Source organism: Scyliorhinus torazame, chromosome 5 (assembly GCF_047496885.1).
Source record: "Scyliorhinus torazame isolate Kashiwa2021f chromosome 5, sScyTor2.1, whole genome shotgun sequence".
Lineage (NCBI taxonomy): Eukaryota > Metazoa > Chordata > Chondrichthyes > Carcharhiniformes > Scyliorhinidae > Scyliorhinus > Scyliorhinus torazame.
Genome location: NC_092711.1, coordinates 66,736,676 through 67,705,962, shown reverse-complemented (window position 1 = coordinate 67,705,962; position 969,287 = coordinate 66,736,676). Strand labels below are relative to the sequence as shown.

At 47.2% G+C, this 969,287-nt stretch overlaps 15 protein-coding genes, 17 long non-coding RNA genes, 5 other non-coding genes, 1 pseudogene and 1 gene segment (V, D, J or C); 21 read left to right on the top strand and 18 right to left on the bottom strand.

Moving 5' to 3' along the window:
* Positions 1-16,485: 16,485 nt before the first annotated feature.
* LOC140418226 (uncharacterized) lies at positions 16,486-18,270 on the top strand. The gene is made up of 2 exons (XR_011944858.1): positions 16,486-16,537; positions 17,102-18,270. It is a non-coding gene; the product is annotated as an uncharacterized lncRNA (long non-coding RNA).
* Positions 18,271-25,492: 7,222 nt separating this feature from the next.
* LOC140418225 (uncharacterized) lies at positions 25,493-28,819 on the bottom strand. The gene is made up of 2 exons (XR_011944857.1): positions 28,546-28,819; positions 25,493-26,309 (listed from the first exon to the last, which is right to left on the bottom strand). It is a non-coding gene; the product is annotated as an uncharacterized lncRNA (long non-coding RNA).
* A 7-nt stretch (positions 28,820-28,826) lies between these two features.
* On the top strand, positions 28,827-32,092 carry LOC140418224 (uncharacterized). Its single transcript, XR_011944856.1, has 2 exons — positions 28,827-28,996; positions 30,353-32,092. It is a non-coding gene; the product is annotated as an uncharacterized lncRNA (long non-coding RNA).
* Positions 32,093-44,276: 12,184 nt separating this feature from the next.
* Positions 44,277-66,406, bottom strand: LOC140418223 (uncharacterized). 7 transcript variants are annotated; one of them, XR_011944853.1, is made up of 4 exons: positions 66,305-66,406; positions 65,721-65,778; positions 49,855-50,003; positions 44,277-47,356 (listed from the first exon to the last, which is right to left on the bottom strand). It is a non-coding gene; the product is annotated as an uncharacterized lncRNA (long non-coding RNA). The 7 variants fall into 7 exon arrangements; XR_011944851.1 differs by lacking the exon at positions 66,305-66,406 and having other exon boundaries at positions 65,721-66,250; XR_011944852.1 differs by lacking the exons at positions 65,721-65,778; positions 66,305-66,406 and adding an exon at positions 53,224-53,503.
* Positions 66,407-73,786: 7,380 nt separating this feature from the next.
* LOC140418222 (uncharacterized) lies at positions 73,787-77,914 on the bottom strand. The gene is made up of 3 exons (XR_011944848.1): positions 77,730-77,914; positions 77,504-77,618; positions 73,787-75,033 (listed from the first exon to the last, which is right to left on the bottom strand). It is a non-coding gene; the product is annotated as an uncharacterized lncRNA (long non-coding RNA).
* A 3,542-nt stretch (positions 77,915-81,456) lies between these two features.
* trnav-cac (transfer RNA valine (anticodon CAC)) lies at positions 81,457-81,529 on the top strand. Its single transcript has one exon. It is a non-coding gene; the product is annotated as a tRNA-Val (tRNA).
* A 5,506-nt stretch (positions 81,530-87,035) lies between these two features.
* LOC140418211 (uncharacterized) lies at positions 87,036-367,954 on the top strand. Of its 8 annotated transcripts, none has more exons than XR_011944834.1 (4): positions 87,036-87,136; positions 119,590-119,712; positions 128,654-128,735; positions 133,709-133,773. XR_011944834.1 is itself a non-coding variant. In XM_072501644.1 (3 exons), exon 3 carries the CDS (start codon positions 365,491-365,493, stop codon positions 366,526-366,528), a length of 1,038 nt encoding a protein of 345 aa, XP_072357745.1. In that variant the 5' UTR covers positions 87,041-87,136; positions 119,590-119,705; positions 365,375-365,490; the 3' UTR covers positions 366,529-367,954. The 8 variants fall into 8 exon arrangements, 3 of the variants coding, with proteins under 3 accessions (XP_072357745.1, XP_072357746.1, XP_072357744.1); XR_011944832.1 differs by having other exon boundaries at positions 87,037-87,136; positions 119,590-119,705; XM_072501644.1 differs by lacking the exons at positions 128,654-128,735; positions 133,709-133,773 and adding an exon at positions 365,375-367,954 and having other exon boundaries at positions 87,041-87,136; positions 119,590-119,705.
* On the top strand, positions 233,830-257,412 carry LOC140418204 (Ig heavy chain C region, membrane-bound form-like). The segment is given in 7 exon segments: positions 233,830-233,901; positions 249,779-250,078; positions 250,277-250,588; positions 251,413-251,721; positions 253,194-253,523; positions 257,121-257,248; positions 257,389-257,412. Coding segments are annotated over 7 exon segments (1,431 nt in total).
* On the bottom strand, positions 257,363-293,711 carry LOC140418221 (uncharacterized). 2 transcript variants are annotated; one of them, XR_011944846.1, is made up of 3 exons: positions 293,683-293,711; positions 264,692-264,840; positions 257,363-257,446 (listed from the first exon to the last, which is right to left on the bottom strand). It is a non-coding gene; the product is annotated as an uncharacterized lncRNA (long non-coding RNA). The 2 variants fall into 2 exon arrangements; XR_011944847.1 differs by having other exon boundaries at positions 264,702-264,840.
* On the bottom strand, positions 300,015-687,909 carry LOC140418206 (uncharacterized). Of its 14 annotated transcripts, none has more exons than XR_011944823.1 (4): positions 311,156-311,193; positions 309,669-309,752; positions 308,942-309,195; positions 300,015-301,819 (listed from the first exon to the last, which is right to left on the bottom strand). XR_011944823.1 is itself a non-coding variant. In XM_072501634.1 (4 exons), exon 4 carries the CDS (start codon positions 670,507-670,509, stop codon positions 669,307-669,309), a length of 1,203 nt encoding a protein of 400 aa, XP_072357735.1. In that variant the 5' UTR covers positions 670,510-670,884; positions 682,643-682,845; positions 686,598-686,681; positions 687,850-687,909; the 3' UTR covers positions 664,290-669,306. The 14 variants fall into 14 exon arrangements, 5 of the variants coding, with proteins under 5 accessions (XP_072357735.1, XP_072357733.1, XP_072357734.1 ...); XR_011944822.1 differs by lacking the exon at positions 300,015-301,819 and adding an exon at positions 304,721-305,765; XM_072501634.1 differs by lacking the exons at positions 300,015-301,819; positions 308,942-309,195; positions 309,669-309,752; positions 311,156-311,193 and adding exons at positions 664,290-670,884; positions 682,643-682,845; positions 686,598-686,681; positions 687,850-687,909.
* LOC140418203 (uncharacterized) lies at positions 320,290-326,067 on the bottom strand. The gene is made up of 2 exons (XR_011944821.1): positions 325,837-326,067; positions 320,290-321,315 (listed from the first exon to the last, which is right to left on the bottom strand). It is a non-coding gene; the product is annotated as an uncharacterized lncRNA (long non-coding RNA).
* LOC140418201 (uncharacterized) lies at positions 341,445-348,059 on the bottom strand. 5 transcript variants are annotated; one of them, XM_072501625.1, is made up of 3 exons: positions 347,951-348,059; positions 344,600-344,720; positions 341,445-342,743 (listed from the first exon to the last, which is right to left on the bottom strand). In XM_072501625.1, exon 3 carries the CDS (start codon positions 342,621-342,623, stop codon positions 341,682-341,684), a length of 942 nt encoding a protein of 313 aa, XP_072357726.1. In that variant the 5' UTR covers positions 342,624-342,743; positions 344,600-344,720; positions 347,951-348,059; the 3' UTR covers positions 341,445-341,681. The 5 variants fall into 5 exon arrangements, with proteins under 5 accessions (XP_072357726.1, XP_072357722.1, XP_072357725.1 ...); XM_072501621.1 differs by having other exon boundaries at positions 344,607-344,720; XM_072501624.1 differs by having other exon boundaries at positions 344,607-344,720; positions 347,957-348,019.
* LOC140418202 (uncharacterized) lies at positions 347,777-352,248 on the top strand. The gene is made up of 2 exons (XR_011944820.1): positions 347,777-347,851; positions 351,392-352,248. It is a non-coding gene; the product is annotated as an uncharacterized lncRNA (long non-coding RNA).
* LOC140418199 (uncharacterized) lies at positions 375,139-387,275 on the top strand. Its single transcript, XM_072501620.1, has 2 exons — positions 375,139-375,334; positions 384,048-387,275. Exon 2 carries the CDS (start codon positions 384,732-384,734, stop codon positions 385,716-385,718), a length of 987 nt encoding a protein of 328 aa, XP_072357721.1. The 5' UTR covers positions 375,139-375,334; positions 384,048-384,731; the 3' UTR covers positions 385,719-387,275.
* Positions 403,401-420,689, top strand: LOC140418205 (uncharacterized). Of its 5 annotated transcripts, none has more exons than XM_072501628.1 (4): positions 404,030-404,079; positions 404,814-405,081; positions 408,955-409,070; positions 415,476-420,689. In XM_072501628.1, the coding sequence occupies exon 4, from the start codon at positions 415,591-415,593 to the stop codon at positions 416,626-416,628; it is 1,038 nt and encodes a 345-aa protein (XP_072357729.1). In that variant the 5' UTR covers positions 404,030-404,079; positions 404,814-405,081; positions 408,955-409,070; positions 415,476-415,590; the 3' UTR covers positions 416,629-420,689. The 5 variants fall into 5 exon arrangements, with proteins under 5 accessions (XP_072357728.1, XP_072357730.1, XP_072357729.1 ...); XM_072501631.1 differs by having other exon boundaries at positions 408,955-409,077; XM_072501629.1 differs by lacking the exon at positions 404,814-405,081 and having other exon boundaries at positions 404,009-404,079.
* Positions 436,045-437,974, top strand: LOC140418216 (sodium/potassium-transporting ATPase subunit beta-1-like; annotated as a pseudogene).
* Positions 441,421-443,724, top strand: LOC140418213 (uncharacterized). The gene is made up of 2 exons (XM_072501648.1): positions 441,421-441,593; positions 442,466-443,724. Exon 2 carries the CDS (start codon positions 442,575-442,577, stop codon positions 443,592-443,594), a length of 1,020 nt encoding a protein of 339 aa, XP_072357749.1. The 5' UTR covers positions 441,421-441,593; positions 442,466-442,574; the 3' UTR covers positions 443,595-443,724.
* On the top strand, positions 469,473-478,331 carry LOC140418212 (uncharacterized). The gene is made up of 2 exons (XM_072501647.1): positions 469,473-469,667; positions 476,509-478,331. Exon 2 carries the CDS (start codon positions 476,940-476,942, stop codon positions 477,960-477,962), a length of 1,023 nt encoding a protein of 340 aa, XP_072357748.1. The 5' UTR covers positions 469,473-469,667; positions 476,509-476,939; the 3' UTR covers positions 477,963-478,331.
* On the bottom strand, positions 486,161-494,449 carry LOC140418209 (uncharacterized). 5 transcript variants are annotated; one of them, XM_072501639.1, is made up of 3 exons: positions 494,403-494,447; positions 492,922-493,944; positions 486,161-488,980 (listed from the first exon to the last, which is right to left on the bottom strand). In XM_072501639.1, the coding sequence occupies exons 2-3, from the start codon at positions 492,941-492,943 to the stop codon at positions 487,902-487,904; spliced, it is 1,101 nt and encodes a 366-aa protein (XP_072357740.1). In that variant the 5' UTR covers positions 492,944-493,944; positions 494,403-494,447; the 3' UTR covers positions 486,161-487,901. The 5 variants fall into 5 exon arrangements, with proteins under 5 accessions (XP_072357740.1, XP_072357742.1, XP_072357741.1 ...); XM_072501641.1 differs by having other exon boundaries at positions 493,857-493,944; XM_072501640.1 differs by lacking the exon at positions 494,403-494,447 and adding an exon at positions 494,246-494,385.
* On the top strand, positions 507,548-511,661 carry LOC140418198 (uncharacterized). 3 transcript variants are annotated; one of them, XM_072501619.1, is made up of 2 exons: positions 507,548-507,587; positions 509,653-511,661. In XM_072501619.1, exon 2 carries the CDS (start codon positions 510,018-510,020, stop codon positions 511,047-511,049), a length of 1,032 nt encoding a protein of 343 aa, XP_072357720.1. In that variant the 5' UTR covers positions 507,548-507,587; positions 509,653-510,017; the 3' UTR covers positions 511,050-511,661. The 3 variants fall into 3 exon arrangements, with proteins under 3 accessions (XP_072357720.1, XP_072357718.1, XP_072357719.1); XM_072501617.1 differs by having other exon boundaries at positions 507,551-507,614; XM_072501618.1 differs by having other exon boundaries at positions 507,561-508,232.
* On the bottom strand, positions 520,341-524,198 carry LOC140418197 (uncharacterized). The gene is made up of 3 exons (XR_011944819.1): positions 523,985-524,198; positions 523,667-523,758; positions 520,341-521,434 (listed from the first exon to the last, which is right to left on the bottom strand). It is a non-coding gene; the product is annotated as an uncharacterized lncRNA (long non-coding RNA).
* Positions 531,641-533,865, bottom strand: LOC140418214 (uncharacterized). Its single transcript, XM_072501649.1, has 2 exons — positions 533,219-533,865; positions 531,641-533,088 (listed from the first exon to the last, which is right to left on the bottom strand). The coding sequence occupies exon 2, from the start codon at positions 532,755-532,757 to the stop codon at positions 531,753-531,755; it is 1,005 nt and encodes a 334-aa protein (XP_072357750.1). The 5' UTR covers positions 532,758-533,088; positions 533,219-533,865; the 3' UTR covers positions 531,641-531,752.
* LOC140418218 (uncharacterized) lies at positions 576,886-599,841 on the top strand. Of its 4 annotated transcripts, none has more exons than XR_011944839.1 (3): positions 576,886-577,033; positions 588,969-589,084; positions 599,448-599,841. It is a non-coding gene; the product is annotated as an uncharacterized lncRNA (long non-coding RNA). The 4 variants fall into 4 exon arrangements; XR_011944840.1 differs by lacking the exon at positions 576,886-577,033 and adding an exon at positions 584,987-585,028; XR_011944841.1 differs by lacking the exons at positions 576,886-577,033; positions 599,448-599,841 and adding exons at positions 586,458-587,212; positions 591,996-592,612.
* On the top strand, positions 641,434-641,506 carry trnav-cac (transfer RNA valine (anticodon CAC)). The gene has a single exon. It is a non-coding gene; the product is annotated as a tRNA-Val (tRNA).
* On the top strand, positions 645,174-645,263 carry trnap-cgg (transfer RNA proline (anticodon CGG)). The gene is given in 2 exon segments: positions 645,174-645,209; positions 645,228-645,263. It is a non-coding gene; the product is annotated as a tRNA-Pro (tRNA).
* trnar-acg (transfer RNA arginine (anticodon ACG)) lies at positions 662,325-662,397 on the bottom strand. The gene has a single exon. It is a non-coding gene; the product is annotated as a tRNA-Arg (tRNA).
* A 5,281-nt stretch (positions 687,910-693,190) lies between the features above and the next one.
* LOC140418217 (uncharacterized) lies at positions 693,191-704,126 on the bottom strand. 2 transcript variants are annotated; one of them, XR_011944836.1, is made up of 2 exons: positions 703,932-704,126; positions 693,191-696,872 (listed from the first exon to the last, which is right to left on the bottom strand). It is a non-coding gene; the product is annotated as an uncharacterized lncRNA (long non-coding RNA). The 2 variants fall into 2 exon arrangements; XR_011944837.1 differs by having other exon boundaries at positions 703,991-704,126.
* Positions 704,127-714,059: 9,933 nt separating this feature from the next.
* LOC140422597 (uncharacterized) lies at positions 714,060-802,061 on the top strand. Its single transcript, XM_072507606.1, has 4 exons — positions 714,060-714,245; positions 718,942-720,254; positions 775,936-777,378; positions 798,362-802,061. Exons 2-4 carry the CDS (start codon positions 719,271-719,273, stop codon positions 799,763-799,765), a joined length of 3,831 nt encoding a protein of 1,276 aa, XP_072363707.1. The 5' UTR covers positions 714,060-714,245; positions 718,942-719,270; the 3' UTR covers positions 799,766-802,061.
* Positions 739,441-747,029, bottom strand: LOC140418215 (uncharacterized). 5 transcript variants are annotated; one of them, XM_072501650.1, is made up of 3 exons: positions 746,965-747,029; positions 741,896-742,020; positions 739,441-741,507 (listed from the first exon to the last, which is right to left on the bottom strand). In XM_072501650.1, exon 3 carries the CDS (start codon positions 740,330-740,332, stop codon positions 739,475-739,477), a length of 858 nt encoding a protein of 285 aa, XP_072357751.1. In that variant the 5' UTR covers positions 740,333-741,507; positions 741,896-742,020; positions 746,965-747,029; the 3' UTR covers positions 739,441-739,474. The 5 variants fall into 5 exon arrangements, with proteins under 5 accessions (XP_072357751.1, XP_072357752.1, XP_072357754.1 ...); XM_072501651.1 differs by lacking the exon at positions 746,965-747,029 and adding an exon at positions 743,543-743,600; XM_072501653.1 differs by lacking the exon at positions 746,965-747,029 and adding an exon at positions 743,469-743,591.
* On the top strand, positions 753,111-762,991 carry LOC140418219 (uncharacterized). 2 transcript variants are annotated; one of them, XR_011944842.1, is made up of 4 exons: positions 753,111-753,279; positions 755,380-755,486; positions 760,183-760,276; positions 761,604-762,991. It is a non-coding gene; the product is annotated as an uncharacterized lncRNA (long non-coding RNA). The 2 variants fall into 2 exon arrangements; XR_011944843.1 differs by lacking the exon at positions 761,604-762,991 and adding an exon at positions 761,004-761,597.
* Positions 754,386-754,456, bottom strand: trnak-cuu (transfer RNA lysine (anticodon CUU)). Its single transcript has one exon. It is a non-coding gene; the product is annotated as a tRNA-Lys (tRNA).
* Positions 756,184-773,990, bottom strand: LOC140418220 (uncharacterized). Of its 2 annotated transcripts, XR_011944845.1 has the most exons (3): positions 773,482-773,982; positions 770,525-772,482; positions 756,184-756,261 (listed from the first exon to the last, which is right to left on the bottom strand). It is a non-coding gene; the product is annotated as an uncharacterized lncRNA (long non-coding RNA). The 2 variants fall into 2 exon arrangements; XR_011944844.1 differs by lacking the exon at positions 756,184-756,261 and having other exon boundaries at positions 770,316-772,482; positions 773,482-773,990.
* A 463-nt stretch (positions 802,062-802,524) lies between the features above and the next one.
* On the top strand, positions 802,525-806,348 carry LOC140418196 (uncharacterized). The gene is made up of 2 exons (XR_011944818.1): positions 802,525-802,913; positions 803,673-806,348. It is a non-coding gene; the product is annotated as an uncharacterized lncRNA (long non-coding RNA).
* Positions 806,349-812,530: 6,182 nt separating this feature from the next.
* LOC140418195 (uncharacterized) lies at positions 812,531-854,317 on the bottom strand. Its single transcript, XR_011944817.1, has 2 exons — positions 854,132-854,317; positions 812,531-818,421 (listed from the first exon to the last, which is right to left on the bottom strand). It is a non-coding gene; the product is annotated as an uncharacterized lncRNA (long non-coding RNA).
* On the top strand, positions 826,569-838,722 carry LOC140418194 (uncharacterized). Its single transcript, XM_072501616.1, has 2 exons — positions 826,569-827,157; positions 836,934-838,722. Exon 2 carries the CDS (start codon positions 837,541-837,543, stop codon positions 838,594-838,596), a length of 1,056 nt encoding a protein of 351 aa, XP_072357717.1. The 5' UTR covers positions 826,569-827,157; positions 836,934-837,540; the 3' UTR covers positions 838,597-838,722.
* Positions 854,318-857,992: 3,675 nt separating the features above from the next.
* On the top strand, positions 857,993-864,220 carry LOC140418193 (uncharacterized). Its single transcript, XR_011944816.1, has 3 exons — positions 857,993-858,079; positions 861,201-861,316; positions 863,016-864,220. It is a non-coding gene; the product is annotated as an uncharacterized lncRNA (long non-coding RNA).
* Positions 864,221-904,924: 40,704 nt separating this feature from the next.
* LOC140422596 (uncharacterized) lies at positions 904,925-949,355 on the bottom strand. Its single transcript, XM_072507605.1, has 5 exons — positions 949,201-949,355; positions 947,392-948,391; positions 926,872-927,097; positions 913,638-914,447; positions 904,925-906,117 (listed from the first exon to the last, which is right to left on the bottom strand). The coding sequence occupies exons 2-5, from the start codon at positions 948,145-948,147 to the stop codon at positions 905,123-905,125; spliced, it is 2,787 nt and encodes a 928-aa protein (XP_072363706.1). The 5' UTR covers positions 948,148-948,391; positions 949,201-949,355; the 3' UTR covers positions 904,925-905,122.
* LOC140418190 (uncharacterized) lies at positions 949,350-967,670 on the top strand. 7 transcript variants are annotated; one of them, XM_072501610.1, is made up of 3 exons: positions 956,161-956,919; positions 961,369-961,484; positions 966,383-967,670. In XM_072501610.1, exon 3 carries the CDS (start codon positions 966,490-966,492, stop codon positions 967,525-967,527), a length of 1,038 nt encoding a protein of 345 aa, XP_072357711.1. In that variant the 5' UTR covers positions 956,161-956,919; positions 961,369-961,484; positions 966,383-966,489; the 3' UTR covers positions 967,528-967,670. The 7 variants fall into 7 exon arrangements, with proteins under 7 accessions (XP_072357713.1, XP_072357710.1, XP_072357715.1 ...); XM_072501612.1 differs by lacking the exons at positions 956,161-956,919; positions 961,369-961,484 and adding an exon at positions 949,350-949,472; XM_072501609.1 differs by lacking the exons at positions 956,161-956,919; positions 961,369-961,484 and adding an exon at positions 949,404-949,542.
* LOC140418192 (uncharacterized) lies at positions 956,996-967,586 on the bottom strand. Its single transcript, XR_011944815.1, has 2 exons — positions 967,458-967,586; positions 956,996-957,274 (listed from the first exon to the last, which is right to left on the bottom strand). It is a non-coding gene; the product is annotated as an uncharacterized lncRNA (long non-coding RNA).
* Positions 967,671-969,287: the final 1,617 nt, after the last annotated feature.

Genomic DNA, 969,287 nt, shown 5'->3' with positions numbered 1-969,287 from the left:
CGCTTTAGGTGCGCGAACACTCGGGCCCTCTTAACCGGCCCATTTAGGCCTCTCACATTCCACATGATCAGTCGGATTGGGGGGTTACCCCCCCCCCCCCCCCCCCCCCACACCCCCCCCCCCCCCACCCCCTAGCCATCTCCTATCTTAGGCCAGTCCCGTGCTCGCGCCTCCCGCACCCTCCAGTCCCCCAGGCGGGGAACCCCCGCCCCGACCACCTCTTCCATTTTCAGTTCCCCGTCGGCCAATGCAGCAGCAACCCTAGAATCGCCCCCCCCCATCTTCCCACCACCCCCCCCCCCTCCCCCCGCTAGATATACATCTAGCTCTTTTGCTCCCCCCATATTACTTCCGTGAGTCAGCTGACTTTTGCTGACCCGGGCTTCCCCCGCCTTCCCGTTGATCTCCCAGTGTGGGAGTCTCTCCTCCTCCTTACCTTCCTCCATCCCCCCCCCTTTTGGCACGGGAAAAAAAGCCCGCGCTTTCCTGAGCCAGGCCCACCCCCTGTGGCGCAGCTCCTGTTGCGGCCATTATCCCAGTTCCCTCATCCACGAGTCTCACCTCCCTCCAGTACTGACGCCCACATTCCCCATCATCATCATCTCGTCTACAGAAAAGAAAAAAGGAAATTTTAGGAATTTTAACCAGAACTCTACCCACATCCCCATCTATCATCCCACCCACAAAATGTTCTTTACCCATATTTACAACCCCATATACAACCACATACCCTCAGTTCGTGTCCAGATTTTCCGTCTGTGTAAAGGTCCAAGCCTCTTCTGGGGTTTCGAAATAGTGGTGTCGGTCCTGATAAGTGACCCACAGTTGCGCAGGCTGCAGCATGCCGAACCTGACTCTTTTTCTATGCAGCACCGCCTTGGCCCGGTTGAAGCCAGCTCTCCTCTTTGCCACCTCCACGCTCCAATCCTGGTATACTCGGATCACCGCGTTCTCCCATCTGCTGCTCCGCACCTTCTTGGCCCATCTCAGCACACTTTCTTTGTCCGCGAAGTGATGGAACCGTGCCACTATCGACCTTGGTGGTGCATCTGCCTTGGGTCTCCTCGCCAGGACCCGGTGAGCCCCTTCCAGCTCCAGGGGGGTCGGAGAGGCCTCTGCACCCATCAGCGAATGGAGCATCGTACTCAAGTACGCCCCGGCATCAGCTCCCTTCACTCCTTCGGGAAGACCCAGAATCCGGAGGTTCTTCCTCCTCGGCCTGTTCTCCAGGACCTCAATTCTCTCAGCCCACCTCCTGTGCACCGCCTTGTGCGCCTCCAATTTTACCGCCAGGCCCAGGATCTCGTCCTCGTTGGTATTCACTTTATCATTCACCTCACGAAGCTCCAACGCCTGGGTCTTCTGGGTTTCCCTCAGCCCCTCGATCGCCAACAGCATCGGCGCAGCACCTCCTTTTTCAGCTCCTCCACACATCTCATGAGGAACTCTTGCTGGTCTGGCCCCCACGCTGCTCTGACTCCGCCCTCCGCCATCTTCCCCTCGTTTTGGTCTCTGCTCCAGGGCCTCTTTCCACGTCATTCCACCGCCGCTCCCTGCCATATATAGTAGGGGGGGACCTCACTGCACCTTCCCACATGGGATTAATCCGAAGAAAGCTCCGTTGGGGCTCCTCTAGAGAGCCCGAAAGTCCGTTGTTGCGAGAGCTGCCGAAACGCGCGGCTTAGCTCCGCATCGCCGCAACCGGAAGTCTTCAGCAGCTCCTTAAAGTTGAGCAACTAACCCTAGCGACTGCCATCGAAACCTGTGTCCTGCATGAGAATGCCACCAGCCGGTACTCCTACATACAGGCAGCTGAAACGGCGCCGCAAGGGCCCCATGAGGCAGAACAGGTCCAAACGATCGAACACCTCCCGGGCCGCAGTCTGGAGGAGGGCAGTCATTTTGTGTGCTTTCCGAGGCCTCCCGCGCTTGTACGCGCCAAACGAGGGAACGGTGACGTAGAGGAACGCGATGCGCAGGCCCGCACCACGCAAGACCATACCGTGCATGTGCAGTGGCGCAACGAACGCACTGATGTCATGACATGCGGCTGTGGCTCCACCCACTTAAAGCGGCAATGCCCTGCAAAATCGCGACAGTGCCTACGCTGTGGCAGGCTTGGCCACTATGCTGCCTGCTGTCGAGCAGCCCAGCCTGCCAACTCGCAATGATTTAACCAGCCTCGCAGGAATGTTCGGGCAATCATACCCACCTTCACCGAGTTCGATCCTGACTTCATGCAGACCAGTGACACCGAGGACAGGGAGCCTTTTCGAGTCGCTGTCATAACCAAGAACAGGCTGTCCCCGAATCTAAAGCACCAGCCGCTGTTGGTGCACAGCATTGATGGGACGACGAGTGGTGTGCCACCCTGACGGTCAACCGAGCCCAGATGAGATTCCGTCTGGACACTGGTGCTTCCACCAATCTCCTCGCATGATCAGCGTTTCAAACCCTGGGGGTCAAACTGACAATATTGAATTCTTTACCCGTCAGTCTGGCCTCAATAAAACTTGAGATGGATTTGTAGGTATAGTATTATTTATTTTAACCAACTTGCAAGGCTGACTCACTTCTTAGAGATTCAGAACACAGAAGCTGTCTCCTGGAACCCTCAAACCGAGTGAGGTCGGAGACAAAGAGATCTCTGCAAATACATTAAAATAGCATCAAGTTTCACATACAGATTCCCATAGGTCATCCTATACCCCTCCTGACCTGGCCATACATCCTGATTGGCACACTTCGTATTCCTTAACCCTGGGCCTCTTGTTACCCAGCATCCTTTTTCCCATCCTTGCCATGCTTTCTGAATTCCTTTGTCCTTTGTGAACTCACTACGATTAGACTGGCCCACATCTACATTACTGTAACTAATATTTGAACTAACGACTTCCGGGTGCGGCTATGCAGAGCTAGGTCGCATATTCGGCAGCTCCTGCTTGGAACGGACTTTTGGGCTCTTTTACAGGGCCCCCACGGCATTTGTTTGACATTTCCCGGTGTGGGAAGAAGGCGGCAATATTCCCCCGACAGTGTCCCCCAGGAAGGGTATGTCTCTTGGTTGCCAGACACACGCAGAAACAGTGAAAGATTTGGCTGCAACTACAGGATAAACAGGGCCTCTTCCAGCATGCAGGCGGGGGAAGGGCAAGCTTAAAGCTGCAAGCTGACCTGAGGGCCTGTATCAAAGGTGAATTCTAGCAGCAGAGGGAACAACTGTGAAAAGACCTCATCAAGGCCACTGAAGGGACTTCCGGTTGCGGTGATGCCTAGCTAGCCGCACGCTTCGGCGGCTCCAGCTCCGACGGACCTTCGGGCTCTTTTAAGAGCCTCAACGGGGAATTTTTCGACGACGCAACCCGGTGTGGGGCGTGTGAGAAGGGAGTCCCCCCCAAACGAAGGAGGAAAAAACCGGCGGCGGCGGCTGCAGCGCGAGGAATCGTCGACCAAAGGGTCAGAAAGAGAGAAGTACAAGATGGCGGCGGAGAAAGCGCAGGCGACATGGGGGCCTGAGCATGAAATTGTGAGACGGTGCGTGGAGCTGCTGAAGAGGGAGGTGCTGACCCCGTTGCTGCAGGCAATTGAGGGGCTCAAGGAGACATTAAAGACCCAGGAGACAGAGCTCCGTGTGGTGGAGCAGAAGGTGACAGATATTGAGGACGAGATCCTGGGCCTGGCGGTTAAGACACAGACGCACGAGGCACTTCATAAAAAGTGTACTGAAAGGATCGAAGCCCTAGAAAATGGAGCGCGAAGGAAGAACCTTCGGATACTGGGTCTCCCTGAGGGTGTGGAAGGAGTGGACTGTGGAGCGTACGCAAGTACGATGCTGAGCTCACTGATGGGTGCTGAGGCCCCTACGGGCCCCTTGGAGGTGGAGTGGGCAAATCGGATTCCGGCGAGAAGACCAAAAGCGGGAGAACCACCCAGGGCGATAATCGTGCGATTTTACCGCCTTAAGGATAGAGAAGAGGTCCTGAGATGGGCTAAAAAGGTGCGGAGTAGCAGATGGGAGAATGCAGTGGTACGGGTATACCAGGATTGGAGTGCGGAGGTGGCGAGAAGGAGGGCGAGCTTCAACCGAGCCAAAGAGGTGTTGCATAAAAGGAAGGTGAAGTTCGGGATGCTGCAGCCGGCAAGACTATGGGTCACGTATCAGGAGAGACACCATTATTTCGAGACGGCGGAGGAAGCATGGACCTTCATCAAACAAGAGAAATTGGATCGGAACTGAGGGACTGATGCTGCAGGAAATGTTATTGTTAATGTTACGGTGGAAGTTAATTGAGAAGTAAACAGGGAAGGGGGAGACATTGGGGAAATGTGGGCGCCGGTGAGGGGGGAAAGACGGGACATAGTTGGAGAATGGGGAAGGGGAGGGGGAGGGGAAAGGGAGCTGCGCCATAAGAGGCGGGTCAGGTAAAGGGATGTTCCCGCACCAGAAAGAATAAGGCGGGAAGACAGGCGCAAGGCGGATGGGAGTTCCCCACATGGGGAGGTCGAGGAGTGAGCAGGAGTAGCCGGGGTCAGTTGAAGTCAGCTGACTTACGGAAGTAATATGGGGGGAGCAATCAAGCTAGAAAGAGATCTAGCGGGGAGGGGAGGAGGGAGGGAGAAGGGGGGGGGGGGACAACTGGGTTGCTGCTGCGGAAATCCAAAAGGAAATGGCTAAAGAGTGGGTGGGCGGGGATGGTGTGCGACGCTGGGGGAGCGAGCGGGAGCGCGGAGGCGGGATATGGGACTGGCCTAGAGAAGGTAATGGCTAGTCGAAACTGGAGCAGATAAAGTTTGCCCTGAGAGGATCGGCTCAAGGGTTCACCAGGCGGTGGCAGCCATTTCTCGACTACCTAGGGGAACGTTAGAGGGAAGACAGATGACCAGCAGCAGCAACCCAGGGGGAGGGGGGGGGGGGGGGGGAGGGGGGGTTTAGTTTAGGTCAAAGATAAAGGGGTTTTGTTACTTGTGTATTGTTTAAAATTTCTGTATTGTTATTGTTGCGTTTGCTTTGTAAGAGGGGAAAAATTGTTGTTTGGGAAAAAATTTTCAATAAAACATTTATAAAAAAAAAAAATATTTGAACTAACTATTTTATCTCACATTTGTTTGTTCAATTCCTCATTCCCTCCTTTTATCATTTCATGATAACCTATCGGTCCAACCCGTAGCTACGGCCCCTCATCTAAGAAAATTCATCGCTGCATTTCCAATTCCTGTTGCAGCCCCCTGTCATCCGTTGCACCCTCGTGGATCCTAACAGCCAAGATTCTAAGGGCGTCTATCTGTTCCAGTGCACCCTGCATTTTACCCAAGTTTCCCTCAGTCCTAAATGAATTAAGTATATCTCCTGATAACCTACATTCTAGTTGTCCTCCCCTTCTCACACGCTCTGTCCTCTCTCTAGTCCCCCTCTCTCTAACACAACCTCTTCCTACCCTCTCCTCACGGTCTGACTTTACCTTTATGGCACCAATCTTAACACATCCAAAATCAAATTTACATGTACTCCAAAAACAAGGCAATGTCCATGTAATGTTCCCTTCCCATCGCCGGGACCGGTGCAATTGCTTCATGAGTCCCGCATTGTCCGTTAACCTGATGACCTTCCATGAGTCGTTACCATGTCCTCGTATATGGGGGCAGCGAAGAACGTCACCTCTGCATAAGTGAAATGTCCTTGTAGTTTGGTTGGGGTTACAGATGTAGATGATATTTCCCTTTTCCATTTCCGTCGCCGATGTCACTCCGAGCGAGGCGAGGCCGAAGATTACGCAGGCGGTGTGTTGCCACCCCATCATGCTCCACACCTGTAAAACAGCGATGGGGAAGGGAGGCAGGTTAGTGACCGACCTTTTTACAGTGGTGGAGGTGGACCCAAGCACTCCGCCCCTCCACTTTGACTGCAGTGGGGGTGATAAGGAGAACGTGGAAGGGCCCCTCCCATCGTGGCTCCGACCCTTTCCGAGTCCAATTTTTGACCATGACATAGCTACCAGGCTGCACTGAAAGCGAGCTAGGTAATGGGGGCGGTGGCGGGTGAGCCGCGCGGACCTGGCCATGGAGCTCCTTGAGGACCTTAGTGAGGGCGCGAACATAGGTAGTCATTTCTTCAGTCATATGGTGAAACTGAACCAGTCTGGGAACATGCGGGCTCCAGGGAGTTCTAAGAGGCCTGCCATAAAGGATCTCGGCAGGAGAGAGCCGGGCCGGTCCCGCAGGTGTAACCCGCAGCTGGAAGAGGGCAACGGGGAGCAACTTAAGCCATGTCAGTCCCGTGTCTGCTCTTAATTTAGCTTTGTCTGATTGTGTCTCTCAACCAACCTGGCCGCCTGCGGTCTGTACGCACTGCAACTGCTGGCATATGCCCAACTGGGAGCTGAACTCTTTGTTAATCTGTCCAATAAAATGAGGCCCGTTATCAGAACTTAACTGAGCTGGTATGACGTACCGGGGAATGATTTGCCACATCAGAACTTTACCACAGTAGCAGCTTTATTATCATCCACAATGACCAAAACATATTTCTGACATTGACACCTTTCCAACTCAACGTAATCCATTCAGAGCGCCTCAAAGGGACCACTGGCAACAGGGTTTGCCCCATACCAGAAGGGATACCTTTGCCGGTTTTATATTGCTGACAAATCAACCACCAATTACTGATACTCTGGGCCAGCCCCTACATTTGAGCGCGACACCAAGTGTCCAGCAAGAAATCACTAGTCCCCCCGAGCCCCACAATGAGTTGCAAAGTGTACACATTCGATGACGCATAAAGCCAGTACATCAGACATACAAGTCTGATGTGCTGGCTTGGTCCATAAAGAAGAAACAGAATCATATGTACAACCTAACCGTTTCCACATTTGTTTATCACTCTCAGGAGCGTCCTCCTGTAACCTTATGACGTCTTGGATGGTTGGCATTGGCTTGTCAGAAGCAGATCTATTTATTGCAGAACATTTAGTCTGACTTAACATCTTAGGCACCATCACTTGCTGAATTTGCGCGGCTGTCCGCGCTGCACAATCTGCTCGTTCATTACCAACGTCAACTGGGGTCTTACCGTTTGTGTGGGCAGCGCATTTAATGACAGAAATCTGCGCGGGCATAAGGAGGGCCTGCAGTAGGTCATTAACTAAACCCTGGTGGGATATTTCCGTGCCGGCCGAGGTAAGGAATCCCCTATTGTTTCGGAGCTGTGGGTTGGCTGAAGTCAAGTGTTAATCGTTTCAGGGACCTCAAAATATTTTATGGAAGTGCCGTCTGGCGTGACTTGAAGTGCGTACTCTGTTGGGTCTGAATGATCCACTGCCCTCCTTACCATAGGCCCCAGATCCTTGGCATGGTACTGGTCGTGGACCTGACGTGTAACATGAGGGCCTACAGAAGCTGACTGTGGCCATAAATGTGGTGGTTATTGTAACAAAACCGGCTGTACCTACTTTTCCCGTGACTATGGCTATAATCCTGACTGGCCATTCGGTCCCAATTAAAGGCCGGTATTTGTCCTCCAGCTCCCTGTTTTGTCCGGTTCGGTCATAGGCCAGGGTAACGTGGCGCAGTGAATGTTCAATGTCTAACGTCCACCACTGTGTAGAGGGTTCCATCTCTGCTACTCTACTACTGGGCCGATATCTGGGGTTTGAGTATCTGTGTGTGTCTCTCTCCAGCTGGCACTGAAACTTCAGAGGCCAGGGGATGCCGCACTGGGACACCTCCGCGGGAGAGAGCACTGAATCAAGCCTGCCGTTTATCCCTAACCGGAAGCCTGAGGCTTATATCACACAGATATCCAGACCCCCACCAATGCCCAGGTGATTCTCTCTCTTGCCGGTGGTACAACACCCACCCGGTTCCTACTTCGCTGGAGTAGCTTTCCCAAGAGAGAGAATAGGACACTGCTGTTTATTACCTAACCAGCAGCCTGTCCTGAGTGAATCGTTCAAGATGACCCTAGATTCTCGACCCCGGAATTAAGGTGAGGAATATCTTAACAATGACTTGGTCAGAGATCGCTGGTGAGAGATTGAAGAATTTAAACAACTCCAATTATCAGCAAATCGAGGTTTATTGCAAAACCCAGGTCAAAATCATCAAACAGAAGAAATTATAATAAAATCTTAAACTCTAACACAAACTAAGTCTATTCAGAAAGTACTATAACGGACACAACGTTAAATCTTATTGTTACACAGTTTTAGCAATGACACAGAACACAAATCAAGTCCCCTTCCCCAAAGCCTCAACCACTATCAAGGTCAAGGGAGTTTCGCAAGCTGCTGCAGGGTACTTACAGTCACAGGCTGCAGGAGGTCAAGTCAAAGGTGGAGAGGTCAAGCCAAGAGCCCCTCAATCGAAACACAGCCCCTTTTATATTGTTTTACCTGGCTTTTTCCTGTGTTCGGCCAGCCCCTTTTGCATTGAATCCATAAGGTTTAAAGTTCCCGCTGGTCCTGCCCCCTTTGAGCCGGTCAGACCTGTCAAGATAGGAGTACCTCCCCTAGGTCCGCCTCCAGTCTGCTTTTTGAGATAACGAGGTTGAGCTCCCTTGTGAAGATTTTCAAAGTCTTCCATCTGCTCTGGAGATCGCTGCTATGTTGATGGGGTGTTGATTGGATTCTGCTCTGGTGGAGGCCAAGTCATTTACATCTGCATGGGGCTATGACCATCCCATTGTCCTGCTTGCAGGCAGGCCCCTTGTGTATTCCCGTGCCCCTTTGTCTGTGTTTTAATCTTATCTAGTTGTCTGGCTCCTTCTTCCTTGTAGCTCCTGGGGGTGGGTTTGTAAATACCTATGCCCCTACTCGGCTCAGCGGACCAAGCCTGCTGGGAAATTTGGTTATGTTCCCTTGGCTGAAAAGTGTCCAGTTTACAGTCTCTGGGTTTTATCCTTGGGCAGTCCAAAAAGGGCCGAATTGCCCGAAAACCTTACAACTGGGGTGTGATAGAAATATAGCACTGTTGTCTCATCCTCCATGATTGAACCGTTACCCCTTCGTCTCTGCACTCTAGCTGTAGCTGGTAGATACACAGTAAATCTCGGGCCAACAAGTTACAGTCCAATCCAGTAGTCACCACAAACTGATGATCTGTAGACTTATTCTCATAAGTGTGTGTCACAGGTTCAGAAATAGGATACTCACACACCTGTCCTTGGAACCCTGACAAATGCTGGGTGTGGTCGGATAATGGTAGTCGAAGTTCTGATTGCACCGAAGACATGGCTGCTCCAGTGTCGATTACAAATGGGTAGTGTTGATCTCCTAGCTGCAGAGAAATAATAGGTTCCCTGTCCGATTGGAGAGTCCTTATGACTAAATTAGCTAGTCAATCTTGTGTTAGGAAAGGGTTTGCCTGGGAGAAGTCGTTGTACCTCGTCTGTCCTCCCCTTGTTGGTACCCCCTCCTTTGGGTCGGGTAGTCTCCTTCTGCTGCCCCTCTTTTAAAGGAGCATTCCTGATACAAGTGATCTGTACGGCCACAATTAAAACATGTATTGTTCCCTCTATATCTGCCCCGTCCTCTTTTCCCAGTAGACCAATGGCCCCTCAGAGGGGGCGGCAGTTGTAAAGCTGTTGGTGCATACAGTGGGCCATAAAGAGAGGCTGAAGGCCCATTTGGGTGGGTTTGATATCCTCCCCAGTGTTGATCCTCCCACCCAAGGTCACAATTGGGGTTCCAGCTGGTAAGCCACTGTATCTGCCACTGGTTGGGGTCTCAGATCATCCTTTTTCATTACATACTCAGTCTTAATCTTTGCAACGGAGTCTCCTTCCTGGCCTACACCCTCCTTCCAATAAAATCTGACTGCCCGGGCCATCTGGGAAGGGTCGTTCTCTGTCCAATTCATGTTATTACATTTCACGGCAGTAGCCACGGAAGGAGGTAGGCAATGCATTAACATAGCACAATATTGAGGGGAATTCTGACCATTTTGGGACAGCAAGTCGCCTGACTGCCCACGATTGATTTCATTAAAACGTTCCAGAAATTCCTCTGGCTCCTCAGTCTTTTTAGGTTTGAGGTCTAAGATAGCAGAGATGTTTATGGGCTTTTGAAATGTGGCATTCAACGCATTCAGGATTTGTGCCCGTCTATCATCGTCCAAGGCATGGGCTTGCTGAAGTGCGGCGTGGCTAGCATAATTCAAGTGGTTGAGGTGTCTGCGGTACTCTGCTGGGGTTAAAAGCTGCTGGACTAGGGCCCAGAGGTCCCTAGAATCAGCTTGATAAACTGAGATGGTAGTTCTCAGATAGTCCACGAAAGCAGCAGGAGATTTCTTCCTGTCTGGGATTGCAGCCAGAATAGCCATCATCTCACTGGGTCTCCATGGGAAATAAACATCTATCGTGGGCTCCGCTGCTGCCCTTGCAGCATCAGGGTTGGGTATTTTCCTAATCGGCAACTGTCTCAGAGTCTCACTAGCAGATTTAGCGGATTCCTCTGGCTCTTCAAAGACTTTGACGTCCTTCCCTTCCAATAGGGGGAGCTCCGGCTCCTCAGAACCATTCCCGTCCTCTTTCTTTGTTCTCATACGTTTCTGTCCTACCATATCGGTCTTAAGGGATCTAGGTGGTATGCGTAATTGTTTCTGGATAGGATCAGGCCTCTCTCTCATTGTCCGAGATCGGGTCATAGAGCTAACTGGGCTTTTGGAACAGAGCTCCCCTTCTCTAACAGACGGTGAAGGTGCAGAAATAGGACCCAAACTATCAACCGAAGGGACTGGAGAGGCTGGCATGATTTGAATCTGGGGAGCAGTGACTGGATATCAATTATGATACCCTGGTGGTTCTGGAATTAGTGGAATTAGTGCAGACAATGCTACTGGTGCAGTCGGGACTCTACCCAACATGGTCCAATTCTCTAGGTCATCATCTGCGTCTGTCAATGCAAGGCCAGCCATTGAACTACGTAGCCCATTTTCTTTTACTCGAGTCCACCCTCTCTTTTGAATCCTCACTCCTTTTTCAAGATCTCCAGAGTTTTCTGGTTCCCCCCTTCACTAAGTGGAATCCCCAATTTAAGGGCATTTTCTTGCCAACTTGATAACATGATCTTATCCCTCTCCTCTTGACAATATTTTCTCCATAATCCAATTAACTCTTTTGCTTTCATACTTTGGCTTTTTGCAGATTTCACCCTGAATTTTCTTAATGATGTCCAGATCTTTAGTGCCCCCTAGTGGCCATTCGTCACCCAATTTCTTCCTTAAAGTTGCTGACATTTTTCTAAAATCCCTCGCTTTATCTGGATAAATATGACATAATATTTGCAATGAACTGTTTGGATCACTCGTGTTATCCAAGCAATTCCCCACAATCCCGAACTAGTCCTCAAGACTGCGTTTTTCGCCACTACAGTCCAAGGATACAATTTCAGCTTAATCAACTATAGTTTCCAAAACACTCACACGTGGAATTAAACCATCCTTTTGATGTCCCATCAATTCCAAAACACACAAACGTGGAATTAAACCATCCTTTCGATGTCCCATCAATTCCAAAACACACACACACACGTGGAATTAAACCATCCTTTCGATGTCCCATCAATTCCAAAACACACACACACCCATCAATTCCAAAACACACACACATGTCGAATTAAACCATCCTTTCGATGTCCCATCAATTCCAAAACACACACACGTGGAATTAACCCATCCTTTCGATGTCCCATCAATTCCAAAACACACACATGTGGAATTGAACCATCCTCTCGATGTCCCATTAGTTCCACAATTAACCCAAAACTGAACTATCAATATTATGATATCCCATCAGTTTAATTTTCTAATCCCCAGACTGACCTTTGATTTTGTCGAGACGATCTTTCCGTACCAACCGCGAGTGACCAGACCAATCAGACCATGAGAAGAGGGGAAAATCAATGTGGTCATTTTCCAGCTACACACATTGTGGGCCCATTTCCACTTTCCTTGTCCAACATCAGTCTAATTCTGATTTCGCAGGTGGCCGGTGACCGTCTGGAGAAATCCGGGGTTTCGGCACCAAATGACAATATTGAATTCTTTACCCTTCAGTCTGGCCTCAATAAAACTCAAGATGGATTTGTAGGTATAGTATTATTTATTTTAACCAACTTGCAAGGCTGACTCGCTTCTTAGAGATTCAGAACACAGAAGCTGTCTCCTGGAACCCTCGAACAGAGTGAGGTTGGAGACAAAGAGATCTCTGCAAATACATTAAAATAGCATCAAGTTTCACATACAGATTCCCATAGGTCATCCTATACCCCTCCTGACCTGGCCATACATCCTGATTGGCTCACTTCGTATTCCTTAACCCTGGGCCTCTTGTTACCCAGCATCCTTTTCCCCATCCTTGCCATGCTTTCTGAATTCCTTTGTCCTTTGTGAACTCACTACGGTTAGACTGGCCCACATCTACATTACTGTAACTACTATTTGAACTAACTATTTTATCTCACATTTGTTTGTTCAATTCCTCAAAACCAACAATTCTTCCATCCAATTGCCAACTGGTCGACTATAATGGTAGCGTCATCCCCGCCACCGGGTCATGCCAACTCGAGGTGATGCACAACTCGCGAAAAGTCACCCTACCCTTCGAGATCGTGGGCTCCTCAAAGGACTCCCTGCTAGGCGCACAGGCGTGCAAGCTCCTCAACCTCGTGCAGCGCATACATTCCCTCTCTCCAGAGAACACGTCTGACTTCCAAGATGCGGACTTCAGGGCGCAACTAAGTGCCATCATCACTCAACACCGAGATGTCTTCGAAGGCATGGGCATACTGCACTACACATACAAAATCCTGCTCAAACAGGACGCCACGCCTGTGGTTCATGCATCTCGCAGAGTGCCAGCACCCCTCAAGGACCGCCTCAAGCATCAGCTGCAGGCCCTCCAGGACCAAGGAGTGCTTTCCAGAGTGACGGAACCAACCGACTGGGTCAGTTCCATGGTGTGCGTCAAGAAGCCTTCCGGCGAGCTCCGGATCTGTATCGACCTGAAGGATTTAAATCATAACATCATGCGGGAGCATTACCCTATCCTCAAGCGTGAGGAGATCGCGTGTGAGATGGCTCGAGCCAACATATTCACCAAGCTGGATGCATCAAAGGGCTTCTGGCAGATTCAATTGGACAAGTCCAGCAGAAGGCTGTATACTTTCAACACCCCATTTGGCAGGTACTGCTACAATAGAATGCCATTTGGAATCATATCAGCATCTGAAGTGTTCCACCGCATCATGGAGCAGATGATGGAGGGGATCGAGGGTGTGCGCGTCTATGTGGATGACATCATCATCTGGTCCACCACCCCGCAGGAGCATATCAGTCGCCTCCAATGCATTTTTAAGCGAATACGGGACCAAGGCCTGCGCCTCAACAGAGCCAAATGTTCTTTCGGCCAGTCCGAACTCAAGGTTTTAGGAGACCAAATCTCCCAGTTGGGTGTGTGGCCGGATGTGGACAAGGTGGCAGCCATCACAGCCATGCAGAAGCCGGCGGATAAGAAGGCGGTGCTCCGGTTCTTAGGAATGGTCAACCTCCTAGGAAAGTTAATCCCTAACCTCGCTTCCTACACCACGGCTCTCCGCAACCTAGTTCGGAAGACGACAGACTTCCAGTGGCTTCCCGCCCACCAGCGTGAATGGGAGGAGCTCAAAGTCAAGGTGACCACCGCCCCGGTATTGGCATTTTTCGATCCTGCAAGGGAGACAAAAATATCAATGGACGCTAGTCAATCTTGCATAGGGGCTGTGCTCCTGCAACAAGATGACGCCTCGTCATGGGCCCCTGTTGCCTATGCGTCACGGGCCATATCATTGAGGTCGCACAGAGCAGCGCTATGCGCAAATCGAGAAGGAGTGCCTAGGCCTGTTGACCGGTGTCAACAAATTCCTTGACTAAGTGTATGGCCTTCCCCAGTTCACTGTGGAGATCGCTGGTCGGCATCATCCAAAAAGACCTCAATGATATGACCCCTCGCCTACAACGCATTCTGCTCAAACTCTGGAGATCCGATTTCCAGCTCGTGTACACACCGGGTAAGGACCTGATCAGGACCTGATCATAGCCGACGCCCTGTCCAGGGCAGTCACCACTCCGTCCGACCCAGAGGGGTTCGTTTGCCAAGTCGACGCCCATGTGGCCTTCACGGCCGTCAATCTGCCGGCCACGGATGAACGCCTAACCCACATTCGCCGTGAGACTGCGGCTGGCCCCCTGCTACAACGTGTGATGCGCCACATGACTGACGGATGGCTCAAGGGACAATGCCCGCAGTTCTATAATATTCGAGACGATCTGGCAGTCGTTGATGGCATCCTCCAGAAGCTGGACCGCATTGTGATCCCACACAGCATGCATCACCTGGTTTTAGAGCAGCTGCACGAGAGCCATCTCGGCGTAGAAAAGTGCCGACGGAGGGCCCGAGAGGCTGTCTACTGGCCTGGCATAAATGAGGACATTGCCAACACTGTGCTCAATTGCCCCACCTGTCAGCGGTTCCAGCCGGCCCAACCATGGGAGACCCTTGAACCCCATGAGTTGGTCATGTCCCCTTGGTCTAAGGTAGGCGTGGACCTGTTCCATGCGCTCGGCAGGGACTATGTTCTCATAGTTGATTATTTTTCCAGCTATCCCGAGGTTGTACGCCTGCACGACATCACGTCATCGGCTGTTATCCGTGCCTGCAAAGAGACCTTTACTCGTCACGGCATCCCACTCACTGTGATGTCGGACAATGGCCCCTGCTTCGCGAGCCAGGAATGATCTAACTTCGCCAGCAGGTACAACTTTGTACACATGATGTCCAGTCCCCTGCATCCCCAGTCAAATGGCAAAGCAGAAAAGGGCGTCCATATCGTAAAGAGGCTCCTCTGCAAGGCTGCTGATGCAGGATCCGACTTCTGCCTCGCCTTGCTGGCCTATCGCTCAGCTCCACTGTCCACGGGCCTGTCACCAGCCCAGCTGCTGATGGGTCGCACCCTCAGGACCACTGTGCCGTCCATTCACGTCCCAGACCTGAACCATGCTCCGGTCCTTCAGCGGATGCAACAGTCTCGCGCACAGCACAAGGCGGCGCATGACGCTCGAGCGACTGCTCTGGTGCCAGGTGACAACGTCCAAATCCATCTTCCAGAGGGTGGCTGGTCTGCGACTGCTGTGGTTCTTCAGCTGGTGGATCCCCACTCATTCCTGGTTTGTCTGCCTGATGGCTCCATTCGCCGCCACAATCGGTGTACCCTTCGTCTGGTGCCCTACGCAATCCTCCACCGGTGCCACGCCCTCCTGTTGTCCCCGACCTGGACTTTGTAGAGCTTCTGGATACTCTGCATCCTCCTCACTTGGCCGTGGCCCGGCCCGATCCTCAGCCGGTGGCTCCTGACCCACCCTTGAGGCGGTCAACCCAAATTCGTCGCCCACCTCAGAGACTTGATTTATGAGCCTTACAATGTTGGACTCAATGCTTTGTTCTTTCATCCTGTTTCAGCATTTCACTAGTTTGTTTATAGCATTCGTTATTAGTTTTGTTGTTCGTGTAACACCTTGTTTTTCTTTTCTCTGCACCAGGCACCTTCCCGTGTATATAGACTAGCCTCGTGTACATAGTTATGAAAATACTGCACACACATGGTCAGATACACTCATTACATGTTATTTATTCTCACATAGGCACATGTTCTTTGTAAAAAAAAAAGGGGGGGATGTCATAATATACATCAGTACATTATGGTGCAATCACATACACACACTGATGGACATGCAGTAGGACCAACCAGCATACACAACACCGCAGCCAATCACCGGTGAGAGCACAAGCACTATAAAGACAGGGGACAGGAGAGGTCCCTCTCATTCTAGCAGCAGCCAGCTCAGAGCACAGAGCTCACAGCCTGCATCACAGACATTCACCATGTGCTGAATGCCTCACCATAGCTAGTGATAGGAAAGGGTCCACAGTTAAGCTGGTATTGTTTATACCCACGTTTACAGTATGTTAGCATAGTTGAACAGTTAATAAAATAGAGTTACACCACTTCCAGCATTGTTGGCTTGTTTGTGAACCAGAGCACCCAACACGACAATGTGTACAGTTCTTTGCTTCCTGAAGCCAATGACCAGACCAGCTCTTTAGTTTTGCTGACTCGGGAGGGAGAGATTGTTGTAATTCCGCCATTATGGTCTCTATCTCCCTCCTGTACTCTGACTCATCATTGTTTGAGATCCAATCCGCTCCGGCCCAGTCATCAACACACATTTGCCCCACCGTCTCACCTGGAGTTTGACACAAATCAGCTTTCAAAATGATGCAGTTTCAGCCAATGTGGGAGATCCGGGCTCAGCCCCGCCCCTCATTCACTCCGATTGGTTGGAGGACCAGCCGCTCCCGCTCGGAACTCCAGCCCCATCCCCTCTTCCTATTGGCTCGGAGCAGCGTCAATCATTATCCAGGTAATATGATCTGGAGCATGCGCAGTGCGGGTACCAAGCTGGGCTCGGGCGGTTGCGTGGAAATCCGGAGCCGATGAGCAACTGAGCGGTGAGTCGGGAGCGATGGAGCCGGCGGGTGGGTTGGATATGAGGGCTTCACAAACACCCGCAGCACGCTCCAAACCCCCAATATGAAGCTCAAATTCCTGCCTTTGCGTCTGAATGAGAAATTGCTGAGTTCCTTGCCGCCATTTTCATGGGGGGGCGAACCTCAGCCGGGCTCATGCGGAGGCGCCATGTTTATGGGGGGCACTCTCTGGCCAAACAGCCAATGAGGGACCTTCCTTTTGGTCCCTGCCACGCAGCTGCGGGACCCACTTCCAACACACATTGTGATTGGTCGGAAGACCTGATGACCGGTTAGTCCTCCAATCCCGCCCCTTCGCAATTGAAACAGAAACAATTGATTGAATTGTCGATGAATCATCTTTGCTTCACTCCCTGACTTTCCCACCATCTCCCCTGCCTGTTTCTTTCTGCTTTCATGGTCACTCTTTCCCAGTGTCAATCCCACAAATTATCAGATTCATTCAACTCGATTTGTGTTTTATTTATTTCTGTTTTTGTGGGTTCTCTCTCACTCCCTTGTTTCTGTTTTAAATCAATCTCACAGGGTATCTTGGAGAGGATTTGCAATCGGGAAAGAGAAACTAATCCAAACATCACATCAGGATTTGACAGGCTCAATTCATCAGGAGTGACGATCACCAGCCTTCGAACATGGCAGCAAAAATCACCGTTCACCCAGGGACAAAACCGTGTAAATGTGGGGATTGTGGAAAGAGATTCAATTACCCGTCTGAGCTGGAAATTCATTGGCGCAATCACACCGGGGAGAGGCCATTCTCCTGCTCCGGGTGCGGGAAGGGATTCACTAGTTTCTCTTCCCTGCAGAAACACCAGCCCGTTCACGCTGACAAGAGGGAGTTTAAATGCTCTGACTGTGAAAAGAGCTTTAAAAGCCTAAATGTACTGCGGATGCACCAGCGCATCCACACTGTGGACAGGCCATTCAGATGCTCACAATGCGGGAAGAGGTTCAGGGCATCATCTGAGCTGCTGATGCACCAGCGGGTTCACAGTGACGAGAGACCTTTCAAATGTCCAGAATGCGAAAAGTGCTATAAAAGGTCAGAGGAACTGCGGCGCCATCAACTTGTTCACACTGATGAGAGACCGTTCAGGTGTTCTCAATGTGGGCATGGGTTCAGGCGATCAGCTGACCTTGTTCGACACCAGCGCACTCACTCTGGGGAGAAACCTTTCACCTGTTCTGAATGTGGGAAGGGATTCACTCAGTTATCACATTGGCGAACACACCAGCAAGTTCATACTGAAGAGAGACCTTTTAAATGTCCAGACTGTAGGAAGTGCTTTAAAAGTTCAGAGAAACTGCGGATCCATCAACGTGTTCACTCTGATGAGAGACCGTTCAGGTGCCCTCACTGCGGGACTGGGTTCAAGCAATCAGGCAACCTCACTATACACCAACGCACTCACACTGGGGAGAGGCCTTTCATCTGCTCAGAGTGTGAGAAGGGATTCATTTGTTTATCCAACCTTATGAGACATCGGCGAGTTCATCAATGATGCAGGGTTTAAATTCTGACAACTGGGGTTTATTTCTTATGTCATTTACACCCATTAGACTTATCCTGTACTCCACACCATGCTTCATTCATATGGCAATAGACCATTATAGCTGTAAACATCCTTTTAAAATTTAAATCACTTAGTAAATGTCTTGAACTAAATATGAACAATAAACAGATCCCAGTCCAATCCTGCAGCTCTATATTGACAGGAGAAAGTTTGTTCTGTAACTTGAGGATGAGGTGGTGTAAACTCTGAATGTTGGTAATCTCATCTGTCGACTTCTTAGACAGGCTGTTAACTTCTCAGATGTTGAAGGGATTACTCATAAAGTATACACACCAATTTATAACCTGAGACTGGACCCTGCTGTAACTAATAGCATCCATTTGTGCTGATTTACAGTGAAAATCCTGTGGAATCTTTGTTCCTTGTTTTATGAAGTAGCTCCCTCAGTTAGTGCTGAACTGCTGGATAACTCTGATTACATTCAGATATGTCTACAGTCTGTGGAAGGTCTTGTGGCTCTAGCGTCCCTGCCTCAGAGCCAGAAGCTCCGGATTGGAGTCCCATGCCAGGACATGATGGCCAAGGAAGGAGCATTTGTAACACAATCAAACAGGTTTAGTGCCAACCTGCAAAATTCTCCCAAACCCGCCAATGGCTGGGGTAAGAGTGGGAGAGAGTCCTGGTCAGCCACGCTTGATGTGGAGTGGCACCCCTCAAGCTATAAGCCTCTGACGATAGACTAGCGAGTTGCTTCTGGAATTAGTAGCTATGGAAATAGATTAAAGACTGCCTTAGTGCATCACTAGGAGCGGGAAGAGAATTGGAATAAATGGTCTGTGTGCTCAGATTTAATTGTAATGTGTAACCAATGGACAAGTCAGTCTGTCCTGACTTGTACTCTGGTGTCTTGCCGATTTGTGAAGATTTAATTCACTCACTCAACAGCTTGAGGGGAATCACACTGAGGTTTCAAGAACATTAAAATAGGACCAGAAATAGGCCATTCGGACCTTCGAGTCTGCTCTGCTATTTAATACAATTATGACTGATCTTCACCCTCCCCATGATTCTTAATTCCCTTTGTATCCAAGATTCTATTGTCCCCTGTCTTGAACATAACTGAGGATTTACAGCTCCCTGGAATAGAAAATTCCAAAGATTCAGAATCCTTTGAGATAAGGAATTCCTTCTCATCTCCATCCTAAATGGTCGATCCCCGACTCTGAGACTAATCGCCGTATTCTAGGTTCCCCAAACACAAGAAACATTTTCTCCACATCTACCCTGTCAGGCCCATTAAGAATTTTCAATTTCAATCAGATAAGAACTAGGAACAGGAGTAGGCCATCTGGCCCCTCGAGCCTGCTCCACCATTTAATGAGATCATGGCTGATCTTTGTGGACTCAGCTCCACTCTCCGGCCCGTACACCATATCCCGAATCCCTTTATTCTTTAGAAAGGCATCTATCTTTTTCTTAAAAACGTTTAAAGAAGGAGCCTCAACTGCTTAACTGGGCAAGGAATTCCAGAGATTCACAACCCTTTGGGTGAAGCAGTTCCTTCTACACTCCGTCCTAAATCTACCTCCCCTTATTTTGAGGCTATGCCCCCTAGTTCTGCTTTCCCCGACCAGTGGAAACATCCTGCCCGCATCTATCCTATCTATTCCCTTCATAATTTTATATGTCTCAATAAGATCCCCCCGCATCCTTCTAAACTCCAATGAGTACAATGAGTTTCCTCCAAGTGCTCGAGTTTCTTCCCACAGTCCAAAGATGTGCAGGTTAGGTGGGGTAACAGAGCTAGGGCAGGGGAGTAGCCCTAGGGCTGGTGCGCTTTCATTGGGCTGAATGTCCTCCTTCTGCCCTCCACGGATTCAATGGGCTAACCCCATATACGGTCCACAAGATGTTCCCCTGGTGCAGTGGGATCAAAATCCATGTTTCAAATACGACCAAAAAGACTGGATTAATCAGTCTGATTTTATTTTAATGTATTTAATTCCAAACTTATATAAAAGATTATGAAACATTAACAATGCAGGAAGTGAACTCTCCATCACACAACTAAACACTATGTACAAATTTTTCCCCTTTTTCATCCTCGCTCCCCCGCGATGAACAACTCCTCAAACACGGCCACGAACATCCCCCATCTTGCAACAAAACCCTCCACTGAACCCCGTAATTCATATTTGATCTTTTCCAACCGGTGCCCAGAGGTAACTCGTATAAGTCACCCAGCCAGGCTGCTACACCCACTGGCATTGCTGACCACCACTCCAATTAAATTCTTCACCGGGCAATCAGAGAGGCGAAGGCCACAACATTGGTCTTCCATCCCTCTATCAGCTCCGGCTTCTCTAATATCCCAAATATCGCGATCGAAGGGTCTGGCTCAACCTCCTCACCCACTATCCTTGTTAGCACCACAAACACTCCCGCCCAGAATCTCTCCGGCCTTCGCAGCCTCAGAACATTTGTGCGTGGTTCGCTGGTCCTGACCCACATTTCTCACACCTGTGTTCCAACTCCTGGAAGAATCCACTCATTCTTGTCCGAGTCATATATACCCTAGGTACCACCTTGAACTGTATCAGGCTCACCCTTTCACACGAGGAGGTCGTATTAACCCTTCATAGTGCCTCACTCCATACTCCACAGTTTATCTCTCCTCCGAATTTCCCCTCCCACGTCTTCTTAATCTTCACCACCTACTCACCTCCCTGCTCTCCCATCCACCTGTATATGTTCCCGATCCTGTCCTCCCTTATATGTCCAGAAGCAGCAGTCGCTCCAACAAGGTGGACCTCAGTAACCTGGGTAACTTTTTCCAAACTGTTTGCGCAGAATCTCTTACCTGCAGGTATCTAAACTCTCATCCTCTTGGGAGCTCTACCCTCTCCTTCAGTTCCTCTATACTGGCAAACCAGGTACAAATCCCTCATCTTAACCAGCTTCTCTCCACTTCATATACATGCCGTCTATTCCCCCCTGGCTTGAAACCGTAGTTTTTACACAGCGGCGCCAACACCGACATCCCTTCTATCCTGAAATGCCTCCTCAGCTGCTTCCAGACCTTTACTGTGGACTGCTCCACCAGGCTCTCCATGTATTTCCTTGGTGCCATTGGCAATGCCGCCATATCCCTCAAGCTGGACTCCCTACAGGATTCTTCCTCCACCCTAACCCATTCTGCCTTCCCTCCTTCCCACCACCTCACCTTCTCCACATTCGCCGCCCAGTAACAATACAGCGGGTTTGGCAACACCAAGCCTCCCTTCTGCCTCTATCTCTGTAAAACGGTCCTCTTACCCGTGGCACCTTCCCTGCCCATACAAAATCTGAAATAATCATATCCAGTTTTTGAAAGAAGGCCTTCGATACAAATATCGGAAGTTTCTGGAATATGTATAGGAACCTCAGCAAAATGTTCATCTTCACCACTTCGACCCTCCCTGCCAGAGTCAAATGCAGCGTGTCCCACCTCTTCAGATGCTCCCTGACCTCCTCCACCAGTTCTGTTAAATTCCATTTATGTAGCTTCGCCCATTGCCTCGCTACTTGAATCCCTACTTGTCTCTGGCCACCTAGGTTGGCTCGCCGACCCAGCTTGTTCACCAGGGACACTTTGCTTTTCCCTACATTTAACTTTTATCCTGAGAACACCCCGAACCTCCCCAACAGGCCCATAATCCTCTCCATGCTCTCCAGCGGGTCCGTTGCATGCAATAGCAGGTTGTCCATGTATAGCGACACCGGATAATGATTAAGATAATGAATGGCTTAGATAGGGTGGATGTAGGGAAGTTGTTTCCATTAGCAGGGGAGACTAGGACCCGGGGGCCTTAGAATAAAAGGGAGTCGCTTTAGAACAGAGATAAGGAGACATTTCTTCAGCCAGAGAGTGGTGGGTCTGTGGAATTCATTGCCACAGAGGGCGGTGGAGGCCGGGACGTTGAGTGTCTTTAAGACAGAAGTTAATAAATTCTTCATTTCTCGAGGAATTAAGGGCTATGGAGAGAGAGCGGGTAAATGGAGTTGAAATCAGCCATGATTGAATGGTGGAGTGGACTCGATGGGCCGAATGGCCTTACTTACGCTCCTATTTCTTATGGTCTTATGGATGCTGCCTACGTCCCCTCATAACCCCTTGGCATTCTGTCGACCCCCAAAGAGCCATTGACAGAGGCTCTATAGCTAGTGCAAATAGAAGCGGTGTCAATGGGCACCCCTGCCTTGTCCCCTGTGAAGTTCAAAGTTTCGCAAACCCATATCGTTGGTCCGCCACCGGTACCATGTATAACAGGCCTGATCCCGAACCTTCCCAGGGCCTCAAACAGGTACCATCGCTCCACCCGGTCAAAAGCCTTTTCCGCATTCATGGGCACCATTACCTCTGGTACCCAAGCTCTCGACGGGGTCATGATCACGTTTACCAGCCTCCTTATATTACTAGAAAGATGCCTGCCCTTTACAAAGCCTGTTTGATCCTCCACAACCACCCCCGGGGCCCAACCTTCCCTCCACCAGCTTAGCCAGCATTTCCACGGCTGTATTTAACAGCGATATGGGCCCACATTCCAACGGGTCTTTCCTCTTCAGTGGTATCAATGTGATTGTTTCCTGCGTCATCGTCTCCCGAAGCTCCCCCTTCTCCAACGGTTCATTAAACGCCCCAAGAGATGTGGCACCAAGTCCATTGTCAACTCCTTATAAAAGTCCGCTGGGTAAACGTCGGGCTCTGGGGCCTTCCCCAACTTCATACCCCTTATACTGTCCAATACCTTCCTCAGCCCCAAGGGCTCCTCCAGCACCGCCTCTTCTCTTCCTCAAACTGAAAATTCCAGTCTGTCTAAAAAACATCCCCCCCCTTCACCCACCCATGTCCACCCTGTAGAGCTCCTTATAATAATCAATAAACCCCTAATTTATCTTCCCCAGTTCCGACACCACATCCCCTGCCTCAGCCCCTATCCCCAACATTTTCCTGGATGCGGCCTGCCTCCATAGCTGATGCGCCAACATTCGACTCGCCTTCTCCCCATATTCGTACTGAACCCCCCTTGCCGGAAGCAGCTGTCCGACCGCCCTCCCCATCATCAATCTATCAAATTGCCCCTGCAACCTTTTCCTCCTCGCCAATCCCTCCATGGTGGGCACCCTCGCGTACTCTCGATCTACCACAACTATCTCCTTCATTAGCCGCTCATCCTCCTCCCTCCTTTCCCTGTCCGCATGTGCCTTGAACAAGATAATCTCCCCTCGGACCACCGCTTTCAGTGCATCCCAAAATGTGGCCACCCACCAAATCTCCCTGTTTTGCTTCAATTCTACATCATCTTCAATCACAGTCTGCACTTTATCACAAAATCCTCTATCTGCCAACAAACCCGAATCAAGCCTCCACCCAGGCCTCTGCTCCCATCCCGATCTCAGCTGTATCTCCAACCAATGGGGCATGTGGTCCGGGTTTACCATCCCCCGCGTACTCTGCCCCTCCACCCTGACCAAGACCGTCCAGCTCAGCACAAAAAAGTTGGTTCTTGAATACACCCTATAAACATGAGAAAAAGGAATACTCTCTTCCCTCTGGGTTCTCGAAGCGCCACAGTAATCAGTCTGATTGCTGTTTGTGGAATCTTATTTTGAGCAAAATGGCCGTTGTGAAACAGTAACCACTTGTATCTATATAACTCAATTAATGTAAAAAAATGTTTCAAGGTGTGTCAGAGGAGGTTCGTAAAGAATACATTGACATTGAGTCACATCGGGCGATATTTGGGTAGATAGCCAAAACCTCGATTGGAGAGGAGATAATAACAGGAATTTTTCATCAGGAGAGGGAGCTGGAGAAGTTTTGGTTTTATTCCTCAGCCCCACCACCAATGGTGGAGTGATTAAAATCAGGGATGACAAAGAAGCCAGATTGAGAAGAGTGACGATATCTCAAGAGGATTGTGCGACTGGAGATTCTAGAGACAGGGAGGGACAGGACTGTGCAGGAACTTGAAAACAATAATTCATATTTTAAAATCAAGGCATGACTTGACCGGGAGCCAATGGAGGACAGTGAATGGGACTTGGGTGTGAGAAAGTACAAGGGCAGCAGAGATTAGAATAATCTCACGTTTCCGTGTGGGAGTGGGGTGAATGGGAGAGGCTGGTCAGGAATGTATTGGAATCAGGTCTAAAGGTGACACAGGCATGGATGAGGGTTTCAGCAGCATATGAGTCGGGATGGGGGTGGAGACAGGCTAGAGTTTGGAGATTGAAATATCTGGTATCAGTGATGGTCTGGATATGTGGTCAGAAACTCATCTTGGGGTCAGATCTGACACGGAGATTGTGCAGAGTGCGGTTCAGCCCCAGACAGTTCCCAGGGAGAGGGATGGACGAGAGTTAGGGAACGGAATTTCTAATGATGACTGAAGACAATGGCTTTGATCTTCCCGATTTTTAATTGGAGGAAATTTCTGCTCATCCAGTATTGGATGTGGGATAAGCAGTTTGATAATTTAGTGACAGTGAGGAATGGAGAGGGATGGTGGTGAGGTAGAGCTGGGTGTTGTTAGTGTATGAAATGAAAATGAAATGAAAATCGCTTATTGTCACAAGTAGGCTTCAAATGAAGTTACTGTGAAAAGTCCCTAGTCGCCACATTCCGGCGCCTGTTCGGGGAGGTTGGTACGGGAATTGAACCGTGCTGCTGGCCTGCCTTGGTCTGTTTTCAAAGCCAGCGATTTAGCCCTGTACTAAATACATGTGAAAACTAACACTGTGCTTTTGAATGATGTCACCTAGTGGCAGCGTGTAGATGGGGAAATAGGAGGGGCTGAGGATAGATCCTTGGGGAACATCAAGTACAAGGACTTTGGAGAAGAAAGGGAGGTTGGAGTTGGGCAGTAGTTTGCAATCACGGTGGGGCTTTTTAGGATGGGTGGTGACAGTGGATTTAATGGTGAGACGAACTGAATGAAACAAGAGAGAGAACTGTGAACAAAGCAGCTGTGTGGAGAAGTTGGATGATCAGAGTTTAGCGAGAATAGTGTCAAGGGAGCAGAAGGCAGGTCTCGTGGATAAGGTAAGCTCTGAGATGGATAGAGGTTAGGAGAGAAACTAGAGAAATATGAGAGTTCAAGGCTCAGGCAAGGGGAATTAGAGAGACAGTTTGGCCCTGTGAGCTGGTGGGAGGAAAACAGCAGAGATAACTGATCAGATTGTCTCACTCTTAGTGATAAATAAGCTCCATCAGCTCATCACACTTGTTGTTGGTGGTGAGATTAGAGACAGGGGAGAGGGAGAGCATTTCAGAAGGAACTAAGTTGTATAAAAGATATTAAAAAGATTTGTCAGCATGTGTTTAACTTAATTTGACTTTTACCCAGAATATTGCCACCAATAACTGCGATGAAATTTATTACCAGAAACAGACGCCAATTAACATGTTTACAGTCTGTATGTAACTAACAGCAAAATTCAATCCCAGCAGTCACTTGTGAAGTCGCTGATGTGTCAGCAGGTTGGATTTCTGAGTGAATCTCTTCCCACACTCGGAGCAGGTGAACGGCCTCTCTCCAGTGTGAACTCTCTGATGTACGGTGAGGTGAGATGATCGCCTGAACCCAGTTCTACAATGAGAGCAACTGAATGGTCTCTCATCTGTGTTAACACATTGATTTTGCATCTGGAATGTTTATAGCACTTCTGGACATTTAAAAGGTCTCTCCTCAGTGTGAAGTCGCTGGTGTAAAATGAGTTGAGATGATCACCTGACCCCAGTCCCGCTGATGTATCATGAGGTGGAATGATTGACTGAAACCTTTCCCCAGAGCAGGTGAACAGCTTTTCCTCAGTGTGAAGTCGCTGGTGTATCTGTAGGATGTATGACTGAGGGAATCCTTTCCCACACACACAACAGGTGAACGGCCTCTCCCCAGTGTGATTGCGTTCATGAATTTCCAGCTCATAGGGGTAATTGTATCCTTTCCCACAGTCCCCGCATTTCCATGGTTTTTCCCCAGTGTGACTCCGCTTATGTCTCGACAGGACAGCTGATTGTCTAAATCCTCGTCCACACACACAACACACGCACGGTTTGTCCCCACTGAGAATGGTGCTTTTTCCTTCCATGTTCAAAATGTATTCTGGTTCCAATAAATTGGGCGATTCCATCAGCTCCTGAAGTTTCCGGAGGCAAATCCTCCCCTTCTTATACCCTGTGAAACGGATTTAAAACAGAAAATACGGAGTGAGAGAGAATGCACAAAAACACAAGGCAGCTTGTGAAATTGAGCTGAATGAATCTGGTCATTTGTGGGCCTTGGATTGGGAAAAAGTGACCAAGAAAACTGCTGAATTGTCATAAAACCCCAATGTCTTTCAGGGAAGGGAGCCTGCCACCTCGTCTGGGCCTACACAAACCTCGAAACATTTTGGGAGTAGAAGGGGAGAAATAGAGGTGGAGAGGCAGGAGGTGAAAGAGACAGATTTTATATAACTACAACCTGAACAATAACTTTTGACAAAATTTCAAACCCTCAACTTTCCCAAGGTAACAGGTGTATTTGAAAACCATCACCTCCAATTCACACATCAACCTGACTTGTCTGACATTTAGAACTGGGTGAACAGAGATTTCCTCCAATTAAACATTGGAAACAGCAAAGCCATTGTCTTCAGTCCCCGATACAAACTCCATTCTCTGGGCACCATCTCCACCCCTCGCCCTGGTAACTGTGTTTATTTTATCCTTTCACAGCGTGTGGGTATTGCTGGCTGGGCCAGCATTCATTGCCCATCCCTAATTTCCCTGACCAAAGCCTTATGTAGTCGCAAAAAGTTGGTTTATAGGTGCAACAGGTGATTAAGAAGGTAAATGGAATTTTGTCCTTCATTACTAGAGGGATGGAGTTTAAGACTCAGGAGGTTATGCTGCAATTGTATAAGGTGTTAGTGAGGCCACACCTGGAGTATTGTGTTCAGTCTTGGTCTCCTTACCTGAGAAAGGACGTACTGGTGCTGGAGGGTGTGCAGAGGAGATTCACTAGGTTAATCCCAGAGCTGAAGGGGTTCGATTACGAGGAGAGGTTGAGTAGACTGGGACTGTACTCGTTGGAATTTAGAAGGATGAGGGGGGATCTTATAGAAACATATAAAATTATGAAGGGGATAGGATAGATGCGGGCAGGTTGTTTCCACTGGCGGGTGAAAGCAGAACTAGGGGGCATAGCCTCAAAATAAGGGGAAGTACATTTAGGACTGAGTTTAGGAGGAACTTCTTCACCCAAAGGGTTGTGAATCTATGGAATTCCTTGCCCAGTGAAGCAGTGGAGGCTCCTTCATTAAATGTTTTTAAGATAAAGATAGATAGTTTTTTGAAGAATAAAGGGATTAAGGGTTATGGTGTTCGGGCCGGAAAGTGGAGCGGAGTCCACAAAACATCAGCCATGATCTCATTGAATGGCGGAGCAGGCTCGAGGGGCCAGATGGCCTACCCCTGCTCCTAGTTCATATGTTCTAAGTACATAAACTTTGCAATTCTCCAGTCGGCCAGCAGCTCCAGGAAAGAACGGGAGATTATTGCCAGCGCCCCTGTAATTTACATTCTCAGTTCATCATTTCCTTCTAACTAATTTTGAACCAATCTTGGGATAGGGTTTCCTAGTCCTGCTCCATCGGGCAACAGGCAGCACAGTGGTTAGCACAGTTGCTTCACAGCGCACTGTCGGTGTGGAGTCTGCACATTCTCCCCGTGTCTGCATGGGTTTCCTCTGGGTGCTCCGGTTTCCTCCCACAGTCCAAAGATGTGCTGGTTAGGTGGATTCACTGAGCTAAATTGTCCTTAGTGTCCAAAAAAGGTTCAGATTTGGTGGGGTTACAGGGATAGGGTGGAGGTGTGGGTTTCAGTAGGGTGCTCTTTCGAAGGCCCGGTACAGACTCGTTGGGCCAAATGGCCTCCTTGTGCGCTGTAAATTCTATGATTCTATGATTCCATGGCTTGGGCAGCAGCGACCTTTTTGTTGAAGACAAACAATGAGTGTCGTTTCATATTGAACAGAGCGAAAGTTTTTGTGTCTCATTCTTTAAATGCCCCTTCTTCACCTTTAAACAAATAACGGTATATGAGAGAAAACAAAAAATGGGATTAGAATGGATGGTTGTTTTTCACCGATGAATATGCAATGGGCAGAAGGGCCTTTTCTGTGCTGTGTGATTCCATTTTCTTCTTTTCTTTAAATAAATTTGGTTAGCCAATTCTTTTTTCCAATTATGGGGCAATTTAGATGGTCTGTTCACCTACCCAGCACATCCTTGGGTTGTGGGGGTGAGACCCACGCCCACGGGGAGTATCCACGCAGACAGGACTTTGTCTATATAAATGTTTCCGGAACCTCCCTCTTCATTCTCCTGAGGAAGGAGATGCGCTCCGAAAGCTAGTGATTCGAAACAAACCTGTTGGACTTTAACCTGGTGTTGTAAGACTTCTTACTGTTCGAATGGTGACATTCCCTGGCTGTCCAGTTATTCTTTAAATGAGCCCTTGAATTGTTTCGGCCTTGCTGCATTATGCTGCCAGATTTCGGGAGCAAATGTTGAAATGTTTGCTCCCCACCCAGGGGGTTGCCGCTGTTCTCCAGTCCCGCCCCCTCTTCCTATTGGCTGGGAGCTGCCGTCAATCACCCGGGCATTGCGAGCTGGGGCATGCGCAGTGCGGCGGCTGTAACTGAGTCCAGTGCGCACGCGCAGTGCCAATGATGGTCCTGGGCAGAGAGACGGGTTTCTGTCCCGGAGAAGCGGAGTCAGCGTCAGGTGGCCGGACCGGAGAGGATCCGCAAACCCTCCACAATCAATGTCAGCTCCCTGGTTTGTCAGCTGGAGCATGTGCAGTTCCTAGCGACAGACGGTAAGGATCTCGAGCGAGCGGGTTTAAAATGGAGATTTTTTACAAAGACCGAAGTAATAACATAAATGTTATTGGATGGCGGATGGGTTGCGAGTTTTTATAAACACCCGGTATTGGCCAGAAAACCCTCAATTTCTGAGGCAAAATCCTCGGGCCTTCCTAAGATTGTCAGGCCCGAGTTAACATCCGCCATCTTGAGAGAGGACAGTGAGCTCCAGGGCGCATGTGTGGCCGCCATCTCTATAGGGGCAAAGAGGAATACGACGCATGAGCGGCCACCATGTTTGTAGGGGGCAAACCCGGATGAATGACCCAGGGGACAAAATACATCAGAGAATGAGTTTTGTGAAATCAATGGGTTTTGTAAACCAGGAGGTCAGGGTTACAGTCAACAACAACTTATAAACCATCCCAATATACTTCACAGGAAAATTATAAAACAAAGTTTGACAAATCTGTCCTGATCATGCACAATGAAAATCTTCCACAGCATGTCTCTTTTTACAGCAATACACAAGTGTCTTCACAGTGGAAAGTGAGGTAGACAGAAGGAGAAGTTAGGGAGAGAATGTCAGAGCACCATCATTAGGGGCGACCTGATAGAGGTCTACAAAATTATGAGGGGCATAGACAGAGTGGATAGTCAGAGGCTTTTCCCCAGGGTAGAGGGGTCAATTACTAGGGGGCATAGGTTTAAGGTGAGAGGGGTAAGGTTTAGAGTAAATGTACGAGGCAAGTTTTTTACGCAGAGGGTAGTGGGTGCCTGGAACTCGCTACCGGAGGAGGTAGTGGAAGCAGGGACGATAGGGACATTTAAGGGGCATCTTGACAAATATATGAATAGGATGGGAATAGAAGGATACGGACCCAGGAAGTGTAGAAGATTGTAGTTTGGTCGGGCAGCATGGTCGGCACGGGCTTGGAGGGCCGAAGGGCCTGTTCCTGTGCTGTACATTTCTTTGTTCTTTGAGACGTTAGGGAGAGAATGTCAGAGCTTGGAACCGAGGGAACCAAAGGCCTGCTGACAAATGATGGAGAGATTAAAAGGGGAATGCACAAGAAGCCAGAATTAGAGCAGTGCAGATACCTTAGAGGGTTGTGGGGCTAGAGGAGATTCCAAAGAAAGAGAGGAATGAGGTTCTGGAGAGATTTGTTCAAATTGGTTGTCAGGATACAGAAAGCAATGTAACACAATATTTAGATTTCAGCTGAGGGAGGAGGGAGAGTGTGTCGGACGGGGATTTACAGCTTTGTGGGAACAAGAGAGGAAAAAAATGTTCCAGAGAAACTAGAATTGTCTGTTCTGAATTTCTTTCCTGGACTGACAGTGATGACCTTTGTAAATTCTATCTGCAGGTGACAAGAAGGGGAGGATTTTCAGACGGGAAACTCAAACCAAACATCACGTCAAAATCTGACAGTCACTCGATTCATTAGGATCTGAATATCATCGGCCTTTGAATGTGGAAGGAGAAATGTGTGTCTGTGGGAAAATATTTCAAACATCAGTGTGACTGGAAAAGCACTGAGACACCCCCAAGTGAGAGTATTCCAGTGAACTGACTGTGGAAAGAGCTTCAACCAGTTACACAGCCTGAAAACACATCACACCATTCACAGTGGAGAAACTGTACACGTGTTCTGTGTGAGGACGAGGCTTAAACTGATCATCCAACATGGAGAGACATGATGACATGGAGAAACCATGGATATGTGGGGATTGTGGGAAGCCATTCACTTGCCCATCTAAGTTGGAAACTCACCGACGTGTCCACACAGGGGAGAGACCCTTCACCTGCCCCGTATGTTGGAAGGAATTTACTCAATCATCCTGCCTAACATTGCACCAGCGGGTTCACACTGGGGAGAGACCCTACACCTGCTCCGTGTGTGGGAAGGCATTCATTCAGATGTATAACCTAGCATTACACAGGCGAGTTCACACCGGGGAGAGGCCGTTCACTTGCTCCGTGTGTGGGAAGCAATTCATCAATTCATCCAATCTAGTGACACACCAGCGGGTTCACACTGAGGAGAGGCCGTTCAGCTGTACTGACTGTGGAAAGAGCTTCAGGCATTCATCCAGCCTTAAAGCTCACCAGCGACTTCACACTGGGGAGAGGCCATTCACCTGCTCAGAGTGTGGGAAGGGATTCACTACCTCATCCCACCTGGTGACACACCAGCGACTTCACGAGTAACTGCAGGGAGTAGATTCTGCTGTTATTGCTGTTAACCACATCCAGGACTGAGCCACATTCATTCTGAGTTGGGGTTTGTTTCCGCTGATGTTGATCATCCCTGTAACTGGACTCGGGTTTAATATTCTGGACCTACAGCTGTATTCTTGGGCCTGCAGTGTCCTGGTATGAACTGCTCTCTGTGATCTTTCCCCATAATTCAGGAACTCATTCTACCATCTTTACAGTAAAGAAGGAGGCCATTCGGCCCATTGAGTCTGTGCTGGCTCACTGAAAGAACATTCTGCAGAGTGCCACTCTACTGCCTTATCCCATAACCTGGCACATTCATTCTTTTCAGCGAACAATCCAATTCCCTTTGGAATACCTCGATCAAACCCACTTCCTCCACCGTCTCAGGAAGTTTGTTCCAGGCACCAACCACCCCCTGGGTGAAAAATCTTTTCCTCGCATCACTTCTACTCCTTTCAGGATTTGATTTATTGTCATGTGTATTGGGTACAGTGGAAATTATTGTTCTGTGTACAGTCCAGACAGATTGTTCCATACATGAAAAAACCTAGGACATACGATAAATGGACAATATAAATACATAGACACAGTCACCAGGTGAAGCATACGGAGTGTAGTATTACTCAGTCGAGAAGATGTGTGGAGAGATCAGTTGAATCTAGTCCACCCAATTAATGTAAATCTGAGTCCTCTCGTTATTGATCTTCTCTTCAGAGGGAACAGTTTCTCACTGCTTACCCTGTTTATACCCCTCAGGATCTTGAATACCTCAGTCAAGATTCTCTTAGCCATCTTCATTCTGATGTTAATAATCTCTGTAATTTAGCTGGAGTTTAATGTCTTGATGCCTGTTAAATAAATCAGTGTTGTTTCAAACACACAAGAGTGTCAAGTCCTTGATTTTGCCAGGATAAGAGGTGATTAATTGATGTCCTCTCACCGATTGTTCCATTTCTGGATCTCATTTCCTTTCCAACTATCGATTCTTTCAAAGAACAGCACAGGAACAGGCCCTTTGGCCCTCCGAGCCTGCGCCGATCAGGCTGCCTGTCTAAACTAAAACCGTTTGCGCTCCCAGGGTCCGTATCCCTCTATTCCCATCTTAGTCATGTATTTGCGAAGATGCCTCTGAAACGTTGCTATCGCCCCTGCTTCCACCACCTCCCCCGGCAGCGAGTTCCAGGCACTCACCAGTCTCTTGTGTACAAAACGTGCCTCATGCATCTCCTCTACACTTTTCACCTTGAACCTAGTTATTGACCTTTCCACCCTGGGAAAAGCTTCTGACTCTCCACTCTGTCCAAGCCCCTCATAATTTTGTAAACTTGATCAGGCTGTCTCTCAACCTCAGTCATTCCAGTGAAAACAATAATGAGTTTATCCAAGCTCTCCTCATAGCTTAATATCCTCCAGACCAGGCCACGTCCTGGTAAACCTAATCTGTACCCCATCCAAAACATCCACACCCTTCAGGTAGTGTGGCGACCAGAGTTGCACACACTATTCCAAATGTGGCCGAACTAGGATTCTGTACAGCTGCAGCATGACTTGCCAATTTTTATACTCAATGGTCCGACCAATGAAGGCAAGCATGCTGTATGCCTTCTTGACTAACTTATCCACCTGCGTTGCCACTTTCAGTGATCTGTGGACCTGGATACACAGATCTCTCTGCCTGTCAATACTCCTAAGCATTTTACTGTATAATTGCCACCTGTATTCAACCTTCCAAAGTGCCTTACTTGGCATTTTTTCACTCCATCTGCCATTTCTCCATCCAAGTCTCCAACCGATCTATATTGTACTGTATCCTCTGACAATCCTCTTCACTATCCGCAACTCCATTAATCTTTGTGTTGTCTGCAAATTTTCAAACCAGACCTATATTTTCCTTCGATTCGTTTATATATACCATGAGCAGCAAAGGTCTCATCACTGATCCCTGCTAAACATCACTGGTCACATCCTTCCATTCGGAAAAGCACCCATGACTGAGCCAGTTCTGTATCTATCTTGCCAGCTCATGCCTGATCCCATGTGACTTCACCTTTTGTACCAGTCTGTCAAGAGGGAACTTGTCAAAGGCCTTGCTGAAGTCTCTATAGATAACATCCACTGCCCTTCCTTCAATCATCTCCGTCACTTCCTCAAAAAACTCGGATCAAGTTAATGAGACAGAGCCTCCCCCTTGATAAAACCATGCAGCCTACCGTTAATAAGTCCATTTGTTTCCAAATGTAAGTAAATCCTGTCCCTAATAATCTTCTCCAATAATTTCCCTCCACTGACATAAGGCTCACCAGCCTATAATTTCTTGGATTATCCTTGCTAGCCTTCTTAAACAATGGGACAACATTGACAATTTTCCAGTCGTCTGGGACCTCACCTGTACCCAATGAGGATACAAATATTTCTGTCCAGGCCCCAGCAATTTTCTCCCTTGCCTTCCTCAGTATTCTGGGGTAGATCTCATCAGAACTTGGGAACTTATCTACCTTAATGCTTTTTAAGATGCCAACACCTCCTTTTTGATATCGACATGACCCAGACTATCTAGACAGTCTCCCCAAGGCTCATCATCCACCAAGGCCTTCCCTTTGGTGAATCCTGATGCAAAGTACTCATCAGCACCTTGGTTATTTCCTCTGGCTCCAAGTATAGATTCTCTCCTCTGTCCTTGAGTGGGACAACCCTTTCCCTCTTGCTCTTAATATACGTATAAAATGCTTTGGGATTCTCTTTAATCCTGTTTTCGAAGAAAGTTTCATGACCCCTTTCAGCCTCCTTGCTCAAGTTCCTTCCTACTTTCTTTATATTCTTCAAGGGCTTCATCTGTTCTCACCTTTCCAGGCCTTATGAATGCTTCCTTTTTCTTTTTGACTAGGCTCGCAATATCCTTCGTAATCCAATGTTGCCGAAACATGCCATACTTATCCTTCATCCTCACAGGAACATGCCGGTCCTGAATTCTAATCAACTGATGTTTGGAAGAGTCCCACATGTCAGATATTTATTATTATTATGTATATGTTCCTATTTCTTATGGTCTTATATTCCCGCACTCCATCTGAATCTACAAAAATAATGGATACAAGAAACAGAAGGATTTTCATCTACGTATGTGTTGATTTACCCTCAAACAGCCACTCCCAATCTAAATTCTTCAGTTCCTGTCTCATATTGTAGTAATTAGCCTTTTCCCAATTTAGCACCTTCACCCGAGGACTACTCTTACCCTTATACATGAGTACCTTCAGTTCTCATACATTTGGTGACTCTCATTGACAAATCGCAGCTTCCCAATCCTTTCAGAATATCTCTCCTAACGTTTAGATCCAGGGAGACTTTCAGAATGATAAACAGAAAATGCTGGAGGTAAGAATCCATACTTTTCCAAGTGTCAGTTGATTTTGTCATGAACATTTTTCTTCATCTTTTCCCCACCACTGATGTTAAGCAAATTAGCTGTAATTGTGTTTTTGAACAGGGATGTAACATTTATAATCTGTCAGTCCTCCAGCAGCACTACTACATCAGGAGGTTTGGAAGATTGTGGCCAGAATCTTCACAAGCTCCATCTGAAGAACACAGTTTCTCACTGTGCAGCAGTCCCTCAATGTCACACTGGAATGTCAGCCGAGATACTGTGCTCAGGTTGATGAACATTTCCTGTTGTTACTGATGTGGATTATTCACAAACAATGGACTCTGATGATGTCACAAAGACTATTACATAATACATAGAAGATAGGAGCAGGAAGAGGCCTTTTGGCCCTTCGAGCCTGCTCCGCCATTCATCACAATCATGGCTGATTCAGCTCAAGAGCCTAATCCTGCTTTCTCCCCATAGCCTTTGATCCCATTCTCCCCAAGTGCTATACCCAGCCGCCTCTTGAATATATTCAAAGTTTTAGCATCAACTACTTCCTGTGGTAACATTTCCACAGACTCACCACTCTTTGTGTGAAGTAGTGTCTCCTTATCTCTGTCCGAAATGGTTTACCCTGAATCCTCAGGCTGTGACCCCTGGTTCTAGACATACCTATTATTGGTGACATCTTCCCTGATTCTGCCCGGTCTAGTCCTGTTAGAATTTTATAAGTCTCTATGAGATTCCCCCTCATTCTTCTGAACTCCAGCGAGAACAATCCCAACCTCGTCAATCTCTCCTCATATGACAGTCCGGCCATTCCTGGAATCAGTCTGGTAAACCTTCATTGCACTCCCTTGAGAGCAAGAACATCCTTCTACTGCACACAATACTCCCAAGTGTGGCCTCACCAAGGCACTGTACAGCAGAGCCAGGGTGGTGAAAACAGTTTTGTTCAAGATGGCAGCAAGTCCATTATAGATCTAAAAATAGAATTCATGGGAATAAAAGTGCGGCAGCACATGAACATCAGGAATTGCTTGACAAATAGTTTAGGGGAGATGTTGGTGCAGTGGTAATGTCACTGGACGAGTGATCCAGAAGCTCAGACTGAGGAAATGGCTTCAAATCCCACTCCAGCAGACAATAGAATTTAAATTAAAGTGATAAAATCAGGAATTGAAAGGTAGTCATGACATTTTTTTCCAAAAATGCATCTGGTACACTCAGTACTTTATGGAAGGAAATCTGCCATCCTTGCCTGGTCTGGCCTCCATGTGACTCCAGATGCGAAGTGTCTCCAGATGCGAAGCAATGTGGCTGACTCTAAACTGCCCTTGGATGTCGCTGAACAAGACACTCAGTTCAAGTACAATTAGGGATGGGCAACAAATGCTGGTCTTGTCAGCGATGCCTACATCCCATGAAATAATTTAAATATATATTAACAATGTCTATGGTATCTGCTGGGTATGGTGTAACACATATCCTCGGCCATTCGGACAATGGTCTCAGATGACAGAATCAAAACAACATTATAGTCTTTCTCCTTGAAACCTATCTTAGAATTCTCTTCATCAACTGGACCATCAATGTGAGGGGAATTTGCATCTTCAATTATTCCAAGAACGAAGAAGAGACTGTGATTACCCAGGGATGTTGTTCTGTAATTTACACTATCTCCCACCAGGGCTCTTCACCCAGGCTGGCAAGAGACTGCTCAATGGTAATGTTTTGTCATTGCTGCTGTTCCAGATGTTGTTCAATATATAGTCAAGATTCAGAGAAAGGAGTGGAAATGGGTCATCAAAACTGCTCACAGTTCCTGGAGGATAATGTTTACTTGAATTTCTCAAACATATTTGTTTGCATTGGCCACATGATAGGACAGGAATTGTCTCTGTGTGTGCCTGTGTGGTCATGTCTATTTGTGTGCCTGTGTGTGTGTAAGAAAGGGAGAGAGGAAGTGTGTTTGGATCTCTGTGTTTGGGTATCTGTGTGTTGCTTCTCAGCAGCTGTAACACCAACATTCCTCTCCAAGCAGACAATGTTGGTTCTCCGAGTCCCATTGAGTGATTTCAATGGAACCTTTCAGAGATTCTCTATCCAGGGTGAAACCTCAGGCTGCCTGTGTGCTGTGTAAAACCTGAAATCAAATTTAGCTACACAAGATGATAAAAGGTATGGATAAAGTAGATGTGGAGTGAATGTTTCCTCTTGTGGGGCATTCGAGAACAAGAGGTCATAGCCTTAGGATAAGAGGTAGCAAACTTAAAACTGAGTTAAGGAGAAACTATTTCTCCCAAAGGGCTGAATCTGTGGAATTCACTGTCCCAGACTGCGGTGCATGCTGGGACAGTGAGTAAATTTAAAGAGGAGTTAGACAGATTTTTAATAGGTAATGAGTTGAAGGGTTATGGTGAATGGGAAGCACGGTGGAGTTACGGCCAGGATAAGATCAGCCATTATCGAATGGCAGAGCAGACTCGACCGGCCAAATGGCCTAATTCTGCTCCTATATCTTATGAACTTATCTACACAACCAGACCCCACTTCCATTGGAACATCATGAAGTGTCTGCTGCTTTCCAGATCACTGTCGAAGCCAGGTATTTCTAATGCACCTAATATAGGTAAAAGATAGCTGTTTAAGCGTAAATATTAAGCCCCAGTCAACATTTACAAAACATAACAGTTTTCAACTTTGAATCAGTGTAATATACACAAATATGCAGATACGCAACAAATAGAAGTAATGTTACATATTGAAGATGGACGGCTTGCCGTCAAATCAAATGTGTTTGAGTCTAACCCAAACCAATTAGGATTATATTGGGGTGTGATTAGATGACTTAAGACAGATATGAAAGAGTATAACTGCAGAAGTTTTGGCCAGCCTCATTGAGTTTTAGTTGGGATTGGGTTTAGTTGTAGATTAGGGTAGGAATTTGTGGGTAGTTTGTTAGTTTCAATGGTTTGAAGCTGAAGATTATCTCTCTCTCTTTTTCATATTTTACTTTCAGACTTTGACTTTTAAAAGTCATTGTCGAGCTGTTTCCCAAAGCAAGAAGATAATGTCTGTGATTCTTTGAAAGCTTCAAATTGTCTACAAATTGCCTTTTAAATGACTTTTAAATTGTAATCAATAGAAGACAAACAAAACAATTCCTATTGGCACCTGAGAAGTTTTAACTTACATTTCTACTGAGTTCCAGTAATCGCAAAGTGCTGCTGGTAACCAAATGGTAGAAATCCTTCCCTCAATTTATATTAGATTTCCTTTGCAATAAACAACAATATTCCATTGAGCTTCCTAATCACTTGCTGTACCTGCAGACTAACTTGGGATCGGGCATCCCGATCCCTCTGTACCTCAAGAGTTCTGCAATCTCTCTCCATTTAAATAAGATTGTTTTATTTAATACTTCCTGACAAAGTGGACAATTCACATTTCCCAAAGTTAGGCTCCATCTGTCAGTTTTTGCCCACTCACTTAACCTATTTGTAGTCCTTTGCAGACTTCTTAAATCCACTTCACAAATTACTTTCCTACCCGTCTTTGAGGCATCAGAAAATTTAGTTGCCATACATTCAATCCCGTCATCACATTCATACAGATTGTAAATGGTTGAGAGCCCAGCACTGATCCTGGTGACATTCCACTTGTCCCATCTTACCCACCCAGAAATGACCCATTTATACCTACTGGCTGCTTCCTGTTCGCTAACCAATCCTCTATCCATGCTGATATGTTGCCCCCAAACCATGAGCTCTTATTTTGTGCAATAACCTTTGATGTGGCACAATGGGAAATACCTTCTGGAAATCCAGATAAAGCACATCTACAGGTTCCCCTTTATTGACATCCCTTGTTACTTCCTCAGAGAACCTTGATAAATTAGTAAGTCACAATTGACTTCCTGGGACTTCCGGGTGCGGCGATGACCAGCTAAGTCGCACGTTTCGGCAGCTCCCGGTGGAACGGACTTTTGGGCTCTTGATAGGAGCCCCAACGGCAATTTTAACGGCTAAAAACACCGTGCGGTAAACCAGAAGGGAATTCCCCCTGGACACGGATGGAAAAAGGAGAGGAAAGTGGCCGGATTGCAGCGGATCCTTTGGAACAGCGGCAAGGAAGGCAAGCAAAAACCAAGATGGCGTCGGAAGGTGGCAGTTTCATATGGGGCCCTGAACAACAAGAGTTCTTGAAATGCTGCGTGGAAGAGATAAAAAAGGAAATGAAGAAAGAGCTGTTGGCCCCGATATTACAGGCGATCGAAGGGCTAAAGGAGGAACAAAAGACCCAGGAGCAGGAGCTTCGGGTTGTGAAGGCGAAGGCAGCCGAGAATGAGGACGATATACAGGGCCTGGTGGTGAAGACGGAAATACAGGAGGCACATCAGAAACGATGTGTGGAGAGGTTGGAGGCACTGGAAAACAACGCAAGGAGGAACAACCTGAGGATTCTTGGTCTTCCTGAAGGTGTGGAGGGGGCGGACGTCAGGGCATATGTGAGCACGATGCTGCACTCGTTAATGGGAGCGGAGGCCCCGACGGGTCCGTTGGAGGTGGAGGGAGCGTACCGAGTTATGGCGCGAGGACCGAGAGCAGGAGAAACTCCCAGAGCCATAGTGGTGAGATTCCTCCGTTTTAAGGATAGAGAAATGGTCCTTAGATGGGCGAAGAAAACTCGGTGCAGTAAATGGGAGAACGCGGTGATCCGCGTTTATCAAGACTGGAGTGCGGAGGTGGCGAGAAGGAGGGCGAGCTTTAATCGGGCCAAGGCGGTGCTTCATAAAAGGAAGATAAAATTTGGAATGCTGCAACCGGCAAGACTGTGGGTCACATATCAAGGGAGGCACCACTACTTTGAGACGGCGGATGAAGCGTGGACTTTTATTGTAGAAGAAAAACTGGAATGAGTGGACTATTAAAAAGAACGTTTGGACAAAGTGGTGGGGCGAATGTGGGGGGCGAAGAGGGGTTTTATGTTCTAATCCTGCGGTATGGTAACTTTTCTCTCTCCCACAGGTGGTGATGGGGGGAGGTGGGGAGGGAGAAGAGATGGGGCGTTGGCCATGGGGGGCGGGGCCGAGGGAGAAGCACGGGCTTGGCTCCCGCCCTATGATAATTATGGCGGGAATGGAGAAGCAGGAAGGAGGGGGCGTCGCACGGTGCGAGCCGTGGTCACGGGGGGAAGCCGAGGTCAGCCAGAGTTTGCTGACTTCTGGGAGCAACATGGGGGGAGTAATTACGCTAGCGGGGGGTCTAGCGGGGGGGGGGGGGGTGGGAGGGGGGAATTACTGGGTTCCTGCTGCTGGGGAAAGGGGGGAGCGGGTATGGGAGAGGATGGGCGGGGGGGCACCGCCTGGGGGAGATACAGCTGCGTGGGAACTGGGTGAGAAGCTGGAAAAAGATGATGGCTAATCGGCAAGGGGGGGGGGGGGGGGGGGGGTGGGAAGCCCCCCAACTCGGCTGATCACGTGGAACGTGAGAGGGCTCAACGGGCCGATAAAGAGGGCACGGGTACTCGCACACCTTAAGAAACTTAAAGCAGATGTGGTTATGTTACAGGAAACGCACCTGAAACTGATAGACCAGGTTAGGCTGCGCAAAGGATGGGTGGGGCAGGTGTTCCATTCGGGGCTGGATGCGAAAAACAGGGGGGTGGCTATATTAGTGGGGAAGCGGGTAATGTTCGAGGCAAAGACTATAGTGGCGGCTAACGGGGGCAGGTACGTGATGGTGAGTGGCAAACTACAGGGAGAGATGGTGGTTTTGGTAAACGTGTATGCCCCGAACTGGGATGATGCCAATTTTATGAGGCGAATGCTGGGACGCATTCCGGACCTAGAGACGGGAAAGCTGATAATGGGGGGAGACTTTAACACGGTGTTGGAACCAGGGCTGGATAGGTCGAAGTCCAGGACTGGTAGGAGGCCAGCAGCAGCCAAGGTGCTTAAAGATTTTATGGAGCAGATGGGAGGTGTGGACCCGTGGAGATTCAGTAGACCTAGGAGTAAGGAGTTCTCGTTTTTCTCCTATGTCCATAAAGTCTATTCGCGCATAGACTTTTTTGTGCTGGGTAGGGCATTGATCCCGAAGGTGAGGGGAACGGAATATACGGCTATAGCCATTTCGGATCATGCCCCACACTGGGTGGACTTGGAGATAGGGGAGGAAACAGGAGGGCGCCCACCCTGGAGAATGGACATGGGACTAATGGCGGATGAGGGGGTGTGTCTAAGGGTGAGGGGATGTATTGAAAAGTACTTGGAACTCAATGACAATGGGGAGGTCCAGGTGGGAGTGGTCTGGGAGGCGTTGAAGGCGGTGGTTAGGGGGGAGCTGATATCAATAAGGGCACATAAAGGGAAGCAGGAGAGTAAGGAACGGGAGCGGTTGCTGCAAGAACTTTTGAGGGTGGACAGACAATATGCGGAAGCACCGGAGGAGGGATTGTACAGGGAAAGGCAAAGGCTGCATGTGGAATTTGACTTGCTGACTACAGGCACTGCAGAGGCACAATGGAGGAAGGCGCAGGGTGTACAGTATGAATATGGGGAGAAGGCGAGCAGATTGCTGGCACACCAATTGAGGAAAAGGGGAGCAGCGAGGGAAATAGGGGGAGTGAGGGACGAGGAAGGAGAGATGGAGCGGGGAGCGGAGAGAGTGAATGAAGTGTTCAAGACATTTTATAAAAAATTATATGAAGCCCAACCCCCGGATGGGAGGGAGAGAATGATGGACTTTTTGGATCGGCTGGAAATTCCCAAGGTGAAAGAGCAGGAAAGGGTGGGACTGGGAGCACAGATCGAGGTAGAAGAAGTGGTGAAAGGAATTAGGAGTATGCAGACGGGAAAGGCCCCGGGACCGGACGGATTCCCAGTTGAATTCTATAGAAAATATTTGGACTTGCTCGCCCCGGTACTGACGAGGACCTTTAACGAGGCAAAGGAAAGGGGACAACTGCCCCCGACTATGTCTGAAGCAACGATATCGCTTCTCTTCAAGAAGGAAAAGGACCCGCTACAATGCGGGTCCTACAGACCAATTTCCCTCCTAAATGTGGATGCCAAGGTCCTGGCCAAGGTAATGGCAATGAGAATAGAGGAATGTGTCCCGGGGGTGGTTCACGAGGACCAAACTGGGTTTGTGAAGGGGAGACAGCTGAACACAAATATACGGAGGCTGTTAGGGGTAATGATGATGGCCCCACCAGAGGGTGAAACGGAGATAGTAGTGGCGATGGATGCCGAGAAAGCATTTGATAGAGTGGAATGGGATTATTTGTGGGAGGTGTTGAGGAGATTTGGTTTTGGAGAGGGGTATGTTAGATGGGTGCAGCTATTGTATAGGGCCCCAGTGGCGAGTGTGGTCACGAATGGACGGGGATCGGCATATTTTCGGCTCCATAGAGGGACAAGGCAGGGATGTCCTCTGTCCCCATTACTGTTTGCACTGGCGATTGAGCCCCTGGCGATAGCGCTGAGGGGTTCCAAGAGATGGAGGGGAGTACTTAGGGGAGGAGAAGAACACCGGGTATCTTTGTATGCGGATGATTTGCTACTATATGTGGCGGATCCGGCGGAGGGGATGCCAGAAATAATGCGGATACTTGGGGAGTTTGGGGATTTTTCAGGGTATAAACTGAACATGGGGAAGAGTGAGCTGTTTGTGGTGCATCCAGGGGAGCAGAGTAGAGAAATAGAGGACCTACCGTTGAGGAAGGTAACAAGAGACTTTCGTTACCTGGGGATCCAGATAGCTAAGAATTGGGGCACATTGCACAGGTTAAATTTAACGCGGTTGGTGGAGCAGATGGAGGAAGATTTCAAGAGATGGGATATGGTAGCCCTGTCAATGGCAGGGAGGGTGCAGGCGGTTAAGATGGTGGTCCTCCCGAGATTCCTCTTTGTGTTTCAGTGCCTCCCGGTGGTGATCACGAAGGCTTTTTTTTAAAAGGATAGAAAAGAGCATCATGGGTTTTGTTTGGGCCGGGAAGACTCCGAGAGTGAGGAAGGGATTCTTACAGCGTAGTAGGGATAGGGGGGGGCTGGCACTACCGAGCCTAAGTGAGTACTATTGGGTCGCTAATATTTCAATGGTGAGTAAGTGGATGGGAGAGGAGGAGGGAGCGGCGTGGAAGAGATTAGAGAGGGCGTCCTGTAGGGGGACTAGCCTGCAGGCTATGGTGACAGCCCCATTGCCGTTCTCACCGAGGAACTACACCACAAGCCCGGTGGTGGTAGCTACACTGAAGATTTGGGGACAGTGGAGACGACATAGGCGAAAGACTGGAGCATTGGGGGGGTCCCCGATAAGAAACAACCATAGGTTTGCCCCGGGGGGAATGGATGGGGGATATGGAATGTGGCAAAGAGCAGGAATAACGCAACTGAAAGATCTATTTGTGGATGGGAAGTTCGCGAGTCTGGGAGCGCTGACCGAGAAATATGGGTTGCCCCAAGGGAATGCATTCAGGTATATGCAATTGAGGGCTTTTGCGAGGCAACAGGTGAGGGAATTTCCGCAGCTCCCGACACAAGAGGTGCAGGACAGAGTGATCTCAAAGACATGGGTGGGGGATGGTAAGGTGTCAGATATATATAGGGAAATGAGGGACGAGGGGGAGACTATGGTGGATGAACTAAAAGGGAAATGGGAAGAAGAGCTAGGGGAGGAGATCGAGGAGGGGCTGTGGGCAGATGCCCTAAGCAGGGTAAACTCGTCGTCCTCGTGTGCCAGGCTAAGCCTGATTCAGTTTAAGGTATTACACAGGGCACATATGACTGGAACACGGCTCAGTAAATTTTTTGGGGTGGAGGATAGGTGTGCGAGGTGCTCGAGAAGCCCAGCGAATCATACCCATATGTTTTGGTCATGCCCGGCACTACAGGGGTTTTGGATGGGGGTGACAAAGGTGCTTTCAAAAGTAGTAGGAGTCCGGGTCGAACCAAGCTGGGGGTTGGCTATATTTGGGGTTGCACAAGAGCCGGGAGTGCAGGAGGCGAGAGAGGCCGATGTTTTGGCCTTTGCGTCCCTAGTAGCCCGGCGCAGGATCTTGTTAACGTGGAAAGAAGCCAAGCCCCCGGGGGTGGAGACCTGGATAAATTACATGGCGGGGTTTAGAAAGCTAGAGCGGATTAAGTTCGTCCTAAGGGGGTCGGCTCAAGGGTTCACCAGGCGGTGGCAACCGTTCGTTGAATATCTTGCGGATAGATAGATGGGGGGAAAAAAGAAGGCAGCAGCAGCAGCCCAGGATTTGGGGGGGGCGGGGGGGGGGGGGGGGGGGGGGGGGAGGGGTGGGGGGGGCGGGGGGGGTGTAGCTTGTGACAAGGCAGTTGCCAATTAGGGCCAGTTTTCATTTTTGTTATTTAATATTTATTCATTTTTGTTTATATAAAATAGGTCATTGTTATCTGTGTTGTTATAATATTGTGTAAAGGATGCACAATGTACTGTGTTGGTTGACCAAAAATTTTCAATAAAATATTTATAAAGAAAAAAAAACAATTGACTTCCTGAACTCCATTTTCAAACACTGTGTCAAAAGAAAAATCAAATCTCCTCAACCCCTCTGGCTCCTTTACCAATTACCTTAGAGGGACTCACTTTCTGTTAAAGAGCCTGTCAACCTCTCACCCACTTTCCTGAAAGTGAACAAATGTAATCAAGAAAAGTCCAACAAATTCAAATATTTTCCTGTCAAAAGTTTATTGATGAAACAACATGGTTAAAAAAAAGTACAGAAACTACTTGAGGGTCATAGACAACCAGAGTAACACGATGTTCACAATGTTCTGGTCCCAAATGGTTTCACCTCGGCTCCTCTGTACCCTGTCCCCGTGACTCCCCGCCTTGGACACAAGGGCACTGAACCTTGGGGGTTGCATCACCGTCAGCCCCGGTCACCCCCCCCCGCGGAAACCTGATTGGTTGGAAGTGCAGTTCCCAGTCAGTCCTCCAGCACCTTCCTGTCTCTATTTGCGACGCCCATGGCAGTTTCCCAACTGGGGCACAGCCCTGTTATTCTCAGCTAAATTGCACCCTCAGCTCCATCGCCTGGCTGTCAGTGACACGAGCAATAGAGACAGAAAGGTGCCCGAGGCTCAAATAGGAAGACAAAACTTGTGGATAAAGATCTCCATAAAGGTCAGCAACTTCTTATAAAAAATCAAATTCCCAGTCAACAAATTAAAAGGATCACACGGCGGGACTTCAAGTTTTACGACTTTTAATACAACAAACAAACAAACTAGAAGCTACTTTAACTCTGAAACCTACACAGTAAACTACAAAATAGAATTATTCCCTTTTACATAACTTAAAATCACATTCCAAGATTATAGTTACTCTGTCCTGGAAGTTGAAACTTAATTGTTTCAGAACCAGTCCAGAATGATTCATTCCCGAGGATTTACTTCAGTTCTTCGACCAAGACACAGAAACAAAGGGAGAATAGAATAGAAGCGAACTAGCAAAATACATAAAAATGGACTGTAAAAGCTTCTGTGGCTACGTAATAAGGAAACGTTTGGCTCAGACAAAGGTTTGTCCGTTCCAGATAGAGTCAGGAGAATTTAGAATGAGGAATAGAGATCTCTACAGCCACCTCGTTCAACACTCTGGGATGTAGATCATCAGCTTTTGGGGTTTTATTAACTTTCAAGCCCATTAATTTCTCCAGTACGACTTCTTCACCAATACTAATCTCTGCCAGTCCCTTGGTTCTCTGGTGTTTTGGGGACAATTTCTGTATCTTCCTCTGTGAAGACAGACACACATTGTTTAGTTTCTCTGCCATTTCCTTACTCCCCATTATAAACTCTCCTGTCTCTGCCTGGAATGGACCACATTGGTCTTTGCTGATCTTTTCCTTTTCACATTCCTGTCAAAGCTTTTCCAGTCGTTTTTTTATGTTTCTTGCCAGTTTGCTTTCATCAGTTTCTTGGTCCCCCTTGGCTGAATTTTAATGGATCTAATGGAATCTTTAACTTTTCTTGTTAGCCACGGTTCCATCACTTTTCCTGTTGGATTTCTGTTCCTTAAAGGAATCTATATTTGTTGTATATGTGTGAAATAAAAGTCACAAAATCCCAGAGGACCATAGGCAGCTCTCCCTTTGACAGAGAGAGAGCTGACTGGTGGTGATTTAACCCGAGGGTCAGCACACCTCAGGCGAGGGGCCTGGTTGAGAAGGTGGGGCCTTCATGAATAAACTCAGCCAGTACGGGAGTTGAATCCTCACTGTTGGCCTTGCTCTGCATCACAAACCAGTCATCCTGCCAACTGAGCAAACCGACCACCTGATAAATATGTAATAATTCCTTCAATATTAGGTATTCCCTGTACCAATCAGTTTCCCAGTCCACCTCAGACAACTTGCCCCTCATACCGTGTTGTTTTCCTCTGTGAGGAACACCCAGATAAATTAAACAAAAGAACCATGTAACCACCCGGGCCCATCCCCATGGTAACGTGGCATGCTTTGCAGGGTTCCAAACAGAAATGGCAACTAAATATCTTCAAACTTCCAAACACCCTTTCACTCAATGATCCTTATGTAATTTGAAGCCAGGGATTAGCAACAAGGCTCAAAGAGCATCAGCCCACTGGCGGCAAAGTGGTGAGACCGGCCAGTCCAGCAGAAAGAAACCCTCCGACTATCCCCACTGACCACCTGTCAGAATGAACAAAATGCAGTCCTGGGTGTAGAGCAGAAACAACAACAGCAGAATCCAACTCCTGTAATCAACTGTGAAATTGTTGGTGTCACAGCAGGTCCGATGAAACAGACAATCCTGTCTCACGTTGAGAGGTGGACCTTCTCTCCCCAGTGTGAACTCGCTGGTGTGTCCGCAGGGTGGATAATTGAGTAAATCCTTTCCCACACTGAGAACAGGTGAACGGCCTCTCCCCAGTGTGAACTCGCTGGTGTCTCCGCAGGGTGGATACTTCAGCAAATCCTTCCCCACACACAGAGCAGGTGAACGGCCTCTCCCCAGTGTGAACTCGCTGGTGTCTCCGCAGGGTCGATACTTCAGCAAATCCCTTCCCACACTGAGAACAGGCGAATGGTCTCTCCCCAGTGTGAACTCGCTGGTGTCTCCGCAGGGTGGATACTTCAGCAAATCCTTTCCCACACACAGAGCAGGTGAACGGCCTCTCTCCAGTGTGAACTCGCTGGTGTCTCTGCAGGTGAGGTAATTGAGTAAATCCTTTCCCACACTGAGAGCATGTGGATGGCCTCTCCCCGGTGTGAACTCGCTGGTGTCTCCGCAAGTGAGATAACCGAGTAAATCCCTTCTCACACTGAGAGCAGGTGAATGGCCTCTCCCCAGCGTGACTGCGTCGATGAATCTCCAGCTGAGATGGGACTGAGTATCCCTTCCCACAGTCCCCACATTTCCACGGTTTCTCCATGCTTTGGGTCTCCTCAAGTCTCTCCAGGCTGGACAATCAGTTGAAGCCTTGTCCACAACACAGGTATGGTCCCTCCCCACTCTGAATATGGTGATGTTTTTCAGGCTGTGTTACTGGTTAAAGCTCTTTCCACAGTCAGTTCACTGGAACACTCTCACTCGGGTGCGTTGTGTGGGTCTCGGTGCTTTTCCAGTCACACTGATGGTTGAAATGTTTAGCTGACGGTTTGGGTAAACATTTCTCCTTCTAGATTGAAAGCCCAATGATATTCAGGTTCCAGGGAAAGAAATGACCGTCAGATCGAGACGTGACGTTTGAGATTTCTGTCTGTAATTCCTCCTCATCTAATATCCTGTAAAAACAATTTACAAAATTCATCACTGTCAGTACAGGACAGAAACTCAGAACAGACAATTCTAGTTCCTATGGAACATTATTTCCTCTCTTATTCCCCGAAAGCTGTAAATCTCCATCCCACACAATCTCCCTCCATTCTCACTCTGCTGTATCTAATATTCACACTCCTAATTCTCCTGAAGGTGCTGATTCAGGCTGATTGACAGATCCAAGCTCACAGCTTCCTGTCCAGGAGATCACAACAAATATGAGCGGCAGTCGGCCCATCGAACCATCCAATGGGATCATTGGCCGATCAACCTCAGCATCGTTTTCCCACACTATCCCTCATATCCCTCGACATCTTCAACATCTGGAAACCTATCAGTCTGTGTCTTGAAAATACTTGACGACTGAAGCACCAGAATCCTCTGGGATAGAGAATTCCAAATCTTCACCACATCGTCGAGTAAAGAAATCCCTCCTCATCTCGTCTTTCTCTTCATTTCCTGCCAGTTCCCCATAACCCTGGGGGGGGGGGGGGGGGGGGGGGGGGATGTGACACTGGCATGGGAGTAGCTGGTTTTCCACAGGGTATGGTGCCACTCACCTATAATCTGTTGATTATCCTGATAGCCCACCACTCGCCTCCCTATTCCTTGAATTAATATTTGTTATCATGTCTCTGGAAGACTTCAGGGTTCGGTTCGGTCTATGCAGGAAAAAGGCAAGAAATCATAGATAAAACAGCGCAGGTGGATTCAGCGGGAATGGAGCCGCTTTTTCAACATGGCGGCCTGACACTCGGGAGGTCTCTCGACCCCGCGCTCTCCGGGGCTCTGGGAGGCGGCGAAAATGATGACTGCCGACATTATCCGTGTTATTGACCAGAGGCGGAGTGTGCTGACTCAATATCTGTGAGCTTGTGAGGCTCAGCTGCAAAACGTCATGAAGAGGCTCAATGATCCGGAGGAGAGAATCCTGAACGTTCAGCAAGATGCCTCCTCAACAGAGGCAAGAATTCAACCCGTTGAAAACCAGCCGAGTGGCTGGCGGAGGTCCTGGTGGACTTGGAGGACCGAGGGTCGGAGAAAGAACATCCGAGTCGTCGGCCTGTCAGAAGGTGTGGAGGGTAAGGCTCCCGTTAGGTTCTTCGGGGACCGGCTGCCACGTTTTCTCAGCTGGATATGAAGCCTGAGTGTTTCAAATTAGAAAGGGTGCATCGTATCCTGTCTCTGAGGCCGAGGCATAGTTTTCATCCCAGGCCTGTAATCATTCACTTCCACAACTTGAAAGATCGCCAGAAGGTCCTGGAGACGGTTACGGTGAGGTGGCGTCTGGCTCCAGGAGGGAGTGAGGATTCAGGACTTTTCGGCAGCAACACAAACGAAGCGTCAAGGCTTTGATGATGTTCAAAGGCAGCTCAAGGCTGTGGGGAGTGAATTATGTCAGGCTTTATCCTGCAACCCGAAAAATGGAATCCAACAACTCCGTCAAGTCTTTCAATAATCCAACTATTGCCTTGGCCTTCATTAAATCCATGAAGGGCCAGGATCTGGAGGGATGGTTTGCAGCTCGGACTAACTCAGGTTCTAATCCGGACTCTTTCCCCGTGATGCTGTTGTCTGAATTTCAGAATCACAGAAATACACATAGGGACAGGAGTAGGCCATTCAGCCCCTCGAGTCTGTCCTGCCATTTAGTGAGATCATGGCTGATCTGTGACCTAACTCCATATCCCTGAATATCTTTGCTCAACAAAACTCTACTTCAGATTTAAACTTATGTTGGATGATCAGCCATGATTGTGATGAATGGCGGAGCAGGCTCGAAGGGCCAAAAGGCCTCCTCCTGCTCCTATCTTCTATGTATCTATGTTAACAACTGATCCAGCTTCACCTGCTGTTTGTGGGAGAGAGTTCCAAACCTCTCCCATCCTGTGCGTGAAGAAGTTCTTCCCAACATTTCTCCTGAACGGTCTAGTCCTGATTTTTAGACAATGATCCCTAGCTTTAGAATCACCAACCAGTGGAAATAGTTTATCTTCATCGACCCGGTCTTTCCCTGTTAATATCTTAAGAGATATTTAACCTTCTAAATTCTTGCGAAAACAGGCCTAATTTGTGTCATCTCTCCTGGTAATTTAACCCCTGTAATCCAGGTATTGTGGGGTATTGTTTTATTGAACCTGTGTTGCATTCCCTCCAAGCGTAAAATATCCTTCCAAAGGTGTGGTGCCCAGAACTGTTTACAGCCCCCAAGTGGGGTCTTCCCAGGGTTTTGTATAACTGCAGCATAACTTGTCCAATCTCCAATCCTCTAGATATAAATGCCAGCATTTCATTAGCCTTTTTGATTAATTTCTTGTTTGTGGCATTTTAAGGATCTGAAGAGGTAGAATTCCATACAGACTTCAGAAGATACAAAATGGATGCCGCCTGATATAAAATGGACTCTGTTTAAAGACATTAAATGTGCTGACTTACGCACAAGACATTTGCACAACAAACTGACCTTTGAGTTATAAGCTATTATCACACTTCTCCGTTGTTCAACTGCTCACACACAAAGAGTTCCAACCACAAACCACGATGAAGGCAGATGTTCAGCAAAAAGGCAACTGCCCGTACTTGATGTTGCAACCGCAGTGTCTGTCATAGTATCTGCTAAGTAAATTAGCAGAAGTTGGCCTCGATTTCTTGCTGTTTCTTATTGCAAAATGACTAACGCTTCTGCCTAACGAACTGACTCATGATCATATGATCAAGTGTCAACTTTGTTTACTCATGTGTATAAAGGCTAAGTCCCCAAAACAATCGAGAAGTCGGTGACTCCCTGTCTGAGGGTATAGGGCTTCTCCCAGAGCTCTGTCATTTAATAAAGCATTTCTCTCACTGAATAGTCTACAGTCTAGTTTCTGGGGGTTATTTTTCCCACAACTGATCTATGCATCTGAACCCCCCCCCACAGTCTCTTCGACATCCACTGTATCGAACCTCTTTCCATTTAGAAAGTACTCTGTTCCATTTGTTTTTGGTCCAAAATGTATAACCTCACACTTGCTTACATTGAATTCCATTTGCCACAAATTTGCCTATTCACCGAGTCTGTCAATATCTTCTTGCAATTTTATGCCATCATCTAGTCTGTCTGCGATGCCACCGAACTTTGTATCATCAGCAACAGTCTTTGGCCCATTGAGTCTGCACCAACACATGAAAAGCACCTGATCTACCGACCTAATCCCATTTGCCGGCATTTGCCCATAGTCTTGAATGTTTTGATGTGCCAGGTGTTCATCCAGGTACTTTTTTAAAAATGTGAGGCAACCCGCTTCTACCACCCTCCCAGGCAGTGCGTTCCAAACCATCACCACCCTCTGGGTAAAAAGGCTTTTAACTCCGAACCCCCCCAAAACCTTCTGCCCTTCACCATGAGCTCATCTCCCCTTCTGACTGACCTTCAACTGAGGGGAACAGCTGGTCCCTATCCACGCCCCTAATAATCTTGTACACCTCCATCAGATTTCCCTCCCCCCACCCCCAATCTTCTCAGCTCCAATGGAAACAACCCAAGCCAAAAGGATAATCCAGAAAATTACAAACCGGTGAGCCTTACGCCAGTGGTAGGAAAATTATTGGAGAGAATTCTTCGAGACAGGATTTTCTCCCATTTGGAAGCAAGTGCATGTATTAGCGAGAGGCAGCATGGTTTGTGAAGGGGAGGACACGTGTCACTAACTTGATTGGGTTTTTCGAGGAAGTGACGAAGATGATTGATGAAGATCGGGCAGTGAATGTTGTCTACATGGACTTCAGTGAGGCCTTTGACAAGGTCCATCATGGCAGACTGGGAGAGAAGGTGAAGTTGTACAGGATCAGAGGTGAGCTGGGAAGATGGATATAGGACTGGCTCAGTCATAGAAGACAGAGGGTAGCAGTGGAAGGGTGCTTTTCTGAATGGATGGTTGTAATTTATGGTGTTCTGCAGGGATCAGTGCTGGGACCTTTGCTGTTTGCAGCATATATAAATTATTTGGAGCAAAATGGAACCGGTCTGATTAGTAAGTTTATGGATCACACAATTGTTGATGGAATTGCAGATAGTGATGAGGACTGTCAGAGGATACTGCAGGATATAGATCGGTTGGAGACTTGAATGGAGAGATGGCAGATTAAGTTTAAACCAGACAATGGGAGGTAATGCATTTTGGAAGGTCTAATACAGGTGGAAATATACAACAAATGGCAGAACCCTTTTGAGTATTGACAGGCAGAGAGATCTGGGTGTACAGATGTTCCATCCCAGGCAACATCCTGGTGAATCTCCTCTGCACCACCAGTTCAATCATATCCTTCCTCTAATGTGGTGACCAGAACTGCTCACAGTAATGTCCCATATGTCATTTTCACCACCCTATTAACCTGCCCTTCCGCGTTCACAGATCTTTGGACAAACACATCAAGGTCCCTTTGTTCCTCAGAACATCCCAGTGTCACGCTGTTCATTGAATACTTCCTTGTCACATTATCCCTTCCAAAATGTGTCACCTAACACATTTTAGGGTTAAATTTCATTTGCCACTTATCCGCCCATTTGACCAACCCATCAACATCTTCCAGTAACCCAAGACACTCAACCTCACTGTTAACCACCCGGCTAATCTTTGTGTCATCCACAAAGCACTGAGCCTACCCCCCACATAGTCGTCCATGTTGTTTATATAAATGCTGAATAATAGGGGACCCAGCACAGATTCCTGTGGTATGCCACTAATCACTGGCTTCCAGTCACTAAAGCAGTCATCACCCTCTGTCTCCTACACCTAAGTCAATTTTGAATCCACCTGATCAATTTCATGTCTCTCATGTGGGATCTTGTTCAAAGGCTTTGCTGAAATCCATGTAAACTACATCAACTGCACTACCCCCATCTGCACACCCGGTCACATGGTCAAAAAATTAATTCAAATTGGTTAGGCATGGCCTCCCTCTGACAAAGTCATGCTGACTATCCTGATCAAACCTCTCCAAGTGGAGATAGAGTCCATCAGAATTTTCTCCAATAGTTTCCCTACCAGTGACGTGAGACTCACTGGTCTGCAGTTCCCTGGCTTATCTCTACAACCTTCTTAAACAGTGGGACCACATTAGCTGTTCTCGAGTCCCCTGGCAATTCCCCTCGTGGCCAGAGAGGAATTAAAACTTTGGGTCAGAGCCCCTGCAATCTCCTCCCTCACCTCCCACAGCATCCTGGGAAACAATTCATCCAGACCTAGTAATCTAATAATCTTATGGGTGGCACGGTAGCACAGTGGTTAGCACTTCTGCTTCACAGCAGCAAGGACCTGGGTTCGATTCCCAGCTTAGGTCACTGTCTGTGCGGAGTCTGCATGTTCTCCCCGTTTGTGCGTGGGTTTCCTCCGGGTGCGACCGTTTCCTCCCACAAGTCCCGAAAGACGAGCTTGTTCATGAATTGGACATTCTGAATTCTCCCTCTGTGTACCCGAACAGGTGCCGGAGTGTGGCGACTAGGGGATTTTCACAATAACTGGCAGTGTTTATGTAAGCGTACTTATGACAATAATAAAGATTATTATGAATGGGCTGAAGGGTCTCTTTCCGTGCTGTAAAACTCTATGACTCTAAAGATAGAGGTGGGAGAGGGAGGGAAGAAATGAATTTATAGAGAAACTGCCAAAGCCACAACATTCACCAGCTCTAAGGACACACCTTAGCTCCCTTTCCAATCTGAAAGCAGCCTGAGCTGGATTTACATTCCCCTTAATTGATCATTGCTGGGTGATAATCCTGTACTTCCTCACCTCACACCACTGTGACAGCACCTTCACTACACAGACTGCAGCAACTGACCAAACATCACCTTCCCAGTTATTCCTGAAGGCACCGCCTTCCCAACCTGGCCCCTTGCCTGAGGTGCGGTGATCCTCAGGTCACATCACCGCCGGTCAGCTCTCTCTCCCGGGACCAGGCCCTGGTTCACAGCCGCCATCTTGGGGAAGCAGGGCGCATGCGCTGGCGTCTTGGTGATGCCACAGCTAGTAGGCGGGGCTTGAAGGTTTCTGTCCCCAGCCGGGTCCTAGTGCCGGTGCAAAGTAACGGGTTTTTAAAAAGTTTCACCCACGTTCAGGCTGAAGCTGATGTTTGTGGCCTGGAGGTGTCTCTGGATCACGTAGACATTCAGTGTGAGAGGCTGCAGTCTCTGTATAGCTACCTGAAGAGGGTGAGACAGCGTTTGATTACAATTCGTGGTCCTTTCCAGTCCATTATCAGGATGTTTGTGTGATATTTTCTTACCCTCTGGGCGATCTTTCTTTATTTAAAATACATTTCAGCAGCAGGCTTACTGGTGATTTTTAACGGATAGAAGGTTATTTATTATCACACTATTTCCCTGGATGTTTGAACATCTCAGTCTCTCGTCTCTTTCACACTCACTGACACATACACAGAAATTAGGTACAGATCAAGTTGAAGCTGTAATGAAAATGGAATGTAGACTGTAATCTTTATATCGCTGCAGGTCTGTTGTCTTCTTGCTGAGCTGGTCCTTTAGTTGGAGTGAAGGGTTTTTAGAAACAAATAATTCTCATGAGGCTCTGAAGCTTCTTGTTGATGAATAGCCAGGATGTTGGTTCTCAGGTGGACTTGGAAGCTGGAATAAGTACAGTACTGTGGCTGCACTGGGAGACATTCAGCACTGCTGGTTCAGCTGGTGCTTCAGATGCTTCTCACACACATTTGATTTGTTCAGGGTTTATTATACTGCATCCCTGACAATTAACTGCAGAGTTAAAACTCTAAGACCCAGAACACCGCGATACAATAGCAGTTTACGATGATCACTCACTCACTCTGTCTCAATTCGAGCTCATTCTCCAGTGTTCAATACGGCAGTTGGAGACCAACAGTCCAGAGATTTCATATTCCTCAAATGCTGGTTCATCCTGACACAAAGAGACATTTAAACTTCACTGGTGGCTGTAAAGTTTCCTTATTCAGATCCGTATTTAACTAAATATTGGTCACAGAATCGAATGTTGCCCACAGTTTAATGTCCAATTCTTTTCAACAGTTTCATCATATTTCTCATACCTGAGAGAGGATCAGAAAAGTACAACAACTAATCATCTGCATAAAGGGGCACTCTATGTTCCTCCCCCTCTCCCCTCTCAATCCTTTCCATTTCACTGACGATCTAAGCGCAATGGCCAACCGTTCAATCGCTCGCGCAAACAGTAGTGGAGACAGCAGGCATCCCTGTCTCGTACCTGTGTAGTCAGAAATATCCTGAGCTCGCAGCATTGGTCTGGACACTAGCCATAGGAATTATATCGCAGTTTCACCCAGGAAATAAAAGTGCGACCAAACCCAAATCACCCAGACCTCGAAGAAGTAGCTGCCCTCCACACGGTCAACGGCCTTCTCCACATCCATGGAGATGGTTACCTCCGGCACCTGCTCCATAGGGGGCGACATGACCACATTCAAAAGCCTCCTGATGTTGGACGATAACTGTGGCCCCTGACAAACCCTGTCTGGTCCTCAGAGATCACTTCTGGTGTGCACTCCTCCAAACATTTTGCCAGAATCTTAGATGGTGTTTTCACATCAGTATTTTATTGTGAAATAAGTCGATAAGACCCACACTCAAGGGGATCTTTGTCCTTTTCCAGGGATTAGAGAAATCAGGCCCAACGTCTGTGTGGCCGACAGCAGCCCCCGCCCCCGCCCTCCTCAGCAGAGAGTCATTGAACATTCCCAGTAAGTACGGCACCAACAAGGCCGCAAACTGTTTGTAAAATTCCACCGGAAAACCATCCGGCCCCAGGGCGTTTCCCGATTGCTAGGAACGAATACAGTCAATAACTTCCTCCAACCCCATTGCTCATCACTCTCTCTACCACTGGGAAGTCCAATCCATCTAAACATTGCCCCGTCGCCGAGCCATCCTCCAGTGGTTCAAACTTGTATAGCCCTCGATGAATAACCTCAAAAGCTCCATTAATCTTATCCGGGGCAGTAACCAGCTCTCCCCCCCTCATCTTTAACCTGAGCTGTTCCCTGTGTGGCTGCCTGCCGTCTCAATTGGTGAGACAATAATCAACTGGCTTTATCCCCATACTCATAAAATGCTCCTCGCAAACTGTAAAGCTGGCTCACCGCATTCCCCGTCGATTCAAACTCAAACATCATTTGTACATCTTTCTCATGCCAACAACTCTGCCGTAGGGGCCGTGGATTACTGCCGATCCACCTCCAACATTAAATCTACCAACCTCTGCCTTTCAGCCCTGCCAGCCTTATCCATGAGGGAGATTTTATTTTAATATTTTGAAGCGAGTTGTTCTGATCTGCCTGAAAGCAGATTCAATGGTATCTTTCCAAACATAAATACTTGAAAGGGAATAATTTGCAGGGCTGTGTGGAAGAGCAGAACAGTTAGATGAATTAGTCTTTTCAAAGAACTAGCAGGAGGAATGATGGGCCAAACGGACTCCTCCTTCAGCGTGTGCATCTGAGCATCCTGCCTTTATGCAGGTTAAAAGGGACAGATTTCATTGCAGCCTCTTCCCTGTATATGTATTGAAAGAGACGGGTTTCTCGTTCGCTCTGAGTGACTGATGTAACCGGTTGGTGGTCCATTTCCCACTCAGTCCTCCAGCACCTTCCTGTCTCTCTATTAGTGTGATGCCCATGGCAGTTTCCCAACTGGGGTGCAGGCCGTTATTCTCCTCCAAATGCAGCCCTCAGCTCCGTCGCCTGGCTGTCATTCACACGAGCAATAGAGACAAAAAGGTGCCCGAGTCTCAAAGTCGAAAATTGTGGCTCTAAACCAACGCTCTAACATTTGTTGAAGTTACATCCATGTTATCTAGACTGGGGTCTTTATTATTAGATTTAGGCAAAAGTTGGGGTTTTTTAAAGGGTAACTTTCCCTTTCTAACTTTGTATTGTCTATCGTGTCAACCATGGCTCAGGGGGTAGCCCTCTCACCCTGAATCAGAAGGTTGTGGGATTAAATCCCAGTCCAGGGACCCGAGGACAAAAATGACATCCAATATTCCACTCCCAGCACTGAGGCAGTGCTGCACTGTCAGAATTTCCTTCTTTCAAATAAGATGTCCAACTGAAGCCGTCTGCCCCTCTCAGGTCCTGTAAAAGTTCCCGTGGCCACTATTGTGAAGAGGAGTTGGGGGGTTATCCCCGGTGTCCTGGCAAATATTTATCCCTCAATCAACATCACCAAAATCAGATCATCTGCTCATTATCACATTGCTATTTGTGGGATCTTGCTGTGTATAAATTTGCTGCTGTTTTTCCTACATCACACCAGTTACTACCCTTCAAAAGTACTCGATTGGCTGTAAAGCACTTCGGGATGTCCTGTGATTGTGAAAGGCACTACAGAAATGCAAGTTTTAAAATCGAAGATTGATGTTATCTGATCTTTTTATCTGTAACTTAATTGAGCTCAGCCACCCCAACATACCATTGAATAAATTCACTTTGTTTCACTGTTCCAGTCACGTTTTTAATCAATTAAAGAAAAGGCAGAATTCTCTGTGTAGTAAATTTAAAATGTTTATTAAAAGAAAAAGGTTTACTGAACGACTTGAAGACATTGACGTTTACAACTTCATGCAGGTGATCAGTCTGTGGAAGCGTAACCCTCCATGGCTCCTTTGACAGTAATTTCCTTGGAACTCGGCCTCGAGAGTCTTCAATACTTGGCCAGCAAGGAAGTCCTTTGGAACGTCGACCTTTATCCCCAAAGTGACCAAACAGGGGCTGGTTTAGCACACTGGGCTAAATCGCTGGCTTTTAAAGCAGACCAAGCAGGCCAGCAGCACGGTTCAATTCTCATACCAGCCTCCCCGAACAGATGCCGGAATGTGGCGACGAGGGGATTTTCACAGTAACTTCATTGAAGCCTACTTGTGACAATAAGCAATTTTCATTACCTCATGTCAGAGTTGGGCCTGTGGTAACATGACCATTGGTCAATTGGGCACCAGTATAATTTAATTGGATCTCCAATTACTGACACCATTACTTCTCTCATTAACTTAGACAGGAATACAATCGAACTGTTTCATACGATCCCTTTACCTGATTCTGGACAATTCCTGATTCATACAGTTTCAAATGCTGAGGCTAATCAGGGCTGGAAGGTCTCTCTTGCCGGTACATTTATCCTCATTGCCCACACACAGCAATTAAGCTTTTACAATTTTACAGCAAATAAAACTCAATCCTTGACCATAACTACTGATTCATTCATTGCTACTATTTTGACCACTTTATGAGTTCCATCCTTAATAATAATAATAATAATTAATTGTCACAAGTAGTCTTCAAATGAAGTTACTGTGAAAAGCCCCTAGTCGCCACATTCAGGCACCTGTTCGGGGGGGCTAGAACGGGAATTGAACATGCGCTGCTGGTCTTGTTCTGCATTACAAGCCAGCCGTCTTAGCCCACTGTGCTAAACCAGCCCGTGTGCTAAACCAGCCCCTTTGATCGAATGGAATATTTCCATTTCCAAGGGATTGATCATCGATTTCAGGAAGCGTAGCACGACACACACTCCCGTCTGCATCAATGGCTCAGAAGTGGAGATGGTCGATAGCTTTAAGTTCCTGGGGGTCACCGTGATCAACAGTCTGTCCTGATCCACTCACGGTGATGCAACAGTCAAGAAAGCCCAACAACGTCTCTACTTCCTACGGGAGCTAAAGAAAATTGGCATGGCTGCATCGACTCTCACAAACTTCTGCAGATGTGCGATAGAGAGCATCTTATCCAGCTGCATCACAGCTTGGTGTGGCAACTGCTCGGACCAAGATTGCAAGAAACTGCAGAGTGTGGTGAACTCAGCCCAACGAATCACACAAGCTTACCACCCCCACATTGATTCTGTATACACCTCCCGCTGCCTCAGGAAGGCAGACAGCATGATCAGAGACCCCTCCCACCCAGGCATTGCCTTCTTCCAGACCCTTCCATCAGGCAGAAGGTACAGAAGTCTGAAGACCCGCACATCCAGACATAGGAACAGCGTCTTCCCCACAGCTATTAGACTCAACGACTCCCCCTCGGACCGATCAGTTCCCTTCAAAAACGCTGTTCACGACGTCCTATGCTGCTCTTGCTCATGTATTTGCTTTGTTTGGCCCCTTGTTCCACACTGTAACCAATCACTGTTTACCGATGTACCAATTGTCAATGTTCTCTGTCGATTATTCTTTGTGCCTACTATGTACGTACTGTGTACGTTCCCTCGGCCGCAGAAAAATACTTCTCACTGTACTTCGGTACATGCGACAATAAATCAAATCAATCAAACATTTAACTTTTCTTGTTCGCCACGTTTGAATCATTTTTCCTGTTGGAATTTTGTTCCTTAATAGAATCTAGATTTGGTGTATTTTTGTGAAATAAAAATCACAAAATACCCAGAGGACCACAGGCTGCTTTCCCCTCTGAGAGAGAAAGTGAGAGAGAGCGAGCGAGCTGACTGGTGGTGATTTAATCTGAGGGTCACCACACCTCAGGCGAGGGGTAATGTTGATAAGGCCGGGCCTTCATGGCTAACCTCAACCGGTGTGGGAGTCGAACCGCACTGTTAGCCTCGCTCTGTGTCACGAACCAGCCGTCCAGCCAACTGAGCTAACCGACCCCCTGGTAAATATGTAATAATTCCTAAAATATTAGCTGTTCCCTGTCTCCCACCAGTTTCCCAGTCCACCTCAGATAACTTGTCCCTCAAACCCTGATATCAGTGAGTAACACCCGGATATTTTGTTTTTTAAATTTAGAATACCCAATTCTTTTTTTCCAATTAAGAAGCAATTTACCGTGACCAATTCACCGACCCTGGGTTTTGGGAGCGAGACCCACTCAGACACGGTGAGAATGAACAAACTCCACACGGACAGTGACCCGGATCGCTGGTGATATCCAGATCAATTAAACAAAAAAAATGTAACTACCAGGACCCATTTCCATGGCAACGTGGCACGTTTTGGGTGGGGGTGGGGCTGTTCCAAGGAGAAATGGGAAATAAATATCTTCAAACTTCCAAAACACCCTTTCACTCTATGATCCTTATGCAATTTGAAGCCAGGGATTAGCAACAAGGCTCAAAGAGCATCAGCCCACTGGAGGCAAAGTGGTGAGACCGGCCAGTCCAGCAGAAAGAAACCCTCCGACTATCTCCACTGACCACCTGTCAGAATGAACAAAATGCAGTCCTGGGTGTAGAGCAGAAACAATAACAGCAGAATCCAACCCCTGTAATCGATTGTGAAATTGTTGGTGTCACAGCAGGTACGATGAAACATGCAATCCCATCGCACATTGAGAGGTGGACGGCGTCTCCCCTGTGTGAACTCGCTGGTGTCTTTGCAGGTTGGGTAACTGAGTAAATCCCTTCCCACACTGAGGGCAGGTGAACGGTCTCTCCCCAGTGTGAACGCGCTGGTGTCTCTGCAGGTTGGATAACTGAGGAAATCCTTTCTCACACTGAGAACAGGTGAATGGCCTCTCCCCAGTGTGAACTCGCTGATGTCTCCGCAGGGTGGATAACTGAGTGAATCCTTTCCCACACTGAGAGCAGGTGAATGGCTTCTCGCTAGTGTGAATTCGCTGATGTGACTGCAGGGTGGATGAATCAATGAAATCTTTCCCACACTGACAGCAGGTGAATGGCCTCTCCCCAGTGTGAACTCGCTGGTGTCTCTGCATGGAGTATGATTGAGTGAATCCCTTCCCACACTGAGAACAGGTGAATGGCCTCTCCCCAGTGTGAACTCGCTGGTGTGACCGCAGGTTGGATAAATTACTGAATCCCACCCCACACTGAGAGCAGGTGAATGGCCTCTCCCCAGTGTGAATTAGCTGGTGTCTCTGCAGGGTGGATAACCGAGTAAATCCATTCTCACATTGAGAGCAGGTGAATGGCCTCTCCCCAGTGTGACTGCGTCGATGAATCTCCAGCTTCGATGGGACTCTGAATCCCTTCCCACAGTCCCCACATTTCCACGGTTTCTCCATGTTTTGGGTCTCCTCCTGTCTCTCCAGGTTCGACAATCAGTTCAGAATACGGGTAGGGTCTCTCCGCACTGTGAATGGTGTGATGTTTTTTCAGGCTGTGTAACTAGTTGAAGCTCGTTCCCCAGTCAGTTCACTGGAACACTCTCACTCGGGTGTGTGTTGTGTGGGTCTCGGTATTTTTCCTGTCACGCTGATGTTTCTACAGTCAGTTCACTGGAAAACTCTCACTCGGGTGTGCGTTGTGTGGGTCTCGGTGTTTTTCCTGTCACACTGATGTTTGAAATCTTTAGCGGACAGTTCAGGAAAATATTTCTCCTTCTAGATTCAAAGGCGGGAGATATTGAGGTTGCAAGGAAGGGAGTGACTGTCAGGTCGAGCCGTAACATTTGAGATTTCAGTCTGCAATTCCTCCTCATCTAATATCCTGTAAAAACAATTTCCAAAATTTGTCACTGTCAGTACAGGATAGAAACTCAGAACAGACAATTCTAGTTTCTATGTCACACTTTTTCCTCTCTCTTATTCCCCGAAAGCTGTAAATCTCCATCCCACACACTTTCCCTCCATTCTCACTCTGCTGTATCTAATATTCACCCTCTCTATTCTCCTGAAGGTGCTGATTCAGGCTGATTGACAAATCCAAGCTCACAGCTTCCTGTCCAGGAGATCACAACAAATATGAGTTGCAGTTGGCCATTCGGCCCATCGAGCCTGCTGAACTATTCAATGGGATCATTGGCTGATCTCGGGTGATCAGCACCGTTTTCACACACTATCCCTCATATCCCTCGACATCTTCAATATCTACAGGAGGGACATAGAGAACCAAGTGGAGTGGCGTAGCAACAACAATCTCTCCCTAAATGTCAGCAAAACTAAAGAGCTGGTCATTGACTTCAGGAAGCAAAGTATCGTAAACATCCCTGTCTGCATCAATGGTGCGACGTGGAGATGGTTAACAGCTTCAAATTCCTAGGTGTGTACATCACCAAATATCTGTCCTGGACCACCCACGCCGACTCTACGACCAGGAAAGCACAACAGTGTCTATACTTTCTCAGGAAACTAAGGAAATTCAGCATGTCCACATTTACTCTTACCAACTTTTACAAATGCACCATAGAAAGCATCCTTCCTGGCTGCATCACAGCCTGGTATGGCAACTGCTTGGTCCAAGATCGTAAGAACCTACAGAGAATCGCGAACACAGCCCAAACCATCACACAAACCTGCTTCCCATCCATTGACTCTGTCTACACCTCCCTCTGCCTTGGGAAAGTGGGCAGCATAATCAAAGACCCCTCCCATTCAGGTTATTCTCTCTTCCAACTTCTCCCATCAGAGAAAAGTCTGAGAACACGCTCTAACAGGGTCAACAACAGTTTCTTCCCCGTTGTTACCAGACTCCTGAATGATCCTCTTATGGACTGAACTGATCGCTTCACACATCTTCTCTACTGAGTAGTAATGCACTCTGTCTGCTCACCCCTTGCCTGTGCATTTATGTAGGTCCTATGGGTTTTTTTCACGTATGGAACGATCTTTATGGACTGTACGCAGAACAATTTTCTTCACTGTACCCCGGTACATGTGACAATAAATAAAATTAATCAATCAATAATCTCTCATCGTAACCTAACCCCCGTAGTCCAGGTATCGTGGCGTATTGTTTTAGTAAATCTATATTGCACTCCCTCCAAGGCCACAATATCCTCCCGAAGGTGTGGTGCCCAAAATGGCTCACAGTTCTCCAAGTGGGGTCTTACCAGGGTTTTGTATAGCTGCAGCATAAACTCTGTGACTTTATACTCCAATCCTCTGGATATAAATGCTAGCATTCCTTTTTGATTATTTTCTGCACTTATCCATGGCATTTTAAGGATCTGTGCACCTTCGCCATCCACTGTACTCAATCTCTTTCCATTTAGAAAGTCCTCTGTTTTATTATTTTTTGGTTCAAAACGGATAACCTCACACTTGATTACATTGAATTCCATCTGCCGCAAATTTGCCCATTCACCTGGTCAATATCTCCTTGCAATTTTATGCCATCGTCTGGGCTGCCTACAACGCCACCTAACATTGTATCAATAGCAGCAGTGAAGAGGCCCATCAAATCAGCACCGACACACGAAAAGCACCTGACCTGCCGACCTAACCCCATTTGCCAGCAGTTGATCCATAGCCTTGAATGCTACGATGCGCCAAATGTTCATCCAGGTACTTTTTAATGGATGTGAGGCAACCCTCCTCTACCACCCTCCCAGGCAGTGCATTCCAGACGGCCACCATCCTCTGGCTAAAAAGGTTTTTCCTCAAACCCCCCCCCCCGAATATCTTGCCCCTCACCATGAACTTGTGTCTCCTTGTGACTGACCCTTCAACTGAGGGTCCCTGTCCACCCTGACCATACCCCTCATAATCTTGTGCACCTCGATCAGGTCGGCTCTCAGTCTTCTCTGCTCCAATGAAAACAACCCACACCTATCCAACCTCGCTTCGGAACTGAAACGTTCTATTCCAGGCAACATCCTGGTGAATCGCCTCTTCACCAACTCCAGTGCAATCGCATCCTTCCTGTAATGTGGCAATCAGAACTGCACACAGTACTCCAGCTAATAATAATGATAATCTTTATTAGTGTAACAAATAGGATTACATTAACACTGCAATGAAGTTACTCTGAAAATCTCCTAGTTGCCACAGTCCGGCGCCTGTTCGGGTACACAGAGGGAGAATTCAGAATGTCCAATTCACCTAACAAGAAGTCGTTCCCCATTTAGAAAATAGTCTGCCTCGATTATTCCTACCAAAGTGCATAACCTCACACGTTCCATATTCTATTACATCTGCCACATCTTTGCCCACTCTCCTAACTTGTCCAAGTCCTTCTGCAGCCTCCCCGCTTCAACACTACCTGTTCCTCTACACATCTTTCTATCATCTGCAAGCTTAGCAACAGTGCCCTCTGTACCTTCTTCCAGATCGTTAATGTATTGAATAGTTGTGGCCCCTGTGGAACACCAATAATCACCGGCTGCCATCCTGAAATAGACCCCTTTATCCCCACTCTCCGCCTTCTGCCAGTCAGCTAATCCTCTAACCATTCCAGTACCTTGCCCCAAACACCATGGGTTCTTATCTTTATTTGGCAGCCTATTGTACGGCACCTTGTCGAAAGTCTTCTGGAAACCAAATGGATCACATCCACTGGCTCTCCTTTGTCTAACTTTCTTTTTACCTCCTCAAAGAATTCTAACAGATTTGTCAGGCATGCCCTCCCCTTGATGAAGCCGTGCTGACTCAGTCCTATTTTACCATGCACGTCCAAGAACTCCGTAATCTCCTCTTTAATAATGGACTCTAAAATCTTATCAACAACCAAAGTCAGACTAACCGGCCTATAATTTCCCATCTTCTACCTTTTGCCTTTCTTAAACTGGGGTGTTACATTAGTCATTTCCCTGTCCTCTGTGAGCCCCTTGACTTCAGTGATCCCTGAAAGATCACCACCAATGGCTCCACAACCTCTGCTGTTATCTCCTTCGGTACCCTGGGGTGTAGTCCATCGGTCTGAGTGATTTATCCACCTTCAGACCTTTCAGCTTCCCCAGCACCTTCTCCTTAGTGATGCCACTACACTCACCTCTGCCCCCGACTTTCTTTGCCCCACTCCCAGTTTTCCCTTTCCCTCTCCTCTGTGGGACCGCCCTCCTTGCCCCTGGATTTGGAGCATCTTGTGAAGGCACTGCTGGGAGTACCGCTCCAGTGCTTTTGAGGTGCCTGCTCCAAGTTTTCCAAGTTTCTGAAGCCTTTAGAGGGTAGAAAGAGTGAGGGATAGCCCACAGCTCATGGAAAGCAATGGCATGCACGGTTTCACCAGCGCTGCCAATACAATTGATGACCTAAGCAGTCAATGGCCCACCCCACTGAGAGCAAAGTGTGGAGGGGAACTCATCAAGGACAGAGTGTCAGTCGGTGCTCACTGGAGGGACTGAAGAACCCCTCGACCGAGACTCTGTCTTTGGCTTTAACGTCCTTAAATCCATTCCCCAGTATCATGTCCGGCTCAGTCCCCATGGTACCTCGATCTAGAGCGGAGTGAAAAAGCCATTCCACAGCTGAAAAACAGCAGGGCCTCTGGAGCAGAATTAATCCCTGCTGAAATTCTGAAGCATGGCGGGGTTACACTCCTGGCATAGCTACACAATCTCATATTCCTCACCTGGGAAGATGGATGCATGCCAGGGGATTTCAAAGACACTGTGACTATATTTAAGAAGAGAGACAAGTCTGATTGTGGTACCTGCACAGGCGACTCCCTGCTGTCTGCCACAGAGAAGATCATTGCCAGGATCCTCCTCAATGATCTCCTCTTCGTGGCCAAAGAGCTCCTTCCAGAGTCACAGTTAGGTTATCTCCCTTCATGAGGCACCAAAGACATGATCTACACTACTTGACAAACCCAAGGAAAATACAAGGGACAGCAGCAATCGCAGTTCTTGGTCTTTTCTGACCTCACAAAACTGTTTTACGCCGTCAAAGTGATGTTTTAATCAGTAAGTTTTTCAAATTTGGCTGTCCTCAGAAATTGGCCACCATCCTCCGCCTGCACAATGATGACACACAAGTCATGATCCTCATCAATGGAAACACCCCAGACACTATCTCAGTGAAGACTGGGATCAGACAAGGCTGTGCCACTGCACCAACCCTCTTCCCCTTCACGGTAGGACAGTTGTTAGCACTGTTGCTTCACAGCACCAGGGTCCTGGGTTTGATTCCCACTTGGGTCACTGTGCGGAGTCCACACGTTCTCCCTGTGTCTGCATGGGTCTCCCACAAGTCCCAAAAGACGTGAGCTGAATTGTAAGTTGAACTGGACATTCTGAATTTTCCCTCAATTTACCCAGACAGGCGCCAGTGTGGCGACTAGGGGATTTTCACAGTAACTTCATTGCAGTGTTAATATAAGCCAAATGTGACAATAATAAAGACTGTTATTATTATTATGGTGTTCATAAACTCCAACCTTGTTATAAGAAATTAAATTCTGAATAAAAATCAAGTGATATCAATTTGTGTTAATCATAGTTAATCACGATGTGGAGATGCCGGCGTTGGACTGGGGTGAGCACAGTACTAAGTCTTACAACCCCAGGTTAAAGTCCAACAGGTTTGTTTCGATGTCACTAGCTTTCGGAGCGCTGCTCCTTCCTCAGGTGAATGGTTAATGGTACATAGTTAATCACTGCAGTGTTAATGTAAGCCTACTCATGACACAAATAAAAATTATCTCACCTCCGGCAAATTACCAGCGGGTGTGGAGATAATCGACAGGACAGGAAACCGACACCACCTTCAAAACAAAACCAGAATCAGTTCAACCTCAGACATTAAGCTCCAGTTTGCAAATGTCTGATCGGTTTGTTAAATCCATCCAACTCCCTTGATTCTATAACCATTAATACTCTCGAATCTATCAATCTCAGTTTTTATAGTTTCTATTGACAGAAACTCAATAGAATTCCAGATTTCACTATATTTTGTGAAGTGATTTCTGACATTGCTCCTGAACAGCCCAGTCTCAGTTAAACCAATAAATATCACTGATTTGGACATTTAAATGGTGACAATTGCTTTACTCTGAACAGGTTATGTAACAGTATTTCAAAAACATAATAATCAGTAAAACTGCGGAAGCTGGAAATGTGAAGTGAAAACAGAAAGTTGTGGAAATCCTCAGCAGGTTTAGCAGCTTCTGTGGAGAGAGAGAAAGAGAGTTAATATTTCCAATGCAATCTGATTCTTCTTCACAACTGAGTGTTTGCAGCATTGTGATTTCATTTGCCAAACATACTGAATGTGAACTTTGTGGTTCTTACAGACATCTGGCTGTAAATCTGATTTCAGACTTTCCTCTGAACACTTTCCAACCTCAGCTGCAGCTCATTGTCCTTCACTAAAGAACCGGATAGAGAATCACCGCCACAAGATGGCGGCGGCCGCCGGGTGACCCGGGTGTTGTCACCGGAGCGGAAACCCGCCCACAACTTCTTCCCGTACTAAGATGGGCGCCCAAGCGCTCTGCTCCAAGAGCAAAAGATTCGACTTCCATTCCCAAGATGGAGGCGGTTGCCCCGGGCTGTTACCAGGGTGAAGCCCCGCCCACTCCCTCTTCCCTAACCAAGGTGGGTGTCCCAGCGCTCCACGCCAGGAACAAAAAACTCGACTTCCATTCCCAAAGTGGTGGTGGTCGCCGGTTGCCCCGGGCCTGGCACAGGGGAGGAAGTCCCGCCCACTCCTTCTTCCCATCCTAAGATGGCCGCCCCAGCGATCCGTTCCAACAACAAAATACCCAACTTCCTTTCCCAAGATGGTGGCCGTTTGCAGGGTCAATCCAGACCCGGATTACCTTTTTCTTATTGGTCGGGACCCGCCGTCAATCACTCCCCAGCCATTGTGAGCTGGAGCATGCGCAGTGCAGGTTGAAGCTGGACTCAGGCGGGTGAGTGGAGGCCCCAATCCCCCAATAAGACCCATTGGTTTTATTGTCACTCTGCAGACAAGAGCTGGAGAACTGAACCCAGGCAGAGGCGAGGGAGGGAGAAAACTGGCAGTGGAGGAAATAAATGGTGCAGATGGCGAGATGGGTTTGGATTTCAGCCCAGGGAGGAAGGAGAGTGTGTGGGTCGGGGATTTACAGCTTTGGGGGAACAAGAGAGGAAAAAATGTTCCAGAGAAACTAGAATTGCCCGTTCAGAATTTCTATCCTGGACTGACAGTGATGACTTTTGTAAACTCCTTTTACAGGATATTAGAAGCGGAAGATTGGCCGACAGAAAACTCAAACCAAACGTCAAGATCTGACAGAGTCACTCAATTCTTTAGAACCTGACTATCACAGTCTTTGAATGTGGAAGGAGTAATGTTTGTCTGTTCAGTTTGTGGGAAAAGATTTCAAACATCCATGTGATTGGAAAAGCACCGAGACCCACACAGACAGTGAGTGTTCCAGTGAACTGACTGGAAAGAGCTTTAACCAATTACGTAGACAGAAAAAGCATCACACCATTCACAGTGGGGAGAAACCGTACATGTGTTCTGTGTGTGGACGAGAGTTCAACTTGTCATTCAACCTGGAGAGACACAAGGACACCGACACCATGGAGAAACCGTGGAAATGTGGGGACTGTTGGAAGGGATTCAGTTACCCTTCTGAACTGGAAATGCATCGACGCAGTCACACTGGGGAGAGGCCATTCACCTGCTCCACCTGTGGGAAGGGATTCACTCAGTCATCCAGCCTGCTGACACACCAGTATGTTCACACTGATCAGACACCTTTCAAATGTTCTGACTGTGAGAAGAAATTTAAAAGTAAAAAGTATCTGTTGAGACACCAACTCATTCACAGTGAGGAGAAGCCATTCACCTGCTCCTTGTGTGGAAAGGGATTCACTGCTACATCTAACCTGCAGAAACATCAGCGAGTTCACACCGACAAAAGACCTTTTAAATGTCCAGACTGTGGGAAGTGCTTTAAAACTTCCGGGGAAGTGACCTGTCATCAACGTGTTCACACTGACGAGAGACCATTCAGATGCTCTCACTGCGGGACTGGCTTCAGGCGATCATCTGAACTTACTGTACATCAGAGAATTCACACTGGGGAGAGACCGTTTACCTGCTCTGTGTGTGGGAAGGGATTCATTCAGTCTTATCACCTACTGAAACACCAACAAATTCACTCTGATATAAAACCTTTTAAATGTTTTGACTGTGAGCAGAGCTTTCGAAGCAGCAATGGTCTAGTGATGCATCAGCAAGTTCACACTGGGGAGAGACCGTTCACCTGCTGTGTGTGTGGGAAGGGATTCACTCAGTCATCCAACCTGCTGAAACACCAACAAATTCACTCTGATATAAAACCTTTTATATGTTTTGCCTGTGAGCAGAGCTTTAGAAGCAGCAGCGGGCTGATGATTCACCAGTGAGTTCACACTGGAGAGAAATTGTTCACCTGCCCCGAGTGCGGGAATGGATTCAATGACTTACAACTTATGCTGAAAGACCAGCGACTTCATGAGTGTCTCCAGGGATTGGATTCAGCTGTTTTCGCTGCTGTCAATCTGATCTAGGAGTGAATGTGTGGGTTAACCCTGAGGTGTGTAAGAAACATGCCCCAGTCACTCTCTTCCATGGTTCAGAGCTCCGAGATACAGAAGGCTCCTTTACAACTGTGTTTAGAGTCAACAAGATTAATTCCCGTACCAGCCTCCCCGAAGAGGCGCCGGAATGTGGCGACTAGGGGCTTTTCACAATAACTTCATTGAAGCCTACTTGTGACAATATGCGATTTTCATTTCATTTCGTGATGAATGCTGAAAACTACAAGATTTTACTCCAGGAGTCAAGAGTTTACCCAAAAAGGGGATCCGAGTCATTGGTGATTTTAAAGCAATTTGTGAAAAAGCGACAGTGTAGATTTGGTACACCAGCTAAATCGGCAGGAAATACATGTGCCCCACAACATGTGAGAATGGTTTACTGGTCCCGGATCAGGGGGATGCTGATCTCCAAGGCTGGAGGTGACAGTCTCCTCGGAATGGTTTACTGATCCCGGATCAGACACTCGGACAGATGGAGCTGATCCCCGGGGCTGGAGGTGACAGTCTCCTCGGAATGGTTTATTGGTCCCGGATCAGGGAGATGCTGATCTCCGGGCGGAGGTGACAGTCTCCTCGGAATAGTTTACCGATCCCGGATCAATCACTCGGACAGATGGAGCTGATCTCTGGGGCTGGAGCTGACAGTCTCCTCGGAATGGTTTACTGATCCCGGATCAGACACTCGGACAGATGGAGCTGATCTCCGGGGCTGGAGTCTTTTGTGTTCTCCTTCCTCTGGATCCAGTCAGAGTGTTTGGTGTTAGTCTGAATCCAGCACCGATCACTTTGAAAATCTTTCCTGTCCAAAGTGATTTCCCTGTCGAGCCGTTTTAACCTTTACTCAGACAGTTGGTTTATATTCGGGTCGTCAGATCCAACCTTCTCCAGTTTAGAAATCTGGTTTCAGGGTTTGTGACAGAGAGAACAGGCCTGTGCTGTGTGTGTCACCCAGCAAGCTGCTGTGGAAGCTTTGTTACTGAGAGCCAGAGAGAGCTCATTCTATTCACATGCAATGAATTTCTGACATTTTATAAACATTATTAGATGGTGAATCTTTTTACAAACTGTGCTGTCCAATCAGAGATTGGTGTAAAGCTGTGATCTGTTCCTGACTGAAAGTGAAGTTTCCAGCTGAGAATCTTCGGTCTGAAGTTTCCGAGACATTCCTGAGTTTTCCAATGTTAGACAGTGACAACAACAACTGGCATTTACCCATCAACAGGTTAAAATGTCAGAGACCCTTCACAGAGGGTCAGAAGCTGGGTGGAAAAGGTAAGCAGACAGGTTTAGTGAGGGGTTTCCAGCCCTTAGGACCTCGGTAGGTGAAAGTGCCTCTGCCAATGGTGGAGTGAAGCAAGTCGAGGAGCTGAAGGGGGTGAGGATTTTTTTTTGGATTGTTTTATGGGATGTGGACGTCACTGGAAAGGCCGGGATTTGTTACCCATCCCTAATTGCCCTTCAACTGAGTGGCCAGCTCGGCACTAGAGTCAATCACAGTGCTTTGGTCTGGAGTCACATGTAGGCCAGACCAGGTAAGGAGGGCAGATTTACTTCACTGAAGGACATTAGTGAACCAGATGGGTTTTTCCAACAATCGATGATAGTTGTCACGGCCGCTGAGACTAACTTTAGAATTCCACGTTTGTTAATTGGATTTGGGATTTGAATCCGTGTCTCCAGAGCATTAGCCTGGGCCTCTGGATCACTAATCCAGTGACATTACCACAATGCCACCTTCTCCCCTAATTGGAGGAGTGAGGGAGCTTGGAGGGTTGTAGGGCTGGAGGAGGTTCCAGAGACTGTCTGTCATGGAGAGAGTGGCTGCCTCCATGGAGCTTCAAGCACGGCTCTGAAATGGGTCGGTGTAGGTCATGACCTCGGCCATGCATGAGATGTCTGCTGCCTTGAACAGGATGACAGATACTGTCAACATGTCACTGATCTCTAGTAAAGAGCTCCCACCTTAGACCCGTTCCCCCCAAACCCACAGGCAGTATCCAACACGCCGCCCCGTCTCCAGCTGAATCTGCCCGGCACAGGTACAGATGGGTCAGTCTGTCCCAGGACCCTCTGGAGCTCTGAAACCCAGAGGGTGGAGACCCTCCAATGATGTGCAGGTCAGGTGGATTGGTCATTCTAAATTGCCCTTAGTGTCCAAAAAGGTTAGGTTGGGTTATGGGGATAAAGGGGATAGGGTGCAGGTGTGGGGCTTGAGCAGGGTGCTGTTTCCAAGGGCCGGTGCAGACTCAATGGGCAGAATGGCCTCCTTCTGCACTGTAAATTCTATGATTCTGTGACAAGCCTCTGAGCAGTGAGAGCAGGGATGTGGGCAGCCTGTCTCTACCTCTGCTGAAACCACACAGGGGCTGGTTTAGCTCACTGGGCTAAATCGCTGGCTTTTAACGCAGGCCAGCAGCACGGTTCAATTCCTGTACCAGCCTCCCCGAACAGGCGCCGGAATGTGGCGACTAGGGTCTTTTCACAGTATCTTCATTGAAGCCTACTTGTGCCAATAAGCGATTTTCATAGGGCACAGTAGTACAGTGATTAGCACAATTGCTTCACAGCTCCAGGGTCCCAGGTTCGATTCCGGCTTGGATCACTGTCTGTGCGGAGTCTGCACATTCTCCCCGTGTGCACGTGGGTTTTCTCCGGGTGCTCCGGTTTCCTCCCACAGTCCAAAGATGTGCAGGTTAGGTGGATTGGCCATGCTAAATTGTCGTTAGTGTCCAAAATTGCCCTTAGTGTTGGGTGGGGTTACTGGGTAATGGGGATAGGGTGGAGGTGTGGACCTTGGGTAGGGTGCGCTTTCCAAGAGCCGGTGCAGACTGGATGGTCCAAATGGCCTCCTTCTGCACTGCAAATTCTATGATCCACCAAGTAGAAGCAACATGAAGGGTCTGGGCTCCAAATTGTAATTCACCAAGTGTCTGAAATGGGGGTTTGACAAGAATAGAAGTTTCTTTATTTAACAATGATGCACAAACTGTATTGACTGGAACCACTTCCAGCTCTTGTTCGTTCTTACATCCCGGGGCCAGCTCAGCCTTTCACTGACTCCATGCTGAATGTGAATCCAGGCTGGGAGCCATTGGGTGGATGTGCAATGGGAGGATGAGTGGGTGAAGGAATGTTCAGTGAACAGGGAGGGGGAGGGGAGTTGGTGCTGATGGTGGGAAGTGTTCATTCTGAAGGAGTCCCACCTGAAACAGAGACCATTCATTTCTCACTTTGAATGGTCTTTCCCCATTTCTGTTCAGTTTTTCAATATTTATATATTTAAATCTCGACTGAAACATATTCTTGTTGTAACCCTGAGATCCAGAGGATTTTAAATCCGTTAAAGTCAATCCCCATTGAGTACACAGTCAACTGGTCTGAATTTTTTATGTTATAAATAAACCAGGATCTTACAAGATGTTTATCGGGGGGTTTTCTCTGAGACCAGGGATGGTCAAACTCTATCCCAAAGTTCAGATATGGGACTTGAGCCTGGGCTATGAGGCCCACATACATGGAGCATCATTCCCGGAGGCTGGTACGGTTCAATTCCCGTACCAGCCTCCCCGAACAGGCGCCGGAATGTGGCGACTAGGGGCTTTTCACAGTAACTTCATTTGAAGCCTACTTGTGACAATAAGCGGTTTACATTCATTTCAAGTATCAGGAGGAGACTGGAGACTGAATCGGGAACAATGAGCAGAGAGGGAGGGGTGTGTGTGGGACTGAGATTCATAGATTTGGGGGAATGTACCATAGAAACTAGAGTGGTCTGTCCTGAATTTCTATCCTGCATTTACACCGAAAACCTCTGTAAACTCCTTTTACTGGGAGTTAGAGGGAGAGGATTTGCAGAGGCAGAAAATTCAACGTCACAATCTTAACAAGATCTTTCAGAATGACTTATTCCACGTATCTGATTATGAAAGGAGAATGATTGATCTCTCTGTGGGGTAAGTTTTGAAATAATTTTGACTGAGAAAGCCTGGGACACACAGATACAAGGGCCAGCAGTGCATCTCGGATTCAAACATGAGGTGTGCAAACAGGTCTGGTTTAGTGTCAGACGTTACCAGGGAGAGGAAAGGAGCTGTAGCTCGGGAATGAAAACAATGACTTTGGCTTTCCCAATATTTAATTGGAGGAAATGTCTGCACATCCACCACTGGATATCAGACAAACAGGCTGCGAATTTAACAGAAGTGGAGACGTGCAGAGAGATGGTGGTGAGGTGGAGCTGGGAGCTGTCAGTGTAAATTTGACAACTGACACTTTGTCCAGATGGTGTTATTGTGGGAACATGTGGACGAGAAAGAAGAGGAGACAAGTCTGGATCCTTTGGGAACACCAGAGGTAACTGTGCGAGTGGGAAGGGAAGACATTACAAGTGATTCTCTGACTCTGATGGAGAATGGAACCAGGAGAGAGCAGCCGCATCCAGTTGGGTGACAGTGGAGAGGTGACGGAGCAGGATGGTGTGGTCGACCTTGTCAAAGGCTGCAGACAGGCTGAGGACAGAGGGGAGGTTTATCTTTGTCACAGTCACAGATGATGTCACTTGTAACTTTGATAAGAGTTGTTTCAGCACGGTGACAGAGCAGAAACCTGATTGGAGGGATTGAAACATGGCATTCTGGGAAAAATAGACAGGGATTTGGGAGAGGTCAGGGGTGCTGGCGATGGGGCTGTAATTTGTAAGGATGGTGGAGTCAAGGGCTTGCTTTTTAACAAGGGTAGAATGATGGCAGAAGGAGAGAGACAGTACCTGATAGAGAAAAGATTCAACAAAGTCAGTGAACATGGGGAAGCTGGGTGATCAGTTTTGTGGGAATATGTTCGATGGAGCAGGAGCTCAATCTCATGGACAAGATGAGCTCTGAGAGGGCATGAGGGGATGGGAGAGAAACTAGAGAAAGATGTGGGTTCAGGGCTCGGGAAAGGATGAAATTTAGAGACAGTTTGGTCCGGTGGGCTCGTGGAAGGGAGGGAAGCAGCAGAGGCAGCTGATCGGATTTACTCAATCTCAGTCACAAAGAAGCTCCACAAGCTCCTCACACTTCTTGTTGGAGGTGAGGATGGAAGAGACAGGGGAGAGCGAGAGAACTTCAAAAGGAACTAACTTGTGCCAGAGATATTAAAAAGTTCCACAACACTGCATATTTAACACAAATCTAATTTATTTGACTTTTAGCGTGAATATGAGTCCCTGTAACTAGGCTGCAGTTTATTTCCATCAGCAGAACCAGACCCCAATGAACACGGTTCAGTCCTGGGTGTGATTAACGGAAAATTCCAATCACTGTAGTTATTTATGAACTCGCTGATGTCTCAGCAGGCTGGATGAGGTTGTGAAAGCGTTCCCACACTGGGAGCAGGTGAACGGCCTCTCCCCAGTGTGAACTCGCTGGTGGGTCAGCAGGTTGGATGACTGAGTGAATCCCTTCCCACACTTGGAGCAGGTGAAAGGTCTTGTGCCAGTGTGAATTCGGCGGTGGTCAGTGAGTTGTGATGATCGTCTGAACCCAGTCCCACAGCGAGAGCATCTGAATGGCTTCTCGTCAGTGTGAACACGTTGATGGTACATCAGTTCCCAGGAACTTTTAAAGCCCTTCCCACAGTCTGAACATTTAAAAGGTCTCTTGTCTGTGTGAACTCGGTGGTGTCTCAGCACGGTGGATGAAGTAGTGAATCCCTTCCCACACTCGGAGCAGGTGAAAGGCTTCTCCCCAGTGTGAACTCGCTGGTGTGTCAACAGCTGTGACAACTGAGTGAATCCCTTCCCACACTCGGAGCAGGTGAAGGGTTTCTCCCCAGTGTGAATTCTCTTGTGCGTCAGCAGGTCAGATGACTGAGTGAATCCCCTTCCACACTTGGAGCAGATAAATGGCCTCTCCCCACTGTGAATCCTCTGGTGTACAGTGAGTTGGGACGATCGCCTGAACCCAGTCCCACAGTGAGAGCACCTGAACGGTCTCTCGTCAGTCAGAACACGTTGATGGAGCATCAGTTCCTGGGAACTTTTATAGCATTTCCCACGTCTGAGCATTGAAACGGTCTCTCATCAGTGTGAACCCACTGGTGTCTCAGCAGGTTGGCTGAAATAGTAAAACTCTTCCCACACTTGGAGCAGGAGAACGGTTTTTCTCCAGTGTGACTGCGTCGATGTGTTTCCAGGTCTGATGGGGAAATGAATCCCCTCCCACAGTCCCCACATTTCCACGGTTTCTCCCCAGTGTGAGTCCGCTTGTGTCTCGACAGGCCTGATGTTTGGCTGAAGCCTCGTCCACACACAGAACACGTGTACAGTTTCTCCCCACTGTGAATGGTGCTGTTTCCTTCCATGTTCAAAGTATGATGATATTCACGTTCCGGTAAATGGAGCAACTGGTGCTGATCCTGGTGTGATGAAGTTTCCCGACTGCAAATCCTCCTCTTCCAATGACCTGTGAACCGGATTTAAAACGGAAAATAGGGAGTGAGACAGAACCCACAAAAACAGGTTGTGAAATTGAGTTGAATGAATTGGGTCATTTGTGGGGCTGGCACCAGAAAAATGTGACCATGAAAACTGCTGGATTGTTGTGAATACACAACTGGATCATTAATGTCCTTCAGGGAAGGGAACCTGCCAATTGGTCTGGATTTACACTAGACTCTGACACTCTGCGAGAAGGAAGGAGAAAGGGAGTAGTAGAGGCTGAATGATTGAAACAAGTATTTAATATATCTTCAACATGAGCAGAACTTTGACAATTCCAATTAACAGCCTGAAAATTTTGATCAATTCCTTTTTAATCTTCTAAATTCCAAGGATTACAACCCTCATAATCAGGTGGCAAAGGGGTTAGGGAGGGGAAAGATATAATTAATGGCATAGTGCTAAAGATTGTACAGGGACACAGGGGACTGGGGTTTCTAAGTGCTTTTATCTCTGAAGTGACAGGATATATTCAGAGAGTAGTTAGCAAAGCAGTTCTGTGGAAAGATCATTGAGATCCGAAAATTAACTCTGATTCTCTCTCCTCGAAATTACTGGAGGAAGTGCTGATGAAAGGGGGACTGGAGAAGGGGGTAGTGTCAGCGGTCTACGGAGCTCTTTTGGAAGAGGAGAAGGCACCACTAGAAGGGATCAAAGGAAAGTGAGAGGAAGAGTTGGGAGAGGATATGGAGGAGGGGTTCTGGTGTGAGGTGCTCCGGAGAGTGAATACCTCCACCTTGTGCACGATGTTGCAGCTGATACGGCTGAAATGAAAATGAAATTAAAATCCCTTATTGTCACAAGTAGGCTTCAAATGAAGTTACTGTGAATAGCCCCTAGTCGCCACATTCCGGCGCCTCTCCACCCTGCCGTGGCGGGGGGGATCTGTTGGAATTTTTGACTCTTGAGAAGGTTAAGTTTGAACTGAGGGGAAGGACAGAGAGGTTTGACAATTTATGGACATTATTCATTATGCACTTCCAAGAACTGGATAACATTGAACATTAGTTGGGGGGGTGGGAGGGCTGGTGGGGAGGGGGCGATGGGTGTTAATGGGGGATTCCTGATTCCTTTTTGTCAGTTTTTTATGTGAACATGTGGGCGAATGTTTTGGGTTTGGTGGGAGGATGGGATTGTTGTTATTGATATGGGGATTGACATATTTGTTACTGATTATTGTTTATTTTTGATGGGTGTAAATTTGGGAGAAAATGCGAAAAAGGAGAATAAAGAAATATGTTTAAAAAACTCTAATTCTCTCTTCACAGATGCTGCCAGAGCTGCTGAGTTTATCCAGAATTTTCTGTTTTACCTCAGATTTCAAGAACCTGCAGTATTTTGCTTTTATTAAATTGCCTCTTGAGCTGATTAATGGTGTTAATGAGCACAAAATAGAAGTTTTACTGCTTTATAAAGCTCTGATAAAGCCACAATTTGAGTATTGCGTGCATTTTTGGTCACCACTCTTCAGGAAGAATGTGAAGGTCCTTGAGAAGGTGCAGAAGAGATTTTACAGAATGGTTCCGGCAGAGAGGGTTGAGGGGCGATTTAATTCAGATGTAGAAGATTCTGATGGGTTTAGGTAAAATAGACAAAGAAAATCCGTTCCCATTCACTGGTTGCACAAGAACTCGGGGACATATTCAGGCTTTGTAAAAGATATGGGAGATGTGAAGGGGACCGATTTTGCAGTCAACGGTAATGACCCTTAAGTTGGGCTGAGGGGAGGGCAGAAATGGACACGATGAATATTTTCAAAAGGCAATTGGATAAATATTTAATGGAAATAGACCTGCGAAGATTGAGGGATGGAACAGGGGAATGGGACTGACTGGACTGCTCTTGCGAACTAGCATCGACTCAATGGGCCGAATAGCCTCAGCTGTGCCAAAATGACTGTTTTCTGTAATCTCATTGTATAATTTAACTTTGGGATTCAGCAGCGGCACAGTGGTTAGCACTGCTGCCTCAAAGCGTCAGGGACCCGGGTTCAATTCCAGCCTTTGTTGGAGTTTGTACATTCTCCCCTTGTCTGCATAGTGCTCCGGTTTCCTCACCATCCAAAGATGTGCAGGTTACTGGATTGGCTGTGCTAAATTGTCTCTTTATGTCCAAGGATGTGCAGTTCAAGGTCTGGGTTATGCGTATAGGGTGGGGTGGATGGAGGAAGCATAAATGGGTAGAGTGCTTATTTTGAAGGGTTGGTGCTAGATGCCCCCCCCCCCCCTGCACTGTAGGGATTCTATGATCCTTCGATCACTCAAGGAAATCTGTACTCTGCACTCCCTCTGAGGCCAGACTATTCTCCCAAGGTTTGTTGCCCAGAGTTGAGTTTTCAAGGTGTGGTCGAACCAGGGTTTCTGAATCTCGGGGTTTTTCCAGTCACACTGGGACCTGAAATCTTCCCTCACAGACTGAACAGACAAACATTTTACCTTGCACACTCAGATGCTGCTAATATTCAGGTTCTGATGTATCGCTGACTCTGTCAGATCACAATGTGCTGCTTGGTTTGAGTTTTCCATCGATCAATGCTCCACTTTTAACTTCCTGAAAAAGAAAGTTACAAAAGCCTTCAACTGTTAGTCGAAGATATAAATTGAGGAGACATAAAAATTGTCTTGGTTTGAGTTTGCTGTGTGTAAATCCTCCCCTTCTAACCCCCTGTAAAAGGAGTTTCCAGAATCCATCACTGTCAGTCACAACATTCTCTCCTCCTGCTGACAGGCCAGGGAGCACTGCGCATGCGCCCTGCTGCAATATGGCTGCCGTTATTCTGGGTCTGTGATGCAGAGCAGCCCAACAACGTCCTTTGCAAACACAGGATCAGGAGCTTCTTATTCGGGGTCTGAGGCATTCATGCTGTGTTTATGAAGCCCCCCCCGGCACTCCGCTGTCTCTTCCCCCACACCTCGCGGCCCCGTTGCTCAATTCACCCGATCATTTTTCCCCTCGCTGCCCAAGGCCAGGCACGTACCGCACTGCGCATGCTCTAGTCAGAGACCGCACTGCGCATGCACCAATCAGAGACCGCACTGCGCATGCTCTAGTCAGAGACCGCACTGCACATTATCCACTTACAGCTTGGTGGTGCGCCTGCGCAAGAAGCTCCTGCAGGTTGAATAGGACACAGTCTTCCACGCGGAGAATGCTGGGTCTTTATCCAACCATTGAAACGCAATATTGATCAATCGAATTTGTTGCTTTGTGATCCGATTTCGATTGGAGCCACATGCCAAGATGTCACATTATTAAATTAATTGATACAGCAACCAAAGTGCATGTGAAGTATCTGAATGATACTAAATGGGCGGAACGGTGGCATAGTGGCTAGCACTGCTGCTTCTGAGACCCGGGTTCAATTCCGGCCTCGGATAACTGTGGGAAGATTGCAGTTTCTCCCTGTGTCTGTTTCCTCCGGGTGCTCCGGTTTCCTCCCACAGTCCAAAGATGTGCAGCTTAGGTGGATTGGCCGTGATAAATTGGTGTCCAAAAGATTAGGTGGGTCACCGGGATAGGGTGAAGGTGTGGGATTAACTGGGGTGCTCTTTCCAAGGGCTGGTGCAGACTAGAATAGCCTCCTGCTGCACTGTAGGTTCTATGATTCTTCCTCCAGTGTGACTGAGCTGTTATGTCAGCAAATAGGATGACCGAGTGAATTCATTTCCACATTTGCCTGGAGGCACATTCACCTTGGACCCAAGATGTCGCCGGAGTGTGGCGACTCTCTGTGAGCTCTACCAAACACATCCTCTTTTTACATCTCTTATAATCGTACTAATCTTTTAAAACTAATTGAACACTAACATTATCACTAACCTTTACTCCTGTATGCTTCACCCGATGCCAGTGTCTATATATTTACATTGTGGGCCTTGTGTTGCCCTTTTATGTATTTTCTTTTTATTTTATTTTATTTAATGTACTAAATGATCTGTTTCAGCTGCTCATAGAAAAATACTTCTCACTGTACCTCAGTACACGTGACAATAAACAAATCCAAATGCAAAGAATTTTGTGGTGGGATTTTACACCTGAGATTGAAGCTCAGTCAGTGATTTTAAACCCTTCTACTAATGAGTTCCACATTCTTAGCACTGTTCAGTTAAAGAAAAGCAAAAAAACTACAGATGATGGAAATCTGAATTAACAACAAAAATAATAATCTCATAATAATATTTATTAGTGTCACAAGTAGGCTTACATTAACACTGCAATGAAGTTACTGTGAAAATCCCCTAGTCGCCACACTACGGAGCCTGTTTGGATACACTGGGGGAGAATTTAGAATGTCCAATTCACCTAACAAGCACGTCTTTCAGGATTTGTGGGAGGAAACCGGAGCACTCGGAGGACAGCCATGCAGACACGGGGAGAACGTGCATACTCCGCACAGACAGTGACCCAAGCCAGAATCGAAATACTCAGCCGATCTGTAGTGCCTGTGGAGAGGGAGACATGGTTTACATTTCATGTCCAAGATCTTTCATCAGAACTACACTGCATCAGCACAGATCTGAAAGATCGACTGTTTCTCAATCGCCAGATGTTGCCAGATATGCTGGGTATTTCCAGGATTTTCTATTTTAACGTCTAGTTAAAGAGAATTGTTCATTAGATGTATTACTAAGTTATATTTATTTTCGTCCAGTGGCAGTTTAGCATAGTGGGCTAAACAGCTAGATTGTAATGCAGAACAAAGCCAGCAGTGGGTTCAATTCCCGTACCGGCCTCCCCGAACAGGCACCGGAATGTGGCAACTAGGGGTTTTTCACAGTAACTTAATTGAAGCCTACTTGTGACAATAAGATTATAGGGGCTGTTTAGCACAGGGCTAAATCGCTGGCTTTGCAAGCAGACCAAGGCAGGCCAACAGCACGGTTCAATTCCCGTAACAGCCTCCCCGAACAGGAGCTTTTCGCAGTAACTTCATTCGAAGCCTACTTGTGACAATAAGTGGTTTTCATTTGTCACAAGTGACAACATCTTCCAATTGTCTACCCTGTAAAACACAATTCTGTTCCTCAATCATTCATTTTTCCAAAGGAAACGTCTAGCCTGCTCAATCTATCATGATGGTATAACCTGTATAGAATTGCTCCAATAAAACTCCGCATTTTGACAAAGTTCACATATTAGCGGTTCGTTCAATCCACAACAGAATTTAATGGGTTGACAGATGCAGGTTTAATCACCGTCTGAAACATGCACATAAAGACAGACACAAGCGATTCTGTGACTGAATTGGAGTAAATGGCAGAGATTTTAATAGAATCACATTTTAAAAAATCTGTCTTCATGATAGCAAAATAGGAAAAGCCACTCGGGGAGATGAGAAAAACGAGGCTCAGTACAGATCCCGTGACGTCCCTCTTTCTTCAACACGAACGGGATGAAGGTGTCAGAACGTTTCACACACAGAACAAAAAGGAATCAAATATAATGAAAATATCATTCTCAAATCTCCACCTGTAAAACTATTCCATTTCATTTCAATGCTGACTGTGCTCAATCTCACATGAGCACAATGTGGTTTGTATTTCCCAGTGACTCGAAATATTTTCTTTGTCCAGTCATGTTTGCAAATCAATGTTGTATATTTCAGAGTCTCACTTTCAAATGAGGACATCAATGTCAGATAAGATTAAGTTTTGAGTAACGGAACAGATGCTGAGTAAATTGATTGACATTTCTGGAAGCAACATGAGAATGATGTTATTACTGAATGAGCAGAAATCATTCCACCCTGAGAACGTTTCTCCACTTGAAAATGTATTTGAAACCAAATAAAGTGGACTACTTAAGCAAAGTGATCTCAACAGGGCTTTGTGAAGTTCTATAAACCATTCCCTCTCTAATAGACAGACTGTGTGAACAGGCTGTAGATCAAATAAAATTAAATTCTGTATATCAACTCAGAAATAATGAAGAGATGCTTGATCAGGAAAAAACACCGTCATAATTCGGTATAAAATCAATTGCATGATTATATATTGTTTATATCGTAAACTACATAATTTCCGTGTTCACATCTTCTGGACCAGTGAAACGTTGATCATTAAGTTAAACTGGGCATGGATTCGACAGAAATTCCTTTTTCAAAAGCGAATTGGACGCTCAGCTGAAATGAAGAAAACTCAAGATCATTGAAACAGAGAAAAACATTGAGACTAATCAAAAGATTGTTCATTTGAAAAGCTGGTCGAGGTGCTAGAAGTGCCACTTATTGCGGTTTGCCAGTTTATGGTTACATTGATTTATTAGTCTCTCTGTACCATTCCTAATGAGAACAGCCGAATTCTAAAAAACACTGGCTCCAAAGTGTAACTGAGTGACAGAACAGTGTCCGTTTTCTAGACAGGCCCATTGGAGTGAATGTCAGCTAACGGTTTCTGTAGTGTAGTGGTTATCACGTTCGCCTCACACGCGAAAGGTCCCCGGTTCGAAACCGGGCAGAAACATTCTGGACGTTCCTCATTTGGCGATGAGTTGTATTCTTGCTGTTTTCTGTTTACTCATTAAGGGAATCCGTTGCCTTGCACCCGTTTCAAATTATGTCCTGCAAAATCCATCATTATGGGGACTGGGAGGAATCGGTCAGAGAGTTCACACGTGTTACGTGTGAATGGTTTTCTAATGTGCTGTGACATTTTCTGATTCTAATAATAATCTTAAATCAATTTCTCTGCCGCTTGTCTAAGTTTTGAGCCGAATTGGACTCCCTCAAAAGAAGGTTCTTCAGTGTAACAAGAATGCAGGTTTCCTGTTCTCGGTCAGAGGGTCAAACTCGGTGCCTGTTTCTGTGGTGTGGTGATTGTCTTGTTTACTTTACACTCAAAAAACCCTGGATTGGAAACCGCGTAAAAACATTGTCGAGGCCCATTCGTTTAAGTGTGCAGGAAAAGTTGCATAATTGACATTTTCATTGTTACTCATCCCGAATAACCCTTGAACTGAGTAAATCTGCCGCGTGGAACCCCGGTCCCCAGAGCTTCAGCCTGATTCTCTGCATTGCCAGTTTAGTGCCAATAACACAACTCAACACCAACCACTCCCCCAGTGAATCCGCAATAACACAGCTCAACACCAACCACTCCCCCAGTGAATCCGCAATAACACAACTCAACACCAACCACTCCCCCAGTGAATCCGCAATAACACAACTCAACACCAACCACTCCCCCAGTGAATCCGCAATAACACAACTCAACACCAACCACTCCCCCAGTGAATCCGTAATAACACAACTCAACACCAACCACTCCCCCAGTGAATCCGCAATAACACAACTCAACACCAACCACTCCCCCAGTGAATCCGCAATAACACAACTCAACACCAACCACTCCCCCAGTGAATCCGCTATCGATTATTACCTGAATATAATATCTTACAAAGCAAATGTCATTTGCTCTCATATATGCCGGAAATGTATTCAGGAGAAGCAGAAGTGCTGAAAATTGCCGGCACACTGAGCAGGAACAGAGATGCTCCTGTTTTGACTCGGCACAAATATTAATAGTTCATTCAATGGCGATGAATGCAGGTCAGAGGCTCGGAATGTCTCTGTTAATATATTACATTGATTAACACTAAAAGGCCGGCTGGGAATCCTGCGGAGAGTAATTCACCTCCTGCCCCCCTTTAGAATACACTGGGATTTGTCAAAAAGGCTACTAAAAGTAAATCTAATAAAATAAACGATCAACTGAATTGGGTTAAAGTTATTGAGTAAGCATTTTTTCATGGACTTTGCAAACTGATGTCAAAAAGTTTACCAGAACCCAGCCAGGAGTCGAACCTGTAATTTTCTGATCCGTAGTCCGACGCGTTATCCATTGCGCTATAGGATCCTGCCGCCAGGTTGGATCGGAGTCAGGGTTGAATTTGGCGGCAATGTAAAACACACCAATGCTGTTACCAGCGTGCGAGGTCATTCCCGAAAAAACGAAAGTATGAGCTGCCAGTTCTGGAATCGCGTCTAGCATCTGTTTGTGGGGAAATACAGTTGGTGAATGGCCAGGCTTGGACAATAAACAGGTCAGCCAGCTTATTGAATAGTAAGAAATCTTACAACACCAGGTTAAAGTCCAACAGGTTTGTTTCAAATCACTAGCTTTCGGAGCACTGCTCCTTCCTCAGGTGAATGGAGGAAGGAGCCTGAGGAAGGAGATGCGCTCCGAAAGCTAGTATTTGACACAAACATGTTGGACTTTAACCTGGTGTTGTAAGCCTTCTTTCCTTAAAAATGGTTGTGGAACCCACCTCTTTACACACCCGATGAAGGAGCTGTGCTCTTACAACACCAGGTTAAAGACCAACAGGACATAAAACAATAAGATTTAAGTTTGGAAATTCCCAGCTCCTTTCTGTCTGCAGGTATTTCCCGCTCTGAGCTGCACAATGCGCAACAAACCACACGGATTAAACTAACTTTTATTTCCTGTCCGTTCAACTGGTGTCGGTGGCGGCGATGTTTATGGACAAACTGCAGGCTCTGAGTATGTTTGCCCTGCTGCATTTATTCCCCCAGAACTGACACTCTCATTTTCTGTTTTCATCAAATGTCCGTACGGTGTAAAGTTGTGATGATGTCCACCAGAGGGCGACATGGTCACACGTTTCCTCCTTATCAAATACCCGCCACAATATTCACCTTCAGGTTCTGACTCAGTCAATGCTCCCTCTCTGTTTTCAAATATAGGAACAGATAAAATAGAAGCAGAAGTTGGCGATTCGGCCCCTTCAGGCTGCTCTGCCATTCAATAAGATGTGGAGATGCCGGCGTTGGATTGGGGTGGGCACAGTAAGAAGTCTTACAACACCAGGTTAAAGACCAACAGGTTTGTTTCGAATCACTAGCTTTCGGAGCACTGCTCCTTCATCGGGTGTGTAAAGAGGTGGGTTCCACAACCATTTTTATGGAAAGAAGTCTTACAACACCAGGTTAAAGTCCAACATGTTTGTTTCAAATACTAGCTTTCGGAGCACAGCTCCTTCCTCAGGCTCCTTCCTCCATTCACCTGAGGAAGGAGCAGTGCTCCGAAAGCTAGTGTTTGAAACAAACATGTTGGATTTTAACCTGGTGTTGTAAGTTTCTTACTATTCAACAAGCTGGCTGACCTGTTTGTGTTTCGAATTCCACATTCCCATCATGCAAACATACGAAATAAGATTCTGTGATACTGAATATTCTGTTTTCTAGAATGATACAGCACATGTTCAGAGTTCGAAAGAAGCTCAACAAACACTCGAGGAACAGCAGCGCCTCTTTCCACTGGGCTCAATACAGCGTTCACACTCAGAGTGTGGTCAACAGTCTCACACTGTAAATGCTGCCCCCATTCTGTGTGCCCTTACATCGCAGATTTGGGTTTGAATCTTGTTTCCACTTGTTCTTTGTGTCCGGGCGGCAGTTGTTGATCAATCTGCCATTGACAGCTCCTCCAGACACATCTTTTGTTTCGTTGTTTCTTCCATTGCTCTGACAGAGAGCTGGCACAGACACGGCAGCCCGAATGGCCTCATTCTGTGGTGTAATTATACTCTGATTCGATGCTAACCTCACCCTGTGGCCAGGGAACCCTTGGCCTTTTCTCATTTAATATCTCCTGACTTGCCCCCCAACAGAGCCCTTTCCTGTTGTTCTGGTTGCTCCCTCCGGGATTTCACTTGCTTCTAATTTTCCACATTTCTAACCTGTCCCGGTTTTAATGGTAGGTCATGGAGGTGAAAAATGAATTTTGTTTCCCTGTCCACAAATGCTGCCTGACTTCCTGAGTTTTCCCAGCATTTTCCGCAGATATCTGATTGGCTGTGGATGGCAATGAGAGTATCTTTTGGTTCAATCAACTCCTTATTACCGGCTCGTTGGTCTACGGGTAAGATTCTCGCTTCGGGGTTTGTGCTGCACGAAAATGTGAGAGGTCCCGGGTTCAAATCGCAAACGAGCCCTTTGACGTTGTTTCTTATTGTCCAAGCAACACGTTTTCTCCATTTCTTTCCGGCGCAGACGGCGGGATTCATTCACATTGGGTTTGCTTTGAGAAGCTGAGCTCACGCTGCAGGGAACCAATACGTTCCCGAGAAAACCAACACATTTTCGAAAAGCTTGACTATGTGAGTGGACATTCCCTTATCTCCATTCACTAATCCAGGTGACTCCATGGTGGTGGATTCAGGCGTCTGTCTGTTTCATTTGATTCATTCGGGGATGTGAACCTCGCTGGCTGCTCCAGGATTTATTACCCAGAATTATTCGCTATTGAGAAGGTGGTGGTGAGCTGCTTCTTGAACCTCTGCAGTCCATTGGTGTAGGTACACCCACAGTGCTGTTAGGGAGGGAGTTCCAGGATTATTTCCCAGTGACAGTGAAGGCACAGCCGATATATTTCCAAGTAACAATAATCTTAATTATTGTCACAAGTAATCTTACATTAACAATGCAATGAAGTTACTGTGAAAATGGGCAGGATGGGGAGCGGCTGGGAAGGGAACTTTCAGGGTGTCGGGGTCTTGGGTTTGAAAGGCGCTGTCTAAAATGCCTTTGGTGAGTTCCTGCACCCATCCAGGCAAGTGGAGAGTATTCCACCACGCTCCTGACTTGTGCCTTGTAGATGGTGGACAGGTTTTGTGGGGTTAGGAGGTGAGTTACTCGCTGCACGAGCCCAGCCTCTGACCTGCATTTGTCGCCATTGAACGAATTTGTGGCGAGTCAAAATAGGAGCATCTGTGCCCCTGCTCAGTGTGCCGGGAATTTTCAGCACTTCTGCTTCTCCTGAATGCATTTTGAGGTACATGTCAGAGCAAGTGACACATGCTTGAAAGTTATTATATTCAGGTAATATTGGACAGTGGATTCACTGGGGGAGTGGCTGGTGGTTGAATAGTGTAATTGGCTCCAGACCAGTGAAGCAGAGAACCAGGCTGGAGCTCTGGGGACACGCGGCAGATTAACTCAGCGACTCAATTCAAGGGCAATTCGGGATGGGTGTAAATGAATAATGAAAATGTCAATCATGTAACTTTTCCACACACGGAAATGAATGGGGTTTGATAATGTTTCTGTGCGGGTTTAAACCGAGGGCCTTTATGTGTGAAGCTAACATGATAATCACTACACTGCAGAAACAGGGAACAGCGCTCAGCGCACTGACCGAGAATAGTAAACTGTGCGTCGTTATTGCACTGAAGAACCTTCTATTGTCAGAGTACTATTCGACTGAAAACTTAGACAAGTGGCGGAGAAGTTGATCTGATATTAGAATCGTAAAATGTCCGCAAATTAGAAAACCATTCAGAATTAACACGTGTGAACTCGGACTCATTTCTGCCAGTCTCCATCGCAGAGTACTTTGCATGGTATCATTTGAAACTTTGCGGGTGTAAGGTAATGTATTCGCTTAACTATTGAACAACGTAAGAAGTCTTACAACACCAGGTTAAAGTCAAACAGGTTTGTTTCAATGTCACTAGCTTTCGGAGCGCTGCTCCTTCCTCAGGTGAATGAAGAGGTATGTTCCAGAAACATATATATAGACAGATTCAAAGATGCCAGCCAAATTGATTGAACAACAAATAGCAAGGATACAACTCATCTGCAAATTTAGACGAGTCACGTCAATAATGTGTCGAACAAGGGACATTCCCGTCACCATTGTCCCCTTCCCCCCACCTGAGCAATCTGCTCCCTGTTTCTACTGTCCTTTGGCTCCCTGCTTACCTATGTTCTGCCATTAACACACTCTAATCTCTTAATGCGCCACTATCAGCACCTTTCTTAGCCTTGATCACCGCCTTTTGCATTCCCTTTGTCTTTCCTTCCAAGACATCACAGTCATCCTCCACCTATCGCTGGCCCTCTATCCAGCTCCAATGTCCCCCCCCCCCCCCCCCCCCCGCCCCCCTCCACACGCCACAGTCTAAATCTGACCCATTTCCAGTTCTCCAGCTTTGACAAAGATTCATCCAGACTGGAAACGACAGCTGCCATCTCGCTCCACAGAGGCTGTCAGACCTGCTGAGATTGTCCAGTATTTGCGTTTCTGATTCAGATTCCAGCATCCGCAGTAAGTTGCTTTTATTGTACATTTAGACATGTTTGAAATGGTGATTAAAAATGTTCACCTGCATCTGTAAACCCATTAAATTCAGTTGTGCATGAACAAAATGCTAATATGTGAACTGTGTCAAAATGGGAACATCTTTTTTCTTCTCATTGCGTCCTGAACATTCAGGTAATATTCAGTTTCGAAATTAGTTTGTGCAAACTTTCCTCACAATAAATGAGACAGATGTCACAACTTTAAAAAAAAAAATTTAGGAATACCGAATTAATTTTTTTCCAATTAAGGGGCAATTTAGCGTGGCCAATCCACCTAACCCGCACATTTTTGGGTCGTGGGAGCGAAACCCACGCAGACACGGGGAGAATGTGCAAACTCCACACGGACAGTGACCCGGGGCCAGGATCGAACCCCAGTAAATGTCTCAACTGACAAATTGCCGATTAATTGGGAAAATGAATTGGGTACACAACATTAAAAAAAAAATGTTTTATTACTCCAAACTTAATACTATTTGAAAGTAATGCCCTGATTTGAAATCCAGACTCTGAAATATAGAACATTGAATTGCAAACAGGAATGACAGAGAAAATAAATCGAATCACTGGGTACTACAAGTTGCCTTGTGTTCATTTGAGATTAAACTCAGACAGCTTTTAAACACAATGAAATACCATCACACGTCAGAGATTTGAGAATGATATGTTTATTATATTTGACCCTCCTTAGGCAGCACAGTGGTTAGCATTGCTGCCTCACAGCGTCGAGGTCCCAGGTTCGATCCTGCCCTGGGTCACTGTCCGTGTGGAGTTGACACATTCTACCTGTGTTTGCGTGGGTCTCACCCCCACGATATGCAGAGTAGGTGGATTGGCCACACTAAATTGCCCCTAAAATTGGAAAAAAAATAATTGGGTACTCTAAAAAAATATTTTTAAAACTTTATTTGACCCTCTTTGTTCTGGGTGTGAAACATTCTGCAGCCTCAATCCCGTTCATGTATAAGAAAGGAGGGGTGACAGCAAATCCACGCTGAGCCTGGATTTCCTCATCTCCCTGAGTGGCTTTTCCGGTTTCTCCATCATTAAGGCCGAATTGTTCAAAAAGATGGTTCAGTTAAGTCTCTGGCTTTTCCCCTAATTCAGTTACAGTATCGTTTTTGTCTGTCCTTTTGAGTACACAATATTATAAGACATCCTTCAATCAGGCCTGTTGCATTTGCTGCTCCCAATGCGATTTACTCTACATTGGAGAGATTAAATGCCGACTGGGTCACCGCTTTGCAGAACACCGTCGCTCCATCCACAAACTGAAGGCAGACCCTCCTGTCACTTGTTATTTCAACTCACTGTCCTGCTCTCATGTCCGATCTTGGCCTGCTGCAATGTCCCCCTGAAGTCCAGCCCAAAGCCGAGGAACAGCCCCTCATCCTCCGATTAGACATGTTACAGCCTTGCGGGCTTACCGTCTGTTCAACAACTTCAGACTGTGAACCCTCTCCTCCCCCTTCACCACCTTCCACTGATCTGTTTTCCCCATAACATTGCCCCCAGCTCCTGAGCAATCAGCTCCCTGTTCCTACTGTCCTTTGACACACTGCTTACCTTTGTTCTGCCATTAACACATTCTAATATCGGAATGCGACACTATTCGCAGCCTTTTTAGCCTTGATCACCGAAATTTACATTCCCTTTGTCTTTCCATCTAAACATCTTTGTCCGGCCATCTATCCAGCCCCAATGATCCACTCCCCTGCCCCCCCGCCCCCCCCCCCCCCTCTCTACCCCCAACAGTATAAATCTGAATCAAAGCAAATTACTGCGGATGCTGGAATCTGAAACGAAAGAGAAAATGCAGGAAAATCTCAGGAGCTCTGGCGACATCTGTAGGCAGACGTGGGCAGCACAGTAGCACAAGTGATTAACACTGTGGCTTCACAGAGCCAGGGCCCCAGTTTGGATTCCCCGCTGGGTCACTGTCTGCGTGGAGCCTGCACGTTCTCCCCATGTCTGCGTGGGTTTCCTCCGGGTGCTCCGGTTTCCTCCCACAGTCCAAAGATGTGCAGGTTAGGTGAATTGGCCATGATTGATTTGATGATTCTATGATAAAATGACCTTCGTGACCAAAAAGGATAGGAGGGGTTATCGGGTTACGGGGATAGGGTGGAAGTGAGGCCTTAAGTGAGTCGGTGCAGACTCGATGGGACGAATGGCCTCCTTCTGCACTGTATGTTCCATGTTCTGTCTATAGGGAGAGAAAAGAGCTAACGTTTCGAGCCCAATGGCTCTTTGCCTTTGACAAAGACATTGGACTTCCTACAGATGCTGCCAGACCTGCTGAGATTGTCCAGCATTTTCTCTTTCTCTTCAGTATAAATCTGACCCAATCTCCAGTTCTGCAGCTTTGACAAAGAGTCACCCAGACCCGGAACGACAGCTGCCATCTCGTTCCACAGAGACTGGCAGACCTGCTGAGATTGTCCAGTATTTTCTGTTTTCGTTTCAGATTGAAGCATCCGCGGTAAGTTGCTTTTATCTTACTGTTAGCCATGTATTTAAGACCGACATAGATAGGTTGTTGATTAATAAGGGGATCAGGGACTTCCGGGTGCGGCGATGACCAGCTGAGTCGCACGTTTCGGCAGCTCCCTGTGAAACGGACTTTTGGGCTCTTGATAGGAGCCCCAACGGCAATTTTGACGGCTAAAAACACTGTGCGGTAAACCAGAAGGGAATCCCCCCCGATACGGATGGAAAAAGGAGGAGAGAGTGGCCAGATTGCATTGGATCCTTTAGAACAGCGGCAAGGAAGGCAAGCAAAAACCAAGATGGCGTCGGAAGGTGGCAGTTTAACATGGGGCCCTGAACAACAAGAGTTCTTGAAATTTCATAGATTTCATAGAATTTACAGTGCAGAAGGAGGCCATTCGGCCCATCGAGTCTGCACCGGCTCTTGGAAAGAGCACCCTACCGGGGCCCACACCTCCACCCTATCCCCATAACCCCGTAACCACACCCAACACTAAGCGCAATTTTGGACACTAAGGACAATTTAACATGGCCAATCCACCTAACCTGCACATCTTTGGACTGTGGGAGGAAACCGGAGCACCCAGAGGAAACCCACGCACACATGGGGAGGACGTGCAGACTCCGCACAGACAGTGACCCAAGCCAGGAATCGAACCTGGGACCCTGGAGCTGTGAAGCAATTGTGCTATCCACTATGCTACCGTGCTGCCCGTGAAATGCTGTGTGGAAGAGATAAAAAAGGAAATGAAGAAAGAGCTGTTGGACCCGATACTACAGGCGATCGAAGGGCTAAAGGAGGAACAAAAGACCCAGGAGCGGGAGCTTCGGGTCGTGAAGGCAAAGGCAGCCGAGAATGAGGACGATATACAGGGCCTGGTGGTGAAGACGGAGACGCAGGAGGCACATCAGAAACGATGTGTGGAAAGGTTGGAGGCACTGGAAAACAACGCAAGGAGGAACAACCTGAGGATTCTTGGTCTTCCTGAAGGTGTGGAGGGAGCGGACGTCGGGGCATATGTGAGCACGATGCTGCACTCGTTAATGGGAGCGGAGGCCCCGGCGGGTCCGTTGGAGGTGGAGGGAGCATACCGAGTGATGGCGCGAGGACCGAGAGCAGGAGAAATTCCCAGAGCCATAGTGGTGAGATTCCTCCGTTTTAAGGATAGAGAAATGGTCCTTAGATGGGCGAAGAAAACTCGGAGCAGTAAATGGGAGAACGCGGTGATCGGCGTTTATCAAGACTGGAGTGCGGAGGTGGCGAGAAGGAGGGCGAGCTTTAATCAGGCCAAGGCGGTGCTTCATAAAAAGAAGATAAAATTTGGAATGCTGCAACCGGCAAGACTGTGGGTCACATATCGAGGGAGGCACCACTACTTTGAGACGGCGGATGAAGCGTGGACTTTTATTGTGGAAGAAAAACTGGAATGAGCGGGTTATTAAAAAGAACGTTCGAACAAAGTGGTGGGGCGAATGTGGGGGGCAAAGAGGGGTTTTATGTACTAATCCTGCGATGTGGTAACTTTTCTCTCTCCCACAGGTGGTGATGGGGGGAGGAGGGGAGGTGGAGGAGATGGGGCGTTGGTCATTGGGGGCGGGGCCAAGGGAGAAGCGCGGGCTTGGTTCCCGCGCTATGATAATCATGGCGGGAATAGAGAAGCAGGAAGGAGGGGGCGTCGCACGGTGCGAGCCGAGGTCACGGGGGGAAGCCGAGGTCAGCCAGAGTTTGCTGACTTCTGGGAGCAACATGGGGGGAGTAATTACGCTAGCGGGGGATCTAGCGGGGGGGGGGGTGGGAGGGGGGAATTACTGGGTTGCTGCTGCTGGGGAGAGGGGGGAGCTGGTATGGGAGAGGATGGGCGGGGGGCACCGCCTGGGGGAGATACAGCTGCGTGGGAACTGGGTGAGGAGCTGGAAAAAGGTGATGGCTAATCGACAAGGGGGGGGGGTAGGAAGCCCCCCAACTCGGCTGATCACGTGGAACGTGAGAGGGCTGAACGGGCCGATAAAGAGGGCACGGGTACTCGCACACCTTAAGAAACTTAAGGCGGATGTGGTTATGTTACAGGAAACGCACCTGAAACTGATAGACCAGGTTAGGCTACGCAAAGGATGGGTGGGGCAGGTGTTCCATTCGGGGCTAGATCCGAAAAACAGGGGGGTGGCTATATTAGTGGGGAAGCGGGTAATGATCGAGGCAAAGACTATAGTGGCGGATAACGGGGGCAGATACGTGATGGTGAGTGGCAAACTACAGGGGGAGACGGTGGTTTTGGTAAACGTATATGCCCCGAACTGGGATGATGCCAGTTTTATGAGGCGGATGCTAGGACGCATTCCGGACCTAGAGATGGGAAAGCTGATAATGGGGAGAGATTTTAATACGGTGTTGGAACCAGGGCTGGATAGTTCGAAGTCCAGGACTGGAAGGAGGCCGGCAGCAGCCAAGGCGCTTAAAGATTTTATGGAGCAGATGGGAGGTGTAGACCCGTGGAGATTTAGCAGACCTAGGAGTAAGGAGTTCTCGTTTTTCTCCTATGTCCATAAAGTCTACTCGCGAATAGACTTTTTTGTGCTGGGTAGGGCATTGATCCCGAAGGTGAGGGGAACGGAGTATACGGCTATAGCCATTTCGGATCACGCTCCACACTGGGTGGACTTGGAGATAGGGGAGGAAACAGGAGGGCGCCCACCCTGGAGAATGGACATGGGACTAATGGCAGATGAGGGGGTGTGTCTAAGGGTGAGGGGGTGCATTGAAAGGTACTTGGAACTCAATGATAGTGGGGAGGTCCAGGTGGGAGTGGTCTGGGAGGCGTTGAAGGCGGTGGTTAGAGGGGAGCTGATATCAATAAGGGCACATAAAGGGAAGCAGGAGAGTAAGGAATGGGAGCGGTTGCTGCAAGAACTTTTGAGGGTGGACAGACAATATGCGGAAGCACCGGAGGAGGGACTGTACAGGGAAAGGCAAAGGCTACATGTAGAATTTGACTTGCTGACTACAGGCACTGCAGAGGCACAATGGAGGAAGGCACAGGGTGTACAGTACGAATATGGGGAGAAGGCGAGCAGGTTGCTGGCACACCAATTGAGGAAAAGGGGAGCAGCGAGGGAAATAGGGGGAGTGAGGGATGAGGAAGGGGAGATGGAGCGGGGAGCGGAGAGAGTGAATGGAGTGTTCAAGACATTTTATAAAAAATTATATGAAGTTCAACCCCCGGATGGGAGGGAGAGAATGATGGGCTTCTTGGATCGGCTGGAATTCCCCAAGGTGGAAGAGCAGGAAAGGGTGGGAATGGGAGCACAGATCGAGGTAGAAGAAGTGGTGAAAGGAATTAGGAGCATGCAGGCGGGAAAGGCCCCGGGACCGGATGGATTCCCAGTCGAATTCTATAGAAAATATGTGGATTTGCTCGCCCCGGTACTGACGAGGACCTTTAATGAGGCAAAGGAAAGGGGACAACTGCCCCCGACTATGTCTGAAGCAACGATATCGCTTCTCTTAAAGAAGGAAAAGGACCCGCTACAATGCGGGTCCTATAGACCTATTTCCCTCCTAAATGTAGATGCCAAGGTCCTGGCCAAGGTAATGGCAATGAGAATAGAGGAATGTGTCCCGGGGGTGGTCCACGAGGACCAAACTGGGTTTGTGAAGGGGAGACAGCTGAACACGAATATACGGAGGTTGTTAGGGGTAATGATGATGGCCCCACCAGAGGGAGAAACGGAGATAGTAGTGGCGATGGATGCCGAGAAAGCATTTGATAGAGTGGAGTGGGATTATTTGTGGGAGGTGTTGAGGAGATTTGGTTTTGGAGAGGGGTATGTTAGATGGGTGCAGCTGTTGTATAGGGCCCCAGTGGCGAGCGTGGTCACGAATGGACGGGGATCTGCATATTTTCGGCTCCATAGAGGGACAAGGCAGGGATGCCCTCTGTCCCCATTATTGTTTGCACTGGCGATTGAGCCCCTGGCGATAGCGTTGAGGGGTTCCAAGAAGTGGAGGGGAATACTTAGGGGAGGAGAAGAGCACCGGGTATCTTTGTATGCGGACGATTTGCTACTATACGTGGCGGACCCGGCGGAGGGGATGCCAGAAATAATGCGGATACTTGGGGAGTTTGGGGATTTTTCAGGGTATAAATTGAACATGGGGAAAAGTGAGTTGTTTGTGGTGCATCCAGGGGAGCAGAGTAGAGAAATAGAGGACCTACCGCTGAGGAAGGTAACAAGGGACTTTCGTTACCTGGGGATCCAGATAGCTAAGAATTGGGGCACATTGCATAGGTTAAATTTAACGCGGTTGGTGGAACAGATGGAGGAGGATTTCAAGAGATGGGATATGGTATCCCTGTCAATGGCAGGGAGGGTGCAGGCGGTTAAGATGGTGGTCCTCCCGAGATTCCTCTTTGTGTTTCAGTGCCTCCCGGTGGTGATCACGAAGGCTTTTTTAAAAAGGATTGAAAAGAGCATCATGGGTTTTGTGTGGGCCGGGAAGACCCCGAGAGTGAGGAAGGGATTCTTACAGCGTAGCAGGGATAGGGGGGGGCTGGCACTACCGAGCCTAAGTGAGTATTATTGGGCCGCTAATATTTCAATGGTGAGTAAGTGGATGGGAGAGGAGGAGGGAGCGGCGTGGAAGAGATTAGAGAGGGCGTCCTGTAGGGGGACTAGCCTACAGGCTATGGTGACAGCCCCATTGCCGTTCTCACCGAGGAGCTACACCACAAGCCCGGTGGTGGTGGCTACACTGAAGATTTGGGGACAGTGGAGACGGCATAGGGGAAAGACTGGAGCCTTGGGGGGGTCCCCGATAAGAAACAACCATAGGTTTGCCCCGGGGGGAATGGATGGGGGATATGGAATGTGGCAAAGAGCAGGAATAACGCAACTGAAAGATCTGTTTGTGGATGGGAAGTTCGCGAGTCTGGGAGCGCTGACCGAGAAATATGGGTTGCCCCAAGGGAATGCATTCAGGTATATGCAACTGAGGGCTTTTGCGAGGCAACAGGTGAGGGAATTCCCGCAGCTCCCGACACAAGAGGTGCAGGACAGAGTGATCTCAAAGACATGGGTGGGGGATGGTAAGGTGTCAGATATATATAGGGAAATGAGGGACGAAGGGGAGACTATGGTAGATGAACTAAAAGGGAAATGGGAAGAAGAGCTGGGGGAGGAGATCGAGGAGGGGCTGTGGGCAGACGCCCTAAGCAGGGTAAACTCGTCGTCCTCGTGTGCCAGGCTAAGCCTGATTCAGTTTAAGGTATTACACAGGGCACATATGACTGGAGCACGGCTCAGTAAATTTTTTGGGGTGGAGGATAGGTGTGCGAGGTGCTCGAGAAGCCCAGCGAATCATACCCATATGTTTTGGTCATGCCCGGCACTACAGAGGTTTTGGATGGGGGTGACAAAGGTGCTTTCAAAAGTAGTAGGAGTCCGGGTCGAACCAAGCTGGGGGTTGGCTATATTTGGGGTTGCACAAGAGCCGGGAGTGCAGGAGGCGAGAGAGGCTGATGTTTTGGCCTTTGCGTCCCTAGTAGCCCGGCGCAGGATATTGCTAATGTGGAAAGAAGCCAAGCCCCCGGGGGTGGAGACCTGGATAAATGACATGGCAGGGTTTATAAAGCTAGAGCGGATTAAGTTCGTCCTAAGGGGGTCGGCTCAAGGGTTCACCAGGCGGTGGCAACCGTTCGTCGAATACCTCGCAGAAAGATAGACGGAATGGGAAAAAGAAGGCAGCAGCAGCAGCCCAGGATCGGGTGTGGGGGGGGGGAGGGGGGTGGTGGGGGGGGGGGGAGAGGAGGAACCAGAAGGACTCTCAGGGTTGTTCATATATACTGTATAGTATGTATAGGTCGTTGCTACAGATAATTATATATTGGACTGTTAAATTATATTTTTGGAGAGTGTTACTTGTGACAAGGCAGTTGCCAATTAGGGCTAGTTTTCATTTTTGTTATTTATTATTTATTCATTTTTTGTTTATAAAATAGGTCATTGTTATTTGTGTTGTTATAATATTGTGTAAAGGATGCACAATGTACTGTGTTGGTTGACCAAAAATTTTCAATAAAATATTTAATAAAAAAAAAAATAAAAAAATAAGGGGATCAGGGATTACAGGGAGAAGGCGGAGAATGGGGATTAGAAAAATATCAGCCCTGTTTGCGCATTTTTCCTGTCTCTGCATGGGTTTCACCCCCACAACCCAAAGATGTGCAGCACAGGTGGATTGGCCATGTTAAATTGCCCCTTAATTGGAAAAAATGAATTGGCACTCTAAATTTTAAAAACAAAGACCCCCCCTCATCCTTCTAAACTCTAACGAGTACAGATCCAGAGTCCTCACCCATTCCTCATACGACAAGCTCCTCATTCCAGGGATCATTCTTGTAAACCTCCTTTGGACCCTTTCCAAGGCCAGCACATCCTTCCTTAGATACAGGGCCCAAAACTGGTCACAATACTCCAAATGGGATCTGACAAGAGCATTATATTGCTTCCGAAGTACATCCCTGCTCTTGTATTCCAGCTCTCTTGACATGAATGCTAACATTGCATTTGTCTTCCTAACTGCCCACTGAACCTGCGCGTTAACCTTAAGAGAATCATGAACAAGGACTCACAAGTGCATTTGTGCTTCTGATTTCCTAAGCATTTCCCCATTTAGAAAATAGTCTATGCCTCCATTCCTCCTTCCAAAGTGCATAACCTCACACTTTTCAAATACTACTTCCTCAATACTACTTGTCCCTCTACAGATCTTTGTATCATCTGCAAACTTACAGTGCCTCCAGATCATTAATGTATATTGTGAAAAGTTGTGGTCCCAGCACAGACCCCTGAGGCACACCACTAGTCACCGGCTGCCATCCTGAAAAAGACCTCTTTATGCCCATTTTCTGCCAGTCAGCCACTCTATCCATGTCAGGATCTTACCCTTAACACCATGGGCTCTTAACATAGTTAACAGTCTCCTATGCGGCACCTTGTCAAAGGCCTTCTAGAAATCTAACTTCCTTGTTACCTCCTCAAAGAACTCTTAACAGATTTGTCAGACATGACCTCCCTTTGACAAAGCCGTGTTGACTCAGTCCTATTTTATCATGCACTTCCAGGTACGTGCAATCTCATCTTTAATAATGGACTCTATATTACCAAAGACCAAAGTCAGGCTAACCGGCCTAGAATTTCCCATCTTCTGCCTCCCTCATTTCTTAAACAGCGGTGTTACATTAGCCACTTTCCAGTCCTCTGGGACACTTCCTGCCTTCAGTGATTCATGAAAGATCACCACCAATGCCCCCACAATCTCCTCAGCTATCCCTTTTAGGACCCTGGGATGTAATCCAACTGGTCCAGGTGATTTATCCACCTTCAGACCTTTCAGTTTATCGTGAACCTTCTCCTCAGTGATGGCCACTGCACTCACCTCTGCCTCCTGATTCTCCTGGAGCTCTGGCATTTCACAGGTGTATCCCACCATGAAGACTGATGGAAAGTAACGATTCAGTTACTCTGTCATTTTTTTTGTTTCCTATTATTACTTCTCCTGCCACATTGTCCAGTGGTCGAATGTCTATTTTTGCCTCCCTCTTAACTTTTACATATTGAAAGGCATATATATACCTTTTATATATTGAAAAATACTCTTCCTATCTTCTTTTATATTACTTGCTAGCTTGCACTCATATTTCATCTTCTCTCCACTTATTGCTTTTTTAGTTGTCCTCTGCTCGCTTTTAAAGGATTCCCAATCCTCTGGCTTCCCACTAATCCTCACCACTTTGTATGCTTTTTCGTTTGCTTTTATGCTGTCCTTGACTTCCCTCGTCAACCATGGATGCCTTGTTCTCCCTTCAGCATGTTTTCTCCTCCTTGGGATGAATTTCTGTAGTGCCTAAATCAAGTCTGCCTAATTACACATCACCAAATCTAGAATTGTCTGGTCCCTTGTATGCTCTGTTAAAAGCTGCTCCAAAATTGAAGGAGCTGGGAGTGAAGTATGGGCTGGAGCAGGGGGAAATATTTAGATACATGCAGGTTTGAGACTTTGCCAGAAAGGAGATACAGAGCTTCCGAGTAGAGCCAGCTTCCACATTGCTGGAGGAGGTGCTGATGACAGGGGGGCTGGAGAAAGGGGGTAGTATCAATGTTTTACGGGGCTATTTTGGAGGAGGATAAGGCTGCACTAGAAGGGATCAAGGCAAAGTGGGAGGAAGAGTTGGGAGTGGGTATGGAGATGGGGTTCTGGTATGAGATGCTGTAGAGGGTGAACGCCTCCACCTCGTGTGCGAGGTTGGGGCTGACACAGCTGAAGGTGGTGTATAGAGCATACCTTACAAGGGTGAGGATGAGCCGGCTCTTTGAGGGGGTAGAAGATGTGTGTGAACATTGAGGGGGAGGCCCCGCAAACCACGTTCATATGTTTTGGTCCTGTCCAAAGCTAGGGGAGTACTGGAAGGAGGTTTTTAGGGTAATCTCTAAACTGGTGCACGTGAATCTGGACCCGGGTCCTCGGGAGGCCATATTCGGGGTGTCAGACCAGCCAGCATTGGAAACGGGCGCGGAGGCAGATGTTGTAGCCTTTGCCTTATTGATCACCCAAAGACGGATCCTGTTAGGGTGGAGACCAACCTCTCCACCTTGTGCCCTGGCACTGCCGGGGGTGGGGGTGGTACCTGCAGGAATTCGTGACTCTTGAAAAGGTCAAATTTGAACTGAGGGGAAAGGGTTCTACAATTCATGGCCGTTATTCATTGTGCACTTTTGAGAATTGGATTACATCGAACATTAGTGGGTTTGGGGCAGAGGGACTATGTGCGTTAATGGTGACTATAGGTGATTCCTGATTCTTTTTTGTCATTTGTTAGAGGGATGGCAGGGAAGGGAGTGCAATGTTCCTCCTGCAGGATGTTTGAGGTGAGGGATGCCGTTAGTGTCCCTGCTGATTTTACCTGCAGGAAGTGCTGCCATCTCCAGCTCCTCCAAGACCGAGTTAGGGAACTGGAGCTGGAGTTGGAAGAACTTCGGATCATTCGGGAGGCAGAGGGGGTCATAGATAGCAACTTCAGGGAATTAGTTACACCAAAGATTGGAGATAGATGGGTAACTGTAAGAGGGACTGGGAAAAAGCAGTCAGTGCAGGGATCCCCTGCGGTCGTTGCCCTGAGAAACAAGTATACCGTTTTGGATACTTGTGGGGGGGGGACTTACCAGGGGTAAGCCATGGGGTACGGGCCTCTGGCACGGAGTCTGTCCCTATTGCTCAGAAGGGACGGGGGGAGAGGAGCAGAGCATTACTAATTGGGGACTCGATAGTCAGGGGCACAGATAGGAGATTTTGTGGGAGCGTGAAGACTCACGTTTGGTATGTTGCCTCCCAGGTGCAAGGGTACGTGATGTCTCGGATCGTATTTTCCGGGTCCTTAAGGGGGAGGGGGAGCAGCCCCAAGTCGTGGTCCACATTGGCACTAACGACATAGGTAGGAAAGGGGATAAGGATGTCAGACAGGCTTTCAGGGAGCTAGGATGGAAGCTCAGAACTAGAACAAACAGTTGTTATCTCTGGGTTGTTGCCCGTGCCACGTGATAGTGAGATGAGGAATAGGGAGAGAGAGCAATTAAACACGTGGCTACAGGGATGGTGCAGGCGGGAGGGATTCAGATTTCTGGATAACTGGGGCTCTTTCTGGGGAAGGTGGGACCTCTACAGACAGGATGGTCTACATCTGAACCTGAGGGGCACAAATATCCTGGGGGGGAGTTAGTGCTCTTTGGGGGGGTTTAAACTAATGCAGCAGGGGCATGGGAACCTGGATTGTAGTTTTAGGGTAAGGGAGAATGAGAGTATAGAGGTCAGGAGCTCAGATTTGACGTCGCAGGAGGGGGCCAGTGTTCAGGTAGGTGGTTTGAAGTGTGTCTACTTTAATGCCAGGAGTATACGAAATAAGGTAGGGGAACTGGCAGCATGGGTTGGTACCTGGGACTTCGATGTTGTGGCCATTTCGGAGACATGGATAGAGCAGGGACAGGAATGGATGTTGCAGGTTCCGTGGTTTAGGTGTTTTAGTAAGCTCAGAGAAGGAGGCAAAAGAGGGGGAGGTGTGGCGCTGCTAGTCAAGAGCAGTATTACGGTGGCGGAGAGGATGCTAGATGGGGGCTCATCTTCCGAGGTAGTATGGGCTGAGGTTAGAAACATGAAAGGAGAGGTCACACTGTTGGGAGTCTTCTATAGGCCTCCAAATAGTTCTAGGGATGTAGAGGAAAGGATGGCGAGGATGATCCTGGATAAGAGCGAAAGTAACAGGGTAGTTATTATGGGAGACTTTAACTTTCCAAATATTGACTGGAAAAGGTGTAGTTCGAGTACATTAGATGGGTCGTTTTTTGTACAGTGTGTGCAGGAGGGTTTCCTGACACAGTTTGTTGACAGGCCAACAAGAGGCGAGGCCACATTGGATTTGGTTTTGGGTAATGAACCAGGCCAGGTGTTGGATTTGGAGGTAGGTGAGCACTTTGGGGACAGTTACCACAATTCGGTGACGTTTACGTTAAGGATGGAAAGGGATAAGTATACACCGCAGGGCAAGAGTTATAGCTGGGGGAAGGGAAATTATGATGCCATTAGACGTGACTTGGGGGGGATAAGGTGGAGAAGTAGGCTGCAAGTGTTGGACACACTGGATAAGTGGAGCTTGTTCAAGGATCAGCTACTGCGTGTTCTTGATAAGTATGTACCGGTCAGGCAGGGAGGAAGGTGCCGAGCGAGGGAACCGTGGTTTACCAAAGAAGTGGAATCTCTTGTTAAGAGGAAGAAGGAGGCCTATGTGAAGATGAGGTGTGAAGTTTCGGTTGGGGCGATGGATAGTTACAAGGTAGCGAGGAAGGACCTAAAGAGAGAGCTAAGACGAGCAAGGAGGGGACATGAGAAGTATTTGGCAGGAAGGATCAGGGAAAACCCAAAAGCTTTCTATAGGTATGTCAGGAATAAGCGAATGACTAGGGACAGAGTAGGACCAGTCAAGGACAGGGATGGGAAGTTGTGTGTAGAGTCTGAAGAGATAGGCGAGATACTAAATGAATATTTTTTGTCAGTATTCACTCAGGAAAAAGATAATGTTGTGGAGGAGAATGCTGAGCTCCAGGTAAATAGATTAGATGGCATTGAGGTACGTAGGGAAGAGGTGTTGGCAATTCTGGACAGGCTGAAAATAGATAAGTCCCCGGGACCTGATGGGATTTATCCTAGGATTCTCTGGGAGGCCAGGGAAGAGATTGCTGGACCATTGGCTTTGATTTTTATAGTACGAATAGCATGGATAGAGGATTGGTTAATTAATAGAAAGCAAAGAGTGGGGATTAATGGGTGTTTCTCTGGTTGACAATCAGTAGCTAGTGGTGTCCCTCAGGGATCAGTGTTGGGCCCACAACTGGTCACAATTTACATAGATGATTTGGAGTTGGGGACCAAGGGCAATGTGTCCAAGTTTGCAGACGACACTAAGATAAGTGGTAAAGCAAAAAGTGCAGAGGATACTGGAAGTCTGCAGAGGGATTTGGATAGGCTAAGTGAATGGGCTAGGGTCTGGCAGATGGAATACAATGTTGACAAATGTGAGGTTATCCATTTTGGTAGGAATAACAGCAAAAGGGATTATCATTTAAATGATAAAATATTAAAACATGCTGCTGTGCAGAGAGACCTGGGTGTGCTAGTGCATGAGTCGCAAAAAGTTGGTTTACAGGTGCAACAGGTGATTAAGAAGGCAAATGGAATTTTGTCCTTCATTGCGAGAGGGTTGGAGTTTAAGACTAGGGAGGTTCTGTTGCAATTGTGTACGGTGTTAGTGAGGCCACACCTGGGGTATTGTGTTCAGTTTTGGTCTGCTTACTTCAGAAAGGACAGTACGAAGTCTTACAACACCAGGTTAAAGTCCAACAGATGTGTTTCGATGTCACTAGCTTTCGGAGCGCTGCTCCTTCCTCAGGTGAATGAAGAGGTATGTTCCAGAACTACATATATAGACAAATTCAAAGATGCCAAACAATGCTTGCAATGCGACCATTAGCAGGTGATTAAATCTTTACAGATCCAGAGATGGGGTAACCCCAGGTTAAAGAGGTGTGAATTGTATCAAGCCAGGACAGTTGGTAGGATTTTGCAGGCCAGATGGTGGGGGATGAATGTAATGCGACATGAATCCCAGGTCCCGGTTGAGGCCGCGCTCATGTGTGCGGAACTTGGCTATAAGTTTCTGCTCGGCGATTCTGCGTTGTCGCGGGTCCTGAAGGCCGCCTTGGAGATCACCCGGAGATCAGAGGCTGAATGCCCTTGACTGCTGAAGTGTTCCCCGACTGGAAGGGAACATTCCTGCCTGGTGATTGTTGCGCGATGTCCGTTCATTCGTTGTCGCAGCGTCTGCATGGTCTTGCCAATGTACCACGCTTCGGGACATCCTTTCCTGCAGCGTATGAGGTAGACAACGTTGGCCGAGTCGCACGAGTATGTACCGCATACCTGGTGGGTGGTGTTCTCACGTGTAGTAGTGGTATCCATGTCAATGATCTGGCACGTCTTGCAGAGATTGCCATGACAGGGTTGTGTGGTGTCGTGGTCACTGTTCTGAAGACTGGGTAGCAAACAACCCAGCGGGATATGGCACTCGACTCATCGATCGACAGTTCCATGCGCCACAGCGAAAAACCGGACCGACCTCCTCAGAAGACAAACATGGGACACAACCGACAGAATACCCTTCGTCGTCCAGTACTTCCCCGGAGCGGAGAAACTACGTCATCTTCTTCACAGCCTTCAACACGTCATTGATGACGATGAACATCTTGCCAAGGTCATCCCCACACCCCCACTACTTGCCTTCAAACAACCGCGCAACCTCAAACGAACCATCGTGCGACATGGCCAACGTTGTCTACCTCATACGTTGCAGGAAAGGATGTCCCGAAGCGTGGTACATTGGCAAGACCATGCCGACGCTGCGACAATGAATGAACGGACATCGCGCAACAATCACCAGGCAGGAATGTTCCCTTCCAGTCGGGGAACACTTCAGCAGTCAAGGGCATTCAGCCTCTGATCTCCGGGTAAGCGTTCTCCAAGGCGGCCTTCAGGACCCGCGACAACGCAGAATCGCCGAGCAGAAACTTATAGCCAAGTTCCACACACATGAGTGCGGCCTCAACCGGGACCTGGGATTCATGTTGCATTACATTCATCCCCCACCATCTGGCCTGCAAAATCCCACCAACTGTCCTGGCTTGATACAATTTACACCTCTTTAACCTGGGGTTACCGCATCTCTGGATCTGTAAAGATTTAATCACCTGCTAATGCTCGCATTCCTAGCATTGTTTGGCATCTTTGAATTGTCTATATATGTGTTTCTGGAACAGACCTCTGCATTCACCTGAGGAAGGAGCAGCGCTCCGAAAGCTAGTGACATCGAAACAAACCTGTTGGACTTTAACCTGGTGTTGTAAGACTTCGTACTGTGCTCACCCCAGTCCAACGCCGGCATCTCCACATCTTTGATTTTTATGTCATCATTGGCTACAGGAATAGTGCCAGAGGACTGGAAGATAGCAAATGTGGTCCCTTTGTTCAAAAAGGGGAGCAGAGACAACCCCGGCAACTATAGACCAGTGAGCCTCACGTCTGTAGTGGGTAAAGTCTTGGAGGGGATTATAAGAGAGAAGATTTATAATCATCTAGATAGGAATAATATGATCAGGGATAGTCAGCATGGCTTTGTGAAGGATAGGTCATGCCTCACAAACGTTATCGAGTTCTTTGAGAAGGTGACTGAACAGGTAGACGAGGGTAGAGCAGTTGATGTGGTGTATATGGATTTCAGCAAAGCGTTTGATAAGGTTCCCCACGGTAGGCTATTGCAGAAAATACGGAGGCTGGGGATTGAGGGTGATTTAGAGATGTGGATCAGAAATTGGCTAGCTGAAAGAAGACAGAGGGTGGTGGTTGGTGGGAAATGTTCAGAATGGAGTTCAGTCACAAGTGGAGTACCACAAGGATCTGTTCTGGGGCCGTTGCTGTTTGTCATTTTTATCAATGACCTAGAGGAAGGCGCAGAAGGGTGGGTGAGTAAATTTGCAGACGATACTAAAGTCGGTGGTGTTGTCGATAGTGTGGAAGGATGTAGCAGGTTACAGAGGGATATAGATAAGCTGCAGAGCTGGGCTGAGAGGTGGCAAATGGAGTTTAATGTAGAGAAGTGTGAGGTGATTCACTTTGGAAGGAATAACAGGAATGTGGAATATTTGGCTAATGGTAAAGTTCTTGAAAGTGTGGATGAGCAGAGGGGTCTAGGTGTCCATGTACATAGATCCCTGAAAGTTGCCACCCAGGTTGATAGGGTTGTGACGAAGGCCTATGGAGTGTTGGCCTTTATTGGTAGAGGGATTGAGTTCCGGAGTCAGGAGGTCATGTTGCAGCTGTACAGAACTCTGGTACGGCCGCATTTGGAGTATTGCGTACAGTTCTGGTCACCGCATTATAGGAAGGACGTGGAGGCTTTGGAGCGGGTGCAGAGGAGATTTACCAGGATGTTGCCTGGTATGGAGGGAAAATCTTATGAGGAAAGGCTGATGGACTTGAGGTTGTTTTCGTTGGAGAGAAGAAGGTTAAGAGGAGACTTAATAGAGGCATACAAAATGATCAGGGGGTTGGATAGGGTGGACAGTGAGAGCCTTCTCCCGCGGATGGAAATGGCTGGCACGAGGGGACATAACTTTAAACTGAGGGGTAATAGATATAGGACAGAGGTCAGAGGTAGGTTCTTTACGCAAAGAGTAGTGAGGCCGTGGAATGCCCTACCTGCTACAGTAGTGAACTCGCCAACATTGAGGGCATTTAAAAGTTTATTGGATAAACATATGGATGATAATGGTATAGTGTAGGTTAGATGACTTTTGTTTCGGTGCAACATCGTGGGCCGAAGGGCCTGTACTGCGCTGTATTGTTCTATGGTCTATGTTCTATTTGTTTATGTTACCATGTGGGCTAATGTTTGGGGTTTGGTGGGAGGATGGGATTGTTGTTATTGTTATGGGGATTGACATTACATTCATTACTGATTATTATTTATTGTTGGAATTAAATCTGGGAGAAAACGTGAAAAAGGAGGAATATAAAAAATATTTTTTACAAAAAAGCTGCTCCCCCAAAAACATCTCCCTTTGATATTTCACAAATTACTTTTCTGGGGATCCACTACCAACCTGATTTTCCCAGTCCACCTGCATATTGAAGTCCCCCATCATTATTGTAATATTGCCTTTTTTACGTGCTTTCTCTATCTGAGTGCTGAATTTGGGTGCGTTTGAGTGCTAAAGTGAGAGTTTTGGTGACTGAGGTAGTTGGGTGAGGAGGGAGTAAAGTGCTCCTTTCATTTAATTTCCTACATTTTCTCAAAGAGCGTGAAGGGGGCCGGGAGTTTAAAGAGAGTGCAGCTGACTGGGAGCAGAGTCAGAGGGTGGAGTTCCAGTTGCTCCACAGTGTTATATTCTGTATGGTAAGATGGGATGGAGGCTAGGGCAGTTGCATGCTCCTCCTGCAGGATGTGGGTGGTGAGGGATACCACCGGTGTCCCCGCTGACTATACCTGCGGGAAGTGCACCCAACTCCAGCTCCTCAGAGACCGTGTTAGGGAACTGGAGTTGGATGAACTTTGGATTAACCGGGAGGCAGAGAGGGTAATAGAGAAGAGTTACAGGGAGGTAGCCACACCCAAGGTACAGGACAAGAGTAGCTGGGTTACAGTTAGTGGAAAGAAACGAACGGGCAGACAGTGCAGGGCTCCCTCGTGGCCGTTTCCCTTCAAAACAAGTATACCATTTTGGATGCTGTTGGGGGGTATGACCTACCGGGGAAAGGCCCTAGTGGTCAGGTCTCTGGCACCGAGTCTGGCTCTGGGACTCAGAAGGGAAGCGGGGGGAGAATAGAAAAGCAATAGTGATAGGAGACTCAATGGTTAGGGGAATAGATAGGGGATTTTGTGGGCACGAGCGAGACTCCCAGAAGGTATGTTGCCTCCCGGGTGCCAGGGCCAGGGATGTCTTGGATCGTGTCTTCAGGATCCTTAAGGGTGAGGTTGAGCAGCCAGAAGTCATGGTACACATTGGTACCAACGACGTAGGTAGGAAAAGAGGGGTGGATGTAATAAACCCGTTTCGGGAGTTAGGCTGGAAGTTAGAAGCCAGGACAGACAGAGTTGTCATCTCTGGTTTGTTGCCAGTGCCACGTGATAGCGAGGCTAGGAATAGGGAGAGATTGCAGTTGAACACATGGCTGCAGGAATGGTCTAAGAGGGAGGGCTTCAAGTATTTGGATAATTGGAGTGCATTGTGGGGAAGGTGGGACTTGTACAAGCAGGACGTGTTGGATCCGAACCAGAGGGGCACCAATATCCTAGGAGGGAAGTTTTCTCGTACTCTTCGACATGGTTTAAACTAATTTGGCAGGGGAATGGGAACTGGACCTGTACTCCAGCAACTAAGGTAGCCAATGTTCAGGACGTCAAAGCGCGTAGTGGGGAAGGGAACACTGACAAAGGAGAGTACTTGCAGGCACGGAGATGGGAACAGCTGCAGAAAGGCAGTTTGAGGAGGATCTGCCCACTGAGGTAGTCTGGGTTGAAGTCAGAAATAGGAAAGGAGCCGTCACCTTGTTGGGAGTTTTCCATAAGCCCCCCAATAGTAGCAGAGATGTGGAGAAACAGATTGGGAAACAGATTTTGGAAAGGTGCAGAAGTCACAGGGTAGTAGTCATGGGTGACTTCAACTTCCCAAATATTGAGGGGAAACTCTTTAGATCAATAGTTTGGATCGGGTGGTGTTTGGGCAGTGAGTTCTCCCAGTGAGCCAGAGAAGACAGAGCCAGGAGTGAGACACAGCTAAGAGTGAGTTTGAGAATTTGAATCTAGGTGGGAATTCGAAGCTGGGTGGGGAGGAAGTGCTTTTTATCCCTGGTAAGTGACTGGTAAGTACTGTTTCTGTTTCTTTTCATTGGTATATTTATTTATTTTTTCTTTGTTGTTTTTTTTGTTGAAATTGTAGTTGTTGAAGTTAACCGAAGGTTTAAGGCATGGCTGGAGATCTCAGACCCGTGTCATGCTCCTCATGTGCGATGTGGGAGCTCAGGGACACGTCCACTGTCCCTGGCTCCTTCACGTGCAAGAAGTGTGTCCAGTTGCAGCTCCTGTTAGATCGTTTGACGGCTCAGGAGCTGCGGATGGACTCACTTTGGAGTGTCCGCGATGCTGAGGACGTCATGGATAGTTGGGGACCAAGGGCAATGTGTCCAAGTTTGCAGACGACACTAAGATAAGTGGGAAAGCAAAAAGTGCAGAGGATACTGGAAGTCTGCAGAGGGATTTGGATAGGCTAAGTGAATGGGCTAAAGACACATTCCCAGACCGGCAGATGGAATACATAGATTACATAGATTACATAGAACATACAGTGCAGAAGGAGGCCATTCGGCCCATCGAGTCTGCACCGACCCACATTAATCCCTCACTTCCACCTTATCCCCGCAACCCAATAACCCCTCCCAACCCTTATGGACACTACGGGTAATTTAGCATGGCCAATCCACCTAACCTGCACGTCTTTGGACTGTGGGAGGAAACCGGAGCACCCGGAGGAAACCCAATGTTGACAAATGTGAGGTTATCCATTTTGGTAGGAATAACAGCAAAAGGGATTATTATTTAAATGATAAAATATTAAAACATGCTGCTGTGCAGAGAGACCTGGGTGTGCTAGTGCATGAGTCGCACAAAGTTGGTTTACAGGTGCAACAGGTGATTAAGAAGGCAAATGGAATTTTGACCTTCATTGCTAGAGGGATGGAGTTTAAGACTAGGGAGGTTATGCTGCAATAGTATAAGGTGTTAGTGAGGCCACACCTGGAGTACTGTGTTCAGTTTTGGTCTCCTTACTTGAGAAAGGACGTACTGGTGCTGGAGGGTGTGCAGAGGAGATTCACTATGTTAATCCCAGAGCTGAAGGGGTTGGATTACGAGGAGAGGTTGAGTAGACTGGGACTGTACACGTTGGAATTTAGAAGGATGAGGGGGGATCTTATACAAACATATAAGATTATGAAGGGAATAGATAGGATAGTTGCGGGCAGGTTATTTCCACTAGCGGGTGAAAGCAGAACTAGGGGGCATAGCCTCAGAATAAGGGGAAGTAGATTTAGGACTGAGTTTAGGAGGAACTTCTTCACCAAAAGGGTTGTGAATCTATGGAATTCCTTGCCCAGTGAAGCAGTATAGGCTCCTTCATTAAATGTTTTTAGGATAAAGATAGATAGTTTTTTGAAGAATAAAGGGATTAAGGGTTATGGTGTTCGGGCCGGAGAGTGGAGCTGAGTCCACAAAAGATCAGCCATGATCTCATTGAATGGTGGAGCAGGCTTGAGGGGCCAGATGGCCTACTCCTGCTCTTAGTTCTTAGGTTCTTATGTGTCCAGGAAGCTTTTCTAACACAGTATGTAGATCGTCCGACCAGAGGGGAGGCCATATTGCATTTGGGACTTGGTAATGAACCAGGGCAAGTGACAGATTTGTTAGTGGGGGAGCATTTTGGAGACAGTGACCACAATTCTGTGACTTTCACTTCAGTAATGGAGAGGGATAGGTGCGTGCAACAGGGCAAGTTCACAATTGGGGGAAGGGTAAATACGATGCTGTCAGACAAGAACTGAAGTGCATAAGTTGGGAACATAAGCTGTCAGGAAGGACATAATTGAAATGTGGAGCTTGTTCAAGGAACAGATACTACGTATCGTTGATATGTATGTCCCTGTCAGGCAGGGAAGAGATGGTCGAGTGAGGGAACCATGGTTGACAAGAGAGGTTGAATGTCTTGTTAAGAGAAAGAAGTATACTTATGTAAGGCTGAGGAAACAAGGTTCAGACAGGGAGCTGGAGGGATACAAGATAGCCAGGAGGAAACTGAAGAAAGGGATTAGGAGAGCTAAGAGAGGGCATGAACAATCTTTGACAGGTAGGATCAAGGAAAACCCCAAGGCCTTTTACACATCTGTGATAAATATGAGAATGACTAGAGTGAGGGTGGATCCGATCAAGGACTGTAGCGGGAGATTGTGTATTGAGTCTGAAGAGATAGGAGAGGTCTTGAACGAGTACTTTTCTTCAGTATTTACGAATGAGAGGGGCCATATTGTTGGAGAGGACAGTGTGAAACAGACTGGTAAGCTCGAGGAAATATTTGTTAGGAAGGAAGATGTGTTGGGCATTTTGAAAAAATTGAGGATAGACAAGTCCCCCGGGCCTGACGGGATATATCCAAGTATTCTATGGGAAGCAAGAGATGAAATTGCAGAGCCGTTGGCAATGATCTTTTCGTCCTTACTGTCAACAGGGGTGGTACCAGAGGATTGGAGAGTGGCGAATGTCGTGCCCCTGTTCAAAAAAGGGAATAGGGTAACCCTGGGAATTACAGGCCAGTTAGTCTTACTTCGGTGGTAGGCAAAGTAATGGAAAGGGTACTGAAGGATAGGATTTCTGAGCATCTGGAAAGATACTGCTTGATTAGGGATAGTCAGCACGGATTTGTGAGGGGTAAGTCTTGCATCACAAGTCTTATTGAATTCTTTGAGGAGGTGACCAAGCACGTGGATGAAGGTAAAACAGTGGATGTGGTGTACTTGGATTTTAGTAAGGCATTTGATAAGGTTCCCCATGGTAGGCTTATGCAGAACGTAAGGAGGCATGGGATAGTGGGAAATTTGGCCAGTTGGATAACAGACTGGCTAACTGATAGAAGTCAGAGAGTGGTGGTGGATGGCAAATATTCAGCCTGGATCCCAGTTACCAGTGGTGTACCGCAGGGATCAGTTCTGGGTCCTCTGCTGTTTGTGATTTTCATGAATGACTTGGATGAGGCAACATGGTAGCATAGTGGTTAGCACAATTGCTTCACAGCTCCAGGATCCCAGGTTCGATTTCCAGCTGGGTCACTGTCTGTGTGGGGTCTGCACGTTCTCCCTGTGTCTGCGTGGGTTTCCTCCGGGTGCTCCGGTTTCCTCCCACAGTCCAAAGATGTGCGGGTTAGGTGGATTGGCCATGCTAAATTTCCCTGAGTGTCCAAAATGGTTAAGTGGGGGTTACTGTGTTATGGGGATAGGGTAGATATGTGGGCTTGAGTAGGGTGCTCTTTGTAAGGGCTGGTGCAGACTCGATGGGTGGAATGGCCTCCTTCTACACTGTAAATTCTATGATTCTATGAGGGAGTTGAAGGGTGGGTCAGTAAATTTGCAGACAATACGGAGATTGGCGGAGTTGTGGATAGTAAGGAGGGCTGTTGCCGGCTGCAAAGAGACATAGATAGGATGTAGAGCTGGGCTGAGAAGTGGCAGATGGAGTTTAACCCTGAAACCATTTTAGAAGGACAAATATGAATGCGGAATACAGAGTTAACGGTAGGTTCTTGGCATTGTGGAGGAGCAGAGAGATCTTGGGGTCGATGTTCATAGATCTTTGAAAGTTGCCACTCAAGTGGGTAGAGCTGTGAAGAAGGCCAATGGTGTACTAGCGTTCATTAGCAGAGGGATTGAATTTAAGAGCCGTGAGGTGATGATGCATCTATACAAAACCTTGGTAAGGCCACATTTGAAGTACTGTGTGCAGTTCTGGTCACCTCATTTTAGGAAGGATGCGGAAGCTTTGGAAAAGGTGTAAAGGAGATTTACCAGGATGTTGCCTGGAATGGTGAGTAGATCTTACGAGGAAAGATTGAGGGTGCTAGTCCTTTTCTCATTAGAACGGAGAAGGATGAGTGGCGACTTGATAGAGGTTCATAAGATGATCAGGGGAATATATAGAGTAGGCAGTCAGAGACTTTGTCCCCGGGTGGAACAAACCATTACAAGGGGACATAAATTTAAGGTGAATGATGGAAGATATAGGGGGGATGTCAGAGGTAAGTTCTTTACCCAGAGAGTAGTGGGGGCATGGAATGCACCGCCTGTGGAAGTAGTTGAGTCGGAAACATTAGGGACCTTCAAGCGGCTATTGGACCGGTACATGGATTACGGTAGAATGATGAGGTGTAGATTAATTTGTCCTTAATCTGGGACAAAAGTTTGGCACAACATTGTGGGCCGAAGGGCCTGTTCTGTGCCGTAATTGTCTATGTTCTATCTCCTGATTTGTTTTCTGCCCCATGTCCTGACTGCTGCTAGGAGATCTGTATTTAAATCCCAGCAGGGTCTATTTACCATTGCGATTCCTCAACCATACCCACAGAGATTCTATGCCTTCTGATCCTATATCTCTTCTTGTGATCGATTTATTTAATTCCTTACTAACAATGCAACCCCGCACCATTTGCCCATCTGCCTGTCCTTTTGATAGGACACATAGCCTTGTATATTTAGATCCGAGCCCTGAGTCCCTTGTAGCCACGTCTCTGTGATGCCCACAACATCGTACTAGGTTAATCCCAGAGCTGAAGGGGTTGGATTACGAGGAGAGGTTGAGTAGACTGGGACTGTACTCGTTGGAATTTAGAAGGATGAGGGGGGATCTTATAGAAACATATAAGATTATGAAGGGAATAGATAGGATAGATGCGGGCAGGTTGTTTCCACTGGCGGGTGAAAGCAGAACTAGGGGGCATCGCCTCAAAATAAGGGGAAGTAGATTTAGGACTGAGTTTAGGAGGAACTTCTTCACCCAAAGGGTTGTGAATCTATGGAATTCCTTGCCCAGTGAAGCAGTAGAGGCTCATTCATTAAATGTTTTTAAGATAAAGATAGATAGTTTTTTGAAGAATAAAGGGATTAAGAGTTATGGTGTTCGGGCCGGAAAGTGGAGCTGAGTCCACAAAAGATCAGCCATGATCTTATTGAATGGTGGAGCAGGCTCGAGGGGCCAGATGGCCTACTCCTGCTCCTAGTTCTTATGTTCTTATGCTCTTCTTATGTACCAGCCAATTTCAACGTGCGCTACAAGCTCATTTATCCTTTTCCGTATACTGCACGCATTAAGGTACAACACCCTCATTCCTGCATTGATCACCTCCCTTCTCACACTTGTCATCTTTTTTGCTCTGCCTGGGGGTGATGTAGTTCTCTTATTTTTGTTCTTTATTTCCCCTCGAGTTATTACACCTTCTAAGCTAATGCTCTGGTTCCCAACCCCCTGCCATACTATTTTAAATCCCCCCGAGTGACTAGCAAACCTCCCAGCCAGGATATTGGTGTCCCTCAAGTTGAGATGCAACCCGTCCTTCTTGTACAGGTCCCTCCTGCCCCAGAAGCGATCCCAATGGTCCAGAAATCTGAAACCCTCCCTCCTACTCCACTGGTTTCACCACGTGTTTAGCTGCACTGCCCTCCTATTTCTAGCCTCACTGGCACACTGCACAGGGAGTAATCCTGAGATTACAACCCTGGAGGTCCTGCTTTTTAGCTTGCTGCCTAGCTTACTGAATTCCTTCTGCAGGACCTCATCACTCTTTCTGCCGCTGTTGTTAGTTCCTATGCGTACTACGACCTCTGGCTGTTCACCCTCCCCCTTCAGGGTGTCCTGTGTTTGTTCAGGATCATTCTTGTGAACCTCCTCTGGACCCTTTCGAAGGCCATCACATCCTTCCTTAGTTATGGGGCCCGAACTGCTCACAATATTTCAAATGTGGTCTGAACAGAGCCTTAAAAATCCTCACCATTACATCCCTGCTCTTGTATTCGAGCCCTCTCAACATGAGTGCTAATATTGCATTTGCCTTCCTAACTGCTGAGTGAATCTGCATGTTAACCTAGAGAATCCTGAACTAAGCCTTCTGTTATGGGCCAGGGTTTAGAGAACCCCAAAGTGTATCATGGAGTTCACCTGACCCAAGACTGTTACTAGATTGTGATATGGGGAGCACACGGCCCACTCTACAAGTGTGGTACAGCAGAAATGGAAAAGTATTTTTTAAAGCAAAACAATGTTTATGCTACAGACTCAAGTTAACCTTTTTAAAACATACAGTGAACATCTTAGCATCCATTAATTCAAATACAACCCCCAAAGAATACAACACTAAGTAATCTTTAAGCTGTCCTTTTAACATCCATAAGACTTAAAAGGAACCTTTAAACAGAAGTACATCAGGTTAAAGTCATTACTGAGAGCAGTTATTAGTTTTAAATCACCAAAGGATCGATTTACAGTCTTTAGATTACAGAGAGAGAGACTAATGCCCCCTTCTGGCTGTGACTGCAGCTATCCAGCTCTGAAAACGAAACTAAAACACACCCTGCAGCAAATAGCGTAAACCAAAAGTAAAAAGCTGACTGACAGCCCAGCTCCACCCACACTCTGACATCACTGATAAGCACCCATTTCTTAAAGATACATTTCTTAAACACCCATTTCTTAAAGGTACTCCCACATGACACCTCCCCCCAAGAAAATAAAATACACCATCAACTTCAAGATGGTTTCATTTTTCAACTTTCCACCACTGTTTAAGAAATGCACACAGGCGGCCCTCAACATTTGGGGGCAGTGGAGGTGGCATAGGGGGGAAGCTGGGGCCTCGGCATGGACCCCATTATGGGGGAACCACCGGTTCACCCCAGGAAGAACATGTGGGGGGTTTTCGGGGTGGCACAGGGCAGGGATACGAACGTTGGGGGACCTGTTTGTGGATGGGAAGTTTGCGAGCTTGGGTGAGCTGGAGGAGAAGTACAGGCTCCCCCCCGGGGAACAACTTGAGGTACTTACAGGTAAGGGCATTTGCCAGATGGCAGGTGGTGGAATTCCCGCGGCTACTGCCACACACAGTACAGGACACGGTGCTCTCAGGGGGTTGGGAGGGAGTGGGAAAGATCTCGAAAACTTGCCAGGTGATGCAGGAGGAGGAGGAGGTCTCGGTGGTGGAGTTGAAAGGTAAATGGGAGGAGGAGTTGGGAGAGGAGATCGAAGAGGGGACGTGGGCAGATGCCCTAGGGAGGGTGAATTCGTCCGCGTCATGCGTGAGGCTCAGCCTCATACAGTTTAAGGTGCTGCACAGGGCACACATGACAGGGACAAGGATGAGCCGGTTCTTTGGGGGTGAGGACAGGTGTGTTAGGTGCTCAGGGAGCCCAGCATATCACACCCATATGTTCTGCGCATGCCCAGCGCTGGAGGAATTTTGGAAGGGCGTAGCGAGGACGGTGTCGAGGGTGGTAGGATCCAGGGTCAAACCGGGCTGGGGGCTCGCAGTATTTGGGGTGGCAGAGGAGCTGGGAGTGCAGTAGGCGAAAGAGGCCGGAATTCTGGCCTTTGCGTTCCTGGTAGCCCGGCGAAGGATTCTCCTTCAATGGAAAGATGTGAGACCCCAAGGGTGGAATCCTGGATCAGCGATATGGCAGGGTTCATTCATTTGGAGAGGGTGAAATCGCCTTGAGAGGGTCGGTTCAAGGGTTCTTCAGGCGGTGGCAACCATTCTTAGACTTTCTGGCATTGGTCATTGGCAGCAGCAGCTCGGGGGGTGGGGGGGGTTTACTTTATTTTTGTTTATGTTATTTACACTGGAGGGTCTGAGGGGGTGTATACACCTGTTGTCTTAAGTAGGGGTGTTAATGTTAATTTATTATTTATGTACAGGGGGGAGGGGTTTGGGGGGTTGCTTTTTTAGATTGTGTTTTGTACTTAACCCTGTTGAGTTCTTTTTTCTTTCTCATTTTGTTATTGATATTTTATGAAAACCTTTAATAAAAATTATTTAAAAAAGAAATGCACACAGTGAATATACTTTTTCGTTTCAAAAAACAACACGCAAACAGGTGCAATAATATAGTCCATTTCTTTTTGTTCTTCTTCCTCCAACTGAAACTCCTTCTCGATTGACCCTTGTAATTCTCCAATAGAGGAGCATTGATTATCACAACTTTCAGGCAGTCAAATGCCTGTTGAAACTCTGCTGTCCATAGAAATTTTTGACGTTTCTTCAGCAAGTCCATCAGTGGAGTAATCACGCTGCAAAAACTTTTCACAAATGTTCGATCAAATCCACTCATGTCAAGAAATCGCATTATTTCCCTTTGTCTTGACGGTATTGGAAACTCCTCAATAACTGTTGGGTTCACATCCCATGTGACCATTCGCCCCTGTCTGATTTTATGGCCAAGGAAAGTGACTTGGGCTTTTCCAAATTCACTTTTGGTTAGGTTTATCACCAAACCTGTCTCCCGAAGTCGATCGAATAACTTCATCAGGTGTTTCAACTGTTCTTTCCATGTCTGGCTGAAAATGACCAGATCTTCAATGTATACCGCACAATTAGGTAATCCTGAAACAACTTTGTTAGTTAACCGTTGAAATGTGACTGGGGCATTTTTCATGCCAAATGGCATAACTTTGAACTGGTATATACCATCTGGAGTCACAAAAGCTGAAATCACCTTCGCCTTTTCGGATAAAGATACCTTTAAGTAAATCCAGTTTGGAAATAAAAGCTGATCGTCCCACTTTCACAATGCAATCCTCCAGACGTGAGACAGAATAAGAGTATGTTCTTATAACTGCATTAACCTTTCTATAGTTCACACACAACTGTTGGATATGTCTTGTTTAGGTACCACAACTATGGATGAGCTCCATTGGCTGCAACCCACTTCAATTATGCCATTTTTAAGCATACTCTCAATCTTTTTGTTAACCTGTGCCAATTTTAAAGGGTTAAGTCTCTATGGATGTTGTTTGATTGGAACCACATTTCCCACATCTACATCAAGTACAGCCATTTTAGTACTTCCCAATTTATCTCTACAAACTTGTCCATGCGATATCAATAACTCTTTCAGGTCAGTTCATTGTTCCTCTGGAAGGTAACTCAACAATTTATCCAATTTTTAAGAACATCCTCGTTTTCCAATTTAATTTGAAGTATGTCAAATTCATAGTCATCTGGATTTGGTTCATCACTTTGAGTTAGAATCATTAAAACCTCCTCCTGTTTCTCTCCTTCCCTTTCAACGTACCTTTTAAGCATGTTCACATGAAGTTTTCCTTCTATCAGGCGTTCTTACCACATAATTCACCTCACTTAATATCCTTTCAATCTGATAAGGTCCACAAAACCTTGCTTCTAAAGGTTCACCTACCACTGGTAACAATACAAAAACTTTATCTCCACAGGCAAAACTAGGAACTTTGGATTTCTTGTCCGCTATCCATGTCATTCCATGTTGTGCACCTTTTAAATGCTGTCTAACCAATTCACATGCTCTATTTAATCGTTCTCTAAAATTTGACATGTAATCCAATCATGTAATTTTCGATTTCTCACTCACCAATTTTTCCTTAATCAATTTAAGTGGTCCCCTTACCTCATGACCAAAAGTTAGTTCAAAAGTCTAAATTTGGTTGACTCATTAGGTGCATCCCTAATTGCAAACAGTACGAATGGAATTCCTTTCTCCAAATCCTCTGGATAATCTTGAACATAAGTCCTCAACATTGTCTTTAATGTCGGACGTCACCTTTCTAATGCTCCCTGTGATTCTGGATGGTACGCAGTTGATTTAAATTGTTTTATTCCTAAGCTATCCATAACTTCTTTAAATAACCTTGAGGCAAAATTCGATCCTTGATCCGATTGTATTTCTGTGGGTAGTCCATATTTAGTAAAGAATTTAAGTAACTCCTCCACAATCTTTTTAGCTGTAATATTACGTACTGGAATGGACTCTGGAAATCTAGTAGACACATCCATTATAGTCAAAAGATATTGATTCCCACTTTTAGTTTTCGGAAGTGGTCCTACGCAATCAATTAAGACCCTTGTAAAAGAGTCCTCAAATGCTAGAATGGGTATTAAGTGCGGTTTTATCACTGCTTGAGGTTTCCCTATCGCTTCACATATGTGACATGATTGACAAAATTTAACTACATCTTTATGTCGTCCAGGCTAATAAAAATGTTTTTGTATTTTAGCTTGAGTTTTCCTTATTCCCAAATTAAACTTTCACCCATTCCTTTGTTCCCTGTAGACTTACTTGTTCTAATGCACTCCCGGCTGATCTCCCACATTAAATCTCACTACAAACCAGAGATCATAAACTTTATTGCTTAATCACACCAAGTTTCATTCATGCTCACAGACATACAAAAGTCCCAGTGAAGAAGTATATACATTTAAAAATTCTCATCTGCGCACGGTGGCGCAGTGGTAGCACTGCAGTCTCAGGGTGCTGAAGTCCCAGGTTAAATCCCGGCTCTGGGTCACTGTCCGTGTGGAGTTTGCACATTCTCCCAGTGTTTGTGTGGGTTTCGCCCCCACAACTCAAAGATGTGCAAGGAAGGTGGATTGGCCACGCTAAATTGTCCCTTAATTGGAAAAAATGAATTGGGTACTCTAAATTTAAAAAAAAAAATTCTCATCCTTGTTTTCAAATTTCTCCATGCTCTTTTTCCACTCTCTGCAATCTCCATGCCCTTCTCTATGTCTCTGCAATCTCCTCCATGGTATTTTTTCTCACTGTAATCTCCTCCATGCTCTGATCTCTCCCAGTCTCTGCAATCTCCTCCAGCCTCCCAACTGCCAAGGTCTCTGCACTCCTCTCAGTCTGGCTTCCTGACCATTCCTGATTTTAATCACTCCATGTTTGGTATCCATGCCTCGAGCAAAGGCCACAAACTCTAGAATTTCCTCCGCAAACCTCGTGACTTCTCTATCTTCCTATCCTCCTTTAAGATACTCGCTTTATCCTATCTCTGACCATCTGCCCTGCCCTCTTATCTCCTTACATGACTGTGTGTCAAATATTGCTTTTTAACACACCTACGGAGCACCTCAGAATGGTCCATTACTTGAAAGGTGCTATATAAATAGAGTTTTATTGATTTGGACATGTATCACTGTTCATTCATCATCACTGGGTGAATAACCTGTAACTCCAGCATTGTGGGAGCACCTTCACCACACAGACTGCAGCGGTTCAAGAAGGTCAAACATCATCTTCTGCACAGGTAATTGGGGATGGGGAATATTTGCTGCTGGTCTCGTTAGTGAAAGGACAGGGAGGTGGGAGGAGCTGATTTGCTTTGGCAGAGAAAGCCAGCACACGACAGGATGGGCTGAATGGCCTCAGTCTGTATTGTAACCATTCAATGATTCCACTGATAAAAAAAGCAACGCTGGAGACCAGGGATCAACCTCTGGAACCAATGGCCAACCTGATACAAAGCGGCTCTTCATTGATCTGGGAGCTGCGGCCCTGGTCGGTGTAAACGGGGGGAGGGGGGATCCACTCAGTTTGTTCCCGGGGTTTCCGGAGCTTGTCCATCCACCCACCAGACCTCCGCCCCACCATCCCTCCTTTACACATTGTGGACCCGTCTGCCCATCACCCACACTGCGCATGCTTCACTCACAGTCCAGCCCCGCCCCCATTCACTCTGATTGGTTGGAGGACCTGTTGCTCACGTCCAGTCCTCCAGACCCTCCCCCTGTATTCCTATTGGTCCGGAGCCGCCGCCAATTACCTCCCGGGCATTGTGACCATTGGGGCTGTGCCCAGCACATGCGTAGTGCAGGTTGTCGCTGGCGGAGCGAGAGGGAAAGAGACAATCGAGTGACTTTCAGGAATGGAGCCGGTGGGTGGCCGGGGAGCGATAGAAGCTGCGGAGTGAGCCGGGAGGCTTCATAAATACCCCGTGGAGGCTTCAAATCCCGAGCAAAATGTTTCTTTAAAATAAATTTAGAATACCCAATTAATTTTTTCCAATTAAGGGGCAATTTCATGTGGCCAATCCACCTACGCTGCATATCTTTGGGTTGTGGGGGGTGAAACCCACGCAAACACTGGGAGAATGTGCAAACTCCACACGGACAGTGACCCCGAGCCGGGATCGAACCTGGGACCGCGGCGCCATGAGGCAGCAGGGCTAACCCACTGCGCAACCGTGCTGCCCTCCGAGTAAAATATTAATGGGCCCGACTTAAACAGCACCGAATAGAGTGAGAGCAAAGCGGTGACAGGCCCGGGTTACCGGCCGCCATCTTTACAGAGGACAAGGTGCCGCAGGGCGCATGTGCTGCGAGCCTGGACCGGATGCCAACTCTCCCGGATTGACTGACTGGAGTCTCCAGGATTTTGTTTTAATCATTTGTGGGAGTCACTGGCTGGGCCAACATTTATTACCCATCCCTAATTTCCCTTAAACTGAGTGGCTTGCTCGGCCATCTCGGAGGGCATTTAAAGAGTCAACCACATTACTGTGGTTTGGAATCGTGTCGGCCAGACCAGGTAAGGATGGCAGATTTTCTTTTCTGTTCATTCACGGGATGTGTGTGTCGCTGGCTGGGCCAGCATTCACTGCCCAGAACTAATTGCCCTTCAACTGAGTGTATCTCAGAGAGCATTTTAAGGGTCAACAAGCTGACTGTGGATCTGGAGTCACTTGTGGGCCAGGCTATGTCAGGATAGAAGATTTCCTTGAACCAGATGGGTCTTTGCAACAACCAACAATGGTTTCATGGCCACCACTAGACTTTCAATAAATTCAAATTTTACTTTCTGCCTTGGTGAGATTCATGTCTGGGTGTCTGGAAAATCATTGGGACAGTAAAGAAGATTTTTTTGTAATTTTCTTTGAACATTTCTCTTCAGCAGATATAAAAATATTGAAAATGGGATAAAGGTTGTTTGGCTGACGGTCAAACACTGTCCTGTAAGGTAATGAGTCCTTTTGCTTCCCAATTGGCCGAGGAAGGCAGTGTGTCACAGGGATGGATGTGTTGACCGATTAATGGCTGGTGGATGGGGGCCAGGTCATGTGATCAAACCTCCAGGAATACATTTAATCAAAGTTGGTGAGGAGAGAATGTTGTGAATTTCTATCCTAAACTGACAGTGAGGTTTCTGTAAATTTACAGGATACTGGAAGTGGAGGTTTAACAGACGGGAAAAGCAAACCAAACGTCACATCGCGATCTGACAGAGTCACTCGATTCATCAGAACCTGAATATCAGCAGCATCTGGGTGTGGAAGGTAAAAGGTTTGTCTGTTCTGTCTGTGAGTGAAGATTTCAGGTCTCAGTGTGACTGGAAAAGCCCCGAGATTCACAAACCCTGGTTAGACCAAACCTGGAGAACTGTGTTCAGTTCTGGGCAACAAACCTGAGGAAGGATAGAATGGCCTCGGAGAGAGTGTAGCACAGATTTACCTGAGTGATATTTGAACCCTCCGGGGTTAAATTACAAAACTAGATGACACAAAAGAGTCAGAGACATGGTGGCACAAAGAAGAAAATTCGGCCCATTGAGTCCATGCCAGGTCTCTGGAGCAATCCAGTTAGTCCCATTCTCCTGCTCCCTGTATCCTCGCAGGTTTATTTCCCTCAGATGTCTATCCAATTTCCTTTTGAAATCAAATCATTCATTGTGTCTATTTTCAAACTCCCTCATAGGCAGCAAGTTTCAGGTCATTGCCGCTCGCTGTGTAAAACGTATCTCATATCACCTCATATCTCCTGTACCTTTTACATACAAACTATGGACAGGCCACTTGGCCCCTCGAGCCTGCTCAGCATTCAATAAAATTGCAGCTGATCTCATTCTAACCTCAACTCCACATTCCTGCCTAGCCCTGATAACCTTTCACCTCCTTGCTCATCAAGAATCTATCCCGCTCTGCCTTAAAAATATTCAAGGACTCTGCTTCCACTGCCTTTTAAGGAAGTGAGTTCCAAAGTTTTACAACCCACAAGAGAAAAAAAAATCCTCATCTCCATCTTAAATGGGCGACTCCTTATTTTGCAACAGTGATGCCCTCGTTCTCGATTCTCCCACAAGAGGAAACATTCTCTCCACATCTACCCTGTCAAGACCCCTCAGGATCTTATATTGTTCAATCCAGGTTTTACCCCAAACTTTAAATCTGTGTCCCGACTGCATGCACGATCAGTGAATGGAAACCGTTTCTTTGTCCACCTGATGGAAATCTGGCATAATCTTGTGGACCTGAATCACATCTCCCCTCAATGTCCTTTGCTGGAACCATTCTGGTAAATCTCCTCTGCACCTTCTCCAAGAACCTTCATATCCTTCCTTTTTAAAAAATTTCAGAGTATCCAATTCATTTTTTCCAATTAAATGAATGTGAATGCAAATTAGCGTGGCCAATCCACCTACCCTGCACACCTTTGGGTTGTGGGTGCGAAACCCGCGCAAACACGGGGAGAATGTGCAAACTCCAAACGGACAGTGACCCAGAGCTGGGATTGAACCTGGGACCTCGGCGCCGTGAGGCAGCAGGGCTAACGTTCTGCGCCACCGTGCTGCCCTCTTCACATCTTTCCTGAAGCGTGGTGACCCGAGGTTCATAGAATTCCTACAGTGCAGAATCATAGAATGTACAGTGCAGAAGGAGGCATTTCAGCCCATCAGGTCTGCACTGGCCTTTGGAAAGAGCACCCTACTTGAGCTTACACCCACGCCTCCACCCTGTCGCGGAACCCAGTGACTCCAACTAACCTTCGGACACGAAGGGGCAATTTATTGTGGCCAATCCACCTAACCTGCACATCTTTGGACTGTGGGAGGAAACCCACGCAGACACGGGGAGAAACTGCAAACTTCAGACCTCGTCATCCAAGACTCGAATTGAACCCGGGACCCTGGAGCTGTGAGGCAGCAGTGCTAACCACTTTTCCACCAGGAGCATCATTTTACTATCAATATTTCAATTTATGAAGCTCAAGGTCGAATATGCTTTGCCAAATACTGCCTTAATATGCCTTGCAGATATACAAAATCCCTCTTCACCTCTTTCCCCCTCCTCCCAAGGAGGCCAGTTGGGTTTTATAACAATCCAGCCGTTTTCATGGTCACTTTTTCGCAGTGCCGGCCCCACAAATGACCAGATTCATTCAGCAATTTCACCACCTGCCTTTGTGATTTTGTGGGTTCTCTCTCACTATCTCTTTTCTGTTTTAAATCAGTTTCACAGGGTGTTCGAAAGGGAGGCTTCAAGTCCAGAAACTCTAACCTAACATCACTTCAGGATCTGACAGAGTCCTCAATTTATCTTATCCTGAATACCATCGTACTTTGAACATGGAAGGAAAACGCATTGTTCATAGTGGGGAGAAACCGTACACGTGTTGTGTGTGTGGACGAGGATTCAGTCAATCATCAGGCCTCAGAAGCCACAAACACAGTCACACTGAGGAGAAACCGTGGAAATGTGCAGACTGTGGGAAAGGATTCACTTTCCCATCAAAGCTGGAAACTCATCGACACAGTCACACTGGGGAGAGACCATTCACCTGCTCCAAGTGTGGGAAGGGATTCACTCGGTCATCCCACCTGGTGAGTCACCAGCGAGTTCACACTGATGAGAGACCGTTTCAATGTCCAGACTGCGAGAAGTGCTATAAAAATTCTGGGAATCTGATGTTCCATCAACGTGTTCACACTGACGAGAGACCGTTCAGGTGCTCTCACTGCGGGACTGGGTTCAGGCAATCATCTGACCTCACTGCACATCAGCGAACCCACACTGGGGAGAGACCATTCACCTGCTCAGAGTGTGGGAAGGGATTCACTCGGTCATCCCACCTGGTGAGTCACCAGCGAGTTCACACTGATGAGAGACCGTTCCAATGTCCAGACTGCGGGAAGTGCTTTAAAAGTTCTACGAATCTGATGTTCCATCAACGTGTTCACACTGACGAGAGACCGTTCAGGTGCTCTCACTGCGGGACTGGGTTCAGACGATCATCTGACCTCACTGTACATCAGCGAGTTCACACCGGAGAGAGGCCATTCACCTGCTCCGAGTGTGGGAAGGGATTCACTCGATCATCCAACCTGCAGGCACATCAACGAGGCCACAAGTAACCACAGTGAATGGATTTTGCTGTTCCTCACATTCAGGACTGAACCATGTTCATTTGGGTCTCTTTCTGCTGATAACAAACTCCAGCCCATTTACAGGGGCTAATATTCTAAATAGAAGTCAAATAAATTAAATTTGTGTGAAATACGCTGTGTGCTGAAACTTTTTAATATCTCTGACACAAGTTAGTTCCTTTTGAAGTACTCTCACTCTCCCCCGTCTCTTCCATCCTCACCTCCAACAAGATGTGTGAGGAGCTTGTGGAGCTGCTTTGTGACTGAGATTGAGTAAATCCGATCAGCTGCCTCTGCTGCTTCCCTCCCTTCCATGAGCCCACCGGACCAAACTGTCTCTAAATTACATCCTTTCCCGAACCCAGAACCCACATTTTTCTCTAGTTTCTCCCCCTTCTTCCCTCATGCCCTCTCAGAGCTCATCTTGTCCATGAGACCCAGCTGCTGCTCCATCGACCCTATTCCCACTGAGCTGCCGATCAGCCAACTACCCTGTGTCTATGGATATTGTCAACATTTCTCTCTCTTCAGGTACTGTCACTCTGTCCTTCAAATTGCCATCCTCACTCCCTCCTCAATAAAACAAACCCTTGACCCTGCCCTCCTTACAAATTACTGCCCCATCTTCAACCTCCCTCTCCTCTCCAAACTCTTTGAACATGTTACCACCTTCCAAATCCTTGTCCATCATTCCCAGAACTTCCATGTTTGAATCCCTTCAATCAGGTCTCTGCCCTATCACAGTGAAGTACAAGAGACAAACAGAATCTTACCCGGAGAGAAAGACAGACAATCCGGGAGCTTGGATCCAACACCGATATGTTCATAAGACCAGAAGCAAGGGCAGCATCATAGTCATTATTGAGAGACAACAATACCTGCAGGAGACAGACAGACAACTAAACAACACGAATCACAGTCCCAAGATCCCTTGACTCATATACCCGAGACAGGAAGGAGAATTGGAGACAGACTGGAAGAACTCAAAGACTCCAGACACATTAACCAAAAACAGATGGAATATCTGAGGGGACAACAGGTCGAACCAAGGAAGTTCTACCTGCTCCCTAAAATACCAAACACCCTGACACATAAAGATTATTATTATTGTCACAAATAGGCTTACATTAACTTTGCAATGAAGTGACTGTGAAAAGCCTCTGGTCGCCACTCTCTGGTGCGTGTTATGGTACACAGGGAGAATTCAGACTGTCCAATTCACCTAACAAATACGTCTTTGAGGACTTGGAGGAAACCAGAGCACCCGGAGGAAACTCATGCAGACGTGGGGAGAATCCGCACAGACAGTGACCAAGCAGGATTTGAACTCGGGACCCCGGCGTTATGAAGCAACAGTGCTAACCACTGTAATACAATCAGGGAAATATTACCAGACAGACCCATTGGATCAGATGAAAGAGAAAATCATACTGAATCATAGAATTTACAGTGCAGAAGGAGGCCATTCGGCCCATCGAGCCTGCACTGGTCCTTGGAAAGAGCACCCTACTTAAACCCATGCCTCCACCCTATCCCCGTAACCCAGTAACTCCACCTAACTTTTTTTTGGACACTAAGGGGCAATTTAGCACAGCCAATCCACCTAACCTGCACATCTTTGGACAGAGTGAAAACTGGGACACCCGGAGGGAACCCACACAGACACGGGGAGAATGTGCAAACTCCACACAGTCACCCAAGGCCAGAATAGCTGAAACATCAACACACTTCCTGGTAGTCGATGGTACAGTGTTCAATAAATATAATAAGTGGATTAAAAGGGTGTGTAATATAGAATAAAAGCAGAAAATGCTAAATTAACTCAACAGGTCTGGCAGCATCGAAGAATCCCTACAGTGCAGAAGGAGGCTATTTGGCCATCGAGTTTGCACCAACCCTACAAAAGAGCACCCCACCCAGGTGCACTTCCCCCACCCTTTCCCTGTAACCCCACTTCACCTTTGGACACTAAGGGGCAATTTAGCACAGCCAATCCACCAAGATCCCACAAACAGAAATGTGACGGTAACCAGAGAATCTGTTCAGTGATGTTTGTTGAGGGATGAATATTAAGCAGTAAACCAGGGCGAACTCCCCTACTCTTTGGAATAACATCGTGGGAACTTTTACACCCAACTGAGAGCAGATGGGACCAGAGTTGAAGATTTGATCTGGAACACTGGACCTTTGACAGGGCAGTGCTCCCTCAGGACTGCATCAGATCATCAACCTGGATTTGATGCTCATGTTTCTGGAGGTGGATTTGAACCCACAACCTGCTGACTTTAGAGATAGGAATGTAACCACTGAGCCACACTAACACCTGTAAATTAAAATAGGAAGAATGTCATTTGAAATATGAAGGTCTGATGATCAACCCGAAGGAATATGAGAAAATGCAATGCTTAAAAATAATATAGAGAAGTTAAAGCAGAAGTCTCTCAAAGGGTTAACAGCAGCAAAACGTTTCAGACTGCAGACAGTTATTATCACACAGGCTTTGAGATAACACCTCGCAACAACTCGTGCTGTAACCCAATATCTTTCTTAAAGTTAGAGACATTCTAGCAAAGTTAAGTTTTAAGTTACATAAAGGGAACAAGTCCCTTTGATAGAAGGTAATTATTTTAGCAAGCAATTGATTGGAATTGCCAGAGTCTTAAGTTTGAATTACTTGAAATAATGTTTATTTGTGAAAGTTAGAAACTTAATGACACCAGTTAAAAGTGGAAATCTGGATATGACAGTTGCCTTTGCTATGGTACAATTTCTTCCCAAAAAGCAACCAACACTTTTGTAAAATTGTAAAATAGAAAGAATGTCATTTGAAACATTTGAAAGGAATATGACAAAGTGCAAGGCTTAAAAATGATGGGTTAAAAGACTGAAATACAACAAAATCATTAGCAGGAAGCTTCCCTGCCAGTGTTCTGACAAGCTAAGGTCAGATGTATCACTCTTTAAGTAAATGTCTGACAAGCTAAGGTCATGTTAACACCACATTAAAAAGAGGTGTACTTACGCTTCAGCAGAATTAAACATATGTTAAGAAATGGACAAAATATATATATCAATAAGCAGAAGATATTACTTCAGGAGAAGATCATGTAAACGGTAAGGCTGCTAGAAGGGTAATAAATACCCTGAATCGCTAATTACCAGCATGAGCTTTTACAGCTACTTCGGTGCATGGGGACTGCAGTACTGAGGAGCCGAACAGAGAATCAAAACTACTGAGAACACCCACAGATAAGAAGAGAGATTGTGAAGGGGGTCACAAAGGTCTGATCAACTCGAACGGCACTCCAGAAGCAAGATCTTTTACTTCTTTGTAGATATAGGTTATACCAGGAATAACTTGAAATATTAGTTTGACCCTGAATAGCACCTACTTAAGTCTGCCTTAAGGAGTGAAACTCCTTGTACACCATTTAAAGAACCTTTTTGACTCTTTTTGGTTTAGGGGGAGATTTCAAAGAAAAGTGGTGATAGAAATACACACCTCATCATTACTCTGCATTATTTCAGTTCTCAGACCATCCGCTACTTCAACGGACAAGTGTCCGGGAGTCACAGATTATCCTAAAAAGGGGGTTGAAATCAAAGGTGAATATAAAGCAGTTGATTAAGATGCAGCAGTTTAGATATAATGCATCAGCTAAATAGACAGAAAAGGCATATGACCCTGGATCAGGTGGGAACAGTTTACTGGACCCACATCAGGGGGATGGTGATCTCTGTGGCTGGAGGTGACAGTCTCCTTGAATTCCCCCCCCCCCCCCCCCCCTATCTGCGTGAGTTTCCTCCAACAGAGTGCTCTGGTTTCTGTCCATAGTTCAATGATGTGCAGGTTAGGTGGATTGGCTATGCTAAATTGCCCCTTAGGGTGGGGTTGCAGGAATAGGGCAGGGGATTGGGCCTAGTTAAGTTGATCTTTCAAAGGGTTGTTGGTGAAGTGATGGGCCGAATGGCCTCCTACAATTTTATGAATCTCTGAGTGGTACTTTTCAAATCTCTGGCTGGGATTCTCAGTGAACCAACATCATTTGCTCAGAGAGAGGAAGTTTGTGTTGCAGCTGATTAGAAGCAGCACAGATATTCTGCAGACACACACAACCACATTCTCATACACAGAACCACAGACACACACACTAATACAGGAATACTTCCTGTCACATAGGTAGACAGTACCTTTAACCTGACTAATACTCAGGTTGACTTCTGGTTGCGGCTATGCTGAGCTAAGTCGCACGTTCGGCAGCTCCCGCCAGAAACGGACTTTTGGGCTCTTTTGAGGGGCCCCAGCGGCATTTGTTCGATGGTTCCCAGTGTGGGAAGATGACAGTACGATTTCCCCGGCACTGTATGGATTGTACCAGGAGTGGAGCGGTGAAAAAAGTAATTTTGGTGCAGCGAAAAGTGCGAGGGAGGAAAGCCAAGATGGCGGTGGGTGGAGACCAGGCAGTGTGGGCGCAAGAGCAGCAGGAGTTTCTCAAGCGCTGCTTAATGGAATTGAAAGCAGAGCTGCTGTAGTCGATGAAGGCTACGATCGGCAAGCTGGTCGAGACCCAGAAGGCCCAAGGGATGGCGATCCGGGTGGTGTGGCAGAAGGCCTCGGAGAATGAGGACGAGATAGTGGGCCTGGCGGTGAAGGTGGAGGCGCACGAGGCGCTGCATAAGAAATGGCAGGAGAAGTTCGAGGACATGGAGAATCGGTCAAGGGCAGGAACACAACATTAGTGGAATTTAAAAAACTCTGAGGTTTTTGTACGTGGTTTAGCTGCTATGTGACACTGTGCTCAATGTCCAGCAATAGACCGCCCTGTCCTCCACACTGAGCGCATTTATATTGAGATGATCATTCCTTTTACAGTTGTTGGCAGCCGCCAGATATCGCCCTGAGATCTCCGCTTTTTTAATCGCCAATATGTTAATGATGATCAATTTCGGCGGCTGTGCTGCCATAGCATGTGGTACATAGTCGGGTCTGTGGGCGCGATTCTCCACTCCCACACCGGTTGGGAGAATCCCCTGGGCCGCCAAAATTTCCGGGCACACCGGTCCGACGCCCTCCCGCGATTCTCCCAAGTGGCGGGAACGGCCCGGTCGAGTTTTGCGGGCCGCAGGCCGGAGAATCGCCGGAGACACGCAAAATGGCGATTCTCCGGCACCCCCGCTATTCTGAGGCCCGGATGGGCCGAGCGGCCAGGCCAAAACGGCGGGTTCCCCCCGGCGCCGTCCACACCTGGTCGCTGCAGTCGTGGGCGGTGCGTGAACGCTGGGGGGCGGCCTGTGGGGGGGGGGCGAGGGGGTTCCTGCACCGGGCTTCACCTGGAATGTGGGGTGGCCCGCGATCGGTGCCCACCAATCGTCGGGCTGTCCTCTCTGAAGGAGGACCTTCTTCCTTCCGCGGCCCCGCAAGATCCGTCCCCCATCTGCTTGCAGGGCGGATTTGGACAGGACGGCAACCACGCATGCGCGGGTTGGCGCCGGCCAACCCGCACATGCACGGACGACGTCCGTTATGCGGCGCCGGCCACGTCATCTATGCGGCGCCGCTTTTACGCAGGCGACAAGGCCTGGAGCGGGTAGATGATGCGGCCCCGATACTGGCTCATTGTCAGGGTCTGAATCGGTCGGGACCGGGGCCGTTCCGCGCCGTCGTGAACCTCGACGGCGTTCATGACGGCGCGGCCACTTTGGTGTGGGGGTGGAGAATCGTTCCCTGTATATTCGCAATTGAAGCGCACTGAACCCCCTTCTGATGCGGGTATTGTCACCGGTGACTGAGTTACTGGATCTGCGCACAGTCCGCCAATCATGCCATTGGACACCGCCCCTCAGTTTCCCAATAAATGAAGCCTGCCCATGATCTGCATTTACTTCTCTCATGTTAGACTATAAGTGTTCATATACTTTAAAACTGCTGTGACTTCTGTGAAATTCCAAGCAGGAACCATGTTCTCCCGATGTTCTTCACTTATCCTCTTGGTCTTGTTACCCAGTGAGTCTGTATTTTAATAGTCAGTGTCTGTCGCCAGGGTTTTCTTACAGACATTTAACAGATTCTGTAATGTGTTGCAGGAACCAATGGCAGACATGCAGTGTCCCAGAATCCCCCTGAATTAACCGTTCTGGAAGAACAGACCGTCACATTGGACTGCAGGTACTCGGCAGCTGGTTCTCGAAATCTGCTCTGGCACAGCCAGTCTCCCGCAGAAGCACTCAGTTATTTATTCGTTATATATAGCACGGGAGATACATCTGAAGATTTACCAGAAAGACTTTCTGCTGTTTGGCACAGCGGAAACAAAACTGTCACTTTAACTACCGCCAGTGCTCGTCTATCGGACAGCGCGGTGTATTTCTGTGCCATGGAGCCCACACTGCTGCAGGTCGAGGGGCTCTCGTACAAAAAACCCATACTGAGAGTTCCAGTTACTGATCAGCAGAGGGCGCGCTCGCACTGATAGACAGAAACGAGTCGACAGCCTGTGGGGGTCTCAGAGCCATTAATAAAATAACAAAACACAACACTAAACAAAAACAATTGAGCAGGAACTGAATAATTATATTAATTACTTCTAACTAGGATCCATGCTGAAAATTAATTTCATAAATCAAAGTATGTTGTGTTCACTCACATTCAGCCTTTTTTGTGAGCTTCCCTGTCTGTCTGAATTAATGTGCAGTCCTTTCTCAATCTTCTCTCTCCGTTTCTGCGTCACTTTGACCACAGCCGGTGCACATTGTCTATTTGTTCAGAGCATATTGTTAGTTTAGACACCGTTGGTAGAAAACGAATACATTTCACAGGCTATAATGAGGAGCGCGGGATCACTGCAAGCTGGGGGGGGGGGGAGGCGGTGATCGGAAAGAATTTTGCAGAACAACGAGAAAACAGTTCATTTACTGCAGCGATATCCAAGGACCAGTTATTAGAAAATGTTTTCAGAGGATTAAACTGTCTAATTATCAAGGAAATGTGAGATGTGTTAACGAAGAGAAAATTTAAATTGATTTGGGATGATTTACAATTATGACTTGATCTCATCTTTAAACGCATGATGCTTGTTCCTTTTCACTTTATCTCATTTCTTTTTCCACAGTGCTTTGATTTTATATTCTCTGCGATTCCTGTACATTGTAGTTTTACCTTTGTTGCGCACTCAATCTCGCTCGCCTGATTGTTCCTCGTTTCTCTTTGTCTATGTTTCTAACATTCTTCATCTGAGGCTGTTTAGCACAGGGCTAAATCGCTGGCTTTGAAAGCAGACCAAGGCAGGCCAGCAGCACGGTTCAATTCCCGTACCAGCCTCCCCGAACAGGCGCCGGAATGTGGCGACTAGCGGCTTTTCACAGTAACTTCATTTGAAGCCTACTTGTGACAATAAGCGATTTTCATTTCATTCATCTCTAATCCTTCCTCTGTTATATTTTCTGGCTCTTGCTCTCATTTCCCAGGCAGTTGTATTATTACTGCGCCAATCACAATGCCGATTCTCCGAGCACAGTCGAGCAGTGCTCCCACTCAGTGCAGGTTTCTGTACGAGCTCTCCATCTACTTCTAACACTGTGCCTCACGGCGCAGAGATAGGTGGCAGTGTCTGTAACTCGGGCTTCTCTCACAGTCAGGACACTGTGTTTGTTTTCTCCCCCGATTGAGGCAGTGATCCTCGCGGGTTGATCGGTTTCTCTTGTGGCCAGCACAAGATGCTGGGGTGGCTGATTTGGCTGCTGCCTGTACCAACGCAGCATGTTCATCACGACGGTGCTGGTGCAGTTCATGGACACGATTCCCGCTTCATGAACACCCATCCGCCGAGGGAGCTGCAGCAGCTCATCTTCTCCGGTCACAGCGGTGTTGATCAGAGTGAAGAACAGCAAAGAGACTCTGTAAACTCGGACCATTATCAAATCACCTGAAATGTCGGCGGAAGCAATTCTCCTGGGTGTTCAGATTGGCACCAGGAAACGTAGATTAAGTTAATATGAACGAAAAATGAGCCAAAGACCCAGTTCAGATGCAACTTAGAGGCTTCCTCCAGTCGAAATGAAGAAAAAGAAACCGTATCTTGGGCTTTACCGCTTGAGGTTTCAAACGAGCAGCGGCTCACACTGCCACTGCGTTCACACAGGGCCGCCCACATTCAGAATTTCGAACCGATTCGCACTGCCCTCTGGCGGTGAGTGCTCCTGCAACTATTCACTCTTCTGTGCAACCCCTCCTTAAATTTACTCACTGTCCCAGCTTCCACCACTCTCTGGGGTAGCGAATTCTACAGATTCACAATCCTTTGGGAGAAGTAGTTTCTCCTCAACTCTATTTTACTCCTAGTCGAGACAGTTGATTATAATCCTTAAAATTAATCATCGTAGATTTCCTCACCAGATAGACCGCACTCATTGATTGAGTGACTGTTTGTTCAATCGGATAATGTATGCTCTGACTGTTAGCATATTCGTGCAGGCAAACGAGCAGAATGAAATTGCAAAGGCCCGGGAGCCTTTTTCCCCCATTTCCTGCTCTCGTACTGCAAATGCATACCGTTTGCTGTTTGGTCGATTGATGTAGCAATTGTAAAGAGGAGGAGGTTTTTGTACAGTGACTGGCGCCTTTTCTTCCACTGTGGGCTTTAGCACACAGTAATAAACAGCGGTGTCTGCGCTCCCTGTGTGTCCAATAACCAATTTGCCCTGTTTATCTGCAGTGGAAAGGTGCAATACGAATCGGCCCTCTCTTTTCCAGCCGATATTCGCCTTATTATCCACTCCAGACCCTGACCAGACTTTTGTCTGTAACAATACATTTCGTATATGCTGGACATGTCATAGCTGCAGTTTATCTGCACCGAATCTCCGCTCTGGACTGTTCTCGCAGTGGGAGTTTGGAAAACTTGTTCCGAGCGACATCGACCTGTAAAAACGTTCAGGCAATGAGACACTGGACCATCACCGATATAAATAAACATTCTGTGCAGATGATGGAGTAAATTTCCTACACCTACAAGTTAGTACCAGAATGAAAGGCAGCAGCTTTGTTTGCACCGTGTAGCACATCGTTCAATAAAAATGGCAATAAGAAAACGGAGCACAGCTCAGATCAGAGGAGCACGAAGTCAATCAGCGTCTTCAATATCCGGCTAATGGAAGAGGCACCGGATAAATGTTCAGACACGTTTTTCTCTACGATTTGATTGGCTAGAATCAGACTGCCGATATATGGAGGTGTTTTTTTGCAGAGCTGCTCACTTCTCCTTTGGCTTACACGTGAACAAGTTAATTATCTATGCAGCAGAACATTGTGTGATTGCTCTGAATTTAATCGATAGAGTTGGTACGATAAACGCATGATCAATAACATGTTGGAAATATTTATATGGTTTATTTTCGCAAATATCATTAATTGCTCTTGTTGTTCCCGCAGTCCCAGTCTTCTCCAAACTCTGATGTCACTTCCCATTTCAGTTCTATTTCTGTAATTTGGAGGGCAGCGGTTCCAGGAGGCAGCTCGTCGCCAGTTTCTAAAGCGATGGGATATCAATGATGCGGCCAGCGAAGCCTATATCCTTGAATGAACAAACAAGCAGATTCTGTTCAAGTCCTCCGGATACCACTGCCTGTCTATTACTCCTCTTTTCTATCCTCAAGACAGTTAAAGTGATCCGAACTAAACTCTGCTCCTCAGAATTTCTGACATTTCTACGACAATAACATTGGCTAGTCGGCGTCACAGCCTCCTCGTCATAGACTGTCACCCTTGAGAGATATTGTCCCCTTGTATTAGGACACACTGACCATAGGGTTTTCCTAAGGAACGTGAGATCTAAGTTTATATTTTAGTGACATTTGGGCCGTGTGCGTATTAGCAAAATGGAAGGTAAACACAAGAACAGATCAGAAACACGAGCAAAAGAAACCATTGTATTTAATTAATAATCTTTATTGTCACAAGTAGGCTGACATTAACACTGCAATGAAGTTACTGTGAAAAGGCCCCAGCCGCCACATTCCGGCGCCTGTTCGGGTACACGGAGGGAAAATTCAGAATGTCCAATTTACCTAACAGCACGTCTTTCGGGAATTGTGGGAGGAAACCGGAGCGGCCGGAGGAAACCCGCAGACACGGGAACAATGTGCAGACTCCGCACAGACAGTGACCCAAGAGGGAATCGTATCTGTGACCCTGGTGCTGTGAACGTACAGTGCTAACCACTGTGCTACTTTGACCCCCCCCCCCCCCCCCCCGCGATCCTACACCCTCGACCAATAGGATGACCGCTATTCGGATTGTGACCTTAACTCCACTTTCCTGACGACCCCCATGAACATTCACTCGCCTGAAGTTCAAACAAAGCATTGGAAATCAGAGTCAAAAGTAGGTAGAGGCTGGCGGAATGTTGAAAGTGAGGATAGTGCCTCGTATCCTCTTTGAGCAGGGAGAAAGGACAACCCGCGAATCAACGTCTCACGTAATCCTTCGGAATGTTCCGACAGGTTGGAAAATATTTTCACAAATGCAAAGAACCCGAGTGGATCAGATTGCAGAACAATTTCTCTACAGGTTTTATTCGTTAACGCCTGTGTACGGTGCAGTTAAATGTACCTCGACAGACACCACCGGATATCAACAACGGCGTATCCACCTGTGTTTGTGTTGGTGTATGTGTGCTGTATGTCTGCTTGCGTGTGTGTGCGTTGTGTGTGTATTTGTCTTGTGTATATGTGTGCTTGCGTGTGTGCGCATCCGGGTGCAATATGTATTCATCAGTTTGTATCGGCACTTATGTCTGGGCAGTTACGTGCCTGTGTGTGCGTTTGTGTGTCTCTGTTAGCGAGTATGTGGTCGAGTATGCAAATCATTGAGTGCAGATGCAAGTGGCTGTATTGTGTGTCTCTGCATGTACCTGTGTGGGGTTCTCTCGATCAGCTTTCCCCACTACCAAAAGAGCGGCTTGTACTGGGCACAAGATGGCGCTACTTCATCACTTGTTAAATATTTTTCACGCCAAACACAGTCGAGTGTCCGTGCATAACTTTCAAATCTATAATCAGTTCGTGTATCTTTTACCCATTCGTTTTATATTTCCCGCATTATTTCAGTTAAACTATTTGACGGATCACTTCAATTCCATGCAGCGTCAATTTTCAATTGAATGAAAGGGCAAATGAAGCAATATGTGAGAGAGACATGGAGAAGTGATACAGAGGAAAGAGGATGAATCAGCAAGAGGCCTGGAGCGAAAGTAAGTAAGTAACATATCGTTGGACCGAAAGAGGAAACCGGAGACTCCGGAGGAAACCCACGCTGACAGTGTGCGAACTCCACAGCGGCAGTCACCCCAGACTGGAATTGTAGCCGGATCCCTGGCGCTGTGAGGCAGCAGTGCAAACCACTGCGTGTCGGTGTGTGATTTGTTTGTGTTTGTGTGCGTCCAAGGTGGTTGTATAGAACATAGAACATAGAACAATACAGCGCAGTACAGGCCCTTCGGCCCACGATGTTGCACCAAAACAAAAGCCATCTAACCTACACTATGCCATTATCATCCATATGTTTATCCAATAAACTTTTAAATGCCCTCTATGTTGGCGAGTTCACTACTGTTGCAGGTAGTGCATTCCACGGCCTCACTACTCTTTGCGTAAAGAACCTACCTCTGACCTCTGTCCTATATCTATTACCCCTGTATCTGTGTGTTTCCGTGTTTGTCTGTGTACTTGTGATTTGTTCATATGGATATGTGTCGGTCTGTGTTTGTCTTAGTTTGCGCTTGTCTGTGCGTGTATTTTGTGTGTATCTATGTTTTCGCATGTTTGTCTGACTGTATCTTTGTGTGCGTGCGTGCCTGTGTGGATCAGTGTGTGCGTTTGTCAGTATTTAATTGTGTGTGTCTTTGTTTTGTGTCTGTGCGTGCGCGTTTTTGTGTGTGTGCCTGTGTGTCAGTGTTATGACTATGTGAGTGTGCCTGTGAGTGTTGGTCTGTCTTTGTGTTTCTGCGTGTCTGCATTTTGTCTGTGTGTGTTAATGTGTGTGTGCCAGTACGTGTGGGTGTATATATGTGTATCTACCTGTGTGTGTACTTGCCTTGGTGTGGTTTTGTTTGTATTTGTGTATGTTGGCATGTCTCTTTATCTCTGTGTCTTAGTGTGCGTGTGTGTGTTTTTGTCTGTCTGCATCCTATAATGTCTGTAGGTGCGTGTGTATGTCTTTGTGCATGTGTGTTTGTGTGTGTGAGTGAGTGTACCGGTGTTTGTGTGTCTATGTGTGTTTGTGTATGTGTGTATATGTGTATGTCCGTGTGTCCATCTGGGTGTCTATGTTTATGTACATGTCTCTGTGTCTGTGTGCGTCTGTCTGTGCCTTCTAGATGCGACTGTGCCTGTTTTTCTGTGTTTGTGTGTGGTTTTATGTGTCTGTGTAGTCTTTGTGCCCGTGTGTCTGTTTTTGCGTGTGCATATGTGTGAATGGCTATTTGTCTGTGTGCGTGAGTGTATGTGCCCCTGTGTATGTTTGTGTTTTGTGTGTGTTGCTTTATTTGTGTGCTTGTTTGTGTGTATCTGTATGCGCGTGTTTGTTTGCCTGTGCTTCTGTTTGTTGCGTGTTTATTTCTGCATGTTTATGTGTCTGTAGGTGACCGTGTATCTGCGCTTGTTTGTCTGTCTTTCTGTGTCTGTGTGTGCGTCTGTTTTTGTGTCAAGTACGGGTGTCTCAGTGTGTGAGAAAGTGTGTGCGTGCCTGTCCAGAATAATAACCTTTTTTTATTGTCACAAGTATGAAGTTACCGTGAAAAGCCCCTAGTCGCCAAATGCCGGCAGCTGTTCTATGTGTGTATCCATGTGTTTGTGTGTGAAAGTGTGTGTGAGTGTGCCTGTATTTTTCCATGTATGTGTGTGTCTGAGTGCGCATTTCAGCGTCTGCAGCTGACTGTGCAGCAAGAGAAGCGGCGAGAAGCGCGATATCCTCAGGCGGACTTCGGGGGGAACAGGTGAGAGTGGCTGGGTTAATTACAAATTAGTGATACTGATTGGTTGACAGTGCGTGTCTGTTTTTTTAAAAATCAGCCAATCCCCGCCGTGAGCAGCGCCCTCAGTGTCTGAATAAGGGCAGTAATCCGTTGTCTGTTTGTACTTTTAAACATGAGAATGAAAGGTTCCGCAGTTTGAACCATTCTGTTCTGCTAATCGGACTGCACAGCACACACCATGTGCTGCGTATATCCTTTGCTGATAATCATGGTTCTGTTACCCGGTGAGTCGACTGTTCAATATGCCTGTGTGCATTGATCAGGTTTAATCTCAAATGTTTAACACGGTCTGTTCTTTATTTCAGGAACAGAGGGAAAGGATACAGTTTCCCAGGATCCGCCTGATGTGACGGTTCATGAGGGACACGCGATAATATTGAACTGTAATTACTCCACAACCGATACCTATCCCTACCGCTGCTAGTACATCCAGTACCCCGGGGAATCTCCGAGATATTTGCTGAACAAGTACGGCAAGACAGGGGGAGATAAGTCCCCACATTTCCTCGATCGGTTTTCTGTTCATTTGGACCAGGAAGAGAAAACAGTTCCTTTAAGTATCACCGGGGTCCGTGTCTCTGACTCTGCTGTGTATCACTGTGCTCTGAGACACACACTGTTACAGAGCCACAGTCAGTCCACAGAAAAACAGGCAAGGCACTCTCACATCCTCTCATTGACTGTGAACTGATATCATGTGAGGAATCACAATGTGTGGATCAGCTTTGCTGAATACCTGTTTGTGTTAATTCAATCCAGCATCTTTCTGCTTGCTGCCGCCGCTGAGCAGATTATTTTGAGGGAATCTCGGGCGCTGACAAAATAAATACATTAAATGTCACTCCGCTATCCCACCTCAAAGACTGATCCTGTTCAGTGACCAACATTGTCTTCACTGAAGTCATCGTTCCTGTTGTAAGGAGAACAATTTCACCCTCACCTCCCTCTACATTATTATCATTAATCAGAAAACAAAGAGCTTTGCTGTGAATTGCTGGATTGTGACACAAGGGAAGGATGTCATCTGCTGTTTGTGTCCCAGAATCCCCACAATGCAGAAAGAGGCCATTCGGCCTATCGAGTCTGCAGGGATACCCAGAAAGACCACCTTACCTAGGCCCAATCGCCCGCCCTGTAACCTCACCTAACCTGCACATCAATGGGAGGAAACCGGAGCACCGGAAGGAAGCCCACACAGAATGAGGCCGGGTCCCTGGCGCTGTGAGGCTGCAGTGTTACCCACTGTGCCACAGTATTATTTTTGTTAGAGTATGATAATTATCTGAAATATATGAAAAATATAATTGTTCTGTATTTTCTATGATCGGGGAGCCGTTAAATCACCTTGTGGGTGTTTAGCTCCCCTTCTATAACTTGAATAAATACTTCGTTCACCTGAGGAAGGAGCAGCGCTCCGAAAGCTAGTGACATCGAAACAAACCTGTTGGACTTTAACCTGGTGTTGTAAGACCTCGTATTGAATATATACGTTCTGAACTGAAACTATTTGCGTGTAGTCTGGTCAGAGGAACACTGTCGGTGTGAAGATTGATATTCACAACATACAATCTGTGACAAATATACAACATCAGAGGGATACAGCAGAGATATTAGTGTCAATTTCCGGCACTGATGCCACATTAAATATCTCACAGACTGGACATCTGCATGGGCGAACCGTGGGCTTTCTGCACAAACTGTTCCTCGATGTGAGAGAACACCTTTAGAATGATTTACCAAACACGCCCTCCTGTGGAAGTTCATCGCCTTCTTCTCAATAGGACGGATCCCAGAATACCCAATTTCGAAGGCAACAATTTACACTCGGTGAGAATTTCAGGTTCAATTTCACTCTGTTTGCCCCGCCCAGCTCTGACGTCATGAATCTGAGAGCAAAGAAACTGCGAGTTGATTGGATGAATTGAAGACTAACGGTTGATGGGCTATTCCCTGCTGTCTCTTTCAAGAACCGACCAATCCGCAAAGAGGCTGGATATGAGTCAATCTCTACCCAGTTCTTGAGTGAAAACTATTTCAGGTGGAAGAAGTCTCTTCAAACCCGCCATCATCTCCTTGTGACCATGTTCACTGTTACTTTATCCTTTATCTTCACAGCTGCTGCTGTCTTAACTGGTAAGTTCGAATGTTATGTAACTCTGCGTTTCACATCTATCTCATACTTTATACTTAAGAGGTCAGTATAGACAACACAGAAATATCTACACCTTGATCCTAAGTGCAGAAACACCCATTCAGACCGATCTGAACTTAACGCCGAAAACTCTTCTGGAAATTCGCATTCTCTCCCCACTGCCCCTATTCTTACCCCGCTGGAAAGTGCTGAAAGTTGTTCAAAGGGCTTTTTGTTCTGAACAAAATCCCGCCTCCTTGAGTCACATTTTGTGGGGAATGTCTTTCTGCTTAACACTTATGATTTAATTCCCAGTGTTGGGGGTGATCGGCTGATAATGGGGATAGATAGTGGAGCGACGTTGTTTAATTTAATACCGCTCTGGGCTCTTACAGAGTATTGCCGAGGAGATTCGGTTTCACAGACACCAGCTGAAACCTCAGTCCATGAAGGAGGTGACATTGAACTGTTCTGTAATTTCACATCTACAAGCAGCGACGTTCCTTACCTGTTCTGGTACCGTCAGTATCCCAGCGGCTCCTTGGAGTACTTGTTGCAGAGGAACAGATACAGCGAAAAAACGGAGGGCATTACTGGGGACCGCTTTTCAGTGAAGCTCGATGAATCTGGTCGGACCGTCCCGCTGAAAGTCTCTAAGGCACAACTGAGTGACTCCGCGGTGTATTACTGCGCAGTGGGACCCACAGACACACAGAACCCGATGAACCTGGACAAAAACTGTCAAAGCGTTAATGCACAAAACAGCACTTCAACGATGTTGTAATCAGAGGGGGTCAAAGATCTCCCACCAGCGTCCCACCTTGCTTGTCGTTTTATCTCGTACATTTAAGAATAATAACAACCGCTTATTGTCACAAGCAGACTTAAATGAAGTTACTGTGAAAAGCCCATAGTCGCCACATTCCGGCGCATGTTCGGGGAGGTCGGTACGGGGATTGAACCCGCGCTGCTAGCATTGTTCTGCATTACAAGCCAGCTATCTAGCCCATTGTGCTAAGTCTCTTATGTGATCATCATATAATTTACAGTCCAGAAGGAGGCCATTCGGCCCATCGAGTCTGCACCGGCTCTTTGAAAGAATACCCTACCCAAGCCCCCCCCCCCACCCTATCCCCATAACCCAGTAACCCCACCCAAAACTGAGGGCAATTTTGGACACTAAGGGCAATTTAGCATAGCCAATCCACCTAACCTGCACATCTTTGGATTGTGGGAGGAAGCCGGAGCACCCGGAGGAAACCCACGCACATACGGGGAGAATGTGCAGACTCCGCACAGACAGTGACCCAAGCCGGGAATCGAACCTGAGACCCTGGAGCTGTGAAGCAATTGTGCTAACCACTATCCTACTAGGCTGCCCACCTGAATATAAATTATACTCATTCTTAATAGCAAAATATACCAGTACAGTAAGCAGTGTGCGTTTGTGCAGCGTCTATTTATAAAGTAAATTGGTGAATGTCCAGGCTTGTGCAACACTCACCAGGACATAAAACAATAATCAAATTAATTTAAGAATGAAAATTCCCAGTTGCTGCCTGTCGGTATTTCCCGTTCTGAGCTGCACAATGAACAACCACACCAAGCATGCTCAAATATTAATTTATATTCCCTTCTGTTCAAGTGGTGTGGATGATCTTTGTAGATAAGCTGCAGGTTTTGTGTATATTTCCCCCTTCTTCGTTCATTCCCCTAGAATTGATATTCTTATTTTCTGTTTTCAAGTGTCCGACCAGTGTCAAGTTATGATCATATCCACCAGAGGGCGACATGGTCACAGGTTTCCCGCTGCTCCCTCAAGGCTCACAGTTGACCACATGGAGAGGGACACTGCGATTTGCTCAACTATAGAAGACGTGTCTAAATAAAGGAAGAAGATTCAGCAATAACTTTAAGAAGGAAATGTAAAGGGAATTACCGGGGCATATAGAAAATGCTATTTTTGAAAGAAGAATAAGACAACGATTTCAAAGTGTCTCGGGCAATATAGATAGTGTGGCCTCATCCCTGACTCGAAGATTCTAGATTCTGGTCCGTTCATGTCCTTCCCGATATATTTCTTCTCAGTGACTTGCACAGCGAGCAGGTGCAGGATGGTGTAGTGAAGATTCAACCGTCACTATTTCCGCTCCAGAGTTCCGAGTGCAGCTGAGAGTCACCGCACACTTCACTCAATATTGAGACTGCGGTATCCCCGCCCACAGCTTCCGGTTGCTGCTCTCACTCTGACCCAATTGTGTTACTGAATAGATTGCTGCTGGTGGTTCATTCCTCTCATTGGCCGGATCAGCAGTGCAGTGGGACGGGGATCTGTATTTCTGTCTCTGACAGAGAATTTCTCTCATTGTAGAATTACAACCTCAAGGAGGATCATGAGGAACCATCTCGCTTCACTCATCATTGTTATCTCACTTCTCAGTAAGTATTTCCTTCCCAGGAACAGTCCAGTCGCTTCCTGACTGCTGTAAGCCAGATGTTATTGTTGGTAAAATGACAGTGATTATTTTGCAGATTATTTTATTGCTAAATATGAGGCTGACTCTGATTGTCATTATCGCTGTCACTTCTATTAGAATGGAGCCATCAAGACACCGTGGAGCAAAAGGAACCTGAAATAACGGTTAAAGAGAAAAGTGAAGTTACATTAACCTGCACCTTGAAAACAAGCGATTCTAGCCCGTATGTGTACTGGTACAGTCAGCAGCCCGAGAAAGCTCCAATGTACATGTTTCGTCTCATTGGACAGAATGTGCAAAGGAACACCGACCTCAATGATCGGTTTTCTTCTACATTTGATAAAAAAGACAAGACTACCGAGTTAACAATCAGTAACACAATGATCTCCGACCGCGCCGTGTATTTCTGTGCCCTGCAGCCCACACTGCTGCAGAGATATGGTGGGCCTTGTACAAAAACCCCACACTGGCAGTTCCAGCCGCTGCTCAGCAGGGGGCGCGTCCTCATCGGCAGTTCAGTTTCCATACTCAGAGTGACAAAATTTGAAAGAAAACAACACTCAAAAACAGCAAGAGGTGAGGTCCACCTGCACAGTTATTCCAGTTGACGATTGCAATTTGCATTCATAACAAATATAACAGTGACGAATCCATCTGTGATTCCTTAACTCCTGCTTCATGTTCATATCCTGGTGTACAGACTCGCTCACTCAGTAAACTAGCAGGTCTCACTGAACTACAACAAATGCAGCAATTTATGTACATGTCGAGCTTTTCAAATCATTATATGTCCAAAGGAGTTTCAGAGGAACATTTAGGTCATATGGTCAAATATGTGTTCAAAGAGTTTGGTTATTTGGGGTGGCACAGTGGCTAGCACTGCTGCTTCACAGCGCCAGGGACCCAGATTCAATCCCGGCCTTGGGCGCGTTTGTGGCGTTTGCACGATCTCCCCGTGTCTGATTTGGTTTCCTCCCTCAATCCAAAAATATGCTGTGGATTAAAAACATGCAGAATAGGTGGATTAGGTGGATTTAATAAACTTCAATCAGGTCCCCCATCAGCCTTCCCTGCTCCAAGGAAAACAACCCCAACCTAACCAGCCTCTCTTCATAGCTGAAACACTCCACCCCCGGCATCATGCTGGTGACTCTCCACTGCACCCTCTCTACTGCAATCAAATCCTTGCTACAGTGTAGTGACCAGAACTGCACATAATACTCCAGCTGTGTCCTAACAGCTCCACCATAGCCTCCCTGCTCTTATATGATTCTATCCCTCATATCATTTGAACTTCATGCATAACCTCGCCACTTCATAAAATTGGTGCTCAGTTCAAACCAGTGTTGAGATTTAGAGCTCACATACCACCAAGATCACCTATTTTGAACTTCACAATATCCACTACTTCTAACGTACCTGCTGAAGGTCTCATTTCTGCATTTGTCACTCCGCACTCTGAGCCTTTACCTCTCAAGCTGCAAAAACTGCAAACCACTCAAACCTACATTGTTCATCAGCTGCTCCTTACGGACTCCTGACAATCCATTCTATTATCCTCCATTACCTACCAATTCCTCAATGTAGTTCTGCCAAAATGTATCACCTCGCACTTTTCAGAGTCCAGTTGCCACTATTCTAAGGTTTTCCTCCTCACTATTAACCACATCAACAATTTTCTCGGAATCTGCGGACTTACTGATTATACCTCTTGCCAGCGTCCTTGGGTTACACGGGATGTGGAGCTGAGGCCATGGTCACCTTAGCCATGATCTAATTGAATTGTGGAGTAAACTCGAGCGGCCGATTGACCGACTCCCTGCTACTATGTCGGATGTTCATATGGCAATGAAAAGGCCCTGCATTTCCCTGAGTGAGTGTTCGTTATCCTTCAATGGTGTGGTGAATCCTATGCCGCAGCCGGTTCGCGGTACTTGTTATCAGAAAATTATCACGTCTTGCTTCATTGCAGCAGAGAAATGCATTCCTCCGATTGCCAGCGACACTCCAGTGAAAGGCAAGGCCAGTAGTATTGGGCAGCCAATATCTGGATATAAATGTGTACGTGGCAAACCCGGAAGTGTGTAACTCGTGGAATGAACCTAATGACAGGAATGTTACAGCACTCGGAATCGCAGACACACAGAACCACACAGTTCAGACGAGGCCCTTCGGCCCATCGTGTCTGCACCAACACGCGGAAAACACCGGACCGACCGACCTAACCCTATCTGCCAGCACTTGGCCCATCGCCTTGAATGTTATGACGTGCCATGTGCTCATCCTGGTACTAATTAAAGGATGTGAAGCAGACTGCCTCTACCACCCTCCCAGGTAGTTTATTCCAGACCGTCACCACCCTCTACGTAAATGAGATGTTCCTCAAATCCCCCATTACCTCCTGCTCCTCACCTTGAACTTGTGTCCCCTCGTAACTGACCCTTCAATTCAGGGGAACAGCTGCTCCCTATCCACACTGCCCCTCATGATCTTGTACACCTCGATCGGGTCGCCCCTCAGTCTTCTCTGCTCCAGCGAAAAGAACCCAAGCTTATCCAACCTCTCTTCATAATTTAAATGTTCCATCCCAGGCACCATCCTGGTGAATCTCCTCTTCACCCCCTCCAGTGCTATCACATCCTTCCTATAATGTGGCGACCAGAACTGCACACAGCACTTCACCTGTGGTCTCACGACAGTTCTGTACAATTCCAACATGATCTCCCTGCTTTTATCATCTATGCCTCTATTGTCCCTCCAAGCAGGGGTTGCGCGGTGACACAGGGGCGGCACAGTAGTTAGCACTGCTGCCTCGTAGCGCCAGGGACCCGGGTTCACTTCCGGCCGTGAGTGACTGTGTGCAGTTTGCACTTTCTCCCCGTGTCTGCGAAGGTTTCCTCTGGCTGTTTAAGTTTCTTTTTCATTGTCATTACTTTACAAGAGTTACAAAGCCAGAGCTCAGAGTGTGGACAGGGGCAAACCCCTAATGCAGCTCCTTGCCTGCTCCAAAAACCAATTCAAATGTAATCCAATTCACGGTCCCCACAAAAGAAACATACCAGATGCAGGCATTACACCTGACCTCACGCTCACCTTAGCCAAAAGGCCGAGAAGCGATTTCCTTCCACAGTTCAAAGATGTCTAGGAAATCTGGATTGGCCATGTTAATTGGCCCTTAGCGCCCCTTTGTCTCAATCGGGCGAAGTATGTCTCTGATCAGCGTGGGAATCCAACATCAGACATGTCGTGTCAATGGAAACTTCAAGTATTTTCGATCGACAAATTGATTTATATTAAAGTCAAACCCGGCATCTTGTGCTTCCCATGTCCCAACTGATAGTAATTCTCGTGTTGCTCGGCGGTTATTGTATATTAAGCGTACATTGTAATAACAATCTTTATCAGTGTCACAAGTAGGCTTACATTAACACTGCAATGAAATTACTGTGAAAAGCCCCACGTCGCTACTTTCCAGCGCCTGTTCGGGTACACAGAGAGAGAATTCAGAATGTCCAAATTACCTAACCGCACGTCTTTTCGGGAATTGTGGGAGGAAACCGGAGCAGCTGGAGGAAACCCACGCAGACACGGGGAGAACGTGCAGACTCCGCACAGAAGGTGACTCAAACCGGGAATCGACCACAGGTTCAGGAGCTGTGAGGCAGCAGTGCTAACCACTGTGTACATAAAGTACCGCAGCAGATATTGATCCATTCTGCATTTCGTTACAGGAACAGGTAATGAGGAGTCTTTGCCCTTGGACTAAGCTTGAAGAGCAGGCCATGATTTTCGCCTATCATTTGACTGCTTCCCTCTGCTGCTAGGTAGATATTCCGGTTTTTAAAGTTACAATAAAATTCGCGGCATGATAGCTCTCAACATTGCCCAAACTCTTCCTCGGTTGATCTACATGACAGAAAAATGTTCGGTAAATAGACTCTACTGCTTCCGTGAGCACAGGAACACCTCATCGCGAAAAGGAGCCTCAGTGAAGCTGTAAATACTCACCGACGCTTCTCTATGGCACTTTAGATTTTCTCTAACTCTGTGCCACACTGCACAGTAATTGGCCTCCCTGTCCTCCACGCCGAGAGCGCTTATACTGAGCTAACCGTTCTGTTTAGATTTGTCAACAACCGCCAGATATCGTCCTGAAACTTCATCTTTCTTCGTTACGAAGGTGTTGGTGATGATCCATCTCGATGGCTGTACCGGATTCTCCTGAAACCATTGCATTTGGTACATGTTGGGATCTTTATATTGTCAATCTAACTTCACCAAATCCCATTCTGACACTGTTATTGTCACCGGCAACTGAGTTACTGGATATGCGCATAGCCCACCTGAGAAAGTGTATTGTCTCAGTATTCCTGCATCTGTTCCTTTCACTGTTTCTTCACCTTATCTTCATCTCTTTCCCTTTCTGCCTTCACCTCTCCCTCATTTTTTTGATTCTGTCCCACTAATTATCACTCGTTATCTCCCTCATTTCTACCATTCCCTTTCATCGTGTTCTCATCCCAACATCTCGAACGTTTTCGTTCTATTTAGCTCACTTTTTCTATCACAGTCTCTCCCTGTAAATCTGTCATTTGTTTTTCTTCATTTATTAGTTCCCATTTCTCAGTATTGCTGCATTTTTCCCTCTCACAGTATATTCATCTAAATTCTCCGTTCTCTCTCTGTCTCGCTCTGTTTGCCTTCATGTCTCTCTTTCATTATCTGCCATTGTCTTTCCTACTGTTTATCTCCCTGTTTGGAAGAACAGCCCGCACTGCACAGTTATACTCAGTCCATATCTGTTGGTTGATTTCGACCTCCATTGGAACATAGATATTCGGGGTAAGCGCCGTGATATTTACTGAAATGTGTAACTGCGGACATAGAGCTAGGTCCCAGGAATTCGGCGACCGGATTTCTCTTGAATTGGACAAGGGCAACGAGGCATCGCAATTAATTGTCCGAGAGGTAAGTACTCGCTGAGGTTTTTGTACCAGCTCTTGTCTTTTATTTGACGCGCTGCCTCGCTGCGCAGTAATAGACCGCTCCGTCCTCCACACTGAGGCTGCTTATATTGAGGTAACCAGACTTTGTCGACTCGTGGCCAGATATCGTCCAGAGATTTCATCTTTTTTCAGTGTTACCGCATTGCTAATTATCCATTTTGGAGTTTGTGTCTGTTTTTGTAGATACCATTGCATGGTGAATATCAGCTGGTCTGCATATTCACAGTCTAACTGCGCCGATCCTTCTTCTAACACAGTTAAGGACACCGGAGGTTGAGTTACGGGAACTACACGCAATCCGCCTGTGAATGTGAATGAGCATAAGAGCATCGTGTTAAAGAGGATCGATCGAGAGTTGTGTCTATCTGTATGGGTGTGTAAATTCCCATTTACCAGGCAGCACGGTAACACAGTGGTTAGCACAATTGCTTCACAGCTCCAGGTTCGATTCCGGCTTGGGTCACTGTCTGTGCGGAGTCTGCACATCCTCCCCGTGTGTGCGTGGGTTTCCTCCAGGTGTTCCGGTTTCCTCCCACAGTCCAAAGGTGTGCCGGTTAGGTGGATTGGCCATGATAAATTGCCCTTATTGTCCAAAATTGCCCTTAGTGTTGGGTGGGGTTACTGGGTTATGGGGATCGGGTGGAGGTGTTGACCTTGGGTAGGGTTCTCTTTCCAAGAGCCGGTGCAGACTCGATGGGCCGAATGGCCTCCTTCTGCACTGTAAATTCTATGATAATATATTTAGATAAAGTTGCCATAGTCCCAGATTGTCCTAGGTTACTTTCCCCTTTGAGGGGGAGAGCTGAATGGTGGCGATTTAACCTGAGCATCCCCACCCGTCCGTCAAGGGACAGTTGAGAAGGCAGGTTCTTCATTAATAACCTCAGCCGCTATGGAAATTGAACCCGCGCTTGCATCACTAATAAGCTTTCTAGCCAACTGAACTAAACCGGCCGCCAATATCGATCTTCTGGTCAACTATAAAATACAAGCAAAAACTCTTCCGTCAATCTGCTAAATTATCCTGGTGATCTTACGATGCAACAGCGCTGTCAGTATTATCAGAAACATGTCTGACTCAATCTCTCTCAGTGAACGGGAATGTAATAAGTCAGGGATTGAGAAGGAGGATGGGAACCCGGTCTCTTTATAGCTCAGTGTTCCACCCACACACTGCAGGAGGCCAGACCCACTGTGACCAAACTCAGGGCAGCACGGCAGCACAGTGCTTAGCACAGTTGCTTCACAGCTCCAGGGTCCCAGGTTCGATACCGACTTGGGTCACTGTCTGTGCGGAGTCTGCACATCCTCCCCGTGTCTGCGTGGGTTTCCCCCGGGTGCTGCGGTTTCCTCCCACAGTCCAAAGATGTGCGGGTTAGGTGGATTGAACATTCTAAATTGCCCTTCGTGTTCAAAAAGGTTAGGTGAGGTTACGGGGAGAGAGGGTGGAGATGTGGGGCTTAAGTGGGGTGCTCTTTCTAAGGGCCGGTGCAGACTCGATGGGCCGAATGGCCTCCTTCTGCACTGTAAATTCTCTGAAGTTACCATCCCTATTGGCGTTGACGTGGCCACACGGGACTTTAGGATTAGCATGCTTCAATTTGCCTGCCCCTGCTGGCGGATTCGGTTCCATCGGGACTTGAATGAGGTCATTGGGTGGATTTAGTGTTAATTGATTTAGATTTTTTTAGAAGTGTCAAATATTGCCTCCTGGAAATGTAAATCGGAGCTGATGAGACAGACTCTTTACTTCTCGTGATGTTTATGCTTCAAAAGATGTTATTCAATAAGTGTTCACATGGGTAAAACTAGTTTTTCGGAAAAGAAAATCTGAAGACGTGGGCGAAGGTGTGGAGGATATAGGCTAGAATTGTACCAGGAATTTGAGACTTCACAAAGGAGAACGGCGCAGAGAAACTGAGATTGTTCTTGTTAGACAAACCAGTAAAAGGAAAGACTTACTTAGGAATCGCTGTGGACGCAACTGTTTCCACTAAAATGATAGCCCAAGCATCCCTAATTAAGAGGAAAAAGACAGAGAGATGGTAGATTCCTTGATTAAAATGAGATGTCTTCAAATCTAGAATTTACTGCCTAAAAAGGCTGGCAGGAAAAAATTTAAATGTAACTTTTAAAAGGGAATGATCTAGGAAAGGGGAATTGGCGGGCTATGTGAAAAAATGCGGGAGGGGTTAGGCTGAAAGACGAATTGGTTAATTATCTCATAAGATACAGGTTGGATAGGCCGAAAGGGCTCATGCCATTTTCGGACTTCCTGATATTTACCTTCCTTCATTCTTCTACCGTCTATTTATTTGCAGCAATTTGAACAGTGAGCAGTTGCAAGATGGTCTCAGACGTTTGGAGACTCAAGCGTTGCTAATTCCGCTCCGTCAGTTCTGAGTGCAGCTGCGCACACTGCACTCAACATTGAGTCTGCGTCATCCCGCCCACCGCTTCCGTTTGCTGCTCTGCCCTGATTGGGTTATTGGCTGCTCCGTTCATTGGTTGAACCAGCCGTGCAGGGGGCGGGAACTGTATTTATGTCTCTGACAGAGGTTTTCTCTCTCTGCACAGTTACAGAAGGACCATGAGGAACCGTGTCACTCCGATCTTCATCGTTATATCATTTTTCAGTAAGTCCCAGTAACACTCAGTCTCCTCCTCATTGTTCTAACCCAGATGTTATTATTGATAAAATAATAGTGATGCTGATTATGATGCATCAATAGATGAATATGGGACTGATACTGTTGTTGTTTTCCCTCTATTTTGATATCAGAATGGAGCCACCAAGACACAGTGGAGCAATCGGCTGCAAAAATGACGATTGAAGAAGGAAGTAATATCACATTAACCTGCACTTTGAAAACAAGCGATTCTGATCCGTATGTGTAATGGTACAGTCAAAGCGCCGGGCAACCTCCATATTATCTGCTTCATATTCTGGGAGGGAAACTATTCAGACACAGCGACATCAGTGACCGCTTTTCAGCTACTTTAGATAAAACTGCGAAGATTACCAAGCTAATGATTGCCAACACCCTGATCTCTGACAGTGCGGTATATTCATGCGCCCTGCAGCCCACAGTGATACCGATCTCATGGACCCCTTACAAAAACCCCACAGTGAGAATTCCAGTTAGTGCTCAGCAGAGGGTGCTCACACACCGATTATCAGACGTTATAATCCAGCCTGACAGTGAGTGTCATAGTCAGGGACCATCGTAAAACAGCAACAAACGCAACCCCCTATAAGAACAGAGAATAACCACTTCCAGTCATATCATTCACAGCCTTCCGGATTTACCATTGAGTTCAGCAATTTCGGACTGTGAACTCTCTCCTCCACCTTCACTCCATTTTTTTTCGATCAATTTATTTTCATATCTTTCATCGATCCGTTTTTTCTTGACCATTGTCTCCCCTCCCCCACTCCCCGACACTGGGGTCATCTGTACCTTGGTAGTCCTTTGACACATTGCTTACCGCTGTACTGCCATTGACACATTCTGAGCTCTTAATGTGCCAATAACAGTATCCTTCTTAGCCATTATCACCAGCATATACATTCCATTTGTGCACCTGTCCATATATTTGTTAATCTCCACCTATCACTGATCCACTATCTAATTCCCCCATCCGCTCCACGCCCCTCCCCCACAACAGTATAAATCTGACGTAATTTCCAGTTCGCTCCAGCGTTGACAGAGTCATCCAGAAACGTTAGCTCCATTCTCTCTCCACAGATGCTGTCAGACCTGCCGAGTTTTTCCAGCATTTTATTCCTATGTAAATGCAGTAATATTACTGTGCCATTTACACTAGCAAAAGTGAACATTACCAATCACTCTATGGTGCTTTCATTCACCCCCCCCCCTTTAACGCCTTCCTCTGTGATTTTTCGAGCCAACTGTCTCCATCCGTTGCCCAGAAGTCAAAACATTTTCTTCTTCCATCTTTAAATTGAACTTTTCAGATCATTAATAGTTCTTTGGACATTAATTCAGAACTATTCCATCCCAGATGCCCATAGATTCGTCCTCAGTTTTCTCGGAGGTCGGTAATACGGATTTTATTCAATATTGAACAATTCACTAATCCTGACACGCATCTGTTGACTTTGCTTTCCTCCAAATGGAACGGGTGTGTAAGTATTGCCACTGTTACAGAGAGTGTGTGTGTGTGGGGGGGGGGGGGGGTATATAATGTTCGGTGGGAAGGTTATTATTGATTTAAGATCGTTACCCGCTGATTCTCTGTGTGAGATTTTATCTGCTGTTGCCCTTGCTACAGCAGATGTTGCTGTCTTGCCTGCACTTACAGGACAGGGTGCTCCGGCTGTTCTATGCTTGGCATTGTTGTATCAGCAGTTCACTGGAATGGGGCTCGATAGTTTTGCTCTGTCAGAGGCTATCGTGATTGATTGGACCGCAGAGCTACCCATGTAACCGTCACGTGGGACGATCTCACTGGTCATTATTTCACTTTTAAATCAATATTTTCTTCCCGGATAAAATCCATTCAGCCCATTTCTCCTGCCATCTAGTTGTTATCATGGATATACTGATGATGATGATGATGAAATAATGATCATTACTACCATTTATGTTAGTATAGGAGGATTCAGAAAATAATTGTATTCGCTGGAGTTCAGAAAAATAAGGGGAGACCTCAGATAAACTTATTAACTTACAACAGGACTGAACGGGGTATTTGCAGGAGGGATGTTCCCGATGGTGGGCGTGTCCAGAACCAGGGGTCACAGTCTGAGGATACGTGGCCGACCATTTTGGACAGACATGAGGAGAGATTTCTTCACCCAGTGAGTGATCAGCCTGTGGAATTCGTTACCACAGGGAGTAGTTGAGGCCAAAATATTATCTGTTTTCAAGAACAGTTAGATCCAGCACTTCGGGCGAAGGGGGTGACAGTATATGGGGGAATGTGGGATTAGGCTCTTGAGTTCGATGACTCATAATGATTGGCTGAGCAGTCTCGATGTTCCGAATGGCCTCCTTCTGTTCCTATTTTCTCTGTTTCTCCATCAGAACCGAGCCAATAAGACACATTGGGACGGTGGGTTGCTGAAATGAGGCTTGGAAAGGAAAATAATATCACCCCAAACTACACCTTAAATCAAGTTTTTCTGAATGTTCAGTGTTCTGTTCGTATTAACAGCGCTATCATCCTCCAGGGTACATGCATAATCTCTGCAGAGGGAGAAAAACCTGGAACCCCGATATTACTGATCGATTCTATTTCACGTTTAGCAAAACTATCAAAATCACCGAGCTGACGGTCATCAAAGCCCTGATCTCCGACACCGCCGTGTATTTCCGTGCCATGAGTCCCCACGCTGCTATCAATAGAAAGCAGGTCAAACACAGTGACAATTCCAGTTACTACGCAGCACAGGGCGCTCGCAAACAGAAGCAATAATGCAACCTGTGGGGTGAGAGCCAGAGGAATCTATCTCAAAATGCAATAAACACAAAACGCAACAATCACTGGTGAGGTCCACTCGCAAAATTATAATACTTGATGATTTCAATTCGCAATATATTAAAAATATATTTTTTGCAGCCTTAATTGTCCTTGAGACTTAACATTTATTTTCCCACACTGCCCCATCTAGTCGCCAGTTCCCACGTTTCACCCATAATCGTTTTACTTTCTTTCTTCTGACATTTAGGTTAATGATTTAAAACTCAATTTTCTGCTCGGCATATTATTTCAGTCCGGCAAAAGTCCAGCTTTCCAAATATCAAAATAGTCAGCCCAGGCCAATGAATAACCACAGAATCTCTCCTCTTCATGCCGCCGGCATCGGAACATCTATCCGATATCCACGAGAGGGCGAGAGGCCGGCAGCTCACAATATCGCTGGTGGGGTTCGCAGCACCTGCAGCGAGTTGGGTAAGACCTCATCCATTTTGAAATAAACACAGGTTTAATGGTTGAACTCAACTTACCTCAATGGTTATTGGTCAGAGCACAGAGAGAGGGAGGGAAGGCGTGTCTGACGTGGGAAAGGATGTGAGAATGAGACTGAAAGACTCCCTTTGACCTGTTTTCTGAATTACTTCACTCTAACCATTTGGGTACATTGTGTATTTCTACTACGAGTGGACGTGGCATGCAAGGTTTTACTGGGCGGCTGATATAAACTCTAATGAATGAGAACTCTCTTTACACGTCCCCCAGACGCTGTGAACCTGCTCTTTGACCTTTGCTCCTGGGTTTTGAACAGAATAATGCAGAATTTCTGAAAAGCGCTGACGATATTCTCTCATAAAGATATCCAAAATCCGAGATCCGTGGCTCAGTGAATAAACGTCAACGAACCAGATTGAAGTTAATCGTTTGATGGGTGTGTCCAGAACCAGGGGTCACAGTCTGAGGATTCAGGGTAAACCATTTCGGACAGAGATAAGAAGACATTTCTTTACACAAAGAGTAGCGAACCTGCAGAATTCATTACCACAGAAGCAGTTGATGCTAAAACTTTGAATATATTCAAGAGGCGGCTGGACATAGCACTTGGGAGAATGGGAGTAAAGGCTATGGGGAGAAAGCAGGATTGGGCTACTGAGTAGGATGATCAGCCATGATCGTGATCAATGGCGGAGCAGGCTCGAAGGGCCAAAAGGCCTCCTTCTGCTCCTATCTTCTATGTATCTATGTATCTATGTAACCAGTAAGAAGCCTTACAACACTAGGCTAAAATCCAACAGGTTTATTTGGAATCACGAGTTTTCGGGGCGCAGCTCCTTCATCAGGAATGTAGCTCCCTCGCCTGATGAAGGAGCTGCGCCCCGGAAGCTCATGGTTGCAAACAAACCTGTTGGACTTTAACCTGGTGTAAGACTTCTTACTGAGCTCACCCCAGTCCAACGCTGGCACCTCCACACCATTTTAAACAGAAGGAGCCACTGAACGAAATCCTGCTTACGTTAGTTGGAAACGTTCATTCTTTAAGAATGTTCAGTTGCTTGTGCAGTGATAGTTCGTGCCGTTGCTCTAAAGTGAAGATCTATTCTTTTTAGCCATATGCTCACACACAATTTTTTCTTTCGGGAATATTAGCAAAGGATTCCAGAGCAAATATGAAGCCGTTGAACCGCATCGTAAGCTTTCCTTCCGGAGCAAACAGGTCCTCGCGGTGGACATGAATAAGTAGTTTCTGGGAACGCTGCCGTTGTGTCACAAGGCCGACTGGCGGGTCGTCAGCAAAGCCGACAAAATATGTAATCATGGTGAGACAATTGGCTCAGTGATTCATGAGAGAAAGCTCACGGGGGTCACGGCTGCCAATCCCCTGATGGCAACACTAATCTAACTGTCAGAAACTGAGTTTCCGATTTAACCAAATTCAGGAACAATCCCGTGTTTGACTGTGCAGTAAACAGAAAAGGGATGGAAATGGTGCAGTGGTATTGTCATAGAGTCATGGAATTTACAGTGCAGAAAGAGGCCATTTGGCCCTTCGAGTCTGCACCGGCCCTCGGAAAGAACAAACAACAAAGAACAAAGAAAGGTACAGCACAGGAACAGGCCCTTCGGCCCTCCGAGCCCGTGCCGACCATGCTGCCCGGCTAAACTACAATCTTCTACACTTCCTGGGTCCGTATCCCTCTATTTCCATCCTATTCATGTATTTGTCAAGATGCCCTTAAATGGCACTATCGTCCCTGCTTCCACCACCTCCTCCGGTAGCGAGTTCCAGGCACCCACTACCCTCTGTGTAAAACACTTGCCTCGTACATCTCCTCTAAACCTTGCCCCTCGCACCTTAAACCTATGCCCCCTAGTAATTGACCCCTCTACCCTGGGGAAAAGCCTCTGACTATCCACTCTGTCTATGCCCCTCATAATTTTGTAGATCTCTATCAGGTCGCCCCTCAACCTCTGTCGTTCCCGTGAGAACAAACCGGGCTTATTCAACCTCTCCTCATAGCTAATGCCCTCCATACCAGGCAACATTCTGTTAAGTCTCTTCTGCACCCTCTCTAAAGCCTCCACATCCTTCTGGTAGTGTGGCGACCAGAATTGAACACTATGCTCCAAGTGTGGCCTAACTAAGGTTCTATACAGCTGCAACATGACTTGCCAATTCTTATACTCAATGCCCCGGCCAATGAAGGCAAGCATGCCGTATGCCTTCTTGACTACCTTCTCCACCTGTGTTGCCCCTTTCAGTGACCTGTGGACCTGTACACCTAGATCTCTCTGACTTTCAATACCCTTGAGGGTTCTACCATTCACTGTATAGATCATGCTATTGAAGCCCACATCTCCCACCCTCCTGTAACCCAATAACTCCACCTAACCTTTTGGACACTTAAGGGGCAATTTAGCATAACGAATCCACCTAACCTTCACATCTTTGCACTTTGGGAGGAAACCGGAGCACCTGGAGGAAACCCACACAGACACGGGGAGAATGTGCAAACTGCAGACAGACAGTGTCCTGAGCCGGGAATCGAATCTGGAACCCTGACGCTGTGAGGCAGCAGTGCTAACCGCTATGCCACCATGCCAGCCCGTGTCACCTGGCTAGTAATCCAGGGATCCAGAGTCGTGCTTTGATGACTCGAGTTCGAATCCCGGCATGGCAGATTAGGGTGACCATGAAACCATTGTCCATTGTCAAACCCACCTGAGTTTCAAATGTCCTTTAGGGAAGAAATCTGCCGTCCTTACCTGGTCTGGCCTCAATGTGACTCCAGACCCACTGCAATGTGGTTAACTCTTAAATGCCCTCAGCGATGGGGAATAAATGCTGGTGCAGCCCGCGACGCCCACATCCCACGAACGAATCAAAATAAACACTGGTGTAATTTTCACCATCCATTCTGTAAAGCGGACTTATACCCACTGAAATGCACTGGATTTCTGTCATCCCTGGCAGGCAGAGCACCACCCCGCCGTTTCACTCTGCCATTGGGGACATCAGGGAGTGAGGTGAGGGCAGCCCGAGATAGGACAGCAAATAGTTGGGGGCGGGGTTTTGGATATAAGGCTTTAAACATCCAAATTCCTTTTTTACAGAGCCGACAGCGACAATGCGGCCACTCAGCATCTGGGTTGTGTGCGGAGCGCTTCTAACAGGTAATTGTGGACCAAACACATTTCACATTTTATCTCATTTTTCACATGTGGCTTAAAATGGATTTTTAACAGTCCTTGGACCGATCTTTTCTTCTATTTGAACCAGTTTTATTTTTCAGATCTGAGTTATGGAGATTCTGTCACGCAGCCGCTGTCCTCAGATGTTAAGACAGAAGGACAAGAGTTGACTCTTACCTGCAGATATGATACCACAGAGAGCTATTACGACTTATACTGGTACCGGCAGCATGCAGACTCCGAACCTGAGTTTATATTGTGGAAAGATTCGGGGGGTACTGAAGAAAAAGCAGATTTTGCTAAAAGCCGTTTCTCTGCCGAGCTCCAGATCTCGACTAAATCCACCAGTTTAACCATCTCGGCTCTGCAGCTGGCTGACGCTGCCGTTTATTACTGTGCTCTCAGACTCACAGTGATAGGAAACAGGCTCTGCCCTGTACAAAAACTATCTTTAACTGCAGATAGCAGCCCCTTTCGGACGCGGTTGTTAGGCTGATGCAACCACAAGGTTAAGCGAGAGGAAATCAAACTAACCGCCAATGAAACTGTTCCCAGCAGCGGTTGAAAACTGAAACTGCAGAATTCAAGATGACAGACAGATCAGCAATCACATTAGAATTCACCCTGTCCTTAATCATGTGCTGCCGCGCATCCGGATTCTCCCGCCTCTCCTCTCCGTGTCTCCCTGGCTCAGTGAGGCCAGTTGGTAGCGATCTGGGCCATGATTGAAAGAAAACTGCCGGAGCGCCGCTCCAGTCAGTCTCCTGATAATCCTGGTCTGTCAATGATCACCAGGAAACTGGATTGTTAATGACAGCAGAAATCACCCCCGCGCTAAGGAAGCATTCTGAAGCACAATGGTCACTGGGTACACACTACTTTGAGTTTGTTTCAAAGATCACAGTCACTATCTTGTTACTTCTGCTTATTTTGTGTACCTTGTCTCTGACCCAGCATAACTCTCCGTTTCAATCAAAGCTGTGAACAGGCCGCGGCCAAAGGCTACAGGAGTGTTCGTGGCCTTTTCTTGTTGAGTGATGCATTTTGTTGAAAACATCGCTGTGACTTTTATTGACAGGCAGAGTTTTTCCTTCGTTTTGAGCGCGGGATAGGCTGACTGGGACTTTCAGTGTGCAGATTCCACTCTCCGGGACCTTTGACTGGATCTCTTTGTATCGGTGCAGATTTCTGCACCTTCGGTAAGTTGATCTGTCTTTCTAGTAAACATCCTTGCCCTTGAAAAATGCATGGAAATAAAAACAAATTATGGAGCGAGTGACTGCAGAGTTGGACAAGTTCAAACAACAGATTCCCTAAACGAGGCTGTTCTCGCTCTGACCCGCCTCACCTGTCCTGTTTTATTGGAGAGATTGTTGCCGTTTTCGCTGCATGGCATTGGTGGGATCAGCAGTTCAATGGGGAGACGATCTATATTTCTCACCTGAGAGAGCATTTCCCTGGATGGCAGAGTTCAGAGAATCGCAGAAAAATAGAGTGCAGAAAAGACGCTTCGGCCCATCCAGTCTGCACCGCCGCATGAAAGGCATCCGATCTGCCAATCCTAATCCCATTTGCCAGCACTTGGCCAATAGCTTTGAATGCTAAAACGTGCCAAGTGCTCATCCAGATAGCTTTTAAAGAATGTGAGTCAACCCGCCTCTACCTCACCTTGAACATGTGTCCCGTCGAACCGACCCTTCAACTAAGGGGAACAGCTTTTCCCTCTCCACCTACCCCGTGCACACCATAATCTAGTACACCTCGATAAGACCACCCATCAGCCTTCTCTGCTCCAGCGAAAACAACCCAAGCCTATTCAACCTCACTTCATAACTTAAATGTTCCATCCCAGGAAACATCCTGGTGAAACGCCTCTGCACCCGCCCCAGTGCAATCACAAAAATCAGGGGCTGTTTAGCACAGAGCTAAATCGCTGGCTTTGAAAGCAGACCAAGGCAGGCCAGCAGACCGGTTCAATTCCCGTACCAGCCTCTCCGAACAGGCGCCGGAATGTGGGGACTAGGGGCTTTTCACAGTAATTTCATTTGAAGCCTACTTGTGACAATAAGCGGTTTACATTCATTTCAAGTATCAGGAGGAGACTGGAGACTGAATCTGGAACAATGAGCAGAGAGTGTGTGTGGGGCTGAGATTCATAGATTTGGGGGAATGTACCATAGAAACTAGAATGGTCTGTCCTGAATTTCTAGGGGCAGCACGGTAGCCTTGTGGATAGCACAATTGCTGCACAGCTCCTGGGTTATGGGGATAGGGTGCCGGTGTTAACCTTGGGTAGGGTGCTCTTTCCAAGAGCCGGTGCAGACTCGATGGGCCGAATGGCCTACTTCTGCACTGTAAATTCTATGAATAGATTCTATGAATCTCTCACAAAGAACAGAAAAATATAGCGCAGGCACCTCGGCCCTCCAAGCCTGTGCCGCTCATGATACCAACATTGCCCAAAACCCTCAGGACTTCCTTGTGCCGTATCCCTCTATACCCATCCTATCCATATATTGATCCAGATGACTTTTGAATGCCGTTAATCTACCTGATTCCACAACCTCCCCTGGCAACGCGTTCCAGGCACTCACCACCCACTGCATCAAACTCCTGCCTCGCACACCTCCTCTAAACTTTGCCCCACGGACCTTAAACTTATGACCCCTGGTGACTGACCCCACCACCGTGGGAAAGAGTGCCTTCCCATCCAATCTATCCCTGCCCCTCATAATCTTGTAGACCTCTATCAGGCACCACTCGACCTCCGCCTTTCTAATGTAAACAGTCCGAGTCTATTCAGCCTCTCCGCATGGCTAACACACTCCAGACCAGGCACCATCTTGGTAAACATCCTTTGCACCCTCTCAAGAGCGTACCTCCGTCATCAGGTTCTGAAAGCTGGTGATTCCAGATATAACCTGTTGGACTTTAACCTGGTGTTGTAAGACTCCTTAGTATAACATACATTATTGATAGCAAAATGCTTGTCATGTTGATGTATCTGTAAATATTAGGGGCGTGCATGTCAGATGGAGCCATTAAGATTCAGTGAAGCAGTCTGTAGCGCAATTGATGGTTCAGGAGTAAAGTAATGTGACCATCAGCTGCACCAAGAAAACAACAGATTCCAGTCCTTACGTGTTCATCTACAGTCAGGGTATGGACATTGTCCACAGCATGTGTTTTATCTCTATTGAGGTAGAGCAAAGTCGGGAACCCCGACTTTACATTGCGATTATTTCCCATGTTCGGTAATGCGAGTAAACTACCTGTACTGCGCTGTGATATTCTATGTTCTATGTTCTAAACTATCGAGTAAATGATGAACAAAATATCGATTTCAGAGGCCAGTGCCTATCTCTGTGTGATGGAGCCCATCGATGCGGCAGAGATATAGCAGGGCCTTGGCAAAAGACGACAGAAGGAGTTCCAGTAAGTGGCACAAATAGATACTCCCACACTAATAAAAGAAAATCAGTAATTCTCCCACCGCTGTGAGATTCACAGTGATTATTGTTTAACTGATGAAACACAATATTCAACAAGATCAGAAGAGATCCACTCCAGAAATTAACTTTAGTTAATATCTCTCACTTAGAAAAACATAAACTTTACAAACGCACCTCTAGGACCATAGCTGAAATTTTGCCTTTCCATATTCTTTCCATGTCTGTTCCATCTCATCGCTTTTCCCCAATTTGTAAACTCATAATCTTTTAACATTCCGTGTTAATCTGTAAATTAGTGATGTAAGACGTTTCTCTCTTACTCGAATATCAAGTCAGGGAGGTTCAATCTGAACAGCCTATAACGAGCAACTGGCACACCTGATTATTGATGCACATATGACTCCAGAACCGCAGAAATCTCGTTGCCTCCCTGCTTTCCTCTGCAATAATCTAGCAAGGCATTCAGGTAAAGGGCTAATTAGAGATGGACAGGATGCTGGGCTGCGGGGCGGACTACCTGCATTTGGACGTGATGGACGGACATTTTGTGCCAAATATCACCTTTGGTCATCCTGTGATAGAATGGCTTCGTAAGCAACTTGGAAAAGAACTGTCCTTGCCATCAATTCCCAAATGAAGAATAAAAATTTAGCCATTTTAGTTCACAAAAAATAATATCTGATTTACAGGAGTTAAAAAGACAATAGACATTTATAACTGGATGGGAATTCCTGACAAAGAATTATAAAGACATGGAAACATCGAAAATAGGGGCAGGAGGAGGTCATTCTGACCTTCCACACTGCTCCTCCAATCATTATGATCATGGCTCATCGCCCAAATCAGTAACCTGTTCCCGCCTCCCCCAATATCGTTTGATCCCCTTCGCCCCAGTGCCATGTCTAACTGCTTCTTGAAAATATGTTTTGGCCTCAGCTCCTTTATATGGTAAATAATTCCACAGGCTGACCACGCCCTGTCTGAAAAACAATCTCATCATTTATGTCCTAAATTTTCTATCCCGTATCTGCAGACTGTGGCCCCTGGTTCTGGACACCATCGGGAACATCCTTCTGCATCTACCCTGTCCAGTCTTGTTAGGGTTTTCTAGGTTTCTGTGATTCCCCCTCATTCTTCTGACTTCCTGAGAATACAGTCCCAGCAAACTCAATCCTTCCTCCTACATCATCCGATGAATCAGTCTAGTACACTTTCTCTGCACTCCCTCTTGAGCAAGAACATCCTTTTTCAGAAAAATAAACCACATTTACACACAACATTCCAGGTGTGGCCTCACCAAGACCCTGTATAATTGCAGCAAGACATCCCTGCTCCAGCACTCCAATCTTCTCGCTATGAAGGTCGACGTACTATTTGTCTTCTTTACCGCTTGCTACACCTGCATGCTTACCTTCAGCGACTGGTGCACGAGACCACCCAGGTCTCGTTCCACATCCGCCTTTCCTAATTTAAGTCTATTCAGGTAATAATCTACCGTACCGTATTTGCTACCAAAGTGGTTAACCTCGCATTTATCCAAATTATCCTGCATCTGTCATTTATTTGCCAACTCACTCAACTTGTTCAAATCGCACTAAAGTGTCTCTACATCCTCCTGACAGCTCACCCTTCTACCCAGCATGTGCCATTCACAAATATGGAAATAACACATTTCGTTCCCTAATCCAAATGATTAATATATATTGTGAATAGCTGAGATTCCTGCATCGACCCCATGCGGTACATATCTGCCAACCAGTTATCTATCCATATCAAAACACTACTCCTAATCCCTTTCGCTTGATAATGATATAATAATTTAAAGAGGTGAACTATGATTTGGCTTCCTTCTCCGTCAGTCGGTTGCTTTGCAGTTTCACGAATCTTCTACACGAGGAGGAATATAGATACCTGGTGAATGCCATTGCATTATATCTACAGTAACTCACCAAGGTTCCTTCGTTGGCACTTTCCAAACCCACGGCCACTGCCACCTAGAAGTACAAGAACAGCAGATACCTGCGAATACCACTATCTGGATGTTCACCCCCACCCCCACCAAGTCACCCACCACACTGATTTGTAAATATATCGGATGTTCCTTCACTGTCGTTGGCTCAAAATACTGGACATGCCACGCCCCCTATCAGCATTTGGGGTGTACACACACCCCAGGGACTGCAGCCGTTCAAGAAGACAGTTCAGCATGACCTTCTAAAAAGGAACTATTTGTAAGGCCACATCTGGAGTATTGTGAACAGTTTTGGTCTCCTTATCTGAGGAAGGATGCTCTTGCTTTGTATGGAGTGGCGCGACGGTTTACCAGACTGATTCCTGAGATGGCGGGTCTGTCATATGTGGAGAGACAAAATCGGTCAAGATTATATTCATTGAGTTTAGAAGAGTGAGTAAATCTCATAGAAAGTTACACATTTCTAACAGGATTAGACAGGGTAGGTTCAGAAAGAACGTTCCCGATAGGGGTGGAATCCAGAACTAGTCGTCATAGTTTTGGAATATGAGGTATACCTTTTAGGACGAATCTTGGTGAATCTGTGGAATTCGGTACCACAGAAAGTAGTTGAGGACAAAATATTGTGTAATTTCAAGAAGGAATTAGATATAGCTCTTGTGGCTAATGGGATCAAGGCTATTGGGGGAAGGCGGGATCAATGTATTGAACCTGATGATCAGCCATGATCATTATGAATGGCGGAACAGGCTCGTAGGGCCGAATGGTCTCTTGCTGCTTCTCTTATCTATGTATGCTTCTGTGGAATATTATGTGCATCATCACACATTGGCATAAAATCAACTCTCAGTAAAGGGACCGTCTCGGTTACTTGGATAATTATCACAGTTAAGCTTTTTGCAAGCAGTCACTGCACTCCCTCGTTCCGCACTCTGATACTGTATTTTATGATCGTCAGTATCTCTGATCAAAGCGCCTAACTAATGGCAGTTACAAAGAGAACCACTGCAGTAACATTCTCCGCGGTAACCCTGCCCGCAGGTTCCGTTAGCTGTTCTCTATTGAACCTCCCGGCCTGTCCTGTGTTATTTCAGAGATTGCTGCAGCTGTTCCGGAACTGCGACTCGCAGCGAGGTTTTTGCGCAGTGAATGCCGGGATCTGCCTCATTGTGCGGCTCAGTCGCACAATAACAAACAGCGGCATCAGCATTCTCCGTGTTTTTAATGATCAATTCGCCGCGTTTGTCATCACTGTAAAGATTCAGTTTAAAACGACCGCTTCGGCCGTCGCTGGTCGATGTTTTCCTTATAATCCATTCCAGTCCCTGGCCCGGTTTCTGTTTGTACCAATGCATGGCGTAAAAGCTCTGTAGCACATAGCTTCAGTCTAGCCGCACGGAATTCCCTCTCTGGACACTTTTCCAACCTCTCTGCCCGATGCTGTGTCCGGAAAGCGCAGAATGGGGGCGGCGCAGTAGTTAGCACTGCTACCTCACGGTGCCGAGGAGCCTGGTTTGTTCCGGGCCCTGGGTTACTGTCGATGTGGAGATTGCACGTCTCCCCGTGTCTGCGTGGACCTCACCCCCACATCCCGAAGGTAGTTGGATTGGCCACGGTAAATTGCCCCTGAATTGAAATCAAAATGAATTGAGGACTGTAAATTTATTTAAACAAAGGAAAGTGCAGAATGTGGAACATGCATTTTCTCCCAGTATGCCATGTCGACAACTTCTCCAAACAATGTGCTCCATAAAGGAGGGAGCAGTAGCATCAGACAAAATATACAAAACGGAACTCTGAGAAAGGTTTAAATTGACGCAGGTGCATTGAAATCTCACAGGATATCAGTTAAGTGTAAGCCAGGAGTCATGCTTATATCCTTTCTTTGTGTGGATATTTAAGAATCCGAATCTGAACAGTATTTCTGTGGTTTTGAATTGGGTAAAATGAGCTTAATTTAACAGTTAAGTCAGGGACATCAGCATAATCCTGCAACAAGATCCTTCATTAACTTGGGAATTCAGTGATCTCCCAGGCAAATAGCAATTAGCTCACACCGCCATTAGAGGGAGCATCTTTAGCGTGTTGTGTGTGAACAAGGAACAAACAACAAAGAGAATTACAGCACAGGAACAGGCCCTTCGGCCCTCCCAGCCTGCGCCGATCCAGGTCCTTTATCTAAACCTGTCACCTATTTTCCAAGGATCTACTTCCCTCTGTTCCCTGCCCGTTCATATATCTGTCGAGATGCATCTTGAATGATGCTATCATGACCGCCTCTACCACCTCCGCTGGCAAAGTGTTCCAGGCACCCACCACCCTCTGCGTAAAATAAATTCCACGCACATCTCCCTTAAACTTTCCCCCTCTCACCTTGAAATCGTGGCCCCTTGTAATTGACACCCTCGTTCTTGGAAAAAGTTTGTTGCTATCCACCCTGTCCATACCTCTCACAATTTTGTAGACCTCAATCAAGTCCCCCCTCAACCTCCGTCTTTGCAACGAAAACAATTCTAATCTACTCAACCTTTCTTCATAGCTAGCACCCTCCATACCAGGCAACATCCTGGTGAACCTCCTCTGCACCCTCTCTAAAGCATCCACATCCGTTTGACAATGTGGCGACCAGAACTGCACGCAGTATTCCAAATGTGGCTTAACCAAAGTCCTATACAACTGGAACATGACCTGCCGACTCCTGTACTCAATACCCCGTCCGATGAAGGCAAGCATGCTGTATGCCCTCTTGACCACTCTATCGACCTGCGTTGCCACCTTCAGGGTACAATGGACCTGAACTCTGGTGATCCCATCCGGACCTGGGGACTTGTCCACCTTAATGCCTTTTAGAATACCCAAAACCTCCCCCTTCCTTATGCCGACTTGACCTAGAGTATTTAAACATCCATCCTTAGCCTCAACATCCGTCATGTCCCTCTCCTTGGTGAATACCGATGCAAAGTACTCATTAAGAATCTCACCCATTTCCTCTGACTCCACGCATAAATTCCCTCTTTCGTCTTAGAGTGGGCCAATCCTTTCTCGAGTTACCCTCTTGCTCCTTATATACGAATAAAAGGCTTTGGGATTTTCCTTAACCCTGTTAGCCAAACATATTTCACTGCAGGAAGTGTGGGATTCGATAACAAAGTGATATGTTGCAGATCAGTGAACCAGGTGAACGGGATTAATAATCCGCCTGCATGATTTGGGTTCTCGTCACGCCGTGACAGGAATTTTAATTCAGTTGAGTTAATAGACAACTTAAATTGGATTCTGGTCACGGCGAGACAGGAATTTTAATTCAGTTAAGGAAATAGACATCTTAACTTAAAGTCGGAGTAAGCAACTGGTGACACTGACACTGAAGATGTGCATAAATTCCAAACTTGTTCAATAATGTCCTGGAGTGAAGAATATCTGGCGTCCTTACCCGTCCTCTCTCTAGAACTACCGCAGTGTGATTCTCCTTTAACTTCCTCCGGAATTAATCGTTGCAAGTAAACAGTTACTAAGAACAATGAGCCACACAGACGGCAGGAGATAATCTTAATTGATTATTTCAGAAAACTGACTCTTCTGTTTATTCGAGTTATTTGTAATCATATTGTGTGATTTTGTCCTGCGTCTCTTCGATTGGTTTTTATTACAAATCTGCCGCCCGTGGATAGTTTCCTGACCTGAATCCAAATCCATCGAGTCTGCACCGACCCTCCGAAACGCCACTGTAGCTAGGCCCAATCCCCCACCCTATCCACGTAACCCCACCTAACATTTGGACATTAAGCGGTAATTGAGCACGGCCAATTCACCTAACATGCAGACACGGGGAGAATGCGCAAACTCCAGACAATCACCCGAGGTCGTCGGAATCTAAGCCGGCTCCCTGGCGTTGTGACACAGCAGTGCTAACCACTGTGCCACGTGTCGCCCACTATACCCCGCTGTTTCTCTCAATGTCTTTTCATTTATTTATTTTAGTTTCCCCGTCTCTCTGTCTCCATAGTCCTGTACGTTTCTCTCACTGTATTTTAATACAGTAAGAAGCCTTACAACACCAGGTTAAAGTCCAACAGGTTTGTTTCGATATCAGTAGCTTTCGGTGCGCTGCTCCTTCCTCAGGTGAATGTATTTTAATAGTAATCCCTCTACCACTGTGATGTACTTCACCGCCTGTCCCACTGTTTATCTCCTACATCTCCCAGGTTTTCCATCGCTGCCTTTCGTCACTTTATCTCCCTCCAGCTCCAACTATGTTTTCCCGATTGTTGCCGAGTCGATTTTCCTCCCGAATTCTCGGCTTCTCTTCTGACTCTCACACATTAAAAAACAAGCTTTTCGCCGAATTGGCCACCAGGTGGTGCAGTTACACATCTCAATTTTTCGATGCATTCCCAGTGTTGCTTCTGCACTCCATTCCATGAGATTATTTAGGATTAGATAGAACCATAGAGTTCCTACAGTAAAGAAGGTAGCCAGTCCGCCCTTCGACTCTGCACCGCCCTCTGAAAGAACACACTGCCTATGCCCACTCCCTAACCCTATCCCTGTAATTCCTCCTAACCTGCTCATCTTTGCGCACTCAGGGGCAATTTAGCATGGCAAATCCACCTAACCTGCACATATTTTACTGTGGGAGCACCTGGCAAAAATCCACGCAGACACTGGGAGAATGACACTTAAGGTGGGAGTTGAACGCGGATCCTTGGTGCTGTGAGGCCGCAGTGCTATCCACTGTGCCACCGTGCCGCCCTCGTCGGTAATTGTTGGAGTAGAGGAGAATGGTCAATAATGTACATCCAATTTAAACAATGCCATACCTGCAATAGCAGACCTCAAAGCCACCCCCTCCCCCCACCAACATCCCGACCACCCATTAATACCGAAGCATCCTTTTCAAGAAGAAAATGCGGTTTTTATCTATTTTCTGTTTTTTTTTAGTAAAGCCCAGGAGAAATATAAGCACTAAGTTAATGATGTGATCAGGCCCCAACAACACAATAGATTTCCATCTTTTCTCCCCACACTGAGTTCCAATTGAACTCTGACAACGTGCAACCACAGTATTCGGCCCGCTGCCCTTTGCCTCCCTGCCGTATCAGACACGGCGGTGAGACTCTGAGATGCAAAACCTGACGGTCCCATTCAGATATTTCTCACATTGCGAGGGAACAATCTCCACACCGGCCTCTGCTCCCCTCAATATGTACCCTCCTTTCCGAGCTGCAGGTCCACAGAGACCATCCTTTCTACAGGGAACAAATGAATATGATGGACTGAAGACTGTTATTCTCCTAGTGGTTTCTCTTCATGTTGCAGTAATGTTGACCTTTAGCCATTTACATTAGGCAGGAACATTGAAATCAAATTCAAAAGTGACACAGTGACAGCAACCAGAGGGAGCCTCGGACAAAAACACTGCCGCACTGTGACATGCTGCATAGAATAGCGAAATGTGTGGGAAGATATGTAGAGTGCCAGCTGATGCCAAAATAAAGGTCTGGCAATGTGTGAACAACACAGCTCCCATCAAATCTGAACAGATGAATAATATTCCTGAGTTGATTCGCTATTTAATGAGTAAATGAGGGGGGATATCTCGTGCGGCTTTGTTATTCAATCTGCACTTTTATTGCATATTGAAGAGGGAGTTTCTTGTATTTGTCGCCCATCTACCTTCACTCTTTGTTACACCACTAACAGAGTGACAAGGAACAATCTACCCACTGTGTTAATGCGGCAGAATTCTGTTTAATACCGATCTCAGCCTATCAATTTATTCTGATTTATATCAGGTAGTGAACTAAACGGATCATCATTATCTACATGAAACAACTTTCTTTCTTTATTTGAGAAGACGTGCCTCAGGTCAATTAGAGATAAAATTGTCCTTCATATCGGTCAGCACGGTAGCATAGTGGTTACCGCTGTTGCTTCACAGCGCCACGGTCCCAGGTTCGATTCCCGCTTGGGTCATTGTCTGTGCGGAGTCTGCACGTTCTCCCCCTGTCTGCGTGGGTTTCCGCCGGGTGCTTCAGGTTCCTCCCACAAGTCCCGAAAGATGTGCAGGTTAGGTGAACTGGACATTCTGAATTCTCCCTCTGTGTACCTGAACAGACGCCGGAATGTGGCGACAAGGGGCTTTTCACAGTAACTTCATTGTAGTGTTAATGTAAGCTAAAGTGTGACAATAATAACGATTATTATACAGGTCAAATTGTCTCAGTATTAGCGACGAAACTGTCCATCATATCATTCGTTCATGCTCAAACTGTCTCTCAGATCAATTGTGGATTAAACAGCCTCTTTGATAGAGATCAAACTGTCTCTCTTATTAATTAGAGATCAAACTGTCCTTCAGGTTAATTAGAGATCAAACTGTCCTTCAGGTTGAATATTCAGAATCTGAAAATGTCCTTCACAATTAGTAACAAAGACGAAATGATGTATTTAATTAGAGATCAAACTGTATCTCATATCAATTAGAAATCAAACGGAATAGGACATCGAAACCAGCAAACCCAGCACTCTCATCTCTTCCTATCACATATTGCGCAGGAAATGTGATCAGGTTCGTCCCAGCCAATGTGATCAGATTTTTTTGTTCGATATTCTACGGGTATATGAGATACAAAACCTAATTGCAACCCCAAAATAGCAACAATACGAGTCCCTTTTCTCGCTGTGATCTGGGTGACAGTCATTGTCGGGTAAGAAGTTGAACATTTAAAACATGATTATTATCGTGAGGAACAAATCCGAAACAAAAAATAGAGAATTCGTGTTAAAAATGTTTCTGACTTTGGCTAGAGCACCCATGAGCCGTTGTGTTCAGTTCTGTGATTTTCACTACAAGAGTAATATGCAGGCGCAAGACACAATGCAGAGAGATATTGCAATGATGATTCCAGGTTTGGCGGTTAACAACATACAAAGAGGGAGCCTGTCCTCCAGTCAAGATCAGTCAGAGGGTTAACGCGATAGTGAGGAAGGAGTTTGATGGGCTAGACATGGAGAAGATGTTTCCACTTGGCGAACATTCCAAAACTGTGGAATTTAATTATAGGAGTCACAAAAAGAACGGGGAATGTAAGAGAAATGTCTTCACCCAGTAGAGGTTAGAATATGGAAATGTCCTTCACAATTAGTGACAAAGACGAAATGATGTATTTAAGGGGACAAGGAGGCAGGAGGGTTTGGAAGGATATGCTCGAGTGTGTTGAAGCTGGTTACAGGATACTCGGAGGACGTGTGAGCATCTAGGTAGTGAGTCAGATGCTCTTTTCAAGGGTATAAATTCTATTTAATTTTAGAGAACACAGTCTGCGAGTTTTTACTGTCAGTTCAGTTGAAGATTTAATCGGTGATTTATACTTTCTTTAACCATATGTTCCAGGTCTGAGCGATGGGGATTCTGTGACTCAGCAGGGATCCTCACTCACACATTCAGAGAAGGAAAATGTCACTTGAACCTACACCTATACCGACGATGCATTTTACTTATTCCGGTACCGTCAGTACTCTGACAGACAACCTGGAGTTGCTGCCAGGAGGCACAAGAACGGCGGTAATCCAATGAAGGCAGAAACGATTTTTTGATACAGTCCAACAATCAGACAGGTCGTACGGATTGACCATCTCGGAGCTATCTGACTCCGCGGTCTCTTACTGTGCATTCAGAATCACAGTGATGGGAGCGAGTGAAAGTCTCGAACAAAAACTGCCGCAGGTTTCTGGGTCACAGCTGCTGTATGCTGAAGGTTTTTTAAACAACAGGTCAGATACTGGCAAGTGACTAGATTCTCATGCGCACAAACAACACCACAATCTATAGTAGCACCGCCTAAAATCGTTCGCTTTGAATACTGATTCAGTCTGATTATTGCAGTAACTGTGAGAGGGAGGAACTTGCTCCTGTTTATTTGCAGTCTCCGAGAACTCGCCACTACAACTTCGAGTACAGGCACCCGTGGGTGGTCTGGAACTAGTTACACCCGTGTACCTCTGATGAGGAAAAACTCATGGAGTAGGAGCAAAGACTATTTGCTTTGTGATATCAGTCTATAGTATGAACCGAATCCAACATGGTGAGGAAACGCCTACTAAATATAATAGGCCGATAAAATTCTTCTCAATGCTAAAGACACTTAGGAATATTAAAACTAAGAATGAACAGTCATATGAACAGTTATAAAGGGGGTATTTTCAGGACATGATTAGAAGCCGATGAACAATAATTAGGCGTGTAGTAAACGGTGATGTAAGGCGTTGTATGTTTTCGGGAGCGGAATGGTCACCGGATGGTCGGAAAAACGAATAAATTGAAAAATAACCAGAACATTCTCTTCACTACATGTTCTGAGCTTTGGATTTGGATTTGGTGTCACATGTGCCGAGGTAGAATGGAATGCATTGTTCTGAGTACAGTCCAGTCAGATCGTTTCATTCATGAAAAACAGGATATACGATAGATACACAATGTAAGTATATAGGCACAGACATCGGGTGAGCATACGGAGTGTAGTATAATAATAATCTTCATTAGTGTCACAAGTAAGCTTACATTAACAGTGCAATAGAGTTACTGTCAAAATCCCAATGCCGCCACACAAGGTCAGTTCAGTCCATAAGAGGGTCATTCAGAAATTTGGTAACAGCGGTGAAGAAACTGTTTTTGATCAGCTTTATATACCTGCTGCTGCGGCTGCAGTTACTGGTTGTGTTACTTCCTGTAACCGCTACATCACATCGTTAAGCATTATTTTCAACATTTGTTTTGCACCATCGTTCATTTACAAAATGGTATAAATGCTCCAAACACTTCTTTTCATTCTGTTTAGAATGTATTCAATGTGAATGGAATGGAACAGACCTTTCCCAATGCTGCACTATGGCTTTCGGCTTCATACTTATTTCAATATTTTTCAAATTAGAACAATCTGCGGGTTTATCTCCCAATTGTACCCAGTTCCATTCACCGTGTCACACTCGGCAGTGTTTTTGTACGAGGCTCCCTCTGGTTGCTGTCACTGTGTCTCTCAGTCCGCAGTAAATCACCCCGCTGCCAGACAGCCGCAGATCCCGGATGGTGAAATTCCCCTCACTCCTCGAACTGTCCAAATGTGCAGAAAATCGACTCCCCACACCCACTGCTCTGGAAACATCTCCGTATTTAGGAATGTAGATCAAGAATATGGGAGCTTTGTCCCGATCCTGACGGTACAATTGCAAAGAATATGCATCAGCTGTGGTTGAATAGCTGAAATCAATAGTAATCGATTCTCCTTCAAACTTTGTCGCTGTAACCAGTTCCTGTGAAACCGAATCTGCACCGATAACACCTGCAAAAAATAGAAATCCAACCTTAAACTTTGTATTACTTTGTTAGAAATCATGCAATCGTGGAATTGCACAATTTACATTTAAGGGTGGATCACAATGTAAGTATCGCGAGCTGTCTGGAAATTGTGCGCCTTGGGAACTTACCAGTTAAGTGAGTTGCACCTGTGATGAAAATGTAAAAGGTAATACACAACATGTTCACAGAGATGGTAGTGGATTTGAACTCAGTGAGTTACAGCTGAATTGTTGCAGTCCAGAGTTCAGAAGTTGTCGAGTAATATCCGGCCTCACTACCGATTGGTTCATTCCTGACAGAGCCAGCAGGCGACACCCAATCAGCTCGAAGCTCCTTTGTCCTACATTTCATCCAATTAGATCGCTTCCTTTGTTACGTCAGAGCTAGGAGCACGGAACCACTTGCACCTGTTTTCAGAACAATGAACTGGACACAAGAACATCAGAGGATAAGGAGCTGGAGCTGCAGTGGACAATTTGCCCCTTCACTTGGGGGTGCTCTGCAATTGTACAAGAACATAGTTGTTCGACCTGAAATCTACTTTCCTGCACCACCCTCATATCCCTTATTTCCCCGAATATGCCCAAATCCAACATATGTCTCGAAACAGCTAAACGACGAACAACCGTCGCTCTCTGTAACACAGAGAGGGCATGAAAGCGAATGTTGGTCCTGTTACTGAGCGTATCTTTGAGGCAGGGCACAGATGGATGCTATTTAGTGTTGTGATGACGGTGGCATTTGGAGTGCTGCTCGCAAAACACAGAAACTACTATAAAAATGGATTTAGCAGACAATGCTAAACGTTCAGCACTGCAAAATAAATAATTAGGGCTAGCTGCTCTTTATAATATTGCTTTGTTTACATTAATAGTTCACAATTAATAGTTCTGATTCAGTGAGCCGAGGTGAGAGTGCTTTACCGGTTTTTGCACGGGTTGAGAGTCCCTCTGTAGCAGTGTGGGGCTCAGCGCACAGAGATACACGGCAGAGTCAGAGACACGGACCCCGGTGATATTTAAAGGAACTGTTTTATTATCCTGGTCCAAATCAGCAGAAAATCGGTCAGGGAAATCTGACGACCTTTCTCCCTTCCCCGTACTATATTTCTTCAGTAGATATCTCGGAGCATCCCCTGGATACTGGATGTACCAGAAGAGATTCTGGTCAGTATATTTTGTTTTGTAACTGCAGTTCAATATTGCTGTCTGTCCTTCCTGAACCGTTAATTGAAGTGGCTCCTGGGAAATTGAATCTTGGCCACTGGTTCCTGTAACAAGATATAGAATTTGTCAGAAATCTGGGAGTAAATATAACCCATGAAACACAGACTTAGGATTTGAGCTCAGACTCACCGGGCAGCAAGACCATTATTATCAGTAAAGCACACAGGGAGCACATGGTTCCTGATTGGACAGTAAACAGCGACATGTTTCAAATATGTTGCTGCTTCTAGTCTCATATCACAGAGTAAACTCTGATCAGAGGCAAAGGTGAAACGCAGATCAATTCTTGGGAAACTGAGGGGCGTTTCGCAGTGTTGCGAATGATTGGTCTCTCAGCTCTGATGTCAGCTGAGGACCAATCACTGTTCGCGGAGGGTTTATTACGGCGGGTCCTCTCCAGTCACATTCCATCCCTGGCTGTGTGTTTGTCTTTCTCACTCTCTTTCTCACATTGCCGTCATTCTGTCTCTTTCTCGGTTGAAATCGCTTTCCTTCGATCTCATTGAGGCTGGTTTAGCACAGTGGGCTAAATAACTGGCTTGCAATGCAGAACAATGCCAGCAGCGCGGGTTCAATTCCCGTACCAGCCTCCTCGAACAACTGCCAGAATGTGGCGACTCGGGTCTTTTCACAGTAACTTCATTTGAAGCCAACTTGTGACAATAAGCAATTTCATTTCAACGTCCACATCTTTCCTGAGGTAGATATTTCTCCCTCATAAATGTGAAAGATGAAATAAACATTTTAAAATCAGTCTCACACACAGATGTTAACGAGGGCATTCAGTGCACGAACATAATTAATAATTACTGTTTTAAGGGTACCCGGGATAAATAGTCATCCAATTCTACACCAAGAAGCGCTTCCACTGGGGCAACTCTTGTACCAGTAAAGTACTCATTTCAGTCAGTCATCATTGTACCCCAGGAAATTTAAACTGTGATAACTCTGATATTAGATCACTTTTAGAAAGTGCTGCATGGTAGATTACCACCTGATCAAGAAGTTTCACAAATACAGATTTGATTAAATGGTTCACCCGGGATATCGGCAGGTTTCTGTAAATGGGATCGGGAAATGTTGGGATTTGTTCCTGGGGTAATATGACCGCCAAAAGTCAAATAGCCCAACAGTGACAACCATTGACCTCATTGAGGGAAACCCATTCAGATGGAGCTGGGTTGTCCCGTTTATTATCAGTACATTTGCAACGCAATATAACTCCTTGTGCTTTCTTGATACGGAAATTACGCCAGTTTGTGTATGAGCCCCGCCGGGCCCTCACTCACTCTGGGCCTCAGCGCGCAGCGATACACGGCGCTGTCTGTCATCTTCAAATCTTTCATGGACAAGTGAAAAGTGCTTTGTGTCGGGTTGAGTTTCCCGCTGAAGTGTTCAAAGCCGGGAACCGTCTGGTTAAACCCATAACTATCGGCCCTGAGCAGATACTGAGGAGATCGGTGTGGATACTGACGATACCAGAACAGATAATATATTGTAGCTGAACTCGATACCGAATAACTGCAGGGTATGGCTGAATCTTCACCCTCTTCTGCGTCGACTCGTTGTTCTTCCTGAGACACTGAGTCTCCCTTATTCATCCCTGAAAAGAAAAAGCCGGTCAGAAGGCGAAACGTGAGGAGGATGGGTTCCGGAGATGGAAATAAGAACACATTTGGTAATGGGAGGATTCAGTGCAGAGGTTCAATGTAACCAACCTGTCATCAGGACAATAACCAGAGACAGACAGAGAGTCAACCCCATGGTTCGAATCTGAACTCCAGAAACAGAGACAGTTATCACTGACTGGACCAGCCATGCAATTGGCGGAGATGAAATAGTTAGCGAGATGCTATGAGGTCGAATCCGATTTCTTCGCTCCGCCCACCTTCACGTCTTAAAGCAGTTGCTTCCTCTGGAACGGATGGGTAATGTTTGATAAGTGATCAGAGAGCGCCCTCCTGTGGACAGCACAACCGCCTATTGGAAACAGACTGCCACGTGCAACGACATGTACGTAAACATCCATCCAGACATGCACAGGCACTGAAATAAATTCTAACATTCGTTGACAAGATTTTTGATTACATATTAGTCTGAGTTGCTAATGATAAAAGTAAGTGAATATGTCCACCTCCCAGCAGCCTCGTTTACAGCACAGAATCAGCACAAACATAGACACAGAGACAGGTAAACACAGTGATCGACCCACAAACTGATCGTTCAACCAAACATACAGACAACCATTAAAGTAAATAAGCAACCAGATTAACACAGCCATAGAAACACAAAGGAGAAATTCAGTCAGAGACACTTTCAAATACCTTGGACTTTCAGGGTGAGCTTTCTGAGATGGAAATCCCGGAGGTTGTGTCAATGTGGTAATGTCATGTTGGATACTCATTGCGATTAAACTGTACATTTTAGCAGCATGAACATCCGAGAATGTATTTCCCATTAACCGTGAGGGTCGATTTATAAAAGCGACTACCCTTTGTATTACTTTATAAGTTGTATTACATTCGGGTTGGTCCACCCAGTCTCTCCATCAGTCCACCCGTCTGTCGGGTTCTTAAAAAAGAGAAAATATTATCAGCTTTAGTATTCATTCCATCTGTCTATCTACGTATCTATCTATCGAGCTATCGATTGATATAACCATTTAATCTATCGACGCAACCATCAACCTTATGAGCTAACTTTCTATTAATTTTTCAGTCTGCTGTGTGGGTTAACCACAAATAGGAGTGATTTGTGGAGATCGAGTGGGGCAGCGACCAACAGAAGCTCAATCTCGCTGAGCATATATTGTATCTGTTCAGTCTCCAAATGTGAACTTTTCTGTTCAACTTTTATTGTCAGACCCAGAACATGGCTCCCACTTTCGTACTTCATACACGTTTCGATGGAACGAATGAGGTTAACATTCGTTTTCCTTCTGAATACGCCAAAGAATATCACAATTTTCACATTGAATGGGCTGCAGCTCACTGACAGCGCTGTGTGCTCAGGTCAACACAGAGAGAAAGGCCCAGGACAACTGGGACCATTACCCTGTCTGTGACGTAATTTGAAGGGAGATTCAATCAAACCGACCACCAGGTGGCGCATCCCACCGCCAGTCACGTTGCAGGAACCAATCCTGACTGACGGGGTCTCAATGTACAACTGGTAAAATTCAGACTTAACAATGAACGTTCCCTTACAGTTTCTTAGTTCAGAAGGTTCGTTCATTATTTATGAACAGTTTGGCAAACAAAATTTGCAGACCGTTTTTAATTATCCTGGACTTTGGGAGGTCTATAGTTCCCCACTGGTTTCTCTGAGGCACATCTTCAGCCGATCAATGTCGACTTGCCAAACAATTAGCAGCTTTTCCTCCTGTTGTGTGTATTGCTGAGATGGCTTGAATATTGTCCTTCTGAAGTTTGTCCTGATGAGTGCAAGACGACTAGTTTCGGCAACATGTCTCTCTTTTAGCAATAAATACAATTTCTCAATTGTATTTCAGTTACTTTATCCTCCATTTTGCCTTTCGGTGATTTTCTGTGCCTCTTGCCCCTTCTCACACTTGATAGTTGATTAAATACTGTCCAGTTGACCCACTGAGTGGCCGAATATTATATAAATAGCAATAGATTGGGAATGTTGATCCACAAAGGGACTTGGAAGTCCTTACACTCCTATTACTGAAAACAAGCATGCAGGGGCATCAAACTGTTTGGATGGCAAGTGGTGTGTTGTCCTTCATTGCATGATGACTTGAGTACAGGAGCAAGTCTGTCTTACAGCAGCGATACAGACATTGGTGGGGAAACAGCAGGAATATTGTGAGCAGTTTTCGTCTCCTTACCCCAGAATGGAAATGCTTTTCCTCGAGGGAGTTCAGCGATTGTCCATCAGACTGATGCCTGGGATGGCAGGATTGTTGTATGAGAGAGATTCGGTCGACCAGGCCTACATTCACTGGAGTTTAGCAGAAAGAGAGGGGGTCTCATTGAAGCGTATACAATTCTGACTGGGCCGGAGAGGCAGGATGCAGGAATGACAAAGCCTGTGTGGAATATAAGGAAAGTAAGAAGGAACGTAAGCAAGGAATCAGGAGGGCTAGAAGGGGTCACGAAAAGTCATTTGCAAATATGGTTAAGGAAAATCCCAAGGCTTTTTACACGTGCATAAAAAGCAAAAGGGTAGCCAGGGAAAGGGTTGGCCCACTGAAAGACAGGGGAGGGAATCTATGTGTGGAGCCAGAGAAAATGGGCGAGGTACTAAATGAATACTTCGCATCAGTATTCAGCAAAGAAAAGGAATTGGTGGATGTTGAGTCTGGAGAAGGGTTTGTAGATAGCCTGGGTCATATTGAGATCCAAAAAGACGAGGTGTTGGGCGTATTGAAAAATATAACGGTAGATAAGTCCACAGGGCCTGATGGGATCTACCCCAGAATACTGAAGGAGGCAAGAGAGGAAATTGCTGAGGCCTTGACAGAAATCTTTGGATCCTCACTGTCTTCAGGTGATGCCCCGGAGGACTGGAGAGGAGCCAATGTTGTTCCTTTCTTTAAGAAGGGTAGCAAGGATAATCCAGGGAACTACAGGCCAGTGAGCCTCACGTCAGTGGTAGGGAAATTACTGGAGAGAATTCTTCGAGACAGTATCTACTCCCATTTGGAAGCAAGTGGACGCATTAGGAGAGACAGCACGGTATTGTGAAGCGGAGGTCGTGTCTCACTAACTTGATAGAGTTTTTCGAGGCGGTCACAAAAATGATAGCTGCATGTAGGGCAGTGGATGTTGTCTATATGGACTTCAGTAAGGCGTTGGACAAGGTCCCTCATGGTAGACTGGTACAAAAGGTGAAGTCACACGAGATCTGAGGTGAGCTGGCAAGATGGATACAGAACTGGCTAGGTCATAGAAGGCAGAGAGTAGCAATGGAACGGTGCTTTTCTGATTGGAGGGCTGTGACTAGTGGTGTTCTGCAGGGATCAGTGCTGGGACCTTTGCTGTTCGTAGGATATATAAATGATTTGGAGGAAAATGTAGCTGGTCTGATTAGTAAGTTTGCAGATGACACAACGATTGGTGGAATTGCGGGAGCGAAGAGGACTGTCAGGGAATACAGCAGGATTTAGATCGTCTGTCTACTTGAGCGGAGTGATGGCAGAGTTTAATCTGGCCAAATGTGAGGTCATGCATTTTGGAAGGCCTAATACAGGTAGGGAATATACAGTGAATGGTAGAACCCTCAAGAGTATTGACAGTCAGAGAGATCTTGGTGTAGAGGTCCACAGGTCACGGAAAGATGGAGAAGGTAGTCAAGAAGGCATACGGCATGCTTGCCTTCATTGGACGGGGCATTGAGTATGAAAATTGGCAAGTCATGTTGCATCTATATAGAACCTTAGTTAGACCACACTTGGAGTATAGTATTCAATTCAAGTCGCCACACTACGAGGAGGATGTGGAGGCTTTAGAGAGGGTGCAGAAGAGATTTATCAGGATGTTGCCTGGTATGGAGGGCATTAGCTATGAGGAGAGGTTGAATAAACTCGGTTTGATCTCACTGGAACGACGGAGGTTGAGGGGCGACCTGATAGAGGTCTACAAAATTATGAGGGGCATAGACAGACTGGATAGTCAGAGACTTATTCCCAGGGTAGAGGGGTCAATTACTAGGGGGCAGAGGTTTAAGGTGCGAGGGGCAAGGTTTAGAGTAGATGTACGAGGCAAGTTTTTTACACAGCGGGTAGTGGGTGCCTGGAACTCGCTGCCGGAGGAGGTGGTGGAAGCAAGGACGATAGTGCCGTTTGAGGGACACATTGACAAATACATGAATAGGATGGGAATAGAGAGATACGGACCCCGGAAGTGGAGAAGATTTTAGTTTAGACTGGTAGCATGGTCGGCGCAGGCTTGGAGGGCCGAAGGGCCTGTTCCTGTGCTGTACTTTCCTTTGTTCTTTGTTCTGTGATGTTTCCTATGATTGGGGAGTGTTCAGCAAGACGTCACGGTCTCAGGAGTAATCAATTTAGGATTGAAATGAGGAGAAAGGTCTTCACTCAGCGGTTGTTGAAGCTACAGAATTATCTACCACAGGCTGCTCCAAAAGCCCAAATCACTGAATGTATTTAAGAAGGAAATGGATAAATTCTTCGACTCAATAGACGACAAGAGGTATATGACTGAGCGGGAGAATGATGTCGATATGGAGGATTATCTGACACACTATTGAATATGGAAACAGGCTCGAAAGACCGAATTCTCTATTCCTGTTCATATTTTATATGCTCCTGAGCTTCTGAACTTTGCATATTACGCTCGATGACGACACGTTTTATATTATGTAAAACCATTTCTCTTATTCCTGCACCAGATATTACCAAGGACATTATTTACTGCTCTTTCAGAGGGTCGTTGCAGCCTCGAAGGGCCGAATGGCTTCCTTCTGCACTGTAGAGATTCTATGATTCCATGACATTGGAAGACGTCGGGGAGAAAATGGTGAAGCCACCGTGCTAAGAAGTGTTAATGTGGAGTCGAATTGAGTGTGAAACACGCTGGAGAGCAGCAATTGTTTCGTTCCTTTTCCATCAAGGGAAATAATCAATTGGGATTCTAAGGTTGGTGAACTTCACATCATATTTATGGTGTTAAGCCCATTCACTTACACAAATTATCACATTTCAGCATGTGGTTCTCATGGTTCCACATTCCTCCCTTCAATTAAGGTAATCAGAAAAATACATTAACATCAACTGAGGCACTTTATTCTTTAGCTCAATTTAACCCACATTCATCTGCAATTTGTTACAACCAAAATTTTGGGACCTCCAGCGATGGTGATGAACTGGTACATCAGTGGAAAAAGTTTCTTGATAGTTGAAACCAGCAAGGATTTACTGAGGGCAATTCGTGGTTAATTAAGCTGTTTGAGTTTTATGATGAGCAGCACAGATGGTTGATCTGAGTATTGCTGTTGTTGAAGTTTCAAAAGCTATTTGACAATAGCGCAACCTTGTGAGCAGAAATGGAGATCATGGGGTAAAATAGGCAGTACCAAGTTCGATAGGAAATTAGCAGAAAACAACCAGCAGTGTGGATCAGCTGTTTTCTGGGGTGAAAGGAGATTTGTAGTGAAGTTTCCAGCGATCAGCAGTACGGCCTTATCTATGACACATGAATGATCTGGACCATGGTTGAGAAGGACGATGTTCAAATTCTGCGGATGGTATGAAACTTGGAGGTGTTGTGAACCATCAGTGGGTGTCATGTGAGAGTACCTTTAAGAACTGGGTGTGTTTATCAAATAGCTGCAGTGATGTCAGAGTGTGATTGCAGCTGGGCTGTCTGTCTGCTTTACTTTCGTTTTCGAGCAGGCAGCTACAGTGCGTTTTAGTTTCGTTTTCAGAGCTGGATAGCTGCAGGCAAAGCAAGTAGCTGAATAATGATCTCTCTCTACAAGCAACAGACTGTCTTCAGCTCATTTGAGGATTTCAAAGCAATAACTGTTTCTATAGAGAATTTAAACCTGCTGTCTTTCTTTGAAAATGGCTTAACATATGGGTGTTGTTAGGGAAGTTATGAAGGGTTACTTATAGAATATTGTATCTGTGGGGATTATTGATGTTAATAGTTGTTAAGATGTTTACTGTGGATTTATAAAGTGCTAACTGGATTCATTAACCAACATGGTTTTGTTTTAAAAGTACTTTAGATCTCTGTTGCATCACACCTGTAAAGTAGGCCCTTGTGCTCCCCATAACCACAATCTATTAAAAGTGTGGATCAGTTGAACTCCATGATACACTTTGGTGTTCTCTAAACCCTGGCCCATAACAGTGGGATAATGTACAACATCAAAACCAGGAAGGGAGGTTGGTGGAATGGGCTGGAAATTGCTAGATTAAATTTATTGCAAAGAATTGTGAAGTAATTCATATGTTAGGTAGAATGCAAAAAGGCAAAAGAAAATAAAGGGAATCATTCAAAAGGCTGTAGAGGAGCAGAGGGAGCAGTGTGTGTATATGTGCATAAATTATTGATGGTGGTGGGACAGCTTGAGAAAACGGTCAATAAAGCAATTAATAAGGAGCATTATCGATGGGAATATAGAATACAGAGGAAAGGACGTAATGTTAAACGTGTAGTAAATTCTGGTTCGGAATGAACTGAAGCATTGTGGGCACCACACTTAGACGAGGGGTTGGATTGGATTTGTTTATTGTCACGTGTACGGAGGTACAGTGAAAAGTATTTTTCTGCCAGCAGCTCAACAAATCATTTAGTACATGAAAATAAAAGGAAATAAAAGAAAGTACATAATAGGGCAACACAAGATACACAATGTAACTGCATAAGCACCGGCATCACCGGTGTGAAATGATGAGAGTGAATGAAGAAAATATTCACAAGAATGGTTCCGGAGATGAGCAATTTCAGTGACGAAGATAGATTAGAGAAGTTACGACTATTTTCCTTGACTCACATGTTGAGAAGTGATCTGGCAGAGGTATTGAAAATCATGAGGGTTCTAGACAGGGCAGATTTGGGAGTCTAATCCCATTGATAAGTGGATAAGAGGGCACAGATGGAAGTTAATTCGAAAAATATTAATGGCGACATAGGTGAATGGTTAGGATGTGGACTGGACTGTTTGAGAGTATGGTGGTGGCAGGGTCAATTGATGGATTACTATCTGAAAAGGAAAAAAACACAATGCTATGCATCGGAGAAAAGAGTGATAGTGTGCATCCTCCTTCAATCGGACAGCACATACATGTCGGTCCAAATGGTCTTCTTCTGCACTGATAACGTGCTCTGACTATGTTTAAAGAGAGGTCAGTGGGTTAGCTGTCACGCCACTGGCTTGAAATTGAGATGCGCAGGCTAATTCTCTAAGGTCATGTGTTTAAATCCTAATACAGCAGACAAAATGGCGCAGTAACTTATCAGTTCATGGGGTCAAACGTGGTCAACAAATGCTGACCTTGCCAGTGGGCCCCACATGCCACAAAATATATATTTTAAATCAGCAACTGCAATAGCAATGTTTGGCCAGTGGATGGCAGTGACACCGTGATTACTGATATTCCAGGAAGCATAGATCCATGATGACATGCAGGCCGTGCTCCTCATCAAAGGAACCAACTCAGATCCAATACGTGTGCAAACTGGAGCCAAACACAGCTGCGTCATCGCACCAACACATTTCTCCATCTTCTTTGCAGCAACATTCACCCTGGAACACTGAAGCTCCCCGTGTAATGGAGCAAACCGACAGACAAGCGGAAAATTGTTCATCCTCCGACGGCACCAGGCCAGAAGCAAGACCATCCCATCCTCAGTCATCGAGCTGCAGTACGCAGCCGACGCCTGTGTGTTCACACATTCAGAGGCTGAGCTGCAAATCATCGTTGACCGAGGCAAATGAAAGAATGGATCTCAGACTAAACATCCGGAAAACCATGGTTCTCTACCATCAATAATAGAGGCTGGCGCGCCCGGGGTCAGACTAGGGTCTGGTATAATAATAATCACAGAGACCGGCTCCAGTGTATCAATAACAGAGACTGCCGGGCCCGGGGTCAGACTGGGGTCTGGTATAATAATAATCAGAGACCGGCTCCAGTGTATCAATAACAGAGACTGCCGGGCCCGGGGAAATCTGGGGCCTGGTATAATAATAATCACAGAGACCGGCTCCAGTGTATCAATAACAGAGACTGTCGGGCCCGGGGTCAGACTGGGGTCAGGTATAATAATAATCACAGAGACCGGCTCCAGTGTATCAATAACAGAGACTGCCGGGCCCGGGGTCAGACTGGGGTCAGGTATAATAATAATCACAGAGACCGGCTCCAGTGTATCAATAACAGAGACTGCAGGGCCCGGGGTCAGACTGGGGTCTGGTATAATAATAAACACAGAGACCGGCTCCAGTGTATCAATAACAGAGACTGCCGGGCCCGGGGTCAGACTGGGGTCTGGTATAATAATAAACACAGAGACCGGCTCCAGTGTATCAATAACAGAGACTGCCGGGCCCGTGGTCAGACTGGGGTCTGGGATAATAATAATCACAGAGACCGGCTCCAGTGTATCAATAACAGAGACTGCCGGGCCCGGGGTCAGACTGGGGTCTGGGATAATAATAATCACAGAGACCGGCTCCAGTGTATCAATAACAGAGACTGCCGGGCCCGGGGTCAGACTGGGGTCTGGTATAATAATAATCACAGAGACCGGCTCCAGTGTATCAATAACAGAGACTGCCGGGCCCGGGGTCAGACTGGGGTCTGGTATAATAATAATCACAGAGACCGGCTCCAGTGTATCAATAACAGAGGCTGGGGGCCCGGGGTCAGACTGGGGTCTGGTATAATAATAATCACAGAGACCGGCTCCAGTGTATCAATAACAGAGGCTGGGGGCCCGGGGTCAGACTGGGGTCTGGTATAATAATAATCACAGAGACCGGCTCTAGTGTATCAATAACAGAGACTGCCGGGCTCGGGGTCTGACTGGGGTCTGGTATAATAATAATCACAGTGACCGGCTCCAGTGTATCAATAACAGAGACTGCCGGGCCCGGGGTCAGACTGGGGTCTGGTATAATAATAATCACAGAGACCGGCTCCAGTGAGTCAATAACAGAGACTGCCGGGCCCGGGGTCAGACTGGGGTCAGGTATAATAATAATCACAGAGACCGGCTCCAGTGTATCAATAACAGAGACTGCCGGGCCCGGGGTCACACTGGGGTCTGGTATAATAATAATCACAGAGCCTGGCTCCAGTGTATCAATAACAGAGACTGCCGGGCCCGGGGTCAGACTGGGGTCAGGTATAATAATAATCACAGAGACCGGCTCCAGTGTATCAATAACAGAGACTGCCGGGCCCGGGGTCACACTGGGGTCTGGTATAATAATAATCACAGTGACCGGCTCCAGTGTATCAATAACAGAGACTGCCGGGCCCGGGGTCAGACTGGGGTCTGGTATAATAATAATAATCACAGAGACCGGCTCCAGTGTATCAATAACAGAGACTGCCGCGCCCGGGGTCAGACTGGGGTCAGGTATAATAATAATCACAGAGACCGGCTCCAGTGTATCAATAACAGAGACTGCCGGGCCCGGGGTCAGACTGGGGTCAGGTATAATAATAATCACAGAGACCGGCTCCAGTGTATCAATAACAGAGGCTGGGGGCCCGGGGTCTGACTGGGGTCTGGTATAATAATAATCACAGAGACCGGCTCCAGTGTATCAATAACAGAGACTGCCGGGCCCGGGGTCAGACTGGGGTCTGGTATAATAATAATCACAGAGACCGGCTCCAGTGTATCAATAACAGAGACTGCCGGGCCCGGGGTCAGACTGGGGTCAGGTATAATAATAATCACACAGACCGGCTCCAGTGTATCAATAACAGAGACTGCCGGGCCCGGGGTCAGACTGGGGTCAGGTACAAGAATAATCATAGAGACCGGCTCCAGTGTATCAATAACAGAGACTGCCGGGCCCGGGCTCAGACTGCGGTCTGGTATAATAATAATCACAGAGACCGGCTCCAGTGTATCAGTAACAGAGACTGCCGGGCCCGGGGTCAGACTGGGGTCAGGTATAATAATAATCACAGAGACCGGCTCCAGTGTATCAATAACAGAGACTGCCGGGCCCGGGGTCAGACTGGAGTCTGGTATAATAATAATCACAGTGACCGGCTCCAGTGTACCAATAACAGAGACTGCCGGGCCTGGGGTCAGACTGGGGTCTGGTATAATAATAATCACAGAGACCGGCTCCAGTGTATCAATAACAGAGACTGCCGGGCCCGGGGTCAGACTGGGGTCAGGTATAATAATAATCACAGAGACCGGCTCCAGTGTATCAATAACAGAGACTGCCGGGCCCGGGCTCAGACTGGGGTCTGGTATAATAATAATCACAGAGACCGGCTCCAGTGTATCAATAACAGAGACTGCCGGGCCCGGGGTCAGACTGGGGTCTGGTATAATAATAATCACAGTGACCGGCTCCAGTGTATCAATAACAGAGACTGCCGGGCCCGGGGTCAGACTGGGGTCAGGTATAATAATAATCACAGAGACCGGCTCCAGTGTATCAATAACAGAGGCAGCCGGGCCCGGGGTCAGACTGGGGTCTGGTATAATAATAATCACAGAGACCGGCTCCAGTGTATCAATAACAGAGACTGCCGGGCCCGGGGTCAGACTGGGGTCTGGTATAATAATAATCACAGAGACCGGCTCCAGTGTATCAATAACAGAGACTGCCGGGCCCGGGGTCAGACTGGGGTCAGGTATAATAATAATCACAGAGACCGGCTCCAGTGTATCAATAACAGAGACTGCCGGGCCCGGGGTCAGACTGGGGTCAGGTATAATAATAATCACAGAGACCGGCTCCAGTGTATCAATAACAGAGACTGCCGGACCCGGGGTCAGACTGGGGTCAGGTATAATAATAATCACAGAGACCGCCTCTAGTGTATCAATAACAGAGACTGCCGGGCCCGGGGTCAGACTGGGGTCAGGTATAATAATAATCACAGAGACCGGCTCCAGTGTATCAATAACAGAGACTGCCGGGCCCGGGGTCAGACTGGGGTCTGGTATAATAATAATCACAGAGACCGCCTCTAGTGTATCAATAACAGAGGCAGCCGGGCCTGGGCTCAGACTGGGGTCTGGTACAATAATAATCACAGAGACCGGCTCCAGTGTATCAATAACAGAGACTGGGGGCCCGGGGTCAGACTGGGGTCTGGTATAATAATAATCACAGTGACCGGCTCCAGTGTATCAATAACAGAGACTGCCGGGCCCGGGGTCAGACTGGGGTCAGGTATAATAATAATCACAGAGACCGGCTCCAGTGTATCAATAACAGAAACTGCCGGGCCCGGGGTCAGACTGGGGTCTGGTATAATAATAATCTCAGAGACCGGCTCCAGTGGATCAACAGCAGTCTGCTGATAATATGTATGCAGGGAGGCAGGGAGCTTAGTTTTATTCGCCAGTGAAACTGTGAGACAGCTATGATGCCTCGGGCCTTGGCCCAGTCTTTCTTGCATTAAAAAGGGATTGCAACCATTTCTGAGTGAGGAGCGTGTGACTGACTCCACCTGGAATCTTTTATACCCAATGGGAGGACAATCATGGCGGACTCGAGAGACTTCTGATATCTGAGGTGATAATGATGTATCTTTCAGGGGAACCGAAAACATCTGTTTCTTCTCATTCTTACCAACACTTCTCCATTTACACAGACACAGCGAAGCCGCATCCGCCAGGTTATGGAAACTAAATCATCAAAACCCTATCGCATGAAGAATTCGTGCCACAAATGTTAAAGATAATTGTACTTTTTCTGAGCAAGTTCTATCCAGTGTTTCTTTGTTCAAAGTAACGAATTTATCATAGAATCGCTATAGTGCAGAAGATGGCCATCGAGTCTGCGCAGACACTTCGAAAGAGCAGCCTACCTGGGTCCAATCACCGATCTTGTCCTGTATCCCTGCCCAACCTTTGGACACGAAGGGCAACTTAGCATGGCCAATCCACCTAACCTGCACATCTTTGGACTGTGGGTGGAAACCGGAGCACCCGGAGGAAACCCACGCAGACACGGGGAGAAAGTGCAACCTGGACACACACAGTCACGCGAGGTCAGAATCGTCTGTTCCCTGGCTCTGTGAGGCAGCAGTGCCAACCACCGTGCCGCTGAAAGTTTCCTGACAATTATCTACCCACGCCCAGGTTCTGCCAAATGACCGGATTAGCACAAGAGCAAAGCTATATAATGATTGCATTTAATTCGATGTCAATGAAGGACAGAGGTCGAAACAGAAGAGGTACTGGGACAATGATTCGAAATGAGCCATCCGACTGGCCCCATTGCCTATAATACAGAGCCTCCTGCCAGTTGTAATAGTCTCTCTTTAATTACTCTGTTCAAATCTTCATGGTTTTAGCAGTTTGGTTAAATAGACAACACAGAGAGATGGCGGGAGATACAGGGAGAGAGAGGCAGAGTAAAAGTGAGCAAACAAACATGAAGAGGAGAAAGAGAGACGGTGGGTTGAAAGAAAAAAGCTGAGAAACAGTAAAAATGAATTACACAGAGAGAGGGAGGAGGATAAAATAATGAAAGGGAGCAAGATATCATTTCCTGGATTCAGAGAACCGAGTGACTGATCCACTGACCATCCAATTATGCCCTGGAGTGGAAGGTCTAAACAGATCACACCAGGCTCATTTGTAAATGTCACCACAATGTGATCTGTGTGGCTCTGCACTGACTCTGTGGGCAGATAGAGGCCGCACTGACAGATGTTCTCACCAGATTGTGGTCCCTGGATTTATATTCTGCTGAGAAGTGAGATTTGCGGTTTGGTACCGGCAGCAGAGTAACAGGAAGTTGTGTTACCTGAGAATGAAACAGCAGGCGTCAGTTTCATGTTATCACAGTGCACAGTCTTCCTGCCTGTGATGGTGACCTCACTCTGACAGCATCAAGAACAACCACACAGATTGCTGCCGGTCTCAGCATTACATTCACCTCCATTCCCATTCCCTTTAAAAGGTTAGAGTACTTGTGTAAAAACACATTAACCGAAGGGGAGATGGATAGAAGGTTGTCACTGGGGGAGAAGAAGGGGAATTAAAACAACAATTTCGCTACCAGAGGTAAAGTAGAAAGTTTGAAGTGCGTTGATGTCTCTGTGAGTGAGAGGCAGAGAGAGAGAGAGAGACAGACAAAGAGAAAGATAGAGAGCAATAGAGAGGGAGAGAGAGATTAATCTTTAAAGACATAAAGTGCCTTCAACAAAAAAAGATTTAAACGTTAGGTGCCAGACCCGACTGCTGTGTACCTGTGTATAGGAGTTAAGTCTGAGAGAGAAGCGGGATCAACAGAGAAAGCGAGGTGTGCTGATATGTAAGTAACTTGAAACATATATTTGCCTTTGCAAGGGAATGAACAGCTTGATATTACTGTCACAATAACTCAAGAACAGTAAATATTGACTGTAGCATAGGATCTGGAAGGTAATCTCAACACAATGTCGTCAAGTGCTGAAAAATAATTGCAATTATTTGTACCACCATTTTGTAAAAAATGAAAAATGATGTGTTCCAGACCAACGGACCACCATAGACATACAGACACACACACACTTACACACACACTTTCAGACTCTGTCTCTCTCAATCATTGGCCACAGCAAAAGCAAACGGAATCCCTTCAGCAAAAAGGGTGAAAGACAATTGGCACCATTAAAAAAAACAGTGAGTAATTGTCACAGATAAACACAAGTATGAATTAGTGATATCTACCACAATGGAGTTTGTGACTGTGCTGTGTGATGTGAAATTCAATATGGCTCCTTTATTCCTCTTCTTCTCTCTGTTGATGAAGTGAATGTCACATGACTCACTCCAAACTTTCAGCAAAATATTACACATACATATCACCGGAGCAATCACACCAACACCATAGGGCAGCACGGTAGCACACGTGGCTAGAACTGTGACTTCACACTGCCAGGGCCCAAGCTTCGATTCCCCGCTGGGTCACTGTCTATGCCGTGTCTGCGTGGGTTCCCTCCGGATTCCTCCCACAGTCCAAAAACGTGCGGGTTAGGTGGATTGGCCATGCTAAATTGCCCTTCGTGTCCGAAAGAAAGGTTAGGAGACGTTATTGGGTTATGGGGATAGAGTGAAAGTGAGGGCTTAAATGGGTCAGTGCAGATTCGATGGGCCGAATAGTCTCCTTCTGCACTGTATGTTTTATGTAAATAGTTATTCATTATGCTTTTGTAAGTGAATTAAATCTGAGAGAGAAAAGGGAGCTTAATTAATCTACGTGCAGTCTGAAACAAAGAGACGAGAACAGATCGGCAGTAATTTGAAAGTTGTATTTGCTTTTGCAAGGAACGTCCACAACCCCTAACAGTTATTGACACGACAAAATGTATTCTTAAAAACAGAAGTGACTGCCCCTTTTCACGCCCCCAAGGCAGTGGCGCAGTGGTAGTGTCGCCGGACTAATAACCCAGAGACACAGAGCCAAACTCTGGGAACCTGGGCTCCCACCACGACAGGTAGTGACATTCAAATCAACAAACATCTGGAATTAAAAGATGACCACGAAACCATTAGCGATGGGAGTAAAAACCCATCTAGTTTATTGATGTCCTTTAAGGAAGGACATCTGTCACGTTTAACGATTCTGGCTATAGCTATATAGCTTTAACTATGTTGTCGCTGGACTAGTAATTCAGAGACCCAGAGTCAAATTGACAGGTGGTGAAACTTGAATCCAGAAAATTCAGGAATTTAAAATCTGATGCTGACAATCAAACCATTGTCGATTGTAGTGAAAATCCATCTGGTTCACTGATGTCCTTTAGGGAAGGAAACCTGTTGCCCTTAACTAGATTGTCCTTCCTATGACTCCACATCCACAGCAATGTGGTTGACTCTTAAATGCCCCCAGGGATGGGCAGTTGCTGCTGGCCCAACCACTGACTCATATATCGCATGAACGAATAAAACATATTTAGAGTTTTGAAAATGAAAATCCACCCATCTTTTTCTTTCTTTCTTTCTTTCTTTCTTTCTTGCTTTCGTTTCATCCTTCCTTCTTTCTGTCCATCTACCTTTCTTTCTTGCTTGCTTTCTTTTTATCCATCTATCTATCTAGAGGACTTCCGGTTGCGGCTATGCCGAGCTTTTGGGCTCTTTTCAGGGCCCCCAACGGTACTTGTTTGACTTTTCCCGGTGTGGGAAGGAGTTAATAATAGCTCTCCGTCACTATATGGCTCCTACTAGGAGCGGGGCGACAAAAAAGGTGGTGGTGGACCCGAAGAAGGTGCGAGGGAAGAAGAAGAAAATGGCGGCGGGCGGAGACCAGTCAGCGTGGATGCAGTGGGCGGCGGAGCAGCAGGAGGGTATCCAGCGCTGCTCAGGGAGATTAAAGCGGACCTGCTAGAGCCGATGAAGGCTTCTATTGATAAGCTGCTGGAGACACAGACGGCCCAGGGGGTGGCGATCCGCGAGGCTCAACAAAAGATCTCTGACAATGAGGACGAGATCTTGGGCTTGGCGGTAAAGGTGCACGAGGTGCGCCACAAGAAATGGGAGGAGTGGTTCGAGGAGATGGAGAATCGGTCGAGGAGGAAGAATCTGCGGATTCTGGGCCTCCCGGAGGGGCTGGAGAGGCCGGACGTGGGGGCCTATGTGGTCACCAAGTTGAACTCGCTGATGGGAACGGGGTTCTTTCAGGGGCCCCTGGAGCTGGAAGGGGCCCATAGAATGCTGGCGAGGAGGCCCAAGGCTAACGAGCCTCCGCGGGCGGTGCTGGTGTGGTTCCATTGGTTCGTCGATCGGGAGTGTGTGCTCAGGTGGGCCAAGAAGGAGAGGAGCAGCAGGTGGGAGAATGTGGAGGTTTGAATATACCAGGAGTGGAGTGCGGAGGTGGTGAAGAAGAGGGCCGGGTACAATCGAGCGAAGGCGGTGCACAGGAAGGGGGTGAAGTTTGGCATGTTGCAGCCAGCGCGGGTGTGGGTTACCTACAAGGACCGGCACCATTATTTTGAGTCTCCGGAGGAGGCGTGGGCCTTTGTTCAGGCCGAGAAGTTGGACACAGATTGAGGGTCGGGATGGGCGATTGGGGACTGCGGTTGATATGTTATGTTTATTCTTTTTTCGAGGGGTGGGGGGGCGCCTTTGCATTGCTCCGGGTTTCTTCTTTTGCTCAGTTTTTCTCTTTCGGGTCGGTGAGGGTGGTTGGGGCGGGTTGGGTACTGTTTTGCTCAGGTTGGTCGGGGGGGGTGGTCTCTTGGAGGGGGGTAGGTAAACGGAACAGGGGTGGTGGATGGTGGTGAGATGGGGCCCCGCGGGGGAGGGGGAGGCCCGAGTCGGGGGTGAGGGGACCGGGCCTGTAAAAGGAGCTGCGTCAGAGGTGGCGGGGCCTGGTAGGTGGAAAGCGCGGGCTTTTACCCCCGCTGAAGACTGGAGGGGGCGGGGCCGGGGCGGTGAAGCGAAGGTTGTTACCCGCGCTTAGAATGGAAGGGGCAGGGTGGGAGCCTATGGATGGGGAACGGGAGAAGAGGGTGTGTCACACAATGGGAGGAGTCGAAGGAGAGGCGGGAGTGGCCGGGGTCAGCAGGAGTCAGCTGACTTGCGGAAGTGCAATGGGGGGAGTAAATCAGCTGGGATTGGTCCTAGCCGGGGTGGGGGGGGGGCGTTGGGCGGGGGGGAATAGAGTTGCTGCTGCTATGGTCAAGGAGAAGCTGGAGCATGTGGGGGGGGGGTTGAGACAGGTTGAGCTGTGGGGAACGGGCCAGGTGTGGGGTGCGGGCGCGTGGTTGGCCGAGGAGGGGGTCGTGGCTAGTCGACGGGGGAAGGGGGTGGGTAGCCCCTGATCCGGCTGATAACCTGGAATGTAAGGGGTCTGAATGGGCCGATTAAGCGGGCCCGCGAGTTCGTGCACCTCAAGGGGCTCAAGGCGGATGTGGTTATGCACCAGGAGACTCACCTGAAGGTGGCAGACCAGGTAAGATTGAGGAAAGGCTGGGTAGGTCAGGTGTTTCACTCGGTGCTGGGTGTCAAAAATCGAGGGGTGGCGATCTTGGTGGGAAAGAAGCTGTCAGTCGAGGCGTCGAGCATTGTGGCAGATAATGGCGGTAGGTACGTAATGGTAAGTGGTAAGTTGCAGGGAGAGAGGGTGGTACTGGTCAATGTGTACGCCCCGAACTGGGACGATGCGGGTTTTATGCGGCGTATGTTGGGTCGGATCCCAGACTTGGAAGTGGCGGGCCTGATAATGGGGGGAGACTTTAACATGGTGCTGGATCGGCACTGGATCGCTCCAGGTCTAGGACGGGTAGGAAGCCGGCGGCGGCCAGAATTCTGCGGGGGTTTATGGACCAGATGGAGGGGTGGACCCTTGGAGATTTGCAAGGCCGGGGGCTAGGGAATTTTCATTCTTCTCACATGTCCATAAGGCTTATTCCCGAATCAACTTTTTCATTTTGAGTAGCGCGCTGATAGCGAGAGTAGAGGATACCGAGTATTCGGCAATAGCCATTTCGGACCACGCCCCGCATTGAGTGGACTTGGTGATGGGGAGGAGAGGGACCAGCGCCCGCTGTGGCGCTTGGAGGTGGGGCTGTTGGCGGACGAGGAGGTGAGCGAGCAGGTCCGAGAAAGTATAGAGAGGTACTTGGAGACCAACGACAATGGGGATGTCTGAGTGGGGATGATATGGAAGGGGCTGAAGGCGGTGGTGAGGGGAGAGCTGATCTCCATTAGGGCCCACAAGGAGCGGAGGGAGGGGGGAGAGGGACAGGCTGGTGGGGGAGATGGTGAGGGTAGACAGGACGTCTGCGGAGGAGCCCGAGGAAGGATTGTTGAGGAAGAGGCATAGTCTCCAGGCCGAATTAGACCTGGTGACCACCAGGAAGGCGGAGGTGCAGTGGAGGAAGGCACAGGGGACGATTTACGAGTATGGAGAAAATGCAAGCCGGATGCTGGCGCATCAGCTTCGGAAGTGGGACGCAGCTAGGGAGATCGGGGGAGTTAAGGACAAGGGAGGGAGTGTGGTGCAGTGGGGTTTGGCATCAATGGGGTCTTCAGGGACTTTTACAAGGAATTGTGCCGATCCGAGCCCCCACGGGAGGAGGGAGGGATGGGCCGCTTCCTGGACCAATTGAGTTTCCGAAGGTGGAAGAGGGACTGGTGGTGGGATTGGGGGCTCCGATTGGGCTGGAGGAGCTGATCAAAGGGATAAGAAGCATGCAGGCGGGGAAGGCACCGGGGCCGGACGGTTTCCCGGTCGAATTCTATAAAAAATATATGGATCTGTTGGACCCGCTGTTAGTCAGGAACTTCAATAAGGCAAGAGAGGGGGGGAGCTTTGCCCCGACAATGTGCCGGGCACTGATCTCCTTGATCCTTAAGCGGGACAAGGATCCCCTGCAATGTGGGTATTACAGATCGATTTCCTTGCTAAATGTAGATGCCAAGGTGCTGGCGAAGGTGTTAGCCACGAGGATTGAGGGTTCTGTGACATAGGTCATCCATGAAGACCAGACGGGGTTTGTGAAGGGGAGGCAGTTGAACGCGAATGTGCGGAGGCTTTTGAGCGTTATCATGATGCCGGCGAGGGAGGGGGAGGTGGAGATAGTGGTAGCGATGGACGCTGAGAAAGCCTTCGATAGGGTGGGAGTACATGTGGGAGGTGCTGAAGAGATTCGGGTTTGGGGAGGGGTTTGTCAGGTGGGTTAGGCTGTTGTATGAGGTCCCGATGGCGAGTGTGGCCACAAACAGGAGGAGGTCCGAGTACTTTCAGTTGCACCGAGGGACAAGACAGGGGTGTCCCCTATCCCCCCTGCTCTTTGCACTGGCGATTGAACCCCTGGGTATGACACTGAGGGAGTCAAGGAACTGGAGGGGGTTGGTGCGGGGTGGGGAGGAGCATAGGGTGTCACTTTATGCGGACGACCTGCTGCTGTATGTGGCGGACCCGGTGGGAGGAATGCCGGAGGTAATGAGGATTCTTAGGGAGTTCGGGGACTTTTCGGGGCACAAGTTCAACAAGGGGAAGAGCGAGCTGTTCGTAGTTCATCCAGGGGACAGGAGAGGGGAATTGGTGAGCTCCCACTAAAAAGGGCGGAGAGGAGCTTCAGGTATTTGGGGGTCCAGGTGGCCAGGAGCTGGGGGGCCCTGCATAGGCTTAATTTTACAAGACCGGTGGAGCAAATGGAGGAGGAGTTCAAGAGGTGGGACGCGTTGCCGCTGTCCTTGGCGGGTAGGATTCAGTCAATCAAAATGACGGTGCTCCCAAGGTTTTTGTTCCTGTTCCAGTGCCTCCCCGTGTTTATCCCGAAGGCTTTTTTCAGGCGGGTCAATAGGAGTATAATGGGGTTTGTGTGAGCGCGAGCTACTCTGAGGGTGAGAAGGGTGTTCCTGGAGCGGAGTCGAGATAGGGGGGACTGGCGCTGCCCAATCTCTGTGGGTACTACTGGGCCGCCAATGCGATGATGGTGCGCAAGTGGGTGATGGAAGGGGATGGGGCTGCATGGAAGGGGCTGGAGACGGCGTCTTGTGTGGGTACGAGTCTGGGGGCGCTGGCAACGGCGCTGCTGCCGCTCCCTCCAAGGAGGTACACCACGAGCCCGGTGGTGGCGGCTGCCCTCAAAATTTGGGTCAGTGGAGACGGCACAGGGGGGGATGTTGGGGCCTCGGCATGGACCCCAATAGGGGGCAACCACGGGTTCGCCCCAGGAAGAACAGATGGAGAGTTTTTGGGGTGACACAGGACAGGGACACGTACGTTGGGGGACCTGTTTGTGGACGGGAAGTTCGCGAGTCTGGGTGAGCTGGAGGAGAAGTGCGGGCTCGCCCCTGGGAACAGCTTCAGGTACTTACAGGTAAGGGCGTTTGCCAAGCAGCAGATGGTGGAATTCCCATGGCTACTGCCACACACAGTACAGGACAGGGTGCTCTCGGGGGGGGGGGGGTGCGGGGGGGGACTGGGGAAGATCTCGGAAACTTATCAGGTGATGCAGGAGGAGGAGGAGGCCTCGGTGGTGGAGGCAAAAGGTAAGTGGGAGGAGGAGTTGGGAGAGGAGATTGAGGAAGGGAGTGGGCAGATGCCCTGGGGAGGGTGAACTCTTCCTCATCATGCGTGAGGCTCAGCCTCATACAGTTTAAGGTGCTGCACAGGGCACACATGACCGGGACAAGGATGAGCCGGTTTTTTGGGGGTGAGAATAGGTATGTCAGGTGCTCAGGGAGCCCAGCAAATCACACCCATATGTTCTGGGCATGCCCAGCGCTGGAGGAATTTTGGAAGGGCGTAGCGAGGACGGTGTCGAGGGGAGTAGGATCCAGGGTCAAACCGGGCTGGGGGCTCGCAATATTTGGGGTGGCAGAGGTGCCGGGAGTGCAGGAGGCGAACGAGGCCGGTATTCAGGCCTTTGTATCCCTGGTAGCCCGGCAAAGGATTCTTCTTCAGTGGAAGGATGTGAGGCCCCCAAGCGTGGAATCCTGGATCAGCGATATGGCGGCGTTCATTAAATTGGAGCGTGTGAAATTCGCCTTCAGAGGGTCGCTACAAGGGTTCTTCAGGCGGTGGCAACCGTTCGTAGACTTTCTGGCAGAACGATAGACATTGGTCAATGGCAGCAGCAGCTCGGAGAGTGGGGGGGGGGGGTTACTTGATTACTGTTTTGTTATTTACACCGAAGGGTCTGAGGGGTTGTATATACCAGTTGTGTAAGTTGGGGTGTTAATGTTAATTTATTATTTATGTACAGGGGGGAGGGGGGTATGGAAGGTTGCTTCTCTGGACTGTGTTTTGTACTTAACCCTGTTGGGTTCTTCTTTTTCTCATTTTGTTATTGATATTTTATGAAAACGTTTAATAATTTTTTAAAAATCTATTTATCTTTCTATCTATCTATCTACCTACCTACTAACTATCCATCCATCTATCAATCCATCAATCTATCCACCTATCTATCTATCTAGATACCTATCTATCTAACTATCTACCTACCTACCAACTATCTATCTATCTATCCATCCATCTATCCATCTTTCTATCTGTCCATCTATCTATCTATCTATCTATTAGACAACCGTTATTTCTTTCATCCATTTGCGCGATATGGCATCGCTGGTTGGGTCAGGAATTATGGCCCATTCCTAGTTGCCATTCAGAAGGTGGTGGTGAGCTGCCTTCTTGACTCGCTGCAGTCCCTGACATGCAGTTACTCCCGTACTGCTATCAGCGAGAGAATTTCAGTATTTTTACCCAGCCACAGTGACGGAATGATGATATACTTCCGAGTCAAGATGGTGAATGACTTGGAGAGGAACCTCCAGGTGTTCCAAGGTATCTGCTGCTCTTGTCCTTGTTGATGCTTGTTACCGTGGGGTATGGTAGGTGCTGACTATGGAACTTTGATTTGTTCCTACAGTACATTCTGTGGATGGCACCAGTCAAGCGGACTGCTTTGTCCTGGATGGTGTAAAGCTTCTTGAGGTTTGTTGAAGCTGCACTCTAGACACGTGGAGAATATTCCATTACACTCCTGAATTTTGCTTTGCAGACGATGGACAGGCTTTGGGCAATCAGGAAGTCAGTTACTCGCTCCAGGATTCCTAAACGTTGGACTGCTCTGGCAACCACGTCATTTGTCTGACTCATCCAGTTTCCGGTCAATGATAACTCCCAGAGGGCAGCACAGCTGCCTCATGGCGCCAAGCTCTCAGGTTCGATCCCGGCTCTGGGTCACTGTCGGTGTGGAGTTTGCACATTCTCCCCGTGTATGCGTGGGTTTCGCCCCCACAACCCAAAGATGTCCAGGCTAGGTGGATTGGCCTCAATAAATTGCCCCTTAATTGGAAAAAATGAATTGGGTACTCTAAATTTAAAAAAACAAATGATAACTCCCAGGATTTTGATTGTGCGGTAACCAATGAAAAAACATCAGGTACATTATGCTGTGAGGTAGGACCGTTTGTAATATAAAATGAGACACAGAAGACTTCAGCCGTGAATGAAACAGAATCTGACACAATAATATCATGATGTGGAGATGCCGGCGTTGGACTGGGGTGAGCACAGTCTTACAACACCAGGTTAAAGTCCAACAGGTTTGTTTCGATGTCACTAGCTTTCGGAGCGTTGCTCCTTCCTCAGGTGAATGAAGAGGTATGTTCCAGAAACATATACAAAGACAGATTCAAAGGTGCCAGACAATGCTTGGAATACGAGGTGATTAAATCTTTACAGATCCAGACATTGGGTAACCCCAGGTTAAAGAGGTGTGAATTGTGTCAAGCCAGGACAGTTGGTAGGATTTCGCAGGCCAGATGGTGGGGGATGATTATCCATCTATAACCGGGACCTGGGATTCATGTCGCATTACATTCATCCCCCACCATCTGGCCACCCCAAAAGAAATCTCCCCTCCCCCCGTCCATCCCCCCCCCTCGCCCGGGTTGCTGCTGCTGACCTCCTCCTAACGCTCAGCGAGATAGTCTAGGAACGGTTGCCACCGCCTGAAAAACCCTTGCACAGACCCTTGCAAGGCAAGCTTCGCATCTTTCCACAGTAACAAAATCCTCCACCGGGCTATCAGGGATGCAAAGGCCAGAATGCCGGCCTCTTTCGCCTCCTGCAGTCTCGGCTTGTTCAATACCCCAAATACTGCTAACCCCCAGCTCGGCTTGACCCGGGTATTCACCAGCTTCGACATAGTCCTCGCAAAACACCTCCAAAACCCATCCAGCGCCGGGCATGCCCAGAACATATGGGCGTGATTTGCTGGGCTACCGGAGCACCTCACACATCTGTCCTCCACCCCAAAGAACCTACTCAACATTAGAGGAAGAATTAACCCTACTCAGGGCATCAGCCCACAGACCCTCATCTATCTCCTCCCCAAGCTCCTCCTCCCACTTGCCCTTTAACTCCTCCTGCAGCTCTTGGTAAATTACCAAAACCTTGCCTTCTCCAACCCATACACCCGAAATCACCCTGTCCTGAATCCTACGTGTTGGAAGCAGCGGGAATTCCCTCACCTGCCACCTCACAAACTTGCATTTACCTGAAAGCGTTCCCCGGGGGTAGCCCAAATTTCTCCTCCAGCGGCCCACAGGCTCGCAAACGTCCCATCGATGAACAGGTACCCCATTCTTTTAATCCCTGACCGATGCCAGTTCCGAAACCCCCCATCCATCCTTCCCGGGATGAACCAACGATTCTCCCGAATCGGGGACCAACCCGAGGCTCCCACCTCGCCCCGGTGCCGCCTCCACTGCCCCCAGATCATCAGCGTCGCCGCCACCACTGGACTCGTGGTGTACCTTGTTGGCGGGAGTGACAGCGGTGCCATCACCAGCGTCCTCAGGCTCGTGCCCACACAGGACGCCATCTCTAGACTTTTCCACGCTGCACCCTCTCCCTCCATTACCCACTTACAGATCATCACCACATTGGCTGCCCAATAATAGCCACATAGATTCGGCAGCGCCAGACCCCTCTGTCCCTGCTACGCTCCAGAAACACTCTCTTCACCCTCGGGGTCTTATTCGCCCACACGAATCCCATGAAGCTCCTGCTTACCCATTTGAAAAAGGCCTTGGGGATCAAAATGGGAAGTCAGTGGAGCACAAAGTGAAACCTCGGAAGGAACGTCATTTTGATTGACTGCACCCAACCCGCTAGTGACAGTGGCAGCATATCCCATCTTTTAAAATCCTCCTCCATCTGCTCCACGAACCGCGTCAAATTGAGCTTGTGCAGGGCCCCCCAACTCCTAGCTACCTGGATCCCCAGGTACCGAAAGCTCCTTTCCGCCCTCTTCAGTGGTAGCTCGTCTATCCCCCTTCCTGGTCCCCTGGATGCACCACAAAGAGCTCACTCTTCCTTACGTTGAGTATATACCCCGAAAAGTCACCAAACTCCCTAAGGATCCGCGTGACCTCCGCCATCCCCTCCACTGGGTCCGCAACGTACAACAACAGGTCATCAGCATACAACAACACCCGGTGTTCCTCTCCCCCGGAACCAATCCCCTCCATTTCCTGGATTCCGTCAGTGCCATGACCAGTGGCTCAATTGCCAGTTCAAACAACAAGGGGGATATGGGACACCCCTGCCGCGTCCCCGCTACAGTCGCAATTCATCCGACCTCCGCCGGTTCATAGCCACACTCGCCACAGGGGCTCTATATAGTAGCCTGACCCAACTTATGGACCCCTCCCGAAACCAAACCTTTGCAACACTTCCCAAAGATGCTCCCACTCCACCCGATCAAAGGCCTTCTCCGCGTCCATAGCAGCCACTACCTCTGCTTCCCCCTCCACCGAGGGCATCATAATCACATTGAGGAGCCTCCGCATATTAGTATTCAGCTACCTACCCTTCACAAATCCCGTCTGGTCCTCATGAATCACCCCCGGGACACAGTCCTCAATTCTCGTAGCCAGAACCTTCGACAGCAACTTAGCATCAACATTGAGGAGCGAGGTCGGTCGACCCACATTGCAATGGATCCTTGTCCCACTTCAAAATCAAAGAAATCAACACCCTGGACATTATCGGGGGCAGGGTCCCCTCCTCCCTCGCCTCATTAAAAGTTTTCACTAGCAACGGGTCCAGCAGGTCCACGTATTTCCTGTCGAATGCAACCGGGAACCCATCCGGCCCTGGGGCCTTCCCCGCCTGTATGCTCCCCAATTATTTAACCAGCTACTCCAGCCCAATCGGTGCCCCCAGCCTGACCACCTGCTCCTCCTCTACCCTCGGGAACCTCAGCTGATCTAGGAACCATCGAATCCCCTCCTCCCCCGCCGGGGGCTCAGATCTGTACAGATCCCCATAGAAGTCACTAAATACCTTGTTTATTCTCACCGCACTCCGCACCGTATTCCCCCCTCTATCCCGAAGTCCACTAATCTCCCTCGCTGCCACACTCTTACGAAGCTGATATGCCAGCATCCGACTCGCCTTCTCCCCATACTCATACGCCGCCCCTTGCGCTTTCCTCCACTGTGCCTCTGCTTTCCCCGTAGTCATCAGGTCGAATTCCGTCTGGAGGTTCTGTCACTCCCTAAGTAGCCCCTCCTCGGGGGCCTCTGCAAAGCTCCTGTCCCCCCCGAAAGTCTCCCCCACCAACCTCTCCCTCTCCCTCCTCTCTCTCTTCTCCCTGTGGGCCCTAATGGAGATTAGCTCTCCCCTGACCACCACCTTCAACGCCTTCCAGACTACCCCCACCTGCACCTCCCCATTGTCGTTGGCCTCCAAGTGTCTTTCAATACACCCCCGAACCCGCCCGCACCCCCCCCCCCCTCATCCGCCAACATTCCCACATCGAGGCGCCACAATGGGCGCTGGTCCCTCTCCTCTCCCAACTCCAGTTCCACCCAATGCGGGGCGTGATCCAAGATGGCTATGGCTGAATATTCCGTTCCCACCACTTTCGGGATTAGCGCCCTACTGAAGATGAAGAAATGTATCCGGGAGTAGGCTTTATGGATGTGGGAAAAAAAGGAAAATTCCCTGGCAAACCTCCATGGATCCACTCCCCCCATCTGGTCCATAAACCCCCTGAGCACCTTGGCCGCAGCCAGCCTCTTACAAGTCCTGGACCTAGAACGGTCCAGTGCTGGGTCCAGCACTGTGTTGAAGTCCCCCCCCCCCCCACCCCCATTAACAAGCTTCCTACTTCCAGATCCGGAATCCGACCCAGCATGCGTTTCATAAATCCGGCATCATCCTAATTCGGGGTATATACATTCACCAGTACCACCTGCATCACCTGCAACGTACAACTCACCATCACATATCGACCTTCATTATCCACTACAAAATTCAGTGCCTCGAACGACACCCGCTTCCCCACCAGTATTGCAACCCCTCTGTTCTTCGCATCCAGCCCTGAATCAAAGACCTGCCGTACCCATCCCTTTCTCAGCCTAACCTGATCTGCCACCTTCAGATGTGTCTCCTGGACCAGAACCACGTCTGCCTTCAGTCCCTTTAAGTGCGTGAACACCCGGGCCCTCTTGACCGGCCCATTCAGGCCCCTCACATTCCAAGTTATCAGCCGGATCAGGGGGCTACTCGCTACCCCCCCCTGCCGACTAGCCATCTCCTTTTTTAGGCCAGCCAGGTGCCCCCGCCTCCCGCACCCTCCAGTCTCCCAGGCGGCGGACCCCCGCCCCGACTACCTCTCCTCCCTCCAGCTTGCCCTTTGGCCAATGTAGCAACAACCAGTTCACCCCCCCCCCGCTAGATCCTCATATAGCCATTTTGCTCCCCCCATGACTCTCCCGTAAGTCAGCTGACTCCTGCTGACCCCGGCCTCTCCAGCCAATCCATCGGGTCCCCAGGGTGAGAATCCCCCCCACCTCCCCTTGGCAATCAGTGTGTGCTCCTCTCCAGCACCGCCCTTCCCCCCGGCCCCGCCCCCTTCCTTCCCTAGCGCGGAAAAAGCCCGCGCTTCCCGTCTGAGCTGGCCCCGCCCCCTTTGGCGCAGCTCATTTTTGCGGCCTTACCCCATCTCCCCAACCCCGGGCCTCCACCTCCCCTCTTCCTCTGCGGGGCCCTGCCCCTCCAACACCAACGCCCACACTCTCACACAGCCCCCACATCAAATCCATTCATCCATCCCCATCCAGCACCAAAACAAAAAGAACATTTCCAAAACGCAGTAAACACCGTAAACCACCCCCCCCCCCCACCCCCCACCCCCGTGACAAACCCTCAGTTTGAGTCCAACTTTTCAGACTGGATAAAATTCCACGCCTCATCAGGCATCTCACAATAGTGGTGCCGCTCTTGGAACGTGAGCCACAATCGCGCTGGCTGCAGCATCCTGAACTTCACCCCCTTCCAATGGAGAACTGCCTTAGCCCGGTTGATACCAGCCCTCTTCTTAACCACCTCCGCACTCCAGTCCTGGTAGATTCGGATCTCCGTGTTCTCCCACCTGCTGCTCCGTTCATTTTTGGCCCATCTCAGGACGCACTCTCTGTCCATAAAGCGGTGGAACCTCACCACTACAGCCCTTGGCGGCTCGTTGGCTTTGGGTCTCCTTGCCAGGACCCGATGAGCCCCATCCATCTCCAGGGGCCTCGGGAAAACTCCCACACCCATAAGTAAATTGATCATCATGACCAGATATGCCCCGGCATCCGACCCCTCCACTCCTTCAGTGAGACCCAGAATCCGAAGATTCTTCCTCCTCGACCTATTCTCCAGGTCCTCAAATCTTTCCGCCCATCTCTTGTGCAGTGCCTCGTGCGCCTCCACCTTCACCGCCAGGCCCAAGATCTCGTCCTCGTTCTCCAAGGCTTTTTGCCGCACCTCCCGTATCGCCGCCCCTTGGGCCTTCTGGGTCTCCACCAGCTTCTCAATCAACGCCTTCATTGGCGCCAGCATTTCTGCCTTCAGCTCCACAAAGCAGCATTTGAGGAACTCCTGCTGCTCCTGCGGCCACTGCGCCCATGCTGCTTGGTCTCCATCCGCTGCCATCTTGCTTCTCCTCCCTCGCAGTTTCTGCTGCACCAAAATCACTTTCTTAACCGCTCCACTCCTGGTCCAATCCATACAGTGCCGGGGGAACCTTACTGTCACATTCCCACACTGGGAGCCGTCGAACAATTGCCGTTGGGGCCCCTCGAAAGAGCCCGAAAGTCCGTTCCTGGCGGGAGCTGCCAAACGTGCGACCTACCTCGGCATAGCCGCAAGCGGAAGTCGCTCAGTGCATTTCGGAACGTGACTGCACCTATTGATTAAAGTAGAAAACACAGGCGGCATGTGGCACAGTGGTTAGCACTGCTGCCTATGGCACTGAGGACTCGGGTTCGAATCCTGGCCCTGGGTCACTGTCCATGTGGAATTTGCACATTCTCCCCATGTCTGAGTGGGTTTCATCCCCACAATCCAAAGATGTGCAGGGTATGTGGATTGGCCACACTAACTTGCCCCTTAATTGAAAAAATAATGACAATTGGTACTCTAAATTTATTTTAAAAAGTAGTAAACACAATCTCTTGCTGTCATAACTGAGAAAGGATCATAGATTATCATAGAATGTACAGTGTAGAAGGAGGCCATTCGGCCCATCGAGTCTGCACCGGCTCTTGGAAAGAGCACCCTACCCAAGGTCAACACCTCCACCCTATCCCCATAACCCAGTAACCCCACCCAACACTAAGGGCAATTTTGGACACTAAGGGCAATTTATCATGGCCAATCCACCTAACCTGCACATCTTTGGACTGTGGGAGGAAACCGGAGCACCTGGAGGAAACCCACGCACACACGGGGAGGATGTGCAGACTCCGCACAGACAGTGACCAAAGCCGGAATCGAACCTGGGACCCTGGAGCTGTGAAGCAATTGTGCTATCCACAATGCTACCGTGCTGCCCTTGTAGTTTGTATAGAAACATGGTCCTTCTTATTCAAAGGTTTAACTGCAGATAGCATTACATACACAGATACAAAGGTAAAACGAAATATGGCCAGTACAATCATTACAAAGACAAGACCTAGGGTAACAAATTATGTTACACGGTTAAGTACAATGATAATTGAAGCAGGGCTCACTGTAATACTGCGGAACACAATGTGTCATAAAATATAACTAAAGACGTAGTTTAACTACAGTAAAAACTCAAGTAGAGTAAATTACAGGGGGCACATGATCTAGTGCCTTAATAACTGTTATAATATCAAAAGACATAAACTCTGAGAGGGTATAATTTAGAGAGAAGTGAGAAAGGACCTATTTTATTTCAAACCGAGCTATGGGGGAGCGCGGTAATAAATGAAATGCAACCCATTGCACTCTTAATAATGGCATTGTCTCGCACAGTAGTAACTAAAACAATCTGTGGCGCAACATTTACAGGCACAGAACTGGCATTAAATAAACAGAGCCGGAGGTGTACAGGAATTACTAAAACTGGGTGTTGATTAATACAAGTGGAGACAGTGTAGTGCAGTGTATACCGACAGACCGGGATTCATTATAACTGGGAAAGTGTTCTAATGCAGTGGTTACGATTGCAGGGTGTATATTCATAATAACTGAGATAGGGTGTGCAGCAATGATTAATGGAGGGAAGTCCAGAATAAGGGGCACAGTCTAAGGATATCGGGCATACCATTTAGGACTGAGATGGGGAGAAAATCTCGATCACAGGAAGCAGTTGAGGCCAAAGCAGTGTATCGTTACAAGAAGGAATTATATATAGCTCTTGTAGCTATATGGATCATAGGATATGGAGGGAAAGCGAGAACAGTATGTTTAGTTGGATGATCAGCCATGTGATCATAATGAATAGAAGAGGAGGCCGAATGGCCTACTCCCGCACCTATTGATTATGTCTCTATGTTTCTATGTAATGCCACAAATCCTAAAATCTATCTAAACTGAAACAGGGACTAGTGCAGTAATTAATCATACAGGGTCGACATTAATTTGAACTGAGACAGGGCCGAGGTCAGTGATTACTGGTGGGGGAAGGGGTCTACATTAAGGTAGATTTAGACAGGGGTATAATGCACTAATTGCTGATACAGGGTCTAGATTAATATAAACTGAGTCAGAACCGGGTTCAGTGATTACTGATGGCGGGGAGGGGGGGGGGGGGGGGGGTGCGCGGGGGGTCTAGATTAATGTAAATTTAGACAGGAGTCTAATGCACTATTTGCTAATGCAGGGTCGAGATTGATACAAAGTGAGTCATATTCTATGTGGTAATTAATGCTACAGGGTCTAGATTACCGAAATCCGAGATACGGTCTAATGCAGTGATTACTGATTCCCGGTATAGATTCGCACAATACGAGATATGGTCGATTGAATGGTCGGCCCAAGATTAATGTTGATCAATATAGGGCTGAGTGTTATGCTCACCCTTACAGGGTTGAGATTATATATATGAAGACATATGTTGTCTTTTTCTGTGTGTTTGTGTGTGTGTGGACATTTTCACACCAAAATCCTGTACAAACACACAAATAATTCCTGTGTTTTATACACCAATTAATGGGACGGAGTATGGGGAACTGAACTCTCTACATAACCCCGCGATTTTCCTGCCCTGCAAGTATCTGATGGTGCGGCAAAGAGGAAGCTTTACTATGTTCCTTACATGTGCTTTACCTGTCCTTCACATGTTAGATAGCGGATGTTGCGAAGAGTGCTTTCCTCTGTACTGTACCTGTCCGCGTGTTCGAGGGGAGATTGTCAATGGCAGTTTGCTCGGTAACTAAATCTTTACTGTTGGTGCCCTGGGAGTGTATAATGGGACAGGTTTCAGGAAGCGTTATTTTTGATCGAATCCTGTAATGTATTTGGCCTGAGAGTGTTTGCTGGGTCAGTGTGCAGGAAGCTTTTCTCTGTACACAACCGCGTGCTGTACCTGACTTGCGAGAATTTGACGCGATATTTTAGACAAGAAGAGCGTTACTAAATCTGCCCTTGGAATTCTGATGGGCGCAGGAAATGGAGAGGTCTGGGACCATTGTCTTAATGTCCGTGTCATATTTGAAAAGTGAGCAAAATTGATGTTCATGCGATTAAATGGGCTGTGGAAGAATATGTACAAAAGTGGCAGGTATCCAACTTCGGGCACAGCAGAAAAGAGGACAAGGTGAGAAGGGGGTGGTCAACGCAGGACAGAGGGCGTTGTACCTAAATGTGTGCATCGTATGGAATAAGGTAAATGAACTCACTGCGCACATTGAAATTAGCTGCTCCGGTGTTGTGGACATCACAGAGACGTGGCTACAAGGGGATCAGAGTTGGGATCTAAATATACAAGGATAGGTGTCCAAACGAAAGGATAGGGAGACGGGCAGAAGGATCAGGTTACATTGTTATTATGGAATGAAATTAACTCAGTAGCAAGAAGCAATATAGGGTCAGAAGGTATAGAATCTCTGTGGGTGGCGTTGAGGAATCGCAAAGGAAAAAATACCCTGTTGGGTGTTTTCTTCAGGTCCCCGAGCAGGAATCAGAATGTGGGGCAGAAAATAAATCAGGAGACAGAAAATGCATGTAAGAAAGGCAATATTAGAATAATCATGGGGGACTTCAATATGCAGTTGGATTGGGGAAAATCAGGTTGGTAGCGGATCCCAAGGAAAGGAATTTTGCAATGTGAAATAGATGGTTTTTTGGAGTAGCTTGAGACAGAACCTACTAGGGAACAAGGAATTCTGGATTTGGCATTATGTAATGAGGCGGATTTTATTAGGGAACTTAAGGTGAAGGAACCTTTCGGGACAGTGCCCACAATATGATAGAATCTACCCTCCGGTTTGAGAGGGAGAAGTTGGAATCAGATGATTAAAGGTAACTACGAAGTTATGAGGGAGGAGCTGACCAGAGTTGATTGGAAAATGAGCCAAGCAGGGAAGACAGTTGAACAGCAATGAGAGGAGTTTGGGGGGATTATTAGCAAGGACAACATAAATTAATCCTAAAGCGGAGGAAACATGGCTGACGAAGGAATTCAATGACAGCATGAAAGCAAACGAAAAAGCATGCAATGTGGCAAAGATTATTGGGAAGCCAGAGGATTGGGAAGCTTTTCAAAGCAAGCAGAGGACAACTAAAAATCAATAAGGGGGGTGCGGAGATTAAATATGAGTGTAAGCTGGCTAATAACATATAATAATATTGCTGAGAGATTTTTTCCGATACATAAAAGGTAGAAGCGAGGCAAGAATGGACCACTGAGGCTGCAGATGTAGTAATAGGGAACAAAGAAATGTCCGGGGAACTGAATAGGTACTTTGCATTTTTCTTTACAGTGGAAGACACCAGTGGGATACCAGATCTTCAGCAGTCAGGGGACAGGGGAAAATGAAGGGGCCATCACTAAAGAGAAGGTGCTGGGGGAACTGAAAGGTCTGAAAGTGGATAATTCACACCCACCGAATGGACTACTGCCCAGGGTTCTAAAATAGATCGCTGAGGACATTGTGGAGGCATTGGTGGCAAACTTTCAGGATTAACTGGCGATAGGGACGGTCCCAGAGGATTGGAAAATGGTTAATGTAACACCCCTGTTTAAGAAGGGAGGGAGGCAGGAGACAGGATATTGTAGGCTGGTTAGCTTGAGTTCGGTTGTTGGTAAGATTTTAGAGTATATTATTAAGGATGAGAGTGAGGGAACCACCGTGGCGCAGTGGTTAGCACTGCTGTCTCACGGCACCAAGGACCCGTGTTCGATCCTGGCCCCGGGTTACAGTCCGTGTGGAGTTTGCTCATTCTCCCCATTTCTGTATGGGTCTCACCCCTATAAACCAAAGAGATGTGCAGGGTCGGTGAATTGGCCAAGCTAAATTGCCGCTCAATTGGAAAGAAAGAATTGATACTCTACATTTATTATTATTAAAAATTAGGGATGAGATTTCGGAGTATTGAGAAATGCATAATAAAATAGGATTGAGTCAGCATGGATTCTCCAATGGGAGATCATGCCTCACAAATCAATTAGAATTATTTGAGGAGGTAACAAGGAAGTTCGACAAAGGAGAACCAGTGGACGTGATCAATTGGGATTTCCAAAGGGCCTTTGACAATATGATACCGGAGGCTGTTAAATAAGATAAGAACCCATGGTGTTATGGGAAAGATACTGGCATAGAGAGAGAATTGGATGACGACAGAAGGTAGAGAGTGTGGATACAGGGGTATTTTTCAAGGAGGGTCAGTGTTAGAACCACAGCTATTCATAGTATGCATTAATGATCTAGATAAATGAACAGGGCGACATGGCAGCACAGTGGTTAGCACTGTTGCTTCACAGCGCCAGGGAACCGGTTTCAATTCCCGGCTTGGGTCACTGTCTGTGCGGAGTCTGCACATTCCCCGCATGTCTGCGTGGGTTTCCTCCGGGTGCTCCGGTTTCCACTCGCAAGTTCCGAAAGATGTCCTGTTAGGTGAATTGGATATTCTGAATTATCCCTCAGTGTACCTGAACAGGTGCTGTACTATGGCGACTAGAAGATTTTCACCATAACTTCATGTGTTAATGTGAGCCTACTTGTGACACTAATAAAGATTTTTATTTTTATTGAACTGAGGGCACTGTTGCTAAGTTTTCTGATGATACAAAGGTATGTAGAGGGGCAGGTTGTGTTGAGGAAGCAGGGAGGCTGCAGAAGGACCTGGACGGGCTAAGAAAGTGTGCAAAGAATTGGCAGATGGAATGCTACGGAGAAAAGTGTGAGATTGAGGTTGTGCACTTTGGTTGGAAAAATAGGGACATAGACTATTTTTCTATTGGGAAAAGGCTCAGCAAATCAGAAGCACAAAGGGACTTAGGAGTTCTAGGTCAGGATTCTCTATGGTTTGCCAAAGAGTCATTGGACTCGAAACGTTAGCTCTTTTCTCTCCCTACAGGTGCTGCCAGACCTGCTGAGATTTTCCAGCATTTTCTCTTTCGTTTCAGATTCCAGTCTCCGCAGTAATTTGCTTTTAAATTCTTACGGTTAACATGGAGCTTCAATTGGCAGTTTTAAAGGAAAATGCATGTTAGCATTCATGTTGAGTGGGCTAGAAAACAAGGGCAGGGATGCACTTCTGATGTGTAAGGCTCGGGACACATCCCATTTGGAATGTTGTGAGCAGTTTTGGTCCCCGTATCTAAGGAAGGATAGTAAGAAGTTTTACAACACCAGGTTAAAGTCCAACAGGCTTGTTTCGATGTCACTAGCTTTCGGAGCGCCGCTCCTTCCTCACCTGAACACAAGAGTAAATTCGTAATTCTGACCAAAACAGAGATTTCCATTAATATCATAGAATTTACAGTGCAGAAGGAGGCCATCCGGCCCATCGAGTCTGCACCGGCTCTTGGAAAGAGCACCCGACCCAAGGTCAACACCTCCACCCTATCTCCATAACCCAGTAACCCCACCCAACACTAAGGGCAATTTTGGACACTAAGGGCAATTTATCATGGCAAATCCACCTAACCTGCACATCTTTGGACTGTGGGAGGAAACCGGAGCACCCAGAGGAAACCCACACAGACACAGGGAGGATGTGCAGACTCCGCGCGGACAGTGACCCAGGCCGGAATCGAAACTGGGACCCTGGAGCAGTGAAGTAATTGTACTATCCACAATGCTACCGTGCTGCCCACGGTTAACGTTTGGAAATTGCAGTGCACCGGTGTTCCCATGTAGACATGTCCCTCAAGCCCAGTTCATTACTGGGACGTTGATAAAATATTCAACTCAATAATGCCCACATGATAGCAGAGCAAATACAAATGTCATACAACTAATTAACAAGAATTAACATAACCTCCAAATCAGCAATGATTGTATTGTACAAACAAGCAAATATATACAATAATTTTAATATCGAGACAAACAACAGGAATATGGTCTGGTGTAATAGGAACAGAGACAGGTCCTGGTGTGATGTAAAGAGACAAATTCCTGTGGAATATAAAAGAGGCCGAACTTAATGTAATATAATCCAATATATGGTTTTAGCGTTGTGTTAATTGAGTGTAGCTCAAACAGAACAGTGTAGCATAGACAAGGGCAGGGTTTACTTAAATATAAATAAAGACAGGGTCTCATTCAACATGAGAAGAAACATATTTGATGTAATACAGTGCATAGAAAATAGAGCAGGAGTGGACCATTCTGCCCTTCGAGCCTGCTCTGCTATTCATTCTGATCAGGGCTGATCATCCACCTCAGTAACCTGTTCCCACTTTCCCCCATATCATTTGGTCCCTTCAGAATTTTGATCGCCCAGAGCTTTATCGAACTTCCTCTTGAAAACATACGATACTTTGGACATAACTTTGTTCTCTGGTAAAGGATACCACAGATTCACGACTCCCAGGGTGAAGATATTGCTCCTCATCTCAGTTCTAAATAGTTTACCCCGTATCCTGAGACTATGACCCCTGGTTCTAGCTTCCCCCACCCCCCACCCCAATCGGGAACATCCTTTCTGCATCCGCCCTGTCTAATCCTGTTACAATTTGATAACTTTATAATCAGAGGGGGAAATTAATATTTCAGAAAATAGTATCTGCTGATTTCTGACCCTCCTGCCAGTGAACGACGTTTCTTCCTAATTGATCAAACAAAATCCTTCAGAATTTTGTACGTCTTTACCACGCCTGCCCATAAACTGCTAGGTCCTTAAGAAAACAATCCCAGCTTCCAACCGCTCTGACCGTGCAGCTGATGCAGTGGGAAGATCAAGTTGTATATATTTTTCTGACTTGCTTGTGTTCAGATGCTATTTTTGGAATTATTGACATTTTATATGGAGCCAGTGGAATTCCCATTCACCATTACCATCGTGTCAGGATAATACACAAGACGAATAAAAGACCAGCCTCTGAAAATTAAATTAAAGAGTTTGAACTTTAGATACACTAAGCAATATTTCAGAATGTAATGTCAAAAGTAAACCATGATAGGTTAACAGTGTAGTTTTAGTAGAATCAATATCACCTCTCACAACAGGTACTTGAGCCCATGATCCAGACCTGTGATCCGATGCAGGAGCGTTTTATGTTCAGTTGCTCCATCTTTTGGATGTGATGATATCACAATCTTAGTGGTGTTTCGCAACATTATTACTAGACTGGTAACCCGGAGACCTGAACTATTACTCCAGAGGCAGCAGTACAAACTCCACCAGGGCATATTGCAATGATTTGAGCAGTTTTGGACTCCTTACCTGAGGATAGATATTTTGGAGGCAGTGCAGAGAAGGTTCATTAGGTTAATCTCGAATCCGGATGGATTTTCATAGGCAGCTGGAATTTCACAGCACAGAAAGAGGTCGTTCGGCCCATCGTTACTGCGCCTGTCATCAAATAGAGGAGAATCCGGCCCTGGATGGTCTTGAAGCACAAACCTTTCGATTTACAGCCAAACACGTTGACCAATTGCACCAAAGAGACTCACATGAGGAGAGCGTAAGTAGGTCCTTTGAAAGATGAGAAGGGAGATTTAATAATAGGAGACGGGGAAATGGCTGAGGAGCTGAACAGGTTTTTTGGGTCAGTTTTCACAGTGGAGGACACAAATAACATGCCAGTGACTGATGGAAATAAGGATATGATAGGTGAGGACCTTGAGATGATTGTAATCACTAAGGAGGCAGTATTGGGCAAGCTAATGGGGCTAAAGGTAGACAAGTCTCCTGTCCCTGATGGGATGCATCGCAGAGTGTTAAAAGAGGTGGCTAGGGAAATTGTAAACGCACTAGTGATAATTTATCAAAATTCACTAGACTCTGGGGTGGTCCCAGAGGATTGGAAAGTAGCAAACGTGACACCGCTGTTTAAAAAGGGAGGTCGGCAGAAAGCGGGTAATTATAGGCCAGTGAGCTTAACTTCGGTTGTAGGGAAAATGCTGGAATCTATCATTCAGGAGGAAATAGCGGGGCACCTGGAGGGAAATTGTCCCATTGGGCAGACGCAGCATGGGTTCACAAAGGGTAGGTCGTGTCTGACTAATTTGGTAGAATTTTTTGAGGCCGTTACCAGTGCAGTAGATAACAGGGAGCCAATGGATGTGGTATATCTGGATTTCCAGAAAGCTTTTGACAAGGTGCCACACAAAAGGTTGCTGCATAAACTAAAGATGCATGGCATTGAGGGTAAAGTGGCAGCATGGGTAGAGGATTGGTTAACTAACAGAAAGCAGAGAATGGGGATAAATGGATGTTTCTCTGGTTAGCAACCTGTAACTAGTGGGGTCCCTCAAGGATCAGTGTTGGGCCCGCAGTTGTTCACTATTTACATAGACGATTTGGAGTTGGGAACCAAGTGCAATGTGTCAAGGTTTGCAGACGACACTAAGATGAGTGGTAAAGCAAAAAGTGCAGAAGATACCAGAAGTCTGCAGAAGGATTTGGATAGGTTAGGTGAATGGGCTAGGGTCTGGCAGATGTAATTCAATGTTGCCAAGTGTGAGGCTATCCATTTTGGGAGGAATAACAGCAGAATGGATTATTATTTAAACGGTAAGATGTTAAAACATGCTGCTGTGCAGAGGGACCTGGGTGTGCTGGTGCACGAGTGGCAAAATGTTGGTGTGCAGGTGCAACAGGTGATTAAGAAGGCTAATCGAGTTTTGTCTTTCATTGCTAGAGGGATGGAGTTCAAGACTAGGGAGGTTATGCTGCAATTGTATAGGGTATTGGTGAGGCCGCATCTGGAGTATTGTGTTCAGTTTTGGTCTCCTTAGCTGAGAAAGGACATTTTGGCACTGGAGGGAGTGCAGAGGAGATTCACTAGGTTGATCCCAGAGTTGAGGGGATTAGATTATGACGAGAGGTTGAGTAGACTGGGACTGTACTCATTGGAGTTTAGAAGGAGGCGGGGGGGGGGATCTTATTGAGACATATAAAATTATGAAGGGAATAGATAGGATAGATGCGGGCAGGTTGTTTCCACTGGTCGGGGAAAGCAGAACTAGGGGGCATGGCCTCAAAATAAGGGGCGGTAGATTTAGGACGGAGTGTAGGAGGAACTACTTCACCCAAAGGGTTGTGAATCTCTGGAATTCCTTGCCCAGTGAAGCAGTTGAGGCTCCTTCTTTAAACGTTTTTAAGAAAAAGATAGATGCCTTTCCAAAGAATAAAGGGATTCGGGGATATGGTGTACGGGCCGGAGAGTGGAGCTGAGTCCACAAAGATCAGCCATGATCTCATTAAATGGCGGAGCAGGCTCGAGGGGCCAGATGGCCTACACCTGTTCCTAATTCTTATGTTCTTATGTTCTTATGTAAGGCCTACACGCATTGGAGTTTAGAAGAATGAGAGGCGAACTTACTGAGATATTTGGTATTCTCAGGGCGCTTGACAGTGTGGATGCTAGAGGTTGTTTCTGCTTGTGGGAGAGTCTAGGGCCAGAGGGCACAATCTCAGAGTAAGGTGCCACTCATTTCAGGCGAGGATGAAGAGGAATTTATTCTCTCAGAGGGGAGTGATTCTATGGAATTCTTTCCACAGTGAATTGGAGAGGCCGGGTCAATAAATATGTTCAAGACTGAGACAGTCAGGTTTTTCATCAATAAGGTAATCAAGGGTTATGCGGATAAGGCGGAAACGTGGAGTTGAGGATTTTATCAGATCAGCCACGATCTCATTGAATGCCTGATCAGATTCCATGGGCCGAAAGGCCAACTGAACATATAACATACAGTGCAGAAGGAGACCATTCGGCCCATCGAGTCTGCACCGACCCAGATTAAGACCTCACTTCCACCCTATCCCCGTAACCCAATAACCCCTCCTAACCGTTTTTGGACACTACGGACAATTTAGCATGGCCAATCCACCTAACCTGCACGTCTTTGGACTGTAGGAGGAAACCGGAGCACCCAGAGTAAATCCACGCAGACACGGGGAGAACGTGCAAACTCCGCACAGACAGTGACCCAGAGGGGAATCAAACCTGGGACCCTGGCGCTGTGAAGCCACAATGCTATCCACGTGTGCTACCGTGATGTCCCAACTGCTGCTCCTCCCTCTTATGGTTTTATGGCACCTGGGGGAACTTTCAATTAAATGAATTAATAAATCAGAAATAAAAATCGTCGTGTCATTCATAATGCGCATGAAGTTATCGAAATTTCCCAAAGCTCAGCAGGTTCACCAACATCCTTCAGGAGAAGAAATCTTCCCTCCTTACCCTGTCTGGCCTATATGTGACTAGTTCAGCAGTGATGTGGTTGACGCTTATCTACCTCTGGTATTGCCGAACAAGCAAGTCAGCCGAAGAGAAGCTGCTACATAAAGTCAAATGTGAATTCAACCGTCCAATGTGCCCCTTATCTAAAAGGTGGTTCACATCCGGCTTCTCAGGATGGACAGTTAATGCTGACTTTGCCAGTGACAGTCATAGGCCGAGAATGAATGTTAAAAACTGGGCAAAGTGCTGCAGATTCCGGAAATCTAAAACAAAAACAACAAAAAAGGCTGCTCAGCAGGTCAGTGAGCATCAGCAGAGAGAGAAACAAATTCACATTTCAGGTGGGCCACCTCATTGACATAATTCTAAAGAGTAGAGCTGATTTTCCCGGTATCCTCGACCAATGTCCGTTCTTGAACATAAATCACAGATTAGCTGGTCACTTATCACATCTCAGTATGTGGGAGCTTGCTGTGCACACATTCCCTGTTCCGTTTACAACATTACAGCAGTGACCAAATTCAGCAAAATATATCAGTGAGTTTTAAGGGCGTTGGGATGTCCTGAGGTCGGGTAAAGGGTTTTACAAAAGCAAGCTCTTTCCAAATGTTAACATTTTAAAATGCAAGTTGTAATATGTTGAAAGATCTGAGATTTCTGTGACTATCGGTCACTCCTCTGCCTGATGTTTTAATTTATCTAGTTTAAATCGGTTAATATTTCAATCAAATTAACATTCAGTGGAATAACAGCCTGGTTAAAGATGCTTCATTAATTGAGGCATCAGAACTTTCAGAATGAATACTTAATTTCAATGTATTTTTTATTTCAATTAAGTAACATTTGTTCTCATGGATGTTTCTATACATTTTAACCAACTGTCAATATTCTTAAAATAAACCGCTATTTTGAGTTGAAACTAATCAATGTGACTGTGTTTATCTCGTTTTACTGACATGAACATTTCATTGTGACCAGTGAGGTGTTTATGTAAATAAACACAGAAATAGAAGTCCCAGATTAGATGATAGACGGACAAAAACATAACAACTATTTCCCCCACCGACACAGCACAGAAATAGAGGCAAAGATGTAAATGGATCAACGGATTCCAGTAGTGATTGTTTTTGGACATTTGTTTCTTTATCAGTTATGTGAGAAAAAATTCATGATGACATCCATGTTCACAATTAGGAAAGTGTCCTTCTAATCTCGAAATATAATGACATGCGAAATGTGTTCGTAGAGTTTTCCTGTATCTGATATCTGTGTCTTTCTCCTAACTGGTTCTGTCTCATGTCTCTCCACGATGGGCCATTGCCTTTAATCGACAACTTGAAGTCAACATGCGCCCAATATATTCTCTCAGCCCAATCTCACCCCATTGGCTTCCAACTAAATGGATCGAATCCAATTAATTGGAATATATAGAGGGAGTTTTACTCTAAAATGTGGTTGGAGTATTCAATTACCTTGTAGGGTTTAATGAGAACTGTAGAGAAAAAATTACCCTGTATCTAACCTGAGCTGCACAGAGTGGTGAGCATTTGATGTGGCAGTGCCGAAGGATCTTTCCCTTTATCCTACCAGTCTGACAGAGATAGATAGTTTTTTGATTAATAAGGGGATCAGGGGTTATGGCGAGAAGGCAGTAGATAGGCTATGGGAAACATAACTGTCGTGATTAAATGCAGAGCACACACGAGTGGTCTAATCGTCGAATTCTGCTCCTGTGTCTTATGGTTTTATGGTAGGAAGACCATCTCTGGACGATCTTAGAATAGAAAGGTGCTTGATTAGCATCGCAGATATGGTGGGTGAAGGGCATCCTTCTGTATTGTAACCCGCTAATTCTCCATGACTCTATGACAAGGTCTAAAAGGATTATCACTCATATAGGGTGGAGATTAACCTAAATTAATCCAATAATATTTTTGTCACAAGTAAGGTGACATTAGCACTGCAATGAAGTTACTGTGAAGAAATCCTAGTCGCCACATTCCGGCACCTGTTTGGGTACACAGACGGAGAATTCATAATGTCCAAATCACCGAACAGCACATCTTTCGGGACTTGTGGGGGGAAACAGGGGCACCCGATGGAATCCCACGCAGACACGGGGAGAACGTGCACAGTTGAGACTCTGGCGCTGTGAAGCAACAGTGCGACTGAGATTGGATCTAGTGCAGTGATTACTGATGCAAGGTCTAGACAAGCATAAACCGAGAAAGGTTCTGGTGCAGAAATCACTGATACAAAGGTTAATTACCCTTAAATGATATAGGATATAGAGCAGTGATTATTGATTCAGTGTCTGGAATATTATAAACTGAGGTAGGGTCTATTGCAGTCATTCCTGCTGTAGGGTCTGGATTAATATATGTGTCAAGACTTATTAGGTCAGATGATTAAAAACTTGGTCGACGAGGCAGGTTATATGCGATGATTTTATTAAGGGAATTGAGGTAAAGATGAGTACGGAATTCATACCAGAGATTAGGGCCGAGATGCATGAAGACATCGCAAAGTGAAACAATTAATTCTGAAGATAACATTACGCCGTGATCGATTACAGTTGCAAAACTTAAGAACAATATTTTATATAAACACCTACACGAACGGTCAATACCTTTTTGCAGAGATTTCACTTGCTCTTCTTAGCCAGATGAGAGTTCTATGATTGGGTGGACATTTATCCTGTGGGTGCCAATCTGGGGATTCTGTGAGAACACTGATCTGTCTAACACTGCCAGTGTATCAGATGATTGGTGAATATAAAACGAGGCAGGAAAATAATCCTCGCCATAAAACAACTTTCCAATGGATAGAGTGTAACACAAGAGTAAATTCATCATTCTGAACAAAACAGAGATTTCCATTAACTTTTGGAAATGCTGTGCACCGGGTGTGTTCATATGTAGACCTGTCCCTCAAGCCCAGTTAAATACTGGGACGTTGGTAAAATATTAAACTCAATATTACCCACATGATAGCAGAGCAATTTCAAATTTCATAGAACTACTTATAGGTATTAACAAAAATGAATATAATCTTCAAATCAACAATGATTGTACTCGTACAAACATGCAAATATATACAATCATTCGTTATATCGAGACATGCAACAGGAACATGGTCCGGTAAAATGTCAATAGAGTTAGGCCCTAGTGTGATGTAAAGAGACAAATTCCTGTGGAACATAAAAGAGGCGGAACTTAATGTAATATAATCCTATGCATGGTCTAATGTAGTATTAAATGCGTGTAACAGAAACAGAACAGTGTAGTATAGACAGGGACAGGGTTTACTTCAATTTAAATAAAGACAGGGTCTCATTCGGCTTGAGAACGGATTTGATGTAATACAGTGACATAAAAAATAGAGCACGAGTAAACCATTCTGCCCTTCGAGCCTGCTCCACTTTTCCCCATTTCATTTGGTCCCTTTAGAGCTTTGATCCCCAAGAGCTATGTCTAACTGTTTCTTTAAAACATGCAATACTTTCGACTGAACTTCGTTCTGTGGTAGAGAATTCCACAGATTCACGGCTCCCAGGGTGAAGATATTGTTCCTCATCACAATCCTAAATGGTTTACCTCGTATTATTAGACGGTGACCCCTCGTTCTAGCTTCCGCCACCATCAGGACCATCCTTTCTGTATCCGCCCTGTCTGGTCCTGTTGCAATTTGATCGGTTTATAATTAGAGGGGGGGGGGAATTAATTAATATCTAATTAATCAGTGTCCTCTTTTTCTGACCCTCCTGCCAGTGAATCAAGTTTCTTCCTAATTAATCAAACAGAACAATTCTTAATTTTGAACATTTTTACCAGGCCTTGCCATAACCTGCTCGGTTAAAGGAAAACAATCCCAGCTTCCAACCGCTCTGATCGTGCAGCTCATGCAGTGGGAAGATCAAATTGTACTTATGTTTCTGCCTTGCTCTATTTTTGGAATAACTGATATTTTGTATGGAGCCAATGGAATCCGATTCACCGTTAGCATCGTGTCAGCATAAGACCCAAGACTAATAAAAGACCAGCCTCTGAAAATTAAATTGATCCATGTAAGACTGGACCCTGAGTTTGAACTTTAGATTCCCCGAGCAATATTTCAGAATGTCAAAAAGCAAACCATGATAGGTTAACAGTCTTGTCTCAGTAGAATCAATATCACCTCCCACAACAGCTACCTGAGCACATGATCCAGACCTGTGATCCAATGCAGGAGTGTTTAATGTTCAATTGTTCCACCTTTTAGATGTGATGATATTACAGTCTTTGGGATAGTCTCGCAATATTATTACAAAACTGGTAATCTGGAGGTCTGAACTAATACTCCAGACACAGGAGTACAAATTCCACCAGGGCATATTGTAATGTTGTGAACAGTTTTGGTCTCCTTATATAAGGATAGATATTTTGGCGGCAGTCCAGAGAAGGTTCTTTAGGTTAATCCCGAGTATGGAGGGATTTTCAAAGCTAGGTAGCATTTCACAGCACAGAAAGAGACCTTTTGGCCCATCGTTACTCTACCTGTCAGCAGAAAAAGAAGAATCTGGCCTTCAATCACAGGCCTTTCGGTGAACAGCCAAACACGCTGACCAATTGCACCTCAGAGACTGACATGGGCAGAGTTTAAGTCGGTTAGGCCGACACGCATTGGAGTTTAGAAGAATGAGTGGTGAACGTTCTGAGATATATAGTGTTCTGAAGGGGTTTGACAGTGGAGACTATAGGGGTTGTTTCGGCTTGTGGGTGAGTCTAGGGCCATAGGCCACAATCTCAGAGTAAGGTGCTGCTCATTTCAGACGAGGATGAGGAGGAATTTCTTCTCTCAGAGGGTAGTGATTCTATGGAATGCTTTGCCGTAGAGAGTTGGCCTGATCAATAAATACGTTCAAGGCTGAGACAGGCAGATTTTTCATCAGTAAGGCAATCAAGGGTTATGGGGATGAGGCGGCAAAGTGGAGTTGTGGATTTTTTTAAAAAAATATATTTATTAAAGTTTTTTAACACAATTTTTCTCCCTTACAAACAATAAACCCTCCCCCCGGTAACAAACAAGCAAGAAATCGCGCGGAGCAAGATATATACATAACAAGATGATATATTTACATAACTTTGTACACTGGCCTTCTCCCATACGTGCCAGTATCCCCAACCCTTCATGTTATCTCTTGCTCGTCCACCCTCCCAGGCAGTCTCCCCTTCCCGCCCCCCCCCTCCAGGGCGTTTCCCCCCCCCCCCCCCCCCAGGTTGCTGCTGCTGACCAACCTTCCTCTAACGCTCCGCGAGATAGTCTAGGAACGGTTGCCACCGCCTGTAGAAACCTTGCGCAGACCCTCTCAAGGTGAACTTAATTCTCTCCAACTTTATGAACCCAGCCATATCATTTATCCAGGCCTCCACGCTGGGGGGCTTCGCCTCCTTCCACATTAGGAAGATCCTTCGCCGGTCTACTAGGAATGCAAAGGCCTCTTTCGCCTCCTGCACGCCCGGCTCGTCCACTACTCCAAATAGTGCTAGCCCCCACCTTGGCTTGACCCGGACTTTCGCCACCTGAGATATTGCACCCACCACTCCTCTCCAGAACCCCTCCAGTGCCGGACATGAGCAAAACATATGGACATGGTTCGCCAGGCTCCCCGAGCATCTTCCACATCTGTCCTCTACCCCAAAGAACCTACTCAACCTCGCCCCCGTCATGTGAGCTCTGTGAACCACCTTAAATTGTATCAGGCTGAGCCTGGCACACAAGGAAGAGGAATTAACCCTACCTAGGGCATCAGCCCACCAACCTTCCTCGATCTCTTCCCCCAGCTCCTCCTCCCATTTACCCTTCAACTCTTCTACCAGTGCTTCCCCCTCTTCTTTCATCTCCTGGTGTATTGCCGACACCTTGCCCTCCCCGACCCATACACCCGAGATCACCCTGTGTGAATTTCTTGTGCCGGGAGCAACGGGAATTCCCTCACCTGTCGCCTCACAAAAGCCCTCACCTGCATATATCTAAAGGCGTTTCCCGGGGATAACTCGAACTTCTCCTCCAGTGCCCCTAGACTCGCAAACTTCCCGTCAATGAACAGGTCCCCCATTCTTCTAATCCCCACCCGATGCCAGCTCTGGAACATCTTCCCCGGGACAAACCGGTGGTTACCCCTGATCGGGGACCACACCGATGTTCCCATTGCACCCCTGTGCCGTCTCCACTTGCCCCAGATCCTTAGCGTTGCTGCCACCACCGGGCTCGTGGTATACTTTGACGGCGAGAGCGGCGGCGGTGCCGTCACCAATGCCCCCAGGCTCATTCCTTTACAGGACGCCATCTCCATCCTCTTCCATGCCGCCCCCTCTCCCTCCATAACCCACTTGCGGATCATCGCCACATTTGTTGCCCAGTAGTAGCTCCCCAGGTTTGGCAGCGCCAACCCTCCTCGGTCCCTACTGCATTCCAGGAACCCTCTCCTTCCCCTCGGGGTCTTGTTCGCCACACAAACCCCATAATACTCCTACCTACTCTCTTTAAAAAGGCCTTAGTGATCACGGTGGGAAGGCACCGTAACACAAACAGAAACCTCGGAAGGACCACCATTTTGACCGACTGCACCCTACCCGCCAGGGAAAGTGGTAACATGTCCCATCTTTTGAAATCCTCCTCTATTTGCTCCACCAGCCTCGTCAGATTCAGTTTATGTAGGGCCCCCCAACTCCTGGCTATCTGGATCCCCAGATACCGAAAACTCCCCTCTGCCCTCCTCAGCGGTAGGTCCCGTATCCCTCTTTCTTGGTCCCCCGCCTGTAATACAAAGAACACTCTTCCCTACATTGAGCTGAGAGCTCAAAAAGTACCCAAACTCCCTTAGAGTCTGCATGACCTCCACCGTCCCCTCCATTGGATCCACCACATACAGCAACAGGTCATCCGCACATAGCGACACCCGATGCTCTTCTCCCCCTCGGACCACCCCCCTCCATTTATTAGACTCCCTCAATGACATGGCCAATGGTTCGATCGCCAATGCAAACAACAAGGGGGACAGGGGGCACCCCTGCCTCGTCCCTCGGTACAGTCAAAAGTACTCCGACCTCCGCTGGTTCGTCACCGGGGCTCTGTAAAGGAGCTTAACCCAACTGATAAACCCTCCCCCAAACCCAAACCTACGCACCACCTCCCAGGTACTCCCACTCTACTCGGTCAAAGGCCTTCTCCGCGTCCATAGCTACCACTATCTCCGCCTCTCCGTCCGCCGATGGCATCATCATCACGTTTAAGAGCCGCCGCACGTTACTGTTTAATTGCCTGCCCTTTACGAATCCTGTCTGGTCTTCATGGATCACCCCAGGGACACAGTCCTCGATCCTCGTGGCCAGCACTTTTGCCAGCAACTTTGCATCCACATTGAGGAGCGAGATCGGCCTGTACGATCCACATTGCAGTGGGTCCTTGTCCCGTTTAGGATCAAAGAAATTGTCGCTTCCGACATTGTCGGAGGCAGTGTCCCCTCCTCTCTTGCCTCATTAAAGGTCCTCACTAATAGCGGGGCCAACAGGCCTACGTACTTCCTGTAGAACTCCACCGGGAATCCGTCCGGTCCTGGGGCCTTCCCCACCTGCATGCTCCCCAAACCCTTGCTCAGCTCCTCCAACCCAATTGGTGCCCCCAAACCAGCCACCTCTTGCTCCTCCACCCTCGGGAATCTCAGCCGGTCTAGGAATCGTCTCGTCCCCTCTTCCCCCGCTGGGGGCTGGGATCTGTACAGCTCTTCATCGAAGGCCTTAAATACCTCGTTTATTTTTGTCGCACTCCGAACTGTGGCGCCCCTTCCATCTCTGACTCCCCCTATTTCCCTCACTGCCATCCTCTTACGGAGCTGGTGTGCCAGCATCCGACTCGCCTTTTCCCCATATTCGTAGGTCGCCCCCTGCACTTTCCTCCACTGTGCCTACGCCTTCCCTGTGGTCAACTCCAGCAGCAACCCTTTCCCCCCCCTCCCCCCCCCCCGCTAGACCCCTATCTAGCTTTTCTGCTCCCCCCATGTCACTCCCGTAAGTCAGCTGACACCTGCTGACCCCGGCTTCCCCCGCCGTCCAATTGACCTCCCCGTGAGGGAGACCCCAATCTATCTGCGTTCCTTCGTTCCCCTTCCCGCCTTTCTTCCCATGCACGGGAAAAAAACCCCGCGCTTTCCACAGCCCACCGCCCCCTCTGGCGCAGCTCCTGTCTCTCTCCCGCCTTGTCTCTCTCCGCCAGACCATGTAACATTCCTGCGCGTGGTTGACCCCCTATATACACCAACCATCACACATCAAACCTCAAACATCCCCCCCACCCTCACAAACCCTCAGTTGGAGACCAACTTTTCGGTTTGAATAAAGGTCCACGCCTCTTCAGGCGTTTCGAAGTAATAGTGTTGGCCCTTGTATGTGACCCACAGTCGCGCTGGCTGCAGCATTCCGAACTTCACTCCTTTTCGGTGCAGCACCGCTTTGGCCCGGTTGAAACCCGCTCTCCGCTTTGCAACCTCCGTGCTCCAGTCCGGGTATATTCGGATCTCTGCATTGTCCCACTTACTGCTTCGCTCCTTCTTGGCCCATTTCAGGACCCACTCTCTGTCCGTGAACCGGTGAAACCTCACCACCTCGCCCTTGGCGGCTCATTTGCCTGGGGCTTCCTCGCCAGCACCCGGTGTGGCCCGTCCAAGTCCAGCAGCCTCAAAGGGGCCTCCTTGCCCATCATCGCCCCGAGCATCATGCTCACATATGCCCCGGCATCGGCCCCCTCCAATCCTTCAGGGAGACCCAGGATCTGCAGATTCTTTCTCCACGACCTGTTCTCCAGGTCTTCGAGTCTTCCCGCCCACCTCTTGGGTGGCGCCTCGTGCTGCTCCACTCTCACCGCCAGGCCCAAGAGCTCCCTCGTTCTTACTGACTCTTTTCTCTACCTCCTGGATCTGAACCTCGTGGGCCTTCTGGGTGATCCCGAGTCCTTCAATTGCCGAAAGCATAGGCGCCAGCATCTCCTTGCGCATCTCCTCGCTCTGCTCCTCGAAGCAGCGCTTGATGAACTCCTGCAGCTCCCCTTTGTCTCTGGCCGCCGCCATTTTGTTTTCTTTCCCTCACTTCTCCCGCTGCTCCAGTGCCGATTTTTTGGCCGTTACACATCTGATCCCTTTCATAGAAGTTGGAGGGGGACCTCTCTCTTCCCTTCCCCACGGGTTGACGTCAAAAAAAGTTCCGTTGGGGCTCCTCTAGCGAGCCCGAAAGTCCGTGGTAGCGGGAGCTGCCGAATCGTGCGGCTTCGCTCCGCATAGCCGCAACCGGAAGCAGTTGTGGATTTTATCAGATCAGCCACGATCTCATTGAATGGCAGATCATATTCCATCAGCTGAATGGCCAACATCTGCTCCTCCCTCTTATAGTTTTATGGTAGCTGGGGGAAATAGCAATTGAATGAATTAATAAATCAGAAATAAAAATCATCGTGTCATTCATAATACTCATGAAGCTATCGAAATTTCGCCAAGTCCAGCAGATTTACCAATGTCCTTCAGGAGAAGAAAGCTCCCCTCCTTAATCTGTCTGCCGTATATGTAATTCTAGTTCAACAATGATGGGTTGACTATTAACTATCTCCGATATTGCCGAGCAAGCAAGTCAGTTGATGGGAAGATGCTACAGAAAGTCAAATGTGAATTAAACCGCCCGAAGTGCACCTTATCGAAAAGGTGGTTCACATCCGGCTCCTCAGGATGGACAGTTAATGCTGACTTTGTCATTGATGGCCTTATGGCGAAAATGAATCCAAAACTGTTCAAAGTGCTGCAGATTCCGGAAATCTAAAACAAAAACAACAAAAAAGGCTGCTCAGCAGGTCAGTGGGCATCAGCAGAGAGAGGAACAGATTCACATTTCAGGTGGACCACCTCATTGATATAATTCTTAAGAGCAGAGCTGCTTTTCCCAGTATGCTAGACCAATGTCCGTTCTTCAACTAAAATGACAGATTAGCTGGTCACTTATCACATCTCAGTTTGTGGGAGCTTGCTGTGCACAAATTCCCTGCTCTGTTTCCAACATTACAGCAGTGACTAAATTCAGCAAAAATATATCAGTGAGTTTTAAGGGCGTTGGGATGACCTGAGGTCGAGTAAAGCGTTTTACAAAAGCAAGCGCTTTCCAAATGTTTACATTTTAAAATGCAAGTTGTAACATGTCGAATGATCTGAGATTAATGTGACAATAGATCACTCCTCTGCCTTACGTTTTAATTTAAATACTTTAAACTGGTTACTATTTCAATCAAAGTAACATTCAGTGGAAAAGTAGCTGGTTAGATATGCTTTATTAATTGAGGCTTCATAACTTTCAGAATGAATACTTAATTTAAATCTATTTTTCTTTCAATTAAGTAACATCTGTTCTAATGGAATTTTCTATTCATTTTAACCAACTGTCAATATTCTTAAAATAAACCACTATTTGGAGTTGAAACTAATCAATACGTGAATGTGTTTATCTCGTTTTGCTGAAATGCACACTTAATTGTGGCCAGTGAGGTGTTTATGTAAATAAACACAGAAATAGAAGTCCCAGTTTAGATTGTGGACTGAGAAAAACAAAACAAATATTTCCCCACCAACACAGCACAGAAATAGAGGCAAGGATGCAAATAGATCAACGGATTCCAGTAATGCTTGTTTTACGACATTTTTTATTCACCAGTTATATGAGAAAAATTTCATGATGATATCCATGCTCAGAATTAGGAAAGATTCCCTCTAATCTCTAAATATAAGGACCTGCAAAATGTGTTCGTAGAGTTTTCCTGTATCCTATCTCTCTCTGTGCCTTTCTCATAACTCTCCACAATGGGTCATTGTGCTTAATCGACAACATGAAGTCAACATTTGGCCAATATATTCTCTCAGCCCAATCGCACCCCATTGGTTTCCAACTAAATGGATTGAATCCAATGAATTGGAATACGTAGAGGGAGTTTAACTCTAAAATGTGGTTGGAGCATTCAATGATCTTGGAGTGTTTAATGAGAACTGTAGGACAATTTTACTCTATATCTGATCTGGGCTGCACCTGGTGGCGAGGATTTAATGTGGCAGGGCCGGAGAATCGTTCCTTGTACTTCACCAAGCTGCCGTGACCTTGGAGCATTTGTTTGCCCAGGGTGGAGCAAGCTGTACTTGCATGTGACCAGCACTGAAACTGCCCTGTGAGTGTTTGTTATGAATGTGCACAGGGAGATTTACTCCGTATCTGAACTCTGCTGGACCTGACCTGGGTGAGTTTGATGGAAAAATGCAGAGGTTTCTTTACCCCGTAACTAACCCCACTGTCAACCTGTCTTGGGGATCTCGGAAGGAAGAGTGCAGAAGAGCTTTTACCTGGCATTGATTTCCAGGCCTTTAAAGTGTCTAAGCGAGTTATTCCATATAATAATTTCATTCCATATAATAATAATCGCTTATTGTCACAAGTAGGCTTCAATTAAGTTACTATGAAAAGCCTCAAGTCGCAACATTCCACCGCCTGTTCAGAGAGGCCGGTATGGTAATCGAACCCGCGCTGCTGGCATTGGTCTGCATTGCAACCCAGCTATTTAGCCCGCTGTGCTAAACCAGCCCCTCATGCAATCTGCAGCTGCTCTGGGAATGTTTGATGGGGACAGTTGATTGAAGAAGTCCGGGCGACACCTTGCCTCCAACCAATGATGCAACTGTCCTGCGAGTGTTTGAAGGGACAGTAGGCCCTGCCTCTGTATTGTACCAGGCCGTGAACCCACCTCTGTTTATGTTATACTACCTCGTACCCGTGTCAGTTTATATTCAATAAGGATCTGTTTCTGATTTTTCATATTAAACTAGGCCACCAATTAGAGGACATGCCTTGATCAATAAGGAGTTCAGGGGTTATTGGAAGAAGGCAGGAGAATGGGGATTCGGAACATATCGGCCAGGATTTAATAGCAGAGCAGTCTCGATGGGTCGAATGGCCTAATTCTGCTCCTATATCTTATGGACACATGGAACCTGTTTGTCTCTGTTTACAGTAACCTAGAACCTGACTCTGTTTCTATTAATTTAAACCTGTCTCTGTATTAAATTAGACACAGCCTCAGTTCTGCATTGGGCCATATCTCTGTTCATATGACATTGGGCCCGGCCTCAGTATTTGCTGCGGTAAACCATGCACAATAATGTCGAAAGTGGCTGGGGTGGAAATTGTGAAGATAAAGAAAAACTGAGGTAACAGTAATAATGTAAAATTCTTCAGCGAGCAATGCTGATCTATGCCCAGATAAACGTCGCCATCTGTCTTGTCAGCACCCGAGCTGTGTGTACAGACAACCGCAGATCTCCCTGATCTTCTTGCACCCATTTCAAATTGTGCAACTTAACTTCTATTGCCTGGGCCTAGTGCAATAAACTAAGGGAATGGACCAGTTGTAATTGTGCAACATAAGCAAAGGACCATTAGATAAATAACTGAGTACTTAATGTTACAGCAACATTCATTCTCTTCACAACGGCCACACAGTAGCTGCAGTGTGTAACATCGACGGGATGCACTGCAACAACTCGCCAAGAATTCTTCAACAGCACCTTCCATACCCGAGACCTCCGAGAATCACAAGGGCAGCAAGCACATGGGAACACAATACTCTGCATCCTCCTACACATACAGCTCTCTGGGGCAGAAATTGGTCATGGGCACTGGAAAAGAAGAAATGCCAACTGCAATCTAATTCCGCTAACTGCACTGAAAATGAATATCAAATGTTGCATCGCACACACTGTAGACACTATACATCCCGTTTCAGGCTGTTGCCATATACTGATTTCTTGTCCAAAATATGTATTTAATATATTATATTTCCATCTCAAAGACATGTGGAATAATGCGCCCACAGTTAAAAACAGAGGTATCATCTGGTGCATTAATAAAAGTGAGCACGTCTCGGAAAAAGTAGGCAGATTCAGGATCAAATATAGAATCCCTATAGGGCAGAAGGTCACTCGGCTCATAGCATCTGCACCTCCCGATGAAAGATCACCCTCCCCCATCCCCCGCCCTTGCACCATGACCTGCGCAATTTAGAATGGCCAATAAACTTAACCGCCGCATCTTTGGACTATGGGAGGAAACCGGAGCACCCCGGAGGAAAGCCACTCAGACACAGGGAGAAAGTGCAATCTCGGCACGATAGTCAAGAATTGAACCCTGGAGCTATGAGGCAGCAGTGCTAACCTCTGCGCCACCGTGCCGCCGGCACCATAAGCAGAGACTGGGTCTAGTGCAATCTAAACTGAGTTCTGGTCTAGCAAGGTGCCGACTGATACAAATTCAGACACAAACAATGCAGCAATAAGAAGGATGTTGTACAATACAAGAATAACAGGCAGGGCCTAGTGTTATATAAACAGGGACATGGGCAGGTGCAGCATTAACTAAGGCAGGATTGACTTTATTAGAATCTAACTATCTAGTAGAGTAATAACTGAGACAGAACCACATGTGATGCAAACAGAATGTTGTTCCAGTTTACGATGCACAGATAAACGTTCTGATGCAGTAACGATTGTGACGCATTTCTTACCAGATTAACCCAGACATGGGTCAGTGCGTCATAATTAATGATTTGTAATATAAACAGGGTGTGGGCTGGTATATTAACAACTGATATTCAGCCGAGTGCAGGAAAACTGAGAGAGAGCCTGTTGCAATGTGATAGAGATACGGCCGAGTGTACTTTAAACCGAGGCGGGGGCTAGGTGAATGTAAGCTGAGCGATATGTTTAAAATGATTTAATAGGATCTTGGCGTCACCAGTAAGTCAACATTTGATGCCAATTCCTAATTGCCCTTGAGAATGTGGTGTTGAACCCTCTTATTGAACCATTGCATCCCATCCTGAGCAAGTGCTGATCGGAAGGGATTCCAGGATTTTGACCAGTGACAGTGAAGGAACAGAAACATAGTTCCCATCAAGATGGTGTGTGGCTTGGCGGGGAACTTGCAAGGCCTACTGTTGCAATGCATCGGTCGGGCCTGGTCCTTTTAGATAGCTGAGTTTGTGGGTTTGGAAGGTGCTATAGAAGGAGGCAGTTGCTGCAGTAGATTCTTGAATATCGTTCACGCTGCTAGAATTGTACACCCGTGATTCAAGGAGTGAATTTTTAAGCTGGTCGATGGGGTGTTGTCGAGACGGCTGCTTTGTCCTGGATGGCGTCGCGATTCTCTCGTGTTGCTTGAGGGGCACATGTGAGACAAATGGAGAACATTCAGTTAAACTCCCGACTTCTGCCTTACGATGATGGATCTGGGTTAGGAAGTCAGGAGGTGAGATACTCACCGCAGAATTTCCAGCCACTGAGCTGCTCTTGTAGCCATATTATTTAAAAGAGTCTTCCAATTCAGTTATTAATCAATGAAAATCCAGAGGATGTTGATAGTGGGGGATTCAATCACGGTAGTGTCATTTAAAATCCAGGGGAGATGGTTAGAATCTCCCTTTTTGGGATGGCCATTGCCTGACACTTGTCAGCCCAAGCCTGAATGTTGTCCAAGTCTTGCTGTATATGAAGACAGACTGCTTCAGTATTAGAGGAGTCGAATATGGTGCAGAACATTTAGTAATCATCAGCGAACATCCCACTTCTGACCTTATGATGAATTGAGAAGCTAGGGCCGGGGACATTATGCTATGGAGACTATATGTGACAGGGTGATCCTTGACACTTCTCATGAAGTTGCTGATGATCGAATGCGGACTGACAGGGAAATAATTAGCCGGGTTGGATTTTTCATGCCTTTTGTGGACGGGTCATGTTTGGCAATGTTACACATTGTTGGGTACATGCCAGTGCTGTACCTGTACTGGAGGAACTTGTCTGGGGCGCAGCCAGTTCTGGAGCACAAACCTTCAATATTGCTGCTGGAATGTTGCCAAGGATAATGCATTTGCAGCGCCGTCTGCCATTTCTTGATATCGTGTGGAGTGAATCAAATTTCCTGAAGACTGACACCCATGATGATGCAGACCACGGGAGGAGGCCGAGATGGATCATCCTCTCGGCACCTCTGGCAGAAACTTTCAGTCTTGTTTTTTGCTCTGACGTGCTGGGGTCCCCCATCATTGAAGAGGGGGATTTTATTGAGGCTCCTATGCCGGCTTTTTGTTTATTTATTCATTCATATTCAGGACTGGATGTGGCAAAACTGCAGAGATAGATCCTGTATATTGAAAATAGGATCACATTGATTGTGTGATATAAACATTGACAAGTACTGGTGCAGTATTAATTTAAACAGACTGTTGTGTATTATAAACAAAGACCGAGTCTAGTCTGACAAAAATACAGATGAAGTCCAATTTAAAATTAGCAGAGACAGCAGTAATTATTGAGGCAATGTCTGCTTCATGTAATGCAAGGCATCTCGATTTAAATTCCATCTGCTGGCCAAACGTTGCAATTGCAGTTACTGTGAAAATGTCGCTGTCAGATATAATCCATGATGTTGATGTATCCAAAATCCATTCCCACAAATGTAATATCACATCGCCTTCTGCGGGAGGTGCCAACATATAAAGTGTATTTGTTTACCTGGGCGCTGGATGGAGTCTATGGGAAATGTAACATTCATCTGACAAACATAGTGTTGGGGAGAGTTTATTGATTCATTATACCACCTGGAAAATGGTTGGGGCCATTGTCTCCGAAGCTTCCCAGGAAGTTAACATGGGATTTTAATTTTAAAGGTGAAATGTGGGTGTGCGTGTAAGACAGAGAGAATGCGTGTGTGAGAGACTGTGTGTGTGTGTGTGTGTTTGTGTGAAACACATGTTGCGTACAACTAAATTTCACAAAGGCCACGGCATCCTTCTATTTCCAATAGATACACAGCAAATATTTCCACAAATGTTGCACCTGAAGCTCCCAATTGTCTTCTGGGTTGTCATTTTCTCGGTTTGTGTCTATTTCAAAGCTGCTAAATCCACTGGTCCTGGTGGTTCACACCAGCCCGCCGGAGGTGTCGCCATTATTTTCAGTTTGCAGCTGGTGACACCCAAGTGTGATGATCAATGTTTAGGTTTAGGGACATTATGTCACACTTGGAAGAATCATTGAAGCGGAATATCGGGCTTCCCACTGGGTGCGTGGCTCCGGCTACTTCGCAAAGTGGAAATTCCTTGGTCGTGTGACTATGTCACATTTAGGGACCATACTGGAAATGTGCAAACCACCTATTTTTAATTGTCTTGGAGAGACTTGGAAGCTCTGTCTTTGAGAGAACTGCCGCATTTCTGATTTTGTCCCGCCAGTAAATATCCATAATGCATTGCGGACAACAAAGATTAAATTGGCTGCGCTATTTTTCTTGACAGCTGTAAGTCTTTGTTTCACAGCCATACAACAAGGTTCTGAGAGCTTGGGCCTTGTAAACCATCAGCTTGTTCCAAAGGGTCAGCTTGATGTTATTCCATGGACATTCAATGAGTAAAACAAAGGTCGGATCTGCTTTCCCCATGTCAGCATTACATTCTACTTCAAGGCAGCCTCTCAGCGCGGAAACTCGGCAGCAGAAATTGCTCGCCTGCTCTTATTTTGCGTGACCATTGGCGAAAGTGCAACACCTTGTCCCACGACCACGGTTTTCCTCATACTACTCATTGGTAAGGAAGAACAAGTTATAGACACCGGAGACATAGTTTCTGTAGATGATGTTTTGTTTGGATGATTCCGCGTAGAGGAATTCTCTGTTGAGGATGTATTGTGATTATGTCTCCGTTTTGATGACTGGAAGGTTGTAGAGGTTGCAGCCTGGCCTAGTGTGCAAGTGGACTTCATCCATATCTTCAGGGAAGGCGAAGATCAGCAGGATGCTGTCCAATAAAGTTGGGTGTGGGACACGGTCCTCTTTCATTCAATTATTCACTTAGAATCTGTCGGAAGTGGAATCATCAATCTGTACAGTGTTTTGCCAGGGAAAGAGTGAATGAAACAGTGGAGCTTTAGCAGACAGCCAAATGTCTCCAAATCGTATAGTCCCTGCTCCGCTGACGGTGCCGAACGTTTATTGAGATTGATGAAAGTAAGGTGAAGGGGTGTGGCAGAGGGAGCAGATCATGTCCAGAGTAAATCTTGCGACATGAATACCGCACCTTGCTTCCAGATGAAGTGTTTAAAGTGTGAAGCTAGCAAAGGCCGTCCCAGTGCTGCCATGAGTGAGATATGCCAATAGTTGCTGCAGTTTCCTCTGTCCACTTTGCTTTCAGATATTGGTTATGATTTTGCATCATGAATCTCCTGTGGGATGGGTTATATCTTCCAGCAGAGAAGGAGCAGGCCATAAATGTTCAGAAACACAGAAATTATATTCACAGTTTTTCATTTATTTATGAACATAAATAATTAGATTCACCATCTACCATCGTTTCACAAAGATTACAACAGTTTTAAATTAAGTTATACGGTGTGGCCGTCGCAGGCTCGCCATGATTTATTGTCCATCGCTAATTACCCTTCACAAAGGGCGGTGAACTGCGTGTTTGAACCTCTGCCATCACTCCAGTGCAGGCACACCGACGATGCTGTTAGGGAGGGAGTTCTACATAGAACATAGAACAATACAGCGCAGTACAGGCCCTTCGGCCCACGATGTTGCACCGAAACAAAAGCCATCTAACCTACACTATGCCATTATCATCCATATGTTTATCCAATAAACTTTTAAATGCCCTCAATGTTGGCGAGTTCACTACTGTAGCAGGTAGGGCATTCCACGGCCTCACGACTCTTTGCGTAAAGAACCTACCTCTGACCTCTGTCCTATATCTATTACCCCTCAGTTTAAAGTTATGTCCCCTCGTGCCAGCCATATCCATCCGCGGGAGAAGGCTCTCACTGTCCACCCTATCCAACCCCCTGATCATTTTGTATGCCTCTATTAAGTCTCCTCTTAACCTTCTTCTCTCCAACGAAAACAACCTCAAGTCCATCAGCCTTTCCTCATAAGATTTTCCCTCCATACCAGGCAACATCCTGGTAAATCTCCTCTGCACCCGCTCCAAAGCCTCCACGTCCTTCCTATAATGCGGTGACCAGAACTGTACGCAATACTCCAAATGCGGCCGTACCAGAGTTCTGTACAGCTGCAACATGACCTCCCGACTCCGGAACTCAATCCCTCTACCAATAAAGGCCAACACTCCATCGGCCTTCTTCACAACCCTATCAACCTGGGTGGCAACTTTCAGGGATCTATGTACATGGACACCTAGATCCCTCTGCTCATCCACACTTTCAAGAACTTTACCATTAGCCAAATATTCCGCATTCCTGTTATTCCTTCCAAAGTGAATCACCTCACACTTCTCTACATTAAACTCCATTTGCCACCTCTCAGCCCAGCTCTGCAGCTTATCTATATCCCTCTGTAACCTGCTACATCCTTCCACACTATCGACAACACCACCGACTTTAGTATCGTCTGCAAATTTACTCACCCACCCTTCTGCGCCTTCCTCTAGGTCATTGATAAAAATGACAAACAGCAACGGCCCCAGAACAGATCCTTGTGGTACTCCACTTGTGACTGTACTCCATTCTGAACATTTCCCATCAACCACCACCCTCTGTCTTCTTTCAGCTAGCCAATTTCTGATCCAGTTCTAGTCATTTGAACCAGCGACAGCGAAGATTCGGCGAGATATTTCCAAGTCCGGATAGTCAGTGATTTGGAGCGGAATTTCCTGGTGGTGATGGTAGAAATGAAAATGTCTGTACCTAATGTGACGTTAATGCACCTTTAAATCCCGATTTGTTATTACACTGTTTTGGTAAGTAATTCAAAGTCTGCAGCTGTCCACTGAGTTTCGCAGTATTTCTGTTTTCACATTAATATGTTTTTAGTCTGGTGTCTTCATTAATTTGGGTGAGGACATCTTGAGTGACTTATTGTACATGAAATGACGACATGTTCCAAATATTACCGTCCCTCCTCAACCTAATCATGTTCCAGCTTTCTGTCATTGAGATGAAGATTCACCATCAGCAGAGAAGAACACCAGCACCACAGGAGTATCTCCAGTTTCCTCCTAGTAACGCCCAGCTGGAATGTTCCCAATAGTCTGGGGATGGAATTCACACAGAGAATCTTGAGCCACCGATTGTATCATTCTGACGCAATTTATAAAGGACCAGCTTTAATTTGTGAAGTCATCAAGCGCAAAACTGAGAATGTAGAACAGCATCTTTCAGGACCATCTATCCATCCATCCATCAACCCCATTCACTGATTCCTCAATCAACATATTCAGGCATCCAACCAACATCCATCCCTACATCAAAGCAGTAATCCTTTTATCTTTTGGTTGGGTGGTGGGGGAGTATTAATGCCATTGAACCAATAATGCAAAGGCTCAGGCTAATTCTGTGGGAACTTGCGAACAAATCCTACCATGGCCGGTGGGGGAATTTGAGTTCAATTAATAAATCTGGAATATAGACTAACTGTGTCCATGGAATCCCCTCTGCTTCACCAATGAAGGAAATGTGACATCCCTCCCTGGTCTCACCTACATGTGGCTCCAGTCAGACAGCAACATGTCTGACTCTTCAGTTCCTTCTGAGCTGCCCCAGCAAACCACTCAGTTCAACAGCAATTAGGGACAGGGACACATGGTGGTCTTGCCGGTGAGTCCCACATTCCATGGAAGCATGTAGGAAAAAATACAGAATATACATGTTGATCTGTTGCAAATGGGCCCCTGTCTGATAGTCTAATTGTATTTCTATCCATCATCACAATGTCATGAGATGTGGGAGAGATCTCCAGCCGGCTGTTGTTGCTAAGAGAGGCTAGAAAAGCTGGATAACTCTCCTTTCCTGAGATGGGAACAGTTCAGATAGGTTCGCAATTTAAAACGTAAAATGATGTCCAGTACTGTTGCTGGGTAGATTTGTTTATAAATAGTCCTCATTGACAATGTTAAGAGTTTGAAGTTGGCTTGCAGCCAAACGGTCAGTACTGAGGAAACAGATCTCTGAAAAAAAATCCAGATGTTTCCTGTAAACAACTTTGAACATTCGAGCCTGCCTGCTGCAAGCGGTTGGATTGCTGCCAAATACTGTGTGGGGCAGATTAGCCTGAATATGAATGGACAAAATGGGATTTATCCATTCAAACAATAAATGTTTCATTCGCACATGAAGTAAACGTTTTAAATGGTGTTCCATCTAAATAAATATATTCAGTGAATGCTGTGACCACGCTGAGATTAAACGCGATCGGAACATTGTAAACTGACCAGATGCTATTTAATTTATATTAGTTCTGAGTAAAGGTCACTGTAGTTATTGAAGTCCGTTTGTTAAGAACCTAATGAAGTGAGAGTAAGTGGTGTTGATGGACCCAATCCACAAGCCCAATAAGATGAGGTACTGAAATAAAATCATAAAACTGCCTTGAACCCGCCTGAATTCCTGGAATATTCTCGGAGTAGTTCACTTCATATAAACGGAGGCGTCTCTTATACCTGATCAGCACCGTGTTCGGTACAGTTTAATTTGTGCTGATTTCCATTATTTAACAGTCCCTCTCATTTCTGCCAATGAGTGGAGAAATGACCAGTTCCTGACCTGCTTCAGTGGAAGATAAACCATTTATTCTTGTGATATTGTGTAATATTCCACAAAATCCTGATATCCTGTGTTCCCAACATAGCGAATGTTAGACAGCCGGTGGCCAGTGAAATTAGCGGCATTGATTTGGATGCTGAAGGATAACTTTGCTGATCGCCCTGTCCGTTTTGATTCATTCTGTCAAATGTTAATGTCAATTTTATGTTTGCAAGCGGGTTTCTTTTACCGCTAATGTTCACAGGACTGTCTGAGGCTCAGGGGCAGTTCCAGAAATGTAAGGAGAGTCATTGGGTAATGTTAGGAGCCTTGTCTGCAGACCCGCAATGCTCAGTGATAGCCATCCGCACTGCAAATGGAATCACCTTGTTCATTCCCGCATTCCGACATAAATCGTCAACAATTCCTCTGATAAATTATAATTTTTTGCAAATGGAATAGGGACTCGGAGTGTTGCAAATCAGACTGACATACAACCTATTCCCTGACAAAATAATTAGTCTTTTTAAGATCATCTCAATATATTGGAGTAGAAATAAAGGGACTGAATTTGCAATGGAATAGTTCTTTTCTTAACAGATGAGCAAACGTAATTTCGCAATGGGGACATTATAAAGAATCGATTCAGAGAAACAAATATCCCGCTACAGATAAATGTCTATTTAATAATAACCCATAGTAAATCTCTGGGTCCATTCTGTAGGGGGGGGGGGGTGGGGAGGGGGGGAGGTGGGACGTGGATCCAGTCGCCGCCTCCACCAGGGAATCAACAGGCGGCGCCTGGAAACCCGCCCCTTCTGCCGGGTATTTAAATGCCGCTCACAGGGACCCGAATCCAACAGTCCGGGAGCTGGTTTGTTCACTGAGTTCCTGACACAACCATTTCCCCCAAATGACCAGAAGGATGAGGTGGGCCATTTCTCTCAGTTTGTTGCTGACTTTCTTATCCCGTGAGTAGTTTTTATTGTCCAAGTGTCTCACTGTTACTGTCTCAGTGTTAGTCTCTCTCTGGAATGTTCCAGACTCACCAATCATTTCACCAGCATTAATCCTCGGGCTTTTTGATATATTTTTACAGGTGTCCAGTCGGATGTTGTGTTGACTCAGCCCGAGGCAGAGACCGGGCGTCCCGGAGGCTCCCTGAGACTGACCTGTAAAACCAGCGGCTTCGATCTCAACAGCGATTACATGCACTGGGTCCGCCAGGTTCCCGGACAGGGGCTGGAGTGGCTGGCTGCCTACTATCGTTCATCTAGTCAGTACTACGCCTCAGCGATTCAAGGCCGATTCACTGCGTCCAAAGACCTTTCAAACAGCATCTTCTCTTTGGCCATGACGAACCTGAAGACCGAAGACACCGCCATCTATTACTGTGCAGGAACCCACAGCGAGAGGAACCAGGGCTGGACCCGCACAAGAACAGCTCGAGAGAGAATTCAGCAACTTTCATCTTAACCTGAAGGTCAGTACTTGTTTTAAATGTGATGTTAATATCAGTGAGCCAGACCCCAAGCCGTCCGCTACAAAACCAATCTGGAGAAAATGTAATCGTAAAATCTAACAAACCAACCTACTTAATGTGGTGAGACTTTAGTTGTGTTTATCTTCTCTGTCAACAGTTTTAGCAATTACAGGTTTGGATATAATGTTATCTTGAATATGTCTGTTACACAGAGGAGACCTTTGTGCATTGTGTTTTGTGAAATGTTGCATGAATTCTAAACGACGCATCTATTTGAAGAGAATATTGAGCGGCAGGACTGAACAGAGAGTGGGTGCAGTTTTTGTGCGGGTGTCTGTCACTGTGGGTCACAGTGCTGTGCACAGCGACATCCTCATACAAAAACCTCAGTGAAAGTGTTTGTCCAAATTGGTGATCAGGGCCACAGCAGGATTGTCAACGTAAATGAGGCTTAAATAAAACACAATATTAGTTTGTAAAAAGGTATAAAAATCTTCCACTTTATCATTGTTGACCTACACGCTAAATGTGCCCCGAGGGTTTAAAAGTGTTCCGATCCTCTTTATAAATGTAATGACCAGGACAAGCTGAAATAACTCACAGATTCGCTCTTGGAAGATACAGAGTTAGTTTTTTGAACGCGCAGTGAAATTAAATCTCTGTATTTTACAGTTAACAGTCTGCCGCAGTATTTGACACGCTGTGTCTCACTGTGATAACTGGAGCACAGCAGTTACTGTCAATACAAAAAGCCCCTCAGCACCAATTAACTGAGGCTGGGTCAGTGCTCGCTTTTACAATCCAACTTTATTCACAGTGAAGCATTATTTATGTCCAGCTCTGACAAAATGACAATAATTAATATGGGAAATCTGTGATAATTCTTCACTCATTAGTTCGTGATTTCAATAACATGTTCATGTGTTACTCTGAAATATAAAACATTAGGGTCATTTCTGAACAGCAAGCGATATCCACAAATGCAATTCTAATTTAATGAAAATTCATTACAAGTTTACTTTGCCGCTGGGTTGTGAATATTTAAAATAATGGTGGATTTCTGTCTATTTTGTGCAGGTCCGGTTATTGTACGGAGCTGCCCAGGGAATGTGACACTGTGACGCTATGAAGTCCTGGGGACAAGGCACCATGGTGACGGTGACTGCAGGTAAGAACCATTCCATTATTTATGAACTGTTTTACTTGAGTCTTTTTTTTTCTATTTTAACTATGCATTCGTTCACTGAATTGCGGGTTTGCTGGATTCTGTATTGAGATTTTGTTGCAATGTTTCGTGTGATTCAGCTGAAAAATGAATTATTCTGCCTCTTGACAAAAGGTTCTGCTGAGGGATTCAGTCCCTGGTTGTTATGATTTGATGTTTATTTGCTGAAGATACTGTGGCTGGGTTACTTTAAATACCTAACGCCTGTTAAACAGTTTGGTATTTCTGCAATGTTTAATCTCGGTGACATCTGGTGGCTGCAGATTTTACCGCTCCTGCACAAGTGTTAGAAATCCACCCAATATTCACAAAGTATGCTGCAGTATCTGTGTCAATTTATTGAACACTTCCCGCTTATTGACAATGCTGATGATATTCTTCCATATTTCTGTTTGTTTTAATTGTTCATTCACTTGCTGAAAGGCGGATTTGGTGGGTTCTAGATATAAATTTTCTTGAAATGCTGTTTGATTCTGTTGAAAGTGTTTGTAGAATTGAGCTGGTTCTCCATGAGACGAGTTTCAGCCCCTCGGTGATGTGATTTGGTGTTTTTCTGCTGAGGAGATTGTGTCTGGGTGATTTTGAATGAGTAAAGTTTGTGAAACGGATCTGGCGTTCTACATTATTTAAACTCGGTGATATTGAGCGTTTCCATGTTTCGTAATTGAATGAAAACAGTACACGTATTTGAAACTGCTTGGCACACGATTGGAGGTGGAAAACAGTCAGGGTTTTAGAGTATTTTTTAAAAGTGATGATTGCAGATTAAAGTGAACCTCGGTTTAAAATGCTCTTTCCGAACATAATTTGTTCCTGCAATCACAGCCTGGCTTTTCTTCAATGTTCCATCTTGGCGGTATTGATGGATGCAGCTTTTATCTCTCCTGTCAACTGTTTAAATGCGTTTGAAATATGGTCCAACATGAATAAAATGTGGTAAAGTTTCAAAAATATTTTGGACATACCCCACCTGCTCTCAGTGATATTACTGTTATTCTGTATTTCTATTTAGTTTGAAAATTCATACATTTGGTGTCGAACTGGTTTGCTGGATTCGATATTCAGATGTTTTTGAAATGTTACGTTTGATTCTGTTGAATGTAGAATTGAGCTGCTTCTCAATGAAACGGGTTCAGTCCTCACGATGAGTTTTGGTGTTTTGCTGCTGAGGAGATGGTGTGTCTGGGTGACTTTGAATAAGTACAATTTGTGAAGCGGTTTTCTGTTTGTACGTTGTTTCTGCATTGTTCAAACTGGGTGACATTGAGCAGTTACACGTTTTCTGGTTAAATGTAAAAAGGTTTGCGCGTTTGAATCTCCTTGAAACACAATTGTGGGGAGTAAACGCGGCAGGTTTCGAAAATAAAGAAAGGAATTAAAGATTTGATGGACATTTTTAAATTTTACCTAATGATTACTGATTAAACTAAACCATGGCGTCATTAAGAACGCAATTCGTTACTGCAGTCTGAAACTATTTAATTAAAACGTTTTCAAATTCGTGAGTAAAATTAATGTAACAAACAATTATAATGCGGTATTATCATCATATTATCCAAATATATTTTCATATTAATATCATTAATCATCAATCTCCGTCCACAATTCTGCTGTGCTCGGCACACCATCAGCATGACCAGAAAAGTTTCTAGGCTGGGAATATTTAATGATTATTTCTGAAACTGTTTTAATAATAACATCCTGATTTTACAGCACTGTTCAGTTACACAAGATATATTTGAATTAATTTTTATTTCTCTGATTACGTTTGCAGTTACTTAAATAGGAGTTTTATATTGCAGTTTGGCAATTTATGTATCCGGTTATTGTATTATTTATGTGCAGCAGCAAGAATATTATCTCTTCAACATTTGTAGTTGTCTCTAACCTAATCATAGAGTTTTCTCAGAGGCGGAAGTCGCTGACAGTGCGGGAATTGTTCTTATGATTTTATTTAAATTGTAGAAATGTTCAGACTGCACAGTGCTGGAGCTTGACAAGTAAAAGCTTGAAATTCAAAGAGATTAATTTAATTACAAAAGGAGAATATTAGCTTTGCAAAAAATAATAACATCCTGTCTCGCAGAGCTGTGCGGTACACCATATAACATTATAGAAATAAAACAAATTATACAATCTAAGAATAGATTATATCTGAGCCTCAAGCTCGTAAATTGAACAAGAACATTTCTCCATCATTTTCTCACAATGTTTCAGGGCTGTGGAGGATCTGACTGAATTGTTTTCATTAAGTTTTGCACTGATTAATTTGGATCTCCTTTTCTTAAGCAATATTTTCAATAATAAAGTTAATCGAATTGCCTGAATGATTAAATCTCGGAAACACTTTTATTGATCACAAACTACCAAGGACTTTATTGTTTTATATATATATAGTTTCGAGTTACAACAGTTTATCAATTCGGGAATACCGCTTTAACAAACAGATGAGATATTACACATGTCTGAATTATTCCATCCGATAATTTGAAGTTTAATATTTAATTAAATCCAAATTTCAAGCAGGAGCAGGTTTTGAATTACAGAGAACCATGTTTTATTATTTATATTATAGAGTACAAATCAGCTGACAGGTCAACTAATTGACAATTGGCAATAACTTGCAATGCGACATTAGTACTAACTAATTCAACATAAATTAACTCCTACAATTGAGGAGCATACTGGCGTGTGATATCAAAGCTATTGGAGAATGGTTAATTGTACTGAAAATAATTAGAAAACAATACATTTATTTGCTCCGGTTGATGAGATGGCCCGCCTCCATTGTTTTGTTGGTTGTATTTAATTAAGACATTGGATCAAATCAGGTAATCAGTTTCCAATGTGAATGTTTCCTGGTTTGTTTATTTCTTATCAAACGCTGGATCTCTGTCACGGACATTAAACTCCCCTCAATCTGTTATATTTAATGTGTTCATTCTCAGTGAAAATACATTCTGCCCAGTTCAGACAGACAGGAGAAATAGCTGAAAGGGGAAGGGAGTTTGAAATTAATATCAGTTTAATTTCAAAGAGGTTATTACATTTCATTTGTCGTAAGTTGACTATTTATCAATTAGAATCAAGCAGTTTGAATGATTCGTTCCCCTGTGTTTCAGTGTGAAATTTGACATGCTAGGCACACTCTCATCCGCACACTGTTTCTCCCCCACACACTCCCTCTCTCCCAGAAACCCGGACTATTCCTCAAACACACAGACACTCTCTCTCACAGAGACTCTCACATACACAATAGCTCTTCAAAAACTCACAGTCTCTCTCACACATACACTCTCTCACACATAAATTCTCACACATACGCTCTCTCTCACACACTCACTCTGACATGCATGGTCTCTCGCACGCACGCTCTCTCATACACATGCTCTCTCACACACACGCTCTCTCACACACACGGACTCTCGCACACACATGCTCTCTTGTACATCTACTCTCTCACACATATATCCTCTCCTGCATACATGCTCTCTCATACACATGCGCTCTGAAACTCACACTCTCTCGCACACTCTCTCACTCACTTGCTCACTCACACTCATGGTCGCTTACACACATGCTCTCTCTCGCACGTGCTTTCTCACACACATGCTCCATTGCATACATGCTCTCTCACACACATGTACTCTCCCACACATTCTTTCTCACACACACGCTCTCTCACACACATATCTCTCACACTCATGCTCTCTTGCAGACACGCTCCCTGACACACAATCCCTCTCACTCACATGCTCTCTCATACACTTGCTGTCTCACATACATGCTTTCTCATACACTCACTCTCTCACGCTCTTTCTCTCACCCACACATGCTCTCTCACTCACAAGCTCTCTCACAGACACGCTCTCTCATTCTCTCTTGCACTTGCGCTCTCTCACACACATGCTCTCTCACACATGCTCTCTCACACATGCTCTCTCACACATGCTATCTCGTACTCATGCACTCTCGCACACATGATCTCTCACACACATGTTATTTTGCATGCTGTCTCATGCACACATTCTCTCACACACATGCTCTCTCGCACACATACTCTCTCACACATGTTCTGTTACACCCTCTCTCACACAAACTCACACACACGCTCTCACACACGTGATCTCTTGCACACATGCTCCCTCACATACATGCTGTCTCGCTCACATGCTTTGGTGCATACATGCTCTCTCACACATGCTCTCTTGTGAAAGCACTCTTTCAAACACATGCTCTCTCACACACACAATTTTGCGCTTACAGTCTCTCTCCTGTGCACACTATTTTCCTCCCTCACACACACACGTCCTCTCGCTCGCACAAATACACAATCGCGCTCTCACACACAGATGCTCTCTCACGCACAGATATTCCCTTACGCACAGATACTCTCTCACACCCACACTCACACGTGTACTCTCTCTCTCCCACTCTCTTGATCCATCGCTTGCAGAAACACACACGCATTCACACGCATGCATGCAGACACATGCATACACAATCACAGGCTCCCAGACACATACCCACACTCTCCCTCGCACAAACACACTCAGACACGCACACACTTTCAGATACACAGGTGAGAGCGACTGAACTAACATCAATAATAAAAATAATAATCATTATTACTGTCACAAGTAGGCTTACATTAACACTGCAATGCAGTTACTGTGAAAGGCCCCTAGTCGCCACACTCTGGCGCCTTTGCGGATACACAGAGGGAGAATTCAGAATGTCCAAACCACCTAACAGGTCGTTTTTCAGGACTTGTGGGAGGAAAGCGGAGCCCCCGGAGAAAATCCACCCAGACACGGGGAGAACGTGCAGACTCCACAAAGGCAATGACCCAAGTGGGAATCGTACCCGGGTCCCTGGCGCTGTGAAGCAACAGGGTTAACCACTGTGCTGCCGTGCCGCCAAATCAAGGCAGCATTGAAACGTGTGACCTCAAGCAACCCAACCAAAGAATGAATGGATGGGAATCAGGGGAAGAATCCCCGCTGGTTGGAGTCACAACCAGCACCAAGGTGGATGGATTCCATTGCTGGAGGCCAATCAGCTCAGTTCCAGGACATCACTGCGAGACTTCTTCAGGGCAGTGTCCCAGGTCCAACCATCTGCAGCTTATTCATCAATGGCCTTCTTTCCATCATCAGGTCTGAACAGGGGTTGATGGCAGATGATTGCACCATGCTCAGCACAATTTGCAACTGTGCAGTCACTAAATAAACCTGTAAATAAAGCAACATGGAGGCTCTATCCGGTTCTGGCTGACAAGTGGTAAGTAACAGTCAAGTCACCCAATTGAAGGCAATGCCCACCTCCAGTAAGAACGGATCTAACCACCGCCCCTTGACATTCACTGGCATTACCATCATTGAATCCCCACTAACAACCTCCTGGGGATTAACATAGACCAGAAAGTGATCTGGGTGAGTCATATAAATGTTGAGGCCAGAAGAACAGATCAAAGGTGAGGAATCCTGCGGTGAAAAACTCATCTCCTGACTCCCCAAAGCCTGTCCGCCATTTAAAGATCCGCTACAGAAGCTCATCATGTCTCCCCAGACAGCACCTTCCAAACCCATGACAGCGGCCACCTGGACAAGGACAGCAGAGACTTGGGAACACCACCAACTGGAAGTTCAATCCCAAGCCATTCAGCATCATGACTATAAAATATATCACCGTCCCTGCACTGCCGCTGGTTCAAAATCATGTAACTGACTTGGGGAAACACCACCTGGACTGCAATGGTTAAAGACGGAAGCTCGCCACCTTCTCAAAGTCAATAAGGGATGGAAAATAAATGCTGTCCGAGCCAGAGACGCCTGCATCACAAGAATGAATAAACACAACACACTCTCTCTGACACAATATGACAAGAATTTTGCAGGCAGAAAAATCCCATTTGCAAAATGAAAATCCATTAAGTCGCAGGAATCTTCATTGTCCCAGTTCTAAATTGTTTTGTGAAAAATGAAATTATATCGGCATTAAAGCAGCTGCCCAGTGAGCTACACTGCTGTCTGACTTTACACAGCCGGTGTTACTGAAAGTATTAAAGCAGCTGCCCAGTGATCTACACTGCTGTCTGACTGTACACAGCCGGTGTTACTGAAAGTATTAAAGCAGCTGCCCAGTGATCTACACTGCTGTCTGACTGTACACAGCCGGTGTTACTGAAAGTATTAAAGCAGCTGTCCAGTGATCTACACTGCTGTCTGACTGTACACAGCCGGTGTTACTGAAAGTATTAAAGCAGCTGCCCAGTGATCTACACTGCTGTCTGACTGTACACAGCCCGTGTTACTGAAAGTATTAAAGCAGCTGTCCAGTGATCTACACTGCTGCCTGACTTTACACAGCCGGTGTTACTGAAAGTATTAAAGTAGCTGCCCAGTGATCTACACTGCTGTCTGACTGTACACAGCCGGTGTTACTGAAAGTATTAAAGCAGCTGTCCAGTGATCTACACTGCTGTCTGACTGTACACAGCCGGTGTTACTGAAAGTATTAAAGCACTGTCCAGTGATCTACACTGCTGTCTGACTGTACACAGCCGGTGTTACTGAAAGTATTAAAGCACTGTCCAGTGATCTACACTGCTGTCTGACTGTACACAGCCGGTGTTACTGAAAGTATTAAAGCAGCTGCTCAGTGATCTACACTGCTGTCTGACTTTACACAGCCAGTGTTACTGAAAGTATTAAAGCAGCTGCCCCGTGATCTACACTGCTGCCTGACTTTACACAGCTGGTGTTACTGAAAGTATTAAAGCAGCTGCCCAGTGATCTACACTGCTGTCTGACTGTACACAGCCGGTGTTACTGAAAGTATTAAAGCAGCTGTCCAGTGATCTACACTGCTGTCTGACTGTACACAGCCGGTGTTACTGAAAGTATTAAAGCAGCTGCCCAGTGATCTACACTGCTGTCTGACTGTACACAGCCGGTGTTACTGAAAGTATTAAAGCAGCTGTCCAGTGATCTACACTGCTGTCTGACTGTACACAGCCGGTGTTACTGAAAGTATTAAAGCAGCTGCCCCGTGATCTGCACTGCTGTCCGACTGTACACAGCCGGTGTTACTGAAAGTATTAAAGCAGCTGTCCAGTGATCTACACTGCTGTCTGACTGTACACAGCCGGTGTTACTGAAAGTATTAAAGCAGCTGTCCAGTGACCTACACTGCTGTCTGACTGTACACTGCCGGTGTTACTGAAAGTATTAAAGCAGCTGCTCAGTGATCTACACTGCTGCCTGACTTTACACAGCCAGTGTTACTGAATGTATTAAAGCAGCTGTCCAGCGATCCTCACTGCTGTCTGACTTTACACAGCCGGTGTTACTGAAAGTATTAAAGCAGCTGCCCAGTGATCTACACTGCTGTCTGACTGTACACAGCCCGTGTTACTGAAAGTATTAAAGCAGCTGCTCAGTGATCTACACTGCTGTCTGACTGTACACAGCCGGTGTTACTGAAAGTATTAAAGCAGCTGCTCAGTGATCTACACTGCTGTCTGACTGTACACAGCCGGTGTTACTGAAAGTATTAAAGCAGCTGCCCAGTGATCCACACTGCTGTCTGACTGTACACAGCCCGTGTTACTGAAAGTATTAAAGCAGCTGCTCAGTGATCCACACTGCTGTCTGACTGTACACAGCCGGTGTTACTGAAAGTATTAAAGCAGCTGCCCAGTGATCCACACTGCTGTCTGACTGTACACAGCCGGTGTTACTGAAAGTATTAAAGCAGCTGCCCAGTGATCTACACTGCTGTCTGACTTCACTCAGCCGGTGTTACTGAAAGTATTAAAGCAGCTGCCCAGTGATCTACACTGCTGTCTGACTTCACTCAGCCGGTGTTACTGAAAGTATTAAAGCAGCTGCCCAGTGATCTACACTGCTGTCTGACTTCACTCAGCCGGTGTTACTGAAAGTATTAAAGCAGCTGCCCAGTGATCTACACTGCTGTCTGACTGTACACAGCCCGTGTTACTGAAAGTATTAAAGCAGCTGCCCAGTGATCTACACTGCTGTCTGACTGTACACAGCCCGTGTTACTGAAAGTATTAAAGCAGCTGCTCAGTGATCTACACTGCTGTCTGACTGTACACAGCCGGTGTTACTGAAAGTACTAAAGCAGCTGCCCAGTGATCTACACTGCTGTCTGACTGTACACAGCCGGTGTTACTGAAAGTATTAAAGCAGCTGCCCAGTGATCTGCACTGCTGTCTGACTGTACACAGCCGGTGTTACTGAAAGCTGATCAATGTGGAGAATCAGGACAGGATCGATGGAGAGGAAGAGGAGGAGCTGGGGGTGGTGGACCCGAATGGAGGAGCCCCAAGCTCGGCTGTGGACAACAGGCAACAGAAAGCTGAGCCTGAGCGGAAAATCATCCCAAGAAACATCGTCCCAATGGGCTGGGAGCACCTGGGAATGGTCACTCACCCACACTCACTCACATACCCTCACTCACCATTCTCACCGTCACTCATTGACCCTCACTCAACCATCCTCAATGATACACCTTTCCTTAACCACCCTCACACGCAGACTCACACTCCCACCCTCCTTCACCTACCGTCATTCACCCCCCTGACACACTCTCACTGACCCACCCTCACTCTCACACCCTCACACACACACTCACACATCCTCATTCAGCAACACTCACTGTCATTGACTCACCCATAGACGCCCAACCTAACTCTCACCCTCACTCACACACTCTCACCCACTCATCCTCAAACACCCCCCCATCCTCACCCCCCCCCCCCCTCATTCAGGCTCTCACCCTCACTCAGTCACACACCCATCCTCACTCCCCCCCTCATTCAGGTTCTCACCCTCACTCAGTCACCCACCCACACTCACTCCCCCACCTCACACACTCTCACTCACCCATCCTCACTCTCACACCCTCACACCCACCCATCCTCACCCCACCCCCCTCATTCAGGCTCTCACCCTCACTCAGTCACCCACCCACACTCACTCCCCCACCTCACACACTCTCACTGACCCGCCCTCACTCTCACACCCTCACACACACACATCCTCATTCAGCAACACTCACTGTCATTGACTCACCCTTAGACGCCCAAACTAACTCTCACCCTCACTCACACACTCTCACCCACTCATCCTCAAACACCCATCCATCCTCACTCATCCTCACCCATTCTCAATCAGGCTCTCGCCCTCACTCAGCCACCCACCCACACTCATTCGCCCACCCTCACCCACCCATCCAAACCCACCCTCACTCCCCATCATTCAGGCTCTCATCCTCACTCAGTCATTCACACCCCCCCCCCACTCACCCGCCCTCACAAGCCCTCATTCTGTAAACCAACCTCACACACCCTCACTCACCCACCCTCCCTGACACACTCTCACTCACCCACCCTCACAAACCCTCAATCACCCACCCTCACACACCCTCACTCCCCCACCCTCACACAGCCTCAATCACCCACCCTCACACACCCTCACACCCCCACCCTCACTCACCCACCCTCCCTGACACACTCTCATTCACACACCCTCACACACCCTCCCCCACCTTCACACACCCTCAGTCACCCATACTCCCACACCATCACTCACCCACCCTCCCTGACACACTCACTCACCCACCCTCACACACCCTCACTTCCCCACCCTCATGCTCCCTCACTCCCCCACCCCCCCAACCTCACACACTCTCACTCATCCACCATCACTCACACACCCTCCCTGACACACGCTCACACACCCACCCTCCCTCACACGCCTCACACACTCTTGCTCACACGCCTCGCACACTCTCACTCGCCCACCCTAGGTCACCAACCCTCCCTGACACATTCTCACTCACCCACCCTCACTCTCACCCTCACGCACACTCACCCATCCTTATTCAGCACCACTCACCGTTATTGACTCACCCTTACACGCCCAACCTAACTCGTTCACCCTCACTCACACACTCTCACCCACTCATCCTCAAACACCCACCCATCCTCACCCACCCTCATTCAGGCTCTCAACCTCACTCAGTCACCCACCCACGCCCACTTGCTCACCCTCACAGACCCTCACTCACCCACCCTCACACATTCTCACTCACCCACCCTCACACACCCTCACTCACCCACCCTCACACACCCTCATTCAGTAAGCTACCGTCACTCACTCATCCTCAAACACCTACGTATCCTCACTCACCCTCATTCAGGCGCTCACACTCACTCACTCTCCCACCCACACTCACGTTCACTCACTCACCTACCCTCACTCAGCCGCCCTCCCTGACACACCCTCACTCACCCACCCTCTCTTACCCACCCACCCTGACACACTCTCACTCACCCACCCTCACTCAATCGTCCCTCAACCACCCTCACTCGTTCACCCTCACTCACCCACGCTCACTGACTTCCCCTCATTCATTCACCCACTACATTCACTCACCAGCAGTCGACCCCCTGACTCACTCACCCTCATTCACCCACCCTCGCTCACCCACCCTCACTCACTCACCCTCACTCACTGACCCTCGCTCACTCACCTTCACTGACTCTCACTACACAACCTCACTCACCCAGAGTCTCACATTCTCTGCGTCTCACTCACTCTCCCTCACACACCCTTCATTTGTCCTCGGTGACATACCTACCCTCACTCAGTCAGTCACCCCTGATCCGCCACTTATCAACATTCATACATCCTCAATCACCCAACTCACTCACCCTCACTCAGTTACTCACTAACCCACACTCACTCTCCTACCCTCACTCAGTTACTCACTCACCCGCACTCACTCTCCTACACTCACTCAGTTACTCACACCCGCACTCACTCCCCTGCCCTCACTCAGTTACTCACTCACCCACACTCACTCTCCTACCCTCACTCAGTTACTCACTCACCCGCACTCACTCTCCTACCCTCACTCAGTTACTCACTCACCCACACTCACTCTCCTACCCTCACTCAGTTACTCACTCACCCGCACTCACTCTCCTACACTCACTCAGTTACTCACACCCGCACTCACTCCCCTGCCCTCACTCAGTTACTCACTCACCCACACTCACTCTCCTACCCTCACTCAGTTACTCACTCACCCGCACTCACTCTCCTACCCTCACTCAGTTACTCACTCACCCACACTCACTCTCCTACCCTCACTCAGTTACTCACTCACCCGCAATCACTCTCTTACCCTCACTCAGTTACTCACCCACACTCGCTCTCCTACTCTCACTCAGTTACTCACTCACCCACACTCACTCTCCTACCCTCACTCAGTTACTCACTCACCCGCACTCACTCTCCTACCCTCACTCAGTTACTCACTCACCCACACTCACTCTCCTACCCTCACTCAGTTACTCACTCACCCGCAATCACTCTCTTACCCTCACTCAGTTACTCACCCACACTCGCTCTCCTACTCTCACTCAGTTACTCACTCACCCACACTCACTCTCCTACCCTCACTCAGTTACTCACTCATCCTCTCTCACTCATGCCCAGGAAATGGGCAAGGGAGCGGCTGCAACGAGAGAGGAATGGAGAACTGGAGCGAAACTGATGACGAGTGGCGCCCGAATGTGGCTGCATGACACGGGACTGCCGGGAGCCGGGGAAAGTGCAGAGAGCCGTGGAAAGACCCCGGAGCCGAGAGAAAGCGCCGAGGCGGTGGAAAAGAGCAAAGAGGCGGCGAAAAGGCAGAGTTGGAAGGAAGGCATCGAGATGCAGGGGAAAGGACAGAAATGCAGGGGAATAGACCGAGATGCAGCGGAACACACAGAGAGTCGTAGAAAAGGACAGAGAGTTGGAAAGAAGTGGGGAGAGCAAGGGAAAGGTGCAGAGTGCCGATGGGGATGGGGAGCGGGGGGGGGGGGTGGTGGTGGTGGTGGTGAGAGTGCGTGGACCGGGGAAAGTGAAGAGAGCCGGGGGATGTGTAGAGAGCCGGGAGAGGGGGAGGGGGACGGGGGGTGGGGGGGGGAGTGCAGGGAGCCGGGGATGTGCAGAGAGCCGGGTGAAGGAGCACAGAGCCGGGGGAAGTGCTGAGAACCGGAAGAAAGTCCATGGAGTGGGCGATAAGCGGTAAGAATCGGAGTAAAGCGCACAGTGCTTGCGAAAACCTCAAAAAGCCCGCACAAAGTGCCAGGAACCGGGAAAAGCACAAAGAACTGGGAAAAGTGCAGCACACCTGGGCAAAGCACTAAAGAGCAGGAAGAAAATGCAGAGTCGAGAGAAAGTGCAGAGATGCGGAGGAAAGCGCAGAGAGCCGTGGAAAAGAGCAGAGAGCTAAACGAAAGTGAAGGGACCAGGAGAAAGGTACAGAAATCCAGCGGGAACCGCAGAGAGATGGGGGGACGCACAGGGAGCGCGGGGCGGGGTGCGGGGGGGTTGCAGACAGCCCGGTCTCAGTGACAGGCGGAATGTGGAGTTAACACCACAATCAGCACAGCCAGGAGCTTACTGAATGGGGGAGGAGGCTCGACCGACTGAATGGCCGCCTCCCTCATGATCTTAAAATTAGAGAATGTTGCAATTACTCAAATGTAGTACCTTATGGTAATTATATAAATGAGCATTCCGAAGGTATTTTTGAAGCAATGCCACTATTCTCTAGTTTGGAGAATGGGGGTAGTGAAATGGAGAGAGGAGGTGGTATCAGTCAGTTTGAACAAAGGGAATTTCCCAAAACTGCACAGATACAAATGAAGAGACAACATCTTTAACACAAATTGATTGTGGCGTACACAGCTCAGTTAGCTGGATTGTGACGTACACAGCTCAGCTAGCTGGATTGTGACGTAGACAGCTCAGTTAGCTGGATTGTGACGTACACAGCTCAGTTAGCTGGATTGTGACGTACACAGCTCAGCTAGCTGGATTGTGACGTACACAGCTCAGTTAGCTGGAGTGTGACGTACACAGCTCAGCTAGCTGGATTGTGACGTACGCAGCTCAGTTAGCTGGACTGTGGCGTACACAGCTCAGTTAGCTGGATTGTGGCGTACACAGCTCAGCTAGCTGGACTGTGGCGTACACAGCTCAGTTAGCTGGAGTGTGACGTACACAGCTCAGCTCGCTGGATTGTGATGTACACAGCTCAGTTAGCTGGATTGTGACGTATACAGCTCAATTAGCTGGATTGTGACATACACAGCTCAGCTAGCTGGATTGTGACGTTCACAGCTCAGTTAGCTGGAGTGTGACGTACACAGCTCAGCTAGCTGGATTGTGACGTACACAGCTCAGTTAGCTGGAGTGTGACGTACACAGCTCAGCTAGCTGGATTGTGACGTACGCAGCTCAGTTAGCTAGACTGTGGCGTACACAGCTCAGTTAGCTGGAGTGTGACGTACACGGCTCAGCTAGCTGGATTGCGACGTACGCAGCTCAGTTAGCTGGACTGTGGCGTACACAGCTCAGCTAGCTGGATTGTGACGTACACAGCTCAGTTAGCTGGATTGTGACATATACAGCTCAGTTAGTTGGATTGTGACGTACACAGCTCAGTTAGCTGGATTGTGATGTCCACAGCTCAGTTAGCTGGATTGTCATGTACACAGCTCAGTTAGCTGGATTGTGATGTACACAGCTCAGTTAGCTGGATTGTGACGTACACAGCTCAGTGAGTTGGATTGTGACGTACACAGCTCAGTTAGCTGGATTGTGACATACACAGCTCAGTTAGCTGGATTGTGACGTACACAGCTCAGTTAGCTGGATTGTGACGTACACAGCTCAATTAGCTGGATTGTGACATACACAGCTCAGTTAGCTGGATTGTGACGTACACAGCTCAGTTAGCTGGATTGTGACGTACCCTGCTCAGTTGGCTGGATTGTGACGTACACAGCTCAGATAGCTGGATTGTGAAGTACACAGCTCTGTTAGCTGGATTGTGATGTACACAGCTCAGTTAGCTGGATTGTCATGTACACAGCTCAGTGAGCTGGATTGTGACGTACACAGCTCAGTTAGCTGGATTGTGACGTACCCAGCTCAGTTAGCTGGATTGTGACGTACACAGCTCAGATAGCTGGATTGTGAAGTACACAGCTCAGATAGCTGGATTGTGAAGTACACAGCTCTGTTAGCTGGATTGTGACGTACACAGCTCAGATAGCTGGATTGTGAAGTACACAGCTCTGTTAGCTGGATTGTGACGTACACAGCTCAGTTAGCTGGATTGTGATGTACACAACTCAGTTAGCTGGATTGTGACGTACAAAGCTCAGTGAGCTGGATTGTGACGTACACAGCTGAGTTAGCTGGATTGTGACGTACCCAGCTCAGTTAGCTGGATTGTGAAGTACACAGCTCTGCTAGCTGGATTGTGACGTACACAGCTCAGTTAGCTGGATTGTGACGTACCCAGCTCAGTTAGCTGGATTGTTAAGTACACAGCTCTGCTAGCTGGATTGTGACGTACACAGCTCAGATAGCTGGATTGTGAAGTACACAGCTCAGTTAGCTGGATTGTGACGTACACAGCTCAGTTAGCTGGATTGTGACGTACACAGCTCAGTTTGCTGGATTGTGACATACACATCTCAGTTAGCTGGATTGTGACGTCCACAGATCAGTTAGCTGGATTGTGACGTACGCAGCTCAGTTAGCTGGATTGTGACGTACACAGCTCAGTGAGCTGGATTGTGACGTACACAGCTCAGTTAGCTGGATTGTGACCTACACAGCTCAGTTAGCTGGATTGTGACGTACACAGCTCAGTTAGCTGGATTGTGACGTACACAGCTCAGATAGCTGGATTGTGAAGTACACAGCTCAGTTAGCTGGATTGTGACGTACACAGCTCAGTTAGCTGGATTGTGATGTACACAGCTCAGTTAGCTGGATTGTGATGTACACAGCTCAGTTAGCTGGATTGTGACGTACACAGCTCAGTTAGCTGGATTGTGACGTACACAGCTCAGTTCGCTGGATTGTGACATACACATCTCAGTTAGCTGGATTGTGACGTCCACAGCTCAGTTAGCTGGATTGTGACGTACACAGCTCAGTTAGCTGGATTGTGACGTACACAGCTCAGTGAGCTGGATTGTGACGTACACGGCTCAGTTAACTGAATTGTGACGTACACAGCTCAGCTAGCTGGATTGTGACGTACACAGCTCAGTTAGCTGGATTGTGACATACACAGCTCAGTTAGCTGGACTGTGACGTACACAGCTCAGTTAGCTGGATTGTGACGTACACAGCTCAGTTAACTGGATTGTGACGTACACACCTCAGTTAGCTGGATTGTGACGTACGCAGCTCAGTTAGCTGGATTGTGACGTATACAATTCAGTTAGCTGGACGGCTGGTTTGTGATGAAGAGCGCTCCCAAAAGCGCGGATTCAATTGTTGTACCGGCTGAGGATATTCATAAAGAGGGTGTGGTGACCCTCAGGTGAAATCACCACCAGTCAGCTCTCAGAAGGAAAGGGCAGTCCCCGGGACTATGGCAACATTTCTATTTTATTTTACATGGTGGCTGAAATAATGGGGGAAACTCTCTGCTCCTCTCCTTCAATCCAATGACAGTTACATCATTCAGGCGGCATCAAATGTTATTTTTTGTATGTGTTAGAAACGGAGAAAGGGATGCGAGTTTCTAATGAGGCGGCAAAGAGATGGTGATTCTCAAATCATAGAACTAATAGACGCTGAAATATGGATGTAACAGTTAATGAGAACATGTTAGGTTAAATGCATCGTCACATTTTGATGTGCTTGGTAATTTATAGATCACAAATAACAGAGTCTAACTTGTTGAATGGGCCATTCTTTCCCAGCAACACCGTCTCCACCCACTCTCTACAGCCTGGTCTCCTCCTGTCAGCAACACAACAATGACGGCTCCGTGACCTACGGCTGTTTGGCGATGGACTACTCCCCAGAAATCACCAGCCTTACCTGGAAGCAAGATGGGCAGCTGATCACCACTGGAGTTAAGAAGTACCCGTCAGTGAGAAACAAGAAGGGAACCTACACCTTGAGCAGCCAGTTAACCATCACCGAGTCAGAGGGGGGATGCAGCAAAATCAGCTGTGAGGTTCGACACAGCGGCTCAGACAAGAGCATTGGAATTCCATGTAAGTTTTGTGGAATCTGTGAGAAACAGATGCTTTGATTACTTTATTTACATCTTTGGTGATTACACATTTATGGTTCTCTGCATAGTTCTGATTCCTGCGCGAAATAGTGACCACAGAGAAACTGTTAAAATATAATTCGTCATTTTATTCGTTACAACATCTTCCTCAAGAAATGTCTAACTGTGTTTCTTGAAGGCCCTCCACCTGTCAACACTCCAAATGTTCTCCTCACCGTGAGTTCCAATGAAGAAATCTCAAGACAGAAATTTGCAACCATGGTCTGTTCAATCAACGATTTCCAGCCAAAGTCAATGACGGTAAAGTGGCTGAAGAATGGACAACCCATGGGTTCAGGATTTGTCACCTCGCCCCCCTGTGAAGTGAACGGGAACTTCTCGGCGAGCAGTCGGCTGACAGTCTCCGCTCGGGAATGGTTCAGCAAAGCCGTCTATACCTGCCTGGTCACTCATCAAGAGGTCACCCAAAGTCGCAACATCACCGCGTCTGGTAAGAGACTCAAACAGAGGAAACAATAAATCATCCTGCACTCTGATGTTAATCCAAATCAGGAATTTACTGAAGTTAGTGCAAAGCACAGAATAACTTCTAATTTACTGCCATGTCGTTTGTGTTTCATTCTGATGTAAGAGCTGCATGAGGGTTGCTTATCATTCACGATTTTATGAATATAGAAATAAATGTATCCGTATAATTTGAAGTCATTTAGTGAGTGAGGTGAATGAATGAAATGAAAATCGCTTCTTGTCACAAGTAGGCTTCAAATGAAGTTACTGTGAAAAGCCCCGAGTCGCCACATTCCGGCGCCTGTTCGGGGAGGCTGGTATGGGAATTGGACCCGCGCTGGTGGCCTGCCTTGGTCTGCTTTAAAAGCCAGCGATTTTGCCCTGTGCTAAACCAGCCCCTGGGGTACTTGATGCCAGCTTTATCCTGAGACAGCTGATTATATTTGAGTCAGTGGGTGTCTCAAACACTTAACTGATAACAGCTCCGGGGGAAAGTGTTGGAAAGTTCATCCAACCTATTTATGGATCAGCCGCCAGTACTTCGTTCCTGAGATCAGGAATGGAATATTTGTATTGGGAATGCTGAAATGCTGATTCGTTAGAATGATATCGAGGCTGATTGTATTTCACAATGAGAATAGTTTTCACAAACCAAACTGGTTTTCCATTGCTTACAGAAGATTAAAGGCGATCTTTAGAGGTTGATGTTTCTAAGTTGATTTATTCCCATGTAGAGTGAAGGCTGAGTACTGCTGCCCTGATTCTGAAGATCAAACTTGGGTTAATTTCCACTTTTTTCATTCGCAGATCCTTCCGGTTGCACTGATGCCTCAGTAACAATACTGCCACCACCAATAGAACAGGTCTTATTGGAGGCGACTGTAACCTTAACCTGCGTCATTTCGAATGCTCCTTATGGAGTCAACGTGTCCTGGAGTGAAGCGAAGAAGCCACTGAAATCAGAGATTGCCGACCAGCCTGGGGCAGATACTGAAAGCGTGGTCAGCAAATTAAACATCTCGACACAAGCCTGGCTGAGTGGGGCTGTGTTTGACTGTGTGGCGAGCCATCAGGACCTGCCAACTCCTTTAAGAATTTCAATCCACAAAAAAATAGGTGGGTAGAGAGATTGAAGCAATAAGTGAGTCATTGTGTCTATTTCTAGTGTCAGTGCAGCGGTCAGTATTTAGCATTCAGTGTATTTATGGTCCATTCTGATTGGATATCCACTAACTAAATACTCTGGGCGATTAGAGTTTAAGGGGGAAATTGATATGCAGATGAACGAACAATGAATTGAAAGCAGTGATATTGGGTTTAGATGGAGCGAGACCATAGACCACAAGACTTAGGAACAGACATAGGCCATTGGGCCCATCAACACCGGTCCAGCCGACAGTGAGGTCATGACTGATCTGATGTGATAATCTTCAACTCCTCGTTCCCGACTTATCCCCATATCTCTTGACGCCTTTACTGATTTAATATATTTCTCTCTCAACCTTGAACATATTGAACAACCCAGAATCTACTGCCCCCGGGTTAAATAATTCCACAGCTTCCCTACTCTCTGAGAGAGGAAGTTCCACCTCATCTCTTTGTTAAATGGGAGAACCCTCACTTTGTGATCCTGCGCTCTGGTCCTAGGCGCTCCCACAAGGGAAAAGAACCACTCAGCGTCTATCCTAAGAAGCTCCCTGAAAATCTTTCATGTCTCGATTAGGTCGCCTTCATTCTTCTAAACTCCAATCAGTACAGCCCAGCCTACTTACCCTCTCCCCATAAGAAAATCCCTCCATACTCGCGATCAACCTCGTGATCCTTCTCTGGACTGCCTTCAAAACCAATCTGTCTTCCGTAGATAAGGGCACCGAGACTATTCAAAGTATACCAGGTGTCGACTAACTAGTGCCTTGTATAGTTTTAGCCAGACTTCCCCATGTTTATATTCTATTTCCTTTGAAATAAATGTCAACATTCAATTTGTCTCCATATTACCTGCAGAACTTGCTTTGTGTGGTTTCTGCACGGGGGCCCCCAATTCCCCCGTTACTTCAGCTTTATCCAGTATTTCTCCATCTAAATTTGTTCGGCACTGATTTCGCCTTCACGAGGCCGCGCTGACTCTGTTGATTATATTGTGTATTTCTAAATGCTCAGCGATTGGATCCGTTTCATGGACTCTAACCGTTTCCCACTGACAGATGTTAAGGTCACTGGCCGATAGTTACCTGTTTTTGTCTCCCTCCCTTTTGAATAAGGGTGTTACATTGGCAGTTTCCCAATCCTTTGGGAGTAAGGTGGGATGAGCTTGGTGTGGAGCTTATACACCAGCACAGAACAGGCGGGCCGAATGGCCTGTTTCCCTGCTGTACACTTTCTGAAACTTTCGAATCCAATATCCGTAAATTCTCAGGGAAAAGGCCTGTGTCCACCTCAGCTCCGAGCTATGAAACCGGACAGATCCCAAAGTGGGAAATGGAAACCTTTAAAATCCAACACAAAACACATTTCTCTCACATCGAACCCGCGGTTCCAATGTCTCCGGAATTCCCCATTTTACTGACATTTTTGTACATTTTCTGCAGATCCCAATCCGCGGGAACCGTCCGTCTCTGTCCTCCTGCCCTCGGCTGAAGACGTCTCCGCTCAGAGATTCGTCTCCCTCAGCTGCTTAGTGAGAGGTTTCTCCCCCCGAGAGATCTTCGTCAAGTGGACCGTCAACGACAAGCCGGTGAATCCCGGGAACTACAAGAACACCGAGGTGATGGCGGAGAACGGCAATAGCTCCTTCTTCATGTACAGCCTGTTATCCATTGCAGCGGAGGAGTGGGCCAGCGGCGCTTCTTACTCCTGTGTGGTGGGACATGAAGCCATCCCCTTGAAGATCATCAACAGAACGGTTGATAAATCCAGCGGTAAACCCAGTTTTGTGAACATTTCCCTCGCTCTGATGGACACCGTTAATTCATGTCAATGAGAATCTATCAATTGCATTTCGAACTAAATTAAAAATAATAAAGTTTTTTTTCCTCTAATTGTGATTTAAATGCACAGCCGCTTAATTAATGGAGCTTCGACTTTGCTGATATTAGATCTGTTCAAGGAGACCAAGATTTCTACAGGTCTCAGCCCCAAGTCTGATACAATCAGAGCTCCGAGCTCAGATACACCCTGGGTCAGAGACAGAGTAAAATTCATTCATTGCAGTATTCACAAAATATATTCATTGACTTTCTTCCCGCTGAGGAGAAATCGGACAATTTCCCATTTCAGACAGACAAACACATCACATTTAGATCTCGGTGTTCCTGCTTCTCCCATTGCCCATCCCTTTAAAATTGATGTCATCTTAAAATTGCTGCATCACACCCACTGGGAACTGAATTGAGAATCAAACCGAAACAAGGACCAACAATCGCCCATCACGGAGAGGGGAAAGAGAAATTGTTAATCCATTATATCTCCACCTCTCCTACAAAATCAGGAGGAGGGGCGTTAGTTAATCCACTGTCCCCCCACCTCCCCAACAGAGACAGGAGGAGGGGCATTAGTTAATGCACTCTACTGCCACTTCCTCAAAAGAGAGAGGAAGGGGCATAAATTAATCCACTACAACCACACTTCCCAAACAGAGAGGGGGAGGGGTTATAGTTAATCGACTGCACCCCCACTTCTCCAACAGAGAGTGGGGAATGGACGTTCGCTAATGCCCTGCACCCCAACTCCCTAACAAAGAGGAAGGGACTTAGTGAACCCACTATACCCCTCACTTCCACACCAAAGCATGGGGGCAGTAGTTAATCCAGTGTATCACCACGCCCCAACAAATAGTGGGGGAGGAGCATTAATTAACCCTGTACCCCCACTTTCCCACCAAAGAGCTGGGACATTAGTTAATTCACTGTACAGCCGCTTCCAACAAAGAGAGGGGGAGGGCCTAAATAAATGCACTGTCCGCCCACTTCCCCAACAGAGAGAGGGGGATGGGCATTATAAACCCATTTTACCTCCACTTTCCCGACCAAAAGAGAAGGAATGTGATGAGTGAACTCTCTGTATCTCCACCTCCTCAGCAGGGGGAACCCAAAGAGAATTTGTTCAGCTGGCCAGAGAGGGAGAGACTATTAAATCACTATCCACCTACTCCCCAAGCAGGGAATTTGGGAGTGGATGTGTCTCTACACTAAGGATTCAGTTACTGACATTACAAGATGGTTTGTAGCTTACTGGCTGAAGATTTTAAAAGCCCATCATGCTAAATATGTTCTTAAACTATCTATTCACGCAACATATTTTTCTTTAGCACCCTTGTTCCTCTTATCCATATGCGACAACTGATTTCCCAAAATCCAAATCCAGATGGTGATTGAATTCTCCCTGGGTTTTCACTGTTCTCTCCTGAGGCACTTCCTTGTATTTTTGCATTCTGTCAATGATGTCAGCTTGCACCTCACAGAAAACACATTTATAAGCAGAAAGTTCAACATATTCCACATCGGTACCAATAATACCCACAACTGGCAAAGCTACAGGCAGCTGATACAAATACACAGACAGATAAAGACACAAACACTAAACATACATGCACACGTACACACACCCACAACCATATACATGAGCACACATAGACACAAACACACACATAGATGTACACATAGAAACACATGCATACATATACACACAAACAAACAAAAATTTACAAACATGCACATAAACACAAACAAGCACACGTTTATGTACACAAAGACACTCGTGTACACACACACACAAATCCACACACACAAGCCGGCATGCACAAACATGCACATACATCCACATGTCCACACAGACACACAAATATGCAAACACAAACATATAAAACCATACACGCAGACTGACCCAAGAATATGAAACACAACTGTAAGCAATAACATATACATAATAGTAAAAATAAAGTTTATTGTCACAAGAAGGCTTACATTAACACTGCAAGAAGTTACTGTGAAAAAACCCTAGTCGCCACACTCTTGGCGCCTGTTCGGGTACACAGAGGGAAAATTTTGAATGTCCAAATTACCTCACAAGCACATCTTTCGGGACTTGTGGGAAGAAACCGGAGCACCAGACGAAACCCACACGGACACAGGGAGAACGTGCAGACTCCGCACAGACAGTAACCCAAGCCAGGAATCGAACCTGGGACTCTGGCGCTGTGAAGCAACAGTGCTTACCACTGTGCTACCGTGCCGCCCACAATCGCACAATTTCACAATTACAGAAATATTTCCATTAAAACAGAGACAATAATCCACATTAACACACTAATGGGCACATGTAGTTACATATTAACAGATTCGTACACACGCTCATACAAACACACATGAATACACATGGAGGCGTCAATACACAGCAATAGATAGTTATAAACAAACATCAACGCACAAATAGCACTGCTGCCTCACAGCGCCAGAAACCCGGGTTCAATTCCAGCCTCGGGTGATTGTCCGTGTTGAGTTTCCACATTCTCCCGTGTCCGTGTTTCCTCCGCGTGCTCCGGTTTCCTCCCACAGTCCAAAGATGTGCAGGTTAGGGGGATAAGCCATGCTATATCACCCCTTCGCGCCCAAAACGTTAGGTGGTGTTACGAGGTTCTGGGGATAGGGCAGGGCATGCACCGTGCACCTCGGTAGGGTGTTCTTTCGGAGGGTCGGTGCAGACTCAATAGGCCGAATGGCCTCGTTCTCCACTGTAGGGATTATATGATGATGATTCTGTGATGAAATACACGCATTGACACACACACAAACGCATTTATCCAGACACAAACATTAAGACACTGGCATGCATGTTGAACGCAAAGAGACACATTAACACATATATTACTAGACAGGAAAGTATAAACACATATTAACACAGGCAATAATATATAAACATAGATTTCAACACATACACATACAATACATCACTCATATATACACATTGACAGAAGACAAACAAAGTTCACACACAGGCGCTGACACACAAATACACAGACCAATACTCATTGACACGATGAACACACAGTGAACCTATACAGACATCTGGACACACAACAGAGGAGTAAATCAAAACACGGAATTTCGCATCGACACAGACACAAAAGCTAAGGAACAAACAGAAACGGCAGGCAATGGCGGCACGGTGGCAGAGTGGTTAGCGCTGCTGCCTCACGCCACCATGGACCTGGGGTTGATCCCGCTCCTGGGTCCCTGTCCCAGTGGAGTTTTCACATTCTCCCCATGACCCGTGGGTCTCACCCCGACAACCCAAAGATGTGCAGGGTAGGTGGATTGGCCATGCTAAATTGCCCCTTAATTAGAAAAAAAAAAGTTAAAGACATCAATTTCTGAGTGTCATGAACGCAACAGTAGATATGCAATGACAAATATATTAAAGAATGAATTAGCAGCGGGAGAAAATGAAACGAGAATATTAAAAATAAATCGTGGATTAATGAACAATCTGATTATACTTATTCGGCTCTATCTTCGTAGATACCACAGAACACACCTGGACTGAAGACGATGAGGATGATAACGGCAACATCTGGACAACCGCTTCCACATTCATCACCCTGTTCTTCCTGAGCATTTCCTACAGCGCTGCAGTCACTCTGGTGAAGGTGAGAAGATTCAATCCACTCACACTTCAAACTGACAGAAGCCGTTTCAAAAATCGCTAAATGTTTGATTGATTAAAAACTCTAACATCAATGTCCCAGATTATAAACATCTGCTTCATCGTTTTCTCTCTCTTTTACAGATCAAGTGATCGGTTGACGTTCGGACGCTGTAGATTTTCCTCAGCTGTTTATTATGATCTGTGTGTGACACAAATACAATATTTCCTCTTGGTGACTCGAACAGTAAAATTCTCTCAGTTTATTATTCTGCATCTGTAACTGAGACAATCTTGGACAGTATTTCTGTTTCCCAGTTTGAAATGTACGAGATAATTTTGGCTGTAATGTAATTGTAGCTAATAATTTCCCTCAATATCATGTCTAAATAAAGTAACTTATCTCGTTCCTTACTCATAACTTTGGCCTTCCCTTTACATTGAGCTCCTGTTCTCTCTTTCTGGTGTCTGTTACAGTTGTACATACATTTGGCAGCTCAGAGGGCATGTGTTCTGTTCTCACTGTGACCCTCAATCGTTATGTTTCCTTTCGTCAACTTCAAAATAAACTTTTGTGTAATATTTTCTCTGAAATTTTAATAAATATTGAATGAAAAATGAAGAAAATAAGACTTGTCTGAATCCTTTCTCTCAGGCCAATCGGCACCTCTCCATTTCCCCGATTATCCAGTTTTCTCCCCTTTCCCAGACAGATATTTCTCACCAGTCCTGTCTGGGATGTGTCTGAACTCAAGGCCCCTCCGTGAAAGAGCCACTGCGCCACCAAGCGGTCCATCCGGGTAAACACACCTTCACCTTTGCCTTTTTCTGGTTAAACTCCAGCGACAGGATGATTACACAGCTAAAGGATTCCACAGATTCACTGCGCTCTGAGAGAAGAAATGTCGCCTCATGTCTGTCTTAAATTTGAGACCCGTTACTTTGAGATTATGCCCTCTGGTCCTGGACTCTCCCACAAGAGGAAACATCCTCTCAGCATCTACCCTGTCAACCCCCCTGAGAATGCTTATGTCTCAAAAAGGTCACCTCTCATTCGTCTCAACTCCAATGAGTACAGGCCCAAACAACTCAACCTCTTCTAATCAGAAAATCTCTCCATATCCGGGACTAACCTTTAGTTAATTGGATTAGGCCAGTTTTCAGAGGCTAGATTCACAGTATAAAAGTGATCCACCGACAGTGTAGACTTTGTTTGCACTGAGTGCTGAATTTGGTGCATTTGAGTGCTATAGTGAGAGTTTGGTGACTGAGGGAGTTGGGTGAGGAGGGAGTAAGGTGCTCCTTTCATTTTGTTTCCTACATTTCCTCAAAGAGCGAGAAAAGAGCCAGGAGTTTACAGAGAGTGCAACTGACTGGGAGCAGAGTCGGAGGGCGGAGGTCCAGTTGGTCCACAGGGCAGCTATATTCTGTAAGGTAAGAGGGGATGGAGGCTAGGCCAGTTGCATGCTCCTCCTGTAGGATGTGGGTGGTGAGGGATACCACCAGTGTCCCCGCTGACTATACCTGCGGGAAATGCACCCAACTCCAGCTCCTTAGAGACCGTGTTAGGGAACTGGAGCTGGATGAACTTCGGATCATCCGGGAGGCAGAGGGGGTTATAGAGATGAGTTACAGAGAGGTAACCACGCCCAAGGTATAGGACAAGAGTAGCTGGGTTACAGTCAGGGGAAAGAAAACAAACAGTCAGACAGTGCAGGGATCCCTCGTGGCCGTTCCCCTTCAAAACAAGTATACCGTTTTGGATGCTGTTGGGGGGGGATGACCTACCGGGGGAAGGCCCTAGCGGCCAGGTCTCTGGCACTGAGTCTGACTCTAGGGCTCAGAAGGGAAGGGGGGAGAATGGAAAAGCAATAGTAATAGGAGATTCAATGGTGAGGGGAATAGATAGGAGATTCTGTGGTCGCGAGCAAGACTCCCGGAAGGTATGTTGCCTCCTGGTTGCCAGGGCCAGGGATGTCTCGGATCATGTCTTCAGGATCCTTATGGGGGAGGGGGAGCAGCCAGAAGTCGTGGTGCACATTGGTACCAACGACGGAGGTAGGAAAAGGGGTGTGGAGGTGATAAACAAGTTTAGGGTGTTAGGCTGGAAGTTAAAAGCCAGGACAGACAGAGTTGTCATCTCTGGTTTGTTGCCGGTGCCACGTGATAGCGAGGCTAGGAATAGGGAGAGAGTGCAGTTGAAGACGTGGCTGCAGGAATGGTCTAAGAGGGAGGGCTTCAGGTATTTGGATAATTGGAGCGCATTCTGGGGAAGGTGGGACCTGTACAAGCGGGACGGGTTGCATCTGAACCAGAGGGGCACCAATATCCTGGGAGGGAGGTTTTCTAGTACTCATCGGGAGGGTTTAAACTAATTTGGCAGGGGAATGGGAACCGGATTTGTAGTCCAGCAACTAAGTTAGCCGATATTCAGGACGCCAAAGCGTGTAGTGAGGCAGAGGGGAAGGGAACACTGACAAAGGAGAGTACTTGCAGGCACGGAGATGGGTTGAAGTGTGTATACTTCAACGCAAGAAGCATCAGGAATAAGGTGGGTGAACTTCAGGCATGGATCGGTACTTGGGACTACGATGTGGTGGCCATCATGGAAACCTGGATAGAAGAGGGGCAGAAATGGTTGTTGGAGGTCCCTGGTTCTCGATGTTTCAATAAGATTCGGGAGGGTGGTAAAAGAGGTGGGGGGGGTGTCATTGTTAATTAGAGATAGTATAACAGCTGCAGAAAGGCAGTTCGAGGAGTATCTACCTACTGAGGAAGTATGGGTTGAAGTCAGAAATAGGAAAGGAGCAGTCACCTTGTTGGGAGTTTTCTATAGGCCCCCCAATAGTAGCAGAGATGTGGAGGAACAGATTGGGAAACGGATTTTGGAAAGGTGCAGAAGTCACAGGGTAATAGTCATGGGTGACTTCAACTTCCCAAACATTGAGTGGAAACTCTTTAGATCAAATAGTTTGGATGGGGTGGTGTTTGTGCAGTGTGTCCAGGAAGCTTTTCTAACACAGTACGTAGATTGTCCGACCAGAGGGGAGGCCATATTGGATTTGGTACTTGGTAATGAACCAGGGCAAGTGGCAGATTTAATAGTGGGGGAGCATTCTGGAGATAGTGACCACAATTCTGTGACTTTCACTGTAGTAATGGAGAGGGATAGGTGCGTGCAACAGGGCAAGGTTTACAATTGGGGGAAGGGTAAATACGATGTTGTCAGACAAGAACTGAAGTGCATAAGTTGGGAACATAGGCTGTCAGGGAAGGACAGAAGTGAAATGTGGAACTTGTTCAAGGAAAAGGTACTCCGTGTCCTTGATATGTATGTCCCTGTCAGGCAGGGAAGAGATGGTCGAGTGAGGAAACCATGGTTGACAAGAGAGGTTGACTGTCTTGTCAAGAGGAAGAAGGAGACTTATGTAAGGCTGAGGAAACAAGGTTCAGACAGGGCGCTGGAGGGATACAAGATAGCCAGGAGGGAACTGAAGAAAGGGATTAGGAGAACTAAGAGAGGGCACGAACAATCTTTGGCGGGTAGGATCAAGGAAAACCCCAAGATATTTTACACATATGTGAGAAATATGAGAATGACTAGAGCGAGGGTAGGTCCGATCAAGGATAGTAGCGGGAGATTGTGTATTGAGTCTGAAGAGATCTTGAACGAGTACTTTTTTCAGTATTTACAAATGAGAGGGGCCATATTGTTGGAGAGGACAGTGTGAAACAGACTGGTAAGCTCGAGGAAATACTTGTTGGGAAGGAAGATGTGTTGGGCATTTTGAAAAACTTGAGGATAAACAAGTCCCCCGGGCCTGACGGGATATATCCAAGGATTCTATGGGAAGCAAGAGATTAAATTGCAGAGCCATTGACAATGATCTTTTCGTCCTTACTGTCAACAGGGGTGGTACCAGGGGATTGGAGAGTGCCGAATGCCGTGCCCCTGTTCAAAAACGGGAATAGGGATAACACTGGCAATTACAGGCCAGTTAGTCTTACTTCGGTGGTAGGCAAAGTAATGGAAGGTGTATTGAGGGATAGGATTTCTGAGCATCTGGAAAGACACTGCTTGATTAGGGATAGTCAGCACGGATTTGTGAGGGGTAGGTCTTGCCTTACAAGCCTTATTGAATTATTTGAGGAGATGACCAAGCATGTGGATGAAGTTAAAGCAGTGCATGTAGTGTACATGGATTTTAGTATGGCATTTGATAAGTTTCCTCATGGTAGGCTTATGCAGAAAGTAAGGAGGCATGGGATAGCAGGAAATTTGGTCAGTTGCATAATGAACTGGCTAACCGCTGGAAGTCAGAGAGTGGTGGTGGATGGCAAATATTCAGCCTGGATCCCAGTTGCCAGTGGCATACCGCAGGGATCAGTTCTGGGTCCTCTGCTGTTTGTGATTTTCATTAATGACTTGGATGAGGGAGTTGAAGGGTGGGTCAGTAAATTTGCAGACGATATGAAGATTGGTGGAGTTGTGTATCATGAGGAGGGCTGTTGTCGGCTGCAAATTGACATAGATAGGATGCAGAGCTGGGCTGAGAAGTGGCAGATGTAGTTTAACCCTGAAAAGTGTGAGGTTGCCCATTTTGGAAGGACAAATATGAATGCGGAATACAGGGTTAACGGTAGGGTTCTTGGCAATGTAGGGGAGCAAAGATCTTGGGGTCTATGTTCATACATCTTTGAAAGTTGCCACTCAAGTGGATAGAGCTGTGAAGAAGGCCTATGGTGTGCTCGCGTTCATTAACAGAGGGATTGAATTTAAGAGCCGTGCGGTGATGATGCAGCTGTACAAAACTTTGGTAAGGCCAAATTTGGAGTACTGTGTACAGTTCTGGTCACCTCATTTTAGGAAGGATGTGGAAGCTTTGGAAAAGGTGCAAAGGAGATTTACCAGGATGTTGCCTGGAATGGAGAGTATGTCATACGAGGAAAGGTTGAGGGTGCTAGGCCTTTACTCATTAGAACGGAGAAGGATGAGGGGTGACTTGATAGAGGTTTATAAGATGGTCAGGGGAATAGATAGAGTAGTCAGTCAGAGACCATTTCCCCGGGTGGAACAAACCATTACAAGGGGACATAAATTTAAGGTGAATGGTGGAAGACATAGGGGGGATGTCAGAGGTAGGTTCTTTACCCAGAGAGTAGTGGGGGCATGGAATGCACTGCCTGTGGAAGTAGTTGAGTCGGAAACATTAGGAACCTTCAAGCGGCTATTGGACAGGTACATGGATCATGGTAGAATGATACAGTGTAGATTAATTTGTTCTTAAGGGCAGCACGGAAGCATTGTGGATAGCACAATAGCTTCTCAGCTCCAGGGTCCCAGGTTCGATTACGGCTTGGGTCACTGTCTGTGCGGAGTCTGCACCGCCTCCCCGTGTGTGCGTGGGTTTCCTCCGGGTGCTCCGGTTTCCTCCCACAGTCCAAAGATGTGCAGGTTAGGTGGATTGGCCATGATAAATTGCCCTTAGTGTCCAAAATTGCCCTTAGTGTTGGGTGGGTTACTGGGTTATGGCGATAGGGTGGAGGTGTTGACCTTGGGTAGGGTGCTCTTTCCAAGAGCCGGTGCAGACACGATGGGCCGAGTGGCCTCCGTCTGCACTGTAAATTCTATGATAATCTATGATTAATCTAGGACAAAGGTTCGGCACAATATCATGGGCCGAAGGGCCTGTTCTGTGCTGTATTTTTCTATGTTCTATGTTCTAACCTAGTGAACCTTCTCTTGACTGTCTCCAATGCCCGCATATCTTTCCTCAGGAAAGGGGACTAATGTTGTTCACAGTATTCCAAGTGTGGTCTAACTATTGCCTTGTATAATTTCAGCTGGACTTCTCTATTTTTATGCTGCATTCCCTTTGAAATAAAGGCCAACCTTCCATTTACCTTCCCAATGACCTGCTGAACCTGCACGCTAGCTTTTGTGATTTATGCCCGAGGACCCCCAGGCCCCTCTGTGCTGCAGTTTTCTGTAGTCTTTCTCACTTTGAATAATATTCAACTCCTTTATTCTTCCCATCAAAGTGCATACATTTTCGGTTTCCTACATTATATTCCATTTCTCAAGTTTTTGCCCACTCAACTAACCTGTTTATAGCCGTGTGTAGACTTCCCACCTATTTTTGTGTCATCCACAAAGTTTGCAAAAGTGCATTCGCTTCCCTCGTCCAAGTCATTAATATATATGGTAAATAACTGTGGCCCCAGTATGGATCCCAGCGGCACTCCGCTAGTTACGTTGCCATTCTGAAAATGCCCCCTTATCCCAATTTCCTGTCTTTTATAATAGTAATAATTATTGTCACAAGTAGGCTTCCATTAACATTGCAATGAAGTTACTGTGAAAACCCCCTGGTCGCCACACACCAACGCCTGTTCGGGTACACTGAGGGAGAATTCAGAATGTCCAATTCACCTAACAACCACGTCTTCGGGACTTGTGGGAGGAAACCAGAGCACCTGGAGGAAACCCACGGAGACACGGGGAGAATGTGCATTATCATGGTCAGTTTCCCAACACTATGAGCTCTTATCTTATTATGTAGCCGGTTGTGTGGTACCTTATCAAACACTTTTTGGAAATCCAAGTGTATTAGATCTACTGGCTCCTCGTCATCTATCCTGCTTGTTACCACCTCAAAAATTTCTAAAAATGTTTCAAACATGATTTCCCCTTCATGAAGCCATGCTGACTCTGTTTGATGATATTATGCTTTTCAAAATATTCTGCTATTACATCCTTTATAATGGGCTCTTAACATTTTCCCGATGACAGATGTTAAGTTTATTGGCCTATCGTTATTGTTTTTTGTCTCCCTCCTTTATTAAATAACGATGTTGCATTAGCAGTTTTCCAATCCTTCGGGACTTGTCAAGAATTTGACCAGGGCATCCACTATCTCTGCAGCTACTTCCTTTACTATCCTGGGATGCAACCCGTCAGGCCAGGAACATAGCAGACTTTTGCTCCATTCGTTTCCAGAATACTTTTTCTCCGGTCTAGTTATTGTGTTTATTGCCTTCCCCTTTTGCCTTTGATTATTTAGTATTTGTGGAATGCTATTACTGTCTCCTACCGTGAAGACTGACTCACAGTATTTATTTAACTCCTCTGCCATTTCCTGACACCCCATTATTCTTTCCGCAGTCTCATTCTCTCAGGAACCGACGTCCACTTCAGTGCCTCTCTTCATTTTTAAGAATTTAAGGAAACTCTTGCAGTCCATTTCTATATTACTTCCTAGTTTATCCTCATGGTATATGTCCTCCCTGTTTTTGCTCATCTATTGTTTTTTTTCTGAAAACGTTCCCACACCTCTGGGAATATATTTGCCAAGATACGTTTTAACTTTGAGTTTAAGACTATATTTAACTTGGCAGAGCTGCCTCACAGACTAGTTAAGCAACAACCTGACATAGTCATACTCACAGAATCATACCTTACAGACAATGTCCCAGACAGCACTGTTACCATTCCTGGGTATGTCCTGTTTCACCGGTAGGACAGATCCAGCAGAGACAGCGGCACAGTGGTATACATTCAGGAAGGAGATGCCCTGGGGGTCTTCAACATGGACTCTGTTGAGAACATGAAGACAACATGAAGTCCCACGGCTTCAGGTTAAATATGGGCAATGTACCGGCCACCATCCGCTGATTACAATGTACCGGCCACCATCCGCTGATGAATGATGTACGCCTCCATGTTGAACACCACTTTGAGGAAGCACTGAGGGTGGCAAGGGAGCAGATTATGCTCTGGGAGGGGTACTTCAATGTCCATCACTAAGAGTGTCCTGGTAGTACCACCACAGACCGAGCTGGCCGGGCCCTAAAGGACATAGCCGCTAGACTGGGACTGCAGCAGGCGGTGAGGGGACCAACAAGAGGGAAGAGCATACTTGACCTCATCCTCACCAATCTGCCTGCTGAAGATGCATCTGTCCACGACAGTATCAGTAGAAGTGACCACCGCACAGTCCTTGTGGAGACAAAGTCCCGTCTTCAGATTGAGGATATTATCTCCATCGTGTTGTGTGGCATTACCACTGTGCTAAATGGGATAGACTTCGAACAGATCTTGAAACTCAAAACTGGGCGTCTATGAGGCTATGTGGGCCATCAGCAGCAGCAGAATTGTATTCAACCACAACCTGCCACCCTCATGGCCACCACTCTACCATTACCACCAAGCCAGGGGATCAACACTGGTTCTATGAAGAGTGCAGGAGAACATGCCAGGAACAACATTAGACATACCAAAAAATGAGGTGTCAATCTGGTGAAGCTACAACACAGGACTTCTTGTGTGCCAAACAGCATAAGCAGCAAGTAATAGACAGAGCTAAACGGTTCCATAACGAACACATCAGATCCAAACTCTGCAGTTCTGCCACATCGAGTCACGTATGGTTGTGGACAATTAAACAATTCACTGGAGGAGGAGGCTCCACAAATACCCCCATCCTCAATGATGGAGGAGCGAAGCACATACGTGCAAAAGGCAAGGCTGAGGCATTTGCAACAATCATCAGCCAGAAGTACCGAGTGGATGATCCATCTCGGTCTCCTTCGGAGGGCCCCAGCATCACAGATGTCAGTCTTCAGCCAATAAATTCACTCCACGTGATATGAAGAAACGGCTGAAGGCACTGGATACTGAAAAGGCTATGGGCTCTGACAATATAGGGACAATAGTACTGATGACTTGTGCTCCTGAACTTGCCGCACCCCTAGCCAAGCTGTCCCAGCACAGCTAGAACACTAGCATCTACACTGTCGAAAATTGCCCAGGTGTGTCCTGTATACAACATGACAAATGCAATCCAGCCAATTATCACACTGTCAATCTACTCTCCATGATCAGCAAAGCGATGGAAGGAGTCATCAGTAGTGCGATCAAGTGGCACTTACTCAGCAATACCCTTCTCTTGGATGCTCAGTTTGGGTTCCGCCAGGGTCAATCTGCTCCTAACCTCATTACAACCTTGGTTCAAACATGGACACAAGAGCTGAATGTGAGAGGTGAGAATGACTGCCCTTGACATCAAGGCAGCATTTGATAGAGTATGGCATCAAGGAGCCCTCGGTAAACTGGAGTCAATGGGAATCAGGGGGGAAACTCTCCACTTACTGGAGTCATATCTGGCACAAAGGAAAATGGTTGTGGTGTTTGGAGGTCAATCATCTCAGCTACAGGACATCACTGCAGGAGTTCCTCAGGGTAGTGTCCTAGGCCCAATCATCTTCGAACCCAGGTCCACAGGTCATTATCCTGGGTATCTGGATCATTAGTCCAGCGACAAGACCACTACGCCACCATCTCCCCTATACACCGCCTCCGAAACTGGGATAGCTGAGTGTATCGCTTCTCACACATGAAGCAAATGAATGGTCTCTCCCCAGTGTGAACCCACTGGTGATTCAGCAGGATGGATGACTGAGTGAATCTCTTCCCACACACAGAGCAGTGAATGGTCTCTTCCCGGTGTAATCTGGTGTTTCAGCAGGCTGAATGATTGAGTGAATCCCTTCCCAGACACGGAGCAGGTGAATGGTCTCTCCCCGGTGTGAATTTGGTGGTGTTTCAGTAGGCTGAATGAGTGAATCACTTCCCGCACACGGAGCAGGTGAATAGCCTCTCCCCACTGTGAATTCGCCGGTGAGTCAGCAAAAGCTTGTTACTTTTAAAGCTCTTTTCCCAGCTGGAGCATTTAAACGGCCTCAAGTCAGAGTGAAGAAGTCAGTTTGAAGTGAGGTCAGTTAGTTGACAATCCCTTCTCACAAATAGAGCAGATGAACAGTTTCTCGCCGGTGTGAGTTCTCTGGTGTTTATGTAAGTTGGATAGCTGAGTGAATCCTTGACCACATGCTGAGCAGATGAATGGCCTCCCCCGGTGTGACTCCATTGATGAGTTTCCAGCACAGACAGGGATCTGAATCTCTTCCCACAATACCCACATTTCCATGGTTTCTCCATGGTGCCAGTGTCCTTGTGTCTGTCCAGATTGGCTTCAAGAAGACCACCATCATACACCGGTGCCAAAGAAGAACCAGGCAGCGTGCCTCAATGACTACCAACCGGTGGCCCTGACTTCAGTCATAATGAAGTACTTCGATAGGTTGGTCATGAAGCGCATCACCTCCATACTCACAGAACGCCTTGATCCACTGCATACCGTCACAACCGGTCCACAGCAGATGCCATTTCTCTGGCCCTACACTCATCCCTCGAGCATCTCGACAGCAAGGACTCCGACATTAGTCTCCTATTTATTGACTACATATCCGCCTTCAACACCATAATCCCAGCCAAGCTCATATCAAAGCTCCAAAACCAACAGTCTATCCCTCAATGCCAGCAAAACTAAAGAGCTGGTCATTGGCTGCAGGAAGCAAAGTACTGTACACACACCCCTGTCAGCATCAACGGGGCCGAGGTGGAGATGGTTAGCAGTTTCAAATTCCTATGGGTGCACATCTCAAAAAATCTGTTCTGGTCCACCCATGTTGACGCTACCACCAAGAAAGCACAACAGCGCCTAAACTTCCTCAGGAAACTAAGGAAATTCAGCATGTCCACATTTAGTCTTGCAAACCTTTGCAGATGCACCATAGAAAGCATCCTATCTGGCTGCATCACAGCCTGGTATGGCAACTGCTCGGCCCAAGATCGCAAGAAACTTCAGAGAGTCGTGAACATAGCTCAGTCCATCACACAAACCTGCCTCCCATCCATTGATTCCATCTACACCTCTCATGGCCTTGGGAAAGTGGGCAGTATAATCAAAGACCCCTCCCACCCGGCTTACTCACTCTTCCAACTTCTTCCATCGGGCAGGAGATACAGAAGGCTGAGAACACGCACGGAGAGACTCAAAAACAGCTCCTTCCCGCTGTTTTTAAAAATTAAACATTTTATTGAGGTATTTTTTGGTGTTGTAACAACAAAATAAACAATGTACATGAAACTATATACATAGTGCAAAAGCCGTCACCCGCCCTTACAGGTCCCACCTTTAATAACCCCCTACTTTAAGCTAAACTAACTGTCACCCTTCTGCTGATGATCAATTTTCCACGAAGAAGCCGACGAACGGTTGCCACTTCCGGGCGAACTTGATTTTCTCCAAACAGAGGAAGCTAGCCATGTCCGCTAGCCAGGTCTCTGACTTCGGGGGCTTTGAGTCCCTCCAAGCTAATAATATCCGTCTCCGGGCAACCAGGGTAGCAAAGGCCAGAACGTCTGCCTCTTTCTCCTCCTGGATTCCTGGGTCTTCTGACATTCCGAAAATCGCCACCTCTGGACTCAATGCCACCCTCGTTTTAAACACCGTGGATATGACATCTGCAAACCCCTGCCAAAATACCCTAAGCTTCAGACATGTCCAGAACATGTGGACATGGTTCGCTGGTCCTCCCGCACATTTTGCACACCTGTCTCCCACCCCAAAAAATCTGCTCATCCGGGCCACTGTCATGTGAGCCCGACTGAACGAACTTGAATTGTATCAGGCTGAGCCTGGCACATGATGTGGACGCATTGATTCTACTCAACGTGTCTGCCCATAGACCATCCTCTATCTTTCCTCCCAGCTCCTTCTCCCACTTGCACTTCAGCTCCTTGGTCTGCATCTCCTCTGACCCCATAAGTTCCTTGTAAATGTCAGAGACGCTCCCTTCACCTACCCATCCTCTGGAAACTATCCTGTCCTGAATTCCCCTTAGCGGTAGGAGCAGGAAGGTTGACACCTCTTTACGTAGGAAGTCCCGCACCTGCAGATACCTGAATTCGTATCCCCTCGCCAACCCAAACTTCTCCTCCAGTGCCCTCGTACTCGGAAAGCTCCCCTCTATAAACATATCCCCCATCCTCTCAATCCCTGCTCTCCACCATATCCGAAACCCCCCATCCATACATCCCGGGGCAAACAGGTGATTATTACAGATTGGGGACCAGACCGATGCTCCCTCTGCTCCCACATGTCTCCTCTATTGCCACCAGACTCTCAGGGCCGCCACCACCACGGGGCTAGTGGAGTATCGTGCCGGCGGGAATGACAGAGGCGGAGTTACCAATGCCCCCAGACTGGTGCCCTTGCATGAAGCCATCTCCATTCGCTCCCATGCTGATCCCTCCCCACCACCCACTTCCTGAGCATGGCTATATTCGCCACCCAGTAATAGTTACTAAAATTTGACAGCGCCAGCCCGCCCTCTCCCCGGCTCTGCTCAAGCATTACCTTCCTTACTCGTGGGCTCTTGCCCGCCCAAACAAAGCCAGTGATCACTTTGTTGAGCCATTTAAAAAAGGACCGCGGAATAAAGATGGGGAGGCATTGAAACACGAACACGAATCTTGGGAGGACTGTCATCTTCACCATCTGCACCCTCCCAGCCAGTGACAACGGAAGTGCATCCCACCTTCGGAAATCATCCTTCATTTGGTCTACTCGCCGGGCCAAATTTAATTTATGCAGCCGGTCCCATTCCCGCGCCACTTCAATGGTTAGGGACCTAAAGCTTCCCCCTATCAATCTAAACTGCGGCTCCCCCAATCGCCTCTCCTGACCTCTCGTCTGGGCCACAAACATCCCACTTTTCCCCATATCTAGCTTATACCCCGAAAACTGGCCAAATTCCCCATGAATCCTCATAATTTCTTCCATCCCCTCTATTGGGTCCGATACATACAGAAGCAGAGCATCTGCATAGAGCGCGACTCTGTGCTCCAACCCCCCCCCCCCCCGGACCAGCCCTTTGAGGCTCTCAGAGCAATCGCCAGCGCAAACAACAGTGGGGAAAGGGGACATCTCTGTCTCGTCCCTCTGTGCAGTCTAAAATAGTCCGATGTTGTCCTATTCATCGGTCCACTTGCCACAGGAGCCTTATACAGCAACCTGACCCAGTCAATAAAACCCTGCCCAAATCCGAACCATCCCAGTACCTCCCACAGATAATCCCATTCTACATGATCAAAGGCCTTTTCTGCATCCATTGCGATCACTACCTCCAACTCCCTACCTTCCGGGGGAATCATGATCACGTTTAACAACCTTCTTACATTGGCCACCAACTGCCTACCCTTAACAAACCTCGTCTGGTCCTCCCCAATAACATCAGGAACTCAATCCTCAATCCTGGAGGACAAAACTTTGGCCAGCAATTTGGCATCCACATTCAACAGGGAGATCGGCCTGTAGGATCCACACAGCTCCGGGTTCTTGTCCCGCTTAAGGATCAGCGAAATCGTGGCCTGTGACAACGTCGGGGGCAGCACCCCTCTTTCCTTTGTCTCATTGAACATCCTCAACAACACCGGCCCCAATATCCCAGAGAATCTTTTATAAACCTCCACTGGGTACCCGTCTGGCCCCAGGGCTTTACCCGACTGCATGGCCTTCAGACCCTCCGCTATCTTTTCCAACCCAATCGGGGCCCCCAGCCTTTCTACCAGCTCCCCGTGCACCTTTGGGAAATGCAGTCCCTCCAAGAAGTGCCTCATCCCCTCCGTCCCAGCTGGGGGTTCCGATCTATACAGCCTACTGTAGAAATCCCTGAACGCCTTATTCACCCCTGCTGAATCTCCAAACAGGTTCCCATCTCCGTCATTTACTTTCCCTATCTCCCTGGCTGCCTCCCTCTTTCTAAGCTGCTGTGCAAGCATTCTGCTGGCCTTCTCTCCATACTCATAGATCGCCCCCCTCGCCTTTCTCAGCTGCTCCACCTTGTGGTTAACAAGCTGAACTCCGATGTAGCCTCCGCCATTCCCTTAAAAGCCCTGCCTCTGGGGTCTCCGCATACCTCCTATTGATCTGTAGTATCTCCTTTACCAGTCGGCCCGTCTCTGCTCTGTCCACCTTCTCCCTCTGGGCCCGTAACGAGATCAGCTCCCCTCTGACCATTCATTGCATCCTAGACCATTGCTGCTTAAATTTTCCCCGTGTCATTGACCTGCAGGTAATTCTGAATACATTTCCTCAGCCGCTCACACACCCCTTCGTCGGCCAAAATTCCCACATATAACCTCCAGTGTGGGCACTGGTTACTGTCTTTACTAACCTGCAGGTCAACCCAGTGTGGAGCATGGTCTGAGATTGTGATCACCGAGTACCCTGTGTCCACCGCCCCTGTCAATAAAGACCTACTCACCTACTCAAAAACAAAGAAGTCAATCCGGGAGTACACTCTGTGCACGCGTGAGTAGAAGGAGAACTCCTTCACCCTCGGCTGCCCAAAATTTCCATGGATCCCCCCCCCCCCTCCATCTGCTCCATGAACCCTTTAGTTCCTTTGCCATTGCTGGCACCCTGCCCGTTTTCGAGCTTGACTGGTCCAAGCCAGGGTCAATAACTATGTCGAAATCCCCTCCCATGACCAACTTTGCGAGTCCAGGTCCGGTATCTTCCCCAGCGGCCTCTTTATAAACTTCACATCATCCCAATTTGGCACGTACATATTTACTAATACCACCGGCACCCCCTCCAGTTTCCCACAGACCATAATGTACCGACCTCCCACATCTGAGACTATTCTACCCGCCTCAAACACCAACCGCTTATTGATCAGGATCGCAACCCCTCCAGTCTCTGAGTCTAGTCCCGAGTGGAAGGCCTGGTTGACCCAGCCTTTCCTCAATCAAATCTGATCAGTTACTCTAAGGTGCATCTCCCGCAACATTACCACATCCACCTTCAGTCCCCTAAGATGTGCGACACACATGCCCTCTTGACCGGCCCACATAACCCTCGAACAGTCCAGGTGATCAGCCTAGTTGGGGGGCTCATTGCCTCCCCCTTTCACCGATCAGCCATCCCCTTTTTTGGGCCCACCTGCAGCCCATGCTCCACGCCTCCACCAGCCCACCCCCAGACAGCCTCCATCCCCAACCTCCTCTCTGTCCCTTAGCCCAAATCCCTCCTTCGTCAGCAGAACATTCACCCCCTCCCTCCCCCAAGTAACCACACTCTGTAACCCAAATTCTTTAATAAACCGAACATATGCACACCCACCACTGCGCTTTCGTGAGCAAACCCGCCCAGCTCGCTTGGTGGCCCCATCCCTGGCGCTGGATAGTCTCCCACCTATTGTTCCCTCCCCACGCTCCCCTTGCTCATACAAACAAACTCCAATGTCATACAATCCCCACACAATTGCCTGACAGAAAACACCAAAATCTAAACAAGCATACCTCCATCCCCAACAGTGCAAATGAAAACCTTAACTCACTCAGCTCTACCGCTGGTCCCAAATCAATGCAAAATGCATTACAAACAGCTTCCATAAAACGAGAAACAAGAAACTTTTTTTTAAAAGAAGAACAGAAAAGCCAAAAAAAAACATGAACATTGTAGCAAAGTTCAAAAGTTCTCAGTCCGCCACCAGTCCTTTCCTTTTCGCGAAGTCCAGCGCGTCCTCGGGCCACTCAAAATAAAAGTGCTGCTCCTCATGCGTGACCCGAAGTCGGACCGGATACAACAGTTTGAATTTCACCTTTTTCTTAAAAAGGATCGACCTGATCTGGTTGAAGCCTGCTCTTCTCCTGGCCACCTCCACACTCAGGTCCTGATAGATCCGCAGGATACTGTTGTCCCACTTACAGCTCCGTGTCTGCTTGGCCCACTGTAGAATGCGCTCCTTATCCAAGCACCTGTGGTATCTCACCACCATTGCCCTCTGGGGGTCTCCCATTCATGACTTCCTCGCGAGCGCTCTGTGAGCCCTGTCCATCTGAAAATGAAAATTGCTTATTGCCACAAGTAGGCTTCAAATGAAGTTACTGTGAAAAGCCACTCGTCGCCACATTCCAGTGCCTGTTCGGGGAGGCTGGTATGGGAATTGAACCGTGCTGCTGGCCTGCCTTGGTCTGCTGTAAAAGCCAGCGATTTAGCCCAGTGTGCTAAACCTCCAAGGGTCGGGGGAATGTCCCATCCCCCAGCAGCTTCTCAAACATGTCCGCGATGTATGCCCCAGCGTCTGCGATGTATGCCCCAGCAACCACTCCTTCAGACCCCTCCGGGAGCCCAACGATTCTCAATTTCTGCCGGCGAGACCTATTCTCTTGGTCCTCCACCTTCTCCAGGGGCTGCTTCTGCTGGTCTCTCAGCATCCCCACCTCCAACTCCACCGCAGTTTGATGTTCCTCCTGTTCAGCCAGTGCCTTCTCTACCTTCTGGATCGCCCAATTTTGGGCGTCCAATCTAAGCTCCAGCCGCTCAATTGACTCTTTTATCGGGTCCAAGCAGTCCATTTTCCGCTTAGCAAAGCCTTCCTGAATAACTTGCATCAGCTGCTCCAGAGACTGCTGTGTCGACAAACCAGAGGTCCGGTCCTCCGCCATGCTGTCTCCTGCTGCAGCTTCAGCCCAAGCCTTCTCTGTCTTTCTGTTTCTGCCTTGATGAGCACGTCTAGTCCTTCTCTCCATTCACCACTGTGGGAATTCAGTACACAATTGCCTCTGTCATCAGTTTTACAATTCAAGTCCGGTAGAAAATTGGGGGTAAAGGTCCAAAATGCTGACTCGAGTGGGAGCCAGCAAATGTGTGACTTACTTCTTCATAGCCGCCCCCAGAAGTCCTCTTCTTCCCGCTGTTACCAGACTCCTAAACAACCCTCTTATGGACTGACCTCATTGACACTACACCTCTGTATGCTTCATCCGATGCCGGTGCTTACGCAGTTGCATTGTGTACCTTGTGTTGCCCTATTATGTATTTTCTTTTATTCCCTTTTCTTTTCAAGTACTCAATGATCTGTTGAGCTGCTCGCAGAAAAATACTTTTCATTGTATCTCGGTACACGTGACAATAAACAAACCCAATCCAATCCAACCCAATGATCAGTTGAATCCTCGTCCACACACAGAACACGTGTACAGTCTTTCCTTGCTGTCAATGGTGTGATGTTCTTTCAGGCTGTGAAACTGGTTAAATCTCCTTCCACAGTTAGTTCACTGGAACTTTCTCGCTCGGGCATGTGCTGTGTGTGTGTCGGTGCTTTTCCAGTCACACTGATATTTGAAATCTTTGCCCACAGACAGAACAAACACATTGAAAGTTTGTGCTTTTTAGGTCGTAATGAATTGAGTGACACCGTCAGATCTCAATATGATGATTGGTTCGAGTTGCCCAGCTTCAATGGGCACTAGGACCCGGCTGGGAACAGAAACCTTCAGGGCCCGCCCAGGGCCTTCAGGGTCCTGTTGCATCAACAAGACGCCAGCGCATGCGCTCTGTTTCCCCAAGATGGCGGCTGTGAACCAGGGCCTGGTCCCGGGAGAGAGCAGACCGGCGGTGATGTGACCTGAGGATCACCACACCTCAGGCAAGCGGCCAGGTTGGGAAGGCGGTGCCTTCAGGAATAACTGGGAAGGTGATGTTTGGTCAGTTGCTGCAGTCTGTGTGGTGAAGGTGCTGTCACAGTGGTGTGAGGTGAGGAAGTACAGGATTATCACCCAGCAATGATCAATTAAGGGGAATGTAAATCCAGCTCAGGCTGCTTTCAGATTGGAAAGGGAGATAAGGTGTGTCCTTGGAGCTGGTGAATGTTGGGGCTTTGGCACTTTCTCTATAGACTGAGGGCTGAGCGGTAACAGGCCTGGGTTACCGGCCGCCATCTTTACAGTGGACAAGGTGCCACAGGGCGCATGTGCTGCGAGCCGGATGCCAACTCTCCCGGATTCACTGACTGGAGTCTCCAGGATTTTATTTTTTTGATTTTTTTTCATAAATTTAGAGTATCCAATTCATTTTTTCCAATTAAGGGGCAATTTTGTCTGGCCAATCCACCTACCCGGCACATCTTTGGGTTGTGGGGGCAAAACCCACATAAACACGGGGAGAATGTGCAAACTCCACAAGGACAGTGACCTAGAGCAGGGATCGAACCGAGGGTCCTCAGCGCCGTGAGCCATCAGGGATAGCCCACTGTGCTGCCCCCAAATTATATTTTGATAATTTGTGGAAGTCACTGGCTGGGTCAACGTTTATTGCCCATCCCCAATGTCCCTTGAACTGAGTGGCTTGCTCGGCCATCTCGGAGGGCATTTAAAGAGTCAACCACATTGCTGTGGTTTGGAATCGTGTTGGCCAGACCAGGTAAGGATAGATTATTTCCTTCACTGAAGGACATGAGTGAACAGATGGGTCTTTACAACAATTGACAATGGTTTCATGGTCATCAGTAGACTTGCAATGAATTCAAATTTTACCTTCTGTCTCGGTGAGATTCATACTTAGGAAATCATTAGGACAGGGAAAATATTTTTGGATCTTTGGAAAATGATTAGGATAGTAAAAAATATTTTTTTGAACATTTCTCTTAAGCTGATATAAATTATTGAAAATGGGATAAAGGTTGATTGGCTGACAGTCAAACGCTGTCCTGTAAGGTAATGAGTCATTTTGCTTCCCAATTGGCCGAGGAAGGCAGTGTGTCACAAGGATGGATGTGTTGACCGATTAATGGCTGGAGGATGGGGGCAGGTCATGTGATCAAACCTCCAGGAATACATTTAATCAAAGTTGATGAGGAGAGAATGTTGTGAATTTCTATCCTAAACTGACAGTGAGGTTTCTGTAAATTTACAGGATACTGGAAGTGGAGGTTTAACAGACAGGAAATGCAAACCAAACGTCACATTGCAATCTGACAGAGTCACTCAGTTCATCAGAACCTGCATATCAGCAGCACCTGGGTGTGGAAGGTAAAAGGTTTGTCTGTTCTGTCTGTGAGGGAAGATTTCAGGTCTCACTGTGATTAGAAAAGCCCCGAGATTCACAAACCTGGAGAACTGTGTTCAGTTCTGGACAACAAACCTGAGGAAGGATAGAATGGCCTCAGAGGGAGTGCTGCACAGATTTATCTGAACCCCCCTGGGTTAAATTACAAAACTAGATTGCACAAAAAAATCTGTAATTGTGGGACAGAGAAAAGCATTCGGTCCATGCCAGCTCTCTAATCGACATGGTAGCACCATTGCTTCACAGCGCCAGGGAACCCTGTTTCTTTCCCGGCTTGGGTCACTGAATGGGTGGAGTCTGCACGTTCTCCCCGTGTCTGCGTGGGTTTCCTCCGGGTGCTCCGGTTTCCTCCCACAAGTCCCGGAAGATGTGCTTGCTAGGTGAATTGGACATTCTGAATTCTCCCTCTGTCTACCCAAAAGGTGCCGGAATGTGGCGACAAGGGGCTTTTCACAGGAACTTCATTGCAGTGTTAATGTAACAATAGAACATAGAACAGTACAGCACAGAACGGGCCCTTCAGCCCTCGATGTTGTGCCGAGCATTGTCCAAAACCAAGATCAAGCTATCCCACTCCCTGTCATTCTGGTGTGCTCCATGTGCCTATCCAATAACCGCTTGAAAGTTCCTAAAGTGTCCGACTCCACTATCACAGCAGGCAGTCCATTCCACCACCGAACCACTCTGAGTAAAGAACCTACCTCGGAAATCCCTCCTATATCTCCAACCCTGAATCTTATAGTTATACCCGTTGTAACAGCTACCTCCACCCGAGGAAATAGTCTCTGAACGTCCACTCTATCTGTCCCCCTGATCATCTTATAAACCTCCATTAAGTCACCTCTCAGCCTCCTCCACTCCAAAGAGAAAAGCCCTAGCTCCCTCAACCTTTCCTCATAAGACCTATTCTGCAAACCAGGCAGCATCCTGGTAAATCTCCTTTGCACCCCTTCCAATGCTTCCACATCCTTCCTATAATGAGGTGACCAGAACTGCACACAATACTCCAAATGTGGTCTCACACAATCATGTATAGTTGCAGCATAACCCCGCGGCTCTTAAACTCAAGCCCCCTTTAATAAACATTAACACACTATAAGCCTTCTTCACTGCTCTATCCATTTGAGTGACAACCTTCAGAGATCTGTGGACATGAACCCCAAGATCTCTCTGTTCCTCCACATTCCTCAGAACCCTGCCATTGACCCTGTAATCCGCATTCAAATTTTTTCTACCAAAATGAATCACCTCGCACTTATCAGGGTTAAACTCCATCTGCCATTTTTCGGCCCAGCTCTGCATCCTATTAATGTCTCTTTGCAGCCGACAACAGCCCTCCACCTCATCCACTACTCCACCAATCTTAGTGTCATCAGCAAATTTACTGACCCACCCTTCAGCCCCCTCCTCCAAGTCATTGATAAAAATCACAAATAGCAGAGGACCCAGCACTGATCCCTGTGGTACACCGCTGGTAACTGGTCTCCAGTCTGAAAATTTTCCATCCACCACCACCCTGTGTCTTCTACGTGATAGCCAGTTACTTATCCAATTGGCCAAATTTCCCTCTATCCGACACCTCCTTACTTTCTTCATGAGCCGACCATGGGGAACCTTATCAACGCCTTACTAAAATCCATGTATAGAACATTAACTGCTCTACCTTCATCTACACACTTCGTTACCTCCTCAAAGAATTCAATCAAATTTGTGAGGCAAGACCTACCCTTCATGAATCCGTGTTGACTATCCCGGATTAAGCTGCATCTTTCCAAATGGTTAAAAATCCTATCCTTCAGGACCTTTTCCATTATCTTACCTACCACCGAAGTAAGACTAACTGGCCTATAATTACCAGGGTCATTCCTATTCCCTTTCTTGAACAGAGGAACAACATTCATCAGTCTCTGGCACTATCCCCGTGGACAGTGAGGACCCAAAGATCAAAGCCAAAGGCTCTGCAATCTCATCCCTTGCCTCCCAAAGAATCCTTGGATATATCCCATCTGGACCAGGGGACTTGTCAACCGTCAGGTTTTTCAAAATTGCAAATACATTCTTCCTCAGAACATCTACCTCCTCCAGCCTACCCGCCTGTATCACACACTCATCCCCAAAAACATGGTCCCTCTCCGTTGTGAACACTGAAGAAAAGTATTAATTCAACACCCCTCCTATCTCTTCTGGCTCCATGCACAAGTTCCCACTACTGTCCTTGAGAGGCCCTACCGTCACCCTGGTCATTCTTTTATTTCTCACAAAAGAGTAAAATGCCTTGGGGTTTTCCTTGATCCAACCCGCCAAGGACTTCTCATGCCCCCTCCTAGCTCTCTTAAGCCCTTTATTCAGCTCATTCCTTGCTACCTAATAACTCTCAAGCGACCCTACTAAACCTTGTTTTCTCATCCTTACATACTCTTCCTTTTTCCTCTTGACAAGACATTCAACCTCTTTTGTGAACCATGGTTCCCTCACATGGCCATTTTCACCCTGCCTGACAGGGACATGCCTATCAAGGACACGCAGTATTTGTTCCTTGAACAAGCTCCACTTTTCATTTGTGCCTTTCCCTGACAGTTTCTGTTCCCATCTTATGCTCCCTAATTCTTGCCTAATCGCATCATAATTACCTCTCCCCCAATTATAAACCTTGCCCTATCGTCCCTCTCCATTGCAATAATGAAAGACACCGAATTGTGGTCACTATCTCCAAAGTGCTCTCCCACAAACAAATCTAACACTTGGCCCTGTTCATTACCCAGTATCAAATCCAATGTGGCCCCCCCCCCCTCTTGTCGGCCTATCCACACTGTACAAAAACTGCCCATTCCGAACTGTTCGACTTGTAGAGGCTCCAATCAATATTTTGAAAGTTAAAGTCACCCATGACAACTACCCTGAGACCTCCACACCTATCCATAATCTGTTTTGCAATTTCTTCCTCCACATCTCTATTACTATTTGGGGGCCTATAGAAAACTCCCAACAATGTGACCGCTCCTTTCCTATTTCTAACTTCAACCCATATTACCTCAGTAGGCAGATCCCCTTCAAACTGCCTTTCTGCAGCCGTTAAACTATCCTTGATTAACAATGCTACTCCTCCACCTCTTTTACCACCTTCCCTACTCTTACTGAAACATCTATACCCCGGAACTTCCAACAACCATTCCTGTCCGTGTTCTCACCATGTCTCCGAAATGGCCACAACATCGTAGTCCCAAGTACCAATCTACACTCCAATTTCACCTACCTTATTCCGGATGCTCCTTGCATTGAAGTAGACACACCTCAACCCACCTTTCTGTCTGCCGGTACACTCCTGCGACCTTGATACCCTCCTCAGTACCTCACTACTCTCAACACTGGCTTCTGGACTACAGCTCGTTTTCCCAGCCCCCTGACAAATTAGTTTAAACCGCCCCCCCCCCCCCCCCCCACCCCCGAAGAGCCGTAGCAAATTTCCCTCCCAGGATATTGGTGCCCCTCTGGTTTAGGTGCAAACCGTCCTGTCTGTACAGGTCCCACCTTCCCCAGAATGTTTTCCAATTATCCACGTACCTGAAACCCTTCCTCCTAGATTGTCCGACCAGAGGAGGGGCAATATTGGATTTAGTACTGGGTAATGAGCCAGGGCAAGTGATAGATTTGTTAGTGGGGGAGCATTTTGGAGATAGTGACCACAATTCTGTGACTTTCACTTTAGTAATGGAGAGGGATAGGTACGTGCAACAGGGCAAGGTTTACAATTGGGGGAAGGGTAAATACGATGTTGTCAGACAAGAATTGAAGTGCATAAGTTGGGAACATAGGCTGGCAGGGAAGGACACAAATGAAATGTGGAACTTGTTCAAGGAACAGGTGCTACGTGTCCTTGATATGTATGTCCCTGTCAGGCAGGGAAGAGATGGTCGAGTGAGGGAACCATGGTTGACAAGAGAGGTTGAATGTCTTGTTAAGAGGAAAAAGGTGACTTATGTAAGGCTGAGGAAACAAGGTTCAGACAGGGCATTGGAGGGATACAAGATAGCCAGGAGGGAACTGAAGAAAGGGATTAGGAGAGCTAAGAGAGGGCATGAACAATCTTTGGCGGGTAGGATCAAGGAAAACCCCAAGGCCTTTTACACATATGTGAGAAATATGAGAATGACTAGAGCGAGGGTAGGTCCGATCAAGGACAGTAGCGGGAGATTGTGTATTGAGTCTGAAGAGATAGGAGAGGTCTTGAACGAGTACTTTTCTTCTGTATTTACAAATGAGAGGGGCGATATTGTTGGAGAGGACAGTGTGAAACAGATTGGTAAGCTCGAGGAAATACTTGTTAGGAAGGAAGATGTGTTGGGCATTTTGAAAAACTTGAGGATAGACAAGTCCCCCGGGCCTGACGGGATATATCCAAGGATTCTATGGGAAGCAAGAGATGAAATTGCAGAGCCGTTGGCAATGATCTTTTCGTCCTCACTGTCAACAGGGGTGGTACCAGGGGATTGGAGAGTGGCGAATGTCGTGCCCCTGTTCAAAAAAGGGACTAGGGATAACCCTGGGAATTACAGGCCAGTTAGTCTTACTTCGGTGGTAGGCAAAGTAATGGAAAGGGTACTGAAGGATAGGATTTCTGAGCATCTGGAAAGACACTGCTTGATTAGGGATAGTCAGCACGGATTTGTGAGGGGTAGGTCTTGCCTTACAAATCTTATTGAATTCTTTGAGGAGGTGACCAAGCATGTGGATGAAGGTAAAGCAGTGGATGTAGTGTACATGGATTTTAGTAAGGCATTTGATAAAGTTCCCCATGGTAGGCTTATGCAGAAAGTAAGGAGGCATGGGATAGTGGGAAATTTGGCCAGTTGGATAACGAACTGGCTAACCGATAGAAGTCAGAGAGTGGTGGTGGATGGCAAATATTCAGCCTGGATCCCAGTTACCAGTGGCGTACCGCAGGGATCAGTTCTGGGTCCTCTGCTGTTTGTGATTTTCATTAATGACTTGGATGAGGGAGTTGAAGGGTGGGTCAGTAAATTTGCAGACGATACGAAGATTGATGGAGTTGTGGATAGTAAGGAGGGCTGTTGTCGGCTGCAAAGAGACATAGATAGGATGCAGAGCTGGGCTGAGAAGTGGCAGATGGAGTTTAACCCTGAAAAGTGTGAGGTTGTCCATTTTGGAAGGACAAATATGAATGCGGAATACAGGGTTAACGGTAGAGTTCTTGGCAATGTGGAGGAGCAGAGAGATCTTGGGGTCTATGTTCATACATCTTTGAAAGTTGCCACTCAAGTGGATAGAGCTGTGAAGAAGGCCTATGGTGTGCTCGCGTTCATTAACAGAGGGATTGAATTTAAGAGCCGTGAGGTGATGATGCAGCTGTACAAAACTTTGGTAAGGCCACATTTGGAGTACTGTGTACAGTTCTGGTCGCCTCATTTTAGGAAGGATGTGGAAGCTTTGGAAAAGGTGCAAAGAAGATTTACCAGGATGTTGCCTGGAATGGAGAGTAGGTCTTACGAGGAAAGGTTGAGGGTGCTAGGCCTTTTCTCATTAGAACGGAGAAGGATGAGGGGCGACTTGATAGAGGTTTATAAGATGATCAGGGGAATAGATAGAGTAGACAGTCAGAGACTTTTTCCCCGGGTGGAACAAACCATTACAAGGGGACATAAATTTAAGGTGAAAGGTGGAAGATATAGGAGGGATATCAGAGGTAGGTTCTTTACCCAGAGAGTAGTGGGGGCATGGAATGCACTGCCTGTGGAAGTAGTTGAGTCGGAAACATTAGGGACCTTCAAGCAGCTATTGGATAGGCACATGGATTACGGTTAAATGATATAGTGTAGATTTATTTGTTCTCAAGGGCAGCACGGTAGCATTGTGGATAGCACAATTGCTTCACAGCTCCAGGGTCCCAGGTTCGATTCCGGCTTGGGTCACTGACTGTGCTGAGTCTGCACGTCCTCCCCGTGTCTGCGTGGGTTTCCTCCGGGTGCTCCGGTTTCCTCCCACAATCCAAAGATGTGCAGGTTAGGTGAATTGGCCAATGATAAATTGCCCTTAATGTCCAAATTGACCTTGGTGTTGGGTGAAGGTGTTGAGTTTGGGTAGGGTGCTCTTTCCAAGAGCCGGTGCAGACTCAAAGGGCCGAATGGCCTCCTTCTGCACTGTAAATTCAATGATAATCTATGATTAATCTAGGACAAAGGTGCGGCACAACATCGTGGGCCGAAGGGCCTGTTCTGTGCTGTATTTTCTATGTTCTCTGTTCTACACCATCCCTGCAGCCACGTGTTTATCTGCACTCTCTCCCTGTTCCTCACCTCACGAGCACGTGGCACCGGCAACAAACCAGAGATGACAATGTGGTTTGTCCTGGCTCTCAGCTTCCTCCCTAGCTCCCTTAGTTCCTGGTTTAAATTCCCGTCCCTTCTCTTACCTATGTCGTTGGTACTGATGTGTACCACGACTTGTGACTGCTCCCCCTCCCCTTTAAGGATTTTGAAAACACGGCCCGAGGCGTCATGGACCCTGGCACCCGGGAGGCAACATACCATCCGTGAGTCTCTTTCGCTGCCACAGAACCGTCTATCTGCCCCTCTAACTATCGAGTCCCCAATAACTATTGCTCTCCTGCTCTCCCTCCTTCCCTTCTGAGCTACAGGGACGGACTCAGTGCTGGAGATCCGTCCACCATGGCTTACCCCTGGTAGGTCGTCCCCCTCAACAGTATCCAAAACGGTATACTTGTTACTGAGGGGAACGACCACAGAGGATCCCTGCACTGACTGCTTCCTCCCAGCCCCTCTCACCGTCACCGTCTTCGGAATAACTACATTCCTGAAGCTACTTTCTATGACCACCTCTGCCTCCCGAATGATCCGAAGTTCATCCAGCTCCATCTCCAACTCCTTAACGCGATTTCTGAGGAGCTGGAGATGGGTGCGCTTCCCACAGGTGAAATCAGCAGGGACACTGACGGCGTCCCTCACCTCAAACATTCATACCTGTGAGACTAATAAAGATTACTGTTATTATCTGGAACAATCCAGTCAGTCTCATTCTCCTGCTGTATCCCTGTATCCTAACAGCTTTATTTCTCTCAGGTTTCTATCCAATTTTTAAAAAATCATTCATTGGTGTCTATTTCTAAACTCCGTCATAGGCAGCAAGGTTCAGGTCATTGCCACTGGCTGTGTAAAAACATTATTCTTCATACCTCCTGGACCATTTACATGCATAGATACGGAGCAACATAGAAAATAGCAGCAGGAGGCCATTTGGCCCTTCGAGCCTGCTCCACCATTCATTACGATCAGAGCAGATTGGGCTCAATAGCCTAATCCCGCTTTCCCCCATATCCTTTGATCCCCTTCACCCTGAGTGCTGTATCTAACTGCTTCTTGAAAACATGAAATGTTTTGGTCTCAATTCTTCCTGTGGTGATGAATTCCACAGGTTCACCACTCTCTGGGTGAAGACATTTCTCCTCACCTCGGTCCTAAATGGTCTGTCATAGAACATACAGTGCTGAAGGAGGCCATTCGGCCCATCGAGTCTGCACCGATCCACTTAAGTCCTCACTTCCACCCTATCCCCATAACCCAATAACCCCTCCTAACCTTTTTGGTCACTAAGGCAATTTATCATGGCCAATGCACCTAACCTGCACATCTTTGGACTGTGGGAGGAAGGCGGAGCATCCGGAGGAAACCCACGCAGACACGAGGAGAACGCGCAGACTCCGCACAGACAGTAACTCAGCAGGGAATCGAACCTGGGACCCTGGTGCTGTGAAGCCACAGTGCCAGCCACTTGTGCTGCCCGTGCTATCCCGTATCCTCAGACTGTGACCCCGGGTTCTGGACACACCCACCATCGGGAACATCCTTCCCGAATCTAATCTGTCTCGCCCTGTTAGAATGTTATAGGTTTTTTTAAAATATAAATTTAGAGTGCACAATTCTTTTTTTTCCCAATTAAGGGGTAATTTTAGCATGGCCAGTCTACCTACCCTGCACATCTTTGGGTTGTGGGGGTGGGACCCACACAGACACAGGGAGAATGCGCAAACTCTACACGGACAGCGACCCGGGGCCGGGATCGAACCTAGGTCCTTGGTGACGTGATGCAACAGTGCTAACCACTGCACCATCGTGCAGCCCACAGTCAAGAGGTTTCTATGAGATTCCTCCTCATTCTTCTGAACTCCAGCGAATACAATCCTGATTGATTCAATCTCTCATACGTCAGTCCCACCATCCCAGGAATCAGCCTGGCAAAGCTTTGCTGCTCTTTCTCTTTAGCGAGATCATCTTTCCTCAGATAAGGAGACTAATACTGCACACAGTATTCCAGGTGTGGCCTCACCAAGGCCCTGTATAATTGCAGCAAGACATCCCTGCTCCTCTACTCGAATCCTCTTGCTATGAAGGCCAAAAAACCACTTGCCTCCTTTACCGCATGCTGTATTTGCATGCTTCCATACAAACTAGGAGCAGGCCACTCGGCCCCTCGAGCCTGCTCCTTACATACAAACCAGGAGCCAGCCTCTTGAGCCTGCTCCTTACACACAAACTAGGAGTCGGCCCCTCGAGCCTGCTCCATCATACAATAATTTTTTTTTTTTTTTTTTAATAATATTTTATTGAAAATTTTTGGACAACCAACACAGTACATTGTGCATCCTTTACACAACATTGTAACAATACAGATAATAATGACCTTTTTTAAATTTAAACAAAAACAACAACAAATAAATAAATATTAAATAACAAAAAATAAAAACTAGCCCTAATTGGCAACTGCCTTGTCTCAGGCCACCCCCCCCCCCCCCATCCCCCCCCCCCCCCAAGTCCTGGGCCGCTGCTGCTGCCTTCTTTGTTCTCCCCTATCTATCTTTCCGCAAGATATTCGACGAACGGTTGCCACCGCCTAGTAAACCCTTGAGCCGACCCCCTTAGGACGAACTTAATCCGCTCTAACTTTATGAACCCCGCCATATCATTTATCCAGGTCTCCACCCCCGGGGGCTTGGCTTCTTTCCACATTAGCAATATTCTGCGCCAGTCTACTAGGGACGCAAAGGCCAAAACATCGGCCTCTTTCGCCTCCTGCACTCCCGGCTCTTGTGCAACCCCAAATATAGCCAACCCCCAGCTTGGTTCGACCCGGACTCCTACTACTTTCGAAAGCACCTTTGTCACCCCCATCCAAAACCCCTGTAGTGCCGGGCATGACCAAAACATATGGGTATGATTCGCTGGGCTTCTCGAGCACCTCGCACACCTATCCTCCACCCCAAAAAATTTACTGAGCCGTGTTCCAGTCATATGTGCCCTGTGTAATACCTTAAACTGAATCAGGCTTAGCCTGGCGCACGAGGACGACGGGTTTACCCTGTTTAGGGCATCTGCCCACATCCCCTCCTCAATCTCCTCCCCTAGCTCTTCTTCCCATTTCCCTTTTAGTTCGTCCATCATAGTCTCCCCTTCGTCTCTCATTTCCCTATATATATCCGACACCTTACCGTCCCCCACCCATTTCTTTGAGATGACTCTGTCCTGCACCTCTTGTGTCGGGAGCTGCGGGAATTCCCTCACCTGCTGCCTCGCAAAAGCCCTCAATTGCATGTACCTGAATGCATTCCCTTGGGGCAACCCATATTTCTCGGTCAGCGCTCCCAGACTCGCAAACTTCCCATCCACAAATAGATCTTTCAATTGCGTTATACCTGCTCTTTGCCACATTCCGTATCCCCCATCCATTCCCCCCGGGGCAAACCTATGGTTGTTTCTTATCGGGGACCCCCCCAGTGCTCCGGTCTTTCCCCTATGTCGTCTCCACTGTCCCCAAATCTTCAGTGTAGCTACCACCACCGGACTCGTGGTATAGTTCCTTGGTGAGAACGGCAATGGGGCTGTCACCATAGCCTGCAGGCTGGTCCCCCTACAGGACGCCCTCTCTAATCTCTTCCACGCCGCTCCTTCCTCCTCTCCCATCCACTTACTCACCATTGAAATATTAGCGGCCCAATAATACTCACTTAGGCTCGGTAGTGCCAGCCCCCCCCCCTATCCCTACTACGCTGTAAGAATCCCTTCCTCACTCTCGGAGTCTTCCCGGCCCAAACAAAACCCATGATACTCTTTTCTATCCTTTTGAAAAAAGCCTTCGTGATCACCACCGGGAGACACTGAAACACAAAAAGGAATCTCAGGAGGACCACCATCTTAACTGCCTGCACCCTCCCTGCCATTGACAATGCTACCATATCCCATCTCTTGAAATCTTCCTCCATCTGTTCCACCAACCGCGTCAAATTTAGCCTGTGCAATGTGCCCCAATTCTTAGTTATCTGGATCCCCAGGTAACGAAAGTCTCTTGTTACCTTCCCCAACGGTAGGTCTTCTATTTCTCTACTCTGCTCCCCTGGATGCACCACAAACAGCTCACTCTTTCCCATGTTCAATTTATACCCTGAAAAATCCCCAAACTCCCCAAGTATCCGCATTATTTCTGGCATCCCCTCCGCTGGATCCGCCACATATAGTAGCAGATCATCCGCATATAAAGATACCCGGTGTTCTTCTCCTCCCCTAAGTATTCCCCTCCATTCCTTGGAACCTCTCAGCGCTATCGCCAGGGGCTCAATCGCCAGTGCAAACAGTAATGGGGACAGAGGACATCCCTGCCTTGTCCCTCTATGGAGCCGAAAATATGCCGATCCCCGTCCATTCGTGACCACACTCGCCACTGGGGCCCTATACAACAGCTGCACCCATCTAATATACCCCTCTCCGAACCCAAATCTCCTCAACACCTCCCACAGATAATCCCACTCCACTCTATCAAATGCTTTCTCGGCATCCATCGCCACTACTATCTCCGTTTCACCCTCTGGTGGGGCCATCATCATTACCCCTAACAACCTCCGTATGTTCGTGTTCAGCTGTCTCCCCTTCACAAACCCAGTTTGGTCCTCATGAACCACCCCCGGGACACATTTCTCTATTCTTATTGCCATTACCTTGGCCAAGACCTTGGCATCTACATTGAGGAGGGAGATTGGTCTGTAGGACCCGCATTGTAGCGGATCCTTTTCCTTCTTTAAAAGAAGAGATATCATTGCTTCTGACATAGTCGGGGGCAGTTGTCCCCTTTCCTTTGCCTCGTTGAAGGTTCTCGTCAGTAGCGGGGCGAGCAAGTCCAAATATTTTCTGTAAAATTCAACTGGGAATCCGTCCGGTCCCGGGGCCTTTCCCGTCTGCATGTTCCTGATTCCTTTCACCACTTCTTCTACCGTGATCTGTGATCCCAATCCCATCCTTTCCTGCTCTTCCACCTTGGGAATTTCCAGCCGATCCAAAAACTCCATCATTCTCTCCCTCCCATCCGGGGGTTGAGCTTCATACAATTTTTTATAAAATGTCTTAAACACTTCATTCACTCTCTCCGCTCCCCGCTCCGTCTCTCCATCTTCGTCTCTCACCCCCCCTATTTCCCTCGCTGCTCCCCTTTTCCTCAATTGGTGTGCCAGCAATCTGCTCGCCTTCTCTCCATATTCATACTGTACACCCTGCGCCTTCCTCCATTGTGCCTCTGCAGTGCCTGTGGTCAGCAAGTCAAATTCCACATGCAGCCTTTGCCTTTCCCTGTACAATCCCTCCTCCGGTGCTTCCGCATACTGTCTGTCCACCCTCAAAAGTTCTTGCAACAACCGCTCCCGTTCCTTACTCTCCTGCTTCCCTTTATGTGTCCTTATTGATATCAGCTCCCCCCTAACCACCGCCTTCAACGCCTCCCAGACCACTCCCACCTGAACCTCCCCATTGTCATTGAGTTCCAAGTACTTTTCAATGCATCCCCTCACCCTTAAGCACACCCCCTCATCCGCCATTAGTCCCATATCCATTCTCCAGGGTGGACGCCCTCTTGTTTCCTCCCCTATCTCCAAGTCTACCCAGTGTGGGGCATGATCCGAAATGGCTATAGCCGTATATTCCGTTCCCCTCACCCTCGGGATCAATGCCCTACCCAACACAAAAAAGTCTATGCGTGAATAGACTTTATGGACATAGGAGAAAAACGAGAACTCCTTACTCCTAGGTCTACTGAATCTCCACGGGTCCACCCCTCCCATCTGCTCCATAAAATCCTTAAGCACCTTGGCTGCTGCCGGCCTCCTACCAGTCCTGGACTTCGACCTATCCAGCCTTGGTTCCAACACCGTGTTAAAGTCTCCCCCCATTATCAGCTTTCCGGTCTCTAGGTCTGGGATGCGTCCTAGCATTCGCCTCATAAAATTGGCATCGTCCCAATTCGGGGCATACACGTTTACCAACACCACCATCTCTCCCTGTAATTTGCCACTCACCATCACGTATCTGCCCCCGTTATCCGCCACTATAGTCTTTGCCTCGAACATTACCCGCTTCCCCACTAATATAGCCACCCCCCTGTTTTTCGCATCCAGCCCCGAATGGAACACCTGCCCTACCCATCCTTTGCGCAACCTAACCTGATCTATCAGTTTCAGGTGCGTTTCCTGTAACATGACCACATCTGCTTTAAGTTTCTTAAGGTGTGCGAGTACTCGTGCCCTCTTTATCGGCCCGTTAAGCCCCCTCACGTTCCACGTGATCAGCCGAGTTGGGGGGCTTCCCACCCACCCCCCCTTGCCGGTTAGCCATCATCTTTTTCCAGCTTCTCGCCCAGTTCCCACGCGGCTGTATTTCTCCCAGACGGTGCCCCCCCGCCCATCCTTTCCCGCACCCACTCCCCCCTTTCCCCAGCAGCAGCAACCCAGTAATTCCCCCCTCCCCCCCCACCCGCTAGACCCCCCGCTAGCGTAATTACTCCCCCCATGTTGCTCCCAGAAGTCAGCAAACTCTGGCTGACCTCGGCTTCCCCCCGTGATCACGGCTCGCCCCGTGCGGCGCCCCCTCCTTCCTGCTTCTCTATTCCCGCCATAATTATCATAGCGCGGGAACCAAGCCCACGCCTCTCCCTCGGCCCCGCCTCCCATGGCCAACGCCCCATCTCCTCTCCCTCCCCACCTCCCCCCATCACCACCTGTGGGAGAAAGAAAAGTTACCATACCGCAGGATTAATCATACAATCCCTCTTCGCCCCCCCCCCCCACTCGTCCCACCACTTTGTCCAAACGTTCATTTTCGTAGTCCAATCATTCCAATTTTTCTTCTACAATAAAAGTCCACGCTTCATCCGCCGTCTCAAAGTAGTGGTGCCTCCCTTGATATGTGACCCACAGTCTTGCCGGTTGCAGCGTTCCGAATTTTATCTTCTTTTTATGAAGCACCGCCTTGGCCCGATTAAAGCTCGCCCTCCTTCTCGCCACCTCCGCACTCCAATCTTGATAGACGCGGATCACCGCGTTCTCCCATTTACTACACCGAGTTTTCTTCGCCCATCTAAGGACCATTTCTCTATCCTTAAAACGGAGAAATCTCACCACTATGGCTCTGGGAGCTTCTCCTGCTCTCGGTCCTCGCACCATAACTCGGTATGCTCCCTCCACCTCCAACGGACCCGTCGGGGCCTCCACTCCCATTAACGAGTGCAGCATCGTGCTCACATATGCCCCGACGTCCGCCCCCTCCACACCTTCAGGAAGGCCAAGAATCCTCAAGTTGTTCCTCCTTGCGTTATTTTCCAGTGCCTCCAACCTCTCCACAGATCGTTTCTGGTGTGCCTCCTGTATCTCCGACTTCACCACCAGGCCCTGTATGTCGTTTTCATTCTCTGCTGCTTTCGCCTTCACGACCCGAAGCTCCTGCTCCTGGGTCTTTTGTTCCTCTTTCAGCCCTTCAATCGCCTGTAAAATCGGGGCCAACAACTCTTTCTTCATTTCCTTTTTTATCTCCTCCACGCAGCGTTTCAAAAACTCTTGTTGTTCAGGGCCCCATATGAAACTGCCACCTTCCGACGCCATCTTGGTTTCTGCTTGCCTTCCTTGCCGTTGTTCCAAAGGATCCGCTGCAATCCAGCCACTTTCCTCTCCTTTTTCCATCCGTGTCCAGGGGGAACACCCTTCTGGTTTACCGCACGGTGTTTTCAGCCGTTAAAATTGCCGTTGGGGCTCCTATCAAGAGCCCAAAAGTCCGTTTCACAGGGAGCTGCCGAAACGTGCGACTCAGCTGGTCATCGCCGCACCCGGATGTCTCTCATACAATAATTTTAACCTCAACTCCATATTCCTGCCGACCCCGATAACCTTTCACCCCCTTGCTTATCGAGAATCTATCCATCTCTGACTTAAAAATATTCAAGGACTCGACTTCCACTGCGTTTTAAGGACGCAAGATCTAAGTCATAGAATCCCCACAGTGCAGAAGGAGCCCAAGTCAGCACCAACCCCCCGAAACCCCCCCCCATCCCACCCTGCCCCATCCTCACATCCCACCCAACGTGCACATTCTTGGAGATGAAGAGGCAATTTAGCACCTAACCTGTAAATCTTTGGACTGTGGGAGGAAACCGGAGCACCCGGAAGAAACCCACACAGACACAGGGAGAACGTGCAAACTGCACAGTCATCCAGGGTCAGGCATGAACCTGGGTCCCTGGTGCTGTGATGCAGCAGCGCTAACCACTGTGCCACCCCCTCTTTTACAACCCTCGAGCGAAAAAAAAATCCTTATCCCCATCTGAAATGGGTGACCCCTCACTTTCCAACAGTGACCCCCTTGTTCCAGATTCTCCCACAAGAGGAAACATCCTCTCCACATCCACCCTGTCAAGACCCCTCAGCATCTTATATCGTTCAATCCAGGTTTTACTCAAAACTTTGAATCTGTGTCCCTAGTGCTTGTACGACCAGTGAATGGAAACAAAGTGTCTTTGTCCACCCGATGGAAACCTGGCGTAATCTTGTGTCCCTGAATCAAATCTCCCCTCAACCTCCTTTGCTGGAACCATTCTGGTAAACCTCCTCTGCGCCTTCTCCAAGAACCTTCAGATCCTTCCTGAAGAGTGGTGACCAGAGCTTTATAAAGATTCATAGAATAGAATTAGAACCATAGAATTCCTACAGTGCAGAAGGGGGCCATTCGGCCCATCAAGTGTGCACCGATTCACTGAAAGGGCACCCTGCCTAGGCCCACACCCCTACCCTGTCCCTGTAACCCCATAGCCCCACCGAACCTGCACATCCCTGGACACTAAGGGGCAATTTATCAAGGCCAATCCATCTAACTTGCCCAAACAGCCTCCCCAAACAGGCGCCGGAATGTGGCGACTAGGGGCTTTGGGGCTGGTATAGTGGGCTAAGACAGCTGGCTTGCAATGCAGAACAAGACCAGCAGCGCAGGTTCAAGTCCCGTATCGGCCTCCCCGAACAGGCGCCGGAATGTGGCGACTAGGGGCTTTTCACAGTAACTTAATTGAAGCCTACTTGTGACAATAAGTGATTATTATTATCATTAATTTTTGGTCTGTTGGAGGAATCCTGAGCACCGGGTGGAGACCCACGCAGACACTGGGAGAAAGTGCAAACTCCACACAGACAATCATCAAGGCCAGAATTGAACCCGAGTCCTTGGCGCTGTGAGGCAGCAGTGCTAATTACTGTGCCACCGGAAGCATAGTTTCTGTGTCAGTTATGAAGCTCAAGGTCGAATTTGCTTTGCCAACTACTCTCTTAATATGTCTTGTAGATATACAAAATCCCTCTTCACCTCTTCCCCTCTCCTCCCAAAGAGGCCAGTTGGGTTTTTACAACAATCCAGCAGTTTTCATGGTCCCTTTTCCCAGTGCCGGCCCCACAAATGACCAGATTCATTCAGCTCAATTTTACAACCTGCCTTTGTGTTTCTGTGGGTTCTCTCTCACTTTCAATCAGTTTCACAGGGTGTTCGAAGGTGAGACTTCAAGATCCGTAAACACAAACCAAGCTTCACATCAGGGTCTGACAGAGTCCTCAATTTATCATTGCTGAATATCATGAGATTTTGAACATGGAAGGAAAAAGCACCGTTCACAGTGGGGAGAAACCATACTCGTGTTGTGTGTGTGGACGAGGATTCAGTCGATCATCAGGCCTCACAAGACACAAATGCAGTCACACTGAGGAGAAACCGTGGAAATGTGGGAAAGGATTCACTTCCCCATCCAAGCTGGAAACTCATCGACGCAGTCACACTGGGGAGAGACCATTCACCTGCTCCAAGTGTGGGAAGGGATTCACTCAGCCATCCGCTCTGTCCACACACCAGCGACTTCACTCCAGGGAGAGACCATTCACCTGTTCCACATGTGGGAAAGGTTTTACTATTTCAGCCCACTTGCTGAGTCACCAGCTAGTTCACACTGATGAGAAACCGTTTCAATGTCCAGACTGCGGGAGGTGCTATAAAAGTTCTGGGGATCTGATGTGCCATCAACGTGTTCACACTGATGAGAGACCATTCAGGTGCTCTCAGTGTGGGACTGGGTTCAGACGATCATCTAACCTCACTGTACATCAGCGAACACACACAGTGGAGAGGCCATTCGTCTGCACCAAGTGTGGGAAGAGATTCACTCAGTCATCCGACCTGCAGAAGCATCAGCGAATTCACTGGGGAGAGACCGTTTCAATGTCCAGACTGCGAGAAGTGCTTTAAACGTTTTGGGGAACTGTTACAACATCAACGTGTTCACACTGACGAGAGACAGTTTAGGTGCTCTCATTGTGGGACTGGGTTCAGACAATCATCTCACCTCACTGCACATCAGCGAATTCACACTGGGGAGAGACCATTCACCTGCTCCTGGTGTGGGAAGGGATTCACTCAGTCATCCGCCTTGCAGAAGCACCAGCGAGTTCACACTGGGGAGAGACCGTTCACCTGTTCCAAGTGTAGGAAGGGATTCGCCACTTCATCCCTCCTGCTGAAACACCAACGAGGCCACAAATAACGATAGTGATTGGATTTTGATGTTCCTCACATTCAGGACTGAACCATGTTCATTTGGGTCTCTTTCTGCTGATAACAAAATCCAGCCCATTTACAGGGGCTAATATTCTGGCTAAAAGTCAAATAAATTAGATTTGTGTGACACACGCAGAGTGCTGAAACTTTTTAATTACTCTGACACAAGTTAGTTCCTTTTGAAGTAATCTCGCTCTCCCGTCTCTTCCATCTTCACCTCCAACAAGAAGTGTGAGGAGCTTCTTTGTGACTGAGATTGAGTAAATCTGATCAGCCGCCTCTGCTGATTCCCTCCCTTCCACGAGCCCACCAGACCAAACTGTCTCTAAATTTCATCCTTTCCCGAGCCCTGAACCCACATCTTTCTCTAGTTTCTCTCTCATCTCCTCTCATGCCCTCTCAGAGCTCATCTTGTCCATGAGAACCAGCTCCTGCTCCATCAACCCTATTCCCACTGAGCTACTGATCAGCCAACTACCCTGTGTCCCAGGATATTGTCAACATTTCTCTCTCTTCAGGTACTGTCCCTCTGTCCTTCAAATCTGCCATCATCACCCCCTCCTCAATAAAACAAACCCTTGACCCTGCCATCCTTACAAATTACTGCCCCATCTTCAGCCTCCCTCTCCTCCCAAACTCTTTGAACATGTTGTCCCTCCCAAATCCTTGCCCATCTTTTCCAGAACTCCATGTTTGAATCCCTTCAATCAGGTCTCTGCCCTGTCACAGTGAAATACAAGAGACAAACAGAATCTTACCCGGAGAGAAAGACAGACAATCCGGGAGCTCCGATCCAACACGGATATGTTCATAAGACCAGAAGCAAGGGTAGCAGCACAGTCATTATCGAGAGACAACAATACCTGCTGTAGACAGACAGACAACTAAACAACACTAATCACAACACCAAGCTACCTAGACAAATATACCCGAGACAGGAAGGAGAATTGGAGACGGACTGGAAGAACTCAAAGACTCCAGACATATTAACCAAAGAAAACAGGTAGAACCAAGGAAGTTCTACCTGCTTCCTAAAATACCCAAACACATGGGACAGTACCAGGGAAATACCACCAGACAGACCCACCGGGCCAAGACTGTGGGAGAGAAAATCCAACAGAATCATAGAATTTACAGTGCAGAAAGAGGCCATTTGGCCCATTTAGCCTGTACCGGCCCTCAGAAAGAGTACCCTACTTAAGCCCATCCCAGTAACTCACCTAACCTTTATTTGGACACCAAGGGGCCAATCGACCTTAACTCTTTGGACGGTGGGAGAAAACTGGAGCACCCAGAGGGAACGCACACAGACACGGGGAAAATGTGCAAACTTTACCCAGTCACTCAAGGCTGAAATTGCTGAAACATCAACACACTGCTCCTGGTGGTTGATGGTATAGTGGTTCAATAAATATAATCAGTGGATTAAAAAGGTGTGTAATATATAGTAAAACAGAAAATGCGACATTAACTCAACAGGTCTGGTAGTATCATCGAATCCTTAAAGTGCAGAAGGAGGCCATTCGGTCCATTGCGTTTGCACCAACCCTACAAAAGAGCGTCCCACCCAGGTGCACTTCCCCCACCCTCTCCCCATAACCCCACTTCACCTTTGGACACTAAGGAGCAATTTAGCATAGCCAATCCACCAAGCCTACACATTCTCGTGGGAGAAAACTGGAGCACCCAGAGAGAACCACACAGACACGGGAAGAATGTGCAAACAGTCATCCAAGGCCGGAATTGAACCCTGGTCACTGGAGCTGTGAGGCAGCAGTGCTAATCGTTGTGCCACATCTGTGATGAGAGAAACAGAGTTAATGTTTGTTGTTGCTTGTAACAGTTCTGTAGAAGGATCAATGGATTCTAAAAAAGTCCATTGAAGTCGAAATAAGACATTTTTGTCCATTGAAGCGTTTTGACACAGGAACAAGTTTCACTCTGTGTGAAGCTCCAGTTTCATTCACACAGCCCGCAGTCTGATTGGCTGAAGGACCAGAATCCATCCCGTCCTCCCAATCTTCCTGTTGGTCATCCCCTCTCAGACAGGAAATGAGGTCGTGGAACCCGTGCGCACGTGGCTAATGGGAAGAACTCAAAATGATGCAGTCTCAGCCAATGAGGGAGACTTGAGAGCAGCCACGCCCCTCATTCACTCCAATTAGGTGGAGGTCCTGCAGTCCCACCTCCTCTTCCTATTGGTGCAAAGCTACCGTCAATCACTCGCCGGGTATTGTGATGTGGAGCATGCGCAGTGCGGCTCATGCCCAGGGACAGGCGCTTGTTTGTCTCATCTTCAGGCCATGATGTTGGGTGGGGTTACTGGATTATGGGGATAGGGTGGAGATGTGGACCTTGGGTAGGGTGCTCGTTCCAAGAGCCGGTGCAGACTCGATGGGCCGAATGGCCTCCTTCTGCACTGTACATTCTATGAAATGTGGAGATGTAGGCGTTGCACTGGGGTGGGCACAGTAAGCAGTTTTGCAACACCAGATTAAAGTCCAACAGGTTTATTTAGAATCACTAGCTTTTGGAGCTCAGCTGAGGAAGGAGCTATGCTCTGAATGCTCGTGATTCGAAACAAATCTGTTGGACTTTAACCTGGTGTTGTAAGACTTCTCACTGTGCCCACCCCAGTGCAACACCTGCATCTCCACGTCCTGGTGTTTAGTAAATTACAGCATAATTTAATCAAAGACAGAGAGGAGTGATTTCTGCTGACTGGGGAGTAAGGACTTGGGACATTGCCTAAAAATTGTAGCCAGGTCACAGAACTCAGTGTGAAATGAGGAAACACTTGTTGACACAAAATCTGGGACACATTTGGAATTCTCTCTCATAAATGACAATTCCTGTGGCAATCCCTGGTGAATCCCCTATCTTTCATAGAATTTACCGTGCAGATGGAGGCCATTCGGCCCATGGAGTCTGCACCAGCTCTTGGAAAGAGCACCCTACCCAAGGTCCACATCTCCACCCTATCCCCATAACCCAGTAAACCCACCCAACACTAAGGACAATTTTTGACACTAAGGACAATTTTAGCATGGCCAATCCATCTAACCTGCACATCTTTGGACTGTGGGAGGAAACCCACGCAGACACCGGGAGGATGTGCAGACTCCACACAGACAGTGACCCAAGCCGGAATCAAAACTGGGACCCTGGAGCTGTGCAGTAATTGTGCTATCCACAATGCTGCCATGCTGCCCCCTTATTTGTTGCCGATCCCGAATTGCTCTTGAACTGAATGGCTTGCTGGTCTATTTCAGAGGGCAGATTTACTGCTGTGGCTCTGGAGTCACATGTAGGTCAGACCAGGTAGGGTTGGCAGATTTCTTAAAGGCCATTAGTGAACCAGATCAGTTTAAACACAACCTGTGATAGCTGCATGGTCACCATTACTGATTTGAGTTTTCACTGTTTTATGAATTGAATGTAGTTGTTTGGTAACCGGGAATATTCCACTAGCTCCTCAGACCATTACCCTAGGGGACTCAGTAATACCCACCCAGGGACATTCCCACTCCACCACCATCTCATCCCTGGCTCCCAACCTCCTGCTTTGTTCACAATCCCCGCCGCCCCCCCCCCGCCGCTGCCCCCCCCGCCGCCGCCGCCCCCCCCCGCCGCCGCCCCCCCCGCCGCCGCCCCCCCCCCCGCCACCGCCCCCCCCCGCCACCGCCCCCCCCGCCGCCGCCCCCCCCCCGCCGCCGCCCCCCCCCGCCGCCGCCGCCCCCCCCCCGCCGCCGCCACCCCCCCCCGCCGCCGCCCTCCCCCCCCCCCCCCCCCCCGCCGCCGCCGCCGTGGTGTGTGTATGGACAAGGCTTCAACTGATCATCGAACCTGGAGAGGCAAAAGGACACCGGCACCATGGAGAAATGTGGGGATTGTGGGAAGGGATTCAATTACCCATCCCATCTCGAAACTCATCGACCCAGTCACACGGGAGAGGCCGTTCACCTGCTCCGTGTCTGGAAAAGATTTCATTCAGTCACAACACCTGCAGTCACACCAGCGTGCTCACTCCAATAAGAGACCTTTAGAATGTTCTGACTGTGGGAAGAGCTTCAAAAGCAGAAAGAACCTGATGCAACCCTCACACTCACACTGGAGAGAGGCCGTTCACCTGCTCCATGTGTGGGAAAGGATTCACTCAGTCATCCACCCTGATCAGGCACCAGCAGACTCACACTGGAAAAAGGCCATTCACCTGCTCTGTGTGTGGGAGGAGATTCATTCAGTCATCCACCCTGCTGAGGCACCAGCGGGTTCACACTGGGGAGAGGCCATTCACCTGCTCGGTGTGTGGGAAGGGATTGACTCGGTTAAGCACCCTCGCTGCACATCAACGTGTTCACATTGATAAATGACCTCTTGTTATGAATGTGAGAAGTACAAGTGAGGTGCAGACACACCAACGCACTTGCGTTGGGGAGAGGCTGGTCACCTCTGTGTGTGAAAAGGGTTCACTCAGCCACAGCACCTATTGTGAGAGCGGTGAGTTTACATGTGATTGCAGGGGTGGGATTCTGCTGTTCATCACTTTTATTGTTTGTTTCTGCTGAGAGTAAACTCCAGCCCCATCTTGGAGGTTATTGAAATTTTAGATGAAGACATTCGCTCTGTGTCTGCGTGGGGCTCACCCCCACAACCAAAGATGTGCAGGGTAGGTGGACTGGCCACGCTAAATTACCCTTAATTGGAAAAAAATGAGTTGGGTACTTTAAATCTATTTCTTTTTAATTCTAGATGAATGTCAGCTTGGTCAGCTGTTGAGCAAATACACAGTGTTATGTTCCATTTTTCTCCAATGTAAGAGGAGATTAATTGATGTCCTGTTGCGGACTGCTTCATTTTTGGGCACTTTTCTCTTTTCTAATCCTACATTATTTCAGATCTCACAGCTTCAGTCACTCTTGTGGACAATTCCCAGCTCTCCATATCTTGCAGACTGATGATAATCATAATCTTTATTATTGTCACAAGTAGGCTTACATTAACACTGCAATGAAGTTACTGTGAAAAGCCCTGAGTCGCCACATTCCGGCACCTGCTCAGGTACACTGAGCGAGAATTCAGAATGTCCAATTCACCGAACAGCATGTCTTTCGGGACTTGTGGGAGGAAGCAAGTGCACCCGGAGGAAGCCCACACAGACACGGGGAGAACGTGCAGATTCCGCACAGTGACCCAAGCCGGGAATCAAACCTGGGACACTGACGTTGTGAAGCAGCAGTGCTAACCACTGTCCTACCATGCCGCTCATGAGACTGTGTTACACTGTCAGTGTGCTCCTGTACTGCTCTGTATTTAACAGGAGCCTGCAGGCTGATGAGACTGTGTTACACTGTCAGTGTGCTCCTGTACTGCTCTGTATTTAACAGGAGTCTGCAGACTGATGAGACTGTGTTACACTGTCAGTGTGCTCCTGTACTGCTCTGTATTTAACAGGAGCCTGCAGACTGATGAGACTGTGTTACACTGTCAGTGTGCTCCTGTACTGCTCTGTATTTAACAGGAGCCTGCAAACTGATGAGACTCTGTTGCACTGTCAGTGTGCTCCTGTACTGCTCTGTATTTAACAGGAGTCTGCAGACTGATGAGACTGTGTTACACTGTCAGTGTGCTCCTGTACTGCTCTGTATTTTGCCTGTAATAGAAAATGACTGAATTTCTGTTCCAGTGGAACCTTTGCTGTTCTGAAATGTGGGTGAATATTTTTGTGCCTCACATCCTTGCTCATATTGCTGCAGTTGGGTGGAAGGGGATGTGTAAAGAGCTGGTCTCTGTGTGGAAATGTGAACCAAGGAAATGATATCTGTGTGTGTGACAGAAACACAGCCTTGTACTCACACTCAGAACAAAGATATCCTTATGGTGAGGGTTTGAAAGGGTCAGATCACAAATGTAGTGAAAAAGTTAAATATAAGTATCATCAGTGTAGCTGCAGCTTGTTAGATCAGAGCTGAGAAATGGGAGCTCTGAATCTCTATTATCTCTGTTTCCCAGAACAAGTAACTCTACTCTCTCTGTATTATTGCAGAACTGTTAATAAAGTCAGTAACAGACAATCTGTTGTTGGGAGTTTGATTCTCTGGTCTCTGAACCACAAGATTCAATGGTTAAAGTCAACAAGATGAACAAGGAAAGAGATCAGGGCCCAAAACTCCAGCTGGATATTCACAGGAGAAAGTCTGTTATCAAACACCTCGAATGGACAGAAAAGAGAAAAATCCCAACTGTCAGAAATTCTCAAATCATTTGTAAATTTCTTTCAAATGTTGACAGGTTCCTGCAGTCAGTTTCCATTCAATTGAAATTAATGAAAGATGAGAGACTGGGTTGGAAGCAGAGCTGGGCCCACTTGTACTGGGACCCCAAAGCCAGACATCACTTACTCTGACACAGCAAATCCAGGGACCACTCACACTGAGACAGCAAATCCAGGGTCCATTTACACTGAGACACCAAATCCAAGGGCCACTTACACCGAGACACCAAATCCAGGGACCACGTACGCCGAGACACCAAATCCAGGGACCACTTACGCCGAGACACCAAATGCAGGGACCACTTACACCGAGACACCAAATCCAGGGCCCACTTACGCCGAGACACCAAATCCAGGTGCGGCTTACGCCGAGACACCAAATCCAGGTAACATTTACATTTTGAAGTTGACTTATGGGTACAGATTGTTTGCAATAAATCCCCAACTTTCAATTAAATCAGGTTATACAAGATTTAACTATCTGACAGAATGATCACTTTAAATGGTAAATTCAAAATATTTTTAAACCATTAAAAGGTAACACGTTGGGGGCAGCATGATGGCACAGTGGTTAGCACTGCTGCCTCATGACGCCGAGGACCTGGGTTCGATCCCGGCCCCGGGTCACTGTCCGTCTGGAGTTTGCACATTCTCCCCGTGTCTGCGTGGGTCTCACCCCCACAATCCAAAAATCTGTGCAGGGTAGGTGAATTGGCCACAGTAAATTGCCCCTTAATTGGAAAAAAATAATTCCGTACGCTAAATTTTTTTTTTTAAAAGGGTTACAAGTTGAAAGATAAAAAACAAAGTTGAATGAACAGTAATTGACAGAGAAGTTTATCTTTAACAATTAAACAGACTTCTTACAACTTTCCTCAGTTGAGCAGACGAAAGACATGAAGTAATAATCCCAAAATGTTGTAACATGTTAACAAAATGGTTCATCAAAACATTAGTTTTATCCCCTCAGCTCAATTTTTCTAATCTCTAATTAGCCAATGTGTCAAACAATAATTGGTTAACTTAATGGTCTGCTGATTTATATTTGGCCTGACATCTACTCGTGTACAAAATGGCATTTTAACCTTTCATGACAATGACTCTGAAGTGAATTAACCTGAAAATAGTTGGGTTACGTTAAAACCATTGATTTGAAAACTACCAACACAGCGGAGTGAAGTGATTCGAGCTCTGTGACCAGGCTGCCGGTACAGATGGCAATGGGCGGCCATGTAGAGTTGACAAGAGACTCTGTGAAATATCAATTTAGTATTGAACTGAAAGTTCATAATTTTGTGAATGAGTTCTTGGTGATTCTTAAGAAAAAATCCTTCATGGGATGTGGGTGTCGCTGGCTAGGTCAGCATTTATTGTCCATCCCTAATTGCCCTTGAAAAGATGGTGGTGAGCTGCCTTCCTGAGCCGCTGCAGTCCAACCATGTTAGGAAGGGAATTCCAAGGTTTTGATCCAGCTGCAGTGAAGGAATGTCGATATAATTCCAAGTGGAGATGGTGAGTGACTTGGAGGTGAACTTCCAGGTGGAGGCGTTCTTGAACGAAAGGAAAAGATCACAGACGATGCTTTCAAAAAGGGACATCACAGCCCCAAAGATCAGTGACATGTCTGAAGGTATTTAAATGCCAGCCATTTATACGATTTGTTAACATCAGCAGGAGCAAACCAAATATTATCAGACTAACAATCCTGGCTGTGATTAACACCAGCGAAACTAATGAATCCAACCCCTGCAGTTACTTATGAACTCGCTGGTGTGTCAGCAGGTTAGATGGCTGAGTGAATCCCTTCCCACACACTGAGCAGGTGAACGGCCTTTCCCCAGTGTGAGTGCGTTGGCGTATCACTAGGTTAAAGGACTTGGTGAATCCCTTCCCACAGTCGGAACAGGTGAATGGCCTCTCCCCTGTGTGAGTTCGCTGGTGTATCAGCAGGTTCGATGGGTGAGTGTATTCCTTACCACACACAGAGCAGGTGAATGGTTTCTTCCCAGAGTGAACCCGTTGATGTGCAATGAGATTGGATGAAGACCTGAACCTCTTTCCACAGGAGGTGCAGCTGAACGGCCTCTCTTCGGTGTGGGTTTGTTGGTGTGACTGGAAGCAGGATAACTGAGTAAATCCCTTTCCACACACAGAGCAAGTAAATGGTTTCTCTCCAGTGTGAATGCGTCGGTGGTTTTCCAGCAAGGATGGATAATTGAATACTTTACCACAATCTTCACATTTCCATGGTTTCTCCATGGTACTCATGTCCGTGTGTCTCTCCAGGTTGGAGATCAGTTGAAGCTTCGAAGACACACAGAACACGTGTACAGTTTCTCCCCACTGTGAATGGTGATGTTTTTTCAGACTGCGTACCTGGTTAAAGCTCTTTCCACAGTCACTTCACAGGAACACTCACACCCGGGTGTTATGTGCGTCTCGCCGCTTTTCCAGTCACTGATGCTTGAAATCTTTTCCCAGAGACAGAACAGACAAACATTTCACCTTCCACGTTCAAATTTTGATGATGTTGAGGTTGTAATGGATTGAGTGATTCTGTGAGAGCTCGATGTGAAGTTTGTTTTGAGTTTTCTGTCGGCCAATCCTCCACTTCCAATATCCTGTAAAAAGAGTTTACAAAGGTCATCACTGTCAGTCCAGGATATAAATTCTGAACAGACAATTCTAGTTTATCTGGAACATCTTTTCTCTCTTGTTCCCCCAAAGCTGTAAATCCCCGTCCCCCACACACTCCCTGGGCTGAAATCCAAACCCATCTCACCATCTGCACCATTTCTTTCCTCCACTCCGTTTTCTCCCTCCCTCTCCTCTGCCTGGGTTCAGTTCGCCAGGTCCTGTCTGCAGACTGATAATAAAATCAATGGGTCTTATTGGGGGTTTGGGGCCTCCAGCGGGTGTTTGTGCATCGTCCCCGCCCACCTGCCAGGGTTTCCTTCCTTGCCGGAGATCAGAGTCCTCATTGATTTGAGTGCAAAGTGTGAGCACATATTTCTTGTCCCCCTCCCCTGTCCTGTGATGTGAACCATCCTCCAGTGTCTGAAGCAGGATGGTGCCCATTAACCTGGGCCTGTTCCCGGGAGGGAGGGAGAAACCCCGTAGCTGCAAACCAGGGAGCTGACAATGATTGTGAAGGGTTTGTGGATCCACAAAGTGTTTCCAAATCCTCCCACCCACCGCCTGTCGCTGACTTCGCTTCTCCAGGACAAACAAGCGCCGAAATCCATGTCCAGCAGCCACACTGCGCATGCTCCGCATCACAATGCCCTGGGTGTGATTGACGGCAGCTGCAGACCAATAGGAAGAGGGGGCAGCATTGGAGGACCTAGCGGGAGTGGCTGATCCTCCAACCAATTTGAGTGAATGAGGGGCGGGGCTGATCCCGATCTACCTCATTGACTGAGACTCTCGACAACGCGACAACGCAGAATCGCCGAGCAGAAACTTATAGCCAAGTTCCGCACACATGAGTGCGGCCTCAACCGGGACCTGGGATTCATGTCGCATTACATTCATCCCCCACCATCTGGCCTGCGAAATCCTACCAACTGTCCTGGCTTGGTACAATTCACACCTCTTTAACCTGGGGTTACCCCATCTCTGGATCTGTAAAGATTTAATCACCTGCTAATGCTCGCATTCCAAGCATTGTGTGGCATCTTTGAATTTGTCTATATATGTGTTTCTGGAACAGACCTCTTCATTCACCTGAGGAAGGAGCAGCGCTCCGAAAGCTAGTGACATCGAAACAAACCTGTTGGACTTTAACCTGGTGTTGTAAGACTTCGTGCTGAGTCTCTGCATCATTTTGAGTTCTTTCCATTGGCCACGTAGGAGCGGGTTCCAAAACCTCATTTCCTGTCTGAGTGGTGTTAACCAATGGGAAGATTTGGTGGACCGGATGGACACTGGTCCTCCAGCCAATCAGACTGCAAACTTTGTGAATGTAGATTGAGCTTCCCACAGATTAAAACTTCTTCCTGTGTCAAACCTCTAACACTTTCTTTCTACTTCTTTTCACTTCAATGGACTTTTTAAGATTCCATTGACTGTTCTACAGAACTGTTACAACAAGCAACAACAAACATTAACTCTGTTTCTCTCGCCACAGATGTGGCACAGTGGTTAGCACTGCTGCATCATAGCGCCAGCGACCTATAAGACCATAAGACATAGGAGGAGAATTAGGCCACTTGGCCCATCGAATCTGCTCCGCCATTCAATCATGGCTCATATTTCCTCATCCCCATTCTCCTGTCTTCTCCCCATAACCCCTGATCCCCTGACCTGGGTTCAATTCCAGCCTTAGGTGACTGTGTGGAGTTTGCACAGTCTGTGTGTTCCCACAGTCTGTGTGTTCCCTCTGGGTGCTCCAGTTTTCTCCACCGTCCAAAGATGTGCAGGTTAAGTGGATTGGCTATGCTAAATTGCCCCTCAGTATCCAAAAAAAGGTTAGTTGGGTTACGGGGACAGGGTGGAGGCATAGACTGAAGTAGGGTGCTCTTTCCAAGGGTCGGTGCAGGCTCGATGGCCCAAATGGCCTCCTTCTGCACTGTAAATTCTATGATTCTGTCGGATTTTCTCTCTCAGTTTGATCTGATGGGTTTGTCTGGTGCTATTTCCCTCGTACTGTCCATGTGTTTGGGTATTTTAGGGAGCAGGTAGAACTTCCTTAGTTCTACCTGTTGTTTTTGGTTAATGTGTCTGGAGTCTTTGAGTTCTTCCAGTCCGTCTCCAATTCTTCTTCCTGTCTCGGGTGTATGGGTCTAGGTAGCTGTGTGTTGTGATTTGTGTTGTTTAGTTGTCTGTCTGTCTCCAGAAGGTATTGTTGTCTCTCGATAATGACAGTGCTGCCACCCTTGTCTTCTGGTCGTATGAACATATTTCATTACTGTGACAGGGCAGAGACCTGTTTGAAAGATTCAAACATGGGAGTTCTGGGAAAGATGGGCAAGGATTTGGGAGGTGACAACATGTTCAAAGAGTTTGGAGAGGCGAGGGAGGCTGAAGATGGGGCAGTAATTTGTAAGGATGGCAGGGTCAAGGGTTTGTTTTATTGAGGAGGGGGTGATGATGGCAGATTTGAAGGACAGAGGGACAGTACCTGAAGAGAGAGAAATGTTGACAATATCCATGGACACAGGGAAGTTGGCTGATCAGTAGCTCAGTGGGAATAGGGTCGATGGAGCAGGAGCTGGGTCTCATGGACAAGATGAGCTCTGAGAGGGCATGAGGAGAGATGGGAGAGAAACTAGAGAAAGATGTGGGTTCAGTGCTCGGGAAAGGATGAAATTTAGAGACAGTTTGGTCCGGTGGGCTCGTGGAAGGGAGGGAAGCAGCAGAGGCAGCTGATCGGATTTACTCAATCTCAGTCACAAAGAAGCTCCACAAGCTCCTCACACATCTTGTTGGAGCTGAGGATGGAAGAGACAGGGGAGAGCGAGAGTACTTCAAAAGGAACTAACTTGAGTCAGAGTAATTAAAAAGTTTCAGCACACTGCATATCTAACACAAATCTAATTTATTTGACTTTTACGCAGAATATTAGCTCCTGTAAATGGGCTGGAGTTTGTCATAAAGAGAAAGACACCCAAATGAACATGGTTCAGTCCTGAATGTGAGTAACAGCAAAATCCAATCACTGTGGTTACTTGTGGCCTCGTTGGTGTGTCAGCAGGTGGTATGAAGTGGTGAATCCCTTTCCACACTGAGAGCAGGTAAACGGTCTTTCCCCAGTGTGAATTCGCTGATGGTTCTGAAGGGCAGATAACTGAGTGAATCCCTTCCTACACTTTAAACAGGCGAATGGCCTCTCCCCAGTGTGAATTCGCTGATGTACAGTGAGCTGGGATGAGTGTCTGAACCCCGTCCCACAGTTAGAGCACCTAAACGGTCTCTCGTCAGTGTGAACACGTTGATGGCACATCAGTTCCCCAGAACTTTTATAACACTTCTCGCAGTCTGGACACTGAAATGGTCTCTCATCAGTGTGAACTTGTTGGTGTCTCAGCAGGTTGGCTGAAATTGTAAATCCCTTCCCACACACTGAGCAGGTAAATGGTCTCTCCCTGGAGTGAACTCGTTGATGTGTGGACAGAGCAGATGACTGAGTGAATCCCTTCCCACACTCTGAGCAGGTGAATGGTTTCTCCCCAGTGTGAAGTCGCTGGTGTCTCAGCAGGTTCGATGAATGAGCAAATCCCTTCCCACACTTGGAGCAGGTGAATGGTCTATCCCCAGTGTGACTGCGCCGATGAGTTTCCAGCTTGGATGGGGAAGTGAATCCTTTCCCACAGTCCCCACATTTCCACGGTTTCTCCTCAGTGTGACTACATTTGTGGCTTGTGAGGCCTGATGATCGACTGAATCCTCGTCCACACACACAACACGTGTATGGTTTCACCCCACTGTGAATGATGCTTTTTCCTTCCATGTTCAAAATCTGCTTATATTCAGGATATGATAAATAGAGGACTCGGTCAGATCCTGATGTGATGCTTGGTTTGAGTTTCCGGACTTGGAAGCCTCACCTTCGAACACCCGGTGAAACTGATTGGAAACAGAAAATAGGGAGTGAGAGAGAACCCACAAAAACACAAAAGCAGGTTGTGAAAATGAGCTGAATGAATCTGGTCACTTGTGGGGCCAGCACTGGAAACAAATGACCAGGAAAACTGCTGGGTTGTCATCAAAACCCAACTGGCCTCTTTGGGAGGAGAGAGAAAGAGCTGAAGAGGGATTTTGTATATCGACAAGACATATTAAGAGAGTAGTTGGCAAAACAAATTCGATCTTGAGCTTCATAAACAGTAATATTGATAAAGAAACTATGCTTCTGGTGGCACAGTGATTAGCACTGCTGCCTCACAGCGCCAGGGGCCCGGGTTCAATTCCGGCCATGGTGACTGTCTGTGTAGAGTATGCACTGTCTCCCCGTGTCTGCGTGGGTTTCCACCCGGTGCTCGGTTTCCTCCAACAATCCAAAGAAGAACAAGTTACTTGGATTGGCCTTGATAAATTGCCCCTTAATGTCCAGGGATGTGTAGGTTAGGTGGGGCTATGGGGTCACAGGGACAGGGTAGGGGTGTGGGCCTAGGCAGGGTGTCCTTTCAGAGAATCAGTGCAGACTCGATGGGCCGAATGGCCTCCTTCTGCTCTGTAGGATCAGCCACACATTGGGTGGATCTACGGGTTAGTATGGAGAGAGGGCAGCGTCCGTTATGGAGGTTGGATGTGGGACTATTCGCAGATGAGGAGGTCTGTGGGCGGGTGAGCAAGTCCATCCAGAACAATCTGGAAATAAATGATACAGGGGAAGTCTCGGCAGCAGCGGTGTGGGAAGCTCTGAAGACAGCGGTTAGAGGGGAATTAATTTTGATACGGGCCCGTAGAGAAAAGGTGGAAGGATCAGGGAGGGATAGGTTGGTTAGGGAGATACTCCAGGTGGATAGGAGATATGCGGAAGCCCCGGACGGGGGGTTATTGAAGGAGCGGCAGAGGTTACAGATGAGGTTTGGGCTGTTATCTACAGGGAAAGCAGTGGAGCAACTGAGGAAGGCAAGGGGAGCGGTGTATGAGTTTGGGGAAAAGGCCAACAGAATGTTAGCGCACCAGCTGAGGAAAAGGGAGGCAGCCAGGCAGATAGGGAGAGTAAAGAACAGAGGTGGGAATGCGGCCCTGGACCCAGTGGGGGTGAATGAGGTGTTTAAGGACATTTATAGCAAGTTATACGATTCGGAACCCCCGGCTGGGGTGGAGGGGATGAGGCAGTTCTTGGGCCAGTTGAGGTTCCCGAGGGTGGAGGAAGAACTGGTGGAAGGGCTGGGAGCCCCAATTGAAATTGAGGAAATAATGGAGGGGCTGGAGGTCATGCAGTTGGGCAAGGCCCCGGAGCCGGACGGCTACCCGGTGGAATTCTACAAGAAGTTCTCGGAGATATTGGGCCCACTGCTGGTGAGGGCATTTAATGAGGCAAGGGTCCTTCCTCCAACAATGTCGCAGGCCTCGATCTCATTGATTCTGAAACGGGAGAAGGACCCTGAGCAATGCGGGTCATACAGACCAATCACCCTATTGAATTGGATGCCAAACTGCTGGCTAAGATATTGGCCACAAGGATAGAGGACTGTGTCCCGGGGGTGGTAGGGGAAGACCAGACGGGATTTGGAAAGGGCTAGGAACTCACGGCTAATGTTAGAAGGCTCTTAAACGTTATCATGATGCCCTCAGAGGGAGAAGGCCTTTTGTCGGGTGGAGTGGAATTATTTGTGGGAGGAGTTCGGAAGGCTCGGGTTTGGTCAGGGCTTCACTGATTGGGTACGGTTGCTGTATCAGGCACCAGTAGCAAGTGGGCTTACGAATCGGCTGATGTCGGGCTATTGTGACGGTTACAGAAAGCGGTGAAATGATGAAAGCGGCCACAGGCTCAGGCTGACTCGATGATTGTCCAATAATAAGTGAGAGTCTCAGTGGGACAATCAGACAATAATAGTGGAGATGGGGCCCAGAGGATAAACAGCAAAGGATTCACTCACTTTGAGAGGAACAAACATAGTGTCTGTTCCAATAAGTCAGGCTGCAGTGTGTGAGTGAACACATCATTGGATCCAGTGTAGAATCACAGATTCCCTACAGTGCTGAAGGAGGCCATTTGGCGCATCGAGTCTGCACTGACCCTCTGAAAGAGCATCCTACTGTGACCAATCCCCCACCCTAACCCTGTAACCCCACCCAGTGACAATTTAGCACAGCCAATCCACCTAACCTGCACATCTTTGGACTGTGGGAGGAAATCTACGCAGCCACGGGAAGAATGTGCAAACTCCACACAGACAGTGACCCAAGGTCAGAATCAAACCCAGGTACCTGGTGCTTGAGGCAACAGTGCTAACTACCGAGCCACCCCCGTAACTCTGTCATGATTAGACAATACCCTGCCTGTTATTCCAAATCTGATGTGTGTTACTCTGTTACTATTATTATTAGACAACAACCTATCTGATATTCCAATTTTGGTGTGTGTTACTCTGTTACTATTATTTATTAGACAACAACCTATCTGATATTCCAATTTTGGTGTGTGTTACTCTGTTACTATTATTTATTAGACAACAACCTATCTGATATTCCAATTTTGGTGTGTGTTACTCTGTTACTGTTATCATCAGACAATAATAGGAGGGCAAGATGCAAGGTAGCAATGATATTTTGAAGTTTATGTGTTACAATGAGTGTCACTGGGAGGTGTGTGATAAAATAGGAATGGAAACATCATGACAAAGGGTGGCACGGTGGCAGTGCTTAGTACTGCTGCCTCACGGTGCTGAGGACCCAAGTTCAATCCTGGCCCTGGGTCACTGCCGTGTGGAGTTTGCACATTCTCCCCCTGTCTCCGTGGGTCTCACCCCCACAACCCAAAGATGTGCAGGCCAGGTGGATTGGCCACTCTTTTGAGATCCACCAACAAAATAGAACAAAGGAAACAAACTTAGGGACAAAGCAAAAAGGGCCGCTCCCGTTAGGGGCACTGCCCGAACGTAACAAAGACCAGCAGAAACTTAAAAACGTCAAATGAGAGTGCATTGAAAGGGGTCAATAAAGCACCCCAAACCCTGCGGTGCCCACCGGGCATGGCAGGCTTTGATGGTGCCCATGGACACCGCATGCTCCCTTTCTAGGGCACCCAGCTGCGAATGTAGCCGCGGAAAAGGAGTAAATAGTCTGACCGGATGACCCCCTCGGTCGCCAGCTGCCTGGAACTACAAATGACGCGCTTCGCCAGGCCCAGAGCAGGTTCACAAGGAGGTAAGTGGCGCTGGTTCACGAGGTCTTCGGCCCAAGTAGGACTCAGCAAAAACACAGTCCGTGCTGCAACCCTGGAACGACCACCCAATAGAATCCACCTCCTCCCTGCTGGTGTGTGGGGTCTTCAGTCCAGGAGGGGGCTCAGCAAACACACTGCCCACTCGATCCCTCTGCCCTGGAACAAGCACACTGGTTAGAATAAGGAGGATTTTGTCCTTGCTGAAGGCAGATGTTATCAGTTGGGAAGACTGGGCCGGGCACTCAACCCGGGAGAGGCCCAGCAAACAAGCAGTCCAAAGGGCTTTACTCCCATCTTGTTTTTGAAGTTACCTCCTTGTTGTTGTCCTTCTCTCCTCGCTCCGTCCTTCTCTCCCCTCTCCTTCCTCCAGGCAGCAACCAGCACTGGACACAGGCAGAAAACTGAGCAACAGCAGCAGCAATAGAGAGAGAGAGGGAGAGAGAGGGAGAGGGAGTGGGAGAGGGAGACAGCAGCAACAGCCACTCTCCACCACGGCAACAACCTCATAACACCAAAGTCTGCACTGGGAGTGCCAGCTTCAGATTGGCCATGCTAAATTGCCCCTTAATTGGAAACAAATAATTGGGTACCCTAAATTTATCATAAAAAATAATAATAATAATACTCACCTCTGTCACAATTTTGGTGTTTTCAAGTTCACAATCTCCTGCTGCAACCTTTGGCTGGAAAGATATCAGAAGCTTTGGAAGCAGCTGTAAAAGGAAATTACAATGGTCAGAAATGTTAGTCGAGGTTAGAAATTAAGATCAGACAAACATTTATCTTGGTTTGAATTTGCTGGGTGTAAATCCTCTCCTAACCCCCGGTAAAAGGACTTTCCAAAATCCATCACTCTTCGAGTCCAGGATAGAAGTTCCAAACATTCTCTCCCCTAGTTGCCAGTCCCAGGATTATTTTTTTTTTTTAAATTCAGAGTACCCAATTCATTTTTTCCAATTAAGGGACAGTTTAGCATGGTCAATCCACCTACCCTGCACATCTTTGGGTTGTGGGGGTGAAACCCATGCAAACACGGGGAGAATGTGCAAACTCCACACGGGCAGTGACTCAGAGCCAGGATCGAACCTGGGACCTCGGTGCCGTGAGACAGCTGTGCTCATGTCCCAGGATTATTTAATGAGGGTTTTACTTGATTTGGAGGCAGTTCAGTGAAGTTTCACTAGTCTGATTCCTGGGATGGGAGAGTTTGTTTTATGGAGCAAGATTGAGCCTGTTTGGTCTGTACCCGATGGAGTTTAGAAGAATGAGAGGTGATCTTATTGAAACATCTAAGATTCTGAGGGGTTTTGATGAAAGAATATTTTCCCAAATGGGGATTCAAGAACTAAGGGGGACAGTTTAAAGATAAGAATTCTCCAATTTGATACTGAGATAAGGAAAAATGTCTTCCCTCAGAGGGTCATCAGTCTGTGGATAAAAGCAAATTACTGCGGATGCTGGAATCTGAAACAAAAACAGAAAATACTGGACAATCTCAGCAGGTCTGACAGCATCTGTGGAGAGAAAAGGGAGCTAACGTTTTGAGTCTGGATGACTCTTTGTCAAAGCTGAGTTTGTGGAATTCTCTTTCACAGAGAGCAGTGGCGCTGGGTCACTGAATATACTCAAACCTGAGTTTGTCTTTTTTTTATCTACTGGGGAGTCAAGTTTTGGGGGCAGACAGGAAAATGTAATTAATGGCACATTCGGATCAGCGTTTATTGAATGGCAGAGCAGTGTCAATAGGCCGAATGGCCTACTCCTGCTGCTAATTCTGATGTTCTTCTGTTCTTCCGATTGCCACACATGCCAGTAGCACCTCCCCGCGCTCGGGGGGGGTGGCGGGGGGGGGGGGGGCTGTCAATCATCGAGACAATGATTTTCTCTTCTGGTCACCGGGATCCTGAAGCACCATCTCTGTTACGTCATCAAGATGGCCCCTCAGCCGCGCCGCTAAACAAAGATGGCGGCCGTGGAACTGGGCCTGATACCGGATAAAAACTCTGCAGCTGCAAACGCGGGATTTGCAGGGTCTTTTTCCGGGCTTGTGACAAGCAGAGGGTGTTTATGAAGCCTTCACTCCCTCCCCACCCCGACTCCCGGCTCCATGCCTCACCGCCCGAAACAGCCGCTCCCGCACTCGCAGACCTCCTAGCAAAGTGACACTGCGCATGCTCCAGACATAACCCAACATTGCATCTGCGCACTGGGCTCCGTGGAATGAATAGGGCACATTCACAGACGCGGGGAATGTTGGGTAATAGCCGCACCATTGAAACAGTTAATACAAAATAACTTGGTCACCAATTGCGAAAATAATCAAACAATTTATTGTCAATGGGTATTCTGCTATTCTCCATTTCTCAAATTGATCAAATGCTGCTCTCCTGTGGAATAATGCAGAACTTCAAGGTGTTTTTTTCCCCAATGGGTCCTTCCTCTCTCCTCCCCAGAAGATGCAAACTCTTGCTGGGTTCACTTCCAGAATCAGTAATTCCTGCATCTTCCCTCTTGCTCGTCATACTGAATGTTCAGTGTTTTCTAGAATGATCCAGCACAGATGGAAGTCACTCGGAACAAAGTGTGAGGTTGTCCATTTTGGAAGGACAAATATAAATGCGGAATACAGGGTTGATGGTAGGATTCTTGGCAATGTGGAGGAGCAGAGAGATCTTGGGGTCTATGTTCATACATCTTTGAAAGTTGCCACTCAAGTGGATATAGCTGTGAAGAAGGCCTATGGTGTGCTAGCGCTCATTAACAGGGGGATTGAATTTAAGAGCCGTGAAGTGATGATGCAGCTGCACAAAACCTTGGTACAGCAACATTTGGAGCAGTGTACAGTTCTGGTCGCCTCATTTTAGGAAGGATGTGGAAGCTTTGGAAAAGGTGCAAAGGAGACTTACCAGGATGTTGCCTGGAATGGAGAGTAGGTCTTACGAGGAAAGGTTGAGGGTGCTAGGTCTTTTCTCATTGGAACGGAGAAGGATGAGGGGTGACTTGATAAGGGTTTATAAGATGATCAGGCGAATAGATAGAGTAGACAGTCAGAGAATTTTCCCCCGGGTGGAACAAACCATTACAAGGGGACATAAATTTAAGGTGAATGGTGGAAGATATAGGGGGGATGTCAGAGGTAGGTTCTTTACCCAGAGAGTAGTGGGGGCATGGAATGCACTGTCTGTGGAAGTAGTTGAGTCGGCAAAATTAGGGACCTTCAAGCAGTTATTGGATAGGTACATGGATTACGGTAGAATGAAATTGTGTAGATTAATTTATTCTTAAGGGCTGCGCGGTAGCATTGTGGATAGGACAATTGCTTCACAGCTCCAGGATCCCAGGTTCGATTCCGGCTTGGGTCACTTTCTGTGCGGAGTCTGCACATTCTCCCCGTGTGTGCGTGGGTTTCCTCCGGGTGCTCCGGTTTCCGCCCAGTCCAAAGATGTGCATGTTGGATGGATTGGCCATGATAAATTGCCCTTAGTGTCCAAAATTGACCTTAGTGTTGGGTGGAGTTACTGGGTTATGGGGATAGGGTGTAAGTGTTGTCCTTGGGTAGGGTGCTCTTTCCAAGAGCCGGTGCAGACTCGATGGGCCGAATGGCCTCCTTCTGCACTGTAAATTCTATGATAATCTATGATTAATCTAGGACAAAGGTTTGGCACAACATCGTGGGCCGAAGGGCCTGTTCTGTGCTGTATTTTTCTATGTTCTATCATATCTGTACTGTCTTTGTGCAAGGGCTACCACACTTCCTGGTTAAATTCCATTTGCAACAGTTCTGACCCCATATGACCAGCCCATCTGTATCATCCCGTGATTTAAGGCTTTTATCCTCGCTAGTTGCTGCACCAACAATTTTCCATCTGCAAACTTATTGATCATACCTCCTACCTTCACGTATTTCAAATCCTTGATTTTATATATAATTACTATTGGTGGCTGAGGATGCACCAGGATATCCATCAGCACCTAAACCCGCGATTCCTTCCTGCGAGACATTCGAGAGCTTCGATAACTCTGGAGAAACAATGCTGAAAAAGTTGATGTTCTGGTCAAGGCTAATAACTGGGTGCTGCCTTGCCTGTCTCTGAATTTACTCCACTCCTGTTCATTATCCACTTATGTAATAAGCACTGATTGTAATGACTGGAAAGAGGTTGCTGCCAATCGGTCACTATCGTGACAATGTGCGCATCAAACAGCATCATTAGGGCAGAATGGCAGCACAGTGGTTAGCACTGTTGCTTCACAGCACCACGGTCCCGGGTTCGATTCCCGCTTGGGTCACTGCCTGTGCAGTCTGTACGTTCTCCCCGAAAGACGTGCTTGTTAGGTGAATTGAACATTCACCTGAACAGGCGCCGGAGTGTGGCGATTAGGGGATTTTCACAGTAACTTCATTGCAGTGTTAATGTATGCCTAATTATGACAATAAAGATTCTTATTATTATTTTATTGATTTTCTTGTAAAATATTGACCTGTTATATTTTCTTTGATAATTTACTTTCGTAATGGAGGTGTCACTGTGAAGAATGTGTCAGTTAGTAAGGATTGATCAGCATTTTCTAATTGGAGATGTTAATCAGAGGAATTGCAGAGTTTTTTACAAAAACAATTTAGGACTGAAGTAAAATTCATAATTTTATTGTTCACCAGTTTCTTTGGGAGTTCTTAAATCGAAGGATAATATCACAGATGATGGCTTTTAAAAAGGGACCCTACCAACACAAAAACCAACATATATCTTGAAGATTAAACTCCAGCCAGTTAATGTTAGGAGGAAAGTAAATAATAATAATCTTTATTGTCACATAGAGGCTTACATTAACACTGCAATGAAGTTACTGTGAAATGCCCCTCATCACCACATTTTGGCGCCTGTTCGGGTACACTGAGGGAGAATTCATAATGTCCAAATTGCCTAACAGCACGTCTTTCGGGACTTGTGGGAGGAAACCGGAGCACCCGGAGGAAACCCACAGAGACACAGGGAGAACGTGCAGACTCCGCACAGACAGTGACCTAAGCCGTGAATCGAACCTGGGACCCTGCCGCTGTGAAGCATTAGGGAGCATTAAGGTTCAGGCAGGATAATACCTCTAGGAACGATATAGAAATATCAGAAATATTAAATCATTACTTTGCATCATTGTTTCCCAGGAAGATAGAACAGGTCAACAGGACATTGAATGATGAGGTGATTATTGATTACACTAATCAAACTCAAAGGGGATAAAACCCCTGATCCAAATGGATTACATCCACGTATTTTAAAAGATTCGCAGGGAGAGACATTACTGCGCATATTTAATAATTCATTAAAAAGGATCAGTTCTAAAAGACTGGCAGCTCAGTAATGTAATTCCTATATTTAAAATGGTGGACAGAACATGCCCAGGAAATTATGAAACAATTAGCTTCACATTGGTAAATAATCAAATCCTGAGTAAAGGAGGGAATTTTTTAAATCTGGAAAAGATAAACATAACAATGAATAGTCAAATGGATTTCAAATGGGAAAATCTTGTCTGACCAAAGTTATATGACTTGCTGCTTGTGCGAGTGCTGCTTATCATTAGGTGTAAGCAACCTTCCTCTCCAATGTGGTTCCTGAGAATTCTATTGAGTGATTTGAATGGTACGATTAGAGTCAGAGAGTGAAAGAGGCGCTTTAACCCATCGTGTCTCCACCAGCTATCAAGCACCTATTTACTCTAATCCCATTTTCCAGCGCTCAGTCCGTAGCCTTCCATGCAATGGCATTTCAAATGCTCACCTAAATACTTCTTAAATGTTGTGAAGGTTCCCGTCTCTACCACACTTTCAGGCAGTGAGTTCCAGATTCCCACCACCCTTTGGGTGAAAACGTTTTTCTTCGCATCTCTTATAAACCTCCTGCCATTACCTGAAATCTATGCCCGTGAGACTGCAGTGCTGCCCTCCATATTACTTTTTAATCACCCTATCTATCTAGCCTCCTGTCTTCAGGGACCGATGGATATGCCCACCAAGGTCCCTCTGATCCTCTAGGGTCCTACCATTAATTGTTTATTCTCTTGCCTTGTTTGCAAATTCTTTACCCAGCGTGAAACCGCAGGCTGACGGTGCGCTGTGTCCAACCTGATATTCCACAGGCCCACTTTCCTGGAACAACATGAATAATCTGTTTAAAGCCACAAACAGAAAGGTCCAGTTTTCTCCTGGAGTTGAGACAAATCAGCTTTCAAAATGATGCAGAGTTTCAGCCAATGAGGGAGATCCGCACTCAGCCCTGCCCCTCATTCACTCCGATTAGTTGGAGGACCAGCTGCTCCCGCTCGGTCCTCCAGTACTGCCCCTTATTCCAATTGGCCCGGATCTGCCGTCAATCACTCCCCGGGCATGGCGAGCTGGAGCATGCGCAGTGCCTGGAGTAGCTCCGGTTGAGGCGGTTGTTTGGAAATTCTCAGTCGATCTGATACCGCCGGGTAAGTCGTGAGGGAGGGATAGAGCCGGCGGATGTGTCAGGCGGCTTCATAAAAACCCCGTGCAGGTCCCCAAACCCTGAAATCGAAGCTCTGATACAGCAGCTGAACCGGCGGAAGCTGCTCGGGCTTTTCCCCACAGGCTCGGGTGGACGAAGCGTGACGCAGGCGCATGCGTACGGAGCGAGAGCCCCACCTCCCATTCACTCTGGTTCGGTGGAGGGCCAGCCGCTCTCCTTCGTTCCTTCAGCCCCACCCCATTTCCCTATTGGTCCAAATCTGCCGTCAATCAGTCCCCGGGCATTGGGAACTGGAGCAAACCCTTCACAATCATTGTCAACTCCCTGGTTTGCAGCTGCGGAGCTTCTCCCTCCCGGGAACAGGCCCAGGTTAACGGGCACCATCCTGCTTCAGACACTGGAGGATGGTTCATATCAGAGGATGGGGATAATAAATAAGAGCTTCCACTTTGCACTCAAATCAATGAGGACTCTGATCTCTGGCAAGGAAGGAAACCCTGGCAGGTGGGTGGGGACGATGCACAAACACCCCTTGGAGGCCCCAAACCCCAATAAGGCCCATTGATTTTATTGTCAGACTGCAGGCAGGAGCTGGAGAACTGAACTCAGGCACAGGAGACGGTGGGACAAAACTGGGAGTGCAGGAAAGAAATGGTGTAGATGCTGAGATGGGTTTGGATTTCAGCCCAGGGAGGAGGGAGACTGTGTGGGACAGGGATTTACAGCTTTGGGGGAACATGTGAGGAAAAATTGTTCCTGAGAAACTAGAATTGTCTCTTTCAGAATTTCTATCCTGGATTGACATTGAGGACTTTTGTAAACTACTTTTACTAGGGGATAGAAGTGGAGAATTTGCCCACAACAAACTGAATCCAAGCTGAAGAGACAAAAGGACATTTGCACAATAGAAATCATGAAGCAGCAATTGGACATTCATCCCTGTGAGACTGTTGCACCATTTGATAACATCATGGCTGATCTGATAGTGACCTCAAATCTGCATCTCACCTACACCTGATAACCATGGTGAAACCGTGGAAATGTGGGGACTGTGGGATGGGATTCAATAACCCGTCTAAATTGGAAACTCATCAATGCATTCACACCGGGGAAACGCCATTCACTTGCTCCATGTGTGGGAAGGGATTCACTCAGTTATCACACCTCATCACACACCAGCATGTTCACAGTGGTGAGATGCCTTTCACCTGTCTGGAATGTGGGAAGGGATTTGAAAAATGAAAATCGCTTGTCACAAGTAGGCTTCAAATGAAGTTACTGTGAAAAGCCCCGGGTCGCCACATTCCGGCGCCTGTTCAGGGAGGCTGGTACGGGATTTAATACTTTATCAAAGCTCCGAACTCACCATCAGGTCCACTTTGACCAGAGACCATTTAAATGTGCTGACTGTGAAAAGAACTTTAAAAGCAGAAATAATTTACTGTTACATCAACACACTCACACTGGAGAGAGGCCATTCACCTGCTCCGTGTGTGGGAAAGGATTCACTCAGTCATCGAGCCTCTGGACACAATATGTTCACACTGATCAGAGACTGTTTCCTTGTTCTGAATGTGAGAAGACCTTTAAAAGTAAAAATTATTTATTGATACATCAACACACTCACACTGAGGAGAGGCCGTTCACCTGCTCCGTGTGTGGGAAGAGATACACTTGTGCATCGAACCTCAAGTCAGAGTAATTTGTTCACACTGATAAGAGACCTTTTAATTGTTCTGAATGTGAGAAAACATTTAAATGTGAAAGGGATCTTCTGAAACACCAACACACTCACACTGGGGAGAGGCTGTTCACTGCTCCGTGTGGGAAGGGATTCACTCGGTTAGCCCACCTTCTGAGACACCATCGAGTTCACACTGGGGAGAGACCGTTCTCCTGCCGTGTGTGGGGGCAGGAATTCATTGATTTATCCGACCTTCTGATACACCAGTGGGTTCACACTGGACAGAGACCATACACTTGCCCCGTGTGTGACAAGAAGTTCACTCAGTCATCCCACCTGACTACACACCAACTTACTCACACTGATCAGAGACCTTTCAAATGCTCTGATTGCGAGAAGGGATTTAAAAGTAAATGGAATCTGCTGACACATGGTTCACAGTGGGGAGAGGCCGTACACCTGCTGTGTGTGTGGGAGGGGATTCGCTCAGTCAAACAACCTGCTGAGACATCAGCAAGTTCACAGGCGACAGCAGGGGATGGATTCTGCTGTTATTGCTGCTGTGAATCACATCCAGGACTGAATGATGTCAGGACGCCTGTTTCCAGTGGGGTTCCACAGTTCTCTGGTACATATTAATGATTATGAAATTTGCAGATGAGGCAACAATTCTACGTATGGTTGACATTGCGGGAGAAAGCCATGGACTGCAGGAAGATATCAGTGGACTGGTCAGATGGGCAAAACAATTGCAAATGGAATTCAATCTTTTTTAAACTGCAGCGCTTTTTCAGGTACACAGAGGGAGAATTCAGAATGTCCGATTCACCTAACAAGCACTTCTTTCAGGTCTTGAGGGAGGAAACCGGAGTACCTGGAGGAAATCCAGGCAGACACGGAGAGAACGTGTAGACTCCGCACAGGCATAATAATAATCTTTTATTGTCACAAGTATGAAGTTACTGTGAAAAGCCCCAAGTCGCCACATTCCGTTGCCTGTTGGGGTAAGCTGGTACGGAAATTGAACCTGCGCTGCTGGCCTTGTTTTGCATTACATCCAAGCTGGGAATCGATCCTGGGACCCTGGCGCTTTGAAGTATCAGTGTTAACCACTGTGCCACAAACGGTGAGAGATAATGAATTTCAGAGTGAAAACAAGACAAGGGAATGAACTATAAATACGATGAGACTAAGAACTGGAGAGCAACAGGGAGGCATTGGAGTGCCTATCCACAGGTAGCTGGATAGATCGATCAGGCAGCCAAGAATCCTTTCTTGGACGAGACCTGGAATATAACTGTTTTATTTATTTTAACCTGAAGTTTATTGTTGCTTCAGTCAATTAATAACTGAATAAATAAAGGCATGACAGGGCATCCCAGTCCTGTGGAGAGCACATCCTGGTCACTGCATTCATCAATTATAAAGTGAGACGATTCATTGGTTATCACAAAACTGAAATCAATCTGATCATCGTTCATAGAATTACAGTTCGTGGTCCATTAATCAAATCTAGAGGTTAAAGATGAAGTTTGCAGGAGGTGAGTTACTCGCCTTAGGATTCCTAGCCTTTGACCTGCCCTGGTAGCCTGGTAGTATTAATGTGGTTTGTCCAGTTCAGTTTCTGATCAATAGCACCCCCAGGATGTTGATTGCGGGGTATTCAGCAATTGTAATGCCAGTGAATGTCAAGGGGCGATGATTAGATGTGCAGGTTAGGTGGATTGGCCATGCTAAATTGCCCGTGTCCAAAAAGGTTAGGTGGGGTTACTGGGTTGTGGGAACAGGTGGAGGTGTGGGCTTAAGTGGGGTTAAGGGCTGGTGCAGACTCGATGGGCCGAATGGTCTCCTTCTGCATTGTAAATTCAATAATGTATGATTCTAATTCTATGACTAGAGAGATCAATGACCAAGGAGTTTAGATTGAAATAATAACCTCTGTAAGGGACTGGAGTTAACATTCTCGATATTGGTGAAATAAATCAGCTGTTTTAAACACATTGTAGATTTTTGCCTTTCCCGCCCGAGTGTTTAACATCACCTGGCTGGAGCTCAGAAAGGATAATCTCACCTCATAGAATCAGAGAATTTACAGTGCAGAAGGAGGCCATTCGGCCCATCAGGTCTGTACCAGCCCTTCGAAAGAGCATCCTACTTCAGCCCACATCTCCACCTTATCCCCGTAACCCAGTAACCCCACCGAACATTTCTGGACACAAAGGGCAATACAGCATAGTCAATCCACCTAACCTGCACATCTTTGGACTGTGGGAGGAAACCGGAGCACCCGGAAGAAACCCACGCAGACACGGGGAAAACGTGCAGACTCCACACAGACAGTGACCCAAGCTGGGAATCAACCCCAGGACCCTGGCGTTGTGAAGCAACAGTGCTACCCACTGTGCTACCGTGCCACCCTTGCATCCAAGCTCCCGGATTGTCTGTCTTCTCTCTGAGAAAGATTTGGTTTGTCTCCTGTATTTCACTACTGTGACAGGCAGAAACCTGATTGAAGGGATTCAAACATGGGAGTTCTGGGGAAGATGGGCAAGGATTTGGGAGGTGACAACATGATCAAATAGTTTGGAGAGGAGAGGGATGGGACAGTAATTTGTCAGGATGGCAGGGTCAAGGATTTGTTTTATTGAGGAGGGGGTGATGACGGCAGATTTGAAGGACAGAGGCTCAGTACCTGAAGAGAGAGAAATGTTGACAATATCCATGGACAGTTGGCTGATCAGTAGCTCAGTGGGAATAGGGTCGATGGAGCAGGAGCTGGTCTCATGGACAAGATGAGCTCTGAGAGGGCATGAGGGGAGATGGGAGAGAAACTGGAGAAAGATGTGGGTTCAGGGCTCGGGAAAGGATGAAATTTAGAGACAGTTTGGTCCGGTGGGCTCGTGGAAGGGAGGGAAGCAGCAGAGGTGGCTGATCGGATTTACTCAATCTCATTCACAAAGAAGCTCCAAAAGCTCCTCACACTTCTTGTTGGCGGTGAGGATGGAAGAGACAGGGAAGAGCGAGAGTACTTCAGAAGGAACTAACTTGTGTCAGAGATATTAAAATGTTGCAACACTGCACGTTTAACACAAATTAATTTATTTGACTTCTTACCAGAATATTAGCCCCTGTAAATGAGCAAAGACCCAAATGAACATGGTTCAGTCCTGAATGTGAGGAACAGCAAAATCCAATCACTGCAGTTACTTGTGGCCTTGTTGGTGTCTCAGGAGATGGGATGAAGTGGTGAATACATTCCCACACTTGGAGCAGGTGAATGGCCTCTCTCCTGTGTGAATTCGCTGGTGCCTCTGCAGGTCAGATGATTGCGTGAATCGCTTCCCACACTTGGAGCAGGTGAATGGCCTCTCTCCAGTGTGAATTCGCTGGTGCCTCTGCAGGTTAGATGATCGCGTGAATCCCTTCCCACACTGGGAGCAGGCAAATGGTGCCTCCCCAGTGTGACTTCGCTGATGTACAGTGAGGTCAGATGATTGCCTGAACCCAGTCCCGCAGTGAGAGCACCTGAACGGTCTCTCGTCAGTGTGAACACGTTGATGGCGAATCAGTTCCCCAGAACGTTTATAGCACTTTCCGCAGTCTGGACAATGAAACGGTCTCTCATCAGTGTGAATTCGCTGGTGACTCAGCAGGTGGACTGAAAAAGTAAATCTCTTCCCACTCTGAGCAGGTGAATGGCCTCTCCCCAGTGTAAACTCGCTGGTCTGTGGAAAAAGTGGATGACTGAGTGAATCCCTCCCCATACTCTGAGCAGGTGAATGGTCTCTCTCCAGTGTGACTGCATTGATGTGTTTCCAGCTTGGATGGGACAGTGAATCCTTTCCCACAGTCCGGACATTTCCACGGTTTCGCCTCGGTGTGACTGCATTTGTGGCTTGTGAGGCCTGATGACAGAGCGAATCCTCGTCCACACACACAAATCAAGAACGGTTTCTCCCCACTGTGAATGATGCTTTTTCCTTCCATGTTCGAAATCCGCTGATATTCAGGATATGATAAATAGAGGACTCTTGTCAGATCCTGATGTGATGTTTGGTTTGAGTTTCCGGACTTTGAAGCGTCCCCTTCGAACACCCTGTGAAACTGATTTAAAAACAGAAAATAGGGAGTGAGAGAACCCACAAAAACACAAAGGCAGATTTGAAATTGAGCTGAATGAATCTGGTCACTTGTGGGGCCGGCTCTGGGAAAAAGTGACCATGAAAATGGCAGGATTGTTATAAAACCCAATTGACCTCTTTGGGAGGCGAGAGAAAGAGGTGAAGAGGGATTTTATATATCTACAAGACATATTAAGAGAGTAGTTGGCAAAGTATATTCGACCTTGAGTTTCATAAATAGAAATACTGATCCTGAAACTATGCTTCTGGTGACACAGTGATTAGCACTGCTGTCTCACAGTGCCGGGGACCCGGGTTCAATTCCGGCCTTGGTGACGGTCTGTGTGGAGTTTGCACTTTCTCCCCATGTCTGTGTGGGTTCCCACCCGATGCCCAGGTTTCCTCCAACAGTCCAAAGACTGTTGCAAGACTGTTGCAAGATGCAAGAAAGCAGACAAGATCCCGAAAGGGCTACAGATCACAAACCCACTCAAGTCGACCTACAACACAGACTTCGCTGAGAGACTCTGCCGTCGCACCTCTCTCACACTCCTCAACCGCCTCGTCCGCCAGCTCTACAGCAGACGACGCAACCTGGAAACCAAGATAGAGGCCATATTCTCAACTTGCGCTCAGGATGCAGCAGACCAGCTGCGGAACACCGCCAAACAGATGAGACAATACTATGCCACCTATATGCATACCAAGAACAGAAAGCTTGAGAAACTTGGCATTACCACCGGCAGCAACCAAGCCACCCCCGGTGTCACAGTAGAAAACAATACAGGGAAATCTATTGTCAACTTGTCAGACTACACCCTTCAACCAGATGAAATCGAAGTCCTCAGCAGTGGGCTTAATTTCTGCACCACCACCAAAATGGACCCCATCAGTCTCGCGGCAGACACGGAGGAATTCATCAGGCGAATGAGGCTCCGGGAATTCTTCCACAGACCCCAAGAGGCCAACAGCGAACCCAAGCAGACTACCAATGAACCGGAACAGCAGACCGAGAGATCTGCGGTGTGGCAACCGAAGAAGAAAGAGTCGAATTGGACCCCTCCGGAAGGCCGCTGCCTTAGACTCGACATGTCTGCTCAAGCCGTCAGGAGTCGCGTCAATGCCAGATTCATCAGTCGCATTCACAAGACAGCCCCGAACGTCACCCAAGCATAACGCAATGCCATCCGCGCTCTCAAGACCAACCGCAGCATCGTCATCAAACCAGCAGACAAAAGGGGGGGCCACTGTCGTACTGAACAGAACGGACTACTGCAAAGAAGTATACCGACAACGGAACAACCAAGAACACTACAGACTGTTACCCGCAGATCCGACCAAGGAACACATCCGCCAACTTAACAGACTGATCAAGACCTTGGATCCAGATCTTCAGAGTACCCTACGTGCTCTCATCCCACGTACTCCCCGCATTGGAGATCTCTACTGCCTCCCGAAAATACATAAGGCCAACACACCAGGCCGCCCTATCGTTTCAGGCAATGGGACCCTGTGTGAGAACCTCTCTGGCTACATCGAGGGCATCTTGAAACCCATCGTACAAGGTACACCCAGCTTCTGTCGCGACACGACGGACTTCCTACAGAAACTCAGCACCCATGGACCAGTTGAACCAGGTACATTCCTCGTCACAATGGACGTCTCGGCACTCTACACCAGCATCCCCCATGACGACGGCATTGCTGCAACAGCCTCAGTACTCAACACCGACAACTGCCAATCTCCAGACGCAATTCTGCAACTCATCCGCTTCATTCTGGATCACAACGTCTTCACCTTCGACAACAAGTTCTTCATCCAGACGCACGGAACAGCCATGGGGACCAAATTCGCACCCCAATACGTCAACATCTTCATGCACAAGTTTGAACAGGACCTACTCACCGCACAGGACCTTCAACCGATGTTATACACCAGATACATCGATGACATTTTTTTCCTTTGGACCCACGGCGAAGAATCACTGAAACGACTACACGATGACATTAATAAGTTCCATCCAACCATCAGACTCACCATGGACTACTCTCCAAAATCAGTTGCATTCTTGGACACACTTGTCTCCATCAAGGATGGTCACCTCAGCACTTCGCTTTACCGCAAACCCACGGATAACCTCATGATGCTCCACTTCTCCAGCTTCCACCCTAAACACATTAAAGAAGCCATCCCCTATGGACAAGCACTCCGTATACACAGGATCTGCTCAGACGAGGAGGAGCGTAACAGACATCTACAGACGTTGAAAGATGCCCTCGTACGAACGGGATATGGCACTCGACTCATCGATCGACAGTTCCAACGCGCCACAGCGAAAAACCGGACCGACCTCCTCAGAAGACAAACATGGGACACATCCGACAGAATACCCTTCGTCGTCCAGTACTTCCCCGGAGCGGAGGAACTACGTCATCTTCTTCACAGCCTTCAACACGTCATTGATGACGATGAACATCTTGCCAAGGTCATCCCCACACCCCCACTACTTGCCTTCAAACAGCCGCGCAACCTCAAACGAACCATTGTTTGCAGCAAACTACCCAGTCTTCAGAACAGTGACCTCGACATCACACAACCCTGTCATGGCAATCTCTGCAAGACGTGCCAGATCATCGACATGGATACCTCTATTACACGTGAGAACACCACCCACCAGGTACGCGGTACATACTCGTGCAACTCGGCCAACGTTGTCTACCTCATACGCTGCAGGAAAGGATGTCCCGAAGCGTGGTACATTGGCGAGACCATGCAGACGCAGCGACAACGAATGAACGGACATCGCGCAACAATCACCAGGCAGGAATGTTCCCTTCCAGTCGGGGAACACTTCAGCAGTCAAGGGCATTCAGCCTCTGATCTCCGGGTAAGCGTTCTCCAAGGCGGCCTTCAGGACCCGCGACAACGCAGAATCGCCGAGCAGAAACTTATAGCCAAGTTCCGCACACATGAGTGCGGCCTCAACCGGGACCTGGGATTCATGTCGCATTACATTCATCCCCCACCATCTGGCCTGCGAAATCCTACCAACTGTCCTGGCTTGGTACAATTCACACCTCTTTAACCTGGGGTTACCCCATCTCTGGATCTGTAAAGATTTAATCACCTGCTAATGCTCGCATTCCAAGCATCGTTTGGCATCTTTGAATTTTTCTATATATGTGTTTCTGGAACAGACCTCTTCATTCACCTGAGGAAGGAGCAGCGCTCCGAAAGCTAGTGACATCGAAACAAACCTGTTGGACTTTAACCTGGTGTTGTAAGACTTCGTACTGTGCTCACCCCAGTCCAACGCCGGCATCTCCACATCATCAGTCCAAAGGGCAAGTTAGGTGGATTGGTCTAGATAAATTGCTCGTTAGTGTCCAGGGATGTGCAGATTAGGTGGACCTATGGGGTTACAGGAACAGGGTGGGGGTGTGGGCCTAGGCAGGGTGACCTTTCAGAGAATGAGAGCAGACCCGATGGGCCGAATGGCCCACTTTTGCACTGAAGGAATTCTATGGTACTAATTCTATTCTATTAATCTTTATAAAGCTCTGGTCACCACTCTTCAGGAAGAATGTGAAGGTTCTTGGAGAAGGTGCAGAGGAAATTTACCAGAATGGTTCCAGCAAAGGAGGTTGAGGGCAGATTTGATTCAGGTACACAAGATTATGCCAGATTTCCATCAGGTGGACAAAGAAACTCTGTTTCCATTTACTGATCGAAGAAGCACTTGGGACACAGATTTAAAGTTTTGGGTAAAACCTGGATTGTATTGTATCAGATCCTGAGGGTTGACAAGTTGGATGTGGAGAGGATGTTTCCTCTTGTGGGAGAATCGAGAATGAGGGCTTCACTGTTTCAAAATAAGGAGTCACCCATTTCAGATGGAGATGAGGACTTTTTATTCTCGAGGGTTGTAAGACTTTGGAAATCACGTCCTTAAAAGGCAGCGGAAGCAGAGTCCTTGAATATTTTTAAGGCAGAGCTGGATAGATTCTTGATGAGCAAAGGGGTGAAAGGTTATCGGGGTAGGCAGGAATGTGGAGTTGAGGTTCAAATGAGATCAGCCGCAATCTTATTGAATGCTGAGCAGGCTCGAGGGGCCGAGTGGCCTGTTCCGAGTTTGTATGTAAAAGGTACAGGAGATATGAGGTGATATGAGATATGTTTTTACACAGCAAGCGGCAATGACCTGATACTTGCTGAGGGAGTTTGAAAATAGACACATAAATCATTTGATTTCAAAAGGAAATTGGATAGACATTTGAGGGAAATAAATCTGTGAGCATACAGGGATCGAGCAGGAGAATGGCACTGACTGGATTGCCCCAGAGAGCTAGCATGGACTCAATGGGCCGAATGCTATTCTCTGTGTCATCATGTCTCTGACTCTTTTGTGTAATCTAGTTTTGTAATTTAACCCCGGCGGGTACAGATATCACTCCGGTAAATCTGAGCTCACTCCCTCCGAGCAAAACCCGGGGCTCCCACTCACTACGCATGCGCTCCGCCGCACACTTCGTCCACCCGGGCCTGTCTCGGGGAAAAGCCCGAGCAGCTTTCGCCGGTTCAACTGCTGCACCCGAGCTTCGTATTCGGGGTTTGGGGCCGACACGGAGTGTTTATGAAGCCTCCCGACCCATCCGCCGGCCCCATTCCTCCCTCATGAGTCACCGAGCGGGATCTGACCGGCGAAAGATTTCCACCCGACCACCTGAATCCTGAGCTATCATCGGCACTGCGCATGCTCGTAGTCACGTGGGAGACCGGGCTCAGCCCCGCCCTTCATTCACTCCGATTGGTTGGAGGAACCGCCGCCCCGCCCGGGCACCCAGGCATGACCCTCTTTTCCTATTGGACGAAAGCTGTCGTCAATCATTCCCAGGGCATTGTGCGCTGGAGCATGCGCAGTGCCGATGCAAGACTCGGCCCGGAGGATTCACTGAGACCCAGAGGAGGCTCCAAACCCCAATGAGAAGTTTCCGGGCCCGTGTTTGCATCGAGCTGCGGCCTGCTCCCGGTGACAGGCCGGAGTTAACGGCCGCCGTCTTTATCGAGGCTGCAAACCCGCAGGGGGCAAAACATCAGAGATAGAGTTTGTTGTGAAACCAATGGGATATTGTAAAACAGGAGGTCAGGGTTACAGTCAACAACAACAACTTCTATTTATATAACACCTTTAACATCATAAATCATCCCAGTCAACTTCACAGGAACATTATAAAACAAAGTGAGACACCCAGACACAAAAGGAGATATCAGGACAGGTGACCAAAAACTTAGTCAAAGAGGCGAGTTTTAAAGAGTCTGAAAGGAGGTGAGTGAGGTGGAGACGGGGAGATTTAGGGAGGGAATTCAGTGCTTGGGGCCGAGGGAACTTAAAACCATGGCGGAGTTATTGGAATCGGGGGTGTGCAAGAGCCCAGGATCAGAGCTGTGCAGATATCTCAGGGGGTTGTGGAGCTGGAGGAGATGACAGACACAGGGAGAGACGAGGCCATGGAGGGATTTGAAAACAAGGGTGAGAATTGAATGGGAGCGAATGCAAGTCTCGGAGCACAGGGATCATAGGGGAAAGGAACTGGCTGTGAATTAAGACATGGGTAGCAGACTTTTGGATTGCTTTAAGTTTCCAGAGGTAGAATGTGGGAGAGCAGCCAGGTGTGTAATGGGATTGTCAAATCGTGAGGTGACGATGGTAAATTGCCTTAGTATGTAAAAAGGTTAGGGGGGGTTACGGGGATAGGTCGAGGTGTGGGCTGAGCTAGGGAGCTCTTTCCAAGGGCCGGTGAAGACTCGATGGGCCGAATGGCCACCTTCTGCACTAAATTCTATGAGGTCAGAAGCTCATATTGGATCAAGTATGAAATCAAGTTTACAAAGAGACTGGCTAAGTCTCAGACTGTTGCCAGGGAGAGGAATAGAGTTGGTATGTCAGGAATGGAGATTGGAACAGGGACCAAACAGTGGATTCAGTCTTCTCCATATTTGATTGAAGTTATTTAGTCAGCAGGAAGAGAACCAGAATGGGCCCTAAGTCTGATATCCGGTATAACTTAGTTCGAGAGGGAGAGGAAGAACAAAGGAAACCCTGGAAGATTTCGAGGAACGACCTTCGCGATTGCTCATCAAAACTCCACACAGTCAGTTCTAGACACAAGGTTCACCTCTGTTATTCTAATTGCTCAGTCAGGGTGATTCAGATTAATGTCTGTCACAAGTCATGAATGAAGTGACTTATAAAGCATATTCTTACCTCTAATTATATAACTTTGGTAAAAGGATACAGAAATAATGATCGAATACTTTATTTGGATTTCAGCCCAGGGAGGAGAGTGTGTGGGATGGGAATTTACAGCTTTGGGGACAGAAGAGAGAAACAAAATGTTCCCCAGAAACTGGAATTGTCTGTTCTGAATTTCTATCCTGTACTGATAGTGTGGCTTTGCAAACTCCTTTTCCAGGGCATTAGGAGAAGATTTTCAGACAGGAAACACAAACAAAATATCACATTAAGATCCGACAGTGTCACTCGATTGATCAGGACCTGAATATCCTGACTATAAATGTGGAAAGAAAAATGTTTGTTCTGTTTGTGGGAAAATATTTAAAACATCAGTGTGACTGGAAAAGCACCGTGACACACACACACCCGAGTGAGTGTGTTCCAGTGAACTGACTGTGGAAAGAGCTTTAACCAGTTACAGCCTGAAAAAAACACTATTCACTAAGGGGAGAAACCAGACACATGTTCTGTGTGAGGACCAAGCTTCACTTGATTGTCAAAGAGGAAACGGACAAAGACACTAACTCCATGGAGATACCGTTGAAACCGTGGGGTATGATTTTCGCTGAGGGGGTTTCCAAAATTGGAGAGGTCCCGGCTTCATATGCCGGACGAGCTCTGCAAAGTGCTTGACTGGGGAGGTGATGATGTAATGGTATTGTCACTAGATGAGTAATCCTGAGACCCAGCACAATTCTCTGAGAATGCAGGTTCAAACCCCACCAAGGCAGATGCTTCATCGTGGCTTGTATTTGAACTTGAATCCAATAAATCAGGAGCTGCACAGTAGCACAGTGGTTAGCACAGTTGTTTCACAGCTCCACTGTCCCAGGTTCGATTCCCGCTTGGGTCACTGTCTGTGCGGAGTCTGCACATCCTCCTCGTGTCTGCGTGGGTTTACTTCGGGTGCTCGGTTTTCCCCCAGTCCAAAGATGTGCAGGTTTGGTGGAGTGGCCATGCTAAATTGCTCTTTGTGTCCAAAAGGGTTAAATGGGGTTATTGGGTTATGGGCATAGGGTGGAGGTGTCAGCTTGAGAAGGGTGCTCTTTCCAAGGGCCAGTGCAGCCTTGATGTGCCGAATGACCTGTTCTGCACTGTAAATTATATGATTGTGGAAGTTCGATGTTAAACAGTTTCGTGAGAATTGGGTCAAAGGAGCAAAGGGTAAGTTTCACAGACAAGATGAGCGCTGAGAAAGCATGATGGGAGACAGCAGGAAACGAGGAGAAAGATGTGAGTTCAGAATTTGGAAGAAAGGTCTTCGAGGCAGTTTTACTGAGTGGTTTAGTGGAAGAGGAGCTGTAGAATCAGCTGATCGGATTGTTTTAATGGGTGAGGTTTTCCAGTCCTTCCTGCTGGCTGGATCTTCCAGTCCCACAGATCTCTCGGTCTGCTGTTCCGATTCATTGGTTGTCTCATTGGGTTCGCTGTAGGCCTCTTGGGGTCTGTGGAAAAACTCCCGGTGCCTCATTCACCTGATGAATTCCCCGGAGCGGAGAAACTACGACATCTTCTTCGCAGCCTTCAACACGTCATCGATGAAAACGAACATCTTGCCAAGGTCATCAACACTGCTTGCCTCTAAATAACCGCGCAACCTCAAACAGACCATTGATTGCAGCAAACTACCCAGCATTCAGAATAGCTATCATGACACCACACAACCCTGCCATGGTAACCTCTGCAAGACGTGCCAGATCATCAACATGGGTATCACCAACACGTGTAATGGTGCGACTTGGCCAACATTATGTACTTCATACGCTGCAGCAAAGGATGTCCTGAGGCGTGGTACATTGGCGAGGCCATGCAGATGCTGCAACACGAATGAATGGACATTGTGCAACAATCGCCAGGCAGGAATGTTCCCTTCCAGTCGGGGAACACTTCAGCAGTCAAGGGCATTCAGCCTCTGATCTTCGGGTAAGCGTTCGGCCTTCAGGACGCGCAACAACACAGAATGGCCGAACAGAAACTGATAGCCAAGCACAACATACATGAGTCCGGCCTCAACTGGGACCCTGGATTCATGTTACATTACATGTGCTTGCGAAATCCTACCAACTGTCCTGGCTTGAGACAATTCACACCTCTTTAACCTGTGATTATCCCTCTCTCTTATTGCACCGTCTGGACCTGTAAAGACTTAATTACCTGCAAAGACTCGTATTCAAAGTACCATTTGGCATCATTGAATTTTTCTACATGTGTTTGTGGAACCTACATCTTCATTCACCTGAGGAAGGAGCTGCACTCCGAAAGCTAGTGATTCTAAACAAACCTGTTGGACTTTAACCTGGTGTTGTAAGACTTTTTACTGTGCCCACCCCAGTCCAACGCTGGCATCTCCACATCCTAAATGAGAAGCATTAAATGCTTCTGCCAGTTTCGGACCAGGCACCTTTTGCGCGTTAGGTGAATGTGATAACCTCCATGCTACAGAAACAGCTGGAAGCACAGTACCCAATGGTCTCAACTTGTAAGACCATAAGATATTGAACTTACATTGAACTTTAGCATTTGTTCAGCAAATATCTAATGGGACAATGCTCTCTGTTGAATCATTAATGCATCATTCTTATCATCCTGTAGAAAATTTCCATAAATTTTACTCAATATTTGTTTAATTATTCTATGTTGAACATCAGTATATTTATTTGTTATATATGACTTCATTTTGAATTGAATAGATCTCGAATCTTCACCCTGAATAAACTCTGAAATATACACCATTGAATTAAATTGCAAACATGACTGACCAAGAAAAGAAAGCGTTTCACTGGGTAACAGAAGTCGCATGAATCTTTGTTCAGTTGACCAGTCAGCTTTTAAACAAAGTCAAATATAGTTAAATGGAAGTGAATTGAGAATTATGTGTTGCTTAGATTTGACCCCTCTGTGTTTTGGTGTGAAACATTCTGCAGCCTAAATCCCGTTCATGTATAAGAAAGGAGGAGTGACAGCAAATCCGCACTGAGCCTGGATTTCCTCATCTCCCCGAGTGGCTTTTCCTGTTTCTCTGTCATTAAGGCCGAATTTTTCAAAAATGTGGTTCAGTTAAATCTCTGCCATTTCCTCTAATTCAGTTACAGTATCGTTTGTGTCTGTCTATATGAGCTGTCTGGATATGTTTCGGAGGCTGATTAAAATCTTAATCTACGTCTACAAAGCCATTAAATTCTTTTGTGAACTGAGCAAACTGCCAAGATCCGCACTTTGTTTTTTCATGTATAGAACGATCTGTCTGGACTGTACACAGAACAATACTTTTCACTGCACCTCGGTACATGTGACAATAAATCAATTCCAATCAAAGAGACAGTTTCTTACTCGTCTTAAGATTGAACAATGAGCCTTCTTAAAAATTATTCATTTCTGGGAGGTGGGCGTCACTGGCTGGGCCAGCATTTTCTGTTCATTCCAATTGCCCTTGAACTGCGTGTCTTGTGAGGCTATTTCAGAGGGCATTTACAAATCAACCACAACATTGCTGTGGATCTGGAGTCACGTGTAGGCCAGGCCACATAAGGAGAGCGGATTTCTTGAAGGATTTTAGTGAACCAGATGAGTTTTCACAACAATCAAGAGTGTTATCATTAGACTTTTAATTCGAGACTTTTATTCAATTTCAGCATCTGTCATAGGCAGATTCGATCCCTGATCCCCAGAGCATTAACCTGGGTCTCCAGTTTACTCGCCCAGTAACAATACCATTACTCCAATGCCTAGCGCACATATTCTTGGCAGAATATGGTGTCTCGTGTTGTGTTCTGTGATCTTGTCTTGCAATGATTCTACTGAACTGCTGGTGAATTAGCCAGAACGATGATTTATTAATGTACATGTGGTAAGGTAACGATCAGAATGCTATCCAGACTAAGTTATCACAGAGTTACATTAGACTCTCTTGGAACTACCCTTAAGTGCGACTGGCCTTGTGTACGCCTGACAACATTCTGCTGGTAGCCAGTGTCACCTGACTGATGCCTGATGCCAACTACTGGTGGGAGGTCACACTGCTGAGTACATGTAATATTATATACAGGCTTATCAGGGGCTGGCTTAGCACAGTGGGCTAAACAGCTGGCTTGTAATGCAGAACAAAGCCAGCAGCGCGAGTTCAATTCCCGTACCAGCCACCCTGAACAGGTGCCGGAATGTGGCATCTAGGGGCTTTTCACAGTAACTTCATTGAAGCCTACTTGTGATAATAAGTGATTACTATTATTATCACCACATCTCGTAACTTCTCGAAATTATCAAGTAATTTATTTTTTCAAACAAATTCTGATAGCTCTGCAGTTTCTCGAAACATTTTGGTTGATCGTGTTATTTTTAAAAATAAAGATCTAATCTTTGCAATATAATTACCCAATACAACAATTCACTAATCATAATCAATATTCACTATTGAATAAACTTGAATTTCATTATTGTTTTTTTGCGATGAAATCAATACATAGTTAATATAGAAAAGGTACAGAAGGCGAAATGGCTGCAGAAAGGCACATGTTAGAAGTATAAAATGGCTTCCTTGACCTTATTACTAAGGCCTGTGAATACACTTTGAAAATAATAATTTACGGGCAACAAGGTGGCACAATGGTTAGCACTGCTGCCTCACGGCACCGAGGTCCTAGCTTCGATCCCCACCCTGCGTCACTGCCATGTGGAGTTTGCACATTCTTCCCGTGGTTTTGTTGGTCTCACCCCCACATCACAATGATGTGCAGGGTAGGTGGATTGGCCACGCTAAATTGGAAAAACTGAATTGGGTACTCTAAATTTATTTTTTATAATGAAAATAACAATTTTAAAACTAAATGTGAGTACACATGCGCACTTCCAGCTTCCTACATTACAACAGTGAATATGTTTCAAAAGTACTCTGTGAAAGTGTACAAACTCAGCAATAGCATGGTGGGAAAAATAGCCAACTTATGTAACCATGTATAAGAAAGCTGTGTCAGCTATTGCCAAGACCAGACCCTGACAAACTAGACAAAGCTAAGAATCCACATAATCGTATCATACAAGGCCAGAAGAGGGAAAATAGTGCCTAGTAAAACCTGATAACAAAGTCACGATCTAGGAATGTCCTAATAACACAACCTCCTCATGACCTAGGTCCATCTGCGTCAAGGCATCAGGAGGGCAGAGGTAAAAGCAAAATAGGACCACGTCTTAAACCCTCTAAAGACAAAATACTGCAAATAAGCCGAGTCAGGGTCTTTCCATGACAACATGTTTGGTCAGAAGTTATGACTGTATTGATTCCTTACTACTGATCTCTCACTACTGATTACATTTTTGAACAAGGTCTGTTTTTGTAAAATGATACAGCTTTTGTATAAATATTGAACGATTTCTCCATGTCTTTGCGAGCTTGAGAAGGAATGAGCAGTTTTGCTTTAACTGCTCTCTCTCTTTAAACTGTAGCCACACTGCCTGCAGGCTTTGGTCAATAAAGACAAAGTTATTTTTATCGAAACAGAGTTGTAAAGTTGTTTTCTTCACAGTCTCAAAGTAGGAAAGATTTTAAAGACGACATTGGCGCAGCGAGCAGGGTTCGAACCTGCGCAGGGACCGAACAAGTGATCGAGCACGAACCCGGAGAGCGGAGACGGACGGCACAACAAGGTAAGCTTTAACCTTGGTCTCTCTCTCTCAGATCGGTGCTGTGACCCCTCGTCCCTGACTGATAACACTGACAGGTGACGGTGTTCGAATCTACATTTAACTGTGAGTAAAGTTCTTAGGGTCTGGGACCCGGTTGTCGTTCGTAGCCTAAGGTCAGGGACCCCCTGCTCTTGTTTCTTTTCCCCAGGACAGGGATACAGAGGCTTGGATAGGGTCAGGGACCAGATTTTGATTTTTGACTTTTAAATTTACAAGGCAGTTTTTCCCCATTTTGTTTCTCTTTTACTTTTTTTCCCACTCCTTAAAAGTCATGGGCCAGAGCCTGGACAATACGGAGGACAATTCTCCCTTGCTTTTTATGTGCACCATGTTCCCTGATAAGGAACGCAATTTACGCCTCTTGTCTTCAGCTTTAAATAAGAAATTCGGATCTGAAATTTGGCCACTAGGTGGTACCTGGAATTGAGAAAACTGCACCGCGGCAGAGACAGCCATTTGGTCTCGGAATGCCGGAGCCAAATGGAAGAAATTAATTACCAAATGGCAAAAAGAATCAGACAGACGACTCAAACTGTCCTTGTTAATGAGTTGGAAGGACAATGCCCGTAGGAGAGGGATTGCTGATTATAAAGACGGAGAAACCAAAGATTGGGAAACATTGAAATTCGAATGTGAGCTATGGGACAGGAAAGATCCTAAGAATCAAGGGGGGGATAATACTGCATTGGGCGGTAAGCAGGTCGGAATAGCCCATCAGATTAAAAATCAGGAGGATCCTCCCACTACCTCTGGCATGCCGTTGTTTCCCTATTCGGTTGATACAGAGGAGGAGGAGGAGGAATTAAATCCCACGATGCCCCCATATCCGCCTCCACGGTGCGGCAGCCCCATTCTCACCCTCCCCCTTGTAACAACCTTGCTGCCGATAATCTCCCTGCTGCTATTTCTCCCGTTGCGACACGCACTCGCTCAAAAGCACCAACCCCCTTCCTCGATCAGCCCGTTACCTCTGTTAGTCAGGCTTTCCAAGAATTAACTATCCGCACAGCACCGGTAGAGGAGCCTTTTCCACCACCGCCTCCCCCTGCAAATTTTCCAATCCGACGTCTCGTTAACCCTCGAGCGACTGATGACGACGACCAATTTATTGAGACATGGCAGGCTTTTAAACCTCAGGAGCTCTGTTTGATCATGGCTCACTGTCCGTCACATAAAACGGACCCAGAGGGCTTTACTGAATATCTGAGAACTGCAACCGTGTATGGTGCTACCCCTAGGGATCAGTATTCCCTTATTCTTTCATCCCTTACCCCAGATTTAGGTGAGAAATGGAAACGGGAATTAGGGGATCATGGGACCACATGGGATACTTTTAAAACCAACAATCCACCAGATGAGGCTCAACTCACTTTAAAGTTCCCAGCACTTAAGCGTGCTCTCCGTAAACCTGTAGATATCTCCAAAATTCTTGATTGTACACCCACTCCCAAGGAGGAGGGTCCTGAATCTTTTGACCGCTTTTGTGCAATTTACACTCTTTATTCCGGTGATGAGACTTTTAATGTGGGCTTGAAATCTCCCCAGTTCAATGCGCTGCTTATGCAGGTCGTGCCTGACCGCATAGTAACCAGTATTAAAACTAATAATATGGATTGGTCTGATAGCTCCAAATCCCACATGCGACGTGCTATCTCTTATTACTGGAGCAATGGCCGTGACCGCGAAGCTTTCGGAAGGGACCCTCCTACACCCAAAATAAAGTCAGAGTTTGTCCAGCGACCCCCTCGCAGGAACCCCCCAGCCTATGAACATCACCATGGCCCTCCCCGGCCTTGTCCTCCAACCCGAGACAGTGTCACTTGCTTTAATTGCAGACGGACGGGTCACTACGCTAGGGATTGCCCTGCTCCACGCAGAGACAGGGCACCCCCTCCACGGCGGTATGCTCCCTTCACTGACTCCCACCCCTATTGACTGGCCCGCTCCAATTTCCCGGTTCTCTCTGGCGACCACTCTGAGGAACCCACAGCTACAATTCACATTGAGGGTATTTCCGTCCCCTTCCTCATTGACACAGGGGCAACTGCTTCTACGTTGAATTTGACGTTAGTTAAACAATATTGTTTTCCTCTCTCAGACGATTATGTGGAACTTTCTGGTTTTATGGGTGAGGGGGCTACATACCACCTCACGAAACCCCTTCTGGTTCAATTTAATGACCATCAATGTTGTATTCCCTTCACTGTCACGCGTACCCTCGGTGTTAATCTTGCTGGCCGTGATCTGTTATGTCCCTTACAAGTTGACGACGGCGTCACGATCTCCACGGCTCCACAAGTCCAGCCTCGAAATTTACCCCTTTTATTCACTCCCCAATGGTGGTCCGTTGATTTTGATCCCTCCAATTTTTCACCTCCCTTGCATATTCCTCACCCACACATGACCCTTTGCTATGACCACACGGGGTGCTCGCCCGATTTGGAGACCATCTACCAGGACTCCCTCGGGTCCACGGTGGCGGTTACTTTCATCGCTCATGCTGAGGGAAAAGAGGGCTCTGCATTTCTTGTTGAAGTGCCCCTCGTATTCTGGAAACAGTCTGGACTAGTGGCACCTCACGTTACCCTCACGGTCAATGCAGGCTACAGTGCCAGGTCACTGGGCTTTCTGGTTGCTACCCTCCAAGGAAAATGTGATCCTTTTTATACTGGACGACAGACCTTCCCTGAAGGCATGTTACAGTATTTTTCACAGCCCTTTTGTGTTGATGGTACATTGAACCACCATCGGACCAACCGTTCCCCGTCCCCAGAGATTCCTGCAGACTTATGGGCTGCGTCCAAACACAAAGTTGGTCTTACTAATGTGCCTCCAGTTCTTATTAAGGTTAAGTCCGGTGTGCCCCTGCCCTCCATTTCTCAGTACCCTATGCGCCCTGACGCTGAGGAAGGAATCTCCAGCATGATACAGTCCTTCCTTCAACAGGGAATTTTGGTTCTGTGCCAATCGCCCTGTAACACTCCTATTCTTCCCGTTCCTAAGGTTGGGCGGCTGTCTGAATGGCGTTTGGTCCAGGACCTCCGCCGTATCAATCAGATCGTTGAACCCTTGCATCCCCTGGTCCCTAACCCGGCTACAATCCTCAGTAATATCCCGCCTGAGGCAGCTGTCTTTACCCTTGTGGACTTACAACACGCCTTTTTTGCGATACCCCTTGCCGCTGAATCCCAGTATTTGTTTGCCTTCACATTCAAAGGGCACCAGTACACTTGGACTAGGCTACCGCAAGGTTTCATTCATTCACCGACACTCTTCTCACAGGCACTGCACTCCCAATTAGCTACTTTGACACCCCCGGGGGGATCTACTATTATACAGTATGTCGATGACTTACTCCTTGCTAGCCCTGACTTTGCTTCTAACGAACGCGACTCCATTTATCTGCTCACCCGTCTCCATTCCTGGGGATATGTAATACCACCTAATAAAGTACACAAAGGACAGAGGCAGGTTAAATTTCTGGGCGTTCTGATAAGCGCTACTGAACGTTCCCTTACGCAGGATCATATTACTCCCATTTTGCAACCCGCACTTCCTACCTCGCCGAAGCAGATGAGAGCCTTTTTAGGTTTAGTGAACTTTTGCAGACAATGGATTCCGAATGTTACTGCTCATACCAAGGAGCTTACTCCTTATTCCTCCCAGAATTCACCCCTTAAGTTTGAACTACCCGATTTAGCACAGCAATCTTTTGTTACTCTCAAGAACGCGCTGGCTTCCGCCCCGGCTCTAGGACGACCTCTTTATGACAGGCCCTTCCAGTTGTATGTTAATGTCCTTGACCTATGTGCCACGGGTGTCTTGACACAGGAACATGGTGACCAACGCCGTCCGGTTGCCTATTATTCTACTAAATTGGATCCAGTAGCTTGTGGTTTGCCCCCCTGCACTCAAATTCTCACTGCTGTACATGTGTTAGCTCAGGCAGCCTCTAATCTAACCCTTCATCAGCCCGTGCATGTGTATACCTCACACTCTGTTGTGGCTCTCCTTACATCTCAGCAGACCCAGCATCTGACACAGGCCCGCTTGAGCCGATATGAGGTCTCACTATTACAGAACCCATATCTGTCTTTCCATTACTGTTCCACTTTAAATCCCGCAGCATTCCTCGAACAGCCCCCTGATGTACATGTTGATCCACCACATGATTGTTTGCTTAGGAATCACTTCCTTACCGCACCTCGTCCCGATTTAACTAACCCTCTTGATAATCCTGATCTCACTTTTTATGTTGATGGCAGTTCTTCTATTTCCCAAATGGGTGTCCCGCAATCGGGGTATGCCATTGTTACAGACACTGACATTCTGGAAGCAGCTGCTTTCCAGATTCCAGTCTCGGCGCAGAAAGCTGAGCTATTCGCCCTTACTAGAGCTTGTGTTCTGGCTAAAGACCAAAGTGCGAATGTGTACACAAACTCTAGGTACGCTTTTGGTGTCACCCACGATTTTGGCCGCCTCTGGCAGCAACGTGGATTCCTTACCTCTGCAGGCTCTCCCATTCTAAATGCTCTTTGGGTTAAAAATCTCCTCGTTGCTATTCAACTTCCTCGTCAATTGGCTATCATTAAATGTGCTGCGCACACTTCCGGGGACACTCCTGTGCAATTGGGAAACGCCCGTGCTGATTCAGCCGCTAAGGCAGCGTCTGCATCAGCCCCTATGATTGTTCCCGCAGGGGGTACACAGGCTTTAAATCAGCTACCTATTCTAGCAGAAAAGGGCATGCCAGAGTTAGCGGAAATTCAAAGGTTACAGAGGGACGCCTCTGATTCTGAGCGCACACTATGGAAGTCAATGGGGTGTTCGCACTCGTTGACACAAAACCTCTGGCTTACCCCAGTAGGTCAAGTTTGTGTTCCAGATTCGTTATTGCCGATACTTATTGATTATTTGCATTCTTGTACCCATCTTGGCAAGGAGGGAATGGTACAGCTACTTTTGAAAACTTGGTGGCACCCAGATCTGAATACAGCAGCACAAATGCGGCTGGATCAATGTCTTATTTGCATGAAAAATAATAAGGGTAAAGGCATTAAATGCCCTCCCGGAACAACCCCCTTGCCAGATGGTCCTTTTGCCTGCATACAGCTTGATTTTATTGAATTACCTAAAGTACAATGCTATAAATATTATTTAGTGATCATTGATGTATTTAGTAAATGGATTGAAGCCTTCCCCACCACCAACTGTACTGCACATATTGTGGTAAAATTACTATTGACAGAAATTATTCCCCGATTTGGGATTCCCAGAATGATGAGCTCAGACAAGGGAACACATTTTGTGGCTCGAATCAATTCTGAATTATGTGAAGCACTCAAAATTAAACAACAACTGCACTGCGCGTATCATCCACAGGCAGCAGGAATTGTAGAAAGAGCAAATGGGACCTTAAAAGAAAAATTATCTAAATTGACCGAAGAAACTGGATTAAATTGGCTAAAGGTATTGCCTTTGGCACTGTTTCACATGAGGGTTACTCCACATTCGCGGTCCGGACTGTCAGCTGCAGAGATAGTCTTTCGGCCAATGAGGACTCCCTGGGATGCCCATGAAGAACCCCTAGAGGGAGTAGACCTCCACGTTATGGGAGATAAAATGCTGAGTTATTTGAAGCAATTAACATTTTCTTTAAAGTTTCTCCACTCGCAGGTAAAACAGGCCCATCTCCCAGCAGCAGCCGGAACAAAGATCCCTCGATATCCAGTAGTCAAACCAGGAGACTACGTGCTGATAAAGAATTGGGACAGAGAGAAGTTAGGGCAATGCTGGAGCGGCCCTTTTCAAGTATTGCTGACTACACCGACTGCCGTTAAACGCGAAGGAGTTGGGTACACCTATCGGATTGTAAGAAGATTGGTTTCAGCCCCAACGAGGACGCAGAATGAGGATCTTCATTATCACAGTTGGACTATTTGGACTAATTGGTCTTAATGGCCATTCGACAGTAAGCGAACAAACTGACAAAGAGCTGCGTGCTAATAGCTTTCTATATATGTCATATATTTATGCTGACAGATTGAATGTAAGTAACTGTTGGGTTTGTACCCGTATCCCCATCCATTCCAAGGAGGGGCTACCTCTCCAATCACTCCCATTTCACTTAGCAGAAACAGTTAGAACATAGAACGATACAGCGCAGTACAGGCCCTTCGGCCCACGATGTTGCACCAAAACAAAAGCCATCTAACCTACACTATGCCATTATCATCCATATGTTTATCCAATAAACTTTTAAATGCCCTCAATGTTGGCGAGTTCACTACTGTAGCAGGTAGGGCATTCCACGGCCTCACTTGGATTGACGCAGTATCCACTCAGTTGAGTGGATACTGCATCAAAACCGAACACAGGAGTTCGGTGGAGATATGAAAATTTGGAAATCGGCTGGCTATGGGATGACTAGATTTTTAGCCTGGTATCAACCTGGATATCCCCATGTTTCGAATCCCCCTGCCCTTACCATCCCATCGAGCACTGCGCAAGGATCCCTATGTTTTAGTAAATCAGGAGAAGGACCATCAATGGGGCAGAGTAGGTGTAATCTTACAACCGAATGGCAGGGACCGATACCAAACATCTCCAAAAAGGGTATGTTTGTTCTTGATTGGTCCAGGGTGTGGAATAAAACATCAAATAGCTCATGGACGCAAAATTCCCAGGTACCCTGGATGACAATGGCTGAGAATTTTACGGCCTATAACGGGACCTATTTCATATGTGGCACTAAAGCATACTCCTGGCTTCCCAGAAATTGGACAGGGTCCTGTTATCTAGGATATGTCGTACCCTGCATGCACCACCTACTCTCCCTTAAACAACACTCCTCACGAATCAGGAGGACCATTAGTAAAACCGAGGAGTTCTTTATGATCGCCTTTCCACAATACGGAACAGGCAAGGCAGCAAACGAACTGATCCTTATGGCCTCGGCATTGGAACAACTGTCGAACATAACAGCAGCAGAATCCAGGGCAACTGGACGGGCACTAGCCGAGGTCTCGGCTGAGCTGGTGGCTGTCCGGACTGTGGCATTACAAAATCGAATGGCTCTGGATTATCTGTTAGCCTCGCAGGGAGGAACGTGTGCCATTATAGGTCAGGAATGCTGTACTTATATCCCAGATGCCTCTGAAAATATTACCAACCTAGCTGGCCATATAAGAAGACAGGCGGATCAACTTCAAGAAATTGGCCAAGAATTTCACGATTATAACCCACCAGGTTGGTTAGGTTGGCTGGGACACGGATTGTTCGATTGGATCTTTAAGGCCTTCATATTATTACTATTAGCAATAGGATTGCTTGGATGCTTGTGTCAATGTATTTACACCCGTCTCCTGAATATCCGTATTTGAACAAATTGAGTGGTTGTCCTGATGGGACAACAGGAGGGAATGTGAAAGTGTACAAACTCAGCAATAGCATGATGGGAAAAATAGCCAACTTATGTAACCAAGTGTAGGACAGCTGTGTCAGCTAGTGCCAAGATCAGACCCTGACAAACTAGACAAAGCTAAGAATCCACATAATTGTATCACACAAGGCCAGAAGAGGGATTATAGTGCCTGACCTTGTTAAAACCTGATAACAAAGCCACGATCTAGGAATGTCCTAATAACACAACTTCCTCATGACCTAGGTCCATCTGCGTCAAGGCATCATGAGGGCAGAGGTGAAAAACAAAATAGGACCACGTCTTATTTCCTCTAAAAACAAACTACTGCAAATAAGCCGAGTCAGGGTCTTTCCATGACAACATGTTTGATCAGAAGTTATGACTGTATTGACATTTTTGAACAAGGTCTGTTTTTGTAAAATGATACAGCTTGTGTATAAATATTGAACGTTTTCTCCATGTCTTTGCGAGCTTGAGAAAGAATGAGCAGGTTTACCTTAACAGCTCTCTCTCTCTCTCTAACCTGTAGCCATCTGCATGCAGACTTTGTTAAATAAAGACAAAGTTATTTATTTCGAAACAGAGTTGTAAAGTTGTTTTTTCTCACAGTCTTGAAGTAGGAAAAATTTTAAAAGACGACAGAGGTGAGGATGGACGAGACAGGGGACAGCGAGAGAACTTCAAAAGGAAATAATCTGTATCAGTACTCTGCGTATTTAACACAAATCTAATTTATTTGACTTTTAGCCAGAATATTAGCCCCTGTAAATGGGCTGGAGTTTGTTATCAGCAGAAAGAGACCCAAATGACCATGGTTCGGTCCTGAATGTGAGTAACAGCAAAATCCAATCACTGTGGTTACTTGTGGCCTCGTTGGCCTGTCAGCAGGTTGGATGACTTCGTGAAACCTTTCCCACATGGAGCGGGTGAATGGCCTCTCTCCAGTGTCAACTCACTGATGCTTCTGCAGGTCAGATGACTGAGTGAATCCCTTCCCACACGGTGCGCAGTTGAATGGCCTCTCCCCAGTGTGAATTCGCTGATGTACAGCGAGGTAAGATGATCGCCTGAACCCAGTCCCGCAGTGAGAGCACCTGAACGGTCTCTCATCAGTGTGAACATGTTGATGGCTCATCAGATCCCCAGAACTTTTATAGCACTTCCCGCAGTCTGAACATTGAAATGGTCTCTCATCAGTGTGAACTCGCTGGTGACTCAGCAGGTTGGATGACCGAGTGAATCCCTTCCCACACTCTGAACAGGTGAACGGTCTTACCCCAGTGTGAATTCGCTGGTGCATTTGCAGGTTTAATGACCGAGTGAATCCCTTCCCACACTTCGAGCAGGCGAATGGCCTCTCCCCAGTGTGACTTCGCTGATGGACAGTGAGGTCAGATGATCGCCTGAACCCAGTCCCGCATTGAGAGCACCTGAACGGTCTCTCGTCAGTGTGAACACGTTGATGGCGCATCAGTTCCCCAGAACTTTTATAGCTCTTCCCGCAGTCTGGACATTGAAACGGTCTCTCATCCGTGTGAACTCGCTGGTGACTCACCAGGTGGGATGAAGTGGTGAATCCCTTCCCACACTCTGAGCAGGTGAATGGTCTCTCCCCAGTGTGAACACGCTGGTGACTCAGCAGGTTGGCTGAAATAGTAAATCCCTTCCCACATTTGGAGCAGGTGAACGGTCTCTCCCCAGTGTGACTGCGTCGATGAGTTTCCAGCTGGGATGGGGAAGTGAATCCTTTCCCACAGTCCGCACATTTCCACGGTTTCTCCTCAGTGTGACAGCATTTGTGGCTTGTGAGGCCTGATGATTGACTGAATCCTCGTCCACACACACAACACGTGTACGGTTTCCCCGCAGTGTGAACAATGCTTTTTCCTTCCATGTTTAATGATATTCCGATGATATTCAGGATATGATAAATTGAGGACTCTGCCAGATCCTAATGTGATGCTTGGTTTGAGTTTCCGGATTTTGAAGCCTCCCCTTCGAACACCCTGTGAAACTGATTGAAAACAGAAAATAGGGAGTGAGAGAGAACCCACATAAACACAAAGGCAGATTGTGAAATTGAGCTGAATGAATCTGGTCACTTGTGGGGCCAACACTAAGAAAAAGTGACCATGAAAACTGCTGGATTGTCACAAATACCTAACGGGCCTCTTTGGGAGGCAAGAGAAAGAGGTGAAGAGGGATTTTCTATATCTACAAGTCAGATTAAAGAGAATAGATGGCAAAGCAAATTTGATCTTGAGCTTCATAAACAGTAATATTGATAGCAAAACACTGCTTCTGGTGGCACAGTGATTAGCACTGCTGCCTCACAGTGCCAGGGACCCAGGTTCAATTCCGGCCTTGTTGACCGTCGGTGTGTGGAGTTTGCACTTTCTCCCCGTGTCTGCGTGGGTTTCCACCCGGGGCTCAGGTTTCCTCCAACAGTCTAAAGGGAAATTTTAGTGTATTGGCCTTGATAAATTGCCCGTTAGTGTCCAGGGATGTGCAGTTAGATGGGGCGATGGGGCTATGAGGTTACAGGCACAGGGTGACCTTTCAGAGAATCAGTGCCGACTCGATGGGCCGAATGCCCTCCTTCTGCTCTGCAGGAATTCTATGGTTCTAAATCTATTCTATGAATCTTTATAAAACTCTGGTCACCACTCTTCAGGAAGGATGTGAAGGTTCTTGGAGAAGGTGCCGAGGAGATTTACCAGAATGGTTCCAGCAAAGGAGGTTGAGGGAAGATTTGATTCAGGGACACAAGATTACGCCAGATTTCCATCAGGTGGACAAAGAAACTCTGTTTCCATTCACTGATCGTACAAGCAGTCGGGACACAGATGTGAAGTTTTGGGTAAAACCTGGATTGAACTATATAAGCCTGAGTGATCTTCACAGGGTGGATGTGGAGAGGATTATCATAGATTCATAGATTATCATAGAATTTACAGCGCAGAAGGAGGCCATTCGGCCCATCGAGTCTGCACCGGCTCTTGGAAAGAGCACCCTACCCAAGGTCAACACCGCCACCCTATCCCCATAACCCAGTAACTCCACCCAACACTAAGGGTGTTTCCTCTTGTGGGAGAATCTCGAACAAGGGGGTCACTGTTGCAAAATAAGGGGTCACCCATTTCAGATGCAGTTGAAGATTTCCCTTGAGAGTTGTAAGACTTTGGATCTCACGTCCTTAAAAGGCAGTGGAAGCCGAGTCCTTGAATATTTTTAAGGCAGAGCTGGATAGATTCTTGATGAGTAAGGGGTGAAAGGTCATCAGGGGTAGGCAGGAAGGTGGAGTTGGGGTTAGAATGAGATCAGTCGCAATCTTATTGAATGCTGAGCAGGCTCGAGGGGCCGAGTGGCCTGTTCCTAGTTCGTATGTAAAAGGTACAGGTGATATGAGATGTATGTTTTTACACAGCGAGCGGCAATGACCTGATACTTGCTGCCTATGAGGGAGTTCAAAAATAGACACAATGAATGATTTGATTTCAAAAGGAAATTGGATGGACATCTGAGGGAAATAAACCTGCGAGGATACAGGGATCGAGCAGGAGAATGGGACTGACTGGATTGCTCCAGAGAGCTAGCATGGACTCAATGGACCGAATGCCCTTCTCTGTGCCATCATGTCTCTGACTCCTTTGTGTAATCTAGTTTTGTAATTTAATCCCGGGGTATTCAGATATCACTCAGGTAAATCTGTGCTACACTCCCTCCGAGGCCATTCTCCCCTTCCTCAGGTTTGTTGTCCAGAACTGAACACAGTTCTCCAGGTTTGGTCCAACCAGGGTTTGTGAATCTCGGGGCTTTTCCAGTCACACTGAGACCTGAAATCTTCCCTCACAGACAGAACAGACAAACCTTTTACCTTCCACACCCAGATGCTGCTGGAATTCAAGTTCTGATGAATCGAGTGACTGTCAGATTGCAATGTGACGTTTGGTTTGCGTTTCCCGTCTGTTCAGCTTCCACTTCCAGTATCCTGTAAATTTACAGAAACCTCACTGTCGGTTTAGGATAGAAATTCACAACATTCTCTCCGAGCCAACTTTGATTAAATGTATTCCTGAAGGTTTGATCACATGACCTGCCCCCATCCTCCAGCCATTAATCGGTCAACACATCCATACTTGTGACACACTGCCTTCCTCGGCCAATTGGGAAGCAAAAGGACTCATTACCTTAGTAACCTTGGGACCAGTTACTGTCCGAACGATTTTCCAGACACCCAGATGTGAATCTCACCAACGCAGGGAGCGGAGTTGGTGAGAATCCAGGGAGGAGGAGCTTTGGAACAGTAAATATAAATAACTTACCTCGGGGATTCATGGCCTAGTCGACAGGGAGCGGAGTTGGGGGCGAATCCCGGGAGGAGAAGCTTCAGAACAGTAAGTATAATTAAAAAAAAAAAAATTTTTAAATTTAAACTTTTGAGTACCCAATTCATTTTTCCAATTAAGTGGCAATTTAGCGTGGCCAATCCACCTACCCTGCACATCTTCTTGGGTTGTGGGGGCAAAACCCACGCAAACACGGGGAGAATGTGCAAACACCACACGGACAGTGACCCAGAGCTGGGATCAAACCTGGGACCTCAGCACCGTGAGACTGCAGTGCTACTCACTGCGCCACCGTGCTGCCATCAGTAAGTATAAATAACTTACCTGTTGGGTATCTGGACTGGGGGCAAAAACTGAAACGTGACATCAGAGTAATTAACTAAGTCGGGGAGTATCTAGGAGATTAGTAACTAGGAGATTAGTAACTAGGAGATTGCTGAATGTTATCTATAATCAACAATTTGGATGAGAATGTACAAGGCATGATCAGTAAGTTTGCAGATGACTACTGGTATTGTAGACAGTGAGGAAGGTTTTCAAAATTGCAGCTATTTCTTGATCAACTGGGGCAGTGGGCCGAGAAATGGCAAATGGAGTTCAATACAGTAAATGTAAGGAGTTGCATTTCGGAAAGTCAAATCAAGGTAGGACTTTCACAGTGAATGGTAGGGCCCGAGGGAATATTGTGGAACAGAGGGACCTTGGAGTTCAGGTGCACGGTTCTCTAAAGGTGGAGTCACAGATAGATAGGGCAGTGAAGAAGGCTTTTGGCCTTCATCAGTCAGGGCACTGAGTATAGAAGTTGGGAAGTTATGTTGCAGTTGTACAGGACGTTGATGAGGTCGCACCTTGAGTAGTGTGTTCAGTTTTGGCTGCTTTGCTATAGGAAAGATGTTATTAAACTGGAGAGAGCGCAGAAGAGATTTACAAGGATGTTGCCAGGGCTCAAGGGACTGAGTTCTAGGGAGAGATTGGACAGGCCAGGACCTTTTTCTTTGGAGCGTAGGACACTGAGGGGTGATCTTCTAGAGGTGTATAAGATCATGAGAGGCATGGACAGGGTGAATGCTCTCAGTCTTTTTCTCAGGGTTGGGGAATCGAGAACTAAAAGACTTTGGTTTAAGTTCAGAGGGGAAAGAATTAATGGGAACCTAAGGAGCAACGTTTTAACACTGAGGATGGTACGTATGTGGAATGAGCTGCCGGAGGAAATGGTTGAGGCAGGGACATTGGCAACATTGAAAAGGCATTTGGACAGATACGTGGATAGGAAAGGTTCAGAGGGATATGGGCCAAAAGCAGGCAAACTGGGTTAGCTTAGATGGGCCTTTTGGTTGGCATGGGCCAGTTTGGGCCGAAGGGCCTGTTTCCGTGCTGTAGATTCTATCCATGAACGCCAAGTCTCTTTGGACACCCACTGTACTTAACCTCTTTCCATTTAGAAAATACTCAGCTCTAACCTTTTTTGGTTCAAAATAGATAACCTCACACTTGTTTACATTGCCACAATCTTGGTCATTCACCTTGTCTGTCAATAGGGCTGGTTTAGCACAGTGGGCTAAATGGCTGGCTTGTAATGCAGAACAATGCCAGCAGCGAGATTCAATTCCTGCAGCGGCCTCCCCGAACAGCTGTGGTGACTGGGGACTTTTCACAGTAACTTCATTGAAGCCGACTTGTGACAATAAACAATTATTCTTAATATTACCATTATCTTCTTAGTTTTATGCTGTCATCAATGCTGTCTACGATGCCACCGAACTTTGTATTATCAGCAAAAGTGCAGAAGAGGCACTTCGGTCCACCGAGTTGCACCAACACATCAAAATCTGACCCACCTACCTAATCCCATTTGCCAGCACTTGGCCCATAGCCCTGAATGTTATGATGTGCCAGTCTTCATCCAGGAACTTTTAAGAGGATGTGAGGCAACCCGTCTCTACCACCCTCCTCAGCAGTGCATTCCAGGCCCTCACCACCCTCTGGGTAAATATGTGTTTCCTCAAGATATGTGTCAATAAATCTAATATAATCTAACCCCACTCTGCTGTCTGTTGGTTAGCCAATCCTCCATCCAAGCTAATATATTACCTCTAAACCCCGTGGGATCTTACCTTGTTTATTACCTTTTGTGTGACACCTTATCAACTGTATTTTGGAAGTCCAAATACATCCACAGGACCCCCATTATCCACCTGGCCTGTTACATCTTCCAAGAACTCCAACGAGTCAAACACTTCACCAAACCACGCTGACTGATGGATTGCGGTTTGACTTTCCAAATGTCCAGTTACTTCTTCCTCGATAATGGATTCCAGCAGTTTCCCAACAACAGGCATTAAACTTACTAGTTTCCTACTTTCTGCCTTTTTGAACAGGAGGGGTGCCATTAGTCTTTTCCTCTCATGCAATGACATGGTAACTGGGTCAGTGTCTCCCCCCTGGTCTCTGAGGTTGTTTGTGGAGAGAAGCCGGAAGCGGTGGACAGTGAGTGGAGAATGTTCATCGTTCGGCTCTGGGGACCCACTGGGGTTTGTAAACCCCGCCCCCCGACACTGACCTCTCACCTGACACATCACATTGCGCGGAGTGATTGACGGCAGCACCGAACCAATAGGCGAAGAGTGGACAGATCCGGAGGACCGGTGGGAGCGACTGGTCCTCCAACCAATCAGCGTGAATGAGGAGGCGGGACTGGGCTGAGTGAAGCATGCGCAATGTGATTAATGGCGACGCAGAAAAAGGTTCTATCTCGGATTCACAATCCGTGAAGGTGGGAATGGCGGGACGGAGGGAGAGATGAATCAGGAGGGTCGTTAGGCACGCTTTGTGTACATGTTATATAGACCAAAAATCCGGAAAAATAACCTACCGGTACCTGGGGATCTGAGCGGGAGCTGCTGCTTTGTGCAGACAATATTAAGCAAACGCCATCTTTATTTGGCTCTGGCAGACGTGCGCATGCGCCGTCTCAATATTGGGTTCGCGGCAGCAATGAGTATGCGCCCTCGGCATCCTTATTTGGATCACTAGCAGCAGTGCGCATGCGGACCCACCATCTTTATTGGGATCTTTATTGGGGCACGAGCAGCAGAGGGCAGGCTCAGTGGCCATCATTGTTGGGGGCAACATTTTTGAAACGTGTCTTCATGACAGAATGTCCAGCAAACTGCTTCACTAGGAGTTACAAATTCCTATTGTGAGAAGTGAGCATTTTGTGTTGTTTTTACATGTATAACTCTGGTTCACAATTAAGATGTCAACAATAAGGCCTGATGGGAAATTAAGATGTCAAGTTCTGTGTAAGCTACAGTGAGCAAGTTGTTGTAACTATGTACAGGACTGACCTTCGGGGAAGAAGGGGATGTACAATAACAGAAATCACTAAGCAAGGGGGAAGATAGCAGGTGCAAGCAGGGGGCCTCATTCTTATCTTTTAATTGACGGTCCAAGGATATACCAGGAGCTAACAGAAACCCCTATGCAAGGGGGAAGACAAAATGAACATAAGTCCAAATAAGGAATCACTGATAAGGAAACTGCCCTTTCTGCAGTTTGTGGGATGTGTTTCTCACAGATTGTATATAACAAATTGATGCTGTGTGAATTCTTTGTGTCTGCTATTGCTTACCGGCGGCACCCGTTCTTGCAAGATCGATTGAAATAAATAATTCTTCAGAATTTGACTAAGTGTAAATTATTATCAAGTGAGCGGTGTTTCTCACACTATGTATGGGGCAGAATATATGTCCAGGGCAGTGACAATAATTCAAATTTACATTGTGACTTGAACGGAATAAAACTTTGAAGACTTTCAGAGAAACATTACAAAATAACAATTGACACTGAGCCACATGAGGATATATTAGCTTTTAAGGAGAATCTTAACGGAGGAAAGTGAGTCGGAGAGTTTTAAAGAGGAAATTGAGGCCTTGGGAACACAGTAATGGGGGAGAGATTAAAATCGGGAATTCTCAAGTGGCTGGAATTAAATGAGTGCAGAGATCTCAAAGGGGTGTGTGTGGAGGAGATTACAGTGATCAGGATGATCACTACCATGGAGTAAAACAATGAGAAATTTAAATTTTTTGTGCCTTTTAAAAGGAAACGTTTGTAGAGGTGCTGTTTGGCACAGGGCTAAATCGCTGGCTTTGAAAGCAGACCAAGGCAGGCCAGCAGCACGGTTCAATTCCCGTAACAGCCTCCCCGAACAGGTGCCAGAATGTGGCGACTAGGGGCTTTTCACAGTAACTTCATTTGAAGTCTACTTGTGACAATAAGCGATTTTCATTTCATTTCATTTTTCATCAGTGGGCACAGGGGCTGGTGTGAGTAAGCACACGGGTAGCAGAGCTTTGGAGGGTGTTGTTTAATGTTGGAGTCTGGCTGCGAGTGCGTTGGAATAATCTGGTTGAGTGGTAACAGAAGAATGGATGGTGGTTTCTGCAGCAGATGAACAGAGACTAAGGTGGAGTCGAGCTGTGTTCCTGAGGTGGAAATTGGCAATCTTGGTGATAATATGGATCTGTGGTCAAGAGCTCATCTCGGGGTGAAATATTTCACCATGGTTGTGAACAGTCCGCTTCAGCCTCAGACACTGGATAGGGATGGAATTGGTGACAAGGGAGTGGAGTTTGTAGCGGGTGTGAAAGGGAATGGATTCAGTCTTGTCAATATTTAAATGGAGGAAGGTTCTGCTCATCCAGCACTGGTTCAGACAGTGTGTGTCTTGGAAAGGAACTTTCAAGTGGTGATGTTGCTGCTAACTTTTGGTTGGCTCTTAAATGTTGCCCGTTGTATCTTTACTTAATTTGCTCTGTTTCTATAAGCTTTGCTCTAGAGTCGCCAGGTATAACTCAACACACCAATTAGTAAGATTCAAATCAAAACACATTTATTATACACAGTAAATCACTACTCATGCATAAACTCTACTTTCTAGACTATTCTCTATCACTAAAAGGTCTATACTTAGCTTTGGACTGGCCCACCAGGTCAGGGGAACAAATGGTCTTTCGTTCGATCAGAGTCTGCAGGATTCAAAAGCTGGTATGGACTGGTAGCTAGGAGCGCCTATCTGGTAGCGTGCATTGACTGGAGACTTACTTGGTTGATGCGGCAGCTGGGCAGTTCACTCTCAGGGGTTGATTCGCGTTGTTGAGTGACCCTGCCAAGAAGGACGATTTGAACTTGGGGGCTTTACTTTATAGTCCCCAGGGGCTTCCCGCCCTTCGGGGCGGAACCCATTCCTGGTTCCAAGCGATTGGACTGCGCCCCGATCACTTGGATCGATTTCTCCAATACTGGAGTTGTTCCCTGATCGCTGCGCGGTCCCTAAATGTCCGTTGGCCTTCCTTTGTCTTGGCTCCTGCTGGCGCCAAGGAGTCTGGCTTGGCTTTATTCACCTTAAGTGTTGCAATTGTGCCTTGGAATCGCTCATTGCTATGCAGATAGCTGCTGGTTTCAGTGCTGTCTGGTTTTTGCAGGTTCCAATACACAGGATTTCTGCACTTGCTCGTTTTTGCCTGTGTTGGCTGAATTTCCCTTTAGTCTTTGCAGTTCTCCATTTTAAGTCAGGAAGTGGCCAACCCAGGTGGCTACAATGTTCACATACATCTGCTGTCCTGGTCCATTCACTTGGTGGAGGTTAAGGGTTCAGGAGATTTTGTGAAATTGTGATTCAGTTGTTGGTCCATTGCTTCCTGTTACCCTCACTCCGTTCTCATTCTCCCTTTCCATCAATCTATTTGATTCTCTCTCTCTCCCCCACTACTCACTCTCTTTCTCTCTATCACTCTGTTTCTCACATAACATTCTCTAGTCCAGAGGGTTGTGGATGTTAATAATAATCATTATTGTCACAAGTAGGCTTACATTTACACTGCAATGAAGTCACTGTGACCATCAGTGAATATATTAAGGCTGAGATGGTGAGAGATTTGGTCTCTCAGGAAGTCAAAGGACATAGAGAGCTAACGGGAAAGTGGAATTGAAGACTGAGATCAGCCACAAATGTGTTCAATGGCAGAGCAGGTTTGACGGGCCGAATGGTCTACTCCTGCTCCTATTTCTTGTGTTCTTGCAGAGGCCCGAATCTTGTGTGGGCTCAGGCCGGGCGGCAGGTTCCCTTCCCTGAAGGCCATTAACAAACAGGTTCACTTTTCACAAAAGGTTCAACAGTTTTCGTGGTCACTTTTTCCCAGTGCCGGCCCCACAAGTTACCAGATTCATTCAGCTCAATTTCACAACATGCCTTTCTGTTTTTGTTGGATCTCTCTCACTCCCTTTTTTCTGTTTTAACTCAATTTCACAGGGTATCAGCAGGGAAGGATGTGCAATTGGGAAACTCCAACCAAGCACCACATCAAAATCTGACAGTCGTGTAACTGATCGGAACCTGAATATCATCAGATTTTGAACATGGAAGGAAAAAGCACAGTTCACAGTGGGTAGAAACGGTACACGTGTTTTGTGTTTGGACAAAGCTTCAGCCGATCATCTGGCCTGTCAAAACACAAGCGCAATCACAGCAGGGAGAACCATGGAAATGTGGGGGCTGTGGCAAGGCGTTCAATTACCCATCTGACCTGGCACCCCATCGACGCATTCACACTGGGGAGAAGCCTTTCACCTGCCCCGAGTGTGGGCGTGGATTCACTCAGTCACACAGCCTGTTGATGCACCAGCGAGTTCACACTGGGGAAAGGCCTTTCACCTGCCCTGAGTGTGGGAAGGAATTCACTCATTCATCCCAACTGCTGACACAGCAGCAAATTCACAATAATGAGAGACCTTTTAAATGCCTCGACTGTGGGATGTGCTTTAAAAGTTCCGGGGAACTGGTGTCAACGTGTTCACACTGACGAGAAACCATTCAGATGCTCCGACTGTGGGACTGAGTTCAGACGATCATCTCAACTCACTCTACACCAGCGGACTCACACTGGGGAGAGGCCATTCACCTGCTCCCAGTGTGGAAAGGGATTCACTCACTCAGGCAACCTGCTGAGACACCAACGGGTTCACAAGTAACTGCTGTGATTAGATTTTGCTGTTAATCACATCCAGGACTGAAGCATGTTCATTGGACTCGGGTTTGACTCATATTTATAAACGCTAACCCAGTTATAAGGGATAATATTCTGGATAAAAGTCAATTATTTAACACAAGTGTGTCGAATCTTTTAACATCCCATCACAAGTTAGTTCTGTTTGAAGGTCTCTCCCTCTCCCCCGTCTCCTCCATCCTCACCTCAAGTGTGTGGAGTTCATGAAGCTTCTTTCTCACTGAGATTGAGACAATCTGATCAGCTGCCTCTGCTGCTTTCCTCTCTACCAATGGGCCAAACTGTCTCGAAAATTCCACCTGGCCTGAGCTCTGAACTCCTCTTTCTCCAGTTTCTCTCCTACCCTCTATCTTCATCAGAGCTCATCTTGTCCATTAGACCTGCCTCCTGCACCAGGATCCCAGGTTCGATTCCTAGCTTGGGTCACTGTCTGTGCGGAGTCTGCACGTTCTCCTCGTGTCTGCGTGGGTTTTCTCTGGTTTCCTCCCACAAGTCCTGAAAGACGTGCTGTTGGGTGAATTGGACATTCACAAAACTGCTGACCATTCAACTTCTCCATGTTGTGTGATATTGTTCATAACAAAGAACAAACAACAAAGAAATGTACAGCACAGGAACAGGCCCTCCAAGCCCGAGCCGACCATGCTGCCCGACTAAACTACAATCTTCTACACTTCCTGGGTCCGTATCCTTCTATTCCCATCCTATTCATATATTTGTCAAGATGCCCCTTAAATGTCCCTATCGTCCCTGCTTCCACTACCTCCTCCGGTAGCGAGTTCCAGGCACCCACTACCCTCTGCGTTAAAAAACTTGCCTCGTACATCTACTCTAAACCTTGCCCCTCTCACCTTAAACCTATGTCCCCTAGTAATTGACCCCTCTACCCTGGGGAAAAGCCTCTGACTATCCACTCTGTCTATGCCTCATAATTTTGTATACCTCTATCAGGTCTCGCCTCAACCTCCTTCGTTCCAGTGAGAACAAACCGAGTTTATTCAATCGCTCCTCATAGCTAATGCCCTCCATACCAGGCAACATTCTGGTAAATCTCTTCTGCACCCTCTCTAAAGCCTCCACATCCTTCTGGTAGTGTGGCGACCAGAATTGAACACTATACTCCAAGTGTGGCCTAACTAAGGTTCTATACAGCTGCAACATGACTTGCCAATTCTTATACTCAATGCCCCGGCCAATGAAGGCAAGCATGCCGTATGCCTTCTTGACTACCTTCTCCACCTGTGTTGCCCCTTTCAATGACCTGTGGACCTGTACTCCTAGATCTCTTTGACTTTCAATACTCTTGAGGGTTCTACCATTCACTGTATATTCCCTACCTGCATTAGACCTTCCAAAATGCATTACCTCACATTTGTCCGGATTAAACTCCATCTGCCATCTCTCCGCCCAAGTCTCCAGACAATCTAAATCCTGCTGTATCAGGATCTGTATCATAGTTCTGTCTCTTGGTCCTGTCGCTCACCTTTAAATGCATCCATCCTAAAACAATATTAACCCCCCTTCATTGCAAACTACCACATCAAAACCTCCCTTTCCTCTCCAACTCCTTGTACTCGGTGTTCCCCAGGATCTATCCTCGGTCCTTCCTATTTTCCCATCTCCACGCTGCCTCGAGGTGACATCATCCAAAAGCACCGTGTTAGTTTTCACATGTACACTGACAACACACAGCTCTACCTCACCCCCATCCCTCTCCATTCCTCCACTGTCACTCAATTATCAAACTGCTTATCCCACATCCAGTACTGGATGAGCAGAAATTTCCTCCAATTAAAAATTGGGAAGATCAAAGCCATTGTCTTCAGTCACCATTCAAAATTCCGTTTCCTAACTCCCGAGTCCATCCCTCTCCCTGGGAACTGTCTGAGGCTGAACCACACTCTGCACTATCTCCGTGTCAGATTTGACCCCAAGATGAGTTTCTTTTTAAAAAAAATAATTTTTATTCAAATTTTCACAAAATATCAACAACAAAATACAAAAATAAAAGAACAAACCCCCCCTCCCCAGATACACAAATAATAAATTAACAGCCATCATCAACACAAAAGCAAATATACAGCCCAATCAAGAAAAACGAACCAGCCCCCCCCCCCCCAATGCCACCCCCCCCCCCCCCCCCCGGTTGCTGCTGCTGCTGACCATCTCCTCATGCTCTGCCAGGAAGTCTAGGAACGGTTGCCACCGCCTGAAGAACCCTTGCACCGATCCCCTTCAGGCAAATTTCACCCTCTCCAATTTAATAAACTCTGCCATATCGTTGATGCAGGATTCCACGTTTGGGGTCTCGCATCCATCCACTGAAGAAGAATCCTACGCCGGGCTACCAGGGACGCAAAGGCCAGAATACTGGCCTCTTTCGCCTCCTGCACTCCCGGGTCCTCTGCCACCCCAAATATTGCGAGCCCCCAGCCCGGCTCAACCCTGGAACCTACCACCCTCGACACCGTCCTCGCTACACCCTTCCAAAAGTCCTCCAGCGCTGGGCATGCCCAGGACATGTGGGTGTGGTTTGCTGGGCTCCCTGAGCACCTAACACACCTGTCCTCACCCCCAAAAAACCGGCTCATCCTTGCCACGGTCATGTGAGCCCTGTGCAGCACCTTAAATTGTATGAGGCTGAGCCTCATGCAAGAGGAGGAAGAGTTCACCCTCCCCAGGGCATCTGCCCACGTCCCCTCGTCGATCTCCTCACCCAATTCCTCCTACCACTTACCCTTTAGCTCCTCCACCGAGGCCTCCTCCTCCTCCTGCATCACCTGATACGCTGCCGAGATCCTCCCCTCTCCAACCCACACCCCCAAAAGCACCCTGTCCTGGACCCTGCGTGGCGGCAACAGTGGCAACTCCACCACCTGCCGCCTACCAGACGCCCTTACCTGCATATATCTGAAGGTGTTCCCGGGGGAGCCCGAACTTCTCCAGCTCACCCAGGGTCGCGAACTTCCCATCCACAAACAGGTCCCCCATCCTTCTAATACCTGCCCTGTGCCAACTCAGGAACCCTCTGTCCATTCGCCCCGGGACAAACCGGTGGTTCCCCCGTATCGGGAACCACACCGAGGCCCCCACCTCCCCCCTGTGACATCTCCATTGCCCCCAAATTTTGAGGGTAGCCGCCACCACCGGGCTCGTGGTATACCTCGTTGGAGGAAGCGGCAGCAGCGCTGTCACCAGCGCCTCCAGGCTCGTGCCCACACAGGACGCCATTTCCAGGCTCTTCCATGGTGCCCCCTCCCCCTCCATCACCCACTTATGCACCATCGCCACATTGGCTGCCCAATAATACCCACAGAGGTTAGGCAATGCCAACCCCCCCTATCCCTGCACCGCTCCAGGAGCACCCTTCTCACCCTTGGGGTCTTCTGCGCCCACACAAACCCCATAATGCTCCTATTGACACGCCTGAAGAAGGCCTTAGGGATCAGGATGGGGAGGCACTGGAACAGGAACAAAACCTCGGGAGCACCGTCATTTTAACTGACTGCACCCTACCTGCCAGGGAGAGATTTAGCACATTCCACCTCTTAAACTCCTCCTCCATTTGCTCCACCAGTCTCGTGAAGTTAAGCTTATGCATGGCCCCCCAACTCCTAGCCACCTGGACCCCCAGGTACCTGAAACTCCTCTCCGCCCTTTTTAGTGAGAGCTCACCAATCCCCCTCTCCTGGTCCCCTGGGTGAACAACGAACAACTCGCTCTTCCTCATATTGAGCTTGTAGCCGGAGAAATCCCCAAACTCCCTGAGAATCCACATCATCTCCGACATTCCCCCCACCGGGTCCGCCACATATAACAAAACATGGCTGAAATACATTGACATCCAATGTCTGATATAATGTGTGTTATGGGAGAGAGAAGTTTAGTCTGAGTTATAAATTCAAGCAGGCGCTTCACTGCAGACAGGTCACCGTGGAAACGCTGATAAGACATTCCTTCACTGCAGACAGGTCACCGTGGAAACGCTGATAAGACATTCCATTCCACAGAATCGACTCATTGCAAACTCTAATCGGATTGGGGAGAGGACAGCGTTTGTCTGTTATCAAGTCTAAAGGTAACAGGGGCATGGATGAGGTTTCAGCAGCAGTTGGGGGTGGGGATGGACACAGGTGACATTATGGAGATTGAAATATCTGATATTAGTGATGGTGTGGATATGGAGTCAGAAAGTCATCTTGGGGTCAGATCTGACACGGAGATTGTGTAGAGTGGTTCAGCCTCAGACAGTTCCCAGGGAGAGGGATGGACTCGGGAGTGAGGAAACGGAATTTGTAATGGTGACTGAAGACAATGGCTTTGATCTTCCCAATTTTTAATTGGAGGAAATTTCTGCTCATCCAGTACCGGATATGGGATAAGCAGTTTGATAATTGAGTGACAGTGGAGGAATGGAGAGGGATGGGGGTGAGGGGGAGCTGGGTCTCGTCAGTGTACATGTGAAAACTAACACGGTGCTTTTGGATGATGTCACCTACTGGAAGCGTGTTGATGAGAAAATGGAGGGGCCGAGGATAGATCCTTGGGGGACACCGAGTACAAGGAGTTGGAGAGGAAAGGGAGGTTTTGATGTGGTAGTTGCAATGATGGTGGGGTTAAATATTGTTTTAGGATGGGTGATGATGGTGCATTTAAAGATGAGCGACAGGACGAAGAGAGAGAACTATGAACTATATCATACAACATGGAGAAGGTGAATGGTCAGCAGTTTTGTGAGAATGTGGTTAAATAGTAATAATCAAACAATCTTTATTAGTGTCACAAGTAGGCTCAGATTAACACTGCAATGAAGTTACTGTGAAAAGCTCCTAGTCACCACACTCCGGCGCCTGTTCGGGTACATAGAGGGAGAATTCAGAATGTCCAATTCACCTAACAAACACGTCTTTCAGGACTTGTGGGAGGAAACAGGAACACCCTGGGAGCAGACACGGGGAGAACGTGCAGACTCCGCACCGACAGTGACCCAAGCCGGGAATCGAACCCAGGACCCTGACACAGGAGGCAGGTCTAATGGAGAAGATGAGCTCTGATGAAGATAGAGGGTAGGAGAGAAATTGGAGAAAGAGGAGTTCAGAGCTCAGACCAGGTGGAATTTTCGAGACAATTTGGCCCATTGGTAGAGAGGAAAGCAGCAGAGGCAGCTCATCAGATTGTCTCAATCTCAGTGAGAAAGAAGCTTCATGAACTCCACACACTTGAGGTGAGGATGGAGGAGACAGGGGAGAGGGAGAGACCTTCAAACGGAACGAACTTGTGATGGGATGTTAAAAGATTCGACACACTTGTGTTAATTAATTGACTTTTATCCAGAATATTATCCCTTATAACTGGGTTAGGGTTTATAAATATGAGTCCAACCCGAGTCCAATGAACATGCTTCAGTCCTGGATGTGATTAACAGCAAAATCCAATCACAGCAGTTACTTGTGAACCCGCTGGTGTCTCAGCAGGTTGCCTGAGTGAATGAATCCCTTTCCACACTGGGAGCACGTGAATGGCCTCTCCCCAGTGTGAATCCGCTGGTGTAGAGTGAGTTGAGATAATCGTCTGAACCAAGTCCCACAGTCGGAGCACCTGAATAGTTTCTCGTCAGTGTGAACATGTTGATGGGACACCAGTTCCCGAGAACCTTTAAAGCACTTTCCGCATTTTCTGCATTTAAAAGGTCTCTCATCATTGTGAATCGGCTGGTGTGTCAGCAGCTGGGATGACTGAGTGAATCCATGCCCACACTCTGGACAAGTGAAAGGCCTTTCCCCAGTTTGAACTCACTGGTGCATCAACAGGCTGTATGACTGAGTGAATCCACGCCCACACTCGGGGCAGGTGAAAGGCTTCTCCCCAGTGTGAATGTGTCGATGGGTTGCCAGGTCAGATGGGTAATTGAACGCTTTGCCACAGTCCCCATATTTCCATGGTTTCTCCCTGCTGTGACTGCGCTTGTGTTTTGACAGGCCAGATGATCGGCTGAAGCTTTGTCCACACACAAAACACGTGTCCGGTTTCTCCCGACTGTGAACTGTGCTTTTTCCTTCCATTTTCAAAATCTGATGATACTTAGGTTCCGATCAGTTATACAACAGTCAGATTTTGATGTGGTGTTTGGTTGGAGTTTCCCAATTGCACATCCTTCCCTGCTGATACCCTGTGAAATTGAGTTAAAACAAACAAAAGGGAGAGAGAGATCCCACAAAAACACAAAGGCAGGTTGTGAAATTGTGCTGAATCAATCTGGTAACTTGTGGGGCCGGCACTGGGAAAGTGACTACGAAAACTGTTGAACCTTTTGTGAAAAGTGAACTAGTTTGTTAATGTCCTTCAGGGAAGGGAACCTGCCACCCGGTCTGAGCCCACACAAGATTTGGGCCTCTGCAAGAACACAAGAAATAGGAGCAGAAGTAGACCATTTGGCCCTTCGAACCTGCTCTGCCATTGAACACATTTGTGGCTGATCTCAGTCTTCAATTCCACTTTCCCGTTAGCTCCCTTTGTCCTTTGACTTCCTGAGAGACCAAAAATCTCACCATCTCAGCCTTATATATATTCACTGATGGTCACAGTAACTTCATTGCAATGTTAATGTAAGCTTACTTGTGACAATAATGATTATTGTTATTATCATCCACAACCCTCTGGACTAGGGAATTTAATATGAGAAACAGTGTGAGAGAAAGAGAGCGAGTAGTGGGGGAGAGAGAGAATCAAAAAGATTGATGGAAAGGGAGAGAGAGTGAGAACGGAGTGAGGGTAACGGGAAGCAATGGACCAACAACTGAATCACAATTTGACAGAATCTCCTGAACCCTTAACCTCCACCACCTGGATGGAGCAGGACAGCAGATGTATGTGAACATCACCACCTGCAAGTTCCTTTCCAAGACACACACTGTTGAACTTGCCTGACATCCAGTGCTGGATGAGCAGAACCTTCCACCATTTAAATATTGACAAGACTGAACCCATTCCCTTTCATCCCCGCTACAAACTCCAGTCCCTTGCCACCAATTCCATCCCTGTCCAATGTCTGAGGCAGAAGCTGACTGTTCACAACCCTGGTGAAATATTTCACCCCTCGATGAGCTCTTGACCACAGATCCACACTGTCACCAAGATTGCCGATTTCCACCTCAGGAACACAGCTCGACTCCACCTTTGTCTCTGTTCATCTGCTGCAGAAACCATCATCCATTCTTCTGTTACCACTTAACCAAATTATTCCAACGCACTCGCAGCCGGACTCTAACATTAAACAACCCCCTCCATCCCATCCCATACTCTGCTACCCATGTGCTTACTCACACCAGCCCGTGCCCACTGGTCTGCAAATGCTTCCTTTTAAAAGGCACACAGAAGTTTAAATTTCTCATTCTTTTCCTCCATGATAATGATCATCCTGATCACTGTAATCTCCTCCACACACACCCCTTTGAGATCGCTGCACTCATTGAATTCCAGCCACTTGAGAATTCCTGATTTTAATCTCTCCACCATTACTGAGTTGCCAAGGCCTCAATTTCAGGAATTTCCTCCTTAAAACTCTCCGACTCTCTGACCCAATTTCCTCCATTAAGATTCTCCTTAAAATCTAATATCTCCTCATGTGGCTCAGTGTCAATTGTTATTTTGTAACGTTTCTCTGAGTCTCAAAAGTTATATTCTGTTCAAGTCACAATATAAATTCGAATTATTGTCACTGCCCTCGGCATATATTCTGCCCCATAAATAAGAATTTGTAACTCAGAGGGAAAGTCTGTCATGAAGACACATTTCAAAAATGTTGCCCCCAACAATGATGGCGACTGAGCCTGCGCTCTGCTGCTCGCGCCCCAATAAAGATGGTGGGTGCGGGTGCGCGCGCGCGTGCGCACTACTGCCAGTGAGCCAAATAACGAAGGCGCATGCGCACCGCTGCCAGTACCAAATAAAGATGGCGGGTGCATAATCTGGTCTGTAACAAAGCTGCAGCCTCCGCTCAGATCCCCAGGTATCGGTGGTTTATTTTGTCAGATGTTCAGTTTATATAACATGTTTACGAAGCGTGCCTAACAACCCGCATGATCCAGCTCTCCGAGACTCCGTCCCGCCATTCCCACCTTCACGGATTGTGGATCCGAGAAAGAAACTTTTCTGCGTCGCCATTAATCACACTGCGCATGCTTCACTCGGCCCAGTCCCGCCCCTGATTCACTCCGATTGCCTGGAGGACCAGTCACTCCTCACCCCTTCCCGCCAAGCCGGACCCGTCCACCCTTCTCCTATTGGTCGCGTGATGCCGTCAACCATTGTCCGGGAATTATGAGGTGTCAGGTGAGAGGTCAGTGTTGGGGGCGGGGTTTACAAATCCCGAGTGCGGCCCCAGAGCTGAACAATGAACATTCTCCACTCTCACTGTCCGCCACTTCCGGCTTCTCTCCACAAACAACCTCACAGAGACCAGGGGGGAGACACTGACCCAGTGACAATGTCACTGCATTAGTCACCCAGAGAGACAGGAAAATGTTCTGGGGACATTAAATTAATAAAATCTGGAATTTAAAGTTCGTTTCAGTGATGGTGACTGAGGGTCACTGAGAAAATCTCCAATGTCACTGGATTAGGTCAAAAAGGCAGAACGTAGGAAACTAGTTATTTTAAAGCCTGTTGTTGGGAAACTGTTGGAATCCATGATTGAGGAAGTAATAACTGGACATTTGGAAAGTCAAACTGCAATCCATCAGAGTCAGCGTGGTTTTGTGAAGGGTATATCGTGCTTGACTCATTTCTTGCAGTTCTTGGAAGATGTAACAAGCCAAGTGGATAATGGGGTCCTGTCGATGTATTTTGACTCCCAGAATACATTTGATAAAGTGTCACATAAAAGGTAATAATAAAGGTAAAATCCCATGGGGTTGAGAGATATTAGCTTGGATAGAGGATTGGCTAACCAACAGACAACAGAGAGTGGGGTTAGATTTATTGACACATGTACTGAAGAAAAATGTTTTTACCCAGAGGGTGGCGAGGGTCTGGAATGCACTGCCGAGGAGGGTGGGAGAGACGGTTGTCTCACATCCTCTAAAAAAGTACCTGGATGAAGACTGGCACGTCATAACATTAAAGGCTATGAGCCAAGTGCTGGCAAATGGGATTAGGTAGGTGGGTCAAGTTTATCATGTGTTAGTGCAAACTCGATGGACCGAGGGGCCTCTCCTGCACTGGGAAATAAATGAAATGAAAATTGCTTATTGTCACAAGTAGGCTTCAAATGAAGTTACTGTGAAAAGCCCCTAGTCGCCACATTCTGGCGCTTGTTTGGGGAGGTTGGTACGGAAATTTAACCATGCTGCTGGCCTGCCCAGTGTGCTAAACCAGCCCCTCTGTGTTGCTGATGATACAAAGTTCGGTGGCATCACAGACAGCATAGATGATTGCATTATATTGCAAGAAGATATTGACAGACAAGGTCAATGGGCAAGATTGTGGTAATGTAAACATGTGTGAGGTTATCTGTTTGGAACCAAAAAAGGATAGAACTGAGTACTTTCTAAATGGAAAGATGTTAAGTATAGTGGATGTCCAAAGAGATTTGGGGTTCATAGAATCTATGGCACGGAGACCGGCCCTTCAGCCCAAACCGGTCCATGCCAACCAAAAAGCTCATCTAGGTCAATCCCATTTGCCTGCATTTGGCCCATATCCCTCTGAACCTTTCCTAACCATGTATCTGTCCAAATGCCTTTACAATCTTATCAATGTCCCTGCCTCAACTACTTCCTCCAGCAGCTCATTCCGTACCATCCTCTGTGTAAAACCATTGCTTCTTCGGTTCCCATTAATTCTTTCCCCTCTGAACTTAAACCAAAGCCCTCTAGTTCTCGATTCCCCAACCCTGAGAAAAAGACTGAGTGTATTCACCCTGTCCACGCCTCTCATGATCTTATACATCTCGATAAGATCACCCCTCAGTCTCCTACGCTCCAAAGATAAAGGTCCTGGCCTGTCCAATCTCTCCCTTTCACTCAGTCTCTTGAGTCCTGGCAACATCCTTGTAAATCTCTTCTTCACTTTCTCCAGTTTAATAACATCTTTCCCATAGCAAAGCAGCCAAAACTGAACACAATACTCCAGGTGCGACCTCACCAACGTCCTGTACAACTGCAACATAACTTCCCAACTTGTATACTCAGTGCCCTGACTGATGAAGGTCAGCACGCCAAAAGCCTTCTTCAGAGAATTTATAGTGCAGAAGGTGGCTATTCGGCCCATCGAGCCTGCACCGGCCCTTACAAAAAGCACCCTACTCAAGCCCACTTATCTACCCTATCCCGTAACCCAGTAACTCCCACTTAACCTTTTTTTTGGACACTAAGGGCAATTTAGCATGGCCAGTCCACCGAACCCGCACATCTTTAGACTGTGGGAGGAAACCAGGGAACACACGCAGACACTGGGAGAATGTGCAGACTCCGCACAGACAGTGACCCAGCTGGGAATCGAACGGGGGTCCCTGGAGCTGTGAAGCAACTGTGGTAACCACTGTGCTACCGTGCTGCCCTATCGACCTGTGACTCCACCTTTAGAGAACCGTGCACCTGAACTCCAAGATCCTTCTGTTCCATGATACACCCTCAGGCCTTACCATTCACTGTGAAAGTCCTACCTTGATTTCTGAAATGCAACTCCTCACACTGATCTGTATTGAATTCCATTTGCCATTTCTCGGCCCACTTTCCCAGCTGATCAAGAGCCTGCTGCAATTTTTGATAACCTTCCTCACTGCCGCCAAGACCACCTATTTTAGTGTCATCTGCAAACTTACTGATCATGTCTTGTACATTCTCATCCAAATCGTTGATTATAGATATAAACAGCAATCTCCTAGTTACTGATCTCCGAGTTACTCCCTATTTAGTTAATTACTCCAGTTTCTCAAATTTAGAACAGATTCCCAATCAGCCAATCAGCTTTACTCTGAGGTAAGTTATTTATATTTACTGTTCAAAGCTTCTCCTCCCCGGATTCGGGCCAAATCCGCTCCCTGCCGAATAGGCCGTGAATCCCTGAGGTAAGTTATTTATATTTACTGTTCCGAAGCTGCTCCTGCCTGTGTTCGCACCAACTCCACTCCCTGCATTGGTGAGATTCATACCTGGGTGTCTGGAAAATCGTTAGGACAGTAACTGTCCTGTAAGGTAATGAGTCATTTTGCTTCCCAATTGGCCGAGGAAGGCAGTGTGTCACAAGGATGGATGTGTTGACCGATTAATGGCTGGAGGATGGGGGCAGGTCATGTGATCAAACCTCCAGGAATACATTTAATCAAAGTTGGCAAGGAGAGAATGTTGTGAATTTCTATCCTAAACTGACAGTGAGGTTTCTGTAAATTTACAGGATACTGGAAGTAGAGGTTTAACAGACGGGAAACGCAAACCAAACGTCACATCGCGATCTGACAGAGTCACTTGGTTCATTAGAAACTGAATTTCAGCAGCATCTGGGTGTGGAAGGTAAAAGGTTTGTCTGTTCTGTCTGTGAGGGAAGATTTCAGGTCTCAGTGTGACTGGAAAAGCCCCGAGATTCACAAACCCTGGTTCGACCAAACCTGGAGAACTGTGTTCAGTTCTGGGCAATAAACCTGAGGAAGGATAGAATGGCCTCGGAGGGAGTGTAGCACAGATTTACCTGAGTGATATCTGAACCCCCTGGGGTTAAATTACAAAATTAGATTACACAAAGGAGTCAGAGACATGATGGCACAAAGGGCATTCGGCCCATTGAGACCATGCTAGCTCACTGGGGCAATCCAGTCAGTGCCATTCTCCTGCTCTATCCCTGTATCCTCACAGTTTTATTTCCCTCAGATGTCTATCCAATTTCCTTTTGAAATCAAATCATTCATTGTGTCTATTTTCAAACTCCCTCATAGGCAGCAAGTTTCAGGTCATTGCCACTCGCTGTGTAAAAACATAAATCTCATATCTCCTGTACCTTTGACATACAAACTCAGAACAGGCCACTCGGCCCCTCGAGCCTGCTCAGCATTCAATAAGATTGCAGCTGATCTCATTCTAACGTTAACTCCACATTCCTGCCTACCCCTGATGACCTTTCACCCCCTTGCTCATCAAGAATCTATCCAGCTCTGCCTTAAAAATATTCAAGGACTCGGCTTCCGCTGCCTTTTAAGGACGCGAGTTCCAAAGTCTTACAGCCCTCAAAAGAATACAAAATCCTCATCTCCATCTGAAATGGGTGACCCGTTATTTTGCAACAGTGGTGCCCTCGTTCTCGATTCCCCCACAAGAGGAAACATCCTCGCCACGTCCACCCTGTCAAAACCCCTCAGGATCTTATATAGATCAATCCAGGTTTTACCCAAAACTTTACATCTTTGTCCCTGGACGATCAGTGAATGGAAACAGAGTTTCTTTATCCACCTGATGGAAACCTGGCATAATCTTGAGTTCCTGAATCAAATCTCCCCTCAACCTTCTTTGCTGGAACCATTCTGCAAAATCTCCTCTGCACCTTCTCCAAGAACCTTCAGATCCTTCCTGAAAAGTGGTGACCAGAGCTTTAGAAAGATTCATCGAATAGAATTGGAATCATAGAATTCCTACAGTGCAGGAGGCCACTCAGCCCATCGAGTCTGCACTGATTCGCTGAAAGGACACCCTGCCTCGGTCCACACCCCCACCCTGTCCCTGTAACTCCATAGCCCCACATAACCTGCGCATCCCTGGACACTAAGGGGCAATTTATCAAGACCAATCCACCTAACTTTCCCTTCATTGGACTGTTGGAGGAAACCTGAGCACCAGGTGGAAACCCACGCCAACACGGGGAGGAAATGCAGACCCCCCACAGACAGTCACCAAGGCCGGAATTGAACCCGGGTCCCTGGCACTGTGAGGCAACAGTGCTAACCACTGTGCCACCAGAAGCATAGTTTTGGTATCAATATTACTGTTTATGAAGCTGAAGATCGAATTTGCTTTGCCAACTGCTCTCTTAGTATGTCTGTAGATATACAAAATCCCTCTTCACCTCTTTCTCTCTCCTCCCAAAGAGGCCAGTTGGGTTTTTATGACAATCCAGCAGTTTTCATGCTCACTTTTTCCCAGTGTCGGCTCCACAAATGACCAGATTCATTCAGCTCAATTTCACAACCTGCCTTTGTGTTTCTGTGGGTTCTCTCTCACTCCCTATTTTCTGTTTTCAATCAGTTTCACAGGGTGTTCGAAGGAGAGGCTTCGAAGTCCGGAAACTCAAACCAAGCATCACATAAGGATCTGACAGAGTCCTCAATTTATCATATCCTGAATATCAACGTACTTTGAACATGGAAGGAAAAAGCATCGTTCACAGTGGGGAGAAACCGTACACGTGTTGTGTGTGTGGACGAGGATTCAGTCGATCATCAGGCCTCACAAGCCACAAATGCAGTCACACTGAGGAGAAACCGTGGAAATGTGCGGACTGTGGGAAAGGATTCACTTCCCCATCCCAGCTGGAAACTCATCGACGCAGTCACACTGGGCAGAGACCATTCGCCTGCGCTGAGTGTGGGAAGGGATTCACTCGGTTATCCACTCTGTCCACACACCAACGAGTTCACACTGGGGAGAGACCATTCACCTGCCCCAAGTGTGGGAAGGGATTCACTGAGTCATCCGCTCTGTCCACACACCAGCGAATTCACACTGGGGAGAGACCATTCACCTGCTCAGAGTGTGAGAAGGGATTCAGTGATTCATCCAACCTGCGGAAACACCAGCGAATTCACACTGGGGAGAGGCCGTTCACCTGCTCTCAGTGTGGGAAGGGATTTGCTATTTCAGCCCACTTGCTGAGACACCAGAAAGTTCACACTGATGAGAGACCGTTTAAATGTCCAGACTGCGGGAAGTGCTATAAAAGTTCTGGGAATCTGATGAGCCATCAACGTATTCACACTGACGAGAGACCGTTCAGGTGCTCTCACTGCGGGACTGGGTTTAGACGATCATGTGACCTCACTGCACATCAGCGAATTCACACTGAGGAGAGGCCATTCACCTGCGCCGAGTGTGGGAAGGGATTCACTCAGTCATCCAACCTGTCCACACACCAGAGAATTCACACTGGGGAGACGCCATTCGCCTGCGCCGAGTGTGGGAAGGGATTCACTCAGTCATCCGCTCTGTCCACACACCAGCGAGTTCACACAGGGGAGAGACCATTCACCTGCTCAGAGTGTGGGAAGGGATTCACTCGGTCATTCGCTCTGTCCACACACCAGCGAGTTCACACAGGGGAGAGACCATTCACCTGCTCCGAGTGTGGGAAGGGATTCACTACTTCACCCAACCTGCTGAGACACCAACGAGGCCACAAGTAACCACAGTGATTGGATTTTGCTGTTCCTCACATTCTGGACTGAACCATATTCATTTGGGTCTCTTTCTGCTGATAACAAACTCCAGCCCATTTACAGGGGCTAATATTCTGGCTGAAAGTCAAATAAATTGACTTCAGACAATAAGACATAGGAGCGGAAGTAAGGCCATTCGGCCCATCGAGTCAACTCCACCATTCAATCATGGCTGATTTCAACTCCATTTACCCGCTCTCTCTCCATAGCCCTTAAATTCTTGATTTCTCAAGGAATTATCAACTTCTGTCTTAAAGACACTCAACGTCCCGGCCTCCACTGCCCTCTGTGGAAATGAATTCCACAGACCCACCACTCTGGCTGAAGAAATTTCTCCTCATCTCTGTTCTAAAGTGACTCCCTTTTATTCTAAGGCTGTGCCCCCGGGTCCTAGTCTCCCCTGCTAATGGAAACAACTTCCCTCCGTCCACCCTATCTGAGCCATTCATTATCTTGTAAGTTTCTATTAGATTCCCCTCAACCTCCTAAACTCCAATGAATATAATCCCAGGATCCTCAGACGTTCACCGTATGTTAGGCCTACCATTCCTGGGATCATCCGTGTGAATCTCCGCTGGACCCGCTCCAGTGCCAGTATGTCCTTCCTGTTTGGGGCCCAAAATTGCTCACAGTATTCTAAATGGGGCCGAACTAATGCTTTATAAAGCTTCAGAAGTACATCCCTGCTTTTATATTCCAAGCCTCTTGAGATAAATGACAACATTGCATTTGCTTTCTTAATTACGGACTCAACCTGCAAGTTTACCTTTAGAGAATCCTGGACTAGGACTCCCAAGTCCCTTTGCACTTCAGCATTATGAATTTTGTCACCGTTTAGAAAATAGTCCATGCCTCTAATCTTTTTTCTAAAGTGCAAGACCTCACACTTGCCCACGTTGAATTTCATCAGCCATTTCTCCATCCCAGCTGCAAACTCATCAATGCAGTCACACTGGGCAGAGACCATTCACCTGCTCCAAGTGTGGGTAGGGATTCACTCGGTTATCCACTCTGTCCACACACCGGCGAGTTCACACAGGGGAGAGACCATTCACCTGCCCCAAGTGTGGGAAGAGATTCACTCAGTCATCCGCTCTGTCCACACACCAGCGAATTCACACAGGGGAGAGACCATTCACCTGCTCAGAGTGTGAGAAGGGATTCAGTGATTCATCCAACCTGCGGAAACACCAGCGAATTCACACTGGGAGAGACAGTGGCGTCGCGAGCGGAGCGGCCGCGATGAGGAGAAGCTCCTGCTGGTCCACGATATCGCGGTCTTTTTCGGGGGGCTCCCCACTGTTTTAAAAAAAAAAATTAAACTTCTCCGGGGTCAGCCCTGCCTCCCTCGCCCAAGTGTCAAAGCTCCGTTTCAGGGAGCCGGAGGGTTGGAAGGGTGGGGGGGGTGGGTGGGGGGGGGGGGGGGGGGGGGGGGGGAGAGACTGGTCTCGGTGGGTTCGGCGGAGCGGCTGCACGTGGAGGAGGAACGGGACAACCTGAAAGCCGGACCTGAAAATTTGAAAGGAGCAGCGGGGCGGAGCCAAACGGAGGCTGAGGCAGCAGGCCCGAAGCCAGGGCGTGATGTAGGTGAGATGTCCCACATCGGATGTCCCGCCTAGAATGTGGTAAGAAGACTGAAGCCCGGTCCCAGGGAAATTCTGGAGGAATACAAAAAACAAGAGAAAGATGTTTTAAAGAAATTTGGTGAAAAATATTTTCTCCCTTTTTTTTTTGAAGGAAGAAAATGTTTTTGTTTTTTCTATTAAAAAAAAAGAAAGGATCGAAGAAGGTGGAAAAAAAAGGAAAAATAATAAGCCATTAAAGGATGTGAAAAGCAGCGTTGAGAAAGGTTGGAAACCGGGCTCGCCGTTGAATGAGAAGACGAGCAAAAGTGCTGACAAGATGGCGGATACCGGACCGCGTGGTGGGTCAGCACTACTTACGGTGGAGAAGATGACCGAGGTGATGGTGGTGGAGCTGGAAAAGCAGTTTGTGAGGCACATGGAGGCGTTGAGGAAGGAGACGGTGGTCGCATTGAAGTCATTGAGGGTAGCTGTGGCAAAGACATCAGCCGAGGTGAGAGAGCAGGGCCAGAAGGTGAAGGAAGTGGAGGAGGCCGTGTCGCAGCACATCGACCAGCTCACCTCGATGGGGGACGAGCTACGGAGGGTGGTGGAGGTCAACAGAGGACTCCGAGCAAAGCTCGAGGACTTGGAGAACCGCTCGAGGCGGCACAATCTGAGAATTGTGGGCTTGCCCGAAGGGACAGAGGGTCCAAGGCCAGCAGAGTACTTCGCTAAGAAACTGGCGGAGTTGATGGGGGAGGGTGAGAACCCCTCCCGGTACGAGCTGGACCGAGCTCATCGGTCATTAAGGCCGAAGCCCAAAGTGAATGAGCCGCCAAGAGCAGTAAGTATCTGCTTCCATAAGTACTGCATGAAGGAGAAGGTGTTAAGCTGGCCGAAGGAGAAGCGCAAGGTGCAGTGGGATGCTGCTGGAGTTTGGATCTACCAGGACGTGACGGTGGAGTTGGCAAAAAGACGAGCGGCGTTCTGGCGAGTGACAGCGGCACTGTACAAAAAGGGGGTGCGAAGCTGAGGGTGACGTATGATGCCAAAGACTTTTATTTCGAGACAGCGGAGGCGGCTGAGGCATTCGTGCGGGCAGAAGGCTTGGGACAGACATGAGGAGCGGAGCTGGAAGAGGGACTGGGCTGTGATTGGGGAGCTGGAAAATGTATCAATGCTATAACTTTCTTTTTACTGACGTGTATTGTAATTTACTTCTCTTCACATTGTTACAGAGTTCAGGTTATTGGTTGGGTTGATTGGCATTCTGTGTTGCGACGGTTATATCTTAGTTTAGTGAATTGTGTGGGTTGGATTGTTGGTCTTGCTTTTTCTTTCCCTGGGACTGGGTAGGAGGGGCCGGTATTTCTTGGCGGGGGAGCCACTTGCGCTAGCTAATTAAAGTCAGCTAGTGAACGGAGGTGAGGTGCGAGGAGGGCTGCGGACATTGGCGCCTGGTTAGCAGGTTTCGATGGGCCTACGAGGCAAGCGAGGGGGGGCGGGGGGAGGGGGGGGAGAGATTGATGCTGGGAGATGTTTTTTCGAGAGGAAATGTTGGGGGGGATTTGTGGGGGGGGGGAGGGGTTTGATGTTAATGGATAGGGGCAGGTCAGGCTCATGGGGCAGGGCCCGGTGGTATGATGATGGCGGATAAGAAGGGTGGGGCGGGGTGAGAGACCCCCAGTTGGGATAGTCATATGGAATGTGAGGGGGTTAGAAGGTCCGGTCAAGAGGTCAAGGGTGCTTGCGCATCTTAAAAGTTTGAAAGCAATGTAAAAGATGTAGCAATGCTGCAGAAGACTCACTTGAGGGTGAAGGATCAGGTGAGACTTAAAAAGGGCTGGGTTAGTCAGGTGTTTCACTCTGGATTTGACGGAAGGGCTCGAGGGGTAGCGGTGCTGGTCAGCAAAAGGGTACGCTTCCAGATGGAGAAGGTGGTGGCAGATCAGGGGGGTAGATATGTGATTGTGACAGGGACACTGGAGAGGAGGTTTGTGGTGCTGTTCAGTGTATATGGCCCCAATTGGGACGATGTGGGATTCGCAAAGAAGGTGCTTGGGGCCATCTCCGACTTGGACACACACGAACTGTTGGTGGGGGGGACTGGAACTTGGTGCAGGAGCCTAGGTTGGACAGGTCACGGCCGCGCTTGCTTGTCCCATCAGGGGGGGGGGGGGGGGGGCAAAGGCACTGGCTGGGCTAATGGTGGAAATGTGAGGGGTGGACTCTTGGAGGTTTCTGCACCCGAGGGAATGGGAGTACTCGTTTTTCTCAGCAGTCCATAAGGTCTCGCAGATCGACTTTTTCGTGGTGGGAAAGGCTTTGCTGGCTGGGGTTAAGGGGTCGGAATACTCGACAATTGCAGTATCAGATCACGCTCCACATTGGATGGATATGGTACTGGAGAAGGGGGCAGCGCAGAGACCGGGGTGGAAATTAGATGTGGGACTTTTGGGGAACGAAGTGTTCTGTGACAAAATTGAAAAGGTAATTAAGGAATATGTAAGTTTCAACTGATGAGATGTTGGAGGTAGATAGGAGTTATGCAGAAGATGGGGACTAAGCAAAGCTGGAAAAGAGGAAGGAACTACAGGCGAGCTTTGACCGACTATCTACCAGAAAGGCAATGCACCAGCTGAGACGAGCAAGGGATGCAGTTTACGAACATATGTTAGCAGGTCAGCTCCGGAGGGAAGCAGCGGCAAGGGAAATAGTTCAAGTGAGGGATAGGGCGGGGAAGTTGGTGGTAGCTCTGCAACTGATTAACAAGGTTTTTGAGGAATTTTATGAGGGGTTGTCCAGGTCAGAGCCACCTGGGGGAGACCGTGAGATGCAGGAATTTCTAGATGGGTTGGAGTACCCGAGGTTAGGGGAGGGGAACAGGACTACATGAGAGGGAGCGATAGTGGAGCAGGAGATAAAGGATGCGATTGGGAGGATGCAATCGGGGAAGGTGGCAGGGCCGGATGGGTTTCCGATGGAATATTATAAAAAATTTAAGGATAGGCTGGTACCCCTGATGGTGGGGATGTTTGAAGAGGCGATAGGGAAGGGGGTGTTGCCACAAACTTTGGGGCTGGCATCGATTTCACTGTTGCTAAAAAAAGATAATCCGATGGAGTGTGGGTCGTATAGGCTCGTATCGCTTCTGAATGTGGACGCAAAAGTATTGGCGAAGGTACTGGCCGGTAGGCTGGGGGAGTGCCTCCCGAAGGTGATATGTGAAGATCAGACGGGGCTCGTGATAGGGAAGCAGCTCTTTTCAAATGTTAGAAGTGTATTGAACGTCGTTATGGCGCCGGCAGAGGGGAAGGAAACAGAGGTGGTTGTGGCATTGGACGCTGAGAAAGCATTTGACCAAGTAGAATGGGGGCACTTGATGGCAGTTCTGCACCGATTTGGGATTGGACCAAAATTTGTGGACTGGGTAAAGCTACTGTATAAGGAGCCGGGGCGAGTGTCCGCACAAACAACATCAGCTCAAGATACTTTTCTCTCCACCGTGGGACTAGGCAGGGATGTCCTATGTCCCCCCTGCTGTTCACACTTGCGATTGAGCCGTTGCACATCACATTAAGAGGTTTGGGGGTATGGAAAGGAATAGTGCGGGGGTGGGGTGAATAGAGCATAGGGTGTCCTTATATGCCGATGACTTGCTGTTACACGTGTCGGAACCGAGTGTGTCGATAGGGGGAATATTGGAGCTGCTTCGGGGGTTTGGGTCTTTCTCGTGGTCTAAACTAAATCTAGACAAGAGTGAGTATTTTGTGGTGTCTTGGCGGTGGGTGGGGGCCGGTGTGTCGGGGCTGCCATTCCGTAGGGCAGGGACTCACTTTAGATACCTGGGGGTGCAGGTTGCCCGGGAGTGGGGGGGAGGGGGGCTCCGCAAGTACAACATTTCTAGTTTGGTGGAGAGAGTGAAAGCTGACCTGGCAAGGTGGGATGGTCTCTGTCGCTGGCGGGTCGGGTACAGCCAGTTAAAATGAACGTATTGCAGCGATTTCTGTTTATTTTCCAATGCCTGCCGATTTTCCTACCAAAGGCTTTTTTCAGAGAGATTGAGGGAAGGATTACTTCATTTATAATGGAGGGAAGGTGGCCAGAGTTAGAAAGATGCTGCTACAGAGGGGAAGGCAGGCAGGGGGTTTGCGACTTCCGAACCTGATGTATTATTACTGGGCAGCGAATGTGGAGGAGGTGCGGAGCTGGGTCTGAGGGGTTGATTCCCAGTGGGTCAGAATGGAGGAGCGTTTGTGCAGGGGGTCAGGATTGAAAGCACTAGCAACAGCGCCGCTCCCGATGGCCCCGGGGAAATACTCAGGGAGTCTGGTAATAATAGCTTCATTGTAAATCTGGAGGCAGTTTCGCCAACACTTCGGGTTGGGGGCAGGGTCAAGGGAAATGCCGATTCGGGGGAACCACAGATTTGAACCAGCGAAGTGGGTTGGAAATTTTCAGAAATGGGAGGAGAAGGGGATTAAGTCACTAAAAGATTTGTTTCTTAGGGGTCGGTTTGCAGGATTGAAGGAGCTGGAAGCGAAGTATGGGCTGGAGCAGGGGGAAATGTTTAAATACATGCAGGTTCGAGATTTTGCCAGAAAGGAGATACAGAGCTTCCCGGTGGAGCCGGCCTCCACATTACTGGAGGAGGTAGTGTCAGCGATGTAAGGAGCTATTTTGGAAGAGGAGAAGGCACCACTGGAAGGGATCAAAGCAAAGTGGGAGGAAGAGTTGGGAGAGGATATGGAGGAGGTGTTCTGGTGTGAGGTGCTCCGGAGAGTGAATGCCTCCACCTCGTGCACGAGGTTGGGGCTGATGCAGCTGAAGGTGGTATACAGAGCACACCTCACAAGGGCGAGTATGATCCGATTCTTTGAAGGAGTAGAGGATGTGTGGGAACGTTGTGGAGGAGGTGTGGGGGGGATCACATTCATATGTTTTGGCCCTGTCCAAAGCTAGAGGATTACTGGAAGGAGGTTTTTAGGATAATTTCTAACATGGTGCACGTGAAACTGGACCCGGGTCCCCGGGAGGCCATATTCGGGGTGACGGACCAGCCAGGGTTGCAAACGGGTGCGGAGGCAGATGTTGTAGCCTTCGCCTTGTTGATCGCCCAAAGGCGGATCCTGATAGGTTGGAGAGCAACCATTCCACCCTGTGCCTTGGCGTGGTGGGGGGGACCTGTTGGAATTCTTGACTCTTGAGAAGGTTAAGTTTGAACTGAGGGGAAGGATGGAGGGGTTCTACAATTCATGGGCATTATTCATTATGCACTTTCAAGAACGGAATATCATCGAACATTAGTTGGGGCGGGTTGGGGGGAGGGGGCTGTGTGTTAATGGCGTCTATGGGTGATCCCTATTTCCTTTTTGTCATTTGTTTGTGTGAACATGGTTTGGTGGGAGGATGGGATTGTTGTTATTGCTGTGGGGATTTACATATTTGTTAGATTATTGTTTATTGTTGGGTGTAAATTTGGGAGAAAATGTGAAAAAGGAGGAGAATAAAAACAAATATGTAAAAAAAAACAGTGCCAGTTACTGTGAAAAACCCCTAGTTGCCACATTCTGGTGCCTGTTTGGGTACACAGAGGGAGAATTCAGAAAGTCCATATTACCTAACCGCACGTTTCGGGACTTGTGGGAGGAAACCGGAGCACCCGGAGGAAAACCCACGCAGACACGGGGAGAACGTGCAGACTCCGCACAGACAGTGACCCAAGCTGGGAATCGAAACTGGGACCCTGGAGCTGTGAAGCAACAGTGCTATACACTGTGCTACCGTGCCGCCCATCCCACCCAGCGACAATGCACTGTTTTATCCAGACCCAAGAGTAGATTCAAGATGTCACGTTCGGCACAAGGATACTAGATATTACAGACTGTAAGATCCACAAACTGCCAAGATGGCTGCAACTTAACATGTTATTATGGACATTAAACTGTGGGCAACATTCGATTCTGTGACCAATATTTAGTTAAACACGGACCTAAATAAGGAAACTTTGCAGCCACCTGTGAAGTTTAAATGTCTCGTTGTGTCAGGATGAACCAGCATTTGAGGAATATGAAATCTCTGGACTGTTGGTCTCCAAGTGTCCTATTGAACACAGGAGAATGAGCTCGAATTGGGGCAGAGATAAGCGTGAGTGACCATCGTAAACTGCTATTGTATCGGGGTGTTCTGGGTCTGAGTTTTAACCCTGCAGTTAATTGTCAGGGATGCAGTATAATAAACCCTGAACAAAGCAAATGTGTGTGTGAGAAGCATCTGAAGCACCAGGAACCTGCTGAAACAGCAGAGCTGAATGTTTTCCAGTGCAGCCACAGTACTGAACATATTCCAGCTTCCAAGTCCACCTGAGACCAACCTCCTGCCGATTCATCTACAGAAAGCTTCAGAGACTCGTGAGAATTATTCGTTTCTAAAAATGCTTCACTCCAACTAAAGGATTAGTTCAACAAGAAGACAACAGACCTGCAGCGATATAAAGATTGCAGTCTACATTCCATTTTCATCATTACAGCATCAACTTGATCTGTACCTAATTTCTGTGTATGTGTCAGTGAGTGTGAAAGAGAGGAGGAGCTGAGATGTTCAAACATCCTGGGAAATAGTGTGATAATAAATAAACTTTATTCCTTTAAAAATCACCAGTCAGCCTGCTGCTGAAATGTATTTTAAATAAAGAAATATCACACTGAGGGTAAGAAAATATCACATAAACATCCTGATAATGAACTGGAAAGGACCACTAAATGTAATCAAACGCTGTGTAACCCCTTCAGGTAGCTAGACAGAGGCTGCAGCCTCTCACACTGAATGTCTACGTGATCTCTTGGCACCTCCAGGCCACAAACATCAGCTTCAGCCTGGGAGTGGGTGAAACATTTAAAAAACCGGTTGCCTTTTAACAGATCACTGGGCACTAGGACCCGGCTGGGAACAGAAACTTTCAGGCCCCGCCCACTCGCTTTTGCATCACCAATACGCCAGCGCATGCGCTCTGCTTCCCCAAGATGGCGGCTGTGAACCAGGGCCTGGTCCCGGGAGAGAGCTGACCGGCGGTGATGTGACCTGAGGATCACCGCACCTCAGGCAAGGGGTCAGGTTTGGAAGGCGGTGCCTTCAGGAATAACTGGGAAGGTGATGTTCGGTCAGTTGCTGCAGTCTGTGTAGTGAAGGTGCTGTCACAGTGGTGTGAGGTGAGGAAGTACAGGATTATCATTCAGCAATGATCAATTAAGGGGAATGTAAATCCAGCTCAGGCTGCTTTCAGATTGGAAAGGGAGCTAAGGTGTGTCCTCCGAGCTGGTGAATGTTGGGGCTTTGGCACGTTCTCTATAAATTCATTCCCTCCCTCCCTCTACCACCTCTATCTTTAAAGTCGTAGAATTTTACAGCACGGAAAGAGGCCTTTCGGCCCATTCACAATAATCTTTATTATTGTCACAAGAAGGCTTACATTAACACTGCAATGAAGTTACTATCAAAATCCCTGAGTTGCCACATTCCGACACCAGTTCGGATGCACTGAGGAAGAATTCAGAATGTCCAATTCACCTAAGAAGCTCGTCTTTCGGTACTTGTGGGAGGAAACCCACGCAGACACGGGCAGAATGTGCAGACTCCGCACAGACAATGACCCAAGCCAGGAATCAAACCCAGGTCCCTGGCGCTGTGAAGCAGCAGTGCTAACCACTATACTATTGTGCCGCCCATAAGATTATTAGATTAGTAGGTCTGCATGAATTGTGTCCCAGGATGCTGTGGTAGGCAAGGGAGGAGATTTCAGGGGCTCTGACTCAAACTTTTAATTTCTGGCCACGAGGGGAGTTGCCAGGTGACTTGAGAACAGCTAATGTGGTCCTATTATTTAAGAAAGGTTGTAGAGATAAGCCAGGGAACTGCAGTCCAGTGAGTCTTACATCAGTGGTAGGGAAACTATTGGAGAAAGTTCTGATGGACTCTATTTCCACTTGGAGAGGTTTGATCAGGAATAGTCAGCATGACTTTGTCAGAGGGAGGTCATGCCTAACAAATTTGATTGAACTTTTTGAGCATGTGACCAGGTGTGTAGATGGAGTTGTGCAGTTGATGTAGTTTACATGGATTTCAATAAAGCTTTTGACAAGATCCCACATGGAAGACTTGCGGATAACTCAAAGATTGGTCAGATGGTTAACAGTGAGGTTGAGTGTCTTGGGTTACAGAAAGATATAGACGGAATGGTCAAATGGGCAGAAAAAGTGAACTGACACACTTTGGAAGGGGTAATGTGACCAGGAAGTATTCAATGAACAGCATGACACTGGGAAGTTCTGAGCAACAAAGGGACCTTGGCGTGTTTGTCCAGAGTTCTCTGAACGTGGAAGGGCAGGTTAATAGGGTGGTGAAAAAGACATATGGGACATTACTGTTCGCATTTCTGGTTGCCACATTATAAGAACTAGAAGCAGGAGTAGGTCATCTGGCCCCTCGAACCTGCTTCCCCATTCAATGAGATCATGGCTGATCTTTTGTGGACTAAGCTCCACTTTCCGGCCCGAACACCATAACCCTTAATCCCTTTATTCTTCAAAAAACTATCTGTCTTTATCTTAAACACATTTAATGAAGGAACCTCTACTGCTTCACTGGGCAAGGAATTCCATAGATTCACAACCCTTTGGGTGAAGAAGTTCCTCCTAAACTCAGTCCTAAATCTACTTCCCCTTATTTTGAGGCTATGCCCCCTAGTTCTGCTTTCACCCGCCAGTGGAAACAACCTGCCCGCATCTATCCTATCTATTCCCTTCACAATCTTTTATGTTTCTATAAGATCCCCCCTCATCCTTCTAAATTCCAACGAGTACAGTCCCAGTCTACTCAACCTCTCCTCGTAATCCAGCCACTTCAGCTCTGGGATTAACCTAGTGAATCTCCTCTGCACACCCTCCACTGCCAGTACGTCCTTTCTCAAGTAAGGAGACCAAAACTTAACACAATACTCCAAGTGTGGCCTCACTAACACCTTATACAATTGCAGCATAACCTCCCTAGTCTTAAACTCCATCCCTCTAGCAATGAAGGACAAAATTCCATTTGCCTTCTTAATCACCTGTTGCACCTGTAAACCAACTTTTTGCGACTCATGCACTAGCACACCCAGGTCTCGCTGCACAGCAGCATGTTTTAATATTTTATCATTTAAATAATAATCCCTTTTGCTGTTGTTCCTACCAAAATGGATAACCTCACATTTGTCAACATTGTATTCCATCTGCCAGACCCCAACCCATTCACTTAGCCTATCCAAATCCCTATCCAGATTTCCAGTATCCTCTGCACTTTTTGCTTTACCACGTATCTTAGTGTCGTCTGCAAACTTGGACACATTGCCCTTGGTCCCCAACTCCAAATCATCTATGTAAATTGTGAACAGTTGTGGGCCCAACACTGATCCCTGAAGGACACCACTAGCTACTATTTGCCACCCGAGAAACACCCATTAATCCCCACTCTTTGCTTTCTATTAATTAACCAATCCTCTATCCATGCTACTACTTTCCCTATAATGCCATGCATCTTTATCTTAGGCAGCAAACTTTTGTGTGGCACCTTGTCAAAGGCTTTCTGGAAATCCAGATGTACCACATCCATTGGCTCCCCGTTATCTACCGCACTGGTAATGTACTCAAAAAAACTCCGCTAAATTAGTTAGGCACGACCTGCCCTTTATGAACCCATGCTGCGTCTGCCCAATGGGACAATTATAAGAAGGATATGATTGGAGAGGGTGCAGAGGAGATTCACCAGGATGTTGCCCGGGATGGAACATTTATGAAGAGAGGTTGGATAGAACAAACAAAGAACAAAGAAAGTTACAGCACAGGAACAGGCCCTTCGGCCTTCTCAAACCTGCACTGATCATGCTGCCCGTCTAATCTAAAACCTTCTACTCTTCTGGGGTCCCCCATCCTATTCATCTATTTGTCAAGGCGTCCCTTAAATGCCACTGTTATACCTGCTTCCACCACCACCTCTGGCAGTGAGTTCCAGGCACGCACTACCCTCTGTGTAAAAGAATTTCCCTCGTACATCTCTAAACTTTGCCCCTCTCACCTTAAACCTGTGTGCCCCAGTAATTGACTCTTCCACCCTGGAAAAATGTTTCTGACCATCCTCTCTGTCCATGCCCCTCATAATTTTGTCGACTTCTGTCAGGTCACCCCTCAACCTCCGTCATTCCAGTGAGATCAAACTAAGTTTCTCCAACCTCTCCTCATAGCTAATGCCCTCCATACCAGGCAACATCCTGGTAAATCTTTTCTGTTTCCTCTCCAAAGTCTCCACATCCTTCTGGTAGTGTGGCGACCAGAATTGAACACTATATTCCAAGTGTGGCCTAACTAAGGTTCTGTAAAGCTGCAACATGACTTTTCAATTTTTAAACTCAATGCCCCGGCCGATGAAGGCAAGCATGCCGTATGCCTTCTTGACTACCTTCTCCACTTGCGATGCCATCCTCTTAATGGTTCTGCCATTTGCTGTATCTTTCCCTACTGTATTAGACCTTCCAGAATGCGTTACCTCACATTTGGCTGGATTAAACTCCATCTGCCATCTCTCTGCCCAAGTCTCCGACCGATTTCTATCTTGCAGCATCCTCTGACGATCCACATCACTATCCGCAATTCCACTAACCTTTGTGTTGCCTGCAAACTTAGCAATCAAACCAGTTACATTTTCCTCCAAATCACTCATATATCCTACAAACAGCACAGGTCACAGCAGTGATCCCCACGAAACACCACTAGTCACAGCCTTCCACTGCTACCCTCAGTCTTCTATGACCGAGCCAATCCTGTATCTATCTTACCAGTTCAGCTCTGATCCTGTGTGACTTCACCTTCTGTACCAGTCTGCCAAGGGGCTTACTACCTTCATCAATCATCTTCGTCACTCCCTCAAAAAACTCTATCAAGTTAATGAGACACTACCTCCTCTTCACAAAACCATGCTGCCTATCACTAATACGTCCATTTGCTTCGAAATGGCAGCAAATCCTGTCTCGAAGAATCCTCTCCAATAATTTCCCTACCACTAATGTAAAGTTCACCGGCTTGTAATTTTCTGGATTATCCTGCATTTTTCTTTTAATTTTCTGGGTTATCCTTAGGCTTGGATTGTTTTCATTGGAGCCGAGAAGGGGGCCGTTGCATGTGTGTGTGTGTGGGGGTTGTGGTGGGGGAGGTTGGGGGGTTGTGGTGGGGGGTTGGGGGGGGGGCTGCTGATTGAGGTGTACAAGATTATTAGGGGCTTGGACAGGGTGGATAGGGAGCAGCTGTTCCCCTCAGTTAAGATCAGTCACGAGGGACACAAGTTCAAGATGAGGGGAGAAGGTTTAGGGGGGTTTTGAGGAAAAGCCTTGTTACCCAGAGGGTGGTTTGGAACCCACTGCCTGGGAGGGTGGGAGAAGCGGGTTGCCTCACATCCTTTAAACACTTGGCACGTCATAACATTCAAGGCTATGGGCCAAGTCCCGGCAAATGGGAATAGATAGGTAGGTCAGGTCCTTTTCACGTGTCGGTGGCCATTCAGACTCAATGGGCCGAAGGGCCTCTTCACTGTTGCTGATGATACAAAGTTCGGTGGCATCGCAGACAGACTAGATAATGGCATAAAATTGTAAGAAGATATTGACAGACTCGGTGAATAGGCAAATTTGTGGCAAATTGAATTCAAAGTAAACAAGTGTGAGGTTATACATTTTGGACCAAAAAAGAATAGAAAAGAGCACTTTCTAAATGGAAAGAGGTTCGGTCCAGTGGATGTCCAAGCTGCAAACCAGTCCTCCAGATCCTTGCCCTTCATGGATTTAATGAAGGCCAAGGCAATAGTTGGATTATTGAAAGACTTGACCGAGTTGTTGGATACCATTTTTCGGGAGCAGGATAAAGCATAACGTAATTCACTCCCCACAGCCTTGAGCTGCCTTTGAACTTCATCGAAGTCTCGAAGCTTCGGTGTTGCTGCCGAAAAGTCCTGAATCCTCACTCCCTCCTGGGGCCAGGTGCCACCTCACCATACCCGTCTCCAGGACCTTCTTTCAAGTTGTGGAAGCGAATGATTACAGGCCTGCGATGAAAACTATCCCTCAGCCTCAGAGACAGGATACGATGCACCCTTTCTAATTTGGAACACTCAGGCTTCAAATCCAGTTGCGAAAACGTGGCAGTCGGTCCTCGAAGAACCTCACGGGAGCCTTACCCTCCACACTGAATGGACAGAAAATAACAATTTATGGGCGGCATGGTAGCATAGTGGTTAGCACAGTTGCTTCACAGCTCCAGGGTCCCAGGTTCGATTCCCGGCTTGGGTCACTATCAGTGCAGAGTCTGCACATTCTCTCCTGTCTGCGTGGGTTTACTCCGGGCTCTCCAGTTTCCTCCCACAGACCAAAGATGTGCAGGTTAGGTGGATTAGCCACGATAAATTGCCCTTAGTGTCCAAATAAAAGGTTAGGTGGGGTTACTGGGTTCCGGGGATGGGGTGGAGGTATGGGCTTGGCTGGGGTGCTGTTTCCAAGGCACAGACCCGATGGGCCGAGTGGCCTCTTTCTGCACTGTAAATTCTATGATGACCACCTGACAGACCAATGACTCGGATGTTCTTTCTGTGACCCTCAGTTCTCCAAATCCTCCAGGACCTCCGCCAGCCACTCGGCTGGTTTTCAAAGGATTGAATTCTTAGGCGGGATTCTCCACGGCGAAGTGGCTGCGCCGTCGTGAACACCGTCGAGGTTCACGACGGTGCGGAACGGCCCCGGTCCCGACCGATTCAGGCCCTGACAATGGGCCAGTATCGGGGCCGCGTCATCTACCCGCGTCAGGCCTTGTCGTCCGCATAAAAGCGGCGCCGCATAGATGACGCGGCCGGCGCCGCATAACGGATGTCATCCGCGCATGCGCGGGTTGGTCAGCGCCAACCCGCGCATGCGTGGTTGCCGTCCTCTCTAAGTCCGCCCCTCAAGAAGATGGCGGACGGATCTTGCGGGGCCGCAGAAGGAAGGAGGTCCTCCTTCAGAGAGGACGGCCCGAAGATCGGTGGGCACCGATCGCGGGCCACCCCACATCTGAGGTACGCCCCGGTGCAGGATCCCCCCTCGCCCCCCCCCCCCGCAGGCCGACCACCCCCAGCGTTCACACACCGCCCACGACTGCAGCGACCAGGTGTGGACGGCGCCGGGGGGAACCCGCCGTTTTGGCCTGGCCGCCCGGCCCATCCGGGCCTCAGAATAGCGGGGGTGCCGGAGAATCGCCATTTTGGGTGTCTCCGGCGATTCTCCGGCTTGCGGCCCGCGAAACTCGGCCGGGCCATTCCTGCTGCTTGGGAGGAATTTTGGCGGCCCAGGCGATTCTCCCAACCAGCGTGGGAGTGGAGAATCGCGCCCCTTGTCTCCGTCGAGGAGGCATCTTGCTGAATGTTCAGTATTCTCTCCTCCGGATCATCGAGCCTCTCATGGCGTTTTGTAGCTGGTCCTCATGAGGACACAGATATTGAGTCAGCACACTCCGCCTCTGGTCAATAACACGGATAATGTCGGCAGTCATCATTTTCACCGCCTCCCAGAGAGCGGGGTCGAGAGACCTCCTGAGGGTCAGGCCGCCATGTTGAAAAGGCGGCTCCTTTTCCGCTGAATCCACCTGCGCTGTTTTATCGACGCATTTCTTGACTCTTTTTGGCATAATCCTACCAAACTGAACCCTGGCGTCTTCCAGGGACTTGATCACAATATTAATTCAAGGATTAGGTAGGTGGGTGCCGGGCAATCAGGTAAGTGACAGATTATAGGTGAGTGGTGCCAGAACCTGCGGAAAAACAGCTACTCCCGCACCCATATCACAAACCCGACATCCCTCCCCACAGACAGACTTCTGATTGATGAGGGTTATGTGGAACTGGCAGGTAAATGGAGAGAACGCTGAGATGAGGAGGGATTTCTTTACTCGAGGATGTGGTGAAGCTTTGGAATTCTGTACCCCAGAGGATTTACAGTGCAGAAGGAGGCCATTTGGCCCATTGACTCTGCACCGCCCTTGGAAAGAGCACCCTACTTAAGCCCACACCTCCACCTATCCCCGTAACCCAATAACCCCATCTAACCTTTTTCACACTAAGGGCAATTTAGCATGGCCAATCCACCTAACCTGCACATCTTTGGACCATGGGAGCAAACCGGAGCACCCGGAGGAAACCCACGCAGACACAGAGAGAACGTGCAGACTCTGCACAGACAGTGACCCAAGCCGGGAATCAAACCTGCAACCCTGGAGCTGTGAAGCTACAGTGCTAACCACTGTGATATGGGGGATAGTGTGGGAAAACAGTGCTGAACTTGGTCAGCCAATGATCCCATTGAATGGTTCAGGCTCGATGGTCCGAATGGCCGATTGCAGCTCATATTTGTTGTGATCTCCTGGATAGGAAGCTGTGAGCTGAGCTTGGATCTGTGTAGGAATCTGTAATTGATGGGATCTTAACCTGTCGAACTACGCCAAGTTTGGGGGAAGTTTAGTTGATGAATCAAAGTCCTGGCGCAATACGACAAGTTGTAAGATTTGTAATATTTTTGGACTATGCCAAGTCGTTCGATTCCTTGTATTATTCGACTGTGTAAAGTTGAAGGAATTTATATTATCTCTGCTATTCGGTTACCAGTAGCACTTTGCGAATACTGGGACTCAGCAGAAACTTCAGTCAAACTTCTCAGGTGCCAAAAAGAATTTTTTATTTGTAGTCGCTTGTTTACAATTTGAAAGTCATTTAAAAGGCAATTCGAAGCTTTCAGAGAATTACAGGCATTATCTCTTTTGCTTAGGCAGACAGCTCGAAAGTAACTTTTAAACGGTCAAAGTCTGGCAATGAAACATGAAAAGAGAGAGAGAGCTAATCTTCAGCTAAACTCAAACTCAAAAGTAGACTAACAGACTGACAGAACCCCCCAAAAGACATCTCACATTAACAGACAGAAAGACTATTAAGGACAAAACTGACTAAACTAACAGAAAGACAACACAACACAAAGACACTACAGAAAGACACACTGACAGAATCAAAGACAGAAATTAAGGACAGACAACACCCAAAAGACAACACCCAAAAATGGCGGGGGGAAACTTTTCAGTTATACACTTTCATATCTGTCTTAAGTCATCTAATCACACCCCAATATAATCCTAATTGGTTTGGGTTAGACTCAAACACATTTGATTTGATGGCAAGCCGTCCATCTTCAATGTGCAACATCAGCTTTTTAATTGTTTCATGTCTACATGTTATGGAATGTGATATTCTGCTAATCTTTACCAGTAATAGACTGGTTGTAAACTGGCTTGGCTAATGTAACAATTGAGACTTCATATCGAGAAAGATTGAGTGAAATATATATGATTCAATGCTCTTACAAACTGCATTGGACTCCTGCCACCTCGTTGCCATGGAACTCAGTCCTTGTCCTTGACAATTAGCACAAGCAGTGTCAAGTTGTCTTGCAACTGTGCTGTTATAATCTATAATGGAATTTTATGCATTTGCCAGAACAACGGACTTCAGTAAAAGTGAATTATGCTGTATAAATGGGTATTTAAAACTGGGGCCTAATATTTATGCTTAAACAGCTATCTTTTACCTATACTAGTTGTATTCGAAATACCTGGCTTCTACAATCTGTCAATCAGCCTGAATTAGCACAATCAGGAGAATTAGGAGGGTCATTGGATACAGCAGAGTGAGGATGGAGGGAGAGTGTATAGGAGGGAGATTTACAGCTTTCGGGGAATAAGAGAGGAAAAAATGTTCCATGGAAATAAGAATTGTTGTTCTACGTTTCTGTCCTGTACTGTCAGTGATGAATTTTGTAAATTGTTTTTACAGGATATGCCATGAGGAGGAATTACAGACAGAAATCTCAAACATTACGTCTCGATCTGACAGTCACTCGATTCCCTGGAACCTGAATATCATCGGCCTTTGAATCTAGAAGGAGAAATGTTTGCCCGAACTGTCAGCTAAAGATTTCAAACATCAGTGTGACTGGAAAAGCACCGAGACCCACACAACACACATCCAAGTGAGAGAGTTCCAGTGAACTGACTGTGGAAACATCAGTGTGACTGGAAAAGCACCGAGACCCACACAACACACCCGAGAGAGAGAGTTCATAGACTCCCAGAATTTTCAGTGCAGAAGGAGACCGTTTGGCCCATCAAGTCTGCACCATCCCTTGGAAAGATCACCCTGCCTAAGCCCACACCTCCATCCTATCACCGTAACCGAATAACCCCATCCAACCTTTTTGAACACTAAGGGCAATTTAGCATGGCCAATCCACCTAACCCGCACATCTTTGGACTGTGGGAGGAAACGGAGCACCCGGAGCAAACCCACGCAGACACGGGGAGAACGTGCAGACAGTTCCAGTGAACTGTCTGAGGAAACCAGTTACACAGCCTGAATAAACATAACATTCACAGCAGGGAGAGGCCATACACGTGTTGTGTCTGTGGAAGAGGCTTCAATTGATCATCCAACCTGGAGAGACACGAGGTAACCCAAATCATGGGGAATCCGTGGAAATGTGGGGACTGTGGGAAGGGATTCCAAGCCCCATCTCAGCTGGAGATTCATCGACGCAGTCACACTGGGGAGAGGCCATTCTCCTGCTCTCAGTGTGGGAAGGGATTCATTGATTCATCCACCCTGCGGAAACATCAGCGAGTTCACACTGGGGAGAGGCCGTTCACCTGCTCTCAGTGTGGGAAGGGATTCAGTCAATTATCTAACCTTCAGGCACACCAGCGAGTTCACACTGGGGAGAGGCCATTCACCTGCTCTCAGTGTGGGCAAAGATTCACTCACTTATCCCACCTGCGCACTCACCAGCGAGTTCACACTGGAGAGAGGCCATTCATCTGCTCTCAGTGTGGGAAAGGATTTACTGAGTTATCCGCCCTGCGGAGACACCAGCGAATTCACACTGGGGAGAGGCCATTCACCTGCTCCCAGTGTGGGAAGGGATTCATTGATTCATCCACCCTGCGGATCCATCAGCGAATTCACACTGGGGAGAGGCCATTCACTTGTCCTCAGTGTGGGAAGGGATTCCGTGATTCATCCACCCTGCAGAAACATCAGCAATTTCACACTGGGGAGAGGCCATTCACCTGCTCTCAGTGTGGGAAGGGATTCACTCAGTCATCCGGCTTGCAGTCACACCAGCGAATTCACACTGGGGAGAGGCCATTCACCTGCTCTCAGTGTGGGGAGGGATTCACTCAGTTATCCACCCTGCAGAAACACCAGAGAGTTCACACTGGGGAGAGACCGTTCACCTGCTCTCAGTGTGGGAAGGGATTTACTCAGTTATCCAACCTGCATTCACACCAGCGAGTTCACACTGGAGAGAAGCCATTCACCTGCCCTCAGTGTGGGAAGGGACACACTCGGTTATCTCACTTGCGGACACACCAGCGAGTTCACGCTGGGGAGAGGTCCTTCACTTCTCAATGTGCGATGGGATTGCATACTTCATCGCACCTGCTGTGATGCCAACAATTTCACAATTGAGTACAGTGGTTGGATTCTGCTGTTACTGTTTCTGCTCTACATCCAGGACTACGTTTTGTTCATTCTGACAGGTAGTCAATGGGGATGGTTGGAGGGTTTCTTTCTGCTGGACTGACCAGTCTCATCACTTTGCCTCCAGTGGGCTGATGCCCTTTGAGCTTTGTAGGTAATACCTGGCTTCAAATTGCACAAGAATCACAGAGTGAAAGGATGTTGGGAAGTGTGAAGATATTTAGTTGCTATTTCTGTTTGGAACCCCCAAAGCATCCCACGTTGCCATGGAGATGGGCCCTGGTGGTTACATGATTCTTTTGTTTAATTTATCTGGGCGTTCCTCACAGAAGAAAACTATCAGGGTGTGAGAGGTATGTTGTCGGAGGTGGTCTGGGAAACTGATTGGTACAGGGAATACCTAATATTTAAGGAATTATTACATATTTATCAGGGGTCAGTTTGCTCAGTTGGTTGGACGACTCTTTGTGATGCAGAGCAAGGCCAACAGTGAGGATTCAACTCCCGTACAGGCTGAGTTTATTCATGAAGGCCCCGCCTTCTCAACCAGGCCCCTCGCCTGAGGTGTGCTGACCCTCAGGTTAAATCACCTCCAGTCAGCTCTCTCTCTGTCAAAGGGGAGAGCAGCCTATGATCCTCTGGGATTTTTGTGACTTTTAATTTGCATATATACAACAAATATAGATTCTTTTAAGGAACAAAAATCCAACCGGAAACGTGATGCAACCATAGCGAACAAGAAAAGTTAAAGATCCCATGAGCTCCATTAGAATTCAGCAAAGGGGGACCAAGAAACTGATGAGAGCAAACTGGTGAGAAACATAAAAACCGACTGGAAAAACTTCCACAGGAATGTGGAAAGGAAAAGATTAGCAAAGACCAATGTGGGTCCATTCCAGGCAGAGACAGGAAAGTTTAGAATGGGGAGTAAGGAAATGGCAGAGAAACTAAACAATGTGTGTCTGACTTCACAGAGGAAGATGCAGAAATTGTCCCCAAAACACCAGAGAACCAAGGGACTGGCAGAGATTAGTATTGGTGAAAAAGTAGCACTGGAGAAATTAATGGGACTGAAAGTGAATAAATCCCCAAAAGCTGATGATCTACATCCCAGAGTGTTGAACGAGGAGGCTGTAGAGATCTCTATTCCTCATTCTAAATTCTCCTGACTCTATCTGGAATGGACAAACCTTTGTCTGAGCCAAACATTTCCTTATTACGTAGCCACAGAAACTTTTACAGTCCATTTTTATGTATTTTGCCAGTTCACATTCTATTCTATTCTCCCTTTGTTTCTCAGTGTCTTGGTCGAAGAACTGAAGTAAATCCTCGGGAATGAATCATCACTTTGGACAGGTTCTGAGACAATTAAGTTTTGACTTCCAGGACAGAGTTACTAAAATCGTGGAGTGTGATTTTAGATTGTGCAAAAAGGCAAAGTTCTAGTTTATAGTTTACTGTGTAGGTTTCTGAGTTAAAGTAGCTTCTAGTTTGTTTGTTGCATTAAAAGTCAGGAAACTTGAAGTCCTGTCATGTGATCCTTTAATTTGTAGACTGGGAATTTGATTTTTTCCAAGAAGTTGCTGACCTTTATGGGGGTCCTAATCCACAAGTTTTGTCTTCCTATTTGACCCTCGGGCACCTTTCTGTCTCTATTGCTCGTGTCAATGACAGCCAGGTGATGGAGCTGAGGGCTGAATTTAGATGAGAATAACGGGGCTTGTTCCCCAGTTGGGGAACTGCCATGGGCGTCGCTAATAGAGACAGGAAGCTGCTGGGGGACTGACTGGGAACTGTACCTCCAACCAATCAGGGGTGAGGGTGACCGGGGCTGATGGTGATGTGACCCCCAGGGTTCAGTGCCCCTGTGTCCAAAGCGGGGAGTCATGGGAGCAGGGTACAGAGGAGCCGAAGGGAAACCATTTGGGACCAGAACATTGTGAACATCCTGTTACTCAGGTTGTCTTTGATCCTCAAGTAATTTTCTGTTAGTGTTTTTAACAATGTTCTGTTTCGTCAATAAACTTTTAACAGGAAAATATTTGAATTTGTTGGACTTTTCCTGATTAAATTTGTTCACTTTCGGGAAAGTGGGTGAGGGGGTTTAACAGGCTCTTTAACAGAAAGTGAGTCCCTCTAAGGTAATTGGCAAAGGAGCCAGAGGGGTAGAGGAGATTTGAATTTTCTTTTGACACAGTGTTTGAAAATGGGTTCAGGGAATCAATCGGGACAGACTAATTTATCAAGGTTCACTGAGGAAGTAACAAGGGATGTCAATAAAGGGGAACCTGTAGATGTGCTTTATCTGGATTTTCAGAAGGTATTTCCCAAGGTGCCACATCAAAGGTTAGTGCACAAAATAAGAGCTCATGGTGTGGAGGCAACATATCAGCATGGATAGAGGATTGGTTAACTGACAGGAAGCAGCCAGTAGGTATAAATGGGTCATTTCTGGGTGGGTAAGATGTGACAAGTGGAATGTCACCAGGATCAGTGCTGGGCTCTCAACCATTTACAATCTGTATGAATGTGTTGGATGATGGGATTGAATGTCTGGCGGCTAAATTTTCTGAAGCCTCAACAACAGGTAGGAAAGTAATTTGTGAAGTGGATTTAAGGAGTCTGCAAAGGACTACAAATAGGTTAAGTGAGTGGGCCAAAACCTGACAGATGGAGCATAATTTGGGAAAATGTGAATTGTCCACTTTGTCAGGAAGTATTAAATAAAACAATATTATTTAAATGGAGAGAGATGCAGAACTCTGAGTTACAGAGGGATCGGGGGTGCCTGATCCCAAGTTAGTCTGCAGGTACAGCAAGTACAGGAAGGTCAATGGAATATTATTGTTTATTGCAAAGGAAATCTAATATAAATGTAGGGATGTTTTGCTGCAGTTATATAGAGTCAGGTTTACAGCATGAAAACAGGCCCTTCGGCCCAACTTGTCCATGCCGCCCAATTTTTACCACTGAGCTAGTCCCAATTGCCCGCATTTGGCCCATATCCCTCTATACCCAGCTTTCCCATATAACTGTCTAAATGCTTTTTAAAAGACAACATTATACCCTACTCTACTACTGCCACTGGCAACTCATTCCAGATACACGCCACCCTCTGTGTGAAACAATTGCCCCTTTGAGCCCTTTTGTATCTCCCCTCTTACCGTAAACGTATAGACTTATATAAGATCACTTCTAAGCCTCCTGCACTCCAGGGAAAAAGTCCCAGCTTCTCCTTATAACTAAAACCATCAAGTCCCGGTAGCATCCGAATAAATATTTTCTGCACTATTTCTAGTTTAATAATATCCTCTCGAAAATAGGTTGACCAGAACTGTACACAGTACTCCAAGTGTGGCCTTACTAATGTCTTATACAACTTCAGCAAGACGGCCCAACTCCTGTATTCAATGTTCCAGCAAAGATCAGTGGGAGACTAGAGGACTGGGAAATCTTTAGGGGGCAACAGAAAGCTACTAAAAAAGCTATAAAGAAGAGTAAGATAGATTATGAGAGTAAACTTGCTCAGAATATAAAAACAGACAGTAAAAGTTTCTACAAATAGATAAAACAAAAAAGAGTGGCTAAGGTAAATATTGGTCCTTTAGAGGATGAGAAGGGAGATTTAATAATGGGAGATGAGGAAATGGCTGAGGAACTGAACAGGTTTTTTGGGTCGGTCTTCACAGTGGAAGACACAAATAACATGCCGGTGACTGATGGAAATAAGGCTATGACAGGTGAGGACCTTGAGAGGATTGTTATCACCAAGGAGGTAATGATGGGCAAGCTAATGGGGCTAAAGGTAGACAAGTCTCCTGGACCTGACGGAATGCATCCCAGAGTGCTAAAAGAGATGGCTAGGGAAATTGCAAATGCACTAGTGATAATTTACCAAAATTCACTAGACTCTGGGGTGGTCCCGGCAGATTGGAAATGAGCAAATGTGACACCACTGTTTAAAAAAGGAGGTAGGCTGGAGATGGCGTCCTGTAAGGGAACGAGCCTAAAAGCGCTGGTGATGGCGCCGCTACCGTTCTCCCCGAAAAGGTACACCACAAACCCAGTGGTGGTGGCGACCTTGAAGATCTGGGGGCAGTGGAGACGACATAGGGGAGTGACGGGTGCCTCAGTGTGGTTCCCGATAAGGAATAACCATAGGTTCGTCCCGGGGAGGATAGGTGGGGAATTTCAATGTTGGCAGCGAGCAGGAATTAGGAAGCTGAAGGACCTGTTTGTGGATGGGACGTTTGCGAGTTTGTGAGCATTGGAAGAAAAATATAACTTGCCACCAGGGAATGCTTTCCGATACATGCAAGTGAGGGCGTTTATGAGGCAACAGATAAGGGAATTTCCACGGCTCCCGATGCAAGGGGTCCAGGATAGAGTGATTTCGGGGGCATGGGTTGGAGAATGTAAAGTGTCTGAAATATACAGGGAGATGAGAGACGAGTGGGAGGCGATGGTAGAGGAGCTGAAGGGAAAATGGGAAGAGGAGCTGGGGGAAGAGTTTGAGGAGGGGCTGTGGGCAGATGCCCTAAGTAGGCTAAATTCCTCGTCCTCGTGTGCCAGGCTTAGCCTGATTCAATTTAAGGTTCTACACAGAGCGCATATGACGGGAGCAAGACTGAGCAGGTTTTTATGGGGTGGAGGACAGGTGTGGGAGGTGCTCGGGAAGCTCGGCGAACCACACTCACATGTTCTGGTCGTGTCCGGCACTGCATGAGTTCTGGGAAGGTGTGGCAAGAGTGAGCTCAAAGGTGGTGGGGGTCCGGGTCAAACCAAGCTGGGGGTTGGCTATATTTGGGGTTGCAGAAGAACCGGGAGTGCAGGAGGCGAGAGAGGCCGACATCTTGGCCTTTGCGTCCCTAGTAGCCCGGCGAAGGATTCTACTTATGTGGAAAGAAGCGAAGCCCCTGGGCGTGGAGGCCTGGATAAACGACATGGCAGGGTTCATAAGACTGGAACGAATAAAATATGCGTTAAGAGGATCGGCTCAGGGGTTCACCAGGCGGTGGCAACCGTTCCTTGACTATCTCGCGGAACGATAATGGAAAAACAGAAAAGACAGCAGCAGCAACGTGTGGGGGGGGGGGGGGGGGGGGGGGGTGGTAGTATTATTCCGTGTTTTTGTTTTTTCTTAGTTAATTGTTGATATTTGCTTTTTGTTTATTTTTTTTCCATCTGTTGTTAGTTTAATATATTATTTAAATAACGTTTAATGTATATTTCTTTATTAAGTTGTAAAAACGGAAAATCTTTGTTTGAAAAACTTCAATAAAATATATTTTTTTAAAAAGGAGGTAGGCAGAAAGCGGGTAATTATAGACCAGTGAGCTTAACTTCGGTAGTAGGGAAGATGCTGGAATCTATCATCAAGGAAGAAATAGCGAGGCACCCGGATGGAAATTGTCCCATTGGGCAGACGCAGCATGGGTTCATAAAGGGCAGGTCGTGCCTAACTAATTTAGTGGAATTTTTTGAGGATATTAACAGTGCAGTAGATAACGGGGAGCCAATAGATGTGGTATATCTGGATTTCCAGAAAGCCTTTGACAAGGTGCCACACAAAAGGTTACTGCATAAGATAAAGATGCATTGCATTAAGGGGAAAGTAGTAGCATGGATAGAGGATTGGTTAATTAATAGAAACCAAAGAGTGGGGATTAATAGGTGTTTCTCTGGTTGGCAATCAGTAGCTAGTGGTGTCCGTCAGGGATCAGTGTTGGGCCCACAACTGTTCACAATTTACATAGATGATTTGGAGTTGGGACCAAGGGCAATGTGTCCAAGTTTGCAGACGACACTAAGAGAAGTGGTAAAGCAAAAAGTGCAGAGGATACTGGAAGTCTGCAGAGGGATTTGGATAGGCTAAGTGAATGGGCTAGGGTCTGGCAGATGGAATACAATGTTGACAAATGTGAGATTATCCATTTTGGTAGGAATAACAGCAAAAGGAATTATTATTTAAATGATAAAATATTAAAACATGCTGCTGTGCAGCGAGACCTGGGTGTGCTCGTGCATGAGTCGCAAAAAGTTGGTTTACAGGTGCAACAGGTGATTAAGAAGGCAAATGGAATTTTGTCCTTCATTGCTAGAGGGATGGAGTTTAAGACTAGGGAGGTTATGCTGCAATTGTATAAGGTGTTATGAGGCCACACCTGGAGTATTGTGTTCAGTTTTGGTCTCCTTACTTGAGAAAGGACGTACTGGCACTGGAGGGTGTGCAGAGGAAATTCACTAGGTTAATCCCAGAGCTGAAGGGGTTGGATTATGAGGAGAGGTTGAGTAGACTGGGACTGTACTCATTGGAATTTAGAAGGATGAGGGCGGATCTTATAGAAACATAAGATTATGAAGGGAATAGATAGGATAGATGCGGGCAGGTTGTTTCCACTGGCGGGTGAAAGCAGAACTAGGGGGCATAGCCTCAAAATAAGGGGAAGTAGATTTAGGACTGAGTTTAGGAGGAACTTCTTCACCCAAAGGGTTGTGAATGGGTTAGGGTCTGCGAATCTATGGAATTCCTTGCCCAGTGAAGCAGTAGAGGTTCCATCATTAAATGTTTTTAAGATAAAGATAGATAGTTTTTTGAAGAATAAAGGGATTATGGGTTATGGTATTCGGGCCGGAAAGTGGAGCTGAGTCCACAAAAGATCAGCCATGATCTCATTGAATGGTGGAGCAGGCTCGAGGGGCCAGATGGCCTACTCCTGCTCCTAGTTCTTATGTTCTTGTGTTCAATGAAACCAAATATGCCGAATGCCATCTTCACCACCCTGTCCACCCGTGACTCCACTTTCAAGGAGCTATGAACCTGTACTTGGAGATCTCATTGTTGTATAACTCTCCCCAACTCCCGACCATTAACTGAGTAGGTCCTGCCCCGATTCGATCAACCAAAATGTATCACCTGACATTTATCTAAATTAAACTCCATCTGCCATTCATTGGCCCACTGGCACAAATGATCAAGATCCCGTTGCAATCCTAGATAACCTTCACTGTCCACTATGCTACAAATCTTGGTATCATCTGCAAACTTACTAACCATGCCTCCTACATTCTCATCCAAATCATTAATATAAACAACAAATAACAGTGGACCCAGCACCGATCACTGAGGCACACCGCTGGTCTCAGGCCTCCAGTTTGAAAAAAAACCCTCTACAACCACCCTGTGTCTTCTGTTGTCAAGCCAATTTTGTATCCAATTGGCAACCTCACCCTGGATTCTGTGAGATTTAACCTTGTGCAAAAAACTACCATGCTGTAACTTGTCAAAGGCCTTGCTAAAGTCCATGTCGGCAACGTCAACTGCACTGCCCTGATCTACCATCAAAAAATTCAATCAAATTCGTGAGACATGGGGCAGGATTCTCCGAGCCCCGGGCCGGAGAATCGCCGCAACTGCGCCACGCCACCCCGAGGAGCGGAGAATCGGTGCCATTTGCGCCGATGCGTTTGGCGCGCTGCTGGTCGCGGGCCGCTGTCCACATCTGGGCCGCCGATTCTGCGGCCCGGATAGGCTGAGCGGCAACGACAGAGTCCCGCCGGCGCTGTCCACATCTGCTCACAGCCGGCAGGAACTCTGGTCGCTGGGTTGGTGGTTGGGGGGGGGGGGGGGGGGGGGGCTCCGTTCACGGGGAGTGCCTCCGATGGGGTCTGGCCCGCAATCGGGGCCCACCGATCAGCGGGCTGGCCTCTCCCTCCCCGGGCCTACTTTGTTGCGCACTGGCCCCTGAACCCCTGCACCATGTTATGTAGTGGGCCGGCGCGTTCAGTAAGGCCACTGCGCATGTGCGGGTTGGCGTGGTGCCACTGCGCATGCGCGGGTTGGCGCGGTGCCCAGTTGGCGCCGGGAAGGGAGGCTGGAGCGGCATGAACCACTCCAGCGCCATGCTGGCCCCCTGTGGGGGCCAGAATCGGTAGTCTCTGCGGCCAGTTCACGCCATTGTGAAACACGACGGCTTTTCCGACGGCGTGAACACTCTGCCACCATATGGGAGAATCCCGCCCATGATTTTCCACTCACAAAGCCATGCTGACTGTCCCTAATCAGTCCTTGCCTCTCTAAATGCCTGTAGATCCTGTCTCTCAGAATACCTTCTGACAACTTATCCACCACAGACGCAAGGCTCACAGGTCTGTAGTTCCCAGGCTTTTCCCTCTGGCCTTTCTTAAACAAAGACACAAGATTTGCTACCCTCCAATCTTCAAGCACCTCACCTGTGGCTGTCGATGATTCAAATATCTCTGCCAGGGGACCCACAATTTCCCCCCTCGCCTCCCACAATGTCCCAGAATACATTTTTTCAGGTCCCGGGGATTTATCTAACTGGATGTGCTTTAAGCTTTATCTAATCCCATTCCCCCCTCCCCACCCTCCCCCTCCACTTTGTGGGTAATCTGCAATCCCAAAACCAAATTTTAACAGTCCCAGCTCCCCATACCTTCCATTCTGTCTCTCCTAGCCTTGGCATCCAGGGATAATTTTGCGAACCTGCCTGTGTATCTGCCCTGGCAGTGTTTGATGATAGAGTGTAACTGGAGCTTTACTCTGTATCTAACCCCGTGTTGTCCCTGTCGTGGGAGTGTTTGATGGGGACAGTGCAGAGGAGGATATACGTTGTATCTAATCTTATGCGAGACCTATCGTGGGAGTGTTTGATGGGGACAGCATCGAGGGAGATTTACTCCGTATCTAACATCATTTTTTATTAGCCTTGGGAGTCTTTCATGGGGCAATGTAGAGGGAGCTGTGCTGTAACTGATTGGAGAATGGTTCAAGCTGGCACTTGGTACTCAGATTTTCCAGTACAGATACACTTCACTTTAAAAATAACATTTCATTCAGAGATCAGAGAAACCATCACCAGTTCCTCCACTGCACCGCCCCCCCCCCCCGCCCGCCCCCCCCGCCCCGCCCCCCCCCCCCCACCCCTCCCCAAAACCTGATCTAATATTCTAACTGCAGAATAACCAATGATTTGTACAGGTTTACATGACCTCTGTCCTTTTGTGCTCCACACCCAGAATTATAAAACCTTGGATCACTTTTTCAACTTGTCCTCCCACATTTAAAAGTTTGTGTATCTGAACTCCTTTTAGGGTTTGGGAGATACTAACCTGGACCTGGAGAAACTCAAGCAGGCGCTTCACTGTTCCCGTAACAGCCTCCCTGAACAGGTGCCGGAATGTGGTGACTAGGGGCTTTTCACAGTAACTTCATTTGAAGTCTACTTGTGACAATAAGCGATTTTCATTTTTTTTCATTGCATTTTCACTGCAGACAGGTCGCCATGGAAACGCTGATCAGACATTCCTTCGCTGCAGACAGGTCGCCGTGGAAACGCTGATAAATTCCTTCACTGCAGACAGATCGCCGTGGAAACGCTGATAAGACATGCCTTTCCACAGAATCGACTCATTGGAAACTCAAATCGGATCGGGGAGAATTAAATTCTAATGTGTGATGTTTATAGCTACAGTAATGGAATTATCAGAAATAATCGAATTAACAGGCAGGGTAGGTTCGGGAAAATGAGGAAATTACTGAAGAAACTTAACTGCTGGGAATCAAGAATGTGTCCTTGTAAATCACAGATTAGAGAAATTCCTGCTGTCTTTTCCTCACTTGCTGTATGAACTGTATTCCGTACTGGGCTCCAAACCTCAGGCAAGATATAATGCACTTGGTAACTGTCCAGTACAGATTGACCATGATGAAGTGAGGCTGGTGACCTGAGTGAATCCCTTCCCACACACGGAGAACATTAATGGTCACTGTTAATGTATCTACTTCCACAACCTCCCCTGGCAATGCGTTCCGGGCACTCACCACCCTCTGCAAAACAAAAAAGACCTGGCTCGCACATCTCTAAACTTTGCGCCACGGACCTTAAACCTATGCCCCCTGGTGACTGGCCCCTCCACACTGGGAAAGAGTGCCTGCCCATGCACTCTATCCATGCCCCTCACAATCTTGTCGACCTCTATCAGGTCACCCCTCAACATCTGTCTTTCTAATAAAAACAGTCCGAGTCTCTTCAGCCTCTGCACATAGCTAGCACCCTCCAGACTAGGCAATATCCTGATAAACCTCCTCTGCACCCTCTCCAAAGCCTCCACGTCCTTCTGGTACTGTGGCGACCAGAATTGTGGACAATATTCCAAGTGTCACCTGAACAAGGTTCGATACAACTGTAGTATGACTTGCCAGTTTTTATACTTGATGCCCCGTCCAATGAAGGCAAGCATTCCGTATGCTTTCTTGAGTACCTTGTCCATTTGTGCTGCGAACTTCCAACATCTGTGCACATGCACACACAGATCTCTCTGACTTTCTATATTCCCAGGAGTTTTGCCATTTACGGTATATTTCCCCATATAATATAATATTCTCCTTAACCAGTAATGCTACTCCCCCACCCCTTTTACATTCCTCTCTATCTCTCCTGAAACATCTATATCCTCCAACGTTATGGGGCTGGTTTAGCACACTGGGCTAAATCGCTGGCTTTGAAAGCAGACCAAGGCAGGCCAGCAGCACGGTTCAATTCCCGTATTAGCCTCCCCAAACAGGCGCCGGAATGTGGTGACTAGGGGCTTTTCACAGTAACTTCATTGAAGTCTACTTGTGACAATAAGCGATTATTAGGGGCTGGTTCAGCACACTGGGCTAAATCGCTGGCTTTTAAAGCAGACCAAGGCAAGCCAGCAGCACGGTTCAATTCTCGTACCTGCCTCGCTGAACAGGCGGTGGAATGTGGTGACTAGGGGCGTTTCACAGTAACTTCATTAGAAGCCTACTTGTGACAATAAGCGATTTTCATTTTTCATTTCAGTTACCAATCCTGCCCTTCCTTTAAACATGTTTCTGTGATAGCCACAACATCGTAATTCCAAGTACTTAAGTGTTCTAAGTTCATCTGCCTTCCCGCTACACTTCTGGCGTTGAAACAAATACACTTCAAACCACTGTGTTTGAGCAGACAGGGTGATGTTGTTCTCTTATTTTTGTTCTCCAATTCCCCTTCAGTTATTACACCTTATACCCCAGCGCTCTGGTTCCCACCCCCCTGCCATACTAGTTTAAATCCTCCCGAGTGACTCTGGCAAATCTCGCAAATTGGTGCCCCTCCAGTTTTGATGCAACACGTCCTTCTTGTACAGGTCACACCTGCCTCAGAAGAGATCCCAGTGGCTGTTCACCCTCCCCCTTCAGGATGTCCTGTGTTCGTTCAGGGACATCCTGGACCGTGGCACCAGGGAGGCAACATACCATTCTGGAGTCTCTTTCCCATCCACAGAAGCGCCCATCTGTGCCCCTTACTATAAAGTCCTCTATGACTATTGATCTCCTGCATTTTGCCCTCCCCTGCTGAGTAACAGAGCCAGTTGCGGTGCCACTGTTCAGGCTGCTGTTGATGTTTTCCCCACTGGGCTATCTCCCCAAACAGTATCCACAACGGTATACCTGTTAGAGAGGGGGACAGCCATAGAGGATTCCTGCACTGCCTGCCTGCCCTTTCTCGCAGTCACCCATCCATCTGATCCAGTGAACAGACTGTGGACATAACTTTAACCAGTCACACAGCCTGAAAAAAATCAGCATACCATTCACAGCAGGGAGACACCATGCACGTGTCCTGTGTGGACGAGGCTTCAACTGATCATCCAACCTGGAGAGATACAAGGACACTGGCGCCATGGAGAAAGTGTGGAAATGTGAGGACTGTGCAAAATGGTTCAATGTTCATCTCAGCTGGAAAATCATCAACGCAGTCACACTGGGGAGAAGCCAATCATCTGTTCTGTGTGTGGGAAGGGATTCAGTAGGTCAGCCAGCCTCATGTCACACCAGCAAATTCCCACTGAGGAAAGCCCATTCAGCTGCACTCTCTGTGAAAAGAGGTTCAGGCAGTCATCTAACTTCAATGTATACCAGCATGTTCAGACTGTGGAAAGACCGTTCACTTGCTCTCGGTGTGGGAAGGGATTCATTCATTCATCCAGCTTTCTGATACACAAGCAAATACACACCGAGGAGAATCCACTTACTTGTACTCAGTGTAGGAAGAATTTCAGGCAGTCATCCACTCATTGCACTCCACCATATTCACACTGGGGAAAGACCGTTCATCTCCTCTGTATGTGGGAAGAGATGCTCTCAATCCTGCAGCCTGCTGTTTGTTACAGACACGTACTCACACAGGGGAGAAGCCGCTCATCTGCTCTGTGTGTGGAAAGGGATTCACTCAGTCATTTAACCTCTTGCTACGTCAACAGCTTCATGAGTGACTGAAGAGACTGGATTCTGCTGTTATTGCTGCTGTTAATCACAGACAAGATCGATAGTCTTACAATATTTGGTTTATTTCTGCTGATGTCAACAACCCCTATAACTGGCTGCAGTTTAATATTCTGGATTCGTCACTGAATTTGGGGCTGCAGAGTCTCTTTTTAAAGACATCTTTCCTCTTTATTCAAGGTCTCTCCCAGGAACACACTTGCTACAGCGTTATGAACTTTTACTTTAATCCTAAATAGTTTTTTGTGCAAAATCTATAATTCCGTTTCTGAAACATTCTACTGATCTCCAAGTGGAAAATGCTGATTAATCCTTGCTGACAATTCTTTCTGACTTACACATTCTTCACTGCGACACCACCATTATGAAATTAAATTATCAACATGAAATAAAACCATAAAATATTTCACAGGCTCATCAATAGAAACTTAATCAATCAACATTATTATTGATGAAGTTTGGAAGTTGCTGAGTTGAATAATTTCTGACACAGCAGCAGCAACATTTGGTAAAGGTGGAACCCACAATAAAGACTGGTTTGAGACCCACTCAGCAGAGATGACATCTGTCATTGAAGCATTAGGCAAAGCCTACCTGATGCCCAACATAAACCCAAGAGCTAAAACAGTGCATCACTTGGGACTTGAACATTGCCAAGACCTTTCCGTAAAAGATGGAGATGCTGTGCAAATAAACACTGGAGCAGCCTACGTCAAGGAATCTGAAACAAAAGATAGTTTCATATTTCTTTTGGTTTCAGATTCCAGCATCTGCAGTAATTTGCTTTTATCAAGGAATCTGAAATGCCTTTGATTATGGATTTTTTTTTTAATTTAGAGCACCCAATTAATTTTATCCAATTAAGGGGCTGTTTAGCACAGCCAATCTATTTGCCCTGCACGTTTTGGGGTTGTGGGAGCGAAACGCACGCAAACACGGGGAGAATGCCGGATGGGATTTATCCTAGGATTCTCTGGGAAGCTAGGGAGGAGATTGCTGAGCCTTTGGCTTTGACCTTTAAGTCATCTTTGTCTACAGGAATAGTGCCAGAAGACTGGAGGATAGCAAATGTTGTCCCCTTGTTCAAGAAGGGGAGTAGAGACAACCCCGGTAACTATAGACCAGTGAGCCTTACTTCTGTTGTGGGCAAAATCTTGGAAAGGTTTGTAAGAGATAGGATGTATAATCATCTGGAAAGGAATAATTTGATTAGAGATAGTGAACACGGTTTTGTGAAGGGTAGGTCGTGCCTCACAAACCTTATTGAGTTCTTTGAGAAGGTGACCAAACAGGTGGATGAGGGTAAAGCAGTTGATGTGGTGTATATGGATTTCAATAAAGCGTTTGATAAGGTTCCCCACGGTAGGCTACTGCAGAAAATACGGAAGCATGGGATTCAGGGAGATTTAGCAGTTTGGATCAGAAATTGGCTAGCTGGAAGAAGACAAAGGGTGGTGGTTGATGGGAAGTGTTCAGACTGGAGTCCAGTTACTAGTGGTGTGCCACAAGGATCTGTTTTGGGGCCGCTGCTGTTTGCCATTTTTATAAATTACCTGGAGGAGAGCGTAGAAGGATGGGTGAGTAAATTTGCAGACGACGCTAAAGTCGTTGGCGTTGTGGATAGTGCGGAAGGATGTTACAAGTTACAGAGGGACATAGATAAGCTGCAGCGCTGGGCTGAGAGGTGGCAAATGGAGTTTAATGCAGAAAAGTGTGAGGTGATTCATTTTGGAAGGAATAACAGGAAGACAGAGTACTGGGCTAATGGTAAGATTCTTGGCAGTGTGGATGAGCAGAGAGATCTAGGTGTCCATGCACATAGATCCCTGAAAGTTGCCATTCAGGTTGAGAGGGTTGTTAAGAAGGCGTACGGTGTGTTAGCTTTTATTGGCAGAGGGATTGAGTTTCGGAGCCATGAGGTCATGTTGCAGCCGTACAAAAACCTGGCATTTGGAGTGTTGCATGCAATTCTGGTCACCGCATTATAGGAAGGATGTGGAAGCATTGGAAAGGGTGCAGAGGGGATTTACCAGAATGTTGCCTGGTATGGAGGGAAGATCTTATGAGGAAAGGCTGAGGGACTTGAGGCTGTTTTCGTTAGAGACAAGAAGGTTAAAAGGTGACTTAATTGAGGCATACAAGATGATCAGAGGATTGGATAGGGAGGACAGTGAGAGCCTTTTTCCTCTGATGATGATATCTTGCACGAGGGGACATAGCTTTAAATTGAGGGGAGATAGATATAAGACAGATGTCAGAGCTAGGTTCTTTATTCAGAGAGTAGTAAGGGCGTGGAATGCCTGTCTGCAACAGTAGTGGACTCGCCAACACTAAGGGCATTCAAATGGTCATTGGGTAGACATATGGACAATAAGGGAATAGTGTAGATGGGCTTTAGAATGGTTTCACAGGTCAGCGCAACATCGAGGGCTGAAGGGCCTGTACTGTGCTGTAATGTTCTATGTTCTAATGTGCAAACTCCACACGGAGATTGACTCGGAGCCAGGATCGAACCAGGGACCGGCGCCGTGCTACCCTGATTATGGATTTGGGTGCAGTTCTCACCAACAGATGTACACATATCCCGCTGGGTTGAACAAGACTGTGAGCTGTACCCCTGTGAGAAGGACTCCTCCCAGTCTCTTTGACTGCAGCTTCCTGTCATGGTTGAGTTGGACAAGAAATCCTCATCACTTGAACTGGGAAAGGCCATTGATTGTTGAGCAAGCAGAAAGGCACCTAGCAAGGATGGCATTCCAGCTGAACTGTTCAAACACACAGTCCCATCGACTGTCACACCTTCATGACCTGCTCCTCCTCTGTTGTTGGCTGTTCCTCATTTCGAGGATGACATCTACTCAGAGTCACGTGTTTTCTCTTGTGGTCTTTTTGCGATTGGAGAAGGTGTTTCTCGACCCGCACATCTTTGGCAGAGATCCCTCTCTGTTACTCTCTGCCTCTTCATTGAGGCATTGGAACTCAAAAGTAATAATAATAATCTTTATTATTGTCATACGTAGGCTTACATTATCACTGTAATGAAGTTACTGTGAAAATCCCCCAGTCGCCACACTCTGGCGCCTGTTTGGGTGACTAATTCACCTAACAAGCAGGTCTTTTGGGGAGAATGCACAGACTCTGCACAGAAAGTGACCCAAGTGGGAATCGAACATGGGAACCTGGGACTCTGAAGCAACAGTGCTAACCACTGTGCTACCCTGGTGCCCTAATGATGCAGTTTGGTGGGCATGTTGTCACTATAGTGACTGATTGGCAGCTATTCGATAGGAGCTGAGGAGCATAAAGTGGGAACAATTGTTCTTGGGAAAAGCACAACAGTAATGTGGGGGTTGTTTAAGGAGCACTTGCTGCGAATGCTGGATAGTTTTGTCCCACTGAGACGAGGAAGGAATGGTAAGGTGAATGAGTCTTGGATGACAAGTGAAATGGAGTTGCTAGTCAAGAGGAAGAACAAAGCTTATGTAAGGTTGAGGAAGCAAGGATCTAGCACGGCTCTAGAGGGTTACAAGGTAGCCAGGAAGCAACTCAAAAATGGACTGAGAAGGGGGCATGAAAAAGCCCTGGCGCGAAGGATTAGGGAAAACCCCAAGGCGTTCTACACTTATGTGAGAAATAAGAGGATGATCAGAGTGAGAGTAGGACCGATCAGGGATAGTGGAGGGAACTTGTGCCTAGAGTCTGAGGAGATGGGGAGGCCCTAATTTTGCTTATTAGCAAATATTTTGCTTCAGTATTCACGAGAGAGAGGGACCTTCTTGCTCATAAGAGCAGTGTGAACCAGGTTAATAGACACGAACAGGTTGACATTAAGAAGGAGGATGTGCTGGAAATTTTGAAAAGCATCAAGATAGATAAGTCCCCTGTGCCAGACGGGATTTACCCAAGGTTACTATGGGAAGCGAGGGAGGAGATTGCTGCACCGTTGGCGATGATCTTTGCGTCCTCGCTCTCCACTGCAGTTGTACCAGATGATTGGAGGGAGGCAAATGTTGTTACCCTGTTCAAGAAAGGGAATAGGGAAATCCCTGGGAATTACAGGCCCATCAGTCTTACGTCTGTGGTGAGCAAAGTACTGCAGTGGATTCTGAGAGATAGGGTTTATGATTATTTAGAAAACCATAGTTTGATTAAAGATAGTCAGCATGGCTTTGTGAGGGGCAGGTCATGCCTCACAAGCCTCATTGAATTCTTTGAGGATGTGGATATGGTGTATATGGATTTCAGTGAGACAGTTTCCCCATGGTAGGCTCATTCATAAAGTTAGGGGGCATGGGGACACAGGGAAATGTGGCTGTCTGGATACAGAATTGGCTGGCCAATAGAAGACAGGAAGGATATGAATGCCTTGGAGAGGGTACAGAGGAGATTTACCAAGATGCTGCCTGGACTGGAGAGCATTCCTTATGAAGAAAGGTTTAGTAAGCGAGGGCTTTCCTCACTGGAGCGAAGAAGGAAAAGAGGTGACTTGATAGAGGTGTATAAGGTAATGGGAAGCATGGATAGAGTGGATAGCCAGAGACTTTTCCCCAGGACAGAAATGGCTGTCACAAAGAGACATAATTTTAAGGTGATTGGAGGAAGGTATAGGGGAGATGTAAGAGGTAGGTTCTTTACACTGAAAGTGGTGGGTGGGTGGAATGCACTGCCAGCAGAGGTGGTGGAGTCAGAAACATTTGGGACTTTTGGCACATGGACAGCAGTAAATTGAAGGTTAGGTTGATCTGAGATTAGGATAAATGGTCGGCACAACATCGTGGGCCAAAGGGCCTGAACTGTGCTGTACTGTTCTATGTTCTAAACTCTTCCCAGTCATTACGGTCAATGCGTATTACATAAGTGGGGAGTGAACAGGAGTGGAGTAAATTCAGAGACATGCAAGGCAGCACCCACTTATTAGCCAACCAGAACACCAGCTTTTTCAGCATTGTTTCTCCAGAGCTATTAAAGCTCTCGAAGGAAGGAAGCACAGGTTCAGGTGCTGATGGAGATCCTGGTGCATCCTCAGTCACCAATAGTAATTATATAAAATCGAGGTCTTGAAATATGTGGAGGTATGATCGATAAACTTGCAGATGGAAAATTGTTGGTGTGGTAACTAGCGAGGAGAAAAGCCTTAAATTACAGGATGATACAGGTGGGCTGATCATTTGGGCAGAACAGTGGCAAATGGAATTTAACCAGGAAAAGTGGCAGCTCTTGTACAGGGTCAGGACAGACATGGTGTGCCGAGTGACATCTGTGCTGGATCATTCTAGAAAACATTGACCGCATTCACCATCTGAAACTGTCACGATGCCCGAGTGATTGACGGCAGCTCCTGACCAATAGGAAGAGGAGTGGCGGTCTGGAGGACCGAGTCAGGGCGGCTGGTCCTCCAAACAATCGGAGTGAATGAGGGGCAGGACACGCTGTGATTGAAGCATGCGCAGTGTGGGTAATGGCGATGTCGAAGGGCATCTTCATTGAATTTACAGTGCTGAAGGAGGCCATTCGGCCCACCGGCCCTTAGAAAGAGAACCCCACTCAAGGCCGCGCCTCCACCCTAACCCCAGAAGCTTGGACACTCAGGGCAATTGATCATGACCAATCAACCTAAACTGCACATCTTTTGACTGGGAGGAAACGGGAGCACCCGGACGAAACTCACGGAGACAAGGGGAGGACGTACAGACACCGCACAGACAGTGACCCAAGCCGGGAATCGAACCTGGAACCCTGGAGCTGTGAAGCAACTGTGCTACTCACTGTGCTCCCATGCTGCCCTAACTTTTAATACTAAGAATCAAAGAAAAATTAACTATATTATACTGGAGAAAGAAGGTTGGAAAGATCTCAATACAAACACAAAAGTACAATTCAAATTCTTTCTTTTCTTTTACCCCAGTAATAGCCTTACAGAAACAACGGCCGTAATTCTCCGTTCACACCGCTACCGTGAATGGAGATTTGGATGAGTGCCAAATTCTCCGTTCTTCGTGAATTCCAAAATTGGTAAGAGGTGCTTAACAGTATGGAGGAAGCAAGAGATTGCAGGGGTGGGCGAAAACGTTGTGAAAAGCTGTTGTAAGCTGCAATCCTCGGAAAAGAGTTTCCGGGTCCCCATTTGTACCGAAGGAGCTGCAGCTCCTCATGTTTGGCTCGGGTTAACGGCCGCCATCTTTATTGGATGTGCATCAGGGCGCATGCGCGTTTGTCATCTTTGTCAGGGGCGATGTTTCAATGAGTGGGAGGAGTTTGTTCCCCATTGTTCAGAATGGAGACAACTTGTCCATCAACCTGGATTAGTCTTTGAGTCCCAATGTCTTGTTGATGATGCAAAGCGGTGGCAGAGATGGAAAGAAAAGGAAGCAAATCCTGCTCTCCGGATTTCACTGTCTTATTAGACATCCTGTCCCATGTGTCCCAGCTCTGTTCAGCCACATGAAGACCCAGGGTAGAAATTCATAACCCTGAGTAGATGTCACCCTCAAATTAGGGGACTGCTGATGACAAGAGGGTCACTGTGCAGCAGGGGGCATGAGCGGTCATCCTGGACCAGGAAGCAGGAGGGGAGAATGTTGTGGATTTCTATCCTGGACTGATAGTGATTAATTTTGGAAACTCCTTTTACAGGGGATTAGTAGGGGAGGATTTACACACAGCAAACTCAAACCAGGAGAAATGTTTATCTTTCCTGAATTTCATTTCTGGACTGACAGTGATGCCTTTGTAAACGTCTTTCACAGGGGCTTAGAAAGGGATTCGCAGACAGGAAACTCACAACCAATCCTCACATCAAATTCTGTCAGCACCATTCGGTGCTGCAATCCTCGGAAAAGAGTTTCCGGGACCCCATTTGTACCGAGCGGAGCTGCAGCTCTTCATGTTCGGCTCGGGTTAACAGCCGCCATCTTTATTGGATGTGCACCAGGGCGCATGCGCGTTTGTCATCTTTGTCGGGAGACGTTTCAATGAGTGGGAGGATCTGCATCTGGAGATTATCGACCTTTGTGTGTAAGCATTGAGTTCCGTATCATTATCACTCACTGTATAAAATGACTACCTCCTTTCTCCCCTGTAGATCTTGTTCACAATCTTAAATCTGTGTCCCGTAATCCTTTTACAATCTACTGATGGGAACAGTTAAAAAAAATATTTTGCTGGGTTTGCCGTTGTTGTTTCTGGTGCCTGGGTCGATGCCGGGTGGTCTGTCTGCTTTCATTCCTTTTTCATGTTTTTGTAGTGGTTGAATCAGCTTGGACCAGTCCATTTAGGATCCAGAATACAATTGAAGTCTCCTCCAAGAACCAATTGATCTGTATCCAGGTCTGGGATGGATTCCAACAATTTTTTTACAAATGTTTCTATGAGATCCCCTCATTAAAAAAAAGATAAAGAAGCAGAATTAAGCCATTCAGCCCATCGAGTTTTCGAGTTTGCTCTGCCATTCGATCATGGCTGATATGTTTCTCATCCCCATTCATCCTGTATTGTAGCTCTCTTGAAATGAATGCGAACATTGCATTTGCCTTTCTAACTGCCGACTTTCCTTTATGTGTTCTTGGGATGTGGGTGTCGCTGGCTGAGCCGGCATTTGCTGCCCACCCCTAATTGCCCTTGAACTGAGTGGCTTGCTCGGCCATTTCAGAGGGGGCAGTTTGGGAGGATGTGAGGCTGAAGTGAATAAATGACAAAGGGGATAATGGTGCAAGACAAAACTGGGTGACAATGAGATAACATATGGACGATAAGGGAATAGTGTAGATTGGCTTTAGAGTGGTTTCACAGGTCGGCGCAACATCGAGGGCCGAAGGGCCTGTACTGCGCTGTAATGGTCCATGTTCTAAGTAAATAAATTAATAGGACAAGAGAATAAATAAAAGACAGGTCCTGGTAAATGGCAACAGCAGAACCGTTACCAGCACCAACTGTCTAAAAATATCGGAGTGATGATTATAATCTGAAATTACTGAAATGAATGTTGTGTCTGGAAGGTCAGAAATTGCCTGATCAAGGATGAGGTTCTGTTCCTCGAGTTTCCTTTGAGCTTTATTGGAGCAGTGCAGGAGGCCGAGGACAGAGTGGGAATGGGGCGGGGAATTAAAATATTAAATGATCAGAAGCTCAGGATTATGCTTGCTGACTGAATAGTGATGTTCCACAGTCACCCAATCCAGATTTCATCTCCTCAGTGTAGAGCAGACCAAATCGTGAGCAGTGAATACACAATACTGGATAGCAAGAAGTACAAGTAATTCACTGTCACCTGGAAAGTGTGTTTGTAATCCTGGAATATGGGAAGGATGGCGATGAACTGGTGGTTGTTGCATCTGTTGTGTCTGCATGGAAATGACTTACAGTGATGTTCATAAGAACACAAGAAATGGGAACGGGTGTAGACCATACGGCTCATCGAGCCTCTGCATTTCTTGCTGGGTGTAACCTGCCCAATCAGGCATCATTCTGGTACGCTTTCCTGTATCTACCCCAGTCCTTCCAGACCCATCTTATGATATGGAGACATTAGCCTCAACAATCCTGTGCACTAATTTAGTCTGGCCCAGTGACACCGAGCTGAAATCCAGTCTTTCTTTGACACATTATTCTTAATGCCACAACTGACAGGTTAAGAGTGAAAAAGTCAACTGTTTAGCAGTAAGGGGAAGAGGCAAGTTTGTAGATGCTCGACAGCGTTACAGACTCATTAGATCTGCTTCTTCTGTCCCATCTTATATTTAGCTAATGGAAAATGATTAAAATACTGCAACACACAGGCATTTGGGGGCAATTGTGAGTTTGCTGCTCAGATTAAGTAAAGTCATAAAATGGATCTAGAAGGACTGGAGAAGATGCAGGCAAATATATTTAAATTATGCCTGAACTGGCAGGTTTTACCCAGCAACAAAGGTTGGACAGGGTGTAAACCTTTTCTCTGGAAAAGGGAATGAAGGATGACCTGATCCTGTAAGATTATGAAAAGGTTTGATATGAGAGACAAGTGGAAGATGTTTCCATTGGATAAGAATGAATATGAGTTAGTCATTAATTGATCTAATGTGCAGTTCAGGAGCAGTTCAGAGGGAGATCACTCACACACTTTCTGGGCAGCACGGTAGCACAAGTAGCTAGCACTGTGGCTTCACAGCGCCAGGGTCCCAGGTTCGATTCCCCTGGGATGTGAGGAGTCTGCACTTTCTCCCTGTGTCTGCGTGGGTTTCCTCCAGGTGCTCCAGTTTCATCCCACAGTCCAAAGAAGTGCAGGTTAGGTGGATTGGCTGTACTAAATTGCCCTTTATGTCCAAAAAGGGTAGGAGGGGTTATTGGGCTATGGGGATAGGGTGGAAGTGAGGGCTTAAGTGGGTCGGTGCAGACTCGATGGGCCGAATGGTCTCCTTCTACACTGTATGTTCTATGTGCAAAGGGATTTCCTCAGTTTTCCCACTGGTTAACACTCCAACTTTAAAAGCTCAAACTATTTGATCCAATTTCAGCTCATTGTTATTGGCGAGGGGCAGTTTAACTGTGGGGGAGGGCCCATACTATTTAGGTGCTGTATTAATTGATTTAATGCATTTGTTCCCTTGGCCCAATGTTACTAATCGTAATCAGTTCGCAAAGCATAATTTCCTTCAAAAAATATCCATTTTAATGGCGGGTTTATAACCCAACATGCGTTGCAGCTGAGAATGTGCTCTATCCACATGACAGAAGCTCCTCGCCCATGTGCAGAGTCCGGCTGTGACTGGAGCATGCGCAGTTCGGGCTGTGATCGGCGCATGCACAGTTCAGGTTGTCGTTGACGGTGCGAGGAGCGGGAAAGAAACAATCGAGCAACTTTCAGGATTGGAGCCGGTGGGTGGCCAGGGAGCAATAGAAGCTGCGGAGTGAGCCGGGAGGCTTCATAAATACCCCGTGGAGGCTTCAACTCCCGAGTAAAATGTTAACGGTCCCGTCTTAAACAGCACCAAACAGAGTGAGAGCTGAGCGGTGACAGGCCCGGGTTACCGGCCGCCATCTTTACAGAGGACAAGGTGCCGCAGGGCGCATGCGCTGCGAGCCTGGACCGGATGCCAACTCTCCCGGATTGAGTGACTGGAGTCTCCAGTATTTTATTTTATTCATTTGTGGGAGTCAACATTTATTGCCCATTCCTAATTTTCCTGGAACCGAGCGGTTTGCTCGGCCATCTCGGAGGGCATTTAAAGAATCAACCACATTGCTGTGGTTTGGAATCGTGTTGGCCAGGCCAGGTAAGGATGGCAGATTTTCTTTTCTGTTCATTCACGGGATGTGGGTGTCGCTGGCTGGGCCAGCATTCAATGCCCATCCCTAATTGCCCTTGAACTGAGGGCATCTCAGAGAGCATTTTAAGAGTCAACAAGCTGACTGTATATCTGGAGTCACATGTAGGCCAGACCAGGTAAGGATAGAAGATTTCCTTCACTGAAGGACATCAGTGAACTAGGTGGGTCTTTGCAACAATCGATAATGGTTTCAGGGTCTTCAGAAGACTTTAAATGAATTCAAATTTAACCTTCTGTCTTGGTGAGATTCGTGTCTGGGAAATCATTAGGACAGTAAAGAAGATTTTAATGTATTTTTCTTTTAACATTTCTCTTAAGCGGATATACAAATATTGAAAATGGGATAAAGGTTGTTTGGCTGACAGTCAATCACTGTCCTTTAAGGTAATGAGTCCTTTTGCTTCCCAATTGGCCGAGGAAGGCAGTGTGTCACAAGGATGGATGTGTTGACCGATTAATGGCTGGAGGATGAGGGCAGGTCATGTGATCAAAGCTCCAGGAATACATTTCATCAAACTTGGTGAGGAGAGAACGTTTTGAATTTCTATCCTAAACTGACAGTGAGGTTTCTGTAAATTTACAGGATACTGGAAGTGGAGGTTTAACAGACGGGAAACGCAAACCAAACGTCACATCGCGATCTGACAGAGTCACTCGGTTCATCAGAAACTGAATATCAGCAGCATCTGGGTGTGGAAGGTAAAAGGTTTGTCTGTTCTGTCTGTGAGGGAAGATTTCAGGTCTCAGTGTGACTGGAAAAGCCCCGAGATTCACAAACCCTGGTTAGGCCAAACCTGGAGAACTGTGTTCAGTTCTGCGCAACAAACCTGAGGAAGGATAGAATGGCCTCGGAGGGAGTGTAGCACAGATTTACCTGAGTGATATCTGAACACCCACTGGGGTTAAATTACAAAACTAGATTACACAAACAAATCATACAGAGAAAAGCATTAGGTCCATTGAGTCCATGCCAGCTCTCTAATCGGCACGATAGCACAGTGGTTAGCACCATTGTTTCACAGCGCCAGAGACCCGGGTTTGTTTTCCGGCTTGGGTCACTGAATGGGCGGAGTCTGCACATTCTTCCTGTGTCTGCGTGGGTTTCCTCCAGGTGCTCCGGTTTCCTCCCACAAGTCCCGAAACATGTGCTTGCGAGGTGAATTGGACGTTCTGAATTCTCGCTCAGTGTACCTGAATAGAAGCTGGAGTGTGGCGACTAGGGGCTTTTCACAGGAACTTTATTGCAGTGTTAATGTAAGCCTACTTGTGACAGTCGATCATTTTTCCTCAGATAAGGACACCAAGGTGTGGTCTCACCAAGGCCCTGTATAATTGCAGCAAGACATCCCTGCTCTTCGACTCAAACCCTCTTGCTATGAAGGCCAACAAACCATTTGCCTTCTTTACCGCCTGCTGTACCTGCATGCTTCCATACAAAGTAGGAGCAGGCCACTTGGCCCCTCGACCCTGCTCCTTACATAAACATCAGGAGTCGGTCTCTCGAACCTGCTCCTTGCATACAGAGTAGGAGTCGCCCCTTGAGCCTGCTCCTAACACAGAAACTAGGAGTCGGCCCCTTGAGCCTGCTCCATCATTCAATGATTTTAACCTCAACTCCACATTCCTGCCGACCCCGATAATCTTTCACCCCTTTGCTTATCAAGAAGCTATCCATCTCTGCCTTAAATATATTCAAGAGCTTGACTTCCACTGCATTTTAAGGACACAAGTTCTAAGTCACAGAATCCCTACAATGCAGAAGGAGCCCAAGTCAGCATTAACCCTCTGAAAAAACACCCCACCCATCCCACCCTACCCCATCCACATATCCCACCCAACGTGCACATCCTTGGAGATGAAGGGGCAATTTAGCACCTAACCTGCAAATCTTTGAACTGTGTGAGGAAACCGGAGCACCCCGAGGATACCCACACAGACACGATGAGAACGTGCAAACTCCACAGAGTCACCCAGGGTCGGACGTGAACCTGTGTCCCTGGTGCTGTGAGGCAGCAGTGCTAACCACTGTGCCACCCCCTGTCTTCCATCCCTCAAGAGAAAAAAAACTGTTATCCCCATCTGAAATATGTGCCCGCTTATTTTGCAACCTTGACCCCCTTGTTCCAGATACTCCCACAAGAGGAAACATGCTCTCGACATCCACCTTATCAAGACCCCTCAGGATCTTATATAGTTCAATCCAGGTTTTACCCAAAACTTTAAAACTGTGTCCCGACTGCTTGTACGACCAGTGAGTGGAAACAAGAGTTTCTTTGTCCACCCGATGGAAATCTGGCATAATCTTGTGTACCTGAATCAAATCTCCCCTCAACCTTCTCTGCTGGAACCATTCTGGGAAATCTCCTCTGCACCTTCTCCAAGAACCTTCAGATCCTTCCTGAAGAGCGGTGACCAGCGCTTTATAAAGATTCATAGAATAGAATTAGAACCATAGAATTCCTACAGTGCAGAAGGGGGCCATTCGGCCCATCAGGTCGGCACTGATTCTCTGAAAGGGCACCCTGCCTAGGCCCACATCCATACCCTGTCCCTGTAACCCCATAGCCCCACCTAACCTGCACATCCCTGGACACTAAGGGGCAATTTATCAAGGCCAATCCACCTAAATGTCTCTTCTTTGGACTGTTGGAGGAAACCTGAGCACCGGGTTGGAACCCACGCAGACACGGTGCAAGGAGAAAGTGCAAACTCCACACACCCAGTCACCAAGGCCGGAATTGAACCCGGGTCTCTGGCGCTGTGAGGTAGCAGTGCTAACCACCGTGCCACCAGAAGCATAGCTTTTCTGTTGCGGTATCAATATTACTGTTTATGAAGCTCAAGATCGAAGTTACTTTGCCAACTACTCTCTTAATATGTCTTGTCAATATATAAAATCCCTCTTCACCTCATTCTCTCTCCTCCCAAAGAGCTCCTGTTAGACCGCATGACAGCTCTGGAGCAGCAGATGGACTCATTTTGGAGCATCCGCGATGCTGAGGATGTCGTGGATAGCACGTTTAGTGAGTTGGTACTGAGGGAGATAGAAAATGGGTGACCAAAAGACAGAGCAAGAGTAGGAAGGCAGTGCAGGTGTCCCCCGCGGTCATCTCCCTGCAACACAGATATACCGCTTTGGATACTGTTGGGGGAGATGGCTCACCAGGGGAAGGCATCAGCAGCCAGGTTCATGGCACCGTGGCTGGCTCTGCTGCGCAGCTGGGCAGGAAGAAGAATGGCAGGGCTATAGTGATAAGGGACTCAATTGTAAGGGGACCAGGTGGTTCTGCGGACGCAATCGAGACGCCAGGATGCTATGTTGCCTCCCTGGTGCAAGGGTCACTGATGCCTCGGAGCGGCTGCAGGACATTCTGGGGGGGAGGGGGGGGGGGGGGGCGGGGAACAGCCAGCTTTCGTGGTGCACATAGGCACCAACGATATAGGTAAAAAACAGGACGGGGTCCTACAAGCTGAATTCAGGGAGTTAGGAGTTAAACTAAAAAGTAGGACCTCAAAGGTAGTAATCTCAGGATTGCTACCAGTCCCACGAGCTAGTCAGAGTAGGAATGTCAGGATAGATAGGATGAATGCGTGGCTCGAGAGATGGTGCACGAGGGAGGAATTCAAATTCCTGGGGTATTGGTACCGGTTCTGGGGGAGGTGGGACCAGTACAAACCGGACGGTCCGCTCCTGGGCAGGACTGGAACTGATTTCCTCGGGGGTGTGTTTGTTAGAGCTGTTGGGGAGGGTTTAAACTAATATGGCAGGGGAGTGGGAACCGATGCAGGAAGTCGGAAGGTAGTAGAACAGGGACAGAAACAAAAGGCAATAAGGGGGAAAGTGTAAGGCAGAGAAGCCAGTCAAAAAACAAAAGGGCGACAGTACAAGGTACAGTGACTGAGGGGAGCTCAGTGAATAGGCCCAGTAATACTAAAAGGAATAAAACGGGAAGTAAAAACATAAATGGTAAGCGACGCGGCAGGTTGTTACATGAAGATATGGGTTCAACGACAAGGAAAATTAGGAGAAAAGTTAAGAGGAAATATAACTTAGGAGAGGTTACTGATCGAGGTGTTAAGATTCAAAACAGGTATAAAAGGCGACATAAGTGTACTTTACCTGAATGCTCGTAGTATTCGGAATAAGGTAAATGAGTTAATGGCGCAAATCATCGTGAATGACTATGATTTAGTGGCCATTACTGAAACATGGTTAAAGGATGGTCATGACTGGTAGTTAAATATCTGAGGGTATCAAACTATTCGGACGGACAGAGTGGGTGGTAAAGGAGGTGGTGTAGCTCTGTTATTTAAGGAAGACATCCGGGCAATAGTAAGGGATGACATCGGTGCTATGGAGGATAAGGTTAAATCCGTTTAGGTGGAAATCAGGAATAGTAAGGCGAAATTGTCACTGACAGGAGTAGTCTTTCGGCCACCAAATAGTAACATTAGGGTGGGGCAGGCAATAAACAAAGAAATATCTGATGCATGTAGAAATGGTACAGCAGTTATCATGGGGGATTTTAATCTACATGTCAATTGGTTTAACCAGGTTGGTCAAGGCAGCCTTGAGGAGGAGTTTATAGAATGTATCCGCGATAGTTTCCTAGAACAGTATGTAATGGAACCTACGAGGGAACAAGCGGTCCTAGATCTGGTCCCGTGTAATGAGACAGGATTGATTCATGATCTCATAGTTAGGAATCCTCTCGGAAGGAGCGATCACAATATGGTGGAATTTAAAATACAGATGGAGGGTGAGAAGGTAAAATCAAACACTAGTGTTTTGTGCTCAAACAAAGGAGATTACAATGGGATTAGAGAAGAACTAGCTAAGGTAGACTGGGAACAAAGACTTTATTGTGAAACAGTTGAGGAATAGTGGAGAACCTTCCAAGCAATTTTTCACAGTGCCCAGCAAAGGTATATACCAACAAAAAGCAAGGATGGTAGAAGGAGGAAAAATTGACCGTGGATATCTAAGGAAATAAGGGAGAGTATCAAATTGAAGGAAAAAGCATACAAAGTGGCAAAGATTAGTGGAAGACTAGAGGACTGTGAAATCTTTACGGGGCAACAGAAAGCTACTAAAAAAGCTATAAAGAAGAGTAAGATAGATTATGAGAGTAAATTTGCTCAGAATATAAAAACAGATAGTAAAAGTTTCTGCAAATATATAAAACAAAAAAGAGTGGCTAATGTAAATACTGGTCCTTTAGAGGATCAGAAGGGAGATTTAATAATGGGAGATGAGGAAATGGCTGAATAACTGAACAGGTTTTTTGGGTCAGTCTTCACAGTGGAAGACACAAATAACATGCCAGTGACTGATAGAAATGAGGCTATGACAGGCTCGGACCATGAGATGATTGTTATCACTGAGGAGGTAGTGATGGGCAAGCTAATGGGGCTAAAGGTAGACAAGTCTCCCGGCCCTGATGGGATGCAGCCCAGAGTGCTAAAAGAGATGGCTAGGGAAATTGCAAATACACTAGTGATAAGTTACCAAAATTCACTAGACTCTGGGGTGGACCTGGCAGATTGGAAATTAGCAAACGTGACACCACTGTTTAAAAAAGGAGGTAGGCAGAAAGCGGGTAATTATAGGCCAGTGAGCTAATTTCGGTAGCAGGGAAGATGGAATCTACCATCAAGGAAGAAATAGCGAGGCATTTGGATGGAAATTGTCCCATTGGGCAGACGCAGAATGGGTTTATAAAGGGCAGGTCGTGCCTAACTAATTTAGTGGAATTTTTTGAGGACATTACCAGTGCAGTAATGGATGTGGTATATCTGGATTTCCAGAAAGTCTTTGACAAGGTGCCACACAAAAGGTTGCTGCATAAGATAAAGATGCATGGCATTATGGGTAAAGTAGTAGCATGGATAGAGGATTGGTTAATGAATAGAAAGCAAAGAGTGGGGATTAATGGGTGTTTCTCTGGTTGCCAATCAGTAGTTAGTGGTGTCCCTCAGGGATCAGTGTTGGGCCCGCAATTGTTCACAATTTACATAGATGATTTGGAGTTGGGGACCAAGGGCAATGTGTCCAAGTTTGCAGATGACACTAAGATGAGTGGTAAAGCAAAAAGTGCAGAGGATACTGGAAGTCTCCAGAGGGATTTGGATAGGTTAAGTGAATGGGCTAGGATCTGGCAGATGGAATACAATGTTGACAAATGTGAGGTTATCCATTTTGGTAGGAATAACAGCAAAAGGGATTATTATTTAAATGATAAAATATTAAAACATGCTGCTGTGCAGAGAGACCTGGGTGTGCTAGTGCATGAGTCGCAAAAAGTTGGTTAAGGCGGCGAATGGAAGTTTGTCCTTCATTGCTAGAGCGATGGAGTTTAAGACTAGGGAGATTATGCTGCAATTGGATAAGGTGTTAGTGAGGCCACACCTGGAATATTGTGTTCAGTTTTGGTCTCCTTATCTGAGAAAGGACGCACTGGCACTGGAGGGTGTGCAGAGGAGATTCACTAGGTTAATCCCAGAGCTGAAGGGATTGGATTACGAGGAGAGGTTGAGTAGACTGGGACTGTACTCGTTGGAATTTAGAAGGATGAGGGGGGATTTTATAGAAACATATAAAATTATGAAGGGAATAGATAGGATAGATGTGGGCAGGTTGTTTCCATTGGCGGGTGAAAGCAGAACTCGGGCGTCTAGCCTCAAAATAAGGGATAGTAGATTTCGGACTGAGTTTAGGAGGAACTTCTTCACCCAAAGGGTTGTGAATCTATAGAATTCCTTGCCAAGTGAAGCAGTTGAGGCTCTTTCATTAAATGTTTTTAAGATAAAGATAGTTTTTTGAAGAATACAGGGATTAAGGGTTAAGGTGTTCGGGCTGGAAAGTAGAGCTGAGTCCACAAAAGATCAGCCATGAACTTATTGAATGGCGGAGCAGGCTCGAGGGGCCAGGTGGCCTACTCCTGCTCCTATTTCGTATGTTCTTATAACAATCCAGCCGTTTTCATGGTCACTTTTTCCCAGTGCCGGCCCCACAAATGACCAGATTCATTCACCTCAATTTCACAACCTGCCTTTGTGTTTTTGTGGATTCTCTCTCACTACTTATTTTCTGTTTTAAATCAGTTTCACGGGGTGTTCGAAGGGGAGTCTCAAGGTCTGGAAACTGAAACCAAGAATCACATCAGGATCTGACAGAGTCCTCAATTTATCACAAACTGAATATCATTGTACTTTGAACATGGAAGGAAAAAGCATCGTTCAGAGTGGGGAGAACCCGTACACGTTTTGTGTGTGTGGACGAGGATTCAGTCGATCATCAGGCCTCACAAGCCACAAATGTAGTCACACTGAGGAGAAACCGTGGGAATGTGCGGACTGTGGGAAAGGATTCAGTTACCCATCCCAGCTGGAAACTCATCGACGCAGTCACACTGGGGAGAGACCATTCACCTGCTCCAAGTGTGGGAAGGGATTCACTGAGTCATCCAGTCTGTCCACACACGAGCGAGTTCACACTGTGGAGAAACCATTTCAATGTCCAGTCTGCGGGAAGTGCTATAAAAGATCTGGGGATCTGATGTGCCATCAACGTGTTCACACTGACGACAGACCGTTCAGGTGCTCTCACTGCGGGACTGGGTTCAGACGATCATCTCACCTCACTGTACATCAGCGAGTTCACACTGGGGAGAAGCCATTCGTCTGCGCCGAGTGTGGGAAGGGATTCACTCAGTCATCGGCCCTGCTGAGTCACCAGCGAGTTCACAGTGGGGAGAGACCATTCACCTGCTCCAAATGTGGGAAGGGATTCACTCAGTTATCCACCCTGCAGACACACCAGCGAATTCACACTGGGAAGAGGCCATTTGCCTGCGCCAAGTGTGGGAAGGGATTCACTCAGCCATCCGCTCTGCAGAACCACCAGCGAGTTCACACTGATGAGAGACCGTTTCAATGTCCAGACTGCGGGAAGCGCTATAAAAGTTCTGCCGAACTGATGCAGCATCAACGTGTTCACACAGACGAGAAACCGTTTAGGTGCTCTCACTGCGGGACTGGGTTCAGGCGATCATCTGACCTCACTGTACATCAGCGGGTTCACACTGGGGAGAGGCCATTCACCTGCACCGAGTGTGGGAAGGGATTCACTCAGTCATCAGCCCTGCTGAGTCACCAGCGAATTCACACTGGGGAGAGACCGTTCACCTGCTCAGAGTGTGGGAAGAGATTCACTCAGTCATCCCACCTGCTGACACACCAGCGAGGCCACAAGTAACTACAGTGATTGGATTTTGCTGATCCTCACATTCAGGACTGAACCATGTTCATTTGGGTCTCTTTCTGCTGATAACAAACTCCAGCCCATTTACAGGGGCTAATATTCTGGCTAAAAGTCAAATAAATCAGATTTATGTTAAATGCGCAGTGTTGAAACTTTTTAATATCTCTGACACAGGTTAGTTCCTTTTGAAGTACTCTCGCTCTCCCCTGTCTCTTCCATCCTCACCTCCAACAAGAAGTGTGAGGAGCTTGTGGAGCTTCTTTGTGACTGAGATTGAGTAAATCCGATCAGCTGCCTCTGCTGCTTCCCTCCCTTCCACGAGCCCACCGGACCAAAGTGCCTCTAAATTTCATCCTTTCCCGAGCCCTGAACCCACATCTTTCTCTAGTTTCTCTCTCATCTCCCCTCATGCCCTCTCAGAGCTCATCTTGTCCATGAGGTCCAGCTCCTGCTCCATCGACCCGATTCCCACTGAGCTACTGATCAACCAACTACCCTGTGTCCATGGATATTGTCAACATTTCTCACTCTTCAGGTACTATCCCTCTGTCCTTCAAATCTGCCATCATCAACCCCTCCTCAATAAAACAAACCCTTGACCCTGCTATCCTTACAAATTACTGCCCCATCTTCAGCCTCCCTCTCCTCTGCAAACTCTTTGAACATGTTGTCATCTCCGAAATCCTTGCCCATCTTTCCCAGAACTTCCATGTTTGAATCACTTCAATCAGTTCTCTGCCCTGTCACAGCGGTGAATACAAGAGACAAACAGAATTGTACCCGGAGAGAAAGACAGACAATCCAGGAGCTTGGATGCAAGGGCGGCAAGGTAGCACATTGGGTAGCACTGTCGATTCACAGCACCAGGGACTCGGGTTCGATTCCCGGCTTGAGTCACTGTCTGTGCGGAGTCTGCAAGTTCTCCCCGTGTCTGCGCAGGTTTCCTCCGGGTGCTCCGGTTTCCTCCCACAGTCCAAAGATGTGCAGGTAAGATGGATTGGCCATGCTAAATTGCCCTTTGTGTCCAAAAGGTTAGGTGGGGCTACTGGGTTACAGGGATAGGGTGGAGGTGTGGGCTTAAGTAGGATGCTCTTTCCCAGGGCTGGTACAGACTCGATGGGCCGAATGGCCTCCTTCTGCGCTGTACATTCTCTGATTCTATGAGGTGAGATTGTCCTTTCTGAGCTTCAGCCAGGTGATGTTAAACACTCAGACGGGAAAGACAAAAATCTGCAACATGTTTAAAACAGCTGATTTATTTTACCAATATCTAGAATGTTGAACTCCAGTCCCTGAGAGGCTATTATCATCAGAAACAAACTCCAACTATCAGAGTAAAAACCTCCAAGTTCTGGTCAAGAGAGAGGCCATTTGGCCCACTGTATGTATGCTGGCTGAAGTGGAGCTATTCCGCTTCATCCCATTTTGCAGATCTCAGTCGATTGTCCTGTATGTCCCAGTCCTTCAATTGGATATCCAAGACATCTATTTTAAAGTGATCAGGATTTCTGCTTCTATGACCCTATCAGACAGTGAGTTCTGGACGCCCACCACTGAAATGATGACCTCCTAGAAGCCATAGCTTTGCCAAAAGAAGTATCCATTCTAAAGTGTAAGGTCCGTATTGAAGACAACACTACAGAAGCACAAGGAAACGCCCTTGCAGACCGAGTAGCAAAGGAAGCTGCCTCCCAGTGGGATTTTTCAGCAGAACCAAGACACATCTACAAATTGGGAGTGACCGATTTATTACAAGATCTACGTGAAATGCAACATGACTACACAAGAAGAGAAATGGTCATGATTAGACTCAGGCATCCAGTTGTATGATGATATTTGGAGACAAGTTCAGACTGATAAACCAGTTGCACCACAGGCACTGATGCCATTTCTGGCCCAACAGATCAGTTCATGGGGACATTTAGCCCCTCAACAGATGATGGCTCGATTCCAGAAAAGTTGGTGTGGGAAAGATTCAAAAAACATGCACAATTGGTATCAAACCACTGTGTAACATGTCAAAAGAACAACCTACGACCTATAACATCAATGCCTCAGCTAAAAGCTGCCCCTGCAGGACCATTCCAGAACATACAGGTCGATTACATCACCCTTCCTACATGTCAAAGATACACTGACATCCTTGTAATAGTGGATATGTTCTCTCGATGGGTCGAGGCTGCTCCAGCCAGGAGGGCTACAGCCACCCATACAGCCAAAGTCCTATGCAAAGGCTATATTCCCAGATGGGGAGTACCAGCTAGCATTGATTCAGACAATGGAACCCACTATACAGGTGCTGTTTGCCAGGAGGTGTGCAGGTTACTGAACATCGATTGGAATCTACACTGCCCTTATCATCCAGAAACATCAGGACAAGTGGAACGCATGAACCTGACTTTAAAAGAACGGTTGTCCAGATACAACCAAGAAGGCATGAATTGGATTCAAGCCTTGCCACTAGTTTTGTGCAAACAGAACCACAGGCCTAAGCCCATTTGAGGTAATCACTGGCAGACCCATGTCCCTGCCAGGAACTATTGACTTAAGAAAGGCAGACTGCCATCTGATGAGTTGATGCTTTACTTAGTTATTGTCAAAACTTAACAAATGCTGTCAGGTGTTGGCGGCGTGGGGCGAGCCTCCTGAGGGGGGCCACAACTTGGTGCCCGGCGAATCCGTTTACAGAAAACAAATTCAGCGCGAACCGTTAGGAGCCAAGTGGGAAAGCCCCTACCAGATATTACTCACAAACCAGTCAGCCGTGAAACTCCAAGGAAAGAAATCATGGATTGACATTTCCAAAATCCCGACTCTTCCCTTCCCCAATGTGGAGATACCAGAACCAAAGAAAATGATAAACGATGAGGTTCAGAGATGGCGATCTGCAGGCCGCCCATTAAACACTTTCAAGGGATGGTATCAACATGTCTGTGATCGGAAACTGAATCCGCCCCAAGTAACCTTCCCAACTGGGACCATATGTTTAATCGGCTATAATCATCGAGCTTGGAATGTGGGACACAGTAAATGTGAATATTATTTGGATGTGAGTGCCAGTACACAGTGCACTCATGACACAAGAAAGGTCTATGGACATGAAGGGAATCCCATCGAATTTAAAGGGCTACCTAATCACACCGATGGGACAAATTTGACAGAACGTTGGTCCCCACAAGTGGTTGCCCAATATTCTACCTATAATGGCACTTAGCTCCCAGTGAGCTGGAGAGGAGTGTGCTATTTAGGATTCATTGTCCCCTTCATCTGCCATTCCCTTTCCCTTTCCCCATCCAATGCAATAAACGCAGACTCAAAACATGGACCTCATCCCACAGTTTGAGAAATATCAACCTACCACTATCATCATGAGGTCTAAACGCGAGATCACAGGGGCTGAGAAATTATCTTCTGCTCTCATCCCTGCCTATGGCGTCATTGTATTGACCAGAGAATACATTAAATTGGCCGCAGCATTAAGAAAATAGCCAATGACACTGCCCGAACCCGAAGTAGCATTTCAGCCGAGATGCTAGCCATTCGCACTGTGGCTTTACAGAATCGGGTGGCACTTGACTATTTGCTAGCCGAGAAAGGTGGCACCTGTGCCTTGATTGGTGCAGTGTTGCACCTACATCCCAGTAATTCAGAAGAAATCAAAAGCTTGTCAGCACATATTCAAGAAGAAGTTAGGAAACTTTACCAACCCTCTGACACCACTCTTTGGGGATGGCTCTCTGGATGGGTGGGTGGCACAGGAATTTCCATCATTCAGGGATTTCTCTTATTTTTCATTTTTGGGCTTGTCATTTACATAGTGGTCTTGCTGATCAGATGCATTGGCCAATGTCTGGCTACCCATAATGCCCCATCAATCAAAGTGGTTCATAGTGGTCCAACTGCACAACCAACCCAAGACATTGAACAAGGCTCCTACTATTGAACTTTTATTACAGCATTATTACCCAATTATTACTACAATCAATTTCCATTATTACTGAATTGTTATTGTACTGTATAATTACTTTTTTGAATAAAATACTTCCAGAATGCTTGTAATGCTTACAAAGCTTTGCCCGCTCCACTGTTGAAGGCTGTTCTCAAACAAGTGAACCATTCACGACACTGTGAATGAGTTCCTCCCCGTGCTTACTTCTATCCTGTCGCATTTCTTAATTTCTATGTGTTATTTTGATTAATCTTATTAATCTTTAGAAGAATCAAAAGGGGGGGACTGATAGAAATTGGCTTTTCTAGTCAGCTATAGATGATAAAGGTAAAAGGGTGAAATGAGAACACATTAATCATATTAAGCATTATTTGAGTGCAACAGTAGCTGGAAACCCATTAAGGGTTAATCCAGATCATACACTTTAATTTTCTTTCATTAAACCTAGATTTTAACATTTGCAAATTGCTTGAGACAAGCAACGTCAGTGATGCCAACTAGCTATAAGACCCCATTGTATGCTGCTGCTTTTCCAGCACAGCAGTCCCGTTTCCAAGGTAATAGACAGTCTGAGGTCAAAATGCCCTGAAGGCTGTGTTTTTTCAATTAATATTGAGATGCAGTTGTCGATAATTTGGAGAATTGGCAAGCGATGGAATGGGAAAATTAAACCAACATATTCAAATACCGATATCTCTTAAATTGATGGACAGACACTTTGGTCGAATTGATAAATTATAAATTTGTTCAAGCCAATCAGCAGTAAAAAGAAGGCCAGACTTTGAGATAACAATTCTCTTAAGAGTCACTTGCCGGAATGGAAAAGTGCTTCTGTTGCTCTGTTCTGTTTCTCTTCTTGCTCATTCCACCTATATTTCTGAAACCTTTGCTGCTCGCTTTGCTAATCGCAATTGCCCAGTTATTTTATCTGGTGTATTATGATTTGAATGAAAACTCAACTTCTATGTTCATAAAAGAAAATTAATCTGACTAGCTTGCTGCAGGGCTAGTTCTTTCTAAATTTTGTATCAAAAACAAGTTTTCCAGAGGCACAGCTGACAAATGAAGTTCAACTGGACTTTGCCAAAAAGCACAGACTTGACCTCTGTTATTTGGGAACTGGGAAGGGATAACGCATATCCAAGGTTCTGACTAGACACAGAGATCTATTATCCCCCTTCCACTCCCAATCCTCTGCTAATTACTTTAAATCTAAACCCCTTGGTTATTGATCTGTTCATGAAATAGATCCTTCTTATCCATTCTATCCGGGCCCCTCATAATGTTAAACACCTCAGTTAATCTCTCCTCAGCGTCCTCTGTTCCACAGAAAACCACCTCAGCCTCTCCAATCTTTCATCATTGTTAAAATTCTCCATTTGGGGACTTCCGGGTGCGGCGATGACCAGCTGAGTCGCACGTTTCGGCAGCTCCCGGTGGAACGGACTTTTGGGCTCTTGATAAGAGCCCCAGCGGCAATTATAACGGCTAAAAACACCGTGCGGTAAACCAGAAGGGTGTTCCCCCTGGACACGGATGGAAAAAGGAGAGGAAAGTGGCCGGATTGCAGCGGATCCTTTGGAACAACGGCAAGGAAGGCAAGCAGAAACCAAGATGGCGTCGGAAGGTGGCAGTTACATATGGGGCCCTGAACAACAAGAGTTCTTGAAACGCTGCGTGGAGGAGATAAAAAAGGAAATGAAGAAAGAGTTGTTGGCCCCGATATTACAGGCGATTGAAGGGCTGAAAGAGGAACAAAAGACCCAGGAGCAGGAGCTTCGGGTCGTGAAGGCGAAAGCAGCAGAGAATGAGAACGATATACAGGGCCTGGTGGTGAAGTCGGAGATACAGGAGGCACACCAGAAACGATCTGTGGAGAGGTTGGAGGCACTGGAAAACAACGCAAGGAGGAACAACTTGAGGATTCTTGGCCTTCCTGAAGGTGTGGAGGGGGCGGACGTCGGGGCATATGTGAGCACGATGCTGCACTCGTTAATGGGAGCGGAGGCCCCGACGGGTCCGTTGGAGGTGGAGGGAGCATACCGAGTTATGGTGCGAGGATCGAGAGCAGGAGAAACTCCCAGAGCCATAGTGGTGAGATTCCTCCGTTTTAAGGATAGAGAAATGGTCCTTAGATGGGCGAAGAAAACTCGGTGTAGTAAATGGGAGAACGCGGTGATCCGCGTTTATCAAGATTGGAGTGCGGAGGTGGCGAGAAGGAGGGCGAGCTTTAATCGGGCCAAAGCGGTACTTCACAAAAAGAAGATAAAATTTGGAATGCTGCAACCGGCAAGACTGTGGGTCACATATCAAGGGAGGCACCACTACTTTGAAACGGCGGATGAAGCGTGGACTTTTATTGTAGAAGAAAAATTGGAATGATTGGATTATGAAAATGAACGTTTGGACAAAGTGGTGGGGCGAATGGGGGGGGCGAAGAGGGGTTTTATGTTTTAATCCTGCGGTATGGTAACTTTTCTTTCTCCCACAGGTGGTGATGGGGGGAGGTGGGGAGGGAGAGGAGATGGGGCGTTGGCCATGGGAGGCGGGGCCGAGGGAGAGGCGCGGGCTTGGTTCCCGCGCTATGATAATTATGGCGGGAATAGAGAAACAGGAAGGAGGGGGCGTCGCACGGTGCGAGCCGTGATCACGGGGGGAAGCCGAGGTCAGCCAGAGTTTGCTGACTTCTGGGAGCAACATGGGGGGAGTAATTACGCTAGCGGGGGGTCTAGCAGGGGGGGGGGGAATTACTGGGTTGCTGCTGCTGGGGAAAGGGGGGAGTGGGTACGGGAAAGGATGGGCGGGGGGGGCACCGTCTGGGAGAGATACAGCTGCGTGGGAACTGGGTGAGATGCTGGAAAAAGATGATGGCTAACCGGCAAGGGGGGGGGGGGTGGGAAGCCCCCCAACTCGGCTGATCACGTGGAACGTGAGGGGGCTTAACGGGCCGATAAAGAGGGCACGAGTACTCGCACACCTTAAGAAACTTAAAGCAGATGTGGTTATGCTACAGGAAACGCACCTGAAACTGATAGACCAGGTTAGGTTGCGCAAAGGATGGGTGGGGCAGGTGTTCCATTCGGGGCTGGATGCGAAAAACGGGGGTGGCTATATTAGTGGGGAAGCGGGTAATGTTCGAGGCGAAGACTATAGTGGCGGATAACGGGGGCAGATACGTGATGGTGAGTGGCAAATTACAGGGAGAGATGGTGGTTTTGGTAAACGTGTATGCCCCGAACTGGGACGATGCCAACTTTATGAGGCGAATGCTAGGACGCATCCCAGACCTAGAGACCGGAAAGCTGATAATGGGGGAGACTTTAACACGGTGTTGGAACCAAGGCTGGATAGGTCGAAGTCCAGGACTGGTAGGAGGCCGGCAGCAGCCAAGGTGCTTAAGGATTTTATGGAGCAGATGGGAGGGGTGGACCCGTGGAGATTCAGTAGACCTAGGAGTAAGGAGTTCTCGTTTTTCTCCTATGTCCATAAAGTCTATTCACGCATAGACTTTTTTGTGTTGGGTAGGGCATTGATCCCGAGGGTGAGGGGAACGGAATATACGGCTATAGCCATTTCGGATCATGCCCCACACTGGGTAGACTTGGAGATAGGGGAGGAAACAAGAGGGCGCCCACCCTGGAGAATGGACATGGGACTAATGGCGGATGAGGGGGTGTGCCTAAGGGTGAGGGGATGCATTGAAAAGTACTTGGAACTCAATGACAATGGGGAGGTTCAGGTGGGCGTGGTCTGGGAGGCGTTGAAGACGGTGGTTAGGGGGGAGCTGATATCAATAAGGACACATAAAGGGAAGCAGGAGAGTAAGGAACGGGAGCGGTTGCTGCAAGAACTTTTGAGGGTGGATAGACAATATGCGGAAGCACCGGAGGAGGGACTGTACAGGGAAAGGCAAAGGCTGCATGTGGAATTTGACTTGCTGACTACAGGCACTGCAGAGGCACAATGGAGGAAGGCGCAGGGTGTACAGTATGAATATGGAGAGAAGGCGAGCAGATTGCTGGCACACCAATTGAGGAAAAGGGGAGCAGCGAGGGAAATAGGGGGGGTGAGGGACGAGGAAGGAGAGACGGAGCGGGGAGCGGAGAGAGTGAACGAAGTGTTCAAGACATTTTATAAAAAATTGTATGAAGCTCAACCCCCGGATGGGAGGGAGAGAATGATGGATTTTTTGGATCGGCTGGAAATTCCCAAGGTGGAAGAGCAGGAAAGGGTGGGACTGGGAGCACAGATCACGGTAGAAGAAGTGGTGAAAGGAATTAGGAACATGCAGACGGGAAAGGCCCCGGGACCGGACGGATTCCCAGTTGAATTTTACAGAAAATATTTGGACTTGCTCGCCCCGCTACTGACGAGGACCTTTAACGAGGCAAAGGAAAGGGGACAACTGCCCCCGACTATGTCAGAAGCAACGATATCGCTTCTCTTAAAGAAGGAAAAGGATCCGCTACAATGCGGGTCCTACAGACCAATTTCCCTCCTCAATGTGGATGCCAAGGTCCTGGCCAAGGTAATGGCAATGAGAATAGAGGAATGTGTCCCGGGGGTGGTTCATGAGGACCAAACTGGGTTTGTGAAGGGGAGACAGCTGAACACGAATATACGGAGGCTGTTAGGGGTAATGATGATGGCCCCACCAGAGGGTGAAACGGAGATAGTAGTGGCGATGGATGCCGAGAAAGCACTTGATAGAGTGGAATGGGATTATCTGTGGGAGGTGTTGAGGAGATTTGGGTTTGGAGAGGGGTATGTTAGATGGGTGCAGCTGTTGTATAGGGCCCCAGTGGCGAGTGTGGTCACGAATGGACGGGGATCGGCATATTTTCGGCTCCATAGAGGGACAAGGCAGGGATGTCCTCTGTCCCCATTACTGTTTGCACTGGCGATTGAGCCCCTGGCGATAGCGCTGAGAGGTTCCAAGAGATGGAGGGGAATACTTAGGGGAGGAGAAGAACACCGGGTATCTTTATATGCGGATGATCTGCTACTATATGTGGCGGATCCAGCGGAGGGGATGCCAGAAATAATGCGGATACTTGGGGAGTTTGGGGATTTTTCAGGGTATAAATTGAACATGGGGAAGAGTGAGCTGTTTGTGGTGCATCCAGGGGAGCAGAGTAGAGAAATAGAAGACCTACCGTTGAGGAAGGTAACAAGAGACTTTCGTTACCTGGGGATCCAGATAGCTAAGAATTGGGGCACATTGCACAGGCTAAATTTGACGCGGTTGGTGGAACAGATGGAGGAAGATTTCAAGAGATGGGATATGGTAGCATTGTCAATGGCAGGGAGGGTGCAGGCGGTTAAGATGGTGGTCCTCCCGAGATTCCTCTTTGTGTTTCAGTGCCTCCCGGTGGTGATCACGAAGGCTTTTTTCAAAAGGATAGAAAAGAGTATCATGGGTTTTGTTTGGGCCGGGAAGACTCCGAGAGTGAGGAAGGGATTCTTACAGCGTAGTAGGGATAGGGGGGGGCTGGCACTACCGAGCCTAAGTGAGTATTATTGGGCCGCTAATATTTCAATGGTGAGTAAGTGGATGGGAGAGGAGGAAGGAGCGGCGTGGAAGAGATTAGAGAGGGCGTCCTGTAGGGGGACTAGCCTGCAGGCTATGGTGACAGCCCCATTGCCGTTCTCACCAAGGAACTATACCACGAGTCCGGTGGTGGTAGCTACACTGAAGATTTGGGGACAGTGGAGACGACATAGGGGAAAGACCGGAGCATTGGGGGGGTCCCCGATAAGAAACAACCATAGGTTTGCCCCGGGGGGAATGGATGGGGGATATGGAATGTGGCAAAGAGCAGGTATAACGCAATTGAAAGATCTATTTGTGGATGGGAAGTTCGCGAGTCTGGGAGCGCTGACTGAGAAATATGGGTTGCCCCAAGGGAATGCATTCAGGTACATGCAATTGAGGGCTTTTGCGAGGCAACAGGTGAGGGAATTCCCACAGCTCCCGACACAAGAGGTGCAGGACAGAGTCATCTCGAAGAAATGGGTGGGGGACGGTAAGGTGTCGGATATATATAGGGAAATGAGGGATGAAGGGGAGACTATGGTGGACGAACTAAAAGGGAAATGGGAAGAAGAGCTAGGGGAGGAGATCGAGGAGGGGCTGTGGGCAGATGCCCTAAACAGGGTAAACCCGTCGTCCTCGTGCGCCAGGCTAAGCCTGATTCAGTTTAAGGTATTACACAGGGCACATATGACTGGAACACGGCTCAGTAAATTTTTTGGGGTGGAGGATAGGTGTGCGAGGTGCTCGAGAAGCCCAGCGTATCATACCCATATGTTTTGGTCATGCCCGGCACTACAGGGGTTTTGGATGGGGGTGACAAAGGTGCTTTCGAAAGTAGTAGGAGTCCGGGTCGAACCAAGCTGGGGGTTGGCTATATTTGGGGTTGCACAAGAGCCGGGAGTGCAGGAGGCGAGAGAGGCCGATGTTTTGGCCTTTTCGTCCCTAGTAGCCCGGCGCAGGATATTGCTAATGTGGAAAGAAGCCAAGCCCCCGGGGGTGGAGACCTGGATAAATGATATGGCGGGGTTCATAAAGTTAGAGCGGATTAAGTTCGTCCTAAGGGGGTCGGCTCAAGGGTTTACCAGGCGGTGGCAACCGTTCGTCGAATATCTTGCGGAAAGATAGATGGGGGAAAAAAGAAGGCAGCAGCAGCAGCCCAGGACTTGGGGGGGGGGGGGGGTGGGTGGGGGGGTGGCCTGAGACAAGGCAGTTGCCAATTAGGGCTAGTTTTTATTTTTGTTATTTAATATTTATTTATTTGTTGTTGTTTTCTTTTGTTCTTGTTTAAACAAAAAAGGTCATTATTATCTGTATTGTTATAATGTTGTGTAAAGGATGCACAGTGTACTGTGTTGGTTGACCAAAAATTTTCAATAAAATATTATTTAAAAAAAAAAAATTCTCCATTTGTGTCAACATCCTCGTCAATCTCCTCTGCATCCTCTCTGGTATGAATACATCCTTCCTGTAATGTGGTGACCAGAACTGTACTCAGTAATGCAGCTGTGGTTTAACTAGTGTTTTGGACAGCTCCAGTATAACCTCCCTGATCTTATAATAAAAACAGAAAATGCTGGAAATACTCAGCAGCTCTGGCAGCATCTGTGGAGAGAGGGGTTTCAGGTCTTTCCTCCAATAAAAATTGCTGGGAATATTCCCTGCTCTAGTACTCTTTGTCCCCGTGAATAACAAAGTATCTCTCTGCCTTTACAATCACTGTATCTACCTCTCCTGTCACCTTCGGGGATCTGTGACATGCACTCTTATGCCCCTCTGTCCCTCGACACCTCACTATCATACCATTCATATTCTTTCCCTTTGTCGTGTTTTTCCTCCCCAAATGTATTTGTTACCCCGCGCTTCTCTGGATTGACCTCAATTTGCTACTTTTCTGACCGGCTGATCAGCCTATTGATGTCTTCCTGCAGTCATTACAGCCTTGGTTCAAACATGCACAAAAGTGCTGAATGCCAGAGGTGAGGTGAGACTGTCTGCCCTTGACATCAAGACAGCATTTGACCGAGTATGGCATTAAGGAGCCCCAGCTCATCTGGAGTCAATGGGAATCAGGGGGAACACTCTCCGCTGGTTGGAGTCGTACCTGGTATAAAGGAAGATGGTATTGGTGGTTGGAGGCCAACCATTTCAGCTCCAGGACATCACTGCAGGAGTTCCTCAGGGCAGTGTCCTCGGCCCAACCATCTTCAGCTGCTTCATCAATGATCTGCCTTCATCATAAGTTCAGAAGTGAGGATGTTTGCGGATGACTGTACAATGTTCAGCACCATTCGCGACTCCTCAAATAATGAAGTAGCCCTTGTCCAAATGCAGCAAGACCTGGACAATATCCAGGCTTGGGCTGATAAGTGGCAAGTTACATTCGTGCCACACAAGTGTCAGGCAATGACTACCTCCTCCAAGAGAGGATCTAACCATCGCCCCTTGACATTCAATGACATTCCATCGCTGAATCCCCACAATCTACATCCTGGGAGGTGCCATTGATCAAAAACTGAACTGGACGAGCCATATTCGCACTGCGGCTACCAGGGCAGGTCAAAGACGAGGAATTCTACAATGGGTAACTCATGTCCTGACACCCCCCCCCCCACAAAGCCTGTCCACCATCTGCAAAACACAAGTCAGGAGTGTAATAGAATACTCTCCACTTGCCTGGATGAGTTCAGCTCCAACAACACTCAAGAAGCTCAACAGCATCCAGGACAAAGCAGCCCGCTTGATTGCTCCTCCACAAACATTCAAACCATCCATCACCGACGAACAGTGGCAGCCATGTGTACCATCTACAAGATGCACTGCAGTAACTCATCAATGTTCCTTAGTCAGCACCTTCCAAATCCATTACCATCTGGAAGGCCAAGAACAGCAGATCACTGGGAATCCCGCCACCTGGAGAATCCCCTCCAAGTCACTCACCACCCTGACTGGGAAATATATCACCGTTCCTTCACTGTCGCTGGGAGAAAATCCTGGAACTCTCTCCCTAACAGCACAGTGGGTGTACCTACACCTGAAGGACTGCAGCGGTTCAAGAAGGAAACTCCCCACCACGTTCTGAAGGGCATCGAGGGATGGGCAATAAATGCTGCCTCAACCAGTGAAGCCCACATCCCATAAATGAATAATAAAAGTCTGCAGCTTTCTTGCTCACTGTCAAAAAGAGGGCCGTAAATTACTTAATCATGTCCCCATGTTAAAGTCTAAAGCATTGATATAGATCTCAAGAAGCATGGAATCATGTCCTGCGAAATCTAGAATCCCACTGGAAATACTCCACCAATCACAAACATACCTCTCGACCACTGCCCTTTGCTTCCTGCTGCTCCAGTTGATGTCACTTCCTGCACTTGTGATTGTTCTGGACATGAGAAGTATCCTGGTTTTCCCACGTGGAACAGGACTGGAATCCCCAGCCAGGTCTTTAGTTATTTGATTAGTTGACTTAAACAAAATAAACTTCAGATTAAAATAAATAAAGATTCATCAGCTTCTCACCAATCAGCTTCTTCCATTGAACTGAAGTCACCTTACTTTTATCAGGAATTCACTGAAATGTATTTGTTAATTGTTTTTAAAAATTAATTTAGAGTACCCAATTCTTTTTTTTCCCAATTAAGGGACAATATAGTGTGGCCAATTCACCTACCCTGCACATCTTTGGTTGTGCGGGTAAAACACAGGCAGACACGGGGAGAATGTGCAAACCCCACACGGACAGTGACCCGGGGCCGGGATCGAAACCAGGTCCTCAGCGCCTTCAGGCAGCAGTGCTAACCAGTGTGCCACCATGCCACCCTTTTTTGTTGATTGTTAATATCTAAACCTCTCAAATGATTAATTGACTAAAAAATTCAGGTGTCTTCACTCTGACAATTGCAACTTCATCTTTATCCCCTAGATTTGATGAATGGACCATGTACTGTAATTCTATGAACGATGATCAGATTGATTTTAGTTTTGTGATAATTAATGAATCATCTCACTTTATCATTGATGAATGCAGTGACCAGGATGTGCTCTCCACAGGACTGGGATGCCCTGTCATTGCCTTTATTTATTCCATTATTAACTGACTGAAGCAACAATAAACTTCAGGTTAAAATAAGAACATAAGAACTAGGAGCAGGAGTAGGCCATCTGGCCCCTCGAGCCTGCTCCACCATTCAATGAGATCATGGCTGATCTTTTGTGGACTCAGCTCCACTTTCCGGCCTGAACACCATAACCCTTAATCCCTTTATTCTTCAAAAAACTATCTATCTTTATCTTAAAAACATTTAATGAAGGAGCCTCTACTGCTTCACTGGGCAAGGAATTCCATAGATTCACAACCCTTTGGGTGAAGGCGTTCCTCCTAAACTCAGTCCTAAATCTACTTCCCCTTATTTTGAGGCTATGCCCCCTAGATCTGCTTTCACTCGCCAGTGGAAACAACCTGCCCGCATCTATCCTGTCTATTCCCTTCATAATCTTATATGTTTCTATAAGATCCCCCCTCATCCTTCTAAATTCCAACGAGTACAGTCCCAGTCTACTCAACCTCTCCTCGTAATCCAACCCCTTCAGCTTTGGGATTAACCTAGTGAATCTCCTCTGCACACCCTCCAGTGCCAGTACGTCCTTTCTCAAGTAAGGAGACCAAAACTGAACACAATACCCCAGGTGTGGCCTCACTAACACCTTATACAATTGCAGCATAACCTCCCTAGTCTTAAACGCCATCCCTCTAGCAATGAAGGACAAAATTCCATTTGCCTTCTTAATCACCTGTTGCACCTGAAAACCAACTTTCTGCGACTCATGCACTAGCACACCCAGGTCTCTCTGCACAGCAGCATGTTTTAATATTTTATCATTTAAATAATAATCCCTTTTGCTGTTATTCCTACCAAAATGGATAACCTCACATTTGTCAACATTGTATTCCATCTGCCAGACCCTAGCCCATTCACTTAGCCTATCCAAATCCCTCTGCAGACTTCCAGTATCCTCTGCACTTTTTGCTTTACCACTTATCTTAGTGTCGTCTGCAAACTTGGAAACATTGCCCTTGGTCCCCAACTCCAAATCATCTATGTAAATTGTGAACAGTTGTGGGCCCAACACTGATCCCTGAGGGACACCACTAGCTACTGATTCATGAATAAAGATTCATCAGCCACTCACCAATCAGCTCGTTCCATTTGCCTGAAGTCACGTTATTTTTATCAGGAATTAACTGAAATGATTTTCTTCATTTTTGTTATATAAACAGTTTGGATTTTAACTTACTGAAGAATTCAGACTTTTTCACTGTTACAATCACTTGTCATTCAGCTTCAACTTTATCCCCAAGATTTGATTAATTGAACACTGACTGCAATTATATAAATGATCAAATTGATGTCAGGTTTATACTAATTAATGAATCATGACTTATAGTTCATTAATACAGTGACCATAATGCTTCTCCATCCTCTCGCTGTACTCTTCATGTTTTATAAAGTTCTAGCATAATCTCCTTGCTCTTATATTCCAGGCCATGTCCAAGAAAGGATTCGATCTATCCAGCTACCTGTGGATAGGGACTCCAATGCCTCCCTGTTGCTCACCAGTTCTAAGTCTCATCCTATTTATAGTTCATTCACTTGTCTTGTTTTCACTCTGAAATTCATTATCTCTCACCGTTTGTAGCACAGTGGTTAACACTGTTACTTCACAGCGCCAGGGTCGATTCCCAGCTTCGGTCACTGGGTTGTAATGCAGAACAAGGCCAGCAGCGCGGGTTCAATTCCCGTACCAGCTTACCCCAATAGGTGCCGGAATGTGACGATTTGGGGCTTTTCACAGTAACCTCATACTTGTGGCAATAAAAGATTATTATGTCTGTGTGGAGTCTGCACGTTCTCTCCGTGTCTGCCTGGATTTCCTCCGCGTGCTCCAGTTTCCTCCCTCAAGTCCTGAAAGATGTGCTTGTTTGGTGAATCGGACATTCTGAATTCTCCCTGTGTACCTGAAAAGGCGCTGGAGTTTAAAAAAGATTGAATTCCATTTGCAATTGTTCTCCCCATCTGACCAGTCCACTGATATCTTCCTGCAGTCCATGGCTTTCTCCCGCAATGTCAACCATATGCAGAATTGTTGTATCATCTGCAAATTTCATAATCATTCATATGTACCAGAGAACTGTGGAACCCCACTGGAAACAGGCATCCAGACATCATTCAGTCCTGGATGTGATTCACAGCAGCAATAACAGCAGAATCCATCCCCTGCTGTCGCCTGTGAACTTGCTGTTGTCTCAGCAGGTTGTTTGACTGAACGAATCCCCTCCCACACACACAGCAGGTGTACGGCCTCTCCCCACTGTGAACTATGTGTCAGCAGATTCCATTTACTTTTAAATCCCTTCTCGCAATCGGAGAATTGAAAGACCTCTGATCAGTGTGAATAAGTTGGTGTGTTGTAAGGTGGGATGACTGAGTGAATTTCTTGTTACACACGGGGCAAGTGTATAGTCTCTCCCCAGTGTGAACCCGCTGGTGTATCAGATGGTCGGATGAATCAATGAATTCCTGCCCACACACAGGGCAGATGAACGGTCTCTCCCCAGTGTGAATTCAATGGTGTCTCAGAAGGTGAGATGATCGGGTGAATTCCTTCCCGAACTTGGAGCAGGTGAATGGCCTGTCCCCAGTTTGAGTGCGCTGGTGTTTCAGAAGATCCTTTTTGCTTTTAAATGTTTTCTCACAATCAGAACAATTAATTTGTCTCAGATCAGTGTGAACAAATTGGTGAGTCAGAAGGTGGGAGGGACAAGTTGAATCTCTTCCCACAGTTGGAGCAGGTGAATGGCCTCTCCCCAGTGTGAGTGCCTTGATGTATCAGTAAATCCTTTCTGCTTTTCTAGTTCTTCTCACATTTAAAAGGTCTCTGATCAGTATGAACAAGTTGGTGTGTCAGGAGGTGTGATGACTGAGTGAATCCCTTTCCACAGGCAGAGCAGGTGAACGGCCTCTCGACATTGGCTGAAACTCTGCATCATGTCTCAAACTCCAGGAGAAAAATGGACCTTTCTGTTTGTGGCTTTAAACAGATGAAACCCTGTGGGTGTGGAGCAAACATTTCAACATTTGTTGTTGAAATATGGCAGCAGGATGAAACAATCCACCAACAATTCAGGGCTTGATTTAAGGGAATAACTAGGTAGTCAGGGAATGTCACCCTGAGGTCAAGGAGTCTCTGGTTTCAGTTGGTGAATGGACAGAAGGGTTGGGACAGGTTAGGGAGAAGGTTAATACTGTCATCATTCAGAACAACACAGACTTTCAAGCACAACTGAGGAACTTTACTGTCCAATTTAATATTCACATAATATATTTATAGATCAGAGACAGAAGAACAGGAATTTGCAATCAGTTTGGAGATAACTCCGATATTTTCCATTCTTAAACATTTTGTCTTGAAAGATACCAAATGGGATGAAGCCAAATCTTGAAAAGGCAAAGTCTTTAGTTTAAATCATCACCGTGCTGTCAGTGGAAAGGGTTAACTTCTCTGCTCTCAAAGGTGTTGGAGCAAACGTGCTCAAATGCGCACAACTGTGTTGACTTTACGTAACTTTATTTTCAGATATGAAATGAATCAAACACCATTTTAAACTTTGTTTTCTCAATTCATTTGTCAACTTTTTCAGCTTTGCCCAAATTAGTTTTTTCCCCTCTTTCTTCAGGCACTTTTCCAAGTGACTCAAATAAAACAAAAGAAAAATAAAAGTAAAACGATCAGCTTTCACAGGTAACCAAAGCTTCAACGTTCTTAGACCAAAAAGACTTAAAGAGGTGGAGCTTCCAAAAGATTGTGAAATCCAATGCACAAAATTAAGGCTGAAGATTAACTTCAGTGAATCCAACTTTTCACTGCCTTTTACAATTGTACAAGTAAATTGCAATTCATACTTAAAGATTTACTTTCACTCAGTAATTAGAACTTCACTTTTCTCAGCACAGACTCTTTAGATTAAACACCAATTGTTCACTTTGGGTGGCACGGTAGCACAGTGGGCAGGTTGCCCTGTTGCTTCACAGCGCCAGGGTCCCAAGTTTGATTCCCGGCTTGGGTGACTGAATGTGCAGAGTCAGCACGTTCTATTCATGTCTGCGTGTGTTTCCTCCCACAAGTCCCGAAAGAGGTGCTGTTGGGTAATTTGGGCATTCTCAATTCTCCCTCTACGTACCCGAACAGGCGCTGGAATGTGGCGATAAGAGGCTTTCACAGTAACTTCATTGCAGTGTTAATATAAGCCTACTTGTGACAATACAGATTATTATCAGCTGGTGTGTGGAGAAGATCATGTTCCTGTAGATCTGTCAGCACAGAAACCGCACTGTGCGTTTGTAACCATTCAGTCTGCAAGTAGATGAATCTTTTAAACATGACCCTAGTGAAGGTCTTCCCGGTGCTGCTAAGGAGTGAGACATCCCTGTAGTTGCTACAATCTCCTCTGTCACTGCTGTTTTTATCAGTTGTGATGATTTTAGCAACATGCACATGGAATGGTTCCGACCTCCCAACAAAGGAGGAGATCGTGAAGGTGTGACAGTCGATGGGACTTTGTGTTTGAGCAGTTCAGCTGGAATTCCATCCTTGCTGGCCGCTTTTATGCTTGTTGAGCAATCAATGACCTTGTCCAACTGAACCATGACAGGAAGCTGCAGGAGAGTCAGACAGCGATTGGGAGATGTCCGTCTGATGGAGCACAGCTGACAGTCATGTTCAACCGAGCGGGACATAGATTATCATAGAATTTACAGTGCAGAAGGAGGCCATTCGGCCCATCGAGTCTGCACCGGCTCTTGGAAAGAGCACCCTACCCAAGGTCAACACCGCCACCCTATCCCCATAACCCAGTAACCCCACCCAACACTAACCCCACCCAGACTGTTTACATCTGTCAGGATGTCACCATCTGGGATTTCAAGGGAACGCCTTTGGTGATGGTCAGACCCAGCGCCCTCTTCTTCCCATCACACACAGCACATAGATTTCTGTTATCACAGGCAGTGTGGAATTACTGACGTTGGCTGTCCAGTGTTTATTTTCACAATCTCTCCATCTTTTACAAAACTGTCTTGACTACTTTCACATGATGCCGTGTTCTCGGTGTTGGGTTTATGTTGTACATCAGGTCGGCTTTGCTTTTTGCTTCAATGACAGATGTCATCTCTGCTGAGTGGCTCTCAAACCAGTCTGTGTTGTGGGTTCCACCGTTACCTTCGAATCCTGTCAGATCTTTCCAGTGCAGAAGGAGGCCATTTGGCCCATCGAGTCTGTAATGACCCTGTGAAAGAGCACTCAACCTCGGCCCACTCCCCCGCTCTATCCCCCTAACCCTGGCTGCTGCTGCTGTGTCAAAAAATGATTGAACTCAGTGACTTCCAAGTTTCATCAATATCAATGTTGATTGATGAAGTTTTTATTGATGTGCCTGTGAAATATTTCACAGTTTAGTTTAATGTTCCTTGATAATGTAATTTCACAATGGACATGTTACTGTGAGGAATGTGTGAGTAACAATTGTCAGCAAGGATTAATCAGCACTTTCTAATTGGAGATGTTAATCAGTGGAACCTTTCAAACTCTGAATTGTAGATTTTGTATCAAACATCAATTTAGGATTGAAGTGAAAGTTCAGAATTGTCTTGTTCCTGTTCAGAGTTCCTGAATGAAGCTTCACCTTCCGCGGGACTCCTGACACCTGGAGCTTCTCAACTCCACTTCCCGCCCCCCCCCCCCCCCAGCCCCACCGATGCCCGCGCCCCTCCCCCTCCCTTCCTCCGCACCCCCGTCCCCGTCCCCGCCCCTTTCTTGTTTGAAAAGCAACGGCCGCCGCGCGAGGGAGTGCGCGCGCCGCCGGCCAGCATCAGCTCAACAGCGAGGCCAAGCTTTCCTCAAACTCTCCCACAATCCCCCGCTCAGCCTCCTCGAGACAGCATGGCCCGGGCCCGGGCCAAGGGCAAGGAGGCAGGTGGAGACTGGAAGAAATTCCTCTGGGATTCCGAAATAAAAAAGCACTTTTTAGGCAGGACCGGCAGTCGTTGGCTCAAGATATTCTGGTTCTTCTTGATCTTTTATGGCTGCCTCGCTGGGATCTTCATTGGAACCATTCAAGCGCTGCTGCTCACGATTAGTCCATTTGAACCCAAACACCAAGACAGAGTTGCGCCCCCAGGACTATCACAAACACTGTATTTGTTCAAAACAGAAACAGACCCAAACTCCTACGAAAGTTTTGCGAAAAGTTTGAACACGTTCTTGGATCTTTACAATGACTCCAGTCAGGGTGGCAACACTCCTTTTGAGAACTGTGAAGAGATTCCTCCAGCCTACATTCATGCAGGCCCACTGGGTGATTCAGGACAGAAGAGAGCGTGCAGATTTTACCGGACGTGGTTTAAGACTTGCTCTGGATTAAATGATCCTAATTACGGTTATGCTGAAAACCCCGCATTGTTCCGAAGCTCAACAGGATTCTTAACTTTTATCCCGGGCCTCCAAAGAATTCCACCGAACTTGCAGAAGATTTGCAAATCAATTATAATCCGTTTATTATTCCCATTCATTGTGCAGCAAAGAAAGAAGACTGAGATAAAGTTGGACCTGTGAAATAGTTTTCATAGAATTTACAGTGCAGAAGGAGGCCATTCGGCCCATCGAGTCTGCACCAGCTCTTGGAAAGAGCACCCTACCCAAGGTTCACACCTCCACCCTATCCCCATAACCCAGTAAGCCCACCCAACACTAAGGGCAATTTTGGACACGAAGGGCAATTTATCATGGCCAATCCACCTAACCTGCACATCTTTGGACTGGGAGGATTCAGCGGCTTTCCTTTGCAGTACTACCCATACATAGCAAGCGTCTGCAGGAAAAATACCTTCGGTTCTTTGTTGCTATTCAGTTTATGAACGTCAAACAGAACACGGAAGTGCACATTGAGTGTAAAGTGTATGGTGATAACTACATAATACAATTTTCCCCATTATTTCAAATTAGTCTTGAACAAACTGTCGTATATATAGGACCTACACTTAATCTATATGCTTTACACTAGCTTTCTGCATTTACCTCGGTATGTAACATTAAAAACAATAGTAGTACATATTTATTCCACTGTAAATGATAATACTTGAGCTATGGGAATGCCCATTACTGTAAACTATAATTCCACTAATGTGTAGCAGTGTTTGTGTTCTTGGGTATTGCTGCCTTGTGCCTCATGTGAGTTTGAGTGTACATTCACAGGTCCTTCAAATTATGTTGCAGTTTTTAAGCACACTTTGCTTTCCAAGTTGTAAATACTCTGAAAATTGCCATGGTATTTGATTTTGTTTCTGTTATGCCCATGTGTATGAATATACTGCACTCTGAAGTTTGTGTCGGGGAGGGAGGAAAAGTTGCTTTTTTTTTGGCAACGTTAAGTGTATGGTGATGGGTTTTATTATGCTTCCTTTTAGATCTGTTTAGTCTTCAATCCATGTTGAGATCTGCGTCTGGCTATCAAGCTATTGTGATTAGTTATTAAAGTTGTTTGCTGGAACCATCACATGGTGGTGTCCAGGAATGTTTTAAACCATTTTCATGGAAGATTTTATATTTATGCAGTTGTAAAATTTTTTGCAAAGTGTAATTATAAAAGAGACCAAAGTCATTGGTAAAATCATAATCTTTATTTTAAACCAATGCAGTAGGATGGTGTTCATGGTGTGCAATGTAACATCTGTAAACTTGTTGGGAGATCAATACTCCACCCCATTTAAAACATCAACAAATAAAACTCATGAACCTAAAAAAAAGAGTTCTTGACTCAAGGAGAATATCACAGATGGTGCTTTTAAAATGGGACGTTGTAACTCTGAAAATCAGTGACATCTGAAAGTATTTAACTGTAGCCAATTATAGCATTTGTTAACATCAGCAGATATTGTCAGACCATCAATCCTGGATTTGATTAACAGCAGCACAAAGAGCAAAATCCAATCCCTGCAGGCACTTGACAACTTGCTGATGTCTCAGCTCATATCATGACTGAGTGAATCCCTTCCCACAGAGTCGATGTTGACCTCGGCCCTTTGTGAACCTTCTCCTTAGTGTGACTTCGTTGGTGTCTTAACAGGCTGGATGACTGAGTGAAGGTAGCAAAGTTAAGGAGAAACTATTTCTCCCAAAGGGCTGACTCTGTGGATTTCATTGCCCCAGAGTGCGGTGAATTCTGGGACAGTGAGTAAATTTCAAGAGGAGTTAGACAGATTTTTAATTGTACGAAGTCTTACAACACCAGGTTAAAGTCCAACAGGTTTGTTTCGATGTCACTAGCTTTCGGAGCGCTGCTCCTTCCTCAGGTGAATGAAGAGACCTCTTCATTCACCTGAGGAAGGAGCAGCGCTCCGAAAGCTAGTGACATCGAAACAAACCTGTTGGACTTTAACCTGGTGTTGTAAGACTTCGTACTGTGCTCACCCCAGTCCAACGCCGGCATCTCCACATCATGATTTTTAATTGGTAATGGGTTGAAGGGTTATGGCGAATGGGAAGGATGGTGGACTTACGGCCAGGATAAGGTCAGATATGATTGAATGGCGGAGCAGATTCAATTGGCCAAATGGCCTAATTCTGCTCCTATATCTTATGAACTTATCGACACAACCACGCCTCACTTCCCTTGGAACAACATGAAGTGTCTACTGCTTTCCAGATCCCTTCCTTTCAACTCACATTTCAATTCGACTGCTTTGCATTATTCTCAACTCCAGAGAGAACAGACTCATCCCACAGAACCTCTCCTCCAAGGACAACTGCCTGATCTCAGGAATCAATCCAGTGAAACGTAGCTCCTCACTGGCAGTGAGCGAATAGAGAGAAGAAAGAGCAGAAAGGGGAAAAGTGATAGGGACACAGATAGGCAGAATATAAGAGTGAAGGAGACTGAGCCAAATATAGAAACAAAGAGAGACAGAATGGGGTAGACATTAAAAGCAGCAGATACATTTCACCATTCCATATGATTGCTAACTTAGATTAACAGACAGAAAGAAGGAAAAAATACTTAGATTTAAACAGTGCCAGCAGAGAGTCAGGAAAAAGAGAGGAGCTGGTGTAGCCACGTAAAATGGCTAACCGGAAAGGCTGCTGGGAAAAGCAGGTAACAAGACAGAAACGGACAGCTGCAGACAGAATAGCATATTCGGCTCTGGGGAAGTTGGCCCAGATCGATACTCAGGGCTATTAACAGCCCATCCACCCAGACATCTGCAGTGTAATCAGCTATACCCAGGAACAATTGCAACATATTAGCAATTGAATACCGGGCCAGACCTGTCGGCGCCTGCAGTGGCCCAAACAAAGGCAGGTCAACGACCACCCACCGATCGGGGAATCGCCTCGCAATTGGACGTATCGACCCCAGTGATTGGGAACAGGTCCAATCACTTGGGACCCAGGGTCAAGGGCCGCCCCGGGAGGCGGGAAGCCCCTGGGCCCTATAAGGTGAGGGGCCAAGTTCAGATCTCTCTCTCTCTCCCTTCTACGCCTGCTCGAGACCTTCGCAAGAACAGCAACCGGCAACTGTAAGTTTGAATCCAGCGATCGCTATCCGGTAAAGACTCCTAGCCATCGACCTGGAGCAGCCTTTTGAATCCCGCAGGCCAGATCCGATTGGATAAGCCATTCGTTTCCCTGACTTGGTGGGCTCTTCCTAAAGTTAAGTATTGGCCAGTAGTGATAGGTTTATTATATAGATAGTAGTATTATTGTGTAAACATTACTTGTTGTATATAATAAATGACCGTTGATTTCAATCGTACTAAGCGGTGTGCTGACTTATTAATCATAACTTGAAATTGAACCACGTGGTGGTATCAGAAAGATACCTGGCGACTCGTGAGCAAAGGTGACGTAATCAGAGCTAATAAACTAAGGCTAAAAAGAGCAACACTGGGGAAGAAAGAACAAATGATCTTATGATGGGATTGATAAATGGAGTGATTAAATGACAAAGAGGATGATGGTACAGGGCAATATTGTAATAATGAGAGAAGTAAAAAAACTAATAGACCAAGAAAAGAAACAAAAGAAAGGTCCGATTTAAAATTATAAGAGACGAACCACTATCAACATCTAATATCTGAAAGATTGAATGATGGTCACGATCGGAAATTGTTGAAATGAATGTGCCTGATCAACAGATGAGTTCTCTGACCTACCATTCAGCTTCATTGGAACAGTGCAGGACATCCAGGGTACAGAGGTCAGACTAGGAGTGGAGCAGAGAATTCAAATGAATGCTCAGAATCACATTCATGGACTGAATGGTGATGTTCCACAAAGCAGTCACAAAATCTGAATTTAGTTTCAGAATAATACAAAGCAGTCGAATTGAAAAGTGAGTTGAAAGGAAGGGATCTGGAAAACAGTAGACACTTCATGTTGTTCCAAGGGAAGTGAGGTCTGGTTGTGTCGATAAGTTCATAAGATATAGGAGCAGAATTAGGCCATTTGGCCAATCGAATCTGCTCCGCCATTCAATCATGTCTGATCTTATCCTGGCCGTAATTCCACTGTCCTAAACTGTGTGAAGATCACATAGTGAGCAGCAAGTGAACATAACTAAATTGCAAGAAGCACAAGTATGTCCCGCGTCATCTGGAAAGTGTATTTTGGGATTTGAAATCCCTCTCTGGGCTGGAAACTCATGTGTAAATCTCACTGTAAAAAGATTGTTCACCAGTTGAAAGTGGAAAAGAGTTCACTCGGTCATGTCATTTACTGACTTGGCCACACAGTCACACTGGAGAGAGACCATTCAGATACATAATGTGTATGAGAGGGATTTACTCAGTTTCCCTACTCATTAACACTCCAGCTTTAAAGGTTCGAAAGGCTCTGATCCACAATTGCTGAATTCTTAATGGCAAGACAGAGTTTAAATATTCGGTGTATGGGGAAAATTCACTTGTTCACCCCACCTGCTGAGGCGCCAGTGAGTACATATCGAACTATTGGGGTTTATTCTGCAGTTAATTACACTGAGGACAGGACTATGCTTCCTGAGAAATTGGTTGATGCATCAATTAGTTCAATAATTTTACATGTTAACCCTATAACTGCGATCATAATCAGACATGAAATACAATTTTCGTCAAACAATATCACCTTTCAATGGCCGGGGTGGTACCCAGCATTCCTGGCGAAAGAGAATATGTCCTATCATCACAATAGCAGATGTGTGCACATGCGCAGCGGATGTTGGTGAATAGAGCATGCGCCGTGCGTGTTCAGCCTGATCATGCGCAGTTTGGGTGCTGGAGCTGCAGGGACGCGGCGGAGTGGATGCACAGGCTTCAGAAACACCCAGTGGAGGAGGCCTCAAACCCAGAACAAGAAGCTCCCCGTCCCCAATTTGCACCGACCCCGGTGGTAATTGCAGAACCTCTGTAACTGGGGAGATGGGGGTAATTCCAGTGGATCAGAGACCCAGGCCAATGGTCTGGGGACAGGGGCTCAAATCCCACCCTGGAGTTGGGGAAGTTTAAATTAAATTAATAAAGGGGGAGGAATCTGGAACATAAATCCACTTTCAGTAGGAATGACCATTACAGCTATCATCAATTGTAAACTGATGGAAACCTGCTGTCCTTCCCTAGTCTGGCCTACAGGAGATTCAGACTCTCAACAGCCCTCTGACAAGGGTAATAAGGGGTCAGAAACAAATCCAATGAAACCCACATCCCATAAAATAACAAAGGAAAAATTGATGGACTTGGGTTAATGACAGTCATCTTCCTCGGAGGGCAGGACATGTGCAGGGTCATCACTGTCCCTGAGCAGTGGCACAGTGGTTAGCACCGCAGTCTCACAGCACTGGGAACACGGGTTTGATTCCGACTTTGGGTGACTGCGGGGAGTTTGCACATTCTCCCCTTGTCTGTGTGTCAGGCTTGCCTCCTGGTGCTCTGGTTTAGTCCCACAGTCCAAAGGTGTGCAGGTTCGGTGGATTGGCATCCCTCAGTTGCCCCTTCATGTCTAAAGGTCCGGTGGTGTTATGGGAATAGCGTGAGGGAGTGGGTCCTGTCGGGTGTTCTTTCGGAGCGTCAATACAGACTCTGGGCTGAATGGCCTCCTGCACTGTAGGGATTCTATGAAATATATATGTAAATGTTCTGAATTGCTATCCTGGACTGACAGCAATGGATTTTGGAACTCCTTTTATAGGGTGTAACACCGCAAACTCAAACCAAAAAAAATATTTGTCTCTGTTGAATTTTTAACCTTCGACATTGTGTTCACAGGATGTTGGAAAAGCAGGAGATGAAGGCAGGAAACTCAAACCAAACATCACATCAGGATCTGACGCGATTGCCTAAATTATTGTAATCTGAATATCATTTAATCTTGAACATGGAAGGAGAAAGCAATGGAGAGAAACCGTCCACGTGTTCTGTGTGTGGACGAGGATCATCTGGCCTCTTGAGACATAAATGCAAACATGCTGGGGAGAAACCATGGAAATGTGGGGACTGTGGGAAGAGGTTCAGATACCCGTCTGAGCTGAAAACTCATCAACACAATCACAGTGGAGAGACACCGTTCACCTGCTCCGACTGTGGGAAGGGATTCACCACCTCATCCATCTTGCTGACACACCAGCGAGTTCACACTGGGGAGAGACCATTCACCTGCACCAAGTGTGGGAAGGGGTTCATCTGTTCATCCCACCTATTGAAACACCAATGGGTTCACACTGGGGAGAGACCGTTTAGCTGCCAGGAGTGTGGGAAAGGATTTACTACCTCATCCATCCTGCTGACACACCAACGGGTTCACACTGGAGAGAAACCATTCACATGCTCCGAGTGTGGGAAGGGATTCCCTACCTCGTCTAGCCTGCTGAAACACCAGCGAGTTCACACAGGGGAGAGGCCATTCACCTGTTCGGATTGTGGAAAGGGGTTCACTGATTCATCCGACCTGCTGAAACACCAGCGAATTCATAACGGGGAGAGGCCATTCATCTGCTCTGTGTGTGGGAAGGGATTTACTCAGTCAAAGACCCTGCAAAAACACCAGCGAGGTCACACCGGGGAGAGACCGTTCACCTGCTCTGAGTGTGGGCAAGGATTCACTCAGTCATTCATCTTGTTGAAACACCAGCGTGTTCACACTGGGGAGAGGCCATTCATCTGCTCCAGTTGTGGGAAGGGATTTACTGATTCTTCCACCCTGCTGAGACATCAGCGAGTTCACACTGGGGAAAGGCCATTCACTTGCTCCAAGTGTGGGAAAAGATTCACTCAGTCATCCAACCTGCAGAAACACCAGCGAGTTCACACTGGGGAGAGGCCATTCACTTGCTCCAAATGTGGGATGGGATTCACTCCGTCATCTCACCTGCTGAAACACCAGCGGGTTCACCAGTGACTGCAGTGATTGGATTTTGATGTTAATCACATCCAGGACCAAATCTTTTTATTGGCATCTGTTTCTGCTGAGGTTAATAGACCCCAGCACAGTTGTAGGACATGTTATCGATAAAAGTTAAAAAAAACAACTTTGTGTTGAGCAGTTTGGTGAATGTTTTTACTGTCCCTAACACAAATTAATTCCTTTTGAATGCTCTCCCCCTCCCCAGTCTCCTCCATCTTCATCACTAACAACAAGTGTGAGGGGCTCTTGGAGCTTCTTTGTAACTAAAATTGTGACAATCCGATCTGCTGCCTCCACTGCTTCCCTCCCTCCCACTAGCCCACCGGGACAAACTGACTCTTAATTTCCCCCTTGCCTGAGTCCTGAACACCCATCTTCCTCCATCCAGCCCCCACACACACAGCAGTGAGTTCATACTGCAGAGAGAGGGTTTAAATGCTGAGACTGTGACAGGAGCTGTAAAACCCACATTCACTGATGGTTCACCACTGCAGTCACTCTGGTTCCACTCTATTCATCTGCTCTCAGTGCAGGAAGAGGTTCAGCCGATTGTCCATCCTGCAGCAGCACCAGTGAGTTCACACCGGGGAGAGGTCATTCAGTCCAAAGATGTGTGGGTGAGGTGGATTGGACATGCTAAATTGCCTTAGTGTCCAAAAAGGTTAAGTGGGGTTACTGGGTTAAGTGGGGTTAGTGGGTTACGGGGATCGGATGGAGGTGTGGGCTTGGGTAGGGTGCTCTTTCCAAGGGCCGGTGCAGACTCAATTGGCCGAATGGCCTCCTTAGCACTGTAAATTCTATGATTCTATGACCTGCTCCATGTGTGGGGAGGGATTCACTGAGTCATTCAACCTGTTAACACACCAGTGGGTTCATACCGTCGGAAGCTATTTTAAATGTGTTTTACAATTTCTCTGGAGCAGATGTCCTATCAGCATGTTCACACTGACCATTCAGGATCTCACTGTGGGTTCAGGTGATCATGTGGACTCAGTGTCCGCCAGCACAAGTTAATGAAAAGAATCCAAAGTGACACACAGCCTTAAACTAATACAGAAATTACAAAGTTATCTCACATACAATTCATAACAAGTGTGCATAAAATCAGTGCATAAAGGTGTCAGTGTGTAAATGTTGAGAGAGCAAAATATATTATAAAATACAGCATGACATATTCAAATAAAACATATTTGTATGTAATATGAGTTAAACTGACGAAAGAACTATGAAAACTGATTGGAGAACTTAAATTCTTTAAGTTCACAAACCAAAGGTGGTTACATAGTGTGACAGAAAGTGACTGCTTCTTTCCAGAAACTGCAAGTTAAAGGTTAAACAAATTTAAGACACAAGGCTGAAGGTTTGAAATCTCACAGTTTTCTTCACTCAAACTGATGTATAACTGTTAATTTTCAATGGCAGGAGAGTTAACGGTTCCAGACCTTTGCTCATCCAACCTTTATGGGATTCACAGCAGTTGCCCTGTAATTAAACCATTAAAGTGTAACTTTGTCCTGGCCTCGGGCCATGGGATGTATTTCACTTGTCCAGTTTGGCAGGAAGAATCGAAAAAACAACATTCTTGTGATCTTATGAGACAAAATCCCATCTTCACACTGAGGATACCCTCCATTGTCCCGTGTGACACTATCACTGTGCTAAATGGGGTAGATTCAGAACACATCTCGATAAAAACAGGGTATCCAAGAGGTGCTGTGGCCATCAGCAGCCTAATACTCAATTACAATCAAACCTCATAGAACATAGAACATTACAGCGCAGTACAGGCCCTTTGGCCCTTGATATTGCGCCAACCTGTGAAATCACTCTAAAGCCCATCTACACTATTCCCTTATCGTCCATATGTCGATCCAATGACCACTTGAATGCCCTTAGTGTTGGAGAGTCCACTACTGTTGCAGGCAGGGCATTCCACACCCTTACTACTCTCTGAGTAAAGAATCTTATCTCTGACATCTGTCCGATATCTATCTCCCCTCAATTTAAAGCTATGTCCCCTTGTGCTAGACATCACCATCTGAGGAAAAAGGCTCTCACTGTCCACCCTAACTAATCCTCTGATCGTCTTGTATGCCTCAATTAAGTCACCTCTTAACCTTCTCTCTAACGAAAACAACATCAAGTTCCTCAGCCTTTCCTTATAAGATCTTCCCTCCATACCAGGCAACATTTTGGTAAATCTCCTCTGCACCCTTTCCAATGCTTCCACATCCTTCCTATAATGCGGCGACCAGAATTGTACGTAATACTCCAAATGCGGCCGCACCAGAGTTTTGTACAGCTGCAACATGACCTCATGGCTCTGAAACTCAATCCCTCGACTAATAAAAGCTAACACACCGTACACCTTCTTAACAACCCTCTCAACCTGGGTGGAAACTTTCAGGGATCTATGTACATGGACACCGAGATCTCTCTGCTCATCCACACTACCAAGAATCTTACCATTAGTCCAGTACTCTGTCTTCCTGTTATTCCTTCCAAAATGAATCACCTCACACTTTTCTGCATTAAACTCCATTTGCCACCTCTCAGCCAGCGCTGCAGCTTATCTATGTCTCTCTGTAACTTCTAACATCCTTCCGCACTGTCCACAACTCCACTGACTTTAGTGTCATCTGCAAATTTACTCACCAATCCTTCTACGCCCTCCTCCAGGTCATTTATAAAAATGACAAACAGCAGTGGCCCCAAAACAGATCCTTGTGGTACACTACTAGTAACTGGACTCCAGTCTGAACATTTCCCATCAACCTTGTCTTCCAGCTAGCCAATTTCTGATCCAAACTGCTAAATCACCCTGAATCCCATGCCTCCGTATTTTCTGCAGTAGCCTACCGTGGGGAACCTTATCAAACGCTTTACTGAAATCCATATACACCACATCAACTGCTTTACCCTCATCCACCTGTTTGATCACCTTCTCAAAGAACTCAATAAGGTTTGTGAGGCACAACCTACCCTTCACAAAATCGTGTTGACTATCTCTAATCAAATTATTCCTTTCCAGATGATTATACATCCTATCTCTTATAAACCTTTCCAAGACTTCACCCACAACAGAAGTAAGGCTCACTGGTCAATAGTTACCAGGGTTGTCTCTACACCCCTTCTTGAACAAGAGGACAACATTTGCTATAGGCCGGCATAATCCCTCACTCTACTGCTGGGAACACACAAAGCAAGTGTGGAGTACAAGGAAAGTAGAAAGAAACTTAAGCAAGGAGTCTGGAGGGCTAAAAGGGGTCACAAAAAGTCATTGGCCAGCAGGATTAAGGAAAATCCCAAGTCTTCTTAATTTTAATAATCTTCATTGTCACAAGTAGGCTTATATTAACACTGCAATGAAGTTACTGTGAAAAGCCTCTAGCCGCCACATTCCAGTGCCTGAGGGAAAATTCAGAATGTCCAAATTACATAACATCATGCCTTTAGGGACTTGTGGGAGGAAACCGGAGCATCCGGAGGAAACCCACGCAGACACAGGGAGAAATTGCAGACTCTCCAGAGTGTCCCAAGCCCGGAATCGAACCTGGGACCCTGGCGCTGTGAAGCCATAGTGCTAACCACTATGCTACCGTGCTGCCCATATATAAAGAGCAAGGGGTTAGCCAGGGAGAAGGTTGACCCACTCCAGGACAGGAGAGGGAATCTATGTGTGGAGCCAGAGGAAATGGACAAGGTATTAAATGAGTACTTTGCATCAGTGCTCACCAAAGAGAAGAACTTGGTGGATGATGAGTCTGGGGAAGGGTGTGTAAATAGTTTGCGTCATGCTCAGATTAAAAAGGAGGTTCTGGGGGTCTTGAAAAATATGATGGTCGACACATCCCCAGGGCCTAATGGGATATATCCCAGAATACTCTGAGGCAAGGGAGGAAATTGCTGGGGCCTTGAGATAAATCTTTGTATCCTTGCTAGCTACAGGGGAGGTCCAGAGGATTGGAGAATAGCCAATGTTGTTCCTTTGTTTAAGATGGGTAGCAAAGATAATCCATGTAATTACAGGCCGGTGAGCCTTACATCAGTGGTTACATCAATTACATCAATTAGGGAAATTATTGGAGGGGATTCTTTGAGACACAATTTACTCCCACTTGGAAATAAGTGGACATATTAGTGAGAGGCAACATGGTTTTGTGAAGCGGAGGTCGTGTCTCACGAACTTAGCGAGTTTTCGAGGAAGTGACAAAGATGATTGATGAGGGTAGGGCAGTGGATGTTGTCTACATGGACCTCAGTAAGGGCTTTGACAAGGTAGGTCCCTCATGGCAGACTGGTACAGGAGATGAAGTTGCACAGGATCAGAGTTGAGCTGACAAGATGGATACAGAAATGGCCGGTACAGCAATTGAACCCGTGCTGCTGGCCTTGTTCTACATTACAAACCAGCTGTCTAGCCCACTGAGCTAAACCTGCCCTAATCTTTTATTGTCACAAGTATGATGTTATTGTGAAAAGCCCCTCGTCGCCAGAGTCCGGCGCCTTTTCGGGTAAGTCGGTACGGGAATTGAATCCACGCTGCTGCTGGCCTTGTTCTGCATTACAAACCTGCTGTCTAGTCCACTGAGCTAGACCAGCTCATAAACCCTGGTGTCCTGGCAAATATTTATCTCTCAATCAACATTGCCAAAATCCGATCATCTGCTCATTGCCACATTGCTGTGTGTGGCAACTTGCTTTGTTGAAATTGGCTGCTGCATTTCCGACATCAGTGATCACACTTCAGAAGCTCTTTGGGACATGTTGTGGTAATGAAAGGCACTACAGAACTGAAAGTTTTAAATTGAAGATTAATGCTTTCTGATCCTAAATTTATTTCAGCGATCCCCAACTTCCCATTTAATAAATTTGCTTTGGTTTGGACAAGAATTGTTTTTTTTAAATTTAGAGTACCCAATTCATTTTTTCCAATTAAGGGGCAATTTAGCGTGGCCAATCCACCTACGCTGCACAACTTTGGGTTGTGGGGGTGAAACCCACGCAAACACGGGGTGAATGTGCAAACTCCACATGGACAGTGACCCAGAGCCGGGATCGAACCTGGGACCTCAGCACCGTGAGGCAGTGCTAACCACTGTGCCGCCTTTGGAGAAGAATTTTAACCAATTAAAGAAAAGGCAGAATTCTCTGGATAGTCAATTAAAAGTTTATTAAAAGAAAAAGTTTACTGAACAACTTGAAGACAGTAACGTTCGCAACTTCAAGGCGGTGATCAGTCTGTAGAAGCGTAACCCTCCCTGGGTTCATCTTTGACAGTAATTTCCTTGGAACTCGGCCTCGAGTCTTCAGTACTTGGCCAGCAAGGAAGACCTTCGGAACATCGACCTTTATCCCCAAAGTGACCATTATCTCATGTCAGAGTTGGGCCTGTTGTAACATGACCATTGGTCAATTGGGCACTAGTTTAATTTACTTGAATCTCCAATTCCTGACACCACCTTAGACAGGAATACAATTGAACTGTTTCATACAGTTCCTTTATCTGATTCTGTACAATTCCTTTTTCATACAGTTTCAAATGTTGAGGCTAATCAGGGCTGGAAGGAGACACCAATAGTTGTGGGGGTGAAACCCACGCAGACATGGGGAGAATGACAGAGACCCAGGGCCGGAATTCGAACCCGGGTCCTCAGCGCCATAGTCCCAGTGCTAACCACTGCGTCGCTGTGCTGCCTGCCCTGGGTGTAATTGAGAACAGAAACAATAACAGCAGAATCCAATCCCTGTAATCAGTTGTGAACTTGTTGGTGTCTCAGAAAGTGCAATGAATTACAAAATCCCTTTGCACATTGAGGGCAGGTGAATGGCCTCTCCCCAGGATGAACTCCCTGGTGTGACTGCAGACGGCATACCCGAGTGAATCGCACAAATCGTCATAAACGGGTGTGAGATAATTGGGATTATGGAGACACGGCTGCAGGGTGACCAGGGATAGGAACTGAATATATTCAGTATTTAGGAAGGACAGACAAAAAGGAAGAGCAGTGGAGTGGCAGTGCTGGTTCAAGAGGAAATTAATCATGGCGCTGAGGTCCCAGGTTCGATCCCAGCTCTGGGTCACTGTCCGTGTGGAGTTTGCACATCCTCCCCATGTTTGCGTGGGCTTCGCCCCCACAACCCAAAGATGTGCAGGGTAGGTGGATTGGCCACGCTAAACTGCCTCTTAATTCAGAAAAAAATGAATTGGGTACTCTAAATTAAAACAAAAAATGAATTAGAAGAAGGGAATGTGCAACAAAACCTGGGTATCCTCGTACACCAGTCACTGAAGGTAAGCATGCAGCTACAGCAGGTGGTAAAGGAGGCAAATGGTATGCTAGCCTTCATTGCGAGCGGATTAGAGTACAGAAGCGGGGATCGATAGTTTTTTGAAGAATAAAGGGATTAAGGGTTATGGTGTTCGGGCCGGAAAGTGGAGCTGAGTCCACAAAAGACCAGCCATGATCTCATTGAATGGCGGAGCAGGCTCGAGGGGCCAGATGGCCTACTCCTGCTCCTAGTTCTTATGTTCTTATATCTTGCTGTCATTATACAGGGCCTTGGCGAGGCCATACCTGGAATATTGTGTGCAGTTTTGATTTCTGTATCTGAGGAAGGATGTTCTTGCTCTAGAGGGAGTGCAGCAAAGGTTTTCCAAGCCGATTCCTGGGATGGTGGGACTGACATATGAGAGCTGAATCAGTTAGGTTTATTATATTCATTGGAGTTCAGAAGAATGAGGGGGGGATCTCATAGAAACCTATAAAATTCTAATAGGACTTGACAGGGTAGATGTGGGAAAGACTTTCCCGATGGTGGGAATGTACGGAACCAGAGGTCGCAGTCTGAGGATACGGTGTCGATCATTTAGACAGAGATAAGGAGTAATTTCTTCAACCAGAGAGTGGTGAGCCTGTGGAATTTCTTACCACAGGAAATAGTTGAGGCCAATACATTCTATGTTTTCAAGAAGCAGTTAGATATAGCATTTAGGGTGTAGGGGATCAAAGGATATGGAGGAGAAAGCGGGATTAGGCTATTGAGTTAGATGATAAGCCATGATCATAATGACTGGCAGAGCAGGTGCTAAGGGCAAAATGGTCTCTTCCTGCTCCTACTTTCTGTGTTTCTATGTAATCCCTTCTCACACTAAGAGCAGGTGAATGGCCTCTCCCCAGTGTGAACTCGCTGGTGTGTCTGCAGTCTGGATAACCGAGTGAATCCTTTCTCACAGAGGGAGCAGGTGAATGGCTTCTCCCCAGTGTGAACTCGCTGATGTTTCCGCAGGGTGGATGCATCAATGAATCCCTTCCCACACTGAGAGCAGGTGAATGGCCTCTCCCCAGTGTGAACTCGCTGGTGTGTCTGCAGGCTGGATAACCAAATGAATCCCTTGCCACACTGAGAGCAGGTGAATGGTCTCTCCCCAGTGTGAATCCGCTGATGTTTCCGCAGGGCGGATGAATCACTGAACCCCTTCCCACACTGAGAGCAGGTGAACGGCCTCTCCCCAGTGTGAACTCGCTGATGTGACTGCAGATTGGATAACCCTGTGAATCCCTTCCCACACTGAGGGCAGGTGAATGGCCTCTCCCCAGTATGAGCTTGCTGGTGTCTCTGCAGACTGGATAACCAAGTGAATCCCTTCTCACACTGAGAGCAGGTGAATGGTGTCTCTCCAGTGTGAATTCGCTCGTGCTTCCGTAGGGTGGATAACTGAGTGAATCCCTTCTCACACTCAGAGCACATGAATGGCCTCTCCCCAGTGTGATTGCGTTGATGAATCTCCAGCTCAGATGGGAATATGTATTCTTTCCCACAGTCCCCACATTTCCACGGTTTCTCCATGTTTTGGGTCTCCTCGTGTCTCTCCAGATTGGAAAATCAGTGGAAGCCTTGTCTCCACACAGAACTTTGTGCACAGTCTCTCCTCACTGTGAATGGTGTGATGTTGTTTCACGCTGTGTATCTGGTTGAAGCTCTTTCCACAATCAGTTCACTGGAACACTCTCACTCGGGTGTGTGTTGTGTGGGTCTTGGTGCTTTTCCAGTCACACTCACGTTAAAAATCTTTTGAAGCCGACAGATTGGATGAACATTTCTCCTTCTCGCCGATGATATTCAGAGCCCGATGATATTCAGGTCAGAAGGAATCGAGTGAGTTTGTCACATCGAGATGTGATGTTTGAGATTTCTGTCTATAATTCCTCCTCTTCCAATAACCTTTAAAAATGATTTACAAAAGTCATCAGTGAGCACAGGATAGAAATTCAGAACAGACAATTCTCGTTCCTATGGAACTTGATTTTCTCTCTCGTTCTCCAAAAGCTGTAAATCTCCATCCCACACACTGTCCCTCCATTCTGACTCTGCTGTATCTAATATTCACCCTCCCAATTCTCCTGAAGGTGCTGACTCATGTTGACTGACAGATCCAAGCTCAGCTCACTGCTTCCTCACCAGAACACAGAGATTAGAATGGGAGCAAGAGTAGGCCATTCGGCCCACCGAATCTGCTCAACCATTCAATGCGATCCTTGGCCGATCTACTTCAGCACCATTTTCCCACACGATCCCCATATCCCTCGATATCTTCAGTATCTAGAAACCCGTCAATATTTGTCTTGAACATACCAGATGACTGAGGCTCCACATTCCCGTGGGGTAGAGAATTTCAAAGCTTCACCACATCCTTGAGTGAAGAGATCTCTCATCTCAGCTTTCTCTCTATTTTCCTCCCTGTTCCCCATAACCCTTAACTCCATTGTCAATAGAATATCTGTCAAACTTGTGCTTCAATATATTCAATGACCCCCAGATACAACTGGTCCCTGTGGAAGAGAAATCCAAAGACTAACAACCCTCTGAAGGAAGAGATGACTGGAAATCTATAACGTAGCTACAGTCTGATATTACAACACGAGATATAATTAAACATTTACTTTATTACAGAACCGTAAATAATATATCTAATTTGTACCATGTAACAACACTAGACATATCTCTGTCCATTATTCATTTAATTGCCCTGAAATGTCAGTCATCTCCTGGGGAATCCACCCCTTTCATTGTGAACGTTAGGAAAGAGACAATCCTTTTTTGAAATAAATTGAGTAACCAATTATTGTTTTTCCAATTATGGTGCAATTTTGCGTGGCCAATCTACCTACCCTGCACATCTTTGGGTTGTGGGGGTGAGACCCACGCAGACATGGGGCGAATGTGCGAACTCCACAAGGACAGTGACCCGAGGCCTAGATCAAAGCCGGGTCCTCGGTGCTGTCAGGCAGCAGTGCTAACCACTGTGCCACCAGAAACCATTCTTTTAGTCAGACAAATAAATGTACCAACCTGTTAAGGAGATGGGTGGGAGGAGTTGGATACACTTTGTGGAGCCGTGAACCTTCATGTATTTTTTTCCCCAATTAAGTGTCAATCTAACCTCGGCTAACCACTGAGCCACCGTGCCTGCCCCGAATGATGACTTTTATAAACTCCTTTTACAGGGTATTACAAGGGGAGGATTTACAGATGGAAACTCAAATCGAACTTCACTTCAAGATTTAACAGAGTTGGGTAGCACGGTGACCTAGTGGTTCGCACAGCTACCTCACGGGGCAGGTCCCCGGTTCGATCCCGGCTCTGGGTCACTGTCCGTGTGGAGTTTGCACATTCTCCCTGTGTCTGCGTGAGTTTCGCCCCCACAACCCAAAAATGTGCAGAGTCGGTGGAATGGCCCTTAATTGGAAAAAATAAATTGGGCACTCTAAATTTAAAAAAATTGTTTTTGTAAAGGTTTAACAGAGTCACTCCATTCATCAGGACCTGAATATCATTGGCCTGTGAATGTGGAAGAAGAAATGTTTGTCTGCTCTGTCTGAAGGAAAAGGTTTTCAAGATTAGTGTGACTGAAAAAAGGAGACTCACTTGCGGGTTAGAGATCAGACCAGACTGTGGAGGGGTGAGCCAAGTGTTTCACTCGGGCTTTGACAAAGGGTTCGAGGTGCTGCAATTCTTTTTTAAAATAAATTTAGAATACCCAATTCATTTTTTCAAATTAAGGGGCAATTTAGCATGGCCAATTCACCTACCCTGCACATCTTTGGGTTGTGGGGGTGAAACTCATGCAAACAGGGGGAGAATGTGCAAACCCCACACAGGCAGTGACCCAGGGCCGGGATCGAACCTGGGACCTCGGCGCCGTGATGCAGCAGTGCTACCCAGGGCACCACTGTGCTTCCCGTCAGGTGCTGCAATTCTAATCGATAAACAGGTCCCTCTTTTGGTCACTAACATCATTGTGGACACTAATGGGAGATATGTGTTGGTCACTATGTCGTTGGGTGCTGGTGAATGGCAAGCCCCTAACTGGGACGGTGTGTCATTTGAAAAAAAATTGTTGGGATCCATCCCAGACCTGGATACACAACAATTGATTCTTGGAGCAAACAACAATTGCATACTGGATCCTAAAATGGACTGGTCCAAGCCCATTCAACTGCTACAAAAACAGGAAAAAGGAATTAAACCGGACAGATCACAGGGCAGTGACCCGGGCACCGGAAATGACAACGGTGAACCCAGCAAAAGATAAAGAAAAGCTGTTCATTAGCAGATTGTAAAAGGATTATGGGGCACAGATTTAAGATTGGGTACAAGATCTACAGGGGAGATGTTACACAGTGAGTGATAATGATCTGAATTCAATGCTTACACACAAAGGTCGATAATCTCCAGGTCCTGATAACTCGAATGTTGCTGTCAGAATTTGATGTGAGGATTAGTTGTGAGTTTCTGGTCTGCGAATCCCTTTCTAAGTCTCTGTGAAAGAAGTTTACAAAGGCATCACTGTCAGTCCAGAAATACAATTCAGGAAAGATAAATATTTCTCCCGGTTTGTATTTGCTGTGTGTAAATCCTCCCCGACTAGCCCCCTTTAAAGGAGTTTCCAAAATTAATCACTGTCAGTCCAGGACAGAAATTCACAACATTCTCCCCTCCTGTTCCCTGGTCCAGGATGACCGCTGATGCGCCCCCTCTGCACACAGTCCCTCTTGTCATCAGCAGTCCCTTGATTTGAGGGTGTCTACTCAGGGTTGGGAGTTTCTGCCCTGGGTCTCCATGTGGCTGAACAGAGCCGCAGAGCTTTGGACACATGGGACAGGATGTCCAATGAATCTTGTATTTACAGTGCAGAAGGAGGCCATTCGGCCCATCGAGTCTGCACCGGTCCTTGGAAAGAGCACCCCATTTCAAGCCACACTTCCAATCGATCCCCTCAACACAGTAACCCCACCCAAACCCTTTTGACACGAAGGTCAATTTAGCATGGCCACTCCACCTAACTTGCACACTTTGGACTGTGGGAGGAAACCGGAGCACCCGGAGGAAACCCACGCAGACAGTGAAATCCGGTGAGCAGGATTGGCTTCCTTTTCTTTCCATCTCTGTCACCACTCTGCCCCATCAATAAGACATTGAGACTCAAGGACTCATCCAGTTTAATGGACAAGTTGTCTCCATTCTGAACAATGGGGAACAAGCTCCTCCCACTCATTGAAACATCGCCCCGACAAAGATGACAAACGCGCATGCGCCCTGATGCACATCCAATAAAGATGGCGGCCGTTAACCCGAGCCGAACGTGAGGAGCTGCAGCTCCGCTCGGTACAAACTGGGTCCCGTCAATATTTTCGCGGTTTCCAGCTTACAACAGCTTTATACAACGTTTCCGCCCACCGTCGCGATCTCTCGCTCCCTCCATATTGTTGAACGCCTCTTACCAATTTCCGATTTGAAAAAGACGCCCTTCCACTTCAGCATTACCCACACTGCGCATGCTTCAATCACAGGAGACTCCGCCCCTCATTCACTCCGATTGGTTGGAGGACCAGCTGCTCCCGTTTGATCCTTCAGACCCACCCCTCCTCTTTCTATTGGCCCGGAGCTGCCGTCAATCACCCGGGCATTGTGACGGTGACAGAACCTGAGACCGGCCACAGGCTCAGGCTGACTCTCTGATTGGCCAATAATAACAGTGAGAGTCTCAGTGGGACAATCAGACAATAATAGTGAAAATGGGGCTCAGAGGATAACCAGCAAAGGATTCACTCACTTTGAGAGTAACAAACACAGTGGACGTTCCAATAAGTCAGGCTGCAGTGTGTGAGTGAACACATCTTTGGATCCAGTGTAGAATCATAGAATTCCTACAGTGCTGAAGGAGGTCATTCGGCCCAGTGAATCTACACCGACCCTCTGAAAGATCACCCTACCTTGGCCAAACCCCCACCCCGTAACCCCATCCAGGGACAATTTAGCACTGACAATCCACCTAACCTGCACATCTTTGGACTGTGGGAGGAAATCTTTGCAGCCACGGGAAGAATGTGCAAACATTGAAAACAGCGCGGGCGGTGAGTGAGCCGGGACAGTGAACACAGCGCGGGAGCTGAGTGAGCCGGGACATTGAAAACAGCGTGAGAGGTGAGTGAGCCGGGACATTGAAAACAGCGCGAGAGGTGAGTGAGCCGGGACATTGAAAACAGCGCGGGAGCTGAGTGAGCCGGGACATTGAAAACAGCGCGGGAGCTGAGTGAGCCGGGACAGTGAAAACAGCGCGGGAGGTGAGTGAGCCGGGACATTGAAAACAGCGCGGGAGGTGAGTGAGCCGGGAAATTGAAAACAGCGCGGGAGCTGAGTGAGCCGGGACAGTGAAAACAGCGCGAGAGGTGAGTGAGCCGGGACATTGAAAACAGCGCGGGAGAGTCAGAGCGGAGATTTTAAAAGATTGCGGCCTAGTTTCGGGAGCCGTTCGGAGGAGGAGGAGCAGTCTCTGTCAGGGAGAGAACCTGAGAACATTTAAGACACTCAGAAGGTAAGAAGGTAAGTAAGTGATTTTTACTCATTTTTACTTTTATACCTTTTTCAAACTGTGTGTGTCGGGGGGAAACGGAAGTGACATCACAGAAAAGCTGTGACCTGAGTGGCTGGTTGGGAATCTACAGTAAATTAAAAAAAATTAAGCATTGGTAACTAATTAAACATAATTACTTCATTAGAATTTAGAGGGGTATCTCAGCCAGAGATCGGAGAGTACTATATTTAGCTTTCGCATTTATATTAGAAATCTAGTGCTAGGAAACAGATAGTTAACAGTAACTTTGAAAAAATAAAAAAAAATATATATTTTTTAAATAATTAAACTATTAATTTAAATTAATTGACGTAATGTCAGTTAGAGGGGTGCAGTGCTCTGACTGTGAGATGTGGCAGGTCCGGGAAGCTTCCAGCGTCCCGGATGGCTTCATCTGCAGAAAGTGCACCCAACTGGAGCTCCTCACAGACCGCATGGTTCGGTTGGAGCAGCAATTGGATGTACTTAGGAGCATGCAGGTGGCGGAAAGTGTCATAGATCGCAGTTATATAAATGTAGTCACACCCAAGGTGCAGGCAGAGAAATGGGTGACCACCAGAAAGGCCAGGCAGTCAGTGCAGGAATCCCCTGTGGTTGTCCCCCTCTCAAACAGGATACTGTCGGGGGGGATAGCCTATCAGGGGAAAACAGCAGCAGCCAGAGCAGTGGCACCATGGCTGGCTCTGATGTTCGGAAGGGAGGGTCAAAGCGCAGAAGAGCAATAGTAATAGGGGACTCTATAGTCAGGGGCACAGATAGGCGCTTCTGTGGACGTGAAAGAGACTCCAGGATGGGATGTTGCCTCCCTGGTGCCAGGGTCCAGGATGTCTCCGAACGGGTAGAGGGCATCCTGAAGGGGGAGGGCAAACAGGCAGAGGTCGTTGTACATATTGGTGCTAACGGCATAGGCAGGAAGGGGCATGCGGTCCTGCAGCAGGAGTTCAGGGAGCTAGGCAGAAAGTTAAAAGACAGGACCTCTAGGGTTGTAATCTCGGGATTACTCCCTGTGCCACGTGCCAGTGAGGCTAGAAATAGGAAGACAGAGCAGCTAAACACGTGGCTAAACAGCTGGTGTAGGAGGGAGGGTTTCCGTTATCTGGACCACTGGGAACTCTTCCGGGGCAGGTGTGACCTATATAAGAAGGACGGGTTGCATCTAAACCGGAGAGGTATAAATATCCTGGCCGCGAGGTTTGCTAGTGTCACACGGGAGGGTTTAAACTAATATGGCAGGGGGGTGGGCACGGGAGCAATAGGTCAGAAGGTGAGAGCATTGAGGGAGAACTAGGGAATAGGGACAGTGGGGCTCTGAGGCGAGCAGACAGGGAGAAGTTGCTGAACACAGCGGGTCTGGTGGCCTGAAGTGCATATGTTTTAATGCAAGAAGTATTACGGGTAAGGCAGATGAACTTAGAGCTTGGATTAGTACTTGGAACTATGATGTTGTTGCCATTACAGAGACCTGGTTGAGGGAAGGGCAGGAGTGGCAGCTAAATGTTCCAGGATTTAGATGTTTCAGGTGGGATAGAGGGGGATGTAAAAGGGGAGGCAGAGTTGCGCTACTGGTTAGGGAGAATATCACAGCTTTACTGCGGGAGGACACCTCAGAGGGCAGTGAGGCTATATGGGTAGAGATCAGGAATAAGAAGGGTGCAGTCACAATGTTGGGGGTTTACTACAGGCCTCCCAACAGCCAGCGGGAGATAGAGGAGCAGATAGGTAGACAGATTTTGGAAAAGAGTAAAAACAACAGGGTTAAGGTGATGGGAGACTTCAACTTCCCCAATATTGACTGGGACTCACTTAGTGCCAGGGGCTTAGACGGGGCGGAGTTTGTAAGGAGCATCCAGGAGGGCTTCTTAAAACAATATGTCGACAGTCCAACTAGGGAAGGGGCGGTACTGGACCTGGTATTGGGGAATGAGCCCGGCCAGGTGGTAGATGTTTCAGTCGAGGAGCATTTCGGTAACAGTGACCACAATTCAGTAAGATTTAAAGTACTGGTGGACAAGGATAAGAGTAGTCCTAGGATGAATGTGCTAAATTGGGGGAAGGCTAATTATAACAATATTAGGCGGGAACTGAAGAACATAGATTGGGGGCGGATGTTTGAGGGCAAATCAACATCTGACCTGTGGGAGGCTTTCAAGTGTCAGTTGAAAGGAATTCAGGACCGGCATGTTCCTGCGAGGAAGAAGGATAAATACGGCAATTTTCGGGAACCTTGGATAACGAGAGATATTGTAGGCCTCGTCAAAAAGAAAAAGGAGGCATTTGTCAGTGCTAAAAGGCTGGGAACAGATGAAGCCTGCGTGGAATATAAGGAAAGTAGGAAGGAACTTAAGCAATGAGTCAGGAGGGCTAGAAGGGGTCACGAAAAGTCATTGGCAAATAGGGTTAAGGAAAATCCCAAGGCTTTTTACACGTACATAAAAAGCAAGAGCGTAGCCATGGAAAGGGTTGGCCCACTGAAGGATAGGCAAGGGAATCTATGTGTGGAGCCAGAGGAAATGGGCGAGGTACTAAATGAATACTTTGCATCAGTATTCACCAAAGAGAAGGAATTGGTAGATTTGAGTCTGGAGAAGGGTGTGTAGATAGCCTGGGTCACATTGAGATCCAAAAAGACGAGGTGTTGGGTGTCTTAAAAAATATTAAGGTAGATAAGTCCCCAGGGCCTGATGGGATCTACCCCAGAATACTGAAGGAGGCTGGAGAGGAAATTGCTGAGGCGTTGACAGAAATCTTTGGATCCTCACTGTCTTCAGGGGATGTCCCGGAGGACTGGAGAATAGCCAATGTTGTTCCTCTGTTTAAGAAGGGTAGCAAGGATAATCCAGGGAACTACAGGCCGGTGAGCCTTACTTCAGTGGTAGGGAAATTACTGGAGAGAATTCTTCGAGACAGTATCTACTCCCATTTGGAATCAAATGGAAGTATTAGTGAGAGGCAGTATGGTTTTGTGAAGGGGAGGTCATGTCTCACTAACTTGATAAGAGTTTTTCGAGGAGGTCACTAAGATGATTGATGCAGGTAGGGCAGTGGATGTTGTCTATATGGACTTCAGTAAGGCCTTTGACAAGGTCCCTCATGGTAGACTAGTACAAAAGGTGAAGTCACACAGGATCAGGTGTGAGCTGGCAAGGTGGATACAGAACTGGCTAGGTCATAGAAGGCAGAGAGTAGCAATGGAAGGATGCTTTTCTAATTGGAGGGCTGTGACCAGTGGTGTTCCACAGGGATCAGTGCTGGGACCTTTGCTGTTTGTAGTATATATAAATGATTATGAGGAAAATGTAACTGGTCTGATTAGTAAGTTTGCAGATGACACAAAGGTTGGTGGAATTGCGGATACCGATGAGGACTGTCAGAGGATACAGCAGGATTTAGATTGTTTGGAGACTTGGGCGGAGAGATGGCAGATGGAGTTTAATCCGGACAAATGTGAGGTAATGCATTTTGGAAGGTGTAATGCAGGTAGAGAATATACAGTGAATGATAGAACCCTCAAGAGTATTTAAAGTCAAAGAGATCTAGGAGTACAGGTCCACAGGTCACTGAAAGGGGAAACACAGGTGGAGAAGGTAGTCAAGAAGGCATACGGCATGCCTGCCTTCATTGGCCGGGGCATTGAGTATAAGAGTTGGCAAATCATGTTGCAGCTGTATAGAACCTTAGTTAGGCCACACTTGGAGTATAGTGTTCAATTCTGGTCGCCACACTACCAGGAGGATGTGGAGGCTTTAGAGAGGGTGCAGAAGAGATTTACCAGAATGTTGCCTGGTATGGAGGGCATTAGCTATGAGGAGCGGTTGAATAAACTCGGTTTGTTCTCACTGGAATGACGGAGGTTGAGGGGCGACCTGATAGAGGCCTACAAAATTATGAGGGGCATAGGCAGAGTGGATAGTCAGAGGCTTTTCCCCAGGGTGAGGGGGTCAATTACTAGGGGGCATAGGTTTAAGGTGAGAGGGGCAAGGTTTAGAGTAGATGTACGAGGCAAGTTTTTTACGCAGAGGGTAGTGGGTGCCTGGAACTCTCTACCAGAGGAGGTGGTGGAAGCAGGGACGATAGTGACATTTAAGGGGCATCTTGACAAATACATGAATAGGATGGGAATAGAGGGATACGGACCCAGGAAGTGTAGAAGATTGTAGTTAGTCGGGCAGCATGGTCGGCACCGGCTTGGAGGACCGAAGGGCCTGTTCCTGTGCTGTACATTTCTTTGTTCTTTGTTGTTTGTCCACACAGACAGTGACCCAAGGTCGGAATCAAACCCAGGTACCTGATGCTTGAGGCAACAGTGCTAACTACCGAGCCACCCCCGTAACTCTGTCATGATTAGACAATAACCTGTCTGTTATTCCAAATCTGATGTCTGTTACTCTGTCACTATTATTATTAGACAACAACCTATCTGATATTCCAATTCTGGTGTGTGTTACTCTTTTACTGTTATCATTAGACGCTAATAGGAGGGCAAGATGCAAGGTAGCATTGATATTTTGAAGTTTCTGTCTTGCAATGAGTGTCACTGGGAGGTGTGTGATAAAATAGGAATGGAACCATCATGACAAAGAATGGCATGGTGGCAGTGGTTAGCACTGCTGCCTCACGGTGCTGAGGACCAAGGTTCGATCCCGGCCCCGGGTCACTGCCTTGTGGAGTTTGCACATTCTCCCCATGTCTCCGTGGGTCTCACACCCACAACCCAAAGATGTGCAGGCCAGGTGGATTGGCCACTCTTTTGAGGTCCACCAACAAAATAGAACAAAGGAAACAAACTTAGGGACAAAGCAAAAAGGGCCGCTCCCGTTAGGGGCACTGCCCGAACGTAACAAAGATCAGCAGAAACTTAAAAACATCTAATGAGAGTGCATTTAAAGGGGTCAATAAAGCACCCCAACCCCTGCGGTGCCCACCGGGCATGGAAGGCTTTGCTGGTGCCCATGGACACTGCAGCTCCCTTTCTAGGGACACCCAGCTGCGAATGTAGCCATGGAAAATAGGAAAACAGTCTGATCAGATGACCCCCTCGGTTGCCCGCTGCCTGGAGCTAGAAATGACGCGCTTCGCCATGCCCAGAAGCAGGTTCACAAGGAGGTAAGTGGCGCTGGTTCGCGAGGTCTTCGGCCAAAGTAGGACTCAGTAAAAACACAGTCCGTGCTCCCACCCTGGAACAACCACCCAATGGAATCCACCTCCTCCCTGCTCCTGTGGAGTCTCCAGGCCGGGAGGAGGCTCAGCAAACACACTGCCCACTCAATCCCCCTGCCCCGGAACAAGCACACTGGTTAGAATAAGGAGGGTTGTGTCCTTGCTAAAGGCAGATGTTATCAGTTGGTAAGACTGGGCCAGGCCGTCAACCCGGGAGGGGGCCAGCAAACAAGCAGTCCAATGGGCTTTAATCCCACCTTGTTTTTGAAGTTGCTTTGGAGGCAGTTCAGTGAAGTTTCACTAGTCTGATTTCTGGGATAGGAGAGTTTGTTTTATGGAGCAAGATTGAACCTGATTGGTCTGTACCTGATGGAGTTTAGAAGAATGAGAGGTGATCTTATTGAAACATCTAAGATTCTGAGGGGTTTGATGAAAGAATATTTTCCACATGGGGATTCAGGAACTATGGGGGACAGTTTAAAGATAAGAGTTCTTCAATTTGACACTGAGATAAGGAGAAATGTCTTCCCTCAGAGGCTCATCAGTCTGTGGATGAAAGCAAATTACTGCGGATGCTTGAATCTGAAACAAAAACAGTAAATACTGGACAATCTCAGCAGGTCTGACAGTATCTGTGGAGAGAAAAGGGAGCTAACGTTTTGAGCCTGGATGATTCTTTGTCAAAGCTGAGTTTGTGGAATTGTCTTTCCCAGAGAGCAGTAGCGCTGGGTCACTGAATATACTCAAAGCCAAGTTCATCTTTTTTTTATCTACTGGGGGGTCAAAGGTTTTGGAGGCAGACAGGAAAATGTAATTAATGGCACATTCGGATCAGCGTTTATTGAATGGCAGAGCAGTGTCAATAGGCCGAATGGCCTACTCCTGCTGCTAATTCTGATGTTATTCTTCTTCTGTTCTTCGGATTGCTACACATGGAAGTAACACCTCCCCCCTCTGGAGGGGCCTGTCAATCATCGAGACAATGATTTTCTCTCCTGGTCACCGGGATCCTGAAGCACCGCCTCTGTTACGTCATCAAGATGGCCCCTTAGCCGCTCCGCTAAACAAAGATGGCGGCCGTGGAACTGGGCCTGATACCGGATAAAAGCTCCGCACCTGCAAACGTGGGATTTGCAGCGTCTTATTCCGGGCTTGTGACCAGCAGGGGGTGTTTATGAAGCCTTCACTCCCTCCCCACCCTGACTCCGTTCCTCCCTCCGCCTCACCGACTCTCCCCGCCCCAAACAGCCGCTGCCGCACTCACAGACCTCCGAGCAGTGACATTGCGTATGCTCCAGATACAGCCCAGCATTGCGTCTGCGCACTGGGCTCCGTGGAATGAATCGGGTACATTCACAGACGCAGGGAATGTTGGGTAATAGCCGCACCATTGAAACAGTTAATGCAAAATAACTTGGGTTACCAATTGCGAAAATAATCAAACAAATTATTGTCAATGGATATTCTGCTATTCTTCATTTCTCAAAATGATTAAATGCTGCTCTCCTGTGGATTAATGCAGAACTTAAAGGTTTTTATCCCCAATGGGTTCTTCCTTTCTCTTCCCCAGAAGATGCAAACTCTTCCTGGGTTCAATTCAAGAATCAGTAATTCCTCCATCCTCTTCCCTCTTGCTCGTCATACTGAATGTTCAGTGTTTTCTAGAATTATCCAGCACAGATGGAAGACACTCGGCACATCATCTTGATCATGACCAGAGTTCTGGCGAAAAGAGAAAATAGGGTGGTCAATAGGACTTTAAACTAAAGATTGGGGGGGAAGGGAAAGTCAGGGAACCAAAAGGTGAAGTAATCAGTGGGAAGCGTAGCTGCTTAGGAATACAAAAAAGCACGAAAAGACAAAACTCAGGAGAGGTTACGATAGTCCCCATCCCACAAAATATAACACAGTGTATGGAAAGGCTCAGTAAACCAAGGTCCACCACACTAAGAAAACAAAAAGGGACGGTCAATAGAGAATTAAACGTGCTATATTTAAATGCGCGCAGTGTACGGAACAAGGTAGATGAGCTTGTGGCCCAGATTGTGACTGGCAGGTATGATGTGGTAAGCATCACAGAGACATGGTTGCAGGGGGTTCAGGACTGGCATTTAAACATCCAGGGATTCACAACCTATCAAAAAGACAGAGGTGGGCAGAGGGGGCGGGGTTGCCTTGTTAATTAGGAATGAAATTAAATCAATAGCACTAAACGATATAGGGTCAGATGATGTGGAGTCTGTGTGGGTAGAGTTGAGGAACCACAAAGGCAAAAAAACCAGAATGGGAGTTATGTACAGGCCTCCTAACAGTGGTCAGGACCGGGGGCACAAAATGCACCACGAAATAGAAAGTGCATGTCAGAAAGGCAAGGTCACAGTGATCATGGGGGACTTCAATATGCAGGTGGACTGGGTAAATAATGCTGCCAGTGGACCCAAGGAAAGGGAATTCATTGAATGTTTAGAGGAGGGCTTTTTGGAACAGCTTGTGACGGAGCCCACGAGGGAACAGGCCATTCTGGACTTAGTGTTATGCAATAAGCCAGACTTGATTAAAGATCGTAAAGTAAGGAAGCACTTAGGAGGCAGTGATCATAATATGGTAGAATTCAATCTGCAATTTGAAAGAAAGGTAGAATCAGATGTAAAGGTGTTACAGTTAAATAAAGGTAACTACAGCGGCATGAGGGAGGAACTGATGAAAATCGACTGGGAGCAGAGCCTAGTGGGAAAGACAGTAGAACAGCAATGGCAGCAGTTTCTGGGAGTAATTGAGGACACAGTACAGAGGTTCATCCCAAAGAAAAGAAAGGTTATCAGAGGGGGGATTAGGCAGCCATGGCTGACAAAGGAAGTTAGGGAATGCATCAAAGCAAAAGAGAAAGCCTATAATGTGGCAAAGGGTAGTGGGAAGTCAGAAGATTGGGAAGGCTACAAAAACAAACAGAGGATAACAAAGAGAGAAATAAGGAAAGAGAGGATCAAATATGAAGGTAAGCTAGCCAGTAACATTAGGAATGATAGTAAAAGTTTCTTTAAATACATTAAAAACAAACGGGAGGCAAAAGTTGACATTGGGCCGCTCCAAAATGACGCTGGTAATTTTGTGATGGGAGACAAGGAAATAGCTGAGGAACTCAATAAGTACTTTGCGTCAGTCTTCACAGTAGAAGACATGAGTAATATCCCAACAATTCCGGAGAGTCAGGGGGCAGAGTTGAATATGGTAGCCATCACAAAGGAGAAAGTGCTAGAGAAACTAAGAGGTCTACAAATTGATAAATCTCCGGGCCCAGATGGGCTACATCCTAGAGTTCTAAAGGAGATAGCTGAAGAAATAGTGGAGGCGTTAGTTATGATCTTTCAAAAGTCACTGGAGTCAGGGAAAGTCCCAGAGGATTGGAAAATCGCTGTTGTAACCCCCCTGTTCAAGAAGGGAACAAGGAAAAAGATGGAAAATTATAGGCCAATTAGCCTAACCTCGGTTGTTGGCAAGATTCTAGAATCCATTGTTAAGGATGAGATTTCTAAATTCTTGGAAGTGCAGGGTCGGATTAGGACAAGTCAGCATGGATTTAGTAAGTGGAGGTCGTGCCTGACATACCTGTTAGAGTTCTTTGAAGAGATAACAAATAGGTTAGACCAAGGAGAGCCAATGGATATTATCTATCTTGACTTCCAAAATGCCTTTGATAAGGTGCCTCACGGGAGACTGCTGAGTAAAATAAGGGCCCATGGTATTCGAGGCAAGGTACTAACATGGATTGACGATTGGCTGTCAGGCAGAAGGCAGAGAGTTGGGATAAAAGGTTCTTTTTCGGAATGGCAACTGGTGACGAGTGCTGTCCCGCAGGGTTGAGTGTTGGGGCCACAGCTGTTCTCTGTATATATTAACGATCTAGATGACGGGACTGGGGGCATTCTGGCTAAGTTTGCCGGTGATACAAAGGTAGGGGGAGGGGCAGGTAGTATGGAGGGGGTGGGGAGGCTGCAGAAAGATTTGGACAGTTTAGGAGAGTGGTCCAAGAAATGGCTGATGAAATTCAACGTGGGCAAGTGCGAGGTCTTGCACTTTGGAAAAAAGAACAGAGGCATGGACTATTTTCTAAACGGTGACAAAATTCATAATGCTGAAGTGCAAAGTGACTTGGGAGTCCAAGTCCAGGATTCTCTAAAGGTAAACTTGCAGGTTGAGTCTGTAATTAAGAAAGCAAATGCAATGTTGTCATTCATCTCAAGAGGCTTGGAATATAAAAGCAGGGATGTGCTTCTGAAGCTTTATAAAGCATTAGTTAGGCCCCATTTAGAATACTGTGAGCAATCTTTGGCCCCACACCTCAGGAAGGACATACTGGCACTGGAGCGGGTCCAGCGGAGATTCACACGGATGATCCCAGGAATGGTAGGCCTCACATACGATGAGCGTCTGAGGATCCTGGGATTATATTCATTGGAGTTTAGGAGGTTGAGGGGAGATCTAATAGAAACTTACAAGATAATGAATGGCTTAGATAGGGTGGATGTAGGGAAGTTGTTTCCATTAGCAGGGGAGACTAGGACCCGGGGGCACAGCCTTAGAATAAAAGGGAGTCACTTTAGAACAGAGATGAGGAGAAATTTCTTCAGCCAGAGAGTGGTGGGTCTGTGGAATTCATTGCCACAGAGGGCGGTGGGGGCCGGGACGTTGAGTTTCTTTAAGACAGAAGTTGATAAATTCTTGATTTCTCGAGGAATTAAGGGCTATGGAGAGAGAGCGGGTAAATGGAGTTGAAATCAGCCATGATTGAATGGTGGAGTGGACTCGATGGGCCGAATGGCCTTACTTCCGCTCCTATGTCTTATGGTCTTGTCATGTCTGTACTGACTTTGTACAAGAGCCATGGTATCCTGGTTAAATTCCATTTGCGACTGTTCTGCCCCCATATGACCAGCCCATCTGTATCATCCTGTGATTTAAGGCTTTTGTCCTCGCTAGTTCCCACACCAACAATTTTCCATCTGCAGACTTATTGATCATACCTCCAATCTTCACGTATTTCAAATCCTAGATTTTATATATAATTACTATCGGTGGCTGAGGATGCACCAGGATCTTCCTGTGAGACATTTGGGAGCTTTACTAACTCTGGAGAAACAATGCTGAGAAAGCTGATGTTCTGGTCAACGCTAATAACTGGGTGCTGCATTGCCTGTCTCTGAATTTACTCCACTCCTGTTCATTCCCCACTTATGCAATAAGCATTGATCATAATGACTGGGAAGAGGTTGCTGCTAATCGGTCACTATCGTGACAACATGTGCATCAAACATCATCATTAGGGTGGCACGGTAGCACAGTGATTAGCACTGTTGCTTCACAGCACCAGGGTCCCGGGTTCGATTCCCGCTTGGGTCACTGCCTATGCAGTCTGTACGTTCTCCCCAAAAGACGTGCTTGTTAGGAGAATTGAGCTTTCACCTGAACAGGTGCCGGAGTGTGGCGACTTGGAGATTTTCACAGTAACTTCATTGCAGTGTTAATGTAAGCCTACTTATGTCAATAAAGATTATTATTTTTTGTTTTATTGATGTTCTTGTAAAATATTGACCTGTTATATTTTCTTTGATAATTTACTTTCATAATGGAGGTGGCACCGTGAAGAATGTGTCAGTCAGTAAGGATTGTCAGTGAGGATTGATCAGCATTTTCTATTTGGAGATGTTAATCAGAGGAAGCGTTCAGGCACTGAATTGCAGAGTTTTTTACAAAAACAACTTAGGACTGAAGTAAAAATTCATAATTTTATTGTTCATCAGTTTCTTTGGGAGGTCTTAAATTGAAGGATAAGATCACAGATGATGCTTTTAAAAAGGGACCCTGCCATCACAAAAACCAACATATATCTTGAAGATTAAACTCCAGCCAGTTAACATTAGGAGGAAAGTAAATAATAATAATCTTTATTGTCACATAGGGACTTACATTAACACTGCAATGAAGTTACTGTGAAATGCCCCTCATCACCACATTTTGGTGCCTGTTCGGGTACACTGAGGGAGAATTCAGAATGTCCAAATTGCCTAACAGCACGTCTTTCGGGGCTTATGGAAGGAAACCGGAGCACCCGGAGGGAACCCACACAGACACAGGGAGAACATGCAGACTCCGCACAGACAGCGACCCAAGCCGGGAATCGAACTGGGACCCTGGTGCTGTGAAGCATGAAGGAGCATTGAGGGAGCATTAAGGTTCAGACAGGAGAAGATCACCAGGAACGATGGAGAAATAACAGAAATATTAAATAATTACTTTGCATCATTGTTTCCCAGGGAGATAGAACAGGTCAACAGGACATTGAATGATAAGGTGATTATTGATTGCACTAATCAAACTCAAAGGGGATAAAGCCCCTGATCTGAATGGATTACATCCATGTATTTTAAAAGATTTGCAGGGAGGGACATTACTGCTCAAATTTAATAATTCATTAAAAAGGTTCAGTTCTAAAAGACTGGCAGCTCAGTAATGTAATTCCTATAATTAAATGGTGGCCAGAACATGCCCAGGAAATTATGAAACAATTAGCTGCACATTGGTAAATAATCGAATCCTGAGTAAAGGAGGGAACTTTTAAAATCTGGAAAAGATAAACATAACAATGAATAGTCAATATGGATTTCAAATGGGAAAATCTTGTCTGACCAAAGTTATGTGTCTTGCTGCTTGTGCGTGTGCTGCTTATCATTAGGTGCAAGCAACCTTCCTCCCCAATGTGGTTCCTGAGAATTCCATTGATTTGAATGGTACGATTTGAGTCAGAGAGTTTTTCCAGGAGTGAAAGAGGCACTTTGACCCATCGGGTCTCCATCAGCCATCAAGCACCTATTTACTCTAATCCCATTTTCCAGCACTTAGTCCGTAGCCTTCCATGCAATGGCATTTCAAATGCTCATCTAAATACTTCTTAAATGTTGTGAAGTTTACATTCTCTACCACACTTTCAGACAGTGAGTTCCAGATTCCCACCACCCTCTGGGTGAAGAAGTTTTTCTTCGCATCTCCTATAAACCTCCTGCCATTACCTGAAATCTATGCACCTGCTTATTGACCCCTCCGGTAAGGGGAAAGTTCCCTTCTATGCCCACTGGTTATTGACCCTTCCACTCAGAGGAAAGATTCCTTCCTATTCATCCCATCTATTCACCACTAATTCACTCAATAATTTTATATACCTCAATCAGGTTCCCCTCAGCCTTCTCTGCTCCAAGGAAAACAATCCCAGCCGATCCAGTCTCTCTTGCTTGCTGAAATACTCCAGCCCAGGCCATCCTGGTGAATCTACTCTGCATCCTCTCAATTGCAATCACTTCCTTCCAGAACTGCACACACTACTCCAGCTGTGGTTTAACCAGCATTTTTTACAGCCCCATCATAACCTCCCTGCTCTTATAGTCTATGCCTCAGTTAATAAAGGCAAGTATTCCATATTGCTTTTTAATCCCCCTATCTACCTGTCCTCCTGTCTTCAAGGACCGATGGATATGCCCACCAAGGTCCCTCTGATCCTCTAGGGTCCGACCATTAATTGTTTATTCTCTTGCCTTGTTTGCAGATTCTTTACCCAGCGCGAAACTGCAGGCTGACGGTGTGCTGTGTAAAACCTGACATTCCACAGGCCCCACTTTCCTGGAACAACATGAAGAATCTGTTTAAATCCACAAATACAAAGCTCCAGTTTTCTCCTGGAGTTGAGACAAATCAACTTTCAAAATGATGCAACTTTCAGCCAATGAGGGAGATCCGGGCTGAGCCCCGCCCCTCATTCACTCCGATTGGTTGGGGGACCAGCTGCTCCCGCTCTGTTCTCCAGTCCCGCCCCCTACTCCAAATGGCCCGGAGCTGCCGTCAATCACTCCCAGGGCATGGTGGGCTGGAGCATGCGCAGTGCCTGGAGTAGCTCCGGTTGAGACGGTTGTGCGGAAATTCTCAGTCCGATCTGCTACTGCCGGGTAAGTCATGAGGGAGGGATTGATGCGGCGGATGTGTCCGGCGGCTTCATAAAAACTCCGTTCAGGCTCCAAGCCCCGAATACGAAGCTCGGATACAGCAGCTGAACCGGCGAAAGCTGCTCGGGCTTTTCCCCAACACAGGCCCGGGTGGACGAAGTGTGGGGCAGGGCGCATGCGCACGGAGCGAGCGCCCCTGCGTTGCCCCGCCTCCCATTCATTCTGGTTGGTTGGACGACCAGCCGCTCTCTTTCGGTCCCTCAGCCACGCCTCCTCTCCCTATTGGTCCGAACCTGCCGTCAATCAGTCCCCGGGCATTGTGAGCTGGAGCAAACCCTTCACCATCATTGTCAGCTCCCTGGTTTGCAGCTGCGGAGCTTCTCCCTCCCGGGAACAGGCCCAGGTTAACGGGCACCATCCTGCTTCAGACACTGGAGGATGGTTCACATCAGAGGATGGGGGAGGGGGAAAAGAAATAAGAGCTTCCACTTTTTACTCAAATCAGTGAGGACTCTGATCTCTGGCAAGGAAGGAAACGCTGGCAGGTGGGCGGGGAGGATTCACAAACACCCGCTGGAGGCCCCAAGCCCCCAATAGGACCCATTGATTTTATTGTCAGTCTGCAGATAGGAGCTGGAGAACTGAACCCAGGCAGAGGAGAGGGAGGGAGAAACAGAGTGGAGGAAAGAAATGGTGCAGATGGTGAGATGGGTTTGGATTTCAGCCCAGGGAGGAGGGAGACTGTGTGGGATGGGGATTTACAGCTTTGGGGGAACAAGAGAGGAAAAAATGTTCCAGAGAAACTAGAATTGCCTGTTGTACACTATTGTAAACTCCTTTTACAGGGGGTTAGAATTGGAGAAGTTACACATCATAAACTTGTAGCGCACAAAGACTCCGTGAGACAAATAGAGTGAAGTCGATGAGGCTTTATTAAGCGTGTCTGTTCCCCCGCAGCTCAATAGTAGAATGGCCTGCGGGGGAGGACTCCTGCTTCTTATACTCCGCTTTCAGGACGGAGCTAGAGGTCAACGGCCAACCAGGACCCAGGATCTGTCAGCCAATGACATTAGGGCTTCCAGTCCCACATGACCCCTAATACATACTATCACAAAACTCAATCCTTGTCAAAAATGAACTCGGCGGGGTGATGCTTCGTATGGTGGTAAGGGTTTACAGGGCTGGTCCTGGGAGGAAAAAACAGTCACATGGCAATACAGTATTGTACAATTTTGTCCTGTTTCAACTATTTACAGAAGGTATCGGGAGAAAAGCAAAATGTTCTTGTGAAAAGTCCATACATTGATTTAGATCGACGCCACGAGTCGGTCGGGCGGTCTGGTCGTCCGTGTCGATCGCCGCGGCCCCGGTGGTGGTGGTGGTGCTTGTACCGGTGTTGTCGTCCCCGGGATCCTTACGGTTTCCGCTTGGGCTTTATTCTTGGTCGGGCCTGAGGGGAGGGGAACCGATCCTCCTGGGAAGTGGGAGGTCGCGGGGTGCGGCGGTGGCAGGAAGGGGGGGGGTTGGGTGAATGGTGTCGGGGGGGTGTGTGTTGCCGGCGGGCGCCAGATCCCGCAGGGAGACCGTGTCCTGTCGGCCGTCGGGGTACTCCACGTAAGCGTACTGCGGGTTCGCGTGGAGGAGGTGAACCCTTTCGACCAACGGGTCCGCCTTATGTGCCCGCACATGCTTTCGGAGCAAGATGGGTCCTGGGGCCGCCAGCCAGGTCGGCAGCGACGTTCCAGAGGAGGACCTCCTAGGGAAGACAAGGAGACGCTCATGAGGCGTTTGATTAGTGCTCGTACATAATAGCGACCGGATGGAGTGGAGAGCGTCCGGGAGGACCTCCTGCCACCGTGAAACTGGGAGGTCCCTGGACCGTAGGGCCAGTAGGACGGTCTTCCAGACCGTGCCGTTCTCCCTCTCTACTTGCCCGTTCCCCCGGGGTTGTAGCTGGTCGTCCTGCTCGAGGCTATGCCCTTGCTGAGCAGGAACTGGCGCAGCTCGTCACTCATGAAAGAGGACCCCCTGTCGCTGTGGACATATGCGGGGCAACCGAACAGTGTGAAGATGGTGTTCAGGGCTTTAATGACTGTGGCCGCGGTCATGTCAGAGCAGGGAATGGCGAATGGGAAGCGGGAGTATTCGTCCACCACATTAAGAAAGTATGTGTTGCGGTCGGTGGAGGGGAGGGGCCCTTTGAAATCGAGACTAAGGCGTTCAAAGGGGCGGGAAGCCTTAATCAGGTGCGCACCATCCGGACTGAAAAATTGCGGTTTGCATTCCGCGCAGATGTGGCAGTCCCTTGTGACTGTACGGACATCCTCTAAAGAGTATGGGAGGTTGCGGGACTTGATAAAGTGGAAAAACCGAGTGACCCCCGGGTGGCAGAGGTCCTCGTGGAGGGTTTAGAGGCGGTTAATTTGTGCGTTGGCACATGTGCCGCAGGATAGGGCATCGGACGGCTCGTTCAGCTTTCCGGGACGATACAAAATCTCGTAGTTGAAGGTGGAGAGCTCGATCCTCCACCTTAAGATCTTGTCGTTTTTGATTTTGCCCCGCAGTGCATTATCGAACATGAAGGCTACCGACCGTTGGTCAGTGAGGAGAGTGAATCTCCTGCCGGCCAGGTAATGCCTCCAATGTCGCACAGCTTCCACTATGGCTTGGGCTTCCTTTTCCACTGAGGAGTGGCGGATTTCTGAGGCGTGGAGGGTCCGGGAGAAAAAGGCCACGGGTCTGCCCGCTTGGTTAAGGGTGGCTGCTAGAGCTACGTCTGAGGCGTCGCTCTCGACCTGGAAGGGGAGGGACTCGTCGATGGCACGCATCGTGGCCTTTGCGATATCCGCTTTGATGCGGCTGAAGGCCTGGCAAGCCTCTGTCGACAGAGGGAAGGTAGTGGTCTGTATTAGGGGGCGGGCCTTGTCTGCGTACTGGGGGACCCACTGGGCGTAGTATGAAAAAAAACCCAGGGCTTTGGAGCAGTGCGGGAGGGGAAATTCCATGAGGGCGCGCATACGTTCGGGGTCGGGGCCTATTATCCCATTGCGCACTACGTAGCCCAGAATGGCTAGCCGATTGGTGCTAAAAACGCACTTGTCCTCGTTGTACGTGAGGTTCAAGGCTTTGGCAGTCTGGAGGAATTTTTGGAGGTTGGCGTCGTGGTCCTGCTGGTCGTGGCCGCAGATGGTTACATTGTCGAGATACGGGTACGTGGCCCGCAACCCATGTTGATCAACCATTCGGTCCATCTCCCGTTGGAAGACCGAGACCCCGTTTGTGACGCCAAATGGGACCCTTAGGAAATGGTATAATTGCCCGTCTGCCTCGAAGGCTGTGTACTTGCGGTCACTTGGGCGGATGGGGAGCTGATGGTAGGCGGACTTGAGGTCCACGGTGGAGAAGACTTTATATTGGGCAATCCGATTGACCATGTCGGATATGCGGGGGCGAGGGTACGCGTCTAGTTGCGTGTACCTGTTGATGGTCTGGCTATAGTCTATGACCATCCTTTGTTTCTCCCCTGTCTTCACTACTACCACCTGCGCTCTCCAGGGACTATTGCTGGCCTGGATTATGCCCTCCTTTAGTAGCCGCTGGACTTCGGACTGAATGAAGGTCCGGTCCTGGGCGCTGTACCGTCTGCTCCTAGTGGCGACGGGTTTGCAATCCGGGGTGAGGTTCGCAAACAAGGACGGGGGTTGCACCTTGAGGGTTGCGAGGCCGCAGATAGTGAGTGGGGGTATTGGGCCGCCGAATTTGAACGTAAAGCTCTGTAGATTGCATTGGAAATCTAATCCCAGTAAGGTGGGGGCGCAGAGTTGGGGAAGGACGTTTAGTTTGTAGTTTTTGAACTCCCTCCCCTGCACCGTTAGGGTAACTATGCAGAATCCTTGGATCTGTACGGAGTGGGATCCTGCAGCTAGGGAAATCTTTTGTGCGCTGGTATAGGTGGTCAAGGAACAGCGTCTTACCATGTCGGGGTGGATAAAGCTCTCCGTGCTCCCGGAGTCGACTAGGCATGGTGTCTCGTGGCCGTTTATTAGCACCGTTGTCGTCGTCGTCTGGAGTGTCCGGGGCCGAGCTTGATCGAGCGTAATTGAAGCGAGACGTGGTTGTAGTAGTGGAGTGGGGTCCGTTGTTGCCGTCCAAGATGGCGTCGGGGATGATCAAAATGGCCGCCCCCATACATCGCAGATGGCGGCGGGGGTGGACAAAATGGCCGCCCCATACATCGCAGATGGCGGCGGGGTGGACAAAATGGCCACCCCCACGCGTCGTAGAGGTTTGGGGTGGTCCAAGATGGCGGCGCCCTTCCTCCCCTCGTGGTGGCCGGGACCCAAAATGGCGGCGTCTGCAGGTCGCACATGGGGCGCTGGGGGGGTTGGGGAGCGTTAGGACCGCACGGGGCTCCCTCATCTCCGGGGACAGCGGTGGTCGGGACCCAAGTTGGTAGCGCCGGCGGGTCAGACGTGGGGCGCGGGGGGGGGGTGTTAGGGGGGCGTTAGAGACGGCCAGAACTCCCTCTTCTCCGTGGGGAGTGGTGGTCGGGACCCAAAGTGGTAGCGCCGGCGGGTCATACATGGGGTGCGCGGGGGGGGGGGGGTTGGGGATCGTAAGCGGCGTGCAGGGCTCCCTGTTCTCCCGGGACCGCGGTGGTCGGGACCCAGAGCGGCTGCGCCTGCGGGTGGGGAGCGTAAACGGCTTGCAGGGCTCCCTGTTCTCCCGGGACAGCGGCGACCTCACGGGACCGGCACACAACCGCGAAATGGCCCTTTTTCCCGCAGCTCTTGCAGATCGCTGCGCGGGCCGGGCAGCGCTGCCGGGGGTGTTTCGCCTGGCCGCAGAAATAGCAGCGGGCGCCCCCGGTGCGACTTGGCGTTTGGACCGCGCAAGCCTGTGGGGTGTCCGGGGGGGGTGGGGGGTGGGTTTGTCGCGACGGGTACGTACGGAGCCCAATGGGCTGCCGCGCGGTCGGGGCCGTAGGCGCGGGTGTTACGCACGGCCACGTCTAGGGAGGCTGCTAGGGCCCGGGCCTCTGAGAGTCCTAGCGACTCTCTTTCTAGAAGTCTTTGGCGGATTTGGGAGGAATTCATACCTGCCACAAAAGCATCGCGCATTAACATGTCCGTGTGTTCATTTGCGTTCACCGAAGGGCAGCTGCAGGTTCGTCCCAAAATCAGCAGCGCGGCGTAGAATTCGTCCATCGATTCTCCGGGACCTTGCCGTCTCGTCGCGAGCTGGTAGCGAGCGTAGATTTGGTTAACTGGGCGGACATAGAGACTTTTCAGTGCTGCAAACGCCGTCTGGAAATCCTCCGAGTCTTCGCTGAGGGAGAAGATCTCCGTGCTCACCCTCGAGTGCAGGACCTGTAGTTTTTGGTCTTCTGTGACCCGGCCAGTGGCCGTTCTGAGGTAGGCCTCGAAACAAGTCTGCCAGTGCTTGAAGGCTGCTGCCACTTTCGCTGTGTGGGGGCTGATCCTCAGGCATTCCGGAATGATCCTGAGCTCCATAGTCCTTTTTTTTTTAGGCACGCTTAATAAATTGTAGCGCACAAAGACTCCGTGAGACGAATAGAGTGAAGTCGATGAGGCTTTATTAAGCATGTCTGTTCCCCCGCAGCTCGATAGTAGAATGGCCTGCGGGGGAGGACTCCGGCTTCTTATACTCCGCCTTCAGGGCGGAGCTAGAGCTCAACGGCCAACCAGGACCCGGGATCCGTCAGCCAATGACATTAGGGCTTCCAGTCCCACATGACCCCTAATACATACTACCACAAAACTCAATCCAACAGAAAGGTTGATTTCTATCCTGCATTGACAGTGATGACTTTTGTAACATGAGATTACAGCTCTCAGGAAAGATTAAATGGAGAGGGGCCTTTTTTCTATTGAAAACAACCAATTAAGCGGTGGCCTGATAGAAATCTTTAAAATTATCAGTTCTTTAAAATTATCAGTACTTTTGAGAGGGGTCGATGTGAGAGAGTCCAAAATCAGTGACCATTAATAAACAACAAGTCATAATTACAAGATAGTTACGAATAAATCCAAGGGGGCAATTTGGACAAATTTTTTATCACATGTTCAGAATGTGCAACTCATTACCATGGGAAGGAGTTGAGGAAACTGCTGAGATGTTTTCAAAAGGAAACGGGACAAGCACATGAGAGAAAATGGAATCGAAAATCAGCTGAAAGGCTGAGATTTGATAGGTGTGACAGTCGGAGATGTATAAGACCATAAGACATAGGAGTGGCAGTAAGGGCATTCGGCCCATCGAGTCCACTCCATCATTCAATCATGGCTGATTTCAACTCCATTTACCCGCTCTCTCTCCATAGCCCTTAATTCCTCGAGAAATCAAGAATTTATCAACTTCTGTCTTAAAGACACTAACGTCCCGGCCTCCACCGCCCTCTGTGGCAATGAATTCCACAGACCCACCACTCTCTGGCTGAAGAAATTTCTCCTCATCTCTGTTCTAAAGTGACTCCCTTTTATTCTAAGGCTGTGCCCCCGGGTCCTAGTCTCCCCTGCTAATGGAAACAACTTCTCTACATCCACCCTATCTAAGCCATTCATTATCTTGTAAGTGTCTATTAGATCTCCCCTCAATCTCTTAAACTCCAATGAATATAATCCCAGGATCCTCAGACGTTCATCGTATGTTAGGCCTACCATTCCTGGGATCATCCGTGTGAATCTCCGCTGAACCCGCTCCAGTGCCAGTATGTCCTTCCTGAGGTGTGGGGCCCGAGTAAGGACAGCAGCAGAATCTGTGACAGAATGGCCTGTTTGTGTCTTATATATTCACAGTAATTCAATGTAATCTCCTTTTACAGAATATTTGCAGATGTAAACATCATGTCGAGATCTGACAGTCACTTGATTCATCAGGACCGGCCTTTCAACGTGGAAGGAGAAATGTTTGTCTGTTTTGTCTTTCGGGAAAAAATTCAAAAATCACTGTGATTGGAAAAGCACCGAGACACAGACATCAAAGTAATTTTCCACAGTTAGCTGGAACTGAGCTTTAACCAATCACACAGCATGAAATTAAATTGCAGCATTTACATCAGGGAGACACCGTACTCAGGCTTCAACTGATGATCCAAGTTGGAGAGACATAAGGACATTCGCACCAAAGGAATCAAGAAGCAGCAATTGGACATTCAGCCCCGTGAGCCTGTTCCACCATTTAATAACTTCACGGCTGATCTGACAGTGACTGCAAATCTGCATCCCACCTACACCTGGTAACCTGTCAATAACCATGGAGAAACCGTGGAAATGTGGGGACTGTGGGATGGGATGCTATTCTCCGTCTGAAATGCAAACTCATCGACATATTCACACTGGGGAAAGGCCGTTCATCTGCTCTGTGTGTGGGAAGGGATTCACTCTGTCATCCCACCTCCTGACACACCAACTTGTTCATACTGATGAGAGACCGTTTAAATGTGCTGACTGTGAGAAGAGCTTTAAAAGCAGAAATTATTTACTGACACACCAACGCACTCACACTGGGGAGAGGCCGTTCACCTGCTCCGTGTGTGGGAAGGGATTCATTTGTGCATCTCACCTCCAGACACACCAACTTGTTCATACTGATCAGAGACCTTTTAAATGTGCTGACTGTGAGAAGAGCTTTAGAAGCAGAAATAATTTACTGACACATCAACGCACTCACACTGGGGAGAGGCCATTCACCTGTCTGGAATGTGGGAAGGGATTTAATGATTTGTCAAACCTCCGGACTCACCATCAGGTTCACTCTGACCAGAGACCGTTTAAATGTGCTGACTGTGAGAAGAGCTATAAAAGCAGAAATAATTTACTGATACATCAACGCACTCACACTGGGGAGAGGCCATTCACCTGCTCCGTGTGTGGGAAGAGATTCACATGTTCATCCGACCTTGTGATACACCAATTTGTTCACACTGATCAGAGACCTTTTAAATGTGCTGACTGTGAGAAGAGTTTTAAAAGTAAAAAGCATTTAATGTCACATCAACGGACTCACACTGGGGAGAGGCCGTTCACCTGCTCCATGTGTGGGAAGAGATTCACATGTTCATCCGACCTTCTGAAACACCAGCGAGTTCACACTGGGGAGAGACCGTACACTTGCCCCATGTGTGAGAAGAAATTCACTCGGTCATCCGACCTGACTTCACACCAACTTGTTCACACTGATCAGAAACCTTTTAAATGTTCTGAATGTGAAAAGAGATTTAAAAGAAAAACAAGTCTGCGGAAACACCAGCGAGTTCACACTGAAACAGAATCATAGAATTTACAGTGCAGAAGGAGGGCATTTGGCCCATCGAGTGCACCGGCCCTTGCAAAGAGCACCTTACTTAAGCCAAGTTACCTCCAACCTAACCCATAACCCCACCTAACCTTTTTGGATACTAAGGTCAATTTATCATGGCCAATTCATCTAACCTGCACATCTTTGAACTGTGGGGGGAAACCGGAGCACCTGGAGGAAACCCACGAAGACACTGGGACAACGCGCAGACACCGCACAGACAGTGACCCAAGCCGGGAATCAAACCCGGGACCCTGGAGCTGTGAAGCAAATGTGCTAACTGTTAAATCCCAAATTTCTTTACCCGTCAGTCTGGCCTCAATAAAAGTCGAGATGGATTTGCAGGTACAGCATTAGTTATTTTATTTAGCTTGCAAGCTTGATTCATTTCACAGAGGCATAAGACACACACATCTAGTCTCCTACACCCCGGAAAGCGAATGAACAAAGAGACAAAGGGATCTCTGCAAATCAATTCAAATGGTATCAAGTTTCACATACACGATTCCCATAGGTCATCCTATACCACTCCTGACCTAGTCAGACATTCTGATTGGCTCACTTCCAATCCCTTCCTCTGGCCCCTATTACCCAGCATCCTTTTCTCCCCCTATGGTGGACACACCTCCTCCTTGCTTTGCCATGCGGTCTGAAATCCTTTGTCTGTGAACTCACCAGAATGAGACTGGCCTATCTCTACATTACAGTAACTAATATCCCTAAAGTAACTATTTTATATCACATTCGTCATAACCACTGTGCTACTGTGTCACCCAAACGTGGGAGCGGTACTTGGGAGAGCCTGTTCAACCGCTCCGTGTGTGGGAGGAGATTCACTCAGTCAAACAACCTGAACAGACATCAGCAAGTTCACAGGCAACAGCAGGGTTTAGATTCAGCTGTTGTTGCTACTGTTAGTCACATCCAGGACTGAATGATGCCTGGATGTCTGTTTCCAGTGGGACTCCACAGTTTCCAGTATATATCAATGATTTAGACTTAAATGTATGCACCAGGATTACACAAAAGGTGCAGATATGTTTTAGACAATGAGGGAGAAAGCCATGGACTGGGTCAGGTGGACAGAAAAATGGTGAATGGAAATTTAGATACGGAGAGGTTCGAAACACACGACAGTTAATTCCCGATAAAAATAAGGTCACTGATTGGTGGGGAAGCTACAAATAATCCTTTTTAAAAAAAATAATAAATTCAGAGTACCCAGTTATTCTTATTTTTTTCCCAATTAAGGGGCAATTTAGCGTGGCCAATCCACCTAACCTGCACATCTTTAGGTGGTGGGGGTGAAACCCATGCAGACACGTGGAGAATGTGCAAACTCCACACGGACAGTGACCAAGGGCCAGGATTCAAACCCGGCTCCTCAGCGCTGTAGTCCCACTGCTCCACGTGCTGTCCTAGCTACAAATAATTCAAATAACTTTATTGAACAGTTCTCAAATGGAAAGGCACTTGCCCACATTAAAACTAAGGATCTGCAATTGACCTTTGATCAAGCAAGTCATATTTAGGGCAAGATTATAAACAGACGGCATTCATTTAAAGTGATTATAAAAAGAAGCAATGCTGAGCAAAGCTAGGAGAGTGGGCAAAGAAGTGGCAGATGGAATACAATGTGGAAAAGTGTGAGGTTATGGACTTTCGAAGCAGGCATAAACTATTTTCTAAATGGGGAAATGCTGAGGAAATCACAAGCACAAAGGGAATTGGAAGTCCTTGTTCAAGATTCTCTTCAGGTTAACGTGCAGGTTCAGTCGGCAGTTAGGAAGGCAAATGCAATGTATTCATGTCAAGAGGGCGAGAATACAAGTCCAGGGATGTAATTCTGAGGCTGTATAAGGATCTGATCAGACCCCATTTGGAATATTATGAGCAGTTTTGGGCCCCGTATCTAAGAAGGACGTGTTGGCCTTGGAAAAGGTCCAGAGGAGGTTTACAAGAATGATCCCTGGAATGAAGAATTTGTATGAGGAACGGTTGAGGACTCTGGGTCTGTACTTGTTGGAGTTTAGAAGGATATGGGGGAATCTTATTAAAACTTATGGGATACTGCAAGGCCTGGGTAGAGTGGACATGGAGAAGATGTTTCCACTAGTTGGAAAAAGTAGAAGCAGTGGACACAATCTCACACTAAAGGGCGATCCTTTAAAACAGAGTAAGAAGTCTTACAACACCAGGTTAAAGTCCAGCAGGTTTGTTTCGACTCACTAGCTTTAAGGGCACAGTTCCTTCCTCAGATGATGATGAGGAATTAAAACAGATGAGGAGGAATTTCTTCAGCCAGAGGGTGGTGAATCTGTGGAACTCTTTGCCACAGAATGCCGTGGAGGCCAAATCACTGAGAGTCTTTAAGATGGAGATAGATAGATTCTTGATTAATAAGCGGATCAGCGGTTATGGGGAGAAGGCAGGAGAATGGAGATGAGAAAAATATCAGCCATGATTGAATGGCGGAGCCGATCCGATGGGCCTAATTCTGTTCCTATGTCATATGATGTGAAGAAAAACATTCTGTGCTGCGTGTGGGATCATGAATGCACTGCTCGAAAATGTGGTGGAGGCAGATTCAATTGATGCCTTGAAAAGAGAATTGGACAACTATCTGTTACTATCAGATCAGCCATGACCTTATTAAATGGTGGAGCAGACTGGGCTGAATAGCCAACTCCAGCTCCTTGCTCATCTATTCGTATCTTTTGAGGAGAAAAATATCTACAGAGTTCAGGGCCAATGACAGCGGATTGTGACTGTTGCAGAAAGTTGGCACAGGTACAATTTGTCGAGTGCCTTTGTTTTGTGCTGTCACCTTTCTATGCCTCTGTGTTATGAGGGAAATGCAGAGCACCAATGCAAGAGAGGCAGATTACTCCCTCGATATGGATTGGACTTGTTTATTGTCAAGTGTACCGAGGTACAGTGAAAAGTATTATTCTGCGAGCAGCTCAAACAGATCATTTTGTAAATGAAAAGAAAGTAAACTAAAAAGAAAATACATAATATGGCAACACAAGGTGCACAATGTAAATATATAGACAAAGGCATTGAGTGAAGCATACAGGAGTGTAGTATTAATCAGGTCAGTCCAGAAAAGGGTCATTTAGGAGTCTGGTAATAGCGGGGAAGAAGCTGTTTTCAATCTGTTTGTGCGTGTTCTCAGACTTTTGTATCTCCTGCCCGATCGAAGAAGTTGGAAGAGTGAATAAGCCGGGTGAGAGGGGTCTTTAATTATGCTGCCCGCTTTCCCCAGGCAGCGCGAGGTGTGGATAGAGCCAGTGGATGGGAGGCAGGTTTGTGTGATGGACTGGGCTGTGTTCACTACTCTCTGACGTTTCTTGCGATCTTGGGCCGAGCAGTTGCCATACCAGGCTGTGATGCAGCCAGATAGGATGCTTTCTATGGTGCATCTGTAAAAGTTGGTAAGAGTCAGTGTGGACATGCCAAATTTCCTTAGTTTCCTGAAGAAGTATAGGCGCTGTTGTGCTTTCTTGGTGGTAGTGTCGATGTGCGTGGACCAGGACAGATTTTTGGTGATGGAAACCCTGTGCCCCAGTGCAGGAGAGGCTGGTTGTTGGGCAGTGTGAGCTGAACATACATGGCTGGATAAAGATTAAGGCAGATGTCAAGACCCTTGGAGTGAAAACAAGTCTGGAGGGAGTGGGTCAAAAAACCTGGAGAGTTGCATTTTGTATGAATCGTGAGTGATCCAGTCACAATTATGAACAGTAAACTAAATCTATCACTGGTTTGATGAGATGAGTCGATGGGCCGAGTGGCCTCCTTCTGCAATGTAAATTCTAAATTCTTTGATTTAACGTGTCCCAGGTGTTGTAAATACTGTACATACTGTAGATCAGTCTGCTTGCTGCCCATGTCTAAGTGATATCAGAATAATGTGCTTCTGTATTAAATAAAGTATCCAAAACTCTCATTGTGCTTCATGCCCAGCATCTTGCCTAACTGTGGATCTTCTGTTTTGCTAACTGGGAAATAGAATCTTCCTGTTTACTAATTGCTCTATGGCGGCTGTGTTACCCAGAATCCCCCACGCTGCAGAAAGTTCCCGATCAGTGAGTGTACGAGGCCAGTGCGCAGGTGCAGTGTGGGTGTGTGCTCTGAGCATGCTCAGTGTCAGTCATGGTGAGAGAGTGAGGAGGAGCTGGGTTGAACACAACAGTGAGCTGTATCCCTGTGAGAAGGGCATCTCCCAGTCTCTGTTTGACTCTCCTACAGCTTCCTATCATGGTTGAGTTGGACAAGGAACTCTCGTCATTTGAGCTGGAAAAGGCCATTGATTGCTGACCAAACAGCAAGGTGCCCAGCAAGGATGGAATTCCAGCTGAACTGCCCACACACGGAAAGTCCCATCGACTGTCACACCTTCCTGCCCTCCCCTTTTGGGCTGTGAGACTGGTCCACGGAACATGTGAGATGCAATAAAAACTGCAGTGACAGAGGAGACAGCATCAACTACAGGGACATCTCACTCCTTCGAGTCAGGGGAAGACCTTCACTTGGGTGATGTTTAAAAGATTCATCTACTTGCAGACTGAGTTTATCCAGAAGCACAGTGCGGTTTCTGTGCTGACAGATCTACAGTGAACATGATCTTCTCCACACACCAGCTACAAGGGAAGAAAACAATTGGGATTTGACCTAAAGCATTTGTGCTGAGAAAGTGAAATGTTCTAATTACTGAGTGAAAGTAAACCTTTCAGTGCGAATCACAATTTACTGGTACAAATGGAAAAGGCACTAAAATGTTTCAATCTCTGAATATAAACTTCAGCCTTGAAGTTATGTTTCGGAGCTCACAAGCTGTGGAAAGCTTTGTGACTGTTTCCTCTTCCCTTTTGTAAACAAGCAGAGAAGTTAACCCTTTCCCCTGACAGCACGGCAATGATTTGAAATAACGACTTTGCCTTTTAAAGATTTGGCTTCATCCCATTTGTTGGGGTCATATTTCCGGCTGCGGGAATCATCGCGGGCGGGATGAAAATTTGCTGGAACATTTTTAAAATAATAATCTTTAGTCACAAGTAGGCTTACATTAACACAGCAATGAAGTTACTGTGAAAATCCCCTAGTCGCCACATTCCAGCGCCTGTCCGGGTACACAGAGGGAGAATTCAGAATGTCCAAATTACCGAACAGCACGTTTTTCGGGACTTGTGGGAGGAAACCTGAGCACCCGGAGGAAACCCATACAGACACGGTGAGAACATGCAGACTCCGCACAGACAATGACGCAAGCCGGGAATCGAACTTGGACCCTGGTACTGTGAAGCAACAGTGCTAACCACTGTGCTACCGGGCCGCCCCTTTAAAGGTCCTTTACCTTGGGCGGGACTTTCCGGTATGGGCTTGGGGAGTTTGGTAAGGTGGAGGAGTGCGACCGGAAAATCCCACCTGTTATCTTTCAAAATAAAATTCTTGGGAATAGGAAATGAGGGAGTTATCTCCGAGCTGATTGGAAATACCTGGACCTGTGTTCCTGAATGTCCCACTTGGAATAAAAGAGAAAAGTCACACCATCAAACGGGAATTGGAATAACTCAGCCTGGGTATAGTTCAATAGAACAGATCAATCTATCAGGGGGAGATGATGGGCTGGGGTAAAGTCACTGGGCTAGTCGGCCAGGACAATGCTCTGGGGACATGGGTTCAAACCCCATCATAGTCACTGGAGGAATTTAAATTCAGTTAATGGAAGCTGGTCTGAGTTACCATCTGGTTCAGTAATGATTCTGGTGTCCTTACCTGGTCTGGCCGAACCCTCAGTGAGGTGCTGGACTCTGAAATGGTCTTCAGGCAATTAGGAATGGCCACATCTCATGAAAAAAATACTTTAAAAAATAATCTGACATCCAGGTACATTCCAGTACATGAAAATAGTCAATCTCTGGTGATGTTTGTACCTTTCCCTCTGCACTTTTTAAACTACAATCTTCTACACTTCCTGGGTCGGTATCCCTCTATTCCCATCCTATTCATGTAATTGTCAAGATGCCCCTTCAATGTTACTATCGTCCATGCTTCCACCACCTCCTCCGGCAGTGAGTTCAAGGCACCCACTACCCTCTGTGTAAAAAACTTGCCTCGAACATCAACTCTAATCCTTACCCCTTGCACCTTAAACCTATGCCCCTTAGAAATTGACCCCTCTACCCTGGGGAAAAGCCTCTGACTATCCACTCTGTCTATGCCCCTCATAATTTTGTAGATCTCTATCAGGTCGCCCCTCAACCCCCGTCATTCCAGTGAGAACAAACCGAGTTTATTCAACCGCTCCTCATAGCTAATGCCCTCCATACCAGGCAACATTCTGGTAAATCTCTTCTGCACCCTCTCTAAAGCCTCCACATCCTTCTGGTAGTGTGGCGACCAGAATTGAACACTATACTCCAAGTGTGACCTAACTAAGGTTCTATACAGCTGCAACATGACTTGCTAATTCTTATACTCAATGCCCCGGCCTTCTTGACTACCTTCTCCACCTGTGTTGCCCCTTTCAGTGACCTGTGGACTTGTACACCTAGATCTCGCTGACTTTCAATACTCTTGAGGGTTCTACCATTCACTGTATATTCCCTACCTGCATTAGACCTTCCAAAATACATTGCCTCATATTTGTCTGGATTAAACTCCATCTGCCATCTCTCCGCCCAAGTCTCCAAACAATCTAAATCCTGCTGTAGCCTCTGACAGTCCTCATCGCTATCCGCAATTCCACCAACCTTTGTGTCGTCTGCAAACTTACTAATCAGACCAGTTACATTTTCCTCCAAATCATTTATATATACTACAAACAGCAAAGGTCCCAGCATTGATCCCTGCGGAACACCACTAGTCACACCCCTCAAATTAGAAAAGCATCCTTCCATTGCTACTCTCTGCCTTCTATGACCTAGCCAGTTCTGTATCCACCTTGCCAGCTCACCCCTGATCCCGTGTGACTTCACCTTCTGTACGAGTCTACCACGAGGGACCTTGTCAAAGGCCTTACTGAAGTCCATATAGACAACATCCACTGCCCTACCTGCAGGGTAGGTCATCTTTGTGACCTCTTCGAAAAACTCAACAAGTTAGTGAGACACGACATCCCCTTCACAAAACCATGCTGCCTCTCACTAATACGTCCATTTGCTTCCAAATGGGAGTAGATCCTGCCTCGAAGAATTCTCTCCAGTAATTTCCCTACCACTGACGTAAGGCTCACCGGCCTGTAGTTCCCTGGATTATCCTTGCTACCCTTCTTAAACAGAGGAACATCATTGGCTATTCTCCAGACCTCCGGGATATCACCTGAAGACAGTGAGGATCCAAAGATCTCTGTCAAGGCCTCAGCAATTTCCTCTCTAGCCTCCTTCAGTATTCTGGTGTAGATCCCATCAGGCCCTGGGGACTTATCTACCGTAATATTTTTCAAGACACCCAACACATCATCTTTTTGGATCTCAATGTGACCCAGGCTATCTACACACCCTTCCAGACTCAACATCCACCAATTCCTTCTCTTTGGTGAATACTGATGCAAAGTATTCATTTAGTACCTCGCCCATTTCCTCTGGCTCCACACATAGACTCCCTTGCCAATCCTTCAGTGGGCCAACCCTTTCCCTGGCTACCCTGCTGTTTATGTACGTGGAAAAAGCCTTGGGATTTTCCTTAACCCTATTTTCCAATGACTTTTCGTGACCCCTTCTAGCCCTCCTGACTCCTTGCTTAAGTGCTGAGTGAATCCCTTCCCACACACAGAGCAGTTGAACGGCCTCTCTCCAGTGTGACTGCTGGTGAATCAGCAGATCCATTTTGCCTTTGAAGCTCTTCTCACAGGCGGAACATTTAAAAGGTCTTGTGTCAGAGTGAACACGGTGTGAAGTGAGGTGGGTAGACTGAGCGAATCCCTTCCCACACACAAGGTAGGTGAATGGTCTCTCCCAAGTGTGACCACGCTAGAAATAGCCCTTTAGTTCCAAAGGTGAAGTGGGGTTACGGGGAGAGAGAAGGGAAAGTGTGCCTGGGTGGGGTGTTCTTTTGTAGGGTTGGTGCAAACTCAATGGGCCGAATGGCCTCCTTCTGCACTGGAGGGATTCTATGATGCTGCAGACTTGTTGAGTTAATCTGGCATTTTCAGTTTTAATTCTAAATTACACACATTTTTAATTCATTAATTATATTTATTGAACCACTATACCATCAACTCCCAGGAGCAGTGTGTTGATGTTTCAGTTATTCTGGCCTTGGGTGACTGTGGAGTTTGCACATTCTCCCCGTGTCTGTGTGGGTCCCCTCCGGGTGTTGCAGTTTTCTCCCACAGTCCAAAGATGTGCAGGTTCGGTGGATTGGCCACACTAAATTGCCCCTTCGTGTCCAAAGGTTAGGCGGGGTTACGGGGATAGGGTGGAGGCATGGGCTTAGGTAGGGGGCCGGTTCCGAAGGCCGGTGCAAACTCGATGGGTCGAATGGCCTCCTTATGCACTGTAAATTCTATGATTCTGTAGGATTTTCTCTCTCAATCTGATCCGCTGGGTGTGTCTGGTGGCATTTTCCTGACGGTAGCACAATGGGTCGCACAGTTGCTTCACAGTGTCAGGGTTCCGAGTTCAATTCCCACTTGGGTCACTGTCTGTGCGGCGTCTGCACGTTCTCTCAGTGTCTGCATGGGTTACCTCCGGCTGCTCCGGTTTCCTCCCACAAGTCCCAAAAGACGTGCTTGTTAGGTGAATTGGACATTCTGAATTCTCCCTCTGTGTACCCGAACAGGCACCGGAGTGTGGTAACTAGGGGCTTTTCACAGTAACTTCATTGCAGTGTTAATGCAAGCCTACTTGTGACAATAATAAACATTATATGTTTGTGTATTTTAGGCAACAGGTGGAACCTCCTTGGTTCTCCCTGTTGTCCCCTCAGATATTCCATCTGTTTTTGGTTAATGTGTCTGAAGTCTGAGTTCTTCCAGTCCGTCTCCAATTCTCCTTCCTGTCTCGGGTATATTGGTCTAGGTAGCTTGGTGTTGCGATTTGTGTTGTTTAGTTGTCTGTCTGTCTGTCTCCAGCAGGTATTGTTGTCTCTCGATAATGACTGTGCTGCTACCCTTGCTTCTAGTCTTCTGAACATATCGGTGTTGGATCCAAGCTCCCAGATTGTCTGTCTTTCTCTCCGGGTAAGATTCTGTTTGTCTCTTGTATTTCACTGTGACAGGGCAGAGACCTGATTGAAGGGATTCAAACATGGGAGTTCTGGGAAAGATGGGCAAGGATTTGGGAGGTGACAACATGTTCAAAGTGTTTGGAGAGGAGAGGGAAGTTGAAGATGGGGCAGTAATTTATAAGTATGGCAGGCCAAGGGTTTGTTTTATTGAGGAGGGGTTGATGATGACAGATTTGAAAGACAGAGGGACAGTACCAGAAGAGAGAGAAATGTTGACAATATCCATGGACACAGGGTAGTTGGCTGATCAGTAGCTCAGTGGGAATAAGGTCGATGGAGCGGGAGCTGGGTCGCATGGACAAGATGAGCTCTGAGAGGGCATGAGGAGAGAGAAACTAGAGAAAGATGTGGGTTCAGGGCTCGGGAAAGGATTAAATTTAGAGACAGTTTGGTCCGGTGGGCTCGTGGGAGGGAGGGAAGCAGCAGAGGCAGCTGATCGGATTTACTCAATCTCAGTCACAAAGATGCTCCACAAGCGCCTCACACTTCTTGTTGGAGGTGAGGATGGAAGAGACAGGGAAGAGCGAGAGTACTTCAAAAGGATCTAACTTTTGTCAGAGAGGTATTTAACACAAATCAACTTTATTTGACTTTTAGCCCCTGTAAATGGGCTGGAGTTTGTTATCAGCAGAAAGAGACCCAAATGAACATGGTTCAGTCCTGAATGTGAGGAACAGCAAAATCCAATCACTGTGGTTCCTTATGGCCACGTTGGTGTCTCAGCAGGTTGGATGACTGAGTGAATCCCTTCCCACACTGAGAGCAGGTGAATGGCCTCTCCCCAGTGTGAATTCGCTGGTGACTCAGCAGGGCAGATGACTGAGTGAATCCCTTCCCACACTTGGAGCAGGTGAATGGCCTCTCCCCAGTGTGAATTCGCTGGTGACTCAGCAGGGCAGATGACTGAGTGAATCCCTTCCCACACTTGGAGCAGGTGAATGGTCTCTCCCCAGTGTGAATTCGCTGATGTTCAGTGAGCTGAGTTGATCGCCTGAACCCAGTCCCGCAGTGAGAGCACCTAAACGGTCTCTCGTCAGTGTGAACATGTTGATGGCGCATCAATTCCCCAGAACCTTTATAGAACTTCCCGCAGTCTGAACATTGGAACGGTCTCTCATCAGTGTGAACTCGCTGGTGTGTCTGCAGGGCGGATGAGTGACTGAATCCCTTCCCACACTGAGAGCACGTGAATGGTCTCTCTCCAGCGTGAATACGTTGATGTTTCTGCAGGGTGGATGAATCACTGAATCCCTTCCCACACATAGAGCAGCTGAATGACCTCTTCCCAGTGTGAACTCGCTGGTGTCTCCGCAGGTTGGCTGAAAAAGTAAATCCCTTCCCACACTTGGAGCAGGTGAATGGCCTCTCCCCAGTGTGAATACGTTGGTGTTTCCGCAGGGCGGATGACTCAGTGAATCCCTTCCCACACTTGGAGCAGGCGAATGGTCTCTCCCCACTGTGACTGCGTCGATGAGTTTCCAACTTGGATGGGGAAGTGAATCCTTTCCCACAGTCTGCACATTTCCACGGTTTCTTGTCAGTGTGACTGCATTTGTGGCTTGTGAGGCCTGATGATCGAGCAAATCCTCGTCCACACACACAACACGTGTACGGTTTCTCCCCACTGTGGACGATGCTTTTTCCTTCCATGTTCAAAGTACGATGATATTCAGGATATGATAAATTGAGGACTCTGTCAGATCCTGATGTGATGCTTGGTTTGAGTTTCCGGACTTTGAAGCCTCCCCTTCGAACACCCTGTGAAACTGATTGAAAACAATAAATAGGGAGTGAGAGAGAACCCACAGAAACACAAAGGCAGGTTGTAAAATTGAGCTGAATGAATCTGGTAATTTGTGGGGCCGGCACTGGGAAAAAGTGACCATGAAAACTGCTGGATTGTTGTAAAAACACAACTGGCCTCTTTGGGAGGAGCGAGAAAGAGGTGAAGAGGGATTTTGTATATCTACAAGACATATTAAGAGAGTAGTTGGCAAAGCAAATTCGATCTTGAGTTTCATAATCAGTAATATTGATACCAAAACTAAGCTTCTGGTGGCACAGTGATTAGCACTGCTGCCTCACAGCACCAGGGACGCGGGTTCAATTCCGGCCTTGGTGACTGTCTGTGTGGAGTTTGCACTTTCTCCCTGTGTCTGCGTGGGTTTCCACCCGGTGCTCAGGTTTCCTTCAACAGTCCAAAGAAGAGAAGGTAGGTGGATTGGCCTTGATAAATTGCCCCTTAGTGTCCAGGAATGTGCAGATAAGGTGGGGCTATGGGGTTACAGGGACAGTGCAGGGGTGTGGGCCTAGGCAGGGTGCCCTTTCAGAGGATAGGTGCAGGGTCGATGGGCCGAATGGCCCCCTTCTGCACTGTAGGAATTTTATGGTTCTAATTATATATTATGAATCTTTATAAAGCTCTGGTCACCACTCTTCATTGGATTGGATTTGTTTATTGTAACGTGTACCAAGGTGAAAAGTATTTTTCTGCGAGCAGCTCTACAGATCATTAAGTACAGGAAAAGAAAAGAAAATACATAACAGGCAACTCAAGGTATACAATGTAACTACATCGACACCGGCATCGGGTGAAGCACACGGGGGTGTAGCGTTAATCAGGTCAGTTCATAAGAGGGTCGTTTAGGAGTCTGGTAACGGCGGGGAAGAAGCTGTTTTCGACAATGTTCAAGCGTGTTCATCTTCAGGAAGAATGTGAAGGTTCTTGAGAAGGTGCAGAGGAGATTCACCAGAATGGTTCCAATAAAGGAGGTTGAGGGGAGATTTGATTCAGGTCCACAAGATTATGCCAGGTTTCCATCAGGTGGACTAAGAAACTCTGTTTCCAGTCACTGATCGTACAAGCAGTCGGGACACAGATTTAAAGTTTTGGGTACAGCCTGGATTGAACAATATAAGATCCTGAGGGGTCTTGACAGGGTGGATGTGGAGAGTAGAGGATGTAGAATCTGGAACAAGGGGGTCACTGTTGCAAAATAAGGGGTCACCTATTTCAGATGGGGATAAGGATTTTTTTTTCTCTTGAGGGTTGCAAGACAGGGATTGGCACAGTGGTTAGCACTGCTGCCTCACAGCACCAGGGACTCAGATTCAATACCGACCCTGGGTGACTGTGTGGAGTTTGCACGTTCTCCCCATGTCTGTGTGGGTTTCCTCTGGGTGCTCCAGTTTCCTCACACAGTTCAAAGATGTGCAAGCTCGGTGGATCGGCCATGCTAAATTGCCCCTTCGTCTCCAAGGATGTGCACGTTGGGTGGGGTTATGAGGATGGAGTGGGTGGGATGGGGGGTGGCCTGGGTGGAGTGCTCTTTCAGAGGGTTGGTGCAGACCTGATGGGCCGAATGGGCTCCTTCTGCACTGTAGGGATTCTATGACTTTGGAACTTCCGTCCTTCAAATGCAGTGGAAGTAGTGTCCTTGAACATTTTTTAAAAAATAAATTGAAGTGCCCAATTCATTTTTTCCAATTATTGGGCAATTTGGCGTGACCAATCCACCCAACCTGCACATCTTTGGGTTGTGGGGGTGAAACCCATTCAAACAAGGGGAGAATGTGCAAACTCCACACAGACAGAGACCCAGAGCCTTGATCGAACCTTGGACCTCGGCGCCGTGAGGCAGCAGTGCTAACCACTGCACCACCGTGCTGCTCGGTCTTTGAATATTTTTAAGGCAGAGATGGATAGATTCTTGATAAGCAAGAGGGTGAAAGGTATCGGGGTCGGCAGGAATGTGGAGGGAGGTTAACATTTTTGAATGATGGAGCAGGCTCAAGGGGCCGACTCCGGGTTTGTATGTAAGGAGCAGGCTCAAGGGGCCGACTCCTAGTTTGTGTGTAAGGAGCAGGCTCGAGGGTCCGACTCCCAGTTTGTGTGTAAGGAGCAGGCTCAAGGGGCCGACTCCTAGTTTGTGTGTAAGGAGCAGGCTCAAGGGGCCGACTCCTAGTTTGTGTGTAAGGAGCAGGCTCGAGGGTCCGACTCCCAGTTTGTGTGTAAGGAGCAGGCTCAAGGGGCCGACTCCTAGTTTGTGTGTAAGGAGCAGGCTCAAGGGGCCGACTCCTAGTTTGTGTGTAAGGAGCAGGCTCTAGGGGCCGACTCATAGTTTGTGTGTAAGGAGCAGGCTCGAGGGTCCGACTCCTAGGTTGTGTGTAAGGAGCAGGCTCGAGGGGCCGGCTCCTAGTTGTGTGTAAGGAGCAGGCTCGAGCGGCCGACTCCTAGTTTGTGTGTAAGGAGCAGGCTCGAGGGGCCGGCTCCTAGTTTGTGTGTCAGGAGCAGGCTCGAGGGGCCGGCTCCTAGTTTGTATGTAAGGAGCAGACGTGAGGGGCCGGCTCCTAGTTTGTATGTGGGCTCGAGGGGCCGACTCCTGGTTTGTATGTAACGAGCAATCTCGAGGGGCCGACTCCTGGTTTGTGTGTAAGGAGCAGGCTCGAGCGGCCGACTCCTGGTTTGTATGTAACGAGCAATCTCGAGGGGCCGACTCCTAGTTTGTGTGTAAGGAGCAGGCTCGAGGGCCGACTCCTAGTTTGTGTGTAAGGAGCAGGCTCGAGGGGCCGACTCCTAGTTTGTGTGTAAGGAGCAGGCTTGAGGGGCTGACTCCTGGGTTGTGTGTAAGGAGCAGGCTCGAGCAGCCGACTCCTAGTATGTATGTAACGAGCAATCTCGAGGCGCCGACTCCTAGTTTGTGTGTAAGGAGCAGACGTGAGGGGCCGGCTCCTAGTTTGTATGTGGGCTCGAGGGGCCGACTCCTGGTTTGTATGTAACGAGCAATCTCGAGGGGCCGACTCCTGGTTTGTGTGTAAGGAGCAGGCTCGAGCGGCCGACTCCTGGTTTGTATGTAACGAGCAATCTCGAGGGGCCGACTCCTAGTTTGTATGTAACGAGCAATCTCGAGGGGCCGACTCCTGGTTTGTGTGTAAGGAGCAGGCTCGAGCGGCCGACTCCTGGTTTGTATGTAACGAGCAATCTCGAGGGGCCGACTCCTAGTTTGTGTGTAAGGAGCAGGCTCGAGGGCCGACTCCTAGTTTGTGTGTAAGGAGCAGGCTTGAGGGGCTGACTCCTGGGTTGTGTGTAAGGAGCAGGCTCGAGCAGCCGACTCCTAGTATGTATGTAACGAGCAATCTCGAGGCGCCGACTCCTAGTTTGTATGTAAGGAGCAGGCTCGAGGGGCCAACTATTTTTTTCAGAGACCCAAAAATTGTTTTTACTGTCCTAATGATTTTCCAGAGATCCAGGCATGAATCTCACCAAGGCTGAAGGTAAAATTTTAATTAATTGAAAGTCTACTGATGACCATGATGGCACTGCGAGCCTGGACCGGATGCCAACTCTCCCGGATTGACTGACTGGAGTCTCCAGGATTTGATTTTATTCATTTGTGGGAGTCACTGGCTGGGCCAACATTTATTGCCCATCTCTAATTTCCCTAGAAATGAGTGGCTTGCTCGGCCAATTGTCGATTGTTATAAAGACCCATCTGGTTCACTCATGTCCTTCAGTGAAGGAAATCTTCTATCCTTACCTGGTCTGGCCTACGTGTGATTCCAGATCCACAGTTAACTGGCTGACTCTTAAAATGCTCTCTGAGATGCACTCAGTTCAAGGGCAATTAGTGTTGGGCAGTGAATGCTGGCCAAGCCAGCGACACCCACATACCGTGAATGAATAGAAAAGAAAATCTGCCATCCTTACCTGGTCTGGCCGACATGAACATAGAGTGCAGAAGGAGGCCATTCGGCCCATCGGGTCTGCACCGACCCACTTAAGCCCTCACTTCTACCCTATCCCCGTAACCCAATAACCCCTCCTAACCTTTTTGGACACTAAGGGCAATTTAGCATAGATTATCATAGAATTTACAGTGCAGAAGGAGGCCATTCGGCCCGTCGAGTCTGCACCGGCTCTTAGAAAGAGCACCCTACCCAAGGTCAACACCTACACCCTATCCCCATAACCCAGTAACACGGGGAGGATGTGCAGACTCCGTACACACAGTGACCCAGCGGGGAATCGAACCTGGGACCCTGGCGCTGTGAAGCCACAGTGCTGGCCACTTGGTGCTGCTGTGTTGCCCAATCCATTCTTTTATTTCCTCTAGACCCAACTAACCTAACGCACCCTCGGATGACCTCCCACATTCAACCTCCCTGTAATATTGAGTGAATCCAAAACTCTTGCTTATTCACACCAAGACGTGGTCACCCATCACCCCTGGCTCACTGACCTATAAAATTTCCCGTTAAAGAAGCACCTTTTCCTCCAGGGTTGTGTCTCCCTATCTCTGTCATCCCATGCAGCCGCCGAGATGTTTGCTCTCATCTAATTCTGGACGCAGACTGAGATAGACAATTGTTAATCAGGAAGGGAATCAAGGTTATGGGGATAAGACGGGAAAGTGGAGTTGAGGAGATCAGATCAGCCACGATTTCATGGAATGGCAGGGCAGACTCGATGGGCCGAATGGCCTACTTCTGCTCTGCATCTTACATCTTATGGTCATGAGCATTTGCAATATTAATCACTCTATGAATGGTGGCTGTTCTTTCAGTTGCCTGATAGCCAAGCTCTGGAAATTCTTCCTTCAACCTCCGCTGCTCACTCCTTTACTTGCCTATTTTAAAACCTACCTTGTACAAGCTTTTGTCCACCTGCTCTGATATCTCCCTGTGTGGCTCAGTGTCAAATGTTGCTTTGAATTGGGCGACACCTCGATGCCTTAGAAAAAAAAATGGATCAAATTGAAGCATGTTTCTCTCTTTCAAATCCTCGACATGTTGCATAATTACTCTTGGTGGCTGAGGATGCACCAGGATGTCCATCGCCACCTGAACCAGTGTCGCCTCTGCGTCCACATGAACCAGTGTCGCCTCTGCGTCCACATGAATCCAGCTCTGAGAACAGAAAGGTCCCAAAGGAGACTCTCCCCTGGCCACCGGGATCGAGGCCCCGCCCACACTATTGCGTCACATAACGGCGCATGCGCTTCACTCCCGACTGATTAGTGGCGGCCAGTGACCTGGGCCTGTTCATGGGGAAAAGCCTCGGCGTTCCAAACCCGGGGCCTCCGGTTCTTATTGAGGTTGTGAGACCTGCACTGGGTGTTTATGAAGCCTCCGCTCCCTCTCCAACCCCACTCCCGGCTCCATTCCTCCCTCCGGCCCACCGACTCTCACCCGTTCAGAAAACCGTCTCCCGCACGCACAGGGCCCCGAGCAAAGTGACACTGCGCATGCTCCACATACAGCCCAGCATTGCGCCTGGGCAGTTCGCTCCTGTGGAGTGAATAGAGTACTTGCACACCCGAAGTGAATGTTGGGTATGTCAGCGCCATTGAACCGTGAAACTGCAGAGAAAATAAATTTTTTACCCAACTGAGATGAATTGCTTTTCAAAAATTTCAGACTCATTGTTGTGAATAGATGATCGCTTAGATATATGTTTGAATGTTTCTAATTAAGGGGCAATTTAGAGTGTCCAATTCACCTACCCTACACATTTTCTTGGGATTATCATAGAATTTACAGTGCAGAAGGTGGCCATTCGGCCCATCGAGTCTGCACCGGCTCTTGGAAAGAGCACCCTAACCAAGGTCAACACCTCCACCCTATCCCTATAACCCAGTAACTCCACCCAACACTAAGGGCAATTTTGGACACTAAGGGCAATTTTATCATGGCCAATCCACCTAACCTGCACATCTTTGGACTGTGGGAGGAAACCGGAGCACCCGGAGGAAACCCACGCACACACGAGGAAGATGTGCAGACTCCGCACAGACAGTGACCCAAGCCAGAATCGAACCTGGGACCCTGGAGCTGTGAAGCAATTGGGCTATCCACAATGCTACCGTGCTGCCCGGGATGTAGGGGGTAAAACCCATGCAGACATGGGTGTGACCCGCGGCCGGATTGAACACAGGTTCTCGGAACCGTGAGAAGCAGTGCTGACTTCCGGTTGTGGCTATGCGGAGCTAAGCCGCACATTCGGCGGTTCCCGCTAAAACAGACTTTTGGGCTCTCCAGAGGAGCCCCAACGGAAATTTTTCGACGACTTCCAGTGTGGAAAGGTGATAGCAAGGTCCACCCCCATAGTATATGGATTGGACCAGGAGCGGAGCAGTCAAAAAAGCGTTTTTGGAGCAGCGAAAAATGCAAGGGAGAAAAAACAAGATGGCGGCGGGCAGAGATCAAGCGACATGGGTGCAGGAGCAGCAGGAGTTTCTCAAGCGCTGATTTGAGGAGCTGAAGAAAGGTGCTGGCGCCAATGCTGACGGCGAAAGAGGGGTTAGTGGAGACCCAGAAGGCGGCGATCCGGGAGGTGCGGGAAAAAACACGGAGAACGAGGATGAGATCTTGGGCCTGGCGGTGAAGATGGAGGCACACGAGGCGCTGCACAAGAGGTGGGCGGAAAGATTTGAGGACCTGGAGAACAGGTCAAGGAGGAAGAATCTTCGGATTCTGGGTCTCCCTGAAGGAGTGGACGTGGCTGATGCTGGGGCATATGTGAGCACGATGCTCAACTCGCTGATGGGTACGGGGGCCTTTACGAGTCCCCTGGAGCTAGAAGGGGCTCATCGGGTCCTGGCGAGGAGACCCAAGGCCAACGAGCCGCCAAGGGCAGTAGTGGTGAGATTTCACCATTTCGTGGATAGAGAATGTGTCTTGAGATGGGCCAAGAAAGAGCGGAGCAGCAGGTGGGAGAATATGGAGATCCGAATCTATCAGGACTGGAGTGTAGAGGTGGCAAAGAAGAGAGCTGGTTTTAATCGGGCCAAGGCGGTGCTCCATCGGAAGAAGGTGAGGTTCGGAATGCTGCAGCCAGCGCGATTGTGGGTCACGTTTCAGGATCGACACCACTACTTCGAAATGCCTGAGGAGGCTTGGACCTTTATACAAACTGAAAAGTTGGACTCAAACTGAGGGTTTGTGGTTGTGGGGGGGATGTCAGTTGTATACAGGGTTTTAACTATGCGCAAGGAATGTTCCACGAGTTGGGTGATGGATGGGGATGGGGGAAGAGATCTGATGGGGAGACTGTGAGAGAATGTGGGCGCCGGTGCTGGAGGGAGAGGAGGCACGGGGATGGGGGAATTGAGATAAGGCCACAACAGGAGCGGCGCCAGAGGGGGCGGGGCCGGCTCAGGAAAGCGCGGGCTTTTTCCCGCGCTAGTGAAGGACGGAAGGGGGTGGAGGAGCGCACACTGATTGCTGGGGAGGAGGGATTCCCACACGGGAGGGGTCAATGGGACAGCGGGGGAGGCCGGGGTCAGCAGGAGTCAGCTGACTTACGGGAGTGTTATGGGGGGAGCAAAAGAGCTAGATACAGATCTAGCGGGGGAGGGGGGAGGAAAAAGGGTTGCTGCTGCATTGGCCGATGGGGAACTGGAAACAGAAGAGGTGGTCGGGGCGGGGGCCCCCGGCTGGGAGACTGGAGAGTGCGGGAGGCGCGGGCACGGGACTGGCCTAGAAAAGAAGATGGCTAGTCGGCGGAGGCGGGGGGGGGGGGGAATCCAGCTGATAACTTGGAATGTGAGGGGCCTGAATGGGCTGGTTAAGAGGGCCCGAGTGTTCGCGCACTTAAAGGGACTGAAAGCAGACACAGTCATGCTTCAGGAGACACATTTGAAGGTGGCAGACCAGGTCAGGTTAAGAAAGGGATGGGTAGGACAGGTATTCCATTCGAGGCTGGATGCGAAGAACAGAGGGGTGGCAATACTGGTGGGGAGGCGGGTGTCGTTTGAGGCCAAGAATATTGTAGTGGACAATGGAGGTCGATACGTGATGGTGAGCGGTAAGTTGCAGGGGGCGTGGGTGGTATTGGTAAACGTATACGCCCCGAAGTGGGATGATGCTGGATTTATGAAGCGCATGTTGGGCCGGATTCCGGATCTGGAGGCAGGAAGCTTGATAAGGATGTAGCAGGTTACAGAGGGATATAGATAAGCTGCAGAGCTGGGCTGAGAGGTGGCAAATGGAGTTTAATGTAGAGAAGTGTGAGGTGATTCACTTTGGAAGGAGTAACAGGAATGCGGAATATTTGGCTAATGGTAAAGTTCTTGAAAGTGTGGATGAGCAGAGGGATCTAGGTGTCCATGTACATAGATCCCTGAAAGTTGCCACCCAGGTTGATAGGGTTGTGAAGAAGGCCTATGGAGTGTTGGCCTTTATTGGTAGAGGGATTGAGTTCCGGAGTCGGGAGGTCATGTTGCAGCTGTACAGAACTCTGGTTCGGCCGCATTTGGAGTATTGCGTACAGTTCTGGTCACCGCATTATAGGAAGGACGTGGAGGCTTTGAAGCGGGTGCAGAGGAGATTTACCAGGATGTTGCCTGGTATGGAGGGAAAATCTTATGAGGAAAGGCTGATGGACTTGAGGTTGTTTTCGTTGGAGAGAAGAAGGTTAAGAGGAGACTTAATAGAGGCATACAAAATGATCAGGGGGTTAGATAGGGTGGACAGTGAGAGCCTTCTCCCGCGGATGGAAATGGCTGGCACGAGGGGACATAGCTTTAAACTGAGGGGTAATAGATATAGGACAGAGGTCAGAGGTAGGTTCTTTACGCAAAGAGTAGTGAGGCCATGGAATGCCCTACCTGCTACAGTAGTGAACTCGCCAACATTGAGGGCATTTAAAAGTTTATTGGATAAACATATGGATGATAATGGCATAGTGTAGGTTAGATGGCTTTTGTTTCGGTGCAACATCGTGGGCCGAAGGGCCTGTACTGCGCTGTATTGTTCTATGTTCGATGTTCTATAATGGGGGGGGGGGGATTTCAACACGGCGTTGGACCCAACATTAGATCGCTCCAGATCTAGGACGGGGAAGAGGCCGGCTGCGGCCAAGGTGCTTAGGGGGTTTATGGACCAGATGGGGGGAGTAGACCCGTGGAGATTTGCTAGGCCCCTGTCCAGGGAATTTTCTTTTTTCTCTCACGTACACAGAGCCTACTCCCAGATAGATTTTTTTGTTTTGAGCAAGGCGCTGATCCCGAAAGTGGAGGGAACGGAGTACTCAGCCATAGCTATCTCAGACCACACCCCACACTGGGTGGAGCTGGAGTTGGGAGAGGAGAGGGACCAACGCCCGCTGTGGCGTCTGGATGTGGGATTACTGGCGGATTAGGAGGGGTGCGGGGGTGCATTGAAAGGTATTTGGAGGCCAACGACAATGGGGAGGTGCAGGTGGGGGTAGTATGGGAGGCGCTGAAGGTGGTGGTCAGGGGAAAGTTAATCTCCATCAGGGCTGACAGGGAGAAGAGAGAGGGCAGGGAAAGGGAGAGGTTAGTGGGGGAGATCCTAAGGGTAGGCAGGAGATATGCAGAGGCCCCCGAGGAGCTAAGTGCTATCACGGAGACCGTGTAAACTGTACAAAATGAAAAATCCAAAAACTAGATTGAATATAATAATAATCTTTATTATTGTCACAGGTAGGCTTACAATAATACTGCAAAAAGTTACTGTGGAAAGCCCCTAGTCGCCATATTCGGGCGTTGTTTGGGTACACAGAGGGAGAATTGAGAATGTCCAAATTACCTTACAGCACATCTTTCGGGACTTGTGGGAGTAAACCGGAGCACCGGCCGAAACCCACACAGACACAGGGAGAACATGCAGACTCCGCACAGATACCCAAGCCAGAATCGAACCTGGGACCCTGGAGTTGTGAAGCCACAGTGCTAACCACTGTGCTACTGTGCTGCCCATATAAATACTGTGTTAGGTTTTTCCATTAGAAACAAGTTGTAGATGACCATCATCTCCTGGATTGTGCCCAGACTTAAATTCTCTTCCTGCTGTACGAACCTCCCCCAGATCGTCCTTTCTGAGTTCCTGCCAGGTGATGTTAAACACTAAGGTAGCAAAGACAAAAATCTACAACAATGGGTCTAACACAAAGCTGATTTATTTGAGAAATAACAAGAGTACTAAGCACTTATAATTATTAACATCAGCAGAAACACCAAAAGTCAAAATGAACATGGTTTAGTCCGGGACGTGGTTAACAGCAGCAATAACAGCAGAATTCAACTCCTGCAGTCACTCGTGAACTCGCTGGTGTCTAACCAGGTTGTTTAACTGAGCAAATCCCTTCCCACACTTACAGCAGGTAAGCAACCTCTCACCAGTGTGAACTCGCTGGTGTCTCAGAAAGTTGGATGAACAGGCGAATCCCTTCCCACATTCAGAGCAGGTGAACGGTCTCTCCCCAGTGTGTGCACATTGGTGTGTCAGCATTTCACATCTGCTTTTAAAGCTCTTCTCACAGTCAGAACATTTAAATGGTCTATTGTTAGTATGAACACGTTGGTGCGCAGTGAGGAGTGATGACCGAGTGAATTTCTTACCACAGATGGAACAGGTGAATGGCCTCTCCCCAGCATGAGCTTGCTTGTGTGTTCGAAGATCAGATGAATTTGTGAAACCTTTCTCACAAACAGAGCAAGTGTACGGTCTTTCCCCAATGTGAAATCGCTTGTGTATCAGAAGGTGGGATGAGCGAGCATATCCGTTACAACATTCGGATCAGATAAATGGTCTCTCCCCTGTGTAACCCCACTGGTGTGTCAGAAAGTCAGATGAATTAATGAATCCCTTCCCACACACAGAGCAGATGAAGAGTCTTTCTCCAGTGTGATTGCATTGATGAATTTGCAGTGTGGATGGATAAGTGAATCCCTTCCCACAGTCCCTACATTTCCACGGTTTATCCATGCTGCCGTTGTCTCTCCAGGTTGGATGATCACTTTGAGTCTTGTTTACACACAGATCACTTGTATAGTTTACCCCCACTGTAAATGGTGTGATGTTTGTTTCAGGCTGTATAACTGGTTAAAGCTCTTTCCACAGTCAGCTCACTGGGACACTCTCGCTCAGTGTGTGTGTATCTCAGTGCTTTTGCAGTCACTCCGTTCTTTCAAATCCTTTCCCACAGACAGAAATAACATTCTCCTTCCACATTCAAAGGCTGATGATATTCTGGTCCTCAGGCAGCACGGTAGCACAGTGGTTAGCACAGTTGCTTCACAGCTCCAGGGTCCCAGGTTCGATTCCCGGCTTGGGTCACTGCCTGTGTGGAGTCTGCACGTTCTCCCCATGTCTGCGTGGATTTCCTCTGGGTGCTCCGGTTTCCTCCCACAGTACAAAGATGGGCAGGATAGGTGGATTGGCTATGCTAAATAGCCCTTGGTGTCCAAAAAAAGTTAGGTGGTGTTACTGGGTAACGGGGATAGGTTCGATGTGTGGGCTTAAGTGGGGTGCTCTTTCCAAGGGTCGGTGCAGACTGGATGGGCTGAATGGCCTCCTTCTGCACTGTAAATTCTATGATTCTATGATAAGATTTCCTGTCTCCCGTTCAAATACCCTGGAAAATGAAACATAAATAGGTTATTTGGCTCAATGAGCTTCTCCTAGTGATTAAGCTTCTCCTATCTTCATCCAATTCCACCTGCCTCATCCAATCTCATCAGTTTATCCGTTTATCTTCATCGCTCTAATTTTCTCATGTAGTTTCCATTTGAAAGAATCTTCAGCTTTTTGACACAGTTCCACATTCTAACCACTCTGAGGAAACACATTTCTGCTTATTTCCCTGTGGATTTGTCAGTACCTATCTTGTATTCATGTCTCTAGTTTAGGAACCTCCCACAAATTGAAACAGTCTCCCCACATCTATTCCTGCAATTCATTCATAAATTTTGAAGACCTTCATCAGGGGATTGCAAATTTTCCTTTTTCTAAATGAAAAACCCCAACTAGCCAATCTTCTCTAATCGTTTCAATCTCGATGCTTAAGCAAACCGTCACTGTTGGTCCAGGATAGAAATTCAAATGAGACAAACATGTCTCTTGGTTTGAGATTTCTGTGTGTAAATCCTCCCTTTCTAAACCCCTGTAAAAGAAGTTTCCAGAATCCATCCCTGTCAATCCAGGAGAGAAATTCACAACATTCTCTCCTCCTGCTGACAGGACAGAGATCACCGCGCATGCGCTCTGTTGCACATTGTCCTTGTTAACCCGGGCCGGTCATTGAGAGGTTGAACAGGCCGGTACAAAGGCAGCACCAGGAGCTTCCTATTCGGGTATTAGGTAATTCACAAAGTATTTACAATGTAGTCCTCCTCTACCCACCGGCTCCGTCGCTCCCTCCGCACCTTCGCCGCCTCTGACCTGGCGCAGGCCGAAACAAACAAGATTCTGGTCATCGCCATCACTGGCACTGCGCCTGCGCATTGGTCTCTTCTGTATGGATGGGGGATATTCTCCATCGCGGGGCATGTTGGGTATATATATCGCCATTGGCAGTCTCCATTCGTTTACACTGATATTTTATTGTATTGAGATGGAGACGTGGGCATGAGTGTCAATAACCAAAACTGTAGATAAAACGAAGTGCACGTTCCTTCCATTATTTACAGGAAAGAAGGGGATTGAGGATCAGTGAAGAATAGAGATCAAAAGAACATAACAAATAGGAGCAGAATTGGGCCATTCGGCCCATCGAGTCTGCTCCGCCGTTCAATCCTGGTCTTTATGTTCCTCAAATTCCAGTATAATTCAGAATATTCTCTCCTCCTGCGCTCTGGTCTCCTGTGCTGTGGATCGGGGATATTCGCCACAGCGGGGAATGCTGTGTAATAGTCCTGTCATTGAATGTCTCCATTAGTTTATAGTGATTTTTTATGCTGAATGGAGAGATTAAAAAACAAGTTAATGATCTTACTGAGAGCCAGTGGGCCAGGATATAAAATGAATGAATTAGTACAGAATCTCAAGGGATCTACACCATAATTCCATCCTGGTTATTGTAACAGCAACAATATCAGAACCAACGACGATGAACAGATGTAAACTCATTAATGGTCATTAACAAATGAAGCTTTTCCCTGTGCAAAATATTTGCACAGCCAATCATGAATTATATCCTTTCGTCTTTGAAAATTGGAGGGTTAACAATTGGAAATGGTGAGTGAACCCCTTTGGACATGTGTAATATCTGAATGGTCCCTCTCCAATGTTTCTGTGTTATTGTGTCAGTAAATGGATGACCCCGTGAATCCACAATTAGCTGGTGAATAGTCTTTTTGCAGAGTGAGTGTATCCTTGTGTTTTCTGCCTGGAATGGCAAACAAGGAGCATCCATAATCAACAGTAACTACTTGCATTTATAGAGCACATTCACTATGTTTATAAAAATTTGAAGCAATTCACAGAAGCATTAATACTCTCCATATTAAGGGAATCATTCCAACATATCATGCTTGTGCCTTCAACATCTTCCCCAAAACACTGCAATAATTTCTGTGCAATAAAAGAAGAAAGTTCAAGTTTTGCCAAAGTAAATCGGTGACTTTGGGAAATAGTCTTTGACACTGTGTAGATTTAGATTTATTGTCACATGTACCGAGGTACAGTGAAAAGTATTGTCATGTGTATAGTCCAGGCAGATCTTTCTATACATGGAAAACATAGGGCATACAATAAATACACAACGTATATACATAAACCTGGACAATGGGTGAAGCACATGGAGTACAGTGCTACAAGAATAGAGAAGATGCATAGAGAGATCAGTTCAGTCCATAAGAGGGCCATTCAGGAGGCTGGTAACAATGGGGAAGAAGCTGTTTTTGAATCTGTTGGTGTGTGTTCTCAGAGTTTTGTATCTTCTGCCCAGTGGAAGCGGTTAACGGTCACCATCCTGCTTCAGCCACTGGAGGATGGTTCACATCAGAGGATGGGGGAGGGGGGACAATAAATAAGAGCTTACACCTTGCACTCAAATCAATGAGGACTCTGATCTCTGGTAAGGAAGGAAACCTTGGCAGGTGGGCGGGGAAGATTCAGAAACACCCGCTGGAGGCCCCAAACCCCCAATAAGACCCACTGATTTTATTGTCAGTTTGCGGACAGGAGCTGGAGAACTGAACCCAGGCAGAGGAGAGGGAGGGAGAAAACTGGGAGTGGAGGAAATAAATGGTGCAGATGGTGAGATGGGTTTGGATTTCAGCCCAAGGAGGAGGGAGAGTGTGTGGGACGGGGATTTACAGGCCTCTTTACAGTTCTATCATCCTTGTTTTCTTTATAAAATCAATTCCACAGGATATTAGGAGAGGATTTGCAGTCAGACATCAGAAACATCATTTCAAGATCTGACAGCTGCTCCATTTATTGAAACCTATCATCGGAATTTGAACATGGAGCGAAAACGCACCGTTCACCAGAGTGAGAAACCCTACACATGTTCAGTGTGTGGACGAGGCTTCAGCCATTCATCCGGCCTGTCGAGACACAAGCGCAGCCACACCATGGGGAAACCGTGGAAATGTGGGGACTGTGAGAAGGAATTCAATTACCCATCGGAGCTGGAAACTCATCGCCAGTCACACTGGAGAGAGGCCATTCACCTGCTCAGTGTGTGTTGGGGGGGGGGGGGGGGGATTCACTGCATTATTCATCTTCCAGTCACACCAGAGAATTCACACACTGGAAAAGCGGTTCAGCTGCTCATTCTGTGGAACGAATTTCAGGCAGTCATTCGCCCTCACTGCACCAGCGAGGTCACACCAGGGAGAGACCATTCATCTGCTCCCTGTGTGGGAATGGATTCACTCAGTCATCTCAGCTGCTGATACACCAGCGAATCCACACTGGCGGAAGGCCATTCACCTGTTCTGTGTGTGAGAAGAGATTTGCTCAGTCATCTGCCCTGCTGACACACCAGAGGGTTCACACTGGGAAGAGGGCATTTGGTTGCCTTGAGTGTGGGAAGGGATTCACTCAGTTAGCCAACCTGCTGACACATGAGCAAGTTCACAAGTGAAGTTGGATTCTGTTGTTAATGCTGCTGTTAATCACACTGAACAATGTTCATTCCGACAGTTCGAGTTTGTTTCTGCTGATGTTCAAGGTTATTCAGGGGAGATGGTGGTGTTGTTGTAATGTCACTAGATTAGTAATCCAGAGGCCCAGGTTAATTCTCTGAGGACATAGGTTCAAATTCCCACACATGCTCTTGCATGGACTCGATGGGCCAAATGGCCCCCTTCTGTGGCGTCACCATTCTGATTCTAAGACTGCATCTCTACATTCAGCAGTAGCTGAGATAATATAAATTCAGTTACAAAATCTGGAAAGCTAGTCTCAGTCAATGATGACAATGAACCCAGCATCGATTTTTTTAAAAAACAAATTTGGTTCGCTAATGTCCTTTCAGGAAAGCTGCCATCCTTATCTGATCTGGCCAACATGCAACTCCAGATCAATACCAATGTGGTTGCCACTTAACTTCCCTCTGAAATGGGCCTCGAGGTCACTCAGTTCAAGGGGAATTAGGAATGGGCAACAAATGCTGGCCTTGCCAGTGATGCCCACATCCCCTTAAAAAATAAAGAAATAAAAGTTAATAACTGGACCAGAGTTTAATATTGGGGATCTACAGCCGATTGCGTACACGGGGCTGTGGTGCCCCTTTCACAACTGCTGTCTGATCTTTCCCCAGAATTCAGAAACGCTGATCAGGTAATTCCTGAATTGACTTTTGGTAAGAACTCTACATTTCAGTGTCTGAAATGTGCCACTGAAATGTGCCACTGATTAGCATCATCAATTAGAAAGTGCTGATTAACCTTGCTGACAATTCTTACTAAGTTGTACATTACACACAGTGACACCTCCATTATCCAACAGTGAATGGGAATTGGTCGAGAATCGAGAGTCTCCAAATGCTATCCCTCCTGTCTGGTACAGAAATCTCCTCAGCACGGGAATGGAATCGACCTCAAGAAATAACCATGTATTAATCTTTTAAATCTCAAGAAAGTTATGGCAAAAGCTCACGCTCAATCTATCCTGAATAAAGCTTTCACAGCAGCTTGCTGGCTGACAATTATAGGACAAGCCTGTGATCTCTGCTCAGAACAAGACTCCAGCACGGGTTTTAAAACAAAACATTTATAACCCTGATTCAGTTGGATACATAAACCAATTGTCGTTGGTTTGTCTGAGTAAATGTTGCACCAGGCCTTTGAGAGAGAAATAATAATTTTAGACAGGAAAGTGATTTTGAAGTGATTGATTCTAATTTCAACCCAACAACACTCTGGTGACACCATGGACGAAAGGTTTTACATGGGGAGGTGATAGCGTAGTGATATTGTCCTCCAACTAGACCAGTAATCCACAGGCCCATGGTCATGTTTTGGGAAATTTCAAGCAAATGTATTTGAAGCTTTGGAGGATAATCAAATGTTCATTTTAAAAAGCGAGCTATAAAACAGTCAGGGTGGCCCTGGGTTTCGACCACACGAGCTGTCGAGAAATAAACTAAACATGAACAAAATTTCAGTTGTGCCTCCCGAATAATCCCCCCAAACTCTTGCCATTGCTGTTCCACTGTCTTCCGTGCTAGGCTACCCTTCCAATCAACTCTGGCCAGCTCCTCTCTCATGTCTTTGTAGTTACCTTTATTCAATTGTAGTACCGTTACACCTGATTCCAGCTTCTCCCTCTCAAACTGCAGGGTAAATTCAATCATATTGTGGTCACTGCCCCCTAAGGGTTCCTTCACCTTAAGTTCCCTAATCAGGTCTGCCTCATTACACATCACCAAATCCAGAATTGCTTGTTCCCCAGTGGGCTCTACCACAAGTTGCTCCAAAAATTCCCTTTCTTGGGATCTGCTAACAACCTGATTTTCCCAGTCCACCTGCATGTTGAAGTCCCCCATGATTATTATGGTATTGCCAATACAGTTGCAGGAACCCACTTCTCGCTGGTAGTACAGCTGTGCACAAATACTTGCTCTCCTTGTACAATCGAGTGCCTTTTGGGATTACCTTCTCTTCAGGTTTGTGACTGCTGATTGTGTTCCACTATCTCAGACGTCTCGGGGGACATGTTGATCAGATGTCGTTCTCAGCTTCCTCTTCAGTAGTAGTAAAGCTGGGGAACTCTGAGTGGTCGTGTGTGTGGTGTTGCGAGACGTCACCAAAAACTGTTTAGACGGCAATTTAATGAACCTTGGTCCTTGAAGGTTTTCAGTGCATCTTCAAGGACTGGACAAACCAATTGCAGGGATTTTTGGTTTTCATTGCTGAGCACAACATCGAGGGCCGAAGGGCCTGTTCTGTGCTGTACTGTTCTATAAAACTAAGGAGCAAACACTGTTATTTGGATTTGGGATCATTTTGAAATGAGAAAACATCAGGCACTTTATAATGGGTCAAAATGGAGAAGAAACTAATAAAATCTGCGAATGCCTGGAACCAAATGGGAATGTTTGATTTCTGTTTTACCCATGCTGCTGCCTTGTTCTGCATTACAAGCCAGCGGGTTGCCCACTGTACTAAACCAGTCCCAGATGTGCATGTTAGGTGGATTGGCTATGCTGAATTGGCCCTAGGTGGGATTACGGGGATAGTGTGGGATTTGGGCCGAGGTGTGATTCTCTTTCAGAGGGGTGGTGTAGACTCGATGGGCCGAATGGCCTCCTGTAGGATTCTATGATCCTCCTAACCCTGACCATAGATTAAATCATAAATTATGTAATTTACGACTTTCTGGATCAAATTATCCAGGAAACTTTCTCCTTCCCCAGTCTAATTTCTATAGTTCAGGCGACAGCTCAACAACTCTGAGCTGATATTCCTGGTGCTGCATTTACTGCAGATGCCATTGCTGTGAATCATATTGATGCCCACCAGTTTCTTCATGCTAAAGCTGTGACACATCACTTCAATTTAAGGTTTGACCTGGAAGTTGTACAAATTCTGAGTATTGGCATCATTTTCTATTTTTATTTCATATTTATTGTATCCGCAGTATTTTGCTTTTCTTTAACCATGGAACTTCATATATGCAAATAGATTTATTCAATTTTTCTACCTGTTAACAATTGAGCTTTGAAAGTCCAAAGCAATTAATATACAGTCACTGCTTCTTAGTGCGAAGGTGATGTTTTAATATTCTCTTTGTGAGAAAAGAGACACCTGTTCACATTGTCTGCTGAGGTTCAAATGAGTTGGCATCTGACCAACTCTGCTTTTAATCAAATCTAGGCTAGAACTATGGAGCAGATCCCATTCGCTCGGATGCTGTATCAGCTGACTTAATTGTTTTATATCTATCTCTGAAATCGTAATCGGCGATGGATGATTTTATATTGGACAATGGGGCTTGCCCATGGCGATGCGGTTACCCAGCATTCACCGAGAGGGTGACTATGCCCCAGCTTCAGTCCAGAAGACCATTGCGCAGGCGCAGTGTCTCTCTTACTGGAGTATGCGCAGTGTCTCTCTTACTGGAGTATGCGCAGTGCGGGTGTTGGAAGTGTTCGGATGGGATGTGCAGGAGCTGCAGGTAGAGATGAACTAATTAAGATAGCGGGTGAGTGAGGTTAAATGCAGCCGGCGTGTGAGGAGGGAGGCTTCATGAACACTTGGTGCAGGAATAGAAGGTTTCATAAACACCGGACGAAGGCCTCATCCGCAAATAAAAACATCGAGGCCCTTTGTTGGGACCGATGTTGCAGCCGCCATCTTTAGATAACAGCGAGCAATGCGGCCGCCATCTTTGTAGGGGGCAATGGGCAGCATAGCGCATGTGCTACGCCATCTTTATTTGGGGCATTTGCCATGAATTCCAGAAGTTCGTACCTGGCTTCCAATGTTTGTCTCTTGTTCGTTAAGTCGTAGAATCATTGAATGATTACATTACAGAAGATTCACCTGAGGAAGGTGCAGCGCTCCAAAAGCTAGTGATATCGAAACAAACCTGCTAGACTTTAACCTGGTGTTGTAAGACTTCTTACTATTACAGAAGAAGACTGCTTAGCCTTCCTGTTAGTGCCAGTTCTCTGCCAGAACAAAGCAGTTAGTCCCACTCCCCTGTGCTTTCACTCACAGGACCAGCTGCAAATATTCCTCATCCCGTTACCTGTGGAGAAGTTGATGACTGATCTTCTTGAACTGCTGCAGACGTTGCTCTCACAGTGTTGTTCGATAGGTAGTTACAGGTTATTCATGCAACAATGTTGAAGGAACAGCAATATTTGTCTCATACAATGTGTGTTTATATCGTATCATTCATGTCATGGAACATTCCAAGGTGTTTCATGGGAATTTTATAAAGCAACATTTGGCACAGAAGTATGTAGGGACACATGAGGACTGATTGTCAAAGGTTTGGCCAAGGATATAGAATTTACGGAATATTTTAAAGTAGGAAAGGAAGATAGAGGGGAGAGGATTAGGGAGGAAATTCCAGCGTTTATAGGCTTGGAAACTGGGGAATGGACACCAAGGATGGAGTGATTTCTTAAACTGGAGCCTTTGTAGGTCAGCGAGCACAGGGGCGGAACACGACTTGGTGTGACTAAGCACATAGGCAGCAAAGATTTTGATGACCTCCAGAATACAGGGAGGTTGAATGTTAGAGGCCGACTGGGAGTGCTTTAGGATTGTTAAATCTAGAGGTAATAAAAGAATGTGTGATGGTTTCAGCAGCAGAGTGGAATTGAGCAATTTAACTGAAGCAGAAATAGGTGGTCTTGGTGATGATGTGAATATCTGGTCAGAATCTCAGTTTGGGAATTGTTGTGAATAGTTTAGTTTGTCCTTAGAAAGTTCCCAGGGAGAAGAATGGGGTCATTGGCTCGGGAGTGTGGTTTATACTGGGAACTAAAGACAACAGCTTTGGTCTTCCCAATATTAAACTGGAGGAAATATGTGCTCATGCAGTATTGGACATCAGACAGATCGGATGGTGTTTGACCTGATCGGGATCTTGGAGATGATGTTGTTCATATTCGCTTGCTAGACTGACCCTTCTATGTGGTGGATGTTGAGGGTTTGGGAGATTGTCAAATGGTGGTTCAGTTTAACATCTATAAAATATCTCTCCATTATACCCTGTCTTTCCCAACCACTTGTCTCTCTCCCACCTCTCAATCTTTTTCTCTCCCACTTCTCTCACATTTTTTCTCTCTCGTCACGTAGAATTGTCTATACCAGAGGGTTGTGGATGCTCCATCATTGAATATACTTCAGGCTGAGATGGAGAGTTTTGATCTCTCAGGGGGTGAGGGGAGTTGAGGAGATGCAGAAAAGTGGAGTTAATAGACCAAAGCCATCTACGATCGTAGTAATTAACAGAGCAGACCCGATGGGCCGAATATTTTACTGCTGTTCCTATTTCTTATGATCCAATAGGGTTCTGAGTTTTGTGTAGGTCCAGACTGGGAGGCAGGTTCCCTTCCCTGAAGGACATTAATGAAACAGTTCGGTTTTTACAATAATCCAGCCATTTTCATGGTCATGTTTAGGTAGTGCTGGCCCCACAAATGACCAGATTGATTCAACTCAATTTCACAACCTGCCTTTGAATTTTTGTGGGCTCTCTCTCACTCCCTATTTTCTGTTTTAAGTCAATTTCACAGAGGATTAGAAGAAGAGGATTTGTGGGTGGAAAACTCAAACCAAACATCACATCAGGATCTGAATATCATCAGATGTTTTGAGAAATGTGTGGACTGTGTGGAGGAATTCGGGTCCCTGTCTCTGCTGGAAACTCATCGGTGCAGTAACAGAAGGGAGAGACCACTTCTCGTCCTGTGGGAAGGAATTCACTCGGTCATTCACCCTGCGAGTTCACACTGGAGAGAGACTTTTCAGATGCCCCAACTGCAAATCCTGTGGAAAGAGGTTAAATTCATCACCAGATCTCACTGCACACCAGCAAGTTCACACAGTGGAGAAACCATAAACCTGCTTCAAAGGTTCCTGGGAACTGATGTCCCATCAACGTGTTCACAATGATGAGAGACCGTTCAGGTGCTCTCACCGCGGGACTGGGTTCAGGCGATCGTCTGACCTCACTGTACATCAGCGAGTTCACACTGGAGAGAGACCGTTCAATTGCTCAAAGTGTGGGAAGAGATTCACTCGGTTATCCAGTCTGCAGACACACCAGCGAGTTCACACTGGGGAGAGGCCTTTCTCCTGCTCAGAGTGTGGGAAGGAATTCACTGAATCATCAGGACTGCTGCGACACCGGCGAGTTCACACAGGGGAGAGGCCATTCGCCTGCTCTGAATGTGGGAAAGGATTTACTCGGTCTCAGCACCTGCAGAGACACCAGCAGGTTCACACAGACACAAAACCGTTCAAATGCCCAGACTGTGAGAAGTGTTATAAAGGTTCCCTGGAGTTAATACGCCATCAACGTGTTCATACTGGGGAGAGACCTTTTAAATGTTCAGACTGTGGGAAGTGCTTTAAAAGTTCCTGGGAACTGATATCCCATCAACGTGTTCACACTGACGAGAGACCGTTCAGGTGCTCTGACTGTGGGACTGGGTTCAGGCGATCTTCTGAACTCACTGCACACCAGCGCGTTCACACTGGGGAGAAGCCGTTCACCTGCTCCAAGTGTGGGAAGAAATTCAAACACTCATTCATGCTGCTGACACACCAACGAGTTCACACTGGCGAGAGACCTTTTAAATGTCCAGACTGCGGCAAATGCTATAAAAGTGCTGGGAACCTGATGCTCCATCAGCGTGCTCACACCGACGAGAGGCCGTTCAGGTGCTCTGACTGTGGGACTGGGTTCAGACGAGCTTCTCAACTTACTGTTCACCAGCGGATTCACACTGGGGAGAGGCCATTCACCTGCACTGTGTGTGGGAAGGGATTTATTGATTCATCCACCCTGCAGAAACATAGAGTCCACACTGGGGAGAGGCATTTCACCTGTTCCCAGTGTGGGAAGGGATTCACCCAGCCATCCACCCTGCTGAGTCACCAGCAAATTCACAAGTAGCCACAGTGACTGGATTTTGTTGTTAATCGCATCCAGGATTGAACCATGTTCATTGAATCTGTTTCTGCTGATGTTAATAAAGGCCAACCCAGATAGAATGATTAATTTTCTGTATAAAGGGGCAACACTGTGGTGCAGCGGTTAGCACTGCTGCCTCACGGCGCTGAGGTCCCAGGTTAGATCCTGGCTCTGGGTCACTGTCCGTGTGGAGTTTGCACCTTCTCCCCATGTTTGCGTGGGTTTCGCCCCCACAACCCAAAGATGTGCAGTGTAGGTGGATTGGCCTCGCTAAATTGCCCCTAAATTGGAAAAAATGAATTGGGTACACTAAATTTATATTTTAAAATATTTCTCTATGAATAATAAATCAGCTTTATTTTCAACACACAGTGTGCTGAATATTTTAGTAACTCTCATTTTTTTCAAAAATGTATTTATTCAAAGTTTTTCAATAAGTTTACAAAACTCTCCAAAAGGGAAAATAATACAAATAAAAAAGGGCAACATGCCAACCAAACAGAACAACTTAACCTCTAAACGATTAACACCCAACTCAAAACAAAATAGGGCAAGCGCCCCTTTCAAAAAGGAAAATAAATCAGCCCCCCACCAGCCCCCCTCCTGGTTTGCTGCTGCTGCTGACCTCCATCTAACGCTCCGCGAGAAAGTCGAGGAACGGTTGCCACCGCCTGGAGAACCACTGCAAAGACCCTCGCAAGGCAAACTTTATCTTCTCCAACCTAAGAAACCCCGCCATGTCATTGACCCAAGCCTCCACACTTGGGGGCTTCTCGTCCCTCCACATTAACAAGAGCCTTGTCTGGACTACCAAGGAGGCAAAGGCCAGAACTCCGGCCTCTTTCGACTCCTGCACTCCCGGATCTTCCGATACCCCAAATATCGCTATCCCACAACTCGGCTCCAAGAACAGTCTCTTAACCCTCGGGGCCCACACACAAATCCCATAATACTCTTGCTCACTCGCTTGAAAAAGGCCTTGGGGATGAGGATGGGCAGGCACTGAAACACGAACAAGAACCTAGGGAGGACCGTCATCTTGACAGACTGCACCCTACCCGTAGGGAGAGCGGTAGCATGTCCCACCTCCTAAAGTCCTCCTTCATCTAGTCCACCAACTGCGCCAGATTGAGCTTATGCAAGACCTCCCAACTCTTGGCCACCTGAATACCCAAATACCGAAAACTCCTCTCCACCATCTTGAGTGGCAGCTCCTCCAACCTCTTTTCCTGGCCCCGCGCATGCATCACAAAGAGCTCGCTCTCCCCAATATTAAGCTTTCTACCCCGAGAAGTCTCCAAACTCCCTGAGGGTCTGTATAACCTCCCCTATCCCCTCTACCGGGTCCGTAATAGACAAAAGCAAATCATCCACATATAGTGAGATGCGGTGCCCTAGATTCCCTCAGCGCCATGGCCAATGGCTCAATCGCCAAGACAAACAGCAGGGGGGACAGGGGCACCCCTGCCTCATTCCACGGTATAGTCTAAAGTACTCTCACCTCAACCGGTTCGTCGACACACCATCGGGGCCAGGTATAACAATTTAACCCACCCTATGAACCCAAATCCAAACCTACCCAGCACCTCCCACAAGTACTCCCACTCCACCCGATCAAAGGCCTTCTCCGTATCCATAGCCGCCACCACTTCTGCCTGCCACCCCCCCCCCCCCCCCCCCCCCCCCGCCGCCTCCGAGGGCATCATAATCACATTCAGGAGCTTCTGCACATTTGCATTCAACTGCCTATCCTTCACAAATCCCGTCTGATCCTTAGGTATCACTCCCGGGAAATAATCCTCAATCCTAGTGGCCAGGACCTTCGCCAACAGCTTGAGGAGTGAAATCGGCCTGTACGAACCACAATGCAGCAGGTCTTTGTCCCGCTTGAAAATAAGCCAGATCAGTGCTCGTGACATCATCGGGGGAAGAGTTCCTTTCTCTCTCGCCTCATTAAAAGTTCTCAACAGCAACGGGCCCAACAGTTCCGAGAACTTCCTATAGAATTCAATCGGGAACCCATCCGGTCCTGGGGCCTTGCCCGCCTACATACTCCCCAACCCCTTAACCAGCTCCTCCATCCCGATCGGGCCCCCAAACCCTCTACCTGCTCCTCCTCCACCCTTGAAACCTCAATTGGTCCCGGAACCGCCGCACCCACACACACACACCCCCGGCCCCCCTCCGGGGGCTCAGATTTATACAAGTTCTCACAGAAGTCCCTGAAGACCTCATTTATTTTAGCTGGACTCCACACCGTATTTCCTACCTTGTCCCTGATTCCCCCAATTTCCCTAGCCGCCTCCTTCCTCCGCAGCTAATGCACCAGCATCCGACTCGCCTTCTCCCCATACTCGTACACTGCTCCTTGTATTTTCCTCCACTGGGCCTCAGCTTTCCCCGTGGTCAGCAATGCAAACTCCGTTTGAGGCTCCGGAACTCCTTCAGCAGTCCCTCAGGGGATTCCACGTATCTCCTATCCACCTTCAGTATCTCCCCCACCAATCCCTCCCTCTCCATCCTCTCCCTCTTTTCTCTGTGAGCCCTGATGGAGATCAGCTCCCCTCTAACCACTGCCTTCAACGCCTCCCAGACCACACTCACCGAGACTTCCCCATTGTCAGTGGCCTCCATATACCTCTGTATACACCCCCGGATCCGCCCACAGACCTCCTCATCCGCCAACAATCCCACATCCATGCGCCACAACGGGCGTGGCCCCTCTCTTCCCCAAACTCCAGCCCCACCCAGTGTGGGGCGTGATCCGAAATTGCGATGGCCGAATACTCCTTCCCTTCTTCTCTCGGGATCAGCGCCCTGCTCACCACAAAAAAGCCTATCCGTGAATAAGCCTTGTGCACATGAGAAAAGGAGAACTCCCTCGCCCCTGGCCTAGCAAATCTCCATGGATCCACTCCCCACATCTGATCCATAAACCCCCTCAGGACCTTGGCCGCAGCCGGTTTAGTAACTCTCATACAAGTTTATTCCTTTTGTAGCTCTAGAATGAGAGGTCAGAGTCTTAGGATAAGAGGTAGCAAATTTAAAACAGAGTTGAGGAGAAACTACTTCTCCCAAAGGGTTGTGAAATGGAATTCGCTACCCCAGAGTGCAGTGGATGCTGGGACAGTGAGTAAATTTAAGGCGGAGTTAGACAGTTTTTAAATTGGTGATGGGTTTTGGAGAATGGGCAGCACGGTGGAGTTACGGCCAGGATAAGATCGGCCATGATCGAATGGTGGAGCAGACCCAATGGGCCAAATGGCTCAACTTGTGAAATAGGTGCTCTCCCTCTGCCCTGTCTCCTCCATGCTCACCTCCAACAAGTGTGAGGAGCTCCAAGAGCTTCTTTGTCGCTAAGATTGAGACAGTCAATCAGCTGCCTCTGCTGATTCTCTCCCTTCCCACAGGGCCAAACTGGCTCCTAAAGGTCCGGCTTGTGCAAGCCCTGAACTCGCATCATCGTCCAGTTTCTCTCCTCTCTTTTAGCTCCTTCTATATCCTCTTGTCCATGAGACCTGCCTTCTCCCTCGATCCCACTCTGACTAAACTGCTGACCGCCTACTTTCCCCATGTTAGCTGAAACACCCTGGGATGATTTATTACATTAATTGTGTTATATAAATACAGGTTGTTATTGTTTCACCACAGCCAGTTTGTGCAAACTAAGGTTCCACAAACAGCAAGCAGACCAGTGACTGATTAATTCAGTGTTTCTTTGGGTGTTAGTTGAAACACAAATGTTGGTCACACTGCATCAGGAGAACTCCCCTGTGGATATATGTGGAGGTGAAAGTTCTTGTATTTATTTCACAGCTTTCACACCCTCTGAACATCCCAAAGTGATTCACAGTCAGTGGGAGCATCAGAGTCAGCATGGATTTACAAAAGGCAATTCATGCTTGAGAAATCTGCTGGAATTCTTTGAGGATGCAACGAGTAGAGCTGATTAAGGGGAGCCAGTACATGTGGCTTATTTGGACTTTCAGAAGGCTTTCAACAAAGTCCATATGAGAGATTAGCGTGTAAGATTAAAACGCATTGGACTGGGTACCGTATTGAGATGGACAGAAAACTGGTTGGCAGTCAGGGAACAAATAGGTCTTTTACCGAGTGGCAGGCAGTGACCAGTGGGGTTCCGCAGGCATTGGTTCTAGAACCCCAGCTATTCACGATATACATCAATGATTTAGATGAGGGAACAAAATGTAATATCTCCAAATTTGCAGATGACACAAAGTTGGGTGGGAGGGTGAGCTGTCAGGAGGATGCAGAGATCCTTCAGTGTGATTTGGACGAGTGGGGAAATGAATGGCTGATTCGTATAATTTGGATAAATGTGAGGTTTGGTAGGAAAAACAGGAAGGTGAAATGAAAATAAAAATTGCTTATTGTCACAAGTAGGCTTCAAATGAAGTTACTGTGAAAAGCCCCGAGTCGCCACATTCCGGTGCCTGTTCGGGGAGGCTGGTACGGGAATATTATCTGTGTGGCTATAAATTAAGAGAGAAGAACGTGCAACGAGACCTGGGTATCCTCGTACACCAGTCACTGACAGTAAGCATTGCAGATACAGCAGGTAGTAAAGAAGCAAATAGTCTGTTGGACTTCTTAGCGAGAGGATTGATGTACAGGGGCACGGATGTCTTGCCGCAATTGTACAGGGCCTTGCTCAGCCCAAGACCGCAAGAAACGTCAGAGTCGTGAAGACAGCCCAGTCCATCACACAAACCTGCCTCCCATTCATTGACTCTATATCTACACCTCCCGCTGCCTGGGGAAAGCGGGCAGCTTAATCAAAGACCCCTCCCACTTGGTTTACTCACTCTTCCAACTTCTTCCATTGGGCAGGAGTTACAAAAGTCTGAGAACAGACAAGAACCGATTCAAAAACAGCTTCTACCACGCTGTTACCAGACTCCTAAACGACCCTCTTATGGACTGACCTGATTAACACTACACCCCTGAATGCTTCACCCGATGCCGGTGTTATGTATTTACATTGAGTACCTTGTGGTGCCCTATTATGTATTTTCTTTTTCTTTTCATGTACTTAATGATCTGTCTGAGCTGCTCGCAGAAAAATACTTTTCCCTGTACCTCGGTACACGTGAGAAACAAATCCAATCCACAGACTGACCGTGTGCTGTGCCAAACCTGCCATCTGCACAACCAGACCCCACTTCTCCTGGAACAACATGAAGTGTCTGCTGCTTTCCAACTCGATGCCTTTCCCCTCACTATTATCCTGATAGTTCACAAATTCCTTGTGTGCCTCCAACACACCTATGGCCTCCATTTTAAATATTTACATTGGTCTTGCCAATAGCAATGGGACATCTGCTATCACAGGGATCATTTCTGCGAGCAATACATTGATCTTGATGCCACTAATCCTTTTCCTCATGTGAGTTACACTTTTTCATCTGATTATTTGTTAACATCATAGAAAACGTACATCATTTAACCTTCAACAGCATCTTCCAACCCCACGGCCTCTACCTTCCATAGAACCATAGAATTCCTACAGTGCAGGAGGCCATTCAGCCCATCGTGTGTGCACCAACATTCTGAAGAGCACCCTCCTCCCACTCCCCCATCCCATACCTGTAACTCCCATTACCCCCTAACCAGCACATCTTTGGACACAAAGGGCAATTTAGCATAAACTCTACCACCTAAAGAACAAGGGCAGCAGGTACATGGGACCACGTCCGCCTGCAAGTTCTCCTAGTCACAAACAATCCTGATTTGGAATTATATCGCTGTTCTATCGCTGCCATTGGGTAAAAATCCTGGAACTCCCTTCCTAACAGCACTTTGGGTGTCCCCCCGCTTCATGGACTGCAGTGAACATACAAACATTGGAGCAGATGTAGGTCATTCAGCCCCTCAACCCTGCCCTGCCATTTAATAAGATCACGGGTGACCTGATAGTAACCTCAAATTTTCACTTCAAGAAGGCAGCCCCCATCACCCGAATGACAATTTGGGTTGGTCAATGAATGCTGGTCTAGCCAGTAATGTGCACATCCCATGAACAAATGTAAAACCACATTAAAATTGACTCATCACATCCTCCTCCAGACAAACTACAAGAGATTGTCTTTAAGATCAGTTCCTCATCTATCATTCATGCTTTTCTGAATGCTGATTTGATTTATTATTGTCACATGTATTAGTTTACAGTGAAAAGTCTTGCATGCTATACAGAATTAGTATTAACAGTATTAAACTTCCTCTGTTCCGACGAAGGTTCCATGTCTCGAAACATTAACTCTGTTTCTTTCATGGTAGATGCTGGCAGAGCACCTGAGTTTTTCCAGCTTCCTTTGTTCTTGTTAACCTTCCTCACCTGTCCCAACCTTTCTGCCGGATAATTTATTGAAACCAGGGACTCTCCCAGTTCTAATGATGACATGTGCTTTCTACCCAGTTAACTCTCCAACTCAGCCCTTAAATTGCCTGTGAATTATTCCATCCTGCTGCCACATTTCAGTAACAAATGTTGAAATGTTTGCTCCACACCCACAGGGTTTCATCTGTTTAAAGCCACAAACAGAAAGGTCCAGTTTTCTCCTGGAGTTTGAGACAAGCCTGCTTTCAAAATGCAGAGTTTCAGCCAATGAGGGAGATCCAGGCTCAGCCCTGCCCCTCATTCACTCTGATTAGTTGGAGGACCAGCCGCTCCCACCCGGTCCTCCAGCCCCGCCGCCTCTTCCTATTGGACCGGAGATGGCGTCAATCAGTCGGGAATTGCAATGTAGAGCATGCGCAGTGCGGCTACTTAGTTAGACACCACTGCGCAGGCGTACGGATGGAGTTTGGAGCATGCGCAAATCCAGTGTTGGCCTCGGGTTCGATCCCGGCCCCAGGTCACACTCCGTGTGGAGTTTGCACAGTCTCCCTCTTTTCTCCGTGGGTCTCACCCCCACAACCCAAAGATGTGCAGGGAAAGTGGATTGGTCACCCTAAATTGTCCCTTAATTGGAAAAAAATAATTGGTTACTCTAAATTTATTTTTAAAAATGACAGAGTTATTTTAAGTTATCAAGACATTGACATATCTTGCACAGAGAATCTGACTTTAAAACAATCAGGACAGAATTAAACACACTGGCATCTATCAGAGGGAGTAAAATTAAAGTGAAGAGAGATCTCAAATCTGGATTTGGAAAATATCCACAAGGTGGATGCAGGTGAAGAGGGACCGGGGAATCTTTGAAGTTTGTTCCTGAACCTTTGTTTCAACCAGGTGTGTTTACGATGCCAATAATTTAGAATTGTGAGAGATGGTGTGCGGGGGCGGGGGGGGATGAATCTAGTCAATAATGATCGCAATTTACTGGAAAAGATTTTACATTTATTCTCGGTGGCAGCTCAAGGGCTTGTGTTGCTGATTCTGATCATTCCAGCAGCTTTAGAATATTATCTATGGAATGTAACAAGAAATTTGGAAAATAAGCTTGTAGTTTAGAAATAGCTGGGTTAATCAGAAATCAGATTGTGAGACGTCAATAAGGATGATCCCTCCTGAAGGTGGGGAGATCTGTAAGAAATCACTATCTTGTAACCTAATAAAATCTTCAGAAATGCATTGATTACAGGAATAGCTGTGTGTGTGTGTCTCTCTTGCTTAGAAATAAACATTCCTGGCTTGACAAACACAGGGAACTGTATCCCAGTATTACCTCATAGGGATGGAGTTAGGGAATGGAATTTATAGTGGTGACTGAAGATAATGGCTGTGACCAAGGTTAATGGGAGGAAGTTCTGGATGTGGGATAAGCGGTTTGATAATTTAGTAACAGTGGAGGAATGGAGAGGGATGGTGGTGAGGTAGAGCTGGGTGTTGTCAGTATCCATGTGAAAACTAACGCGGTGCTTTTGGATGATGTCACCTCGGGGCAGCTTATAGATAAGAAATAGGAGGGGCCGAGGACAGATCCTTTTTTAAGATGGGTGATGACGGTGGATTTAAAGGTGAGAGGGACAGTACCAGAAGAGAGAGACCCGTTGACATTATCAGGTAAAACAGGGAACAAAGAACAAAGAAATGTACAGCACAGGAACAGGCCCTTCGGCCCTCCAAGCCCGTGCCGACCATACTGCCCGACTAAACTACAATCTTCTACACTTCCTGGGTCCGTATCCTTCTATTCCCATCCTATTCATATATTTGTCAAGATGCCCCTTAAATGTCCCTATCGTCCCTGCCTCCACTACCTCCGCCGGTAGTGAGTTCCAGGCACCCACTACCCTCTGCGTAAAAAACTTGCCTCGTACATCTACTCTAAACTTTGCCCCTCTCACCTTAAACCTATGCCCCCTAGTAATTGACCCCTCTACCCTGGGGAAAAGCCTCTGACTATCCACTCTGTCTATGCCCCTCATAATTTTGTATACCTCTATCAGGTCGCCCCTCAACCTCCTTCGTTCCAGTGAGAACAAACCGAGTTTATTCAATCGCTCCTCATAGCTTATGCCCTCCATACCAGGCAACATTCTGGTAAATCTCTTCTGCACCCTCTCTAAAGCCTCCACATCCTTCTGGTAGTGTGGCGACCAGAATTGAACACTATACTCCAAGTGTGGCCTAACTAAGGTTCTATACAGCTGCAACATGACTTGCCAATTCTTATACTCAATGCCCCGGCCAATGAAGGCAAGCATGCCGTATGCCTTCTTGACTACCTTCTCCACCTGTGTAGCCCCTTTCAGTGATCTGTGGACCTGTACTCCTAGATCTCTTTGACTTTCAATACTCTTGAGGGTTCTACCATTCACTGTATATTCCCTACCTGCATTAGCCCTTCCAAAATGCATTACCTCACATTTGTCCAGGTTAAACTCCATCTGCCATCTCTCCGCCCAAGTCTCCAGACAATCTAAATCCTGCTGTATCCTCAGACAGTCCTCATCGCTATCCGCAGTTGGGTGATCAGTAGTTCAGTGAGAATAGGGTCAATACAGCAGAATGTGGGTCTCGTGGACAAGATGAGCACTGAGAGGGCACGAGAGAAGATGGCAGAGAAACTGGAGAAAGGTGTGAGTTCAGGGCTCAGAAACAAAAGTCTGCCCGCGGTGGGTTAGTGGGAGGGAGGGAAGCAGCAGAGGCAGCTGGTCAGATTGTCTCCATCTCAGTGACAAAGAAGCTCCATCAGCTCCTCGCTTGTTGTTGGAGGTGAGGATTTCAGAGATGGGACAGGGAGAACACTTCAAAAGGAACTAATTCATGTTTGAGATAGGAAAAAGACTCAACACACTGCTTAATACAATGCTAAAAAGTTGGTTTATTTGGCTGTAAGCAAGATATAAACCCGATAATTGGACCCCAGAAAACATGGTTTTGTCCTGGATGTAATTAACAACCAAATTCCATCACTGTAGTTGCTTGTGACCTCGCTGGTGTCTCAGTAGATTGGATGACTGACTGAATCCCTTCCCACACTCGGAGCAGGTGAACGGCCTCTCCCCAGTGTGAGTGCGCTGGTGCAGAACAAGCTCAAATAATCGCCTGAATCCTGCCCCACAGTGAGAGCATCTGAATGGTCTCTCATCAGTGTGACCACGTTGATGGTGCATCAGAACCCCAGAACTTTTATAGCTCTTCCCACAGTCTGGGCATTTAAATGGTCTCTCCACAGTGTGAACTCGCTGGTGTGTCACCAGGCTGGGTGAATCTGTGAATCCCTTCCCACACTCAGAGCAGACAAATTGTCTTTCATTGGCATGAAGCCGCTGGTGTGTTCGCAGTGAAGAAGACTGATTAAATCCTTTCCCACACTCGGAGCAGGTGAACGGCCTCTCCCCAGTATGAGTGCGCTGGTGTATAGTGAGTGCAGCTGATCTCTTGAACCCAGTCCCACAGTGAGAGCATCTGAATGGTCTCTCGTCAGTGTGAACACGCTGATGGTATACCAGTTCCTGGAAATTTACATAGCCATTTCCACAGTCTGGGCATTTAAAATGTCTCTCATCAGTGTGAACTCGGTGATGATGTATCAGGAGGTTGGATGATTGAGTGAATCCCTTTCCACACACAGAACAGGTGAACAGTCTCTCCCCACTGTGAACTCGGTGGTGACTCAGCAGGTCGGATGACTGAGTGAATCCCTTCCCACATGTGGAGCAGGTGAATGGCCTCTCCCCAGTGTGAGTCCGTCGATGAGTTTCCAGTGTAGACGGGTAAATGAATCCCTTCCCACAGTCTCCACATCTCCATGGTTTCTCCTCACTGTGAACTGTGCTTTTTATTTCCATCTTCAAAATACGATGATATTCAGGTTATGAAAAATTGAGCAACTGTCAGGACCTGATGTGATGTTTGGTTTCAGATTCCTGGCTGCAAATGCTTTCCTAATACCCTGAGAAATTAATTCAAAACAGAGAAAAAGGAGTGAGAGAGAGCCCACAAAAACACAAAGGCATGTTGTGAAATTGAGCTGAATGAATCTGGTCATTTGTGGGGCCGGCACCAGGGAAAAGTGGCCATGAAAACTGCTGGATTATTGTAAAAACTCTACTAGTTCACTAATGTCCTTCAGGGAAGAGAGTCAGTGGTCTGGGCCGATGCAAGACAACTCGCCTTTAGAGAGAGAGGTGGGAGCAGCATGAGGGAGTGGATTGTATATATCTAAAACTCAGCCAGAACTTTGACAGAATCTCCCAAACCATCAACCTCCACCACCTCGAAAGACCAGGGTGGCAGGCGTATGTGAACAGCATCATATTCAAGTTACAATCCAAGTCACACCATCCTGACTTGTCTGACATCCAGTACTAGGTTAACAGAAATGTCCTCCATTTAAATATGGAAAGATCTGAGTCACTGTCTTCAGTTCCCACGACAAACTCCACTCCCGACCCACTGACTCCATCACTTCACCATGAAAACAGTGCGAGGCTGACCCAGGCTGTTCATAACCATGGGAAAATACTTCACTAAAATAAAAGCAAAATACAGTCATAGAATTTACAGTGCAGAAGGAGGCCATTCAGCCCATCAAATCTGCACCAGCCCTTGGAAAGAGCACCCTACCTAAGCCAACACCGACACCCTATCCCTCTAACCCAGGAACCCCACTTAAACTTTTTGGACACTAAGGGCAATTTTGCACAGTCAATCCACCTAACCTGCATATCTTTGGAGTCTGGGAGCAGACATGGCGAGAAAATGCAAACTTCAGACAGACAGTGGCCCACGCCGGGAATCAAACCTGGGACCTTGGAGCAGTGAAGCAACTGTGCTAACCATCGTGCTACCAGATTCTAAAAATCTGAAATAAGAATAGAAAATGCTGAATAAACTCAATAGATTGGGCAGTATCTGTCCAGAAAGAAACAGAGTTAACGTTTCAGTCCATTTAACATCTTCAGAGCCGCCAGCTGAGTTTCAGACCACAATCTCTGCCAGCTCCTCGAAGGAGTTTCTGTCTCATTCACATCACTGGACTTGATCCTGTCTCAGATTTGTGAAACTCTCATCGACTCCTTTATTACCTCGAGACTTCACTATTCCTGCACACTCTTGACCAGCCTCCGACATTCAACCTGTGATAAGCTTGAGTTTATCCCAATCTCTGCTGCCTCTGTCCTCTACACTAATTTCCATTCACTCACTCATCACCCTGTCCTCATTGATCAACACAGGCTCCTGGTTAAACAGCAAATCAATTTAAAATTCTCACCTTTCTTTTCAGATCTGGGGCTGGTTTAGCACAGGGCTAAATCGCTGGCTTTTATAGCAGACCAAGGCAGGCCAGCAGCACGGTTCAATTCCCGTACCAGCCTCCCCGACAGGCACCGGAATGTGGCGACTAGGGGCTTTTCACAGTTACTTCATTTGAAGCCTACTTGTGACAATAAGCGATTTTCATTTCACTTCATCTCTCCATATTGCTCATCCCCGTTTCCAGTCACACACGTTTGAATATTTTTGCCACAGAGACTTTTTCCCCGGGTGGAACAAACCATTACAAGGGGACATAAATTTAAGGTGAAAGGTGGAAGATATAGGAGGGATATCAGAGGTAGGTTCTTTACCCAGAGAGTAGTGGGGGCATGGAATGCACTGCCTGTGGAAGTAGTTGAGTCGGAAACATTAGGGACCTTCAAGCAGCTATTGGATAGGTACATGGATTACGGTTAAATGATATAGTGTAGATTTATTTGTTCTCAAGGGCAGCACGGTAGCATTGTGGATAGCACAATTGCTTCACAGCTCCAGGGTCCCAGGTTCGATTCCGGCTTGGGTCACTGACTGTGCGGAGTCTGCACGTCCTCCCCGTGTCTGCGTGGGTTTCCTCCGGGTGCTCCGGTTTCCTCCCACAATCCAAAGATGTGCAGGTTAGGTGAATTGGCCAATGATAAATTGCCCTTAATGTCCAAATTGCCCTTGGTGTTGGGTGAAGGTGTTGAGTTTGGGTAGGGTGCTCTTTTCAAGAGCCGGTGCAGACTCAAAGGGCCGAATGGCCTCCTTCTGCACTGTAAATTCAATGATAATCTATGATTAATCTAGGACAAAGGTTCGGCACAACATCGTGGGCCGAAGGGCCTGTTCTGTGCTGTATTTTCTATGTTCTATGTTCTAGACTTACATTTTGTTTCCGATTAATCGAGTGACTCTGTCACATTTTGATCTGATGTTTGTTTTGTGTTTTCCGTCTTCAAATTCTGCTCTTCCAACGTCCTGTAAACAGAAGTCATCACACTGTCAGTCCAAGATCAAACATTGAGAAGAGACAAACATTTCTCTTGATTTGAGTTTTCTGTGTGCAAATCCTCCCCTTCTAAGCCCCTGTAAAAGAGGTTTGCAGAATCCATCCCTGTCAGTCCAGGAGAGAAATTCACAGCATTCTCTCCTCCTGCTGACAGGACAGGGAGCACCGCGCATGCGCCCTGCTGCAGATTATTACATTTGGTTGAAATGGTTTCGGGCCTTTCGGCTGCCGCGGCCCCCATTTGGTGCGAACGCGGGACCGATCGGGTCTTATTTGGGTTTTGAGTCCTGCACTGGGTGTTTATGAAGCCTCAGCACCCACTCGGCCACCTCCATTACCCGGCCACAAGCGGCTGTTTCTGTCTAATCGCGGAAACCAAATGATCTCCCGGCGGCGGCTGCCGGAGTCCACACTGCGCATGCGGATGTCGGAGTCCACACTGCGCATGCGGCTACCGGAGTCCACACCATGCAACAATCGAAGTCACATTGCGCATGTCCAATAGTGGCGGATAGACAGAGTGGAGAATGTTAATTTATTCACATTCGGCTCTGGGGCCGCACTGGGTATTTGTAAACCCCGCCCCCCGACACTGACCTCTCACCTGACACCTCATAATGTTGAGGCAATGATTGACGGTAGCACCGGACCAATGGAAGGAGAAGGGGACGAGGCAGGGCGACACAGGAATTGGGAGCAGGAGGCGGCCACTCAGCCCCTCGAGCCTGCTGCACCATTCAATACCATCATGGCTGATCAGATTGGAATATAATTCCACATTGCCGCCCACCACCGATAAAATACTACATCCGGCTGAAAAATATTCAGTGACTCTAGATTCTGACAAGAGGAATCATCCTCCACACATCCGGTTTTGTCAAGACCCTTCATAGTCGTTTTTTTAATAAACAATTTTATTGAAGTATTTTTTGGCATTGTAACCAGTTACAGTGTACAGTAATGTGCAAATATCAACACAAAGCAGAAACATAGTGCAAAAGACCAATCCTCTCTCATAAATAGTACCCGCCTATTTATCCCTCGTTTCTACTCTAATCTAACCCTCCCCCCCACCCCCCTGCTGACATTTAATTCCCCGCGAAGAATTTGATGAATGGTTGTCACCTTCGGGTGAACCCTAATACAGATCCTCTTAAGGCAAACTTAATTTTTTCCAGCTCTAAAAAGCTCGACATGTCCGAGAGCCATGCTTCGGTCTTTGGGGGCTTGGAGTCCCTCCATGCCAGCAGTATACGTCGCCGGGCTACCAGGGAAGCAAAGGCCAAGACGTCGGCCTCCCCCTCTTCCTGGACCCCCGGATCTTCCAAGACCCCAAAAATTGCCACCACTGGACTCATCACCACCCTAGTTTTCAGTACCTGGGACATGGCATCCGCAAATCCCTCCCAGTATCTCCTAAGTTTTGAGCATGCCCAGAACATGTGGACATGATTCGCTGGCCCTCCCGCACACCTAGTGCATTTGTCCTCCACCCCAAAAAATGTACTCATTCGGGCCACCGTCATTTGGGCCCGGTGTACGACCTTGAACTGAATCAGGCTGAGCCTAGCACATGTTGCAGTTGAATTTATCCTACTCAGGGCTTCCGCCCATACCCCCCTCCTCCATCTCCTCGCCTTTGGGACCTGTCTACGTATGAAGTCACACACTTGCAAGTACCGAAAGTCATTCTCTCTTACTAGTCCGAATTTCTCGTCCAAGGCTCTCATGCTCGAGAAGCTCCCCCCAAAGAACATATCGCCCATTCTCCCCACCCCCGCCCGCCACCATGCCCGGAATCCACCGTCCATACTCCCAGGGGCGAATCAGTGGTTGTCGCATATTGGAGACCAGACCGATGCTCCCACCTTCCCTAGATGCTTCGTCCACTGGCTCCAGATCCGTAGGGCTGCCACCACTACCGGGCTGGTGGAGCACCTACCCGGCGGGAGCGATGGGAGGCCCTGGCCAGGGCTGCCAAACTGGTGCCCCTGCAGGAAGCTGCCTCTACTCACCCCCAAATAGACCCTGAACCCACCATCCAACTCCTTACCATGGTTATGTTGGCCGCCCAGTACCGTCTACACTGCCCCCACAAGTGATAGCGGGAGTGCATTCCATCTCCTGAACTTGCTCTTCACCTGTTCCACCACTCTAGTCAAATTTAGCTTATGCAGTCTGCCCCAGTCTCGTGCCACCAGTCTCCCTAAGTATCGGAAACTTTCCCCGACCATCCTAAATGGTGGCTCCTTCAACCTGTTCTCCTGGCCCCTCGCCTGCACTACAACCATCTCACTCTTAGCCATGTTCAGTTTGTACCCTGAAAACCTGCCAAATTCTCTCAATATTCCTACTATACTGTCTATCCCAGCCAGCGGGTCCGATACGTAGAGGAGCAGGTCGGCTGCGTACAGCGATACCCTGTTTTCCACCCCTCCCCTAATCATTCCCTTCCCCACCACCTCGCAGTTCTCATGGCAATCGCCAGAGGTTCTATGGCCAATGCAAACAGCAATGGGGAGAGTGGGCATCCCTGTCTGGTCCCTCGGTGTACTCTAAAGTACTCTGATGTTGTCCTATTCATCCTCACGCTAGCTTTTGGGGCCTGGTACAATAGTCTAACCCAGTCAACAAAGCCCTCCCCGAACCCAAACCGTCCGAGTACCACCCACAAATAGTCCCACTCCACCCGGTCAAAGGCCTTCTCGGCATCCATTGCCACCACTGCCTCTACCTCTCTGCCCTCCGGGGCATCATGATCACATTGAGTAGTCTTCTCAAGTTGGCTACCAGCTGCCTGCCTTTCACAAACCCTGTTTGGTCTTCCCCGATCACCTCCGGGACACAGTCCTCAATTCTAAACGCCAAGACCTTAGCCAGGAGCTTGGCGTCGACGTTGATCAGGGAGATTGGTCTGTATGACCCACACGCTTCCGGGTCTTTATCCCGTTTTAATATCAGCTAAATGGTAGCCTGTGACATCGTCGGGGGTAGAGTCGCTCGCCTCGTTAAATACCCGAGTCAGCACCGGCCTCACTATCTCTGAGAAGTTTTTTGTAGAACTCCACTGGGTATCCATCTGGCCTCAGGGATTTACCTGACTGCATGGCCTTCAAGCCCCCCAGCACTTCCTCTGCTCTGATCGTGGCCCCACGTCCATCTACCAGCCCCCTACCCACTTTTGGGAAGGTCAGTCCGTCTAAGAAATGTTGCATCTCCTCCGGCTCCCCAGGGGGTTCCGAGGTTTAGAGCTTCCTGTAAAACTCTCGAAACACCTTGTTCAGTCCTGATGGGTCATCCACTCTGTTCCCCAAACCGTCCACTACCCTGCCTATTTCTCTGGCCGCCTCCTTCCTCCTGAGTTGCTGCGCAAGCATTCTACTAGCTTTGACCCTTCAGAGTCTTATATGATTCAATGAAGTCACCCCTCACTCTTCGAAACTGGAGAGGATACAAGCCTGGCCTGTCCAGCCTTTCCTCATAACAGGAGAGGACACAAGCCTGGCCCATCCATCCTTTCCTCATAACTGGAGAGGATACAAGCCTGGCCCATCCATCCTTTCCTCATAACAGGAGAGGATACAAGCCTGGCCCATCCATCCTTTCCTCATAACAGGAGAGGATACAAGCCTGGCCCATCCATCCTTTCCTCATAACTGGAGAGGATACAAGCCTGGCCTGTCCAGCCTTTCCTCATAACTGGAGAGGATACAAGCCTGGCCCATCCAGCCTTTCCTCATAACAGGAGAGGATACAAGCCTGGCCCATCCATCCTTTCCTCATAACAGGAGAGGATACAAGCCTGGCCCATCCATCCTTTCCTCATAACAGGAGAGGATACAAGCCTGGCCCATCCATCCTTTCCTCATAACAGGAGAGGATACAAGCCTGGCCCATCCATCCTTTCCTCATAACTGGAGAGGATACAAGCCTGGCCCATCCAGCCTTTCCTCATAAGGCCACAGGTCCATTCCAGGTATTAATCTCGTAAACTTTCTCTGAATGACGTCCAACAAACATTGGAATATAAAAGCAGGGATGTACTTCTGAAGCTTTATAACGCATTAGTTAGGCCCCATTTAGAATACTGTGACCAATTTTGGGCCCCACACCTCAGGAAGGACATACTGGCACTGGAGCGGGTCCAGCGGAGATTCACACGGATGATCCCAGGAATGGTAGGCCTAACATACGATGAACGTCTGAGGATCCTGGGATTATATTCATTGGAGTTTAGGAGGTTGAGGGGAGATCTAATAGAAACTTACAAGATAATGAATGGCTTATGGATGTAGGGATGTTGTTTCCATTAGCAGGGGAGACTAGGACCCGGGGGCCTTAGAATTAAAGGGAGTTACTTTAGAACAGAGGTGAGGAGAAATTTCTTCAGTCAGAGAGTGGTGGGTCTGTGGAATTCATTGCCACAGCGGGCGGTGGAGGCCGGGACGTTGAGTGTCTTTAAGACAGAAGTTGATAAAGTCTTGATTTCTCGAGGAATTAAGGGCTATGGAGAGAGAGCGGGTAAATGGAGTTGAAATCAGCCATGATTGAATGGTGGAGTGGACTCGATGGGCCGAATGGCCTTACTTCTGCTCCTATGTCTTATGGTCTTACAGCCTTTCTTAAATAAGGAGATCTGTCTGATGTGAAGTTTGCACATTCTCCCCGTGTCTGCGTGGGTCTCGCCCCCACAACCCAAAGATGTGAAGGGCAGGTGGATTGGCCACGCTAAATTGCCCCTCAATTGGATTTTAAAAAAAAAATAAGACCAACACTGTACCCTGTGCTCCACGTGCAGTCTCACCAATGCCCTGTATAACTGAGGCATAACCTCCCCAGTTTGTATTCAATTCCCCGCACAATAAATATTCAATTAACATTCAAATGACATTTTATTAGCTTTCCTAACTACTTGCTGTACCTGCATGCTATCCTTTTGTTATTAATGCACAATAACACCTCGGTCCCTCTGTATCTCAGAACTCTAAAAGTCTCTCACCATTTGGACAATCTGCCTGTTTTATTCTTCCCAACAAAATGTGCATTTTCACATTTTCCCACATGATACTCCATTTGCCAGGACTTTGCCCACTTGCTTAACCTATCGATGTCCTTATGTGGCTGTATTGCATTCCTCACAATTTAGTGTCCCACCTTTTTTTGTGTTATCAGCAAATTTAGCAACAGAACCTTCAGTACCTTCATCCAAGTAATTTATATAAATTATAATAAGTTGAGTCTCCAGTACTGATCCCTGTGGCACACCACTCATCACATCCAACCAATCACAAAAATACCCATTTATGTCTACTCTTTGTTTCCCACTGGTTAGCCAATCTTCAGTCCATGCCAGTATGTTATCCCTTATATCCTGAGTTTTTATTTTCTGTAATAACCTTTGATATAACTTATCAAATGCTTTCTGGACAGTACATTCACCCGTTCCCCTTTATCCACAGTCATGTGACCCCATCAAGTAACTCTGATAAATTGGTTAAATGTGATTTTCCTTTCATAAAACCATGTTGACACTGCCTGATTGCCTTGACTTTTCTAAGAGATCTGACATTGCATCTTTAATAATAGCTTCAAACATGTTCCCTATGACTAATATTAGGCTAACTGGCCTGTAGTTTCCAGCCACCTGTTCCCCTCCCTTTGTGAATAAAGGAATTACATTTATTATTTTCCAATTTAATGGATCCTCCTCGAATCTAGTGAATTTTGGACAATGAAAAGAGTGTATCAACTCCCTCTTTAAGCTGCTTCTTTCAAGACCTGATGATGAAGTCCGCCAGGAACCGGGGTTTTGTTAGCTCGCAGACTCAAAACATTGCTCATTACCACTTCCCTGGTGAGTGTTCCTCCATCCCTTCAATTTCTTGATTTACGGATATTTCTGGAATGTTACGTGATTCCTCTATAGTGAAGACTGATGAAAATACCTGATCAATTCATTTGACATCTCCTTACTTTCCATTGTTAATTCTCCAGACTAGCTTTCTGGAGAATCAACACTCACTTGAATTATTTACTTCCACAAATATCCATAGAAACTCTTACTATCTGTCTTTATATTTCTCGCCAGCTTTCTCTGGTACTCTAATTATTCTCATCTTATTAATATTTTTGTGCTTTTATACTCTGCCAAATGTTCTGACCTGTCATCTGCCTTTGCACTGCTATGTACTTTTTAAAAAACATTGATATTGTAATGTGATATATATAAATATATATATATATAGAGAGAGAGAGAGAGAGAGAACTGTAGCTGTGTGGGGTATTTATGTTTGCAGTTGATAAAAATGCTTAGTGTGTGTGCTTATAAAATGTTAGCTGAATTTGTCGAATTATCTTTGTTTTGTTTGAAAGTGTTTAAGGCCTCTGTTGAATAACACCTGAAAAGTAGGCCCTTGTGCTCCTCGTAATCAAAATTGATAAACTATTGGAGGTCAGGTGAACTCCATGAAATAGTTTGGAGCTTTTTAAACCCTGGCCCATATCAATATTTCTTTAACTTTTTTAGTTAAAGACAGATGCTGGGTCCTCCCCTGGAATTTTCCATTCTCACGAAAATATATCTATTCTGTGTATAATGAAATATCTCTTTGAATGTCTGGCACAGAATCTCTATTTACCTGACACACAAGCTCATTTGCCAATTCATTTTAGCTAGCTCTGTTTTGATGCCCTAATGATTGCTCTTATTTCCCCCACAACCCAAAGATGTGCATGCTAGGTGGATTGGCCACGCTAAATTGCCCCTTAATTGGGAAAAAATAATTGGGTATCCTAAATTTTTAAAAAATGAATAAATAAATAAAAATAATTGCTCTTATTTAAGCTTAACTTACTCGTCTTGGACTCAATCTTCTTCCCCTCAAACTGCATGTCAGATTCAATCAAATTATGATCACTGTTACCTGGGGATGTCTTCACCATGAGGTTATCAATTCATCCTTGTTGCACAATACGATGTCTGGTATAAACTGCCCTCTGGATGGCTCCAAAATGTGCTGATTGTAGAAACTATCGCAAAATCATTCTGTGAACTCCTCACCTATGCTACCTTCGACCATCTGATTTTTCCAGTTTATAACTTTACTAAAATCCCCCTTGATTATCGCTGTACCTTTTCTGACAAACTCCCATTATCTCTTTCTTTTAACTCTGCCCTCCTGTGTAGTTACAATTAGGAGGCCTGCACACCATTCCCAGAAGTAAATTCTTGCCTTTACCATTTTTCATCTCAAACCAAACCATTCCTACATCCTGGTTTCCTGAACTTCGGTCATCCCTGTCTAATGTGCTAACACCATCAACAATTAACAGAGGCACTCTTCCATCTTTTCCAAGATTTCTGTCCTTCTTAAATTTCACATGCATTACAATATTCAGCTCATCACCACCTTTTGAAGGGAAATGAGGGATGGGCAATAAATGTTGGACTGGCCAGTGACACCCACATGCCATGAATGAATATAAAAAAATTCAGGTCCCAATCTATGTCTGCAATGGCCATCAGATCGTACTTACTTATTTCTATAGGTGCTGGCAATTCATCAGTTTTGTTTCAAATGCTACTTGTGTTTTGCTACAGAGCCTTTGGTTTTGTTCTTTTATTATATTTGTAGCGTTTATCTGATGTAATTTTAAATGTGTTCTTTCCGTCTCTTCCTGCCACAATCTGTTTATCATTTCCCATATTCTGACCTTTCTCTCTGGTCTTACTCTTTACTTTACCACATCATACAAAACAAATCAGAAAAGACACAACAATGGAACAGTCAGGAACAGGACATCAATCAGTTTCCTCCTATCTGACAGAAATCAAGGACTGGAACACTGTCATTAACACAAATCTAATTTAATTAATCTATATACAGAATATTAAACTCCAGCCGAGTCACAGGAATAATTAACAACAACTGAAACAAACTCCAACTGTCAGAATGAACATGGTTCAGTCCTGGATGTGATTAACAGCAGCAATATCAGAATCCAACCCCTGTAATCGCTTGTGAACTCGCTGGTGTTTCTGCAGGGTGAATGAATGAGTGAATCCCTTCCCACACACAGAGCAGATGAATAATGTCTCCCTGGTGTGACTGCGCTGGTGTTTGAGCCGGAGGGAATGCTGAGTGAATCCCTTCCCACACATGGTACAGGTGAACGGCCTCTCTCCAGTGTGACTGCGCTGGTGAATCAGCAGATCCATTTTGCCTTTAAAGCTCTTCTCACAGGTGGAACATTTAAAAGGTCTCGCGTCAGAGTGAACACGTTGGTGTGAGGTGAGTTGGGCAGACTGAGTGAATCCCTTCCCACATTCAGAGCAGATAAACTGTCTCACCCCAGTGTGAATGCGCTGGTGTCTCAGCCGGGTGGATGACTGAGCGAATCCCTTCCCACACACACAGCATGTGAATGGTCTCTCCCCAGTGTGAACCCGCTGATGATCCAACAGTTTGCATAACTGAGCGAATGTCACCCCACACTCAGGACAGGTGAATGGTTTCTCTCCAGTGTGACCTCGCTGGTGTGTCAGAAGATTGGATAACTGAGCGAATCTCTTCCCACAATCAGTGCACGTGAATGGTTTCTCCCCGCTGTGCATTCGCTGGTGTGTCAAAAGGCTGGATAACTGAGTGAATCCCTTCCCACACTCGGAGCAAGTGAACGGCCTCTCCCCAGTGTGAACTCGCTGGTGCGTCAGAAGATTAAATTTGTTTTTAAAGCTCTTCTCACAATCGGAACATTTAAAAGGTCTCATGTCAGAGTGAACAAGTTGGTGTGCAGTCAGATGTGTTAGTCGAGTGAATCCCTTTCCACACTCGGAACAGGTGAATGGTCTCTCCCCGGTGTGACTGCGGTGATGAGTTTCCAGCTCAGAAGGGAAACGGAATCCCTTCCCACAATCCCCACATTTCCACGGTTTCTCAATGGTGCCGGCGTCCTTCTGTCTCTCCATTTTGGATGATCAGTTGAAACTTCTTCCACACACAGAACACGTGTACAGTTTCTTCTCGCTGTGAGGGTGTGGTGTTTTTCAGGCTGTGCAACTGGTTAAAGCTCTTTCCTGTCAGTTCACTGCAGCACTCTCACTCGGGTGTGTGTGTGTCGCTGTGCTTTTCCAATCACAATGATGTTTGAAATCCTTTCCCACAGACAGAACAGACAAACATTTCTCTTTCCACATTCAAAAGCTGATAACATTCAGATCCTGATGAATTGAGTGACTGTCAGATCTCAATGTGATAATTGATTTGAGTTTCCTTTCTGTCAATCCATGCCTTGTAACCCTGTAAAATCAGTTTACACATGTCAGAAATTCAGAACAGATAATTCTAGTTTCTGGGGAATAATTGTTTCTCTCATTTCCCAAAGCTGCAAATTCCAGTCCCATACATTTTGCCATTCCCATAAACTCACCACAATGGTTCAAGGTCATTAATACTGAGTACAGCTTTAAATTCCAGATTGTTCACTGAATTTAAATTCTACTATCTGCAATAACAAATCCATCAGTGTGAGAGCAGGATAGAAATTGCCCCCATTCTCTCCTCCTGCTCCAGGATCTGGGGCTGGTTTAGCACACTGGGCTAAATCGCTGCTTTTAAAGACGACCAAGGCAGGCCAGCAACACGGTTCAATTCCCGAACAGGCGCTGGAATGTGGTGACTAGGGGCTTCACAGTAACTTCATTGAAGCCTACTTGTGACAATAAGCGATTTTCATTTTAATTTCATGTTCAGGATCAGCAAAGTGAGTTAAAGATAATTTCTCCTGACCAAATCCATTGCTGCATTTCCTTCCGGAAGCCACATTTGTCCACTGGGGCCCGGCACCGGGAGAAAGCGGCAGCTGCCGTTGTGTTGGGTGTTGAGGCGGTGCCGCTAGTTTGTTATTGGGGGTGTTGAGGCCTCCACTCCCACCCACTGCCCCTAACGCTGCCTCCGCTTATCCGCCTTCTTCCCGCCTGAAGATGAGACAAACAAGCTTCTGTCCCTGGACATGAACCACACTGCGCATGCTCCACAACACAATACCCGGGGAGTGATTGACGGCAGCTCCGGACCAATAGAAAGAGGGGCGGGGCTGGCTAAGTGAGCGGAAGAGGCTGGTCCTCCAACCAATCGGAGTGAGTGAGGGTGGGTGGGACTTCGTCTGAAGCATGCGCACTGCGGGTAATGGCGATGCCCAGAAGCTGTTATCTCGGATCCACAAAGGGTAAGATGAATATTGTGGAACGCGGGGAGCGATGATCTGCCTGGTGAGTGGAGAAGGTTTCTAAGCATGTTGTGCAAGTCCATACCCGTAAAGATCACTTCGTAGTTCCCCCGTTTCACGGAGCGGGGCCGCGAGGTTCCAGTGATCGGTTCGGGGTAACGACCGACATCTTTATGCGGGACAATGTGCAGTAGAGCGCATGTGCGGCCGCCATGTTTGTAGGGGGCAACATTTTCAATGACTGGGAGAAGCTTATTCCACATTGCTCAGAATGGAGACAACCTGGCCAGCAAACTGCATTATCCTTTGTCCTGGTTACTTGACCTTCCATTACCCCGATTTGCACAGACCCAGATATCTATGATCAGAGTAGCAACAGAGAAGTAAAGAAACAGAACCAAATCCTGCTCCCTGAATCCCACTAACTCAACGGATGTCTGACTCCATGTGCGGCTCTGTTCAGTCACACGAAGACCCATGTCGGAAACTCTCAACCCTAGGGGCAGCACGGTGGTGCAGTGCTAACACTGCCTGTGGCGCTAAGGAATTGGGTTCGATGCCGGCCCCGAGTCACTGTGGGTGAATCCTCCCGTGTCTGCCTGGGTGTCATCTCCACAACCCAAAGATGTGCAGGTGAGGTGGATTGGCCATGCAAAATTGCCCCTTAACTGGAAAAAAATAATTTGGTACTCTAAATTTATTTTTATAAAAGAAAATCTTTTCCTACGGACGGAACAGACAAACTTTTATTTTACCACATTCACAGGCCAATGATATTCAGGTCCTGCTGAATGGAGTGACTCTGTTAAAACTTGATGTGAAGTTTGATTGGAGTTTCCATCTGTAAATTCTCCCCTTGTAATATTCTGTAAAAAAGTTTATAAAATAAATCACTAGGGGCAGGCACGGTGGCTCAGTGGTTAACCGAGGACCCGGGTTTGATCCCGGCCCTGGGTCACTGTCCTTATGGAGTTTGAACATTCTCCCCGTGTCTGTGTGGGACTCACCCCCACAATTCAAAAAGATGTGCAAGGTAGGTGAATTGGCCATGCTAAAATTACACCTCAATTGGGATAAAAACAATTGGGTAATCTAAAAAAAAAATTTCATTAAAAATAAACAAAAGCCAAAATGTGAAAAAAAAAATGTTTTACAAAATCCATTACCAAGTAAGTGTTGAGGAAATGGAGTTCGTAGCAGAGAAGCAAAGATAATGTGATCATTTTTTGCAATGTTTAAATGCAGTAAATGTTTGCTCATCCAGTACAGGATGTCAGTACGGTGTGTGACTGGGAGAGGAATTTGTAGGTGATAGCGTTCCCATACACATGTTGCCCTGGTCCTTTACAGTGAAGGAGGCTGAAGGTTTGAGAAATTTGTTAAACTTCTGGTCAAGTTGTAGATGTATAAAAACCCTTTCCTTCATTGCCTACCTCTCCCACCTCTCTCACTCTCTCTTCCCCTCTCCCTCCTCCTATAGTAGTCTGAATCTTGTGTTGGCCCAGGCCAGTTGGCAGGATTCCTTCTCTGAAGGACATTACTGAACCAGTTGGGGCAGTTTACATGGTCACTTTTTCCTAGTGCCTGCCCACAAATGACCAGATTAATTCAGCTCAATTTCACTGTCACACTCGCTCTTTTCTGTTTTCAGTCAATTTTACAGGAGGTTGGGCATTGGGAAACTCAACATCACATCAGAATCATCATGCCACCATGCTACCTCACAAACTGCAGCAGTTCAAGAAGGTCAAACATCATCTTCTCCACAGGTAACTGGGGATGGGGAATATTTGCTGCTGGTCTTGTTGGTGAAAGGACAGGGGAGTGGGAGGAGCTGATAGTCTCTTGCAGAGAGAGACAGGACGGGCTGAATGGCCTCAGTCTGTATTGTAACAATTCAATGATTTACTGATAAAGAAGCGACGCTGGAGACCAGGGAACAACCTCTGGAACCAATGGCCAACCTGATACAAAGCGGCTCTTCATTGATCTGGAAGCTGCAGCCCAGCTCGGTGGAAACGGGGGGAGGGGGATCCGCTCCATTTATTCCCGGGGTTTCTGGAGCCTCTCCGCCCACTCGCCGGACCCTCCGCCCCGCCATCACCCCCTTTACCCATTGTGGACCCGTCTGCCCATCACCTGCACTGTGCATGCTTCACTCACAGTCCAGTCCCGCCCCTCATTCACTCCCATTGGCGGGAGGATCAGCGGCTCCCGCCCGCTCTATTCCTATTGGCCGGAGCCGCCGCCAATCACTTCCGGGCATTGTGACGGTTCGGGCTGTGCCCAGCGCATGCGCGGTTCAGGTTGTCGCTGACGGTGCGAGGAGCGGGAAAGAAACAATCGAGCGACTTTCAGGAATGGATCCGGTGGGTGACTGGGGAACAATAGAAGCTGCGGAGTGAGCCGGGAGGCTTCATAAATACCCCGTGGAGGCTTCAACTCCCGAGGAAAATGTTAACGGTCCCGTCTTAAACTGCACCAAACAGAGTGAGAGCTGAGCGGTGACAGGCCCGGGTTACCGGCCGCCATCTTTACAGAGGACAAGGTGCCGCAGGGCGCATGCGCTGCGAGCCTGGACCGGATGCCAACTCTCCCGGATTGACTGACTGGAGTCTCCAGGATTTTATTTTAATCATTTGTGGGAGTCACTGGCTGGGCCAACATTTATTGCCCATCCCTAATTTCCCTGGAACTGAGTGGCTTGCTCGGCCATCTCGGAGGGCATTTAAAGAGACAACCATATTGCTGTGGTTTAGAATCGTGTCGGCCAGACCAGGTAAGGATGGCAGATTTTCTTTTCTGTTCATTCACGGGATGTGGGTGTCGCTGGCTGGGCCAGCATTCACTGCCCAGCACTAATTGCCCTTCAACTGAGTGCATCTCAGAGAGCATTTTAAGGGTCAACAAGCTGACTGTGGATCTGGAGTCACGTGTAGGCCAGACCAGGTAAGGATAGAAGATTTCCTTCACTGAAGGACATCAGTGAACAAGGTTTGCAACAATCGACAATCGTTTCATGGTCACCACTAGACTTTTAATGAATTCAAATTTTACTTTCTGCCTTGGTGAGATTCATGTCTGGGTGTCTGGGAAATCATTAGGAAGTAAAGATTTTTTTGAAATTTTCTTTCAACATTTCTGTTCAGCGGATATAAAAATATTGAAAATGGGATAAAGGTTGTTTGGCTGACAGTCAATCACTGTCCTGTAAGGTAATGAGTCCTTTTGCTTCCCAATTGGCCGAGGAAGGCAGTGTGTCACAAGGATGTATGTGTTGACCGATTAATGGCGGGAGGATGGGGGCAGGTCATGTGATCAAACCTCCAGGAATACATTTAATCAAAGTTGGCGAGGAGAGAATGTTGTGAATTTCTATCCTAGACTGACAGTGAGGTTTCTGTAAATTTACAGGATACTGGAAGTAGAGGTTTAGGGCAGCACGGTAGTTAGCACGGTTGCTTCACAGCACCAGGGCCCCAGGTTCGATTCCCGGCTTGGGTCACTGTCTGTGCGGGGTCTGCATGTTCTCCCTGTGTCTGCGTGGTTTTCCTCCGGGTGCTCCAGTTTCCTCCTACAGTCCAAAGATGTGCAGGTTAGGTGGATTGGCCATGATAAATTGCCCTTAGTGTCCAAAAAAGGTTAGGTGGGGTTTTGGGGATAGGGTGGAGGTGTGGGGCTTAAGTAGGGTGCTCTTTCCAAGAGCCGGTGCAAACTCGATGGACTGAATGGCCTCCTTCTGCACTGTAAATTCTATGTTCTAACAGACAGGAAACGCAATCCAAACGTCACATTGCGATCTGACAGAGTCACTCGATTCACCAGAACCTGAATTTCAGCAGCATCTGGGTGTGGAAGGTAAAAGGTTTGTCTGTTCTGTCTCTGAGGGGAGATTTCAGGTCTCAGTGTGACTGGAAAAGCCCCGAGATTCACAAACCCTGGTTAGGCCAAACCTGGAGAACTGTGTTCAGTTCTGGGCAACAAACCTGAGGAAGTAGAATGGCCTCGGAGGGAGTGTAGCACAGATTTACCGGAGTGATATCTGAACCCCCGGAGTTAAATTACAAAACTAGGTTGCACAAAAGAGTCAGAGACATGATGGCACAGAGAAGGGCATTCGGCCCAATGAATCCATGCTAGCTCTCTGGGGCAATCCAGTCAGTCCCATTTTCCTGCTCTCTCCCTGTATCCTCGCAGGTTTATTTCCCTCAAATGTCTATCCAATTTCCTTTTGAAATCAAATCATTCGTTGTGTCTATTTTCAAACTCCCTCATAGGCAGCAAGTTTCAGGTCATTACCGCTCGCTGTGTAAAAACATACATCTCATATCACCTCATATCTCCTGTACCTTTTACATACAAACTCGGAACAAGCCACTCGGTCCCTCAATCCTGATCAGCATTGCATAAGATTGCAGCTGATCTCATTTTAACCTCAACTCCACATTCTTGCCTACCCCTGATGACCTTTCACCCCCTTGCCCATCAAGAATCTATCCCACTCTGCCTTAAAAATATTCAAGGACTCTACTTCCGCTGCCTTTTAAGGACGCGAGTTCCAAAGTTTTACAACTCTCAAGAGAATAAAAAATCCTCATCTCCATCTGAAATGGGTGACCACTTATTTTGCAATAGTGACGCTTCGTTCTAGATTCTCTCACAAGAGGAAACATCCTCTCCACATCCACCCTGTCAAAACACCTCAGGATCTTGTATAGTTCAATCCAGGTTTTACCCCAAACTTTAAATCTGTGTCCTGACTGCTTGTACGATCAGTGAATGGAAACAGAGTTTCTTTGTCCACCTGATCGAAACCTGGCATAATCCTGTGTCCCTGAATCAAATCTCCCCTCAACCTTCTTTGCTGGAACCATTCTGATAAATCTCCTCTGCACCTTCTCCAAGAACCTTCACATCATTCCTTTTTAAAAAAATTTAGAGTACCAAATTAATTATTTCCAGTTAAGGGTCAATTTAGTGTGGCCAATCCACCTAGCCTGCACATCTTTGGTAGTGGGTGCGAAACCCACGCAAACACGGGGAGAATGTGCAAACTCCACACGGACAGTGACCCAGCACTGGGATTGAACCTGGGACCTCGGCGCCGTGAGGCAACAGGGATAACGTTCTGTGCCACCGTGCTGCCCTCTTCACATCCTTCCTGAAACGTGGTGACCAGAGCTTCATGGAATTCCTATAGTGCAGAATCATAGAGTTTACAGTGCAGAAGGAGGCCATTCAGCCCATCGGGTTTGCACTGGCCTTTGGAAAGAGCACCCTACTTAAGCTTAAGCTCACCCCTCCACCCTGTCCCTGGAACCCAATGACCCCAACTAACCTTTGTACACTAAGGGGCAATTTAGCATGGCCAATCCACCTAACCTGCACATCTTTGGACTGTGGGAAGAAATCGGAGGAAACCCGCGCAGACACAGGGAGAAATTGCAAACTCCAGACATAGCCACCCGAGACCCGAATTGAACCCGGGACCCTGGAGCTGTGAAGCAGAAGTGCTAACCACTTTGCCACCAGAAGCATAGTTTCAGTATCAATATTTCAATTTATGAAGCTGAAGCTCGAATATGCTTTGTCTTAATATGTCTTGTAGATATACAAAATCCCTCTTCACCTCTTTCTTTCTCCTCCCAAAGAGGTCAAATGGGTTTTAGAACAATCCAGCCGTTTTCATGGTCATTTTTTCCCAGTGCCGGCCCAACAAATGACCAGAATCATTCAGCGATTTCACAACCTGCCTTTGTATTTTTGTGGGATCTCTCTCACTCCCTAATTTCTGTTTTCAATCAGTTTCACAGGGTGTTCGAAGGGGAGGATTCAAAGTCCGGAAACTCAAACCAAGCATCACATCAGGATCTGACAGAGTCCTCAATTTATCATCTCCTGAATATCATCGTTCTTTGATCATGGAAGGAAAAAGCATCGTTGACAGTGGGGAGAAACCGTACTTGATTTGTGTGTGTGGACGAGGATTCGCTCTATCATCAAGCCTCGCAAGCCACAAATGCAGTCACATTGAGGAGAAACCGCGGAAATGTGCGGACTGTGGGAAAGGATTCCCTTCCCCATGTGACACCTCACTACATGAGAGGGTATTGTGCCAGATGTCGGATAATTGGCCAAGCAGGTAAGTTTAAGAAAAGCATTGCAGAGGCTGATTGAGGAAGAGAGTAAATGCGATTCAAGGCGGCCATTTCATAGCGAAGGACCAAACGATTAAAGATCTGAAGGTCACGTTGGCATTCCAGTTTTGGATCATGTATCAGGTAAACGGGAAAAGCCTGTTAACACAGCTGACATATTAGTTACATTTGTATTTTTAAAATGTAAAATAAGATGAGGGCGGCACGATGACACAAGGGAGGCACGGTAGCACAATGTTTAGCACTGCTGCATCACAGCTCCAGTGTCCCAGGTTCAATTTTGGCCTCGGGTGACTCCCTTGTGAAGTTTACATGTTCTCCCCGTGTCTGCGTGGGTTTCCTCCGGGTGCTCCGGTTTCCTCCCACAGTTCAAAGATGTGCAGGTTAGGTGGATTGGTCTTGTTGCCTAAATTGCCCCTTACTGTCCAAAAAGGTTAGGTGGGGTTACTGTGTTACGGGGATCGGGTAAAGGCGTGGGCTTAAGTAGGCTACTCTTGCCAAGAGGGAATTGCTATAAAAATTCTGGGAATCTAACACGCCATCAACGTGTTCACACTGACGAGAGACCGTATAGGTGCTCTCACTGTGGGAATGTGTTCGCACAATCATCCAGCTCATTGTACATCAGCGAACCCACACTGGGGAGAGGCCATTCACCTGCTCGGAGTGTGGGAAGGGATTCACCACTTCATCACACCTACTGAGACACCAACGAGGCCACAAATAACCAGTGATTGGATTTTGCTGTTACTCACATTCAGGACTGAACCATGTTCATTTGGGTCTCTTTCTGCTGATAACAAACTCCAGCCCATTTACAGGGGCTAATATTCTGGCTAAATGTCAAATAAGATTTGTGTGAAATACGCAGTGTGTTGAAACTTTTTAATATCTCTGACACAAGTTAGTTCCTTTTGAAGTACTCTCGCTCTCCCCTGTCTCTTCCATCCTCTCCTCCAACTAGACGTGTGAGGAGCTTGTGGAGCTTCTTTGTGACTGAGATTGAGTAAATCCGATCAGCTGCCTCTGCTGCTTCCCTCCCTTCCACGAGCCCACCGGACCAAACTGTCTCTAAATTTCATCCTTGCCTGAGCCCTGAACCCTCATCTTTGTCTAGTTTCTCTCCCATCTCCCCTCATGCTCCTCATCTTGTCCATGAGTCCCAGCTCCTGCTCCATCGACCCAATTCCCACTAAGCTACTGATCAGCCAACTACCCTGTGTCCATGGATATTGTCAACATTTCTCTTTCGTCAGGTACTGTCCCTCTGTCCTTCAAATCTGCCGTCATCACCCCCTCCTCAATAAAAAAAATCTTGACCCTGCCATCCTTACAAATTACTGCCCCATCTTCAACCTCCCTCTCCTCTCCAAACTCTTTGAACTTGTTGTCACCTCCCAAATCCTTGCTCATCTTTCCCAAAACTCCCATGTTTGAATCCTTTCAATCAGGTCTCTGCCCTGTCACAGTGAAATACAAGAGACAAACAGTGGTTAGCACTGTGCAGCAACATTGCTGACGTCAGGGAAATACCACCAGACAGAACCATCGGATGAGACTGAGAGAGGATATCCTACAGAATCATAGAATTTACAGTGCAGAAGGAGGCCATTGAAAAGAGCACCCTACTTAAGCCCATCCCCGTAACCCAGTAACTCCAACTAAACATTTTTGGTAGCACAGTGGTTAGCACCGTTGCTTCACAGCTCCAGGGTCCCAGGTTCGATTCCCAACTTGGATCACTGTTTGTGTCGGGTCTGCACATTCTCCCTGTGTCTACGTGGGTTTCCTCCGGGCGCTCCGGTTTCCTCCCACAAGTCCCGAAAGACGTGCTGTTAGGTAATTTGGACATTCTGAATTCTCCCTCTGTGTATCCGAACAGGCACCGGTATGTGGCGAATCGGGGCTTTTCACAGTAACTTCATTGCAGTGTTAATGTAAGCCTACTTGTGACAATAAAGATTATATTATAAAGGGGCAATTTAGCGTGGTCATTCCACATAACCTGCACACCCGTGGACGGTGGGAGAAAACTAGAGCACCTGATGGGAACCCACACAGACATGGGGAGAATGTGCAAACTCCACACAGTCACCCAATGCTGGAATAGCTGAAACATCAACACACTGCTCCTGGCAGTTGATCGTACAGTGGTTCAATAAATATAATTAGTGGATTGAAAAGGTATGTCATATAGAATAAAAACAGAAAATGTGAGATTAATTCAACAGAATCCCTGCAGTGCAAAAGGAGGCCAATCAGCCCATCAAGTTTGCATGCACGAACCATACAAAAGAGCGCCCCACCAAGGCGCACTTACTCTGACATTTCCCCGTAACCCCACTTCACCTTTGGTAACTAAGGGGAAATTTAGCATCGGCAATCCACCAAATCTGCACATCTTTGGATGGTGGGAGAAAACTGGAGCACCTGGAGGGAACCCACACAGACACGTGGAGAATGTGCAAACTCAAATAGCTGCAGTGATATCAGAGTGTGGGTGGAGCTGGGCTGTCTGTCTTCACTACAGCTATTTGATAAACACACAGTTCTTAAAGGTACTCTCACATGACAATTCTGAATTCTCCCTCTGTGTACCTGAACATGCTCCGGAATGTGCTGACTGGGTGCTTTTCACTGCAACTTCATTGCAGTGTTAATGTCAGACTACTTGTGACAATAAAGAGTAGGATTATTTTTTTAAATGTTCCGGCAAATTTCCATCCCGTCCGTAATGATTCCCGCAGCCGGAAATATGACCCCAACAAATGGGATGAAGCCAAATCTTTAAAAGTCAAAGTCTTTATTTCAAATTGTTGCCGTGCTGTCAGGGCAAAGGGTTAACTTCTCTGCTTGTTTACAAAAGGGAAGAGGAAACATTCACAAAGCTTCCCACAGCTTGTGAGCTCCGAAACATAACTTCAATGCTGAAGTTTATCTTCAGAGATCGAAACGTTTTGGTGCCTTTTCCAATTGTACCAGTAAATTGTGATTCACACTGAAAGGTTTACTTTCACTCAGTAATTAGAACATTTCACTTTCTCAGCACTGACACTTTAGATCAAATCCCAATTGTTCTCTTTCCTTGTAGCTGGTGTGTGGAGAAGATCATGTTCACTGTAGATCTGTCAGCACAGAAACCGCACTGTGCTTCTAGATACACTCAGTCTGCAAGTAGATGAATCTTTTAAACATCACCCAAGTGAAGGTCTTCCCCTGACTCTAGGGAGTGAGATGTCCCTGTAGTTGATGCTGTCTCCTCTGTCACTGCTGTTTTTATTGCATCACACATGTTCCGTGGACCAGTCTCACAGCCCAAAAGGGGAGGGCAGGAAGGTGTGACAGTTGATGGGACTTTCTGTGTGAGCAGTTCAGCTGGAATTCCATCCTTGCCGGGCACCTTTCTGTTTGCTCAGCAATCAATGGCCTTTTCCAGCTCAAATGATGAGGGTTCCTTGTCCAACTCAATCATGACAGGAAGCTGCAGGAGAGTCAAACAGAGACTGGCAGATGCCCTTTTCACAGGGGTACAGCTCACTGTTGTGTTCAACCCAGCTCCTCCTCACTCTCTCACCATGACTGACACTGAGCATGCTCCGAGCACACGCCCACACTGCACCTGCGCACTGGCCTCGTACACTCACTGATCGGGAACTTTCTGCAGCGCGGGGGATTCTGGGTAACGCAGCCGCCATAGAGCCATTAGTAAACAGGAAGATTCTATTTCCCAGTCAGCCAAACAGAAGATCCACAGTTAGGCAAGATGCTGGGCATGAAGCACAATGAGAAGTTTGGATACTTTATTTAATACAGAAGCACATTATTCTTGGTCTAAGATAACACTTAGACATGGGCAGAAAGCAGGTTGATCTACAGTATTTACAACACCTGGGACACGGTAAATCATCTCATCAAATCAGTGATAGGTTTGTTTACTGTTCATAATTGTCACTGGGTCACACTCACGATTCATGCAAAATGCAACTCCCCAGGTTTTTTGACCCACTCCTTCCAGACCTGTTTTCACTCCAAGGTACTTGACATCTGCCTCAGTCTTTATCCAGCCATGTATGTTCAGCTCACACTGCCCAACAACCAGCCTCTCCTGCACTGGGCTACAGGGTCTCCATCACCAAAAATCTGTCCTGATCCACGCACATCGACACTACCATCAAGAAAGCACAACTGTGCCTATACTTCAGGAAACTGAGGAAATTTGACATGTCCACACTGACTCTTACCAACTTTTACAGATGCACCATAGAAAGCATGCTGTCTGGCTGCATCACAGCCTGGTATGGCAACTGCTCGGCCCAAGACCACAAGAAACTTCAGAGAGTACAGCCCAGTCCATCACACGAACCTGCCTCCCATCCATTGACTCTGTCCACATCTCCCGCTGACTGGGGAAAGCGGGCAGCATAATCAAAGACCCCTCCCACCCGGCTTACTCACTCTTCCAACTTCTTCCATCGGGCAGGAGATACAAGTCTGAGTACACGCGCGAACAGATTGAAAACAGCTTCTTCCTCGCTATTACCAGACTCCTAAAGGACCCTCTTTTGGACTGACCTGATTAATACTACACTCCTGTATGCTGCACTCAATGCCTTTGTCTATATATTTACATTGTGTACCTTGTGTTGCCCTATTATGTATTTTCTTTGTTTACTTTCTTTTCATGTACAAAATGATCTGTTTGAGCTGCTCGCAGAATAATACTTTTCACTGTACCTCGGTGCACGTGACAATAGACCAATCCAATCCATATCGAGGGAGCAATCTGCCTCTCTTGCATTGGTGCACTGCATTTCCCTCATAACACAGAGGTATAGAAGGTGACAGCACAAAACAAAGGCACTCAACAACCTTTGTTTTGTGCTGTCACCTTCTATGCCTCTGTGTTATGAGGGAAATGCAGTGCACCAATGCAAGAGAGGCAGATTGCTCCCTCGATATGGATTGGATTGGTCTATTGTCACGTGCACCGAGGTACAGTGAAAAGTATTATTCTGCGAGCAGCTCAAACAGATCATTTTGTACATGAAAAGAAAGTAAATAAAGAAAATACATAATAGGGCAACACAAGGTACACAATGTAAATATATAGACAAAGGCATTGAGTGCAACATACAGGAGTGTAGTATTAATCAGGTCAGTCCAAAAGAGGGTCCTTTAGGAGTCTGGTAATAGCGAGGAAGAAGCTGTTTTCACCCAACTTTCTGCAACAGACACAATCCCCTGTCATTGGCCCTGAACTCTGCAGATATTTTTCTCCTCAAAAGATACGAATAGATGAGCAAGGAGCTGGAGTTGGCTATTCAGCCCAGTCTGCTCCACCATTTAATAAGGTCATGGCTGATCTGATAGTAACAGATAGTTGTCCAATTATTTTCAAGGCATCAACTGAATCTGCCTCCACCACATTTTCGAGCAGTGCCTTCATGATCCCACACGCAGCACAGAATGTTTTTCTTCACATCATATGACATAGGAACAGAATTAGGCCACTCGGCCCATTGAATGGCGGAGCAGATTCAATCATGGCTGATATTTCTCTCATCTCCATTCTCCTGCCTTCTCCCCATAACCCCTGATTCCCTTATTCATCAAGAACCTATCTACCTCTATCTTAAAGACACTCAGTGATTTGGCCTCCACGGCATTCTGTGGCAAAGAGTTCCACAGATTCACCACCCTCCGACTGAAGAAATTCCGACTCATCTCTTGTTTTAATTCCTCCTCATCACCTGAGGAAGGAACTGTGCCCCTAAAGCTAGTGAGTCGAAACAAACCTGTTGGACTTTAACCTGGTGTTGTAAGACTTCTTACTCTGTTTTAAAGGATCGCCCTTTAGTCTGAGATTGTGTCCTCTGCTTCTAGTTTTTCCTACAACTGGAAACATTTTCTCCATGTCCTCTCTACCCAGGCCTCGCAGTATCCCTGTAAGTTTTAATAAGATCCCCCCATATCCTTCTAAACTCCCAACGAGTACAGACCCAGAGTCCTCAACCGTTCCTCATACAAATTCTTCATTCCAGGGATCATTCTTGTAAACCTCCTCGGGACCTTTTCCAAGACCAGCACATCCTTCCTTAGATAGGAGACCCAAAATTGCTCATTATACTCCAAATGGGGTCTGATCAGAGCATTGTATAGCCTCAGAATTACATCCCTGGTCTTGTATTCTAGCCTTCTCGACATGAATATATTGCATTTGCCTTCCTAACTGCTGACTGAACCTGCACATTAACCTGAAGAGAATCTTGAACAAGGACTCCCAATTCCCTTTGTGCTTGTGATTTCCTCAGCATTTCCCCATTTAGGAAACAGTCTATGTCTGCTTCCAAAGTCCATAACCTCACACTTTTCCATATTGTATTCCATCTGCCACTTCTTTGCTCACTCTCCTAGCCTTGCTCAGCATTGCTTCTTTTTATAATCACTTTATGAATGCTCTCTGTTTATAATCTTGCCCTAAATATGACCTGGTAGACCAAATGTCTATTGCAGATCCTTTGTGTAATGTGGTCAAGTGCCTTTCCATTTGAGAACTGTTCAATAAAGTTATTAGAATTATTTGTAGCCAAAGCAGCACGTGGAGCAATGGGACTGCAGCACTGAGGACCCGGGTTTGAATCCCGGCCCTGGGTCACTGTCCATGTGGCATTTGCACATTCTCCACGTGTCTGCGTGGGTTTCACACCCACAACCCAGAGATGTGCAGGTTAGGTGGATTGGCCAGGCTAAATTGCCCCTTAATTGGAAAAAATAATATTAATTGGGTATTCTGAATTAATTTTTTTAGAAAGGATTATTTGTAGCTTCCCCACCAATCAGTTTTCCCATTTTCCTTAATTGACCTCATTTTTATCAGGAGTTAACTGAAGTGTGTTCCTAACCTTTCATTATCTAAATTTCCATTTACCACTTTTCTATCCACCTGACCCAGTCCGTGGCTTTCTCCCTCATTGTCTAATACACATGAGCAACTTTTGTATAATCCTGGTGCATACATTTAAGTCTAAATCATTGATATATACCGGAAACTGTGGAGCCCCACTGGAAACAGACATCCAGGCATCATTCAGTCCTGGATGTGGCTAACAGCAGCAACAACAGCTGAATCCAAACCCTGCTGTTGCCTGTGAACTTGCTGATGTCTGTGCAGGTTGTTTGACTGAGTGAATCTCCTCCCACACCCTAGCACAGTGGTTAGCACCGTTGCTTCACAGCTCCAGGGTCCCAGGGTTGATTCCCGGCTTGGGTCACTGTCTGTGAGGAGTCTGCGCATCCTCCCTGTGTGTGCGTGGGTTTCCTCCGGGTGCTCCGGTTTCCTCCCACAGTCCAAAGATGTGCAGGTTAGATGGATTGGCCATGCTAAATTGCCCTTCGTGTCCAAAAAGGTGAGGTGGGGTTATAGGTTGGGTTGAAGCTATGGGCTTAAGTAATGTGCTCTTTGCAAGGGCTGGTGCACTCGATGGGCCAAATGCCCTCCTTCTGCACTGTAAATTCTATGATTCTGTTTCAGTGCGAACTCGCTGGTGTTTCAGCAGATTCTGTTTACTTTTAAAGCTCTTCTCACAGTCAGCACATTTAAAAGGTCTCTGATCAGTATGAACAAGTTGGTGTCTCAGAAGTAGTGATGACCGAGTGAATCCCTTCCCACACACGGAGCAGGTGAATGGCCTTTCCCCAGAATGAGTGCGTTGATGTATCAGTAAATAAGTTTTACTTTTAAAGCTCTTCTCACAGTCAGCACATTTAAAAGGTCTCTGATCAGTATGAACAAGTTGGTGTGTCAGGAGGTGGGGGTGACTGAGTGAATCCCTTCCCACAGACGGAGCAGATGAATGGCCTCTCCCCAGTGTGAGTGTGTTGATGCATCAGTAAATTCCTTTTACTTTGAAAGCTCTTCTCACAGTCAGCACATTTAAAAGGTCTCTGATCAGTATGAACAAGTTGGTGTGTCAGGAGGTGGGGTGACTGAGTGAATCCCTTCCCACAGACGGAGCAGATGAATGGCCTCTCCCCAGTGTGAGTGTGTTGATGCATCAATAAATTCCTTTTACTTTGGAAGCTCTTCTCACAGTCAGCACATTTAAAACGTCTCTGATCAGTATGAACAAGTTGGTGACTCAGGAGGAGTGATGACCGAGTGAATCCCTTCCCACACACGGAGCAGGTGAACGGCCTTTCCCCAGTGTGAATACGTTGATGAGTTTCCAATTGAGACGGGTAGTAGCATCCCATCCCACAGTCCCCACATTTCCATGCTTTCTTCATGGTTATCGACAAGTTATCAGGTGTAGGTGGGATGCAGATTTGCAGTCACTGTCAGATCAGCCGTGATGTTATTAAATGGTGGAACAGGCTCACGGGGCTGAATGTCCTATTGCTGCTTCTTGATTCCTTTGGTGCGAATGTCCTTATGTCTCTCCAACTTGGATCATCAGTTGAAGCCTGAGTACGGTGTCTCCCTGATGTAAATGCTGCAATTCAATTTCACGCCATGTGATTGGTTGAAGCTCAGTTCCTCTGTAACTCAGCTAACTGTGGAAAATTACTTCGATGTCTGTGTCTAGGTGCTTTTCCAATCACAGTGATTTTTGATTTTTTTTCCGAAAGACAAAACAGAGTTCTCCTTCCACGTTGAAAGGCCGGTCCTGATGAATCAAGTGATTCTGTCAGATCTCAATATGATGTTTGCATCTGCAAATATTCTGTAAAAGGAGATTACATTGAAATACTGTGAATATATAAGACACAAACAGACCATTCTTTCACAGATTTTGCTGCTGTCAATACTCGGCACACATCTCCGACTGTCACACCTATCAAATCTCAGCCTTTCAGCTGATTTTCGATTCCATTTTCTCTCATGTGCTTGTCCCGTTTCCTTTTGAAAACATCACAGCACTTTCCTCAACTCCTTTCCATGGTAATGAGTTGCACATTCTGAATCTGTAATAAATAATTTTGTCCGTATTGTCCCCTTGGATTTATTTGTAACTTTCTTGTATTTATGACTTGTTGTTTATTGATTGTCACTCTCTCACATTGCCCCTCTCCAAACTACTGGTAATTTAAAAGATTTATAGCAGGTCACTGCTTAATTTGTTGTTGTCGATAGAAAAAAGGACCCACTCCAATTAATCTCTCCTGAGAGCTGTAATCTCTCATGTTACAAAAGTCATCACGGTCAATGCAAGATAGAATTCGCAAAGACAAACCTTTTTGTTGGGTTCAGTTTGTGTGCAAATTCTCCAGTTCTAACCCCCTGTAAAAGGAGTTTACAAAAGCCATCACTGTCAGTCCAGGATAGAAATTCTGAACAGGCAATTCTAATTTCTCTGGAACATGTTTTCCTCTCGTTCCGCCAAAGCTGTCAATCCCAGCACACCACACACTCTCCCTCCTCCCTGGGCTGAAATCCAAACCCATCTCACCATCTGCACCATTTCTTTCCTCCACTCCCAGTTTTCTTCCTCCCTCTCCTCTGCCTGTGTTCAGTTCTCCAGCTCCTGTCTGCAGACTGACAATAAAATCAATGGGTCTTATTGGGGGTTTGGGGTCTCCAGCGGGTATTTGTGAACCCTCCCCGCCCACCTGCTAAGGTTCCCTTCCTTGCCAGAGATCAGAGTCCTCATTGATTAGAGTGCAAAGTGGAAGCTATTATTTCTTGTCCCTCTCCCCCATCCTCCTGATGCGAACCACCCTCCAGTGTCTGAAGCAGGATGGTGCCCGTTAACCTGGGCCTGTTCCCGGGAGGGAGGGAGAAGCTCCGCAGCTGCAAACCAGGGAGCTGACAATGATGGTGAAGGGTTTGCTCCAGCTCACAATGCCCGGGGACTGATTGACAGCGGGTTCGGACCACTAAGAGGGGGCGGGGCTGGAAGACCGAACAAGAGCGGCTAGTCCTCCAGCCAATCAGAGTGAATGGGAGGCGGAGAAAAACCGAGACTCTCCCTCCCTCCGCATGCGCCCGGCCACCCGGGCCTGTCTCGGGGAAAAGCCCGAGCAGCTTTCGCCGGTTCAACTGCTGTATCCTAGCTTCGCATTCGGGGCTTGGGGCCTGCACGGGGTTTTTATGAATCGTCCCGACCCATCCGCCGGCTCCATCCCTCCCTCATAACTCACCCGAGCGAATTTGACCGGCTGAAGATTTCCACCCGACCGTCTGAATCCTGAGTTGTCATCGGTACTGCGCATGCTCTAGACCACGTGGGAGACCGGGCTCAGCCCCGCCCCCCATTCACTCCGATTGGTTCGTGGACCCGCTGCAACCACTCGGTCCTCCAGGCCCAATCCTCTCCTGCTACTGGTCCACAGCTGCCGTCAATCACTTCATGGGCATTGTGAGCTGGAGCATGCGCAGTGCCGATGCTGGGCTCGGCCGGGAGGGTCAAAGAGGTGAGTTTTAAAGAGCATCTTAAGGTATTCATCTGAGGAAGGAGCAGCGCTCTGAAAGCTAGTGTTTGAAACAAACCTGTTGGACTTTAACCTGGTGTTGTCAGACTTCTTACTGTGCCCACCCCAGTCCAACGCTGGCATCTCCACATCATCTTAAAGGAGGTAAGTGAGGTGGGGGCGGGGAGGTTTGTGAGGGAATATAGTGCTTGCGGCCGAGGTAACAAATCCATGGTGGAGTAATTGGAATCGGAAGTGCACAAGAGTCCAGGATCAGAGCAGATATCTCAGGGGGTTGTGGGGCTGGAGGAGATGACAGACACAGGGAGAGATGAGGCCATGGAGGGGATTTGAAAACGAGGGTGAGAATTGATTGGGAGCGAATGCAAGTCTCGGAGCACAGGGATCATAGGGGAAAGGAACTTGCTGTGAATTAAGACATGGGTAGCAGACTTTTGGATGGCTTTAAGTTTACAGAGGTAGAGTGTAGTAGAGCAGTCAGGTGTGTAATGGAGTTGTCGAATTGGGAGGTGATGATGGCAAATTGCCTTAGTATCTTAAAAAGGTTGGGGGTTACAGGTATAGGTGGAGCTGTGGGCTTAGCTGGGGTGCTCTTTCCAAGGGCCGTTGCAGACTCGATGGGCCGAATGGCCTCCTTCTGCACTGTAAATTCTATGAGGTCAGAAGCTCATATTGGATCAAGTGTGAAACCAAGTTTACAAAGAGACTGGCTAAGTCTCAGACTGTTGCCAGGGAGATGGATAGAGTTGGTATTCAGGAATGGAGATTGGAGCAGGGACCGACCAGTGGATTCAGTCTTCTCCATATTTGATTGAAGTTATTTAGTCAGCAGGAAGAGAACCAGAATGAGCTCTAAGTCTGATATCCGGTATAACTTAGTTCGAGAGGGAGAGGAAGAAGAAAGGAAACCCTGGAAGATTTGGAGAAACAATCTTCACGTCAAATCTCCACATGGTCTGTTCTGGACACAAGGTTCACCTCTGTTATTCTAATTGGTCAGTCAGGGTGATTCAGATTAATGTCTGTCACAAGTCATGAATGAAGTGACTTATAAAGCATATTCTTGCCTCTAATTATATAACTTTGGTAAAAGGATACAGAAATAATGATCAAATACTTTATTTGGATTTCAGCCCCAGGGAGGAGGGGGGAGTGTGTGAGACAGGGATTTACAGTTTTGGGGACAGAAGAGAGAAAAAAAATGTAACGCAGAAACTGGAATTGTCTGTTCTGAATTTCTATCTTGCACTGATAGTGTGGCCTTTGTAAACTCCTTTTCCAGGGCATTAGGAGAAGATTTTCAGACAGGAAACACAAACAAAACATCACATTAAGATCTGACAGTGTCACTCAATTGATCAGGACCTGAATATCCTCAGACAATAAATGTGGAGTGAAAAATGTTTGTTCTGTTTGTGGGAAAATATTTCAAACATTAGTGTGACTGGAAAAGCACCGAGACACACACACACCTGAGTGAGTGTGTTCCAGTGAACTGACTGTGGAAAGAGCTTTAACCAGTTACACAGCCTGAAAAAACACCACAACATTCACTTAGGGGAGAAACCATACACGTGTTCTGTGTGAGGACCAAGCTTCACTTTATTGTCTAAAGAGGAAACGGACAAAGACACTGCTTCCATGGAGATACCGTCGAAACTGTGGAGTATGATTTTCGCTTCGGGGCTTTCCAAAATGCGAGATGTCCCGGGTTCATATCCCGGACGAGCTCTGCAAAGCGCTTGACTGGGGAGGTGATGGTGCAGTGGTATTGTTACTGGATGAGTAATCCTGAGACCCAGCACAATTCTCTGAGAATGCAGGTTCAAATCCCACCACAGCAGATGCTTCCATCGTGGCTGGTATTTGAACTCGAATCCAATAAATCAGGGGCAGCACAGTAGCACAGTGGTTAGCACAGTTGTTTCACAGCTCCACTGTCCCAGGTTCGATTCCCGCTTGGGTCACTGTCTGTGCGGAGTCTGCATGTTCTCCTCGTGTCTGCGTGGGTTTACTCCGGGTGCTCCGGTTTTCCCCCAGTCCAAAGATATGCAGGTTTGACGGAGTGGCCATGCTAAATTGCTCTTAGTGTCCAAAAGGATTAAGTGGGGTTACTGGGTTACAGGGATAGGGTGGAGGTGTGGGCTTGAGAAGGATGCTCTTTCCTTGGGCCAGTGCCCAAGGAAAGAGTGCCCAAACTCAATATGCCGAATGGCCTGTTCTGCACAGTAAATTATATGATTGTGGAAGTTTGATGTTGAACAGTTTAGTGAGAATTGGGTCAAAGGAGCAAAGGGTAAGTCTCACAGACAAGATGCGCGCTGAGAGAGCATGATGGGAGACAGCAGGAAAAGAGGAGAAACAATGGTTTCTGACCCGTGTGAATTCGCTGGTGTTCAGTGAGCATGGATAAGGACTTGAATTTCTCTTCACAGGTTGTGCAGCTGAATGGCGTCTTCTCAGTGTGAACTCGCTGGTGTAACCGAAGGGCAGATGACTGAGTGAATCTCCTCTCACACACAGAACAGCCTTTCCCATGTGTGAACGCGTCGATGGATTTCCAGCCTGGATGAAGAATTGAATCCTTTACCACAGTCCTCACATTTCCACGGATTCTCCATGATTCTAGTTTCCCTGCGTCTTTCCAGTTTGGACAATCAGTTGAAGACGAGTACGCTTTTTCCCCACTGCAAATCATGTGATGATTTTTACAGGCTGTTTAACTGGTTAAAGCTCTTTGTACATTGAGTGTACTGGAACCTCTCACTCCAGTGTGAGTCTTTATGCTTTTCCAGTCGCACTGATGTTTTAAATGGTGTCGCACAGACAGCACGGTAGCATTGGGCAGCACGGTAGCATTGTGGATAGCACAATTGCTTCACAGCTCCAGGGTCCCACGTTCAATTCCGGCTTGGGTCACTGTCTGTGCGGAGTCTGCACATTCTGCTCGTGTGTGCGTGGGTTTCCTCCCACAGTCCAAAGATGTGCAGGTTAGGTGGATTGGCCATGATAAATTGCCCTTAGTGTCCAAAATTGCCCTTAGTGTTGGGTGGGGTTACTGGGTTATGGGGATAGGGTGGAGGTGTTGACCTTGGGTAGGGTGCTCTTTCCAAGAGCCGGTGCAGACTCGATGGGCCGAATGGCCTCCTTCTGCACTGTAAATTGAAGAATAAAGGGATTAAGGGTTATGGTGTTCGGACCGGAAAGTGGAGCTGAGTCCACAAAAGATCAGCCATGATCTCATTGAATGGTGGAGCAGGCTCGAGGGGCCTGATGGCCTACTCCTGTTCCTAGTTCTTATGTTCTTATGTAAAATCTATGAAAACATAATCATTTCTCCTTCTAAATTCAATGATTGATGATATTCAGGCCGTGGTGACTCAGTAACTCTGCCAGATCATGCTGAGATGTTCAGTTTGAGCTTCCTGTTTGTAAATCCACCCATTCTAATGCACTGGAAAAAGAGTTTACAAAACTTTAAATAGAGGAGTGAAATTCTGAACATACAATTCTATTTTCCATGAAGCATATTTTCTTCAATTGTACCTGTAAAGCAGTAAATCCTAATCCCATGCACTCTCACCTCCCGGGGTGGATGCAAAACCCGGGGTGACGAACAGTCCCATATTTTACTGGAATGTATTTGAGTCCATTGTCTCAGACTGCGTGCTGCCTAGATGTTGTCTGTCACATAGATTGGACCTTTCTCAATGCACAGAACCATGTTCCTTCCTGTTTCTGTGTCCCAGAAACAGACACTTACCCGAGGCGGCCTGCTCCCAGCTCTGGCAGAACGCCAGTCTTTCAGTGCAGACTGTGCCTGAATTTTCACCAGGAGAGTTGGTCAGCTCGGCAAACCCTGCACATCACCTTCACAATTCTTTTCCTTACAGTTTACCCCCTCCCTCCCCTCAGGCTGGGTTCAGTTCTCAAGCCCCCCTGTGCAAAGTGAGAATAAAGTCAATTAATTAATAATTTTTCCTCCTGATCACTGGGACCCTGAAGCCCCGCCCACTCTGTTCCTTCACCAAGTTGGCCGCATCTGAAGCCAACAATCCCCGGGAGCTGGAAACCCGGGACCGGCAGGTTCTTATTGGGGGTTTGAGGTCTCCAGCGACTGTTTGTGAATCCTCCCTGCCCACCTGCCAGGGTTTCCTTCCTTGCCAGAGATCAGAGTCCTCATTTATTTGAGTGCAAAGTGGAAGCTCTTATTTATTTTCCCCCTCCCCCATCCTCTGATGTGAACATCCTCCAGTGTCTGAAGCAGGATGGTGCCCGTTAACCTGGGCCTGTTCCCGGGAGGGAGAAGCCCCGCAGCTGCAAACCAGGGAGCTGACAATGATTGTAAAGGGTTTGCGGATCCACAAAGTGTTTCCAAATCCTCCCACCCACTGCCTGACGCTGACTCCGCTTCTCCGGGACAAAGAACACGTCGCCCAGGCCAACACTTGGATTGCGCATGCTCCTAACTCCGTCTCTACGCCTACGCACTGGTGTCCATCTACAGCAGTTGGATTGCGCATGCTCCTAACTCCGTCTCTACGCCTACGCACTGGTGTCCATCTACAGCAGTTGGATTGCGCATGCTCCTAACTCCGTCTCTACGCCTACGCACTGGTGTCCATCTACAGCAGTTGGATTGCGCATGCTCCTAACTCTGTCTCTACGCCTATGCACTGGTGTCCATCTACAGCAGTTGGATTGCGCATGCTCTGTATCACAATGCCCAACTGATTAACGGAAGTTCTGGACCAATAGGAAGACGGGGCGGCACTGACCTTCCAATCAATCGGTGTGAATGGGGGTGGGGGGCTGAGCCCGGTTCTCCCTTATTGGCTGAACCTCTGCATTTTGAAAGCTGATTTGTCTCAAACCCCAGGAAAAAACTGGACCTTTCTGTTTGTAGCTTTAAACAGATGAAACCCTGTGGGTGTGGAGCAAACATTTCCACATTTGTTACTGAAGTGTGGAAATATGAAACTATATTCACACAATTCAAGGGCTGACTTCAAAAAAGAACAGGGCAGAGAGGGAGTACCGATCCAGTGACTTTGGAGGGGCTAGGACCGGAGCCACGTGGAACACAATCAATTCGAATTAAAACGGTGCGGGATTCACCGAGTCCATGATTGACTCACGGGAGGCTGACATGCTGTGGCCGCATATTGGATTGGATTGGATTTGTTTATCGTCACGTGTACCAAGGTACAGTGAAAAGTATTTTTCTGCGAGTACCTCAACAGATCACTAAATACATGGGAAGAAAAGGGAAGAAAAGAAAATACATAATAGGGCAACACAGCATACAATGTAACTACATAAGCACTGGCATCGGATGAAGCATACAGGGTGTAGTGTTAATGAGGTCAGTCCATAAGAGGGACATTTAGGAGTCTGGTGACAGTGGGGAAGAAGCTGTTTTTGAGTCTGTTCGTATATGTTCTCAGACTTCTGTATCTCCTGCCTGATGGAAGAAGTTGGAAGAGTGAGTAGGCCGGCTGGGAGGGATCTTTGAGTATGCTGCCCGCTTTCCCCAGGCATCGGGAGGTGTAGATGGAGTCAATGGATGGGAGGCAGGTTTGTGTGATGGACTGGGTGGTGTTCACGACTCGCTGAAGTTTCTTGCGGTCCTGGACCGAGCAGTTGCCATACCAGGCTGTGATGCAGCCCGATAGGATGCTTTCTATGGTGCATCTGTAAAAGCTGGTAAGGGTTAATGTGGACATGCCAAATTTCCTTAGTTTCCTGAGGAAGTATAGGTGCTGTTGTGCTTTCTTGGTGGTAGCGTCAACGTGGGTGGACCAGGACAGATTTTTGGAGATGTGCACCCCTAGGAATTTGAAACTGCTAACCATCTCCACCTCGGCCCCATTGATGCTGATAGGGGTGTGTACAGTACTTTGCTTCCTGAAGTCAATGACCAGCTCTTTAGTTTTGCTAGCATTGAGGGAGAGATTGTTGTCGCTACACCACTCAACTAGGTTCTATATCTCCAGCCTGTATTCTGACTCGTCGTTATTCGAGATCCAGCCCACTATGGTCGTATCGTCAGCAAACTTGTAGATGGAGTTGGGACCAAGTTTTGCCACGCAGTCGTGTGTGTACAGGGAGTAGAGTATACACATTACACTCCCCACACACACTCATCCCAGCCAACAAGATGGCATTGGTTGCACTGGAGTGCGTCCATCCCACTGATGGGTCAGCTAAGTCCCAAGGGCACCTAGGGGAGTGCCCTGGGGGACACCCATACGATCTGTGGTGCTAATTTCACAGTGGGCAGTCCCCGGCGAGCGCAGCTGCATGGCTACTTTGCAGGCTGCAGCAATTGTGCTCTGTGCCCATCCACCCTCACCCCATTGTGCACCGCCTGGCCATCCCCTACTACTCCCCCAATCCTGGCAGAAGTCTCCTGGCCAGCAACACAACTGTCAGCAAACTATGGCAATGTTGGACACTTTCCATACCCCCTCTTGCTCAGCAGCCCGAAGCCTGTTTCACGATTTTTAAAAGCACAAATGAACCTCACCGTCGAGAATTCAGGCCTTTGGAGGCGAATCATGGAGGCCCCTGAGAATACCGGGTTGGCCCTGCTAATGATATGCAAATGATGTCAAGGCGACAGAGAATTGTAATTTTTTTAAATATAAATTTCGAGTACCCAATTCATTTTTTCCAATTAAGGGGCAATTTAGCATAGCCAATTCACCAATCCTGCACATCTTTGGGTTGTGGGGCGAAACCCACGCAGACACGGGAGAATGTGCAAACTCCATATGGACAGAGACCCAGAGCAGGGATCGAACCTGGGACCTTGGAGCCGTGAGACAGCAGTGCTAACCAGTGCACCACCATGCTACCCTGAGAATTGCGATTTCCCTTGAAATAGGTGCTCGCCACAATTTCAGAGGCGGAACCGATTCTCCGCCCAATCGGGTTTCGCGATTCCGCCGTCGGCCAACGGAGAATCCCACCCTGTTCAAAATGATACAAAAATAACTGGTTGTCTTTACGAAGGAGATGGATGCTACCCAGGCCATGTAGGCAGACTAGAAAGCCCTGTCCATAAATAGGTTTAAAATTGATAAGGAGGAACTGTTGAAGTGAAAATGTATATTTCAGGGGTGCTGAAATGATTCGCCAGTCTTTCCAGGAGGTGCCAGACTGGAGAATTACATATCTTACACCTTTATTCAAAAAGGGTTGTAAGGATAGCTCCAGCATATAGACCAGTTAGTTTAACACCAGTTGTTCGGTATGCTTCATGAATCAATTATTCCAGATAGAATTAATCGCCACATGAAAAATGAGTGCTTATGTGGACGACCAGCATGGATTTCTAAAGAGAAAATTATGTTTAATTAATTTGCTGGAGTTTTTTGTGGAGGTAACCGAAAGGATTGATGAGGGAATTCTGTTGATATCATGTACATGGACTTTCAGTAGGCATTTAATTTAATGCAACACAACAGGCTTGTGAGAAAAATTATAGTGCGTAGAATGAAAGGGCCAGTAGCAATATAGATACAAAAGTGGTTGAATACTAGGAAGCAGAGAGTAACAGTCAATGGATATTTTTCAGGCTGGAGGAATGTTTGTAGTGGTGTTCCACAGTGGCCTGTATTTGGACTCTTTCTTTTCCTGGTGTATATTAATGATCTAGATTGATGGTCTGCAGCGGACAATTAAAATATTTGCAGATGACACAAAACTTGGAAGGATTACGAACTGTGAAGAGTACAGTGTAGAGCTTCAAATTGGACAAAGACAGGCTGGCGGACTGAGCAGATGGTCGACAGATTGAATTCAATGTGGAGAAGTGTGAGGTGATACATTTTGGAAGGAAGAACATAGAGAGACAATATAAAATAATGGATAAAATTCTTAAGGGGATGCAGAAGCAGTGGGACCTGGGTGTATATGTGCAGAAGTCATTAAATGTGACATGATAGATGAAGAGAGCAGTTAAAGCATATAATATTCTGAGATTGATTTATAAGGCCATTGTCGTGGAAATTATAATAAAGACAAATTCCTTGAGGTTCGATTTAAGGAAATTTATTTACACAAATATATTTGCAGAGTGAGAGTGTTCTGGCTGCAAAGCCAGGGCACTGCACTCTGAGATTCGACCCAAGAAAGCATATTTTTATAGTCTGAAATAACAGCTTGAAGTAAACAGCCATGTTTATATTAAATAGACCTTGGAAAGTATGTAAGATGAAATGCGTAGTACGTATGTTCTTGCCCTTGGCTTAAAAACTCGAGTACACATTTTGTTATCTTTCGGAGGACACTGTGTTGTCATAATAAGGCCGAGACCAGAATATTAAGCAGTATTTCGTTTATGTTACCTGACTTACTTATTTTCGTTCAAAAGCAGTGTTGAACGATAGTCAAGCATTTCTCAGCATGCTTCTAAGTTGGCAACTCATTAATTTCCCTTCCACAGCCATGGACTACAGGAACAAGCTGGTTGTGTTGAACATGCACAAGACACTTGTTGGACCTTAGCTGGAATATTGTATACAGTTCTGGGCGCCTGACTTCTTCCAACTAACGAGAGGCGACCCAGGGATAGGTAATAACAGTTTCATCATAATTCAAGCATTGAGAGAACTATCATAGAGAAAGCTCTGGACTAGCACCTTCCCCTGATACTCTTTGGCTTTCCCAATTAAATGTTAATATCACCTGGCTGGAGTGGGTGGGGCAGGGGGTGGGGATCAAGAACCGAATTTCAGCCTGGCCACAGTCCACAAGCACGGTGACCATCTACATCTCGTCCCTGTTGGAAAAAAATCAAGCACAGTATTTATTCACAATCTAGTTATCGGACATTTTTCTTTTCATTTTGTACCTGACACATTTATCTCCATGGTAACACAGATACTGTGCTTCCTTCACTCATTTGTGAATAGCCAATAAATGACTTGTTCCTCCCAATTTATCCAGATCATCATGTGGAACTTCCCAATTAGTCTTCCTTTCGCTCAGCCAGATTAGTTTGGACACAGGTTCAGGTGTTGACGAACATCCTGGGGTTTCCTCAGCCACCAGTAGTTATTATGAATATATGGAGGACATGAAAGAGCAACACTCCCCCAATCTGATCCCTAAACAAAATTAATTCTTTTGCAAGACATCAAGATGTAATGCATGTCAAATTAGAGCCACTTTGTGATAGAAAACCTCATCATGTAGGATGGGTGAGACCTTACTAAGAGGGCAGCATGGTAGCATTGTGGATAGCACAATTGCTTCACAGCTCCAGGGTCCCAGGTTCGATTCCGGCTTGGGTCACTGTCTGTGCGGATTCTGCACGTCCTCCCCGTGTGTGAGTGCGTTTCCTCTGGGTCCTCCGGTTTCCTCCCACAGTCCAAAGATGTGCAGGTTAGGTGGATTGGCCGTGATAAATTGCTCTTAGTGTCCAAATTTGCCCTTAGTGTTGGGTGGGGTTATGGGGATAGGGTGGAGGTGTTGACCTTGGGTAGGGTGCTCTTTCCAAGAGCTGGTGCAGACTCGATGGGCCGGGTGGCCTCCTTCTGCACTGTAAATTCTATGATAATTACTTGCTGTGAGGGACGAGGAAATGTCTTTGCGATGGTGTCCCACCTCTGCACCATCACATCAGGGTCAGGGTCCTGAAAAGTTTTAAAATCAGGTCTAACTGGAGTCTGTCATACCGATGCCAATGATTGTGTTTTATCTTTTGGGTCAGTCTGTCTGGTTATTACCATTACCCCCTTCACTAACTCCAGCTGCTGATGTACCTTCACCTTACAAATAACAATTTGTCCTGGACTCTTATCAGCAACATCCCAAATCATTCAGAGTTTGGAGTGCAGGATGAGTGATTTCCTTTCTGCTGTGCAAAAGCTGTGTGCGTTTTTTTTTTTGCCAGAGAAGTATGCTTTCAGTGAGGGAGTTATACCTAATGGAGATTTCAGAATAGTTGGTAATTTTATCAGGAACGATTTCAAGGGCTGTGATTATGATGATGTCAAAGAACAAAGAACAAAGAAATGTACAGCACAGGAACAGGCCCTTCGGCCCTCCAAGCCCGTGCCGCCCATGCTGCCCGACTAAACTACAATCTTCTACACTTCCTGGGTCCATATCCTTCTATTCCCATCCTATTCATATATTTGTCAAGATGCCCCTTAAATGTCACTATCGTCCCTGTTTCCACCACCTCCTCCGGCAGCAAGTTTCAGGCACCCACTACCCTCTGTGTAAAAAAACTTGCCTCGTACATCTCCTCTAAACCTTGCCGCTCGCACCTTAAACCTATGCCCCCTAGTAATTGACCCCTCTACCCTGGGAAAAAGCCTCTAACTATCCACTCTGTCTATACCCCTCATAATTTTGTAGACCTCTATCAGGTCACCCCTCAACCTCTGTCGTTCCAATGAAAACAAACTGAGTTTATTCATCCTCTCATAGCTAATGCCCTCCATACCAGGCAACATTCTGGTAAATCTCTTCTGCACCCTCTCTAAAGCCTCCACATCCTTCTGGTAGTGTGGCAACCAGAATTGAACACTATACTCCAAGTGTGGCCTAACTAAGGTTCTGTAAAGCTGCAACATGACTTGCCAATTCTTATACTCAAGCTTTCACAGCCGCACATTGTCACAGGCCACATAAGGGCTTTCAGAAGATGAATGTTCATTGTAACCCAGATGCTGCGACTGCTCCACACGCTTTATGTGAGATCATAACATCATGGCCCTTAGTTCTGGCCTGAATTTATTTGGTAGACTCTGCTTCTACCACTACAGGCAGATCTCAAATAAATACATTTGTCTCTGTTCCATTGAGTCTACAGCACAGGGCCAGGCTGGTCAGAGCAATTGGTCTGTATCAGTATTTATGCAACACAATGTCAACAATACATAATACATTTCCCCTTTTTACTCTTTTGAGCAACAGACTATGGGTCAAAGTAACAAATCAAACAATTGAATTAAGTGAGTTGGAGAAGCCCTTTAAAGGGACAACAAAAATCTAAACCCCCCGAAGGATAGTTACAAACTTCAAATCATGCTGTGGTTCTGGGGGGAAATGAAGAGCTGCAACCCCCGCGGTGCCCACCGATCATGGAAATTCTCAGCCGTGCCGGCAGACACCACGTGCTCTCTCCAGGGACACCCGGCTGTGAACATAGCCGTGGAAGAGCGGCGACACCCCCCCCCAGCCTAAACCTGTTAATGGCCAGTTTGGCCAGGCTCAGAGTTCCACCTTCTCACCACTCAGGCTGAAGAGGTTTCTCATCAAATCCCGATTAGATTGGCTCATTAGGCCTCAGCATTTCTTGCTGGGTGTAACCTGCCCATTCAGACATCATTCTGGCATACTCTCCTGCTTCTTCTCCGGGCCTTCTCGATCCATCTTATAATATGGAGACATTAGCTCAACAATCCTATGAAGTAAACTTTAGTCTAGTCTCGTGTCACCGAGCTGAAATCCAGTCTTTCTCTGACACATTATTCTTAATGTCATCACGGACAGGTTAAGAGTGAAAAAGTCAACTGTTAAGCAGTAATGATGTGGCGATGCCGGCGTTGGACTGGGGTGAGCACAGTAAGAAATCTTACGACACCAGGTTAAACTCCAACAGGTTTGAACAGTTCGGTCTAAGGGGACAAAAATCACTTGTTCACCCTAACCTGTTGAGACCCCAATGAGTTCACATCTCACTGTCGTCACTGTTGTCAATCACACCCAGGACAGAACTGTGGTGGAGGGCCCGTACTATTTAGATGCTGTATTAATTGACTTCATATATTTGTTACGTTGGCCCAATATTACCAGTCACAATCGGTTCGCAAAGCATGATTTATATCCCAATATAGATTTCAATGGCGGGTTAATCACCCAACATGCACTGCAGGTGAGAATGTGCGCGATCCACATTACACAACTTCACACATGCGCAGAGTCCGGCTGTGACTGGAGCGGACTCAACACTGTGAAAGAACACCCCACTCAGGTCCACCCCACCCAACGTGCACATCCTTGGAGATGAAGGAGCAATTTAGCATGGCCGATCCACCTAACCTGCACGTCTTTGAACTGTGTGAGGAAACCGGAGCACCCGGAGGAAACCCAAACAGACACGGGGAGAACGTGCAGTCTCCGCACTGTCACCCATCTGAAATGGGTGACCCCTTATTTTGCAACAGTGACCCCCTTGTTCCAGATTCTCCCACAAGAGGCAACATCCTCTCCACATCCACCCTGTCAAAACCCCTCAGGATCTTATATCGTCCAATCCAGGTTTTACCCAAAACTTTAAATCTGTGTCTCGACTGCTTGTACGATCAGTGAATGGAAACAGAGTTTCTTTGTCCACCTGATCGAAACCTGGCATAATCCTGTGTCCCTGAATCAAATCTCCCCTCAACCTCCTTTGCTTCCTGAAGAGTGGTGACCAGAGCTTTATAAAGATTCGTAGAATAGAATTAGAACCATAGAATTCCTACAGTGCAGAAGGAGGCCATTCGGCCCATCGAGTCTGCACAGACCCTCCAAAACGGCACCCCACTCAGGACCACTCCTCCACCCTATCCCCGTAACCCGATCTAACGTTTGGACACTCAGGGGAAATCTTTTAGAATGGCCAATCCACCTAACCTGGACGTCTTTGGACTGTGGGAGAAAACCGGAACACCCGGAACCCGGAAGGAACCCACTTAGACACGTGGAGGAAGTGCAAACTCCACACAGTCACCCAAGGCCGGAATCGAACCCCCTCCCTTAGATCTCCAGTCAGCCTCTCTTCGAATGAAAAGAGCCCGTTTCTCTAATCTCTCCTGGTAACTAAAGCCTCTCTTCCCTGGGATCATCTCAGTGAATCTCTTCTACACCTCTCCATGGCCTTGACATTCTTCCTGGTGTAAGATCCCCAAAACCTGATCTAATATTCCAACTGCAGCCTCACCAATGATTTGTACAGATTTACATGACCTCTGTCCGTTTTGTACTCCACACCCAGAATTATAAAACTTTGGATCCATTGTGAATTGTAAACACTTTATCAACTTGTCCTGCCACACTTGAAAGTTTGTGTATCTGAAACTCCTTTTAGGGTTTTGGAGACATTAACATAACATGGCTGAAATACATTGACATCCAATGTCTGATATAATGTGTGTTATGGGACAGAGAAGTTTAATCTGAATTAGAAACTCAAGCAGGCTCTTCACTGCAGACAGGTCACCGTGGAAACGCTGATCAGACATTCCATTCCACAGAATCGACTCATTGGAAACTCGAATCGGATCGGGTGGGGGGGGGGGGGGGGGGCAGAGGACAGAGTTGTCTGTTATTAACCTCACCATAAACCGAAACCAGAGTGAATAATGGAACAGATTAAATTCTAATGTGTGATGTTTATAGCTACAGTAATGGAATTATCAGAAATAATAGAATTAACAGGCAGGGTAGTTTAGGGAGAATGAGGAAATAACTAAAGAAACGTAACTGCTGGGAACCAGAGAATGTGTCCTTGTAAATCACAGATTAGAGAAATTCCTGCTGTCTTTTCCTCACTTGCTGCATGAACTGTGTTCCGTACTGGGCCCCAAACCTCAGGAAAGATACATTGCACTTGGTAACAGTCCAGTACAGATTGACCATGAAGAAGTGAGGCTGGTGAACTGAGTGAATCCCTTCCCACACATGGAGAACATTAACGGTCACTCCTCAGTGTGAACAGGTCGATGAATCTCCAGGTCTGATTAAATCCATTCCACAATCCCCAGATTTCCAAGATTTCTCCCCAGTGTGACTACATATTGTTCGAAAGGTCAGATAATCGGCTAAAACATCATCTACATTCAGACCACGTGAACTGTTTCTCCACACATTGAACAGGGCTCTTTGCTTCCATGGTTAAAGGCTGATGATGTTCATGGCCAAGGAGGGATTTGACAACATGAATGCAAATTTTATAATGGAGGCATTGCTCAGTCAGAGCCAGTGGAGGTCAGTGAGCACAGGGGTGGTGGTGAACAGGACTTGGTGTGAGAAAACACACAGTGAGCAGAGTTTTGGATGATCTCCCATTTCCATGTGGGGTGAATGAGAGAGGCTGGACAGGAATGTGTTGGAATCAAGTCTAAAGGTAACAGGGGCATGGATGAGGTTTCAGCAGCAGCTGGTGTGGGAGTGGACAGGTGACATTATGGAGACTGAAATATCTGTTATTAGTGATGGTGTGGATATGGGGTCAGAAACTCATCTTGGGGTCAAATCTGACACGGAGATTGTGCAGAGTGTGGTTCAGCCTCAGACAGTTCCCAGGGAGAGGGATGGACTCGGGAGTTCGGGAACGGAATTTCTAATGGTGACTGAAGGCAATGGCTTTGGTCTTCCCAATTTTTAATTGGAGGAAATTTCTGCTCATCCAGTACCGGATGTGGGATAAGCAGTTTGATCATTCAGTAACAGTGGAGGAATGGAGAGGGGTGAGGCAGAGCTGGGTGTTGTCAGTGTACATGTGAAAACTAACACGGTGCTTTTGGATGATGTCACCTCGTGGCAGCATTTAAACGGTCTCGCGTCAGTGTGAACTCTTTGATGGGACACCTAATCCCGAGAACATTTAAAGCACTTCCTGCATTTAAAAGGTCTCTCATCATTGTGAATCTGCTGGTGTGTCAGCAGTTGGGATGAATGAGTAACCACCAGGGCCCATCTCCATGACAACGTGGCATGCTTTGCTGGGTTCCAAACAGAAATGGCAACTAAATATCTTCAAGCTTCCAAACACCCTTTCACTCTGTGATCCTTGTGCAATTTGAAGCCAGGTATTAGCAACAAGGCTCAAAGAGCATCAGCCCACTGGAGGCAAAGTGGTGAGACCGGTCAGTCCAGCAGAAAGAAACCCTCTGACCATCCCCACTGACCACCTGTCAGAATGAACAAAATGCAGTCCTGGGTGTAGAGCAGAAACAATAACAGCAGAATCTAACCCCTGTAATCGATTGTGAAATTGTTGGTGTCACAACAGGTGTGGTGAAACATGCAATCCCGTCTCACATTGAGAAGTGGACGGCCTCTCCCCAGTGTGAACTCGCTGGTGTCTCCGCAGGTTGGATACGGCAGTAAATCCTTTCCCACATTGAGAGCAGGTAAACGGCCTCTCCCCAGTGTGAACTCGCTGATGTCTCTGCAGGTTGAATACTCGAGTAAATCCTTTCCCACACTGAGAGCAGGTGAACGGCCTCTGCCCAGTGTGAACTCGCTGGTGCCTCCGCAGGTTGGATACGTCAGTAAATCCTTTCCCACATTGAGAGCAGGTGAACGGCCTCTCTCCAGTGTGAACTCGCTGGTGTGACTGCAGGTTGAATACTCGAGTAAATCCTTTCCCACACTGAGAGCAGGTGAAGAGCCTCTGCCCAGTGTGAACTCGCTGGTGCCTCCGCAGGTTGGATACGTCAGTAAATCCTTTCCCACATTGAGAGCAGGTGAACGGCCTCTCTCCAGTGTGAACTCGCTGGTGTCTCCGCAGGTCAGATAATGGAGTAAATCCCTTCCCACATTGGGAGCAGTTGAATGACCTCACCCCAGTGTGAACTTGCTGATGTGTCTGCAGGGTGGATAACCAAGTAAATTCCTTCCCACACTGAGAGCAGGTGAACGGCCTCTGCCCAGTGTGAACTCGCTGGTGCTTCCGCAGGTTGGATACGTGAGTAAATCCCTTCCCACATTGAGAGCAGGTGAATGGCCTCTCTCCAGTGTGAACTCGCTGATGTGTCTGCAGGGTGGATAACCGAGTAAATCCCTTCCCACACTTGGAGCAGGTGAATGGCCTCTCCCCAGTGTGAACTCGCTGGTGAGCCTGCAGGCTGGAGAACTGAGTAAATCCCTTCCCACATTTTGAGCAGGTGAACGGCCTCTCCCCAGTGTGACTGCGTTGATGAATCTCCAGCTGAGATGGGGCTCTGAATCCCTTCCCACAGTCCTCACATTTCCACGGTTTCTCCATGTTTTGGGTCTCCTCACATCTCTCCAGGTTGGATGATCAGTCAAAGCCTTGTCCACAACACGGGTATGGTCTCTCCCCACTCTGAATGTTGTGATGTTTTTCAGGCTGTGTAACTGGTTAAAGCTCTTTCCACAGTCAGTTCACCGGAACTCTCTCACTCGGGTGTGTGTTGTGTGGGTCTCGGTGCTTTTTCAGTCACACTGACGGTTGAAATATTTTGCTGACAGTTCGGGGAAACATTTTTCCTTCTAGATTGAAAGGCCGATGATATTCAGGATCCAAGGAAGGGAGTGACTGTCAGATCGAGACGTGATGATTGAGATTTCTGTCTGTAATTCCTTCTCATCTAATATCCTGTAAAAACAATTTACAAAATTCATCACTGTCAGTACAGGATAGAAACTCAGAACAGACAATTCTAGTTTCTATGAAATATTATTTCCTCTATTGTTCTCCAAAAGCTGTAAATCTCCATTCCACACACTCTCCCCTCCATTCTTACTCTGCTGTATCTAATATTCACCCTCCTAATTCTCCTGAAGGTGCTGATTCAGGCTGATTGACACATCCCAGCTTACAGCTTCCTGTCCAGGGGATCATAACAAATATGAGCTGCAGTCGGCCATTCGGCCCATCGAACCTGAACCATTCAATGGGATCATTGGTCAATCTACCTCAGCACCGTTTTCCCACACTATCCCCCATATCCCCCGACGTCTTCAATATCTAGAAACCTATCAATCTGTATCTTGAAAATACTTGATGACTGAAGCTCCAGAATCCTCTTGGGTAGAGAATTCCAAAGCTTCACCACATCCTCGAATAAAGAAATCCCTCCTCATCTCAGCTTTCTCTCCATTTTCCTGCCAGTTCCTCTCGACCCCGAGCTCTCCGGAGCTCTCTGGGAGGCGGCGAAAATGATGACTGCTGATATTATCCGTGTTATTGACCAGAGGTGGAGTGTGCTGACTCAATATCTGTGAGCTCATGAGGCCCAGCTGCAAAACACCATGAAGAGGCTCGATGATCCGGAGGAGAGAATCCTGAACGTTCAGCAAGATGCCTCCTCAACGGGGGCAAGAATTCAATCCTTTGAAAACCAGCCGAGTGGCTGGCGGAGGTCCTGGAGGACTTGGAGAACTGAGGGTCGGAGAAAGAACATCCGAGTCGTCGGCCTGTCAGAAGGTGTGGAGGGTAAGGCTCCCGTCAATTCTTCGAGGACCAGAAGCCATGTTTTCTCAAGCTGGATGTGAAGCCTGGGTTTTTCAAATTAGAAAGGGTGCATTGTATCTCTGAGGCTGAGGGATAGTTTTCATCCCAGGCCTGTAATCATTCACTTCCACAACTGGAAAGATCGCCAGAAGGTCCTGGAGACTGGTACGGTGAGGTGGTGTCTGGCCCCAGGAGGGAGGGTGGATTCAGGACTTTCGGCAGCAACACAAACAAAGCATTCATGCTTCGATGAAGTTCAAAGGCAGCTCAATCCTGTGGGGAGTGAATTACGCCAGGCTTTATCGTGAGACCCGAAAAATGGTATCCAACAACTCCGTCAAGTCTTTCAGTAATCCAACTATTGCCTTGGCCTTCATGAAATCCATGAAGGGCAAGGATCTGGAGGGATGGTTTGCAGCTCGGACTAACTCAGGTTCTAATCCGGACTCTTTCCCTGTCATGGTATTCTTTTTTAAAAATTTAGTGTACCCAATTCATTTTTATTCCAAGGAGCAATTTAGTGTGGCTAATCCATCTAGCCTACACATTTTTGGGTTGTGGGGGCGAAACCCACGCAAACATGGGGAGAATGTGCAAACTCCACACGGACAGTGACCCACAGCCGGGATTGAACCTGGGACCTCAGCGCCGTGAGGCTGCAGGGCTAACCCACTGTGCCACCGTGCTGCCCCTGTCATGGTATTATTGTCTGAACTTCAGAATCACAGAAATACACATAGGGACAGGAGTAGGCCATTCAGCCCGAGTCTGTCCTGCCAATTAGTGAGATCATGGCCTATCTGTGACCTAACTCCATATCTCTGAATATCTTTGCTTAACAAAACTCTACCTCAGATTTAATCTTAACAACTGATCGAGCTTCACGTGCTGTTTGTGGGAGAGAGTTCCAAACCTCTACCACCCTGTGTGTGAAGACGTTCTTCCTAACATCTCTACTGAATGGTCTAGCCCGAATTTTTTGACAATGATCCCTACTTTTAGAATCTCCAACCAGTGGAAATAGTTTGTCTTTATCTACCCTGTCTTTTCCTGTTAATATCATAAATACTTCAATCAGATCACACCGTAACCTTCTAAATTCTACCGAACGCAGGCCTAATTTGTGGTTGAAACTTTGGGTCAGAGCCGCTGCAATCTCTCCCTCGCCTCCCACAGCATCCTGGGACACAATTCATCCAGACCTAGTAATCTAGTAATCTTATGGGCGGCATGGTAGCACAGTGGTTAGCACTGTTGCTTCACAGCACCAGACACCTGGGTTTGATTCCCGGCTTCGGAGTCTGCATGTTCTCCCCGTGTCTGCATGGGTTTCCTCCAGGTGCTCCGATTTCCTCCCACAAGTCCCGAACGTTGAGCTTGTTAGGTCAATTGGACATTCTGAATTCTCACTCTGTGTACCCGAACACGCGCCGGAGTGTGGCGACTAGGGGATTTTCACAGTAACTTCATTGCAGTGTTAATGTAAGCCTACTTGTGACAATAATAAAGATTATTATGAATGGGCCAAAGGGCCTCTATTTGTGCTGTAAAGAGAGGGAATGAATGAGAAGGACTTTATCGAGAAAGTGCCAAAGCCACAACATTCACCAGCTCTGAGGACACACCTTAGCTCCCTTTCCAATCTGAAAGCAGCCTGAGCTGGATTTACATTCCCCTTAATTGATCATTGCTGGGTGATAATCCTGTACTTCCTCACCTCACACCACTGTGACAGCACCTTCACCACACAGACTGCAGCAACTGACCAAACATCACCTTCCCAGTTATTCCTGAAGGCACCGCATTCCCAACCTGGCCCCTTGCCTGAGGTGCGGTGATCCTCAGGTCACATCACCGCCGGTCAGCTCTCTCCCGGGACCAGGCCCTGGTTCACAGCCGCCATCTTGGGGAAGCAGAGCGCATGCGCTGGCGTCTCGGTGATGCAACAGCTGATGGGCGGAACCTGAAGGTTTCTGTTCCCAGGCGGGTCCTAGTGCCCGGCGAAGATTACAGTTCAACAGTTTTTCACCCACTCCCAGGCTGAAGCTGATGTTTGTAGCCTGGAGGTATCTCTGAATTACGTAGACATTCAGCGTGAGAGGCTGCAGCCTCTGTATAGCTACCTGAAGGGGGTTATACAGCGTTTGATTACATTTCGTGGTCCTTTCCAGTCAATTATCAGGATGTTTGTGTGATATTTCCTTGCCCTCAGTGTGATTTTTCTTTATTTAAAATACATTTCAGCAGCAGGCTTACTGGTAATTTTTAAAGGAAAGGTTATTTATTATCACACTATTTCCCTGGATGTTTGAACATCTCAGTCTCTCGTCTCTTTCACACTCACTGACACATACACAGAAATTAGTTACAGATCAACTAATTAGTGGGCATCACGGTAGCATTGCGGATAGCACAATTGCTTCACAGCTCCAGGGTCCCAGGTTCGATTCCGGCTTGGGTCACTGTCTGTGCGGAGTCTGCACATCCTCCCTGTGTGTGCGTGGGTTTCCTCCGGGTGCTCCCACAGTCCAAAGATGTGCGGGTTAGGTGGATTGGTCATGATAAATTGCCCTTAGTGTCCAAAATTGCCCTTAGTGTTGGGTGGGGTTACTGGGTTATGGGGATAGGGTGGAGGGGCTGAACATGGGTAGGGTGCTCTTTCCAAGAGCTGGTGCAGACTCGATGGGCCGAATGGCCTCCTTCTGCACTGTAAATTCTATGATAATCAAGTTGAAGCTGTAATGATGAAAATGGAATGTAGGCTGCAATCTTTATATCGCTGCAGGCCTGTTGTCTTCTTGTTGAGCAGGTCCTTTAGTTGGAGTGAAGCGCTTTTAGAAATAAATAATTATCATGAGGCTCTGAAGCTTCTTGTAGGTGAATAGCCAGGACGTTGGTTCTCAGGTGGACCTGGAATAAGTTCAGTCTTGTGGCTGCACTGGCAGACATTCAGCTCTGCTGTTTCAGCTGTTTCCTGCTGCTTCAGTTGCTTCACACACACATTTGCTTTGTTCAGGGTTTATTGTACTGCATCCCTGACAATTAACTGCAGGGTTACAACTCTGAGACCCAGAACACCCCGATACAATCGCAGTTTATGATGCTCACTCACTCACTCTGTCCCAATTCGAGCTCATTCTCCTGTCCAACAGTCCAACATCCAACAGTCCAGAGATTTCATTTTCCTCAAATGGTGGTTCATCCTGACACAACGAGACATTTAAACTTCACAGGTGGCTGCAAAGTTTCCTTATTCAGGTCCGTGTTAAACTAAATATTGGTCACAGAATCGGATATTGCCCACAGTTTAATGTCCATAATAACCTGTTAAGTTGCAGCCATCTTGACAGAGTTTGTGGATCTTACAGTCTATAATATCTAGTATCCTTGTGCCGAATGTGACATCTTGAATCTACTCTTGGGTCTGGTTAGAACAGTGCATTGTCGCTGGGTGGGATGGGCGGCATGGTAGCAAAGTGGATAGCACTGTTGCTTCACAGCTCCAGGGTCCCAGGTTCTATTCCCAGCTTGGGTCACTGTCTGTGCGGAGTCTGCACATTCTCCCTGTGGGTTTTCTCCGGGTGCTCCGGTTTCCTCCCACAAGTCCCGAAAGACGTGCTGTTAGGTGAATTGGACATTCTGAATTCTCCCTCTGTGTACCCAAACAGGCGCCGGAATGTGCCGACTTGGGCCTTTTCACAGTAACTGGCGGTGTTAATGGGTGGGTGGGTGGGGGGGTTACTCTGGCTGCCGACTTCTATTCCGTGGTCTTGTCTATTCCCAGTGGCCCTGCAGAGGGAGCATGCGGTACCCGCCGGAATGCTTGACACCTTCCACAATCAGTGGATACCTCAGTGGACAGAGTGTTTCAGAGACACTGGGAACAATATTCTGGTTCAGTTAGGAAGGTTCCCGACACTTTTGTTGCGATTTCTAGTTGATTTTGGTCTTTTATTTTGACTGGACCACATGCTTGGGGAAAGCAAGAGAGGAAAGAAGGTTTGATAGAAACTAGAATGATCTGTTGTGAACTTCTACCCTATTCTTACAGTGATCATTTTTGTAAACTTCTTTTTCGGGCATTAGGACGGGAGGATTGGCAGCTGGGCAACTCATACCAAATATAACATCGAGATCTGACAAGTCACTCAATTCATTAGGATCTAAATATCACAAACTGTCAATGTGCTTGTCTGTTCTGACTGTGGGAAGTGATTTCAAACATCAGTGTGACTGGAAAAGCCCCGAGACACACACACACCCGAGTGAGAGTGATCCAGTGAACTGTCTGTGGAACCATTTACACAGCCTGAAAAATCATCTTGTTTCCTCTTGTGGGAGAGTCTAGGACAAGAGGGCATAATCTCAGAGTAAGGGATTTCAAATTTAGGACAGAGATTAGGAGACATTTCTTCTCTCAGAGGGTAGAGAATCTGTAGAATTATTTAGCTGGGCAATCCTTCTTTATCTGGGAATCAAACCGTTGTCTAATTGTCCCGGCAGTTACCAGGCTCCTGTGAAGTCCTCCAGCTGTTATTTTAACGCAGACTTCAACAATCTATTTTAAGTAGGTTTCTGTTCAATTAATTCATTGTGACTGTCACATAACCACATTTTCACTCTGGAAACTTAAACCAGCTGCTTTACATTCAATCAGGAACATCACAGTTTTACACCAATCTCTGATTTGACCGCACGTTTCCAGCATTCACCATTGTTCTTCTTGACTCTGAACACAGTTGTAAAGGAGCTTCTGTTCCATGCCTAGGAGCTCTGAACCATGAAGAGAGCGGCTGGGACACATTTCTCTCACACCTCAGGATTAACCCACACCGGGACTTTGCTGTCAGTGAATAGAGGTGTCTTTGAAGAGAGGTGTCTTTTATCCCTCTCAGTGTGACCCTGAAGGACTGTGTCCAGGCTGAAGTTCTGTTCCTGCCATGTGATCCTCCTCCAGATTGTCCTTTCTGAGCTCCAGCCAGGTGCTGTTAAACACTCAGGTGGGAAAGACAAAAATCTGCAATATTTCAAACCAAGCTTATTTATTTCACATTTATTCAGAATATTAAATCTCATCAGCAGATTAAGACTGTCAAGAGTGAACCTGATTCAGTCTTGGACATAATTAGCAGCATCAATCAGAGTAGAATCCAAACCTTGTAGTCGCTTGTGTGTTAGCAGGTGGGATGACTGAGTAAATCCCTTTCCACAGACATTACAGGTGAACGGCCTCTCCACAGTGTGAACTCAATGATGTTTCAGAAGATAAGATAAATGAGAAAATTCCTTCCCACGTATGGAGCACATAAACGGCCTCTCCCCAGTTTGAACTCTGGCATGTCAGCAGGTTGGATGACTGACTGAATCCCTACCCACACACAGAGCAGGCGAACGGCCTCTCCCCAGTGTGAACTCGCTGGTGATTCAATAGGTGGGATGAACGAGTGAATCCCTTCCCACACACTGAGCAAGTGAACAGCCTCTCCTCACTGTGAACCTGCTGATGTGTCAGAAGGTTGTATGAACGTGTGAATCCCTTCCCACATTCAGAACAGGTGATCAGTCTATCCCCTGTATGAAGTTGCTGGTGTATCAGAAGTTTGGATGAATTAATGAATCCTTTCCCACAGTCAGAGCAGGTGAATGGCCTCTCCCAGTGTGAATTCTCTGGTAGTTCAGTAGGGCACTTGGACGGCTGAATCCATTCCCTCAGAGCAGGTGAACGGTCAGTCCCCAGTGTGAGCATATTGGTGTGTTAGTAAATCCTTTTTGTTTGTAAAGCTCTTCTCAGTCAGGACAGTTAAAAAGTTTGTGATCAGAGTGAACACGTTGATGTGTCTGCAGGTGGGATGACTGAATGAATCCTTTCCCACACAGGGAGCAGGAGAACGGTCTCTTCCCCAGTGTGAATACGTTGATGTGTCAGCAGATCCTTTTTACATTCAAACTCTTCCAACAGTCAGGACATGTAAACGGTCTTTTATCAGTGTGAACAAGTTGGTGAGTCACAATGTGGGATGACCGAGTGAATCCCTTCCCACACACAGGGCAGGTGAATGGCCTCTCCTCAGTGTGAACTCGTTGGTGTGTCAGAAGGTTGTATGAATGGGTGAATCCCTTCCCACAAATGGAGCAGGTGAACGGTCTCTCCCCAGTGTGACTGTGACGATGAACCTCCAATTGTGATGGGTAACTGAATCCTTTTCGACAGTCCGTACATTTCCACAGTTTCTCCATGGTGAGGGTGTCCGCATGTTTCTCCCGGTTGAAGCTTTGTCCACACACAAACAGCCGTTTAATTTCTCCCTGCAGTGAATGACGTGAGCCTGTGTAACTGGGTAAAGCTCTCTCCACAGTCAGTTCACTGGAACACTCTCACTCAGGGAACCTAGAACATTACAGCGCAGTACAGGCCCTTCGGCCCTCGATGTTGCGCCTCCATGTGCAACCACTCTAAAGCCCATCTACACTATTCCCTTATCGTCCATATGTCTATCCAATGACCATTTGACTGGCCTTCGTGTTGGCGAGACCACTACTGTTGCAGGCAGGGCATTCCACGCCCTTACTACTCTCTGAGTAAAGATCCTACCTCTGACATCTGTCCTACATCTATCTCCCCTCAATTTAAAGGTATGTCCCGTCATGCTAGACATCACCGTCCGAGGAAAAAGGCTCTCACTGTCCACCCTATCCAATCCTCTGATCATCTTGTATGCCTCAATTAAGTCACCTCTTAACCTTCTTCTCTTTAACGAAAACAGCCTCAAGGCCCTCAGCCTTTCCTCGTAAGATCTTCCCTCCATACCAGGCAACATTCTGGTAGATCTCCTCTGCACCCTTTCCAATGCTTCTACATCCTTCCTATAATGCGGCAACCAGAATTGCACGCAATACTCCAAATGTGGCCGCACCAGAGTTTTGTACAGCTGCAACATGACCCCATGGCTCCGAAACTCAATCCCTCTACCAATAAAAGCTAACACACCATACGCCTTCTTAACAACCCTCTCAACCTGGGTGGCAACTTTCAGGGATCTATGTACATGGACACCGAGATGTCTCTGCTCATCCACACTGCCAAGAATCTTACCATTAGCCCAGTACTCCGTCTTCCTGTTATTCCTTCCAAAATGAATCACCTCACACTTTTCTGCATTAAACTCCATTTTCCACCTCTCAGCCCAGCGCTGCAGCTTATCTATGTCCCTCTGTAACTTGTAACATCCTTCCGCACTGTCCACAACTCCACCGACTTTAGTGTCATCTGCAAATTTACTCACCCATCCTTCTACGCCCTCCTCCAGGTCATTTATAAAAATGACAAACAGCAGTGGTCCCAAAAACAGATCCTTGTGGTACACCACTAGTAACTGGACTCCAGTCTGAACATTTCCCATCAACCACCACCCTTTGTCTTCTTCCAGCTAGCCAATTTCTGATCCAAACTGCTAAATCACCCTGAATCCCATGCCTCCGTATTTACTGCAGTAGCCTACAGTGGGGAACCTTATCAAACACTTTACTGAAATCCATATACACCACATCAACTGCTTTACCCTCATCCACTTGTTTGGTCACCTTCTCAAAGAACTCAAAAGGTTTGTGAGGCACGACCTACCCTTCACAAAACCGTGTTGACTATCTCTAATCAAATTATTCCTTTCCAGATGATTATACATCCTATCTCTTATAAACCTTTCCAAGATTTTGCCCACAACAGAAGTAAGGCTCACTGGTCTATAGTTACCGGGGTTGTCTCTACTCCCCTTCTTGAACAAGGGGACAACATTTGCAATCCTCCAGTCTTCTGGCACTATTCCTGTAGACAAAGATGACTTAAAGATCAAAGCCAAAGGCTCAGCAATCTCCTCCCTAGCTTCCCAGAGAATCCTAGGATAAATCCCATCCGGCCAAGGGGATTTATCTATTTTCACACTTTCCAGAATTGCTAACACCTCCTCCTTATGAACCTCAAGCCCTTCTAGTCTAGTAGCCTGAATCTCAGTATTCTCCTATATCTCGGTGCTTTTGCAGTCGCACCGCTGAAACTGAACAAATATTTCTCCTTCCAAATTCAAAGACTGATTATATTCAGATCCTGATGAATCAAGTGACTGTCAGATTTCGATGTGATGTTTGGTTTGAGTTTTCTGTCGGCCAATCCTCCACTTCCAATATCCTGTAAAAGGAGTTTACAAAAGCCATCACTGTCAGTCCAGGATAGAAATTCTGAACAGACAATTCTAGTTTCTCTGGAATATTTTTTCCTCTCTTGTTCCCCCAAAGCTGTAAATCCCCGTCCCACACACTCTCCCTCCTCCATGGGCTGAAATGCAAACCCATCTCACCATCTGAACCATTTCTTTCCTCCACTCCCAGTTTTCTCCCTCCCTCTCCTCTGTCTGGGTTCAGTTCTCCAGCTCCTGCCTGCAGCGACTCTCATTCAGCCTGTGGGAGCCGCACTCACTCTCACTGCAGCTGCGCTCTGCCCGGAGCAGCACCCCGCATGCTCCGCACAGAGAGGCTACTTCCGGGGGCGGGACATTCTGACGCCTGCGCGTTCTGGCTACTGTGATGGAGATAGGGCTGATGTGGAGATGCCGGCGTTGGACTGGGGTGAGCACAGTACGAAGTCTTACAACACCAGGTTAAAGTCCAACAGGTTTGTTTCGATGTCACTAGCTTTCGGAGCGCTGCTCCTTCCTCAGGTGAATGCAGAGGTCTGTTCCAGAAACACATATATAGACAAATTCAAAGATGCCAAACAATGCTAGGAATGCGAGTACGGAGATAGGGCGTATTCATCGGCCCCCGCATTCCGGGTAGTCTTATCCGCCATTATTCCATTACGTTACTCAGGCTGATAAATTGGTTCCGGCACTTTTGATACAGTTCGGTGTCTGTACGGAATGGGGCGGCCGCATCGGCGCTTTTCTCTCTGATCGGCCCCTGTTAACGGCTGTCATCTGATTCGGGGGCGATATGCCGCAGGGCGCATGCGCGGCCGTCATCTTTCTCAGGTGCAGCAGGGCGCATGCGCTGCCTCCAGGACCCGGAAGAGAAAATCTTGTGAATTTCTCTCCTGGACTGAGAGTGAAATTCCTTTGGAAATTCCTTTAGAAAGAGGAGGATTTACTAACGGGAATTTCAGACCAAACATCACATCATCATCTGGCAGACTTACTCGATTCATCAGGACCTGAATATCATTGGGACGTAAAATGGTTTGTCTGTTCTGTCCGTGGATAAAGATTTCAGATATTAGAGTGACTGGGAAAATTTAAATGACCATTCCGGGTTAAATTTGAGACTAATTACACCGATCACATTGGGGAAGTTAAATAATTTGCTGTTGTACTCTTATGTGTGCAGGTAAATTTTAAAATTACCACATTAGCATACTTGGCCGCTAAACTTAGCAAACTGCTGATCTTCTTAGTGGTGAGAGTTACTATCACAGATTTTATTAAAGTTTGTTGTTTGTGTTGCATTTCATTCGGCTCATCGTGGCTACAAAGTAAGTATTGAGCCTAATCTCAATTTACAGATTGTGGTCTGTAGCTTTTTAAGTTACATCAATTGAGATGTCTATCTAAATACTTTTTAAATGTTATGAGGGTTTCTGCCATCATTTCAGCAGCATGCCACAGATCTTCACCGCCCTCTAAATCTCCTCGTCCCCCCCTAAATCTCTGCCCCCTTTTATATGTATCCCTCAACCAAAGGGAATAGGACCTTCCTATCCAATCTATTTAGATTCCTCAGAATTTAAAAAAAATGTAAATTTCTATTTTTTTCCAATCAAGGGGCAATTTAATTTGGCCAAGCCACCTACCCACACAGACAATGGGAGAATGTGCAAATCCCTTACAGACTGTGACCCGGGGCCAGGATCGAACCCGGGTCCCCAGCACGCAGGCACACAACCACTGTGCCACCATGATCCCCCAGAATTTTATACCTTTAGAATAATCTTTATTATTGTCACAAGTAGGGTTACATTAACACTGTAATGAAGTTACTGTGAAAATCCCCTGGTAGTAACACTCTGGCATCTATTCGGGTATGCAAAGTGAGAATTCAGAATGTCCAATTCACCTAACAAGCACGTCTTTCGAGACTTGTGGGAGGAAACCCATACAGACACTGGAGAACGTGCAGACTCCGCACAGACAGTGTCCTAAGTGGGAATTGAACCCCGGGACCCTGGTGCTGTGAAGCAACAGTGGTAACCACTGTGCCACCCATAAAACAGTTCAGCTCACTGTTCTCAGATTAAAGAAGCTGAAGCGCCCAACGTGGGTCTTGAACTCACGGCCCTGGGATTAAGACTCCCTTGCTCTGCCGACTGAGCCAGCCAGGCTGCTTTTCATAATTTAATTTTGGTCTCTCCTCAGTCTTTTCTGTTCCAAAGAAAACAGTCCCAGTTTATCCAAACGTTCCTCAGAGCAAACATTGTTAATTTCTGGCTGATGTTGTTAAATCCCCTCTGTACTTTCTCTAGTGCAATCTTCCTGTACACAGGAAACTAGCTCTGGCCTAACTAGTCCTGTCCTGCCATTTATCATGTAATCCTTTGCCTTGTTTTCCCTCCAGCTTTCTTCCTAACTATCAAGTGTTTAATCATTTTTGTGTCACAGGTAAACTTCTTGTTCATGTTCCCACATTTACTCTCAAATCAATGATGTAACCAGGAGTGAAGGGCCAGTACTGATTCCTTGGAAACCGGCACTGGAAACAGCCCTTTGATTTTCTCTATTCTTTTTTTTTTTTAAATAATATTTTATTGAAAATTTTTGGTCAACCAACACAGTACATTGTGCATCCTTTACACAACATTATAACAATACAGATAATAATGACCTTTTTTATTTAAACAAGAACAAAAGAAAACAACAACAAATAAATAAATATTAAATAACAAAAATAAAAAAAACTAGCCCTAATTGGCAACTGCCTTGTCTCAGGCCACCCCCCCCCCCCCCCCCCCCCCCCCCCCAAGTTCTGGGCCGCTGCTGCTGCCTTCTTTGTTCTCCCCTATCTATCTTTCCGCAAGATATTCGACGAACGGTTGCCACCGCCTTGTAAACCCTTGAGCCGACCCCCTTAGGACGAACTTAATCCGCTCTAACTTTATGAACCCCGCCATATCATTTATCCAGGTCTCCACCCCCGGGGGCTTGGCTTCTTTCCACATTAGCAATATTCTGCGCCGGGCTACTAGGGACGCAAAGGCCAAAACATCGGCCTCTTTCGCCTCCTGCACTCCCGGCTCTTGTGCAACCCCAAATATAGCCAACCCCCAGCTTGGTTCGACCCGGACTCCTACTACTTTCGAAAGCACCTTTGTCACCCCCATCCAAAACCCCTGTAGTGCCGGGCATGACCAAAACATATGGGTATGATTCGCTGGGCTTCTCGAGCACCTCGCACACCTATCCTCCACCCCAAAAAATTTACTGAGCCGTGTTCCAGTCATATGTGCCCTGTGTAATACCTTAAACTGAATCAGGCTTAGCCTGGCGCACGAGGACGACGAGTTTACCCTGTTTAGGGCATCTGCCCACATCCCCTCCTCAATCTCCTCCCCTAGCTCTTCTTCCCATTTCCCTTTTAGTTCGTCCATCATAGTCTCCCCTTCGTCTCTCATTTCCCTATATATATCCGACACCTTACCGTCCCCCACCCATTTCTTTGAGATGACTCTGTCCTGCACCTCTTGTGTCGGGAGCTGCGGGAATTCCCTCACCTGCTGCCTCGCAAAAGCCCTCAATTGCATGTACCTGAATGCATTCCCTTGGGGCAACCCATATTTCTCGGTCAGCGCTCCCAGACTCGCAAACTTCCCATCCACAAATAGATCTTTCAATTGCGTTATACCTGCTCTTTGCCACATTCCATATCCCCCATCCATTCCCCCCGGGGCAAACCTATGGTTGTTTCTTATCGGGGACCCCCCCAGTGCTCCGGTCTTTCCCCTATGTCGTCTCCACTGTCCCCAAATCTTCAGTGTAGCTACCACCACCGGACTCGTGGTATAGTTCCTTGGTGAGAACGGCAATGGGGCTGTCACCATAGCCTGCAGGCTGGTCCCCTTACAGGACGCCCTCTCTAATCTCTTCCACGCCGCTCCTTCCTCCTCTCCCATCCACTTACTCACCATTGAAATATTAGCGGCCCAATAATACTCACTTAGGCTCGGTAGTGCCAGCCCCCCCCCTATCCCTACTACGCTGTAAGAATCCCTTCCTCACTCTCGGAGTCTTCCCGGCCCAAACAAAACCCATAATACTCTTTTCTATCCTTTTGAAAAAAGCCTTCGTGATCACCACCGGGAGACACTGAAACACAAAAAGGAATCTCGGGAGGACCACCATCTTAACTGCCTGCACCCTCCCTGCCATTGACAATGCTACCATGTCCCATCTCTTGAAATCTTCCTCCATCTGTTCCACCAACCGCGTCAAATTTAGCCTGTGCAATGTGCCCCAATTCTTAGCTATCTGGATCCCCAGGTAACGAAAGTCTCTTGTTACCTTCCTCAACGGTAGGTCTTCTATTTCTCTACTCTGCTCCCCTGGATGCACCACAAACAGCTCACTCTTTCCCATGTTCAATTTATACCCTGAAAAATCCCCAAACTCCCCAAGTATCCGCATTATTTCTGGCATCCCCTCCGCTGGATCCGCCACATATAGTAGCAGATCATCCGCATATAAAGATACCCGGTGTTCTTCTCCTCCCCTAAGTATTCCCCTCCATCCCTTGGAACCTCTCAGCGCTATCGCCAGGGGCTCAATCGCCAGTGCAAACAGTAATGGGGACAGAGGACATCCCTGCCTTGTCCCTCTGTGGAGCCGAAAATATGCCGATCCCCGTCCATTCGTGACCACACTCGCCACTGGGGCCCTATACAACAGCTGCAACCATCTAACATACCCCTCTCCGAACCCAAATCTCCTCAACACCTCCCACAGATAATCCCACTCCACTCTATCAAATGCTTTCTCGGCATCCATCGCCACTACTATCTCCGTTTCACCCTCTGGTGGGGCCATCATCATTACGCCTAACAACCTCCGTATGTTCGTGTTCAGCTGTCTCCCCTTCACAAACCCAGTTTGGTCCTCATGAACCACCCCCGGGACACATTCCTCTATTCTCATTGCCATTACCTTGGCCAAGACCTTGGCATCTACATTGAGGAGGGAGATTGGTCTGTAGGACCCGCATTGTAGCGGATCCTTTTCCTTCTTTAAAAGAAGCGATATCGTTGCTTCTGACATAGTCGGGGGCAGTTGTCCCCTTTCCTTTGCCTCGTTGAAGGTCCTCGTCAGTAGCGGGGCGAGCAAGTCCAAATATTTTCTGTAAAATTCAACTGGGAATCCGTCCGGTCCCGGGGCCTTTCCCGTCTGCATGTTCCTAATTCCTTTCACCACTTCTTCTACCGTGATCTGTGCTCCCAATCCCATCCTTTCCTGCTCTTCCACCTTGGGAATTTCCAGCCGATCCAAAAACTCCATCATTCTCTCCCTCCCATCCGGGGGTTGAGCTTCATACAATTTTTTATAAAATGTCTTGAACACTTCATTCACTCTCTCCGCTCCCCGCTCCGTCTCTCCATCTTCGTCTCTCACCCCCCCTATTTCCCTCGCTGCTCCCCTTTTCCTCAATTGGTGTGCCAGCAATCTGCTCGCCTTCTCTCCATATTCATACTGTACACCCTGCGCCTTCCTCCATTGTGCCTCTGCAGTGCCTGTGGTCAGCAAGTCAAATTCCACATGCAGCCTTTGCCTTTCCCTATACAGTCCCTCCTCCGGTGCTTCCGCATACTGTCTGTCCACCCTCAAAAGTTCTTGCAACAACCGCTCCCGTTCCTTACTCTCCTGCTTCCCTTTATGTGTCCTTATTGATATCAGCTCCCCCCTAACCACCGCCTTCAACGCCTCCCAGACCACTCCCACCTGAACCTCCCCATTGTCATTGAGTTCCAAGTACTTTTCAATGCATCCCCTCACCCTTAAGCACACCCCCTCATCCGCCATTAGTCCCATATCCATTCTCCAGGGTGGACGCCCTCTTGTTTCCTCCCCTATCTCCAAGTCTACCCAGTGTGGGGCATGATCCGAAATGGCTATAGCCGTATATTCCGTTCCCCTCACCCTCGGGATCAATGCCCTACCCAACACAAAAAAGTCTATGCGTGAATAGACTTTATGGACATAGGAGAAAAACGAGAACTCCTTACTCCTAGGTCTACTGAATCTCCACGGGTCCACCCCTCCCATCTGCTCCATAAAATCCTTAAGCACCTTGGCTGCTGCCGGCCTCCTACCAGTCCTGGACTTCGACCTATCCAGCCTTGGTTCCAACACCGTGTTAAAGTCTCCCCCCATTATCAGCTTTCCGGTCTCTAGGTCTGGGATGCGTCCTAGCATTCGCCTCATAAAATTGGCATCGTCCCAATTCGGGGCATACACGTTTACCAACACCACCATCTCTCCCTGTAATTTGCCACTCACCATCACGTATCTGCCCCCGTTATCCGCCACTATAGTCTTTGCCTCGAACATTACCCGCTTCCCCACTAATATAGCCACCCCCCTGTTTTTCGCATCCAGCCCCGAATGGAACACCTGCCCTACCCATCCTTTGCACAACCTAACCTGATCTATCAGTTTCAGGTGCGTTTCCTGTAACATGACCACATCTGCTTTAAGTTTCTTAAGGTGTGCGAGTACTCGTGCCCTCTTTATCGGCCCGTTAAGCCCCCTCACGTTCCACGTGATCAGCCGAGTTGGGGGGCTTCCCACCCCCCCCCCTTGCCGGTTAGCCATCATCTTTTTCCAGCTTCTCGCCCAGTTCCCACGCGGCTGTATTTCTCCCAGACGGTGCCCCCCCGCCCATCCTTTCCCGCACCCACTCCCCCCTTTCCCCAGCAGCAGCAACCCAGTAATTCCCCCCTCCCCCCCCCCCCGCTAGACCCCCCGCTAGCGTAATTACTCCCCCCATGTTGCTCCCAGAAGTCAGCAAACTCTGGCTGACCTCGGCTTCCCCCCGTGATCACGGCTCGCCCCGTGCGGTGCCCCCTCCTTCCTGCTTCTCTATTCCCGCCATAATTATCATAGCGCGGGAACCAAGCCCGCGCCTCTCCCTCGGCCCCGCCTCCCATGGCCAACGCCCCATCTCCGCTCCCTCCCCACCTCCCCCCATCACCACCTGTGGGAGAAAGAAAAGTTACCATACCGCAGGATTAATCATACAATCCCTCTTCGCCCCCCCCCCCCCCACTCGTCCCACCACTTTGTCCAAACGTTCATTTTCGTAGTCCAATCATTCCAATTTTTCTTCTACAATAAAAGTCCACGCTTCATCCGCCGTCTCAAAGTAGTGGTGCCTCCCTTGATATGTGACCCACAGTCTTGCCGGTTGCAGCATTCCAAACTTTATCTTTTTTTTGTGAAGTACCGCTTTGGCCCGATTAAAGCTCACCCTCCTTCTCGCCACCTCCGCACTCCAATCTTGATAGACGCGGATCACCGCGTTCTCCCATTTACTACACCGAGTTTTCTTCGCCCATCTAAGGACCATTTCTCTATCCTTAAAACGGAGAAATCTCACCACTATGGCTCTGGGAGCTTCTCCTGCTCTCGGTCCTCGCACCATAACTCGGTATGCTCCCTCCACCTCCAACGGACCCGTCGGGGCCTCCACTCCCATTAACGAGTGCAGCATCGTGCTCACATATGCCCCGACGTCCGCCCCCTCCACACCTTCAGGAAGGCCAAGAATCCTCAAGTTGTTCCTCCTTGCGTTATTTTCCAGTGCCTCCAACCTCTCCACAGATCGTTTCTGGTGTGCCTCCTGTATCTCCGACTTCACCACCAGGCCCTGTATGTCGTTTTCATTCTCTGCTGCTTTCGCCTTCACGACCCGAAGCTCCTGCTCCTGGGTCTTTTGTTCCTCTTTCAGCCCTTCAATCGCCTGTAATATCGGGGCCAACAACTCTTTCTTCATTTCCTTTTTTATCTCCTCCACGCAGCGTTTCAAAAACTCTTGTTGTTCAGGGCCCCATATGAAACTGCCACCTTCCGACGCCATCTTGGTTTCTGCTTGCCTTCCTTGCCGTTGTTCCAAAGGATCCGCTGCAATCCGGCCACTTTCCTCTCCTTTTTCCATCCGTGTCCAGGGGGAACACCCTTCTGGTTTACCGCACGGTGTTTTCAGCCGTTAAAATTGCCGTTGGGGCTCCTATCAAGAGCCCAAAAGTCCGTTTCACAGGGAGCTGCCGAAACGTGCGACTCAGCTGGTCATCGCCGCACCCGGAAGTCGATTTTCTCTATTCTTTATGGGATGTGAGTGTCACGGGCAAGACCAGCTTGGTTGTCCATTCCTAATTGCCCTTAAACTGAATGGCTTACTACGAAATTTCAGAGTGCAATTCAGAATTAACCACATTCCAGTGAGTTGGCCAGATCAGGTAATGCCGGTGCAGACTCGATGGGCCGAATGGTCTCCTTCTGCACTGTAGATTCTATGATTCATTCTGACCTTGGGTCACTGTCTGTGTGGAGTTTGTACATTCTTCCTGTGTCTGCGCAGATTTCCTCCGGATGCTCTGGTTTCCTCCTACAGTCCACAGATGTGCAGGTCAGATGGATTGACTGTGTTAAATTGTCACTGGGAGGGGTTGTGGGGATAGGGTGGGGAATTCGCCAAGGTAGGATGCTCTTTCAGAGGGTTGCTGCAGACTCAATGGGACGAATGGCCTCCTTCTGTACTGAGGAGATTCTATGATTCTACATTGGATCCAATGATGTGTTCACTCACACATTGCAGCCTGATTCTTATTATTGGAACAGACACTGTGTTTGTTTCTCTCAAAGTGAGTGAATCCTTTGCTGTTTCTCCTCTGGGCCCCATTTCCACTATTATTGTCTGATTGTCCCACTGAGACTCTCACTGTTATTATTGGCCAATCAGAGAGTCAGCCTGAGCCTGTGGCCGCTCTCACCATCTGGAACCATCACAATGCCAGGTGATTGAGGGCGGCTCCAGACCAATAGGAGGAGGAGGTGCAGGACTGGAGGACCGACCGGGAGCGGCAGGTCCTCCAACCAATCGGAGTGAATGAGGGGCGGGGCTGTGATTGAAGCATGCGCAGTGTGGGTCATGGCGAAGGAGAAGAGCGCCTCCTTAAATCCGAAATTGGTGCGAGGCGTTTAACAATATGGAGGGAGCGAGAGATCTCGGGGGTGGGCAGAAACGTTGTGTAAAGCTGTTGCAAGCTGCAATCTTCGGGAAAAAGTTTCTGGGACCCCATTTGCACCAAGCGGGGCTGCAGCTCCTCATGTTTGGCTCGGGTTAATGGCCGCCAGCTTTGTTTAATGTGGACCCACGGCGAAGAATCACTGAAACGACTACACGATGACATTAATAAGTTCCATCCAACCATCAGACTCACCATGGACTACTCTCCAAAATCAGTTGCATTCTTGGACACACTCGTCTCCATCAAGGACGGTCACCTCAGCACTTTGCTTTACCGCAAACCCACGGATAACCTCATGATGCTCCACTTCTCCAGCTTCCACCCTAAACACATTAAAGAAGCCATCCCCTATGGACAAGCGCTCCGTGTACACAGGATCTGCTCAGACGAGGAGGAGCGTAACAGACATCTACAGACGTTGAAAGATGCCCTCGTACGAACGGGATATGGCACTCGACTCATCGATCGACAGTTCCAACGCGCCACAGCGAAAAACCGGACCGACCTCCTCAGAAGACAAATATGGGACACAACCGACAGAATACCCTTCGTCGTCCAGTACTTCCCCGGAGCGGAGAAACTACGTCATCTTCTTCACAGCCTTCAACACGTCATTGATGACGATGAACATCTTGCCAAGGTCATCCCCACACCCCCACTACTTGCCTTCAAACAACCGCGCAACCTCAAACGAACCATTGTGTGCAGCAAACTACCCAGTCTTCAGAACAGTGACCACGACACCACACAACCCTGTCATGGCAATCTCTGCAAGACGTGCCAGATCATCGACATGGATACCACTATTACACGTGAGAACACCACCCACCAGGTACGCGATACATACTCGTGCGACTCGGCCAACGTTGTCTACCTCATACGTTGCAGGAAAGGATGTCCCGAAGCGTGGTACATTGGCGAGACCATGCAGACGCTGCGACAACGAATGAATGGACATCGCGCAACAATCACCAGGCAGGAATGTTCCCTTCCAGTCGGGGAACACTTCAGCAGTCAAGGGCATTCAGCCTCTGATCTCCGGGTAAGCGTTCTCCAAGGCGGCCTTCAGGACCCGCGACAACGCAGAATCGCCGAGCAGAAACATATAGCCAAGTTCCGCACACATGAGTGCGGCCTCAACCGGGACCTGGGATTCATGTCACATTACATTCATCCCCCACCATCTGGCCTGCGAACTCCTACCAACTGTCCTGGCTTGATACAATTCACACCGCTTTAACCTGGGGTTACCCCATCTCTGGATCTGTAAAGATTTAATCACCTGCTAATGCTCGCATTCCTAGCATTGTTTGGCATCTTTGAACTTGTGTATATATGTGTTTCTGGAACAGACCTCTTCATTCACCTGAGGAAGGAGCAGCGCTCCGAAAGCTAGTGACATCGAAACAAACCTGTTGGACTTTAACCTGGTGTTGTCAGACTTCGTACGTTGTTTAATGTGCATCAGGGCGCATGCGCATTTGTCTCTTTGTCGGGGGCGATGTTACAATGAGTGGGAGGAGCTTGTTCCCCATTGTTCAGAATGGAGACAACTTGTCCATCAAACTGGATTAGTCTTTGAGTCCCAATGTCTTATTGATGAGGCAAAGTGGTGGCGGAGATGGAAAGAAAAGGAAGACAATCCTGGTCTCTGGATTTCACTGTCTTATTAGTCATCCTGCCCCATGTGTCCAAAGCTCTGCGGCTCTGTTCAGCCACATGAAGACCCAGGTAGAAACTCACAACCATGAGTAGACACCACCCTCAAATCACTGCTGATGACAAGAGGGTCAGTGTGCAGCGGGGGGCATGAGCGGTCATCCTGGACCAGGGAGCAGGAGGGGACAATGTTGTGAATTTCTATCCTGGACTGACCGTGATTAATTTTGGAAACTCCTTTTACAGGGGATTTGTAGGGGAGGATTTACACACAGCAAACTCAAACCAGGAGAAAGTTTGCCTTTCCTGAATTTCATGACTGGACTGACAGTGATGCCTTTGTAAACTTCTTTCACAGGGGCTTAGAAAGGGATTCGAAGACGGGAAACTCAAAACCAATCCTCATATTGAATTCTGACAGCACCATTCGGGTTATCGGGACCTGGAGTTATCGACCTTTGTGTGTAAGCATAGTCAGTTTGCAAAGCATAATTTATATCAAAAATATCCATTTCAATGGTGGGTTTATTACCCAACATGAGTAGCAGCTGAGAATGTGCTCTATCCACATGACAGAAGCTCCTCGCACATGCGCTGTTCGGGCTGTGTCCAGTGCAGGCGCAGTTCAGATTGTCGCTGACGATGCGAGGAGCGGGAAAGAAACAATCGAGCGACTTTCAGGATTGGAGCCGGTGGGTGGCCGGGGAGCGATAGAAGCTGCGGAGTGAGCCGGGAGGCTTCATAAATACCCCGTGGAGGCTTCAACTCCCGAGTAAAATGTTAACGGTCCCGTCTTAAACAGCACCGAACAGAGTGAGAGCTGAGCGGTGACAGGCCCGGGTTACCGGCCGCCATCTTTACAGAGGACAAGGTGCCGCAGGGAAGTGGCTGGCTTAGCACAGTGGGCTTGTAATGCAGAACAAGACCAGCAGCGCGGGTTCAATGCCCGTTCCAGCCTCTCCGAACACGTGCTGGAATGTGGCGACTAGGGGCTTTTCACAGGAACTTCATTGAAGCCTCCTTGTGACAATAAGTGATTATTATTATTATGCGCTGCGAGCCTGCACCAGATGCCAAATCTTCCGGATTGACTGACTGGAGTCTCCAGGATTTTATTTTAATCATTTGTGGGAGTCACTGGCTGGGCCAACATTTATTGCACATCCCTAATTTCCCGAGAACTGAGTGGCTTGCTCGGCCATCTCGGAGGGTATTTAAAGAGTCAACCACATTGCTGTGGTTTAGAATCGTGTCGGCCAGACCAGGTGAGGACGGCAGTTTTCTTTTCTATTCATTCACGGGATGTGGGTGTCACTGGCTGGGCCAGCATTCACTGCCCAGCACTAATTGCCCTTGAACTGAGGGCATCTCAGAGAGCATTTTAAGAGTCAACCAGCTGACTGTGGAACTGGAGTCACATGTAGGCCAGACCAGGTAAGGATAGAAGATTTCCTTCACTGAAGGACAGGAGTGAACCAGATGGATCTTTGCAACAATCGACAATCGTTTCATGGTCATCAGTAAACTTTCAATGAATTAAAATTTTACCTTCTGCCTTGGTGAGATTCATGTCTGGGTGTCTGGAAAATCATTGGGACAGTCAAAAATATTTTTGTGACTCTGGAACATGATTAGGACAGTAAAAATATTAATTTTGGGTCTCTGGAAAATCATTCGGACAGTAAAAAAGATTTTTGAACATTTCTCTTCAGTGGATATAAAAATATTGAAAATGGGATGAAGGTTGATTGACTGACAGTCAATCACTGTCCTTTTTAAAAATAAATTAAGAGTGCCCAATTCATTTTTTCCAATTAAGGGGCAATTTAGCGTGGCCAATCCACCTACCCTGCACATCTTTGGGTTGTGGGGGTGAAACCCACGCAAACACGGGGAGAATGTGCCAACTCCACACAGACAGTGACCGAGAGCCGGGATCGAACCTGTGATCTCGGTGCCGTGAGACAGCAGTGCTAACCACTGCACCACCATGCTGCCCTAGTCAAACACTGTCCTGTAAGGTAATGAGTCCTTTTGCTTCCCAATTGGCCGAGGAAGGCAGAGTGTCACAAGGATGGATGTGTTGACCGATTAATGGCTGGAGGATGGGGGCAGGTCATGTGGTCAAACCTCCAGGAATACATTTAATCAAAGTTGGTGAGGAGAGAATGTTGTGAATTTCGATCCTAAACTGACAGTGAGGTTTCTGTAAATTTACAGGATACTGGAAGTGGAGGTTTAACAGACGGGAAACACAAACCAAACGTTACATCGCGATCTGACAGAATCACTCGATTCATTAGTACCTGAATATCAGCAGCATCTGGGTGTGGAAGGTAAAAGGTTTGTCTGTTCTGTCTGTGAGTGAAGATTTCAGGTCTCAGTATGACTGGGAAAGCCCCGAGATTCACAAACCCTGGTTAGACCAAACCTGGAGAACTGTGTTCAGTTCTGGACAACAAACCAGAGGAAGGATAGAATGGCCTCAGAGGGAGTGTAGCACAGATTTACCCGAGTGATATCTGAACCCCCCGGGGTTAAATTACAAGGCGAGATTAGACAAAAAATTCAGTCAGCTGGCAGCACGTCAGTGGTTAGCACTGCTGCCTCACAGGGCCGAGCCCGGCTCTGGGTCACTGTCCGTGTGGAATTTGCAGATTCTCCCCATGTTTGCGTCGGTTTCGCCCTCACAACCTGAAGATGTGCAGGTTAGGTGGATTGACCACGCCAAATTGCCCCTTAATTGGAAAAAATGAATTGGGTACTCTAAATTTACTTTAAAAAATTTAAAAAAGGGCAGAGAAGGGCATTCGGTCCATTGAGTCCATGCTAGCTCTCTAGTCGGCACGGTGGTTAGCACTGTTGCTTCACAGCGCCAGGGACCCGGGTTTGATTCCCGGCTTGGGTCACTGTCTGTGCGGAGTCTGCACGTTCTCCCCGTGTCTGTTGTGGGTTTCCTCCGGGCGCTCCGATTTCCTCCCACAAGCCCCGAAAGACGTGCTTGTTAGGTGAATTGGACATTCTGAATTCTCGCTCAGTGCACCCGAACAGGAGCCGGAGTGTGACGAGATGGGGATTTTCACAGTAATTTCATTGCAGTGTTCATGTAAGCCTACTTGTGACACCAATAAATATTATTATTATTATCTGGATCCTCACAGCTTTATTTCTCTCAGGTTTCTATCCAATTTAAAAAAAAAAAAAAATCATTTATTGTGTCTATTTCCAAACTCCATCATCGGCAGCAAGTTTAAGGTCATTGCCACTGGCTGTGTAAAAACATTCTTCCTCATACCTCCTGGACCATTTACATGCAGCGATACGGAGCAACGTAGGAAATAGGAGCAGGAGGAGACCATTTGGCCCTTCGAGCCTGCTCCACCATTCATTACGATCAGAGCTGATTAGGCTCAATAGCCTAATCCTGCTTTCCCCCCATATCCTTTGGTCCCCTTCACCCTAAGTGCTGTATCTAACTACTTCTTGAAAACATGCAATGTTTTGGCCTTAATTAGTTCCTGTGGCGACGAATTCCACAGGCTCACCACTCTCTGGGTGAAGACATTTCTCCTCATCTCTATCCAAAATGGTCTACCCCGTATCCTCAGACTGTGACCCCTATTTCTGGACACACGCACTATTGGGAACATCCTTACTGAATCTACTCTCTCGCCCTGTTTTTTTTAACATAAATTTAGAGAGCCCAATTCATTTTTTGCAATTAAGGGGCAATTTTAGCATGGCCAATCTACCTACCCTGCACATCTTTGATAGATCATAGAATTTACAGTGCAGAAGGAGGCCATTTGGCCCATCAAGTCTGCACCGGCTCTTGGAAAAAGCACCCTACCCAAGATCAACACCTCCACCCTATCCCCATAACCCAACCCAACACTAAGGGCAATTTTGGACACCAAGGGCAATTTATCATGGCCAATCCACCTAACCTGCACATCTTTGGACTGTGGGAGGAAACCGGAGCACCCGGAGGAAACCCACGCACACACTGGGAGGATGTGCTGACTCCGCACAGACAGTGACCCAAGCCAGAATCGAACCTGGGACCCTGGAGCTGTGAAGCAATTGTGCTATCCACACTGCTACCGTGCTGCCATTAATTTGGATTTGTGGGTGTGTGCAAACTCCACACAGACAGTGACCCGGGGCCGGGATCGAACCCGGGTCCTTGGCGACATGAGGCAGCTGTGCTAAGCACTGTGCCACCCCCAGTCTTGCAACCCTCAAGAGAAAACAAAATCCTTATCCCCATCTGAAATGGGTGACCCCTCACTTTGCAACAGTGACCCCCTTGTTCCAGATTCTCCCACAAGAGGAAACATCCTCTCCACATCCACCCTGTCAAAACCCCTCAGGATCTTGTATTGTTCAATCCAGGTTTTACCCAAAGCTTTAAATCTGTGTCCCGACTGCTTGTACGATCAGTGAATGGAAACAGAGTTTCTTTGTCCACCCGATGGAAATCTGGCATAATCTTGTGTCCCTGAATCAAATCTCCCCTCAACCTCCTTTGCTGGAACCATTCTGGTAAATCTCCTCTGCACCTTCTCCAAGAACCTTCACATTCTTCCTGAAGAGTGGTGACCAGAGCTTTAGAAAGATTCATAGCATAGAATTAGAACCATAGAATTCCTGCAGTGCAGAAGGAGGCCATTCGGCCCATCGAGTCTGCAGTGATTCTCTGAAAGGGCACCCTGCCTAGGCCCACACTCCTACCCTGTCCCTGTAACCCCATAGCCCCACCTAACCTGCACATTCCTGGACACTAAGGGGCAATTTATCAAGGCCAGTCCACCTAAGGTGCCCTTCTTTGGACTGTTGGAGGAAACCTGAGCACCGGGTGGAAACCCACGCAGACACGGGGATAAAGTGCAAACTCCACACTTAGCAAGGCCGGAATTGAACCCGGGTCCCTGGCGCTGTGAGGCAGCAGTGCTAACCACTGTGCCACCAGAAGTATAGTTTTGGTATCAATGTTACTGTTTATGAAGCTCAAGATCGAAGTTGTTTTGCCAACTACTCTCTTAGTATGTCTTGTAGATGTACAAAATCCCTCTTCACCTCTTTCTCTCTCCTCCCAAAGAGGACAGTTGGGTTTTTATGACAATCCAGCAGTTTTCACGGTCACTTTTTCCCCACAAATGACCAGATTCATTCAGCTCAATTTCACAACCTGCCTTTGTGTTTTTGTGGGTTCTCTCTCACTCCCTATTTTCTGTTTTCAATCAGTTTTACAAGGTGTTCGAAGGGGAGGGTTCAAAGTCCGGAAACGCAAACCAAGCGTCACATCAGGATCTGACAGAGTCCTCAATTTATCGTTGCTGAATATCATTGATCATGGACGAAAAAAGCATTGGTCACAGTGGGGAGAAACCGTACACGTGTTGTGTGTGTGGACGAGGATTCAGTCGATCATCAGACCTCACGAGACACAAATGCAGTCACACTGAGGAGAAACCGTGGAAATGTGCGGACTGTGGGAAAGGATTCACTTCCCCATCCAAGCTGGAAATTCATCGACACAGTCACAGTGGGGAGAGACCATTCACCTGCTCCCTCTGTGGGAAGGCATTTACTCAGTCATCCAACCTGCTGAAGCACCAGCGAATGCACACTGGGGAGAGGCCATTCACCTGCTCCCTCTGTGGGAAGGGATTCACTCAGTCATCCCACCTGCTGAGACACCAACGAGGCCACAAGTAACCACAGTGATTGGATTTTACTGTTCCTCACATTCAGGACTGAACCGTGTTCATTTGGGTCTCTTTCTGCTGATAACAAACTCCAGCCCATTTACAGGGGCTAATATATTTGCTAAAAGTCAAATAAATTAGATTTGTGTTAAATACGCAGTCTTGAAACATTTCAATATCTTTGACACAAGTTAATTCCTTTTGAAGTACTCTCGCTCTCCCCTGTCTCTTCCATCCTCACCTCCAACAAGAAGTGTAAGGAGCTTGTGGAGCTTCTTTGTGACTGAGATTGAGTAAATCCGATCAGCTGCCTCTGCTGCTTCCCTCCCTTCCACGAGCCCACCGGCCCAAACTGTCTCTAAATTTCATCCTTTCCCGAGCTTGAACCCACATCTTTCTCGAGTTTCTCTCCCATCTCCCCTCGTGCCCTCTCAGAGCTCATCTTGTTGGTTAACTAACAGAAAGCAGAGAGTGGGAATAAATGGGTGTTTCTCTGGTTGGCAACCTGTAACTAGTGGGGTCCCTCAAGGATCAGTGTTGGGCCCGCAGTTGTTCACAATTTACATAGATGATTTGGAGTTGGGGACCAAGGGCAATGTGTCAAAGTTTGCAGACGACACTAAGATGAGTGGTAAAGCAAAAAGGGCAGAGGATACCGGAAGTCTGCAGAAGGATTTCGATAGGTTAGGTGAATGGGCTAGGGTCTGGCAGATGGAATTCAATGTTGCCAAGTGTGAGGCTATCCATTTTGGGAGGAATAACAGCAGAATGGATTATTATTTAAACGGTAAGATGTTAAAACATGCTGCTGTGCAGAGGGACCTGGGAGTCGCAAAAAGTTGGTGTGCAGGTGCAACAGGTGATTAAGAAGGCTAATCGAGTTTTGTCTTTCATTGCTAGAGGGATGGAGTTCAAGACTAGTGAGGTTATGCTGCAATTGTATAGGGTGTTGGTGAGGCCGCATCTGGAGTATTGTGTTCAGTTTTGGTCTCCTTACCTGAGAAAGGACATATTGGCACTGGAGGGATTGCAGAGGAGATTCACTAGGTTGATCCCAGAGTTGAGGGGATTAGATTATGATGAGAGGTTGAGTAGACTGGGACTGTACTCATTGGAGTTTAGAAGGATGCAGGGGGATCTTATTGAGACATATAAAATTCTGAAGGGAATAGATAGGATAGATGCGGGCAGGTTGTTTCCTCTGGTCGGGGAAAGCAGAACTAGGGGGCATAGCCTCAAACTAAGGGGAGGTAGATTTAGGTCGGAGTGTAGAAGGAACTTCTTCACCCAAAGGGTTGTGAATCTCTGGAATTCCTTGCCCAGTGAAGCAGTTGAGGCTCCTTCTTTAAACATTTTTAAGAAAAAGATAGATGCCTTTCTAAAGAATAAAGGGATTCGGGGATATGGTGTACGGGCCGGAGAGTGGAGCTGAGTCCACAAAGATCAGCCATGATCTCATTAAATGGCGGAGCTGGCTCGAGGGGCCAGATGGCCTACTCCTGTTCCTAATTCCTATGTTCTTCTGTTGTCCATGAGACCCAGCTCCTGCTCCATCGACGCTATTCCCACTGAGCTACTGATCAGCCAACTACCCTGTGTCCATGGATATTGTCAACATTTCTCTCTCTTCAGCTACTGTCCCTCTGTCCTTCAAATCTGCCATCATCACCCCCTCAATAAAACAAACCCTTGACCCTGCCATCCTTACAAATTACTGCCCCATCTTCAACCTCCCTCTCCTCTCCAAACTCTTTGAACATGTTGTCACCTCCCAAATCCTTGCCCATCTTTCCCAGAACTCCCATGTTTGAATCCCTTCAATCGGGTCTCTGCCCTGTCACAGTGAAATACAAGAGACAAACAGAATCTTACCCGGAGAGAAAGACAGACAATCCGGGAGCTTGGATCCAACACGGATATGTTCATCAGACCAGAAGATAAGGGTATCAGCACAATCATTATCGAGAGACAACAATACCTGCTGGAGACAGACAGACAAGTAAACAACACGAATCACAACACCAAGCTACCTTGACCCATATGCCCGAGACAGGAAGGAGAATTGGAGACAGACTAGAAGAATTCAGACCCCAGACACATTAACCAAAAACAGATGGGAATATCTGAGGGGACAACGGGCAGAACGAAGCAAGTTCTACATGTTCCCTAAAATACACAAACACCCAAACACATGGACAGTACCAGGGAAATACCCCCAGACAGACCCATCAGACTGTGAGAGCGAAAATCCTACAAAGTAGCTGAAACATCAACACACTGCTCCGAGTAGTTGATGGTACAGTGGTTCAATAAATATAATTAGTGGATTAAAAATGTGTATAATGTAGATTGAAAACAGTAAATGCGACATTAACCCAGCGGGTCTGACAGCATCAGAGAATCCCTACAGTGCAGAAGGAGGCCATTCAGCCCATCGGGTTTGCACCTACCCCACAAAAGAGCACCGCACCCAGGTGCACTTCCCTTCCCCTAGCCCCGTAAACCCATCTCATCTTTGGACACTAAGGGGCAATTTAGCATAGTCAATCCACCAAACCTGCACATGGGAGAAAACTGGAGCACCCGGAGGGAACCCCCACAGACACGGGGCGAATGCACAAACTCCACACAGTCATCCGAGGCCGGAATTCAACACTGGTCACTGACGCTGTGAGGCAGCAGTGGTACCGACTGTGCCACATGTGGCGAGAGAAACAGGGTTAACGTTTGTTGTTGCTTTTTGTAACAGTTCTGTAGAACGGGCAATGGAATTTTTTTTAAAAGTCCGCTGAAGTGGAAACAAAGTGTTTTACTCCGAGGTTTGACTCAGGAAGACATTTCAATCGTAAACTCAGTCGTAATTCACACACAGACGGCAGTCTGATTGGCTGGAGGACCGAGTCCATCCGGTCCTCAAATCTTCCCATTGGTCAACACCTGTCCGGCAAGAAATGAGGTTGTGGAACCCGCGGCCAATGGGAAGAACTCAGAATGATGCAGATTCTCAGTCAATGAGGGAGATCCTGACTCAGCCCCGCCCCTCATTCACTGCGATTGGTTGGAGGACCAGCCGCTCCCACTCGGTCCGCCAGTCCCGAGCCCTCGCATTATTGGTCCGGAGCAGCCGTCAATCACTCCCCGGGCATTGTGAGCTGGAGCAAACCCTTCACAATCATTATGTGGAGACGCCACCGTTGGACTGGGGTGAGCGCAGTAAGAAGTCTTACACCAGGTTAAAGTACAAAACGCAACCTGGGAACAGGCCCAGGTTAACGGGCACCATCCTGCTTCAGACACTGGAGGATGGTTCACATCAGAGGATGGGGGAGGAGGACAAGAAATAAGAGTGTTCACTTTGCACTCAAATCAATGAAGACTCTGATCTCTGGGAACGAAGGAAACCCTGGCAGGTGGGTGGGGAGGATTTACAAACACCCGCTGGAGGCCCCAACCCCCCAATAAGACCCATTGGTTTTATTGTCAGTCTGCAGACAGGAGCTGGAGAACTGAACCCAGGCAGAGGAGAGGGAGCGAGAAAACTGGGAGTGGAGGAAAGAAATGGTGAGATGGATTTGGATTTCAGCACAGGGAGAGTGTGTGGGACTGGGATTTACAGCTTTGGGGGAACAAGAATTGAACAAACATTCCAGCGAAACTAGAATTGACTTTTTTAAATGTCTATTTTGTACTGACAGCGATGGATTTTGTAAACTCCTTTTACAGGGGATTAAAAGGGGAGAATTCAAAGACTGGAAACTCAACCAAATATTACAACAGCATTTGGCGGAGTTAATGGCTTCATGAGTAGCTGTTAATCAACGGTCATTGAATGTGAAGGAGAAATGTTCTATGTTCTATTTGAGAAATGTTTGTCTGTTCTATCTGTGGGAGAACAGTACGAACAGCAATGTGATTGGGAAAGCACAGAGACACAGGCACATCTGAGTTCCAGAACACTGACTGCGCAAAGTGCTTGAACCAAATACACAGCCTGCACCATTCGTGTGGAGGAGGAAACATCCATGTATTCTGTATGGACAAGGCTTCAACTGGGTGTCCGAACTGGAGAGATACAAGGACATCTGGATGATGAAGACATGGAAATGTGGGGACTGTGGGAAGGGATTCAATTATCGATGCCTGCTGGAAACCCACCGCGTATTCACACAGCAGAGACCATTCACCTGCTCTGAGTGTGGGAAAGGATTTACTCAATCAGCTGGCCTCATGTTACACCAGCGATATCATGCTGAGAAGAGGCTGTTCGCCTGTTCTGTGTGTGGGAAGGGATTTACTCAGTCAGCTAGACTCATGTTACACCAACACATTTACTCAGTCCTCAGATATCCATATCCTGTGGAAAGTGGTTCACGTCTTTATCTAATCTCAGTGTACACAATCGTGTTCACACCGGGAGACCGTTTATCTGCTCAGTGTGCAGGAAGGGATTCACTCAATCATCCAGTCTGCTCAGACACCAGTGAAGTTACACTTTGGAGAAGCTATTCAGCTGTAGTTTCATTGGAAAGACACTCAGGAAATCATCCACCTTCAGTGCACACCAACAAATTCACAAAGGGCCGAGACCGACCATCGACGCTGTGGGAAGGGATTCACTCAGTCACAATATGAGCTGCGACACCAGCAAGTTGACAAGTGACTGCAGGGATTGGATTTTACTGTTTATGCTGCTGTTAATCACATCCAGCATTGATGGTCTGACCATATCTGGTTTGATTCTGCTGATGTTAACAACCCATAGAACTGGCTGCAGTTTAATATTTTCAGATGTCACTAATTTTCAAGGCTGCGATGTCCCATTTTCAAAGCACACTGTCTGATATTCTCCTTCATTTAAGAACTCTTTAACAGGATCATCCTAAATGACGTTTGATACAAAATCTACAATTCAGAGTTTGAAAGGTTCCACTGATTAACCTCTCCAATTAGAAAGTGCTGATTAATCCTTGCTGACAATTGTTACTGACTCTCACATTCCTCACAGTAACATGTCCATTGTGAAATGACATTATCAAGGAGCATTAAACTAAACTGAAATATTTCACAGGCACATCAATAAAAACTTCATCAATCAACATTGATATTGATGAAACTTGGAAGTCACTGTGTTCAATCATTTCTGACACAGCAGCAGCAGCCAGGGTTAGGGGATAGAGCGGGGGAGTGGGCCGAGGTTGAGTGCTCTTTCAGAGGGTCGCTGCAGACTCGATGGGCCAAATGGCCTCCTTCTGCACTGTAACGATCCTACAGGATTCGAAGGTAAAGGTGGAACCCACAACACAGATTGGTTTGAGAGCCCCTCAGCAGAGATGACATATGTCATTGAAGCAAAAAGCAAAGCCGACCTGATGTACAACATAAACCCAACACCGAGAACAAGGCATCACTTGAAAGTAGTCAAGACAGTTGTGTAAAACATGGAGAGATTGTGCAAATAAACACTGGACAGCCAACGTCAATAACTCCAAACGGCCTGTGATAATGGACATCTCGGGCTGCACAGTGGCTCAGTGGTTAGCAATGCCGCCTATGGCGCTGAGAACCCGGGTTCGATCCCGGCCCCAGGTCACTGTCTGCGTGGAGTTTGCACATTCTCCATGTCTGCATGGGTCTCACACCCACAACCCAAAGATGTGCTGGTTAGGTGGATTGGCCATGCTAAATTGCCCCTTTAATTGGAAAAAAATAAGTGGTTACTCTAAATTTATATTAAAAAGATAACAGAAATCTCTGTGTGCTGGGAAGAAGAGGGCTCTGGGTCTGACCATCACCAAAGTTGTTCCCTGAAATCCCAGATGGTGACATCCTGACAGATGTAAACAGATGTCCCGCTGGGTTGAACATGACTGACAGCTGTGCTCCGTCAGACGGACATCTCCCAGTCGCTGTCTGACTCTCCTGCAGCTTCCTGTCATGGTTGAGCTGGAAAAGGCCATTGATTGCTGAGCAAGCAGAAAGTTGCCCGGCAAGGATGGAATTCCAGCTGAACTCCTCAAACACAAAATCCCATCGACTGTCACACCTTCATGACCTCCTCTGTTGGGAAGTCGGAACAATTCCATGTGTATGATGCTAAAATCATCATAACCTATAAAAACAGCAGTGACAGAGGAGATTGCAACAACTACAGGGATGTCTCACTCCTTAGCATCACTGGGAAGACCTTCATGAGGGTCAAGTTTACAAGATTCATCTACTTGCAGACTGAGTGTGTCCAGAAGCACAGTGCGGTTTCTGTGCTGACAGATCTACAGTGAACATGATCTTCTCCACACACCAGCTACAAGAGAAGTGAACAATTGAGATTTTATCTAAGGAGTCTGCTGAGAAAAGTATCATAATTACTGTAAGAAGTCTTACAACACCAGGTTAAAGTCCAACAGGTTTGTTTCGATGTGCTCCGGACCTGAGGAAGGAGCAGCGCTCCGAAAGCTAGTGACATCGAAACAAACCTGTTGGACTTTAACCTGGTGTTGTAAGACTTCGTACTGTGCTCACCCCAGTCCAACGCCGGCATCTCCACATCATAATTACTGTGATGTGGAGATGCCGGCGTTGGACTGGGGTGAGCTCAGTAAGAAGTCTGACAACACCAGGTTAAAGTCCAACAGGTTTGTTTCAAACACTAGTTTTCGGAGCACTGCTCCTTCCTTCTTCCTGAGGAAGGAGCTGCGCTTCGAAAGCTAGTGTTTGAAACAAACCTGTTGGACTTTAACCTGATGTTGTAAGACTTCTTATCATAATTACTGAGTGAAAGTAAATCTTTAAGTATGAATTGCAATTTATTTGTACAATTGTAAAAGGCAGAGAAAAGTTGGATTCTCTTAAGTTAAACTTCAGCCTTATCGTTGTGCATTGGGTTTCACAATCTTTTGGAAGCTCCACCTCTTTAAGTCTTTTTGGTCTAAGAAGGTTGAAGCTTTGGTTACCTGTGAAAGCTGATCGTTTTACTTTTATTTTTCTTTAGTTTTATTTGAGTCATTTGGAAAAGTGCCTGAAGAAAGAGGAGAAAACACATTTGGGCAAAGCAGAAAAAGTTGCCAAAAGAATTGAGAAAACAAAGTTTAAAATGGTGTTACGTAAAGTCAACACAGTTGTGCACATTTGAGCACGTTTGTTCCAACACCCTTGAGAGCAGAGAAGTTAACCCTTTCCACTGACAGCACAGTGGCGATTTGAACCAAAGAATTTGCCTTTTAAAGATTTGGCTTCATCCCATTTGGTATCTTTCAAGACAAAATATTTAAGAATGGAAAATATCGGAGTTATCTCCAAACTGATTGCAAGTTCCTGTCATTCTGTCTCTGAATATATTATGTGAATATTAAATTGGACAGAGAAGTTCCTCAGTTGTTCCTTTATAGTCTGTGTTGTTCTGAATGATGACAGTGTTAACCTTCTCCCTCACCTGTCCTAACCCTTCTCCCCAATCACCAACTGAAACCAGGGACTTTTTGTTCCCATGGTGACATTCCCTCCATAGAATTTACAGTGCAGAAGGTGGCCATTCGACCCATCGAGTCAGCACTGCCCTTAGAAAGAGCACCCTACCTAAGCACACATCTCCACCCTATCCCGTAACCCTACCCAGCCTTTTTGTTTTGGACACTAAGGGAATTTATCATGGCCAATCAACCTAACCTGCACATCTTTGGATTGTGGGAGGAAACCGGAGCACCCGGAGGAAATCCACGCAGACACTGGTAGAATGTGCAGACTCCGCACAGACAGTAATGCAAGTACGGCCTAGTTATTCCTTTAAATCAGCCCCTGAATTGTTTGTGGATTGTTCCATCTTGTTGCCACATTTCAGTAACAAATGTTGAAATGTTTGCTCCACACATACAATCCACTTCACAAATTACTTCCCTGCCTGCATTTGAGTCATACGTTCAATCTCATCATCCAACACATTCATACAGATTGTAAATGGTTGAGAGCCCAGCACTGATCCTGGTGACATTCCACTTGTCCCATCTTACCCACCCAGAAATGACCCATTTATACCTACTGGCTGCTTCCTGTTAGCTAACCAATCCTCTATCCATGCTGATGTGTTGCCCCCACACCCTGAGCTCTTATTTTGTGCAATAACCTTTGATGTGGCACCTTGGGAAATATCTTCTGGAAATCCAGATAAAGCACATCTACAGGTTCCCCTTTATTGACATCCCTTCCTCAGTGAACCTTGATAAATTCGTCAGTCACGATTGATTCCTTAAACCCATTTTCAAACACTGTGTCAAAAGAAAAATCAAATCTCCTCAACCCCTCTGGCTCCTTTGCCAATTACCTTAGAGGGACTCACTTTCTGTTAAAGAGCCTGTCAATCCCTCTCACCCACTCTCCCGAAAGTGAACATATTTAATCAGGAAAAGTCCAACAAATTCAAATATTTTCTGGTTAAAAGTTAATTGACGAAACAGAACATGGTTAAAAAAAACTAACAGAAAATTACTTGAGGATTAAAGACAACCAGAGTAAAAAGATGTTCACAATCTTCCGGTCCCAAATGGTTTTCCTTCAGCTCCTCTGTACTCCATTCCTACGACTCCGTGCTTTGGACACAGGGGCACTGAACCCTGGGGGTCGCATTACGATCAGACCCAGTTACCCCCCCCCCCCCCCCCCCCGATTAGTACGAGATCCGTTTCCCAGTCAGGCCTCCAGTGCCTTCCTGTGTATTAGTGGATAGGCCCCTTTATGCTCAGCTAAATTCAGCCCTCAGCTCCATCACCTGGCTGTCATTGACACGAGCGATACAGACAGAAAGGTGCCCGAGACTCAAATGGGAAGTCAATATTTGTGGATTGGAACCTCCATGCAGGTCAGCAAGAAAAAGAAATTGAATTCTCAGTCAACAAATTAAAGAATCACACAACGGACTTCACGTTTTATGACTTTTAATGCAACAAATAAACTAGAAGCTACTTTAACTTACACATAGAACTTTGCCCGTTTATAATATTAATAATAATCTTTATAATTGTCACAAGTAGGCTGACATTAACACTGCAATGAAGTTACTGTGAAAATCCCCTAGTCGCCACACTCAGGCGCCTGTTCGGGTACACTGAGGGAGAATTCAGGATGTCCAATTCACCTAACAAGCACATTGTGGGCAACACAGTAGCACAGTGGTCAGCACTGTTGCTTCACTGCTCCATTGTCACAGTTTTGATTCCCGGCTTGGGTCACTGTGTGGAGTCTGCACGTTCTCTCTGTGTCTGCGTGGGGTTCTCCCGCGTGCTCTGGTTTCCTCCCACAAGCCCCCAAAAACGTGCTGTTAGGTGAATTGGACATTCTGAATTCTCCATCTGTGTACCCTAACAGTCAACAGAGTGTGGTGACTACAGGCTTTTCACAGTATCTTCATTGCAGTGTTAATATAAGCCACCTTGTGATAATAAAGATTATTATCTTTCAGGACTTGTGGGAGGAAACTGGAGCACCTGGCGGAAACCCACTCAGACACGAGGAGAACGTGCAGACTCTGCACGGCAGTGACCCAAGTGGGAATCGAACCTGGGACCCTGGCGCTGTGAAGCAACAGGGCTAACCACTGTGCTACCGTACCAAAGTTACACAATCTAAAGTCGGACTCCACGATTAGTTAGTCTGCCCTGGAAGTCGAAACTTAATTGTCTCAGAATCAGTCCAAAGTGATGATTCATTCCCGAGGATTTACTTCCGTTCTTTTCGCCGTCTGGCAGTCTTTAATCCCAGAACTGTCTTTCACAGGGAAAGATTAGCGAGCTGCCAGAAAACCGAGTGTAGGCACAAATAGGCCATTTTCTGGTTGGCAAGATGTCATGAGCGGTGTGTCACAGGGATCAGTGCTGGAACATCAACGTTTCACAATTCATATCAATGACTTTGATGACAGGACCAAAGGTATGGTCACTGAGTTTGTTGATGATGCAGGAAAAAAGGAAAAGGAGGTGGTGTTGCTCGGATAATAAGGGACGGCATCAGAACATTAGTAAGGGTGGATCTCAGATCAGGAATACAAAATGTGGAATGTGTTTGGGTGGAGCCAAGAAACAGCATGGGGCAGGAAACATTGGTAAGAGCTGTTGTAGGCCACCAAACAGCAGGGGTTGTGTGGGACATGGTATTAATCAGATTAGAGAAGCATGCAGAATGGGTAAAACATTAATGGGCACCATAAAATCTGCATATAGACTGGGTAAACCTAATGAGCACTAATGCTGTGGAGGACAAGTTTCCGGTGTGTGTGTTAGGGACAGTTATCTACAGCAGTAAGTTGAGGAACCAACTTGAGAACAGGCTTTTGTAGATTTAATATTATGCAATGATAAAGGGCTAATTGATAATCACGCTGAAAAATAACCTTTAGGGATGAGTGACCAGAATATTGAATATGAGGTATTCCAATCTGAAGCCAGAGTATTAAGTTTGAAGGAAATTATGAAGGTAGAAGGGACAAATTAGCTGAGGTGGATTGGGGTAAATACATTAAAAGGTGTGACAGTCCACAGGCAATGGATAGACTTTCAATAATTATTACACAATTTACATTCCTTCAAGGCTGAAGAACCCCAAAACATCAAGAGAACCGTGACTACCAGAGGAAGTGAAATATTGGATAAGATTGAAAGAAAAGGCTGATAAAGTTATCAGAAATAATAATAAACCTGAGGATTGGGAGGATTTTATAATACAGCAAAGGACCAAGATACTGAGAAAGCGAGGGAGAATAGAATATGAATGTGAACCAGCAAAATACATACAAATGGACTAAAAGCTTCTGTAGGTACGTAAAAAGGAAACGTTTGGCTCAGACAAAGGTTTGTCCATTCAGATAGAGCCAGGAGAATTTAGAATGAGGAATAGCGATCTCTACAGCCACCTCATTCCAACACTGGGATGTAGATCATCAGCATTTGGGGATTTATTCACTCCCAACCCCATTAATTTCTCCAGTACTACTTTTTCACTAATTCTTATCTCTTCCAGACCCTTGTGTTCACGAGGCCCTTGGGTCTCTAGTGTTTTGGGGAAATTTTTGCATCTTCCTCTGTGAAGACGGACACACATTGTTTAGTTTCTCTGCCATTTCCTCATTCCCTATTATGAACTGTCCTGTCTCTGCCTGGAATGGACACATTTGTCTTTGACAATCTTTTCCTTTTTACATACCGATGGAAGCTTTTCCAGTCGTTTTTTATGTTTCTCCCCAGTTTGCTCTCATATTATATTTTGCTTTATCTGTTTCTTGGTCCTCCTTTGCTGAATTCTCACGGAAATTCCCAATCCTCAGGTTTCCTACTATTTTGACCAGGTTGTGAGCCTCTTCCATTGATCTGATGGGATCTTTAACTTTTCTTGTTCGCCGCGGTTACATTTTTTTTCCTGTTGGAATGATTTTTGTTCCTTAAAGGAATCTATATTTGTTGTACATATGTGAAATAAAAGTCCAAAAATCCCAGAGGACCATAGGCAGCTCTCCCTTTGACAGAGAGAGAGCTGACTGGTGGTGATTTAACCCGAGGGTCAGCACACCTCAGGCGAGGGGCTTGGTTGAGAAGGCGGGGCCTTCATGAATAAACTCAGCCTGTACGGGAGTTGAATCCTCACTGTAGGCCTTGCTCTGCATCACAAACCAGTCATCCTGCCAACTGAGCAAACCGACCCCCTGATAAATATGTAATAATTCCTTCAATATTTTTTTTTAATAAGCAATTTTATTGAGGTATTTTTTGGCATTGTAAACAACAATATAAACAATTTACATGGAACAATACAACTCCCATCACCCCAGGACCTGCCTAATTGACCCCCCCCCCACACTTCTGCTGACGATTAATTTTCCGCGAAGAAGTCAATGAATGGTTGCCACCTCCGGGCGAACCCCAAGAGTGACCCTCTCAGGGCCAACTTAATTTTCTCCAGGCAGAGAAAGCTCACCATGTACGATAGCCAGGTCTCCGACTTCAGGGGCTTTGAGTCCCTCCAAGCTAGCAGTATTCATCTCCGGGCTACCAGGGAAGCAAAGGCTAGAACGTCCGCCTCTTTCTCCTGGACTCCCGGGTCCTCCGACACCGCAAAAATCGCCACATCTGGACTCGGCGCCACCCTTGTTTTTAATACCTTGGACATGACGTCAGCAAACCCCTGCCAGTATCCCCTAGGTTTTGGACACGCCCACAACATGGGAACATGGTTCGCTGGTCCTCCCGCACATTTTGCGCACCTGTCCTCTACCCCAAAGAATCTGCTCATCCGGGCCACTGTCATGTGGGCCCGGTGGACCACCTTGAATTGGATCAGGCTAAGCTTGGCGCATGCTGCGGTCGCGTTGACTCTACTCAATGCGTCCGCCCATAAGCCATCCTCCATCTTACCTCCAAACTCCTCCTCCCACTTACGCTTCAGCTCCTCTGTCTGCGTCTCCTTTGCCTCCATGAGTACTTTGTAGATGTCAGAGACGCTCCCCTCCCCCACCCATCCTCTGGAAACTACCCTGACCTGGATCCCCCTTAGTGGCAGGAGTGGGAAGGATGGTATCTGTCTGTGCAGAAAGTCCCGCACCTGTAGATATCTGAAATTGTTCCCCCTCACCAACCTAAATTTCTCCTCCAGAGACCTCATGCTCGGAAAGCTCCCTTCTATGAACAAATCCCCCATCCTCTCAATCCCCGCCCTCCACCATATTCGGAACCCCCCCATCCATGCTCGCCAGGTCAAACCGATGATTATCATAAATTGGGGACCAGACCGATGCTCCCACATATCTCCTCCATTGTCCCCAAACTCTCAGGGCAGCCTCCACTCCGGGGCTGGTGGAGTACCGCGCTGGCGGGAACGGCAGAGGCACCGTTACCAACGCCCCCAGACTGGTGCTTTTACACGAAGCCGCCTCCATCTGCTCCCAGGCTGACCCCGCCCCCACCACCCACTTCCTAATCATGGCTATGTTAGCCGCCCAGTAATAGTTACTAAAATTCGACAGCGCCAGCTCCCCCTTTCCCCGACTCCGCTCGGGCATCGCCTTCCTCACTCGCGGTCAAAAGCCTTTTCCGCATCCATCGCAACTACTACCTCCACCGCCCACACAAAGCCCATGATAATTTTGTTGACCCGCTTAAAAAAGGACCACGGAATGAAGATGGGGAGACATACAAACAGAAATCTCGAGAGGACCGTCATTTTCACCATCTACACTCTCCCAGCTAGCGACAATGGGAGTGCATCCTATCTCCGAAAGTCGCCCCGCATTTGCTCTACTAAACGGGACAAGTTCAATGTAGGCAACCGGCCCCAGTCCCACGTCACTTGTATACCTAGATATCTAAAACTGTTCCCTACCTAAACGGCAGCTCACCCAGTCACCTCCCCTGACCCCTCGCCTGAATTACGAACATCTCGCTTGTCCCCATATTTAGTTTGTACCCCGAGAACTGGCCACATTCCCCTTATATTCCCATGATTTTGTCCATCCCTCTATTGGATCCGAAACGTATAGGAGCAGGTCGTCGGCATAAAGAGAGACTCTTGTGTTCCACCCCCCACACCGGACCAGCCCCTTCCAACTACTTGAAGCTCTCAGAGCAATTGCCAGTGGCTCTATAGCTAATGTGAACAACAGTGGGGAGAGGAGGCATCCCTGTCTCGTCCCCTGGTGCAATCTATAGTCAGAAGTTGTCCCGTTCATCCGTATACTTGCCACAGGAGCCTGGTACAGCAGCCTGACCCAGTCGATAAAGCCCCTCCCAAATCCGAATCGTCCCAGTACCTCCCATAAATAATCCCACTCAACCCGGTCAAAAGCTTTTTCCGCATCCATCGCAACTGCTACCTCCACCTCCCTACTTTCCGGGGCCTTCTTACATTGGCCACCAACTGCCTGCCCTTAACAAACCCCGTCTGGTCCTCCATGATAACGTCCGGCACACAATCCTCAATCCTGGAGGACAAAATTTTGGCCAGCAGTTTGGCATCCACATTCAGCAGGGATATCGGCCTGTAAGACCCACATAACTCCGGGTTCTTGTCCCGTTTCAGAATCAACAAAATTGTGGCCTGTGACATCGTCGGGGGCAGAACCCCTCTGTCCCTTACCTCATTGAAAACCTTGACCAGCCCCAATATCCCGGAGAACTTTTTATAGAATGCCGCTGGGTACCCGTCTGGCCCTGCTTTACCCGACTGCATGGCCTTCAAGCCCTCCCAATATCTTTTCCACCCTGATCAGGGCCCCTAACCCTTTTACCAGCTCCCTACCCACGTTTGGGAAAGTCAGCCCCTCCAAGAAACGTTTCATCTTCTCCGGCCCCGTGGGGGGCTCCGACCTGTACAGCCTACTATAGAAGTCCTGAATGCCTTGTTCACCCCTGCTGAATCTCCCACCAAGTTCCCCTCCCCATCAATTACTTTCCCCATTTCCCTAGCTGCCTCCCTCTTTCTGAGTTGCTGTGCAAGCATTCTGCTGGCTTTCTCCCAGTGTTCGTAGATCGCTGCCCTTGCCTTTCTAAGCTGCTCCACTGCCTTCCCTGTGGTCAGTACGCCAAGCTCAGCCTGCAGCCTCCGCCGTTCCCTTAAAAGCTCTGCCCCCGGGGTCTCCGCGTACCTCCTATCTATCTGCAAAATCTCCTTTACCAGTCGGTCCGTCTCTGCCCTATCTGTCCTATCCCTGCAGGCCCGGATCAAAATCAGCTCCCCTCTCACCACTGCCTTCAGCGCCTCCCAGGCCACCGCTGCTGAGACTTCCCCCATGTCATTTACCTGCAGGTAATTTTGCATGCATTTCCTCAGCCTTTCGCTCACCGCTTCATCCGCCAACAGCCCTACATCTAACCTCCATTGGGGGCGCTGATAACCTTCTTCACTAACCTGCAGTTCAACCCAATGTGGAGCATGATCAGAGACAGTAGTCGCCGAATACCCCGCATCCACCACCCCCGCCAATAAAGCCCTGCTCAAGATGAAGAAATCGATCCGGGGATAAACCTTATGTACGTGGGAGTAGAAAGAGAACTCCTTCACCGTCAGCTGCCTAAATCTCCATGGATCCACCGCCCCCCCCCCCCCCCCCCCCCCAATCTGCTCCATGAACCCTTTCAGTTCCTTTGCCGTTGATGGCACCCTACCCGTTTTTGAAAACGACCGATCCAGACCGGGATCGATAACTGTATTAAAGTCCCCTCCCATGACCAACTTGTGCGAGTCCAGGTCAGGTATCTTCCCCAACTCCTCTTTATAAATTCCACGTCATTCCAATTTGCCCCATACACGTTAACCAAAACTACCTTCATCTCTTCCAGCTTAACACTAACCATAAAATAATGACCTCCCCATCCAAAACTATGCTGCCCACCTCAAATAGCACCCGCTTGTTAATCAAAATCGCGGCCCCTCCAGTCTTTGTGTCTGGCGCCGCGCCTCCTCCAGCCCACCCCCCGGCAGCCCCGACCTCCACTCTGTCCCTCAACCCAAGTCCCTCCCTCGTCAGCAGAACAACTACCCCCCTTCCCCTCTCCCAGCAACAACACTCTGTAACCTAACCCATGCCATAAACTAACCATATACCCACCCCCACTTTGCTTCCGTGAGCTAGCTCACCCAGCTAGCTTGGTGGCCCTCGCCTCCGGCGCCAGATAGTCTCCCATCTATTGTTCCCTCCCTCCCCTCATCCAAACAACTTCTCTCATCTAGCCGTCCCCAAACAATCACCCAGTTAAAAGAAAATCCCACAGTAGTGCAATTCAAAGTAATTCAAAGTAAAAGGCACTGCCACCCACCCCCACCAGAACAAAGAAACAAATAACTTTTACTTCCCCCTTCTTAAACAGAACTCAAATACAGAAGAGAAAAAAGACAAACAGGCATCAAAAAGTTACATCGTAGTTCAAAAAGTTCTGAGTTCGCCATCAGCCCTTTTCTTTTCACAAAGTCCATCGCATCCTCGGGCGACTCGAAATAATGGTGCTGGTCCCCATATGTGACCCAGAGACGAGCCGGATACAACAACCCAAACTTCACCTGCTTCTTAAAAAAGATTGCCTTGATTTGGTTGAAGCTGGCCCTCTTCCTGGCCACCTCCACGCTCAGGTCCTGGTAAACGTACAGGATACCATTGTCCCGCTTACAGCTCCGCGTACGCTTGGCCCACTGAAGAATACATTCCTTGTCAAGGAACCTGTAGAACCTAACTACCATCGCCCTCAGAGGGTCCCCCGCTGCGGCTTCCTTGCCAGCGCTCTGTATGCCTTGTCCACTTCCACAGGTCGGGGAAATGCCCCATCTCCCAAAAGCTTCTGAGACATACCCGCGACGTATGTGCCAGCATCAGCTCCCTCAGTCCCCTCCGCGAGTCCAACGATTCTTAAGTTCTGCCGGCGGAACTTATTCTCCAGGTCCTCTACCTTCTCCAGAAGCCTTTTCTGCTGATCCTTCAGCATCCCCACCTCCAGCTCCACCACCGTTTGGTGCTCCTCCTGATCGCTAGCACTTTCTCCAGCTTCTGGATCGCCCGATCCTGGGCGTCCAATCTGTGTTCCAACCGATCAATCGACTCTTTTATCGGATGTAGCCAGTCCTGTGTCTGCCTTGCAAAGCCATCCTGGATGACCTGCATCAACTGCTCCGTTGATGGCTGGGCCGTCACACCAGGGGTCCAGTCATCAGCCATGTTGTCTTCTGCTGCAGCTTCAACCCAGCCCTTGCTTGTCTTCTTATTTCTGCCTTTTGTGCACGTCTGGCTCTTTTTTCCACACACCAATATGTGGAAACAGTGCCCAATTGCCTCCACCTTGGAGTTTAGCGTGTAAAACCGAAAAAAAGTCAGGGGGAAAGGTCCAAATGTCCAGCCACAGCGGGAGCCACCAAATATGCGACTTACTCCATCACAGCCGCCACGGGAATTCATAATTCCTTAAATATTAGGTATTCTCTGCACCAATCAGTTTCCCAGTCCACCTCAGACAAACTGCCCCTCACCTTGAACATAGAACATAACAGAGCAGAAGGAGGCCATTCAACCCATCGAGTCTGCACCAACCCACTTAATCCCTCATTTCCACCCTATCCCCGTAACCCAATAACCCCTCCTAACCTTTTTGGTCACCAAGGGCAATTTATCATGGCCAATCCATCTAACCTGCACGTCTTTGGATTGTGGGAGGAAACCTGAGCACCCGGAGGAAACCCACGCAGACACGGGGAGAGCGTGCAGATTCCACACAACAGTGACCCAGCAGGGAATCGAACCTGGGACCCTGGCGCTGTGAAGCCACAGTGCTAATCACTTGTGCTACCCTAATTCTGACATCCTGATAGTTTTCTTCTGTAACGCACAAATAAATGGAACCATGTAACCACCAGGGTCCATCTCCATGCCAACGTGGCCCGCTTTGAGGGGTTTGAAACAGAAATGGAAAATAAATATTTTCAACTTCCAAACACGCTTTCATTCTGCGATCCTTGTGCAATTTGAAGCCAGGTATTAGAAACAAGGCTCAAAGAGCATCAGCCCATTGGAAGCAAAGTGGTGAGACCGGCCAGTCCAGCAGAAAGAAACCCTCCGACCATCCCCACTGACCACCTGTCAGAATGAACAAAATGCAGTCCTGGGTGTAGAGCAGAAACAATAACAGCAGAATCCAACCCCTGTAATCGATTGTGAAATTGTTGGTGTCACAGCAGGTCCGATCAAGCATGCAATCCCGTCTCACATTGAGAGTTGGACGGCCTTTCCCCAGTGTGAACTCGCTGGTGTCTCCGCAGGGTGGATAACCGAGAGAATCCCTTCCCACACTGAGAGCAGGTGAACGGCCTCTCCCCAGTGTGAACTTGCTGATGTCTCCGCAGGGTGCATGAATCACTGAATCCCTTCCCACACTGAGAGCAGGTGAGTGGCCTCTCCCCAGTGTGAACTCGCTGATGGATACGCAGGGTGGATGAAGTAATGAATCCCTTCCCACACTGAGAGCAGGTGAATGGCCTCTCCCCAGTGTGAACTCGCTGATGGATCCGCAGAGTGGATGATAAACGGAACCCTTTCCCACATTGAGGGCAGGTGAATGGCTTCTCCCCAGTGTGAACTCGCTGATGTTTCCGCAGGGTGGATGAAGTAATGAATCCCTTTCCACATTGAGAGCAGGTGAATGGCTTCTCCCCAGTGTGAACTCGCTGGTGAGTCCGCAGGCTGGATAACAAAGTGAATCCGTTCCCACACTGAGAGCAGGTGAATGGCCTCTCCCCAGTGTGAATTTGCTGGTGTCTCTGCAGGCTGGAGGACTGAGTGAATCCTTTCCCACACATAGAGCAGGTGAATGGCCTCTCCCCAGTGTGAATTTGCTGGTGTCTCTGCAGGCTGGAGGAGTGAGTGAATCCTTTCCCACACATAGAGCAGGTGAATGGCCTCTCCCCAGTGTGACTGCGTCGATGGGTCTCCAGCTCAGATGGGGCTCGGAATCCCTTCCCACAGTCCTCACATTTCCACGGTTTCTCCATGTTATGGGTCTCCTCGTGTCTCTCCAGGTTGGATGATCTATTGAAGCCTCTTCCACAGACACAACACGGGTATGGTCTCTCCTCACTGTGAATGTTATGTTTATTCAGGCTGTATAACTGGTTAAAGCTCTTTCCACAGTAAGTTCACTGGAACTCTCTGTTTGGAGTCTGCACGTTCTCCCCGTGACTGAGTGGGTTTCCTCCGGGTGCTCTGGTTTCCTCCCACAGTCCAAAGACGTGCAGGTTAGGTGGATTGGCCTTGATAAATTGCCCTTAGTGTCGGAAAAGGTTGGGTGGAGTTATTCGGTTACTGTGATAGGGTGAAAGTGTGGGCTTAGGCAGGCTGATCTTTTGAAGGGCCGGTGCAGACTCGATGGGCCAAACGGCCTCCTTCTGCACTGTAAATTCTGAGATTCTATGAACTCTCTCACCCGGGTGTGTGTTGTGTGGGTCTCGGTCCTTTTCCAGTCACACTGATGTTTACACAGTCAGTTCACTGGAACACTCTCACTCTGGTGTGTGTTGTGTGGGTCTCGGTCCTTTTCCAGTCACACTGATGTTTCCACAGTCAGTTCACTGGAACACTCTCACTCGGGTGTGTGTTGTGTGGGTCTCGGTCCTTTTCCAGTCACACTGATGTTTCCACAGTCAGTTCACTGGAACACTCTCACTCGGGTGTGTGTTGTGTGGGTCTCGGTGCTTTACCAGTCACACTGATGTTTCCACAGTCAGTTCACTGGAACACTCTCACTCGGGTGTGTGTTGTGTGGGTCTCGGTGCTTTTCCTGTCACGCTGATGTTTCCACGGTCAGTTCACTGGAACACTCTCACTCGGGTGTGTGTTGTGTGGGTCTCGGTGTTTTTCCTGTCACGCTGATGTTTGAAATCTTTAGCTGTCAGTTCGGGAAAACATTTCTCCTTCTAGATTCAAAGGCGGGAGATAGTGAGGTTCGAAGGAAGGGAGTGACTGTCAGATCGAGACGTAACGTTTGAGATTTCTGTCTGTAATTCCTCGTCTAATATCCTGTAAAAACAATTTACAAAACTCATCACTGTCAGTACAGGAGAGAAACTCAGAACAGACAATTCTAGTTTCTATGTCACATTTTTTCCTCTCTTATTCCCTGAAAGCTGAAAATCTCCATCCCACACAATCTCCCTCTATTCTCACTCTGCTGTATCTAACATTCACCCTCCCTATTCTCCTGAAGGTGCTGATTCAGGCTGATTGACAAATCCAAGCTCACAGCTTCCTGTCCAGGAGACCACAACAAATATGAGCTGCAGTCGGCCATTCGGCCCATCGAGCCTGCTGAACCATTCAATGGGATCATTGGCTGATCTACCTCAGCATCGTTTTCACACACTATCCATCATATCCCTCGACATCTTCAATACCTACAGGAGGGACATAGAGAACCAAGTGGAGTGGCGTAACAACAACAATCTCTCCCTCAATGTCAGCAAAACTAAAGAGCTGGTCATTGTCTTCAGCGAAGCATCGTACACACCCCTGTCTGCATCAATGGTTCGACGTGGAGATGGTTGACAGCTTCAAATTCCTAGGTGTGCACATCACCAACAATCTGCCCTGGACCACCCACGCCGACTCTACGACCAAGAAAGCACAACAGTGTCTATACTTTCTCAGGAAATTAAGGAAATTCAGCATGCCCACATTAACTCTTACCAACTTTTACAGATGCACCATAGAAAGGATCCCATCTGGCTGCATCACAGCCTGGTATGGCAACTGCTTGGTCCAAGATCACAAGAACCTACAGAGAATCGCGAACACAGCCCAGACCATCACACGAACCTGCCTCCCATCCACTGACTCTGTCTACACCTCCCTCTGCCTTGGGAAAGTGGGCAGCATAATCAAAGACCCCTCCCATCCGGGTTATTCTCTCTTCCAACTTCTCCCATCAGAGAAAAGTCTGAGAACACGCACTAACAGGTTCAACAACAGTTTCTTCCCCGTTGTTACCAGACTCCTGAATGATCCTCTTATGGACTGAACTGATCTCTTCACACATCTTCTCTACTGAGTAGGAATGCACTGTGTATGCTCACCCCTTGCCTCTGTATTTATGTAGGTCCTATGGGTTTATTTCATGTCTGGAATGATCTGTATGGACTGTCCGCAGAACGATACTTTTCACTGTACCTCGGCACACGTGACAATAAATAAAACCAATCAATCAATAATCTATCTCGTAACCTAACCCCCGTAGTCCAGGTATCGTGGTGTATCGTTTTAGTAAATCTATATTGCACTCCCTCCAAGGCCACAATATCGTCCCGAAGGTGTGGTGCCCAGAATGGCTCACAGTTCTCCAAGTGGCATCTTACCAGGGTTTTGTATAGCTGCAGCATTACCTCTGTGACTTTATACTCCAATCCTCTAGATATAAATGCTGGCATTCCTTTTTGATGATTTCTGCACTTGTTCGTGGCATTTTAAGGATCTGTGCACCTTCGACATCCACTGTACTTAACCTCTTTCCATTTAGAAAGTCCTCTGTTTTATTCTTTTTTGGTTCAAAACGGATAACCTCACACTTGATTACACTGAATTCCATCTGCCACAAATTTGCCCATTCACCTGGTCTGTCAATATCTCCTTGCAATTTTATGCCATCGTCTGGGCTGCCTACAATGCCACCTAACATTGTATCAACAGCAGCAGTGAAGAGGCCTATCGCCCATCAAGTCTGCACCGACACACGAAAAACACCTGACCTACCGACCTAACCCCATTTGCCAGCAGTTGATCCATAGCCTTGAATGTTCTGACGTGCCAGTCTTCATCCAGGTACTTTTTAAAGGATGTGAGGCAACCCGCCTCTACCACCCTCCCAGGCAGTGCGTTCCAGACCGTCACCACCCTTTGGGTGAAAAGGTTTTTCCTCAACCCCCCTGCTTAACATCTTGCCCCTCACCATGAACTTGTGTCCCCTTGTGACTGACCCTTCAACTGAGGGGAACAGTGGCTCCCTATCCACCCTGACCACACTCCTCACAATTTTGTGCACCTCGATCAGGTCGGCTCTCAGTCTTCTCTGCTCCAGCGAAAACAACCCACGCCTATCCAACCTCGCTTCATAACTGAAACGTTCCATCCCAGGCAACATCCTGGTGAATCGCCTCTTCACCCCCTCCAGTGCAATCACATCCTACCTATAATGTGGCGACCAGAACTGTACACAGAACTCCAGGTAATAATAATAATGATGATCTTTATTAGTGTCACAAGTAGGCTTACATTAACCCTGCAACTGTGAAAATCTCCTCGTTGCCACAGTCTGGCCCCTGTTCGGGTACACAGAGGGAGAATTCAGAATGTCCAATTCACCTAACAAGAAGTCGTTCCCCATTTGGAAAATAGTTTGCCCCGATTATTCCTTCCAAAGTGCATAACCTCACACTTTTCCATATTCTATAACATCTGTCACTTCTTTGCTCACTCTCCTAACCTGTCCAAGTCCTTCTGCAGCCTCTCCACTTCCTCAACACTACCTGTTCCTCTACACATCTTTCTATCATCTGAAAGCTTAGCAACAGTGCCCTCTATACCTTCTTCCAGATCGTTAATGTACACTGACCCCTGTGGTTCCCCAATAGTCCCCGGCTGCCATCCTGAAATAGACCCCTTTATCCCCACTCGCCGCCTGTCAACTAATTCTCTAACCTTTCCAGTACCTTGCCCCTAATTCCATGGGCTATTATCTTTATTTAGTAGCCTGTTGTATGGCACCTTGTCAAAGGCCTTCTGGAAACCCAAATGGATCACATCCACTGGCTCTCCTTTGTTTTTACCTACTCAAAGAATTCTCACAGATTTATCAGGCATGACCTCCCCTTGATGAAACCGTGCTGACAGTCCTATTTCACGATGCACTTCCAAGAACTCCGTAATCCCATCCAGACTAACCGGCCTATAATTTCCCATCTTCTATCTCTTTTCTTTCTGAAACTGGGGTGTTACATTTGTCACTTCCCTGTCCCCTGGGAGCCCCTTGACTCCAGTGAATCCTGAAAGATCACCACCAATTTCTCCACAAACTCCGCAGTTATGTCCTTCGGTACCCTGGGGTGTAGTCCATCCGGTCTGGGTGATTTATTCACCTTCAGACCTTTCAGCTTCCCCAGCACCTTCTCCTTAGTGATGGCCACTACACTAACATCTGCCCCCAACTTTCTTTCCCCCACTCCCAGTTTTCTCTTTCCCTCCCCTCTGTTGGATCGCCCTCCTTGCCCCTGGATTTGGAGCATCTTCTGAAGGCACTGCTGGAAGTACTACTCCAGTGCCTTTGAGGTGCCTGCTCCAAGTTTCCAAAGCCTTTAGAGGGTAGAAAGAGTGAGGGATAGCCAACAGCTCATGGAAAGCAATGGCATGCACGGTTTCACCAGCGCTGCCAATACAATTGATGACCTAAGCAGGCAATGGCTGAGAGCAAAGTGTGGAGGGGAACTCATCAAGGACAGAGAGTCAGTCAGTGCTCACTGGAGGGAACATTCTGAAGAACCCCTCGACCGAGACTCTGTCTTTGGCTTTAACGTCCTCAAGTCCATTCCCCAGTATCGCGTCCGGCTCAGTCCACGTTGGACCCCAATCGGGAGCAGAGTGAAAAAGCCATTCAACACCTGAAAAACAACACGGCCTCTGGAGCAGAATGAATCGCTGCTGAAATTCTGAAGCATGGCGGGGTTACACTCCTGGCATAGCTACACAATCTCATATTCCTCACCTGGGAAGATGGATGCATGCCGGGGGATCTCAGAGACACTGTGACTATATTCAAGAGAGACAAGTCTGATTGTGGTAACTGCACAGGCGATTCCCTGCTGTCTGCCACAGAGATCATTGCCAGGATCTTCCTCAATGATCTCCTCTTCGTGGCCAAAGAGCTCCTTCCCAAGTCACAGGTAGGATTTCTCCCTTCATGGAGGCACCAAAGACATGATCTACACTACTTGACAAACCCAAGGAAAATACAAGGAACAGCATCAATCACAGTTCTTGGTCTTTTCTAACCTCACAAAAGCACTTCACACCGTCAAAGTGATGTTTCATTCAGTATGTTCTTCAAATTTGGCTGTCCTCAGAAATTGGCCACCATCCTCCGCCTGCACAATGATGACACACAAGCCATGATCCTCATCAATGGACACACCCCAGACACTATCTCAGCGAAGACTGGGATCAGACAGGGCTGTGTCACTGCATGAACCCTTTTCCCCATCACGGTAGTACAGAGGTTAGCACTGTTGCTTCACAGCACCAGGGACCTGGGTTCGATTCCCACTTGGGTCACTGTGCGGCGTCTGCACATTCTCCCCGTGTCTGCATGGGTCTCCCACAAGTCCTGAAAGACGTGAGGTGAATTGTAAGTTGAACTGGACATTCTGAATTTTCCCTCAATTTACCCGAACAGGCGCTGGAGTGTGGCAACTAGTTGATTTTCACAGTAACTTCATTGCAGTGTTAATATAAGCCTACTTGTGACAATAATAAAGACCGTTATTATTATGATGCATAAACTCCAAGCTTGTTATAAGAAATTAAATTCTGAATAAAAATCAAGTCAAATCAGTTTGTGTTAATCATAGTTAATCACTGCAGTGTTAATGTAAGCCTACTTGTGACACAAATAAAGATTATCTCACCTCCAGCAAATTACCCACGGGTGTGGAGATGATCGACAGGACAGGAAACCAACACCACCTTCAAAACAAAACCAGAATCAGTTCAACCTCAGACATTAAGCTCCAGTTTGCAGATGCCTGATCTGTTTTTCAATCCATCCAACTCCCTTGATTCTATAACCATTAATACTCTTGTCTCACAAACTTCAATCTATCAGTTTTTATAGTTTCTATTGACAGAATCTGAACAGAATTCCAGATTTCACTATATTTTCTGTGAAGTGATTTCTGACTTTGCCCCTGAACAGCCCAGTCTCAGTTAAACAAATAAATATCACTGATTTGGACATTTAAATGGTGACAATTGCTTTACTCTTAACTGGTTATGTAACAGTATTTCAAAAACATAATAATTTGAGTAAAACTCTGCAGAAGCTGGAAATGTGAAGTGAAAACAGAAAGTTGTGGAAATCCTCAGCAGGTTTGGCAGCTTCTGTGAAGAGAGAGTTAACATTTCCAATGCAATCTGATTCTTCTTCACAACTGAGTGTTTGCAGCATTGTGATTTCATTTGACAAACATACTGAATGTGAACTTTGTGGTTCTTACAGATATCTGGCTGTAAATCTGATTTCAGACCTTCCTCTGAACACTTTCCAACCTCAGCTCCAGCTCATTGTCCTTCACTAAAGTCCCGGATAGAGAATCCCCGCCACAAGATGGCGGCGGCCGCCGGGTGACCCAGGTGTTGTCACCGGGGAGGAAGCCCCGCCCACTCCCTCTTCTCTAACCAAGATGGCCGCCCCAGCGCTCTGCTCCAAGAGCAAAAGACCCGACTTCCATTCCCAAGATGGCGGCGGTCGCTGTTTTCCCCGGGGCTTTTGAGTGGGGAGGAAGGCCCGCCCACTCCCTCTTCCCATACTAAGATGGCCGCCCAAGCGCCCTGCTCCAAGAACAAAAGACCCGACTTCCTTTCCCAAGATGGCGGCCGTTAAATCCATGGAAAATCCAGACGCGGATCGCTCTCCTCTTATTGGTCAGCAGCCACCGTCAATCACTCCCCAGCGATTGTGAGCTGGAGCATGCGCAGTGCAGGTATGAAGCTGGATTCAGGCGGGTGTGTAGGCCGTAAACCCCCCAATAAGACCCATTGGTTTTATTGTCAGTCTGCAGACAGGAGCTGGAGAACTGAACCCAGGCAGAGGAGAGGGAGGGAGAAAACTGGGAGTGGAGGAAAGAAATGGTGCAGATGGTGAGATGGGTTTGGATTTCAGCCCAGGGAGGAGGGAGAGTGTGTGGGACGGGGATTTACAGCTTTGGGGGAACAAGAGAGGAAAAAATGTTCCAGAGAAACGAGAATTGTCTGTTCAGAATTTCTATCCTGGACTGACAGTGATGGCTTTTATTAACGTCTTTTACAGGATATTGGAAGCAGAGGATTGGCCGACAGAAAACTCCAACCAAACATCAAGATCTGAAAGAGTCACTCAATTCTTTAGAACCTGAATATCTTTGAATGTGGAAGGTGTAATGTTTGTCTGTTCAGTTTGTGGGAAAAGATTTTAAACATCAGTGTGACTGGAAAAGCACAGAGACCCACACAGACAGTGAGTGTTCCAGTGAATTGACTGTGGAAAGAGATTTAACCAGTTGCACAGACAGAAAAACCATCACACCATTCACAGTGGGGCGAAACCGTACATGTCATGTGTGTGGACTAGAGTTCAACTTGCCATTCATCCCGGAGAGACACAAGGACACCGGCCCCATGGAGAAACCGTGGAAATGTGGGGACTGTTGGAAGGGATTCAGTTACCCTTCTGAACTGGAAATGCATCGACGCAGTCACACTGGGGAGAGGCCATTCACCTGCTCCACCTGTGGGAAGGGATTCACTCAGTCATCCAGCCTGCTGACACACCAGTATGTTCACACTGATCAGACACCTTTCAAATGTTGTGACTGTGAGAAGAAATTTAAAAGCAAAATTTATCTGTTGAGACACCAACACATTCACAGTGAGGAGAAGCTATTCACCTGCTCCTTGTGTAGAAAGGGATTCACTGCTACATCTAACCTGCAGAAACACCAGCGAGTTCACACTGATAAAAGACCTTTTAAATGTCCAGACTGTGGGAAGTGCTTTAAAACTTCCTGGGAAGTGATCTGTCATCAACGTGTTCACACTGACGAGAGGCCATTCAGGTGTTCTCACTGCGGGACTGGCTTCAGGCGATCATCTGAACTTACTGTACATCAGCGAATTCACACTGGGGAGAGACCGTTCACCTGCTCTGTGTGTGGGAAGGGATTCATTCAGTCTTATCACCTACTGAAACACCAACAAATTCACTCTGATATAAAACCTTTTAAATGTTTTGCCTGTGAGCAGAGCTTTAGAAGCAGCGATGGGCTGATGATTCACCAGCGAGTTTACACTGGAGAGAGATCGTTCACCTGCCCCGAGTGTGGGAATGGATTCACTGACTTACAACTTATGCTGAAACACCAGCGACTTCATGAGTGTCTCCAGGGATTGGATTCAGCTGTTTTCGCTGCTGTCAATCAGATTCAGAACTGAATGTGTGGGTTAACCCTGAGGTGTGTAAGAAATGTGCCTCAGTCGCTCCCTTCCATGGTTCAGAGATCCGAGATACAGACAAGGCTCCTTTACAACTGTGTTTAGAGGCAACAAGATTAATGATGAATGCTGGAAACTGGAAGATTTTAGTCCAGGAGTCAGTTTACCCAAAAAGGGGATCCAAGTCATTGGTGATTTTAAACCAGTTTATGAAAAAGCAACAGTTTAGATTTGGTACACCAGCTAAATCGGCAGAAAATACATGCGACCAATTACATGTGAGAATGGATCACTGGTCCCGGATCAGGGAGATGCTGATCTCTGGGGCTGGAGGTGACGGTCTCCTCGGAATGGTTTACTGGTCCCGGATCAGACACTGGGACAGATGGAGCTGATCTCCGGGTCTGGAGGTGACAGTCTCTTCGGAATGGTTTACTGATCCCGGATCAGACACTCGGACAGATGGAGCTGATCTCCGGGGCTGGAGGTGACAGTCTCCTCGGAATGGTTTACTGATCCCGGATCAGACACTCGGACAGATGGAGCTGATCTCCGGGTCTGGAGGTGACAGTCTCCTCGGAATGGTTTACTGATCCCGGATCAGACACTCGGACAGACAAAGCTGATCTCCGGGTCTGGAGGTGACAGTCTCCTTGGAATTGTTTACTGATCCCGGATCAGACACTCGGACAGAGGGAGCCGATCTCCGGGTCTGGAGGTGACAGTCTCCTCGGAATGGTTTACTGATCCCGGATCAGACACTCGGACAGAGGGAGCCGATCTCCGGGGCTGGAGGTGTCGGTCTCCTCGGAATGGTTTACTGATCCCGGATCAGACACTCGGACAGATGGAGCTGATCTCCAGGCGGAGGTGACAGTCTCCTCAGAATGGTTTACTGATCCCGGATCAGACACTCGGACAGATGGAGCTGATCTCCAGGCAGAGGTGACAGTCTCCTCAGAATGGTTTACTGATCCCGGATCAGACACTCGGACAGATGGAGCTGATCTCCGGGTCTGGAGGTGACAGTCTCCTCGGAATGGTTTACTGATCCCGGATCAGACACTCGGACAGATGGAGCTGATCTCCGGGGCTGGAGGTGACAGTCTCCTCGGAATGGTTTACTGATCCCGGATCAGACACTCGGACAGATGGAGCTGATCTCTGGGGCTGGAGGTGTCGGTCTCCTCGGAATGGTTTACTGATCCCGGATCAGACACTCGGACAGATAGAGCTGATCTCCGGGTCTGGAGGTGACAGTCTCCTCGGAATGGTTTACTGATCCCGGATCAGACACTCGGACAGATGGAGCTGATCTCCGGGTCTGGAGGTGACAGTCTCCTCGGAATGGTTTACTGATCCCGGATCAGACACTCGGACAGATGGAGCTGATCTCCGGGGCTGGAGGTGACAGTCTCCTCGGAATGGTTTACTGATCCCGGATCAGACACTCGGACAGAGGGAGCCGATCTCCGGGGCTGGAGGTGTCGGTCTCCTCGGAATGGTTTACTGATCCCGGATCAATCACTCGGACAGATGGAGCTGATCTCCGGGTCTGGAGGTGACAATCTCCTCGGAATGGTTTACTGATCCCGGGTCAGACACTCGGACAGATGGAGCTGATCTCCGGGGCTGGAGGTGACAGTCTCCTCGGAATGGTTTACTGATCCCGGATCAGACACTCGGACAGATGAAGCTGATCTCCGGGTCTGGAGGTGACAGTCTCCTCGGAATGGTTTACTGATCCCGGATCAGACACTCGGACAGATGAAGCTGATCTCCGGGTCTGGAGGTGACAGTCTCCTCGGAATGGTTTACTGATCCCGGATCAGACACTCGGACAGATGAAGCTGATCTCCGGGTCTGGAGGTGACAGTCTCCTCGGAATGGTTTACTGATCCCGGATCAGACACTCGGACAGATGAAGCTGATCTCCGGGTCTGGAGGTGACAGTCTCCTCGGAATGGTTTACTGATCCCGGATCAGACACTGGGACAGATGGAGCTGATCTCCGGGTCTGGAGGTGACAGTCTCCTCGGAATGGTTTACTGATCCCGGATCAGACACTGGGACAGATGGAGCTGATCTCCGGGTCTGGAGGTGACAGTCTCCTCGGAATGGTTTACTGATCCCGGATCAGACACTCGGACAGATGGAGCTGATCTCCGGGGCTGGAGGTGACAGTCTCCTCGGAATGGTTTACTGATCCCGGATCAGACACTCGGACAGATGGAGCTGATCTCCGGGGCTGGAGCTGTCGGTCTCCTCGGAATGGTTTACTGATCCTGGATCAGACACTCGGACAGATGGAGCTGATCTCCGGGTCTGGAGGTTACAGTCTCCTCGGAATGGTTTACTGATCCCGGATCAGACACTCGGACAGATGGAGCTGATCTCCGGGGCAGGAGGTGTCGGTCTCCTCGGAATGGTTTACTGATCCCGGATCAGACACTCGGACAGATGAAGCTGATCTCCGGGGCTGGAGATGACAGTCTCCTCGGAATGGTTTACTGATCCCGGATCAGACACTGGGACAGATGGAGCTGATCTCCGGGTCTGGAGGTGACAGTCTCCTCGGAATGGTTTACTGATCCCGGATCAGACACTGGGACAGATGGAGCTGATCTCCGGGGCTGGAGGTGACAGTCTCCTCGGAATGGTTTACTGATCCCGGATCAGACACTCGGACAGATGAAGCTGATCTCCGGGGCTGGAGTCTCTTGTGTTCTCCTTCCTCTGGATCCAGTCAGAGTGTTTGGTGTTAGTCTGAATCCAGCACCGATCACTTTGAAAATCTTTCCTGTCCAAAGTGATTTTCCTGTCGAACCGTTTTAACCTTTACTCAGACAGTTGGTTTATATTTGGGTCGTCAGATCCAACCTTCTCCAGTTTAGAAATCTGGTTTCAGTGTTTGTGACAGAGAGAACAGGCCTGTGCTGTGTGTGTCACCCAGCAAGCTGCTGTGGAAGCTTTGTTACTGAGAGCCAGAGAGAGCTCATTCTATTCACATGCAATGAATTTCTGACATTGAAGAACATTATTAGATGGTGATATTAGATGGTGATTTTTTTTACAAAATGTGCTGTCCAATCAGAGATGATGCAAAGCTGTGATCTGTTCCTGACTGAATGTGAAGTTTCCAGCTGAGAATCTTCGGTCTGAAGTTTCCGAGTGTTTTTGTGACATTCCTGAGTTTTCCAATGTGAGGCAGCGACAACAACAACTGGCATTTACCCATCAACAGCTTAAAATGTCGGAGACCCTTCACAGAGGGACAGAAGCTGGGTGGAAAAGGTAAGGAGACAGGTTTTGTGAGGGGTTTCCAGCCCTTAGGACCTCGGTAGGTGAAGGTGCCTCTGCCAATGGTGGAGTGAAGCAAGTTGGGGGAGCTGAAGGGGGTGAGAGTCTTTTTTTTGATTGTTTTATGGGATGTGGACACCACTGCAAAGGCCGGGATTTGTTACCCATCCCTAATTGCCCTTCAATTGAGTGGCCAGCTCGGCACTAGAGTCAACCACATTGCTGTGGGTCTGGAGTCACATGTAGGCCAGACCAGGTAAGGACGGCAGATTTCCCTCCCTAAAGGTCATGAGTGAACCAGATGGGTTTTTCCAACAATCGATGATAATTGTCACAGCCGCTGAGACTAACTTTAGAATTCCAGGTTTATTAATTGGATTTGGGATTTGAATCCGTGTCTCCAGAGCATTAGCCTGGGCCTCTGGATCACTAATCCAGTGACATTACCACGATGCCACCTTCTCCCCTAATTAGAGGAGTGAGGGAGCTTGGAGGGTTGTAGGAGGTTCCAGAGACTGTCTGTTATGGAGAGAGTGGCTGCCTCCATGGAGCTTCAAGCACGGCTCTGAAATGGGTCGGTGTAGGTCATGACCTTGGCCGTGCAGGAGATGTCTGCTGCCTTGAACAGGATGACAGATACTGTCAACACGTCACTGATCTCCCCCAAGCTGGTCAGCAGCAGAGTGGGAGGAATGATGTGACGCTGGTCCAGGCGAGGGATGGTGGAGGAAGGAGACATGGATCTGGGAACTCCACTCAAAGGGCTCCCACCTTAGACCCGTTCCCCCCAAACCCACAGGCAGTATCCAACATGCCGCCCCGTCTCCAGTTCATTCTGCCCGGCACAGGTACAGATGGGTCAGTCTGTCCCAGGACCCTCAGGGGCTCTGAAACCCAGAGGGTGGAGACCACAAGCCTCTGGGCAGTGAGAGCAGGGATGTGAGCAGCCTGTCTCTACCTCTGCTGAAACCACACAGGATGCACCAAGTAGAAGCAACAGGAAGGGTCTGGGCTCCAAATTGTAATTCACCAAGTGTCTGAAATGGGGGTTTGACAAGATATGAAGTTTCTTTATTTAATAATGATGCACAAACTGTATTGACTGGAACCACTTCCAGCTCTTGTCCGTTCTTACATCCCGGGGCCAGCTCAGCCTCTCACTGAGTTCATGCTGAATGTGAATCCAGGCTGGGGGCCATTGGCTGGCTGTGCAATGGGAGGATGAGTGGGTGAAGGAATGTTCAGTGAACAGGGAGGGGGAGGGGGGTTGGTGCTGCTGGTGGGAAGTGTTCATTCTGAAGGAGTCCCACCTGAAACAGAGACCATTCATTTCTCACTTTGAAATGATCGAGCTGCTGTCTGTCCCCATTCTTGTTCAGTTTTTCAATATTTATATATTTAAATCTCGACTGAAACATATTCTTGAAGTGACCCTGAGATCCAGAGGATTTTAAATCTGTTAAAGTCAATCCCCATCGAGTGCACAGGAGGACTCAACTGGTCCGAACTTTTTATGTTATATATAAACCAAGATCTTACAAGATTTTTATCAGGGAATTATTTTTATCTGAGACCAGGGATGGTCAAACTGTCCCAAAGGTCTGGGCTTTGAGGCCCACGTACATTTGGGGCAGCATGGTAGCATAGTGGTTAGCACAATTGCTTCACAGCTCCAGGGTCCCAGGTTCGATTCCTGGCTGGGTCACTGTCTGTGCGGAGTCTGCACGTTCTTCCCGTGTGTGTGGGTTTCCTCCGGGTGCTCCGGTTTCCTCCCACTGTCCAAAGATATGCAGGTTCGGTGGATTGGCCATGCTAAATTGCCGTGAGTGTCCAAAATTGCCCTTTGTGTTGGTTGAGTGGGGTTACTGGGTTATGGGGATAGGGTGGTGTGGGCTTGGGTAGGGTGCTCTTTCCAAGAGCCGGTGCAGACTCGATGGGCCGAATAGCCTCCTTCTGCACTGTGAATTCTAGGATAATCTATGACATGGAGCACCATTCCTGGATGTCCTTCATCCCTGATTTTAATCACATCCCAATTGGGGGCCGTGCTGTCAACTGCCTGGACCCCAGTCTCTGGAATTTTGTCCGTAAACTCCTCCACTTCATTTTCCATCTTTAAAACTCTCCTTATAACCAAACTCTTTGACCAACTCTTTGGTCATCTGACCCAATTTATCATAGAATTTACAGTGCAGAAGGAGGCCATTTGGCCCAGCGAGTCTGCACCGGCTCTTGGAAAGAGCACCCTACCCAAGGACAACACTTACACCCTATCCCCATAACCCAGTAACCCCACCCAACACTAAGGGCAATTTTGGACACTAAGGGCAATTTATCATGGTCAATCCACCTAACCTGCACATCTTTTGACTGTGGGAGGAAACCTGAGCACCCGGAGGAAACCCACACACACACGGGGAGGATGTGCAGACTCCGCACAGACAGTGACCCAAGCCGGAATCAAACCTTGGACCCTGGAGCTGTGAAGCAATTGTGCTATCCACAATGCTACCGTGCTGCCCCAGTGCTGCTACCAATGTGTCCTCATATTCCAGTGAAACTGCTTGGCACATTTTAACATGTTTAAAACTCATTATAAATAGAGCTGTTGTTGTAGCTCATTGAGACCTGATCAGTAACTGAGTGAGTGAGTCTGTATAAATGTAACTCAGATACACACAGTTTGTGTCATAGTTCAGTGCGATCTGATCACTGAGTGAGTGAGTCTGTATAAATGTAACTCAGATACACACAGCTTGTTAAAACAGTCCTAGGGGGAGGAAGTTCTGAGCTGCCTGCTGGATTTCTGTTCTCCACAATTGGGAAAAGGTGATTCTTCCCAAACATGAAAATTACCAATAATAACTCTGGGCTTTTCACAGTAACTTCATTAAAGCCTACTTGTGACAATGAGCTATTATTATTATAAAGTTGTTAAAGATGATTAGTTGTGAGCTGGGTTATTTGTTAGAATGAGAGTGAAGGAGTGGGATTGAGCCACAGTCTGAGTCACCAGTTTAAGCACAGGAGAAGAATCTGGAGAGGAGAAAAGAATCAGGAGGAAACTGGAGACTGAATCTGGAACAATGAGCAGAGAGGGAGGAGTGTGTGGGACTGAGATTCATAGATTTGGGGGAATGCAGCGTAGAAACTGGAATGGTCTGTTCTGAATTTCTATCCTGCATTTCCACTGAAAACCTCTAAACTCCTTTTACTGGGAGTTAGAGAGAGAGGATTTGAAGACAGAAAATTCAACGTCACAATCTTGACAAGATCTTTCAGAATGACTGGAGAAAGATGTGAATTCAGGGCTTGGGCAGTAGGAAGCTTTAGGGACAGTTTGGCCGGTGGGCTAGTGGGAGGGAGGGAAGCAGCAGAGGCAGCTGATCAGATTGTCTTAATCTCAGTGACAAAGAAACTCCATCAGCTCCTCGCTTGTTGGAGGTGAGGATGGAGGAGACAGGAGAGGGAGAGCTCATCAAAAGGAACCAATTTGCATCAGAGATATTTAAAAGATTCAACACACTGCGTATTTTCCACAAATCTGATTTATTTGACTTTTAGCCTGAATACGAGTCCCTGTACGTGGGCTGGGGTTTATTTTCATCGGCAGAACCAGACCCCAATGAACACGGTTCAGTCCTGGGTGTGATTAACGGAAAATTCCAATCACTGTAGTTATTTATGAACTCACTGATGTCTCAGCAGGCTGGATGAGGTTGTGAAACCTTTCCCACACTGGGAGCAGGTGAACGGCCTCTCCCCAGTGTGAACTCGCTGGTGGGTCAGCAGGTTGGATGACTGAGTGAATCCCTTCCCACACTGGGAGCAGGTGAAAGGTCTTGTGCCAGTGTGAATTCGGCGGTGGTCAGTGAGTTGTGATGATCGTCTGAACCCAGTCCCGCAGCGAGAGCATCTGAATGGCTTCTCGTCAGTGTGAACACGTTGATGGTACATCAGTTCCCAGGAACTTTTAAAGCCCTTCCCACAGTCTGAACATTTAAAAGGTCTCTTGTCTGTGTGAACTCGGTGGTGTCTCAGCAGGGTGGATGAGGTAGTGAATCCCTTCCCACACACGGAGCAGGTGAAGGGCTTCTCCCCAGTGTGAATTCTCTTGTGCGTCAGCAGGTCAGATGACTGAGTGAATCTCCTTCCACACTTGGAGCAGATAAGCGGCCTCTCCGCGGTGTGAATCCTCTGGTGTACAGTGAGTAGGGACGATCGCCTGAACCCAGTCCCGCAGCGAGAGCATCTGAACGGTCTCTCGTCAGTGTGAACACGTTGATGCAGCATCAGTTCCTGGAAACTTTTATAACATTTCCCACAGTCTGAGCATTGAAATGGTCTCTCCACAGTGTGAACTCGCTGGTGTCTCAACAGGTTAGCCGAAATAGTAAAACTCTTCCCACACTTGGAGCAGGAGAACGGTTTCTCTCCAGTGTGACTGCGTCGATGTGTTTCCAGCTCTGATGGGGAAATGAAACCCCTCCCACAGTCCCCACATTTCCACGGATTCTCCCCAGAGTGACTCCGCTTGTGTCTCGACAGGCCTGATGATCGACGGAAGCCTCGTCCACACACACAACACGTGTACGGTTTCTCCCCACTGTGAATGGTGCTGTTTCCTTCCATGTTCAAAATCCGCTGATATTCAGGTTACGGTAAATGAGCAACTGGAGCTGATCCTGATCTGATGAAGTTTCCCGACTGCAAATCCTCTCCTTCGAACACCCTGTGAAACTGATTTAAAACAGAAAATAGGGACTGAGAGAGAACCCACAAAAACACAAAGGCACGTTGTGAAATTGAGCTGAATGAATCTGGTCATTTGTGGGGCCGGCACTGGGAAAAAGTGACCATGAAACCTGCTGGATTGTTGTAAATACACAACTGGTTCATAGAATTTTATCATAGAATTTACAGTGCAGAAGGAGGCCATTCGGCCCATCGAGTCTGCACCGGCTCTTGGAAAGAGCACCCTACCCAAGATCAACACCTCCATCCTATCCCCATAACCCAGTAACCCCACCCTACACTAAGGGCAATTTTGGACACTATGGGCAATTTATCATGGCCAATCCACTTAACCTGCACATCGTTGGACTGTGAGAAGAAACCGGAGCACCCGGAGGAAACCCACGCACACACGGGGAGGATGTGCACAGACAGTGACCCAAGCCGGAATAGAACCTGGGACCCTGGAGCTGTGAAGCAATTGTGCTATCCACAATGCTACCGTGCTGCCCTAATGTCCTTCAGGGACGGGAACCTGCCAACTGGTCTGGATCTAGAACAAAGAACAAAGAAAATTACAGCGCAGGAACAGGCCCTTCGGCCCTCCAAGCCCGTGCCGACCATGCTGCCCGACTAAACTACAATCTTCTACACTTCCTGGGTCCGTATCCCTCTATTCCCATCCTATTCACGTCTTTGTCAAGATGCCCCTCAAACGGCACTATCGTCCCTGCTTCCACCACCTCCTCCGGTAGCGAGTTCCAGGCACCCACTACCCTCTGTGTAAAAAAACTTGCCTCGTACATCTCCTCTAAACCTTGCCCCTCGCACCTTAAACCTATGCCCCCTAGTAATTGACCCCTCTACCCTGGGGAAAAGCCTCTGACTATCCACTCTGTCTATGCCTCTCATAATTTTGTAGACCTCTATCAGGTCGACCCTCCGTCGTTCCAGTGAGAACAAACCGAGTTTATTCAACCGCTCCTCATAGCTAATGCCCTCCATACCAGGCAACATTCTGGTAAGTCTCTTCTGCACCCTCTCTGAAGCCTCCACATCTTTCTGGTAGTGTGGCAAACAGACTACACGAGACTCTGACACACTGCGAGAAGGAGAGAGAAAGGGAGTAGTAAAGGCTGAATGATTGAAAGAAGTATTTAATATATCTTCAGAACAAGCAGAACATTGAGAGAATCTCCCAAACCATCGACCTCCACCACCTCGAAGGAGCAGGGTAGCAGGAATATGTGAACATCATTTCCAAGTTCCCCTCCAACTCGCACACCATCCTGACTTATCTGACATACACTACTGGATGGACAAAGTCATTGTCTTCATTCCCAGTTAAAAACTCCACTCCCTCACCGCCGACTCCATTTCTCTCCCTGGGAACTGTCTGAGACTGAATCACACTCTTCACAATCTTTGGCATATGAAAAATGAAATTAAATGAAAATCGCTTATTGTCACGAGTAGGCTTCAATGAAGTTCCTGTGAAAAGCCCCTAGTCGCCACACTCCGGCGCCTGTTCGGGGAGGCTGGTACGGGAATATTTCACCCCAAGCTGTGTTTCTGTCCACATATCACTGTCACCGCCTATTTCCACTCAGTAACATTGTCCAGTTATGTCCCTGTCTAAGTTCATGTGCTGCTGAAACTCATCCATTCCTTTGTTTCCTCTAAACTGGACTATTCTAATGTGGGTCTTGTCCATCTCCCAGATTCAACTTCACAGGAACTGGAGGTCATCCAAAGCTCATCTGCTCCTGCCCTCACTCACACCAGGTCTTGTTCACCATCACCTCTGTGCTCCCTCATCTACATCGTGGTAATCGCCAGTCCGATAATTAACATAGAATTTACAGTGCAGAAGGAGGCCATTCAGCCCATCGAGTCTGCACCGGCTCTTGGAAAGAGCACCTTACCCAAGGTCAACTCCGCCACCCTATCCCCATAACCCAGTAACCCCACCCACCACTAAGGGCAATTTTGGACACTAAGGGCAATTTATCATGGCCAATCCACCTAACCCGCACATCTTTGGACTGTGGGAGGAAACCGGAGCACCTGGAGGAAACCCACGCACACATGGGGAGGATGTGCAGACTCCGCACAGACAGTGACCCAAGCCAGAATCGAACCTGGGACCCTGGCGCTGTGAAGCAATTGTGCTATCCACAAGGCTACCGTGCTGCCCACGTCTGGGCTCATCTAATTGTGGTCCTCCCCCGGCTCCAGTTCCTCCCCTGTGCTCACAATCTCCTCCCTGAGCTGCCTGATCCCCTTCAGTCTGTCTCCACCAGCCACACTGAGCATGCTCAGAACACAGCACAGCCCTGCGTCCTCACCCTGGGTTCCTTTAGTCACCGATAGGGGACTTTCTGACCGATTGGGCATTCTGGGTAATCTCACCACCATCGAGATCAATCAGGCAAACCTTTTCCCCAGTTGGTAAAACGGAAGATCCATGGATGAGGGGGATAGTGGACAGGAAGCAGAATCAGGTTCAGATATTGTACTGAATACTCACAGTATAAGCACATTAATCTGATAGGAGATCACTTCCATGCGAGAAGACAGCAGTGTGAAGCCTCCTGAGATTCTGGTCCCTTCCCAATCAGTGATTACTGGAGCTGGGATACAGAAAAGAGTCGGAATAAATTCAGCGATTTATTTGTTCAGTTTTACAAATGGGTCTGGAGTCACATTCGAAGTTTGTGCAGACTGTGAGTCCCTGGCTTTATTAACCCTCCCTTTCCAGAACTTGGGGGAAGGTGTCTGGTATTCAGGACAAATATTACAGGAACTATTTTAAAACTTGTGTCATCATTGATGCTTTATGAGTATGGGTCATGACCAAAGCATTCGTGGGACCCATTTCTTATAACGGGTTAGTTCAGAAATCAGGGGTCTGAGCTGCATAAATAGAGGTGTTGAGCACTAAAACAAGAAATTATAAAGTCCTGGTTAGATCACAACATTACATCCAGTTCTGGTCACCAGTCCTCATGAAGGATATGAGGATCCTTACAGAGTGCTGAGGAGATTCAGGATGGTTCCAGGAGGGACGTTAGCGGCAAGGTTAGGTTGGAGAAACTGGGCTTGTTCTACATAGAACAAATGAGATTGAGGGGAGATTGATGGAGGTGTACAAAATTAATACAGACATAGATCACGTCGATAAAGAAAAGCTGTTCACATGAGAGAACCTGAGATGCCTCAGATGCAGCGGGGAATATGAAGAAGACCTTTCTTTACACTCAGTGATAACCTGGATCTCACAGCCCTGGAGGGTGGTGGAAGTGGAAATGATTCATCACTTCACAAGAAGAAGGATGATATACTGTGCGACTTTTATCAAGGATTTGGCTGCATGCTGGACGATTGCTTCATATTTTAATTATCTGTCCCACTCCCACTCTGACCTCTCTGCCCTTGGCCTCCTGAACTGTTCCAATGAAGCTCAAAGGGAGCTCGGGGAACAGCAGCTCATCTTTCCATTCAACACTTTACAACCTTCAGAACTCAGCAGTGAGTTCAGCAGTTTCTGCAGCAACAAAGGTTTCAGGATCTGGAACTCTGTCCCTGAAAAGGTGCCAGAACCGGATTCTATGTTTAGAATGTGTCTGCTCATCCGAGATTCCCCAACCAGTGGAATTAGTTCCTTTCCATCTACCTCGTCAGTTCCAATTAACATCCTGAAAACTTTGATCAATTCCCTTTTAATCTTCTAAATTCCAAAGATTACAACCCTCATAATCAGGTGGGAAAGGGGTTAGGGAGGGGAAAGATAGAATTAATGGAATAGTGCTAAAGATTGTGCAGGGACATAGGGGACTGGGGTTTCTAAGTTTTCTGAAGTGACATGATATATTCAGAGAGTAGTTAGCAAAGCAGTACTGTAGAAAGATCATTTAGATCTGAAAATTAGACTTCCGGGTGCGGCGATGACCAGCTGAGTCGCACGTTTCGGCAGCTCCCGGTGAAACGGACTTTTGGGCTCTTGATAGGAGCCCCAACGGCAATTTTGACGGCTAAAAACACTGTGCGGTAAACCAGAAGGGAATCCCCCCTGGATACGGATGAAAAAAGGAGGAGAAAGTGGCCGGATTGCAGTGGATCCTTTAGAACAGCGGCAAGGAAGGCAAGTAAAAACCAAGATGGCGTCGGAAGGTGGCAGTTTAACATGGGGCCCTGAACAACAAGAGTTCTTGAAATGCTGTGTGGAAGAGCTCAAAAAGGAAATGAAGAAAGAGCTGTTGGCCCCGATACTACAGGCGACCGAAGGGCTAAAGGAGGAACAAAAGACCCAGGAGTGGGAGCTTCGGGTCGTGAAGGCAAAGGCAGCCGAGAATGAGGATGACATACAGGGCCTGGTGGTGAAGATGGAGACGCATGAGGCACATCAGAAACGATGTGTGGAAAGGTTGGAGGCACTGGAGAACAATGCAAGGAGGAACAACCTGAGGATTCTCGGTCTTCCTGAAGGTGCGGAGGGAGCGGACTTCGGGGCATATGTGAGCACGATGCTGCACTCGTTAATGGGAGCGGAGGCCCTGGCGGGTCCGTTGGAGGTGGAGGGAGCATACCGAGTGATGGCGCGAGGACCGAGAGCAGGAGAAATTCCCAGAGCTATCGTGGTGAGATTCCTCCGTTTTAAGGATAGAGAAATGGTCCTTAGATGGGCAAAGAAAACTCGGAGCAGTAAATGGGAGAACGCGGTGATCCGCGTTTATCAAGACTGGAGTGCGGAGGTGGCGAGAAGGAGGGCGAGCTTTAATCGGGCCAAGGCGGTGCTTCATAAAAAGAAGATAAAATTTGGAATGCTGCAACCGGCAAGACTGTGGGTCACATATCGAGGGAGGCACCACTACTTTGAGACGGCGGATGAAGCGTGGACTTTTATTGTGGAAGAAAAACTGGAATGAGCGGGTTATTAAAAAGAACGTTTGAACAAAGTGGTGGGGCGAATGTGGGGGGCGAAGAGGGGGGTTAAAAAGGGGGGAAAGAGGAGTTTTATGTACTAATCCTGCGAGGTGGTAACTTTTCTCTCTTCCACAGGTGGTGATGGGGGGAGGAGGGGAGGTGGAGGAGATGGGGCGTTGGCCATTGGGGGCGGGGCCAAGGGAGAAGCGCAGGCTTGGTTCCCGCGCTATGATAATCATGGCGGGAATAGAGAAGCAGGAAGGAGGGGGCGTCGCACGGTGCGAGCCGAGGTCACGGGGGGAAGCCGAGGTCGGCCAGAGTTTGCTGACTTCTGGGAGCAACATGGGGGGAGTAATTACGCTAGCGGGGGATCTAGCGGGGGGGGGGTGGGAGGGGGGAATTACTGGGTTGCTGCTGCTGGGGAGAGGGGGGAGCTGGTATGGGAGGGGATGGGCGGGGGGGGGCACCGCCTGGGGGAGATACAGCTGCGTGGGAACCGGGTGAGGAGCTGGAAAAAGGGGATGGCTAATCGACAAGGGGGGGGGGGGTAGCAAGCCCCCCAATCCGGCTGATCACGTGGAACGTGAGAGGGCTGAACGGGCCGATAAAGAGGGCACGGGTACTCGCACACCTTAAGAAACTTAAGGCAGATGTGGTTATGTTACAGGAAACGCACCTGAAACTGATAGACCAGGTTAGGCTACGCAAAGGATGGGTGGGGCAGGTGTTCCATTCGGGGCTAGATGCGAAAAACAGGGGGGTGGCTATATTAGTGGGGAAGCGGGTAATGTTCGAGGCAAAGAATATAGTGGCGGATAACGGGGGCAGATATGTGATGGTGAGTGGCAAACTACAGGGGGAGACGGTGGTTTTGGTAAACGTATATGCCCCGAACTGGGATGATGACAATTTTATGAGGCGGATGCTAGGACGCATTCCGGACCTAGAGATGGGAAAGCTGATAATGGGGGGAGATTTTAATACGGTGTTGGAACCAAGGCTGGATAGGTCGAAGTCCAGGACTGGAAGGAGGCCGGCAGCAGCCAAGGTACTTAAAGATTTTATGGAGCAGATGGGAGGTGTAGACCCGTGGAGATTTAGCAGACCTAGGAGTAAGGAGTTCTCGTTTTTCTCCTGTGTCCATAAAGTCTACTCGCGAATAGACTTTTTTGTGCTGGGAAGGGCGGTGATCCCGAAGGTGAGGGGAACGGAGTCTACGGCTATAGCCATTTCGGATCACGCTCCACACTGGGTAGACTTGGAGATAGGGGAGGAAACAGGAGGGCGCCCACCCTGAGAATGGACATGGGACTAATGGCAGATGAGGGGGGGTGTCTAAGGGTGAGGGGGTGCATTGAAAAGTACTTGGAACTCAATGATAATGGGGAGGTCCAGGTGGGAGTGGTCTGGGAGGCGCTGAAGGCGGTGGTTAGAGGGGAGCTGATATCAATAAGGGCACATAAAGGGAAGCAGGAGAGTAAGGAACGGGAGCGGTTGCTGCAAGAACTTTTGAGGGTGGACAGACAATATGCGGAAGCATCGGAGGAGGGACTGTACAGGGAAAGGCAAAGGCTACATGTAGAATTTGACTTGCTGACTACGGGCACTGCAGAGGCACAATGGAGGAAGGCACAGGGTGTACAGTACGAATATGGGGAGAAGGCGAGCAGGTTGCTGGCACACCAATTGAGGAAAAGGGGAGCAGCGAGGGAAATAGGGGGAGTGAGGGATGAGGAAGGAGAGATGGAGCGGGGAGCGGAGAGAGTGAATGGAGTGTTCAAGACATTTTATAAAAAATTATATGAAGCTCAACCCCCGGATGGGAGGGAGAGAATGATGGGCTTCTTGGATCGGCTGGAATTTCCCAAGGTGGAAGAGCAGGAAAGGGTGGGACTGGGAGCACAGATCGAGGTAGAAGAAGTGGTGAAAGGAATTAGGAGCATGCAGGCGGGAAAGGCCCCGGGACCGGATGGATTCCCAGTCGAATTCTATAAAAAATATGTGGACTTGCTCGCCCCGGTATTGACGAGGACCTTTAATGAGGCAAAGGAAAGGGGACAACTGCCCCCGACTATGTCTGAAGCAACGATATCGCTTCTCTTAAAGAAGGAAAAGGACCCGCTACAATGCGGGTCCTATAGACCTATTTCCCTCCTAAATGTAGATGCCAAGATCCTGGCCAAGGTAATGGCAATGAGACTAGAGGAATGTGTCCCGGGGGTGGTCCACGAGGACCAAACTGGGTTTGTGAAGGGGAGACAGCTGAACACGAATATACGGAGGCTGTTAGGGGTAATGATGATGGCCCCACCAGAGGGGGAAACGGAGATAGTAGTGGCGATGGATGCCGAGAAAGCATTTGATAGAGTGGAGTGGGATTATTTGTGGGAGGTGTTGAGGAGATTTGGTTTTGGAGAGGGGTATGTTAGATGGGTGCAGCTGTTGTATAGGGCCCCGATGGCGAGCGTGGTCACGAATGGACGGGGATCTGCATATTTTCGGCTCCATAGAGGGAGAAGGCAGGGATGCCCTCTGTCCCCATTATTGTTTGCACTGGCGATTGAGCCCCTGCCGATAGCGTTGAGGGGTTCCAAGAAGTGGAGGGGAGTACTTAGAGCAGGAGAAGAACACCGGGTATCTTTGTATGCGGACGATTTGCTACTATACGTGGCAGACCCGGCGGAGGGGATGCCAGAAATAATGCGGATACTTGGGGAGTTTGGGGATTTTTCAGGGTATAAATTGAACATGGGGAAAAGTGAGTTGTTTGTGGTGCATCCAGGGGAGCAGAGTAGAGAAATAGAGGACCTACCGTTGAGGAAGGTAACAAGGGACTTTCGCTACCTAGGGATCCAGATAGCCAAGAATTGGGGCACATTGCATAGGTTAAATTTAACGCGGTTGGTGGAACAAATGGAGGAGGATTTCAAGAGATGGGATATGGTATCCCTGTCACTGGCAGGGAGGGTGCAGTCGGTTAAGATGGCGGTCCTCCCGAGATTCCTCTTTGTGTTTCAGTGCCTCCCGGTGGTGATCACAAAGGCTTTTTTTAAAAGGATGGGGGATATGGAATGTGGCAAAGAGCAGGAATAACGCAACTGAAAGATCTGTTTGTGGATGGGAAGTTCGCGAGTCTGGGAGCGCTGACCGAGAAATATGGGTTGCCCCAAGGGAATGCATTCAGGTATATGCAACTGAGGGCTTTTGCGAGGCAACAGGTGAGGGAATTCCCGCAGCTCCCGACACAAGAGGTGCAGGACAGAGTGATCTCAAAGACATGGGTGGGGGATGGTAAGGTGTCAGATATATATAGGGAAATGAGGGACGAAGGGGAGACTATGGTAGATGAACTAAAAGGGAAATGGGAAGAAGAGCTGGGGGAGGAGATCGAGGAGGGGCTGTGGGCAGATTCCCTAAGCAGGGTAAACTCGTCGTCCTCGTGTGCCAGGCTAAGCCTGATTCAGTTTAAGGTATTACACAGGGCGCATATGACTGGAGCACGGCTCAGTAAATTTTTTGGGGTGGAGGATAGGTGTGCGAGGTGCTCGAGAAGCCCAGTGAATCATACCCATATATTTTGGTCATGCCCGGCACTACAGGGGTTTTGGATGGGGGTGACAAAGGTGCTTTCAAAAGTAGTGGGGGTCCGGGTCGAACCAAGCTGGGGGTTGGCTATATTTGGGGTTGCACAAGAGCCGGGAGTGCAGGAGGCGAGAGAGGCCGATGTTTTGGCCTTTGCGTCCCTAGTAGCCCGGCACAGGATATTGTTAATGTGGAAAGAAGCCAAGCCCCCGGGGGTGGAGACCTGGATAAATGACATGGCAGGGTTTATAAAGCTAGAGCGGATTAAGTTCGTTCTAAGGGGGTCGGCTCAAGGGTTCACCAGGCGGTGGCAACCATTCGTCGAATACCTCGCAGAAAGATAGATGGAATGGAAAAAAGAAGGCAGCAGCAGCAGCCCAGGATCGGGGGGGGGGGGGGGGGGAGGGGGGGGGGGGAGGGGGGGGGGGAGGGGGGGAGTGGGGGGAGGGGGGGAGGAGGGGGGGGGAACCAGAAGGACTCTCAGGGTTGTTAATATATACTGTATAATATGTATAGGTCGTTGCGACAGATAATTATATATTGGACTGTTAAATTATATTTTTGGAGAGTGTTACTTGTGATAAGGCAGTTGCCAATTAGGGTTAGTTTTCATTTTTGTTATTTATTATTTATTCATTTTTGTTTATAAAATAGGTCATTGTTATTTGTGTTGTTATAATATTGTGTAAAGGATGCACAATGTACTGTATTGGTTGACCAAAAATTTTCAATAAAATATTTATTAAAAAAAAAGATCTGAAAATTAACTCTAATTCTCTCTTCACAGATGCTGCCAGATCTGCTGAGTTTATCCAGAATTTTCTGTTTTTATCTCAGATTTCAAGAACCCGCAGTATTTTGCTTTTATTAAATTGCCTCTTGAGCTGATAAATGGTGTTAATGAGCACAAAATAGAAGTTTTACTGCTTTATAAATTCGAGAATTGTGTCTATTTCTGGTCACCACTCTTCAGGAAGAATGCGAAGGTCCTTGAGAAGGTGCAGAAGAGATTTTGCAGAATGGTTCCGGCAGAGGGGGTTGAGGAGATTTAATTCAGGTGTAGAAAATTCTGATGGGTTTAGGTAAAATAGACAAAGAAAATCTGTTCCCAGTCACTGATCGTACGAGGACTCGGGGACACATACAGGTTTGGGGTAAAAGATATGGGAGATGTGAAGGGGACCGATTTTACAGTCAGTGGTAATGTCCCTAAAATTACGGCTGAGGGGAGGGCAGAAATGGACACGATGAATATTTTCAAAAGGAAATTGGATAAATATTTAATGGAAACCTGCGAGGATAGAGGGATGGAACAGGGGAATTGGACTGACTGGATTGCTCTAGAGCTAGCATAGACTCACTGGGCCGAATAGCCTCCGCTGTGCCACAATGACTCTCTGACTATTTTTTTATAATCACACTGTATAATTTAACTTTGGGATTCAGCAGTGGCACAATGGTTAGCACTGCTGCCTCACAGCGTCAGGGACCCGGGTTCAATTCCGGTCTCTGTGTGGTGTTTGTACATTCTCCCGTGTCTGCGTGGGTTTCCTCCAGGTGCTCCGGTTTCCTCCCACCGTCCAAAGATGTGCAGGTTAGTTGATTGGCTATGCTAAATTGCTCCTTAATGTCCAAGGATGTGCAGGTTAAGTTCTAGGTTATGGGTATAATGTGGGGTGGATGGAGGAAGCATAAATGGGTAGAGTGCTCATTTGAAGGGTTGGTGCAGACTTAATGGGCTGGATGCCCCCCCCCCCCCCCTCTGAACTGGAGGGATTTGATGATCTTATGATCACTCAGGGAAATCTGTGCTCTACACTCCCTCTGAGGCCATTCTATTCTCCTAAGGTTTGTTGCCCGGAGCTGAGCTTTCAAGGTGTGGTCGAACCAGGGTTTGTGAATCTTGGGGCTTTTCCAGTCACACTGAGACCTGGAATCTTCTCGCACAGACAGAACAGACAAACATTTTACCTTGCACACCCAGATGCTGCTGATATTCAGGTTCTGATGTATCGCTGACTCTGTCAGATCACAATGTGATGCTTGGTTTAAATTTCCCATCAATCAGTCCTCCACTTCGAACTTCCTGAAAAAGAAAATTACAAAGACCTTCAACTGCTAGTGTGAGATATAAATTGAGGAGACATAAAAATTGTCTTGGTTTGAGTTTGCTGTGTGTAAATCCTCCCCTTCTAACCCCGTAAAAGGAGTTTCCAGAATCCATCACTGTCAGTCACAACATTCTCTCCTCCTGCTGACAGGACAGGGAGCACTGCGCATGCGCCCTGCTGCAATATGGCTGCCGTTATTCTGGGCTTGTGATGCAGAGCAGCCCAACAACGTCCTTTGCAAACACAGGATCAGGAGCTTCTTATTCGGGCTTTGAGGCATTCATGCTGTGTTTACTGTGTTTATGAGGCCCCCCCCTCCCAGGCACTCCGCTGTCTCTTCCCCCACACCTCGCGGCCCCGTGACTCAGTTCACCCAATCATTGGTCCCCTCACCGCCCAAGTCCAGACACGTACCACACTGCGCATGCCCCAGTCAGAGACCGCACTGCGCATGCTCTATTCAGAGACCGCGCTGCGCATTCTCCACTTACAGCTTGGTGGTGCGCCTGCGCAAGAAGCTCCTGTGGGCTGAATAGGACACAGTCGTTCACGTGGAGGATGCCGGGTATATATCCAACCATGAAGACATAATATTGCTCAATTGAAATTGTGGCTTTGTGGTCCGATTTCGATTGGGGCCATATGTCAAGATGTCATATGATTAAATTAATTGGTACAGCAACCAAAGTGCATGTGAAGTACATAGAACTATACAGCGCAGTACAGGCCCTTCGGCCCACGATGTTGCACCGAAACAAAAGCCATCTAACCTACACTATGCCATTATCATACATATGCTTATCCAATAAACTTTTAAATGCCCTCAATGTTGGCGAGTTGCGGCATGGTGGCATAGTGGCTAGCACTGCTGCTTCACAGCGCCAGAAACCCGGGTTCAATTCCGGCCTCGGATAACTGTGGGAAGATTGCAGTTTCTCCCTGTGTCTGTGTGGGTTTCCTCCGGGTGCTCCGGTTTCCTCCCACAGTCCAAAGATGTAGAGGTTAGGTGGATTGGCTGTGATAAATTGCTGTACAAAAGATTAGGTGGGTCACCGGGATAGGGTGAAAGCGTGGGATTAACTGGGGTGCTCTTTCCAAGGGCTGGTGCAGACTCGAATGGCCTCCTGCTGCACTGTAGGTTCTATGATTCTTCCTCCAGTGTGACTGAGCTGTTATGTCAGCAAATATGATGACCGAGTGAATTCACTTCCACATTCGCCTGAAGGCACATTCATTTTGGACCCAAGATGGCGCCGGAGCGTGGCGACTCTCTGTGAGCTCTGCCAAACAGATCTTCTTTTTACAACTTTATAATCATACTAATATTTTAAAACTAATTGAACACGAACATTATCACTAACCTTTACTCCTGTATGCTTCACCCGATGCCGGTGTCTATGTATTTACATTGTGGACCTTGTGTTGCCCTTTCATGTATTTTCTTTTTATTTTATTTTCTTTAATGTACTAAATGATCTGTTTGAGCTGCTCTTAGAAAAATACTTTTCACTGTACCTCAGTACACGTGACAATAAACAAATCCAAATCCAAGGAATTTTGTGGTGGGATTTTACACCTGAGATTGAAGCTCAGTCAGTGATTTTAAACCCTTCTGCTAATGAGTTCCACGTTCTTAGCACTGTTCAGTTAAAGAAAAGCAAAAAAACTACAGATGATGGAAATCTGAATTAACAACAAAAATAATAATCTAATAATAATCTTTATTAGTGTCACAAGTAAGCTTACATTAACACTGCAATGAAGTTAATGTGAAAATCCCCTAGTCGCCACACTACGGTGCCTGTTTGGATACACCTAACAAGCACATCTTTCGAGACTCGTGGGAGGAAACCGGAGCACTCGGAGGACACCCACGCAGACACAGGGAGAACGTGCAGACTCTGCACAGACAGTGACCCAAGCCAGAATCGAAATACTCAGCAGATCTGGTAGTGTCTGTGGAGAGGGAGACATGGTTTACATTTCATGTCCAAGATCTTTCATCAGAACTACACTGCATCAGCACAGATCTGAAAGGTCAACTGTTTCTCAATCCCCAGATGTTGCCAGATATGCTGGGTATTTCCAGTATTTTCTATTTTAATGTCTAGTTAAAGAGAATTGCTCATTAGATGTATTACTAAGTTATATTTATTTTCATCCTTATACAAGTGACAACATCTTCCAATTGTCTACCCTGTAAAACACTTCTATATCTTTATATTCCTCAATCATTCACTTTTCCAATGGAAACGTCCCTAGCCTGCTCAATCTATCATGATGGGTATAACCTATCACTATAGAATTGCTCCAATAAAACTTTGCATTTTGACAAAGTCCACATATTAGCCGTTCATTCAGTCCACAACAGAATTTAATAGGTTGACAGATGCAGGTTTAATCACCGTCTGAAACATGCACATAAAGACAGACACAAGCGATTCTGTGACTGAATTGGAGTAAATGGCAGAGATTTTAATAGAATCAAATTTTTAAAAATCTGTCTTCATGATAGCGAAATAGGAAAACCCACTCGGGGAGTTGAGAAAAACGAGGCTCGGTACAGATCCCGTGACGTCCCTCTTTCTTCAACACGAACGGGATGAAGGCGTCAGAACGTTTCACACACAGAACAAAAAGGAATCAAATATAATGAAAATATCATTCTCAAATCTCTACCTGTAAAACTCTCCCATTTCATTTCAATGCTGACTGTGCTCAATTTCACATGAGCACAATGGGGTTTGTATTTCCCAGTGACTCGAACTATTTTCTTTGTCAGTCATGTTTGCAAATCAATGTTGTATATTTCAGAGTCTCACTTTCAAATGAGAACATAAATGTCAGATAAGATTAAGTTTTGAGTAACGGAACAGATGCTGAGTAAATTGATTGACATTTTTGGAAGCAACATGAGAATGATGTTATTACTGAATGAGCACAAATCATTCCACCCTGAGAACGCTTCTCCATTTGAAAATTCATTTGAAACCAAATAAAGTGGACTACTTAAGCAAAGTGTCTCAACAGGGCTTTGTGAAGTTCTAAAAATCATTTCCCTCTCTAATAGACAGACTGTGTGAACAGGCTGTAGATCAAATAAAATAAAATTCTGTATATCAACTCAGAAATAATGAAGAGATGCTTGATCAGGAAAAAACACCTTCATAAATTTGGTATGAAATCAATTGCATGATTACATGTTGTTTATATCGTAAACTGCATAATTTCCATGTCCACATCGTCTGGTCCAGTGAAACTTGATCATTAAGTCAAACTGGGCATGGATTCGACAGAAATTCCTTTTTCAAAAGCGAATTGGACGATCAGCTGTAATGGAGAAAACTCAAGGCCGTTGAAAAACATTGAGACTAATCAAAAGATTGTTCTTTTGAAAAGCTGGTCGAGGTGATCGAGGTGCCACTTATTTCGTTTTGTTATTTTATGGTTACGTTGATTTATTAGTCTCTCTGCAGCATTCCTAATGAGAACAGCCGAATTCTAAAAAAACAAAGGCTCCAAAGTGTAACTGCGTGACAGAACAGTGGCAGCTTTCTACACAGGCCCATTGGAGCGAATATCAGTCAGCTGTTTCTGTAGTGTTGTGGTTATCACGTTCGCCTCACACGCGAAAGGTCCCCGGTTCGAAACCGGGCAGAAACATTATGGACGTTCCTCATTTAGCGATGAGTTGTATTCTTGCTGTTTTCTGTTTACTCATTAAGTGAATCCGTTACATTACACCCGTTTCAAATGATATCCTGCAAAATCCACCATTATGGGTACTGGGAGGAATTGGTCAGAGAGTTCACGCGTGTTAAGTGTGAATCGTTTTCTAATGTGCTGCGACATTTTCTGATTCTATTAATAACCTTAAATCAATTTCTCTGCCGCTTGTCTAAGTTTACAGCCGAATTGGACTCCCTCAAAAGAAGGTTCTTCAGTGCAACAAGAATGTAGGTTTCCTGTTCTCGGTCGGAGGGTCAAACTCGGTGCCTGTTTCTGTGGTGTGGTGGTTGTCATTTTTACTTTACACTCAAAAAACCCTGGATTGGAAACCGCGTAAAAACATTGTCGAGGCCCATTCGTTTAAGTGTGTAGGAAAAGTTGCATAATTGACATTTTCATTGTTACTCATCCCGAATAACCCTTGAACTGAGTAAATCTGCCGTGTGGAACCCCGGTCCCCAGAGCTTCAGCCTGATTCTCTGCATTGCCAGTTTAGTGACAATAACACAACTCAACACCAACCACTCCCCCAGTGAATCCGCAATAACACAACTCAACACCAACCACTCCCCCAGTGAATCCGCAATAACACAGCTCAACACCAACCACTCCCCCAGTGAATCCGCAATAACACAACTCAACATCAACCACTCCCCCAGTGAATCCGCAATAACACAACTCAACACCAACCACTCCCCCAGTGAATCCGCAATAACACAACTCAACACCAACCACTCCCCCAGTGAATCCGCTATCGATTATTACCTGGATATAATATCTTACAAAGCAAATGTCATTTGCTCTCATCTATGCCAGAAAGGTATTCAGGAGAAGCAGAAGTGCTGAAAATTGCCGGCACACTGAGCAGGAACAGAGATGCTCCTGTTTTGACTTGGCACAAATATTAACAGTTCCTTCAATGGCGACAAATGCAGGTCAGAGGCTGGGAATCTCGCTGTTATTCTATTAAATTGATTAACACTAAAAGACCGACTGGGAATCCTGCGGAGAGTAATTCACCCCCCCCCCCCCCCCACCCCCCCCCCACTCCATCCCCTCCCAGCCTCTTCACCATCAACAGTCACAAGTCAGGAATTAAATGGCTCAAAGGGCAAAGCTGGCTCGGTGGATTGGCCATGCGAAATGGCTGGGTTACGGGGGGTGGGCCTCGTTAGGGTGCTCTTTCCAAGGGTCGGTGGAGACTCGAAGGGCCGAATGGTGTCCTCCTGCACTGCAGGGATTCAATGATTCTCCTTCAGTTCCTCCCTCTCACTAAGCCCTGCATCCCCAACATTTCTGGCATCTGATTTGTGTCAGTTTCTGTCCCTTTAGAATACACTGGGATTTGTCAAAAAGACTACCAAAAGTAAATCTAAACGATCAACTGAATTGGGTTAAAGTTATTGAAAATGCATTTGTTCATGGACTGAAACTGATGTCTAAACATTTACCACGAGCCAACCAGGAGTCGAACCTGGAATGTCCCGATGGGGAGCTTGGCGCGTTATCCATTGCGCCACTGGTTCACAAGGTAAACACGTCCTTACATCTCGTCCAACAGGTTACACAGACTGTTTATCCCAAAGTGTTTTACAACTCTCAGGGAAATTCTCTCAGGGTCGCCCCGGCGGATTGGATCAGACTCAGGGTTGAATTTGGCGGCAATGTAAAATACACCAATGCTGTTCCCAGTGTGGGAGGTCATTCTCGAAAAACAGAAAGAATGAACTGGAATTTCTGGGATCGTGTCCAGCGTCTGTTGGTGGGGAAATGCGGTTGGTGAATGGCCAGGCTTGGATAACACTTACCAGGCCATAAAACAGTAAGTGAATTAATTTAAGTTTGGAAGTTCCCATCTCCTTTCTGTCTGCAGGTATTTCCCGCTCTGAGCTGCACAATGAACCACAAACCACAGCGATTAAACTAACTTTTATTTCCTGTCCGTTCAACTGGTGTCGGTGCCGGCAATGTTTATGGACAAACTGCAGCTTCTGTGTATGTTTCCCCCGCTGCATTTATTCCCCTGGAACTGACACTCTCATTTTCTGTTTTCATCAAATGTCCGAACGGTGTAAAGTTCCGATCATGTCCACCAGAGGGCGACATGGTCACATGTTTCCTCCTTATCAAATACCCGCCACAATATTCCCCTTCAGGTTCTGACTCAGTCAATGGTTCCTCTCTGTTTTCAAACATACGAACAGATGAAATAGAAGCAGCAGTTGGCGATTCGGCCCCTTCAGGCTGCTAAGACATTCAATAAGATGTGGAGATGCCGGCGTTGGACTGGGGTGGGCACCGTAAGAAGTCTGACAACACCAGGTTAAAGTCCAACAGGTTTGTTTCGAATCACAAACTTTCGGAGCACAGCTCTTTCATCGGGTGAGTGAAGAGGTGGGTTCCATAAACATATATATAGACACAGCCAATGATACAAAGACTCGCATTCAAAGTATCATCTTGCATCATTGACTGTGTCTCTCTGTGATGTGGAGATGCCGGCGTTGGACTGGGGTGGGCACAGTAAGAAGTCTTACAACACCAGGTTAAAGTCCAACAGGTTTGTTTCGATGTCACTAGCATTCGGAGCGCTGCTCCTTCCTCAGGTGGTTATATGTGGTTATGGAACCCACCTCTTCATTCACATGAGGAAGCAGCAGTGCTCCGAAAGCTAGTGATTCAAAACAAACCTGTTGGAATTTAACCTGGTGTTGTAAGACTTCTTACTATTCAACAAGGTGGCTGACCTGTTTGTGTTTCGAATTGCACATTCCCATCATGCAAAGATACGAAATTTGATTCTCTGATAGTAAATGGTCTGTTTTATAGAATGATACACACACGGGAGCACATACTAACGGATAAGATAGAAGCAGAAGTCGGCCATTCGTCCCTTCAGCCTGTTCTGCTATTGTGATACTCTTCTGTGATACTGAATATTCTGTTTTCTAGAATGATACAGCACATGTGCAGAGTTCGAAAGAAGCTCAACAAACACTCGAGGAACAGCCGCGCATTTTTCCACTGGGCTCAATACAGCTTTCACACTCAGAGTGTGTGCAACACTGTAAATGCTGCCCCCATTCTGTGTGCCCTTACATCGCAGATTTGGGTTTGAATCTTGTTTCCACTTGTTCTTTGTGTCCGGGTGACAGTTGTTGATCAATCTGCCATTGACAGCTGCTCCAGACACATCTTTTGTTTCTTTGTTTCTTCCATTGCTCTGACAGAGAGCTGGCACAGACACGGCAGCCCGAATGGCCTCATTCTGTGGTGTAATCATTCTCTGATTCGATGCTAACCTCACTCTGTGGCCAGGGAACCAAGACATTTTCTCATTTAATCTCTCCTGACTTTCCCCCTATCAGAGCCCTTTCCTGTTGTTCTGTTTGCTCCCTCCGGGATTTCACTTGCTTCTAATTTTCTACATTTCTAACCTGTCCCGGTTTTAGTGGAAGGTCACGGAGGTGAAAGATGAATTTTGTTTCCCCGACCACAAATGCTGCCTGACTTCCTGAAATTTCCCAGCATTTCCGCAGATATCTGATTGGCTGTGGATGGCAATGAACGTATCTTTTGGTTCAATGATCGCTTTCTTACCGGCTCGTTGGTCTAGAGGTAAGATTCTCGCTTCGGGGTTTAGACTGGAGGAAAATGTGAGAGGTCCCGGGTTCAAATCCCGGACGAGCCCTTTGATGTTATTTTCTGTTGGTCAACCAACATGTTTTCTTCATTTCTTTGCGGTGCAGACGGCGGGATTCATTCACATTGGGTTTCCTTTGAGAAGCTGAGCTCACGCTGCAGGGAACCAATACGTTCCCAAGAAAACCGAGACATTTTCGAAAAGCTTGACTATGTGAGTGGACATTCCCTTATCTCCATTCACGAATCCAGGTGACTCCATGGTGGTGGATTCAGGCAACTCTCTTGTCTGTTTCATTTTATCCATTCGGAAATGTGAACATCACTGGCTGCTCCAGCATTTCGCCCACAACTATTCGCTATTGAGAAGGTGGTGGTGAGCTGCTTCTTGAACCGCTGCAGTCCATTGGTGTAGGTACACCTACAGTGCTTTTAGGGAGGGAGTTCCAGGATTATGTCCCAATGACAGTGAAGGAACAGCCGATATATTTCCCAGTCAGGATGGGGAGTGGCTGGGAAGGGAACTTTCAGGGTCTCGGGGTCTTGGGTTTGGAAGGTGCTGTCTAAGATGTCTTTAGTGAGTTCCTGCACCCATCCAGGCAAGTGGAGAGTATCCCATCACACTCCTGACTTGTGCCTTGTAGATGGTGGACAGTTAGGATGTGGAGTTAGGAGGTGAGTTACTCGCTGCAGGATTCCCAGCCGCTGACCTGCATTTGTCGCCATTGAACGAACTGTTAATATTTGTGCCGAGTCAAAATAGGAGCATCTGTGTCCCTGCTCAGTGTGCCGGGAATTTTCAGCTGACCCTGAATGCATTTTGAGGTACATGTCAGAGCAAATGACACGTGCTTGAAAGTTATTATATTCAGGTAATATTGGATTCACTGGGGAACTGGCTGGTGGTTGAATAGTGTAATTGTCTCTGGACCAGTAAAGCAAAGAACCAGGCTGGAGCTCTGGGGACCGGGGTTCCACGCGGCAGATTAACTCAGCGACTCAATTCGAGGGCAATTCGGGATGAGTGTAAATGGATAAAGGAAATGTCAATCATGTAACATTTCCACACACGGAAACCAATGGGTTTTGACAATGTTTCTGTGCGGGTTTAAACCGAGGACCTTTAAGCAAACATGATCATCACTACACTACAGAAACAGGGAACAGCGCTTAGTGCATTGACCGGGAATAGTAAACTGTGCGTCCTTATTGCACTGAGGAACCTTTTATTGTCAGAGTACTATTCGAATGAAAACTTAGGCAAGTGGCGGAGAAATCGATCCGACATTAGAATCATAAAATGCTATAATCAGCAACGACATTAGAAAACCATTCAGAGTTAACACGTGTGAACTCTCTGACTGCGATTCCTGCCAGTCTCCATCACAGTATTTTGCAGGATATCAATCGGAACTTTGCGGGTGTAAGATAATGTATTCGCTTAACTATTGAACAACAAATAGCAAGGATACAACTCATCTGCAAATTTCGACGAGTAACGTCAATAAAGTTTCGAATAAGGGACATTTGGTGTGTGAGGGGAATGTGTTAACCTGTACACTGAAAAACAGCTGACTGGCAATGAGCCCATTGGACTGGTGTTTTGAAAATGTGTTGTCTTGTCTGGAAACGTGATAGTACTCCAACAAAAATATAGACATTGAAAAGAGCAAACCGATTAGTCTCAATGTCCTTCTCTCTTTCTGTGATCTTGAAGTTTCTCTCTACCAATTATTCTTCCAATTTGCTTTTGAAAAAGGTGTTTCTGCAGAATCCTTGCGCAGTTTGATTTAAACGAGAACGTTCCCCTGGTCCAATGACCAGAAGATTTGGACACGAAGATGGTGTCGTTTACGATATAAACATTATGTAATCATGCAATTGGTTTCATTTTGAATTTACAAAAGTGTCTTTTCTGCTGAAGCATCGTCATTATTTCTGAGTTGATAACAGAATCTAATTAATTTGCTCTCCATCCTGTTTACAGAGTCTGTCTATTAGCGAGGGAAAGGATTTGTGAAGCTTAACAAAGCCCTCTAGAGATCACTTTGCTGAAGTAGTTTACTTTATTTGATTTCAAATTAATTTTTAAATGTAGAAATGTCCGCTCAGCAAATATCTCCGGGTGAAATGGTTTCCTCTCATTCAGTAATAACATCATTCTTATCTCCCTTCGAAAATCATCAAACAATTTTACTCAGTATTTGTTCCATTACTCAAAACTTGATATTATTTGATATTTATGTCCACATCTGAAATTGAGACTCTCTGAGATATACAACATTGAATTGCAAACACGACTGACAAAGAAAATAAATCGAGTCACTGGGTAATACAAGTTCCCTTGTGTTCATCTGAGATTGGCCCCAGTCAGTTTTTAAACACAATCAAATATCTTCACAGGTCAGAGATGTAAGAATGATATGTTCATTATATTGTTCATTATATTATACCTTCTTTGTTCTGGGTATGATACATTCTGCAGCCTAAATCCCGTTCATGTATAAGAAAGGAGGGGTGACAGCAAATCCGCACTGAGCCTGGATTTCCTCATCTCCCTGAGTGGCTTTTCCTGTTTCTCTCCCACAAAGCCCGATTTTCAAAAAGGTGTTTTAGTTAAATCTCTGCTATTTCCTCTACTTCAGTTGGAGTACCATTTGTCTCTGTCTGTATGAGCACATATTACCATTAAATATGTTTCAGATGGTGATTTAAAATGTTCATCTACATCCATAAATCTATTAAATTCTGTTAAATTGGATCATCTTTTTCTGATCTTTGCTTCTTCAATATTCACTTCCTCCGACTTCTCTGAATGACGTTTGAGGCCGAGATGAGACCAAATATATATCTAATATATGGGATTCAGATGACATGCAGAAACAAACGCATGTTATCCAAACTTCCCTCAAACTAAGCGAGAAGTATTCAATGTTCCTGCCCAGTTTTGAACGGAGGATATTTTGCGGCGTTAGATGAACATGATAACCACTACACTACAGAAACAGTAAGAAGTCTTACAACACCAGGTTAAAGTTCAACATGTTTGTTTCAAACACTAGCTCCTTCCTCAGGTGAGCAGTGCTCTGAAAGCTAGGGTTTGAAACAAACCTGTTGGACTTTAACCTGGTGTTGTAAGACTTCTCACTGTGCTCACCCCAGTCCAACGCCGGCATCTCCACATCATGGCTACAGAAACAGGCAGCAGCGAAGCAGCCAATGGACCTGTGCTATGTTCAACTGCAGTGTCTTGCTGCAGCTTCTGATGGTTAGGCTGAGAGGCCATGTCACTTATTACTCTCCTCCACCTTCCTCACATGTTTATTTCTAGCAACATTTTCATTACTTCCATTGACCTCTCTTCCCTCACAATTGCTCCCCCCAAGCACACATTCACACCACTTGGGCAATTTGCTCCCTGTTCCTAGTCTTCCTCTGACACACTGCTTACTTTAGTTCTGCCATTAACACAGTCTAATCTCTTAACGTGCCACTATCAGCACCTTTCTTAGCCTTGTAAGAAGTCTCACAACACCAGGTTAAAGTCCAACAGTTTTGTTTGGAGTCACTAGCTTTCGAAGAGCAGCTCCTTCACCAGGGGAGTTTCTTAGCCTTAATCACCCCATTTACATTCCTTTTTTCTTTCTATCCAAGACATTTTAGTCATTCTCCACCTATTGCTGGCCCTCTATCCAGTCCCAATTCTCCACGAGACCCCCGCCCGCCACCCCATCCACCACCCCCGCCCATCCACAATAGTCTGAATCTGACCCCCTTTCCAGTTCTCCAGCTTTGACAAAGCGTCACCCAGACCCGGAACGACAGCTGCCATCTCGTTCCACAGAGCCCGTCAGACCTGCTGAGATTGTCCAGTATTTTCAGTTTTTGTTTCTGATTGAAGCATCTGCAGTAAGTTGCTTTTATCTTACAATTAGACATGATTGACACAATTATTATGTTCATCTGCATCTGTCAATCCATTATATACTGTTGTGGATGAACAAACTGCGAATATCCAAACTGTCTTAAAGCAGGGAAATCTTTATCAGCTCATTGCTTCTTGAAAATTCAGTACTTCAGACTTTACTGAATCAATCTTTGTGGCTGATGTGAGACTAAATCTCCTATTCCTCCAACATACAAGATTCAGGTAATATTCAGGGACAAACGTATGTTGTGCAAAGTTTTCCTCAGACTAAATGAGAAGCATTTAATGCTTCTAGCAAGTTTCGAACCAGACACCTTTCACACGTTAGCTGACTTTGATAACCTCTATGCTACAGAAACAGCTGGCAGCACAGTACCCAGTGGCCCTGTGCAACGTTCAACTGCACAGTCTTGCTGCAGCTTTCAATGGTTCGGCTGGGAGGCCAGGTCACTTGTTACAAGAAGACAACTGTGTCTTTAAACCCTGTCTCAACTTGTAAAACCATAACAAATGGAACTTATATTGAACTTCAGCATTTGTTCAGCAAATATCTAATGGAACAGTGCTCTCTGTTCAATTATTAATGCATCATTCTTATCTTCCGACAGAAAATTTCCACCAATTTTACTCAATATTTGTTTCATTATTCAATGTTGAACATCAGAATATTTATTTGTTATATATGACTTCATTTTGAATCGAATAGTTTCCAAGACTTCACTTTGAATATCTCCGAAATGTGCACCATTGAATTGCAAACATGAGTGACCAAGAAAGCGTGGGTCATTGGGTAATACAAATCCCATGAATCTTTGTTGTGATTGTAGCCATGATTTGGAGGTGCCGGCGTTGGACTGGGGTGAGCACAGTAAGAAGTCTTACAACACCAGGTTAAAGTTCAACAGGTTTGTTTTGAATCACTAGTTTTCAGAGCGTAGCTCTTTCTTCTTCCTCTTCACCTGAGGAAGCTGTGCTCCGAAAGCTAGTGATTCTTAACAAACCTGTTTGACTTTAACCTGGTGTTGTAAGGCCTTTGTTGAGATTAACCGCAGACAGCTTTTGAATAAAGTCAAATATAATTAAATGGAAGTGAATTGAGAATTATGTGTTGCTTATATTTGACCCCTCTGTGTTTTGGTGTGAAACATTCTGCAGCCTAAATCCCGTTCATGTATAAGAAAGGAGGGGTGACAGCAAACCCGCACTGAGCCTGGATTTCCTCATTTCCCTGAGTGGCTTTTCCTGTTGATCATGAAGGCCGAATTTTTTAAAAGGCGGTTCAATTAAATCTCTGCCATTTCCTCTAATTCAGTGACAGTATCGTTTGTGTCTGTCTGTATGAGCACCCATTACAAGTAGATATGTTTTGTACAGTGATAAAAATATTAATCTTCGTCTACAAAGCCGCTGAATTCTTTCGTGAACTGAGCAAACTGCCAAGGTCCGCACTTTGTTTTTTCATGTATGGAACGATCTATCTGGACGTACACAGAACAATACTTTTCACTTACCTTGGTACACGTGACAATAAATCAGTTCAAATCAAAGAGACAGTTTTGTACTTCAGATTGAACAGTGAGCCTTCTTAAACCTTATTCATTCATGGGAGGTGGGCGTCACTGGCTGGGCCAGTATTTACTGCTCATTCCAATTGCTCTTGAACTGCTTGTCTTGCGAGTCTATATCAGAGGGCACTTACAAATAAACCACAACATTGCTGTGGATCTGGAGTCACCTGTAGGCCAGGCCACATAAAGAGAGCGGATTTCCTAGGGGACATTAGTGAACCAGATGGGTTTTTACAAAAATTATAGAATCATAGAATTTAGTGCAGAAGGAGCCCATTCAGCCCATCGAGTCTGCGCTGGCCCTTGGAAATAGCACCCTACCTAAGCCCACACTCCCACCCTAATCCCCCTAACCCCACCCAACCTTTTTGAACACAAAGGGAAATTTAGCCTGGCAAATCCACCTAACCTGCATGTTTGGACTGTGGGAGGAAACCAGGGCACCCGGAGGAAATCCATGCAGACACGGGGAGAACGTGCAGACTCCGCACAGCCAGTGAACCAAGCCGGGAATCGAACCTGGGACCCTGGAGCAGTGAAGTAACTGTGCTAACCACTGTGCTACTGTGCCCCCCCCCCCCTATTGACAGTGTCAACATTAGACTTTTAATTCAAGGCTTTTATTGAATTTCAATTTCAATATCTGTCATAGGCAAATTCGATCCCAGATCCCGAGAGCATTAACCTGGGTCTCTGGATTACTAGCCCAGTAACAATACCATTCTGCCACTGCCTATTCCACATACACTTGGCAGAATACGATGTCTCGTGTTGTGTTCTGTGATCTTGTCTTGCAATGATTCTACAGAACTGCTGGTGACTTAGTCAGAACGATGATTTATTAATGTACATGTGGTAATGCTATACAGACCAAGTTATCACAGAGTCACATGGGACTCTCTTGGAACTACCCTGATGTGCGACTGTCCTAGTGTACGCTTTACAACCTTCTGCTGGTAGCCGGATGTTCCCTGACTGATGTCTGACAACACCTGGTGGGAGGTCACACTGCTGAGTACATGTAATATTATCCACAGGCTTATCACCACATCTAGTAACTTCGCAAGATTATAGAGTCATTTATTTTTTCAAACAAATTCTGATAGCTCTGCAGTTTCTGGAAATATTTTGGTTGATAATGTGATTTTAAAAAATAAAGATCTAGTCTTTACAATATAATTACCTAATACACCAATTCACTAATCATAATCAATGTTCACCACTGAATAATCATTAACTTAATTATTGTTTTTTGCGATGAAATCAATACATAGTTAATGTGGAAAAGGTACAGAAGGTGAAATAGCTGCAGAAAAGCACATGTTAGAGGTGTAAAAGGGCTTCCTTGACCTTATTGCTAAGGTCAGTGAATACACTATGAAAATAACAATTTACGGGCACCAAAGCTGCGCAATGGTTAGCTCTGCTGCCTCATGGTGCCGACCCTGGGTCACTGCCGTGTGGAGTTTGCACATTCGTCCCGTGGTTTTGTTGGTTTCACCCCCGCAACCCAAAGATGAGCAGTGGAGGCGGATTGGCCACGCTGAATTGTTCCTTAATTGGAAAAAATGAATTGGGTGCTCTAGATTTTTTTTTAATAACGAAAATAAAACTAAATGTGATTACACATGCGCACTTACAGCTTCCTACATTACAACAGTGAATATGTTTCAAAAGTACTCCATTGGCGTTAAAACACCTTAGGAGGTCCAGTGGTAGCGGGAGGTTTTATAGAAATGTACATTTGTTCTAATTGTCCGCAAACGAGGAAATATTACACTTGGTGTCCTCACCAATTTATTGATAAAGTCTTAATTTTGTGTAATAACCACGTCAATGACACCATTTTGAATACTCTGTGAAATTCCAGACACACCATATGTACAATTATTTGTTGTAAAACACAGCGAGTTGTTGTGATTTGCAATGCACTGTCCATAAATGGTGCCAGAATCTCATTGGGCTGTAACTTCCAAAGGGAATTTGATGCATTCCGAAAAAGAAAACAAAATAGTTGAACTGTGGGATTAAATGGGTCCCTGTAAAAAGAGATAGCTTGGGGAAAATGGGCCAAATAGACTCCTCTATGCTCTTGGAGCCTGTGTACATGTAAAGCGAGGAGTAATGACCTGTAACCTACTGCTTATGAGGGTAGGAGTTGCAAAGATTTCAATAGGAAATTGTGGACAGGCACTGAGAGAAATAAACCCACAGGGATTCGGGGAAAGAACGGGGCAATGGACAGACTGGTTTCCTCCACAGGGAGCTGACACGGTCCCAAAGGGCTGAATGGCCCCATTCCCCACCCTCCAGATGCTGTGATCTCAGGAGAGAAATTCAGCTGCTCCAGTCACTCCAACTAACTGGAGTCCCTCATCTCTGGTGCCATTCTTGTAAATGTCCTCTACACCGTCTCTCAGAACTTCACATTTTTCCTAAAGTGTGGGGCCCTATCTAGGGTTCCATTCCAGAGGGATAGAATTGAAAAGCATGGAGGAAATGTTCAACTTGTTTAGAACCAGGGTTGGACTACACTGGGAGCACTGACAACATTGGTGATCTCCATTTAGAAAAAGGAAATAGAGGCACTGGAGAAGGTGTGACAAAGATTCATAATATACAGAACTGAGAGCATTTAACACTCAGGAAAGGCTGGGGCTGCTTTTTTTTGGAAAAGAGAAGACTGAAGGGTGACCTGATGGAAGTCTTTAAGATTACGAAGGGGTTCAATAATCCAATAGGAATTTCAATAGAAACCTCTTTATCCAGCGAGTGGTGAGAATGTGGAACTCACGACCACAGCGAGTGGTTGAGGTGAACAGCATGAATCCATTGAACAGGAAGCTAGATACATACATGAGAGAGAAACAATAGAAGGTGATGCTGATGGGGGAGATGTAGAGGGGTGGGTGGAGGATCATGTGGAGCATAAATACTGACACGGACCATGGCTAACCTCAGCCGGTATGGGAATTTAACCTGTGCTGTTGGTGTCACTCAGCACAAACCAGCCATCTAGCCAACTGAGCTAACCGATCCCCGTGCAAATCTGTAATAATTCCTTAAATATTAGTGATTGCTTTTCTCCCACCATACTATTTAATGTAGTTTCCTCACCTCAGTGCACCTCAGATAACTTTCCACTGCGTACCCTGATAGTTTTCTTCTGTGAGAAGCTCCACGATAAATTAAACAAAAGAACCATGTAACCACCATAGCCCATCTTCATGGCAATGTGGCATGATTTTGGGGGTTTCCAAACAGAAATGGTAATAAAACATCTTCTGACCTCCAAACCCCTTTTCACTTTTTGATCCTTGTGACATGTGCAACCAGATATTCGCAAGAATGCTCAGAGAGAACCAGCCCACTGGGGGCGAAGAGGTGAGACCGGCCAGTCCAGCAGAAATAAACCCTGTGACCATCCCCATTGACCAACATAAAATGAACAAAATGCAGTCCTGGGTGTAACTGAGAACAGAAACAGTAACAGCAGAATCAAATCCCCGTAAACAGTTGTGAACTTGTTGGTGTCTCAGAAAGTGCAATGAATTACAAAATCCCTTCGCACATTGAGAGCAGGTGAACAGCCTCTCCCCAGTATGAACTCCCTGGTGTGACTGCAGACGGCATAACCGAGTGAATCGCGCAAATAGACGTAAACGAGTGTGAAATAATCGGGATTATGGAGACATGGCTGCAGGATGACCAGGGATGGGAACTGAATATATTCAGTATTTAGGAAGGACAGACAAAAAGGAAAAGGCAGTGGAGTAGCAGTGCTGGTTAAAGAGGAAATTAATGCAATAGTGAGGAAGGATATTAGCTCCGACAATGTGGAATCTGTATGGGTAGAGTTCAGAAACACTAAAGGGGAAAATAAATTAGCAAAGAGATCCCCAAACTGCAGTGATGATGTTGGGAATGACATAAAACAGGAAATTAGGCTGATTGTATAAGTTTCTATATGTATGTGAAGAGAAAAAGATTGGTGAAGACAAATGTAGGTTCCTTACAGTCAGAAACAGGGGAATGTATAATAGGGAACAAAGAAATGGCTGAGCAAATAAATACATACTTTGGTTCTGTCTTCACAAATGAGGGCACAAATCAGATACCAGAAATGTTGGGGAACGCAGGATTTAGTGAGAGGGAGGAACTGAAGGAGATTAATATTAGTAGAGAAATGATATTGGGGAAATTGATGGGACTGAAGGCTGATAAATACCCAGGGACTGATAATCTGCATCCCAAAGTAGTTAAGGAAGTGGCTCTATAAATAGTGGATGCATTGGTGGTCATCTTCTAGGATTCTATAGACTCTGGAACTGTTCCTGCAGATTGGAGGGTGGCTTATGTAACTCAGTATTTAAAAAGGGAGATGCGGAGAAAAATTGGGGAATTTTTGATCAGTAAGCCTGACCTCGGCTGTGGGGAAATTCAAGAATCCATTATCAAAGATCTTATAGCAAAGCACTTCAAAACCAGTGGCAGGATCAGACAGAGTCAGCATGGATTTATGAAGGGGAAATCATGCTTGACAAATCTACTGGAATTCTTTGAGGGTGTAACTGGTGGAGTTGACGCGGGGGAGCCAGTGGATGTGGTATACTTGGACTTTCAGAAGGCATTTGACAAAGTCCCATAAAGGAGATTAGTGCGTAAAATTAAAGAACATGTGATTAGGGGTAGTGTCTTGAGATGGATAGAAAACTGGTTGGCAGACAGGAAATAGAGTCGGAATTAATGGGTCTTTTTCAAATTGGCAGGCAGTGACGGAGTACCTCAGGGATCGGTGCTCGGACCCCAGATATTCACAAAGTATATTAATAATTTTTTTTAAAAATTGAAAGTATCCAATTCTTTTTTTCAAATTAAGGAGCAATTTAGCATGCCCAATTCACCTACCCTGCACACTTTGGGTTATGGGGGTGAGACCCACGCAGACATGGGGAAAACTGTCTCTACACGGACAGTGGCCCGGTGCCAGGATTGAATCCTGGTCCTCAGCTCCGTGAGGCAGCAGTGCTAACCACTGTGCCACTCTATATATTAATGATTTAGGTGAGGGAACAAAATGCAATATCGCCAAATTTGCAGATGACACAAGTTGCTTGGGAGGGTGAGCTGTGAGGAGGATGCAGAGATCCTTCAGTGTGATTTGGTCAAGTTGAGTGAGTGGGCAAATGAATGGCAGATGCAATATAATTTGGAGAAATGCAAGGTTATCCACTTTGGTAGCAAAAACAAGGCAGACTATTAGCTGAATGGCCATAAATTAGGAGAGGGGATTGTGCAACGAGACCTGGGTGTCCTTGTACACCAGTCACTGAATGTAAGCATGTAGCTACAGCAGCCGGTAAAGAAGGCAAATGGTTTGCTCGCCTTCACTGCGAGCGGATTCGAGTACAGGAGCAGGGATATCTTGCTATAATTATACAGGGCCTTGGCGAGGCCATACCTGGAATATTGTGTGCAGTTTTGGTCTCCTTATCTGAGGAAGGATGTTCTTGCTCTAGAGGGAGTGCAGCGAAGGTTTACCAGACTGATTCCTGGGATGGTGGGACTGACGCACGAGAGACTGAATCAGCTAGGTTTGTATTCGCTGGAGTTCAGAAGAATGAGGGGGGGGGGGGAGAAATGTCATTGAAACCTATAATATTCCAACAGGGGTTGATAGGGGAGATGCAGGAAAGATTTTCCCGATGGTGGGAATGTACAGAACCAGAGGTCGCAATCTGAGGATACGGGGTAGACCGTTTAGGACAGAGATGAGGAGTAATTTCTTCACCCAGAAAGCGGTGAGCCTGTGGAATTTGTTACCACAGAAATAGTTGAGGCCAATACATTATATGTTTTCAAGAAGCAGTTAGATATAGAACTGAGGGCGAAGGGGATCAAAGGATATGGAGGGGAAAGCGGGATTAAGCTACTGAGTTGATGATAAGCCATGATCTGAATGAATGCTGGAGCAGGCCTGAAGGGCCAAATTGCCTCTTCCTGCTCCTATTTTCTGTGTTTCTATGTAATCCCTTCCCACACTGAGAGCAGATGAATTACTTCTCCCCAGTGTGAACTCGCTGGTGTGTCTGCAGGTGAGATAACTGAGTGAATCCCTTCCCACACTGAGAGCAGGTGAATGGCCTCCCCCCAGTGTGAACTCGCTGGTGTGTCTGCAGGTTGTATAAACATGTGAATCTCTTCCCACAGAGGGAGCAGGTGAATGGCCACTCCTCAGTGTGAACTCGCAGATGTCTCTGCAGGATTGATGAATTAATAAATCCCTTCTCACACTGAGAGCAGGTGAATGGCCTCTCCCCAGTGTGAACTCGCTGGTGTGCCTGCAGACTGGATAACTGAGTGAATCCCTTCTCACACTGAGAGCAGGTGAATGGCCTCCACCCAGTGTGAACTCGCTGGTGTGCCTGCAGACTGGATAACTGAGTGAATCCCTTCCCACACTGAGAGCAGGTGAATGGCCTATCCCCAGTGTGCACTCGCTGGTGTGTCTCCAGACTGGATAACTGTGTGAATCCCTTCCCACACTGAGAGCAGGTGAATGGCCTCTCCCCAGTGTGAATTCTCTGCTGTCTCAGCAGGGTGGATGAATTAATGAATCCCTTCCCACATTGAGAGCAAGTGAATGGCTTCTCCCCAGTGTGAACCCGCTGGTGTTTCTGCAGGCTGGATGAATCAATGAATCCCTTCCCACACTGAAAGCAGGTGAATGGCCTCTCCCCAGTGTGAACCCGCTGGTGTGTTTGCAGACCGGATAACTGTGTGAATCCCTTCCCACACTGAGAGCAGGTGAATGGCCTCTCCCCTGTATGAACTCGCTGGTGTGCCTGCAGGGCATATAAATGACTGAATCCCTTCCCACACAGGGAGCAGGTGAACGGCCTCTCCCCAGTGTGACTGCGTCGATGAATCTCCAGCTCAGATGGGCATCTGTATCCCTTCCCACAGTCCCCAATTTCCACGGTTTCTCCATGTTTTGGGTCTCCTTGTGTCTCTCCAGATTGGACAATCAGTGGAAGCCTTGTCTACACATAGAACATGTGCACTGTCTCTCCTCACTGTGAATGGTGTGATGTTTTTTCAGGCTGCGTAACTGGTTTAAGTTCTTTCGACAGACAGTTCACTAGACCACTCTCACTCGGGTGTGTGTTGTGTGGGTCTCGGTGCTTTTCCAGTCACACTGATGTTTCCACTGTCAGTTCACTGGAACACTCTCACTCGGGTGTGTGTTGTGTGGGTCTCGGTGCTTTTCCAGTCACACTGATGTTTCCACAGTCAGTTCACTGGAACACTCTCACTCGGGTGTGTGTTGTGTGGGTCTCGGTGCTTTTCCAGACACACTCACGTTTAACATCTTCTGAAGCCAACAGACTGGACAAACATTTCTCCTTCTCGCCAATGATATTCAGATCAGAAGGAATCGAGTGAGTTTGTCACATCGAGATGTGATGTTTGAGATTTCTGTCTACAATTCCTCCTCTTCCAATATCCTTTAAAAACAATTTACAAAAGTCATCAGTTAGTACAGGATAGAAATTCAGAACAGATAATTTTAGTTCCCATGGAACATTATTTCCTCTCTTGTTCTCCAAAAGCTGTAAATCTCCATCCCACACTCTCCCTCCATTCTCACTCTGCTGTATCTAATATTCACCCTTCCAATTCTCCTGAAGGTGCTGATTCATGTTGATTGACAGATCCCAGCTCAGCTCACTGCTTCCTGACCAGGACACAGATTAGAATAGGAGCAAGAGTAGGCCATTCGGCCCCCTGAGTGTGCTCAACCATTCAATGAGATCCTTCGACGACCTACCTCAGCACCATTTTCCCCACACGATCCCCATATCCCTCGATATCTTCAATATCTAGAAACCTATCAATATTTGTCTTGAACATACTTGATGACTGAGGCTCCACATTCCTCTGGGGTAGAGAATTCCAAAGCTTCACCACATCCTCGAGTGAAGAGATCCCTCCTCATCTCAGCTTTCACTCTATTTTCTTACTTGTTCCCCATAACCCTTAACTCCATTGTCAATAAAATATCTGTCAAACGTGTGCTTCAATATATTCAATGACCCCCAGATACAACTGGTCCCTGTGGAAGAGAAATCCAAAGACTAACAACCCTCTGAGGGAAGAGATGACTGGGAATCTAAAACGTAGCTGCAGTCTTATATTACAAGGCGAGAAATAATAATATTTACTTTATTACAGAATGGTAAATAATATATTTAATCTGTACCTGGAATGATCTGGAAGAAGGAACTGAAGGCACTATTGCTAAGTTTGCAGATGGTACAAAGATCTGTAAAGGGACAGGTAGTATTGAGGAAGCAAGGGGGCTGCAGAAGGATTTGGACAAGCTAGGAGAGTGGGCAGTGAAGTGGCAAATGAAATACAATGTGGAACAGTGACAGGTTATGCACTTTGGAAGGAGGAATTTAGGCATAGACTATTTTCTAAATGGGGAAATGTTTAGGAAATCAGAAGCACAAAGTGACTTGGGAGTCCTTGTTCACGATTCTCTTGCGGTTAATGTGCATGTTCAGTTGGCAGTTAAGAAGGCAGATGCAATGTTAGCATTCATGTCAAGAGGACTAGAATACAAGACCAGGGATATATTCTGAGGCTGTATAAGGCTCTGGTCAGACCCCATTTGGAGTATTGTGAGCAGTTTTAGGCCCCGTATCTAAGGAAAGATGTGGCTGGACTTGGAAAGGGTCCAGAGGAGGTTCACAAGAATAATCCCTGGAATGAAGAGCTTGTCGTATGAGGAATGGTTGAGGACTCTGGGTCTGTGTGCGTTGGAGTTTAGAAGGATGAGGGGGGATCTTATTGAAACTTATAAAATACTGCGAGGCCTGGATAGAGTGGACGTGGAGAGAATGTTTCCACTTGTGGGAAAAACTAGAACCAGAGGACACCATAGCAGACTAAAGGGACGATCCTTTAAAACAGAGATGGGGAGGAATGTCTTCAGCCAGAGGGTGGTGAATCTGTGGAACTCTTTGCCGCAGAAGGCTGTGGAGGTCAATTCACTGAGTATCTTTAAGACAGAGATAGATAGGTTCTTGATCAATAAGGGGATCATGGATTATGGGGAGAAGGCAGGAGAATCGGGATGAGAAAATATCAGCCATGCTTGAATGGTGGAGCAGACTCGATGGGCCGAGTGGCCTATTTCTGCTCCTATGTCTTATGGTATTATGGTACCATATAAGAACACGAGACATATCTCTGTCCATTATTAGTTTAATGTCCCCTGAAATGTCAGCCATCACCTGGGGAACCCATCCCTTTAATTGAGAACATTAGGAAAGAGACAATTTAAAAAAAAAAAAAATTTAGAGTAACCAAGTATTTTTTTCCAATTAAGGTGCAATTTGGTGTGGCCAATCCACCTACCCTGCACATCTTTGGGTTGTGGAGGTGAGTCCCACGCAGACACGGGGAGAATGTGTAAACTCACATGGACAGTGACCTGGGCAGGGATCGATCCCGGGTCCTCGGTGCCGTGAGGCAGCAGTGCTAACCACTGCGCCACCATGCCGCCCATAAGAAAATATTTTCACCAGAGAATGGGTGAATGGGTGTGAGAAGGGGGTGAAGCTGCAGCCGTTGAACCAGTTTTGGCTGGTTCGACAAGCTTAGCTTCTGGGTCGGAACCTGGAAGGGTGGGTTTGGATTCAATTTGTGTATCTAGGTCGGGTTTTGGTGGGAAATGGGAGGGTGGTGGGATGGGTTAGCTAGCTGATGACTATAGACCTGTTTTTGTTTTACTCTGAGGGTATGGGTGTATGTGGCTGCCACCTTGGTGGACCCTTGGCCTGTACTTTTTGAAGATTTACTGGATAGTCCCTTACGGCTGATTCCATGATGGGGAGGGGGGGTGGGAGACCCCTGATTCGGGGCTGGTCACCTGGAACGTAAGGGGTTTGGGTGCTCCAGTGAAGAGGTTGAGGGTTTTCGCTCACCTAAAGAATCTAAATGCTGGTGTGGTGTTCTTGCAGAAGACTCACTTGCGGGTTAGAGATCAGACCAGACTGCGGAGGGGTGAGCCAAGTGTTTCACTCGGGCTTTGACAAAGGGCTTAAGGCGTTGCAATTCTAATCAACACACTTATCCCTCTTTCATTCACTAGGATTGGCTTCCTTTTCTTTCCATCTCTGCCACCGCTTTGCATCGTCAATAAGACATTGGGACTCAAAGACTAATCCAGTTTGATGGACAAGTTGTCTCCATTCTGAACAATGGGGAACAAGCTCCTCCCACTCATTGAAACATCGCCCGTGACAAAGATGACAAACGCGCATGCGCCCTGAAGCACATCCAATAAAGATGGTGGCCCTTAACCAGAGCCGAACATGAACTGCAGCTCCGCTCGGTACAAACTGGGTCCCGTAAACTCTTTTCCGAGGCTAATGCCTCACACAAGGTGCTTGGGCAACGTTTCCGCTCATCCCCGCGATCTTTCGGATCTGAAGACACAGTTCTTCTCCTTCGACATTACCCTCACTGCGCATGCTTCAATCACAGCGGGTCCCGCCTCTCATTCACTCCGATTGGTTGGAGGACCAGCCGCTCCCAGTCGGCCCTCTAGTCCCGCTCCTCCTCTTCCTATTGGTCTGGAGCTGCCGTCAATCACCCGGGCATTGTGACGGTGCAGATGCTGAGAACGGCCACAGGCTCAGGCTGACCCCCAGAGGATAAACAGCAAAGGATTCACTCACTTGGAAACAAACAAATACAGTGTCTGTTCCAGTAATGAGTCAGGCTGCAGTGTGAGTGAACACATCATTGGATCCAATGTAGAATCATAGATCCCAGAGAGTGCAGAAGGAGGCCATTCGGCCCCTCAAGTCTGCACCGACCCTCTGAAAGATCACCCTCCGTATGCCAATCCCCCATCCTATCCCCGTAACCGCACCCAGGGACAATTTAGCGCAGCCAATCCACCTAACATCTTTGGACTGTGGGCGGAAACCAGAACACCTGGAGGAATCTATGCAGACACAGGAAGAGTGTAAACTCCACGCAGACAGTGACCCAAGGTCGGAATTGAACCCAGGTATCTGGCACTGTGAGAAAACAGTGCTAACCACTGTGCCGCCCCATTACTCTGTCAATGTTACTATTAGTCAATAACCTGCCTGTTATTCCAATCCTGGTGTGTGTTTCTCTGTCACTGTTATTATTAAACATAATATCCGCACTGTGTCAAAATCGGAACACGTTTTGCTTCTCATTGCGACTTGAAAATTCAGTACTTCTGGCTTTGTTGAATGAATATTTGAGGCCGAGTGGAAATCAAATATAAGAGCCGTGTAACGTAGGAGATTCAGGTGATATTCAGTACAGTCACCAGAGTTCCTATTGGCCATCGGCGGCTCTCCGTTTTGAGCGGCGAGCTGCCTGGTGGCGAGTTGACCTGAGGATCACCACACCTCAGGCGAGGGGTTAAATTGAGAAGACAGGCCCTTCATGAATAACCTCAGCTGATGTGAGAATTGATCATGCCCTATTGACCTTGCTCCCCATCAAGAACCAGCTGTCAAGCCAACTGAGCTAAACCGGATGCCAAAACGTTGAACTCAGAGCCAGCCAGAAGTCGAACCTGGAATCTCCTGATTCGTAGTCAGACGCGTTATCCATTGCGCCACTGGCCCATAGTGGTGAATTGCTTTTGATATTTTTCTTTGATGAAGACAAGTTACGAGATTGAGGTAATATTCAGCAACAGACTAAACCTGAAGCAGGTGATGTTTCTGCCGGTTTCAAACTGGGGACCTTTCACCTGTGAGGCGAATGTGATAACCACTACACTACAGACACAGCTGGCAATGTGGCAGCCAATGGACCAGTGAGACGTTCATCTGAACTGTCTTGTTGCAGCAGGGGCTGATTTAGCACAGTGGGCTAAATAGCTGGATTGCAATACAGAACAATGCCAGCAGCGCAGGTTCAATTCCTGTACCGGCCTCCCTGAACAGGTGCTGGAATGTGGTGACTAGGGGCTTTTCACGGTAACTTCACTGAAGCCTACTTGTGACAATAAGCGATTATTATTCTCATGGTTCGGCTGAGAGGCCGTGTCATTTCTTACAAGAACACGTCTGTTTCTTGAAAACCGATGCCTCAACTTACAAGACCAGAAGAAATAGAACTTATATTGAACTTCAGCATTTGTTCAGCAAATATCTAACGGAACAATGCTTTCTCTTCAATTAATAATGCATCATTCTGATCTTCCTACAGAAAAAAATCATCCACCTTTACTCAATATTTGTTTCATTATTCAATGTTTAACATCAGTATTTTTATTTATTATATATGTCTTCATTTTGAATTGAATAACTGAAATATACACCACTGAATTGCAAACATAACTGAGCAACAAAGGAAACTTGTTAAGTGGGTAATACAAAGCCAATGGTGCTTTGTTGAGTTTGACCAGTCAGCTTTTAAACAAAGTCAAATATCGTCACATGGAAGTGAATTGAGAATTATGTGTTGCTTATATTTGACCCTCTGTGGTTTGGTGTGAAACATTCTGCAGCCTAAATACTGTCCATGTATAAGAAAGGAGGGGTGACAGCAAATCCTCACTCAGCCTGGATTTCCTCATCTCCCTGAGTGGCTGTTCCTGTTTCTCCATCAAGAAGACTGTTTTTTTCAACAAGCTGGTTCAGTTACTTCTCTGGATTGCCTCTAATTCAGTTATTGATTTGTTTGTGTCTGTCTATATGAGCACACATTACCATTAGATATATTTGAATGTTGATTAACAAGTTAATCTGTGTCTACAGAGCCATTAAATTATTTTGTGAACTGAGCAAACTGCCAAGATCCGCACTTTGTTTTTTCATGTATGGAACGATCTGTCTGGACTGTACACAGAGCCAGACTTTTCATTGTACCTCAGCACACGTGACAATAAATCAATTCCAATCGAAGAGACAGTTTCTTACTCATCTTCAGATTGAACAATGAGCCGCCTTAAAATTATTCATTCATGGGAGGTGGGCGTCACTGGCTGGGCCAGCATTTACTGCTCATTCCAATTGCCCTTGAACTGCGTGTCTTGTGAGGCTATTTCAGAGGGCACTTACAAATCAACCACAACATTGCTGTGGATCTGGAGTCACGTGTAGGTCAGGCCATGGAAGGAGAGCAGATTTCCTGAAGGACATTCGTGAACCAGACAGGTTTTTAGAACAATCCACAATGTCATCATTAGACTTTTAATTTGAGACTTTTATTCAATTTCAATATCTGTCGTAGCCAGATTCAATCCTAGATCATTAAACTGGGTCTCTGGATTACTAGCCCAGTAACAATACCATTATGCCACTGCATAGCCCATATAGTCTTGGCAGAAGGTGATGTCTTGTAACTTCTCAAAATTATAAAGTAAAGTAATTAATTTGTTTAAACAAATTCTGATAGCTCTGCAGTTTCTGGAAACATTTTGGTTGAAAGTGTTATTTTTAAAATAAAGATCTAGTCTTTACAATATAATCACCTAATACACTAATGATAATCAATGTTCACTACTGAATAATCATTAATTAATTTATTTTTTTGCTGTGAAATCAATACATAGTTAATATAGAAAAGGTACAGAAGGTGAAATGGCTGCAGGAAGCTACATGTTTGAGGTATAAAAGGGCTTCCTTGACCTTGTTACAAATGACAGTGAATACACTATGAAAATAACAATTTTAAAACTAAATGTGATTACACATGCGTACTTACAGCTTCCTACATTACAACAGTGAATATGTTTCAAAAGTACTCCATTGGCTTTAAAACATTTTAGGAGGTCCAGTGGTAATGAGAGGTTTTATAGAAATGTTAATTTGTTCTAATTGTCCATAAACTAGAATATATTACACTCGGTAACCTCTCCAGAATCATTAATAAAGATTGAGTCTTAATTTTGTGCCAGAACCACGTCATTGACACCATTTTGAATACTCTGTGAAACTCCAGACACACCATATGCACAATTATTTGTTGTAAAACACAGCGAGTTGTTGTGATTTGGAATGCACTGTCTCAATGGTGCTGGAACCTCATTGGACTGTAACTTCCAAAAGGGAATTTGATGCATTCTCAAAACAAAATAGTCGAACTATGGGATTAAATGGGTCGCTGTACAGAGAGCTGGCATGGGAAAATGGGCCAAATAGACTCCTCTATACTCTAGGAGCCTTGTGTACATGTAAAACGAGGAGTAACAACCTGCAACTTGCTGCCTTTGAGCGTAGGAGAGGCAGAGATGACAGAAGAATTTCAATAGGAAATTGGACAGACAAGGAGAGAAATAAACCTGCACAGATTTGGGGATAGAACGGGGCAATGGACAGACTGGCTTACTCCACTGGGAGCCGACACGGTCCCAAAGGGCTGAATGGCCCCATTCCCCACCCTCCAGATGCTGTGATCTCAGGGGAGAAATTCAGCTGCTCCAGTCACTCCAACTAACTGGAGTCCCTCATCTCTGGTGCCATTCTAGCACAATGGATAGCACTGTTGCTTCACAGCACCAGGGTCCCACATTCGATTCCCAGTTTGGGTCACTGTCTCTGCGGATTCTGCACGTTTTCTCCGTGTCTGCGTGGGTTTCCTCCGGGTGCTCCAGTTTCCTTCCGCAAGTCTCGAAAGATGTGCTTGTTAGGTGAATTGGACATTCTGAATTCTCCCTCGGTGTACCCGAAAAGGCACCAGATTGTGGCGACTAGGGGATTTTCACAGGGACTTCATTGCAGTGTTAATATTAGCCTACTTGTGACAATAATAAAGATCATTATGATTGTAAATTTTCTCTCCACCCTCTCTAAGAACTTCACATCTCTCCTAAAGTGTGGGGCCCATATATAGGCTTCCATTCTAGAGGGATAGAATTGAAAAGCACGGTGGAAATGTCCAACTTGTTTAGAACCAGGGTTAGACTACACTGGGACCACTGTCAACATTGGTGATCTCCATTTCGAAAAAGTAAATAGAGGCACTGGATAAAGTGCACCAAAGATTCATAATATACAGAACTGAGAGCATTTAACACTCAGGAAAGGCTGGGGCTGCTTTTTTCTGGAAAAGAGCAGACTGATGGGTGACCTGATGGAAATCTTTAAGATTATGAAGGAATTCAATAATCCAACAGGAATTTCAGCAGAAACCTCTTTACCCAGCGAGTGGCGAGAATGTGGAACTCACTCCACAGCGAGTGGGTGAGGTGAACAGCATGAATCCATTGAACGTAATGCTAGATACATACATGAGGGAGGAAAAATAGGAGATGCTGATGGGGGAGATGTAGAGGGGTGGGTGGAGGATCGTGTGGAGCATAAATACTGACATAGACCATGGCTAACCTCAGCCGGTATGGGAATTTAACCTGTGCTGTTGGTGTCACTCAGCAGAACCAGCCATCCAGCCAACTGAACTAACCGATCCCTGTGTAAATCAGTAATAATTCCTTAAATATCAGTGATTGCCTGTCTCCGACGACACTATTTAACGTAGTTTCCCAGTGCACCTCAGACAACTTGCCCCTCATACCCTGATAGTTGTCTTCTGTGAGGAAACACCATGATAAATTAAACAAAGAACCATCTAATCACCATAGCCCATCTTCATGACAATGTGGCATGATTTTGAGGTTTCCAAACAGAAATGGTAATGAAACATTTTCTAACCTCCGAACACCCTTTTACTCTTTGATCCTTGTGAAATGTGAAACCAGAGATTCGCAAGAAGGCTCAGAGAGAATCAGACCACTGGAGACGAAGTTGTGAGACCGACCAGTCCAGCACAAAGAAATCCTCTGACCATCCCCATTGACCAACAGAATGAACAAAATGCAGTCCTGCATGTAATTGAGAACAGAAACAATAACAGCAGAATCCAATCCCTATAATCAGTTGTGAATTTGTCTCAGAAAGTGCCATGAATTACTAGATCTCTTCGCACATTGAGGGCAGGTGAACGGCCTCTCCCCAGTATGAACTCCCTGGTGTGACTGCAGATGGCATAACTAAGTCTGTTGCGCAACTAGACGTGAACGGGTGTGATATAATCGGGATTATGGAGACATGGCTGCAGGGTGACCAGGGATGGGAATTGAATATATTCCGTATTTAGGAAGGACAGACAAAAAGGAAAAGGCAGTGGAGTGGCGGTGCTGGTTAAAGAGGAAATTAATGCAATAGTGAGGAAGGATATTAGCTCCGACAATGTGGAATCTGTATGGGTAGAGCGGAGAAACACCAAGGGGCAAAATAATTAGTGGGCATCGTATACAGACCCCAAACTGCAGTGGTGATGTTGGGAATGGCATAAAACAGGAAATTAGGCTGATTGTAAATGTTTCTATAAGTATGTGAAAAGAAAAAGATTGGTGAACACAAATGTAGGTTCCTTAAAAGTCAGAAACAGGGGAATGTATAATAGGGGACAAAGAAATGGCTGAGCAAATAAATACATACTTTGGTTCTGTCTTCACAAATGAGGGCACAAATCAGACACCAGAAGTGTTGGGGAACACAGGATTTAGTGAGAGGGAGGAACTGAAGGTGATCAATATTAGTAGAGAAATGGTGTTGGGGAAATTGGTGGGATTGAAGGCTGATAAATCCCCAGAGCCTGATAATTGCATCCCAAAGTACTTAAAGAAATGGCTCTAGAAATAGTGGATGCATTGGTGGTCATCTTCCAGGATTCTATAGACTCTGGAACAGTTCCTGCAGATTGGAGTGTGGTTTATGTAATTCCACTATTTAAAAAGCGAGACAGAGAGAAAACAGGGAATTATAGACCAGTAAGCCTGACACCGGCAAGAGGAAAAATCTAGAATCCATTCCCAAAGATTTTATAGCAAAGCACTTATAATAATAATCTTTACTGCCATAAGTAGGCTTACATTAACACTGCAATGAAGTTCCTGTGAAAAGCCCTGAATCGTCACACTCCGGCGCCTGTTCGGGTACACAGCGGGAGAATTCAGAATGTCCAGATTATCTAACAGCACGTCTTTTGGGACTTGTGGGAGGAAACCGGAGGGGCCAGAGGAACCCACAAAGACACGGGGAACATGTAGACTCTGCACAGACAGTGACCCAAGCCAGGAATTGAACCCGGGTCTCTGCCGCTGTAAAGCAACAGTGCTACCGTGCAGCCCTAGAAAACTTAGAAAACAGTGGCAGGATTGGACAGACTCAGGATTGGACAGAAATCATGCTTGACAAATCTACTGGAATTCTTTGAGGGTGTAACTGGTAGAGTTGACGAGGGGGAGCCAGTGGATGTGGTATATTTGGGCTTTCAGATGACTTTTGACCAAAGTCCCGCATAAGAGATTAGTGTGTAAAATAAAAGCACGTGGGATTAGGGGTAGTGTATTGAGATGGATAAAAAACTGGTTGGCAGGCAGGAAACAAAGAGTAGGAATTAATGATCTTTTTCAAATTGGCAGGCAGTGACTAGTGGGGTACCGCAGGGATCGGTGCTCGGACCCCAGATATTCACAAGATATATTAATGATTTTTTTAAAAAATGAAAGTACCCAATTCTTTTTTACTAATTAAGGGGCAGTTTAGTGTGGCCAATTCACCTACCCTGCACATCTTTGGGTTATGGGGGTGAGACCCACGGAGACACAGGAAGAACTTGTCTCCACACAGACAGTGATCCGGGGTAGGATTGAACACTGATCCTCAGTGCCATGAGGCAGCAGTGCTAACCACTGTGCTACCCTATATATTAACTATTTAGATAAGGTAACAAAATGAGAAGGCAGATTATTATCTGAACGACCATAGATTGGGAGAGGGGGAATGTGCAACGAGACCTGGGTATCCTCGTACACCAGCCACTGAAGGTAAGCATGCAGCTACAGCAGGCGGTAAAGAAGGCAAATGGTATGCTAGCCTTCACTGCGAGCGGATTAGAGAACAGGAGCAGGGATATCTTGCTATAATTATACAGGGCCTTGGCGAGGCCGTGCCTCGAATATTGTGTGCAGTTTTGGTCTCCTTATCTGAGGAAGGATGTTCTTGCTCCAGAGGGAGTGCAGCAAAGATTTACCAGACTGATTCCTGGGATGGTGGGACTGACGTATGAGAGAGTGAATCAGTTAGGATTGTATTCGCTGGAGTTCAGAAGAATGGGGGATCTCATAGAAACCTATAATATTCCAACAGGACTTGACAGGGTAGATGCAGGAAAGATTTTCCTGATGGTGGGAGTGTACAGAACGAGAGGTCGCAGTCTAAGGATACGGGATATACCATTTAGGACAGAGATGAAGAGAGATTTCTTCAACCAGAGAGTGGTGAGCCTGTGGAATTTGTTACCACAGAAATAGTTGAGGCCAATACATTGAATGTTTTCAAGAAGCAGTTAGATATAGCACTTAGGGCGAAGGGGATCAAAGGATATGGAGGGGAAAGCGGGATTAGGCTATTGAGTTGGATGATAAGCCATGATCATAACGAATGGCAGAGCAGGCGCGAAGGGCAAAATGGTCTCTTCCTGTTCCTATTTTCTATGTTTCTATGTAATCCTTTCCCACACTAAGAGCAGGTGAACGGCCTCTCCCCAGTGTGAACTCGCTGGTGTGTCTGCAGACTGGATAACTGAGTGAATCCCTTCCCACACGGAGAGCAGGTGAATGGCTTCTCCCCAGTGTGAACTCGGTGGTGTCTCCGCAGGTTGGATGAATGAATGAATCCCTTCCCACACTGAGAGCAAGTGAATGGCCTCTCCCCAGTGTGAACTCGCTGATGTCTCTGCAGACTGGATAACCAAGTGAATCCCTTCCCACACTGAGAGCAGGTGAATGGTCGCTCCCCAGTGTGAATTCGCTGATGTCTCAGCAGGTTGGATGAATGAATGAATCCCTTCCCACACCGAGAGCAGGTGAATGGCCTCTCCCCAGTGTGAACTCGCTGGTGTGTCTGCAGACTGGATAACTGAGTGAATCCCTTGCCGCACTGAGAGCAGGTGAACGGTCTCTCCCCAGTGTGAACTCGCTGATGTCTCAGCAGGGTGGATGAATCAATGAATCCCTTCCCACACTGAGAGCAGGTGAATGGCCTCTCCCCTGTGTGAACTCGCTGGTGTCTCAGCAGGGTGGATGAATCAATGAATCCCTTCCCACACTGAGAGCAAGTGAATGGCCTCACCACAGTGTGAACTCGCTGGTGTCTCTGCAGGGTGGATAACTGCGCGAATCCCTTCCCACACTTAGAGCAGGTGAACGGTCTCTCCCCAATGTGAATTTGCTGATGTTTACACAGGTTGAATGAATCAATGAATCCCTTCCCACACTGAGCGCAGGTGAACGGTCTCTCCCCAGTGTGAACTCGCTGATGTCTCCGCAGGGTGGATGAATCAATGAATCCCTTCCCGCACCGAAAGCAGGTGAATGGCCTCTCCCCAGTGTGAACCCGCTGGTGTGTCTGCAGGCTGGATAACTGAGTGAATCCCTTGCCACACTGAGAGCAGATGAACGGTCTTTCCCCAGTGTGAACTCGCTGATGTCTCAGCAAGGTGGATGAATCAATGAATCCCTTCCCACACTGAGAGCAGGTGAATGGCTTCTCCCCAGTGTGAACTCGCTGGTGTCTCAGCAGGGTGGATGAATCAATGAATCCTTTCCCACACTGAGAGCAGGTGAACAACCTCTCCCCAGTGTGACTGCGTCGATGAGTCTCCAGCTCTGATGGGACTCTGTATCCCTTCCCAGAGTCCCCGCATATCAACGGTTTCTCCATGTTTTGGGTCTCCTTGTGTCTCTCCAGGTTGGACAATCAGTGGAAGCCTTGTCTACACACAGAACGTGTGCACTTTCTCTCCTCACTGTGAATGGTGTGATGTTGTTTTCAGGCTGTGTAACTGGTTTAAGCTCTTTCAACAGTCAGTTCACTGGAACACTCTCACTCGGGTGTCTGTTGTGTGGGTCTCGGTGCTTTTCCAGTCACACTCACGTTTAAAATCTTTTGAAGCCAACAGATCGGACAAACATTTCTCCTTCTCGCTGATGATATTCAGAGCCCAATGATATTCAGATCAGAAGGAATCGAGTGAGTTTGCAACATCGAGATGTGATGTTTGAGATTTCTGTCTGCAATTCCTCCTCTTCCAATATCCTTTAAAAACAATTTACAGAAGTCATCAGTTAGTACAGGATAGAAATTCAGAACAGACATTTCTAGTTCCTCTCTCATTCTCCAAAAGCTGTAAATCTCCATCCCACACAATCTCCCTCCATTCTCACTCTGCTGTATCTAATATTCACCCTCCCAATTCTCCTGAAGGTGCTGATTCATGTTGATTGACAGATCCAAGCTCAGCTCACTGTTTCCTGACCAGGGGGCAGAGTATAATAGCAGCAAGAGTAGGCCATTCGGCCACCGAGTCTGCTCAACATTTCAATGCGATCCTTGGCCGTTCTACTTCTGCACCATTTTTCCACAAGTTCCCCATATCCCTCGAAATCTTCAGTATCTAGAAACCTGTCAACATTTGTCTTGAACATACCTGATGACTGAGGCTGCACATTCCTCTGGGGTAGAGAATTTCAAAGCTTCACCAGATCCTCGAGTGAAGAAATCCCCCCTCATCTCACTTTTCTCTCTATTTTCCTACCTGTTCCCCATAACCCTCAACTCCTTTGGCAATAGAATATCTGTCAACCTGGTGCTTCAATATATTCAATGACCCCCAGATACAACTGGTCCCTGTGGAAGAGAAATCCAAAGACTAACAACGCTCTGAGGGCATGAGGTCCTGCAGCAGGAGTTCAGGGAGCTAGGCAGAAAGTTAAAAGACAGGACCTCTAGGGTTGTAATCTCGGGATTACTCCCTGTGCCACGTGCCAGTGAGGCTAGAAATAGGAAGATAGAGCAGCTAAACACGTGGCTAAACAGCTGGTGTAGGAGGGAGGGTTTCCGTTATCTGGACCACTGGGAGCTCTTCCGGGGCAGGTGTGACCTATATAAGGACGAGTTGCATTTAAACCGGAGAGGCATAAATATCCTGGCCGCGAGGTTTGCTAGTGTCACACGGGAGGGTTTAAACTAGTATGGCAGGGGGGTGGGCACGGGAGCAATAGGTCAGAAGGTGAGAGCACTGAGGGAGAACTAGGGAATAGGGACAGTGGGGCTCTGAGGCAGAGCAGACAGGGAGAAGTTACTGAACACAGCGGGTCTGGTGGCCTGAAGTGCATATGTTTTAATGCAAGAAGTATTACGGGTAAGGCAGATGAACTTAGAGCTTGGATTAGTACTTGGAACTATGATGTTGTTGCCATTACAGAGAACTGGTTGAGGGAAGGGCAGGATTGGCAGCTAAACATTCCAGGATTTAGATGTTTCAGGCGGGATAGAGGGGATGTAAAAGGGGAGGCGGAGTTGCGCTACTGGTTAGGGAGAATATCACAGCTGTACTGCGGGAGGAGACCTCAGAGGGCAGTGAGGCTATATGGGTAGAGATCAGGAATAAGAAGGGTGCAGTCACAATGTTGGGGGTTTACTACAGGCCTCCCAACAGCCAGCGGGAGATAGAGGAGCAGATAGGTAGACAGATTTTGGAAAAGAGTAAAAACAACATGGTTGTGGTCATGGGAGACTTCAACTTCCCCAATATTGACTGGGACTCACTTAGTGCCAGGGGCTTAGACGGGGCGGAGTTTGTAAGGAGCATCCAGGAGGGCTTCTTAAAACAATATGTAGACAGTCCAACTAGGGAAGGGGCGGTACTGGACCTGGTATTGGGGCATCAGCCCGGCCAGGTGGTAGATGTTTCAGTAGGGGAGCATTTCGGGAACAGTGACCACAATTCAGTAAGTTTTAAAGTACTGGTGGACAAGGATAAGAGTGGTCCTAGGATGAATGTGCTAAATTGGGGGAAGGCTAATTATAACAATATTAGGCGGGAACTGAAGAACATAGATTGGGGGCAGATGTTTGAGGGCAAATCAACATCTGACATGTGGGAGGCTTTCAAGTGTCAGTTGAAAGCAATTCAGGACCGGCATGTTCCTGTGAGGAAGAAGGATAAATACGGCAATTTTCGGGAACCTTGGATAACGAGAGCTATTGTAGGCCTCGTCAAAAAGAAAAAGGAGGCATTTGGCAGGGCTAAAAGGCTGGGAACAGACGAAGCCTGCGTGGAATATAAGGAAAGTAGGAAGGAACTTAAGCAAGGAGTCAGGAGGGCTAGAAGGGGACACGAAAAGTCATTGGCAAATAGGGTTAAGGAAAATCCCAAGGCTTTTTACACGTACATAAAAAGCAAGAGGGTAGCCAGGGAAAGGGTTGGCCCACTTAAGGATAGGCAAGGGAATCTATGTGTGGAGCCAGAGGAAATGGGCGAGGTACTAAATGAATACTTTGCATCAGTATTCACCAAAGAGAAGAAATTGGTAGATGTTGAGTCTGGAGAAGGGTGTGTAGATAGCCTGGGTCACATTGAGATCCAAAAAGACAAGGTGTTGGGTGTCTTAAAAAATATTAAGGTAGATAAGTCCCCAGGGCCTGATGGGATCTACCCCAGAATACTGAAGGAGGCTGGAGAGGAAATTGCTGAGGCCTTGACAGAAATCTTTGGATCCTCACTGTCTTCAGGGGATGTCCCGGAGGACTGGAGAATAGCCAATGTTGTTCCTCTGTTTAAGAAGGGTAGCAAGGATAATCCAGGGAACTACAGGCTGGTGAGCCTTACTTCAGTGGTAGGGAAATTACTGGAGAGAATTCTTCGAGACTGAATCTACTCCCATTTGGAAGCAAATGGACGTATTAGTGAGAGGCGGCATGGTTTTGAGATGGGGAGGTCGTGTCTCACTAACTTGAAAGAGTTTTTCGAGGAGGTCACTAAGATGATTGATGCAGGTAGGGCAGTGGATGTTGTCTATATGGACTTCAGTAAGGCCTTTGACAAGGTCCCTCATGGTAGACTAGTACAAAAGGTGAAGTCACACTGGATCAGGGGTGAGCTGGCAAGGTGGATACAGTACTGGCTAGGTCATAGAAGGCAGAGAGTAGCAATGGAAGGATGCTTTTCTAATTGGAGGGCTGTGACCAGTGGTGTTCCACAGGGATCAGTGCTGGGACCTTTGCTGTTTGTAGTATATATAAATGATTTGGAGGAAAATGTAACTGGTCTGATTAGTAAGTTTGCAGACGACACAAAGGTTGGTGGAATTGGGATAGCGATGAGGACTGTCAGAGGATACAGCAGGATTTAGATTGTTTGGAAACTTGGGCGGAGAGATGGCAGATGGAGTTTAATCTGGACAAATGTGAGGTCATTTTGGAAGGTCTAATGCAGGTAGGGAATATACAGTGAATGGTAGAACCCTCAAGAGTATTGAAAGTCAAAAAGATCTAGGAGTACAGGTCCACAGGTCACTGAAAGGGGCAACACAGGTGGAGAAGGTAGTCAAGAAGGCCTACGGCATGCTTGCCTTCATTGGTCGGGGCATTGAGTATAAGAATTGGCAAGTCATGTTGCAGCTGTATAGAACCTTAGTTAGGCCACACTTGGAGTATAGTGTTCAATACTGGTCGTCACACTACCAGAAGGATGTGGAGGCTTTAGAGAGGGTGCAGAAGAGATTTACCAGAATGCTGCCTGGTAGGGAGGGCATTAGCTATGAGGAGCGGTTGAATAAACTCGGTTTGTTCTCACTGGAACGAAGGAGGTTGAGGGGCGACCTGATAGAGGTCTACAAAATTATGAGGGGCATAGACAGAGTGGATAGTCAGAGGCTTTTCCCCGGGGTAGAGGGGTCAATTACTAGGGGGCATAGGTTTAAGGTGAGAGGGGCAAGGTTTAGAGTAGATGTACGAGGCAAGTTTTTTACGCAGAGGGTAGTGGGTGCCTGGAACTCGCTACCGGAGGAGGCGGTGGAAGCAGGGACGATAGTGACATTTTTTTTTTTTTTTTTTAATTTATTTTTTTTAATTAAATATTTTATTGAAAATTTTTGGCCAACCAACACAGTACATTGTGCATCCTTTAAACAATATTATAACAACACAAATAACAATGACCTATTTTATAAACAAAAAATGAATAAATAATAAATAAAAAAAATGAAAACTAGCCCTAATTGGCAACTGCCTTGTCACAAGTAACACTCTCCAAAAATATAATTTAACAGTCCAATATATAATTATCTGTAGCAACGACCTATACATACTATACAGTATATATTAACAACCCTGAGAGTCCTTCTGGTTCCTCCTCCTCCCCCCCCCCCCCCCCCCCCCGATCCTGGGCTGCTGCTGCTGCCTTCTTTTTCCCATTCCGTCTATCTTTCTGCGAGGTATTCGACGAACGGTTGCCACCGCCTGGTGAACCCTTGAGCCGACCCCCTTAGGACGAACTTAATCCGCTCTAGCTTTATAAACCCCGCCATGTCATTTATCCAGGTCTCCACCCCCGGGGGCTTGGCTTCTTTCCACATTAGCAATATCCTGCGCCGGGCTACGAGGGACGCAAAGGCCAAAACATCGGCCTCTCTCGCCTCCTGCACTCCCGGCTCTTGTGCAACCCCAAATATAGCCAACCCCCAGCTTGGTTCGACCCGGACTCCTACTACTTTTGAAAGCACCTTTGTCACCCCCATCCAAAACCCCTGTAGTGCCGGGCATGACCAAAACATATGGGTATGATTCGCTGGGCTTCTCGAGCACCTCGCACACCTATCCTCCACCCCAAAAAATTTACTGAGCCGTGCTCCAGTCATATGTGCCCTGTGTAATACCTTAAACTGAATCAGGCTTAGCCTGGCACACAAGGACGACGAGTTTACCCTGCTTAGGGCATCTGCCCACAGCCCCTCCTCGATCTCCTCCCCCAGCTCTTCTTCCCATTTCCCTTTTAGTTCATCTACCATAGTCTCCCCTTCGTCCCTCATTTCCCTATATATATCTGACACCTTACCATCCCCCACCCATGTCTTTGAGATCACTCTGTCCTGCACCTCTTGTGTCGGGAGCTGCGGGAATTCCCTCACCTGTTGCCTCGCAAAAGCCCTCAGTTGCATATACCTGAATGCATTCCCTTGGGGCAACCCATATTTCTCGGTCAGCGCTCCCAGACTCGCGAACTTCCCATCCACAAACAGATCTTTCAGTTGCGTTATTCCTGCTCTTTGCCACATTCCATATCCCCCATCCATTCCCCCCGGGGCAAACCTATGGTTGTTTCTTATCGGGGACCCCCCCCAAGGCTCCAGTCTTTCCCCTATGCCGTCTCCACTGTCCCCAAATCTTCAGTGTAGCCACCACCACCGGGCTTGTGGTGTAGTTCCTCGGTGAGAACGGCAATGGGGCTGTCACCATAGCCTGTAGGCTAGTCCCCCTACAGGACGCCCTCTCTAATCTCTTCCACGCCGCTCCCTCCTCCTCTCCCATCCACTTACTCACCATTGAAATATTAGCGGCCCAATAATACTCACTTAGGCTCGGTAGTGCCAGCCCCCCCTATCCCTGCTACGCTGTAAGAATCCCTTCCTCACTCTCGGGGTCTTCCCGGCCCACACAAAACCCATGATGCTCTTTTCAATCCTTTTAAAAAAAGCCTTCGTGATCACCACCGGGAGGCACTGAAACACAAAGAGGAATCTCGGGAGGACCACCATCTTAACCACCTGCACCCTCCCTGCCATTGACAGGGATACCATATCCCATCTCTTGAAATCCTCCTCCATCTGTTCCACCAACCGCGTTAAATTTAACCTATGCAATGTGCCCCAATTCTTAGCTATCTGGATCCCCAGGTAACGAAAGTCCCTTGTTACCTTCCTCAACGGTAGGTCCTCTATTTCTCTACTCTGCTCCCCTGGATGCACCACAAACAACTCACTTTTCCCCATGTTCAATTTATACCCTGAAAAATCCCCAAGTATCCGCATTATTTCTGGCATCCCCTCCGCCGGGTCCGCCACGTATAGTAGCAAATCGTCCGCATACAAAGATACCCGGTGCTCTTCTCCTCCCCTAAGTACTCCCCTCCACTTCTTGGAACCCCTCAACGCTATCGCCAGGGGCTCAATCGCCAGTGCAAACAATAATGGGGACAGAGGGCATCCCTGCCTTGTCCCTCTATGGAGCCATAAATATGCAGATCCCCGTCCATTCGTGACCACGCTCGCCACTGGGGCCCTATACAACAGCTGCACCCATCTAACATACCCCTCTCCAAAACCAAATCTCCTCAACACCTCCCACAAATAATCCCACTCCACCAAATGCTTTCTCGGCATCCATCGCCACTACTATCTCCGTTTCTCCCTCTGGTGGGGCCATCATCATTACCCCTAACAACCTCCGTATATTCGTGTTCAGCTGTCTCCCCTTCACAAACCCAGTTTGGTCCTCGTGGACCACCCCCGGGACACATTCCTCTATTCTCATTGCCATTACCTTGGCCAGGACCTTGGCATCTACATTTAGGAGGGAAATAGGTCTATAGGACCCGCATTGTAGCGGGTCCTTTTCCTTCTTTAAGAGAAGCGATATTGTTGCTTCAGACATAGTCGGGGGCAGTTGTCCCCTTTCCTTTGCCTCATTAAAGGTCCTCGCCAGTACCGGGGCGAGCAAGTCCACATATTTTCTATAGAATTCGACTGGGAATCCATCCGGTCCCGGGGCCTTTCCCGCCTGCATGCTCCTAATTCCTTTCACCACTTCTTCTACCTCGATCTGTGCTCCCAGTCCCACCCTTTCCTGCTCTTCCACCTTGGGAAATTCCAGCCGATCCAAGAAGCCCATCATTCTCTCCCTCCCATCCGGGGGTTGAGCTTCATATAATTTTTTATAAAATGTCTTGAACACTCCATTCACTCTCTCCGCTCCCCGCTCCATCTCTCCTTCCTCATCCCTCACTCCCCCTATTTCCCTCGCTGCTCCCCTTTTCCTCAATTGGTGTGCCAGCAACCTGCTCGCCTTCTCCCCATATTCGTACTGTACACCCTGTGCCTTCCTCCATTGTGCCTCTGTAGTGCCTGTAGTCAGCAAGTCAAATTCTACATGTAGCCTTTGCCTTTCCCTGTACAGTCCCTCCTCCGGTGCTTCCGCATATTGTCTGTCCACCCTCAAAAGTTCTTGCAGCAACCGCTCCCGTTCCTTACTCTCCTGCTTCCCTTTATGTGCCCTTATTGATATCAGCTCCCCTCTAACCACCGCCTTCAACGCCTCCCAGACCACTCCCACCTGGACCTCCCCATTATCATTGAGTTCCAAGTACTTTTCAATGCACCCCCTCACCCTTAGACACACCCCCTCATCTGCCATTAGTCCCATGTCCATTCTCCAGGGTGGGCGCCCTCCTGTTTCCCCCCCTATCTCCAAGTCCACCCAGTGTGGAGCGTGATCCGAAATGGCTATAGCCGTATACTCCGTTCCCCTCACCTTCGGGATCAATGCCCTACCCAGCACAAAAAAGTCTATTCGCGAGTAGACTTTATGGACATAGGAGAAAAACGAGAACTCCTTACTCCTAGGTCTGCTAAATCTCCACGGGTCTACACCTCCCATCTGCTCCATAAAATCTTTAAGTACCTTGGCTGCTGCCGGCCTCCTTCCAGTCCTGGACTTCGACCTATCCAGCCCTGGTTCCAACACCGTATTAAAATCTCCCCCCATTATCAGCTTTCCCATCTCTAGGTCCGGAATGCGTCCTAGCATCCGCCTCATAAAATTGGCATCATCCCAGTTCGGGGCATATACGTTTACCAAAACCACCGTCTCCCCTTGTAGTTTGCCACTCACCATCACGTATCTGCCCCCGTTATCCACCACTATAGTCTTTGCCTCGAACATTACCCGCTTCCCCACTAATATAGCCACCCCCCTGTTTTTCGCATATAGCCCAGAATGGAACACCTGCCCCACCCATCCTTTGCGTAGCCTAACCTGGTCTATCAGTTTCAGGTGCGTTTCCTGTAACATAACCACATCTGCCTTAAGTTTCTTAAGGTGTGCGAGTACCCGTGCCCTCTTTATCGGCCCGTTCAGCCCTCTCACGTTCCACGTGATCAGCCAAGTTGGGGGGGCTTCCTACCCCCCCCCCTTGTCGATTAGCCATCACCTTTTTCCAGCTCCTCACCCGGTTCCCACGCAGCTGTATCTCCCCCAGGCGGTGCCCCCCCGCCCATCCTCTCCCATACCAGCTCCCCCCTCTCCCCAGCAGCAGCAACCCAGTAATTCCCCCCTCCCACCCCCCCCGCTAGCGTAATTACTCCCCCCATGTTGCTCCCAGAAGTCAGCAAACTCTGGCTGACCTCGGCTTCCCCCCGTGACCTCGGCTCGCACCGTGCGACGCCCCCTCCTTCCTGCTTCTCTATTCCCGCCATGATTATCATAGCGCGGGAACCAAGCCCGCGCTTCTCCCTTGGCCCCGCCCCCAATGGCCAACGCCCCATCTCCTCCACCTCCCCTCCTCCCCCCATCACCACCTGTGGGAGAGAGAAAAGTTACCACATCGCAGGATTAGTACATAAAACCCCTCTTTGCCCCCCACATTCGCCCCCCCACTTTGTTCGAACGTTCTTTTTAATAACCCGCTCATTCCAGTTTTTCTTCCACAATAAAAGTCCACGCTTCATCCGCCGTCTCAAAGTAGTGGTGCCTCCCTCGATATGTGACCCACAGTCTTGCCGGTTGCAGCATTCCAAATTTTATCTTCTTTTTATGAAGCACCGCCTTGGCCCGATTAAAGCTCGCCCTCCTTCTCGCCACCTCCGCACTCCAGTCTTGATAAACGCGGATCACCGCGTTCTCCCATTTACTGCTCCGAGTTTTCTTCGCCCATCTAAGGACCATTTCTCTATCCTTAAACCGGAGGAATCTCACCACTATGGCTCTGGAAATTTCTCCTGCTCTCGGTCCTCGCGCCATCACTCGGTATGCTCCCTCCACCTCCAACGGACCCGCCGGGGCCTCCGCTCCCATTAACGAGTGCAGCATCATGCTCACATATGCCCCGACGTCCGCTCCCTCCACACCTTCAGGAAGACCAAGAATCCTCAGGTTGTTCCTCCTTGCGTCGTTTTCCAGTGCCTCCAACCTTTCCACACATCGTTTCTGACGTGCCTCCTGCGTCTCCGTCTTCACCACCAGGCCCTGTATATCGTCCTCATTCTCGGCTGCCTTTGCCTTCACGACCCGAAGCTCCCGCTCCTGCGTCTTTTGTTCCTCCTTTAGCCCTTCGATCGCCTGTAGTATCGGGGCCAACAGCTCTTTCTTCATTTCCTTTTTGATCTCTTCCACACAGCATTTCAAGAACTCTTGTTGTTCAGGGCCCCATGTTAAACTGCCACCTTCCGACGCCATCTTGGTTTTTGCTTGCCTTCTTTGCCGCTGTTCTAAAGGATCCACTGCAATCTGGCCACTCTCTCCTCCTTTTTCCATCCGTAATCAGGGGGGATTCCCTTCTGGTTTACCGCACAGTGTTTTTAGCCGTCAAAATTGCCGTTGGGGCTCCTGTCAAGAGCCCAAAAGTCCGTTTCACAGGGAGCTGCCGAAACGTGCGACTCAGCTGGTCATCGCTGCACCCGGAAGCTCGATAGTGACATTTAAGGGGCATCTTGACAAATACATGAATAGGATGGGAATAGAGGGATACGGACCCAGGAAGTGTAGAAGATTGTAGTTTAGTCGGGCAGCATGGTCGGCACGGGCTTGGAGGGCCGAAGGGCCTGTTCCTGTGCTGTACATTTCTTTGTTCTTTGGAGAGATGACTGGAAATCTATAACGTAGCTACAGTCTTATATTACGAGAAATAATAATACATTTACTTTATTACAGAACGGTAAATAATATATCAAATCTGGACCATGCAACAACACTAGACATATCTCTGTCCATTATTAATTTAATTGCCCTTAAATGTCAGCCATTTGGGGAACCCATCCCTTTAATTGTGAACATTCGGAAAGAGACCATCCTTTTTTGAAATAAATTTACAGTAATTAAGGTGCAGTTTAGCGTGGCGAATCCACCTACCCTGCATATCTTTGGGTTGTGGAGCTGAGACCCATGCAGAAACGGGAAGAATGTGCAAACTCCACATGGACAGTGACCCGGGGCCGGGATCAAACCCGGGTCCTTGGCGCCGTGAGGCAGCTATGCTAAGCACCATGCTTTTAGTCAGCCAACTAAATGCGTCAACTTGTTAAGGCAATGTTTTTCAAACTTTTTTTCCGGGGACCCATTTTTACCAACCGGCCAACATTCAGGATCCAACCCGGCCGAATTTCACGACCCACGCCGTCCGACGCCGGCTGACCTTCGCGACCCACTATTTTCTCTTACTTTGTTTGCTGCTGACAAAATGGAGGAATCGCAATCGTGCCCGTGATGTCGATGTTCGGGGGGCGTGACCTGCTCTCTGCCTCCTTTCAGGCAGGAAGATTACAGAGAATTTTTGAAAAAATCTTCTGCGTCTCCGATTGCGCAAATTCACGGGGAACAGCTGCAGCAGCCGGCTTTTTTTTCCACAAGTTCGGGGGGGGGGGGGGGTGGGGGGGGGTTTATTTGATAAAGTTTAACAGAAAAAAATGTTTACATCCTCTACAAATTGGAGGTTCCCCACATTTCACCGAAACATTACAATTAAAAATGTAAAAAAATAAAAGACACTTAAAAATCAATTAATTGAGAAAGCTTCCAAATACGACCTGCAGGCATTTTGTTTTGGAATGTATAAAACTCAAGATTAAAAACGTTGACATCTCTTTGTTGAAGTTACAGCTGCGGTGAAACCATCGTTGGATCACTCACCATTCTTGGAGTAAGAGACTTCAAAGTTCAGAAAGCAACCAATCACATCATTCCCCCCGAACTTTTTGCAGCCGGCAAAACTCTGAGCAGGCGCAAAACTCTGAGCATGCGTACCGATGAGCGGACACGCATGCGCAGTGCGGCCGCATTTTTTTAATATGTTCGTGGCCATTTTGAAGGCCGCTTGCAGCCGGCATTATTAGAAGTCGGCTGCTGCGTGCGGATTTGCGCAATCGGGAGCGCCGCAACTGACGGCTCCGCGACACACCCGACACCTGCCCGTGACCCACACATGGGTCACGCCCCCTGACTTTGACAATGCCTGTGTTAAGGAGATGGGTGTGAGGAGTTGGAACCACTTTGTGGAGCCGCGAATCCTCATGTAATTTTTTTCTCCCAATTAAGGGGCAATTTAGCGTGGTTCCAGGTTGGGCTCAAATCATCAATGAGGAATCTGATATCTGGCAAGGAAGGAAACCCTGGCAGGTGGGCAGGGAGGATTCACAAACGCCCGCTGGAGGCCCCAAACCTCCAATAAGACCCATTGATTTTATTGTCAGTCTGCAGACAGGAGCTGGAGAACTGAACCCAGGCAGAGAAGAGGGAGGGAGGGAGAAAACTGGGAGTGAAGGAAAGAAATGGTGCAGATGGTGAGATGGGTTTGGATTTCAGCCCAGGGAGGAGGGAGAGTGTGAGCAAAGGGAAAACTGTTCCAGAGAAACTAGAATTGTCTGTTCAGAATTTCTATCCTGTACTGACAGTGATGACGTTTATTTTTATTAAATTAAAAAATAAATAAATTTAGAGTACCCAATTCTTTTTTTCCCCAATTAAAGAGTAATTTTAGCGTGGCCGATTCACCTACCCTGCACATCTTTTTGGATTGTGGGGGCCAGACCCACGCAGACACGGGGTGAATGTGCAAACTCCATACGGACAGTGGCCGGGGCCGGGATCACACCCGGGTCCTCGGCTAACCACTGAGCCACCGTGCCTGCCCCTAGTGATGACTTTTGTAAACTCCTTTTACTGGATATTACAAGGGGAGGATTTACTGATGGAAACTCAAATCAAACTTCACATCAAGATTTAACAGTCACTCCATTCATCAGACCTGAATATCATTGGCCTGTGAATGTGGAAGAAGAAATGTTTCAGCTTTGACAAAGCGTCATCGGACTCGAAACGTTAGCTCTTTTCTCTCCCTACAGATGCTGCCAGACCTGCTGAGATTTTCCAGCATTTTCTCTTTTGTTTCAGATTCCAGCATACGCTGTAATTTGCTTTTATTTCAGAAGAAATGTTTGTCTGGTCTGTCTGCAAGAAAAAAATTTCATGATCAGTGTGACTGAAAAAAACCCAATACACACTCAACTCGAGTGAGAGTGTTCCAGTGAACTGCCTGTGGAAAGAGCTTTTACCAGTTACACAGTCTGAAAAAACATCACACTATTCAGAGCGGGAAGAGACCGTACACATGCTCTCTGTGGGGACAAGACATAAACTGATCGTCAAACGCGGAGAGGGACAAGGACATCAGCAGCATGCTGAAACCATGGAAATGTGGGGACTGTGGGAAGGGATTCAGATCCCCATGTGAGCTGGAGATTCATCACCGTTGTCACACCGGCGACAAACCATTCACTGAGTGTGGGAAGGGACTCACTCAGTTATCCGAGTGAGGATTTACCAATATACGGGAGTCGAGCTGGTGAGGAAGCCTTTAGTAAGGTTCAGACTGCTCTGTGTAAGAAAGAAGTTTGAATTGGGACGGTATACCATGCAAAGCTGTGGCTCACATACGAGTCCAAAGACATCCATTTTGATAGACCAGAGGAGGTGAACATTGTAAAGCATGGACTGGGGTCCAGTTATCTGTATTGGACAAGATCTACGTTTCCTGTGGGGTGGGATGGGTGTTGTGATATCCTCTATATATCATAGATTATCATAGAATTTACAGTGCAGAAGGAAGCCATTCGGCCCATCGAGTCTGCACCGGCTCTTGGAAAGAGCACCCGACCCAAGGTCAACACCTCCACCCTATCCCCATAATCCAGTAACCCCACCCAACACTAAGGGCAATTTTGGACACTAAGGGCAACTTATCATGGCAAATCCACCTAACCTGCACATCTTTGGATTGTGGGAGGAAACCGGAGCACCCGGAGGAAACCCACGCAAACACGGGGAGGATGTGCAGACTCCGCACAGACAGTGACCCAAGCCGGAATCGAACCTGGGACCCTGGAGCTGTGAAGCAATTGTGCTATCCACAATGCTACCGTGCTGCCCCTAACAGAAAACCTTATCAAAGGGCTGGTCCGGGATTTGAACCCGCGACCTCTCGCAAATTTCGAAACCAAGACACCCAAAGCGAGAATCATACCCCTACACCAACTAGCCCCTATAGTTTTGATATTTTGTGATAAAATCTGTTTTTCTGTTCGGGGTGAAGGGAGATTTTCCTTATGAAGCACAATGTAGATATATATAGGGGGGTGGAGACGGGTGAGCTAACTGATGACTAAAGAACTGTTTTTGATTTACTCTGTGAGTGTATGGGTGCGTGTATGGCAGCCATCTTGGGTGGACTCTTGGCGTGTACATTTTGAAGATTTACTGGATAGTCCCTCATGGCTGATTCTGTGAAGGGGGCCAGGGTTTGAGGGGGGGGGCGTGGGGTGGAAGAGAGACCCCTGATTCAGCTGGTTATCTGGAACGTAAGGGGATTGGGTGGACCAGTGAAGAGGTGGAGGGTTTTTGCTCACCTAAAGATTCTACATGCTGGTGTGGTGTTCTTGCAGGAGACTCACTTGCGGGTTAGAGATCAGACCAGACTGCAGAGGGGTGAACCAAGTGTTTCACTCGGGCTTGAGGTGCTGCAATTCTAATCAATAAACGGGTCCCTCTTTCGGTCACTAGGATCATTGCGGACACTAATGGGAGATACGTGGTGGTCAGTGGGCCATTGGCGGGTATATTGGTGGTGCTGGTGAATGGCTAAGCCCCTAACTGGGACGATGTGTCATTTGTACAATAATTGTTGGGATCCATCCCAGACCTGGCTATAATTGATTCTTGGGGCAAATTGTGTACTGGATCCTAAATGGACTGGTCCAAGCCCATTCAACCGCTACAAAAACAAAAATGGAGTGAAATCTGGACGGACCACCCGGCATGACCCAGGCATCGGAAACGATAACAGCAAACCCGGCAAAAGGTAAAGAAATCTGTTCCCATCAGCAGATTGTGAAAGGATTATGGGACACAGATTTAAGATTGTTCCAATGAGTCAGGCTGCAGTGTGTGTGTGAAGGTATCATTGGATCCAGTGTAGAATCATAGAATCCCTACAGTGCTGAAGGAGGCCATTTAGCCCATCGAGTCTGCACCGACCCTCTGAAAGTTCACCCTACCGTGGCCAATCCCCCGCCCTAACCCCGTAACCCCACCCAGGGACAATTTAGCACAGCCAATCCACCTAACCTGCTCATCTTTGGACTGTGGGAGGAAACCTTCGCAGCCACGGGAAGAATGTGCAAACTCCACACAGACAGTGACCCAAGGTCGGAATCGAACCCAGGTACCTGGTGCTTGAGGCAACAGTGCTAACTACCGAGTCACCCCCCGTAACTCTGTCATGATGAGACAATAACCTGCCTGTTATTCCAATTCTGGTGTACGTTACTCTGTCACTATTATTATTAGACAACAACCTATGTGATATTCAAATTCTGGTGTGTGTTACTCTGTTACTGTTATCATCAGACAATAATAGGAGGGCAAGATGCAAGGTAGCATTGATATTTTGAAGTTTCTGTGTTACAATGAGTGCCACTGGGAGGTGTGTGATAAAATAGGAATGGAAACATCATAACGGAGGCTGGCATGGTGGCAGTGGTTAGCACTGCTGCCTCACGGTGCTGAGGACCCAGGTTCGATCCCGGCCCCGGGTCACCGCCATGTGGAGTTTGCACATTCTCCCCGTGGGTCTCACCCCCACAACCCAAAGATGTGCAGGCTAGGTGGATTGGCCACTCTTTTGAGGTCCACCAACAAAATAGAACCAAGGAAACAAACTTAGGGACAAAGCAAAAAGGGCCACTCCAGTTAGGGGCACTGCCGAACGTAACAAAGATCAGCAGGAACTTAAAAACATCTGATGAGAGTGCATTTAAAGGGGTCAATAAAGCACCCCAATCCCTGCGGTGCCCACCGGGCATGGAAGGCTTTGATGGTGCCCATGGACACCGCATGCTCCCTTTCTAGGGACACCCAGCTGCGAATGTAGCCATGGAAAAGGGGCAAAAAGTCTGGTCAGATGACCCCCCCAGGTCACCCGCTGCCTGGACCTATAAATGACGCACTTCGCCAGGCCCAGAAGCAGGTTCACAAGGAGGAAAGTGGCGCTGGTTCACGAGGTATTCGGCCCAAGTAGGACTCAGCAAAAACACAGTCCGTGCTCCCACCCTGGATCGACCACCCAATGGAATCCACCTCCTCCCTGCTGGTGTGTGGAGTCTTCAGGCCGGGAGGAGGCTCAGCAAACACACTGCCCACTCGATCCCCCTGCCCCGGAACAAGCACATTGGATAGAAAAAGGAAGGTTTTGTCCTTGCTGAAGGCAGATGTTATCAGTTGGGAAGACTGGGCCAGGCCCTCAACCCGGGAGGGGGCCAGCAAACAAGAAGTCCAAAGGGCTTTACTCCCACCTTGTTTTTGAAGTTGCCTCCTTGTTGTTGTCCTTCTCTCCTTCCTTCTCTCACCTCTCCTTCCGTTACTCCCCTCTCCTTCCTCCAGGCAGCTCAGCAGCAACCAGCACTGGAAACAGGCAGCAAACTGAGCAGCAGAGCGAGAGAGAGAGAGCAGCAGCAACAGACAGAGAGCGAGAGCAGCAACAGAGAGAGAGAGAAAGCAACAGCAGCAGCCACTCTCCACCACAGCAACAATCTCACAACACTAAAGTCTGCACTGGGAGTTCCAGCTTCGGATTGGCCATGCTAAATTGCCCCTTAATTGGAAACAAATAATTGGGGACTGTAAATTTATGATGAATAATAACTCACCTCTGTCACAATTTCAGTGTTTTCAAGTTTACAATCTCCTGCTGCAACCTTCGGCTGGAAAGATATCAGAAGCTTTGGAAGCAGCTGTCAAAGGAAATTACAATGGTCAGAAATGTTAGTCGAGGTTAAAAAATAAGATCAAACATTTATCTTGGTTTGAGTATACTGGGTGTAAATCCTCCCCTAACTCCAGTAAAAGGAGTTTCCAAAATCCATCACCCTTCGAGTCCAGGATAGAAGTTCCAAACATTCTCTCCCTTTGTTGTCAGTCCCAGGATTATGTAATGTGGGTAATACTTGCTTTGGAGGCAGTTCAGTGAAGTTTCACTAGTCTGATTTTTGGGATAGGAGAGTTTGTTTTATGGAGCAAGATTGAGCCTGTTTGGTCTGTACCCGATGGAGTTTAGAAGAATGAGAGGTAATCTTATTGAAACATTCTGAGGGGTTTTGATGAAAGAACATTTTCCCACATGGGGATTCAAGAACTAAGGGGGACAGGTTAAAGATAAGAGTTCTCCAGTTTGACACTGAGATAAGGAGAAATGTCTTCCCTCAGAGGGTCATCAGTCTGTGGATAAAAGCAAATTACTGCAGATGCTGGAATCTGAAACAAAAACAGAAAATACTGGACAATCTCAGCCGGTCTGACAGTATCTGTGGAGAGAAAAGGGAGCTAACATTTTGAGTCTGGATAACTCTTTGTCAAAGCTGAGTTTGTGGAATTCTCTTTCACAGAAAGCAGTGGCGCTGGGTCACTGAATATACTCAACGCTGAGTTTGTCTTTTTTTATCTACTGGGGAGTCAAGTTTTGGGGGCAGACAGGAAAATGTAATTAATGGCACATTCGGATCAGCGTTTATTGAATGGCAGCGCAGGGTCAATTGGCCGAATGGCCTACTCCTGCTGCTAATTCTGATGTTATTCTTCTTCTGGTCTTCGGATTGCCACACATGGCAGTCCCACCTCCCCCCTCTGGAGGGGCCTGTCAATCATCGAGACAATGATTTTCTCTCCGGGTCACCCGGATCCTGAAGCACCGCCTCTGTGACGTCATCAAGATGGCCCCTCAGCCGCGCCGCTAAACAAAGATGGCGGCCGTGGAACTGGGCCTGATACCGAATAAAAGCTCCGCAGCTACAAACGCGGGATTTGCAGTGTCTTATTCCGGCCTTCTAACCAGCAGGGGGTGTTTATGAAGCCTTCACTCCCTCCCCACCCTGACTCCCGGCTCCATTCCTCCCTCCGCCTCACCGACTCTCACCGCCCGAAACAGCCACTCGCACACTCGCAGACCTCCGATCAAAGTGACACTGCGCATGCGCCAGATACACCCAACATTGCGTCTGCGCACTGGGCTCCTGTGGAGTGTATCGGGCACATTCACAGCCGCATGGAATGGTGGGTAATGTCCGCACCATTGAAACTGCAAACAGTAAATACAAAATAACTTGGTTACCAATTAATAAAAACAATCAAGCAAATTATTGTCAATGGGTATTCTGCTATTCTCCATTTCTCAAGTTGATTCAATGCTGCTCTCCCGTGGAACAATGCAGAACTTAAGGTTTTTTGCCCCCCCAACGGGTCCTTCCTCTCTCCTCCCCAGAAGATGCAAACTCTTGCTGGGTTCAATCCCAGAATCAGTAATTCGTCCACCTTCTCCCCTCTTGCTCGTGATACTGAATGTTCAGTGTTTTCTAGAATGATCCAGCACAGATGGAAGTCACTCGGCACATCATGTCTACACTGACTCTGGACAGGAGCAGGACCTTTCCTGGTTAAATTCCATTTGCCATTTTTCTGCCCACATGACCAGCCCATCTGTATCATCCCGTAATTTTTGTCCTCGCTAGTTACCACGCCAATAATTTTCCATCTGCAAACTTATCGATCATATCTTCACATATTTCAATTCCTCGATTTTATATATAATTACTATTGGTGGCTGAGGATGCAACAGGATCTCCATCAGTAGCTGAACCTGTGTTTCTTTCCTGTGAGATAATCGAGAGCTTTAAGAACTCTGGAGAAACAATGCTGAAAAAGCTGGTGTTCGGGTCAAGGCCAATAACTGGGTGCTGCCTTCTCTGTCTCTGAATTTACTCCACTCCTGTTCACTCCCCACTTATGTAATAAGCATTGACTGTAATGACTGGCAAGAGTTTGCTGCCAATCACCATCAAACTGCATCAGTAGGATGGCATGGTAGCACAGTGGTTAGCACTGTTGCTTCACAGTGCCAGTGCCCCTTGTTCAATTCCCGCTTGGGTTACTGTCTGTGCATAGTCTGCACATTCTCCCCGAAAGACTTGCTGGTTAGGTGAATTGTTCATTCTGAATTCACCCGAACAGGCGCCGGAGTATGGCGACTAGGGGATATTCACAGTAACTTCATTGCAGTGATAATGTAAGCCGACTTGTGACAATAATAAAGATTATTATTATTACTTTTGAATTCCAACGCCTCAATGAAGAGGCAGAGAGGGATCTCTGCCAAAGATCTGCGGGTCGAGAAATACCTTCTCCAATCGCAGAAAGACCACAAGAGAAAACACATGACTCTGAGTAGATGTCATCCTTGAAATGAGGAACAGCTGACCACCTAACAACAGAGGAGAAACAGGTCATGAAGGTGTGACAGTCAATGGAACGTTTTGCGTTTGAGCAGTTCAGCTGGAATTCCATCCTTGCTGGGTGCCTTTATGCTTGCTCAGCAATCAATCTCCTTTCGCAGTTCAAGTGATGAGGATTCCTTGTCCAACTCAACCATGACAGGAAGCTGCAGGAGAGCCAAAGAGACTGGGAGGTGTCTGTCTCACAGAGGTACAGCTCACAGTAGTGTTCAATCCAGCAGGACATATTTAAATCTGTTGGTGAGAACTTCACCATAATCCATAATCAGGGCGGCATGGTGGCACAGTGGTTAGCACTGCTGCCTCACGGCACCATGGTCCCTGGTTCGATCCTGGCCCCGGGTCAATCTCCGTGTGGAGTTTGCACATTCTCCCCGTATTTGCGTGGGTTTCGCTCCCACAACCCAAAAATGTGCAGGGTAGGTGGATTGGCTAGGCTAAATTGCCCCTTAATTGGAAAAAATTAATTGGGTACTCTAAATTAAAAAAAATAATAATCCATAATCAAAGGCATTTCAGATTCCTTGATAAAAGTAAATTACTGCGAATGCGGGAATCTGAAACCAAAAGAAATCTGAAACCATCTTTTGTTTCAGATTCCTTGACGTCGGCTGCTCCAGTGTTTATTTGCACAGCATCTCCATCTTTTACACAATGGTCTTGGCAACGTTCAAGTCCCAAGTGATGCACTGTTCCAGCTCTTGAGTTTATGTTGGGCATCGGGTAGGCTTTGCTTTCTGTTTTAACGATAGATGTCATCTCTGCTGTGTGGGTCTCAAAACAGTCTTTGTTGTGCGTTCCACCTTTACCAAATGCTGTTGCTGTGTTAGAAATGATTCAACTCAGCAACTTCCAAACTTCATCAATAATAATGTTGATTGATTAAGTTTCTATTCATGAGCCTGTGAAATATTTTACGGTTTTATTTCATGTTGAGAATTTAATTTCATAATGGTGGTGTCACAGTGAAGAATGTGTATGTCAGAAAGAATTGTCAGCAAGGATTAATCAGCATTTTCCAATTGGAAATCAGTAGAATGTTTCAGAAACTGAATTATAGATTTTGCACCAAAAACTATTTCGGATTAAAGTAAAAGTTCATAACGCTATAGCAAGCGTGTTCCTGGGAGAGATCTTGAATAAAGAGGAAAGATGTTTTTAAAAAGAGACACTGCAGCCCCAAAAATCAGTGACAAATCCAGAATATTAAACTGCAGCCAGTTATAGGGGTTGTTGACATCAGCAGAAATAAACCAAATATTGTAAGACTATCGATCTTGTATGTGATTAACAGCAGCAATAACAGCAGAATCCAGTCTCTTCAGTCACTCATGAAGCTGTTGATGTGTCAAGAGGTTAAATGACTGAGTGAATCCCTTTCCACACACAGAGCAGATGAACGGCTTCTCCCCTGTGTGAGTATGTGTATGAAACAAACAGCAGGCCGCTGGACTGAGAGTATCTCTTCCCACATACAGAGGAGATGAACGGTCATTTCCCCAGAATATGTTGGTGTGCAATGAGAGTGGATGACTGCCTGAAATTCTTTCCACACTGAGTATAAGTAAGTGGATTCTCTTCGGTGTGTATTTGTTTGTGTATCAGAAGGCTGGATGAATGAATGAATCCCTTCCCACACACGGAGCAAGTGAACGGTCTTTCCCCAGTATGAACATGCTGGTGTACAGTGAGGTTAGATGACCGCCTGAACGTCTTTTCACAGAGAGTGCAGCTGAATGGGCTTTCCTCAGTGTGAATTTGCTAGTGTGACATGAGGCTGGCTGACCTACTGAATCCCTTCCCACACACAGAACAGATGACTGGCTTCTCCCCAGTGTGACTGCGTTGATTTTCCAGCTGAGATGAACATTTGAACCGTTTACCGCAGTCCTCACATTTCCATACTTTCTCCATGGTGCCAGTGTCCTTGTGTCTCTCCAGGCATAATAACCAGTGAAGAAGGCCATTTAGGATTGCAGCGGAACTTGACAATTGGGCCAGTGGGCCGATGAATGGCAGATGGGAGTTTAATTTAGATAAATGCAAGGTGATACATTTTGGTAGCTCGAATTGGGGCAGGACCTACTCAGTTAATGGTAGGGAGTTGGGGAGAGTTATAGAACAAAGCGATCGAGAAGGACAGGTTCATAGCTCCTTGAAAGTGGAGTCACAGGTGGACAGGGTGGTGAAGAAGGCATTCGGCATACTTGGTTCCATTAATCAGAACATTGAATGGGCAGCACGGTAGCATTGTGGATAGCACAATTGCTTCACAGCTCCTGGGTCCCAGGTTCGATTCCGGCTTGGGTCACTGTCTGTGCGGAGTCTGCACATCCTCCCCGTGTGTGTGTGCGTTTCCTCCCGGTGCTCCGGTTTCCTCCCACAGTCCAAAGATGTGCAGGTTAGGTGGATTGGCCATGATAAATCGCCCTTGGTGTCCAAAATTGCCCTTAGTGTTGGGTGGGGTTACTGGGTTATGGGGATAGGGTGGAGCTGTTGACCTTGGGTCGGGTGCTCTTTCCAAGAGCTGGTGCAGACTCGATGGGCCGAATGGCCTCCTTCTGCACTGTAAATTCTATGAAATACAGGAGTTGGGACGTCTTGCTAAACTTGTACAAGACATTGGTACGGCCGCATTTGGAGCACTGTGTATAGTTCTGGTCCTATTTATAGAAAGGATATTATTAAACTCGAAAGAGTGCAGATAAGATTTACTCAGATGCATCCAGTACTTGATGGTTTGAGTTCTGAGAGGCTGTATAGACTAGGACTTGATGCCCTGGAGCGTATGAGGCTTAGGGGTGATCTTATAGTGGTCTGTAAAATAATGAGGGGCACAGATAAGGTAGTCAACATATTTTCCCAAATGTAGGGGAGTCTAAAACTAGAGGGCATAGGTTTAAGTAAGAGATACAAAAGGGAACAGAGGGGCATTTTTTTTCACACAGAGGGTTGCGAGTATCAGACAGTTATATGAGAAAGCTGGGTATAGAGGGTTATGGGCCAAATGCGGGTAATTGGGACTAGCTCGGTGGTAAAAACTGGGCGGCATGGACAAGTTGGGCCGAAGGACCTGTTTTCATGCTGTAAACCTCTCTGACTCTATACAATTGCAGCAAAACATCCCTCCATTTATATTAGATTTCCTTTTCAATAAACAATAATATTCCATTGACCTTCCTAATCACTTGCTGTACCTGCAGACTAACTTGGGATCGGGCACCCCAATCCCTCTGTATCTCAGAGTTCTGCAATCTCTCTCCATTTAAATAATATTGTTTTATTTAATACTTCCTGACAAAGTGGACATTTTCCCAAGTTATGCTCCGTCTATCAGTTTTTTGCCCACTCATTTAACCTGTTTGTAGTCCTTGGCAGACTCCTTAAATCCACTTCACAAATTACTTTCCAACCGGACTTTGAGGCATCAGAAAATTTAGCTGCCAGGCATTCAATCCCATCATCCAACACATTCATACAGATTGTAAATGGTTGAGAGCCCAGCACTGATCCTGGTGACATTCCACTTGTCACATCTTACCAACCCAGAAATGACCCATTTATACCTACTTGCTGCTTCCTGTTAGCTAACCAATCCTCTATCCATGCTGATATGTTGCACCCACACCTTGAACTCTTATTTTGTGCAATAACCTTTGATGGGGCACAATGGGAAATACCTTCTGGAAATCCAGATAAAGCACATCTACAGGTTCCCCTTGATTGACATCCCTTGTGACTTCTCAGAGAACCTTGATAAATTAGTCAATCACGATTGATTCCCTGAACCCAATTTTCAAACACTGTGTCAAAAGAAAATTCAAATCTCCTCTACCCCTCTGGCTCCTTTGCCAATTACCTGAGAGGGACTCACTTTCTGTTAAAGAGCCTGTCAATCCCTTTCACCCATTTTCCCGAAAGTGAACAAATTTAATCAGGAAAAGTCCAACAAATTCAAATATTTTCCTGTTAAAAGTTTATTAACGAAACAGAACATGGTTAAAAAATCTAACAGAAAATTACTTGAGGATCAAAGACAACCAGAGTAACAGGATGTTCACAATGTTCTGGTCCCAAATGGTTTCCCTTCGGCTCCTCTGTACCCTGTTCCCGTGACTCCCCGCTTTGGAGACGGAGGCACTGTACCCTGGGGGTTGCATCACCGTCAGCCCTGGTCACCCTCACCCCTGAACCCTGATTGGTTGGAGGTGCAGTTCCCAGTCAGTCCTCCAGCACCTTCCTGTCTCTATTAGCGACGCCCATGGCAGTTCCCCAACTGGGGCACAGGTCCCGTTATTCTCAGCTAAATTCCGCCCTCAGCTCCATCACCTGGCTGTCAGTGACTTGAGCAATAGAGACAGGAAGGTGCCCAAGGCTCAAATAGGAAGACAAAACTTGTGGATTTGGACCCCCATAAAGGTCAGCAACTTTCTTAGAAAAAAATCAAATTCTCAGTCAACAAATTAAAGGATCACACGACGGGACTTCAAGTTTTATGACTTTTAATACAACAAACAAACAAACTAGAAGCTACTTCAACTCGGAAAATTACACAGTAAAGTACAAAATAGAACTTTGCCCTTTTACACAATCTAAAATCACATTCCAAGATTATAGTTACTCTGTCCTGGAAGTCGAAACTGAATTGTCTCAGAACCTGTCCAAAGTGATGATTCATTCCCGAGGATTTACTTCCGTTCTTCGACTAAGACACTGAGAAACAAAGGGAGAATAGAATAGAATGTGAACTGGCAAAATACATGAAAATGGACTGTAAAAGCTGCTGTGGCTACGTAAAAAGGAAACATTTGGCTTGGACAAAAGTTTTGTCCGTTCCAGATAGAGTCAGGAGAATTTAGAATGAGGAATAGAGATCCCTGCAGCCACCTCGTTCAACACTCTGGGATGTGGATCAGCTTTTGGAGTTTTATTCACTTTCAGCCCCATTAATTTCTCCAGTATGACTTTTCCACCAATACTAATCTCTGCCAGTCCCTTGGTTCTCTGGTGTTTTCGGGACAATTTCTGTATCTTCTTCTGTGAAGACAGACACACATTGTTCAGTTTCTCTGCCATTTCCTTACTCCCCATTATAAACTCTCCTGTCTCTGCCTGGAATGGACCCACATTGGTCTTTGCTAATCTTTTCCTTTTCACATTCCTGGAGAAGCTTTTCCAGTCAGTTTTTATGTTTCTTGCCAGTTTGCTCCCATCAGTTTCTTGGTCCCCCTTTGCTGAATTCTAATGGATCTAATGGAATCTTTAACTTTTCCTGTTAGCCACGGTTACATCACTTTTCCTGTTGGATTTTTGTTCCTTAAAGGAATCTATATTTGTTGTATACATGTGAAATAAAAGTTGCAAAAATCCCAGAGGTCCATAGGCTGCTCTCCCCTTTGACAGAGAGAGAGCTGACTGGTGGTGATTTAACCCGAGGGTCAGCGCACCTCAGGCGAGGGGCCTGGTTGAGAAGGCGGGGCCTTCATTAATAACTCAGCCAGTACGGGAGTTGAATCCGCACTGTTGGCTTTGCTCTGCATCACGAACCAGTCGTCCAGCCAACTGAGCTAACTGACCCCTGATAAATATGTTATCATTCCTGAAATATTAGGTATTCCCTGTACCAATCAGTTTCCCCCTCCACCTCAGGCAACTTGCTCCTCATACCCTGATAGTTTTCTTTTTTTTTTTTTAGAATTTACAGTGCAGAAGGAGGCCATTCGGCCCATCGAGTCTGCACCGGCTCTTGGAAAGAGCACCCTACCCAAGGTCAACACCGCCACCCCATCCCCATAACCCCACCCAACACTAAGGGCAATTTTCGACACTAAGGGCAATTTATCATGGCCAATCCACCTAACCTGCACATCTTTGGACTGTGGGAGGAAACCGGAGCACCCGGAGGAAACCCACGCACACACGGGGAGGATGTGGAGACTCCGCACAGACAGTGACCCAAGCCGGAATCGAACCTGGGATCCTGGAGCTGTGAAGCAATTGTGCTAACCACAATGCTACCGTGCTGCCCCAAATAAGTTATTTTTTTTTTTATTTTTTTATTTTTTTTTTTATAAGAGTACCCAGTTCATTTTTTCCAATTAAGGGGCAATTTAGCATGGCCAATCCACCTAACCTGCACATCTTTGGGTTGTGGGGGCGAAACCCACACAAACACGGGGAGAATGTGCAAACTCCACACGGACAGTGACCCAGAGTCGGGATCGAACCTGGGACCTCGGCGCCGTGAGGCAACAGGGCTAACCCACTGCGCCACCGTGCTTCTGTGAGGAACGCCCAGATAACTTAAACAAAAGAACCCTGTAACCACCCAGGCCCATCTCCATGGCAACATGGCTTTGGGGGGGTTCCGAACAGAAATGGAAACAAAATATCTTCAACTTCCAAACATCCATTCACTCTATGATCCTTGTGCAATTTGAAGCCAGGTATTAGCAACAAGGCTCAAAGAGAATCAGCCCACTGGAGGCAAAGTGGTGAGACCGGTCAGTCCAGCAGAAAGAAACCCTCCGACCATCCCCACTGACCACCTGTCAGAATGAACAAAATGCAGTCCTGGATGTAGAGCAGAAACAATAACAGCAGAATCCAACCCCTGTAATCAATTATGAAATTGTTGGTGTCACTGCAGGTGTGGTGAAACATGCAATCCCGTCTCACATTGAGAGGTGGACGGCGTCTCCCCAGTGTGAACTCGCTGGTGTGACTGCAGGTTGAATGCTCGAGTAAATCCTTTCCCACACTGAGGGCAGGTGAATGGCCTCTCCCCAGTGTGAACTCGCTGGTGTCTTCGCAGGTGAGATAATTGAGTAAATCCTTTCCCACATTGAGAGCAGGTGAATGGCCTCTCCCCAGTGTGAACTCGCTGATGTATTTGCAGGGTGGATGAATCACTGAATCTTTTTCGACACTGACGGCAGGTGAATGGCCTCTCCCCAGTGTGAACTCGCTGATGTCTCTGCAGGTTGGATGAATCATTGAACCCCTTCCCACACTGAGAGCAGGTGAATGGTCTCTCCCCAGTGTGAACTCGCTGATGTGTCTGCAGACTGGATAACTGAGTCAATCCCTTACCACATTTTGAGCAGGTGAATGGCGTCTCCCCAGTGTGAACTCGCTGGTGTGTCTGCAGGCTGGAGAACTGTGTGAATCCCTTACCACACTGAGAGCAGGTGAACGGTCTCTCCCCATTGTGACTGCGTCGATGAGTCTCCAGCTGAGATGGGAATCTGAATCCCTTCCCACAGTCCCCACATTTCCACGGTTTCTCCATGTTTTGGGTCCCCTCGTGTCTCTCCAGATTGGACAATCAGTGGAAGCCTTGTCTCCACATAGAACATGTGCACTGTCGCTCCTCACTGTGAATTGTGTGATGTTTTTTCAGGCTGTGTAACTGGTTAACGCTCTTTCCACAGTCAGTTCACTGGAACACTCTCACTCGAGTGTGTGTTGTGTGGATCTCGGTGCTTTTCCAGTCACACTGATGTTTCAAATCTTAAGAAGCTGACAGTTTGGGTAAATGTTTCTCCTTCTTGATTCAAAGGCCTCAGGAATCGAGTGACTCAGTCAGATCGAGACTTGACTGTTTAGATTTCTGTCTGTAATTCCTCTTCGTTGAATATCCTGTAAAAAAAAATACAAAATTCATCACTGTCAGGATAGAAACTCAGAAGAATAATTCTAATTAAATGGAACATATTTTCCTCTCTCTTATTCCCCGAAAGCTGTAAATCTCCATCCCACACACTCCCTCCATTCTCACTCTGCTGTATCTAATATTCACCCTCCATATTCTCCTGAAGGTGCTGATTCAGGCTGATTGACAGATCCAAGCTCACAGCTTCCTGTCCAGGAGATCAGAAAAAATATGAGCTGCAGTCGGCCATTCAGCCCATCGAGCCTGAACCAGTCAATGGGATCATTGGCCGATCTACCTCAGCACCGTTTTCCCACACTATCCCCATATCCCTCGATATCTTCAATGTCTAGAAACCTATCAATCTGTGACTGAAAATACTTAATGACTGAAGCACCAGAATCCTCGGGGGTAGAGAATTCCAAACCTTCATAAAGAAATCCCTTCTCATTTCAACTTTCTCTCCATCTATCTGCCAGTTCCCGATAACACTCAACATCCTCATCAATCAGAAATCTGTCTGTGGCGGGTGTCGGGCATGTGCTGCGGGAGCTGCTTTTCCGCAGGTTCTGGTGCCACTAACCTATAATCTGTCACTTATCCTGATTGCCCGCCACTCATCTACCTAATCTTTGAATTCATATTTGTTATGATGTCTTTGGAAGACTCAGAGTTTGGTTTGGTAGGATTATGCCAGTAAAAGTGAAGAAATGCGTCGATAAAACAGCGCAGGTGGATTCAGCGGGAATGGAGCAGCCTTTTCAACATGGCAGCCTGACCCTCAGGAGGTCTCACCCTCTCCGGGGCTCTCTCAGAAGCGGCGAAAATTATAACTGCCGACATTATCCGTGTTATTGACCAGAGGCGGAGTGTGCGGACTCAATATCTATGAGCTCATGAGGACCGGAGGAAAGAATCCTGAACGTTCTGCAAGGTGCCTCCTCGACGGAGGCAAGAATTCAATCCTTTGAAAACCAGCCGAGTGGCTGGCGGAGATCCTGGAGGACTTGGGAGAACCGAGGGTCGGAGAACGAACATCCGAGTCATTGCCTGTCAGATGGTCATTATCGAATTTACAGTGTAGGAGGCCACTTGGCCCATCGAGTCTGCGCTATGGAAACAGCACCCCAGCCAAGCCCATACCTCCACCCCATCCCCATAACCCAGTAACCCCACCTAACATTTTATTTGGACACGGAGGGCAATTTACCGTGGCCAATCCACCGAACCTGCATATCTTTGGACTGTGGGAGGAAACCGGAGCACCCGAAGGAAACCCACGTTGACACGGGGAGAACGTGCAGACTCTGCAGTCAGTGACCCAAGCCGGGAATCGAACCTGGGACCCTGAAGCTGTGAAGCTACTGTGCTAACCATTGTGCTACTGTGCTGCCTATAAATTATGTTATTTTCTGTCCATTTAGTGTGGAGGGTAAGGCTCCCGTGAGGTTCTTTAAGGACCGACTTCCATGTTTTCTCAGCTGGATGTGAAGCCTGGGCGTTTCAAATTAGAAAGGGTGCAACGTATCCTGTCTCTTGAGGGTGAGGGATAGTTTTCATCCCAGGCCTGTAATCATTCACTTCCACAATTTGAAAGATCGGCAGAAGGTCCTGGAGACGGGTACGGTGAGGTGGCGTCTGGCTCCAGGAGGGAGTGAGGATTTACTTCTTCCAGGACTTTTCGGCAGCAACAAAAACGAAGCGTCGAGACTTCGATGAAGTTCAAAGGCAGCTCAAGGCTGTGGGGAGTGAATTACGTCAGGCTTTCTCCTGCAACCCGAAAAATAGGATCCAACAACTCCGTCAAGTCTTTCAATAATCCAACTATTGCCTTGGTCTTCATCAAATCCATGAACGGCAAGGATCTGGAGAGATGGTTTGCAGCTCGGACTAACTCAGGTTCTAATCCGGACTCTTTCCCCATCATGGTGTTGTCTGAATTTCAGAACCACAGAAATTCACATCGGGACAGGAGTAGGCCATTCAGCCCCTCGAGTCTGTCCTGCCATTTAATGAGATGATGGCTGATCTGTGACCTAACTCCATATCCCTGAATATCTTTGCTGAACAAAAGTCTATCTATTTCAGATATAAAATTAACAACTGATCCAGCTTCAACTGCTGTTCGTGGGAGAGAGTTCCAAACCTCTCCCACCCTGTGTGTGAAGAAGTTCTTCCTAATATCTCTACTGAACGGTCTAGCCCTGATTTTTAGACACTGATCCCCAGTTTTAGAACCTCCAACCAGTGGAAATAGTTTATCTTCATCGACCCTGTCTTTCCCTGTTAATATCATAAATACTTCAATCAGATCACACCTTAATCTTCTAAATTCTAGCAAAAACAGGCCTAATTTGTGTAATCTCTCCTCATAACCCAACCCCTGTAGTCCAGGTATTGTGGGGTATCGTCTTAGTAAACCTGTGTTTCATTCCCTCCAAGGCTAAAATATCTTCCCTAAGGTGTGGTGCCCAGACCTGCTCTCAGTTCTCCAAGTGGGGTCTTGTACAGCTGCAGCATAACCTCTGAGTCTTTATACTCCAATCCTCCAGATAGGCGGCATGGTTGTACAGTGGTTAGCACTGCTACCTCACAGCTCCAGGGTCCCAGGTTCAATTCCGACCTCGGGTGACTGTCTGTGTCGAGATTTTACTTTCTCCCCGTGTGTGCGTGGGTTTCCTCCGGGTGCTCCGGTTTCCTCCCACTGTCCAAAGATGGGCAGGTTAGGTGGATTGGCCATGCTAAATTGCCCCTTAGTATCCAAAAGGTTAGGTGGGGTTACGGGGAAAGGGTGGAATTTGGGCTTAGGCAGGGTGCTGTTTCCAAGGGCCGGTGCAGACTCGATGGTCCGAATGGCCTCCTTCTGCTCTGTATATTCTCTGATTCTATGTAAATGCTAGCATTCCATTCGCCTTTTTGATTATTTTCTGCACTTGTTCCTGGCAGTTTAGGGATCTGTGCATCTCAACCCCCACACTCTTCGCCATCCACTGTACTTAACCTCTTTCCATTTAGAAAATATTCTGTTCTATTCTTTTTTGGTTCAAAACGTATAACTTCACACTTCATAGATCATAGAATTTACAGTGCAGAAGGAGGCCATTTGGCCCATCGAGTCAATTGCAGTTGTAATCGAGTTGATTACATGGAATTCCATTTGCCACAATTTTGCCCATTCACCGAGTCTGTCAATATCTCCTTGCAATTTGATGCCATCATCTAGGCTGTCCATGATGCCATCTAACTTTGTATCATCAGCAAGTGAAGAGGCCCTTCCGCTCATTGAGTCTGCACCGACACATGCAAAACACCTGACCGACCTGATTCCATTTGCCAGCACTTGGCCCATAGCCTTGAATGTTATGACCTGCCAAGTGTTCACCCAGGTACTTTTTAACCCGCCTCTCCCACCCTCCCAGGCAGTTCATTCCAAACAGTCACCACCCTCTGGGTAAAAAGTTTATTTCTCAAAACCCCCCTAAACCTCCTGCCCCTCACCATGAGCTTGTGTCCCCTCATGACTGACCTTCAACTGAGAGGAACAGCTGCTCCCTATCCACCCTGTCCAAGCCCCTAATAATCTTGTACACCCCAATAATCTTGTACACCTTGATCAGGTCGCCCTCCCCCCCACCCCCACCCTTCTCGGCTCCAATGAAAACAACCCAAGCCTATAGCATAACCCAGAAAATTAAAAGGAAAATCCAGGATAATCCAGGAAATTACAATCTGGTGAACTTTACGTCAGTGGTAGGGAAATTATTGGAGAGGATTCTTCGAGACAGGATTTGCTGCCATTTTGAAGCACATGGACGTACCAGCGAGAGGCAGCATGGTTTGTGAAGGAGAGACTGTGTCTCACTAGCTTGATCAAGTTTTTCGAGGAAGTGATGGAGATGATTGAGGAAGGTAGTAAGACCCTTGGCAGACTGGTACAGAAGGTGAAGTCACACAGGATCAGAGGTGATAAGATCGGTATAGCACTGGCTCGGTCATAGACGACAAAGGATAGCAGTAGAAGGGTGCTTTTCTGAATGGATGGCTGTGACCAGTGGTGTTCCGTAGGGATCAGTCCTGCGACCTGTGTTGTTTGTAGTATATATAAATGATTTGGAGGAAAATGTAATTGCTTTGATTAGTAAGTTTGCAGACGACACAAAGTTGGTGGAATTGCGGATAGCGATGTGGACTGTCAGAGGATTCTGCAGAATATGGATCGGTTGGAGACTTTGGTGGCAAAATGGCAGATGGAGTTTATTCCAGACAAATGTGAGGTAATGTATTTTGGAAGGTCTAATACAGGGGGGAAATATACAGTAAATGGCAGAACCCTTAAGAGTATTGACAGGCAGAGGGATCTAGGTGTACAGGTCCACAGGCCACTGAAAGGGCATCGTAGGTGGAGAAGGTAGTCAAGAAGACATACGGCATGCTTGCCTTCATTGGCCGGGGAATTGAGTTTTAAAATTGGCAAGTCATGTTGCAGACTTACAGAACCTCAGTTAGGCCACACTTGGAATATAGTGTTCAATTCTGGTTGCCATACAACCAGAAAGATGTGGAGACTTTGGAGAGGATACAGAAAAGATTTACCAGGATGCTGCCTGGTATGGAGGGCATTAGCTATAAGGATGGGTTGGAGATACTTGGTTTGTTCTCACTGGAACGACGGAGGTTGAGGGGCGACCTGATAGAAGTCTACAAAATTACGAGGGGCATGGACAGTGAAGATGGTCAGAAACTTTTTTCCAGGGTGGAAGAGTCAATTACTGGGAGACACAGGTTTAAGGTGTGAGGGGCAAAGTTTAGAGGGGCTGGCTTAGCACACTGGGCTAAATCGCTGGCATTTAAAGCAGACCAAGGCAGGCCAGCAGCACGGTTCGATTCCCGTACCAGCCTCCCCGAACAGGCGCCGGAATGTGGCGACTAGGGGCTTTTCACAGTAACTTCATTGAAGCCTACTCGTGACAATAAGCGATTTTCATTTTCATTTCATTTCATGTACGAGGGAAGTTTTTTTTACAGAGAGGGTAATGGGTGCCTGGAACTCACTGCCAGAGGTGCTGGTGAAAGCAGGTACGATAGTGACATTTAAGGGATGTCTTGACAAATACATGAATAGGTTGGGAATAGAGGAATATAGACCCTGGAGGAGTAGACGGCTTTAGGTCAGACGGGCAGCATGGTCGGTGCAGGCTTGGGAAGGCCGAAGGTTCAGGCTTGGGAAGGCCGAAGGTTCAGGCTTGGGAAGGCCGAAGGGCCTGTTCCTGTGCTGAACGTTTCTGTGCTCTTTGTTTGTTCTATCCAACCTCTCTTCATAACTAAAATGTTCCATCCCATGCAACCTCCTCTGCACTGTCTCCAATCACATCCTTCCTATAATGTGGCGAGCAGAAATGCTCACAGTAATGTCCCATGTGCCTTTTTCACCACCCTATTAACCTGCCCTTTCCCTTCAGAGATCTCTGGACAAATACGCCAAGGTCCCTCTGTTGCTCAGAACTTCCCAGTGTCGTGCTGTTCATTGAATACTTCCTGGTCACATTACCCCTTCCAAAGTGTGTCACCTCAATTTTTAGGTTTCAAATCCATTTTGCCACTTCTCTGCCCATTTGACCATCCCGTCTATATCTTCTTGTTACCCAAGACACTCAACCTCACTGTTAACCACCCGGCCAATCTTTGAGTAATTCGCAAGTCCCCCATGTGGGATCTTGTCAAATGCTTTATTGAAATCCATGTAAACTACATCAACTGCACTACTCCCATCTATACACCTGGTCACATGCTCAAAAAATGCAATCAAATTTGATCAGCATAACCTCCCTCTGACAGTATCATGCTGACTATTCCTGATCAAACCTCGCCAAGTGGAGATAAGAGTGCATCAGAATTTTCTCCTTCCCTACCACTGACATGGGACTCTCTAGTCTGCAGTTACCTGGCTTATCTCCACAAACGTTCGTTTTTTCTTTAATTGAGAGTACCCAATTATTTTTTTTCCAATTAAGGGGCAATTTAGCATGGCCAATCCACCTAACCTGCACATCACTGGGCTGTGGTGGTGAAACCCACGCAGACAATGACCCAGGACCAGGATTCGAACCTGGGTCCTCAGCACCGCAGTCCCAGTGCTATCGACTGCACCACATGCCACTCCTTCTACAATCTTTCTTAAATAGTAGGACCACATTAGCTGTTCTCGAGTCCCCGTGGCCAGAGCGGAATTAAAACTTTGGGTCAGAGCCCATGAAATCTCCTCCCTGTCTCCCACAGCATCAAATTGGGATTCTAATACAGGTGGGAATTCCACAATTCATCCAGACCTAGTAATCTAATAATTTTATGGGCAGCACAGTAGCATTACTGCTTCACGCACCAGAGACCTGGATTCGATTACGGCTTGGGTCACTGTCTGTTTGGAGTCTGCATGTTCTCCCCGTGTCTGCGTGGGTTTCCTCCGGGTGTCCCGGTTTCCTCCCACAAGTCCCGAAAGACGAGCTTGTTAGGTGAATTGAACATTTTGAACTCTCCCTCTGGGAACCTGAACAGGCGCCGGAGTGTGGCGACTAGGGGATTTTCACAGTCACTTCATTGCAGTATTCATGTAAGCCTACTTGTGAAATGAAATGAAAATCGTTTATTGTCACAAGTAGGCTTCAAATGAAGTTACTGTGAAAAGCCCCGAGTTGTCACATTCCGGCGCCTGTTCAGGGAGGCTGGTACGGGAATTGAACCGTGCTGCTGGCCTGCCTTAGTCTACTTTAAAAGCCAGCTCTTTAGCCCTGTGCTAAACTAGCCCCTAATAATAAAGATTATTATAATTTAAGTCTACTTGTGACAATAATAAAGATTATTGTGAATGGGCCAAAGAGCCTCTATCCGTGCTGTAAAGAGAGGGACTTTCTAGAGAAACTGCCAAAGCCCCAACATTCACCAGCTCCAAGGACACACCTTAGCTCCCTTTCCAATCTGAAAGCAGCCTGAGCTGGATTTACATTCCCCTTAATTGATCATTGCTGGGTGATAATCCTGTACTTCCTTACCTCACACCACTGTGACAGCACCTTCACTACACAGACTGCAGCAACTGACCAAACATCACCTTCCCAGTTATTCCTGAAGGCACCGCCTTCCCAACCTGGCCCCTTGCCTGAGGTGCGGTGATCCTCAGGTCACATCACCGCCGGTCAGCTCTCTCTCCCGGGACCAGGGCCAGGCCCTGGTTCACAGCCGCCATCTTGGAGAAGCAGAGCGCATGCGCTGGCGAATTGGTGATGCAACAGCGAGTGGGCGGGACCTGAAGGTTTCTGTTCCCAGCCGGGTCCTAATGCTCATCAGACAAGATAAAGTTGCCAGATTTTTAAAACGTTTCACCCACTCCCAGGCTGAACCTGATGTTTGTCGCCTGGAGGTCCCGTGGATCACGGATACATTCAGTGTGAGAGGCTGCAGCCTCTATATAGCTACCTGAAGGGGGTTATGTTACGTTTGATTACATTTCGCGGACTTTCCAGTCCATTATCAGGATGTTTGTGTGATATTTCCTTACTCTCTGATTGATTTTTCTTTATTTAAAATACATTTCAGCAGCAGGCTTACTGGTGATTTTTAACTGATAGATGTTTATTTATTATCACACTATTTCCTGCATCTTTGAACATCTCAGTCTCTCTTCTCTTTCACACTCACTGACACATACACAGAAATTAGGTACAGATCAAGTTGAAGCTGTAATGATGAAAATGGAATGTAGACTGCAATCTTTATATCGCTGCAGGCCAGTCGTCTTCTTGTTGAGCTTATCCTTTAGTTGGAGTGAAGCGTTTTTAGAAACAAATAATTCTTATGAGTCTCTGAAGCTTCTTGTAGATGAATAGCCAGGATGCTGTTTCTCAGGTGGGCTTGGAAACTGGAATAAGTACAGAACTGTGGCTGCACTGGGAGACATTCAGCTCTGCTGCTTCAGCTGGTTCCTGGTGCTCCAGATGCTTCACACACACACATTTGCTTTGTTCAGGGTTTATTATACTGCATCCCTGACAATTAACTGCAGAGTTAAAACTCTGGGACCCAGAACACTCCGATACAATAGCAGTTTACGATGCTCACTCACGCTTATCTCTGCCCCAATTCGAGCTCATTCTCCGGTGTTCAATTTGACACTTGGAGACCAACACTCCAGAGATTTCATATTCCTCAAATACTGGTTCATCCTGACACAACGAGACATTTAAATGTCACAGGTGGCTGCAAACTTTCCTTATTCAGAACCGTGTTTAACTAAATATTGGTCACAGAATCGAATATTGCCCACAGTTTAATGTCCATAATAACATGTTAAGTTGCAGCCTCTTGGCAGAATTTGTGGATCTTACAGTCTATAATATCTAGTATCCTTGTGCTGAGCGTGACATCCTGAATCTACTCTTGGGTCTGATTAAAACAGTGTATTGTAGCTGGGTGGGATGGGCGGCACGGCAGGACAGCGGTTAGCACTGTTGCTTCACAGCTACCGGGTCCCAGGTTCAATTCCCAGCTTGGATCACTGTCTGTGCGGAGTCTGCACGTTCTCCCCGTGGGTTTCCTCCGGGTGTCCTGGTTTACTCCCACAAGTCCCAAAAGACGTGCTGTTCGGTGAATTGGACATTCTGAATTCTCCCTCTGTATATCTGAACAGACGCCGGAATGTGGCAACCAGGGGATTTTCACAGTAACTTCATTAAGTATGCCTACTTATGACAGTAAAGAGTATTATTATTATGGAGGGGGTGGGTGGTTACTCTGGCTGCCGACTTCTGTTCCGTGGTCTTGTCAATTCCCAGTGGCCCTGCAGAAGGAGCATGTGGTATCCACTGGAATGCTTGACACCTTCCACATTGAGTGGATACCTCAGCAGACAGAGTGTTTCACAGACACTGGGAACAATATTCTGGTTCAGTTAGGAAGGTTCCCGACACTTTTGTTGGGACTCGCTGATTTTGGTCTTTTATTTTGACTGGACCACAGGCTTGGGGAAAGCAAGAGAGGAAAGAAGGTTCAATAGAAACTAGAATGATCTGTTCTGAATTTCTATCCCATTCTTACAGTGATCATTTTTGTAAACTTCTTTTTCAGGCATTAGAACGGGAGGATTGGCAGCCTGGCTACTCGAACCAAATATAACATCAAGATCTGACAGTCACTCAATTCATTAGGATCTAAATATCACAGACTGTCAATGTGCTTGTCTGTTCTGACTGTGGGAAGAGATTTCAAACATCAGTGTGACTGGAAAAGCCCCGAGACACACACACACCTGAGTGGGAGTGTTCCAGTGAACTGACTGTGGAAAGAGCTTTAACCAGTTACACAGCCTGAAAAATCATCTTGTTTCCTCTTGTGGGAAAGCCTAGGACCAGAGGGCATAATCTCAGAGTAAGGGATCTCAAATTTAGGACAGAGGTGAGGAGACATTTCTTCTCTCAGAGGGCAGTGAATCTGTGGAATTCTTCAGCTGGCATTCTGCCTCTGGAGTTTACCAAAATAAGGCAAAGGCGAAGGTGTCATTACCGAGATTGGCCGCTTAGTGGCGCAGTGGCGCTTTCACTGGGGCCTTGAGTTCAGAAACATCCCAGACAAGACTAGTGAGAAATATCTGTCTGGGAAAGGGGAGAAAACTGTGTAATCGGGGAATGGAGCGCTGCCGAAGGACCTTAGAGAAAGGAGTTCAGCAAAGTCTTATTTTCTTCATTTTCATTCAATATTTATTACAATTTCAGAGAAAATATTACAGAAAAGCTTATTTTGAATTAACAAAAGGGAACATAATGATTGAGGGTCACAGTGAGAACAGAACACATGCCCGCTGAGCTGCCAAATGTATGTACAACTGTAACAGACACAAGAAAGAGAGAACAGGAGCTCAACATAAAGGGAAGGCAACTGTTGTAAATAAGGAACGAGATAAGTTACTTATTTAGACATAACATTGAGAGAAATTATTAGCTACAATTACATTACAGCCAAAATTATCTCGTACATTTCAAACTGAAAAACAGAAATACTGTCCATGATTGTCTCAGTTACAGATGCAGAATAATAAACTGAGAGAATTTTACTGTTAGAGTCACCAAGAGGAGATATTGTATTTGTGTCACACACAGATCATAATAAACAGCCGAGAAAAATCTACAGCGTTCGAAAGTCAACCGATCACTTGATCTGTAAAAGAGAGAGAAAATGATGAAGCAGATGTTTATGATCGGGGACATTGATGTTAGAGTTTTTAATCAATCAAACATTTAGAGATTTTTTAAGCGGCTTCTGTCAGTTTGAAGTGTGAGTGGATTGAATCTTCTCACCTTCACCAGAGTGACTGCAGCGCTGTAGGAAATGCTCAGGAAGAACAAGGTGATGAATGTGGAAGCGGTTGTCCAGATGTTCCCATTATCATCCTCATCGTCTTCAGTCCAGGTGTGGTCTGTGGTATCTGCGGGGATAGAGCAAATAACTATAATCAGATTGTTTATTAATCCAGGATATGTTTTTAATATTCTCGCTTCATTTTCTCCCGCTGCTAATTCATTCTTTAATATATTTGTCATTGCATGTCTACTGTTGAGTTCATGCCACTCAGAAATCGATCTCTGTAACTTTTTTCTTCCAATTAAGGGGCAAGTTAGCGTGGCCAATCCACCTACCCTGCACATCTTTGGGTTGTCGGGGTGAGACCCACGGGTCACGGGGAACCTCCACAGGGACACAGACCCAGGAGCGGGATCAACCCCAGGTTCATGGTGGCGTGAGGCAGCAGTGCTAATCACTATGACACCGTGCCGCCATTGCCTGACGTTTGTGTTTGTTCTTTATCTTTTGTGGCTGTGTAGATGCGAAATTCTTGTTTTGCTTTACTCTTCTTTTGTGTGTCCCGATGTCTTTGTAAGTGTCATTGTGTGTGTTCATGTGTCAATGAGTATTGATCTGTGTATTTGTGTGTCAGCGTCTGTATGTGAACTTTGTTTATCTTCTGTGAATGTGTATATATGAGTGTTTATTGTGTGTGTTTGTGTGTTGAAGTCTATGTTTATATATTAATGCCTGTGTTAATCTAAGTTTATACTTCACTGCCCAGTAATAAAAGTGTTAATGTGTCTTTATACGTTCAACATGTATGTCAGTGTCTTAATGTTTGTGTCTGGATAAGTGCGTTTGTGTGTGTGTGTGTGTGTTTGTTGATGTGTGTATTTCATCATAGAATCATTATCGTAAAATCCCTACTGTTCCGAACGAGGCCATTCGGCCCATTCAGTCTGCACCGACCCTCCGAAAGAGCACTCTACCTGGACGCATGCCCCTGCCCTGTCCCCAAAACCTCGTAACCCCACCTCACGTTGTGGGCACTAAGGGGTAATATAGCATGGCCAATCCACCAAACCTGCACATCTTTGGACTGTGGGAGGAAACTGGAGCACGCGGTGGAAACAGGAATAGACCCGGGAGAACGTGGAAACTCCACACCGACAATCACCCAATGTTGGAATTGAACCCGGGTTTATGGCGCTGTGAGGCAGCAGTGCGATTTATGCGTTGATGGTTGTTTCTAACTATCTATTGATGTGTATTGATGACCTCATGTGTATTCATGTGTGTTCGTGTCAATGTGTGTACGAATCTGCTAATATGTGTCCACGTGTGCCCATTAGTGTGTTAATGTGGATTATTGTCTCTGTTTGAATGGAATTATTTCTGTCATCGTGAAATTCTGCTAATGTACATGTTATTGGTTACATTTGTGTTTCATATTCTTCTGTCAGCTTGCTTGTCTGGTTTTATATGTTTGTGTATCTGTGTGAACATGTGGTTGTATGTGTCTGTTTGTGTACATTTGTGTAGCCGCTTGTGTGTGTGGATTTGTGTGTGTATGTGCACGTGTGTCTGTGTGTGTATACCATGTGCTTTCTTGTGTTTATGTGCATGTTTGTGAATTTTTGCGCATGTTTGCGTGTGTTTTTGTGTCAAAATATGTGTGGTTCATTATGCCTGGGTGTATGTTCATGCATGTGTTTCTATGTGTGTGTCTATGTGTGTGTTTGTGTCTACGTGTGAGCGTGTGTGGGTCTGTGTGCATGTATGTGTAGTGTTTGTGTCTTAATCTGTCTGTGTATTTGTATCAGCTGCCTGTAGCGTTGACATTTGTGGGTATTATTGGTACCTATGTAGAATATGTTGAACTTTCTGCTTATAAAAGCGTTTTCTGTGAGTTGCAAGCTGACATCAGGTGAACTAATGCAAAAATACAGGGATGTGCCTCAGGAGAGAACAGTGAAAACCCAGGGAAAACTCAATCACCAGTCTGGATTTGGATTTTGGGGAATCGGTCTTAGCATACTGATAAGACGAACAAGAGTTCTAAAACAATTATGTTGCACAAATAGATACTTTCAGACATCTTTATCATTGTGGCCTTTTAAACCCTTCAGCCAGTAAGCTCCATGCCGTCTTGTAATGTCAGTAACTGAGTTCTTAGTCTAGAGAACCGTTTACTTCCAAACTCCCTGCTTGGGGACTGGGAAGATATTGAGTTAATAATCTCCCTCTCTCTGGTCAGCTCAGCAAATTGCCTTTGGGTTCTCCCTGCTAGAGGTGGAGAGACACTTGGAGAGTTCATTCATCACCTTCCTCGTCTTTTGGTCGGGAAAGTGGAGGTAAAATGGGTCAGTATTGCCCCTTTGCTCTCTTTGTTGGGGAAGCGTGGATACAGTGGATTAAATAATGCCTCTCCACTCATTGTTGGAAGCGGAAGTACAGTGGGTTAACTAATGCCCCTCCCCCTCTCTCTGTTGGGGAAGGGGGCGCACAGTGGATTACCTAACGCCCCTCCCCCTCACTCTGTTGGGGAAGTGGGGAGACAGTGGAGTAACTAATGCCTCTCCCCCTCTCTGTTGGGGAAGTGGGGGTGCAGTGGATTGACTAATGCCCCTCCCCCCTCTTTGTTGGCGAAGTGGGGAGACAGCAGATTAATAAAGCCCCTCCCCCTCTCTTTGCTGGTGAAGTGGGGGTACAGTGGATTAACAATTTCCCTTTCCCCTCTCTTTGATGGGGATTATTGGTCCATGTTTCTGTGTGACCCTCAATTCAGTTCCCAGTGGGTGTGATGCAGCAACTTAAAGCTGACATTAATTTTAAAGGGATGGACAATGGGAGAAGCAGGAACACCGAGATCTAAATGTGATGTGTTTGTTTGTCTGAAATGGGAAAGTATCCGATTTCTCCTCAGCGGGAGGAAAGTCAATTAAGATATTTTGCTGAATCCTGGAATGAATGAGTTTCATTCTGTCTCTGACCCAGGGTGTATCTGAGCTGGGAGCACTGGTTGTATGAGACTTGGGGCCGAGACCTGTAGAAATCCGGGTCTCATTGAACAGATCTGATATCAGCAAAGTGGAAGCTCCATTAATTAAGCGGCTGTGCATTTAAATCACAATTGGAGGAAAAAACCTTTATTGTTATTTTAGTTCGAAATACAATTGATAGATTCTCATTGACATGAATTAACGGTGTCCATCAGAGCGAGGGAAATGTTCACAAAACTGGGTTTACCCCTGGATTTATCAACCGTTCTGTTGATGATCTTCAAGGGGATGGCTTCATGTCCCACCACACAGGAGTAAGAAGCGCCGCTGGCCCACTCCTCCGCTGCAATGGATAACAGGCTGTACATGAAGAAGGAGCTATTGCCGTTCTCCGCCATCACCTCGGTGTTCTTGTAGTTCCCGGGATTCACCGGCTTGTCATTGACGGTCCACTTGACGAAGATCTCTCGGGGGGAGAAACCTCTCACTAAGCAGCTGAGGGAGACGAATCTCTGAGCGGAGACGTCTTCAGCCGAGGGCAGGAGGACAGAGACGGACGGTTCCCGCGGATTGGGATCAGCAGAAAATGTACAATAAATGTAAATAAAATGGGGAATTCCGGAGACAATGGAACCGCGGGTTAGATGTGAGAGAAATGTGTTTTGTGTTGGATTTTAAACGTTTCCATTTTCCACTTTAGGATCTGTCCGGTTTCCCAGCTCGGAGCTGAGGTGGACACAAGCCTTTACCCTGAGAATTTACGGATATTGGATTCGAAAGTTTCAGAAAGTGTACAGCAGGGAAACAGGCCATTCGGCCCGCCTGTTCTGTGCTGGTGTATAAGCTCCACTCCAGGCTCCTCCCACCTTACCCCAAGAGGATTGGGAAACTGCCAATGTAACACCCTTATTGAAAAGGGAGGGAATCAAAAACAGGTAACTATAGGCCAGGGACATTAATAGCTGAGCATTTAAGCATACAGAGTGTAATCAAGCTGGGTCTGCCCGGCTTCGTGAAGGGTAAATCATGCCTGACAAATTTATTGCAATTCTTTGAGGTGATAACGAGAAGGCGAGAGAGAGGGGGACCAGTAGATGTGATATACATGAATTTCAATACTGTGTTTAATAAGTGAATGTACTATTGCCATGGCTGCAGATACAAAAATAGAAAGGTAAGTGGTGAGGTATACAGAATATCCACAGAGGGACGGAGACAGCGTAACTTACTAAGTAAAAACTTAACATAATGTAGGGAAATGTGAGGTTAGACACTTTGGTAGGCGGAAGAACATAACGGAAAATTATTTAGATGGAGAAAGACTGGAGAAAGCTGAAGTAACGGGGTAATTGGGGGTCCTCGTGCAGAAACCACACAAAGCAAGTTCTGCAGGTAATATGGAGACAAATTGAATTTTGACATTTATTTCAAAGGGAATAGAATATAAACATGGGGAAGTCTGGCTAAAACGATACAAGGCATTAGTTAGACTGCACCTGGTATACTTTGAATAGTTTTGGTGCCCTTATCTACGGAAGACAATTGGTTTTGAAGGCAGTCCAGAGAAGGATAACGAGGTTGATCCCGAGTATGGAGGGATTTTCTTATGGGGAGAGGTTAAGTAGGCTGGGTTGTACTTATTGGAGTTTAGAGGAATGAAGGCAGCTGAATCGAGACATGAAAGATTCTCAAGGAGCTTCTTAGGAGGTTGTTTTCCCTTGTGGGATTTCTGTTTATTTTTCAATGCCTGCCGATTTTCCTGCCAAAAGCTTTTTACAAAGAGATTGAGGCAAGGATTACTTTGTTCATATGGGGAGGGAAGGTGGCCAGAGTTAGAAAGGTGCTGCTACAGAGGGGAAGGCAGGCAGGGGGTTTGGGTCTTCCGAACCTGATGTATTACTACTGGGCGGTGAATGTGGAGAAGGTGCGGAGCTGGGTCAGTGGGGTTGATTCCCAGTGGGTCAGAACGGACGAATGGAGGAGCGTTTGTGCAGGGGGTCCGGATTGAAAGCACTAGCATCAGCGCCGCTCCCGATGGCCCCGGGGAAATACTCAGGGAGTCCCGTAATAATAGTTTCATTGAGAATTTGGAGGCAGTTTCGCCAACACTTCGGGTTGGGGGCAGAGTCAAGGGAAATGCCGATTCAGGGAAACGACAGATTTGAGCGAGGGAAGTGGGATGGAAATTTTCGGAAATGGGAGGAGAAGGTGATTAAGACACCAAAAGATTTGTTTCTTAGGGGTCGGTTTGCAAGTTTGAAGGAGCTGGAAGCGAAGTATGGGCTGGAGCAAGGGGAAATGTTTAGATACATGCAGGTTCAGGATTTTGCCAGAAAGGAGATACAGAGCTTCCCGGTGGAGCAGGTCTTCACATTGCTGGAGGAGGTGCCGATGACAGGGGGACTGGAGAAGGGGGTAGTGTCGGCAGTTTACAGAGCTATTTTGGAAGAGGAGAAGGCACCACTGGAAGGGATCAAAGCAAAGTGGGAGGAAGAGTTGGGGGAGGATATGAAGGAGGGGTTCTGATGTGAGGTGTCCCGGAGAGTGAATGCCTCCACCTCACGCGCAAGTTTGGGGCTGGTACAGCTGAAGGTGGTATGCAGAGCAGACCTCACGAGGGCGAGGATGAGCCAATTCTTTGAAGGAGTAGAAGATGTGTGTGAACGTTGCGGGCGGGTGGGGTTGCTAATCATGTTCATATGTTTTGGTGCTGTCCAAAGCTAGAGGATTATTGGAAGGATGTTTTTAGGATAATTTCTAAAGTGGTGCACGTGAAACTGGCCCCTATTCGGGGTGTCGGACCACCCAGGGTTGAAAACGCGTGCAGAGGCAGATGTTGTAGCCTTCGCCTCGTTGATCGCCCGAAGGTGGATCCTGATAGGTTGGAGAGCAACCGCTCCACCCTGTGCCCTGGCGTGACGGGGGGACCTGTTGGAATTCTTGACTCTTGAGAAGGTTAAGTTTGAAGTGAGGGGAAGGATGGAGGGGTTCTACAATTCATGGGCATTATTCATTATGCACTTTCAAGAAGCAGATAACATAGAACATTAGTTGGGGCGGGGGGGTGGGAGGGTTGGGGGAGGGGGGCTGTGTGTGTTAATGGCGACTATGGGTGATCCCTAATTCCTTTTTGTCATTTGTTTGTGTGAACATGCGGGCTAATGTTTGGGGTTTGGTGGGAGGATGGGATCGTTGTTATTGATATGGGGATTGACAAATTTGTTACTGATTATTGTTTATTGTTGGTGGGTGTAAGTTTGGGAGAAAATGTGAAAAAGGAGAATAAAAAAAATATTTAAATTTTTTTAAAAAAACAGTGCCAGTTACTGTGAAAACCCCCTAGACGCTACATTCCGGTGCCTGTTTGGGTACACAGAGGGAGAATTCAGAATGTCCATATTACCTAACAGCACATTTCAGGACTGGTGAGAGGAAACCGGAGCACCCAGAGGAAAACCCACGCAGACACGGGGAGAACGTGCAGACTCCACAGACAGTGACCCAAGCTGGGAATCGAACCTGGGACCCTGGAGCTGTGAAGCAACAGTGCTATACACTGTGCTACCATGCCACCAATCCCACCCAGCGACAATGCACTGTTTTAACCAGACCCAAGAGTAGATTCAAGATGTCACGCTCGGCACAAGGATACTAGATATTATAGACTGTAAGATCCACAAACTCTGCCAAGATGGCTGCAACTTAACAGGTTATTATGGACATTAAACTGTGGACAACATCAATGGGCACTAGGACCCGGATGGGATCAGAAACCTTCAGGTTCCGCCCACCAACTGTTGCGTCACCAAGACGCCAGCGCATGCGCTCTGCTTCTCCAAGATGGCGGCTGCTAACCAGGGCTTGGTCCCGGGAGAGAGCTGACCGGCGGTGATGTGACCTGAGGATCACCGCACCTCAGGCAAGGGGCCAGATTGGGAAGGTGGTGCCTTCAGGAATAACTGGGAAGGTGATGTTTGGTCAGTTGCTGCAGTCTGTGTAGTGAAGGTGCTGTCACAGTGGTGTGAGGTGAGGAAGTACAGGATTATCACCCAGCAATGATCAATTAAGGGGAATGTAAATCCAGCTCAGGCTGCTTTCAGTTTGGAAAGGGAGCTAAGGTGTGTCCTTGGAGCTGGTGAATGTTGAGGCTTTGGCAGTTTCTCTATCAATTCAATCCTTCCCTCCCTCTCCCACCTCTATCTTTAGAATCATAGAGTTTTACAGCACGGAAAGAGGCCCTTTGGCCCATTCAGAATCTTTATTATTGTCACAAGTAGGCTTACATTATTATCTTTATTATTAGTGACACAAGGAGGCTTACATTAACACTGCAATGAGGTTACTATAAAAAAAAACCAGTCGCCACATTCCAGCGCCTGCTCTGGTACACGGCTGGAGAATTCAGAATGTCCAATTCACCGAAGAACCTCATCTTTCAGGGCTTGTGGGAGGAAACCGGAGCACCCGGAGGAAACCCACGCAGACATGGGGAAAACTGCAGACGACACAGACAGTGATCCAAGCCTGGAATCGAACCCAGGTCCCTGGTGCTGTGAGCTACTGCTAGTATTAGCAGTGCTAACCACTGTGCTACCGTGCCACCCAGAAGATTATTAGATAACTAGGTCTGGATGAATTGTGTCCCAGGATGCTGTGGAAGGCGAGGGAGAGAAAGCAGCGGTTCTGACCCAAAGTTTTAACCACAAATTAGGCCTGTTTTTGCTAGAATTTAGACAAACAAAGAACAAAGAACAAAGAAATGTACAGCACAGGAACAGGCCCTTCGGCCCTCCAAGCCCGTGCCGACCATACTGCCCGACTAAACTACAATCTTCTACACTTCCTGGGTCCGTATCCTTCTATTCCCATCCTATTCATATATTTGTCAAGATGCCCCTTAAATGTCCCTATCGTCCCTGCCTCCACTACCTCCTCCGGTAGTGAGTTCCAGGCACCCACTACCCTCTGCGTAAAAAACTTGCCTCGTACATCTACTCTAAACTTTGCCCCTCTCACCTTAAACCTATGCCCCCTAGTAATTGACCCCTCTACCCTGGGGAAAAGCCTCTGACTATCCACTCTGTCTATGCCCCTCATAATTTTGTATACCTCTATCAGGTCGCCCCTCAACCTCCTTCGTTCCAGTGAGAACAAACCGAGTTTATTCAATCGCTCCTCATAGCTTATGCCCTCCATACCAGGCAACATTCTGGTAAATCTCTTCTGCACCCTCTCTAAAGCCTCCACATCCTTCTGGTAGTGTGGCGACCAGAATTGAACACTATACTCCAAGTGTGGCCTAACTAAGGTTCTATACAGCTGCAACATGACTTGCCAATTCTTATACTCAATGCCCCGGCCAATGAAGGCAAGCATGCCGTATGCCTTCTTGACTACCTTCTCCACCTGTGTAGCCCCTTTCAGTGATCTGTGGACCTGTACTCCTAGATCTCTTTGACTTTCAATACTCTTGAGGGTTCTACCATTCACTGTATATTCCCTACCTGCATTAGCCCTTCCAAAATGCATTACCTCACATTTGTCCAGGTTAAACTCCATCTGCCATCTCTCCGCCCAAGTCTCCAGACAATCTAAATCCTGCTGTATCCTCAGACAGTCCTCATCGCTATCCGCAATTCCACCAACCTTTGTGTCGTCTGCAAACTTACTAATCAGACCAGTTACATTTTCCTCCAAATCATTTATATATACTACAAAGAGCAAAGGTCCCAGCACTGATCCCTGTGGAACACCACTGGTCACAGCCCTCCAATTAGAAAAGCATCCCTCCATTGCTACCCTCTGCCTTCTATGGCCTAGCCAGTTCTGTATCCACCTTGCCAGTTCACCCCTGATCCCGTGTGACTTCACCTTTTGTACTAGTCTACCATGAGGGACCTTGTCAAAGGCCTTACTGAAGTCCATATAGACAACATCTACTGCCCTACCTGCATCAATCATCTTAGTGACCTCCTCGAAAAACTCGATCAAGTTAGTGAGACACGACCTCCCCTTCACAAAACCGTGCTGCCTCTCACTAATACGTCCATTTGCTTCCAAATGGGAGTAGATCCTGTCTCGAAGAATTCTCTCCAGTAATTTCCCTACCACTGAAGTAAGGCTCACCGGCCTGTAGTTCCCGGGATTATCCCTGCCACCCTTCTTAAACAGAGGAACAACATTGGCTATTCTCCAGTCCTCCGGGACATCCCCTGAAGACAGCGAGGATCCAAAGATTTCTGTCAAGGCCTCAGCAATTTCCTCTCCAGCCTCCTTCAGTATTCTGGGGTAGATCCCATCCGGCCCTGGGGACTTATCTACCTTAAGGTGTGATCAGATATTTAAGATACTAACAGGGAAAGACAGGGCAGATGAAGATAAACTATTTCCACTGATTGGAGATTCTAAAACTAGGGATCATTGTCTAAAAATTAGGACTAGACAGCTCAGTACAGATGGTAGGAAGAACTTCTTCACACATAGGGTGGGAGAGGTTTTGAAATCTATCCCACAAACAGCAGGTGAAGTTGGATCAGTTGTTAAGTTTAAATTTGAGGTAGAGTTTTGTTAAGCAAAGATATTAAGGGACATGGAGTTTGGTCACAGATCAGCAATGATCTCATTAAATAGCAGTACAGACTCGAGGGGCTGAATGGCCTACTCCTGTCCCTATGTGTATTTCTGTGATTCTGAAATTCAGACAACACCATGACAGGGAAAGAATCTGGATTAGAACCTGAGTTTGTCCGAGCTACAAACCATCTCTCCAGATCCTTGCCCTTTGTGGTTTTAATGAAGGTCAAGGCAATAGTTGGATTATTGAAAGACTTGACAAAGTTGTTGGATACCATTTTTCGGGTCTCAGGATAAATCATAACGTAATTCACTCCCCACAGCCTTGAGTTGCCGTTGAACTTCGTTGAGGCCTCAACGCTTTCTTTGTGTTGCTGCCGAAAATTCCTGGAAGAAGTAAATCCTCACTCCCTCCTGGAGCCAGGTGCCACCTCACCGTTCCCTCTCCAGGACATTCTCTCAAGTTGTGGAAGCGAATGATTACAGGCCTGGGATGAAAACTATCCCTTGGCCTCAAAGACCGATGCACCCTTTCTAATTTGAAATGCCCAGGCTTCACATCCAGCTTGAGAAAACGTGGCAGTCGGTCCTCGAAGAACCTAACGGGAGCCTTACCCTCCACACTAAATGGACAGAAAATAACATCATTTATGGGCAGCACGGTAGCACAGTGGTTAGCACAGGTGCTTCACAGCTCCAGGGTTCCAGGTGCGATTCCTGGCTTGGGTCACTGTCTATGCGGAGTCTGCACGTTCTCCCCATGTCTGCGTGGGTTTCCTCCGGGTGCTCCTGTTTCCTCCCACAGTCCAACGACGTGCAGGTTCAGTGGATTGACCACAATAAATTTCCCTCAGTGTCCAACTAAAAGGTTAGGTGGGGTTACTGGGTTACGGGGATGGGGTGGATGTATGGGCTTGGCTGGGGTGCTGTTTCCAAGGTGCAGACTCGATGGGCTGAGTGGCCTCCTTCTGCAATGTAAATTCTATGATGACCATCTGACAGGCCAACGACTCGGATGTTCTTTCTCCGACCCTCGGTTCTCCAAGTCCTCCAGGACCTCCGCCACGCCACTCGGCTGGTTTTCAAAGGTTGAATTCTTGCCTCCGTCGAGGAGGCATCTTGCTGAACGTTCAGGATTCTCTCCTCCGGATCATTGAGCCTCTTCATGGCGTTTTGCAGCTGGGCCTCATGAGGACACCGATATTGAGTCAGCACACTCCGCCTCTGGTCAATAAAACGGATAATGTCGGCAGTCATCATTTTCGCCACCACCCGGTGAGCGCGGGGTAGAGGGACCTCCTGAGGGTCAGGCCGCCATGTTGAAAAGGCGGCTCCATTCCTGCTGAATCCACCTGCGCTGTTTTACCAATGGATTTCCTGACTTTTTTTCGGCAGAATCATACCTGACCAAACTCTGATTCTTCCAAGGACATGATAACAAACATTAATTCAAGGATTAGATAGATGAGTGCCGGGCAATCAGGATAAGTGTCAGATTACAGATGAGTGGCACCAGAACCTGCGGAAAGGCAGCTACTCCGTAGCCGTATCACATGCTGCCCCCCCCACCCCCATGCCTCCCCACATACAGATTTCTGATTGAGGGTGTGGAGCATTCTGGGGAACTGGCGGTAAATGGAGAGAAAGCTGAGATGAGGAGGGATTTCTTCACTCCAGGACGTGGTGAAACTTTGGAATTCTCTCCCCCAGAGGATTCAGGAGATTCAATAGTCAAGTATGTTCAAGGCACAGATTGACAGGTGTCTAAATATTGAAGATGTCAAGGGATATGGGGGATAGTGTGGGAAATCAGTTCTGAGGTAGATTGGCCAAGTATATAATTGAATGGTTGAGCAGACTCGGTGGGCCGAATGGCCTACTCTTGCTCCTATTCTAATCTCTGTGTCCTGGTCAGGAAGCAGTGAGCTGAGCTGGGATCTGTCAATCAACATGAATCAGCACCTTCAGGAGATTTGGGAGTGTGAATATCAGATACAGCAGAGTGAGAATGGAGGGAGATTGTGTGGGATGGAGATTTATAGCTTTTGGAGAACGAGACAGGAAATAATGTTCCAGAGGAACTAGAATTGTCTGTTCTGAGTTTCTATCCTGTACGAACAATGATAACTTTTGTAAATTGTTTTCACAGGATATTAGATGAGGAGAAATTACAAACGTTACATCGCGATCTGACAGTCACACGATTCCTTGGAACCTGAATATCATCCGCCTTTGAATCTAGAAGAAGAAATGATTGCTTGAAGTGTCAGCTTCTAATTATATCAAACATCAGTGTGACTGGAAAAGCACCGAGACCCACACACCCGATCGAGAGTGTTCTAGTGAACTGACTGTGGAAAGAGCTTTAACCAGTTACATAGCCTGAAAAAAAAAGAACAGCATACACAGTGAGGAGAAACCGTACCCGTGTTGTATCTGTGATTGCCCAATTTGGAGAGACACGAAGAGACCCAAAACATGGAGAAACGGTGGAAATGTGGGGACTGTGGGAAGGGATTCAGAGCCCCATCTGTGCTGGAGATTCATCGCCGCAGTCACACTGGGGAGAGGCCATTCACCTGCTCTCAGTGTGGGAAAGGATTTACTCAATTATCCAACCTGCAGAATCACCAACGAGTTCATACTGGGGAGAGGCCGTTCACCTGCTCCCAATGTGGGAAAGGATTCTGTGATTCGTCCCACCTATTGAGACACCAGCGAGTTCACACTGGGGAGAGGCCATTCACCTGCTCCCAGTGTGGGAAAGGATTTACTGAAGTATCCGACCTGCAGAAACACCAGCGAGTTCACACTGGGGAGAGGCCGTTCATCTGTTGTCAGTGTGGGAAAGGATTTAGTGAAGTATGTGACCTGCAGAGACACCAGCGAGTTCACACTGGGGAGAGGCCATTCACCTGCTCTCAGTGTGGGAAAGGATTCACTCAGTTATCCACCCTGCGGAGACACCAGCGATTTCACACTGGGGAGAGGCCATTCATCTGCTCTCTCTGTGGGAAGGGATTTACTGAGGTATCCAACCTGCAGAAACACCAGCGTGTTCACACTGGAGAGAGGCCAGTCATCTGCTCTCAGTGTGGGAAAGGGTTTACTGAAGTCTCCGACCTGCAGAGACACCAGCGAGTTCATACTGGGGAGAGGCCGTTCACCTGCTCTCAGTGTGGAAAGGAATTCATTGATTCATCCACCCTGCGGAGACACCAGCGAGTTCACACTGGGGAAAGGCCATTCACCTGCTCTCAGTGTGGGAAGGGATTCACTCAGTTATCCCACCTGTGGAGACACCAGCGAGTTCACACTGGGGAGAGGCCATTCATCTGCTCTCAGTGTGGGAGAGGATTTACTCAGTTACCCAACCTGCGGAGACACCAGCGAGTTCACACTGGGGAGAGGCCAGTCACCTCTCAATGTGAGATGGGACTGCACGTTTCATCGCATCTGCTGTGACACCAACAATTTCACAATTGATTACAGGGGTTGGATTCTGCTGTTATTGTTTCCGCTCTACATCCAGGACTGCATTTTGTTCATTCTGACAGGTGGTCAGTGGGGATGGTTGGAGGGTTTCTTTCTGCTGCACTGGCCGGTCTCACCACTTTGCCTCCAGTGGGCTGATGCTCTTTGAGCCTTGTTGCTAATACCTGGCTTCAAATTGCACAAGAATCACAGAGAGAAAAGGTGTTTGGAAGTTTGAAGATATTTAGTTTCCATTTCTGTTTGGTACCCCCAAAGCATGCCACATTGCCATGTAGACGGGCCCTGGTGGTTACATGGTTCTTTTGTTTAACTTATCTGGGTTTGAGGAGCAAGTTGTCTGAGGTGGACTGGGACTCTGATTGGTACAGGGAATACCTAATATTTAAGGAATTATGACATATTTATCAGGGGGTTGCTTAGCTCAGTTGACTGGACGACTGGTTCGTGATGCAGAGCAAGGCCAACAGTGAGGATTCAACTCCCGTACAGGCTGAGTTTATTCATGAAGAGCCCCGCCTTGTCAACCAGGTCCCTCGCCTGAGGTGTGCTGACCCTCGGATTAAATTACGTCCAGTCAGCGCTCTCTCTGTGAAAGGGGAGAGCAGTCTCTAGTCCTGTGGAATTTTTGCAACTTTTTATTCACATATATACAACAAATATAGATTGCTTTAAGGAACAAACATTCATGAGGAAAAGTGATGTAACCGTGGCTAACAAGAAAAATTAAAGATTCCATGAGATCCAATAGAATTCAGCAAAGGAAGATGAAGAAACTGATGAGAGCAATCTGCTGAGAAACATAAAAACCGACTGGAAAAGCTTCTACAGGAATGTGAAAAGGAAAAGATTCGCAAAGACCAATGTGGGTCCATTCCAGGCAGAGACAGGAGAGTTTAGAATGGGGAATGAGGAAGTGGCAGAGAAACTAAACAATGTGTGTCTGTCTTCACAGAGGAAGATGCAGAAATAGTCCCCAAAACACCAGAGAACCAAGGGACTGGCAGAGATTAGTATTGGTGAAAAAGTAGTTCTGGAGAAATTAATGGGGTTGAAAGTTAATAAATCCCCAAATGCTGATGATCTACATCCCAGAGTGTTGAACGAGGTGGCTGTAGAGATCTCTATTCCTCATTCTAAATTCTCCTGACTATCTGGAATGGACAAACCTTTGTCTGAGCAAAAAGGTTCCTTTTTACATAATCATAGAAACTTTAACAGTCCATTTGTATGTATTTTGCCAGTTCACATTCTATTCTATTCTCCCTTTTGTTTCTCAGTGTCTTGGCCGAAGAACGGAAGTAAATCCTCGGGAATGAATCATCACTTTGAACAGGTTCTGAGACAATTAAATTCCAGGACCGAGTAACTATAATCGTGTTATTCTCGGTTGTGTAAAAGGGCAAAATTCTATTTTATAGTTTAATGTGTAGGTTTGCGAGTTACAGTAGCTTCAAAAAGTAAAGAGAAAATGCTGGAAAATCTCAGCAGGTCTGTCAGCATCTGTAGGGAGAAAAAAAGAGCTAGTGTTTGAGTCCAGATGACCCTTTGTCTAAGTAGCTTCTAGTTTGTTTGTTTGTTGCATTAAAAGTCATAAAACCTGATGTCCCATCGTGTGATCCTTTAGTTTGGTGATTGGGAATTAGATTTTTTTCCAAGAAGTTGCTGACCTCTACAGAGATCCTAATCCATCAGTTTTGATTGCTTTATGAGCCACAGGCACCTTTCTGTCTCACTAGTGCTCATGCCAATGCTGTGGAGATGCCGGCGTTGGACTGGGGTGGTCACAGTAAGAAGTCTTACAACACCAGGTAAAGTCCAACAGGTTTGTTTGGAATCATTAGCTTTCGGAGTGCAGCTCCTTCATCAGATGAATGAAGAGGTCGGTTCCACAAACCCATATATAGACAAAGTCAGGTGCAAGATGATACTTTGAATGCGAGTCTTTGCAGGTAATTAAGTCTTTACAGGTTCAGACAGTGCAACTGGAGAGAGGGATAATCACAGGTTAAAGAGGTGTGAATTGTCTCAAGCCAGGTCAGTTGGTAGGATTTTGCCAGCCCAGGCCAGATGGTGGGGGGGTAAATGTAATGCAACTTGAATCCAAGGTGCTGGTTGAGGCCGTACTCAAGCGTGCAGAACTTGGCTATAGGTTTCTGTTCAGCGATTCTGTGCTGTCGCCCATCCTGAAGGCCGCCTTGACTGCTGAAGTGTTCCCCGACTGGAAGGGAACATTCCTGTCTGGTGATTGTCGTGCGATGTCTGTTGATCCGTTGTCGCAACGTCTGCATGGTCTTGCCAATGTACGACGCTTCGGGACATCCTTTCCTGCAGCGTATGAGGTGGACAACATTGGCCAAGTTGCACAAGTATGTACCACGTACCTGGTGGGTGGTGTTCTCACGTGTAATGGTGGTCCACATGTCGATGATCTGGCATGTCTTGCAGAGGTTGCCATGGCAGGGTTGTGTGGTGTCGTGGTCGCTGTTCTGAAGGCTGGATAGTTTGCGGGAAACAATCGTTTGTTTGAGGTTGTGCAGTTGTTTGAAGGCAGGTAGTGGGGGTGTGCGGATGACCTTGGCAAGATGTTCGTCTTCATTGATGATGTGTTGAAGGCTGCGAAGAAGGCTGTCCTGGCTTGACACTATTCACACCTCTTTAACCTGTGATTATCCCTCGCCAGTCACAATATTTAAAAATCATGTTCTGTTTAATCAATTAACTTTTAACAGGAAAATATTTGAATTTGTTGGACTTTTCCTGATTACATTTATTCACTTGAGGGGAAGCTGTAGATGTGCTTTATCTGGATTTCCAGAAGGTATTTAGCAAGATGCCACATCAAAGGTTATTACACAAAATAAGAGCTCATGGTGTGGGGTCAACATATCAGCATGGATAGAGGATTGGTTAGCGAACAGGAATGAGCCAGTAGGTATAAATGGATTCTTACTGGGTGGGTAAGATGTGACAAGTGGAATGTCATCAGGATCAGTGCTGGGCTCTCACCCATTTACAATCTGTATGAATGTGTTGGATGACGGGATTGAATGTCTGTCGGCTACATTTTCTGATGCCTGAAAGACCGGGAGGGAAGTAATTTGTGAAGTGGATTTAATAAGTCTGCAAAGGACTACAAATAGGTTAAGTGCGTGGCAAAAACCTGACAGATGGAGCATAACTTGGGAAAATGTGAATTGTCCACTTTGTCAAAAAGTATTAAATAAAACAATATTATTTAAATGGTGGGAGATTGCAGAACTCTGAGGTACAGAGGGATTGGGGTGCCTGATCCCAAGTTAGTCTGCAGGTACAGCCAGTGATTAGGAAGGTTAATGGAATATTATTGTTTATTGCAAAGGAAATGGAATGTAAATGTAGGGATGTTGTGCTGCAGTTGGATAGAGTCATAGAGGTTTACAGCATGAAAACAGGTCCTTCGGCCCAACTTGTCCATGCCGCCCAGTTTTTAAACCAGTCCCAATTGCCCGCATTTGACCCCTATCCCTCTATACCCAGCTTTCCCATATAACTGCCTGAATGCTTTTTAAGAGACAAAATTGTACCTGCCTCTACTATTGCCTCTAGCAGCTCGTTCTGGACACTCACCACGCTATGTGGGAAAATATTGCCCCTCTCGACCCATTTGTAACTCACTTCTTACCCTAAATCTAAACCCTCAGGTTTTAGACTCCTATACCTTTGCGAAAAGATGTTGACTATCAACCCTATCTACGCTGCTCATTATTTTACAGCCCTCTATAAGATCACCCCTCAGCCTCCTATGTTCCATGGAAAAAGTCCCAGTCTATTCAACCTCTCCTTGTAACCCAGACCATCAAGTCCTGGTAGTAACCAAGTAAATCTTTTCTGCACTCTTTCTGGTTTAATAATATCCTTTGTATAATAGGTTGACCAGAACTGTACACAGTATTCCAAGTGTGACTGTACTAATGTCTTGTACAACTTCAGCAAGACATCACAACTCCTGTATTCAATGTCCTGACCAATGAAACCAAGTATGCCGAATGTCTCCTTCACCACCCTGTCCACTTGTGACTCCACTTTCAAGAAGCTATGAATCTGTGCTCCTAGATCTCTTTGTTCTATAACTTTCCCCAACTCCCTACCATTAACTGAGTAGGTCTTGCCCCAATTCGATCTACAAAAATGCAGCACATCACATTTATCAAATTGATTTATTTGGCACCTTTAAGGATAGATTGAGTGCATAGCTAGAGAATGGAATTATTCAAAAAGCCATGACTGTGGAAAGATAGTCATTGTTTCAGACAAGGAATAATCTGTTGCCATATTTGCAGAAATTCAGGCATTGTTACATAAAAATTTGTAGCAGTGTTTCATGTAACAATTAAGACCATTGTATTCCATTACATTTAGTATGAAATACTTAGCAACAGCAAGGTTAATGCAAGTACATTATCTTCGTAAGATTGGCACAGGTGGCTGGTGCACATACACCCTGAATTAATTTGATGGACATTAGGAAATCTTAAGTAATGCCCAATGTTTGAATAATAAATCATTTTCTAAGTCGCAGACATTTATTTGAATAAATCAGGAAGTCCCAGCTGATAATTAGAAACCAATGAGAGTAAATGAGGGATTGGATAATCGGTAAAAATGTCTTTTAAGAGTATGACTTTGTGGTTAAGGTTTTGTTCCGAATTTATGCTTTTATGAATTTATGAACCATCTACTGATTTTTGTTTGAAGTAGTTTTCTTCATACTTTTCTTACGCTTTTGTTTACATCTTTTCGCTATGCTCTGACCAGTTGAGCCAGGGGCTGTTTAGCACAGGGCTAAATCGCTGGCTTTGAAAGCAGACCAAGGCAGGCCTGCAGCACGGTTCAATTCCCGTAACAGCCTCCCCGAACAGGCGCCGGAATGTGGCGATTAGGGGCTTTTCACAGTAACTTCATTTGAAGCCTACTTGTGACAATAAGCGGCTTTCATTTCATTATGTATTATTTTGATCAACATTTTTGATTCCGTTTTCATGCAAGTGTATCAAGGTGAATGATTAGCAAATAAAGTTGTACTTTGGACATCTCCAATCAACCGAACTTCTGATTCTTATTTGAAGATAGAATAAGAGATCGTAAAGAGTGCAACTGGAGCTTTACTCTGTATCTAACCCCGTGGTGTATCTGTCCTGGAGTGTTTGATGGGGTCAGCGTAGAAGGGGTTTTGTTCTGTATCCAACCCCATGCTGTACCTGTTTTGGGAGTATTTGATGGTGACAGTGCCAAGGAGGATTTACGTTGTATCTAACCTTGTGCTATACCTATTGTGGGAATGTTTGATGGGGACAGCATCGATGTAGGTTTACTCTGTATCCAACACCATTTTGTATCAGCTTTGGGAGTGTTTCATGGGGCAATGTAGAGGGAGCTGTGCTGTAACTGATTGGAGAATGGTTAAAGCTGGCACTTGGTACTCAGGTTTTCCAGTACAGACACCCTTCACTTTAAAAATAACATTTCATTCAGAGATCAGAGAAACCATCACCGGTTTCCCCACTGCCCCCACCCCCGCAGGCCCAGAGGGACATTGAGAGTCCTGAACATTGTTATACCGTCTGCTTGATATTTCATATGAGACTATTTCTGTTCCATAGAATCCCTACATTGCAGAAGGAGGCCATTCAGCCCGTCAAGACTGCACCTACCCTCCAAAATGGCACCCCACTCAGGACCACTCCTCCACCCTATCCCCGTAAATCCACCTAACCTGCGCGTCTTTGGACTGTGGGAGGAAACCGTAACACCTGGAAGGAACCCATGCAGACACGGACAGAAGGTGCAAACTCTAGACAGTCACCCAAGGCCGGAATCGAACCCTGTCTGATCTCCAGTCAGTCTCTGTTCGAATGAAAAGAGTCCCAGTTTCTCTAATCTCTCCTGGTAACTAAAGCCTCTCTTCCCTGGGATCATCTCAGTGAATCTCTTCTACACCCTCTCCATGGCCTTGACATCCTTCCTGGTGTAAGATCCCCAAAACCTGATCTGATATTCCAACTGCAGCCTAACCAATGATTTGTACATATTTACATGACCTCTGTCATTTTGTACTTCACACTTAGAATTATAAAACCTTGGATCCCATGTGTTTTTTAAACACTTTATCAACTTGTCCTCCCACATTTAAAAGTTTGTGTATCTGAAACTCCTTTTAGGGTTTTGGAGACATTAACACAACATGGCTGAAATACATTGACATCCAGTGTCTGATATAATGTGTGTTATGGGAGAGAGAAGTTTAGTCTGAATTATAAACTCAAGCAGGCGCTTCACTGCAGACAGGTCACCGTGGAAACGCTGATAAGACATTCCTTCACTGCAGACAGGTCACCGTGGAAACGCTGATAAGACATTCCATTCCACAGAATCGACTCATTGGAAACTCTAATCGGATCGGGGGGGAGGACAGAGTTTGTATTTTGTTAACCTCAACATACACGTAAACCAAAGTGAATAATGGAACAGATTGAATTCTAATGTGTGATGTTTATAGCTACAGTAATGGAATTATCAGAAATAATAGAATTAACAGGCAGGGTAGTTTAGAGAGAATGAGGAAATGATTGAAGTAACTGCTGTGAACCAAAAATGTAAATCACAGCTTCGAGAAATTCTTGCTGTCTTTTCCTCATTTACTGCATGAACTGTGTTCCGTTCTGGGCGGCAAACCTTAGGAAAGATAAACGTTAAAGTCGCCAGAGTCCCAGATGACCAGAGGCTGCATTCCCCTTTGAGGGGGAGAGCTGACTGGTGGTGATTTAACCTGAGGACCACCACACCTCAGGCAAGGGACAAGGTTGAGAAGACATGTAGATGAGAAGTAGGAGGGGCTGAAGATAGATCCTTGGGGGAGTCCAAGGAATTTGGAGAGGAAAGGGAGATTGGAGATGTCTTGGATATTTGTAAAGATGGTGGGGTCAAGTGTTCTGTTTAGGATGGGTGATGATGTTGCATTAAAGTGAGAAGGACAGAACCAAATGGGAGAGAACTGGAAACATAGAACATAGAACAATACAGCGCAGTACAGGCCCTTCAGCCCACGATGTTGCACCGAAACAAAAGCCATCTAACCTACACTATGCCATTATCATCCATATGTTTATCCAATAAACTTTTAAATGCCCTCAATGTTGGCGAGTTCACTACTGTAGCAGGTAGGGCATTCCACGGCCTCACTACTCTTTGCGTAAAGAACCTACCTCTGACCTCTGTCCTATATCTATTACCCCTCAGTTTAAAGTTATGTCCCCTCGTGCCAGCCATATCCATCCGCGGGAGAAGGCTCTCACTGTCCACCCTATCCAACCCCCTGATCATTTTGTATGCCTCTATTAAGTCTCCTCTTAACCTTCTTCTCTCCAACGAAAACAACCTCAAGTCCATCAACCTTTCCTCATAAGATTTTCCCTCCATACCAGGCAACATCCTGGTAAATCTCCTCTGCACCCGCTCCAAAGCCTCCACGTCCTTCCTATAATGCGGTGACCAGAACTGTACGCAATACTCCAAATGCGGCCGGACCAGAGTTCTGTACAGCTGCAACATGACCTCCCGACTCCGGAACTCAATCCCTCTACCAATAAAGGCCAACACTCCATAGGCCTTCTTCACAACCCTATCAACCTGGGTGGCAACTTTCAGGGATCTATGTACATGGACACCTAGATCCCTCTGCTCAGCCACACTTTCAAGAACTTTACCATTAGCCAAATATTCCGCATTCCTGTTATTCCTTCCAAAGTGAATCACCTCACACTTCTCTACATTAAACTCCATTTGCCACCTCTCAGCCCAGCTCTGCAGCTTATCTATATCCCTCTGTAACCTGCTACATCTTTCCACACTATCGACAACACCACCGACTTTAGTATCGTCTGCAAATTTACTCACCCACCCTTCTGCGCCTTCCTCTAGGTCATTGATAAAAATGACAAACAGCAACGGCCCCAGAACAGATCCTTGTGGTACTCCACTTGTGACTGTACTCCATTCTGAACATTTCCCATCAACCACCACCCTCTGTCTTCTTTCAGCTAGCCAATTTCTGATCCACATCTCTAAATCACCCTCAATCCCCAGCCTCCGTATTTTTTGCAATAGCCTACCGTGGGGAACCTTATCAAACGCTTTGCTGAAATCCATATACACCACATCAACTGCTCTACCCTCGTCTACCTGTTCAGTCACCTTCTCAAAGAACTCAATAAGGTTTGTGAGGCATGACCTACCCTTCACAAAGCCATGCTGACTATCCCTGATCATATTATTCCTATCTAGATGATTATAAACCTTGTCCCTTATAATCCCCTCCAAGACTTTACCCACTACAGACGTGAGGCTCACCGGTCTATCGTTGCCGGGGTTGTCTCTGCTCCCCTTTTTGAACAAAGGGACCACATTTGCTGTCCTCCAGTTCTCTGGCACTATTCCTGTAGCCAATGATGACATAAAAATCAAAGCCAAAGGTCCAGCAATCTCTTCCCTGGCCTCCCATAGAATCCTAGGATAAATCCCATCAGGTCCCGGGGACTTATCTATTTTCAGCCTGTCCAGAATTGCCAACACCTCTTCCCTACGTACCTCAATGCCATCTATTCTATTAGCCTGGGGCTCAGCATTCTCCTCCACAACATTATCTTTTTCCTGAGTGAATACTGACGAAAAATATTCATTTAGTATCTCGCCTATCTCTTCAGACTCCACACACAATTTCCCATCCCTGTCCTTGACTGGTCCTACTCTTTCCCTAGTCATTCGCTTATTCCTGACATACCTATAGAAAGCTTTTGGGTTTTCCTTGATCCTTCCTGCCAAATACTTCTCATGTCCCCTCCTTGCTCGTCTTAGCTCTCTCTTTAGATCCTTCCTCGCTACCTTGTAACTATCCATCGCCCCAACCGAAACTTCACACTTCATCTTCACATAGGCCTTCTTCTTCCTCTTAACAAGAGATTCCACTTCCTTGGTAAACCACGGTTCCCTCGCTCGACGCCTTCCTCCCTGTCTGACCGGTACATACTTATCAAGAACACGCAGTAGCTGATCCTTGAACAAGCCCCACTTATCCAGTGTGCCCAACACTTGCAGCCTACTTCTCCACCTTATCCCCCCCCCCAAGTCACGTCTAATGGCATCATAATTGCCCTTCCCCCAGCTATAACTCTTGCCCTGCGGTGTATACTTATCCCTTTCCATCATTAACGTAAACGTCACCGAATTGTGGTCACTGTCCCCAAAGTGCTCTCCTACCTCCAAATCCAACACCTGGCCTGGTTCATTACCCAAAACCAAATCCAACGTGGCCTCGCCTCTTGTTGGCCTGTCAACATATTGTTTCAGGAAACCCTCCTGCACACACTGTACAAAAAACGACCCATCTATTGTACTCGAACTATATATTTTCCAGTCAATATTTGGAAAGTTAAAGTCTCCCATAATAACTACCCTGTTACTTTCGCTCATATCCAGAATCATCTTCGCCATCCTTTCCTCTACATCCCTAGAACTATTAGGAGGCCTATAAAAAACTCCCAACAGGGTGACCTCTCCTTTCCTGTTTCTAACTTCAGCCAATACTACCTCGGAAGAAGAGTCCCCATCTAGCATCCTCTCCGCCACCGTAATACTGCTCTTGACTAGCAGCGCCACACCTCCCCCTCTTTTGCCTCCTTCTCTGAGCTTACTAAAACACCTAAACCCCGGAACCTGCAACATCCATTCCTGTCCCTGCTCTATCCATGTCTCCGAAATGGCCACAACATCGAAGTCCCAGGTACCAACCCACGCTGCCAGTTCCCCTACCTTGTTTCGTATACTCCTGGCATTGAAGTAGACACACTTCAAACCACCTACCTGAACGCTGGCCCCCTCCTGCGACGTCAAATCTGTGCTCCTGACCTCTATACTCTCATTCTCCCTTACCCTAAAACTACAATCCAGGTTCCCATGCCCCTGCTGCATTAGTTTAAACCCCCCCAAAGAGCACTAACAAATCTCCCCCCCAGGATATTTGTGCCCCTCAGGTTCAGATGTAGACCATCCTGTCTGTAGAGGTCCCACCTTCCCCAGAAAGAGCCCCAGTTATCCAAAAATCTGAAACCCTCCCGCCTGCACCATCCCTGTAGCCACGTGTTTAAATGCTCTCTCTCCCTATTCCTCATCTCACTATCACGTGGCACGGGCAACAACCCAGAGATAACAACTCTGTTTGTTCTAGTTCTGAGCTTCCATCCTAGCTCCCTGAAAGCCTGCCTGACATCCTTGTCCCCTTTCCTACCTATGTCATTGGTGCCAATGTGGACCACGACTTGGGGCTGCTCCCCCTCCCCCCTAAGGACCCGGAAAATACGATCCGAGACATCACGTACCCTTGCACCTGGGAGGCAACATACCAAACGTGAGTCTCTCACGCTCCCACAAAATCTCCTATCTGTGCCCCTGACTATAGAGTCCCCAATTACTAATGCTCTGCTCCTCTCCCCCCTTCCCTTCTGAGCAACAGGGACAGACTCCGTGCCAGAGGCCCGTACCCCATGGCTTACCCCTGGTAAGTCGTCCCCCCCACAAGTATCCAAAGCGGTATACTTGTTTCTCAGGGGAACGACCGCAGGGGATCCCTGCACTGACTGTTTTTTCCCAGTCCCTCTTACAGTTACCCACCTATCTCCAATCTTTGGTGTAACTAATTCCCTGAAGCTGCTATCTATGACCCCTTCTGCCTCCCGAATGATCCGAAGTTCTTCCAACTCCAGCTCCAGTTACCTCTCGGTCTTGGAGGAGCTGGAGATGGCAGCACTTCCTGCAGGTAAAATCAGCAGGGACACTAACTGCATCCCTCACCTCAAACATCCTGCAGGAGGAACATTGCACTCCCCTCCCTGCCATTCCTCTAACTTTCTACCAAGATCTGGCTAACAACTAAATTAAATTTTTATAAAAAATAATAATAATATAATAAAAATATGGTACTTACCTCAGACCAATGGGTTTTATTATTAGGTTAGAGGAGGAGGGCGGGAGGGAGACACTACACGTGTAGTGTCTCGGGTTTCCTCTCCACCAGAATTTATTGGTGAGGGTCTTCCCAGACGTTCGCGGGTCGACTTCCTTATCCCGCCTAAAAAACTAATTTTAAAAAAAAAAGAAAAATTCTCAGCTCCTGCTGAAATTGACTAACCAGCTGCTCTCACGCCGCCGGAATCGACTGGCCTGCCCCTGCAAAGAGAAGTACTTTTAAAGGTTGACTTACCTCCCAGCAACCTCCTTCCGCAATGCTCCCGCTGAAACTGACTAAGTGCTTTTAAAGGTTGACTTACCTCCCAGCAACCTCCTTCCGCAATGCTCCCGCTGAAACTGACAAACCAGCTGCTCTCACGCCGCCGAAATCGACTGGCCTGCCCCTGCAAAGAGAAGTGCTTTTAAAGGTTGACTTACCTCCCAGCAACCTCCTTCCGCAATGCTCCCACTGAAATTGACTAACCAGCTGCTCTCACGCCGCCAAAATCGACTGGCCTGCCCCTGCAAAGAGAAGTGTTTTTCAAGGTTGACTTACCTCCCAGCACCCTCCTTCCGCAATGCTCCCGCTGAAACGGACACACCAGCTGTTCTCCCGCCGTCAAAATCGACTGGCCTGCCCCTGCAAAGACAAGTGCTTTTAAAGGTTGACTTACCTCCCAGCAACCTCCTTCCGCAATGCTCCCGCTGAAACTGACTAACCAGCTGCTCTCACGCCGCCGGAATCGACTGGCCTGCCCCTGCAAAGAGAAGTACTTTTAAAGGTTGACTTACCTCCCAGCAACCTCCTTCCGCAATGCTCCCGCTGAAACTGACTAAGTGCTTTTAAAGGTTGACTTACCTCCCAGCAACCTCCTTCCGCAATGCTCCCGCTGAAACTGACAAACCAGCTGCTCTCACGCCGCCGAAATCGACTGGCCTGCCCCTGCAAAGAGAAGTGCTTTTAAAGGTTGACTTACCTCCCAGCAACCTCCTTCCGCAATGCTCCCACTGAAATTGACTAACCAGCTGCTCTCACGCCGCCAAAATCGACTGGCCTGCCCCTGCAAAGAGAAGTGTTTTTCAAGGTTGACTTACCTCCCAGCACCCTCCTTCCGCAATGCTCCCGCTGAAACGGACACACCAGCTGTTCTCCCGCCGTCAAAATCGACTGGCCTGCCCCTGCAAAGACAAGTGCTTTTAAAGGTTGACTTACCTCCCAGCAACCTCCTTCCGCAATGCTCCCGCTGAAACTGACTAACCAGCTGCTCTCACGCCGCCGAAATCGACTGGCCTGCCCCTGCAAAGAGAAGTGCTTTTAAAGGTTGACTTACCTCCCAGCAACCTCCTTCCGCAATGCTCCCACTGAAATTGACTAACCAGCTGCTCTCACGCCGCCAAAATCGACTGGCCTGCCCCTGCAAAGAGAAGTGTTTTTCAAGGTTGACTTACCTCCCAGCACCCTCCTTCCGCAATGCTCCCGCTGAAATTGACTAACCAGCTGCTCTCACGCCGCGGAAATCGACTGGCCTGCCCCTGCAAAGAGAAGTGCTTTTAAAGGTTGACTTACCTCCCAGCAACCTCCTTCCGCAATGCTCCCGCTGAAACTGACTAACCAGCTGCTCTCATGTTAGTTATGTTAGTTGAAACAGAATCAACTAACATAAGAACTAGGAGCAGGAGTAGGCCATTTGGCCCCTCGAGCCTGCTCCACCATTCATGGCTGATCTTTTGTGGACATAGAGAGGTTGGATGGTCAACATTTGTGAGAATGGAGTCGAGGGAACAGAAGTTGGGTCTCGTGGACAATATAAACTCGGAGGGAGAGAGAAGATGGGAGAGAAACTGGAGAAAGATCCAAGAATCCAGATTCTGTTAAAAGAGCTCGCACAAATGTGTTCCAAATGAATACCTGCGCCATGAGTAAATTGGCATAGAGTGAATGAGATGTTCGCTTTGTTCAATGATTGGCCTGGATAAATGGGGTTTAATTCATAGGGTACGCACGGTAGCACAGTGGTTAGGACTGTTGCTTCACAGCGCCAAGATCATTGTCTGTGCGGAGTCTGCATGTTCTCCCTGCGTCTGCGTGGGTTTCCTTCGGGTACTCCATTTTGCTCACGCTAGTCCCAAAAGAAGTGCTTTTGGAGAATTTGGACATTCTAAATTCTCCTTGTGTACCCGAACAGGCTCCTGAGTGTGATGACTTGGGGATTTTCACAGTAACTTCATTGCAGTGTTAATGTAAGCCTACTTGTGAGAATAAAGATTATTATTATACTGGCACCAATAGTGAGGAAAGAGAGTGTTTAGACTATTGGAGTGACCTTCACTTGAACCACACTGGAACTAGTGCCCGGTTGAATCACACAACCAGGGCTGGAGAGAGAGCTTTAAACATATTAGTGGGTGAGGAGACAGGGTTGTGGTGAGGGGAAATTTAGAAAGTTGATGAGAAGGGACAAGGCAGTAATGCAGGGCAGCAAGACAGACAATGATCACCAGAATGTGACAGGGACAGAATGTAGAAATAGAAGATTTTATAAAATTCATTTATGGCAATTTAGTGTGGCCAGTCCACCTCCCCTGCACACATTTGTATGTGGGGGTGAGACCCATGCAGATACGGGGAGAATGTGCAAACTCCACACGGACAGTGACCCGGGGCTGGGATCAAACCCGAGTCCTCGGCGCCATGAGGCAGCAGTGCTAACCACTGTGCCACTGTACCACCCCTCTTGAGGTCAAATCTGACACGGAGATTGTGCAGAGTGTGGTACAGCCTCAGACAGTTCCCAGGGAGAGGAATGGACTCGGGAGTTAGGGAACGGAATTTCTAATGGTGACTGAAGACAATGGCTTTGGTCTTCCCAATTTTTAATTGGAAGAAATTTCTGCTCATCCAGTAGCGGATGTGGGATAAGCAGTTTGATAATTTAGTGACAGTGGAGGAATGGAGAGGGATGGTGGTGAGGTAGAGCTGGGTGTTGTCAGTGTACATGTGAAAACTAACACGCTGCTTTTGGATGATGTCACCCAGTGGCAGCTTGTAGATGGGAAATAGGAGGGACCGAGGGAGATCCTTGGGGACACCAAGTACAAAGACTGTGGAGAGGAAAGGGAGTTTGGAGATGGAGCAGTAGTTTGCAAAGATGGGAGGGCCAAGTGTTTTTTTGGGATGCGTAATGACGGTGGATTTAACGTTGAGTCAGTACCAGCAGAGAGAGAGAGCTGTTCACAATATCGGCTCACATGGAGAAGTTGGGTTGTCAGCAGGTTATTGGAATTATCAGTGGAGCAGAAGGGGTGTCTCATGGACACGGTGAGTTCGACAGGAGGCAGGAGAGAACATGGAGAAAGATGTAAGTTCAGAACTTGGACAAAAATGGACTTGAGACAGTTTGGTCCAGTAGGTTAGTGGAGGAAAGCAGCAGAGGCAGCTGATCAGATTGTCTCAATCTTAGTGACAAAGAAGCTTCTCACAGTTGTTGTTGGGGGTGAGGATGGAGGAGACTTCAAAAGGAACTAACTTGTGTTAGCGATATTAAAAAGACACCACACACTTTGTTTAACACAAACTGATTTGACTTGATTTTTTTTTAAAAATAATATTTTATTGAAAATTTTTGGTCAACCAACACAGTACATTGTGCATCCTTTACACAACATTATAACAATACAGATAATAATGACCTTTTTTATTTAAACAAGAACAAAAGAAAACAACAACAAATAAATAAATATTAAATAACAAAAATAAAAACTAGCCCTAATTGGCAACTGCCTTGTCTCAGGCCACACACACCCCCCCCCCACCCCCCACCCCCCAAGTCCTGGGCTGCTGCTGCTGCCTTCTTTTTTCCCCCATCTATCTTTCCGCAAGATATTCGACGAACGGTTGCCACCGCCTGGTAAACCCTTGAGCCGACCCCCTTAGGACGAACTTAATCCGCTCTAACTTTATGAACCCCGCCATATCATTTATCCAGGTCTCCACCCCCGGGGGCTTGGCTTCTTTCCACATTAGAAATATCCTGCGCCGGGCTACTAGGGACGCAAAGGCCAAAACATCGGCCTCTCTCGCCTCCTGCACTCCCGGCTCTTGTGCAACCCCAAATATAGCCAACCCCCAGCTTGGTTCGACCCGGACTCCTACTACTTTCGAAAGCACCTTTGTCACCCCCATCCAAAACCCCTGTAGTGCCGGGCATGACCAAAACATATGGGTATGATTCGCTGGGCTTCTCGAGCACCTCGCACACCTATCCTCCACCCCGAAAAATTTACTGAGCCGTGTTCCAGTCATATGTGCCCTGTGTAATACCTTAAACTGAATCAGGCTTAGCCTGGCGCACGAGGACGACGAGTTTACCCTGTTTAGGGCATCTGCCCACAGCCCCTCCTCGATCTCCCCTAGCTCTTCTTCCCATTTCCCTTTTAGTTCGTCCACCATAGTCTCCCCTTCATCCCTCATTTCCCTATATATATCCAACACCTTACCGTCCCCCACCCATTTCTTCGAGATGACTCTGTCCTGCACCTCTTGTGTCGGGAGCTGCGGGAATTCCCTCACCTGTTGCCTCGCAAAAGCCCTCAATTGCATGTACCTGAATGCATTCCCTTGGGGCAACCCATATTTCTCAGTCAGCGCTCCCAGACTCGCGAACTTCCCATCCACAAATAGATCTTTCAATTGCGTTATACCTGCTCTTTGCCACATTCCATATCCTCCATCCATTCCCCCCGGGGCAAACCTATGGTTGTTTCTTATCGGGGACCCCCCCAATGCTCCGGTCTTTCCCCTATGTCGTCTCCACTGTCCCCAAATCTTCAGTGTAGCTACCACCACCGGACTCGTGGTATAGTTCCTTGGTGAGAACGGCAATGGGGCTGTCACCATAGCCTGCAGGCTGGTCCCCCTACAGGACGCCCTCTTTAATCTCTTCCACGCTGCTCCTTCCTCCTCTCCCATCCACTTACTCACCATTGAAATATTAGCGGCCCAATAATACTCACTTAGGCTCGGTAGTGCCAGCCCCCCCCTATCCCTACTACGCTGTAAGAATCCCTTCCTCACTCTCGGAGTCTTCCCGGCCCAAACAAAACCCATGATACTCTTTTCTATCCTTTTGAAAAAAGCCTTCGTGATCACCACCGGGAGGCACTGAAACACAAAGAGGAATCTCGGGAGGACCACCATCTTAACCGCCTGCACCCTCCCTGCCATTGACAATGCTACCATATCCCATCTCTTGAAATCTTCCTCCATCTGTTCCACCAACCGCGTCAAATTTAGCCTGTGCAATGTGCCCCAATTCTTAGCTATCTGGATCCCCAGGTAACGAAAGTCTCTTGTTATCTTCCTCAACGGTAGGTCTTCTATTTCTCTACTCTGCTCCCCTGGATGCACCACAAACAGCTCACTCTTCCCCATGTTCAATTTATACCCTGAAAAATCCCCAAACTCCCCAAGTATCCGCATTATTTCTGGCATCCCCTCCGCTGGATCCGCCACATATAGTAGCAGATCATCCGCATATAAAGATACCCGGTGTTCTTCTCCTCCCCTAAGTATTCCCCTCCATCTCTTGGAACCTCTCAGCGCTATCGCCAGGGGCTCAATCGCCAGTGCAAACAGTAATGGGGACAGAGGACATCCCTGCCTTGTCCCTCTATGGAGCCGAAAATATGCCGATCCCCGTCCATTCGTGACCACACTCGCCACTGGGGCCCTATACAACAGCTGCACCCATCGAACATACCCCTCTCCAAACCCAAATTTCCTCAACACCTCCCACAGATAATCCCATTCCACTCTATCAAATGCTTTCTCGGCATCCATCGCCACTACTATCTCCGTTTCACCCTCTGGTGGGGCCATCATCATTACCCCTAACAGTCTCCGTATATTCGTGTTCAGCTGTCTCCCCTTCACAAACCCAGTTTGGTCCTCATGAACCACCCCCGGGACACATTCCCCTATTCTCATTGCCATTACCTTGGCCAGGACCTTGGCATCCACATTGAGGAGGGAAATTGGTCTGTAGGACCCGCATTGTAGCGGATCCTTTTCCTTCTTTAAGAGAAGCGATATCGTTGCTTCTGACATAGTCGGGGGCAGTTGTCCCCTTTCCTTTGCCTCGTTAAAGGTCCTCGTCAGTAGCGGGGCGAGCAAGTCCAAATATTTTCTGTAAAATTCAACTGGGAATCCGTCCGGTCCCGGGGCCTTTCCCGTCTGCATGTTCCTAATTCCTTTCACCACTTCTTCTACCGTGATCTGTGCTCCCAGTCCCACCCTTTCCTGCTCTTCCACCTTGGGAATTTCCAGCCGATCCAAAAAATCCATCATTCTCTCCCTCCCATCCGGGGGTTGAGCTTCATACAATTTTTTATAAAATGTCTTGAACACTTCGTTCACTCTCTCCGCTCCCCGCTCCGTCTCTCCTTCCTCGTCCCTCACCCCCCCTATTTCCCTCGCTGCTCCCCTTTTCCTCAATTGGTGTGCCAGCAATCTGCTCGCCTTCTCTCCATATTCATACTGTACACCCTGCGCCTTCCTCCATTGTGCCTCTGCAGTGCCTGTAGTCAGCAAGTCAAATTCCACATGCAGCCTTTGCCTTTCCCTGTACAGCCCCTCCTCCGGTGCTTCCGCATATTGTCTATCCACCCTCAAAAGTTCTTGCAGCAACCGCTCCCGTTCCTTACTCTCCTGCTTCCCTTTATGTGTCCTTATTGATATCAGCTCCCCCCTAACCACCGCCTTCAACGCCTCCCAGACCACTCCCACCTGAACCTCCCCATTGTCATTGAGTTCCAAGTACTTTTCAATGCATCCCCTCACCCTTAGGCACACCCCCTCATCCGCCATTAGTCCCATGTCCATTCTCCAGGGTGGGCGCCCTCTTGTTTCCTCCCCTATCTCCAAGTCTACCCAGTGTGGGGCATGATCCGAAATGGCTATAGCCGTATATTCCATTCCCCTCACCCTCGGGATCAATGCCCTACCCAACACAAAAAAGTCTCTGCGTGAATAGACTTTATGGACATAGGAGAAAAACGAGAACTCCTTACTCCTAGGTCTACTGAATCTCCACGGGTCCACCCCTCCCATCTGCTCCATAAAATCCTTAAGCACCTTGGCTGCTGCCGGCCTCCTACCAGTCCTGGACGTCGACCTATCCAGCCTTGGTTCCAACACCGTGTTAAAGTCTCCCCCCATTATCAGCTTTCCGGTCTCTAGGTCTGGGATGCGTCCTAGCATTCGCCTCATAAAGTTGGCATCGTCCCAGTTCGGGGCATACACGTTTACCAAAACAACTATCTCTCCCTGTAATTTGCCACTCACCATCACGTATCTGCCCCCGTTATCCGCCACTATAGTCTTCGCCTCGAACATTACCCGCTTCCCCACTAATATAGCCACCCCCCCTGTTTTTCGCATCCAGCCCCGAATGGAACACCTGCCCCACCCATCCTTTGCGCAACCTAACCTGGTCTATCAGTTTCAGGTGCGTTTCCTGTAGCATAACCACATCTGCTTTAAGTTTCCTAAGGTGTGCGAGTACTCGTGCCCTCTTTATCGGCCCGTTAAGCCCCCTCACGTTCCACGTGATCAGCCGAGTTGGGGGGCTTCCCACCCCCCCCCCCTTGCCGGTTAGCCATCATCTTTTTCCAGCTTTTCACCCAGTTCCCACGCAGCTGTATCTCTCCCAGACGGTGCCCCCCCCGCCCATCCTTTCCCGTACCCACTCCCCCCTTTCCCCAGCAGCAGCAACCCAGTAATTCCCCCCTCCCCCCCCTGCTAGACCCCCCGCTAGCGTAATTACTCCCCCCATGTTGCTCCCAGAAGTCAGCAAACTCTGGCTGACCTCGGCTTCCCCCCGTGATCACGGCTCACACCGTGCGACGCCCCCTCCTTCCTGCTTCTCTATTCCCGCCATAATTATCATAACGCGGGAACCAAGCCCGCGCCTCTCCCTCGGTCCCGCCTCCCATGGCCAACGCCCCATCTCCTCTCCCTCCCCACCTCCCCCCATCACCACCTGTGGGAGAAAGAAAAGTTACCATACCGCAGGATTAAAACATAAAACCCCTCTTCGCCCCCCCCCCATTCGCCCCACCACATTGTCCAAACGTTCATTTTCATAATCCAATCATTCCAATTTTTCTTCTACAATAAAAGTCCACGCTTCATCCGCCGTTTCAAAGTAGTGGTGCCTCCCTTGATATGTGTGGAACATATAGTTCCACAGTCTTGCCGGTTGCAGCATTCCAAATTTTATCTTCTTTTTGTGAAGTACCGCTTTGGCCCGATTAAAGCTCGCCCTCCTTCTCGCCACCTCCGCACTCCAATCTTGATAAACGCGGATCACCGCGTTCTCCCATTTACTACACCGAGTTTTCTTCGCCCATCTAAGGACCATTTCTCTATCCTTAAAATGGAGGAACCTCACCACTATGGCTCTGGGAGTTTCTCCTGCTCTCGATCCTCGCACCATAACTCGGTATGCTCCCTCCACCTCCAACGGACCCGTCGGGGCCTCCGCTCCCATTAACGAGTGCAGCATCGTGCTCACATATGCCCCGACGTCCGCCCCCTCCACACCTTCAGGAAGGCCAAGAATCCTCAAGTTGTTCCTCCTTGCGTTGTTTTCCAGTGCCTCCAACCTCTCCACAGATCGTTTCTGGTGTGCCTCCTGTATCTCCGACTTCACCACCAGGCCCTGTATATCGTTCTCATTCTCTGCTGCTTTCGCCTTCACGACCCGAAGCTCCTGCTCCTGGGTCTTTTGTTCCTCTTTCAGCCCTTCAATCGCCTGTAATATCGGGGCCAACAACTCTTTCTTCATTTCCTTTTTTATCTCCTCCACGCAGCGTTTCAAGAACTCTTGTTGTTCAGGGCCCCATATGAAACTGCCACCTTCCGACGCCATCTTGGTTTCTGCTTGCCTTCCTTGCCGTTGTTCCAAAGGATCCGCTGCAATCCGGCCACTTTCCTCTCCTTTTTCCATCCGTGTCCAGGGGGAACACCCTTCTGGTTTACCGCACGGTGTTTTTAGCCGTTAAAATTGCCGTTGGGGCTCCTATCAAGAGCCCAAAAGTCCGTTCCACCGGGAGCTGCCGAAACGTGCGACTCAGCTGCTCATCGCCGCACCCGGAAGTCATTTGACTTGATTTTTATTCAGAATTTAATTCCTTGTGACTGGATTAGAGTTCATGAACATCAGCAGCAACTGACCCCAATGAACATGTTCCAGTCCAGGATGTGATTAACAGCGAGCTCCAATCACTGAATTTACTTGTGAACTTTCTGGTGCATCAGCAGGTTGGATAACTGAGTGAATCCCCTCCCACACTCAGAGCAGCTGAACGGCTTCTCTCCAGTGTGAACTCGCTGGTGTACAGTGAGGTCAGATGATCGGCTGAATCCACTTCCACAGTGAGAGCACCTGAACGGCCTCTCATCAGTGTGAACACGGTGATGGGACATCAGTTCCCCAGAACTCTTATAACACTTCTCACAGTCTGGACATTTAAATGGTCTCTCTCCAGTGTGAACTCGCTGATGTACAGAGAGGTCAGATGATCGTCTGAACCCAGTCCCACAGTGAAAGCACCTGAACGGCCTCTACTCGGTGTGGACACGTTGATGGGACATCAGTTCCCCAGAACTCTTATAACACTTCTCGCAGTCTGGACATTTAAATGGCCTCTCCCCAGTGTGAACTCGCTGGTGTCTCAGCAGATTGGAGGAATGAGCAAATCCTTTCCCACACTGCGAACAGGTGAATGGCCTCTCCCCAGCATGAATGTGTTGGTGTGTCTGCAAGTGGTATGAGTGTGTGAATCCCTTCCCGCACTCGAAGCAGGTGAACGGTCTCTCCCCAGTGTGAATGCGCTGATGGATTTTCAACTTGGACGGATAATCAAATCCCTTCCCACAATCCCCACATTCCCAGGTTTTTCCCCGGTGTGACTGCATTTATGTTTCGAAAGGCCAGATGATCGACTGAAGCCTTGTCCACACACAGAACACGTGTACGGTTTGTCCCCTCTGTGAACGGTGCATCTTCCTTCCATCTTCAAACTCCCATGATATTTATGTTACAAACGTTTTGGTGAGTGTAGATCATGACGTGATGTTTAGTTTGAATTTCCTGACTGAAGTTCCTTCACTTCTAATACTCTGCGAAAGTGATTCAAAACAGAAAATAGGGAGTGAGAGAGAACGCACAAAAACACAAAGACAGGTTGCGAAATTGAGCTGAATGACATTTGTGGGGCCGGCACTGGGAAAAGGTGACCATGAAAACTGCTGGGTTGTCATAAAAAACAACTGGTTCACCTCTTTGGGAGGAGAGGGGGAGAGTGTGTGTGAGAGAGAGGGCGCTAGTGAGAGAGAGGGCGTGAGTGAGAGCGAGAGAGAGAGGGTGCGAGAGAGAGAGGGTGCGGGACAGAGTGAGAGACAGTGGGTGTGGGACAGAGAGCATTTGGGAGAGAGAGGTAAAGACAGAGAGAGGGAGTGCATGTGTGTGTGTGAGCGAGAGTGTGTAAAAACAGCGAATGGCAATGACCTGAAATGCAAACACTTGCGTTCAAAGGACAATAATGTTCACTTCCTGATGAATCGAGTGAAGCTGTCACATTGTGATGTAAGAGTTTGCTCAAGGTTCCGGTCTGTAAATCCTCTTCTAATACCCTGAAAATGAAATTTACAAAAGGTATCAATGTCAATCCAAAAATGGAATTCAGAAAATAAATTTGTGGTTTGGGTTTGTCGTGTGTAAATTCTCCCTTTCTAACTTCCTGTAAAAGGAGTTTCCCAAATCCACCGGTGTGTGGGGCGGCACGGTGGCACAGCGGTTAACACTGCTACCTCACAGCACCAGGAACCTGGATTCAATTCCGGCCTTTTGGGTCACTGTCTGTGTGGGTCACTGTCTGCCTGTGTTTGCGTATTTCTTCGGGGTGCTCCAGTTTCCGCCCACAGTCCAAAGGTGGATTGGCCGTGTTAAATTGCCCCTTATGTCCAAAGATATGTTTGTTAGGTGGGGTTACGGGAACAGGGCGGTGGCTTAGGTAGGGTGTTCTTTCAGAGGATCTGTGCAGACTTGATGGGCTGAATGGCCTCCTTATGCACTGTCGGGATTCTATGATTGTCAGTCTAGGATAGAAATTCCCAACATTCCCTTCTCCTGCTCCCTAGTCCAGTTCATGCTCCCTGCTGCACGTAAAAAAATTTTTTTTAAAGAGTACCCAATTATTTATTTATGTATTTATTTATTTCCAATTAAGGAGCAATTACTGATACTGCGCAGCTTTAATCACAGCCCGGCCCCACCCTTCATTCACTCCGATTGGTTAGAGGACCAGCTGCGCTTGGTCGGTCCTCCAGTCCCGCCACTCCTCTTCCTATTGGTCCGGAGCCGTTGCCGCTGTCAATCACCCGGGCATTGTGACAGTTCCAGGTGGTGAGAGCCGCCACAGGCTCAGGCTGATTGTCCAATAATTTTTTGAAACTAACTTTAGAGTACCCAATTCACTTTTTCCAATTAAGGGACAATTTAGCGTGGTCAATCCACCTACCTTGCACATGAGGGTGAAACCCACGCAGACACACAGATAATTTGCAAACTCCACACGGACAGTGACCCAGGGCCAAGATTCAAACCCGGGTCCTCAGCGCCGTAGTCCCAGTGCTAACCACTGTACTGCCCTCTCCACGCTTATACTTTGCCCCTCGTCGTCATCAGCAGTCCCTCATTTGAGGATGACGTCTACTCAGGGTCTTGAGTTTTTGCAATGGGTGGACGGAACCACAGATCTTGAGACCATCAGGTATTGGGATCGGAAGAGCAGGATGTATTTCCCTTTCTTTCCATCAATCCACCGCCCCATCATTCAGACATTGGGACTCAAAGGGTCATATAGTTTGGACAAGTTGTCTGCATTCTGAACAATGGGTAACAAGCTCCTCCCACTCATAGGAACGTTGCCCCCGACAAAGATGGGGACCACGCATGCGCCATGGTACACACTCAATCCAATAAAGATGGCGGCCGATAATCCAGGCTGAAAATGAGGGGATTCAGCTCCGCTCAGTACAATCTGAGTCCGGTAAACTCTTGTCAGAGTTTAATGACCCACACAATGTGGTTACGCGGCGTTTCCGACCTTCCCCGCGATCTCACGCACCCTACATATTGTTAACCGCGTCTTACAAATTATGGATGCACAGAAGAAGCCGCTCTCCATCGCCATTACTAATACTGCGCATGCTTCAATATCAGCTGGTCCCGCCCCTCATTCACTCCGATTGGTTGGAGGACTAGCCCCTCTCGGTCGGGCCTCCAGTCCTGCCCCTCCTCTTCCTATTGGTCCGGAGCCGCTGTCAATCACCCGGGCATTGTGACAGTTCCAGATGGTGACAGCCGCCACAGGCTCAGGCTGACTCGCTGATTGTCCAATAATGTTTTTAAAAATAACTTTAGACTACGTGGCCAATCCCCCTACCCTGCACATCTTTGGGTTGTGGGGCAAAACCCACGCAAACACAGGGAGAATGTGCAAACTCCGCATGGACAGTGACCCGGAGCCAGGATGGGACCTGGGCCCTCAGCACCGTGAGGCAGCAGTGCTAACCACTGTGCCACCGTGCTCCTTGATTCTCCAATAATAACAGTGAGAGTCTCAGTAACAATAATAGTGGAGATGGGGCCCAGAGGAGAACAGCAAAGGATTCACTCACTTTGAGAGCAACAAACACTGTCTGTTCCCCTAACAAGTCAGGCTGCAGTTTGTGAGTGAAAACATCATTGGATCAAATGTAATGATGATACAGTAAGTATCTAGAGAACCAAAACTAAATTTGGTTTTCAAATAATAGTGAAGTAGTCATGGCTTGTTGACCACATAATATAATCCGCTTCTAGTGTGTGTTACTCTGTCCCATTAGACAATAACCTTTTTAAAAAATAAATTTAGTATACCCAATTCATTTTTTTCCAAGGGAAATTTAGTGTGGCCAATCCACCTACTCTGCACATCTTCGGGTTGTGGGGGTGAGACACACACAGACTCTGGGAGAATTTACAAACTCCACACGGACAGTGACCCAGGGCCAGGATCGAACCCGGGACCTTGGCACTGTGAGGCAGCAGTGCCATCGTAGCACAGTGGTTAGCACAGTTGCTTCACAGCTCCAAGGTCCCAGGTTCGATTCCCGTGTTGGGTCAATGTCTGTGCAGAGTCTGCACGTGTCCACATGGGTTTCCACCGACAGCTCCAGTTTCCTCCCACATTCCAAAGATGTGCCGGTTTGGTGGATTGGCCAAGCAAAATTGCCTTTAGTGTCCAAAAAGTTTAGATGGTGTTACTGGGTTACTGGGATAGGGTGGAGGTGTGGGGTTAGATAGCGTGATCGTTCCATGGGCCTGTGCAGACTCGATGGGCCGAATGGCCTCCTTCTGCACTGTAAATTCTATGATTTATGAATGAGCGCTAAGCACTAGGCGGCCACCATGCCGCACCCTTTATTAGACAATAACCTGCCTGTTATTCCAATTCTGGTGTATGTTACCACTGCAGGTCCTGGGCTGATTGGAGTCTGGTACAATAAACAGCCTGGTTCCAGTGCCTCTGAGGTCATTTGGCCTGCATGTAAGCTAACATTAATGGAGACAAAAGGTCCAGTAAATATCCAATTGTAATAGGAGGACAAGGTGTGAAGAAACAATGATATTTTGAGGTTTCTGTGTTGTGGTGAGTGTCACTGGGAGGTGTGTGATAAAATAGGAATGGAAACATGACAGAGAAACGTGTGACTGACTCCACCTGACTGAGAGCTGTTATACCCAAGGGGAGAGCAATGAGGACATGCGGAACTCCAGAGATTTCTGATATTCGAGGTATATCTGTTAGAGGTACTGAAAATATTCAGTTCCTTCTTGTGGTTTTCGAGTTACAGTCACACAGGAAATGTATCCGACAGCTCATCAAAACCAAAGTTTTAATCTTCTCTTTGAGACACGCTGATTGAAAAGGTCAAATGTTAAATCATCAGTTTGAGCAAAATTCAGAATGTCACAAAGATGAGTGAACTGTTCAAATAATCCCATTCACCATAACTCTGCCAATTTACCGTCCACATGAATTTATCCAATTCCCTTTGAAATTTACTGTTAAATCTGCTTCCTGCAGCGTGTCAGTGTGAATTCTAGATCACATCACATCACTGTGTAAAAACAATTCTCCTCAACACCTCCTTGGGTTCTGTTGTAAAATATCATAAATCTCTGTGTCCCCTGGTTACAAACCCTCTTGGGAAACAGTTTCTCCCCATCGACACTATCACAAATCTTTCCTCATTTTAAACACCTCTATTAAATCTCCCCTTCACTTTCCCTGATCTCAGAGGGACAATCCCGGTTTCTCCTGCTCTGAGTCACAAGGACTCGAAACGTTAACTCTGTTTCTCTCTGTACCGATACTGCCAGAACTGCTGACTTTCCAACATTTCTGTTTTTCTCGCTCTTTTTCCTTCTTCAATCTATCACAAACACTTCATGATTTTGAACACCTCAATTACAAAGGAATGGGAGTGAAATATAGATGGAGAAAGAAAGACTGATAGAAGAACTGAGAGATTTAAAAAAACAGAAAGGTGAGGTGGCAAGAGATAAAAGCTGAGAAATAGAGGAAACAAGTAACACAGAAAGAATGATATAAAATATAAGGGAGCAGGTTATCCGTTCCCAGCTACAGAGAGCAGAGGGAACTCAGTGACTGATCCACAGACACAGCCGGTTCTGTCCGGGAATGGAGACTCTGAACAGAAATAACCGGCTCATTTGTAAATGTGACCACAATGTGATCTGTGTGACTCCACCCTGGCTCTGTGGACAGATATAGGCCGCCTTGACAGATGTTCTCACCAGATTGTGGTCCCTGGATTTATTTTCTGCTCAGAAGTGAGATGTGTGGTTTGGAACCGGCAGCAGAGAAACAGGAAGTTGTGTTTCCTGAGAATGAAACAGCAGGCGTCAGTTTCATGTTATCACCATGAACAGACTTCCTGCCTGTGATAATCTGAGAGAGAAGAGAATGAGAGACAGGAGAGCAGGTTCACACACCCGAGGATCACTGAGAACGATCAGAATAAGGAGATCACCCAGAAAACGGCCAATAGGAATCTTCAGCTGAACACATCACTCATTCTTAAAGGGACAGTCGGGGCTCTGACACTGCTCAGCTCCCAGTTAAAGGGGCAGGCACAGCTTCGCCCTTTTCTCTGGTATGTTTCTGATTGTTAAAGGCTGGTAGGGGTGAGGTTTATTTAAAAGGACAGAATGTGGGAAGCACACATCAATAAAACTGGGAATTCTTGGACACAAACTGGAGCTCCTTCTTTATCTGGGAATGAAACTATTGTTTAATTCTCTCTGCCGTTACCAGGTTCCTGTGATGTCCTCCAGCTGGTTTTTAATGCAAACTTCCAGCAATCTATTTTAAGTAGGTTTCAATTCAATGAATTCATTGTGACTGTCACACAAACACATTAAAATGTTTTAGACGGATTCCGATGCATTTTCAGCATGGAAACAAACCAGCTGCTTTACATTCAATCAGGAATATCACAGTTCACAAATTATGGATGCAAAGAAGAAGCCGCTCTCCATCGCCATTACTGATACTGCGCATGCTTCAATATCAGCTGGTCCCGCCCCTCATTCACTCCGATTGGTTGGAGGACCAGCCCCTCTCGGTCGGGCCATCAGTCCTGCCCCTCTTCTTCCTATTGATCCGGAGCCGCTGTCAATCACCCGGGCATTGTGACAGTTCCAGATGGTGACAGCCGCCACAGGCTCAGGCTGACTCGCTGATTGTCCAATAATGTTTTTAAAAATAACTTTAGACTACGTGGCCAATCCCCCTACCCTGCACATCTTTGGGTTGTGGGGCAAAACCCACGCAAACACAGGGAGAATGTGCAAACTCCGCATGGACAGTGACCCGGAGCCAGGATGGGACCTGGGCCCTCAGCACCGTGAGGCAGCAGTGCTAACCACTGTGCCACCGTGCTCCTTGATTCTCCAATAATAACAGTGAGAGTCTCAGTAACAATAATAGTGGAGATGGGGCCCAGAGGAGAACAGCAAAGGATTCACTCACTTTGAGAGCAACAAACACTGTCTGTTCCCCTAACAAGTCAGGCTGCAGTTTGTGAGTGAAAACATCATTGGATCAAATGTAATGATGATACAGTAAGTATCTAGAGAACCAAAACTAAATTTGGTTTTCAAATAATAGTGAAGTAGTCATGGCTTGTTGACCACATAATATAATCCGCTTCTAGTGTGTGTTACTCTGTCCCATTAGACAATAACCTTTTTAAAAAATAAATTTAGTATACCCAATTCATTTTTTTCCAAGGGAAATTTAGTGTGGCCAATCCACCTACTCTGCACATCTTCGGGTTGTGGGGGTGAGACACACACAGACTCTGGGAGAATTTACAAACTCCACACGGACAGTGACCCAGGGCCAGGATCGAACCCGGGACCTTGGCACTGTGAGGCAGCAGTGCCATCGTAGCACAGTGGTTAGCACAGTTGCTTCACAGCTCCAAGGTCCCAGGTTCGATTCCCGTGTTGGGTCAATGTCTGTGCAGAGTCTGCACGTGTCCACATGGGTTTCCACCGACAGCTCCAGTTTCCTCCCACATTCCAAAGATGTGCCGGTTTGGTGGATTGGCCAAGCAAAATTGCCTTTAGTGTCCAAAAAGTTTAGATGGTGTTACTGGGTTACTGGGATAGGGTGGAGGTGTGGGGTTAGATAGCGTGATCGTTCCATGGGCCTGTGCAGACTCGATGGGCCGAATGGCCTCCTTCTGCACTGTAAATTCTATGATTTATGAATGAGCGCTAAGCACTAGGCGGCCACCATGCCGCACCCTTTATTAGACAATAACCTGCCTGTTATTCCAATTCTGGTGTATGTTACCACTGCAGGTCCTGGGCTGATTGGAGTCTGGTACAATAAACAGCCTGGTTCCAGTGCCTCTGAGGTCATTTGGCCTGCATGTAAGCTAACATTAATGGAGACAAAAGGTCCAGTAAATATCCAATTGTAATAGGAGGACAAGGTGTGAAGAAACAATGATATTTTGAGGTTTCTGTGTTGTGGTGAGTGTCACTGGGAGGTGTGTGATAAAATAGGAATGGAAACATGACAGAGAAACGTGTGACTGACTCCACCTGACTGAGAGCTGTTATACCCAAGGGGAGAGCAATGAGGACATGCGGAACTCCAGAGATTTCTGATATTCGAGGTATATCTGTTAGAGGTACTGAAAATATTCAGTTCCTTCTTGTGGTTTTCGAGTTACAGTCACACAGGAAATGTATCCGACAGCTCATCAAAACCAAAGTTTTAATCTTCTCTTTGAGACACGCTGATTGAAAAGGTCAAATGTTAAATCATCAGTTTGAGCAAAATTCAGAATGTCACAAAGATGAGTGAACTGTTCAAATAATCCCATTCACCATAACTCTGCCAATTTACCGTCCACATGAATTTATCCAATTCCCTTTGAAATTTACTGTTAAATCTGCTTCCTGCAGCGTGTCAGTGTGAATTCTAGATCACATCACATCACTGTGTAAAAACAATTCTCCTCAACACCTCCTTGGGTTCTGTTGTAAAATATCATAAATCTCTGTGTCCCCTGGTTACAAACCCTCTTGGGAAACAGTTTCTCCCCATCGACACTATCACAAATCTTTCCTCATTTTAAACACCTCTATTAAATCTCCCCTTCACTTTCCCTGATCTCAGAGGGACAATCCCGGTTTCTCCTGCTCTGAGTCACAAGGACTCGAAACGTTAACTCTGTTTCTCTCTGTACCGATACTGCCAGAACTGCTGACTTTCCAACATTTCTGTTTTTCTCGCTCTTTTTCCTTCTTCAATCTATCACAAACACTTCATGATTTTGAACACCTCAATTACAAAGGAATGGGAGTGAAATATAGATGGAGAAAGAAAGACTGATAGAAGAACTGAGAGATTTAAAAAAACAGAAAGGTGAGGTGGCAAGAGATAAAAGCTGAGAAATAGAGGAAACAAGTAACACAGAAAGAATGATATAAAATATAAGGGAGCAGGTTATCCGTTCCCAGCTACAGAGAGCAGAGGGAACTCAGTGACTGATCCACAGACACAGCCGGTTCTGTCCGGGAATGGAGACTCTGAACAGAAATAACCGGCTCATTTGTAAATGTGACCACAATGTGATCTGTGTGACTCCACCCTGGCTCTGTGGACAGATATAGGCCGCCTTGACAGATGTTCTCACCAGATTGTGGTCCCTGGATTTATTTTCTGCTCAGAAGTGAGATGTGTGGTTTGGAACCGGCAGCAGAGAAACAGGAAGTTGTGTTTCCTGAGAATGAAACAGCAGGCGTCAGTTTCATGTTATCACCATGAACAGACTTCCTGCCTGTGATAATCTGAGAGAGAAGAGAATGAGAGACAGGAGAGCAGGTTCACACACCCGAGGATCACTGAGAACGATCAGAATAAGGAGATCACCCAGAAAACGGCCAATAGGAATCTTCAGCTGAACACATCACTCATTCTTAAAGGGACAGTCGGGGCTCTGACACTGCTCAGCTCCCAGTTAAAGGGGCAGGCACAGCTTCGCCCTTTTCTCTGGTATGTTTCTGATTGTTAAAGGCTGGTAGGGGTGAGGTTTATTTAAAAGGACAGAATGTGGGAAGCACACATCAATAAAACTGGGAATTCTTGGACACAAACTGGAGCTCCTTCTTTATCTGGGAATGAAACTATTGTTTAATTCTCTCTGCCGTTACCAGGTTCCTGTGATGTCCTCCAGCTGGTTTTTAATGCAAACTTCCAGCAATCTATTTTAAGTAGGTTTCAATTCAATGAATTCATTGTGACTGTCACACAAACACATTAAAATGTTTTAGACGGATTCCGATGCATTTTCAGCATGGAAACAAACCAGCTGCTTTACATTCAATCAGGAATATCACAGTTTTACACCAATCGCTGATTTGACAGCACAGTGGGCTAAACAGCAAGCGTGTAATGCAGATCAAGGCTAGCAGCGCGGGTGTAATTCCCGTACCGGCCTCCCCGAATAGGTGCTGGAATGTGGCGACTAGGGTCTTTTCACAGGAACTTCATTGAAGCCTACATGTATAAGCAATTATTATTATTACATTTCCAGCATTCACCATTGTTCTTCCCGACTCTGAACACAGTTGTCAAGAAGACTTCTGTTCCATGTCTAGGGGTTCTGAGATTTGGAGGAGAGCGGATGGAACATATTTCTTACACACCTCAGGATTAACCCACACGGGGACTTTGCTGACAGTGAAGAGTGATGAGAAAGACCAAAGTGTCATTTGTCCCTCAGTGTGACCCTGAAGGACTGTGTCCAGGCTGAAGTTCTGTTCCTGCCATATGATCCTTCCCCAGATTGTCCTTTCTCAGCTCCAGACAGGTGATGTTCAACACTCAGGTGGGAAAGACAAAAATCTGCAACAACGTTTCAAACAAAGCTGAATTATTTCACATTTATTCAGAATAATAAACCTCATCAGTCGATTAAGGCAGTCAGAGTGAACATTATTCAGTCCTGGACATGATTAACAGCATCAATGAGGGTATAATCTAAACCTTGTAGTCGCTTGTGAACTCGCTGGTGTGTTAACAGGTGGGATGAGTGAGTAAACCCCTTTCCTCAGACATTGCAGTTGAATGGCTGCTCCCAGTGTGAACCCGATGATGTTCCAGAAGATAAGATAAATGAGAAAATTCCTTCCCACATATGGAGCAAGTGAATGGCCTCTCCCCACTGTGAACTCTCTGGTGTGTGAGCAGGTTGGATGACTGACTGAATCCCTTCCCACACACAGAGCAGGTGAATGGCCTTTCCCCAGTGTGAACTCGCTGGTGATTCAATAGGTTGGATGAACGAGTGAATCCCTTCCCACATACTGAGTAAGTGAACGGCTTCTCCTCACTGTGAACCTGCTGATGTGTCAGAAGGTTGTATGAACGTGTGAATCCCTTCCCACATTCAGAGCAGGTGAACGGTCTATCCCCTGTATGAAGTTGCTGGTGTATCAGAATGTTGGATGTATTAATGAATCCTTTCTCACAGTCAGAGCAGGTGAATGGCCTCTCCCCAGTGTGAATTCTCTGGTGGTTCAGTAGGGCAGATGGACAGCTGAATCCTTTCCCACACACAGAGCAGGTGAATGGTCTCTCCCCAGTGTGACTGCGACGATGAACTTCCAGTTGTGATGGGTAACTGAATCCCTTCCCACAGTCCACACCTTTCCACAGTTTCTCCATGGTGAGGGGTCTTTATGTCTCTCCCAGTTGAAGCTTTGTCCACACTGGTTTAGGACACTGGGCTAAATCGCTGGCTTTTAAAGCAGACCAAGGCAGGCGAGCAGCATAGTTCAATTCCCGTACCAGCCTCTCGAACAGGCGCCGGAATGTGGCGACTAGGGGCTTTTCACAGTAACTTCATTTGAAGCCTACTTGTGACAATAAGTGACTTTCATTTCATTTTTTCACAAACAAGCATTTAATTTCTCCCTGATGTGAATGATGTGATACATTTTTTTGAGGCTGGTTAAAACTCTCTCCACAGTCAGTGGATTGGAAAACTCTCATTGGGGTGAGTCTCGGTGCTTTTGCAGTCACACTGCTGAAACAGAACAAACACTTCTCCTTCCAAATTCAAAGAATGAAGCTATTGAGCACTTAATGAATTGAGTGACTGTCAAATTTCGATGTGATGTTTGGTTTGAGTTTTCTGTTATCCAATCCTCCACTTCCAATATCCTGTAAAAGGAGTTTACAAAAGTCATCACTGTCAATCCAGGGTAGAAATTCTGAACAGACAATTCTAGTTTCGCTGGAACATTTTTCCCTCTCTTGTTTCCTCAAAGTTGTAAATCCCCACCCCACACACTCTCCCTCCTCCCTGGGCTGAAATCCAAACCCATCTCACCATCTGCATAATTTCTTTCCTCCACTCCCAGTTTTCTCCCTCCCTTTCCTCTGCCTGGACTCAGTTCTCCAGCTCCTGTCTGCAGACTGACAATAAAACCAATGGGTCTTATTGGGGGGGTTTGGTAAGAAGTCTTACAACACCAGGTTAAAGTCCAACAGGTTTTTTCGATATCACTAGCTTTCGGAGCGCTGCTCCTTCCAAGGAGTGATATCGAAACAAACCTGTTGGACCTGGTGTTGTAAGACTTCTTACTGTGTAAGACTTCTTACTGTGCTCACCCCAGTCGAACGCCGGCATCTCCACATCATGGATTGGCGGCGGATCTCATTCAGCGTCTGGGAGCTGGACTAACTATCACCGCGGCTGCGCTCAGCCCGGAGCAGCACCGCTCATGCTCCGCACAGAGAGGCGACTTCCGGGGGCGGGACATTCTGATGCCTACTCGTTCAGGCTCCTGTGATGGAGATAGGGCGTATTCATCCGCGCATGGCATTCCGGGTAGACTAATCCGCCATTGTTCCGTTACGTTCCTTAGAGTGATAACTTGGTTCCAGCACTTTTGATACAGTTTGGTGTTTGTACCGAATGGGGCGGCCGCATAGGTGTTTTTCTGTCTGATCGGCCCCTGTAAACGGCTGTCATCTGTTTTGGTGTTGATATGCCGCAGGGCGCATGCGCGGCCGCCATCTTTCTCGGGTGCAGCAGGGCGCATGCATGGCCGTTCTCGACCCGGAAGCCCGAAGAGAGACTCTTGTGAATTTCTCTGCTGGACTGAGAGTGAAATTCCTTTGGAAGCTCCTTTAGAAAGAGGAGGATTTACTAACGGGAATTTCAAACCAAACATCACGTCATTATCCGACAGACTTACTCCATTCACCAGGACCTGAATATCATTGGGAGGTAAAATGGTTTGTCTGTTCTGTCCGTGGATAAAGATTTCAGATAGCAGAGTGACTGGGAAAATTTAAATGACCATTCCAGGGTAAATTTGAGACTAATTACACCGATCACATTGGGGAAGTCAAATAATTTGCTGTTGTACTCTTATGTATGCAGGTAAATTTTAAAATTACCACATTAGCATACTTGGCAGCTAAACTGGGCAAACTGCTGACCTTGTTAGTAGTGAGAGTTACTATCCCGGATTTTGTTAAAGTTTGTTGTTCCTGTTGCATTTCATTCAGCTCACCGTGGCTACAAAGTAGGTATTCAGTCTCATCCCAATTTCCAGATCATGGTCTGTAGCTTTTTAAGTTACATCAATTCAGATGTCTATCTAAATACTTTTTAAATGTTATGAGGGTTTCTGCCATCATTTCAGACAGCATGACACAGGTCCTCACCACCCTCTAAACCTCCTCATCCTTCCCTCTCTGCCTCCTTTTATATGTATCCCTCAACCAAAGGGAATAGGACCTTCCTATCCAATCTATTTAGATCCCTCAGAAATTAAAAAAAATGTAAAGTTATATTTTTTTCCAATCAAGGGCAATTTAATTTGGCCAAGCCACCTACCCTGCATATATTTGGGTTGTGTGGTTGAAACCCACACAGACAATGGGAGAATGTGCAATCTCCTTACAGACTGTGACCCGGGTCCAGGATCGAACCCGGGTCCCCAGCACGCAGGCACACAACCACTGTGCCACCATGATCGCCCAGAATTTTATACTTTTAGAATAATCTTTATCGTTGTCACAAGTAGGCTTACATTAACACTGCAATCAAGTTACTGTGAAAATCCCCCAGTAGTGACACTCTGGCACCTATTTGGGCACAGAGAGAGTATTCAGAATGTCCAATTCACCTAACAAGCACGTCTTTCGGGACTTGTGGGAGGAAACCCATACAGACACTGGAGAACGTGCACACTCCGCACAGACTGTGTCCCAAGTGGGAATTGATTCCGGGACACTGGTGCTGTGAAGCAACAGTGCTAACCACTGCGCTACCATGCCGCCCATAAAACAGTTCAGCTCAATGTTCTCAGATTAAAGAAGCTGAAGCGCCCAACGTGGGTCTAACCCACGGCCCTGGGATTAAGACTCCCATGCTCTACCGACTGAGCTAGCCAGGCTGCTTTTCATAATTTCATTTTGGTTTCCCTTCAGTCTTTTCTGTTCCAAAGAAAACAGCCCCAGTTTATCCAAACTTCCCTCAGAGCAAACATTGTCAATTTCTGGCTGATGTTCGTAAATCCCCTCTGTACTCTTTCTGGTGCAATCTTTCTGTGCACAGGAATCTAGCTCTGGCCTACCTAGTCCTGTCCTGCCATTTATCATGTAATCCCTCCAGTTTTCTTCCTCACTATCAAGTGTTTAATCATTTTTGTGTCACAGGTAAACTTCTTATTCATGTTCCTACATTTACTTTCAAATCAATGATGTCACCAGGAGTGAAGGGGCCAGGACTGATTCCTTTGAAACCGGCACTGGAAACAGCCCTTTTATTTTCTCTATTCTTTATGGGATGTGAGTGTCACGGGCAAATCAGCTTGGTTGCCCATTCCTAATTGCCCTTAAACTGAGTGGCTTGCTGGGCAATTCAGAATAAACCACATTTCAGTGAGTTGGCCAGATCAGGTAATGCCGGTGCAGACTCGATGGGCCGAATGGTTTCCTTCTGCACTGTAGATTCTATGATTCATTGGACATCTTGTCCCATGTGTCCAAAGCTCTGCGGCTCTGTTTAGTCACATGATGACCCAGGGCAGAAACTCCCAACCCTGAGTAGACAACACCCTCAAATCGAGGGACTGCTGATGACAAGAGGGTCAGTGTGCAGCGGGGGGGTGAGCGGTCATCCTGGATCGGGGAGCAGGAGGGGAGAATATGGTGAATTTCTATCCTGGACTGATGGTGATTAATTTTGGAAACTCCTTTTACAGGGGATTAGTAGGGGAGGATTTACATCCAGCAAATTCAAACCAGGAGAAATGTTTATCTTTCCTGAAGTTCATTTCTGGACCGACAGTAATGCCTTTGTAAACTTCTTTCACAGGGGATTAGAAAGGGATTCGCAGACAGAAAACTCACAACCAATCCTCACATCAAATTCTAGCACCACTGTTCGAGTTGCCAGGACCTGGAGATTATCAACCTTTGTGTGTAAGCATTGAGTTCAGGTCATTACCACTCACTGCGTAAAATCTTCTCTTTAGATCTTGCTCACAATCATAAATCTGTGTCCCATAATCCTTTTACAATCTGCTAATGAACAGCTTTTCTTTATCTTTTGCTGGGTTCGCTGTTGTCGTTTCCGGTGCCTGGGTCACTGCCGGGTGATCCGTCCGGTTTCATTCCCTTTTCCTGTTTTTGTAGCAGTTGAATGGGCTTGGACCAGTCCATTTTAGGATCCAGTACGCAATGCAGACTTGCTCCAAGAATCAATTGATTTGTATCCAGGTCTGGGATGAGTCCCAACAATTATTTTGCAAATGACACATTGTCCCAGTTAGGGGCAATGACCCACTGACCACCATGTATCTCCCATTACTGTCCGCAATGATCTTAGTGACCGAAAGCGGGACCTGTTTATCGAATAGAATTGCAGCACCTCGCGGGCAGCACGGTGGTGCAATGGTTAGCACTGCTTCATCACGGAGCCGAGGTCCCAGGTTCGATCCTGGCCGTGGGTCACTGCCTGTGGAGTTTGCACATTCTCCCCGTGTTTGTGTGGGTTTCATCCCCACAACCCAAAGATGTACGGGGTAGGTGAATTGGCCACGCTAGATTGCCCCTTAATTTGAAAAAATGAATTGGGTACTCTAAATTTATGAAACAAAATAATTGCAGCACCTTGAGCCCTTCGTCAAAGCCCGAGTGAAACACTTGGCTCACCCCTCCACAGTCTGGTCTGATCTCCAACCCGCAAGTGAGTCTCCTGCAAGAACACCACAGCAGCATTTAGATTCTTAGATTCTTTCGGTGAGCGAAAACCCTCCACCTCTTCACAGGTCCACCCAATCCCCTTACGTTCCAGGTGACCAGCTGAATCAGGGTTCTCCCCATCCCCCCATCACGGAATCAGCCATGAGGGACTATCCAGTAAATCTTCAAAATGTACAGGCCAAGAGTCCACCCAAGATGGCCACCACAGACGTATCCATACACTCAGAGTAAAACAAAAACAGTTCTTTAGTCATCTGTCAGCTCACCCGTCTCCCTCCCCAACCCTATGGGTGCGATTCTCCACTCCCACACCTGTTGGGAGAATCGCCTGGGGCGGCGAAATTTCCGGGGACGCCGGTCCGACGCCCTCCCGCGATTCTCCCAAGCGGCGGGAACGGGCCAGTTGGGTTTCGCAGGCCGGAGAATCGCCGGAGACACCGAAAATGGCGATTCTCCGACAGCCCCCGATTCTGAGGCCTGGATGGGCCGAGCGGCCAGGCCAAAACGGCAGGTTCCCCCCGGCGCCATCCACACCTGGTCGCTACAGTCGTGGGCGGTGCGTGAACGCTGGGGGGGCGGCCTGTGGGGGGCGAGGGGGGATCCTGCACCAGGCTTCACCTGGAATGTGGGGCGGCCCACGATCGGTGCCCACCGATCGTCTGGCCATCCTCTCTGAAGGAGGACCTCCTTCCTTCCGCCGCCCCGCAAGATCCGTCCCCCATCTTCTTGCAGGGTGGATTTGGACAGGACGGCAACCACGCCTGCGCGGGTTGGCGCCGGCCAACCCGCGCATGCGCGGATGACGTCCGTTATGCGGCGCCGGTCGTGTCATCTAATCGGCGCCGCTTTTACGCGGGCGACAAGGCCTCGCGCGGGTAGATGACGCGGCCCCGATACTGGCCCATTGTCAGGGCATGAATCCGTCGTGACCGGGGCCGTTCCGCGCCGTCGTGAACCTCGACGGCGTTCATGACGGCGCGGCCACTTCGGCGTGGGGGTGGCGAATCCCGCCCTATATATCTACATTGTGCTTCATAAAGAAAATCTCACTTCATCCTTAAACAGATTTTATCAGAAAATACCAAAAACTATATAGAGGATAGCACAACACCCATCCCACCCCACAGGAAACGTAGATCTTGTCCAATACAGATAACTGGACTCCAGTCCATGCTTTACAATGAAGGCATTCACCTCCTCCAGTGTCTCAAAATGGTAGTCTTTAGACTCCTATGTAGCCGCAGCTATGCCGGGTATACCCCCCGAATCAAACTCCTTTCCTACACAGAGCAGCCTGAACCTTATTAAAAGCCACTCGCTTCCTCACCAGCTCGGCTCCCACATCCTGGTAAATCCTCACTGAGGGACTCCTTCCCACACTCAGAAGAGCTGAATGGTCTGTTACCGGTGTGACTACGGTGATGAATCTCCAGCTCACATGGGGATCTGAATCCCTTCCCACAGTCTCCACAATTCCATGGTTTCAGCATGCTGCTGGTGTCCTTGTCCCTTTCCACATTTGACGATCAGTTTATGTCTTGTCCCCACAGAGAACATGTGTACAGTCTCTCCCCGCTGTGAATGATGTGATGTATTTTTCAGACTGTGTAACTGGTTAAAGCTCTTTCCACAGTCAGTTCACTGGAACACTCTCATGCGAGTCGTGTGTGTTTCGGGGTTTTTTCAGTCACACTGTTCTTGATACCTTTTCCTACGGACAGAACAGACAAACATTTCTTCTTCCACATTCATAGGCCAATGATATTCAGGTCCTGATGAATGGAGTGACTCTGTTAAATCTTGAGTATCATAGATTACCATAGAATTTACAGTGCAGAAGGAGGCCATTCGGCCCATCGAGTCTGCACCGGCTCTTGGAAAGAGCACCCTACCCAAGGTCAACACCGCCACCCTATCCCCATAACCCAGTAACCCAACCCAACACTAAGGGCAATTTTGGACACTAAGGGCAATTTATCATGGCTAATCCACCTACCTGCACATCTTTGGACTGTGGGAGGAAACCGGAGCACCCGGAGGAAACCCACGCACACACGGGGAGGATGTGCGGACTCCGCACAGACAGTGACCCAAGCCGGAATCGAACCTGGGACCCTGGAGCTGTGAAGCAATTGTGCTATCCACAATGCTACCGTGCTGCCCTTTGTGAAGTTTGATTTGAGTATCCATCTGTAAATTCTCCCCTTGTAATATCCTGTAAAAGGAGTTTACAAAAGACATCATTAGGGGCAGGCACGGTGACTCAGTGGTTAACCGAGAACCCGGGTTTGATCCCGGTTCTGGGTCACTGTCCGTATGGAGTTTGCACATTCTCCCCATGTCTGCGTGGGTCTGGCCCCCACAATCCAAAAATATGTGCCGGGTAGGTGAATTGGCCACGCTAAAATTACTCTTTAATTGGGGAAAAAAAATAATTGGGTCCTCTAAATGTAATTTTTTTCAAATTTAAAAAAAAAAAAAGTCATCACTGTCAGTCCAGATAGAAATTCTGAACAGACAATTCTTGTTTCAATGTACCATTGTTTCCTCTCTTGTTCCCCCAAAGCTGTAAATCCCAGTCCCACACACTCTCCCTCCTCCCTGGGCTGAAATCCAAACCCATCTCACCATCTGCACCATTTCTTTCCTCCACTCCCAGTTTTCTCCCTCCCTCTCCTCTGCCTGGGTTCAGTTCTCCAGCTCCTGTCTGCAGACTGACAATAAAACCAATGGGCCTTATTGGGGGTTTAGGGCCTCCAGTCGGTGTTTGTGAATCCTCCCACCCACCTCCCAGGGTTTCCTTCCTTCCCAGAGATCAGAGTCCTCATTGATGATTTGAGCCCAAACTGGAGCCACGCTAAATTGCCCCTGAATTGGTAGAAAAAATATTTACGTGAAGGTTCACGGCTCCACAAAGTGTTTCCAACTCCTCCCACCCATCTCCTTAACACAGGCATTGTCAAAGTCGGGGGCCCGACCCGCGGGTGGGTTGTGGGCAGGTATCGGGAGGGTCATGGAGCCGTCCGTCGTGGCGCTCCCGAACGCGCAAATCCGTGCGCAACAGCCGCAGCAGCTGACTTTTAATAATGTCGGCTGCAAGCGGCCTTCAAAATGGCCACAAACATATAAAAACCATGTGGCCGCACTGCGCATGCGTGCTCGCTCACCGGTGCGCATGCTCAGCGTCTTGCACATGAGTTTTACGCACCGATGAGCGGGGCACGCAGGCGCAGTGCGGCCGCATTTTTTTAAGTCTAGTCGCAGCCTTTTGAAGGCCGTTCGCAGCCGGCATTGTTAAAAGCCGGCTGCAAAAAGTTTGGGGAGAATGATGTGATTGGTTGCTTTCTGAACTTTGATGCTGATGAAGTGGAAGTCTCTTACTCAAGAATGGCGAGTGATCCAACGATGGTTTCACCGCAGCTGTAACTTCAACCAAGAATGTCAGCGTTTTTAATCTTGATTTTTAAACATTCCAAAACAAAGTGCCTGCAGGTCGTATTTGGAACCTTTATCAATTAATTGATTGATTTTTAAGTATCTTTTATTTTTTAGCATTTTTAATTGTAATGTTTAGGTGAAATAAGAACATAAGAACTAGGAGCAGGAGTAGGCCATCTGGCCCCTCCAGCCTGCTCCACCATTCAATGAGATCATGGCTGATCTTTTGTGGACTCGGCTCCACTTTCCGGCCCGAACACCATAACCCTTAATCCCTTTATTCTTCAAAAAACAATGTGGTGAAACTCCAATTTCTAGAGGATGAAAACATTTTCAGTTTCTGCATTTTTTTCCTGTTAAACTTTATCAAATAAACCCCTCCCCCCAAAAAAAAACAACAAAGAGCTAGCTGTTGCCAGCGAATTTGCACAATCAGAGACGCAGAAGATTGAAAAAAAAATTTGATGTATTCTAGAAGGGAGGCAGCGAGCAGGTCTTGCCCCCTGAACATTGACATCACGGGCTTTGGACACGATTGCGAATCCTTCATTTTGTCAGCAGCAAACAAGGTAAGAGAAAATGGTGGGTCGCGAAGGTTGGCCGGCGTGGGTCACGAAGATTGGCCGGTTGACAAAAATGGGTCCCCGGAAAAAAAGTTTGAAAAACATTGCCTTAACCGGTTGACGCATTTATTTGACTGACTAAAAGCACGGTGCTTAGCACTGCTGCCTCACAGCGCCTTACCGGCTTCGATCCCGGCCCTGAGTCACTGTCCGTGTGGAGTTTGCACATTCTCCCTGTGTCTGCATGGGTCTCAGCTCCACAACCCAAAGATGTGCAGAGTAGGTGGATTGGCCACGCTAAATTGCACCTTAATTGCAAAAAAAAAATAATTGGTTACTCTAAATCTATTTCAAAAAAGATTGTCTCTTTCCTAATGTTCACAATTAAAGGGGTGGAGGTGGATTGGCCACGCTAAATTGCACCTTAATTGCAAAAAAAAAATAATTGGTTACTCTAAATCTATTTCAAAAATGATTGTCTCTTTCCTAATGTTCACAATTAAAGGGGTGGGTTCCCCAGGAGATGGCTGACTTTTCAGGGCAATTAAATTAATAATGGACAGAGATATCGCAAGTGTTGTTGCATGGTCCAGATTAGATATATTATTTAGTTTGTAATAAAGTAAATGTATTATTATTTCTTGTCTTGTAATATAAGACTGTAGCTACATTATAGATTTCCAGTCATCTCTTCCCTCAGAGGGTTGTTAGTCTTTGGATTTCTCTTCCACAGGGACCAGTTGTATCTGGGGGTCATTGAATATATTGAAGCACAAGTTTGACAGATATTTTATTAACAATGGAGTTAAGGTTATGGGGAACAGGCGAAAATAGAGAGAAAGCTGAGATGAGGAGGGATTTCTTCACTTGTGGATGTGGTGAAGCTTTGGAATTCTCTACCCCAGAGGAATGTGGAGCCTCAGTCATCAGGTATGTTCAAGACAAATATTAACAGGTTTCTAGATATTGAAGATATCGAGGGATATGGGGACCGTGTGGGGAAAATGGTGCTGAGGTAGATCGGCCAAGGATCTCATTGAATGGTTGAGCAGACTCAGTGGGCCGAATGGTCTACTCTTGCTCCTATTCTAATCTCTGTGTCTTGGACAGGAAGCAATGAGCTGATCTATCAATCAACATGAATCAGCACCTTCAGGAGAATTGGGAGGCTGAATATTAGATACAGCAGAGTGAGAATGGAGGGAGATTGTGTGGGATGGAGATTTACAGCTTTTCGAGAACAATAGAGTAAATAATGTCCATTGAAATAGAATTGTCCATTCTGAATTTCTAAACTGTACTAACTGATGACTTTTGTAAATTGTTTTTAAAGGATATTGGAAGAGGAGGAATTATAGACAAATCTCAAACATCACGTCTCGATGTGACAAACTCACTCGATTCCTTCTGATTTGAATATCATCGGGCTCTGGATATCATTGGCAAGAAGGAGAAATGTTTGTCCGATCTGTCGGCTTCAAAAGATTTTAAACGTACATGTGATTGGAAAAGCACCGAGACCCAAACAACACACACCCGAGTGAGAGAGTTCCAGTGAACTAACTGAGGAAACATCAGTGTGACTGGAAAAGCACCGAGACCCACACAACACACACCCGAGTGAGAGATTTCCAGTGAAATTACTGAAAAGAGCATCAACTATTACACAGCCTGAAAAAACATCACACCATTCAGTGAGGAGAGACTGCACGTGTTCTGTGTATAGACAAGGCTTCCAGTGACTGTCCAATCTGGATAGACACGAGGAGACCCAAAACATGGAGAAACCATGGAAATGTGGGGACTGTGGGAAGGGATACAGATCCCCATATGAGCTGAAGGTTCATCAACGCAGTCACACTGGGGAGAGGCCATTCACCTGCCCTCAGTGTGGGAAAGGATTCATTGATTCATCTGCCCTGCAGAAACATCAGCGAATTCACACTGGGGAGAGGCCATTCATCTGCTCTCAGTGTGGAAAGGGATTCATTTCTTCATCCGCCCTGCGGAAACTCCAGCGGATTCACACTGGGGAGATGCCATTCACCTGCTCTCCGTGTGGGAAGGGATTCCATGATTTATCCAACCTGCGGAAGCATCAGCGAGTTCACACTGGTGAGCGCCCTTTCACCTGCTCTCACTGTGGGCAGGGATTCACTCAGTCATCCAGTCTGCAGACACACCAGCGAGTTCACACAGGGGAGAAGCCATTCACCTGCTCTCAGTGTGGGCACAGATTCAGAGCTTCATCCGCTCTGCTGAAACATCAGCGAATTCACACTGGGGAGAGGACATTCATCTGCTCTCAGTGCGGAAAGGGATTCATTGATTCACCCGCCTTGCAGAAACATCAGCGAATTCACACTGGGGAGAGGCCAGTCACCTGCTCTCAGTGTGGGAAGGGATTCATTGATTCATCCGTCCTGCGGAAACATCAGCGAGTTCACACTGGGGAGAAGCCATTCACCTCCTCTTAGTGTAGGAAGGGATTACAAAAAAGCATAGAAAATAGGAGCAGGAAGAGGCCATTTACCCCTGCCCGCCTACTCTGCCATTCATTATGATCATGGCTTGTCATTCAACTCAATAGCTTAATCCCGCTTTCCCCTCCATATCCTTTGATCAATTGTAAGGGGAATAGACAGGCGGTTCTGCGGACGCAATCGAGACTCCAGGATGGTATGTTGCCTCCCTGGTGCAAGGGTCAAGGATGTCTCGGAGCGGCTGCAGGACATTCTGGGGGGGTGGGGGGGGGGGGGGGGAGGGTGAACAGCCAGCTGTCGTGCACATAGGCACCAACGATATAGGTAAAAAACGGGACGAGGTCCTACAAGCTGAATTTTGGGAGCTAGGAATTAAACTAAAATGTAGGACCTCAAAGGTAGTAATCTCAGGATTGCTACCAGTGCCACGAGCTAGTCAGAGTAGGAATGTCAGGATAGAGAGGATGAATACGTGGCTCGAGAGATGGTGCAACAGGGAGCGATTCAAATTCCTGGGACATTGGAACCGATTCTGGGGGAGGTGGGACCAGTACAAACCGGACGGTCTGCACCTGGGCAGGACTGGAACCGATGTCCTGCGGGGGGGTGTTTGCTAGAGCTGTTGGGGAGAGTTTAAACTAATGTGGCAGGGGGATGGGAACCAATGCAGGAAGTTGGAAGGTAGTAAAACAGGGTCAGAAATAAAAGGCAGTAAGGGGGAAAGTGTAAGGCAGAGAAGCCATAGTCAAAAATCAAAAAGGGCGACAGTACAAGGTACAGTGACTGAGGGGAGCTCAGTGAATAGGACCAGGAATACTAAAAGAAATAAAACGGGAAGTGAAAATATTAATGGTAAGCGACGCGGCAGGTTGTTACAGGAAGATATGGGTTCGACGACAAGGAAAATTAGGAGAAAGGTTAAGAGGAAATATAACTTAGGAGAGGTTACTGATCGAGTTGTTAAGATTAAGAACAGAGGTAAAAAAGCCAACATAAGTGTACTTTACCTGAATGCTCGTAGTATTCGGATTAAGGTAAATGAGTTGATGGCGCAAATCATCGTGAATGACTATGATTTAGTGGCCATTACTGAAACATGGTTAAAGGATGGTCACGACTGGGAGTTAAATATCCGAGGGTATCAAACTTTTCGGAAGGACAGAGTGGATGGTAAGGGAGGTGGTGTAGCTCTGTTATTTAAGGATGACATCCGGGCAACAGTAAGGGATGACATCGGTGCTATGGAGGATAAGGTTGAATCCATTTGGGTGGAAATCAGGAATAGTAAGGCGAAAAAGTCACTGATAGGAGTAATCTATAGGCCACCAAATAGTAACATTATGGTGGGGCAGGCAATAAACAAAGAAATAACAGATGCATGCAGAAATGGTACAGCAGTTATCATGGGGGATTTTAATCTACATGGTGATTGGTTTAACCAGGTCGGTCATGCAGCCTTGAGGAGGAGTTTATAGAATGTATCCGCGATAGTTTCCTCGAACAGTATGTAATGGAACCTACGAGGGAACAAGCGGTCCTAGATCTGGTCCTGTGTAATGAGACAGGATTGATTCAGGATCTCATAGTTAGGGATCCTCTCGGAAGGAGCGATCACAATATGGTGGAATTTAAAATACAGATGGAGGGTGAGAAGGTAAAATCAAGCATGAGTGTTTTGTGCTTAAACAAAGGAGATTACAATGGGATGAGAGAAGAACTAGCTAAGGTAGACTGGGAGCAAAGACTTTATGGTGAAACAGTTGAGGAACAGTGGAGAACCTTCCAAGTGATTTTTCAGTGCCCAGCAAAGGTTTATACCAACAAAATGGAAGGACGGTAAAAAGAGGGAAAATCGACCGTGGATATCTAAGGAAATAAGGGAGAGTATCAAATTGAAGGAAAAAACATACAAAGTAGCAAAGATCAGTGGGAGACTAGAGGACTGGGAAATCTTTAGGGGGCAACAGAAAGCTACTAAAAAAGCTATAAAGAAGAGTAAGATAGATTATGAGAGTAAACTTGCTCAGAATATAAAAACAGATAGTAAAAGTTTCTACAAATACATAAAACAAAAAAGAGTGGCTAAGGTAAATATTGGTCCTTTAGAGGATGAGAAGGGAGATTTAATAATGGGAGATGAGGAAATGGCTGAGGAACTGAACAGGTTTTTTGGGTCGGTCTTCACAGTGGAAGACACAAATAACATGCCAGTGACTGATGGAAATGAGGCTATGACAGGTGTGGACCTTGATAGGATTGTTATCACCAAGGAGGTAGTGATGGGCAAGCTAATGGGGCTAAAGGTAGACAAGTCTCCTGGCCCTGATGGAATGCATCCCAGAGTGCTAAAAGAGATGGCTAGGGAAATTGCAAATGCACTAGTGATAATTTACCAAAATTCACTGGACTCTGGGGTGGGCCCGGCGGATTGGAAATTAGCAAACGTGACACCACTGTTTAAAAAAGGAGGTAGGCAGTAAGTGGGTAAATATAGGCCAGTGACCTTAACTTCGGTAGTAGGGAAGATGCTGGAGTCTGTCATCAAGGAAGAAATAGCGAGGCATCTGGATGGAAATTGTCCCATTGGACAGACGCAGCATGGGTTCATAAAGGGCAGGTCGTGCCTAACTAATTTAGTGGAATTTTTTGAGGACATTAACAGTGCAGTAGATAACGGGGAGCCAATGGATGGGGTATATCTGGATTTCCAGAAAGCCTTTGACAAGGTGCCACACAAAAGTTTGCTGCATAAGATAAAGATGCATGGCATTATAGGGAAAGTAGTAGCATGGATAGAGGATTGGTTAATTAATAGAAAGCAAAGAGTGGGGATTAATGGGTGTTTCTCTGGTTGGCAATCAGTAGCTAGTGGTGTCCCTCAGGGATCAGTGTTGGGCCCACAACTGTTCACAATTTACATAGATGATTTGGAGAGTTGGGGACCAAGGGCAATGTGTCCAAGTTTGCAGACGACACTAAGATAAGTGGTAAAGCAAAAAGTGCAGAGGATACTGGAAGTCTGCAGAGGGATTTGGATAGGCTAAGTGAATGGGTTAGGGTCTGGCAGATGGAATACAATGTTGACAAATGTGAAATGTGAGGTTATCCATTTTGGTAGGAATAACAGCAAAAGGGATTATTATTTAAATGATAAAATATTAAAACATGCTGCTGTGCAGAGAGACCTGGGTGTGCTAGTGCATGAGTCGCAGAAAGTTGGTTTTCAGGTGCAACCGGTGATTAAGAAGGCAAATGGAATTTTGTCCTTCATTGCTAGAGGGATGGAGTTTAAGACTAGGGAGGTTATGCTGCAATTGTATAAGGTGTTAGTGAGGCCACACCTGGAGTATTGTGTTCAGTTTTGGTCTCCTTACTTGAGAAAGGACGTACTGACACTGGAGGGTGTGCAGAGGAGATTCACTAGGTTAATCCCAGAGCTGAAGGGGTTGGATTATGAGGAGAGGTTGAGTAGACTGGGACTGTACTCGTTGGAATTTAGAAGGATGAGGGGGGATCTTATAGAAACATATAAGATTATGAAGGGAATAGATAGGATAGATGCGGGCAGGTTGTTTCCACTGGCGGGTGAAAGCAGAACTAGGGGGCATAGCCTCAAAATAAGGGGAAGTAGATTTAGGACTGAGTTTAGGAGGAACTTCTTCACCCAAAGGGTTGTGAATCTATGGAATTCCTTGCCCAGTGAAGCAGTAGAGGCTCCTTCATTAAATGTTTTTAAGATAAAGATAGATAGTTTTTTGAAGAATAAAGGGATTAAGGGTTATGGTGTTCGGGCCGGAAAGTGGAGCTGAGTCCACAAAAGATCAGCCATGATCTCATTGAATGGTGGAGCAGGCTCGAGGGGCCAGATGGCCTAATCCTGATTCTAGTTTTTATGTTCTTATGATCCCCTTCGCCCAAAGTGCTATATCTAACTGCTTCTTGAAAACATGCAATGAATTGTCCTCAACTATTTCCTGTGGTAACAAATTCCACTGACTCACCACTCTCTGGTTGAAGAAATCTCTGTCCTAAATGGTCTAGCCCGTATCCTCAGACTGCGAGCTCTGGTTCTGTACACTCCCACCATTGGGAAAATCTTTCCTGTATCTACCCTGTCAAGTCCTGTTAGAATATTATAGGTTTCTCTGAGATCCCCCATTCTTCTGAACTCCAGCGAATACAATCCTAACTGAATCAATCTCTCATACGTCAGTCCCACCATCCCAGGAATCAGTCCGGCAAACCTGCTCTGCACTTCCTCTGGAGCAAGAACATCCTTCCTTAGATAAGGAGACCAAAACTTCACACAATATTCCTGGTTCGGCTTTGCCAAGGCCCTGTATAGAACAAAGAACAATACAGCACAGGAACAGGTCCTTCGGCCCTCCAAGCCTGTACCAGTCACGTGTCCTATCTAGACCAACCGCCTGTATCCTTCTATACCTTGTCTGTCTATGTGCCCATCCAGATAAGTCTTAAAGGTCGCTAACATAGCTGCCTCAACCACCTCACTTGGCAGAGCATTCCACTCCACCAGCACCCACTGTGTAAAAAAACTTCCCCCGCACATCTCCACTGAACCTTTCCCCCCTCACCTTGAACTTGTGCCCCCTTGTAATTGTCATTTCCGTACTGGGAAAAAGCCTCCAACTGTTCACCCTATCTGTACCCCTTAATAATTTTATAAACTTCTATCAGGTCGTCCCTCAGCCTTCGTCTCTCTCGGGAGAACAATCCCGTTTATTCAATCTCTCCTCATAGCTAATACCCTCCATACCAGGCAACATCCTGGTAAACCTTTTCTGTACTCTCTCCAAAGCCTTCACGTCCTTCTGGTAGTGCAGTGACCAGAATTGGAACACAGTATTCCAAATGTGGCCTAACCAACATTTTATGTAATTGTAACACAATTTTTGAGCTTTTATGCTTGATACCCCATATCTTCTTCACCACCATTTCCACCTGTGCTGCCACTTTTAAGTATCTGTGGACCTGCACGCCCAGATCTCTCTGTGTCTCGATGCTCCTGATGGTCGGAATCTCCACATCATGAGTGTTAAATGCTCTCAGTTCTGTCTATTATGAATCTTTGTTCCACCTTATCCAGTGCCTCTATTTCCTTTTTCAAAATGGAGATCACCGATGTTGTCAGTGTTCCCAGTGTAGTCTAACCCTGGTTCTAAACAAGTTGAACATTTCCTCCATGCTTTTCAATTCTATCCCTCTGGAATGGAACCCTAGATACGGCCCCACACTTTAACATGTGAAATTCTTAGAGAGGGTGCAGAGGACATTTACAATAATAATAATCTTTATTATTGTCACAAGTGGGCTTACATTAACACTACAATGAAGTTACTGTGAAACTCCCCTAGTCGCCACACTCCGGCGCCTGTTTGGTTACACCGAGGGCAAATTCAGAATCTCCAATTCACCTAACAAGCACATCTTAGGGACTTGTAGTAGGAAACTGGAGCACCTGGAGGAAACCCACGCAGACACGGGGAAAACGTGCAGTCTCCGCACAGACAGTGACCCAAACCAGGAATCGAATCTGCGGATCTGTGCTGTGAAGCAACAGTGCTAACCATTGTGCTAGAATGGCACCAGGGATAAGCGACTCCAGTTAGTTGGAGTGACTGGAGCAGTTTAACTTCTCTCCTGAGATCACAGCATCTGGAGGGTGGGGAATGGGGCCATTCAGCCCTTTGAGACCGTGTCGGCTCTCTGTGGAGGAAGTCAGTCTGCCCATTTCCCCGTTCTATCCCCAAATCCCTGTAGGTTTATTTCTCTCAGTGCCTGTCCAATTTCCGATTGAAATTCTTCCGTCGTCTCTGCATCTCCTACCCTCATAGGCAGTAGGTTCCAGGTTGTTACCACTCGCTTTACATGTACACAAGGCTGCTAGAGCACAGAGGAGTCTATTTGGCCCATTTTCCCCGTGCCAGCTCTTTGTACAGCGACCCATTTAATCCCAGAGTTCAACTATTTTCTTTTCTTTTTTGGAATATATTAAATGACAATCTAAAGAGGCTCGACCACCATTTACAGACTGTATTCCAAATCATAACAACTTGCTGTGTTTTACAACAAATAATTGTGCTTATGCTGTGTCTGGGGTTTCACAGAGTATTCAAACTGTGTCAACGCCATGGTTATTACACAAAATTAAGACTCAGTCTTCATCAATGATTCTGGTGAGGACACCGAGTGTAATGTATCCGAGTTTGCAGACAATTCAAACAAAAGTACATTTCTATAAAACCTCTCACTACCACTGGACCTCCTAAAGTGTTTTAAAGCCAATGGAGTACTTTTGAAACATATTCACTATTGTAATGTAGGAAGCTGTAAGTGCGCATGTGTAATCACATTTAGTTATAAAATTGTCATTTTCATAGTGTATTCACAAGGTCAAGCAAGCCCTTTTATACCTCTAGCATGTGGCTTCCTGCAGCCATTTCACCTTCTGTACCTTTTCTATATTAACTATGTATTGATTTCATAGCAAAAAAACAATAATTATATTCATGATTATTCAGTAGTGAACATTGATCATCATTAGTGAATTGGTGTATTAGGTAATTATATTGCAAAGACTAGATCTTTATTTTAAAAAATAAACGATCAACCAAAATATTTCCAGAAACTGCAGAGCTATCAGAATTTGTTTGAAAAAATAAATTACTCAATAATTTTGAGAAGTTATGAGATGTGGTGATAAGCCTGCATATAATATTATATGTACTCAGCAGTGTGACCTCCCACCAGTAGATGGTGTCAGGCATCAGTCAGGTGACATCCAGCTACCAGCAGAAGGTTGTAAAGTGTGCACAAGGCCAGTTGCACATATGGGTAGTTCCAAGAGTGTCGAATCTAACTCTGTGATAACTTGGTCTGTATAGCATTCTGATCATTACCTTACCACGTGTACATTAATAAATCATCATTCTGGCTAAGTCACCAGCAATTCTGTAGTGTCATTGAAAGAATAGATCATAGAACACAACACTAAACATCATATTCTGCCAAGACTATGTGGGCTAGGCATTGGAGGAATGGTATTGTTACTGGGCGAGTAATCCAGAGACCCAGGTTAATGCTCTGGGGATCTGAGATCGAATCTGCCTGTGACACATGGTGAAATTGAATAACAGTATCAAAATAAAAGTCTGATGATAACATTCTTGATTGTTGTAAAAACTCATCTGGTTCACTAATGTCCTTCAAATCTGCTCTCCTTATGTGGCCTGGCCTACACGTGACCCCAGATCTACAGCAATGTTGTGGTTGATTTGGAAGTGCCCCTTGAAATAGCCTCACAAGACGCACAGTTCAAGGGCAATTGGAATGAGCAGTAAATGCTGGCCCAGCCAGTGACGCCCACCTCCCATGAATGAATAATTTTTAAGAAGACTTTTCAATTTGAAGACGAGTAAGAAACTCTCTGATTGGATTTGATTTATTGTCACGTGTACCGAGGTACAGTGAAAAGTATTGTTCTGTGTACAGTCCAGACAGATCGTTCCATACATGAAAAAACAAAGTGCGGATCTTGGCAGTTTGCTCAGTTCACAAAATAATTTAATGGCTTTGTAGGCACAGATTAATATTTTAATCACCATCCAAAACATACCTAATGGTAATGTTGCTCATATAGACAGACACAAACGATACTGTAACTGAATTCGAGGAAATAGCAGAGATTTAACTGAACCATCTTTTTGAACAATTCGGCCTTCATGACAGAGAAACAGGAAAAGCCACTCACGGAGATGAGGAAATCCAGGCTCAGTGCGGATTTGCTGTCACCCCTCCTTTCTTGTACATGAACGGGATTGAGGCTGCAGAATGTTTCACAGCAAAACACAGAGGGGTCAAATATAAGCAACACCTAATTCTCAATTCTCTTCCATTTAATTATATTTGACTTTGTTCAAAAGCTGTCTGAGGTCAAACTGAACAAAGATTCATGGGATTTGTATTACCCAGTGAAACGCTTTCTTTTCTTGGTCAGTCATGTTTGCAATTTAATTCAATGGTGTATATTTCAGAGTTATTCAGGGTGAAGACTTGAGAGCTATTCAATTCAAAATGAAGTCATATATAACAAATAAATATACTGAGGTTCAACATTGAATAATGAGACAAATATTGAGTAAAATTGGTGGAAATCTTCTGTAGGAAGATAAGAATGATGCATTAATGATTGAACAGAGAGCATTATTCCGTTAGATTTTACTGAACAAATGCTGAAGTTTAATATAAGTTCTATATCTTCTGGCCTTACAAGTTGAGACATCTGTTTTAAAGGAACAGCTGTCTTCATATAATAAGTGACCTGGCCCCTCAGCTGAACCATTGAAAGCTGCAGCAAGACTGTGCAGTTGAATGTTGCACAGGGCCATTGGGTCCTGTGCTGCCAGCTGTTTCTGTAGCGTAGAAGTTATCACATTCACCTAACGTGCAAAAGGTGCTCCGAAAGCCAGTGATTCTGAACAAACCTGTTGGACTTTAACTTCTTACTGTGCCCATCCCAGCCCAACACCGACATCTCCACATCATAAATTAGAAGCATTTAATGCTTCTGCCAATTTCTAATCAGACTCGATGAACCGAATGGCCTCCTTCTGCACTGTCTGTTCTATGTCCTATATGTAGAAGAATTCAATGATGCAAAATCGTACTTTGAATGCGAGTCTTTGCAAGTAATTAAGTCTTCACAGGTCAAAACGGTGCACCAGGAAGCATACCCTATGCTCCTTTGACCCAATTCTTACTAAACTGTTTAAAATCTAACTTCCACAATCATAGAATTTACAGTGCAGAACAGACCATTCGGCACATCAAGTCTGCACTGGCCTTTGGAAAGAGCACCCTTCTCAAGCCCACACCTCCACCCTATCCCCATAACCCTGGAACCCCACTTAACCCTTTTGGCCACAAAGAGCAATTTAGCATGGCCACTCCACCAAACCTGCACATCTTTGGACTGTGGGAGAAAACCAGAGCACCCGGAGTAAACCCACGCAGACACGAGGAGAACGTGCAGACTCCGCACAGACAGTGACACAAGCTGGGAATCGAACCTGGGACAGTGGAGCTGTGAAACAACTGTGCTAACCCTGATTTATTGGATTCAAATTCAAATACAAGTCATAATGAAGCATTTGCCGTGGTGGGGTTTGAACCTGCATTCTCCGAGAACTGTGCTGGGTCTCAGGATTACTCATCCAGTGACAATACCACTACACCATCACCTCCCCAGTCAAGTGCTTTGCAGAGCTCGTCCGGGATATGAACACGGATCCACTCGCATTTTGGAAACCCCCCCAAGCGAAAATCATACCCCAGGGTTTCCATGGTGTCTCCATGGAGTCAGTGTCTTTGTCCGTTTCCTCTTTAGACAATCAAGTGAAGCTTGGTCCTCACACAGAACACGTGTATGGTTTCTCCCCTTAGTGAATAGTGTGGTGTTTTTTCAGGCTGTAACTGGTTAAAGCTCTTTCCACAGTCAGTTCACTGGAACACACTCACTCAGAGGCGTGTGTGTCTCGGTGCTTTTCCAGTCACACTGCTGTTTGAAATATTTTCCCACAAACAGAACAAACATTTTTCATTCCAGTTTATAGTCTGAGGATATTCCGGTCCACACCAACCGAGTGACACTGTCGGATCTTAATGTGATATTTGGTTTGTGTTTCCTGTCTGAAAATCCTCCCTCGTGCCCTGGAAAAGGAGTTTACAAAGGGCACACTGTCAGTACGGGATAGAATTTCAGAACAGACAATTCCAGTTTCTGCGGAACATTTCTTTTCTCTCTTCTGTCCCCAAAGCTGTAAATCCCCGTCCCACACACTCTCCCTCCTCCCTGGGGCTGAAATCCAAATAAAGTATTAGATCATTATTTCTGTATCCTTTTACCAAAGTTAAAAAGTCACTTCATTCATGACTTGTGACAGACATTAATCTGAATGACCCTGACTGAGCAGACAGAATAACAGATGTGAACCTTGTGTCCAGAACTGACTGTGTGGAGATTTGATGAGCAATCACGAAGGTTGTTTCTCCAAATCTTCCAGGGTTTCCTTCGTTCTTCCTCTCCCTCTCGAAGTAAGTTATACCGGATATCAAACTCAGGCCAATTCTGATTCTCTTCCTGCTGACTAAATAACTTCAATCAAATATGGAGAAGACTGAATCCACTGTTCGGTCCCTGCTCCAACCTCCATTCCTGACATACCGACTCTACCCCTCTCCCTGGCAACAGTCTGAGACTTAGCCAGTCTCTTTGTAAATTTGGTTTCATACTGATACAATGAGCTTCTGACCTCATTCGACAATTCCATTACACACCTGGCTGCTCTCCCACATTCTGCCTCTGGAAACTTCAAGCGATCCAAAAGTCTGCTACCCATGTCTTAATTCACAGCAAGTTCCTTTCCCCTATGATCCCTGTGCTCCGAGACTTGCATTCACTCCCAGTCAATTCTCACCCTTGTTTTCAAATCCCTCCATGGCCTCGTCTCTCCCTGTGTCTGTCATCTCCTCCAGCTCCACAACCCCCTGAGATATCTGCACAGCTCTGATCCTGGACTCTTGCACACCCCCGATTCCAATAACTCCGCCATGGTTTTAAGTTCCCTCAGCCCCAAGCACTGAATTCCCTCCCGAAACCTCCCCGTCTCCACCTCACTCACCTCCTTTAAGACTCTCTTTAAAACTCACCTCTTTGACCAAGTTTTTGGTCACCTGCCCTAATATCTCCTTTTGTGTCTGGGTGTCTTTGTTTTATAATGTTCCTGTGAGGTTGACTGGGATGGTTTATGATGTTAAAGGTGTTATATAAATAGAAGTTGTTGTTGTTGACTGTAACCCTGACCTCCTGTTTTACATCCCATTGGTTTCACAACAAACTCTATCTCTGATGTTTTGCCCCCTGCGGGTTTGCAGCCTCTATAAAGACGGCGGCCGTTAACTCAGGCCTGTCACCGGGAGCAGGCCGCAGCTGTCCCCCCGCTCGATGCAAACCCGGGCCCGGAAACTTCTTATTGGGGTTTGGAACCTCCACCGGGTTGCAGTGAAACCTCCCGGCCAAGTCCAGCATCGACACTGCGCATGCTCCAGCTCACAATGCCCAGGGAGTGATTGACGGCAGCTCTGGACCAATAGGAAGAGAGGGGTAGGCCTGGAGGACCGAGTGGTTGCAGCGGGTCCTCCAACCATTCGGAGTGAATGAGGGGCGGGGCTGAGCCCGGTCGCCCACGTGGACTAGAGCATGCGTAGTGCTGATCACAGCTCAGGATTCATGCGAGCGGTGGAATTTTTCAGCCGGTCAAATCCCGGGCGGTGAGTCCTGCGGGAGGAATGAGGCCGGAGGCCGGTGGGTGGGTCGGGAGACCTCATAACCACTCCGTGTAGGCCCCACACTCCAAACACGAAGCTCGGACACGGCAGTTCAACCGGTGAAAGCTGCTCGGGCTTTTCCCTGAGACAGGCCCGGGTGGGCGAAGAGAGCCCCGGCTTTGCTCCGCCTCCCATTCACTCTCATTAGCTGGAGGACGAGAAGCTCTTGATCGGTCACCCAGACCCGCCTCCTCTTCCTATTGGTCCGAACCCGCTTTCAATCAGTCCCCGGGCATTGTGACCTGGAGCAAATCCTTCACGATCATTATGTGGAGATGCCGGCGTTGGACTGGGGTGAGCTCAGAGTCTGACACCAGGTTAAAGTCCAACAGGTTTGTTTCGATGTCACTAGCTTTCGGAGCGCTGCTCCCTCCTCATGTGAAGGAGCTGGCATTGTCGGCTCCCTGGTTTGCAGCTGCGGGGCTTCTCCCTCCCTCCTGGGAACAGGCCCAGGTTAACGGGCACCATCCTGCTTCAGACACTGGAGGATGGTTCACATCAGAGGATGGGGGAGGGAGGATAATAAATAAGAGCTTACACTTGCATTCAAATCAATGAGGACTCTGATCTCTGGCAAGGAAGGAAACCCTGGCAGGTGGGCGGGGAGGATTCACAAACACCCGCTGGAGGCCCCAAATCCTCAATAAGATCCATTGATTTTATTGTCAGTCTGCAGACAGGAGCTGGAGAACTGCACCCAGGCAGAGGAGAGGGAGGGAGAAAACTGGGAGTGGAGGAAAGAAATGGGAGTGCTGATGGTGAGATGGGTTTGGATTTAAGCCAAGGGAGGAGGGAGAGTGTGTGGGACCGGGATTTCCAGCTTTGGGGGAACGAGAGAAAAAAATGTTCCAGAGAAACTAGAATTGCCTGTTCAGAATTTCTATCCTGGACTGACAGTGATGGTTTTTGTAAACTCCTTTTACAGGGGGTTAGAATTGGAGAATTTGCACACAAACTGAACCCAACGGCTCTTTGCAAATTCTATACTGCATTGGCAGTGATGACTTTTGTAACATGAGATCTTACAGCTCTCAGGAAAGATTAAATGGAGAGGGGCGATGTGAAATAGTGACCATCAATAAACAACAAGTCATAAATACAAGATAGTTATGAATAAATCCAAGGGGACAATACAGACAAAATTATTTTCAGAATGTGCAACTCATTACCATGCAAAGGAGTTGAGGAAAGTGCTGAGATGTTTTCAAAAGGAAACGGGACAAGCACATGAGAGAAAATGGAATCGAAAATCAGCTGAAAGGCTGAGATGTGATAGGTGGGACAGTCGGAGATGTGTGCCGAGTATGGACAGCAGCAGAATCTGTGACAAAATGGCCTGCTTGTGTCTTATATATTCACAGGAATTGAATATCCTTTTACAGAATATTTGCAGATGCAAACATCATGTTGAGATCTGACAGAGTCACTTGATACATCAGGATCGGCCTTTCAACGTGGAAGGAAAAATGTTTGTCTGTTTTGTCTTTTGGAAAATATTTCAAAAATCACTGTGATTGGAAAAGCACCGAGACACAGACATCTAAGTAATTTTCCACAGGTAGCTGGAACTGAGCTTTAACCAATCACACAGGATGAAATTAAATTGCAGCATTTCCATCAGGGAGACACCGTACTCCGGCTTCAACTGATGATCCAAGTTGGAGAGACATAAGGACATTCGCACCAAAGGAATCAAGAAGCAGCAAAAGGACATTCAGCCCCGTGAGCCTGTTCCGCCATTTAATAACATCACGGCTGATCTGATAGTGACTTCAAATCTGCATCCCACTTACACCTGATAACTTGTCGATAACCATGGAGAAACCGTGGAAATGTGGGGACTGTGCGATGGGATTCAATTACCCGTCTGAATTGGAAACTCATCAACGTATTCACACTGGGGAAAGGCCGTTTACCTGCTCCGTGTGTGGGAAGGGATTCACTCGGTCATCATACCTCCTGACACACCAACTTGTTCATACTGATCAGAGACCGTTTAAATGTGCTGACTGTGGAAAGAGCTTTAAACGCAGAAAGGATTTACTGACACATCAACACACTCACAATGGGGAGAGGCCATTCGCCTGCTCCGTGTGTGGGAAGGGATTCACTCTGTCATCCCACCTCCTGACACACCAACTTGTTCATACTGATCAGAGACCTTTTAAATGTGCTGACTGTGGAAAGAGCTTTAAAAGCAGAAAGGATTTACTGGTACATCAACGCACTCACACTGGGGAGAGGCCGTTCAACTGCTCGGTGTGTGGGAAGGGATTCACTCGGTCATCAAACCTCCTGACACACCAACTTGTTCACACTGATCAGAGACCGTTTAAATGTGCTGACTGTGAGAAGAGCTTTAAAAGCAGAAATAATTTACTGTTACATCAACGCACTCACACCGGGGAGAGGCCATTCACCTGTTTGGAATGTGGGAAGGGATTTAATGCTTCGTCAAACCTCCGGGCTCACCATCAGGTTCACTCTGACCAGAGACCTTTTAAATGTGCTGACTGCGGAAAGAGCTTTAAAAGCAGAAAGGATTTACTGATACATCAACACACTCACACTGGGGAGAGGCCATTCACCTGTTTGGAATGTGGGAAGGGATTTAATGCTTCGTCAAATCTCCGTGCTCACCATCAGGTTCACTCTGACCAGAGACCTTTTAAATGTGCTGACTGTGAGAAGAGCTTTAAAAGCAGAAATGATTTACTGACACATCAACGCACACATACTGGGGAGAGGCCATTCACCTGCTCCGTGTGTGGGAAGGGATTCACTCGATCATTCCACCTCCTGAGACACCAACTTGTTCATACTGATCAGAGACATTTTAAATGTGCTGACTGTGAGAAGAGCTTTAAAAGCAGAAATGATTTACTGACACATCAACGCACTCACACTGGGGAGAGGCCGTTCACCTGCTCCGTGTGTGGGGAGGGATTCACTCGATTATCATTCCTCCTGAGCCACCAACTCCTTCATACTGATCAGAGACCTTTTAAATGTTCTGACTGTGAGAAGAGTTTTAAAAGGAAAAGCAATTTGCTGAAACACCAACGCACTCACACTGGGGAAAGAGGCCATTCATCTGCTCCGTGTGTGAGAAGAGATTCACATGTTCATCCCAGCTTCTGCAACACCAGCGAGTTCACACTGGACAGAAATCGTACACTTGACCCGTGTGTGACAAGAAATTCACTCGGTCATCCCACCTGACGAGACACCAACTTGTTCACACTGATCAGAGACCTTTTAACTGTTCTGACTGTAAAAAGAGATTTAAAAGAAAATGAAGTCTGCGGAAACACCAGCGAGTTCACACTGAAACAGAATCATAGCATTTACAGTGCAGAAGGAGGGCATTCGGCCCATCGAGTGCACCGGCCCTTGCAAAGAGCACCTTACTTAAGCCCATACCTCCAACCTAACCCATAACCCCACCTCACCTTTTTGGACACTGAGGGCAATTTAGCATTGCCAATCCACCTAATCTGCACATCTTTGGACTGTGGGAGGAAACCGGAGCACCCGGAGGAAACCCACGCAGACACTGGGGCAACGCGCAGACTCCGCACAGACAGTGACCCAAGCCGGGAATCAAACCTGGGACCCTGGAGCTGTGAAGCAACAGTGCTAACCACTGTGCTACTGTGTCGCCCACATGAGGGAGTGGCACTGGGGAGAGGCTGTTTAACTGTTCCGTGTGTGGAAGGAGATTCACTCAGTCAAACAACCTGCACAGACATCAGCAAGTTCACAGGCAACAGCGGGGTTTGGATTCAGCTGTTGTTGCTGCTGTTAGTCACATCCGGGACTGAATGATGCCTGGACGTCTGTTTCCAGTGGGGCTCCACAGTTTCCGGTACATATCAATGATTTAGACTTAAATGTATGCACCAGGATTACACAAAAGTTGCTGATGTGTTTTAGACGATGAGGGAGAAAACCATGGACTGGGTCAGGTGGACAGAAAAGTGGTGAATGGAAATTTAGATAATGAGGGGTTAGGAACCCACTTCAGTTAACTCCTGATAAAAATAAGGTCACTTCAGGAAAATGGAAAAAGCTGATTGGTGGGGAAGCTTCAAATAATCCTTTTTTACAAAGAAAAAAAAATTCTGAATACCCAATTATTATTGTTTTTTTTCCAATTAAGGGGCAATTTAGCCTGGCCCATCCAGCTAACCTGCACTTCTTTGGGTTGTGGGGGTGAAACCCATGCAGACATGCGGAGAATGTGCAAACTCAACACCGACAGTGACCCAGGGCCGGGATTCAAACCCGGGTCCTCAGCGCTGTAGTCCCAGTGCTAACCACTGCTCCACGTGCTGCCCTAGCTACAAATAATTTGAATAACTTTATTGAACAGTTCTCAAATGGAAAGGCACTTGACCACATTAAAACTAAGGATCTGCAATCGATGTTTGATCTGGCAAATCATAGTTAGGGCAAGATTATAAACAGAGGGCATTCATTTAAAGTGATTAGAAAAAGAAACAATGCTGAACAAGGCTAGGAGAGTGGGCAAAGAAGTGGCAGATGGAATACAATGTGGAAAAGTGTGAGGTTATGCACTTTGGAAGGAGAAATAGAGGCATAGACTATTTTCTAAATGGGGAAATGCTGAGGAAATCACAAGCACAAAGGGACTTGGGAGTCCTTGTTCAAGATTCTCTTCAGGTTAATGTGCAATATCCCTTTCCATACCCCCAAACCTCTTAACGCAATGGCCAACGGTGGTTTTGCGATGGCCAACGGCTCAATCGCGAGTGCAAACAGCAGGAGAAAACATAGGACATCCCTGCCTAGTCCCACGGTGGAGAGAAAAGTATCTCGAGCTGATGTTTTTTGTGCAGACACTGGCCCCGGCTCCTTATACAGTAGCTTTACCCAGTCCACAAATCGTGGACCAATCCCAAACCGCTCCAGAACTGCTATCAAGTGTCCCCATTCTACTTGGTCAAACGCTTTCTCGGCGTTCAATGCCACAACCACCTCTGTTTCCTTCCCTTCCGCTGGTGCCATTACCACGTTCAATACCCTCTTAACGTTTGAAAAGAGCTGCCTCCCTCACACAAACCCCGTCTGATATTCACCTATCACCTGCCAGTACCTTCGCTAATACCTTTGCGTTCACATTTAAAAGTGATATGGGCCTAAACAACCCACACTCCGTCGGATCCTTATCTTTTGAAGCAACAGGGAAACCGATGCCTGCCCCAAGGTTTGTGGTATCACCCCCTTCCCTATCGCCTCCTCAAATATCTCCATCATCAGGGGTGCCAGCTTATCCTGCAGACACACCAGCGAGTTCACACTGGGGAGAAGCCATTCACCTGCTCTTAGTGTGGGAAGGGATTACATAGAAACATAGAAAATAGGAGCAGGAAGAGACCATTTGACACTTTGCGCCTGCTCCGCCATTCATTATGATCATGGCTTATCATCCAACTTAATAGCTTAATCCCGATTTCCCCTCCATATCCTTTGATTCCCTTCGCTCTAAGTGCTATATCTAACTGTTTCCTGAAAACATACAATGTATTGGCCTCAACTATTTCCCGTGGTAACAAATTCCACAGGCTCACCACTCTCTGATGAAGAAATTACTCATCTCTGCCTAAATGGTCTACCCCGTATCCTCAGACTGCGCCCTCTGGTTCTGTACACTCCCACCATCGGGAAAATCTTTCCTGCATCTACCCTGTCAAGTCCTGTTAGAATATTATAGGTTTCTATGAGATTCCCCCATTCTTCTAAACTCCAGCGAATACAATGGTAACTGATTCAATCTCTCATACATCAGCCCCACCAACCCAGGAATCAGTCTGGTAAACCTGCTCTGCACTTCCTCGAGAGCAAGAACATCCTTCCTCAAGATAAGGAGACCAAAACTGCACACAATATTAAAGGTATGGCCTCGCCAAGGCCCTGTATAATGACAGCAAGATAATCCGCTCGCAATGAAGGCTCGCACATCATTTGCCTTCTTTACCGCCTGCTGTAGCTGCACGCTTTCCTTCAGTGACTGGTGTACCAGGATACCCAGGTGTCGTTGCACATTGCCCTCTCCTAATTTATGACAATTCAGATAATAGCCTGCCTTCTCGTTTTGCTACCAAACTGGATAACCTCGCATTTCTCCAAATTATACTGATTCTGCCATTCATTTGCCCACTCACTCAACTTGTGCAAATCACACTGAAGGATCTCTGCAACCTCCTCACAGCTCAACCACCCAAGCAACTTGTGTCATCTGCAAATTTGGAGATGTTGCATTTTGTTCCTTCGTCTAAATCGTTAGGTGATGCAGTGGTTAGCACTGCAGTCTCACAGAGCTGAGGACCAGTGTTCAATCCTGACCCCAGGTCATTGTTCATGTGGAGACACGTTCTCCAAGTGTCTGCGTGGGTGTCACCCACATAACTCAAAGATGTTTACCTCTATTTGCGCGATTCACTCTGTTATGCCGTCTGCAGTCACACCAGGGAGTTCATACTGGGGAGAGGCCGTTCACCTGCTCTCAATGTGCGAAGGGGTTTTGTAATTCATCGCACTTCCTGAGACACCAACAATTTCACAGCTGATTACAGGGATTGGATTCTGCTGTTATTATTTGTGTTCTCAATTACATCCAGGACTGCATTTTGTTCATTCTGTTGGTCAATGGGGATGGTCAGAGGGTTTCTTTCTGCTGGACTGGCTGGTCTCATGGCTTCGTCTCCAATGGTCTGATTCTCTCTGAGCCTTCTTGCAAATATCTGGTTTCACATTTCACAAGGATCAAAGATTGAAAAGATGTTTGGAGGTTATAAGATGTTTCATTACCATTTCTGTTTGGAAACCCCCAAAATCATGCCACATTGCCATGAAGATGGGCTGTTCTGGTTACATGGTTCTTTTGTTTAATTTATCTTGGTGCTTCTCACAGAAGAAAATGATTAGGGTATGAGGGGCAAGTTGTCTGAGATGCACTGGGAAACTACATTAAATAGTATGGTGGGAGACAGGCAATCACTAATATTTCTGGAATTATTACAGATTTAGACGGGGATCGGTTTGCTCACTTGGCTGGATGGCTGGTTCGTGCTGAGTGACACCAACGGCACAGGTTAAATTCCCATACCGGCTGAGGTTAGCCATGGTCTGTGTCAGTATTTATACTCCACATGATCCTCCACCCCCCCCCCCCCCCCAATCAGCATCTCCTTCTATTCCTTTCTCCCTCATGTATGTATCTAGCTTCACAATGGATTCATGCTGTTCATTTCAACCACTCGCTGTGGTCGTGAGTTCCTCATTCTCACCACTCACTGGGTAAAGAGGTTTCTGTTGAAATACCTATTGGATTATTGAACCCCTTCATAATCTTAAAGATTCCATCAGGTCACCCATCAGTCTTCTCTTTTCCAGAAAAAAGCAGCCCCAGCCTTTCCTGAGTGTTAAATGCTCTCAGTTCTGTATATTATGAATCTGTTGCACCGTATCCAGTGCCTCTATTTCCTTTTTCTAAATGGGGATCATCAATGTTGACAGAGCTCCCAGTGTAGTTGAACCATCGTTTTAAACAAGTTGAACATCTCCTCCATACTTTTCAATTCTATCCCTCTGGAATGGAACCCTATATATGGGCTCCACACTTTAGGAAAGATGTGAAGTTCTTAGAGACGGTGTCGAGGACATTTACAAGAATGACACCAGAGATGAGGGACTCCAGTTAGTTGGAGTGACTGGAGCAGCTGAATTTCTCTCCTGAGATCACAGCATCTGGAGGGTGGGGAATGGGGCCATTCAGCCCTTTGGGACCCTGTCGGCTCCCTGTGGAGGAAGCCAGTCTGTCCATTGCCCCGTTCTTTCCCCGAATCCCTGTGGGTTTATTTCTCTCAGTGCCTGTCTAATTTCCTATTGAAATCCTTCCGTCATCTCTGCATCTCCTACCTCATAGGCAGTAGGTTCCAGGTTGTTACCACTCCCTTAACATGTACACAAGGCTGCTAGAGCACAGAGGAGTCTATTTGGCCCATTTTTCCCGTGCCAGCTCTTTGTACAGCGACCCATTTAATCCCAGAGTTCGGCTATTTTGGACGTTACAGTCCAATGAGATTCCAGCACCATTTATAGACAGTACATTCCAAATCACAACAACTCGCTGTGTTTTACAACAAATAATTGTGCATATGGTGTATCTGGAGGTTCACAGAGTATTCAAAATGGTGTCATTGACGTGGTTATTGCATCAAATTAAGACTTTATTAATAAATTGGTGAGGACACCAAGTGTAATATATCCTCATTTGCAGACAATTAGAACAAATGTACATTTCTATAAAACCTCTCACTACCACTGGACCTCCTAAAGTATTTTAAAGCCAATGGCGTACTTTTGAAACATATTCACTGCTGTAATGTAGGAAGCTGTAAGTACGCATGTGTAATCACATTTAGTTTTAAAATTGTTATTTTCATTGTAAAAAAAAAGTTAGAGTACCCAATTCATTTTTTCGCATTAAGGAACAATTTAGCGTGGCCAATCCACCTACCCTGCACATCTTTGGGTTGTGGGGGTGAAATCAACAAAACCACGGGAAGAATGTGCAAACTCCACACGGCAGTGACCCAGGGTCAGGAGCGAACCTAGAACATCTGCGCCATGAGGCAGCAGTGCTAACCATTGCGCAGCTTTGCTGCCCGTAAATTGTTATTTTCATCGTGTACTCACTGGCCTTAGTAATAAAGTCAAGGAAGCCCTTTTATACCTCTAACATGTGCCTTTCTGCAGCCATTTCGCCTTCTGTACTTTTTCTATATTAACTATGTATTGATTTCATCGCAAAAAAACAATAATTAAATTCAAGTTTATTCAATAGTGACTATTGATTATGATTAGTGAATTGGTGTATTAGGTAATTATATTGCAAAGACTAGATCTTTATTTAAAAAAATAACACGATCAACCAAAATGTTTCCAGAAACTGCAGAGCTATCAGAATTTGTTTGAAAAAATAAATTACTCGATAAATTTGAGAAGTTATGAGATGTGGTGATAAGCCTGTATATAATATTACATGTACTCAGCAGTGTGACCTCCCACCAGTAGTTGGCGTCAGGCATCAGTCAAGTGACATCCGGCTACCAGCAGAAGGTTGTCAGGCATACACGAGGCCAGTCGCACAGCAGGGTAGTTCCAACAGAGTCTAATGTAACTCTGTGATAACTTAGTCTGTATAGCATTCTGATCATTACCTTACCACGTGTACATTAATAAATCATCATTCTGGCTAATTCACCAGCAGTTCTGTAGAATCATTGCAAGACAAGATCACAGAACACAACACGAGACACCATATTCTGTCAAGAATATGTGGGCTCGGCATTGGAGTAATGGTATTGTTACTGGGTGAATAATCCAGAGACCCAGGTTAATGCTCTGGGGATCTGGGATTGAATCTGCCTATGACAGATGCTGAAATTGATTAAAAGTCTTGAATTAAAAGTCTAATGATAACACTCTTGATTGTTGTGAAAACTCACTAATGTCCTTCAAGAAATCTGCTCTCCTTATGTGGCCTGGCCTACACGTGACTCCAGATCCACAGCAATGTTGTGGTTGACTTGAATGTGCCCTCTGAAATAGCCTCACAAGACACGCAGTTCAAGGCCCATTGGAATGAGCAGTAAATGCTGGCCCAGCCAGGACGCCCACCTCCCATGAATGAATAATTTTTAAGAAGACTCATTGTTCAATCTGAAGACTACTACGAAACTGTCTCTTTGATTGGATCGGTTTGTTGTCACGTGTACCGAGGTACAGTGAAAAGTATTGTTCTGTGTACAGTCCAAATAGATTGTTCCATACATGAAAAAACAAAGTGCGGATCTTGGCAGTTTGTTCAATTCACAAAAGAATTTAATGGCTTTGTAGATGTAGATTAATATTTTAATATTGTACAAAACATATCTACTTGTAATGTATGCTCATATAGACAGACACAAACGATACTGTAACTGAATTCGAGGAAATGACAGAGATTTAACTGAACCACATTTTTGAAAAATTCGGCCTTTAATGATAAACAGGAAAATCCACTCAGGGAGATGAGGAAATCCAGGCTCAGTGCGGATTTGCTGTCACCCCTCCTTTCTTATACATGAACGGTATTTAGGCTGCAGAACGTTTCACACCAAAACACAGAGGGGTCAAATATAAGCAACTCATAATTCTCAATTCTCTTCCATTTAACTATATTTGACTTTGTTCAAAAGCTGACTGTGGTCAAACTTAACAAAGATTCATGGGATTTCTGTTACCCAGTGAAACGCTTTCTTTTCTTGGTCAGTCATGTTTGCAATTCAATGGTGTATATTTCAGAGTTATTCAGGGTGAAGACTCGGGCTATTCAATTCAAAATGAAGTCATATATAACAAATAAATATACTGAGGTTCAACATTGAATAATGAAACAAAATATTGAGTAAAATTGGGGGAAATTTTCTGTAGGAAGATAAGAATGATGCATTAATGATTGAACAGAGAGCATTATTCCGTTAGATAGTTACTGAACAAATGCTAAAGTTCAATATCAGTTTTATATCTTACGGTCTTACAAGTTGAGACGTCTGTTTTAAAGAAACAGTTGTCTTCATGTAATCAGTGACACGGCCTCTCAGCTGAACCATTAGAACATGGAACATACAGTGCAGAAGGAGGCCATTCGACCCATCGAGTCTGCACCGACCCTCTTAAACCCTCACTTCGACCCTATCCTATAACCCAATAACCCCTCACCTTTGTGGACATTAAGGGCAATTTAGCATGGCGAATCCACCTAACCTGCACATCTTTGGACTGTGGGAGGAAACCGGAGCACCCGGAGGAAACCCACGCAGACACGGGGAAAACGTGCATACTCCGCACAAACAGTGACTCAACAGGGAATCGAACCTGGGACCCTGGCGCTGTGAAGCCACAGTGCTAGCCACATGTGCTGCCCATTGAAAGCTGCAACAAGACTGTGCAGTTGAATGTTGCACAGGTCCATTGGGTCCTGTGCTGCCAGCTCTTTAGAGTAGGGGTTATCACAGTCACCTAACACGTGAAAGGTCCCCGGTTTGAAACTGGCAGAAGCATTAAATGCTTCTCATTTAGTCTGAGGAAAAATTTCCACAACATCCGCTTGTCCCTGAATATTACCTGAATCTCGTATTTGAGAGGAATAGGAGGTTTGGTCTTACATCAGCCACAAAAATTGCTTCAGCAAAGTCTGAAGTGTTGCATTTTCAAGAAGCAGTGAGATGATAAAGATTTTCCTGCTTTGACACAGTTCCAATATTAGCAGTTTGTTCAACCAAAACAGAATTTAATGTCTTTACAGATGCAGATGAACATAATAACTGTCTCTATCATGTCTAGCTGTAACATAAAAGCAACTTACTGCGGATGCTTCAATCGGAAAAAAAAGTAGAAAATACTGGACAATCTCAGCAGGTCTGACAGCCTCTGTGGAGCGAGATGGCAGCTGTCGTTCCGGGTCTGGGTGACTCTTTGTCAAAGCTGGAGAACTGGAAATAGGGTCAGATTTAGACTATTGTGGGTGGGTGGTGAATGGGACAGGGGGCAAGGGGTTCATGGAGATGTGGGGCTGGATAGAGGGCCAGCGATAGGTGGAGAATGACTTGGACAGAAAGAAAAGGGGAATGTAAATGGGGGTTATAAAGGCTAAGAACAGTACTGATAGAGGCACGTTAAGAGATTAGAACCTGAATGGCAGAATAAAAGTAAGCAGTGAGTGAAAGGAAGACTAGGAACAGGGAGCAGATTGTCGAAAGGGGGACAATGGTGGGGGAAAAACAGATCGATGGAAGAAATGAAAATAAGTTGCTGGAAATAAACGTGGGGAAGGTAGAGGAGAGTAATAAATGACATGGCCTCTCAGCCTAACCATCAGAAGCTGCAGCAAGACACTGCAGTTGAACATAGCACAGGTCCATTGGCTGCTCCGCTGCTGCCTGTTTCTGTAGTGTAGTGGTTATCATGTTTTTTTTTCACTTCATCTAACTCGCGACAGGTCCTCCATTCAAAACTGGGCAGGAACATTGAATACTTCTTGCTTAGTTTGTGGGAAGTTTGGAGAACATGCGTTTGTTTCTGCATGTCGTCTGAATCCCATGTATTAGATATATATTTGGCCTCCTCGGCCTCAAACTTCATTCAGAGAAGGCGGAGGTAGTGAATATTGAAGAAGCAAAGATCAGAAAAAGATGATCGCATTTTGACACAGTTCGGATATTCTCAGTTTGTTCAGTCCATTACAGAATTTAGTGGATTTATGGATGTAGATTAACATTTTTAATCACCATCTGAAACATATCTAATGGTAATGTGTGCTCACACAGACAGAGACAAATGATACTCTAACTGAATTAGAGGAAATAGCAGAGATTTAACTAAAACACCTTTTGAAAATCTGGCTTTGTGTTAGAGAAACAGGAAAAGCCACTCAGGGAGATGAGGAAATCCAGGCTCAGTGCGGATTTGCTGTCACCCCTTCTTTCTTATACATGAACTGGATTTAGGCTGCGGAATGTTTCCTACCCAGAACAAAGAGGGTCAAATATAATAAACGTATCATTCTTTAATCTCCTACCTGTGAAGATATTTGATTGTGTTTAAAAACTGATGTGGCCAATCTCAAATGAACTCAACAGAATTTATATTACCCAGTGACTCGATTTATTTTCTTTGTCAGTCATGTTTGCAATTCAATGTTGTATATTTCAGAGAGTCTCAATTTCAGATGAGGACATAAATATCAAATAATATCAAGTTTTGAGTAATGCAACAAATACTGAGTAAAATTGTTTGATGTTGATACTTCCGGTTGCGGCAAGGATGAGCTAGCCGCACGTTTCGGCAGCTCCAGCTCCGACGGACCTTCGGGCTCTTTTAAGAGCCCCAACGGGGACTTTACCGGCCGAAAAACCCGGTGGGAGGTGCGTGGGAAGGGAGTCCCCCCCCCCGAACGAAGGAGGAAAAACCGGCGGCTGCAGCCCGAAGAATCTGCAACCAGAAGGTCAGAGGGAGTGGAACAAAATGGCGGCGGAGGGATCGCAGGTGACATGGGGGCCTGAGCAGGACGAGGTTGTGAGACGGTGCGTGGATCTGCTGAAGAAGGAGGTAATGACCCCGATGTTACAGGCAATTGAGGGGCTTAAAGAGACTTTGAAGACCCAGGAGACTGAGCCTCGCGTGATGGAGCAGAAGGTATCAGGTATTGAGGACGAGGTCCTGGGCCTGGCGGTTAAGACTCAGACGCACGAGGCACTTCATAAAAAGTGTGCTGACAGGATTGAGGCCCTTGAAAATGGAGCGCGAAGGAAGAACCTTAGGATACTATGTCTCCCTGAGGGCGTGGAAGGAGTGGACTGTGGAGCGTACGCAAGTAAGATGCTGAGCTCACTGATGGGTGCTGAGGCCCCTGCGGGCCCCATGGAGGTGGAATGGGCAAATCGGATCCCGGCGAGAAGACCAAAAGCGGGAGAACCACCGAGGGCGATAATCGTGCGATTCTACTGCCTTAAGGACAGAGAAGAGGTCCTGAGATGGGCTAAAAAGGTGCGGAGTAGCAGATGGGAGAATGCTGTGGTAAGGATATACCAGGACGAGTGCAGAGGTGGCGAGAAGGAGGGCGAGCTTTAACCGAGCCAAAGAGGTTTTGCACGAAAGGAAGGTGAAGTTTGGGATGCTGCAGCGGGCAAGACTATGGGTCACGTATCAGGAGAGACACTATTATTTTGAGACGGCGGAGGAAGCATGGTCCTTCATCAATGAAGAGAAACTGGACTGGAACTGAGGGACTGATGCTGCAGGGAATTGTTATTGTTATTGTTTTTGTTAATGTTATGGTGAAAGTGAATCGAGAAGTAAACAGGGAAGGGGGGGGACACTGGGGAAATGTGGGCGCCGGTGAGGGGGGAAAGGCGGGACATAGTCGAAGAATAGGGAAGGGGAGGGGGAGGGGAAAGGGAGCTGCGCCATAAGAGGTGGGTTAGGTAAAGGGATGTTCCCGCGCCAGAAAGAATAAGGCGGGAAAACAGGCGCAAGGCGGATGGGAGTTCCCTCACACCGGGGGGGCCGAGGAGTGAGCAGGAGTAGCCGGGGTCAGTTGAAGTCAGCTGACTTACGGAAGTGATATGGGGGGAGCAATCAAGCTAGATAGGGATCTAGCGGGGGGGGGGGGGGGGGGGGAGGGGAAGGGGACAACTGGGTTGCTGCTGCGGAAATCCAAAAGGAAATGGCTAAAGGGTGGGTGGTTGGGGGCGGATGCGACGCTGGGGGAGCGAGCGGGAGCGCGGAGGCGGGATATGGGACTGGCCTAGAGAAGGTAATGGCTAGTCGACACGGGAGGGGGGCAGGTAGCCCCCCAGTGAGGCTGATCACGTGGAACGTGAAAGGCCTGAATGGACCGATAAAAAGGGTCTGGCTCGCGCATTTGAAAGGATTAAGGGCAGACGTGGCTATGCTCCAAGAGACGCACCTAAAGGTGGCGGACCAAGCTAGGCTAAGGAAAGGATGGGTGGGACAGGTGTTCCACTCAGGACTGGACGCAAAGAACAGAGGGGTGGCCATTTTGGTGGGGAAACGGGTAGCATTTGCAGCAAAGAACATCGTAGCAGACAGTGGAGGTAGATATGTAATGGTGAGTGGTAGGCTGGAGGGAATGGAGGTCGTGTTGGTTAATGTGTATGCCCCAAATTGGGACGATGCGGGGTTCATGAGACGGATGCTGGGGCGTATTCCGGACCTGGAGGCAGGAAATTTGATTTTAGGAGGGGACTTCAACACGGTGCTGGACCCGGGGCTAGATAGATCCAGCTCAAGGACCGGAAGAAGGCCGGCAGCGGCCAAGGTACTTAAGGGGCTTATGGACCAAATGGGGGGAGTGGATCCATGGCGATTTCTTAGACCCAGGGCTAGGGAGTATTCCTTCTTCTCCCATGTCCATAAAGTGTACTCCCGGATAGATTTTTTTGTTTTAGGAAGGTCGTTGATCTCTAGGGTGGAAGAGGCTGAATACTCAGCCATAGCGGTTTCGGACCATGCCCCACATTGGGTGGACCTGGAATTAGGAGAGGACAGGGAGCAGAGAACACTCTGGCGATTAGATGTGGGACTGATGGCGGATGAGGGAGTGTGTGCAAGAGTGAGGGGGTGTATTGAGAGATACCTGGAGGTCAATGACGACGGCGAGGTTCCTGTGGGAGTGGTATGGGAAGCACTAAAAGCGGTGGTCAGAGGAGAGCTGATTTCTATTGGGGCCTACAAAAGGAAAACAGAGGCCAAGGAAAGGGATAGACTACTGGGGGAGATTTTAAGGGTGGACAGGGAATTTGCAGAGACCCCGGAGGAGGAGCTGTACAGGGAGAGGAGACGACTCCAGACCGAGTTTGACCTTCTGACCACCAGAAAGGCGGAGTTACTGTGGAGGAAGGCACAGGGGAGGAGGTATGAATATGGGGAAAAGGCTAGTCGCCTGTTGGCGCACCAACTGCGAAAGAGGGCAGCAGCGAGGGAGATAGGAGGAATTAGGGATGAAAGGGGAGACACTGAGCGAAGGGCAGGAAAGATAAACAAGGTGTTTAAGACCTTTTATGAGGAACTGTATAGGTCTCAGCCCCCAGAGAGAGAGGAGGGGATGCGGCAGTTCCTGGACCAATTGAGGTTCCCGAAAGTGGAGGAGCAGGAGGTGGAAGGCCTGGGGGCACCGATTGAGGTGGATGAGGTTATTAAGGGACTGGGAAGCATGCAAGCAGGGAAGGCCCCGGGGCCGGACGGGTTCCCGGTGGAATACTACAGAAAATATGTGGACTTGTTGGCGAGGATGTTCAATGAGGCCAGGGAAGGGGGGACTCTACCCCCGACGATGTCGGAGGCGACGATATCGCTAATGTTGAAGAGGGACAAAGATCCGTTGCAGTGCGGGTCCTATAGACCTATTTCACTATTGAACGTGGACGCCAAATTGCTGGCAAAGGTGCTGGCATCGAGGATAGAGGACTGTGTCCCGGGGTGGTGCACGAAGACCAGACTGGGTTTGTAAAAGGGAGACAACTGAATGTTAACGTGCGACGACTATTCGGGGTGATAATGATGCCCTCAGTGGAGGGGGAGGCAGAGATAGTGGCGGCAATGGACGTAGAGAAGGCATTTGATAGGGTGGAGTGGGAGTATTTATGGGAAGTGTTAAGGAGGTTTGCGTTTGGGAACGGGTTTATTCGCTGGGTTAGGCTACTTTATGGGGCGCCAACGGCAAGCGTAGTTACAGGTCGACATAGATCGGAGTATTTCCGATTATATAGGGGAACAAGACAGGGATGCCCGCTGTCTCCATTGTTGTTTGCATTGGCAATCGAACCTCTGGTCATGGCGTTTGAGAGACTCCAGGAAATGGAGAGGGGTGACTAGAGGGGGAGAAGAACACCGAGTCTCGTTATACGCGGATGACCTATTGCTATACGTGTCGGACCCAGCCGAGGGGATGATAGAGGTTATGCAAATCTTGAGGAGGTTCGGGGAATTTTCGGTGTATAGGTTAAACATGGGGAAGAGTGAATTATATGTGATACATCCAGGGGACCAGAGTAGAGAGATAGAAGGCTTACCGCTAAGGAAAGTGGAAAGAAACTTCCGATACTTGGGGATTCAGATCGCTAGGAGCTGGGGAACCTTGCACAGACTTAATCTGACACGGCTGGTAGAACAAATGGAGGAGGACTTTAAGAGGTGGGACATGCAGCCTTTATCGCTGGCGGGCAGGGTGCAAGCAATTAAGATGATGGTCCTCCCGAGGTTCTTATTTGTATTTCAATGTCTCCCTATTTTAATCACCAGGACCTTTTTTAATAAAATAGACAGGAGCATTACGAGCTTTGTGTGGGCAGGGAAAGTTCCGAGAGTAAGGAGAGGGTTCCTTCAGCGCAGTAGGGACAGCGGAGGACTGGCACTACCGAACTTGGGAGATTATTATTGGGCCGCCAATGTGGCAATGATACGTAGATGGATGATGGAGGTTGAGGGAGCGGCATGGAAAAGGCTGGAGAGAAGGTCCTGTAAAGGGACGAGTCTAGAGGCGCTGGTGACGGCACCGCTACCGCTCTCACCTAAAAGGTACACCACGAACCCGGTGGTGGCAGCAACACTTAACATATGGGGACAGTGGAGGCGACAGAGAGGGGTGCGGGGAGCCCTGGTGGGATCCCCTGTCAGGAACAACCATAGGTTCGCCCCAGGAAGAATGGATGGAGGATTTCAGAGTTGGTACCAGTTGGGAATTAGGAAGGTGGGAGATTTATTCATAGATGGGACTTTTGCGAGTTTGGGAGCATTGGAAGAAAAGTATAAGTTACCCCGGGGAAATTTCTTGAGATACATGCAGGTGAGGGCGTTTACTAGACAACAGGTGAGGGAATTTCCGCGGCTCCCAACACAGGAGATACAGGACAGGGTGCTTTCAGGGGTGTGGGTCGGAGAGGGCAAGGTGTCAGAGATATACCGAGAGATGAGGGAGGAGTGGGAGGAGTCAGTGGGCGAACTAAAAGGAAAGTGGGAAGAAGAATTAGGGGAGGAGATAGAGGAGGGTATGTGGGCTGATGCCCTAAGCAGGGTAAATTCCTCTTCCTCATGCGCCAGGCTTAGCCTGATTCAATTTAAGGTGCTACATAGAGCACACATAACGGGAGCAAGATTGAGCAGGTTCTTTGGAGTGGAGGACAAATGTGGGAGGTGTGGCGGGAGCCCGGCAAACCACGCACATATGTTTTGGGAGTGCCCGGCACTGGAAGGATATTGGAAGGGAGTGACGGGAGTGATCTCGCAGGTGGTGAATGCCCGGGTCAAACCTAGCTGGGGGTTAGCTATATTTGGAGTTGCGGAAGAGCCGGGAGTGCAGGAGGCGAAAGAGGCCCATGTCGTGGCCTTTGCGTCCCTCGTAGCCCGGCGCAGGATCCTACTCATCTGGAAGGAGGCGAAACCCCCCGGACTGGAGGCCTGGGTAAACGATATGGTGGGGTTTATTAAACTGGAGCAGATAAAGTTTGCCCTGAGAGGATCGGCTCAAGGGTTCACCAGGCGATGGCAGCCATTTCTCGACTACCTAGGGGAACGTTAGAGGGAAGACAGATGACCAGCAGCAGCAACTGAGAGAGAGGGGGGGGGGGGGGGGGGAGGAGGTTTAGTTGAATATAGGTCAATTGAGATTGAGGTTTTGTTATTTGTGTATTATTATTATTATTCTTATTGTTAAAAAGTTAAAAATTTCTGTTTTGTTATTGTTATTGTTTCGTTTGTTTTGTAAGCGGGAAAAATGTTGTTCAGGGAAAAAATTTTCAACAAAATATATATATTTTTTAAAAATTGTTTGATGTTTTTCGAAGGAACGTAAGAATTATATTATTACTGGACGAGAGGAAATATTTGCTGGGTGGATATTTCTACATTTCATAATTCATTTGAAATCTAATAAAGTAAAATAATTCAGCAAAGTGATCTCTAGAGGGCTTTGTTAAGCTTCACAAATCCTTTCCCTCTCTAATAGACAGACTCTGTAAACAGGATGGAGATCAAATGTAATTAGATTCTGTTATCAACTCAGAAATAATGACAAGATGCTTCAGCAGAAAAATTCAATATGAAACCAATTGCATGATTACATAATGTTTATATCGTAAACTACACCATCTTCAGGTCCAAATCTTCTGATCATTGGACCAGGGGAAGGTTCTCGTTAAATCAAACTGAGCAAGGATTCTGCAGAAACTCCTTCTTCAAAAGCAAATTGGAAGAATAATTGGAATAGAGAAACTTCAAGATCACAGAAAGAGAGATGGACATTGAGTCTAATCAATTTGCTCTTTTTCAATCTATATTTTTATTCGACTTTTATCATTTTTACAGATAACACAACAGATTTTCAAAACACCAGTACAATGGGCTCATAGACAATCAGCTGTTTTTTCAGTGTACTGGTTATCACGTTCCCCACACAGCAAATGTCCCATATTATTATTATTCGAAACATTGTTGACGTTACTCATCTAAATTTGCAGCTAGGTTGTATCATTGTTATTTGTTGTTCAATAGCTAAACACACCCGCAAAGTTCCAAATGATACCCTGCAAAATCCTCTGTGATGGAGAATGGCAGGAATCGCAGACAGAGTTCACCCGTGTTAGTTGTGAATGGTTTTCTAATGTGCTGTGGAATTTTATGATTCTAATGTCAGATCAATTTCTCCGCCAATAGCCTAATTTTCAGTCAAATTGTACTCACGCAATAGAAGGTTCGTCAGTGCAATAAGGGCGCACTGTTTACTATTCTCGGTCAATGCACTAAGCGCTGGTCCCTGGTTCTGTTGTGCAGTGATTATCATGTTTGCTTAAAGGCCCTCGGTTTAAAACCGCACAGAAACATTATCAAACCCCATTCATTTCCGTGTGGGGAAAAATTACATGATTGACATTTTCATTATTCATTTACACCCTCCTGAATTGCCCTTAAATTGAGTTGCTGGGTTGATCTGCCGTGTGGAACCCCGATCCCCAGAGCTTCAGCCTGGTTCTCTGCTTTACTAGTCTTGATGTGGAGATGCTGGCATTGGACTGGGGTGGGCACAGTAAGAAGTTTTACAACACCAGGTTAAAGTCCAACAGGTTTGTGTCAAATCACTAGTTTTCGGAGCGCAGCTCCTTCCTCAGGTGAATGAAGAGGCGGGTTCCACAACCACATATATAGACAGCACGGTAGCATTGTGGATAGCACAATTGCTTCACAGCTCCAGGGTCACAGGTTCGATTCTGGCTTGGGTCACTGTCTGTGCGGAGTCTGCACATCCTCCCTGTGTGTGCGTGGGTTTCCTCCGGGTGCTCTGGTTTCCTCCCACAGTCCAAAGATGTGCATGTTAGGTGGATTGGCCATGATAAATTGCCCTTAGTGTCCAAAATTGCCCTTAGTGTTGGGTGAGGTTACTGGGTTATGGGGATAGGGTGGAAGTGTTGACCTTGGGTAGGGTGCTCTTTCCAAGAGCCAGTGCAGACTCGATGGGCCAAATGGCCTCCTTCTGCACTGCAAATTCTATGATTGCTATGAAATTCAATGATGCAAGATGCACTTTGAATGAGTCTTTGCAGGTAATTAAGTCTTTACAGGTCCAGACGGTGCAACTGAAGAGATGGATAATCACAGGTTAAAGAGGTGTGAATTGTCTCAAGCCAGCACAGTTGATAGGATTTCGCAAACCCAGGCCCGATGGTGGGGGGGTGGGGGGGGGGGGGGGGGTGTAATGCAACATGAATCCAAGATCCCGGTTGAGGCTGTACCCATGCATGTGGAACTTGGCTATCAGTTTCTGCTTGGCGATACTGCGTTGCCGCACGTCCTGTAGGCTGCCTACCTAAGCCCACACCTCCACCCTATCCCCATAACCCAGTAACCCCACCTAACCTTTTTGGACACTAAGGCAATTTAGCATGGCCAATCCACCTAACCTGCACATCTTTGGACTCATGTCTGTGCTATCAGTAAGACTGCCCGTTTCCACCTACGTTTCATTATCCGGCCTCTCTCCTGTGTCTGTGCGGCTGGGGCTGAAACCTCGGTCATGCCTTCGTCACCTCCCGAGTCGACAATTCCGTTACAACACCTGGCTGCTCTCCTACTTTCTACCTCTGTAAACGTAAAGCCATCCAAATTTCTGCTACCCATGTCTTAATTCACAGCAAATTCCTTTCCCCTATGATCCCTGTGCTCCGAGACTTGCATTCGCTCCCATTCAATTCTCACCCTTGTTTTCAAATCCCTCCATGGCCTCATCTCTCCCTGTGTCTGTCATCTCCTCCAGCTCCACAGACCCCTGAGATATCTGTCGAGCTCTGATCCTGGACTCTTGTACACCCCCGAATCTAATTACCCCACCATGAATCTGACTGCGATTCCTGGCGGAGTTCCATCGTTCCCAAGCACCGAATTCCCTCCCTAAACCTCCCCGTCTCCACCTCACTTACCTCCTTTCAGACCCTTTAAAACTCACCTCTTGGACCAAGTTTTTGGTCACCTGCCCGAAATCTCCTTTTGTGTCTGGGTGTCTCACTTTGTTTTATAATGTTCCTGTGAAGTTGACTGGGATGATTTATGATGTTAAAGGTGTTATATAAATAGAAGTTGTTGTTGTTGACTGTAATCCTGACCTCCTGTTTTACAATATCCCATTGGTTTCACAACAAACTCTGTCTCTGATGTTTTGCCCCCTGCGGGTTTGCAGCCTCTGTAAAGACGGCGGCCGTTAACTCAGGCCTGTCACCGGGAACAGGCCGCAGCTGTCCCGCCGCTCGATGCAAACCCGGGCCCGGAAACTTCTTCTTGGGGTTTGGAGCCTCCACCGGGTTTCAGTGCAACCTCCTGGCCGAGTCCAGCATCGGCACTGCGCATGCTCCAGCTCACAATGCACAGGTTGTGATTGACGGCGGTTCTGGACCAATAGGAAGAAAGGGGCGTGCTGGAGGAGCGACTGGTCCTCCACCCAATCGCGGAGAATGAGGGGCGGGGCTGGGCCCGGTGTCGCCCACGTGACCTGGAGCATGCGCAGTGTCGGTGACAGTTCAGGATTCAGGCGGTCGGGTGGAAATCTTGAGCCGGTCAGATCCCGCTCGGTGAGTCATTAGGGAGGGACAGAGCCAGTGGATGGGTCGGGAGGCTTCATAAACACTCCGTGTCGGCCCCAAGCCCAGAATATGAAGCTCGGATGCGGCAGTTGAACCGGCGAAAGCTGCTCGGACTTTTCCCCGAGACAGGCCCGAGTGGACGAAGTGTGCGGCGGGGCGCATGCGTAGTGAGCGAAAGCCCGGGATTTGCCCCACCTCCCATTCACTCTGATTGGTTGGAGGACTAGCCCCTCTCCGTCGGTCCTCTAGCTCCGCCCCCTCTCACTATTGCTCCGAACGCGCCGTCAATCAGTCCCCGGGCATTGTGACCTGGAGCAAACCCTTCACAATTATGATGTGGAGATGCCGGCGTTGGACTGGGGTGAGCTCAGTAAGAAGTCTGACAACACCAGGTTAAAGTATAACAGGTTTGTGCTTTCAGAGCGTAGCTCCTTCTGGAGCAGGGCAGCACAGTTGTGTCACAGCTCCAGGGTCCCAGGTTCGATTCCTGGCTTGGGTCACTGTCTGTGCAGAGTCTGCACGTTCTCCCTGTGTCTGCGTGGGTTTCCTCCGGGTGCTCCGGTTTCCTCCCACAGTCCAAAGATGTGCGGGTTAGGTGGATTGTCCATGCTAAATTGCCCTTAGTGTCCAGAAAGTTTCAATAGGGGTTACAGGGATAGGGTAGAGACGTGGGCTTGAGTAGGGTGCTCTTTGTAAGGGCCGGTGGAGTCTCGATGGGCCGAAAGGCCTCCTCCTGCACTGTAAATTCTATGATTGTCAGCTCCCTGGTTTGCAGCTGCAGGGCATCTCCCTCCCGGGAACAGGCCCAGGTTAATGGGCACCATCCTGCTTCAGACACTGGAGGATGGTTCACATCAGAGGATGGGGTATGGGGACAATAAATAAGAGCTTACACTTTGCACTCAAATCAATGAGGACTCTGATCTCTGGGAAGGAAGTAAACCCTGGCAGGTGGAAGGGGAGGATTCACAAACACCCGCTGGAGGCCCCAAACCCACAATAAGACCCATTGTTTTTCATAGAATTTACAGTGCAGAAGGAGGCCATTCGGCCCATCGAGTCTGCACCGGCTCTTGGAAAGAGCACCCTACCCAAGGTCAACACCTCCACCCTATCCCCATAACCCAGTAACCCCACCCAACACTAAGGGCAATTTTGGACACAAAGGGCAATTTATCATGGCCAATCCACCTAACCTGCACATCTTTGGACTGTGGGAGGAAACCGGAGCACCCGGAGGAAACCCACACACACACGGGGAGGATGTGCAGACTCCGCACAGACAGTGACCCAAGCCGGAATCGAACCTGGGACCCTGGAGCTGTGAAGCAATTGTGCTATCCACAAGGCTACCGTGCTGCCTTTTTATTGTCAGTTTTTATTGTCAGTCTGCAGACAGGGGCTGGTGAATTGAACCCAGACAGAGGAGAGGGAGGGAGAAAGCTGGGAGTGGAGGAATGAAATGGTGCAGATGGGTTTGGATTTCAGCCCAGGGAGGAGGAAGAGTGTGTGGGACAGGGATTTTCAGCTTTGGGGAACAAGAGGGGGACAATTGTTCCAGAGAAACTAGAATTGTCTGTTTAGAATTTCTATCCAGGACTGACAGTGATGACTTTTGTAAACTCCTTTCACAGGGGGTTAGAAGGAGAGAATTTACACTCAACAAACTCAATCCAACAGAAAGGTTTATCTCTTTGTGATTTCTGTCCTGCATTGACAGTGATGACTTCTGTAAAATGACAGATTTTAGCTCTCAGAAAGGAATAAATGGAGTGGGCATTTATTCTATCGTAAACAAGGAATAAACATTGAGTCATAAATACAAGACAGCTACAAATAAATCAAAGGGGGCAATACTGACAAATTTATTCATCACAGGTTTAGAATGTGTTATTCATTACATAGAAATGAGCTGAGGAAAGTGCTGAGATGTTTTCAAAAGGAAACTGGACAAGCACATGAGAGAAAATGGAATCGAAAATCAGCTGAAAGGCTGAGAATTGATAGGTGTGACAGTCTGGACAGCAGCAGAATCTGTGACAAAATGGCCTGTTTGTGTCTTATATATTCACAGTATTTCAATGTAATCTCCTTTTACAGAATATTTGCAGATGCAAACATCATGTTGAGATCTGACAGAGTCACTTGATTCATCAGGACCGGCCTTTCAACGTGGAAGGAGAAATGTTTGCCTGTTTTGTCTTTGGGAAAACATTCAAAAATCACTGTGATTGGAAAAGCACCGAGACACAGACATCGAAGTAATTTTCCACAGTTAGCTGGACTGAGCTTTAACCAATCACACACCATGAAATTAAATTGCAACATTTACATCAGGGAGACACCGTACTCAGGCTTCAACTGATGATCCAAGTTGAAGAGACATAAGGACATTCGCACCAAAGGAATCAAGAAGCAGCAATTGGACATTCAGCCTCGTGAGCCTGTTCCACCATTTAATAACATCACGGCTGATCTGATAGTGACTTCAAATCTGCATCCCACCGTCACCTGATAACCTGTCAATAACCATGGAGAAACCGTGGAAATGTAGGGACTGTGGGATAGGATGTAATTACCCGTCTGAATTGGAAACTCATCGACGTATTCACACTGGGGAAAGGCCATTCACCTGCTTTGTGTGTGAGAAGGGATTCACTAAGCTATCCAACCTCATCACACACCAGCATGTTCATACTGACCAGAGACTGTTTAAATGTGCTGACTGTGAGAAGAGCTTTAAAAGCAGAAATGATTTACTGATACATCAACGCACTCACACTGGGGAGAGGCCATTCACCTGCTCCGTGTGTGGGAAGGGATTCACTCAGTCATCACACCTCCTGAAACACCAACTTGTTCACAGTGATCAGAGACCTTTTAAATGTGCTGACTGTGAGAAGAGCTTTAAAAGCAGAATTAATTTACTGATACATCAACGCACTCACACTGGGGAGAGGCCGTTCATCTGCTCCGTGTGTGGGAAGGGATTCACTCAGTCATCACAACTCCTGACACACCAACTTGTTCACACTAATCAGAGACCTTTTAAATGTGCTGACTGTGCGAAGAACTTTAAAAGCAGAAAGGATTTATTGATACATCAACGCACTCACACTGGGGAGAGGCCGTTCACCTGCTCTGTGTGTGGGAAAGGATTCACTTGTTCCTCCCACTTTCTGAAACACCAACTTGTTCACACTGATCAGAGACCATTTATATGTGCCGACTGTGAAAAAAGCTTTAAAAGCAGAATGGATTTACTGATACATCAACGCACTCACACCGGTGAAAGGCCATTCACGTGTCTGGAATGTGGGAAGGGATTTAATGCTTTATCAAATCTCCAGACTCACCATCAGGTTCATTCTAATCAGAGACCTTTTAAATGTGCTGACTGTGAGAAGAGCTTTAAAAGCAGAAAGTATTTACTGATACATCAACGCACTCACACTGGGGAGAGGCCATTCACCTGCTCCGTGTGTGGGAAGGGATTCACTCAGTCATCTCATCTCATGACACATCAACTTGTTCATACTGATCAGAGACCGTTTAAATGTTCTGACTGTGAGAAGAGCTTTAAAAGTAAAAGCTGTTTACTGATACATCAACGCACTCACACTGGGGAGAGGCCATTCTCCTGCTCCCTATGTGGGAAGGGATTTACTCGTTCATCCCAGATTCTGAGACACCAGCGAGTTCACACTGGGCAGAGACCGTACACTTGCCCCGTATGTGAGAAGAAATTCACTCAGTCATCCCACCTGACTAGACACCAACTTGTTCACACTGGTCAGAAACTTTTTAAATGTTCTGACTGTGAAAAAATATTTAAAAGTAAACCAAATCTGCAGAGACACCAGCGAGTTCACACTGAAACAGAATCATAGCATTTACAGTGCAGGAGGGCATTTGGCCCATCGAGTGCACCGGCCCTTGGACTTAAGCACCCGACTTAAGCCCATACCTCCAACCTAACCCATAACCCCACCTCACCTTTTTGGACATTTAAGGGCAATTTAGCATGGCCAATCCACCTAATCTACACATTTTTGGACTGTGGAAACCGGAGCACAGAGGAAACCCACGCAGACACTGGGACAACATGCAGACTCCGCACAGACAGTGACCCAAGCTGGGAATCAAACCTGGGACCATGGAGCTGTGAAGCAGCAGTGCTAACCACTGTGCTACCGTGTGGCCCACACGTGGGAGTCGTACTGGGGAGAGGCTGTTTAACTGTTCCGTGTGTGGGAGGAGATTCACTCAGTCAAACAACCTGCACAGGCATCAGCAAGTTCACAGACAACAGCAGGGTTTGGATTCAGCTGTTGTTGCTGCTGTTAGTCACATCTGGGACTCAATGATGCCTGGACGTCTGTTTCCTGGGGGGCTCTACAGTTTTCCGGTCTATATCAATGAATTTAGACTTAAATGTATGCACCAGGATTATACAAACGTTGCTCATATGTTTTAGTGAATGAGGGAGAAAGCCATGGACTGGGTCAGATGTACAGAAAAGTGCTAAATGGAATTCAATCTGGAGCAGTGGGAGATAATGAATTTGGATGGGTAAACAAGGCAAGGGAATGACCAATAAATAGGATGATGCTGAGAAGTATTGGGAAACAGAGAGACCTTGGACTGCATATCCACAGACCGCTGAAGGTGGCTGGACAGGTAGATCAGGTGGTCCAGAAGGCATTTGGGACACTTTCCTTGTTTCAGGACCAGAATATAGAGCAGGGAGATTATGTTCAAACTTCATTAAAAACTCGTCAGTGCACAGCTAGAGGACTGAGCACAGGTCTGGTTACTGCAGGAATCAACTATAAATTAAAACCAAATTCATGAAATAGCTTAAAACTGAAATTAATTATATAATTACGGTCAGTGTTCAATAAATCAAATCTAGGGATGAAGAGGAAGCTAAATAACAAGCGATTGAACAGTGACGCAATCTGAATTTTTCAGTGAATAAAAATCTGAGGCATTTAGATAATGGGAGAGGTCAGGAAAACACTTCAGTTAACTTCCTATAAAAATAAGGTGACTTCAGGATAATGGAAAACACTAATTGGTGAGTATCTGCTGAATCTTTATTTGTTTTATTCTGAAGTTTATTGACTCAAGTCAGTTAATAATGAAATAAATAAAGATATGACAGCACATCCCAGCCCTGTGGAATACACATCCAGTTCCATGTGGGAAAACCAGGACACTTCCATTATGCTGGAAACATCAGCTGGAGCAGCAGGAAGCAAAGGGGATTGGTCCAGAGGTATTTTTGTGACCAGAAGACTGTTTCCAGCGGAGTTCTGGATTGTTCAGGACAGGATTCCATGCTTTGTGTGTTATATATTAATGATTTAGACTTCAACAAAGGGTCATGGTTGAGACATTTGCAGTGTTGTGGTTAACAGTGAGGAATAAAGTTGTAGACTACAGGAAGATATCAGTAGACTGATCAGCTGGGCAGCAACGAAGCAAATGGAGATCAATCTGGAGGAGTGTGAGGTAATAAATACACTTGTGCTTCATGTATAAGAAACATAGATCCTTCTCTACTGTGGTATTCTGCAGTCTCTCTATTTAAATTAACTTCACTTTTTCCCCAAATTATACTTTGCCAAATATCTCCCACTGACGAAAGTATGATCTTTCTACAGGCTGTGTAACTGGGTGAATCTCTTTTCACAGTCAGTTCACTGGAACACTCTTACTTGGGTGTGTGTGTATCGGCACTTTTCCAGTCACAATAATATTTGAAATCTTTTCCCATGGGCAGAATAGACTTAACATTACTCCTTCCACATTCAACGTCTGTAACATTCTGATCCTAATGAATCGAATAACTGTTAGCCATAAAGGCAGCACGGTAGCACAGTGGGTAACACTGTTGCTTCACCGTGCCAAGGTCCCGTGTTTGATTCCCGCTTGGGTCACCGTCTGTGTGGAGTCTGCATGTTCTCCCTGTGTCTGCATAGGTTTCCTCCGGGCGCTCCGGTTTCCTCCCACAAGTCCCAAAATACGTGCTTGTTAGGTTAATTGACATTCTGAATTCTCCCTCTGTGTACCCGGAAAGGCACCGGGTGAGTGTGGTGACGAGGAGCTTTTCACAGTAACTTCATTGCAGTGTTAATGTAAGCCTACTTGTGGCACTAATAAAGATTATTAACTCATTGACCCATCTCCACCATTCCTTTCCTCCACTCCCAGTTTTCTCCCATCCTCTACTCTGGTTTGGATCAATTCTAACCTCTGTACAGAGTGAAGTTAACGACTCAATCATTTTCTCCCCTAGTCACTGAAGCCCCACTCACTTCCTGTTCCCTCACCATGATGGCCGTACGTGAGCTCTGCTACTCCTCAGGGAGTCACCATGATGTGGAGATGCCGGTGTTGGACTGGGGTGAGCACAGTAAGAAGTCTCACAACACCAGGTTAAAGTCCCAACAGGTTTGTTTCGAATCACTAGCTTTTGGAGCACTGCTCCTTCCTCAGGTGAACGAAGAGGTAGGTTCCAGAAACATATATATAGACAAAGTCAAAGATGCAGGACGATACTTTGAATACTTTGTCTATATATATGTTTCTGGAACCTACCTCTTCGTTCACCTGAGGAAGGTGCAGTGCTCCGAAAGTTAGTGATTCGAAACAAACCTGTTGGGCTTTAACCTGGTGTTGTAAGACTTCTTACTGTACTTCCTGAATCAAGATGGCAGTCATTAGCCTGTGACTGTTCCCAGGAAAAAGCCCCAGACCAGCCGATTTGGGACCAGCAGGTTTTTATTCTCACCTTGTGGCCATCAGCAGGTTTTATTTGGAGACCCAATTCCCTGCGGATCTGTCACCCTCACAATGTGTGATTGACGGCAGCTCCCGACCAATAGGAAGAGGGGGCGGGTCTGGAGCACCGACCGGGAGCGGCTGGTCCTCCAACCAATCGGAGTGAATGAGGGGCGGGGCCCGCTGTGATTGAAGCATGCGCAGTGTGGGAAATGGGGTCGGGGAGCGGCTTCTTCAGCTCCGAAATTGGTAAGTATGGAGGGAGCGAGGAATCGCGTGAATCTACGGAAACGCTGCGTGAATATGTTGTGTAAGCCACAAATCTCCGAAAAGAGCTTACTGGACCACCCAGTTTGCAGCGAGCGGGGCTGCAGGCCCAGGTTATCGGCCTCCATCTTTAATAGATGTCATGTGCATCAGGGCGCATGCGTGATCGCCATCTTTGTAGCGGGCAAATGTCCAGTGACTGGGTGGAGCATTTTCATAAAAATAAACCAAAGCAGAAGAAAAATCGTACAACATTGTAGATAACCAATACCAACTCCCCTCTGCTCCCCACTAGGAGGAGCTTGTTACCCATTGATCAGACTGGAGACAACTTGTCCATCAAACTGCATTAGCCTTTGAATCCCAATGTCTTACCGATGCAGCGCAGTGGCAGAGAAGAAAAAAACGGGGTGGCACAGTGGATGTCACTACTGCTCACAGTGCTAGAACCCGGGTTCAAATCCGACCTTGGGTGACTGCGTGGAGTTTGCACGTTCTCCCCATGTCTGCGTGGGTTTCCTCAGAGTGCTCTGATTTCCTCCCACAGTCCCTTTCACTTTCTCTCTACTCCAATAGAGGTGAACCAGTTGGGTTTCTATGCCAATCCAGCAGTTCTCATGGTTACATTTTCCTGTTTCCCACAAATTACCAGATTGATTCAGATCAATTTCACAACCTGCCTTTGTGTTTTTGTGGGTTCTCTCTCACTCCCTTTTTTCTGTTTTAAATCCATTTCACAAGGTATTATAAGAGGAGGCTTTGCAATTGGGGAACTGACATCGAACATGATATCAGAATCTGATGGAGCCAGCCAATTTATTGTAACCTGAACATCATTGGATTTTGAACATGAATGGAAAAAGCACCGATCACAGTGGGGGGAAATTGTACCATGTGTCCTGTGTGTGGACAAGATTTCAGCCAATCATCTGGATTTTCGGAACATAATTGCAGTCGTGACGGAGATGCCATGGAAATGTGGGGACTGTGAGAAGGGATTCAATTACCCATGCCAGTTGGAAACTCATCAACGCAGTCACACTGGGGAGAGGCCATTCACTGCTCCCAGTGTGGGAAAGGATTTGCTCACATATTCACTCTGCTGAGACACCAGCAAATTCACACTCAGGAGAGGCCATACACGTGCTCTGTGTGTGGGTTGGGATTCAATTGGTGAACTAACCTAGCATTACATCAGCGGGTTCACACTGGGGAGAAGCCGTTCACCTGCTCCCAGTGTGGGAAGAGATTTGCTCACTCATATACCCTGCGGACACACGAGAAGAGTTCACACTGGGGAGAGGCCATTCATCTGCTCCCAGTGTGGGAAGGGATTCACTCACTCAGCCAATCTGCTGAGACACCAGCGAGTTCACACTGGGGAGAGGCCATTCACCTGCTCCCAGTGTGGGAAGGGTTTCATAGAATTTACAGTGCAGAAGGAGGCCATTCGGCCCAGCGAGTGTGCACCGGCTCTTGGAAAGAGCACCCGACCCAAGGTCAACACCTCCACCCTATCCCCATAACCCAGTAACCCCACCCAACACTAAGGGCAATTTTGGACACTAAGGGCAATTTATCATGGCCAATCCACCTAACCTGCACATCTTTGGACTGTGGGAGAAAACCGGAGCACCCAGAGGAAACCCACGCACACACGGGGAGGATGTGCAGACTCCGCACAGACAGTGACCCAAGCCGGAATCGAACCTGGGACCCTGGAGTTGTGAAGCAATTGTGCTATCCACAATGCTACCGTGCTGCTCAATCATCCCACCTACTTGATTGTTTCACACAATCATCCCACCTACTTGCACATCGATACATTCACACTGGGGAGAGGCCATTCACCTACTCCATGTGTGGGAAGGATTCAGTCAGTCCTCCAACCTGCTGAAACACCAATAAATTCACAAGTAACTGTTGTAATTGGATTATGCTGTTAATCATATTCAGGATTGAACCATGTTCATTTGAGTCTGTTTCTGCTGAATTGAAAAATAGCTCAGTTATAGGTGTTAATGTAGTTGGTCTTGGAAAGAGAGGATTTGCAGTTAGGAAACACAAACTAAACATCGCATCAGCATCTAACACTCACCAAATCTATCGTAAACTGAATATCATCGGATTTTGAACTTGGAAGGAAAAAGCACCGTTCACAGTGGGGAGAAACCGTACACGTGTTCTATGTGTGGACGAAGCTTCAGTCGGTCATCTGGCCTTTCGAAACATAAATGCAGTCACACTAGGGAGAACCCATGGGAATGTGGGGACTGTGGGAAGGCGGGGACTGTGGGAAGGCATTTGATTAGCCATTCCAGCCGGTAGTTCATCAGTGCACTCATGCTGGGAGATGCTTTTCACGTGCTCTGAGTATGGAAAGGGATTCACACACTCATACCACTTGTAAACACACCAACATGTTCACATGGGGGAGAGGCTGTTCATCTTCTCCCTATGTAGGATGGGATTTGCTCATTCCTCCAATCTGCTGAGACACCACTGAGTTCACACTGGGGGAGACCATTTAAATGCCCAGACTGTGAAGAGTGTTATAAAGATTCTGGGGAACTGATGTCCCATTAACATATTCACACTGAAGAGAGAGACCATTCAGATGCTCTCACTGTATCACAGAATTTACAGTTCAGAAGTAAGCCATTTGGCCCATCGAGTCGGCAACCGACTTAAGCCTATACCTCCACCCTAATCCCGTAAACCAGTAACCCCACCTAAACCTTTTAGAAAGTAAGGGCAATTCAAAATGGCCAATCCACCTAACCTGCACATCTTTGGACAATGGGAGGAAACCGGAGCACCCGGAGGAAACACACGCAAATACAGGGAGAATGTGCCGACTCCGTACAGACAGTGACCCAAGCCGAAAATCGAACCTGGGACCCTGGAGCTGTGAAGCAACAGTGCTGACCACTGTGCTACCGTGCCGCCCAATCGGCAGCTTACCACTCAAAGAACAGGGTTCAGACAATCGTCTCACCTCACTGTACAGCAGTGTCTTCACACAGGGGAGAGGCCATTCACCTGCTCCCAGTATGGGAGGGGATTCACTCAGATTCCAACCTACTGATGCACCAGCAAGTTCACAAGTAACTTCACTGATTGGATTGTTTTGGGCATCACAGCCTGGACTGAACCATAGGCATTGGGGTCTGTTTCTCCCACAAGTCCCGAAGGACGTGCTTGTTACACGAATTGGACATTCTGAATTCTCGCTCAGTGTAGCTGAACAGGCACCGGAATGTGGCGACTAGGAGATTTTCACAGTAACTTCATTGCAGTGTTAATATAAGCCTACTTGTGACAAGAACAAAGATTATTATTATTATGATGATGATGTTCTTAAACTCCAACCCTATTGTAAGAAATTTAATTCTGAATAAAATTCAAGTCAAATCAGTTTGTGTTAATCATAGTTAATCAATGGGCGGCTCATTAGCACAGAGTTAGCACTGTGGCTTCACAGCGCCAGGGATTCGGGTTTAATTCCTGGCTTGGGTCACTGTGCGGAGTCTGCACGATCTCTCCGTACCTTTGTGGGTTTGCTCCAGGTGCTCCAGCTTCCTCCCACAAGTCCCGAAAGACGTGCTTGTTAGGTGAATTGGACATTCTGAATTCTCCCTCAGTGTACCAAAACAGGCGCCGGAGTGCGGCGACTAGGTGCTTTTCACAGTAACTTCATTGCAGTGTTAATGTAAGCCTATTTGTGACAATAATAAAGATTATCATTATTATGACTGTGGAATTAATTGGAGGAATCTTCCAAACAGCCAGCACTGGTACAATGGGCCAAATAGTTTTCATCTGTGCTGTATCGTTCCATAGAATAATTAATATTCAATGGGAACAGCAGTAAGCCATTCAGCCTTTCAAGCATGCTCCTCCATTTACTAAAAAAATGTCTGATCCAACACTAAGTCCACTTTCCTGCCTTCTCTCCATAACCCTGATTTCCATAAATTATTAAAAACCTATTGATCTCAGCCCTGAAAATGTTCAAGGACGCGGCCTCCAAAGCTTCCTGGCAGCACGGTAGCACAAGTGTTTAGCACTGTGGCTTCACAGCGCCATGGTCCCAGGTTCGATTCCCTGCTGGGTCACTGTCTGTGCGGAGTCTGCACGTTCTCCCCGTGCCTGCGTGGGTTTCCTCCGGGTGCTCCGTTTTCCTCCCACAGTCCAAAGACGTGCAGGTTAGGTGGATTGGCCATGATAAATTGCCCTTTGTGACCAAAAAAGGTTAGGAGTTATTGGGTTACGGGGATGGGTGGAAGTGAGGGCTTAAGTGGGTCAGTGCAGACTCAATGGGCTGAATGGCCTCCTTCTGCACTGTATGTTCTCTGTTCTCTCACATAATTCTTTGGGAGACAAAATTCTTCCTCAAATCCTCTTATTCTGCAACTATGTCCTCTGGTCCTACATTCTACCATCAGTGGAAACATCCATCCAATATTTACCCTGTCTATCCCTCTAAAAATCTTATATGTTTCAATCATATCACCTCTCGTACTTATGCACTCCTAGGAGTACAGACCCAACTTGTTTAATCTTTCCTCATGGAAATTCCTCCATGTCCGGGATCATTGCAGTGAATCTCCTCTGTACTGCCTCCAATTATATTATATCTTTCCTTAAATGAGGGGACCAAATCTCTCTTGACATAAGCACCAGCATCACATTTGCCTTCCCTATTAGCTTCTGCTCCTGTCTGCTAGCTTTCTGAGCTTCATGAGCAAGAACCCCAAGTCCCTTTGGGCTACAGCTTTCTGCAGTCTCACCATTTAAACAAGAACCCGCCTTCTCATTCATTCTTCCAAAATGAACAATCTCACATTTTCCCTCATTGAATTGCAGTTCAGCATCAGTAAATAGAGAAGGAGAGGAACCAGTGACTGTGGGATTGACGCACAGACTTAGCACCCTGAGAGGAGTCAGGGAAAAGTTGGAAAAATGTCAAAAAACTAATCATGTACTGACAGGAAAATAAAAGTTTTTTAGTAATGGCATACAACAGCGCAGATATTCACAAGAATGTATGTGTTGTATTTATTAATTTCTTTGAATTGCGTAACAAAATTGGTTTCCTTCTGTTTGGATGCTTCAATGGCGTTGCTGTTACCCAGCATTCTCTGCGGGTGTGAATGTGCCCTATTCACACTGCGGGAGGTCAGTGCGCAGGCGCAGTGCTGAACTCCGCGGAACATGCGCAGTGTCACCTTGCCCAGAGGCGGGTGAGTACGGGAGAGGTTTTTTTATAAATGTTTTTATTAAAGCTTTTTCCAACCAACGTTTTTACATAACAAAAATAAACGAGAATTATTAAACAAACAAGGTGGGTGTTGTCTTTATACAAAGCAAAATTCACATTATATCCACAATTCCCCCCCCACCTGAGTCCCCCTGCCCCCCCCCCCCCCCCCCCGGATCCAGCTGCTGCTGACACTGCTCCCCTAGAAAGTCAAGGAAAGGTTGCCACCGCCGAGAGAACCCCATCAAAGACCCTCTCAAGGCGAACTTTATTCGCTCCAGGCTGAGGAACCCCGCCATATTGCTAACCCTGGTCTCCACACTCGGGGGTTTTGAGTGCCTGCACATTAGCAAGATCCATCTCCGGGCTACCAGGGAGGCAAAGGCTAATACCTCAGCCTCTTTCGCCTCCTGCACTCCCGGATCCTCTGACACCCCAAATATCGCTATTGTTGGGCTCACCTTCACCCGAGTGTCCTAGATCCTGGATATCGCCCTCGCAAAGCCCTGCCAGAATTCTTTAAGCGCCGGGCATGCCCAAAACATATGGGCATGGTTCGCCGGACTCCCTGCACATCTTGCGCTCCTGTCCTCCACCCCAAAGAACTTACTCATTCTCGCCATCGTCATGTGAGCCCGATACACCACCTTAAAATGAATTAAGCTGAGCCTGGCACATAATGAGGAGGAATTTACCCTGCCCAGGGCATCAGCCCACAGGCCCTCATCCAGATCCATTCCCAGCTCCTCCTCCCACTTGCCCTTCAACTCCTCCACTGAGGCATCCTCAGCCTCCTGCAGCTCCTGATATATGTCCGACACCTTCCCCTCCCCTACCCAGATGCCAGACACAACCCTGTCCTGTATCCTACGCGGGGGCAGCAGCGGAAATGTCCCCACCTGCTTTTTAAGAAAGTCCCGAACCTGGAGGTACCTGAACGCATTCCCCGGGGGCAGGCCGAACCTCTCCTCCAGCGCCTGCACACTGGGGTAAGTCCCGTCTATAAACATGTCCCCCATTCTCCTAATGCCTGCCCTATACCAGTCTTGGAACCCCCCATCTATCCTACCCGGAGCAAATCTGTGGTTATTCCGTATCAGGCTCCACACTGAGGCCCCCTCCTCCTGCCTGTGCCTCCTTCACTGTCCCCAAATCCTCAGTGCCGCCGTCACCACCGGACTTGTGGTGTATCACGCCGGCGAGAACGGCAGCGGCACCATGACTAGTGCCCCTCGGCTGGTGCCTCTGCATGACGCCGTCTCCAGCTGCCCCCTCCTCCATCATCAACTTCCTAATCATGGCCACATTGGCCGCCCAATAATCGCTGTAGAAGTTCGGCTGAGCCAGTCCTCCCCCTCCCCCTCCCCACGAATGCCCTTTTAACTCGCAGGGTTTTATTCGCCCACACAAATCCCATAACAATCCTATTCACCTGCTTAAAAAAGGACTTGGGGATGAAACTGGGGAGGCATTGAAAAACGAACAGGAACCTGGGGAGACCCGTCATCTTGCGGGAGAGGTTTTTGTTAATGGGAGAGAGTGGGCGGGGCGGAGGGAGGAATGGAGCCGGGAGGTGAGGGTGGGTAGGGAGCGGAGGCTTCAGAAACACCTGGTGTAGGCCCCAAGACCAAATATGACCCCGCAAGTCCGGAGTTTGTAGATCGGAGGGTTTTTCCTGAGAATTGGCCCAGATTTGAAGACCATCTTGTTTCAGCAGGAGCAGTGCACACGCGGGACTATTTGTTTTACGTAATGGAGTGGGCGGGGCTTCAGGGTCCCAGTGACCAGAAGAGAAAAGTTTTGACTCGTTGATCTAAATCTGCTAATGGATGAGAAATGCCTCAATGAGTAAATAACGGCTGATTATAGAAGGGTAACTGAGGTGGCGGAATGGATGTGGAGGCTCCATAAACACCCTGTGGAGATGGCAGAATAAGAATCTAATGTTTAATCCAGGCGGGGCAACATCCGGGAGGCTGCACATGACATCAGGGGGGAGTGGGAGGAGGAGAAAATGTTGTGAATTTCTCTTCTAGACTAACAGGAATGGATTCTGGAAACTCTTTTTACTGGAGGTTAGAAGGGGAAGATTTACACACAGCAAACTCAAATCAAGAGAAATGTTTTTCTCTTCTGAATTTTTAATCCTGGACTGACAGTGATGACTTTTTACAGGACATTAGGAAAGCAGAATTTTAAGGTGAAAAACTCACCCAAGATTCACTTCAAAACCTGAGAGAAACTCAGTTTATTAGTACCTGAATGTAAGTGTTTCTGTTTTATTTGTGGTTCAAGATTTAAACAGCTGTGTAGCTGGAAATAGGGTGGAGCAAGATTTGCAAACAAGGATGTTGCTTAACCGGGGCCCAATGTAGGTCAGTGAGCTCAGGGGTGATGAGTGAGTGAGTGAGTGGGACTCAGTTCAGGAGACATGGCAGCAGAAATTTGTATGAACTCAAGTTTGGCAGGTTCCCTACCCTGAACAACATAATTGAACCAGTTTGTTTTTTACAACATTCAGCAGTTTTTATGGTCACTTTTTCCTTGTGCCGGTCCCACACATCACCAGATTCAGTTGGCTCAGTTTCACAACCTGCCTTTGTCTCTTTGTAGGTTTGCACTTACACCTTTTTCTGGTTTTAATCAATTTCACAGAGTATGAGAAAGGGACAAATTTGCAGTTGGGAAACTCGAACTAGGTATCATATCAGGATCTGATTGAGTCGCCCAATTTATCGTAACCTGAATATCTTTGGATTTTGAATATGGAAGGAGAAAGCACCATTCGCAGTTGGGAGAAACTAAACACATGCTCTGCGTGTGGACGAGACTTCAGCCAATCATCTGACCTCTTGAACCACAAGTGCAGACACAACGGGGAGAAAGTATGGACATGTGGGGACTGTGAGAAGGGATTCAATTATCCAGTTGAGCTGGAAACTCATCGGCGCAGTCACACTGGGGAGAGACCGTTCACCTGCTCCACGTGTGGGAAGGGATTCACTCTGTCTTGCAACCTGTTGGCTCACCAGCGTGTTCACTCTGAAGAGAGACCTTTTAAATACCCAGACTGTGGGAATTGCTATAAAAGTTCTGGCAAACTGTTGCGCCACCAACATATTCACAGTAATGAGAGACCTCAGGTGCTCTGACTGTGGGACTGGGTTCAGGCAATTATCTGATCTCACTGTACACCAGCGAATTCACACTGGAGAGAAGCCGTTTACCTGCAAAAAGTGTGAGAAGGGATTCAGTTGGTCGTCACGCCTGCTGACACACCAGCAAGTTCACACTGGAGAGAGACCATTCTCCTGCACTGTTTGTGGGAAGGGATTCACTAATTCTTCCGCCCTGCTGAAACACCAGCAAGTTCACACTGGGGAAAGACCGTTCACCTGTTCTGTGTGTGGGAAGGGATTTACTGGGTCAACCGACCTGCTGGAACACCAGCGTATTCACAGCGGGGAGAGACCATTTGGCTGCTCCACGTGTGGGAAGAGATTCACTCAGTCATCAACCCTGCTGACACACCAGCGAGTTCACACTGGGGAGAAGCCATTCAACTGCTCCAGATGTCACAAGAGATTTGCTCACTCATCTACCCTGCTGAGACACCAGCGAGCTCACAAGTAACTACTTTGATAGAACTTTGCTGTTTATCCATTTGGGGGTGTTTCTAAAGAAAAGCAAGTCCAGCCCCGTTATAGGATTAATATTCCGGATTAAAGTCAAATCAGTTAGATGTTTTTAATATCTCCAACACAAGTTAGTTCCTTTTGAAGGGATCTCCCTCTCTTCTGTATCCCCTATCCTCACCTCCAAAAAGAGGAGCTTGAAGTTCTTTGAGGATATAATAAGCAGGGTGGATAAAGGGAACCAGTAGATGTGGTTTGCCCAAGACCGTAAGAAACGACAGTTGTGAACACCGCCCAATCCATCACGCGAACCTGCCTTCCATCTATTGACTCTATCTACACCTCCTGCTGCATTGAGAAAGCAGACAGCATAATCAAAGACCCCTCCCATCTGTGTTTTTCTTTCGTCCATCGGGCAGGAGACACAAAAGTCTGAGAAAAAGCACTAACAGGTTCAAAAACAGCTTCTTCCCCGCTGTTACGACTACTGAATGACCCTCTTACGGACTGAACTGATCTCTTCACAAATCTTCTCATCCGATGCCTGTGCCTATGTATTTACATTGTGTATTTATGCATGTCCTATGTTTTTTCATGCATGGAACGATCTGTCTGGACTGAAGGCAGAACAATACGTTTTACTGTACCTCAGTACACGTGACAATAAAACAAGTTCAATTTAGATTTCCAGAGGCATTCAGTAATAATAATGATCACCTTTTATTGTCACAAGTATGAAGTTACTGTGAAAAGCCCCTGATCGCAACATTCCGGCACCTGTTCGGGTAAGCTGGTATGGGAATTGAACCCGTAAGGTACTACATACAAGGTTATTGCACACGATAAGGACTTATAGTGTTGGGGATGATTTTTTAGCATGGATAGAGGCTTGGATAACTAACAGAAAAGAGTGAGTTGGGATAAATGGGTCATTTTCAAATTGGCACATTAACTAATGGACTGCCCCTGGGATCAGTGTTGGGGCCACAACTATTTAGATCAATATAAATGACTTAGAACCATAGAATTCCTACAGTGTAGAAGGAGGCAATTCAGCCCATCGAGTCTGCACCTAGCAGCAGAGGGCAGTAGAGCGGAGCTGCTGATTGGCCGTTGCAGGGGAAATTTGCATACGTCCGTGTGCTCACCCTAACTTGGAGGTGGTTTGTGGAGGAGCTCTTGTCAAGTGACACTTAAACCCAAAACATTTCTTCAGTGTTTCACTCCGTACCCCCTCCTCTAACCAAAAATAACCAACCGCTGTAAGGATCAAGAGGAAGACTCGAGGGCAGGTAGAAGTGGAAAGTTGAACCGTGACATCACAGCCTGCAGGTAAGGGATTGGCTGGTGACTGGTAAGTAGTTTTTATTTATTTTCCCTCATGTGTTATCGTGCGGGGCGCAGAGGTTGCTGAGTGAGTGCTTGCTGAGAAGGGGAGTGAATAACAGGTAATCTCTTTCTTTCTTTTTTTTTATCTAGAGGGGATGACAGGGAAGGTAGTGCAATGTTCCTCCTGTTTGAGGTGAGGGACGCCGTTAGTGTCCCTGCTGATTTCATCTGTGGGAAGTGCACCCATCTCCAGCTCCTCAGAAACTGCGTTAGGGAACTGGAGTTGGATGAACTTCGGATCATTCGGGAGGCAGAGGTGGTCATAGATAGAAGCTTCAGGGATGTAGTTACTCCGAAGAATAAAGATAGATGGGTGATGGTGAGAGGGGCTGGGAGGAAGCAGTCAATACAGGGATCCCCTGTGGCCGTTCCCCTTAGTAACAAGTATACCACTTTGGATACTGTTGGGGGGGGGGACTTACCAGGGTTAAGCCATGGGGTACAGGTCTCTCGCACAGAGTCTGTCCCTGTTGCTCAGAAGGGAAGAGGGGAGAGGAGTAGAGCATTAGTCATTGGCGACTCCATAGTTAGGGGGATAGATAGGAGATTCTGTGGGAACGAGAGAGACTCATGGTTGGTGTGTTGCCTCCCAGGTGCCAGGGTGCGTGATGTCTCGGATCGTGTTTTCGGGATCCTTAAGGGGGAAGGGGAGCAGCCCCAAGTCATGGTCCACATAGGTACCAACGACATAGGTAGGAAAAGGGATAGGGATGTAAGGCAGGGATTCAGGGAGCTAGGGTGGAAACTTAGATCTAGGACAAACAGAGTTATTATCTCTGGGTTGTTACCCGTGCCACGTGATAGCGAGACGAGGAATAGGGAGAGAGAGGAGTTCAACACGTGGCTACAGGGATGGTGCAGGAGGGAGGGGTTTCAGATTTCTGGATAATTGGGGCTCATTCTGGGGTCAGTGAGACCTCTACAAACGGGATGGTCTGCACCTGGACCAGATGTGTACCAATATCCTGGGGGGGAAATTTGCTAATGCTCTTCGGGAGGGTTTAAACTAGTTCAGCAGGGGCTTGGGAACCTGAATTGTAGCTCCAGTATACAGCAGGTTGAGAGTAGTGAGGTCATGAGTAGGGTTTCAAAGTTGCAGGAGTGTACCGGCAGGCAGGAAGGTGGTTTAAAGTGTGTCTTCTTCAATGCCAGGAGCATCCGGAATAAGGTGGGTGAACTTGCGGCATGGGTTGGTACCTGGGACTTCGATGTTGTGGCCATTTCGGAGACATGGATAGAGCAGGGACAGGAATGGTTGTTGCAGGTGCCGAGGTTTAGATATTTCAGTAAGCTCAGGGAAGGTGGTAAAAGAGGGGGAGGGATGGCATTGTTAGTCAAGGACAGTATGGTGGCAGAAAGGACGTTTGATGAGGACTAGTCTACTGAGGTAGTATGGGCTGAGGTTAGAAACAGGAAAGGAGAGGTCACCCTGTTAGGGGTTTTCTATAGGCCTCCGAAAAGTTCCAGAGATGTAGAGGAAAGGATTGCAAAGATGATTCTGGACAGGAGCGAAAGCAACAGGGTAGTTGTTATGGGGGACTTTAACTTTCCAAATATTGACTGGAAACTCTATAGTTCGAGTACTTTAGATGGGTCTGTTTTTGTCCAATGTTTGCAGGAGGGTTTCCTGACACAGTATGTAGATAGGCCAATGAGAGGCAAGGCTATATTGGATTTGGTACTGGGTAATAAACCAGGACAGGTGTTAGATTTGGAAGTAGGTGAGCACTTTGGTGATAGTGACCACAATTCGATTAAGTTTACTTTCGTGATGGAAAGGGATAGGTATATACCACAGGGCAAGAGTTATATCTGGGGAAAGGCAATTATGATGCGATGAGGCAAGACTTAGGATACATCGGATGGAGATGAAAACTGCAGGAGATGGGCACAATGGAAATGTGGAGCTTGTTGAAGGAACAGCTACTGCGTGTCCTTGATAAGTATGTACCTGTCAGGCAGGGAGGAAGTGGTCGAGTGAGGGAACCGTGGTTTACTAAAGCAGTCGAAACACTTGTCAAGAGGAAGTAGACTTATGTAAAGATGAGACATGAAGGTTCAGTTAGGGTGCTCGAGAGTTACAAGTTAGCTAGGAAGGACCTAAAGAGAGAGCTAAGAAGAGCCAGGAGGGGACATGAGAAGTCTTTGGCAGGTAGGATCAAGGATAACCCTAAAGCTTTCTATAGATATGTCAGGAATAAAAGAATGACCAGGGTAAGAGTAGGGCCAGTCAAGGACAGTAGTGGGAAATTGTGCTTGGAGTCCGAGGAGATAGGAGAGGTGCTAAATGAATATTTTTCGTCAGTATTCACACAGGAAAAAGAAAATGTTGTCGAGGAGAATACTGAGATTCAGGCTACTAGACTAGAAGGGCTTGAGGTTCATAAGGAGGAGGTGTTAGCAATTCTGGAAAGTGTGAAAATAGATAAGTCACCTGGGCCGGATGGGATTTATCCTAGGATTCTCTGGGAAGCTAGGGAGGAGATTGCTGAGCCTTTGGCCTTGATCATTAAGTCATCTTTGTCTGCAGGAATAGTGCCAGAAGACTGGAGGATAGAAAATGTTGTCCCCTTGTTCAAGAAGGGGAGTAGACATAACCCCGGTAACTATAGACCAGTGAGCCTTACTTCTGTTGTGGGCAAAATCTTGGAAAGGTTTATAAGAGATAGGATGTATAATCATCTGGAAAGGAATAATATGATTAGAGATAGTCAACACGGTTTTGTGAAGGGTAGGTCGTGCCTCACAAACCTTATAGAGTTCTTTGAGAAGGTGACCAAACAGGTGGATGAGGGTAAAGCAGTTGATGTGGTGTATATGGATTTCGGTGGGCCCCGATCGCGGGCCAGGCCACCGTGGGGGCACCTCCCGGGGCCAGATCCCCCCTGCCCCCCCAAGAACCCCGGAGGGCGCCCACGCCGCCAGGTCCTGCCGGTAAGGACCTACTCCAATTTACGCCGGCGGGACTGGCAAAAAACGGGCGGGACTTCGGCCCATTGTGGGCCGGAGAATTATGGCAGCCCCAGGGCCCATTGAGTCGCGCCGGCCCCCGCCATTCTCCGAGGCGGGCGGCACGATTCACGCCGGGCTGAATTTTGGGGTGCCGAATAATTTGGAGGACGGTGGGGGTTGGATTCACGGCGACCCCCGGTGATTCTCCGACCCGGAGGGGGGGGGGGGGGGGTCGGAGAATCCCGCCCCTAATTTATAGATTCCAATTTAAAAGATTTAATATGTACACAGTCTTTGGTATTTGAGCTATCTCATCTACTAAAAGTAAACTAAAAAAATACTCAACACAAATGAAATTTAAAAATCGCTTATTATCACAAGTAGGCTTCAATGAAGTTACTGTGAAAAGCCCCTAGACGCCACATTCCGGCGCCTGTTTGGGGAGGCTGGTACGGGAATTGAACCGTGATGCTGGCCTGCCTTGGTCTGCTTTCAAAGCCAGTGATTTAGCCCTGTGCTAAACAGCCCCTTGTACAGACAGGAATGTGATTGCGTGACTACATCACTTAATAAAGGAGTCAGTGAAAGTGGAAAAGGAGACCATGGAAACCAAAAATTAACTCCTGAAAATCAGAGAGCATCTCTCGAGAAAATCTCAAGAAGAGCCATTGAAACAATATGTTTTGAGCCCTGGAGTCGGATCTTTCAGATGCTGAATTGTAGATTTTACACCAAAGATTTATTTAAAATAGAAGCAAAAGTTCAGAAATTTATTCTAAACAGGTTTCTGCTGAGAGTTCTTGAATGAAGGGGAAAGATCACAGATGGTGCTTTTAAAAATAGACACTGGTAGCCCCCACAATAAATGACATTTTCAGCAGATTAAGTTCCAGCGGTTATAGGGGTTAACATCAGCAAGTACAAAATATTGTCAGATGATCAATACTAAACAACAGCAACAACAGCAGAATCCAACCCCTGCAGTCATTTATGAACTTGCTGATGTCTCTGGAGACATCGTGACTGAGTGAATCCCTTCCCACACACACACAGCAGTTGAATGGTCTCTTAGTGTGAGTGCGTTGGTGTGTCAGCAAGTTGAAAGACTTCACGAATCCATTCCCACACACTGAGCAGGTAAACGGTTTCTCCCCAGTGTGAGTGCGCTGTTAAGCAGTGAGGTTGGACGACCGATTGAATCCCTTCCCACACACAGAGCATGTGAATGGTCTCTCCGCAGTGTGAGTGTGTTGGTGAGCAGTGAGGTTGGATGACTGCCTGAAACTCTTTCCACAGGAGGTGCAGCCGAATGGTTTCTCTTCAGTGTGAATTTGCTGGTGTCTCAGAAGGGTGGGTAAAACTGTGAATCCCTTCCCACACACAAAGCAAGTAAACGGTCTTTCCCCAGTATGGAGCCGCTGGTGTACAAGGAGGGAGGATGCCTGTCTGAAACTCTTTCCACAGGAAGTGCAGCTGAATGGTTTCTCCTTAATGTGAACTCGCTGGTGTGACAGCAAGTGGGATGATCCGGTGAATCCCTTCCCACACACAGAGCAGGTGAATGGCCGCTCACCTCTATGAACACGCTGGTGTGACAGCAGGTGGAATGACTGAGTGAATCCCTTCCCACAGTCGGAGCAGGCGAACGGCCTCTCCCCAGTGTGAGTGCGTTGATGTACAGTGAGTGCTGAAGAATGCCTGAACCTCTTTCCACAGGAGGTGCAGATGAATAGCTTTTCCTCAGTGTGAATCCGCTGGTGAGACCAAAGGCCAGATGACTGAATGAATCCCTCCCCACACACACAGCAGGTGAATGGCCTCTCCCCAGTGTGACTGCGCCAATGGTTTTCCAGCAGGGAAGGGTAACTGAATCCCTCACATTTCCACGGTCTCTCCATGGTGCAGCGTCCTTGTGTCTCTCCAAGTTGGATGATCGCTTGAAGTCTTCTCCACATACAGGACACATGTATGGTTTCTCCCCAATGTGAATGGTCGTGATGTTTCTTCAGGCTGTGTAACTGGTTAAAGCTCTTTCCTCAGTCAGTTCACTGGAACACTCTCACTCAGGTGTGTTTGTCTCAATATCTTTCCAGTCACACTGATGTTTAAAAGTGTTTCTCACAGACAGAAGAGACAATCGTTTCTCCTTCAACATTCAAAGTCTGAGGATTTTCAGGTCCTGATGAATTGAGTGACTGTCAGATGATGTTTAGTTTCAGTCTCACATCTGTAAATCCTCCTTTCTAATATCCTGTAAAAGGAATTTACAAACGTCATCACTGTCAGTGGAGCGTATAAATTCTGAACAGACAATTCTAGTTTCTCTGGAACATTTTTTCCTCTCTTGTTCCCACAAAGCTGTAAATCCCCCTCCCACACACTCTCCCTCCTCCCTGGGCTGAAATCCAAACCCATCTCCCCATCTGCACCATTTCTTTCCTCCACTCCCAGTTTTCTCCCTCCCTCTCCTCTGCCTGGGTTCAGTTCTCCAGCTCCTGTCTGCAGACTGACAATAAAATCAATTATTTTCTTTGTCAATTATTCTTTTTGTCTACTATGTATGGACTGTGTACGTTTCCTTGGCCACAGAAAAATACTTTTCACTGTTCTTCGGTACATGTGACAATAAATCAACCAATCAGCCATGTGAATCATCAACAAGATGCACTGCAGTAACTCACCAAGGTTCCTTAGACAGCACCTTCCAAACCCACAACCACTACCATCTAGAAGGACATGAGCAACAGACACCGGGAACCCCATCACCTGGAGGTTCACCAAGTCATTCAGCACCCTGACATTAAAATATATCACCGCTCCTTCACTGTCGCTGGGGCAACATCCTGGAACTACGTCCCTGACAGCACAGTGGGTGTACCTACACCTCAAGGACAGCAGTGGTTCAAGAAGGCAACTCACCATCACCTTCTGATGGGAAACTCGGAATGGGTAATAAATGCTGGCCTAGCCAGCGATGCCCACATCCCGCCAAAAATTGAATAAAAAAATATATATCTGCTTCTCCTGTCCTAGATGGTAGTGGCTGCATGCCTGAGTGTGTGGGTGTGTCAGTCAATGTGTGCGGGGAGTGTCTGGTGTGTTCTTGATGTAAGGGTATCTGCTGATTAGATGGGAGTGGTTGTTGGTTTGGAAGGTGCTGTTCCCTGTTTCTGTAGTGTAGTGATTATCATATTTGCTTAAAGGCCCTCGGTTTAAAACTGCACAGAAACATTATCAAACCCCATTCATTTCTGTGTGTGGAAAAGTTACGCGATTGACATTTTCAGTATTCATTTACACCCATCCTGAATTGCCCTTGAATTGGGTTGCTGAGTTGATCTGCCGTGTGGAACCCCGATCCCCAGGGCTTCAGCCTGGTTCTCTGCTTTACTAGTCTAGATGTGGAGATGCCGGCATTGGACTGGGGTGAGCACAGTAAGAAGTATTACAACACCAAGTTAAAGTCCAACAGGTTTGTGTCGAATCACATGCTTCAGGGGCACAGTTCCTTCCTCAGGTGATGAGGAGGAATTAAAACAGATGAGGAGGAATTTCTTCAGTCAGAGGGTGGTGAATCTGTGGAACTCTTTGCCACAGAATGCCGTGGAGGCCAAATCACTGAGTGTCTTGAAGACAGAGATAGATAGGTTCTTGATTAATAAGGGGATCAAGGGTTATGGGGAGAAAGCAGGAGAATGGAGATGGGAAAAATATCAGCCATGATTTACTGGTGGAGCAGATTCGATGGGCCGTGTGTCCTAATTCTGCTCCTATATCTTATGATGTGAAGAAAACCATTCTGTGCTGCATGTGGGTTCATGAATGCACTGCTCGAAAATGTGGTGGAGGCAGATTCAATTGATGCCTTGAAAAGAGAATTGGACAACTATCTGTTACTGTCAGATCAGCCATGAGCTTATTAAATGGTGGAGCAGACTGGGCTGAATAGCCAACTCCAGCTCCTTGCTCATCTGTTCGTATCTTTTGAGGAGAAAAATATCTGCAGAGTTCAGGGCCAATGACAGCGGATTGTGACAGTTGCAGAAAGTTGGCACAGATACAATTTGTTGAGTGCCTTTGTTTTGTGCTGTCACCTTTCTATGACACTGTGTTATGAGGGAAATGCAGTGCACCAATGCAAGAGAGGCAGATTACTCCCTCGATATGGATTGGATTTGTTTATTGCCACGTGCACCGAAGTACAGTGAAAAGTATTATTCTGCGAGCAGCTCAAACAGATCATTTTGTACATGAAAAGAAAGTAAACTAAAAAGAAAATACATAATAGGGCAACCCAAGGTACACAATGTAAATATATAGACAAAGGCATTGGTTGAAGCATACAGGAGTGTAGTATTAATCAGGTCAGTCCATAAGAGGGTCATTTAGGAGTGGTAATAGCGGGGAAGAAGCTGTTTAGAATCTGTTTCTGCGTGTTCTCAGACTTTTGTGTCTCCTGCCTGATGGAAGAAGTTGGAAGAGTGAGTAAGCTGGGTGGGAGGGGTCATTGATTATGCTGCCCGCTTTCCCAAGACAGCGGGAGGTGTGGATAGAATCAATGGATGGGAGGCAGGTTTGTGTGATGGACTGGGCTGTGTTCACTACTCTCTGAAGTTTCTTCCGGTCTTGGACCAAGCAGTTGCTATACCAGGCAGTGATGCAGCCAGATAGGATGATTTCTATGGTGCATCTGTAAAAGTTGGGAAGAGTCAGTGCGGACATGCCAAACTTCCTTAGTTTCCTGAAGAAGTATAGGTGCTGTTGTGCTTTCTTGGTGGTAGCGTCGATGTGCGTGGACCAGGACAGATATTTGGTGATGGAAACCCTGTGTCCCCGTGCAGGAGAGGCTGGTTGTTGGGCAGTGTGAGCTGATCATGGCTTCATAAAGACTAAGGCAGGTGTCAAGACCCTTGGAGTGAAAACAGGTCTGGAGGGAGTGGGTCAAAAAACCTGGGGAGTTGCATTTTGCATGAATCGTGAGTGTGACCCAGTCACAATTATGAACAGTAAACAAATCTATCACTGATTTGATGCGATGATTTACCGTGTCCCAGGTGTTGTAAATACTGTACATACTGTAGATCAGCCTGCTTGTGCCCATGTCTAAGTGATATCTTATCAGAATAATGTGCTTCTGTATTAAATAAAGTATCCAAACCTCTCATTGTGATTCATGCCCAGCATCTTGCCTAACTGTGGATCTTCTGTTTTGCTGACTGGGAAATAGAATCTTCCTGTTTACTAATTGCTCTATGGCGGCTGTGTTACCCAGAATCCCCCGTGCTGCAGAAAGTTCCCGATCAGTGAGTGTATGAGGCCAGTACACAGGTGCAGTGTGGGTGTGTGCTCTGAGCATGCTCAGTGTCAGTCATGGTGAGAGAGTGAGGAGGAGCTGGGTTGAACACAACAGTGAGCTGCACCCCTGTGAGAAGGGCATCTCCCAGTCTCTGTTTGACTCTCCTACAGCTTCCTATCTTGGTTGAGTTGGACAAGGAATTCTCATCATTTGAGCTGGAAAAGGCCATTGATTGCTGAGCAAGCAGAAAGCACCCGGCAAGGATGGAATTCCAGCTGAACTGCTCACACACAGAAAGTCCCATCGACTGTCACACCTTCCTGCCCTCCTCTTTTGGGCTGTGAGACTGGTCCACGGAACATGTGTGATGCAATAAAAACAGCAGTGACAGGGAGACAGCATCAACTACAGGGACATCTCACTCCTTCGAGTCAGGGGAAGACCATCACTTGGGTGATGTTTAAAAGATTCATCTACCTGCAGACTGAGTGTATCCAGAAGCACAGTGCGGTCTCTGTGCTGACAGATCTACAGTGAACATGATCTCCACACACCAGCTACAAGGGAAGAGAACAATTGGGATTTGATCTGAAGTGTCAGTGCTGAGAAAGTGAAATGTTCTAATTACTGAGTGAAAGTAAACCTTTCAGTGCGAATCACAATTTACTGGTCCAATTGGAAAAGACACCAAAACGTTTCAATCTCTGAAGATAAACTTCAGCATTGAAATTATGTTTCAGATCTCACAAGTTGTGGGAAGCTTTGTGAATGTTTCCTCTTCCCTTTTGTAAACAAGCAGCAAAGTTAACCTTTTCTCTGACAGCACGGCAACAATTTGAAATACAGATTGACTTTTAAAGATTTGGCTTCACCCCATTTGTTGGGGTCATATTTCCGGCCGTGAGAATCATCGCGGGTGGGATGGAAATTTGCTGGAACATTTTTTTATAATCCTAATCTTTATTGTCACAAGTAGTCTTACATTAACACTGCAATGAAGTTACAGTGAAAAGCCCCCAGTCAGCACATTCCGGAGCCTGTTCAGGTACACAGAGGGAGAATTCAGAATTGTCATGTGAGAGTACCTTTAAGAACCTGGTGTTTATCAAATAGCTGCAGTGAAGATGGACAGCCCAGCTCCACCCACACTCTGATATCACTGCAGCTATTTGATAAAATATATTTCACCCCCACAACCCAAAAATATGTGCAGGTTAGGTGGATTGGCCATGCTAAATTGCCCCTTAATTGGAGAAAATGAATTGGGTACTCTAAATTTATAAAAAAACAAAGAAGGGTAGCAAGGATAGTATACAGGTGAAAGACGGGAGGAATGGCCAAAGCGCAGGTGAGCGCGAGACGATACTGGCAGCGAAGTCCGCCTGGGAGAAGCAAGTGACAACACCAACACCAGACCCATCAAGTATTGCCCTCTGTAATTGTTTCTCCGGCACCCAAGTGTATATCTACCTCCCCAGTCTCCCCCCCCGCCCCCCACCACACACACACACACACAAACAGATGCCTACTTCGGTGCTATAAATAATTTTGCCAATTGTACAGAGTTGCTGCTGTTGAGCTGGTGCATAATACTCTACCAGTTACTTCATTTGATTTTTTATTTCTTTTTTATTGTTACTTTTTTTGTGATATGTTTGTGTGCCCTTCTCTTCTATGTATATGTACATATATATATATCATATTCTGTGTACATAACGCCAAATATACTTTGTTCAAAAACCCAATAAAAAAAAAGAAGGGTAGCATGGATAATTCAGGTAATTACACGTCAGTGGCAGGAAATTATGGGAGAGAATTCTTTTGAGAAAAGATTTATTCCCACTTGGAAATAAGTGGACATATTAGCGAGAAGCAACATGGTTTTATGAAGGCGAGGTCATGTCTCACTAACTTGATCGAGTTTTTGAGGAAGGGACAAAGATAATTGATGAGTGGAGGGCAGTGGAATTTGTCTACAAGGACTACATGGGCAGCACGTTAGCACAAGTGGCTAGCACTGTGGCTTCACAGCGCCAAGGTCCCAGGTTAGATTTCCCGCTGGGTCACTGTGCGGAGTCTGCACGCTCTCCCCGTGTCTGGGTGGGTTTCCTCCGGGTGCTCCGGTTTCTTCCCACAGTCCAAGACATGCAGGTTAGGTGGATTGGCCATGCTAAATTGCCCTTAGTGTCCAAAAAAAAAAGGTGAGGAGGGGTTATTGGGATAGGGTGGAAATGAGGGCTTAATTTGTCGGTTATGGGGATAGGGTGGAAGTGAGGGCTTAAGTGGGTCGGTTACGGGGATAGGGTGGAAGTGAGGGCTTAAGTGGGTCTGTGCGGACTCGATGGGCTGAATGGCCTCCTTCTGCACTGTATGTTCTATGTTCAGTAAGGTCTTTGTAAGGTCCCTCATGGCAGACTGGTACAAAAGGTGAAGTCACACTGGATCAGAGGTGAGCTGGCAAGATGGATACAGAACTGGCTCAGTCAGAGAAGACAGAGGGTAGCAGTGCACGGGTACGTTTCTGATGGAGAGCTGTGACTAGTGGCGTGCCTCAGGGATCAGTGCTGGGATCTTTGCTGTTTGTAATATATATTAATGTTTTGGAGGAAAATGTAACTGGTTTGATTAGTGAGTTTGCAGGTGACACAAAGATTAGTAGAATTATGGACCGCGATGAGGACCGTTAGAGGATACAGCAGGATATAGATTGGTTGGAGACTTGGGCGGAAAGTTGGCAGATGGAATTTAATCCGGACAAACGTGAGGTAATGCATTTTGGAAGGTCTAATACAGATGGGAAATATACAGTAAATGGCAGAACCCTCAAGAGTATTGATAGGCAGAGGGATCTGGGTGTACAGGTACACAGGTCACTGAAAGTGGAAGCACAGGTGGAGAAGGTAGTCAAAAAGGCATATGACATGCTACCTTCGTCGGCCGGGGCATTGAGTTTAAAAATTGGCAAATCATGTTGCAGCTTTATAGAACCTTAGTTAGGCCGCACTTGGAATATGGAGTTCAATTCTGGTCGCCAGACTACCAGAAGGATGGGAAGCCTTTGGAGAGGATACAGAAAAGATTTACCAGCGTGTTGTCTGGTAGAGAGGGATTAGCTGTGAGGAGCGGTTGGAGAAACTTGGTTTGTTCTCACTGGAATGACGGAGGTTGAGGTGCGATCTGATCGAAGTCTGCAAGATTATGAGGGGCATGGACAGAATGGATAGTCAGAAGTTTTTTCTCAGAGTGAAAGAGTCAATTGCTAGGGAACATAGGTTTAAGGTGCGAGGGGCAAGCTTTGAAGAAGATGTACGAGGCACATTTGTTTACACACAGGGTGGTGGGAGCCTGGAACTCGCTGCCGGGGGAGGTAGTGGAAGCAGGGATGATAGTGACTTTTAAGGAGCGTCTTGAAAAATACAAGAATAGGATGGGAATAGCAGGATACGGTCCCCGGAAGGGTAAGGGCTTTTAGTTCAGACGAGCAGCATGGTTGGTGCAGGCTTGGAGGGCCGAATGGCCTGTTCCTGTGCTGTACTTTTCTTTGTTCTTTGTGACCATCAAACTGCATTACCGTTGACCTGGGTAATTTGACAACCATGACCCTGGTTTGTAGAGACCCAGGTGCCTGATTAATGAAGCAGAACAGCAGCAGAGGAAAGAATATTAAGCAAATTCTGCTCTCTGGATCCCACTGTCTGATGGGATGTCCTGCCCCATGTGTCCAAAAATCTGCAGCTCTGTTCAGTCTCATGAAGACCCAGGGCAGAAACACACAAACCTGAGAAGACGCCATCCTTGAATCGAGCGACTGCTGATGACAACAAGAGTCAATGTGCAGCAGGGAGCAGGAGCGGCCATCCTGGAGCAGGAGCGGTCATCCTGAACCAGGGAGCAGGAGCAGTCATCCTGGACCAGGGAGCAGGAGCGGTCATCCTGGACCAGGGAGCAGGAGCGGTCATCCTGGACCAGGGAGCAGGAGCGGTCACCCTGGACCAGGGAGCAGGAGCAGTCATCCTGGACCAGGGAGCAGGAGCGGTCACCCTGGACCAGGGAGCAGGAGCAGTCATCCTGGACCAGGGAACAGGAGTGGTCATCTTGGACCAGGGAGCAGGAGCGGTCATCCTGGACCAGGGAGGAGTGGTCATCCTGGACCAGGGAGCAGGTGCGGTCATCCTGGACCAGGGAGCAGCAGTGGTCATCCTGAACCAGGGAGCAGGAGCAGTCATCCTGGACCAGGGAGCAGGAGCGGTCATCCTGGACCAGGGAGCAGGAGCGGTCATCTTGGACCAGGGAGCAGGAGCGGTCATCCTGGACCAGGGAGGAGTGGTCGTCCTGGACCAGGGAGCAGGTGCGGTCATCCTGGACCAGGGAGTAGGAGCGGTCATCCTGGACCAGGGTGCACGAGGGGTCATCCTGGACCAGGGTGCACGAGGGGTCATCCTGGACCAGGGAGCAGGAGCGGCCATCCTGGACCAGGGAGCAGGAACGGTCATCCTGGACCAGGGAGCAGGAGCGGTCATCCTGGACCAGGGAGCAGGAGCGGTCAGCCTTGACCAGGGAGCAGGAGCGGTCTTCCTGGACCACGGAGCAGGAGCGGTCAACTTGACCAGGGAGCAGGAGTGGTCATCCTGGACAAGGGAGCAGGAGCGGTCATGCTGGACCAGGGAGCACGAGGGGTCATCCTGGACCAGGGAGCAGGAGCGGCCATCCTGGACCAGGGAGCAGGGGAGTCATCCTGGACCAGGGAGCAGGAGCGGTCATCTTGGACCAGGGAGCAGGAGCGGTCTTCCTGGACCAGGGAGCAGGAGCGGCCAGCCTGGACCAGGGAGCAGGAGCGGTCATCCTGGACCAGGGAGCAGGAGCGGTCATCCTGGACCAGGGAGCAGGAACGGTCATCCTGGACCAGGGTGCAGGAGCGGTCATCCTGGACCAGGGAGCAAGAGCGGTCATCCTGGCCCAGGGAGCAGGAGCGGTCATCCTGGACAATGGACCAGGGAGCAGGAGCGGTCATCCTGGACCAGGGAGCATGAGCGGTCATCCTGGAGCAGGGAGCAGGTGGAGAGAATGCTGTGGATTTCTATCCTACACTGTGTAAAGGGGAAATAAATAGTACATGTTAAGGTAATAATATGATTTAAGAATGAGGTTTCAGACTGAATAAAACAACAGATACGGGGTTACAGATTGTTACTAAGATTCTAATTGACCTTTGTAAAACTGAACGCACAAGTCAGCAGCATTTGCAGCTGTGTTCTCGCAAGGACAGCGAGCTTCAATAACAAGGAACAGGAGGTAACGGCTGTCTCAGTAACAGATAGGGACAGTGGACAATAACAAGATAAGCGGTGCCTGCAAGGGTAGGTGAGAGTGCGTGTTTATATATACCAGATTGAAACTTTAAACAGTGACTGTGCATGTGTTCAGAAAGTTAGAACTGTGCCACTTTGTGTAAACAATAAAATTAGTTCAGCGAGAATGCTTGTTGGCTACATCTCGTAAATCTGCTCTGATGCTCCTGTGAATCATTTGTTCGGAGAAGTTAACTGTGACAGGTGATGGTTTCTGTACATTTGCAGGATACTGGAAGTGGAGGATTGACAGACGGAAACTCAAACCAGACATCACATCGCGATCTGACAGAGTCACTCGATTCATCAGAACCTGAATTCCAGCAGCATCTGGGTGTGGAAGGTAAAAGGTTTGTCTGTTCTGTCTGTGAGGGAAGATTTCAGGTCTCAGAGTGACTGGAAAAGCCCCGAGATTCACAAACCCTGGTTAGGCCAAACCTGGAGAACTGTGTTCAGCTCTGGGCAACAAACCTGAGGAAGGACAGAATGTAGCACAGATTTACCCGAGTGATATCTGAACGCCCAGAGTTAAATTACAAGGTACAATTACAGGAAAGGCTGTGTGGACTGTGCACATTCTCCCGAGTCTGCGTGGGTTTCCTCCGGGTGCTCCGGTTACCTCCCACAAAAATGTGTAGGTTAGGTGGATTGGCCGTGCTAAATTGTCCCTTTGTGTACAAAAGGCGAGGTAGTGTTATGGGAATAGGGTGGGAAAGTAGGCCTCGGTAGGGTGATCTTTCAGAGGGTCAGTATAGACTCGATGGACCGAATGGGCTCCTTCTGCACTGTAAGGATTTAAGGATTTCTTGGAAAGAGCCATAGAGTCAGAATGGTACAGAGGAGGCCATTCCACCCATTGAACCATGCCAGCTCACTACAGCAATCCAGTCAATCCCATTCTCCTGCTCTATCCCGTGTCCTTGCAGCTTTATTTCCCTCCAGTGTCTCTCCAATGTCCTTCAAAATTATTCATCGTGTCTATTTCCACCCCTTCATGGCAGCAGGTTTTGGGTCATTATCACTCACTGTGTAAAAATATTCTCCCCCACATCCCCCTCTATTTCTTATCCAAAAATGTAAATCTCTGTCCCAGATTGTTTCGTTTACCTTATCCAAACCAGTCAGAATCTTGAGAACCTGAATGAAATCTCCCCTCAGCTTCTTTTGCTCAAACTATTCTGGTAAATCTGCAACTTCTCAGAATCTTCACTTCCTTCCTAAAGTCTGGTTACCGGATCCGGACACAATACTCGAGATGTGACCTAACCAGAGCTTTATAAAGATTCAGCATAACTTCCCGGTTTTTCTATCAGTATTCCTGCTTATGAAGCTCAACACCCCATTTGCTTTACTAACTAATCTCTCAATATATCTTGCAGATATACAAAATCCTTTTCCTTCACCTCAAACCTCTATCTCTCTCCTTTCGTAGAGGCCAGAGTCCTGTGTAGGTCCAGATCAGGTGGCAGGTTCCCTCCCTGAAGGATATTGGTGAACCAGTTGAGTTTTCACAATAATCCAGTAACTTTCATCATCACTTCTTCCTAGTCTCCGGTCGCACGGTGGTTCGCACTGCTGCTTTATGGTGATGGAGGCTGAAGGTTTGAAAGATTTGTCAAACTTCTGGTCAAGTTGCCCTTCGGGGAGGAAATCTTCCACCTGGTCTCTGAAAGGAGAGAGATAGAGGCGGGAGGTGAAGGAAAAGGATTTTGTATATCTGCAAGATATATTGAGAGAGTAGATAGAAAAGCAAATGGGGTGTTGTGGCGCAGCCACAGGCTCAGCCTGATTGGCTGATTCTTGGCGGCATTTTGTGTTTGCGAATTAGAGCTGGAGATGGATGGTCAGTTCCCCTCTGTCCGGGGTGGGGGGGATGGTCAATTCCCCTCTGTCCGGGGTGGGGGGTGTCAGTTCCCCTCTGTCCGGGGTGGGGGTGGGGGGGTCAGTTCCCCTCTGTCCGGGGTGGGGGGGATGGTCAATTCACCTCTGTCCGGGGTGGGGGGTGTCAGTTCCCCTCTGTCCGGGGTGGGGGGGGGGGTCAGTTCCCCTCTGTCCTGTGTGGGGGGGGGTGGTCAGTTCCCCTCTGTCCGGGGGTGGGGGGATGGTCAGTTCCCCTCTGTCCAGGGTGGGGGGGGGGTGGTCAGTTCCCCTCTGTCCAGGGTGGGGGGGGGGGATGGTCAGTTCCCCTCTGTCAAGGGTGGGGGGGGGGGGGGGATGGTCAGTTCCCCTCTGTCCAGGGTGGGGGGGGGGGGATGGTCAGTTCACCTCTGTCCAGGGTGGGGGGGGGGGATGGTCAGTTCCCCTCTGTCCTGGGAGCGGGGGTATGGTCAGTTCCCCTCTGTCCTGGGTGGGTGGGGGATGGTCAGTTCCCCTCTGTCCAGGGTGGGGGGGGGATGGTCAGTTCCCCTCTGTCCAGGGTGGGTGGGGGATGGTCAGTTCCCCTCTATCCTGGGAGCGGGGGTATGGTCAGTTCCCCTCTGTCCGGGGGTGGGGGGATGGTCAGTTCCCCTCTGTCCAGGGTGGGGGGGGGGGATGGTCAGTTCCCCTCTGTCCAGGGTGGGGGGGGGGATGGTCAGTTCCCCTCTGTCCAGGGTGGGGGGGGGGGGGATGGTCAGTTCCCCTCTGTCCAGGGTGGGGGGGGGGATGGTCAGTTCCCCTCTGTCCAGGGTGGGGGGGGGGGATGGTCAGTTCCCCTCTGTCCAGGGAGCAGGGGTATGGTCAGTTCCCCTCTGTCCAGGGTGGGTGGGGGATGGTCAGTTCCCCTCTGTCCTGGGAGCAGGGGTATGGTCAGTTCCCCTCTGTCCTGTGTGGGGGGGATGGTCAGTTCCCCTCTGTCCGGGGGTGGGGGGGGGGGGTGGTCAGTTCCCCTCTGTCCAGGGTGGGGGGTGGGGATGGTCAGTTCCCCTCTGTCCAGGGTGGGGGGGGGGGATGGTCAGTTCCCCTCTGTCCAGGGTGGGGGGGTGATGGTCAGTTCCCCTCTGTCCAGGGTGGGGGGGGGATGGTCAGTTCCCCTCTGTCCAGGGTGGGTGGGGGATGGTCAGTTCCCCTCTATCCTGGGAGCGGGGGTATGGTCAGTTCCCCTCTGTCCTGTGTGGGGGGGATGGTCAGTTCCCCTCTGTCCAGGGTGGGGGGGGGGATGGTCAGTTCCCCTCTGTCCAGGGTGGGGTGGGGGATGGTCAGTTCCCCTCTGTCCAGGGTGGGGGGTGGGGATGGTCAGTTCCCCTCTGTCCAGGGTGGGGGGGGGGGGATGGTCAGTTCCCCTCTGTCCAGGGTGGGGGGGGGGGATGGTCAGTTCCCCTCTGTCCAGGGTGGGTGGGGGATGGTCAGTTCCCCTCTGTCCAGGGTGGGTGGGGGATGGTCAGTTCCCCTCTATCCTGGGAGCGGGGGGATGGTCAGTTCCCCTCTGTCCTGGGTGGGGGGGGGGGGGGTGGTCAGTTCTCCTCTGTCCAGGGGCGGGGGGATGGTCAGTTCCCCTCTGTCTGGGGTGGGGGGGGGGTGGTCAGTTCCCCTCTGTCCTGGGAGCGGGGGGATGGGCAGTTCCCCTCTGTCCTGTGTGGGGGGGGGGATGGTCAGTTCCCCTATGTCCAGGGGTGGGGGGATGGTCAGTTCCCCTCTGTCCAGGGTGGGGGGGGGATGGTCAGTTCCCCTCTGTCCTGGGAGCGGGGGGATGGTCAGTTCCCCTCTGTCCTGGGTGGGTGGGGGGAATGGTCAGTTCCCCTCTGTCCGGGGTGTGGAGGATGGTCAGTTCCCCTCTGTCCAGGGTGGGGGTGGAGGGGAGATGGTCAGTTCCCCTCTGTCCTGGAAGGGGGGGAATGGTCAGTTCCCCACTGTCCTAGGTGGGGGGGGGGGGATGGTCAGTTCCCCTCAGTCCAGGGTGGGGGGTGGTCAGTTCCCCTCTGTCCGGGGTGGGGGGGGGTGGTGGATGGTCAGTTCCCCTCTGTCCGGGGGTGGGGGGGATTCAAACTCATTACCCAGTGTGCTGTTGATCACCTTTACTTTACATGAGAAATTCCCGCTTCGATCCCGCCTGGAAACTTTGTGTTTAAAATTGTTACTGATAAGGAACTAACAGTGAGTTTAGTTTCATGTTGGACAGGGTGAGAGTTCATGTGTTTCATTCTTGAAAAACTCCTTCTTCACCTTTAAACAGGGAACAGTAGGGTGGCACGTGGCGCAGTGGTTAGCACTGGGACTATGGCGCATGAGGACCCGATTTCAAATCCCGGCCCTGGGTCACTGTCCGTGTGGAGTCTGCACATTCTCCCCATGTCTGCGTGGGTTTCACCCCCACAACCCAAAGATGCGCAGGTTAGGTGGATTGGTCACGCTAACTTGCCCATTAATTGGAAAAAAAATAATTGGGTATTCTAAATTTATTTTAAAAACAGGGAACAGTGAGAGAAACCTGATCCACAGTGACCCAAAAACCAGATACTGTAGATGCTGGAAATCTGACCTCAAAACAGAAAATAGTCGAAACACGGAGCAGGTCCAACAACATCTGTGCAGAGGACCAGAGTGAATGCTTCAGGCCGGTGACCTTTTATCCAAACTGGAAGAATTTGGAAATTGAATAGTTTATCAACAAGTACAGAGGCCGGGAAAGAGAGGGGGAGACGAACGTGATAAATATAAGAAATGGTCATACTTCATAGTTTGTATTTTGCAGTAATATTATGAAAAGCTAGGTTAAATGTTTACAGACATGATGTCTGCGAGAGATTGATTATCTCACTTCTAATTCTGTGACTTTTGCAGGGGAAGTTTAATATGGACACGGTAGGGCAGCACGGTGGCGCAGTGGGTTAGCACTGTGGCCTCATGGCACCAAGTTCCCAGGTTCGATCCCAGCTCTGGGTCACTGTCCATGTGGAGTTTGCACATTCTCCCCGTGTTTGCGTGGGTTTCGCCCCCACAACCCAAAGATGTGCAGGGTAGTGGATTGGCCATGCTAAACTGCCCCTTAATTGGAAAAATGAATTGGGTACTCTAAATTAAAAAAAATAATAATAAGGACTTGGAGAATCCACACTGAGTAAAGAACTAGATTCATTTACAATACGGTATATACACTGCCTGCTCGCTCCCTCCCGGGTTCCTCTCATGGTTGGTCCCTTACCGACCATTTTACCGTTTGTAGCGAGAGAGCTAATGTAATGGTGTCACAGTTTGAGCCTGGCTAAACAAGTCAAGAGACCATAATTACAAAAGATAAGGCAGCAGAATTAGGCCATTTGATCATGGCTGATATGTATCTCATCCCCATTCACCTGCTTTCTCCCTGTAATACCTGATCCCCTTATTAATCAAGTACCTATCTATCTCTATCTTAAAAACACTCAGTGACTGACATCACGTGGTGGCACATGGTTAGCACTACTACCTCACAGTGCCAGGGACCCAGGTTAATTCCAGCCTTGGGTCACTGTCTGTGTGGAGTTTGCACTTTCTCCCCGTGTCTGCGTGGGTTTCTTCCGGATGCTCCACTTTCCTCCCACAGTCCAAAGATGTGCAGGTTAGGTGGATTGCCCATGCTAAATTGCCTTCGGTGTCCGGGGATGTGTTGGTTAGGTGGGGTTAAGGGGATAGGGCGGGAGAGTGGCTCTGAGTAGGGTGCTCTTTCAGAGGGTCGGTGTGCATACTTGATGGGGCAAATGGCATCTTTCTGCACTATCAAGTTCGATGTTTATGTGACTTGGCCTCCACAGTCTTCTTCAGCGAAGAGTTCCACAGGTTCACCACCCTCAGGCTGAAGAAATTCCTCCTCCCCTCAGTTTTAAATGATCGTCCCTTCAGTCTGAGGCTATGCCCTCGGGTTCTAATCTCTCCTACCAGTGGAAACATTTTCTCCACGTCCACTCTATCTGGGTATTCTGTAAGTTTCAATGAGATTCCCATTCACCCTTCTAAACTCCATCGAGTACAGACCCAGAGTCCTCAATCGCTCCTCATATGACAAATCTTTCATTCCATGGATCATTCTTGTGATCCTCCTCCAGACACCCTCCAAGGCCAGTACATCCTTCCTTAGACACGGGGCCCAAAACTGCTCACAATACTCAAAATGTGGTCTGATGAGAGCCATGGCAGTACATCCCTGCACTTGTATTGTAGCTCTCTTAAAATGAATGCGAACATTGCATTTGCCTTTCTAACTGCCGACTTTCCTTTATTTGTTCTTGGGATGTGGGTGTCGCCGGCTGAGCCGGCATTTGCTGCCCATCCCTAATTGCCCTTGAACTGAGTGGCTTGCTGGGCCATTTCAGAGGGGGCAGTTTGGGAGGATGTGAGGCTGAAGTGATTAAATGACAGAGGGGATAATGGTGCAAGACAAAACTGGGAGACAATGATATAAGTAAATAAACTAATAGGATAAGAGAAGAAATAAAAGACAGGTCCAGGTGAGGTATAAATGGCAACAGCAGAACCGTTACCAGCACCAACTGTCTGAAAATATCGGAGTGATGATTATAATCTGAAATTACTGAAATGAATGTTGTGTCTGGAAGGTCAGAAATTGCCTGATCAAGGATGAGGTTCTGTTCCTCGAGTTTCCTTTGAGCTTTATTGGAGCAGTGCAGGAGGCCGAGGACAGAGTGGGAATGGGGCGGGGAATTAAAATATTAAATGATCAGAAGCTCAGGATTATGCTTGCTGACTGAATGGTGATGTTCCACAGTCATCCAATCCAGATTTAATCTCCTCAGTGTAGGGGAGACCAAATCGTGAGCAGTGAATACACAATACTGGAAAGCAAGAAGTACAAGTAAATCACTGTCACCTGGAAAGTGTGTTTGGAATCCTGGAATATGGGAAGGATGGCGATGAACTGTTAGTTGGTTGTGTCTGCATGGAAATGACTGACCGTGATGTTCATGAAAACACAAGAAATGGGAGTGGATGCAGACCATACGGCTCATCGAGCCTCTGCCTTTCTTGCTGGCTGTAACCTGCCCGTTCAGGCTTCATTCCGATAAACTTTCCTGTATCTTCCTCAGTCCTTCTAGGTCCATCGAATGATATGGAGACATTAGCTCAACAATCCTATGAATTAAACTTTAGTCTGGCCCAGTGTCACCGAGCTGAAATCCAGTCTTTCTCTGACACATTATTCTTAATGTCATCACTGACAGGTTAAGAATGAAAAAGCCAACTTTTTAGCAGTAAGGGGAAGAGGCAAGTTTGTAGATACAGAATCACAGAATCTACAGTGCAGAAGGAGGCCGTTTGGCGCATCGAGTCTGCACCGGCCTTAGCACCCTACCTAACCCCACACCTCCACCCTATCCCCACACTTCCACCCTATCCCCGTAACCCCACCTTCCCTTAACTTTTTTGGATGCTAAGGGCAATTTAGCATAGCCAATCCACATATCCCTGCACATCTTTGGATTGCGGAAGGAAACTGGAGCACCCGATGGAAACCCACGCAGACACGGGGAGAACGTGCAGACTCCGCACAGACAGTGACCCCAAGCCGGAATCGAACCTGGGACCCTGGTGCTGTCAAGCCATTGTGCTAACCATTGTGCTACCGTGCTGCCCGATGTTCTACAGTGTCACAGACTGGCTCGTTGGATCTTATTCTGTCCCATCGTACATTCAGCTAATAGTAAAATGTGTAAAATACTGCAACATACAGGCATTTAAGGACAACGGTGAGTTTGCTGCTCAGATTAGTTCAAGTCTCCATATTGTAAAATGGATCTAGAAGGACTGGAGAAGATGTAACAGATGTTACAGATAGTAAAAGTTTCTACAAATATATTTTTAAAAAAGAGTGGCTGAGGTAAATATTGGTCCATTAGAGGATGAGAAGGAGATTTAATAATGGGAGATGAGGAAATGGCTGAGGAACTGAACAGGTTTTTTGGGTCGGTCTTCACAGTGGAAGACACAAATAACATGCCAGTGACTGATGGAAATGAGGCTATGACAGGTGAGGACCTTGAGACGATTGTGATCACCAAGGAGGTAGTGATGGGCAAGCTAATGGGGCTAAAGGTAGACAAGTCTCCTGGACCTGATGGAATGCATCCCAGAGTGCTAAAAGAGATGGCTAGGGAAATTGCAAATGCACTAGTGATAATTTACCAAAATTCACTAGACTCGGGTGGTCCTGGCGGACTGGAAATGAGCAAACGTGACACCACTGTTTTAAAAAGGAGGTAGGCAGAAAGCGGGTAATTATAGGTCAGTGAGCTTAACTTCGGTAGTAGGGAAGATGCTGGAATCTGTCATCAAGGAAGAAATAGCGAGGCATCTGGATGGAAATTGTCCCATTGGGCAGACGCAGCATGGGTTCATAAAGGGTAGGTCATGCCTAACTAATTTAGTGGAATTTTTTGAGGACAATACCAGAGCGGTAGATAACGGGGAGCCAATGGATGTGGTATATCTGGATTTCCAGAAAGCCTTTGACATGGTGCCACACAAAAGGTTGCTGCATAAGATAAAGATGCATGGCATTAAGGGTAAAGTAGTCGCATGGATAGAGGATTGGTTAATTAATAGAAAGCAAAGAGTGGGGATTAATGGGTGTTTCTCTGGTTGGCAATCAATAGCTCGTGGTGTCCCTCAGGGATCAGTGTTGGGCTCACAATTGTTCACAATTTACATAGATGATTTGGAGTTGGGGACCAAGGGCAATGTGTCCAAGTTTGCAGACGACACTAAGATGAGTGGGAAAGCAAAAAGTGCAGAGGATACCAGAAGTCTGCAGAGGGATTTGGATAGGTTAAGTGAATGGGCTTGTGTCTGGCAGATGGCATACAATGTTGACAAATGTGAGGTTATCCATTTTGGTAGGAATAACAGCAAAAGGGATTATTATTTAAATGATAAAATATTAAAACATGCTGCTGTGCAGAGAGACCTGGGTGTGCTAGTGCATGAGTCGCAAAAAGTTGGTTTACAGGTGCAACAGGTGATTAAGAAGGCGAACGGAATTTTGTCCTTCATTGCTAGAGGGATGGAGTTTAAGACTAGGGAGGTTATGCTGCAATTGTATAAGGTGTTAGTGAGGCCACAGCTGGAGTATTGTGTTCAGTTTTGGTCTCCTTACTTGAGAAAGGACGTACTGGCACTGGAGGGTGTGCAGAGGAGATTCATTAGGTTAATCCCAGAGCTGAAGGGGTTGGATTACGAGGAGAGGTTGAGTAGACTGGGACTGTACTCGCTGGAATTTAGAAGGATGAGGGGGGATCTTATAGAAACATATAAGATTATGAAGGGAATAGATAGGATAGATGCGGGCCGGTTGTTTCCACTGGCGGGTGAAAGCAGAACTAGGGGGCATAACCTCAAAATAAGGGGAAGTAGATTTAGGACTGAGTTCAGGAGGAACTTCTTCACCCAAAGGGTTGTGAATCTATGGAATTCCTTGCCCAGTGAAGCAGTAGAGGCTCCTTCATTAAATGTTTTTAAGATAAAGATAGATAGTTTTTTGAAGAATAAAGGGATTAAGGGTTATGGTGTTCGGGCCGGAAAGTGGAGCTGAGTCCACAAAAGATCAGCCATGATCTCATTGAATGGTGGAGCAGGCTCGAGGGGCCAGATGGCCTACTCCTGCTTCTAGTTCTTATCATGGCCAATCCACCTAACCTGCACATCTTTGGACTATGGGAGGAAACCGGAGCACCCAGAGGAAACCCACGCTACATACGGGGAGGATGTGCAGACTCCGCACAGACAGTGACCCAAGCCGGAATCGAACCTGGGACCCTGGAGCTGTGAATCAACAGTGCTAACCACTGTGCTGACCATTGTGACAGGGGGATAGTGTGGGAAAACGGTGCTGAGGTAGGTCAGCCAATGATCCCATTGAATGGTTCAGGCTCGATGGGCCGAATGGCCGACTGCAGCTCATATTTGTTGTGATCTCCTGGACAGGAAGCTGTGAGCTTGGATCTGTCAATCAACATGAATCCGCACCTGAAGGGGAATTGCAAGGGTGAATATTAGATACAGCAGAGTGATAATGGAGGGAGAGTATGTGGGATGGAGCTTTACAGCTTTCGTGGAATAAGAGAGGACAAATGTTCCATAGAAACGAGAATTGTCTGTTCTAAGTTTTGATCCTGTACTAACCGTGATGAATTTTGTAAATTGTTTTTACAGGATATTAGATGAGGAGGAATTACAGACAGAAATCTCAAAAATTACGTCTCGATCTGACAGAGTCACTCGATTCCTTGGAACCTGAACATCATCGGCCTTTGAATCTAGAAGGAGAAATGTTTACCCGAACTGTCAGCTAATGATTTCAAACATCAGTGTGACTGGAAAAGCACCGAGACCCACACAACACACACCCGAGTGAGAGAGTTCATAGACTCCCAGAATTTGGCCCATTGAGTCTGCACCGGCCCTTGGAAAGATCACCCTGCCTAAGCCCACACCTCCACCCTATCACCATAACCCAATAACCCCACCCAACCTTTTCCGAAACTAAGGGCAATTTATCACAGCCAATCCACCTAACCTGCACGTCTTTGGACTGTGGGAGGAAACCGGAGCACCCGGAGGAAACCCACGCTGACACGGGGAGAACGTGCAGACTCCGCACAGACAGTTCCAGTGAACTTACTGTGTAAAGAACTTTAACCAGTTACACAGCCTGAATAAACATAACATTCACAGCAGGGAGAGACCATACCCATGTTGTGTCTGTGGAAGAGGCTTCAATTGATCATCCAACCTGAAGAGCCACGGGGAGACCCTAGACATGGGGAAACCGTGGAAATGTGGGGACTGTGGCAAGGCATTCCGAGCCCCATCAGAGCTGGAAACCCATCGACGCAGTCACACTGGGGAGAGGCCGTTCACCTGCTCCAAGTGTGGGAAGGGATTCAGTCAATTATCCGCCCTGAAGACACACCAGCGAGTTCACACTGGGGAGAGGCCGTTCACCTGCTCTCAGTGTGGGAAGGGATTCACTCAGTCATCCGGCCTGCAGACACACCAGCGAGTTCACACTGGGGAGAGGCCATTCACCTGCTCTCAGTGTGGGAAGGGATTCCGTGATTCATCAACCCTGCAGAGACATCAGCGAATTCTCACTGGGAAGAGGCCATTCACCTGTTCTCAGTGTGGGAAGGGATTCACTCAGTCATCCGGCCTGCAGACACACCAGCGAATTCACAATGGGGAGAGGCCATTCACCTGCTCTCAGTGTGGGAAGGGATTCACTCAGTTATCCGCCCTGCAGACACACCAGCGAGTTCACACTGGGGAGAGGCCATTCACCTGCTCTCAGTGTGGGAAGGGATTCCGTGATTCATCAACCCTGCAGAGACATCAGCGAATTCACACTGGGGAGAGGCCATTCACCTGTTCTCAGTGTGACAAGGGATTCACTCAGTCATCCGGCCTGCAGACACACCAGCGAATTCACAATGGGGAGAGGCCATTCACCTGCTCACAGTGTGAGAAGGGATTCACTCAGTCATCCGCCCTGCAGACACACCAGCGAGTTCACACTGGGGAGAGGCCATTCACCTGCTCTCAGTGTGGGAAGAGATTCCGTGATTCATCATCCCTGCGGAGACACCGGCGAGTTCACACTGGGGAGAGGCCATTCATCTGTTCTCAGTGTGGGAACGGATTTGCTCAGTTATCTTACCTGCGGACACACCAGCGAATTCACACTGGGGAGAGGCCGTTCACCTGCTCTCAGTGTGGGAAAGGGTTCCGTGATTCATCCAACCTGCGGAGACACCAGCGAGTTCACACTGGGGAGAGACCGTCCACCTCTCACTGTGAGATGGGATTGCATGTTTAATCGCATCTGCTGTGACACCAACAATTTCACAATTGATTACAGGGGTTGGATTCTGCTGTTATTGTTTCTGCTCTGCATCCAGGACTGCATTTTGTTCATTCTGACAGGTGGTCAGTGGGGGTGGTCGGAGGGTTTCTTTCTGCTGGACTGGCCGGTCTCACCACTTTGCCTCCAGTGGGCTGATGCTCTTTGAGCCTTGTTGCTAATACCTGGCTCCAAATTTCATAAGGATCACAGAGTGAAAGGGGGTTTGGAAGTTTGAAGATATTTAGTTTCAATTTCTGTTTGGAACCACCCCCCCCCCCCCCCAAGTCATGTTGCCATGGAGATGGGCCCTGGTGGTTACATGTTTTTTTTGTTTAATTTATCTGGGTGTTCCTCACAGAGGAAAACTATCACAGTGTGAGGGGCAATTTGTCTGGGGTGGTCTGGGAAACTGATTGGTACAGATAATACCTAATATTTAAGGAATTATTACATATTTATCAGGGGGTTTGTTAGCTCAGTTGACTGGACGACTGGTTTGTGATGCAGAGCAAGGCCAACAGTGAGGATTCAACTCCCGTACTGGCTGAGTTTATTCATGAAGGCCCCGCCTTCTCAACCAGGCCCCTCGCCTGAGGTGTGCTGACCCTCGGGTTAAATCACCTCCAGTCAGCTCTCTCTCTGTCAAAGGGGAGAGCAGCCTATGGACCTCTGGGACTTTTGCGACTTTTATTTCACATGTATACAACAAATATAGATTCCTTTAAGGAACAAAATTCCAACAGGAAAAGTGATGTAACCGTGGCGAACAAGAAAAGTTAAAGATTCCATGAGATCCATTAGAATTCAGCAAAGGAGGATCAAGAAACTGATGAGAGCAAACTGACGAGAAACATAAAAAATGACTGGAAAAGCTTCAACAGGAATGTGAAAAGGAAAAGATTAGCGAAGGCCAATGTGGGTCCATTCCAGGCAGAGACAGGAGAGTTTATTTATTTTTTTGAAAATATATTCATTAAAGTTTTTTAACAAAACATAACAATTTTTCCCCTTACAAACAATAAACCCCCCCCCCACCCGTAACAAAATAACACAAAATCACCCTGAGCAAGATATATACATGGTAAGATGATATATTTACATAGCTTTATACACTGGCTCTTGCCCATTCGTGCCAGTTTCCCCCACCCTCCATGTTATCTCCCGCTCATCCGTCCTCTCAAGCAGTCTCTCGTTTCCCCCCCCCCCCCCCCCCCCCCCCGCCAGGGTTGCTGCTGCTGCTGACCGGCCTTCCTCTAACACTCCGCGAGATAGTCTAGGAACGGTTGTCACCACCTGTAGAACCCCTGCGCAGACCCCCTTAAGGCAAACTTAATCCTCTCCAACTTTATGAACCCAGCCATGTCATTTGTCTAGGCCTCCACACTAGGGGGCTTTGCCTCCTTCCACATGAGCAAGATCCTTCGCCGGGCTACCAGGGACGCAAAGGCCAGAATGCCGGCCTCCACTACTCTAAATATTGCTAGCCCCCAGCTTGGCTTGACCCGGACTTTCACCACCTGAGATATTGCTCCCGCCACTCCTCTCCAGAACCCCTCCAGTGCCGGACATGTCCAGAACATGTGGACATGGTTCGCCGGGCTCCCTGAACATCTTACGCATCTGTCCTCTACCCCAAAGAACCTACTCAACCTCACCCCCGTCAGGTGCGCTCTGCGAAACACCTTAAATTGTATCAGGCTAAGCCTGGCACATGAGGAGGACGAATTAACCCTACCCAGGGCGTCCGCCCACAAACCTTCCTCGATCTCCTCCCCCAGCTCCTCCTCCCATTTACCCTTCAACTCTTCTGCTAGCGCTTCCCCCTCTTCTTTCATCTCTTGGTGTATTGCCGAAACCTTGCCCTCCCCGACCCATACACCCAAAATCACCCTGTCTTGAACTTCTTGTGCCGGGAGCAGCGAGAATTCCCTGACCTGTCGCCTCACAAAAGCCCTCACCTGCATATATCGGAATGCATTTCCCGGGGGTAGCTCAAACTTCTCCTCCAGTGCCCCTAGGCTCGCAAATGTCCCGTCGATGAACAGGTCCCCCATTCTTCTAATCCCCGCCCGGTGCCAGCCCTGGAACCCCCCCGTCCATCTTCCCTGGGACAAACCGGTGGTTACTCCTAATCGGGGACCACACCGAGGCTCCCATTGCACCCCTATGCCGTCTCCACTGGCCCCAGATCCTTAACGTTGCCGCCACCACCGGACTCGTGGTGTACTTCGATGGCTGGAGCGGCAGCAGTGCCGTCACCAGCGCCCCCAAGCTCGTTCCTTTGCAGGACGCCATCTCCATCCTCTTCCATGCCGCCCCCTCTCCCTCCATAACCCACTTGCGGATCATCGCCACGTTTGCTGCCCAGTAGTAGCTCCCGAGGTTTGGCAGCGCCAGCCCTCCTCGGTCCCTACTGCGCTCCAGGAACCCTCTCCTTACCCTCAGGGTCTTGTTCGCCCACACAAACCCCATAATACTCCTACCTACTCTCTTGAAAAAGCCCTTGGTAATCAAGATGGGGAGGCACTGGAACACAAACAAAAACCTCGGAAGGACCACCATTTTGACCGACTGCACTCTACCCGCCAACGAGAGCGGCAACATGTCCCATCTTTTCAAGTCCACCTCCATTTGGTCCACCAACCACGTCAGATTCAGTTTGTGTAGGGCCCCCCAGCTCCTGGCTATCTGCATCCCTAGATACCGAAAGCTCCCCTCCGCCCTCCTCAGCGGTAGGTCCCCTATCCCTCTTTCTTGGTCCCCTGCCTGTAATACAAAAAGCTGGCTCTTCCCTACATTGAGCTTATAGCCCGAGAACTCCCTAAACTCCCTCAAAGTCTGCATGACCTCCACCATCCCCTCCATTGGGTCCGCCACGTACAGCAGCAGGTCGTCCGCATATAGCGACACCCGATGCTCTTCTCCCCCGCGGACCACCCCCTTCCATTTATTGGACTCCCTCAGTGATATGGCCAAGGGTTCGATCGCCAATGCAAACAACGGGGGGGACAGAGGGCACCCCTGCCTCGTTCCTCGGTACAGCCGAAAGTACTCCGACCTCCGCCGGTTCGTCACCACACTTGCCACCGGGGCGCTGTAGAGAAGCCTAACCCAGCTAATAAACCCTCCCCCGAACCCAAACCTGTGCAACACCTCCCAGAGGTACTCCCACTCGACTCGGTCAAAGGTCTTTTCCGCGTCCATGGCTGCCACTATCTCCGCCTCTCCCTCCTCCGATGGCATCATTATCACGTTTAAGAGCCGCCGCACATTCGTATTTAGTTGCCAGCCCTTTACAAATCCCGTCTGGTCCTCATGTATCATCCCCAGCACACAGTCCTCAATCCTCGTGGCCAGCACTTTTGCCAATAGCTTAGCGTCCACATTAAGGAGCGAAATCGGCCTATACGATCCACATTGCTGTGGGTCCTTGTCTCGCTTCAGAATCATGGAAATTGTCGCCTCCGACATTGTTGGGGGCAGGTCCCCTGCTCTCTTGCCTCGTTAAAGGTCCTCACTAATAGCGGGGCCAACAGGTCCGCATACTTTCTATAGAACTCCACCGGGAACCCGTCCGGCCCCGGGGCCTTCCCCGCCTGCATGCTCCCCAAGCCCTTACTCAGCTCCTCCAACCCGATTGGTGCCCCCAGACCAGCCACCTCTTGCTCCTCCACCCTCAGGAACCGCAGTTGGTCCAGGAATCTTACCATCCCCTCTTCCCCCCCGGGGGCTGGGATCTGTACAGCTCTTCGTAGAAGGCCTTGAATACCTTGTTTATTTCCGTTGCACTCTGGGCCATGACTCTCCCACCATCTTTGACTCCCCCTATTTCCCTCTCTGCCGCCCTCTTGCGGAGCTGGTGTGCCAGCATCCAACTGGCCTTTTCCCCACACTCGTAGGTCGCCCACTGCGCCTTCCTCCACTGTGCCTCCGCCTTCCCCGTGGTCAACAGGTCAAACTCCATCTGGAGCCGTCGTCTTTCCCCAAGTAATCTTTCCTCCGGGGCCTCTGCGTATCTCCTGTCCACTCGCAAAATCTCCCCCGCTAACCTCTTCCTTTCCCTGCCCTCTGTCTTCTCTCTATGGGCCCTGATGGAGATTAGCTCTCCCCTGATCACCGCCTTCAGCGCCTCCCACACCACCCCCACTCGCACCTCCCCGTTGTCATTGGCCTCCAGGTACCTTTCAATACACCCCCTTACCTTACCACACACCACCTCATCTGCCAACAGTCCCACATCCAACCACCACAGCGGGCGCTGGTCCCTCTCCTCTCCCAGCCCCACTTCCACCCAGTGCGGGGCATGGTCCGAAACGGCTATGGCCGAATACTCCATCCCCTCCACCCTCGGGATAAGTACCCTGCCCAGCACAAAGAAGTCTATCCGGGAGTATGCCTTGTGCACGTGGGAGAAGAAAGAAAATTCTCTGGCCTGGGGTCTTGCAAACCTCCATGGGTCCACTCCCCCCATCTGGTCCATAAACCCCCTGAGCACCCTGGCCGCCGCCGGCCTCCTTCCCGTCCTTGATCTGGAGCGGTCTAGTACTGGATCCAGCACTGTATTAAAGTCCCCTCCCATTATCAGTCCTCCTACCTCCAGGTCCAGGATGCGCTCCAACATGCGCTTCATAAATCCAGCATCATCCCAGTTCGGGGCATATACATTTACCAACACCACCCTCGTCCCTTGCATCCTACCACTCACGATCACGTATCTCCCTCCCTTGTCCGCTTCGATAGTCTTGGCCTCAAATGAAACATGTTTTCTCACCAGAATTGCCACCCCTCTGTTTTTCGCGTCCAGTCCCGAGTGAAATACCTGTCCTACCCATCCCCTTCTTAACCTAACCTGGTCCGCCACCTTCAGGTGTGTCTCGAGGAGCATTGCCACATCTACCTTCAGTCCCTTCAAGTGCGCGAACACTCGAGCCCGCTTCACCAGCCCATTCAGGCCCCTCACATTCCACGTTATCAGCCGGATTGGAGGGGCTCTCACCCCCCGCCGACTAGCCATCTCCTTTTCTGGGCCAGTCCCGTGTCCGCGTCTACCTCGCCCTCCAGGCCCCCAATCGGGGGACCTCCATCCCGGCCACCTCTTCTGTATCCCATTCCCTTTCGGCCAGTGCAGCAGCAACCGTTCCCCCCCCCCCCGCCCAGATCCCTGTCTAGCTTTTTTGCTCCCCCCATATCACTCCCGTAAGTCTCCTGACCCCGGCTTCCCCCGCCATCCCTTTGACCCCCTCGTGTGGGAATCTCCCCATCAGTAGACGTTCCTACGTTCCCCCTCCCACCTTTCTTTCCGCGCGCAGGAGAAAAACCCCGCACTTTCCAGAGCCTGCCCCGCCCCCCCCCCCGACGCAGCTTCTGTTGCGGCCTTGTCTCTCGTCCCCAGTCCATATAACATTCCCTGCGCGTGCTTGCCTCCCTATATACAACCGCCATCATACTGCAACCCTCAAATACCCCCCACCCTCACAAACCCTCAATTAGAGTCCAACTTTTCAGTTTGTATAAAGGTCCACGCCTCTTCGGGCGTTTCAAAATAGTGGTGTTGGCCGTTATATGTGACCCACAGTCGCGCTGGCTGCAACATTCCAAATTTCACTCCTTTCCGATGCAGCACCGCTTTGGCCCAGTTGAAACCCGCTCTCCGCTTAGCGACCTCCGTGCTCCAGTCCGGGTATATTCTAATCTCAGCATTGTCCCACTTGCTGCTCCGCTCCTTCTTGGCCCATTTCAGGACCCTCTCTCTGTCTGTAAACCGGTGAAATCTCACCACCATCGCCCTTGGCGGCTCATTTGCCTTGGGCTTCCTCGCCAGCACCCGGTGCGCCCCTTCCAGCTCCAACAACCCCGGGGGGGGGCCTCCGCGCCCATCAGCGCCCCGATCATTGTGCCCGCATATGCCGCGGCGTCGGCCCCCTCCACTCCTTCTGGGAGACCCAGGATCCTCAAGTTATTTCTCCTCGACCTGTTCTCCAGGTCTTCGAGTCTTCCCGCCCACGTCTTTTGTAGCGCCTCGTGCCGCTCCACTCTCACCGCCAGGCCCAAGAACTCGTCCTCATTTTCACTCACTTTGTCCTGCATCTCCTGGATCTTCACCTCATGGGCTTTCTGGGTTGCCCCAAGTCCTTCAATTATTGCCAGCATAGGCGCCACCATCTCCTTGCGCAGCTCCTCGAAGCAGCGCTTGATGAATTCTTGCATCTCTTCTTTGCCCCCAGCCGCAGCCATTTTGTTTGTTTGGGGCAGCACGGTAACATTGTTGGGGCAGCACGGTAGCATTGTGGATAGCACAATTGCTTCACAGCTCCAGGGTCCCACGTTCGATTCCGGCTTGGATCACTGTCTGTGCGGAGTCTGCACATTCTCCCCATGTGTGCGTGTTTCCTCCGGGTGCTCCGGTTTCTTCCCACAGTCCAAAGATGTGCAGGTTAGGTGGATTGGCTATGGTAAATTGCCCTTTGTGTCCAAAATTGCACTTAGTGTTGGGTGGGGTTACTGGGTTATGGGGATAGGGTGGAGGTGTTGACCTTGGGTAGGATGCTCTTTCCAAGAGCCGGTGCAGACTCGATGGGCCGAATGGCCTCCTTCTGCACTGTAAATTCTATGATATTCTATATGAAATTCTCTTCTTCTCCCGCTGCTCCAGTGCCGTTTTTTTGGCCGTTTCGATGCGGGTCCGGTCCTTCGCTGCGGGTCCGGTCCATACAGGTTAGTGGGGGACCTCTCTCCTCTCTTCCCCACGGGTTGGCTGTGTGAAAAGTTCCGTTGGGGCTCTTCTATCGAGCCCGAACGTCCGTCTTCGCGGGAGCTGCTGACTCGTGCGGCTTAGCTCCGCATAGCCGCAACCGGAAGTCGACAGGAGAGTTTATAATGGGGAGTAAGGAAATGGCAGAGAAACTAAACAATGTGTGTCTGACTTCACAGAGGAAGATACAGAAATTGGCCCCAAAACACCAGAGAACCAAGGGACTGGCAGAGATTAGTATTGGTGAAAAAGTAGCACTGGAGAAATTAATGGGGTTGAAAGGGAATAAATCCCCAAAAGCTGATGATCTACATCCCAGAGTTGAACGAGGTGGCTGGAGAGATCTCTATTCCTCATTCTAAATTCTCCTGACTCTATCTGGAACGGACAAACATTGCCTTTTTACGTAGCCACAGCAGCTTTTACAGTCCATTTTTATGTATTTTGCCAGTTCACATTCTATTCTATTCTCCCTTTTGTTTCTCAGTGTCTTGGTTGAAGAACGGAAGTAAATCCTCAGGAATGAATCATCACTTTGGACAGGTTCTGAGACAATTAAATTCCAGGACAGAGTAACTATGATGGTGGAGTGTGATTTTAGATAGTGTAAAAGGGCAAAGTTCTAGTTTATAGTTTACTGTGTAGGTTTCCAAGTTAAAGTAGCTTCTAGTGCGTTTGTTTGTTGTATTAAAACTTATAAAACTTGAAGTCCCGTTGTGTGATCCTTTAATTTATTTACTGGGAATTTGATTTTTTCTAAGAAGTTGCTGACCTTTATGGGGGTCCAAATCCACAAGTTTTGTCTTCCTATTTGACCCTCGGGCACCTTTCTGTCTCTATTGCTCGGGTCGGTGACAGCCAGGTGATGAAGCTGAGAGCTGACTTTCGCTGAATTTAGCTGAGAATAACGGGGCCTGTTTCCCAGTAGGGGAACTGCCATGGGCGTCGCTAATAGAGACAGGAAGGTGCTGGACGCCTGACTGAAATGAAATGAAATGAAAATCGCTTATTGTCACAGGTAGGCTTCAAATGAGGTTACTATGAAAAGCCCCTAGTCGCCACATTCCGGCATCTGTTCGGGGAGGCTGGTACGGGAATTGAACCATGCTGCTGGCCTGCCTTGGTCTGCTTTAAAAGCCAGCGATTTAGCCCTGTGCTAAACTGGAAACTGGACCTCCAACCAATCAGGTTTTGTGGGGGGAGGGGGTGGGGGGAGAATCACAGGGGCTGATGATGATGTGACCCCCAGGGTTCAGTGCCCCTGTGTCGAAAGCAGGGAGTCACGGGAACAGGGTACAGAGGAGCCGAAGGGAAACCATTTGGGACCAGAACATTGTGAACATCCTGTTACTCTGGATGTCTTTGATCCTCAAGTAATTTTCTGTTAGTTTTTTTTTAACCATGTTCTGTTTCGTCAATAAACTTTTAACAGGAAAATATTTGAATTTGTTGGACTTTTCCTGATTAAATTTGTTCACTTTCGGGAGAGTGGGTGAGAGGGGTTGACAGGCTCTTTAACAGAAAGTGAGTCCCTCTAAGGTAATTGGCAAAGGAGCCAGAGGGGTAGAGGAGATTTGAATTTTCTTTTGATACAGTGTTTGAAAATGGGTTTAGGGAATCAATCGTGACTGACTAATTTATCAAGGTTCTCTGAGGAAGTAACAAGGGATGTCAATAAAGGGGAACCTGTAGATGTGCTTTATCTGGATTATCTGGGGCTGTTTAGCACAGGGCCAAATTGCTGGCTTTAAAAGCAGACCAAGGCATACCAGCAGCACGGTTCAATTCCCGTAACAGCCTACCCGAACAGGCGCCGGAATGTGGTGACGAGGGGCTTTTCACAGTAACTTCGTTGAAGCCTACTTGTGACAATAAGCGATTTCCATTTCCATTCCAGAAGGTATTTCCCAAGGTGCCACATCAAAGGTTATTGCACAAAATAAGAGCTCATGGTGTGGAGGCAACATATCAGCATGGATAGAGGATTGGTTAACTGACAGGAAGCAGCCAGTAGGTATAAATGGGTCATTTCTGGGTGGGTAAGATGTGACAAGTGGAATGTCACCAGGATCATAGAACATAGAACAATACAGCGCAGTACAGGCCCTTCGGCCCACGATGTTGCACCGAAACAAAAGCCATCTAACCTACACTATGCCATTATCATCCATATGTTTATCCAATAAACTTTTAAATGCCCTCAATGTTGGCGAGTTCACTACTGTAGCAGGTAGGGCATTCCACGGCCTCACTACTCTTTGCGTAAAGAACCTACCTCTGACCTCTGTCCTATATCTATTACCCCTCAGTTTAAAGTTATGTCCCCTCGTGCCAGCCATTTCCATCCGCGGGAGAAGGCTCTCACTGTCCACCCTATCCAACCCCCTGATCATTTTGTATGCCTCTATTAAGTCTCCTCTTAACCTTCTTCTCTCCAACGAAAACAACCTCAAGTCCATCAGCCTTTCCTCATAAGATTTTCCCTCCATACCAGGCAACATCCTGGTAAATCTCCTCTGCACCCGCTCCAAAGCCTCCACATCCTTCCTGTAATGCGGTGACCAGAACTGTACGCAATACTCCAAATGCGGCCGTACCAGAGTTCTGTACAGCAGCAACATGACCTCCCGACTCCGGAACTCAATCCCTCTACCAATAAAGGCCAACACTCCATAGGCCTTCTTCACAACCCTATCAACCTGGGTGGCAACTTTCAGGGATCTATGTACATGGACACCTAGATCCCTCTGCTCATCCACACTTTCAAGAACTTTACCATTAGCCAAATATTCCGCATTCCTGTTATTCCTTCCAAAGTGAATCACCTCACACTTCTCTACATTAAACTCCATTTGCCACCTCTCAGCCCAGCTCTGCAGCTTATCTATATCCCTCTGTAACCTGCTACATCCTTCCACACTATCGACAACACCACCGACTTTAGTATCGTCTGCAAATTTACTCACCCACCCTTCTGCGCCTTCCTCTAGGTCATTGATAAAAATGACAAACAGCAACGGCCCCAGAACAGATCCTTGTGGTACTCCACTTGTGACTGTACTCCATTCTGAACATTTCCCATCAACCACCACCCTCTGTCTTCTTTCAGCTAGCCAATTTCTGATCCACATCTCTAAATCACCCTCAATCCCCAGCCTCCGTATTTTCTGCAATAGCCTACCGTGGGGAACCTTATCAAACGCTTTGCTGAAATCCATATACACCACATCAACTGCTCTACCCTCAGCTACCTGTTCAGTCACCTTCTCAAAGAACTCAATAAGGTTTGTGAGGCATGACCTACCCTTCACAAAGCCATGCTGACTATCCCTGATCATATTATTCCTATCTAGATGATTATAAATCTTGTCTCTTATAATCCCCTCCAAGACTTTACCCACTACAGACGTGAGGCTCACCGGTCTATAGTTGCCGGGGTTGTCTCTGCTCCCCTTTTTGAACAAAGGGACCACATTTGCTGTCCTCCAGTCCTCTGGCACTATTCCTGTAGCCAATGATGACATAAAAATCAAAGCCAAAGGTCCAGCAATCTCTTCCCTGTCCTCTCAGAGAATCCTAGGATAAATCCCATCAGGTCCCGGGGACTTATCTATTTTCAGCCTGTCCAGAATTGCCAACACCTCTTCCCTACGTACCTCAATGCCATCTATTCTATTAGCCTGGGGCTCAGCATTCTACTCCACAACATTATCTTTTTCCTGAGTGAATACTGACGAAAAATATTCATTTAGTATCTCGCCTATCTCTTCAGACTCCACACACAATTTCCCATCCCTGTCCTTGACTGGTCCTACTCTTTCCCTAGTCATTCGCTTATTCCTGACATACCTATAGAAAGCTTTTGGGTTTTCCTTGATCCTTCCTGCCAAATACTTCTCATGTCCCCTCCTTGCTCGTCTTAGCTCTCTCTTTAGATCCTTCCTCGCTACCAACCGAAACTTCACACCTCATCTTCACATAGGCCTCATTCTTCCTCTTAATAAGAGATTCCACTTCCTTGGTAAACCACGGTTCCCTCGCTCGACGCCTTCCTCCCTGCCTGACCGGTACATACTTATCAAGAACATGCAGTAGCTGATCCTTGAACAAGCCCCACTTGTCCAGTGTGCCCAACACTTGCAGCCTACTTCTCCACCTTATCCCCCCCAAGTCACGTCTAATGGCATCATAATTGCCCTTCCCCCAGCTATAACTCTTGCCCTGCGGTGTATACTTATCCCTTTCCATCATTAACGTAAACGTCACCGAATTGTGGTCACTGTCCCCAAAGTGCTCTCCTACCTCCAAATCCAACACCTGGCCTGGTTCATTACCCAAAACCAAATCCAACGTGGCCTCGCTTCTTGTTGGCCTGTCAACATATTGTTTCAGGAAACCCTCCTGCACACACTGTACAAAAAACGACCCATCTATTGTACTCGAACTATATCTTTTCCAGTCAATATTTGGAAAGTTAAAGTCTCCCATAATAACTACCCTGTTACTTTCGCTCTTATCCAGAATCATCTTCGCCATCCTTTCCTCTACATCCCTAGAACTATTAGGAGGCCTATAAAAAACTCCCAACAGGGTGACCTCTCCTTTCCTGTTTCTAACTTCAGCCCATACTACCTCGGAAGAAGAGTCCCCATCTAGCATCCTCTCCGCCACCGTAATACTGCTCTTGACTAGCAGCGCCACACCTCCCCCTCTTTTGCCTCCTTCTCTGAGCTTACTAAAACACCTAAACCCCGGAACCTGCAACATCCATTCCTGTCCCTGCTCTATCCATGTCTCCGAAATGGCCACAACATCGAAGTCCCAGGTACCAACCCATGCTGCCAGTTCCCCTACCTTGTTTCGTATACTCCTGGCATTGAAGTAGACACACTTCAAACCACCTACCTGAACACTGGCCCCCTCCTGCGACGTCAAATCTGTGCTCCTGACCTCTCTACTCTCATTCTCCCTTACCCTAAAACTACAATCCAGGTTCCCATGCCCCTGCTGCATTAGTTTAAACCCCCCCCAAAGAGCACTAACAAATCTCCCCCCCAGGATATTTGTGCCCCTCAGGTTCAGATGTAGACCATCCTGTCTGTAGAGGTCCCACCTTCCCCAGAAAGAGCCCCAGTTATCCAGAAATCTGAATCCCTCCCGCCTGCACCATCCCTGTAGCCACGTGTTTAAATGCTCTCTCTCCCTATTCCTCATCTCACTATCACGTAGCACGGGCAACAACCCAGAGATAACAACTCTGTTTGTTCTAGTTCTGAGCTTCCATCCTAGCTCTCTGAAAGCCTGCCTGACATCCTTGTCCCCTTTCCTACCTATGTCGTTAGTGCCAATGTGGACCACGACTTGGGGCTGCTCCCCCTCCCCCCTAAGGACCCGGAAAACACGATCCGAGACATCACGTACCCTTGCACCTGGGAGGCAACATACCAAACGTGAGTCTCTCACGCTCCCACAAAATCTCCTATCTGTGCCCCTGACTATAGAGTCCCCAATTACTAATGCTCTGCTCCTCTCCCCCCTTCCCTTCTGAGCAACAGGGACAGACTCCGTGCCAGAGGCCCGTACCCCATGGCTTACCCCTGGTAAGTCGTCCCCCCCACAAGTATCCAAAGCGGTATACTTGTTTCTCAGGGGAACGACCGCAGGGGATCCCTGCACTGGCTGCTTTTTCCCAGTCCCTCTTACAGTTACCCACCTATCTCCAATCTTTGGTGTAACTAATTCCCTGAAGCTGCTATCTATGACCCCCTCTGCCTCCCGATCAGTGCTAGGCTCTCAACCATTTACAATCTATATGAATGTGTTGGATGACGTGATTGAATGTCTGGCGGCTAAATTTTCTGATGCCTCAAAGACTGGTAGGAAAGTAATTTGTGAAGTGGATTTAAGGACTCTGCAAAGTACTACAAATTGGTTAAATGAGTGGGCAAAAAACTGATAAAGCTGGAGCATAACTTAAGAAAATGTCGATTGTCCACTTTGTCAGGAAGTATTAAATAAAACAATATTATTTAAATGGAGAGAGATTGCAGAACTCTGAGTTACAGAGGGATCGGGAGTGCCTGATCCCAAGTTAGTCTGCAGGTACAGCCAGTGATTAGGAAGGTCAATGGAATATTATTGTTATTGCAAAGGAAATCTAATATAAATGTAGGGATGTTTTGCTGCAGTTGTATAGAGTCAAAAGAGGTTTACAGCATGAAAACAGGCCCTTCGGCCCAACTTGTCCATGCCGCCCAGTGTTTACCACTGAGTTAGTCCCAATTGCCTGATTTGGCCCATATCCCTCTATACCCAGCATTCCCGCCTCTACTACTGCCTCTGGCAGCTCATTCCAGATACTCGCCACCCTCTGTGTGAAAAACATTTCCCCTCTGGCCCCTTTTATATCTCTCCCCTCTTACCTTAAACCTATGCCCTCTAGTTTTATACTCCCTTACATTTGGGAAAAGATGTTGACTATCTACCTCACTTATGCCCCTCATTATTTTACAGACCTCTATAAGATCACGCCTACTCTCCAGGGCAATAAGTCCTGGTTGCATCCGAGTAAATCTTTTCTGCACTCATTCTAGTTGAATTATATCCTTTCTATAATAGGACCAGAACTGTACACAGTGCTCCAAGTGTCGCCTTACTAATGTCTTGTACAACTTCAGCAAGACGTCCCAACTCCTGTATTCAATGTTCTGCCCAATGAAACCAAATATGCCGAATGCCTTCTTCACCACCCTGTCCACCTGTGACTCCACTTTCAAGGAGCTATGAACCTGTACTCCTAGATCTCTTTGTTCTATAACTCTCCCCAACTCCCTCCCATTCACTGAGTAGGTCCTGCCCCGATTCGATCGATCAACCAAAATGTCTCACCTCACATTTATCTAAATTAAACTCCCATCTGCCGTTCATTGGCCCAATTGATCAAGTTCCGTTGCAATCCTAGATAACCTTCTCTGGTCATTCTGCCACCAACCTTGGTACCATTTGCAAACTTACTAACCATGCCTCCTACATTCTCATCCAAATCATTAATATAAATAACAAATAACAGTGGACCCAGCACTGATCCCTGAGGCACACCGCTGGTCACAGGCCTCCAGTTTGAAAAAAAGTCCTCTACAACCACCCTTTGTCTTCTGTCGCCAAGCCAATTTTGTAGCCAATTGGCTACCTCACCCTGGATCCCGTGAGATTTAACCTTGTGGAACAACCTACCATGCAGTACCTTGACAAAGGCTTTGCTAAAGTCCATGTCAACATCGTCGACTGCACTGCCCTCATCTACCTTGTTGGTTCCCCCTTTAAAAAAACTCAAACAAATTTGTGAGACATCATTTTCCACTCAGAAAGCCATGTTAACTATCCCTGATCAGTCCTTGCCTCTCTAAATGCCAGTAGATCCTGTCTCTCAGAATACCTTCTCACAACTTACTCACCACGGATGCTAGGCTCACCGGTCTGTAGTTCTCAGACTTTTCCCTCTGGCCTTTGTTAAACAAAGGCACAACATTTGTTACCCTCCAATCTTCAGGCACCTCACCTGTGGCTGTCGACAATTCAAATATCTCTGCTAGGGGACCCGCAATTTCACCCCTAACCTCCCACACGTCCTGGGATACATTTCATCAGTTTCCGGGGATTTATCTATCTGGATGCGCTTTAAGCTTGATCTAACCCCATTCCCCCACTCCACTTTGTGGGTAATCTGCAATCCCAAAACCAAATTTTAACAGTCCCAGCTTGCCATACCTTCCATACTGTCTCTCCTAGCCTTTGCATCCAGGGATGGTTTGATAACCTGCCTGTGTATCTGCACCTGGCAGTGTTTGATGATCGAGAGGAACTGGAGCTTTACTCTGTATCTAACCCTGTGTTGTACCTGTCCTGGGAGTGGTTGATTGGAGAGGCAGCTTTACTCTGTATCTAACCCTGTACTGTACCTGTCCTGGAAGTGTTTGATGGGGTCAGTGTATAAGGAGATTTCTTCTGAATCTAACCCCGTGCTGCACCTGGCCTGGGGTTAGAATCTAACCCCGTGCTGCACCTGGCGACAGTGCAGAGGAGAATATACGTTGTATCTGACCTTGTGCTATACTTGGGCAGCACGGTAGCATTGTGGATAGCACAATTGCTTCAAAGTTCCAGGGTCCCAGGTTTGATTCCGGCTTGGGACAGTCTGTGCGGAGTCTGCACATCCTCCCCATGTGTGCGTGGGTTTCCTCTGGGTGCTCCGGTTTCCTCCCACAGTCCAAAGATGTGCAGGTTAGGTGGATTGGCCATGATAAATTGCCCTTAGTGTCCAAAATTGCCCTTGTGTTGGGTGGGGTTACTGGGTTATGGGGATAGGGTGGAGGTGTTGACCTTGGGTAGGGTGCTCTTTCCAAGAGCCGGTGCAGACTCGATGGGCCGAATGGCCTCCTTCTGCACTGTAAATTCTATGATACCTATTATGGGAGTGTTTGATGGGGACAGCATCGAGGGAGATTTACTCTGTATCTAACACCATTTTGTATCAGCCTTGGGAGTGTTTCATGGGGCAATGTAGAGGGAGCTGTGCTGCAACGGATTGGAGAATGGTTCAAGCTGGCACTTGGTACTCAGATTTTCCAGTAGACACCCTTCGCTTTAAAAATAACATTTCATTCAGAGATCAGAGAAACCATCACCGGTTCCTCCACTGTTTCTCCCCCCCGCACCGCCCCCCCCCCTCCCCCCCTCCCCTCACTGCAGACAGCTCACCGTGGAAACACTGATAAAACATTCCTTCACTGCAGATAGGTCACTGTAGAAACGCTGATAAGACATTCCTTCACTGCAGACAGGTCACCTTGGGAACGCTGATAAGACATTCCTTCACTGCAGACAGGTCACCGTGGAAACGCTGATAAGACATTCCATTCCACAGAATCGACTCATTGGAAACTCTAATCGGATTGGGGAGAGGACAGAGTTTGTCTGTTATTAACCTCAACGTAAACGTAAACCAGAGTGAATAGTGGAACAGATTGAATTCTAATGTGTGATGTTTATAGCTACAGTAATGGAATGATCAGAAATAATAGAATCAACAGGCAGGGTAGTTTAGGGAAAATGAGGAAATTACTGAAGAAACGTAACTGCTGGGAACCAGAGAATGTGTCCTTGTAAACCACAGATTAGAGAAATTCCTGCTGTCTTATCCTCACTTGCTGCATGAACTGTGTTCCGTACTGGCCACCAAACCTCAGGAAAGATACATTGCACTTGGTAACAGTCCAGCACAGATTGACCATGAATAAGTGAGGCTGGTTAGCTGAGTGAATCCCTTCCCACACACGGAGAACATTAACGGTCACTCCTCAGTGTGAACAGGTCGGTGAATCTCCAGGTCTGATTAAATCTATTCCACAATCCCCAGATTTCCAAGATTTCTCCCCAGCGTGACTTCATATCGTTCGAAAGGTCAGATCATCGGCTAAAACATCATCTACATTCAGACCACGTGAACTGTTTCTCCCCACATTGAACAGGGCTCTATTGCTTCTATGGTTAAAGGCTGACGGTGTTCATGGCCATGGAGGGATTTGACAACACAAATGCAAATTTTATAATGGAGGCTTTGCTTAATCAGACCCAATGTAGGTCAGTGAGCACAGCGGTGATGGTGAACAGGACTTGGTGTGAGAAAATACACGGCCAGCAGAGTTTTGGATAAGCTCACGTTTCCATGTGGGGTGAATATGAGAGGCTGGACAGGAATGTATTCGAATCACCAAGTCTAAAGGTAACAGGGGCATGGATGAGGTTTCAGCAGCAGTTGGGGTGGGGTTGGAGACAGGTGACATTATGGAGACTGAAATATCTGGTATTAGTGGTGGTGTGGATTTGGGGTCAGAAACTCATCTTGGGGTCAGATCTGACACGGAGATTGTGCAGAGTGTGGTTCAGCCTCAGACAGTTCCCAGGGAGAGGGATGGACTCGGGAGTTAGGGAACGGAATTTCTAATGGTGACTGAAGACAATGGCTTTGGTCTTCCAAATCTTTAATTGGAGGAAATTTCTGCTCATCCAGTACCGGATGTGGGATAAGCAGTTTGATCATTTAGTAACAAGTGGAGGAATGGAGAGGGATGGGGGTGAGGTAGAGCTGGGTGTTGTCAGTGTACATGTGAAAACTAACACTTTTGGATGATGTCACCTCGTGGCAGCATTTAAACGGTCTCGCGTCAGTGTGAACTCTTTGATGGGACACCTGATCCCGAGAACTTCTTGCATTTAAAAGGTCTCTCATTGTGAATCTGCTGGTGTGTCAGCAGTTGGGATGAATGAGTGAATCCCTTCCCACACTCGGGCAGGTAAAAGGCCTTTCCCCAGTGTGAACTCGCTGGTGCATCAACAGGCTGTATGACTGAGTGAATCCACGCCCACACTCGGGGCAGGTGAAAGGCTTCTCCCCAATATGAATGCGTTGATGGGTTGCCAGGTCAGATGGGTAAATGAACGCTTTGCCGCAGTTCCCACATTTCCATGGTTTCTCCCTGCTGTGACTGCGTTTGTGTAGTGACAGACCAGATGATCGGCTGAAGCTTCGTCCACACACAAAACACGTGTACGGTTTCTCTCCACTGTGAACTGTGCTTTTTCCTTCCATGTTCAAAATCTGATGATATTCAGATTGTGATCAGTTACACGACTGTCAGATTTTGATGTGGTGCTTGGTTGCAGTTTTTCCAATTGCACATCCTTCCCTGCTAATACCCTATGAAATTGATTTAAAACAGTAAAAAGGGAGTGAGAAAGATCCCACAAAAACACAAAGGCAGGTTGTGAAATTGAGCTAAATGAATCTGGTAACTTGTGGGGCCGGCACTAGGAAAAAGTGACCACGGAAACTGTTGAACCTTTCGTGAAAAGTGAACCAGTTTGTTAATGCCCTTCAGGGAAGGGAACCTGCCACCCGGCCTGAGACTACACAAAACTTGGGCCTCTGCAAGAACACAAGAAATAGGAGCAGAAGTAGAACATTCGGCCCGTCGAACCTGCTCTGCCATTGAACACGATTGTGGTTGATCTCAGTCTTCAATTCCTCTTTCCCATTAGCTCTCTGCGTCCATTAACTTGCTGAGAGACCAAAAATCTCACCATCTCAGCCTTCAATATATTCAATTATGGTCACAGTAACTTCATTGCAGTGTTAATGTAAGCCTACAATAATGATTATTGTTTTTATCATCCACAACCCTCTGGGCTAGAGAATTTTATGTGAGAAACAGTGTGAGAGAGAAAGAGAGTTAGTGGGAGAGAGAGAGAGAATCAAAAAGGTTGATGGAAGGGAGAGTGAGAACGGAGTGAGGGTAACGGGAAGCAATGGACCAACAACTGAATCACAATTTGACAAAATCTCCTGAACCCTTAACCTCCACCACCTGGATGGAGCAGGACAGCAGATGTATGTGAACATCACCACCTGCAAGTTCCTTTCCAAGACACACACTGTCCGATCTTGTCCAACATCCAGTGCTGGATGAGCAGAACTTTCCTCCATTTAAATATTGAGAATACTGAATCCATTCCCTTCCTGTCCCCTCTACAAACTTCACTCCCTTGTCACCAATTCCATCCCTGTCAAATGTCTGAGGCTGAAGCTGACTGTTCACAACCCTGGTGAAATATTTCACCCTGAGATGAGTTCTTGACCACAGATCCACACTGTCACCAAGATTGCCGATTTCCACCTCAGGAACACAGCTCGACTCCACCTTAGTCTCTGTTCATCTGCTGCAGAAACCATCATCCATTCTTCTGTTACCTCTCAACCAAATTATTCCAACGCACTCGCAGCCGGGCTCCAACATTAAACAACCCCCTCCATCCCATCCAAAGCTCTGCTACCCATGTGCTTACTCACACCAGTCCCTGTGCCCACTGATCTACAAACGCTTCCTTTTAAAAGGCACAAAAAGTTTAAATTTTTCATTGTTTACTCCATGGTAGTGACCATCCTGATCACTGTAATCTCCTCCACACACACCTCTTTGAGATCTCTGCACTCATTTAATTCGAGCCACTTGAGCATTCCTGATTTTAATCTCTCCACCATTACTGTGTTCCCAAGGCCTCAATTTCCTCCTTAAAACTCTCCGACTCACTTTCCTCCGTTAAGATTCTCCTTAAAATCTAATATCTCCTCATGTGGCTCAGTGTCAATTGTTATTTTGTAACGTTTCTCTGAAAGTCTTCAAAGTTTTATTTCGTTCAAGTCACAATATAAATTCGAATTATTGTCACTGCCCTGGACAAATATTCTGCCCCATAAATAGGAATTTGTAACTCAGAGTGAAGCAGTTTGCTGGACATTCTGTCATGAAGAAACGTTTCAAAAATGTTGCCCCCAACAATGATGGCCACTGAGCCTGCCTCTGCTGCCCAATAAAGATGGTGGGTCCGCATGCGCACTGCTGCTGGTGATCCAAAGAAGGATGCCGAGGGCGCATGCGGACTACTGCTAGTGCGCCAAAGAAGGATGCCGAGGGCGCATGCGCACTACTGCTAGTGATCCAAAGGATGCCAAGGGCGCATACCCACTGCTGCCACGAACCCAATATTGAGACAGCGCATGCGCACGTCTGCCAGAGCCAAATAAAGATGGCGTTAGCTTAATCTTGTCTGTAACAAAGCTGCAGCTCGCGCTCAGATCCCCAGGTACCGGTAGGTTATTTTTCCGGATTTTTGGTCTATATAACATGTACACGAAGCGTGCCTAACGACCCTCCTGATTCATCTCTCTCTCCGTCCCGCCATTCCCACCTTCACGGATTGTGGATCCGAGATAGAACCTTTTGCTGCCTCGCCATTAATCACATTGCGCATGCTTCACTCAGCCCAGTCCCGCCTCATCATTCGCGCTGATTGGTTGGAGGACCAGTCGCTCCCGACCGGTCCTCCGGATCTGTCCACTCTTCGCCTATTGGTTCGGTGCTGCCGTCAATCACTCCGCGCGTTGTGATGTGTCAGGTGAGAGGTCAGTGTCGGGGAGGGGAACGGACGGACGGGGTTTACAAACAACAGAGTGGCCCCAGAGCCGAACAATGAACATTCTGCACTCTCACTGTCCACCGCTTCCGGCTTCTCTCCACAAACAACCTCACAGAGACCGGGGGGGGGGGGGGGGGACACTGACCCAGTGACCATGTCACTGCATTAGAGGAAAAGACTAATGGCACCCCTCCTGTTCAAAAAGGCAGAAAGTAGGAAAATAGTTAGTTTAATGCCTGTTGTTGGGAAACTGCTGGAATCCTCACATCCTCTTAAAAGTACCTGGATGAAGACTGGCAGGTCATAACATTCAGGGCTATGGGCCAAGTGCTGGCAAATGGGATTAGGTAGGTGGGTCAGATTTTGATGTGTTGATGCAAACTCGATGGATCAAAGTGCCTCTTCTGCACTTTTGCTGATAATACAAAGTTTGGTGGCATCGTAGACAGCATTGATGACAACATAAAACTGTAAGAAGATAATGATAATAATAATTGCTTATTGTCACAAGTCGGCTTCAATGAAGTTACTGTGAAAAGCCCCTAGTCACCACATTCCGGCGGCTGTTCGGGGAGGCCGCTGCAGGAATTGAACCTGCGCTGCTGGCATTGTTCTGCATTACAAGCCAGCTATTTAGCCCACTGTGCTAAACCAGCCCCGATTGACAGATATTGACAGACAAGGTGAATGGCCAAGATTGTGGCAATGTAAACAAGTGTGAGGTTATCTGTTTTGAACCAAAAAAGGTTAGAGCTGAGTACTTTTTAAATGGAAAGGGGTTAAATACAGTGGGTGCCCAAAGAGACTTGGGGTTCATGGATAGAATCTACAGCACGCAAACAGGCCCTTCGGCCCAAACTGGTCCATGCTAACCAAAAGGTCCATCTAAGCTAACCCAATATCCCTCTGAACCTTTCCTATCCATGTATCTGTCCAAATGCCTTTTCAATGTTGCCAATGCCCCTGCCTCAACCACTTCCTCCGGCAGCTCATTCCACATACGTACCACCCTCTGTGTAAAACCGTTGCTCCTTAGGTTCCCATTAATTCTTTCCCCTCTTAACTTAAACCAAAGTCCTTTAGTTCTCAATTCCCCAACCCTGAGAAAAAGACAGAGCATTCACCCTATCCATGCCTCTCATGATCTTATACATCTCGATAAGATCACCCCTCAGTCTCCTACGCTCCAAAGAAACAGGTCCTGGCCTGTCCAATCTCTCCCTATAACTCAGTCCCTTGAGTCCTGGCAATATCCTTGTAAATCTCTTCTGCACTCTCTCCAATTTAATAACATCTTTCCTGTAGCAAAGCAACCAAAACTGAACACAATACTCCAGGTGCGACCTCACCAACATCCTGTACAACTGCAACATAACTTCCCAACTTCTATACTCAATGCCCTGACTGATGAAGGCCAAAAGCCTTCTTCACTGCCCTATACACCTGTGACTCCACCTTTAGAGAACCGTGCATCTGAACTCCAAGGTCCCTCTGTTCCATGGTATTCCCTCAGGCCCTACCATTCAATGTGAAAGTCCTACCTTGATTTGACTTTCCGAAATGCAACTCCTCAAACTTACTGTATTGAACTCCATTTGCCATTTCTCGGCCCACTTCCCCAGCAGATCAAGATCCAGCTGCAATTTTTAATAACCTTCCTCACTGTCTACAATATCACCTATTTTAGTGTCATCTGCAAACTTACTGATCAAGCCTTGTACTTTCTCATCCAAGTCATTGATATAGATAACATTCAGCAATCTCTTAGTTACAAATCTCCTGGTTACTTATCTCCTAGTTACTAATCTAGCTACAACCCGACTTAGTTAATTACTCTGATGTCACGTTTCAGTTTTTGCCCCCAGTCCAGATACCCAACAGGTAAGTTTTTTATACTTACTGATGGCAGCAGGGTGGCGCAGTGAGTAGCACTGCTGCCTCACGGTGCTGAGGTCCCAGATTCGATCCCGGCTCTGGCTCACTGTCCATGTGAAGTTTGCACATTCTCCCCGTGTTTGTGTGGGTTTTGCCCCCACAACCCAAAAGGATGTGCAGGATTGGCCACGCTAAATTGCCATTTAATTGGAAAAATGAATTGGGTACTCTAAATTTGAAAAAAAAAAATTATAGTTACTATTCCGAAGCTCCACCTTTCTGATTCGCACCAACTCCGCTCCCTGCCGACTAGGCCATGAATCCCTGAGGTAAGTTATTTATATTTACTGTTCCGAAGCTAATCCTCCCCGGATTCACATCAACTCTGCTCCCTGCCGACTAGGCCATTAATCCCCGAGGTTATTTATACTGACTGTTTCGAAGCTGCTCCTCCCCGGATTCGTACCAACTCCGCTCCCTGCCGGCTAGGCCGTGAATCCCTGAGGTAAGTTATTTATATTTCCTGTTCTGAAGCTCCTCCTCCCTGGATTCGCCCCAACTCCGCTCTCTGCCGGCTAGGCCGTGAATCCCTGAGGTAAGTTATTTATGTTTACTGTTCCAAAGCTCCTCTCCCCGAGTTCACACCAACTCCGCTCCGTGCGTTGGTGAGATTCATCCCTGGGTGTCTGGAAAATCATTAGGACAGTAACTGTCCTGTAAGGTAATGAATCCTTTTGCTTCCCATTTGGCCGAGGAAGGCAGTGTGTCACAAGGATGGATGTGTTGACCGATTAATAGCTGGAGGATGGGGGCAGGTCATGTGATCAAACCTCCAGGAATACATTCAATCAAGTTGATGAGGAGAGAATGTTGTAAATTTTTATCCTAAACTGACAGTGAGGTTTCTGTAAATTGACAGGATAATGGAAGTGGAGGTTGAACAGACTGGAAACGCAAACCAAATGTCACATCGCGATCTGACAGAATCACTCGATTCACCAGAACCTGAATTTCAGCAGCATCTGGGTGTGGAAGGTAAAAGGTTTGTCTGTTCTGTCTGTGAGGGAAGAGTTAAGGTCTCAGTGTGACTGGAAAAGCCCCGAGATTCACAAACCCTGGTTAGACCAAACGTGGAGAACTGTGTTCAGTTCTGGACAACAAACCTGAGGAAGGATAGAATGGCCTTGGAGGGAGTGTAGCACAGATTTACCTGAGTGATATCTGAATACCCCGGGGTTAAATTACAAAACTAGATTACACAAGAGTCAGAGACATGATGCCACAAAGAAGGGCAATCGGCCCATTGAGTCCATGCTAGCTCTCTGGAGCAATCCAGTCAGTGCCATTCTCCTGCTCTCTCCCTGTATCCTCGCAGGTTATTTCCCCTCAGATGTCTATCCAATTTCCTGTTGAAATCAAATCATTCATTGTGTCTATTTTCAAACTCCCTCATAGGCAGGTCATTGCCGTTCGCTGTGTAAAAACATAAATCTCATATCACCTCATATCTCCTGTACCTTTTACATACAAACTAGGATCAGGCCACTCGGCCCCTCGAGCCTGATCAGCATTCAATAAGATTGCGGCTGATCTCATTCTAATCTCAACTCCACATTCCTGCCTACCCCTGATGACCTTTCACCCCCCTTGCTCATCAAGAATCTATCCAGCTCTGCCTTAAAAATATTCAAGGACTCTGCTTCCGCTGCCTTTTAAGGACGTGAGTTCCAAAGTCTTACAACCCTCGAGAATGAAAAATCCTCATCTCCATCTGAAATGGGTGACCCCTCACTTTGCAACAGTGACACCCTCGTTCTTGATTCTCCCACAAGAGGAAACATTCTCTCCACATCCACCCTGTCAAAACCCCTCAGGATCTTATATCGTTCAATCCAGGTTTTACCCAAAACTTTTAATCTGTGTCCCGGCTGCTTGTACGATCGGTGAATGAAAACAGTTTCTTTGCCCACCCGATGGAAATCTGGCATAATCTTGTGTCCCTGAATCAAATCTCCCCTCAACCTCCTTTGCTGGAACCATTCTGGTAAATCTCCTCTGCACCTTCTCCAAGAACCTTCATATTCTTCCTGAAGAGTGGTGACCAGAGCTTTATAAAGATTCATAGAATAGAATTAGAACCATAGAATTCCATCAGTGCAGAAGGGGGCCATTCGAGTCTCCACTGATTCTCTGAAGGGTCATCCTGCCTCGGCCCACACCCCTGCCCTGTCCCTGTAACCCCATAGCCCCACCTAACCTGCACAACCCTGGACACGAAGGGGCAATTTATCAAGGCTAATCCACCTAACTTTCCCTTTGGACTTTTGGAGGAAACCTGAGCACCGGGTGGAAGCCCACACAGACACGGGGAGAAAGTACAAACTCCACACAGTCACCAAGGCTGGAATTGAACCCGGGTCCTTGGTGCTGTGAGGCAGCAGTGCTAATCACTGTGCCACCAGAAACATAGTTTTGGTAACAATATTACTGTTGATGAAGCTCAAGATCGAATTTGCTTTGCCAACTACTCTCTTGATATCCCTCTTCACCTCTTTCTCTCCTCCCAAAGAGGCCAGTTGGGTTTTTATGACAATGCAGTAGTTTTCATGGTCACTTTTTCCCAGTGCCGGCCCCACAAATGAACAGATTCATTCAGCTGAATTTCACAACCTGACTTTGTGTTTTTGTGGGTTCTCTCTCACTCCCTATTTTCTGTTTTCAATCCGTTTCACAGGGTGTGCGAAGGGGAGACTTCAAAGTCCGGAAACTCAAACCAAACATCACATCAGGATCTGACAGAGTCCTCAATTTATCATTGCTGAATATCATCGGATTTTGAACATGGAAGGAAAAGGCATCATTCACAGTGGGGAGAAACCATACATGTGTTGTGTGTGTGGACGAGGATTCAGTCAATCATCAGGCTTCATGAAACACCAATGCAGTCACACTGAGAACAAATCCTGGAAATGTGCGGACTGTGGGAAAAGATTCACTTCCCCATCCAAGCTGGAAACTCATCGACGCAGCCACACTGGAGAGAGACCATTCACCTGTTCCAAGTGTGGGAAGGGATTCACTAAGTTATCCCACCTGCTGAGACACCAGCGAATTCACACTGGGGAGAGACCATTCACCTGCTGCAAGTGTGAGAAGGGATTCACTGACTCATCGGCCCTGGAGACACACCAGCTAATTCACACTGGGGAGAGACCATTCACCTGCTCCTAGTGTGGGAAGGGATTCACTCAGTCATCCAGTCTGTCCACACACCAGCGAGTTCACTCTAGGGAGAGACCATTCACCTGCTCAGAGTGTGGGAAAGGATTTAGTAATTTGTCCAACCTGCTGAGACACCAGCGAGTTCACACTGATGAGAGACCATTTCAATGTCCAGACTGCGGGAAGTGCTATAAAGGTTCTGGGGATCTGATGCGCCATCAACGTGTTCACACTGACGAGAGTCCGTTCAGGTGCTCTCACTGTGGGACTGGTTTCAGGCACTCATCTAACCTCACTGTACATCAGCGAATTCACACTGGGGAGAGGCCATACACCTGCTCCAAGTGTGGGAAGGGATTCACTCAGTCATCTGACCTGCAGAAGCACCAGCGAGTTCACACTGGGGCGAGGCCATTCACCTGCTCCGAGTGCGGGAAGGGATTCACTCTGTCATCCAACCTGCAGAAGCACCAGCGAGTTCACACTGGGGCGAGGCCATTCACCTGCTCCCAGTGTGGGAAGGGATTCACTCAGTCATCCCACCTGCTGAGTCACCAAATAGGCCATAAGTAACCACAGTGAATGGGTTTTGCTGTTAACTCACATTCAGGACTGAACCATGTTCATTTGGGTCTTTTCTGCTGATAACAAACTCCAGCCCATTTACAGGGGCTAATATTCTGGCTAAAAATCAAAATAAATTAAGTCTGTGTGAAATGCACAGTGTGTTGAAACTTTTTAATATCTCTGACACAAATTAGTTCCTTTTGAAGTCCTCCAGCTCTCCCCTGTCTCTTCCATCCTCATCTCCACCTGTGAGGAGCTCATGGAACTTCTTTGTGACTGAGATTGAGTGAATCCGATCAGCTGCCTCTGCTGCTTCCCTCCTATTGGAGGGGAATTTCTGTGTTTTACAATGTATACCGAATTATAGAACAGTACAGCACAGAACAGGCCCTTTGGCCCTCAATGTTGTGCCGAGCTTTGTCCGAAACCAAGATCAAGCTATCCCACTCCCTGCCATTCTGGTGTGCTCCATGTGCCTATCCAATAACCGCTTGAAAGTTCCTAAAGTGTCCGACTCCACTGTCACAACAGGCAGTCCATTCCACACCCTAACCACTCTCTGATTAAAGAACCTACCTCGGACATCCCTCCTATACCTCCCACCACGAACCTTATAGTTATGCCCCCTTGTAACAGCTACACCCACCCGAGGAAATAGTCTCTGAACGTCCACTCTATCCCCCTCATCATCTTATAAACTTCTATTAAGTCGCCTCTCATCCTCCTTCGCTCCAATGAGAAAACCCTAGCTCCCTCAACCTTTCCTCAAAAGACCTACCCTCCAATCCAGGCAGCATCCTCGTAAATCTCCTTTGCCCCCTTTCCAATGCTTCCACATCCTTCCTACAATGAGGTGACCAGAACTGCACACAATACTCCAAATGTGGTCTCACCAGAGTCCTGTACAGTTGCAGCATAACCCCACGGCTCTTAAACTCAAGCCCCCTTCTTCACGGCTCTATCCACTTGAGTGGCAACCTTCAGAGATCTGTGGACATGAACCCCAAGATCTCTCTGTTCCTCCACATTCCTCAGAACCCTGCCGTTGACCCTGTAATCCGCATTCAAATTTGTCCTACCAAAATGAATCACCTCGCACTTATCAGGGTTAAACTCCATGTGCCATTTTTCGGCCCAGCTCTGCATACTATCATTGTTTCTTTGCAGCCGACAACAGCCCTCAACCTCATCCACTACTCCACCAATCTTGGTGTCATCAGCAAATTTACTGACCCACCCTTCAACCCCCTGCTCCAAGTCATTTATAAAAATCACAAATAGCAGAGGACCCAGCACTGATCCCTGTGGTACACCGGTGGTAACTGGTCTCCAGTCTGAAAATGTTCCATCCACCACCATCCTCTGTCTTCCATGTGATAGCCAGTTACTTATCCAATTGGCCAAATTTCCCTCTATTCCACACCTCCTTACTTTCTTCATGAGCCGACCATGGGGAACCTTATCAAACGCCTTACTGAAATCCATGTATACAACATCAACTGCTCTACGTTCATCTGCACACTTAGTTACCTCCTCAAATAATTCAATCAAATTTGTGAGGCAAGACTTACCCTTCACGAATCCTTATTGACTATCCCAGATTAAGCTGCATCTTTCCAAATGGTCATTAATCCTATCCCTCAGGACTTTTTCCATTAACTTACCGACCAACGAAGTAAGACCAACCGGCCTATAATTACCAGGGTCATTCCTATTCCCTTTTTTGAATAGAGGAACAACATTTGCCACTCTCCAGTCCTCTGGCACTATCCCCATGGACAGCGAGAACCCAAAGATTAGAGCCAAAGGCTCTGCAATCTCATCCCTTGCCTCCCAAAGAATCCTAGGATATATCCCATCTGACCCAGGGGACTTGTCGATCCTCAGGTTTTTCAAAATTGCTAATACATCTTCCCTTAGAACATCTACCTCCTCCATCCGACCCGCCTGTATCACACTCTCGTCCTCAAAAACATAGCCCCTCTCCTTGGTGAACACTGAAGCAAAGTATTCATTCAACACCTCTCCTATCTCTTCTGACTCCATGCACAAGTTCCCACTACTGTCCTTGACTGTGCTAACCACTAGGCTACCGTGCTGCCCAGGTTCGATGTTTCATTACCATTTCTGTTTTAAAACCCCCAAAATCATGCCACATTGCCATGAAGATGGACTGTGGTGGTTACATGGTTCTTTTGTTTAATTTATCTCAGTGCTTCTCACAGAAGAAAACTATCAGGGTATGAGGGGCAAGTTGTCTGAGGTACACTGGGAACTACATTAAATAGTGTGGCGGGAGACAGGCAATCACTAATGTTTAAGGAATTATTGCAGATTTACACGGGGCTCGGTTAGCTCAGTTGGCTGATGGCTGGTTTGTGCTGAGTGACACCAACAGCACAGGTTAACTTCCCATACCGGCTGAGGTTAGCCATGGATTGTGTCAGTATTTATGCTCCACATGAGCCTCCACCCACCCCTCTACATCTCCCCCATCAGCATCTTTTTCTATTCTTTTTCCCTCATGTGTGTATCTCGCTTTACGTTCAATGGATTCATGCTGTTCACCTCAACCACTCGCTGTGGGAGTGAGTTCCACATTCTCGCCACTCGCTGGGTAAAGAGGTTTCTACTGAAATTCCTGTTGGATTATTGAATTCCTTCATAATCTTAAAGACTTCCATCAGGTCACCCATCAGTCTGCTCTTTTCCAGAAAAAAGCAGCCCCAACCTTTCCTGAGTGCTAAATGCTCTCAGTTCTGTATATTATGAATCTTTGTTGCACCTTATCCAGTGCCTCTATTTCCTTTTTCTAAATGGAGATCACCAATGTTGACAGTGCTCCCAGTGTAGTCTAACCCTGATTCTAAACAAGTTGAACATTTCCTCCGTGCTTTTCAATTCTATCCCTCTAGAAGGGAACCCTATATATTGGCCCCACACTGTAGGAAAGATGTGAAGTTCTTCGAAGGGTGTAGAGGACATTAACAATAATAATCTTTATTGTCACTAATAGGCTTACATTAACAGTGCAATGAAGTTACTGTGAAAATCCCCCAGTCGCCACACTCCGGCACCTGTTCAGGTACATCAAGGGAGAATTCAAAATGTCCAATTCACCTAACCTGCACATTTTTCGGGACTTGTGGGAGGAAACTGGAGCACCCGGAGAAAACCCACCCAGACACGGGTAGAACGTGCAGACTCCGCACAGGCAGTGACCCAAACCGGGAATCAAACCTGGGACCTGGTGCTGTGAAGCATTAGTGCTAACCATTGTGCTAGAATGGCACCAGAGTTGAGGGACTCCAGTTAGTTGGAGTGACTGGAGCAGCTGAATTTCTCTCCTGAGATCACAGCATCTGGAGGGTGGGGAATTCAGCCCTTTGGGACGGTGTCGGCTCCCTGTGGAGGAAGCCAGTCTGTCCATTGCCCCGTTCTTTCCCCAAATCCCTGTTGGTTTATTTCTCTCAGTGTCTGTCCAATTTCTGATTGAAATCCTTCCGCCATCTCTGCATCTCCTACCCTCATAGGCAGTAGGTTCCAGGTCGTTACCACTCGCTTTACATGTACATAAGGCTCCTCGAGCACAGAGGAGTCTATTTGACCCATTTTCCCTATGCCAGCTCTCTGTACAGCGACCCATTTAATCCCAGAGTTCAACAATTTTGTTTTCTTTTTCAGAATGAATCAAATTATCTTTTGGAAGTTACAGTCCAATGAGATTCCAGCACCATTTATAGACAGTGTAAATCACAACAACTCGCTGTATTTTACAACAAATAATTGTGCATATAGTGTGTCTGGAATTTCACAGAGTATTCAAAATGGTATTAATGATGTGCTTATTACACAAAATTAAGACTCAACCTTTATTAATGATTCTGGTGAGGACACCGAGTGTAATGTATCCGAGTTTGCGAACAATTAGAACAAGTGTACATTTCTAGAAAACCTGTCACTACCACTGGACCTCCTGAAGTGTTTGAAAGCCAATGGAGTACTTTTGAAATATATTCACTGTTGTAATGTAGGAAACTGTAAGGACGGATGTGTGATCACATTTAGTTATAAAATTGTCATTTTCGTAGTGTATTCACTGTCATTTGTAACAAGGTCAAGGAAACCCTTTTATCCCTCTAACATGTGGCTTCCTGCAGCCATTTCACCTTCTGTACCTTTTCTATATTAACTATGCATTGATTTCATCGCAAAAAACAATAATTATAGTCATGATTATTCAGTAGTGAACATTGATTATCATAAGTGAATTGGTGACTTCCGGGTGCGGCGATGACCAGCTGAGTCGCACGTTTCGGCAGCTCCCTGTGAAACGGACTTTTGGGCTCTTGATAGGAGCCCCAACGGCAATTTTAACGGCTGAAAACACCGTGCGGTAAACCAGAAGGGTGTTCCCCCTGGACACGGATGGAAAAAGGAGAGGAAAGTGGCCGGATTGCAGCGGATCCTTTGGAGCAGCGGCAAGGAAGGCAAGCAGAAACCAAGATGGCGTCGGAAGGTGGCAGTTTCATATGGGGCCCTGAACAACAAGAGTTTTTGAAACGCTGCGTGGAGGAGATAAAAAAGGAAATGAAGAAAGAGTTGTTGGCCCCGATATTACAGGCGATTGAAGGGCTGAAAGAGGAACAAAAGACCCAGGAGCAGGAGCTTCGGGTCGTGAAGGCGAAAGCAGCAGAGAATGAAAACGACATACAGGGCCTGGTGGTGAAGTCGGAGATACAGGAGGCACACCAGAAACGATCTGTGGAGAGGTTAGAGGCACTGGAAAATAACGCAAGGAGGAACAACTTGAGGATTCTTGGCCTTCCTGAAGGTGTGGAGGGGGCGGACGTCGGGGCATATGTGAGCACGATGCTGCACTCGTTAATGGGAGTGGAGGCCCCGACGGGTCCGTTGGAGGTGGAGGGAGCATACCGAGTTATGGTGCGAGGATCGAGAACAGGAGAAGCTCCCAGAGCCATAGTGGTGAGATTTCTCCGTTTTAAGGATAGAGAAATGGTCCTTAGATGGGCGAAGAAAACTCGGTGTAGTAAATGGGAGAACGCGGTGATCCGCGTCTATCAAGATTGGAGTGCGGAGGTGGCGAGAAGGAGGGCGAGCTTTAATCGGGCCAAAGCGGTACTTCACAAAAAAAAGATAAAGTTTGGAATGCTGCAACCGGCAAGACTGTGGGTCACATATCAAGGGAGGCACCACTACTTTGAGACGGCGGATGAAGCGTGGACTTTTATTGTAGAAGAAAAATTGGAATGATTGGACTACGAAAATGAACGTTTGGACAAAGTGGTGGGACGAGTGGGGGGGGGGGGCGAAGAGGGATTGTATGATTAATCCTGCGGTATGGTAACTTTTCTTTCTCCCACAGGTGGTGATGGGGGGAGGTGGGGAGGGAGAGGAGATGGGGCGTTGGCCATGGGAGGCAGGGCCGAGGGAGAGGCGCGGGCTTGGTTCCCGCGCTATGATAATTATGGCGGGAATAGAGAAGCAGGAAGGAGGGGGCGCCGCACGGGGCGAGCCGTGATCACGGGGGGAAGCCGAGGTCAGACAGAGTTTGCTGACTTCTGGGAGCAACATGGGGGGATTAATTACGCCAACGGGGGGTCTAGCGGGGGGGGGGGAGGGGGGAATTACTGGGTTGCTGCTGCTGGGGAAAGGGGGGAGTGGGTACGGGAAAGGATGGGCGGGGGGGCACCGTCTGGGAGAAATACAGCCGCGTGGGAACTGGGCGAGAAGCTGGAAAAAGATGATGGCTAACCGGCAAGGGGGGGGGGGGGGGGTGGGAAGCCCCCCAACTCGGCTGATCACGTGGAACGTGAGGGGGCTTAACGGGCCGATAAAGAGGGCACGAGTACTCGCACACCTTAAGAAACTTAAAGCAGATGTGGTCATGTTACAGGAAACGCACCTGAAACTGATAGATCAGGTTAGGTTGCGCAAAGGATGGGTAGGGCAGGTGTTCCATTCGGGGCTGGATGCGAAAAACAGGGGGGTGGCTATATTAGTGGGGAAGCGGGTAATGTTCGAGGCAAAGACTATAGTGGCGGATAACGGGGGCAGATACGTGATGGTGAGTGGCAAATTACAGGGAGAGATGGTGGTGTTGGTAAACGTGTATGCCCCGAATTGGGACGATGCCAATTTTATGAGGCGAATGCTAGGACGCATCCCAGACCTAGAGACCGGAAAGCTGATAATGGGGGGAGACTTTAACACGGTGTTGGAACCAAGGCTGGATAGGTCGAAGTCCAGGACTGGTAGGAGGCCGGCAGCAGCCAAGGTGCTCAAGGATTTTATGGAGCAGATGGGAGGGTTGGACCCGTGGAGACTCAGTAGACCTAGGAGTAAGGAGTTCTCGTTTTTCTCCTATGTCCATAAAGTCTATTCACGCATAGACTTTTTTGTGTTGGGTAGGGCATTGATCCCGAGGGTGAGGGGAACGGAATATACGGCTATAGCCATTTCGGATCATGCCCCACACTGGGTAGACTTGGAGATAGGGGAGGAAACAAGAGGGCGTCCACCCTGGAGAATGGACATGGGACTAATGGCGGATGAGGGGGTGTGCTTAAGGGTGAGGGGATGCATTGAAAAGTACTTGGAACTCAATGACAATGGGGAGGTTCAGGTGGGAGTGGTCTGGGAGGCGTTGAAGGCGGTGGTTAGGGGGGAGCTGATATCAATAAGGACACATAAAGGGAAGCAGGAGAGTAAGGAACGGGAGCGGTTGTTGCAAGAACTTTTGAGGGTGGACAGACAGTATGCGGAAGCACCGGAGGAGGGACTGTATAGGGAAAGGCAAAGGCTGCATGTGGAATTTGACTTGCTGACCACAGGCACTGCAGAGGCACAATGGAGGAAGGCGCAGGGTGTACAGTATGAATATGGAGAGAAGGTGAGCAGATTGCTGGCACACCAATTGAGGAAAAGGGGAGCAGCGAAGGAAATAGGGGGGGGTGAGAGACGAAGATGGAGAGACGGAGCGGGGAGCGGAGAGAGTGAATGAAGTGTTTAAGACATTTTATAAAAAATTGTATGAAGCTCAACCCCCGGATGGGAGGGAGAGAATGATGGAGTTTTTGGATCGGCTGGAAATTCCCAAGGTGGAAGAGCAGGATAGGATGGGATTGGGAGCACAGATCACGGTAGAGGAAGTGGTGAAAGGAATTAGGAACATGCAGACGGGAAAGGCCAGGGGACCGGACGGATTCCCAGTTGAATTTTACAGAAAATATTTGGACTTGCTCGCCCCGCTACTGACGAGGACCTTCAACGAGGCAAAGGAAAGGGGACAACTGCCCCCGACTATGTCAGAAGCAACGATATCGCTTCTTTTAAAGAAGGAAAAGGATCCGCTACAATGCGGGTCCTACAGACCAATCTCCCTCCTCAATGTAGATGCCAAGGTCTTGGCCAAGGTAATGGCAATGAGAATAGAGGAATGTGTCCCGGGGGTGGTTCATGAGGACCAAACTGGGTTTGTGAAGGGGAGACAGCTGCACACGAACATACGGAGGTTGTTAGGGGTAATGATGATGGCCCCACCAGAGGGTGAAACGGAGATAGTAGTGGCGATGGATGCCGAGAAAGCATTTGATAGAGTGGAGTGGGATTATCTGTGGGAGGTGTTGAGGAGATTTGGGTTCGGAGAGGGGTATGTTAGATGGGTGCAGCTGTTGTATAGGTCCCCAGTGGCGAGTGTGGTCACGAATGGACGGGGATCGGCATATTTTCGGCTCCATAGAGGGACAAGGCAGGGATGTCCTCTGTCCCCATTACTGTTTGCACTGGCGATTGAGCCCCTGGCGATAGCGCTGAGAGGTTCCAAGGGATGGAGGGGAATACTTAGGGGAGGAGAAGAACACCGGGTATCTTTATATGCGGATGATCTGCTCCTATATGTGGCGGATCCAGCGGAGGGGATGCCAGAAATAATGCGGATACTTGGGGAGTTTGGGGATTTTTCAGGGTATAAATTGAACATGGGGAAGAGTGAGCTGTTTGTGGTGCATCCAGGGGAGCAGAGTAGAGAAATAGAAGACCTACCGTTGAGGAAGGTAACAAGAGACTTTCGTTACCTGGGGATCCAGATAGCTAAGAATTGGGGCACATTGCACAGGCTAAATTTGACGCGGTTGGTGGAACAGATGGAGGAAGATTTCAAGAGATGGGATATGGTAGCATTGTCAATGGCAGGGAGGGTGCAGGCGGTTAAGATGGTGGTCCTCCCGAGATTCCTTTTTGTGTTTCAGTGTCTCCCGGTGGTGATCACGAAGGCTTTTTTCAAAAGGATAGAAAAGAGTATCATGGGTTTTGTTTGGGCCGGGAAGACTCCGAGAGTGAGGAAGGGATTCTTACAGCGTAGTAGGGATAGGGGGGGGCTGGCACTACCGAGCCTAAGTGAGTATTATTGGGCCGCTAATATTTCAATGGTGAGTAAGTGGATGGGAGAGGAGGAAGGAGCGGCGTGGAAGAGATTAGAGAGGGCGTCCTGTAGGGGGACCAGCCTGCAGGCTATGGTGACAGCCCCATTGCCGTTCTCACCAAGGAACTATACCACGAGTCCGGTGGTGGTAGCTACACTGAAGATTTGGGGACAGTGGAGACGACATAGGGGAAAGACCGGAGCACTGGGGGGGTCCCCGATAAGAAACAACCATAGGTTTGCCCCGGGGGGAATGGATGGGGGATATGGAATGTGGCAAAGAGCAGGTATAACGCAATTGAAAGATCTATTTGTGGATGGGAAGTTTGCGAGTCTGGGAGCGCTGACCGAGAAATATGGGTTGCCCCAAGGGAATGCATTCAGGTACATGCAATTGAGGGCTTTTGCGAGGCAACAGGTGAGGGAATTCCCGCAGCTCCCGACACAAGAGGTGCAGGACAGAGTCATCTCAAAGAAATGGGTGGGGGACGGTAAGGTGTCGGATATATATAGGGAAATGAGAGACGAAGGGGAGACTATGATGGACGAACTAAAAGGGAAATGGGAAGAAGAGCTAGGGGAGGAGATTGAGGAGGGGATGTGGGCAGATGCCCTAAACAGGGTAAACTCGTCGTCCTCGTGCGCCAGGCTAAGCCTGATTCAGTTTAAGGTATTACACAGGGCACATATGACTGGAACACGGCTCAGTAAATTTTTTGGGGTGGAGGATAGGTGTGCGAGGTGCTCGAGAAGCCCAGCGAATCATACCCATATGTTTTGGTCATGCCCGGCACTACAGGGGTTTTGGATGGGGGTGACAAAGGTGCTTTCGAAAGTAGTAGGAGTCCGGGTCGAACCAAGCTGGGGGTTGGCTATATTTGGGGTTGCACAAGAGCCGGGAGTGCAGGAGGCGAAAGAGGCCGATGTTTTGGCCTTTGCGTCCCTAGTAGCCCGGCGCAGAATACTGCTAATGTGGAAAGAAGCCAAGCCCCCGGGGGTGGAGACCTGGATAAATGATATGGCGGGGTTCATAAAGTTAGAGCGGATTAAGTTCGTCCTAAGGGGGTCGGCTCAAGGGTTTACTAGGCGGTGGCAACCGTTCGTCGAATATCTTGCGGAAAGATAGATGGGGGAGAACAAAGAAGGCAGCAGCAGCGGCCCAGGACTTGGGGGGGGGGGGGGAGGGATGGGGGGTGGTGTGTGTGGCCTGAGACAAGGCAGTTGCCAATTAGGGCTAGTTTTTATTTTTTGTTATTTAATATTTATTTATTTGTTGTTGTTTTTGTTTAAATTTAAAAAGGTCATTATTATCTGTATTGTTACAATGTTGTGTAAAGGATGCACAATGTACTGTGTTGGTTGACCAAAAATTTTCAATAAAATATTATTTAAAAAAAAAAAATAAGTGAATTGGTATGTTAGGTAATTATATTGCAAAGACTAGATATTTATTTTTTTAAATAACACGATCAACCAAAATGTTTCCAGAAACTGCAGAGCTATCAGAATTTGTTTGAAAAAAATAAATTACTCGATAATTTTAGAAGTTACGAGATGTGGTGATAAGCCTGGAATTAATATTACATGTAGTCAGCAGTGTGACCTCCCACCAGTAGGTGGTGTCCAGCATCAGTCAAGTGACATCCGGCTACCAACAGAAGGTTGTGGCTTACACGAGGACAGTCGCACGACAGTATAGTTCCAAGAGTGTCTTGTGGGAACATGGGGAGAATGTACAAATTCCACGCGGACAGTGACCCAGAGGTGGGATCGAACCTGGGACCTCGGTGCTGTGAAGCAGCAATGCTAATGACTAAGCCACTGTGCTGCCCTGCATTGTTAATGGCCGAGTAATCCAGAGAGCGAGGTTACTGCTCTGGGGATCTGGGATAGAATCTGCCTTTGACAGATGGTGAAATTGAAATTAATAAAAGTCGCGAATTAAAAGTCTGATGATAACATTGTCAATTGTTGTAAAAACCCATCTGGTTCACTAATGTCCTTCAGGAAATCTGCTCTCCTTATGTGGCCTGGCCTACACATGACTCCAGATCCACAGCAATGCTGTGGTTGATTTGTAACTGCCCTCTGAAATAGCCTCACAAGAGTTCAAGGGCAATTGGAATGAGCAGTAAATGCTGGCCCAGCCAGTGACGCCCACCTCCCATAAATGAATAATTTTTAAGAAGACTCTTTTCAATTTGAAGAACGAGTAAGAAACTGTCTCTTTGATTGGAATTGATTTATTGTCACGTGTACCGAGTACAGTGAAAAGTATTGTTCTGTGTACAGTCCAGACAGATCGTTCCATACACGAAAAAACAAAGTGCGGATCTTGGCAGTTTGTTCAGTTCACAAAAAAATTTAATGACTTTGTAGACGCAGATTAAAATTTTAATCACCATCCAAAACATATCTAGACAGCTCATATAGACAGACACAAACGATACTGTAACTGAATTAGAGGAAATGGCAGAGATTTAACTGAACCACATTTTTGAAAGATTCGGCCTTCATGATGGAGAAACAGGAAAAGCCACTCAGGGAGATGAGGAAATCCAGGCTCAGTGCGGATTTGCTGTCAGCCCTCCTTTCATTAACATGAACGGGATTTAGGCTGCAGAACGTTTAACAGCAAAACACAGAGGGGTCAAATATAAGCAACACATAATTCTCAATTCTCGTCCATTTAACTATATTTGACTGTGTTTAAAAGCTGACTGAGATTCATGGGATTTGTATTACCCAGTGACAAGCTTTCTTTTCTTGGTCAGTCATGTTTGCAATTCAATGGTGTATATTTCAGAATTATTCAGAGTGAAGACACGAGAGCTATTCAATTCAAAATGAAGTCATTTATAACAAATCAATCTGATGTTCAACGTTGAATAACGAAACAAATATTGAGTAGAATTGATGGAAATTTTCTGTCGGAAGATAAGAATGATGCATTAATGATTGAACAGAGAGCATTGTTCCGTTAGATATTTGCTGAACAAATGCTAAAGTTCAACACAAGTTTTATAGCTTATGGTCTGACAAGTTGAGACATCTGTTTTAAAGGAACAGCTGTCTTCATGTAATCAGTGACCTGGCCTCCCAGCCGAACCATTGAAAGCTGCAGCAAGACTGTGCAATTGAGCGTTGCATAGGGTGATTGGGTACTGTGCTGCCAGCTGTTCCTGCAGCGCAGATGTTATCACATTCACCTAATGCACAAAAGGTGCATGGTTCGAAACTGGCAGAAGCATTAAATGCTTCTCATTTATGATGTGGAGATGCTGGCGTTGGACAGGGGTGGGCAAGTTAGAAGTCTTACAACACCAGCTTAAAGTCCAACAGGTTTGTTTCGAATCACTAGCTTTCGAAGAGGTGTGAATTGTCTCAAGCCAGGGCAGTTGGTAGGATTTTGCAAGCCCAGGCCAGATGGTAAGGGGTGAATAATGTGACGTGAATCCAAGGTCCCGGTGGAGGCCGTACCCGTGTGCGGAACTTGGCCACTAGTTTCTGCTCGCGAATTCTGCATTGTCGCACGTCCTGAAGGCCGCCTTGGAGAACGCTTACCTGAAGATCAGAGGCTGAATGCCCTTGACTGCTGAAGAGTTCCCGACTGGAAGGGAACACTCCTGCCTGGCGATTGTTGTGCGATGTCTGTTCATCCGTTGTCGCAGCGTCTGCATGGTCTTGCCAATGCACCACGCCTCGAGACATCCTTTCCTGCAGCCTATGAGGTAGACATCGCTGGCCGAGTCGCACGAGTATGTACCGCATACATGGTGGGTTGTGTTCTTACGTGTAATGGTGGTACCCATGTCAATGATCTGGCACGTCATGCAGATATTGCCATGGCAGGGTTGTGTGGTGTCGTGGTCGCTGTTCTTCTGAAGGCTGGATAGTTTGCTGCAATCAATGGTCAGTTTGAGTTTGCGCAGTTGTTTGAAGGAAAGTAGTAGGGGTGTGGGGATGGCCTTGGCAAGATGTTCGTCTTCATCGATGACGTGCTGAAGGCTGCGAAGAAAATGTAGTTTTTCCCCTCCAGGGAATTCATCAGGCGAATGAGGCTCCGGGAGTTCTTCCACAGACCCCAAGAGGCCTACAGCAAACTCAATGAGACAACCAATGAACCGGAATAGCAGACCGAGAGATCTGTGGGACTGGAAGATCCAGCGAGCAGGGAGGACTGGAAAACCCCACCCATTGAAACAATCCGATCAGCTGATTCTGCTGCTCGTCTTCCATGAAACCATTCAGTAAAACTGCCTCGAAAGTCCTTTCTTTTCCAAATTCTGAACTCGCCTCTTTCCCCGTTAAATCCCATCATGCTCTCTCAGTGCTCATCTTGTCTGTGTGACTTACCCTTTGCTCCGATTCTCACGATACTGTTGAACATCCAATTTCCACAATCATAGAATTTACAGTGCAGAGGTAGGCCATTCGGTCCAACGAGTCTGCACTGGCCCTTGGAAAGAGCACCCAACCCAAGCCCACACCTCCATCCTATCCACGTAACCCAGTAACCTCACTTAACCCTTTTGGACACTAAGGGCAATTTAGCATAGCCACTCTACCTAACCTGCACATCTTTGGACTGTGGGAGAAAACTGGAGCACCTGGAAGAAACCCACGCAGACACGGGGAGAATGTGCAGACTCCACATAGACAGTGACCCAAGCCAGGAACTGAACCTGGGACCCTGGAGCTGTGAAGCAGCTTGCTAACCACTGTGCTACCGTGCTGCCCCTGATTGGATCCAAGTTGAAATACAAGCCATAATGAAGTATTTGCCATGGTGGGGTTTGAACCCGCATTCTCAGAGAATTGTGCTGGGTCTCAGGATTACTCATCCAGTGACAATACCACTACACCATCACCTCCCCAGTCAAGCGCTTTGCAGAGCTCGTCTGGGATATGAACCCGGGACCTCTCGCATTTTGGAAACCCCCGAAGCGAAAATCATACCCCACAGTTTCCACGGCATCTCCATGGAGTTAGTGTCTTTGTCCGTTTCCTCTTCAGACAATTAAGTGAAGCTTGGTCCTCACACAGAACACGTGTATGGTTTCCTCCCTCAGTGAATGGTGTGTTTTTTCAGGCTGTAACTGGTTAAAGCTCTTTCCACAGTCAGTTCACTGGAACACTCTCACTCAGGTGCGTGTGTGTCTCGGTACTTTACCAGTCACACTGATCTGATGTTTGAAATATTTTCCCACAAACATTTTTCATTCCACATTTATAGTCTGAGGATATTCAGGTCCTGATCAATTGAGTGACACTGTCAGATCTTAATGTGATATTTGGTTTGTGTTTCATGTCTGAAAACGCTTTCCTAATGCCCTGTAAAAGGAGTTTACAAAGGTCACATTATCAGCACAGGATAGAAATTCAGAAGAGTTAATTCCAGTTTCTGGGGAACATATTTTCTCTCTTCTGTCCCCAAAGCTGTAAATCCCCATCCCACACACTCTCCCTCCTCCCTGGGGCTGAAATCCAAATAAAATATGAGATCATTATTTCTGTATCCTTTTACCAAATTTATATAATTAGAGATAAGAATCTGCTTTATAAGTCACTTCATCCATGACTTGTGACAGACATTAATCTGAATCACGCTGACTGAGCAGACAGAATAACAGATGTTAACCTTGTGTCCAGAACTGACTGTGTGGAGATTTGATGAGCCATCGCGAATGTCGTTTCTCCAAATCTTCCAGGGTTTCCTTTGTTCTTCCTCTCCCTCCCGAGCTAAGTTAAACCAGATATCAGACTCAGGGTCCATTCTGGTTCTCTTCCTGCTGACTAAATAACTTCAATCAAATATGGAGAAGACTGAATCCACTGTTCGGTCCCTGCTCCAATCTCCAATCCTCGCATACCGATTCTATCCCTCTCCCTGGCAACAGTCTGAGACTTAGCCAGTCTCTTTGTAAACTTGGTTTCACACTTCATCCAATATGAGCTTCTGACCTCATAGAATTTACAGTGCAGGAGGCCATTCGGCCCATCGAGTCTGCACCGGCCTTTGGAAAGAGCACCCCAGCTAAGCCCACACCTCCACCTATCCCCGTAACCCCCTAACCATTTTAGATACTAAGGCAATTTACCATCGTCACCTCCCGATTCGACAATTCCATTACACACCTGGCTGCTCTCCCACATTCTACCTCTGTAAACTTAAAGCCTTCCAAAAGTCTGCTACCCATGTCTTAATTCACAGCCAGTTCCTTTCCCCTATGATCCCTGTGCTCCGAGACATGCATTCGCTCCCAGTCAATTCTCACCCTTGTTTTCAAATCCTTCCATGGCCTCATCTCTCCCTGTGTCTGTCATCTCCTCCAGCCCCACAACCCCCTGAGATATCTGCTCTGATCCTGGACTCTTGTGCACTTCCGATTCTAATTACTCCACCATGGTTTTAAGTTCCCTCGGTCCCAAGCACTGAATTCTCTCCCTAAACCGCCCCGTCTCCACCTCACTTACCTCCTTTTAGATGTTCTTTAAAACTCACCTCTCTGACCAAGTTTTTGGTCAATTGTCCTAATATCTCCTTTTGTGTCTGGGAGTCTCACTTTGTTTTATAATGTTCCTGTGAAGTTGACTGGGATGATTTTTTAAAAAAATATATATTTTATTGAAAATTTTTGGCCAACCATCACAGTACATTGTGTATCCTTTACACAGTAATATAACAATATAAATAACAATGGCCAGTTTTATAAACAAGAAATAAATAGTATATAACAAAAACGAAAACGAAAACTAAAACTAAATGGCAACTGCCTTGTCCCAGATAAATACTCTCCAAAAATATGATTTATCAGTCCAATATACAATTATCTATAACAACAACCTATACATATTGTACATATATATTAACATCCCTGAGAGTCCTTCTGGTTCCTCCCCCCCACCCCCCCCCCCCCCCGCCCCCCTGGGCTGCTGCTGCTGTCTTCTTCTTTTCCATTCCCTCTACCTTTCTGTGAGGTATTCGACGAATGGTTGCCACCGCCTGGTGAACCCTTGAGCCGATCCCCTTAGGACAAACTTAATCCGTTCCAGCTTTATAAACCCTGCCATGTCGTTTATCCAGGTCTCCACCCCGGGGGCTTGGCTTCCTTCCACATCAACAATATCCTGCGCCGGGCTACTAGGGACGCAAAGGCCAAAACATCAGCCTCTCTCGCCTCCTGCACTCCCGGCTCTTCTGCAACCCCAAATATAGCCAACCGCCAGCTTGGTTCGACCTGGACCCCCACTACTTTCGAAAGCACCTTTGTCACCCCCACCCAAAACCCCTGTAGTGCCGGACATGACCAGAAATGTGGGTATGATTCGCTGGGCTTCTCGAGCATCTCGCACACCTATCCTCTACCCCAAAAAATTTACTGAGCCGTGCTCCAGTCATATGCGCCCTGTGTAACACCTTAAATTGTATCAGGCTTAGCCTGGCACACGAGGGCGATGAGTTTACCCTACTTAGGGCATCAGCCCACAGCCCCTCCTCAATCTCCTCCCCCAGCTCTTCTTCCCATTTCCCTATCAGCTCATCTACCATAATCTCCCCCTTGTCCCTCATTTCCCTATATATATCTGACACCTTACCGTCCCCCACCCATGTCTTTGAGATCACTCTGTCCTGCACTTCCTGCGTCGGGAGCTGCGGGAATTCCCTCACCTGTTGCCTCGCAAAAGCCCTCAGTTGCATATACCGGAATGCATTCCCTTGGGGCAACCCATATTTCTCGGTCAGCGCTCCCAGACTTGCAAACGTCCCATCCACAAACAGATCTTTCAATTGTGTTATTCCTGCTCTTTGCCATGTTCCAAATCCCCCATCCATTCTCCCCGGGGCAAACCTATGATTATTTCTTATCGGGGACCACACCGAGGCTCCCGTCTTTCCCCTATGCCGTCTCCACTGCCCCCAAATTTTCAAAGTGGCCACCACCACCGGGCTTGTGGTGTATTCGGTGAGAACGGCAATGGCGCCGTCACCATAGCTTGTAGGCTAGTCCCCCTACAGGACGCCCTCTCCAATCTCTTCCACGCCGCTCCCTCTTCTTCTCCCATCCACTTACATACCATTGAGATATTGGCGGCCCAGTAGTACTCACTTAGGCTCGGTAGTGCCAGCCCCCCCCTATCCCTACTACGCTGTAAAAATCCCTTCCTCACTGTCGGGGTCTTCCCGGCCCACACAAAACCCATGATGCTCTTTTCAATCCTTTTAAAAAAAGCCTTCGTGATCACCACCGGGAGGCACTGAAACACAAAGAGGAATCTCGGGAGGACTACCATTTTAACCGCCTGCACCCTCCCTGCCAATGACAGGGATACCATGTCCCATCTCTTAAAGTCCTCCTCCATCTGTTCCACCAACCGCGTTAAATTTAACCTATGCAATGTACCCCAATTCTTGGCTATCTGGATCCCCAAGTAACGAAAGTCCCTTGTTACCTTCCTCAGCGGTAAGTCCTCTATTTCTCTGCTCTGCTCCCCTGGATGCACCACAAACAACTCACTTTTCCCCATGTTCAGTTTATATCCTGAGAATTCTCCAAACTCCCGAAGTATCCGCATTATCTCTGGCATCCCCTCCGCCGGGTCTGCTACATACAACAACAAATCGTCCGCATACAGAGATACCCGGTGTTCTCCTCCTCCTCTGAGTACTCCCCTCCACTTCCTGGAACCCCTCAATGCTATTGCCAGGGGCGCAATGGCCAGCGCAAACAATAATGGGGACAGAGGGCATCCCTGCCTTGTCCCTCTATGGAGCTGAAAGTACGCAGATCCCCGTCCATTCGTGACCACACTCGCCATTGGGGCCCTATACAACAGCTGTACCCATCTAATATACTCATCTCCAAAACCAAATGTCCTCAGCACCTCCCACAAATAATCCCACTCCACTCTATCAAATGCTTTCTCGGCATCCATCGCCACCACTATCTCCGCTTCCCCCTCTGGTGGGGGCATCATCATTACCCCTAGCAGCCTCCGTATATTCGTATTCAGCTGTCTCCCCTTCACAAACCCAGTTTGGTCCTCATGGACCACCCCCGGGACACAATCCTCTATCCTCATTGCCATTACCTTGGCCAGAATCTTAGCGTCTACATTTAGGAGGGAAATAGGTCTATAGGACCCGCATTGCAGCGGGTCTTTTTCCTTCTTTAGAACAAGCGATATCGTTGCCTCTGACATAGTCGGGGGCAGCTGTCCCCTTTCCTTTGCCTCATTAAAGGTTCTCATCAGTAGCTGGGCGAACAAGTCCACATATTTCCTGTAAAATTCAACTGGAAATCCATCCGGTCCCGGAGCCTTCCCCGCCTGCATGCTCCTAATTCCTTTCACTACTTCCTCTATTTCGATCTGTGCTCCCAGTCCCACACACTCCTGCTCCTCCACCTTAGGAAATTCCAGCCGGTCCAGAAAGCCCATCATTCTCTCCCTCCCATCCGGGGGCTGAGCTTCGTATAATCTTTTATAGAATGCCTTGAACACTCCATTCACTCTCTCCGCTCCCCACTCCATCTCTCCCTCCTCATCCCTCACTCCTCCTATTTCGCTCGCTGCTCCCCTTTTCCTCAATTGATGGGCCAGCAACCTGCTCGCCTTCTCCCCATACTCATACTGTACACCCTGTGCCTTCCTCCACTGTGCCTCCGCAGTACCCGTTGTCAGCAAATCAAATTTTACGTATAGCCTTTGCCTTTCCCTGTACAGTCCCTCCTCCGGTGCCTCCACATATTGCCTGTCCACCCTCAGAAGTTCTTGCAGCAACCGCTCCCGTTCCCTACTCTCCTGCTTTCCTTTATGTGCCCTTATTGATATCAGCTCCCCTCTAACCACTGCCTTCAGCGCCTCCCAGACCACTCCCACCTGGACCTCCCCATTATCATTGAGTTCCAAGTACTTTTCAATGCACCCCCTCACCCTTAGGCACACCCCCTCATCCGCCATTAGTCCCATGTCCATTCTCCAGGGTGGACGCCCTTCTGTTTCCTCCCCTATCTCCAAGTCCACCCAATGTGGAGTGTGATCCGAAATGGCTATAGCCGTATACTCCGTTCCCCTCACCTACGGGATCAACGCCCTTCCCAAAACAAAAAAGTCTATTCACGAATAAACTTTGTGGACATAGGAGAAAAACGAAAACTCCTTACTCCTAGGTCTGCTAAATCTCCACGGGTCTACCCCTCCCATCTGCTCCATAAAATCTTTAAGCACCTTGGCTGCAGCCGGCCTCCTTCCAGTCCTGGACCTCGACCTGTCCAGCCCTGGTTCCAGCACCGTATTAAAATCTCCCCCCATTACCAACTTTCCCACCTCTAGGTCCGGGATGCGTCCTAGCATGCGCCTCATAAAATTGGCATCATCCCAGTTCGGGGCATATACGTTTACCAAGACCACCGTCTCCCCCTGTAATTTGCCACTCACCATCACGTATCTGCCCCCGCTATCCGCCACTATGGTCTTTGCCTCAAACATTACCCGCTTCCCCACTAGTATAGCCACCCCCCTGTTTTTCGCATCTAGCCCCGAATGAAACACCTGCCCCACCCATCCTTTGCGTAGTCTAACCTGGTCTATCAGTTTCAAGTGCGTCTCCTGTAACATAACCACGTCTGCCTTAAGTTTCTTAAGGTGTGCGAGTACCCGTGCCCTCTTTATCGGCCCGTTCAGCCCTCTCACATTCCACGTGATCAACCGGGTTGGGGGGCTTTTTACCCCCCCCCCCTTGTCGATTAGCCATCCCCTTTTTCCAGCTCCTCACCCGGTTCCCACGCAGCTGTGTCCCCCCCAGGCGGTGCCCCCCCGCCCACCCCACCCCATACCAGCTCCCCCCTCTCCCCAGCAGCAGCAACCCAATAACTCCCCCCTCCCCCCCCCCCCCCACTAGATCCCCCACTAGCGTAGTTACACCCCCCATGTTGCTCCCAGAAGTCAGCAAACTCTGGCCGACCTCGGCTTCCCCCCCGTGACCTCGGCTCGCACCGTGCGACGCCCCCTCCTTCCTGCTTCCCTATTCCCGCCATGATTATCATAGCGCGGGAACAAAGCCCGCGCTTCCCCCTTGGCCCCGCCCCCAATGGCCAACGCCCCATCTCCTCCACCTCCCTTCCTCCCCCCACCACCACCTGTGGAAGAGAGAAAAGTTACCGCATCGCAGGATTAATAACATAAAATTCCTCTTTCCCCCCTTTTTCCCCCCCCCTCTTCGCCCCCCATACTCGCCCCACCACTTTGTTTCAAACGTTCTTTTTTAATAACCCGCTTATTCCAATTTTTCTTCCACAATAAAAGTCCACGCCTCATCCGCCGTCTCAAAGTAGTGGTGCCTCCCTCGATATGTGACCCACAGTCTTGCCGGTTGCAGCATTCCGAATTTTATCTTCTTTTTGTGAAGCACCGCCTTGGCCCGATTAAAGCTCGCCCTCCTTCTCGCCACCTCCGCACTCCAGTCTTGGTATACGCGGATCACCGCGTTCTCCCACTTACTGCTCCGAGTTTTCTTTGCCCATCTAAGGACCATCTCTCTGTCCTTAAAACGGAGGAATCTCACCACTATGGCTCTGGGAATTTCTCCTGCTCTCGGTCCTCGCGCCATCACTCGGTATGCTCCCTCCACCTCCAGCGGACCCGCCAGGGCCTCCACTCCCATTAACGAGTGCAGCATCGTGCTCACATATGCCCCGACGTCCGCTCCTTCTGCACCTTCAGGAAGACCAAGAATCCTTAAGTTATTCCTCCTCGCGTTGTTCTCCAGCACCTCCAGTCTTTCCACACATCGTTTATGGTGTGCCTCATGCATTTCCGTCTTCACCACCAGGCCCTGTATATCGTCCTCGTACTCGGCAGCCTTTGCCTTCACGACCCGAAGCTCCCGCTCCTGGGTCTTTTGCTCATCCTTTAGCCCTTCGATCGCCTGTAATATCGGGGCCAACAGCTCCTTCTTCATTTCCTTTTTAAGTTCTTCCACACAGCATTTCAAGAACTGTTGTTGTTCAGGGCCCCATGTTAAACTGCCACCTTCCGACGCCATCTTGGTTTTTGCTTGCCTTCCTTGCCGCTGCTCTAGAGGATCCACCGCAATCCGGCCACTTTCCCCTCCTTTTTCCATCCGTGTCCAGGGGGAATTCCCTTCTGGTTTACCGCACAGTGTTTTTAGCCGTTAAAATTGCCGTTGGGGCTCCTATTAAGAGCCCAAAAGTCCGTTCCACCGGGAGCTGCCGAAACGTGCGACTTAGCTGGTCATCGCCGCACCCGGAAGCCGACTGGGATGATTTATGATGTTAAAGGTGTTATATAAATAGAAGTTGTTGTTGTTGACTGTAACCCTGACCTCCTGCTTTACAATATCGCATTGGTTTCACAACAAACTCTATCTCTGATGTTTTGCCCCCTGCGGGTTTGCAGCCTCTATAAAGACGGCGGCCGTTAACTCAGGCCTGTCACCGGGAGCAGGCCGCAGCTGTCCCCCCGCTCGATGCAAACCCGGGCCCGGAAACTTCTTATTGGGGTTTGGAACCTCCCGGCCGAGTCCAGCATCGGCACTGCGCATGCTCCAGCTCACAATGGGTGATGTTTAAAAGATTCATCTCCTTGCAAACTGAGTGGATCCAGAAGCACAGTGCTGTTTCTGTGCTGACAGATCTACAGTGAACATGATCTTCTCCACACACCAGCTACAAGGGAAGAGAACAATTGGGATTTGATCGAAAGTGTCAGTGCTGAGAAAGTGAAATGTTCTAATTACTGAGTGAAAGTAAACCTTTCATTGTGAATCACAATTTACTGGTCCAATTGGAAAAGGCACCAAAACGTTTTGATCTCTGAAGATAAACTTCAGCCTTGAAGTTATGTTTCGGAGCTCACAAGCTGTGGGAACCTTTGTGAATGTATCCTCTTCCCTTTTGTGAACAAGCAGAGAAGTTAACCCTTTCCCCTGATAGCACGGCAACAATTTGAAATAAAGACTTTGACTTTTAAAGATTTGGCTTCATCCCATTTGTTGGCGTCATATTTCCGGCCGTGAGAATCTTCGCGGGTGGGTTGGAAATTTGCCAGAATATTTGTTTTTATAATCCTAATTTTTATTGTCACAAGTAGTCTTACATTAACACTGCAATGAAGTTCCTGTGAAAAGTCCCTGGTCAGCACATTCCGGAGCCTGTTCAGGTACAGAGAGGGAGAATTCAGAATTGTCATGTGAGAGTACCTTTAAGAACTGGGTGTTTATCAAATAGCTGTAGTGGATCTACCTTTAAGAACTGGGTGTTTATCAAATAGCTGCAGTGACGACAGACAGCCCAGCTCCATCCACACTCTGATATTACTGCAGCTATTTGATAAACACCCATTTCTTAAAGGTAGACACACTACAGCTATTTGATGTGGCGACTAGGGGCTTTTCACAGTAACTTCATTGCAGTGTTAATGTATGCCTACTTGTGACAATAAAGATTATTATATTATAAAGGGACAATTTAGCGTGATCAATCCACCTAACCTGCACATCTTTGGACGGTGGAAGAAAACTGGAGCACCCGGAGGAAACCCACACAACCTCTGGAGTTAGTTGTGAACTTGTGGGTGGTCAGTAGGTTGGCAAACTTAATGATTCCCTCTCCGCACTGAGAGCAGATGAACAGCCTCTCCACAGTGTGAAGTCGCTGGTGTCTCAGCAGTGTGGATGACTGAATGAACCCTTTCCCACACTCTGAGCAGGTGAATAGCCTCTCCCCTGTGTGAACTCTCTGGTGTCTCTGCAGGGTGGATGACTGCGTGAATCCCTCTCCACACTCTGAACAGGTGAATGGTTTCTCTCCACTGTGCGTACGCTGGTGTACAGTGAGATGCGAGAATCGTCTAAAGCCTGTCCCACAGTGTGAGCACCTGAATGGTCTGTCCTCGGTGTGAATACGTTGATGGTACATAAGTTTCTGGGAAGTTTTAAAACACTTCCCACTATCTGGACATTTGAAAGGTTTGTCATCAGTGTGAACCTGCTGGTGTGTCATCAGGTTGGCTGAAAAAATGAAACCCTTCCCACACACGGATCAGGTGAATGGTCTCTCCCCAGTGTGACTGCGCCGATGTGTCAGCAGGTCGGATGACTGAGTGAATCCCTTTCCACACACAGAGCAGGTGAATGGTCTCCCCAGTGTGACTGCGCCGATGTGTCAACAGGTTGGATGACTGAGTGAATCCCTTTCCACAATTGGAGCAGGTGAATGGACTCTCTCCGGTGTGAGTGCGCTGGTGTGTCAGCAGTGTGGATGATTTCGTAAATCCTTTCCATTAGCACTCTTTCCCCTTGACTTCTGTGGCCATTAGCACCCGGTTTCCCTGGGTTTCTGTGCCTTTGACTCATCTTTCATTCTTACTCCACAGTATAAATATTTCCCACTATCTCTGTCTGTTCGCTTTGACAAAGAGTTATCGGACTTGAAACATTAGCTATTTTCTCTCCCTATAGATGATGCCAGACCTGCTAAGATTTTCCAGCATTTTCTCTTTTGCGTGCTGTTAGGTAATTTTGTCATTCTGATTTCTCCCTCTGTGTACCCGAACAGGCGCCGGAATGTGGTGACTAGGGGATTTTCACAGCAACTTAATTGCAGTGTTAATGTAAGCCTACTTGTGACAATAAAGATTAATTCAAAAAAGTGTTGCAAATCTTGCAATAGGCCTGTAGTTTGATTTGTCAGACCAACGAGTCCTGACTCAGGGATAACCAGAGCTAAAAGTAGAAAATGCCAGAAATACTAAGCACATTTGGGAGCATCTTTCAATTGAGCAACCGAGTTAAGTACAACGGTCTGTGCACTGATGCAGTGTAGGTCTGATGGAAAGTCATAGTCCTGAATTCTGAACTACGTTGGGTTCTGCACAGACACAATGTTTCTCATGCCACAGACACTACCAGATCTGGTGAAATTCCAGAGTTTTCTGTTTTCATTTCAGATTAACACTTTTTTTTCTCTAACTGTGGATGTTTGATCGTATAGAACTTATCAGAAGAGTTTCCTGGTCAGTAGAAAGGACAAAGACAGTATATATTCCCATCAGCTACTTTGTAAAATTATTAATTTTCTCTAGTTTTCAAGATTGACAATTGCTGGTCTGATAAAATTGCTGACTTATGGAAATTTCTGAACTGCTTAAAATCAAACAAAGGCTAACAGCTCACACCTCCTGGAATGTAACACTGTTGGCATCGTATAAATGTTCCAGCCAAGTCAACATAACGGTTCAACAAACCAGATGCCTGCCTCAGCCAGCTATGACAGTCAGATATTTGTGACTGCTATTCACCAATCTGGGGTTTATGGTCCGATCACTACCTTCTCCAAAGCACAATAGCTTCAATCAGGGGCCTTATTCGCCGAATCATTCAATGAGAAACAACCTGTCACATGACCGAGGATTGAGCTGTCTGAATTCCTTTAATTATACAGCTTTTGGATCTTTTGTCAGTCTTAATACTAACAATAATCTTTATTAGAGTCACAGGTAGGCTTACATTCACAGTGCAATGAAGTTACTGTGAAAAGCCCCGAGTCACCACACTACGTTGCCTGTTCGGGTACACTGAGCGAGAATTAAAAATGTCCAATTCACCAACAATTTGAACTTCAACAAGAAGCAAGAATCCAGGCAGCCACTTGTTTCTGTCTACTATTTTCCATCGTACGTGTAGCAGCAGAATGAGCCCATGCCCAAGTTTGTAATAGCCTGCCCCTCATCTACACTGAACTACTGGAACATTCGAACTTGCAGATTCAAGATTAATTTAACTCTATGTATCTTCTCCCATCATGGAAGTCTTCACTTCTGGAAAGGCGGCTCAGTCAGCCAACTACCCTCTGAAGAAATATGACATCAAATTTTTAATCTGGACTGAGAACCTACGTAAAAGCATGTTTTTATTGTGATCTTGCTCTTTTTTCCCTTTATCTCTCTTTTATTGTATGAGAGCAAAAGGGACAGATATTGCGAAACCCCTTTCCTGTATTTTGTGTGTCTGAAATAAAATAACCATTTTATTTTATTTTATCTTGTTTTTGCTGTGTGAGTTAGAGTCATAGTCATAGAGTTTTACAGCACGGAAAGAGGCCCTTCGGCCCATCATTTCTGCAGCAGCCATCAAGCACCTATCTATTCTAATCCCATTTTCCAAGTCATCATCTAAATGATTCTTAAATGTTGTGAATGTTCCCACCCCTACCAACCTTTCAGGCAGCATGTTCCAGATTCTCACCACCCTCGGCATGAAAATCTTTTCCTCAAATACCCTCTAAACCGCCTGCCGATTTCCTTAAATCTGTATCCCCTCAACTCAGTGGAAAAACGTATTTCTCTCTATCGTATCTATGTCCTTCATACTTTTGTACATCTCAACAGGTCCCACCTCAGCCTTCTCTGCTCTACGTTATTCATAGAGGATTGGATCACTCCAAAATTAAGTGTTAGGGAAAATATACCACTACTTATAAAGAGGGGAATCAAAAATCAAATTCGTCATTCAGTTTACAGACGGGTAGTGAGAGGATAAATCAAGACCATTTAAACGAATTACCCTCCTGCCTGTAACAAGGGTCTGAGATCCCAATGTGAGTTGGAAACTCATGGGTAAAATCGCACCATGAGAAGATCGTTCACCATCTTAATTGCTACATTTTACTGACAAGATGGGGTTTAAATGTTCTGTGTATGGGAAGAAAAAACATTGTTCGCAACACCTACATACACTCCAGTGAGTTCAGATCTGTCAGTGTTTATTCTGTTGTTAATTACACGAGAGCAGAACTATGGCAACTGCACTTGCATTGTCATGGTAATCGACTTAATAATTTCATATCTTGACCCCCTAGCTCCAAGGAAACATTATTTTTGATTCTACCAAATTGTCCCACAATTAATTGCAGGTGTACCCAGCATTCAATGGTCAGTAGAATGTGCTCTATCCTCAATGCAGGAGCGTCCCGCGCAGGCGCTACATTGTGTTACTGGAACATGCGCAATGCGGTTTCTAACGGGAGCATGCGCAGTACGCTCTGTTCCTCGTGCTGTTGGAAGGTGCTGAAATATGTCGAGTGCGGGAGAGTAAATGGAGCCGGTGAGTGGGGAGGAAGAGAGGCGGCAGACTGGGAGGCGAGGCTTCATAAACGTCCAGAAGAGGCCTGAAACCGGAAATAAGAAGCATCCGATGCCGTGGATGCAGTAATGAGGCGGTGGTAACTGCGGCCCGGGGCCTCCCCATGGAGACGGGACCGAGTTAGCGGCCGCCATTTTAAAGGGGGCAGTATGTAACACGGCGCATGCGCGGTCATACCTGTGTCAGAATCCTGGACCAATGCCCAACATTTGTCAGGGCACCAGACAAGAAGCCCAAATACTCTTACAATTTGTAAAACTGCGAGGAAAGGATACTTTACCCCAGGAGTGATGACTGCCCAGTTAGTATCTGTCGTGTTGGGTGTTCCGATGCATAAATGATCCAACACGGCTGTAGATGGTACAACTCTGTTTTATTGTCTTAAACAACGACAACTACTAACTGCTGGTTTGGGTATGTGCTTCACCAGCTAACCTGTGGACCCAGCCCTATCACTATCTTAGTGAGGCACTCAGCACATGGTCTATGTCTGAGTGGCACGCTGTGAGCTCTGTGCTCTGAGCTATCTCCTGGTAGAATGAGCGGGAACTGTGGTGTCCCCTGTTTTATAGTGCGTGTGCTCTCACTGGTGATTGGCTGCGATGTTATGTGTGTGCTGGTTGGTCCAACTACCTGTCCATCAGTGTGTGTGTGATTGCACCATGATATGCTGATGTGGATATCATGACATTCCCCCCTTTCACAAGGATATGTGCCTACATGCTAATAAATAGAAATGTGTACTGAGTGCATCTGAGTATGTGTGTGCAATATTTACAACATGTACATGAGGCTAAACTGTATACAGAGGAAGGTGTCAGGTGCAACAAAGCAACGAGGTTGTACCAATAACAGAACAAATGCAATCAGCAAACGACGAGAGAAAACCTCTTGAACAATGAACGACAAGAACAGAAACTCATTAACAGTACTGTAAAACAATTCAGTGAGTCCAATGTGCTAACAGGCTCATAAGTCAAGTCTCTCAGGTGGGCGACAAATTCGGTTTGACAGCCTCAAGGGTGGGTCAGGATCCACCGGCTGAGGAATGGGCCTGGCCATGGGCGATAGAGGAATAGGCATAGTGGCAGGAAGCTCCACAAAGTCGACATCAGGGACAACAGGAGGGCGTGGCACCGGTGCATGATCTCGTAGCGAGCGCGGAACCAGATGAAGGGCCCACCGATTATGGCGGCGAATGGAGCCATCAGGCATGCGAACCAGGAAGGAGCGGGGAGCCACGTGGCGGAGAAACTCAGCGGTTGCCGACCAGCCACCCTCCGGCAGGTGTATGCGTACGTTGTCTCCAGGCGCCAGGGCAGGAAGATCAGTCGCCCGAGCGGCATGTGCCACCTTCTGCTGAGCACGCTGTTGTTGCATTCTTCGCAATACTGGAGCATTGTCGAGGTCAGGAACATGAATGGACGGCACAGTGATCCTGAGGGTGCAACCCATTAACAGCTGGACTGGCGAGAGGCCCGTGGACAGTGTGGCTGAGCGATAGGCCAGCAGGGCTAAACAGAAGTCAGATCCGGCATCAGCAGCCTTGCAGAGGAGCCGCTTCACAATGTTGGCGCCCTTTTCCGCCTTGCCATTCGACTGAGGATGCAAGGGACTGGACGTCACGTGTGTGAAGTTGTATGAAGTGGCAAAGGAAGACCATTCTTGGCTCGCAAAGCAAGGCCCGTTGTTAGACATGACGGTGAGGGGAATTCCATGGCGAGCAAAGGTTTCCTTGCATTCCCGGATGACAGCTGATGACGTCATGTCGTGCAGGCTTATGACCTCCGGATAACTTGAGAAGTAGTCAATCAGAATAATGTAGTCGCTGCCGAGCGCATGAAAGAGGTCCATGCCCACCTTCGCCCAGGGAGACGTGACCAACTCATGGGGCTGAAGTGTCTCAGGGGGTTGCGCCGGCTGAAACCTTTGGCGTGTGGGGCAGTTGAGCACCATGTTGGCGATGTCGTCGCTGATACCCGGCCAGTACACAGCCTTTCGGGCCCTCCGCCTGCACTTTTCAACTCCGAGATGGCCTTCGTGCAGTTGTTCGAGGACAAGCCGGTGCATGCTGTGTGGGATCATGATCGGGTCCAACTTCAAGAGGACACCATCAATAACGGCCAAGTCGTCCCGGACATTGTAAAATTCTGGGCACTGCCCCTTGAGCCACCCTTCCGTCATGTGGCGAATTACACGCTGTAGAAGGGGGTCAGCCACAGTCTCACGGCGAATGTGGGCCAGACGTGCGTCAGTGGCCGGCAGATTGGCCGATGTGAAGGCTACTTGTGCGTCGACCTGACAAACGAACCCCTCCGAGTCGGGTGGTGTGTTAACCGCCCTGGACAGAGCATCTGCGATGATGAGATCCTTCCCAGGGGTGTAGACAAGTTGGAAGTCATACCCCCAGAGCTTGAGCAGAATGCGCTGGAGGTGAGGGGTCATATTGAGGTCCCTCTGAATGATGCCGACCAGGGGGCGATGGTCGGTCTCCACAGTGAAATGTGGAAGACCATATACATAATCGTGAAATTTGTTGATGCCAGTCAACAGGCCTAGGCACTCCTTCTCAATCTGCGCATAGCGCTGTTCTGTGGGGGTCATGGCCCGCGACGCATAGGCGACCGGGGCCCATGGTGTAGTGTCCCGTTGCAGGAGTACCGCCCCAATGCCAGACTGGCTGGCGTCAGTTGAGATCTTTGTTTCCAGTCTGATATCGAAAAACGCCAGTACCGGGGGCGGTGGTGAGCTTGACCTTGAGCTCCTCCCATTCATTCTGGTATGCGGGCAGCCACTGGAATTCTGTTGTCTTTTTGACCAGGTGGCGAAGAGCAGTCGTGTGCGAAGCAAGGTTAGGAATGAACTTCCCCAGGAAGTTGACCATCCCGGGAAAGCGCAGCACTGCCTTCTTGTCTGACGGCTGCTGCATGGCTGCGATGGCTGCCACTTTGTAGGCATCCGGCCGCACACCCGACCGGGAGATGTGGTCCCCCAAAAACTTTAGCTCAGTCTGGCCAAAAGAGCACTTGGCTCGGTTGAGGCGCAGGCCCTGATCTCGTATCCGTGCAAAGACACACTGGAGACGACTAATGTGCTCCTGTGGTGTGGTGGACCAGATGATAACGTTGTCTACGTAGACGCGTACCCCTTCGATGCCCTCCATCATCTGTTCCATAATGCGATGGAACACCTCGGAGGCCGAGATGATGCCGTAACGGCATCCTATTGTAGCAGTATCTGCCAAATGGAGTGTTGAAAGTGCACAGCTTCCTGCTGGACTGGTCCAATTGAATCTGCCAAAAACCCTTTGAGACATCAAGCTTGGTGAATATTTTTGCCCGAGCCATTTCACTCGTGATTTCTTCTCGTTTGGGTATGGGGTAGTGTTCCCTCCTAATGTTGTTATTCAAATCTTTTGGTTCGATACAGATCCGGAGCTCGCCGGAGGGCTTCTTGACGCACACCATGGAGCTGACCCATGGCGTTGGCTCCGTGACCCGGGAAAGCACTCTTTGGTCCTGCAGGCCCTACAGCTGCTGCTTGAGGTGGTCCTTGAGTGGTGCTGGGCCCCTACGAAGTGTGTGAATGACCGGGGTGGCGTGCGGTTTGAGCCGTATTCTGTACGTGTAGGGCAGTGTGCCCATGCCCTCGAAAACCTCATGGTTGTGCACGAGGAGTGGGTGGAGCTGCGCCCTAAAGTCTGCATCCGGGAAATCGGACGTGCCTTCTGGAGACAGAGTGTGTACCCGCTGAACAAGGTGCAGGATCTTGCACACCTGTGTGCCTAACGGAGAGTCCTTCGGGGATCCAACAATTTCAAACGATAATGTGGCTTTGTGGGAGTTGTGTGTAACCTCGAGCTGGCAGGACTCCGTGGCCGGGATGACGTTTCCATTGTAGTCAACCAGCTGACAGTGGGATGGCAGAATCGGTGGTTTGACCTTCAGGGTCTGGAAGGCTGACCACGCGAGGAGATTGGTGGAGGCACCAGTGTCCAGGTGAAATGTGATGTGTGATCGGTTGACTGTTAGGGTGGCACACCACTCATCGCCCGGATCAATGCTGTGCACTGGCAGCGGCTGGTGGTTCCGACTTGGGGACATCCGGTTCTTGTGGATTACGACAATGTGGCAGGGCTCTCTGTCTTCGGTATCGCTGGTCGGCATACTATCAGGATATGACTCAGTGTAGGGGGGCTGAGTCATCCGCACGTCCCTGCAAGGCTGGCGGAATTGTTGGGAGTTGGCAGGTTGAGGTGCTCGACAGCAGGCAGCGTAGTGGCCCATCCTGCCACAGCGGAGGCATTGTCGCGCTTTGGCCAGACATTGCCGCTTTAAGTGGGTGGAGCCACAGTTGCCGCACGTTGTGATGTCATGGCGTTCATTGCGCCACTGCGCATGCACGGTGCCGTCCTGCGTAGAGAGCACCTGCACATCACGTCCCTCTGCGTCACGTCCCCTCTTTTGGCACGTACACGCGCGGGAGGCCTCGGAAAGCGCGCAAAATGGCTGCCCTCGTCCGGTCTCGATCAACTGGACCTGCTCCACCTCGTAGGACCTGTGCCGGGCCGTTTCGGCCGCCTGGATTTGGGAGTACCGGCTGGTCGCGTTCTTATGGAGGACGCAGGTCTCGATGGCAGTCGCTAGGGTGAGGCGCTTTATTTTAAGGAGCTGCTGGCGTAGGGTGTCCGAGCTGACCCCAAAAACTATCTGATCCCGTATCATGGAGTCGGAGGTGGCCTCATAGCTGCAGGACTGCGCGAGGATACGGAGGTGTGTCAAGTAAGATTGGAAAGGCTGCTGCTGGAAGAGGTACCTCTCGAAGCTCTCATTGACTTCCACGCTGAAGTGTTCCTCGAACCTCAGAAGCACCGTCTTATATTTTGTCTTGTCCTCGCCTTCTGCGAATGCCAGGGAGTTGTACATGTGGATGGTGTGTTGCCCCGCCATGGAGAGGAGGAGGGCGATCTTCCTGGTGTCCGATGCATTCTCCCTGTCTGTGGCTTCTAGGAAGAGCTGGAAGCGCTGTTTAAACAGCTTCCAGTTGACGCCAAGATTTCCAGCGATTCAGAGCGGCTGCAGCGGGCTGTTGTTTTCCATGGAGCAGGATGGCGGATTTCTGAAAGGGTGCAGGTAGGTCTCACAGTCGCGGGTTAGCTTCCACTACTGGTATCATGTCGTGTTGGGTGTTCCGATGCACAAATGATCCAATATGGCTGTAGATGGTACAACTCTGTTTTATTGTCTTAAACAATGACAACTACTAACTGCTGGTTTGGGTATGTGCTTCACCAGCTAACCTGTGGACCCAGCCCTATCAATATCTTAGTGAGGCACTCAGCACATGGTCTATGTCTGAGTGGCACGCTGTGAGCTCTGTGCTATCTCCTGGTAGAATAAGCGGGAACTGTGGTGTTCCCTGTTTTATAGTGCGTGTGCTCTCACTGGTGATTGGCTGCGATGTTATGTGCGTGCTGGTTGGTCCAACTACCTGTCCATCAGTGTGTGTGATTGCACCATGATATGCTGATGTGGATATCATGACAGTATCTTTTATGTTATAACAAACTTTAATTTAAACACAGAACTAACCACACTTAACATGAAAGAAAATAGCTTTCCAATTATCAGTTAAACAGTTCTTACAGACGGCACATTGGCACAGTGGTTAGCACTGCTGCCTTACGGCGCTGAGGACCCGGGTTTGATCCCGGCCCCTGTCCGTGTGAAGTTTGTACATTCTGCATGGGTCTCACCCCCACAACCCACAGATGTGCAGGGTAGGTGAATTGGCCGCACTAAATTGCCCCTTAAAAAATGACGGTCTTCCGAGATTCCGGTTTGTGTTTCAGTGTCTCCCCATCTTTATTCCGCGGTCCTTCTTTAAACTGGTCAATAAGGTGATCACAGGCTTTGTATGGGCGGGTAAGACCCTGCGAGTAAAAAAGGGGATGCTGGAGCGGGGGTGGGCTGGCGCTGCCGAACTTTAGTAATTATTATTGGACGACGAATATAGTCATGATTAGGAAGTGGGTGGTGGGGAGAGGGTCGGTGTCGGAGCGAGTGGAAAAAAATAATTGGGTACTCCAAATTTAAATAAAAGTTCTTAAACAGAAGGAAAAACCTAAACTTAAGCCTTACATCTTCACTAACTCTAAGTAAGCAACACCAATACCAAATACTTCTGTCTTGTCAGAAGCTCCTGCTCATCTTTACAGCATCTGGCAAAACTGCTGTTCAACTTAAAATTCCGAGCAGACTGCAACCGTTCTGAAACTGCATAACTACAGACACACCTGGCTCCTCCCATTAATTGCATTATCTGTATCTGACTATGTTCCATGACCTTGTCTAGCATGGACAAAAAACACCCCCCAATAAATTATCGGCACTCCAGGGAATCTCTAGAAATGATAACAATGTTACATTAGGCATCTCTATGAAAACACGTAAATGGTTAGAATGAATAATTACTTCACATCTTCTTAATTGTAGCTTTAGCAGACACACAGTCTGGACCTTAACCAAGGTCATTTAATAATATTACTGCAACAAGTAAAAACCCAGGCTTTTAAAAACCTTACTGCACCAGATATAAAATACAATATATATACCAATTTCTTACATTGATCACACATGTAAGCAGGAGGAGAGAATGTTATGAATTTCTATCCTGGACTGACCATGATGGATTTTGGAAACATCTTTTATCGGGATTGGAAGGGGAGGATTTATACACAGCAAACTCAAACTAGGTGAAATGTTTGTTTCTTCTCAATTTCTCTCCTGGACTGACAATGATGGATTTTGTTAAAATTATTTTACATATTTTTAGATGCAGCATATTGACAGATGGGAAACTCAAACCAAACATCACTCAGTTGAGTCAAGTCACTCATTCATCAGGACCTGAATATCTTCAGCCTTTGATTGTAGAAGCTATAATTAACTGGGGAAAACCAACATTAGTGGTGTAAGAATGGACCTGACCCTGGTAAATTGGAGTCAAAGGGTGGCAGGGGAAACTGTAACTGAGCAATGGGCTGCCGATAAAGAAGAGTTCAATCAGAGTAAAGGAATATCTGACAAAGGATATAGAGATACAGATAAGAAGAAAAGTGTGCTTATTAGTATCAGCAATGGCGAACAATCAGAGAGTGGGATAGATGATGGTAAACATTCAAAACGTGCATGGGAGAGCGGGGATTTGATAGAGGTATAGAAAATATTAAGAGGGATTGATAAAGGTAAGTCAAATGTTCCCCCATGTGGGGCAATCTAGAACGAGAGGTCACAGATATAGGTTGAGAGGCAGTAAATTTAAAACTGAGCTGAGGAGGAAATACTTCTCGCAGTGGGTGGTGAATTTGCAGTGCGGTGGAGTCTGAGTCATTAAATGGTTTCAATTTTAATTTATGGGATCTTAACCTGTCGAACTACGCCAAGTTTGGGGGAAGCTTAGTTGATGAATCAAGTCCTGGCGCAATACGACAAGTTGTAAGATTTGTAATATTTGTAGACTATGTCAAGTTGTTCGATTCCTTGTATTATTCGACTGTGTATAGTTGAAGGAATTTATATCATCTCTGCTATTCGGTTATCAGTAGCACTTTGCGAATACTGGAACTCAGCAGAAATTTGCAGTATAAACTTTTCAGGTGCCAAAAGGAATTGTTTTATTTGTAGCCGCTTGATTACAATTTGAAAGTCATTTAAAAGGCAATTCGTAGACAATTCGAAGCTTTCAGAGAATTACAGACATTATCTTTCTTTGCTAGGCAGATAGCTCGAAAGTAACTTTTAAAAGGTCAAAGTCTGGCAATGAAACATGAAGAGAGAGAGAAAGCTAATCTTCAGCTAAACTCAAACTCAAAGTCAAAAGTGGACTAACATCACTGACACAGACTGTTAGACTGACAGAACCCCCAAAGACAAAACTAAAATGGCGGGCGGAAACTTTTCAGTTATACACTTTCATATCTGTCTTAAGTCATCTAATTACACCCCAATATAATCCTAATTGGTTTGGGTTAGACTCAAACACATTTGATTTGATGGCAAGCCGTCCATCTTCAATGTGCAACATCAGCTTTTTAATTGTTTCATGTCTACATGTTATGGAATGTGATATTTTGCTAATCTTTTAGCTGGCTTGGCTAATGTAACAATTGAGACTTCATATCGAGAATATATATATGATTCAATGCTCTTACAAACTGCATTGGACTCTTGCCACCTAGTTGCCATGGAACTCAGTCCTTGGCCTTGACAATTAGCACAAGCAGTGTCGATTTGTCTTGCAACTGTGCTGCTATAATCTTATAATGGAATTTTATGCTGTTTCATGTATCATATTGAAGTCCTGAATTTATGTGTGCTGAAATTCTCATTTTTAAAAATGAGTACTAAAACAGCTATCTTTTACCTATACTAGTTGTATTTGAAATACCTGGCTTCTACAGGGAGATAGGTACATTTCTGATTTTTAAAAAATGGTTAAAAGGATATGGAGAACAGAAAGGGAGCTGGATTTGAAGCCAAGAAGAGATCAGCCATGATCTTATTGAATGGAGGAGCAGGCTCGAATGGCTGAATTGCCTACTACTGCTCCTTATACCTATGTGCCCATGTAGATGTCCCGAACCCTGGCACCGGGAAGGCAACACAGCCAAAGGGACTCTCGATCCTCCTTGTAAAACATGAGCTTGAGTTGTAGAATTTCTTAAAGGATCCTGAAAGAATTATCCAACTTTATTTGGATTTCAGCCCAGGGATGAGGGAGAGTATGTGGGACGGGGATTTACAGATTTGGGGGAATAAGAGATGAAAAATGTTTCAGAGAAACTAGAATTGTCTGTTCAGAATTTCTATTCTGCATTTAAAGTAATGATTTTGTAAACTCATTTTACAGGGGGTTAGACTTGCGGATGGTTCACTTGAATCAAACATTACATCAAGATCTGACAGTCACTCGAGTCATCAGGACCTGAATATTATCCACCTTTGAATGTGGAATGAGAGTTTGTCTGTTCGGTCTGTGGATAAAGATTTAAAACATCAGTGTGTCTGGAACAATTTTGAGACACACACATTCTCGAGTGAAAGTGTTCCAGTGAACTAACTATAGAAAGAATTTTAACCAGTTACACATTCTGAAAGAACCATTCACAGTGGGGAGAAACTGTACACGTGTTCTGTGTGTGGACGAGGCTGCAATTGATCATCCAACCTGGAGAGACACAAGAACACCGTCACCAAGGAGAAACCATGGAAATGTGGCGATTGTGGGAAGGGATTCATTTCTCCATCCCTGCTGGAAATTCATCGGCGAATTCACACCGGAGAGAGGCCATTCACCTGCTCTGAATGTGGGAAGGGGGTTACTCAATTATCAAACCTTCTGATACACCAGCGCATTCACACTGGCGAGAGGCCTTTCACCTGCTCCGTGTGCGGGAAGGGCTTCATCAGTTCATCCAACCTTGGGACCCACCAACGGGTTCACACTGGGGAGAGACCATTCACCTGCTCTATTTGTGGGAAAGGATTCTCTCAGTCACCAGTTCTGCTGACACACCAACTTGTTCACAGTGATCAGAGACTGTTTAAATGTTCTGACTGTGAAAAGAGCTTTAAAAGCTCAACAAATCTGTTGAAACACCAACACATTCATACAGGGGAGAGACCATTTATCTGCTCCGTGTGTGGGAAAGGATTCAGTCAGGCATCTAACCTTCTCAGGCACCAGCGGGTTCACACTGTGAAGACACCTTTCATCTGCTCTGTGTGTGGGAAGGCATTCACTTTTTCATCCAACCTGCATAGACACCAACAGTTTCACTTATGACTACAGGGGTTGGATTGTTGCTGCTGCTGTTTATGTCGTCCAGAACTGAACCATGTTCATTCTGATAGTTGGGTTGGTTTTTAGTTACCAGTGGAGGTGGGAACAGGCGCTGGTGTGATGTGAAAATTACTTTCCTGGTCAGTGACACAGGATCTGCAGCCTCTGAGACCGTTTGTAATTTTCAAAAGGCTGGAAGAGAGGAGGGAACGAGAAACCTGCTCATTCCAATAAATAGCAATTTAAGCTCATCGATGAACTTCTTATGGAGCCTGTCTGGAACAAAATGGGATTGTCAATCTGTTTTTTGCATGAAGTTAGACAGTGTGGTGCATGTTAGTGCACTGCTGTCAGTCACTGTGGGTCAAAACATGGTTTGTTTTCATGTGATTTTCTGTGAGATTTGAGGGATAAACTAGCACAGATCTGAGTGCTGCACCTAGATTTGATGTCTATGGTCGCATAGTGCGCTCTTTATTCACCTGGCCCTTTCATGAGCTGCCTGCTTCCCTCGGCAAAACAGCAGTCCCCAAAATGGCTGCTGCCTGCATTTGGTGTTGGAGGTGAGCTCAGCTTTTGCTGAATCATTGACAATTTACATTTAACCTGGTGTCACGAGAATGATGCCGTTCAGTTGCAGGGTTCAAACCTGGAATCCATCCAGTATCAGGTTCCCTGACACCACTCTTGGACTCTTGGAGCTGATTTATGTTGACGTTAGTGACCCCTATAATGGGGCTGGAGTTTAATATTCTAGATATTAATATTAAATGTGAAGTAAATCAGTTTGGTGTCAAACTCACACTGTGTCGAGTATTTGTTTCCTCCAAGGTAAAAAGAGACTAATTGAAATCCCGTTCTCAACTGTTCCACTTCTGGGTCATATCTCCTTTGTCAAAGAAAGATTTGTATTTTTGTCGAGCCTTTCATGAACTCAAGATGTCCTGGCATTTTACAGCCAATTTAATTCCCTTGAAGTGCAGTTAATGTTGTAATGTAGGAAATACAGCAGCTAATTTGTGCACAGCAAGATCTCATAGACTGCAACACGCTCAGACCCAGTGTGTTAGCTTCGTTAAAAAGGCATTGGAGTATAAGAGTCCACTACAGTTAAACATGGCAGTGCTGAGGCCTCAGCTGGAGTACTGTGCACAGGTTTTGTCTCCTTACCCAGGGAAGGACATACTTTCTGAGGGGTTGTTAAGGATCGGTTCACTGGACTGGTTCCTGGAGTGAGGGGATTGTCCCATGAGGAGAAATTGAGTTGACTTGGCCATTATTGAGTGGAGATGGTTAGGTTCTGTCTAGTAGGAGATGGTCATTGCCTGGCACTTAAACCAAGTTTTTGATCATCGTTAATATTATCATTTCAGTTCAGCATCTAATTCTGAGTGGACTTTAGGAGTCCTTGTATGTTCACCTTAAGACATAGGAGCAGAATTAGGCCACTTGGCCCATCGAGTCCGCTCCGCCATTCAATCGTGGCTGATATTTTTCTCATCCCCATTCTCCTGCCTTCTCTCCATAACCCCTGATCCCCTTATTAATCAAGAACCTATCTATCTCTGTCTTAAAGACACTCAGTGATTTGGCCTCCACAGTCTTCTGCGGCAAAGAGTTCCGCAGATTCACCACCCTCTGGCTGAAAAAATTCCTCCTCATCTCTGTTTTAAAGGATCGTTCCTTTAATCTGAGATGGTGTCCTCTGGTTCTAGTTTTTCCTACAATGGAAACATCCTCTCCACTTCCACTCTATCCAGGCCTCGCAGTATCTTGTACGATTCCATAAGATCCCCACTCATCCTTCTAAACTCCAACGAGTACAGACCCAGAGTCTTCAAACGTTCCTCATACGACAAGTTCTTCAGTCCAGGGATCATTCTTGTGAACCTCTGGACCCTTTCCAAGGCTAGCACATCTTCCTTAGATATGGGGCCCAAAACTGCTCACAATACTCCAAATGGGGTCTGACCACAGCCTCAGAAGTACATCCCAGATCACAGTGCCATATAGGTTTTTCTAACTGGCGTCAATAGTCTACCATTAGTAAATTGATCTTTTAAATAATGCTGCTGCCTTATAAAATTGAATGTTGTTAGCCTGAGCATTCGCACACTATAACCATTTTGTATTTAACATACATTAATTCATATTGCATTATGGGCTTGAAAACAACACTTTTTTGTAGCACATGTTCTTGCAAAAGGAATTAGTTATAGTGTGGGATCACCAAAATACAACTAACATCAATGGGTGGACAATGCAATAGTTAGAATTGGAATGCCAGTTCTCAATTCTGGATTTGAGACAAGAATATATTTTTATAACTCAGTGTAGGATATATCTGAAGCTCAAGAATATTAAACGCAACGTAATGTACATTTATAAAACAACTAGTGATGCCACTGATGAGTTTGACTTTGAGAACTTCTGCAGGCAGATATGTTTTATCTTTTGAAGTGGATTTAACATAAGGAACCATTCAAGAAATTGACATTTCTATCATCGCATTTAGTCTGGATAGAGCTTAGGTATTCAAAGTGTTATACACAGAATTATTAAAAAAGATCTTTGTACAGTAAGACCTGATGAGAACAAAAATGCGCTGATATGTATTTTAACTAAGGTTATATCAAGTGCAGTATGTTGAATAAAGTCATTACATCTGGATGTTGCATGTTAGTTCACAAATCCCGATATCCACTCCTCCAAGTTTGAGGACTCTGGGTCTGTACTCTTTGGAGTTTAGAAGGAAGAGCGGGGATCTTATTGAGACTTACAGGATACTGCGAGGCCAAGATAGAGTGGACATGGAGAGGATGTTACCACAAGTAGGGAAAACTAGAACCAGAGGGCACAATCTCAGACTAAAGGGACAATCCTTTAAAACACAGATGAGGAGATATTTCTTCAGAGGGTGGTGAATCTGTGGAACTCTTTGCCGCAGAAGGCTGTGGAGGCCAAATCACTGAGTGTCTTTAAGACAGATATAGATAGGTTCTTGATTAATAAAGGGTCCGAGATTATGGGGCAAAAGTAGGAGAATGGGGATGAGAAACATGTCACCCATGATTGAATGGCAGCAGACTCGATGGGCCGAATGGCCTAATTCTGCTTCTATGTCTTATGGTCTATTCGTTACAAATTACAGTTAAACCTGGGCACATAGTCCTTTCCAGACATGTCTGAATGTAATCAGTTATCCAACAGTTCAGCAACAATCGAGAGAGATATTTCACAGAACAAGTAACATCCAGTGATTCACTGTATATCAGCACTAATGGACCAGAGTCTGAGAAATCGGTGAGTTTACTTTCAGAGTAATTCCTTCAATATCTGAGAAGCTAATAGCTTTGAACAGCCCATCTACCAAATAGCTCGAGCCTACTTGTGATTATAAATACTCAAGAGCTCACACAGCCGCAATCTCGAGTTACAGAACAGATTCTGCTCCTGTCAATGGAGAGCTGCAGGACTGGACTGTGATCTGTTTACTGCTCATCTTCGGTTCAGCGCAGTCTCTGACTAATTTGCATTTAATAGGGTTTGCAGACATAATGCTTTATCCACACATGATGTGATGTGATGGGGTCCCTGCTCAGTCTAACTGACATTAGAGATCAACCCCAAATGTCAGAATAAACATGATTCAGTCCAGGATGTGATTAACAGCAGCAATTCCTGCAAAATCATTTGTGAACTCGCTGGTGTCTCCAGGTGGGACCAGTGAATGAATCCATTTCGACACCCACAGCAAGTGAACAGTTTCCCCGCCGTGTGAATTTGTCGGTGTATCAGCAGATTGAATGACTGAGTTAAAGATAGTTTTTTGAAGAATAAAGGGATTAAGGGTTATGGTGTTCGGGCCGGAAAGTGGAGCTGAGTCCACAAAAGATCAGCCATGATCTCATTGAATGGTGGAGCAGGCTCGAGGGGCCAGATGGCCTACTCCTGCTCCTAGTTCTTATGTTCTTATGAATCCCTTGCCACACTTGGAGCAGGTGAACGGCCTCTCCCCAGTGTGAGCGCGCTGGTGTGCAGTGAGATGAGATGATCGTCTGAACCCAGTCCTGCAGTGAGAGCACCTGAACGGTCTCTCATCACTGTGAACACGTCGATGGTATTGCAGATCTACAGAACCTTTGAAGCATTTCCCAGTCTGGACATTTAATAGGTCTCTCGTCAGTGTGAATTCGTTGGTGTGTCAGTAGGTGGGGTGATGTCCTGAACCTCTCCCCACACTGTGAGCAGCTGAATGGTGCGTACCCGGTGTGAATGCGCTGGTGCTCCCTCAGTGGGTTTTAAAGCTCTTCTCACAGTCGGAGCATTTAAACTCTCTCTTGACGGTGTGAACTTGCTGGTGTGTCAGCAGGTGGGATGATAGAGTGAATCTGTTCCACACAGGAATCAGGTGAACGGCCTCTCCCAGTGTGGCTGCATCAATGTGTTTCCAGCTCAGACGGGGATCTGAATCCCTTTCCACAGTCCCACATTTTCCCTGGTATTAACAGGGTTTTTTGCTGCCATGTGTAAAGGTCAATGATATCCGGGTCCTGATGAACAGGGCAACTCTGGCAGATTTTCATGTGATGTTTGGTTTGACTTTCCCCGAGTGTAAATCCTTCTAAAACCCAGTAAAACTATTTGTACAAACAAGGGACATTTAAAGAGAGCCCACCAAAACACAAAAGCAGGTTGTGAAATTGAGCTGAATGAATCTGGTCATTTGTGGGGCCAGTACTGGGAAAAAGTGACCATGAAAACTGCTGGATTGTTATAAAAACCCACTGGTCACTAATTACCTCCAGGGAAGGGAACCTGCCACCCGGTCTGTGCCTGCACAAGAGTCTGGCTTCTATGGGAGACAGAAATCTTATTGGAGGGATTCAAACATTGAGTTCGGGAAAGATGGGTATGGATTTTGGAGTTAAGACAGAATCTGGAGCGGAGCGGTTGTTTGCAAGGACAGTGGGGTGAAAAGTTGTTTTCATTGAGGAGAGGTGATGATGGCAGATTTGAAGGAAAGAGGTTCAGTCCCTGAAGAGAGAGAACTGTGAACAAAGTCAGTGAACTTGGGGAGTTTGGATTGTCAGTACTTTAATGGGAATAGGGCCATTGGAACAGGAATGGGTCTAATGGATAAGATGAATCCTGATAGGGCATGAGGGGAGATGGGAGTGAAACGAGAGAAAAATGTGGGTTCAGGGAGGGCTCAGGAAAGGGGAAACTTTAGAGACAGTTTGGCCCAGTGAGCTAGTGGAAGGAGGGAAGGGACAGAGATACTGATCAGATTGTCTCAGACTTAGTGACAAAGAAACTCCATGAGCTCCTCACACTTGGTGTTGAAGGTGAGGATGGAGGAGACAGGGAGAGTGCTTCAAAAAAAAGACTTGTGTTAGAGATATTTTGGTAGTTAATACAGAGCTGATTTATTTTCCATTTAACTTTAATTTCCAAAACCCAGTCTTAAAGGGAGACCTGAACAGTCTCTCATCACTGGGAACACCTTGATTATACATGATTTAAAACATCTCTTCACACTGGGAACCCACTGTTGTTTCAGCAGAAACGATGACTAAGTGAATCCATCCTGTCATTCGGGTCAGGTGAACGGTATCTCCTCAGGGAGACCTCGCTGTTGTGTTAGAAGGGTGGCTGTCTGAATTAATCCCTTCCCAAACACAGATAAGGTGAATGGTCTCTTCACACTGTGAGCTCGCTGGTGTCTCAGCAGGTTGGATGACTGGGTGAATGTTTTCCCACACTTGGAGCAGGTGAACGGCCTCTTCCCAGTGTGAACCCGCTGGTGTGTAATGAGGTCAGATGATCGCCTGAACCCAGTCCCACAGTCAGCGCACGTGAACGGCCTCTCATCAGTGTGAGCACGTTGATGGGACACCAAGTCCCAGGAACATTTAAAGCACTGCCCACAATCCGGGCATTTAAAAGGTCTCTCATCAGTGTGAACTTGCTTGTGTCTCTGCAGATGGGATGACCGAGTGAAGCCCTTTCCACACATGGAGCAGGTGAATGGTCTCTCCCCCGTGTGAATTCGCTGGTGTGTCAGCAGATCAGACGACAGAGTGAATCCCTTCCCACACTCGGAGCAGGTGAATGGCCTCTCCCCAGTGTGAACTCTCTGGTGCGTCAGTAGGTCGGATGACCGAGTGAATCCCTTCCCACATTTGGAGCAAGTGAATGCCCTCTCCCCAGTGTGAATTCGCTGGTGTGTGAGCAGATTGGTTGAATTAATGAAACCCTTCCCACACTGTGAGCAGGTGAACGGCCTCGCCCCAGTGTGAACTCGTTGGTGTGTCAGTAGAGTGGATGACTGAGTGAATCCTTTCCCACACACGGAGCAGGTGAATGGCCTCTCCCCAGTGTGAATGCGTTGATGAGTTTCAAGCTTCGACTGGTAATTGAATCCCTTCCCACAGTCCCCACATTTCCACGGTGTCTCCCCGTTGTGACTGCATTTATGTTGTGAGAGGTAAGATGACTGGTTGAAGTCTTGTCCACACACACAACACATGTATGGTTTCTCCCCACTGTGAACGGTGCTTTTTCCTTCCATGTTCAAAATCCAATGATGTTCAGGTTAAATTGGGGATTCTGTCAGATCTGATGTAATGTTCAGTTTGAGTTTCCCAACTGCAAATTCGCTCTAATACCCTGTGAAATTGATTTAAAACAGACAAAAGAGAGTGAGAGAGAACCCACAAATACACAAAGGCAGGTTGTGAAATTGAGCTGAATGAATCTGGTCATTTGTGGGGCCGGCACTGGGAAAAATGACCATGAGAACTGCTGGATTGTCATAAAAACCCAACTGGTTCATTAATCTCCTTCAGGAAAAGGAACCACCCAGCATTCCTAGGCCTACGGAAGGCTGTGGCCTCGATGTGAAGAGGAAAGAGGGGAGTAAGACCATAAGACATTGGAGTGGAAGTAAGGCCATTCGGCCCATCGAGTCCACTCCACCATTCAATCATGGCTGATTTCAACTCCATTTACCCGCTCTCTCTCCATAGCCCTTAATTCCTCGAGAAATCAAGAATTTATCAACTTCTGTCTTAAAGACATTCAACGTCCCGGCCTCCACCGCCCTCTGTGGCAATGAATTCCACAGACCCACCACTCTCTGGCTGAAGAAATTTCTCCTCATCTCTGTTCTAAAGTGACTCCCTTTTATTCTAAGGCTGTGCCCCTGGGTCCTAGTTTCCCCTGCTAATCAAAACAACTTCCCTACATCCACCCTATCTAAGCCATTCATTATCTTGTAAGTTTCTATTAGATCTCCCCTCAACCTCCTAAACTCCAATGAATATAATCCCAGGATCCTCAGACGTTCATCGTATGTTAGGCCTACCATTCCTGGGATCATCTGTGTGAATCTCCGCTGGACCCGCTCCAGTGCCAGTCTGTCCTTCCTGAGGTGTGGGGCCCAAAATGGCTCACAGTATTCTAAATGGGGCCGAACAAATGCTTTATAAAGCTTCAGAAGTACATCCCTGCTTTTATATTCCAAGCCTCTTGAGATGAATGACAACATTGCATTTGCTTTCTTAATTACAGACTCAACCTGCAAGTTTACCTTTAGAGAATCCTGGACTAGGACTCCCAAGTCCCTTTGCACTTCAGCATTATGAATTTTGTCACCGTTTAGAAAATAGTCCACGCCTCTATTCTTTTTTCCAAAGTGCAAGACCTCGCACTTGCCCACGTTGAATTTCATCAGCCATTTCTTGGACCACTCTCCTAAACTGTCTAAATCTTTCTGAAGCCTCCCCACCTCCTCCATACTACCTGCCCCTCCACCTATCTTTGTATCATCGGCAAACCTAGCCAGAATGCCCTCAGTCCCGTCATCTAGATCGTTAATATATAAAGAGAACAGCTGTGGCCCCAACACTGAACCCTGCGGGACACCACTCGTCACCGGTTGCCATTCCGAAAAAGAACCTTTTATTCCAACTCTCTGCCTTCTGCCTGACAGCCAATCGTCAATCCATGTTAGTACCTTGCCTCGAATACCATGGGCCCTTATTTTACTCAGCAATCTCCCGTGAGGCACCTTATCAAAGGCCTTTTGGAAGTCTAGATAGATAACATCCATTGGCTCTCCTTGGTCTAACCTATTTATTATCTCTTCAAAGAACTCTAACAGGTTTGACAGGCACGACCTCCCCTTACGAAATCCATGCTGACTTGTCCTAATCCGACCCTGCACTTCCAAGAATTTAGAAATCTCATCCTTAACAATGGATTCTAGAATCTTGCCAACAACCGAGGTTAGGCTAATTGGCCTATAATTTTCCATCTTTTTCCTTGTTCCCTTCTTGAACAGGGGGGTTACAACAGCGATTGTCCAATCCTCTGGTACTTTCCCTGACTCCAGTGACTTTTGAAACATCATCACCAACGCCTCCACTATTTCTTCAGCTATCTCCTTTAGAACTGTAGGATGTAGCCCATCTGGGCCCGGAGATTTATCAATTTTTAGACCTCTTAGTTTCTCTACAACTTTCTCCTTTGTGATGGCTACCATATTCAACTCTGTCCCCGAAAGTACTTATTCAGTTCCTCGGCTATTTCCTTGTCTCCCATCACAAAATTACCAGCGTCATTTTGGAGCGGCCCAATGTCAACTTTTGCCTCCCGTTTGTTTTTAATGTATTTAAAGAAACTTTTACCATCATTCCTAATGTTACTGGCTAGCCTACCTTCAAATTTGATCCTCTCTTTCCTTATCTCTCTCTTTGTTATCCTGTTTGTTTTTGTAGCCTTCCCAATCTTCTGACTTCCCACTATTTGCCACATTATAGGCTTTCTCTTTTGCTTTGATGCATTCCCTAACTTCCTTTGTCAGCCATGGCTGCCTAATCCCCCCTCTGATAACCTTTCTTTTCTTTGGGATGAACCTCTGTACTGTGTCCTCAATTACTCCCAGAAACTCCTGCCATTGCTGTTCTACTGTCTTTACCACTCGGCTCTGCTCCCAGTCAATTTTCGTCAGTTCCTCCCTCATGCCCCTGTAGTTTCCTTTATTTAACTGTAACACCTTTACATCTGATTCTACCTTTCTTTCAAATTGAAGATTGAATTCGACCATATTATGATCACTGCCTCCTAAGTGCTCCCTTACTTTAAGATCTTTAATCAAGTCTGGCTCATTACATAACACTCAGTCCAGAATGGCCTGTTCCCTCGTGGGCTCCATCACAAGCTGTTCCAAAAAGCCCTCCTGTAAACATTCAATGAATTCCCTTTCCTTGGGTCCACTGGCAGTATTATTTACCCAGTCCACCTGCATATTAAAGTCCCCCATGATCACTGTGACCTTGCCTTTCTGACATGCACTTTCTATTTCGTGGTGCATCTTGTGCCCCTGGTCCTGACCACTGTTAGGAGGCCTGTACATAACTCCCATTATGGTTCCTCAACTCTCCCCACACAGACTCCACATCATCCGATCCTATGTCGTTTAGTGCTATTGATTTAATTTCATTCCTAATTAACAAGGCAACCCGGCCCCCTCTGCCCACCTCTCTGTCTTTTCGATAGGTTGTGAATCCCTGGATGTTTAAATGCCAGTCCTGAACCCCCTGCAACCATGTCTCTGTGATGCCTACCACATCATACCTGCCAGTCACAATCTGGGCCACAAGCTCATCTACCTTGTTCCGTACACTGCGCACATTTAAATATAGCACCTTTATATTGACCGTCCCTTTTTGTTTTCTTAGTGTGGTGGACCTTGGTTTACTGAGCCTTTCCATACAGTGTGTCATATTTTGTGGGATGGGACTATTGTAACCTCTCCTGAGTTCTGTCTTTTCGTGCTTTTTTGCATTCCTAAGCAGCTACGCTTCCCACTGATTACTTCACCTCTTGGTTCCCTGACTTTCCCTTCCCCCCCCCCAATCTTTAGTTTAAAGTCCTATTGACCACCCTATTTACTCTTTTCGCCAGAACACTGGTCCCAGCTCGGTTCAGGTGGAGACCATCCCAACGGTATAGGTCCCCCCTAAGAGAAAAGAGAGAGGGGAGAGAGAAGGGAGGGAGAGAGGCAGGCAATGAAGCAGAGAGATTGGGTATTTCTCAACCAGAACTTTGACAGATTCTGACTTGGAAATATATCACTGTTCCTTCAAGTTCTTTGGGTCAAAATCATTGAATTCCCTCTTTAACAGCACTCTGGGTGTACCTACCCAACATGGACTGCAGCGATTCAAGAAAGTAGCTCACTACCACCTTCTCAAAGGCAATTAGGGATGGGCAATGAATTTCCTAGCCAGCAATGCCCAAATCTCTTGTATTCATTTAAAAAGAATCAAGACTGCATATTTTCAGCTCAGTAACATTGCCAGCCTCCAGCCTTTTCTTAGCTCATTTGCTTCTGAAACTCTCATCTATTCTTTTATTTCCTCTGGACCCAACTATCCTAATGCACCCTGGGATGACCGCTCACATTCAACCTCCCTGTAATATTGAGTTCATCCAAAACTCTGCTTACTCACACCAAGACGTGGTCACCCACCTTCCCTGTGCCCACTGACTTATAAAATCTCTCGTTTAAGAAGCACCTTTTCCTCCAGGGTTGTATCTCCCTATCTCTTGTCATCTCATCCAGCCACCGAGATATTTACTTTCATCTAATTCAGGACTCATACTGAGATAGACAATTGTTAATCAGGAAGGGAATCAAGGTTAAGGGGATAAGACAGGAAAGTGGAGTTCAGGATATCAGATCAGCCACGATTTCATGGAATGGCAGGGCAGACTCGATGAGCCGAATGGCCGACTTCTGCTCTGCATCTTGCATCTTATGGTCATGAGCATTTGCAATATTAATCACTCTATGACTGGTGGCTGTTCTTTCAGTTGCCTGATAGCCAAGCTCTGGAAATTCTTCCTTAAACCTCTCCTGCTCACTCCTTCACTTTCTTATATTAAGACCCTCCTTAAAACCTACCTTGGAAACAAGCTTTTGGCCATCTGCCCTGATATCTCCCTGAGTGGCTCAGTGTCAATTGGGCGAAACCTGGATGGCTTAGAGAAAAAAAAATGGATCAAATTAAAGCATGTTTCTCTCTTTCAAATCCTCGACATGTTGCATAATTACTCTTGGTGGCTGAGGATGCACCAGGATGTCCATCACCACCTGAACCAGTGTCGCCTCTGCGTCCACATGAATCCAGCTCTGAGAACAGAAAGGTCCCAAAGGAGACACTCCCCTGGTCACCGGGACCGAGGCCCCGCCCACACTATTGCGTCACATAACGGCACATGCGCTTCACTCCCCACTGATCCAAGGTGGTGCCAGTCACCTGGGCCTGTTCATGGGGAAAAGCCTCGGTGTTACAAACCCGAGGCCTCCAGGTTCTTATTGAGGTTGTGAGACCTGCACTGGGTTTTTATGAAGCCTCCGCTCCCTCCCTACTCCCACTCCAGCTCCATCCCCCCCTCCGGCCCACCGACTCTCACCCGTTCAGTAAAGCATCTCCCGCACACACAAGGCCTCAAGCAAAATGACACTGCGCATGCTCTACATATAGCCCAGCATTGCGCCTGCGCGGTTGGCTCCTGTGGTGTGAATAGGGCACTTGCACATACACAGGAAATGCTGGGTAATTGCACCGCCACTGAACGGTGAAATTGCAGAGAAAATAAATTTGTTACTCAATTGAGATGAATTGCTTTTCAAAAAATTCAGACAAATTTTTGTGAGTAGGTGCTTGCTTCTATATATATTTTTGAATTTTTCTAATTAAGGGGCAATTTAACGTGTCCAATCCGCCGACCATACACATTTTCTTGGGATGTGGGGGTGAAACCCATGCAGACACGGATGTGACCCGGGGCCGGGATTGAACACAGGTTCTCCACCACCGTTCCGTCCCAGTCCTCTCTTATATTTCATTTCTGTGAATAAGGAGAGATTTTTAAACGTTTCCGACCTCCCTTTCACCTCCCCTGATTCTATTTGGACTGGGTTCTGTCCCGGAATCATTGCTTTCCCTCTCTTTTCTCTCTATTTCCTTACATTGACTGTTCATTCCATTATAGGTGTAAATCATGCGGCTCTTCATCCCTGTGCTGGCTCTTTGGACATTCAATCCAATTACTTACACACAACAGGCGGCACTGTCAGAACAATATCTATCTGATATATCAGATGTGGAGGTGCCGACGTTGGACTGGAGTGGGCACAATAAGAAGTTTTTCAACACCAGGTTAAAGTCCAACAGTTTTGTTTGGAGTCACTAGCTCTCGGAGCGCAGCTCCTTCATCAGGGCAAAAGGTGAATGGAGAAGGTCTTCCAACGTTTCAGATCGAAGATCTACAGTCCTGCCACATCCAATCGTGAATTGTGGTGCAATTAAACAACTCACTGAAGGAGGAGGATCCACAAATATCCCCATCCTCAATGATGGAGGAGCTCAGCACATTTATGCAAAAGACAAGGCTGAAGCATTCGCAGTAATCTTCAGCCAAAAGTGCCGGGTGGATGATCCAGCTTGATCTCCTCCAGAGATCTCCAACATCACAGATGCCAGTCTTCAGCCAATTTCATTCACAACACGTGATATCAAGAAATGGCTGAAGGCAGTGAAAACTGCAAAGACATTTTTCCGGCATTAGTTTTGAAGATTTGTGCCATACTCCTAGCAAAGCTGTTCTAATAAAGCTAGAACACCGGCATCTACCCAGCAACTGGAGGGTACACAGTGGTTAGCACTGTTGCTTCACAGCACCAGGGTCCCAGGTTCGATTCCTGGCTTGGGTCACTGTCTGTGCTGATTCTGCACGTTCTCCCAGTGTCTGCGTGGTTTCCTCCGGGTGCTCCGGTTTCCTTCCATAAGTCCCGAAAGACGTGCTGTTAGGTAATTTGGACATTCTGAATTATCCCTCTGTGTACCCAAACAGGCACCGGAGTGTGGCAACTAGGGGCTTTTCACAGTAACTTCATTGCAGTGTTAATGTAAGCCTACTTGTGACAATAATAAAGATTATGTGTTTGTGTATTTTAGGGAACAGGTCGAACTTCCTTGGTTCGACCTGTTGTCCCCTCAGATATTCCATCTGTTTTTGATTAATGTATCTGGAGTCTGAGTTCTTCCAGTCTGTCTCCAATTCTCCTTCCTGTCTCGGGTATAGGGGTCCAGGTAGCTTGGTGTTGTGATTTGTGTTGTTCAGTTGTCTGTCTGTCTCCAGCAGGTATTGTTGTCTCTCAATAATGACTATGCTCCTACCCTTGTCTTCTGGTCTTATGAATATGTCCGTGTTGGATCCAAGCTCCCGGATTGTCTGTCTTTCACTCTGGGTAAGAGTCTGTTTGTGTCTTGTATTTCACTACTCTGACTGGGCAGAGACCTGATTGAAGGGATTCAAACATGGGAGTTCTGGTGAAGATGAGCAAGGATTTGGGAGGTGACAACATGTTCAAAGAATTTAAAGAGGAGAGGGCGGTTGAAGGTGGGGCACTAATTTGTAAGGATGGCAGGGTTAAGGGTTTGTTTTATTGAGGAGGGGGTGATGATGGCTGATTTGAAGGACAGAGGGACAGTACCTGAAGAGAAAGAGAAATGTTGACAATATTCGTGGACACAGGGTAGTTGGCTGATCAGTAGCTTAGTGGTAATAGGGTCGATGGAGCAGGAGCTGGGTCTCATGGACAAGATGAGCTCTGAGAGGGCATGAGGGGAGATGGGAGAGAAACTAGTGAAAGATGTGGGTTCACGGTTCGGGAAAGGATGAAATTTAGAGACAATTTGGTCTGGTGGGCTCAAGGAAGGGAGGGAATCAGCAGAGGCAGCTGATCGGATTTACTCAATGTCAGTCACAAAGAAGCTCAGCAAGCTCCTCACACTTCTTGTTGGAGGTGAGGATGGAAGAGACAGGGGAGAGCGAGAGTACTTCAAAAGGAACTAACGTGCCAGAGATATGAAAAAGTTTCAGCACATTGCATATTTCACACAAATCTAATTTATTTTACTTTTAGCCAGAATATTAGCCGCTGTAAATGGGCTGGAATTGTTATCAGCAGAAAGAGACCCAAATGAACATGGTTCAGTCCTGAATGTGAGAAACAGCAAAACCCAGTCGCAGTCGTTACTTGTGGCCTCGTTGGTGTCTCAGCAGGTGGGATGAAGTGGTGAATCCTTTCCCACCTGAGCAGATGAATGGTCTCTGCCCAGTGTGAACACGCTGGTGTGTCTGCAGGTTGGATGATCGAGTGAATCCCTTCCCACACTTGGAGCAGGCGAATGGTCTCTCCCCAGTGTGAACTCGCTGATGTTCAGTGAGGTGAGATGATTGTCTGAACCCAGTCCCGCAGTGAGAGCACCTGAACGGTTTCTCGTCAGTGTGAACACGTTGATGGAACATCAGTTCCCAAGAACTTTTATAGCACTTCCCGCAGTCTGGACATTGGAATGGTCTCTCTCCAGTGTGAACACGCTGGTGTCTCAGCAGGTGGGATGACTGAGTGAATCCCTTCCCACACTTGGAGCAGGTGAATGGTCTCTCCCCAGTGTGAACTCGCTGGTGTATCTGCAGGTTGGATGAGTGAGTGAATCCCTTCCCACATTTGGAGCAGGTGAATGGTCTCTCCCCAGTGTGACTGCGTCGATGAATTTCCAGCTTGGATGGGGAAGTGAATCCTTTCCCACAGTCCGCACATTTCCACGGTTTCTCCTCCGTGTGACTCCATTTGTGGCTTGTGAGGTCCGATGATCGAGTGAATCCTCGTCCACACACACAACACATGTACGGTTTCTCCCCACTGTGGACTATTTTTCCTTCCATGTTCAAAATCCGCCAATCTTCAGGATATGATAAATTGAGGACTCTGTCAGATCCTGATGTGATGCTTGGTTTGAGTTTCCGGAATTTGAATCCTCCATTCCGAACACCCTGTGAAACTGAATAAAAACAGAAAATAGGGAGTGAGAGAGAACCCACAAAAACACAAAGGCAGGTTGTGAAATTGAGCTGAATGAATCTGGTCATTTGTGGTGCCGGCACTGGGAAGAAGTGACCATGAAAACTGCTGGATTTCGGCGGCAGCGGTGCGCAGGGGCCTTCTTGGAGGTGAGTAGTGAGTTTAAAAGCACTTACCTTTACAGGAGCAGCCCTTTGGATTTCGGCGGCAGCGGTGCGCAGGGGCCTTCTTGGAGGTGAGTAGTGAGTTTAAAAACCTTACCTTTACAGGAGCAGCCCATTGGATTTCGGCGGCAGCGGTGCGCAGGGGCCTTCTTGGAGGTGAGTAGTGAGTTTAAAAGCACTTACCTTTACAGGAGCAGCCCTTTGGATTTCGGCGGCAGCGGTGCGCAGGGGCCTTCTGGGAGGTGAGTAGTTAGTTTAAAAGCTCTTACCTTTACAGGAGCAGCCCATTGGATTTCGGCGGCAGCGGTGCGCAGGGGCCTTCTTGGAGGTGAGTAGTGAGTTTAAAAGCACTTACCTTTACAGGAGCAGCCCTTTGGATTTCGGCGGCAGCGGTGCGCAGGGGCCTTCTGGGAGGTGAGTAGTTAGTTTAAAAGCTCTTACCTTTACAGGAGCAGCCCATTGGATTTCGGCGGCAGCGGTGCGCAGGGGCCTTCTTGGAGGTGAGTAGTGAGTTTAAAAGCACTTACCTTTACAGGAGCAGCCCTTTGGATTTCGGCGGCAGCGGTGCGCAGGGGCCTTCTGGGAGGTGAGTAGTTAGTTTAAAAGCTCTTACCTTTACAGGAGCAGCCCATTGGATTTCGGCGGCAGCGGTGCGCAGGGGCCTTCTTGGAGGTGAGTAGTGAGTTTAAAAGCACTTACCTTTACAGGAGCAGCCCTTTGGATTTCGGCGGCAGCGGTGCGCAGGGGCCTTCTGGGAGGTGAGTAGTTAGTTTAAAAGCTCTTACCTTTACAGGAGCAGCCCATTGGATTTCGGCGGCAGCGGTGCGCAGGGGCCTTCTTGGAGGTGAGTAGTGAGTTTAAAAGCACTTACCTTTACAGGAGCAGCCCTTTGGATTTCGGCGGCAGCGGTGCGCAGGGGCCTTCTGGGAGGTGAGTAGTTAGTTTAAAAGCTCTTACCTTTACAGGAGCAGCCCATTGGATTTCGGCGGCAGCGGTGCGCAGGGGCCTTCTTGGAGGTGAGTAGTGAGTTTAAAAGCACTTACCTTTACAGGAGCAGCCCTTTGGATTTCGGCGGCAGCGGTGCGCAGGGGCCTTCTGGGAGGTGAGTAGTTAGTTTAAAAGCTCTTACCTTTACAGGAGCAGCCCATTGGATTTCGGCGGCAGCGGTGCGCAGGGGCCTTCTTGGAGGTGAGTAGTGAGTTTAAAAGCACTTACCTTTACAGGAGCAGCCCTTTGGATTTCGGCGGCAGCGGTGCGCAGGGGCCTTCTGGGAGGTGAGTAGTTAGTTTAAAAGCTCTTACCTTTACAGGAGCAGCCCATTGGATTTCGGCGGCAGCGGTGCGCAGGGGCCTTCTTGGAGGTGAGTAGTGAGTTTAAAAGCACTTACCTTTACAGGAGCAGCCCTTTGGATTTCGGCGGCAGCGGTGCGCAGGGGCCTTCTGGGAGGTGAGTAGTTAGTTTAAAAGCTCTTACCTTTACAGGAGCAGCCCATTGGATTTCGGCGGCAGCGGTGCGCAGGGGCCTTCTTGGAGGTGAGTAGTGAGTTTAAAAGCACTTACCTTTACAGGAGCAGCCCTTTGGATTTCGGCGGCAGCGGTGCGCAGGGGCCTTCTGGGAGGTGAGTAGTTAGTTTAAAAGCTCTTACCTTTACAGGAGCAGCCCATTGGATTTCGGCGGCAGCGGTGCGCAGGGGCCTTCTTGGAGGTGAGTAGTGAGTTTAAAAGCACTTACCTTTACAGGAGCAGCCCTTTGGATTTCGGCGGCAGCGGTGCGCAGGGGCCTTCTGGGAGGTGAGTAGTTAGTTTAAAAGCTCTTACCTTTACAGGAGCAGCCCATTGGATTTCGGCGGCAGCGGTGCGCAGGGGCCTTCTTGGAGGTGAGTAGTGAGTTTAAAAGCACTTACCTTTACAGGAGCAGCCCTTTGGATTTCGGCGGCAGCGGTGCGCAGGGGCCTTCTGGGAGGTGAGTAGTTAGTTTAAAAGCTCTTACCTTTACAGGAGCAGCCCATTGGATTTCGGCGGCAGCGGTGCGCAGGGGCCTTCTTGGAGGTGAGTAGTGAGTTTAAAAGCACTTACCTTTACAGGAGCAGCCCTTTGGATTTCGGCGGCAGCGGTGCGCAGGGGCCTTCTGGGAGGTGAGTAGTTAGTTTAAAAGCTCTTACCTTTACAGGAGCAGCCCATTGGATTTCGGCGGCAGCGGTGCGCAGGGGCCTTCTTGGAGGTGAGTAGTGAGTTTAAAAGCACTTACCTTTACAGGAGCAGCCCTTTGGATTTCGGCGGGAACCGGAAGTTCGACCTCTGGCAAGTCCCCCCCCCCCCCAATAAATTCTGGTGGAGAGGAAACCCGAGACACTACACGTGTAGTGTCTCCCACCCACCCTCCTCCTCTAACCTAATAATAAGACCCATTGGTGGAAGGTAAGTGCCATATTATATTATATATTATTAGCATTGTGCAGGCCAAGGATTGGAGGTGGAGGAGCAGTCTCTGTCAGCGAGAGAACCTGAGAACATCTCAGAAGGTAAGCAAGTGATTTTTACTTTTATACCTTTTTTCAAATTGTGTGTGTCGGGGGGGACAGAAAAGCTGTGACCTGAGTGGCTGGTTGGGATTCTAACCTAAATTTTTTTGACTATTTGGGAACTAATTAAACATAATAACTTAATTATAATTTAGAGGATATCTAAGCCAGAGATCGGAGGATATTATAGTTAGCTATCGCATTTCTATTAGAAATCTAGTGCTAGGAAACAGATAGTTGACAGTAACTTTGTAATTTAAAAAAAAAAAAGTATTTATAAAAAAAAGACAAATTTTAATTTTAATTAATTGACGCAATGTCAGTTAGAGGGGTGCTGTGCTCTGACTGTGAGATGTGGCAGGTCCGGGAGGCTTCCAGCGTCCTGGATGGCTTCATCTGCAGAAAGTGCACCCAACTGCAGCTCCTCACAGACCGCATGGTTCGGTTGGAGCAGCAATTGGATGCACTTAGGAGCATGCAGGTGGCGGAAAGCGTCATAGATCGCAGTTATGTAAGTGTGGTCACACCCAAGGTGCAGGCAGAGAAATGGGTGACCACCAGAAAGGGCAGGCAGTCAGTGCAGGAATCCCCTGTGGTTGTCCCCCTCTCGAACAGGTATACCCCTTTGGATACTGTCGGGGGGGATAGCCTATCAGGGGAAAACAGCAGCAGCCAGAGCAGTGGCACCACGGCTGGCTCTGATGTTCAGAAGGGAGGGTCAAAGCGCAGAAGAGTAATAGTTATAGGGGACTCTATAGTCAGGGGAACAGATAGGCGCTTCTGTGGACGTGAAAGAGACTCCAGGATGGTATGTTGCCTCCCTGGTGCCAGGGTCCAGGATGTCTCCGAACGGATAGAGGGAATCCTGAAGGGGGAGGGCAAACAGGTAGAGGTCGTTGTACATATTGGTACTAACGACATAGGCAGGAAGAGGCATGAGGTCCTGCAGCAGGAGTTCAGGGAGCTAGGCAGAAAGTTAAAAGACAGGACCTCGAGGGTTGTAATCTCGGGATTACTCCCTGTGCCACGTGCCAGTGAGGCTAGAAATAGGAAGATAGAGCAGACAAACACGTGGCTAAACAGCTGGTGTAGGAGGGAGGGTTTCGGTTATCTGGACCACTGGGAGCTCTTCCGGGGCAGGTGTGACCTGTATAAGATGGACGGGTTGCATCTAAACCGGAGAGGCATAAATATCCTGGCCGCGAGATTTGCTAGTGTCACACGGGAGGGTTTAAACTAGTATGGCAGGGGGGTGGGCACGGGAGCAATAGGTCAGAAGGTGAGAGCGTTGAGGGAGAACTAGGGAATATGGACAGTGTGGCTCTGAGGCAGAGCAGACGGGGAGAAGTTGCTGAACACAGCGGGTCTGGTGGCCTGAAGTGCATATGTTTTAATGCAAGGAGCATTACGGGTAAGGCAGATGAACTTAGAGCTTGGATTAGTACTTGGAACTATGATGTTGTTGCCATTACAGAGACCTGGTTGAGGGAAGGGCAGGATTGGCAGCTAAACGTTCCAGGATTTAGATGTTTCAGGCGGGATAGAGGGGGATGTAAAAGGGGAGGCGGAGTTGCGCTACTTGTTCAGGAGAGTATCACAGCTATACAGCGAGAGGACACCTCAGAGGGCAGTGAGGCTATATGGGTAGAGATCAGGAATAAGAAGGGTGCAGTCACAATGTTGGGGGTATACTACAGGCCTCCCAACAGCCAGCGGGAGATAGAGGAGCAGATAGGTAGACAGATTTTGGAAAAGAGTAAAAACAACAGGGTTGTGGTGATGGGAGACTTCAACTTCCCCAATATTGACTGGGACTCACTTAGTGCCAGGGGCTTAGACGGGGCAGAGTTTGTAAGGAGCATCCAGGAGGGCTTCTTAAAACAATATGTAAACAGTCCAACTAGGGAAGGGGCGGTACTGGACCTGGTATTGGGGAATGAGCCCGGCCAGGTGGTAGATGTTTCAGTAGGGGAGCATTTCGGTAACAGTGACCACAATTCAGTAAGTTTTAAAGTACTGGTGGACAAGGATAAGAGTGGTCCGAGGATGAATGTGCTAAATTGGGGGAAGGCTAATTATAACAATATTAGGCGGGACCTGAAGAACATAGATTGGGGGCGGATGTTTGAGGGCAAATCAACATCTGACATGTGGGAGGCTTTCAAGTGTCAGTTGAAAGGAATACAGGACAGGCATGTTCCTGTGAGGAAGAAAGATAAATACGGCAATTTTCGGGAACCTTGGATGACGAATGATATTGTAGGCCTCGTCAAAAAGAAAAAGGAGGCATTTGTCAGGGCTAAAAGGCTGGGAACAGACGAAGCCTGTGTGGCATATAAGGAAAGTAGGAAGGAACTTAAGCAAGGAGTCAGGAGGGCTAGAAGGGGTCATGAAAAGTCATTGGCAAATAGGGTTAAGGAAAATCCCAAGGCTTTTTACACTTACATAAAAAGCAAGAGGGTAGCCAGGGAAAGGGTTGGCCCACTGAAGGATAGGCAAGGGAATCTATGTGTGGAGCCAGAGGAAATGGGCGAGGTACTAAATGAATACTTTGCATCAGTATTCACCAAAGAGAAGGAATTGGTAGATGTTGAGTCTGGAGAAGGGGGTGTAGATAGCCTGGGTCACATTGTGATCCAAAAAGACGAGGTGTTGGGTGTCTTAAAAAATATTAAGGTAGATAAGTCCCCAGGGCCGGATGGGATCTACCCCAGAATACTGAAGGAGGCTGGAGAGGAAATTGCTGAGGCCTTGACAGAAATCTTTGGATCCTCGCTGTCTTCAGGGGATGTCCCGGAGGACTGGAGAATAGCCAATGTTGTTCCTCTGTTTAAGAAGGGTGGCAGGGATAATCCCGGGAACTACAGGCCGGTGAGCCTTACTTCAGTGGTAGGGAAATTACTGGAGAGAATTCTTCGAGACAGGATCTACTCCCATTTGGAAGCAAATGGACGTATTAGTGAGAGGCAGCACGGTTTTGTGAAGGGGAGGTCGTGTCTCACTAACTTGATCGAGTTTTTCGAGGAGGTCACTAAGATGATTGATGCAGGTAGGGCAGTAGATGTTGTCTATATGGACTTCAGTAAGGCCTTTGACAAGGTCCCTCATGGTAGACTAGTACAAAAGGTGAAGTCACACGGGATCAGGGGTGAACTGGCAAGGTGGATACAGAACTGGCTAGGCCATAGAAGGCAGAGGGTAGCAATGGAGGGATGCTTTTCTAATTGGAGGGCTGTGACCAGTGGTGTTCCACAGGGATCAGTGCTGGGACCTTTGCTCTTTGTAGTATATATAAATGATTTGGAGGAAAATGTAACTGGTCTGATTAGTAAGTTTGCAGACGACACAAAGGTTGGTGGAATTGCGGATAGCGATGAGGACTGTCTGAGGATACAGCAGGATTTAGATTGTCTGGAGACTTGGGCGGAGAGATGGCAGATGGAGTTTAACCTGGACAAATGTGAGGTAATGCATTTTGGAAGGGCTAATGCAGGTAGGGAATATACAGTGAATGGTAGAACCCTCAGGAGTATTGAAAGTCAAAGAGATCTAGGAGTACAGGTCCACAGATCACTGAAAGGGGCTACACAGGTGGAGAAGGTAGTCAAGAAGGCATACGGCATGCTTGCCTTCATTGGCCGGGGCATTGAGTATAAGAATTGGCAAGTCATGTTGCAGCTGTATAGAACCTTAGTTAGGCCACACTTGGAGTATAGTGTTCAATTCTGGTCGCCACACTACCAGAAGGATGTGGAGGCTTTAGAGAGGGTGCAGAAGAGATTTACCAGAATGTTGCCTGGTATGGAGGGCATAAGCTATGAGGAGCGATTGAATAAACTCGGTTTGTTCTCACTGGAACGAAGGAGGTTGAGGGGCGACCTGATAGAGGTATACAAAATTATGAGGGGCATAGACAGAGTGGATAGTCAGAGGCTTTTCCCCAGGGTAGAGGGGTCAATTACTAGGGGGCATAGGTTTAAGGTGAGAGGGGCAAAGTTTAGAGTAGATGTACGAGGCAAGTTTTTTACGCAGAGGGTAGTGGGTGCCTGGAACTCACTACCGGAGGAGGTAGTGGAGGCAGGGACGATAGGGACATTTAAGGGGCATCTTGACAAATATATGAATAGGATGGGAATAGAAGGATACGGACCCAGGAAGTGTAGAAGATTGTAGTTTAGTCGGGCAGTATGGTCGGCACGGGCTTGGAGGGCCGAAGGGCCTGTTCCTGTGCTGTACATTTCTTTGTTCTTTGTTCTTTGTTTGTGTATATCTGCAAGACATATTAAGAGAGTAGTTGGCAAAGGATTTTTGACCTTGAGTTTCATAAATAGAAATATGATACTGAAACTATGCTTCTGGTGGCACAGTGGTTAGCACTACTGCCTCAGGGTCCCAGGTTCAATTCCCGTCACAGGTGACTGTGTGTGGAGTTTGCACATTCTCCCCGTGTCTGTGTGGGTTTCCTCTGGGTGCTCCGGTTTCCTCCCACAGTGCGAAGATGTGCAGGTGAGGTGGATTGGCCATGATAAATTGCCCTTAGTGTCCAACGGTGAGTTAGGGGCACTGGTTTACAGGGACAGGGTGGAGGCATGGTCTTAAGCTTAAGTAGGGTGCTTTTTCCAAGGGCCAGTGCAGACCCGTTGGGCCAAATGGCCTCCCTCTGCACTGTAGGAATTCTATGATTCTAATTCTATTCCATGAATCTTTATAAAGCTCTGGTTACCACCCTTCAGGAAGGATGTGAAGGTTCTTGGAGAAGGTGCAGAGGAGATTGCCCAGCAATGGGGTTTGAGGGGAGATTTGATTCAGGGACACAAGATCATGCCAGATTTCCATCAGGTGGACAAAGAAACTCTGTTTCCATTCACTGATCGTACAAGCAGTCGGGACACAGATTGAAAGTTTTGGGTAAAGCCTGGATTGAACTGTACAAGATCCTGAGCGGTCTTGACAGGGTGGATGTGGAGAGGATGTTTCCTCTCGTGGGAGGATCTGGAACAAGGGGGTTACTGTTGCAAAATAAGGGGTCACCCATTTCAGATGGAGATGAGGATTTTTTATTCTCTTGAGGGTTGTAAGACTTTGGAACTCACGCCCTTAAAAGGCAGCGGAAGCAGAGACCTTGAATATTTTTTAAAAATTTAGAGTACCCAATACATTTTTTCCAATTAAGGGGCAGTTTAGCATGGCCAATCCACCTAGCTTGCACATTTTTAGGTTGTGGGGCTGAAACCCACACAAACACGGGGAGAATGTGCAAACCCCACACGGACAGTGACCCAGAGCCGGAATCGAAGCTGGGACCTCGGCGCCGTGAGGGCGCAGTGCTAACCCACTGCACCACCGTGCTGCCCGACTTGAATATTTTTAAGGCCGAGCTGGATTGATTCTTGATGAGTAAGGAGGTGAAAGGTCATCGGGGTAGGCAGGAAGGTGGAGTTGGGGTTAGAATGAGTTCAGCCACAATCTTATTGAATGCTGAGCAGGCTCGAGGGGCCGAGTGGCCTGTTCCGAGTTTGTATGTAAAAGGTACAGGAGATATGAGGTGATATGAGATGTATGTTTTTACACAGTGAGCGGCAATGACCTGAAACTTGCTGCCTATGAGGGAGTTTGAAAATAGACACAAACGAATGATTTGATTTCAAAAGGAAATTGGAGGGAAATAAACCTGCGAGGATACAGGGATAGAGCAGGAGAATGGCACTGACTGGATTGCCCCAGAGAGCTAGCATGGACTCAATGGGCCGATTGCCATTCTCTGCGCCATCATGCCTCTGACTCTTTTGTGCAATCTAGTTTTGTAATTTAACCCCGGGGGTTCAGATATCACTCAGATAAATCTGAGCTACACTCCCTCCGAGGCCATTCTATCCTTCCTCAGGTTTGTTGCCCAGAACTGAACACAGTTCTCCAGGTTTGGTCTAACCAGGGTTTGTGAATCTCGGGGCTTTTCCAGTCACACTGAGACCTGAAATCTTCCCTCACAGACAGAACAGAGAAACCTTTTACCTTCCACGCCCAGATACTGCTGAAATTCAGTTTCTAATGAATCGAGTGACTCTGTCAGATCGCGATGTGACGTTTGGTTTGCGTTTCCCGTCTGTTAAACCTCCGCTTCCAGTATCTTGGAAATTTACAGAAACCTCACTGTCAGTTTAGGATAGAAATTCACAACATTCTCTCCTCGCCAACTTTGATTAAATGTATTCCTGGAGGTTTGATCACATGACCTGGCCCCCATCCACCAGCCATGAATCGGTCAACACATCCATCCTTGTGACACACTGCCTTCCTCGGCCAATTGGGAAGCAAAATGACTCGGTACCTTACAGGACAATTACTGTCCTAACGATTTTCCGGCACCCAGGTATGAATCTCACCAACGCAGGGAGCGGAGTTGGTGCGAATCCAGGGAGGAGCAGCTTTGGAACAGTAAATATAAATAACTTACCATGGGGATTTATGGCCTAGACAGCAGGGAGAGGAGTTGGCGCAAATCCAGGGAGGAGCAGCTTCGGAACAGTAAGTATAAATAACTTACCTCGGGGATTCACGGCCTAGTCGGCAGAGAGCGGAGTTGGTGTGAATCTGGGGAGGAGGAGCTTCGGAACAGTAAGTATAAATAACTTAACTCTGAATAAAGCTGATTGGCTGGTTGGGAATCTGTACTAAATGTGAGAAACTGGAGTAATTAATTAAGTCGGGGAGTAACGAGGAGATTGGTAACTAGGAGAGTGCTGTTTGTATCTATATCAACGATTTGGATGAGAATGTACAAGGCATGATCAGTAAGGTTGCAGATGACACTAAAATAGGTGGTATTGTCGACAGTGAGGAAGGTTATCAAAAATTGCAGCAGGCTCTCGATCAGCTGGGGAAGTGGACCAAGAAATGGAGTTCAGTACAGATAAGTGCGAGGAGTTGCATTTCGGAAAGTCAAATCAAGGTAGGATTTTCACAATGAATGGTAGGGTCTTGGGGTGTATCATGGAACAGAGGGATCTTGGAGTTCAGGTGCACGGTTCTCTAAAGGTGGAGTCACAGGTAGATAGGGCAGCACGGTAGCATAGTGGTTAGCACAGTTGCTTCACAGTTCCAGGGACCCAGGTACGATTCCCAGCTGGGGCACTGTCTGTGCGGAGTATGCATGTTCTCCCCGTGTCTGCGTGTGTTCTCTGGTTTCCTCCCACAGTCTAAAGATGTGCGGGTTAGGTGGACTGGCCATGCTAAATTGTCCTTAGTGTCCAAAAAAAGGTTGAGTGGGGGTTACTGGGTTACGGGAGTAGGGTAGATAAGTTCCCATTAATTATTACTAATTATTAATAATTAAGAGCACTAGGGTGCTCTTTGTAAGGGCTGGTGCAGGCTCGATGGGCCGAATAGCCTCCTTCTGCACTGTAAATTCTCTGAAGAAGCCTTTTGGCATGCTGTCCTTCATCAGTCAGGGCATTGTGTATTCAAGTTGGGAAGTTATATTGCAGTTGTACAGGACGTTGGTGAAGTCACACCTGGAGTATTGTGTTCAGTTTTGGTTGCTTTGCCATAGGGAAGATGTTATTAAACTGGCGAGAGTGCAGAAGAGATTTCCAAGGATGTTGCCAGGACTCAAGGGACTGAGTTACAGGGAGAGATTGGACAGGCCAGGATATTTTTCTTTGGAGCGTAGGAGACTGAGGGGTGATCTTATCAAGGTGTATAAGATCATGAGAGGCATGGATAGGGTGAATGTACTCAGTCTTTTTCTCAGGGTTGGGAAATCGAGAACTAGAGGGCATAGGTTTAAGTTCAGAGGGAAAAGAATTAATGGGAACCTAAGGAGCAATGGTTTTACACAGAGGATGGTACGGATGTGGAATGAGCTGCCGGAGGAAATGGTTGAGGCAGGGACATTGACAACATTGAAAAGTCATTTGGACAGATACATCGATAGGAAAGGTTCAGAGGGATATGGGCCAAATACAGGCAAATGGGATTGGCTTAGATGAGCTTTTTGGTTGGCATGGGCCAGTTTGGGCCGAAGGGCCTGTCTCCGTGCTGTAGATTCTATGAACCTCAAGTCTCTTTGGACACCCACTGTACTTAACCTCTTTCCATTTAGAAAGTACTCAGTTATATCCTTTTTTGGTTCAAAACAGATAACCTCACACTTGTTTACATTGCCACAATCTTGCCCATTCACCTAGTTCGTCAATATCTTCTTGCAATTTTATGCTATCATGTATGCTGTCTACGATGCCACCAAACTTTCATCAGCAACAGTGCAGAAGAGGCCCTTCGGTCCATCGAGTTTGCATCGACACATGATAAACCTGACCCATCTACCTAATCCCATTTGCCAGTACTTGGCTCATAGCCTTCAATGTTATGACGTGCCAGTCTTCATCCAGGCACTTTTTTTTAGAGGATGTGAGACAACCGTCTCTACCACCCTCCTCGGCAGTGCATGAAATGAAAATGAATGAAATGAAAATCGCTTATTGTCACAAGTCGGCTTCAATGAAGTTACTGTGAAAAGCCCCTAGTTGCCACATTCCGGCGTCTGTTCGGGGCATTCCAGACCGTCACCACCCTCTGGGTAAAAACATTTTTCTTCAGTACATGTGTCAATAAATCTAATCCCCACTCTCTGCTGTCTGTTGGTTAGCCAATCCTCTATCCAAACTAATATATTATCTCTCAACCCCGTGGGATTTTACCTTGATTATTACCTTTTGTGTGACACCTTATCAAATGTATTCTGGGAGTCAAAATACATCGACAGGCCCCCATTATCCACTTGGCTTGTTACATCTTACAAGAACTCCTAAGAAATGAGTCAAACACGATTTACCCTTCACAAAACCACGCTGACTCTGGTAGATTGCAGTTTGACTTTCCAAATGTCTGGTTGCTACTTTCTCAATCATGGATTCCAACAGTTTCCCAACAACAGGCTTTAAACTAACTAATTTCCTACTTTCTGCCTTTTTGACCTAATCCAGTGACATTGGAGATTTTCTCAGTGGAGCCTCAGTCACCATCACTGAGACTAACTTTAAATTCCAGATTTTATTCATTTAATGGATTGGAGCCCATGTCCCCAGAACATTTTCCTGTCTCTCTGGGTGACTAATGCAGTGACATTGTCACTGGGTCAGTGTTCCCCCCCCCCCCCCGCGGTCTCTGTGAGGTTGTTTGTGGAGAGAAGCCGGAAGCGGCGGATAGTGAGAGTGGAGAATGTTCATTGTTTCACATTCGGCTCCAGGGCCCCACTGGGGTTTGTAAACCCCACCCCCCAACACTGACCTCTCACCTGACACCTCACAATGGTTGACGGCATCGCGCGACCAATAGCAGAAGAGTACAAAGTCTTATAACACCAGGTTAAAGTTCAACAGGTTTGTTTCGATGTCACTAGCTTTCGGAGCGCTGCTCCTTCCTCACCTTGCTTCCTGTTACCCTCACTCCGTTCTCACTCTCTCGCCCTTTCCATCAATCTTTTTGATTCTCTCTCTCTCCCCCACTACTCACTCTCGTTCTCTCACTCTGTTTCTCACATAAAATTCTCTAGGTTGTGGATAATAATAATCATGATTGTCACAAGTAGGCTTACATTAACATTGCAATGAAGTTACTGTGACCATCACTGAGGAAGGAGCAGTGCTCCGAAAGTTAGTGACATCGAAACAAACCTGTTGGACTTTAACCTGTGTTGTAAGACTTCTTACTGAGCTCACCCCAGTCCAACGCCGGCATCTCCACATCAATCGGAGAAGAGTGGGCGGGTCCGGCAGACCAGGCGGGAGTGATTGGTCCTCCAGCCAATCGGAGTGAATGTGGACAGGACTGGCCGAGTGAAGCATGCGCAGTGTGATTAATGGCGATGCAGAAAAGGTCCTTTCTCGGATGCACAACTCGTGAAGGTGGGAATAGCGAGACGGAGAGAGAGCTGGATCGTGCGGGTCGTTAGGCACGCTTCGTAAACATGTTATATAAAGCAAAAATCCGGAAAAATAATCCACCGGTACCTGGGGATCTGAGCGGGATTCGGAGCTTTCTCACAGACAGGTCTATGCGGCCGCCATCTTTATTTGGTACTGGCAGCGGTGCGCATGCGCCGTCTCAAATTAGCAGTGCACATGCGCCCTCGGCATCCTTATTTGGATCACTGGCAGCTCACTGCGCACGCGTACCCACCATCTTTATTGGGGCACAAGCATCAGAGCGCAGGCTCAGTCGCCATCATTGTTGGGGGCAACGTTTTTGAAATGTGTCTTCATGACAGAATGTCCATCCAACTATTTCACTCAGTTACAAATTCCTATTTAGGGGGCAGAATATATGCCGAGGACTGTTAGAATAATTCGAATTTATATTATGACTTGAACAGAATATAACTTTTTCGACTTTCAGAGAAACGTGACAAAATAACAATTGACACTGAGCCACATGACGAAATATTAGATTTTAAGGACAATCTTAACGGAGGAAAGAGAGTCGGAGAGTTTTAAGGAGGAAATTCCAGAAATTGAGGCCTTGGCAACTCAGTAATGGTGGACAGATTAGAATCAGGAATGCTGGAATTAAATGAGTGCAGAAATCTGAAAGGGTGTGTGTGGATGAGATTACAGAGATCAGGGTGATCATTACCATGGAGTAAAGCAATGAGAAATTTAAACATTTTGTGCCTTTTAAAAAGGAAGCATTTGTAGAATTGTGGGCACAGGGGCTGGTGTGAGTAAGCACATGGGTAGCAGAGTTTGGGATGGGATGGAGGGGGTTGTTTAATGTTGGAGTCCGGCTGCGAGTGCATTGGAATAATTTGTTTGAGTGGTAACAGAAGAATGGATGATGGTTTCTGCAGCAGATGAACAGAGATGAAGGTGGAGTCGAGCTGTTACTGAGGTGGAAGTCGGCAATCTTGGTGATGATGTGGATCTGTGGTCAAGAACTCATCTAGGGGTGAAATATTTCACCATGGTTGTGAACAGTCTGCTTCAGCCTCAGACATTGGACAGGGATGGAATTGGTGGCAAGGGACTGGAGTTTGTAGCGGGGATGAAAGGGAATGGGTTCAGTCTTGTCAATATTTAAATGGAGGAAAGTTCTGCTCATCCAGCACTGGATGTCAGACAAGATCGGACAGTGTGTCCAATTCCTGTTCCAGCCTCCCCATACAGGCGCCGGAATGTGGCGACTAGGGGCTTTTCACAGTAACTTCATTTGAAGCCTACTTGTGACAATAAACAATTTTCATTTCATTTTCATTTCTTGGAAAGGAACTTGCAGGTGGTGATGTTCACGTACATCTGCTGTCCTGTCCATCCAGGTGGTGGGGATTAAGGGTTCAGGAGATTTTGTCAAATTGTGATTCAGTTGTTGGTCCATTGCTTCCTGTTACCCTCACTCCGTTCTCACTCTCCCTTTCCATCAATCTTTTTGATTCTCTCTCTCTCCCCCACTACTCACTCTCTTTCTCTCTCACACTGTTTCTCACATAAAATTCTCTAGCCCAGAGGGTTGTGGATGATAATAACAATAATCATTATTGTAGGCTTACATTAACACTGCAATGAAGTTACTGTGACCATCACTGAACATATTGAAGGCTGAGATGGTGAGATTTTTGGTCTCTCAGGAAGTCAAAGGACATAGAGAGCTAACGGGAAAGTGGGATTGAAGACTGAGATCAGCCACAATCGTGTTCAATGACAGAGCAGGTTCGACGGGCCGAATGGTCTACTTCTGCTCCTATTTCTTGTGTTCTTGCAGAGGCCTGAGTCTTGTGTGGGCTCAGACCGGGTGGCAGGTTCCCTTCCCTGAAGGACATTAACAAACTAGTTCACTTTTCACGAAAGGTTCAACAGTTTTCGTGGTCACTTTTTCCCAGTGCCGGCCCCACAAGTTACCAGATTCATTCAGCTCAATTTCACAACCTGCCTTTGTGTTTTTGTGGGTTCTCTCTCACTTCTTTTTTTCTGTTTTAACTCAATTTCACAGGGTATCAGCAGGGAAGGATGTGCAATTGTCCAACCAAACACCACATCAAAATCTGACAGTCGTGTAACTGATTGGAACCTGAATATCATCAGATTTTGAACATGGAAGGAAAAGGAAGTTCACAGTGGAGAGAAACCGTACACGTGTTCTGTATGTGGACGGAGCTTCAGCCGATCATCTGGTCTGTCAAAACACAAGCGCAGTCACAGCAGGGAGAAACCATGGAAATGTGGGGATTGTGGCAAGGCGTTCAATTACCCATCTGACCTGGCAACCCATCAACACATTCACACTGGAGAGAAACCTTTCACCTGCCCCGAGTGTGGGCGTGGATTCACTCAGTCATACAGCTTGTTGATGCACCAGCGAGTTCACACTGGGGAAAGGCCTTTCACCTGCTCTGCGTGTGGGTGTGGATTCACTCTTCATCCCAACTGCTGACACACCCGCAGATTCACAAAGATGAGAGACTTTTAAATGCAGAAAATGTGGGAAGTGCTTTATAAGTTCTCGGGATCTGGGTCGTCATTCTCCGCCGGCGGGAGTCTCCGTTTTGCCGGCGCCCGGGGGTTTCCCGACGGCGTGGGGCTGCCCCACAATGGGAAACCCCATTGACTGGCCGGTGTAACGGAGCATCCCGCCGGTGGGTCGGGGCAGAAATGTGGTGGGGCGGGATGGAGAATTTCGCTCCAGGTGTCCCATCAAAGAGTTCACACTGACGAGAGACCGTTTAAATGCCTAGACTGTGAGAAGTGCTTTAAAAGTTCCGGGGAACTGGTATCCCATCAACGTGTTCACACTGACGAGAAACCATTCAGGTGCTCCGACTGTGGGACTGGGTTCAGACGATCATCTCAACCCACTCTACACCAGCGGATTCACACTGGGGAGAGACCATTCACCTGCTCCCAGTGTGGAAAGGGATTCATTCATTCAGGCAACCTGCTGAGACACCAGCGGGTTCACAAGTAACTGCTGTGATTGGATTTTGCTGTTAATCACATCCAGGACTGAACCATGTTCATTGGACTCGGGTTTGACTCATATTTATAAACGCTAACCCAGTTATAAGGGATAATATTCTGGATAAAAGTCAATTATTTAACACAAGTTTGTCGAATCTTTTAACATCCCATCACAAGTTAGTTCTGTTTGAAGGTCTCTCCCTCTCCCCTGTCTCCTCCATCCTCACCTCAAGTGTGTGGAGTTCATAAACGTCTTTCTCACTGAGATTGAGACAATCTGATCAGCTGCCTCTGCTGCTTTCCTCTCTACCACTGGGCCAACCTGTCTCTAAAATTCCACCTGGTCTGAGCTCTGAACTCCTCTTTCCCCAGTTTCTCTCCTACCCTCCATCTTCCTCAGAGCTCATGTTGTCCATTAGACCTGCCACCTGCGCCAGGGTCCTGGGTTCGATTCCCGCCTTGGGTCACTGTCTGTGTCAAGTCTGCACGTTCTCCCCATGTCTGCGTGGGTTTCTTCCAGGTGCTCCAGTTTCCTCCCACAATTCCCGAAAGCCGTGTTTATTGGGTGAATTGAACATTCTGAATTCTCCCTCTGTGCACCCGAACAGGCGCCGGAGTGTGGCGACTACGGGATTTACACAGTAACTTCATTGCAGTGTTAATGTAAGCCTACTTGTGACAAAGATTGTTTTATTATTATTATTTAACCACATTCTCACAAAACTGCTGACCATTCAAGATCTCCATGTTGTGTGATATTGTTCATAGTTCTGTCTCTTGGTCCTGTCGCTCATCTTTAAACGCACCCTTCCTAAAACAATATTTTACCCCACCACCATTGCAAACTACCACATCAAAACCTCCCTTTCCTCTCCAAGTCCCTGTACTCTGTGTTCCCCAAGGATCTGTCCTCGGCCCCTCCTATTTCCCATCTACAAGCTGCCACGAGGTGACATCATCCAAAAACACCGTGCTAGTTTTCACATGTCACTGACAACACCCAGCTCTACCTCACCACCATCCCTCTCCATTCTTCCTCTGTTACTAAATTATCAAACTGCTTATCTCACATCCACCGGATGGGCAGAAATTTCCTCCAATTAAAAATTGGAAAGACCAAAGCCATTGTCTTCAGTCACCATTAGAAATTCCGTTCCCTAACTCCCGAGTCCATCCCTCTCCCTGGGAACTGTCTGAGGCTGAACCACACTCTGCACAATCTCCGTGTTAGATCTGACCCCAAGATGAGTTTCTGAACACATTTCCACACCATCACTGATACCAATGTCGCCTGTGTCCACCACTCCCCAGCTCATCTGCTGCTGAAACGCTCATCCGTGCTCCTGTTACCATAAGACCATAAGACATAGAAGCAGAATTAGGCCACTCGGCCCATCAAGTCTGCTCCGCCGTTCAATCATGGCTGATATTTTCTCATCCCCATTCTCCTGCCTTCTCCCCATAACTCCTGATCCCCTTATTAATTAAGAATCTATCTATCTCGGTCTTAAAGACACTCAGTGATTTGGCTCCACAGCCTTCTGCAGCAAAGAGTTCACAGATTCACCACCCTCTGGCTGAACAAATTCCTCCTCATCTCTGTTGTAAAGGATTGTTCCTTGAGTCTGAGATTGTGTCCTCCCTTTGTTACCTTTAGACTTGATTCCAATACATTCCTATCCAGCCTCTCTCATTCACCGCACCCGCACACGGAAATATGAGATCATTCAAAGTCCTGTTCACCATCACCACCGTGCTCATTGACCTACTCAAGCTCTGATTAAGCAATGCCTCCATTATAAAATTTGTATTCAGGTTGTCAAATCCCTCCATGGTCATGAACATCGTCAGCCTTTAACCATGGAAGCAAAAAGCCCCGTTTAATGTTGGGAGAAACAGTTCACCTGTTCTGAATGTAGATAATGTTTTAGCCGACGATCTGACCTTTCGAATGGTATGTAGTCACGCTGGGGAGAAGCTTTCGAAATCTGGGGTCTGTGGAATAGATTTAATCAGACCTGGAAATTAATCGGCCTGTTCACACTGAGGAGTTACTGTTAATGTTCTCCGTGTGTGGGAAAGGATTCACTCAGATCACCAGCCTCACTTCTTCATGGTCAATCTGAACTGGACTGTTGCCAAGTGCAATGTATCTTTCCTGAGGTTTGGTGCCCAGTATGGAACACAGTTCATGCAGCAAGTGAGGAAAAGACAGCAGGAGTTTCTCTCATCTGTGATTTACAAGGACACATTCTCGGGTTCCCACCAGTTACGTTTCTTCTGTAATTTCTTCATTTTCCCTAAACTACCCTGCCTGTTGATTCTATTATTCTGATAATTCCATTACTGTAGCTATAAACATCACAGATTAGAATTTAATCTGTTCCATTATTTACTCTGGTTTAAGTTTATGTTGAGGTTAATAACAGACAAACTCTGTCCTCTCCCCAATCCAATTAGAGTTTCCAATGCGTCGATTCTGTGGAATGGAATGTCTTATCACCGTTTCCACGATGACCTGTCTGCAGTGAAGGAATGTCTTAACAACATTTCCACGGTGACCTGTCTGCACTGGAGCACCTGCTTGAGTTTCTCATTCTCCCTAAACTACGGATGCACGATCAATTGGACAAAGACGAGAGTTGAATACAAATGAGGCTTTATTACTCTAAGATGTGTGGCCTCCCACAGCAGCTGGCAAAATGGCTGCTGTACGGAGGACACACATATTTATACTCTGCCTACTGTGCGGAGCCAGCAGGCAGGGACTACCGCTGTACCTGTAGTACAGGGTCTTATCATACATATTCTAATATATGTACAACAGTGGTTTACCACATTCACCCCCTGTTAAAATTGAGTCCGGCGGGGGTGCTGGAGAACTATATACAGAAAGTTTGAGTTTAATGTACAGCATTGCAAAAAAATGTTGAAGTCCAGAGGTTAGGCAGTCCTGAACCAGTTATAAATTTAGTCGGTCCGTGGCCTTGATGTGCCACTTGGAGTGACGCAGTGGTGGCGGCGATAATTCCGATGTCGGTCTGGTCCTCGGTGACTCTGGGAGCATGCCAAAATCCTCTTCATCCTCAGGCGTGGGCAGGGGAAGGACGGATGGTCCTGGGGTGGTTGCTTCTGGGAGCGCTGGGAGAGGGTGGGGTGGAGCCAGGCCAGAGGTGTGTGTGTGTGGAACCTGCTGGTGTCAGGTCCCTGAGGGAGACAGTATCCTGGCGGCCACCGGGGTATGCTACGTAGGCAGACTGGGGGTTCGTGAAGGGAGCAACTGCACCCTTTCTGCCAACGGGTCCGGCTTGTGGAGTCGGACGTGCCTACGGAGGAGTACGGGTCCTGGAGCTGCGAGCCAAGTCGGGAGTGACACCCCAGATGTAGACTTCCTGGGGAAGGCAAAGAGACGATCATGGGGTGTGTCGTTAGTGGCGGTGCATAGTAGTGACCGAATGGAATGCAGTGCATCGGGGAGGACCTCCTGCCAGCGGGTGGCCGGGAGATTCCTGGACCGTAGGGCCAGTTGGACAGCCCTCCAGACCGTCCCGTTCTCACTCTCTACCTGCCCGTTTCCCCGGGGGTTATAGCTGGTCGTCCTGCTGGAGGTGATACCCATGCTGAGCAGGTACTGACGCAGCTCATCACTCATGAATGAGGATCCCCTGTCACTGTGGATGTAGACGGGGAAACCGAACAGAGCAAAGATTGTGTTGAGGGCTTTGATGACGGTGGCAGATGTCATGTCGGGGCATGGGATGGCGAAGGGGAATCTGGAGTACTCATCGACCACACTGAGGAAATACGTGTTACGGTCGGTGGAGGGGAGGGGCCCTTTGAAATCCATGCTGAAGTGTTCAAAGAGGCGGGAGGCCTTCACCAGGCGTGCGCAGTCCGGCTGGTGGAAGTGCGGTTTGCACTCCGCACAGATCTGGGAGTCCCTGGTTGTCTGCACTTCCTCGACGGAGTAGGGCAGATTGCGGGCCTTTATAAAATGGTACAGCCGTGTGACTCCTGGGTGACAAAGGCTGTCGTGCAGGGTCCGGAGTCAGTCTTCTTGGGTGCTGGCACATGTACCTCGGGATAGGGCGTCTGGGGCTTGTTGAGCTTGCCGGGGCGATACATAATCTCGTAGTTGTATGTGGAGAGCTCGATCCTCCACCTCAAGATTTTATCATTTTTGATCTTGCCCCGCTGTGTGTTATTAAACATGAAGGCTACCGACCGTTGGTCAGCGAGGAGCGTGAATCTCCTGCTGGCCAAGAAATGCCTCCAATGCCGCACAGCTTCAACGATAGCTTGGGCCTCTTTTCCGACGGAGGAGTGCCGAATTGAGGAGGCATGAAGGGTGCGGGAAAAGAATGCCACCGGCCTGCCTGCCTGTTTGAGGGTGGCCGCGAGGGTGATGTCTCATGCGTCGCTCTCCACTTGAAAGGGCAGCGTCTCATCTACTGCGTGCATCGCGGCCTTGGTGATATCGGCTCTGATACGGTCGAAGGCATGTAGAGCCTCGGCTGTCAGGGGAAAATGGGTGGACTGGATGAGTGGGCGGGCCTTGTCCGCATGGTTTGGGACCCACTGGGCGTAGTATGAAAAGAACCCCAGGCAGTGTTTGAGGGCCTTGGGGCAGGTTAGCAAAACCATCCCTGGATGCAAAAGCTCGGAGAGACAGTATGGAAGGTATGGCAAGCTGGGACTCTTAAATTCGAATTTGGGATTCTCAGATTACCCACAAAGTGGACTGGGGGAATGGGGTTAGATCAAGCTGACAAGTGATTTTATTTATTTTTATCTTTTAAATAAATTTAGAGTGCCCAATTCATTTTTTCCAATTAAGGGGCAATTTAGTGTGGCCAATCCACCTACCTGACACATCTTTGGGTTGTGGGGGCGAAACCCACGCAAACACGGGGAGAATGTGCAAACTGCACACGGACAATGACCCAGAGCCAGGATCGAACCTGGGACCTCGGCGCCATGAGGCAGCAGTGCTAACCACTGTGCCACCGTGCTGCCCAGCTAACGAGTGATTTTAAAGTAACCAGCATGTCTTATGTTTTTCACCAGCAAGCTGCAGTGAGATATTTCTTCATAAGATTTCAATAATATTAATTATTTTTAAACTATTTTAGATTATACAACAACTTTCTTGCAGATCTCACTATTATGAATAGAAAACATCCGTATTGACTTCTCACACAGAAAATAGCAGGGGGAGGCCATTCGGCCCTTTTGAGCCTGCTCCACCATTCATTATGATCATGGCTGATCATCCAACTCAATCGCTTGATCCTGCCTCCCCCCCCCCCCCCCCCCCCGCTAATATTCTTTGATCCCCTTCGCCCTAAGTGCTGTATCTAACTGCTTCTTGAAAACATACATTCTACATAAACATACATTCTACATAATTGGCCTCAACTACTTTCTGTGCCAACGAATTCCACAGGCTCACCACTCTCTGGATGAAGATATTTCTCCTCATCTCTGTCCTAAATGGGCTACCCTCATATCCTCAGACTGTGACCCCTGGTTGTGGACACACCCACCATCGGAACATCCTTCCTGCAACTACCCTGTCCAATCCTGTTAGAATTTTATAGGTTTCTATGAGATCCCCTCTCATTCTTCTAACTTCAGAGAATAAAATCTTAATTGATTCAATCTCTCCTCATACATCAGTCCTGCCATCCCGGGATTTGGTCTGGTAAACCTTCGCTGCACTCCCCCTCGAGGAAGAATAAAGATAAGGAGACCAAAACTGCACACAATATTCCAGTTGTTGCCTCACCAAGGCCCTGTATAATTACATCTGCCATTCATTTGCCCACTCACTCAACTTGTCCAAATCACACTGAAGGATCTCTGCACCCTCCTCATAGCTCACCCTCCCACACAACTTGATGTCATCTGTAATTTTGCAGATATTACATTTTGTTTCCTCATCTAAATCATTTATATATATTGTAAATAGCTGGGGTTTGATCAGCAATCCCTGTGATAGTCACTGCCTACCAATTTGAAAAAGACCTGTTAATTCCCATTCTGTTTCCTGTCTGCCAACCAGTTTTCTATCCATACCAATACACTACTCCTAATTCCATGTGCTTCAATTGTAAAAGCTCATCTCCTAAGGAGGACTTTGCCAAAAGCCATCTGAAAGTCCAAATGCACCACATCCACTGGCTCTCCCTCGTCAATTCCACCAGTTACATCCTCAAAATTCCAGTAGATTTGTCAAGCATGATTTTCCCTTCATAAATCCATGCTGACTCTGTCCGATCCTGACACTGCTTTCTAAGCGCTGAGCTATAAAATCTTGATAATGGATTCTAGAATTTTCCCCACTACCGATGTCAGGCTTACTGGTCTATAATTCCGTTTTCTCTCTAGCTCTCTTTTTAAATAGTGGAGTTACATCAGCCACCCTCCAATCCGCAGGAACTGTTCCAGAGACTATAGAATCCTGGAAGATGACCACCAATACATCCACTATTTCTAGAGCCACCTCCTTAATTACTTGGCGATGCAGATTATTAGGCCCTGGGGATTTATCAGCCTTCAATCCCATCATTTTCCCCAACACTATTTTTCTACTAATATTGATCTCCTTCAGTTCCTTCCTCTCACTAAATCCTGCATTCCCCAACATTTCTCACAGTGAATTTTGGTTAATCCAGCTTTTTATAAGCTCTGAGACTATGTCTAATCAAATTATTCCTTTCCAGATGATTATACATCCTATGTCTTATAAACCTTTCCAAGATTTTGCCCACAACAGAAGTAAGGCTCACTGGTCTATAGTTACCGGGGTTGTCTCTACTCCCCTTCTTGAACAAGGGGACATTTGCTATCCTCCAGTCTTCTGGCACTATTCCTGGTGACAAAGATGACTTAAAGATCAAAGCCAAAGGCTCAGCAATCTCTTCCCTAGCTTCCCAGAGAATCCTAGGATAAATCCCATCCGGCCCAGGGGACCTATCTATTTTCACCCTTTCCAGAATTGTTAACACCTCCTCCTTATGAACCACAAGTCCTTCTAGTCTAACTAATCACTAACTAATGGTTAGTGATTTGGAGGGGAACCTGGAGGTGGCAGTGTTCCCAGGTATCTGCTGCCATTCTGCTTCTAGATGGTGGTGATCCTGAGTTTAGAAGGTGCTGCCTAAGGAGCCTTGGTGAGTTACTGCAGTGCATCTTGTAGAAAGTACACACACCTGCCATTTTTCATATGTGGTAAAGGGAGTGAATGTTTGTGGATAGGTTGCCAATCAAGTGGGTTACTTTGTCCTTCTTGAGTGTTGTTGGATCTGCACCCATCCAGACAAGTGGGGAGTATTCCATTACATTCCTGATTTGTGTCTTTTAGATAGTGCACAGGTTTTAGGGAGTCAGGAGGTGAGTTACTCGCCGCAGGATTCTTGCCTTTGATCTGCTCTTGTAGACACCATTTATGGCTAGTCCAGTTTGGTTTCTGGTCAATGGTAACCCCCAGGATGTTGACAGCGAGGGATTCAATGATGGTAATGCTATTGAATGTCAAGGGGCAATTGTTAGATCCTCTCTTGTTGGAGATGATCATAGTCTGGCACTTGTGTGGCACAAATGCAACTTACCACTTGTCTGTATAAACCTAGATATTATCTCGCTGCATTTGGCCATGGACGCTTCAGTAACTGAGGAGTCGCAAATGGTGAACATTGTGCAGTCATCAGCGAGCATCCCCACTTCTGACCTTATCATGGGAGTACGGTCATTGATGAAGCATCAGCTGAAACTAGTTTGGCCTAGGACACAGTTTGAACATGTCTGGGATTCATTCTTCAGTGAATTACACAAAGCATTTCTGAATAAGTTATTTTACATTTGACAAATCACAGCTGCACACTCACACCAATATCCTCACATGAGGCTACAAGGGCTCCATCCAATGCAGACAATTCAGAGACTTTCAGGTTATCTCATATTAAAACATAGAATTGTTTAAGTCTCATTGCAATCAACCAATCCACCAGTGTTTGTAAATAGTTCACTCAATTGTTTTAGTTTGAACAAGACTTAACGTTAGGAAATCAGGAATTTCAGATGGAAAATTGAAATTAATTTATTTAAAATAAAGATACATAGCGATACAGAAGGAAAAGGGTAAACTGATCGATACAAAACAGACTTTTACCATTTCTCTTGGTTGATCAGGCTGTAAAAACATAATCCCTCTTGTACCCCTTCTTTGACAACAGCTCTTGATGGGAATCTTGCTTTGGGGATTCCAGTACTTGGCTGGCAACAGACCTTCTCCTCGGGTTTTAAATCCCTCAGTCGCTCTTACCTCAGTTTGAATAAACTGATTAGAACTCAATGGTTGGTCAATTTCATACCTGAATCAATTTGATTGTTTTTTTAACCATTTGGGTAAATGTCGCAGATCAGGATACAATGGGAATGTTTAATGTATCCCTCCCATCATTGTGTGACCTTCCAGTTACAAATAAGGTTACCGAGGGTATGAAGACTCGTTGCTAACCATCATATCAGATCATACATTCCTTCTCACAGAAGCTGTAATATAGAATTTAAAACAGGCTTACAGTTTTAGGTACAACCAAGTCTTTTAACACAACCACTTCCAGATTATTAAATCTTCAATTAAAATCAACTGAGGCACACTACTTAATTAATAATTTGTTTCTGACTAGTGAATAATTAATACACATCATTGACTAATACAATAGATCAATTGCCGAATACAAAATGCCCTTTTCATTTAAATGTTAGTTTCAAAATGGCTTCCTTGATCTTATTAGCTTACTTCAGTAAATATAAAATGTACCTCACCTGAAAATGAATAATTTCTACTGAAACTTACTGCCTAGTCCCACTTATATGTGTCTGTAAATATCTTTGCTCATCTCCCCCTGAATGCTTCAATGTCTCGGCAGTGGCCAGTTTATCAAATGCAATTCTCTTTGAACGATGCAAACATCTCCAAGAGAGCCATCAATTTATTAGTCTCATCTACACTTTCCTTTCATTAAAATATACATCAATACCACCTCGATATATTCCACTGAACTACACCCACAGTGAGGTATTCCAATTCCCATTTAGTGGAGTTATTTTTCCTTAACTTTATTCTGTGCTCAATCACTTCCTCTTATACAATTTTACATATCCCATTAGATATCTCATTCATGAGGCTGAGAGAAACATTACTGTCCAGTACTCCTACTACCTTTAAAGCAGGAATCAGACTTTCCAATTTGATTCCAGGTATCAACAGTTTAGATGTTTTTATTTTCAAAATTATTTCAAATTCAATTTGCAGTATTGTGGGGCTGGCGGGTTTTCTTAATCTTCAATTTATTTCCCAAAAGGAAACCTTCTTTTCCGATTCCCGGGAACCACCCAGACCGTTTGTCATCAGGTTTTGTTCTGAATATTTGATAATCCCCCTCAGCTTCAGGTAAATTTCCATTTAGAAGTTTGAAATAGCAAAGCTACAATTTTACTTTATCAATTTTGGCAACAATTACTCTGACTTGCTGGTTATAAATGGTATTTTTACATCAGAATCAGGAGTCTTGGCAATTGGTTTGGAGGCAAGTTCCATCTCTCCCATCTCAAGCTCTTTCTCTCAGAAAGTAACAAATGGCCTGAATGGTTAAGGCCAAAGTCTCTGAAAGGCAAAGCCTTGAGTTCAAATTGTCACCATGTTGTGATACTTGATGCCAGTTCTTGAATTCAGAAATAAAAACCTTCTCGATCTCTTGCTGTAGCATCAGCACGAACCCGGGAAACCTGTTGAATCCACTTGGATTTGTCCGAGAGCCCAATGGATTAATGTGTTCAGGAGAGCAACCAAGGATGAGAGAGCGGAAATAATCTCGAGTTAACGATGAGGTGTTATTGTTCAGTGGTTATGTTCCCATCTGAGTCAGGATGATGTGGGTTCAATTTCAGCTCCAGAAACCTGACCATAAAATCCGGCTGGTATTCCGATGCTGTACTGAGGGAATACAGCACTGACGAATGTGATATAAAATAGTTCCTTTAGAGATACTAGTTAATGTAATGTAGAAATAAGCCACTTTGATTCTGGCAGTTAGGGACAAAGGGGTTTGAGACCGCATGGAAAAAGCAGGAAGAGGTGTGTCTATGAGAGTGATGCTGCATTGATAGGGGCCAGAGAAAGGGATTGGAAGTGAGCCAATCAGAATAGATCGAACAGGTCAGGAGGGACATAGGCTGACCTATGTCCGTCGAGTATGTGAAACTTGATACCATTTGAATTGATTTGCAGAGATCCCTTTGTTTCTTTGTTCATTCGCTTTCTGGGATATAGGAAACTGGATGTCTCCTATATTTCTATGAAATGAATCAAGCTTGCAAGCTAAATAAATAACTTCTTTTTACGTGCGAATCCATCTCAACTTTTATTGAGGCCAGACTGACAGAGAAAGAAATTTGGGGATCTACATTTGGTGCCGAAAACCGGGATTTCTCAGGGCGATCCTGATCCAACTGCGAAATCAGAATTAGACTGATTATGAACAGGAGGATGGGGAACAAAGGGCCCTCAATGTAGAACTGGAAAACGACCGCGCATTGATTGTTCCCCTCTTCTTATCGTCTGATTAGTCTGGTCACTCGCGGTTGGCACAGAAAGACCGCCTCGACGAAATCACAGGTCAGTCTGGGGATTAGCACTTTAATTGATGGGATTTCATATTGTTGTTTCGGCTTGGGTTAGGGTTTTGGGCTGATGGGACTTCATTAATGAAGGTTCAGTCTATTATAAGGGTTCAGAGGCTGATGTGACTTCATTGATGAAGGTTCAGTCTATTATAAGGGTTCAGAGGCTGATGTGACTTCATTGATGAAGGTTCAGTCTATTATATGGGTTCAGAGGCTGATGTGACTTCATTAATGAAGGTTCAGTCTATTATATGGGTTCAGAGGCTGATGTGACTTCATTAATGAAGGTTCAGTCCAGTATAACTGTTTTTAAATCTGAAGATGGTTCAACTCTATGTGTGAGTGTTTTAAATATATAGTTGATTAAGCTAAAATTGTCTCCTTGGACTGTAAAGTTCCGAGGTCTAGTTGAGATTGTGAGGAATGCTGCATATTGGTTGAAGCAGAAGTCTCTCAAAGGGTTAACAGCAGCAGGCGGAGTTGAAAACAGACAGTGCTTCTCACTCAGGCTTTGAGATAACAGCAGCAGCCGTAGTGTAATCGGATACCTTTCCTTTGAGTCAGTGAACACCAGCAAAGTTACGTTTTGAATTAATTAAAGGAAACCAGTGGGTTTCTCCACCTCTTTGATAAAAGTTATTATTTTCGAAAGCAATTGATTGAAATTGCCAGAATCTTAAATTTTACTTACTTGAAATAAGGTTTATCTCATTTTATCTGGAGATTAATAGAAATTTAAAGAAGATCATGGACACCATTTTAAAAAGTGTCAATCTGGAGATGATAGTTGATTTTGCTAATACTTATGTGTATGTAAAAGAAAAAAAAACTTGTTAAAAGAAAAATTGTTAAGATAAAGAAATAATTAAGTTGTAAATGTTATACAAGTTTGTGTTAAGCAAATTGTAAATTTAGTTCTGAGTTGAGATCAGAGCTAAGCTTGCAAGTTGCAGTAATTCAATTTGAATTTTCAAACATTTTTAAGTTTAAAAAAAAAGAGAGCAAATAGAGAAAAGAAGGACACAGATCTTGAATGCGTTGAATAGCACATTTCAAAGGCCCATAAACCTTTCTGTTATCTTAGACCTAAAACCGAAGAAGATTGAAGAGCCAGAGGAATTCCTGGAGCATTTTAATGAAATCCACCGGGGGCAGTCAGGCGATTTGCTGTATCAAAATGGTCAGAATTCCCCTCAATACTGTGCTATGTTAATGCATTGCCTACCACCTTCTGTGGTTACTGCTGTGAAATGTAATAACATGAATTGGACAGAGAACGACCCTTCCCAGATGGCAAGGGCAGTCAGATTTTACTGGAAGGAGGGTGTAGGCCAAGAAGGAGGCTCAGTTACAAAGGTTAAGACTGAGTATGTAATGAAAAAGGATGATCTGCGACCCCAACAAGCGGCAGAAATGGTAGTTTACCAGCAGGAGCCCCAATATAGTGACTTTGGGTGGGTGGATCAGCGAAGAGGAGGATGAGACAACAGTGCTATATTTCTATCACCCCCCCAGTGGTGGACGTTAGACGTTGAACAGTCACTGCATCACGTTACCCTGGCCTATGACAGGACTGGACGAAACAGGGAGTTGGAGGACAAATACCGGCCATTACTTGAGACCGAATGGCCAGTCAAGGTTACAGCCACAGTCACGGGAAAAGAAGGTACAGCCGATTTTGTTACAATATCACCACATTTATGGCCACAGTCAGCTTCGGTAAGCACTCATATTACACGTCAGGTCCATGACCAGTACCATGCCAGGGATATGGGGCGAATGGTCAGCACCTTACCGCAGCTCGTCAGAATAGGTATGAGATATACCTTTTGAACAATCCACGTCTGACATTTAAATACTGTACCACTATCAATCCAGCCTGTTTTCTTAGTGGTCCCCCTGTCCATGAAGACGCACCTGGCCACGACTGTTGAGCCTTGATTCAGGAAACTACCACAATAAGGGGCGATTTGAGTGACATTTCGTCAGAACAACCTGACATGATTATGTGTGGTCAAATATCCCACCGGGGTTTAGTTAATGACCTACTGCAGGCCCTCCTTATGCCCGCGCAGATTTCCGTTATTAAATGCGCTGCCCACATGAATGGTACAACCCCAGTTGACGTTGGTAATGAACGAGCAGATCGTGCAGCGCGCACAGCCGCACAAATTCAGCAAGTGATGGTGCCTAAAATGTTAAGTCAGACTAAACGATCTACTATGAATATGTCTGCTTCTGACAAGCCAATGCCAACCATCCAAGACGTCATAAGGTTACAGGAGGACGCTCCTGAGAGTGATAAACAAATGTGGAAACGGTTAGGTTGTACATATGATTCTGTTTCCTCTTTATGGACCACGCCTGCACATCAGACTTGTATGTCTGATGTGCTGGCTTTATGGGTCATTGAATGTGTACACTTTGCAACTCATTGTGGGGCTCGAGGGACTAGTGATTTGTTGCTGGACACTTGGTGGCACCCTAAAATGCAGGGGTTGGCCCAAAGTATCAGTAATCGGTGTTTGATTTGTCAGCAATATAACACCGGAAAAGGTATCCCTTGTGGGAAGGGGCAAACCCCGTTGCCCAGTGGTCCCTTTGAGACGCTCCAAATGGATTACATTGAGTTGGAAAGGTGTCAATGTTACAAATATGTTTTGGTCATTGTGGATGTGTTCAGCAGATGGGTCGAGGCGTATCCGACTATCTATAGTAAAGCTGCTACTGTGGTTAAAGTCTTGATGAGGGAAATCATTCCCCGGTACGGTATACCAGCTCAGTTAAGTTCTGATAATGGGCCTCATTTTATTGGACAAATTAACAAGGAGTTTTGCTCCCAGTTGGGCATACGCCAGCAGTTACACTGTGCTTACAGACCGCAGGCGGCCGGGTTGGTTGAGAGACACAATCAGACCCTCAAAACTAAATTGGCTAAATTAAGAGCAGACACGGGACTGACATGGCTTAAGTTGCTCCCCGTTGCCCTCTTCCAGCTGCGGGTTACACCTGCGGGACCAGCCCGGCTCTCTCCCGCCGAGATTCTTTATGGCAGGCCTCTTAGAACTCCTTGGAGCCTGCAGGTTCCCAGACGGGTTCAGTTTCATAAGATGACTGAAGAAATGACCACCTATGTTCTAGCCCTTACGCAAGTGCTCAAGGAACTCCATGGCCAAGTCAGCGCGGCTCACCAGCCATTGCCCCAGTACCTAGCTCACTTTCAGTCCAGCCCGGTAGTTATGTCATGGTCAAAAATTGGACTAGGAAGGGGTCGGAGCCGCGATGGGACGGGCCCTTCCAAGTTCTCCTTACCACCCCCACAGCAGTTAAAGTGGAGGGGCGAAGTGCTTGGTTCCACCTACATCACTGTAAATTGAGTCCATCTCCACTACTGTAAAAGGTCGGATACTAACCTGCCTCCCTTCTCCAGTGCTATTTTACAGGTGTGGAGCATGATGGAGTGGAACGCATCGTCTGTCTGATATTTGGCCTCACTTCGCTTGGCGTGTTATTGGCGATGGACATGGAAAAGGGGAATATTATGTATCTGTGTAGCCCCAACCAATCTACAAGGATACATCACCTATGCAAAGGTGATGTTCTTCGCTGCCCCCATATACGAGGACATGGTATCGACTCATGGAAGGTCATCAAAGTTAAGGAGAATGCAGGAGTCATGAAGCAGCTGCACCGGTCCCGGCGATGGGAAGGGAACATTATATGGACATTGCCTTGTTTTTGGAATACATGTAAATTTGATTTTGGATGTGTTAAAAGTGGTACAATAAAGGTAAAATCAGGCTGTCAGAAGAGTGTAGGAAGAGACCATGAGAAAGAGAAAGGGACTAGAGAGAGGACGGGACGTATGAGAAGGGAAGTACAGCTAGAACGTAGGTTACTGGGAGATACACAAGATAATTAAAAGGCCAAACTGAGGAAAACCCGGGTAGTATGAATCTCTTCTACCAGATTTACCACCGTCTGTATGGCCAGGGACGGGTTGTCTGCTACCCAAACCCCGCAGCGGTGTCTAGGTTATTTTCTGTTTCACCGCTTTGGGGCACTCCCCAAACGGTGGTTCATTGTCAGCATTCCGAGCCATTGCCCGAGCAAGTCACTCTTCCTTACGATCCGGATTCAGCACCACCGGCTATTTGCCTTCCCCTTCCTCGGGATAATTCCCATTCACAGTACGATAGGCTGCGACGGTGGAGGGCGTACATACCTAGCCACTTCACTCCCAATAGGGATTCCCGGTCGTACGAGAATTGCTTCAGCAGTGAAGGATATGGCTGTTTGCTGGTAGAGGTGGACACAAATATAACATGTCTGTTTCCCACCTGTACGGACAGGAGGTGCCATATCACCCAGGCGTCTGGCCAATGCGTTTGTTACAACACCACTTGCGTTCCATTGAACGCCGGCCTCCAGCTCCTCTGTGGCTGGGCGAATGTCTCTCATATCACTGTTGGGACTAGGGCTTTCCGCATTGCTGGGCGGCCCGAATGGGCATTTCAAAGTTGGATAAACTGGGCTACTGGGAGGTCCTTACGCAACCGATATGCTGATTGTGATGCTAGTCTCCACACGGAACAAGGATACTACTTTTTATTTAATGGTTCGGCGACCAACGTTTTGTCACCCCCATTTCCCCGCCGAATTGCTATAGGGACTCTAGTCCCTACCACAGTCCCCTGCCCTTCGGCGTGGAACCTGCATAATCAGTTAGCACGCCGGGCAGTCTCTGCTGAATTTTGCGAGAACTGGAAAAAACCTCAGGTTCTTGCACCCAACCGGGGCCACTCAGCCGGGTGGGGCATTCTGAGCGTATTGACATTGGGAGGTGTGGGGGGTTCCTTGGCTGTTAGTGATCGGAATTATTTTATTTGCGGCCTTACCATCTTGGGAAATGAAACCTTGGGAGCCCTCGGGGCAATAACTAAGGAGTTGTCTCAGCTACGGTTGTTTGCAATGCAGAACCGGCATGCTCTTGACTATCTTCTGGCCCGTGAGGGTGGGGTATGCGCCATAGTACAGGGCAAGTGTATCATGGGTGTTCAGGACTTGACCGCTAACATTACTAAATTTATGGATCGCATACGGGATCACTTGGACGGGATGCAGGATCCTGGCTCTTGGGGTAACTGGGGATTTGGAGGATGGACGGACTGGTTGATAAATATGGCCATGTATCTAGTGGTAGCTATCGGCTGCATCTTTGTGGGCCTGGCCATCCTTAAATGTGTGATGGGTAGAATGCGGGGTGCACTAGATCAGATCACCGCCCCAATCACCGGAAAAAAATTTTTAACTGTTAAAATCCATGAGGGTGAGGCAGATGAAGGGGGCTAAGACAGGAATTGGAAATGCAGCGACAGATCTTTTTAGATGAGGAACCGTAGCTATGGATTGGATAGTTCGGTTATCATGGAATGATAAAAGGAGGGAATGACGAATGTGATATAAAATAGTTACTTTAGAGATACTAGTTTATGTAATGTAGAAATAAGCCACTTTGATTCTGGCAGTTAGGGACAAAGGGGTTTGAGACCGCATGGAAAAAGCAGGAAGAGGTGTGTCTATGAGAGTGATGCTGCATTGATAGGGGCCAGAGAAAGGGATTGGAAGTGAGCCAATCAGAATAGATCGAACAGGTCAGGAGGGACATAGGCTGACCTATGTCCGTCGAGTATGTGAAACTTGATACCATTTGAATTGATTTGCAGAGATCCCTTTGTTTCTTTGTTCATTCGCTTTCTGGGATATAGGAAACTGGATGTCTCCTATATTTCTATGAAATGAATCAAGCTTGCAAGCTAAATAAATAACTTCTTTTTACGTGCGAATCCATCTCAACTTTTATTGAGGCCAGACTGACAGAGAAAGAAATTTGGGGATCTACAGCACTGTACTGAGGGAATACAGCACTGTACAGAGGGAATACAGCACTGTACAGAGGGAATACAGCACTGTACTGAGGGAATACTGCACTGTCTTTCAGAGGAAACCTTCCACTATAACCCCATCTGCTCTTGCAGCTAGATGTAAAAGTTCCTTTGATGATATTTCAAAGGAAGTTCTCTCGAATGAACTGCTCAATATAAAGCCCTCGGTGATGAGCACTGAACAGATAATCTGGTCATAATCATAGTTCTGTTTTGAACTCACTTTCTTGCTTCACAGATGCTGCCTGACCTGCTGAGTATTTCCAGCATTCTTATTTGTGATTGTAGGAGCCTGTTGTACACAATCTGGCTGCTGCATTTCCCACATTACAACAGTGACTATACTTCAAAAGAACCTCAGTGTCTGTAAAGCACTTTGGGACATCCTGGAAGTTTTGAGCGGTGCTACATAAATCCAAGTGTTCCATTAACAAAGGAGAAAAGACCCAACAATGGAACAGTCGGTAACAGGACATCAATCAGTCTTCTCTTATCTTAGAGAAATCAAGGACTCCCACACTGTGTTTAATGCAATTCATGTCCATTCTGATAATCCCATTAACTGGGCTGGAGTTTAACATCAATGGAAATAAATCTGAACTGTCAGAATGAACATGGTTCATTCCTGGGTGTAGGAATCCAATCCCTGTAATCACATGTGAACTCTCTGGTGACTCAGACGAGCGGATGGCTGAGTGAATCCTCTGCCACACACGGGGCAAGTGAACGGCTTCTCCCCCGAATGGATTCGCTGGTGGTTCATCAACTCCCTTCTGCTTTTAAAGCTCTTCTCACAGTCAGAACATTGAAATGGTCTCTCATCGGTGTGAACAAGTGTATGTGTCCTAAGCTGCGATTTTGCAGCGAATCCCTTCCCACACTCAGCACAGGTAAAGGGTTTCTCTCCATTGTGAATTCGCTGGTGATTCTGAAAATTAGGTAAATTAGTGAAACTCTTCCCACACTCAGTGCAGGTGAATGCCTTCTCTTCAGTGTGAACACGCTGGTGTCTAAGAAGATGTGATGATCTAATAAATCCTTTCCCACACACAGAGCAGACATATGGCCTCTCACCAGTGTGGACACGCTTGTGTAGAATGAGGTGGGAAGAACAAGTGAATCTCTGCCCGCACTCAGAGCAGTGGAATGGTCTCTCCCCAGTGTGAACCCGTAGATGTTCAGTGAGGTGGGATGAACACCGGAAGCTCTTCCCACACTGAGAGCAATCGTATGGTTTCTTTCCAGTGTGAACTTGCTGGTGTGTCATTAGGCTGGATGACTGAGTGAATTCCTTTCCACAGTTGGAGCAAGTGAACAACTTATCTCCAGTGTGACTGTGTTTATGAGTTTCCACTGCAGATGGGGAGCTGAAACCCTTCCCACAGTCCCCACATTTCCACGGTTTCACCATGGTGTCACTGGATTGGATAATCAGTTAAAGCCTCGTTGACACAAAGAATAATTGTACAGTGTCTCCCCGCTGTGAATGATGTGATGGTTTTTCAGGTTGTGTAATAGTTTCTCTCACTCGGGTGTGTGTCGGTGTGGGTCTCGGTGCTTTTCCAGTCACACTGATGTTTCAGATCCTTTCCTACATCAACGGCTGGTGATCTTCAACTCATCGTGAATGTGTGACATCCTCTCCTTCCAATCCCCTGTAAAAGGAGTTGACTGTGTCAGTATCACTGTCTGCCCAAGATAGAAATTCAGAACAAATAATTCTAATTTCAATGGAATATTCTTCTCTCTCTTATTTCCCCAAATATGTTGGCCAATCAAAGTAAAAGAAGGCAAAATCACAACAAAAACAAGGAAAACTTTTTAACTAAACCAGAATGTTGTTTTCAGTGTCTCAGAAGCACTCTGCACCCTGAGGTACCAACCATTGTGGAAGGTGTCAAGTGTACTGGAGGACACCTCATGTTTCCGTTCCAGGGCCACCTGAACATGGACAAGACCACGGAAGAGAGGCGAGCAGCCAGAGGAAGCCCTACATTCTCCCCCCATAGGGCTCCAATCTGGATCTACAAATTGGTGTTTTAAACAGATCAGGAGCAGATCTTCTTCCGCTCCGACTAGCCCAGACCCCTCTGTGCAGCAAAGCTGACCTTCCAAAAGAACATCCTGCCTAAGCCCACTCCCCCACCCTATCCCCATAACCCCACCTAACCTGCAGATCTTTGGGTTGTGGGAGGACAGCAGAGCACCGGAAGAAACCCAGGCAGAAACGGGGAGAATGTGCAAACTTCACAACGACAGCCACCCAAGTTCGGATTCAAATCCGGGTCTCAGTCGCTGTGAGGCAGTTCCATTTAACAACTTTAAAATATACTGAATAATGTATCCGGGCACTAGGACCCAGTTGGAAAAGAGACCCTGAAGGTTCTGCCCATTCTCTCCTACGTCACCCAGAGATCATCGCATGCGCTCTTCCTTTCTCTGAACCATCATGGCGGCCGTTCACCTGGCCCTGATCCCAGGCTCAGGAACCGGAGCCACAAACTCGCTCCGGCAGCGTCTTATTTTGGGTTTACAGCGTTCACTGAGGAGTTGAGAAACTCTCTCCGTCCAGAGCTGGCTCCATCACTCCCCCTGGATTCCATATCCTGACCAGTTTACTGCAGCCCATCTACACCACCGCTTCCCGGTCCTCTCCGACTCGGAACAGAGGAGCCATCCAGAATGCCCCGCGGCTGGCTGGGCCTGGAGCATGCGCACTCAGCACCTGCGCAATGAGTCAGTTGGATCGAGCGGTTTCTGGGCCGCGGGGGATTGTGGGAACAATGGCCACCATTCATCAGCTCTAGTAGGGAAATTTTAATTTTAAAAAATAATCTTTACTGTCACAAGTAGGCGTATATTAACAATGCAATGAAGTTACTATGAAAAGCCCCTAGTCGCCACATTCCGGCGCCTGTTCGGGTCACAGAGGGAGACTTCAGAATAGAACAAAGAAAAGTACAGCACAGGAACAGGCCCTTCGGCCCTCCAAGCCCGTGCCCACCATGCTACCCATCTAAACTAAAATCTTCTACACTTCCTGGGTCCGTATCCCTCTATTCCCATCCAATTCACCTAACAAGCACGTCTTTTGGGACTTATGGGAGGAAACATTAGTACCCGAAGAAACCCACGCATACATGGGGAGAACGTGCAGACTCCGCATAGACAGTGATCCAAGCCGGAAATTGAACCCAGGACCTTGTGAAGCAACAGTGCTAACAACTGTGCGACCGTTCATTAGGCTGCAAGTGATGTTTTTAGCCTTGATGAGTCCATGGGCCAAGTATTTGTTCAAAGGTTGCAGCCCCTGTATAGTTACCTGAAGGGACTGCTCCTCAATATTTGGTTAATTTTGGTCCCAAAAGATGTGCTGTTAGGTAATTTGAACATTCTGAATTCTCCCTCTGTGTCCCCGAACAGGTGCCGGAGTGTGGTGATTGGGGGCTTTTCACAGTAACTTCATTACAATGTTAATGTAAGCCTACTTGTGACAACAAAGATCATTATTATTAAATAGCCTGGCAAGGTGGGTGGGGGGGGGGGGGGGGTCTTGTGGAGCAGTGTGGTTGCCTCTGAGCTAGAATCTCCGGATTCGAGTTCTACCCCAGGACATGATGGCCAAGGAAAGTATGTTCATAACCCGGTCAAACAGGTTAAGTGTGCAAATGCTTCTCAGCACACCAATGTCTGACGGCAAGAGTGGGAGAGAGTCCTGGTCAGCCACGTGTTGCGTGTGAGCCTCTCAAGTTATAAACCCTTGGTATCAGACTAGTGACCAGTTCCAGGAATTGCTCGCTATGGAAACACGAGTGAGAAAATAATTAAATTGATGTTTTTGTCAGGCGCTAGGACCCGGGTGGGAACATGTGCTGAAGCCCCGCCCACCATATTTTACATCTCCAAAACCCGGCGCAAATGCTCTCTCCCCGTTAAATCAACAGTTAACCTTGGGCTTTTGGGGGGATAAAGCCCAGAGCTGCAAATGAGGGACCCGCAGGTTCATATTCGGGGTTTGAGGCATTCACCAGGTGTTTAGAAACCCTCCACGTCCACCCACCAGCTCCATTGCTCCCTCCGCATTCCACATCTTCACCAATTTGGCGATATGACAGACAAGAGACTTGCCATCGCTATCACTGCACATGCTCCAGACACCGGGCGGTACTGCGTTTGCGCACTACTCTCCTGTGGTGTGAATGGAGGACATTCCCCACCGCGGGGGATACTGGGTATAAACACTGTCATTGAATGTTAAAACCAGTGAACAGTGAATTGTTTTGATATCATGTGGCGAATGGGTACGCTGGGACGGGAATCAATAAAATTAAGAATCAAATTATACACCTACCTAAGTGAACCTTTCCTTTAGATAATTTGGATATTCTGAATTCTTCCTCCATGTACCCGAACAGGTGCCACAGTTACTTCATTGCAGTGTAGTGTAAGGCTACTTGTGACAATAATAAAGATTATTATTATTATTGTGCATAAGCCAGTGGTTCTTTCTATCCAGGGGCCTTTTAATGCTCCTGAGTCAGGAATCTGACCTGAACTCGATTGTGTAATAATAATAATTATTATTATTGTCACAAGTAGGCTCTGAGAGGTCTATGAAATGCAGGAGAGATTAAATGGTGAAAGGGATGCAAGGCAAAATGAAATGGCAATTGGGAATATAGAAAGATTTCTAACACTGATGGTGGCCATTCTGCAGGGTCGACGATTCAGTGAATCGAGAATGATTAGAGTGTGGTGCTAATAATGCCAGGGTTACAGGGTTGATCCCCGTGCTGGCTGTCCAAGTTCCCCTGTGTGCAGGTTGCTGCATTCTGTTATGATTCTTGGATTTGGATTTATTGTCACGGGTACCGAGGTACAGTGAAAAGTATTGTTCTGTGTACAGTCCAGACAGATCGTTCCATACATGAAAACATAGTACATACTATGGATTACCTCCAGAGTTGACAATTCTAATGTACTCCTGAAGGCTCTGCCACATTCTCCCATCTATAAAATTGAGGTCATTCAAAATTCTGCAGACCAATGTCTCAACTTGCAGACAGCCATCTATTTACACAACCCCCCCCTCCTCTAATTGTGGCCCCTCTTGCCCCCATTTCAATTGTGCACCATTGGTGGCCCCGCCCCTTCAGTTGCCTCGACACAAAGCTCTGGAATATGTTCTACCCACTCCCACATCCTGTCAACATGCTGAGATTTGAACCCGTGCCCCCAGATCATTCGCCTGAGCCTCTGTATAACTAGTCCAGATTACATGACCACTACACCATATTCTCCCCTCAACTTGGGGTGAGAAAAGGGCAGCATGGTGGCGCAGTTATTAGCACTGCTGCCTCACAGTGCTGGGGACGGGTTCGATCCCGGGTCACTGTACATTGGAGTTTGCACATTCGCCCCGTGTCTGTGTGGGTCTCACCCCAACAACAAAAAAGGTGTGCGGGATAGGTGGATTGGCCATGCTAAATAGCCCCTTAAGTGGAAAAATTAATAAAAATGAAATAGATTTGGGGTGGGAAAGCATATGAGCAGCAAGAGTTTTGGATGATTTCAGCTTTTCAGGTGCTGGGAAGCAGGATCAATGAGAGAGGCTGGTCACGAATGCATTGGAATAGTCAAACCTCAAGTTGATGTGGGTTTGAATGAGGATTCCAGCAGCAGACAAGCTGGGGCAGGCTGGAGACAGGTAACGTTACAGAGGTGGAATTCCGTGGTGTTTCCGATGGTGTAGATATGTAATCAGAAACTCGTCGGATTGGTTCAGCCTCAGACAGTTCCCAGGGAGAGGGATGGGCCCGGGAGTTAGGGAACGTAATTTCAAATGGTGACTGGAGATAACGGCTTTGATCTTCCCAAATTTTAATTGGAGGAAATTTCTGCTCATCCAGTGGATGTGGGATAAACAGTTTGATAATTTAGTATCAGTGGAGGAATGGAGAGGGGTGGTGGTGAGGTAGGGCTTGGTGTTGTCAGTGTCCATGTGAAAACTAACATGGTACTTTTGGACGGTGGGACAGTGGATAGCATTGCTGCCTCACAGCACCAGGGACCAGGTTTGAATCTGGCCTTGGATGACTGTCAGTATGGAGTTTGCGCATTCTCCCCAAATCTGTGTGGGTTTCCTCCGGGTGCTGCCACAGTCCAAAGATGTGCAGGTTAGGTGGTGTTATGGGGATAGGGTGAGGTTATGGGCCTAGCTAGCGCGCTCTTTCAGGCGTATAGTGCAATCCTGAGCGGCCAAATGGCCTCCTTCTGCACTTTAGGGATTCTATGGATTCTAGTGCCATCATGTCGATGGGAAATAGGAGGGGCCAAGGATAGATCCTTGGGGGACACCATGTTGGAGAGGAAAGGGAGTTTGGAGATGGGGTGGTACTTTGCAGGAAGTTAGGGTCAAAGGTTGTTTTCTCAGGAAAGGTGAAGATAGTGTATTTAAAAGTGAGAGGGCCAAAGCCAGAAGAGAGAGAGAACTGTTAACGATATCAGTTAATGTGGGGAAGTTGGATGGTCAGCGGTTTAGTGAGAATTGGGTCAAGGGAGCAGAAGGCAGGTCTCGTAATCAAGATGAGATTGAACAGGACATGACAGGAGATCGGAGAGAAACCGGAGATAGATCCGAGTTCACACTCAGACAAGGGGGATTTTTAGAGACAGTTTGGCCCAGTGGAGCTAGTGGAAGGGAGGGAAGCAGCAGAGCAGCTGATCAGATTGTCCACTCACTGTAATTACTTGTGAATTCGCTGGTGTCTCATCAGGTTTGATGACTGTGTGAATCTCTTCATACACTTGGGGCAGGTGTATGGCCTCTCCCTAGTGTGAACTCGCTGATGTGCCAGCAGGCTGGATGACTGAGTGAATGTCTTCCTACACTGGGAGCAGGTGAACGGTCTTTCCCCAGTGTGAGTCCGCTGGTGTACAGTGAGGTCAGATGATGTCTTGAACCCAGTTCCGCAGTAAGAGCACCTGAAAGGTTTCTCGTCAGTGTGAATACGTTGATGACGCATCAGTTCCCCGGAACTTTTAAAGCACTTCTCACAGTCTTGGCATTTAAAAGGTTTCTCATCAGTGTGAACACGTTGATGGTGGAGCAGTTCCCGGGAACTTTTGCAGCACTTCCTGCAGTCTGGGCATTTAAATGGTCTCTTCTCATTGTGAACACTCTGGTGATTCAGCAGAGTGGATAACTGAGTGAATCCCTTCCCACACTCAGAGCAGGTGTAAGGTCTCTCCCCAGTGTGAGTGCGCTGGTGTGTCCGCAGGTTTGATGACCTACTGAACCCACTGCCGCACGCGGAGCAGGTGAAAGGCCTCTCCCCAGTGTGAGTGCGTTGGTGTTCACGGAGTTGAGATGACTGCTTGAACCCAGTCCCACAGTGAGAGCATCTGAACGGTCGCTCGTTGGTGTGAGCACGTTGATGGAGTATCAGGTCCCGGGAACTTTTATAGCACTTCCCACAGTCTGGACATTTAAATGGTCTCTCGTCCGTGTGAACCCGCTGGTGCGTCATCAAGTCAGATGACCGACTGAATCCCTTCCCACACTCTGAGCAGATGAATGGTCTCTTCCCAGTGTGAACTAGCTGGTGTCTCAGCAGGTTGGACGACTGAGTGAATCCCTTCCCACAGAGGGAGCAGTTGAATGGTTTCTCCCCGGTGTGCACTCGCTGGTGTTGCAGCAGGCTGGTTGATCGAGAGAATCTCTTCCCACAATCAGAGCAAGTGAATGGCCTCTCCACAGAGTGTCTTGGATGATGAATTTCCAGTTGAGATGTGGATCTGAATCCCTCCTCACATTCCCATGGTTTCTCCTCACTGTTAACGGAGCTTTTGCCTTCCATGTTCAAAATTCACCGATATTCACGTTACAACAAAATGTGCGATTCTCAGATCCTGATGTGATGTTTGGCTTGAGTTTCCTGAATGCAAATCTTCCCCTTGTAACACTCTGTCAAATTGATTTAAAACAGAAATATGGAAGTGAGAGACAACCCACAAAAACACAAAGGCAGGTTGTGAAATTGAGCTGCATGAATCTGGTCATTTGTGGGGCCGGCACTGGGAAAAAGTGACCATGAAAACTGCTGGATTGTTATGAAACCCAACTGGTTCACTAATGTATTGCAGGGAAGGCAACCTGCCACCCAGTCTGAGCCCACACAAGACTTGGGCCTCTGCAAGAATACAAGAAACAGGAGCAGCAGTAGACCATTCGGCCCGTCAAACCTGTTCTGCCATTGAACACGATTGTGGCTGATCTTGGTCTTCCTTCCCCTTTCCCGCCAGCTCCCCATCTCCTTGACTTCCTGAGAGACCAAAAATCTCACCATCTTAACCTTAAATATATTCAATGGTGGATCATCCACAATCCTCTGGGCGAGGGAATTCCATGTGACAAGAAAGACAGAAAGGGAGAGAAAAAGAGAGTGAGTCGTGGTGGAGAGACAGAGACAGAAATGATGCGAGAAAGAGAGAGAGAGAGAGAAGGGAGTGGGAGTGACAGGAGCAATGGAGAGACATTTTCTCAACCGACAACTGAATCACAATTTGACAAAATCTCCTAAACCCTTAACCTGCACCACCTGGATGGACCAGGACAGCAGATGTATGAGAAAACCATCACCTGCAAGTTTCACTCCAAGACACACACCATCCGAACTTGTCTGACATCCAGTACTGGAGGAGCATAAATTTCCACTATTTAAATATTGAGAAGACTAAACCCATTCTCTTCATCCCCTCGACAAACTCCACTCCCTTGCCACCAACTCCATCCCTGTCAAATGTGTACGGCTGAAGCAGTCTGTTCACAACGCTGGTGAAATATGTGACACCTGATGAGGTTCCAAACACATATCCACATCACCACCAAGATCACCTATTTCCACCTCAGTAACACAGCCTGACTCCGCCTTAGTGTATTCTTATCTGCTGCAGAAATTATCATTCATTCCTTTGGTATCTCTCGGCCAAATTATTCTAACACACTCCCAGCCGGCCTCCAACAACCCCTCCATCCCATCCAAAACTCTGCTACCCATGTGCTTACTCACAACAAGTCTTGTTTATCCATCCCCTGTGCTCACTGATCTACAAACGATTCCTTTTAAGAAGCACCGAAAGTTGAAATTTCCCATTCTTCTTTTCCTCTAATTGTGATCATCCTGATCTCTGTAATCTCCTCCACACCCCTTTGAGATCTCTGCACTCATTTAATTCCAGCCACTATAGCATTCCATATTTTAACCTCTCTCCCATTACTGGCCTTTTATCATTTGACTGCTGCGAGTAACCAATTAAAAAGGCTTGTGCGCATGCGGATTTCTGGGAACACGCAAACAAGATGGCGGCCGGTTAGTTCTGTCTGTGACAAAGCTGCAGCCACCGCTCAGGTCACCGGGTACCGGAAGTTTTTTTTTCTGGTTTCCTGTTTCTATAACATGTTTACGAACCGTGTGTAACGACCGGGCTGATCCCTCCGTCCCGCTATTCCCACCTTTATGGATTGCGAATCCGAGAAAGAACCTTCTTCACATCGCCATTAATGACACTGCGCATGCTTCACTCAGCCCAGTCCCGCCTCCTCATTCGCTCCGATTGGTTGGAGGACCAGCCGCTCCTGCTCGGTCCCCTGGTTCCGCCCCCTCTCTTCTCATTGGCCTGGAGCTGCCGTCAATCACCCCGCGCATTGTGAGGTGTCAGGTGAGGGGTCAGTGTCGGGGGCGGGGTTTACCAACCCCAGTGGGGCCCCAGAGCTGAATGTGAAACAATGAACATTCTCCACTCTCACTGTCCGCCACTTCCGGCTTCTCTCCACAAACAACCTCACAGAGACCAGGAGGGAGACACTGACCCAGTGACAATGTCACTGCATTAGAGGAAAAGTCTAATGTAACCCCTCCGGGTCAAAAAGGCAGAAAGTAGGAAACCAGTAAGTTTAAAGCCTGTTGGGAATGGAATCCATTATTGAGGAAGTAGTAACCGGACATTTGGAAAGTCAAACCGCAATCCATCAGTGGTTTTGTGAAGGGTAAATCGTGTTTGACAAATTTGTTGTGAGCTCTTGGAAGATGTAACAAGCCAAGTGGATAATGGAGGTCCTGTAGATGTATTTGGACTTCCAGAATACATTTGATATGGTGTCATATAAAAGATAATAAACAAGGTAAGATCCCACGGTGTTGAGAGGTAATATATTAGTTTGGATTGAGGATTGGCTAAACAACAGACAGCAGAGAGGGCATGATATATTAGATTTATTGACACGTACTCGGGTATAGTGAAAAGAATTGTTCTGCGTACAGTTCCATACATGAAAGACATAGGACATAACGATAAATACACAATGTAAATGCATAGACATTGGATGAAGCATCTGGAGGGTAGTACTACATCTTCAGTACAGAAGATACGTGGAGAGGTCAGTTCAGTCCATGACCGGGTGGTTCAGGAGTCTGGTGACAACATGGAAGAAGCTGTTTTTGAATCTGTTTGTGCGTGTTCTCAGACTTTTATATTTTCTGCACGATGGAAGAGAGAATAGCAGGTGTGAGAGGACTTGGATTATGCTGATCTGTCTTTTTCTGGTTGGCAGGTTGTAACTAGTGGTGTGCCACAGGGTTCGGTCCTCGGGCCCCAACTATTTACAATCCAAGTTAATGACTATGGGACAGATAGAATGTACGAGAGCCAAATTTGCAGCTAACACTGAAATGGGTGGGAAAGCAAGTTGCAATGAGGAAATAAGAAATAAACAAATGGTTAGGTGAGTGGGCCAAAATGTGGCAGATGGAATTTAACGTGCATAAGTGGGAGGTTATTCATTTTGGTCAGAGGAATAAAAAGGCAACTTCTTATCTAAATGGAGAGAAACTTCATAATGCTTTTGTACAGCGGGATCTGGGTGCCCACGTGCACGGATCGCAGACAGTCTGCAGGTGCAGCAGGTAATAAGGAAGGCAAATGGAATTTTGGCTTTGATTGCGAATGAAATGAAAATCGCTTATTGTCACAAGTAGGCTTCAAATGAAGTTACTGTAAAAAGCCCCTAGTCGCCACATTCCAGCGCCTGTTCGGGGAGGCTGTTACGGGAATTGAACCGTGCTGCTGGCCTGCCTTGGTCTGCTTTCAAAGCCAGCGATTTAGCCCTGTGCTAAACAGCCCCAGTCATGGAATAGAGTATAAAGTAGGGCAGTGCTGTTGTAACTGTGTCGCGCGTTGGTGAGACCACATCTGGAATACTACAGTTTTGGTCCCTTACTTGGACAATGACATAAATGTATTTGAGGCGGTTCAGAGGCGGTCAAGTGGAGAGAGATTTGAGCAGTTTAGGCCAGTACTCACTGGTGTTTAGAAGAATGAGAGGAGATGTAACTGAGGTACATAAGATGCTAAAGAGGATTGATGGGGCAGACATAGAGCGGATGTTTTCCCTTGTTGGACATTCTAGAAGGAGAGGCCATAGTTTGAGCCTAGTTCTGCATGTTTTATTTCAAGGGGGCTGAAGTATAAAAGTGAAGAGGTGTTGCTGTAACTACAAGCTACCAGTGAGGCCACATTTACAATATTGTGTACAGTCTTGCTCCCGTTATTTAACAAAAGATATGTTATCATTGGAGGCAGTACAGAGGAGGCTGACTGGGATGCTTCTGGGTATGGAGGGACTGCCAAATGAGGAAAAAATTTATTTTACCCCAGGAAATGTGGAGGCCGAGTCCTTGATCAGTTGCAAGGCTGAGATCGATATGTTTTTAATCAGTCGGGGAATTAAGGGTAACACAGATAAGGTAGGAAAGTGGACTTAGTGAGTGTTAGATCATAGAACATACAGAGCAGAAGGAGGCCATTCGGCCCATCGTGTCAGCACTGGCCCACTTAAGCCCTCACTTCCACCCTATCCCCCTAGCCCAATAACCCCTCCTAACCTTTTTGGACACTAAGGGCAATTTAGCATGGCCAATCCACCTAAACTGCAAGGCTTTGGACTGTGGGAGGAAACCGGAGCACCCAGAGAAAACCCACGCAGACATGGGGAGAACGTGCAGACTCTGCACAGACAGTGACCCAGCAGGGAATGGAGCCTGAGATGCTGGCGCTGTGAAGCCACAGTGCTAACCATTGTGCTACTGTGCTGCCCAGCTGTGATCTCACTAAATGGGGGAGCAGCTCAAAGGGCAGGATGAGTGACTCCTGTTCCTATTTCTTCTGGCCTGTTCGTTGGTAAAGATTTCCGGAATCTGTGTGACTGGAGAAGCACTGAGATATATAAAATCCGGGTTAGACACCACCTGGACTGCTGTGATTTTAAACAAGAATGCAAATGCTGGAAATCTGCAGGATTTCGGACAGCATCTGTGGAGAGAAACAGAGTTAATGTTTCAGGTCAGCATGATCATTCATCAGATCAAGAATAGTGTTTCCGTTTGGGACCAAGGTGGAAATCTGTGAGTGGAGCCAGAGGATATTGGTCGGGTGTTGAATGAACACTTTACATCTGTCTTCACTGAAGGAATCTTTTAATATTATTGGACTGCGCCAAGTTGTTAGATTCCTACTATTATTTGACTCTGTAAAGTTGAAGGAAATTATAGTATTCCTACTATTCGGTTACCAGTAGCACTTTGCGATTACTGGAACTCAGCAGAAATTTGCAGTTAAAACGTCTCCGGTGCCAAAAGGAATTCTTTTATTTTTCTTCTATTGATTACAATTTGAAAGTAATTTAAAAGGCAATTCGTAGACAATTTGAAGCTTTCAGAGAATTACAGACATTATCTTTTTGTTTAGGCAGACAGTTCGAAAGTAACTTTTAAAAGGATCAAAGTCTGAATATGAAGAGAGAGAGAGCTAATCTTCAGCTAAACTCAAACTCAAAGTCAAAAACACTACATCACTACAAAGACAGACTGACTGGACAGACAGACTAACAGACAGATGGACTAACAGACAGACTAACAGACTGACAGACTAAAAATGGCGGGGGGAAACTTTTCAGTTATACCCTTTCATATCTGTCTTAAGTCATCTAATCACACCCCAATATAATCCTAATTGGTTTGGGTTATACTCAAACACATTTGATTTGACGGCAAGCCGTCCATCTTCAATGTGCAACATTAGCTTTTAATTGTTTCATGACTGCATGTTATGGAATGTGATATTCTGCTAATCTTTACCAGCAATAAACTGGTTTTAAGATAGCTTGACTAATGTAACAATGGAGACTTCATGTCGAGAAAGCTGGAATCAAATATATATTCGATTCAATGTTTTATCCATTAAAATGTTTCGGCCTTATAAGCTATGGAATGTGGTTCACGCTGTAATCACAAATGGCCTGAAAAGAGAACAATAGAGCTTTAGTTACTGGACTCCTGCCACCTCGTTGCCATGGAATTCAGCCCTTGTCCTTGACAGCAGCACAAGCATAGTGTCAAACTGTCTTGCAACTGTGCTGTTTAAATCTATGATGGAATTATGCTGTTTCATGTATCCATTGAAGCTATATGTTTGAGATGACCTGAGGTTATGGGTGCTGAAATTCTCATTTTTAAATGGGTATTTAAAACTGGGGCTAAATATTTATGCTTAAACCTATCTTTTACCTATACTAGTTGTATTAGAAATACCTGGCTTCTACATTCACCCAAGAGAATGAGGAGGTAGATATGGAACTTGGGCAGAGAGACTGAAGATCCTGAGCAAATTGACATAGGGAGTGACATGGTATTGGAGGTGCTGGCAGGTTTAAAACTGGACCAGATGAGATGTGCCCTAGACTGCTGTGGGAGGTGAGGGAGGATATTGCAGGGGCTCTGACCCAAAATTTTAATTCCTCTCTGGCCACGGGGAAATTGCCAGAGGACTGGAGATCAGCTAATGTGGTCCTACTGTTTAAGAAAGGTTGTAGAGATAAGCCAGGGAACTGCAGACCAGTGAGTCTCACATCAGTGGCAGGGAAAATATTGGAGAGAATTCTGAAGGAGAGAATCTACTTGCCTCTCCAGGCAAGATTTGATCAGAAATAGCCAGCATGGCTTTGTTAGAGGGAGGTCATGCCTAACAAATTTGATTGAATTTTTTGAGCAGGTGACGAGTATAGATGAGGGCAGTGCAGTTGATGTAGTTTACATGGACTTCAGCAAGCCTTTGACTTGTAAGACCATAAAGACATAGGAGCAGAATTAGGCCATTCGGCCCATCGAGCCTGTTTCACTATTCAATCATGGCTGATATGTTTCTCATCCTCATTCTCCTGTCTTCTCCCCATACACCGGATCCTGTTATTAATCAAGAACCTATCTATCTCTGTCTTAAAAACAGTGATTTGGAGAGCACCGTGGAGTAGTGGTTAGCGTTGCTGCCTCACGGCGCCATGGTCCCAGGTTCAATCCCGGCTCTAGATCACTGTCCGTGTGGGGTTGTCCCCATGTTTGTGTGAGTTTCGCCCCCACAACCCAAAGATGTGCAGGGTAGGTGGATTGGCCATGCTACATTGCACCTTAATTGGAAAAATTGAATTGGGTACTCTGAATTTATTTTTAAAATTAAAAAATAATAATAACAGAGTGATTTGGCCTCCTCAACTGACCGTGAGGTTTCTGTAAATTTACAGAATACTGGAAGTGGAGGTTGAACAGATGGGAAACGCAAACCAAATGTCACATCGCGATCTGACAGAGTCACTCGGTTCATTGGAAACTAAATTTCAGCAGCATCTGGGTGTGGAAGGTAAAAGGTTTGTCTGTTCTGTCTGTGAGGGAAGATTTCAGGTCTCAGTGTGACTGGAAAAGCCCCGAGATTCACAAACCCTGGTTAGATCAAACCTGGAGAACTGTGTTCAGTTCAGGGCAACAAACCTGAGGAAGGATAGAATGGCCTCGGAGGGAGTGTAGCACAGATTTTTTACCTGAATGATATCTGAACACCCCCCGGGGTTAAATTACAAAACTAGATCACACAAAAGAGTCAGAGACATGATGACACAGTGAATGGCATTCAGCCCATTGAATCCATGCTAGCTCTCTGGAGCAATCCAGTTAGTCCCATTCTCCTGCTCCCTGTATCCTCGCATGTTTATTTCCCTCAGATGTCTATTCAATTTCCTTTTGAAATCAAATCATTCATTGTGTCTATTTTCAAACTCCCTCATAGGCAGCGAGTATCAGGTCATTGCCGCTCGCTGTGTAAAAACATATCTCATATCACCTCATATCACCTCCATTTCACTTTAGTAATGGAGAGGGATAGGTGCGTGCAACAGGGCAAGGTTTACAATTGGGGGAAGGGTAAATACTTTGTTGTCAGACAAGAATTGAAGTGCATACGTTGGGAACATAGGCTGTCAGGGAAGGACACAAGTGAAATGTGGAACTTGTTCAAGGAACAGGTACTACGTGTCCTTGATATGTATGTCCCTGTCAGGCAGGGAAGAGATGGTCGAGTGAGGGAACCATGGTTGACAAGAGAGGTTGAATGTCTTGTTAAGAGGAAAAAGGAGACTTATGTAAGGCTGAGGAAACAAGATTCAGACAGGGCGTTGGAGGGATACAAGATAGCCAGGAGGGAACTGAAGAAGGGGATTAGGAGAGCTAAGAGAGGGCATGAACAATCTTTGGCGGGTAGGATCAAGGAAAACACCAAGGCCTTTGACACATATGTGAGAAATATGAGAATGACTAGAGCGAGCGTAGGTCCGATCAAGGACAGTAGGGGGAGATTGTGTTTTGAGTCTGAAGAGATAGGAGAGGTCTTGAACGAGTACTTTTCTTCTGTATTTACAAATGAGAGGGGCCATATTGTTGGAGAGGACAGTGTGAAACAGACTGGTAAGCTCGAGGGAATACTTATTAGGAGGGAAGATGTGTTGGGCATTTTGAAAAATTTGAGGTTAGACAAGTCCCCGGGCCTGACGGGATATATCCAAGGATTCTATGGGAAGCAAGAGATGAAATTGCAGAGCCGTTGGCAATGATCTTTTCGTCCTCACTGTCAACGGGTGGTACCAGGGAATTGGAGTGTGGCGAATGTCGTGCCCCTGTTTAAAAAAGGGACTAGGGATAACCTAAGGCCAGTTCGTCTTACTTCGGTGGTAGGCAAAGTAATGGAAAGGGTACTGAAGGATAGGATTTCTGAGCATCTGGAAAGACACTGCTTGATTAGGGATAGTCAGCACGGATTTGTGAGGGGTAGGTCTTGCCTTACAAATCTTATTGAATTCTTTGAGGAGGTGACCAAGCATGTGGATGAAGGTAAAGCAGTGGATGTAGTGTACATGGATTTTAGTAAGGCATTTGATAAGGTTCCCCATGGTAGGCTTCTGCAGAAAGTAAGGAGGCATGGGATAGTGGAAAATTTGGCCAGTTGGATAACAAACTGGCTAACCGATAGAAGTCAGAGAGTGGTGGTGGATGGCAGATATTCAGCCTGGATCCCAGTTACCAGTGGCGTACCGCAGGGATCAGTTCTGGGTCTGCTGCTGTTTGTGATTTTCATTAATGACTTGGATGAGGGAGTTGAAGGGTGGGTCAGTAAATTTGCAGATGATACGAAGATTGGTGGAGTTGTGGATAGTGAGGAGGGCTGTTGTCGGCTGCAAAGAGACATAGATAGGATGCAGAGCTGGGCTGAGAAATGGCAGATGGAGTTTAACCCTGAAAAGTGTGATGTTGTCCATTTTGGAAGGACAAATATGAATGCGGAATACAGGGTTAACGGTAGAGTTCTTGGCAATGTGGAGGAGCAGAGCGATCTTGGGGTCTATGTTCATACATCTTTGAAAGTTGCCACTCAAGTGGATAGAGCTGTGAAGAAGGCCTATGGTGCGCTAGCGTTCATTAACAGAGGGATTGAATTTAAGAGCCGTGAGGTGATGATGCAGCTGTACAAATCTTTGGTAAGGCCACATTTGGAGGACAGTGTACAGTTCTGGTCGCCTCATTTTAGGAAGGATGTGGAAGCTTTGGAAAAGGTGCGAAGAGATTTACCAGGATGTTGCCTGGAATGGAGAGTAGGTCTTACGAGGAAAGGTTGAGGGTGCTAGGCCTTTTGTCATTAGAACGGAGAAGGATGAGGGGCGACTTGATGGAGGTTTATAAGATGATCAGGGGAATAGATAGACAGTCAGAGACATTTTCCCCGGGTGGAACAAACCATTACAAGGGGACATAAATTTAAGGTGAATGGTGGAAGATATAGGGGGGAGGTCAGAGGTAGGTTCTTTACGCAGAGAGTAGTGGGGGCATGGAATGCACTGCCTGTGGAAGTAGTTGAGTCGGAAACATTAGGGACCTTCAAGCAGCTATTGGATAGGTACATGGATTACGGTAAAATGATATAGGCAGCATGGTAGCATTGTGGATAGCACAATTGCTTCACAGCTCCAGGGTCCCAGGTTCGATTCCGGCTTGGGTCACTGTCTGTGCGGAGTCTGCACATCCTCCCTGTGTCTGCGTGGGTTTCCTCCGGGTGCTCCGGTTTCCTCCCACAGTCCAAAGATGTGCAGGTTAGGTGGATTGGCCATGATAAATTGCCCTTAGTGTCCAAAATTGCCCTTAGTGTTGGGCGGAGGTGTTGACCTTGGGTAGGGTGCTCTTTCCAAGAGCCGGTGCAGACTCAGTGGGCCAAATGGCCTCCTTCTGCACTGTAAATTCAATGATAATCTATGATTAATCTAGGACAAAGGTTCGGCACAACATCGTGGGCCGAAGGGCCTGTTCTGTGCTGTATTTTTCTATGTTCTATCTCCTGTAACTTTTACATACAAACTCTGAACAGGCCACTCGGCCCCTCGAGTCTGCTCCGCATTCAATACGATTGCGGCTGATCTCATTCTAACCTCAACTCCACATTCCTGCCTACCCCTGATGACCTTTCACCCCCTTGCTCATCAAGAATCTATCCAGCTCTGCCTTAAAAATATTCAAGGACTCTGCTTCCACTGCCTTTTCCGGCAGGCGTTCCAAAGTTTTCCAACTCTCGAGAAAGAAATCCTCATCTCCATTTTAAATGGGTGACTCCTTATTTTGCAACAGTAATGCCCTCGTTCTAGATTCTCCCACAAGAGGAAACATCCTCTCCACATCCACCCTGTCAAGACCCCTCAGGATCTTGTATAATTCAATCCAGGCTTTACCCAAAACTTTAAATCTGTGTCCCGACTGCTTGTACGATCAGTGAATGGAAACAGAGTTTCTTTGTCCACCCGATGGAAACCTGGCGTAATCTTGTGTCTCTGAATCAGATCTCCCCTCAACCTCCTTTGCTGGGACCATTCTGGGAAATCTCCTCTGCACCTTCTCCAAGAACCTTCACATTCTTCCTGAAGAGTGGCGACCAGAGCTTTATAAAGATTCATAGCATAGAATTAGAACCATAGAATTCCTGCAGAGCATTCAGCCCATCAAGTCTGCACCTATTCACTGAAAGGTCGTGCTACCACTCCCACGTCGACGCTACCACCAAGAAAGCACAACAGCGCCTATACTTCCTCAGGAAACTAAGGAAATTCAGCATGTCCACATTGACCCTTACCAACTTTTACAGATGCACCATAGAAAGCATCCTATCGAGCTGCATCACAGCCTGGTATGGCAACTGCTCGGCCCAGGACCGCAAGAAACTTCAGAGAGTCGTGAACACCGCCCAGTCCATCTCACAAACCTGCCTCCCATCCATTGACTCCATCTACACCTCCCACTGCCTGAGGAAAGCGGGCAGCATAATCAAAGATCCCTCCCACCCGGCTTACTCACTGTTCCAACTTCTTCCATCGGGCAGGAGATACAGAAGTCTGAGAACACGCACGAACAGACTCATAAACAGCTTCTTCCCCACTGTCACCAGACTCCTAAATGACCCTCTTATGGACTGACCTCATTAACACTACACCCTGTATGCTTCATCCGATGCCAGTGCTTATGTAGTTACATCGTATATCTTGTGTTGCCCTATTATGTATTTTCTTTTATTCCCTTTTCTTCTCATGTACTTAATGATCTGTTGAGCTGCTCGCAGAAAAATACTTTTCTCTGTACCTCGGTACACGTGACAATAAACAAATCCAATCCAATCCAATCGAAAGGATACCCTGCCTGGGCCCACACCCCTACCCTGGCCCTATAACCCCATAGCCCCACCTAACCTGTACATCCCTGGACACTAAGGGGCAATTTATCAAGGCCAATCCATCAAAGCTGTCCTTCTTTAGACTGTTGGAGGAAACCCGAGCACCGGGTGGAAACCCACGCAGACACGGGGAGAAAGTGCAAACTCCACACAGACAGTCATCAAGGCCGGAATTGAACCCGGGTCCCTGGTGCTGTGAGGCAGCAGTGCTAATCACTGTGCCACCGGAAGCATCGTTTTGGTATCAATATTACTGTTCATGAAGCTCAAGGTCGAATAATTTGCTTTGCCAACTACTCTCTTGTAGATATACAAAATCCCTCTTCGCCTCTTTCTCCTCCCGAAGAGGCCAGTTGGGTTTTTATGACAATCCAGCAGTTTTCATGGTCACTTTTTCTTCGTTCTGGCCTCACAAATGACCAGATTCGTTCAGCTCAATTTCACAACCTGTTTTTGTGGGTTCTCTCTCACTCCCTATTTTCTGTTTTCAATCAATTTCACAGGGTGTTCTAATTGGAGGCTTCAAAGTCCGGAAACTCAAACCAAACATCACATCAGGGTCTGACAGAGTCGTCAATTTATCATTGCTGAATATCATCGTACTTTGAACATGGAAGGAAAAAGCAGCGTTCACAGTGGGGAGAAACCGTACACGTGTTGTGTGTGTGGACGAGGATTTGCTCGATCATCAGGCCTTACAAGCCACAAATGCAGTCACACTGAGGAGAAACTGTGGAAATGTGGGGACTGTGGGAAAGGATTCATTTCCCCATCCAAGCTGGAAACTCATCAACACAGCCACACTGGGGAGAGACCATTCACCTGCTCCAAGTGTGGGAAGGGATTCACTCAGTCATCCGACTTGCTGAGACACCGGCAAGTTCACACTAGGGAGAGACCATTCACCTGCTCAAAGTGTGGGAAGGGATTCACTCAGTCATCCGACCTGCTGAGTCACCAGCGAATTCACACTGGGGAGAGGCCATTCACCTGTTCAGAGTGTGGGAAGGGATTTGCTATTTCATCCAACCTGCAGAAGCATCAGCGAGTTCACACTGATGAGAGACAGTTTCAATGTCCAGAGTGCGGGAAGTGCTATAAAGGTTTTGGGGATCTGATGCGCCATCAACGTGTCCACAGTGACGAGAGACCGTTTAGGTGCTCTCACTGCGGGACTGGATTCAGACAATCATCTCACCTCACTGCACATCAGCGAATTCACACTGGGGAGAGACCATTCGCCTGCTCCTGGTGTGGGAAGAGATTCACTCGGTCATCGGCCCTGCTGGGACACCGGCGAGTTCACACTGGGGAGAGACCGTTCATCTGCTCCAAGTGTGGGAAGCGATTCACTCAGTCATCCGATTTGCAGAGACACCAGCCAGTTCACACTGGGGAGAGGCCATTCAGGTGCTCTCACTGCGGGACTGGGTTCAGACAATCATCTCACCTCACTGTACATCAGCGAATTCACACTGGAGAGAGGCCATTCACCTGCTCCAACTGTGGGAAGGGATTCACTGAGTCATCCGCACTGCGGAAGCACCAGCGAATTCACACTGGGGAGAGACCACTCACCTGCTCCGAGTGTGGGAAGGGATTCACTGACTCATCCAACCTGCTGAGACACCAACGAGGCCACAAGTAACCACAGTGATTGAAATTTGCTGTTCCTCACATTCAGGACTGAACCACGTTCATTTGAGTCTCTTTCTGCTGATAACAAACTCCAGCCCATTTACAGGGGCTAATATTCTGGCTAAAAGTCAAATAAATTAGATTTGTGTTACATACGCAGTGTTGATACTTTTTAATATCTGACACAAGTTAGTTCCTTTTGAAGTACTCTCGCTCTCCCCTGTCTCTTCCATCCTCACCTCCAACAAGAAGTGTGAGGAGCTTGTGGAGCTTCTTTGTGACTGAGATTGAGTAAATCCGATCAGCTGCCTCTGCTGCTTCCCTCCCTTCCACGAGCCCACCGGACCAAACTGTCTCTAAATTTCATCCTTTCCGAGCCCTGAACCCACATCTTTCTCTAGTTTCTCTCCCATCGCCCCTCATGCCCTCTCAGAGCTCCTCTTGTCCATGAGACCCAGCTCCTGCTCCATTGACCCTTTTCCCACTGAGCTACTGATCAGCTTTCTGTCTCTTCAGGTACTGTCCCTCTGTCCTTCAAATCTGCCATCATCACCCCCTCCTCAATAAAACAAACCCTTGACCCTGCCATCCTTACAAATTACTGCCGTATCTTCAACCTCCCTCTCCTCTCCAAACTCTTTAAACATGTTGCCAACTCCCAAATCCTTGCCCATCTTTCCCAGAACTCCCATGTTTGAATCCTTCAATCAGGTCTCTGCCCTGTCACAGTGAAGTACAAGAGACAAACAGAATCTTACCCGGAGAGAAAAACAGACAATCCAGGAGCTTGGATCCAACACTGATATGTTCAGAAGACCAGGATAGCAGCACAGTCATTATCGAGAGACAACAATACCTGCTGGAGACAGACAGACAACTAAACAACACTAATCACAACACTAAACTACCTAGACCCATATACCCGAGAGAGGAAGGAGAATTGGAGATGGACTGGAAGAACTCAAAGACTCCAGACACATTAACCAAAAACAACCGGTAGAACCAAGGAAGTTCTACCTGTTCCCTAAAATACCCAAACACTAAACTGTACAAGGGAAATACCCCCAGACAGATCCATCGGATCAGACTGAGAGCGAAAGTCCAACAGAATCATAGAATTTACAGTGCAGAAGAAGGCTATTCGACCCATCAAGCCTGCACAGCTCTCGGAAAGAGCACCCTACTTAAGATCATGCCTCCACCCTATCCCTGTAACCCACCTAACCTTTTTTTGGGCACTGAGGGGCCATTTAGCATAGCCAATCCACCTAACCTGCACATCTTTGGATGGTGGGTAAAAACTGGAACACAACGGAGGGAACCCACGCAGACAGAGGGAGAATGTGCAAACTCCACACTGAATTGAACCCAGATCCCAAACACAAAATGCTGCCGGAAATCAGCAATTCAGTTTCAGTGTCTGTGTGAAGCTCAAACTTCATTCACACACAGCCCGCAGTCTGATTGGCTGGAGGACCAGAGTCCATCCGGTCCGCCAATCCTTCCCATTGGTCAACACATCTCAGGGATGAAATTAGGTTTTTGGAACCCGCGCCCACATGGCCAATGGGAAGAACTCAAAAGATGCAGAGTCTCAGCCAATGAGGGAGATCCAGATCAGCCCCGCCCCTCATTCACTCTGATTGGCTGGAGGATCAGCCGCTCGCGCTCTGTCCTCCAGACCCGCCCCCTGTTCCTATTGGTCTGGAGCTGCCGTCAATCACCCCCGGGCATTGTGATCCGGAGCACGCGCAGTGCGGCTGCTGGACA

Coding starts and splice junctions, on each gene's coding strand:
- LOC140418201 (XM_072501625.1), bottom strand. CDS start 342,623: ATGGAAGGAAAAAGCATTGTTCACACTGCGGGGAAACCGTACACGTGT.
- LOC140418211 (XM_072501644.1), top strand. CDS start 365,491: ATGGAAGGAAAAAGCATCGTTCACAGTGGGGAGAAACCGTACACGTGT.
- LOC140418199 (XM_072501620.1), top strand. CDS start 384,732: ATGGGGAATCCGTGGAAATGTGGGGACTGTGGGAAGGGATTCCAAGCC.
- LOC140418205 (XM_072501627.1), top strand. CDS start 404,027: ATGGAGATTTGGATGAGTGCCAAATTCTCCGTTCTTCGTGAATTCCAA. Junction 404,080..415,475: donor CTTCGTGAATTCCAAAATTG/GTAAGAGGTGCT, acceptor GTTTTAAATCAG/TTTCACGGGGTGTTCGAAGG.
- LOC140418213 (XM_072501648.1), top strand. CDS start 442,575: ATGGAAGGAGAAAGCAATGGAGAGAAACCGTCCACGTGTTCTGTGTGT.
- LOC140418212 (XM_072501647.1), top strand. CDS start 476,940: ATGGAGAAACCGTGGAAATGTGGGGACTGTGGGATGGGATGCTATTCT.
- LOC140418209 (XM_072501639.1), bottom strand. CDS start 492,943: ATGTTCATGTCGGCCAGACCAG. Junction 488,981..492,921: donor GTTCATGTCGGCCAGACCAG/GTAAGGATGGCA, acceptor GTTTTCAATCAG/TTTCACAGGGTGTTCGAAGG.
- LOC140418198 (XM_072501619.1), top strand. CDS start 510,018: ATGTCCCATCAACGTGTTCACAATGATGAGAGACCGTTCAGGTGCTCT.
- LOC140418214 (XM_072501649.1), bottom strand. CDS start 532,757: ATGGAGAGACAGAAGGACGCCGGCACCATTGAGAAACCGTGGAAATGT.
- LOC140418206 (XM_072501634.1), bottom strand. CDS start 670,509: ATGGAGAAACCGTTGATATGCGGGGACTCTGGGAAGGGATACAGAGTC.
- LOC140422597 (XM_072507606.1), top strand. CDS start 719,271: ATGGAGAAACGGTGGAAATGTGGGGACTGTGGGAAGGGATTCAGAGCC. Junction 720,255..775,935: donor ACGTTTCATCGCATCTGCTG/TGACACCAACAA, acceptor TAGTGACTTCAA/ATCTGCATCCCACTTACACC. Junction 777,379..798,361: donor ATTCACTCGGTCATCCCACC/TGACGAGACACC, acceptor ATCTGATAGTGA/CTTCAAATCTGCATCCCACC.
- LOC140418215 (XM_072501650.1), bottom strand. CDS start 740,332: ATGGAAAAAGGAGAGGAAAGTGGCCGGATTGCAGCGGATCCTTTGGAA.
- LOC140418194 (XM_072501616.1), top strand. CDS start 837,541: ATGGGGAAACCGTGGAAATGTGGGGACTGTGGCAAGGCATTCCGAGCC.
- LOC140422596 (XM_072507605.1), bottom strand. CDS start 948,147: ATGGTGAAACCGTGGAAATGTGGGGACTGTGGGAAGGGTTTCAGCTCC. Junction 927,098..947,391: donor GTCACCAGAGAGTTCACATG/TGATTACAGGGA, acceptor CGTGCCTAACGA/CCCGCACGATCCAGCTCTCT. Junction 906,118..913,637: donor ACACCAACGAGGCCACAAGT/AACGACTGCGAC, acceptor CCCCAATTTAAC/CTGAACATCATTGGATTTTG.
- LOC140418190 (XM_072501612.1), top strand. CDS start 966,490: ATGGAAGGAAAAAGCAGCGTTCACAGTGGGGAGAAACCGTACACGTGT.